Source organism: Pongo abelii, chromosome 15, assembly GCF_028885655.2.
Source record: "Pongo abelii isolate AG06213 chromosome 15, NHGRI_mPonAbe1-v2.0_pri, whole genome shotgun sequence".
NCBI classification, from domain to species: Eukaryota; Metazoa; Chordata; class Mammalia; order Primates; family Hominidae; genus Pongo; species Pongo abelii.
This window is the reverse complement of record NC_072000.2, coordinates 85496185-86649617: the sequence shown is the minus strand read 5'-3', so window position 1 is coordinate 86649617 and position 1153433 is coordinate 85496185. Positions and strand designations below refer to the sequence as shown.

The 1153433-nt window shown below is 38.9% G+C and overlaps 3 protein-coding genes, 3 long non-coding RNA genes and 6 pseudogenes across 21 annotated transcripts; 7 read left to right on the top strand and 5 right to left on the bottom strand.

The window, feature by feature from the left end:
- Positions 1–315044: 315044 nt before the first annotated feature.
- On the bottom strand, positions 315045–762123 carry LOC129049872 (uncharacterized). Its single transcript, XM_054530617.2, has 9 exons — positions 762103–762123; positions 761637–761963; positions 647994–648206; positions 555287–555366; positions 371717–371869; positions 354102–354189; positions 350689–350815; positions 341468–341542; positions 315045–315201 (listed from the first exon to the last, which is right to left on the bottom strand). Exons 1-5 carry the CDS (start codon positions 762121–762123, stop codon positions 371842–371844), a joined length of 669 nt encoding a protein of 222 aa, XP_054386592.2. The 3' UTR covers positions 315045–315201; positions 341468–341542; positions 350689–350815; positions 354102–354189; positions 371717–371841.
- LOC100454849 (eukaryotic translation initiation factor 3 subunit L-like) lies at positions 470900–472559 on the bottom strand (annotated as a pseudogene).
- On the bottom strand, positions 721826–723215 carry LOC100455578 (elongation factor 1-alpha 1-like; annotated as a pseudogene).
- Positions 726957–760912, bottom strand: LOC129049798 (uncharacterized). Of its 2 annotated transcripts, none has more exons than XR_008513136.2 (5): positions 760830–760912; positions 757428–757549; positions 741140–741281; positions 738873–739010; positions 726957–727849 (listed from the first exon to the last, which is right to left on the bottom strand). It is a non-coding gene; the product is annotated as an uncharacterized LOC129049798 (long non-coding RNA). The 2 variants fall into 2 exon arrangements; XR_008513135.2 differs by having other exon boundaries at positions 760690–760875.
- Positions 762124–762912: 789 nt separating the features above from the next.
- LOC103892397 (uncharacterized) lies at positions 762913–823721 on the top strand. Of its 5 annotated transcripts, none has more exons than XR_008513134.2 (7): positions 762913–763348; positions 766677–766889; positions 778634–779203; positions 783182–783311; positions 810905–811113; positions 822847–822891; positions 823341–823721. It is a non-coding gene; the product is annotated as an uncharacterized LOC103892397 (long non-coding RNA). The 5 variants fall into 5 exon arrangements; XR_008513130.2 differs by lacking the exon at positions 766677–766889 and having other exon boundaries at positions 762926–763348; positions 778637–778711; positions 779137–779203; XR_008513132.2 differs by lacking the exon at positions 766677–766889 and having other exon boundaries at positions 762926–763348; positions 778634–778711; positions 779137–779203; positions 823341–823672.
- A 27034-nt stretch (positions 823722–850755) lies between these two features.
- On the top strand, positions 850756–910423 carry SEL1L (SEL1L adaptor subunit of SYVN1 ubiquitin ligase). Of its 2 annotated transcripts, none has more exons than XM_024231741.3 (21): positions 850756–851007; positions 856965–857002; positions 857733–857964; positions 877604–877771; positions 879544–879649; positions 880975–881137; positions 884182–884235; positions 884326–884385; positions 885675–885756; positions 886114–886268; positions 889015–889071; positions 891611–891679; positions 893822–893899; positions 894964–895026; positions 896336–896423; positions 896739–896887; positions 897809–897974; positions 898521–898595; positions 899855–900027; positions 903618–903746; positions 906159–910423. In XM_024231741.3, the coding sequence occupies exons 1-21, from the start codon at positions 850938–850940 to the stop codon at positions 906366–906368; spliced, it is 2385 nt and encodes a 794-aa protein (XP_024087509.1). In that variant the 5' UTR covers positions 850756–850937; the 3' UTR covers positions 906369–910423. The 2 variants fall into 2 exon arrangements, with proteins under 2 accessions (XP_024087509.1, XP_024087510.1); XM_024231742.3 differs by having other exon boundaries at positions 850798–851007; positions 877667–877771.
- Positions 910424–931642: 21219 nt separating this feature from the next.
- On the top strand, positions 931643–940883 carry LOC103892395 (uncharacterized). The gene is made up of 3 exons (XR_008513443.2): positions 931643–932066; positions 940432–940586; positions 940677–940883. It is a non-coding gene; the product is annotated as an uncharacterized LOC103892395 (long non-coding RNA).
- A 5530-nt stretch (positions 940884–946413) lies between these two features.
- On the top strand, positions 946414–1114848 carry STON2 (stonin 2). Of its 10 annotated transcripts, XM_054530336.2 has the most exons (10): positions 946459–946546; positions 955988–956098; positions 982941–983136; positions 984803–985088; positions 987161–987445; positions 1012232–1012429; positions 1057202–1057372; positions 1102436–1104274; positions 1110308–1110510; positions 1112672–1114848. In XM_054530336.2, the coding sequence occupies exons 4-10, from the start codon at positions 985001–985003 to the stop codon at positions 1112753–1112755; spliced, it is 2868 nt and encodes a 955-aa protein (XP_054386311.2). In that variant the 5' UTR covers positions 946459–946546; positions 955988–956098; positions 982941–983136; positions 984803–985000; the 3' UTR covers positions 1112756–1114848. The 10 variants fall into 10 exon arrangements, with proteins under 10 accessions (XP_054386306.2, XP_054386311.2, XP_054386309.2 ...); XM_054530334.2 differs by lacking the exon at positions 982941–983136; XM_054530332.2 differs by lacking the exon at positions 1112672–1114848 and having other exon boundaries at positions 1110308–1112653.
- LOC112128786 (dynein light chain 1, cytoplasmic-like) lies at positions 969935–970425 on the bottom strand (annotated as a pseudogene).
- On the top strand, positions 1041047–1048574 carry LOC129049797 (small ribosomal subunit protein eS24-like; annotated as a pseudogene).
- Positions 1114849–1118239: 3391 nt separating the features above from the next.
- LOC100453381 (uracil-DNA glycosylase-like) lies at positions 1118240–1121570 on the top strand (annotated as a pseudogene).
- A 12330-nt stretch (positions 1121571–1133900) lies between these two features.
- Positions 1133901–1134366, top strand: LOC112128785 (dynein light chain 1, cytoplasmic-like; annotated as a pseudogene).
- Positions 1134367–1153433: the final 19067 nt, after the last annotated feature.

The following is a 1153433-nucleotide window of genomic DNA, read 5'->3' as shown; positions in this document are numbered from 1 at the left end:
CTTCTTAAAAGCATTGGATTCACCCATAACTAAAGACATATGTGATGAAAGAATCTAAAAAAAAACTTGAAAACCAAAAGTAATTATATGCTAGGACCATGAGTAAGAGTTTTCACCAAATATTGAACATGAAGGCTATCAGTATTAGAAAAAAGAATCGATTGAAATAGTTCAACAAGAAATTTGTTATATGAAATATTATAAGAAAAATATATAAGCTAAGATTCAAGAAATATTTACAAATCATTTGTTCTTTAGACTGTGCAAAACTTTCTTCACAGAATGTTTTCAATGCTGACTCCTATATAAGCATCCTTGTTCATCACTTTAAATACTGTTTGAGAAGTTCTCAATCTCTTATTAGATTAGATTTTGGAGTAGAAATTTCTTGGTATCCATCCCTAAATCCCTCAATCGAGACTCTTACTTTTTTAATCAAATAGTGCTTAGAGGCCAAAACAAACTAAAAAGCTTTAAATCTGCTTTGTTCCTTTGTTTGTTCCTTGAACCTGTTGAATTTTATATTTGTAAGTTTGGGTCAAGACCAAGTAACTAACCTTTGAAACAATATATAATTTATAAAAACATTACTTTTAGACAATTTCAAACATAAAATATCGTTATGGCAGTAAAAAGAACTCCTGTGTGCTTTCAACCAAATCCCACAATTGTTAAAATTTTACATTATTTGCTCCATTCACAGAAAATATTCCAGATTCCCTCAGAAAACAAACAAACAAACAAAAACATTATATTTTGCTTCCATCCAACCCCCAAATGAGGAACTCAACACTGTTTCAACGCTATAATCCAATCCACAGACCCTCTTCCAATTAGGCCAAATGTCTTAATGGTCTGGACAATAGCTCTTCTTTCCATTCTGGTCCAGTTTCCTTTAATTGGGAGTTATCTCTCAGTCTTGCCTTTACTTTCACATCCTTGACACCTTCAAAGAGTATAGATGACCCCCAGTTAATGTCTGTCCAATGTTTCCCCTCTTGAGCAGACTCAGGTTTGGCATTCCTAGCAGAAACATCCCAGGTATGATACTGTGCAGTGTAGCACATCAGAAGAGACACAAGTTCAATCCCCCACTATCATCACTGGTGTTGTAAACATGACAAGTGGGTAGTATTTCTGCTAGCTTTCTCCATACACAATAATATGTTTTACCCTTTGTAATAAGTAGAATTTTATGAAAAGATTTTCTTAGATTGTGTCAATATCCTGTTCGCATTAGACTCCACTGACCAGTCTTTGGCATCCTTTGATGATTCTTACCTAAAGCACCCACCAATATGATTGCCAAATAGTGATTTTTCATTTCTATCACTGTTTCTACATTTAATAGTTGGCATTTTATCACAAGGAATGACAATACACTCACTGATACATTTACTTATATCATTATTGGCACATGTAATTTTATTTTTTTCTATGTTTGTAATCTGTTATCATTATTTTGATACTCATATTGTTCTATATTTGTCCAACAGGTTCTCCTTCTAGTTGGCTGCTGTGTCCTTTTGATAAGTTTCTCTCATTTTTCTAATGTTTGTTTTGAGATATACTTCATATGCCACACAAATCACTCATTTAAAGTATATAATTCGATTAGTATAATCACAGAGTAATCAAAAATTAACCCAACCTAAGTTTAGAAATATTTTCATCACTCCTCAGAAAGAGAATCCTCACTAAGCAATAGCAGTAATTGCTTTTACTAAGCCCTCAGTAATTACCTTCTGTCTCTATAGATTTCCCCACTCCAGATATTTCATATAAATAGAATCACAAAATCATACAATATGTGTTCTTTTGTGACTAGACTCTTTCATTTAGTGCAATGTTATCATGGTGTGTCCATGAAGTGGCATAAATCAGTACTTTTTTCTTTCTATTGCCAAATAATATTCCCTTATGCAGATTTTTTGTTTTTTTTTTAACCCATCAATTAACAGATGTATTATTCAGGGTTCAATCAGAACAACTGAACTGAGTAGGAGATATCCATTAAAATATTTACTCCCATGAATTGGCTGATGTGATTATAAGGACTCGTGAGGCAAATCCAAAGTCTACAAGGAAGGCCATGAGAAAAGATGAACTACAATTTTTAGGCATGGCTGAAGCTGTTGTTCACCAAAGCAGAGTGTCTTCATCAGGGAAGCCTCAGCTCTGCTCTTAATGACTTTCAGCTAATTAAATAAGGCCAAACTCAGATTATCTGAATAATCCCTCTTAATTAAAGTTAACTTATTATTGACTTTAATTACATATACCAAATACCTTCACAACACCTATCACAGTGTTTGATTACACAATTGGGGACTGTAACCCGGCCAAGTTGACATATCAAGAAAAAAAATCAAAATAGATTATTTGGGGTTTTCTATTTTTTAATATAATATGAATAATGTTGCCATAAACATCCTTACTTTTTTTGAGTATGTGTTTTCATTTCTCTTGGATATACAACTAGAAATGGAATTGCTGAGTCATATGGGAACTCTATGTATACATTTTAAGGAACTGCCAAACTGTCTTTCAAAATGGCTGCAACATTTTTAATTGCTACCTTTATGTGAAGACGTTTGTGAAAGTTCCCATTGTTCTACTTCTGTGTCATCTCATATTATCTTTCATTTTGTTTATAGACATTAGGAGGATGTGAAGGTATATCTTATAGTAGTTTTACTTTGCATTTACCTAATGGATAATGGTGTTAAGCATCTTTTTGTATGCTCATTTGTGTAACTTCTTTGGAGAAATATCTCCTCAAAGCTTTGTCCAGTTTTTAATTGGGCTATTTGAATGTTTTAATTATTTAGTTCTAAGAATTCTTTATATAATCTGGATATTAAACCCTTATCAAATATAAGGTTTGTAAAACTTTCTCATAAACTGTGAGTTACTTTTTAACTGTCTTGATAGTATTATTTACAGTGCAATTTTTTATTTTGATTTAGTTTAATTTACTGTTTCATTTGCCTCTTTTGCTTTTAGTATTACATTTAAGAAACCATTTCTTAGTTGAAGGTCACAACAATTTATTACTATGTTTTCTTCTAAGAATTTTATATTTCTAGAACCTAGATTTAGGTTTTGATATATTGAGCTAATTTTTGTGTAAAAGGTATACTCTTACTTTGGCTATTAAATTTGTGTGAAAGTAATACATTATGAAGAGGTCCCACTTAATTCTTTTGCATGTGGATATCCAGTTGTCCCATTGTTACTTATTGAAAAGTCATTTTTCTCCATTGACTTGTAAGTTGAAATTAAATTGATAGTATATAACAGGCTTTATTTCAGGACTCTCAATTCCATTCACGTGACATAAAAGAATAACCATATATCAGTACCACATTGTCTTTACTATGGTAGTTGTACATTAAGTATGAAATAAGGAAGTGAGTCCTCCAAATTTGATTTTCTTTTTAAAGATTATTTTGAGACCAAGAATAGACAAACCAGCATTGAAAAAGAAATAAAATATATTTATTACTCTATATATTTTAAGTATTCTATGTTTTATATTGGTTTACAATTTATATTTTTATTAAAGCATATAATACATGTAATTATGACTGATAACACATTTATAAAATACTATATATTTTTATTAATATATGCTAATATAAATATATATTTATTTTATATTATATACATTTTAGAAGCAGTTTACCAATTTTTTTTTCAAAAAAGCAAGCTGGAAATTTAAGAGAGATCACCTTGAATTTATAAACCAATTTGAGGAATAGTGTCATCTTAATAATAGTCTTCCAATCAATGAACATGGGATGTCTTTTAATTTATTTAATGTTTTGTATTTTTCAGTGTACAAGTCCTGCACTTCTTATGTTTTAGTCCTAAATGTTTTGTTTGTTTCAATTCAATGTATATAGAATTACTTTTTAAAAATAGTTTTTGATTGTTAATTATTAATGTATAGAAATACAATTGACTTTGGATGTTGATCTTGCATTTTGCAACCTTGCTGAAATTGTTTATTAAGTCTAATAGTTTTGTTGTGTATGTGGATTCCTGTAAGATCACATCATTTTTAAATATAGATGAGTTTAGTTATTCCTTTCCAATCTGGATGCCTTTTATTACTTTTTCTTGCCTATTTGACTAAGCTGGAATTTTTAGTACAATATTAAATAGAATTTGAGAGTGGGCATTCTTGTTTTATAATTTTAGGTGGAAATGTTACTGTCCTTTACCAATAAGTATAATGTTAGATTTGATTTTTGTGCAGATGGTCTTTATCAGATTGAGAAAGAAATATTGAATATGTAGATTTTGTTTTTTTCTAACGATGTCTTTGCCTGCTTTTGGTATTAGGAAAATAATAACCCCTATAGAATGGGTCAAGAAGTGTTTTTTCCTTTTTCTTTTTTTTGGCTGGGAAGCAGAAAGTTAATAGGGGTTGTGGGAAAAGTTTGTAAAAAATTGAGGCTAATTCTTCTTTAAACACTTGGTAGAATTAACCAGTGAAGTGGTTTGGTCTGGGCCTTGAGTTTTCTTTGCAATAAGTTTTTAAATCACTACTGCAATCTCTTTACATGTTATAGGTTCACTGAGGGGGTTTTTAGTCGATTTTAATAGTTTGTGTCTTGGTATGAATTTGTCCATTTCATCTAAGTTATTTAACTTAACATACAGTTTTCATAGTATTCCCTTATAATGTTTTCATTTCCCTAGGGTTAGTAGCAATGCGTCCTCTTTTATTCCTGATTTTAGTAATTTAGGACTTCTCCCGTTTTATCTTGGTCAGTCTAGTTAAAAGTTTGTTGATTTTGTTGATCTTTCCAAGGCGCCACATTTTGGTTTTATATATTTTATTTTTCTATTAAGTATTTTATTTATTCTTGCTCCAATATTTATTATTTATTTTCTTTAATTGGTTTGGATTTAATTGCTTTTTTGTTTTGTTTTGAGATAAAACTTATTTGATTTACATTTGATATTCTTTTTTAATATCAGTGTGTACAGGCTATAAATATCCTTTGTAGCACTACTTTACCAGCATCTCATAAGTTTGGGTATGTTATGTTTTTATTTTCATTCACCATAAGGTATTTTTTAATTTCCTTGTGATTGCTTGATTAATCCCTTGTTACACATGATTGTGTTATTCCCACATATGTGAATTTTCCAATATTCCATCTATTATTATTTTTAATTTAATTCCAATGTGATCAAAGAAACTACTTTGTATGACATCATGTCCTGTTAACTTATTCACACCTCATTTTATGACATAGCACAGAGTCTATCCTGAAGAATGTTCTATGTGCACTTGAAATGAATACATATTCTGCTGCTGTTGAGGGGAGTGTTCTAAAGATTCTGTCAAATCTAATTGGCTTATAATGTTCAACTCTTGTTTCCTTGTTGAGCTTTTGCCTGGTTCTCCTATCCATTATTAAAAATGAGTATAATGGACCAAATTGTTTTTCCCAAAAACATGTATGTTGACTCTCTAACTCTTAGTACCTCAGAACGTTATTATATTTGGTAATAAGATTTTTAAAGAGGTGGTTAAGCTAGAATTAAGCTGTTGGGATTGGCCCTAATTCAATACGACTAGTATCCTTATGAAAGGAGGAGATAACATAATGCATGTGCACAGAGGAAAAACTTATTAAGCAAATTCAAATGTTACACTAGAAAGCACAAAAACATATATAAGACATACAGAAAATAAAAATAAATCTTTCTCAATTATTTTCATTATAACCTATATTTTTAAATTGTGTCTCCTGCAGACAATATAATGTTAGACATTTCTTCTTCATCAAATCTGAGGATGTCTGCCTTCTAATTGTTTTATTATTTTAAACTTAATGTTATTATTAATATTGTTGGATTTATATCTGCCATTTTTATTTTCTGTATGTTCCATGTCTGTGTTATGCACCTTTTCCTCCACAGCCTTTTTATATTTTCTAGTGTAACATCTCAATTTATTTACTAATTTTTTAAACTGTGGCCTGTAGTCCCAGCTACTCGTGAGGCTGAGACAGGAGAATGGCGTGAACCCGGGAGGCAGAGCTTGCAGTGAGCCTAGATCGCACCACTGCACTCCAGCTTGGGTGACACAGCGAGACTCTGTCTCGAAAAAAATTAAAATAAAAATAATAATAATAATAATTTTCTAAACTGTGTATATTTTTAACTATCTTCTTAGTGATTATTCTAGAGCTTACTATGTACATGTAGACATAGATATGTATGTGTGTATATATGAATGTACTTCAGATTTATACTTAAATTCTAGTGAAATATAGAAAATTCACTTACATAGTTTCACTCCCTTCTCCCAGTTGGACTATTGTGGTTACACATATTGCACCCGTGTACATGGCTATTATTATTACTTTACATAATCTTATGTCTTAAAAGAAGCTTAGAGAAGAAAATTAAGTACATATTTATTAAGTTTTTAATGCTTTTATTCTTTCTCGTTCTATTCTTTCTTCCTGTTAATTCAGGTTACCATTTGATATCTTTTTTTCTACTCTTGTTAAAGTTTTGTCCTATTCCCTCCTATGTGTGGTTACTATCAAATATATTACATTTTTATACATGATACAAGTTTTAAAAGTCTGTTTATATAATTTTACATAGATATTAAATAAAAAATACATATTATTTATTACTAAGTTAAGAAAGAGAATATGCAAATATCGTTCCTTTTTTCAATTTTTATTTATTGTGAGTACATAGTAGGTGTACATATTTATGATATTTATGGGATACATGAGGTACTTTGATACTGGAATGTAATGTGTAGTAATCACATCATGGTATATGGAGTATCTATCCCGTCAAGCATTTATTGTTTATATTATCAACAATTCAATTATACTCCTTTAGTTATTTTTAAATATGCAATTAAATTATTATTGGCTATAGTCACTCTGTTGTGCTATCAAATAGTAGGCCTTCTTTTTTTTTTTTTTGCTTTAAGTTCCAGGATACATGTGCAGAACATGCAGGCTTGTTACATAGGTATATGTGTGCAGTGGTGGTTTGCTGCACCATTGACCTGTCCTCTAAGTTCCGTCCCCTCACTCCTCACCCCCCAACAGGCCCTGGTGTGTGTTGTTCTCCTCCCTGTGTCCATGTGTTTTCATTGTTCAACTTGTACTTTTGAGTGAGAACATACAGTGCTTGGTTTTCTGTTCCTGTGTTAGTTTGCTGAGGATGATGACTTCCAGCTTCATCCATGTCCCTGCAAAGGATATGATCTCATTCCTTTTTATGGCTGCATAGTATTTCATGGTGTATATGTACCACATTTTCCTTATCCAGTCTATTATTGATGGGCATTTGGATTGGTTTGACGACTTTGCTATTGTAAATAGTGCTGCAATAAACGTACACTTGCATGCGTCTTTATAGTAGAACGATTTATATTCCTTTGGGTATATTTCCAGTAATGGGATTGCTGGGTCAAATGGTATTTCTGGTTCTAGATCCTTGAGGAATCACCATACTGTCTTCCACAATGGTTGAACTAATTTACATTCCCACCAACAGTGTACAATTCTAGGTTTTGTTCATTCTTACTAACTACGTTTTCATACTGGTTAACCATCTCCACTATTCCCTTCAACTACCCTCTCCAGTCACTGGTAACTATCTTTCTACTCTCTATCTCTGAGTTCAATTGTTTTAATGTTTAGCTCCTGCCAGTAAGTGAAAACAGGTGACATTTGTCTTTCTGTGCCTGGCTTATTTCACTTAACATAATGACCTCCAGTTCCATTCATATTGTTGCAAATGATAGGATATTATTTTTCTTTATAGCTGAATAGTACTCCATTGTGTATACATACCACATTTTCTTTATCCATTTGTCTGCTGATGGACACTGAGATTGCTTCCAAATCTTAGCTAATGTGAACAGTGCTGCAACAAACACGGAAATGCAGATACCCCTTTGATATATTGATTTCCTTTGAGTATATATCCAGCAGTGGGATTGTTGAATTGTATGATTGCTCTATTTTCAGTATTTTAAGGAACCTCCAAACTGTTTTTCATAGTGATTGCACTAATTTACATGCCCACCAACAGTGTGAGTTCCCCTTTCTCCACATCCTTTCTAGCATTTGTAATTGCCTGTCTTTTGAAGTGAGATATCTCATTGTAGTTTTGATTTGCATTTCTCTGATTATCAATGATGTTGCACACTTTTTATATACCTGTTTTTCATTTGTATGTCTGCTTTTAAAAACTGTCTATTCAGATCTTTTACCAATGCTTTAATCAGATTACTAGAATTTTTTCCTATGGAGTTGTGTGAACTCCTTATATATTCTGCTTATTAATCCTTTTTCAGATAGGTAGTTTGAAAATATTTTCTCCCATACTTTGGGTTGTCTCTTCACTTTGTTGGTTGTTTCCTTTGCTGTGAGGAAGCTTTTTTAACTTCATGTGATATGATTTGTCGTCCATTTTTGCTTTGGTTGTCTGTGCTTGTAGTGTATTACTCAAAAAATATTTGCCAGCTGGGCACGGTGGCTCACGCCTGTAATCCTATCACTTTGGGAAGCTGAGGCGGGTGGATCACTTGAGGTCAGGAGTTCAAAATCAACCTGGCCACCATGGTGAAACCCCATCTCTACTAAAAATACAAAAAAAAAAAAAAATTAGCCAGGCATGGTGGCAGGTGCCTGTAATCCCAGCTACTCAGGAGGCTGAGGCAGAAGAATCACTTGAACCCAGGAGGTAGAGGTTGCAGTGAGCTGCGGTCACGCCACTGAACTCCAGCCTAGGCGACAGAGCCAGATTTGTCTCAAAAAAAAAAAAAAAAAAAAAAAATCTTTGCCCAGGCCAATTTCCTGGAGAGTTTCCTCAAAGTCCTCTAGTTTCGTTAGTAGTTTCATAGTTTGAGATCTTAGATTTAAATCTTTAATCAATTTTGATTTGATTTTTGTATATGTTGAGAGATATGAATCTAATTTCATTCTTCCACATATAAATAGCCAGTTTTCCCAGAACCATTTATTAAAAGGACTGTCATTTCCCTGATGTAAGTTCTTGACACCTTTGTTGAAAACAAGCTCACAGTAGATGTATGGATTTGTTGCTGGGTTCTCTATTCTGATTCATTGGTCTGTACATCTGTTTATATGCCAGTACCATGCTATTTTGGTTACTATAGTTTTGTAGTATAATTTGAAGTCAGGTAATGTGACTTCTACAGTTATTTATTTATTTTTTTTCCTTTGGCTTGGGATAGCTTTGGCTATTCTGGGTCTCTTGTGGTTCCATATGAATTTTAGAATTGTTTTTTTCTATTTCTCTGAACAATGTCATTAGTATTTTGACAGGAATTGTATTGAATCTGTAGATTGCTTTAGGTAGTATGGACTTTTTGACAATATTGATTCTTCTAATTCATGAACATGGAATATCTTCCCATTTTTTGTGTTCTTTTAAATTTTTTTCATAGGTGTTTTATATTTTGTTGTAAAATTCATTCACTTTGGTGAAGTTAATTCATAGGTATTTAATTTTATGTGTGGCTGTCATAAATGGGATTAGTTTTTATTTTTTTTCACATTTTTCACTATTGACATACAGAAATGCTACTGATTTTTATATGTTGATTTTGTATCCTACAACTTTATTGGATTTGTTTCTCAGTTATAATAGTTTGTTTTTGTGGCAGCTTTAAGTTTTTCCAAATAAAAGATTATATCATCTGCAAACAAGGATAAATTGAATTATTCTTTTCTGATTTGGACATTATTTCTTTTTCTTGTCTGATTGCTCTATCTAGAACTTCTACTACTAATTGAATAACAGTGGTGACTCTGGGGATTCTTGTCGTGTTTCAGATGTTAGAGGAAAGAATTTCAGTGTTTCTCCATTCCATATTATGCTAGCTGTGGGTCTGTCATATATAGCTTTTATTATGTTATGTTTCTTCTGTACTCAGCTTTTTAGTGTTTGCATCATGCAGCGATGTTGAAATTTATCAAAATGCTTTTTCAGCATCAATTTAAATGATCATACGGTTTTTGTCCTTCATTCTGTTGATATGACATGACATTGACTGGTTTGCATATATTGAACAATCCTTGCATCCTTAGGATAAATCCCATTTGGTCATGATGAATGACCTTTTTAAAGTATTGTTTAATTTGGTTCGTTAATATTTTGTTGAGGATTTTTGCAACAATATTTTTCAGAGATATTGGCCTGTGGTTTTCTGCTTTTGATAGGTCTTTGATTTTGGTATCACGGTAATACTGGCCTCATAGAAAGAGTTTGGAAGTATTCCCTCCTTTTCTATTTTTCCAAATAGTTTGAGTAGGATTGGTATTAGTTCTTCTTTAAATGGTTGGTAGAATTCAGCAGTGGAGTCATCAGTCCTGGGCTTGTCTTTACTGGGAGACTTTGTATTACAGCTTTGATCTCATTACTTGTTATTTGTCTGTTCCGGTTTTTTATTTCTTTCTAGTTCATTCTTGGTAGGTTGTATGCGTCTAGGAATTTATCTGTTTCCTGTAATTTTCCACTTTGTTGCCATACAGTTTCTCATAGTAGCCACTAATGATTTTTTTCAGTTTCTGCAGTATCAGTTGTAATTTTTCATTTTTCATCTCTGACTTTATTTATTTGGACCTTCTCTGTTTTAGTTAGTCTGGCTAAATGTTTGTCAATTTTATTTACCTTTTCAAAGTTCCAGCCTACAATCTTGTGTATTTTCTCCATTTCAGTTTCATTATTTCTTTTCTTTTACTAGTTTTTGGTTTGGTTTGCTTTTGCCTTTCTAGCTCTTTAAGAGGCATTGTTAGGTTATTCATTTGAAGTCTTTTTTCTTTCTTGATGTAGGTACTTAGAGCTATAAATTTCCCCCTCAGTACTAATCTTGCTGTATCCCCTAGGCTTTGGTATGTTATGTTTCCATTATTATTCACTAAAAAATTCTTCAGTTTCCTTCTAAATTCTTTCAATGACCCATTGGTCATTCAGGAGCATATAGTTTTATTTCTATGTGATTGTATAGTTGCCAAAATTTATTTTCTCATTGATTTCTACTTTCATTCCATTGTGGTCAGAGAAGATGCTTGATATTATTTTCATTTTTGAATGTCTTGAGACTGATTTTGTGACCTAACCTATGGTCTATCCTTGAGAATGAGTCATGTGCTGAGATAAAGAATGTGTATTCTGCAACTGTTGGATGAAATGCTCTGTAAATATCTATTAGGACCATTTATTCTACAGTGCAGAAATTTGCAGAAGTGTGAAGCCTCTTTGTTGATTTTCTATCTGGAAGATCTGAAATGCTGAAATTGGGGTGTTGAGCTCTCCAGCTAGTATTCTGTTGAGGTCTAGTTTCCTCTTTAGCTCTAATAATATTTGCTTTATATATTTGGGTACTCCAGCATTGAGGGCATATGTGTTTACAATCTTTATGTCCCCTTGCTTACTTGACTGTTTTATGATTACATAATTACCTTCTTTGTCTCTTCTTGCAGTTTTGTCTTGAAATCTATCTTGTCTGATATAAACACAGTGACTGCTACTCTTTTTTGTTTTCCATTGTTATGGAATATGTTTTTCCATCCTTTTTTTCAGTCTAACTATACATATCTTTGTAAGTGACCTGTGTTTCCTTTTGGCAACAGATATTGGGTCTTCTATTTTTTTCTGTATTCACTCAGTCACTCTGTGTTTTTTGATTGAAGAGTTTAGTCCATGTACATTCAATATTATTATTGATAAGTGAGAACTCACCTCTGCCATTTTGTTATTTGTTTTCTGCTTGCTTTGTGGTCTTATCTTCCTTCTTTCCTTTCTTTCTGTCTTCCATTTAGTGAAAGTGATTTTCTCTGGTGGTATGATTTAATTTCTTGCCTTTTATTTTTTGTGTATCTGTTGTGTGTTTTTTTATTTGAGGTTATCATGAGGCTTGCAAATCTTATAACCCATTATTTTAAACTGGTGACCGCACTCATTGCATAAACAAACAAGCAAGCAAAAAGACAGCCAATACAAACTCTACTTTTAACTTGTCCGCATGCTTTTAACTTTTTGTTGTTGTTACTCTTTATGTTCTGTTGTACTGCCTATGTTTTGAAAAGTTACAGTAGTTATGATTTTTAATTGTTTCATCAGTCTTTCTATTTAAGAGTTTATACGCCACAATTACAGTGTTATAATATTCTGAGTTTTTTGTGTGTGTTTACTATTACCAGTGAGTTGTGTACCCTCAGTTTATTTTGTATTGCTATTAACATCCTTTCTTTCAGATTGGAGAACTCCCTTTGGCATTTCTTGTACAACAAGTCTGGTGTTGATAAAATCCCTCAGCTTTTCTTTTTCTGTTTTTTTTTTTAATTTCTTTTTTTTTTATTATCAAGGAAAGTCTGTATTTCTCTTTCACGTTTAAAAAATACTTTTGCCAGATATACTCTTTTGGGTAAAAGTTCTTGGATTTTTTTTTTCTTTCAGCACTTTAATATGTCATGCCCTTCTCTCCAGGCCTGTGAGGTGTCCACTGAAAAATCTGCTGCCAGACATATTGAAGCTTCACTGTATGTTATTTGCTTCTTTTTTCTTGGTGCTTTTATGATCCTGTATTTATCCTTAACTTTTGGGAGACTGATTACTAAATGCCTTGAGGTAGTCCTTTTTGGACCATGGTAAATCTGTTTGGTATTCTATAACCTCCTTGTACTTGAATGTTGATGTTTCTCTAGGTTTAGGAAGTTTTCTGATATTATCCCTTTGAATAAATTTTCTATCCCTGTCTTTTTCTCTACCTCCTCTTAAAGGCCAGCAAGAACTAGTAGACTTGGCCTTTTGAGGTTATTGTCTAGATCTCATAGGCATGCTTAATACTGTTTTTACCCTTTTCTTTTGTCTCCTCTATGTATTTTCAAATAGCCTGTCTTTAAGCTCACTAATTTTCTTCTGCTTGATCAATTCTGCTATTAAAAGACTCATGCATTTCATCAAGTAGGTCAATTGCATTTTGTCAGCTCCAGAATTTCTGCTTGATTCTTTTTAATTATTTTATTCTCTTTGTTAAATTTATTTGATATAACTCTGAATTCCTTCTGCTGTTTTGAATTTCTTTGAGTTTCCTCAAAACAGCTATTTTGAATTATCTATCTAAAAAGTCATGTAGCTGTGTTTCTCCAGGATTGGTCCCTGGTGCCTTATTTAGTTCATTTGGTGAGGTCATGTTTTCCTGGATGCTCTTGATGCTTGTGGATATTCATGGGTGTCTGGGCATTGAAGAGTTAGGTCTTTTATGTAGTTTTTGCAGTCTGGGATTGTTTCTGCCCATCTTTCTTCAGAAGGCCTTCCAGGTTTTTAAAGGGACTTTGGCCTCCAGCCCGAAAATGCTGTGGTTCTTGCACATTCTTAGAGGTACCGCCATGGTGGTCTTGGATAGGATCCAGAAGAATTCTCTAGATTACCAGGCAGAGACACTTGTTTTATTTCCTTACTTTCTCCCAAACAAACAGAATCTCTCTATCTTTCTGAGTGCTGAGCTGCTTGGACCTAGGGGTAGGGTGATAAAAGCACCCCTGTGGCCACCATCACTGGGGACTGCACTTGGTCAGACCTGAAACCAGCACAGTACTGGGTCTCACCTAAGGCCTGCTGTAATCACTATCTGGCTACTACCTATGTTCACTCAAGGCCCTAGGGCTATATGATCAGCAAGTGAGGAAGCCATCCAGGTTTGTGTCCTTCACTTCAGGGCAGTGAGTTCCTACAGGCCCCATGGGGAAACCAGAGATCCAGTCTGGGAGCTAGTGTTTGGAATTAGAAATGTATCTGATGTTCTATTCTACTACAACTAAGCTGGCCCTCAAAGAAGAAGACAAAATTCTTTCTGCTCTTCCCTCCCCTTTCCCCAGGAAGAGGAGCCTCTCCCAGTGGCTACCACCACCACCAGCCCATGGGGACTATATTAGTCAGGGTTCTCTAAAGGGACCGAACTAATAGGATAAATGTATATATAAAGGGGGGTGTATTAAGGAGTATTAACTCACATGATCACAAGGTCCCACAATAGGCTGTCTGCAAGCTGAGGAGAAACAAAGCCAGTCTGAGTTCCAAGGCTGAAGAATTTGAAATCTGATGTTCAAGGGCAGGAAACATCCAACACGAGAAAGATGAGGGCTTGGAGGCAAAGCCAGTCTAGCCTTTTCACGTTCTTCTGACTGCTTTTATTCTGGCTACACTGGCAGCTGATTAGATTGTGCCCATCCAGATTGAGGGTGGGCCTCCCTTTCCCATTCCACTGACTCAAATATTAATCTCTTTTGGCAACACCCACATAGACACACCCAGGAATAATATTTTGCATCCTTCAATCCAATCAAGTTGACAATTGGTGTTAACTATCACGAGTTGTTCTGCCAGGCCACTGCCAATGTTCATTTAAAGCCCAGGGGCTCTTCAGTCAGCTTGTAGTAAATGCTGTCTAGCCTGGGACTTGCCCTTCAGGGAAGTGGTATCTCCTCTGGCCCTAGCAGATCCAGAAATGCTGCCCAACAGCCCAGGACAGGAACTGGGACTCCAAGAACCCACTTAGTGCTCTACCCCACTGTGGCCAAGTTGATACCTAAGGTGTAAGTCAAAGTCCTCTTTACTTTTTCCTCCACTTTTCTCAAGCAGGAGTAGCCACCACAGCTGGGAATGTGCTGGGTCCTATATGAAGTCAGCATGTCTCAGAGTCTCACCTAAGCCCCACAGCATACTATCTGGGTATTGCTGTTGGTTATTCAGGGGCCAAGGGCCCTTTAGTCAGCAGGTAATAAATCCTGCCAGGAATGGGTCCCTCCCTTCAAGGCAGCAGGATCCTTTCTGGCCCAGAGTGTATCTAAAAATGTCACCAGGGAGCAAGAGCCTAGAATGGAGACCTCACAACTCTGCCCAGTGCCCTATACTATTGTGGCTGAGCTGGTATCCAAAATGCGAGACAAAGTCCTCTTCCTCTTTACTCTTTGCTCTCCTCTCCTTAAGCAAAAGGAAGGAGTCACTTTCCTTGCTGTGAGCTGTGTTGCCTGGGGTTGGGGGAGGAGTGGTGCAAGCAATCCCTTAGCTGCCCTGTCTGGTGTCCCCTGGGTCACATGGCACCCTAGTTCACTAGCTGTAAACCCAGGCCAGCACTAGGACTTGCCTAGGAACTGCAGTTCCTCTGTCCTAGAAAGCCTTTCAAGTTTACCTAGGACCCCAGAGCTCTTTAGACTACAGTGGTAGGCCTGCCAAGAAACTCAAGTTCCAACTGCTTGATGGGTAACTCCCCTCTGGCTAAGGCAAGTCCAAATGCTCCCTTCATGGGGGACACCAACTGAACCCAACATAGCTTTGCTCTCTGCTGTGACAGGACTGTAATTGGAGTTCAATGCCAAGTCCCCATTTGCTGTGCTCCCTCCCACAAGTGCAGAGATTCTCTCTCCTTGTCACCTGGCCACTGCCAGTGGAAGAAGGAGAGGTGGCATCCTCAATTCAAGACTGTCTTTCCTACCTTCAGTGTGTCTTTCAGCGATGTGAAGTTAATACCAAGTACTGTGATTGACCACCTGATTTTTGGTTCTTATGTTGGTGCTTTCTTGTGTGTAGCTAGTTGTTAAAATTTGGTGGTTTTGCAGTGGTGATGATCAGTGGAGGCTTCTGTTTAGCTATCTTGCTCCATCTGTGTAAATATTCACACTTAATTTTGTAATTACCTATATAATTATCTTAACCAGTATTTTTTTTTCCCATGGGGATTTCAGTTACTTTCCCCTGGTGTCACCTGCATTTGGCCTGAAAACTTTCTTTAGTATTTCTTGTAGGGCAGGACTGCTAGCAAAAAATTCAGCTTGTGTTTATCCAGGGATGTCTTTCTTTTGACTTTATTTTTGAAAGATAATTCTTGCTTGGTATAAGATTTTTGTTAACAGTATTTGTTTGTTTTTATCCATTCAGTACTTTATTTGCTTTGACTGTGCTATTCCCTTTTTTTCTAGAATATATAATTTCTGATAAAAAACAGCTACTAATCTTGCTGAGTAATCTTATGTATCATGATAAGTTATTTTTCCTTTGTTCTTTTCAGGAGTTTTTTCTTCATCTTCTTTCAACAAAGACATTTGCTATACTGTCTGTATTCGAATCTTTTTGAGTTTATCTTTCTTGGAATTTCTTGAGGTCCTTGTAGGTATACAGGGATGTTTCCAATAAATTTTAAATTATACAATTTTTTTTTTACTATTTTATCTTCACTTTTCTTTCTCTCTCATCACTGTCTGGCATTTTAATTATGCATATGTTGGTTCACTTAATGATAATCTACATTTCTTTGAGGCCCTGTTTATTTGCCTTTGTTTTTCTTTTCTCTGTGTTCTGATTGAATAACCTTTATTGATCTATTTTCAAGTTCTCTATTTCTTTCTTAGGCCAGCAAAAACCTATTGTTGAGCTAGCTTCTCTACTGCATTTTTAATTTCATTTATTGTGCATGCTAAAATCATGTTTATTCCTTTTTAATACAACATATTTTAATTGATATTTTCTATTTGATGACACATTATCTTAGTTTCAAATAATTATTTATATGTGGTCTCCTGTACTATGAACATATTTATACTGGCTACTTTAAAGTTTTTCTCCCAATCCAATGCCTAGGACCTTCAAAAAATAAATTTTATTGCCTGCCTTCTTCCATGCCCCTAGTGTAGGGGGCACATTTTCTTGCTTCTTGGCATGTTCCATCATTTTTTAAACAGTGTATTTTTGGATAATATATTTTAGCAACTCTGGATACCAATTTTCTTTATCCCTGGGAGATGTGATGTTGTTTGCTTAATTGTTTATTTGGCTGGTGAGTTGGCTGGACTGACTCTGAAGTCTATAACTCTTACAATGTGCAGCCTTTGATGTCTCTAAAAAGATTGTTTTTTTTTTTTTTTATCTAGGATACCTATGGTATGTCGCTTTATTGAAATACACCTCTTATTGGTTAAAGATTGTGCTTAAGCCCTCTTACTTACCACTGAATGGGTGTGTGGCTTGGAGGCTGCTATCACCCTTCAAGAAGCTTACATTTTTTACACTCACAGTCAGAGCTTGAACCTACACTCTGTTCACTCCTGAAAGGCCCAACAATTGGGCATGCACAGGGTCTTCCACATTCTTGGAATAAGTAATTTTATTTTTAAGGCTGTATTAAATAGAAATTGCCTCTGAGTCAGAATAAATTATTATTCAGCTAGTAGTTGGACAGAGATTATGTTTAAGTCCTCATGCCAGTAAGACTCACTCTTGATGGCTCTGTGTGTGACGTTGGAAATGTTTTCAGGTCTTTTCCATGTTCTACTCCGATAACTCTTGAATGATTGCATTCTAGCACATATGCACAGCCTTCCCAACCGCCAGAGTTGACTGTGATCCCAGAAAGACTCTTCTTGGCTATCTCTCTCCCTGGTTCTCTTTGTTAAACTTCTCATTGCTCTGCAATTTTACTTTTTGCTGTTTACATCATGGAGTTATATGTATACTCTCTTAGTTGCTTTCCACAAAGATCTCCATCGTTTTTTTCACTTTATCCTTTGCCATGGAAGTTTATACCCTCTCTGCTAAATGAAGTCAGTTCCTTCAGGTGGAGATAAGGAGCTCTTTTTAAGGCTTGCTTCTCTCTCCTGTCTTTCCTCATGGGTAGGATTTCTGCACCACTGCATAGGAACTGGAAGGACTTCTCCCAGAGTGACACTTCTGCTTTAAAAGACGGTGCTAGGTGACCCCTTAGTCTTTTTGACTTGCCTCTCCTACTGTGAAACTCTGCTCACAGAGACAGCTTTGGTGGGTAATTAGGGCCTAGTATTCTCAGCCTGCCAGCCTAGAATAAGGATTTTGCCCTAGAAGTTGGTTTTGGGTAAAGGAAGGTAACCACAGACATCTCCACCGTGCCTGCCTGGCATAGTATATCTGCATCTTGGGGCTGGAGGCAATGACAAACACTTGTGACCTGTCCCTTCTGAGGTAAAGTAGTTCTAAACTGGAAGGTAGGGGGAGAGAGAATCCTTGTCTCATGACAGCACTCACTAAGGTTACAACTCCCAGAGTAGTTTCATTGAGACAGAGCTGGGGGTAGGAGAGCAATGACAGACAGGCTACATTAACATTCACTGTTCTCAATGAAGTTTAGTAGGTTTTCTGAATGATATTCTTCCATTATCTATAACCCCTAAGGATAATTTACAGACTTTTTTTATATATAATTTTCTTCATTTACATGGTTGTTTGCTGGGGAAATGGTCTGCTGCACTCTTCACCTTTCTATTCCAAGATTCAATCTTCTACAACGTGTTTTTAATACAGTGTCTTCTCTCAGGCCCTAGTTATAAAGTTTATATGCTGATATTTCAAATAGATAACTTTTTGTATTTCCATGGCAACATGTTAAATAGTGATCCCACATAATGTTTAGAATATAATATACTATAAAGTTGTTTTTAATATCACTCTGTGAAGTATATTTTTAATATCACTCTGTAAAGTAAAAATTAATGCTTTGGGATTTGATGAACTCTAGGAAATTATTTTCTGCATCTTGCTGGTTGTGGAAGCATTTTCCCTGCAAAAAGTTGTTGAGATACTTGAAGAAGTGGTAGTCAGTTGGTGAGAGGTGAGGCGAGTATGGCAGATCAAACAAAACTTCATAGCCCAATTCATTCAACTTTTAAGTGTTGGTTGTGCAATGTGCAGTGGGGTGTTGTCATGGAGAAGAACTGGACCCTTTCTGTTGACCAATGGTGGTGGCAGGCGATGCAGTTTTTGGTGCATCTCCTTGATTTGCTGAACATACTTCTCAGATGTAATGGTTTCACCAGAATTTAGAAAGTTATAGTGGATCAGACCAACAGCAGACCACCAAACACTGACCACCACCTTTTTTTGGTGCAAGTTTGGCCTTTGGAGCTTCTTCTCTGTCCAACCATTGAGAAGGTCATCTCCAGTTGCTGTATAAAATCCACTTTTCATTGCACATCACAATCCAATCAAGAAATGGTTCATTGTCATTGTGTAGAATAAGACAAGTCAACACTTCAAAATGGCGATTTTTAAAAATTTTCAGTCAGTTCATGAGGCACCCATTTTTTGAGCTTTCTCACCATTCCAATTTGCTTCAAATGCCAAACAACAATAGAATGGTTGACGCTGACTTCTTCAGCAACTTCTCATGTAGTTGTAAGAGGTCATCAGCTGTCAACTGGTCGTTGTCAACTTCTGATAGCCAGTCACTACGCTCATCTTCAAGGCTCTTGTCTCCTTTGCAAAACTTCCTGAAACACCACTGCACTGTACATTCATTAGCAATTCCTTGGCCAAATGAGCTGTTGATGTTGTGAGTTGTCTCCATTGCTTTATGACCCATTTTGAACTCAAGTAAGAAAATTGCTTAAATTTGCTTTTTGCCTAATATCATTTCCGTAGTCGAAAATAAATATAAAATAAGTAGCAAGTAATAAGTCCTTAGCAAAAAATAAACATAAATCAAGAAATGTGCATTAAAATAATGTATAACATAACCACATTTATTTAAGAATGTATTCCAGTATCAAATGGAAAATTTCAATACAAAAACTGCAATTACTTTTGCACCAGCCTAATATATGATTACATGTATAATTTAGAACTAAAAATAAGCAAGTCTATTTAATACTAAGTATAGTTAACACCTACTATATGCCTGTAACTATTAAGTGCTAATTGTTACTAAGATGACTGTAATATAGATCTTGACTTCAAGGGGACCAACAATACATGATAATTTAAAACAAAGACATCCACAAACTCATATATAACCTAATTGCTAATTTACCTGAACCATTTATTCAATACTCATTTATTATGTGTATTGGAATTTAATCACACTCTTTCTCTTTCTTTTCAAGTTTTAAATCAACTGAGAGCAAAACATAAAGTCAGACAGATGGAGAGAAAATGGCAGTTTTATTACTGATGAAGTTGGGCTAGCTGGTAGAAATTAATATTTGGCCACAAGCAGACTTTCTGATGCTTTCACTGATTTAAACGTGGCTGTTTAGAATTATTGGCTGCCCCACACCCACTTTTCACTAGAGTGAAGGCTGACTTACAAGCTTACTACATGAAGGAACAAAAAGGACAGAAATGCTTTTGGGCTTACCAGGCATGTTGCCCCAAAAGAGGAAGCGTAGAAGGAAATAAGACATATGGTCATTTTTTTCTCCAAATCTTAACAACAACAACAAAAAATGGGCAGACAGGGTTTTTTTATGTTTAAATCTACATGTGTATGCCTGTATGTGTGCCAGGGGTATTGGCAGTCAGTAGTGAACAATGTGAACACAAAGTAGCCTCAAGGAGCACCCAGTCTCGCGATCCTTCATTCCACAGCTCCATCTTCTCTATCTACTGCACAGACACTGAAATTTTGTGACTGATGCCCATATTCTTCTACTTTATTTGGCTTTTTTGAATAATTATACCATTAGCATACAGCTGTTCCTCAATATTCATGGGCTCCATTTATGGGTATTCAACATATCATAGATCAAAAATATTTTTTATAATTAATAATACAACAATAAAAAACAAGACAAATAAAAACAAAACCATATAACAACATTTTACATAATATTTCCATTGTTTTTGGTATTATAAGGAATCTAGAGATGATTTAAAGTAAACTGGAACATGTGCATAGGTTCTATGCAGATATTACATCATTTTATATAAAATGGCCTTGAGCATCTGTTGATTTTGGTATTCATGGGGTGAGGGTGTGGTGAATATCAAGGGATAGTTACGTAAGTAAAAGATAAGTTAACTGATAAAAATTCAGATAAATTCTGATTTATAAAATCTGCATTACAATTTCTTTTCTACTCCCTTCTGGAGTAGAAAAATGAGGTTGACCCACTGAATAACAACAAAAAAGTCTCCTTTGAATATGACTTTGTATAGTCGTCCTTTTCAGAATGTTGTATTGTGTGGCATGCCATGTCGACAGTTGTATATTACATTTTTCCCTGAATTTTTGGCCACTTCCCATGTTATTTCAAAATAAACCCACCCGCAGCTGTCATAGTAGCCAGACATGGTCTTGCTGCTCTACCCAGAAGCTCATTAGATGTTTAGAGTGTAACCATCTGATTTATGGTACCATGACTGAGGTTATAAGTCAATCAACCAACTCTCTATTAGTATTTTATAGGTATCTAGTATTCTGTGTACATCCTAAATTGAATCACCAACTCTTGAGGGCAAACACCTTGTCTTTGCTTCTTTATGCTTTGCTAAGCTCCACAGACAATTACCATACTCTATAAATATTCTCACAGAATATTTATGACAAGTCTAACATGGCAAGCAATTTCACCACGGTCACTGTACCCTCGTGGATTTAAAGCTACATAAATTACAGTTGCTCCCTACTTTATAATATTTTATCTAGAAAAATCTATGTTCCAAAGCAACTTTTGGATTCCACTCAATTTTTCTAGTTTTCTTTAAAAAGAAAAAAAAGATCTCAGCAATGGCTTAATGACATTTACAAGTCTCTGGATGTTAAAGAGCACCATCCTAAACTAACAGCAAAATTACTCTGAATAAGAATCCAGATTGAAGACATATATCTGAGTTCAAATCTCAGCTTTACCACTTTCTGTTTGGACTTCTCTAAACCTTAGTTTCCTTACTTGTAAAATGATACTATAATAATTATTATACCTACCCCCTAATTGTGTTGTGAAGATTAAATGAGAGCTGACATTGGTTTATGCTCAGTACGTCTTAGCCAGTAGAAATTGTGGTAGTAAGAATCACAGTAGGAGTAGTGGTACCATTAGCAGCAGTAGAAGGAAAATTCACACAGATGGATACAGTTAAACAGTAGAAGCCATTGTAAACAATAGTGGGGGAGAAGTAAAGAAGGTTTGGGAATGCCAAAGCCCACCTGGTCTCATAAAAATACAGACTCAGGAACCCAGATAGGAATATGATTGCAATTACACCAAAATATAAACGTCTTATGTTCTCAGGTTAAAGAAAGATTGTTAACAAAATGCATGTAGTTTCTCTAAAGTCTAGACAGGTGAAAATCTACAAGCGATAAGTTATTGATGTGCCTTTTACATGGATTAGAAGAGGATTATCTGACCTTTTGGCAGCAATATTATATTTATATTAACTTGACATATATACTCTTCCCCAGGAGAAGGATAAATCAGGTTGTCAAACTGAGCAGCTTCTCATATAATCCAGCTGTCTCCTCTTGCTGCAATGCCATGCTCCTCAAGTACCTTTCTGATGAAATTTTGGCAGCCAATGACCATTTCCTTTTAGGGAGAGAATATTTGGCTCCCTTTCACAGTTTTAGTTCTAACTAACAAGTTGGCAATTTGTACATCAGACTTTTGTGAGTTGAGTAATCAGTTCCAGAGCTACTAATAAACTTGAAGTGCTCTGATACAGCAGGGCTCCAGAGACTGAGAAACTTAGAACCAGACCATGGAATATCATAATGATACAAGATATACCCAAATCTATGGATCTCTGTCTGGTCAATAGATAGCACTTCTCTTAATTCTCACTATAACACAATGTAAAAATACAAAGACAGAATATCCAATTCAAACCCAGCCTCCTCTAAGAGAAAAATGTAGATTGTAGAACATGATTTTGGACTCTAGTTGAAAACAGGCATAATTATAATCTGTTTCTTATTCTTATAGCAAGAATACATCTCACCTGTACACTACATTCTTTAGATGTGGAGAACAAAAGGGAAAAAATAAAGAGAAGAAAAAAATCAAAATAAGAAAATTAAATACATGAGCAGAAAATGGAAATATTTAAGATTAAAATAGACTGGATGCTTTATTTTTCTTTTTATTCCGGATATTAATTTAAAAAAGAAATAAAAAGAGATAACTGTGGGGTTAGCTAAACAAAGACTTAGGTATAGTTTGTAATTTAACTTTTTCTGTGAAATGATCTGTTCTACTTTATGCCTGCACTCAGCTTTCTCTTTGCCAAGTACCTGAAAGAGTGTTTCTAAGATATTCAAAGTATTTGGTACTTTCTGTCCAACAAGAGAATCCTCATTATAGGTAAACACTGTGTTGCCCTGCACACCATACTAGGGAGTTGACACTGGGACATCCATTAATTTACATAGTTGTGGGTTCCTTTAGGATCATGATTTTATTTACAAGCTACATGAATAATCTGAATTTCCTATTTAGAAAAACACTTTATGTAGATTATCTGAAAACTCAATTTCCTATAATATACAAGCTTTATAACTTGTGATCATGACATGCTAAAGGTGGCATTTCTGGGATATTATATAAAAATATTTTCACAGTTTAACATTTCAGGAAATGTATTCTTTTATGTTCAGTTAACACTGAACAAAGAATCTTAATTTAATGTTAAAAAAGTTTGTATAGGGCCAGGCACAATGCCTCACGCCTGTAATCACAGCACTTTGGGAGGCCAAGGCGGGCAGATCACAAGGTCAGGAGATTGAGACCATCCTGGCTAACACGGTGAAACCCCGTCTCTACTAAAAATACAAAAAATTAGCCGGGCGTGGTGGCGGGCGCCTGTAGTCCCAGCTACCTGGGAGGCTGAGGCAGGAGAACCCTTGAACCCGGGAGGCGGAGCTTGCGGTGAGCCAAGATTGTGCCACTGCACTCCAGCCTGGGTAACAGAGCGAGACTCCATCTCAAAAATAAATAAAAATTTGCATAGATTTAAAAGTAGATATTCACCAACTTTTTTTTTTCTTTTCCTACTTCTTCTGAGAAGGGTAGTAGCAAGCACAGAATTTTCAAAGAGCATATAGTCACAACAGAGTTGTCTCTCTCGAGTTCTCATAAGACACTACGGAGGCCAATAGATCTTCTTTTGATTGTGAACAAGACTGAATCAAAATTATTTTAGGTGGAATGGAATGAAGCACAAGGGTTAAGGTGGCTTATAGTTTCATACTTCTTTTGGTCACAGGATACTTCGATGCCTTGGAATCAGAAACCAAGCTTACAATCTTCTTAGTGGATTTCTGCCCAGACTTATTGCTAGTTCTCGAGTATCACTAAGTGTGTGACTGTGTTTGTTTGTGTGCATTTGTGCTTATATCCCATATGGTAAAGCAATGTTTTTGAAACTGATGGTAATTGTGGATATTGGGGAAGTAACAAAAGAAAAATAAACCATTTCGTAATTGGTTTGGTTGTATAAATGCAATATTATGTTCTCGTGTGTACTACTTTTATTTATGAATAATTTCAATGCAGTAAAATAAGTAGACATACAGTTACATATGTGCCACTTCAGTTTATATGTTTCCTTTGATTATATAATCAAAACTGTGTTCATATGGTCATGCATACACCATTTTTTATAGGTTATTGCTGTTGTAGCAAAGCCATCTGCTCTTAAATTTTAAAAGTTGGTAGCAAAAATAACAGGAAAAAGTATTCTATAAAGAGAAATGTAGAAATAGTAAAATTATGAGAACACAAATGAAAAGCCTCAGTAATTTCATGTTACAAAGTATATTCTGATTAAGAAAAAATGTTTTAATTCTTATTTTTAACAAGCAAGATTCCATCTCATCTGTGATAAATTATACAGTGGCTATAAATACCAATAAATATTTTAGTGGCTGTAAAAAAAATTAAGCTTGATGCTTCCACTTTTCTCAAGATAGTTGATATTTTTGGTAGGGAAAACTATTGAACACATAAATAATAGCTAAATTTATTTTAATTAATCATAATTCTAGGATCTATCCACAGCAATAAGTGCACTCTACTAATAATAAAATTATATGATACAGGGAAGACTGTGTTCATTTATTTTACTTATTCAACTTTTTTTTTTCTTTTTGTCTAATTAGTACCAGGAACTGTTCCGGATTCTGGGGATATAATGAAGAATCACACATAAAAGATTCCTTTTTCCCAAGGATTTTCTATTCTACTGGAAGGACTACAGAATTTATAAGTGTCCTATGGAAGATGCAAAGAAGAAAGTGCTTCAGGAATTGGAAAAGTGTGGGATTATAGGTGCTTGCTATATGAATGGACAAGAGAGCTTCACATTCGCAGGAACGCCATAATACCCATTTCACACAATATACTCTGATGGTTTTTAAAATCCATTCCTGCTGTATTCTTTCCTTTCTTCTTTTATTTGTTAAATACTGGTTTAACATAGTAAATTAATTGGATAAGCCTCTGATTGTAAGCCACAGTTTAAAAATATCATATGTAATGGCCCTCAAGGAACTGAGACACTGGGAAATGGAAGAATCACCCAAGTGGATGTTAAACCCAATGAGAATACTGACAGAATTTTCTAGGGACAGAGTGCTAAGATATTCCCAGAATCGTGTTTTTTATGTCAACACTTTGTTTTTCATCTATATCTTTGACTATTCTTTTCAGGCTACATTCATGGATTCACTTCTTCAGTTCCCACACTAAATTTGGTAGCACTTAGGGCTTTCTTTTAAGAGACCTTCTCACTGCATATTATTCTGAGCAGTCTTAAGCACCCCCATGATTCCAGCTACCATATGGATGATAATGTGAGGGTTTTTTTTAAGACCTTCAACTCTTATTTTGGTACTCTTCTGAGCTGCAGTCTCATACATTTAATCCGCCTCTCTCGTTTTCTATTTCTACATAGCAAACTTGAATAAATCCAATAAAACTGATTCTCCTTTCTATAACACTCACTCTGAATAGTACCTAAAAAAGAAAACTCCCATTTCCTTATACATCTCTGTTAATAACTCAGAAAGTCTTCCTGGGTTTTCCTTCTGAATATCATCTAAGTGTGCCCTCCTTTCCCTCTCAGATGCTACAGTCTCACAACTTTATCATCACACCTGGCTTATCAGTAGTAGCTGCCTCTGGTATCTCCTCCCTCTTCCACTGTTTCATAAATCATTCACAGTGGTGACAGACTAATCTTGTCCAAATATAAATCTGATTGTGTTTCTTCATGCATAAACCCTCTCAATAGGCCTTCACTGCTTAAAAATGAATTCACAGATATTTAGCATACTGTGTAAAATTCATTACAAACTGGGTGTTGCATACCTGTCCAGTCTCACCTCCCATCATTCCCTCTGCCCATTCCCCACACTCATGTGTGCTGTATATTCAACCAACTATTCAAGTTATTCATTGTTTTGCAAAAACATATGATTTCATGCCTCAAAATCCTCTGTCAGATACAGTGGCTTCTGTCTGAAATGCCTTCCCCCTTCTATTCCAGCTTCTATTATTTTCTCTGTGAAGGTTTTCCTATACTCCACATATAACTGCTCATTCCTTCTTTTCTGCTTCATCAGTTCCTGAAATTATTGAGCTTATCACGTTACATTTTATTTGCAAGTATATATAGTTCCCTGTGTAGACTCTGACTTACTTAGGGGCAGGCACAACAATTTTGTTTTCATCTTTCTATTTCTAGTACCTAATACATGTGATAACTCAGTACATACTTGTTAAAAGTTAAAGCTAATGCAAGGTATAGAGCTCACAGGGTTATAGGAACAAGAACTAATCTGAAATAAGTGATTTGTAATTGTTTCTGTACATATTCATGAAGACTTCTTTCTGGAAGGAGAGCACATTTAAACTCCACCTTCAGTGATAGGTGAGATTTCAAAAGGTGAGGACTGATTGTAAGGTCATTCTAAATATAGGCAATGATGTGATAAAAATTAGGATGTAAGAGACAAAATAAAAAGACAGAGACTTATACAGAAGATTGAGATCACAAGCCTCCCACTGACTGCATAAGAATCTTGAAATTTACCATATTCAAAAGATGAAGTTTTAAAATTAACTGATAGTGTGTACAAGCACATACGTAAACTACAAAGATAGTACCTTTGTGCACACAGTATAATATACTCTGCTATGCTATTCATTCATGGGGGAATACTTCATTCTACATATGAATTGTTCATTGAATACATTGAAAACATTTTGTGGGTAAAAACTATATCTTATTGGGATCTATGACTTGTACTTTTTCCTTATCCCTCAGGATTCCAAGAAGATTGCAAAATCTCTTATCTCAAAAAATTTACTTGATAAACATAAACACCCAGGTATTACAAAGAAATTCTCTTATCTTTATAAAGTCAATCTACCTTCATCTACAGAAGGCATTATTTCTAAAGAGAGAAGCTTTAGAAGCATCCCATTCAAGGTGGTTTAAAAAAATAAGGGGGGGGGGCTACTTTTTGTTCTTGTTATTGCTCACCATAGTGTTTAGAGTTATGCCCAAGTGACATAAGGAGAGGAAACAAAAAGAGGCATAAATATTTGTCCTTTCAAATATAAGAATGTCAAGAGACAAAACACTAAACCTAATAAGAGAATTTAGCATGACTAGAGGATAATATATCAATAAACTTAATAAGCTTCTTACACCACAGTAATTGCCAATTTAAATGCAATACGATAAAGTAAATACTATTTACAATGTCTCTATTTATTGTCTCTGTCTCTATCTCTACCATCCTATGTATCTAGAGATTTTAGTAATTAATCACATAAAGATTGTTTGCGACCTGTGTAGAGAAAAATTTCAGACTAATAAAGAGCATAAAAGATCTCAATAAATGGTCAGTCATATACATAGTGGGATTGTAAAGATATCAATTCTCTTCAAATTACTTAATAAAATAAAATCAAATTCCAATTAAAATTATATTTATGAGCTGGGGGAAAAATAAAATGATCCTAAGATTTCTATGGAAGAACAAAATTTAATACAGTGGAAATATAATTTTTCAAAGAGCAAAATGGGAACACTTTGCATCACGTTCAGTCATGTTACGAATCTATGGAATTGAAATGGCACAGTTCTAAAATAATATTAGATAAATGGAACAAATAAACATAATAGAGTGTATAGAAACCAAAGCACTTATATGTCAATTTAGTGTATGTCAATTTCTAGAGGATGAACTACAAATAGTTTTCAACTTTCAATGGTCTAAGTTTACTGTTTTTCAACTTTTCAATGGTGCAAAAGTGGTATGCATTCAATAAAAATTGTACTTCAAATACCCATATAACCATTCTATTTTTCACTTTCAGTACAATAAATTACATAAGCTATTCACCACTCTATTATAATATAGGATTTGTATCAAATGACTTTGCTCAACTGTAAGGTAAAGTACTTGTTCTGAGCACATTTAAGGTGATCTAGGCTAACCTATGATATCTCGTAGGTTAGATGCACTAAATGAAATTTTGACATCATATTTTCAACTTACATTGAGTTTATCAGAGTATAACCCCCTCACAAGTCAAGAAGCAACTGTATTTAGTAATGCATTCAGTAAAAATTGTACTTCAAATACCCATACAACCATTCTATTTTTCATTTTCAGTACAACAAATTACATAAGCTATTCACCACTTTATTATAACACAGGCTTTGTGTCAAATGACTTTGCTCAACTTTATGGTAATGTACTTGTTCTGAGCACATTTAAGGTGATCTAGGCTAAGCTATGATATATCATAGGTTAGGTACACTAATTGAATTTTTGACATCATGTTTTCAACTTACATTGAGTTTATCAGGGTGTAACCCCTTCACAGGTCAAGGAGCAACTGTATTTAGTAAATAGTATTGAGAAAATTAACTCAATATACAGAAGAGTAAGAAATTAGATTTCTACCACATATCATATTTAAAAATTAGGACTAAATAGGCCAGAAATGTAAAAATGAAAAAACTTTTTAAATCTACTAGAAGAAAATATAGGAGACTATATGTGTGTCTTTAGGACTAAAAGGATTTCTTAAAACAGACCCATGAATCAAAAGACATTAAAGAAACAATTTGTAGATTAAGCTTCATGAAAATGTAAGATATCAGTCCAATTTAAAAAGAAAATACAAAGTTATCAAACAGATATCAGGTTGGAGAAGATATTTGCAGCATTCAAAAGCAACTAAGCTTCAATGTCTGGAATTTATAGAAAATGAGAAAAAGCAAATGAATTGGTGAGAATACGATATGAACAATAATTCATAGAAACCCTAACAGTCAATAAATATGCACAGAGGTAAGTAACCTCACCAGCAATTAGGAATATGCAAATTTAAAAAATATCAAACTGGGGTTTCCTTCTGAATCTACCTGTTGGAGAAATTACAAAGTCAGATAATATCAAGCATTGGGTAGAATGAGAGAAAATGAGAATCTTCTTGTAATTGAAAATGTAATTTTGTTCAGTCATTTTTGAGAGCAATCTGGAACTATTTAGGGCAAACTGGATATAAGGACAATATTCGTTGGAGTAATGTTAGATACTGGAGCAAAAAAATACATGTCAAAATTTCAGTTATTTAAATAGAATAAAACTCTTATATAGCAGTCCACTGCCAGTCTTCCTCTCAGTTGGCTTTTTTGTGACCTGAGTTTCAGGAACCTAGGTTTCTTCCAGTGTGTTTCTCTTTCCTCTTCATTACATGGCTCTTAAGGGCTTCCCTGAGTTCATAACCATTTCAGCCAGGAAAGATTAGGAAGAAAGGCACATAGAAGGGCTTTATAGACCAGGCCTGGAAGTGGCTCATGTTACTCTCATCCATCTCTCATTGGCTTGTACTAAGTCACATGGCCATTCCCAACTGCAAAGGGAGTTGGGAAGTACAGTCAAGTTGTGAGCCTAGGAAGAAGAGACAGTTTGCAGAACACTAACATAGATAAAAGTATATCTATGACCCATCAATTCCATTCTGACTTATACACCCCAGAAAAAGCACCACATGATGTGGAAGGATACATATATAAAAATGTCTAGCGGTGTGTCATTTTTGATAACAAAAATTTAGAGGTAAACTTAAGTGTTCGTCAGTGGAGGATAGATAAGTAAAATGGGCCACATAGACATTGTAAAATACTGTATAGTATGATCAGAAAGATGACTTAGTTTTACACATAGCTAGCTAAAGTTTATTTGTTTTACTATTTTTTAATTTTCTGGAGTGCAGTGGCATGATCTCAGCTCACTGCAACCTCTTTCTCCTGGGTTCAAGTGATTCTCTGGCTTCAGCCTCCAAAGTAGCTGAGATTACAGGTGCCCACCATCACGCCGGGCTAATTTTTGTATTTTAGTAGAGACAGAGTTTCACCATGTTGGCCAGGCAGGTCTCAAACTCCAGATATCAAGTGATCCACCCGCCTTGACTTCCCAAAGTGCTAGCACTACAGGCAAGAGTCACTGCACCCAGCCACACATAGCTAAATATATGGATGTGAAAGAATAATAAATGATTAAACAGACATTGTACAAGATTTCCAGCCAAATTTCATTTGTGTCAATCTTTCAAACCACATAAAACGGTATTATATATTTATCAGATACACATGAGTATATAAATAAACTATAGATTGTGGAGAGAAAAAACAGACATCAAAACATAGGTGTGGATAACTATTGGAGGATGAGCTTGAGGATGACAAATAAAAGTAAAATATAGTAAAATTAAAAAGAGGGGATGTTTATAGACTGCTGATGACTGTGTGCCATGAATTTTGAGATGTCATCAGTTCAGTTCTGTTTATGCAAGCTCTTCCTCAAAACAAAATAGCCCAAAGCAAAGCAATCTGACCCACAAACAACTGTACACAGGAAGCATCATAAAAAAACTAATTGTCTGTTTGGGGATTGAGCACTAAAGGACCTCCGGGTCATTGCAAGTTCAGCAGCTAACATTCAAGAAAATATTCATTGAGCTACTACCCTGTGTATGACATTTCACGGCCCTCATGGAATTTTATATTTTAAGGGGTAAGGTGGAGGGGCAGACATTAAACAAAGAAGCAACTTTTGATAAGAACTTTAAGGAAGGGAAATATTAGACAAAGACATTATAACAAATTTCCCCCTGATTAATTGGGGGACATAAAGTCATTGGAATACAACTCACATTTCCAAGGATTGAGCATGTAAATGAAACTTGATGGTAAAATCAGAGTTACCAGAAAAAAAGTTGGAAAAGAGCATTCCAGGGGATGAGGATGACATAGAAAAAAAATATGGAATATTGGAGGAATTAGGTGTGGATGAAAGAGGCAGAGGAAGGTTGTCTCATGATCAGAAGTGAGGCAGGCACTAGAACGTTGGGCTTTGTCATACCTGTGAAATACCTTGGATTTTATTCTCAAATGCAACAGCCTTTTTGTGTGATGATACAATTTTTTATGTTTATTCTAAATTTAAAAAAATTAATAATGCTTACCCTTGTTCCCAGAGATCTATGTAAAAATATGATCATGGCAGTGCTTGTGAAAGAGAGAAAAATAGAAAATAAAATCTAAACATCTATCAATAGAGTCAAATAAAGAAGGGTACATCTGTATTATAGAACACTATTTTAAATTTTAAAAAGACTAAGTAGATAAAACCAGATGAAAACAATGGATTTATTAGCATACTTAAAGAAGATATAAGCCCCTATATGTGTGTGTGTATGTGTATATACATATATACACATACACAGAACACACACACACATATAAACATATTTTCATATGAAAATGAATATAAAAGAAATATACTATATTTTTATCAGAAGTCTCCTTCGGGCTAGGCATGGTGGCTCACGCCTGTAATCCCAACACTTTAGAAGGCCAAGGTGGGTGGATTGCTTTCAGCTCAGGAGGTCAAGACTAGCCTGGGCAACATGGTGAGACCCCGTCTCTACAAAAAATTAGCCAGGTATTGGTGACTTGTGCCTGTAGTCCCAGCTACAGTGAGTCTCCAGCTTCTCTGAGCCTGGAGAATCACCTGAGCTTGGGAATCGGAGGCTGCAGTGAGCCAAGATCTTGCCACTGCACTACAGCCTGGGTGACAAAGTGAGACCCTGTCTCAAAAAAAAAAAAAAAAAAAAAAAGTCTCCTTGGGGGAAAAGGGACAGTAAGTAGTGGGGAGTAAGGAAAGAACTTCCACTTTTCATAACATATACTTGCTTAAAACATTTATGATAAAAAGTATACTCTATGTTATCAGGTTAATAATAAAAAGCAGAATAGACAAATTTTAAAAGAAAATAGATTGACAAAATATTGTTGGAATATTTAAATGGTTTATGTAGTAATCATGGAGAAAGATGTTTGTTGTTCAGCATTGATGCTGGAGGAGACAAAGAGAAATGAATGAATTTTAAAGTATATTTTATACATAGAATCAACCATTAGAACTTGGTAATGGATTAGTTGCGCCAGACAGAAGAATGACACCTATTATCCAGAAATGAAAACAAGGAGGTTAGAGATACCATGAAATAAGATGATGGGGACATTAGCAGCACAAATTTGGAATGAAAATATCAGGTATTCTCTCGCACATCAGTTAAGTTTGAGATGTCTGCTTATGCCAGTGGAGACGTCAAGTAGGCAGCCGCAATGATCAGCAGGGAGGTCAGTTCAGGTATTAAGAATAGAAGAAAGAATAAATTTTGAAAACTTCTGACAGTACACCAAGCATGACATTTTGCTGTAGTTGTTCCTATGTGATCCAGGAATTTTATCAATACCATTATTTCATCATTTATATCACTAGTACCAATGCAAATAGCATTTCCTCTTCTATACTGATATGTACGTGTTTGTGCTTGTGTGTGTGTGTGTGTGTGTGTGTGGATGTGTTTGTTTAATCATCTAGAAATTCTCTTAGCTTAACGTTAGAAAACATGGTGCTCAAGAAATGTAGTAATGTTTATGCAAAGAATGCTAACAAGAATAGCCAAACACTTTAAGAAAAAAAAATTAATATAAAAGTAAAAGCTCACAATTGTCTACATGCCTATTATTTACATATGGAAAGCACAGCCCTATAAAATTTGTTTTTTTCTTTGTGTGTGACTATCTAGAGTAGTGGTTCCCAGAGTATGGTCCCCAGACCAGTATTATTAGCACCACATGGGAATTATTTGAAATTCAAATTATTGAGCCCTATCCCAGACCCACTGTATTAGGAATCTAGGGTGGAGTCCAGTAATCAGTGTTCCAACAAGCCCACCATCCCAATCTGATGTACCTTCAAGTTTGAGAATCACTGATTTAGAAAAACTGTTACTATTTCTACAACCTTGTTTGCATAGAGCACCCGAGACTATTTAGGAGGAGCTTGATGATAAAGTTACAGAGGACTTGGTTATTCAGTGAGGAAATAAAAAGAAGCTATTTCATTTAAGTTTAGGCAGAAGTTAACTTCCATTCTGTACATGAATTTTGATTGGCACTGATTCTGACCTTTTGGAAGTCTGAGGCTCCTGGCACAAATGCTTTTAATCTAGTACAGATTTTTGACCTCATCATTGACAGAAAGTTGGCATTTCTGATACACAAAGACAAGACTATCTGACCTTTTTGCATTGCAATGATTGTCATGATTGGCAGGCCTTGGCCTCTCTTTTGAAGGGATGTGGCACTTGGCACTCTCAAATCATATAAAGAACCTTCATCCTGTCCTCTACAGCTTGAGCATAACAGATTGCCCCATCTGGTGATATTCTGAGATCCTGTTGTTTCAATGAGTCTGTGGATGACTATCAGCTTCCTGATGACAGACAGTGTGTAGGCTGGCACCTGCCATTCTGATGTCCTTAGCTAGCAGTGATACTGTTTGACAGCCAAGACCTTTACTTGAGCATAGTGAGAGTTGATATCAACTCAGCAAGGAGGTAACATTGAAATCTAGCCCACAGATCACATTACCTATGGCATTCTGCTAAGAAAATAAGGCATGTAGGAGGCAAAGCAGGATATACTTACTACTTTTATCACTTGTGAAATCAATATAGACTGAAATACATGCTTTTGTTTAACTCGTATCTCCTTGCTACATCTAAAGAAAAAAATCATCATTATCATCATCATCATCATCATCATCATCATCATCATCATCATCATCATCATCATCATCCTTAGCCAAGAAAGATGCAAGAGGAAATAAAACAAGTACGTTTTTCCCTTAGGGTGCTTATAATCAATTTGGCAAAAAGATGGACATATGTTCACACATAAAGAGGCAGCTATTCAGCTCTGGCTTATTGGTATCTTATGGGCATGAACAAACTCTTCCATTTTACAAAAATTTGGAAATGAATATTTCATGTAAAGCAGCATTCCATCCCAATTTGTAATGTTTTAACTAATTCAAATCTAAAACGATGTGCGGACCTATGTTATGTGGGGAAAACAACATGTTTGTGTGTTGGAGGCAACCCTTTGGTTCCGTTTTTGATCTCTGAAACAGGTTTTGGTCCTCATATTTCACCATCTCATGGTGTCCTCTTATAAAACTCCTCCTCCTACAACCAAAATAATCCAAACACTTTTTTATAAAGTAGCCAATTATCAAGACAGAGAGAAAAATAAGTTTCAATTTTAACTCCAATTATAGAAGTATTTGTGTTTAAGAATCTCTTCTAATAAAGTCCTGGGTCCCTAAAGCACACTAAACCACCATCAGTTGAAAATATCTCAGATGGGTCCATATAGCCATACAGTTATTCAGGTGCATACATCCTTACTAAGGGAAACTCCACAATTGCATAAATCTTTCACATCAAATAAGGGAAAATGAATGCTCACTGCTCTTGGCATTTAACTCTCCTGATTGCTGAGAGGAAATCTGAAGAATAGGAGAAAGGGGGGGATTCAGGATGCCACCCCATTTGACACCTCACAGAAACATAAATATAGAATGTTAGGGAGTTGTATACATGTGGTAGGGAAAAGCAAATAAAGAGGAATGCAAAGAAAGTTGCTTCATTATTGATGGTTCTTAAATTTGCTACATGTGAGAATCACTTGGGAAGCTTTTAAAGCTCTGCTGCCCAGGCCATACCCACATCTATAAAATAATTGTCTCTAGTGCCAGAACACAGGCATCCATGACTCCACATACAGCCAACTTCGAGAATACTACACAGTAGTAAGTGTGCTGAAATTCAGGATACAGTTGAGCTATAAACCCATTATTTAAAGCAGAAAAGTGAGAGGAGAGGGAACGAAGGGATGTGTAATTTTCTAATGCCTACAAATCTCACTTCTTTTGTGAGCTGACCCCTCTGCCCATTTTATTCAGGCATTCTCCTTTTTAAATTTTCAGCAAAATTGTGATTCCCATTTCAACCATAAACTCAAAACATTTTATTACCTGACCATTAAATGTTTTCACCAACTAACCTCTCTGTCTGCCACTTTTCTTTTCATGAGTCCTTTCTATATAGATGTTGCTGCCAAGTTAATCTTGCCATGACCCCACCATTATAATCTTTCATCTCTGCTCAAAATTTTAAACGACTTACCTCCTCGGCTACCTGAGTTCTCCACAATTATGTTATTCTTTTTTAATAAACATAAATATAATACTATGTGGTCGGTATTACTCTTAGAATTTTATAACATTAATTTATTGAATCATGCTGGCAACTCTATGAGGGAGGTATTTTTTATTATCTTTATTTTAAAAATGAGTATACAGAGGCAGAGTGAGCTCAAGTACTTTGCCCAGAGTTACAAACATGGTCAGTGGTAGTGGCTGACATTCAGCAAATGAAGTTTGGCTCCAAAGACTACGTTCCCATTCTCTTAGCCTTCCCTTCTTATCTTTTCTGTTGCAGCCAAATTCTTCAATCACATTCACCTCAATCTATAATCACAATATCAGTTCTGATTTGGGCACTGTAACTTGTTCTCCCTTCTCTGTTTCCCCTCTTTTCTTTTTTTCATATTTTCTTCCGTGGCTATGTCTGAACACTTACATCTTGTGTCAAACACTAGAAAGAGTTTCTGCCACCAAGGGGACATGGACAATAAAGAACTGTCATGCAACAATTTATTTTCCAAGGACCAACTGAAATCCCACTCTCTGCAAAAACTTGCTTGGTAACTCAGGTCAGAAGAGATGGCTTGGTTCCCTCAAATTTATACCTCACATAGTTGATATGATTTATTTTTTGGCAACTAATCCTACAACTTATGTTTTTAGGTAATAATCCATCTCTCCAATAGATAAATTACTTTGGGAGAGGGTCACTCTTTTTTATTGTTTTAATATTTTAGCAAACATTAAAATAATAATTATATAAAATAATAAAAAATTAAATAAAATAATTAAATAAATAAAATAATCAAAATCAAAATAAATAAATAAAAAGTATTTTAAATATTTTAGCAAATATTTTTGAGTCATGTCTCTGTATCAGGCCCTTTTGTATTTGCTGAGAAAAGTGTTGAGTAAAACAAAATACCTGTTCTCATCCACATGGAGCCTACATGACCAGTAGCTTATCTTTCTCTAGTAGCTTGTATTTCTCCTTACAGATTTGAAATAATAACAGTGAAGCTTAGGAAAGATTGAGTAAAATAGAGGAATAAAAACAGAGGAGACCAATAATACTGTCATCTATGTTAATATTGAGGGATGATTACTTGTGCCAAAAGAAAGCATTTATTGGAAGTGATACTTTTTTAATTGTCTACCATCTTTTGTAACCAAAGGTATTAGGCCATTCTTACATTGCTATAAAGAAATACCTGAGCCTGGGTAATTTATGAAGAGAAGTTTAATTGGCTCACAGTCCTGCAGGCTATACTGGAAGCATGATGCTGACATCTGCTAGTTTCTGTGGAGGTCTCAGGAAGCTTCTACTCATAGGGGAAGGTGAAACTGGAGCAAGCACATGACATGCAGAAAGCAGGAGCAACAGAGAGGAGGAAGGTACCCCACAATTTTAAACTACCAAACCTCAGGAGAACTTACCCACTATCACAAGGACAGCACTAAGCCAGTCATGAGGGATCCACACCCATGGCCCAATAACCTCCCACCAGGCCCCACCTCCAACATGGGGATTACATTTTAACAGCAGATTTGGGCAGAGATATATATTCAAACCATATCACCAGACCACCAGGATCAGGGAAGTTGTATATACAAAATGTGAATAATATTCACTATTTGGAGACTTTTAGAAAATAAATAAGTATGTCCTATATCTAGGGACATGGTCTCCAATTATATCACAATTTAGAAAAAAAAATATTTTAAAATTGTGAATGTTTTGTTCAAGATGGAACCTACTTAATTACAAGGCTGTAAAAAGAATGTATGACTTTTGCTTGGAATTGAGCTCCTGGTCTAAACACTGGAGCACTTTTCAATTATAAAGTAAAGTTATAGTCATTTCTAATCCTAAATAATTTGGGCCAAATAGATTTTGCATGTTATATTTATGACTCATATAATGTGTTCTGTAAAACTTCCCCCAAAGACTCATTAAATCTGTTTTATGAGTATTTTTCCCAGCCTTGAACTTTCATTAACTGGAAGGAAGAGAATAAAGCCCATTTACAATGCCACCAGATCCATGCCAAGGCCCTTGCTTGACGGATGTCTTCCTAATGAATTATATGTATTGTAAACAGTAGTATGTGCCAGCCCAAAGTTTTCATTAATTTTTCATTAATGAAATGCACCACTTAGCTTGTTTGACATTTAACCAAGCTACATAAATTTAAGCTAGATAAAAGTCAGCATAGAAAAGCATTTGCAAGTGTCACTGAAGAAACAAGCTAGCAGCTGCTCCACCTCTTAACACAAATCCTGCCCCAAACCATGTTCCAGTTTACCACCAACAGATTAATAAAACATGGGACAAATCAATGATACCATAATTAGCTGCTAGTGGCTGATTTTAAATTTAGTTCTCTATGCTACTATTTAAGAACTCTGTGTGTTTTTAATAGTTTCTCCTTCATTTTTGGTTCCCAAATGGACAGCATAGCCATCAGTTACCTGGAGGCATTTTGGTTCTAAATGCTGCAAGTGCTGTGTTTTTCAGACCCTCCCTGCTTTCTAATATCTAGCTTCCACCATGTGTTTCAGGTTTCAAAAAATAAAACCCATGTGAATAAGGTAATACAGGAGAAAAATACCCTCAAACTGTAGTTAAATACACTGTGACGACAGGAAATCCACACACCTACATAATCTGCAAAGCCCAAAACTTTCACGCCAAAGAATTCCCAGAAAAGTGAAAAATAACTAGTCTTTAAAATATAAGGTTTTGGAAAAGAATTCCCTTTCCCTTCATTCTTGATACTCTTAGGAGTTCAGCTCACTTAAAGCATAACAATTCTAGAGCAACTCAGGTAACTCTAAGTTCTTCTAATTGATACAGGTGTAATTGCTAATGTCTACCTGATAGAGATGGTTCTTAGGATCCAGGCAGAGCTGAGCTTACAGGGGACATTATATCTTGAGTTCTTTCAACCTGAAGAAAGCAAAAGCCAACAGAAAATGATATTTTTGTTCGCCACAGGTTATATACAGTCCGTGTTCAATAGAAGCAAAAAACTATGCTTTTGCTTCTATTGAACACGGACTGTATATATCCTGCGGTGAACAAAAATATCAACAACGTCACAATGATATTACAATATCATCACAAATGATATGGTTGTGCTCCCTCTCCATGTTGGTCAGGAGGGCAGGTACATTTTCAATTTCACAAAGGTTTATTATGCTCAGATTCTGTGCATAATACTATGCCAGGCACAGAGAATACAAAGAAGTATTCTCTTTGTTCCTACTCTCCAAGAGCTTATTTCAGTAGTGGAAACAGGCATAATTGGACCATGTTAGTATCATCAGGCAGTGTGGTAATTATCCTTAGCGAACTAATAAAGGAACAGAAAGCCAAATACCACATATTCTTACTTACAAGTGTGAGCTACATGATGAGAACACATTCAAACATAGAGGGGAACAACACACACTGGGGCCTATTGGAGGGTGGAGTGGTAGGAGGAGGGAGAGAATCAGGAAAATTATCTAATGGGTACTAGGCTTAATAGGTGGGTGATGAAATAATCTGTACAACAAACCCTCATGACACAAGTGTACCTATGTAACAAATCTGCACATGTACCTCTGACCTTAAAATAAAAGCTAAAAAAAGAAAAAGAATATAACATTCTTACACCGTTTTCTCAAACCGTAAGATTCAACTAAATCCATCCCTGGTTGCAAGGTAGATTCTACTTGTTACTCTCTTCTTTGAGAGATTCTCAGTTTCATTTCATTTTATCAAACACAAGACATTCCAAAAGTTCCTTTCAGATGTACTAGCACATTTCTGCATAAAAATATTTTATATAATAAATGAATAAAGAAAATAAGAATAAGTAATATTTCTCTAATAAGAGCAATGCCTTTCTTGAAATTCTGTTGCTGAGAAACACGGTTGAACCACAGTCTTTCTTTTAGTTATACTCTGGCCATCAATCTTACATCCCCAAGCATGTTTCTCTCTTCTGGAGATTCTCCTGGGATTCATTTTTATTTCTTTCCTTCTTTCAATCTATCATCATTCACTTTTTAACCTAGGGTTTATTACCCCACTTTCGCCCACTCCCCAGCAATACTGCTTCAGAGAGATCAGCATTTCCCCAGCCTCTAATTTTCTTGCTCTTTCTCAGTAGAACACAAAAGATTTCTGTTTTTAGAGTACCTCTGCCAATCGTTTAGTAAGGCAGCCTCAATTTCATTAACAATAAACTTTCCTTAGAGCAATGTCAAGGAGAGAAGAAAACAGTACAATCTACATCTGCACTGGTGATTCTTATGAAAAAAGGGGGTGGAGAGCAGGGGTGATTTAAATACAGTTAAGAGAAACACTAAACCCTTCACATATTCCTGAACCATCTTTGCATCACCCACTAGTTTTCTCACTCCATGCAGTTATTCTTTTGCCTCTCAAGTGAGGGGAAAGAACAACTCAAGCACTAGACTATCAGGTTTTTCTTTCAAATCACCTGACCACTTAAGTAATTTATTATACAGCTGTACATTATCTTTATGTCATATCCTTAGATCTTGCTCAAGTCCTTATTACAGGTCTATTTTAATATTATTCAAAGACCAAAGATGTATCCTGCTTTCTCTTCCTTCTTCCTGTCATAAAGGTACCTTTCTCCTAGAAAGCCTGTCCTATCCCACCTTAAAAAAGACGTGTAAGCCATGAGGGCATGAGAAAGAAGTAAAGGTAGAAGTAATTTAAAGCTAACCTACTCCTATATTATCATATCTACCTGGACAACTACAGGACAAATGCCATCCATCTCTATTTCTTCATAACTCTTGTCACTCTCTGACTATAGAACCAGTTCATATAATTATTAAATAATAGGTATAACAAAACTGCTTGTTTTATGTATTTAAATTATCAGGTTTTGATAACAGAAGCCTGAGAAATTTTTTTGCAAACCAATTAAATTTAGAAATCGGATTTTTCAACACACACGCACACACACACTTAAAAAGTAACCTTCTGTTTTTCTCTCTTCTCTTATATATCCATCTGGTTCCTCATCTTGGATGACTCACTGAGACTTGTGTCCTCATTCCCAGTGAAAGATGACATCTCTATCTAGTTCCTCATCAAATAAAATGGAGAGTGGTGATTTTTCTATCTCCCCCTTCCTATTACCCAAATAATAAAAACATTTTAATTACTTCCTAAATATGTATTGAATCCATTCTCCCTATCCTTGCCATTATTGCCTTCCTGTAGGCCGTCATTATCTTTTCACTGCTTTGTCTAATTGCCTCCTCAAAATTTTGGTTCCCAAAATACTCATGGTAATCCTCCTGGTTACCAATATAGGATTCTTTTAAAGTACAAATATGACCATCTCATTTCCCTGCTCAAAAGTGTTCAATGACTCCCAGACAAATATAAGATAAATAGAAAGCTACTTACCATTATCTTTCATGATTTTGCTTCCTGTCCATATTAGCCAGTTTTTTAAAATTTTTGCACTAGTTACAGCATATACTTGTACTTCGCATTCCAGATAAGCTAAACAGCTTGGAATTGTCCTAAGTTCCATAGTTTATATATCCCGAATACAACACCCATTCCCTAAACCTGTTCTTCATTCTCATTTATCTTGCACACTTATCTTCCCCAAAACCTATGCATAGTTTCTCCTATAAATCTTGCACTAACACTCCATGAAAGCTTCAATCACTTTTTCTACCGTACTATTTCTATATCATATATAAACATACACCACTGCTGATTCCAAATGCATTATACATATTTATGTATCTCTTTGTTTTGCTAGGCCAGCATTTTTGAAACCAAGGTTGCAACATATTGATGAATCATGAATTAGAAGAAGAATGCAAAGGACAGGATAGGGTTGGATAGAATGTGGTATATTACATACAGCAATTATATAATTGCTTCATTAAATTCTTATTTCAATATGAAGAGATGGTGAAGAGTAGAGAGGAGAGAGAGACACAGAGAGAGAGAGGTGTCATATACTGGCAAGTGATACATAAAGAATTTCTGTGGGTCATAGTGAAAAAAATAAATGTGACTATACTGGTGTGTAAGTATATTGGCTATAGGATTAAGTTTTTAATAATTTAAATCATAACAATGTCATTCATGTATAAGTACCTACTTAAAACCAGGTGCTGGCCTTTGCGCCAAATAAATAATTATTTATATTGTAACTGTCATCCTGCAAAATAGAGACCATCATTCTCATTTTACAAATGAAGACATGTTTTGGATCTTCTGTCAGATTCAATTCCACTGATTTGGATGCATATTATTTCTCTCTCTCTTTTTTTTGTTTTTATTTTGAGACATGGTCTCACTCTGTCATCCAGGCTGGAGTGCAGTGGCATGAGGATGGCTCACTGCAGCCTTCACCTCCCAGGCTCAGGCAATCCTCCTACCTCAGCCTCCTGAGTAGCTGGGACCACAAGCATGTGCCATCACACCTGGCTAATTTATTTTTATTTTTATTTTTTGTAGAGAGAGGGTCTCCCTATGTTGCCCAGACTGGTCTCAAACTACTGGGCTCAAGTGATCCTCCCGCCTTGGCTTCCAAACTGTTGGGATTACAGGCATGACTCACCATGCCTGGTCCATGTCTAGTTCTAATCCACTTCTTTGATAAGTGCACTTTCCCCAGTCATATACGAACAACTTGATGCATTAAAGATTAGAGAACCACCCATGAAAGATAAGTACTTTTTCCTTAGGCAAATAGCAATGTTGAAATTTACACCACGTCTATATGGTCCCCAAATGTATACCCTTTCCACCACTTCATACTGCCTTAATTTTCTAATCCTATTAGACTCTAACCCTATTACATTCCTATTAGACACCTGCCATGTAAGAGCTTATAAAACTTTCATGATATTCATGGAGTTTTAATATAATTTGATTGAGCTCTATTTGAATGTGTAGAAGTTATTAAAACATAGCCGGGCAAGCTCTATTTGAATGTGTAGAAGTTATCAAAACCCGGAGCCGGGCACGGTGGTTCACGCCCGTAATCCCAGCACTTTGGGAGGCTAAGGCAGGTGGATCAGGCGGTCAGGAGATTGAGATCATCCTGGCTAACATGGTGGAAACCCCGTCTCTACTGAAAATACAAAAAATTAGCCGGGCATGGTGGCCGGCGCCTGTAGTCCCAGCTACTTGGGAGGCTGAGGCAGGAGAATGGCGTGAACCCGGGAGGCAGAGCTTGCAGTGAGCCAAGATGGCGCCACTGCACGCTAGCCCCCGCGAAAGAGGGAGACTCCGTCTCAAAAAAAAGTTATTAAAACACCTTCTTTGCTCTCCAAAGGCAAGGAATAAAAATGACATCAATAAAAAGGACAAAATATTAATAATACATGTGCAAAAATGTGCATTATGACCCAAGTATAGGAATTGGCCTATTTGTAGACAGGCACAAAGAGAAACATATATGGGCATTCAAAACCATTAATAATGCTGGCTTTGGCTACTAATAAGCCTTATAAACAAACCCATGTCAAACTAGAAATCAATCCAGAGTCACTATTGTTTAAACTTTTTTCAGAAGTATCATTGAGGTTTTTTTTTGAAAAGTAATTTTTTGATAAAATTTTATTAAAATTTTTATTTGTGTAGATTTATGGGGCACACGTGCAGATTTGCTACATGCATGTATTGCATAGTGTTTCAGTGGTGAAGTCTGGGCTTTGAGTGTAACCATCACTCAAACAGTGTGCATTGTATCCATTAGGTAATTTCTCATTCTTCACCCCCCTCACTCTCTCACCTTCCCAAGTCTCCAATGTCTATTCCATTCTCTATGCCATGTGTACACATTACTTCAATCCCACCTATAAGTTAGAACATGCAATATTTGACTTTCTGAGTCATTTCATTTGAGATAATGGCCTCCAGTTTCATCATGTTGCTACAAAAGCCATAAATTTTATTCCTCTACAGTCTTGTTTTTTTAAAGAAAATAAAACCTTTGAACTTATTAATACCAAGTGCAAGGAGGTTTCCAAATACATTTCCTTGCTTAACATTCTTATCTCAAGTATATGAAGTTTCAATATTGTGCTGGCTATTCTGGGTCATTGGCCTATCCATATAAATTTTACATTCAGCTTGTCAATATTCATAAAATAACTTGTTGGGATTTTTATTGAGAGTGCATTGAATCTATAAATCAAGTTGAGAAAAACTAACATTTTGACGATATTCAGTCTTTCTATCCATGAACATGGAGTATCTCTCCACTTACGTAGTTGTCCTTTGATTTCTCTCATCAGAGTTCTAGTTTTTCTTGTACAGATCTTGTAACTATTTTGTTAGACTTATTGATATGGTTTGGCTCCGTGTCCCCCCCCAAATCTCATCTCAAATTGTAATCCCCATATCACTTGGTGTTGAGGGAAGGACCATGTGGGAGGTGACTGGATCATGGGGGCAGTTTCCCCATGCTGTTCTCATGATAGTGAGTGAGTTCTCATGAAATCTAACAGTTTTACAAGGAGTTTTCCCTGCTCTTGCCCACTCTCTCCCTTGCCTGCCACCATGTAAGATGTTCCTGCCTCCTCTTCTGCCATGATTGTAAGTTTCCTGAGGCCCACCCCCAGCCATGTGGAACTGTGAATCAATTAAACCTCTTTTCTTTATAAATTACCCAGTCTCGGGCAGTTCTTTATAGCAGTGTGAGTACAGACTAATACACTTATACCTTAGCATTTTATTTTTGGGTGTGCTACTGTAAATAATATTGTGTTCTGAATTTCAATTTCCATTTGTTCATTGCTGGTATGTAAAAAAGCAATAGATTTTTGTATATTTATCTTGCATTCTGCAACCTTGCTGTAATTGATTGTTAGTTCCAGGAGGCTTTTTTTTTTTTTTGTCTATCCTTCTGGATTTTCTAGATAGACAATCATGTAATCCGTGAATGAAGATAACTTTATTTCTTCTTTCTGAATCATATACATTTTCTGTCCTTATCTTATTGCATTAAGTAGGACTTCCAGTACAACCCTGAAAGTCTGCGGTGAGAGGAGATAGTCTTACCTTGTTTCTGATCTAGATTCTCACTATTATGTAGAATGTTAGCTGTAAAATGTTTGTAGATACTATTTATTAAGTCAAGGTAGTGTCCATCTATTCCTAGCTAGCTAAGGGTTTTTGTCATGAGTGAATGTTGGATTTTATCAAGTGTTTTCTATACCTATTGATATGATTATGTGATTTTACTTTTTTATTCTGTTCATGTGATGGATTGATTAATTGATTTTCAAATTGAACCAGCCGTACATCCTCAGGATAATTGCAACTGGTCATGGTATATAGTTCTTTTATACATTATTGGGTTTGATTTGCTCATTTTTTATTGTGAAAGGAAACTATTAATTTTAACTTAAATATTTTAAGTGGGTGAAAAATCTGATTAGATAGTTTATAACAGAAGATGAACAGATGGCAAATAAGCACATAAAATATGCTCACCATTATTTTTTGCTAAAAGAATTATAGGTTAACTCCACAATGAGATACCATGAAATACCAATTAGAATGATCAAAAATTAAAGCCAAAATCCAACCACAACAGAAAGTAATCAAGTACTGGCAAAGATGCAAAGCAACAGGAACCATTTTACCTTCCAATAGGAAGTAAAATGGTACCATCACTTGGATTATAGTTTGGCTGTTTTTTGTAATGTCAAATATCATACAGCCCAGCAACCCTCTGTGGGCATTTACCTAGAGCAGTTATAACTAATGGTCACACAAAGTGTTTAAACAAGCTTTAAACATAACCACTCAAAACTTGAAGCTCTTAATATCTTTAAACTGGTAAACAGATAAACTGCTAGATATTTGTACTACAGAAAGCTATTAAGGGAAGAAACAAACCAAAAAAACCCCAAATTATTGGTTCACAATAAAAATGTGGGTGAATATCAAATGCATTCTGCTAATTGAAAAACCACATATTATATTATTTCCCTTATATGACATTCCAGAAAAAGCAAAATTGTAGGGATAGAGAATAGATCAGTGAATTCCAGGAGCTAGGCATGTAGAGTAAAGGTGATTACAATGAGGCAGCAGAGGAGTTTTTAGAAGCCACAAGTGTTCTCTATCTTGACCATGGCAGTAGATACACAATTGTATGACGTTCTCAAAACTCACAGAGTTGTACATCACATAAAGTGAATTTTATTAAATGTAAATTTCTAAAAATTGCATAAACCTATGACTGGGAAGGCCTTGAACCCTTTCACTCCTCTTAGAAACAACTATAAAACATAATCTTTTTACTAAATAACCTATTTAAAAGAAATCATGAATTATCATTTGGCTATAGTGTCCAATTATATATGATAAAGAACAAGAATGCTTAGAATAAAGAACTCATTTCAGATAAGAAAAAAATGCAGTGTCAGGATCCCTGTTAGACTTATACCTTAGCATTTAAGCAAAAACTCAAAATAAACTTATATCATTGGGTCTACAATCAATTCCTTTTTAGTGAATGGTTTTGACTTTACACTCTGGTCATAAACAAGTTTTGTGTTAGTATATCTGAGCTACAAACAATGAGTAAATTCAGAGAATAAATACGACTTAATTTTCTTATAGTGCCATACACTATACCTCTTTAAATGCCAATTATTTTACACAAATCACAGAGTAAAGTATATATGAGTTGATTATATATGGAAAAACATTGCTATCTTGACAACAGCATAAGTGCTATTCCTATTTCTCATAGACCTTTAGTAAATAATTTGTAATAATAAACATGACAATAAAATTAGGAAAAAATTAATTTACCATATATAATTTTAAAGCAATATAATCAAACTGTCTATCTATAAAACATAGCTAAAATCTAAAAATATTTATTAGTGGTGAAGGGGGATATTCATAGAAATAGCTGTTCATAAAAATGGATATTCTGTTAAAGCCCACAAGACTTTTTCTATGAATTATTATTACCTTTATGGCAAGATAATAGTCTTTCATTCTCTATATCCATATAAACCAAACACAAGACAGGCCTACAGTTTGCTAAGACTTTAACTAGACTCATTTATGAACTATGTACTGTTCAGAATAATACAATATTAAAAAATGACCATGTCTCTTTTTGAGAACAATAAGCGCTAGGAATTTAAAAATAAAATTATAAGTATTACAAATACTGACAGACCTTAAAATTTCAAATCTAAATGTATCAGAGTGGGGTTCTGATGAATGGGAATGTTCTAGAATGTTTTAGTTCTAGAATGAAAAGTATAAATGATATCAAAATAATAAATGTTTGAACTTCTATACTATAAATTTAGTCACATCCACTGATACAAACCTGACCATTCTATAATGGATCACTCATCTAAACATTTAGTAATATATGTGGAAGCCTGGAATGGTAGTCTAGGTGAAATACTATTACCTATTATGGTAAGATATGCTGCTGATTAGCAAAGGTAAAAAGTTCACACATGGAGTTGAATCCACATCAGAATATTGGAGTCAAAATGCTCAATACATCAATGTCAGCCACTAAAAGTACTTTATTAGAATGAGGCTCTGGAACATAGACTTTAATAAAATTCAATTCACTTCTTAATTAGGTCACATCAGTAAAGTGTATGCAAATTTATGGGCTTTCAATGAGTTTGGCAGTAAAAGTCTAATATATCATTTGTAGAAGCAACACAACTGTTCACAAGTAAAAGACTGCATATGTCTGTGTATTTTTGTCTCAGTTCCATCATTATACAATATTTGTAGTGCCATAGGAAAGCTTTGTCTTTAGAAGATGATGATAATTTTGCCCCTTTAAGATAACTTAAATGAAGGTGGGAAAGGAGGATGGGAATGTAAAGGGAATGTGATTCACAGAACAGCACCACCTTAAGCACTACTAAGAGTCAAACAGACTAACCTTGAGGGGCTCCTTGTTTAATTAGATTTTTTTTCTAAAAGTAAAAAATGTATATTGTATAAATTGACATTTTTATTGTCTACATGTAAAACAGAAACTATTGTAACAACAATCAAGTCTTCATTCTTATACTTGATGTTTTTTGACATATGCATTTTGGTCTGTACATTTATGACATATATAAAGTCATAAATATGATTGAATATGCCCCTTTAGTTACTTCAAAATCTACTTTCAACCCCTTTCTTCCCCTACTGTCTCTAGGCAAAGGCTGAGCGTTTTATGCACTGTAGGTGGGCACAAGTAGAAGTAGGAACCCATTAGAAAATTAGTGCATTAATCCAGACAGGGCTCGGGTTAGTGTAGAAGCAAGAGATGTAGTGAGTTATTGCATTTGAAGGGAGAGTTTATAAAGATTTGCTAAATAATTGAATGCCCCCTCATTTGTCTTTGGTCACACAGTTGATCTGATGCTGCTTCTAAAATCTCTGCCTCCATAAACCCAATATGCCCAATAGTATCCAGTTCACATTCTCTCTCAATGATTCCTCATCATACTACTTCATTCCTCCATAATCTTATCTTCTTCTGAACTTGTACTTTTTTTTTTCCTTACCAGCATTTCCCAAACTGTTAATAAAGTCCAACAGACAAAGACAAGAAGACCAACCTAGGGTCCAAACAAGTTAGGATTATTAATTTGCCAGAATAAGGAAGAATACTTGAGGGGAAAAAAAGTACCTCACCTAACAAAGAAAGACGTAAGGGTTATTACAGAATTTTGACCAAGGGTTGGGTTTAGGTAAAATTTAAATGAAGCAGTGTTTTGTTTGGCACAAAGCAAAGTAGCCCTGTTTGTAAAAGGTAAGTATCAGGCTCAGGTTGAGAAATAAGACTCAGATTCCCATTTTCTTAAAAGCTACAAGTTAAAAGAACACAGAATTGTGCGTGCAAAAATCCTGTATCTGAGACACTGAAGCTGGTCTGAAAAATCAAAGCTGCTTCTCTGTATCGAAGTGACCCAAAAAGCTCAGATATTCTAGACAAGAATGACATGTTCCATGCTTTCTGATATGATTTGAAATAGCAAAGTTTATAATAGTCTATGATTGTAGATGTTTCTCAAGACTGTATCGTTTCGTTGATAAATAAATGCAGTTTTAAGAGCTTTCACTATGTGCTATAAAACCCGTGTTTAATAATAGTTTATTGATCATTTTGGGGAGTGGGGTGCTGATTATATTGTTTGTAAAATTAATCATAAAAAAGAGTAAGTACATTTTAATTTAAAAAAAAATATGCATGACATTCAGAACTAAGAAATAGTGAGATGCGCCTGGAAGTTGTATGCTGAATCACTGGAGACATGAACTTGTAATGTTTACTCAGTAAGCTATTAATTACTTCATATGTACTCACGAGAATTTCTTTGTGTTACCCATTCCAAATATTCCCCCAAAAATGTATTAAGATTTACAGTATTCCCATTTCTTAAAGAAATTGTTGAAAATATACAAACATGGGTCCCACTGTAGATTTATTTGAACGCGAATCTCCAGGCCTATAAACCTGAATACTTAGAAAGTCCCCAGAATTTGTGATCTGTTTGGTTTACCACGTATATTAGTCTCACAAGGCTGTTGTAACAAATCTCCACAAACCTGGCAGCGTAAAAACAACAGAAATTTATTGTCATACAGTTCTGGAGACTAAAACTCCAAAATCAGACTGTCAGCAGGGCCATTGTTCCTCAAGGATTTAAAGGGAGTTTGTTCTTTGTTTTTTGTTTTTTGTTTGTTTGTTTGTTTGTTTTGTTTTTTTCATTCCAGCTTCCAGTGGCTGTTAGCATTCCGTGGCTTGTAGCTGCATCTGTTTGTGGCTCTGTCTTCACATTATCTTCCCTTTGTGTCTATCTCAAAACTTTCTCTGCCTATCGTATATAAGAAAACATTGGTGGCATTTAGGGCCATCAAAGATAATCCAGGATAAGTGCTTTCTCTCAAGAACTTTAATTGAATCACATCTTTTGCCAAATAAGGTATTTACTCTTTGCCATATAAAGTAATATTCACAGGTTCCAGGGATTAGAATGTAGACACAATCTTTGTAGCACCATTCAGCTGACTAAATTTTTTATCTTATAAATTAGGAATCTAACAATTGAATGATTTGAAGTTTATTGTAGTTTTACTACTTAAATGATAGTTTGATTACATTATCCTTACCAATTTTCCAAGAATATGCTTCGTGCTCACTATTCTAATTAAGGCATATATTACATCTAATAGACAATCACTATTTTCTGCTAATACAATTACAAATACTTACTTGGAAAATGTTTATATTGTATATGACCTGTAATTGTCAATTATGTGGTTATTACTTAATTAGGCATAAGTGCTTTTGTTCTGACACACAGCTCTGAGCACTGAAAGGTAACTTTATAAATGGTGAAGCACATATTACGTGATAGCTTATAACAATAATAATTTCTTTTTTACATTCTTATCTGACATGGGTCAGAAATTATTTCTTCTACCTCCTGCTTATTTTGAGACAAGAGATGAAGGAATAGCCACTATAAGGAACATATTGATCTTACAGTAGAAACGAGAGAGAGACAGAATCACAGAATGGTTCCTATTGCTACTTGAAAGGGGCACACATCAATTCTGCTGACATTCTATTAAGCAACATGGCCAGTTCAGATGTCAATAGGACTAGAGGTGTGGGTGGAGGCCCTGGTGGAGTAGTATAATCCCCCTTCAGTACACACTGCACATATTTTTGAAATAATAACTCAATTACATCTAGCTCTCTGTTGTCATATCAAGGGTGCGGCAGAGATATTGATATTGCCTTAAATAACCGTGCTCATGTTTTGCCCTTAAATGCATTGTCCCTGTTTATCAAAGCCTCGGCTCAATTATCTGGGTCACGGCAGACTTGCTGTGCTCTATTACATTACATCTTGATATGTGTGCATGTATGTGTGTGTGTACCTCAGTTATACAGAACTTTTAATAGTAAAATTTTATCCCATCAAAATGTCACACATATGTACCCTCCTTTGTTTCCTAGATTCCTCATCCAATTTATTCACTATTCAAAAGTCCTAGGTTGGTAGGCATGTTTCTCATTGTTCAAGACATAATTCTTTAATCTTTAGCTAATATAATTTTATGTGAGGTAATAAACGAACACATGGGGAAAAAAGAAAATTATTAAAAGAATCTCATAAAAATTAGGTCATTAACTAAGGGGCACCACTGTGGCAGGTTACAGTTCTAATGATGGAAGATGTGATTTAAAAAAATAATTCAAGCCTATAATATACTAGTAGAAATATACTAGTAGAAATTTACTACTAGTAAATAATATACTAGTAGAAATCTGTAACCAGCTTACTACAGATGAATAAATAGATACTCATCAGACACCTGTGGATATATATTGCGGAAATACATTAAAGTTCTAAACATCAGAAATATCACAGCAGGATTGCTTAATGGAGTAGCTTTCTCTAAGTCTCCACAGCATAGCACAGCAGGTGATGTTAGATCAGGTAAAAATTAAGTTGAATAGATTGCAAAATGCACTATTAATCTCCACTGACCATGAATTCCTGGTTAACAAAAGAAATACAAATTAGGCTAAATGTTCTTTAACTCAAGGGTCGTAATTCTGGCTAAATAGACCTTTTGGTTTAGGCATGATGTTAATTTTCTCTAAGGCACCATAAGTAAACAGTAGATTTTTTAGGTGATAGATTTGTAGGGTACATGTTGGGAGTGGTGGTAATGGAATTAATAATATAATAATTTTATAAACCAACAATAAACATATCTATAATGTTTCAATCCATTTCAGAATTTTTCCAAATATTACATTAGTACTACTCTCTACTGTTCTGGTTACTCATGGACACAAGGAGAGAGCTGGACTAAATGGAATATTGTAAGTTAAAGACATATGAGAGCTCTTGGATTTAAGTTCAATATGTAGCAACAATATGATTTGCTGGCCAAAACCTAATGAAATCTTAGGCCACAATAATAGAAGTAATGATTCCATCACAATAAAGCAAATACTTTTGGTCTACTCTAGGAAAGTCAGAAAAAAATCTGGGGCATAATGTTTCATTCTGGGCATGGTATTTTAAAAGAAACATAAAAATAAAATATTGTATGGAATCCAGAAGAAAGAAAAGTGGAAGATGGAGGATCTAAACCATGCCATATGTATTCACTCCAAAAACAAGCACTAAGAATATGTATTAGAGAAGGAGGAATCACATCTATTTCACTAGGAAAAGAGTAGGTTTGGATACAGAATCAAAAGAGTTCTTAAAGTTATTAAAAGTTTATAAGGGAAATACAGATTTGACTTATTCTGTGTGTCTTCATAGAAAGAATGAAGACCTAGATAGTCACTGCAGAGAAAAACATTTATACTTTTACATTAAATCAGAGAAACATTTAACAATTAGATTAATCCAAAATATGGGGTAGTGACATAGTCATAACTTCAGAATGACATCAAGATGGTTGCCTAGAGGTGCCTGGCACTGATTTCATCCCCTAAAAACGGACCTAAACAACAAATAAACAACTACATTTCTACTGGAGTTCCCTACGGAGAGTTCTGGAGTACAGCAAGGTAGTGGCAGAATTCCTGTGGAACACAGAAACCCGTAATGGCAGTATAGAAAGGAGAGCAAAACATCCTGCCTCTGCCACACCTTTCCTCCACTAGGATTGACTTCAAATAAGGAGGAACTTTTCTTTGCAGAAAAAAGATAAGCGGTAGGCTCCCAAAAGCCCCTGTTAGCAACAGAGACACCTGCATTTCTTGCTACAGGACAATCCCACAGCCCTCACAGGCCATGGGCCCAGATCAGGGAGCATTCAGGGGTTCACATGGCTGCATTGCTCTGGAGTAGGAGCATACATTGTACACAATTCCAACCCCCAAGCCGCTAAGGCATGGTGATGTCTTGAAACTGGCATCACTGCTAGACGGTATCCTGCTCTGGAGGCAAATAGCCATAATGTCACTCCATTCCTGAGGCTCCAATGTCATTCCAGGACACTCACATGGGTGGCTGCAGTGTCATCAGCTACTCAGTGCTTAGGCCCAACAGAATGACCATGATCCTGATGTCTGAGCTCACATAGCACCTGCCTCCTAAGGAAAAGGCAGTTCTGCACAACAAAGAATCCAACCCCAGCCAGGAGAACCACCATGCATGTACATCCTTGACCTGAAAACCAGTTCAGTAGCTCTGACACTGAGCCAGCAAACCTACCCTGTGTGCATACCCTCAGCCTGAGAACCAGCCCAGTGGCTCTACCTCTGCAAAGTCACGCCACTGCCAACACATACTCTTGCAGCCTAGGCCACTGAGGCACTCAGACATCACTGACACTGATGACAAATGAAAAAACTGCACAAATCCTACACTACTATGTCCACCCAGAACCAAACACAAAGCATCCTACCTAACCAACACCCTATAACTCTTCCACAGAAAAATGACTTTTGGTATGAAAGATACTCCATAAAATTGGAAGAGGCAACTATTCCACCAGACACACAGTTATCAAGTTAGAGACATAAGAAACATAAAACAAAAACAGGAAAACATGACACCTCCAATGAAACACAGTAATTCTCCAGTAATTACCACAAAGAAAAGAAAATTTATGAAATGCCAAAAAAGATAAATGTCACCAATAAACAAGCAGAAATCTTGGAGATGAAAAAAATGCAATGAGAGAAATTAAGAGTACAATCAAAAGCTTCATCAACAGACTAAATCAAGCAAAAGAAGAAATTTCTGAACTTAAAGACAGGTCTGTTGAAATAACCCAGTCAGAGAAAAAGTGAGAAATAAAAAAGAATGAAGAAAGCCTACATAGCTCATATGACACAATTAAACAAATATTCAGCTTATAGGATCTCAAGGGGGAGAAAAGGTAAAGAAAGGCACAGAAACCATGTTTAACATAATAGCTGAAAACTTACCAAGTCTTTGGAGGTATCATTGAACAACCAGGTTTAGTAAGCTCAAAATTTCCCTCATAAATTCAACTAAGAAACCTCTCTCTGAGGCATATTATAATCAAATTATCAAAAGTCAAAGACCAAGAGGAAATTCTAAAAGCAGCAAAAATGTCAAGTAACATGTAAGTAAATCCCCATAGTACAATCAGCAAATTTTTCACCAGAAACCTTGCAGGCTAGGAGAGAATGAGATGATATATTGAAAGTGCTAAAAGAAAAAAAAAACTGCTATCAAAGAATACTATACCCAGAAAAGCTACATTTCAAAAATGAAGGAAAAATAAAGATCATCCCAGGAAGACCTGAAGGAATTCATCACCACTAGAATGGAATTATAAGGAATGCTTAAGAGAGTGCTACAACTGAAAGCAAAAGGACAATAATTACTATCTTCAAAACACATGCAAATATAAAACTCAGTAGTACAGGTAAATTCATAATCAAATTCAGAATACTCCAGTATTGGAATGGTGCTATAGAAATATTTCAATCCTCAAGTATGACAGATAAAAGTCAAAGGATAAAAAATAATTATAGCTACCATCAGTTTTTAAGAAACAGATAATATATAAAAATGTAAGCTAAGAAAACAAAAATATAAATTATGATGAAGAGCATAAAAGTCTAGAGCATTTTTATGTTACCAAAGCTAAGTTGTTGTCGCTTAAAATAGTCTACTATTTCTAAAAATTTATTGTTAGCACCATGGTAACTACAAAGAAAGGAATTACAACAGATAGATACAAAATTTTAAAAAGAATGAAAGCTTTCCACAACAGAAAACCACCAAACCACAATGGTAAACAAGAGAGGAAAAAGTAACAAAGAATTTTAAAAACAAAAAATCAGAAAATAATTAACAAAATGGCAGAAACAAAATCCAACTATATTTGCTGACTGTAAGTGATCCACTTCACCTGTAAGGACACACATAGACTAAAAGTAAAGGGATAAAAAAAGACATTCCATGCACCAGGCAAATGTAAATCAAAAGCAAGCAGAAGTCGCTATGCTTATATCAGATAAAATAGACTTTAAGACCAAAAAAAACACTAAAAATAAACCATAAATGATCATTATCAAATGATAAAGGGACCTGTTTAGCAAGGTAATATAATGAATGTAAATATATGCACCTAAAATCAGAGCACTCTAAAATATAAAACAAATATTATTAGATCTAAAGGAAGAGGTAGATTGCAAACAATATTAGTAGGAAATTTCAACATCCCACTTTCAACAATGGACAGATTACAAGAAATACCAAGAACACAAGCATCAGGTTTAAACTGTATCATAGACCAAATAGACCTAACAAACATTAACAATACATTCCATCTTACAGCTACAGAATGCACATACTTCTCAACTGCACATGGCTCATTCTCCAGGATAAATTGTATATGAGGCCACAAAGCAAGTCTTAACAAGTTTAATAACATAAGATCATACCAAGCATCTTTTCTGACCACAGTGCTACAGAACTAGAAATCATTAATAAGAGGAATTTCAGAAAGTTTACAAATATATAGAAACTACATGACATGCTCCTGCATAACCAAAGGGTTAATGAAGAAATTAAAAGATAAATTTAAAATATTTCTTGAGACAAACTAAAATGAAAACACAGTATACCAAAACCTAGGGATATAGCAAAATCAGTTCTAAGAAGGAAGTTTGTAGGCAATAAATATATACATCAAGAGAGAAGAAAGATCTCAAACAACACAACACTACACCTCAAAGAACTAGAAAAACAAGAACAAACTAATCCCAAAATTAGTAGGAAGAAGGAAATAAAGGTCAGACAATAAATGAACAACATAGACAATAGAAAAACATTACAAAATATGACCAAAACAAATAACTGATTTTTTGAAAATATAAACAAAATTGTCAAACCTTTAGCTAGTTGTAACTTCAGGGATCAGGAATGGCAGGGTTTATGGAGACTTCTACCAATTTCTGAAACATGCAAGAAAAAGAATCTATTATTTGGCTGAAATATTGAACTAGATGATCTTGAAAGTCTTTTTCAATTATGAGATTCATTGAATCTATGATAAGGTTTGCATTGGCTCTTACATCTCACAAAATAACAACAGCAACAAAAGATCAGGATGTGCAGGGCATGTGTGTGGCAGCAGCACAGTGAGACCACACAAAGAAGAGGCAAGTATGAGTTTGTGTTTCACTCAAGCTCCTCAGTTGTTTGTAATTCACAGGTGCTATTGTAAAGCATGAAATGCTCCCAGTGAATATTTAGCCCAGAGTTAGGAGAGGATTACAAGACTTTATCAGAATTTTGAGTTGACATATGCAATGACATATCACTATAATTCTTGCATAGTTAACTCCCTAAATTACAAGCTGTCACTCATACATAGAGAAAAAGTAGTCCAGAGTAGATAAACAATATTTCTCCACTTCCAAGCTTGCTTTCCATGTGTAATCTAATCCAATAGAGAACAATACAATATTAAAAAGACACTTTGCTTATGGAAAAGGAATTTCACAAAATGTTAGTCTTATAGGTGTCCTTAACACCATTTGTAGCCTTCTTATGCCAGAATCATTGAGTTTCTGGTATGTGCCCTGCTTCAGCTATTTTAATATTTCATGGTCAATTCTGAATGCAGTGTTTTACCTGCTTCTAAGCTCCTGCAGACACAGTCTCTGGCTTTCTTGTCCTGCATATGTGTTCAATTGTGTGCTCTACTTCTCTGAATTGAATCACTCATCTATCATGCATTTATAATACTATTCTAAAAAAGTAAAATGGCTCAGTTTATCATTTTGGTGTTTGTTTTTCTACTACCACCTTTTCTGAGGAATTTTCCCTTGTTTTCAAAATCAGGAAGTATTTTTTTTTTCCTATGGTCCTCCAGTTGCACACTTTTAAAAAATGACGATTCCCAGGGCAAGATGGCTCATCTCACTGCAATTGGTTAGACAGTGGGTGCAGCCCAGAGAGGGCAAGCAGAAGCAGGGTGGGGCATTGCCTCACCCAGGAAGCACAAGGGGTGGGGGAACTCCCTCCCCTAGCCAAGGGAAGCTGTGAGGGACTGTGCCGTGAGGGACAGTGCTATACGGCCCAGATACTATACTTTTCCCACAGTCCTCACAACATGCAGACCAGGAGATTCCCTCAGGTGCCTATACAACCAGGGCCCTGGGTTTCAAGCACAAAACTGGGTGGCCGTTTGGGGAGACACTGAGCTAGCTGCAGGAGTTTTTTTTTTCCACACCCCAGTGGTACCTGGAATCCCAGTGAGACAGAATCATTCACTCCCCTGGAAAGGGGGCTGAAGCCAGGGAACCAAGTGATCTTGCTCAGCAGATCCCACTTCCACAGAGCCAAGCAAGCTAAGATCCACTGACTTGAAATTCTCGCTGCCAGCACAGCAGTCTGAAGTCTACCTGGGATGCTCCAACTTGGTGGGGGTAAGGGTGTCTACCATTACTGAGGCTTGAGTAAGCGAATTTTCCCTCACAGTGTAAACAAAGCCGTGAGGAAGTTTGAACTGGGTGCAGAACAGACCACAGCGTGGCAAAGCTGCTGTAGCCTGACTGCTTCTCTAGATTCCTCCTCTCTGGGCAGGACATTGCTGAAAGAAAGGCAGCAGCCCCAGTCAGGGGCTTATAGATAAAATTCCCATCTCCCTGGGACAGAGCACCTGGAAAGAGGGGCGGCTGTGGGTGCAGCTTCAGTGGACTTAAACATTCCTGCTTGCTGGCTCTGAAGAGAGCAGTGGATCTCCCAGCACAGCGCCTGAGCTCTGCTAAGGGACAGACTGCCTCCTCAAGTGGGTTGCTGATGCCTGTGCCTCCTAGCTGAAAGACACCACCCAGCAGGGGTCGACAGATACCTCATACAGGAGAGCTCCAGCTGGAATCTGGCAGGTGCCCCTCTGGGATGAAGCTTCTAGAGGAAGGAGCAGGCAGCAATCTTTGCTATTCTGCAGGCTCTGTTGGTGATACCCAGGCAAACAGGGTCTGGGGTGGAACTCCAGCAAACTCCAGCAGACCTGCAGTAGAGGGGCCTGACTGTTAGAAGGAAAACTAACAAACAGAAAGTAGTAACATCAACATCAACCAAAAGGACACCCATGCAAAAACCCCATCCAAAGGTCGTCAGCATCAAAGATCAAAGCTACATAAATCCACAAAGATGAGGAAAAACCAGTGCAAAAATGTTGAAAATTCCAAAAGCCAGAATGCCTCTTCTCCAAAGGATCCCAGCTCCTCATCAGCATGGGAACAAAAGTGGATGGAGAATGAGTTTGACAAATTGACAGAAGTAGGCTTCAGAAGGTGGGTAATAACAAACTCCTCAGAGCTAAAGGAATTTGTTCCAACCCAGTGCAAGGAAGCTAAGAACCTTGAGGAAAGGTTACAGGAACTGCTAACTAGAATAACCAGTTTAGAGAACAACAAAAATGACCTGATGGAACTGAAAAACACAGTACGAGAACTTCGTGAAGCATACACAAATATCAATAGCCAAATCTATCAAACAGAAGAAAGGATATCAGAGATTGAAGATCACCTTAATGAAATAAAGCATGAAGACAAGATTAGAGAAAAAAGAATGAAAAGAAACAAACAAAACCTCCAAGAAATATGGGAATATGTGAAAAAAACAAAACTCCATTTGATTGGTGTACCTGAAACTGACAGGGAGGATGGAACCAAGCTGGAAAAGACACTTAAGGATATTATCCAGGAGAACTTCCCCCATCTAGCAAGACAGGCCAACATTCCAATTCAGGAAATACAGAGAACACCACAAAGATACTCCTCAAGAAGAGCAACCCCAAGACACATAATCGTCAAATTCACCAAGGTTGAAATGAAGGAAAAAAATGTGAAGGTCAGCCAGAGAGAAAGGTCAGGTTACCCACAAAGGGAAGCCCATCAGACTAACAGCGGATCTCTCTGCAGAAACCCTGCAAGCCAGAAGAGAATGGGGACCAACATTCAACATTTTTAAAGAAAATAATTTTCAAACCAGAATTTCATATGCAGCCAAACTAAGCTTCATAAGTGAAAGAGAAACAAAATCCTTTACAGACAAACAAATGCTGAAGGATTTGTCACCACCAGGTCTGCCTTACAAGAGCTCCTGAAGGAAGCACTAAATATGGAAAGGAAAATCCTGTTCCAGCCACTGAAAAAACATAACAAAATGTAAAGATCATCAACACTATGAAGAAACTTCATCAATTAATGTGCAAAATAACCAGCTAGCATCATAATGACAGGATCAAATTCACACATAACAATATTAACCTTAAATGAAAATGGACTAAATGCCCCAGTTAAAAGACACAGACTAGCAAATTGGATAAAGAATCAAGACCCATCTGTGTGCTGTATTCAGGAGACCCATCTCATGTGCAAAGACACACATAGGCTCAAAACAAAGGGATGGTGGAATATTTATCAAGCAAATAGAAAGCAACAAACAAGGAGGGGTTGCAATCCTAGTCTCTGATAAAACAGACTTTAAATCAACACAAATCAAAAAAAACAAAGAAGGGCATTACATAATGGTAGAGGGATCAATGCAACAAGAAGAGCTATCTATCCTAAATATATATGCACCCAATACAGGAGCACCCAGATTAATAAAGCAAGTTCTTAGAGACCTACAAAGAGCCTTAGACTCCCAAACAATAATAGTGGGAGTCTTTAACACCCCATTGTCAATGTTAGACAGATCAATGAGATAGAATATTATCAAGGATATTCAGGACTTGAACTCAGCCCTAGACCAAGTGGACCTAATAGGCATCTACAGAACTCTCCATCCCAAATCAACAGAATATACATTCTTCTCAGCACCACAAAGCACTTATTCTAAAATTGAACCACATAATTGGAAGTAAAACACTCCTCAGCAAATGCAAAAGAATGGAAATCATAACAAACAGTCCCTCAGACCACACTGCAATCAAATTAAAACTCAGGATTAAGAAACTCACTCAACATGGCTCAACTACATGGAAACTGAACAACCTGCTCCTAAGTGACTACTGGGTAAATAACAAAATTAAGCCAGAAATAAATAAATTCTTTGAAACCAATGAGAACAAAGACACAACATACCAGAATCTCTGTGTCACAGCTAAAGCAGTGTTTAGAGGAAAATTTATAGCACTAACTGCCCACAGGAGAAAGCAGGAAAGATCTAAAATTGACACCCTAACATCTCAATTAAAAGAACTAGAGAAGCAAGAGCAAACAAACTCAAAAGCTAGCAGAAGACAAGAAATAACTAAGATCAGAGCACAACTGAAGGAGATAGAGACATGAAAAACCCTTCAAAAAATCAATGAATCCAGGAGCAGGTTTTTTGAAAAGATTAACAAAATAGATAGATCACTAGCCAGACTAATAAAGAAGAAAAGAGAGATGAATCAAATAAACACAATAAAAATGATAAAGGGGGTATCACCATTGATCCCTCAGAAATACAAACTACCATCAGGGAATACCATAAACACCTCTACACAAATAAACTAGAAAATCTAGAAGAAATGGATAAATTCCTGGACGCATACACCCTCTGAAGATTAAACCAGGAAGAAGTCGAATCCCTAAATAGACCAATAACAAGTTCTGAAATTGAGGCAGTAATTAATAGCCTACCAAGCAAAAAAACCCAGGACCAGACAGATTCACAGCCAAATTCTACCAGAGGTACAAAGAGGAGCTGATACCATTCCTTCTGAAACTATTCCAAACAACAGAAAAAGAGGGAATCCTCCCTCTTTTTATGAGGTCAGCATTATCCTTATACCAAAACCTGGCAGAGACACCACAAAAAAATAGAATATTTCAGGCCATTGTCCCCGATGGACATCGATGCAAAAATCCTCAATAAAATACTGGCAAATTGAATCTAGCAGCACATCAAAAAGCTTATCCACCATAATCAAGTTGGCTTCATCCCTGAGATGCAAGGCTGGTTCAACATATGCAAATCAATAAAGGTAATCCATCACATAAACAGAACCAATGACAAAAACCACATGATTATCTCAATAGATGCAGAAAAGACCTTCAATAAAATTCAACACACCTTCATGCTAAAAACACTCAATAAACTAGGTATTGATGGAACGTATCTCAAAATAATAGGAGCTATTTATGACAAACCCACATCCAATATCATATTGAATGGGCAAAAACTGGAAGCATTCCCTTTTAAAACCAGCACAAGATAAGGATGCCCTCTCTCACCACTCCTATTCAACACAGTATTGAAAGTTCTGGCCAGGGCAATCAGGCAAGAGAAAGAAATTAAGTGTATTCAAATAGGAAGAGAGGAAGTCAAATTGTCACTGTTTGCAGATGACATGATTATATATTTAGAAAACCCCATCGTCTCAGGGCCAAAACTCCTTAAGCTTAAGCTGATAAGCAACTCCAGCAAAGTCTCAGGATAAAAATAAAAGCAAAAGAAACTCTCATCAGATTGAACAGGCAACCTACAGAATGGGAGAAAGCTTTTGCAATCTATCCATCTGCCAAAGGGCTAATATCCAGAAACTACAAGCAACTTAAACAAATTTACAAGGAAAAAACAAACAACCCCATCAAAAAGTGGGTGAAGGATATGAACAGACACTTCTCAAAAGAAGGCATTTATGCAGCCAACAAACATATGAAAAAATGCTCGTCATCACTGGTCATTAGATAAATGCAAATCAAAACCACAATGAGATACCATCTCACTCCAGTTAGAATGGCAATCATTAAAAAGTCAGGAAACAACAGATGCTGGAGAGGATGTGGAGAAATAGGAATGCCTTTTCACTGTGGGTGGGAATGTAAATCAGTTCAACCACTGTGGAGGACAGTGTGGCGATTCCTTAAGGATCTAGAATCAGAAACACCATTTGACCCAGCAATCCCATTACTGGGTATATACCCAAAGGACTATAAATCATTCTACTATAAAGACACATGCAATGAGAACACATGGACTCAGGGAGGTAAACATCACACACAAGGGCCTGTTGGGGGTAAGGGTCAAGGGGAGGGATAGAATTAGGAGGAATACCTAATGTAGATGATGGGTTGTTGGGTGCAGCAAACCACCATGGCACATGTATACCTATGTAACAAACCTGCACATTCTGCACATGTATCCCAGAACTTAAAGTATAATAAAAAAGAAATAAATAAAAATAAGTAAATAATGTCCTAATCATCTTTACATTGCATGTACATTGCCTCAACTGAGGCTCACAACATCCCACTTTATAAATGAGAAAATTAAGACCTAGAAAAGTTAAGTAGTCTTTCCCAAGTAAGTACAATTACAACTTTGTCTGCTTCCAGAAACTGTGAGGGTTAATATATACCCACATGAAGGACAAACAAATCCCAAGCTATTATCATGTTGAACTGTAAACTGAAAAAAAATTAGAAAAAAAATGCTCTTAACATAGGCTTTTATTTTTATTTAGCTAGATTATTTTATAAAATGAAAAAAGAAGATAGGCATGACTTATTGGAAAACCCTGTTTAGTTTGAATAGATATTGAAAATTTATGATTGGAGCCAAGATGGCCGAATAGGAACAGCTCCAGTCTACAGCTCCCAGCATGAGCGACGCAGAAGACAGGTGATTTCTGCATTTCCATCTGAGGTACCGTGTTCATCTCACTAGGGAGTGCCAGACAGTGGGTGCAGGTCAGTGGGTGAGTGCACCATGTGCCAGCCGAAGCAGGGGCGAGACATTGCCTCACTCGGGAAGCGCAAGGGGTCAGGGAGTTCCCTTTCCAGGGGTGACAGACGGCACATGGAAAATCGGGCCACTCCCACCCGAATACTGTGCTTTTCCAACAGGCTTAGGAAACAGTGCCCCAGAAGATTATAGCCCGCACCTGGCTCAGAGGGTCCTATGCCCACGGAGTCTCGCTGATTGCTAGCACAGCAGTCTGAGATCAAACAGCAAGTCGGCAGCGAGGCTGGGGGAGGGGCGCCCGCCATTGCCCAGGCTCTCTCAGGTAAAGAAAGCAGCTGGGAAGCTTGAACCGGGTGGAGCCCACCACAGCTCAAGGAGGCCTGCCTGCCTCTGTAGGCTCCACCTCTGGGGGCAGGGCACAGGCAAACAAAAAGACAGCAGTAACCTCTGCAGACTTAAATGTCCCTGTCTGACAGCTGTGAGGAGAGCAGTGGTTCTCCCAGCACGTAGCTGGAGATCTGAGAACGGGCAGACTGCCTCCTCAAGTGGGTCCCTGACCCCTGACCCCCGAGCAGCCTAACTGGGAGGCACCCCCCAGCAGGGGCAGACTGACACCTCACACGGCCGGCCAGGTACTCCAACAGACCTGCAGCTGAGGGTCCTGTCTGTTAGAAGGAAAACTAACAGAAAGGACATCCACACCAAAAACCCATCTGTACAGCACCATCATCAAAGACCAAAAGTAGGTAAAACCACAAAGATGGGGAAAAAACAGAGCAGAAAAACTGGAAACTCTAAAAACCAGAGTACCTCTCCTCCTCCAAAGGAACGCAGTTCCTCACCAGCAACGGAACAAAGCTGGACGGAGAATGACTTTGACGAGCTGAGAGAAGAAGGCTTCAGACGATCAAATTACTCCGAGCTACAGAAGGATATTCAAACCAAAGGCAAAGAAGTTGAAAACTTTGAAAAAAATTTAGAAGAATGTATAACTAGAATAACCAATACAGAGAAGTGCTTAAAGGAGCTGATGGAGCTGAAAACCAAGGCTCGAGAACTACGTGAAGAATGCAGAAGCCTCAGGAGCTGATGCGATCAAATGGAAGAAATGGTATCAGCCCTGGAAGATGAAATGAATGAAATGAAGCAAGAAGGGAAGTTTAGAGAAAAAAGAATAAAAAGAAATGAGCAAAGCCTCCAAGAAATGTGGGACTATGTGAAAAGACCAAATCTACGTCTGATTGGTGTACCTGAAAGTGACGGGGAGAATGGAACCAAGTTGGAAAACACTCTGCAGGATATTATCCAGGAGAACTTCCCCAATCTAGCAAGGCAGGCCAACATTCAGATTCAGGAAATACAGAGAACGCCACAAAGATACTCCTCGAGAAGAGCAACTCCAAGACACATAATTGTCAGATTCACCAAAGTTGAAATGAAGGAAAACATGTTAAGGGCAGCCAGAGAAAGGTCGGGTTACCATCAAAGGGAAGCCCATCAGACTAACAGCGGATCTCTCGGCAGAAACCCTACAAGCCAGAAGAGAGTGGGGGCCAATATTCAACATTCTTAAAGAAAAGAATTTTCAACCCAGAATTTCATATGCAGCCAAAATAAGCTTCATAAGTCAAGGAGAAATAAAATACTTTACAGACAAGCAAATGCTGAGAGATTTTGTCACCACCAGGCCTGCCCTAAAAGAGCTCCTGAAGGAAGTGCTAAACATGGATAGGCACAACCAGTACCAGCCACTGCAAAATCATGCCAAAATGTAAAGACCATCGAGACTAGGAAGAGACTGCATCAACTAACAAGCAAAATAACCAGCTAACATCATAATGAAAGGATCAAAATCACACATAACAATATTAACTTTAAATGTAAATGGACTAAATGCTCCAATTAAAAGACAGACTGGCAAATTGGATAAAGACTCAAGACCCATCAGTGTGCTGTATTCAGGACACCCATCTCACGTTCAGAGACACACATAGGCTCAAAATAAAAGGATGGAGGAAGATCTACCAAGCAAATGGAAAACAAAAAAAGGCAGGGGTTGCAATCCTAGTCTCTGATAAAACAGACTTTAAACCAACAAAGATCAAAAGAGACAAAGAAGGCCATTACATAATGGTAAAGGGATTAATTCAACAAGAAGAGCTAACTGTCCTAAATATATATGCACCCAATACAGGAGCACCTAGATTCATAAAGCAAGTCCTGAGTGACCTACAAAGAGACTTAGACTCCCACACATTAATAATGGGAGACTTTAACACCCCACTGTCAACATTAGACAGATCAATGAGACAGAAAGTCAACAAGGATACCCAGGAATTGAACTCAGCTCTGCACCAAGCGGACCTAATAGACATCTACAGAACTCTCCACCCCAAATCAACAGAATATACATTTTTTTCAGCACCACACCACACCTATTCCAAAATTGACCATATACTTGGAAGTAAAGATCTCCTCAATAAATGTAAAAGAACAGAAATTATAACAAACTATCTCTCAGATCACAGTGCAATCAAGCTAGAACTCAGGATTAAGAATCTCACTCAAAACCACTCAACTACATGGAAACTGAACAACCTGCTCCTGAATGACTACTGGGTACATAACGAAATGAAGGCAGAAATAAAGATGTTCTTTGAAACCAACGAGAACCAAGACACAATATACCAGAATCTCTGGGACACATTCAAAGCAGTGTGTAGAGGGAAATTTATAGCACTAAATGCCCACAAGAGAAAGCAGGAAAGATCCAAAATTGACACCCTAACATCACAATTAAAAGAACTAGAAAAGCAATAGCAAACACATTCAAAAGCTAGCAGAAGGCAAGAAATAACTAAAATCAGAGCAGAACTGAAGGAAATAGAGACACAAAAAAACCCTTCAAAAAATTAATGAATCCAGGAGCTGGTTTTTTGAAAGCATCAACAAAACTGATAGACCGCTAGCAAGATTAATAAAGAAAAAAAGAGAGAAGAATCAAATAGATGCAATAAAAAATGATAAAGGGGATATCACCACTGATCCCACAGAAATACAAACTACCATCAGAGAATACTACAAACACCTCTACGCAAATAAACTAGAAAATCTAGAAGTAATGGATAAATTCCTCAACACATACACCCTCCCAAGACTAAACCAGGAAGAAGTTGAATCTCTGAATAGACCAATAACAGGAGCTGAAATTGTGGCAATAATCAATAGCTTACCAACCAAAAAAAGTCCAGGACCAGATGGGTTCACAGCCGAATTCTACCAGAGGTACAAGGAGGAACTGGTACCATTCCTTCTGAAACTATTCCAATCAATAGAAAAAGAGGGAATCCTCCCTAACTCATTTTATGAGGCCAGCATCATCCTGATACCAAAGCCTGGCAGAGACACAACCAAAAAAGAGAATTTTAGACCAATATCCTTGATGAACATTGATGCAAAAATCCTCAATAAAACACTGGCAAACAGAATCCAGCAGCACATCAAAAAGTTTATCCACCATGATCAAGTGGGCTTCATCCCTGGGATGCAAGGCTGGTTCAATATACGCAAATCAATAAATGTAATCCAGCATATAAACAGAACCAAAGACAAAAACCACATGATTATCTCAATAGATGCAGAAAAGGCCTTTGACAAAATTCAACAACCCTTCATGCTAAAAACTCTCAATAAATTAGGTATTGATGGGACGTATCTCCAAATAATAAGAGCTATCTATGACAAACCCACAGCCAATATCATACTGAATGGGCAAAAACTGGAAGCATTCCCTTTGAAAACTGGCACAAGACAGGGATGCCCTCTCTCACCACTTCTATTCAACATAGTGTTGGAAGTTCTGGCTGGGCAATTAGGCAGGAGAGGGAAATAAAGGGTATTCAACTAGGAAAAGAGGAAGTCAAATTGTCCCTGTTTGCAGATGACATGATTGTATATCTAGAAAACCCCATTGTCTCAGCCCAAAATCTCCTTAAGCTGATAAGCAACTTCAGCAAAGTCTCAGGATACAAAATCAATGTACAAAAATCACAAGCATTCTTATACATCAATAACAGACAAACAGAGAGCCAAATCATGAGTGAACTCCCATTCACAATTGCTTCAAAGAGAATAAAATACCTAGGAATCCAACTTACAAGGGACGTGAAGGACCTCTTCAAGGAGAACTACAAACCACTGCTCAAGGAAATAAAAGAGGATACAAACAAATGGAAGAACATTCCATGCTCATGGGTAGGAAGAATCAATATCGTGAAAATGGCCATCCTTCCCAAGGTAATTTACTGATTCAATGCCATCCCCATCAAGCTAGCAATGACTTTCTTCACGGAATTGGAAAAAACTACTTTAAAGTTCATATGGAACCAAAAAAGAGCCCGCATCACCAAGTCAATCCTAAGCCAAAAGAACAAAGCTGGAGGCATCACACTACCTGACTTCAAACTATACTACAAGGCTACAGTAACCAAAACAGCATGGTACTAGTACCAAAACAGAGATATAGATCAATGGAACAGAACAGAGCCCTCAGAAATAATGCCACATATCTACAACTATCTGATCTTTGACAAACCTGAGAAAAACAAGAAATGGGGAAAGGATTCCCTATTTAATAAATGGTGCTGGGAAAACTGGCTAGCCATATGTAGAAACCTGAAACTGGATCCCTTCCTTACACCTTATACAAAAATCAATTCAAGATGGATTAAAGACTTAAATCTTAGATCTAAAACCATAAAAACCCTAGAAGAAAACCTAGGCATTACCATTCAGGACATAGGCATGGGCAAGGACTTCATGTCTAAAACACCAAAAGCAATGGCCACAAAAGCCAAAATTGACAAATGGGATCTAATTGAACTAAAGAGCTTCTGCACAGCAAAAGAAACTACCATCAGAGTGAACAGGCAACCTACAAAATGGGAGAAAATTTTCGCAACCTACTCATCTGACAAAGGGCTAATATCCAGAATCTACAATGAACTCCAACAAATTTACAAGAAAAAAACAAACAACCTCATCAAAAAGCGGGCGAAGGACATGAACAGACAATTCTCAAAAGAAGACATTTATGCAGCCAAAAACACACATGAAAAAATGCTCACCATCACTGGCCATCAGAGAAATGCAAATCAAAACCACAATGAGATACCATCTCACACCAGTTAGAATGGCAATCATTAAAAAGTCAGGAAACAACAGGTGCTGGAGAGGATGTGGAGAAATAGGAACACTTTTACACTGTTGGTGGGACTGTAAACTAGTTCAACCCTTGTGGAAGTCAGTGTGGCGATTCCTCAGGGATCTAGAACTAGAAATTCCATTCGACCCAGCCATCCCATTACTGGGTATATACCCAAAGGACCATAAATCATGCTGCTATAAAGACACATGCACACGTATGTTTATTGAGGCATTATTCACAATAGGAAAGACTTGGAACCAACCCAAATGTCCAACAATGATAGACTGGATTAAGAAAATGTGGCACATATACACCATGGAATACTATGCAGCCATAAAAAATGATGAGTTCATGTCCTTTGTAGGGACATGGATGAAATTGGAAATCATCATTCTCAGTAAACTATCGCAAGAACAAAAAACCAAACATCGCATATTCTCACTCATAGGTGGGAATTGAACAATGAGAACACATGGACACAGGAAGGGGAACATCACACTTCGGGGACTGTTGTGGGGTGGGGGGAGGGGGGAGGGATAGCATTGGGAGATATACCTAATGCTAGATGACGAGTTAGTGGGTGCAGCGCACCAGCATGGCACAGGTATACATATGTAACTTACCTGCACATTGTGCACATGTACCATAAAACCTAAAGTATAATAATAATAATAATAATAAAAAGAAAAAAAAAAGAAAACTTATTCCACAGCATTGACAACTTGCTTTAAAAAATGAGATGAATTTGGTTACTTTTTTTCTGTAGTTGCCTTATAAAAAAGCCAAATAAAACAAAGTGGCTTCATGAGGTATCCTAATCATTTCAGGATGCTATAATCAAGAACTTAAGGTTGGTTAATTCCAGCAGATATGGTCTCTGGTGACTGCCTATTTTCTGCTTCAAAGATGGTCCTCACATGGCAGAAGGAGAAAGCAGCTCTATGAGCCTCTTTCATAAGGTCTTTAATCCCATTCACAAGGGTGGAGCCATCAATGACCTAATCACTTCACAAAGCCCTACCTTGTAAGACCATCATCTTGATGATTAGGTTTCAATATATGAATTTTAGCAGGGACACAAACATTCAGACCGCAGCATTAAAATAGGTGACATAAAAAGATATGTTCATGTTGCTAATCCCTGGAACTCAATGTGGCCTAGGAGGACAGGCATTAACATTGCAAAGTGAACACTGCTCTTATTCAAAGCTATGGCTGAAAACTGATGCCTATTACTGAGGGTCATGGGATGTTAGAGGACACTAAAGGAGCTCTTCACATTAATAGTATTGATGTTTTTGGGTGAGAAATGAGTTTTGTTTGAATATTAGAAATTGCTAACAAAAAAGATACTATCCCTGAAATTAAAGATGAAATACAAGGATTAGCAATAGTCCTAAGTATCATGTTCCACGTATTGCCAAAGCGTCAGTAGGATTTTAGACTTTGTTGCTGTTCTGCCCCAAGGTGCTAAAATATGAATTATAAATAATATTTCTATAAATATGATTAATCTAATCATAGTGGCACTGAAGCCTTTTCCATTTAAGTTTAGCCAGCCCAGCTCTCACTGCCAAGCTCAGCCTCCTCAGTGAGTATTGAACTACAGCAATAATGGCTGAAAAGGGCCTCCTTACTTCATAATATTAGCCTGGTTTCATATGTGTCCAGCATTCTTTATATCCAGCACCAGTGTCAAAAGCAGAAACAGGAGGCCCTGATCCCTCCAATTCTTTCTAATTCATTGTCCTCTACTTTTACTTTAACTAAATAAATCTTATAAAAATATCTATGATTATTCTGTTAAAGTAAGACATATTTTGAAACTTTTTAAATAATCTAGAAGTTGTTCTTTCTTCACTCAAAGTAATAACAATCACACATATTTCTAATTAATATTACAAACTCACCTAAGATTCCAAACGGTCACATGACCATAAACAGAAGCCCAAAACTGCACAGAACTTTCTCCAGACTATTACATATATATTATTGCAAAGCACAGGTCCACAGCAATTAGAAAGTTTTGCTTAACTGTGAAGCTGCTTCTTAGAATTTGTCAATGAAGTTTCTAGTTAAAATTGAGGCATTTCAGGAAATGTGTTTAATTTTTCTGCCTTTAACATTAAAATCACTTTCTAAAGTTAGACCATATAAACACTTCACTGCATGTAACAATCAGCTGGATTCCTGTCTTCTCAAAATATATACTCCATCCATTTATACCCTTATCCTTTTAAAAAGATGCCATTATAAAATATTAGATAATAATATGCCAATGTAAAACTTCAGACTTTATGTTTGACATCTAACTAAAGGTCAGGCAATTATACTTCAAGAGAGAGGTTTTTAGAAATTTTATTCTTAACTGAAATGACTGTAGAACTACTCTTCAGTATCCTCCTTACCTATATTCACAGTCCCAGCCTTATGAGGGCAGTTAATACATGTTATTGGCATATTTAATTCAGGCTTATAATTAGATGTCTTGTATTTGAATTCATTTAAATTTCTCTTTACCTGACTTCTAACTGGAAATCAGCTTGTTTGAAATGAGCTGAGGTTTTCATCCAGAGGATTTGGCTAGAGGAACACTAGAAACTCAGGAGCATTCACAAAGTGTCTTCATAATTTTTTCTAGGAGATAACCTTTTCTGCTGAAAATATTGTTCCTAAAAGAGTAATTCTCAGACCATACTTCCACCCCAAGCTGAGTGTGTTTTTTTTCACTAGAATAAGGAAACCTACCATTTTTCCTTTATAGTCACTTACCAGAGCACATAATATGTGAAAATAAGAAATACACAGTGAATATGAAGGGCTAGCCTTGCTCACCTGCAATTTTTGTTAGCAAATAAACTGATGTTGCATTAACTTTGTGCCTTTGTTCCTAGCACCTAAATTCTGAGGATACACTCAGAAACTAAGTGCCTACAGACTCATTTACATCTTCTTTGTCATTTCAATAACCAAAATATGAAGACTACAAATAGTTGCCAAATCACACATGAAAGCTACAAAATTCAACTTAGCTCATTGTACAGATTATTTCTAATCTACATACCTACATTTGGGTTCCTTATCTATTCATCCCTAAGTCAGGTCCATTATCAATCTACTTCTACTTTCTCTAGATTGTCAGGATTCACCCTCAATATGATGCTAAGAGTTAAGATTAACCTCTTCTCAAATTTTGTTTTTTATCCAGTCTTCTTCATTTTGGTTTATACTCACTTCTGAAACTTGACTTGGTTTGATTTAGTCAAAGGATTGTTAAGCTTGTAAAAAGCCAGAATAAATATTTTAGGCTTTGCAAGCCAAACAGTCTCTGTTACAACTACTCAGCACTGCAATTTTATCACAAAAGCAGCTATAGCTGATCTGTAAACAAATGAGTGTTGCTGTGTTCCAAAAAAATCCCATTTATAAAAACAGGCAGCTGGCCAAATATAACCCACACACTGTAGTCTGCTGACCCTTATTCTGGCCAAACACACTGTACCACCCACAGAGAGCATTCATCTACTTATCCATAAGTACGTCAAACATATGGCTGTTTGCACATTAATCCCTCTGGAAAATCTACTTAAGAAGATACTGCTTGGGATGTGTCTCATTCTATTTTCTCTTCTAGCTTTTCTCAGAATACCTGAAATCAGGACAAGCACTCTTATCATTGAATTATATTAATAGTTTTAAGTAACAGAAAAAATTATATAAATACATAATGCCCATAACATTTGCAGACAGATTTCATGTAAATGCGTAGAATTTATGGGCAATTTTAATCTGCAAAGCCAAAACACCTTACCTAAACCATTAGCCATTTACTTCCTTTTCTAGGTAGATACAAAAGATTTGAGATGAACTGCTTCTGTGTTTTACTCTCCACTTTCCTGCATCTCCTGAATAGATGCAGCCAAATATTGCTATTCCTAACTTAGACTAATACCCGTATAACCCAAGTCCATAGACACGAGCCCTACTCTGGGGTTACTTTGAGCGCCCTGCTGCTATTTACTGTCTTCTGTGAAGCCATATAATGAATCTTAACTGATGCCTACCTACTCTACTCTCCACTAGAAGCACATGCGTGGTCAAATCCTTCCAGTTGCTTAAAAAAGGCAAGAAACTATAATTACGTTGGTTGGCCAGTACCTCTCTCTACCTTCTTTAATAACATTTTTAGTCTTAATCAGATACATGTTTCTCTTAACCAATACAGCTTTCAATGGGCTTTTGAGATTTAGTACTCCAAATGAAATGTGTACCTGAGCTACTAAAATGTTAAATTTGCAAAATGTTACATTAAGAAGATATTGCTTGGGATTTGTCTCATTCTACATAGGTAGAATCACTTGCTTTCATTTATACATACACAGGTAGCATAGCAGCATCACTTGCTTAATTGGACATCAGACTAGGGGAGCAGTAAGCATAACATACCATAGAGGCTTTGTTGTTTGTATTCTTTTCCCAAATGAGAGGTTATAAACAATTTCATTCATTTTTAAAAAAGAAAAATGGTCCTAAGAAACACTGCTGAAAGAAAACAAAATAGAACACATAGAGAATATAGCAACTGTGCAAAAAAAAAAAAAAAGATGTGTACAAGTTTTATAACAACCAAAACAAATAACTTTTTTAAAAAAATCTTATTTGGAATATTGCCTAAGAGAAAATAAATAAACAAATGCATAAATAAAATACAGAGGTTCGTTGGCAGATCTGGCAGATCTGTACTAATGCTCCAGGTGCTAGAGGAATATGATTAACTCAATCCAGGGCACCTGAAGTTAAAAGTAAATACATAAAAAAAAAATTTTAAACTATGCTTTATATGCTGGAATGGTCTGTTAATTAATCAATGTACTTTCATATTTTCTTAGAAGTAACTAGAAAGACATTACTATTATTATTAATAATTAAAGTGAGAGTAGTTGTTTTAGCCATAATGGCATATCATTATTAGTTGTTAGTTGTAACAAAACTACCACTGGGACTGCCTATGAGAAATTCAATTAAGAACCATCAGAGCCATCAAGAGACTAAGTGTGTACAAAATATTAATGGACTGCAAAGATTTAAGAGAAAATGGTTATAGAGACGGGGGTCTAGTGACACATAAACTACCACAGCCCAGCATGTAAATGGTTTCTAATTTTTACCAGAACTCTGGATAGAATTAATTTCATGTAAATTACTGCAGAACACCTATTTTGTATTATAAATTTGAACATCTGACACTCAGTGTAAGGTTTTTTTTTTTTTTTTGGTATTGAAACATTTAAAACAACCAAAGCATTAATTATTGAAAGAGTCATGCAAGGAATTATTAGAACTATCCCAGTGTTCCAACTGCAAGGCTGTGAATGGTGAACTAGTACTCAGGTTTGACTTCCAGTGCTTCAATAGGAGCTTTGCTAAAATCAAAGTCACAGGACATGATACTACATTAATGTTTGTTTGCCAAACTGAATTTATTTTAGCTATAATCAATATCCTTTGGAAAATAGCATGTTAGAGGAGCCCCAAAACAATAACTCACAATCTTTTCAATATCAAATGGTGTATCATGATAATTTCCACTGACGGGGTGCAGATTTAATATTTAAAAATAGAAAAGACAAAAAGAGAGGGGGGTATATTTGTTTGGTAGGGTTGCCATAAAAATACTACAGACTGGATGGCTTAAATAACAGAAAATTATTTCTCACAGTTTATGGGGCTGGAAGTTCAAGATCACGATGCTAGCTGATTTGGTTTCTCTTGAGGCCCTTCTCCCTGGCTTACTGATAGCCACCTTTTCACTGTATTCTCACATGGTTTTACTCTGTTCGTGGACAACCGTGATATTTATCTGTACATCCTAATCTCTTCTTTTTATAAAAATATCAGTGAGTCAGATTAGATTAGGGCCCACTCTAATGGTTTCATTTTAAATTGATTACCTCTTTACAGGCTCTAATTCCATTGCAGTCATTCTAAATTACTGAAGATTAGGGCTTTGACATATGAATTTGAGGGAAGAGGAGGACACAATTCAGTCCATAAGAGGGATGAATAAACAAAAACAAGAAACCTGAAGCTAATAGGGAAAATGCAACCATCTGATTTGTGGGAATTGGCCAAACATGATTGGTAGATTGTAATAGAAACTGCTGGCCAGAATAACCTTTTTATGATGAACGTGGACACACGACTGATGAATTTAGCCACATGCTTAATGGATATTTCTTAATGGATATTTCTTAATGGAATAAACACCAAACTATTAGCATGGTTTACGTGACTCTGTACTATCTTTGATTAACTCTAAAGAATTATTTCTTTCCATTTCCTCTTCTCTCTTTAAATTCAAACCATACTAGATCCTTTTCTTTTTTTTTTTTTTTTTTTTTGAGATGGAGTCTCACTCTGTCACCCAGGTTGGAGTGCAATGGCACGATCTTGACTCACTGCAACCTCTGCCTCCCCGGTTCAAGCAATTCTCCTGCCTCGGCCTCTCAAGTGGCTAGGACTACAGACATGTGCCACCATTCCCAGATAATTTTTCTATTTTTAGTACAAAGTGGGTTTCACCATGTTGGCGGGGCTGGTCTCAAAATCCTGACCTCAGGTAATCCACCTGCCTTAGCCTCCCAAAGTGCTGGGATTACAGGCATGAGCCACTGCACCCAGCCTGATCCTTTCCATTCTTTAAACAAGCCATTCTTCCTTCTTCATGGAATCTTTGCCAGTGCAATTTCCACTACTTAGGCATATTACCATCTATTTATGAATCATTCTTACATTGAGTGTCAAACACTGGAAAAAAAAATTCTCATCTATGTCCCTGGCTTAGTTAGGTTTCATTGATATATAGCCTTGTATTCGTCCATTCTCATGCTGCTATGAAGAAATACCCAAGACTTGGTAATTTACAAAGGAAACAGGTTTAATTGACTCACAGTTCCACATATCTAGAGAGGTCTCAGGAAAATTACAATTTTGGCGGAAGGCGGACACCTTCTTCACAGGGCAGCAGGACAGAGTGAGTGCAAGCAGGAGAAATGCCAGATGCTTATAAAACCATCAGATGTCATGGGAACTCATTATCACGAGAACAACATGGGGGAAATGACCCCCATGATTTGATTACCTCCAACTGGTTCTGCCCTTGACACATAGGGATTATGAGGATAACAATTCAAAATGACATTTTGGGTGGTGACACAGCCAAACTGTATTATTCCACCACTGGACCCTCCCAAATCTCATGTCCTCACATTTCAAAACACAATCATGCCTTTCCAACAGTACCCTAAAGTCTTGACTCATTCCAACATTAACCCAAAGTCCAAGTCCAAAGTCTCATCTAGAACAATGCAAGTCCCTTCCACTTATTAGCTTGTAAAATAAAAAGTAAGTTAGTTACTTCCTAGATACAATGGAGATGCAGGCATTGGGTACATATACCCATTCCAAATGTAAGAAATTGGCCAAAACAAAGGGGCTATAAGCCCCATGCAAGTCCAAAATCCAATAGGGCAGTCATTAAACCTTAAAGTTCCAAAATGATCTGTGACTCCATGTCTCATATCCAAGTCATGCTGATGCAAAAGGTGGGTTCCCAGGGCCTTGGACAGGTCCATCCCTGTGGTTTTGCAGAGTCCAATCCCCCTGTCCCCCTGGCTGCTTTCATTGGCTGTCATTGAGTATCTGTGGCTTTTCCAGGCACATGGTGTAAGCTGTCAGTGGCTCTACCATTCTGGGGTCTGGAAAACAGCGGGCCTTTTCTCAAAACGCCACTAGGCAGTGCCCCAGTGGGGACTCTGTTTGGGGGGCTCACAACCCACATTTTCCTTTGCACTACCCTAGCAGAAATTCTCCATGAGGGCTTCACCCCTGCAGCAAACTTTTGCCTGGACATCTAGGTATTTCCATACATCCTCTGAAATCTAAGTGGAGTTTCTCAACCCTCTGTTCTTGACTTCTGTGCACCCACAGTCCCAACACCACATGAAAGTTGCCAAGACTCTGAGCTAACACCCTCTGAAACAATGCCCTAAGCTGTATCTTGGCTTCTTTTAGCCATGGATGAAGTTGAACCAGATGAGATACAGGGCACCATGTCCTGAAGATGCACAGAGCAAGAAGGCCCTGGGCTCACCCCACAAAACCTTTTTTCCTCCTAGGCCTCCAGGCCTGTGATGGGAGGGGCCGCTGCAAAGGTCTCTGACATGTCCTGGAGACATTTTTCCCATTTTATTGGCAATTAACATTTGGCTTCTCGTTACTCATGCTAATTTCTGCAGCATGCTTGAATTTCTCCTCAGAAAATGGGTTTTTATTTTCTATTGCATCATCAGGCTGCAAATTTTCCAAACTTCTATTCTCTGTTCACCTCTTGAATGCTTTGCTGCTTAGAAATTCTTCTGCTGGATACCGTAAATCATCTCTCTCAAGTTCAAAGTTCCACAGATCTCTGGGGAAGGGGCAAAATGCTGCCAGTCTCTGTGATAAAGGCTAGCAAGAGTGACTTTTACTCCAGTTCCCAACAAGTTTCTCATCTGCATCTGAGACCATTTCAGCCTGGACTTCATTGTCCGTATAACTATCAGCATTTTGGTCAAAGCCATTCAACAAGTCTCTAGGAAATTCCAAACTTTCCCAGATTTTCCTGTCTTCTTCTCAGCCCTCCAATCTGTTCTAACCTCTGCCTGCTACCCAGTTCCAAAGTCACTTTCACATTTCCCGGCCTTAGAGAAGCACCCAACTCTCAGTACCAATTTACTGTATTAGTTCATCCTCACACCGCTATGAAGAAATACCCAACACTGGGTAATTTATAAAAGAAAGAGGTTTAATTGACTCACAGTTCCACATTGGTGGCGGGGGCCTCAGAAAACTTAAAATCATGGTGGAAGGCAAAGAAGAAGCAGGCACCTACCTTCTTCACAGGGTGGCAGGACAGAGTGAGTGTAAGCAGGGGAAGTGCCAGACACTTATAAAACCATCAGATGTCATGAGAACTCATCATCATGAGAACAACATGGGGGAAACTACCCCATGATTTGATTACCTCCAACTGGTTCTGCCCTTCACACATAGGGATTATGAGGATAAAAATTCAAAATGACATTTTTGGTAGGAACACAGACAAACCATATTATTCCTCTACAACATAATGACTTTTATTTATATTCATTGTTACAGTTTGTAACTATACATGTATTTGTGTATGTGTGTATATATACATTTTTTTCAATTAAAGTTAAATTTTTCTAACTCAAAAAAGATAGACTATTAATAACACAAGTTAGTAATTATATGACACATATCCTGTAAAAGGCAGAATTCATTTTATACATGTTAATTCATTTAATTATTATAACAAGTCTAGAATATATTTAAAATGAGTGTCATCATCTTTACATTTATAAGTGAGAAATCAGAGGCACAGAAAGTTTTTTTTTGTAAATTACTTAAGGTTGTATATCTAAAAGAGTGCTCAGACTTGAACCTGGGTAACTATAGCTTAATAGTTTGCTATTAACTAATATCCTATTTCATATAGTAAACCCATTGCCAATTAATGACTATACTAGTTCTGCTATATTGTATATCTCAAAATGTGTTTGCTTATGATATAAAAAGCAAGAAAATTAAGAGAAAACTCCATATGGTTAGCCTGATCACAGTGGAGTGGGAAAGCCAAGATACTTTTATCTCAGTGAAACAGGAAAGATCCAGCTTTTCTAACTTCATAAAATAATAAAGTTGGCTGGCAGTAAGTATGCAAAGTTTAGGATTTCAGCAAGGTTTATATTGGATAAAAATGAATGTAGGCCAAATCCTGCACTAAATAATGGTAGCTGGCAAATAAAGGAATCAAATGAGAGAGAGAGAAGAAGAATAAAATACTAATTGAATATCTTAATTTTTGATTAGTGAGCCCAATTGTGATATCTTATAAAACAATGCATACATACATACCAGTTACTGTAAATATCTACCAGCCTGTCTATTCTTGAACAAAGCATCAGATAACCGTCTTTGGAACCGAAAACCAGAACTTTAACTGAATTCCCCTATTACTAACTTTGAGGAAGTTGCGTGTGACAGTTAAGAGAGTAGGTTCTGAAGTCATATTATATGGATGCAAATTAATAACTTGTTGTGTAACCTAAGGAAAATTAATTAACCTCATCCAAAATATAGAACACCTATCTTGTGGTATGGTAGTAAAGTTTAAAGAAATTACTATACACAAAGTACTTAGAACAATGTAGTAACAAGTGCTAAAGGTATTAGGCATCATAATTTTTGCCCTGATCAAGGAATTTTGATTTTTAAGTTTGCCAATTGTATGACTCATTAATGTCACTGTAGGTTTTTCATTTATGAGTTATCTTTTGGGAACAGATACAAGAAGTTGCAATTCACATAGAGCTCAAGATAAAAGAGTGTTGAGAATACCCTCAATCTTGAAACAGAGGGCACAGATCTAAGTTTGATGATTTGTGTAAAATAATGTGCCCCAAATCCCAACTGCACCTCAAAGTCGAGTGAAAATAATATTTGCTTAAATGATATTCATGAACTTACCTCTCTAAATTTCCACTTCTCATGGATCATGGATCTACATATGCAGATGCTGATGTGGAAACAAACTTCCACAATGCTGACCTGGAAACAAAAACTTCTACAGGGGTAACTGCTAGAAAAAATAGATCTTAAAATACATGGTTCATCCTCTCTGGCATAACCAGTATGTATATAGTTAAGTAATCCAAAATCCTTTAACCAGTAATTTATCAACTTGCACAACCAGTAACAGGAGATGAATATTTCTTTTATTTTAACTTTTCTATTTGTTTTTGGTTCTGTAGTAAATATGCACTTAAAATGGAAATGGTTTTGATAGTAAAGGGGTACAAGACAAATGAGGAGAAGAGAAGGAAAAGAGCCAAAGTCAAAAGACAAACAACAACCCCCCCCAAAAAAAAAAAAAAAAAAAGCCACCTTAGGAGATAAAAATATTGCAAGATGAGTAAAAACCCAGTATTGGCAGGGAAAAGGAAAGGGTCTTACAACTGAATACAATCATTTCAGGTAATTGTTAGGAGCAACATAATTTTTCAGCATAACTATGCAGATTTCAGCATGTGAAACAAGAGAAAAAATAATAAATCCAGATGATCCTGAGGAAAGATGGCTATAAGAAAATAAGATTAAATGTTCATATATAATTAAATTTAATAGATAATTGTTACATGAAAACATTAACAATTCTGTACCAAGTAGCCCTATGGAAAATGGTGTCTAGTACTATAGCGATAATAACAATGTTTTTTAAATTTCTTAGCAAACTTTACAATAGCAAGTAAGACATACATGGATTTTTAGTATATTGTTTGAACATTTTTTCTCTTTTTTAAAACCATTTGCCCTTATTTCTGTTATTCAATTTGGAGAACAGAAATATAGCACGAAAACAAATAAAAAACAAAGACAAAACAAGAAAAACAAAAAATACTGAAATTCAAATGCCTAATATTAATAAATATTAATAGACAAAATTAGAAAATAAAAATATCAAATGTCAGATCAGATGGACAAAATCATCTATCTTTATGATGTTTTAAAAAATATATCTAAAACATAAAAATAGTCAACAAATAAAGATAGCTACATTCTTAAAACTCTGGAAAAGAAAAAAACCAAACTATTGCAAATGAAATAAACACCTTCCCCAAGAGGTACAGACAAAATAACAAGTTAATAAGAGATTAACAAGATAACCACATGTAACATTAATAATAAAAATTAATTGTGTTTTCATATATTGGCAACAAAAAGGTAGAAAACATTATCATTGTCATCAAGGTAAATAAATGAAAAATATGCAAGGTACCTATAAGTAAACCTAATAAAATATATAAATAGATGATATTGATGGAGAAAATTCATGTTTTGAAGAAATGTAAAACATTGCCTTAAAAAAAGGAAGTAATATGCCACATTCATTGAAAGAACATAAAGACCACTTCAATATATTAGTAATATACCACAATCATTAGTATAAAGACTTCATATGGCAAAGATGTTATTCTCTTCACATTACTTACATAAAATGCAATTATAAACAAAATTTTGACAGGAATATTTTTTGGGGGTTACATAACAAATTACATTAAAATGTGTGCAGAAATAAAAGACCCAGGAAGAAACACATAAGAATAAGAATATAGTTGGTCTTACTCTACCAGGTATCAAATCTATAGCTTTATTAAACTACAGTAATTTAGATACTATGAGTCCTTAAAAAATACTGACCAATGACATGAAATAAAGAATACACAAATAGACATATGTATTTTTAAACATTTGCATGACAAAGTTGATATTTCAGATAATGTAGAAATTTTGGACTATCCAATAAATAGTCCTTATAACAACTGGTTATCCACATGAGAAAACTGAAACTGATTCTTCACCTTACATCTCAAACAAAACCTTATTACAGATGTATTATAAAACATAGTAGTTATGATAGTGTGTTATCAGTGCAGCAACAGAGAAATAGACTAATGAAATAAAAAAATCTCAACACATACCATGTACATATTGATATTTAAGAAAAAGATGACACTGCAGAACAGTTGATAAAAAACAGATTTAATTTATTTAAAAAAAGATTATATGATAACTGGATATCCACATGTAAAAAAATAAAAGCGGATGTTTACTTCCCATCTTATACAAAGTCACTTCCAAGTAGATGCAGATCCACATGTGGAAGTCAAAATAATGCATCTCCCAGAAGATTGTATATATTTAATATTTAACATACAATATGTGACATCTAATATATGATATAACATTTACTAATCATTGTCAAAAATTCTTAATCAGAATCAGAATCAGAAAGCGCTAACCAACCTTAAGACACTAGAAAAAGAAGAACAAATTCAATCCAAAGTAAGCAGAAAAAAAGGAATAATAAAAATTACAGCTGGGCTCACCAAACTTGAAAATAAAAAACATAGAGAAAAATCAATGAACCCAATAAATAAATACATACATAAAATAAATGAAACTCTAATTAGGCTAGCTAAAAGATAGATAGGGCACAGACTACTAATATCAGAAATAAAATGGGATACCAATACAGATTATACAGATTTCATGCACATTAAAAAGATAAAAAGAAATACTATCAAAAATTCTATGCCCACAAATTAAATAGCTTGGGAGAGATGGGCCAATAACTTGAAAAACACAATCTGTCAAAACTCACCCAAAAAGAAACAGACAATCTGAATAGACCTGTATCTATAAGAGAAATTGAATCAATAATTAATAACTTTCTAAAGCAGAAAGTGGCAGGCCCAGATAGGTTCACTGGTATATTCTACCAAAAATTTAAGAAAAAATTGTACCAATTCTCTAAATGTTTTTGAGATGGTAGAAGCAGAGGAACTGTTTCTTAACTCCTTTGATGAGACCAGCATTACCCTAATACCAAAAACAGACAAAGACATTACAAGAATCTAAATGATCAATGTCTTAAGACATTATCTAAAGATAAATATCTTCTACAAACACACATGCAAAAATTCTTAGCAAATTAAACAATGTATAAGAATAATTATACACCTGATTGGCCTGGAGTGGTGGCTCACGCCTGTAATCCCAGCACTTTGGGAGGCCGAGGTGGGTGGATCACAATGTCAGGAGATCGAGACCATCCTGGCTAACATGGTGAAACCCTGTCTCTACTAAAAATATAAAAAATTAGCCAGGCGTGGTGGCGGGTGCCTTAGTCCCAGCCACTCGGGAGGCTGAGGCAGGAGAATGGCGTGAACCCAGGAGGCAGAGGTTGCAGTGAGCTGAGATCGCACCACTGCGCTCCAGTCTGGGCGACAGAGTGAGACTCCATCTCAAAAAAAAAAAAGAATAATTATACACCGGATTAGATGGGATTTATCCTAGGCATGCAAAGCTAATTGAATATTGAAAAAAAGTCATCTGTTATATCAACAGGAAAAAGAATAAAAAATAATATGACCATATCACTAGATACAGAAAAAACATTTGACAAAATCCAACACTCATTTATGATTAGAAAAAAAAAATTCAGTAAACTAGGAATAGAGGGAGTCTTCCTCAAGCTAATGAAGAATATCTACAAAATACCTACAGCTAACTTATTTTACTAACCACATTTACTTAATGGTGAGAAACTCCAAGCTTTTCTGACAAGATCAGGAATAAGGCAAGAATACCCTCTCTTCATTGTTTTTCAAAATCACACTGGAAGTCTTAGTTAATGCAATAAAATAAGAAAAGGAAATAACAGATTTACTGATTAGGAAATAAATAAAACTGGTTGCAAATGACATGAATATATAGAAAATCCAAATGAATTGACAAAATTCTCCTGGAACTAATCAACAACTACACATGGCAAGGTTACATGATACAAGGTTAATATACAAAAGGCCAATATTTTCTACATACATTTAGTCTTAACGTTGTCAATAGGTTTTTTGAAACTGTGACTTTAGGTGAAAAAATGTAACATCATTTCATTTAGTATAGTTTTGTTAAAATGTTCATGAGAGAAAAATTTTTTTCAATTCATATGTCCTTTCACTTAAAGTTGCAGTTTCAAAGAACCTATCGATGTTAATTGAAGACTTACTGTACCTGCAATAAAATTGAAATTTGAAATAAAAACAATATCATTTGTAGTAGCACACTCCAAAATATGTAGATACAATTTTAGCAAAATATGTACAAGGTCTATACAAGAAAAACCACAAAATTCTGATGGAAGAAAACAAAATACAAAATAAATGGAGAAATATTTTATGTTCATGAATAAAAAGATGCAATATTGTCAAGATGCCATTTCTTCCTAATTTGCGTTGACCTACATAATTCAATGCAATCCCCAATAAAACGGTAGTGAGTTATTTTGTGAATATTGAAAAACTGATTCTAAGGTTTATAAAGACAGGCAAAAGACCTTGATTTGGGTGACTGTTATCCTGGCTTTATTTTGGGGATAATTTAGTTATCTATTTTCATTTTATGCATTTCTGATGTGTGTTATATTTCGCAAGACAAAGCTATAGCAAACAAGAATGAGAAATACAGACTCAGAGGGATGGGAATGAGATCACATAGAGAGAGACATTGATAATTGTCTAGCTTTTAGGTTATTTCTGTTGATTAGAGCCTAAAACTGTTAGACATTAATGTGGACGCTTAATTTACTACTAGAAAGGTCTCATGTTAAAAGTGAAAAGTGAGAAGACTGAGGTTTGAACGGCCTGCTTTTCCTGGGCTGGTGGCTGAGACACTGCAAAGGCAGATTTTCTTAAGAAACCTCTTCTTGCTGTGATAGTAGTATCAGCCAGCATGCAAGATTGAGCATTTGGAATAATCATTCTGTGTTGCTTGCATGCCATGTGGAAGCTGAGCAAAGCTGAATCAATGATCCAAGAACACAATGTCTGGAAATGATCCCATCCTGAATACCTTTTTCATGTTTTTGCAGCCAGTTGATCACCCAACACTGCTGCATACATAAAGTTTTACTAATAGATTTGCCATTCACTGATTATATTGCTGTTTATAAGACGTTGGTAATGCTCAAGACATTTTATGAGAAACCTTATCCTATCCAAGGTGGCAGATTAGAAATGCATGGCTTGTGACTTCTGAAACAGGCCAAGGGTATGGCACGGAATATGCTCTGTTGAGTTCCAGGTATCTTGGTAGCCAAATGTTTATTCCAATTAGCTGAAGACTTGTTTCCTTCAATTAGAAACATTCTATTTATAACACTCTCTTGCCAATTCAATGGATAACTTACTGAGCCCGAACAGCTCTCTTCTTTATCTTGTAATTTAACCCATTCTCATTCAACTCTACACCTTACTTTACAACCACAGTCCCTGTTGTGCTCTTTGAAAATCAAGCAGTTTTGTGTCATGAACAAAATCACACTATGCTTTCAAATAAATAAATAAATAACATGAAATTTTAAAACGACTCTGGTCAGTAGGGATATAACTGCAATAGAATGACCTAAACAGTAACAAGCACATCTGCTGATACCATTTTCTTTTGTTTTGCTCCCGAAGTCATAGCCACCAAAACTTTTAGTTAATGTGCAAAAGCCAAGCCACCTGTATAGGTATACCTGCTGTCTCTACGTGCTCTTAATAGATAAAATATGATTGCTGTTATAACGAAGCTTCTTTATACCTGAAGTATGGTGCCTTAAAAAATTACATGCACGTAAGTTGTGCTAAAAAATTAAACCTCTTTCATGCTTAATAATACTGAAGTCCAAATTTATTTTCTCCCTTCATGGTTAAAGCCCAAATGATGCGAGACCTGTTTTCACTAACTGTAATCTCTAATAAATGAAGAAGGCTTCCGGTGATATCTGCATCAGTGATAATCAAATAAATTACTTGGACCAGATATTATAATGTTGACATGATTCAAAGATAGTTTTTAACCTAAATCAGTATTTTACTTGGAGCTCAATAGGGTTGGGAGATAGTAATTTTTATTTAAAAAAATTAAAAACTGTGTATTCCAGTTGCAGCATAATTTATTCAGATATTAAATTTATTCTGCCAATATTTCTTCCACTCTCTTGCAACCCATAACACAAAGAATCCAATATCTCCGCAGATAGCCAGGTCCTTTGCAACTCTTTCACTCTGGGATTTTGCAAGGCAGGAAGCAAGAGCTGCCACAATTTCTTGCTCTGATAAGAGAACCTAAATTCAATAAAGAGATTATTCTAGGTGCCCTTGGAAAAAAAGGGCAGAATTTGTGGGCAAAGCAAAGAGAGAGTGGAACATTTCCTGGAACTGAGCAAATTCTGTATAGCAGAGAATTTCTTGCTAGTGATTGAGGAAGGCAAGGGCTACATAGTACATGTGGATAAAGTGAAGATTGAATAGATATTTACAACTCATATTGAAAAGTTGAGCTTTCAGTCATTTAAGTGAATCTTTCATTTTGAGAAAAAAATCTGACTCTAAAAATCTTATTAGCCCGAGGATTCCCAACTCCTGAAATTATTTCCATAATGCCAACCGTGACATAAAAGCCTAATGAAATCAAGGAAAAATACAGATGTAGTTTTTAAATCACTTGAATCCAATAATGATAAATTTATGTCAGGGAAGACAAAAAAAAAAAAGAAAAAGAAAACCTAGGTTGATCTGCTCTCATTCTCCCTACTCTTTAAGAAAAACAGAAAGACTACGACCAAGGCCTCAGCATACTTAGTGTCAAATGTGTGTGAACTTCTCATAGTTGCATTAATAAAAATCTATTTTTCCTTTGCCAACCACTTAACCTCTTACCTATTTTCCAGTCACTATTATTTCTCTTCTAATTATCCTTGATCATAATATTGACCTTTGAGGGTTACAGAGTCATGAAGCCATTTATGGCATTTTTCTGCTTTGATATTAAGAGATACTCCTTAGTGAGTTTCAGTAGTACTCAAAGTACTTAATTAGGATTACATACATTACTTCTTAACATAAACAACACTGTTAGGAAGTTATCATTATCACCCATTCTCCTCATGAAGAAACTGAAGCTCAAGACAGTTAACTGACATACATGCATAGATATGCAAATATATAGAGCTATGCATTGCTTAAGCACAGGGAAAGGGAAATGTTTTGGGAAATGTGTTGTTAGGTGATATTGTCATTGTGCTATCATACAGAATATTTATGCAAACCTAGATGGTATATGGTATATCCTTCGCTCCTAAGCTGCAAACCTACACAGCATATTACTATATTGAATACTGTAGGCAATTGTAGAACAATGGCAAATATTCATGTATCTAAAAATATCTAAACATAGAAAAGATACAGAAAAAAATACAGTGTTGTACTCTTATGGGACCTGATGTGGTTTGGCTCTGTGTCCCCACCCAAATCTCATCTAGGTTTTCAATCCCCATAATCCCCATGTGTGGAGGGAGGGGCCAGGTGGGAGGTGATTGGATCACGGGCACAGTTTCCCCCATGCTGTTCTCATGATAGTGAGCTCTCACAAGGTCTGATGGTTTTATACGGCAGTTTTCCCTGCTCTTGCTTCTTGTCTCTCTTGCGGCCTGGTGAAGAAGGTCCTTGCTTCCCCTTCACCTTCCACCATGATTGTAAGTTTCCTAAGGCTTCACCAGCCATGCAGAACTATGAGTCAATTAAATTTTTCTTTTATAAATTACCCAGTCTCAAGTATTTCTTTATAGAAGTGCAAAAACACAATAATAGAGGACTACCACCATATATGCAGTCAATCATGGGCTGAAATGTCATAAGGTAGCACATGATTATATACATATTTATCCAGAATGAGGTTTATTATCAGGAATTAGCTCATGCAATTGTGGAGGCTGAGAAGTCCCATGATGTGCCATCTGCAAGCTGGAGACCCAGGAATGCCTGTGTTGCAAACCAGTTCAAGCCTGACAACCAGAGGAGCCAAGGGTGTCTTAGTCTGAGGGCAAAAGACCAATGTCCAACTCAAGCATTCAAGCCAAAGGGGTGGATTCTCTCACCTTCAGCCTTTTCTTCTATTCAGGCCTTCAACAGACTAGATGCCCACTCACACTGGAGAGAGTGATCTGCTTTACTCAGGCTACCAATTAAAATGCTAATCCCTACCAGGCATGGTGGCTCACACCTGTAATCCCAGCGCTGTCAGCAGTCAGCGTGGGTGAATTGCTTGAGTCCAGGAGTTCAAGACCAACCTGGGCAACATGGTGAACCCTGTCTCTACAGAAAATATGCCTGTCGGGCGTGGTGGTGTGCACCTGCAGTCCCAGCTACTCGGGAGGCTGAGGCTGGGGGATTGTTTAAGCCCACCCAGGAAGTGGAGGTTGCAGTGAACTGAGATTGCACTACTGCAATCCAGCCTGGAGCCTGAGTGACAGATTGAGACCCTGTCTCAAAACGAAAAAAAAAGAAGCAAAAAAAACAAAACAAACAAAAACAGCTAATCCCATCCAGAGATACCCTCTCAGGCACACCCAAAAATAATGTTTAGTCTAATGTCTGGGTAATTCATGATCCAGTCAAGTTGACATGTAAAATTAACCATGACAACATGCCACTAGGGTTTGTCTGGATCTTTCTACTATGTCATTTATCCCATTACTAGCATGGTCACAACAGTAGAACACACTAGTAATTATATTCTAAACAAAACGTTGGATCTTCTGTACCTCCTATCAGTAGGTAGAACTCTCTGTAAATAGCCAGCCAAGGGGATATTTAAGCATTATTTTGACAGTCAAACTTCAAATAAACCATTCAATTTTAAAAAAGACCGTTGTTTCTCAGCATAAGATTAATATTATCACAAAAAGAATCCCTCCCTTCAAAGTATCTTTTGAATAAAACAAGTATGCTGATAACACAAAAGTAGGGTAAAGACATAATTGTTAAGGGAAAGAAGGAGAATTTGGAATTTCTGACATGTAATTCCTAAGGCAAAAATGTATGAGCTAATCTATTTCACTAGGGTTCTAAAAATCTAAGACTAAAATCCCTAAATAATTACTAGTTTGAAGAAACCTATTCACTTTATTTAAAACCAACAAATCACACACACACACACACACACACACACACAAATATTTCTAAGCTTTGAGACCATGAGAGATAGGGGAGAAAGACTTTTAGATGCATGTTAAATTCTCTTCTAGGCCCATACTCTGATACATGCTTGAAACCCTGGCTCTTCCTTTCAGATTACTAGAAACTTTGTCATATAAATAGCCCCAAAAAAGCATATAACAAGGTGGGAAATCTACCTTGCAAATGAAAATATTTCCAGAATAATCAACATAAGGCCCAAAGCAAGAGGTGACACGTTTTGGCAGTAGAAACATGGTAACTTCAGATGCTTTACCGTCAATCTGTAATCACAATCATATCATTCAAAACACTTTTCCCTTGATATAAAAAGATGCCACTGGAGAATTTTGATGCTGAATATAACAGTGGGTTATAAAATATATAAAAAATTAAACCCATTTGAAAATTATGTCTATACCAGCAAAAGTATGAATAAAAACTGAAAATAGAATCAATCAAATAGCAATTTAAAAAATTCAATTTTGCCCGCATTTCCCAGCAAGTTGTTCCATTCATTCCTGATGGCATTTCCTCTCTGGCTTTTAAGTTTCTGTAACTCCTTCCTTAAAAATCCAGTATATAATTTACTATTTAACAACACACACTCTCAATCCTAGCCATTTATATCTGGCTCTAAGTTTTTCTTTCCAACCGTAGTTCAATCTTTGAAAGATGATAGACTGTGAGCTCCATTTATTTACTATAGAGGATGTGCTTTCCCTCTAGGAATTCACGACTCTATGTAATAGGGAGTAGAATTAAAATCTATGAGCCAAGATTGAAAGACATACCCCCTCACAAAGGTCCTAGGAAATATGAGAAGCTCTGTTTTAACTATGTAAAAGAGAAAAATTTCCCTTAGCACAATGGGGAATCTCTATATCCAAATAAAATATATATTTTATAGAGGAAAAAAATTATGTCTTTATTTATACATACACACATATGCACCCCCCAACACACACACCTTTTAACAGAAAGGTCATGTGAAAATAATTCTACTCAGAGGATCATGGATTTGGTAAAATTGCCGCAAAACATTTAAATAATTCAATTTTTTTCATGTATCATTAATATTTATCCTGCAACACAGTTGTTTAGTTTACATACATATTCTTATTGTCAGGAGGGGGAAAGATTATTGTTCAAACATTCTGAAATCTATTCATAATATTTTTGAAGATAAACATAAAATTGGGAATCAAAGTATACACACTCTGCCTTTTTAAAAGGCATTTTATAGCATGCAAGCTTCATCTTTAACCCCAAGCATGTAGACAGTAATGAAAGTGTCACATAGTTTGCGAGAGTGTATTATTAAAAAACTAAAATATAAATCAGAGGAGACACGAATATTGCTGTAGAATTTACTGGCTGTAAGCTGTGTCTAATATTACTCATCAAAATTGAAAAAGTCATACTTATTCTCATAGGAAATTAAGGAGACTTGAAATGACTTAATGCAAGTGATTTTAACTTACAAGGCAGTTGTATAAAAGTGAGAAGATTAAATTCCCACTTTCAGAGGAAGCTGGAACAGAAATGAAGGTAGCTAAAGGGAATAATGGAGTGATGAGATGGCTTGAGGGCTTGAAAAGTAATTCTTTTATAACAATTTTTTCATCAAGTTTTTCAAATTCACAGATGTTGGGGTCAGTACCATTAGTTGGGCAACAATCAGAAGGTAAACCTAGTGGGGGGTCACCCTTCCTGTGGCTAAGAAAATAGTAGGCACTAATCAGTCAGAGCAGGCAATATTCATCAGGATGTCACTGACACACAGCTTATAATTACTTCATGAGAAGCTCCTAGACCTGGCCCCCAATACAGTAAGGACAGGATAGTACAAGCAAAGTGGCCTGGGCCTTATACTATCAGGTCCTTAGTAAGTTCTCAAGCCATCTGACCAAATTAAGTAAAAATATAACATAATCACTCATCCAAAATCCTGAATTACAACCTATAGATATATAGTATACTTGCAAAGATATTTTTAATTTGTTCAGTGACCTAAAAGTCACAAAGAAGAATTGTACTAAAAATATATTTTAAATATATTAGTCATCCTGGCACAACTTCCTTTAAAAAAAAGATGAAATAAGCAAACTTATATACCAAAACAAACAAACAAAAATACTATGGATATGAAAGCTATAAAAGGAGACCAATATGGCTGTGTTTTTTCATAACTTAAATTCAGAACAGTCATTAGTGACACTATTTTCCAAAATTGTTGACAAATCTTAAGAAGGTTCTATGCATACACATGACATCTTTTCTCCATTGCATAGGAATTGCATGTATTGAAAATTCAGTGTATATTAATTCCATGCAAAACATATTTTATGTTTGTATGTAAACTGGGGTTAGGTAATAGCTTCAGATATTATAAATAGGTCCAGCAGAATATTCACTTTCAGGATATCAAGTATTTCTATCCCCCAACCACAGAGCCAGTTAGTGGCCTCTAAACCTTATAATAATCACCATGACCCACAGACATCCAGATTTAACTTAGGGAGACATGCCTTCCCAGTTGAGAAGTACTATCTCAACATTGAAGGAAAGGATTAACCACAGAATTTCTTGCAGAAAAGAATAAACAAGAAAAACACTAATTGAAAACCTATACCAGCTAGTGGGTATGTTATGAACTTCATGCAAAACTTATTTCATTTTTCTAACAGTCATGCAAAATAGATGAGGTTATCCCCATTAATAGATACATAAACCAAGTCTCAAGGGGGGCAAATAACATTTCTTCGATACATAGTGTGTAAGTAGCTTGGGTATATTTGGAACAGTCTCTTAGACTATGAGTCCTGTGTATTCCACAACACCTTGTTCTTAACTATTAGCAAGAAATGAGACTTTCACAAGGGAATCTCATTTAAATGAGACTATTAGTGACATTATTTTGAAAGGAAGTATCTTGTATTCTATATAATAAAAGTAAACTCTATGAATATATCGAGATGTATGGTACAATATGAAACAATACATTTATGAATAAACAAGATTGAGCTCCACAAATTCTAAATTCTGGAATGAATCAGGCATACATAGGCATAACATGGACCAAAAATTAGAAACCAAAGTGGCTAGGCCTGTTGAAAAAACAAATGAAAAGTAGTGGAGAAAGACTTTTAGAAATCACGTTTAGTCTCATAGTTTTCCTTCTTTCCACCCTATCTCAAACTGATCTAGTAAAAAAAAAAAAAAAAAAAAATCTACTCAAATTTCTTCCACACAAACTCTTGGTACATGAGTTTATGTGCAAGAGAGTGTAGCCATGCTTACGTACTTTTATATTCTTTGCAATAATTGTTAGAGCTATTTTATACAAAGGTGTGGTTGAAGATTCATTAATTAAAGTCTGATCTTTGAATAGTTGCAGAAAGAGAAAGACAGAGTTCTCTCTATCATACCATCCTTGATAAAAGAAAATAACTATATAAAAGTTTTGAAATCGTATAGGACAAGAGAAAAAAATTGTATAATGAAAGAAAAATGCCTATTTCTGTCTGTAGAGCAAGTTCCTGTTACCACTATCAGAAAAAATTTAAATAATTTTTCACATTATAGTCTTATATATATATACAATGTAATTTTTTAGTGGAAATATATAAAATTTACTCCATAATATTGGCCCAGCCATTCTCACTTTTAGATTTGTAAAATTCTAATTTTAAAGACCCTCTTCAAAAAACAAAAGGCAGATCAACCCAGCTAAAATTTGCAGTCAGTTTTTCTCCCATAATAGACAGAAAGAAAAAAAAAAAACTAAATACTTCACAGTGATTCTTCCTACTCAGTCTCTCTCTCATCTTTTCTCTTCTCCATACTCTTGGAAACTGCTTTCGGCTAAGCACTCATTGTGTATCTTCTCAATGACTGCAGAAATTTCTCAGCTGGTCTTCCAATTCCAGTTTTACCCCCTTTTAATATGTCCTTCTTACTATTACCAGAGTGTTATTTCCAAAAGTAAACATGATTACTCTCATGTTTAGCATCATCCAGTTCTCTCCATCATTACAAAGCTGCGATCCAAATTATCTCAGCACAGACCCTGCTGATGTGGATCCTCTCTAGGCTCAATATTCATAATTCCTCAAAAATATCCTCCATCATGGAATCACTGTAAACTTTCTGTAGTGTCTTAAATGAACCAGGTCTTTTTTTAACTCCTTGCCATATTTTCCTGTATATGCTGTTTTTCATTTCCAGTAATATGTTTCTCTCCATGATTTACTTGGGAGCTCATACTCATCCTTTAAGAGTTAACTGATGCTTAGCCTCTTCTGGGAAAACTCTGAAGCTAGACTTCTCTCCTCTGTATTTCCATTGCCTTTTCTGTACATATTGCTAACATATTATTTAACAGAGTATATACAATTATAGTATAATTGTTGATTGATTTGCTCCTCACCTCTGCCATCATTAGACCAATATCTCAAGGACAAAAATTCTATCTGTGATTTCTATGTTACCAACATATAGCATATTGTAAACAGTGCATTTTTATTGAATAAGTGGTAAAACAACATCGCCCTTTTTATCCCAGAATGAAGACATACATACCACTCTAACATTGGCTCATTTTAAATGTAGTTTGTGATTTTTTTTGTTGTTTTTTCTTTTGTGTTTGTTTGTTCTGTTGCCCAGGCTGGAGTGCAGTGGCGCAATCTCGGCTCAGTACAAGCTCCGCCTCCTGGGTTCACGCCATTCTCCTGCCTCAGCCTCCCGAGTAGCTGAGACTACAGGCACCCACCACCATGCCCAGCTGATTTTTTGTATCTTTAGTAGAGATGGGGTTTCACCGTCTTAGCTGGGATGGTCTCGATCTCCTGACCTTGTGACCCGCCTGCCTTGGCCTCCCAAAGTGCTGGGATTACAGGTGTGAGCCACTGTGCCCGGCCGTTTCTGTTTTTAAGACAATTAGGAAATAGTGAAACTCTTCACTCCAAGAAGTGGTATAGGATAATATTGTAAACACAAACAATAAGAAGTGACATACATTTTTTTTGGTAGATTTATGACGAATTATCTCTTGACTCTATAATCAATCCACAAAATAAAATGAACACACATCTTTGGAAAGTAACTAAGTGAAAGACCCTGTGTTCCACAGGATAAAATGCAGATTTTCTGTTAAAAAGTAAAGTCTTCTTTTCAAAAATGTGAAGAAAATAGTGCTATAAAAATAATTTCAACGGATTAAACTTGGTCAAAATAAAAGAGTTTTCTGTGCATCTATTGCCTTTTCATTTTATTTTGATTTGATTAATTTTCATTAACTTCAAGCCTTTGCCTCTTATTATCTCTATTTAAGGTGGTGAAACAAACGTCAATAGGAATATAGGGATTAGTAATGACTTGTACCCTGTTTAAATCAACAGTTTTGCTTGAATCCCTGATTATAGATATACTTACTGACAGATTTTCATGATTAAAAACCATAAACTGACACAGTTTGACCATTTTTGTCCAGACTAATGATCCCAGAGAATCTATACTTATAGAGACATTGTATAGTCTATTTGAATCTAAGTTGACTTTATAGTTAAGGATGCACAGTATTGTCTCTAGGGAAACCACTAAATAATGGCATAAAAAGTACAAGTAATGATCCAAGAGAGAAAATAAAATTGAAGAATGAATTAAACAAATTTAACTTAAAAGAGCACAGTAAAGGAGCAACAAATAGAGAAACCAAAGGAACCAATGGAAAATAAGTAACAAACAATGCCCTTAAATTCAAACTTAAAAAATTACCAGGGCCAGGTAATTTTACCATATGAAAAATTAAATGGGCCAGGTGCAGTGGCTCACGCCTGTAATCCCAATACTTTGGGAGGCCAAGGCAGGGGGATCAGCTGAAGTCAGGAGTTCGAGATTGGCCTGGACAACATGATGAAACCCCGTCTCTGCTAAAAACACAAAAATTAGCTGGGTGTGGTGACAGGTGTATGTAATCCCAGCTAATCAGGAGGCTGAGGCAGGAGAATCGCTTGAACCCAGGAGGCAGAAGTTGCAGTGAGTCGAGATGTTGCTATTGCATTCCAACCAGGGCAACAAGAGCAAAACTCCATCTCAAAAAAAAATTACACTAAATGTAAATGTAAATGGCCTGAATACCGCAAACTAAAGGACAAATACAGACTGAACCAATAACCCAAAGTCAACCACATGCTGTCTACAAGAGTGCACTTTAAAATTAAAAATACAAATAGGTTGAAAGTAGAAAACATGAAAAAAGATATCATATTAATGGTAAACATAAGGAAGCTGTGTGGCTATATTAATATTTTTAAAAGTAGACTGCAGAACAGAAGCTGCCAAGGATTAAAAGAGTCATTTTATAATGATAAATTGGATAATTAATCAGTAATGGAGTTTAAGGTGGACATGAATTGTGGCAGACAGTATTCAACTTATTATACAATACTAATCAAGTAAAAAATAGAGAAAACTTTAAAATATTAGGCATAACAGCTGATTACTCCAGAAACTACAAATGTTAAGAGAATAATGGAATTTTATGAAAAAGCACGTCAATAAATTTGATAATATATTAAATAATTCCTAGAAAATGTAATCTGTCAAAAATGAATTGAAAAATGTAGAAAATTTAATATTTAGACTAATATAATTAATTAATAATATATAAAATATATTAAAGAAATTTCATTTATAATCAAAGGTTTCCCTTGAAGCAATTTATTAATCCATTTGGGTTTTTGTGTGAATTTCATGAAACTTTGAAGAAAAATAACACACTATCCTTTACACACACCTTTAAAGTGCCTAGAGGTATAGAGATGGCTTCCTAATTCATTTTGTGAGGCCCTGTTATTGAAATCTGGCAAAGATACTGTTAGATACCAACAAATGAATGAATCCTCAATAAAACATAAGCAAATCCAATTCAGCAAAATAGGAAAAATGATCTTACTTTAAGATCTTGTAGGCTTTACACAAGGAAAGCATAAGGAAGGTGAAAAATCATATAATCTCAACTGATGAAACTATTTGATAAAAGTCAACACTCATTTATGACAAGAACTCTCAGCAAACTAGGAATAGAATAAAATTTTCTCCACTGATAAAGGTATCTCTGAAAACTTAGGTACCACATATAATGGTGAAAAACTAAATGCTTTTACATATAATTGAGAACAAGGCAAGAATGTATATTCCTAGCATGTCTTTTAAATATTGTACTAGGGGTCTCAGCTAGTGCATCTGTGCAAGAAAAATAAGTCAAAGGCATATACAAAAGTATATATATATGTATGTATACACATGTCTGTTTGTATGCACATAGCGATGTCTACATAAAATATTTTAAGAAATTAAAAAAACCCTACTAGGATTGACAAGTGAACTTAATAAGGCCGAAGGACACATAGCTAGTATAAAATAAAACAAATGTATTTCTATACATAGTAGTAACAAATAATTGGAGAAGAAAATAAAAATACTATTTTAAATATTATTAACAAAATAATGAAAATTAACAGAATATATACAAGATTTCTAGACTAAAAAACTATAAACATGGCTAAAAGCAATTAAATAAGACCCAAATAAATGGAGAGACTTGTCATGTTTATTGATTGACTCACTCATATTGCTAAAATGTCCATTTTCCTCAAATTGATCTATAAAGTCTATGCCATTCCAATTACAATTCTAGTAGGCTTTCGTAAGAATTAACAAGCTGATTCTAAAATGTATATGAAAATGTCCTATAAAATAGCCAAAATTCTTTCAACTCAACAATCAGAAGACAAACAACCCTATAAAAATGGTGCAAAGTCTTAAATTACATTTCACAAAATAAGATATGCAATTGACATAGCCACATGAAAATCTGTTCAATATCATAAGCCACTGGGGATATGCAAATTAAAATTACAATGAGATACCACTTCACTCCCACTAGAACCACTAAAATAGCTAACTTTAAAATATCTATAATAATACCAATGGGTTGGCTAGGTTCTGGAACTCCTGGAACCTTGAGAGTGTATAATGTCACAACTACTTTAGAGAACATTTTGGCATAGTCATATGTTAAACATATGCCTACTTTTTTACCCATTAATCTGACTCCTAAGTATTTATTCAAGAAAAAGGAAAAGAGATACACACATAAATTATTGTACCTGAATGAGCATAGTAACTCCATTCATAACAGTCCCAAACTAGAAGCAAACAAAATGTCCCCAAACAAGTGAATACATAAACAAAATGTGATATATCCATACAATATAATTCTACACAGTAACAACGATTACAGCACAAGCATAATCAAACAAGCAACATCATAAAACATTTCCAAAATATTACCTTGAGCAAAGAAGCCAGGTACAAAAGTGTACATATTGCATGCTTCAACTTATATAAATTCTTAGAATTTTAAAAGTAATCAATAATGATAAAAATTAGATCATTAGGTGCCAAATATTAAGGACGGTAAGTGGAATAACTTCAAGGTACACAAGAAAACTTTTTTGGTCTATCTTTATTAATGTGTCAATTATAGGAGTACATACATTTATCAAAACAAGAACTGTACATTTTAAAAATGTAAATTTTATTCTTTGTTAATTACGCTTCAATAGAATTGACAAAAAATAAATTAGAATGGTCAAACTATCTTGAGGACATATTGGGACTGATGCTGCCAAATTACCCTCTTACTGATGCCTAGTATTTCAGAGCAAAGATAGAAGTAAAATTACTAGCAGAGAGAAGTTACAAAGAAACTGAGACAAAGTGACTATGGGTAAATTTAATGAAAGTAGAGCATAAAAACAAAAAGGAAAGAAACAAATAAGGTGGCTGAAGAGATAAATTAAAGAATAGGAAGAGCCTAGGCATAAATCCTTAAAGAGTAGCCTGGTGTAAGAAATAGAGGAGATTTGAGGTTGCTGCTGAACATGATTTTACAAATTTTAGGTAGCTAAATGTTAAGTTTTCATGCCTACGCAGACAAGGTAGACATAACATCACAGGCGATGGATGGAGAGACACAAAATGTTCATAAAAAACTGGAATAGAGTGTAGCTGAGTTGATGTGAAAAAGGACAGGGTAAACTGAGCAATGGTAGTTTGTAACCCATATTCTCAAAGGTTCCATATGGCTGTTCATTGGGATTTGACTTCATCCTGTGGGAAATGAGGAATCAGCAGAAATTTACAAGACAGGCAGTAACTGATCAGCTTAGTTTTTCACATACTTTACAGTGCCTTGGCATAATGAAATTATCAATATTTTATAGAGGACTATATCAAAAACTGCCCTTTGAAAGGGAAGCCTGTCTTTTAAAATCACAATATCAAGGATGTTTTTGCTCTGAACAAAAGATATGGCCAAAAGATATGGCCCTTTTATATAATATGATATATGCATATTATTTTATATAGTCACATATTTGGTTTAACTACTGAATTAGAACCCAAGGGATCTCAGCATTTAAAACCTTAAAATCTAATCTTTAAGTGTTGGGGAAGATCAAGAGATTCAGGCTTTGAAAATAGAAAAGAGGAGTGGTGAAGGATATGAAGAATTAAATTCAAATATACTTATGCATTGGAACCTGACAAATTTGAGAACATGGAGAGGTGTAGAAAGATCCTGTTACAAGAAGGCTTTGTCCCAGGCAAAAGAAAAAATGTTTCTTTCATCTTAAAATGACAGAACAGTTTACCTGAAAGCAAGAGTCAACTTGATATTTAGAACCATGAAAAAGAATATAAAATGACTTAAAAATAATAATAATAAAAGAATGTCATCCATTGCATTTACTGTCCAAGGTCACATACCAGTCACTGATAAAGCAAAGACAACTAAATGTATGTTCTTTTGGCCTCTCTACATTTGATCCAATTTTAAGACGGATTGAAACATTGAGTCAAGTTGCAGTCGGCATTTCAGGGAATAAGACTTTCATCATGTCCTCAGAAAGGTAATTTCAGTCTAATACATTTCATTAGACTCTGCATTTTAGGTTGAAAGCATTTCTAAATGCATTGCTATGGAGTAAAACACAACGTAGTAAAAAATGTTCCCAAGTTCCTTGTCCTTACTTGGCATAGTCTCATTATTTCAGTTATATTCCTTTGGACCACCCTAAAGTATTGTGCTCTCAAGTTTACATCCTTTCAACAATTTAAATTCATTTAATAAAATCTACAGGAGGGAGAGACCTTTCTTGCTAACATATTTAACCCTCTGGGGAATGTCTGCTTTCATATAATTATGCATAGACTTCATATAAATATTTTTTGCCTGCAGAGGGGTAAAATGGATCTCTCTCATGAATATTCAACAGTGCCATTTCTTCTAGTAAGACACAGACATCTTTCTTCACGGTTATTAAGCACTAGGATGTCTCTATATATTTTCTCCTTCATGTTTTGTTTGCATAAAACTGATGAGATATAGGAACTGCCAAAGCAGACATTTATTATTCCAGGTACCTCAATATTATAGTGCCTTCATCCAAATAACTCAATAACATTTTTCAGATTCAAATCTTCAGTATTATATGGGTTGTTCCATACACACACACATACGCACACACACAAACACACACACATATAATTCCAGAAGCACAAAATGAAATTATAAATTATGAAGATGTGGCTTAAAATTGTGGTGGAAAGGAGCTGGCAGAGGCAAAGATACTTCTATTCTCTTTGTGACATGACTTCTTGCAAGACAATCTTGTGCATGCTCAGATTTCAAATTCTGACAGTAAAGAGAAAGGTGGGCAACCTCTAGAAAGAAATTGGAAATTGTTTTTTAAAGTAAGTATTGCCGGGTACGGTGGCTCAAGCCTGTAATCCTAGCAGTTTTGGAGGCCGAGGTGGGCAGATTGCCTGAGCTTAGGAGTTTGAGACCAGCCTGGGCAACAGGGTGAAACCCCGTCTCCACTAAAATTTAAAAAAAAAAAAAAAAAAAAAATTAGCCAGGCGTAGTGGCGTGCGCCTGTAGTCCCAGCTGCCCAGGAGGCTGAGGCAGGAGAATTGCTTGAGCCGGGGAGGCAGAGGTTGCAGTGAGGTGAGATCGTGCCACTGCACTCCAGCCTGTCAACAGAGCGAAAGTCCATCTTAAAATAAGTAAGTAAATAAATAAATAAATAAACAAATAAAATAAAGTGAGTATTTTTCCTTCTATAATAACATTGTTCACATAAAAAGTTGTCATCCTTTTCTTTATGCATTCAATAAATATGTATTGAACATCCAGTATACCAGAAAGTATTATAGACTCTGAGAATACAGTTGGGAACAAAATATAAAATAGGCAGAGTTCCAGCTATAATACAGCTTACTTTCTAGAAAAGGGAGATAAAACAAATAAATGAATAAACAAATAAAAATGGATAAATGAATGAACGATATATATTAAGTAGTGTTGAGCACTATGTAAAGGATAGTTTTAGGAAACTATTAACCTCTCATGTTAATGTATTTGTCACAGATATCATACCAGTGTGTGTGTTTGTGTTTATGTTATTTTAGAGATTGAGTCTGTGGGTGTGTACTTTTATTTTATTGTCTCAACAATAGTATGAAATGTTTGGTACAGTTACCATCATTTAAAGATGATGGAAATACAGACAATAAACCACTTGCTCCAAGTCACACAGCTGGAGTGTAGCAGAGTAATGAATTCAATTTTGTGTCTGAATCCAGCTTCATGAGCTTCCTACTGAAAGGACCATTCTCTTAGGTGATGGTTCTAATATTCGTCTGTTTTTAGTCCACAATTCTCAGGAAAGTGACCTGGAGAAAGTCAAGACATAATTGGAGGGAAAGACGTTCCTAGACTAAATGTTAACATTTAAAATGGATTTAACCATGAAGAGAAAATTATAGTCAGCTAAATAAAGAATGTTCAGGGTAAAATAGAAGAAGAATATTGCAAAGGAGGAGAAATAATATTCTTCTCTAGAAGAGAAAAAAGAGAAGATATACCTTTTCTTCTTTTCTTACCAACTTCAGATAAGTACATCATGAACATGGAAAGTGGGTACTTTGGGGAGAGGTAGGATGAAAATGTAATACTAAGAAATTATTGGGAGCCTGAATTTCAAGCTTCCTTCCAGCTTATTCCAACCTAGTTGCTGCAAATAGAATGGGAAGACTTAATCATCAATAAAGATTAAAGATTATGCATCTTTCTTTTTAATTTTATTTATTTATTTACTGTTTTGAGACAAAGTCTCACACTGTCACCCAGGCTGGTGTGCAGTGGTGTGATCTTGGCTCACTGCAACCCCTGCCTCTGGGGTTCAAGCAATTCTCCTGCCTCAGTCTCCCAAGTAGCTAGGACAACAAACGTATGACACCATGCCTGGCTAATTTTTGTATTTTTAGTAGAGACAGAGTTTCACCATCTTGGCCAGGCTGGTCTCAAGCTCCTGACCTCAGATGATCTGCCTGCCTTGGCCTCTCAAAGTGCTGGGATTACAGGCGTGAGCCACTGTGCCCAGCCAGGATTATGTATCTTTCTTAAGATTGTGTGTGTGTATATATATATGTGTATTTCCTTCTGGGGATCGTCAACGTGAGACAATTCCAAAGGGGAAATATAAGCTCGTCAAGTTGTTTCAAACTATGAAAAAGGGTTAATAAAAAGAAACGGGCCTGGAAATGCTCTCTATACCATTTAGAGAAACTTGACTATGTAGCACCATGCTTTTGCAACACACTTGAAGCTGGGGAAATGCCTTCACAGTTTTCTTTGGGCCTTTTGCTCCCAGTGAATAAGCCAGTGAAAATGCTGATCACAGCCTTTGTGTGGGGATGATGATTTTTTTCCTTCACTCAAGGCTCAGTCCCCCTTGACTGGCACACAGGGGGTGATATGTGTAAATGTCAGTATATGCTCCCTCTTCATACTCCCTCCCATATCAACGTAAGCCAGTAATATATCACATTAACAACCAGCTTAGAGATAAAAAACAAACAAACAAACAAACAAAAAAAACAACCAGCTTAGAGATAAATGAGAGGAAGTTTTGAGATCAAATCATCAATCTTAACCCATTGGTGGGGGTCCTAGATGTGAAACAGACTTGGAAACTCCTGCTGTGGCAGTGATTATAACTACAAAGACAATATCATATTGTTCCTTCCCTAATAGTAACAGGGAGCTTCTGCCTCCTAAATCAGAGCTTATTTTCCTCCCCAAAAAACAGCAATGCCATTATTTAAACAGTCACCTTGAAAAACACAATGCTCTCTGAGATAGAGGAACTCTCCCTGATTTCTTACTCTTAGCATATTCTTTATTCAACTCATGAAAATTTCCTTAAGGTTACAAATAGCTTTAAAATGATTCCCCCACAAGGTCTTTGTAGATATTTAAATGCTTTCAAACCTAAAACCACCCTGAAAAAGCATGCAGAGAAAAATGAACTAGATGACTCAATTGAGTAAGCCTGTTCCATCTCTACAAGCCATTTTTATGAGAACAATGTTAAATCTGCAGAGCTGTGAGTTAAAAACAATTACAATCAATGTTGAATCTGTCAGTCTAGGTTGAGTTGGCTTTTAGGAAATCCAGAGAAGGACGAATGCTTACAACAAGAACACTGGCCATTAAGTCTAAAGGCTTCAAATAAAAAGTTTGTGTTCTTTGTTGGATAGTTGTGAGGTTATGATCTAGAAGAGGTCATAAGATTTTTTAAGTTGGATATTGTTTCATCAAAATTCTCTTGACACTTTGAATTCTCAAATACTGAATATTTCTGAGTGAGATCTTGAAATTCAAAGGAGAGTAAGCTAGAAATTAACATTCTAGAAAGTTAATTGAATGATCTAAATTGTCAAACTTGATTTAGGTGAACTTTTTAAAAATTAGGTTTTAAATGGACATTGTAAAAAATTTAAGTTATACAAGAAAGTAGAGAATAAAAGCTAATTGTCTCAGCCTTCCTGTCCCCAGTCCTGATATTTGACCTCCTCTTTCAATATGAGTCTAATTAGCCCACCAGGCAACGACTAATTCATTTTTTAATCTAGTATATCCGTATTTGAAATGTGTGAACACGGCCATCAAAAAGCTTTCTAGACACACAAATCTCATATCGTAAATTCATTCTGGAAACTGCCAGCCATCAAGAAGTCTAGCCATTTGGAAATTATAAGAGGTTATAGCCTGGACCTTGAAACTAACCCTGGGAATCTGATTGCTATTTGTCTTGAATTTTTCTTTGAACAGTGCTCAACCTTCACTGAGACCCGCACTTGAGTGCAACATAGTGTTAGGTAGTTTGTGACTCCGGAGGACTTGAGTCATATTCTTAATTTTGCAATAGCTATGTAACCTTAAGCAAGTTAACTGTGTATGTTATGGATCTTGGTCTCCTCACCCTTACAATGGTGATAAACATCCGGCACAGAGGAGCATGAAAGCATCTGTGGTAGAGCCCACCAGCTGCCTATGTCTTAAAAGAATTAGCTAGACATATTTATAACCAGAAGAAAGACCTTTCCTTGCTTTTCTTGTGCAAATTTCTGTACGATAGTATGTAAGTGGAATGTCATGTGCAACTTCTGGGAGCCTTTCTTATAAGAAAGCAATACACACTGTTTTTCATTGTCTTACGCATCCCTTCCTCCATTTTGCTGCTTTTCTTACGGATGCTATGATCTTAGACTCTGAATATGAGGACCACTACCAAGGTTTTCCATCTATGTGAGACAGGAATAACTATTTTGTTTGTATCACTGTAGTTTTGTGTTTTCCATCAATTGCCAGCAATATTAATTTTTAAATATGTAAAAGGTAGTTCCAGTAAGCAGAGTACTCCTATAATGGAACCCAAAATACACAAAATTGGCTGATTGGGAGGGACAGAGTGGTGGATGGCAAGGACTCAGATATTGCAGACTGAGAAACTGATGACTTTTGTTATACAATAGCAAAGCATTTGATTAAATTGTTACTTGTCCTTTGAAAGGAGACCATGAGCTAGTCAGCTGTGACATTAGAGTAAATTATAGGAAAAACCCAGCATGTATATGTGAGTTTACTACTTCTTGCCACTTTTAGCAAAGCATGTAAGATATGAACTCTGGCTCAAGCTAGATGGCCTGCAAAGAGAAATAGGATTTCATAAAGTCTCTGTATCTGGCCTAAGACTTGAGTTAACTGAGAATCCAATTATTTGAATCCTTACCTCACTGTAAAGGTCAATTTCTTTATTCCCTGAAATTAAAGTTTATATGGAATATCATGAAAATATATCTTGAACAGAAAATAAGATGCTGTGTCCCCACGCAAGATTTTCAAGCATCTTCTGTTAAGAATTGCAAGATGTTGTGTTCCCACGCAAGATTTTCAAGCATCTTCTGTTAAGAATTGCTTGCTCAACAATGTAAGTCACCACGCTTGCAGAGATCAAATTAAGAAAATTGCCTTATCATTTAAACCCATTGTTACACATGGTATAATAGTCATTAGAGCTGTTCACCTTAGATGCATATAGTAGGATTGCACTTCTCCATCCTTTGTGAAGTTAAATGTCAGACACAATGACTTTCTTAGGTGAATAAAATGTGAGTAGATTCACATATTTAATGACAATATCATAAAAATGAGTCAGTAATTTGGTATATTCCCCTTCTTTTGCTATAATGGTCCTAGAAACATGTGTTAAAATGGAACTATACCAGCCCAGGTCCCTGAAAGACTACTGTGATAAGAGCTTATTGCCAAATCTTTGTTTTTCTTAGATGCTGTACTTTTAGAGTTGTGTGCTTTTATCATTTGCTAACTGACACTGACACTTTAAACAGAGATTACATTAAATTGAAGGGATGAGGTGGAAATGGGCAAAGCCCAGATGGCTGGCAAATCAAAGACTAGAATAATTTAGCTTAAAAACTATATACTTGTAGATGGGAAGAAAAGTTCTCCTTACCCTCTACCCTGCTCTCAACCTGAAACTGCCTTTGCAAAAATTATAACAGTGAGAAAATTATGACAGTGAAATAAATCTAATCTAACCAACTCCATCCAGCTTGCTTCTAACCTCCAGGCTGTCCCTGTTCATTCCTGGGCATAGGCCAAACTAACTTGGGGAAGAACTTAGTGTATTAGTCACTTCTAGCATTGCTATAAAGAAATAACTAAGACTGGGCAATTTATAAGGAAAATAAGTTTAATTGGCTCAACGTTCTGCAGGCTGTACAGGAAGCATGATTCTGGCATCTCCTTAACTTCTAGGAAGGCCTCAGGAAACCTTCAATCATGGCAAAAGATGAAAGGGAAGCAGGCACATCTTACATGGCCAAAGCAGGAGCAAGGGTGGGGTGGAGGTGCTAACACTTGTAAACAACTAGATCTCATGGTAACTCACTCACTTGATATCAACAGAACAGCACTGAGGGCATGGTGCTAAACCATTCATGAAAAACTGGCCCCATGATCCAATCACCTCACACCAGGCCCCACGTCCAACATTTGGGATTACAATTGACCATGAGATTTGGGTGGGGACACAGATCTAAACCATAGCATTCTGCCCCTGGCCCCTCCATATCTCTTGTTTTTCTCACATTTCAAAATACAACCATGCCTTCCCAATAGTCCCCCAGAGTCTAAACTAATTCCAGCTTTAAAAAAAAAAAAATTCCAAAGTCTAATCTGAGCTAAGGCTAGTTCCTACTGCCTATGAGCCTGTAAAATAAAAAACAAGTTAGTTACCACCAAACACAAGTTACATTCCAAAATACAATGGGAATACAAGCATTGGGCAAATATTCCTATTCCAAAAGAAAGAAATAGGCCAAAAAGGCCCCATGAAATTCCAAAATGCAGCAGGGAAGTATTTAATTCCTAAAGCTCCAAAACAGTCTCCTTTGACTCCATGTCCTACATCCAGGGTTCACTGGTGTGAGTAGTAGAGTCCCAGGGACTTAGGCATCTCTGCTTCTGTTTCTTTGCTGAGTTCAGACCCCATGGCTGCTCTCACAGGCTGATGTTGAGTGCCTGCAGCTTTTCCAGGTGCAAGGGGCAAACTCTTATTGGATCTACAATTTTGGGATCTGGAGGATGGAGGTACTCTTCTTTCAGCTCCACTAGATGGTGCCCCAGTGGGGACTCTGTGTGGGGGCTTCAAACCCACATTTACTCTCCTCGCTGCCCCAGCAGGGTTTCACTAAGAGGGTTCCTCCCCTGAAGAAGGTTTCTGCCTGGACATCCAGGCTTTTTCATACATCTTCTGAAATCTAGGTGGAGGCTCCCAAGCCTAAACTCTTGCACTCTGCATGCCTGCAGGATTAACACTACATGGAAGCTGCCAAGGCTTATGGCTTACACCCTCTGAAGAATCAGCCTGAGCTCTACCTGGGCTCCTTTGAGTCACAGCTGGTGCTGGAAACAGCCAGGATGCAAGGAGCAGTATCCTGAGGCTGCAAAGGGCAGTAGGGACCTGGGCCTGGCCCACAGACTCAGTCTTCCCTCCTAGGCCTCTGAGCCTGTGAGAGATGGGGGCTTCTGCAAAGGTCTCTCAAATGCCTTGGAGACATTTGTCCTATTGTCTTGGATATTAACACTTGGCTCTTCTTTCTTCCTCCCAGAGGAGGCTAAGCATCAGTTAACTCTTAAAGGATGAGTATGAGTTCCCAGGTAAATCATGGAGAGAAACACATTGCTGGAAATGAAAAACAGCACATACAAGAAACTATGGCAAGGAGAAAAAAAAACTCGTTCATTTAAGAAACTACAGAAAGTTTACACTGATTCCATGATGGAGAATATTTTTGAGGAATTATAAATGTTGAGCCTAGAGAGGATCCACATCAGTAGCATCCATGCTGAGATATGATCCAAATACCTCCTACCAGTCCCCACCTTCAATATTGGAGATTACAGTTGAACATGAGACTTGGGTGGGGACACCAATTCAAACTATATTACTTAGTTCACAGTTTAACTTTGAACAAAAATAACAGCCCTTTCCTGAAATAAACCCCCTTCTTGTCTGAGGACCAGTCTGCCTTTGTAGACCAATAAATTAGCCACAAGATTAGATATTATGGTTTAGGAGTCATGCAGCTGGAGTCCACAAGATTCTGAACATCCTCTAATTGCTCCTAGGGATAACATTATTCATAAAAACTAAGCTCAGTGTTCAAGATATTTCAGAGACCCTACATTCTGATGCACCAGCTGGCACCACCAAGATGGGTAATCTGGCTCAACCAGTTCTGTGATCCCACCCAGGAACCAACGACAACAAGAAAAATCCACTTCAACCCCCATGACTTCATCTCTGACCTGACCAGTCAGCACTCCCCACTTACCAAACCCCTACCCATCAAATTATCCTTAAAAACGCCAGCCTCCAAATATTCAGGGAGACCATTTCACATAATAATAAAACTAATCTTCTGTATAGGTGGCTCCATAGGAATTAAATTCTTTCTCTATTGCAATTCCCATCTTGCAAAAACAGTTCTGAGAAGTCTCTGAGGAGGAGGCACAGAGAACCCATTGGGTGATTACAAACCTCTGAATACAATCCAGCTAAAATGATCAGTTAAAATATGTTTAAAAATAGAAGAATATCTATGGCTTCCATACAAAGATTGATTGTTGATCTTGCCTTTGTGTATTGGCTGGAGTTCTGTTGACTTAGTTTGAACTTGATTCTAGAACACAGGGTCAGATCGAGTCAACTCCTCAAGTCTCTCATGTCTTAGTTAGCCTTTCAGCCAAGGAGCATATCTTTTCATGGAAAAAGGCAGGAACACAAGAGGAAAGCCCTAACATGCAGTGCATGTCAGACCTCAGAATGTAAACCAAAAATAGAATTTTAAGCCCCCAGCTGAATGATAGACCTTTCCCTCGGCCAAGGGCATTCCAAAGTTAACTTGAAAAACTAGCTCAGGCCATGATGGAAAGTGGGGGTCGAGCATGACTTACTATATCCTCCTTCCTCTGGAATTTAGGAACAGCTGAGCAGCTTTACCATTAATATAGAGATGTTAAGACTGATGAGGTAGACCTTTTACAGCAATAAGGCACCAAATTCCAGCCTGACTCTAGTATAGTATCACGTAACAGATAGCAGACCCTGAAAGAAATAGAAGTATTTTACTCCAAAATATATCTTAATGACATATTTTGAAATGGCCCTAGAAAGCTGTCTCTTGTGGGGAAAATCTGTGTTCTGTAAAGAATCGATCCCCTATCCTTTCCAGGACTTTTTCCTGATCCAGGAGAGAATTAACTAACAATCTGTCTGTTAAGACTTCTAAAGCCCGCTACCTGGAGTCTTCAACTTCATCTGCATGATAAAACCTTATCATAGCCACAACCTCTTATCTTAGCACAGGCATTTCTTTCTATTGATTCCATGTCTTTAGGTAGTAACTTTTACAAACAATTGCCAATCAGAAAATCTTAGAATCCACCTATGACCTGGAAGCCACCACATCTGTTTGTCTCACTTTTCTGGACCCAACCAAATGTACATCTTACATTTATTGATTGTTGTCTTATTGTTACAGTTGTTAGCTAGATGGGCATGAGCAGGGCAGGAGAGGGCTCCTCTCACCACCCACCAGGAATGTCAGGTGACCATCAGGTGATGGTCAGGTGGTTGTTAACTGTCTCTCTAAAATAATAATTGGTTGCAGCCAGTGCCAGGGAAAGGCAGTTTCCCAATAAACAGAAAAAAACCTGAAACTGGTGATCAGAAGCTTCCTGATAAGATTGCAGTAGTTGGGCGAGTGGGCTCAAGCATGCACACTAAGAGGCAACATGGTGGGGTTTAACTGGTATATGACCCTCTAAGGCCATTCACTGGTAAGGGAAGAACGCCTCAAGTAAGCATGCATACAACTCCAGTAAACAAACTGCACATGCTCACCTCCCAAGTGCTAGCAGGCCACCGCACATGCAGACAGCCCACCCGGAGGGAAGAATCAGGAAAGAAGGAATGCATGACTCTGAAAGTATGCCAACCTATAATACTCTAAGTCAAAGGTCAAGCATGCACTTGATCTCTCAAGTCGCCCTCTTCTAAGTGTAGTTTCCTTCCTTTTGTTTTCATTCTAAAGGTTTTTAATAAATGTTCACTCCTGCTCTAAAACTTGCCCAGTCTCTCCTTCTGCCTCATGCCCATCAGATGAATTCTTTCTTCTGAGGAGGCAAGAACTGAGGTTGCTGAGGACCTGTACAGATTCACCACTGGTAACATTATGTCTCCCTAAAATGTGTAAAACCATGCTATAGCCCAACCACTTTGGGCACAAGTTCTCAGGATCTCCTGGGGTTGTGTCATAGGCCATTGGTCACTTATATGTGGCTCAGAATACATCTCCAAATATTTTACAGAATTTTACTCTTTTTATCAATAGGATCAACTCTCATTTGCTAACGTCCCACCAAATAAGTCACAAGACCAACACCAGCCCATGAATGGGGAGGGAAAATGACCACAGAGGTCAGGGAGATGGAACTAATCAAGGACCCTACTTGTATCTCTATATTTTCTTCAAGGAGATAAATTGAAGTTTATGAAAAGCTTTGCTGAGGCCTCTCAGATTTTGATGCTGAGTTCCAATATTTTCATCTCACATCACACAGTACATGGATAAATTACCTGATCCATAGAAAAATTAGACTGTTGAGGGTTTAGGCATTTGATCATTACAGAAGTGAAAGACTTCAAAATTCTTTCTCTTGAGAGACCAAGGAAGACAGAGGCGTTGTTTATGCCTTCTGTGTCTGAGGCCTGGGTGATATAGGGCAACAACACTGATGCTGCTGCTGAAAGAATTAACCACCCACACCTCCTAAACTCCAACAGTCTGCTTTAGATTTACACTCTTTACTGCTGCTTCGTCTTTTCTCACAAATGCTAATGAAGTAACTTAAGGAAGCTGGAAGGCAATTTTTGGCCTAATATAGGTAAACTTCTTTGTAGTGTCTCAGTAAACAGAAACTAGATCTTAAGATTTACATACTCAATGCTTGAATTGAAAGCAAAGTGCTTGGCTACTGGTTCTCTTCAGCCCACTGTTTTCAGCAAATCTCTCCTGTTACCTCATTTATTTGCTGTGAGAATTCCAGCAAATGCAATCTCTCTTCTGTTCATTTACTGATGCGCTTGGAATTGATACCCCAGCTGTGTTTCTGTGCCTGATCTTCCCTTTAGCTCAAATCAAACTGTTTATTTCTTAAAAGACAGAAGCTTCCACCAAAAACTAAGCAACCATTTCTAAGCATCCAAAGAATTGTGTGTTTTTGTGCTGTAAAATTCATGAGCATCTAATAGAAGCTGAAGGACTTTCACCCCAAAAAGTTCTATTAAGTTATAGCTTCAATCTTAGTTTTCCCCTTAAACTATAAGAATAATGCTGAGCCACACTAACTCTAATTGCAGTGAAGTCAGTCTTTAGTTACAAGAACTCAAACTATTCAAACCTTGGTTAATTAAAATTTAGACTAAACTTATATCTCAAACAATGTATGCAAGTGATAAGACTCATCTCAAAATTTTTTCAAAATGTCCAATTGCAGTGCAAGCCTTAGGGTCAGGACAGATTTTAATTATATTCTAGTTAGCTCCAGGGATCTATAAGCTTAAATGATTCGCCTCTGTACAATGTTGTTAAGGTACAGTCCCTATACCACTGCATTCCTAATAATATATACAGTCATGCCTCATTTAATGATGAAGATTCATTGTGAGAAAGACATTCTTATGTGATTTTGTCTTTGTGGGAACATCACAGGGTATACTTACACAAACTTATGTGGTGTAGCCTACTACACACCTAGGCTATATGCTATAGGCTATTGCTCCTAGACTGCAAATTTATACAGCATGTTACTATACTGAATATTATAGGCAATTGTAACACAATGATAGGTATTTGTGTATCTAAACATAGAAAAGGTACAGTAAAATATAGCATAAAAGATTTTAAAATGGTACACCTATATAAGGGCCCTTACCATTGAAAAACAAAAATAAATTTTAAGTCTCACAACAGATTAATGGACCCTTCCCTTGGCCAAGGGCATTCCAAAGGTAATCTGAAAAACTAGTTCAGGCCATGATGGGAAGTAGGAATCAGACATGCCTCATTATATCCTCCTCCCTTTGGAATCCAGGCAGAGCTGACCAGCATTAACATTAAAATAGAGACCTTAAGACCAATAGAAAAGACTCTTTAAGACAGATAAGAGACATCCCCTTCTATTGATACTATCTGCGTAATGGGCACCTTGGTCTGCACAGCCCCTTATCTTAATCCAGTTATTCCCTTCTATTGATTCTAGGTCTTCAGACAATAACTTAACTCTTTTGACCAACTGCCAATTAGAAAATTATTGAATCCACCTATAACCTGGAAGCCCCCACTTTGAGTTTTCCTGCCTTTCCAGACCAAACCAATGTACATCTTACATGTATTGATTGATGTCCTATGTCTCCCTAGAATGTATGAAACCAAACGGTAGCACAACCAGCTTGGGAACGTGTTCTCAGGATTTCCTGGGGCTGTGTCACAGGCCATTGACACTCATATTTGACTCAGAATAAATCTCTTTAAATATTTTACAGAGTCTGACACTTTTCATTGACACCACGAATGGGGGTTACAGGACTGGAAGTTGCTCTGGGTAAGTCAGTGAGTGAGTAGTGAGTCAATGTGAAGACCTAGGATATAACTGTACACTTTTGTAGGCCTTATAAACACTGTGCACTTTGGCTACACTACATTTATTTAAATTTTTTTTTCTTCAATAAACTAACCTTAGATTTCTGTAACTTTATAACCATGTTAACATTTTGACTCTTGTAGTAACACTTAGCTTAAAACACATTGTACAGCTGTACAGACACCTTTATATTCTTATTCTATAAGCTTTTTTCCGTTTTTAAAATTTTAAAATTTTTTTACTATTTAAACATTTTTGTTAAAAAATAAGACACAAACACACACATTAGCCTAGGCCTACACAAGGCCACAATCATTGGTATCTCTGTCTTTCACCTCCACATCTTGCGGCACTAGAAGGTCTTCAGGGACAATAACACACATGGAGCTGTCATCTCCCATAATAACAATGCCTCCTTCTGGAACACCCCTTGAAGGTCCTGCCTGAGGCTCTTTTACATTAACTTTTTTCTTAACAAGTAGAAGGATTACACTCTAAAATAAGGATAAAAAGTATAGTATGGTAAATAAACCAGTAAGTCATTTATTATCATTACATACTGTACATAACTGAATGTGTTTTACTTTTATGAATGGCAGCACAGTAGGTTTGCTTACAGCAGCATCATCAAAAACATGAGTACTGTATTGTGCAACCACTTTATGAAAGCTACATCACAAGAAAATAGGAATTATTTTAGCTTCATTATAACTTACGGAACCGCCATCATATATGTGGTCCTTTATCGACCAAAACATCATGATAAAATTCACAACTATGATTGGCAGGTTTTTTTCAAATATCCAGAAGCTGGTTATGTTTCCAACAATTTCTTCTGGCTGCTATACAGACAATTATTAGTAACTTTCTTCCAGCGTTCATTGATGAGAAGTATGCTCTTCAAAATGTTAAAGGATTGGTGGACTTTACTGTTTATTTCTACCACTACTTCATTCAAGATGCTGGCATCTCTCCAATCAACATAAAAATTTCAACATCAAATGTTGTACGCTTTATTTTAAACTTTTATGCCAACTTAGCACCGTACAGCCGACAACACTTCTCATCCAGTATGAATCAAATATGTTCGTGAGATTAAGTAATGCCCAAAGAGAATCTAAATGGAACAAAGTAGTGTAGTATATCAACTGAAGCAGATGCAGAAACTCATGAGGTACAAGCATGTGTGTGTGATGGCGTCTACTCTCTTGGCTTATAGACTTTGAAAATAATGCATAGTATATTAGACTATTTATTACTAAAATGGTGTAAGTCAAAGAAAAAGCACCAAGGCAAGTCTCAATCATTTTAGGAGATGTATTTGCCAAGGTTAAGGATGCATCTGGGAAAGAACAGAGATCCACAGGAAACTAGGTGGTTCATGCTATTTCTGAAGAGGGTCTGGGGACCTCAATATTTAAAAGGAAAATGGCAGGTATTGGAGAAAGAGGAAGACTTTTTTTTAAAAGGGTGTGAGTAGATAAGACACAAGTGGTTGCATTCTTTTGAGTCTTTGATCAGCCATTCACATGTGGGGTGGGGGGGGTAGAGGAATAGTCACTTATGCATTCATCTAGCTCTATGAATCTGAAATTGTACATAAGATAACATAAACATAGGACAGAGGAAACATCAGATATACATTTGTCTCAGGTGAGCAGAGAGATGACATTGAATTCTGTCTTTTGTCCTGTACCTGTGAAGATAAGCTATCAATTTACATTGTCAGAATGAAATTCCACAGACCTATTTTAGGGTAAAGACCTTGGGGCCCAGAAGATATGTCCTTTTGAGTAAATTGTGAGGGAGGGATGGAGCTTTTTTATCTTTGTTGCTATCTTATTTAAGAACACAATGAGAGGCAGGTTTGTGTGACCCAGTTCCCAGCTTGACTCTTTCCCTTTGGCTTAGTGAGTTTGGGGTTCTGATATTTATTTTCCTTTCACAATGGAAAATAACATAAATACGTATATGTGTATACATTTTGTGTGTATGTGCATGTATATCTGCACACACGTGTGAACATGTGTGTGCCTATGTATATACATGTGTATATGTGCATATGTGTAAGTACTTACATCTCCCATATACTATTTCAAAATTAACATTCTGTATCCTATAACTGTGTTCCAGGACAGTGACAAACAAGGTATGTTCTAACACCAAACTCCTTCATCTCTTCTCCTAAACAATGAAATTTCTGATGAGAAGAGTAAATGTTTCCCGTTCCAGTTGTGTTCTGCCTTGGTTCTATGTGTCTCAACTGATGCTCCAGCCACTGCACAAGGACCAGCTTCCCACAGGCAATCTGGAAGTAGCCCCCACTTTTTGACTGGTGACTTCTTTGACTCCAGGGAGTGGGAAACTGCCAAGCACTTGACACACACTCATGGCACCCCATTGCGTGGCACCTCCTTCCCTGTCTTCTCTCCTTCCCAACTCCCATTCTTTAAGATCACTCTCTGAATGAACAACCTGCATGGAAGCCTTTGTCTCAGGCGCTGTTCTCAGGAAAACACAGGCTAAGAATTAAGCCCTTCATGAGGATATCAAACGAAGAAAGATCTAATGCTATTTACCATGTTGCTTTTATCCAGGCAGAGATATAGATACTTTAAAACAGTTTAAATATTATGAGATAAAACTGCTATTTTTGAGTCTCTTCTGTTAAGCACGTAATTCAATTATAGACTATTGTCACTATTTAAAAACCTATTTTGCAGCAGATATTCTATAGTGATTTTAAAATATTTTATTTGGAATCAAAGTTTTTTCTAGAAAAAGTACTTTTCTAATGTTAATGTAGCATGTTGTTAAAAGAATATAATTGAAGTATTTATTTGCTCCTTGTCTTTTCCAGTTGAACCCTATGTGGAGATTTGGAGAGAAAATGTGCTCAGCTACAAGACTATATTTATCCTTCTTCCACGCAGCTAAGCAGGGCTGTGTGGCTAAGCTCTGGCAAAAAGATGAAAGAGTAAAATACAGAACTCCCAGAAGTTCTCTTAAGAGGGAAGCAAATACAGCCTTCTCAGATGCCTTTGCCCTTCTTCTGGATGCCTACCTTGAAAATGGTTCTGATTATTGGATGGCCAGCAGTAATTTGAGCAATGAGGTGACTTTCAGAAAGGAAGCCAAGAATGGGAAATAGAAGAGCAGAAACTTGAACTCAGGGTCCCTCATAACCACAGAATCACCATGCGAGACGTGAGAGGCTCACCTCCAAGCATCTGTTACATAAGTAGAAATAGACTATCATTTTGAGTCATTTTATCTGTCACATGCATTAAAAAATAATCATAACATTAAAATTCCACGTGTAGAAATTGCAGGCAAGTATTAAGGTAGTGGTTCTCATCAGGGGTGATGTTGTTTCTAGGATTGTTTGAAAACATTCAAGCACATTTTTGCTGGTCACAACTTGAAGCGGAAAGAGTTACTATTGGCATCTAACAGGTAAAGGTCAGAGATGATGTTAACCATCCTATATGCACAGGACAGCCCTCACAACAGGGAATTATCTGGTCCAAATATTAACAGAGCCAAAGTTGAGAAATCCTGCATTAAGCTAATCCATACTACCATAATCCCCCACCCTACCCCTCGGCATTGACCCCGTATCAACTGATTCCTCTATACAAGAAGTTGCCCAAATGATTCTTCAAATAAATCTCCTTTGTTGGTTTACCCTTTTGATTTTAGCCTGATTGGTGTTATTTTTCCCCCAGAGTAGCAGAAAGATAGCAGTAACTTTCTAATGTCATAAAGTACATATTCTCCTGACATTTTACTTTTTTGAGAGATTTTACTGACAGACAACAGAGCAAAGTAGGAGTTTAATTTTAGAACAACTAGATGAAATAGCAGATATAACCCAACTGCACACACTTCATTGTTTTCTTTCTAAAGCTAAAAACATTTGCCACCGTGGGAGGTGGTATAACACATATTCAATTATCCTCCTTGCACTTTGTTAAGACTTAAAAATATTTTTTGTTCATTTTCTGATTAAAAAATAAGAGATGTTCATCATAGAACATTTAGAAATCATTATTATTGAGCAAAAAGAAGAAAATTACTACCATCTATAATCCCAACGGACCCAGAAAAACTATTAACTCCACAAAATATATGTGTTCAGAGATATATGTGTTAAAAGATATACCCCACTTTTAACAATGACTATCAATCTATCTTTCCAAAAGCCCAGACCTCCCTTTTAAAAGGGAAAAATAATTTGTTATATTTCTAAATGACAAAGAGTTTCACACAGATACACTCTCCGCTTTAAGGATGATTAGACACTCTAAAAACATGGGGAATTTTCCTTACACATTAGCAAGGAAGGCCATTGTTCCTCTATTGCTTGAAGCATTCTCTACTGTTTTAGAAATCACAGCCTCCATCTATCTCCCTCAAACACTGACAAGCACATGCATATACATACATACGTACACATACACATATATATATACACACACACATTACATTTTAGATATAAATATAGTTAATGTTTTATATATTTAATATTTTCCATTGAGGCCTATGAGAATACATACCTTAAATATATAATCAAAGCTCCTAGTAGGGAAAGAACCTCCCAGTTTGCTATTAATTTAAATAACAAATTGGAAGTTGTTTGAAAAAAAGACAGCTTGGGAAAAGGAGCTGTCCTGTCTGGAGAAACAAGGTTAGGGATATAATTGGTACTTACCAAACTGACACGCTTTTTAAAGAAAAGAAAATCATAAGGTTGGAAATCTGTAATTTTGCGAATTGACATTATATTCCAAAATATTTTACATGAGCTTACCAAGGAGCGTTTGTTGCCTTAAAGAATTTCAGCTGGCCTGCTGCAGCACCATACCCAAGGAGACGTCAGGTTTGCCTTCTCTGGCCTGTACTACTGAGTCAACCCCATCTATGTGTTCATACAGTAAGAAGAAAGGAGTTGGGTCTGCTTCTACTAGCAGTTTATCTGAACATGTTGTCTCAGTCAAGAAAGGAGATAATCAAGCTTACTGAAGCTTGAGTCTACACACTGTTGCTAAAGATTTAGTCATTATGGAATCATTTTCTTTTTATTTTGAAATGTACTGACATCTATTTCCCCAATTGCCTGTGATAGATCCAGAGAAGTTTAGTCACATGGAATAAGCACTGTTTTGTGAATGATGTGTTACTTTCTGATGTGAATAGGGCCATGAACTTCTCTGGGCTGTTGTCTCTCCTATATGAAAGTGACGTTCTCTATTAATCCTGAATGCAGAAGCATGGGCCGATACACACTCTCATGTGTGCACACACACACCACTGAAAGAGATATTAAATGTAGGTGAACAGAACTAAACCAATTCCACCAATTTCATTAAAGCTATGGGAGAGAGTTGTGCTTCAATAGTAAACTATGCGTTGTCTGTAACACACTCTTCAGTGTCGTCTGATTCTGAACTGTGTACATTGTAGATAACTGATAGCAATGCAAAATAATTATTGTGTATACACATAAAAATGAATTCTGTTTGGTAGAAGGACAAACTTTTCTCCTTCCATGGTAAAGCTAGTTTTGATTCTAACACAGCAAAGGGTTAACTCAGCAGGCCTAGGTTGCTCCAATCCTGCACATTTCAAACAACAGCCCTTATTCAGGACTGGATCTTGGTCAGTTTCTGCGAGATAACCTCTGAGCCCTTAGAATATTCTGCCTGATAAGAATGTTTTATAGGCAGGCGTAGTGGCTAACGCCTGTAATCCCAGCTCTTTGGGAGGCAGAAGTGGGCGGATCACGAGATCAGGAGATCGAGACCATACTGGTCAACATGGTGAAATCCTGTCTCTACTAAAAATACAAAAAAATTAGCTGGGTGTGGTGGCATGCACCTGCAATCCCAGCTACTTGGGAGGCTGAGGCAGGAGAATCACTTGAACCTGGAAGGCAGAGATTGCAGTGAGCCAACATCGTCCTACTGCACTCCAGCCTGGTGACAGAGCAAGACTCCGTCTCAAAAAAAAAAAAAAAAAAAAAAAAAAAAAGGAACGTTTTATATCCTTTTTTTGTGCCCTGGGCCACTCTAAACTGGTTTGCCCAGATAAGCTTATCCTAACAATGTGATTTATGGTGAAAGTCTATTTTTACTCTGGGGGCTGGAGTCTGAGTAGCTGAGGTAAGTCACATGGCCACTGCATGCCTACATGATTGACCATCTCCTCCTCAAATCCATGGACACCAATACTCAGGTGAGCTTTCCATCACATGTGTTGTCACATACCATTGCCAGCAGACTTAAGAGCATCCCTATGCAAATCTCCTTGGTGGGAAGTGGTTACCTGGGAGCTTATGTCTGGTTTCTCCTGGACTTTGTCCATCATGCCTTTTTTTCCTCTACCTTCACCAATTTTAATCTGTATCTTCTTGTAATAATCTATAACCACACAAATAATAGCTTTGTGTCCTGTGAGTCCTTCTAGCAAATAGAGCCTAAGGGTGGTCTTGGGAACACCCAACACGTGTCCATTTGCACATTATTTTTAATAGTCTGTGTCTATAAATGTGTTTGTTTTTTGGATATTTTTTGAAACAGTTAAAACATTTTCCTGATCTCTCATTAATTAGTGAGTTAAAGAAAATCTAACATGTATGTGTTTTAAATCTGTAAATCATTTTTACCTTTAAAAAATTATGTTGCAGTACACTGAAGTATTTTTAAAAATATATATTTGAGTCTCTCAATACAGATAAATAAACACAAACATCCACCTCTCTTACAACTTTGCTTCTGGTTAGCATGTTAAATCAAAGCAAGTCTAAAACTAAATTCTTCCATGTACCATACAAGTACTTGCCAGCAAATGGAAACAAAGGAGAATAAATCATGTGTTCAGTAGTTAAGATCTTCCCAATAGCAGGCTCATGTGAGGCTCTCAGGGGACAGACCATACCAGTTTACAGCAAGGGCCAGTAAAGCAGAGGGTCAAAGGATCCCCCAAACTGCACTGATGTTAGTCTACTATCAAGTTTTCTGAATTTTATAATTCTTTCATGCAATTGCCTTGGGGGATGTAAAAACTTACTAAGCAACTACCCTTGTTTAACACTTTTATTTCTCCAATGGAAAAATTAATTCTAACACCCATTATGCTACTACTAAACAACCTAGCTTGTGTAAATTTCCATATCAGAGTGCTAAGTTACCACATCTAAAGGTGTTGATTTCTAATTGGGGCGCTTCCAATGATATGCTGCTTAGCCACTTGTGAAGTGTGTATTCCTGAATAGGGTGCTATATGGAAACTCACACTAGGATATAAATTCGAGTTAACTTGTATACACAAACGTGTATCACACTGTTAATACCAAAATAGTCTTAAAATAAATTCTACACAGACAACAAAATGGCAATGTTAGGAAAAACAACACAGAAACTCAAAGCAATTATCATCATATGTTTTTCTTTTCATTGTCCTTTAGTTGTGCTTTGTTTTCCTTATTTATTTCATAAATAATCATTAATCAAAAATGTGTTGAGCATCCATTATACATAAATAGTATTGTCAGGTAATTGAGTGATCTTAAAATGATTAAGTCTTAGTTCTTCAAACAGAATAGAAAGAAAATAAAATATTATCAAATGTCCCACCAGAGAGTAATGACTTTAGAAATAATGTTGTCTTTAATTTTTCTTTTTTTTTTTTTGAGACGGAGTCTCGCTCTGTCCCCCAGGCTGGAGTGCAATGGTGCAATCTCGGCTCACTGCAAGCTCCGCCTCCTGGGTTCATGCCATTCTCATGCCTCAGCCTCCCGAGTAGCTGGGACTACGGGTGCCCACCACTATACCCGGCTAATTTTTTGTATTTTTAGTAGAGATAGGGTTTCACCGTGTTAGCCAGGATGGTTTCGTTCTCCTGACCTCGTGATTTGCCCACCTTGGCCTCCCAATGTGCTGGGATTAAAGGCGTGAGCCACCGCGCCCGGCCAGTTATCTTTAATTTTTATAGTAACATTGAAATGTTGGTATTATGACCACCACTGCATAAAGATAAAACTGAGGTTCAGACAGTAACATATCTTGCCACACAAGGTGGTGAATCCCAGATCGTAACCCAGATTGTGTGGTGAATACCTCCATAACCCATGTTCTTTTCCCTAGAATATAGTAAATGTATGTCTTTTTCCCCAAAACCGACCTTGGACTAATAAATACATCAGCATCACTTCCTAGGCATCTCTCCCAGAGAAAAATAAAATTAATATTCAACAAGTGACTTTGTATCACAACCAGTGTGATAGATTTTATGCATGCCTTATCTCATTTTCACAAAAATTTCAAAAGCTTTCATAGATTAGGACATAGCTGAATTGATTTAGACTTAGGATATTAAGTTGATAGTCTACTAAGTTTATTCATTTTTTGGAACAAAGTTTTATCATATTATAAATTTAATCTAGTCTATGCATATGTTTGTTTTTTTTAAAAAAAATAAACATTTTGTTTTATGTAGTTATAGATTTACAGAAAACTGTAAGGGTAGTACAAAGAATTATCATATGACCCACATCCAGTTTTCCCTGTTGTTAACCTCTTACATTAGTATTGTCGACCCAAATGAGGAAGAGAAAGAGAGAGAAGGGGAGAAATAGAGAGACAGAGACTCTTAAAGGAAATGTTTATTTGGGAGTAGGCATTGCAATGAGAATACAGGTGCCATAGTAAACTATGTGCAAATTCAGGAAGGAACACAAAGGATTTAAAAAAAAAAAAAAAAACCAAGATTACATTCTTGTTTGGAGATAGTTATCCTTGGCTACAAAAATTAGTAACAAGAGTGTTGCCAGTTCAAGGTAGATAGGCAGATGCTGGGCAGATGTCCTCACAGAAGTACTTTTTAAATGTAAGGTTGCAATGGCCCTTGAGCAAGGGTGTGGCTTTTGCAGAGTCCTTTGTGATAATTCTTGTTACTGGGCTTTGTGGATATGAACTCTCCCTTCGTGACCTTTCCCAGCTCTATTTGTCAGAATTTTTATTAAAGTGACTCTATTTTAATTCTGACGACTTGCACAATATGGCACATTTGTCAAAATGAATGAATTGGTATTAATACATTATTATTAACTAAAGTCCATAATTTCAGTCCGAATTTCACTAGTTTGTACCTGACATCCTTTTTATGTTCCAGGGTCTCATCAACAGATTACATTTAGTCATCATGTTTCTGTTAGCACCTGTGACAATTAATTTATGATGATACTGGAAGTTTTGAGCAGTACTGGTCGGGAATTTTATAGTGTCCCTTAATTGGAATTTAGCTGATGTTTTTCTCATGATTAAATCATAGTATGGATTTTGGGGAAAAACAGCACAGAGGTAAAGTGCTATTTTCATCACACATATTATAAAAATGACTTATCACTGTTGATGTTAACTTTAATCACGAGGCTGAGGTAGTGTCAGTTTTCTCCAATTGCTTTGCAATAAAACATATTCCCAGATTCTGGTGATTGTAATTTGAAGATACAATAATATTTCTGGATAGAGAACCTAAAAAAACTCAAGCAGGTAGGTAAAAGGTATCTATTATAATGTTCATTATTTTTTATAGCAACAAGATTTAAAACAAGCTAAATTTCCAACCGGAAGAGAATGGGTAAATTGTGCTATAATCATATAGAAAAATGTTACATAGTGACTAAAATGTATAAGACACATTCCATGCACGTATCAACATGGATACATGTCATAAACATAATATAAATTAGTAAAACATGCAGAATATTAACATAATTTATGCCATTGCTTAAGTGCATATGGGTATAGTTTGCTATACAATTCATGGGGCCTTTCAAGGAAAATAATACAAAATTACATATGAAAACTGAAAACGTAGATACACAAATAAATATTTATTTAGATTGTAAAAAGAAATCACAACTAATTACTCAAGTCTTTTTTTTTTTTCTGAGATTCCTACAGGGCAATATTTCAGGAATGCTACTTAATTGCATCCTGGCTTTCCTTTGATATTGATCATTCTCCAAGACACACAGAGAGCCAAGTATGGGGCGGGGGACTCTGGCACTTTGCTTTATTAGCTTCAAGAAAAATGCACCATCTTATCTTGTACACGTAAAAGTGTGAACACACGAATGTTTATTGTAGCTATAACACTTTCTTCCTTTAAAATAAATGAATAAACAAATAAATTAAAAACATCCAAATAACAGAATTACACATTTCTCTCATTACAGATCCAACATCCTTTTTTTTTTTTTTTTATTTCAGTAGCTTTAGGAGTACAAGTGGTTTTTGGTTACACGGCTAAATTGTATAGTGGTGAAGTCTAGGATTTTAGTGCATTTATTATACCAATCCATTTGCATTTGTGTACCCACAGCTTAGCTCCCACTTATAAGTAAGAACATATGTTATTTGGTTTTCTATTTCTGAGTTACTTCACTTAGAATAATAGCTTTCAGCTCCATCCAAGTTGCTGTGAGAGACATTATTTCATTCTTTTTTATGGCTGAGTATTATTCCATGGTGTAAATATACCATATTTTATTTATCTGCTCATTGGTTGATGGGTACTTAGGTTTGTTTTGTGTCTTTGCAATTGTGAATTGTACTGCAATAAACGTACACATGCAGGTGTCTTTTTGATTTACCATAATGATTTTTTTTTTCCATTGCAGACTCAACTTCTTAAACTCAACAGTTTTACCACCATTCATGATCTTCCAACAAACCCAGTTCCTCTGCTTGACTGTTCCCACTACTCCAGAGCACCTGGATGAGGATGGTGATGATGATGATGATGATCAGGCTTGCTACCCGCTCTTCCTGCTTTCATCCTTGCTTTCCATTTCTATTTGGTACAGAGCAACACAGATGATCTTCTAGAATGCAGATCATGTTGTGTCACTTATTTCCAAAACTCTTCAATGGCTTCACCTTTCACTTAGAACACAAGAGTTTCCATGTGGCCTGATTGCTGCTCCAGTTGGGCGCTTATCAAGCAGTTGCACTTCAGGCAGCCCCCTAGACATGTCTGGAGCTCATTTATTCACTCACTTGGTCCTCATGTAAAATGTCATTTAGGGAAGAAGCATTTCCAGACAAAACTACCCTATTCAAAATAGCTCTGCACTATTCTCGTCTTTCAGCCTCTTTCCTTCTCATTATTTTTTCTTATTCTTACTAATTACCACTTAACACCTGTTTTAGTTGTTAATTATCTGTCTCTCCCAAAACAATATAAGCTACAAGAGAATAAGGACTCCCAGTTCACTGATGTGGCCCAGTGCACATAGAGGACACTATTATTACTGGTTGCATGTGAATTGATTGAGTAAATAAATGAATAATTTGAGTTAAAGTATTTTAAGGTTATTAAAAAAGTAGGCTCTGAGGAAAGAGGGCATTTCTAGATTTACAAGGAGAGGGAAAGGGAGGGAAGAATTGCATATAGTTTGATTGACCTATAAGGGAGAGGTAAAGACAAATACAAGGTCACCAAGTAAAGGCAGCAATCGATATACTTGGAAGACAAGGGGATAAGGAAACGAGTGTAGATCGGTTTCCTGGGTCTCAAGTTTGTATAAAGAAACATTGCTCAAAAGACCTTAAAAGTAGATTAGAAAAAGGTTGTGCTACATCTTATATACCAAGATAAGAAATATATATTGTTCAATTGTCAAGGGTTTATGTTGAAGTTTTTAAAAAGACAATTATACAATCAGAGACACGCTTCAGAAAAAGTAATACACAGTTGTAGAAAAGATGAATTAGTGAAGCCATAAAAATCAGAGAATGGATTACAAAACTAAGGCAAACAGTCATAAAGACTTGAATTATCTGTACCTTTATGCTGTCCACAGAGAGGCTCAGCAGAAGTATATACAATTAGTCATAATTAACCCTGCCTGCAAGTTAAAATCACCTCGGAAGCTTTTTAACAACTCCAAGCCTGTGCCACACCCCAGATCAATTAAAGCAAAGTATGTGGTATAAGACTCATGTATTAGGTTGTTTTTAAAAGTCTCCAGTAGATTCTAGTATGCAGCCAGGGTTGTGACCTACAACCAATAATCAGGGTAATTAAATTGAATAAGTGATTCTTAAAGTGCTGGTCTCTTTAGCATTAACTGGGAATTTGTTAGAAGTATAAATCAATTTCTAATTTGTTAGAATTAAAAACTACTCAGACCTACTGATATGGGGGAGGGGGGAGCAGCAATATGTTTTTTCACAAGCCCTGCAGGTGATTTTGATGCACTGAAGTTGAGAACCACTGGCCTGAGGTTGTCTCATGCAGTAAAAAAAGAAGGAAGGAAGGAAGGAAGGAAAGAAGGAAGGGAGGAAGGAAGGAAGGGAGGGAAAGGAAAGAGAGAGAGAGAGAGAGAAAGAGAGAGAGAGAGAGAGAAAGAAAGAAAGAAAAAGAAAGAAAGAAAGAAGAAAATACAGTATCTTTCATGGGACATACTTATGCTAAAACAGTTTCTGCTGCTTATCTGAAATTTACATTCAATTGGACATCTTGTACTTTACCTGTCAATCCTAAATTAAAGGAAAAGATGACATTGCAGTAAAGCTAGTTTTTTAAGCTTAAATGCTTAGGAAAAAATGGCATTAGCAACTAAGAAAAGGAAGACGCTAACAGAAAGTACTAGCTTAGTTGAACATTATGAATCTAGTTGTAAACACCTTGGGATGAAGTTGTCTTTGGGTGAAAGAATCACATAGACTATATTGAAAATAGGCAGATAGAAATATCTGCTTAAATACTGTAATTAAGAAAGTATCAAAGGAAAATGTGTCAAAAGAATGAAATGTAGGGAAAATATCTATTTCAATTAGGGAAGAGAAATGAGCAAGCAAATGAGATGAGAAAAGAGGTATTTCTTAATGTATTTATACCGTGTTTTGTGTGTATGATCATTATAGAATATTAATTAACTGTTCAATATACATACAAGGTACCAATAAGCTCTTTGAAGGCAGGGACTACACATATTATATCTTTAAAAAAATTTAATCACCATAAGCCCTAGCATAGTAATATACACAGAGAGTCTATTCAGTTAACTACCAATTAACCCTATTCAAGAGAATGACTGACTGGATTAATATTTTGGAATTAAATGAGAAAAAAAGGTGTTTGTGTTCTTAAGATATGATTTGGAATGAAAATGTGCCTATCCCAACAGTGTGCAATAATTTAAGAGTTAGGCTCAAAGATGGAAACGACATAGCAGCAAGTAGTTTTGTTTCACTATTAAAACAAAAACCATGAGGAGAGGGGAAGTTAATGGTATATTTTCTATTAGTATGGTATGAAGTAACTTAAATAGCTTAAAAAACAACGACACAAGATATTAGAATGGAGACGGGGTCTGAAAGGACATGGGGAAATTATAAAACTGCCAAGCTGGAAAAACAATGATATATACAAAGTGCTTATATTGCTTTATTTCCTAAATATACTTGTGTTTTAATGGACAATAAAGGCATTTCTTACAGTAATAAATGTATTTAATGGAATGCTTTTTTTACTTGAAAATGTAGATGTTGTACTTCTGACCACTCAGCCTCAATTGGCCTCATGGTAGGCTGTACTATCATTTAAAAAGGAACTGGTTGTAAAACTAAGTCTTCATGGCAGTGGCGGAACTTATGGCTCCAATAAAAGAAAGACCCCAAGGTTCACTGACTGGACTCTACTGAAGAAAGGGAAAGTAATGCTTAGGGGGTTTTCTGTGCTATATGACTAGGTCATGGTAACAAAGGTGGGTGGATATAGTGAATAGCTGAAGATGCTACAGGAAATAGTTTAGCCTAAGGGGAAAAACAGGGGATGGACATTTGGATTGTTGAAATAAAAATGAACCTCATTTGAGAGGTGCAAGTGAGAAGTAATTTGTCTATTTTACTCAGCAGGATCTTGGTTGGACATTTCTACTGCTCCAGTAAATCACTTACGGAAACTGCCTCTTTGGACAATGTATTAGTTTCCTATTGCTGCTGAAACAAATTGCCACAAGTTATAGTGACTTAAAACAACACAAATGTGTTATCTTATAGTCCTGGATGTCAGAGTACAGGATGAGTTTTCCTGGGGATAAAATTCCGGTGTGGCTATGCTGTGTTCCCTCTGGAGGGTCTAGGGGAAAATCTGTACCCTTGTCTTTTTAAGCTTCTAAAGACTGCCTGCGTTTCTTGGCTCATGCTCCTTCTGCCGTCTTCAAAGTCAACAAAGACCGGTGTTATCTTACATCAAAGGACAAAGACACTGAGCTCCTGCCTCCCTTTTTCACTTATAAAGATCCTTGAGATTACACTGGGCTAACCTAGATGATACAGGATTATCTCCCCCACCTCAATATTCCAAACTTAATCATGTCTGTAAAGTTTGTGTCTGTAAAGTTGTGTGTGTGTGTGTGCCTTGGAAGGTAACATATCCATCGGTTCTGTGGATTACGATATAGACATCTGTGGGGGCCATTATCATGCCTACTACAGACAGACAACACCTTTTTGATTTGTATTGAAATGTATATGCTCCATAGTAAACAGATTCATAACGAGTTGAGCATGGTGAGACTTCCCAGGTATGAATGATCGTTTTAAAGGGTGTCTGTGTTCTTTCTGCTTTGTGTCTCATCAGCAGTAATAAACCTGGCTATTAGTAATGAGGTGGTGATATTTTTACTTACTCAGAGGGCAAGAAAGAAGGCATTATAGTTCTTTTATAGATCTCAAGGCTATTGAAAAGTCACCACGACTAAGGCCTTATTATATCCATGAAATATATTTCACATAAAAATGTACAAGGAGAGGTATATAGTGGAAAGGGTAACATTTTATCTGGTATGATTTTTTACTATCCTCATTCTTCATGAAAAAAAGAGTTGGGGGGCAAGTCTCAGAGACGCAGGACTACAATAGGAGAGATAAGATGAAGCCATCTGCATTGTTGAAAGGATAGAGAACACCAGTGAGATTACAGAAGCATCACCAACATGTACAGAAGATCTGAGGGCAATAATTAAACTTGGCAGCGTGCGTAGACAATAGTGGCATGTGTCCAGTAAGAAACAGGGTAATAGGATGGCAGATAGATGCCTAGTTGGTAGGAAGGGAGAAAGTGGGTAGCATTAAAACAGAAGAGAGGAACTTATGAGTGGGTCACTTATAATAGAACATGAAGTACAGCTTCAGACCCTCAGCAGTTGTTAAATTAATGAATGAGATAACCAAAGAGGATGACCTTTGGATCAGTGAAAATGTCCAGCCTCTTGACTTGATGAGTGTATCCAGCCCTCAGGTGAGAATCAGATGTGTTACGAAAAGAAGTATACATAAGGAGTAACATGGGAGTATAAAGGGTTTAAAGAAATTCAGAAGGGAGGGCAACATCCATTAGGGTGATGTGGGGGCTGAGATGACAAAACCAGCATAAAAGAAACACAATTACAACATGAAAAGCATGTTGTTGTTAATGTATTATAAAAGAAAATTAAAGAAGGGGACTCAATGTTTCAAGAGGCCACCTGATAGTGACAGCTCAGATCTCACACAGAAGGCTGTTTTTGAAGTATGCTCAGTTAAACACTCATTGTAGATGATTATACAGAATCAGAGTCAGCTGGGAAAGCTAGACCAAAGGCAGAATAAAAAATGTGAGATAATAGACACACTATCTGACTTAAAACAACAAATTTTTTTTGATCTTATTCAAAAGGCCCACAAACAGCAGGGAAAAGTAGAATAACAGAAAAAAATGTTTTGTTTTCTGTAAAATTGAGAAGCAACTTGAACATGATTTTGTCTGAGAAGCTATGTTAATATAATAATGTAAAAGTACTCAGTCTTCAATTTCACAAAAGCCAGTTAAAGAGATAGTGTATTTATCCCAATTAGAATTCATAGCAGTATGGAGCCATAAAAAATATTCTGGAAGATAAGTCCTGGGAAGCTGCTTACTGTTATCCTTCTGAATTGTCACTATAACAAACAATCTCTGTGTTTAGGCTCCATCTCAAACTTTTTCAGTCTTACATTGTTTTGTGTGTTTGGATTGCTTAATTTTTAATTATACAATAAATATTCCAAAGCATGTTTGTTGAGACAGAAATCCAAGGAATAGAAAAATCCTTAAAACATCCCTCTCTACCTACTCCTTAGTCCTCCAATCCTAACGTTCTCCCCAAAGGTTAACACATTGATGAGCCTAGAGTGTTTTCTTTCAGACAACTGCTGGCATATTTACAAATATAAAATGTATATACAAATATTTAGAAGGATTTTAATAGAATTATGCATATTTTTCTATTACTTTATCTTTAAAATTATGTACCACATATCTTTCCATCTCTCTTTTTGTCTTAACACTTTTATATAGTAATTCCACAGCATCATAACTCACTTAGTCATTCCTCTATTGATAGACATTTTTTAGATACTTTCAATATCTTCCATTATACAAAAAATTCTATGAAGTGGCCTTTATATTTATCTTTATACATGTACACACTTTTTTCCTTGCAGGGCAAACTGCTAGGAGTATTTAAGTCAAAGAGTATGCACATTTCATTTTCTTTAAAAAATAAGAATTTCTCAAATTTCTCTTCAAAATCATAACAGCAGTTTACTGAAAGAACCTGTCCTCCCAAGTACTTTTGCACATTAAATATCATCAGTGATTTAAATTTTCAAGGATCATAAGTAAAAATTGGTATATTATTGGAATTTAAATTTGTATTACATACTTATTAATGAGGTTTAGTATCTTTTCAAATGTTCATTGGCAATTTGCATTTTATTTTCTGAAAATTGACTGCTTGATATATCACAGATTTTTCTACTAAATTATTTGTATTGCTTTATTAATTGAGAGGAATCTTAGTATATCATGGATATGAAATATTTGTCTATTTGTTTCAATTATTGTATTCATTCTGTCATGGCTTAAGATATTTCCTTTTATTTTTTGCCCGCTTATTCTTTTTTAAATCAGTACTGTATATTGTATCTCCTATAATACTTTTTAAATGTCCATTAAGTTAATCATCTGGATTTTCTTAGTCTGCTACGATTAACCCAATCTTTATTTCTTAAGATAAACCCACCTATTACAATTCTTACTGCTGAATAAAACATTATGCAAAAAAACAACAACCATTTTATTATCCTCATGAATTCTGTGGGCTGAAGGTCTGGGAAGAACTTGGCAGAGCAACAAAATTTCTTTGCTCCTTGTAACATCGACTGAGGCCACTCAGTGGTTCTCAGCCAGCAGATGGGCCAGGCAAGAGGTTTCAAAAAGGATTCCCTCCATGTCTGATGTCTGGAGGGATGGCAAGAAGATTAAACTTAGTTGGGACTGTTGGCTATTGTCTTTGACATGGCCTCTCCATCATCATAGTCTCAAATAAATCATGAGGTTCCTCTCCAATTGTTTTCATTGCTCAGCTGCACTTCATTTTCTATTTATGTTCCCTTGACTTTCCAATGTAGAAGACAGAGATATTCCTGAAAGTGTTGCTTTTAAGCTAAAAAAAAATAGAATTATATTTCTTTTAATATATTGAACAGGAAGGTATTCAGAAAGATGGAGGGAGTCTTTCTTTCTCCACATATATAAATAAACATATAAATGAATGAATAGAAAACAGAGAGAGCTTGACTTAAGATTGTTTTCTTTATTACCATGATGTCCCAATAATGCTAATAATACATCATGGCAATCAACAGAGCATTAGGGAAAGAACACTGGTCCTGGCATTAGAAAATCCAGGTTGCAGCCCACCTCCACCATTATTAGTTTTGGATCTTTCCAAACTATTCCAGCTATTGTTGAATCTTTCCAACAATTTTCCAAACATCATGCATTTCATGTTCACTATTTTAAAAAATTGACAGAATTGCTTATCCCTCAGATCGGTTGTGGGAATCAAATGAGTTCTTTAGTATAAATGTGCCTCATAAATTTTTGTGTAGGCCAGGTGCAGTGGCTCACGCCTGTAATCCCAGCACTTTGGGAGGCCGAGGTGGGCGGATCACCTGAGGTCAGGAGTTCAAGACCAGCCTGGCCAACATGGCAAAACCCCGTCTCCACTAAAAATACAAAAATTAGACAGGCATGGTGGTGGGCGCCTGTAATCCCAGCTACTCGGGAGGCTGAGGCAGGAGAATCGCTTGAACCCGGGAGGTGGAGGTTGCAGTGTAGCAAGATCACACCACTGCAATCTAGCTTGGGCAACAGAGCAAGACTCCATCTCAAAAACATGAAAACAAAAAAAATTGTGCAATTATAAAGTATCTTTATGATTTTTATTTCATTTTGATTTAAAAATGAGAAAGACCTTACCGAATCTATGTCAGTTAAGATTATCTTTCGTACATGTACAACACAAAATTCAACTACCAAGGGCTTTAAAAAAATGGATTTTTCTCATCCTCACATGCCATTAGCCAATGAGTAGGCAGTTGCTAGTGTTGCTTCAGCAGCTGTGTGATGCCATATGTGTCTCAAAATATTTCTCTGTGCCCTGCTATTGTCCACAGGCTGGCCTGCAGTTTTATGTTTGTGAAGGAAAGCTGCAAACAACTGTTACAGCTCCAAAATCACATAATTGTTCAAGGCAGGAGAACAAGGGAAAAGGCCATCTTTAACCCTTCTAACAGAAATGCAGAAGCCTTCCTAATGACTTCTCTGCAGATACTGGATTAGGACTCTCACTGATCACAACAGAGGCACATGTCCTTCTCTAGATGTGTCTGCTGGGAAACTGACCAATTCAAACACCATCCAGTGCCTGCTCCATTCTAATTGAGATTCAAATGGAGATTCTATTAGCAAGCTGAAGGGGAAGTGGGAATTGCGGAAGCAACTGTGTCTATCACAAGACTTTTAAGGTGAGGCAATATCTCTCTCTCTTCAGGCCCTTACCCACTCTTACAACAAAACCACCCCATTCATAAATAATAATAATAATAACAATAACTAGTATAAATATCGAGCTTCAGCCCAGACAACTCAACTCTTTTCAGCTCATCCCTTTTTATTAGGACCATTTGCTAAACCTGAATATTATTTAGGATCTTCAAATTTTTAATCAACTGGTCTTCAAGTACCAAATTTACTGCTTTATAGCATAAATGCACTCCCTGGACCTTTTGCGGGAAGAAGTTTTAATGTAATATATAGGTGAGATGTAGAATACAATCCATAATGTAAAAATTACGACAACCGTAAATACTGTTGCCATCCTGTAACATTTCTGAAAAATTATTTCTCAGGATAACACTAATGTACATTGTATTGTATGTAGGAACATGGAAAGCTTTACAGGTGCTACGAGGGGCCTTAAGGCCTTCCCTACATCCTACCTCCACCCACTTTCATAACTTAATATGACTCAGATGGGCCACATCATCTTTTTGAGCACTTATTCCAACCTAGGTATTGAGCCAATTATGCTACCAGTTTGTCTTTCACAACCTTATGGTAAAATACACATGGAAAAATACACAATTATTCCAATTTTATTAGGAAGGAAAAGACTTCAAAAAGTAAAGTCATATAGTAAATTCAGTTAAAATTCAAATAATTTTATTATTAAAAGTTATAAAGCCAAGAATTCCTACCCACACCTTCCTGAATCCAAATGTTATTTCCTTGCCACTGTTAACAAAGTTATTAAGAAACTATTTTAGGCAGATAGAGAGGAAAAGGGGTCCTTGGGAAGTTTTTGTTTCTTCCTTTGTTTTTTTTTTTTTTTTTTGGACGGAGTCTCGCTCTGCCGCCCAGGCTAGAGTGTAGTGGCGCTTATCTCCACTCACTGCAAGCTCTGCCTCCCCGGTTCACGCCATTCTCCTGCCTCAGCCGCCCGAGTAGCTGGGACTACAGGCGCCCGCCACCACGCCAGGCTTATTTTTTGTATTTTTAGTAGAGACGGGGTTTCACTATGTTAGCCAGGATGGTCTCGATCTCCTGACCTTGTGATCCGCCCGCCTCGGCCTCCCAAAGTGCTGGGATTACAGGCGTGAGCCACCGCGCCTGGCCAGAAGTTTTTGTTTCTTTTAAAGCAGCTCCAGAAACGTTTCTTGTATAGCAGAAAGCCCTAGCTCTTAGAGTTGGGCCAGCAAGCTTTGATATGCAAATACAGGCCGTTAGAAACTGGGTCTACCCAAACATGGAGATTCCGGCTGCCTTCTTCCTTGCCCATGTGCCTGGAAACATAGCCTCCCCCAGTATATCCCCACGTGTGTAGAACATCATGGCTTCCTGTATCTGCATACCAAAAGGCTAGGGTGGGAGGGCCAGTTTTTTCAAGGGCTACGTGAATGACATACCTGGTCAAACCAATCGCCTGAGCCCTATGCAAATCAGACACCGCCTCCTCCAGCCTCCTCATTACTGGCTGATTTCCGTGGCACTCAGGGTTTCCTCTCTTGGCTTTAGAGACCCCTCCCTCTGTCTCTGTATGGCGGAGCTTCTTCCTTCCTTCTTGCCTATTAAACTCTCCACTCCTTAAAATCACTCCACATTGGTCTGTGTTGTTTTATCCAATTCAGGTCGAGACTAAGGACACTGACAGTCATCAGAGCCGTATCACCACTATGCAGTCATACAAGGGAGAATATAAGTACAATATATAGTTTCATATTCTATGCTTTTTACCTTAATATTCTCTTAAATACCCCAAAAAGCTTTCTATTTACCAAAATGCCATTTTACCTAGTTAATTGCCTGCAAAGCGGTTGAAATGACTCTTAAGGAAAAATTGAAAAATTATGTTAACACTTGTAACTATCAACACTTACTTACCAAGACTGGTTTATTATTATCTATAGAATTTATGTCACACAAACCAAAGATAATAATTAGAACATTGAAGAATATTTTGATATTACTAACGATTTTGTGAAACCTTAAGAACTGTTCTCAAGCCTCAATAGCCATCCTTATGTTGTGAAAATTTTGTTTTGTAGGTGAGTTGACTATTTTATCTAAGTAGTCAATAGCTAGATTTCAAAAAGCCAGTATAAAATCCCAAAGATTGAATACCTCCAAAACAGCTACAACTTCATTTGGCAAACTCTTGTTGCCAGTAGTCACAAAGTGCTGAGTGGTAACAATATATTTTCAAACATGACAAGGACAAAAAAAATCCATTAACTTTTTTTTTTTTTTTTTAAACCAAGAGTAAGTAAAACTTGTTTCAGATGTTATTCAAAGGTAACTTCTCTCTCTCATGTGGAAGGTGAAAAAGCTTATTCGATGCAAAAATCTGAGACAGGCTGTACAAGGATATACAAGGCCGTGCCTTGTCTTTTAGTAGCCGAGTCTAGCTCACCCCACTCTTTGAAGGTGACAGGATGGATGCAGAAGTGTAGTGTCGAGTGGAGTGGATGAGATGTATCTGTGAGACCGTTATACACTAAGGGACACTCTGAAGTGGGAGACTGTGAAGGAAAGAAGCAATCTGGAGATGGAGGTAATTAAAAAATAATGCTGCTTTTCACTGAAAACCACTGGGAGAAATAAAATGTTTTAAGAGCTTCCACTTTTTAACTAAGGTGATGTTTGCAAACTAAAGAATTGTTAAAATATTTACATCTTTAAGTGCTGTGTACAGATTCTTTCCTTTTGACATTATCCCCAGAGAAGACAAGAATATGCTGAAAGCATTACTAATATAGTTGATTTTAATTTCCAAAAGCAACCCATGAAGACAACTTCTGAAGAAGAGTGAGATGGGGTGAGATAATCAAAGGTCATCCCTCCTTTGCCTGAACTGCATGAAAGAGACTTTATGTGGCCCTTGAGCCAGAAAGATTTCTTTGCTACTTTTTATTCCATCAGTGTCACCAGACAGCAGTATCTCATAAATAAAGCTGATTTACCATGTTTGGTACTGAAAAATTATTTGGTTATGTTAGGCTCAAATTAAATAGCAAATGTATATTCCTTCTTAAAAATGAGCTTAAGATGATGATCTCATTGTTCATGAATCCATGTGGCCAATATTTTTATTAGTAGCTGTTTTATAATATAATATTTATAATATAATATTTATTATAACAAATATTAATATTTATTTTCCATCAATATATCAAGGGTGTGAATTATATTTATTGATATAATTTATTTTACTTTTATAGCCATATTCTTAAAGGAAAGATATCAAATTTCCTTCTTACTTAATAAAAAGAAGTTAGAAAGCCAGAGTTCTGTTTTACTTTTCTAGAAAATTGATTCCGTGTCCATGATTGAGACAAAGCAACTCTGTCTGTAGAATAACAGGCTCAGAAAATCAAATTTGGTTTGTATCATTTTCTCAGACAGAGCAGACCTCATGCTGACCCTTTTGCACATTAAATCTTAGTCTTTGGGTTTAAGCTGTCTGTAGAAAGTACAAGGATTTCAAGCTTTGCCACTGTTCTGCCTTACATAACATATTCAGAAAAAGACAGCACAGAAATCGTGGTTTTGTATTTACTAACATCATGTAGGTACCACTAGGATGTCATCAATTAATGTCATATTTCATAGGCATCAGCAAACCAAGGTCCCAAATTCTGCCTCATAAATTACCCTCTCGTTCCTCTTCTTCTTCAGACATTTGCTAGTGACCTTTATACCTGATGAGCTTCCAACAAGTAACCGTGTGTCAAAAAAGCCTAAAGATAAACTTTGTATTCATCATCAACTTCCGTCTCGAGTAAATACACTAAAAAAAGCCATGAAACCAATATTGTCTAAGCTTTGACTTTTCTGACATTGGCATTGTAGAAGCCAAAGGAAAATGTTTACTTCCCCTTGTAAAGATTCAATGAAAAACTCAACTGATAAAAGGAGATTAACAGGAGAAATGGAATACAAATTTATTAACATGTATGTAGGGAGAACCACAGTGTAATTATCCCTAATGCTCCAGTGGGATTCAGAAGATTATATACCATCTTTAGGTCACTGAAAAAATGGGAATTTGGTCTGTGGCAAAACAAAACATGCTATTGGAGAGGAAGGCCTGGCTGGCAAAGGTGACAGTTGTATCATGTAGATGAAATTTTACAGATAGCATCTTTCAGAGAGTATAGATGGTTAGTATTTCCTAAGACCCTTAAAAGGTATCAGACTCTGCATTAGTCCATTAACAGACGGCTATAAAGACATACCTTAGACTGAGTAATTTATAAAGAAAAGATGTTCAATCAGCTCACAGCTCTGTGGGCTGTACAGGAAGCATGATACTGTTATCTGCTAGGCTTCTCAGGAGGCCTCAGGAAACTTACAATCATGGTGGAAGGTAAAGGGGAAGCAGGCATGGTTTTCATATGACTGGAAGGAGGTGGAGGAGGGAGATGCTACACACTTTTAAACAAGCATATCTTGGGAGAATTCTATTACAAGAACAGCAAAAGGGAAATCTGCACCCGTGATTCCATCACATCCCACCATGTCCGTCCTCCAACACTGAGGATTATAATTCAACATGAGATTTGGGTGGAGACACAGAGCCAAACCATATCAGACTCTCAGTTAACCTTTTCTAGATCTTTTGAAGGGAAGGCGTCAGAGAAAACCTGGCTGCCTCAGTGCAGATTTTCTCTACAGATGCAAATCTCCCCCATGAATGATAAGTGTTGCAGGGCTATTTCTATTTGCAGGCCCTATGAAGAGTCATCTCAAAATATGATGAAGAAGTATATTTTAGGGTGAAATACTTTGATTTTCTTCAGCATCCAAATTGCATTTTGACGTTTTCTTTCTCTTGCAGTTTTCATACTTATCTTAAATTTTCTGCAGTGAGAGCTCCCTTATTTTCCAGCAATCTTTTTTGTATTTGCTTTCTACTTTTGTTTCTCCTGTGGAAGTACTCCTTACAAATCCCCAAATTCTGAACTATTTCCTTTCTTATGATTATTTCCAAATTCAAATGATATCACAACTGATAAACTTTGCCATTCATTTAAAACTGTGGGTTTGTAACATAATAAAATTAAAAATTTACATCACAAAAGTCTCTGTTGGGCGAGGTGTGGTGGTGTGTGCCTATAGTCCCAGCTACCTGGGAGGCTGAGGCAGGAGAATCGCTTGAGCCCAGGAGTTTGAGGCTGCAGTGAGCTATGATTGTACCACTACACTTCAGCCTGGGCCACAGAGTGAGATTCTGTCTCTAAAGTAATAATAATAATAATAATAGAATCTCCGTTGGATAATTTTTGTATCAGTAATCTCAGCTCTACCATTTGTATGTGGACAGCTTCAAGAATCTACATTCAGGTTATCCAGTGTAGGAAAACAAAGCATTATTTAGAGCACTCCTTTCTTGGTTATCTGATAGTAGTTTTTCACAGCCTTGAAGCTATTTCACAATTCTATAAACTGTAGATAACTGATAAAAATGCAAAGTAATACTTGTCTATACAAACATGAAGACACTCTATCTGGTGGAAATTCAGTTGACCATCCTTTTTTTTTCCATTGTGGAAAAAGCCAGTTTTCTTCCATTTCTAAATGTATTTCAGCATGGTTTTACTTCACATACATGTCTGCTTCTTTAACTTTTCTGAACTGATTGTAACTGTTTCTGGTTTCCTCATTAATAATTAGTTAAATAAAATCTCCAATATGTGTCCATTTTATATCTGTATGAGAATTGAGATTTTTACCTTTTTGTTTTTTAATGTTCTTTCAACACTAGGCTTTACAGTCCAAACAACACTGTAGAATTTGACACCATAGACAATGGAGAGATGCGGAGTATGTCCATTTAACAGTTAATGCATTTGGTCTATGTATGTGAAAATGACAGAAAACCTTTTTAAAATTTGTATGTAATTTATAAATTTCTCAGAAATGCTGTCAATTAAATAAGTTAAATAAAAAAACATTGAAACATTAAAACAATGAAAATGAAGTATTTAATTGCCTCCCATTTTCTTTTCTTTTTATATTTATTGACCTGCAAGAATTTAAGAAAAAAAAAAGATTAAGGAAAATGGCAAAAGAACAATTTCTTCTGACTGTATTTAGAAAGAAATGCTAGATACAGGAATTTTACAGAATCTGTAGCTTTTCAAGTTGGAGTCTTACATTTGATTGTTCTCTCCCCTTGCTGTGTCTAGGCTGAATGTGATGAACAGTGATTCCATCCTGGGATCCTGGGCACCACAGCATATGGAAGGTGAGTTGACAGAGGACAGAGTCTCCAGTCACGAACAGTAAGAGTTTAGATTCTGGCTCCACGATTTATTAAACATGTGAATCTGGTCAAGTCATGTAACTCCTCTGAGCTTCAGGTAGCTCATGTGTGAATCTATGATACTGATAATAATAATATGCTTTACAGGTTTGTCTGAGCTTTAAATAAGAAAATATTTCTAAAGCATCAAGAACTCGGTCTGTTGTGTGGTAGTGAGTCAATAAACACTATTATCACTATTCCTTATTTGATGTGCTACCAAAGAGCTGTTTTACTTTTTACCTAAATGCCAACATTGTCAACTAGATTCAAGAATTACCTAATGTAAAGAACATCTCATTATGTGCCTACAAGAAGGAAGATCTGTCTTATAAACATAAAACCAAGAAATAAGGCATCCAAGACAAAGACATATACAAAATTATTTAAAATACTGTTTCACAAGCGTAGTATCAGTTGATTAAATAAATTGACCATTTTGGTAAACTTCTATATCAACTACTCTTACAATTAAAGAGATCTTACCTAAACAGTAGACTTTACATGCGTTAATTCAGAAATCAGCCTAAATATAACTTTCACCTCCTAAATATTTTATTATAAAATAATATATGGTCTCCACTGAACTTAATCTCCATTGCACTTAAATGTGTGTGTATATATATACATATATATGTAGTTTATGTGTGTTTATGCACATGTACATGCATATATGCATATATGTGTATATATGTCTATATGTACATACATATGTGTATATATGCATGTACATGTGCACAAATGTACATACACATATGTACATGTGCACAAACACACACACACTACCACCATTGGAAGCAAGATATCTACCTATTTGGATTATTAGAAAATGCAAATAATAGCTTACTGTCACAGAAAAAACCCGAAGTCTGATTAACTGCATTATTTGGAGTCAGTAATGAACCCACTCTATTTTAGTCTATTACCTCAATGGCAGTAAGAATTGTAGATGGTCAATTTCTTTTACACAATCATGTAGTAAAGGCAAATGAGATGAAGTATGAAAAATATCTAAGATCAATTTGGAAGACAGTATGCTGTACAAATCCAAACTGGTACTGCTCTGAAAAACACAAATTTAAGCCATTCAGATGTGGTAACTAGATTGCTGATGCAAAGATGGCTCTACTTTCCCACCTGTTCATTCTACCTACACACTTTCCAGGTGCTGCTGTATAATCTTTCTCTCAACCAAGCAATTACACCAAGTGAATTGTGTGGTTAGTCAGCTAACCATCTGCTTTCTAGGAACAATCATGTACTGTGTTCACAATTTTCTTGATTCAAGCCACAAGGAAGATGCAGAAAACTGAGGTGTAATATTTGAGACATTCTTTGTTTTTTAAAAAATAAGCCATATGATTGATTAAGATTTTAAACTGCCTTCCTTGATGTGCATGTATAGTTTTTGCTGGCAGTTGAAAACATGTGTAGGGAGGCAAGGAGAGTCGAGATAATGGTCACTTAATATGTAAATATAAATACACATATTGCTATTTTTTTCTTGACTGTACTTTCCCCCAACACCCCAAACTATGAACAGGCTGTAAATGTATGCCTCCAGACACACAGACAAAAGCAGCAATCTTAATTAGCCAAATTAAAACAGTAAGACACATCCGATTATCCCTTTTTAGTTTAAACCAGCTCCTAAAATGACAACTGATGTGAAAATAATTAAACCAAGACAGACTGGAAAAAGAGGAGAAATAATGTATTTAGATTTTGAAGAGAAGTAATTAGCTTTGGCAGGTTATTTATTTATGTAAATTGAAAAATTAGCTCTACTAGGCAGAGGCAATACATTCAAGTGTCTGCATTTCTGGCACGACATGGAAGAAGAAAAAAGTTATAATGAAAAGCAACAAGATGAATTTCAAGCAAGAAAAGACTCCTTAAATTGTTACTTTTTTAAAGGAAGACAGATTCTCAGAGAATAAAATTCATAAAATCTGTCTCAGTAGTTCAGCACCACTGTGTATGAAAAAAATCTTACTAATTTCCTGAGATTGCTTTTCCTCAATACAGATACAGATTTTCTTGATTTAAACAGCTGTCTTGGCTTTTCTCAGTCTATGTTACATTCATAAGTCATTCTTCCTTCAAATTGTCATTTTATACAGCTCTACTTCATTAAAACTGCTTCATTTTCAGTAGAAATCTAGACTAGTCCTTCTCACTTTGTCCTGAACTTTTTATATGCCATCTATGCACACACCCTTTGCCCAGTTTCACCTACGCAATGAATTCAACCATCTCCGATAAATTGAAGACTTTTAGATCTGTCAATCTAGCACTGTCATCCATACTTAAATATATAGCCACTTACACTGTACTTAAATATACAGCTTTTCATGCATGCTTTAATTTTTCCATCTTTCCTACAGAAACTATTTGTTCATTGCTTTCTACGTAAGAGGAACCATGTTATGATTAGGCATTTGAGCACTAGGTGTAGAAGAATACTTCTAGAGTTTAAGTATTGCACAAGTTTATCCTCTAGAAGTAATAAACACAGAAAATAAATGCAAGTGTTTTGATAGAAGAATGTACAGAGTATAACGGAGATACAAAGAAGGGCATGGTATATTCTAGTGTTTGGAGTGTGGATTTGGAGGAAGGATGGTTGCTATGAAAAGATTTCTTTATAAACAGCTTATCCTCTATTCTCCCAACGTCCAAAAAACATGCTTTCCTTAATTAAAAAAAACTATTTTAGATAAATGAAAGTACTGTAAATACTGTTGCCTGCTTTAATTAACCATGCTAGTGAGATGTGGCTATTACACACACACACACACAAACACACACACATAGACACACTCACAGCACACAGTATACAAATGAAGTGCGAGGCTGCGTTACATAGTACTGGTAAAGTAACTAGAAACTAGTAATTAAAGCCAAACCACTCCTTAGCTAGACAAATCTTTAGTTAATGTGATGATTTTCAATCTTCATATCTAAAATATACTCAGAAGTTTTAATGTATACGATGTTATTGACAATCCTTGTTATCCTATAATTTATGTGTGCAAACTGGCATATCCATTTGTGGTCCCAGCAGAATTCAAGAAAGCTACTGATTTCACATTTTTATTAAATATTAACTTCAGCAATCTCACATTCTTCTATGATTTCCTTCTGTGCAATGAGACACGCTTGAAGAAAAGGAATTAAAGTAGAAAGAAATAGCTGTGATCTGAAGCTTAAGGAGAAACATACAATATATTTACCAGTGTCTCCTCTTTCTCTTCACAAAAGAGGACTACATTTCTCAGTGTCCCTGGATCTAAATTGACAGCATATGACTGCAATTTCATCAGTAAAAATATAGGCAAAAAAGGCAGTTAAGAATTGGTATGCATTCTTCTTGGTATCCCTCTCACACCTGTTCAACTGAAAGCAAAGATCTTCAGCATGGTGGACAGAAACGGCTCAGACCTTGAACCATAATTTGAGAACAGCCAAGGAGTACCACCTAGTACCACATATGAGTGAGAAATAAACAACTTTTTAGGTTAAGCCACAGAGATTTGGAGATTTATTTGTAATCACAGCATAGATTAGTTTATACTGACAAACACAATAAGAAACTATTTGATCAATCAATGCTTTGTCTCCTAAGTGAAATGAAAAATTAACATAAAAAACTATTGGTTCTTTCCCAGCAGCATACAGTTAATATGAATCAAATATTGCATAGTATTAATATTTAAGAATTAGGGCTCTGAGGACAAATGGCCTGGATTCAAATCTTGAGTTTGTCTTACTACGCAAATGAGCTTGAGCAAATTTTCCTGTGCCTCATTTATTTTATCTATAAAATGGAAATGTTAATACTATTTCCATAAGGACTAAATGAAGTAATTCTCATAAAGAACCCAGCATAGTCTCAGCATATAGTAAGCTCTATTGAGAAATATTTGCTGCTATGATTACATTTAGATAGAATATTTATATAGTTCTGAAGGGGTATGCTTTTAAAATTTAAACTACTATTAATATAGTTGGCCAAAATCTTTTGCAGTTCTTTACAATAGTCTCCATAGAGGTTGACTGAGATGTGTCATGTGACAAAAAAGGGATGTTTCTTTTCCTGAGCCCTGAATCTCTCTGACAGTCCCTGACCAGGTACCTGCCAAAACTTTACTTGTGCAGCCATGCAATGTATTAGATAAATGGAGACATCTTTCTAATGCCAATGAAGTTTTATGAACAGTGGAAATGCCTATTTACAGTCTCAATAAACCAGTATACAATTCTACTGATGCCTTTTACTTGGTGCATTTATGTCAATGGAATGGCTCACAATGACAGGAAGAGCATAAGAAACAATTTGGGTTGCCACAAGGCTAATCTAATAAAGAACTTATGAATATAACATTTTCTTAAATTCTATACCATATTTCATACAATTATGCCCATATGCAAAGATATGTATTCTCATTTACATCTCAAAGAAACTTGGAGCCTGTATACACAAATAATCATACTTATGCACTTCAAAAAATAGGCATATATTGAAATGCATGGATTTATGAACAATAGTGTCAGGTATTTCATGATACATTTAAGATACTCCTGGACAAAAGCGCCAAATGTAGGCATCTTAGACGCTACTATAGCAGAAAGGAAAGTATTTGTTTAAATATGTTTAGGCAACTTGTTCCTCTGTTCTTTTCTTATATATCTGAATACAACTTTTTTTCATAATTTTGGCTTATAATTATAATCCTTGATAAGAGCTTCCTGTCCTATTTTATAAAACAGTGTCACTCTGTGACTCTGAGTTTGGCAAAGCCTGATCTCCTAATGTATTCCTATGTTAATGATGATTATGATGGTGATAATACGACAAGATTAACAAATATGTTAAATGCATTTATTTTATTATTTGCCAGATAATCTACTAAGCTTTTTCCCTTAATCTTTAATTCTAACACCAGAATAAAATGCTATCATCATCATTGTATAGGTTTTTTAAAATGTGGCTTTCAGAGATTAAGAAACATACTGAAGTTCCACAACTAGAGGTTAGATATGATAGTGGTAGAACTTGAACCCCTGAGTCTATCTCCAGTCTCTATTGAACCACTGCAATATACTACTTCTCATTCACTTTATTTTCCATTCATGCTCTGTCATGTTATATTTCTTGATGCATAATAGTTGTGACTTATCTAAATTACACAAAGAATCCATGAATCATGTATTCATAATTATGCTATTTCTTAATTCAAGTAATATCTCTTTCAGTATGCTTTGTGCAAGAAAAGAAGGTCCTTCGCCTCTCCTTGCTTCAGTTTTCTCAATCGTTAAGTGGATGGATAAATAATTCCCTCCTTACCTAAGATTGCTCTTCTTTTTAAAGCGATATTGATCAGAAGGAAAGCATAGATTGGTTGGAGGTAGAATAATTACCAGAATCCAAAATAATCTCAAAGCAAAACATAAACATTTATGAATTTAACAAATATTCATTCAATTTCTCCTACTGGTAGGCAATACTCTAGATACAGAAGTAACAAGAATTGGAATTAGGGTGGTAGTGATAGAAATGAAGAGAAACAAATAACAAGATTTTACAAGTGAAAGTTTTCTTCATCTGTAAAATCATGTCAGAACTGGTTTCCATCAGAATTGCTATAGCTAAGAAAATCAGATCCTTGAGCAGTGAGGCCCTGGACATTTTTTGTTTTGTTTTGTTTCATTTAATAGAGACAAGATCTCACTCTTTTCCTCAGGTTGGAGTGCAGTGGTACAAGCAGAGCTCCCTGCAGCCTCAAACTCCTGGGCTCAAATGATCCTCCCACCTGAGCCTCCCAAAATGCTGGGATTATAGGCATGAGTTACCATGACTTGTATTTTTATTAATTCTTATGGTTCTCAATTAATTTCAATGGGCATAAACTAATGCTTAAAGTTCTCTGCGCTGAAGGTTTCTTTCAGGGCCCTTCAACACTAATGCCCAATGTGCCTTAGATTCAATATTGATTTTAATTCTATAACAAGGAAAGGAAAAGAAAATCTCAAAGGTAACATGAGCTGCTCAGTAGCCTATCTGTGAAATGTCTCCAGCTTGCTGACAATTGCAGCTTGTCTCTCTGGTATTCAATCTGTGGAGATAGGATTTTGATATTTTTAAAATCTTATTTTACATTTCTTTGAGAAAATTGTTTCTAAACCCAGCACCTCTATTTTTTTTTTTTTTTCTTTGAGACGGAGTCTCACTGTGATGTTCAGGCTGGAGTGCACTGGCACAATCTCAGCTCACTGCAACCTCCACTTCCCCACAGGGTTCAAGCGATTCTCCTGCCTCAGCCTCCCAAGTAGCTGGAACTACATGTGCGCACCACCTGGCCCAGCTAATTTTATACTCTTAGTAGAGACGGGGTTTCACCATATTGGCCAGGCTGGTCTCGAACTCCTGACCTCAAGTGATCCACACGCCTCGGCCTCCCAAAGTGCTAGGATTACAGGCATGAGCCACCGTGTCCGGCTGTAGTACCTCTATTTTTAATTTCTAAGTTATACTCACGTTCTCATTCTGTTGTGATAGTTTTAATGACGCTGATTAAGAAAAATGCCAGAAAGCCAATAGTACATGCATGTAGATAATTTATAACATTTGTTTTACAATAACCTGGTAAGAAACACTAGCACACACAAACACGTGATTTATTATAGCTCCCATAACCTCCATTTCCAGCCTAATGTATGTGACTGTCATGATAACTGTAGACCCCCTTCCTACTAACACAGCTCATTACCTACAAACCTGGAATGCATTTAGCTTTATTACCCCTGATTTTACATATGATTTAGTGCAATAATATATAGGATGGTATTATGTAAAGTGGAAAGCATTACATGATATACACTACTATTATCTTTAATTACTGTACATTAAAACTTTATTACTTGAGCAAAGTTTTATAATTTTTCAGTTTTCAAACTTTGGAAGAACAATTGTCAAGATCCACGGTGTAGGTAAGAACTATGGTTTTAAGGATGTTTGTACAGCAAATAGCCTTAGAAGATAGAGTGTCTCCCTTCAGGGTAAGAAACAGATTTCCTTGCCGTTGAGGATAATATAGATAATGTCTCCCTGCAGGGAAAAAATTGGGCAGGTTTCCTAGCAGTCCCTTATAAAATTGAGGGTTCACTAAGCTCAGGATTTTTCAGCAAACATATGAACGCTGTGTGTGTGCAGCATCGACCTGGGCGCATTTCCATGTTTCCTCTGTGGAACTCAGAGGCGGTGGGAAGCAAAGTTGTTGTAAACATGAAGCTCACACTGCCTGGTATTATCTAAGTAATAACGTCCTCTGTCTCCGACCCAGGAATCTTCTATCTTCTGCCAGCATCCGGGAAGCTGTACAGGCTAAATTGCTGGCTTGTAAGCAGGTAAGATATCAGACCCTTCACAGTTCTTAACAGCGCATGAATGTATTATTTTTAGGAAAGGGAACGGATATTTTCCCAAAATAAAGAAAGAAAATAATGTAATTTGCTGTAAAGGTTGACACAATAACACTATTATAAAAAAAAATCAGGATGAAAATGTGCTCACTTGTTCTCATGCTTTCTTGCTCTCTCCTCTCACTGTTTTTCTCTCTCTTCCACCCTTTCTCCCTTCCTTCCTTCCTGCTTCTCCCCCTACTGCACTATATTTTCTATGCTTGTTGAAGTGTGTTCTACAGTTCTAATATCCGTCTGCATTAGCATGTTCACTGTTCCAGGAACAGCATGTCCCTGAAAATCTCTGCTGGATATAAAACTTTCAAGCATAACTAATATGACAGCGAAATGAATTTCATTTCAAAGAACAATACATTCCTTGGCCTTCATGGGTCAAGGTTACAATAGAGGAAACTTTCTTTGTTTACAATCATTTGTTTTCCATCTGCAAAAAACTAGTTAGCCCAGACAGCCTGTATGTACATGGGGATGCCTTTATTCTTAATAGCATATCGTTTTTGGAAAACAAAACAAAAAATAAAAAAGAGATGACGAATTATAGTTCAGGTCAACCCACTGAGTTTGTTACCGTAAATAGAAGGAATAGTAAAGTGACTAGTAAATTAATACCCTTTTAAAAATATTTTAACAAAATTAGAAATATCATAAAGATAAGGAGTAGTCGTCCGGTCAAAGGGGAGTGAGGGTATCAGCAGAAATTAAACCTAAATTCTGAGGTTATCAACTAAACCATGGTTGACTGCCTGGCTGGAAGACTTCAACCTTGTCACATACATTTACTACACCATGCTAACTCTCTGATAAATGCCACTGCTTTTTCTGCCTCTTGCCCCTGCAAAGGAGGGTTCTGTTTTCTTCCAAATCCTTGTTTTCTACATTTTCTTTCAGGAAAAACTGAAGCTATGGATGTCACATACCAAGCCTGTTAGCCCATAAAACTGGCATAGATGCAGCAAAATATTACCATCAGTCCCTGCTTTTCAGTATTTTTCATTCTTTCATCCATACATGATTTAACTGTACCCTGAGCCCCTGTAATGCATATACTAGGCTAAGAAATAGGAGATTAAAAAATGAAAACAAACAAATTATATTCTGGGAAATTTTAAAGTGATGTTACCTAAACTAATAAAAAATTTAAAAAAAACTGTGTGGGAGAACAGAAAATAAACGAAAATCACACTTGCTGGGTAGTCTTTAAAGTTTTCAACCAATTTCAATCAATTTGCCAATTGATCTGCCTCTTAAAGAATAATTGGGTATTTTCTTAGATTAAAAAAATGTAAGGGTGTTATAGGAAATAATATACCAAGATTCTTATATTCTAGTGTAATGAGGTAAGATGTAATTTTGAAGGCAACTGGGAGTCCACATGGTTTTTGAAGCTGGAAATTTGCATGATCATCTTTATTTATTAGAAAATAATTCTGGTGACAGTATGGTGGGTGTTAGGAGGAACCAAAAAGAAGCCTGTAGGAATTTTCAAAAGTTAGACAATAACAACGAGAATGCCATATTTGAAAGGTATTATGAAATAGTTACTGTGATTGCAACTTACTGTGGAGCATGAGCATGAAGACTCTAAAGTGTCTCCATGTGTGACTAGGAAGCTATTAACTTAGAATAAACAAAAAGCTAGAGCATGTTGCATGTTGTAAAAGAGTGAAAAAACAAAGAGTTCCTTTTTTTATGTCAAATATTTGTTGAGTATGCTACATTCCAGTTAAAAAAAAAAATTCAGTAGACAAAACTAGTTAGATATGTGACTATGAGACCCAGGAGGAAATCTGGGTTTGGAGATGTAATGTAGAATTGTGAGTCTTATGTAAAAGAGCGGTAACCACTGATTATATGATGTACCTTAGGGGAATAGCCAAGATTTGGAATAATATAAGACCCAGGAGGGACTTCTTTGGAATGCAGCCCTATAAGGAGAGGGCAGAAGAGGAAGTTAGGCAAATTTTTTTTTTTTTTTTTTTTTTTGAGACAGATTCTGGCTCTGTTGCCCAGGCTGGAGTGCAGTGGTGTGATCTCAGCTCACTGCAACCTCCACCTCTTGGGTTCAAGCAATTCTCCTGCCTCAGCCTCCCGGGGCGCATGCCAACAGCCCCGGCTAATTTTTGTATTTTTAGTAGAGACAGAGTTTCACCATGTTGGCCAAGATGGTCTCGATCTCTTGACCTCGTGATCTGCCTGCCTCGGCCTCCCAAAGTGCTGGGATTACAGGCATGAGCCGCTGTGCCTGGCAAGTTGGGCAAATTAAATAGCAAGATCAGTGGTTATGAGTATAGAAAGTCACACAGGAAGACGAAGGAAAGAAGATGGTCAGAAAGTAGACTAAAGTGGTCAAGTAGTATATGCCATTGGCTTGCCAATTAATAGGTCACTTATGACATTAATGAAAAGTGTTCCACTAGAGTGATGGAAAAAAAAGCTAAGGCTAGGCTGAGAAGTAAATTGGAGTCAAGAGAGCAGAGACAGCAAACACTTACCATATTACAGGCTACCACATGTGGGACATGAGATCACCCAGGCTGATCTAGTCTGTGGGTAAAAAAACAAAAAACTTCTCAACTGTGTCTGTGGCTGTTCTTGCTCCCGTCATCTATTATAGCACCACAATTCAGGCTCATTCTTGGTATGGGGGATGAAGAGAAGAGAGAATGGATGAAGAGAAGAGAGAATGGATGAAGAGAAGAGAGAATGGAAGAAGGATTATTTCATGTGTGTTTCACTTTCACAAAAGACTTCCAAATTATCTCAAAAGCTATAGTGCAATCACAGAGACACACTGACAGGACTAAAAGAAAATAATACAGGCATGCTTCGAAAATATTATGGATTTGGTTCCAGGCCACCACAAAAGAATATCTCAATGAAGCAAGTCACACAAAATTTTTGGTTTCGGGAGGCTGAGGCAGGAGAATGGCTGAACCCGGGAGGCAGAGCTTGCAGTGAGCTGAGATCGCGCCACTGCACTCCAGCCTGGGTGACACAGCGAGACTCCGTCTCAAAAAAAAAAAAAAAAATTTTTTTTTGGTTTCCCAGTGCATATAAAAGTTATGATTACACCATACTGTAGTATATTAAGTGTGCAACAATATTATATACCAAAAAAATGTACATATCTTCATTAGCAAATACTTTATTGGTAAAAAATACTAATGATTATCTGAGCCTTCAGAGAGTTGTAATATTTTTGCTGGTGGATGACTTTGCCTCGATGTTGATGGCTGCTGATTGATCAGGGTGGTGGATGCTAAAGCCTGACGCAGCTGTGAGAATTAGTTAAAATAAGGCAACAATAAAGTCTGCCATATTGACTGACTCTTCTTTTCATAAAAGAATTCTCTGTAGCCTGTGATGCTGTTTGACAACATTTACCCACAGAATTAGATTCAGACTTCTCAAACGCTGCAGTTGCTTTATCAGCTAAATTTTTATAATATTCTAAAACCTTTGTAGTCATTTCAACACTGTTTATATATCATCTTCTCTAGTAGATTTCTTCTAAAAAAAAAAAAAAAGAAAACACTTTCTTTGCTCATTTTTAAGAAGCAACTCCTCATCTGTTCAAGTTTTATCATGAGATTGCAGCAATTCGTCTTCAGCCTCCACTTCTCATTCCAATTATCCTGTTATTTCCACCACATACAGTTAGTTCCTCCACTGAAGTCTTGAATCCTTCATAGTCATCCATGAGGGTTGGAATCAACTTCTTTCAAATTCCTATTAATATTGCTATTTCCACCTCCTCCTATGAATCCTGAGTGTTCTTAATAGCATATAGAATGGAAAATCCTTTCCAGCAAGTTTGCAGTGTACTTTTCTCAGATCTATCAGAAAATCACTATCTCCAGCAGCTGTAGCCTTACTAAATATATTTCTTAAATAACAGAAAGGTGAAATTACTCCTTGGTCCTTGGGCTGCAGAATTAATGTTATGTTATCAGTGTGAAAGGAACATTCATCTTCTTGTACGTCTTCATCAGAGTTCTTGGTGACCAGGTACATTGTCAATGAGTAACAATAGTTTGAAAGGAATAGTTTTCTGAGCAGTAGGTCTTAAAAGTGGGCTTATAGGCCAGGCGCAGTGGCTCATGCCTGTAATCCCAGCACTTTGGGAGGCCGAGGCAGGAGGATCATGAGGTCAGGAGATCCAGACCATCCTGGCTAACATGGTGAAACCCCGTCTCTACCAAAAATACAAAAAAAATTAGCCAGGTATGGTGGCAGGCGCCTGTAGTCCTAGCTACTTGAGAGGCTGAGGCAGGAGAATGGCCTGAACCCAGGAGGCGGAGCTTGCAGTGAACCGAGATTGCGCTACTGCACTCCAGCCTGGGTGACAGAGCGAGACTCCATCTCAAAAAAAAAAAAAAAAAAAAAAAAAGGGCTTATAATATTCAGTAAACTATGCTGTAAACAGATGTGCTATCATTCAGGTTTTGTTGTTCCATTTACAGAGTGCAGGCAGAGTAGATTTAGCATAAATTTTAAAGGCCATAGGATTTCTTTTAAAGAGCATTGGCTTTAAATTAAAGTCACCAGCTGCAATAGTCTCTATCACAAGAGCTGGATTGTTCTTTGAAACTTTGACACCAGGGATTGTCTTCCCCTCTCTAGGTATGAAAATCCAAGATGGCATCTTATTGTAATATACGGCTGTTCCATCTACATCTAAATCTGTTTAGTGTAGCCACCTTCATCAATTATTTTAGTTAGATCTTCTGGATAACTTGCTGCAGCTTCTACATCAGCACTTACTGCTTCACCTTGAACTTTTAGATTATGAAGATGGCTTCTTTACTTAAACCTCATGAACTAGCCTCTGCTAGCTTCAAAGACTTCTGTAGCTTCCTCACCAATCTCAAGCTATATAGAATTGAAGAGAATTAGGGCCTTGCCCTGGGTTTGCTGTTAGCTTAAGGAAATATTGTGGCTAGTTTGATCTTCTATCTAGACCTCTAACACTTTCCCCATATCAGCAATAAGGCTCATTTGGTTTCCTATCATCTGTGTCTCAGTTGAAGTAGCACCTTTAATTTCCTTCAAGAACTTTTCCCTTACATTCACAAGTTAGCTAATTGTTTGGCTCAAGAAGCATAACTTTTGGCCTAAGTCAGCTTTTGACATGCCTTTCTCACTAAGCTTAATCGTTTCTAACTTTCAATTTAAAGTGAGAGATGTGCAACTCTGCCTTTAACTTGACCACTTAGAGGCCACTGTAAGATTATTCATAGGCCTAATTTCAATATAGCTCTATCTCAGGGAATAGGGAGGGGCAAGGAGAGGGAGAGAGATGGGGGAATGGACAATAGGTGGAGCAGTAAGAACACACCTCATTTATTGATTAAGTTCCCTATTTTATATGGGCATGGTTTCTGGAGTCCTAAAACAATTATGACAACAACATCAAAGATCACTAATCATAGATCACTTGTAACAGATATAATAATAATGAAAAGTTGAAATATTGCACAAATTACCAAAATCGATGCACAGACATGAAGTGGGCACAAGCTGTTGGAAAAATGGTGCCAATAGACTTGCTTGATGCAAAGTGTCCACAAACCTTCACTTTGTAAAAAATGTAGTATTTGTGAGGTGCAACAAAGTGAAGTGTAATGAAATGAGGTCTACCTGTACTTTAAAACTTTATCCTAACACTGGACCCCATTATCACTGTACACTATAAATTATTGCTTTTTGTATATTTTATAGTAGAATTTTCTTATTGTTATTAATATTCTCAAAGTATTATTTGCATTTCCTAACTTTTGAAACCATGTTTCATCATTAGAAATATGTAGATGACTGGGAATCACCAAAAGAGAAATAAAATGTGTCTCTCAGAGAGACCCTAACCCCAATCCTTTGGTAATTTCATCCCCATGGATTTCTGTGCAACCCTAGGGTAATTTATCCCCCTGGCTGTCTCTGTGCATCCCTGTTCTGCATTTATGGGCTAGTCTACTACAGCTACTATATGAGGACTGGTTTTTATTTCCTCATCTCCTTCTTTATGCATCCTGAATCTCAGCACCTTTTGGTTCTCAGGTCCTCAGGGCATGCCTATTGTCTCTTCCAAACAGCTGCTGACTAATGCTTTCACTAAAATTTTCACCGGAATCACAGCTGCCTCCACAATGCTGCATCCCATCTTCTTTCTTTGAGCCCCAGTGTGGCTCTAAAGTGTCAAAACTGGGGACTATGGGAGTTGAAAAGAGCACCTCTCCCTCCTCTGAGTTTAATTCTGTTAGAGAGGTAGCAAGTGTTTTGCTATTCTCCTCCGCCATTCAACCATACACAGCAGAGGATTCAAGACATGGTGCCACGAAAGTTGGGATGACAGGCAAATCCCAGTACCAAGCATCCTGACATATTGAATCTTGCCTTGCCACTCTGAGAAGCAAGATTTTCTCGTTGCACCAAGAAAGGAATTTTTGTCCCTTCTCTTGGTATAGGCCTGTTTTAAATGGCTTGTTCAACGCTTGGAATTGTCCGCCTCTAAGGCCAATGCTCCCACCTTGGCATCTTCAATGCCCTTTCTTGCTCTTTCCTGTCCCCATGCAGTTCACTAATCATAGTAGCTAATATGTGTTGACCTCTGGCTGTGTACCCAGCACTATTATAAGTGATCTGTTATGCTTATTTAATTCTCAAAAATAAAATTACAAAATATTAATACCACCATTTTTACAAATGAGAAAAACTGATTTATAAAAGTAACGTAAGCTTGCCAGCATTTCACAAAACCAGTCCTGGAACCAGGGCCCCACATCTGCTGGGCTCCGAAGCTCAAGCTCTTCTCACCATGACATTCTCTAAGTGCCATCAAGGCAAGTGCTCCATCTGCATCACCCTCCACTGCACCTGTAATTCCTAGTGCTCAACATGACATAGAGTGGGAGGGAGTGTCAATTAATATTTGTTGAATGAGTGAATCATGATGGGAAATAAATCTCTCCCTGTAGCAACATTCATAATGGACACTGGAATTTGTTTTGGGATGCAGGCTGAGACACATTTTATGAACCTCCAGCCAATCAATAATGTAGTACATATTTATTGTAATATATATAGCCTTATTCTTCTGGGTTTGTGAAAGAAATAAAGAAAAAGAAACACAATCCCTAACCTCTTGGGTTTTATTAGTTTACTAAAAAAAAAAAAAAAAAACACCTGTTTGCTTAGCCAGAGCTTCTCATTTTGAGATCCCAACCAGAAGCTAAAGGTCTAGGGAGTACCGAGATGTAATCAGAAGTGGTCACTCTCCCAGAAGACAGAGCAAGCCAGAGCTGTGCTGAGAATGAATCTGGAGTATCCAGGAATAACGAGTGTACTACTATAAACATTCACCAGGCAATGACTAAAGATCTCTTGTTCAAGCCTTTTCTTTTGGGCTCCAGAGAATAACTTACCCAAATCAAACTACCGACTTTTGAAGTTCCAGTGGATGTGTAATGAGCTCCTAATTACAGATCTTTTCAGTCCAGTAATCAAGACATTTGCTGTGCACTCAGCCTTGTTGGTAGTGGCAGCAGAGACCAAAATGCATTCACCCTGTGCATTGATTATCTTCCATTTGCTCCTTCAGCTTTACTCTTTGCATTTTTCCATGCTGCTTTACTCTAGACAGCTGATCTACAAAAGCTGCATCAACAGAAACAACAGGTCCCTTGTCTTCCAGGCTGGAGTGCAGTGGTACCATCTGGGCTAACTGCAACCTCTGCTTCCTGGGTTCAAGCAATTCTCCTGCCTCAGCCTCCCAAGTAGCTGGAAATACAGGAGCATGCCATCATGCCTGGATAATTTTTTTGTATTTTAGTAGACACGGGGTTTCACCATGTTTCCCAGGCTAGTCTCGAACTCCTGAGCTCAGGCAATCCACCTGCCTCGGTCTCCCAAAGTGATGGGAGTAGAGGCATGAGCCACCGCGCCTGGCCCAGGTCCCTGGTCTTCTATCTGATTGGTTCTTCTGATGGGAAGCAACTGCAGCAGTTTTGAGAGAGGAAAGGAAGAGAGGAAGTTCAGAGAATACATTAATTGCCCTGGCTTCTCTCTCTTTTCTGCATCCATACTATTTGGAATAGTAATATAGACTGCTCTCTCTGTCCTCTCCCCACCTCCAGCGACTCTCCTTTTGCAGGGGTGGAAATGCTGCCTCTGTCACTTTCCCATAAGCACACTTCATCCTGTATTGCCTTTTTATAGTCTGTCCACACCTTTGTGGATGTTCTTTCTAATACACTTTCCTCAAAAGACTCAATTTGAGGTATAGGCATCTGTTCCTGCTAGGATCCTGCCTGACTGACAAACAAATACTACAGAGATATGCTTTATGGAGAGAACAAAAAAGAAATACTCTGCCCACAGGAAATGAAAGCAGACCTTTAAAGGTTTGAGAAACCACTCGAGATGAAGCTATAAATTAAGAACTAAAGCCATACATGGACAATATTAAATCCTAGATAAGTCTTCACGTGAAAACCAAAAAAACAAAATACTAAAGCATTCTTTCCCTAGTCCTGGAATTTTGTGCTTTATCCTGCCTTACATTCTGAAACAGGAAAAAAAAAAAAAAAAGTCTTCATTTTTCTCAAGAGCCACTACAATCGTGCAAGGAAAAGACTAATGAAGGATTATGCACACACTGATCCACAATCTCCTAAGACCATTTAATAGAAATCGCATGTCATTTATTACATGCAAGCACTCTCTTAGGAGTACCCTTAGGAGTTATCTGTAGGAATGTTGTGACCAGAAGGTGAAGGCTTACAACAGCCTGTGGAGGTGCAAGTTGGAATGCGTGCGATGTGCAGTTTAGGAGAACAAAAATATGGGAACTAGGAAACTGTCCTAGTAAATCACCACAAAGGAGAGGAAATGCTATAAAAGTGATAGCCAGTCAAGGCATATTCACTGTTCTCCAGGGTGTCGATTTCAAATTTTGCCCTGCAAATTCAGCAATTCTCAATGTATTACTTGATATGTTTATAATTCTTTCTTTATTACATAATCCACATATTTTACATTTAACCGATGTCTTCTCCATTCGAACTGTCTTCTATCTTCTCCTTACAATGACTCAGTAGAATTTAGACAGGCGAGCAAGAAAAGGTTTGCACTTTCATCTTTATTTGGTGGTGCTCCCAACATCATAGGCAAGAGCTGCATGCTGGCTAATTTGCTATTTCCACATCTTAATGGAAACCGTTATCCGGAGAAGTTTTAAGAAAAGTGCTTTTAGGTGACACGTGTATAAACATTGAGACTGCTTGGAATGGGCAATGATTTCACAGGGGAAGGGAACTCTGGATTTGTTAGATTCAGGCCATAATAAAGACAACTTAAGAATCACAATCTGTACTGACAACTAGTCAGGGACTAAATCTCTCTGAGGCATATGACAAAAGCATTTAAACAGTTCAAAGCTCTGTTAAAATATCAGTAACAAGTCACTACCTAGGAAAATGGAGATAATACACCCTCAGATTGGTTGAAGTTGGAAAATTGAACTTTACTGAGTTTGATTCATTAGAGATCAATAGGTTTCTTAATGAAATTATAGCTATAGCCATAATAAAACTTACACTGATTAAGGTTATTTAGCTATGTCATATCTTAAAATTCTAAATTACAGAATTTTATCTTTAATTTTAGTAGATATTTTAAAATATTTTATTTAAATTTTATGAAGCCATTGCCTTTACTTTATTCCTATATTTTTAGTGTCAGATTGACTTAGCTAGCAACAAAATTCAAAGTCAAGTCTTTCATATCTAGATTATATCCCATTTTGATAATATATGCCTTTTCTCCTTTATGTTGAGGTACGTATCTTCCAGACCTATATTTTTAAGAAGTCAAGCCATCAATTCAGATATAAGTTTAACACAATTATAGGCAAAAAAAAAATCTCATTAAATTTCAGGATGTAACTGCAATGTGCTGATTGAGAATAGAATCTAATATGCAAAGAGGTATAATTTCACTCTTTCTCCCCTCTACTCATTTTCTCACACAACTCAAAAGAAAATCTTTTGGCCTAAATCTTAATCTTCTCATGGAAAAAAATATTATCTCTGCACTTTGAAGGTATAGCAATGTAATAAAATAAGAACTTGGAAGATAAGGCCCAGATGCATGCTGTTCACTGTTTTAAAAGTTCAATTGGCCTCTCAGCTACTGGCTTCACCATGTTGAAATGCCTTTTACAGAGATAGATGGTCCATTCAGTAGTCATCTATTGCTGGCTATGGCTTGTCATTATGATCCCCCTGGGTAAAATGCATTCTCAAAGTGCATCTTCCCTTCTAATTCTTCCTAGCAAATGGGTAAGTGGGTAGTTTTATCTGCCCACTTGCCACTAGAGTATGATCATATGCTGCAAACTCTGAGTCCCAGGAGAGCTCAGAAATCCCAACATTGAAATAGGCATTGAGCCAAGGCAAAAAAAGCAGCAGAGGTAATAGGAGAAAGGTAAGACAGAAAAGCCTGCTTTATGATGTTCAGCTCATCTCTAAAGACTTTAACGTTCTAATGGGAGTTGAAGTCCATCAATGTTCCTTCTGCTTACCTCTAGGAATGGAAAAAGAACAAGGAGGTGTTCTATAGCTTCTCATAATTAAAGAAAACTGAAATCTGGTATGAAAATCAGAAATGATGGAAGCATCAAGAGGGAGCACAATCCTGCACAGGGAGTGCAATCCTGGCAAATGTTCAGTTCTGCTTCAGGTTTTTAGTAATTCAAATTTGCAACAGTCTCTAGAGGATGGATTACTTTTCTTATGAAATACTATGGACAAAGGATAAACAAAAAACTTGAGGTGAATTTCTAATCAAAAGCTAAGACTCCCAGATGAGGATACAGGTTCACAAATAACTAGTAGAAAAGAATAGTCAATGGTCTCTTTGAAGTAAGAAAATATTAAGGTCAGCTATCGATTTTTTTCCTTTTCTGTGTAAAGGTATCTTCAGACAGAAACAAATGCTCTTTAGACTCAAGAGCTAAGAGTGTTTTAAATTAATTCTCAGGACTTTCAGAAATAAAAGTTCAACTCAAATTCAAAGGACAATAGGCCAATTTCTTAAAATTTAAAGTGTGTAGGAGCATCTGTTGACAAATCATGTTTAAGATATTAGGAAACAACTGTCACTCTAAAGAATACTGGAATATACTAAAGCTGATAAAAGGTGTCCAAGCCTATGTGTATAAATACATACGGCATGGATGTGAAAGACTGATGGATAGGATTATTATCTAGGAAAACTTGTGCATATAGATACTTTTAATACTATCTCCTCCAAAAGCATTTATGAAACCCTCAGGAAATCATGACACAAGAAACTCCAAAGAAGTGGTACTGGCACCAAGCCATGCATCCAGTCGGTGTCATGGACCATGAAAACAAGAAAAATCTTTCTCTACTCCCAGGTCCCTCTTTCCTAATGACTAAGTTTTTAAATATGTTAATAACAAGCAAGCCTTAAGTGCTGTTCCCCATCATGCTATATGCTTTCTAGTTCAATATGGTTTGAGAATTACATCAGTGTCAAAAACTAGAAGAAAAGAAGGAAGTATATCATTACTCAAAATGGAAACCTTATCGTTCAGTATATTCATAGAGTTCCATTTTTTCAATTCATACAACTATTTACACAAGCCAAGCTCCAAGAAAAAATATTTTATAGGAACTTCTTTTTATTCTACTTACAATTATTTTTTAAAAACTTTTATTATAGTTATTCCTGTCCTAAAAGTAATTCATGTTTATTATTTTTATTTTGTAAAATACTGTACGACTGAATGAATCACATTATATGACCTATAATTGTATCACTTATTGATTACCATTGTTAATATTTGCTATACTTCCTTCCAGTTTACTTTTTATTTATATATTTAAAGAGTATATTCTGCTTCCCCAGCTTGGGATATCAAATGAGATTTACGTCTTTTTACATGATCATATTACTCAGTCACCCAAGCTAGTGACTTCGGACCCATTCCAGATTCCACACTTTTCCTCACACACCACTCACTCAATATGTCATCAAATACGGTAGATTCTATGCCCTTTCCATTGATCATATCTAATTTTTGCCTCCTCTGGCCACAGTGCTACTGCCTTGATTCCGTCTATACCACTTGTCATCTTGGCTGTGGAACTTCAACTTATGTATATCTCTACTCCTTCACATGGTGTATAGAGTTATCCATCCCCTGGCCCTGTCTTACCAGTCTTTACTCTGGCTGTGTCTACTCGTCTGTCTCCCCTTCATGCTCCAGTTATTCTGATCTGCTTCCATTTCCCTAAACCACCAAGCTAATTCATATCTTGCCTATTGCTGACTTTGTCTGCTCACTTTATTTCTATATCAGTGATACCCTCATCATTTCCTCTCTGAAATTCATTCTTGCTCTTCCCATTACTTTCCAGGTAGAATTACTATACCCTTGTTTATGCCTCACACCATTTGATACCTTTATCGATCTAGGTCTGCCTTCACCTTTTTCATGTTTGTCTCCAGCTCTGAAAACTGCAATACCTGACATCAAGATCTCACCTTATCCCTCTTCATGCTCCCAGGATCTAGAATTCAATCCCCAATACAAAAGAAATGATGTTCAAAAGTTCTTAGAATAAATTAATAAACAATAGGGAAGAATAATGATCTGGTAAATGCCAACCAAAAACTTAAGTTGAATATGATTTAGACAACAATATTCTTCCCATTCCTGTGCCATCTTCACTCTACATGTATCCATTTCTGACTTGGTTGCACAACCACAAATGAAGGGCAAATGCAGCCTGTTTAAAATCCCCATAAAATGACAATTCATAAAATGCTGTAAAGAGATGAAACTCAGCAAACACCACAAAGCCATTACGATAAAATTGTCAAGCACTAAATCTGCTCAGGACAGCAGGGAGCTTATGAATAGTCACATTTGTTTCGGGATGTTTGTTGAGAAATGTTCCTATAATAAATGTACTAAATAAGATGCATAATTTAGCTCCTCTATAACTTCCTGGCTGGCTGCCAGCTCCAAGCTCCTGCTCCACCTCTCCCCTCCACTTTTCCATCTTTCTCTGGAGTTTCACTCAGCACCAAGGTTACCTGCTGGCCTAGTATAGTCTCATCAAAAGCCATCATAGTTGTGCCTGATGGCTTCATTTCTCCCACAATGGTTCAATTTATGTTTTGTTTTGAAATAAGGAAGTTCTCCCCAGGATGACTTTTTCCAGCTGTATTACATGCATACCAACAGAGTAAAATGAACCAAAGGCAACTATTTCCTTTATTGAGTAAATGAAAAAAGGAGAGTCCTCAAGTCTTCCTCTACTTATCACCACCATGAGATTTGTTAAGGTTTCACTTTTTTCATGAAACCTATCATAGTCAGTGTTCAAGCTTGCTTTTTTTTTTTTTTTTTTTTTGCTCCTATGGAGCCTCAAGTAAAACTCAACAAGCTGAGAATCAAAAGACTTTGTTTCGAGGTAGACAATTAAAAAAATGATTTGCTATTTGGTAAGATTAACTTTCCTGACTTTACTTTCCTTATCTTAAGAAAATGAATAATCACTGTCAACTCATTTGAAAGTGCAACGCCCCCTTTGTATGTCCAACCCCCGACACAGTACTTTGACATCCTTACAAGATAATATAGCAAAAGAGTTCAAACATCGTTCTCATTTTTCTTAAGGGAGTGTGTAATTCTTGAGTTAGGCAACTGTAAGTCTCTAATCTTTTCTTTCTGCTTGACCCATTACAATCTATATTCTATGAAATTAACAGGCTTGGAATGTTAGGCATAGTCCAAATCTAGGATAACTTCTGGGGAATACATATTATAGTTCTGCCACACCAATCTCTTATCTGGTTAAAAGAATTGGGCTCAAGAGTCTGGAAATCTATGAAAGCTGTCTAGAATACTGATTTAAAGTAAAAATCAGCTTCTCATTTAATAAAAATGACTCAAGAATTGTCACTTATGGTAAAATGTGCTTAACATGCTTTCGATACCTTAATCCTCATAGCAATCTTATGAAGAAAACACTATTGTTACTGGCATTTCGCAGTTGAGGAAGCTTAACCATCATAGCTGTGAGACCTTGGCCATATCACTTTGCCTCTTCAAGTTCCAGAGCTAAGACCCAAACATAGATTTTACACTCTCAAAGTCCATTCTCTTACACACAACAGCTTCTCTTCCCAACACCTAAGTCATGCTCTGGCTTAAGAACCAGGAGTACAGGGATAAAGACTGAGCCTTCTGCCAGAAATTATACTGTAATGAACGGTATCAACTCAGTGGCTATTAAAGGACAATACTTTTTTATCCAGGACTATGATTCTCCTTACTGGCTTGCCATGATTTCTTTTCCACCTGATAACCTTGTGCGCTGTGACCCTGCATGCTGTCTGGCTGTCCCATTGAGAGGAGACTGTGCAGAGCATGGCATCTGACAAAATGCAGGTCATTTCCCTGAATGAGCATGATTCATTCCTGTCAGTTAAATTCAGAGGCAGGAGCCTGTGCTTCTCTCACTGGGCTGCTAAGAGGAACTGCAGGGCATGAGGAGACATTTTAAAAATCGAAATATTCGGGCCAGCGTGGTGGCAACGGCCTGTAATCTCAGCACTTTGTGAGGCCGAGGCTAGTGGATCACCTGAGGTCGGGAGTTCGAGACCAGCCTGACCAACATGGAGAAACCCCATCTCTACTAAAAATACAAAATTAGCCAAGCGTGCTGGCGGGTGCCTGTAATTCCAGCTACTCAGGAGGCTGAGGTGGGAGAATCGCTTGAACCCGGGACAGGTTGGTTGAGATGAGCCGAGATCACACCATTGCACTCCAGCCTGGGCAACAAGAGCGAAATTCCATCTCAAAAAAAAGAAAAAAAATATCGAAATACCATGCTTAATTCCATATTGAGAAGGGCATGCCACTTCATCTCAGGGAGGCCTTAGGTGGCAGAAGTTTTGTAAACACACTGAAATGTTCCTGGGTCCTGATTTAAAATGTCTCTGTTCAATTTTATATGAGGCACTTGCTTTTTGCTTGTTTTTGTTTGTTTTCTCTGTTCCTGAACCAAACTCATAGTTTGTTTTCAGTAGAGAGGGGAGGGAAATCATGGCCATTTTATATTTATTCTTCCTTGAACTATAATCAGTCTCAGCCCTAACGGTTCCTAAAGTTAAAGAAGGGTCAGGGTAGAGGAGAATCCAAAATATCATTGTTTCCTTTTTATAAAATATTGTTTTGTCACTCATTAAATTTATTTGCATTCCTTTCATTTCCATATGAATTTTAGGATCAGTTTCCCAATTTCTGCAAAAAAAAAGAAAAGAAAAAAGAAAATGCATTGAATCTGTAGATCAATCTTTATGGTTTTATCTTCTAATCTATGAGCATAGCATGTCTTTCCAATTTGTTTACCTTTTTAATTTAATCCAACAATGTTTTGTAGGTTTTAGTGTAAAAGTCTTGTACCTCTTTAATTTATTCATACATTTTATCCTTTTTCATGTTGTTGTAAATTGTTTTTAAATTTCATTTTCAAAATGTTCATGGCTAATGTATAGAAATATAATAGATTTTTGTATGTTGATCTTGTTTCCTAAAACTTTGCTGAAATTGGTTCCTAATTCTAGTAGTCTTTTGTGGCTTCTTTAGGACTGTCTACATATATAAAATTATCATCTGAGAACAGAGGTAGTTTCACTTCTGTATTTTCAATCTGGATGACTTTTAATTCTTTTCTTGACTAATTGCCCTGGCTAAAAAATCTAGTGTAATATTGAATAAAAGTGGTGAGACTGGCCATTCTTGTATGGCATTTATCTTGATGACATTGAAGAAGTCCTATTTGTAGGTCACTGAGTGTTTATTTCACAAAGAGTCATTTATTTTGTCATTCTTTTTTTACATCTGTTAAGAAGATCACTTTTTTTTGTCCTTTATTAATATGGCATATTACATTGATTTTCACATTTTAAAACAACCTTGCATTCCTGGAATAAATCCTGCCTGGTCATTGTATATAATACTTTTTATATGTTGCCGGATTAACTTTGCTAGTAATTTGGCTAGTAATTTGCTAGTAATTTAGTTTCTTCTTTTTGTATCATCTTACACTATGGTATCAAAGTAATACTGCTCCCATAGAATGAATTGGTAAGTTTTCTCCCCTTTTTTCTTTTTTCTTTTTTGGAAGAGTTTGTAAAGAATTGCTATTATTTATTCTTTAAACCTTTAGTTAAATTCATCAGTGAAGCCTAGACTTTTAGTTGTAAAAAGGTTTTAATGTACTCATTTTTTTTTTTTACTTGTTTTGAATCTATTTCAATTTTTTGTTTCTTCTTGATATTTGGTAGTTTGTATCTTTCTATAATTTGGTCCATAGCATTTAATTTACCTAACTTGTTGATATACAGTTGTTCATGGTATAGTATTATCTTATATATATTTGCATAAGGTCAGTAGCATCCTCTTTAGGTCTTGATTTTATATTCCATATTTTTTATTTCTGTATATTTTCTTTGACCTTCTAACTAAAGATTTGTCAATTTTGTTGGCCTTTTCCAAAAACCAAATTTGGGTTCCACTGACTCTTTTCTGTTGTTTTTCTATTCTCTATTTCATTTATTTCCAGCCTAATCTTTATTGTTTTCTTATTTCTTTTTGCTTTGTATTTAGATTGTTTTCTAGTTTCTTGAGGTAATGTTTGATATAAGATCTTTCTACCTTTCTAGTATACACATTTACAGCTATAAATTTCCCTCTGACCACCACTTTAGCTGCACTTTCTAAGTTTTGATATATTATCAGTTTTTTTATCTAAAAGTATTTTCTATTTCCTTTTTCCATTTCTCCTTTGACCTATTATTTAGAAATGTATTGTTTAATTTCCACATATTTGTGAATTTCCCAAATTTATGTTTTTAATTTCTAATTGCATTTTATTGTGGTTATACAATACACTTTTGTATCATTTTGATCATTTTAAATTTATTCTGGCTTGTCTTACGGCATAACATATGGTCTACCCAAGAAGGCTCCAAGTGGTGTGGGATGGGATGTTCAATAGATGTCTCTTAAATCTTGTTGGCTGATAGTGTTGTTCACATAATTTATTTTCTTGTGATTTTCTACCTGTTGTTCCAGCTATTGTTGGAAGTGGAGTATTGAGTTCGACATCTATTATTGTTGAATTGTCTATTCTTACTTCGATTTCGTCAATTATTCACGTATTCTGCGGCTCTGTTAGGTGTTTACCTGTTTATAATGTTACTGCCTAATGGATTGACATTTTTATTATTATAGATGTCACTGTTTATCTCCAAAAATAAATTTTTGTATTAAAGTCTTTTAAATTTAATATTAGTACAATCACACTTGTTATCTTTTATTTACTGTTTCCATGCTAATTTTTTTCCATCCTTTTACTTTCAATCTCTTTTTGTCATTGAATCTAAAGTATGTCTTTAATAGAGAATATATTGTTGAATAATACATTTTTCCAATTTCTGCCTTTTGTTCTGAGTACACAATTCATCATTTATATTTAATATTATTGTATATTATTATTATATTGATATTATAGTAAGATTTACATCAGTAATTTGGCTGTTTTTATTGCATGTCTTTCTGTCCTTTCTTCTTCCATCACTGCCTTTTGCGTTAGATTTTTTTTGGTGGACCATTCTAATTATATTTTTGTTTTCTTCTTTACTACATATTTTTATGAATTATCTTAATAATTTCTCTGGGAATTATTATCATCTAAAATACTCTAGTTAAGATTAATATCAAGTAAATTTCAATTGTATACACAAACTTTGCTGCATAACAACATGTTTCCTTCCTCCTTCTTATGTCTTATGTTCACAGAATTACATCTTTTTATACTATAAGATCATTATACATTACACAGTGATATGGTTTGGGTCTGTGTCCCCACCCAAATCTCATCTTGAATTATAACCCGCACATGTCCAGCAAGGGACCTGGTGGGACATGATTGGATCATGGGGGCGGTTTCCGCCGTCCTGTTCTCATGATCAGGAGGGAGTTCTCATGAGATCTGAAGGTTTAAAAGTGGCAGTTTCCCCTGCTCTCTCTCTCTCCTGCCACCTTGTGAAGAAGGTGCCTGCTTCTCCTCCCCTTCTGCCATGATCGCAAGTTTCCTGAAGCCTCCACAGCCATGCAGAACTGTGAGTCAATTAAACCTCTTTGGTTTACAAATTACCCAGTCTCAGGTAGTATATTTATAGCAGTGTGAAAACTGACTAACACACACAGTATAGGATCATTATATATTATATAATCACAGTTTTTTAATTATTACTTTTTGTAGTTTTTTGAATCAAATAGAAAAAAATTAACAAAAATAAATTTGTTATCTTTTATATTTACCTATAAAATTACCTCTACTAATGCTTTTTATTTCTTAAATGGATTCAAGTTATTATCTAGTGTCTATTCATTTCAGCCTGAAGCCTTTAGTATGTCTTGTAGGGAAGTTCTGCTAGCATTGAATCCTTAGTTTTTGTTTATCTTGAAATGTCTTCATTTCTTTTTAGTTTTTGATGGATAGTTTTGCTGAATATAGAGTTTTTGGTTGCAATCTTTTTCTTTCAGCAATTTGAATATGCCATCTCACTGCCTTTTAGCCTCTATGGTTTTTGACATAATGTTAGCTGTTACTCTTATTGATGAGACAGACAGTTTTCTTTTTTGGCTTTTAAGATTCTGTTCTTGTCTTTGGTTTCAAGAGCTTGAGACCAGGATATATCTAGATAGGTGTATCAGTCAAGGTTCTTCAGAGAAGACCCAGTAGGACGTGTGTGAGTGCGTATAAAGATATTCATTATATATAAAATATAGATATATGAAGGCTGGTAAATCTCAAGATCTTCAGGGTGAGTTGAGTTACCAAGTTGGAAACTCAGGAGAGCTAAAGACCTGAACACCAGGGCCAATGGTGTAGTTCCTATCTGAAGGCCAGGAGTCTTGAGACTCAGGAAGAGACAAAGTTTCAGTTTGAGTACTAAGGCAGGAAAAAACCCAATGTCCCATTTTGAAGGCCATCAGGCAGGAAAAGTTCTCTCCTACTTTGGGGATGGTTGGCTTTTTTACTATATTCAGCCCTTTATTGGATGACAGCCACCCACATTATGTAGGGGAAACTCTTCTAGTCAGTCTACTGATTTAAATGTTAATCTTATCCAAAAATACCTTTACAGAAACATCCATAATGATGTTTGACCAAATGTCTCAGCACCTCATGGCTCAGACAAGTTGACATGTAAAATTAATCATCATAGTAGGAAAATCTTAGAGTGTATCCTACTTGGAATTTGTTGAACTTCTTCAATGTGTAGATTAAAGTTTTTCATCAAATTTGCAAGGTTTTCAGCCATTATTTATTCAAATGTTCTTTCTGTTCCTTTTTCTCTGTCCTTCTGTGAATTTGATTATTGGTACACATAATGGTGTTCCATAGGTTTCTGAGGCACTTCATTTTCCCTCATTTTTTCCCTGTTTCTAAAACTGAATGATATCAATGTACCTATCTTGACATTACTCAATTTTCTCTCCTGCCTGCAAAAATCTGCTGTTAAGCCTCTCTGGAAAATTTTTAATTCAATTTATTGTATTTTTCACCTGTAGAATTAGTATTTGACCTTTTAAAAATACTTTCTATCTTTTTATTAATATTCTGTTTGTGGAGGCATTGTACCACACTTTCCTTTAGTTCTTTCTATATAGTTTCCTTTAATTATTTGAACATATTTAAAGTAAATACTTTGTCTAGTGAGTCCAACAAACAGGCTTGCTCAGGAACTGTTTTCACTGACTGTTGTTTAATTTTGTTTGGCTGTTCCTGTGTATGGGGACTACTTTCCTGTTTCTTGTATGTCTCATAGATTTTTGTTGAAAACTGAAAATGTTGGTCAGGTGTGGTAGCTCATGCCTGTAATCCCAGCAATTTGTGAGGCTGAGGCAGGTGGATCACCTGAGGTCAAGAGTTCAAGACCAGCCTGGCCAACATGGCGAAACCCTGTCTCTAGTAAAAATACAAAAATTAGCCAGGCATGGTGGTGGGTGCCTGTAATCCCAGCTACTCAGGAGGCTGAGGCAGGAGAATTGCTTGAACCCGGGAGGCCGAGGTTGTAGTTAGCCGAGATTGCACCATTGCACTCCAGCCCGGGCAACAAAAGCAATATTCCATCTAAAAATAAATAAATTAATTAATTAATAAACTGAAAATGTTAAATAATATATGTGTGAAAATTCTAGGCATCATGTACTACCTTCTCCCAGTGTTTCTTGTTGTTGATGTTTGCTGCTCTTTGTTTGTTTAGTGACTTTCCTGTATTAATTTTGAAAAGTCTTTCAATGTAGTAGGTAATCAGTGAAGTTTTTGTTTGGTCAGCTCAGTGGTTAGACAATGACTGAAAAGAGATAGTTTTAAATAATGCCACTAAGAAGTCTTTTACCCTTTGCTCTATTGCATGTTAAGGCATATCTTCAATTCTCCAGCAGTTTATAACTCTGCTTTAGACTTCATGAGTTGCTTTGAAATCCCTCAAGGTTAACCAGAAGTGAGATATCAGGTTTTTCTAAGATCTTCCCTAGGCATGCACACATCCCTGCACATGTGTGTGGCCTAGGGGTATAATTGGAGCTCTCCAAAGCCTCCTATGGACATCTAATTTTCTGGATTTTCATTTTAAAATTTTTGGTCAGCCTCTTGTCTGCCCCAAGCGTTACAGCTACTTTAGGCAACTGATGTGTTAAATAATTGCCACTAATGGATTTTTCCAAATGTCTTGGAAGTAGGGGTTTGCTTATTATGTGAGCTCTGAATCAGGTCAAATAAACACAAACTCTGCAAATAAAGACAAGTCCAGGAATCTGCCAAATACGTCAAATAGCAACAATTCTCTGGGGATGGGAGCTTTTTGAGGCACTCCATACTTGTTCTTCTCCCTGCAATGATTGCTATACTGCTAATTTTCATGTTTCTTGTGTTTCTGAGCTGTTATTTCTCAAGACTATTATTGAACATTTTACTTCCACCATTCTGCTTTTCTGGAGAAACTTTTGCTGACATGCACTCAAGTAACTATCTACAGATATTTACCCTTACAAACCTACTTTCAATTCTAAATAAGAAAAATTTCGCTAAAAACAAATCTGTTTATACATTGTATTTACTCAAGTCCCCATGAAAGGGTCTCTGTTATCTCCTGTCAAGTTAGATTTACTAAGTTCAGAAATTTTTTGTGAGCTGTATGAACTGTTTTAAAACTTTTGTCCATCAACTTCTGTAACACACATTCTAATTAGAATGTGAATAATGCACTTTCAAACTTTAAACTAGTTTTCTTGAATGTCTAGTGCTTAAAGGTGAGGAAATAACACTGTATCCTTGGAAATAGTATATTCTATGCTCTTTTGTTGAAAATAAATAACTATCATTTACTCTATATGTAATCGTGGTTCTTAGTACATCTATACTTTCTTCCAATACATTGTTAAGTGACCTTTTACTACCTGAAGTTAAAAGCTTTTGGAAATGGTATTTTTAAACAGTATTTTAAAATACCACTGATGTTAAAATATCTCAGCTTTTCTCAAAGTGAACACATTTAAAACTGAAAGGAAACATATGAGTACTTACTTCTAGTTGATTCCTATCCAAAGTACATAACTTTCATAATGTTCAGTAATCTAAAACTTCCAGTAGAATACATGGCCCATCTTAAATATTACTACACTTTCCAGCCTTCTTGCAGATAGATGTGACCATGTGACTAAGGTCTGATGGGTGATATATAAATAAAACTGATATTGGCAACTTCTGGGTGGTAAACTTGCTGGGGTGTAAGGGTATGGTTAGCATAAGAATCCTTACTCCTTCCCTCTGGGTGGAATATAGATGTAAATCCTGGAATTGTAACAGACGATTAGATCATGAGATCTCCATGGGAATACAAACTACATGTGCTTCAGAGCCACAAAAGCCCAGGGCCCTGACGTGGTGGAGCCACCATAATCACTCCCATCCAAGTGCAAATCTCAATATCTTTACAAGACAAAGAAGAAAATGCCATCTTTTTAAAGCCATTGTTACTGGGCGGGGGGTGGGGGGGGTGGGGGGGGTGCGGCGGAGGGGGCGGGTAGGGTTTGCAGGCACTACCAGATGAATCTAATCTTACCTGATACAGCGATTTGCAGCTTAAACTTACTTTTCTGAGCTAGTGAAGCTATTAAATACATTGCAGAAATTCAATTAAGTTACTCATTGATGATCAGTGTTGCTCAGTCAGAATAAGCTGGAGGAACTCTCTCTGCCACATAATAAAATAAATATTCTAAGACAGAACTATTTCTCCAAACACTAAGGTACATTCACCCTTATACCAGTTAATTTCCTATAAAATTGAAGTTGGCCTTCTTTGTACCTTCAATCAGTTTGTAGAGTTGTGAATATTCATGCATTAAGAATTTGTGTCTCTTTTGCTCAGCAATATTATGTGTCTCTGTTATATATTATTTTTCATTATAGGATTCAACACTCATAGTCTCTGAAAGGTCTCTTCTGATTTCCCTAGGCAGAATTCACCACCACAAATAAAATGCTATGGGTACCCATAGCATTTTATAAGCAAATCCTATCACTGAATTTAATACATTATAATTATATTTGGTGTTTATGCATACGTCTTGTTCACAATGCTGTAAACATCTCAAAAGAATTGATAGCGTTCTATTCATCTCGTGTTTCAACACTTCACACAGAGTTTATGGTACATTCTATTGGTTTTTCTATTGCTGAATTACAAATGACCACATATTTAGCTGCTTAAACAACACCCATTTATTATCATATACTTTCCATGGGTCAGAAGTCCAGGTGCATTTGACTAGGTTCTCTGCTTACGGTATCACAGGCCAAAAGCAAGTTGTCAGCCAGGCTAAGCTCTGGGATCTGGGGATGAATCTGCTTCCAAGCCAATTCAGACTGTTGTCATAATTCAGTTCTTTGTATTTGTAGGATGCACAGGTCATCATTTCCTTGCTGGTTGTCAGCAGGGGGGCACTCTGACCTTCTAGAGGCTGTCATGTGGCCCTTCCTATCCAGAAGCCAGCTATGGCACCTCAAATCCTTCTCATGCTTTGACTCTCTCTACCTTCCATCTTTTAAGATGGAAGAGCTTGAACAAAAAGCTCTTCCATCTTAAAAAGGCTCACATGATAGATTAGACGAGTGCAGATATTTCCCTTTTGCAATGTAATGTAACATAATCCTGGGAGTGGTATCCCAATATTTTCACAGGTTCCACCCATGCTCAAAAAGGTAGAGATTATACAGGTGATGGAATGTTGGGGAGTCATTCTTAGAATTCCGCCTATCATGTAGACATTAAAAAAATACATTTAATAAGAGAATGACCTTCCATATGTTGAATTTCCTTAGCATGTAGAGATCTAAAATTTTAATGTTTTAAATTTTATGTTCTTTTTCAGTCACAAAAAGCCACAAGCACACAGGTACAATTTTATCTGGTAGTATATTCAGTATTCTATCATGAAAGCCTTAGGAGCTTCAGTGACAAGCCATTAATAATTGCATCAATAATAAAGACAAACATTAAAGCTAAGAATGAAATATGTAAGGTCCTAATAACCCATTTCCTACAGCAATAGATGTTTAGTCACTCTACACTAAAATAACTATTATAAAAGGGCTATGCGACCTTTCTAGGACAAAAAGACCTCCTCCAAGGAGACCTTCTGTCCCTGCCTCTACAGAGAGCAACTGACCTTCTTCTAAATAGCAATAAACAAACCAACAAAAAATCACAAACCTGTAACTGGAAAAAAACAAACAAAAACAGTAAACATTAATAGTAATTACGTAGATGAAGTGTGATTAGAAAAAGGTAATTTGGATGTATATAGATTATATTTGCATCAGAGTTCAATGACATTTTGAATATAGGAAAATAAGCTCTTTGATATGTATATGTGTGTATATATATATATATATATATAGGAAAATAAGCTCTTTGATCCGTATATGTATATATATGTATAAATATATATTATATAAATATATAAATATAAATACATTTATACATATATAATATATGTATATATAAATGTTTAATATTTAAATATTTAAAAATATATTTATATATTCATACATATATGGATATACACAAATACATGTATTCATACACACATGGATATACACAAATACATGTATTCATACACACATGGGTATACACAAATACATGTATTCATGCATACATGGGTATACACAAATACATGTATTCATGCATACATGGGTATACACAAATACATGTATTCATGCATACATGGGTATACACAAATACATGTATTCATGCATACATGGGTATACACAAATACATGTATTCATGCATACATGGGTATACACAAATACATGTATTCATGCATACATGGGTATACACAAATACATGTATTCATGCATACATGGGTATACACAAATACATGTATTCATGCATACATGGGTATACACAAATACATGTATTCATGCATACATGGGTATACACAAATACATGTATTCATGCATACATGGGTATACACAAATACATGTATTCATGCATACATGGGTATACACAAATACATGTATTCATGCATACATGGGTATACACAAATACATGTATTCATGCATACATGGGTATACACAAATACATGTATTCATGCATACATGGGTATACATAAATACATGTATTCATGCATACATGGGTATACATAAATACATGTATTCATGCATACATGGGTATACATAAATACATGTATTCATGCATACATGGGTATACATAAATACATGTATTCATGCATATATGGGTATACATAAATACATGTATTTATGCATATATGGGTATACATAAATACATGTATTTATGCATATATGGGTATACATAAATACATGTATTTATGCATATATGGGTATATATAAATACATGTATTTATGCATATATGGGTATATATAAATACATGTATTTATGCATATATGGATATATATAAATACATGTATTTATGCATATATGGATATATATAAATACATGTATTTATGCATATATGGATATATAAATACATGTATTTATGCATATATGGATATATATATAAATACATGTATTTATGCATATATGGATATATATATAAATACATGTATTTATGCATATATGGATATATATATAAATACATGTATTTATGCATATATGGATATATATATAAATACATGTATTTATGCATATATGGATATATATATAAATACATGTATTTATGCATATATGGATATATATATAAATACATGTATTTATGCATATATGGATATATATAAATACATGTATCGATACATATATGGATATATATAAATACATGTATCGATACATATATGGATATATATAAATATATGTATCGATACATATATGGATATATATAGAAATATATGTATCGATACATATATGGATATATATAGAAATATATGTATCGATACATATATGGATATATATAGAAATATATGTATCGATACATATATGGATATATATATAAATATATATATTTATACATATATGGATATATAAATATATATATTTATACATATATGGATATATAAATATATATATTTATACATATATGGATATATATAATATATATATTTATACATATATGGATCAAAGAGCTTATTTTCCTATATATAGAGAGAGAGAGAGAGAAAGAGAGAGAGAGAGAAGCAATCCGCCTACCATAGAATGTGAACCTAGACTTCTTTTTGCCAAGGTCTACCTAATTCCCCTGCCTCCACTTTTACTTCTGTGTGCAATTCTGTGTAGCTGGACCTTTTGGCCTTGCTCTAGTTTCCAGACACTCTGAGATGTGAAATCGTGTTAGTTAATAACTTAGCATTAAGCAACCTCCAACAGAAGACAATGGTACCTCTGGACTTTCATTTTTTTCTCTAAATCAAAGTTCTAGTCACCATAAACTTGTTTCTAGAGATGCCATACTTGCTAGTAGCCTGGTCCAGAGCCCGGGAACCAACACATATGGAAAGAATTCTCCTCCCCACTGCCTGCTGTAATTACCTCTGCTCGTGATTCAGTAGGACCCGCTTCCCTTGTCTATGTGCTGCCCACCTTCTATGCTGCTCAGTGGAGACAACTTGGAATTCTGATACACATTTAAAATCACCATTGTACCTGCCTTGTCCTCGGAATATTATGTCTGACTGTGGTTAGGGCAGCATTTAACCATGATCTTCTGCCAATTCCAAACTTCTTTCTTCTTTTTTTCTTCTCTAAGCTGTCATTTCTTAAATGGCACCCAAATCTCAGATTATTATACTCACCTTTCAGGTACAAAATATGTATGTAGGCAATGTCATAATCTGTACACTCTTTCAAGAATTCTTCCAGGTATGACTTCCACAGGTATTCTTTCACAATTCTTTCTGGATGACTTGTATGTATACGTCTCCCTTTTCTAGAAACATAGAATATTTAAAATGTGGGAAGAAGCTATCTCTTACAGTAATAGTAACAATTTTAGCTGAAATCTAAATCTATACACACACACACATATAAGACATTATATGTGTACACTGGATATCTACAGAATCCTTCCCTGCAAGAGGAACCTGAATATGTGTGCTGTTTCCTAACATAGAATCCCATGAAAATGTGTGAATTTCAGCCTTATTGATGGCTCACAATGAATGTGTCCTCATCAGTATATATGGTCCCCTCCTTTCCCTCACACAGAGGCTATCAGGAATCCTGAAAGCAGATAAAACACCTCTTTAGTGAATCACCTTCCTGCATATTTTTTTGCCACCAGCCAAGGCTCTTGGCTGCTTGTGCTACAGTCAGCTAAGATTGCTACCTTCCACAATTCCAGGAGTTTTGCCATCATAAAATGCAGCTTGACTGATTTTTTTCAATCCTTGCTAATTCCATGGAAAGAAGACAAATTTCTGGTTTTGTATTTGTCATCATTTTCCCTCTTTTCCTATTATTTTTCTGGATTGAATAGAAAGTCAGTGTGTCTTCACATTTTGATGCCTAGGTTTCAGTTGTCTTCCAAAATGTCTCTGTTCACTCAGCCTTTGAGTGCCTTTCTTCTTCTAAGGTCGTCTTAAGCAATTGTAATGTTAAATGTCTAAGGCATGCTTTCCTGTTGTTTAATATCTATCAAAAATAGCCCTCCTAAAATAAAATAAAGTAAATGAATGGCTTAAAAGACTTGATATGACCTGCAAGTATTGCTCCTTTGTAAGTCACAAGTCTGATTTTTGGCATCTGTTGCTAGTGACTATAGCTTATGATAATTGAACATCTTTGCCAGAACTCACATAGGTTGAGGCTGTAAACCAGAGCCTGATGTGAGGGTCAACACACTGTCCCCTGAGTAAATATCCACAGTCGTAACTTAGCATATCGTAATTATTGTAATGACAAAAAAAAAGAAATCAAGATCCTCAGCTCTATTGAGCAGTTTGTCTTGCACCTGGATGAGACTATGCTTCTTGAAATAATTTCCCGAAGACTCCCATTATTTTCCACTGGAGCCTGTCATTTGGAGATTTTCCTGATACTATCCATTTCCTTCAAGTCAGCATCATTTATTTCTATTGCTTAAACAATTTTAGCTCACCCTACAACAATTCTACTATAATATTTCTAATCAATTTAAGGATTAAAGGATGATTTTTCACTCCCTTCAGCTGAATATATTTTTTTCTAGATCTGCTAGTTATTTCTTTAATAACAATGTTATGTCCAAACATGTGAAAGAGGCTCCGTCTAATTTAATCAAACTTGCCTGCATTTATTTTCATATTCCAAATATGTTTCTTCAGTTTGGTCTTCAGAGGGCAGTTATTTTTCAGGTCAGAAAAAAAAATTCTTATTTGAATCATTTCCCACTAGCAACTGGGAATCCAAAGGGGGAAAAATGAAGATTCTGTTTCTCCACCTTTAGAATTTAGCCTGATATGACATAGTAGAAAACAATTATCTTGAGAAATATAAAGATATGTGTGGTCAAATGGAGATGCTAACTTCACCTATCTATATTGTCTTAGTGTGTTTGTGTTGCTATAAAGAAATACTTGATTCTGGGCAATTTATAAAGAGAAAAGTCTTATTTAGCTCACAGTTCTGCAGGCTGAACAAGAGCATGGTACTAGTACCTGCTTCTGGTGAGGGCTTCAGGCTGTTTCCACTCGTGGTGGAAGGTAAATGGGAGTCAGCATGTGTGGAGATCACATGTGTGGAGACAGAAAGCAAGAGAGAGAGAAAGAGGTGCCAGGCTCTTTCCACAGCCAGTTCTCACAGGAACTAGTAAGAACCCACTGACTTCTGAAAGAATGGTGCCAAGCCATTCAAAAAGGATTCATCCCCACAATCCAAACACCTCAAATTTCAACATGAGACTTGACGGGGCTATATAAACCATATCCAAACCACAACACATATGGATTGGTTGTTTAGATAAAATTGAAGTCAAAACACATATCAAACAACATATCCTTTTCCAATGTATTGGAACAAAAAGGGCATGCATTTTTTAGAATCAGAAGGCAAAGTTCAAAAGTACATAAGGTATTGGTAAATCCATGAACTTCAAATTTAGCTCAGTTGAAAAGAACTACACAACATTTTGAAATCAAATATGAACAGAAAACCTGAGAAACTAAACAAACTTTTTTAAAGCCATGTGAGTACGTACTGATTCAACAAATAGATTCAGCACTTCTAGTATATATTATGTTATATACTCAAGTATTAACGAAGATAACTCACAGCCATAAAACTTATTAAGCCTTTCACTTACAAGGGCATCCTATGAACAGCTTTTTTATATATAAAAAATAGCAAATGCTGCATTTTATAAAAAAAAATTGTTGGTTGTGCGCGGTGGCTCACGCCTGTAATCCCAACACTTTGGGAGGCCGAGGCGGGCAGATCACGAGGTCAGGAGATCGAGACCATCCTGGCTAACATGGTGAAACCCCGTCTCTACTAAAAATACAAAAAAAATTAGCCAGGCATGGTGGCAGGCGCCTGTAGTCCCAGCTACTCGGGAGGCTGAGGCAGGAGAATGGCGTGAACCCAGGAGGCAGAGCTTCTAGTGAGCCAAGAGAGCGCCACTGCAGTCCGGCCTGGGCAAAAGAGTGAGACTCCATCTCAAAAAAAAAAAAAAAAAAAAAATTGTTGCAAGTTTGGCAATAAGTCTTTATTCAAAAACCCACCCTGGGTTATCAAAGGTTGAAAATAAATTTTAGTTTTCATCCTACATACTCAGCCTCATCAATATGCATAAATCATTATGTTCTTTTGACAATTAATACAAATAAGTTGATAGGGTTTTTGCATGTTCCACTTAAGGAGTTGAACGATGCTGTGTAATATGGCTCAAATTTTTTAAAGTGTGCCTGAAGGTCTAAATGAGATTGTGTACACATATAAGCAAAACACCTTCCTTTTTCAAATTTCACATGAGAGTTTGTAATTTTAAAAATACAGCTAAAACAAAAACCTGGAAGTGATTAATTTTGCAGGCAGCCAAAATATGTAATTAAGGTTCATAATCTTTATGGACATAAGAATATCTCAGAGGCCACGTGCTCTTAATTCAGACCAAATTCTACTACGTCAGAAGTTTTGGTTTCTAAGCTAATATCAGATTGTAGTAACACACTGAGGTGCCAGTGAGGTTATTAGAGGCAGGCACAATAAATGAAACAATGGCTAAAAACTGAGAGTTTAAAATTGAGAGAAAGGTCAGAAAAAATATAAAAAGCAAGCACGAAAGACTTCTGTGTCCGGTTGTGGCTAATATGTTTCTACTGTAGTGAACTATCTTTAGGTAACATCTATAAATTCTGAACATAATGCAGAAAATACTTGCCTGGAGGAATAGAAGAGTGAAAAGAAACAGGTATATTCTGGTACAGAGTCTGTATTTAGAGTAAGAGATTTCTAAGAAATGTGCTCCTATTTTCACATCTCCCCTCCCCTTTATCCATATGGGATATGTTCCAAGACCTCCAGTGGATGCCTGATACTGTGGATAGTCCTGTACACTATACATACTATGTTTTTTCCTATACATATAAACTTATAATATACAAAAATGTCCACAGCAGCTTAATTTGTAATAACCAAAAACTACAAAAAGTTTTCATTAAAAGGTGGGTAAGTTCTTGTTCTATATAGTGGAATAGTACTCATAATTTAAAAAAATAGAATGAGTAATTGAGATATGCTACAACATGGAAGCATATCAAAACAAATACGCTGGGTGAAAGCAGCTAAATTTAAAAGGTTATATACTATATGATTTAATTTATATAGAACTCTAGAATATGCAATGTAATCTACAGTGTTAGAAAGAAGTTTGCATGGATATTGGAAAGAAAAGCAAAATATAAGAACTAAAAAGGGGTGACTGGTCATGAAGAAACTCTTGGGGTTGACAGGTATTCCCAGTACCTTGAATGAGTTATTGTTATATATATATGTATAAATTATACATCTTAATTGTGTAAAAATTATTGTCAAAATTACATTTAAATACTATTGTCTACAAAACCAACATGTCAAAATTTGTGGAATGCAGCTAAAGTAATTATTCAAGAGAAATTTGTGGTTTTCAATTTATATATTAGGAAAGAAGAATGATCTCCATCGATAATTAAAATTTCTCCCTTCAGAAACTAGAAAAACTAGAGAAAATTACAATACAATACAGGAAGTTAAGATAGGAGCAAACGTTATTGACAGACAACTTATAAAAGCAGAGAAAGTCAATGAAACCAAAACTTGCTTCTTTGAAAAAATCAATGATATTGATATACTTCTAGCTGGGCTAATAAAAGAAGACATGCCCACACACGTGTGTGTGTGTGTGTGTGTAGAGAGAGAGAGGATAAAAATTATCAATATCAAGAATGAGAGAGTGAACATAACAGGAGATCATCCAGACATTAACTAAATAAGAGAGCATTATAAACAACTTTATGAAAATAAATTAGAAAATTTAGACACAAAAATTCCTTGGTAGATGTAAACTGCAAAATTGTATTGAACTAAAAATAGAAAATTTTGATAGCCTTAAAGGAGTCAAAGAAATTAAATTTGTGACTAAAACCTCCCCACAGACAAAACTTTACACCCCGATGGCTTTACTGGTGAACTCAAACATTTAAGAAAGGAGTAATACTAATCCTACATAACATTTTTCAGAAAATAGAGAATAAAACACTTTCCAACTCATTTTATGATGTCAAGACCTGACAATGACAATACAAGAATAGAGAAGTGCAGAGCAATATTCCTCATGAAAATATAAATAAAATTCTTTCCCAGAATATTAGCAAATAAAAATGTAGCAACATATACAAGTAATAAGACATCATAACCAAGTAGTGTGTATACCCAGAAAAAATTTCATTTCAATCTGAAAATCAGTACAATTCACCATGTTCATAGAATAAAGAAAAACTATCATATGACTGTATCACTATGTAGAAAAAAATTGACAACATTAAACACTGATTTACATAAAAGTTCTCAGCAAACCAGTAGTAATTGGAAAATTCTCCAATCTGATAAATGGTATTTATGTAAAACCTACAGCTAACACCATAGTTAACTTTGAAATACTGAATGTTTTTGTGAATGATCAAGAAAATGTAAGGATGTACAATAACACATTTTCTATTCATTATCCTATTAGAGGCTCTAGTCAGTGCAATAAAACAATAACAACAAAAAGGCATACATTTAATAATTATTCTGCTCTTGACCTTTATCACAATTACCTAAGCCTACCTGTCACTTGACATATTTGTTAAAATGGCATTCACATATTTAAAATTCACCTAGAACCCTAGGTCCCATAAAACTAGAGCTCAGGTTTTTCTATTTACCCTCCTCAAAGTTGTATTGAACTTGAAATGTATATATGTCTATATATGGTAAACAGACTCTTCAAGGTAACATTAGACATTAATAGACAGACTTGTTAACACAACAAAAGTCATAAATTACTTTTCAGGATACAGTAGAGCCTTGAACAACACAGGTTTGAACTGTGTGGTGGTTCCACTTATATGAAGATTTTCTTTTGCCTCTGCCACCCCTGAGAGAGCAAGACCAACCCCACCTCTTTCTCCTCCTCCTCAGCCCACTCAACTTGAAAAAGACTAGAATGAAGACCTTTATGATGATCTACTTCCACTTAATTAATAATAAATATATTTTCTCTTTATTTTCTTAATATTTTCTCTAGCTTACTTTATTGTAGGAATATAGTATATAATAATCAAATATACAAAATATGTGTTAATTAGCTATTTATCTTATCAGATCATTATATAATAATTAAAGGGTAAATTCAGCAAGAGGCTATAACAATTGTAAATATGTATGCACCACAAACTGGAGCACACACATATAAAAAGCAAATATTACTAGAGCTAAAGGAAGAGATAGACTCTAATACAGTAAGAGCTAGAGAATTCAACTCCCCAGTTCCAGAATTAGACAGCTTATCAAGAGAGAAAATCAACAAAGAAACCTTGGACTTAATCTGCACTATATAAGAAATGGACTTAATAGACATTTACAGAACATTTTATCCAAAGGCTGCAGAATACACATTCTTCTCCTCAGCACCTAAATCATTCTCAAGAATAGATCATACGTTAGGACACAAAACAACTTTTAAAACACTCAAAAAAAAAAAAGAAATAATATTAGGTATCTTAACTGACCACAATAGAACAAAACTAGAAATCTGTAACAGGAGAAATTTTGGAAACTATACAAAGACATAGAAATTAAACAATATGCTCCTGAATGACAAGTGGATCAATAAAGAAATTAAGAAAACTGAGAAATTTCTTGAAACAAATGATAATGGAAACACAAAATACCCAAACCTATGGGATACAGCAAAAGCAGCACTAAGAATTTTATAGCCATAAGCACTATATATCAAAGAAGAAGAAAGACTTCAAATAACCTAACAATACATCTTAAAGGACTAGAAAAGTATGAGCAAACCAAACCCCAAATTAGGAGAAGAAAAGAATAAACATCAGAACATAAGTAAATGAAATTGAAATGAAGAAAACAGTATCAAAAAATCAATGACATTGGTTTTTTTGAAAGGATAAACAAAATTGACAAACTTTTAGCTAGACTAAAAAAAGAGAAGATCAAAGTAAATAAAATCACAGATGTAAAAGGAAACATTAAAACTGATACCACAGAAATTCAAAGGATTATTTGGGGCTACTACGAGCAACTATATTCCAATAAACTGGAAAACTTAGAAGAAATGGATAAATTAGCAGACACATATTAATTCAACTTAACACAGTTGAACTACGAAGAAATCAAAAACCCGAAGAGACCAGTAACAAGTAACAAGATCGAAGCTGTGATAAAGTCTCCTAGCAAAGAAAAGACTGGGATCCAATGGCTTTGCTGCTGAATTCTACTAATCAATTAAAGAACTAATACCAATCCTCCAAGTATTATGAAAAATAGAGGAGAACGGGAGACTTACAAAGTTATTCGGTGAGGCCAGTAATACCCTGATATCAGACAAAGATACATGAAAAATATAGACAAATATCCCTGATGAACATTGATGCAAAAATCTTCAATGAAATACTAGAAAATTGAATTTAACAATACATTACAAAGATCATTCATCATGACCAAGTGGGATTTATCCCTGGGATGCAAAGATGGTTCAACATACACAAATTAATCAATGTGATATGTCAGATCAACAGAATGAAGAAGAAAAGCCATATGAACATTTCAATTGACACTGAAAAAGCATTTGATAAAATTCAGCATTTCCTCATAATAAAAACCCTCAAAACACTGAATATATAATGAATATACCTCAACATAATAAAAGGCATATATGACAGACCCACAACTAGTATCATACTGAATGGGTAAACACTTAAAGCCTTTCCTCTAAAATCTGGAGCATGACAAGCATGCCCACTTTCACCATAATTATTCAACATAGTACTGGAAGTCCTATCTATAGCATTCAGACAAGAGAAAGATATAAAAGACAACAAAATTGGAGAGAAGTCAAATTATCCTTGTTTGCAGATGATATAATTTTATATTTGTAAAAACCTACAGTCTCCATCAAATAACTGTAGAAGTTATAAACAAATTCAATTAAGTTGCAGGATACAAAATTAACACACAAAATCAATAGCAACTCTATATGTCAACAGTAAACAACTTAAAAAAAAAACTAATGTCTTTTACAATAGCCACAGGTAAAACTAAATACCTAGCAATTAACTGAAGAAGTGAAATACCTTTACAATGAAAACTATAAAACATTGATGAAATAAATTTAAGAAGACACACACAAAATGAAAGATATTACATGTTCATGGATTGGAAGAATCAATATAGTTAAAATGTCCATACTACTCAAAGCTATCTACAGATTCAATGCAATCCCTATTAAAATACCAATGACATTTCTCATAGATACAGAAAAAAAAAATCCTAAAATTTATGTGGAACCACACACATACACACACACAGAGAAAGAGAAAGAGAAACAGAGAGAGAGAGAGAGAGAATAGCCAAAGCTATCCCAAGCAAAAAGAATAAAACTGGAGGAGTCACATTACCTGATTTCAAATTGTATTACAGAGGTATGGCAAACAAAACAGCATGTTACTGGCATAAAAGCAGACACACAGACCAATGGAAAAGAATAGAGAACCCAGAAACAAATCCATACATTTACAGTGAACCCATTTTTGACAAAGATGCCACAAACATACACTGGGGAAAGGACAGTCTCCTCAATAAATAGTGCTGGGAAGACTGGATATTCATATGCCGAATAGTGAAATTAGACCCTTAACTCTTGCCATATACAAAAGTCAAATCAAAATGTTTTAAAGCTTAAATCTAAGACCTAAAATATATAAAACTACTAAAAGAAAACTTTGGAGAAACTCTACAGGGCATTAATCTGGTCAAAGATTGTTGAGTAATACCTCATAAGTATAGGCAAGCAAAGCAAAAACAGACAAAGGATCATATTAAGCTAAAAAGCTTCTGCACAATAAGGAAACAATCAACAACGTGAAAAGACAACCCACAGAATGGGAGAAAATATTTGCAAACTATCCATCTAAAAAGGGATTAATAACCAGAATATAAAAGGGGCTCAAACAACTTAATAGAAAAAAAACTAATAACTGGCTGGGCGCGGTGGCTCACGCCTGTAATCCCAGCACTTTGGGAGGCCGAGGCAGGCAGATCACGAGGTCAGGAGATGGAGACCATCCTGGCTAGCACAGTGAAACTCCGTCTCTACTAAAAATACAAAAAATTAGCCGGGCATGGTGGCGGGCGCCTGTAGTCCCAGCTGCTTGGGAGGCTGAGGCAGGAGAATGGCGTGAACCCGGGAGGCAGAGCTTGCAGTGAGCTGAGATCGTGCCACTGCACTCCAGCTGGGCAAAAGAGGGAGACTCCATCTCAAAAAAAAAAAAAAAAAAAAAACACTAATAACTTGATTTTTGCGAAAGGGCAAAAGATCTGAATAGACATTTCTCAAAAGAAGACATACAAATGCAAACAGGTATATAAAAGGTGCTCAACATCATTAATCACCAGAGAAATGCAAATCAAAACTACAATGAGATATTATCTTACCCCAGTTAAAATGGCTTTTATCCAAAACACAGGCAATAACAAATGCCAGTGAAGACGGGGAGAAAAGGGAACACTTGTACACCACTGGTGGGAATGTAAATAGTAAAAGCACTACGAACAACAGCTTGGAGAGTCCTCAAAAAGTTAAAAATGGAGATACCATACAATCCAGCACTCCTACTCCTAGCTGTACATCCCAAAGAAAGGAAATCAGTTTATTAAGAAAACATCTGCACTCCCATGTTTATTGCAGCACAATTCACATTAGCTAAGATTTGGAAGCAATCTAAGTGTCCATCAACAGATGAATGGATAAAGAATATACGGTACATATACACAATGGAGTACTATTCAACCATAAAAAAAGAATGAGATCCTGTGATTTGCAACAACATGGATGGAACTGGACATCATTATATTAAGTGAAATAAGCAAAGCATAGAAAGACAAACTTCACATGTTTTCACTTATTTGTGAAAGCTAAAAATTAAAACAATTGAACTAATGCAGATAGAGGGTAGAGTAATTATTTTCAGAGGCTGGGAAGGGTAGTAGGAGAGTGGGAAGGAAGTGGGAATGTTAATTAGTACAAAAAAATAGAAAGAATGAAAGAGATCTAGTATTTGACAGTACAAGAGAGTGACTATAATCAATAACTTAATTATACATTTTTAAAAAGTAAAAATATAATTGTATTGTTTGTAACACCAAGGATAAATGCTCGAAGTGATGGATATCTCATGAAACCCAACGTGATTATTATGCATTGCATGTCTGTATCAAAATATCTCAGGTACCCCAAAAAGATATACACCTACTATTTACCCACAAAATAAAAACTAAAAAAAAAATTTAAAAAGGACTCCAGTCAACAATAGACTATTAGTAGTTAGGTTTTGGAGGAGTCAAAAGTTACATGTGGATTTTCAACTGCATGGTGAGGAAGGGTCAGATCCCTTAACCTCCATAATATTCAATGATCAACTATAATTACCTCCAATTACATCAAAGTCTCATAAAGCTTTGCCAATTCCAGAACACATTAAGAAGTTATACGAGAGCTCATTTTGGCAGGTGAACCTTATAATTTTAAGTATTCCCTCAGATAACACTTTGCTTACTTCACAGAAGCCATTTCATGATAGCAAGTTTTTTTTTCTCACCAACATCCAAGGATCCAAAGGAAAAATAATGTCTTATGATCTCTTCTACGTCCATGTTGAAAAAAACATTTAATGCTACATTATTTCTTCAGTTTGTGTAACCAGGCGGGTTTTCTGGATTATGTTACCACAGAACTGAGGTTGACAATTTCCCTTAAAAAACGTTAACGTTTTAATTATGAACTACCAATCATAATTTTTTAATTTTACAGCAAAATGTGCTATAAATTTTGGCACAGTAGGTAATGGACCCCATTGTTTTATTCTTGATTATCATAATGATGTGATATGTGCAAGTAAAATGTATAAAACGTGTTTGTAAATTGGCCGCTTGCTACTCAAAGAAAATATTTCTTTGGGTATCCTCCTGTTGGTTTAACAGGCTATTAAGGTACAATGCTGCTAATAATTCTTGATACCTCAATTATTTCTAAATGTTTATTAAGATGTGCAGTGCAAGCTTATGAGGTCAGAGATTTGGTGATATCCTAACATGAGATATTTTGTTTATTGGATTGAGATGCTTAGCAGAAAAGAGGAGAGGATACACTAGGTTAACTTTTTGTAAGAATACAAATAACTTTTCAAGAAGAGAAAAAACATTAAGTGCTTTTTTATTGTGTATGGGTTTCTTTACATTCTGTCCTTTTTTTTTTTTTAACAAATCCATTATATAGATTTTGTAATTTTTCAAGCACTAAGACATTGTAGCCTAATTTATCAAAGAGAAACTAATCACAAAGTACACAACTTTTTGGGAATGACTTTATCAGGCTTAGGAAGGCAAAATTTAAGAGGAAACTAAATTTCATCATAAATATCTTTCACTCAGCAAAAGCTCTTATTTAAAGTGTTTGGACTTCCTGAAACACTTCTACAGTTAAAATTCATTAATTTTAGCAACAACGAGAAGAGCTCAAATAATATAATCCATTTTAACTCTTGTCCACAATATCAACTCCTTTTCAGCCTTACCTAGTTGTTAGCTATACTACAGAATGTAGAACTGAAAATTTTGGATTGAAGAGACAAAGTGTTTGAAACCTCGGACTTCATGTTCTAATCAGAGCCATTTCTCATTTCTGGGTTCAGCCATAGTCACTTACACATTTTTGGATGTGGCTAATGCCAGGTCTCCTGTCTGAGGGTTTTCTACTACCAATATCCATTACCTAATAAGTATTCAAAATGATGAATACTAAATATGCACATTCTAAGTTGTTTAACAAAAACACTGTAAATTTGTCATAAGTATCAGCACTTATCAGAAATACCAGCATACGCACTCTTCTGCTGTCTTTCTCCCTGTAGTCTCTACCTTCTTCAAGAGCCCAATTTCTGAGAATATTAGGGGAAGTCTGAAGAACTCACTCAAAATCATTACACAGCAGTTATTATAGTAGCCAAGAGAAAGAAATTTGTTTCCACTTAATGTAAGACTGACAGATTGGTGTAGTCACTGGGAAAGTGGAAACTCAGACCCATCCTGTAGGAAATTGTGATTAAAGTGGGACTTAAAGAATCAGAAGTGGAATCTTTACAGAAATGCTTATAAACTAAACAATACATAAAGCATAGTCACTTTTTTCTTGCTCTATTGAGGTATAATTGGCAAATAAAATTGTATATATTCAAGGTATCCACTGATGCTTTGATATATGTGTATATTATGAAAGGGTGACCACAGTCAAATTAGTTAACACCTCCATCACCTCACATAGTTGCCTTTTGTTTTATGGTGAGAACATTTAAGTTCTACTATCTTAAATTTCAAGTATACATTTTAGTATAACTATACAGTATAACTATAGTCACCATGCTGTACATTATATCCTCAAACATACTCATTTTATCATAATCACTTATTTTGCAAACCATATCCATGTGTATGTATATATGTATTTGTAAATGTTATTATGCATGTAGGAAGATCACACTTCTATGTCATCTGAATTGCTACGGAAGGATCACACTTCTATGTCATCTGAATTGCTAAAACTATCATAATAAGAAAAAAACAATTAAATACCAAAAAACAGTATGTGTAAAAAACTTTATTAAAAAAAAAAATCTATCCTGAAGCCATATCAAATCATTTTACCCTCTATGTTTTAAAAAGGTTCAGTAAAGGTAGCATGGCAGAGTGGAGCAGAAGACTGGATAAGTGAACCATAAATTTGCATTTAGATGTTGATAACCACCAGCTGGGTGAGCTTGAGTGAGTTAATCCTCTCTGAGCTTTGCTCATTTGTGAAATGATTGAATTCAACCAGGTAACCACTGTGGTCTCTTCTGCTATCAAAACACATTTGAGTTTTACAAAATAAAATTTAAGAGTTTACAGAGAAATTTAAATGTATTTCAGGTGTCTAAACCATTGTTAAGACACTGTGTTAACTAATTTTATAAAGACATCTATCTTCTTACAAAACAGTAAACCTCAGATGGATGCTGGTGAAGTCCAAGGTGATAGCAATTGCCATTTTTAAGACTATTGGCCTTTGAACCCCAAACCACAGGCTTCTTGGGAACAAGGACCTTGTGGAATCATTGTTGTGTAATTTAGGGCATGCTAAGTGCCCAGTAAGTATATAAAAATATTTAAGTCTTTTAAGCTCAGAAATCTATTTAGGAAGTGGAGAATTATTTGGCATCGCTTCCAGAAAAAAACCTAAAATAAATTTAAAAAAAACAAAGAAATCTATTTTACCGAATTTTTGTTTTCCATTTAGCAGACTTTGAAGAACTCTGACCTTACTTGCAGCTGGTTAGGAAAAAGCCCTTTACCACCCTCCTTTAAAAAAAAATACCTAATCATTTTATAATTGCAATAGAGCATAGCAATGCATGTGGCAACACTGATGGATATATTTCTCCTATGAACTTAAAGCTTGAGATGTATGTACCTGAACTACAGATTAATCAACATGCAAGCATGGGCTGTTGTGTCTTGCTGATTAATTATGCTGAATGATGGATTCTGGTTTAATCACTTTACCTGATAGATGTAGAGAGCTTGCAAATGACAGTCACTGTATCATTTCTCAATAAGCTGCTTTCTAACCAGCTTACTAAAGAAACTTCAGGAAGTTGTTGTTCCAGGAAAAAAACAAGTACATACTTTTCCATGAATAACTTTACATTTCTCTAATATCTTACACCTTAACATTTGTCCTCTGACCAAAAAATCATATAAATACAATAATTATCCAGGAATCCCATTGTCTGGCAGTCTGTCTGTCTCATCCTGGAACTGGAAAACAAAATTTAAAAGGTTAATAGGATTTATAATTGGGTTTATAATGTTAAGAAAATGACTCTTTCCTTAGGCTAGAAAACAATTGATTCATGGTTAAAATTACCTGTCTAAAAATTAAAAAAAAAAAAAAAGAAACATAACTATGAATAAGCCCTCTGCTCTTAGGAGGGGAATGCTAGTTTGATTCATAAAAGAAAAATTGAAGAGTTAATTGATCATTTCTCTATCTGAAAAAAAGGATATGTGACACGATTACTGTTTTCTTCCTAGAAAATTCAGTAGGTGGTCCCTAAGGATAAAATAAATAATATCTGAACCAAGTGAGCTTTAACAAATTGGTAGCAATTCCCACCACTCACCCCAGAGAAGTTAATCTCTTCCTCCCCTTTCTTTCACTGCAGGTACCTTAGCATAGCATTTTTCACACTATATAATTCATTAGAGTTGCCTGAGTATGTTTCTCACTCCTCTATAACAGGTAGTGATGGCCTGGAAAACAGCAGCCATTATATATATATATACAGGACTCAAGGACTCAAGAAGCAGATTATATATATATATATATTTTATATTTTTTTCATTTTTTTTATATATATATATATATATGTATTTTTTTAAATGGATTTCACTCCCATCACCCAGGCTGAAATGCAGTGGTGTGTCAGCTCACTGTGACCTCTGCCTCCCAGGTTGAAGTGACTCTCGTGCCTCAGCCTCCCAAGCCAGATGCTTGGGATTACAGGTGGGTGCCACGGTGCCCAGCTAATTTTTGTATTTTTAGGAGAAATGGGGTTTCACTATATTGCCCAGACTGGTCTCAAACTCCTGAGCTCAAGCCATCTGGCCACCTCAGCCTCCCAAAGTGCTGGGATTACAGGCGTGAGCCACCACGCCCAGACCATTATATCTTTTTTAATACTGTCCTTCACAATGTTTAAATGGCTCCTTATTGGTAGATGCTCAATAAAATCTTATCGACTTATGTTGAAGAAATTTATAGATTAAACATAGGAAAAGGTGAGTTTGCCCACTCCTGAAGTCTCTAGTTCCTTTCAACATCAGGTAAACTAACTTAAACCTCAACCCCAGTCAGGTCCTGATTGAGACAGGATACGTATAAAGGGATTCCCTCTGGTGAATGAACAGATTCTAGCACTACCTGTGAGTGCCAGGGTGCCTTCCAAGATGCAGCCTCTCTTACTGTCTGTCTCTTCGTGCAGGCCATTTATGAGTCCTTCCTTCATGAGCACTTCAGTCTCCCTGCAGGGCATTAGGCTGAGTCTGATAACCTCACTGTAAACTGAGATGGCCTTGCTATTGGGCCTAGCTTCCTGCCAATACCCCTCTGCCAAAATCAAAGCCTAACATGAACTTGAGTGATATAGTTTGGATACATGTCCCTTCTAAATTGCGTATTGAATTGTAATCCTCAATGTTGGAGGTGGGACATGGTGGGAAGTGATTGAATCATGAGGGTCGATTTCTCAGGAAGGGTTAGTAACATTCCCACGGTCCTGGCCTTGTGATAGTGAGTGAATTCTCATGAGATCTGGTTGTGTAGAACTGTGCGGCACCTCTCTGTCTCTCTCTGTCTTGCTCCTGCTTTCACCATGTGACATGCCTGCTCCTTCTTTGCCTTCTACCGTGATTGTAAGCTTCATGAAGACCTCCCCAGAGCCAAGCAGATGTTGCTACCATGCTTCCTATATAACCTCCTCAAAAGCCAAGCAGATGTTGCTACCATGCTTTCTATATAGTCCTAAATACCTGAGATTCTGTGAGTCAATTTGTTGGAAACGGGTGCTCGGTGTCACAAAATCAACACTGAGACAAAGGATCTCTCAGAAAGGCTAGTTTACTTTCTGCAGAAAGGGTGCCACTCGCTAGCAGTCTTGCCGTGAGAGCACACCCAAACAAAGGAGATGGGGACATTTGTAATCTTTGTAACCTCACACAATGGTCCTCTGTCTGTGTCCCATTTCCATTGGCTGGAACGAGACCTCATGTTCTAAGCTTGACCCAATTGGCTAACAGCTTGAAACTTTTCTAAATAGGCAAACGGGAAAGAGGACAAAGAAAAGAGGAAGCTAGTCATGAGAGGGCCAGAAGGGTTTCCAAATAAGGAATGGTGTGCACTATGGTCTGGGGCTCACTTAACCCTGTCCAGGCATGCCAGGTCAAGTCAGAGCAGCTGCATTTGAACATACATAGATATGCATAGAGTACAGAAATGACAAGCTCTTTATGGTTTTAAGAAACTTTGAAGAACTTCTCCATTCCTCACACAATTGAACCTCTTTTCTTTATAAATTACATAGTCTCAGGTATTTCTTTATAGCAATGCAAGAATTGTCTAACACATTGAGTAATGTCACTGTCTGAAAATTTCACTTGCTGACACCTGCTCCTATTTTCATACCAAAGAAGCTTAAACTCTTTCTACCATGTATACTGTCTATATCAGCCATGCAGCAGTTCCTATAGTCATCATCACCAGCCATCAGCCACCATTCAGGGGGCTAAACCAAGGTATGACTGGTTTGAGACTTCGACCAAGTTGAAGTTGTAAGGAAGATTTATGGTGCTGTCTGAAAAGTAGAAGAATTAGTGACAAGGTTTCAGGTTAAAAGGCTCTTTTGTGGCAATTACAACATTAGTGGAATGACAAACAGTGTTGAAAGTCAAAGAGCCTTGGGTTATTTAGCTAATTTCTTTTTAATTTCTGTTAAGCTTCAGTTACTTCCTCTGTGCAATAGAGACAATGAATGGGGAGGGAAGGGGAAGAAGAAAGCTTAGTATGTAAAGTGCTTAGAATAGTACCTAGTTTGTTAATCTTGAATAACTATCAACTGTATTCCTCTTTTCATATAAAAACAAACTACAGTTAACCAACAAAAACAGTCAGCAAATAGATATAGCCCTGGAGGTTGTCAAAGTAAGTACCGAATTGAACCTTAAGGCTCTGATTCAAAGCAGAATGAAAGAAAAATTGTAAGCCCTTCTCTCAAGGGGTATTAACCCTAATAGACTTTGAGCGGTGTAGAAATAGATAGAGCTAGGCTTCTGCCTTTTTCCACCTTTGGTGCTGCAAGGCAAAAACGTTTGTAAGACTCTAGTCAAGAGTATAACTGGAAGCCCATGCACTTTATGTCTAAATATTTAAAAATTATAAATGAAGCTATACAACTATTAATTAAAATAAGCTCTATCCTCTGACATACAAGTATACATTTACGTAACTGGGCAAGTTACGTTTGAATTTACTGTTATTGCACACTGTGGACTTTCCTGCTAGAATATGGTGGTACAGGGAGAGATGTCTCCAGGCCCTTGTCTGCCCCAACTGGGGCTTCCTGGTGAGATTCCTGCTTCATTCCACTGTCTTCATAAGGAGACCCTTAATAGCCCCTTGGGCATGAGGGTGAATGAAGTGGAGGCTAGTGCCTTCAGGTGGAAGGACTCAAGAAGCAGCCTTGGATAAGCCCTGGAAAATGATTCAGGGTCACATAGACAAGGACCAGGTACTAAGTGTGGTCTGGAAGGCAAGGTGCTGTCACCAGATGAGGACACTCCCTTGGTCTTATGCTCTTCCGGTTTCAGCTAGATGGAGACTAGAACAGGGCCCTCGAAAGTCCAGGACCTGGAAAAGGAGCCCTTCTTGTTCACATCTAAGGACAAGATACTTAAGGTGAAGATTTTGGTAACAAAAGGGAAGACTGCACCCTGAGCACAGAATCGGGAGGCCTAGGTTACAAAGCAGAATGAGTTATACCCACAGATGAAATATCAGACAAGTAGTTACACATGTGTTGCGACAGTGGCACAGGAAAACTTCACATCTGGAACTTTTTTAGTCTTTTTTTTTTTCTTTCTTTTTTTAGTTTCCTCTCTTTTTTCCCAGAGTCTATGTATATGTACTGTTTTATTATACAAAATTAGCTTTTTTGTGCGTTTCTGGTCAATTAGCAGAAAAGGTATGTAGTCCTTGAGTCTTTTTAATAGAAAAATTTAGACTGCTTTTACTTAGGTAAGGAATCAACACCTTTATGTGCAAAAGCCTTGAACTGTTCTCGCAAATAATACAGCCCACCTAAGACTCTCTGCCCAAAAATCTACCTGCAAAAGACAGTAAAATCATTTATAGTTTTAAAATAAAGATTTAAAACATAAAATTGTATTCTATTCTTTCTATTTCCCACATAAAGGAGCTCTTCAAATCAATACTGGGAAATTAGCTGTCTATCCAGAATTACTACATTTGGGAAAGAATTCTGAATGTTAGGCAGGTACTTAGAAACTAAGGTTTTCATTATTCAGGTTATTGTACCACTAAGATAAAGATGTCATTTCTTTATAATGAGTAAAATCACAGCAATTTAAAGTTGATAGAAATTTTTAAAGTCCCAAATCATTGACGTGGGAGGTATATTAAAAAAAATTCAAACGGTTGAGTGAGTTGTTCAAGACCATAGAGGTAAAAATTGGGCTGGAACTCAGAACTCATTCCAGCAAAGTGGGCTTTTCTCTGTAATGAGGTATCAACTATAGGACTGTGAATAAAAACTAAGTTCCTAGATTTTCTTAGAAGATTTAAGATAAGGGTAAGAAATGGTGGTAATAAAAGAAGGAGAAGATAATACAGCATTAGAGTAGCTATAGAGGAGATTCTTCTGGGTCAGACACACATAGAGAAGCTGCCACGTCTTCCAGAACCCAGTGCCTAATCTAGAACTGTTAGTGTACCATTTTTCTAAAGAAACTGGCGAATTTAAAGACTGAAAAAAAAGAGGCAGAAAACATAGTGAAGAGAACACCATCCAGAATTTAAAATATTTTTTAAAACCCAGTCTGAATTTGATTTTAATCATCATCTCACCCACTTGTAAATTTCCAAGAAGTACAGAACTATAAGCCACAGAAGATGAGTCAAAGTCTTTTCCTCCACAGAAATCATTTTCTGCATAGCTCTTTGGGGAAAAGAGCAGGGTTAAATGAGACCAAATACTTTGCATGTTTGATTTGAAGTGGATCTGACAATGACACACCAAGGAGGCATCTGCAACAGTAGCAAGAGCTGGGGTGGCTAAGCAGCAAGCTAGAGGCTTAGAAATCTATAACAACAGAGAATCAGCCCAAATAGGATTAATTTAGGACTGCCTGTCACTTGTGACTCTTGGACCAGTTGTACAAGGAGGACTGGCTGGGATTATAAAATGGCCTTGAACTTGTTTTTAGGTATAACTAGCTGTCTGGACTTGCCTCCTAAATTTAGCACACAGGAGGATAAAGGATTTAAGGAAAACTGAGAGAAGGTTAGCATATTCTCCACTGAGATAGATTTCCTCTTAAACAAGGAGGTCTCAAGGACATATGTTCCAAGGAATATGCTTGCAATATTAAGGCACTTGACATGTGAGCTTCTGTTTTAAAGGAAAGCCTAATTGTCACAAATTGGATACTGACCTGGCATCCTGTCAACAGTAACTCATATATAGCACCTTGAGAAGTGGGAAAGCCTGCATCATTCCAGGAGCAATGTTGGAAGTGAATTCATGGCTGCCCCACAGGAAAAAAAAACAAACATGTTTTATATAAAATACACTAAAAAATAAATAAATCTCTTTCCCAGAATCATAAAACACTATAGATGATAAAAATCCTTGAGATCATCTGTTTCAGCTTCATAATTTTGGCAAATAGGAATGAAGTTCCAGAAAAATTAGGGGGCAGAACCAATATTAGAGAATTAATAAACAAAGCCAGTACAGAGAGTGGTTTAAAAGGACTGTGCTAGTGTCAAACTGCCTTAGTGTGAACTCTGGCCCCACTGATTACTGGCTATGTAACTTTGAGTAAAAAACTTTATGCACGCCAGTTTTCCTACGTATGAGTGGAGGGTCATAGTCTCTATAAATAAAGTATGTCATACAAAATGGTTTGCACCATTGCCAGACAAATGATAAATAATCAGAAAATGAAATTTATTAAAAAGAATAATAATAAGATGATAATGATGACTTCAATATTTGGCAAGAATCAGTCCAGGATTTACATTTTTGCCCTCTAATATTCACCAATGATTTCAGAGTCAAAGTTAACTGCAGTCAACTGTAGTTAAAAGAGAGACATTTCTAATGAAAGAGCTAACTGAACTATCGACAGGATGGAGTGCTACTGGAAGAGTTGAAGAGACCAAGGTGGATAAAAGGACAATTCAACCTTAGTGGACATGGAGTTGTCAACATCAGCTTAAGACAGAGAGATCCAGTGAAGGGTCACAAAACTCTGCTTTCAGTCTTATTCTAGATAACATATTCATAAACACCCTCAACATAGATATAGAAGATATGCTTATCAAATAGGAGACTGGAATTATATTGATAAGGCAAGATATTAGCAGACTATAGCCAAAAAATTAATCTAGAAAGAAAATTAGTCATATTAATTTAAAAATCAACTGCACAGACAAAATACAAAGATAACATGTGTTAGCAGTTAGAATGTCAAAAACATTTAGAAGTTTAAACCTAAAATTATGCAAAATCCAAAGAGCAGTAAATGTATTGATGAAAAATCCTTGCATTCAGTGAAAATTATGAGCAAACATTTTACCATGAATTTGAAAAGCTAAAACTATTGCCTCTTTGCAATAACATTAAAAGGTAGAATTCAAAGTTCTAAGAAAATAAATGGTAAGAAAGTGAAGGAGATGAAATAAAAGCTGACTTCAAGAAAGAGGTAGACAAAATGTAAAATCAATGCAGCAGTAAAGATGAAACTGGAAAGCACGCCAAGAGTGAAAAAACAAAACTCTGAATAAGAAAGAAAGCAAAATTTTAAAAAGAAATGGAAGAAAGTATAAAAATGAATGAGAGAGAAAAATGATAGAGAAGACAGTCAAAGGGAAATCCAGCATATACATAAGTAGTGACTTCAAAGAAAGAAGCAAACTTATTGGGTAAAAATAGTCACTTTTTTTCTGAAATAAAAGTACACTTGAATCTACATGTGCAAAAGGCTGTGCTAGATATCTAGACTGGAAACCAAGATGCATGGACTTAAAAGTACAGAATTTCTTTAACAGTCAGAAGAATAAAATATGAATGGTGAGAAAATCCACAAGAACATTCATATCTATGATTGTTGACAAACATTTAAAATTAACTTGAAGAAAATATAAGCCAAGGAAATTATATCAAATGAAATGATTCTTCAGCCATAAAGATGATACACAAATGGTATTAAATATATGAACATTAAATGAAATTATTCCTGTGGATTTTTCTGGGAAACTAATAGAGGACAAGCTCAGCCTTCAACGGTGAGTATGAGGAAACCAGTACAGGGAGAGAACATTGAATGGTAAATAACTGGGAGTCAAAAGATATCATTTAAAGCTGATATATCAAATAATACAAGCTTATTATTTCATTTTTATGCTGCTGATAAAGACATACCTGAGACTAGGTAATTTTTAAAGAAAAAGAGGTTTAATGAGCTCACAGTTCCAGGTGGCTGGGGAGGCCTCACAATCAAGGCAGAAGGCAGAAGGCAAAAGACATGACTTACATGGCAGCAGGCAAGAGAGAATGAGAGGCAAGCGAAAGGAGAAACCCCTTATAAAACGATCAGATCTCGTGAGACTTATTCACTACCATGAGAACAGTACAGGAAAAGCCACCCGGTGATTTCAATTATCTCCCACCGGGTCCCTCCCACAACATGTGGGAATTATAGAAGCTCCAATTAAAGATGAGATTTGGGTGGGGACACACCTGAACCATATCAATAAGTATAAGAGCATTTAACTCTATAAAGATAATAATTTTTAAAAAGACTGAAATTTACTGAAATTGAAGAGTAGAGGGGAAAGGAAGTGAGAATATGCTAATTATATCATCTCTTATAGAACAGTGATTCTTCTTTAAAAAAAGGATAAATTTATTACACAACCTTTTAAAATGAAGGCAACCTTTCCTAAATGTGAGAACTACACATAAACACACAGGAAAATGAAAAAAATAAAACACATAGCAAAACACACATAAAGCCGTGTGCAGTGGCTCATGCCTATAATACCAGCACTTTGGGAAGCTGAGGTGAGAGGATCGCTTGAGTCCAAGAGTTCAAGACCAGCCTGGGCAACATGGCAAAACCCCGTCTCTACAAAAAAATACAAAAATTAGCTGAGCATGATGGTGCATGCCTGTAGTCCCAGCAACTTGGGAGATGGAAGTGAGAGGATTGCTTGAGCCCTGGAGGTCAAGGTTACAGTAAGCTATGATCATGCCAGTGCACTGCAGCCTGCATGATGGAGTGAGACCCTGTCTCAAATAAATAAAGTAAAAATTTTAAACACACACATACACAAAGGTAGGAATATAAAATATATACATAGGCATAACTAATAACAAAATATAGAACATGATTTTATTAAAATAGAAAAGACTAGATTACAGAAAAAGTTCAATGCTTTGCAATATACCCACATTTAATATTTCTATTAATAAAAGTGAAATCTATCAATGCTTGGCCCTTATCTTTTATCGTTTTCATTTACTACTGACCTCCTTGCTGTTCTGGAACATGTCAGAAATGCTCTTGCCTGGAAACCTCTGCACTTAATGTTTCTTTTTGCTTTCTCCAGTACTTTCCCACATTTACATAACCAGCCACCTCTATTCTCTAGGACTTTTCTCAAAGATCATGTTCACAGAGAGAGACTTAGCCAATGTTTAGAAAGAAATAGGCAAGAGAGATGAAAACAACCTGTGTGTGTGTGTGTGTGTGTGTGTGTGCACAAACACATGTATGTATATATTGGTTTGTAAATGGACATAAAATATTTTTAGAAGGTTAAACAAGAACTTAATAATTCTTACCTTCAGGAGGAAGGACATTGAGCAGTGGAGAAGCAATGATGAGAGGGGGATTTTTCATTTTATACCTTGTAATAAATTGGATATTTAAATTCATGTGCATATATATGTTTAAAACTGTTTTAACATGATGATACATTGTGATGAGAACCAAAAGAATGTCAAAAGAAAGTTGTAAAGCGACTTTTTTAGACTAGGAGAAGAGATTAGCCAGGAGTGGTGGAAATGACGGATCTTCAGATAGAAGACAGGGATAAAGACAATCCTAAAATCAAGCATCAGCATTGCATATGCACAGAAGTACAAGCCACTTAGTATAACTGAACTACAAAGGAGAAAGCAGAGTGTGGGAGAGTTGAGGCTGGTAAAACAGGCCAGGTATATATATTACGTTGAGTCTCTTACATCTCATTCTGGAAGCAATAACAAGCCACTGCAGCGTTCCAAGTGAAACCTTCAAAACACTGCTACATATCAGAAGTTAGTTGAATTTTTATATAATGCCACATATAATAACTTACAATATAAAACCCATACAATCAGCTCAATTAAGAAGTCTATAATAACTAGTTTTGTTATGAATGTGAAGACATTCTAACTTTTACAGTGTTCGTGAGACTATAAATTGGTCCAGCCACTTTGGATAGCAATTTGCAATATCTATGTCAGTTGAAAATGGCATTTTATACATCTCAGTAATTCTATATCCAAGAAATACTCATGTAAAAACACAAAGAAGAACGTACAAAAGGTTATTGCAACATGTTTGTAATATCAGAGCTTGAAAGACAAAAGGGGAGATAAATACATCAGGGTATATTCAAAACTATTATTCATAGTTAAAATGAGGAAGTGAAAAGTCACAGCATAGCACATAGCAAAAAAAAAAAAAAAAAAAATCTGAGCTTGCAGTGAGCCAAGATTGTGCCACTGCACTCCAGCCTGGGCAATAGAGTGAGACTCTGTCTCAAAAAACAAACAAACAAACAAACAAACAAAATAATCAGAAATGTGTTATCTTATAGTTCTGAAAGTCAGAAATCTGAAAAGAGTCTCACTGCGCTAAAATAAAGGTGTTGGCAGAACTGCATTCCTGCTGGAGGCCCTAGGAGATAATTTGTTTACCCTGCCTTTTCCAGCTCCTAGGCTGCACACATTCCTCCGCTCACAGCTCCATTTTCCTTCTTTGAAACCAGCACCGGCTTGTCAAATCTTTTTCACATCACATTGCTCTCACACTAACTCTTCCTCCTCCTTTTTTAAGGACCTTTGTGGTTACATGGCTCTCATTTAGATAATCCAGATGATATCTCGTTCAAGGTCAGCTGATTAACAACCTTAGTTTCACCTGCAACCTTAATTTTCTTTTGCCATGTAATATAGTGTATTTGCAGGTTCTGGAGAATAGGATGTTGACATCTTTTGGGGGGCCGTAATTCTGCCTGCCACATAACCTCTGGTAAGTGATGCTCTGTTACACCCTGTTTCACCATCATGAAATAACACCAGCTCAGAATAATGGTAGGTAATAGTAAAATGCTCATTTACGTAGTTATTACACAGAATAACTCTGGAAATCAGAAAACACAGAATCAAAAGCAATCTCAACCAGCACCATCTATTATCTATTTGGAATTCAAGGTTTACTGCATTTGAATTTGAGGTTCATAGCACTTAACTAGGTTCAGTGAAGATTTGAAACAACCTTTTTTTTTTGAACCCACAATCTACTTGGAGATGTAGCCAGCCAAAGTCAAAATAATATTCATAGAGCAATATGTAATTCACATTGATCAGTGTAGATGAGACTTACTAAAATACCATGCAATGCCTTTTTTTTCTGAGTTTTCATGCAGTTGACGTCCAATTGCCAAAATCAAGTGGGCAAAGAAATCAGTGGTTGCTGTTGATTTCCCAGGCTCCTGCTAACCTGAGATGATTTCTCTCAAACTGACCACGAATAAATGACTGGACACTCAATTCCCCTTAGAATGTCTGTTAAATTATTGATTTGACCTCCGACTGTACTGGGGGTTGAGTAATGTATGTAAAACTGTCATTAAAATTGCATATCATGCACAAGTTACCACGAAGCTAACCATATCTTGCTAGCTAATTTTTTCCCCTGGAGTTCTGAGAGAAAGGAAAGAGACAGCAGTCAGTTATCAATAAGATGAGGCAGAACAAGGAAATTTTAACATTGATTAGAGAAATAGGCAAGTCTCTGAATTCTACTGAGAATTAGCCTCCACCACCCCACCCCCTGATGAAGTACTGTATGGTATTTTCTAAAATATTACAGAAAATAACCCTCTTAAAAACATAAGACCAGTGAATGCCATTCTATTTTTGCACAGGAAATTAGGGGTGTAGAGAGTGCAATATAAATGTCTTCAGAATTTCACAAGAAACACTCAGCAGAAATCCTTTTAAATTTATTTGGTGGTTTACCTCCCACCCTGAGGGGTTGAAAATCTCAAGCATAAGAAGCAGTTACTGATTTACTGGTTGATCCACAGCCTTTGTTTCAGTGACAGCTCGTTTGACCCATTTCGTTTCTCTAAATTGCTTTCTAATTTCCTGAGGACAGCAGCGTTGTTGTATTGTGTTTAGAGCACTATGTGTTTCAAAATGCTGAACACTCTCATTTTATTTTATATTTCATCTCAGTTGGAAACGCAGTTTTCCTATGGAGGGGCAGAGTGTAGGTTTGGAGAGTCAAAGGACTCAAGTTCCTGCTCTGCTGTTTACCAGTTGTATGAGCTCACAGAATTAACTGTTCTGGGCCTGAGCTTCCACAATCTATTTAAATAAGGGATTGAACTATATTTTCAAAGGACGTTTTCTGTTCTAAGTGCTATACTCTTTCAAGTTATCATTATGGGTGCTTAGCCAAGTAAAACTACTGTTGTCATTATTTATACAACAAAAGATAGCTTTGTTAGTTACAGGAACATTGTCCAACCATACCTAATCATTTTGAACAAAAAAACAGATTTGGCCATTAAACAGCAAATACAAATGATGTCAGCAAAGTGACTGAATAAGAGGTTCCTAGCTCATAGAAACAATGTGACATCCATCTACAGACAAAAATCTACAGACAACAACTTTGTGGGAGTTTGGGGGGGGACCCATAGGAGGTTGCAAAACCCTGGTGGAGCCTAAGACTGAGGAGGGCTGCTTTGAGAAGGCATGTACATGCCCCAGTGTTATGAATAACTTAGCCAACTATGGTCTGCACTGTGGATTGGAAGCAACCTCATGCCCCTGTGGACTTAGCAGCAACCCTGCCTGGCCATGGTCCTGCTACCAGCCCCATCTGCCAAGTGACCCAGAAGGATTTAAACCCATCCATGCCCACAGTAAATGAGCTAGTAAACTTGGGGTCAACCGGGATCCTGAAATAGCTCTATGACCCAGTGTCGACCTTTATCTACTGTAGTCCAGGGGCATTAGTCCCCACCTGGAGACTCAAAAAGAGATATGCCTATTTGGGACTGTGTGGCAGACCCACCAAAAACAGTTCCAACTGCGGTCGCCGAAGCAGCCCTATGTTCCAGCTCCAACTCCATGCTACCACAGGTAGGGGGAAGTCCTCCCCACCTCGAGACCCAGTGGGAAATACAGTCATTCATGCTCCCAGTTAAAAGATGACCAAATTTGGTCTTGGCTGTGGAGACTGAAATAGGCCTGTGACTCAATTCTAGCTCCTTCTGCCATGGTCTGGGGGCAGTCTGATCTGCCCAGGTTGCTATCAGGATGTACCACTCAGTAACCAGACCACTAACCTCAGGCTGAACTGCAGCCCCTAAAGCACCCCAATGACATAGCTCTGCCGAGACCAGCTCGGTCAGGGAGATCCTAACCCAGCAGTGCTAGAGGAATTAAAGACACACACACAGAAATATAGAGGTGTGAAGTGGGAAATCAGGGGTCTCACAGCCTTCAGAGCTGAGAGCCCCGAACAGAGATTTACCCACATATTTATTAACAGCAAACCAGTCATTAGCATTGTTTCTATAGATATTAAATTAACTAAAAGTATCCCTTATGGGAAAGGAAGGGATGGGCCAAATTAAAGGAATAGGTTGGGCTAGTTAACTGCAGCAGGAACATGCCCTTAAGGCATAAATGGCTCATGCTATTGTTTGTGGCTTAAGAATGCCTTTAAGCGGTTTTCTGCCCTGGGCGGGCCAGGTGTTCCTTGCCCTCATTCCCGTAAACCCACAAACTTCCAGCTTGGGCGTTAGGGCCATTATGAACATGTCACAGTGCTGCAGAGATTTTGTTTATGGCCAATTTTGGGGCCAGTTTATGGCCAGATTTTGTGGGGCTTGCTCCCAACATAGCTCCTGACTTCCTCGGCAGTCCAGAGGCAGTTCAGAAATTTGCTCACTGATTAGGAGCCATCATAGCCATTCATGTCTTTGGTAATAAGCCCTCCACCCATGTTCAAACTTGACTAGAGACTCAGAAATAACCCCATGACCCAGCTCCAGCCCACTCAACTGCTATCCCAAAGGTAGTTTTATCTTTCCAGGGGCCCAGTAGAAAAAAAGGTTTTTATTTGCCAAATCAATCTGTAAAAACTGGAATAGATATCTGCTTCTTCAAATGCACAGACACCAGTGCAAAGCTACATGAATCATGAGGAATTAGTCAAACATGATACCAAATGACACTAATAAAGCTCCAGTAACCAATCCTAAAGAAACAGAAATTCAGGGCTGGGCGTGGTGGCTCATGCCTGTAATCCCAGCACTTTGGGAAGTGGAGGTGGGTGGATCACAAGGTCAGGAGTTCAAGACCAGCCTGTCCAAGATGGTGAGACCCTGTCTCTACTAAAAATACAACAAAAATAGCCAGGCGCGGTGGCAGGCACCTGTAATCCCAGCTACTCAGGAGGCTGAGGCAGGAGAATCGCTTGAACCCGGCAGCAGAGGTTGCAGTGAGCCAAGATCACGCCACTGAACCCCAGCCTAGGCGACAGAGTGAGACTCTGTCTCAAAAAAAAAAAAGGAAAGAAAGAGAAACAGAAATTCAAAACTACTTGCTACTTGGCAAAGAATTCAAAATAATCATCTTAAAGAAGCTCAATAACTTAAAGGAAAACACAGATAGAAAACTAAATAAAACTAGGAAAAAAAATACATGAACTAGAAGATTAATAAATACGGCAACCATAAAAAGTAAACAAACGAACTTTCCAACTGAAGAATAAAGTAATGGAACTGAAAAAATCAATAGAGAACTTCAACAGCGACTCAGTTGTGCAGAAGAAATAATCAGTGAACATGAAGACAGAGGAATGAAATTAGCCAGTTAGAGGGAAAAAAAGAATAACAAAGATTGAAGAAAGCATACAGGACTTATAACTATCAAGTGAACCAATATATGAATTCTAGGAATACCAGAAGGTGAGAGAAATAGAAAGAGATAGAGATCTTATGTTTAAAAACAATGACTGAAAACGTCTCAAATCTATACAGGCAAATGTACGTCTTTATTCATGAAGCCCAAAAGTCCCCAAATATATTAAGCCTAAAGAGGTACACTGAGATAGATCATAGTCAAAAGTCAAAGACAGGCCGGGCACGGTGGCTCATGCCTGTAATTCCAGTACTTTGGGAGGCTGAGGCAGGTGGATCACCTGAGGTCAGGAGTTCAAGACCAGCCTGGCCAATATGACAAAACCCCGTCTCTACTAAATATACAAAATATACAAAATATATGCTAAATATACGTCTCTACTAAAAATACAAAAAATAGCTGGGCATGATGGCATGCACCTGTAGCCCCAGCTATTTGGGAGGCTGAGGCAGGAGAATCGCTTGAACCCGGGAGGCAGAGATTGCAGTGAGCCAAGATCAAGATCACACCACTGCACTCAAGCCTGGGCTACAGAGGGAGACTCCATCTAAAAAAATAAATTAATTAATTAAATTAAACAAAATAAAATAAAATAAAAAAGTCAAAGACAGAGAAAATTTTGAAATCAGCAAGAGAAAAGCAACTTGTCACACACAAGGAAGCACCGCAATAAACACTATCAGCAGATTTCTAAGCATAAACATTACAGGACAGTAGATAGTAGATAATATATCCGAAGTACTGAAAACAAAACAAAACAAAAAACTACCAACCTAAAATACCCAGCAAAATTGTTCTTTAAGAATGAAGGAGAGATAGACTTTCTCAAACAAAAACTGAGGAAAATTGTTACCACTAGGACCTGCCAAACAGTATATGATAAAAGGAGTTCTTCGAGTTGAAATGAAAACGTGCTAAACAACAACATACAACATATAAATGTGTAAGTTTCACTGTTAAAGGTAAACACACAGAATATTATAATCCTGCAATAGTGGCATGTAAATCACTTTTAACATTGATACATAAAGTCTGAGATAAAAGTAGTAAAAATAACTGTAAACCCAGAAATTTGTTAATGGAAAAACAATTTAAAAGACATAAAACCTGACACCAACTACATAAAGTATGAAGGAGAGGGGAAGTAAAGTATAGAGCACATGCAACTGAATTTAAGTTGTTATCAGCATTAAAGCAGACTGCTTATAACTATAAAGTATGTGAACCCAGGGTAACCACAATGAAAATTTGTACAGTAGAGACACAAAAGACAAGAGAAAAGAATTAAAGCACACCACCATAAAAAAATTATCAAACCACAAACAGACAACAGAAGTAGAAAAGGACAAAGTAACTATAAAACAGACAACAAACAACTAACAAAATGGAAAGATTAAGTTCATTCCTATTAATAATTACTTTACATGTAATTGAAATAAACTCCCAGTCAAAAGACAGAGTGGCTGAATAGATACGAAAGCAAAATCAAACCATAGGCTGTCCACAAGAGACTCACTGTAGATTTAAGAACACACATAGGCTGAAATTCAGTAAAAGGATGAAGAAAGATATTCAACACAAATATTTATTTCTTCTAAAAAAAAATAACAGGATACATGTGCAGAACATGCAGGTTTGCTACATAGGTATATGTGTGCCATTGTGGTTTGCTGCAACTATTGACCCATCCTTTAAGTCACCTCCCCTCACCGCCCACCCACCAACATGCCCTGGTATGTGTTGTTCCCCTCTGTGTCCATGTGTTTCTATTGTTCAGCTCCTATTTCTGAGAACATGTGGTGTTTGGTTTTCTGTTCCTGTGTTAGTCTGCTGAGGATGATGGCTTCTAGCTTTATCCATGTCCCTGCAAAGGACATGATCTCATTCCTTTTTATGGCTGTATAGTATCCCATGGTGTATATATACTACGTTTTCTTTATCCATGCTATCATTGATGGACATTTGGGTTGATTCCATGTCTTTGTTATTAAAAATAGTGCTGCAATAAACATACACGTGCATGTGTCTTTGTAGTAGAATGATTCATATTCCTTTATGTATATACCCAGTAATGGGACTGCTGGGTCAAATGGTATTCTGGTTCTAGATCCTTGAGGAATTGCCATACTGTCTTCCACAATGGTTGAACTAATTTACGTTCTCACCAACAGTGTAAAAGCATTCCTATTTCTCCACAGCCTCACCACCATCTATTGTTTCCTTACTTTTAATAATCGCCGTTCTAACTGGTGTGAGATGGTATCTCATTGTGGTTTTGATTTGAATTTCTCTGATGTTCAGTGATGTTGCCCTTTTTTTCATATGTTTGTTGGCCGCATAAATGTGTTCTTTTGAGAATTGTCTGTTCATATCTTTTGCCCACTTTTTCATGGGGTTGTTTTTTTCTTGTAAATGTGTTTAAGTTCCTTGTAAATTCTGGATATTAGACATTTGTCAGATGGGCAGATTGAAAAAATATTCCCCCATTCTGTAGGTTGCCTGTTCACTCTGATGACAGTTTCTTTTGCTGTGCAGAAGCTCTTTAGTTTAATTAGATATGATTTGTCAATTTTTGCTTTTGTTGCAATTGCTTTTGGCATTTTGTCATGTAGTATTTGCCCATATTCCACACAAATATTAATAGTAACCAAAAGAGAACAGCAGTTGCTGTACTTATATGTGACCAAGCAGTCTCTATGTCAAAAATTGTCACAAGAGACAAAGACAGTAATTATATAATGATATAAAGTTGATTTAACAAGAAGATATAACAATTATAAATATACATGTACCCAATATCAAAGCATCTAAATAATAAAGCAAACACTGACAAATCTGAAGGGATCATAGATAGCAATACAATAAGAGTAGAAGAATTCAATACCCTAATCTCTATAATGAATACATCACCCAGACAGAAAATCAATAAGTAAATGGCAGAAATAACACTACAGACCAAATGAACATACGTTCATACAGCATTCTCCACCCAACAGCAGAGGAATACACATTCTTCTTAAGAGCACATAGATTATTTTCCAGGATAGATCACATGTTAGGTCACAAAACAAGTATTAACAAACTTAAGAAGACCAAAATCATTCCAAGTATACTTTCTGACCAAAATACAATGAAACTACCAATCAATAACAGTAAGAAAATGGAAAAATTCTCAAAGTTGTACAAACTAACAACACTCATGAACAACCATTGCATCAAATAGACAATCAAAGGGAATTTTAAAAATATCTTGAGATAAGTGAAAATGAAAACACAACATACCAAAATCTATGGGAGACAGCAAAATCAATACTAAGAGGAAAATTTGTAGCAGTAGATGACTACATTAAAGAAGAAGAAAGGTTTCAAATTAACAACCTAACTTTACATTTCAAGAAATGAGAAAAAGAAGGCCAAATTAAGCCCTATGTTAGCTGAAGAAAAAAAAATGAACATTAGAAATAAATCAAATAAAGAATAGAGAATAGAAAAAAATCAACAAATCTAAGAATTGAATTTTAAAAAAATAAACAAAATTGGCAAATCCTTAGCTAGTCTAACTAAAAAAAAGAAAAGAAAAAAAAGACCCAAATAAATAAAATTATAAATGAAAGAGAAGATGTTACAATGGCTACCTGACAACTTAAAAAAATCATAAGGGACTATTATAAATAATTAGATAACAATAAATTAGATAATCTAAGAAATAAATTTCTAGAGATATATAATCTACCAAAACTGAATCAAGAAGAAATAGAAAGCTTGAACAGAGTAATAAAAAATAAAGAGATTAAGTAGTAATCAAAAACTTCCCAATAAGAAAGTCCAAGATAAAATGTCTTCCTGGGTGAATTCTACCAAATATTTGAAAGAATAATTAATACCAATTCTTCTTAAATCTTCCAAAATAGAAACAGAGTAGGTCTGAACTCATTTTATGAACCGGAATCACCCTGATATCAAAGCTAGACAAAGACGCCACAATAAAAGAAAACTATAGGCCAACATGCCTGATGAAATTACGTGCAAAAATCCTCAAAATACTATTCAACCAAATTCAACATCACATTAAGTAGATTATACACTAGAATCAAGTAGGATTTATCACTAGAATGTAAGGATGGTTCAATGTATGCAAATCAATAAGGGTAATACACCATGTAAACAGGATAAAAGATAAAAACCACAGTCATCTCAATCAATACAGAAATAGCACTTGACAAAATTCAACATTCATTCATGGTAAAATTCTCAACGAAATAGATATAGAGGGCATCTATCTGAACATAATAAAGGCCATACATGAGAAGCCCACAGCTAACATTACACTCAACTGTGAAAAACTGAAAACCTTTCCTGTAAGATATGAAATAGGACAAGGATGCCCCTTCTCACCATTATAAATTGGAAAGGAAGTAGTAAAATGATCTCCATTTGCTGGTGACATGATCCTATCTGCAGAAAACCTTAAAGACTCAACAAAAAATTGTTAGAACTAGGGATGGTATGGGGACTGGAGGAAGAAGTTAGGTAAATGTGAGGAAGAGAAGAGTTATAGAATAACAAAGCAGTTATATTTGATAATGAACTAAATAATATGGAACTTTGACACACAAATTAGTTTAAAAATAATTGCAAACTCACATATATAAAAAATGAGAATGGAATATGTGTGTGTGTGTGTGTGTGTGTGTAATGAACTTAACTAGAATAAATAAATGAGAATGAAACTTTATCCATATCCAGAAAGATGGACCAAGTTGTGAAAAATTCCAAATGGCCAAATGTAAGTTTTCTGCTTTTAAATAATGTCCCTCCTCTGCACTCCATTGGTTCCTTAATCCCTTTACTCCCTATTACAGACTTCCACTTGAAAAAGATAATTTTTCTACTATGCTTATTCTCTTTCTCCCAATAATTCACCCAGAAATTTTTGTCCTTTCACTGCTCAGATTGGTAGATGATCAAATAGACCTTTCAAAAAAAGGCAAGGGAGATGGCAAAAGTAAGGAGTTGTAAGGGGTCTGAGCTAATGAGTTGGTCTGGCACAGTCTCATGGATGCTGGCGGAAGAGCATAGTACTTTGTTATTCACAGCAATAACAGTAACAAAAAGAGCAGCAACTTTGCTGGTTTTCCAGGCCCAAATTCCAACAGGAAAATGCAAAGTGGGCCTGGTAACACCTACTCTCAAAGTGGATTGCATCACAAAGAAGGTACCCTAAGCTTGTGCCAACTGAATCTTTTATACCACACAGTAAATATACCTGACTTTTGACCCGAATGAATTCATTTTCTTTATTTCATTATACAGTAAATAAACCTGCTGTTGGTTCTGAAGGAAAACACAATCTCCATCTTACAAGGCTCACTATGCAAATATTCTTGGAAAAGTAGTCTGGAACAAAGACAGTCTCCTTAAAAATGAGTAGGAAAATGAGACCCATGGAGAACTGTCTTCAAACACAAGGCTTTGACCTACGCCCTGTAATTACTTAACACATACCATTGAGTTTATCTTTACCTATCAACAATGGGGAGTTGTAAAAAATGTATGAGAAGGAAAGTCACTTTTTAAAAGCATAAGCATAGTATCACTGAAGTTTGATAATTAAAAAGTAGACTAGAGAAAATGACATTTTACTAATTCAGATGAAAGGTAATATTAACATATTAATTTGTTATATGATTTAGATTTATTTCATCTTGCTAACTAGAGTTTTTGGCTCTCTTTGAATCCAGAATAGCTAACTATTCTCTATGTCCCTACCACATGCTTAAGAGGACAGCTGGCACACAATACAGTGTGTGATATAATAATTCATTAATTTGAATCTGGGCATCTTAATAACAGTGGATAGTACTTTTAATGACTGGCTGCAGGAGTATGGCACAGGAAGGTCTGAATTTACTTATATTTATTCATTATATATTTCATTCCCCAGAAAAGAAAACTCCTCTTTAATGCTACTTGCTTTTTGGGAATTCCCTTTATATGTAAGTTACTTTATGTTTATGAAGAGCAAGATCTAAGCTGTTGTGGCACACAGTTCCAAAAAGCCAACCTATAGGAGGGTCAAAGTTCAAGCATGTTGCAATGTTCTCATTTTTTCTGGGAACTTGGAAGCTGCATTGCCTTTTTTATAACTTATGTTTTATATCAAGGGTAGGTAAACTGTGTATCTGCTTCATAATTGCACAGGAACATTGCTAGAAATTGAATTTCTAATATTGATGCTTCCTATTCTTAATGTTGCAGGTGTGTTTTTTTAATTAATTCAAAAAAATCATGTTTTTGTTATAGGGAAGTGCCTAAAGCAAAAACCTGATTCCAAGTACCAGTCAAAAGGAGAAACAAAGCATTCAGTGCCTACTGTGTGAACAATCTATGAAGGTCAATGCCATAGATGAAACTGCAGTGTTTTGCTGTTGTTTTCTTTACTAAAGTCAGCACTTTTATTTAGAAGCAAATGATAGCATCTCTTATTTAAGTTTAAAAGTTAGCCTTTGCCAAATGACTATAGAAATAATTAACAATATTATCTAAGTCAATTTAGCTAATTAAGCTTATGCCGCATCTCTGCCATCTCCTTTGAGTTCTTCAAGGATTTTGGAACCTCAGAAAAAGAAAAAAGGAATTTTCATAGAGGGAAGTTGCATAGCACAATTGAGGTGAAAGGTTGAATAACTCTAGTAGAATAAGTCTTGTAAATGTCACTGGAATATATTGCTTTATATGTTATGATACCTCAGTACTTTTAGAGTGCAATAAATTCCACTATATTGAACCAATGCTGGGGCAAGTGTGTAGTTGTTATTATTTCCCCTGACTCTCCTCATTTTAGAATTAGTATTCATATGCTAATTCTCATCAGTATTTTTCTCATTGAATTATTAAATAATTCATTATTTTTAAGGTCCACCCCCTCCTAACATAAAAAACATATATTTCTCTGAGCCTCGTTTTCACTATGCACTGTGACTTCCCAAGTGAATCTGTACCAGAGTGAAGAATGATTTAGTACAATACTAGTCCTCATCTAAAATTCCTCACCAATGTGGGTTTTTTCAACCAATAAAGACAATAAAAAAATACTAAAGATTCTAAAGTCTCACTCTTAGAAATTTCAGAACTAACCCTTTTATATTTTGGTTCAATTGGGTAAGAGTCTCCCATGTTGCTGGGTTACTGTACAAATACATAAATGTGTGTATGTATGTGTATGTGGATGCATGTGCAAGTTCTATAACTTTGCAACTGAGAAACAAAGTCACTATATATGTATCTATACATGTAATTTTTATAACTTTACCCACTAGAAATAATAAAAACCTTATGCAAATGAATTCATTCATGATGAGACCTTACATAATGTGATTTTGTAGTACTGACTTCTCTTTACATAAATATTGTTAATTCTTGAGTCTTCTTCATTCTGAAAATATTAGTGTCTTTTCTTGGTGAGAGAGCCCAAGAGAAATGAGAAGGAGTGTTCTCTTCAGCTCTTGTTCTCAATGCATGAAATGCTTGCCATTGTCAACACGATCTGGTGCCACAGCCACTGTCACATTCACAGACACCACTGTGCAGAACTTACTAGGTTTACATAAAGGTTATGTGGAATAAATCACTGGATTTTTTCTTTGCCTGGTATCATCTTTGCATTATTTATGAGCAAAGAACAATATATCATGCTGGCCTGCTATAATTCCTCTAGTAAAACATCGTTTTCCTGGAGAGCCTGATGCTAGTGTGAAGAGGCAAATCCTTTTTTGCAGGGCATGTTTCTGACAGTACATCAGAGAGATGTGGACTGCACCTACTCTTCATAATCAATTTAAGATGTAGCACAACCCACAGAGGAGGAGAATTTCTCTAGGCTGCATTCTCTAAGAAAGAATGCTTATCTTGTCCATCCTCTGGACACCATACTGTTGCAGTTCAGTGATAAATTCAACAATTTTTTTAAGAGTGTTCACTATATTCTAGGCACGATTCTAAGTGCTTGGAATTCTTCAGGGAAAAAAGAAATAATAGTTACAGTTACAGTCTTAGCCTAGGTTCCCCCTAAAAGGAGAAAAGAGTTTAGATTCATGGATTTTAATTTTGAGAAGTGAACACAAGTAACTGGAGTAGAATACTAGAAGGGCAACACAGGGAAGGAAGGAAAGTTAATTTCAGGTTGCATCACTGAGCTGATTGATTACAGCTCAGTAGACAACTAGAACACAATTCCATTGGGGATCTTCTGAGAAGCCATGTACAACAAAAGTCAGTATTGTCCACCCTAAACAAAAAAGAGAAATTTTTGTTCTCAATGGCAAAGGGTTATACCATAGAACATTAGCTCTATGTATCAGAAAGGCTCTCCTCTGCATGTATCAGAAAGGCTGAGCATGATCTTATAGGCATCTCAGAAGGGACAGAGTAAGATGCCAAAAGCAAGAAATTTGTGGTATAGGTAATGCAAAGTGCTGTCAGATTATACCTGCGTAAAACTATAGCATAGCAATGACTGGGGTGAAAACAGTGGCCAAAAAGACAGGAAGTGGGACACAAGAGATGTCCAGTGCAATGCCTGCTTCTGAGGAGCTTACATTCTAGTGACTTTATTTTAATCCAATCCAGATACTTTATTTAGGGCTTTCTTAAAGAAGGAAAAGAAAATGATTAAATGAGAATGGTTGTGGTTTACAATACTTTTAGGCATTGCTATACAAGAAAAAAATTAAAATAATAAAATAAAGTTATAAAAATATAAATACTAAAAATAATAAAAAATAAATACATACATTTGTTTCCAATTCCTGTCATGAAGAAATGAATTAAAATTTTCACTAGATTTGTCTGAGAGGACCAACTATATTGTGTCTTTGTCTAAATAGCTCATGTTTTACTTTTTTAGGTCCTACAGGATGGACTTAGTTTAGAATCAGTTTTAACTGAAATCTTAATAAGGTCATAAATGTCAACTATTACCACATTCTAACATCAAGACCTGCAAGCAAAAGAAGCAATAACAAAGTAGTTTTAAAACCCTCAACTAAAAATTCATATCCATCTATTAAAGAGGCTGGAGAGGCCAGAGAAGATGGACTTAAAACAGAATTATTGGGGAGAGCGGTCAAGTTTCTCTGAGTTCTCTACCCATATGCCATGGAAGGAGGCTAAGAGGGATTTAAGTTCTTTCCAAAACCAGGGAAGGAGGATTCAATGGGATGCCTTGGAGAGCTTTATCTGTTTTCTACAGAACTTGGAAGACATAGCAGACTGATCACATGCTGGGAAGCCTAAAGGGAGAGTGGCAACGGCTGCCTAGCTACTCTGCTGGAAGAGAAAAACAAGTTACAAATTCGGGGACAATGTCTATTCCCAGAATTTTCAGGGTATAGTCAAAAGAGTACTGTAGAAAGGGTGACTTAAATTCTGTCCAAGAAGGATGCCTGGAGAGGAACGGAGTCCTCAGCCAAAAGAACGTCTTGGTTTTGAAGAAGATATAACACATCATCAGACAGAAGCGATACATTTATCCACATCAAGGGAAATACATTTGAAAGATCCCCAGAAATGAAGGCAAGTATAATAATCTCTGGAAATCTCACAAATCAGCCCAGAAGAGAATAATCTAGTTTTAAATATTTGCCAAATGTGTAGCTTCCCCATTTTGAGGATTCTAAAATACCCAAAGTATTCCTATATAGAATTCTACAAGATATCACCATAGACATCCTAAAATATAAATAGGAAGGGTTATTTTCCACACTAAGATCATGTGGATACCAAACAGATATTAATAAAGCATTGACCCTACAGAGAGGGCAGAGGACAAAGAAGAAATGAGGAGAGAGGAGTATCAAAGAAAAACTAAGCTTCTAAAAGCACACTCAAGGATTGACAGTACTTGGAATGGACAACAAGCAATAAGAACATTTCTGTTGTGTTCACAATAGTTATTAGTAAGAATTTTTGGTGATGAAAGTCTAGTAATGAGCTGTCCCTGCACATCTTCCAGGTCTTACAGGACATAATATCAGGGACACAGGTAACTAAAGGCAAATAAGGAAAGAACAGAATTAAAAGATATAATAATGCATAAAGCAGGAGAAAGCTTAGAGGTCGGGGGCTTTAGCACCACTTGGTTTCAGCAGGCAGAGGGAGAACCTGAGATTATTGACTAGAGAACATATTCTGGGGTCAACAGTCAACTCAAGTATAAGCTAAGTGAGGGAATGCAATTGTTAAGACCAATCTTTCTTCTGAGTCTCTGAATTCTTAATGAACGAAATGCAGCAAGACTGACTTTTTTTTCTGGATATAGAAATTGTGGATGGAAGTAGCGATTGTAACTGATTTCAAAACAATTCAAATAAAGATCATCTATCACTCCCCTCAATTTGCTGTCTTGACCATAGCTCTTCAAAGGAACTCTTCAAGAGAAGCTGGAAAACTGAGTGGATGATGCACTATGACTATCAATAAATGAAATCAAAGGAATCATCTGAAAACTGGAAACTTAGGCAATAAGCAATTTTCTTCTTCTTTGTGACATCAGACTAATTTGAGTAATTTCTCCAAAATTACAGGGTGTGATGGGGAGGAACTGTGACAACCAGAGTGGAGTACCGAATACATTCTAAGGTGACAGGAGTCAATTTTCACCTGTTGCGCAAACATAATTACATGAGCAGGCAAACTAAGTCTTTGGAGAAAAAATTATCTCCTGTTTTATCCTTAAAAATTTATGCAGAGTTTTCAGATATATGATTCCCCAAAGATACACACAGTTCTAGATTTGGCATGCCTAGAGATTTCACTGAAACCAACATTCTCTTTAAAAAAAAAAAACCTGTTAGTAAAGTTTAAGAAGGAGAGAATTTTCATTTATCCTGAGAAGGCTTTGTTCTGGTAGTCAGATGCTGATGGATGGTTAACGAGGCCCTCAAGTGAGCAGAGCCTCACAAACCGACATTGGTCTTATTTTTCTAAAAGGATTTTAGCAAAGAGAAATTGATGGAAAGTGTTCTTATACTTGTACAAAGAGAAGGGGATCGGCTAGATTTTCCTTCTGGAAGCTACAAAAACCTCAAAGCAAACAAAAAACTAGAAATCACAGATCATGACTATTCATATTTGTTTCATTTATTTTAATTAAAACCTACTCTTCAGTAAATAGCTTTTCTTTAAGTTTATAGATTGCCATTGCAGTTTAACACTTTGTAGAGAGGTGATGTATAACAGAGTTAACTGATTAGTATAATTTCAATTTGCTTTAATATACCAAATCTCCGTTGTGAAATTTCCACAGTTAATGACCAGCGTAGACTCAATTGAGGTCATTGTCAGTATTACCAAGTCCCAAATTTAATTTTACAGATGAGGAAAAGAAAAAGGTCATTAAAGTGTATGTCTCTCCCAGTTTTAATATTCTATTATGTAGATCTTTATAGTGTTTCATCACTTTGCTTTCTTCCTAGCTTGTGTTTTTCCTTATATGACTGTTTCACTTTATAGGCTTTTAGAATTAAAAGCCGTGTAGCCACTATCATGAGCCTTTTCTCATGCCAGCTAGGCTTCGGGTCCTTGTTTTCAATTACATTTAAGTCAAAATGAAGTTGGTCCAGAAAAATTAGCCCACCCACACTGCTACCTACCCCATCCTCTTGAAAATAGTGGTTCCGAGATCGTGTCCTTTGCAGGGACATGGAAGGAGCTGGAAGCCATTATCCTCAGCAAACTAACACAGGAACAGAAAACCAAACAATGCACGTTCTCACTTATAAGTGGGAACTGAATGATAAGAACACATGAACACGTCGGGGGGAACAATACACACTGGGGCCTGTCAAGAGGATGGGGGGAGGAAGAGCTGCTAATCAGGAAGAATTGCTAATGGACGCTGGACTTAACACCTAGATGATGGTTTGAGCTGAGTAGCAAACCACCATGGCACATGTTTACCCATGTAACAAACCTGCACAGCCTGCACATGTACCTCAGAACTTAAAATAAAAGTTGAAGAAAAAAAACCAAACAATAAAATAATGGTTCATCTCTTTTGCTACCTTCTAGGAATCTCTCATGTACACAATTTAACTGAGAACTATACAGGGGAGAGGAATTCTGACTTAGAAGATCTTAGACCAGGCAGCAGTGAGGATGGTGAGATGACAACAATCAAACACATAGGCATATGAAAATTTGACCTTGATGTGGATCCTGACTGATCACCTTACCAACCTGACATCTCCAAGGGATCTCGAAATAATATTATAATCCACTAATATTATAGGGGTTTCAAAACCCCACTAGAAGCATTATGGATACAGAAAATGTTGTATGCCAGAACATGTGATTATAAGAAACATTTTGATAGTCACTGAGGGAGAAAGGTGAGACCAGTAAGCAACATGATGAAATAGCAAGGGAAGATCATTAGCTCTTTTCTAAGGAGAGTAGACGTTATTAATAGCAGAGTTCCTGTTAAATGAGTGGATGAGCTGAGGCCATGTTACCAAAAGTCCTTTTTTCCTATGATTTCTCCACATATCACAGTCTTTCCTCTAAATCAGTGTTGAACACAGATTTAAGAATGTTCTTTTGAAGCATCACCAATCACTGGTCTTCTGCAGGTGCTTACATTACTCAGTTCAGCTCTGCATTCATGCGAACGCAATCAGTCAGTCAATAGTGTCCCAGTGGATAAACAAGTGAGAGCCTCTGTTCCAGCCCACCTTGTCTATTAAGAAACTAGCTTCGAAACAACACCCTTTCTGAGATCTCAGTGCCACTTTAGACTTCATAACTAAGTATTCAGACAGCAACCTTCTGGAAACTAATCCCTGACTCTGTATTTGTTATCTTTATTTTTATTTAAGACAAACCCTATTCAGAAAAAGCCTTATTTTTATTTACACATTACTATAATAACTAAGAGCATTATGTTAATATAAAAATAAATTGATTAACCCATTGCAAGACCCTTAAATATAAAGTGTTTAGTTAAACACAAAGAAAATTCCCAGTGGCTGCTCCATATGTACTTCTGTTGGGAAAACAATAACCGTAACCACATGGTATATTCATTTAAACTCCACTTTACACCAAAACTTATTAAAGTGTTCAGATGATTCTAGTAAGGAGTCAGAAATAATCATCATATTTCACAAGTTTGACCCATTTAGGCTCTAAGATGTTCCAGTTGCCAGTCATTTTAATAATGCCCAATACTGGATTAAAATAATAATATGTATTAGTAACAGTGCACTTTTTTTTCTGTGATCATAGTTCATTTTCTCCTTTACTGATGTTCTGAAAGACATAAAGATCCAAACACTGAATGATAAAACTGATAGCAATAAGATATTTTATATATTAAAATTTTATTTGAAACATAACGAGAGGCTACTGAAGTGATAAGAACAGCACCACAAGAGAGCAAAGTTTATCTCAACCTTCCTAGCTTTTCCAGTTTGTTGGTATTCCCCCGAGGTGATCATCTATTACTTCTGTAGTTGCTGCCACTGTACCACTACAGTTCCAAAGAACTCCATTTTTGGTGATGGATATATGACTTGTCCTCAGGATTTTCTAATGCAACCACAATATGGTTGGGTTATCTGAATTCCAGACTCAATGGTAGTCAGAGTGGTTAAGGTGGGTTAGGCATAAGTAGCCCAGTTTAAAAGAAATTGAATATATGGTCCAGCTCACAAATTTCATTAAGTCTTACCTTTATTTTCCTAGGATAATAAGTGCTTATGACAGCAAATAAATTAATAACATAGAGTTAAGTAATATATTCATATCTTTATCAATCTCCTGGTAATTTATCCAAAAACAGGGGCTCATTTTATGCATTACAGGAACTATGTCCTTGGAAATACTTCAACTTCCTAAAAAACACAAAGTAGAACTCCAAAAAGTATGTTCAATCATGTTATTGACTTCTGAAAAAAAATTTTAACTGTTCATAGTATATCTTTTCCGGAAGTGCCATACACTAGAAATTATTCAATAGAAAATGTCCAAGATTCTGAGTTTGGCCATCCTTTATTAAAAACCATTGTTTATTCTATCATGCTCATTAAAGTAACAAATTATACAACACAACCTCCCTGATCAAGCCACAAAGAATATTTGCATTTTAATAAAGCCACATGGAAATAATAAGTGAACATTCAAACATTCAAAAGAAAAATACTGTGTTAATTACATGCAATTGAAGAGGGTTTATAGGTATACAAAATCCTAGACATCAAAAGGGAAGGATGGGCTGTTATTAGTTAGATTATGTGCAAATAGCACTCATTATATCATAAATATATAGGCAACACTCATGGAATACATAATGTTAGGTATATGTCATTCTACATCCTAAAGCTGATTTACCCTCCCTTGTATAATTAATTTGGCTAGATTTTGTAACTTTTAAGAAATATACATATATACATATATTTATAGATATACAAACACACATACATATGCCATATATATTTTTAACTCTTAAGAAATATATACATATATACACACCTATATATATGTGCCTGTATATATACACAAGTGTATATGTATATACGTGTGTGAAAAATACACACACACACCAGAATCTAAATATTGGAGTGATTTTCACTTCTAAAAGTGTAGCATTACTGCGTCTTATAACATGATAGCAAAGTAGACATGCTGAAAGGCTTAACTCCTGAGTAAAATGCATACTTAAATCATTTTTCATCTAGTAGAAAGAGAAATAGCTAGTGCTAAAAAAGCTGAAAAAGAATGATTAAAAATTGTGAGCTCAAATTGGATCAGAAAAGCTAACTCAAAACCAAGGTTGTCCAACAAGAAAATATTGGTATCAATATTGAGTAACAAAATACAAGGTCTTCTTATAGAACTAAACATATTTTTAACCCACTTTCATCAATGGACAGATCATCCAAACAGAAAATTGACAAAGAAACAGCAGACTTAAATTGCACCATAGACCAAATGGACCTGACAGATCTTTACAGAACATTCCATCCAACAGCGGCAGAATACACATTCTTGTGTTCTATTACATAGTAGGGTGATTACAGCTAATATCAATGTATTTCAAGATAGCTGGAAAATAGGATATTGAAAGTTATAATCACAAAGACACGATATAGGTTCAAGATGATTAATACACTACCTTGATTTGATCATAATATAATGTACAACACATATTGAAACATCACACCATACCGCATAAAAATATATAATTGTGTCAATTATAAACAAAACAAAAAATAAACATATGTGTACACAAAAACCTTCACATGGGTATTTATAGCAGCTTTATTCTTATTAATCAAAGCTTGGAAGCAACCAACATGTCCTTCAGTAGATAAATGGATAGTTAAACTGTGGTATATCAGAAAATGGAATATCATTTGGCACTAAGAGGAAATAAATGATCAAGTTATGGAAAGACATGCAGAAACTCTAAACGAATATTACTAACTGACAAAAAATCTGGAAAGGCTACATACTGTATGATTCTAGCTGTATGACATTCCAGAAAAGACAAAGCTATGGGGACAGGAAAAACATCAGTGGTTGCCAGGGTTTGAGGAGGGATGAATAGAAGGAGCACGGAAGAATTTTTAGGGCAATGAAGATATTCTGTATGATACTATAATGATGGACATACGTTACCATACATTTTTTTAATTCACAGAATTTATAACATCAAAAGTGAACCCTAATGTAAACTTCGAACTTGGGGTGAATATCATGCCAATATAGGCTCATCAAGTTTAAAAAATTTGTCACTCTGGTTGGGGATGTTGATCCTGGGGGAGGCTAGGCATGTGTGGGGCCAGAGATATATGGGAAATCTCTCTACCTTCCTCTTAATTTTGCTGTGAACCTAAAACTGATCTAAAATAATTAAGTATTTTTAAGAAGAGAGAAAAAATAACCTTAGACCTTGAACCAGATACAATTAGAGGAGGTAAACCGAGAATCTAGAGGTAAGCTAGGAGCATTGATAGGGCTACAGTAGTAACAAGTCTGTCACATCTCCTGGCTCCCAGCAAAAGCAAATGTAAATCCTCCATGAAGGACTGCTCCCTCAGTCTATACACTCAGAATTCCCACAGTATAAACCCAGCCAAATGTGAACCCACTATCAAATATTTTTGAATTCACAAGTAAACAGGTCACCGCAAACAAAAAAAAAAAAAAAAAAAATGGTTGGCAAAAACAAACACAACACACACAAAAACCATATTCAGATCCCTAAGGGACTCAGACACTGAAATAATCAGAGATAGTCTATCTATGTCAAAGTATTTATAACATATTTAATAAAATTAAGAGACCAGGCATATACTAATTATAAAATCCTAACGTTTTAGACATGAAAAATTTATTTGAAATTAAAACTCAATATGTAGAGAAGAATAGACATATGTAAAGTAACAGTGAACTGGAGAAAAGATCTACCCATTTTACAGAGATAGGCAAGAAGATGACAAATATGAGAACTTAACAAATGTTGAGAATAGAAAGAAATATAAAATATGCCTAATGACAGTCCTAAAAGAGAGAATAAAGGTTAGGCCATGTTTAAATAGACATAGGCTGACAATTGTTGAGAGCTGACAAAAAGGCTGGAATCCATAAATAAAAACAAAGCTATGATACTAAGAAGAATAAAAAATTAATAGTTAAATACTTTGAAATAAAACTTGAAAACATTAGAAGAAGAATATATTCCTAAGAATAGCTCAAAAGAAAACACAAATTATTGAAAGGACAGCCACTGTTCAACAGCAATGATAACAGAAAATAGCACAGTAATATAATAAAATAAACGAAAGATAAAACTATTTAGAAATTTATATCTAGTAAAAATATTTTCAAACATGGGGATGAAGTAGTCACTTTCAGATTAAAACAAGAGAACAAAACAACAAAAATCATGACTGAATGAGTTTGCCACCAACAGATTTTTACTATAAGAACCTTAGAAGAAAGATGACCTCTGACATAAAGTGTGCAATGCAAGAAGTATTGGTAAGCAAAAAAATTAGTAGACATGGGATAAATCTAAACAAACTCATCTTGGAAAGTAATATTAGTCCTTAATTTGTTTGCTTAAAAAATGACAGAAACAAAGTACTATAAAATGATTGTCTGGTGAAGAGAGGGAGTTATCACAATTATAGTTCTAAAATCATGCATTATTCTTGAGAGGGGACTTAAATATTGATTAACTGTAGAACTTTCAAAGTATATGTGATTAAATTTCAAGAGCAGTCACTAAAAGAATACAAACAACTTAGTAAATTGAAAAAAAAATCAAGAAAACAAACAAAATGACTAAATCAATGGATTGCAAACATTTAGTCATTAACATGAAAATTAAAAAATGAAGCATAGATAAAATGAAATAAATAGAAATAAAATGAATGAAATACATAGAAAATACAAATAAAAATATTTTAGGAAGCACCAAAATGGCAGAAATTACATTCAATATTAATGATCTAAACTTGTGACATTGAAGGTAGAAAACAAAGATTTTCAGAATGGGGTGCAAGGGAGGGTGTCGAGAGAGAGAGAGAAAACTCATCAAAACATAAGAGAATAAAAATGAAACGTTGGAAAGCAAAATAATAGAAAAAGGTATACTAGATAAATACTAACAAAATATTGCTGTGGTAGTTATATTACTTTTGAAACAAAAGAAATTTAAGGCAAAAAATATAAAGACCATTACGTGATGATGAAGAATTCAACTTATCAAAAACTTATAAATTTTAAACTTGTATGCATCTAATTAAGAGGACTCAAAATATAGAAACACACAAACATTTAGCTTTACGGGTAAAAATGAACAAACCTACCATTATTGTGAAAAATGTTTAAATGAATCTCAAATTTTATAGGTCAATTAGGCAGTAAATTTATGAATACAAATTTAAACTACACAATTTAAAAGCTTGATATAAGTGACTATATATAGAACCATTCATACAATAATTAGAAAATACATTTTCTCTTCAAGTACATGTGTGATATTTGTAAAACATGATCATAAAAACATTTATATCATAAACATAAAAACATTTACTATGCCATAAAGCAAGTCTAAAGCAATTTCAAAAAATATGTATCAGACAAACTATGTTCTATTTCTTTCCTAGTTAATTCCGACTGCTATAAGTGAATACCATAGATTGCGTGGCTTATAAAGTACAGAAACTTATTTCTCATAGTTTTGGAGCCTGGGATGTTCAAGATGAAGGCACTAGCAGATTCAGTGTCTGGTGAAGGCTCACTTCCTGGTTTATAGATTGCCATCTTTTTGCTGTGTTCTCACATGCCAAAATCAGGGAAGGATGCTTATAATCACACTAATCCTATTCATGAGGTCTGTACCCTCATAACCTCATTACCACCCAAATGTTCCACTTTCTAATGCCATTCCATTGGAAAGACAGATCTTCTGGGGGCATTGCACTGACCCAGTTCTCCCCTCTGTCTTGCTTATAGTTATCAAAAATAACTGTGGAATACACTGGGAAAGCATATCTTGAAATGAAGGGGAGCTAGGCAGAACAGCCAGGGTTGCTCAGCTGCAGTGCAAATGAACGATGTGCAGAAAAGACTCTATCTGCCCTGTGCAAGCCTTCTTGATCCTTGAGGAACTGGCTTGCTCTGAATCCTGGGCTTCTGCTGTCCCTTGCTGCCCATCTGTAAGTAATCAACTCATTCCATGTAAGTTATGTGCCTGGGTATTTTGTCTCACTGGATTCAGACAAGGTGGTAACTAGTACACAGTGAATCTACTTCAGAGAAAAAAACATCCACTCTGTAGCACTTACCCAAGGTGTAGTTAGGTTAAATAACCAATAACCCAATTATAAACTTAAAAGACAGTACAAACACAAGTGTGGGCTTTAAAAATCATACTCCTAATAACTCAAAGAACAAATCATATAGGAAAATTTTAAATATTCAGAAAGAAGCAGCAATACCTATATCCACATCAAAGTTTGGGGCATAAACTTAAAACGGTATTAAAGGAATGCTTTTATTAGAAAAGTTAATAATATAAGTAACAAAAATTTTTGGGAGGCCAAGGCAGGCAGATCACGAGGTCAGAAGTTCGAGACCAGCCTAACCAATATAGTGAAACCCTGTCTCTACTAAAAAAAAAAAAAAAAAATAGAAAAATTAGCCAGGTGTGGTGGTGTGTGCCTGTAATCCCAACTACTCAGGAGGCTGAGGCAGGAGAATGGCATGAACCCAGGAGATGGAGCTTATAGTGAACCGAGATTGCACCACTGCACTCCAGCCTGGGCAATAGAGCAAGACTCCGTCTCAAAAAAAAAAAAAAAAAATTAAATTAGATAAATAACATAAGAGAAATCCAAAGATAGTAGAAAGAAAGAGAAACTAATAAGTGAAAAACAAAGACCACAAAAACAAAGATAAAGAAAGGGAGACACAATAAAAGCCAAGTTGGTCCTTCTATTTGTTAATAAAATTTCTGGCATTTTTAAAGGAAAAATAGAGAATGTCCAGAGAAACAATATTAAGAAGTGCAAAAAATGAGGTATATAGCTATAATTAGCAACTATGTTAAAGATAAGGCAATATGACAAATGACTTTGTGCTGATATATCTTAAAATGTAGACAAAATAGATAGATTCCTGGGAAAATTGACCAAAAATAACTCTTAAAAAATCCTGAGTATATTTAACACATTCAAAGAATTGAATCTATATTTAAACATCTTCCATCACAGAATACATCAGGATCAGATATTACAGGCAAACTCTACTGACAACAGAAATACAGTGAACATTTTCCAACTTATATATTGAGGCTTTTGTAAGCCTGATCCTAAAGGTAGACAAGGATGAAAAGGATACTTAGTATATGTGCTGCCGAAGCGAGCACGAAAAGGATATTTATAAGCCCTTGTCAATCTAAATATTGAAAGAAAATTCCTAAATGAAATGTTAGCAAACTGAGTTCATGACATCTTCTTCCTGAAAACTGTTACAATATTTGGTTGGCTGACAGATAAGCTGGAAGTCAGTGCTACTCAGAAGTACTTGAAAGTAGTACCGGATAATCCAATGGGCACATCAAGCATGTGCTTAGGACACCAACAAATCAGATATACCACAAACGAAAAAGGTTAATACTCCATATATTAAAAACATCAAATTTATTGTGTATAGGTTAACTTTATGTTTACTTTAAAGTTTAGAATTTTTAAATTAGATATGGTACAGCACCATAGTTTTCCAGCAGTACATGGACTTCCAAAGTCTTAATCCAGTCCTGCTTGGTTTACACTTTGAGTGTGTCCATTCCATAAGGTCACTATGGAGAGCAAAGCTACATTCCCATCTTGAAGATTCTAAAATATTTGAGCAGACAACTAGGAATCCTAATTAGTAGATGCAAAGAATAACTAATTTTTTCAATGTAGGTTCTGATGACCCCCAAATTACTGGGATTTAATTTTTTAACATACTTATTGAGATGTAATTTTCATGCTACATAATTTCCAGCTTTATGTGTACATTCAAATGATTTTAGTAAATGTACAGTTATACAATAATCACTACAATCTAGTGTTACAATATTTCCATAACTCCAAAGAGCTTACTTATGCCTATTTGCCTCCAATCCTCACTCCCACCATCAGAACAAGAAACCACCTTTTTTTTCTAATAAAGAAGAAAAAGGATAAGCACAAACTCTGACAGATTAGTAGGGATTTATCCTGAGGAAGGAGATTAAAAAGATGCACATCCTGATTTGAGATATGTGTTAATTAGTGGGAGAGTATCTTTAACAGCCACTTAGGCTGACATGTCCCAATGAACTCTAGCAGCAATGGAGATCATTCTTCCAAACTTTTCCCCAAAGGCTATAAAGTAAAAAACACAAGGCCACTTTTGAAATATCTTAGAGAAGGAAAAGATAAATAAATAAAATAATTGTAATTTCATAAGGATAAAATTGTTCTCACATTTTAAGAGAATAAGTAGTCAGAAAGGGGAAGAAAAAACAAAGACTAATATGAAAAATAATTCAAACGAGCATGAACCTGCAGGACCCTGAGGAAAGAACAGGACTCTAAAATACCAGGGACTAACTGGTTAACAACTTGAAAATCAATTTGATCATTACCTAATGCCCTCGAGCATGACCAAGAATTGCTTAAGAAATAATAAAGTTGTTCACTGAACATTTAACAGAGACCTTTATTTGGAAATATTTATTAATAATGTTTATGACCTTTTGCTTGAAACATTGCTGATTCTTTTTGTTGTGTTTTTCAGTGTCAAAAAATTCTTTGAGTTATATAACTTTTTACAATTGAATAAATTATACTCCTGTGAGCAAAATTTTGTTCAAATTTTTTTCTCCCTACTTGATTTCTCCAAGATGGAGTAAGCCATGCTAGACTTATCTTACTCTCATAATCTTTGCAGAGGTGGTTTCAATGCCCTCCTTGGGTGTCAGCACACATCAGTCCTTAACTGTGAGCTATGGAGATGGGGCATAGTTGGAGTAGGAGTCGTCCCCAGGGTAAGAGCAATGAAACTGTTTTACAGTTGTTTGCAGGTATTCATGGGTGCCCAGTTGGGGTCTCATGGTCTGCATAACAAAAACATTAGTACTCTTATTCACAGCTTTAGTACAGCACTTAAGTGAATAGTGAACTATTATAAATACTGAACCCTAACATAAGGAGTGAAAGTCCTAGCTTTAGGAATCGCTCCAGAACTTACATGAAGATTTGAGGGATCCAGGTGAATGAACCCAAGAACTAATCAGACATGGGGTCATCAGTAGATATTCAAAAATAATAGATGAGGCTAAAATCTAATAATAGGTGTACTATAGGTTTTTTTTTCTGAAACATAATTTTTCTCTCTCCAGTTCTCCAATTTTACCAAAGAGAAATCATAGTAGGACCAATCTATTTGCAAAATAAGTTCTAGTCCCTTATATTTGGCTTGATTGTTTGCATAAAATGCAGGAAAAAAATAATTATTTGCCATAGAAGCTTTTTTTCTAAATTGGCTTTCCTGGAACTCAGGAAATCTCAGATTAAACCTTTCAAAATTAACTTCAGCCCAACCAAGGATTTTGCAGATACGTGTATGAATTGGGTGAACTCCTATATTCTCAAGGTCCAAAAAAAAAAACATGTAAAGTTCCCGGGTCTATTAGAAGGTGATATTCTTTACTTACCACAGGTCAGGAACTCTGCAAAAGAACTGCATAGAGAAAATATGAGACCAGTTTTTCCAAAGGGCTTTTATCAGCTCTATAGGTTAGCCTCAATTACTTAATGCAGTCTGAAAAAATGTCATTCTAGTCAAAGCCATGGTAAAATAATCAGTGTCTAAAATTGTGTCCTGTTACAAAAGAAAACAGATTCTTATTGAACTTATACAAATAACTATATTGCCATAAATTAACAATACTCACAAATAGTTCTCAAATTCTGGAGAAATCAAGTAGAGAAAAAGAAATGTGATTCAAATTTTGCTCACAGAAGTACACTTTACTCAATGGTAAAAAGCTAAAAATAACTCAAAGAAAAGAAATTGTATTGACCCTGAGAAACAAAACAAAAAGAATCAGCAATGTTTCAAGCAAAGAATCATAAAAAAAAAATCAGTCTTCTATTAATTCAGTCCATGTAATTAACTCCTGTTCTGCTTGATATTTGTGGACACCTAAGCTGTCCATGAAAGTGCTGGAGGTTTTTCTCTCTATTCCAATGACACAATCTCAAACGTTACTAGAAACCTGCATTGAAGAGTACATGTCAGAGGCCTATAGCTGATAATAAAACCAACTTATGAAAAAGAGTCAAAGTAAAGCAATAATTATGAATGACAAAAGTGCCAGAACAGCCCTGTCTAAAGATGTAATTGAAAAGAAAATTTTGTTATTTTTTGTGGCATACAACAATTAAACATAATAATCATAATTATTATTGATAATACTAAGTCCTATCAAAATTATAGCAGTCTCACACAATTCTGGAACACATACCAATAACACACTCATATAACTGCAACAGAAAAAAAGCCAAACACCATTTCATTCTTGACAATGTTTCCTATAATATTTTTACATGCTAAATAAACCAAATATGTCTCTTTTGGACTTCAGAGGACCTAATATCTAAAAAAGTTAATGATGTCAAAGGACTGAATTTCAAATTTGATTTCAGAAAGTTTATCAGATACCAAAGGTTTAAAATACTTAATATCACAAAATTGGATTACAGATTATTCAGTCAGCTAAAGTGATGACTTCACAGATTTTCAAAAGGCAAAAACATTTACTCTTTGATAGAGAAGAAACTCAGCTTTCTAAACAACAAGAATCAATAAAGACAGCATGAGACCAACTGAATCTTTCTCTTCTCTCTCCCCTCTTTTGTCCTGCAGTTTATTCCAAAGGCAAACAAAAATCTTTTATTATCTCTCAACATTACACAAAGATTTTGTTCAAAAAAGAAAACCAAAATTCACCTTTTCATTAGTGTACTGTTAACACTAAACTCAATTTTTAATAAAATCTTATAAATAAATATATATCCTTTTAATCAGTTTGACCATAAGGTAAGATTTTCGTAAACATTTTATAATCCTTTACAATTTTCTGTTGAAGAGCAGATTGGTGATCCAAAAAAAACCCTGTTATTCTGACACATGGGCCCAGATTCTTGCCCTGCATCAGTGTGCTTTTTATCTTAATGTATAACTTACAGAAAAACAGAATAATCCCCTTCAAACTTTGGCCAACTTGCTCTCACACAGACCTTTCTTTACAAGATAAATGTTTCACAAATCTTCTATAATTTGCTTAAACCTTTAGTTTTTTCCTATGTTTTTTAAATTAAGACAATTTTTAAAAATCTTTAAACTAGAATGCCTTCCCTTTCATGAAATCCATATTTCCACGTGCTCTTATAACCTTTTACCACAGACGCAATCTACTTTTCTTATATACCTTGCATGTAAAACTGTTTCTCTAGTAGTCTCAGTTATGTATGTTACAATGCTAACTCTTAGCAACTTCTCCTTTTAGTGAAAACCTGGTAAGTAAGCAATTTTAACTATGAATTAAATTGCAGAGCCCAGAACAAGAACAGAACTACAATGTCTGACTCTTCTCAGCACAGCCAGGGGGCACAGCTAACTCCACGTTCCCAGGCCTTACCTAGAATTTAATGGCTATAAAACAGACAAGTCAATCATCAAAAAATGTCATAGAAGCAGTTTGTGACCTTGAGACATCTAGCAAAGACAATATCTAACCTGCCTAATTCAGGCCAAGTATCTAAATTCTGAAAATGTTTATTTTATTTTATTTTACTAATAATTGTTAAAACTGTCTTTATTTCCCAAAGATTACTAAAGTGAACGAAAAGGCATTTTAGTTAAAGTTTTTGTTTTTCTGATACAGTATTTTATTTAAGTGCTTGTTTTTAAGTCAATTAATAAGAGCTCTTTTATATATTTTGGTACTGAAAATATCACATACACATGACACATATAAACATATGGACATACAAACACACAGACAGAAACAGATTTTACAGATTTATGAGTTTTTTTTTTTTTTTTTGAGATGGAGTTTCACTCTTGTTGCCCAGGCTGAAGTGCAATGGCGTGATCTTGGCTCACCACAACCTCTGCCTCCTGGGTTCAAACAATTCTCCTGCCTCAGCCTCCCGAGTAGCTGGAATTACAGGCATGCACCACCATGCCCAGCTAATTTTGTATTTTTATTAGAAATGGGGTTTCTCCACATTGGTCAGGCTGGTCCCGAACTCCCAACCTCAGGTGATCCATCCGCCTTGGCCTCTCAAAGTCCTGGGATTACAGGCATGAGCCATCATGTCTAGCCTGATTTATGAGATTTTTTATGTGCCAGTTTTTAAAGTTTCTCTTTTCCATTTTAGACAATCAGTCTCTTAATAACCTATCTCCTGCCCTAAACATTTGTCAGTGAGGCAGCTCCAAATTTCCATTCTAAAATGATAAACTCAATTGAAATGAAATAAAGAATTAGTATTTTTCTCAAACCAAGGAAAAATGATGTGAGCAAAAGTTTAGTTAAGATGGCCAGGAAAAGGAGACAGCCTTACACATGGAAATTTCTTTAAAGATGAAAGTTTCTAAATTGGGTTACTGGCTTTAGGGTGAAGACTTTTAAGGAACAGGGTCAATAAAGCACGTAGTTTCTAGGGCCTAATAAGCAGTCACAGCTGGAAGGCAGAAAAGATTTTCCCAAATAAAGGATTTCATTTTTACACTGAGTCCCAGGTCTCCAAGAAAAGGAAAACACTATGAGATGAGTTAATGCAATGCTTCCACAGTGTAATACATTGTAAGGACATTTTCCCAAGGTTGCTGGGCAACCCAGTGTAAATCAGCCTGCTCTGTAACCAGCCCATCCACCATTACCATACTTTGTAGGTGCCCAAAAACACGTTTTCCTTATCTAAATGCACAAAGAAAGGAGTATTGCCCTGGAATAAAAGCCACTCACTGTAAGCACCTGCCATTTAGCCATTTTTAGAAGTATATCTCTTACCTAGTTTTACATACCAAAGTTAATATTTAAACAAACAGAATTCAGTTGGCCAAGAAGTTTTTACAGAGGGAGAGCAGAGGTTTTAAAACAATATATATACACATATAGCCGAAATATCAGCCTAACTAAGCCTACTTTTAACTATAGAGCTCTTGAAGGGAATTTTTTTCAAATATCTTATTACCAGATTTTATCCAGGACAAACAGATGATACCTCTGTCTCTTAAGCCTTTTTAATGATAGGTATTCTAAGTGAAACCAATAAGCCTTAACTAAGGTTATAACTTAAACATGGACACATGAGGTGTTTTCAAAAGAGATAGCGAGTAGTTTTTACAAGATCTGGAATCATCCCAAAGGTGACTGAAAGAAAAAAAAAAAATTAAGATGAGAAATCAGAAGCTGCCCGTAGAGGGGAAGATAATCAATAAATGGCAAACTATACAAACATCAAACCAGAAATGGCTCATTTCCTAAGCTGGAAATAAAACCCATGCAAAGTCTTAGCTACTGAGCTACAGTACGAGGCAGTTGCCAATGCTCTTCGCAGAATGGGTCTAGATTAGGCATTTTTGAACTTGAAAATAATTTTAACTGCTGGAGAGATGTTTTGTGGCTAGCCATAACACTATTAATTGTTCTTTTCTAAATTTAACCTTTTTATTACTTGTTTAGAATAAGGGATTTCAAAAATCCTTTTTACTTTTAATTGCATATAATTCCAATAGTGGCTCAATCCAAAAGCCTTTTAAAACTCAGATGACATTTCTTTTTAGGTTTTTATCATATAAGCAAGAGGTATGTCTAGAGAAAGTGTAGAGAAGGCATCTCTATGACCCCCAAGAATTCTCTCTCAGAAATGGGCTTAAGATAGCAAAAGACCCATAGAGCTGGGACCTTTTAAGATATAATTCACCTAAGGGCTTGACACATTTGGAAGGAAAAGGGTACTGCTGTGTCTCAGCCTCTCAGTCCTTTCAGACCAGCCACATGACACAAATCCCAAAATTCCCACCCTCCAGATGGCAGAAACCAAGAGTCAGTACCCCTACATGGTCACAAAGTCAAATTCTCAAGAACATAAGACAAGACAAGTGGAAAACTTTATCTGGTTTTTGTTTCAGGGACCTGCAGCATTTATAACAGCCTGCAGGGCTGGCTCAAACATGGGGCTCTAGGGGTTCTAGGCCTGTGTTCTATCATATGGTACCCCTCTCCATAACAGAACAACACAGGAAGACAAAAAAAAAGGAAGATGGCAAAACTAAAAGTTACTTCTAAGAGGAAAAAGGGGTCAAACAATATGAATATTTACAGTACAAACTACAAAATGTATACCAGATTTGCTACAACCTTTGACTAGTCACAAATTTCTTTCTTCCCATTAATAAAAATCTTTCAGAGGAGGGAAACACTGAGTTTTTGTTTTGTTTTGTTTTGTTTTTTGAGATGGAGTCTAGCTCTGTCACCCAGGCTGGAGTACAGTGGCACAATCTAGCTCACTGCAACCTCTGCCTCCCGGGTTCAAGCGACTCTCCTGCCTCAGCCTCCCAAGTAGCTGGAATTACAGGCACCCACCACCACGCCCAGCTAATTTTTGTATTTTTAGTAGAGATGGGGTTTCACTGTGTTGGCCAGGCTGGTCTTGAACTCCTGACCTCATGATCGGCCTGCCTCAGCCTCCCAAAGTGCTGGGATTACAAGTGTGAGCCACAGTGTCCATCCACAAACACCGATTTTTACCATTTGCTCAACCAGTTGGCACAGAGAGAGAAAAGTCAGAAGCCTGGCTAGTAACAAATTCTTACTCTTTTTCTGGCATGTCAGGTTTCTGGGTTATCTTACTCTGCAGCTTCCAGAAGAGTATAGTGGTTTTTGATGACCTGGTGAGATCTCCCCCAACCAAGCCTCTTCCTGTAATCTAGGAGAGGTGAACAGAACACACAAAGGAGCTAAGGGGCCAACCAGAACCTGCAAAAGGGGCAAAACAGAATCTGCAAAAGAAGCCAAACATTAGGAGAAGGAAGAGGATGTTGGTTGCACTTAGAATAGTCACCATACTAAGTTGAAAGATGCCTTCCAGGAACAATTTCTCCATTGTGATTAGGCTCAAACACTATGGGCTGAAAGCACCTCTTTAGCATGGACAGTGCCTGGGATGGCCCTCAGTTCGAGAGAAATAAGCAACTGCTACAATGAACCTCCAAATCCATTGTACTGGTTGGGGGCTGATGAGCCACCCAAGCACCCAACAGGCAAGTGCCTGCAAAGGCAGATCCTGATTGAGCCTCCACATGTGTAATCATCTAACGAGTTCTTTCTGCCCATTACACAGAAAAAAAACAATTTACTGAGACCACAGTATTGCAGAAGAGAAAGAGTTCTATAAGTAATACAGAGCTAGCCAAGCAATAGGGCTGGAGTTATTACTCAAATCAGTTTCCGTGAGGACTCAGAGGCTAGGGTTTCTACGGATAATTTTCCAGAGGCCTGGGAAATGGGGTGCTGGTGATTGGTTGGGAATGAAATCATAAGAATGTGAAAAATGGCCCTCAGGAGCTAAATTCACCTCTGGGTGGGGGTTACCAAACTGGTTGAGTCATGATTCCCAATTATGGGTTGAGTCAGTCAGTCGCCAGAATGCAAAAGCCTGAAAAACATCTCAAAAGGCCAATCTTACATTCTATAATAGTAATGTGTCTATAGGAGCAATTGGGAAAGTCACAAATCTTGTGACTTCTGGACACATGATTCCTGAGCAGCAAGGGATTATAGAAAGGAAAGCCAGAAGAAAATGGCTGGTTATCATTTAGCTACACCTACATCTTAGCAGAATTCAAGCTCCTTTTATAATCCTAATCTTATGGCCTTCCATTAGTCTTACAAAGGTGGTTTTGATCCATGAGCAAAGAGGATGTTTGTTTTAGGGAGTGACTATTATCATCCTTGCTTCAAAATTAAACTGTAAACTAAATTCCTCCCATGGCTAGCTTGGTCTGTGCCCAGGAATGAGCAAGGACAGCTGGCCTATGAGGCTAGAGGCAAGATGGAGTAGCCATGCTTGACCTCTCTCACTGTCATATCTTTCACAGGCAATTTCATTTGTATCTTCCTTTACCCAAGGAGAAACCTAATTCCAAAGAACATCAATGTATTTCCTTATTTGTTCTTCCGTAATATACACAAAATAGTTTCATAATTAAACATCCATTACCATGAATTACCATTACCATTACCATGAATTATCCACTCATAATTAAATCCATTACCACAGCCAAGCCTAAAAAAGAAGGCATAAATGTTCTTTGTAATTTCATATGTCCTTATGCAATAAATCCACTAATTATAATGAGTAAAAATACTGTTGATAAAAAGTTACTTGAATTAATTCTTTTTGTTGGGTCGTTATATTATCAATTTGGTAAAGTTAGCTTTGTTTGTTTTTGTTTAAATTCGATTTTAGAGGGCTCTTTTTTATTGTCTTTAATTTAATTTGTAAATATATAAAATATTTACATGGTTTAAGGGTCAAAACTATTTAAAACCATATAATAGAGGATATCTTACTACTGTCCCTTTTATCCTCATTCCACTCAGTCCCCATAGGTACCAGCTTCAATACTTTTTTATTCTTCTTATGTTTCATTTTTTCTAAATAAACAACATTAGTATTTCACTTTTCACATGCAAAAGGTAGCATAGACTCCTTTGGAGCTTGATATTTTAAGTTAACAATGCATTTGAAAAGTCAATACAACTCCACATCAATTTATACAGACTTTCTAGTATTTTTCTACAGCAAAGCTCTCCATTGTATGAATGTATTACAGATTATTCAAAAAAATCTCCTATGGTTGGACATGTAGGTTGTTATAGATATATTGCTATGGAAAATAATGACAAACTTAACAATCACCTGCATATTTGTGGAAAAGCATCTTCAAGGTAAATTCTGAGATGGGGGATTGGGCATCACAAGATAAACTCATTTAAAATTCTGGTAAATGTAACCAAATTATTTTCCATAGATGTTATAATAATTTGCATTTCTATTTGCAATATAAGAGTCCCATTTCTTCAAAGCCTCACCAGTAGAGTATGTTATCAAACTTTTGAATTTTTGCCAGTTATATGAGAAATAGTTATCTCATCATAGTTTTCACTTATATTTCACTTATTATGAGTGAAGTTGAGCATCTTCTCATATTGCTCAAAGGCCATTTTTATTTATTTCTGTGTACCTTAAATAGTTACATTTTCAGGGTTTCTGAACTTGATAAAAATATACTTCTTTATTATGTATTTTCTGGACGTCTTAATGTGGCTTCAGAGAGGTTCTGATGCCCCTGGGATGGTGGTATGTGTTACAGCCTTCTTTCAGAATTTTCACGGTGTCCCAGAGAGTACAGAACAAACCTCTATTCACTGGAAATATCCAGAAAAAACCATTAGTCTTCTACTCCTCTCATACCAATTTCCTCGTCCATTCAGAAACAATTATTTTAAACACACTGATCAAAGATGCTGCAATTGTGCCAGGAGCCCTAGAGAGATGCTGATAGCTTATAGGTGCTCCCTCCATCAGCTGAACTCTCTGAATCTAGCCTCACATTACCACTGCCAGCTCATAATGAGCTCTCTCACTGCCTATGTGAGCTCTCTCACTGCCTATGTGATCTGATGGGGAATCACATAGACATTAACCTCAGCTCATTTTCCTGTTCATTTAAAGAGGCATTAAACCTTGATACAGTGCATACCGCTACCCTTTCTTACCATACCATTATTATAGATTATATATAGTGATTTCCCAGCTTTGAGATGTGCCTCTCAAATTCATAGCGTTTGCTAAGGGCGAACATAGAAGTCAGCATTACAGAAGTTTCTTCTGTGTCAGTTTTTCCTCTATTCCTTCCAGATTTCCCTTTCATATAAAATGAAGTCAAGCATGTAGTTGAAAAATAAAAAAATTCAGTTAATCATTCCTGTCTTATCAAACTTACTCTTACCACTAGGACATGAGGAAATACAGCCTCCTAAAAGGAAATACTACTATAATTTCACATTTTATTGTTCTCATGCCATTATTGTAAGTGTGATTATTATATATTGTTGTATTAAATAAGAAGCTATTGAAATAAACCAATTTTCTCTTGGCTAAAAGGCCCCAATCACCATATTTCACCATTTTCAGGTTTACTGTTTACATTTGTTTGCTGTTCTTTAATTGTTGATATTATAGTTTTTTTTCCCCAACATTGTTCTAACACCTCTTTTGTACGGCAACCATGTGGTTTGAAGAAAGTGAATGACATTGACCTTTCTCTCAAATCCAGGGCATGTCCCATCAAGGTAGCTTCATTCCTTTTGCCATAGTCACTGCTTCAGGCATGACATTTTCAAGGCTTGACATTATCCTAACCAAAGAAATTGATTGGTTCAAATAAGGCAAAATCAGAAACAATATCTCAATCTGCACCAAATATGACAAGAAGCACACCATTAGCACTATGTCTCTGGACTATGAAAAGACAGACCACGGATGAAGCCAAATGCAGTGTTGCGGAGCTGAGAATTATAGAACCAACATCCTAATTAAACCACACCAAGGGCCACCCTACCACTGGTCTTTTTAGTTATATGATTCAATAAATTGCTTTATCTGGTTTGAGTTGGAATTTTGCTGTTTACTTGCAATCTCACTGATAGACCTTTCTCACAATTAACTGTCACTTCTCCATCTGCCGTACTTGTCACTCTGTTAGACATCAATTTCTCCTTGAATTTTATTCATCCCTAACTCTGGCTCTTTGCTGCAAATTGTCTATTTTTTTTAAACAATGCCCAGCCAAACTTGAAAACTAAAGTTGATTTTGCACAACATTTCTGGGATTACAGAAGAATGTCTGTCGGTTACTCTGTATATAATGTGCCCATGAAATGGTATATAAGCCTTGTAATGGCTGTTTCTCTCATGAATTGGAGCTCATTTCTGCACACTTCGTATATATGCTCAAGAAAGCTGAACTGCTGGACATTTAATTCCTATGTAAGTGGGACCTATTCTAATTCTACCTATTGATCCCTGCAAGAATACATAAATGTGTGTGATCTGTGGAGAGTGTTCTTCCTGCCAGAATAAGAGATGTAGAATAAATATAGTAGATTACTCCTTAACTGGTAGGTATTATTCTTTCTTGGCACTTATTTGTCATTCATTGCATTCATCAGTCTGGTGCTGAATCATTTAAAATAGCAAAAATTACAAATTCAAAGCACATCATCGAATCTTGATGCTGTGATATTCTTTCAGGCATAGTATATTATGTCAAAACATAGACTTAATAAATTAACAACACCAGGAAAAATAAGAACAGAAAAAGCCTGCCATCTTGAGCATTGAAATGTTTGACTCCCTCAAAGCCTGACTCCTAGGTACAACAGCAGGAAAATCTTGAATTTGAATGTCACCAATTCCAAAGATGGCCCCAGAAAGGAGCCTCCTATGAGTTGACATGTCAGGGTCAATTAGTGTCAACTTTATTCCTCAACCAAAACTTCCGACTACCCTAGCATAGTTCAATTTGCCTGAACAATTTTCAACTAGCTTCCTTCTGCAGTTTCTCATAATAACATATTCTTTCTAAAATTCTGTTTTATAAACCTAAACTTTGTTATATTTGTAGTATCTTTTTAGGTTTTCTCATCTTACCTCATGTGCAAATACCTTGGGAAAATGCCTCTTTTTGCTTCTCACAACACAACCAGGGACTTCTAACATATCCTCATACTTAGTTATCCTCTCCTGGGCACACCAGAGGATTCCACTTCTCCTACTCCTTGCACTGTGGTTGCTCATGGGAATATTTATAGCTAGCAAAATGTAAGTGAAAGCCACATTTGTTTCTTGTTGGCTAAGACAGTGAAACATATATATGAAATTCTCTAGTTTCTGTTTCCTTACTGTGGTGCCCCAGGAAGATCTGTATCCAGATGATGTTGTAGCTACAAGACAGTGGAGCCACCATCTGCTTAGACCTCTGTGTAAAGCCTCCTTATCTTTTGTAGCATGGATGTGAAGTAAATCTCTGTCCTGTTAGTCCCCTGAGGTTTACAGTTTATTTCTTCAGCAGGGGAATAGATTACTTTATTAATAAAAACATGTATATGAGAAATAATTCTTAAATGTATATGGTTTAATTGGCTTTTAATAAATCAGCCCTGATTTCTTATTACCTGTCATTTTGAGCTTTTCTCCTAAATGGCAACACAAATCAAGCCAGCATATTTGTCATTCTATTTCCCTCAGTACAGGCATCACTATTTATTTGTCTTATATTTGTCTTAGGTGAAGGGGCTCTTTGAAAAGCTGTATCAGATGTTTTTAAGCCAGGATCAAGTGACATTTCTGAGGCTTTGAAACCTAAATCTGTTGTCGGCTATGAATATCTACTTCTATGTATTCTGCAGAATAGCAAACCATTAGCCTTTTATCATATTTTTAAGTTTCCAGAGCCATAATTAAACACAAACTTCTAAGTGAGGTGAAACCTAAAATTTCTACGGAGCAGGACCATATATATATTTATATATATATATATATACACACACACAGACACACACACACACATATATATATACATATATATAGGTTAACTGAAAGAGTTGAAAGGAGATTGTAATTTTAGTCTAACCTTCTATCAAAAAATGCATAACATAGTTAATTAAATTAACTAGATATTTTTCTCACATCCCAAATATGGTTTAATGTAGACATGATATCTGAATGATTGCCTATTAAAGTTTTCAACTTCATGGTTTTTTTAACCTCATTTTAATTGATGAGAGAAAAAAATACAGATTATTAAAAAATCTTTAAATCACTTGTTTTATAACAAGGGATCATGCTACGTTGTCAAAGAGTTGTATCATTGGACCAATATTTGAATAATTCACACCACCTTGATGAAGTAGTTATTATGTTAATATATAATTATTAAGAGATTCATAACCACCCACATCCTTGTAAGTTCTTACACCTATAGCTAGTTCCCTGGCAGTTCACTTCAGCTTTTTTAATAAGCACGCTATTACTGATAGGTTGTTGATTCACATCATCCAATGAGTTATTGCCCACAGCCTTTATCCCAAGTTCCAGAAAGATTTGTAAATAATAATTCTGCCACAACACACTCAAGGGCAGTGGTGCTGGAACTCTTGAACTGCCATGATATTGAAGCCACTCCTTTTCACTGACTATTCCAAGGAAAAAGTGTATCAGGCTCTCTGAGGCAATTTCATTTTTATATGCATATATTTAATCTCTATGGGCATTATTTATGAAATAAAAACTTCTGCTTCTTTCTGTCTCCTGGTCAACTCGTTCAAGTATACTCACTTTTGCCGGAGTTCATACCCTGGTTGTGGCCTCAGTTCTGCCCATCACTGCCATACTCTTCTGGATTCAGTCGTTTTTGTTTTTGTTTTGGTTTTGGTTTTTTTCAGATGGAGTCTCGCTCTGTCGCCCAGGCTGGAGCGCCGTGGTGTGATCTTGGCTCACTGCAACCTCTGCCTCTTGGATTCAAGCGATTCTCCTGCCTCAACCCCCTGAGTAGCTGAGACTACAAGTGTGCACCACTATGCCCAGCTAACTTTGTATTTTTAGTAGACACGGGGTTTTGCCATGTTGGCCAGACTCCTGACCTCAAGTTATCTACCTGCCTCAGCCTCTTAAAGTGCTGGGATTACAGGCATCAGCCACTGCACCCGGCCCTGGATTCAATCTTGACTCAAATCCGTGATGATTACCCTATAATCAGACTCTTCTCCAAGCAAGCTCTTAGACTAGAGACATCTCCTTCAAGGGCTTCTGCTGTGTACCTCCCAACAAAGAACCTGTTAGTTTTCCTCTAGTTTCCCCTTCCTGTAGACTTCACAGAGTAGAAAGTCACAAAAGTTGTGCTATGAAAAATTAGTGCTTTATTTTTCTCTCACATTAATGAAGTTGCTTATTAAGCAACACAGGAATTAACACCTTAACATTTGCAATATAGTTTTATCTACATAGTTATTTCTTGGATCATGTATAGTTGCCATATTGTTAAAAACAACAACCATGTTATACTCATATCTCATAAGCTCCTAGCGTCTCTCATAAGTTCCAAGTGCATATAATGTGCACATAGCATGACTTTGATGAACATGTCCTGAATTATAGTTACAGTTTGGAAAGATGGATGGATACATGAATAAATAAATGGTGTTAAATCAGTGAAAATACAAGTAAGTTGTGTGCTATAATAGAAAGGACATTTGCATCCAGAGGCTTATCTTAATTTGCCACTAACTAACCCAGAAATCTTAGACAAGTTAGTCACAGTCTCTGGACTCCAGATTCATCATCTATAAAAAAGAGTGCTAAGATTACATGATTTTTTGTCACCTCTTCAGTATTAAAATTCTATGATGGATAATTATCCATTAAGTTTAGTACTAGTATATTTTAAGGCTCTCTTACCCTTTCCTTTCGTCAGTTGCCTTAAGTATCTTTAAGTAACTGTCCATTTTTCTTCCTCCAATAATCTTACTCAGGCTGAAACAGAAATCCTACAGAGAAAGATCAAGGAACAGTCTACAACTTTGATCTTTAGTCTCTAGGTATAAAATACCCTGAGGATAAGCAAAGAAAGGCAGTGTCAGAGTAGGCAGCATTGAGAAAATGGATGATCTGCAGGGGAGAAAAACTGGAGTAAACTATTTTGCAGAGAGTTTCTCAACAAAAAGTTGGAGCTTTGAAGTGAAGGAAGTCGTAAGGAAGAGGAAGTAGATGATTCACCAAATAGCAGACAGAGCACTGTGGTGATAAAGTGAATTAGACGTGTCCGGATGGCTAAAGAGATTGTAACCAGAATAAGACATTCTGAAAAGTCATGAGTAGACTATATTAAATTGTCTTCATTTTCATATAAAATGGAGGAATTTATTTCCTGATTCCATGGCAATGTTGGAGACCGTCAGGAGTGGTGGTTAATAGAATTGTTTTGGGATTCAGACCCATCTTGACTCTGCCATTGACATTTGACATTCTAGTAGGTATCCCAGGACTCATTTTCCCCATCTGTAACAAGTGTAGTTGCTTCATGCATTACTGATGAAGATTAAATGAAGTAAAGTTTATACAATCCTTAGCTCAATGTCCGACACAAGTTAAGCGCCCAATCATTATTATTATTAGATATAAGAAAGAAATTAAGGTATTTCTGTTGTTTGAGGACCTCTTATCCCTGGATGAGTATGGCACACTCAATGTACCAAAACCAGCCCGTAAAAGCTGTATTTCTGGTAAATATTGCTGGTAAAATGCTATCAAGTTAAAAAGACTAGAGAGCAAAGTTGTAGAAAAAAATTCCCAGGGGCTGACTTTGCATCCAAACTAGGAATTCAAAGCTGTTTCAAAGTGAGAATTGACAGCTAGGTTCTAAACCACGTAATTTACAAGAAAACAAATCTCCTTTTTGTGTTGGGTCATTATTCTCCCTGTCAAGCAATAAAGACTGTTCAATTCAATCCAGTTTTCAATACACAGATAAAGTCATCAATAGCTCTTGTTAGTTTTTATAGGTTAAACGCAGAGAACATTAGATCATATCTATTAATTCTGTTTCTCTTTTTAGCTTTTAAAGGATTAAAAAGAGTGGGGAGGGCAGCTTTTATAAGGTCTTTCCCAGGCAACAGGAAACTGGAAAAAAATTTAATTGATAATTCTAATTACCACCCCCTCGCCCCGCCAAACACTTATGAATATACTTTGAAAAATGTTTCATTAGATGATAGTCTAATTAAGATAGTGATTTATATGTTAATGACCAGGTGGGTACCCAAAAATGTTAAAAGCCTTGTGGTGCATTTTATAAGGTTTTAAAGCTATATGTACTTCAAATTCCAACGCTAACCAATGTGATTTCAATTCCACTTAGAAAATGGTGAAGGAAGAAACACAGCAAATACATAAGTAATAACATATCTAATTAAAGCATCTTTTCTTCATCAAAGGCAGATTTTTGACATAGATATGATGTGATATTTAAAGATGTTCCTTAATGTTTATATAGGAGGAAAATTACATCTTTTTAAGATTTGAGTAGACACTCCTAGAGTGATTTGGTTTCTAAAACACATTTTAATCTCATTTGCTTATTTTTCTTCATTGTCTTACACCTCAAGATGCACTTTTCCTAACTGTATAACTCATCAAGTGCCAGATTCAAATGGAAACAATGAATCATTCAATATAAGAGATTAAAACAGAGGCACATTCAGAACCATTTGAAACAGTCACAAGAAACATTCTGTCTTATTTTCATGTTTCTAAAACTCTGGCTTCACCAGAGAAAATGAGCAGAAATGAAAAGCTTCTCATGTCTATTTTCTTAAATCTGCCTTTGTTACTCGGACTAGATCATATGCTACTTCTAGGAAAAGTGCATCCACATTCAAAATAGATTTTCATGTTCAATGTCAGGTGGATGCAGAATGGTTTTCCTAAAAGTACTTTCATAATTTTCTTCAAAATTAAAAAAATGCTAAATAATAGAATACACATTTATTTATTTTGCTCTCAGAATTAATAGTTTCTTGAGTGAAAGAAACAATAAGTTTAGCCAAATTGATCTTATTGTGATTAATTACTGCATGCGGATAATTGTCTTTCTCAAATTTTCAGCCTTGGTTCCAAAAGTTGAATCAACATATTTACAACGGTAAAAAAAAAAAAAAAAAAAAAAAAACCCACTTGCCTTGGCATTGAGAAAACAAGAAAATATGACACACTAAACCAAAACACCTCAAATTTCACAGAATTATAAAATATTTCATTAATAATGTTGCTACCCAGGAAACATAAGAGATCATTATCAGGACAGAACAGCAAATGTATACAATGATGTTAAGAAAATATTTTGTAGGGACATCATGGAAAAAGTAAGTTCAGAAATAAACTAATAACTATGGAACATTACAGAAATTTCTTTCATTAGAATCATTATCAGATATATAAGGTAAATGGTCACCTTTAGAGATATTTCTTAGTATACACTTCACTTCATTTTACCTTATACATTTAATACAAAAATAAAATGTTGCAAAAGAATAAATACCACATTTTGGGAGTTATGACATTTTTAACAGACTTTTCTTAAGAAAAGATTTTTTTCTTACTTAGAAAATGTCTTTTTGTTACAACTTTTGCAAGATGCAAGATTTTTTTAAAAACTACCCTATTTTACTTATACTCATCACTTTCTTCCTCTCTCTCCATTCATCATTCTCTCACTTTCTCTCTCTCCACTGTACGCTTCATTTCAAAATCTACTTATAATCATCTTGGCACCTCTATTTTTCTATCCACTAAATAGAGATAACTATAATACCTTCCTCCTAGGATTGCTTGGGAGATTAAATGTATTATTACTACATGGTAAGCATTTGAGCTATCTGTCACATATTATGCATTATTACTATTCAACATTATATTTTTATACATTTTCCTAGATCCATCTGAATGCAACATGACTGTAATAGAATATGCAGTATGAAAGTCATAATTCCCTTGTTTGATTGTATAATCTCAATAAAGAACCTCACCAATCCCTCATAAAGAAAATCTATGGTCATTGTGGTATATTTACAAAATATCTATTAGAAAATAAAAAATTACATTACATAAAATTGTACCACCTAGGGATAACACTTATTAATATATAATGTGTTAATATATAATTATTATATTGTATCATGTGTTCATAAATAAATTTTTAAGTGATCTTTTTTAAATCTTCTCCACAAAATTATTTGGTGGTGTGCTTTAATACTTATTATAAATATCTTTCCTGTTATTAGATGTTTTCCTTCAACATAATTTTAATAGCAACATAGTTTGTCCCTAAATATATACACCATAATTTATACAATCCACTAATGTAGGACATTTAGGTTGTTTCTGACTTTTGCTATTATAAACTGCATTAAAATGATTTTTTAACTACAAAGGAGAATCTTAAAATAAATTGAATGAGTCTTTGACATAATCAAATATTGAAAAATAGTCTTTAATGGTTAACAGCCCTATATCAAGAGTGATGCAAACCGTGTCCACCTGGGAAACAGATGGCCACGCTGTAAGGTCTGACCACCCAATGTGACTTTCAGCCAGTACTTACATCATTCTAAAATTTGACCATTATATAGGTCATCTTGTATATTAATTTTTCTCTCTCCCAATAAAAATCTCTAAAGGACAGATAATTCTAAAGGAAGATTTTTTTAAACTGTGCAAATCTCCAAATTTTTAAAGTAGGATTTCTCTCAGCAGCCATCCCTGGCAATCATGTGAGCTTTCTTCATAATTTTTAAAAGCCTCAGTGACTTTTAATTCATATCTCCAAGTTATATTGTTTTGATTGGGATGTCTGTATTAAGTATCTTAACTCTACTCTATAGCTGATTTATTCATAAGGATTCCTCAATAGTAATTTGCTTGGTGTCATATTGAATAATTAATATTTTATAATACTAAGCAGAAAATGTTTCAGACACTTGGCACCTTCGGAAACAAAGTCTTACTAAAGATTGCTTAGATAAGTGACAATGCATTGAAATTTAGTACAACTTCACTTCCAGGAAAAAGCTATAATATCCAAAAGGAGATAATTAAGCTTTGCTTCAAAAATTCTGTGAAATTGGTCAAAGAACAGAATGTATTAAATGATTTTTGTATAAATCTCAGTAGTATTTTTGCCACTGATATCTCTGTAAATAACTTTGGTCAATACACAAGTGTGGCAATCATTTTAACCTACTGAATCAATTGTTTTTAGTCTATTTATTCAAAAATTCAAGTTTTCAGATAACATCTTGCCATTGCTTATATCCAAAGTGGGTATTGTTATATTTTTATTACTTATTAGAAGGCTGTCCTATTTTTTAATTAACCATATTCAAATTCAATACTTTATATTAGGATTAAGGGAGTTTGTGTTTATTGAGTGTGTATTATTTATCTGACACTAAGACAGTTGCTAGAGGTTCTAAACTATGCTCTTTAAAAGCTGGTACACATTTTTACCAGCTTTTAAGGAGCGTAGTTTAGAACCTCTAGCAACTGGAAAATGTGGCACATATACACCATAGAATACTATGCAGCATAAAAAGGATGAGTTCACGTCCTTTGCAGGGACATGGATGAAGCTGGAAACCATCATTCTCAGCAAACTAACACGAGAACAGAAAACCAAACACCACATGTTCTCACTCATAAGTGGGAGCTGAACAATGAGAACACATGGACACAGTGAGGGGAACATCACACACTGGGGCCTGTCGGGAGTTGGGGGTATAAGGGAGGGATAGCATTAAGAGAAATACCTAATGTAGATTACGGGTTGATGGGTGCAGCAAACCACCATGTCACGTGTATACCAATGTAACAAACCTGCACTTTCTTCCCATGTATCCCAGAACTTCAAGTATAATAAAATAAATAAATAAATAAATAAGAAAACAAATAAACAAAGCTAGTACACATTTAAACTCTGAAAACCAGAACTCTACTTTTGTCAACAGCATCATGAAGGACTGAGATGATTTTGCTAAGCAGAAAGCAAACATAAAATGCATTGAAATCATTAGAATGATCATGTCAGGAACTGAAAATGACCAAAGGTAGGCAACACACGTATAGTAGTTGCTTTGAAGTCTTTGTCTCGTTTATCCAATACGTGGGGCTTCTTTGTGTATATGCTCTTTTTATGTAAGTGAGTTTTTACTGATTTCTTTGCATGTCTAGTTATTTTTTATAGAAAACCAGGCACGAGCTAATGTGTTATAATGATTCTTAAGTCTGTTTTGTTTTTCTGAGAGTTGCTGTTTTGTGTTGTTTTCATTTTAGTAGGTGATTCACTTTTGTAAAATCTGTCACCCCTTCAACTTGTACCCACTGATGGCTCTGATTACCTTTTTATTTTAAACTTGGTCCCTAGAGGTCTACTATGTGCCTGTGTAGTTTTAGCAGTCAGTCAATGATTTAGACATAGGCTATGCTCAGACACCACAAGTCTGAGAATTTTTTATGCATGAAATAACTTAAGAATTGTATTTTTATGAAAAACTGTTGCTGCATTGGTTAAGAACAGTGAATTTGTGGTATTTCCACACTGAATTGTTCCCATCCTCCCCAGCTCAAGGAGTGAAAGCCACAGCTTCTCTGGCCAGAAGTAATAGTTTGGTTCAAGGTCAACAAAACAGGAACTAGAAACTGCAGAGGAGGTGTTTAAAAGTAAGATAGTCATAGAAAGGGGGAGATAAGCTCTACATGAACCCCTGGATGACTTCCAAACTATATACACATACAGGACACACAAAAAGCCCAATGAAAATTGAAGCCTTAGAAAAAGTTGAAAATTTCCTGAATTTTTTTGATGTATTCCTCAATCACATTTCAGGGTGCAGAGCATAGAAGATTTACTGACCTGTGGTGTCTGAGCATAGCCTATATCTAAATCATTGACTGACTGCTAAAACTACACAGGCACAAAGTAGACCTGCAGAGACCAAGGTTAAAAAAAATGTAAGCAGGGCCATCAATGGATACAAGTCAAAGAAGTAACAGATTTCACATTTTGAGACCAGAAAAGTGAATCACCTACTAAAATGAAAAACACCACAGAACAGCAACCCTTAGAAAAACAAAACAGATTTAAGAATTACTATAACACATTAGCTAGTGCCTGTTTTTTATCAAAAATTACTAGACATGCAAAGAAACCAGTAAATGTAAATCATAATCACACATACACATAAAGAAGGCTAGATGTTGGATAAAGGAGAAAAAGATCTCAAAGCAACTACTATAAATATGTTTTAAAAGTTAAAAGAAAACATGTTCACAAGGATAAAGAGAAATGTGCTAATAATAAGTGAACCAATAACAATCTCAGGAGAGAAACTGAAATGATACAAAAGAACCAAGTAGCAATTCTAGCACTGAAAAATACCATAACTAAAAGCAAAAATTTAGTATATAAGCTCAATAGCAGCATTGAAATGACTGAAAAAATATTTTGTGAACTGAAGATATACTAAAGAAAATGATTCAATTTGAAGTACAGAGAGGAAAGGATTGAAGGAAAAAAACAGAGCCTCAGAGAGCAAGATAGTCATAGAAAGGTGGAGATAAGCTTTACATGAATCCCTGGATGACTTCTAAACTATGCACACATGCAGGACAAACAAAAAGCTCAGTGAAAATTGGGGCAATATCAGAAATTGTGATACATGTTTAATTGGATTTCCAGAAGGAGATAAGAATAAGAGACAAAAAATATATATTTGCAGGCACAATGTCCAAAATCACTCCAGATTTAGCAAAAACTTGTAACTTATTTAATCAAGAAGCTTCACAAAAGCCAGGTAGGATAATTGCAAAGAAGATCACACCTAGACATATCATAATCAAACTAGTGAAAATGAGATGCTGAGAGAAAAATTTAAAATACCAAAGCTAAGGATAAAGAAAAAATAAAGATGAGATGAGTGAGAAATAAACAAACTAGAAAATGGACATATAATAAGTAAACGCCCCTAGAAAAAAGCTGAATCTTTGAGATCACTAAAAATAAGAAATCTTTAGCTGGAAGAAAAATTTATGTAGTTGAATCTTAAGCTATAAAAGAAGAAATTAATAAAATACACATTACTAATATTGGAAATTAATAGGAGGACATTGGTACAGAGCCCACAGACATTACAAAGATAATAAGAGAATATTATAAATTTTTAATGTCAAAAAATTTTGCCTTATGTGAATGTAACAAACTCCTTGAGGGACAAACTCCAGTATTAATTGCAAGAGAAATAAAAAATTTGAGTACTACTATATCAATTTTAGAAATTAAATTTTTAAATTTAAGACCTTTCCCCCAAAAAAGTGGGTCCAGGTGGCCAAAAAAGTGGGTCCAGGTGACTCCACTGGTGAATTATAAAAAAACATTTAAAGAAGAACTTATGCTGATCCTGACCAAACTTTAACAAAACTAAGGGAGAAATATTTCTTAATTCATGTTATGAGGTCAATACTACACTGATAATCAAGACAGAAAAAGACATATGAAAACTACAGAATGATATTTTTTATATACATAGTTGCAAAAATATTTAACAAAATGTTAGCAAATCAAATCCAGCAATATATAAAAAAGAAAATGCATCAAGATAAAGAGTTTATCCCAGGAATGCAAGTTTATTTCAGATTTGAAAGTCAATGAATGCAATTCATTGTATCAAAAGTTCAAAAGTCATTCTCCTATGAATGACTTCCTCCTTTGAGACAGACTTCAACTCATTTAATTTTTTATCTTCTGTATAATTGTGCTTATTCCTATTTTATAGACAAGGACTCTGAGTTTAAGAGAGGTTCAAAATGACCAAAGTCACCTATCATGTAGAGAGGAATAAGAATTTTAACTCAGTTGTGCCTGGCCCTAAATTATTATTTCTCCTGTGGATGTTATCTTTTACAAATGAACTGCAGTAATATGAAAAATACACATGAATATATGAGATAGTCTTGAAATTCTCTTTAATAAATCGCTTAAACTTCCTTTAGTAGTTTCTTTGCTAACACCCTTTATCTTCTTGATAATAAACACTCAATCCAAACCAGGATGTTTCATGCTGCTGGAGCAATAATAACTGTCCTATTTCTCTTGCATAGCACCAATTACCCAGGCTCCAGTCTCAGGAAGAGCTTTGCAACTTATAAATATAAAACAGATACACACGTGTTCTCTACATTCCATTTGGTTAAGAAAAGCCTGTCACCTCATCTGAGGACCAAGGAAAAATGTCAATGCAAAGGAATTGAACCCTGCTTCAGAAGATGCTTCTTTCCTCTACAAATAAGAGTGTTATGGCAGCCCCAGTAAATTAGTATATGTAATTAAATTCCATAAAATGAGAAAATAAAATGTATTTTCATCTATAAATATCCACGCTCATGCATGTCCCTATAAGATCTTTTGAGGCATTTAAATAAAAATGTCATAAAGCAAAAAGATAAAATCCACAGCATGAGAGCGTCTAAAACATGAGAGTGAACCCTGTGGGAAGCTCAGAGTTCATTCTTTAGAAATATTTTTAAAAACTCTTCTTAAAAAATCAATATCAAAATGCATCAATAAAATGCATGAAACTCTTCTTTAATATTTTAAAAAATTATTAACACAGAGTTTTCAAATTTAGGCATCCACACCCTAAATAATATTACTCCATTCTCTAGCAAACAAGTCTTGCTCTCAATTACTTTCCTGGATTCCAAATGAACATTCAAACCCTCTTCTATAAATATCATTGTATAGTTAATATCTAGAAATATAGAAGAATAGAACTATCAAGTATTTCTGTTTACAAGATCAGACTCATTGATATTAAACAGTATCATAACACACATATACATACATGTGTATATATGAATATATATACATAAATGTGTATATATGTATATGTGTATATATGAATATATATGCATAAATATGTGTATATATGAATATATATACATAAATATATATTTTATGAATGTATTTTATTATATATGAATATATATACATTATATATATACACATTATATATATATTATATATATATATACACACACACACATAAAAAGTATATATGCTATTTACTTCCTTCTCAGTGAATAGCTTCTGGTTATGGCTAGAAAAAAAATGTCCATGTATAGATCTAACAGTGATGAAAATAATCAAATTGGAATGAGATGTAAAAGGAAAACCGTATAAGTAAGGATGTATCAAGTCTAAGAAGTAATGACTAAAATGTGGTTAAAAATATAGCTGGATGTTTAAGAACTACCCAGATTGCTTGTTAAAATATAAGTAGTTCTCTGCCTTCATCCATAGATGAATTCCTAGAGGAACCTATATGTATTAGCCCATTTTCACACTGCTATAAAGAACTACCTAAGACTGGGAAATTCATGAAGAACAAAAGATCTAATTGACTTACTTTTCTGTAGGCTGTACAGGAGGCATGGTTGGGGAGGCCTCAGGAAACTTACAATTGTGGCGGAAGGTGAAGAGGAAGCAAGCACATCTTCACACGGGGCAGGAGAGAGAGAGAAAGAAGGTGGAATTGCTACACACTTTCAAATGATCAGATCTTATGATAAGTCACTTACTACCATAAGAACAGCAAAGGGGAAATCTTCCCCCATGATCCAATCACCTCCTTCCAGGTCCTTTACCCAACATTGGGGATTACAATTCAACATGAAATTTGGGTGGGGACACAGAGTCAAATCATATCATTCTGCCCCTCCAAACCTCATATCCTTCTCATATTTCAAAGCATAAGGATGCCTTCCCAACAGTCCCTCAAAGTCTTAACTCATTCCAGCATTAACTCAAAAGTCCAAGTCCAAAGTCTCATCTGAGACAAAGCAAGTCCCTTTAACCTATGGGCCTGTAAAATAAAAAACAAGTTAGTTACTTCCAAGGTACATTGGAAATACAGGCATTGGGTAAATGCTCCCATTCCAAATGGGAGAAATTGGCCAAAACAAAGGGGCTATAGGCCCCATGAAAGTCTGAAACCCAGCAGGGCAGTCATTAAATCTGAAAGCTTTGGCCAAGCACGGTGGCTGACACCTGTAATCCCAGCAGTTTGGGAGGCTGAGGTGGGTGGATCACCTGAGGTCAGGAGTTCGAGACCAGCCTGGTCAACATGGCGAAACCCTGTCTCTACTAAGAATACAAAAATTAGCTGGACGTGGTGGCAGACACCTGTAATCCCAGCTACTTAGGAGGCTGAGGCAGGAGAATCGCTTGAACCCTGGGGGCAGAGGTTGCAGTGAGCCAAGATTGCACCATTGCACTCCAGCCTGGGCAATAAGAGCAAAACTCCGTCTCAAAAAAAAAAAAAAAATCTTAAAGCTTCAAAATATTCTCCTTTGACTCCATGTCTCACATCCAGGCCACACTGATACAAGAGGTGGACTCCCAAAGCCTTGGGGAGCTCTATCCCTGTGGCTCTGCAGGGTATAGTCACCATGGCTGCTTTCACAGGCTGGCACTGAGTGCCTACAGCTTTTCCAGGTGCACTGTGCAAGCTGTCAATGGATGTACCCTCTTATCAGGCCAACATCCTCCAGACTCCAGAATGGTAGAGCCACTGATGCTTACACTGTGCACCTGGAAAAGCCACAGACCCTCAATGCCAGCCTGTGAAAGCAGCTCGGAGTTGGGCTGGACCCTGCAAAGCCACAGGGGCAGAGCTACCTAAAGCCATGGGATCCCACCATTTGCATCAGCACGCCCCCAATGTGAGACATGGAGTCAAAGATTATTTTGGAGCTTTAAGATTTAATGTCTGCCCTGTTGGATTTTGGACTTGCATGGGGCCCACAGCCCCTTTGTTTTGGCCAGTCTCTCCCATTTGGAATGGATGTATTTACCCAATGCCTTTATCCCCATTGTATCTAGGAAGTAACTAACTTGCTTTCAATTTTACAGGCTCATAGGTGAAAGGGATTTGCCTTGTCTCAGATGAGACTTTGGGCTTGGATTGTGGGTTAATGCTGGAATGAGCTAAGATTTTGGGGGACTGTTGGAAAGGCATAATTGTGTTTTGAAATGTGAGGACATGAAATTTGGAAGGGAGCAGGGGCAGAATGATATGGTTTGGCTGTGTCCCCACCCAAATCTCATCTCAAATTATAATACTCATAATCTCCACATGTCAAGGGTGGAAGGAACCAGGTGGGGGTAATCTGATTATGGGGGAGGTTCCCCCATGCTGTTCTCATGATAGTGAGTCTCATGAGATCCAACAGTTTTATAAGAATCTAGCGTTCCCCCTGCTTGCTCTTCACCTTTCTGCCACCTTGTGAAGAAGGTGCCTTGCTTTCTCTTTGCCTTTTGCCATGATTGTAAGTTTCCTGAGGTCTTCCCAGCCTTGCTGAACTGTGAGTCAATTCAACTTCTTTCCTTTATAAATTACCAAGTCTCAGGCAGTTCTTTATGGCAATATAACAATGGAATAATACACTCTGAAATCTAGGCAGAAGTTCTTAAGCCTCAACTTTGCCCTCTGCACACTCACAGATTTAACACCAGGTGGAGGCCTTGGTGCCTTCCAAGGCTGTGGGAGTCCACCTTCTGGAACAGTGGCCTGAGACATATCTGGGGCCCTTTTAGTCATGGCTGGAGCTGAAGCAGCTGCAATGCAGGGCACCATGTTCCAAGGCTGCACAGAGCAGCAGGGCCCTGGGCCTGGCTCACAGAAACATTTTTCTCCTCTAGGCTTCCAGGCTTGTGATGGGAGTGACTGCCCTGAAGGTGTCTGAAATGCCTTGGAGAATTTTCCTCATTGTCTTGGCTATTAATATTCAGCTTCTCTTACTTATGCAAATTTCTGCAACCAGATTAAATTTCTTCCCAGAAAACGAATTTTCTTTGCTATGATATTACTGGGCTGAAAAAATCTCCAAACTTTCATGCTTTGCTTCCCTTTTATATATAAGTTCCAGTTTGAGGTCATTTCTTTGTTTATACAGATGAGCTTAGGCTTTTAGAAGCAGCCAGGTCACATCTTGAATGCTTTGCTTCTTAGAAATTCTTCCGCCAGATACCCTCAATCACCTCTTTCAAGTTCAAAGTTCAATAGATCCCTAGAACAGGGGCACAACGCCACCAGTCTCTTTGCTAAAGCATAGCAACAGTGACCTTTACGCCACTTCCCAGGAAGTTCCTCATCTCCATCTGAGAACTCCTCAGCCTGGACTTCACCATCCACATGACTATCAGCATTTTGGTTACAACAATTTAACATGTCTCTAGGAAGTTCCAAACTTTCCCTCATCATCCTCTCTTCTTCTGAGCCCTCCAAACTGTTCCAACCTCTGCCTGTTACCCACTTTTAAAGTGGCTTCCACATTTTCAGGCATTTTTATGGCAATGCCCCCACATCTCTGGTACCAACTTTCTGTATTAATCCACTCTCACACTACTATAAAGAACTACCTACAACTGAGAAATTCGTGAAGAAAAGAGGTTTAATTGACTCATAGTTCCACAGGCTGTATAGAGGCATGGCTGGGGAGGCCTCAGGAAACTTACAATGGCAGAAGGTGAAGGGGAAGAAAGCATGTCCTCACATGGCCAGTGGGGGAGGAGGGGAAGGGAGAAAGAAAGGGGAAGTGCTACACACTTTCAAACAGATCTTGTGAGAACTCGCCCACTATTACAAGAACAGCAAGGGGGAAATCTGCCCCTGTGATCCGATCACCTCCCACCAGGTCCCTCTCCCAACATTGGAGATCACAATTCAGCATGAGATTTGGGTGAAGATCCAGAGCCAAACAATATCACTATATTTTAACAAATATTCCTGATTATTTAGATGAATATAATCTGATAATTTTTGGCACCAGACTATAATTTGGAGAAGGGTTCAGTTTTTTATGGAGGTTTGACTTTCTGGGGGTGTTTTTAGAGGCAGTATAATTGCTGGTCACCAGGCAGCAACTTGCCAAACAATGTGGTCTGGGGATGGTGCCTGTCAGGAGATAGAGACTTCTAGGAATAAATCTCAGAGGGACAGCTTAGTAACATTGAGGCTGTGTATTACTACCACAACTACTATGAACTTTGAATTTATCTCTAAGCAAGGCCTCTCTGGGAAAAAATCTATCCTGACTTGCTTACATATTGGTATGGTTTGAATATGTCCCCCGAATTTTGTGTGTTAGAAATTTCATCTCCCATATGCTGATTGGAGGTGGGGGGTCTTTGAGAAGTAATTAGGATTAGATAAGTTCATCAGGACCCCCATGATGGAAGCAGTGGCCTTCTAAGAGGGGAAAGAGAGGCCTACGGTGACACACACATTCTTAATTTCTCACCATGTGATACCCTCCACCACATAACAAACATGCCCTCACCAGATACTGGGACCACGTTCTTGGACTTCCCAGACTCCAGAACTGTAAAACTAATTTTTTTTCTTCATAAATTACTCAGTCTCAGATGTCCTGTTATAGCAATAGAAATGGACTAGGAAACATATTCCCCTCAACTGATAATGTAACTGTGCAGGTCTTCAAACCTCAGAAAACCTCTCCAACAGATCAGTACATTCATCTATCATAATTATTTAAGCCCATCTCAAGAACTACGTCCTATAATAAGCCTCCTTTAGATATTGCATAGTGGTTGATTTCTATGTCAGTTAGGATGTCTTAAAGTTACAGAAATCCAGAGTCAGCACAAACAATAAAGGTAGAAAATGTGCCGAGTAAACCAAAACAATAGGTAAGAAGTAAAAGAAAAGGATATTGATCTGATTTTTTGACTTCATAGTTTCTAGGGCCAAACAGAGAAAGGGAGGCAACACTGAGGAAAAATTAATTGTGCTTTATGTTTATAATAAGGTCATAAAGATATGGGATACAATGTTTATACCAGTCTCTATCTTCCTTTAGTCAACATAATCTCTGTGGCACTACTCCCATGTCTCAGCAATGATTCCCTTGTCCATTTTACCTGCTTTATGTTAACATGGAGCTTGAGATAATAAGCAGGCTCTCTTATACCACATGGCCCCAAATCTGTCATGAATAAAGAGAGAAGGTTATGCATGGGATCGGGGTCAGATCAGCTCATCTCAAGACTGTAATGGTTTCCTATTCAGTTAATGAGCATATTGAGTCTAGCAGTTACCAGCTCCTCAGATGCCACATCACATCAGGTCAGAAAACTTCCATCTGGTCCAAACCATGCTGTCATATTTTATGTAAGCCATTCTTGTCTATGCTGCAAGTATTCCAATAAAGGTGTCAGACCCAGTTAGGGAAATCAAGTATAAGCATGTATCATGAATGCAAATATAAAACTAAATCAATGTTAGGTCTTCAATATATTAAACTCCTGTCGAGTCTAATTACAGCTCTCTCAAACATCCTTTCATTGGAGAACACTTTGTGTTGCTGAAAAGGTAGCAGGGATCTTGCTGCAGACCTTGCGATTCCCAAGGGCAAAGAGCTGAGGTTGTTGTCAGTGTTATATGAAATGGCAATATTTATTTCCTAAGCAAGTTTGTAATTGTGTGTATGTGTGAGACGATGTGTGTGTATTGTGTGTATATATATATTCTGGGAGTCTTAAACTTCTTCTAGTCAGTTTGACTAATTCTAGACTTCACATGAGTGATGTGTATTTTTTTCAGTTAATTTACTGGTTTAACATAGGTTCTTGTTCAAGTGATGTACCAATGCCCGAAACTTCTGGACCATAAAATTCAATTGTTAAATATTTAGAAAATTTTAAGTCATTTTTAAAACCATAGGTAGCAGAAACTGGTCCGGATGAGAATATTTACACCATGGAAATTGGCAAACACTACAAATCGGAACCTTTTCTTTTTTTTCCAGGAAGTAGATTTACTAGCTATTAATGGTTACACTAGATGACTAGTAATGCCAGCCACAGCCACATTACATTCCATACTTTGGGAAGCTGCCCATTCATAATTTTAACTGAGAGAAGTCTCTGAAGGTTATACTTTAATCCCTGGAGGACAAGTTCAATCTATGTGGTTCTCCAGTATGACAAAATATCCAGAGTTTGTGATTGTAAATAACTAAGTGAACCAAATTATCTTTTGCTTCATAATAGGCAGAAGCATTAGGTTAGTAGAGGAAAAAAATTAGATTTAAACTGAACCAAATGCAAAATAAAGGAGTGGCTTAATGACGGTTAATGGCATTACAAATCCAAAAAAAAGAGTTGCATTTCTAAAAAAAAAAAAAAAAAAAGAGACAATATACCCTGACTTTCAGCTACTTTACATTCAGAACCAATTAGTAATACAGTTGACCCTTGAATAATGTGGGGAGTTCGGGATGCTGCCTCTCCATGCAGTTGAAAATTCAAGTATAACTTCGACTCCCCAAAAATCTCACTAATAGCCTACTGTGGACTAGAAGCCTTATAGATAATATGAACAGTCTATTATCATGTATTTTGTGCATTATATGTATTATATACAGTATTCTTACAATAAAGTAAGCTAGAAAAAAATCATTATTATGAAAATCATAAGGAACAGAATCACTATGTATTAAGTGAAAGTGGATTATCATACAAGTCTTCATCCTCATTGTTTTCACATTGAGTGGGATGAAAAAGGAGAAGAGAGGTTCATCTTTCTTGCTTAGGATTTTAGAGGTGGAAGACAATCTGTGTTTAACAGCCCCTCACAGTTCAAATCTACGTTGTCTGAGGGTGAATTGTACATGACATTACAAGGCCTGCTGTTATTTCTATGAAATTCTAGTCTCTGTATTTTCTCCTGTAGCCTTACTATCAACTCTCAGGATTTTAGTTCACTTTCATAAGCCTCTCTTTCTTGAAACTAAAAGCCCTAATTCACTGCTGGGCCCTTGCCTTTAATCCCAGCACTTTGGGAGGCCAAGGTGGGAAGACTGCTTGAGGCCAGGAGTTCAAGACCAACCTGGGCAACACAGGGTGAAACTGTCTGTACAAAAAGTAAAATTTAAAAAAATTTTAGCTGGGCATGGTGGCACACACCTATAGTCCCAGCAACTCAGGAGGCTGAGGTAAGAGGATATTGCTTGAGCCGGGGAGGTTAAGGCTGCAGTAAATTATGATTGCACCACTGCACTCCAACCTGTGTGACAGAGTGAGACTTTGTCTCAAAAAATCAAACCTTAATTCACATAAAATCTGTTAGTAATCTATTGCCCTGAGTAGGTACAAGATTACAGACGTTTTCTTGTAGAACTCAAGAAGCTGAGCACCAAGCCGATGGGTCTCCCAAGTCTACTACCAGTGGCTAGGTGTTCTGCCTAATAAACTACATTTTTTTTTTGAAATTTGAGTGTTACAGACCTGCATCTTTCAAAAATGATAAAAATCTTCAATACCTATTTTGAAATATCTTATGCCAATTAGTCTTCCTATATGACCCTCAGTAATTGTTTGCACTATTCCTGAATTTTAATATTCTTTAACTGTACATCTTTAATATCCATACACGCACTTCATAAGGTTCAGGAAATCATTTGCAAAATATAGAATATGCTGAATATAAGCATTTTTAAGGAAGAAATTTCCAGAAATGTCAAAAGATTATCAGTAAGATTTATGACCCCACAAAAAGCTTATAAGTGACTGCAATATAATTTATATATTATGTAGATGTTGTATTTATTAGGGTAAAGCTAACTGTTTTAACAAATAGTGTCAACAAATAGAAGATTTACTGTTCATGTAACAATATGGGACAAGTCAGCAGATGGTCAGTGTAGTCTTCCTTCATGCTGCTATCCAAAGATATGGGATAGTGAAAGCTTGCCATCTTCAACATACCTTCCATAGTTTCCCTGTAAGTTACTCTATTCCAGTAAGCCATGGTGAGAATAAGCAAAAAGTAGTGCACTTGGGATATAAAAACCAGGTCTGCTAATATGTATATCATTTCACGTCACATGACATCGTCTAGAACTCACTCACATGGGCATATGAATTTTGATGAACACCTAACACCTAATCCATTTTGAGTAATTGTATTTGTGCTCCTCTTAATTTTTATATTTGGATGTTTTGTCTAGTTTAATGTCACCTCTGAGGAATTAATTCACTGTATTATCTCAAATAAAAGACTTCTGCATATTTCTCAAATTATGTTGACATGCTTCAGTTTCTAATCTGGACACTTTGCAATCTCACCTTCTCACAGTCACATGAGACACTTAGATAAGTTAGCAACTCATTTTTGGCAATTAGTTTTACCTAACTCAATGTGGTAATATCACATTTCATACTAGATAATAGTATTCACTGATCCACTAAATTTGAATTTTAAATGGCCCTAAATAAGGCACCAATGACTGGATAATTATGCAACCCAGTTCAATGAACTGTGGACCATACACTCATCCTCACACATGATTCACTGACATACAGAGAACCAATGTAAAGGTGACAACCATAACCCAATTCCCATTCTATCCTATACAACAAAGTGTGCAACAACTTTCTTCTCCACAGTGACCCACTAGATGGTATACCACACTTGGCCCATCAATTATGGGCACGAGTTCAAGAAAAGGGTAGAACAGTTCAAAGCATTAGGCAAGGGCATCTGCATGATGTCATTCATAGAACATATCACTCTTGGCCGGGCGCGGAGGCTCACGCCTGTAATCCCAACACTTTGGGAGGCCAAGGCAGGTGGATCACGAGGTCAGGAGATCAAGACCATCCTGGCTAACATCGTAAAACCCTGTCTCTACTAAAATACAAAAAATTAGCCGGGAATGGTGGCGGGTGCCTGTAGTCCCAGCTACTCGGGAGGCAGAGGCAGGAAAGTGACTTGAACCCGGGAGGCGGAGCTTGCAGTGAGCCGAGACAGTGCCACTGCACCCCAGTCTGGGTGAGAGGGAGACTCTCTCTCAAACAAAAAAAAAAAATCACTGTTAAAATAGTTATCTATAATTATTCTGAGGACTGAAGTATAGAAAATGTGCACAAATTTGTAAAACTGCAAATATTTGAGTTTTACTCATTTGCACAAATATGAAGATATGCATTACATATGAGCTGTGTATATTGAAGTGAAAAACAGGCCTGTAGCAATCTATTTGGTAAAATACTCTTGCTACATTTTTATACCTAGTTTATTTGAGAAAGACAGTAGCAGTAACATTCTCTTTCTTTTAAAATCTGCATATCTTGGATCTTTTACAAATTCAGACTGGCCTCCTTCCAGCCCAATGACATACAACAGATTGATTTTAAACATTTCTCTACAAAGTGGCTGAAATTTGACTTGAAAAGTACTATGAGATTTATGAGTAAACTTTACCATTAACTATGTTCCTTTGCTAGTAATCAAGGTTAGTCCCACCTTTAGACAGCTAATGTTAACATCAAAATCAAAGTGTTAAAACTGCAAAATTACATAGTCTAACCCCATCTCTTAAAGTATGGTGAAAAGAATGGTCCCAAGTCAACAAGCAAATTACCAGTCGAGTCAAGATTGTAACCCAGGGCTCTTTCCAACTGTTGTCACTTTGAGCCCTTACTTGAAAAGCGATATACTCCTATAATTTCAGGCTGTATACAATTATCATGGAATATGGATTGGAGTTTATTGTAAAGTGTGCATTACTCTTTGCACACTAAAATAACACCAGCCATTGGGAAGGTGTAACAAAAAAGAACCATTGTTTGACTAAGAATCCAAAACCACTAGATACACCATAAGGGCAGTTGTTTTAGCCTGCAAATATTTTTCTGATAATTTTTACCATACTTTTGAATCTGCAAAAAAGAGAAAGGGGAATCCTGTCTTAACTTTCATTTTCTTTTCCTTTTAGGGGAACAAGAGGAAAAAGTTACATACAAGACTCATGCCTCTCGACCCTGATGTCCCCTTTGAATCTGACAGACTCGACATTGCATTATTTCCTGAAACTTTTCTTAAGATAAAAGCTGGCACTGCTTCCATATCTAGCCTTTTACAGCTGCAAGAGTTAGCACAAACAACATTCATATTCATTAACTGCCCAAAGTATGATCACATATGATAAGACTACACGGCAGTCTCACTATAGAAGTCAGAAAAATGGGAAAAGAGAAAAGAAATGAGTGTGGAGTTCAAAAGGTTCTCTTTAATGTACATCAAGCAGCTTTGTGTAATGCAAGTAATGACAATAATTTGCTATGTAGCAAGGATGGGTTATACACAAACTGGGTTTCTCTGATCCCCTGTTAGGAGGTCAGCATGTGCTCAGTACCAGTCATCTGCCAACACGTGCAGGACGCTAACAGACTTTCCCATAATAAGCTCACTGGGCTGGAGCACACATTTTAAAAAAAGGTCAAAAATTCAGGTTTGTCTAGCTTCCTCCAGCATGTCCATGTCTTTCTTGGATGTGCAAGAAGATAGCTTTCTCTTGCTTGCTATTTCATGCTAAATTAGCTAACCTGTCAAATGGATCAAGGTAAAAAGGTCACAGCAGCCAAAGAAATACAAAATAGGTAGAATAACCTACAGAAAAGTCTATCAACTACAAACATTAGCACGAGTCCCCATTTTTCAGTTTTTAATGAAATTAGGATGGGCCTTAAGTGAGGATATTATGCTCTGAGAAAGCGAATATATATTAAAAGAAAATACTCCCCAAAGGCATAACTCCAGCATTCAGCCTATAAGTACATTATACCCTTAAGCACCTCATTATTCTTCACTAGTAAATAAATGTGAGATGAGCTCACGGATATTTCCAAAGTGGTAACATTTTGTTGAACTAAAAGATAGTTCAGCCAAGATGCAAAAAGGAAAAGACAGAATGGTAAAAATTTGAATGACTATCTCAGGGTAAATTCTGTTATAGCATCATCTGATGCTTTCTTATTCCTGTGTTAAATTATTAACATCCTATCTCAAGTAACCTTTCTCAACAGCCTTGCCATCCCTGCCCCCAGCATCGCTGCATGTACAAAAGAGATCTTTCTATAAAAGGTCAGTGTGGAATTTCTTTTTTGGGATACTTCTCCTTTTGTTCTCATATTATGTATGGATTCTCCTATAACAGTCTAAGTCTCAGCTGGCAAAGAATAGTACTTAAATAGCTCAAAAAAATTAAAAATATGCTTACAAAGTTCTGGAAAGGATTAGTAAAACCAGCAAGGGAAGTTAAAGACATAGACATTAGTAACATTAATTCATCCCTGGCACCCAAAGGCAAGAGGAGCAAAAGGTGTTACTATAGCATTGAGAGCTGAAGCAATGAAGAAAGGGCTGTACTACAAGAACTGGAGTTATAGAGGGAACAACCATTATCAGAAAACACATCAGGAAAAACAGGAGGGACAAGGAAAGAAAAGCCTTAACCTGTCTCTTCCCACTTTCCAATCACCTGCTGGTGTCCCCCTTTGACCAAACCCCACTAGAAGTCAGAAGGCAGGGTGATGCGGAGCCTAGGGTCAACCTTTAGTCTTTGGATGCTCAGCATGAGCAGAGTCTAGTGTACAACATTTGCTCAACACCTATTTATCGGGGGACCTGCCCCGATAATCACATAGGTTCTTTTCTATTTTCCTAAGCGTCGGCTGGCTTGAGAAATAAAAGACAGAGTACAAAAGAGAGAAATTTTAAAGCTGGGCATCTGGGGGAGACATCACACGTTGGTAGGATCCGTGATGCCCCACAAGCCACAAAAACCAGCAAGTTTTTATTAGGGATTTTCAAAAGGGGAGGGAGTGTGGGAATAGGTGTGGGTGACAGACATCAAGTACTTAACAGGGTAATAGAATATCACAAGGCAAGTGGAGGCAGGGCGAGATCACAGGACCGGAACGAAATTAAAATTGCTAAAGAAGTTTCGGGCACCATTGTCATTGATAACATCTTATCAGGAGACAGGGTTTTGAGATCAACCAGTCTGACCAAAATTTATTAGGTGGGAATTTCCTCTTCCTAATAAGCCTGGGAGGCTATGGGAGACGAGTTTATTTCACCTCTGCAATCTCGACCATAAGAGACAGGTACACCCCAGGGGGGCCAGTTCAGAGACCTGACCCTAGGTGCGCATTCTCTTTCTCAGGGAAGTTCCATGCTGAGAAAAAGAATTCAGCAATATTTCTCCCATTTGCTTTTGAAAGAAGAAATATGGCTCTGTTCTGCCCAGCTCACCGGCGGTCAGAGTTTAAGGTTATCTCTCTTATTCCCCGAACAACTGCTGTTATCCTGTTCTTTTTTCAGGGTGCCCACATTTCATATTGCTCAAACACACATGCTGTACAATTTGTGTAGTTAACGCAATTATTACAGGGTCCTGAGACGATATACATCCTTCTCGGCTGACAGGATTAAGAGATTAAAGCAAAGACAGGCATAGGAAATCACAAGGGTATTGATTGGGGAAGTGATAAGTGTCCACGAAATCTTTACAATTTATGTTTAGAGACTGCAGTAAAGACAGGCATAAGAAATTACAAAAGTATTAATTTGGGGAACTAATAAATGTCTATAAAATCTTCACAATCCACGTTCTTCTGCCATGGTTTCAGCTGGTCTCTCTGTTTGGGGTCCCTGACTTCCTGCAACACCTATTTATTAAACAAACTGAGCTCAATAACCAGCTGAGGTTACTAGCATAAATATTTTTATTTCAGTACCAATTTTGTTCTGCCACTGCACCACTGTGACCAATGACAATGTGTTTAACCTCTGGATAGATACGACTTTCAAAAAATGAGAACCACTTATGAGATCTTGAGCCTTAGCCTCATGTCATCCTACAACTTAGCTCTCAGTTGATCCCTGAGTTAATCCACTTTCTCTTGAAGGTAACTTTCCTATTTTAGTATTGAAGTATCCAACAGTTCTTACATACAAGGTCATGTACTTCTCCGTATTGTGCAGTAATACCTAGAACAGGCACAATAGAATAGCAGCGACTCAGTGGCCACTGAAAACTGTTCTCTATACAACATTTGATACTGCATATATAACATGCAATAGAGAAGTCTATATGGAGAACTCTATATGGAGTAACTGTATGATACAGAACTAATTGGAACATTACTCCTCTCACCCTAAAATAGTTACTCCACTCTATTATATAGTTACTCCATAACTACACAATACGAGGATGTGCCAAAACTATTCCCATCTCTTTTCTCCTTCCTCAATGATGCCATTATTCTTGTCGTTAAATCAGTAGTCTGTTGGAGACTTATAGACTCAATAAATTGTATAAATTTTGAGTCATTAGAAGGTAGTAAAATCAATTAAGTTGACCATGATAAGCATTCTTTAATGCATTAGACTAGGGTAAGATAGGATAGAATAGAACATTATAGAAATGAACAGAATAGAACAAAATAAACAAAATAGAATGTTTTACAGATAGCAAGCTGTGGACACTATGAAATATAAATGCATGTTTATGTGTGTGCATGTATATTGTACTGTGGTGTAAAGTGTATTTATTATATGTTCAGTTAAAAATAATGCTTGAAGCCAACTGGAATACATGGATGTTCTTTTCAAAAGTACCCAGATTACAAAGGGGTGATTCCTGGATCATCCTTCTGAAATAGAAGGCTTGATAATATATCCTGTTTTTATCTTTTTTTCCGTTTTTATCTATTCCCATTTATTTTATACATAATTCACTTGTTTAGTAACCTTGAAAAAGAGCTCTTCCTTCCAATTAACCTAAATCTTCCTGCTGCAAAAGAAGCCTTTTCTTATTGTCCCATCATTATTTACTTGGATTTCTCATATAATTCCACTTCATTTGAAGCTAACTTTTAAATCTTCAGTTATGTTTCCTCAGTCTCTTTAAACATTATGACAGGTTTTATTTCTCACCTCAGTTCTATGTTTTCCCTCTTGTTCCTCATGTACACTGCTGGACAACAAGATGGAACGGACTAGAGATGACCTCTCATAGAGTAGGGAAGATGACTTTGTCATAAAGAGGAGGCTGAACTTCCTGCACAATGTCCGTTTTTCCTTCCCTACAGGCACCATGATCCCAAGGTTATTTTTTGTAGCTGTTGATGTTGTACAGATGTATATGCAGAAATACATATGCTAAGTAGATAATAAAAGCATTAGAAGTGATTTGGGTTTCTAGATACATGGGTGAGTTACTCAAGTTCCTAAACTGTGAAATTGAATATCATAATACCTCACATTGAATTAATTAATATAAATTACTCAGTACTAACAAATAAATAGCATCAATCATTGGACGAGTCCACATACACTTGGACTTGAATTAATTTCTAGAGTGATATACAGATTCTGACTCATTTTAAGTCATTACCTGAAGATTAAGTCATACACTTAGATTTGATAACTATCTTGTTAAAAAAAAGAACCATCTCTTTACTCATTATAACTGTTACATTTCCTTAAAGCCAAGGTTTTCATCATAGGAGCCATGAGGATGTGCCTCTCAGATCTCTAGTTTCAGGGAGTGTAATTGACTTATGAACTCAGTTGCTGTCTTCCAACATTTTTTTTAAATTTAATTTTAAGTTCCAAGATACATGTGTAGGACATGCAGGTTTGTTACATAGGTAAACATGTGCCATTCACAACAGCAAACACATGAAATCAATCCAAATGCCCATCAATGATAGACTGGATAAATAAAATGTGGTACATATACACCATGGAATACTACACAGCCAACATTTATTAAGTTGTTCTCATGGACCCCACATACCCCACAGGCTTCTCCCAACCAGTGCTGAGCATTGCAGTGATACTAAGGAACCTGGCCCTAGAAGATGAGGATTTTTCTTATGTGTAACTATAGCTGGAGGACTCTCACAGCCTTGATGAGTCCTCATAGAATTGTACCACAGTCCAAGATGGCTCCATCTGACATTCCTTTCTTCCTTTTCTCCTTCACTGGGGGCAGACCTGTATCATGTCATCTCCTTCTCCCATTCCTTCCCTATTGCTGCTCACAGACCTCACCCCTAATCAGTCTCTTGAATTTCAGCATCTGTTGCTGGAGGGTCCAGGTTGACAAATATAATAACCCATAATGTGTGTGTAAAATTGTGTGTGCAGGTACATATATGCCCTTTTAATAGTAGGAATATCCATAAGTTTCATCAGCTTTTTAAATGGATCTGTGAGCAAAAAAGCTTAAAAACTACTCCCTCTTTAAATTCTATTCAAGTTATGAAAAAATACCACCCAACTGTCCCAAAGTCAAAAAGGTGCTGCAGAAAGACCATTATAGAATGCACTATATGCCTAAGTGTTCTTGGACATCATTTTGATATTCTAGGAATCTGAAATGTCAGATCTGGAATATCTACACTTATTGGCAACACAAAGTCATGTGAAATTGTATTATTTCTACTGTTGATGTTTGTTCTTGTTTTGCTTTCCTGTGAGTTTTAAGTTCTTTCTTATTCCACTTTATATCACATTTAACCTGCTATCTTTGGTATTTACAAGCTTAACATCTTGAATTTAACAAATTGGCATTTAGAAAACATTTGTCATCATTAAGAAAAACTAAAAATTATTTGCAAAAGCTTTGTTACTCTTTGGAGACCCTTGAAAGTGACTATTTGGTTACATTGGAAAAAAATCATTCAAATTTGATGGCAATTAAAATTATTTTAAAAAATTAAATCATACACAAAAAACTTTCAAAACTTTACGTTGTTAAACTTTAAGTGCACATTTTGCCATTTTAATCTTACTAGAGACCCAAAGGGTCAGAACTCACAGATAGGGACTTGTATTTAATTATATTAAGCCATTCATTTAATATCTAATGCTAATAATCACCAAGGAGAAGACAGGGCTGGCTTCAAAACTATTCTTCTTTTTCCATCCTTATCTCTTTCAATAACACTTGATGATTTATATTTTAATGCACCTACTTAAGTAGACAGTCCTTTATCTTCCCTCTTAAGTGAAACAGAGAGCTTATTTATTTCTTCCCTTCTACTCTACTCAAACACAGTTTAGACTCTTGTGATTGCTTATAAACCAAATCAATATCTGGCTTGTTAAGATTCTGTGATCAAAGTGCTGTGCCTCCATGTTGATCTCTTTGATCTATAAACAGACCCTAGTCATCTTGTCTCTGTAGTCCTGAGAGATCTTTACTACAAGTTGGCACTATACTTTCCATCAGGCCTGATCTGATGCTCTTCAACTTCCAAATTTAATCTCATTGCTACCCATTGGGTTAACCTGACATATTTCATTCCCTTCTTCAAAATAAGTTCTGTCTTATTTTGAAGAAATAAGACAAGGGAGAACACTTTTTAGAGCCATAGTGTACAACTATGCTTCAAACCTGGATATGAAGATCTTGACTTCAGGCAAGAGGTAAAAGGCTATTTCAATCCCTTAGAGCAACTAAATATTTATATGTAGCTTTCTAGGGGCAGTTTTCTTCCTAAATCAGCCTCTGTCAACCGGTACTTCTATGATACACAAGTTAGAGAGAAGAAAAATAATAGAAATAATCTTCCAAATAAAAAAGTGGCCTAAGAAATAAAAAACAAACTCTCACCTTGGTAGCTATATAAGGCCTACTTATTTCTCCCAGCTGGACCCCATATTAAAATTTGGAGGGCAAAAACACATTTCATAAATATTTGGTTATTAATATACACTTTTTACATTACATATAACAGAGTAGTGAGTTATCACCAATTAATGCCCAAAGAATGAGAAGAATATTAACAAAGGAAGTAATATGCTTATTATAGGCAATGGTGAGCTCAAATGCAATAGCAAAAGCAAATCTAATGCCTATCTTTGCTAAATGAAAGGGACTTCCAGAAGTACCAAGGAGCAAATTATCATGCTCCAGAAAGGCTAATGACTTATGTTTATTTTCATATTATCAAATAACACAAATGTTAAGGAAAGTTTAATTTACTTCCTTTGTTATGGGATATAGATAAAAGATTAAATGGAATAGCAAATATAAGATAGCTAATATTATTTCACATACTGCAGTTACTCTTACAATATGAATTTCTCCTTTATTACTTTTCCCTTTCCTTCTGTCTACACTGTCTGAAATAATTTGAAGAATATAAACCCCATGAGGGCAGGGACCTTGTCTGATTTAGCTTGTTTTCAATGCATAGGTGAATACACATATCATTAAGAAAAGAATTTGGAGCAACCATCTTTATTGAATGTCTTCTCACTGGCCCTGTGCTAGACATACATGATGTGAGGGTCTTGATGAATTAGACAGTGTTCCTGCCCATAAAGAACTTATAATACTGTGACATAATAGAAATATACAAGTCTAGCTATTTTGCACAGCAGTATAAGTACTCTAATAGAGAAGAGATGTGGTATTCAAAAAAAAAGCTGAGTTTTTGATGTTGAACCAAAAAGATAATGAATCTAAAAATTCCTCTAAATATGGAAATGTTTCACTTGAACTTAAAGACCAGGTTATGAACCATTAATTGGTTTGTTATTCTTGTTGGGCATCCCTGTATGAAGGACAACCAAGAGAAAAAAAAATCATTTAATTACAGTGTTTCCTTCTGAGGGTAGAAGTATTTTCTGAGCATCAGTCCAAAAAAAATCAAGGCAAAAAAGTAAATTGAGAGGCATCACAGAAGAGATCAAGATGAAGGCAAAAAGGATGCAGGGAAACTGAGTAGTCTGTTGTGAAATTCTGACCTAAGAGGACAAGAGCAAAGATCTTTATGCTTTTGATTAAGTATTACCAGAAAGGGAGGGATATTGACTTGGTTTAAATCAGTAAATGAAATAATACAAAGTTGAATAAATCGATGTTAATGATGATCAGAATTGATATTTCACACCAAATTTTAGCTTTTGCAAATAAATTTGGGGAGAGAGAAGTTGTGTCTTGTATTAGTCTCTCCCTGCTAACAGGCACATAGCATCCTCTTGATAAATGAGTGTTGAGCGAGTGAACTCATGTGAATGAAACATGATAAAAGAGACAATGCATCTGAGATTACAGCTTTCTCAAATTAAGCTGAAGGGTGACAGCATAGACTCTTAGGATACGTATATAGATTTTGAAACAATACCGGTCTCAGTCTGAAGCTTGAATCCACCTTTATATCATGTCCATAACCTTGAAAAAATGTACACAAGCTTCTAAAACTCAACGTCTTCATCTGTATAATGTGAATGGTAGAGTAACTAATTCGTAAGATTTTTACAAGATTAAATGAAATAATATACATATAAAGTATTTGTAAGCATCTTACACATATTAATTAACCAAATATTGGATATGTTCTGTGCTATAACTTTGATTTATTTTAGCTGCTTCAAAATCTGCAATCAGAAAATAAACCAGAAAAAAAAAAAAAACAGAAAACCTTGAAGGGGCAAATAAGAAAGTAAAATAACCTGGAAAATGATCTGGGAGCAATCTAAAATGAGATAAATAAAAACTTTTTCATGTGGTAATGAAGAATAAGGGGCAAAATTTGAATGTACCATGCTTCCCTGCAATTTGACGCAATTCACATTACGTTATATAGATGTCAACTGAAGCGCCTTAATTAAATCATCTCAAACAGAGAGGCTGCAGGTTGACTCCTCTGTCATCCAAACTGGTCTTCAGGGGCCCTTCTAACCAAATCAACTAAGTCAAAAGCTACTTCTGCCTTTTTTTTTTTCTCCAGACTCAAAATGATACAGAGTCAACACCACAGTCAGCAATAGATTGATTGTGGCCTCTGGGAAGTCACATGGCTCAGCGTTCAGAATCTACAGCTGCTTCTCAAGGTCAAGCATACCTTGCCCAGATGAGATATTTATTCCCGAGAACATGGTGCCAGTTCTAAACTTTTCTTGAGGATCTAGATAAAACATTTCCCCAGAGGACATTTTTACTAGGAAAAGCTTGTGGTGGCCTGTGCAGTCTATGAAAAAAATTCACCTAAAAATATGGTTAATTTGCCTCATTACTGAAAGAAAAATGTGCTCCAAGGCTGCAGTAAAATTCTTATAGGATAAATAGGCTTTTAGGCACCTTCCAGTATATAATATTGAAAACCAGTAATATGTTCTTCTGAAGGGATTACCAAAAAGATTTGGAGTAAACAGTTTAATTCAAAATTGCATATTTTATAATGCAAATTGTTCTCTTCTCCTTTAACTACCCTTTGATGAACACTCGGCTTCAATAGTAGCACTGTTCATTCAGTTTCTGTAAACGTTACTGCCTATACGTGTCTAAGTCTATCATTTTAGTAATAGTCATGTATAGTCTTTAATTGCACTTTATTTTACTTTTACTTCTTCTCAAGTTCAAATTGAACTTCTACTCAAGTTCAAGTCCACTGAGTACAGGTAGATGGATTGATTTTTCAGAGTTCACACTGCAAACACTTATTAAAATCCTATCATATACAAGAAGAACCTATAATAATCTAGAAGATAGCATGATATAGTAGCGGAAAGTATATATTTTAAAGACCTGTGACCTTAGCTATAAACTCAGCTTCTGGAGTTACAGCCTTATGATATTTGGCCATTTTACTCTCACTTACTAAGCCTTAGTTTCCCTATATGCATAACAGTACTAATGGTGCCTATTAGCAGAATCTCTTTGAGAGTTCAATAAAGTAATATATAGAGCCCAGACATTCCCTAATAGATAATATGTATTCAATAAATGTGAGCCCCTCCCCAAGTCCTGTCAGTTACTGACGAGCTACGTGATAAATGCGTCATACTCCCAGGGGCAGAGATAACTATTATATTTATAACTAAAATCTGTGCTTCTATATTAATCATTCTACAGCCATCCCTGCATTACACAGGCTCCTCAGTTATACCAAGCAAAACTAAAGGAGACTTGGGATTTCCTGAACTGTATTACATCTCATTTGGGATACTTTCTAAACAAGTACAAGGAATCTTGGCACTCCAAGTCTGAATACATTCACAGATTTGTCTTCAGCTTGCAGTGTCTTAGATATACAGCACTTTATAGTTTATAAATGGGCACAGTTAATTCACATACCCCTGGGTAGTTTCGATTTGCTTTTATTTAAAAAGGAACACTCTATCAAACACCAGAGTTTATCCTTTAAATAATTAGGAAGAGTTCTATTAAATTCCAGCAAGGCTATTCTTTCAACTTAAAGGTTGTAATTTCTATGCAGAGGAAGGTTTTAATTACCTCCTTAACCCCTCTCAATTCCACTATGATTAATAACTGATTGTAATTTGCCTCCTCCTGGGCCATTCTTGGCCTGGTATTCACGCATTATAAGCTCTTTCTTCTGCCTTAACTGCCTCCTCAAAACTGGAAATTTGCTAACACTTCACTCTGTTTCTCAGTCCTTCCACCTAGTAAAAGGACCGTCTGTTTGACATCCTGATATTTCAGAAGGGCTACAGTATTTTTCACATTATTTTGCACATGTTAAAATTACATACATTGCAGGTAACCAGTCAATATTGTTGACTGACAGGTTTTTCTCCATTATTTTAAAAATTAGAATTAAGGGGGTGACATGTGTTATCTTATTATACATGTGTGAATACAGCTCTTATAATCCTCCAGATCCAGATGGAATATGAACTAAATGAGGAGAAAAGAGGATATAAAAGAGAAAGTATCCAGTTCTGCTATGGTTCCACATCTGGAGAAGACTACAGAGGAGTCACAGATGTCCAGTGATTCTGTCTCATTTAGGTCCCTCTGGCTCCATTACAACTTTACTCTTTCATAAAGTTAGCAATGCATCAGTCAACTCCTTGAGTAATTTTCTCAAATCTAACTACTGTCCTTGTTCCTGGCTCTTAATTCTTAGGGAAAATTAGTTTACCCTTTGTTGTCTCTTCCCAAGAAGGGTGAAACCACATTGTCTTCTTTTTCTAGTTTTCAAAGCATTAAAGAATGTGTAGGTCCCCAGGAGGATGTTACTCTTCACAGTGGCTGTAAAAAATGACTAAAATCGTAAATGAAACAATACAGATACGGACTGCCAACGAATAGTGCAGCACAGAAGTTGCAAATGGAGATTCTGGAGTCAGACTCCCTGGGCATGAATTCTGGACACATTCTAGCTGTATAACCCTGAGCAAGCTACTTAACCCCCCCAAGCTTCTTTTTCATCTGTAAAATATAAATAATAATATTATCTCCCTCACAGGGGTTCTTTGAAGATTAAAATAAATAATATGTTGTATGGTCAATACTGCCATTTGAAACACAGTCAGGGCCAATAAATATTAGCTAATTATTGTCATAGAAAGATACCTAGAGCTAATTTTGAACAGATTATAACAGAAACCAGAATACTCAAGAAACAGAATCCACAGTGAAAATGCACTGAGAAATGAGTAAATGAAAAACCAAAGGTCACAAGTGCTTTTCTAATATGACTTATTAACAACATCAAAAAGAATCTCTTTATTTCAAGAAGAACACTTTGATCCCTCGGGATTAAAGAAAAAGAAAGAAGCAAAAGCAAAATAGCACAACTCTACGTGACTGATCACTGCAGCTATCCTCTGATGCAACCATCAGGTTGCACCCCAAAGGCTAAATGAGCAGTATTGGTAGAAGGAATGAGAACACAGTAAGGGAAACTTCTGCTTGGGGTCCTTGAAAATTCATCTCTCAGAAAATGAAGCAAACAACAAAAGAATTGTACCAACTCTCTTTAATTGATAAATAATTTATGGATGATCAGCAGGAACATCCATCCAGGCAGCTGATTAAATGCAAAGTATTTTGATAGCAGAAAGTTATTATGGCAGGCCTCATAGGAGAAGGAAAGCGACCCCAGCAATCAATGCCAGTTCATATATTGATGGATGTTGCACAGTCTCTTCCTAGCAGGCTATTTGCCCACCCTCTTCCCCTTGATCACTGGCAGGAAAAGTTACCTCCTCAGTGAGTTTCTTTCTCTTGTCAAAATGATAGAGGTTAAATGTGGATAAGGAAGGCAATTAAAATAGATCTGTCATGAGTGTGTTATCCCAATGTGCTATCCTGATTTCCTTCTCTAGTGTGAACTGCTACCGGAGGATGGTAATTGAAATTCGTCAATGTTGACAGTTGATGACTAATATGGAGCTTTTCATTACGTATCCCCCCTGGAATAGAAAAGAGATGAGTGCATATTAAACTCCAGATGGAGGTAACCACAGGACAGAGAAACACAGACATTACTGAAGGCAGTAGTGCAATGACTGTTTGGGAAAAACCTGGGACCCTCTGAAACCAATTTTTATGGAAAGAGAGATAGCATTAGTTTTCTTCCTCCTCTGTCTGTGTAGCATTTCCAACATTACCGTTATCCTCATGGTCCGTGTATGTTTATATCAACTGAAAGCCCCACCAACTATCCTTTGGCAGAGTAAGTTTGGAAAGATTCTATGAGTTCCACTGCTTCTTCAAGTTTGAAAATGTAATTTTATAGTATAGAAACCTAGGAGTCATTCATGTTACTCATTTGTATTATTGTATAGTTTATATATGATTTTCCTATTTATCAGAATTATTCAAAGTAAACTAATTAATTGTATTATCCAAGTATAATTCTGCCAAAAGATACCAAGAAATCACCTTTAATTAAATTTCGGCTGAGTTTTTGCATTGGTCAAAAATAGATACTCATTTAAATGGACTTTTGACATGTGGAACAGAAAGTATAAGGACTCAAAGGTGGAGCGCAATATCCAAATTAACGATTACTGTATAACAATTTACGCCAAACTCAGTGGCTGAAACTGACTTGTTTATTACAGCACACAAATCTGTGGGTCAGGAATTTGAGCAGGATTCAGCTCAAATTCTTCAGTTTTGCATGGCATTGATGGAGTCTCCACAATAGTATTCTGCCGGCAGATGGACTGGTTTTGAGGGCCTAAGATGGCTTCACTTACATTTCAGGTGGTATTAACTATATTATCCTACTTTCTGTAGTCTTGATGCTCTGGCTTCTGAGGCCTTGGGAGACACTTCCCTGCCACTGAGCTAATTCCAAGACATAACCAAATATTCCCTGTGAGAAAACCTTTCATATACAAACCAACCAATCCAAATACCGCACCTTTATCAGACTGTCAGAGAACTCTTATACTCTGGGCCAATATTCCTCTGCCCTAATCTTTCCAGGGCCAAGTACCAGATGGGATGAGTCAGACCTACATCCCAGAGCCTGCAAAATTATTCAAATTAGCTAATTCTAAACCTGTTTATCCAGCCTCTTGACCAATCCCAGTGCTTCCCCATGTAGCCCTGAGTGGCACAGCATACCTCCTCCTCTTGGGAACTGTGAGTAACAAACTATCTGTTGTCTCCTGATCTGCTGGCTTATTATATCTTAATTATGATAAAACCTACATTGAAGTAAAAAAAAAAAAACAAAAAAAAACTGATGACTTGGAAGCAATGTCTATAAGGCTGGGCTCTCTAGAATATCATGGAGAGTCCCTACACATCATCCCAGAGTAGTCAGACATTTTACATGGTGTCTCAAGGATCTCAGAAAGAGTGCATAAAGAGACTTAAAGAGCAGCTGCAAGACTTCTTATGACCTTGCCTGGGAAGCCTCAGAATGCCACTTCCTCTGAACTGGTCAAGTAGGTAGCTAGGAAAACCCAATTAGACTCCATCTCTCAATGGGCAGGATAATAAAGAATTTGCAACCATTTTTAATTTACCATGAGCAAGTTCTCTTTGGTCAAGTTTTTACAGATCCCTAATTCACGATCAGTGCCAGAGATCATTCTGAAGGTATCATAAACGAAGTTATTTCCTAGTTTTGTCATCTCTTGGGGATGTGACAGTCTTTTCCAGGAGCATCATGTAAGATTTCTTTATGTTTTCAGGCCAAGTTACGTCTGATTAATGCAGTTTCTGCTGCAGAAAACGAGGAAAATAAAAATAAAACAGGGTTGGGGGAGCTTCACTTCAGGGGATATGTTCTGTCACATGCCCATGAGGAGAGTGACACAAATAAGCATCTACTGATTTCATGGAGGGAGGCATGACATTATGATAATTATTAAGAGTAAGGAAATAGAAATAGTCCCTAGAGGTGTGCACGTGCCCCTAAAGAGGCATTAGCATTGGGTTTGTGTCCTATGTGTTTTCTAAACCACATGCTTTCTAAACATGTATTTGCATTTGAATATAATGAGTATAATTTACTCTTACTGACCAAAATTACCTTAAATGTGAAAATGATGAAGCTTAAAAGTGAATAACTCAGCTAATCAATCACCAGCATGCTAATGGCCCCCCATTTAACCAGGAACACTTTCCCTCAGGGCTAGCAAGCTAAGAGCTAAATTCCATGCTACCACTGCATTTAGTGTTCTTGGGTTAACTCAGTCTCTGATGGAAAGGTTGTCACCACCAAAGAAGAAAGGGAAGAGAATGCAAAATAAGACCAAGTCATATTTCATTCTCTTTAGCCTGAACTGTGACAACAGACATTTAGATATGCAATGATGCCAATTTATTTTCTATCAGCATGTGGTGAAATATGAATGGACCCTGAATCTAATTACATAAAGAAGATTACACAAGCAACTTCCTTACATTTCACTAAAAAGGAGCAGTCATTCTGCTGGACTACATTCAAGAAGTTATTGCTTTCCTATCACCAGACAATTGTACTATTTTACATAATCAGTATTTACAGGATGGTATTTTACTAATAGGCAAAATCCTACAATGACAATTTAAATTTAAATGGTTTGAAACATGCACGAGATAATTTGGAGTCACAGCTCTGCCAGTTGCTAAACAAGTGCAGCAGGAATGTAGGCTCTCTAAGCATCAAGAGTGTTGTTGGGGGAGGAGCCTGTCCTGTTTGATCAAGGAAACTTTGCTAACATCAAGTCAGGAGCTCAAGTTAATATCATCATTTCAGACTCTTACTAGGGGAGATTAAGCATCTTCACTGGATAACTTTATTGCTCATGAGGAGGCGGGAACATAGAACAGACAGATGGTTTTCAGTGGCTGGGGTGCAAACTCAGGCTGGACTAATAAAAGACCTCTGTCTGAGACCCAACTTTGCTGCCAATTAGCACTGCAAGTTTGGGTAAGTAACTTAATCTCTCTTAAAATGATTCTTCATCTGTTTAAAAAATAAAATTAGGACTTACCTCCTAGAGCTATGAGTATTAATTGAAATATTACATGTAAAACAATGCAAAGTCTGACAATAAGTATTCAATAACAGTTAACATCTGTTGTTTAAATGAGGAATTAACATCTTTTGGAAATGATTAACCCTACATGAAATGGGCTTTAGGGGATCGAGGAATCTCCAGAAAATGTGACAAAATTCTGGAAAGACATTTCATAGCTTTTGTCAAAATTCTGAATGGGCCCAAAAACAACAACAGAAAAAGTAAGAATCACTGCATTACATATTTTCCAGTAGAGAAGACATGCTTATGAACTTTCAACAAACATTTCTGAAGTTTCACTAAGTGCCAGACACAGTGCTGTCCTGGGGATACAACAATGAGTCTAAATGTCTTCCCTTAGAAAGGGGGGCTTGGAGGGAGGGAGTACAGACATCAGTTACTACTCCATAAATAAATGTGAAATGTGACAAATCTTATGAAAATAAAGATCAGAGTACTACCAAAGTATACATTAGGAGAAACCAATCTAGGTCATTTGTTAGACAGTTGTGTTCAAGCCTAGTTTCAGAGATTTGATTCTATGGGTTGGTGTGGATAGAGGCTTAATTTCCTCAAACTTGGTGGGGGATGAATTAAGAGCTGGTGGCTACAGTCCTGGGTCACATGGTTGGGTGCAGTGTGCGCATTTACTGTTTCTCCTCAGATGTTCTACCTAGCACCCACTTCCACACCCAAGCAACCCAGCACTCCTACTGATTTGGCTAACGTCTAGATTCACCACACAGCTGACCCTTTCTTCCTGTTCTATAACTAATGTATTTGAAAACTTCAACATTACTACAGACATATTGGAAACATAACACATATTTATTTTTTCCAACAAATTCCCCTTTCACTATCAATCCATTAAATTCCACTTTCCTGTTTGGAAGCCATTCCCTAGATAATATTTTGCTTCTATACAGTGTTTTTTGCATTTATCATTTTAAAGTATCCGTAAGTATATCTACATGTAAATACAAATTTACAGAAATGCATTAACGGTTTACAGCATATTTACCTTATCTTCGGTGATCTTTCATTTTGTTTTGCCTTTTTTTTTACTTTCACTTCCCCCTCCCAACCATATCACCATCCCTATAACATGTCTTTATTAACAATTCAGCTAGTATTATGTGTGTATCAATATAAAACACTATCATTATCAATATTCATAGTCATGTGTCTAGATACGATTATGTAGTCATATGTAATATTTTGCATATGTGATTATACTATACATGTTGTAATATAGCATATAGACAGATGTTTGTTTAAAGAAAAAAATCATATAATACTTTTCTTCATCTCTCTCTTCTTAGTTAATATCTCATAGACATCCTCCAAGTCAATGGTTATAGCTCTATTTAATTTTTTAATAGTTGCATAATATTCCATGATGTAGACATACCATGATTGCTTTGATAATTTTCTTAATGTTAGATACTCACTTTTTTTCAGGATATTATACCATGATCAACATTGTAATAAATACCCCTGCCTGTATAATCTTACATGTTGGTAATTCCCAAAAAAGGGACCTGCTCAGTCAAAAGTCATACATCTGTGTAATTTTACAAGTAATTTGCCTTCCAAAGTGACTAAGCAATTCACATTTTGTTTTCACTCATCCTCACATGTGGGGTGCTCAGTGATAACTGCTATGCCCTGTTTTCAATGTATAAGCTTCTCTGGAGGACTTTACCCTACCAGGAGTTACAAAAGTCACAATCCAACCACATTATTGACCATGTACCTTGAACTCTATTTGATCATTTAAGAAGTATTTATTGAGCTCCTACTATGTGCCAGTTGTTTTACTGGATATCTTGGGATACAGAGATAAACAAGATAGCTAAAAGCGAATATGGTGAAGGTCACAAAAATGTAAAATCGGAGGTTCTAGGAAGTATGTGGTAAGGGAAGGTAAGGCCTAGGGAAAGTTTCCAGAATAAAAAAAATTCAACTTTGTTATTTTCTAAACTCACTGTATTTGTTTTCTGTGAGTGTTTAAACAGCTTTCCATAAATTTACTACTTCAAAATAAGAGAAATTTATCATTTCACAATTCTGCAGACCAGAAGTCCAAAATCACTTTAGTAAGATCTGAATCAAGGTGTTGTCAGGACTTCACTCCCTCCAGAGGCTCTAATGGACAATTCATTCCTTGCTTCAACCAGAATCTGATGGCTGCCGGCATTCCTTAGCGTGTGTTTACATCACTTTAATCTTTGCCTTCTTCTCTTTTGTCTGTGTCAAATCTTCCTCCATCTCCCTCTCATAAGGATACTTGTAATTGCATTTAGGACCCATCTGGGATAATCCACAATAATCTCCTTATCTCAAAATCACAAATGTAATCACATCTGCAAAGCCATTATTAGCCATGTAAAGTAACAATTACAGGCTGCAGGAATTGGGACATAAATATCTTTGTGGAGGGAGAGGAGAAGAGGGGCATTGTTCAGCCTAACACACTCATTTATTTATTTTTAAAAAAATTTTTACATTGGATTTATATTCAGAGATTCTTATTTTTAATGAGAAAAAACAGCATATGTCTTATTCATGATTTTGGAAAAATAATATAAGCAGTGATTAAGAAAGTATGTGAGCTTAATCTAGATTGCTTGGATAGAGTTGGAGTCTGAAACATCCATTTGGTCATTCTAAGCCCTGATTGTATCATGTTAAAACAGTAACTACCTCCCAGGGACTCTGTTGTTGTTATATCTGAGATAAGAGAGATAATACTTGTAAAGCACTTGGCATATGAGTATGTAATAAACATTAGCTACCATCATTTCACTTTTCACACATAACACCCTTCTGAGGGTTAAATGATTGGCTGTTTCTAGTTAAGCCAATTTTTCTTGCCATAGTTCCAAATAGCTCCAAATATTAGCACATGCTTCTTTTCTCCTCACAGTTTACAAAATCATTTTTCTATTGTGAGTTCCGCTTTTTCATTCCAGTCTTTTTCAGTCCTTTATTTTCTCCAGCTAATTCATTGTGTTTCCAGCTTCGTCCCAACTGCATAATCGAGTTTCCAGTTTGCCTTGCCCCCACACTGTGTTGAATGAGCACACTACTTATCCATTTATTCATAGTTGTTAGTTTATATATTTTATTTACCAAATATAAAATTTTCATGAACTAAATCAATTATTTAGAGTCCTAAAGTGAACAGAATTTGTTTCTCTACTTCTATATTAAAGAGAAAAGTAAATCATCTCCAAACTTATTGGGGACTTTATAAAAAGAAAAAAAATTAAAAATAATTTGTTAAACATTATGTGTGTTTAACATTTATGTGTGTGTGTGTGTGTGTGTGTGCCTTTAAGTTGGCATAGATCTATCCAATCTCTTATAGTACTCAGTTTCTAGTTGACATTTACATTTCACAAGAAATAACCCATCATTTAGCCATGATAGACATTGCTTGTTGGTCTCTGATGCAATCTATTTAGCTGAGATTTGGCTTCAAAGTCATTCCAAATGGGATACTTCACAATCACCAATTTGTCAAAACTGACACCAGGGGAGAAACACCTTTACCCTCCTTGGGTAGACTCACCCTTCTTGACTTTCCTCTATGTCTTAGTCCATCTTCTGTTGCTATAATGGAATATCACAGACTGGGCAATTTATAAAGAAAAGGAATTTATTTAGCTCATAATTCTGGAGGCTGGCAAGTACAAGAGCATGGTGCTGGCATCTTGTGAGGACCTTCATGCTGCATGATAACATAGGGGAGGACATCACATGATGAGAGGGAAGAGTGTTCCAGCTCAGGTCTCTCCTCCTCTTCTTATAAAACCACCATTCCCATCATGGGGGCCCTCTGCTGATGATGTTATGTAATTATTTTTTTTTAAAGATGGAGTCTTGCTATGTTGCCAAGGCTGGCCTTGAACTCCTAGGCTCAAGCAATTCTGCCACCTCATCCTCTTGAGTGGCTGGGATTAGGTCATCTTAATTACCTCCTAAAAGCCCCACCTCCAAATACCATCAATATATGAATTTGAGAATTAAGTTTTCAACACAAGAAATTTGAGAAACACCCTCAAATTATAGCACTCTGCATTTGAAATGTGGTGATAAATTTCCTCGGGTAAGTGCTGTGGGCAGTGTATTTCCATCTCATGAAAATCATCCACAGGGAACCCATGTTTTAAATCATGCCTTTATTAGAAATATAACACTATCTGCTACTTTATTCAGTGAGTTCCTTTCTCAATTTATTAAGTTTTACAGATTTTAATAGCCAGAAGTCAGAAGAGGTAAGAAGGCATGCTCTATTTTCCCTTTGATATACATAATTTTTTCCTTTTCCACTCTGTGACACTTTCTCTGTTTTTTTTCTCTTCCTAAACAAAATAGTAATAAAAAATATTCATTGTTTTAAATAATATGTAGCATTTAAAATTCTCTGCATGCACTTTGAGATGTTCTAAGTCTAACCAAAAGTAGCAAGGTGTTTTGAAGTGCTTTGTAGTTATGAATTACTGATATTGTTTATAACATCACCATAGGAAATCCAATAGATTCTGAAGTGAAAGACAAAGCTCTCCTATGGGAAGACAGATGACTGACACCCCAGAGGAGTATAGAAAATTAAAAATGTTACAGACTACATTGACAACCTGTCTTAAAACCTAAATGTTGATTCTGTTGCAAGTCTGACAAGAGAGTAAGAAAACTGAAATACATATATACATACGTGTGTGTGTGTATTTGTGTGTGTGTGTGTGTGTGTGTGTGAATAACAAAGACAAAAATCACTTTTGGAGACTCATCTTCCTAAATGGCACTGGTATACTTCCGATCAGTACTCCCTCAACTGTAACTTATGCTTTATAGTCAAACAGTTATAGACTGCAATTCTGTTCCTGGGCCCGATTAGCTGGTAACCTTAAACAAATTACCCTGCCTCTCTGAGCCTACTGTTTTCCTCATTTGTATAAAGAAAAATTGAATATTGTCTGTGTAAAGCATGCAGCACAGTGCCTGGACATAGTACAGTTCATTAAATGCTAGCTTTGTTTCTCCATGGAGACGACGTGCCTTGAGCTGGGGAAGGTCAAGTAGACTTTCTTTGAAATTTAGGTGCTAGAAATATTTTAGTGATCAACAATTTCCTATCAGAGATGACTGGGAGATGCTAATTTTAAAATGTTAAACTGACTTCTATACACTCCAATTATGTTAATATCCAAAAGCAAAGAACTGGGGTGATTTTCAGTAGTTCAAGTTATATTAATTGTAAAGGTGAATTTAGAAGCTTCCCATTTCTAGCTATTGAATTTTTAGAGCTGATGCTTATAAAATGAACATTAAAACTTGGATAATTTTTTTCTCCTCTCTGGATATCAATTGCAAAGGACACCATGGTCTGATACCTTACATGATTTAGTACCAGGAAGGGCTGCTACTGCATGGAGTAAAACTATAACACAAGTAGAGAAGCATGAACCCTCAAAATACCCCTTATCTTCACTCTTTTAAGTTGAGTTGCTTCAACTGTATATGTTATATGCTATGAGCTTCTACTTAAAAGGATTTTGAAAAGGGTTTATACCTTAAAAAAATTAAACCACTGCTTTAAGAGAGAATACTCTCTCCTTGGTCTGACCCTATCTATACCTCTTTGATCCCATTCCAGGCTATGATATTCCTTACTCAGTTTAGCCACTCACACTCTTTCCATGCCTTAAATGTGGCAAACTCTTTCTTACCTTAAGGAGTTTTACACAAGCCATTCCTTCTGTTTGCAAACCTTTTCCCCCCACTCTTCCACTGGCCAATAATTACTGAGTCCTTATTCTTTGGTTCTATGCTTATTTATCCCTTTAAAGAGGCCTTTCTTGTACCACAGTACCATCTAAGGTTTTCCCTTAGAATTCTCAGGTAAAAAACAGCATCTAATTAAATTTGAACTTTAGACAAACTACGAATACTTTTTAAAAATTTATTATTATTTTTATGGATATATCATAGTCATACATATTTATGGGGTACATGTGATTTTTTTATAATACAAACATACAATGTGTAATGATCAAATCTAGGTAATTGCAATATACATCACCTCAAACATTTATCATTTCTTTGTGTTGGGAACATTCCAAATCTTCTAACTATTTTAAAACATACAATAAATTATTGTTAACTATAGATGTCATTCTGTGCTACTGTACACTAGATCATATTCATTCTGACTGTAATTTTTACCTATTAATCCACCCCTCTTTATCCTCCCACCTCTTTCACCACCCTTCTCAGCCTCTGATAGTCACCATTCTATTCACTACCTTTAAGAGATCTTTTTTTTTTTTTACCTTCCATATATGAGGGAGAACATGAAATATCTGTCTTTCTGTGCCTGGCTTATTTTACTTAATGTAATGTACTCCAGTTCCATCCATGTTTCTATGAAAGACAAGATCTTACTTTTTATGTTGGAATAATATCCCATTGTGTATACTTAACACATTTTCTTTATCTATTTATTTGTATACACCCAGCTGATTCCATATCTCAGCTATTAAAAATAGTGCTGCAATAAGCATGAGAGTGTCAATAGCTCTTCAATAAACTGATTTGCTTCTTTTGAATATGTACCCAGCAGTGGGATTGCTGAATCATACAGTATTTGTGTTTTTTGATTTTTGAGGAATCTTAATACTATTTTCTATAGTGACTGTGCCAATTTATATTCACACCAACAGTGTATGAGCATTCTCCATTCTCTGCATCCTCACCAGAATTTATTTTCTGTCTTTTGGATAATAGTCATTTTAACTAGGGTTAGATGATATATCATTGTGGTTTTGATTTGTATTCCTCTGATTAGTAACGTTGAGCATTTTTTCATATACCTTTTGGCCATTTGTATGTCTACTTTTGAGAAATGTCTATTCAGATTTTTTGCCCATTTTTAAATTGAACTATTTGGGTTTTTCCCATTGAACTGAGTTCCTCATAACAATACAGAGCAAAAATAACAAAGCTGGGGGTATCACATTACCTGACTTCAAGTTATACCTCAAAGCTCTAGTAGCCAAAATAGCATGGTACTGGCATAAAAACAGACACATAGACCAATGGAACACAGTAGAGAACCCTTCAGAAAGAGACATGTTTTTACAGCCAACTTCTTTTTAACAAAGGCACCAAGAACATACACTAGGGAAAGGACAGTCTCATCAAATAACAGTGCTGAAAAAACATGGATACCTATATAAAGAAGAATGAAACTAGACCCCTATTCTCATCATGTAAGAAAAATCAAATCAAAATTGGTTAAAGGCTAAAATGTGAGACCTGAAACTATGAAACTACTAGAAGAAACATTGGGAACATTTTTCAGGACTTTGATCTGGACAAACATTTTTTGAGTAAGACCTCAAAAGCACAGAAAACCAAAGCAAACATTGATTGACAAATGGAATTACATGAAGCCAAAACATTTCTGCACAGCAAAGGAAACAATCAAGAAATTAATGAGACAACCTAAAAAAAACAGAAGAAAATATTTGCAAACTATACATGTGAAAAGGGATTATCAAAAACAACAAAGATTATTTTGTATTTATCCAAAATTCAAGTTTATATAGGCATCGTGTGTTTTTATTTGCTAAATCTGGTGACTCTAGTTTTTCTTATTATATTTTTTCTCAGCGACCTGTAGTTTTCCTTTATGGCAGTTTCATTGTAATTTTGATTATTTATTTAACGCATTTTTATCCACTCCACTCTAAAGCTGGTGGGAAGGATTTATCTGTTTATTTTTCTTCTATGTATCCAGCAATCAGTATAGTGCCTAACACAAAAAGTTGTAAAAATAATCTGCATTAGTTGAATTAATGAATCCATAGATACAAAAATGGATCTAGGTATGAGTTTGTGTCCCAATATTTATAAATTTCAATGTCAGTTATGATTATTTGTTTCTGAAATCAGTTTTCAACTATATAATTCCCTACACTAATTTGAAGTGAAAATTCCTTGATTACATACTTTACAATAAAACAACTGTTCATTAAGACATTCAGTGTAATGATTTTTGAAGTTCCAAAATGGTACCAAAAAGCCATAATAATAGATACGGTCATTTAGCCAACTACCATGCACTAGATACTTTAATTTGAAGGGGATCAGAATATGCCACCTCAAAATATGCCACTTTGACATAAGAATTATTTTGATCTGGACGCAAATGAGAATCAACAGATAGACAAAGACTTGTCAGAGTTTCCCTTATCCAACTAAGAGCAGAAACTTCTGAGAAATGAGGACTGCCATAAATCTTCTCTCCTAGAGGAGTTTTATGGCCATGAAGGTACGGAGAGACAGCACCTAGATGGGTCTGCAAACAAATCTTACTAAAATTAACCCTTATCGTCTATGACATAATTTTCATTATATATAAGCTCCAGTGTATTTTCTAGTTACTTTCCTACAATTTATCACGCCCAACCCAAATCCTTTTTCCCTTGTCTTATCATAGTTTCACAAGTTATCATTCTTTGTTTAAAAAAAAAAAGGTACATAAGGTCTCAGGCTTATCACTTTATTGGGGTGTATACTTTCCTACAAAGACCTCTATATGCATATATACTAATAAATCTTTTCTCCTATGTAATCTGTCTTTTGCTGGTCTAATTTGTAGAGCCCTAACCACTGACCTGAAGAAGGTAAAGGAAAAAGTTTTCTTTTTTTCCTTTCCTTACGAATTACATGATCTCTAGTGCTTGAATGGCCCCTCGATCTAGATATTAGATCTATTTTGCAGAAGAGAAAATTAAGGTTAAAATACTTGTCGCATATCACAAGGAAAATGTACACAAGACTCTAGATTGTTTCAGTCAATCCTCATTTGACTTTGTCATGCTTAAACTAACATTTCTTATACCTCCTTCAAGCTAGAGTTCTAAATATGAATTCACTCCTACCCATTACATATACCAATGCAAGACCGGGACAGTGGAAATGAGGCCAAGGCTGCCTTCTTGTGGCTCTTGGCTTTTGTTGCTGGCAAGCAAGCACCTTGAAAATCTGAGGGTTTTCTATAGTAGCAATCCCATGTCATTGCCCAATCTCTTGGATGTTGGGAGGCAGTTACAGCAGTGGTGCTGGAAGAGATGCTTGCTTCCAGCATATCTCTGAGGAAACCTCAGAAATAACACTTCCCTAGGAGAGTTGTTATGTGTCTCACTCTTGGAGTCACTAGAAGCTGTTTTTTCAGCCCTTCTTATAATCATGTAAGTATTTAATCCACTGTATTACCCTACCGTCTGCTTTAAATACCTACAGTGGATTCTGTTTCCTGCCCTAAATACTGACTATTGACTGATACAGCAAGTAATCAACAGTCTTCAAATTTGATTCCAAGTCTTGCTTTTGTCACCATATCTTTATAATATGGTAGGGGTGGGTATACACACACACATGCATATATATATATATGTATATATACACACACACATACACAAAAAGCAGGTTAAATTTGCTCTTTATTCACATGACAGTTAGAAAAGTGTATTGTAAAAATATATTCTAATGTGAATGATTGTAATAAAGACTCTGACTCCCTTTTGTAACATGCTTGACAGCTGATAGCTTTTAAGCTTTCCCCTCTCCCTTCCCCTCCTGGAGCATATACAGTCATGCTGATAACAAAGCCCAGGTGCTTCCTTTGACTGTTAGGAAGAAACCACCTGCAGAAGCCATCACCTGGTCCTACCTATGTAATCATCATAAAAACCCCAAACCATTCCCTTTTCCTTATTTCCCAAGACATTTTGGACAGCTTGGGGGCCTGCCCTGCTCTCCCCGGAAAGCCTGTGTATGTGAGTAATAAATCTTTCATATTCTTTTGTTGTGCATATGGTATCGGTCTTGACATCCAGACCAAATTTTGAATGAAGAGGTCCATCCTTCTTTTTCAGCCTGAACATAATAAGAACTATAGGTGTTATCACATTGCCTACAAACAATTTAAGTAGGAAATTTAAAAAGAAAACAAAAAGAAAAAGCAAGAATATCTGATCTAACTGGAGGTAAACCTGACTAAAATCCCTTAAGGACAAAGCAGCTTTATTTGAAGAAACCTTAACTATGAACATATGTGAAGTATCTGTACATTAAAATCTTTTATGTGAAATCCAATTGTGATTCATTCTAATAGCTTCAATAGAAACGCAATTATTTCCCACATCCAAGCATTTTCAGAAATGGCCATTGTGTTAAAGAGCAGCTTTAATGCACAACTAATTTGAGGTTGTTAAATATTTTAACTGAGTGATAAGAATTAATATTTCAGGATTAAAATTCATTGATTATTGAATTTCTGCTATCTAGTCACTATAAACCAATGAATAACGTTATTTCTATGGAATATCTTTTAGTTGCAAAGTTGATAACTCTAACAGCCTAAGCAGGGACATAAATAACACTTACAGATACCACAGCATTTCAAAGTAGCCTCAAAGGAAGATAGCACCTCTCTTTTAGAGAGCTATCTATGTCTCAACAAGAAGAAACAAAAATCACAACATTTTAGACCTAGAAAGATGATTGGCACCTTGATCTTTAAGCTCTTAATTACAGAGGAGGAAATAATTCATACAAGTTGGGAGTCCAATGGCCCATGAGTGAAAGTGCTGGTACCATGTAGGTACCAGATCTTCCAACAATCAACTCAGTGTTCTCGTCCCTTAAATATCTCCCTAGGATTTCTGATGGGAAGCCAATAGTCCTAATGCTAGAAAACATATTTCTTGAATCTTATAATATATATTAAATCCATTTCTCTAGTCAAGAAAATTGCTTTTATATACTCATCAGCTTGTGAACAGAGTTGCTGCTAGCCTAGATGGCACCTTTGTGCAAGGGAAAAAAGCAGTTCCTCTGGGATCTTTGCACTTTGCTGTCAGTCTAAAATTATTGTAAAACTAGAAGTTCATTTTCAAGATGTACATTAGATTTAATCATCTGATCTGATTGATATCGTTTGACTTTAAGAAAAAATCATCAATTTGTTTATATGCAAACTAGACAAAGTAAGAATACTGATCTCACTGGACTGTTGCAAGTATGAAATTAAATAATAAATACATGCAAAGCATTTAGCATAAATCCTGACACTTCATAAGAACAAAAAAAGTGTTTGCCATTTCTGTTAACAGAACCTCAAAAGCAGCTCTTCTCCCTTCCCTTCCCACTCGCTTCTCTACCTATTAGAACATGCAGGGAACGTTAGCCATATTGTCAAATTATTCGGGCCTTTTCATTCATAAGGAAACTGATAAAATCAAGTAATATACATTATATCGATTATCAATCTTGGTGCCTGTTTAGTTGTCAACCTAAATTGTCACTTCATAATATGAATGACATATAAGAAAGGCCATTAAGGGAAAACATCATAGAGAAATGTTAAAATATTTTTAACATTAAAATGTTTTATTTCAGCAATAGCTTTATCCACTGTATAGTTAAGCCCTAAATACTTTAGATGCAATTTAACAAGCACATGTTATAAATTACTATGCTTAGAGGAAAAGAGAAAATGAGAGGAAGCTCAAGGCCAGTATTTATCCCAAAGGGTGTTAAATCATACCGTAAATAACACCAATAAATTAACATTTCAATATATACACATGGTATTAGTAAGAAATATATGGAGACTTTTATCACAGTTATAAATTTTTTTCTTTTTTTAAAATTAAGATTTCTTTTACACAAAAGTAAAATTGGAGAGCTTTATAAAATCTTTGCAAATTATGAAGTAAGATTTGAGAACACAATTCTGTAGGACCAAGAAACAAACCAACCTTTTTTTATCCTATTGAGCCTTCTGACTGGAGTAAGTCCCAAGCCTTACCTTCTATTGGCTCATGGAATGCATTTTAATTATGCATTAATTATCTTAACAAGAGAGAAGCTGGACTATTTAGGACTTATTCTATGTCATAAAGTCTTTAGGGAGAAATAAATCAGGGAGAAATACTGAGTGACGTTCTTTTCAGTGTGAACAGAGACACTGGAGGTGGAGGCAATGGTGAGGTGGTCTTCACATGAGCAAACCTCATCATTCCATTTGGAAATAATCTGGGGTTCTAACAGGCAGAGATGGCCATGAGACTCATGAGACTATCTCCCAATCTTATAAACTTTCAAACACTGGGAGTATAAATAATGCATTTCTCTCTCTCTCTCTCTCTCTCTCTCTCTCTCTCTCTCTCTCTCTCTCTCTCTCTCCCCCCGCCCTTCCCCTTCTCCTTCCCTCTCCCGGCCCCCTTCCCCTCTTTCCTTACTGTGTGTGTGCATGCATGCTCACTCTTTATGCAAACCTTCCTCTCATTCCCCCTCCCACTTTCCATCTCTCCAGCATTATTTTGATTTAGTATGGCATTGTCCATGTTTTTAAATTAAGCTTTAGTTTTGTGCTGTGAGAGGCATATATAGTGTAGTGATTTAAAGCACTGAGTCCAGAGCCAGACAGCCTGGGTTTGAATACTGCCTCTGTCATTTACTAGGTGTGGACTTGGTAATTTATATAAGCTTTCTGGGCCTCAGTTTCTACATCTGCAAAATGGTGATAATAGCACTTTTCTCACAGGACTGTGTGAAGATTAATTGACTCAGTCTGTGTAAAGCATTTTAAACGGTTTTGAATACATACTAATCTCTAGAGAAATGTTTACTTTTGTTATTATTTATGTTTCCTAAGCCTAAATTGCCAGTGAGAGTCACCAAAAGAATTGGTTAGGATGTCTAATCCATGGAGTGTGAACCTGGCAAAGATGGTGGCTCCAAGGAACTCAATGACCATGAATCTCTTTCTGTATTAGACAAAATGCAGGGAAGGAATTCCCATGAGAACATGAACCCTAATGTGAATAATAAAGAGGCTAGGGAAGCAGGACGCAGCTCCAGAGAAGAGGAAAGAATGCTTTGCCACAGGTTTTTACATCATGCGATCTTATTAAGCAGTTCAGTATTTATTGGTCAGGTGGACTATCTGTTGCTATGGTCATCAGAATAATACCCGCCCCCTTCAAAATGTCCACATCCTAATCCTCAGACCTATAAATAGGTTACCTTAAATGGCCAAAGGAACTTTGCAGATGTGATTAAAGACTTTTAGATGGGGAAACTATCTTGAATTATCTGGGTGGTCCAAAGGTAATGACAAAGGTCCTCACAAGTTAAAGAGAGATACAGAGAGATTTGAAGATGATTTCATGCTGGCTTTGAAGACAGAGGAAATGAGCCACAAGCCAGAAATGTGGACAACCTCTAGAAGCTGGAAACAGATTCACCTCTAAAGCCTACAGGAAAGAATGAAGCCCTGCCAATACCTTGGTTTTCTTTACTGTATGAGCACACTCTGGACTTCTAACCTACTGAACTGTAAGATAATAAATTTGTGTTGTTTTAAGCCAGAAATGTGTTACAGCATCAATAGAAAACTAATGCAGCCACCCAGTGCTTCACTGGCTTGTGTTTCTTTTGTTCCAAGAAACATAGTCGAGTACTATCAGTATATGTGGCTACTCTAAAGAGAACAGGGAACCCAGATGCCAGGCCATGTAGTGTAGAGGGAACATTAACTTTTGCCCAGCCTGCACTTCTGCTAACTTTACACATTTACTTTTAGTCCACTCTTCTAAACCATCCAAGAAAGTACTTGATCTCATTTTCAAGAGTTAGTTGAAACTTATTTACATGAATGTTTTCTGTTAGTTATTTGAATTTTTAAGTTATTTTTCTCAAATTAAAAAACAAAGCTAAAAAAAAAAACCTACTGAGGGCTACAGTGGGGGTGGGGGGTGGGGAGTGGGTTCTCATCCTGTCACCCAGGCTGGAATGCAGCGGCGCAATCTCAGCTTACTGCACCTCTGCCTCATGGGCTCAAGCGATTCTCCTGCCTCAGCCTCCCAAGTAGCACACCACCACATCCGGCTAATTTTTGTATTTTTAGTAGAGACAGGGTTTCGCCATGTTGGCCAGGCTGGTCTCGAACTCCTGGCCTCAGGTGATCCACCTGCCTCAGCCTCTTAAATTGCTGGGATTACAGGGGTGAGCCACCCCGTCTGGCCCCTCGGTAGGTTTTAAGGAGCCCCAGCCCTCCTTCTCCCTTTCCAAGCCTGACCAGGTATTCTGCTCCGTCTCCCCCTGCCACATGCCCCACCAAGTACTGCACAAGGACCCCCATCCAGGGGCTCTGCACCATGTAATAATGTGAAATACTGAATGTGGATCAAACGCAATAAAACCTGTTTTTAAGATGGAAAAAATAAATAAATAAAGCTCTGCCTCCTGCAGATGGAACAAGAGGAAATATTTTAAAAATCAAGAGAGTTCTCTTCACTCCAGTTATTCAAAGCCAAGGCTACTCCAGCAGATAAATTGTCCTTACCCTGTATTAGGAATCTCTGATAGCTGGTTCTGATGGTGTTGCAGGGTATCTAAATTGTTAACTTTTTTCTCAGATCTCTGTTAACCTTGAGCCAATAGTTTGGTAAACTAATCTCTTAGCTTATTTCTCAGCCCAACATAGCAAGATGCTTGGTACCAAGGATACATTTTCATTGTTCGCCTTCCCTTTTGTATTGCTCAGTCTCTGACCTAGCTCCCCGATTTGTGAGCTACACAGCTGGGAAATGATCAATAGTCACTACTTTCTGCTCCAGCCAAGCATTTCCTGACCCATGTTTCATCAAGACCTGAAACTCGTGGTTCTGTCAAGGAAGAAGTAAGGAGAGTAAAGGTATATGAGATAGGAAAAATTGCATTCGCCCTGGGAAATGTACATAGAAACCCCAAACTCTGAAGAGCAAATCCAACTTGTCTGCCTTGCAACATAGCAAATGTTAGCTGTTATGTGATGATTTTATTTAATTCAATCCAACAAACATTGATTGAGACCTTACTCTGGGCAAAGAATAATGATAATTAAGTCACGCATGGCATTAGGGAAACTGCTGATATTTGTGTTGACAATTGATACCAAAGAATTAACAAAATTAGAAGAGAAAACCTAAAAAAATTGCTGTGGTGGTATAAGAGTAATACTAATTACAGTAATTTATGGGGACTGTTTATCACTAATGCCTAATTGTTATGCAGCACAATCATGATTATGCATGCCATTAAATGTGTGTATGAGGGACTTTAGTGTGTGTTGTATTAGATTAGAACAATGAAATATAAACATGCATACTCAGTCCTCATAATGTGTTACTCATGCAGTAATTTGTCATCTGCTCACAATTTTTTAAAATTACAGAAAAAATGCTTAGCCCATGCATAAGATAGCTTGGTTCTTTTCTACCAGGAAAACTATAAATTGATTAGTGCACTTGATTTTCTAAATGAGTCCCCTATCATTGCAGTCAAGAATTGTAGAATGTTTTTTTCTCCCAGGCTTTCTTATAAATAATTTTAATTTCCCTTTTCTAGCAGTCTATTTTAGAATGAATGCAACTCTGAGAGGCTCATTATCTTGAGAGTCTGCAGAAAGGATGAGGTGGAATGAGTCAGAGCAGCTCCCATGCAGTCAAACCAATCCAGTCACCCATTTGCAGATTACTTGTCAATCAGTTAATCAAGGGGACCATGTCCATTGCCTCAGAATTCAGTTAAAACAAGAGAGTAAGATGATGTTAGTGTCTGTGGCTGAACTGTGTACAAAGTGGCATTTATGTCCTACCCCTAAAATTCAATAGAAACTTCTGATATAGAAGGATTTGAAAATAAAGGATAGCTTCAACTCCGTAAGACTGAATTCTGACCCAATTTATTCATTCTTTCAACAAAATGTATTTAAAAATGTATTATGTGCCAGGCACTGTGCTACATGCTGGGAATGCAGAGACTAGTAAGGTTTAATTCTCCCAGGAAACTCAGGATGCTGTAGTAGACATTTCCATGGATTTTCAGAAATGTACTAAGAAAGCTGCCAGTACTTTTTCATGATCTTCCTTGTATAAACAAAATAAAAAGCATGTATCATTAGCTTCTAAACACTGTAAAAGAAACTGAGTCTGGATACTTTAAAGACAATGCAAATATATACTTGTCTAAACTTCTCACCCCACAGTCCATTATTTCAATGCCGTGACCAACTTCTGGGGCCAGAGATGCACCAGTCTATGCCACCACTAGCTCTTTCTGTTCAATGTATCCAACTGCATCAGCAACAGCACATGAAGTCCCCAGGAAAGGGAAATAATTGTGTTCTATTTCAATCTGTAGAGCCAGTTGTTCCAGTAAACTACCATTTTCTACCTTCTGCCTTCCGAAACCCATCACTAATAGGTAGGTATTCTTACTCATCATCCTCCTGCTTCATTCAGTGAGTTAATGAAAAGAAACTGTTTTAGCTCATATCGCTACGTCACTATGATTTATCACTGGAATCTCATTCCTAGAAACCCCAGTCCATCCTTCTTTGCCCTATTCAAGTCTTTCCTTTGGCTGGTGCTGTCATTGTGACTGTCAGGACCCATGCTTTGGCTTCTCTTTCAAACACGGCTCCAACCTCCCTCTGTTCATAAGTGCAAACTGGCTTTCACATTTGGAATACAGGGTGCAATAGAACCTAGTGCAATAAAAAGCTATTACTTGCATTCGGACACCCTGGGTAAGCAGAATGTGTCAGTCTGTTTAATTCACATCACTGTTCTGGTGGTTATAGCCTTAGGATGATTATAATTCTCTAAGGGTGAGAGGATATATATTCCAGATTGTGGATATCCACAATCTGATATCATTATTGTGAGAATTTGTGGGGTGTGGTAGTATATTTGCCAAGTCTTGGCTGACCATTGATGTTTTATCATTTCTCAATGTGTTTTCCCATTTAAAATTCATACCACCAATTAATATAGGCTCACTGGGTTTGATTGTGCAATTTGTGCCACGTACAAAGGTGCTCATCTGTAGGAGCCAAAATCCAGCTAAAGCACCACTACTCAAAATCTGATCATTAGCCCATAGGCAGCTTTAAGATTTGGAATCATACCAAGACAATATGTGGCCAGTTTTCACCTGCTTTTAAACCACCCTCTCCTTGGTCTCATTATCATCTTCTAAACTCTGGTAATTTACCCATGTATGCATAAGCTTCCAGTCCACCGGTTTCTCTATGATTAGTGATGGCAACTTCATATCAATGATCATTGAAGTGCCAACCTTATAGATCCTTAACTTTCTGAACTCCAGCAACCATAAGTTCATTACACTTCATTGGCCATATCTTAAGATCTCTACTTCCAAGACATAAAATACAAGTTTCCCTACTTTGGCCATGCTTTTTATCTTTCTACTTTTCTACTAATTCATTGGGTTGTACATATTCTTCTCCCTCTTTGTTAACTCTAGTCCTGCAGCCTCTCTTTATCTCTATAACATGTGACTCCTTTCAAAATTCACTTGCTTTTTTATGTGATCTTGGTCAGTTACTGGACTCAGAGTCATCGTACTCATCGAATGTTCATATTGCTTACTCATATTGCTTGCTTATTCATATTGCTTTGTGATATACAAAGCTAAGGTAGTCTACAATGTTCACATTTTTCATTCACATTCCAAGGCAGCCAAGTATTAGTGGGGACAATTTTACAGCTAATCTTACTGAGTCTACCTCTATCCATCCTCAATTAGGTCTTAGGTTCTGCTACTCAGAAAAACATAATTGCTATATTGTACCAAGAAGACCTACTTAAAATATACGCCTCCATTTCCTTAATCATAAAATAGGGGCCATAATATGTATATGTGTAATATACAAGTCATTGATATAAATTACATAAGCCAATGTCTTGCACTTGTGAGGGTGTTAAGGTGCTAATAAGTGTTTGTTCCTTTCTTCTGCTACAGGAACAAACACCAGGCAAGTCTACAACTTGAACCTACTGGTGGATGCCCCTAATAAATTGGCTTATTGAAACACTCGGAACTTTTACCTGATCATCACTAATGGGCAGACAAGCAGGCATGTACACTGAGATTTGAGAGGAGTTTTGGGAATCTATGACAGCGTAAAAAAGATTGCCAAAAATGGTAAAATGGTCTTACACTCTTCATTCCACATATTAACTGTGCATAGCTATATTCTTTGCCATTAAACAAGAATTTTCAGACTGCATATTTATATTAGCTTTTCATCAATCACATTACAGTGTTGTAGCAAATATGCATCTACTGTCTTCTATCATCTCTAACTTAAAATGGCACTCCATGGGTATCTATATACTTTTCCTTCTCCCAATAAAGAGAGATAAATAGCATATATTTTTCTTTTCTTCATGTCTAAAACTTTAACTTCTTTCTTATTCCAACTGTTTCTCTTCCAGAACTCTATAGCCTTGCATCTGAATTTTTCTCTCCTCTGTTGAATCCTTTCTATAAGTCTACAGGTTTTTCACCACCATTTTATGTTTTAAACTTTATATTTCTCATGAAATCCCCAAGTGAAGATTTCCAGCCTGCAAACAAAGGCCACCTCCTCTGTGAAGACATTTTTTATTCCCAAGTTGGTAGTAATCATTCCATGTCCTAAAATAGCATACAATTTCTCAAAATAATTGCATGGCTTTTAGACAGATAACTACAGTACAAAATATAACATGAAACCTCAACAATAGACTAGACTCCTTTAAAAAGGGATCTATGGTTTTTGACTTTGATAATTGCAAATAGTAGGCATTTGATGAAATCATATGAATCTCACATTTCAATCACATCTCACTACAAATGCGAAGAGTAGGTTGTTTGGGTTAGATCATAACAGAAGCTCCAAAGGTTTTCCATTTCTTCCTACAGAAACCAATTCACTGTTTTGAGTTCTGAGAAAAGACAAATACAAACTATAACATTTATTTCCATTCTCTTAATTTTAAATATAAATGTGTTGAGAGATAAGTGTCAAAGATAAAGACAGAATGTGACACCTTTGAAGAATGCTTAAGTTAGTGCCAGATTATTAAACGGAAGAGACTTCGGTAAAAGTAGTTTTATGAGCTGTAGCGTATATCTTTAAATAATTATGTCTGGGACTTACAAATTCAGGACTACATGGTATTGATGCAATTAACTCTAAAAGCCATAACTGCCCTCAAAATCATGCATAAATATCAGTAAAATTACAAACCTACACATGGAGACACATTTTAAAGTTCAGAGAATTAGACTTGTGCATCACCCAGCCACAAAATGAAACTATAGAATGGCCTCAACTCTATGTAACTGACCACTTTTCTCTGTCAATGCTTCATGCTTAAAAACTAAAAACTTGTTTTTTTAAAAACATTTCCTCCATTTTAATATACATCTAGGAGAAAGCAAAGCCTGACAATAGTTAAATATATATTTTCTTGAACTTATTTTCATTTTTTCTAAGGAAAGAAACATTTAAACATGACAGAGTTGAATGGCTTAGAGACTGAAGGAAATAAATGTTATCCAGGAAAATATTGGCTCCTCAGTATTACTTCTGATGAGCTTCCATACCTATAAATTTCACGGGCCAGTTGAATGATTTTAAGATTTACTAAAAAAGTGAGACATCTAAATGATGATTGTTACTTTTTACTTTGAAGTATAAAAGTCCAACAAAGACACAGATGACCTAGAATATGTTAGAAGAAAAATTATAAGTAAAAAATTTATAATAAATTATAATAAAGCTATATAAAAAAAATTAGAATGTTGAGACAAAACCATGTACTCTATTCAGATATGGGTCTCCAAATAATTTAGAAAAAATCATTATTGTTATGTTTTAATCTGAGAACTCAGGTCACTGCAAATGCATTTATGCTTATAATTTCATAATTTCAGACTATATAAGTGAACAAGGTTTCAGAACTTATTTAAAGAAAAAAAGAGAATATCCAGGTCAAACAGTATTTTGAGTGCAAATATCTCCATGTCCCCCTTCCATCAGAGCCCAATTAAAATAAACAAATCAATATAAAAATCATGTAAAATGTTGGAATTTAGGAGCAAGTATGATCTTTATGTCATAAATTTGGATGTCTTTGGCCAAACATAGTACCTGTACCTATAGGACCAATATATGACAAGGACTTCCTGTTACGGCAGAAGCTTGGTAGATAATAGCACAGGAAACAACTCAAACCTAGTCATGCCAGTTATCTTCATCAGAGATTGAGTAAAGCAGAAAACATATCCTTGAGTCAGTGGCTTCCACACACATGGAGAAGAAACTAGACACGAAATTTGTTATAAAAGCAATTTTATGGTCCAGGTTCCCATTTCTTCCCAGAGCTGCTGAATTAATAAAGTACTAACATAAAGATAAATTATTTAGTTATTTAGTCCTACATTAAAGATGATGAATACAAGTAAACAAGAATAAAGAAACATTCCTGATGGGCCACCTTTCCTATTCATGATCCTTCCTTTTTCATAGTGAGCACTTAATTGACATAGCCCTCCTTGGCTTTCTCTATTGGGCCACTCCTTCCCAGGGCAAGCCTAGTGACATAATTGGTCAATGAGTTTTTGAAAAATGAAAAGGGCATGCTTAACTCAGATTTTCTCTTTTGTTCCTGAGAGTGAGATGAATACAAAAAGCATATGTTTTCCTCTCCTTCTTCCAATAGAAAACATACAAACTGTATTCTATGACTATATAGCAATAAACTTTGAAAATAGTATCTGGGAGAAAAGGCATTAGATGTGTTCAATTTGGAAAAATTCGCCTAGCTGTACAGTCATAATTTTTCTGGATATGTTTTATTTCAAGTAAAACTTCATCAAAATATAAAAGAATCAAAATATAAACCAAAACCCCAAATTTAGAACATGGCTTATGAAAACTTAAAATGTGACCTTGGCTATATTTATAGGCAAATTTATAGCTATAAATACTTTTATATTTAAGGAAGAAAGAATAAATTAAGCAATTAATGTAAGAGATCATAAAAAGAATACAAAATAAAGAATCTAGCCAAAAGAGAAGAGAGGAATTTTTAAAAATTTGCATAGAAGTAAATGAATTAGAAAATGACAAACAGTACAGCCAATATATTTACCCAAAAATTGGTTCCTTGAAAACAAACAAAAAAATAGATAAACCAATAGCTGTCTACTTAAGAAAAATGGAGAAAAACACAACAACAACAAATTAGAAATCACGAATGGTTTAAAAGATGAGAAGACTTTTAAATCACACAAAAAATACATGTGTATTTATCAGAGAATTATTTACAACGGTGGCAACGTGGAAACCTAAATTTTCAGTAGAAAAACATTATTGGCTAATGGTAATATTTTTATGTAATAGAATTCTATTCAGGTATTGAATAGATCTATATAGCTAAAGTTTTGTGGGTTTTGTTGTCCAAGAGACTTTTATAAGTGTTATACAACAAAATGTTAATTTTTTTACTTCTGAGTGGTGATATTATCTGTGAAATATTGCCTCCTGAAGAAATTATTGAGATGATTAGATGAAATAATACATGTTCATATTTTGCATTCAACAGTTTCATTCAAGCGTTTTCTATATGTCAGATCCAGTGCCTAGTAGTAAGTTAAAGAAAGAAAAATTCAACTTTCATTTTACTGATTATCTAATTGGTGAATCAAACATTAACCAAATGACTACATAAATTAATGGCAATGAGTACAAAAGGAAATCCACAGTGTAGTCTGGGATCCTAAAACAAGTGATAGTACCTAACAATCTAGCACACAGCAAATGCTCAATCCATGTAAGTCTTGGCTTTTCTTCCTTTCTTTCTGATGCCCAACCTACTTCTCATCCCATGAATCATATTACTTACCAAGGGATTTTGAACAGACTTATTACAATTTCCTAAAGTAATTATTTAAAAACTAATAAAACCAGGGAGTAGTCTCAAGTCTAGACATTGGGGCAATCTAGTACATTGTGTGCTAATAACATCCAGGCTCTAAATCCCAGCCATTTAGGCTTGCTGTAATTCACAACTCAAGTGAATCAGTAATGAGTTTCCTGTCCCTTGCTTGCTCATAGCACCAGCCTAATAAAAATGCAAATACACCTTATAAATTTATGTGAAAAACTGGTATTAGGCTTTCCTGGCTACCTACAGTCCCCTAACCCACTTGGGTCAATATCAACAAAAGGTATAGGTAGTTCCATTGGTGACAGGTAGGAGCACTGGTGAGAAAGTGCATACACCACCTTACTCTAGGGTTTCCCTTCATAATGCTTACTGGCAATTGTATTGTGCATGCTGTGGGTTTATTCTTGTAATTATTTGATCATGTCTTGCTCCTCTTGTTTTAATTTTACCCAGAGCACTTTTCACTAACTAATATTTTGTCTTGTTTCCTCCTCCGCTGAGGGAAAGAGAAAAAAGATGAAACAAGAAATTAGCAGGCTCTAGCGGGAAACTTTGCTCTTCCCCTGTGATGTCGTGGGGAAAGAAAAAAAGCCCAGGAGTGAAAGGACTGCATGGCTACTTCAGAATGTGGGGTCAGGGAAGACTTGAATGAAGAGTGATATTTAAGCTAAATGACCATTAGAAGCCATCCATACAAAGACTGAGAAAGCCCAGGAAGGGAATAGCTCACAGAAAGGCCCTACAGTGGGGAAAGGGGTTGACTTGTTTTAGGGACCTTTATGTCCCTAAAAATATATTAAGTATTTTTAATATATTTTTAAGTGATATCATTAAGTGAGAGCTTAGAGGGTGAGGAGAAAGTTGCTATTGAGTTCAAAGAAATAGGTAGAACCAGATCTTGCAGGGTTTCACAAGGTAGAAAAAAGAATTCATTTGTGTGTTTTGTGCTAAATTCAATGAGAAGCTTTGTGCCATTTTTCATCAAGCAAATAATGTGATCATATTTGTATTTTGAAGGATCACTTGTGTTGGTGCATAGACAATGAATTATGGAAAGTTTTAAGTTACAAGCAGGGGCTGGGTGCAGTGGCTCATGCCTGTAATCCCAGAAATCTAGGAGACCAAGGCAGGTGGATCACCTGAGGTCAGGAGTTAGAGGCCAGCCTGACCAATATGGTGAAACTCTGTCTGTACTAACTATACAAAAATTAGCCAGGCCTGGTGGTGCATGCCTGTGGTCCCAGCTACTCAGGAAGCTGAGGCAAGAGAATCAGTTGAACCTGGGAGGCGGAGGTTGCAGTGAGCTGAGATCATGCCACTGGGCGACACAGCAAGACTCTGTCTCAAAAAAGAAAAAAAAAAAGTTACAAGCAGAGAGATTCAAATAGAATGCAGTCAGGAGATTTTTGCCTTTATCAAGACCAGAGGGGACTAGGGTAGCAATAGCAGAAATGGAGAGAAGCAGATGGTTTGGGACAGGCTTCTGGAGAAAGAGTAAGCAGCATGGACTGATGGCTTTGAGATAGAGGATATAGACAGGAATAGATTTAAAATAACACCTAGAATTTGGTTTCTTAGCCTGGATGCCAACAGAGCTCTTTACAGAAAGGTGGAACAATGAGAGAAGGAGATTCTGGTTTGGATGGACAAAGCAAGAATTTACTTTTAGTTTGAAATGCCTGGCAGACACCCAAGTGAAGATACAAAGCTATCAACTGACCTGAAATATATTAAAATAGGATTATACTCTGGCTTATTATAAGCCTAAGAAATATTTTGCCTCTTAGAAGAAATTTCACAAATCTTCGCTTGGTCCATTATATTTGTATTTTAATGCATAACTCCCAGAGAATAGATACATCTCACTTACATTCATGGTCTTTGGAGATTCTTCATTATACCCCCCTAATAAGAGATGTGAGATTATGTCTCCTATTTCTTTATATCTCTACAATCACTTCACTTGATGAACCTGAAAACCTGTTCATAATTGATAAGTTCCTCCAATTTGAAATACCAAAACAGTGATAACCAGTGAGAGGAATACATATATACACATGCACCTATACACATGTATATAATGCCTAATATATAAATAATATATATAATACATAAATTCAGCTTTTCACTCAAGCTTTTTATGCAGGTTATCCAAATATATAAATGAATATTACATATATGTGTGTTTCCTCCTCTGAATGGCACATTCAAAATGCTCATTTAGAGTAGCAATCACTCTTACCAGGGATTTTACCTTCTTTCACCAACAATTTTTTTAAATTTTGGGATGGTGCAAAAGTAATTATGGTTTTTGTTATTAAGACTAATGACATATATGTACCCTAAAACTTAAAGTATTAAAAAAAAAGACTAATGACAAAAACCACAATTATTTTTGCACCAACAATATAGGAATATGGATATTTTGTCCAATTTAAAATAAAAGATGGCAGAGCTTTTTTGTTGTTGGCATTTATCTCTAATTATCTGTATGATCATGGTCAAGTTACTACATTTCAGTTTTCTTCTACCATAAAATGAAAGCCTCAAACAAGATAATCTCTGGGTCCCTTTCTTCTGCAAAATTAAATGTAAAAGAAATCCACAATTCTCCTAGCACCAGGCACCCTTAACTGTGCCTCATAAATAATAATAATAATGTTTCACAGAGTGTATGGTTCAAAGTACGGATTGTTTGCAAAATGCAATTTAAACAGATTGCATTTTATGGCTTGCCATTTACCGTAGTAGTAAATAGCAAATAGGCAGTTGTGCCTACGTGTATTTGCTGATCTGTCAGACACTGGAAATAAGCCCAGTACATTATCCCTTTAAAACCAGGACACACATTCATTCTCAGGGAGAGGCATTAAGTTTTTATTGAAAATGACAAACCACTGCAGCTGGGTGAACAACAGAGGGGGCTCCTTTTGTTACCATTTAACATATGCATACATGTTTTTCAGAGTGAGTGCCAGGATTTGCTTAGCCTTCCTCTGCCATGTGTCAGAGTGAACATTCCCATCTATGTCTATGATTTTTAAAGACTGCTATTTTCTCATCATATTCTATCTATGTCAAGCTCCAAACCTGCTTCATTCACCAACTCTAATTATGTAACATTTTTTTTTACTGATTCTTTCCCTCAATGTCTCCTGCATGGGTCCTACACCTTCCCCAATATCATTTCCAAGCCTTGGGAGGCTGTTTCTTCATAGCTGAAGTCTAATAATGCTCTCAAGATAATGTCTTTCACCCTTGGAAATGGAAAGAGGATAACAATCATCACTGATTCTCAGTATGAAACATCCAAACATTTTATATCTTCCTTCTTTTAAATACCACATAGAGATAGAGACATTTTATGAAGGTAAAAGGACCTAGGTCTCATAGTATTTGCTCTCCTATACTTCCATGAAGTTACCAAAATTGTATGCAATTTATGTAGTTATACACTTATGAGCTAGGGTTGTATCTAGTGTATGCTCATCTATTTTATTCTTATAAAAAATGGACAACTGGTACAGTGTACTGTAATTCAGTTGCTGGATTTTACATTCTCTGAAAATAGAAGCACTTCTCTGAACTACATTATAGAAATTGGAGAAAATTTTATTCAGGCTCTTTATACAGGTGAGAAATGAATAGGATTTACGAATAAGTCTGATTTGGTACAGAGCTTTCACAATTTATGGGCAGCTGATCAGATGACTGAATAGTTTGCTGATATTTTATTCTGTGCCATAGAAACGTCATTTACAATCCCAAAGACATGACTGCTTAATTGTGTTCAATAAATCCCCAAAACAGTATAAAACTTAGAACAGAATTTAATCCAATTTACATATACCCAGTATAAAAGGGAGCATGTGCTGTTTAGGCTCATGGGGAACTGATAGAGAATTCTTGTTGGTAGATGGTTCTGTTTGTGTTTGAGTGAAAATAATAATGCACTTTCTCTTCACGTATGTACATATTTATTGCAGTTACAGTACATTATACAAATTATAAATTATTTATAGGAATAAAATAGATGAACATATATTAAATACATTAGTATAGGTGAAAAACTCCCCCAAGATCACATACACACCTTGGAGGTTATTCTGTAATCTAGTACCATTTCATAAGAATATGTTACATACCTGCTGTCTCACCAGAGAATCAGAATAGAATATTGAAAGGGGGAAAATGTGCCATTGAAAAGAAACTAAACCCAGAAACCAATTCTACTAACACAGTATATAGCCCATGAACCTACTTGAGATCATTCAAAGTAACATTTAAACAGAATTAATGGCTATTTTTCCCTTGAAAGGGCTAAGTTTCCTCAGTATTCTCATGTCACAGTAAGTATCCTTAACATGTAGTTTAGAGCAAAAATTAAATCCCAAGCATGATTTATGTAAGCAGCATAGATAAACCAGTAAAGAAAGGAAGTTTTCTTCCTTTCCTCTGTTTACACATCCACTTACTCCACTTAACTCACACAGTCCCACTCAGGGACTGCGGACTCTGTTCTATTCCTAAGGGTAACCCCTTCTCTCCCACCACCAAGGTACACTCCCACTGTGGCTTTCCCAACTAATAGGAAGTGAGGTATTGATGATCTTCCTGAATAGCCCCACACTGATGCTTACATAGAGAAAGTCTATTACTTTAGTACACTGGGCATTTTTTAAATGATACTTATATTCATCTGTTTTTACACTGCTATAGAGATACTATGTGAGACCGGGTAATTTACAAATAAAAGACGTTTACTTGACTCACGGTTTTTCATGGCTGGGAAGTCCTCAGGAAACTTACAATCATGGCAGAAGACGAAGGGAAAGCAGGCACCTTCTTCACTAGGCAGCAGGAGAGAGCCAAGGGAGAACTGCCAAACACTTTTAAAACCATTAACTAACTATCCTGAGAACTCACTATCAGGAGAACAGCATGGGGGAAGCCTTCTCATGATCCAATCACCTCTCATCAGGTCCCTCCCCTGACATGTGGGGATTACAATTCGAGATGAGATTTGGGTGGGGACACAAAGCCAAACTGTATTGATACTTAATAGTTGAATTTTTAGAAGCAGAAACGAGAAGCTTGTGTGTATCAAGTGAAGATTTCATTTTCAGAAAACTATGGAAACTGTGCAGGCTGGTTGATGTTGTTGCTACTATTTTTCTTTATGTTATCCAATCTTTAGAATTATTTCAAAGGTTAACAACATGGATTTCTATTTGCTACAGACCACACAAATAAATTTTAAGTATTTTAGAAAGTTAGCATTTTAGCTTAACTACAGTGACCTTGACTGCAAGAAGAAATTTGTTCCAATATTGGGAAGAAGGCACTATGACTGAAAACACAGCAAAGCCTTGGATTAAGTATGGATTAAGTCTGAAATTGTGCGGCTGATTCATTTTTCTGAATAGTCCATAGGTAACAAAATGTAATCAGATGATTATGAATGGAAATCTTCTCTAAACAAAGGATTCTCTGGTGGGTTATAATCCTATTAATACCAATGTGAAACCATGAACTTCCCTTTGCATTTAGATCCCTAGAATAATGTTTTGATACAAACTTTTGTGACCATAATTAAGTAATCTAAGCTCTCAAAGTCTCAGTGTCCCAATGTTTAAACTGGAACTAATAGAACATATATCATTGGAAGAAAATTTCTCATGGGTCCTTCATATTTCTGCATATATTATAACATGAATAAGAGTCCTGACAATATATTATTTTAGACTATCTTTTCAAGAATGTTTGCATAGCAAACAATCGTGGAAAACAGAGATAGTGCTAGAGTAGAAACACTACCTTTTGCTGTCCAGAATAAAAGTAATAATGTCTCCCTCCAGGGCAAAAATTTGTCAGGTTTCCTTTTACAGCCCCTTTAAAACATTGGACTACCTAAACTTGGAATTCTTTTCCTTCTTCAGCCCAGGAGTTGCCTAGCGCTCACTGCATTGCCCTGGGGGAATCTGGACTTTGGCAACTGGCTCAAATGCTGATGCTCTGGCTTCTGCCGTTTCTTGAATATGTAGTTCTTTGTCTCTGACCCAAGAGTCTTATAACCTCTGCTTGTAAACTTGACTCTGTATCACGATAACCTGTTAGTTAGCAAGTAGAGTAAAATCTCAAATCCTTCAAAGTTCTAGAGATGCATTTCATGTGGTTGTTGTGGGAATCAAATTATATAATCTATTTATAACCCTTAGCTCTATGCTTGGGCAAAGAAGCATTCAAAATTTTTAGCAATAACGTTATTAATTATTACTCAAACAACAGTTTAATAACTTCTTCTATAAATTCATCACTAAGCTTTACCTTTCAAAGGCTGTTTTCAATTATAGATTCTTAGGATTATATAGTTTAGCTTTTTATTTTCATTTACAATTGAATTAAATATAATGAATATTCAAATGGATTAAAAGTTTCACTTTTAATATGCTTAATATTTCCATCTTTGTAGCACTTTCAATTTTCTACTCATTTCAAAAGGAAAGATATTACAACATTAAAAAGATAATTGAACAAACACTGCCACACAAAGCAATGGCGCTGACTCCACAGACTCATAGAGTACACAAGCTGTGAGGCCATGGCGGCCTCCACCTCTATTTCAAAGGATGTTGTGAACACCCTGGGGGCCCAGACAGAAATCTGCTACAGAGATGGAGCCACAGGAGCGGGGCCACCCCCAAGACCTCAGAGCTGCCAGCATGGAGCCCCAGCTTGGGAGTGCTGCCAGCACATGAGGGCTCAACAGCCCATGAGCACAGAAACATAGGGGTCAGGCTGCCTGTGGCATTGAGGGTCCAACCCCCACCTCTGGTGTACTCAGAAAGCAAAAGAAAGGGTCAAAAAAAGATTGTCCTCCAGCTTTAAGATTTAATTTTGTTTGCTCTGTTGGGTTTTGGACTTATGTGGAGCAGATACCCCTCTTTTGGCCAATTTTTTCTTTTGGAATGGAAATATCTATTCTGTGTCTGTCCTATTCTCGTATTTCAGAAGTAAATGACTTGTTTGATTTCAAAGGCTCATGGCTAGAGAGTAATTTGCCATAGGATGAATCATACCTTGAGTCCCAGCCACATGATATATAGACAAGTTAAGACTTTGGGGATACTGGAATGGAATCAATGTAGTTTGAATGTGAGAAGAACATAAATTTGGAGAGCCAGGAGATGAATGCTGTGGTTTGAGTGTGTCCTCCAAAGCATGTGTTAGAAACATGTATCTCCAATGCAACAGCTTTGGGAGGTGGGGCTTACTGAGAGGAGATTAGACCATGAGGGTTCTGTCCCCATGAATGAATGTTGTTACACAGGAGTGGGTCTATATCGTGGGAATGAGTTCCTTATAAATGAATGAGTTTAGCCCACTTTTGTCTCTCTCTCTCACCCTCTCTTGCCCTTCTGCCTTCTACCATTAGCTGACACTGCAAGAAGGCACTTGCAAGTTGCTGGCCTCTCCATCTTGGACTTCCCAGCCTCCTAAACTGTGAGCTAATAAATTTCTGTTCATTATAAATGACGCAGTCTCACCAGTCTCAGGTCTTCTGTTACAGCAACAATGAGTGGACTAAGATGGCAGTCAAGCTAGAATTAGCATATAAAAACAAACATGCAAACAACATTAAAAATAAGAATAATTACTGATCCCAATTTTCAGATGCTCAGGTTGGTAGTATATACATAGATAAAGTCCTTTTTTGCAGTTCGGTCTATATATAAATACCTACCAGGTAAGTAAAATAGAATTTCATATTTTTGTCTAGTATCCAATGCAGCAACATAGATTCAGGTATGCCTAATGAATGTGGGTGTGCATTTGGAAAAAATATACATTGTTTGTGAAGATGAGAGAACTCTGTTCCAATGAAGATTGCCTATACACTATCAAAAAGAAAAAAAGTTCTAGAGAATTTTTCACATGTTGTTTGACAATCTAGAAATAGTCCCCAAATATAAAATCAGCTAAGTAGTAATTAAGAACCAAGTAATATATTTCACAGTCTTTTTTTATTACTATAAAGTTAACACTGGGAGTTTAAAAAATAACTAGAAAGGCATGCATTGGATTTAAAACAAATAAAAGAATAATGAACTTGGGTATATAAATGTATGACAAACCATTTAAACACTCTTAAAGCAAAATAAATTCACAATCTATAGCACTAAAATATTACAAAACCTTTCTATAGTATATCTTTAAATTAAATAGAATGTTTTCCTCTGTTTTAACATGTGAATGATATTATTATTTAGACAGGAATAATTGCTGTTGAAAAGATATTTGGGACCAGGTGCAGTGGCCCATGCCTATAATTGCAACACTATGGGAGGCCAAAGCAGGAGGATTGCTTGAGCTCAGGAGTCCAGACCAGCCTGGGCGACATGGTGAAAGCAAGTATCTATAAAAAATACAAAAATTAGCCAGGCATGGTGGTGCGTGGCTGTTATCCCAGCTACTCAGGAGGCTGAGGTGAGAGGATTGCTTGAGCCCAGGAGGCGGAGGTTGCAGTAAGCCATGATCACACCACTGCACTCCAGCCTGGGCGACAGAGTAAGACCTTGCCTCACAAAAAAAAAAAAAAAAAAAAAAAAAAAAAGGTAGTTGGATAGTTGGTTATATTCACAAATTCACAAGTCCCAAGTAGACGGGGCACACCATACCATGGGGATTCACATGGAGAAGCATCAGTGTCAGGAGACAGGGAAAGCTGAGGAAAAGAAGTGGACAAGAGCCTTTATTGTGGTTTCTTTGAGGAAAAATAGTGTGAGGCAGGGTAAGCAGGTTTAGGATTGGCTGGTTTGAATAATTTCAGCAGGCTCTGGGGCACAGGGGCTGTCCCCAGTTGAATGATACCTGGCTGCTATGGCTTGAATGTATTCCCTCTAAAACTCAGATGTTGCCAAGGTGATAGTACTAAGAGGTGGAGCCTTTACGAGGTGACTAAGTCATTAGGGTGGAACCTTTGGCGCGATCTCTGCTCACTGCAAGCTCCGCCTCCCGGGTTCCCACCATTCTCTTGCCTCAGCCTCACAAGTAGCTGGGACTACAGGCAAGTGCCACCATGTCCGGCTAATTTTTTTTTTTTTTTTTAGTAGATACGGGGTTTCACCGTGTTAGCCAGGATGGTCTCAATCTCCTGACCTCGTGATCCGCCTGTCTCGGCCTCCCAAAGTGCTGGGATTACAGGCATGAGCCACAGCACCTGGCGGAATGAATTCATCTTGAAGCATCATGAAAGTCGAGACTGGAAACTCCCCAGACAACTGAACCTGCTGGCACTTTGATCTTAGACTTCCCAGCCTCCAGAATTTTGAGAAATAAATTTCTGTCCTTTAGAAATTACCCAGTCTCAGCCAGGCATAGTGGCTCACACCTGTAATCCCAGAACTTTGAGAGGCCAAGACAGGAAGATCACTTGGGACTCCATCTCTATTTTTAAATGTTTTGTAAAACGAAATAAAATAATTTGTAAGTTTCCCAGTCTCAGGTTTTAGCACAAATCGACTATGATACTAGACCTGGGGTGATTTGGACAGGGAAATAGTGGCTCTGAGTGTGAGAACCTGTCAGAGGAAGGGCTTAGTGGTATACCCTCTGGATTAAATAAAAGACACTCTTGCATGTGAGCCCTTTCATATCTCTAGGAATTGCCTAGCCCTAGGAGGGGCAGTCTTTCCATGGATATCAAGACCTCACCATGTGAAAGCAACATAAATGTATAGTTAATATATACTCCTTCACAAGAAAGTTATGAGGCCTTATGAATCATTTATGAATATTTTGGTGATACTTACAGTGGAATAGTATAATAAACTTGTATTGGTCAATGTTACATCAGAGAAACAATAAAAAAGTAGGAAATCACACTCCATAGATAGATGACAGACAGACAGATAGATAGATAGATAGATGATTGATAGATAGATAATAGATTGGTGATAGATAGATAGATAGATAGATAGATAGATAGATAGATAGATAGATGATAGACAATTGATAGATACATGACAGATAGATAAATAGATGGAAGGTAGGTAAACAGATAAAAACAGATCAGTCTCTCTCTCTATATATATATATACGAAGCAGGGAGAGAGAGAGATTGATTTATTATAAGGAATTGTGATTTTAATTGTAGAGACTATCTAGGCAAGTCCAAAATCATCCTAGGATTGTGTGTAGGATTCTGTGGAGCAGACCATCAGGAAGACCAGCCAGAAACGCACCAGCAGTCCCCAGCCAGAATGTCTTCTTCCTCAGAGAAACCTTAGATTCCTTCTTAAGATCTTTCAACCGATTGTATCAGTTTTATTCAGAATAATCTCCTTTACATAAAGTCAATTTATTCTAGATGTCAATTATATCTACAAAATATTGTCAAAGCAATGCTTAGAGTAGTGTTTGATTGAATAACTAAGTACTATAATCTTGTCACAATAACAATAAAACTGACCATCATAGACCTCATCATTTGAGAAAAATACGGTTTTGGTTTTTATCTCTTTTTTATGTGTGATTATTCAAACAAATGATTGGGTACGAAGTGAGAATAAGTAGAATAAAGATAAAATTCAGTGTATTAGAGTGATTTTTATAACAAGGATTCTGTAGAATTATTCTCCTAAATAATTACCTAACCCAGTTAATAAGGTGAATTTAGGGACAGAAATAAATGTCACCAATTAAGAAGCAAGCTTTTATAATAACCCCCCCTTCTTCTTCAAATTAGTAGCAAACAGGTAATCAATAAATGCTGAATGAATAAATAGACAATTATAAGAATGGACTATATACACTATTTAATAAATGTTCCTCTTCACTTTTCAACCTTCTACATGTGTGGATTTTATTTTTTTCAATGAAGTAAATTATTTGATTAGAGAGAAATGTATTATTAGAGTTAAATGTTATTAATACGGTGTCTTTCAGTAAGTTAATGCATCATAAAACAAATACAATAAATAATATACAGTATATCTTATTAAAAATAAAGCTGATTATCAAACTGAAGATTTTATGTCAACAGAAAATTTCTCTAACAGTTGCTATAAAATTTTTAAATTAAAAATGTTTAAAATGAAGGAAGTATGAAATTTTACATTTCTAATATGTAAATACTTCCAAACTTTTAGTTATATATACTTACATAGCAAACATACTTCCCATTTTGTATGCTGCTCACACAGAGAAAAGTTTAAAACCCTTCATTCAAAGTAATATAAAATTATCTCACCACAGTTAGGTATCTGTTTCTTACTAAAGTAGATAATTAAGTTGCTATTACTCTCCTTTGTACTACTTTAGTTTTCAAAATAAGAGAAATGTATTGATGTAGAGATCATTAATGTGTGATAAAATAAAAATAGTGAAGATAATTCTAAAATTATAAATAAAAATTATCAAAATATTGCAATATATTTTATTTCAAATAATGCATACATCTTCTACCAGAAGTCTTCAATCCCCAGGCTGGGCCATACCAGTCTGGTGAACCCTACTGTGAACTGCACATGTGAGGGATCTAGGTTATGTGCTACTTATGCGAATCTAATGCCTGATGATCTGAGGTGAAACCGTTTCATCCTGAAACCATTTCCTGCCCCCACCCCACAGCCCACCCTCTCAATCTATGGAAAAATTGTCTTCCAAGAAACTGGTCCCTGGTGCCAAAAAGGTTGGGGGCCACTCTTCTAGAGTATAATAATGTTCTAATAATACTCATATTTGTATAGTTCTTTAAAAAATTACAACTCAAAATTCAACAAGGGTTTCAAAAACAAGGTACATATAAAGTGGGGAAATTCAGCTCATTAAGAAAGATTTATCCATTCTATGTGTGTACATCAACTCATGTTTAATGCCCCCAAATAATAAGGGTACTGTTTATATAACACTGTTCATCTTTAGAGTGTTTCGCTAATATTATCTAATTAATAAACATAGAAAAATCCTGCTGTGTCCTCCAAGGCTGTCAAAGTCATTTCTATGATTTGAAGCCTAATTAAATTCAAAATAGATTTGTTTCTTCACCATAAGAATTTTGCAGCAATTAATTAAATAGTACAAAAATGTAAGAGGCATATTATTTGAATAATTCTAATTTCCATGAAATTCTCTATGTTTCAGATTTGTTGCCCAAGACTATCCAGATCACTTTCTTATCTCTAAATTTTTACAACCAATTTATTTACCTTCTCAACTGGTAACCTAAACTTCTTATTTTGCCTATGTAAAAGGAATGATGTAGAAGTGATAGGTCACACACACATACTAATTTACAGTAAATTTTAAAAACAGATTTCTTTTAAATTTTAGTTGAAAAATATTCAATGGATATCACACCTCTCAATTAATGATCTGTTCTGAATATTAAATGAATCACATTCTTGAGGGAAATCATTTATTTTACTTCTTTTCTTTTTTTAAGAATCAACTCAAGTTTCCCTAGGCTTCCTTGTTTCTTTGTTTTGAATTGTTCAATAACTCTCTAAGCTCTTGTTTTCTTAGTCAACAATCTGATACAAGTAGATTATAACCAGAAAATGTCTGACTCAGAGAGATAGCAAAACTGTCTAGCAGAATATTACGGAACTCCAGTACAGAGTGTAGCTGCAATTACTCATTGATTTAAATTAAGGGCTTAGAAAAAAGGGAAGGAGCTATAAGTAGGAAGACAAACCTAGAGCTTTCAAAATGCCTTTTCTCATATTTATGATCACTAGTGAAACTCTTATGTTTTTTCTATAATTATTGGATATTTGTGATACATATTTATAATAGCCAAAGGCACTGTAGGTAGAAAAAAAAATATAGAAGCTGATAATAATCAAAAAAGGCAAGACTAGAGAAAATAATCAAACTTAAAAATCAGCAAATAAATCATCATCAAATAGGTCTTCGGTATTCCAAACATCAAAGGAAAACATCTTTGCAGATCAAGGAGCTTACAAAGGGCTTACTCTTCCCTTAGAAAAGTTTACCAATGACTATGTAGTGAATGGTTTGTTGTCCCTGCAAGTGTTTATTCCCAGAGAAATGAAGGAGGGACCCCAAAATAATTCTGCTATTTATTCCACAGAAATATTGCTACTTCTGGCCTCATTAGTACTTTAGCTAGGAGAAGCATTAGACAATATTTAGCATACTTCTTCTGACTTAGATAAGAAAAATCTAAATCCTATCTTCTACACAGTCTTCTCCAAGCACCTACCCTCATCCATCCCTACTCACAAAGCTTTTTAACACTGATGCAGGACAATTCCCTATCAGAGCATAACTGACACTAGGAAGGATTTTTACTTGACTCCAATGACAGTTTCCTGTCTAACTGGAATTCAGTTTTAAAGAATCCTGGAGATATTTTACTCTGATGCCTTATTGTGACCCATATTTCTCTCTTTAAGGCAGGATTTCAAAAACTCGGTTTGGAGGTTTCCCTTTTTGGTGGAGCTGTCCTGGGTGCTGAAGTGAATACCAAAGCAATATTGTACAATTTATGAATTGAAAGGGCTTTTTTTCTTTTATTTTTTTCTTTCCTTTTGTCAAACAGAATTATGTTTTAATCCTGGCTATGCCATATATTACTGTAGCATCCTCAAAAAAGCTATTCAACATCCAAAAGCCTTTATGTTCTTGTGAGTCAAATAGAATAAAGGCTAGCTTGCAATGATTTTGAAGATTAAAGGAAATGATAGAAACAAAGTGCTTATCACATTGCCTGACTCAGAATATAAACTCACAAAAATTGCAGTTGTTATTATTGTTGTCAGTGGTTGTGTTAGTATGATGAGACCTGGTTACTTTTTTGTTTTTTGATAGAGGACCACCTACTTTGAAATATAATATAATCTGTAAAAAGATAACATTAACTAACAGAAATAAATGTCTCAGACAATATATTTAGAGAAACACAAGTAGAAAAAAAAATCATGATCCAAAAATGGTTATAGAGGGAGTGAAGAGTCAAACTGAATTTTGAAGGGGGAATTATATATTTATTTGGACAACCAGAAGAGACGGTAAGGGAGAAAGCATAGGCAAAGTTTTGGAAAAAGGAATGAGTATTACATAACTAGATGAGAGAGAATAAACTGATCTAGATGGAATAAAAAATTAGATTGTTATTTACCAAAAGGTAGAATTTGGATCCTTTTAAATATTAAATAAAAATGGCTGATAACTTGAATGCCATGCTGTTGAGCAAGGGTTTAATCTTGATGTCATAAGTAGTTATTTGATTTTTTATCATGGGAACAATAGTATGTAATTGGCATTTTAGAAAGTTAGTTTTAAAGGTCATGTGTAGAACAAATTAAAAGTGACAGGAAGTGAAGACAGGAAAAAATGGAATGAGTTGAAAAATATTTGAAAGAAGATGGAAGCTTTGGGAATAGAAAAGACCAGATGCACAAGATATTTCAAAGGATGGATAAGTCAAAATTAGTCAATTGAAAATTTGAAGATGTTAGTTCATTTCCATTGAAGCTTTTTCTTTTATATTTTTATTCATAAAGTTCATCTAACCCTTGCTTGATCTATCTCTTTGGAGAAGAAAGAGAATAATAAACAACCTCATCATTTATGTCTCTAGTCTATATCAACATCCTTGGCTCTCAAAATATAAAGGCCAAGTTTATAAATCAAGTGAAAGAGAAAACATATTAGACTGTGAGCCTCAGTGTATTTCAACTTGAGTTGAATCCGTGACAAGATATAGTGGCTCTGTCATAGGCAGTTTTAAGAACTGAAGATATTAAAATAAAAACAGTTCACTGATCAACTACCATACTTAGTAAAACAGATCCAGCGGCCTTCTAAACATATAAGAACAACTAATGCATTTAATATAATTCTTCCCAGAAAAAAAGGCTTAAAATACATGAGCCATTTTCTAACAGAGTACCAGTAAACTCATTTAGAATCTTGAACTCCAGTTTATAATTTTGATGAAAACCAAACATTTTGTTAGCAGCAAAACCATTCCTTCATGCATAATTTTACATGAAAACTTATTAACACAAGCAAAGCTGTTCTGGTGAAATCAGTGGGAGGCGGGAGGGGTCTTCAGAGTCCCAGAAGCACTGCTCTCTCCTCATAGCTGGGGAGTTTTGAAATCCCTCAGGCTCCACAGAACACAGTTTGAAAACCACTGCCTCAACAAGGCTCTAACATGAAATTGTTCTCTTGACCAAATCAATTCTAGGGTTAAAACATGGCCTTGGGCTCATTTTTTGAGTATATATCCAAGTTCAGTAGACTAATGCATGAAAGATCATTATCAAAATTAAAAAAAAAAAAGTATTCACCCTCCCAATATGAACTAGGTGCAAACAGTCAGTTTAAATCACTATTAAACCTACATTTGATTTGGGATCATGTAACACACACACACAGACACACACACACACACACACCGTATATTCATTGCAATGGGGGTAGGGTTTTAACAAACAAATTTGGGGGAGACACAAACATTCAGTCCATAACAATAATCTTACATAACCTTTTCAACAAACTCAGGAAGTAAGCAACATTATCATTTCCCCTTAAATAGACAAGGAACTTGGAACCTAAGGTTTAAATAAAAAATAAAATTTGTCCAAAATCATGTGAATAGAAAGTGACAAAGTCATGACTCACACAGCACTTCATTGTGAATTCTGAAGAAGAGAGGAAAAAAGGAGAAAGAAAGATGCAAAAAAAAAAAAAAGGGTACAATGCATGATTCATTTAAAAAATCATAAATAGGACTTCATTAAAATCAAAACGCTTTGTAAAACCCAATGTTAAAAGAATGAAAAGGAAAGCCACAGACTGGGAGAAAATATTTGCTAAAAACACATCTGATGAAGACTTGTATCCAAAATATACAAAGAGCCCTTAAAACTCAGCAATATGAAAATATCATAATTAACTTTGAGCAGACTCTGATCAGAGACTTTATCAAAGAAAATAAACAGATGGCAAATAATCACATGACAAGCTCCACAAGATCATGCCACTAGGAAATTGCAAATTAACACAATGAGGTACCACTACACACATATTAGAATGGCTAAAATTCAAAAATGACAACACCAAATACTAGAGAGGATATGAAATGACAGAAACTCTCATTCATTGTTGCTGGGAGTACAAAATGGTGCAGCCACTTTACAAGACAGTGTGACAGCTTTTTACAAAATTAAACATAGTCGTACATAAGCTCAGTAATCACACTCCTTGGTATTAAGCTTAAAATTTATGCCTGCACAAAAACTTGCAAATGGATGTTTCTAGAAGCTTTATTTAAAATTGTGAAAATTTGAAAGCAACCAAGATGTACTTCAATAAGTAATGGAAAAATAAACTGTGGGACTTACATGCAACTGTATATAATTCAGTGATAAAAAGAAATGAGCTCTCCAGCCATGACAAAATACAGAGGAATCTCAAGTGCATATTGCTAAGTGATATAAGCCAGTCTGAAAAGTCTACATAGTGTATGATTCCAACTATTTGATATTCTAGAAAAAGCAAAACTATAGAGATTGTAAAAAGATTAGTAATTTCCAGGGGTTCTAGGGCAGAGATAGGAAGGGATGAATAAATGGAGCACACAGAATTTTTAGGGCACTGAAATCATCTTGTATGATACTATACTGGTGAGTACATAACGTTATACATATGTCAAACCTATAGACTGTATGATTAAAAGTGTGAACCCAAGTGTAAACTACGTGTTTTAGTTAATAAAAAAGAAAAAGAAAGAAAGAGAAAGTAAGATAAAGAGAGAGAATATGAGGAAGAAAGAAAAAAAGCTAGAACCAAGTCAAGAAGGTAATGGTGAGAATCCCCAAGATTGACCAAATACATTTCTTGCATTAGCTCAGTGACTATCATTACATTTGGTCAATTAACTATTATCATGTCATGATAATATTCTTTATGTTTTACCTTTTCAGTTAAAAAAAATCTTCATACCAAGTCTTCTGCAAGCTAATCTTAACCCACCTCTGAATTAATCCCTTTTTGATATATAATGAGATTATTCTTTGTTATGAAGACTTAACTTAGTGATCTCTCAATTTAATTAACTTAAATTTTCAGAAGTACTGATTTGTGTATTGGCTCCCTGAAAGAAAAGTAATGCACAGACAGACATAGGTTTGCACTCACACACACAAACACCCACACTTGACAAGAAAACAAGTCTTCTGCTTTTTACTAGAAAACCCTGATTAAACCTGACAGTAAAGTCTCTAGAGAACTCTAAGAAAAAGAAAAAGCATGAAACTCCTAAAATTTTAGAATATAGAAATAAAAAACAGGTGACAAGTCACTAATCATGACAGGATTATCACAAACAGGCTAAAAAATAAATAAATTGAAAACTTGAGTAGGAAAACATTGCATTCTGGTGAGCATTCAAGAAAGCAACTAGCCCTTGAACTTAATTCTCAGTTTAATGGGCCTCCAAATAATTGAATAAACAATAAATGATGTAGGAGGACCAGGGATGAGAAGAATTAAAGGAGAGGCATGATTCTGCATAATCTGTCTAGAGACTGGAGAAGGGGGAAGAGGGAGTTAAGAATGAAGGTGAAAGGATTAATATTCAACGTTATTTTATTGCAAACACAGACAGGAAGATAATGAATGCTGGACCTGGCTACTGAGATGCAGGTTACCTCCATCAAGGCGAAGGAGGCATGAATAATTAATAATGCACTTCAAAGTTCACAACCCCCATCTCCTCCCCAAGGTAGCCATCAAGAGAGGCAATAGTCAGCTAATTGGAGGATTGCTTAGTACATCTCATGGAAATTGAAGCTGCTCTGCCCCAAGGTTTTCTCTCCTTTGCCAGCTCAGGAAGCAGCTGGTTCCCTGAACTCCAGGAGAGAACATTTAGCCCCTTTCAACCACAAATCAGCCACCAGCCTTAGCTTCTTTAAAGGTTCAAAACACCATAGGGGTCTGACCATCAATCAGTGATTGTGTTCTTCACTCAGCCCGCTGTAGTTGGAAAGTTATTGTTGCTGGAGAACAAAGTCAAAACACAAAAGCACAGAGCTCAATACATGCCGGGACCTAATTTATCTGTTCACCCATTCCATACCAGAAAGCCATTGTCTTTCATTACATTTTAAAAGCCAGCTTTCTTGCCTAATGAACAACTGAACATCAGGCTGAGTGAACTCAATGATTTTATGTATTTAATTTTCAATTTTTTTTCTACCAAACCCATTATTACAGTCTCAAACTTAGGTGTACGCAGAAAGTGTTTCAAGAATTTTTTTTTAAATGAAAGCTCCTGGACTGCACCCTTAGAAGCCCTGAGGAAGGATGTCTTAGGTGGGACCAAAGAAGCTGTATTAATACTAAAAAGAGCTCAATCAATTATGATGCAGGAAATTCTTGAGCTAGAATTTGAGAAACACTGATTAACACGTGATTGGCATTTACACATTTATCATCCATAGACTAAATGTATTCTCAGTTTTGACTCTTAGTGATCAAATCACAATGTGAACGTCTTATGTTTTGTACCTGAGGCACCAAATTGAAACTCATACACACCAATAAACTCTTTGCTCATCTCAAGGTGATGGTTTTATTTTTGTGTGCCCACTTTTTTTCTGCCAGAACCCTCATGAAATGACTTACAAATAAATAAATAAATAAAAACTATCTTTACAGCAAATTGTCATCAAATGAAAGGGAAAATGTAGAGATGCATAACAGCTTTGTGGAAGAACAATCTAGGAAAAGCCAGATGAAATTGAGCTTACTCCACAGGACTCTCAGATTCTCAGCTGTTGTTTAGTAATGAGAGAACAAGCAACAAGGAAATTTGCCTACACATATACACATACACTCATACACAGTCACACATACATATTCTGCCATTAAAAGCAGAGTAATGAGAGGAATATGAATCACTCTACCAAAAAGACACATGTACATGTATGTTCATTGTAGCACCATTCACAATAGAAAAGACATGGAATCAACCTAGATACCCATCAATGGTAGACTGGATAAAGAAAATGTGGTACATTCACACCACAGAATATTACACAGCCATGAAAAGGGAAATCATGTCCTTTGAAGAAACATGGATACAGCTGAAGGCCATCATCCTAAGCAAATTAACATAGAAACAGAAAACCAAATACCACATGTTCTCACTGATAAATGGGAGCTAAATATTGAGTATGCGTAGACACAGAGATGAGAACAGTAGACATGGGGGCCTACTTGAGGGGCCAATGAAAGAGAAGGGTAAGGGTTGAAAAACTACCTATCAGGTACTGTGCTCACCACCTGGGTAACTAAACCATTTGTACACCAAAACCCAGTGACATGCAATTTGCCTGTGTAACAAACCTGTACATGTACCCCATACGTAAAATAAAAGTTGAAAAAATAAAAATAAAAGAGTTAACAAGCAAGTTAGTCTCTTGGAAACTCTAAGTTTGTCACCTGCAAAATAAGGTTATTTGACTAAATTTCTTTTGGCAAAATTATCTATGATTTCATTTACCAAAAATTTCACAGAACTCACTGTAGTGCCTGTGTTACTGTTATTAACTTATTGTTGAAACACCAACAGCTATTTCTTAGTTATATCTAAATAATGGGGGGGGTGTGTGTGTGTGCGTGTGTGTGTCTCCAGATTTCCTATCAATATTTAGCTATGGTGTAAGTGAGTGTTTTAACATCTGTATTAGTTACGCTTCCAAAAGTAGACAATTAGTTCACACAAAGTGGGTAATATAAGAAGAGTTCGTTTTTAAAGTGAGGGCATTTGTAAAGAAAATCATAATGAGCAGAGAAGTGCCCTGGGGCTAATAATTGCAAGTGCGCTATTATTCTTAGGGCTGAAGAGGCCATGGGACAGAAGAAAAAGGCCTACTGAGCTGCAACCTTTGGTGGAGGTAGGCAACCAGCCTGTAGCAACTCTGCAGAAATGGAGTTAGAGAACGAAAGTTAGCACTTCATTTTCCTCCTTGCTCTCATTCCCTGCTAGTGCTCCCTATTGCCCAAAACAAATAAGGAGCCACAGGACAAGAGAACCCTCTGATAAAGTCCATAAAGATCAGCTGGGGCAGAGAGTATGGAGAAGAAGCATAAAGAGTGATTCTAGGTGGATTTTTTTTTTTCAATGGGGGAAAAAATCCAGCACAGCTTTTGTTATTCCTTTTATAAAAAATTACTAACAACCCAGCATGAGATTTCTTTAAATTCCCACAGGTTTATAATTCTTCTGGTCACCTCTGAATTTAATACTCTATTTTGGTTTAATTCTGACGTTCATTTTATCACTGTTTCATGTCACCTCATACTTACAACTTGGCTGCTTTCCCTTGATTTCTACAACCACTGCATGAGGCTTGTGTGCACAGAACAGACTTTACTCAACGATCAGGGAGGTAGGAAGGCTTAGGCCACAACAATGAAACAAATGTTAGAGTTCCATTTTCTCCAAAGATTCTCAATCCTTCCCACCAATTTGAGCACTGTTTCCCTGCCACATTTTTGAATCCTTTTCCTATCTGCCATCAAGTCCTAAATTAAGACCCATCTTAAAAAACAGTTGAAGAAATTTTAGAAATCACATAGTCCCCAAGCCGTGCTTCTCATGGATTCATACACATTTCACTTGCTTGTTTCCTTCCCCTTATCACACTATCCTGTAATTTCTTTAATTATCATCTCCCCGCTGCACTAGGCTCCAGGCATTTTTTGGAAAGCTGAGTCATAATCACATCTAGATATCCAGGGTCTACCACCATACTTCAATATAATAGGCACGCAGCTAATGTTTAATAAACAAACATGTGATTCCAGGATTGGGGGTACTTCCCACCACACACACAAAAACCATTCATCATGTACAGACATAAAAACTGAGGCTCTTAGAAGAGAAATAAGATGCCTCAGGTCCACAGAACAAGAATCGAGATATATGATCTCTTCAGATTAATATTCCCTATGATACTCTGCAATTCCAACAGTTTACATATAAATGTCTAAATGAGTTTCCTTGTCCTCCTCACTCTGCTATAAAACACCTCATCAATTTTTGTCTTAACAAGTTAAATTTAAGAGGAACAAATTAGGGGAAAGTTCTGCTGACAGAAAAACAATTCCCTACATATTGTTTTCATCAACGTGTAAATTTGTTGTATTTGCAATATTAATAAATATTAGAAACCAAAATTTAATCTCTGTAATTGGTACTAAACCAGAAGACAGGAAAGGAATCAATGCTTGGTGATAGGGATTTTGCCCCCAAAGGATCCTTTTAGATGTAATGTTTAGCCCAATGCTGTTTTCTTTGTGTGAGGCAGCAAAGAAGCAATTCTTACAAATGGTATATTTTGTTTTCCCAGTGAAAATTCATGAAGAAAACTTTTTCAATATTTCAAAACATCTCGATGCAAATCTGTTAACTTTTTTACAAGGTTTTTTTTTGTGGTGGGAGTGGATTTCATCAGAGAACGTTGCTTATAACTTCATTATTACTGATCTTTTTTTAATGACTGATTAATCACCTCGTCACCTAAAATGAGTTGGATATTTTCACTCAACTATTCACACCAACAAAGTGAAAACACAACATCATCTTCTAGAAGTTTTGTGCCTCCAGGTTGGTCATACTACCAGGGATTCTATGGAAGCTACCAACTGTGGAAAGAGACCCTTCCCCTCTGTGTTACCTCCTGCAAGCCCTTCCTCTACACACTATATGGTAAAAACCCTTCCTCTGCCCATTGCTTTGCATGATCTACTTTATTTTATGAGTATTATAGACAAAATAAGAGAAATATTTTAATGAGAAAATCACTCGAAGTATATTTTTCAAATAGCTACATTTGTCTCTGGTTTATGCTTGGCAGCATAAAAACAGCCTTTAACTACTTTTCTTGTCACTTCTTCTTGGTTGACTTTTTCTTCCTTCGATCTCACCTTGTATGTAAGAGCATAATTCAAATATATTAGGCTTATTATCAAATTCATTAATCAGAATCTGCCATGGTGGAGGCAGGTAATTTGCATGTTTGAAAGGACCTCCAATAATTGTGACAACTAGCCAGGTTTGGAAACAGACCCACTAAACCCCAAAATGCACCCATGTAACCACTAAAACTAATTGTGAAATAGTTATGTGCATGTGTTATTTATTTTTCTGGAGAGAGGATGACTTCCCTTTTTGAGATTCTCAAATGTACCTTGAAGAATGGGATGGCACATGGATTAAAATAACTCATATGCTGAAAGATTTTGGGTATTTTAAGAGCTCATGTCTCTTGAGTTGAACCAAAAATAGAATCAACTTTCCTAAATTCTGTTCTCTGTTTACTATGGAAAATTATTTTTCCAGAGTACATGGGTCTAAAGAACCATAACAATAATTTTTACCTTATGCCAAAAAAAAGGAGTACTTCTAAAGGTATCAGTTAGCTTATACTCCTTTCTTAATTGACCCTCTCAATACACGTGTCCAATATCATTTATTCCTTCTGTGCCAGTACCCACACTGGACCATATAATCCCTTCCACAGCCATCTATTTCCCAGCATTTACACCTGACTGCCATGCATTTGAACAGGCTGGTGCTGTCCAAAGTGCTGAGCAGGAGGCAAATGGCTCAATGCACCATCAACTCAGTGCTGCACTACGCAGAGGAGCAGCCTCTTTCTAATTCACATAAAAGTGATTCAGGTGGAAGCAGTAACCTTGCTTTTGCCTCCTCTTTTTTCTTCCTACTGGGGGAATAGCATATGCATATCGAAAGATAATGAGTCATATGTAACCTGTCCCCATTCATCTGAGAGCGTTTATCCTTCTTGGGTTTTTCCAAAGTGTAAAAATTTTGTGAGTTTATTTCTACTTTACTGCGTTAATCACAATAAAGTCAGAGTTGAGATAACAACAATACTGAAATCTTCCTACTTAGTAATCAATAAATTCTATGATATGTTTTGACTTTTGATAAATAACTTAAATTTTCATTTGATTCTACTTTTTCATCTCTAAAATTAGAGTAGACACCTCACACACAGGACAGTGGGGAGAATTTAAAAGATCATATACATGAAAATATTTTGTAAAACCCAATAAATAATATAAATATAAAATGGCATTAATATTATCAATATGATTATGATAAAAATTTACTATTGGCAGAGAGAATAGTGTTTAGAAACAGGAGAATACAATGAGAATAAGCCTCAATGAGGCTTACTGAGAAAGTAATAAGAAAGTGACAAGAAATGACAATGAGGCTTATTCACATTGTATTATCATATTCCTAAGTATTAACCTCAAAGAGCTTACAACTCAGTGAAGGACTTAAGACAATCTATATAAATAATGTACCATAGATTAGAGTGGCATAAAAAGTATCAGTTGAGTCAAATGAATAGTAAGAGCAAAAATCTAATCATTGGACTAATGCAGTCCAAGAAAATTCATGGAGGATGCAGCAGCTAAGATATATTTTAAGAGATGATTAGGATTTAGGTAGAAAGAGTAGTGAGAAAGCCTCAGAACTGTTACTTTTAATTATGATACTTTTCATTGCCCACCAAGTTTTTCTGCTAAATAACATTCCAAATGTTTAAAAAACTCCTGATCCTCCCAGGCAAAGTCATTAGAAGCACAGCGTAATGATACTATCAATAATAGGCAGATCAGGATTAATAAGAGAAAGGCAATTAGAGAAAATGAAAGGTCACATTGAAACTGCCTTGGCTTAGAGCTCTATTACTGTGTCAGAGTGTTGGTCGCCTTGTCATATCCACCTTGCTCATGGCAAGGGGTGTGTTGAAAAGTTTGTTCTAAAAAAAAAAATGAAGTTAATAAAAGGGATATTTTCTATGTGGATGTGTCCGTTGGGCATGCAGTAGAGAGATTTGTCTCCAAATTTTTAGTCCTTTTTTAGAATCTCACAGCTTAGAGAGGCTCTCCTCAGTGAACTATTCTGCAGAGCACAGGCTTCCCTTCCTATTTAGCATACAATTTACGCCTCAAGTCTGGGCATATTTATGAGGCCTAACTCAAATGCTGGCTTGATAAACAACAAACTGTAGGCTCTCTATTAACAAGCCTGCAAAATTATTGTAGGCTTGTTATTATGATTATAATAAAGTATTTGGGCCCAAAATAAAATGAAACAGCTTTGGATTCATATAGGCATAGAGAATCATAAAGAATTAGAAAAATTCTTGTTAACAAAAAGACTCCATAGAACAGCATTTATATTCCAACATTTCTATATACCTCATATTTCTAGGAGCATGTGATAAAATTCATGGCAAGTACATTTTTTGATAAATCAATGATTATCCTTCAAAGAAAAGCAGGAAGGGAGCACAAAAACACCATTAGTCATTTTTACCTCAGTCTTTCTTGTTCTGTTTCTGATGATTCTTCTGTAATTGGTCATCTGGTGTCTCATGAGGCCTCCTGAAAGAATAAATCATCAAAATATTTGTTGAACGAATAAGTAAATAAACAAATACATAAAACAGAGAGATAGTGAGAGCATTTAAACCTGAAAGACACAAGGTTATGAAATCACACTTTCCTTAGCATTGGTAACAACAGCAGCAGCAGCAGACCTAGCATTGATTGAGTGCTTACTATATGGCAGGCACGATGCTTTTATTTTTGCACTGAGTAACGATTAATTACTATGACAACCTCTCCATGTGGGTTCTATTATTATGACTATTTTATAATAAGGAAACTGTGGCTCGGTAACTTGTCAAAGGTCACACAGCTCACAAATAGCCAGACCAGAATTCAAAACCAAACCCATCTAATTCCAGAATAGATCTCATAACCTCATACAGTTTCTATTTCTATTTATTTACATTTCACAGACAGAAGATTTCTGGGCATGGAGCAAAAAAGGACAGCAGAGGAAAGCATGGATTATTTGGAAGACAGGACAGAGACTGCAAAAAAAAAAAATCCTTGTATAGAAACCCGAACTGTAAATTTAGGTAAATAAATGCATAAGACAAGCATATTATATAGAATGGGAAACAAACTACAACTTGTATGCACATACTCTATGCAAGATGTTACCTAGTTAACTTCAATCTGATTTTGAATTATACTTTGCAAGCTTCTTCAGTTATGGTTGCCATCAGTAGTAAGAATATCGATGATTCTTAATAAAGTCACAGACTCTGCAGGGCATCTACACTTTAACACTGAAGTAAGAAGGAGAAGTTCCTGGAGTTCATGACTATCTTGTTCCCAAGAACACATGGTGATATTACTTAATAGCCTGAATTATCTTTACTCTTCGTACAGTGGTGACATTTATTGTGACATAAATGAACTATTTCTAGGCACCAAGAGGAAAGTTAATCATTTATCCTGGTGCTAACCTCTGGTTTATGCTCAAGAAGCTTCAGTCTAATGCTCTTATCCATTGCTCACTTCCTTGCCCCACCCACTTATCATCTACAAATAATTGAACCAAGTATTTTTGAGTGAAAGGAAACTCCTCTACAGTTCAACTGAATTAACTTGGAATAGTATCTAACCAATTGAGCCTCTGTTTCCTCAGCTATTAAGGAAAACACAGTGTGACAAATTAAAAAGGAGGATACAATAAAAATAATCTGGCCAACTGCCTTTACTCTGGTTTTGAGGAAATTGCATCAAATAATATAGAAGGCAATATAAAAATGTTAGCTGTTGTGTGGAGATAAAGCTACGCAGGTGAAGGAAAACTTCCATTAACGATTTTTCCAAACATTTTAGGAGATTGGGTGACAAAACACTCCTGCTTTTCCCATTATCATAGGGCCCCATTTCATGTAGCTAAGCAACACGAAATAGTGACTTAGCTCACTATCAGGTGATGTGATATAAACACCTGGAATGGTGCCTGAAGTCCCCTATGATATTAAAATGCATTTTTCCCTGTCTGACTCTTAATTTTTTAAAAAAAGTGTTTCTTTAAGTATCAGTGTATAGCACAGTTTTTCTATTACAGCTAAATTCACTACTTCTAAAAATTTCTAGTGACAGTAGATAGGAGAATAAGATGGGTACAGGGAAAAAAGACCATTCAAAGATGGCAAATTTTAAAAATAAAAAAAGTATTTTTTATAAAAGGTTTTTGTTTTTGTTTTCCCATAAATCATTGTTAATTTTCTGCTTCTGTACATTTTCTGAGTTTGTTAATATTATTACCAATATGAGGCAATTTTTATTCTTGTTATTAACAAATAGCTAATTATGAACCAAAATACTTACATGATTTTTATTTATCAACACCATTTTAGAGATGAAGACTATTATGCTGAGCCAGTATTTAAATATGGATTTGTCTTGCTCTGAAATCTGAACTCACTTCATTCTGTTATACTATGGCCAAAGCATAACATTAAAAATGACAATTTGTGAAGATATTTCTTATGAAATTATCAGTGCTTGGTTAACTGTATAATTTTAAGTTTGTTATATTCTTGAGGACTAATCTTTTTATTTTCCAGGGTTCAATTTTGGTTGGATTATACTTCAGAAATTATAGTATAAATGAGGGAAAGATGGTTATCATACAATAATCTGATTTACAAACCGTTGAGTTAAATGAAATATATTTATCATTGAATTTTCTTTTTCTGCAATATATTAACACGGAAAACTGAACTACTGTCTTTTAAAGATGTGTTTGCCTACTGAGAATTTCACAGGTCTCCGAAATAATGAAATCTTGCCTCTGCCTGAAAGTATCTCTGTAGATAGACAAGAGCGAAATGAAAACAAAAATAGATTTTTTCCATGAACAATAAGTGTTTCATCAAAAGAACAAGGAAACAGAGCTCTAAATGCTGGATTTTCTGCTTCCCTGAGATGTTACAGATCTTCAGAGGATGACAGGTTCTGAGGTTTCCATTCTGAATTTTAATCTTGTGACATGTCCTTACCACACTCCAGACATCTGGGGAACACAGGCATGAGAAATTATATTTATTGATTGTCCTCTATATGGAACACAGCTAAATACATATATATATAAAATACATATAAATATACATATATTTATAATATATATACATATATATAATACAAATTATATATATAATACAAAATATATACATAATAATACAAATATATATAATACATATATACATATACATATAAAACAATAAACTACAACTTATGTGCACGTACTCTATGCAAGATGCAAAGATATATATATCTTTGTGTGACACAAAATTTACCAGTTTATGAAAAAATGTTAAAGTACATTTGTCAACTGTAACTTGAGAAGAAGGAAAATATAATAATCCATTTATTATTACATCAATACATAATGAGATATGCAATGCCAAAAGAAACTAAACAGATCCTATGCTGGCAAGACTTGTTTTTACTTAGAAGGAAAGCATCCACATATCCCAAAAAGGGATATAGCGATAGTCACCATGTGAGAAAGAACAATGGCAGAGATTAACTTGGCAGTGAATATCCAGGCATGAACTAGGGAAAGGGATCCTTATCAAATAAGCACAGCTGTCCTGGTCACATTGCCAAGTCCTTCCCCAAAGGGAAGGTGGACAATAGGATTCCAGCCAAAGCACTTCGCATTCGCCTTTCCCAAAGACATGTCTCAGGGTGTCTCATCCTGTTGCCATTCAGCAAAGCATTAATCTAACTGCCCTTGTTCAGAGTCACTGTTCTCCAAACTACCTTCAGCTGTGACTCATCTTTCCAGGTTTGTCTGTTGGCTGGTAGAAAAGGAGGTGCTTGGGGAAATGTTAAAGATTTCCACCTATGTGTTAGAATTTTATTTTTAATTATTAATCAATATACTGGAATCTTGATTACAAACTATTTCCTAAGCCTGTCTGTCAATAGACAGAAAAAGGACTGGTCAGTTTGACATGTCTTCCAGCCAACAGGAGAGTTCTATATCTCATTGGAAGTTGATGAATCAACATTGTAATTTTATGCATCAATCTCCTATCTTGATTCACATGAGTGTATCCCAAAAAAGGGACATGATATCTGAGAGCTGGATTCTAAATCTGCAACCTGAAAGCTAAGCCCTGAACCTTGGTATTTGCTGAGTGTGTCCTGTGCCTGCTGTACAAATTACCAGAAACTTGGTGGCTTAATACAACACACATCTAATCACACAGTGTTGAAAGTCAGAGGTCCCAGTCCATTTCACTGGGCCAAAATCAAGGTGCCTTGAGGCTCATGCTCCCTCTGGAGCTCTATGGTGTCCTGTGCCTGCTGTAACAAATTACCAGAAACTTGGTGGCTTAATACAACACACATCTAATCTCACAGTGTTGAAAGTCAGAGGTCCAAGTCCATTTCACTGGGCCAAAATCAAGGTGCCTTCAGGCTCATGCTCCCTCTGGAGCTCTGTGGAGGAACTGATTTCCTTGCCTCTTCCAGAGTTTAGATCTGCATTCCTTGCATTTGTTGACTCGGCCCCTTCCTCCATCTTTGAAGCCAGCGTGTAGCATGCTAATTCAGTGGTCACATTGCCTTCTTCTTCTGTGTCAAACTTTTCTCTGCCTGCCTCTTATAAGGATACTTGTTATAGCACTTAAGTCTCACCCAGATAATCCAATATAATCTTGCCATCTTGAGATCTACAACTTAATCACATCTGGCAGATCCTTTTTGTCATATGTAGTAAGAGTCACAGGTTCCAGGTATTAGGACATGGGTATCGTTTAAGGCCTATTATTCAGCCCACCACACCTTTTTTTGAGGCCTCTCCAACTAAAACCTGCTGGATGTATCAATAACTGAGTACATACCCCTTTCTGCATTTGTCTGGCAGATCTTTCAATATTTTCTTTGAAACTCTACAAGCATAAGGTATCAACCAGGGTTCCAACAGAAAACAAGATTTGTCTCAGATGGTTCAAAGGAGTGTGTAGTGAGTGGACAGGATTAAGAAAACAAACAATGGCTGGGCATGGTGGTTCACACCAAAGTAATTCCAGCACTTTGGCAGGCCGAGACAGGTGTATCACTTTAGCCCAGGAGTTTGACACCAGCCTGGCCAACATGGCAAAACCCCATCTCTACTAAAAATACACAAATGAGCCAGGCATGGTGGCATGCACTTGGGGTCGCTGCTACTCAGGGAGGCCAAGGCACGAGACTCACTTGAACTTGGGAGGCAGAGGTTGCAGTGAGCCAAGATCACACCACTGCACTCCAGCCTGGGCAACAAAGTGAGACCGTGTCCAAAAAAAAGGAAGGAAGGAAGGAAGGAAGGAAGGGAGGGAGGGAGGGAGGGAGGGAGGGAGGGAGGGAGGAAAGAAAACAATAAATATGAGACACTCAAACATCAGAACACTAGCAACAGTGGGATACTTTTACTTGACTTCCTGGGGCTTTGGGGCACGGAGAAAAAATGATGTCACTGGAGCCCAGGGAGAATAGCAACTATGGAGTAGGTTTCACTCAACAGGAGATCTATCAGAACAGAACAAAGCTGCTGCTGTGCTTGCTAAAATAGGGAGGGGAAACAGGTACAGTGGCCTGTGACACTGTCCAGTGTGCCAATGTCCTGGCTACTCCTACTCAAGAGGCTGAGGTTGGAGAATCACTTGAGCCCAGGAGTTGGAGTACAGCATGGGCAACATAGTTAGACCCCATCTCTTAAAAGAAAAAAAGCCAGGTGCAATGGCTCAAGCCTGTAATACCAACACTTTGAGAGGCCAAAGCAGGTGGATCACCTGAGGTCAGGAGTTCAAGACCAGCCTGGCCAAAATGGTGAAACCCCATCTCTACCAAAAACACAAAAATTAGCCAGATGTGGTGGCACACGGCTGTAATCCCAGCTACTCAGGAGGCTGAGGCAGAAGGATCCTTTGAATCCGGAGGCAGAGGTTGCAGTAAGCTGAGATCATGCCACTGCACTGCAGCCTGGGCAACAACAACAACGACAACAAGAACAACAACAACAACAACAAAAAAAAAAAAAAAAAAAGGAAGGGACAGAGTGAGAAACACCTGAACACCTAGACTTCTCTCTCCCGCTACTGGTACCTCCATAGTCTAATCTCAATCTGAAGTCAGCCAGCAGGTGAGTCCAGGGGGTGCAATCACAGGGACCAGTGTATCCAGTGCAGAGCAGGACAGAGAAAGGTAGAAACTGGATGAAGCCTTGGTAGGTGAGAGGGGTAATAGCTACCGTGCATATTGTCCCAATATTACCTATACAAAAATGAGACTCCAAGCAAAGCAATGTGATATGTGGCTGATCCAAAATTTGAAGCCATATCTGAGTCTTGAACATCCCTTATATTTCTCTCAAGGCTTTCTACTATAACATTTAGAATTCAAATTTGCCTCATTTTATATATTTGCCTTTGAACTGTTTAACAACAATCAGATGATAAAGAATCATTCCTGATATTTATAACCACTCAATATATAAGATTTTGTTATCTCCTCATTTATGATCTCAAATTGGTTTGAATCCTCCTCTCACTGTGCCTCTCCCCCGGCATTACTCTGGCTTGAAGAAAAAATGTCCTAATTATATCCAATATTTCATTCTCATTGCAAACTCTGAATCAAGAATAATTTCTATATTTTTTAGCTCCATGCCACATTCAAAATAGTTTGTTTCTTCTGTGATGGGTCTCAGTTTCTAAGGATGTTCTGCTTGCTCACCAATGCTCACCTAAAAATATTGATTTATACCCAGAGTCTACAAAGAGATCCACTGTATTTTTGGTCTCTGCCTGATTTCCAGATCATACATTTCCCCAGAAAATACAAAGTATTTTAACCAACCACTCTCTCCTATTTCTTCCAGGCAGAGTTAATGCACTCAGTCTGACCTCCTTTGGAGCACTGCCTGCTGTCTTCTTGTCTAAACTGAAGCCAGTTCTTATCCACTCATGGAATCTTTCTCCCCTACTCTTTTACTGGCATCCTTGGCTCATCACTCCTGTCTCATATCTCCCCACTCATCACTGTTTTAAAGAGTCTGCACTGAGTATCTCTACATCTGCTGCTTGGGAAATGAGAGCCTTGCTCCAAATCTTAGGCACCATTTAAAAAAGAAAAAGAAAAAGAAAATAAAAACCTTTTCCCTTGCCCATTTCTTGACATCGCCTTGCAGCCGGAAACTCTCCCAGAAGAGAAGGGGAGAGGAGCAATCAATAGCGTCTCTAAACAGAAGATGCCATTGGCAAAGAGGTAGCACTCAACCACTGCGGTGCACCGCAGGCTTCTGATTAAGACGCCCGCGCCAGCCTGATTGAGCTGCCTGTCCGCACCGCATGCAAACCAGCCACTTAACCCTCCCTCCCTCTGCTGCCTTATTCCCCTCACACAAAATAGAGCACTCAAAGAGAAAAGTGGTGCTTGGGTCTGCAGAGAGCTTAAAAGGAATTACTGACAGCTGAGCGTTCTCTCTGAATTCAGATTCTGCAATCAATTAGGAGAGATTTCATAGAAATGATGATCGGAAATGGAAACTCCACATTAGGTCACATTATCCAGACTCCTTGTAGCCCTCCCCATTAAAGAAAGCTAGCTCCCAGTGGTCTGTTCAACTTCGCTCAGTCCAACTTTGGACAATTCAGGTGCATTCCCCACACTGAGGACCTTTATGTCACAGTCAAAATTGCTTCACAGCAATTAACATACAGTCAAATTTTGAAACATGAAATTGGAGAATAGGTCTGGTGAATTTACTTAGGGTCTTCCCAAGGCAAGAAATGTTCAGGCTTATTCCAGTTTTTGAGGCTTCAGGTTTATATTAAATACATACATCAATATATAGTATGTAGTATATGTACATACATAAATGTCAAAACAAAATTTCAAAAGTTGTGGCAAGTTGTAAAAAAGCTTGTAATATGTGAACAGGCTACTGTGATGGTCGAATTTAGGTGTCTGCATAGAGGGATACCTAGAGGAATTTTTGCCTGCATAAAAGGATGCCTATATGGCTAGTGAAACCGTTTCTAGGTGTGTTCCTGAGGGTGTTTTCTAGAGAAGATTGGCCTGTCAACTGGTGAACTGAGTGGGGAAAATCCACCCTCAATGTTGGTGGCCACCATCCAAATGGCTGGAAGGTTGGGTGGAACAAAAAGGTGAAAGAGTGGCTCACGCCTGTAATCCCAGCACTTTAGGAGGCTGAGATGGATCACTTGAGCCGGGGAGTTTGAGACCAGCCTGGGAAACATAGCAAGACTCTGTGTCTACAAAAAATAAAACTAGCGAGGCATGGTGGCACATGACTGTAGTCCTAACTACTTGAGAGGCTGAGGTAGAAGGATTGCTTGTGCCCAGGAGTTCAAGGCTGCAGTGATCCATGAGTATAGCCAATGCACTCCAGCATGGACAACAGTGAAAGAAGGAAAGAAGGAAAGAAGGAAGGAAGGAAGGAAAAAGAAAGAAAGAAAGAGAGAGAGAGAGACAGAAAGAGAGAAAGAGAAAGAAAGAGAGAAAGAGAAAGAAAGAGAGAAAGAGGAAGGAAGGAAGGAGAAAAGAAAAAGAAAAAAAAGAAAATAAAGGTAAGAAAGGAAGGAAAAAGGAAAGAAATGGTGAATTATTTCTCTTTCAGAGTGGGACTCCCTTCTTTACCTGCTCTTGGAGATCACAACTCTAAGTGCTTTTGCCTTTGGACACTGGGACTTGCATCAGTGGCTTCCCAGGACTCCCAGACTTTCCACCTTGGACTGAGCCACACTACTGACTTCTATGATTCTCCAGCTTGCAGATGGCTTATCTTAGGACTTCTCAGCCTCCATAGTCAAGTGAGCCAATTCCCCTAGTGTGTTAGTCCCTTTTTGTGTTGCTATAAAGGAATAAGTGAGACTGAATAATTTATTTAAAAAGAGGTTTATCTGGCTCACAGTTATGCAGGCCATACAAGAACATTTCTGTGCCCCGATCCCTTATTTCCATGCCCTGACTTCTTATCTCTGCACCCCGATCCCTTATTTCCACTCCCCCACCTCTTATCTCTGCGTCCCAACCCCTTATTTCCACGCCCTGACCCCTTTCCCGCTTTTCTGGAGGGTAAGAACCCCCAAACCCCTTCCCTCTGTGTCTCTACCCTTCTCTTTAAACTTGCCTCCTTCACTATGGGCAATCTTCCACCCTCCATTCCCCCTTCTTCTCCCTTAGCCTGGGTTCTTAAAAACCTAAAACCTCTTTAACTCACACCTGACTAAAACCTAAATGCCTTATTTTCTTCTGAAATGCTGCTTGACCCCAATACAAACTCGACAGTGGTTTCAAATAGCCAGAAAATGGCACTTTCAATTTTTCCATCCTACAAGATCTAAATAATTCTTGTCGTAAAATGGGCAAACGGTCTGAGGTGCCTGACGTCCAGGCATTCTTTTACACATCAGTCCCTCCCTAGTCTCTGTTCCCAATGCAACTCGTCCCAAATCTTCCTTCTTTCACTCCCGTCTGTCCCCTCAGTCCCAACTCCAAGCATCGCTGAGTCTTTCTAATCTTCCTTTTCTACAGACCCATCTGACCTCTCCCCTCCTTGCCAGGCTGAGCTAGGTCCCAATTCTTCCTCAGCCTCCGCTCCTCCACCCTATAATCCTTTTATCACCTCCCTTCCTCACAGCTGGTCCAGCTTACAGTTTCATTCTGTGACTAGCCCTCCGCCACCTGCCCAGCAATTTACTCTTAAAAAGGTGGCTGGAGCTAAAGGCATAGTCAAAGTTAATGCTCCTTTTTCTTTATCCCAAATCAGATAGCATTTAGGCTCTTTTACATCAAATATAAAACCCAGCCCAGTTCATGGCTCATTTGGCAGCAACCCTGAGATGCTTTACAGCCTAGACCCTAAAAGGTCAAAAGTCCGTCTTATTCTCAATATAAATTTTATTCCCAATCCGCTCCCGACATTAAATAAAACTCCAAAAATTAAATTCCGGCCTTCAAACCCCACAACAGGACTTAATTAACCTCGCCTTCAAGGTGTACAATAATAGAGCACAGGCAGCCAAGTAGCAACATATTTCTGAGTTGCAATTCCTTGCCTCCACCGTGAGACAAACCCCAGCCACATCTCCAGCACAAAAGAACTTCCAAACGCCTAAACCACAGTGGCCAGGCGTTCCTCCAGGCCCACCTCCCCCAGGAGCTTGCTACAAGTGCCAGAAATCTGGCCACCAGGCCACGGAATGCCAGCAGCCTGGGATTCCTCCTAAGCTGCGTCCCATCTGTACAGGACCCCACTGAAAATCGGACTGTTCAACTCACCTGGCAACCACTCCCAGAGCCCCTGGAACTCTGACCCAAGGCTCTCTGACTCCTTCTCAGATCTTCTCGGCTTAGCAGCTGAAGACTGACACTGCTCGATCGCCTCGGAAGCCTACAGGACCATCACAGACGCTCTGCGTAGCTCTCACAGTGGAGGGTAAGTCTGTCCCCTTCTTAATCAATATGGAGGCTACCCACTCCACATTACCTTCTTTTCAAGGGCCTGTTTCCCTTGCCTCCATGACTGTTGGGGGTATTGACGGCCAGGCTTCTAAACCTCTTTAAACTCCCCAACTCTGGTGCCAATTTAGACAATACTTTTTTAAGCACTCCTTTTTAGTTATCCCCACCTGCCCAGTTCCCTTATTAGGCCGAGATATTTTAACTAAATTATCTGCTTACTTGACTATTCCTGGACTACAGCTACATCTCATTGCCACCCTTCTTCCCAATCCAAAGCCTCCTTTGCGTCCTCCTCTTGCATCCCCCCACCTTAACCCACAAGTATAAGATACCTCTACTCCCTCCTTGGCGACCGATCATGCACCGCTTACCATCTCATTAAAACCTAATCACCCTTACCCCGCTCAATGCCAATATCCCATCCCACAGCATGCTTTAAAAGGATTAAAGCCTGTTATCACTCGCCTGCTACAGCATGGCCTTTTAAAGCCTATAAACTCTCCTTAAAATTCCCCCATTTTACCTGTCCTAGAACCAGACAAGCCTTACAGGTTAGTTCAGGATCTGCGCCTTATCAACCAAATTGTTTTGCCTGTCCACCCCGTGGTGCCAAACCCACATACTCTCCTATCCTCAATACCTCCACAACACATTATTCTGTTCTAGATCTCAAACATGCTTTCTTTACTATTCCTTTGCACCCTTCCTCCCAGCCTCTCTTTGCTTTCACTTGGACTGACCCTGACACCCATCAGGCTCAGCAAATTACCTGGGCTGTACTGCCACAAAGCTTCACAGACAGCCCCCATTACTTCAGTCAAGCCCAAATTTCTTCCTCATCTGTTACCTATTTCGGCGTAATCCTCATAAAAACACACGTGCTCTCCCTGCTGATCATGTCCAGCTGATCTCTCAAACCCCAACGCCTTCTACAAAACAACAACTCCTTTTCTTCCTAGGGGTAGGTACTTTCGACTTTAGATACCTGGTTTTGCCATCCTAACAAAACCATTATATAAACTCACAAAAAGAAACCTAGCTGACCCCATAGATCCTAAATCCTTTCCCCACTCCTCTTTCCATTCCTTGAAGACAGCTTTAGAGACTGCCCCCACCCTAGCTCTCCCTGGCTCATCCTAACCCTTTTCATTACCCACAGCCGAAGTGCAGGGCTGTGCAGTCAGAATTCTTACACAAGGACCGGGATCGCGTCCTGTAGCCTTTTAGTCCAAACAATTTGGCCTTACTGTTTTAGGCTGGCCATCATGTCTCCGTGCAGTGGCTGCTGCCACCCTAATAATTTAGAGGCCCTTAAAATCACAAACTATGCTCAACTCACTCTCTACAGTTCTCATAACTTCCAAAATCTATTTTCTTCCTCATACCTGACACGTATACTTTCTGCTCCCTGGCTCCCTCAGCTGTACTCACTCTTTGTTAAGTCTCCCACAATTACCATTGTTCCTGGCCTGGACTTCAAACCAGCCTCCCACATTATTCCTGATACCACACCTGACCCCTATGACTGTATCTCTCTGACCCACCTGACATTCACCCCATTTCCCCATATTTCCTTCTTTCCTGTTCCGCACCCTGATCACACTTGGTTTATTGATGGCAGTTCCACCAGGCCTAATGGCCACACACCAGCAAAGGCAGGCTGTGCTATAGTACAAGCCACTAGCCCGCCTCTTAGAACCTCTCATTTCCTTTCCATCGTGGAAATCTATCCTCAAAGAAATAACTTATCAGTGTTTCATATGCTATTCTACTACTCCTCAGGGATTATTCAGGCCCCCTCCCTTCCCTACACATCAAGCTCGAGGATTTGCCCCTGCCCAGGACTGGCAAATTGACTTTACTCACATGCCCCGAGTCAGAAAACTAAAATACCTCTTAGTCTGGGTAGACACTTTCACTGGATGGGTAGAGGCCTTTCCTACAGGGTCTGAGAAGTCATTTCTTCCCTTCTGTCAGACATAATTCCTCGGTTTGGCCTTCCCACCTCTATACAGTCTGATAGCAGACTGGCCTTTATTAGTCAAATCAGCCAAGCATTTTTTCAGGCTCTTGGTATTCAGTGAAACCTTTATATCCCTTACGTTCCTCAGTCTTCAGGAAAGGTAGAACGGACTAATGATCTTTTAAAAACACACCTCACCAAGCTCAGCCACCAACTTCAAAAGGACTGGACAATACTTTTACCACTTTCCCTTCTCATAATTCAGGCCTGTCCTCTGAATGCTACAGGGTACAGCCCATTTGAGCTCCTGTATAGATGCTCCTTTTTTATTAAGCCGCGGTCTCATTCCAGACACCAGACCAACTTGGACTGTGCCCCAAAAAACTTGTCATTCCTACCATCTTCTGTCTAGTCATACTCCTATTCAACGTTCTCAACTACTCATACATGCCCCGCTCTTGTTTACACTGCCGGTTTACACTGTTTCTCCAAGCCATCACAGCTGATATCTCCTGGTGCTATCCGCAAACTGCCACTCTTAACTCTTGAAGTAAATAAATAATCTTTGCTGGCAGGACTATGCTGAATCTTCTTAGGCACTCTCTAATTAGATGTCCTGGGTCCTCCCAATTCTTAGACCTTTAATACCTGTTTTTCTCCTTCTCTTATTCCGTTTAGTTTTTCAATTCGTACAAAACCGTATCCGTGCCATCACCAATAATTCTAAATGATAAATGTTTCTTCTAACAGTCCCACATCACCCCTTACCACAAAATCTTCCTTCAGCTTAATCTCTCCCACTCTAGGTTCCCATGCCGCCCCTAATCCCGCTCGAAGCAGCCCTGAGAAACATCGCCCATTATCTCTCCATACCATCCCTCAAAATTTTTGCTGTCCCAACACTTTACCACTATTTCATTTTATTTTTCTTATTAATATAAGAAGACAGGAATGTCAGGCCTCTGTGCCCAAGCTAAGCCATCATATCCCCTGTGACCTGCACATACACATCCAGATGGCAGGTTCCTACCTTAATTGATGACATTCCACCACAAAAGAAATGAAAATGGCCTGTTCCTGCCTTAACTGATGACATTATCTTGTGAAATTCCTTCTCCTGGCTCATCCTGGCTTAAAAGCTCCCCTACTGAGCACCTTGTGATCCCCACCCCTGCCTGCCAGAGAACAACCCCCTTTGACTGTAATTTTCCTTTATCTACCCAAATCTTATAAAACGGCCCCACCCCTATCTCCCTTTGCTGACTCTCTTTTCAGACTCAGCCTGCCTGCACCCAGGTGAAATAAACAGCCTTGTTGTTCACACAAAGCCTGTTTAGTGGTCTCTTCACATGGACGTGAGTGAAAGCTCTCCAGTTAAATTGGACTTAAAAATATTAAGGAGTGTACTTCCAATAATACAGAGAGCACTGATAGTCCATGATGTGAACTGTTTAAAGAGCTATCGAAAATATTTGTATTGAATACACCTCATCAACCACTTATAAGAGGCAAGGAACTTTTGAACATTTTTGGAAAACTGAGGAATATAATCTTATTGGTTGGTTGCTCCTATATTGTTGGACAAAGTAATAAAAGAGATGAGTTCAGGAATATAAATTTCCAGTTCCAGATGCACATAAATCACCTAAAAGCTTCTAAGTGTGCCCTTAACGAGAACCTTCTTCCCTGTAGCCATAGGATTGAATTTGCTGAAAGTCAAAGGCTATCACTCATCATGTGACTGGCTGAATTACAGTGAAAGTCGAATTCTCAGCCTTGCAGGGTGTCTACTGTTAAAGTGAGAGCGTTGATTGGGAAAGAATGGAATCCTGTAAGTTGAGATTGGAATGTGTGGGAAGATCCTGAGGAAACTAGGGACATTGAGCATTCAAATTCTGATGAGTCTTTCTTGCTGGATGAAGTGACTTCTCCATCCCCAGCTGCAGTGACTTCCCCACCCCGCCCCCAGTGGTATTGGTCTTCCCTCCCCTGTTCTGAAGTAATTAACTCTTCATTGCCTGAGAAAATAGCTATGGCCTCTCCTGGATTGCCAAGCAAGACAGCGCTGTTTCTCCTCAGGACCTACCTCCACCACCCCTCCTCTTTGCTTCTAGACCTATAACCAGACTCAAGTACCAGCAGCCCCCAAAAGTGAGGTACAAAGTGCAACCCATGAGGAGGTGTGCTACACTTCACTAAACTACTTGAGGTTTCTGTTTGTTTTTAATTTATTCAAGCAGAAATCTAGAGAACACATGTAGAAATAGATATTATGAGTGTGGGATAGCAGTAGAAGAAACATAAAGTTGGATTAGGCTGAATTTATTGATATGACCCACTAATCAGAGATTCTGCATTTATGTTGCAGCTCAAAGAGTTAGAAAAGGTGCTAACAGTTTGGTTGGTTGGTTGGTTGGTTGGCTGAAACATGAATCTTGGGGAATGACAGTGGATTATCATAAGCTTAACCAAACGGTGACTCCAATTGCAGTTGTTTTACCAGGTTTGGCTTTATTTCTTGAGCAAATTAGCACAACTCTGGTACCTATGGGTGAATTGCAGCACAGGCCTTTAGGAGTTTGGAGAAAGGCCCTGCCATCATTTGCAGATAATTACTATCTTTTTGAGAGACCACTCTTGGCCTACTATGAAATATTTGACAAAGTTACCATGCAACCTGATCTGCCAATCATAAACTGAGTTTGATCTAACCCACCAACCCATAAAGTTGGATGTGCATAGCAGTACTCCATCACCAAATGGAAGTGGTGTAAATGTGATTGGGTCTGAGAAGGTCTTGAAGTGACAAGCAATTACATAAAGAAGTGGCCCAAATTCCCATGGTTCCTATACTTGCTCTCTTGCCTTCTCTCTCCCAGCCCGCACCTATGGGCTCATGGGGGGTACCCTATGATCCGATGACAGAACACTAGGACCTGGTTTACAGATGATCTGCTCTGCACATGCAGATACCACCCAGAAGTGGACATCTGCAGCACTACGACCTCTTTCTGGGACATTCTTGGTGGACTGTGGTAAAGAGAAATCTTCTCAATGGGCAGAACTTTCGGCAGTGAACCCAGTTGTATACTTTGCTTTGAAGGAGAAATGGCTAGATGTGTATATGCTAATTCACGGGCTGTAGCCAGCTGTTCGGTTGGATGGTCAGAGTCTTGAAAGGGACATGATTGAATATTTAATGACAAAACAAATTTGAGGAAAAGGTATGTGGATAGACACCTCTGAATGGGCAAAGGATGTGAAGATATTTGTGTCTCACGTGTATGCTTACCAAAGGGTGACCTCAGCAGACAAGGGCTTTAATTATCGAGTTGGTAGGATGACCTATTTTGTAGATACCAGTCAGCACCTTTTCCCAGCCACCACTCTCATTTGCCAGTGTGCTCATGAACAAGGTGGCCATGGTGAAAATAATGGAGTTGATGCATGAGCTCAGCAACATAAATTTCTACTCACCAGGGCCAACCTGGCTACAGCTACCACTGAGTGCCCCAACTGCCAGCAGCAGAGACCAATGCTGAGCCCCAATATGTCACCATTCCTCAGGGTAATTAGCTAGCTACCTGGTGGCAGGTTGATTACATTGAGCTGTTTCAATCATGGAATGGGAAGCATTTGTCCTTACTGGACTCACTTGCTGTAGATATGGATTTGCCTTCACTGCATGCAAGGATCCTGCCAAAACTATCATCTACAGACTTACAAAATGCCTCACCCACTGTTATTTTATTCCACACAGCATTGATTCTGACAAAGAAACTTGCTCCACAGCCAAAGAAGTATGGCTTATGCTCATGCAATTCACTGGCCTTACCATGTTTCTGACCATCCTGAAGCAGCTGCCCTGAGAGAATGATAGAATAGCCTTTTGAAGATACAGTTACAGTACCAGGTAGGTGACAATATTTTGCAGATTGGGGAAAGGTTTTTCAGAAGGCTTTATACTCTCTAAATCAGCATCCAACATATAGTAGTTTCTTCCACAGACAAGATTCACAGATCCAGGAATCAAAGGATGGAAATGGGAGTGATACCACTTACCATTACCCATAGTGACCCATTAACAAACATTTTCCTTCCTATTTCTGTGACTTTATATTCTGCTGGCCTGAAGATCTGAGTTCCAGAGGGAGGAATGCTTTAAGCAGGAGACACAATGATTCAATTGAACTGGAAGTTAAGACTATCACCCAGCCACTTTGTATTCCTCATGACTCTGAGTCAACAGGCTAAGAAGGGAGCTACACTATTGGGTGGAGTAATTGATTCAGACTACAAAGTGGAAATTGGACTACTACTCCACAATGAAGGTAAAGAAGAGCATGTCTGGAATACAGGAGATCTCCTAAAGTGCCTCTTAGTCTTACCATGTCCTATAATTAATATCAATGGGAAACTACAATAACCTAATTTAGGCAGGATTACAAATGAGCCAGACCCTCCAAGAATGAAAGTTGGGATCAAACGGCCAGAATAAGAACCATAATTTTCTTATGGTTCTTAAGAAACATATGAAACAAGTAGCTACCAAAATGTGGTCAGTTACAGAAATGAGAATTGTCATTATCATAAATATTTTCTCCCTGTATTCCTAAGGATGTATTTATGTGTTTATATATTCATATATTAAGAAAATACCTTTTTCCCTCTCATTCATTTATCAAACAATATAAGATTTATCAACTTTGTATCAGTATTTAGGTATTGCTAAATTTACGTAATAGTATTTAAATTATGGGATATCAGGAGAACAATAAACATCACTCAAGAACTTTACCTCCTCTTCTGGGGATGGAATTAGTGCATTTTTTGTTGTATATAAGATAATTGTATCATGTTAGGTAGAACTATAACCTTGTTGTTGTCTTTATTTGCAGATTAAGTATAATTTAAGGAGATGCCGTATGGGTGCCAAGTTCAGAAGGGGTGGTCTCATAATGCTTAATTTTAGGTGTCAACTTTACCGGATAGAGAGATGCCTCCATGGCTGGTGAAGTGTTGTTTCCGGGTATATCTGTAACGGTGTGCTCCACAGGAGATCTGCATGTGAGTCAGTGGACTGAGTGGGGAAGATTGTACTCAAGGTGGGCAGGCATCATCCAATGAACTGTGGGCCAGGATGGAACCAAACGGTGAAAAAAGGATGAATTCTCTCTCTCTCTCTCTCTTCCCTCCTCCCTGCCCCTTCTGGAATAAGTCACCGTTCTTCTCCAGTACTTGGACATTGGAACTCCAGGTTCTTCAGTCTTTGGACTCTGGAACTTGCATCAGCAGCCTCCCAGAGCTCTCAGGCTTTCAGCCTTAGACTGAGAGTTACACCATTGGCTTACTCGGTTCTTGGGCTTTCCAACTTGGACTAAGCTGTGCTGCCATCTTCTCTGGTTCTCCAGCTTGCAAATGGCCTATTGTGGGACTTCTCAGCCTCCATAATTGTGTGAGCCAGTTCCCCTAATAAATCCCCTCTAATACATCTACATATCTATCATCTATCTATCTAGCTAGCTAGCTATTTATCTTCTATTGGTGTTTTCTCTCTCTGAAGAACTCTGACTAATACAGCAATATATTTTTACATTATTAATATATTGTATATTTACATAAGTACAATATATGTAAACTATATATTTATACTATATTTATATACTATATATTGAACTGATCTGCACTGTAACAGTGTAATATATTACACTTGCTCTGTGAAAGACATGGATTCACCACCGTGAGAGGGAAAAGATAATAACTGGCATTTACAACTTGTAAATGTTATTATCCAAGCATCTTGTATATGATTAAATTTCTCTGAATCATTACAGTGTGGATATCATTAACCCATTTTGCAGGAGAAATGAAAATGTAACTTGTTCATGTAATTTGTTCTAGTTTGTGCTACTAGTGAACAGCCCAGCTAGTGTTAGAACCATGTGATTTGTTCATTGACAGGGAGACAAAGAAGGATAGCTGTGTTCCCTGCCATCTAGTAACTTACAGTTATGTTGTGGAAATAAGACATACACAGGTAAAAGGTTGGGTGATAAAACAAAACCATATAAGAAATGTCCTGGGTAATAAAAATGACTAATTCCATAAAAAACAGTATAAACAATAAGTACTTGGAGTTTGGCAGAGAGAGAGCTTCCTTTCTTTCAATTGCTCCCAGCCATGCTGCCTGAAGGCCTCTTCTCCATTTCCTCTTCCTCCTAGGCGTTTATACTCACCACAAACCTCTGGGCAATTATTCTTCCCCATCAGCTTGTCATTTACTCAAGTTTATTATACAGTTGGCCTCTGACAGTTCCTAAGAATTCAATACTTTCAACCTGCCACAGACCATATTTTCTTTCACTTTGCTGAGCTCTTTCCAACAGTCTTAGATCTTTCTGGAACTTTGCCTCTCCAGCAAGCAAAAGAAACAAACCAGATAAAGGAAATCAAGAGTGGTCTGAAATAAACTTTCTCAGTTCTGCTTCTCCTTTCTGTATTTCATGAGTGGGGTATTTAATCACACATGTTTATTATAGAGAGCAGAGCTCAGAGTGAGCAAAGTACTTGCCAATCAGTGACTAACATAGGACATGGGAGGAAGGAAGTAGCTTTAGTGAGAGGAGAATGAAGTCATTAAAACATGAAAATAGTGTGTAAAATTTTAAAGATCTTCAGTTATTTAAATAGTGAGTGTTTTTGAAGTATTATTTCAGTTAGTTCCTTCCTTCTAGAAGAATGTCTAACTCCTACAGAAGTTGGCTCTGTAACACAGGTAACACAGTAAGATGAACATACCTCAGGTATGAACTGCCTTAGAAAAAAAGGGAAAAAAAGCCACATATTTTTGTTTTAAAAATATTTTGTTCTTAGTACATTGCTACTACCAAAAAAAGTTATCTATAGCCTGCCTACTTTCAAAAGAGGATTGTAGCATTTTATAATACAGAAGATGGTTGTAGCATTTTATATACATGTATAAATCCAACAGCGTAAGGTTGCGCAGCTATTACAATAGAGCATTAAATCTAGCTCTGAGTTTCCTAGTAGCCAATGGGAAAAAAAGAGCAAAAAGGTTCACATTGTTTTTATTTGATAATAAAAAAGGATCTGATATCACTATGAATGACTCAAATTTTACTGTTTCTATATAATAAGGCACTTACTTTGTAGACGATTCTCCACCAACTTTATCTAATTTCATCATAATGATAGCCAACACTAATTAACATAGTACTTATTCCATGCCAGGCACTGTTTTAAGAGTTTTCTACACATATTAACCAATACACCCTTCAAAATAACTTTTGCTACAGCTACTACTATTATCCTCATTTTACAGGTGAGTAAATCAAACCACATAGCCAGGCATGGTGGCTGATGCCTGTAATCCCAGCACTTTGGCAGACTGAGGTGGGCAGATCACCTGAGGTCAGGAGTTCGAGACCAGCCTGGCCAACATGGTGAAACCCCATCTCTACTAAAAATATAAAAAATTAGCTGGGTGGTGGCAGGTGCCTGTAATCCCAGCTACTCAGGAGGCTGAGGCAGGAGAATCACTTGAACCTGGGAGGTGGAGGTTGCAGTGAGCCGAGGTCGTACCATTGCACTCCAGCCTGGGCAACAAGAGCGAGATTCCATCTCAATAAATAAATAAATAAATCAAAGCACAAAGAATTAAGTGATTTGTCCAAGGCCTAGTAAGTGATGGAATTGGGACTCAAACCTAAGCCTGACTCCAGGATTCAAACTCTTAACCACAAGGCTAGACTAGTCCTCAGTTTAATCGCCTATATTGGGATACTAAGAAGGATGAGAAGAAAGTGACTTCAACAGATGACTAAGACAAAAACTGCCAGACTCACGGTTCAAACCCAGAACTAACTAGTTCCAAAGTCCACTGCATTTCATTGTGGGTATCCAAGGGTCTATATGCAAAAAGACCTAAGAACTTATATATATGCTATGTCTGTGTTCTGGTATTCACGTTTGATAAACATTGAGGGTGTTACATTAAAACTAAACTCACTAAAGATATGTCTAGAGAAGTTTAAGTTAAAGAGGTCCAGGAATCATACTTTTTGGTGACATAATCTGATTCCAAGAATTTACTTAGTCTTGGAAAAATAGTTGAAAAAAATAGTCCTGTAAAATCCCATAAGGCAATATTTTTATCTCTTAGTGTTTTGGTAGAAGCGGGATATCAGCTGTGGAAAGCAGATTCACATGTTCTGGTTATGCAAGGAGGCAGAGAGAATGTTTATATCTTACCATGAGAATTGAATATTTTTACCTGAAATTCCAACAGGCTATCAGAATGTATAGTGTATTGAGCTATGGGGTAGCCTAAAAAAAGATTAAGTTAATTCAACCAAGTATGTACATTGAGTAAAGACACTTGTTACACCCCCTAAATCCACGTACTACACCTATATTTCCAAGTCTCTCACACGGAAGTGGGTCCACTGATAAGTTCTGCCCAAGGAGTGGAGCGTGATGTGGATCACTTCCCGGACAGAGCCTAGAGGAGCCAATGTATGTTGTGATCCTTTGCTCTGGTAACACTGGAGGCTAGTGTTTAGATGATGAAACCACAAGTTATTAGGCCTTCCCATTAGCATGGGGTTTAGGGTGGCTATATGGAGAAGAGTTTTCTACCAACTGTCTGGGACATATAGGATGAGACAGAAATTAACCACTGTTGGTGGTTTTCTGTTGTAAGGTCATTGATATTTTAAGTCTAATTTGTTTTTGGAGCAAAGCCTATTTTATCCTGACTAGTATAACACTTCAATACTCCACAGGGAAGGACTGCATCTAAAAGCCTAAATCATTCTGAAATTTCCTAGAAATACATATTTTAAAATTTTGTTGTAAAGAGATATTTAGCTTTCCATTCACCTTACCTTATTTCTACATATAATATGGCATTTATAAAATGAAACATTGTTTTCAAAATGAATGTATGTGCCAAAGTTTTAAGCTTTGAAGTACTATTTGCTGCTCCTTTCTTTTTGTTTTTTAGTCCAGTTTTATTCTACATGTTATATACACCTACATCTATGACACATTTTTCTCTAAAATTAAGTGGATGGGCTTCTGCCACAAATCTAGTAGATTGTTGGTCTGCCATTTTAAAAGTGTCAAAAATCTCAGTTCTAATCTATAGCTTGTCACAACTTAACTTACTCTACAGACGTGTCTTTGGAGTAGGTACAGTTAAAATATTTTAAAAAAAAACAGCATATGTAATTATACCCTTGGGAACTGTCTCATATCTCAACCAGCAGGTGGCAATTTTATCACATGATATGTCTCATTAGGTAAGCAATGGCCTAAATGGTGTAAAAAGATGATTTTTTTCCTGGCAAGTTGGCAAGTTTGTGCTTAAAAAAAAGCGGGGGAATGAGGCTCAGGACCATGAGTGAGAAGAGAAGCCCTCCATTCTCTGGATGGCAAGAAAGTCATTGCTCTCTTGGTACCTGTGGTTGTGTCAAGTGTATAACAGGTGAGTTCTAAGCTGCTGTGCACTGAACACACCCACGGGTATGCAAGGGTATAACAGCAGTCAGCTGAGATCACATAAAGGAGAGCCATAATTTTAGGGAAGCAGCAGACATTTTCTGTCACTCTGATGTTGGAAATAGTATTATTTCTTGGGAAACTACAGACTTCAGGCTAAACCTTTTCCTTTCATAAAGGCTTTCAGCTTTTTGTTCAACATTTTCATGATTTTTCTATTCATAATGAATATCTACTTAGTGGTTCTCAAATTTTAGTGCAGCAGAATCACCAGATCTGGGTCCCATCCCAAGAGTTACTGATCCAGTATGTATGGAATGGAGCCTGATAATCTACATTCCTAACGAGACCCCAGGTGATGCTGATGCTGCTTCTTCAAGGAACACACCTTGAAAACCCTTGATTTACTATGTGTCAAGCCCTAGGATAATCCTTGCAATACAACAGTGAAGAAATATAGTTGCTGCCTGACATAAGCTAATTGTAAGAAATTTGACAAAACAAACTTTTCAAGCTTCACCATTTGTTGGCTATAAATGAGGATAATTTAATCTCATGGGTTTACTATCAGGTTATTAAAAATATAATACATGCAAAGATTTTATGCAGTACTTAGAAAATAAAAAGCACTCTGTATGATATCTCATAAGGATTTGAGCATCCCAGAAGGGAGACAGACAGGTAGGCAGTCAACTACAATGCTGTGTAAGGAGGGATAGAGTCTATCTACTCCAATTTCAACTTAAGCTGAAGTGATCACTCAGCAGGAAGCCCTTTCAACAGCTCCTTCTCCCCTTCCTACCAAGGACAGATACAGGAAAGGAATTAACACCTGTAAGTATTAGCAGCTGCAATATTGATTATTATTTCAGGTATGAGTAATGAAAACCCACCTTAAACAAGCTTAGGTAAAGTACACACACACACACACACACACACACACACACACAACAAACAAACAAACAACCACTTAATTGGCTCATGGAACTGAGAAGTCCAGAGGTAGAAATGACTTAGGTCTCAATTAGATCCAGGTGTTTCCTTGATACTCTCCATTTCTCTCTTTCTCATCATTTCTCTCTTTCTCTTTTCCTCTCTCTCCCTTTCCTTCTCTTTCCCCATTGGCTCAATATTAGGCCCTACTTCCCTCTATGCTGTCTTGATTATTATACAGGCTCTCCCTATGAGTTTGATGACTATGGATAGGCCCCGCTTGGATTAGGTGATCACCTGTAGTGGTTTGAATGGTGGCCCCCAAAAGATATGTTCACCCAGAACCTGTGTATGTGATCTTATCTGGAAAAGGGCCTTTGCAGATCTACTTGAGTTAAGGATCTCTGGATGATATCATTTTGGATTAACCAGCTGGCTTCCTCACTCCAATGACATGTGTTCATATGAGATGCAAAAGGAAGAAAACACAGAGGAGAAGGCAATGTGAAGATGGAGGCAGATATTGGAGTGAGGTGTCTACACCTCCAGAAGACATGATGCCTACTGACACCTTGATTTTGGACTTTCAGTTTCCAAAACTGTGAAAGAGTACATCTCTGTTATTTGAAATCACTCCATTTGTGATTGTTATGGCAGCCCTAGGACATTTATGCACCATCTTTTGAACCCACTGCTGAGTAAGTTTGGTCAGGCATGGATGAATTCCTTGCCTAGCCCTTTAAGCAGAAGACAAAAGAAAAAAAAAAACTGTTATTGACAGCCTCATCAGAATGAGCCCAAAGAAAAACAATACTGATGATGATGATAGTTAACATTTATTGAGTTTTATTATTAGTGCTCTATATTTGTTACCTCATTAAATTTCACAACCATCATACGAGGTACATATTATTATTATCTGCATTTGCATAAAAGAAACTAAGGCACTAAGGCTCAGTGAGACTAATTAATTTAATGGACACTTATAAAAAATATTTCATTTGTTCTGTATTTTCAACACATCTCATAAGAAAAAGTTTGTATCTAATGTTGCCGAAACAATTGGATACCACTGGCACTTCTAAAAGACATTTCTAAAAGACCTGCTGGGCTGAAAATAATTGAACCATAGCCCTTCTCCTTAGCTGCATTGCATCTAGCTAGCTGGAGAACGATTATCTTAATCCGTATCTTTTCTAGACTCCAAAATGTCACATGAAAGAGTAACCATCCATCAGTTAGCCTTATGGCATTTAATTAGTAACTCAGCTTCATTCATGTAAAGTCCTAAAAGAGTCCACTAACCTGGGGACAAGGGTGCATTGAATTTGGAAGATTGCTGGCAATATCTGAGTTAATGATCTAAGAACTAAGCTAAGTGATAGTGGTTCATTCCCATCTTCCACTCTGCATTTAAACTCAGGAGCTTTGTGATGACTTCCTGACTGCTGGAAAAGAAATTGAGAGTGACTAGTGCAACAAGTCTCTAACTGTAATAAAACTCATGGTTGCTACTAAAATTGTGTCTAAACTGAGAGCCAGTGTGATAAATAAGAAAAATCATGGGCCTGCAAGACACAGTGACATGGGATCAAATCTGATTGTGGCTACAATTACTGGTTAATTTCCAGTTACTGCCCCCAACCCCTCCATTCCATTCTCTACACTCCCATAATCTACTCTCTGCCCGGGGACACTGGCCCCATTAGCTCCCTTGAATGTTGGCAATTGGTTGGGTTTATCCAAAGGAAAATAATTGCAGTACATAAGACGGCAAGAAATGAGAGGGGCTGGGTTTCTTTTCCCTTCTTCCATACCACGTTGCAGGCAATAGCAATGAGCAACACCTGCAAGCCTTCACTACTAAGGTCCCCACCAGTCTTCCCACTCCTCTCTAGTTCTAGTTCTCATTGGGTGCTAATTTCCTCCCTTGGTCTCTGAGGCTCCCAGAAGGAACCTTGTCATTCCTTTTTCACTCCCTTTACCCCACCCACATCTCTCTCTATATATAGGTCATCATTAACCTCACTGCATTTGAACCATCTGGGAAGAATTATTTCCTGCCAATACCCCGACTGACATAGCTACTCACTTATCAGCAATATAATCTTGATCCTTTACCTTTCTTTAGTATGGTTTACTGTTTGGTCTACTAAAAAAAAATAGGGATAATATTTGCAGTATTTTTATAGATAATATAAGTTACAGGCTCTCTGATACCATGTTTGTTAAGCTCATGGCTTACACTAGACACCTGATACAGGGCAACAGAAGATATAAAAAATGCAAGCTCTAATGTGTTATTACATGACCTACACTGAATATAATATTTCAGTTCTCATTAGCTTATGATGCCCATGATTATACAGATCCTTTGTTTTACCCTTCTATTTATTTTACAGGAATTTGGTTGTGTTCTACTCATCTGCATTACATCAGTAGAAATGAAAAAGAAATATGTGGAATTAAATGTAACTGAAAAAAATTACTAAGCATCTACCCTATGTCACGCACTATAGTCCCCACAAGAAACACAATGATGGGAATGAAGTGATTCTTGCCTTGCAGTACCTCAAGCTAGTGGGAGTTAACTGCTATTTCTTATTTAGTTATTTCCTCTTTTGATGTAAACTTTAAATTTACACACAGTGAAACATACTAATGTTAAATATACACTTGTCTTAAGAAATGTACACACCTATGCAACCCAAACCTCTGTCATGATATCAACCCCCAAATTTTTTCATGTCAATTCCCAGATTCCCCCTGCTCCATTCCTCCACTGTTCTGGTTTATTTTCTCATATATTAATTTTCTTCCTCCTTTGTATATGAAATTTCTTTATTTTCTGGCTGCTTCAAGATTTCCCCAATACCCTTGGTTGTCAGCAGTTTGATTATGCTATGCTTTTGTTATTGTTATCATTTTATTGCCTTATAGGTCCCCAAAGTCCTGTTCATTTTTTTCAATCTTATTTTACCTGTCTTCAGATTAGTCTCCTATTAACCATCTTTAAATTAACTGATGACTCTATCATCTCCATTCTGCTGTTAAACCTATCTAGGGAATTCTACTTTTGCTTCTTCTATTTCAATTCTAGAATTTCCATTTACTTCTATTTCTCTACTGAGATTTTCTATGTTTCTCATGTATTATTAACTTATTTACCATGACTTCATTGAATATAATTAATAGCTGCTTTAAAATATACATCTGCTAACTCCAACATCTGGATCATCTCATGGTTGATCCGAATTGAATTTTCTTTATTATTATTTTTTGAGATTGGTTATCCAGACAGAGAACAAATTCGTCTTACATCCCAGACATTGTAAATAGTGTATTGTAGAGATTCTATATTCTGTCATGCTCCTCAAAAGGGTATTGATGTTTTTGTTTTTACAGGATATTAACTTGGTTACACTCAATATGCAAATTATGTTTCTTGAGTAGCAGCTCAATTTCAGTTCAGTGTTTCATCACTAGCTAGGAAGCTTTGAGTCTTTCTGCACTTGCACAGATCAGGGGTCAGCCAGAGGCTTGAACAGTATTTTTACAGAGAATTTGGAGCTCCCTTTCTCTGGCTTTCTATATCTTAGGATTCCCTCCCTCATTGTCATGGCTATATTCCCCCACCTCTGCCCTCTGTTTTTCAGGTCAAAAAGACTTCAGATTTTTATCATAGTTTTAACCACTGCGTACATTGCTGACCTTGGCCTGCCCTCAGAATAAAAGCCATAAAAACATGAAACTCATTTTACTCTGACCCCTTATAACAAATTTTGACCTCTCCTCCTGAATCTGCTTCCTGTTTTTCACTCTTTAGTAACTTCAGGTCATCGTTTTCTTGTATCTTATCTGAAGATTAAGTTGTTACCAGTAGAAGGGTTGTTTGGAGAAGAAATTAAAGAAATAAGATATAAAACATGAAATTGGTGTATGCAATTGATAGATGTTTTCTTATGATAAGGTAAACTATAAGAAGTAAGCAGTGCTGTTAAATACATGGGGGGGTTAGTACACCTAACATAAATTAATGAATCGATCAGAAAGAGCTTTCTGTTAGAAAATCATCTAAGCTGAAATTAGAAAGATGCGTAGGAATTAGCTGAGCTAAGGAATGCTTGGAGTTAGAAAATTTCTGATTTAAAAAAATAATAATAAAAGGCTTCTGCATGGGTCTTTTTTGGTGTGGGAGATAGCACTAAATCTTTCTAAGAGAAGATTAATTACTTACTAAAATATAAAGTTGGAGGTTCCAAGTAGTCATTCAGCTATCTTGGGTTTAAGAGACTTATAACTATAAAGTTTTTAAAACCTCTTCTTATCTAGGAAAAATTACAATACGACTGTAGCTTTATATATAGCTTATTCTCAGAGAAATGCTAATGTAACTACATAGTTTGATACGCAAATTAGGCTGACTTTCTTGTATGTTATTAAAAGTAGACTCATTTCTTTTTATCATTTGCTGCATAAACACTTAAAAAAATAAAAAGTTATAAAAATTCAAGGTCTTCACATCAACTTAGGTGTATCATTGTAGTTCAGTCCAAGTAGATAAAGACATGAAAGTTAATATTACTAAAGTTGTTGATAGGATAAAAGTTACTCAGAGTTAAGGCAAGAAAACAGAGTTGACATTTCTGACTAGACATTCAAGAAAGGTACAAAGTCATAAGAAAATACTTATTGCCTGTTGACTCATCTGTGCCTCGGTACTTTCAAGTTTTCTTTGCTCTGTTCATCTTATAAATAAATAAATAAATAAATAAATTCTTTACAGACTGAAACTGATTCTAGCTGTACCAGCTTTGAAAAAGTATGGAATATATCAATATTCTCTTTTTCTCCTATTGGTGTGGAATGTCCAAAAAGCTCATCAATTGAAACTGGTTTTATAACAGATGCCAAAAAAAATTACTAGCAATTTCTAAACAAATATTAACAGCCATCAACTATTTGAACACTCAAAAGAGAACAGAAAGCTTGACTATGACTCAAAGGAGAGTGGGCAGCGTGATCTATTCTTGTGTGGTTTATAAGTAAACCTAGAAAAAGAATGACCTTCAACAAAGCAGCTCTTTATTACCGAAAAAGAATTATACTGTGCAATGCCACCCAAAGTCATAGAAGCCAGCATCTACCAGAATTGAAAAGAAATAAAGTGATAAACATTTTATAAAAAATACTCAGAAGAAAATACCAACGCCTCTGACATACTTAATACTGTTTCTTTATTTGCTAGTATAAATGTTCCTTGTGTGTTTGGAGCATAGTTCAGTTTGATACTAAGCACTGCTTACTAATGACATTAAGAAACATCTAGAGGCTATGTGAGAGGGGCCCATTAAAGGTCTTTATTTTTTTCAGGAGTAATGAACAAGTTATCCCTGAAAAGCAGTTATTTTAAGAAAAGACAAAGTCTGGCAGGCAAGGAGAGGAGCAAAATTGAGGACAGAATATTATCCAAATTTGTCTTAAAGAGCATCCCCCATGGACTGATCCAGATCTAAACAGGGAAGGTTGTCAGCATACAACTTGAAAGATCTACTTCTAATTGTAAAATGTTGAGAAATGAGGCAGTCAACTTGCTGACACTGGGACCCCAGAATCAGGGCAGGCTTAAAGGAGGAAGGTGCTGCCACATTAAGACACGAGAGACTCCACAGAACTGCCATGGAATCATGGCTTCATGGCATACTTCAGAACCAATACCAGGAACCACGGTTGAGGTGGCAGTGGGGAGGGGGCACCCACAGCCCAGCAGACACTGAAGGCTCCAGAGGCAGGTTCCAAACCAGGGGAAGAGAAAGCCAAAAACCATGAGCTCATACTATGACTTCTTTGTGAGCACACATGAGACATGACCTGGTTACTTCCAGAAATAACAAGGAGATTTCTCAGGGTGCAGAAGCCTCACTGAGATAGATAATGATAATTATTATTTATTGAGCAATGACTAGATATCAGACATTGTGTTAATTTCTTTTCTTATATTCATTCAATACCTGCAACAAACCTATAAGATAGGTTCTATAAGTACCACCACATTACATGTGAATACACTTAGACTCAACTTTTATTTTTTATGGTCTGAGAAAACATAGGTGAGGTACATTTGTAACCAGTAAGGAATTAGAAGGCTGTGCCTTCAACACACTAGAATATTTCACAAGTCTGTTAGCTGAACATTTTCCCAGCATACAACCAGGTGCAAAGTAGATAAATAAACTCAACCATTCAGCACTGGAGATGGGTTCTTGTTTCAGGTTCCCTAGGATACCTTTTGTGTGAGAAGAGCCCTAAACACATTCACATATTTCTTTCACCTCCTGCCAACTTTCTGGTCAATAGCATTGAACTACCTCAGTTTCCTTACCTGTGACACTTCTCCTTATTGATGCAGAATCTTATTCAATACAGAACTGTGTTTGACTGGAGTCTGAAACTGCTTCTAGAATTAGAAAAAGAACAAAGTTACATAAAAAATCAAAATAAGATAAGTTCTCAAAGTAAAAAAACAGTTAAGTTTCAAAATATGTGATGTCAATTTCCTGCAATATTAGATTGCCAATGGCCAATTAAAAATTAAACTGGACAATTTATAAGTAGTAAGTACAAAATGACACAATTTTCTGTTTAACTTTTAATTTCTTAACATTTGTGTTTCAGTTTACAATACACCAAATACTTTTGCATTCATTATCTTATAGTATTCTTAGAATATTTGCAGGATTTTGGCAAGTGCTCATTAGAGAGGCAGAATAGAATAGAATAGAGCCAGAATGTCTGGGTGGCAAATCTGATTTTGCCTTTTATTGTCTCTACAAACTTAACCAAATAACAATCTTCTTAGGACTCGGTTTCTTCATCTATAAAATGGGATGACAATAATAGTAATGAGAAAAGAACTTTTATCTGAGGAATACAAGTCGTTTTAATTATCAGGCCCAGAGAGACAATAAAATGAGACTGCAATCATATCCTACTCTCCCCTTTGAGCTATGTATTCATCTATTGAAACTGCTTTCTATTGCTGCTAGTAGTTACAGATCAACCTAATAATGCCATACCAGACACTTTAACCCACACTCTACAGCTTAACAGTGGATAGCCAACCACTAATCAATGTTATTTCTGTAAACCAATGAGAATTCCTAAAAAACAACTTTGTATCAACCCACTCCCTGTCCCTTTTTCATTGCCTTTAAAAATTCACTGGTAGCTGTTGCTAATCAGAGTAAATATTCAGGGCAACTTGAATCTATTCTTCCTTCTGGTTTGCAATCCTCAAGCCTGGTTCAGATACATTCTCTGCTTATATTAATTTTGCCTCAGCTTCTTCTTTCCAGACTGACAGTACCTGCTATGTGGGAGACAAATAGATGACATGCTATATGTGAAGTGGTTGGCACAGTGCTTGGCCCATAATAAACACCTTACTCCATGCCAGGTGCAGCCACTAGTGCTTCACATAATTAATTAATTTAGCCCTCACGACAACTCTACAAAGTAGATACTACTACCCATGTTTCACAGGTCAGAAAGCCAAATCTCAACGAGGCTCATAACTTGCCCAAGTGCACATATTCTCTGCGTGTTCAATCTTTTATTCTTTTTTTCTTCTTAATAGAAGCATTCTCTTGTTCACAGATAAAAAAACAAATCTTATAGAAAAGACCTGCCCATGTTATTTCATTAGAAAGTTGTAGAATTGGAATTTATACCTACATTCTTTACCCTAGTCACACAAAGAACAGAAGATTATATAATTGTATGAACATTTTATTTCACAAGGTATATGAAAACTCTGTTCTTGTACACCAACATTTATTCAAATGTTAATATAAATATGGCCTATATGAAATAGAGTTTTTAAAATAAAATGAAAACCTTAAAAATGACTGTTAAAAAAAACAGGCTGACTAATAGGGAATCCTTCAATATACCCCTGAGGAATCAATTTAAAATTCAGGATTCGTGGAATCACTAGATAATTAAGTTGTTTATCAGTGGTTCTTAACATGAATTTATGTTATGAACAATTGTTCTTTTTTTCTTCTTTCGAGCTCCCAACCTACTTGGTATAGATGGAAATAAAACACGCAGTGAATGAATAAACAAACACCAATGAAACAATTACTCTGGACCCACCTCCACACAACTCACTGCAGGAAACCAGCACAGAAGTGCAAATGAAACAAAAATACCAATTGATCTAGTACCAACCTACCACTGACAGAAAATCCACAGTCATTCTGTAAACATGGTAAGAACATGTAGTTACTAAAAAGAGTGTGCACTAAGTTCATCCCCAGAATCAAGTGCTATAGATTCTCACAGTTTCTTTAAAGGTGCTCTAACCCTTTCTGCTTTGTTTCATTTTTGTTTTGCTTTTTCCCTTATTCAATTCTTACTCTTTTTTCAACATTTTAAATTATTTATGAACAACATTTTTCTAGCATAAGAGTTTGCATAGGGAGTTGAGCCTGTAGTTGCCTGGCCTTTGGTGGGCCATGGTTTCTGTGATTGCCTGTTTGCCATCACTGGGCATGGAAGAAGGAAAGGATACCCAAATTAATCCCCAGGTTTCAGACATACTTCTCCCTCACCCCCGTTATCTGGTAGCAACCCTAGTTTTTCATGGTAATCAAGGCTGATCACATTACTAGTTCATTAGCTTCTTTCTTTGCTTGCTGATCCATTAGCATAAAAAAGCTGAAGAAACTAAACGACAATCATGGTTTAAAGTGCAGTGTTTAAATTATTTACTGTCTCCTGATGGAAGTGTTTCTTTCTGGGAACTGGAAACTATTGGTACAGAGGCTTATGTTGTGGGATAGGAAGCACAAATCTTCAATTCAAATGGATCCTTTAGAGTTAGGGTGAGATGGACCAATTTTACTCTCCCTTGGTTCTTGAATCCATATATTCCAGGTATTGGGGGCACAGCATTTTATATTGGTCATTGTTTCAGCTCCTGTACTGCACTTTGGAGGTCAGCATCCCAAACCCACACTTGTTGGCCTTGACCTTGTACTCTAGCCAAGTCTTTAACAGGCAATCCATCATCACGTTATTCAGCCAATTCTGGATAATGCCATACATAATAGCTAGCATATCCTTCTTCTTTGCCATCCAGTGGGTTTCTTGATCTAAGGCAATGTCATCAGATCAGGCATTCTGAGTGCCTTCTGAAGATGGTGCTAGCAAATACAAAGGGGGTAATGAAGACAAAGTCCAATCTAAAAGAGGTACATAAAGCTCTGGAAAGGAAGAACTTCGTCTTCTCCAAGAAACAAGGAAACATGAAAAATATATGCATTGACCACCCTCCCTTAGGACATTAACTCCCTCGTGCTTCTGGATTGGGCACTAAGATGTACATGTAAATGTACAGAGTCTCCAATCCTCTACATCAAGAAAGCCCAGTGCAGGAAATGAGAGGTTTGAAGCATGAGATGAGCCCACAGATTGCTGGTTGCTTTAGCAGCAGCTGGAATAAAACAGCGCAGGCGAAGATGAACTCAGGCAGCCCATAATATAGGGCTTCCTTTTTAAACAGCACTGTAACTTTAAAAATTATAGTGACCTGTTACATAGTTACAAGACTCATGGACACAGTCATCTAAGAGTAGTAGCAGACATTCATAGCAAACATTCATATGGCAGTTTCTATTTGCCAGATATCCATCTAATGGCTTTACATATATTAAGTCATTTAATCACCACCACCAACCAATGGAAGAATATAATCATGCAGTTGAGGAAGCTGAGGCACAGAGTGGTTAAGTAACTTACTAGCATAATGCTAGCAAGTGAAAGAGCCAGGACTTAAACCCAGATTTTCATACTGCCTAAAAGGTAAGTGGCTCTGCGACAAGTGTGAAATAAGAGAAAGAGTTAATGTGCAGGCAACTAAAAGCCAGAAAGAGTTTTGAGCTCAGGGTGATCTTGGGAGTAAGGGAGAATGAAGGAGATTTTATCCTAGGACTTACAGAGCTGTATCATCTGCTTGTGACCATAGCGAATGGCCCAGGTTATTGTAGCCTTTGATTTACTGTGTTGGAACTTGTCAAAGCACAAGGTAAATGCCTCTCAGATAAGATGAAAGAAACAAAAATCACAGCTTACATGACTTATGGCAGAAATTCTTAGATATTTTGTTCCATGGATCCCTTTGTCATTCCGGCAACAGAATAACTTTTTTTTTTTTTTAAGACAAAGTCTCACTTCCATTGCCCAGGATGGAATGCAGTGGCATGATCTCGGCTCACTGCAGCCTTGACCTCCCAGGCTCAAGCAATCCTCCCACCGCAGCCTCCTGAATAGCTGGGACTACAGGCACACGCCAGCATGCCTGGCTAATTTTTTGCATTTTTAGTAGAGACAGGGCTTCACCATGTTTCCTAGGCTGGTCTCAAACTCCTAAGCTCAAGTGATCTGCCCACCTCAGCCTCCCAAAATTTTGGTATTACAGGCATGAGCCACTGAGCCCAGCCAGAATATTTTTAAATGCATAATAGGCAACTGATGACAAAGGAAACCAAATGAGTTAACAACATTATTATAAAGAAACAAATTTTATGATATAATATATGCATCTTCTATATCATACACTAAATGATAAGATCTTGCTGGAGTAACAGCCACAATTTCAAAAACATCTTTCAGATATATGAGACAATCTTAGTAAGAAATATTTCTGGTGTTCTTTTAGTTTTGTTGAAGCATAATTGTTATACAAAAGTTGTACATATTTATCGTAGACATCTTGATGAGTTTGGACATGAATATATAGCTATGATGCCAACACCGCAATCAGGGTATCACCATTTCTATCACCTTCAAAAATCTCCTGTGTTCTTTTGTGTGTATGAGCTCGTTTGTTTTTTGATTAGAACACAACATAAGATCTATCCTCATATATTTTAAAATGCACAATATCATACTGTTAACTACAAATACTACATTGTACAACAGATCTAGAACTTATTCATCTTGCATAACAGAAACTTTATACCTGTTGAAAAATAATTTTCCATTTCCCTCTTCCTCACTCCCTTGCAACTACCAATTTATTCTTCATTTCCATGAGTTTGACTGTTTAAATATCTCATATAAGTGGAATCATGCAGTAGTTGCCCTTCTGTGACTGGTTTATTTTACTTAACATAATATCTTCTAGGTTCATCCATATTGTTGCAGAATTTCCTTTATTTTTAAGGCTAATATTCCACTGTGCTTCTATACCACATTTGCTTTATCCAAGATGTAAATTTTTTCCATTCAAACTAATCGAGCCCCAAATTCTTTGACACACACTCTGCAGAATCACATAATGCCTGGAGACAGACAGGAAAATGAAAATATTCAGTGTAGGAGCAATGGGGAGGGATTCCACTTCTTAAAGTTCACCCAATGTCCCTATGCAGTTTAAGCTAAATATGCAAATGGATAAACAGTAGCAAATAGTGATTTCCACACTCCTGTAATTCCAATTATGTGTATGTGTGTGCATGTATTTATTGGTGTATTGAGGTGGAGGGTGGACAGACATTGAAATGGATTACATGAATTGCATTGTGTCAAGATCAGCATTATGGTGATAAGTATTATGTGGGATGTTGACATTTAGAAGTTTGTTATGACAATTTATGCCACTAAAGGGCATCTCCTTGTTACTATATATTTTATTACATAAGCAATGCTGGTATTCAAGTGCTCCCTAAATTAATTTAGCAAAAAATTAGATGAAAAATTTTCTCTAATAAACTTTCATCTCTTCTTTCCTTTTAATTCTTTATACAACCTATACATACAATAAGAGGAGCTTAAAAATAAAACCATTAAGGCACATTTCTTTCAAGAACCAAAAAGCTAGCAGAAGGGGCAGGAGTATTCAGAGAATGAGATACTAATGTTAAATTGGTGTTTTTCACAGACATTTTCAAATCTCCCAAGCAGACATATTCATATTCATCCATAAATACAGAAACAGGATCCAAGGACGAATATAAAATACTTTTGTACCAGCTGCCACTTGAAGAATACCAAGACTTACTCTTTCAGAGTAATTGAGAGGGGCATTGACATAGAATATAGAGTGGAAATTAGAACTCTTAGTCCTGAATTCTAAGGAGTCCATCTAAACAGTCGGTAAATCTAGGGAGGTTGCATGAACCACTGATTTTATATTTTGTATTTGAAGCCTTGATGTTACTAGAAACTAATAATGATTATAATACTAGGAAGTAATAAATTAATTATCATTATAATGACTAGTGTAAAATTAAGTTATAAAACAGCTTTAATAAATCAAGAGACATGGACACAATCTAAAAGGGTACTGTGGAATTGCATTTTCATTAAGTTGTTAGAGGACACAGTTTACTAATAAGAGATTATCACAGGACTATTATCCAAGGTCATTCCTAGACAGACAAGGTTGTGGAAGGGTCCTGCGACATACAGTCTTCAACCAACTACAATATATTTCCGCATCAGGAACTTGTGTTTAAAGAGTATTTACTGATTAAATACTAGAAGCTTCCAACAAGATCCAAAACTTAGGCTGCCACAAGCCAAAGAGCACCTGGGGCTACCAGAAGTGGGAAGAAACAAGCAAAGACCCTTCCCTCGGGGCTTGGAAGGAAGCATAGCCCAGCTGACACCTTGATTACAGACTTCTAGCCTCCAGAACTGTGAGAAAATACGTTTCTTTCGTTTTAAGCCATTACATTTGTGATAATTTATTATAGTAGAACTAGAAAATAAATTCCTTAGGAGTTTTGACTTAGGCCAGAGAGAAATGCCACCAGCGAGATTTGATAGGGGAGCGATATAATCAGATTTAAAGCTTAAAATGATGACTGACTACACTGGAAAATAAAGACTGGCAGGGGAGCCAGATTTGTTGAACAGAAATTAAAGATTGTAGCAATAAAACCAGAAGTTATGTAGCTAAGAATTAGACCCAGTCACATCCCATTAGAGTTGTTCTAGCAAAAGCACTATGGCTCCTGCTGCTTGGCTGCAACACTTTAGCTCAAATGAAGACACTCCACGTTGGAAGCCAAACATCCTGTGACTTCTTCTCCTGAAGAATTCAACCTGTCCACCACTATATGAACCCAAAGATTGATCCTGCATATGCTTTGTCCTCATTCTCCTCCTCTTGGGGAAAAAGGTCTCCTGTCATGTAACTTAGCAATAAAGAAAGTTGGGTAAACAAATTCTAGTGTCCACTTTAGGGTGACATATTCAGAATGTAAAAATTTCCAAACACAGGAGGAAACTTTAAATCTCTACAATGCCTAGTAAATGGAATTATCAAACCACTCACTCTGTATTTATTTATTTATTTATTTGAGACAGAGTCTCACTCTGTCGCCCAGGTTGGAGTGCAGTGGCACGATCTCCACTGACTGCAACCTCTGCCTCCACAGTTCAAGTGATTCTCCTGCCTCAGCCTCCCGAGTAGCTGATTACAGGTGCCTGTAATCCGAGGGACTACAGGTGCCGACCACCACACCTGGCTAATTTTTTTTATTTTAAGTAGAGACAGGGTTTCACCATATTGGCCAGGCTGGTCTTGAACTCTTGACCTCAGGTGATTCACCTGCCTCGGCCTCCCAAAGTTCTGGGATTACAGGTGTGAGCCACCGCACCCAGCCCCGTCATTTAATACACTTGTTCTTGCAAAGTGCTGGGATAACAGGCATGAGCCACCACGCCTGGCCACCACTCACTCTTTAACCAGAAATCTGGAATTCATATTTAATTTCTCTCTTCTTTTATCTCCTTGTCCAATCAATCTTCAAATTATGTTGATTTTATAAGCTTGATGTCTCTAAGTGGATTTTTTGTCTCTTTTGTTCGCCTGTTCTAATATAACTTGGTATTATTCCCGGCTGAATAACTTCTGAGGCTGGTACTTTCACAATCTTGACAGTGTGTGAGCTACCTAAAATCTTTTAACTAATATCATCTTCAGCACAAACCAGTCAGAGAGGATTCTATTGTTTGCAACCAAGAATCCTGACTTTCGCACAAACAGGAAAAAGTAGATCATGATTGCTTAGAAAGGAATAGTTAAACAATAGATCATCTTCAAAAACAAAGAGAACTTGTACTTATCTGGTTTATGTATAATGGAGTCAGGAGAGTGAAATATCCTGAAATCATTTTAGTTAAACCACAACTGAAATATTGTCTAGGTCATTTTCTTATCTGAACTGGCCTTTGCCAATAAGTTTATCACCAAACAAATGCAAGAAATGTTTTGTGTGTCTCTGCATGTGTATGAATCAGAAAGACTAAAATTTTGCAATTTTAGGCATGGGGATAAAAAATAGTTGTCTAAACACATGTCATAGGAATCCTCATGAGAATGAGCCTGTCATTATTACATAAAGTTATTTTTCTAGTCAAGTAATTTGGGGTGGAAGGTGAGTCCTTGTGAATATTAGTTAACAGAAGGAAGATTGCTAAATTGATCTGCATTCAAAATGAGCAGAAATTAGATATGTGCTAATTAGAAAGCAGAAGAGAGAGAGAAGATCAAGAGAAGGGAGAAGATGGCAAAGGGAAGGAAGATAAAAGAGAGAGAAACAAACTTTTCAGAGACAGATATTGATGTGAGGTGTTTTTTTAGAGTGAGACCTAACATTCCATTTTCAATTTGTTTACATGGCTACACTATAACTTTATCAGTAAACCCAGTTCTAATAAAATATACTACCCACACAAAAGCTTTGGGTGACCCTTCATTTTCTGGTAATCAAGAAAAGTGGCCAGGTATGGTGGTTCATGCCTGTAATCCCAGCACTTTAGGAGGCCCAGGGTGGTGGATTGCTTGTGCCCAGAAGTTCCAACATGGTGGGACTCCGTCTCTACAAACAAATACAAAAGTTAGCCAGGCATAGTGATGCATGCCTGTAGTCCCAACTACTTGGGAGGCTGAGATGGCAGGAGGAGAATGGCTTGAGCCCAGAACTCAGGAGGTTGCAATGCACCAAGATCATGCCGTTGCACTCCAGCCTGGGTTATAGAGTGAAAACTTGTCTTTAAAAAGGGGGTGGAGCTTAGTGTCCTATCTCACTCACTCAACATGGTAGAGAACATAGACAACATCTACGCAATAGTCACCATAAACAGCTCATTCCCATGAGGGGTCACAGATAGGACCTTCATGACCTAGCCCTTGCCTGCTTCTCTGAAGTCATACTCCTCATCCTATACTAATCTTTAGCCACCGTGGCCTGCTGTCTGCTTTTTGAATAGCCTGAATTATTTCCTAACTCAGGACTTTTGTATATCCCCATCATCTACCAGGAACATCCTTTTCTCCATTCTCCTAGTGGATATTCATTTTCAGATTTTTGCTTTAATGTGTGTTTCTCAGGAAAACCTTTAGAATATGTAGTTTCTCCCCAATTTACTGATGCAGAACAAGGTATATTTTTCCTTCATAGTACTTACCTTGTAGGATCATATTTGAATGTTAAAGAAGCTAGCTCTAGGAGGTTTCTCCTAAGCAATAGGTACTAAAAATTTTCTAACTGTTATTAATATCATCCTAATAAAAAATGATCTCACCTTTGTTGTTGGTTTCATCTTTCCTAAGGAAACATAATCCAGCTGGCATGCACATGTAATTCAATATGCCACCTACTTTATTTCTCTGATGTCTGCTCTACCTCCAGCAAGTTTTGAGGCTCAGTCACTGGGGTGAGAGAGATGCAATGTTGAAAGAATTCGAGCATTGAAAGGCTGATTTTATTCAGACTATATATATATGTATCTAAGATTGGCCAGTCAAATTCACTATGATGTTGCTACAAAATTCTTTGATGATGGCCATTTGGAAACATAAGTCCTGTCTTTTATAAATGGGGCCCAGTACTTCTTGGGAATTTAAAATAATCTTTAATGATATATGCTGAATTTAGCAGAGCAAAGAAAAGGGCACACTCATCCTGATGGGGCCTTAATAAAAGTGGAATGTTAAAAATACACTTTCACATTTTGTAAATTCTTTCCCAGGCATTTATGGCTGAACATTGCCTTAAAGAGAGCTCTGCTGCCAATTACTTTCTTTATTGCCAATGATTTAACATAAATAAGATGCATTCTCATATAATTGCATATTCACATTGCTTCACAAAATATAAGAAGAAAAGATAAATAGCCATTTCATCTTGCTATGTGTTGTTTTATAACTGGCAAATGGTAAAATGTTAATACTATGCAAATGTTGTTCTCAATTAATATAGGAATGTATATTGACAATTCTTAAGTATGTCCCTAAACGTTTCTCTTCTCTAAGACCAAAAAAAAAAAAAAACAAAAAACAACAAAAAGAGACTTCGTTAATGGTGGGGCTCCATCATATGGGAAAGCCCCAAAAAAAAACAACACAAGGTTTTTCTGACTGTCGACAGTTCTGGCCAATCTCATTAAAGAAACATTCTTCATCAGCCTAGGTCAATCCTAAACATAAGGCAAAAAGAAGGGGTGTGGAGGAGAAAAACATATTCCGCATTACCCAGTTAGAGGCTCAGTGAACCATCACACATGTTGACCATACACTGAGAAAAAGATAAAGGAACATGTAGTTCTTTGAAGATTACATAGAATAGTCACTATTGTCAGGCAGTTTGTAGGTAAGGATAATTTCTAATAAAATATGTAGCAGCATCAACCATTGCATAAAACACTCAAAAGTCCTCCTCCTGACAACCCTCAGGAACCCTATTTACTTAAATAGGAAGGAAGAAAGAAAGCCTCGAAGTGTCTCTTGGCTTCCCCTACTGACCCTCCAATATTCAGGGACACCACAACACTCTAATTTGGACCTAGAACCATGTGTTCTCTCTAAAGCATTTAGCCTTGAAACCGTTACTGATGGAGTTACTAACTCAACTCAGGGCTCAATGCCAGAGCTGCCCAGGCAACCATTGTTGGCTCCAAACTGTCATCATTACACAGCTCTCCTTCTGAGAGCCAGAGCTAATGGAAATCAAGTTGCTTCATCTGGCAGAATTATCTCTATGTCTAAGGAAATATAAACTCTGGAAGAGTGAGGCAATCCTATAAAAAGACTCTGTCCTGTTCTTCAAGGAAAAAGTTGTATTGGTTGTTGGGCATGATACATTCAGTCCCCAAATTTTTGTTGACATGGAACACTTTGGTCAAAGGATATTTATTATTATTTTTTTCACGTTTTATTTTGTTTTTAATTGACAAATATTCTATCTATGTATAGGTTACAATCAGATGCTTTGATACACATGTGTATTGTGGAATGATTAAATTTGGCTAATTAAGATATCTATCACCTCAAATACTTATCATTTCTTTGTGGTGAGAACATTTAAGATCCACTTGTTTGATTTTCAATTTCAAAAATATTTTTTCATTTTTAATTATTTTTATTGTGGTAAAATAGAACATAAAGCTCGCCATTTCAACAATTATTAATAAAATTTAGTAATATAAATAACATTTGCAATGTTGTACAACTATCACTATTTCCAAAACTTTTCTATAATTCTAGATATTTTATACACATTAAGCAATAACTCACTATTTCTTCTCCCCACCATCCTCTAACAACTTCTAATCTACTTTGTCTCTGTATATAAGTGTTTGTATATAAGTGGAATAATAACAATATCCATCTTTTTTTTAATTATCATAATGTTTTCAAGATTTATCCATGTTGTAGCATGTATCAGAGTTTCATCCTTTCTTACGTCTGTGTAGTATTTTGCTGTATGTATATACCTCAGTTTTGCTTATTATTTTATCTGTTGATGGACACTTGAGTTGTTTCTACCTTTTGGCAACTGGGAATAATGCAGCAATAAACATATGAGTATCTAAGTCCCTGTTTTGTTTTGGGGTTATACACCTACAAGTAAAATTAATAGGTCATATGGTAAGAAATTCTATTGCTATGTTTAACTTTTTCTGTAAAGCCAAACTGTTTTCCAAAGCAACTGCACCATTTTACATTTTGTTTATTTGTTTGTTTGTTTGTTTCCTCCTGAAACGGCGTGTGAAACACATAAAGGCAGGACAATTCTAGTGGAAGCTTCTTGAGTTAGGCTCTGAGCAAACACCTGGAAAGCTTTGGCTTCTCCAAACACCTTGAAAAAGCCCTCCAATCCCTCTGTCAACAGATGACAGAAGGGAGACCACAGGGTCTGAGCAAATTCCCACCAATTCATGCAGCTAGTTAGTGTTCAATGAGGGTCTCAAATACAGGGTGCTAAATCCCGGTAAGATTATATTCCCTGCTGGTTGCATCTCGCTAAATTGGCCATGTTTTCCTTTAATAGTCTACTCTTTTGCCTTTCCAAACACAAATAGCTAAAGATGTTAAAGTGAATATTTGACTTCCAAAATCTTCCCTAGATGTCATAAGATGAAGAGGGTTTGTGCAATTACATACATCCATGGGTTGTATTTACAGAAACTTAATTGTTCAGCTATAAATAGTAATTTCCCCTTTCTCCTTGTGTTACAATTTCAGAAAAAGTACCAACACTATCAAAGAAAACTGAATACTTTGACAATAGTACTAAAGGAGATGAAAGGGTAGTTTTACCCTCACAAGTTACAGCCAATCTCCTTGTCTTTACTGTCACTCATGTTATTTAACATGGGTCGTAAATTTATGAGGCAGAACAATGTGGCCTCTACAGTCCTGATCACTGGACCTGAGATGAAAAGGTGAACCCGTATTGATCCACAGCCTCCTAACATGCAGGAAACATGTTGGATTATTTGATTCATTGCATCCGCAGCATCTCCGGAGGTGAAAACTCCAAAATAATCTGCATTGTGATTGCCACTCATTTCACAACTTTTACAGGCCAGGCTTTATGATATATTCAATCAAAGAGGCTTGAGATTACAGGCAAGTTCCTAATTCAGGACTTAACAAAACAAAGGTTGTTTGTGTTTCATACCACTGACAAATACAGGAAGATATGGTATAGTACCTGGTTCATGCAGTTACTTAAAATCCAAGCTTCTTCCAACAAGTAGCTCTGCCATTCCATTTTCTACTGGATATTTGCATTTGTCCAACTGGTGAGATAAATGAGAGAGGGCATAGAGTGTAGTGTATTAGTTTGCTATGGCTACTGTAAAAATGTACCACAAACTTTAGTGACTGAAAAGAATAGAAATGTCCTCTCTCACAGTTCTGGGAATGGGAAGTTTAAATCAAAGTATTGTCAGGGTCATGCTCTTGCCTAATCCTCTAGGAGAGGATTCTTCCTAGACTCTTCTGGCTTCTGGTAGTCCCAGGCATTCATTGCCTTGCAGCTGCAGCACTTCAAATATTTGTTTCCTCTGTTACATGGCAACATGTGACTGGTGTCCTTAATCCAATAAGGACACCAGTCACATTGGATTAAGAACACACCCTACAAGATTCAAGTCATAGCAATAGAGAATTTTCTTTGGTCCAGGCCCGAAAGTAGTATATTTTACACCCACAGCTGTTTTATTGGCTAGAACGTGGTCACATGATCTCACCCATCAGGCAGGAAGTCTGAGGAATACCGCTCATCTACTGGGTGTGGTGACTATGTAACATCAACTGCGCCACAAGCAGTCACTGTGCAACCCAGCTATTCAATCCTCGACCTTCCGTTGGTGAAATATATTAAAAACATTGTCGTTAGTTAATTTTAAATATTATCAAATATATATGTGTAAAAATAACTGAACTACATTTTTATCCATGAAAAGGTTTATATTCTTAAACTAGGATCTCAGTAAAGTGCTGGAAAAGTGTGTTAAGAAAGAATATGAGTAGAAAAGGGAACCTGGGATGATTTCCAGCCTCATATACTTGACTATTCAACTTGGGTTAGAGAAAAAAAAGATATATGATAATTTTTGTTGTTATTGTTTTGTTTAATTTTTTAAATTTTTACTTTTTAAATTTTTCATTTTTAGTTTTTTGTGGGGACAGAGTAGGTGTACATATTTATGGGATATATGAGATATTTTCATATAGGCATACAATGCCTAATAATCACATCATGGAGAATGGGGTATCCATCCCCTCAAGCACTTACCCAGAGTGTTACAAACAATCCAATTATATGCTTTTACTCTTTAACATATTTAATTCATCATTTTATTATTGTATTAAATCAAAGGGGTGACCTCTGAAATTTCAGATGAGTCTTTAAAAAATGGGCTTTGAAGGGTTTATTTCTCATGTCACAATGTGGTTAGGTAAAACAATATGGGCCAGGCATGATGGCTCATGCCTATAATCCCAGCACTTTGGGAGGCCGAGGCGGGTGGATTACCTGAGGTCAGGAGTTCGAGACCAGCCTGGCCAACATGGTGAAACCCCCATCTCTACCAAAAAGACAAAAATTAGCTGGGCATGGTGGCGGGTGCTTGTAATCCCAGCTACTTGGGAGGCTGAGGTAGGAGAATCACTTGAACCCAGGAGGCGGAGGTTGCAGTGAGCTGAGATCACGCCACTGCACTCCAGCATGGGTGACAAAGCGAGACTCCATCTCAAAAAAAAAAAAAAAAAAATATATATATATATATATATATAAAATATATGGAAATTTGGTTTATACCAGGCACTCTCTCTAGTTGAATCTGACTCACAATCTTACAGAAATGTTAAGTCAGTTAACAAGTGTGGCTGACTGTTGGCTTTCTTTTCGATTTTCCATACTCAGAGAAACAAATCTTGCTCAAGTGAAAGTATGTCTAGCTGTAGGAGATGAATTTTCATCCACAGTCCCCTACCACGCAGGCAACATGGGTCATTGGAGTCACTGCATCTGCAACATCTGCAGAAGTGAAAACTGTAGTTTGCGTAAGTAAATTATGGCAAATCTGTTGACAGCTAGTAATTGGTCAAGGTATGTCACATGACCCAGTTCTGGAAAATGAAATGCAATGAAAATTCCCCAAGAGAAGCTTTTTATTTTTTAATTTGAAAAAATATATATTTATTTTTCTTTGATGAGAGAAACACTCAGAGAAAGCCCTTTCTCCGTTTTACTCCTATACCTAGTTTAGAATTCTGTCACATAAAGATTAATGCTTGGAGCTGCAGGCACCATGTTGCAACTAAGGGAGGAGTCACCGTCAAGATATTAAGAATAGTACAGTGGCAAAATTAGGTAATCGCATTTGAGTCAACAAAACAACCCTTGGACTGCCTACCATCAGATTTCTTGTTAAGTAAAAAATAGGCATCCATATGATCTGAGCTGATTTTAATCAGGTGATCTGTACTTGTAGTCAAACGTATCCTGGTTCATACAATATGCAGATGCCTAGGATGCCAACATTAATTGTCCACAGTCTCTGTCAGTTAAATTCAAGAGGTCTTCAATCTGCGTGTTCCCCTCCTCTTTTTAAGCAGTCATTCCTGACAAGGGAAAGAAATAATATTTGGCTCAACTACACCTACAGACTAGTATGGGAAGATTGCTGAATTCATGGTAACCCATATAAAAGAGACAAATCCTGATTATTCATCTTGTTTCCAAGTATCAGTCTTTCTCTATCAAATAAAATGTGGGTATATAAATTTTCCATACTAGACATCTGAGTTGCATCCTGGATTTGGAGTTGGCCTTGTCCTAACCTTAAACTGCTGAAGTTCTGATATGCTCTGACATGCTACTTCGTTCTTCCCAGAGCCATTCTCTGGGTATGAATCTTCTTACCTCAACCCACAACTAGAGACTGTTTTTTGTAAAATGAGGATCTCAAATCTTAGACTCTGTCTTTTTTTTTTTGAGATGGAGTCTTGCTTTGTCGCCCAGGCTGGAGTGTAGTGGTGCAATCTCGGATCACTGTAACCTCTGCCTCCCAGATTCAAGAGATTCTTCTGCCTCAGCCTCCCGAGTAGCTGGATTACAGGTGTGCACCACCATGCCAGCTAATTTTTGTACTTTTAGTAGAGACAGGGTTTCACCATGTTGGCCAGGCTGGTCTCGAACTCCTGACCTAAGGTGATCGACCTGCCTCGGCCTCCCAAAGTGCTGGGATTACAGGCGTGAGCCACTGCACTCGGCCCCGTCATTTAATATACTTGTTCTTACAGTTCCTCCATTGCCCTGTTCACTGTAGTAAATCCCTGGTGTTACTTTATTCCAGGACCATATCAAAGTTTGTCACACTCTCTGTAGAGTTTTTGCCATTGGTCCTTGTGTCTTCAGCCCTCCAGTGTATTCTGCATCTATCCTCTTCCCTGCAAGTGCATGTTGCTGCTCAGGCACCTGGATGCCTCCTTCCCAAACCGGCATTGGCTACAGGCAGCAATGAGAAGTAGTATGAAAAGGCCTCGGACCAAAGGTCAGACAAAATGAAATGCAGTTGTAGTTCCATACCACACTGGCTGTGTGGCCACAAAAAAAATCACTTCACCTCTCTGGGCCCCAGTTTTGTCATCTGTAAAATGAAGGGGGTAAATTTAATGAACTCTAAGGTCTGTCCCTGCAGATCTCCAAAAGGAAAAGCAAAGCTTTGAGCTGGTTTGACCATAGTCATTTATTTTCACAGCATGAGTCTTTCAAAAGTTTGCCTTTTATTTGAAGTTTCTTCCTTTTTCCTGATTTTGTTTTCTTCCTGAATAACTCTGATTCTCCTTCCGAAGGTCATTCTCTATTTCTGTTATAATATCCTAAAAAATTGTGCTCTATGAAATAGCTAGGCTTCTTACCAAAGCACGATGTAACACTCTTACCCTTTAGAGGATTCTCTCTTTTTTTCTCTCACTCTTTGGAGATAAACATGATGAAAACTTTGAATATTAGTTAAGGGTGGACCTTCCCATTATATCATCAGTGTTAGAGCAACTCAGTAGAAAACCAAAGAAAAATAACTCCAGGGATATTAATAAACAGATATGAATGTCGTAATAGATTAATTGGCCCTGAGAAAGATTTCCTGATTCCTCCAACCCACTGTGATTCTTCAATTCGTACACTTGTTACATTCTAATCTGTACTAAACAACCTAGCATTTGTATTTTCCTCCTTTACAATATGCACATACATATAATACTAGTTCAAAACCTTTTTGGGGTGAAATAGATAATGGATAAGTGAATTAAAATTATCCAGCCATTAAGATTCTGACTTCAGTGTTCATAACACCAAAAATATACATTTTAAAATAATCTAGATCTAAATGTTCTTCTTTATTAAGGTATTGGGTGGGAAGAGGTGGGTGGAGAGGAGAAGGTAATTCTAGCATAACTCTAAGACTTTCCAGTGCTAATGAGTCAGCTCTGGTACTCAAACTGAAAAGGCCACCCCCGCAGCTGCCTCTGAAAGGCACCCACAGAACTCTCTCATGAGAATATATGTGGAAGAGAGAAAGGTTGGTGTTCAGTTTTCAACACTGATATCTGGTATTCAGCCAATTCCTATGACCTGAATTTGTGAAAGGGAATCTAAGAGGAGGAAGCAGGAAGCAATGGGCTGGATTCATTCCACCTCATAGCTCAGTCATTTTTTGCTCTCTATCCATCAAATTCTGATCAACCACACATTGCTCAATAAATTTGTGTTGAACACTTAATCTATATAAGGCAGTTGATATGGTTTGGCTGTGTCCCCATCCAAATCTCATCTTGAATTCTCATGTGTTGTGGGAGGAACCCAGTGGGAGCTAATTGAATCATGGGGGCAAGTCTTTCCCATGCTGTTCTCATGATAGTGAATGGGTCTCACGAGATCTGATGGTTTTAAAAATGGGAGTTTCCCTGCACAAGCTCTCTTCTCTTTGCCTACTGCCATCCATTTAAGACATGACTTGCTCCTCCTTCCCTTCCACCATGATTGTGAGGCTTCCCCAGCCATGTGGAACTGCAAGTCCATTAAACCTCTTTCTTTTGTAAATTGCTCAGTCTCAGGTATGTCTTTATTAGCAGTGTGAAAATGAACTAATAGAGTAAATTGGTGCCAATAGAGTGGGGTGCTGCTGAAAAGATACCTGAAAATGTGGAAGGAACTTTGGAACTGGGTAACAGGCAGAGATTGAAATAGTTTGGAGGGCTCAGAAGAAGACATGCAAATTTGGGGAAGTTTGGAACTCCCTAGAGACTTGTTGAATGGCTTTGACCAAAATGCTGATAATGATATGGACAATAAAATCCAGGCTGAGTGGTCTCAGATGGAAATGGGGAACTTGTTAAGAACTGGAGCAAAGGCGACTCTTGTTATGTTTTAGCAAAGTGACTGGCAGCATTTTGGCCCTGCCCTAGAGACTTGTGAAACTTTGAACTTGAAAGAGATGATTTAGGGTATCTGGTGGAAGATATTTCTAAGGAGCAAAGCATTCAGGAGGTAATTTGGGTTCTGTTAAAGGCATTCAGTTTTATAAGGGAAGCAGAGCATAAAAGTTTGGAAAATTTGCAGCCTGACAATGTGATATAAAAGAAAATCCTACTGTTTGAGGAGAAATTAAGACCAGCTGCAGAAATTTGCATAAGTAACAAGAAGCCAAATGTTAATCACCAAGACAATGGGTGATTATGTCTCTAGGGCATATCAGAGACTTTTGTGGCAGCCCCTCCCTTCACAGGCCCCAAGACCTAGGAGGAAAAAATGATTTAATGGGCCAGGCCCAGGGTCCCTCTGCTGTGTGCAGTCTAGGGACTTGGTGCCCTGCATCCCAGCCACTCCAGCTGTGGCTGAAAGGGGCCAATGTAGAGCTTGGGCTGTTGTTTCAGAGTGGAAGCCCCAAGCCTCAACAGTTTCCACATGGTGTTGAGCCTGAGGATGCACAGAAGTCAAGAACTGAGGCTTGGGAATCTCTGCCTATATTTCAGAGGATATATGGAAACACGTGGATGCCCAGGCAGAAGTTTGCTGCAGAGGTGGGGCCCTCATGAAGAACCTCTGCCATGGCAGTGCTGAAGGGAAATGTGGGGTTGGAGCCCCCACACAGAGTCCCTACTGGGGTAGTGCCTGGTGGAGATGTGAGAAGAGGGACATCATCCTCTAGACCCCAGAATGGTAGAACCCTGACAGCTTGCACTGTGTGCCTGGAAAAGCTGCAGATACTCAAGGCCAGCCCATGAAAGAAGACAGGAGTAGGGCTATATCCTGCAAAGCCACAAAGTTGGAGCTGCCCAAGACCATGAGAACCCACCTCCTGCATCAGCGTGGCCTGAGTGTAAGACATGGAGTCAAAGGAAATTATTTTGGAGCTTTAAGGTTTGACTGCCCTGCTGGTTTTCAGACTTGCATGGGGCCTGAAGCCCCTTTGTTTTGGCCAATTTCTCTCATTTGGAATAGCTGTATCTACCCAATGCCTGTACCCCCATTGTATCTAGGAGGTAACTAACTTGCCTTTGATTTTACAGGCTCATAGGCAGAAAAGACTTTCCTTGTCTCTGATGAGACTTTACACTTTGGACTTTTGAGTTAATGCTGAAATGAGTTAAGACTCTAAGGGACTCCTGGGAAAGTATGATTCATTTTGAAATATGAGGACATTAGATTTGGGAGGGGCCAGGGGTGAAATGATATGATTTGGCTGTGTCCTTACTCAAATCTCATCTTGAATTCCCATGTGTTGTGGAGGAAACTCACTGGCAGGTAACTGAGTCAGGGGAGCAAGTCTTTCCCATTCTGTTCCTGTGATAGTGAATAAGTTTCACAAGATCTAACAGTTTTAAAAATGGGAGTTTCCCTACACAAGCTATCTCTTCGCCTGCTGCCATCCATGTGAGACTTGACTTGCTCCTCCTTGCCTTCTGCCATGATTGTGAGGATTCCCCAGCCATGTGGAACTATAAGTCCATTAAACCTCTATCTTTTGTAAATTGCCCAGTCTCACATATGTCTTTATCAGCAGCATGAAAACAAATTAATACAGCAATGCATTAGGTACTGTGAGGAATGTGACATGCACAGAGACATGACTGTTGACCTCATGAGGTATTTTAAGACACCAGACATGCCTAGGAAAAGACACACAGTGGCATATTGCAGCTTATGCCAAGAGTTAAATCAGGGATACAGGTGTGGATGGTTGTCTGTTTAATCCCTACACGCCCATCTACCATCTAATTCTCTCATTGATCTGGGGCAGGACTCATATCCACTCTGGATGCACAAGAGTCAAGCTGAAAGAAGACAGTAATCTTACTTGAAGGAAACTTGTGTCTGCTTAGAGATCACTCATTCTAGGACTGGACAAGGGGGAATATCCCCTCACTTTCTTCCTTCAAGGACCTGAAAGGATTTGAAGCAGTTCCTCCAATTCCACTGCAGGGAAAAATTAGGTGAAACCAACTGACTGATGGACTAAGTGAGAGGGCGTTTTGGTGGGACTGAGGGCTTTGAAATGTTGTCATTTGGAGTCACTCTTCCTCTCAACATCCCCCTATTGTTTTCCACCTCGTGAAGAATAAAATTCTAAGTCCTGCAAGGTCCTAACATGATCTGGGCCCCCCTCCCTAGCCTGCCTCATCTCTGGCCACTCTCATCCTAGCTCACTCAGCTCCTGCCATTCTGACCTTCCTGCAGGTCTTCAGGCACACCAAGTTCCCTCCCACCCAAGGATCTTTGTATCTGCTAACCCTCTACCTGGAGACCCCTTCCCTTAGATGACTGATTCCCTTACATTCATTCAAATCTTTGCTCAAATGTCCACTTGTGAGATACATTGTCCCTTAGCACTCAGATTTCTGACTTTCGGAATGGTGAGAGAATATACTTATGTTGTTTTAAATCACTAAATTTATGGGAATTTATTACAGCAGCTACTGGGAGCTAATACAGAAAGCAGAGAAGAGAGTAAATGACTGGAGTCGGAAATCTGAACTCTGTTTAATTGATCTAAAATCCAGGTTGACACCTGACATCTAGTCGGCGGAGCCAAGATAGCCGACTAGAAATAGTGGTGTTCAGAGACTCCCATCGAAAAAAAACATAATAAGCATGTGAATCCTTCACTGGCAGCCAAGGCTTCCAGGTTCTCTCATCAGAACTGACTAGGAGGCTGGCATGACCCACAGACAGAAGGAAGAACAGTGTGGTGCAGTAGCCCACCTGAGAACCACACAGGGCAGGGGAACCCCCTCCCCCTAGCCAAGGGAGATGGTGAGTGAGCATGCTACCCAGCCAGGGAAATCATACTTTTTCTAAGGAACTGTGCAACCCATGGATCAGAAGATCCTACTCATGAACCCATGCCACTAGGGCCTAGTGTCCCAACCCTGGAATGGACAGTTTCTCAACAGCCTCTCAGCTGGAATCTGCTTAAGCCTACTGAACTCCCTGGGGGAGGGGTGACCAGCACCAAAACAGCATGGTACTGGTACAAAAATAAAACAGATATATAGACTAATGGAGCAGAACAGAGACCTCAGAAATAACACCACACATCTACAACCACCTGATCTTCAACAAACCTGACAAAAACAAGCAATGGGGAAAAGATCTCCTATTCAGCAAATAGTGCAGAGAAAACTGGCTAGCCATATGCAAAAAACTGAAACTGGACCCTTTCCTTACACTTTATACAAAAATTAACTCAAGATAGATTAAAGACTTAAACGTAAAGCCCAAAACCATAAAAGCCCTAGAAGAAAATATAGGCAATACCATTTAGGACATAGACATAGGCAAAGACTTAATGACAAAAAAGCCAAAAGCAATTGCAACAAAAGCCAAAACTGACAAACGGGATCTAATTAAACTAAAGAGCTCTGCACAGCAAAAGAAACTGTCATCAGAATGAACAGGCCATCTACAGAATGGGAGAAAATTTTTGCAATCTACCTGTCTGACAAAGGTCAAATTTCCAGAATTTACAAGGAACTTAAGCAAATTTACAAGATAAAACAAACAACCCCATCAAAAAGTGGGCAAAGGATATGAACAGACACTTCTCAAAAGAAGACATCTACACAGCCAACAAACATATGAGAAAAAAGCTCAACATCACTGATTATCAGAGAAATGCAAATCAAAACCACAGTGAGATACCATCTCACTCCAGTCAGAATGGTGATCATTAAAAAGTCAGGAAACAATAGATTCTGGTGAGGCTGTGGAGAAATAGGAATGCTTTTACACTGTTAGTGTGAATGTAAATGAGTTCAACCGTTGTGGAAGACAGTATGGCGATTCCTCAAGGATCTAGAACCAAAAATACTATTTGACCCAGCAATCCCATTACTGGGTATATAGCCAAAGGAATATAAATCATTCTATTCTAAAGACACATGCACATGCCTGTTTACTGCAGCACTATTTACAATAGCAAAGACATGGAACCAAAGCAAATGCCCATCAATGATAGACTGGATAAAGAAAATGTAGTACACATACACCATGGAATACTATGCAGCCATAAAGAGAATGAGATCATGTCCTTTGCAGGGACATGGATGAAGCTGGAAGCCATCATCCTCAGCAAACTAACACAGCAACAGAAAACCAAACAGCATGTTCTCACTCATAAGTGGGAGTTGAACAATGAGAATACATGGACACAGAGATGGGAATGACACACATCAGGGCTTGTTGAGGGGTGGGGTTGAGGGAAGGGAACTTAGAGGGTGGGTCAATAGGTACAGCAAACCACCATGGCACACATATACCTACTAGCAAACCTGCACCTTCTGCACATGTAACCCATTTTTTTTTCTCTGAGATGGAGTTTCGCTCTTGTCACCCAGGCTGGAGTGCAATGCTGTGGTCTTGGCTCACTGCAACCTCTGCCTCCCAGGTTCAAGCAATTCTCCTGCCTCAGCCTCCCAAGTGGCTGAGCTTACAAGTGCCTGCCACCATGCCTGGCTAATTTTTGTAATTTTAGTAGAGACAGGGTTTCACCATGTTGGCCAGACCAGTCTTGAACTCCTAACCTCAGGTGATTCAGCAGCCTTAGCCTCCCAAAGTGTTGGGATTACAGGCATAAGCCACCGTGCCCAGCCATATCACATTTTTTTAAGAAGAAATAAAGGAAAAATAAATAATAATAATTAATAATAAATAATAATAATACATAAAATACATATCAAATCAAATTAAATCAAGGTGTCGGCAGGGCGATGCTCCCTCCAGAGGCTCTGGAGGAAAATCCATTACTTGTCTGTTCCAGCCTCTGGCCTTATCACTCCAATATCTGTTTCTGTCTTCATGTTGCCTTCTCTTGTTCTGTCTGTGAAATCCCCCTCTGTCTCTCTTAGAAAAACACTCGTGATGGCATTTAGGACCTACTCAGATAATCCAGAATAATCTCATCTCAAAATCCTTAACTTATTGTTTCTACAACAGCCAAGAACCCTCTTTCCAAATAAGGTTACATGTACTGGTTCCAGGTTTTCAAATGTAAAATCTTTGGGTGCCATTTTTTAACCTCCCACACACTACTTTATTTTCTTTTAGTAACGCATGTCATCATTTTGCATTATATTACATATTTATTTATTGTGTATTTCTCTCTGTATCCCTGCCATACTTCCAATATAAATAAATAAATATCTGTTGAATGAATGAATGCAGAGACATACTTTTGACCAACCAGATGAAGAAGATATAGTCAAAGAGATGATCTGTGTGATGGAGCAAATCCTGTTGGTGCTCTTGTCCCTAACAGGGAGTTTTAGATGCTCCAGAGACTCCTAACCTCTAGTGTACACTTCTCTGTACCTGAAGGGCTATACAGAAGACCATGCTGTCCAAGGATAACAGACCAGAAGTTCCAGGAAAATAGTACCCCCTGAGAGTAATGCTTATCCAAGGACCCTGGAGTTTCAGTGTACAGATGCTGCAGCTACCTTAGTCCTCAGATGAAATAATTCTATGTGATTGGCATCATTTCCCAGAGCTTTCCCATGGAGTTTATCCCTAATCACCCACATTGCAGCTGACTAAATAGCACACCATTTATTGACTGCTTCCCCTGTATTTAATCACTTCCCCACTTCCTACAGGAGTCCCTTTCACTTCCCAACATTCCAGCTTGTGTCTCAGCACCTGCCTTCATATGAACCAAAATTTAAACAAGGATAAAAGAACTATTTTGTGCCAACCTCTAGACTCCTAATCAGTGTCTGATAACTTAATAGTTAAGAATTTTCAGCAGTAGACTATATCTTCCCACCTTTAAAGACTCTGAGTAAAACAAAACATCTGTATAACTATTCAGGGTGGCACTTAAGCCAATTTTCCCTATCCTTTACCAGCATTAAAGTACGTCTGCATCTGAAACAGCACAAAGAATTGGAATGTCAAATCAGACTTACAAGAATCAGGGATCTTTCCGACTGTCAACCTGTATCAATAATTTTAAAGACATAATATGGTTTGGCTCTGTGTCCCCACCCAAATCTCATCTTCAGTTGTAATCCTCACCTGTCAGGGGAGGGACCAAGCGGGGGTGATTGCATCCTGGGGGTGGTTTCCCCCATGCTGTTCTCATGATAGTGAAAGAGTTCTCACAAGAGCTGATGGTTTTAAAGTGTGACACTTCCTTGATCACACATACTCACACTCTCTCCTGCTGCCTTGTGAAGAAGGTGCCTGCTTCCACTTCTGCCATGACTGTAAGTTTCCTGAGGCCTCCCCAGCCATGTGGAACTGTGAGTCAATTAAACCTCCTTTATTTATAAATTACCCAGTCTCAGGTAGTATCTGTTTTCTTTCTTTTTTTTTTTTTTTGAGATGGAGTCTCACTCTGTCGCCCAAGCTGAAATGCAGTGGAGTGATCTTGGCTCACTGCAAACTCCGCCTCCTGGATTCAAGTGATTCTCCTGCCTCAGCCTCCCATGTAGCTGGGATCACAGAACATGCCACCATGCCTGGCTCATTTAGTAGAGACAGATTTTCACCATGTTGGCCAGGCTGGTCTCAAACTCCTGACCTCAAGTGATCTGCCCACTTCAGCCTCCCAAAGTGCTGGGATTAGAGGTGTGAGTCACTGCACCCAGCCTACCAAACCTCTACATAAAGACTAAAACACTTCTAATATTAAACATTGAAATAAATGAGAGCTATGCATACATTTAAGAAAGATTAATAGAAAACCAAGTAAGATAATTATTTACCCAATCATTCTACTTCAGGCTCAAGGGTGGCCTGATCACCCTTGATCCCGAACTACAGTGATTGAGTAAATCACAATTTATAGCAGTGTGAAAATGGACTAATACAGGATAGAAGTAATCACAAGGTACAGGTTGGAAGAAAAAAATCTGGGACCATACATGCACATAAGGACACACTGTAGTTCCCATATAACCAATAGTCTCCAAGGGATGCTTGTAGAAACATAACTTACAGAAAAGGGAGTTTGTTTGGTCCTGACGCATTTCCGTTTTGTATCCTCATTGTTATATATTCTACATATTTTTCACAAAGCTACTCTTCACGAATTAATAGATTCTAGGTTTGATTATCATAGTTTATCCTAAGCAGATCAGGTACAACATTCTAAAAGTACTCCATAAATAAGGATTCTTCATCTAGTAAATACCACATATGTTTGCCAGGAGATCTGTAATTGGCATGTTTCAAAAAGGATTTGACCAGATGATCATTCTTTCTTTCCTGGACCACCACTCAGTAAAGGGAGAAAATAGACTATAGATCTACTTCTAAATATTTTCTTCCTAACAACTAAATTCATATGTAAAATATTTAATATATAGCATGCAATGACCATCAAAAGTTCATAGACACATCAATTGACTTTGAAGACTTTGAAAGTATCTGCTCTTAGTTATCCCTTCTACATAGGGCATATATTTTGGTAAATATAAGCTATAAGTGCCATTATTTTTAATATAATTTTGAAAGATATTTCTATAATTAATTAGCAAAGCCTAGGCTTTTATGCAATTTTTTAAAAAAATGTAAATGAATGAAGAGCTCTAAAAATGACATCTTAATGAGAATAATAAAATTCAAGCCCACAGTGAAGGCATAATAGATAATTTATTATGTGGAACTTGCTCAAGGTATAAATAACTCAAGAAAAGAGATTAGCAGCCTGATGGAAGTCTTCATCTGCTTTTTAACCAAAAGTTGGCAGTTTAATAGGAAGAACAGCATGCTATGCCTGACTCCTGTTTCTTTGACGGGAGGGAGGAAAAATGAAAGCTGAGGAGAGGCATTTTTTTAATTGTTTAGGGCTGACAAAGTTTTTATGAAGTACTCAGTATAATATAATTCCTCAAGGTAAAAATTTATCTTTTTAAATTTATTGTAAGGCAGAGAGAAAAATCAGGAGAACATAAAAAATGAGAATTGGGTCAAAATATGTGATACCACTCTCTGTGTTGTCTTTTATCATATGTATTTTGAGCCCTGAAATTTAAGTCCAGAGACTCAAAAATATCCCTTCTGCTTCCAACTGTAGCTATTTTGTTTTGATTAAGGCCAGGCCTAGGCTCTTGGGGCTAGAATTAGGGGGAAAGCATAGAATCCTCTATTTGCTCATTTGTTTTCAAATTCCTAGTCTGACTCTGAGTTGTAGCAGTTGGTTGTTAAAAAATTTGACTACCTAGGCCGGGCGCGGTGGCTCACGCCTGTAATCACAGCACTTTGGGAGGCCCAGGCGGGCGGATCACGAGGTCAGGAGATCAAGACAATCCTGGCTAACACGGTGAAACCCCATCTCTATTAAAAATACAAAAAATTAGCCAGGCGTGGTGGCGGGCACCTGTAGTCCCAGCTACTCAGGAGGCTGAGGCAGGAGAATGGCATGAACCCCGGAGGAAAAGGTTGCAGTGAGCCAAAACCGTGCCAGTGCACTCCAGCCTGGGCGACAGAGTGAGACTCCATCTCAAAAAAAAAAAAAAATTGACTACCTAAGTGAGAGAAGTATCCTCCCTAGAAGAAGCACAAAAGAGTAAGCCCAGCTACCTTGTGCATGGGAGGATAATATTTACCCATTCCATTGATGTTGGGCTTGGCCATGCAACTTTGGCTTCTTCCTCCACCAATCAAAATACAAAGCATAACAAAAATCCACGTACACATCACTTCATACAAATACACCTAGAAGGAAATCAGTATCTTCATATGACCAGTTTTCAGATAAGCTTGGCTAGGACCATCATGCTGTGTTAACTTTGTAACTAGGGCTCATTATCCAGTAAGGAGCAGGTCCCCACACAGAGGCTACCATCATGATCCCAGTTAATTCAATGGGCTGACTTCCCTCTCTAGATCAAGGACTGAATGTACTCGATAAGTCTACATTACCATTTCTGGAGAAAGAAGTTCTCTTCAGTGAACATTTGTGAACATTAGCATAAGAAACAAAGGTCCTGAGTGTTAGGTTATAATGTTAAGAAGAAAAACGGCACACCGGTTTTCAATATGAGAATAGCACAAAACAATTGTAAAAAATGAAAACTTTATCTTCAGCATTCACAGCAGACCCACTCTACATATTTTCCTCTCCTCTTCTTTCTCCCTCACGTTAGGCTTCCTGAAATTTCTGTGCCTCTTAAACATACTTCCAAACCACCTACGTAGAAAGAGTTTGAGATGTTAATTTTAATTTAGAGTAAAATTAAGGATGTTTTTCCCGTCCAAAGGTGTTGGCAATTTTAAGTTCTCTTTCAAATTATAAACTAAAAAACTCCTGCTGACTCTTTTGGCATTCTGCTCTTTGCAGAAAAAAAAATACAAAATATAAAACAGTATGTGTCAAATACAAAGTGACCCTGAACATTAGGCAATTCTCTATTTTCACAATGGGAAGATCAATACAAATTTTGGATGATTTTATTGTCATTTTAGCCAAGCTAAAATTTACTTAGTTGTAGTATAAAGTGAATGGTCAAATGTATACCTATAATATTTAGTCTTTGTTTAATTATGTGTGCATATTTAAATCACATATTACATAGAAGACAGAAAATGCTATTTTTTCTGTCTTACATTCCTTGCAACAATTTTATCTAAACCCTTCACATACTTATCTAACAGAGTATCCTGGAACATATCATTTCACTTCTACCGAGTTATTTCAAGTAAGACATTTCAAAATACACGCAGTGCTCACTAGATATTTTGTTCCAAGCTAAAAGTGCCCATTCATGAAATTAGGATATTTTATTTTCTTCTTTCTATCATAGATAATACACTCACAATGCAAGCACAAAAACAAGACACAAAACCTTACTTACCCTATTGTTTTTAAAATGGTCTTTATATTTGTGTACTGTTTACTATGGCATTCTACAGTAAAGTAAGTAAGGTCATTTGTCCAATGATAAACTAATCTTGAAGTCACTTTTTTCTCCATTTCCACAAATTTTGTAAAGTGACTTCTGCAACAACCCAAACTATCTTTGATTAAGGTCATTTCACGCTAATGTGCTTCTTCAACAATAATTTTTTGTTTCAAAAAAACAAGGAAAGTGAAGAAGCATGCATAGTATGAGAAACTTTGTGAAGGTTCTAAATTAAGGCAATTAGCTCTTTATTGAGAACAATTGTGTGACAGGGACAAGTCAAAACCCCAAAGAAAACCAAAGTTAACAGCTTTCTGCATGTCTCCTAATAATAAATTATTTGACATATTAGTTCCACATTATAGGCAATTTTATATCCTGCCTTTTCTTGCCTAAGCATTTTCCACATCATTAAATATTCATCTTAAATATCATTTAAATGACTGCACAATATTCCCTACTGTACACACATTGTAATTTACTCAACATTTTCCCTCTTGATGAATGTTTAGATTATTTTCAATGCCTTATTATAAGCAGTAGTTCAATAAATGTTATTGTGCATAAATCCTTGACTACATTGCTGATTATTTCATTATAACGGATTCCTAGAAGAGAAATTATGAGGTAAAACAATATGTACAACTTTGAGGCTGATGAAACAGATTGATAAACATTGCTTTCCTGAGAGTGATGTTAAATTTTTCACTCTTAGCAGTGGCAAGAGAGAGCCAACTACTATATCTTCACTGGTGTTGAGCATTTTGCATCTTATTTTATTATTTGATAGTTGAAAGTATTCTTTCTGCAGCATTTTAAATCACAAACAAAGCTAAACCTTTTTTTTTTTCCTTCTTTTTTTGAAACAGAGTCTCACTCTGTTGCCCAGGCTGGAGTTCAGTGGCATGATCTCGGCTCACTGCATCCTCAGCCTCCCAGATTCAAGCAATTCTCCTGCCTTAGCCTCCCGAGTAGCTAGGATTACAGGCACGTGCCATCACACCCTGCTAAATTTTGTATTTTTAGTAGAGATGGGGGTTTCACCATGTTGGTTAGGCTGGTCTCGAACTCCCGACATTGTGATCCACCCGCCTCGGCCTCCCAAAGTGCTGAGATTACAGGCATGAGCCACCGTGCCTGGCCAGTGAAATCTTTATATATATTTTGATAGCCATTTATATTTTCTCTTTTGTGATTTGTTTCATGTTCTTTCCCATTTCTTTATTGATTATTTACTGCTTTATCAGTCTGTGTGAACTTTGTATATGTTTATAATATTAACATTTTGTTAATTATATCTGTTAAAATCACTGGTCTCACTATTTTTTATAATTTTTCCATCATTTTTGCAATCAGGAATGTTTATATTTTTACATAGTAAAATGTCATATTTTAAATTAACTATTTTTTTTTCCCTTATGTTTAAAGTGTCATTTGCCATGCAGGGTCAAATAAATAGCCACCTATATTTTGTCTATTTTTTCTTAATGGCTTGATAATTACTTGTCTACTGATTTCACATATAATTATTTAAACCATCCATGACAGATAAGCTTTAAGGTGGTCCTTGTGATCTCCATCTCCAGATGGGAACCCTCCCTGGCTGCCAATTTGGTTGCAGCATTTCAGGGAACACAGCTAAGCCATGCTCAGAGTCCTGACCTATGGAAACTGTGAGATAGAAAAGGTTGTTGTTTAAGCCTCTAAATGTGTGGTAATTTATTACACAGTGTAGAAAACTAATACAGATTTTGATGTCAGCAATGGGGTGCTTATATAACTAACACCTAAAAATACGGGAGTATCCTTAGAACTGAGCATTGGGCAGAGGCTAAAAAAATTTTAAGCAGCATAACAGAGAAAGCCTAAATGGCATTAAACAGACTGTTAGTAAAACATCTGGACCTGGACTGTTAGTAAAAACGCTCCCAGTGAGGGCTCAGAAAGTAAGTAAGATACTGAAAACTGAAGAAAAGTGGATCATATTTGTGTAGTGGCAGACAGCTAAACAAAATTGTCTCCTGAAGTGATATGAAAAGCAGAAATTTTACATGATGAACTTGGATATTTAGGTAAGGATACTTTTAAAAAAAAGTGGCGAAGTTGCCACTTTGTTTCTTCTTGCTAATCATAGTAAAAGGTTAAAAAGAGAGAGATAAGTTGAGGGAAGAACTAATGAATGAAAAGGAACCAGGACGTAATACTGAACATTCTCAGTCTTACCAGACGGCAAGAAATGCTGAAATTAAGAGAGCATGATCATGAGAAAAATCTGAGGAAAGAACAATACAATCTTTTGCTAAAAATTTAGAGTATTCAGTCATACTGGATGGTCTTTTAAGAGATTAAATAATAATAATAATAAAAAAGAAATTAAAGGACTGTCTCAGAGATCCTCTCACTCACCATGGTGCCTCAGCCATCTCAACAGGAGCCCAAATTAGATAACAGATTAACTTGAAAAGATCCTCTGTGTGTTGCTTTGTCTAATGGGATGAACACAATTGAGGTCCACAAAGTTCTTGAGAAAATTATTTCAGCACAAACTGCCAAATTGGACTGAAAAAGACAAAGTAAAAAATGAAAAGAATCTTGTCATACTCTCAAAATTCTATTTGCAGGAAACAGGCTGATAAAACTATTCAGCTGGAAAACACATGCTAACATTCATGAAGAAGAAGAATGTCTCAGAGAATGGAAAGAAGAGCCCAAAGGGCAGAGCTTAGAACCACAGAGAATCATTCTCAGGCCTTCAAGCCTAATCAACAAATTTCTGACATTTACCCACTGGGATTTCAGAACTGCTATTGACTAGTGACTCATACTTGCTTACCTTCCCTTTTCCTCTTTTAAAACTAAAATGTCTATATCTGTTATTCTGTCTGTCCCACACATACATGTTAGGTATATTGGGGGAAGATAACTCGTCCCTGTAGTGATGCAGGTCCACAGAGAACAATGTGCCTTATAATCTATAATTAACAGAGTACACATGAGAGTTTCATTCACACCTGAACTTGATGTATATGATGAAACTTTTATTTTTACTCTAAATTAATGCTTTAATGAAATGAGACTCCTGGGAACCTTGGCATAGCATGAATGCATTTCGCATGTGGAAGTAACAGGAATCACTGTAAACCAGAGAGAAGACTGTGATAGATAGACTTTTAAAGTAGCTCCCATGAATTCCACCTTCTGGTATTCATGCGCTACTATAATTTTCTACCCTTTAGTGGGCAGGACCTGTAACTTGCTTCAGATCATTAAAATATGACTAATGTGATGAAATGTGACTTCCATGATTATGTTACATTATATAAAACTGTATCTAACTAGCAGACTCACTTTGGTTTCTCTCCATTGCATTGCTGGCTTGGAAGAAACAAGCTTTTTTTAATCCTACAACTGCAAGGAGATAAATTCTGCCAACAACCTGTGAAAGCTGAGAATCAGATGCTTTCCAGTCAATCAGATGCTTCCCAGTCAATCAGATGCTTCCCAGATGAGAATCAAGTCCCAGCAGACAGCTTGAGTGCAGCCTTGAAGAAGACCCAGCCATATCGAGCCTAGACTAGCTATCCACGGAAACTGTGATAAATGTGTAGCTTTAATCCACTAAGTTTGTGGATTGTGTATGCAGCCCAAAAATCTAATACATGACTTATAATGTATTGTGTTTGCTTTTGGTTTTTTATGCTAATTTCAGATTCAAAGGGTACATGCGCATGTTTGTTACATGGATATATTACGTAATGATGAGGTTTGGGCTTCTAGTTTACCCATCACTAAAATAGTGAACATGGTACCCAATAGGTTACTTTTCAGTCCTCACCCATCTCTCACACCCTCCCTTTTTTTGAATCCCCAGTGTCTATGTTATTCATCTTTATGTTCATGTGTACCCATTGTTCGGCTCCCATTTATAAATGAGAACATGTAGTATTTGATTTTCTGTTTCTGAGTTATTTCACTCAGGATGATGGCCTCCACTTCTGTCTATGTTGCTCCAAAAGACATGGTTTCATTCTTTTTTATGGCCACGTAATATTTCATGGTGTGTGTGTATACAAACACACACACACACACATAAAACTTTTTATCCAGTAATTCACTGATGAACACTTAGGTTGATTTCATGACTTTGCTAATGTGAATAGTGCTGCAATAAACATATGAGTGCAGATGTCTTTGCTACATAATGTTTTTTCCTTTCAGTAGGTACCAAGTAGTAGGATTGCTTGGGTGAACAATAGGTTTACTTTAGGATAAATCTTCTTGTTGAATTGAACCCTTTATCATTATATAATGACCTTATTTGTCTTTTTTTTTTACTGTTATTGATTTAAAGTCTGTTTTATCTGATACAAGAATAGCTACTTCTCTGGTTTTTGTTTTCTATTTTCATGACATATCTTTTTGCAACCCTTATATTTGAGTGTGTAGATGTCTTTACCCCTTAGGTGGGTCTCTTGTAGGCAGCAGATAGTTGGGGCTTGTTTTATTTTTGTATCCAATTTTCCAGTCTATATCTTTTAAGTGGAGCATGTGGGCCATTAATGTTCAAGGTTAATATTGATATGTGAAGTGTTGTTCCTGTTATAGTGTTGTTAACTATTGTTAACTAGTTACTTAGTAGTCTCAATTGTGTAATTGCTTTATGTCCTCTGTAGCTTTGTACTTACATGTGTTTTTATGATGGTGATTATTATCCTTTTATTTCCATGTTTAGAACTCCCTTGAGCATTTCTTGTAGGAAACAAGTGGTGACAAATTCCCTTAGTGTTTGCTTGCCTGGGTAAGACTTTATTTCTCCTTTGTTTATATAGCTTAATTTAGCAGGTTATAAAATCCTTGGCTGTCATTTTTTTTTCTTTTAGAAGCCTAAAAATAGGCTCTCTATCTCTTCTGACTTGTACAGCTTCTGCTGAGATGTTCATTGTTATAGGTTTCTTTTATGGGTGATTTGACACTTCTGTCTAGCTGGTTTTAAGACTTTTTTCACATTGATGTTAGACAGTCTGGTAGCTACAAGATTTGGTGATGTTCTTCTTGTGTCTTTCAAATGTTCTCTGAGTTTCTTGTATCTAGATGTCTACATCTCTAGTAATATCAGAGAAATTTTCCTAAGTCATTCTTTCAAATATGTTTTAAAAACTTCTTACTTTTTATTCTTCTCCCTCAAAAATTCCTGTAAGTCATAGGAATTTGTTAAAAATAAAGAATTTTTTTAAAAAAATAAGCAAAGCCTTTAAGAAACAGGGAATTATGCAAAGTGTCTAAACCTATGACTTATATGCATTCCTGAGGGAAAAGGAGAAAAAGTAAGAAGTTTGGAAAACATATTTGAAGGAATAATTTGAAAGGCCAGTCTTCAAGTTTTGACATTTATTTCTTCTTCTTAGTTTAGCCTGTTGTTAAAGCTTTCAGTTGTGTTTTCGAATCTCTTCAGTGAACTTTTTATTTTCAGAAGTTCTGTTTTTTTTTTTCTTTTATTATTATTATTATTATTATTATTATACTTTAGGTTTTATGGTACATGTGCGCAATGTGCAGGTAAGTTACATATGTATACATGTGCCATGCTGGTGCGCTGCACCCACCAACTCGTCATCTAGCATTAGGTATATCTCCCAATGCTATCCCTCCCCCCTCCCCCCACCCCACAACAGTCCCCAGAGTGTGATGTTCCCCTTCCTGTGTCCATGTGTTCTCATTGTTCAATTCCCACCTATGAGTGAGAATATGCGGTGTTTGGTTTTTTGTTCTTGCGATAGTTTACTGAGAATGATGATTTCCAATTTCATCCATGTCCCTACAAAGGACGTGAACTCATCATTTTTTATGGCTGCATAGTATTCCATGGTGTATATGTGCCACATTTTCTTAATCCAGTCTATCATTGTTGGACATTTGGGTTGGTTCCAAGTCTTTGCTATTGTGAATAATGCCGCAATAAACATACGTGTGCATGTGTCTTTATAGCAGCATGATTTATAGTCCTTTGGGTATATACCCAGTAATGGGATGGCTGGGTCGAATGGAATTTCTAGTTCTAGATCCCTGAGGAATCGCCACACTGACTTCCACAAGGGTTGAACTAGTTTACAGTCCCACCAACAGTGTAAAAGTGTTCCTATTTCTCCACATCCTCTCCAGCACCTGTTGTTTCCTGACTTTTTAATGATTGCCATTCTAACTGGTGTGAGATGGTATCTCATTGTGGTTTTGATTTGCATTTCTCTGATGGCCAGTGATGGTGAGCATTTTTTCATGTGTTTTTTGGCTGCATAAATGTCTTCTTTTGAGAAGTGTCTGTTCATGTCCTTCGCCCACTTTTTGATGGGGTTGTTTGTTTTTTTCTTGTAAATTTGTTGGAGTTCATTGTAGATTCTGGATATTAGCCCTTTGTCAGATGAGTAGGTTGCGAAAATGTTCTCCCATTTTGTAGGTTGCCTGTTCACTCTGATGGTAGTTTCTTTTGCTGTGCAGAAGCTCTTGAGTTTAATTAGATCCCATTTGTCAATTTTGGCTTTTGTTGCCATTGCTTTTGGTGTTTTAGACATGAAGTCCTTGCCCATGCCTATGTCCTGAATGGTTATCTTTCATATCCTGAATTGTTTTCCTGATTTTTTTTTCTGTTGCTTTTCAACTTTCTCTTGGATCCCATTGAGCCTCTTACAACTCATATTTTGAATTCTTTATCTGTCATTTCAGAATTTTTATTTTAGTTAGGATCCACTGCTTGAGAGCTAGTGTGGTCCTTTGGGCATGTCACATCATTTTGTTTCTTCACGATGCTGGAGTTCTTACACTGGTTCCTTCGCATCTGGAGAAACTGTCACTTCTTATTTTTGAATTTACTTTTGTATAAGTGGGATTTTTCCCCCTTGAGGATATGACTGTTGTGTATGTTGGGTAGGGCCCTTTGGCTTTGCTTTTTTATGCTTTCAAGGGGTCAAAGTTCTGTATGAATTCCTTAGTTATAGACAGCTTCATGTAGTTGTTTTCTCAAATGCAGATTGTTTGTAGCTTGTAGCAGTTGTATACTGTGTGTGAGATCAGGCTCACTGTCTCCTACAGAGACGGAGAAGTAGAGGTCTCAGGAGGCTTACCTCATTCCCTAGTGCTATGTACTTCTGTCAGCATGAATTGTTAATAGATTATATTGGGTTGTACAGTTTACCCTACAGACCAGCAGGTAGCACTTGGACGGAGCTGGTTGAGTTCTGTACAACGAGGTCAAAAGTTGTGATGGGCTGTGCAAATTGACCTCCCAGCCCATAGGTGGCACTTACAGGCAGGAGGTAGTTGCAGTGGTGGCAGTGAAATTTTTAACTTGATCTTTGTTAATTATGGGAAGTAGCAGGGTGTCCTGGGCGATGAGAGGGGCATGAAGCTCCCAGGAGATACGTACCACACTGTACTGCCAAGGTGGCTCAGGCTGGGTGTGGACAAAACTGGACAGAGCTGGGTCCGGTAAGACTGTGACAGGCTTTCGGAAGCCGATGCAAGCACCAAACGTGGCATGGGTCTAGGGCAGCTCTCAGACCACTGGGACAACCCTCTAGGGTGAGGTGGAAGCATCGCTCGTGCACCACAGAGCCCTCTTAGGGAAAAAGGGGCTGCCTGGGGTTTTCAGCCCAGCAGGTGGTCTTAGGGCCCACCAAACTCCCACATTCCCGACCCAGTGGGTCTCCCTCCAGTGTCCACCCCAGCAGCAGGCTTGAACAGCTAGCTAGTCCCAAGCTGTCCATACCCAGATCACCAAGCTGGTCTAGGCTTGCTGGGCCATGAGACTCCCTGGAGCAGAAAGCAGGGGCATCAGGCCATATCCTTTCCAGTCTGGTCTCACAGAGAGCAGTGAGTGCCCACCTCCCATCTCACCACAGGAATTCATGCCATATCCTTTTCTGTGTTGTGGCAGTGGGGCTCTTCCCCACCACTCAAGGTCAGACAGACTACAGATCTCATCTCCATTCCCCTGGACAGTGTGCTTAAGCGCTGGAGAACTGGGGCTAGGCCATATTTGCCTTCTGGCCCTTAAACCCAAGCACTGGCTGTAACAGGGAGGGGTGAACTGCTCCCAGACCACCAACAAAACACTCAGGTGGGGCAATGGCAGCTACGGGGTTGGCCCCCTGTGGGAATGGCCAGGCAGGCAGTCCTGGGAAGAACAGGCAGACATGGGGTATGTGATTCAAATGCACCTCTGTCCCACAGCGGTGGTGATGGAGCCTCTCTCTTTGGGGTTTGTGAGCATGCCTGTGCCCTGCTCACTCCTCAGCCCTGCAGGCAGCAGCAGCTGCAGCTGCATAGGACAGGATGCTGAGCCTTGGGGAGTAGGCACCAAGAATTGCATTTTGCTGTAGCTCCCCAGAACACTGAAGCCTTCGGGGTTTCATGCAAGTTCAAGCAGTGCCTCTCCATGGTCTCTGGGCAGCTCCTTCTGCCAGTCAAAAGGTCTGTGGGGGTCGTGAAAGTCTCCTGTAGCTAGGATCCCAGGGGCCAGCAGCAGGAATGTGGTGTCCTGGGGTTCCTTCACTCACCCCTTCCTTGGGCCTGGGTCTGGGTCTGAGGGCTGGTCCCAGCACACAGCGATGTTAAGTAGGCAGCCCTGCTTTTTCCTTCTTCAATCACAGTGTCTTCCATCACCTCCCTGTTGAATTTCAGTGTTCCCTCTCAAAAGATCTGTTTGAAGTATATTTTACTCAATAATTTTGCTCCTCTTTATGGAAGAGGTGCCTCCCAGCTGCATCTAATCAACTATCTTGAACCTCTCCATAATGTATTTTGTTGTAAAATATAAAATGAAATTCCAAAATAATTTAATCTTTAATAGCTACCACGACTTCTGCAAGACATTTTGGACATCATTGGAGATAAAGGATACATTTTGAGACAGGAAGATGAACTTAGAGTTCTGAAAATCATATTAAGCATTTGTTTGCCCCTTTAAAGTTGTCGCTGATATCTATGATTTCCTAGCAGTCAAATAATCAAAACTATTTTTTAAGAATGCAATTCTCTCAAGTAGAGATTATTGGTAAGATCCCTTTGAGGTATAAATGAAACATTTTAAATACATGTAATCTATTTAAGAAAATACAGCATGAAGATTTCATTCAAGAGACGCTAAATCCTCTCTTATTTCCTTAGAATTGCTGATTCTAAAGAAATAAGAGATCTCTTTTAGCTGGACTGGTAAGGAAAGGCTTTATGGGAGAGGTACCAATTTGCTTGAACTGTGAACTATGTTATGTAAGACATTTATTGGTAGGTAAATGAGGGAAAGGTTAAACATTAAAGTTCTCTGTAGGGTAAAGATAACCCATGAAGCATTTGGACAACAGTGAAGAAAGAAGTTTAAATGAGACAATGTATTCCTGTAAAGAAGTAATAAATGATGGAATGAGAAAGGATAGACTGAACCCAGAGAGTAAAGTATCTTAAATGCCAAATAAAACACTTTGAACTTTATCCCGAAGGCAGGCAATGAAATGTCATTGAAATCTGATTAACAGAAGAATCATAGTATAAAGTTTATATCCGTTTCTGTACTTAGTCATAACCAGTTAACCACTTCTCAAGTCAGTTAAAATTTGAAACTGAGAACATAATGTAATTCAGTAAACAAAAATGATACCCATGCTTTCTTTCTATAGCTCAGAAATTCATAATATTTCTTACCATTGTAGCTAATGTGACTAAAGGTAAGACATTCACATTTGGCATTAGGAATCCTGGGTCCTCAGGCTCTGAAACTGCCATTAGGATCTAATGTCACTGGTTAAATCACTGATTTTCTTGACACTTCATAATCTTATCTGTCAATGAGTGATGATGATAATATCTGCTGTACAGACCACACAATGGATTAAAAAATGGATTCAATTTAACTGACAAAAAATAAAATGAGTTCAGTTATTGAAGTCCAAGAAATATGTACAAGTCAGCAAGTACCTGGTACAGAAGCAAAGAAGAAAACTTGGAATGTTTGCACTCTGACTCCCACAAGAGGAGAGGGTCAGGAATCCAGTTGGAGTTTCACCTAATTGAGCAGAGGGTCCAGCAACGTTTGAACTGTGGCCTGAGCATAGACTGTGTTAATAGTATTATAATGAGAAAAAGGCACATGCAAATGAATTGAGGAGTAATCAGATGTAGAACAACTAATGGTTCAGCTACTGCCCCCTGGGGAAAAAATGGGTGCAATGCTACGAGAAAACAAAAACCTCAGGGATCAAAGTGAATGAGTCAACATAAACGCCAAAGAAATGATTTATGGCACAACCGCAAAATGGGATACCATGAAATATTGTGAACATGAAGAAAAGTCACTGATATTAATTGCTATATTATTAAAGAAACATGAACAGCATCACACATACACATGCGTACATACACAGGGAAAAAAGAGAAACAAAATATGCACCCAGATATCTATTTTTTAAAGAATCTTGATGAAAGTTATCTCTGGATGTTGAAATTTAAGGTTGTTTATTTGTATTTTATTGGTAATTCCTCCAAATTGGAAAGGTGTTATATATATAAAATAAAATTATGCTTTTTAATTGAATAATATGATACATATTAAAGCACTATGTAAGTGGTAAAGTACTAGTCAGATGAGTTATTATTAATTATGATTAATTAATAGATAATTTTTTCTATCCAGCTGCTTCTATGATTTCAACATAAATCATATCAGTGGGAAGCAGCTTATATGGCCTTAGGAATACAGAACTGGGGGTCGAATCTTAGCTTCCCTTCTTGGTAGCTGAATGACCTTGGGCAAACTAATTAACCTTGGTATGTCTTTGATATTTTAAAGGTATGATACACATAATGATACCTGCACCAAGACTGTTCTGAGCATTAAATAAATTGGCAAGAGTACGGTGCTTTCACTAGGTAAAAATAATGATTCGATACAGGTTAGCCACACTTATTATCACTGATCTATGTATTCAGCAAAGATTTACTGAGTTCCTATTCAGTGTCAGAGAACCTCTTGCCTCAGGGAGTTCACAACCTGTGGATAACATTGTCGAGGAAGTTCTGTAGTATGCCTAATACAGTAAATCTAGTACCATAAAAAGTGAATGAATAACTTCAAGGAGTGATAAAGCATATGTGTTATTCTAAGACTGCAGGCAAGGGGGGTTGGGGGGTGGCATGCACCTATGCCTAGGAAAGTATAGAGTCCTTCCAGTGGAGGTGACACCTGAGCTGAGTCTTAAAGGCTGAGTAGGTGCTTAAGAGGCAAGGGAGAAGAAGAGCATCCCAAGGAAAGAAAAGGGAAGAGTCAAAACCAGAGACATTAAAAAAGTCTTATCATATTTGGGGAACCAGAAGTAGTTTCACAGCGCTACAGAATGCTAAGGATATATTACTATTCAAGCAGAAGCATCTTCTTGCTTTACAGCAAACACATGTAAGATTATGAAATACAACTGAAAGGTTCAAATATCATTAAGTTGATTTGGTGCAAAGATATACAAGGAAGTACCATTTCAAAATTAAATCCATAACTTAAGCAGCAACATCTTAGGATGGATCAGAGATTTTAAAACACATTTCACATATAAAATTAAGGGAAATAATGTAATTTTGTCAGTAGACCAAAGGTGAATCTCCCTGCATTCATTATCATTATGTAGTATTTCTATAATGATACTGTCAAACAATATTATTAATACTGGTGATTTATGATACCTCCTCATGCTCACCCATTTGGCCCCTGGGAGAACACACAAAGTAAACACAAGAATGTTTAAAATCAATATTTACCTTGCCTTTAAAAAGAAACAAAGAAATTTACTTTGATCATTTTGGGTGGGCACTGTCATTTTCTATTAGCTCTTTGTTTTTATAACAAGAGGGAAGTTTTGTACACAAAGGATACATTAAGTGAAATAATTGTTGTGAGTGAAATATAACTATTCCACAAGAGAAACGAAACCAATAGACTGAGGATAAACCACGATCAGCTGTCATCATTTAATCCAGTGTGATATACTAGCTACACAGGAGGGGAACAAGGAGAAAAGCCTACTTTGTCTGCTTTCAGGATTGAGTGTGCTGCATTGGAGTAACCCAAGCAATTAGGATCAGAGTACTTAGCAGACAGTAGAAATGGTCTAATCTGGACTCAGGAAACTGTATTGAATGACTTCTTGTACTTGCTGCTAAGCAAGGTGAAGCTGTAGAGAAAATCCATAAACAAACAAAAAAAAGCTCATGTCTGTTTTAAGTCACCAGAGATTCACTTTCTTTGACAAGTCATTAGAATCCTGTAGAACACTGGAACTACCATACAGTTGAGGTGCATTCCTTGTATCCCTAAAAGCATGAAAGAAATACAATTGTAGGATGGAGAAAGGCAGGAAGGAATATGCTGATTGACATATAGAACATTTGGAGAATGATAAAGTTTAGAAATGAACTGAAGGCTTAGAAATCACCTAGCTCCAATATTACAGTTTTTACTATTGCACCAGGACCTTGTCTGTACTTGTCCAACTTGCTCTCTTACTTGTCCTAATGCCTCTTGTCACATGGTCTTTGCATATGTGGGTCTTTCTTTCTGGAATATTCAATATCACCTCTAACATTTTCAATTTTTTGCCAAAGCCAGTGTATGGCTCCTTGCCCCGAAATTTGTGATATATTGCTTGTCCCATTGCAGGCTTTCATTTACATCTTCTATTTGTCTTTTCTAGCACTTTCCATAGTGTCCTATTCATTTGTGTTTGAAAAGTATCTCTCTTCCTCTCTAGACAGTAAGCTTCATGTGGGTAATCACTTGTCTATTTTGTTGAGCTTGCATCCCCCAGTGCCTGACACATAACAAGCTCTTTTTAAATTAAGAAGTGCAGCTTTTACTCCCATCATAAAACAATACTTCAATGTCCCATATGTTTTTGCTGTTTCATACCATTGTGCTGGTTATTCCTTCTAGTAAGAATATCTTCCCTAATTTTGTCTGGCTAATTTTTCCCCATTCTTCAAGATGAATCTGAATACCTGTGGATATGCTTCTTCATCTCTTGACTAAGTTCCTAGAAGCCCTGTGCTTCCAAATCCTTCTGTGTATAACCCTCTAATAGCACCAACACTTTTCTTAACAGCAGAAGTTCTTTAAAAACAACATCCACTAGGGTACTCAACTGGATTAACCAGTCCTTTCAACTCTTCCTGAAAAAAACTCTAATACCCACAGGGTGCAGATCACTTTTGGCTAGTTGACTGCTCTCTAACAGACCTGTATCCTTTGGCTCCCATCATCTGAGGTCTACGTCCACCAAGAACCATTGTTTGTTTCCATAATTTTGTATGTCAGGGATAATTGTTATTCTAATTACATAATTTAATTAGATTGTACATAACTAAAGAAATGTGACTATGTAACAGAATCATTTCCATAAAAGAACAGATTAAAACAAGTTGCCAAAAATGAGTCAGTCATTTGTTATGATCAAGACTGATGTAAAAGACTTGGAAAAAATTGTTTTAAATCTAGACATCTGTACTCACATTGCTTCACAAGTGCTTAGATTCTCTCTCCCCAATAAAGAAGCCAAAACTGGAAATGTTAGATGAGATATTATGTAAGAATAATGACAGAAAACTTTAATTAGCAGCCCTCATTAAAATGTCTACATTAAAATAATATGTTGAAAGCAACCTTAATGTCAATCAATGGATGTGTAGATTTTTAAGATGTGGTATATACATACAATGGAATATTACTCAGCCTTAAAAAGAAAGAAAATGTTCACATATGCTACAATATGGATGAAGCTTGAAGGCATTATGCTAAGTGGAATAACCCAGTAACAGAAGGTTATAGATTATATAATTTCACTCATATAAAGTAATCAAACTTACAAAGACCGAAAATAGAATGGTGGTTTCCAAGGGCAAAGGGAAATTGTGGAGTTATTGTTCAATGGGTACAGAGTTTCCGTTTGGGAAGATAAAAATGTCCTGGAGAGGAATGGTGGTGATGTTTTTACAACAAGGTGAATATACTTCATGCCACTGAACTGTACATTTTATAATAGCTAAAATAGCAGATTTTATATCATGTGTATTTTACCACAATTTAAAAATAAATTAATAATAATAGTATGTTCAAGGAAACTTTTATAATCCCTCACTTTGACTCCATTTTATTAATCAAGTAACTGTTGGTCTCCATCATGGTGGATAATCGTAGGCTTCTATTACAGTAGCTTTTTTAACTGTCTCTCATCCTTGGTATACAGGAAGCCACAATGAGCAGAAACTGTTTCTTTTATCACCATCTACAGACTTCTATGTTTCCAGAAATTTAGTAATAGATCAATAAATGTTCACTGAAAGAATGAATGGACAAATGCTGTTATTTTGCTGCCGAGAGAATAGAAGCTTAGAAAAGCTAAGATCACACAGCTGGACAGTGGCATTAATGAGACAAGATTGCAAATTCCATTGACCAAAATTATACCTTTTTTATTCAATTTGAAAAATGTACATTAGAACCCTACAACACGCCAATACTATGTTAAAGATTAAAGATACAAAGATGAAACATATCTAGTTTCTGCTATCACCGCTATATTTTGCTTTAAGACAACTGCATTAAACACTCAGAATCATGTCTCAGTTAAACCTCCAGGAGAAAGACTGGCAAGTGGGTTGCTCCTCTCATGCCAGTCAGAATGGCGATTATTAAAAGCTAGGAAACAACAGATACTGGCAAGGCTGTGGAGAAATAGGAATGCTTTTACACTGTTGGTGGGAGTGTAAATTAGTTCAACCATTGTGGAAGACAGTGTGGTGATGCCTCTGAATCAGAAATACCATTTGATCCAGCAATCCCTTTACTGGGTATACACCCAAAGGATTATAAATCATCCTACTATAAACATACATGCACATATAAGTTTATTGCAGCACTATTTACAACAGCAAAGACATGGAACCAAACCAAATGCCCATCAATAGTAGACTGGATAAAGAAAATGTGCCACATATACAACATGGAATATTATGCAGCCATAAAAAAAGAATGAATTCATGTCCTTTGCAGGGACATGGATGAAGGTGGGAAGCCATCATTCTCAGCAAACTAATACAAGAACAGACAACCAACCACATGTTCTCACTCATTAGTGGGAGTTGAACAATGAGAACACATGGACACAGAGAGGGGAACATCACACACCAGGGCCTGTCGGTGGGTGGAGAGCAAGGGGAGAGAGAGCATTAGGACAAATACCTAATGCATGTGGAGCTTAAAACCTAGATGAAGGGTTGATGGGTGCAGCAAACCACCATGGCACATGTATACCTATGTAACAAACCTGCATGTTCTGCACATGTATCCAAGAACTTAAAGTTATAAAAAAAAAAAAAAATTATACTGGGTTCCAGAGACAGGAGTCATGAGTTTGGGCAGCTCAGTTATTAATTCATCATCCCACCTTGAATAGCTCCTCTTCACCTCTCTACACTTCAGTTTCTTCATCTGTAAACCATCTTCTGAGTTAAATTACTCCATTTGGCATCCACAGACTCTCCAGAAACCTTAACAGTCTTTGAGAGCCTGACTCAGACTCCCAAAGCCACAGACAGGAGCATTTTGAGAGAAGAAACAAAAACAAATCATCTCAGGTCTCCATTATTCCAATGGAAACAGCCCAGAACAATAAGCCCCTGGGCCAGTTACATCCAGCAGGATGTTTCCTGCTTAAGTCAGTACCTGCTAATCACATGGCTGAGCTGTCACACAAAGTGATGAATGTGGAAAACAGCCTTCTGGGGAATGGGCCAAAAATTCTCTTCTTAGCCAAAGAAATCAAAGGAAATGGTTGTCTCGTTCAAGTTCCATGGCCCTAGTGGGAAGGAATTGTTTCAAGCTCAGGAAGCAAGTCTATCTTCATCAACGTGTGTTCTCAAAGGCATTCCATGGCTTATGAAAAGAGCCTCCAACAATCTAGGGACACCATCAACCCTGAGGGATATCTCTTGCTCAATCAATCACTGCTCTTCATGACTGAACTTAAGTAAAACATTTCCCTGACCAACATCCTCAATTGTGTCACACACCCCTACTCTGTGCTCCCAGAATCCAGATGTAAATCTTTATCACAGTACTAATTATATGCGAATTTCTTTAATGTCTGCTATCAAGGCTATATAGCACGCTCCTTGAGTCTAGGGAATGTGTCTATCTTGTTCTTTATTGCATTTCCTGACAGAGTGCCTAACAGAGAGTTCAAAGAATACATTGAATAACTGAATTGGTTATCTACCTGTCTACTCTGTTGAATTATAAGTTTTCTGTGGATGAGGTGTGTTGTTTATTTTCATATTACTACTGCTTAAAGTAGATGCTGGCTCACAGTTAAGATCGATTTATTGAACAAAGGAATGATCCTTGAAGAGATGGAAGCACCCTCACCACACTCTACCTTCTGGGAGGTAGAAAGAGTTCCCTAATACCACTTTATTAGTTCAATATGAAAATGTCCATTCATTCTACTTGGTCATGGAAGCCTTTGCCACACACGTACACCAGGCTAGAAAATCTCAGATCCTTTGTGTCATTGTGTTGATTGCTAGGCAAATGGACATCTTCAGTCTGGAACAATTGAACCAAAGTTCTTGTAATTTGTAGGTCTGCTTTAAGTTTTTATGGCTTAACCCTCTCCTATGTCTTATATCCTCTAATAGCCTTGCTTACATCTTCTCATGTAGCAAAATGTCAATGCCCTCAAACTAAAAAAAACCCAAGTTCTAATCCCAAATGTGCTACCAACTCTTACCTTTCCCTGTCATTCATCCTCACTGGGACTCAGTGTACTAATCTGTAAAATAAATGAATTAACTAGCATATCTTCAAGGTTTTTTGCAGGAAATCTAAAATATTGTGAAGCTCTAACATACATCAAGCCCATGACCAAATGAATGTAATTAACCAACTGTTTTGAATATCTCCCCACTTCTTACTTCTTCCCCATAAGATCACCTATTCAAGACAAAGAGCTGAATGTGTTGGGTTATTATTGGAGCCTTGGGCCCAAAGGATCTGTCAGTGTGGTTTTCTGTTTCTTGAAGAGCTCCTTTCCTATATAGTCTTACCAGAACAGTTTGTGGTATTATAAATGAAGTCTCTAGATTTACAATGAGTACAGCATCAGTTCAGAAATATTCAGCTCTTAAAGCCGCATTCTGAGGTCTATTGACTTCTCTTGCAGTCCAATTCAAGTATCACCCTGGTGACTTCAGAACATTTTCCACTTCTTGCCAATAAGATTTTCTTCTGCCCTGTGTGGTCTCTGGTCTGCTTCTACTTAAGTTAAGGGCATGGCTTACATGCATTCTTTTGAGATTCACTGGTCATTTTTCTCTAAAAAGAAGCATCCAAGTGATATATTGAAAGTACATCTAACCTTCCAGAGCCATATAGCAGACCTCAGCTGAAATGAGCAACAGAACAGCATTCCACGTGGCTCATTTTTACCTTCTATTGTGAAGTCACCACCTCTGTGATACAAAAGCCACCTATTCAATTTCAGATCCTAATAAATGCGGAAAAAATCTATTCCAGACAATCATTGGTGAGACTACTGCATTGTGACTCACAACATAGAACAAAAATAAGTACATTTTCAGTTAAACAGAAGCTGATGTTCACCTGCCTCCTTTCTTATGTACACACACACACATGCACGTGCACACACACTCACACACACAATTCAGCATTCACTGCATGCAAAAGAGAAGGAACGTGATTTTGAATTTTACTTTGAAAAATGGATAGAAAGATTGCTTATCAATTCTATAGCCTTTAGATGAGGAATTGAGGTGAATGTTTTTTCCCAGCATGAACATGTCTTCAAATATGCTCATCTCAGCAAGCAGAAATGTGAGTTACACTTTGAAGATTGAAGGGTAACTTCTAACAGCAATATGGGTTACTGACTCAGTTCTAAAGCTAAAGGGAAAGTACCAAATCTTGGATGGTTCAATATTTTATAAGTGATTCAGCAAACTAATTTCAGTGCATGGACCAAGAACAACCAGTGGGGGTGAGTTGGGTCTCTTGTAGTAACAACTTCATCACTTTGTTTGGGATTAGAATGAATAATTTGCAATAGCTCCCTTTATTGACCGCTCATTTAAAATAGGGCTTCTTTTTTTTTAATCTAAAGGCTGGGTCTCACTCTGTCACCTAGGCTGAAGTGCAGTGGTACAATCATGGCTCACTGCAGCCTCGAACTCTTGGGCTCAAATGATCCCTGCCTCAGCCTCCTGAGTAGCTACAACTATACATGCCACCACACCCAACTAATTTTTTATTTTATTTTTTATGTGTAGAAATGAGATCTCGCTATGTTGCCCAGGCTGGTCTTGAATTCCTTGCCTCAAGCAATCCTCTTACATCTACCTCGCAAAGCGCTAGGATTGCAGGTGTGAGCCACCTCACCCAGCCTAAAATAGGCATTTTAATGTACAAATGATTCACGTAGGTCCCTGGTAACATTGAATATTCTGACTCTGTAGTCTTCAGCAGGGCTTGAGATTCTGTACTTCTAACAAGATCCCAGATGATGTGGATGTTGCTGTACCACAGATCACACTTGAGCAGCAAAAACTTCCAACAGACCAATCATGCCTCTAATACCAATGACAATTTTGTTTCTTAAAGTGACAAGAGGTAGAAAGGATTTGGTAGATACAAAGGCTTTGTGTTCTCTGAAAACAGACGCCATATATTTATTTTATAATCACTTCCTATCCTTCTTTGCTTACAATGATCAGAATGTTATTTGGGAGATAAATCATAGGTCCCCGAATTTATACAGTCAAAATACATTGTGAAAATAATAAGGATTGAAACATATTTAAAATTCCAAAACCTCAGAGCAGGGAAGGCCTTCAATGTTGATCTGATAAAACCCTAATTGCCCTGGGTGGGACTCCCAGAATGGAGGAGACTTGACCAAACACTCAGTCTTGTCAGAGAACAGCTAACACTAGAGCCCAGTTTTTCTCACACCTACAAAGATAAGCTTGGTTTACTTTGAGTTTACTATTATTATTATAGAAAAGAAACCACAGTAACAACGCAGTTTGTTTTTCCAGCATTTTTCATTAACTACAACTATATTTTGTCAGCATTTCTTGAGACATGATAACAATAAACATACATATTCTCATTTTATAAACTGAGGAAATTGAGATGGTAACAGAATAAGCAAATAACTTGCCTGAGGAGACACACACACACACATACACACACATAGAGAGTGAGAGACAGAGAGAGAAAGAGAGAAAGAAAGATAGAGAGATAGAGAGAGAGAGAGAGAGAAATACATGGGCAAAGCTACAATAAGGATTTTCTCAAATGGCATTCTGATCTGTCATTAAGCCAAGTTATCATCTCCTAGCTTTTTGTTTTATATAAACAAAATGTGGCTAGTAAAACAATGTGTTTTATTTTTGTTACTTTTTTCTTTGTTTTCTCCCTTGTTGAGTTTGGCCAGTATGCAAGCATTGATCTTCTTCTCATATGGCGCTATACTGTGTTTTTTGTTTTCATCAAAATAATTAGTTGCAGCTCGGAAGATATAATTCTACCAGCACATCGCAGAAAATCCTGCTTTCTGCCTTCCTTAATGAAGCCAGGCATCATGGGAAATAGAAACACCAGGGAAAAGAACACGTTGTAAAGTATAATTGCTTTCAAGAAGAAAGACCTCCCCAGCGAATCCATTTTGGATTAAATGCTGTAGAACTTTCTCTTTCTTTTTTTAATTTCCTGGCCCTTATATAAGGATAGTTTTTGCAATACCCAAACCTTCTGCAAGGTTTGTCTGCTTTTGGGGTTGATAATGTAGAAGATGGACTAAGATCAAGAATGAATTTTCAACCTTTTGCCCTTTGTCCCAAGAATACTTTTCAAATACCACTCTTGCCAATGTTTTCATGATGAATTAGTAATGTTATCTCTAGGTTGTCCCCACTCCACTTTGACACCATCCACCCACCTCCAAATCCTGCTCAAAGTTTCAGCTTTTCATTTGTTCTATAGTCCCCGGCTCCCTTGGCCGTCCATCTTTCAGTGTGCCATTCTTTTTCCTGCCATGAGACCTTTGCCTTTGCTGCTCCTTCTGCCTGGAATATTCTTTCACCTCATCCCTACCTAACCCATTTATGCTACCTCCTTAGAGAGGGCTTCTCCAAACTCCCAATCTAAAGTCACCCCCAGCGACTCTCACTCACAGTGCTCAACTTTCATTCTCTTCCACACATTTGTTACTAATACTTCTGTGATTCATTTAATTTTCTCCTTTCATAATAAGAACGTAAGCTCCATGAGATCAAGAACCCTTTCAACTAAGTTTTGTTTTTTGGGGGTTTTGTTTGTTTGTTTGTTGTTTTTGTTTTTTATGAGACAGAGTCTCGCTCTGTCGCCCAGGTTGGAGTGCAATGGCACGATCTCGGCTCACCGCAACCTCCTCCTCCAGGATTCAAACGATTCTCCTGCCTCAGCCTCCTGAGTAGCTGAGATTACAGGCACCTGCCACCATGCCCAGCTGATTTTAAAATTTTTAATAGAGATAGGGTTTTACCATGTTGGCCAGGCTGGTCTCGAACTCCTGACCTCAGGTGATGTGCCCACCTCGGCCTCCCAAAGTGTTGAGATTACATGAGCCACTGCACCGGGCCCCTTTCAACTAGGTTTCAACATTAATTGGCATACAGTAGGTGCATAATAAGTGTTGGCAGACTGAGTAGACTAAATCAATCATAAGGTATATATTGAAATTCACAGAATCCTAGAGCAGCCAAAAAACTAAAAGGTGATCGAATCCAACTACTTAATTTCCAGAACTATAAAACAAGCTCCACAGAGAGAAAAATGCCATTTTCAAGAAGGATTTCAGAAGCCACAGGAGGGGAAAGATGCCTTTTGTTATTTCTTTCAGCAAATATGTTAGGTGCCAGACATTAACCTGGATTCTTGGGAATCAAATGAGGGGGAAAACAGGCATGGCCTTTGGCATCATGGCAGTTAGGCTGAAATGTGGGGGATGAGAGATAGGAGGAATCAAGATTGGGCTATCTTGGGGGACACAATGGTCCCCTCAACCCATGAACTAGTAAAAAGCTCCCTAGTCTTAGAGACAAAGAAAACTGTATAACTATATGTATAACTGTATAACTATCTAAGACATAGCAAAGTACAAGAATAAGGGAAATAGGTGGTGACATAGGTGAAACCTATGTCAGAGCTCCATTGGTCTGTTACCCTGGAAAAACTAAACGTTATCAAAATATAAACGAAGATGAAAATGGACTCCCAGTGCCATCTCTTGGTGACGTCTCCCACTACCATTGTGGAGTGGGCTTCTTCAACCCCGGGACCCACTACAGTCATGATTGCCCCAGAATTCATAAGGGCCAGATTAAAAAATAAAAAACCTATTTGCGAGATAAACATATTAGACTAGGATTTTATTCTTTCGAAATGATTATTGAGGAGTTCCTAGGGAAAAGAAGATAAGCCAAACTGTGTCAGAGAAAGTTTTATCATTAAGAAGGTGCAGCAAAGTCTCAGTCAGCACTATTGAAGTGGCAAATTTCTAGAGACTCATGTATAAAAAGTATTATACAACAGATAATTATACTCCAGTGGATGTAACTTAATAATAACATAATTAGTGGCAGGAAAATAAAAAATATTTCACACAAGCATTAAAATCTGCCAATTTAAACAAATCCTGATCATTGGCACATATTATGAGCTTAATCAAAATACAGTCTTGATTTTGGTCCCCATAGAAAGTCACAAGCATGGCCTCTTAATTATTATCAATGACCCAGGGGGATAAAATGAGCAGATTTGGCTACAAACTTACCAAAAATCATATATTTATAATAAATTTAAAGCCTGATGGTTAATCTAGATTATTCTGGACAAATGTGCTTGGCTTTTCCGAGGCTATAAATGGAGGGGAAAAAGAACATTACTATGTTTCAGTTATTCGAGTCTCAAGTGAATTTGTTTTCCCTATTGAAGTGTTGAAAATGTTTCATCCACCCTATAAATTTAAGAGCCATTGGTCTTGGTTTAGGGAGCCACCAATCCAAAATAAACAAAAACGAACAGTTTCTCCTCTCTGGCTGTGTCTGGATAGTACCAAATTGACTATCAGCTTCAAAAATAATCAGTCAATTATACGAACAAGTCAAGTTGCTGTTAGTCCTACAGACATAAGAAATGAAAATTGAGCAAATCTTTCCATTTTTCCACTAACGTTGCTAGGTCAAGTGTACAATTTTTATAGTGTCTATCAATATCAAAGGCCTGAATCATAACATCACAGTTCAACCCAGGATAGAATATTCAATTCTTCATGTTCAGAGAAGTCTTCTCTATACCATGTAGATGAAGCTCATTGGCCTTCCTGCCATTTACTCCAGGGCATGGCTCATTTTTTGTAAAGGACCAGATAGCAAGTATTTTATACTTTGAAGGCCATGTATGATCTCTGCTGCATATTCTTCTTTGTTTTGTACAGTTGCTTAAAAGTAAATATCTATTTTTAGCCCATGGACCATACAAAAACAACCATGGGCCAGAGTTTGCCAACCCTTGACTTACACCCAGCATCAAAGTATATTAGGTATGCACAGTCCAAATAAAGAGTGGAGGCAATAATGTTTTCTTCTTTTTTTGAAGACCCATTGTTGCTTGTAAGGAAATTTTACTTTGTTATTATAGCAGGAATAATTTTTTAAATACATTATACCAATGTATTTTCAGTCCTTCATTGTTAGTTGAAGTAGCACTAGCTGATATAAGAAATGAATACAAAAATCTCAGGGGGTTACACAATACAAGTTTATTTCCCTCTGCACAAGAGAATGAGCAAGAATTGTCTAATTCCTACAGTTGTGCAGAAACCCAAGCTGACAAAGGATTAACTAGTGTTAATACAGGATTAATTAGTATTAACCCTGGGGCCAACACTGATGTTAATATCCAGGTAGTGGACAGAGAAAGCACACCCATGTATTCACCATGTCAACTTGGAATTGATAGACAATATTTCTTTCATATTTTACTGGTTAGAACCAGTCCCATGGACACACTTACAAGGGTAAATGGAAAATATCAATGTATGCTGAGCATCCAGGGAAAGCTCTGTGCTGTAGAAGGTGAGCACAAATCTAGTGTTCTCTACTCTATCTGGAACTCCTAATTGTTTCCAAGTGTCCTTAGGATCTATGCCCATCAGCAAATTATAGCCAAGGCCTTTGTAATTGCTTCCATGCCAAGAATAAGGGAGCCATTGCCTAATTTTTGTTTTATCAAATTAAACTTCCATAGATCCATAATTAAACAATATTTCTGAGCCAAGACTTCAAATAAGAGAAAAGGGTTTCCTGAAAACTCAGAAAGCTGGATTTTTAATGTAATACAAAGCAAGCATCAAAGCGTGACTATATAGTAACTACAGAAAAGGAAGGAAATAGGACATGACATAAAGAAAGTTCCTCCCCATAAATAAAGGGAAAAGCTCTTTGTAGCCTGAGACATGGGAAGGGGGAAAGGAGAGTAAGTGGAGAAATAGAGAGATTTAGAAGGAGCAAGACAAAGATTCAATGCTACTTCTGTATTCAACAGGCTCTGCATTCCCTGGTTTTTGACTTACAGCAAGGAGGCATGCCAATCTGAGGCAGTCAAAGTGGAGTGAAAGAAAGGTGTGGTATAACAAGACAGAGAGAAGGACTAAGATGGTTCTCCCAGCAGGGCACAGTGTCTCACACCTGTAATCCCAACACTTTGGGAGGCCAAGGGGGGGGGTTGGATCACCTGAGGTCAGGAGTTCAAGACCAGCCTGACCAACATGGAGAACCCTCATCTCTACTAAAAATACAAAAATTTGCCAGGCATGGTGGCGCATGCCTGTAATCCCAGCTACTCAGGAGGCTGAGGCAGGAGAATCACTTGAACCCAGGAGGCGGAGGTTGCGGTGAGCCGAGATCGAGCCATTGCACCCCAGCCTGGGTGACAAGAGCAAAACTCCGTCTAAAAAAACAAACAAACAAACAAAAAAGATGGTTCTCCCATTTCTCCAGTGACCAACACTTTGTGGCTTGCAACAGATCCAGGAGTTCTCACATACTCCAACGAGGAATAAACAAATAGAGACTAGAAATCCACTGAATTATGTCCATAGTCAGAACAAAGAAGGTGCAGAGTTCATGAAACTTGTCCGTCTGTAGCAAATATTAGAACAAGTCACAAATCAAGTAGGAGCAGTTTATTGCCAACAAAGACTAGCACAGATCCAGAGGCTACTGCGCTGACCAGAGATGCCTCTCCCCTCCATGATTGTGGGTTTTAGCTCTTCCCAATTGGGAACAAAGAGAAAGAAAAGGGCTCGTGATATGGTTTGGCCCTGTGTCGCCACTCAAATCTCATCTGGAATTGTAATCCCCACATGTCGGGGGGGACCTGTGATCCCCACATGTGGAGGGAGGGAGATGACTGGATCATGGGGGCAGTTTCCCCCGTGCTGTTCTTGAGATAGTGAGTGAGTTCTCATGAGATCTGATGGCTTTATAAGCGTCTGGCGTTTCGCCTGCTTGCACGTCTCTCTCTAATCGCCATGTAAAAAAGGCCCTTGCTTCCCCTTTGCCTTCCACCATGATTGTAAGTTTCCTGAGGCCTTCCCAGCCACGTGGAACTGTGAGTCAATTAAGCCTTTTTCTTTATAAATTACCCAGTCTCAGGATCACCTGGGGTCAGGAGTTCAGGACCACCCTGGCCAACATGGCAAAACCCCAAATCTACTAAAAATACAAAAATTAGCTGAGTGTGGTGGTGCACACCTGTGATCCCAGCTACTCGGGGTGCTGAGGCAGGAAAATCGCTTGAACCCAGGAGGCGGAGGTTGCCATGAGCCGAGATCACGCCACTGCACTCCAGCCTGAGTGACAGAGTGAGACTCCATCTCAAAATACAATAAAATTTAAAAATAAAAATAAAAAATAAAAAAATTATCCAGTCTAAGGCAGTTCTTAATAGCAGTCTGAAAATGGACTGATTCAGATGAATAAGGGAGGTAACAGAAGCCAGAAACGTTGAGTTGCCCCTCAACGGTGAGGACACTTTAAACTAGAATTGTGGCTAAAAGAATAATGCCTAAATTTGACTGCAAATTTGACTAATTTGGACTGAATATACCAGAGTGCCATAAAATAAGTTGTCTGCTCTAGACAGCTTGAGAGAACTTGAGAACAAAATGGAGTTTAAGTATAGAAAACTAAAAAGTTATATTTCTGTGCCCCTGAGTGATCATGTGTAAATGTATACCTGATACACTATGTTGATTTTTGCTAAATTGTCTTGTTCCCCCTCAAGCTGAAGGCAACATGTCAAAACACTTCTACCTATTACAATAAAGAGTCTTTTAAGTGTAATCCCAGGATGTTACATAAAGAAGAGATCTTCAAAGTAATGTTAGATTTCCGAAGTTGTTATAAACACAAGCTTCAGATTCCCAAAATCTGTGTGCAGATCATAGTTGTACCATGTGCTGGCCACGTGCCGGATCTTCCTGCTGGCCAATAAGATCTTGGGCTGCTTACTTCAATGCTGAGCCTGAGTCTCCTCCTTTATAAAACGGAAATAGCATGTACTTCACAAAGGTGGCTGTCAGTTTAATAAAGATATGTATGTAATACACTTACCACAGAACCTAGCATGTGATAAATGCTCAAAAAATGATAGCTGGAACCAGTCTAGCCTCACATTTTTCAGATAAGGAAGTACTGAGTCAAAAGTTTTAGCAGTTCATCAAAAAATAGCATCTGCTATTCAAAGAATTAATTATATTTTTCAGGTTTAAACAGGATATTCATTTCTAGAAAATAGGTCAGAGTCCTGTATCATAATTGTTTTATTTTCATTATCGGGACTATCTTGAGGGGCAGGAAATTCAATTTGTAACTGTAACTGGCAAAGAGAGACATTTACGGGGTATGCATATTCCATGGATACGTTTCAAATTTAAGACCAAAATAAAGATAGAGCGATAATACTATACATGCAACGAAAGGATTTTTTAAACCACTTTAGTTGAAATTTTGAAAGTTTACTATTGATTTCCCTAAATATGACCAAGTTAACTTTCAAGGCCAAATCAGTCCTCAGCCCTCAACAAGAACTCCAAGTTCTCACAGATGGAGCTATGACTTTAGTAGTGGTATGCAGTGGTAATGGTAAGAGCTGACATGTTATCAAGCACCTTCCACGTGACAACACTGTGGTAAGCATTTCACCCTGCATAAGCTCATTTTATACTTAAAATTTAACTCTTAAAAGATGTGCTGTTACCATTTCCATTTTAACATGAGGAAGCTCTCAGAGGTGGCCCACCTACATGGTTGTTTAGAAGCCAGGATTTCAACCAGAATTTGACCCATGATTTCCTTTTTGCTCAAATCCTGAGCAATTTCCTCTGTACTTCCCAAGTGCAGACAATGGTAACAGTACCCTTTCTATTTCCATCAAGGTCTTGGTTTATCAAAAGTATTGTTTCCTCTTCTTCAAGCTATCATGTATTCCATTTTTAATTAATATTCATTGTTGGATAAACAAAGGTGAACTACAACTACCTCTCAGCAGTAAAAACCCAAGTACACTTGTCCAGGGTGATCATTAAGTGATCATTAAGTCCTTCCTTCCTGAAAAGTAGCGTGGCTGCAGTCACACAGGCTGGAAATGGCAATGGAAACTGGAACCCAAGTAGTCGCTCTACCTTCAAAAACCTCATATTTGACCATTATTTCTTTCTTTTTTTTTTTTTTTTTTTTGAGATGGAGTTTCACTCTTGTTGCCCAGGCTGGAGTGCAATGGCGCCATCTCAGCCCACAGCAACCTTCACCTCCTGGGTTCAAGCAATTCTCCTGCCTCAGCCTCCCAGGTAGCTGGGATTACAGGCATGCACCACCACACCCAGCAAATTTTTTTGTATTTTTAGTAGAGATGGGGTTTCTCCATGTTGGTCACGCTGGTCTCAAACTCACAATCTCAGGTAATCCAGTCACCTCAGCCTCCCAAAGTGTTGGGATTACAGGCATGAGCCTATTTCTTAAGTGTATTACTTAAGAATAATACCCAGCCTATTTCTTAAGTGTATTATTAGCTATGGCCTCAGTGGGGCAGCAGTGGTAATAAGAGAAACTCTTAGATCTCTGATAGCCTATCCTGACTTCAGAATTAGGCAATTTTGACAAAATCGATTTCTTTGAATCTCTGTTTCTTCATCAGCAAAACTAGGACTTAAAGCACCTGTTCACTTGAGTGTTCTGAAGCTGCAATGTGGTAATGTTTGTGAAGTGCTATGGCATCAAAAGGATAGATGGTCCCAAAACGCTGGAGAAAATACCAAACCTGTGAAGGTCGGTTGCCAGGCTGACGTCAGTAAGGAAATGATGTTATTTCCTGGTGCAGGAATTAGTTCCAAAATAAATGGCAAAATTAAAATAAGAGAATCTTGGGCAAGAGTCTCTATTATTTTGTACTTTACCTAATTTTTGAGGCGTTCCTCAACACCATTTTCCTTGTTTTCAGATCCTAGACAGTTTTCCATGGATCAAGTGCAAAAAATGATAGTATCTTTTGTTATTCCTTCAGAGGCTTTGTTTTTCATATTTTGCTTCTTCCTCATGGTATCATTCATCTGCTTCTTTTCCAACAGTGCTCACTTATGGATGATGAACTTTTGGCAAGGATGAACTAAAGCCACTTCTTAGTAGTAAAAATCAGACCACTCTTTTCCACGGCAAATTCTCTCATCCTTTGTAACATTTTCATCTCAGCATCTTTCAAGTCTCTTCCCATCTTAAGATGAATATCAGTAACTCTAGGGTTGAAGTTGAGTGGAAAGAAACTAACAGAATCACAGACACTTAAAACTGGAGTCATCTTAGCTATCACCAGTCTCCTCTTTTTCAATTCACATTCAGTTAACAGCGAATTTTTGGCATATAACTAAGTTAGAAGTTTATTGCATTGATGCATTTAATTTTATATAATCCTCACAATAATTCCATAAGCTACGTTTATCCTCATTTTAGGGAAAAATGAAACAAAGGCTAGGAGAGGTTATTTGCTTGTCAAATAGTTAGGCAGTAGAAACACTGTGCCTATACTAAAGGTTCCTCTCTTCCGGGTCAGGAAACCAATTTGTTTCAAATTCAGGCCAATCACTGTACATTATCCATAATATCCAAAGCATGTTGCCCAGATGAACTAGCCAGCAGCAGGCTGAAAATCAAATGAATACTAATATAAAATGCTAAATGCCAAGGGTAACAGCCTTCAAAAAGAAAATTCCAATTAAATAACAACAACAACAAAAAAACCCTCTTTTGTTGTATATGGTTTACATTATGCTCTAGCTTCATTTCTAACAGTGAAGACTGGTGAAAAATGTTTCTCCTCAGATATTCTTAAAAGAGAATTCACCCAAAGTTGCATTTTGCTTGTTTCACTGGTAGGAAGGATGAGATAGAGAAGAGAGACTGATAAATTATTTATGAACAAGACTGCTTCACTGATCAGATTTGGTGATGAAAGCTTCTTTGAAAACCCATGAGGAACATTCTTAACGGAAATTATTTGCACTTCTCTTGGGTTGTCACTTTTTTTTTCCCCCTGCTATTAGTTTGATTTTGGCTTCGCAGTCACCACTGTGCAGAAATGTAACAGCAAACACAATGAAAAGCCTTTCCACATGATTATTTTCGAAAGTAATAAGACATGTGTGACCTGGAAAATCAGCCCTTCCGACGTGTCAGGTAAGGAGGTAGATTATTATATTTTTAAAAGCTGCCTTTATCTTTGCATTGTGCAGGAACTCAGAGGCAAACGTTTAGGAGCCAAGGATGGACTTTTGCTGCCATCTACTGGTGTGTGATGGAGGAGCAACATATGCTTCTGAACTTTCTCAAATGGGGATGAGAGAATTGAAAGTTGGGAGATGAGGGAAAGCGTTCTTTTGATTAGGTATGAAAGTCCTTGTAGAGAGGAATTTCTACAGCCAGTCATGGGACCATAGGTACCTTCTGCTAGAGAATTTTTAATAGCAACCTTCACCTATAATCTAATTATTTTACCCATGAGAAGGGCAGTCACTTTCCCCTCATTTCTTCAACCACAGTAAGTCTGAGTATCTCTATATTCATATTCATTCCCTTGAAGCTTAAAACTGAAAAGGAATAGCATAACCATTTGGTTACTCATATAAGCTTTTGTTATCAGAACAAGCTCTGAACAATTATAAGCTGCCTGGAAATTCAGGCAAGTTATGTCACATCTTTAAATATTATTTTTCTTAATACAGAAAATGGGCAACACTTCAGTGCCATTGTTCATCCATTCATTCCATGTACACTTACTGAGATGCTTGGCATGAGGATTAAATGTGGTCATACACATAAAGTTCCCTGCAAATACCTGACACACATAAGCTCCCAATAAAGGCCAATCTTCATCTCTTAACATCATCACCCCTAACTTCTCTTCACGGTAAAGTGACTAATGATTTCAAATTTGTAATATTGAAGGGAAGAAACTACCCAGAATGAGCTCATTGGATCATAAGTTTCCCTGAGAAGTTAGAAATCTACTTTCTGTGCCTCAAGGAAGGCTGTAACAAGAAGAAAGGATGGTGACGCCAAAAGAGAAAGACAAGTATGTCAATCAGAAGATTTCTGCATTGAGTCTATATGAATGGTAGGATATATCTGAATTCCCGTCCAGTTATCACAATAGTCTCAAAGAAGGAGAAATGATTCGATAAGACTTACAAGTTAAAAGAATGAATGTACGTGGAGGATAAAAATTATTATACTCAGGTTATTTCATTTTGGTTATACGTATTTGTTTTATGAGCAGTACTTTCAATTTGGCCAGATATGTAGATCCGGGAAAAATGGGAAGTTATGTTCTTGGGAGGGGGAGTGAGAAGGAAATAGAAACAGAACCACTTCCTAATGAATTTCAACAGGCAAAATATGTAAGTATGTGAGATTTTTAAAGCACTTACTTTATAATAGCCTTATAATCATCACTAAAGGTTTAGGAAAATAATCATGCCATACTCATAAGACTTCCTCCAACAGGTCCATTATATGCCTACACTATACTGTAGTCCGTTAAGTGTGCAATGGCAATAAGTCTGAGAATAACAATGTACATACCTTACTTTTAAAATGCTTTATTGCTAAAAAATGACGACCATCATCTGAGCTTTCAGTGAGTTGTAATATTTTTGCTGGTGGAGGGTCTTGCCTCCACATTGATGGCTGCTGACTGATCAGGGTAGTGGTTGCTGAAGATTGGGGTGGCTGTGGTAAGTTCTTAAAACAACAGTGAAGTTTGCTGCATTGACTGACTCCTTTTCTCATGAACAGTATCTCTGTAGCATGCAACATTGTTTCACAGCATTTTACCCACAGTAGAATGTCTTTCCAAACTGGAGTCTATCGTCTCAAACCCTGACACTGCTTTATCAACTAGGTTTATATAATATTCTAAGTCCTTTGCTGTCATTTCAACATTGCTTATGGCACCTTCACCAGGAGTAGATTCCATCTCAAGAAACCATGTTCTTTGCTCGTCCATAAGAACAACTCTTCATCCATCCAAGTTTGATCATGAGATTATAACAATTCAGTCCCATCTTCAGGCTCCACTCCCAATTCTAATTCTCTTGCTATTTCCATCACATCTACAGTGACTTCTTCCACGGAAGCCTTGAGCCCCTCAAGATCATGGATGAGGGTTGGAATTAAATTCTTCCAAATTCCTGTTGATGTTGATATTTTGACCTCTTTCTATAAATCACAAATTCTTTATGGCATCTAGAATGATAAATTTTCTCCAGAAGGCTTTCAATTTACTTGGTTCAGTTCCATTAGACAAATAACTACTTATGACAGCCATAGCCTTACAAAATGTATTTCTTAAAAATATGTCTAGGAAGTTGAAATTGCTTCTTGTTCCATGGGCTGCAGAATGGATATTGTGTTCGCAAGCATAAAAACAACGTTTACAAGGTGTGCATTCTCCTTGCGCACCTCTATATAGCTGTTGGGTGATTAGGTGCATTGTCAATGAGCAGTAATATTTTGACAGTAATCATTTTTTCCTGAACAAAAGGTCTCAACAGTGGGCTAATATGTTCAGTAACCATGCTGTAAACAGATGTGCTATCATTTAGGCTTTGTTGATCCTTCAGAAGTTTTCTTTCTGCTGGTGACTCACAAAGGTTTTTGCTTTTTCTTGTTTGTTTGTTTTTGTTACGGTAGAATTCCTTTTTCAAAAAATGATATCACACTCATGTCCTGATATGTAAAAGAAAAAAGACACACTAAATTAGCTGAAGCAGCAGTGGAGACCAGGAAACACCAAAATGTCCCCAGACTCGCTCCTACTGCACTACAGAGGAACCAGGGGATCCCTAGAAACCTGTGATATCGGTGAGAAAATCACTTATTTTGGCCATTTGTATTTTTCCAGCATGAACTCTTCTGGAAATAGCCCTTACCTGAGCAAAGGGAACCATAAACACCAATGGAGAAAGATGTAGAACTTCTTCTCATGCCCTCGCAGGCATCTCGCATTGTCAGGAATTGGTTCTTGGGTCACAGGTGATGAAAAGACTCAATATAGACTCTATTTGCAAGCATAGAGGAATTCGAAATGCCAGTTCACCACCTCTCATACTTTGTTTAGTTGTTTGCTATTCATTTAGTTGATCCTCAAACTGCCGGGGTTGGGGGGTGGTGTGAGACATATGGAAAGTTATTGAACGTCGCAAAATGGCATAAGGAAGTAAAACAACTCAGTTGTGCACCATTGTGGTAATTGGAACGCGTTTTACAAGCCTTGGAGTTCCTTGGTCCTTGGGCCATAAAGCCCCAGCTATGTGGATATAAGTTGAGTCTGACAGCTGACTAATAAAATATGTCCTAGGACAACAGACTCACTCCCTAGTCTACTGTCCTTCCTTATGCTAACTAGTCTTTTATCTTCAAAGGCTGAGAAAATGATGCTTCTGCTCATGATGAAGCTGTTGTTGGTGATGCCGGTGGTGGTGCCCTCTAAAAAGTGTGGCTTTGAACTTCAGCCAACAGCACTAATTTTGCTTCTTGAATGTGTCTATCCAAAGAGCTACTTTTTCTAAATAAAGTTACATCAGCATTTGGCAAAAAAACTAATAATTTCAGTACTCATAAAGTAGCTCCTTTTGAGTACACCAGTAAAAATATTAAATGTTTTGGCATGTGTATTTTATTCCTTATGTTTGTAGTGATTAAAAATCATTTTCTTATCTCTGTAGAAGATTAATCCCAAACTTGCATAAGCATTTTTATAGTTTGTTCAATATAAGAATTACATGGAAGTTTTATTGTTTGAAAGTTTTAGAACACATTCCAAGCTATATTTCTGTTTTCAGTGGGTTGTAATTTTTAATTTCTATAATTTCCATTTTTTAAAATTCTGTATGCTCTGTTATGGCACTCAGTATTAGTGATTGCTTCACTAAAAGTTTTCTAATTATTCTTCGTTTGTAATATAATCTAAAATGTTTAAAATACTATTCTGGTTAGAATATATTGAGTTTTTTAGAAAACAAAACTTTTCTATCATCTGCCAAAATGTTTTCCATAATAAATATGCAAATATTCAAAAAAGTTTTATTTTTCCAGTGAAAACAAATCAACCCAATAGTTTCCTGTTTGCTCTCTAAAAAGGGAAATATAATATAAAATAATCTGAAAACCTCTCATATAAGTAGATGAAGTAGAAGTATAAAATTAGCTGGTTGGCTGGATAATTGCAACCTTACAAAGAATAAACCATAAAGATGTAGTCTAAAATTCCTTCACCATGTCCCATATAGGTATATATGAATAAACAAGCCTTGCAGGAAAATATTTACTTTGATTTGTATGTGACAACTTATCTCTTATTTAAGCTGCTCAGCGGTTGAACCCCCTTTCATATTTGGAGAATTCCACAGTTTATTAGTTTAAGTGGACAGCAAAGACCTGCTTTAGAAAATGGCAAGGCTCTCTGATTGCTTTTTTAGCATTGCTTATTTACTTGACATTGACTGAGGGACCTCCAGTAAGATTTATCCTGGTTTGACTTTGACCCAGTAGCTAGTGATGCAAGAGAGAAAGAATGGAGAGCTCTCTGTTTGTTCATGGCAGCAGGTACTGTGTGGGATGCAAGGTTGAGTGTCTGGTCCAGAATTAGTAGTCATACCAACTCTAGAATCTGGTGTTTGGCAGTGGGGACAGCAGTTTGCTTGACAGATATGTTCTGAGTGAGGCATGCTGGTCTATTCTTCTGTTCTCCCAGTAATTCTGTGAGCTACACGATAAAATAAATTCATTTTGCTTGAACTACCAGACACAGCTTCTCTGCTTGCAATGAAGAACTATGAATTAATTCCTCAAGACCTTTGAACCACAAGAGTTACCATTTACTTGTACACCAGTTGGGATTTTTCAAATTGACTTAGGTTTACCTAGCCAACACCACCTTGTTCCTCATATGTTAGAACTTAGCCCTCCTTTTTTTCATACCCAACATTATTTAGCACAATGGCATCTAGGAGTTGTGTGTATTAAGTCAAAAATTGGTCAACTGATTGAATAACCGATCAAAGACAAAAAGAGAGAAAACAATTAATTCTCTGTTCTCTCTTTGCTGTCCCACATAAGATTGTTTCTTTTTAACCTAATGATCTAAAATAGAGGGTAAGTAACTGCTTTAAAATAAGGTTAACTAAATCCACATCCTTGGTTCTGCCTCATCTCAAGCTTGTATATGTAAAAAGCCAAGCTCAACATCAATTACCCCGTTAGGTCTAACGCAACAACAAATGTGAGGCAAAAGTGATTTCATTATTTTTATGCAATGCACTGAGCAGTTGGCTATGGCTATCAGTCCTCCTCAGGGTATTTACACCAAAAGTCAATGTACAAAAAGAAACTAACATAGCAATTTGTGTATTTCACAGTGCATTCATGGGGAATCTGTTGTTCACATAGAAAGTCTACATGTCTTTGATTTTCATCACCAACGTTATATTCTCTGAGATTCCAAGTGAGAGAACTGGAGCACTCACATTATGTCACCTGCAAGTCACTGGCAAGAAAAGTCCAAAATCAGGAGATAGTCAATGACCACAGCTTCTTGCAACACAGAAAGTGGGAAGTCCCAGACTAAGCAGTTTAATAAAATTAAACTTAGCAAAAGGATTATTTGAATTATTTGTTCAAATGAAATAACCCATCAAATATTGAGTTAAGAATCAGGGAGTGTGAAGGGGTCCAGTAGGAAGTGTTCAAAAAAATATTTGTTGAATGAATGAAGAAAGTCATTTTCAAAATATTTCATAAATAATAATGTTATGGTGGGGCTAAATATAGATGGGCAATCTTCCCTATCATTTCTTTGAAACTCAACCATCTTATTGCTTTCTACCTGCCATTCACACACTCTCTCTCCTCGTCTCATCCCCAAATATTTAGTTACATGATGCTGCAGTCCACATGCAAATCCAAAAACGTTAATGGTTATTATCCACTACTTTGAAACAAATTGTAACTTGTAGAAGGTAGGTTATACAATGCTGCATTAAAAATAGCACTGCTCTGCCTTTCAAATAATGGTTTGCAAATATTTCTCCTGTGCTGTGGTGGAGGGATTTGGAGATGGGGGTTGTAAAGGCTCTGCTATGTGAACTAACTGGGTCACAGCAAAGACAGCAAACTCCATCTCTTGTAGTCAACAAAACAATGATAAATGTTGTATTTCATTTTCTAAAGCATCATCTTTCAAGAAGTAGCCAAGCAAGTAAAAATTGGATATCTCAGCATAAATAATACTTTATTTCCACCTGCCACTGATACTTGCTGCTGACAAATTGGTATAAATATTTGAGATGCTAAAAAAAACTGAAGTCATTGTGCAGAAACCAGCGAATACATTTTTGAAGAGATGAAATGGAGTTGGTCTTAATAAGAGGCAAGACACCATTCACATAGAGATAGGGGTTTCTACGTCTCTCTATGGTTCTAAACTTCCTTAGGGGAGGAGGACCCTCTTCCTGGGGCAAAGTTCTACCATATTACTGATTTGGACACCTCTTCCAGTTAAGTGTCTCAAAGACAGATTTAATTTTTATTGAATCTAGCCATATAAGATATTACATTAAATATTTATTAAGGAATAATGCCTTTATTACTTTTTAATTAATTCTTTAAGAACACCTTTTGGTGTTTTAAAATTGGTTAACAGTAATAAAAAGCCCCAGAATAGAAAGAGAAAAAATGAAGCATATTACAGACAGGCAGTGACAGGAGTACAGGTTCCTTTCAGCTTCCTTGGGTTTTTCTGAAGCCAAGCTTCTGGATTTATGCTTTGGTTCCCTGAGGAAGCTCTTATTTGCAGAATTACAGTACTATTATCTGGGAAGAAGTGCTTGGTAAATAAAAGAGACTTTCTGGTCAGAAAGACCTAGGTTCCAGTCCTGACTCAGATAAAGTAACCACTCTATGCCTCAGTTGTCTTCTCTGACAAATGGGGGGAATCTAACCCTTAATTTAAATGTTTATTTTTAAAAAGAAATAGGATAAAACATTAAAAAGCACAATACCAGATACATAGTAAGCACTCAATTAGTATTAGCCACCACTAGTATTAATATTTTTATTTCTTCAAAACTGATGCCAGACTATCCCAGGGTCTGTGATTATTTTGCTGCTGCTTTAACATCTGAGTCGGCCGGGCCCAGTGGCTCACACCTGTAATCCCAGCACTTTGGGAGGCAGAGGTGGGTGAATCATCTGAGGTCAGGAGTTTGAGACCAGCCTGGCCAACATGGTGAAACCCCATCTCTACTAAAAATACAAAAATTAGCCAGGCGTGGTGGCAGGTACCCGTAATCCCAGCTACTCAGGAGGCTAAAGCAGGAGAACTGCTTGAACCCCAGAGGCAGAGGTTGCAGTGAGGCAAGATCATGTCACTGCACTCTAGCCTGAGCGAAAGAGTGAGACTCCATCACAAAAATAAAAAAAAAAAAAGAAAGATCTGAGTCATCTAGTCATCTAAGATTTCACTCTACTTCAGCTCTATTTCCTAAATTAACCATCTTATGTATTAATATCTTCTGATTTGTGTGTCAAGGTTTATTTTTTCACTATTAACTTTTCTTTCCCCTCTTAAAACAGCATTACCACCCATGTGGTTTTTCAAATTACAGCTTTCATAGCCTTAACTTACACAATTGCCCAAATGGCCATCTTTTTTCTCTTCTTCTTTAATTACAGTACATATTAAAAAAAATCCTTGGGAGGGCAATTCTGTTCTTCCATCATTTATGAAAGTCCATCTCGGAACAAAATGGGGATAAAAACAGACTGATAATTGGTTTTGTGCCAACAGTAAAATGTCCCCACTCTCCTCTTTACCCTCAGCTACTTCTGCAGTTATCCTCAGTCAGGGCTGTGTGAATGGTGAAATGTACTAATTTCAAAAGTCATGCTGGCCTTTGGATTAAATGAAGGTAAACTAAATATGCCTCCAGCCCACCCATTCTCTAGCCCCATGGACACTGAGGACCACCAGGTACTCTACAATTTGCAGTGTAGGATATGAGATGCTGAAAAACTTGGAAATGAATGCAACTTATTCTGTTCTAACCATATGGGTTCCTGCCAATTTCATCCATGGAGGCGGAGCATAAGAGAGAGGGGGAAACGGCAAGGCAAGGCGAAATTTCCTTCATGTCAGAAATATAAGTTTATAATTAGTCACAGAGAACAGACATAGTGAGCACAAAAAAGTATTACTATTTGTTTTTACTTTGTCTTTTATATCATGCTTTCTCTTCTCTGCTTCAATCCAACTTTATTTTAAGAAAATAAAATCTTAATGCCGAAATTTACCAAGAAAATGTATTTCAGTTCAAACGAAAACCAGCGAGACTGCTGGTTCTTTCATCAATTGTATAGATATCCCACTGAGTAACAAGTTTAATGGATGACACAGGAATGTTTTAGCAGATAGATTATCCTAAAACATTACCATCATCTAGTGCACATTAACATAACCTTCTCAAGCTGTGGAATTCATGACGAGTTGGAAAGTTTGCTGACTCCATGTTTTCCTAAGACAGCCTTAAAGGAAGACTCCACATACCATTAGCTCTTTCCTTTTATGTAGTGGTTATGCTTTACCATTTAGAAGCTATTTTCTCTTCCAAAACAATAAAATAAAATAAAGCTGCTTTCTTAGTCTCCTAAACTGGGAGGGACCATTAGCTTTGATGATACCAACCAGCATAAATGTCAAAATCTCTTTCCATATACTGCTACCTATAAATTACTGAAGGCTCGAATCTGCCTGGAATTGGGAAATTTTAAGTGTTTCAGTTATAAGAATCAAAATATTTTTATAAAACTTTTACTGAGCACTTTAGCATATTGTCTGGGACTGAGAAATTACGTTAAAGTAATTGTTTCATTTAATGGGCCTATGATCCGCTGACAAAGGTACTATTATTTCCCCCATTTTTTCAGTTGAGGCATGCATATTGGGAGACATGTCCCAATGCTAAGCAGCATGCCCCAAAATAAATGGAGAAAACTAATCAAGTCTGATTCCAATCTCATTTGCTTCACCACGGAGTTTGGCTTGTTGTCAGTTAATAGAGCATAACAATAAAAAGCATCTATAAATATTTCTAAGGCACAGACACTAAGAAGATAATTAATGTGAAGGAAAAGGAATACTAGAGATGTGATGGAAAAAAATCAAACAAGGATGGAATCTATCTACATCAACTGCCCCCATCCCTTTCTATGTCAAAAAATAACCATGCTGAGATCAGAATAAAGGACTCTTTGTTTCCAAATGCAGAAGATAAAGCATCACGCATCTGAGGCTGAGTTCTGGAGCTGCCACTCTCTTCCTGTTTCCCTGCTTGAGGGTCCAATTAAAATTTAAAAAAAAAAGCTGGAGTTTGTGTTTATTCGTTACCAATAGCTATATATTATTCACTTTGATTTCTCTAGGCATAAAAACAGTTAGGCTTGTAGGAGGCAAGAGGCAAAGAGAGCAGTGGCTGCTATCTGCTCAGATCATAGAGGGCAGCCTGTCAGCAGAGAGCTTAATAAAGCCATTGCTTACCAAGAATGCTTATCAACTGTAGGGGCTGAAGGCCACTGAACCTTGTGCAGAGTCAGCATGGCCAGAGCTCAATGGAGTGCCTTTACATACTTCCCTCTGACAGTATCAGTGTCACAACTGCCAGTGCTGTCTACAAGACATCAAACGCCCCTGTTATAAAAAGCAAATAATTCCACTAAAAAACTGGAGACACTGGAGTATCTAAGTGCTAAATGAATATCCAAATGAGTCAACCTTTGTATCATTTGATTAATTATAAAGTGCTAATCAAGTGTCAGGTGGTATTAAAATACACATGGCTTTCAGATATTACATTGCAACATCTCAACAACTCGGGAAGGTTTGTTATATTGACAGTTTTTAGATAACAGCATGGTACTCCAAATATTTTCTCAGAGGTTTCAGGACCATGAAGTAGTATAGTCTGGACAGAATTGTAGATCTTTTCATTCTCATTCCAACAAGTTTTCCACTGTATCATAGCTAGCGCATTTTGGGTTTTGTTGTTTTTGTTGTTGTTGTTGTTGTTACATGGATATCTTCAAACAAAATGACGCTGGAGAGAGTTTATATCACTAATATTAAACCAATCTCATGGCTTTATCTTCTGATGTTGGTTTGTTATGTTAATTAAATAAGAACAACAACTTTAGGTCTTCAAGATTCTGTGTCAGCCTGTTATTTTTTAATTGTCCCATACGTGCTTATAAACGCCAGTACGTTACACCCACAGTCACTTTTTTTCATGTCATTTTTTCATACGACCAAGTCAGGAATTTCCTATATCTGCCTGGAAGAAATTAGTTCAATGTCCCTATTTTCGCAAAATCTGAAGAAACCTTAATGAAATGTAATAGCCCAAAGTGAAAGAATATATTCCATTTCCTTGAAAGCTACTGCCTGATTTTCTTTAGCCATGGTCTGGTGTCTTTGAATCTGTTGGTTTATGGACCTGTACTAATCTCATTGTATTAAAAACTGCCTAGAGTTCATGTACTTTATTAAAGCCAAGCCTTTCTTGTCTACCTTTTCTGTCCAGGTGAGAACTGACACTTTTGAAACTGAAATAACCCAAATGTCTGAGCCAGAACAGTCTTTCTTTCCAAATTACTCACATGTGTCCCAAACTGTTGGTGAGCTGGAGCTGAGTGGCTCTTGGATTTCCTTGTATAGTCAGTCCCTCCACTCCAAGCAATGGACTTATGGGTAATGTGGTGTGAAGCTTGCTTTTCCAATTGGAGCTGTCTTTTCAATTCCAACCATAGTCAATGCTGATTAAATGTCATCACCTATAGATTGATTTTTGATCCTAAAATGCCATAAAGCATTCATCTATGAATTGTTCCAAGGAGGTGACCATCAGCATCTCAAAAACCACTACCAGCAGCATGTTTCATCAATCAATATATGCAATACTTTCTTTAAAATTCTGAAACAAATCCAAGTTCTCCCAAACTCAAAGTCAAGTCCAGATGCATGGAAAATGTTAGTGATTTTTCCCCATAATTGGCTCTGTTTCATGCCTATTTTGTAAAGATTTAGAATTTCAGGTAAATAATGTATTTGATGGTTTTATTTGGTAGCATCCAAAAAGCCAGTTGAAAAAAAGGAGGCTTATGGCTGACTTTTCTTTTTCTTTCATAGACTTGTTTAGCTCCAAATAATTCTAGGGTATAATTTCGTGGGAACAACAACAACAAAAAGTTCAAATGACCACAAGCACTCAGCATTCATAAAATTCAGTCAACTGCTATGAAAAATGCAATTTAAGTGAGCAAACTGAGAAACTGTAATCTGGACTAAGGAATGTCCTTATTTAGAACAAAAGCCATTAATCAAACTGCAAATCTATAAACCAGAATAAAATCTAAGCCTGCAAAGAGAGCTTAAAGCTGAAAAAGAAAGTTTACTCTTTATATATTCATTATGAAGAAAAGAGTGCTCTCTAATATTGATTCTTATAATTTATACTAACAACATTAGAATACGTACAAAGAAGAAAAAAGCAATTTTTACTGTGGTGTCAAAATTATGATATTCTTAAATAAAAAGGAATTGGGATGATTTTTGTTCAATTAATCAGAAAATTTGTTTAAAGAAGAGAATAATAAAAATTTAGGCAAACATACATTAAGCTTTTTTTTACCTTAAACACATAAAGAATAAACTCAACTCAGCAATTTTTTTTTTTTTTTTTTGAGATGGAGTCTTGCTCTGTCACCAGGCTGGAGTGCAGTGGTGGGATGTTGGCTCACTGCAACCTCCACCTCTTTAGTTCATGCAATTCTCCTGCATCAGCCACCCAAGTAGCAGGGACTAAAGGCACACTGGTCTCAAACTCCTGACCTCAAATGATCTGCCTACCTCAGCCTCCCAAAGTGCTGGGATTACACATGTGAGCCACGGTGCCCGGCCTAAGCAATCTTTTGTTGAAGGTCAGGCTCTCTTCTTTGAAAGCATATCCAATAAATGAAATTTTAGCCTACTTTTCTTGCATAACACCACATGTGTTGTATCATCCAAGACTCTCAGTTCTCATTTCTTTAAAGAAAAGAGAATTTAGGCAGTTACAAAGCAATCTCAATGCAAGATCCTTCTAGATATTTATTTTTCTCCAGTCTTTTAAAAACTCTCACCAACATCTAATTTGATTTCATATTGTTGACAATTTATCTTTATTAAGTGTTTAAAAAGCATTCAACTTAGTTTTACAGAGACAAGTTTGTTCTCTAACATATGATTGATTGGCTTATGTAACATTAGGTAAATTACACAATTAGAATAATGGGCACAACTGATACACAGGTTTGGAAACAAAGACAACTGACTCTTGGTAAGTATAAAATGCAACTGGAGGGTTTAACTTTTATGAAAGTTCAGCATACTGGGGCCATCAATCATATGCCTATATCTGTTAGCTATTACCATAATAATGCAATAAACACATAACCATAGTGTCTCATAACAACAAATATTTACATTTCTGACTCATAGGTTTCTGGATACTTTGGGGTTCAGCTGAGCTGTTTCAGACTGCAGGTTAGAATAGGCATGCTTTCTGTATCTCACTCTAGATCCCAGAATGAAAGGGTAGTGGCTACCTGGGACCTGTTATTTTCACGATGACAGTAGGACAAGAGAGCCAAGCTAAACCATAAAAATACATGTCAAGTCTCCTCTTATGTCAGATCTACTAGCATTCCACTGGCCAAAGTAAAGTCATATGGCCAAGTCCAAAGTCACAGAGAAGGAAAGTACACTCAATCTGCCATTGGGCCATGTCAAGAGAGTGGCTCCAGAATTCTCTAACAGGTGAAGAATTGGGGCCAATATCTCTATCTACTCCAATGTTTTGCAGAGTGAAAAAGCAGAGTGTTTAATCCAGGGAATCTGTTAAGTGGGAAGTCAAGAGACATTTGATTAGACTTAGGGTCAAATGAAGTAAAGAATACAATGAACTCAACATTTATTTCTTGGCCCTTCCATTCACTAATCCATATAATCGACAAAAGTATATCATGTGCATTTTATGCACCTAATATTCTGGAGATATGAAAAAATTAAGTAAAAAGTTTCCTTTGCTCTTGACTGCCTCATGGATTATCTATGTTGACAGATAAAGAAGAATGATTCAGACTAAACAGTAAAACAGAAAAAAATGTGATTCTTTGAATGCCTTTAGGAAGACAATACATTTAACTTCATAATATGCTTCTGCATGAACTAATGATAAAATCAGCTAATATGCTTTGATTATTGTTAGCAGCAAATTATTACATACTGTCTTTTACCTCCATCCCTTCAGATTGTCACACTAGGTATATTAAGTGTGTGTGAGAGAAGAAAGACAACATACTCCCTGAGACTAGGAAATCCTGAAGTGCTCTTCAGAAGAAGATACCTGGACAACACCAAATCAATAAATAGGTGCATTTAACAAAGAGAGAAGTTTTCATAATGGGAAACAGAACAATTACTATCCTGAAGATACTTATATTTCTCTTGCAGGCAAATGTTAAGTACACTTACAGAGGTTACAAACGGTAGAGGAAAGAATACTGTATCATCAAGGATTCTCCCATTTCAATTCCTTAAAGTGGAATAAGAACTTAAACCCTCAGTAAAGAGACTGTGAAATTCTAGTGCTTACTCTATCATTAGTGATGTCACCTTTGCCAAAGCATCTAGCATTTGTAAGTGTTGTCTTCCCTACAAACTGTCCCTACTTGCTCTTTCCCTCCCAAGGCTGGGATAGATGGAACCCTTTGATTCCTTTACATCTTAATCCTATCTCTACTACCTGACCTATTAAATTGCTTTATAATTACTCTGCATATATTTGCCTCTTGCACCACCGAGTTTCTTGAGATCAGAGCCAATGTCTTATGCCTGTTTGTAAAATAAATCTAGGAAAGAAAATAAGACTTATTGAGGATTGGTTTAAAACACTCAAAACTCTACTATAGGCACCTGTGAAATTGTGTGAAAATCTTTTAAATTCATTTTGACTGAGGAAATCCCAGTATTTTTTTTGAGAACAACTCTCAATCTCTGCCCCATAAAGCATAATAATTTCTATTATAGGACCCAAGCCCCAATTCAATAGAGTACATTAATACTTTATTTTTCAACATTACATTTAAGCTCTGGCCTGATTATATGACTTTGAAAATAAAATTCAGGCCTTCAATCTGTCATCTTTTGCTTGTAGACAATGAAAATGCACAAAGATGAAAATCTTGATGTCTCATGGACTCACAATAATGCTGTGCTAATATAACAGCCTTTTGAGCAGGACTTTGGTGTGACCCAGAGAAAATGCTTGAATATTAACTTTAGAAGATAACTGAGGTGTCATTTGATCTAAGATTGTTTATTTTATAATTAAGAAAATTGAGTTCCTAAGAGATGAAGTGATTTGCATAAGGGTACCATAAGTCTTATGAACAACAGGCCTGGGACTTACAACAAGTCTAATGTGTATTTTTTTTTAATGAGGAGGGGGGAGAATTACTCAATATCTTACTTCTTTGCATGCCACACATATCACTTTATTGTATTTACCACCATGAAAACCCTTCACAAACATTCATCACTCCAGAATTCTCTACCTTCATTTATGAAGAGCTGCGCAATGATGGACAAGCCATTTAACCCCTCTGATTTTGATTCTAATAAGGAACATGGCCTAGATGACTTTAAGATCCCTTCTGCATACACTCTGGGCAACAGAGGGATTAGAGTGGGATTTGGTAATACTTGTTAAAGAAAAGAGATTGAAATATATATAGAGAGAGAATGTGAATATATATCATCCATAAATACATGGATGACTCCAAGAGCTCAGACATTGATGGAGAGACTTTTTTTCCCTACATCAGTAGGTTTTCATTGTGATGTCAGTCTTAAGAATACGACAAACATTCTTATTGTACTCAAACACAATTGGGATCTGTCACTGAAGCATTGTAAAGGGGCTACCAAAATCTGAAAGCTTTTGTAAATAGGGCAAGATTATTTAAATTACACCAAGGAATTGAACATCAAAGAAAGAGAGAAAAGAGAAACAAATTACATATGTGTACATATACATATTTATGCATATATGTGTGTGTATACACACGCACACTAATCTTGGGTAAAATATTAGCCACAGATAAATTAAAAAGCTACAAAACAATACTTTAAGCCATCTAAATGTTTCTGAAGGCATTCATATCTTTTGTGTTGCTAAGTCATTTTCAAAACTCTCATATTGGTCTTGATTTATTTTCATTATAATATTCATTTGGGGAGAATTTGTAGTGAAGTAGGCAAAATTATATAACTAGTATGAGTGTAATGTGGTGGGTTTGTTCTGGTAATAGAATAAACGTTTTATAAATGAGTACCTTTGATCTAGCATTAGGAATTCATTCAAAAAAAAAAAGATTCACGTAAAATATTGTGCAAAACCGAAAATACTTCTTAATACCCAAAACTAGTGGCAATAATTTAGTGTCAGAGTCACAACTACCACCAGCCTCCTGAGATCCCAATAGTGGGCTCTCCCTTACTCAACGCTACAGCCTACCATCTAGACCCAAACAAATATTAGAAGTGAAAGGGTCTTTTGTTATTATCTTCTCCTAACTCCTCATCTGATAAATAGGAAACTGATGGCAAACTAGTGGTGGTGAAGTGAATCACTCCCATCTAGAACTATTTATAGTCACTGTAGGTTTTCCTTACATAACAAACACAGGAGTGATGGTTCTTCCTTGTCTAGCCCAATACTAATCAGATTTCACCCTTTTTCTATCACAGCTTTGTTACTCCACAAAATAGCTAGTTTCTACTGGCAATATTTCTCTTATTAGGCCAGTTCCCAGGAGGAAAATTAACATCACCCACGTGTTCCAAAAGTTAACCTACTTTTTTGGTTGCTGATGGATCTGAAGACAGGATCACATTGCACTGGCTCACTCAGACTGTTTTCCACAGGCCCTGTAATGCCTAGTAAATCTGGGTTCAATCTGTGGTTCGTTAAAAAAATGCCTGGACTTCTCATAAAACAAAATGGAAAGAATTTCTTACCTGTCTTCTCTTCTGTCTTCTCTTGATACCAGACTAAGCATACTTTTTCAGTAGATGACATGAAATGACTACCTCATGAAGATCCATTTTACACTTCAACTCCTAAGCAATTATATTTTCTAGGACATGTTCCCATAGACAATTAAAGTAAATATTTTGTATGGCACCCAAAGTCTCTTGCAAAGCCCAGTGATCATTTCAGGTAATGGGAAAATAATGGCAGAAGCTCCGGAACTAAGCCACTAAAAGCCATCTTTTGAGACTAACATGTGCAAATGAGTTGGCTAGGTTCTACTAATTTTAACGCACAGTAATTTACATGATTATTTAAATCTTTTTAACTGCATCAGTATTTAAACTGCATTGGTATGTCTGAAAGACCAGAAGCCCTGTTAAAAATCTCTTGGAAACCCACTGGTAATTTATTAAGAAGTAATGACTTTAGTGACCTTAAGAATTCACAACACATAATTTTGAAAATACACCCGAGGTTCACCAGAAGCCTGGAACAACCTGCAATTGGCTATGCTCACTTTGGAAGGCATAGAGAACCTGTCTTCCCCTGAAGCAACTGATTCTACTTCCTTAAAGAGATCAATGACCTAGCTCACTCATCTATCTGAGGGCTCCCTGCCTAAATCTGATCTTCTTCCATCTGCTTTGAAAGTGGGTTAAGCCCTCTGGGTCATGTAAAGTCTGCAGCATAACCTGAAAACAACTTGATATAAGCCCAGCACCAAAAAGTCCTCATGACTACCCTGTTTGGTTCCCCCAAAGCACTACTGTCCATATGGAGAGGTATTTTATAACTCTTCATGGCTTTTTACTTCTTTCCAGTATTAAAGTATATAAGCATCTAAAAGGGATGATTTCTCAGCTGCAATAGCTCATTTGAAATGCACTCCATAATTAACAACTTTGAAAGCAAAGAGGTAAATTTTGTCACATGTATTATTAAAGCAGAGTGAAGTCCCCCAGGACCAAATTAGATGCTTGATTAAAAACATCCATGGTAAAAGAAACAAGTAGATAGGGATTTGTGCTCTCAGCAATCCCAAATTAGCACACTGATTGAAGCGCCTGTTCAAGCCATGTGGAAAGACACAGATATCGAGACTGCCCTGGTGAATGAGGACTCAAGTTTCCCAACTTGAATGCAGGTCAGCTAGAATGCAAATGCAGTCATCTGAAACTAGAGGAGATAAGGGAATGAGAGGAGGGACCCAATGGGCAGGTAATCATGGTGTAATGAAAAAAGTAATGAGTGGAAATTCGTAAACCTGGATTCATTCATTCTTTAACAATTCCATTTTATTTCCAAGTACTGCGCTACATGATAGGTTGTAGGCTTCTTTTTTGTTCCCTGCCACTCCTGATCTTGGCCATGACTCCTGCTGCCTCGACAACTCCATTTCCACTTGTGTAAATTAACAGGGTGGAAAGAAATGATTATTAAAGAAACGCACACAATTTTAGGAAAAGAATGCAAGTTAAAACTTTAATTTTTTAATTTTGTTTGGGGATACAGTATATTTTCCTTTAACTATATTCAAGTGGATTTTGTCAAGACTTTTTAAACTCTAATCCCCTGACAAGCTTCTAAAATTGTTCACAATTGTCTCCAAGTAGTGCTACACAGTCATGGGTAGAAAGTCAAACTGCATCAAGGCACACAGGACTGTCACTTTGGCAGGGGAATAATCCTACAACTCCGACGCCTCAGAAAGATGAGGACGACAAAACACCTTCTTAACTTGTTGGTAATTGTGGCAGGCAAGAGAGAATTTAATGAGCTTGGCAAAATAGCTCAGTGGCACTCTGCCTAGTCTCAGCTCTGTGCATCCCATATCCAGGGAGAGTCCTTTGTTGAAACAGATCTGATTCTCTTGAGTTACTTTCGCCCTTTCTGTTTTTCTCCTAAAGCAATATGTTTGGTTGACAGAAAAATTCTTCCCTACGAAGGCACCTACAAAGCTTACACATAATACAAATTCAATTAAATTTTTTAAAGCTGTAAGAAAACACGCTAACGTAGTAATCCCACAGACTGTACCTTAATGATCATGCCGACCGTGGCCAAGTTAAAACTTGTGGGAATCATAATTTGGAATTTCCTGCTCCATTTAAAGTCTCCGGGGTCAAACTGCCATAAAGATCTTTCTTATATTGAAATTCCATCTTTCCAGAAAGTAAAGAACAACCTACCTTTATATCCAAAGGAAATCAAATCCAAGAGAAGAATTAGAAAGTGACCTTGGATGTGTCATTTCACCCTTCCGAAGCTCATCAATGAAATGAAGGTTGTTGGATCTCTTAGTCCCTTGCCAGCACTAACATCATGTGATTCTGCTGTACAGGTGCTACCCAGTAATTGAGGGTTATATAAATCACACAGGAGTAAGAAAGAACACTAGACCACTAAGAAAGGCAGTTAGAAGCATACAGCTCAGATCCCCTTCAAAACGTCAGCCAACAGGCTTTTTTTCCTTGGCTTACTGCCTTTTTAGCTGTCAACACCTTATACTGCCTCTTCCACAGGATTTTTTAAATGAATAAAATAAAAGTGCTTTAAAATGATCTAAACTCTAAAGGATGACTTCAGGCTAAGAAGGTTAAAAACTGCTGGTGAATAAAAGGTTAGGAGGACCATTCATTGAAGAATGTGGTTTCCGTGGTTATTTTGTATTATACACTGAAGCCATTTTTCCTAAAGTTCTTATCTCAAGATATGGCACATTCCAGGCTCTATCCTCACATGACAACCTATGTTTTACAGAATCCTTAATTAGTGAGTGAAGCCCTATGACATATTGTAAGGTTTTGATGACACAGAATGTACAAGTAAAAGCCTTTCTCAGTGACAAGGGAGAAGGTCTACTTATGAGTTGCATTTGAATTAGCATATTTTTTCTCATTCTTGAAAACAACTTTTGTCCATGTGATTAAAATCTAGCTACTACATTAAAGAAGAAGAAAAAGAAAAAGAAGGAAGGAATGAGGAGGAAGAAGAGGAAGAGGAGGTGAAGGGAATGAAAGGGAAGGGAAGGATGTAGAATATAAGAGTTGGTATAAGGCTGTGGGAATGAAGAGCAGTGAGGAATACAGGGACCCAGTTTTGCACTAATTAGCTTTGTGCTTGATCTTAAATAAATCAGTAGATTTCTCTGATCCTAGATCCTTCATCTATAGAATGATTTGGTTGAATTATTAATGATTATTAATGGTGTTTACCATTTCTTCCAACTCAAACATGCCATGACTAAACTAGAAAATAGTTATGATTGAACACCCATGTGGCAATGTGGAATAATTTAAAGTCCTGATTTGTAATCTTTTGAAGATCAAGAAAAGTTTTGGTGGGTTTGTGTGTATGTCTGAGGGAGCAGTAGAGGTGATTGGTTGCTTGCTTGTTTTTAATCTGTCAGCTCAGGGGGACACTTTTTACCCTTAGCATCTCTCCTAAATTTCTGAATTCACAATATGTCAGAAGATTATCAAAGTTGTCTTATTCCTTCCTCTAGGGACCCATAAACAATTATTCAAATGTTTTCAACTTGCAGTCAACTAAAGCAGCTCTGAAAGAGTTGAGGGAGTTAGGTTAGAGTTTCTGTCAGCGATCTTAGATGGAGGGTGTTAGGAGTCATTGAAATGTAGATGGTGGGGAGAAAACTGTTACAAAGCACTCAGAGAGTCTAAACTGAAAAGAATTATATTAGTGCCAATGAGTATTATTTCATAAAAATTCCCTTTGTGACTGATGAGAAGGAGCTTAAATCTTCAAATAAAGCATTTAATTCACACCTGACAGCAATTTTCAGAGTATGGAACAAGCAATGTTAGTAATTCCATTCTTAGCCCAAGGAAAAACTGTGCTGCAGAATACAGTGGCAATAAAATAAATGTCTGTGGTTCTTGAAAAAGAAAAACTCTGAACAGAAAGGCCCTCTAGCAAAAGGAGTAAGCCCTGTGCCAGCCTGAATTCCTCTAACTTTCAACTCGCAGGTTAAGGGGCTTGCAATGCTCATGTTATTTCTGCACTGGTTTGACTTAAACACTAGCACCCGCACACAGCTGACCCTTGGCATTTGTGGATTCGACCTTTGTGTTGTTGATCATTCCAAGCAACTTTTGAAGGTCTTTGACTTGTGGTTGTCCTTTTGCTGAAACCTCAGCATGATTAACGCTGGGGGAGGGTTGCAGAAGTGAGCCTGCTGATAACTGAATTCAGTATTTACTTCTCAATGTGACTTCACTATTTTATACTTTTTTCCCTGTTTGCATTAATGTCCATGAAGCAATATGCAAAACAGCCCGCCAAACAGAAAATAACTGTAAGCAAGTAATGGATTCACAAATTTTGTTTATTGAGATCCTCTATGTTGGGACTAAGAATGGACAATTATACCCCATCTGTAACCATGTGCAACCAACGGCAAAACAGAAGACATAGGTAGATGAAACGTCATAGTATATTTAGTTGCCAGTAAACTTGATCAGAGCACCTACTTTGGCCTCTTGACACATTTAGACTTCTCACTATTCCTCTATCAGAATTCACCATACCTCCCCAATGATAGCAGAGCACTAGAAAACAATAGGCCTGTGCTCTCAGAAACTTACATCAGTAAGATAAGGAGAATATGTGTGTCCTTAAAGAGAAAGGGGGCCTAGGAATAAAGATTATAGACCCCTTACATGATGTCATCAATCAAACATGCTTCTTCATCCTGGAGAAGCAATAAGTAAGAGGTGGAAAGTAGAGTGCGAGTATCATTCATGGAAATGTATACACTTTGCTATCTGAATTCAAAAGTGTTTCATGCTCCATTTTGGTTTTGGAAGAATTCATTGGCATCCACTAATTAGAGCAGCAACAAAAATAAACATAACATTCTGAATCAGTCAGAGTAAGCCAGGGCATGCTACAGTAACAAGTAATAAGACCTCATTGTCACAAAACATCAAAAATTTACTTTGTAATCACCTTCTATGACCACTACAGATTTGCTATGGACTAAAAACCAAGGGCAAAAACCAGACAGTAAAAAGAGACACATGGAAAATACAGACATTAGAAATTGTTTTAAAATATGTGATTAAGTTTAAGAAATTGTTGAAAAATAGTTCCTAATGGGTTTCTTGAGTTTCTACCATCTTGCAATAAAAGCATTGACACTTTTTGTTCTAGAATAGCTTTTAAAATATACTAATGCAGCAAACAACCTTGCAAAAGAATGATAGTGTCTCCCTCTGAAGCAGCGGATAGGTTTACTATATGGTATAATAAAAACAATGTCCCTTCCAAGGAAAAAGAAAATATCTGCTTCTAGCCCATTATAAAAGATTTTGGTTTCCCAAGTGGGAGATGCTCAACTTTGACACAGATCCACTTCATGCACAGTATCTAGCTAAACCGCTCTTCATCATCATCCTATGGGACTAAGGGAGCAAGGGAAACCAATGCAGCCAGGAATCACATGCACATTGCTGTGCTGTGAGTAATAAAGTTGTATTTCTCTGATCTAGATGTCTCATGTCTTCTGTAAGGATCCATGAAACTTTGGCATGTTAACTTGTTAGGTTGTAAGTAGGGCTAAATATTAGATCCTTGTCAGTTCTTGACAAAAATTAGACAATTATAAGAAGAATTTTAGCAGAAATATGAAAAGTATTATAACGTGGAAATCACAGGATTTAAAATAAATTAAAACTGAAAACTCAATAGACAGATTTAACAGAAAATTAGACACAGCGAAAGAGAGGATTAATAAATGAGAAGATACATAAAAGGAAAATAACCAGATTGAAGCTTGAGAGAGAAAGATATGAAAAATATGAATACAACTGAAGCTCTCTGTGTATCTATCCATAATTCCATTACTCTTGCCCATTCTAAAAGTAATGATCTTTTATTCAATGTTTATATATCCATGTATGCCTATACATATTTACTTAAGTATGTGTATATATATATGTGTGTGTGTGTGTATGTGTACCAAATAACATAGAGCATTGTTTGTACTCTTAAAACTTTATATAAATGGCATTATAATGTGCTTGCCTTTTTGTTTAGTATTAGAATTCTATAAAAAGTTTTTGTTGCAAATTAATTTCACTGACTCTCCCTCTTATTTCACATAACATGGCAAAACATTCTCATAATCAATGTGCCTTTTGTACCAAAATGTTATACTGTTTTATATTATTAGTGATTTTACCAGCTTTCCAGACAATTCCATGTTTATTTCCCAACTGGAGGCATAAAGAGCCTCAGTTAGAAAAAATCAAAAGCCATAAAATGCCTTTAGAAAAAGTAAAATCGACTAAGAAAGAAATTTAGATTTATTATCAATACATGGTAGGATCTGGAAAAACAATGTGACGTTAAAGAATTAGAAAGCTCTTTTTGTAAATTGCCAATTAGATCATTCATAAATATCCTAAGAGAGATGAAAAGGGTATCAGTATGGCTAAAAACTAGAAAACACCAAATTATCTTCTTTTGCTGATAGATCCCATGCCACAGCATAATAGTTTTCATTGCAGATCATAAAGTGAGCAGATTGAGCCAAGATCAGATGGAATTTTCTCTGAAATTTTCTCTGAATAAGTCACATAAAGCATTAGAGGATACTGGGGTAGAATTCAGGACATTTCTATCTTGGAAATATACAAATTTGTTGACAAGAATGTCTCCACAACATAAATGTTGACATATTTCTCCCAACTCAAGGAAAATTAATTATTAATGTTCAGAATATATGGAATTTTTAAAAATATCACTAATTGAAATAGGAAAAAAAGATAATTCTAGCATGTGCAAAATTTTTTATTATTGTTATTGGAATGAGAAAAGACTTGCTCCAGTAAAAATATTCCAAAGAAAAATTTAATGTCTTATTCTATTCACAAGTTTTCCTGTAATGAAAAGTGGTTAGGTTAGGACAATATTAAGTAGAGAATACTTTGTAATAGATATGTGAAAGGAAGGATTTTAAGCTATTTGATTTGATTGAACTGAAGTCTATGCTAGAAAGTGTAGAAGTAGAAAAGGTGTAATACCTTTTCTTACCCATCATGAGAGGTATGGCTGACATTTCTGTAAGAAAAGGCAGGCAAATAATAGAAAAGTATAACTAATATATTTAATCGAAGTTCTACATGACACAGGAGACTTCAGAAATGAAGGCCCAAGACCCAGGGAAAACTGGTTTTATGCTTAGGTTTTATGAAGAATGGACAGCCATATAAAAATGTGATTCGACAAAAGGGTATAATCCAATGGTAAGAGATTAAGAGGGGAATCCTGGAAAGGCCCATTTGTTTAGATTATTCTTGGCCTTTCTACACAGCATTCTTCCCCCAGGTATAAGACAGAACACCCCTGGAATGAGGATCTTCAAGGTAGAAGGATGAAGGAAAAAAGTTATCTTTCTAGGTTTTATTGCTTGCTTCGGGAGATCAGGGTTCTGGTTTCTGTGATCCACTTTAGAAAAGAGAGATTCTGGTTTCTATGACTTGCTTCAGGGGACAAAGAGGGATGGGAGACAGGAGGGCAGGAAAAGGTCAGAGAGAGAATTTGCTTCTGAGGCTGCTTCTGTGCCCTTCCAATATCTTTTTGTACTAAACATCTCAAAGCACCATCCTTTGGGGTATCATTTTCTGAGCCCCAGTGAAAGGATAACTTGACATCTGGCAAGATGGCTTTTTGCAGCTGAGACAAACTCTGATGGAGCTGACAGGTTGAGGGCTGCCTGCTGACTGTAGTCCCTTCAGGTGGGCAGCCAGTCTTTCCTCAAAAAAGAAAAATGCAGGATGTTAGAAATGTTAAGGGAGAGGCAGATATTTAAATTGATGCAAGGATATGCAGATATTTTCTTCTTGGGCCAGTTTTGTAAAGGTATGACTCCAATTTAAATAGCTCTCTCTACTGGTTATTTTATCTTTACCTCTTCAAGCCCTACCCTCAAAATCTTCACCCAAGACCTAGAAAGCTGACCTTTATTGACTTTATCAGTGGGCTTTACTGCCCTTTTGTTTATTGTTGAGATTTGTTGAGATTCACCCGCAGGAGACCAAAGGACAGGAGAAGAAGAAGATCAGGGTGTTTATTCCCCTAACTCAGCCCTGCCAGGCTGTAGGTTGAAAGCACTTCCTTGCTAGAGGCCAGCTTTCCTGCTGGATGTCCCTCTCCTATAGCTAAAGCTCTCTCTCCAGGTGTCAGTAGCAGCCGCCTCCATTACACCCTTCAAGTTTACAGGTGCAATAGCTTGTTGTTACAATAGGGGATATAACACCATCCTATATTGGTTTTCCTTAACCCTGACCATGCCCATGAAGAAAGTTCTTTCACTAATCTGCCCTTAATTCTTCCACCTCTTCCTGCTAGGATCTTGGCAAATGCACTTATTTTCTTTTTTTTTTCTTTTTTTTTTTGAAGCCTCTTCACTAATGCACCTCAAAGCAATAAAGAGATCTACTGTAACAAAAGAAGGAAACATAGGAGAGAAAATTCTTAGAACACAATTAATAAGGCTGACTTTGATGAGAAACATCAAGTGTCTTCATTTTGCTAGGGATGCCCCTCTCAATTCTCTGCCATAGTTAACACCCTTTTCTGATTCTTTGGAGCATTTGAATGCATAGTAGTAGTTGATCTACCCAGAAACACCTTGGCCAGGAAGCTTTCCCTGAGCATCTTTGTTCATAAGCCTAAGGAATTAGTAAATACAGTATATGGCCAATAAAATCCACACACATAGCATGGGCAAATAACAGTATAAAAGCATTTTCTTATTAAAGTTATGATTAGGTTTATCACATCTAATCATAACAATCTCTCTAGGGAGAAAAGTAAGCAAGTCTTCATTATGCACCACTACTTGCCAAAGCCAGAATTCTCTTAGGGAGAAAAAAACACAAGTAAGCAATAGTGTGTTTTTAGAATATACACCTTTGCCCAAGGAGTTGGTCCAAAGTGAAGCTCACCTAATAAGTAACTGCTCAACCAGTTAGCAGAGCTGTATTTACCAAGCAAAATAAAGTTTAAATTTCAGGCTCCAGAAATTGCACAGACTGCTTCCAAGGCTCTGGGAGGAGCCCTGTAATATATCCACATGGTCCATAAGTGTTTGTAAAATTTGCTAATATAAGAATTTTAATCAGAATTAGTGAAGACTGTTATTTCTTTCCACTCTGCTGTTCTCACCATTGGACTTCCCACTGTGTTGGTAAAGTTTGAATGGCTACAGGCATTTTTACAATTTGGCTAAGCAGAAGTTCAGTTGGGCACACATCTAGTTTTGGTTTATGCGGTATACGTAAACAGTTCTTAGTCACTTCTGAATATAGTTAAACTATTATAAGCCCTTCCATTGTAGGGATGGCCTCCAGGAATATTCCCACCACCCAGTGTGCCAATTTGTCCTGCACTGGACACAATGGTGCTGGGCCAAATTGCTATTTGAGGTGAACATGTTGCCCAAAACTGGTAACATGAAGGAATTAGAGATGTCTTAGTCCATTTGGGCTACTATAACAAAATACCATAAACTGGGTGACTTATAAACAACAGAAATTTATTCCTCATTGTTCTGGAGACTGAGAAGTCCAAGATCGAGGCACAAGCAGAGTCAGTGTCTGTTAAGGGTCTGCTTTCTGGTTCATACATGCCACCTGCCCACTCTGTTCTCACAGGGTCTCCTCTATAAGACACTAGTCCCATTCATGAGGGCTCCACTCTCATGAACTCATCACCTCCCAAAGGCCCTTCTTCCTAATACCATCACCTTAGGGGTTAGGATTGCAACACATGCATTTTAGGAGGGCACAAACATTTAGACTATAGCAGGGGAAAAACAAGGTTTGAAAGGTCTGTAGCTGGATGCTTCAAAGTGGCATAATGTGAAGAATTGTATATATCAGATATATTAAATTATAAATAGATTCCATTCTCAAGGATGCATAATCGAAAAAGTTCTCTCAGGAATAGACACAATAATGTGTATGAGGCGATTACAAACACCACATATGTCTTTTCTTTTTTGATGGGAATCATGCAAAGTAGAATTAAACTGAATTCCTATGGTTAAAGGGTACAAATCTATAGCTGTCCTACAGAGAGTACGTCTATATTTTTATTATTATCAAAAATACAAAAAAGTATCAATCAGCCCCTCTAGAGGAAAACAGAATTATCTTTATATTCTCCCAATAAAAAATAGTATTACAAAATGCTGTTATGTGAAGAAATAGCATGCAGAAAAGATGTATGATAGACAAGTGGCAGGCTACTAAATAATGTAGAAATCATTATCTTTGCGGATTTCTTTGTGTTTGTGGCATTTGTCACCTTTTTAAAAAAATGTATACATGGTTGTGGTTTGTTTCCAGATAAATATTCACTTTTATGTCTAATAACATATTCATAAAATTTGATTCTTTTTCTTAAAGAGTCCTCCACTCAAATTGTATAAGCTTTAGAGTCTACATTGTTCTGCCAGTTGGCTTCATATACAGTAATGTAAATTCTAAGTTCGACGTAAATTCTAGCTCCACATACACAAAGCAGGCACCAAATGGGATGGAACAAAAGGGGAGGGCCTCAGAGTTAGGAAGAACATACGTCATAGGTAGTATGACAATTGCCATCTGCCCAGAAATGCAAGTTATACAACTGCCCCTAAAACCATCATCTAGAGTAGACTGGCATCCAGCAGACAGCTGTCCAAAGATAGACATCAGAAATGCTGCTTTCTAGTTGTATCCTTGTCTGTAATAATCTTCTAAACAAGAAGAACTCAGATGATTTCTCTGTGCTTTAGTTTCCTCGTACTGAAAATGAGTTGACTTCTAGGACAATTCTCATCTTTACTCTCTACACAAAACGGCACAAGGCCCATACTCAACCTACCCTACTTACTGAGATTTCCCGGAGGGCCCTACACCTCACAGCCCCCTCTCACTCCAAATTACTGCTGCCCTGAATTCTTGATTGTCCAATTGATAGCTCACCTCCGGCAACCGGAGTCCTCTCTCCTCCCCATCTGCCTAGGATACAGAGCCTCTTACTTCATTTTCTAAAAGAATATTTAGACAAGGATATTTTCTGCAGCAGGTTTTTACTGAATATTTTCGTAATTAAAGAAGAGTCTGGCACAGTGCTAGGCCAAATATTATTTTGAATGCGATATCAGATATCACTGTATTTCAAAATTTATCAAACATGTCCTGCCCAGGAAGTACTTCTCCTTAGGCCATGAATGTTCTTAGGACCCAAGCTTTTTCCATCCTGGGGCCTCATCTCTAGAACCTTCCTCCCATTTCCTCTTTAAGGTTGCTACACCCTTTCTTAAACCAACTGACAGTGGTAAAATTCATTATACTTTGCTGCGCATATTATAATCTTTATTTTAATCTGCGTAAGTTTTAATCTTTTTCTTTTTGGCTAAATTGGTCCCAAATAGAAAATAGCCTAAGGTATTTCTTATGAGGTATAAATAAGGATGTACTTCCTAAGGCTACATTTCGTGTCTCTTTGGGCATTTTAAAAATAATTCTCTCTCAAAAAAGAATTTATTCATCTGAGTTCTTCCCCAGCTAACCAACTGAAACTGCAGGCAGCCTTTTAGAGTATAAAAAGCTTTTCCCGTCTGCGTGCAGTGGCTCATGCCTGCAATCCCAGCACTTTGGGAAGCGAGGAGAGAGGATCACTTGAGCCCAGGAGTTGGAGACCAGCCTGGGCAACATGGCGAAACTCCATCTATAAAAAAAATACAAAATTTAGCTGGGAGTAGTGGCACACCTGTGGTCCCAGCTACTCAGGAGGCTGAAGTGGGAGAAATGCTTAAGCCCAGGAGGCAGAGGTTGCAATGAGCCATATTTGCTCAACTGTACTCCAGCCTGGGTGACTGAGTGAGAACTTGTCTCAAAAAAAAGAAAACAAAAAACAAAACAAAACAAAACAAAAAAACGCTTTTCCCAATTGCAGGTTTTGCATCAGAAAACTTGTAAAAATTAGGAGAAAAACTATTGTAAAATCTTTTTAAAAATTAAAATGTTATACCAAAATATTATAAAATGTATATGCATAGAATAGAGCTGTCGTTTATTAGATTATTTATAGTACAAAACATTATTTCTGCTACCTCTAGAGTTACTCTGAACTTTCTTTTTCCTGCCATTGAATCAAGTCCTGAATCAAGAATACAGCTATTTCGACCACTTTATAAGCCACCATAAGGAAAACCCGGCTATATTACCATCCCAGGAAGAGCTGCATGAAAGTTCTACCTCATGTATCAATCTGCTTACCCAGGACTCAACTTTCTATATATGAAATGAGACCAAAACATGAAAGTCAGAAGCAATATCCTCCTCAAAAATAGAACTTCCTTTTAAATAAGAGAATTATAAAACTATAAATATCTTTAGAGATCATTTATTCTACTAGCCCCATTTCAAAAATAAGGAAAACTGAGACCGAAAGAACCTAATGGTCAGGTGAAGAAAATCATACCCCTGTTTGAGGCCAAGTTGAAAACCAATCCAGCTCTCCTGACCTTGGCTATTCTCACTTCTAAAATGTAATCTACTTACCTGAGTTTGGGATGCTAAAAATATTTATCATGGCCAGGCACGGTGAGTCACACCTGTAATCCCAGCACTTTGAGATGCAGAGGCGAGCGGATCACCTGAGGTCAGGAGTTCGAGATCAGCCGGGCCAACATGGTGAAACCCTGTCTCTACTAAAAGTACAAAAATTAGCCAGGTGTGGTAGCACTGTAGTCCCAGCTACTCTGGAGGCTGAGGCAGGAGAAGAACCCAGGAGGTGGAGGTTGCAGTGAGCCGAGATCATGTCACTCTACTCCAGCCTGTGTAACAGAGCAAGACTCTGTCTCAAAAAAAAAAAAAAAGTATTTATTTATTTAAATAAATAATTAAAATGTATTTATATCTTTAGGTTACAGTTATTCAGGGGACAGGCTGGAGCATAGACCAATGACACACCAATACTAAATATCATTTCTAAGCTTAATCATAACGATAATCTACTTGTTCTACAGTTTTTTAAATTTAAGTTCATTTGATATGCTTGGATTGTTATTATCTCTTTTTTCCCTTCAGAAATACAATGTTGATTTGTCAGTGAACACTCAGTGTTATCAGCATTTAATTGCACACGGGTTAACTGTGAAGCTAGGCGGAAGTTTTAAGAAAAGGATTAATCCCTTTATTACGGAAATAATTAGTTTCTGGTGGTTCCTTGGTATACCAAACTTCCTTGCCTGTGCAATACTAGGTTAAACAGTCTGCTTTCTATCTAGGGGTTCATAGTGTCCCTGATAGCTAATCAAGGACATTTTTTAAAAAAACAGAAAAGAAAGCAGAAAATAGAAAAAGAGTAATCCCCACATCATATTAGCACTACAAGAACAGATCTCAAACTCTGCATTTCTGAGGAACTGTATTAGTCATGGTCTCTTGGTTACAAATGACAGAAACTCACTTGCAGTTTAGGCAAAATAGGGAAATTATTGGAGGGATACTGATGTATCTTATATAAAAGCTAGAAGGAAAGGGAGTACAGCTGAGCCTCAAGGACAACTAGAACTACTGTCACCGTCTCTCATCTCTGCTTCTTTGTGCACTTTGATTTCATTCTCTGAGGCTAACTTAGAACACAGTAGGGAGCATGATCGCCAACAGCTTCCCTGCCTTATACTCTCAGCACTCAGAGGGTGTTCAAGCTTTGAAAGTCCCAGGGAAGAACACAATTGGCCCAGCTTGGGTAGATGCTCCTTCCTAGACAACTCGATAGTGGTCAGGCAGGCTGGGATACTATACATTTTCACGGCTGCGAAAAGGAAGTGCTGCTTTCAGCAGAAAAGAAAAGTGCTTGGAAGATTAAAAATTAAAAATAATTTAATATCTACTAAACATATTTTCAATTAGTGGAACTATGAATATATCACAAGATTCAGTTTTGTGTAAGTGGGGCTGGTCTCTGTTTCCAAATTTAATAACTCTGGGACCTTGTGCCACTATCTTCATCCATTAAACTCCCTTGACCTCAGTAACTAATTCATAAAATGGGAATAAATACTTTAAGTCACTGAAGGCAGGAGACTAGACCAGGAATGTGGCAGCCATGGGCATGGACCTTGCAAACCTCCTCCACAAGGAACAAACTTGACCAAGGGCTAAGCTTCTGCCCCTTGCAACCCATTGCCTGATTTTGTCAAGGCTGCTCTTGGACAACAATTGAGTATAGGGGTAATGGCACACCCATTCCTGGGAACGCAATACTTCACAGTACTCCCAATGTCTTCCAACCTTGACTCTCCCCAACGACTTTGCTGCATTTTTCTTAGACTGCATGGCAGTCTACGAAGCTTTTATCTAACTTTCTCCATCTCTTCTTCACTTGGTAATCAGACTCACATGATAGTCCAATTGATCTCTTAGTCTTTCTTTACTCCCTCCCGTTTCCATTCACACAAGCATTGCCCCTAATAAATTCCTTGCATATTTAATCTTATCTTCATATTTGCTTCTCAGAGGACCTAGACTAATAATATGAGTTGGTATAAAGTTTTCTTCATAATCTAGGAAATGACTTTATGCTTTTCACCTAGGGTAATAGTCCCCTTAAAGAACTGAATCAATTAGAAAAAAAAAAAAAAGCGTTAAGTCCAATTACCCCTCCCAGGCCTACTGTATTAAAATTCCCAAAAGCTTAGACCTAAAATTCTGCATTTTATTTTTTAAAAAGTTTGGGGGTTTCGGGGGTGAGGGAGCTCTTGCAGTCAGTGTGGTACCTATTAGAGATGTTCAATATTTCCTTTACAGCCCCACTGGCCCGTCTTCCCCCCATTAATGCGTCCCTGCATGAAGGCACTCAACGGGATTCAATTCCCTGACTCCTTCATGATTGAGGGAGGAAATATATTATTTTTGGCCAATTAGTTTTGAAAGGAAACTATATGTCATTCTCAGGCAAGAATATTAAATTATCAGTGTGAGGCCCTCTAGATTAATGCTACTCCACGTGTGGGCAACAAACTGGGTGCCAGTCCACCTACTAATTTTTCCTAGTCCTTGACAAGATTACTACAAAAATGGAAATGATTATTTAGAAAACTTTATAGTAATTTAACTTTGTTGCAACATCCAAACATGTTTTCTGTAATTTATTTTTATTATATTTCACAAAAGTATCGGTCCACAACAGAGTGAAACTAAAATAAATAAAAAAAAAACTGGTCCTTCACCACAGGTAGTTAGACAAGTACTACTTTAGAGCTTTCATTTCCCCCTGGCACCAGGAACAGCAGTATTCAAGATGCTGGCCACTCAACCAACTTGGATCCAAGAAAAACTGAGTGGAAACTCACTTTATCCCCACCCTGCCTTCAGGCCTAGGTGAACCCACCATAGAAATTAAATTTAAATGAGAAATAAACTTTTGTTGGGTATATTAGTCCCAGTTCTCATGCTGCTATGAAGAAATACCCAAGACTGGGTAATTTATAAAGAAAAGAGGTTTAATTGACTCACGGTTCCGTGGTGGGGGGAGCCTCAGGAAACTTACACTCATGGCGGAAGGGGAAGCAATTACGTCTTTCTTCACATTGGCGGCAGGAAGGGGAAGAATGAGTGAAGGGGAGAAAAGCCCTTTATAAAAATCATCAGATCTCATGAGAACTAACTCACTATTACAAGAACAGCATTGGGGAACCACCCGCATGATCCAATTACCTCCCACTGGGTCCCTCCTACCACACGTGGGGATTATGGGACCTACAATTCAAGATGAGATTTGGCTGGGGACACAGCCAAACCACACCACTGGGTTAAGCCAATAAGATTTGGAAATTACTTATTTCTACAGCAAAATTTAGTTCATCTCAGCTGATACAATCTCATAAATTAGGACCAACTGCACAAGATGAAAATAAAAACCTAGTTAATATAGTAACAAATCAAGGGAAATCTCTGTGTGTCCTGTGATTTCCTGAAGAGAGAGGATGTTAATTTACAGTTTAAAAATATACCTAAATTTTGTATAAAGAGGTGTTTTTAAAAAAAACAAAGTAGAAAAGCAGAGAAATGGTAACTAAGTAATAAACATGGAAAGCCAAATAGCAGCCAACAGAAGTAATTGTTTATCCATAAAAATCCTATTTGGACCATTGATTTACATCCTCCTAGTGATGATGATGATGATGATGATGATGATGATGATGATGATGATGATGATAAAAGACTTCCATTTAAAATGAAAGCTAATAATCACAGTAAGTTCTGCTCAGCAAAGGAACTAGGAATTACTCTGCTATGCATTTTGCCCTTTCCTTTTACAAAGTAACTTGATGAGTAGCTTTGAGTATTAAAGGTAGACTAAAAAAATCATTATTTCTAAGGACACAGTAAAACAAAAAGATCATTAAACTATTTAACATAATAAGTGAACAAGAATTTAAGACCCTGAGAGGAAAAAAAGGTAGGTAGGAAGAAAGAAAGAGCTTAGATACCAGGTTGGCTGAAGCTTACAGAGAAATGTCAGTGCTATAAATAAAGGTTTGTGTCCTCCCAACAATCATATATTGAAACCCCATCCCCAATATGATGGTATGTGAAGATGAGACCTTTGGGAAATGAATAGGTATGGGATTAGTGTTCTTGTAAAGGAGGCCACAGAGAACTACATTGCTCCTCTGCCATGTGAGGACACAGTGGAAAGATGATAGCCATGCAGGAATGAGAAAGCAAGTCCTCAACAGACACCAAACCTGCCTGTGCCTTGATCTCAGACTCCCAGCCTCCAGAACTGCGAGAAATCAATTTCTGTTGCTTATACATCACACAGTCTATGGTATTCTGTTTTCACAGCCTAAACAAACGAAGACAGCCACTAAGAAATCCCTAACAGGGGAACCAATGGAACTGTCATAATTTTAAGCTATTTGTATTGTTGAGATGTAAATGTTCTGCTGCCGTATGCATTCACAGAGCTTTGGATTGGTGGTATCTTAGGATGGAGTCATTGAGAAGGTGCCTCATGTAGGGTCATTTCAGTGAGAAAATTCACACATTGGACTCAGAAGAAGCAAGAACTTTAAGTCAATCTCAGTTTGAAGAAAATCTGAGCTAGCCCCTAAATTCCCTACAATACACAGATGGAGATTTCGGTCAATTACATTTTAGTCTAAAAGGACAGGGTAACCCTGTCTTTTCTATCTAAACCGTAATGATAATAGCTAAGATTTGAGTGTGTAAAAAAACTTGGAACAAGCAAATAAGATTCCTTTCCAGTGGAAAGTTATGCACTTTGCAGAGCACATTATTTGGGGTCATCTAATTCTGGCTTTTCATCATCTTTGAGCTATTTTTCAGCTCTGTAAGTTGTAGAAAATTACAGTGCAATGCAAAAGACTCTAGACAATGAATATGTAAATTAATCATCTGGTAGAGGAACAACTTCTCTCCCCCAAGCCAGTTTGTGTCAATTTGCAAATTAATTTTATAATTTCTGATCTACAAACCTCTGTTTCCTTTATATCTTCTTTGAGCCAACTAAAATATCTGCCCAACTCCTTCATTAATAATGAGTTAAGTAAAATCTTTAGCATATGTTTATTTTATATCTGTATCAAAATCATTTTATCTATTTTAATTGTTTTTTAACAAAAATGCTTGTTATAAGCCAAACATTACACTAAACCTTTTATATGTAGCACCTCATATCATCTCCCCAATACCAGAAGAGTTGGGTGCTATTCTTATTCCCATTTTGTAAATTAGGGTCAACAAATGACAGCCAAGTGGGTGAAATCAGGCCTGCCAATGTTTTCCTGCAGCCTGATGTTGCCTACAAAGTTTTATTGGGAACACAGAATACTCATTAGTTTATATATAATCTATGGCTCTTTTTGCCCTACAACAGCAGAATTGAATAGCTGTAACAGAGACAGTATGGCCCACAAAGCCTAAAATATTTATTATTTGTCCCTGTAAAGAAATAGATGACTGACCTGTATAGATGAGAAGAATAGGCTTTGAAAATTTATAAAAATTACCCAAATTCACACTGTTAATGAGTGCTAAAGCCCAAACTCATTACCCCCTTCCCATATATCCTCAGAGGTCAATGATCCTGTTTCTGCTTGTCCAAAACCAGATTTGCTTCTAAATGACATGATTTTGAGTTTTTTAAAGGCAAGCCCCTCCTGCCACCATTTGCATTCTCTTATGCTTGAGATTTCTTGAGGAATGGATAATTCTTTCATGCAACAGTGAAAGATAAGGCTTAAAATGAAACATGCCTGAAAGAAAAATATATATAAGCAGTTAAGTTTGTGTGAAGGTGGGAATGACTGGGAATAGATCCCATTCCCTGAGTAGAGAAAGAGGTTGAGTCATTTATGTACACCTGGAGAAAAAACAAGGAATGATGGTTCAAAGGGAGGCTGACAAAAAAAAAAAATCAGGTTGCCTAAGGGCAGTCAGGCATCTAACTCAATACACCTCCATGGTTTACTCTTCCTTACCACCTCCAATCTGTTTTGTGTTTTGTTGTCAAAAGTGAAGGTAAAATGTGTTGTTACAACAGTAACCTCTTATCAGCCTGTGTCAGCCTCTGAGAGTCTGGTTGGAAACGGCAAGAGAGCAACTGTTATATCTAAACTGTTCTGTGATGTTTAACAAGTTTCCTTTTGGAATATTGTCATCTTACCCTCCTCCTATCTCTTGTTCCCTGATCCCATATGACCCCAATTAGTGTGTGTTGGGGATTAGGGGTGGGCATAATTTCCTTCTAAAAAACAATTGCACGGAACTGTAAAATAAGTGAGGTCTGCTCAGCTCTCATGTCTTCATTATAATTTTCCAAAAACTACAAATAAGTGAAAAGGCCAGGGTGTCCAGGAAAAGAATAATCAGAATTTACAGGGCAATGAAAGCCATATAGATAGGATTCCAACTAAAAGTGTTCTCACAATTAATTCACTAGCAATTCAGCACTAGTAATTGAATGAGAGGGCTACAGTTTTTGGATGTTGTTTTTAGTCCTTCCAAAAAGTTGAGGCAAAAATTCTACCAAAGAACAATTTCCTTTCCTTGCCTCAATTTGTCTGTATCTTGTCTTGAGGACACAGAAAAATCTCTTCAAAACAGACGATGTAAATTACAGTAGCAGAAAGATAGCTAAGAATTAGGATCACATGGTGACCAGTAAGAAAACTCATCCCTTTATACATACCAACATTCTCTGACATAGATACATTTGGTTCTCATTGTTCCTAGTACTTAGATTCTGTAAAGTCACCACAAATGCTGACTTAGCAAATACTGAATCATTGCTCCTGGGGGAAATACAGAGGTAGGTTTCCGTAAGCATTTTTTTTTGTCAAATGATAATACAAAACCTAGTTTTATGTGTTTCTGTTTAAACATACCTTATTTAATATACATTGTCTATTCATTAACATTGGACTCACAGCCATCAGCACTATAACTCATGATGGAACAAAGCAAATCTAACACACATATTTTCTCCTAATGCACATCAGAGCCTTCTCACTCTTAGAACACTAGACAGTACTTCAGCACTTCATATGGGAGCCATTTTAAACAGCAAAGTCAACAATAAAAAGCACAAAAATGCAAAAACACAGTGACACAAAATAAACCATGAAAAGAAAACTTTGTTACAGTTTGAAAACCAAAACAGAAAGGTAGAACACATCTTTGCTGGACCTCAGCTGCAAGTTTTTCGTCACCCTGCCTATATACATGTTCAAGTATTACTGCAAAAGCACCTCAAGTATTGATTGTGGGGTTACAAATAACTTTTACCAAGTAGATGGCTATGGTCTGACTATGTTCCTCAAAATTTATGTGTTGGAACTCAATGGCCAATGTGATAGCATAATATTAAGAGGCAGGGTCTTCAGGAAGTAATTAAGTAAGGGTGGAGCCCTCATGAATGGGATTAGGGACCTTATGAAAGGGCTTGCAGGAATAGTTCCACTCTCTTCTGCTCTTCTATTGTGTGAGAACATAGTGCTTATCCTCTTTTGCCCTTCCCTTCTTTCTACTGTGTGAAGACACAGCATCCATCACCTCTGAAGGGTGTAGCAATGAGGTGCTGTCTTGGAAGCAGAAAGCAGCCTTCACTAAACACTGAATCTGCTAGTGCTTTGATCTTGGACTTCTCAGCCTCCAGAACTATGTGAATCAAGTATTTATTGTTTATAAATTACTCGGCCTGTGACGTTTTATTGTAGCATCAAAAACTGACTATGACCAGAAATTGGTACCAGAGAAGTAGAATACTGCTGTAACAAAAACTTAAAAATGTGGAAGTGGCTTTGGAACTGCATGACAGGTAGAGAAGCAAGAAGAGTTTGGAGCTGCATATTAGAAAAAGCCTAGTCTGCTGTGAAAAGAGTGTTAAGGGTAATTCTGTTGATATTTTAGAATACAAGAGCTGTAGACAGCCTAAATCTTCTTAGAAATCACTTCAGTGTTGGTGACCAGAATGATTGTAGAAACATGAACAGTAAAGGCCATTCTGGTGTACCTTTTTGAAAACTGGAGGAAAGGTCATCTTTGTTACAAAGTGGCAAAGAAGCTGGCTGAATTGTGTCCATGTCCTAGTACTCTGTGGAAGACAGGATTTAAGAGCAATGAACTAGGATATTTGGCAGAAGAAATGTTGAAGCAAAGAGTTTAGGGTGCTGCAGGGCTTGTCTACTTCTAGTGAAATGTGAGAAAGAGGAACAAATTGAAGGTGGTAATTTATAATAAAAAAAGAAGTGGAACTTAAATGATTTGGGAAATTCTCACCTGGGCAATGTAAAGAATTTTTTAAAAGCATATTTTGGAGAGCATATCAAAGGAGTGGTCAAGTGAGATTAGGCCACTAAGGAGATTACATTACACTAATCTCCTTAGTGGCCTAATCTCACTTGACCACACCTTTGTATTCTCTAGCATCCTTTGATAAGGAGATTAGTGTAGAGAGAAGGAAGCAGGATGCTATTCATCAAGACAATGGAAGAGTATCACTGAAGACATTTCAGAGATCTTTGAGGCTGCCACTCCCATCACGGGCCCAGAGTATGAAGGCCTTGGGGGCAGAACAGTTTCAACCGAGGGGCTCAAGGTGCCTGTAGAACTTGAGGCTCACTGTCCAGCACTATCTCAAGTCTGCTGTCTGCATTCTGGCACAAAGCTTCTTAGCCACCCCGGCTATGGCTCAAGCAGACCCAGGAACAACTTGGGCTGCTGCTTCGGGGGACACAGGCAGTAAGCCCTGATGGCATCCACATAGTACTAACTCTGTAGGAGTACAGAGTGCAAGAGCTGTGGGGACATGGCTGACTTCACCTAGATTTCAAAGGACATCTCAAAGAACCCCAGGGCCCAGGCAGAGAACTGCCACAGGGTTGGGACTACCACTGGGATTTTCTACTAGCATGATGCCCAGTGGAGCCACGCAGTCAGGGCTGCTGAAGAAAGTGTCCATAGGACAATGTCTAGAGGAATCTTAGAAGCAGTGCTGCCCCACAAGACCTCATAACTGTAGAGCCAACTGCAAGCATCGGTAGCCTGGGAGAGCTGCAGGTACCTACATCCAACCTATAAGAGCTGCTGTGAGTTGTGTCCAGCAAAGCTGGTAGGGCAAGCCCCCTCAGTACCTTGGGGGCCCAGCTCCTGCCTCAGTATTTCTAGAGGGTGAGACATGGAGTCAAAGGTTATTCTCAAGCCTCAAGATTTAATGCTGTTTGCCTTGCTAGGTTTAGGACTTACTTGGGACCTCTTGGTTCTTTCTTATTTCCTGTTGCTCCCTTTTCTAATGTCTATCCTATGCTTGTCCCACCACTGGATTTTGGAAATATATAACGTTTGCTGTCACACATTTGCAGATGGAGAGCAGTTTTCCTTAAGATGAATCTTACGTTGTGTCTCATCCATATCTGATTTGGAAGACTCTGAACTTAAGACTTTTGAGTTGATGTTGGAACAAGTTTAGACTTTTGCAGCTACTGGAATAGAATGAAAGCATTTTACGTGCAAGAAGAATATGAACTCATGGGGCCAGAGACAGAATGCTATGGTCTGAATGCATGTCCCAAAGTTTACATGTTGAAACTTTATGGCCAACGTGATACTATTAAGAGGAACATGTAGGAGGTGATTAAGTCATGATGTTGGAGCCCTCACAGATGGCATTATGGCTTTTATGGTATTTGGACTTGAGGGAGGAGGTTCACTATTTGCTGTTGTTCCTCCATGGAAGGACACAGCATTTCTGCCCTCTGGAGGATGCTATAACAAGGCATCATCTTGGAAACAGGGAGCAGCCCTTGCCAGACACTGAACCTGCCAGCACATTGACCTTGGACTTCTCAGCCTCCAGAACTGTGAGAAATAAATTTCCATATTTTATAAATGACCCAGTCTGTAGCATTTTGTTATAGCAGCACAAATGGACTAAGATGTAGATATATTTGCAAATATGGAATTCACAAATAATGAGGATTGACAGTATCATTTTTTCCTTAGAAACAGCATATGCAGTAAATAACACCTTTGGGATGATATAAACAGATCAGCATTGCCAAAATATGTGAGATAAACATTTTTAAATTCTAAATACTTCAGGCACAGGTATCAAATACAGTGGTTTCTTTAAGGAGAATGTCAAGCTGGACAGCGGTATGAAAGATTATTGAATCGGGAAAATGTTGACTGCTTCATTACTTGGCAGGCATTGTGTGAAACAGTGGCGATTCTTGACATCCAGGAAGCTGGCAGAGTAATTGATTTCCCAGTTCTCAAAAACTAGTACCTAAAATCCAATCTCAAGCAGCCCTAAGGGTTTCTTGAAGTGCCCCTCCAAAAATCCTGAAATCTTCAGCACATTAACCTTGAGAATATTAAAAGTCTTCTAGGACTAAATCCCTTATGTATAATGAGCCTGTTAAAGGGTTGAGTAAAAAAAAAAAATACTAACAGTGAAGAAGTCAACAAAAACCAGTACTCGCTATTTTGCATATTATTAAAAAAATGTGTTTCAGTAAAAACTGTACATTTTCTACACATAGCACATCCTTCCAGGTTATCAAATTCTATCCTTTCATTGGTTTTGAGCTATTTTGTAACACTTTTGAGTTGTAAGTAACAAATAGACATGTAAATTTTGCCTGATCTGATAGAGATTTAATTGACTCCCCTACCCTTCAGGGCAAAAATAGTTTTTGCCTCCACTGGCAATTCATTTCAACATGTTTTTGCTTGCCAGATAAGTTTGTGCTTTTTAAAACTTTTTCTTCAAACCAATTATAACATCTGCCTGGTTTCAGCTGTTAAGATGGACAAATTTTTCTGCTACCGCCTTAGTTTTCTCCTGGGGCCCTCAAAATTAAACTAAAAAAGAAAGGTTAACAGGAGAAATGGTACACAATTTTATTAAAATCTATGTGCATGACAGTTCATAGAAAAGGAGTGAAATTCAAAGAAATAGTTAGACTCAGGGACTCATATATCATTTTAAGAAAGAAAGCGAGGGTTGGGCTTCAAGGAATGATAAATCATGGGAAAATGACTAGGAAATATATGGGGGAACTAATAGAAGATAAAGTTTATTTTAGTAAGGTTTGTTTATGCGAACTCATCTTGGTGTCAGCTCTCCATCTCAGGGAATAAGAGCGCTCTTCTCTTCCTGGTACACAAGAGGATAACTTCACAAAGGGAAATGCATGCCCTGGTTTTAAGCAGCTAAGGGAAGAGTTCTCTGCCCTTCCCTTCCCAATGTCCTTCAACTCAAAATAATCCTTATACCAAAGTGACATATTTTAGGGTGGCATATTCTGATCCCCTTCAATTCATATATGAGTAAAATAAAATCTTTAATCAGGCACCTTTAGAGTGGTTTCCAGGGCCTTAATTTTACTGTGCTCTGTGGGAGGCACATGAGAAAAGGGAAGTCATATGTTTGCTAAGTCTTATATGCAATAGTTCAGACACTACTTACAGAGTAAGTACAATGTTGTCTCTTCTTACTGAGTTCAGTTTTGTAATTAGGGAGAAAAAGAAAGGAGAAAAGACACTTTAGAGAACGTTTCTGTGCCCTAGATGGGGTTAAAAAAGCGAGATACCTTAAGTAGCACACACAGTTGCACAGTACCAGAGTAGCAAAGGGCTATGAACAACTTCCTCAAATATCTTTCAAATCTTGAGTAATATTCAGTCTTGGTATAGTTTTCTGAGCAACTGTCCAAGGTGGCTCTTACAGAATAAATAACTGAAAAATGAGGCTGCTACGGCACTCAAGAGCTCCTCTAGGCTATTTAAAGTGTCAAGCACCTCAGGTATCATCTAACAGTAGTTAGTAGCCACCAAATACTCTACTGTTAGGAGAATATTCTAGTATAACTTTCTTTGGAAAGAATATGTGAGTGTGTGTGTCTGTGTGTGTGTGTGTGTCTATGTATGCCTGTGTACATGTGAAAGAGAGAGAGAAAGAAGGAAGAGAAAGAAAGAGATAAAGATCCTCCATTAGTCTATTATGTAAGTAACATTCCAGAGAAATGATTGGTGGCAATTGTTGGACTTTTTACTAAGTAGTTTATCTAACAATTATCAATGGACATGCAGAAATTCATGGCTGGCCAGGACTCCAGGAAATCTGAGAGACATTGTCATACACAGGCTAATCATAACTTCTGCATTCCTTCTACTCTCCATACTTGGAGACAATGTAATCACTATCTGGAAGCTTAGCTCTACCTTCAGAATAGCAGTCATGCAGCTATCCTGACCTAAAGAGAGTTCTAAACTATTCCAGTTCATTATGTCTCTATTCAGACTCAAATCCTTCCTGCAGCTTAGGCAACACAAATGCAATGTCTTCTTTCCAAAAACCATGCTTTAACCTTATTTCCAAGCCCCACTCCCTTGCAAATATTCTTTTTATATACATGTTGTGGGCATTTGTTCATTAGGGGTCATCTAGTATTCAATCTCCTCCTCCCTATTTACATCCTGATCTTCTTAAAGAGGAAATTCTCCCTTGCAAGTATTCTTGATGGAAGGCAGTGCTCACCTCCTGCTTCCTAACCCAAAGGAGTTGCACTTTTTTTCTCTCTACCCTGGCATAGCCAGTGAGGTGGGTACATTATTAGTTTCAGCCAACCATATGTCATGTGCATTTGCATTTGAGAATATTCAATTCTACTAGATAAATAAGTTTGTAGTTTATAAAACATAGGCAAAACGCTTTAAGGTATTTTAAGTACAGGTAAGTAGCTGGTAAGCAAAAAGTTTGTTAGATGGAGGTAGAACCTATGGGGTGTGGTAATAGGAAGCTAACAAAGAGAGAATGTATGCGTCAGAGAGGAATGAAAGGAGCAACAAATGTTGAATGTTCATGAGGCACCTGGACACTAAGCACACATGAGGCTATATAGAAGGCACTGGATACTAAGCACACATGAGGGTATATAGAAGGCATTGGATACTAAGCACACATGAGGCTATATAGAAGGCACTAAGTATTTGGGATACATTAACTATATGTGAACACTTACCATTCATGAGGCTTTAAATAATCACTCAATAGTGACACTCATTCTGACTCCTTGTGTCCTCTGCCCCCCAAAAACAAATAAAGCCCATGGCTGCTCATCAAGTTAATTGGTAAGCTCCAGCTGTGGCCAGTTGTACTTGTCCCTGTGTGTCTCCAATAGGACAAGTGTGTGCCTTGGGCCCACGGTGTCATCCATCTGTGGATTCCTTTACTCAAACCTCAGCTCTGGTCCTCATAACCATACATTGTTGCTTTGTCTCTCTCACTTTGTCTCTCTTTGTCGCCCAGGCTGGAGTGCAGTGGTGTGATCTCGGCTCACTGCAACCTCTGCCTCTCAGGTTCAAGTGATTCTCCTGCCTCAGCCTCCCAAGTAGCTGGGATTACAGGCACATGCCACCACACCCAGATAATGTTTGTATTTTTAGTAGAGATGGGGTTTCGCCATGTTGGCCAGCCTGGTCTCAAACTCCTGACCTCAGGTGATCCACCTGCCTCAGCCTCCCAAAGTGCTGGGATTACAGATGTGAGTCACCACACCTGGCCTTAACCACACTTGTGATAGACTGATGTGGCAGGATATATGAACATTGCATATTCTAAGATTCAGATTATGTTGTCCTTCCATCCCACATGCACTTATCCTAAGTCAGTTAATTCGCCCCATCCCTTTCCCCTTGCTTCTCTCTGTGTGTTTTCACTTGATTGGATTGGATAAGTGTCATCGGAGCATCTTAATTTGTTTTGCAAACCTTTCTGTTCTAGGTCCTCTAGGATAATCAGCTTGGTAGTGCCTCCTCACCTCCCCTTGGTATCATCTGATTTTTTAATGTTTACGCATCTGGTGAGTGTGTACTAATAATTCATTGTGGTTTTCTTTTTGCCTTATTATCAATGAGGTTGAGGGCCATTTCATAAATTTTTTAGCCATTTCAATTTTCTATTTTGCTAAATGCCTGTCCAGGTCCTGTGTACAAATTTCTATTGAGCTATATGGCTTTTTCATATTTCACATTTGTGGGAAGTCTTTATTTATTTTGGATCCAGATCTTTGGTTAAGTGTCACAAATATTCTACTCTACTGTTTCACTCTTTTAAGGAGTCTTAATTTTAACATATTAAGAAAAAACAATCTTTTCCTTCATAGATAGCATTTTTTGTATCTTATAGGAAAATTCTTCCTAACTGACTCCATGAAAATATTTTCATGCTTTACTTTCTAAAGCTTTATAGTTTTACCTTTCACATATAAGTCTTTAATCCACTGGGAATTGATTTTTTGTGAATGTCCTTGCTTTTGTTCCAAGCCAGGTTTTCAAGCCTCCAATCAATTTTCAAAGTCCCCTGTCACCTTATAAGAAATTCTCGTTTTGCTTCAGATAGCCAGCATACGTTTCTGTTGCTTTCAATCAAGAGCCCTGGCTGATAAAAGAGACTACTGCCTCGGCTCCCATTCCTGGAGCCCTGCCTTTTAACCCCAGTCCAGTGCTGTGCCCTGTGACCAGATACAGACTGGTTTTTGTCCATGGGTTGGACTATGCCCAAAGTTTGCCATACTCTATGATCTTGTACCTTACCCAGCAGACTACTTCATATTTCTGAACCTGCAGCTGGATTGGTTCCACTGGCTTCTGTCTCAATGCCAGTGCCACTGGTAAAAAGCTATGCTCCACTGATTCTCAAGATATGACATGAAATTGTGAGCCAGCCGTTAGACACTGAGCTGGAAGAGTGAGAGGCCCACAGAAAGAGGGTAACAGAGATAACATTCATAAGCCATCACCAATTGACGTCATCTGCTAAGCCAGACAAGTAAAAGCAGGCTTAACTCCCAGTTGGGGATTTCAGATCTTATTGCTGTGCTTTGTGTCTTCTATCAGGAGACCACGCAGGAAGATTCACACTTTACTTCTTTCCAAGTGGTTTATTGATTTGTGGATTCAGTGAAATGTGCATCAACTGAACTAACTATTCCCTTTAAGTAAAGGAGAGGGGGGAAAGGGTTTCATAGTGTGCTGAAATTAACAGGCACAACAGAACTGCCTCTTAGAGTTCAGCCACAGCACAATAGATACGCACAGTATGGGAGCAATCTGGCTATTAAATAACTCCACTTCATCCTTAGCGATCAAAACAGTGTGTTCTGATTTATTCTTTCCTTGTCTTCCTCCTCCCTACCCTCACCGCCCCCCGAAACACTCACATTTCAGAGATCATGTGCACTATTTAACAGAAAATAGATTTCTTTTCCTTCTTCCACTTTCCATTTACGTCTCTAGGTTTTATTTTTTCTCACTACTTTTAAATATATAGCAAGCTTTAGATACTGTCTTCCTTGAGGACTGCTTAACTTCATATCTCTGATTAAGTCACAATGGAAATAATGTCTAAGACAAGACAAGATGGCAAAAATACCACATTTAACCAATGAAATTTTTCTTATGAAAATGCAAGCACTGTTCTCGTATATGGATATGATTTCACTGGCCTGTTGCCAGTGAAATATATTCTGTTCAGGATAACAGAAGATATTCCTTCTCTTGATAAGGAATAGATCATCTTCTTCCATGAAGTCTGCGTATGGGCTCTTGTGACTAACCGGAAGACTGCAATTTTATGACCTTTACAGACTTCAATGTCCGTTGATGTAATCACTTCATTTTCTCTCAAAAACAGTAAGATAGGTAAGACCTGTAGCACTATCTTCAGCTTCTTGAAAAAGAAACTGAAGCCCAGAAAGAATTAATGGATGACTCAAGGTACATCCAGGACCCAGTTTTGACTTATCTGACTCCTTGGCCAGTGTTCTTTCTAAGATAATTGTCTAATAATGAAAAGGCTCTCTATGTGGCTAAAATAATATTTATTTTATGAAAAACTTATATTCTTACCAAAAATTAAACTTGCAACATTAGCCATCTTCCTAGCTTCTTTTTTGTTGTTGTTGTTGTTATTTTCTATTTTTTTTATTATACTTTAAGTTTTAGGGTACATGTGTACAACATGCAGGTTAGTTACATATGTATACACGTGCCATGTTGGTGTGCTGCACCTAGTAACTCGTCATTTAACATTAGGTATATCTCAAAATGCTATCCCTCCCCACTCCCCCCACACCACAATAGGCCCCAGAGTGTGATGTTCCCCTTCCTGTGTCCTTGTGTTCTCATTGTTCAATTCCCACCTATGAGTGAGAACATGCGGTGTTTGGTTTTTTGTCTTTGCGATAGTTTGCTGAGAATGATGGTTTCCAGCTTCATCCATGTCCCTACAAACGACACGAACTCATCATTTTTTATGGCTGCATGGTATTCCATGGTGTATATGTGCCACATTTTCTTAATCCAGTCTATCATTGTTGGACATTTGGCTTGGTTCCAAGTCTTTGCTATTGTGAATAGTGCCGCAATAAACATACGTGTGCATGTGTCTTTATAGCAGCATGATTTATAATCCTTTGGGTATATACCCAGTAGTGGGATTGCTGGGTCAAATGGTATTTCTAGATCTAGATCCCTGAGGAATCGCCACACTGACTTCCACAATGGTTGAACTAGTTTACAGTCCCACCAACAGTGTAAAAGTGTTCCTATTTCTCCACATCCTCTCCAGCACCTGTTGTTTCCTGACTTTTTAATGATCGCCATTCTAACTGGTGTGAGATGGTATCTCACTGTGGTTTTGATTTGCATTTCTCTGATGGCCAGTGATGGTGAGCATTGTTTCATATGTCTGCTGGCTGCATAAATGTCTTATTTTGAGAAGTGTCTGTTCATATCCTTTGCCCACTTTTTGATGGGGTTGTTTGTTTTTTTCTTGTAAATTTGTTGGAGTTCATTGTAGATTCTGGATATCAGCCCTTTGTCAGATGAGTAGATTGCAAAAATTTTCTCCCATTTTGTAGGTTGCCTGTTCACTCTGATGGTAGTTTCTTTTGCTGTGCAGAAGCTCTTTAGTTTAATTAGATCCCATTTGTCAATTTTGGCTTTTGTTGCCATTGCTTTTGGTGTTTTAAACATGAAGTCCTTGCCCATGCCTATGTCCTGAATAGTATTGCCTAGGTTTTCTTCTAGGGTTTTTATGGTTTTAGGTCTAACATTTAAGTCTTTAATCCATCTTGAATTAATTTTTATATAAGGTGTAAGGAAGGGATCCAGTTTGAGCTTTCTACATCTGGCTAGCCAGTTTTCCCAGCACCATTTATTAAATAGGGAATCCTTTCCCCATTTCTTGTTTTTGTCAGGTTTGTCAAAGATCAGATGGTTGTAGATATGTGGCATTATTTCTGAGGGCTCTTAAATCATCTTTCATACTTGGCTTAAGTATTCTATTATATAGATTATGAAGACATGAATTGTAAGGTAATACTATTAATAAATATTACCATGTGCTAGGATTCTAGGAGTATCTAATACATTGAATACAATCTGATTTGAGGTAGGGTTTTTTTTTTTTTGGCAATCCAGGTTCAAAAATTAACTCATTACTGAGATTCAAAAGCCAAACATATTCCACTAGAATGTATTTAAACAAGAAAGGTCAAATTCCAGACTTCCATCCTTATTAGCATACAGATTGAGTAAACAGGCTTTTTGGAAACATATTTAGGTCTTTATAACTGTACAAAAGAGGCAGGGGATGGTTGGTTTCAGGGCACAAATCTGATAACACAATCTGTCCCTTTTGTTTTTTGAATACTTAGCTGTTAATTTCAAGGCTGGGTGAAATTCCACTGCTTTCAAGGATTTGTTTAAATAGGATTATAAGAAATGAAAGAAGAATGTTTAAGAAAATTTACTGTATATGTGTAAGTAGGTTTTTAAATGTTCTACTCTGGTTATCATGACTCTTCTAAAAGAACAAAGGGAATTAATTCCTTTTTTGCATGCTATAGCTTATTTAATTCCATTCACTTGTGGATTCATTCTCCACTATTCATACAGTAACTGCCATGTGTTCCTTGTATTAGACCGTAGGCTATAGAAGTAGGGGTGGAAAGTGTAACCTCAGGGGTGAGCACAGAGGTCCCACAGAACAGGAATCAATCACCACCTTGAAAGTCAAGGCAAGCTTTCTAGAAGAGATGATATCTAATCCTGGGAAAACAATAAGAGTACCCTGTCTCAGTCCATTTTGTGCTGCTATAACAGAATACCTAAGACCGGGTAATTTACAAAGAACAGAAGTGCAATCTCATAGTTCTAAAGGCTCAGAAGTCCAAAATTGAGGTTGCCAGCAAGCTTGGTGTCTGGAAAGGGCCCAGTCTCCACTCCCATGATGAAGGCTGCATCCTCTGTAAGGGAAGGATGCTGTTCTTCACATGGCAGAAGAGAGGAAGAATGAGAATCCACTTCCACAAGCACCTTTGTAGTGGCATGAATCCATTCATGACCTAAATACCTCCCATTAGGCCCCACCTCCCAACACTGTCACCTTGAGATTACATTTCCCATTTTTTGATGGGACAAAAACATTCAAATCATAACACACACTTACAGTAAACCCAATTTCTCTAGCTGTTCTGTAAACTTCAAAGCCTTCCCAGTGAATTAAGGACAGCGTGAAACAAGCAAAAAATTTTAGAGACCTCTGGTTTTATGACTTCTGTCCTGGGGTCCCAAACAACTATAGTTCCATAAACTAGTTCCAATATTTCAAACAACCTAGTAGAAATCAAACTACTATTTTTTATTCTTGTCTGTTACTTACTGGCGACCCTGACTCAGAACTTTTATACTAGTGTGACCCAGAATGCATCAGAGAAGACAGCCCTTCTGACAATTCCTGTAATCTCCAACATTGTTCATAAAAATTACCCAAACCTCTCTATCTTGCTTCAAAGTCTAATTCTCTCTTGCTTCACTTAAACTACTTTTGAATGTTGGGCTTGATTACCCACCCTTCTATGGAGGAGCCATCAAGTGGCTTTGGAAGCTTTAGCCCCATGATTTTAATCACCCCTTCCCCCACCATACACACAAATTTCTCCAAGAAAAAAAGACCTTCAAAAATTTTAAACGTTTTTTATACAAAAATAGCATAAAGAAATCACCTAGCATCCTCCTCAAATAAGGATGCTGGCTATAGCAGATGCTGTATGCAATATCCCTAACAAATCCATTTCTCCACTCTTGCAAAAAAAATTATAATGATAACATTCCTTTTTCAGATATGAGGCAGCAAAACTCTCAGAGAAGATGTGCCACTTTTTCCCCCAAGGACTGAACTCTGATTAGTTTAAGACTACCATGCTGGTGGTTGACTCAGATATAGGTGGAAGATCTAATTCTGTCCAGTGACATCTGAGAGCAAGTCAGCTAGGGGCTCCTGGAAAATATTTTCCTTATGATAAAGAGAGAGATATCTGATACAAACTATTTTCTTTATTTCTGCCTCTGAATGCCTTTGAAAGTTTTGGGACGCCTTTGGATTCCTTTGATCAAGAACATGATGCCACAGTGTGACCCTAAGTAAACAAGCATCAAGACAAAGCTAGCATCCTGGGTGTGGAACAATAAGAAAGAAATAAGAAATAGCCTAGATTCTAGGTGACATCATTGATTCATTATGTAACCTTGGAACTGCTCTGTCTCTGAACTTTTTTAAATTAAAATATAAAATTTCTAGTTTAATCATCCTCTATATAGAAATTATAGACTCACCATTCTCTTCCTGCCCTTTTAATCTGACAACATTCCTATTTCCTTACCTTAAACTTTGGTTCTCCCTAAATAATTTAGCTCCAACTCACCATCCTTACCTCCCACTCCTTCTGGACCCCTTTCTAATCTAATAATACCAAGAAAACATACAGCTCAAGCTGATGGACACAAACTCTTAATTTGAGTCCAGTGGCCCATCTTAGTCATTTGAGAGAAGACAGAAGATAAGGATATACTTCATTATGTATGCCTTTGATAGCAAATAAATGAAAATAGAAATCACATGTTGCACAATTAGTTGTGGCAGACAAAAGTAGTTTAAAAGATAAAGTACATAAGCATTTTTTTAAGATTCTCAGTGATAAAGAATTTGAGAATCACTGTTATAATTTAGGTATTGATTTTGTCCTCAAGGGAAAAAATCTAGAAGATGTGAGTCTCTTTAAGATCTGGTCAACCCAAATCTTTTAAAAAATAACCTTTAATTCCAACTTTAGGTAGCTGTCCAAATAAAAAATTTCCAAATCCAGAAAAAGCTTAAGCTAAAAATCTATTTGTACCACCAAATATTGGAAATCATCTAAATAATAAACAATGAGAGATAATCTCTTAAGTAGATTATGATGTGGCCATATAATTAATACAGTAATTAAAATAGTATTCTAATATTTTGTTAGCATGGAAAATGCTAATTTGTTATATAAGGAAATAAAATATGGACAAGGGATGTATAATGTGTTTGTCAGAATTATACTTTGACAAAACCACATATAGAAAAAAATGACAAGATAAAAATATTACTAAAATGTCAAAACAGTGACCATATTTGGTAGTAGAAAAATGGACCATTTTTTCTTTCTTCTTGATATTTTTCAGTACTTTCCAACTGTTCTTTTACAAAAGTTTATGAGCTCCTAAACCCAAAGTCGTTGCCACACTTGTTGATTGGTGGCTTTCTCTCAGTCACTGCCTAAAACTGGACCAGGATAAATAAGGCAATTAATATACAGAACAATAAACTAGATGAAAGTTTCAAAGCAAACAACCCAGATGTTCCAAATTTCCAGATGTTTGTTGGAGAGTAAACTAAGTCACCACATCTTTAAGTGCCTAGTTTTATTTTCCATTCGGATGTTTTGCTTCCAAGTAGCTGGATGTTGAAACAACAAAGTCAGCTAAAATGTCTGAGAAAATGCAGCAGGTTGCTCTGGCAGAGAAACACACAGATACAAGTTTACCAAGCACCTGTCTGTACTACATCTGTGCTAGAGCAACCGATTGCTTCCAAAGGCCCAGATTTTTAATATAAGCATGTCTGATTCAGTAGCTTCCTGGATGCCTCTACTATTCCAGAGAGAAAGGGAGAAATATTGCCATTGGCACACAATGAAAGGATGGTTTGGGTTCTGTTAGGAATCTCTTATAAGCCTCTAATCCTGTCTTCAAGGACTACAAAGCATGACTTAACCAACAACACAGACTGGGGCTTCCTAGAATAGGCCCAGTTCCTCTGCTGCCTTCTGATCTCCTACTTGCCTGGAGAAGTGCCAAGGTATTAACATTTAAATCACCAAGAAGGGAATTGGACCCCTCTGAGTTGTTTCTATCCCATTGAGGCTATTTCTAGTAATCGCCTCAAACTTCCCAGGGGAATGGAAAACCCCAGTCTATTAGTATCAGAATCAGCTTACAAGGAAACAGCTGCAGCATCCTAGAATAAGAATTAGATGGGGAATCAGGAAACCTCACTTCTAATTCTAGCTCTGCTGGTAACAACTTGGACCCTAGGCAAGCCACAAAAACACTTAAGTCCACAGATTCCTCATCTTTAGGAAGTTTATGGGTTTATCTCTAAGGCCTCAATGATCCCATCTCCTTACCTTTAAGTGTTACCTGGATATCTGCCACCCAGATGCCCACAGAATCTTTCCAGAATCACTCCTTACCTTAAAATGTGGAAATCCCAGTGCTCTCTCCATGTTTTCTGGAGGTTCCCTGGGAACATGTTTTCAGTCACCTCTTGCTCTAATGACCTCCAGCTGCTCCTTTTTCATTCCTCGCTTATCTTAAATCCAACCATATTCTCTTCCCTCTACATCTGTTTACCCCACACTTCCATTTCTTGTTTATCTACTCTCTTCCGTCCGTTGTTCTCTTTCTCCTCAAACAGAAAGGTAAGGTCTGGAGAATTCACAACTGAAACAGTCAGTACCCAAAGCAAAACAGCCTTAAAAATCAAAATGAGCCTGGCACAGTGGATCATGCCTGTAATCCCAACACTTTGGGAGGCTGAGTCAGGAGGATCATTTGAGTCCAGGAATTTGAGGCCAGTCTAGGCAACAGAGCCAGGCCCCACATCTACAAAAAATAGAAATAAAAATTATCCAGGCATGGTGGTGCACACCTGTGGTCTCAGCTACTCAGGAGGCTGAGGCAGGAGGATTGCTTGAGCCCAGGAGGCGTAGGCTGCAGTGAGCTATGATAGTACCACTGCACTGCAGCTTGGGTGACAGAGTGAGACTTAAAAAACAAAAATGAAATCTAACCTTATAAGGGAGACTGGGCAGGGGATTGAAAATTGAAATCAGGTCCAATTATGTAAATAAATGATTGAATAACAATACAGAAATCTAGGGAAAAGGCAAATCTTCCTTACAGAATTTCAAACAATTTATGTGGATACTCTTTCCTCCAAGAGGTGGAATTTGATCCCTCCCCACCCACTTGCTTAAGTGTGAATACACCTAGTGACTTACTTCTAAAGAACAGAGTATGGAAAGCGGAAAACAAGAAAAAAGTAACTTAACAGCAGATAAACCTGACAAACACTACCTCAGTCACATGATCAAGGTCAACATCAGTAAGTCATGATGATAGTATGTGCCCTTGGTACAATCTGATTCAAAAAAAAAAAAATGGCACTTTGGCTCTGTAATCTTCCTCCACAAAACTTAGAACTCCAGTTTAATCATGAGAAAACATCAGAAAAACCCAAATGGAGAAATATTCTACAAAATACTGGACTAATACTCCTCCAAATTGTCAATGTCATCGAAAACAGAGTTGAGAAACTGTCAGAGTCAAGAGGAGCCTAAGGAGATATGATGACTACATGTAAAGTGCTATCCTGGGTGGATAAAGGACTAGTGAAATCCAAATAAAGTGAGGAGTTCCCCTCATATCACAGTAATGTACCAATGTTGATTTCTTAGTTACAATAAATGTAAGATGTAAAGAATAGGGGAAGCTATGTAAAGGGCATGCAGAATTCTCTGTACTTTCTGCATTTTTTTTTCAAATCTAACACTATTCTAACATTAGAATATTTATTTTAAAAACTCAAATCTAAGGCCAAGGGCCAAGGTTCTGAATTTGAAGGTAAGCAAATAAACTTCAGAGGGAAAACAGAAGATGGGTTTGGAGAAGTCTGGGAATGCAATTTCCAGACACTTCAAAGGGGACAGAGGATTTACTTGGGGATAAGGAGGAAGCTGGAGAGTCAGTCACTAGAAAACAGAAAACATATCCTTTGAGCCTGTTTCAAAATGTGATTTAAATTTTTAAAAAGAGTATAAAACATCACAGGGTTTTGCAAAATGATTGGTTCTTTTTTATTGAAAGCATCACGCAGAAAGCAATCCAAATGTCCAGAAAACTCTATTTCCCATTCAGAAGCCCAGGACAAGCTGTAGATTCAGAACCAAGCCTTTCTTCTTTTAGCCATGCTTATAATAGCACACATTGCCCTTGAAAACACTTTGAGGAAAACCAGAAAGCTCTCAAAAAATATCTTGCTGAAACAAGGAGAAGTGACAGTGACTGACTGGCTTGAACAATGCAAGATTAAGATTGCGCCTGAGGATAAAGTGACAGGAAAACCCTGGTGGGAATCGAACTAAAATTGCTTGCTGTCTCAGAAAAGAGCCTGGGCAGAAATGTCACCTTTTCACTCAAGGCATTGGCTTCAGGCTCTCTCCAAGTCACATTGACTGAGTTTCCTGACAACCACCCATTTTTCCTCTTTGAAGCCCCACAGCTTCAGACAACCGTCTGGAGGCTGAGCCCCCGGATTATTTTATGGCCTTGCACGTCAGTCAACGGACTGACTTGGGGAGCTCTGTGGGCAGAAACGAGTAAGCTGGACCTGGATAAGTGTGAAACGCTGGCTACATTTTCCTCCCTCCCATGTATTCAATGGGGGTGCCATGCCCACACATCAAGGGGCAAAACCTATCTTTCCTTTCCTGGTTAATACACCACCAGTCATCAGCTCAGCTGTAGCAGTCATCCTTGATACCCACTTTCTCCTCATCCCCTAAACCTATCCCATCAGCGAGTTGTACTAATTTAAGCACTGAAACATGGCCTGAATCTGCCCACATCTTTTCACTTTGACAATTACTCCTATAAGCCACCTCCCCTGAAGTTTGATATAACCTCATTATGCCTTGGCAGTCTTCCCGTTTCCCTATATGTCTACACAGGGAGTTATTTTTATTTATTATGCTTGAGACCCATTGACATTCTGGAATCAGAGAAATGGAGTGTTTCATCATTTCCTAGAAAATCTCAACCATTTCTTCAATCAAATCTCAAATTTTCAACATGTGCTTCATTCCATGTTTTTCTATGATCTCCTAGAACAATGACTGGATTCATATTGGGTCTCCTCATATTATCCTTCATGTCTCTTAAAATCGTGTGCATATTGTCCATCTCCTTACTGCATTCCATGCAACTTTTCTAGCTCCATCTTTCAGTTCAGTAATCTTCCTTTCAGTTGTGTCTAACTTGTTCATACTGTCCATTTATTCTAATGTCAATTACCTTCTTCACCTTATAAGTTATAGTTGGTTCTTTTTCAGATCTACCAGGTCAGTGTTGATGGTTTCTTTCTACTCTTTTTTTTTAATTTAAATATATTTATTTTATAATCTGTATTTGATCATTTCAATACCTGTAATTTTGTGGTATGACTGTAGTTTGTTAGTTTTGCTGATTTCTCAATATCTTTAGGATTGTGGGCTCATAGTAGAATGCTGTGGAATTTTTGACTTCATCCCTCCAGGGAAGGTTTATATATGCATTTTTCAGTATCTTGAGAGTCTAATTAACACGAAATTTTAGGTTTTAGAGTTTCAGGGCTTCCAGAGATTGTTAATTCAGAAACTAAATCTGCACACATGTGGGCTATGGTCAGCAGTTCTCAGAGGGGACTTTTTTATTTTCTACAACATTCAGAGCCAAAGTCAATATAGATAAGTATCCCTACAGCCATGCTCCTTTGGAAGGAGGGACAGATTTTTCCAAGTTTACCCAGTGATGTCACTATTCCATGGGGCACCCAGCTTTTTACAGGACTTGCAGATATGACCTCCTACCATGCTTTGGCCCCATTAAAATTGAAATCATTGGCTGTCAAGGATGGTAGATAACAGAACACCAGGGCCAACTCCTGCACCAGAGCATGTTTAACCCTGTGCGTTCAATATTTACTTTCTGACTTTGGAGGAATTCCATTACTTTTCCTTAAATTCCATTATACATTAAAGATAATGAGCTTTCTTTTTTTGTCCAGTGTTTTCAGGTATGCTATGCAAGGAAGGTTTTCTACAAACTTCTAATGTGCCATAGTCTGACACAACTTGTGGTTGTCTCCTAACAGGTCCCTGACTTACTCTCGCTTCACACAGTCTATTCTCTACCCAGAAGTCAGAGCTATCTTTTTAAAAATGCTCAATAAAGAGAAGCAATTAATAAAGATCTCACACAGCTATTTTCAGAATCCCATTTGCAAACATTACCCTTCCCTTCCAGAACTGCTTAGGGAAAGCACCATGACTAAATATGCATTACACTTCAGTGGCATATGTAACCTGGCTGTCAGCCTTGCATTTTCTCAAGTGTTCAGCTTGCAGAATTTCCTTGTCCCTTGAGATGGAAGCTAAGAATTGGCTTACATTTCTATCCCAGCACTAGCCCTTGAGATTCTTAGAGGACTTACTTGTCTCTTCAGTATCTCAGGTTCCAAGTACCTGCATCTGCTGAGTTTATAATCTGTCCTTCATGTTACCTTCTGGTGTGTTCTCCCTTCTCTCTTAGTGTGACCTGGTAGGCACTACCTCAATCCTGTCACTCTATAAGATAACACTGAGCAGGCTGTATTAAGTCATTTAAAGGACACAAGTTTTGAAAAAAGGATGGTACCCACAATCTCCCTATATTTAAATCAAAAAATAAAAATAAAATTTATTTTTGAAATGTCACAATTTACATATATGCTGAAATAAAAAGGCTTATTAAATTTTAATATTGCCAAATTCAACTTTTCTCTCTCTCTCTCTTTCTCACACGCTTTCTCAATGTGTGAGAATGTCCCTATTAGGTAATACACTAAGTCAATGTCATATATAGTAGATAACTCCAAAGGTTTAGGTCAATCGAGAAAGTTGGGGTGAGGAACTTATGTCACTTCTTCACATGTATGGCTCAGCAAACAATATAAAATTAAACAATAAAAATCAGTAGTTGATGTCCCTCTTCTCAAGGTGCCTCAGCTATTTGTGCTTCCAGAACGATTTTCCTGGTCATCTCCTCTAAGTGAGCCTCAGCTTCTGCCATGCTTTGGGGCCTCCAGCACCTTTGTGTTGAAATCTTTGTGTTGGGCCTCCAACACCTTTGTGTTGAACTCTTCATTTTCCTTCTGGGGGAAAATCTCAATTTCTATATTTAGAATGTAAGATTTTCTTTTAAACCTAATATTAACCTAATATCAAAATTAGGCCAGGTGCAGTGGCTCACACCTGTAATCCCAACACTTTGGGAGGCCAAGGCAGGAGGAGCCTTTGAGCCCAGGAGTTTGAGATCAGCCTGAGTAAGACAGTGAGACTTCATCTCTACAAAAAATTACAAAATTAGCCAGACATGGTAGTTTGTGCCTGTAGTTCCAGCCACTCAGGAGGCTGAGGTGGGAGGATCACTTGAGCCCAAGAGGTTGGGGCTACAGTGAGTCATGATCACACTATTGCACCCTAGCCTGGGTGATGTGAGTGAGATCCTGTCCCAAACAATGATAATAAAATAAAATTAGCTTGTAGCTGCCACATGCCCTCTGATAGTTAAGTTTGCCCCAAAAAGCATTCATTATTAACCTCAAAAGAAAACTAAAAATGGTTTCTAGGATCTACATTCCCCCACATACTTACAGAGTTCATTGCATTTAGTTTGGCTCTTTTCGACAATTCTTCCTTGACTTACTTCCTTGCAAGTAGGACCATTTTCTTATTTATTAACTCCAGTACTAATAAAGAGGAGGCACTCAATAAATATTTGTTGAATTCAGTTGCTTAGCATATTGCTTATAAATTTAATCTTGGCAGTAAAATGAGTTCCATAGTAATCATTTTAGGCCATTTATGAATGCACTAAAAGATGTAATTACCATAAAAATAATATTTAGTGTTCAAATAATAGCATTGAAGTACAACTTAAGCCCTATTCACCAGGTGCAAAAAGTAGGAACTTCAGGAAACAAAAATAACACTAATAGTACAACCCTACCCGGGTTGTAGAAAAATGAAGGGCCCACTCCCAGAGCCAAGCTATTGCCTCTTCCCCACTTCAACTCAGCCTGTAGAGAAGGAAGAAATGTTCTTCTGGCTTCTTTAAAGGAAGTTTTATACACAGAAAAAGCTTGAATTTTTCTCCTTATTTATATCCCTTATCAGGGTTAAAAAAAATAATAAAAAAAGAAACGTTGTGGGATTAGTTACTTCTCTTGTCTATCCCCGCAGTTTGTATAATGCCCTTTTATGAATGCTTCCTCCATTCATTTTTTCATTTAATGAATTTAATCCTTTTGGTTTATTAAATATTTTACATTCAAAAGATATGGATAGAATTTTGTGATCAGTTTGTTTGTCTGGTTTTTTAACCTAATTTTATTTCTGTATCAATTGGGTAAATGATTGGGTTGAAAAAAATCTCAAAATTCACACTGTCTTACCTCCTTAGAGGCCAGAAGGAGAACCAAAGAGAAAAGCCTGCTAAAGCCCATGTTTCAAACTCTTAATTCTATTCCTCAAATCTGCACCTACACCTTTGACTTTTTAAGTGAAGTTGAAATAGAGAAGTCAGAAGAGACAACTTCTAACCCTACCAGAATCCTCCTGTTCTTCCAACCAGAATCTCAAGATAAACAGTCCATGTTATGAGAGGGAGATAACACAAAAAAGAAAAGACCCTTGAAGAAAGACACAGAGGGAGGGGGAAAAATGAATTTTAATATTTATCTGTTTAGTCAAAGGGCTGGGGAAAAAAATGACATTGAACAAAGATATTTTGAAAAGTTGCTGATCTCCCACTGGAGGCGGAGTTGCTAATTAAGCTGTGCATTCATCAGTCCATTGTGGTAAGAGATGTGGCCCCTTTCCAGAGTAAGAATGAGCTTCACACAGTTTTCACTATAACATCTTAGACAGATTTGATCATTCTAGTCTGCCTCAAAAAAGTATTCATTGCTCCTTTCCTGCTTAAGACCCAAAAGCCTTGCACGCATGGGGAAAAACATTAGGAAATTTTAATGACTTTTCAGAGTCCTTATATTTAACTCCGCAAAAGTTCCCAAAGTCCACAATTACTAGTCATCAAGCAATTATTGAGGTTTAAATAATGTAGCACTGACTAGCATTTTAATTGCGGAAATAATTCTCCAGAAAGCTTACACTCTGTACTCATGGGAAAAACTGGAAGAGAATGGCAAACCCACTCAGGGACAGGACCTGATTTATTTCACCCTAAACAATGCTGCTAGTTATTTGGTTGATGGTTCCTCTGGCCTTAAAGCATTGACACTTCATTTTAATTTAGATTGTTGTTTTCATGCTTGTAAATTTAGTCCTAAGGGACTGAAATAATAAAAAGTCCTTATAAGGTATAATGGTATATGGTTGTACTATGCTCCCCTCCTCCACTAAATTTCCTTTTAAAGGCTCTAATTACCTGGGATAATGTTCAAACCTCTTGTCAGAGGATAGACGACTCTTCATCATCCCTCCCTACCTTAGGTTTCCAGCCTCACTTCAGGAAACACGGCCAACACTGCATCTTACTACACTGGATTATTCACTATTCCTGAACACACCCCACCTTTTAACACCTCCAAAGCTGAGCATAGCCTGTACCCTTTGCATAACATGCTCTGCTTCACTTTTTTTTTCTTGGCCAGACAGATGTCACCTCTGAGGTGAAGCCTGACCAGATTTCTTTGGAGAGAGTTATTTGTTCCCTCCTTGGTGCTTCCAGACATCTATGTCAACCCCTCCAATTTTTGCATAATCTCTCCTCCCACAACAGATCCCAACCTTTTGTAGGTAAGATTTCTTCAAACTCAAGAGAGTGCCAGGCACAGGGCAACCATGCAAATGTTCAAATACACTTGAGTGAATCTTCCACTTGTGAAATTCTGTTAACAGCTCTCAATACTCATGTCTAAAAGAGGTGCTGTAATATTTATTGCCTTTTTAATGCTTGCAATTAATACACACTACCTTCCCTGTTTCAAAATGGCATTTTTAATGATTCAATTAACAACTCAAAAAAAAAAAAAAAACTGTCCTCTTACTTTACTCTTTCTACTTTTACTATTTTAAACTTTGCCTCTGACTTTAAGCCAATCCTCTCTGGACAGATATATCAAACTCTGAACACAGATCCAATTATCTACGAGCAGAGTGGTGTTCACACTGGGGTCTTGAGTGTGATTGCAGAAGAGACCCAAATGCTAGTCAATATCAGGAGACCCAGTAAACTCCTGCCTCTTCCAAGAAATTACTAGCACATAATTAGATCTCATTCACCAAGCAAAAAACTTTTCAACATTTATTTTCAAAAGGCAAATGGAGAAGAGGAAATCTTTATTTTTAAGAATGATGAAAATAGAGAAAAGTGTGCTACATGTGTTCTCCTCCATGAAGTTTTTTCTTCCTTTGATGCCTAAGTTAAAAAAGAAAAAAATCTCTCTTTCTATTCAATTATTTCACATTTTGTCCCTGTTTTTCTGTCTTATTTAAAAACTAGTAAAAATGTTTGGAAGAGAAAAAGGACTGGCCTTCAAGGAGTTCATAATAACTAACTCAAATACAGGGAGATGACATAATAATATACACAACTTCATGAAAGCACCTAAATGAGAGTGTATTTAATTTTGACTGAATATCAAGGAAGGATTCACAGAGAAAGTGACACTTTAGCACTTAAGGATGTGAAGAATTTACATAAGTGGCACCATGAACAAAGGCACAAGGCATGACCCAAATGGCATAATAATAGTAAGAATTCCATTGTAATTAAGCTAAAGTGGGAATACATATGGGAATATTTTCAAAAAGTTAATTCTGGAAAAAGTTAATTCTGGAAAAATCTTCAGAGGTCTCTGAAAAACCACAGAAATGCCCATCCAGTCTAAAAGACAACAGCTGTACCTGAACAATCCAGGCAATGAAGAAAAAACTTGAGAATTTAAAAATGTTCATGAGAAGTTTGCATATATATATATATATATATATATATATATATATGCATATATGCAGCATTTATATCTTTCAGGACATATCTATATGTCAGGATATATATATCTATATCTCAGGATATATATCCTGAAAGAGTTAACTAATTTTGAACAAAGTTATCCTCCATCCAGTAACAGCTAGTCAAGTCGATGGCGGCAGACTACACTTCAATTGTCCCTTTTCTGACTATACCGCCACTATATCTTCTTTCAAATGTAACCAACTCTAGGTAATTTGAAACAGTGGATTAAAAATCCCAGCTGTAAAACTTCGGGGGAAGATGCTTGATATGGTTTGGTTCTGTGTCCCTACCCAAATCTCATCTCAAATTGTAATCCTCACATGTTGAGGAAGGGATCTGTAATCCCGAGGTGTCAAGGGAGGGAGGTGATTGGATCATGGGGGTAGTTTCCCTGATGCTGTTCTCATGGTAATGAGAAAGTTTTCCTGAGATCTGATGGTTTTACAAGGGGCTCTTCCCACTTCGCTTCCTTCACATGCTCTCTCACTTGCTGCCATGTAAGATGTGCCTGCTTCCCCTTCTGCCATGATTTTAAGTTTCCTGAGGCCTCCCCAGCCATGCAGAATTGTGAGTCAATTAAACCTCTTTTTTAAATAAATTACCCAGTCTTAGGCAGTTTTTTGTACCAGTGTGAGAAAGGACTAATACAACACTTTAAGGAAATCACTTACTACTAAATTACAGCTTCTTCATCTGTATAATGGGGCTAATAATCATCATAGCTACCTCACAGATTGAGTCTATGAAAAAACAAATAAATGAATCTATATGCTGAGTCCAAACCTAGCAAATCTATCTATGGGATACAAACAATGTCTATTAAATGTGAACAAACACCTAACAACAAACATCCAGACTGATGCGAAATTCAAAACTAAACCAAGATAGATGTTTTTGCCATTATTTGTTGTTTTTTCTTCATTGCCTGGATTGTTCAGGTAGAGCTCTTGTCTTTTAGACTGGGTGGGCTTCTCTGTGATTTTCAGAGTACTAAGAAGAATATGAAGAGATAAATAGTATCCAAGGGGAAGCTCGGTTAAAGTTAGGAGATAAAAATAACAGCAACAGTATTCTAAAATCTCAGGTGGAGTTTTTTGCTTCTGTTTTTCCTTTTGTTTTTCTGATGAAATTTTAATTATACCTCTAATTCGAGGATAGAGGGAGAGGAGAATTGGATTTTGTTATACATAATTTTAGTTGGCGTCAATCCTTGTGAAAGATTAACTTGCAAAATCAGAACCTTGAAAACTCTACTCCTCAATATACTTTTCCCCTTCAGTCCTGTGTTTCCTCTGTTCTATTCCCTGTTGACTTGGAAGTTGCATGGGGCCCTAATGAATGATGGGCAATTTGCTGTATTGATGGCAAAGATGCAAGCTCAACACAAAGCAGTCTATCATCATTTGAAAAAGCTCATTACAAACCAAATAATTCATGAACTAAGGCCCATCCATAAGGGATGATTTGCATTAATTGTACTAAATTAAGTTGATAAAGTCTACAGGATTCAGAGACAAAATTCTTATGTCAATATGGATGTTTTCCACCATCTCAAAATGTAGGGTTTAACTAGCAGGTGCTGACAACTTTACTTTGGAATATTCCCTCCAACAGGTTAAATCTCAGCCCTTGAGGTAAGATGTGCTTCTTGCAAGTTACCAGACATCTTTTATAAATAATCTAGAAGTATTTCTGTCTTTTAATTGGAGGAAAATGTTATTTCCTACAGTCCGGGATCTCCCTTGGTTCTTAACAAACTCTAGCAAAGCATGTCAAGAAACTTCTCACAATAACACTCTAGGAATACAGTGACTGGAGGCTTTTTTAACACCATCAGTAAACATTAAGCACAGATTATTCTTCAGGTCATGAGGAAACACAGAATTGTACTCTGGGTGACTCTGAACCTGGATTGATTCCTAATCCAATAGAGCAGTAGTATAATCTCATAAAATTTTCCCCTCAACCCACAAAAATTTAAAAATTAAAATAAAAAATTTCCCTCCAGCAGCACAGCCACTAGTCGAACAACATTCACACCTGCTCAGTTATGAGGTCTTGATTGATTCCAAAGGCATGAGAAGGGCAGTGTGAGCCAGGCAGTACCACAGAAAGAACTTGGGTTTTGGAACCAAGCACAACTAACTCTTGACATTGATGGTTTTGTGATTTGGGGCAAATCCTATGACCCTTGGATCTCTAATTATTCATCTGTAAAATAGGGATAATAAAATCATTTACTATAATTGCTGTAATTAAATTAGATAATGCATACAGATAATAAAATATGAACATTCCATAAATGGTAACAGTTATTATCACATTAGTGCCCAAGTTATGGGAACAATCTCCACTAGATGATAATTAGCTGGATCATCGTAAGTTTGGATGAATACAATTTATCACACCTGCTATATAGGGAGGATAAAAAATGTCTTTCTAGAGTACAGGGCCTGAAAATTTCATTTTTCCAGTTTCTATCTTGTTAGTGAAAGAGTCCACTTTTTTTTTTGGTTGACTAAAAGAGAAGTCTAAGGTACATGTAAACATCATTATCATTATTAACCTAATACACACACACACACACACACACACACATATATATATTTTTTTTCTAATTTTAATAAAAGAATCATTTGTGAAATTTATCTCCATTAGTCCAGGGGATATGCCCTAATGCCAGTATGATATCAATGCATTCATTAAATATTTGCTAAACAATAAATACAGATCAATGGCTCATTACTTGTCAAGAAATAGAGTAAGGTTTCTCCTAGTAAAATACCATACAGTACGGCCAAATGTACCCAGAAACTCTTAAGGACTCATAGAGGTAGGATCCAGGATTTGATCTTTGGCCATCCAGGCTCTGAAAAACTTAACTTGTAGACTGGCCTTACTTTTGAGAAAAGGAGGAAGTAGATCATACTCTGGAACCAGACCTGACAAAGCAATTTAAGTTGTAGTAGGTGCCAACGTTTCAATTCTATCTACTCTGATGGTTTCAGAAAGAACTCTGTGTTGACTCATGCTAAAAAAAAAAAAAAAAAGTTCAATTCCAACCCGTCATTTTTTAAAATTATAATTCAACTTAACAGGCACCATGGAGCTTCAGGGAACACAACTAATGAGAATCCTTGAAGATAAATAATTTAGAGATGACATTTGGAAGTAAATAAAGACCTTTGGGAGGATGATTAAATGAAACATAGTAGTCATAGAACTTTTATTTAGGTAAAATAAGTTTTAAAAGACTTAGTTTCCTCCACCCCAAACAAAAATCCTTACCCAGCTTCAATTTTCAAAAGACGGTTGAAAACCTTTCAAAATTCCATTATAAAGGCAATACAAAATGATTGTTTCTCAAGACAACATTTGTAGCAATAGCAAACACTTTGGAGCATGGAAGAAAGTTCTGAAGAAGCCTGGCAGTCAGACTCTAGCATTGCAATAGTCAAGCAAGTCTCCTTGTTTTTCACCTGTTTGTCGCACTTGTTTCTTTTGGTAAAATGGGGATGGGGGTGAAAACAGGGAGAAAGGTGATGTTAAATAAAATCTTCATGATTATCTTCTTGTTGGCCTCCTTCAGCTCCATTAAGACAGAGAAAAGAGAGAGAAGAAACAGACTGAGCATTTAAGATTGTTTGCCTTGTTCAAATTCAGGTTTGAGTTTTAGAAGGTCAGCATCACTACATCTAAAGTTTCCATTCACTCAGATTCTCAGAAGAGTAAGGTGGCTCATAAATATCTAGTTCCCATCCAAAGCTTAATTTTGTGTGTGTGCGTATGTGTGTTTCTTTTTAGACAATGTCTTGCTCTGTTGCTCACACTGTAGTGCAGTGGCTCACTGCCGCCCCCACCTCCTGGCCTCAAGCGATCCTCCTACCTCAGCCTCCCAAGTAGCTGGGACTACAGGCACATACCACTATGCCTGGATAATTTTTGTATTTTTTGTAGAGACAGGTCGCCATGGTCTTGAACTTTTGGACTCAAGCCATCTGCCCACTTCAGTCTCCCAGAGTGCTGGGATTACAGGAATTTTTAGGGGTTTTCAAGCTGTGTTTCATGGAGCTCTGTGGTTCCTCAATGATGCTTCAGCCCTAATCCAGCTTGAGAAATATCACATTTACCTGATTTATATACAGGATTAGCACTCCAGGTAAGATTTTATTCTGAGGAGAAGGAAGATAAGAAGAGGGAGCAGAAAACTCAATAAAAACCTATGTTGAAACCAATGGTCTACTATTCTCCACGTGTTAATAATACTCACCCAGTACGTGAGTACAAACACCTGAGTTCCTCAGTGGTAAGGAATCTACCACCTTATGAGACAATGATATAAATTTTATATGGCTAAATTGTAAGGAAACTCATTCTTGTGGAGAGAAGAGGTCTACCTTCTAACGTCCATTCTATTTCTGGACTCTCAGACCACAGAGAGGAAGGCTAAGGCTTTTTAGCAAAAAAATTTCTCACTATTGGAAGGTGATTGGAAGGACATCACTCCCTCTGCTGGAGATTTCTAGTTCTTTGATGCTTGGTAGGGTTTTAGATCATTCCATCAACCAAATCATTCTCTTCTGAACATACTGCAGGGTGTTGAGTCCCACACTATGTGTTCTTTTATGTACAGTGTAAGAAGGATGAATAGACTATCACACCTTTTTGGCTCTTTCATTTTTCTTAAGACAAAGAAAACAGAAGGACAATATCACTCAAATATTTTAAGCTGTTCACTTTGTTCATGGTCTAGCTAGTACATAGTCTGGCAATGGCATAATACAATGACTCTTTTTTTGTTGTTTTTTTTGAGACGGAGTCTCGCTCTGTCGCCCAGGCTGGAGTGCAGTGGTGTGATCTCAGCTCACTTCAACCTCCACCTCCAGAGTTTAAGCAATTCTCCTGCCTCAGCCTCCCAAATAACTGGGACTACAGGCACATGCCACCATGCTGGGCTAATTTTTGTATTTTTAGTAGAGACAGGGCTTCATCATATTAGTCAGGCTGGTCTTGAACTCCTGACCATGTGATCCACCCACCTCCGCCTTCCAAAGTGCTGGGATTACAGGCATGAGCCACCATGCCCAGCCTACAATGACTCTTTTTAAAGATAAATTTTGTAGCAAAAAGAAACTACACTTTGAGGCAGGAAACAAAGTTCTACAGAAGTATCCAAATATCTCTGAGGTTTTACTGAGCAAATATATCCCCATATTTTTCTCACTTGTTTGTCATAATTCCTCCACCGGTAGGAAATGATGAAGGAATACAGTTTGTTGTAATCATTCTAATAATCTTTCATAAATCTCAGATTTCATCAGCTTGGCTAGGCAAGAGGAATCTAGTATTATAGTGTGGTGAAAATGAAAAAGAATAAGGTTTTGAACCCATAAAAAAAACAGGGTTCAAATTTTGTCTCTCCAGTATGACCTTAGGTAAATCATTCCACCATTCTGAGCCTCGGTTAAATCATCACACTACAGAATTGTTGTATTTGAAATAATGTATGTACCAAACCTAGCACTGAGCACCAGATATTTAGGCTATCAAAGAATATTACAAAAATTACTATAATTGTGAGCATTTATAGGTCTTTTAACAGCACTGATTTCAATGGGATCTTATTTATGCATCTGTTACAAAGAATGAGGAACTTCCATGCAAATTTCCAAGTTACTTGAGGCTTACACTTTAGGATCAAATCGTTTTTGTTTTAACCATTTTAATTGAAATTTATTGCTGAAAAGATTATATACTGCTGTGAATTTACAAAAAGAAATGACAAATATGATTTTAAATATTATTGCTTTTTTATTATCATGATTTTACAACACTAATGCAGTATTACTGTAATACCTGAAAGAAAATTTGAGGTGGATAGACCATTTCCTTCTTCATTAAAGGGTCTCAGGCTTTTATAATTTTTGAGATCTTATACTTTCTCAGTTATATGTTTAGTGGTCCTGGCTAGTTCAGATCTCTGACTTATACATTATAGCAAATAGAATTAAATGATCTACTTCAACACTCTCCAGTTATATTATTGGTTCTCCTATTTTCATGAGGTTCATAGATATTTTGTTTGAAAAAAAATTGGGGCTATGATATTTGAAGTGAAGCCTGCCTGCAATCAACAAAGAGAATCAAATTTTGTAACTCTTTTTTCTCAGCCCTGGGAATTCTCGGATTTGATCATGTCTCTTGACCTATAGAATGTCATAACTGTGGAATACTGTGGGGTGCAATATGGCCAGCAAACTATGAACAGAGAGTAGTTAGTAGGCCAGAGGGTGATAGCAGGCAGTGTCAATGGGACCAATAAAGCAACAGCAGACATTGGCTAAGAATAGAGTCTCAGGGGAAGCACTTGGAACAGAGAATCCAAAGAGGTTCAGTTAGCTGATTTCAAATATGAATAGTCCACCCCACCCTCACTCATATCTCCAGGGCATCCCAGGGAAAAGCAGAGGAGAATGGGGGTGGGGACTGGGGTTCTGTCATTTGACAGAAGGAGCTATTGATTCAACATTTCCATCAATAAGTAAGATCTGAGTGAGACTGAGGTAGTACCTGTAAGTTTTATTGCTTTTTTTCCCATACTGCTAGAAAATTTTCTGGATATTCTTGCTGCTATCAGAGTAATGTCTTCTAGTGATTTCTGCCTCTGACCGCCAATGAACTCTAAAAATAAGTAAATAAGCTGTATAGCGTTATAGAGAATGAGTCTGTTGACATTGCATAAAGAGTATTCAGGGGTACTTTTTTGAGTATAAGCCCATAACCTAAACTCATAGACCGCGTGTCATCTGTGTTTAATTGCTCAAGACCACTGTATTAAATAACAAATCCATAATTTGAAGACAAAGGCAGATACAAACTAGGCAAAACTAAGCCAAAGTGTCTCTAACTCCTAAACAGACACTAGTTCTACAACTTTACCAGGTATCTGAGGGTCATTAAAAATATCCATTAAAACTACCAAGCACTATGAAGAACTTTCTACTTTGAAAATCAGAGAAAAATTTTCTGAGAAAATTAGAGCTCTTTAAGCATTTCCTGGCTTCTTTAAGCATTAGATATTTGATTTTCAGACCAATAAGCTGTTATCTGCAGCCTGATGGTCTCTACAAATTCCTATCTTCTATAATATGGATGCTTATCATATTTGCCATATAGTTGTATAAGATTAGTTATAAATGGTTACAATTTTAAAATGCATTTAAGCTGAATTATATTAGTTTTAATACGGAACATTTAAACATCACATAATTGCCTTAAAACAGCTGGTGGACTACATAGCACAGAAAAAGATTTTTTAGACTGGCATTTAAGTTTGTGTGCAACTGAGAATGGATAATTACTTTAGGAAGTGCTAGTTCTGAATTATTGACCTTGTGATAAAGTAATTATATAAAACATCAATAAAAACTTAAGTGAGTGCCTATTATGTTAAAAGCTATTTTGGTAGTATTGGGTAAATGAAGACCCATAGAGACAATCTCTGAATCAAAGGGTTTATAGAGAAAGTTGTAGCTCAAATAGAAACCAAGCTCAATGCTTAATAATGATTATTGGCTACTAGATCATCTTGAAAACCTTTGAATTTTTGACTTATAAAGTTAGAAGAGACCTTAGAGTCTAACGCCTCCTTTAAAAATGAAGGAACTTGAAGTCAGGAGTTCGAGACCAGCCTGACCAATATGGTAAAACCCCATGTCTACTAAAAATACAAAAATTAGCCAGGCATGGTGGTGGGCGCCTGTAGTCCCAGCGACTTGGGAGGCTGAGACACAAGAATTGTTTGAACCCAGGAGGCGGAGATTGCAGTGATCCGAGATCATGCCACTGCACTCCAGCCTGAGTGACAGGGAGATTCCGTCTAAAAAATATATATATATGTGTGTGTGTGTGCGCGTGTGTATATATATGTGTGTGTGTGTGTGTGTGTGTGTATAGATATATATGTATGTATATATATATATGTATGTGTATATATATATGTATGTGTGTGTGTATATATATATATATGTATGTATATATATATAATGCATCCTGAATGGATAAGGAGGGAAAACAGTAAAAAATTTTAAAACAGGCCAGGCACGGTGGCTCATGCTTGTAATCCCAGCACTTCAGGAGGCCGAGGCAGGCAGATCACGAGGTTGGGAGATCGAGACCATCCTGGCTAACATGGTGAAACCCCCTCTCTACTAAAAATACAAAAATAAAATTAGTCGGGCATGGTGGTGGGCGCCTGTAGTCCCAGCTACTTGGGAGGCTGAGGCAGGAGAATGGCATGAACCCGGCAGGCGGAGCTTGCAATGAGCCAAGATCGAGCCACTGCACTCCAGCCTGGGTGACAGAGCGAGACTCTCTCAAAAAAAAAAAAAAAAAAATTTAAAAACAAACAAAAAACAAGTATAGCTTAATTTTATAGGCCCAAGGCAGAAGTCTGGAACATTTGACAGAGGGCTAATAGGACATCTGGATTCTATAGTCAGACCTGTTTCTTCCTCACTGAATGACTTTATTCAAATAATTTCATTCATTCATTTGCTTAATAAATGTTTCATATGTTCTTCCTCTGGGCCACGTCCTAGGCAAAGTCTTGGGAATCATTCATTCCCGGGGCCACAGTTCCTTCATACATATATACATATTCCCTTTAGCCACAACCACTTTCTTCTGCCCCATCTCCTCATTAATTCCAGGAAACTAATAATCTGCTCTCTGTAACTATAATTTTGACATTTCAAGAATGTTATATAAATGGAATCATATAGTATATAATCTTTTGGGAAATTTTTAGCATAACTCTCTAGAGATTCATCCAGGTGGCTGAATGTATCCATTTTTCTTTCCCTTACTATTGCTGAATAGCATGTAATGGCATAGATGCCACAGTTTGTTTAAACATTCACTCATTGCAGGACATCTAGATTGTTTCCAGTTCTTGGCTATTACAAATACGGCTGCTATAAACATTCATGTGTAGATTTTTATGTGAGTAAAAGTTTTCATTTCTCTGAAATAAATGCTCAGGATTATAATCACTGGGTTGGATGACAGTTGCATGTTTACTTTTTAAAGAAACCACTAAATTGTTTTCAAAGTGGCTGTACCATCTTATATTCCCACCAGCAACATATAAGTGACCTAGTTTCTCCAAATCTTTGTCAGCATTTGGTGTTGTCAATATTCTGATACATACGTAGTAACAGTTCATTGTGGTTTTAATTTGGAATTCCTTAATGGCTAATGATGCTAAATTAATTAAATACCTTTTGATGTGCTAACATACATTTGTGTATCATCTTGGATAGGTTCTCTGTTTCTGTCTTTTACTATAAAACATACTTGGATTTTTCTAATTGGATGGGCTTTGTTTTGTTTTTGTTTAAAACTGTTGGATTTTTTGTGTTCCTTATTTATTCTATGTAATAGTGCTTCGTGAGATATGTGGTTTGAAAATATTGTCACCCAGTCTGTGATTTGTTTTTTAATCCTCTGTTAACAGGATTAAAATTAAAAATGCCTTTTGCAGGGAAACCATTTTTATTTTGATGAAATTCAACTGATGGCTTTCTAACTTTTTCCTTTATGGATCACCTTTTGCTTTTAAGTATAAGAATTCTTTAACTAGCCCTAGTTCCCAAAGGTTTTTTTTCTATTTTTTTCCCTAAAAAGTTGCAATTCTACATTTTAGAATTCAGTTTGTGATAAATTTTGAGTTAATTTTTTGTGCAAGGTGTGAGGTTGATGTCAAGGGATTTTGTTGCTGTTGCTGTTACCTGTGGATGTTCAATTGCTTTGGAACTTTCTGTTGTAAAAGCTATTATTTCCCTATTGAATTAATATCTTTAGCAAAAATCAGTTAGGCATGTTTGTGTGGTCTGTTTCTGGCCTCTCTATACTATTCCATTAAGGCATGTGTGTGTTTATCTCTTCACCAGCACCACACAATCTTGATTACTCTGTTTATCTAATAAATTTTGAAGTTGGATAGGCTCATTCCCCTCACTTTATTCTTCTCTTTCAAAATTGTTTTAGCAATTCTAGTGTTTTTGTGCTTTCATAAAAATTTTCAGATTAATCTTGTCTATATCTGCAAAAATTATTGTTTGAATTTTCATAACAAAATTGTGTCAAATCTGTATATCAATTGGGGATAATTGACATCTTTACTATGTTGAGTCTTCCTCTCCTTTAACATGGTTCGTCTTTCCATTTATTTAGATCTTCATTATTAAATCAGCATTTTGTAGTTTAACACAAAAGTCCTGTACATGTCTTTTTTAGAATGCACCTAAGTATTTTATTTGAGTGATTAGAATTTGCACTGCATTTTTATTATGGGGTCTCATAGATTCATTGCTAGTATGTAGACATGTAACTGTTTTTTATGTTCAGCTTGTATTCTTTGACCTTGCTGAATCCACTTATACTCTGGGGATTTTTCTGTAGATTCCTAGGGACATTCTATGTAGACAATAATGTCATTTGCAAATAAACACATTTTTTTTTTTTGCCTTCTTGAACTTGCCAACATTTCCAGAACTACTATGTTTAAAAAGAGTGGTGACAGCATACATCCTTGCATTGCTTTCAATCTGAGATAAAACATTAACATTTCTTTTTTTAATACCCATTTTATATAATGTTAGTTGTAGAATTTTTTTAATCAAGTTGAAGAAGTTCTAGTTTATTTCTTTCTCACAGTAATTTTATTATAAATGTGTATTGAATTTTGTCAAATGCTTTTTTCTGCATCAATTGATACAATCACATGGTTTTTCTTCTTTAGCTTGTTCATATGATGGATTACATTTATTGATTTTCACATGTTGAACCAGGCTTAAACCTATGAAATAAAACCAAAATGGTTATGATGTGTAATTCTTGTATGTTGCTGAATTATGTTTACTAATTTTTTTAAATGTTTGCATCTACATTTATGAGGCATATTGTTCTGTGGATTTCATTCTCGTTTTTTGTATTTTTTTTTCTGGCTTTGGTGAGCTTCACAAAATGAATTAAGAAGTGTTTCCTCCTTTATTTTCTGGAGAAGATTGTGTAGAATTGTCTTAGTTATTTTTAAACATTTGTATAATTCTGCAGCAAAACCACCTGTGCCTTTTTCTGAAAAGCTTTTAAAATACAAATTCAATGTTCTTAATAGCTATAGTGCTTTCAAATTATCTATTTAGTATTGAATGATTTGTATTAGATTATGGAGATTTTTTTCTTCCATTTGCTCCCTTTTTTAAAAAATTGTCCTACAATTAAGACACAAATCTGAGTAGTTTGTGATTTTTGAAGAATTGGTCCATTTAAACTAGGTCGTCAAATACGTGTGGAGTTGTTGGCAGTATTCCCTAATAACCTATTTCTTGTCTGCAGGATCTGTAGTGAGTTTATTCTTATATTGGTAATTTACTTTTTTTATCTTTGTCAATCTTGCTACATGTTTGTCAACTTTATTAATCTTTTTGAAAACCCAGGTCTTTGATTCATTGATGGTCTCTGTTGCCTTACTGTTTTCAATTTAACTGATTTCTGTTCTTTATTTCCTTCCTTCTGCTTGCTTTGGGTTTATTTTGTTCTTTTTTCCTACGTTCTTGAGGTAGAATCTTAAATTATTAATTTGAGGCTTTTCTTCTTTTCTAATATATGTATCTAGTGCTTTATTTTCATCTCAGCATTGCTTTTGCTGTATTCTACCAATTTTGATATACTATATTTTCCTTTTCATGTAATGCTTTTTTAAAAAACTCACATGACACTTCATCTTTGACTGATGAGCTATTTACACGTGTGGTATTTCATTTCCAAGTGTTAGGAAATTTTCCCATTATATTCCTATTATTAATTTCTAGACTGATTCCATTGTGGACAAAAAGCACACTCTACATCATTTCAGTTACTTTTTTTGCATTTGAACTGTTATTTCTTCTTTTCCTATGGTGAGATAATCATAAATATATTGTGAAGGAAATTTCTCATAACTTTTCTCATTACTGGCAATATTTATTATTACAAATCTATAGAAATTCAATTAAAATATATAGACACAGGGAAACTATATCATTACCATGGCAGGCAACTAATGAAAAACAACACATAAAAATATTTTCTGAATTTTAGAAAATAAGTTGGAAATACAAAGTAAAGTACTAAGAATTGACCATCATATGTCACTTAATTTTGCTTATTGATTTAGCTTTTGTACTTTTTAATGGAAAATAACCCAGCTCTCTTAAATCTACATCTTCTACTCTCTCAATGTTATAAGTTGAATTGTGTCCCCTGAAAACATCCATTGAAGTACCACAGAATGGGATTTTATTTGGAAATAGGATAATTACAAATGTAATTAGTTAAGAAGAACTCACGCTGGAGTAATGTGTGCCCCTAATTCAATAAGACTGGTGTCCTTATGAGAAGAAGAGAAGCAATACAGACACATGAGGGAAGGCAGATGTGATGACAGAGGCAGAGATTGGAGTAATGCAGCTTCAAGCCAAGGAACTCCAAGAATTACAGGCCACGAGCAGAAACTGAAGGAGGCAAGGAAGACTTCTACCCTACAGGTTTCGGAGGGAACATGGCCCTATAAACATCTTGATGTTGGACTTCTGGCCTCCAGAACTATGAAGTAATGGATTTCTGTTGTTTTAAGCCACCAAGTTTGTGGTACTTTTTACGACAGCCCTAGGAAAGTAATACATTCAGCTTTCTTTTTAATTCAATTTTTAAGTTTTTTATTCTGTTTCCCTTTTTTTAATTTCTTTTTTATTGATACAAAATATTTTACATAGTTATGAGATATATGTGATATCTTGTTACATGCATAGAATGTGTAATGATCAAGTCAGAGTATTTGAGGTGTCCATTACTTTGTAGTATTTATCACTTCTATGTGTTAGGAACAATTCAAGTCCTCTCTTCTAGCTACTTTGAAGTATACAATACATTCTTGCTAACTACAGTCATTCTCCTCTGCTACCAAATGAGAGAACTTATACCTTTCATCTAATTGTATATCTGTACCCATCAACCTTCCCCTCTTCATCCCCACTTCCACCAACCACCCTTCCCAGCCTCTGATATCTGTCATTACATTCTCTATGTTTATGACATCAACTTTTTTAGCTCCCACATATGAGTGAGAACATGTGATATTTGTCTCCCTGGGCCTGGGTTATTTTACTTGATATTATGACCTCCAGTTCCATCAATGCCGCTGCTGCTGCAAAGGACATCATTTCATTCTTTTTAATGGCTGAATAGTATTTCATTGCATATGTATACCACATTTTCTTTATCTTCTAATCTACTGATGGACACTTAGGTTGATTATAGATTTTTGCTATTGTGAATAGTGCTGCAATAATCATGTAAGTACAGGTATGCCTTTGAAATACTAATTTCTTTACCTTTAGATAGATCCCCAACCGTGGGATTATTGGATCATATGGCAGTTCTATTTTTAGTTTTTAGGGAAATCTCCATACTGTTTTCCATAGTGATTATATTAATCTACTTTCCAAACAAAGTGTATAAGAATCCCCTTTGCTCCACATTATGGCAGCATTTGTTATTTTTTGTCTTTTTAATAATAGCCATTCTAACTAAGGTAAGATGATATCTCATGGTTTTAATTTGCATTTCCCTGACAATTAGTGATGTTGAGCATTTTTTTTTTCTGGCTCCAAAGATCTTTTACTGAGATCCACTTGAAACACTTCGGTCCTTAATTTATCAATTGAGTTGACAGGCTGATGGCTGATCTAGGTAAAGGTTTCATGGTAGCAAAAACACTTCCTGCCTATAATATATCAAAACAGGTTCCTGAATAACATGTGTGAATGTCATCAGGGTTTCTGTCCCATCTACTTCAGGATTCGATTAAGCTCCTCGAATCGGTGGATCTGATGGATGAAGATATCCCCGTAGCGCTTGGCAACCTTGGTGTCTGTGATATGGATCATGTCCTTATCGATGTAGAAGTCAACCACTGAGGCTGACTAAAATTCACCATCCAGGGCTAAGATGCCACTGTTCCACACCAGGTTCTTAATCTTGTGTTTGAAGACCAGAAGCTGGATCCAGAATTCCTGTTCTGCAAGGTCCAGGGAGCCAGCAAGCTTGGTCACAGGCATGGTGGTGTAGAGCTTGAGGAAGCTGCAGATGATTGAAAGCTGGGCCTGCTGCTGTACTTCATTGGAAAACACCTTCAGCTGCTGCAAGAAGGGCTCTTTGTTGTAGTTGGGGTACACATTTTCATAGTTGGGCACTACAGGCAACAAGAACTTGGGGCAGAAGTAACTGAAAAGTTCTTCATAGACTTGTGGGTGACCTTTCTGCATGCGCAGCAACTTGTCCTCATATTTCTCCTGAAGCTGGAGGTGAATGCTCTCATCGACATGCATGGGATACATCATGAGGGCAATGGCCAGCAGCGCATGCATCTGATCATTCTGCTTGTTAATCATCTCATACTTATATGTGGTCCTCTGGAACATGCTGTTGCTCCTCTGCATGTAGAGGAGGATATTGGCGAAAATCTGGATGGCATCCTGGTAGCAATGCATCATCAAATATGCAAACCCAACATAATAGCATGTGGTTACCTGGCACTCTAACACATAGGAATACATGATCTTCTGGTTCAGCTCGATGTTCTCCAGCACCTTGATGGCCTGGTACTAATCTCCTAACAGGGAGTGCAGGCAGAGAAGACCCACCAGGCTGAAGTAACCAAGCACCTCCCTAGCCACACTCTCACAGTCACCTCCGCTTGTGTACATCTCCAACTGTCAGTTGATGTTGGATTTGTCTACAAAGGAATGAAGGACATTGAGGACACTGTGAACATTCCAGATTTTGGGATTGGAACAAAGGAAGTCAATCTCCTCCTCCGACTTCTCGGCAGTCTTACAGCAGTACTGACTGAATGACTGAAACTGGTAGATGAACTCATCAATGATATCCTAGAGCCCCTGGTTGGGTAGTTCAAGGGAAGGAGGACCATCAACATTAAGAATGTAGTTGAAGAGACTGCAATTGTTATAACAGGATTCAAACTTCTGTTCCAAGGAAGGTCCCCCACTGACTTTGGCATATATGTGTCTGTAGTATAATTCTTTATATAAAACCAGGAAGACAGCATTGTTGCCACCTTGTGGAGCAATGGCTTCAGCCTCGGGCCAAGGTGTATTTTTGAAGAATCTTTCAGTCAGCTTGGTCCAGCTGTTCTCATAGATGTCCTGGATCCTATACACCTTCTGGTCAATGACATCACTGGAGACACAAATGGCCTGTAGCTCATACACATTCTGGTCAGTCAAATCCAAGACAGTTTTGTGGAAATACTAGATGGAGTTTTTGATCTCTTCAGGCATTACCTGATAGGTGTGCTATTCATACTGACGTTCATAAGCAAGGTCCTGCTTTTGGATCTCCATAGTCACCTGGATAACTATAGGGGTCATAAGCCTCCTCAGACTCATAATCATCGGCGAGATAACACATGGCTGCCGGGCTCACAAACACCACCAGAAAGTGATATTGAGCATTTTTTATATACTTGCTAGCCATTTCAATGTCTACTTTTGAGAATAGTCTATTCATGTCCTTTGCCCACTTTTTAATGAAATTATTATTATTATTTGTTGTTGTTGTTTGAGATGGAGTTTCACTCTGTCACCCAGGCTGTAGTGCAATGGCACAATCTCAGCTCACCGCAACCTCTGTCACCCAGGTTCAAGCAATTCTCCTGCCTCAGCCTCCCGAGTAGCTGGGATTACAGGCACCTGCTAGCATGCCTGGCTAATTTTTATAGTTTTTAGTAGAGATGGAGTTTCACCATCTTGGCATGATCCACCCAGTTCAGCCTCCCAAAGTGCTGGGATTACAGGCGTGAGCCATCGCACCCAGCCTGGCTGTTTTTATTATTATTATTGAGTTGCTTGAGTTCCTTATATATTCTGTATATTAGTCTCTTGTCAGATAAATAGTTTTCAAATATTTTCTCTCATTCAGCAGGTTGTCTTTTCACTCTGTTGATTGTTTGCTTTGCAGAAGCTTTTTAGTTTAATATAATCCCATTTGTCCATTTTTCTTTTAGTTGTCTGTGCTTTTAAGATCTTTGCCTAGACCAATGTTCTAAAGTATTTTTCACTATGTTTCTTCTAGTAGTTTTATAGTTTCAGGCCTTATGTTTAAACCTTCGATCCATCTTTGTTGATTTTTGTATACGGTGAGAGAAAGGATTCGGTTTCATTCTCCTGCACATGGATATACAATTTTCCCAGCGCTGTTTATTGAGGATGATGTTCTTTCCCCAGTGTATTTTCTTGGGGCCTTTGTTAAAAACAAGTTGGTTGTAAATATGTGGCTTTATTTCTAGTTTCTCTATTTTGTTCCATTCGTCTATGTGTCTATTACTATAACAATACTATGCTGTTTTGTTTACTATAACCTTATAATATATTTTGAAGTCTGAAGTGTGATGCATCCAGCTTTGCTCGTTTTGCTCAGGATTGCATTGTATATTCTGGCTCTTTTTTTCCATAGAAATTTTAGGATTTTTTTCCTTTTATGCAAAAAATGACAAGTATAGAGTTTTATTAGTTCTCTCTTTGCTTGTTTGTTTATAAAATTAGTGTTAAGTTGTCATCATCACTTTGAAATAATGGGTTATAAGATAGTATTTATAAGTATCATGAAAACTTCAAATAAAAAAACATAAAATGAATACACAAAAAATAAAAAGCAAGAAATTAAAACATACCACCACAGAAAATCATGTTTACTAACAGGAAGACAGGAAGGAGGTAAAGAAGGAAGATAAGACCACAAAACCATCAAAAAGGAAATAACAAAATAGCAGGAGTAAGTTCTTACTTATCAAAAATAACATTGAAGGTAAATGGACTAAATTCTCCAATTGAAAGGCTGTATAGATTTAAAAAATAGAGTGGCTGAATGGATTTAAAAAATAGAGGAGTGGCTGAATGGATTAAAAAACTAAGACCCAATGATCTGTTGCCTACAAGAAACACACTTCACATGTAAAGACACATATAGACTGAAAATAAAGGGATAGAAAAATATATTCCATGCCAACAAGAGCCAAAAAAGACAAGAGTAGCTATACTTATAACAGACAAAATATATCATAAGACAAAAACTGTAAGAGACAAAGAAGGTCATTATATAATGATAACTGTATCAATCCAGCAAGAGGATATAACAATTGCAAATACGTATTCACCTAACACTGGAGAACCCAGTTATATAAAGCAAATATTATCAGAGCTAAAGAAAAACATATATTCAAATATGATAATATCTGGAGACTAACACCCCACTTTCAGCATTAGATAGATTACCCAGACAGAAAATCAACAAAAAAAGGACTTAATCTGCACCATAGACCAAATGGACCAGACTAAGAAAAAAAGAGAGAAGGCACAAATAAATAAAATCAGAGGCTAAAAGGTAGATATTACAACTGATACTGCAAAAATTCAAAAGATCATTAGAGACCCATGAACAACTATATGCCAATAAACTGGAAAACCAAGAAAAACATGGATAAATCCCTAGATACATAAACCTACCAAATTGAACCATGAAGAAATCTAAAATGTGAATAAACCAATAACAAGTAACAATATCAAAGTGATAATAAAACGTCTCCCAGCAAGAGAAAGCCCAGGACTTGATGGCTGCACTGCTGAATTCTACCAAACATTTAAAAAAGAGCTAATACCAATCCCACTCAAACTATTCTAAAAAACAGAGGAGGAGGGAAAACTTCCAAATTCATTCTACGAAGACTGATACCAAAACCAGACAAAGATACATCAACACAAGAAAAGTACAGACCAATACCCCTGATGAACTTTGAGGCAAAAATCCTCAGCAAAACACTAGCAAACTGAATTTGAGAATACATTAAAAAGATTATTCATCATGACCAAGTGGGATTTATCCCAGGGTACAAGAATGGTTTGACATACACAAATCAATAAACATGTTACCTTATATTAAAAGAATGAAAAGCAAAAGCCACATTATCACTTCAATTGATGCTGAAAAACCATTTGATAAAATTCAACATAACTTCATAATTTTAAAAAAATCCTAAAAAATCTGGGTACCTAAGGAACATACCACAACACAATGGAAGCCATATATGACAGACCCACAGCTAGTATCATCCTGAAGAGAAAAAATACTAAAAGGCTTTCCTCTATGATATGGAATACCCCAAGGATGCCCACTTTCACCTCTGTTATTCAACATAGTACTGGAAGTCCTACCTAGAGCAATCAGACAAGAGAAAGAAACAAAGGGCACCCAAATTGGAAAGGAAGAACTCAAATTATCCTTATTCACAGATGACATGGTCTTATATTTGGAAAAACTTAAAGATTCCACCAAAAAAACTATTAGAACTGACAAACAAGTTCAGTAAAGCTGTAAGATACAACAACAGCAGAAAAGTCAGTAACATTTTTTTGGGGGGGATGGAATTTCACTCTGTTGCCCAGACTGGAGTGCAGTGGCACAATCTTGGCTCACTGCAACCTCTGCCACCTGGGTTCAAGCGATTCTCCTGCCTCAGCCTCCCAAGTAGCTGAGATTACAGTCATGAGCCACCACACCAAGCTAAATTTTGTATTTTTAATAGAGATGGGGTTTCGCCATGTTAGCCAGGCTGGTCTCGAACACCTGACCTCAGGTATCCACCTGCCTCATCCTCACAAAGTGCTAGGATTATAGGCATGAGCCACCATGCCTGCCACCACTAACATTTTTATATGCCAACACTGAACAATCTGAAAAACAAATCAGGAAATAACCCAATTTACAATAGCTACAAACACAATAAAGTAAAATAAAATACCTAGGAATTAACCTAACAAAAGAAGTGAAAGATCTCTATAATAAAAACTATTAAACACTGATGAAAGAAGTTGAAAAGGACACAAAAAATGGAAAGATATTATGTTTTTATGCATTGAATGGATTGATACTATAGATTCAATGAAATTCCTATCAAAATAACAATGACATTCATCACAGAAACAAAAAATAAATCCTAGATTTTATATGGAACCACAGAAGACCCAGAATAGCCAAAGCTATCCTGAGCAAAAAGAACAAAACTGGAAGAACCACATTACCTGGGTTCAAATTATACTCCAAAGGTATAGTTACGAAAACAGCATGGTATTGGCACAAAAACAGACACATAGACCAATGGAACAGAATAGAGAAACCAAAAGCAAATGCATACATCTACAATGTATTACTTCATTTTCATACTGCTATAAAGAACTGCCCAAGACTGGGTAATTTATAAATGAAAGAGGTTTAGTTGACTCATAGTTCAGCATGGCTGGGAAGCCTCAGGAAACTTACAACCATGGTGGAAGGTGAAGGAGAAGCAAGCCATCTTCTTTGCAATGTAGCAGGAAGAAATGCTGAGCAAAAGACGAAGAGCCCCTTGTAAAACTATCAGATCTATCTCATGAGAATTCACTCACTATCATGAGAACAGCTTAGGGGAAACTGCTCCCAGGTTTCAATTACCTCTACCTGGTCTCTCCCTTGACCCATGGGGATTATGGGGATTACAATTCAAGATGAGATTCAGGTGGAGACACAAAGCCTAACCATATCATACAGTAAACTCATTTTCAACAAAGGTAGCAAGAACTTACATCAGGAAAGGACAGTCCCTTTATCAAATGGTGCTGAGAAAATTGGAAATCCATATGCAGAAGAATGAAACTAGATGCCTATCTCTCACCATATACAAATATCAAATCACAATGGATTAAAAACTTAAATATAAGAACTCAAACTATGAAACTACTACATGAAAACACTGAGGGAAATCTTCAGGACATAAGAGTTGGTACAGATTTCTTGAGTAATACCCCACAAGCCCAGGCAACCAAAGCAAAGATGGACAAATGAGATCACATCAAGTTAAAAAGCTTCTGTACAGCAAAGGAAGCAATCAACAAAGTGAAGAGATAACTCACAGAATGGGAGAAAATATTTGCAAACTACCCATCTGGCAAGGGATTAATAACCAGAATGTATAAGTAGCTTAAACAACCCTATATAAAAAAATCTGATAATATAATTTTAAAATGGTCAAAATATATGAATAAACATTTCTCACAGGAATACAATAGAAATAGCAAACAGGGATATGAAAAGGCGCCCAACATCACTGATCATCAGAGAAATGCAAATTGAAACTGCCATGACATATCAACTCACCCCAGTTAAGATGCCTTTTATCAAACAGACAGGCAATAGCAAATACTAATGAGGGTGTGGAGAAAAGGGAACCCTCATACACTGTTGGTGTTAATGGAAATTAGTTCAACTACTGTGGAGAGCAGTTTGGAGGTTCCCCAAAAAAATAAAAATAGAGCTACCAAATGATCCAGTAATCCCATCGCTAGGAATATACACCCGAAAAAGGAGACCAGCCTATCAAAGATATATCTGCACTACCTTGTTTGTTGCAGCATTATTCACAATAGCCAAGATTTTGAAGCAACCTAAGTTTCCCTCAACAGACTAATGGATAAAGAAAATGTGGTGTATATACACAATGGAGTATTCTTCAGCCAATAGAAAAGAGTGAGATCTTATCATCTGCAACAACATAGATGAAACTGGAAGTCATCATGTTAAGTGAAATAAACCAGTCATGGAAAGACACATTTGCATATTCTCACTTATTTGTGGGAGCTAAAAGTTTAAACAACTGAACTCATGGAGTAGAATCATGGTTACCAGAGGTGGGGTAGTGGGGCAGGGGTAGGGAGGATGGTTAATGGTACAAAAATACCACTAGATAGAATGAATAAGATCTAGAATTTGACAGCACAACAGGGTGAATATAAACGATAATAATTTATTGTACATCTTAAAATTACTAAAAGAGTATAATTGTATTGTTTGTAATAGAAAGAATAAATGTTTGAGTTGATTGATATCCCATTTACCCTGACATGATTATTATGCATTGTATGCCTGTATTAAAATATCTCATGTGCCCCATTAATATATACAACTACTATGTACCTACAATTTTTTTTTAAGTCCCAGCTCTCTACTTGCCCTTTAGTACCACACTAGTGATGGGTTTGGAGGTTTCTTATATATGACTGGTGAGACATTGAGGTGTAAACTTGGCACATGGTTTTTGCTGCTGGTGATGGAAATGGGGGTGCAGATTTTTCTGTGGAGTTTGGCTGGAATGAAATTCATAAGTTTTCTGCCTTCCTAGGCTTCTATTTTTCTGGTCCTGTGGGTAAAGACAGCAGGATTTTGTTGTTGTTGTTGTTGCTATTATTGTCTCCTGTACTTTTTGGCATGTTTAGATTGCTAGCTTCTTTAGCTCCAAGTTTAGCTACAAGTTTGGAGCATAACAAAAACCCAGGCAACTCAATACCATGTTGTTCCTTGGGTCTTCAGGCCCCTAGTCGTCTTCTCTCCATTTTAAACAGTTCTCTAATGTTTTTTCTAGATTTTTTTGTACTTAACAAGAGGAATAGAAAGAAGTATGTCTACTGTATGTTCCCTGAGCAGAAGTTCAGTTTCACTTGATTTTATGACTTCCTGTTCTGAAAGCAGAATACCGCCAATATTTGAAGACTAAAAATTAGCTTTTTTAATATAATGCCTTCAAGGTATGACCAAAAAAGTGGGTTATTGTGCCCCCAAAATACCCAATACTCTCACACTTGTCCTTGCACATTGCCCCTAGAAGCTACTCTCAGACTCTTAAACACTTCTACAACCTATTATGAAAGAACCAATGTTCATTATTTTATCTCAGGATATTCCAAAGTTTTGAATTGTTAGAATTTCTGAGTACTGTTGAGCTCCTTACAAAGGTGAGGACAACATCATCTTCTCTAAGTATGTATTGCTTTTTCATATGATCCCCAACACAATTCCACTTACTCCTTGATACGGCTTGGATCTGTGTCCCTGCCCAAATCTCATGTTAATTATAATCACTAATGTTGGAGGCGGGGCCTGGTGGGAGGTGTTTGGATCATGGGGGTGGTTCTCATGAATGGTTTAGCAACATCCCTCTTGGTACTGTCCTCATGATCGTGAGTGAGATCTCACAAAATCTTATACTTTAAACATGCATGGCATCACCTCCTATCTTGCTGCTGCTCCTGCCATGTAAGATGTACCTGCTCCCTGGTCACCTTCGCCATGATTGTAAACTTCCTGAGACCTCCCTAGAAGCCGAGCAGATGCTTCCTTTACAGCCTGTGGAACTGTATTAAGTAAACCTCTTTTCTTTATAAGTTGCCCAGAGTGAACTAATATACTTTTTAGGACTGTATTAGTTCATCCTTGCATTTCTAGAAAGAAATACTAGGTATTTCTTTATAATTAAAGAATTGTAATACTAGGTTTAAGAATTATAATATTGGGTATAAGAATTATAATATTGGGTATAATTATAATATTGGGTATAATATTGGGTATAATATATTGGGTACAACAATGAACTAATACACTCCTAAAGACTAACCTCCCACTCTTCCTCTCTGCAGAAGCTGGAAATCAGTCAAGGTACCAAGTGATAGTTGTTTCCCATTTCTTTTTTTTTTTTTTTTTTTGAGACAGAGTCTCTCTCTGTTGCCCAGACTGGAGTGCAATGGCACGATCTTGGCTTGCTGCAACCTCCACATCCCGGATTCAAGCAATTGTCAAATCTCAGCCTCCCAAGAAGCTGGGATTACAGGCATGTGTCACTATGCCCGGCTAATTTTTGTATTTTTTGGTAGAGATGTGGTTTCACCATGTTGCCTAGGCTGGTCTCAATCACAGGTGATCTGCCCATCTTGGCCTCCCAAAGTGCTGAGATTACAGGCATGAGCCACTATGCTCAGCCTCCATTTTATTCTTTATATGCATTTTCTTCCTAGCCTTGTCCTCAATCAAAACTCCTCTTCCTCTTTTAGATAGAAAAATGCCTCATGAATGCAAATAGCTAAAATGAGTGAATTAATTCCTCACATTATTTCCACTCATTCCTGTCTTAAGTCACTCAAAATTTCACCAAACATATATTAGTAGCATATTAATGTATTAGGAGATTTTAAAAGATGGGTGACAATATTTATGACATAAAAGATGTGATAATCTAGTTTGGAAAAGAAAATACGTATTTCCAAAGAAAGTGTAAATAAAAATAGTTAAACTAGTATTAACATACTAGTTTGGGCCATCTGAAAAACAACTTTCATTAATTATTCTCTTTTTAATTTTCAAAGAAAAAAACTAAAAATACGAGGAAACTCACCCCAGAATGTTTAACTAGCTTGTTTCCTGTTACTTTTCTGATAAATTGTGATTCTGGGACTAAAACCTAAGTCTCTCTACCCTGAGTACTCAACCATGTTAAGATAATTTTAATGAGATACTATTTTAGCTTATACAAAGAAAAATCATCTGAAGATTACACTGGAGATCGGTGACATGAAGAAAAGTTAGCAAAACGGCTGCTGCAACGCATTAAATTGCAAAAGCAAGCGGCCTCTGGAAATCACCACAGATAAGATTTGAGATACTCATTTTATAATGGTATTTTTTTTAAAAAATAAAAGGAAGAAAAGATCTATTTCCCCTAACAATCTAATGAGATAAAATTCTGTTTACTCTTGCTTTAATGCCTAAAGCTCTTACTGTCTGGTAGTTCCTGATTCAATAATTAGTAAGTGGTAAACAGGCTAGATTTAAAGTTGCCTAATAAAAGTTTCCTTATAGTAGGCACTAAAAGCATCAAAAAGCAGTAATGAGTTTAAATGGTTTTCAAATAGTAGTCTATAAGAAAAAGTATTTGACGATGTAAAAGAATGCATATAAAGCATTCTAAACGCAGGAATCATTATCAATTTTACACTCTATTGCCTTTGCTTAGAACAATGCACAGCACACAGTAGGAGCGCACTAGATACATGTTAAATGAATTCCAGGAAATTATTTTCCCTTATCACCAGCAAAAGTCTCTTAGAAACACACGTCATTGATGTCTCAAGGCAACATTACTGAGCCAAAAACTAACCTTGGAACCCCCACTCTCATTCTTTCTGTTCAATCAACTGATAGGGTGAACACTTACTAGCAATGCTGACAAATATGACGTCATCACTTATTGAAAGAAGCTTCCTTCAGCTAACTAAAGCCAAGTTCCCATATTCATGTGTTGTGGCAGCAAAAAATTAATCAGAAAAACTAGAGGATCTGATAACTGACACACCTAAGTTCCAATTCCGTTGCATCTCTTGCTCCATTTTTTTCTGAGGAATATCATCTTTTAAATACTTGTAATGTTTGAAAGAAAAGATAGATTATAAATCTCTAACACAAAGTATGCACATAATATTTGTAGAATATTTAAATCAGATTCTGAAAATTTACCCTTTCTCTATGATGCTTGCCAATAGATTTATCACTTGTCCCAGAGTAATTTTAATGAATTCTAACAGCTGAGAACTAGGTGGAGGGTTATTTCCATGGATAATTTACACCTGTGTAACTGTAACTCCCTCTACATCTGCTAAATCTTATAGCCACTGACGGTTAATAAATGAGGTAAACATCACTTTCCCATTTATCCAAAGCTCAGATGAAAAAAAAAAAAGAAATAGTATAATCTATGGTCATTTGTTACACAATTAGTAATCACGTTTGGTGTGGCTAACACCACCATATGGAAAGATGGTTCTACTTCCCCACTACGGCTTGAATAGGCTCACTCTGGAAAACAATGTTTCAGAACTAGTTCATTCTGGGCTCTGGATAGAAAATAGACAAAGATTAAATGTTGCCAGGTAGTAAGCCTGAACCCAGATGATTGGAGCCAAAAAACAATAATCACTGAATCGCCTTGAGTCTCCCATCAAAGATAGGAAACTAGACAAGACTTAGATGTCATTAATCTTCTTTCACATGGATTCAGTTCTTTACCCTCCTATATTCAGCATCCTTTATGTATATAAAATTGTGCAGTTCCATGGGGTTCCCACAAACAACAGCTGATAGATGAGATGATTTATAAGAACCTCCTTGCTCTAATATCCTTGGTCCCGTCAATGTGTCCAAATGGTAATTGACATGGTTAACATTACAACAGTGGCTAATGTTTGTTTGCTATGTGCCAGGCATTGTGCTAAGTGCTTTTATTTAATCACAAGAAGGTAGGTGCTACCAATATTTCTATTTTATTAGTGGAGAAATAGGCATGGAGAGGTTCACTGCTTTTCTAAAGTTCACACCTAAGAAAGTACAGAGATGAGATATGAAACTAGGCTGCCAACCTGCAAAATCCACCCTCTTAGCCACTACTCTACTCTGCCAACCAGGATATTATTTAGAGAATTACTGAGGCAAGCTTACAGGCCAGATAAGTTCAATGTGTTACTATTCAGCCCAGCTTTTGGAATATAAGCTGCCATGATCTGATTTTTGATGATTTTTAAAATGAAAAGAGAGAGAGAAAAGTCAAAAACAAGAATCAGAATTTTTTTTTCATGTAATTTAATAAAGGGTTCATTTCTAACTTTTCTTTATATTCTCTGTGAGCTTAAGAATAAAGTAGGGAGGAAAAAAATACGAAGTAAAGGCTTGAATTGGCAAAAGGTGGTTTTCCAAGGCATATAATGCAAGAACTGAAGCTACCTAAAAGTGATGTAAAATGTTACTCTTCTCATTCTTTCCAACCTCTTCCCTCTAGTCACACACCATAAATGAGCAGTAAAAATACATATCTCTAGTGTCTCTTCTACTTTTATGCATTTTGCTTTTTGGGCCTATTAAAAATAGCACTAATTAACACCAAACAAGAATTTCCATCTACTATGCATAAATTATCATATCAATTTCAAGAATCCTAACTTTATGATAATAAAATAAACTTAAAATATATCAGACCAGCTTTAGTCATCATATTCCTCCCCTCTCCTACATTCTCCATTTACTTCTTCCCTTTCTGTTATGGTTATGATATGGTTTGTCTCCACAATAGCTCATGTTGAGGCTTGGTCCCAAATGTGATTATACTGGGAGGTGGTTCCTTTAAGAGACAATTAGGTCATTAAGAAGGGTTCATGCCTTTCTCAAGGGACTGAGCTCTTCCTTGTACAGAACTAGATTAGTTACTGTGAAAGTGAGTTGTTTTAAAGTGGGCCTGCTTCTTATGTTAGGTCTCTTTGTTTATGTATTAACTTACCCTTCCACTTCTCCACCATGCTATGCAAGAGCATGAGGCCCTCACCAGAAGCTGACCAAATGTGGCCACTCGATCTTGGACTTCCCAGTCTCCAGGACAATGAGCTTAATAAATCTCTTCTCTGTATAAACTATTCATCCTTAGTATTCTGTTATAGGAATAGAAACTGGACTAAAACACCTCTATAACCACATTCCTAGCTGTAAATTCAAGCCGCAAGAGTTTTGAACCTCAGACAGAGTGGTATTTTTCTAGAGGCTGACTGCTGCCTCTGAAGAGTCCTGCAATTAGTCACCTACTCCAGTGCACAGAAATGCATGCACGGGCTTTTTTCAGGATACCTCACTCCCACTGCATCTTTGCTTGTGCTGTCTTTCTGCAGTGCACTTTGGGATGCTTTCAGGGTGCAAAGGTCAGTCAAGTCCAGACAGAAGAAATTCCCAGACCTATTCCTGCGGACCAGATGTTGGCGTACTGTATTTTTTATGGTTTTAAGAAATATTTTGTTTGTTTGCATTAAAAGTCCCAATTATACTCTGAAGGTAATATGTGTTCAACTGGGAGACTCGATCAATTCTATTTTTGACAATTTTATTAGTTGATTCCTTCTGCAGTAAATATAGGGGTGAGGAATTCGCTAGGAAATCTGAATTATTTACTCATGTTGTTAGAAATTAGTCAAAAGGTAGGGTTATGAGGCTGACACAAATGAGAGGGGCTTTATAATCGATAGTGTAGACAAGAAAATGAGAAAGGTGGAATTGCAACTTGTTTCTGAGCTGGGGAGAGGCAGCAATATGCATAGCAGAAAGGGCTTGTCTTGACTGGGACCCTCAGCCTGAAATGCTTAATGCTTAATCTTACATACTAAACAAAAATTATTTGTCATGCCTTGAAAACGCTGGAAAACAAAGAAAAGAAAAAATGGAATGGCACTGTACCTAGAGGCTTAATTAAATGGCACCCACTGTTGATTTCTTTAGTATTCAAACTTTTGCATTCATTACATTTCCATAAGGAAGACAGTCATTAATTAATTTATTTAAGAATGTATTAAGGGGATGTCAGCCAGATGGCAGAATAGGACTCTCCAGCACTCATCTCCCCACAGAAACATCAATTTGAACAGCTATCATGTACGAAAATAATTTCACAAAAGCTAAGGAAGCCAAGTAAGAGATTACAGCACCTGGGTATAGCACAGATAAGAAAAGACACATTGAAGACGGTAGCAAGGATAGTTTTACGTTATTTATGTCACCCCTCTTTGAACCTCAAACAGCACAGCATGGAAAGATACCCTCCACCTAGGAGAAAAAAAAAAAGAAAAAGAAACACTAAGCTTTGTTTTGGATCTCAAAACCAGGCCTTCTACAGTAAAACCAAACACTGTGAAAGCCCCCATACCCTTATACTCCAGGTGGCAAGTACCTAAACTGAGCCTTCAGGCCTGCCCCAACACCAGGCTGACAGCAGCCTCAGGCTTCAAATCACCCCCAACACTAGTTTACCCACTATGGCCACAGGCTTCAGACCTGCCCCAGCACGAGGCAAACCCCCACAACCCTAGTCATCAGGCCAGCACCTGTGGTCCCAGCCTCTTCAGATACTGACTCCAGGCACCTGAGGCCCCAGGCTCCAGGCCAGCAACTGTGGACTAAGCCTCCATGCCCACTTGAATGCCAAGCAAGATCCTGCAGCCCCAGGCTCTGGGCAAGCCCCAGTGTCAGGTCTATCCCCGCAGGAGCAGGCTCCAAGTCTTCCCAGTGCAAGGCCAGCCTGTGTGGACCTAAGCTTTAGCAGATTCAGAGTCCAGGCCTGCATTAGTAGACCCCAGTGCTGAACCGGTCTGCACAGACCCAGGACTGACCTATGTACCCAGGTTCCAGGCTGGTCTCAGAGACCCCAGGATTCAGGCCTGCTGTTGCAGACCTAGCCCCTATTTCAACATCTGCACATCCAGTTTCTAGTCTGGCACCAGTAACCACAGGCTCAAGGCCCAGCCCCAGTGCTTCCAGGCATCAAGCAAGACCTATGATCCTAGGTTCCCAACTAGCTTCTGAGAATCCAGTCTCTACACTAGCCACAGGAAAAGGCCAACTCCAGGATCCAGGATGGTTCCTTTGCTCTCAGGCTCTAAATGACCCTGAGTCTAGGCCTGCTCAAGAAGACCCAGGATCCAAGTCCACTCCAGCAGACTTTGGTGCAAGGCTTGGCTCCATGGACTGAGCCTACAAGACCATCACTGCAAACCCAGTGTCCTGACCAGCCCTGTTGAACTCAGACTGTAGGCCTGTCCCAGTGGTCCCAGGCACTAGGCCTGACCTCATGTCAGTCTAGCTTCCATGGATTCAAGCTCCAGGATCATCCCAGTGGAACCGGTTTCCAGGCTTATCACTGCAGACCCAATCAACAGGTTGACCCCGGCAGATCAAGATTCAGACATATCCCTAAAGACCCAGACACAAAACAAGCCCACTCTTGGACAAAAGACAGCCTCCCTAGAATTTCTGAATGAGCTGACTGGTGAAGGACTTTTCCAGACTAAGCAAGTCTGCAAAAAATTGAAGTGAGTCCCTACTTTTTCAAATGTGAAGATGTCAACATATGGCAACAAGAAATACGAAAAACGAATGAAATGTAACGCCACGAAAAGAGCACAATAATCTCCCATTAGCTCACCCTAAAGCAATGGAGATATATAAAATGCCTGACAAATAATTCAAAATAATTGTTTTAAGGAATATTAAAAAACTTCAAGAAAATACAAACAATTCAGTGATAATAAGAAAACAATAAATGACCAAAATGAGAAATTCAATGGAGAAATTGAAATTATTTTAGAAAATCAAACAGAAGTTTTGGAGCTGAAATACACAATGAATAAATTTTAAAATGTAATAGGCTTGACAGTAGAATTGATCAAGCAGAATGATGTATCTGTGAACTTGAAGACATTACTTGAAAATATACAATCAATTGAGAAAAGAAGAATGAAAAAAAGAAAGCTTACAGTGACTTATGGGACATCATCAAAAGAGCAAACATTTGAGCTATAAGTGTTCAAGTTATAGAAGTTTGTGAAAAAGAGACACAGTGGCATAAAGCTTACGTAAAGAAATACTACCAGAAAATATACCAAATTTGGAGAAATATATAAACATACATATAAAGGAAGGTTAAAAGTCTCTAATCAAATTCTACCCAAATGAGACTATATCAGCACATTACCAAATGGTCAAAAATCAAGGACAAAGAGAGGACCCTGAAAGCAGCAAGAGAAAAGAAGCAAATGACTTAAAAGTAGTTCTAGCAAGCCTAGCAGAGAATTCCTTAGCAGAGGCCTTTCAGACAAGAAGAGAGTGGGATGCTATATTCAAAGTGTTGAAGGAAAAAAAGCTATCCACCAAGAATATTTTACCCAGAGAAGCTGTCCTTTGAAATGAAGGAAAATAAAGACTTTCCCAGATACACAAAAGCTGAGGGAGTTCTTCACCACCAGACCTGTCTTACAAGAAATGCTGAAGGGAGTTATCTAAGCTGAATGAAAATTATATTAATTAGTTAAACAAAAATATATGAAAGTATAAAACTCACTGGTTAAAGTAAGCACAAACTCAAATTCAGAACACTCTAATACTATAATGGTCATGTGCAAATCACTTATAACATTAGTATGAAGATTAAAAGATAAAATTATTAAAAATAATAATAGCTAGAATACTTTGTTAAGGGAAACACAAGAGAAAAAACTGTAAATTGTAACATCAAAAGTTTTAAATGCCTGGAAAGGGAAGTGGAGTAAAAGTGAAGACTTTTTTATGCAATCAAAGTTAAGTTGTTATTAGCTTAAAATAGCCTGTTATAGCTATGTTTTTTGTAACCCTCATGGTAACCACAAAGCAAAAACCTCTAGTAAATACACAACAGAGAAAAAGTAACAAATTAAAAGGCCATCACTAGAAAAATATCACAAAATCACAAAGGCAGACAGCAACAAGAAAGAACTAAGGTTCTACAAAACAACAAGGAAACAGTTTAAATGGCAGTAGTAATTCTTTACCTACCAATAATAATCTTTGATGTAAATGAATTAACTGCTCCAATCAAAAGACATAGGGTGGCTGAATGGATAAAAAGAAATATGACCTAACTATATGCTTCCTACAGAGATTCACTTCACCTGTAAAGATACACATGGACTTAAAGTGAAGGTATGAAAAAGGACATTTCATGGAAATTGAAACAAAAAGAGCAGGGGAAACTATACTTATATCAGATAGAATAGACTTTAACTCAAAAACTGTAAAGACAAAGAAGGCCATTCTGTAATCATAAAGTAGTCAATTCAGCAAGAAGATATAGCAATTATAAGTATACATGCATCCAATATTGGAGCATCTAAATATATAAAGCAAATATTAATGGATCTGGAAAGACTGTAATACAATAATGATAGAGTGCTTAAATACCCCACTTTCAGCAACAAATCATCTAGACAGAAAATCAACAAGCAAACATTGAAATTAAACTACACTTTAGACCAAATGAGCCTAACAGGCACATATAGAACCTCCTATATAACAGCAGAAGAATACACATTCATCTCAAGTGTACGCAGAACATTTTCCAGAATAGAACATATGTTAGGCCACAAAACTACTATTAACAAATTAATAAGATTAAAATCATATTAAGTATCTTTTTTTTTTCTTTTGAGACGGAGTCTCGCTCTGTTACCCAGGATGGAGTGCAATGAGAGATCTCGGCTCACTGCAAGCTCTGCCTCCTGGGTTCATGCCATTCTCCTGCCTCAGGCTCCCGAGTAGCTGGGACTATAGGCGCCCACCACCACGCCTGGCTAATTTTTTGTATTTTTAGTAGAAACAGGGTTTCACCATGTTAGCCAGGGTGGCCTCAATCTCCTGACCTCGTGATCAGCCTGCCTCAGCCTCCCAAAGTGCTGGGATTACAGGTGTGAGCCACCACGCCTGGCCCATATTAAGTATATTTTTAATCACATAATATGAAACCAAAAATCAATAACAAGAGAAATTTCAAAAAATGCACAAATACATGAAAATTAAACAACATACTACCAATCAGTAGGTCAATGAAGAAATTTTAAAAGTTATTTAAAATTGTTTTGAGACAAATGAAAATGGAAACACAACATATTATAATGTATGGGATATAACAAAGGCAGTTCTAACAGAAGTCTATAGCCTTAATGCCTATATCAAAAAGAAGATTGTAAATAAACTATCTAATGTTACACCTCAAGAAAGAAGAACAAACTAAGCCCAAAGATATCAGAATAAAAACATTAAATAAAAGCAAAAATAAATGAAATAGAGATTTAAAAATACAAAAAAAATCAATGAAACTGAGATTGTTTAAAGATAAACAATATCAACAAACCTTTAAGCTAGACCAAGAAAAAAGAGAGAAGCCTCAAACTTTAAAAAGAAAAAATCAAACAGGAGACATTAAAACTGACACCACAGAAGTATAATACAAAGCATTATAGAATATACCAACAAACTGGATAACCTAGAAGAAATGACACAAAACCTACTTAGACTAAATCAAGAAGAAATAGAAATTCTGAGTAAGGGCATCGAATCACTAACAGAAAGTCTTTCATCAAAGAAAAGCCCAGTACCTGATGTCTTCTCTGCTGAATTCTACCAAAAATTTAAAGAAGAACTAATGCCAATCCTTTTTGAACTCTTCCAAAAAATTTGAAGAAAAAAATACTTCCAAATTCATTTTACTAGGCAGCATTACCTTAAAACCAAAGTCAGACAAGAACACTACAGGATAAGAAAATATCAGGCCAATATCCCTGATGAACACAGATGCAAAAACACTCAAGAAAATATTAGCAAACTGAATTCAACATCATATTAAAAGGGTTATTCAGTATTATCAAGTGAGGTTCATCCTAGGAATGCAAGGATGGTTCAAAATATGCAAATCTATAAATGTGATAAACCACATTAACAGAATGAAGACAAAAACCATATTTTCATCTCAATAGATGAATAAAAAGCATTTGACAAAATTCGGCATTCTTTTATGATTTAAAAAAAAACTTATCTCAACAAAAGGGAACCCTTGTACAATGTTGGTGGGAATGTAAATCAGTACACTTATTATAGAGAACAGTTTGGAAGTTTCTTGAAAAGTTAAAAATAGAGCTACCATATCATCTAGCAATCCCACTGCTGGGTGTATACCCAAAAAAAGGGAAATCAGTATATCAAAGAGCTATCCTCACTCTCATATTTGTTGCAGCACTGTTCACAATAGCCAAAATTTAGAAGCAACCTAAGTGTCTATCAACAAATGAATGGACAAAGAAAATGTGGTATGTATACTCAACAGAGTACTATTCAGCCATAAAAAGAAAGAATGAGATCTTGTCATTTGTTCCAACATGGATGGAATTGGAGGTCATTATGTTAAGTGAAATAAGCCAAGCACAGAAAGACAAACATTGCATGTTCTCATTTATTTCTGGGATGTAAAAATCAAAGCAATTGAACACATGGAGATTGAGAGTAGAAGATGGTTACCAGAGGCTGGCAAAGGGAGACAGGATTGGGCAGAAGGTGGGGATGGTTAATGGGTACAAAAAAATAGTTCTAAAGAATCAATAATACTATTTGATAGCACAACAGCGTAACTATAGTCAAAAGAATTTAAAATTACATTTTAAAAGAATGAATAAAGTATAATTGGATGGTTTGTAACACAAAGGATGAATGCTTGATGGGATGGATGCCCCATTTTCTATGATATGATTATTATGCATTGCATGCCTGAATCAAAATATCTGATATACCCCATAAACACATACACCTACTATGTATCCACAAAAATTAAAAATACAAAAAATTATTAAAAACAAAAAAAATTCTCAACAAACTAAGTATGGAAAGAATGTACCTCAACACAATAAAGGCCACATATGACAAACCAGCAGTGAACATCATACTCAAAGGTGAAAATTTGAAAGCTTTTTATCTAAGATTAGGAACAAAATAGGAATTCCCAATCTCACCACTTCTATTCAACATAGTCCTGGAAGTCCTAGCCAGAGCACTTAGGCAAGAGAAAGAAATAAAAGGCATACAAATTGGAAAGGAAAAAGTTAACTTGTTCCTGCTTTCAGACAACATAATATTTTATGTAGAAAACCCCAAAGACTACAATGAATTCATTTATTAAAATAAATGAATTTGGTAAAGTTGAAGGATATAAAATTAACATACAAAAATTTACAGAATCTTGGCCAGGCACAGCGGCTCATGCCTGTAATCTCAGCACTTTGGGAGGCCAAGGCAGGTGGATTGCTTGAGGTCAGGAGATCAAGACCAGCCTGGCCAACATGGTGAAACCCCATCTCTACTAAAAATATAAAATTAGCCAGGCATGGTGGCATGCACCTGTAATCTCAGCCACTTGGGAGGCTGAGGCAGGAGAATCACTTGAACCTGGGAGGCAGAGGTTACAGTGAGCCAAGATCACACCATTGCACTCCAGCCTGGGCAACAAAGCGAGACCCCATCTCAAAAAAAAAAAAAAAAGAAAATGAAAAGAAAAAAAATAGTAGAATCTCTATACACTAATGATAAACTATCTGGAAAAAAAACAAGAAAAAAAGAATTTATAATAGTTACAAAACAATAAGATACTTAGGAGTAAATTTAACCACGGAGGTAAAAGACCTGCATACTGAAAACTATCAAATATTGATTTTTAAAAAAATTGAATAAGAAATTGACAAATAAATTGAAAGATATCTTGTGTTCATTGATCATAAGAATTTATATTGTTAAAATGTATGTACTGCCCAAAGCTGTGTATATATTCAGCGCAATCCCTATCAAAATTCCAAAGACATTTTTTACAGAAATAGAGAAAACAATTATAAAATTTACATAGAACCACAAAAAAACCATAAATGCCAAAGCAATCTTGAGCAAAAAGAACAAACCCAGAGACATTATGCTGCCTTATTTTAAACTATACTACAAAGCTATAGTAATTAAAATAGCATGGTACTGGCATAAAAATAGACTCATAGATCAATGTAACATAATAGAGAGCCTAAGAACAAATCCACACATTTATAGTCAATTCATTTTTGACAAAGGTGCCAAGAACACCAAATGGGGAAAAGACAGTCCCTTCAGTAAATGGTGTTGGGACAACTGGATATCCATATGCGAAATAATGAAATTAGACCATTATCTCACAGTACAAATAAAAATCAACTCAAAATGAATTAAAGACTTAAATGTAAGACCTGTAACTATAAACCTACTATAAGAAACACAAGGGAAAAGCTCCATGACATTGGTCTGGGCAATTATTTTTTGCATGTGAACCCAAAAGCACAGGCAACAAAAGCAAAAATAGACAACTGACATTAAATCAGACTAAAAAAGCTTCTGCACAGCTAAGGAAACAATCAACAGACCAAGAGCCTACAGAATGGGAGAAAATATTTGCAAACCATATGTTTTAGTCTGTTTTTGCTGCTATAACAGAATACCTAAGACTGAGCAATTTATAATGAACGGAAATTTATTAGCTCACAATCCTGGAGTCTAGGGAGTCCAAGATCAAGGGGCTGGCATCTGCCAAGGGCCTTCTTATTCCATCATTACATAGCAGATGTCAGAAAGGCCACACAGGCAAAAGAGAGCAAGAGGGAGCCACACTTGCCTTTTTATAATGGCACCAATTTCACCCATGAGGGTGGAGCTCTCATGACCTAATCATCTTTTATAGGTCCCACCTTTTAATACTGTTACAATGGTAAATAAATTTCAACATGAGTTTTGGCAGAGACAAACATTCAAATACTAGCACTATACATCTGACAGGGCAAGGGTACGGTGGCCTGTTAGAAACCAGGCTGCACAGCAGGAGGTGAGCAGCCCCGGTGAGCCAGGGAAGCTGAATTTGTATTTACAGCTGCTCCCCATCACCCACATTACCGCCCGAGCTCTGCCTCCTCTCAGATCAGCTGCCGCATTAGATTCTCATAGGAGCATGAACCCTACTGTTAACTGTGCATGCGAGGGATCTAGGTTGCATGCTCTTTATGAGAATCTAATACCTGATGATCTGTCACTGTCTCTCATCACCCCCAGATGGGAACATCTAGTTGCAGAAAAACAAACTCAGGGCTCTCACTGATTCTACATTATGGTAAGCTGTAAAATTATTTCATTATATATTACAATGTTATGATAATGAAATAAAGTGCACAGCAAATGTAATGCACTTGAATCATCCCAAACTATTCCATCCTTTGGTTCATAGAATAATTGTCTTCCATGAAATCAGTCCCTGGTGCCAAAATGATTGGGGATTGCTGTGATAGATGGTTAATATCCAAAATATATAAGGAACTCAACTCAATAGAAAATAAATAACTCAATTAAAAATTAAAAATGATAAATAAGTCGATTAAAAATGTGCAAATAATTTAAATAGACATTTCTGAAAAGACAACATACAAATTGCCAATAGGTATATGCAAAAATGCTCAAAATCATTAATCATCAGAGAAATGCAAATTAAAACCACTATGAAATACCATCTCACACCTGTTAGAATGACTATTATCAAAAAAAAAATAACAAGAGTTGGCAAGGATACAAAGAAAAAGAACCTTTATACATTATTGGTGGAAATATAAATTAGTGCAGCTATAATAGAAAACAGTATGAAGGTTTCTCAAAAAATTAAAAACACTACCACCAAATGACCCAGCAATCCCACTAATGAGTAGATATCCAAAGGACATGAAATCAGTGTGTCAAAGAGTAATCTGTACTCCCATGTTTATTGCAGCATTATTCACAATAGCCAGGATTTGAAATAAACCTAAGTGTCTGCCCATCAACTAATGAATGAATAAAGAAAATGTGATATTATATATACACATACACACACAATAGAATACTATTAATCCTCCAAAAAGAAAATCCTGGCATTTGCAACATAGATGAGCCTGGAAGATACTATGCTAAGCAAAATAAGCCATGCACAGAAAGACAGATACTGCGAGATCTCATTTATATATGAAATCCAAAACAGTGGAACTCATAGAAGTATAGAGTAGAATGGTGGTTACAGGGGGAGGGGTGCAGAGGGGTACGACATGTTGGTATAAGGATACAACATCTCAGTTAGACAGGAGAAATAAATTCAATAAATCTACTGTAAAAAATAGTGACCACAGTTTGTAACAATGCATTGTATTGAAAATTGCTAAAAGAGTAGATTTTTAGTATTCTCACCACAAAAAATAAGTATGTGATGTAATGCATATGTTAACTCAATTTAGCCATGTACATATTTCAAGTGTATACATATGTCAAAACTACATGTTGTACACAATAAATATACACAAATTTTTGTCAGTTAAGAAAAAATAAATATTTAAAACTATTTTTAAAATAAAATCACTTTTAAAAAGAATGCGTTGGGCTGGGCACGGTGGCTCACTTATGTAATCCCAGCACTTTTGGAGGCTGAGGCAGGTGGATTACCTGAGGTCAGCAGTTCAAGACCAGCCTGGCCAACATGGTGAAACCCCGTCTCCGGTAAAAATACAAAATTTAGCCAGGTGTGGTGGTGCGTGCCTGTAATCCCAGCTACTCGGGAGGCTGAGGCAGGAGAATCACTTGAACCCAGGAGGCGGAGGTCACAGTGAGCCAAGATCACGCCACTGCACTCCAGCCTGGGTGAGAGAGCGAGACTCCGTCTCAAACAAACAAACAAACAAAAAGAATGTGTTACGCAACTATGAAAAAAAAAATCATAGGGCTATATGTTGTGGGAGCTGGGCTGTTATTCTCAAAAGATATAAGGGGAGACAGAGTTCCCCTCTTTGAATGAACCACAGGACTACTGGTGAAATGTCAATTAAAGATCATCTAATCCAATGTTTCTCAAACATTAAAATGCACACAAATCACTTGGGGATTTATTTAAATTGCAGATTCAGATTCAACAGTTCTTGGATGGCACCTGAGATTCTTTTTTTTTTTTTTTCAATAGGTTTTGGAGAACAGGTGGTGTTTGGTTACATGAATAAGTTCTTAGTGGTGATTTCTGAGATTGGTGCACCCATCACCCTAGCAGTGTATACTGTACCTAATGTGTAGTCTTTTATCCCTCACCCCAGTCGAACCCTTTCCCCTGAGTCCCCAAAGTTCATTGTATCATTCTTATGCCTTTGCATCCTCATTGCTTAGCTTCAACTTATGAGTGATAACATACAATGTTTGGTTTTCCACTCATGAGTTACTTCGCTTAGAATAATGGTATCCAATTCCATCCAGGTTGCTGCAAATGCCATTATTTTGTTCCTTTTTATGTCTAAGTAGTATTCCATGGTGTGTATTTGTGTGTGTGTGTGTGTGTATTCCATGGTGTGTATATATATCACATTTTCTTTTTCTTTATCCACTAGTTGACTGATGGGCATTTGGACTGATTCCTTATTTTTGCAATTGCAAATTGTGCTGCTATAAACACGCAAAGCATGGCATCTGAGATTCTATATTTCTAACAAGTACCCAGATAATGAAGATGCTGCTGGTTCACAGACCATATTTCAAGTAGCAAAGATGGTAGACTATAATTCTTGCTTTAAATTACCAAGGTATTTCAATGCAGCTGGGGTCACTATGCATTAATCCTTTATATATCCAATATCCATGACCCCAAAAGAGCAGCCTCATAATATCTTTATGATTTAATGTTCCCCCTGAGAAGCATCATGCCCACATCTGCAACTCTACCACACTAGAGAATGAGACAGATCATGCCGGTATAGTACCTAGTACATAAAAGTTGACACACAGTAAGGAGGAATTCTTTTTACCATTACTATAAGTTGAGGAAGATGGGTATTTCTTTTTAACTTTTAATAATTATACTTTATCTTTTCTAGTCATAAATGCAACATCATTAAGAAAAGTAAACCTCAGTAGGAATTTGCAATTTGAGTCATTTTTAAAGCACTGGTGAAGGACATGTTCCAGCATTAGCACTTGGTCAGAGGCTCCTATTAGTAATTAAGGAGTGCTTGCAATCAGCAATGAGCATTTGCATTATATAAGACATACTAATTTCTGGAGGAAGTCAACTCCTATTTCTCCCCTGCTAATAAGAAATTGGGAGGCACAAAACAACCCCAGATGGTGCATGTTAGTAGTAATGAATGGAGGTATTTTAATGGTGTGAGTTAAGTTTTACTTTGTGTTTTTAATGAGGGACTGACTGCCCAAGATATTTTAATTGTAAACCAGATTCCCCATGAGGTCTTAAACCATTTTATGTTAAACATAAAACTTTGTTAACTTATATGGGTGATATTATTCATCTCCTAAGCACAAGGGGATATAAAAAATAGTTCATAATGAGCCATGAATACAAAACATAACCCCAGAAGTTTAATAATACTAACCCATGTTCTATTTCTCCAAATGATTTTTTATTCTACCTGCACGAAGTCACATTCGAATCAGAAGATTCAAATTTTGTTTCACAGATATCAACAGAGTTCTTTTCCTGAAATGCTAAGTGAAAATAACCAAGCGGCAAGTGGAATAAGATTATTTAACATTCTTTTGACAGAATATTCTGGACAGGCAAGTCATTTACTGAAATCTCTTTTCTTTGATTATCTGAAAAGTATCATTATTTTGAGATCACCTATTTAATAAGATTCAGTCTCTATCACCCAAAAACCATTCTATAATAAGTTTAAAAGTCCTATCTCTCATTTGTTAAAATGTTTTTTGCAAATGAATCCTTGGAGAAAGGAAGCCAGTTGGAACATTTACTAGAGGATTTATCAGAGATTACAAAAATAAGACACCTGAGGCATGTTCAGAATCCCTAGTACTCAATTTCGAGGAAGAATTAGCTTCTAGTACCATTTCTATCACTGAATATGATTATTTGACCTTCAGCAAGTCAGCAATTCTCTGGACCTCTCTTTCTTCGTCTGTTGAAAGAGAAGCTTTTCAAACTTCAGCTGAGGATCACCCATGTACTGCCTCACCTGGAGTGCTTTTTTTTTAATATATATACTTTAACTTCTAGGGTACATGTGCACAACGTGCAGGTTTGTTACATATGTATACATGTGCCATGTCGGCGTGCTGCACCCATTAACTCATCATTACATTAGGTATATCTCCTAATGCTGTCCCTCCCCCATCCCCCCACTCCACGACAGGCCCCAGTGTGTGATGTTCCCCTTCCTATGTCCAAGTGTTCTCACTGTTCAATTCCTACCTATGAGTGAGAACATGCAGTGTTTGGTTATTTGTCCTTGCAATAGTTTGCTCAGAATGATGGTTTCCAGCTTCATCCATGTTTCTACAAAGGACATGAACTCATCCTTTTTTATGGCTGCACAGTATTCCATGGTGTATATGTGCCACATTTTCTTAATTCAGTCTATCATTGATGGACATTTGGATTGGTTCCAAATCTTTGCTATTGCTACCATCAGAGTGAACAGGCAACCTACAGAATGGGAGAAAATTTTTGCAATCTAGCAATCTACTCATCTGACAAAGGGCTAATATCCAGAATCTACAAAGAACTCAAACAAACTTACTTACAACAAAAAAAACAAACAACCCCATCAAAAAGTGGGTGAAGGATATGAACATACACTTCTCAAAAGAAGACATTTAGGCAGCCAACAGACACATGAAAAAATGCTCATCATCACTGGCCATCAGAGAAATGCAAATCAAAACCACAAGGAGTGCTTCTTAAGAATGCAGATTCCTCAGTTACACCCAATCCTATTGAATCAGACTCCCAGGCTGTGATTTTTCTTGACAAGTTTTTCAAATTATTTTTATGTTCACTAAGTATGAGTGCACTGGAGTTGATTAGCATTAAGGCCTTCCAGCAATAATCTTTGCTTTGGAATACGTACACAAACTGAAATACCAATCTTGACAAATCCCACTCCCAACACACTTCATCATTTCCCTTTGATAGTGTATCTCAGTCTCCATGGAAAACTTGAGCTCTGCCTTTAATTTTTCAACTATTAATTTCTGCATCTACAATATTCAATGTCCTCTTCATCTCTATCCTAACTGAAATGGGTGTGAAAAACAGTTGGGTGAGTTTATGGAAGAGAGTATAGGCAACTATTACGAGACTAGAAAATGACTAAGATTAATATAACCAAGACCTCCTTCAATTTATAATCAAAGGGATCATTCCTATGAAAAACATTACAGTTCCAGTAGCTAAAAACAAGATTATTAAAGTGTGTTTAATATGATCCAATTTTGGTAACAATATAAAAATGCTATTTAGGGATATGTACATGTGTACAATGTCTATATGGACATTGATGATTTTGTTACATAAACATGGAAATAAGGAAAAGCAATTATTTTTATTGAAAGGCTGAGGGTGAGAGATAATTTGAATGGATGGGGAGAAAAGTAAAAGAAAGGAAGAGGCGAGAAACAGAGTAGGTTTGATACAATAGTTATGAATTTATGTAAAATTATAATTTATGTATGTATGTATAAATACATTTTTAAAATAAAATAGAATGAATTTAAATGTTGAAAACATAAATAAGCCAGAGGTTATGCAAATAACCTTACAGTCATACATGTTTAAAATATATCACATAAAACTGGCCATCTGTTCTGTCCCCCTCAATACTAAGGCTCTGAATTTTTTTTTTTTTTTTTTTTTTTTGAGACGAAGTCTTGCTCTCTCTCATCCAGGTTGGAATGCAGTGGCATGATCTTGGCTCACTGCAAGCTCCGCCTCCCAGGTTCAAGTGATTCTCCTGCCTCAGCCTCCCGAGTAGCTGGGACTACAGGCACATGCCACCACACCCAGCTAATTTTTGTATTTTTTAGTAGAGACGGGATTTCACCATGTTGGCCACGCTGGTCTAGAACTCCTGAACTTGGGTGATCCACCCACCTCAGCCTCCCAAAGTGCTGGGATTCAGTCCCTGCCTTTTCTAATTAGAGATTTTCTAATTTAAAACCTAGAATCCTCAGGATTTCTTTATAAAGAAGGATCTTGGCTATGTTCAGGGCACTGTATCAATAAAAGATTTGGTTTACATTGGGCTAATCCTGCCAGGAATTAGTTGCACAATTCTGTGCAGCCCCTTTTGTCATCTGGTTTTCATGCAAACATTTGTAAAATGAAGAGATGGAGCTAGATTTTCAGTATTTTTTATGATTACAACTGCTGTCTGCAAATTTGCCTCTGTAGGAATCCAAGTTTATTTTTTCTCTTTTCTCAAGTTTCAACCAAAAAAAATCTATTTTGTAACAATCAAAATAGCTTATTTCAGTTACCCCTGGAGGAAGGTCCACTATTGACACTGTAAGCTATCCAGAAGACAGCGAAAAATAAAATTCTTTTCAGCTAGTGGGAGGTGGGAGGTGGGGGATTCGAAAGGTGAGTTTTCTCTAAGAAAAGATAAAAGAAGGAAGAAAGGGAAGGAGGAGAGAGATGAGGAAAGGAAGAACTCCTAAGCATTTCCAGTGTGAGAATAGGTCTTTTCAATGAAGCAAGTGTGTGCCAGTTGAATATAGCCTGAAGAAAAAGGGAACGGTCCAAGAGAAAGTGGCAGTCTTACATTTTTATCCTAGCCAAGATGTAGGCAATAACCCCATCTGTTAGGAAGATGATGAAATATGAACCAAAGAAAATGAGTTCATGAACTTGAGATGTTAAAAAGAAAGAGAGAGAGAGAGCTCATTCAATATCTCAGAACTGCCTAAAGCTTTCTTTTAGTCAAGTTTAATTTCCTTTGTCAAGCATAATTTGCAGATCCCATAGGACATCAGCTGTGGGTGCATGCACTGTTCCCAGTACATTTTGTACTGCACTGTCCATCATGGCTCAGCAGGGTAAAAATATGAAGTAATTTACCTAATGGCTCAGATTCTTTTCTATAATATTGGAATTTTCAGGTCCGAGCAAGTCTTCAGAAGATATCATCAGTCAATCGCCTGATAAATGAAAAACAATGTTCTTTCTGCACTAGAACTAAACATTCAAAACTTGAGCTTATAGATTTCAGTGATTTTGAGGATATAATGTGTGGCCTTGGAGATAGTTACTTCACCTTGCAATATGTTTTCCCAGTTTCCAAAACAAAACTCATGCATCTCAGATTCAAAGTCAGAGGCCCAGAGATGTGAGGTGACCCACCCAGGGTCCCACAGCTAGTAATTGTGTCCAGGAGAACTCTTCCAGTTGCAAATGACTACAAACCCAACCCAAAATGATTTAAACAAAAAAGGGGGAGTTATTTGTTCAAGAGTTCAGGTTTAAATTGATTTGTTGTCTCAAAAAAGTTTACCAGGACCAAATTCTTCTCTCCAGAGCTCTTGATTTTCCATCTTGCACAGTGGCCCACCTCAGCCCCACAAGTAGCTTGAACTACAGGTGCATGCTACCATGCCCAGCTAATTTTTGTATTTTTTGTAGAGGCAGGGTTTTGCTGTGTTGTCCGGGCTGATCATGAACTCCTGACCTCAAGCTATCTGCCTGCTCTAGCAAAATGCTGAGATTACAGGTGTGAGCCACTGTGCCCAGCTGGTTCTCTTCTTATAGTGCAAGATCCCAGACAGTAGTTCCAGACCTTATTCTCTTGGGTTGAAGTCTAGTAGGAAGGAGCATCTGCCTGTGCACCACAAGTTACCCGCAAAAAAATACATATATAGATAGATATTGTATCTTGATGTGTCTATAAAAATAAAATGTTCTACTTGAACCAAAATGCCCTGCTTGTAGCCAGGACTAGTCTGTGACTGAACCATGTGCCCAGCACTAAGGTAGAGGTGACATCCCACAGATAGCACATGGACTGAGAACAGAGGAGGCATAGAGTCTCAAATAGCAGAGGCTGTTACCAGGGAGGAAAATGGATGACAGGAAGGTCAACAGTGTCTGCCATGTTGGAAGAGCCTGAAATAGATCACAAGTCTTTAGGATTCTGGTTTCTACCTCAAACCACTGCTTTTCATTCTGCGTGTGGCTGTGATGTTAATCACTTATGGGAAGGTTAATGTCAAGGAAATTCTTAGGATTTAAATGAAAATCAATATTTAGTGGTAATCCAGGAAACAAGAATAATCACACAGCACTAACGTTGTATTGTAAAAGTCAAGCATATTGTCATTTTCATGACATTGCATTTAGCAATGTATTCTTAGATATTATATCAAGAGCATGCACAGCAATACAAAATAGATAAGCTGGACTTCATCACAATTAAAAACGTCTATGCATTTAAGGACACCATCAACAGACTCAAAAGACAACCCACATGATGGGAGAAAATATTTACAAGTCCTATATCTGATAACGGTTTACTATCCAGAACATACAAAGAATTCCTGGCCGGGCGCGGTGGCTCATGCCTATAATCCCAGCACTTAGGGAGGCTGAGGTGGGTGGATCACGAGGTCAGGAGATCGAGATCATCCTGGCTAGCACGGTGAAACCCCGTCTCTACTAAAAATACAAAAAATTAGCCGGGCATGGTGGTGGGCGCCTGTAGTCCCAGCTACTCGGGAGGCTGAGGCAGAGCTGGCAGTGAGCCGCTCTAGCCTTGGCGACAGAGCAAGACTCCGTCTCAAAAAAAGAAAAAAAAAAAGAATCCCTATACCTCAACAACAAAAAGGCAAACAACCTAATTTAAAAACGGGTAAAAGAATTGAATTGACACATCTCCAAAGAAGACATACAAATGTCCAATAAGCACATGAAACATGCTCAACACTATTAGTCATTGGGAGAATGCAAATCAAAACCATGAGATACAACCCATACCTATTACAATAGCTTTTCACATAATAATAATTTTAAAAAACAGAAAATAAGTGTTAGCACTTATTTTCCATTAGCAATCTAATGGGAAAGAAAACTGATGCAGCTTTTGGAATTTTTCCAAAAGTTTAGCATAAGATTACTATATAACCCAGCAATTCTACTCCTAGGCATATACCTAAAAGAATTAAAAACAAGGACTGAATCAGATACTTGAAATATCCTTAATAGGTGAATAAATTTTTTCATTAGCATATGAGACAGAGAGAGGATGGGGGTCGAATTTTATCCTTTTATCAGGAACCCACTTTTGAGATAACTAATTTACTCTTGAGACAACAACATTAATCGATTCATGAGGGCAGAGTTCTCATAATCTAATCCCCTCCTAAAAGTCCCAGCTCTTAACACCATTACAATGGCAATTAAGTTTAAAGTAGATTATAGGTTCCCAGGGCCTGGAGAGAGGGTGGAATGAGAAATTATTGTTTAATTAGAGTACAAAGTCTCTGTTTGGGATGATGGAAAAGTTATAGAAATAGATAGTGGTGATGGTTACACAACATGGTGAGTGTAATTAATGTTATGACACTTAAAAATGATTAAAATGATAATTATATATCTCTACAATAAAATAATTTTTTTTGAAGTCAAGAGAATGTCAGTTTGCACCTTTGTAACTAGCAACTCCTTCTCATCTATCATTGGCTCAGAACAATCACATGGTCAGCCAGCTGTAAAGGATGATGAGAATCATTTTTATTTCAGTACATTACACACCAAAAACTTGGGATGAATTAGCAAGAGAGAAGCAGAAAGTGCATATCAGGTATCTTAGGAGATTTTCTGCTCCTATAACAGAATATCTAAGACTGAGTAATTTGTAAACAATTACATTTAACTGGCTCACAGTTCTAGAGTCTGGGAAATTCAAGAACATGGCTTGGGTATACAGCCAGGGCCTTTGTGCTGAATCATCTCATGACAGAAAGTGGAAGGGCAAGTGAGCACATGAGACAAAGAGAGGATGAAGGCTGAGTTGTATTGTTTTATCAGGAATCTACTTTTGGGATAACTGACCTACTCTGGAGATGACAGCATTAATCCATTCATGAGAGCAGAGCTCTCATAAACTAATCTCCTCTTAAAGGTCCCATCTCTTAATACCATTGCAATGGCAATTAAATTTCAGCATGAGTTTGGGAGAGAACATTCAAACCATAGCAGGATAGAAAACCAGTAGCATCTAACATTTCTGAGTTTTTTTTTCTTTTTCTTTCCTCTTATGCATCCAAAACTTTTTTGGTGTGGTAGTAATCACTAATTGCACAACATAATCCATTATTTTGAATTTTAATTAGGCAGATAGTCATCCCACTAGAAGCTACATTTTCTTGCATGCCTTACAACTTTGTGGCCATATTACTAAATTTTAATCAATGTGATGTAAATAGAACAAATAAACTTGTATCATGTTAAAAGAACGATTTTTTGGTCTCTTTGCTATAGTTGCTTGGCTTGTATCCTTACCTTTGGTCTCTATTTGTCACTCTGCCTTTCCCTACCTCTCTTCTGCCTTCGTTTTTTGCTCCTAATTCATAGCAACAGAAATTGGGCTACCAGAGCTTCAGGAGGTTGGTGTCCATCATTGGCCTACAGCTTTTTAGGTGCTCAGCATGCCAATAAGGATTGGTAGGCTTTTTTCTAGGTCATAGCCATGGCTTAACATTGCCTTTCAGTTCCAGATGGAAATCTAGTCTTTGTCTTGCAGAATAAAATAGACCAGAGCTTACCAAAATGGAAGAAGCATGGGAGTAGTCAGTGTCACTTCATGCTAACCACATTCCTTAACTGGGTAACATAAGCTATCTTGCACATCTGCTGCCACTCCCCAATGCTGCATACAGGGCACATGTGGCCAGTTAATCATGATAGTCACCCTCCTGAGCCTGCTGTCTTCTCAGAATTCTTCTCAATCCAGTGCTGCAAGGGGCAACTATTAAACAATAGGCATTAGCATACCATGTGAAATATTTTTGTCCTTCCTTGCTTAAATAAAAGTCATATACAATGAGCACAGTGCCAAAATAACTAAGACCCATTCCTGTGTGCAGAAAATGCTTAAAAAGCTCAAAGGGACATGGACACTAAAAGTGATCTTAATACTCTGGCTCAATCCTACACCTCCAAGTGCCAATCTTCAGTCATAATTAACTCCTCTTTTCTCTCATACTGGATGAGAGGGGTGATGTAATTTCTTCCAGAAAACAATGTATCCCAAATTCATCCATCCATTGCTTTTAAGAACTAAATACCTGTACTGCTTTTGGTGTGATAGGAAATAACAAGACAACAAGAACAGCCTGGGTCTCTTTAAAAGGAATAATTGTGTCTGGCAGCAGAATGAACAAAGATAGATGGAGTGAAAGAATCCATCAGAGCAAATCTTGATGACAGAGAAGGGAGGTAGTTTAACCTTTGCCCCAGCATAGTAGGCAAGTCCTGCCTAACCAGGTTTCTTTCTCTGAGACTGCAAATATGGCCCCTCTTAATTTTTAAAACAAATACATTACAGGTTCAAATACTGAGGCTGTTAGAGGTTAAGTGACTCACAAAACGTCGTATAGCTAGGACTCAAATGTAACTCTATCCACCAAAGAAGATGTGTTCCTGAAGGGAAAGGCTGCATATGATTCATTGTCTACTATCTCTGATATTTGCATACTGAGAGCACTTGACATGTACAGTGAAAGGAAGACTATTTCACAATACTTAGCTATGATAAAAATCACTTACAGATTATAAAAAATTCAGGGCAAGCCATTTGCAATTTGGAATTTTCCATTTATGATAAAATATAAATGTCTCTCATATCTAGAGGTTGTCATTAAATGTTTGGCAAAAATGCAACTGTCAAATTGGAGTTGGATATTGAAACCAGCTGAGCCTGAAATTTATTAACTTGAGGGAGAAATTTCTGTCACTTCAGTTAATTGTTGCAGAATTCCTGTCACTTAACTGTTAATTGTTGCAGAATTGTTAATCGTTGCAGAATCAAAGCATATACTCATCAATATATTATGTATTGCATGGTTGTACATCTGAACTTCCCTACTTTGCATTCATGTGTCTTGATAATTTTTAACCTGGATAATTTTTATTAATTCATTCATTAATTCACTCAACAATCCCTGCATGCCTACCTGTGCAAGAAACACAAGGTAATGCTGGTATCAACCAGACAAGGCATTCACCTTCAATGACCTTTTGATCAAGCAGGAAAGGTAAGACAATCTGTCAAATAATTATTAGGGCATAAACAACTTCTCTAACTCCACATCTTCACCCATAAAAGAGAAGTTTCCTGACTTTCACTTCATGACAGAGAACTCCTTCGTATTGAGGTTATCAGCTTCAAATCTCTGTTGAACCTGGTTCTATTCTGACTTTGTGTCCAGTTCGTAATAAAAGTTTCAGCTTCAGCTCTATCCCTACTCTCTTCTCCTCTCACCATTATTCTCTAACGACCAAAGACTAACTCTAAAATGTATCTGTACATTTATGTATTATGCATTTATTAATTTAAAATATATTTTTGATAAGCCAGGCCCTGCGACAGGTATGGAGATGCTGTAATAAACAAAAGCAACCAGCTGGGCGTAGTGGCTCATGCCTGTAATCCCAGCACTTTGGGGGGAAGAGGCAGGTAGATCACCTGAGGTCAGGAGCTCAAGACCAGCCTGGGCAACATGGTAAAGCCCTGTCTCTACTAAAAATACAAAATAATTAGCCAGGTGTGGTGGTGCACACCTGTAATCCCAGCTACTCAGGAGGCTGAGGCACAAGAATCATTTGAACCCAGGAGGCAGAGGTTGCATTGAGCCAATATCGCGCCATTGCACTCCAGCCTGAGAGACAGAGAGAGACTCTGCCTCAAAAAAAAAAAGAAAAAAAAGGCAACCACAGTCATTACCCTCATGGAGCTACAGTCTACAGAGTGAGGAATAGAGCAGTCAAACATTCTCACAAACAAACATCACACCCCCACAGTGACAAGACTGTGACAGAGGGGTACATGGTACTGGGAGAATCTATGATGCGGGAGCCTGGGGGATTCGGGTTGGGGACTATCTGATAGTAACGGCTAAATACACATATGCGTGTTATCAACAAACATATTGGTGGTAATTACGATAGCAATTAACCACTTATTGCCTCCTGTGTGTTTGGTTTCTATCTGCCTTTGGGTATCTTCACAACATACTGATTGGCATTTGCTGCTTCTGACTATTTCTGTGTGTCTGTGTGGTAAAAGTATGTCTACAGTCACTGACTATTGTATTTTCCCTGCCTAATTTTCCTCTCGTTATATAAAACATGGCCGGAATCATAGGAGTATCCCATCCTGATGACCCTGACCAGTTTCCAGATCCAGGTTTTTCTGGTGTGGCCTGTCTCAATTACACACTAATCTGCTTGTCTAGTGCAAGCTTTTTGATTGTTTTCAAATTCATACAACTTATGATTTGTTTCTTCAAGTCAAATATTCTGGATATTCTGGGAGTATTTCTCTAGCTTGTGATCCTTAAAGTTCAATCTCTTAAAGAGCATAGCTTTAACTTCAGTTTTCGTTTGTTAATATTTATTATCCAAGTAGCATAAGGCACAACCGCACCTAAAATGAAATCTGGGTAGGTGACGATCTCCTGCCAGAGAATGCTGGGCTGGGGAGGCACAGATGACTGCTCCCAGCCCTAACTCCAGGGCCTGGCCCTGATCTCCATAGAAAAGGAGTTTCAGATTTTTCAGTTAAAAAAAAATGTATCTATTTATTCACAGATAAATACAATGGTCAGTGACTGTGGGCATACTTTTGCCATACTGAAATCATCAGAATCAACACTGTGGAAGGGGCTCTTTGAGTGCCTTATAGATATTACAGCTACATTGGAAAAGAGACCACTTTCTGTATTTTTGTGGGGGACACAATCTTGCTCCAGCAAAAAAGAACTGAAAGAAAGCCATCGGGTACCTTTTTTTTTTTTTTTTTTTTGTGACAGAGTCTCACTCTGTCACCAGGCTGGAGTGCAGTGGCACAATCTCAGCTCGCTGCAATCTCTGCCTCCCGAGTTCAAGCGATTCCCCTGCCTCAGCCTGCTGAGTAGCTGGAACTACCAGTGCTCACCACCACATCCAGCTAATTTTTTGCATTTTAGTAGAGACATGGTTTCACCTTGTTGGCTAGGATGGTCTCAATCTCCTGATTTCATGGTCTGCCCGCCTCGGCCTCCCAAAGTGCTGGAATTACAGGCATGAGCCCCCTCACGTGGCCACCATTGGGTATCTTGAAGGCCTTGATGCCCCAGCACCCCCAGCAGGAAGCCATGATATCCTAGAGTGCAAGGAGGCTTCAAGACTTTCTGAAGAAACCATAGTGACTAAGTAGTCATGGCCACCAAGTTTGGGTGCCCAGTCATCAGACGTTTTTCTCACTTCCTGGCCATGAGAATCCCAATTTTGTCCAGAGGCAATACACTCAGTCCCAGGAGAAGAATCACAATTGGTTTAAATCAGTCTTAGCAATTTTACAGCCCCTTGAAAGTGACTGTTCTAGAGATGGATGTGAGACCTAGTTCTGGCCTAAAGAAAGCATAGAAGATTCTGAAAATTTTTTATCTTTTCAAATAAGAAAGAAACCAACAAGGAGATGCTTTCTGTCTCTTGCTTTGTGCTTTTCACATTTCCCATTGTAAAAGTGAAAATATAAGGGATATGAATGCAAAGAAGGGGCCAAGGCTTGAGAATGCAGAAGGCATAAGAGCAACCTAGGGAGCTGAATTCCAAGTGTTCTGGGTTGGCCAGCCATCTCTGCTACAGAAGCATGAGTAGTAAGTTGCACCTATTACCCTCTCCCCCTCTGTAAAGCTAGTACACAATGAAGATAATGAGAAGATCTGAGCGAGGGCCTTTGTTCTGCTGAGATTAAGGCATGGTGCAAATGGGAAGCATTATCATCTTGTTACCCCTCATTTCAGGAGGGGTCCTTATTAAAAACTGGAAGCTATAGCCTGCCATAGCCATAAAGCAATAAACAGCTCGCTTTATGCTTTGGTTTCTATACAAGGAGATGCTTTCTGTACATCTAGAAACATCTAGAAACAAGCAATAAATTACTTCTAATGACACTATCCCCTCACATCAAGACTAGAGACTGCTCCAAGTTAACGGGCATCAAATTTAAAGCAGATATCGAGATATAATTTTCTATGTGATACTTAGCCTCCAGAAACTGCTACCATGCGGCATTACCTCGGGGCCCTACACGCATTTCCCAAAGAGCAACTGCAGTCATGGTGCATAGTATAAAAGTCCAGTATTCCCATCTCCCAGAGTTTGCAACCCATTCTAATTGCTTGTGACCAGAAAGGATGCTCCATGGTGGAATACTGTGCAATCAACTTCTTACTTAATAAAGTAGACTATAGCTGTTCCTTTATGTCTAGAGCTGTGCTACAACAAGACGCTTCATAACCTGTCTGTGGTCTTGTCAATGATCTGACTGAGACAGTTGTGGCTCTTCATGTATATAGTTTAGGACAATATTGAAGACCAACTATAAACTCTATCTGCCAACGAAGGATGGGTAATCGTGGTGAAGGACTCCATAGCCTTCTGTTCAATAACTGCTCAGGGTGTTATTGCATTCAACATTAGAGTTTAACCTGGACCAAAGTTGAGAAAGTGTAGCACTCACATGGGAAGGCACAAATTATAGCATGGCCAATTCTTTTTTCCTCCACTGGCTCAGTAGCTGAAAAAGGCTTTTAGAACAACCAGCTTTAGCGAATTTGTCATTGGATTCTCCTTTGTGATACAAGACGTTCAGTGTCTAATCCTTCTTACTTCCTTGGGTTCTGGACGTTATTCTCCAGAAGATATAATTACACTGATTAGAATATATAAGACTTAAAACCAGCTGGAAAAGTATCTCCTTCAAATTTCTCAAGAAAAAAACTAATTATATCACAGAAGCAAAAACATGGTAATTAAAGTGACCATTATATAGCAGGCTTCCTATAATTACGGTTATTCATTTTGGCAACTGAGAGTCTAGGGATTTGAATTTTATTTTCCAAGCCATAAGTGTGAGAAAAGCAATTTATTTAATTCATTGCTGATCACTGGAAATTAATTTTCACCAATTTCTTTAGACTGCATTGGAAGACTACATCGTTTCTCTTTATTCTTGTCAATAATTTTTAAGGGATAGTTAGCCTGTCTATTTTCTGAAGCTTCACTGACAAACACTCTTCCTTGCCAATGTCAATCATAAGACTCAATGCAAAGCCCAGAAGGTACTCATATTCTCCAAACAGTTGTTTTCTTTTGTTGTAGTTTTTCATCCGGAGCAAGAGAAAGTTAACTCCAGAGAGCTGCTTGAACTCCTCTGAATAATTTGTTAAATTTCCCAGTATTGACTGCCACAATCATTTACTAATTACTGCTAAATCTATGGTTAAGCTGTTAGACTCCATCTAATAACTATATTACAGTGTCATACACAGCGTGAGAAGATATAATATGTGAAAATAAAAACACTAGAAGAAAATGGCAGGGAAGGATCACAGAATTTCTACAAAATAGAAAGATAAAGACCAAGGAAGGAGAGTAAGAAGTGAGTTTCCATTTTATGAAAAGCCAGAGGAAAAATAAACGCTATTCTATGCAACTATGATATATCATTTTTATTAGTGGTATATTTTTCTCCATCTCTTTACTTTTAACTTACCTGAATCTTTATAATCAATGTGGATTTCTCAGAGACAACATATAGTTGACATTATCTTTTTATTCACTCTGAGAATCTCAATATTTTAACTGGTGCATTTAATCCATCTACACTTGAAGTGATTATTGATATAGTTGTATAAATACCTACCATCTTTGTTAACTATTATCTATTTGTTACATTTGTTCTATGATTCATTTTTCCCTCTTTTACTGCCTTATTTGGTTTTAACCAAGCATTTTCTAAAATTTCATTATACCCCCTCTCTTAATATATCATTTATTTTTTTTTAAGTTTTTTGTGGTTACCCTAGAATTTACAATTTATTTTTTAAATAACCTAAAGCAACCTTCAAATAACACTATGCTGCTTCACATGTAGTATAGGTACCGTATAAGAAAGTATTTCTAATTCCACTTTCCCATCCTTTGTGACATCACTGTCTTTCAAAATTTTACCTATCCGTGTGCTATAATCAACAAATACATTGTTACTATTATTATACAATTTTATCTTTTAGATTAATTAAGAATAAGAAAAATGAAAGGTTTTATTACCTTCATTTATACTTGCTCTGACACCCTTATTTTTGAATCAAATCAGTATATGCCACCCTAAAATATGCCACTTTGGCATATCAATTATTTTAAGCTGAAGACATTTGAGATGCAACAGGTGCAGAAAATAAAGCCTTCTTGGAGCTTCCAATATCTAAACAAAAGGAGCAACTTCTTGGAAATACGTCTGCCCTAAATTCTTCTTCAGGGCAGATTTACTCCCAGACAAGAGAACCTAAACCAAAACCCACCTCCAGCAATTTGGATTCATGGCCCTAAAGGAGACAGACCACTTAAACTTGTATAGACAAATATTATCACAAATTTTTTTATCTCCTTTTTGTTCTGCTGAAAATTCGATAATCTTTCTAAATAGTCATTTGCTTTCCCATAAGTGCTTTTCTCCTACTACCCTTCACCTATTAAGATGGTATAAGCCCCAAATTCTAACCACCCTTCTGAGTTACTTATCACTGAGATCTACCATGTGTATGCACATTGCACATGTAAATAAGTTGCTCTCTCCTCCTGTTGATCTGTTTTTTGTGCCTTTAATTCACAGGCCCAATTTACAGAACCTAAGAGGAGATAGGAAAAACTTTTACTCCTCTATATTTAATATAGATCCAATTTATTCACCTGTATCTTTTTTATTTTTTTAATTTTTATTTTTTATTTTGCCTGAAGTTTTTAAAACATTTCTTCCATGGCAGTTCTCCGGGTAATGAATTCCCTCAATTTTTGCTTGTCTGAGAAAGTCTTTATTCTCTTCCCTTTTTGAAATATGATATTGTTGAATATAGAATTCTAGGTTGGTGCTATCTTCCTTTCAATATTTTAAATATTTAACTGCACTCTCTTCTTTCTGGCATGTTTTCTGATGAGAACTGTGCTATAATTTTTAGCCTTGTTGCTCTGCAGAAAAGGTGAATTTTTTTCATCTTGCTTTTTTCAAAATTTTGACTTTTTGCAGTTTGATATGACACACCTAGGTTTGGAAGGGTTTTTTTGAAATTTATTCTGCTTTGTGGTTCTCTAAGCTTCCTGGATTTGTAGGTTGATGTCTGTCATTAATTTTGGAAGATTATTGGCAATTTTTACTTCAAATACTTCTGCTCTAGTCTCTGTTTCTTCTCCTTTTAGTATTTCAATTATGTGTGTTACATCTTTTGATATTGTGTCACAATTTTTTTATCAATTTTGCATTATAGCTTAGGAAGTTTCTATTGACCTATCTTCAACTTCACTATTTTTTTTTCCTCAGCTATGTCAAATCAATTGATGAGTCCCCAAGGGGCATTCTTCATTTATGTTACTGCATTTTTGCCCTTATGATCCTTGCTTATAGTTTCTATCCCTCTGCTCACATTGTGCCTGTTTTTGCATATTGTTTAGCTTTTCCATTACAGCCCTTAACATATAAGCCATAGTTATTTTAAATACACAGACTGATAATTCCAGTATCTGTGCCATATCTAAGTTTGTTTCAGATTATTATTTTTTCTATAGACTTCTTGCCTTTTGGCATGCATTGTAATTTTTCGTTGAAGGCTGGAGATATATTATCAAGTAACAGAAACTGAAGATTCAAATAAGTCATTAGTGTGATAATTTATGTTAATCTGGTGAATTATTTCATTCCCACACTGCTATAAAGATACTACCCAAAACTTGGTAATTTATAAACAAAGGAGGTTTAATTGACTCACAGTTCTGCATAGCTTGGAGGCCTCAGGAAACTTATAATCATAGCAGAAGGGGAAGCAGGCACTTTCTTCTCAAGGTGGCAGGAGAGAGTGTGTGCATGATTGAGGAAGTGCCACACTTTAAAACCATCAGCTCTCATGAGAACTCACTCACTATCATGAGAACAGCTGCGGGAAACTGCCCCCATGATCCAATCACCTCCCACCTGACCACCCCCTCAACACATGGTGATTATGGGGGTTACAATTCCTGGTGATATTTGAGTGGGAACACAGAGCCAAAGCATATCATTCCACCTCCCCTCCTCTCCCAAATCTCATGTCTTTACCCATTTTAAAACCAATCATGCCTTCTCAACAGTTCCCCAAAGTCTTAATTCATTCCAGCATTAACCCAAAAATCCAAGTCCAAAGTCTCATCTCAGACAAGGCAAGTCCCTTCTGCCTAGGAGCCTGTAAAATAAAAGCAAGTTACTTACTTCCAAGATACATGGGGATACAGGCATTGGATAAATGCTCCCATTCCCAATGGAAGAAATTGGTCAAAACAAAGGGGCTTCAGGCCTCATGCAAGTCCAAAATCCAGCGGGGTAGTCATTACATCTTAAAGCTCCTTCGACTCGATGTCTCACATCCAGGTCATACTGATGCAAGGGGGGTGGGCTCCGACACCTTTGGGCAGCTCTTTCACGGGCTAGCATTGAGTGCCTGTGGCTTTTCCAGGTGCACTGTGCAAGCTGTTGGTGGATCTACCATTCTGGGGTCTGGAAGACAGTGGCCCTCTTCTCACAGCTCCACTAGGCTGTGCCCCAGTAGGGACTCTGTGTAAGGGCTTCAACCCCACCTTTCCCATCCTCATTGTCCTAGCAGAGGGTCTCCATGAGGGCTCCGCCCCTGCAGCAGACATCTGCCTGGACATCCAGGCATTTTCACACAGCCTCTAAAACCTAGGTGGAGGTTCCCAAACCTCAATTCTTGACTTCCATGCACCTGCATGACCAACACTACAGGGAAGCCACAACTTGGGGCTTGCACCCTCTGAAGCAAGAGCCCAAGCTGTACCTTATCCCCTTTTAGCCATGACTGGAGCTGAAGCAGCCAGGATGCAGGGTACCATCTCCTGAGGCTATGCAGAGCAGAGGCCCTGGGCCCAGCTCACAAAACCATTTTTACTTCTAGGCCCCCAGATCTGTGATGGGAGGGGCTGCCACGAAGCCCTCTGACATGCCCTGGAAAACATTTTCTCCATTGTCTTGGCAGTTAACATTTGGCTCCTTGTTACTTATGCAAATTTCTGCAGCAGGCTTGAACTTCTCCCCAGGAAATGGATTTTTCTTTTCTACCACATAGTCAGGCTGCAAATTTTCCAAACTTTTATGCTCTGCTTCCCTTCTAAAGATAAGTTCCAATTACAAACCATCTCTTTGTGAGCACATAAAATTGAATGCTGTCAGGACAATACAAATCACATCTTGAATGCTGTGCTGCTTAGAAATTTTTTTTCTGCCATTTGCCCTAAATCATCTCCCTCAAGTTCAAAGTTCCACAGATCTCTAGGGCAGGGGAAAAATGTCACCAGTCTCTTTGCTAAAGCATAGCATGAGTGACCTTTACTCCAGTTCCCAATAAATTCCTCATCTCTATCTGAGACCACCTCAGCCTGGACGTCATTGTTCATATCACTATCAGCATTTTGGTCAAAACCATTCAACAAGTCTCTAGGAAGCGCCAAACTTTCCCATATTTTCCTGTCTTTTTTCCGAGCCCCCACAAATTGTTCCAACCTCCAACCATTACCCAGTTCCAAAGTCACCTCCATATTTTCAAGTATTTTTATTGCAGTATCCCACTCTCTGCAGTACCAATTTATTGTATTAGTCCAGTCTCACACTGCTGTAAAGACGCTGCCAAAGACCGTGTAATTTATAAACAAAGAAGGTTTAATAGACTCACAGTTCCACATGGCTGGGGAGGCCTCGGGTAACTTATAATCATGGCAGGAGGGGAAGCAGGCACCTTCTTCACAAGATGGCAGGAGAGAGTGTGAGCATGATCAAGGAAGTGCCACAGTTTAAAACCATCAGCTCTCATAAGAACTCACTCACTATCATGAGAATAGCACGGGGGAAAGCGCCCCCATGATCCAATCACCTCACACCTGGTCCCTCCCTCGACATGTGGGGATTATGGGGATTACAATTCAAGATGAGATTTAGGTGGGGACACAGAGCCAAACTATATCATCTGGTTAGGAATTGGGTGTGTTTAATATTTGCTATAACTACAAGCACCAGAGGCTTTGAATTCCTCAAGTATCCTTCTTTTTATCTCCTGTCTTGGCTGTGGGGCTTCTCTATGTGCTTTCAGCTATTATCACTGTTATTTCACTGAAGCCTTTTGGTGTGGTGTTAAGGTATGGGGGCAAGGGGCTTCTATAATGCTTAAAATCTCTCTCCATCTGTGAGCAGGCTTGTATATCAGGGCTGTGGCCTTCCCAAGTTTTTCTTTCCCTCCTACAGTGGTATATCTTTTCTCCCCTGCTCCCTACTCCCTCCCCAGTCTATTTCCTCCAAACCTTGTCTCCTGTTGACTATCTTTTTAGTTCTTCACTTAGTTAAAACAAGAAAAATGAAGGAAGTTTAAGACAATAGGAAGAATTTTCCTTCCTCCTGCTGGGATAACATTTCAGAATTGTGCTCTGCCAAAGTCCTTTCCTCTGCAGAATGTGCCGGTATCATAAAGTCTCAGGGCATATTTCAAAATGATTACTTTTTCCCTCTCCCTGCCAGGGTCATCAGAGGATCTTTCTTGGATCTTTACTATATAAACCTGGTGGGGTTCCAGAAAGAAAAACCCAGAAAAGTGCGGCCTAACCCCACCCCAACAAACACACAGTAGACTAACCCCTACTCTCAAGAAAGTCCACACTCCTCCTGCAGCAAATTGTCAAAATCTCATCTAAGTGTTCCTTTGAGTTTACAGCTCCAGTGCCTTCTGCTCCAGCTAAGCAAACTCAGTGGCTGCATCGTTCTGTATCTTCTTGCCTCTCGAGAATTCAGGGTAAATCTTAAGCCTCAGTTCTCTAATGAGTCCGAGCAATGTGGATGATTTTCAGTTTGTCCAGGGTTTTTTTGTTGTTGTTGTTGTAAGGATGAGAGTGACAACTTCTAAGCTCTTTACATGTGAAAGCAAAAACTGAAAGGAATCATCCTTTTTAGATAAGGGTACTTTGGTAAGAAACAGAATAAACAATAAGTTAAAATTTGATTAACAAGACATAGTCAAAACTGAGGTCCTTTTAGAAACTTTATTATTTATTTCTGGTATTTATTTCTGATATAGTTCCATCTATAGTTAATGGAAAGTAACGAAAGTTTCCAGATTTCCTTTCCACGCTACTTCCCATAATGTTACCACAAATGCTAGTCCATTTAATACTCTTTGGGTGGGGGGATATGTCCCTTACCAAAAAGTTTAGGAAATATTAGGTTCTATATTGCTTTAACAAAAATCAAAATGTATGCTAGTTATAATAAAGGCTAAGAAAAATCCTGCATTAAAAGTCACATGTTCATGTTATTTATACCAAGTGTTTCCCAGACTTATCTGACTATGGAATCCTTTTATTCCCTTCTTATTTCCTAGCAACATCTTGATAGACAGAATACTGACACCCAAAGATGTCCATATCCTAATTCCCAGAATTTATTAATATATTACCTTACTGGCTAAAGGGACTTTGCAGATATGATTAAATTAAGGATTTTGACATATGGTGATTATCTTGAATTAACTAGGTAGCTAAAATATATAATCACAAGGGTCCCTGAAGGGACAGAAGTAGAGAAAAGGCAATAACATGAAGGAAACAGAGAGAGATTTGAACATGTTATACTGCTAGCTTTGAAGGCGGAGGAAGAGGCCACAAGGCAAGGAATGAGGGGAGTCTCTAGAAACTGAAAAAAGCAAGAAATAGATTCTCCACTTGTGCTTCTGAAAGAACCAGCCATTCTGACACCTTGGATTGGTTGGTTTGTGGGGTTTTTTCTGTTTTGTTTGTTTTTTTGGGTTTTTTTTTAGCACAGTAAGATTGATTTGGAACTTCTGACTTGCAGAACTGTAAGATAATTAATTTTTGTTGCTTTAAGCCACTAAATTTGTAGTAATTTATTCCAACAGTAATAAGAAACAAATACAACATCCTATTGTGTTAGTCTTGAATGAAATACCCTCTGGGAAATAACTACACTACGTTAGGATTATCAGGGATACAAAGAGAAACAGACTGTCTATACTCTTAATAATTGTGAAAATAGCTTTAATAGTCCCATGGCAAATTTGTATATGATTTGTATAGTTAAAAGTATCTAAACGATTTAATGTGAAAATGCAATGAAAAAATATGCATTTCCCTTTTCTAAAGTATTAATTTCTAGGTGTATTAGCACTATGGAAATAGATGTGGTATTTTTATCTCTAATCTCATTCATAAATTCATAGGTGCTATCTCATTTTATTTTCTCAAAATAACTAGGAATAAAAGTATTAATACTGTCATACTCACCTCAGAAATAGGAAAACGTACTCCATGAGTTAGCAACCTAAACCTACCACCTTCCCAATGTATAAAATCTTCATTCTGTAGGCAATTTAAAACTGGTAAGTCTGTGAGCAGTGGTATGGCATGATCAAACCTGTGATTTCACTGTCCTTTTTATGGCTTATCTTGAATCACTAGAGATGCCAAATAGAGATTAGCAGTAACAGCTGTCTTCACTCCTATAAGAACATCCTTCTTACCAACAGAAAACTAAATACAGGTCAAGTACAATTGCTTTTGGCAATGAATAAGTCACAAAACATTGAGTTAAAACTACTAGTATTTCCAGGACGAGAAATTAGGAGGTAAAAAGAAAACAGTTATTTATCCATACACCCTAATCCACAGAAAACAAAAGCATATTGTTATTGAGAACGCTTCCTTGGTACATGGTAGTAACAGAATCTGTATCTCATCTTTGCTTAGAGGCTCTAAAACAAACACCAGGACCCCAAAGCAAAATGAGGGCCCAAGTCTACAAATATTTTCAACAAATATTACTTATTTGATCCCTGAATTCTAAGTTCTTATGAAACTTTGTTTTAATACAGATAGAAGAATAAAAGTCATCATTTAAGTGATTATTTAAGTCATAAACCTTGAGAAATGGTTATTAGAGGCAGCTAATGACCTAGCCTCTCAGCTAATGGAGGTTAACACTCTAATAAACCATTTGTTAACTGCAGCAATTGACTGATTACAAAAGAATTATGGCTATCATAACACTGTTTTATAAATGGTAGTGGGGAAAGACACAGTTGGATGGGGACAGAGTACACAAGTGCACCAAAAGGTGACTATAGAGAAAACAATTGCAACCTGTCACTAAAAGGTTCCCCTTACAATGAATAAGAAGGGAAGGGGAGCCACATGATATAAGTATATAGTGAATCGGAATACAGGAAATGTTAGTCTTGGTATAAAAGTAAAAATTCCCAAAACTAAGCCTGCCTAATGCACTCATAAGTGTCCTCAGTAAAATGGACATTGAATACTCTGATGAAAGCTTGAAGCCACCCACACACTGAGCATGGAGAGAATTTTTGCCTTCACAAAGAAGTCTTTCCAAATGCAATAAAAATACATCTCAAAAATGTGTATTTTGAGGTTGAAAATTGAAATCATGTGTCCCTGACAATTATTGAGATTTTTTCTAATGAGGACATTTTTAAAGAAGAGTAGGCACTATCTTTCTAAATTGGAAAGTCAAGAACATGCAGTTTCAGTTAGGATTATATATAATGATTCTGAGGAAAAAATAGTCAAAATAAATCGCTTGCTTAAGACAGTTTTTTTTTTACTTGTATTAAAAAGTCCATGCTGATGGATGACTTCAGCCACATAAAGTCATCAAAGGTCCAGGTTTCTTCTCAGACACCATTCCAACATCTCTAGAATGTGGTTTTTCCCTCATAAAGATGACAACAGGAGCTTCAGCCACCAAATTGGAATTCTAGGCAACAAGACGAAGAGAGGAAGAAAGTCCTGACACACTCTGTATAGTGAAGAATTAACCTTATCCAAAGAGGAGTCTGGCTTTTGCCCTCAGTTACTGGGAGGTAATCTCTTGGTCCCTGAAATCTTCTGTGTGATAGGACTGTGTTTGTTTGTCTGGGCGTTTTGGCCACTGGACAGTCTAACAATGTGATGTATGATGGAGGCCACCTCGTATCCATTCTGATTGCTGGAGGTATTAGCCAACAACCTCTACAAGGGGATGGAGACTACAGATCAGTCACACAGGCAATATGTGATAGAGCCCAAATAAAAACTCTGGATGCTGGTCGGTCACACTGGCTCACGCTTGTAATCCCAGCACTTTGGGAGGCCGAGGCAGGGGGATCACAAGGTCAGGAGATCAAGACCATCCTGGCTAACACGGTGAAACCCCGTCTCTACTAAAAATATAAAAAAATAGCCAGGCGTGGTGGCATACACCCGTAGTCCCAGATACTCGGGAGGCTGAGGCAGGAGAATCACTTGAACCTGGGAGGCGGAGGTGGCAATTAGCCGAGATCATGCCACTGCACTCCAGCCTGGGCAATAGAGGAAGACTGGGTCTCAAACAAACAAAAAAACAAACTCGGATGCCAAGGCTTGAGTGAGCTTCTCTGGATGGCAATACTTCAAGTGTATTGCCACACATCATGGCCAGAAGGAGTATACGCTGTCCATAACTTTAAGGGAAGAGAACATTTAGAAGTTCTGTATTTGGGCCTCTCCTGAACCCTGTCTTACACACGTTTTACATTGAATAATTTTAATCTGTATCCTTTCCCTGTAATAAACCATACCTGGAACTATAGCTACTTTACTCCGTGAGTTCTGTGACTGCTTATAGTGAATTATTAAACCTGAGGATGATTTGGGAACCTCCAAATTTAAAATTGGTGTCAAATGTGAGGAAAGTCATGTTATCTGTGCTCCCTCTAAACTGTATAATTAGCCAGAACTCTTACACTCTCCTTTTTTAAATGGACATTCCAGAAGTACCACATAACTCATCTACTCACTTCTCATTGGCCAGAACCTAGTCATATGGACACACCTGTCTGCAAAGGAGACTGGAAAATGTAGACTTTTGTCTGGGTATGTTTCTACTCTTAATAAATCAGGTTCTGTTACTTAAAAAGAGACAAATAATGGTCTCACACACTGCGATAAATCTACCTTCTATAAAAACACTGCAAAATATCTATAGTAATAAAAATTCTTCATTCATATATATATATATGATAAGCAAAATTAGAAATCTTGATGTTTTAAAGCAAATAATTTTTATTTAACAGAAAGCTTTAGTGTCAAATATCACTTTTTGCCATATAAATTTTTTTGTTGCTTCCAAGTATGATAACTTGGCCTTTTACATGCCAAACATATTACAGTAGTTTCTTCTTATAAAATTTCATTTTCCATGGCTTTAGTTTCTCATGGTCAACTGTGGTCCAAAAATAGGTGGATACAGAACAGTAAAATATTTTGAGACAGAGAGAGATTACATTCATATAACTTTTATTGTAATATATGGTTATAATTATTATATTTCCTTATTAGTTATTAATGTATTATTGTGCCTAGTTTATCAAAACTTATCATGGGTATGTATATAGGAAAAACATGTATACAGGGTTTGGTTCTACCTATGGTTTCAGGCATCCACTGGGGGTCTTGGAACGAATCCTCTGTGGATAAGGGAAGACTACAATAGTCTTGATATTTGCAAAAAGACAGAAGCAATAGGGTAGCAACTACGTGTCAAGTGTGATGTGTTTGGAGTCATATAAAAGTTAATACTCTAACATGGGGGTATTATTTTCATTTTATAGGCAAGAAAACTGTAGCTCAGGGATGCCAATGTCTAATCCTCCAGAATTTGATAGATTCGGGGTCTAGTGTTCTTTTCAAATTATAGGCTTTCCACACAGGCTCCAATTCACTGCTTTACTGAAGGTCAAGATGGATGCTATTTTAACTGGGTAACGACCTCTCACTACCTTGTTGGTCTGCGCTAATAGCACTGGAAGCTCCTTTTGCTTCCCAAGGAAAGAAAGACTGTGTCCTAGATGAATTGTGTCAATAAACTGTTACAAGGCTACTTTTACTCCTTCTGTCTCCTTTCAGACATGTATTTTGTATCTGCCTTGTAAATTTAAAGCATGCGGTTGTTCTTTTTCAAGCTACGTTTCTTTCTGGTCCAGGAGTGATATTTCTAAATTCTACCCTGACTTGTCTGGACGCACATTCTTCCACAGGGTCACCTCTACTGATTCACAATTAATTGGCTTTAAATCTGCCCCCTGAGTCTCTTAATCAGTCTATGGCATATATGCCCCCTGCACTAGAATTCTTTAAATTTCCACATGGCAACCAATTTGTAGTAGATATAGACTTCATCTGATAAACTCGTACGCAAGAATGTAGCTTTCTTTATAGAACTAAATTGATTTTATTATACTTCTTTATCTCAAAATGCTGAGAATAACCCACCCATCTCCTTTTCCCAGGGATGGCTCTGAGGTTTTCTGTCTGTTTGTTTCTTTATTTGTTTGTTTTTGCAGGGGCCCGGGGTTATATGGTTCCTATGAGGTGGGAGAAGTGGCAGAGGGTGTGCTTCTAGTCCTTCATGTAGTTGTCTCTCCACACCACATCTATGAGACATCCTCAACCCCCTACAGTTTTTGTCATCGACCAAGTGCCGATCAATGCTGGTCAGCCTAATCGCAATTCCACAGTCTCATCAAATCCGCTGCCCTCTGGCAGCCACATCCAAGTCTTCCTAAATGCTTGCGGAGACAATTTTCCTGCTTCTGCCCCTTGTGGAGACTCCAGGAACTCTGTACTGATAGGCCACACCTGTCTACTGAGGTATTTCATATAGCTGCTTCTCTAGGATGCCAAGCAATGGGAACTCCAAGGCCTCGCAGCTTCCATGGGCTCTGTCTAGCAGGAGACACAGGCTTTCTCTGCTTAGCTCCACCAAGCCTATTTAAGACTTCTATTTTTTTTTTGCCATATCTTCTCATCCTCCCCAGGGAAGACAGGTTCCAAGTCCCTTCTTCAGAAACCTACCAGTATCTACACTTTCCTTCATTCCCTCTGTTCTGGGAAACTATCTACACTTTCCTTCATTCCCTCTGTTCTGGGAAACTTTTCTAGTCTCAGGATCCAAAAGTGCCAGATACAAGTGGTTACATATCTTTCTATATCCTCAGTCGTTTCACAGTTTGAATTTTCTTTTTTCTTTTTCTCTTTTTTTTTTTTTTTTTTTTGAGACAGAGTCTCACTCTGTCTCCCAGGCTAGAGTCCAGTGGAACAATCTCTGTTCACCGCAACCTCCACCTCCTGGCTTTAAGCGATTCTCCTGCCTCAACCTCCCTAGTAGGTGGGATTACAGGCACCCACCATCATGCCCGGCTAATTTTTTGTATTTTTAGTAGAGACGGGATTTCACCATGTTGGCCAGGCTGGTTTCGAACTCCTGACCTCAAGTGTTCCACCTGCCTCAGCCTTCCAAAGTGCTGAGATTACAGGCATGAGCCACCACACCCAGCCTGAATTTCCAAAATGCAAAAGCCTTGACTTTTTCTGCCATAACAACCCTTTTCTAGGTCAGGGTTATTGAGTACACCGAGTCATAGTGCAGTCACCTTCAAGTGGCTCTCCCAGTGCAACAGTATGAGCATTACCTGGGAACTTGTTAGAATGTACAATTTTAGTCCTCACCTCAGACTTACTGACTCCAAAGCTCTGGGAGTGGCACTCAGAAATCTGTGACTTAAGGAGCCCCCCAGGTGATTCTAATGCAAGCTCAAGTTTGACAAACATAGTGCAAGCTTAGCTTCTAGAGTCAGACTTCTTTGGTCTTATGAGCTGTGTAACTCGGGGCAAGAGGCTTAACATCTGTATGCCTAGGTTACCACATCTATGAAATAAAGGTGCTATTTGTATTTGCCTCAGATTGAGGCTTTTGTTATGAGTACATGGGTTAATACATGTAAAGTACGTAGCATAGAACCTGGCATATAATAAGAACTAAAAATAGGCACTACTTTTGTTATTATATCTTCTGACTGAATCTTAAATTGTGGGAGGGGTTGGGCGACAGGAGATGTCAGGGAAAGAGACATCAGTTACTATTTCAAATACACCAACCCACAAAATGTGAAGAAACTAAAAGAGCCTCTTTCAATTTCTTTAAATTTATTCTATAATTCACATTTTGTGTTAGTTGGCCTTCTCACTTTTTTTAACTTCAAATTAAAGATTGCATGGACCCACACAAAAAAGATTGTCTCAAATAAATCATTCGGTACTTTTACCATAAGAATGGAACAATTATATGGTGACTAATTTTGACACCTGTCAAACACCATTTCATCCACCTGTAAGCAGCTGACCAAAGTGCTTGTTTACTGGTTTTGTGCATTCAGATATTGTGTGAAAGAATCAAACCACTGACTGAGAAATCGGAAAGACTTTTGAAATGCAAATTCGTTTCCCTCAATAGGATTTGACCTGTATTACCATATACTGGCTGAGATTGCTCTTGAGTAAATTACCTATATTGAAAAAAAAAATTGCTCACTCAGTCACATGAGGTGAATTTAATTCTTCAAGGAAGCCAGTGTTCCATTTAGTAATTTAAGTAATTTACTAAACATTAGGTATTTACTCCAGTTTGCAGGAAACGCTCCTCTCACCTGATTCATCAGCACACCTCTGAAGATGAGATCAGTTGCAGATTGGGAAACTAATACCTCTACAACTTTGCAGAGCTATTACCTGTGTGACCAACAACCCATCTCCTATTTAAGAGGGAGTGTTATCCTGACATCAACATTCTCTCTGAAGTTTTTCCACAAATAAAGGTTAGCTTTGTTAATTAAAGTCAAGGAAAATTGATAATGACTGGAAATCTTGGCCTTTACGATTTTCTTGTAGGTAATATTCAAGAAGGCAAAAAATAGGAAAAAAAAAATATGTTAGAATTACCTACATCTGGCCAGGCACGGTGGCTCATGCCTGTAATCCCTGCACTTTGGGAGGCCAAGGCAGGTGGATCACCTGAGGTCAGGAGTTTGAGACCAGCCTAGCCAACATGGTGAAATCTCCTTCTCTACTAAAAATACAAAAAGTAGCCAGGTACGATAGCGCATGCCTGTAATCCCAGGTACTTGGGAGGCTGAGGCAGGAGAATAGCCTGAACCTGGGGGGCAGAGGCTATAGTGAGCTGAGATCGCGCCACTGCACTCCACCTTGGGCAACAAGAGTGAAACTCCGCCTCAAAAAAAAAAAAAAATTACCTACATCTTCGAAATCCTCCAAACATCTTCTTCACTTTGGCTGGCTTTCTCCTACCAAATTCACAATAAAGAATAGTTTCAGGCATCCTACTGAAATCAGAAAAATATGTTGGAAAAAAAAAGATACGTTATCCATCTAATGAGAAACATTTGGGTATTGAAAAATATCATGTTTTTCTCTCATCTTTTAAGCTTCTTGTTGGTGATGTTTGGTATCATGAAAACATGACAACAATAAAGTTAAAACAGATTAAGTAAAATCACAACATTTTTAAGTCGGAGAGAGCACTACTGATTAACCATATCATCTAACTCTTTCATTTTAAATACAGGAAAACTCAAGGCCTACTTGCAAACTTAAACCCTTCCTAAAACACTGTGGATTTACAAACACATGGATGTAAATTTACAGACCTTGCAAACCTAATCTTTTTATAAGTAGTGATATATCTGCATTTTCTAGGGACTCTCCTGGCCATTGGGGGCTCAGAAGCTGAGAAAGACCTAGTCTCCAACTCACACAGCATCTACCATATAATAGAGGAAGTAAGACACAGCAAATTGTAATACAAGGCAATAGTTTAATTGGAGGGTAAGCATCCTAGAATGGACCGGCAGGGCATTATGCTTAAAGATAGGTGGAAGAGAGATGATGAAAGACTTCAAATACTATGCCAAGGGAACTGGACCTTACCTATTACCAACAACAAACCGATTTTATTATATATCCCTGTGCCTAATGTGCTACATCATTTCACATAATCTTTTTTTTTTTTTTTCTGAGACAGAGTCTGGCTCTGTTGCCCAGGCTGGAGTGCAGTGGCACTATCTCAGCTCACTGCAGCCTCTGCCTCTGGGGTTCAACCGATTCTCCTGCCTCAGCTTCCCAAGTAGCTGGGATTACAGGCGCCTGCCACCAAGCCCGGCTAATTTTTTTATTTTTAGTAGAGACAGGGTTTCACCACACTGGCCAAGCTGGTCTCAAACTTCTGACCTCAGGTGATCTGCCTGCCTCAGCCTCCCAAAGTGCTGGGATTACAGGCATAAGCCACTGTGCCCAGCCCATGTAATCTTCATAATAACCCTGTGAGGTAGGTTCTATCATTCTCTTTTTTTATACATGAAAGAACCAAAGTAACAAGAGGTTAGTGAGTTGCCCAAGGTCAAATGGACAAATAGAAGAATACAGACTCAAACAAACTTGTTTGACTCCAAGGCCCATTCCCTTAACTGTTTGTTCCTGAGCAGGAGAATTACATAATCAAGCTATTCTTTTGGAAGATTAATTTGGCAACAGCATGAAGCATGCACTGTCTTTTTCCTGGCCCACAAGCAGGAATGCTTAACTACAGTTTATTTTACCCATTTAGAGATTTATGAGAGAGTCATTTCATACTTCTTGGATTTAAAATGCTCATTTCACACATCTTTTGGCTTCAGCTTTTTTTTTTTTAATTTAAATCATGAGCTGTGATCTGACCATTTTCTTATACTCAGGCTTTTTCTCCCTCCCCTCCATTTTATCTCAGTGGAGCCAATTTTTCTCTGTGTGACCATTATTGCTTTCCTAAGGCCTTGGGCGAACAGACAAGGCTTCTCCCATCCAGGCTAATCATCAAAGTAGACACACAGAGGGGAGAGGGGAGGGATGTAATATGCTAATATAATTACAAACAATAGCAAACAAAGCTTCCCTCATCTGTTAATGCTGAAATGTATTCGTTCAAACTAATTAGTTTTGGGGGAACTGCTAATAAATCCTAATATTTCTCAAAGAGAAATGGCTTGTAATTCAATTTATATTAAGCTGTAACTGAAGTTTACACTAATTAAATCTGGGCTTCCATAACAATTAATCCCAGGAATAATCTGAAAATGTATATAATGTAATAAAGTAAATAACTCTGCATGGTCCCCTAGAAGCAACAGGCAGCATGGGGGTAGGTGGTGGTGATGAGTCTGTGTGCCGAGAGCAAAAGGAGAAACTGATTCTTGCCCTCTCAGAACGGAGCATTTGCTCTTTAATGAGCATAGCAATATTCTGCATGTATTTCCTCTAGAGAATGGATCTCCATTGTAAGTGTTGAAGGTTAGCTCTGTAGATGTTTTCTATGAACAAATGGCTTGTCAAGGTGTGCCCTGGGAAGAAAATTAACTAAACAGTGTGGAAGAACAAGAAAATCTCCAAGGACAATGCCAGGCCTGAAATCCCATCCTAGCAGGTATATGCTGCTCTCTTTGTTTTGTCAAATTGCCTTCTGGTCTTCACACCAGTGAAAACAATTATTTATATGTGTACTTCTCCCTGGTCGCTCCCATTCAACACCCCCAGCCCAAAGGGAATGACATGAGCCCAGTTATATACATGCTGTTTTTCTGCAAGCCATTTTCCTAATATGGTCTGCCTAGGCTATACAATGTATTTTTTGAAGTTGTGCAATGCCTTCCAAGTAAAACTTCAAATAATCACAGGAGTTTTTGTTCTGTTTTGTTTTTATTTTTTTGAGAAGGAGTTTCACTCTTGTTGCCCAGGATGGAGTGCAATGGCGTGATCTTGGCTCACCGCAACCTCTGCCTCCCGGGTTCAAGCAATTCTCCTGTCGCAGCCTCCTTAGTAGCTGGGATTACAGGCATGCTCCACCACACCTGGCTAATTTTGCATTTTTAGTAGAGACGGGGTTTCTCCGTGTTGGTCAGGCTGGTCTCAAACTCCCGACCTCAGGTGATCCGCCTGCCTCAGCCTCCCAAAGGGCTGAGATTACGGGCGTGAGCCACCGTGCCCAGCCTCACAGAAGTTTTAAAAGGCTGTCTATGGAATAAAATATGTATCTACCAAAACAATTATCCCTTGTGTCCCAGTCTTTGGGGCTCTTCAGAATATGAAAAGCTAAAACCCCAGCCCTTGTGTTGCTTTGATGATAGTGTAGTTCTCAGATATGCAGCACTCAGAGTAAATGAGACAAGCTGTTAGCCAAATACCCTTGAGGCTAAGGTGAGCAAGGCCTGTGTCTCTCTTGATAGCCCCACTGTCCCTCAAGAAGCCAACTCCTGTCCCCTCTGTTGAATCTCCCTTTGTGGAATTCCCTGTCCACCTTACAGTGTTGTGAAGAACAAATGAGATGATGTTGTAGGGCTCTAATTGCCAAAACTTTCTAAAAATGGGGCTATCATCTTTGAAGAATTAGTGAAGTGAATTCCAATTTTTTCTGAATATGTTTCCCCCAAGTAATCAGTGTCCAAACAGGGAAGTGAACATTTGAAAGATTCCAGATAATCATTAGGCAAGTACAGTGTCTAGTTATTTAGAGTGTCATGCTAGGCATCTCCTTTTGTCATACTTAATTTTACTCTTAAAACCTTCCTCTGAAAGAGAAATGATTGCCCCCACTTTAGAGATGAGCACACTAAAGCACCAAGAGAGTATCTTGCTCAGGGTCACACAACTTATCCATGACCAAACTTCAGTTGGATGTTTGTCCATCTGAATTTCAGGTTGAACTGTGACCCCCAATGTTGGAGGTGGGACATAGTTGGAGGTGTCTGAGTTATGAGAGTGGATCCCTCAGGAATGGCTTAGTGCTCTCTTCAAGATGATAAGTGAGTTCTCACTGTGAGTTCACCTTGAGGCAGGAAAATAGGGTCCAGATGCAGGGAACATAAGGCCAATTCACACTTCAGCTGTAACAGCAAATATCCTTTTCATATGGCATATGCCGTAAATGACTTTGTAACTTTACTGCATCCTCTTTATTTACGTAGGGAGTACCCCAAGTAACCAATGGAATCCTCTATGGGGTATTTAAACTCCAAAACATTCTGTAACAGGGCCGTTGAGCTCCTATGCTCAGGCCCTCTCCCACACTATGGAGTGTACTTTCATTTTCAATTAAACCCCTTCATTCCTTCCTTGCTTTGTGTATTTTGTTCAATTCTTTGTTCAAGATGCCAAGAACCTGGACATTCTCCACCATTAACATATTCCTGGACATCCTCCACCATTAACATATTTTGGCGAGCCAGCCAGGAGAAAACGGTAAGCCCAAAGTTTGGAATTCATTTTTCTCCCTTTCCTTTCTGCTCCATACAGGGGCGCTCTCTCGCTCTCTCTGGCGCTCTCTCTCTCTCTCTCTCTCTCTCTCTCTCTCTCTGCCTCTCTCTCTCTCTTTCTCTCTCTCTCTCTCTTCTTTTCCTTTCCAAACCCTTGCGGGACAGGACCTAAACATGGAAGCAACTGCAGGTTTCTGGCCATGGCCAGTGAAACTAAGGGGTTTCCATGTGGAGAAGCCTGACTGCCACCACCAGTTCACTTCAAGAATCTGGGTCTTTTCTCATTTTCTTTTCCTCTCTTTCTTTTTCAGTCTTTGAGCAGCTGTTTCCTAGTAGTTCCTTGGAAATTTAGGGCAATTGGGTGGGGTCACTCCCCAGTACTGCCTGAAGGCTTAAGAATGAATGGGAATAATTGTCCTGGCCCAAAGGGGGAAGGATTTTTCTACGCATGGTCCCTAATCCCTACTGCGGCAGCGGAGCTCACAGCTGGGAGCAAATTCACACAGGTTTCAGGGGACTTAAAACTTACTTTTCTTATGCTAAATTCTTCCTTTACTGTATTCAACAGGCTAAGGAACAAAAAGGCCCACCTGGCATCCAGTTCTTGTTACAGTTCATGGCTATTCTTATAAATCTCATAGTATGTCTTGGAGGAGAAACCTGCATGTGGAGTGTGCACTTAAGGCCAGATACATCTAGAACTCTAAGACTGGACCCCACAGAAGGATGCTCCATGGGTTCTGCGGACCTCAAACTCTTCAAAGGGACTGCCCTTGGCAGAGGTTCTGAGGTCTAGTATTAAACCCTCATTAGAATCTTCTCTCGCAGTTGCAATGCTGGCTTGGCCTCAGAATTGTTTAGAATCTGAAGTTTACTGTCTAATGGGAAAGTGGAATGGCACTGCATGTATCCAGGCTTTTGTGCTGCTGTTGTAAGCAGGGGGCCTGGTTAACGTGTGTGATGCCTTCCTTTGGTACTATTTGGCCCCAGTGCTCTTTGGAGTCTGGGGAAGTTTAGCCTCTAAAAATCAAAGCCACAGAGACTGCTTTACCCAAAATTTTGGTTCACAGCCTTCCTTGTGTAGGATACAGTAAATTCCTATTCAAAGGTTTTAGCCTGTTAACTTCCTTTAAAATTCAAGAGGGGGACAATTGTTAAATACAATGAGTTCTGAGTTCCTCTTCAAAGAACCAATATGTCAGTATGTTCAGCTTCCCTGTTCTTTGTTCTCCATTTTTAAGTTTAACTTCCTCGTTCTTTAAGTCTCCTTGCCCCTAGTTTCAGTAAACAACCCCCTCCTAGCCTCTATCTACTTCTCTGTCCTTAGTCACCCTTATTCACCTGCTCTGTCCTTAGTCATCCTTAGTCACCTGCTTTGTAACTGTCCTTCCTGCTGAAACTACTCACTCTGCCACTCCAGCTCGTGCCCCTGCTCTCTTCATAATAGCCAATTGGAATTAGCTTAGGCTGTGTGGTCCAACCCTAGCCAATAGGGGAAAGATGCAGCAGTAGAGACTAGCTGCATCAGGAATAAAAACCTCCTTTCCTCCCTTGTCCAGTGTGCTCTTGCCATTGCTCTATCCATGAGACCCACCCTTCTATAGAAGTAAATTGCCTTGCTGAGAAAACTTTTGCCTAAGTGCTATTTTTACTTGGTGGCACCGAGCATTTATTTCCAACACTTGGATTATCTACTGGGGCAAAGTAAAACCAGCAAGCTTGTATGGCTATCTCATGGCTAAGGTTCCAGCTATTGGGTCTTCGTTTATGTGTGTGTATACATGTCTAGATGTATTTATTTGTATGTACACTTACTGTTATACATTGTGTCTACCAAACTGGCTTATAAGTAAAAGAGCACTCATAAATTAGTAAGTCTAAGTGATTTTCAAGTTCACATAACCTAAGTATAACTTTACTAAACAAGCTAGCTTTAAAATTATTGGTGAAATTAAAATAGAAATGCCTTCAGAATTGTCAGCATACATTTTGTCTGAATTTTATGTTTGTCTTTGCTAGATATTTTAAAATGTCAGTGTTAATTCAGGCTGGGAGCTGCTTAGGGGGAGTCTGCTTCCCATTCTATTCAAAGTCTTACTGAGGTAAATGCATATCTGATTGCTTCCTTTGGAAAGACTAATCAGAAACTCAGAAGAATGCAACAGTTTGTCTCCCACCTGTGGTCTGAAAACCCCCAAGCCCCCTTCCTGCCTGGAGTTGTTCTGCTTTTCTGGACCAAACCAATGTTCATTTTACATATGTTGATTAATGCCTCCCTTGTGACAAGTAAAAATTAAGTACAGTGCATGAGATAAACATTTTAGGTAGACTTTTTGTGTAAATTAAATTTTAAAATCATTTTTAATGCTCATTTAATATCTGGGTTATTTCCAGTTAAGAAGGGTTGTAATATGGGGAAATATGTTTCTAAAATTGTAGAATTGTTCTTATCTATAAATGCCCATATCTAATAGTTCGGGATTTCTTGCTTTTTAGGGTTTCACTAAAGTTTTAGGTTACTATGGATAAAAATTTTAGTTAACACATAATTCTGTATACAAAATATGCCAGAAGGGGTTAAATTATTAGAAAAAAATAATTTTGTCTAATTTAGAAGTTATGTAAAATTTAGTTCAAATTTCAGATTTTAAAAGGTTATTTATAAAACAATGTAGTAAGGACGCATTAAGTAGGGGAGGAAGATGTGGAAAAAGTTTAAATAATAAAATATTCTTTAAAACCTGATAAAGAATTGGAAACATTTGGCTAATTAACATTTTCATAGTTAAAGTTCTTAGTCTTGATTAAAGTAAAAGAAGACAAGAAGACAAACAGAATTTGAGTAATATCTCTCTCTGCCTAATTTCTCCAAAATTTGTGAAGTATATGTGAATATTCTTAATTCATGGCAATGTGTTTGTTTCCATACAGTGAAGCAGGGTTGCCAGGGCACTAAGCAAGAGAGAACCCAGAAAACTGGCATGCCAGCAAAAGGGTAAGAATTTCTTACCAGTCAGTCTCTGGCCTCTTTCTCTTCATGTAAACTGGTTAAATATAAAGTAAAAGTCACTGTATAGCTCTTCTGTAAAGTTTTAAATTAATTGATTTAGTGATAATAAGATCTTAAATCACATATTTTCTCTGAAAAGTGAAAAACATAATGCCTTTTATTTAGTTCGTGTGACTTGAGTAATCTTTGGAAAATAAAGACAGTTTTAAAGATTATTGGTGAAATTTAATTGTCTTCAAAATGTAAACATGTGGTCTAAATTATGTTCAAATATTAGGTTTGCTAAATGCTTTAAGGTCATAAGCTACTTCTTTGGCTTTTGAAAATTGTTTAACTTACCTGCTTTTCCAGGTATGCCCTGGGGACGTGTGGAGTTGGCCACACCCTAGCTATGCTGGAAACAATCAAACCTTATCAGAACATAACTTAGCAGGTTTTACATTAAAGTTAAAATGGCTAAGAGTCACCACTGTGACATGCAATTAAGACTACTAGAAATAGATTTATGTGCAAAGTGTGTAAGAACAGTAAAATGTGTTTTTTAAAAGTTATAAGAAAGCACGGAAATGTAAATTTTGCCTAGGGTTAAAGGATTGTTTTAAGTTAGATGGGGAAAGCTAAAGCCTCGAAGAAGTGGTGGAAAGATAGTGGAAATTAATCTTGTAGAAGAGGTTCACCATGAGAAAATGTTGAGTACATTCAAAAGGGTTATAAAAGGGTTTTTGCTTCTTTAAAATTTCTAAGTCATCATTTTGGCAAAATAAATAACTATGGTAATCTGGAATTCCAAAATCAAACTTCAGTTTCAAAATTGCCCTCCCTGGCACCTGACTTTTCAAATACTTCAGAGGGCCCGTGAAGTGTCCAGAAGAGAGGTAAACAGAATTATTTGACTGGTTTAGGTAGATGGGATTGCCAAAATGATGCTCAATCTTCTTTAGGTTATATTTTTGTGAGTAATACTAATATATGTTCCAAGATTATATGGGATTTCTAAAATTCTAATGTCTAAGTATATGTTATAATTATGGTTATTATGTTAAGTTATTGTAAATCATAAAAATAACCAAATTTTCTTGTCAGTGCTATGCACCTAATTTGGAAAAACAACTGGTATCCAAGAGGATATAAGTCTAATGTTAATTAAGCATGGACTCATGGAGAACCAGGATGGCTGCCTTGTTCTTCCTGAGTCCTTAAAGCTTTCATTATTAAGAGTTCTGCATTCCACGACTCATCCTGGAAAAGATAAAATGATCCAAGTTGAATACATTAGTGTAGTGACTTACAAATTGTTTAAAATGGTTTATAACCAATTCTTGATACCATATTCCTGGGAAAACAATTAAAGCTTCAGGTACATTTGGTCATCTGATGGGCCATTTAAACATTTTATAAAGGGATTTCATTCTATTGTTATTTTCAGTGCATGTTTTCTGGTTATATAAAAGCTATCCCATGCAAAAGTACTGATGTTATAACAGTAGATTAATAATAATGCTACAGTGTATTTTCACCAGGTAAAGAAAGCCTTTCATGGTTTGAATCTTCTGGAAACACTAGAAGAAGACTGTCCTTGCCATGCACACTACAACAAAACTTCAAGACCTTGAACTTTGGGTTCATAATCTCACAATGAGAAAGGTCCCTCCACACTTTCAGAACTGTGCACCCACTGGAACCCTTGAGGTAAAGCTAAGCAGGAAAATTTCTCCCAAGAAAAGGATGGCATCCTTGATGTGAACAGCTTTTCCCAAGTCCACAGATTGACTTCTACTGTCATGAAACTCTTATCTTTGAATATTTTCTTGCTTATGCCTCTACGAACAATAGATGTGGAAAGGGGGCCTGTTATGTGCACTAATGGGGTATACTTTTATTTGTGAAGGAGTGTGCAGCCAGCCTTATACATGGATAACCTTATACTTTGATCAATAAAAGATGAAGGCCCAATGTAGGTAAGAAACTTTAATGGTATATATGTGGCCTCATAATCAGTCAAAAACAAAACATTGGTTCACCCCTCTTAACCCACATCGTGGGTTAAAGAAAACATTGCTAGAAGGCCTTCACTATTCTAAAGGGGCATCATTTGTTGGTCCTAGTTCCACGGTTTAAAATAAAAGAAGCAGTGATTAGAAATGCATCCCTCATGATAGGTTCTATAGCAAATTCTACTGTAAAGGCTACAGTTATACAATAGACTCTAAATTCTCTTGTGAAAGTTATGATAGAATTGGCTAAACAGAGAAATATCTGTGTAGCTGCTGGCACTTGTGGCCTATGGAGAAATACATCAAATGAAGATTATAGAAATTCATTGGTAGGAGATTAACAAAGAGACTGCTTAGTAAAGTGAGCAAACTCTTTATCTAGCTCATTCTTTGATCTATTTGATTTTAGGAGGTTTGGTTTAGGAGGACCTTGGGTAAGGAGCATACTCTGAACTCTTGGTATTATCTTCCCAATAGTCATAATAATAATCTCCCTGGTGTGCTGTCTCAAAGGTTTTAAATGCTTGCCTGCAGCCATCTCTAGAATGTCAAATGGTCTCTCTTCAACTGGAATAATGGAGCTGAAAGAAATGTGCAACCATGAGGACACCAGAACCTACAAATGACGTGCTGAGACCAGAAACCCGAAATGATGGTAACTGAGAGTGGCACTAGGGCCCTAAGTTTTGGTCACACTCTCACCTGACCAAACCTGACCAAAAAAGGAGAATTTTTTAAACAAAATTCTGGGAGGCCATAGTTTTTGACTAATCTCGTGCACTAGGCCCCAACAAACCAAACCAAAACGGAGTTGCTTGTGCTAAGAAACATACAGATTCTAGAACAAACCACATTTTTTCTCCTGCAAATCTCTGTAACAAACATTTCTAACAGCATAGGTATCCACCACCTGAAGTCTCCATTAAATCTTTTAATCAAATTCATCTCTTCTCGCCTAGAAACCATCAAGTTTCAAATGATCATGCAACAAAGGTTTCAGACACCTCCAGGTGAAGATACCACTCCTGGCCATCAGGAAGCTACCCTGCCTCCACTAGATACAGCAGGGTGAGAGTTCCATAATCCCCAATAGGTAGGGTCTACACTCCAAGCCAACATGAAGTGGTTACAGAAGATCATTGGTCCCTCTGCCTCCCATAAAGATTTACGGGGATCACATCTCTCAGTGGGGAGATGAGGCAGAAAAATAGGTTCTGGAGGCAGGGAACATAGGCCAATTCACACTTCAGCTATAATAGGAAATATCCTCTCTATAGGGCATATGCCATAAGTAACTTGGTAACTTTACTTCATCCTCTCCAATTACATAGGGCATACCCCAAGTAACCAATGGAATCCTCTAGGGGGTATTTAAACTCCAAAAAAATTCTGCAACAGGGCCTTTGAGCCTGTGTGCTCAGGCCCACTCCCACACTGTGGAGTGTACTTTCATTTTCAGTAAAACCCTTCATTCCTTCCTGGCTTTGTTTGTGCATTTTGTTCAATTCTTTACTCAAGACGCCAAGAACCTGGACACCCTCCACTGTTAACAATATGAGATCTGGTCGTTTATGAGTATGGCACTTACCCCCTCCTCTCTCTCTTACTTCCTCTCTTACCATGTGATACACTGGATCCACTTTGCCTTCTCCCATGAGTAGAAGCAAAGGAGGCCCTATTTGGGAGCAGATATTTGCATAATGCTTCCTGTACAGACTGCAGAATCATGAGCCAAAATGAACCTCTTTAATTACTCAGCCTCAAGTACTTCTTTATGGTAATACAGAAGCAGACAAATAATAGAAAATTGGACCTGAGGAGTGGGGCATTGCTTTAAAGAGATCTAAAAATGCAGAAGCAGCTTTGAGATTGGGTAATGGGCAGAGGTTGGAAGTATTTAGAGGGCTCAGAAGAAGACAGGAAAACAATAAAAAGTTTAGAAGTTCTTAAAGGCTTGTTAAGTGGTTGTGGCCAAAATGCTGATAGAAATATGAATAATGAAAGCCTGGGGCTGATGAGGTCTCAGATGAAAACAAAAAAATTATTGGGAACTGGAGCAAAGGTCATCCTTGTTACACCCTAGCAAAGAATGTGGCTGCATTGTGTTCATGTCCTAGGGATTTGTGGAAGGTTTAAATTAAGAGTGATAACCTAGGGTATCTGATGGAAGAAATTTCTAAGCAGAAAAGTATTCAAGACGTGACCTGGCTGCTTCTAATATCATATCTTCAGATGCAGGAGTAAAGGAATGACATAAAGTTGGAACTTATATTTAAAAGGGAAGCAGAGCATAAAAGTTTAAAAAATTTGCAGGCTGGTCATGTGGTAGAGAAGGAAAGAACATTTTCAGGAGAGGAATCCAAGCAGGCTCCAGAGCAACCACTTGCTATGCAGATTAGATGACTAAAAGGGAGCCAGGTGCTAATATCCAAAACAATGGGGAAAAGGCCCTAAAAGCATTTCAGAAGTCTTCTGGACAGTCCTTGCCATCTGTGATTGTTAATATTAACTATCAACTTGATTGGATTGAAGGATGCCAAGTATTGTTCCTGGGTGTGACTGTGAGGGTGCTGCCAAAATAGACTAACATTTGAGTCAGTGGACTGGGAGAGGCAGACCCACCCTCAATCTAAATGGGTACCATCTAATCAGCTGCCAGCATGGCTAGAAAAAGCAGGCAGAAGGTAAAAAGAGCAGACTTGCTGAGTCTTCTGGTCTTCATTTTTCTCCCATGCTGGATGTTTCCTGCCCTCAAACATCGGACTCCAACTTCTTCAGCTTTTGGACTCTTGGACCTACATCAGTGGTTTGCCAGGGACTCTCAGGCCTTCGGCCACAGACTGAAGGCTACACTGTTGGCTTCTGTACTTTTGAGGTTTTCGATCTCGGACTGGCTTCCTTGCTCCTCAGCTTGCAGTTGGCCTATTGTGGGACTTCACCGTGTCATCATGTGAGTCAATACTCCTTAATAAATGCCCTTTCATATATTCATCTATAATATTTGTTCTGTCCCTCTAGAGAACCCTGACTAATACAGATTTTGGTACCAGAAATGGTTCTGGAGGAACAGAATTTTAAGGATGGATTTTTTTAATCAGTTTTGGGGTTTCTGGAATTGACTGCTTAATCTGATTAGACCCAAAAATGTTAAGGACTCTACTTCGAATAGTATGGAGAACACTGATAGTCTTTGGCATGAACTGTTTGGAGAGTTATGCAAAATAAGTGCATTTGATACTCCTGATTCACTGCTCTTGAGAGGCAAGAAATTTAGTGACTCTATACATATCTTTGACCATATGTGGAGAACCAAGGAATATTATGAAATTGGTGGGTTTCTCCTAAGTTTACAAAGGATGAGCTTAGGGATTCTAACTCCCTGCTCCAGAAGCACATACTGAGCTTCAAATCTTCTAAGATTGCCCTGAGTGAGACAGTCCTATCTCCTGCAGACAAAGAGCTGCAATTGTGGAAGATCAGACACAAGTTCTTACCATTAAAGTGACTGACCTGCAATGAAAGGTGCATGCTCAGTCTTGCCAGGTGTCTACCGTTTGTTAAGGTGAAGACGTTGATTGGAAAAGAATGGGACCCTATAACTTGGAATGGAGACGTGTGGGAGGACCCAGATGAGGCTGAGAGCACTGAGCTCCTACATTCTGATGAGACTTTTTTCCCAGAGGAGACAGCCTCCCCAACCCCAGTAGTGGCAACATCCCCTCCCCAACCCACTCTGCCATCAGCCTTTTCACCTTTGTTTGAGATTAACCATGCACTGCCTGAGGCAACAGTGATGGCTGATGCAGTTGCCAGGCAAGACAATGCTGATTTTCCTCAGGACACATTCCCAACACGCCTGTTTACTTCTAGACCTATAACTAGACTCAAGACCCAGCAGACTCCTAGAGGTGAAGTTCAAAGTGTGACCCACAATGAGGGGCGCTACACTCCAAAAAAACTGCTTACGTTTTCTAATTTATATAAGCAGAAATCTGGAGAACAGGCATGGAAATGGATATTAAGGGTGTGGGATAATGGTGGAAGGACCATAGAGTTGGATCAGGCTGAATTTATTGATATGGGCTCACTAAGCACGGATTCTGCATTTAATGTTGCAGCTCAGGGAGTTAAAAAGGTTCTAATAGTTTATTTGCTTGGTTAGCTGAAACATGGATCAAAAGATGGCCCATTGTGAGTGGGCTGGAAATACCTATCCCCATTGACTTAATGTAAAGAAAGGAAACCAAAGGCTTAGGGAGATTGGAATGTGAGTGGATTAGTCATTTTAGACCTACTCATCCCAACTGGGAGGGTCCAGAAGACATACCCTTCACCAATACCTTGCAAAATAGATTTGTGAGGGCAGCACATGCATCCTTGAAGAGCTCTGTGATTTCTCTTCTCTGTATGCCAGATCTTACAGTGGGAACTGCAGTCACTCAATTGAAAACTTAAAACCAATGGGAATAATTAAATCTTGAGGTGACAGGGGCCAAGTGGCAGCACTCAACCATCAACAGCAAGGTGAGATAGTTACTATAATGGAAAGTAGAGGCAAAGCAGCAATCAGACTAGTCTGACTTGTGTAGAGCTTTGGCATTGGCTATTTAATCATGGTGTTCCTAGAAGTGAAGTTGATAGGAAGCCTTCCCCATTCTTAATTTGTATAAGCAGAAAACTTCCAGGTTAAGTGGACAAAAGACTAATTTGAATTATAAAAACAGAGAATTTCAGCCCCTCAATCAATCTCCAGACTTGAATCAGTTTAAAGACCCAGAACCCCTTAAATGAAGGTGAGCTTCAGTCCCCTTGAGGAAGGACACACTACACTACCAACAATTTATACTGTTAATCTTTCTCCCATCTTCCCTCAAGGAGATCTCCTGCCTTTTACCAGGGTAACTGTGCACTGGGGAAAGGGGAATGATCAGATCTTTTAGGGAGTACTGAACACTGACTCTGAGCTGGTGTTGATTCCAGGGAACACAAAACATCATTGTGGTTTTCCAGTTAAAGTAGGGGTTTGTGGAGGTCAGGTAATTAATGGAGTTTTAGTTTAGGTCTGACTTACAGTGAGTCCAGTGTGTCCCTGGGCTCATCCTGTGGTAATTTCCCCAGTGCCAGAATGCATAATCGGCATGGATATACGTAGCAGCTAGAAGAATTCCCACATTGGCTCCCTGACTGGTAGGGTGAGGGCTATTATTGTTCAAAAGGCCAAATGGAAGCCATTAGAGCTGCCTCTACCTAGAAAAATACTAGATCAAAAACGATATCACATCCCTGGAGGGACTGCAGAGATTAGTGCCACCATCAAGGACTTGAAAGACACAGGGGTAATGATTCCCACCACATCCCCATTCAACTCTCCTATTTGGCCTGTGCAGAAGACAGATGAATCTTGGAGAATGACAGTGGATTATCATAAGTTTAACCAAATATGACTCCAATTGCAGCTGCTATACCAGATGTGGTTTTATTCCTTCAACAACTTAACACATCTTCTGGTACCTGCTATGCAGCCATTGATCTGGCAAAAGCTTTTTTCTCCATTCCTGTCCATAAGGCCCACCAGAAGCAATCTGCCTTCAGCTGGCAAGGCCAGCAATATACCTTCACTGTCCTACCTCCGGGGTATATCAACTCTCCAACTTTGTGTCATACTCTTGCTTGCAGAAACCTTGATCACTTTTCCCTTCCACAAGATATCACACTGGTCCATTACACTGGTGACATTATGCTGACTGGATCCAGTGAGCAAGAAGTAGCAAACACACTGGACTTATTAGTGAGATATTTGCATGCCAGGGGATAGGAAATAAATCTGACTAAAATTCAGGGACCTTCTACCTCAGTGAAATTTCTAGTAGTCTAGTGGTTTGGGGCATGTCAAGATATTCCTTTTAAGGTGAAGGATAAGTTGCTGCATTTGGCCCCTCCTACAACCAAGAAAGAGGTACAATGCCTAGTGGGCCTATTTGGATTTTGGAGGCAACACATTCCTCATTTGGGTGTGTTACTTTAGCCCATTTATCAAGTGACCCAAAAGGCTGCCAGGTTTGAGTGGGGTCCAGAATAGGAGAAGGTTCTGCAACAGGTCCAGGCTGCTGTGAAAGCTGCTCTGCTACTTGGGCCATACAACCCAGTAGATCTAATGGTTCTTGAGGTGTCAGTGGCAGACAGGGATGCTGTTTGGAGTCCTTGGCAGGCCCCATAGGTGAATCACAATGGAGTACTCTAGGACTTTAGAGCAAGACCCTGCTATCTTCTGCAGATAACTACTGTCCTTCTGCGAGACAGCTGTTGGCCTGTTACTGGACTGTGGTAGAAACTAAATGTTTGACTATGGGTCATCAAGTCACCACGCGACCTGAACTGCATCATGAACTGGATGCTTTCTGACTCATTTAGCCGTAAAGTGGGAGTAGCATTCCATCAGCAAATGGAAGTGGAATACAAGTGATCAGGCTCAAGCAGGTCCTGAAAGCCAAGCAAGTTACATAAGGAAGCAGCTCAAATGCCCATAGTCTCCACTCCTGCCACCCTGCCTTCTCTCTCCTACCTGCACTGATGGCCTCATGAGGAGTTCCCTACGATTAGTTGACAGAGGAAGAGATTAGGACCTAGTTTACACATGGTTCTGCATGATATGCAGGCACCACCCGAAAGTGGACAGCTGTAGCACTACAGCCACTTTCCAGGACATCCCTGAAAGACAGTGGTGAAGGGAAATCTTCTCAGTGGGCAGAACTTTGAGCAGTGCACCCAGTTGTACACTTTACTTGGAAGGAGAAATGGCCAGATGTGCGATTATATACTGATTCATGGACTGTAGTCAGTAGTTTGCCTGAACGTTCAGGGACATGGAAGAAACATAATTGGAAAATTGGTGACAAGGAAATTTGGGAAAGAGGTATGTGGATAAATCTGTCTGAGTGGTCAAAAACTTTGAAGACGTTTGTATCCCATGTGAGTGCTCACCAAAGGGTGACCTCAGTAGGGGAAGATTTTAATAATTAAGTGGATAGGATGACTTTTTCTGTGGACACCACTCAACCTCTTTCCCCAGTCACCCTGTCATTGCCCAATAGGTCCATAAAAAAAGTGGCCATGGTGGCAGGGATGGAGGTGTGCATGGGCTCAGCAACAGAGACTTCCACTCACCAAGGCAGACCTGACTACAGCCACTGCTGAGTGCCCAGTTAGCCAGCAGCAGAGACCAACACTGAGCCCTCGATATGGCACCATTCCTCATGGTGAGCAGCGAGCTACTTGGTGACAGCCAGCCACTTGGTGATTATATTGAACCTCTTCTATCATGGAAAGGGCAGTGATTTGGTTTGTCTTCACAGGTGTAGACACTTACTTTGGATATGGGTTTGCCTATCCTGCATGCAATGCTTCTGCCAAGATTACCATCTGTGGACTCACAGAATGCCTTATCTGTGAGTTCACCCCCTACACCAATGTACACACAATGCAGGATGTGAAGTCAAGAGAGATTATTTTGGACCTTTAAGGTTTAATGTCTGCCCTACAAGGTTTTGGACTTGCAGGGGGCCTATAGCCCCTTTCCTTTGGCTGATTTCTCCCTTTTGGTATGGGAAGGTTTACCTAATGCCTGTACCACCTTTGTATCTTGGAAGTAAATAACTTGTTTTCATTTTACAGGCTCATAGGTAGAAGGAACTTTGCCTTGAGTCTCAGATGAGATTTTGGACTTGGGACTTGGGACTTTTGAGTGATGCTGGAACCAGTTAAGAATTTGGAGGACTATTGAAAAAGCATGATTGTATTTTGCAAAGTAAGAAGGACATGAGATTTGGGGAGTCAGGGGTGGAATGATATGTGAGGATGTTTGTCCCTTCCAAATCTGAAGCTAAAATGTGAGCTTCAATGTTGGAGGGGGGCCTAGTGGGTGGTGTTTGGGTCACAGGGGTGGATTCCTCATGAATGGCTTGGTCATGAGTGAATTCTCACTCTGAGTTCACACAAGGTCTGGTTGTTTAAAAGAATGTGGGCCAGGCACAGTGGCTCATGCCTATAATCCCAGCACTTTGAGAGGCTAAGGTGGGTGGATTGCCTGAGGTCAGGAGATGGGGTTTCACCATGTTGGTCATAGTGAAACCCCATCTCTACTAAAAATACAAAATTAGCCAGGCATGGTGGCACATGCCTGTAATCCCAGCTACTCGGGAGGCTGAGGCAGGAGAATCGCTTGAACCTGGGAGGCGGAGGTTGCAGTGAGCCGAGATCGTGCCACTGCACTCCAGCCTGGGCAACAAGAGCGAGACTCCATCTCAAAAAAAAAAAAAAAAAGAGTATGGTTTAAAGGCAGTTGCCTCTCACATAAAGTTCAGACCTATATCAGCCAGACATTATTAGGACATGGTTTCCACTTCCCCAGCCTAAAATACCCTCAACTCAGTTGCCTTCTCCGGGCCTATTAAATTTTGCAAGGCCCAGCTCAATTACCACCTTAAGAAAGTCTTCCAGGTGACTCTATCCCCTTGTGATTTTTCCCTCCTTGGAATCCTTAATATACTCCCAATTGGCCACATCTATTCTGGGGTCCCTCAGTGATACACATTCTGACACTGTTCCTGTGATCATTCCTGAGATTAAGGCTTCTGTCTACACACACACACACACACACACACACACACACACACACACACACACACACACACACACACACACACACACACACACACACACACACACACACACACACACACACACACACACACACACACACACACACACACACACACACACACACACACACACACACACACACACACACACACACACACGAATTCCTTGAAAGCAAGCAGAACCTTTTTTTTTTGTACTGCCCCAGAAGGAGCTTACACTATTCTTTGAATTATCTAATAGCATTTACTGAGTGTTTATTATGAGCCAGGCACTGTACTAACCACATTAAATGTGCTAAGTATTATATATGCTTTACGTCATTGGATTTTCCCCAGAAGATACCATTTTAATCTCTATTTTAAATAGGGAGAAGCCAAAGTTTAAAACAACAAGTAGCTTGTTCAAGGTTGCTCAGCTTGCAGGGCACAAAACTGAGACTAAAATCACGTAAGTCTGACTCCATAGTTATTTTTCATCCACTGGGAAGTGGTGTCTCTCTCTTCCTGGTATAGGCACTTTACATTGACCTTAATAGACTACGAACCCAGGGTAAACAGAAAAATTTATGAAACCCTTTTAGTTTAAATTGGGTTCAAATTTTCAAACTATGCCTAAGGATTTGGAATTTAATATATTGTGCCCCCCTTTTGAACTGTTTCACTGATCCTTCAGTGGGTTTCTGATATAACAAGATGGCAGAGTGGTTGGAGGTTTCTGAACTCATATTTGGCATCATTAGGTTTTATAGTCTCTACAAGTTCTACACTATGAAATTTTGAATCTGAGATTAATGTGTGCTATGGTCTCCTCTCATTAAAGCTAATGCCAGCAACAGCTATGCCAAGACTCTGCAGTGTATACTTAATGAGAAAAACTTTTGTTAGCATTGACCCATCACCAAAGGCTCTTTCATCACACTGTGCATTACAGAGAAGCATTAGGTCTGTCTCACCTGAAATCAAATTTCCCGAGAGTGGCTGCCAATATCACAGACATGCATCCAAATCAGAAAATGTTAGGCATGTCATTATATTGCCTTATATTACATTAAATTACATATTACTTTATATTACCTTATGTTATGTATCACCCTTGTTAAAAATATATTAAGATTAAAAATACAGAAGAATGAAAAAAGATAAGGAATATTTGAATATATATATGTGTGTGTGTGTGTATATATATATATATATATATATATATATATATATACACATCTCCAGCAGAATGAGTAAAAACAAGTTGCTACAGAAACCAACACTGTGAAAATGAGCGTCAGAAGTGGGAAATATAAAACTTTAAACCATCATAATTCATGACATCTACACCATTATTGTGGTGCTTGGAGAGTTAACTGAAATCAGCCGCATGTAGCAAATATTTGGGGTTAGTTCTCAAATACACCATTCTCCTTCTCACATTTCTCATTTCTCCAGAATAATTATACAAACTATACTGCAAAGCCCAGAAGGGAAATTCAACTTTTATGAAGGAAACATGAAAAACCTTACACAAGAAAAATATGCTTAAATGTCTTTCTCCTTTGCTTCCCTGGTTTCTCGTTTATTTTAATTAAAACTCTCCATTTAGGGGACAAGTGATTTCATATCCTAAGAAACATAAACAAAAATTTACCCTTTACACAATGTTTTCTGGTCTTCAGTGAATTATTCCTTGCAGGTAAAAAAAAAAAAGCCATTGACAAAATTGATTACATTAAAATGAAACAAACTGAATGATTTTAAGATAAACATTTTTTACACCTGAAATTATTCCCTCATTGTAGTATATTGTATATGTCCTTTCACTTTCATTTACACTTACATTACACATATACACACACACACATACAATTGTTTATTGCCAATATCTCTCTGAATAGCAGAAGGTCAAAGAGACTACCTTCCTATCTTGCTAGCTGGTAACCTTTCAATATTAGGAAGAATCACTGTGTGAAGGCCTTTGTCTTTCTTTAATCTAATCCTCAACCCATTGTTTTATATATCTTCCCAGGCATGAGGTGCATGCTGGCATATTTCATTCCCATTTGGTCATTTTGGGGTTTGGGGTAAGTCAAAAAAGACATAATATTCTAAATGAAACAGAGGTTTGTAGCATGGTTTTAAAACATTCATGCATATCAAGATTGCTAGTGCAACTAAAAGATAAAACATTCAGGGTAGATCATTTTTCTCATCAGATCATCACTGCATGTATTATATAAAAATATCTATCTATATCTATGCATTTATAAAGTATTTTTCCACACAATTACTGAGAGAAATTATATGATATACCAGCCCAAAAACTTTGGGGATATTCCTGGAAAATTATTTTACACACATGTAGCACTTGATCTTTTGCAAGCATTCCAAAGCACAATCTCATTTGGTTTTTATAACAGCCCTATGACAGTGGGAGAGCCAGCATCATTCTCATTTTAGAGATAAGAAAATTCAGTATAATAAGCCCTTACCTAGAGTCAAAGCTGAGCAAAAAATCCTGGACTCCTAAGACAGTTATCTTTTCAGTTATCTTTTCTACTGGGCCATAAAACTATGCTTTATTCTTCTTTCATTTTAAAAAAAATACTCACAAATGTACTCATTATAAACAACCTGTGGTTTTGAATTCTATAAATAAAGGTGGAAATATAAAGTCTTCCTTCACTCTAAAAGGCTACAACCTGGTAATATCTATAATAATTTGTATGACACATTTACACTCTAGTTACTTATGTGTGTATCTTAGAATTGGTAGTCACTAAACTACTGCCTACAGATCAAACCTCGTCTGCCATTTTGGTTGGTTTTTCTTTTTGTTTTGTTTTGTTTTTCTTTTCTTTTTAACAGTCTGAAAGGTTACAATTGTTTTTACATTTTTAAATAGCTGAAAAACCACAAAAGAGAAAGACTATTTCATCACAAGTGAAAATTACATGAAATTCAAATTTCAGAGTCCGTAAAGTTTATGGAAACACAGCAATACTCATTCATTTACATACTGCTTTTGCTTTGCTGCCCATTTGAGTAGTTAAAATAGAGATTACATATCCCAAAAGCCTAAAATATTTATTATCTAACCTGTTACAGGAAAGATTTACCAAACCCATTACAAAGCGTCCCTTTTTTTTTATTCATACCAAATTATCTTTTTTTAATCAGGAAACAGGTGAATGCCCATATTTGGAACACCCTTTATGCAACACTCAGAGTATTTCTGTCCTTAGAAAGGCAGGTGAAAGTTGAGAGGCCTTTTCTGGGAATATGATTATCTGGCTAAGAATCATAGAACATTCTATATGACACAGCAATCACATAGTGCATCATTTAGAAGGTTCCACTACCTAACTAACACTGTTATGTAGAGAAGGAACTACATACAGAATGGAGGTAATATAGCAAATTTTAACAGCCTGTACCTGGAAATATCTACCTTATTATTCAGAGTAGCAGCATGGAAACACTTACCCAAAACACAACAGAGAAGTTCCTGTAATTCCTTGTTTCTATGAGAAAATATCTTCAGGGACAGACATCCCCACCTCTCTTTCCCCAAATCTACTAAAATTACAGAACACCCACGTAACTCTTCAGACCACTAGGCCCAATTACTTCTGGACTTGGGCCCAGTGCAAGTCACAACACGTAACAAAATTGAAATTTCAGACCGTATCCTCAAACTTCTGGCCCAGTCTGTTAAAGGGACCAACACACCTGTTAAAGATACGATGGCAAGCTGCCATGTTTTGCAGTAGTCAGAAGTTCAGTGTCATGTAAAAGACTTTTGTCCCTGGTGCTGAGATAATGAGCTTGTTCCTTCTTGATGATTTATGGGATGCAGATGAGAAACTGGCTGATTGAGGTTTTGGAAGATGAAAGTTTTCTGCTCTTGGCAGTAGTACCAGTACCCTGGAGAATGAGGTTTAACTGCTCCAGTTCCATTAATGCCATCAGAAAAAGTCGAATAACAAATTATGCCAGGTGAATATAAATAATACTCAATTTGTTCAATTTCCTACCTGCAACAGGGCTAGAAAGCACTCTGAACTTCTTTGCAAATCCAAACCATAGTATTCTGATACATAGTTACTGATATGCACCAGGTTCTTGTTTGTGCAGGGCAACCAACTGGTCCCTAAATTACTACTCCTCCTTCAGTCTTTGTCTTAAATGCTTGTATTTAGGCCTCTACATTTGCTCCCTATTAGCCATAAGCCTAACTTTTTCTCCTACCTGCTTAATGTACCTCAATAAACAATTAAACTTGCTTTCAAGATGCAGATATTATATATCTGAGTTTAATAAGTACTATGTTATATTATGGACTTTGCTTCAAATAAATATTAAGTAAATCCTTCTGTCCAATATAACAACCACCAGCCACATGAAACTATTTAAATTAATTAACATTAAAGTTTTAGATTTACTTCTTCAGCCACTCTAGCATATCCCAACGACTCAATATTCATATGTGGTCTGTGGATAACATATTGAACAGTGCAGATATAGAATATTTTCATCACTGCAGAAAGCTCTATGAGACAGTTCTGCTCTACACCTTAACCCACAAAAGTAAAATTATCTTTTAAGCCCACTCTTTTTATCTACCTATTCTCACAATTCAATGCAAAGCTTTCGCCTTTTTTCTACTTTTGAAAAAAAACACTAAGGACTAGAAGGGAACTAATATTTTTTGAGTGTCTGTCATGTGCAAGGCATGGGCCCTTAGTTCACACAAATAATTTCATTTAATTCTCCCAAAGTAGTTTAAGAGTTTCTTTATTCCCAGGTCCACTCTCTCTGAGGCCCCTGGCCTAGAACTTGTCCACAGTCATCTCTTTACTAATTATTTATCTTATTAAACAAACACCTACTGACACCTACAGTGTTTCTGGAATGGTTCTAGAAGTTGCTTTTCCCTGGCACTGGTCCTAGGAATCCTGTTTTCTCAAGTTTTGCTCTCTTTGCCTTTCTCGGAAATTTCCACAACTCCTCCTCTTGGAATGAGTGTAGCCCACTTTCTCTCTGAATATCTTCCCACAGTTTTCCTTTAACAGCTCATATGATTCCCAAACCTGCCTGCTGTCCATCTTAATCCTCAGCCCATGGCTTGTGAAAACAGTCACTCCTGCTGCCAAAATTGCAAGGGAGATCCAAGTATCCCCCACTAGTTTTCATAATACCATTTGAAATTCCAAATTTACATATGAATATTAAAAGACAATGACTGTACATTCACTGGTCTCAGAAAGTCTGGTTGTCTTATTTAAACATTGAATATATATTGTATATTGAATATATATTTGTATTAGTCCATTCTCACACTGCTATAAAGACATACCTAAGACTGGGTAATTTATGAATAAAAGAGGTTTAATTGACTCCAGTTCCACAAGCTGTACAGGAAGCATGGCTGGGGAAGCCTTAGGAAACTTATGATCATGGTGGAAGGCAAAGGGGAAGCAAGCACCATCCTCACATGGTGGAGCAGGATAAAGAGAGTTAAGGGGGAAGTGCTATACACTTTCAAGCAACCAGATCTCACGAGAACTCTATCACAAGACAGCACTAGGGGGATGGTGCTAAACCATTAGAAACTGCCCTCATGATCCAATCATCTCTCACAGGCCCCGCTTCCTACACTCAGGATCACAATTCAACATGAGATTTGCGCAGGGACACAGAGCCAAATCATATCATTCCACCCCTGGAACCTCCCAAACCTTATGTGCTTCTCACATTTCAAAACACAACTATGCCTTGCCAACATCCCCCAAAGTCTTAACTCATTCCAGCATTAACTCAAAAGTCCAACTCCAAAGTCTCGTCTAAGGCAAGGCAAGTCTCTTCTGCCTATGAGCCAATAAAATCAAAAACAAGTTAGTTACTTGCAAGACACAAAGGAGTTACAGGCATTGGGTAAATGCTCTCGTTCCAAAAAGGAGAAAGTGGCCAAAATAAAGGAGATACAGGCCCCATGCAAGTCTGAAACCCAGCAGGGTGGTCATTAAATCTTAAACCTCAAAAATAATCTCCTTTGACTCCATGTGTCACATCCAGGGCACACTGATGCCTGGTGGGTGTGGGTAGCTCCACCCTCTGGCTTCACAGGGTACAGCCCCTGTGGCTGCTTTCACAGGCTGGCATTGAGTGCCTGCAGCTTTTCCAGGCACACAGTACAAGCTGTTGGTGTATCAACCATTCTGGGGTCTGGAGGACAGTGGCCCTCTTCTCACAGCTCCACTAGGCAGTACCCCAGTGGGGACTCTATGTGGGGGCTCCAACCCCACATTTCCCTTCCACGCTGCCCTAATAGAGGTTATCCATGAGGATTCCACCCTTGCAGCAGACTGCCTGGGAATCCAGGCATTTCTATAAATCCTCTGAAATCTAGGTGGAAGCTCCCAAGCCTCAATTCTCACTCTCTATGCACCTGCAGGCCCAACACCATGTGGAAGCCACTGAGGCTTGAGGCTTGCACTCTCTGAAGCAATGGCTCAAGCTGTACCTTGGCCCATATTAACCATAGCTGGAGCTGGAGTGGCCGCAATGCAGGGCACCATGTCCCAAGGCTGCACAGAGCAGTGGGGCCCCTGGCCTGGCCCGTGAAACCATTTTTCCCTCCTAGACCTTCAGGCCTGTGATGGGAGGTGCTGCCAGAAAGATCTCCAAAATGTCTTGTAGGCATTTTTCCCATTGTCTTGGCTATTAACATTCGGCTCCTCTTTATGCAAATTTCTGCAGCCAGCTTAAATTCCTTCCCAGAAAACGGGTTTTTCTTTTCTACTATATGGTCAAGCTGCAAATTTTCCAAACTTTTATGCCCTGTTTCCCTTTTAAATGTAAGTTCCAATTTCAGACCATCTCTTTGTGAATGCACATGAACATATGCTATTATAAGCAGCCAGGCTACATCCTGAATGCTTTGCTGCTTAGAAATTTTGTCCGCCAGATGCCCTAAGTCATGTCTCTCAAGTTAAAATGTAAGTTGATCTCTAGGGCAGGGGCAAAATGCCACTTGTCTTTTTGCTAAAGCATAGCATGAGTGACCTTTACTCCAGTTCCCAATAAATTCCTCATCTCCATCTGAGACCTCCTCAACCTGGACTTCACTGTCAATATCACTATCAGCATTTTGGTCACAACCATTCAAAAAGTCTCTAGGAAGCCCCAAACTTTCCCTTATCTTCCTATCTTCTGAGCCCTCCAAACTGTTCCAACCTCTGCTCATTTTAGGTATCATTATAGAAATGCCCAATTTCTCTGGTGCCAAATTTCTGTATAAGATCCTTCTCACACTGTTATAAAGACATAACTGAGACTGGGTAATTTATGAATAAAAGAGGTTTAATTGACTCCCAGTTCTGCAGGCTGTACAGGAAGCATGGCTGGGGAGGCCTTAGGAAACTTAATAGTCATGGTGGGAGGAGAGGGGAAAGCAAGAACCATCCTCATATGGTAGAGCAGGAGAGAGAGAGAGTTAAGGGGGAAGTACTACACACTTTCAAGCAACTGGATCTCATGAGAAGTCTATCATGAAACAGCACTAGGGGGATGGTGCTAAACCATTAGAAACCACCCTCATGATTCAATCACCTCCCAATAGACCCCACCTCCAAAACTCAGGATGACAATTCAACATGAGATTTGGGTGGGGACACAGAGCCAAATCATATCAATATTGAATACTGAATTAAATATATTTGAATATTGAATTCAATATTTTGAATACTGAAGGCTGTGGCACCTCAGCTTCAATGAGTCTTCAGAAATAGGCAATTTTTATTAGAAATATTTTGAATCTGGCCAAGTTCAGTGGCTTACATCTGGAATCCTAGCACTTTGGGAGGCTAAAGTGGAAGGATCACTTGATCCCAGGAGTTAGAGCTCAGCCTTGGCAACATAGTGAGACCCCATCTCTACAAAAAAAAAAAAAAAAAATTAGCTGACCATGGTGGTATGCATCTGTGGTCCCAGCTACTTGGGAAGCTGAGATGGGAGGATCACTTGAGCTTGGGAGGTTGAAGCAACAGTGAGCTATGATCGCATCACTGCACTCCAGCCTGGGTGACAGAGTAAGAACCTGTCTAAAAAATACATATATTTCATATATATGTATACATGCACACACATATACACATAGAAACTTTCATGCAAAGTCTACTAGAAACAGTAATAGATAAAAGACAGCCACCAATTCTTTGACATGCCTCCATCCAGAAGTGGAGTGTGCTTCTCTTTCCCTTGGATAGGGCTGAATGGAACTGCTTTAACCAATGAAGGCTGATGGAAGTCATGCGATGCCATTTCCAGACTTAGACTTTAAGAGAGCTAGCAGCTTCAACTTTGGCGTCTCTTGGTAGCTGACTCACCCCATAAGAATTCTGACAACCTGCTAGAGAGATCACCTGAGGAGAGAGACCACCTGAGGTACATGGAGAGGGAGCTCCGCTTTCCAGGTATCTATCAAGGTGCCAGGATGTAGGGTGAACTCATCTTGGGCCCTCTGGATGAATCCAGGCACCAGTTATATACCACCCGGTGACCAGAGTCTGCCATGTGGAGCAGAATAGCAAAGCCATGTCTTGCCAAATTCCTGTCCCAGAAAATCATGACAAATAATAAAATAGATTTGTTTAAGCTATTAAGTGTTAAAAGTAGTTTATTAGGCAATAATAGATAACCAGAGCTTAGGGCAACAAATTAGCTGGTATGACTGGCTACCATCCTCATGGACATGTTTCAGGATGGTCCTCTAACAGAATCATGAGGAGGTGAGAGACAGCCAGACCCACTTCATGGAAAGCGTAAGTCATAGAAGCATATGGTGCTACTGGTAAGATAAAAATGGGTGAGGAAGAAGAAAGAAATACCACTGGTTTCCCTGGTTGCTCTATCCCAGAATTCTACCTGCACACTACCCAACTTTTAAGAAATGGCCTGTTATTAATATTTTGAATTTACTTGATTATCTCCCCCACTAGGCTGGAAGGTTCCTGAAATCAGGGATCTCTTGCCTAAATCCTCAGCATCTAGAGAAAATATCACAAATGAGTTATGACAGGTTTCAGTTTCTAGTCCAGCCCTGCTATTCCCTAGTGATGTAGCCTTGGGCAACTTAACCTCCATGTACCTCAGTTTTGTCATCTATAAAGGAGGAGGAATAGTATGGTGCCTATCTCATTGGGTACTAAGAATTGAATGACAAAATATACTGCTTGATTAATAAATAAAAATATCTACTTCTTGATAATCTTGTACATGGCTAGCCCTGGCAGACTGATTAATACCAAAAAAAGTACTTGCTTGTACACTAAAGATTAATTACAATACTAGTAGAGACCTCGGAAACCAGACTAGGCAGAGGTCTCAAAGAACAGGCTTTTTAGAAGAACATGTTGTGGTGCTAATTGGAGATCTCCAATCCAATTCTCTTTCACTTATATCCACCTCATAATAGGACCAGATTTGTCATGGCCCCAAGTTGTCTATTGGACTTGGGTCATTGTGAAAGAGAGGACAGGAAAGACTCTTTAATCCCTAGGCTGGAAAGCAATAGCCCAGCTTCAAAAGTTGGTTCTTACACTGGCCTCTGCTGACCCAAGACCCAGTTTCCCAAGGACATGGTAAGTATAGATATGGTTCAGTAATCAGGAGACCTGACAAAAGGAAAAAAAAGGAGAAACAAATGCTAAATCCACGAGGCTACACATGATGTGGTTCTGCTGTACTGGAGGTGGCTTCTGGTGGGCAGATGGTGGGAGGCAGGGGTGAAGTGACGGAAGCTCTTGTGATTTTTGCTGGGGTCTCCATAACTAAGAGTGAGCTGGGCCAGTAGAGGAGGGGCTGTCAGTGTCTTCAAGTTCAGCAAGTTCTGGAGAATGTTAAGTAGTTAGAATGTTAATCCTAATAGCCACAAACACAGTTTCTAGAAGAAGGAGGAAGGGAGGGAAGAAAGGAGAAAGAGAAGGAGGAGAAGGAGAGTGGGGAGGAAGAAGAGGAGACAACATTTTGGGGAGTGAGAATAGCAGAGGGTTTGAGGACACAGCTTCTGGAGTCCATATACCTGATTGGTATCCCAATTCCATTACTTTCTTGAACAAACTAGTTAACCTCTGTAAGCCTGTTTCACTCTCTGAAAAGGGGGCCCAAAAATAATACGTGCCTCAAAAGAGTTTGGGGATTCAATGGGGTAACGCATGATTACCCCATTTAAAGTATCTATTGCACTCTTCCACTTTTTCTTCCTCCATTGCATATAATGCCCTTGAACATTTAAAATTGTGGGTGTGGGTGTGAGTTTGTGTGAACACATATACACACAGGTGTGTTTGTGTGTATAAACTATACGTGTGTAGTTTATTCTTTACTGTTTCTCTCCCTCTACTAGAATACAAGATTCAAGAGGGCAGGTATACTAATTCTTATTTTGTAATGGGTCCCAAGTACTTAGAAGTGTACCAGGTGACTAGCAGGTACTTGGTAAATATTTTTTGAATGAGTGAATAAATGGAGGTAAAGCACCTAACTTACAATAAATACTCAATGGCTTCTACTGTTATTTGCTAACTCCTGCTGCTTAAATCCTGTCTGGATTACATTCTCAGAAGTAGTGTGTTCCATAATGCTGAGCTCAGTCCTTCTGTATAGCACTTACCGCATTTTTCTCATATTATAACTTCTCTATTTGTGTATCTTATTTCCTCTCCAAGAATAAAAGTGGAGCAATTAGATTATTAGGTTCAGTGATTAAAGACCAGGCCATTATGTGTAGTGGTTAAAAGAATAGACTTTTAAACCAGACCTCAGTTTGAATATTCAGTTTTGCCACTTACTGGGTGCCCTTGGGCAAGTTATTGTCACTAAGCTTAATTGTTCTCATCAACTTAATGAGTATGATAGTTGTTCTTCCCTCATAAAATCGGTTTGAAGATTAAATGAGATACTGCTTTTAAAATGCTTAGCACAGTGCCTGACACATAATAAAGAGGAAATAAATGTCAGCTGTGATTATTCATCATTGCCTCCCTCTTGGTATTTTGCATGATGCCTTACATAAAACATCCTGTAGAGCAAACAATCACTGAATGAATGCATCTCAAACTTAACCTTAAACAACCCAAGGTTTCCCACAGTTCTCTTAATGTTCTCTCATTCTTCCCTGCCTTGTCCTCAATCCCAGTCTTCCTGCACAAGTGAGTTCCAATTTCCCCTGCAGACTGATTGCATCACCTCTCATGTTATCCTGCTCCCAGTGGCGAGCCAAAGCTGTCATTCTTACAGCAGTCTGGCAGGGCTGCAGATGACTTTTCAGGCTCGCTCTCTAGTCTGTCACAGATCAGGTCAAGCAACAAAAAAAACAGATTAGATGCCAAGGACTTACTGCATTTTAATGCTTGGTTCCTGGCCCATGTATATGCTGAGGGACAATAATTACAACAATATGACCTTGCTTAACAAATTGGTCTGTCAAACCAGGTCTTGCAAAATGACTTGGATGAATTCAAGCTTACCTTGTGATCTTCCAACTCAACAGTGGCTATACACACACTGATTGACATGGTTTGGCTGTGTCCTCACCCAAATCTCATCTTGAATTGTAATCCCTATAGTCCCCACATGTTGAGGGAGTGACCCAGTGGGAGGTGATTGGACCATGCTGTTCTCATGATAGTGAGTGAGTTCTCACGAGATCTGACGGTTTTATAAGGCAGTTTTCCCTGCTCTTGCTAGCTCTCTCTTTCCTGCTGCCACATAAGGAAGGTCTTTGCCTCCCCTTCACCTTCCACCATGCTTGTAAGTTTCCTGAGACCTCCCCAGCCATGTGGAACTGTGAGTCAATTTAACCTTTATAAATGACCCAGTTTCAGGCAGTTCTTTATAGCAGTGTGAGAATGAACTAAGACATCGATCTACCATATTCATTGTCAAAATTGAAAGGAAATGGAAGCAGACATTCATCCATTCATTTGTTCAACAATTATTTGCTGAGTGCTAAGCTCACACTGTTGAATGAGACATAGCTTGCACTTTGAAAAAGCTTATGGTATGATGGTAAGGATCACAGAAAAGTCAATGTTCTACGTAGAATAATCTAAACTCAAAAACTTCAGACTCATTCTGGAAAGCTTAGCTGGTAACTAAGGCAAGGACTAGAAAAAACCTATCTGGAAGAAATGTGGCATTCAATATGTTTTCCTCAATCATCCAGGTAAGTCTCTCATTTTCACTTCTCTCTGCCGGGGCGAATTTGAAGACTCCTTTGTGTACGAAATAAGGAACATGTTCTATCACTGATGTCCTCAGTGAAGATGTCCAGCTGATTTTATCTACTTCTACCTCGGTCAGTATATTAATTTTCTATTGCTGCTATAACAAACTACTATAAACTCAACGGCTTAAAATAACACAAGTTTTATATCTGACCGTTATGGAGGCCAGAAGTATGAAATGAGTCTCACTAGGCTGAAATTAAGATGTCAGTAGGACTGTCTTCCTTACTGGAGCCTCTAGGAGACAGTCTGCCTTATTGCCTTTTCCAGCTTCTAGAGGCTCTCCATATTCCTTGGCTCTTTGCCAGCTTCCACTTTCAAAGCCAGAGCAATGGCAGGTTAAGTCTTTCCCATGTCACATCATTCTGGTACTAACTCTCCTGCCTCCCCCTCCCACACTTACAGGCCCCTTGTGATTACACTTGACCTGCCTAGGTAATCCAGGAAAACCTCCTGGTATTAAGATCAGCCAATTAGCAACCTCAATTCTCCTTTGCTACATGACATATTTAAAAGTTGAGTATTAGGATACAGACATTTTGGGGGGACAATTGTTCTGCCTACCACAGGAATGTAAGCTTTGCTTTCATGCCATTATTACTGAGAGGTGACAGCCTGCTGGCAGCCCTCGCAGCCCTCGCTCATGCTCGGCGCCCCCTCTGGCCGCGCTTGAGGAGCCCTTCAGCCCGCCGCTGCACTGTGGGAGCCCCTTCCTGGGCTGGCTGAGGCCGGGAGGTATGGAGGGAGAGGCGCGGGCGGGAACCGGGGCTGCTCGCGGTAGGCCAGCACGAGTTCTGGGTGGGTGTGGCCTTGGCAGGCCCCACACTCAGAGCAGCTGGCCGCCCTGCCAGCCCCAGGCAGTGAGGGGCTTAGCACCCGGGCCAGCAGCTGTGGAGGGTGCGCCAAGTCCCCCAGCAGTGCCAGCCTGCGGGCGCTGTGCTCGAATTCTCACCTGGCCTCAGCTGCCTCCCTACCGGGCAGGGCTCAGGACCTGCAGCCTGCCATGCCTCCCCACGCCCTGGGCTCCTGCACGGCCTGAGCTTCCCCGAGGAGCGCAGCCCCCTGCCCCGGGGTGCCCTGTCCCATCAACCGCCCAAGGGCTGAGGAATGTGGGTGCATGGCCCGAGACTGGTGGGCAGCTCCACCTGCAGCCGGGTGCAGGATCCACTGGGTGAAGCCAGCTGGGCTCCTGAATCTGGTGGGGACTTGGAGAACCTTTATGTCTAGCTAAGGGATTGTGGATGCACCAATGGGCACTCTGTATCTAGCTAATCTCGTGGGGACTTGGAGAATCTTTATGTCTAGCTAAGGGATTGTGGATGCACCAATCAGCACTCTGTATCTAGCTCAAGGTTTGTAAATGCACCAATCAGCACTCTGTGTCTAGCTCAGGGTTTGTAAATACACCAGTGAGCACTCTGTGTCTAGCTCAAGGTTTGTAAATGCACCAATCAGTGCTCTGTGTCAAGCTAATCTACTGGGGACTTGGAGAACTTTTGTGTCTAGCTCAGGGATTGTAAACACAGGAATCAGCACCCTGTCAAAATGGACGAATCAGCTCTCTGTAAAACAGACCAATCAGCTCTCTGTAAAATGCACCAATCAGCAGGATGTGGCTGGGGCCAGATAAGGAAATAAAAGCAGGCTGGCTGAGCCAGCAGTGGCAATCCACTTGGGTCCCCTTCCACACTGTGGAAGCTTTGTTCTTTTGCTCTTTGCAATAAATCTTGCTGCTGCTCGCTCTTTGGGTCCACACTGCCTTTATGAGCTGTAACACTGACCGCAAAGGTCTGCAGCTTCTCTCCTGAGGCCAGCAAGACCACGAACCCAGAAGGAATGAACAACTCCAGACGCGCCACCTTAAGAGCTGTAACACTCACCGCGAAGGTCTGCAGCTTCACGCCTGAAGCCAGCAAGACCACGAACCCACCAGAAGGAAAAAACTCCAAACGTATCTGAACATCAGAAGGAACAAACTCTGGACACGCTGCCTTTAAGAACTGTAACACTCACCGCGAGGGTCCACGGCTTCATTCTTGAAGTCAGTGAGACCAAGAACCCACCAATTCCAGACACTTTACCATACCCTAAATATTCGGAGTGAAGGAGAGGAAATATTTCTGAGTGTCTCAAACAGCTGGATATAGATAGTGCAGTAGGATGGATGCAGAACTAAGTCTTCAAACTCAAGTCTCAGAACACAGCAAACACCTTGTCAATAGATAGTCTGATATAATCAGAAGGCTACAAGAAGGACAGGTGTGACTCAGATTTCATGCAGATCCCTGGAGGTAGTTCTTGATGCTGAATAATCCATGAGATTTAACATCTTTTCATTTCGAATAACCATTTCTCCCTGTCTCTCCCCATTTTTTCTCCAGCCTATCTTGTATCTGATTCAGAACTGGGAAAGCTCTAGAAATTTGAATAAAAAGATGTTCTTCCTACCAACATTAGCAACTTCTGAAATCATTACTCAGGCCAGGAACTTTGGAATCATTATTGATTCTCCTTTTCCCAGCACCCCATATGCAATCCTTCAGTAATTCTTTTTGGCTCTATTTTTCAAATATATACCAAATTGAAGTACTTCTCATCACATCTGCAACTCCCATCCCCCTTCAGCACTCACCATCTCACGCCAGGTCTATCGTGATGGCCTGCTCTGCTGGCTTTTCTGCTTCCGCTCTTACTTCCAGGATGTTCTCGATCCTGAAACCCGAAGTGTTATTTTTAAAACAAAAAGCAGATCATGACACTTTTTTCCCAAATGCTTCTTTAGCGGCTTTCCACACACTTAAAATAATACTCACTATCCACATCATGGTTTGCAAGGCCCTATGCAGTCTGATCTGGACAAACTCCCAACCCTATCTACAAACATCTTTTCCTCCTTGTTTCTGACTTAGGGCATTTTACACACACCAATCTCCTGCCCATACAGCATTTTCTCCAGGTCTTCCCATGGTCAGCTGCTTCATATTATTTAAGATGTGATTTGAATGTAGGGTAGCAAGATAAAGTTGAATACATTTGTGAAATCTGAATTTCATATTAACAATGAATAATTTTTTTACTACAAGTATATTCCATTGTCAGAGGCATTTTAACTAGAACATCTCCATCTTAAATAGGGGGTAGGTAAAATAAGGCTAAGACCTGCCAGGCTGCATCCCCAGTAAGTTAAGGCATTCTTACTCATAGGATGAGATAGGAGGTTGGCACAAGATACAGGTCATAAAGACCTTGCTAATAAAAACAGGTTGCAGTAAAGAAGTCAGCTAAAACCCACCAACCCAAGATGGCGATAACAGTGACCCCTGGCTGTCCTCACTGCTTCACTCCCACCAGCAATATGACAGCTTACAAATGCCATGGCAATGTCAGGAAGTTACAGTAGGTGGTCTAAAAAAGGGAGGCATAAATAATCCACACCTTGTTAAGCACGTAATAAAAAAAAAGCCATAAAAATGGGGAACCAGAAGCCCTCGGGGCTGTTCTGTCTATGGAGTAGCCATTCTTTTATTCCTTTACTTTCCTAATAAACTTGCTTTCACTTTACTGTGTGGATTCGCCCTGAATTCTTTCTTGTGCAAGATCCAAGAACTCTCTCTTGGGGTCTGGACCGGGACCCCTTTCTAATAACACCATGAATATACATACTGGGCATCCTGTATATTTATTTGCTAATTCTGGCCATCTTATTTAAATAACATTTATTCAATGAGGTATCTAAACACCCTCACCTCCTTCACTTTCTATCTTTTTAACCTGATGCTATTATTAATATTACTGTTATTGCACTTATATTAATTGCTTATTAGTTTATGTTTATTATGTATCCACCTGAGTAGATGTAAGCTCCATGAGTTAGAGAACCTATTTTATTCACATAGTAGCTCTAGAACCAGAACTGCCTGTAAGACTTGATAAGATTTGTTTAAAAAAATAAATGAATAAATGTCTAAGTTTATTTGACCTTTATGCCCTGATTTATATGGTACCTCCCTTTTTCTCCTAAAAGCAGTATACAGCTGCCTGTCTGTTGGGAAGTCACCAGGAATTTGATTATCACAGACAGCACTTAAAAAAAAAAGAGCCCCAATCGATGCTTCAAAATATGCTCCCATTAGATGTATTTATGCAGATTAGCACTGGTCAAGCACTATAGGGGTTTCAGTCAATGTCAGACCCTCTGCCCTAGAAGGACACTGTGAATGGCATTTTCCTTTCTGTTTGAGAGGAATGAGGAGCAGCTGGCATGAAACTCCTCTGGGAATCCATTTGCATTTAATTGTCTGGGCACTTAAGGAAGAGGTAGGGTCACTTTCCCAGTTCTGCTTTCCTATTAATTTAAATGCATACATTCAAATCAAGTTCTTCTTTCTGCCTGGATGGGGACAATTACTATATTTGACATTTGCTAGTCCTCAGCAATGCCTGAGACTTGTGAATAATTTAGGAATGCTGAGTTGTTCCCTAATCAAGACAACTGAATGGCAGTAAGAGCTGGACTTGTAGTATCAGCAGCTCCCTGCCAAAAATGACAGCATTAAAATAAGGAAAGTGATAGGCACATTTAGAAGAAAAAGCACTATCCCACAGAATTCTGCAATATGCTCATTCTTTGAATATAATCTCTTTTTGATATTTATATCACTATAGCTACAAATAACAACTCGATATATGGTTAACAAGAACGAAGAGAAAACTCACCAGTCCTACACTCTGAATTTTATGGAAAAGTTTCTGCCCCATATAGGCTGAGCCCTCATTCCTCAAAACCACATGCCACGATATGGAATATATGGTCATTGCTCAATTATCAAAACTACATCAAGTAGCTACTATGTGTTAAATATAGTCTAAGAACCAGGGATATGATTTTTTTTTTAAAAAAGACACACTCTCAGGGTACACAGAAGTTATTGATAGAAATAGTTATTAATCAAACAATGCCATGAGTATATGTAAACTTATCCATTGTAGTAAGTGCTATAAAGCAAAACTTTTACAATGAGATGAGAGGTTAATATAGGAAAAACTGATTTGGAATAGTGAGAAAGGAGATGGCTGGTGTCAGAGAAGCTTTTTTTGAGGAAATAACTTGAAAGATGAGATTCAACAAGTGAGTTAAAATTTTTCAGAAGAGGACTAAAAGTCTGGGTCTTCAAACTGATGGGTTTCAGGACATGCTACCCCAAAACATGGCACCTTGGAATACTGAATATTTTAAATTAAGGTAAAGAAATTTGAGAAATGACAGAAAGGACTCTGTGACCTTCCCTAGCACTTCTCCCCTGAAGCAGGTCATAAGACCCTCATGTGAGAAGTGCCATAAGTAAAAACCATCCTTTGCTCCAAAGATGGAGGCATGCCGATAGGAACCTGCATGAAGAGGCCTTGGCAAGTTACCCCTAGTTTACTCCCCTTCGCTCATACCCTTTGTCCTATCACATTTTCCATGCCTTTTTACTCTTCGTGGAACCTAGCATAAATATGCTCAGGTTTAAGCATTTCTTTGAATCATCATTTCTGTGTCACATAAAACATATATTAAATAAATGTATATTTTTTTCTCTTGTTGATCTGCCTTTTGTTTCAAGGACCCCAGAGGAGAACTTAGAAGAATACAAGGAAAAGATACTTTTTTCTCTACAAAATTAACCCTACATGAAGGCTCAGTGACAGGAACAAGCTTGTAGCATTTGAGAAACCAAATGGAGTTCAATATGGCAGAAACCTAATAAGCCAGGGACAAAGTGGCAGGGAGGGACTGAAGCAGGACACAAATTAGGTAGCAGCAGGGCAGGGGAGGGCTCGTTGGCCACCAGGAATAAAATTTTATTCTCAGTGCAAACACCTAACTTGTCTTAAGCTGGTGAGCAATAGGATTAAAATTGCATTTCAAAAAGTTCTCTCTGACTCTTGAAATAAAACTAGCTCAGAGGAGATACTCTAGAGTGGAATGAAGGCTCAAAGATCCATTAGTGAGTGAGAAAGGAAATATCAGAATACTGGTATTTTTTAATCAGAACTTCTATTCTTATGCATATTTATAATGCACATGAAATACTAGTGCAGTACTACAAGTATAATATTAACATATAAACAAACATGTATTGGAAGTGTGTCCTCGTTGATAAAAGGATAAGAGCACAGGATCAAAAAATACAAGGTAACCAATAGCTCAGGCAAGTTAGAAGCCCATGGAGAAAACAAGAGGGGGGAATTTGAGATAGTTATATGTAAGACAGGGAAAAGAAAAACCTTTCCTCTACCCTTTTAAGTTCTAGGGCTAGAGCCTGAGAATTAGACTGACAAAAAATTAACAAGAGAAAGGTATAAAAATTTTATTTGATAATAACATTCTAATTTTTACATGCACGGAAGCCTTCATAGAAACGAAGTAGAGACCCAAAGAATGACTAGACACAGGGGCATCTATGTCATTTTAACAAAGGATGATAAATTTGTGACGAAGTGACAAGTCAAAAGAGAAGAGGTTGAACATTTAAGGGCAATAAATGGTAGGAAGAAACATGTAAGAGAAAATAATAAAATATGAGTGATTTTTGTAAAGTTTGTGCAGACTCATTTTGATGCTGACATTCTGTCTCCAGTGATAAGGATTGTTCTGCTCTTGGTATAATGGAGGGCAGAAGCAATACCTTCACAAAAGGAACCGTATATCCTGCTTTTAGGTAGATGGGAAGAGGGCAAAATAGTCCTATGCTAAATAGATGTATTTTGAGGTGGCATAGACCGGTTTATTTTATACCCAGAGTGTCCCTCTCTGCAGATGATGCTGCATAGGGTTGCTCCCATGGGGAGAAACTCATTCACAAACCAGCAGCCACAATCACTTCCTTCTAGGACTTCAGATTTTGGGGTCATACTGCAGACACCATGCTTTCTTTTCCCTCCACATTTTAACATGTCTGGCAAGTCTCTATAGATATGGCCCACCACCAGACTTTTAATTATGCCCCAGTGATATGGTTTGACTTCATCCCCACCCAAATCTCATCTTGAATTCCCACATGTTGTGGGAGGGACTCAGTGGGAGGTAATTGAATCACGGGGGCAAGTCTTTCCCATGCTGTTCTCATAATAGTGAATAACTCTCATGAGACCTGATGGTTTAAAAAGAGGCATTCCCCTGCACAAGTTCTCCCTCTTTTTGCTTGCCTCCATCCATGTAAGATGTGATGCTCCTCCTTGCCTTCTGCCATGATGGTGAGGCCTCCCCAGCCACGTGGAACTGTGAGTTCTCCATTAAACCTCTTTCTTTTGTAAATTGCCCAGTCTCAGGTATGTCTTTATCAGCAGCATGAAAACAGACTAATATACCCAGTTTTGGGTTCTCCAGAGAAAGACTGTTCATCTTTTTAAGGTCCTCTCAAGGCCCCCTGAAGTAAATTATGCACATCTCACATAGGGTACATTTTGGGTTCTACTATCCCAAATATACCATCTAAATTTGGTAAAAATCCATCCAGGCATTTTCTTGAGATATGATAATGGTCAAATAGAAATCTGAGTTGCTACTATTCCTCTCCATCCTCACCCAAGATCCTTATTTGAATGCCCCACAAAGAATGATGGGCTGGGATAAGTCCGTGACAGCTCTCAGGACTCATTTTGCATTTTTTATTGTGAGGCCATTTCCCCAAACCCCAAGGCACGGGTAATCTTTACCACCATCTTCTTTGACTTGAGCTCGTATCCACTAGCCAGGAAATTTAAAAAACAAAAACAGAAACAACTCAGGCATAGTTTTCTTCAATATGTTGTGCAACAGGAAAGTTTGCTTGGTTGTGGTAAGCCTGGATATGACTGAGAAATTTCACTATCTTTAACTTCAATCTGCATAACAAAGTCGATGTTAGCTGCTTAGCATAATGGGAAGATATTCAGAATACCACCCACGTGGTTCAACATGGGATGTTCAACAAAATACAGGCAGACACAGCTCTGAATCCTAGGGCTCAGGATGAAGGAGGAAGTCACCCTCCCTCACCTCTTCCCACTGTGTGGAGGGCAGCCAGCCAGGGACACAGGTGTGCAGCTCATTAAGAACAGAATTAAGCCCAACGGGATAGGTAACAGTCACATGAAGAATGTTCTGCAAAGTAAAAGCACTCTTTTCCTGCTCTGACCTTGGGGAAGGAATCAGGAGGAAAAATCCTCCTTATTTACCTATTGTCTGCTGTGCCATCAACCCAATAACAAGAGCCACAAAATGGTTTTACCTCTAGATCTGCAGTGAGAGGCCCTGCAATAAAATTGTTTTTACTCATATATTGAAGGAAATATCTGCTGTTTTTACTAAACATTGAAGGAAATGTATATTGGCACATAAAGAACTGTCCTGAGTGATGAGGGAAGTAATGAAAATAGCACTGAAGGAGATTAGAACATACCACTCCAAAATACGCCACTTTGGCAAAAGGATTGAGTTAAAGGTAATTAAGAAATAGCAGACATGGAAGAGATCACTCCCCTCTGCCCTCCCTGTTTTCTGCCTAAAGCAGGACATAAATTACCCTTTGTAAAAGTGACATAAATTTCTATTTGCAAAAGTGTTTCTCTTTCTTGTACCAGGAAAAGAGCAATGACTCTTATGTGTATAACAAACTTAACTAAACAACCCTTATCTCATATATATTTTCTAGTCATTCTTCACAATTCACTGCTTCTGGGAGCCCAAACTTCTTTCAAAACTTTGTCTAGCCGCTTCTCCATAAATTTATCACCCTTTGTTATAGGAAAAATAGCTAATGCATGCTGGGCTTAATACTTAGGTGATGGGTTGATAGGTGCAGCAAACCACCATGGCACACGTTTACCTATGTTTTTAACATGTGCACATCCTGCATATTTACCCCAGAACTTAAAATTAAAATTAAAATTTAAAATTTAAAAAAGTTTATTGCCCTTTGTTAAAGGGGTATATAAGCCCCAGGTCTAACCAACCACATCTTTAGGTTTCCACTCCTTTCCTGTGTGGGCTCCTGTGCACATACAGTTAAAAATAAGATGTATATGCCTTTTCTGCTATAAATTTGCCTATTGTCAGTTTATTTATTTATTTATTTATTTTTGCAGATGGAGTCTCACTCTGTCGCCCAGGTTGGAGTGTAGTGGCGCAATCTCAGCTCATTCCAAGCTGCTTCTCCATAAATTTATCACCCTTTGTTATTAGGAAAAATAGCTAATGCATGCTGGGCACCTGAACCTCCCAGGTTCAGGTGATTCTTGTGCCTCAGCCTCCCGAGTAGCTGGGATTACAGGCGCCTGCCACCACACCTAATTTTTTTGTACTTTTAGTATAGAAGAGGTTTCACCATTTTGGCCAGGCTGGTCTCGAACTCCTGACCTCAGGTGATCTGCCCGCCTCGGCCTCCCAACGTGCTGGGATTACAGGTGTGAACCACTGACCTGACCACCTTTTGTCAGTTTCATTCACAGGCTCCAACAACAGAACCTAGGAGGGTGGAATAAAATGTTTTTCTCCACTACAGCAGAAAGTCAACATTCCAATGTAATACCAAAATATGTGAACACAACTAAAATATTATTTCTCCATTAACACTGTTTCTTGATAATAAAGACACAGTGAAGTTCTGGTGGCTAAATTTCTCACTCCACTCACACCAGTTTCAGAGAAGGTAAGCTTCAAATTGGTGCCTTCGCAAAATCAAAGGTTACTTTATTCTATAGGTTGTAATGGTTTTAATAATAAAACTAGAAACAAATCCGCAGTGCCTAAGGCCTATTCTATACTCTGTTTTCAAGAAGAAAATGGGTACACAGAGCCCATTAGTTTAAAGTAGTAAACAAAATATGGCCAGATAGAGGCAGGATGGGGAATTTCTGAGTGTAGACTATATGAGAAACTAGTGTTTTTGTTACCCTATCATCTTAATTTATTCTAAAACATTAAATACTGCAAAAAATATATATCTGATTTATTTTCCTGAAAGTCCTCTGAAGTATTTTAGTTTCTCTGAGTTTTGGAGGATATAAATCTGATAAGTATAAATAATGTCAAATAAAAAATAAATCTGGACTTGGTAAGGAGAAACTTTATTCAAAAGAACTATTGCAAGGAATACCTGTGGGGCAACAACTGCAATAGAGAGAGGGGTACTATTGCAACAGGAAGAACATTGTGATTATAAGATCTGTAAGCACCTCAAGAGTTACGCAAAAAGGATTTTTCTTTTATAGAGAGGAGTGAACACAGTGGAACTGTTTGAATGGTTGTTCTCTCTAAAACTCATGTTGATATTTAACTATCATTGTAACAGTATTAAGAGGAGGACCTTTAAAAGGTGGTTAGCTCATGACGATGGAGGGTGGGAGTAATGCCAATATAAAAGGGCAAATTCAGTCCCTTTTTGCCTTTGGCTCCTCTGCTTTTTGCCACGTGAGGATCCAGTGCTCCTCCTCTCCAGAGGATGCAGCATGTAAGGCACCATCTTGGAAGAAAAGAATGGCCTCACCAGACCCAAACCTGCCAGAGCCTTGATCTTAGACTTCCAGTCTCCAGAACTGTAAGCCAATACACTTGTTTTTTATAAATTACCCAGTCTCAGGTATGCAGTAGAAAACAGACTAAGGCACATAGCTACAAAAATCCAAGTGTGGGGAAGTTGAATAAAAGGTGGTGTGATGGGACACTGGGCCAGAGAACATTTTATCATGAGGCCTCAGTATCCCCTATTCTCAGTTGGGTACGGGCTATCAAGGAGGGGTTGTGTGCAAGCTCAGGCTGAGGATGGGCCATAGTTTAGTAATGTGATAGAAGGAGGGAAACTTAACCTAAAGTTGGTTTAACCAACAGATTGTTTTGATTGATTAGTGCAGGCAGAACAATTCAGCTAATCATTTACGTGGTGAAGAACGGGAATTTAGAGGGTTTATGTCTGGCCTTGTCAAACGTAAACAAGGCATGTTTTCATGAGTCTTATCTAAGTCATATGGGAAAGGGTGGTTCTTTGCACTAAGCCCTCTCTAGGAACACAAAGAATGAGAGGATTTGTCACACTTTGCTCTTTTCTAAGAGCACAGGGCTCAGGTCAAATTTAAGATTGTCGATAGAGTAATTATAGAGATAATAGGGCTGTTTGTTTAAAATCAGATCATCACAGAAAAATCCAGTTTGAATGCAATTTCTTTTAGTGTTTGGGCATGTTGTTATGGCTCTTCAGTAATTGGACATTTCTTTTATCAAAATAGAAGTCCACAACATGGAACCTTTCCAGGATGCCATTAGAATACTGCATTAATCCAACAAAGCCCTCAATTTGAATATATTATAGTGTAAAAAGTAATTGTCATGGTAAAGAAACCTCTCATTTATGACCAATTTGGTAAATATTAAGAGCCTACGATGTGTATCCAGCTTATTACTTACATTTTTATGAAGACAAATTCCACCACTACTCATTCTTCAGGCCCAACCTTTCAGTTAAAAAAAAGTTTAAAGAGCTAGTTCAAGTAATCCTACAATAAATTTAGAAAGGACTTTTGTCAAGAAAAACTGTTCCTTTTTCTAACTCTATCTTCATCTAGGTTGGCTCTATATGAGCTGTACCAAGTGATATTTCTTAGGTGTTGGACAAAAATATTCTGTTATCTTCCAAAAAATCCTGTTAGAGAATACTACAGCCACAGGGGCATGGGAAACAATATACAAAATTCAAGTGATAAAAAATTAATTACAACTTAATCCCTAAAATTCTTTGCAACCTATACACATAATGTACTGAGCCAACATAATAAGCAGTATACATTTAGATAATCCATTTTTAAATATTACTGCTAAACTATAATCTCCCTCAATTATGGAACAAGAATAAAGCATCATTTAGCATGTAACAATGGAAGGGTGAACTGGCTCGGTTGCATGTTAAGAAAGCAAGCCCCCCCCAAGTAAAGGCTTTGGAAGGGCCCTCCTGCCTCTTCACCTACCCCCTAATTATGTTTCTCCTTCTTCTCTCTCCACCCACCACCCAGAATTCTTTGAAAAGAACTAAAGCTCTTATTTACTGAGTTGCCAGAGTGTTAATCATGTCGAATGGCTTTAACACAAAAGCAGCCAACCTTTAAATGTGCTACTTAAAGACTCTTAATGCCTTGCTTCCTTTTATTCATTTGGGCTTCCCCTATCCCAAATTCAGTCGTGACTCTAGTAAATCTTCCTCCCTCAACTAAAATCAGCACTTCTTAGTTTCAAGGTCCTGGGTTGGGGTGACAGGAGAAATACGGAGAAGGAACAGCAATAGTTCAGAGAATATTGGCTTCATGAGGACACCTTCTTAATCTCTATGTCCTTTATACAGTCATCACCATCTAACATGATGCCTGACCCATGGTAGGTACTCAGTCAATATTTAGGAATTAGAAGGATAGCAGGATGGGGAAGGAAAGAAGGAAGAAGGAAGGAAGGAGGGAGGGAAGAAAGGAAGAAGGAAGGAAGGAGGGAGGGAAGAAAAGAAGGCAGAAGGAAGGAAGGAGGGAGGGAAGGAACGAAGGAAGGAGGGAGGGAGGGAGGGATGGGGGGAGGATGGGAAGGAAGGGAGAAGAAAAGCGATAGCACTCCTTATTAAGAGGATTGCCCACCTTCTTGGGGGACATTTACCACAGAGGTTGAGTATATGCCAAACAATAGGACATAAAGACATTGGGTGGGAGGGGAGCTCACTCACATTCTCTGTCTTCCTCCTGCTCTATATATGTTTTCCCTTTGAAAAAGGAGCCAAGGATAGATATGTGATGGTTGGTTTTAGGACACACACAAAAAAGTCAGCTCTGGAAGCCTCTGCTGCCTAGCTGGCCTAAGAATTAATTGTTTTCTCCTCAAGTTCAGGATCCGTTAGTGTCGTGATGCAAAGATACAGGCCTCAGACTCCTTTCTCTGAACTCAAGTACTATGGTCAATCCTCCCTGGCTAGAGAGAGTAAAGCAACAAAGGTGTAAAGAGAGGTGGGGTGCAGCTGTGTGTTCGCCACAAACACTGGAAAACATCTATGGGTCACTGGTTTTATTTTCCATCCTGCATAATTTTCTGAGAAGCTATGGGGTAGTCAGTAATTACTTAGAATACAGTCGCCAGAGTTAATTGTTCCTCCTCCAACTGTGTCAAAAAATGAGGGGACTGAGCCTGTAAGTGGGTTGTATCAGGAGGCATAAAACAAGACTTAGCACTTTACTTAGGCGTTATTTTTTCAGAACGCTTGACCACTTACCAATACATTTTCCCACAAACATCCTGAGGAGATTGGTCTGGTCGCTTTGCTAATCCCTCAAGTCTATTAGCAGGAAAACAGAGGTTGAGGGCATGTGGCATCTGAGATTTGTCACAACAAGGCAGTTAAAGACTGACCTAACCTCTACTTCACATAGGAAAGTCACATCGGAGGAAGTCCAGGGCGGCATGACATTCTCCACAGTCAAAACTGCCAAGCAGGGTATGATTATTGCCCCTTGTTAGCAATCTGTGAATTTTTGAGGATAAAACATTCAGTTCCCACAACCATTTCACAGTTAACAAATTGCGGGATGACTCCTGGTTTTCTTGTCACAAGAATTAATTATTTATAAAAAAAATGTGGAATATAAACTCAGATGTAGGAATAAACTTATGCCATTATAGACATGGATTTGCCTACACATGCTTAAATGATTCTATGAGTTCTTATGCACATACACACACGTCTTGTAAGACATGCCCATCTAGCAACCTAGGCTACAAAGTCAAAGATGTGGATGTAAGCCATGTTTCCCAATATAACCCTGTGTAAGACTTTTCCAGTTCTTATTATATCAGGGCCCTGGTAAAGCAATAATTTCTCTTTATAACACTCTGTGGCTCCAATCTTTAAATAATTTATGTAAGAGACATGTACCTGTAGTAAGCATTAATTTCTTATTAACATCTTGTACTCTTCTAATTGAAGATATTTCTCTAACTCTCAAGATCGTATCCAACCCCTGAAATCTTAAGAATTTATCTCTGCAAATTGAAAGGATGAAGAGCGGGGGCCAATTCCTTTTGGTGGAATTCAGCCATCTGTGGCTAAAATGGTTTTCTTCCTGAGTACCGTGCCTGATGTTAACATTTTTGTTCTAGGAAGCCTGAAGAGGAGCAGAAAGTAGAAATATCTGTATATACCAAGAAAAGCAGATTTTAAACATCTTCAGGAATAGAGGTAATGTCATGATGAGAGAGCCTTGCTAAAAAATTTTAAAATCTGACTATACAATCACAGAGAATTCCAGTAATGAATCAGACTAAGAAGCTTCTGAATAAATGTGCTGTTCATAAAAGGTCCAGCATTCTAGAATTGTGTTGAACACCTTTATTCAGAAGCTTTTCAGTTTTAATAGCCACACATGGCTATTTAATGTTTAATTAAAATTAATCAAATTTAAAATTCACTCTCTCAGTTGCTCTAGTTATATTTCAAGTGCTCAATAGCTATATGTGACCAGTGGCTGCTGTACTGGATGACGCAGTAATAGAACATTTTCAACATCATAAAACATTCTATTTGTACAGTTCTAGCCAATGGGGATTTTCTAGAACTACTTAGAAATCTGAGTGCACCATAAAAAATTAAATAAATTTCCAGTCCACAATAAGTTAAATCATGATGTTAAATGAACTTTGAGTTATGATTATGAAGTTACTGCCCAAAGATGTTCAGAAGGCAAAAATCACTACATGAAAATAAAAATTCAAAATTAGAAAAGATTCTAGAAATGACAGACTAATGAATTTTTTCTTTTTTTTTTTTTTTTTCTTTTGAGACAGCATCTCTGTCACCCAGGCTGGAGTGTGGTGGTACAATCTCTGCTCACTGCAACCTCCGCCTCCCGGGTTCAAGCGATTCTCCTGCCTCAGCCTCCCGAGTAGCTGGGATTACAGGCACATGTCATCACGCCCAGCTAATTTTTGTATTTTTAGTAGAGACAGGGTTTTGCCATGTTGGCCAGGCTGTTCTTGAGCTCCTGACCTCAGCTGATCGCCCGCCTCGGCCTCTCAAAGTGCTGCGATTACAGGCGTGAGCCACCGCACCAGGCCAGACTAATAAAATTAATATGTTTTGCTTGCACACCAATAGAGTAAATGATGCACATGTAGCATAAAGAATGGTGTACACATAAAGAAGAAAATGTGATGATTCTTAGGTATAAGAATAGGCTTATTCCAACAAAATACACACATTTTTCCTTTTCATAAGAAAATTTTTACAACAATGCTGTAGTCACACCATATCCAGACTTCAGCAAGGCTTTTACAAAAGCTTCTAGGACATCCTTGTTGGCAAAATGAGGAAATATTTGCTGACTAATAACACTGTCACAACTTTTCGCAAAGAACAGGACAATGAAACTTAAATAATATTGATTAAAGTGTCTACGTCTGTCTGGAAGGAGGTCCCAAATGGCAGACTCATGGATCTAGTTCTTGGTTCCACCTTGTTCAGTGACTTTATCTAACACTTAGATTAAGACATACATGTCATACTTATCAGATGAAAGATGACAGAAATTTTCACTGGAGAAGAGAATCAAGCCATAAGTGATTCTTAAGGGGTTGAAAAAAAAAAAAAAAGACAAAAATTAACATGATAAAATTTAGCAGAAATAAAAGTCAAACACTCCATTTAGTATTTTAGGATACTGGATACTTCTTCAACTTGTATCACTATGTCAAGTGAGGTTCAGGAGGTCAAATCCTAAAGGCCCTAGTTGACCTTGCCCTCTCTGTAGGCCATGAATACCAGCTTCATTCTATTAATCAAGTTGTAACTAGAGGAAACTACAGCAGCATAATCAGGAGAAATTATAGTCACCCCAAGTTACCTAGAATTCAGACAGAGGGACAGCCAGAGTCTTATAGCCTAGACAGGAGGGAAAGGCAGCACCCTAGGTGGAAGGATGCCTGAGCAAGCCCTCTTTGAGGGCTCCAGGCTTTGCATCCTGTGCTAAGTCTTTCCTGGTCTCTCCACATTATTTCCTCTAAAACAATTTCATCATAGTCTTAACTCCCTTGATATCACCACATTTCACTGTAAAATCATTGTAAAGTCATTCATTTAAGAGAATATTGCTCTCCCTGTTCCCTTTCTCTTCTGGAAGTTATATTTAAAGGAAACATAGCAGACCTGGGGTAGATCTTGAGAAAGGTGACTGAAGAATAAAAGATTCAGAAAATATCTTTTTTCCTCAATTCAATTCAGCACAAAGCAAAGGAAGAAAGAGAAATACATATAAATTAATATGCTAATTAGCATGATATAAATTCTAAATGCAAGAAGCAAATAAAGTGCTTTGGAATTGTTGTTTGTGTAAGAAATGGAGATTTTTATTCAGCCTCTAGAAAAGACTGATAGAGGACATGATAGTGAGCTTCAGCTATTTTGAGGGCAATTATAAGACAGATAAATTTAATCTATTCTGCGTTACTCAAGAGGATAGAACGAGGGCCACTGGGTAAAAGTTATAGGAAGCATATTTCAACTCAATAGAAAGAAGGATTTCCTAATAATTAGCTCTGTCCTAAAGTGAAATGAGATCCCTCAATAGGGCAATCATCTCTCTCAGTGGGGTGTTCAAAAGATGCCATATGTCCATGGCACTTAGAAAAGATTCCTGCTACTGGCAGGAATTTGAACCAGATGACCTCTAAGAGCCTTTCGACTTCTGAAATTCTATGACTCTGTTTCTTACTTGCTCTCATCTGCACTGATTCCACTTGATGGATAACTAGGGAGTGGTCAGTCTACCCAATACAGGAACATAAATCAGACTTTCCACTGTTCTCTGCCCCCTCACTGTCTCTAGGCAAGATAATGTGGCTACCCCCTCAAAAGCTGCAATGTGTGGGAGTTCATGATGTATTCGATTATTTCTGTGTCTTAGAATTACTTGGTTTTATATAAATGACTTAATTTGTCTCACTTTCCCTCCTTCCTTGGATATAACACATCACATTTGTTCAACCATTTTCTAAATATTAAATGTGCAGTTAAAAGCACAAGGAGCACATATAATACAAAATATAGAGCAAACTAAGGTGCATGTGGCAATTTGGAAGTTCAAACTGATTCAAATAAACATTTGTAGAGTAATTGCTTGGGTATGTTCAATTACTTGTAAATTATCTTTATTTTTTTTCAATGATACCTAATTAAGGATTTAGCTGAGTGCTCAGGATTCTTACCGTAGTGTTTTGAGATGCTATTTCATTAAAAATAATCATCAACACCTACTATTTATAAGGCTTATTGCTAATCACTACAGAAAACACAAAGATGAATAAGATAAAGCCCCTGTCATAAAAAAGCTTACTGTCTAATGGGATACAAAATAATTGAAGCAAGACAGAATACGAGTGCCTCCATAAAGTTACACAGTTCTTTGGAGAGAAAATTTGTATCTGGCCAGGGAAAATCAAAGCCAGCTTCATCAAAGAAGAGGGTAAAAATCCACACCATGAAGGGCCACTCATCCTGATCCGGGAATAATCTATTTGTTGTTTTGTTTTGTGTTGTTTTTGTTTTTGTTTTTGTTTTTTTGTTTTTCCTCAGTGGATGTAGGGAAGTCAGTGAGGGAATTTGTACAGGAGAGTCTCATAATAGAAATTTGATTTAAGGAATATGAATCTAGCAGCCATGGGTAAACTATTTAGAGAGCTGGAGGGATAAGCTGTTGGTCCTAGATAAAGGGAAGCAATCAGGCCTACACACCACATGATGGAAGTAAGAGTGTAAGGGAGTAGCTAAACTGAAGATGTCATGCAGGTCAGTCGGTAGCATCTGGAAATTAATAGGAAGTGGTGGAGAAGTCTGTGAACTCAAAATGGAGAGAGTGGATTGAGAGAAATCCCAGGTGTCATAGGCTTGAATAAACAGGAAAAACTTTTTGAGTGGGGTAAACAAATGGAAAATAAAAGAGGTATGCAGATGGAAAGGACAATTTTGGAAAACAAGATCCAAACTGATGTGAAGCATATTAATCTAATATAGTACTTCATCTGGGTGGTTTTAGTAAAGATGGCAATCATTACAACTGAGGGGTTAGGGACTTGGTTGAAAGCTAAATTGCCAAGTATAAAAACAGAATATCAAGTTAACTGGGTGGGAAATGGAAAGGGGATAGTTATGTGCGGAAGAAGACAGAAATCCAATCATTAAGAAAGTTGGAGAGAATATATGAGACTAGATGTGTTAACTGCGTTTTTTTTATTATTATTATTTTTTGTATTTTCTTTCACATTCGGGCCTTACTGATCCTTGAGAGTCTGCTCCTCCCTGGGTGAGCCAATTCCTAAAAATAGTAAAGGACTCGCCTGAAACTGTCTTTCACATGCAAACCAACAAATCAGGAGCCCAAACCCCTCAGCTATTTTCTTTATCGGGCTCTTATACTCTGGGCCACAAGCCACTGGCTCTGATCACCCCAGGGCCAGGGACCAGGCAACTAGGGACAGCCCCATACTCCAGAGTCTGTTGAAATTATTCAAACTAGCCATTTCTAAACTGTTAACTCTGCCTTATTTGTTTATTTCCACAGAAACCCCAATAATGGCACGTGACTGTGTTCTCCCCTCACTCCTTCTGTCTCCTGACCACAGTGCCTCCCTGTGTGGCACTACATGGCATGACCTCCCTATCCTCTCGAGAATTACAAATAACAAACTGCCTTTTCAATGGTGTGAATAGTAACCAAACCTACATTTTAAAATACTAGAGATGACTAAAATGAGAAAAGAGAGAAGTGGCTAGCAAGGACGTCAAAAAGGGCATAATTCTGAATGAAGACATTCAACTAAATGCAGATACCACAGCTTTTCAGGAATTTTGGGAAAGCCATTTTTTATAAAGGATTTGTCTCTTGAGAAGTGCAAGGAAGGTTGAACCGAATGTTGCAAGGACTATACCAAATCCTGACTTGATCCCTAAAGTTCTAGGAAACACCAAGGGATTGTAAGAAGAAGTTACCAGATATTTTTCTGGTATGTATTTGCCATGGGGGTAATCTGAAATTTAAATTAAACCTGAGGCCAGGCGCAATGGCTCACACCTGTAATCCCAGCTCTTGGGGAGGCTGAGGTGGGTGGATCACTTGAGGTCAGGAGTTCAAGACCAGCCTGGCCAACATGGCGAAGCCCTGTCTCCACTAAAAATACAAAAATTAGCTGGGCATGGTGACATGTGCCTGTAATCGCAGCTACTCGGGAGGCTGAGGCAGGAGAATCACTTGAACCTGGGAGGCAGAGGTTGCAGTGAGCCAAGATCACATAACTGCACTCCAGCCAGTCTCAAAAATTAATTAATTAAACCTCGGTAGACAATTAACAATGTGTAGAGGTTAAATAAGATATAACCCTGGAGAGAATTACCAGAAACAGGAAATTGTAAGAGGAAAATTTCGTTTCATTCGTGATGACCAGGTGGAAGAGTTGCTGAAGTGGGTTTCTAAATGACACAATGGTAGAGTGAAAAACGGTGGCAGATGCTGCTGCATCAGTAGGATGAGAGTACAGAAAAAGATCTGTATGGAGAGAGATGGAGGGGGAAGGGTTGGTGCCTGTGGTTTAACCATCGATAAGAGGAATTATAGAAGAAAGAAGTTCACAGTGCTGCAGGAAAAATACCAAGTAAGCAGAGTTTCAACCCCGGAAAAATATGTAGGACTAGTAGAGTCTCTGTGGTTCCAAACGGGCCTCCCCAAATGACAGGCTAGGACCAAGGGGAATATTTGCTGACATCTCTAATTCAAGTAAATCCACAAAATGACTCATTTATAACATGGGTACAATCTGTGCTTAGTGGCAACCACAGTTAGGAATGGAGGAGCTGAACTTGTGGAAAACATAAAAGACATTACAAAGTCGCCAGATATTTGTCTGCTGTTTATTTACCATGTGGGGGCGATTTGATGTTCAAATTAAAGCTCAGTAGAAGCTTCAAGTATGATGCCATAGGGATGTAGTTAACTTAGAGAATTTTTGTTTTTAATCTCTAAAAGGGAAAAATAAAATTTTCATGAAGAGTAGCCTTCTCCCCAGCTCAGCCCCTCTTCTATCTCCAAAATGTAACCTACATTTAAAAAAAAAAAAAAGTAAATATATCAGAATATTATAAAATGGCTATTATTAGAAGGGAATAACCAACAGCAAGATAGATCAGAAGTGCCAGTTGGATCATGAGGTGGGAAGAGTTTGAGGTATTAAGTAGATTACTCAGGGAAAGCTTCATTGAGAAGGGAAGATCTAAAAAAATAATTATTTGGTGAAGGTGTGAGACAAGTAGGTATAAGGGAGAAGCACTTTCTAGATGCCAGACACTGTGCTGAATGCTTCGTCGGCATGATCTAATTTTTACCCCTATAAAACATTTGAAAATCTAGCAACAATTATTGATCACTCTACAGATTAGGAAATTCACCAAAAAATCGGGGGATAACCAGCTTTCCCAAGCTCACATAGCTATTAAGGGACAGAATTGGGGTATGGACCCAGGCAGTTTGACTATTAAAACCGATCCTCCTTTAAAAACTCCTTATCTCCCCTTAAGCTCAAAACTAAAGTTTACCCCCCCTCAGCCCTGCTACATGGAAGAAACCCTAGGAAAGAGAGTGCTGGAGAGTTGGTTACAGGAGTGTTTTTCTATGTCAGTTTACAACTTCTTCCATGAGAAAGGGGAAGAAAGTCCTGAGCACCAGGAAGAGAGCCTCACACCCAGGCTGTAACCCTCAGTGCACAGTGACACCAGCCCTGCAAATGTGGCCCACTTGGGTTCCTGGGATCCAACATTCAGATTAAGGGGCTCTTTTTTTCCTGGGAGGAGGCAGACACAAGGTGAATTTAAGTGAGGACTTCTTAAACCCTCAGAATATCCCACTTCCTTAACTCTAAGGTGCTGCCCCGTTCATTCATTCATTCCACAATGACTGAGACTGAGACTATACCAGGCTCCAGCTGCACATAACAAGATATGACTCTTGCTCCTGTGGTGCTTCCAGTCCACTAGAGAAGGGAAAGGTGAGGAAGTAATAATCTGATGAAGGGGCAGAAAATCAGGAGCGAAATTGTAAGGAACGTATTTACAGCTTCTGGAGGCAGGGAATATCACCACCTACACAAGAATTGGAAAACAACTTCTAAGTTCAGCAACTTTAAGCTGAAAAACTTTATCTTGAAGGAGAGAAATTATGGACTTAACATTTTCAAAATATCCAGGAGTAGAATCTGAATGCAATAAATGGCCTGTAAATTCATTGCCCTGAGTGGCCACCCTGTGCATTTATCCTAGCCCTCAAGGAAGATGTTGTCTTGTAGTAGAAAGAACTGGGATGCAGACCTAGTTCTTCTAAACCTGTGTCAAGCTCCCCAGAGGGCTGGACTTGCCAAGTGGGAAGGGGGAAGCTGCTTGACTTCTCAACATCAGTTTGTTCTTCTGTAAGGTAAGGTTACTGAGATCTTCACTCCTAGCCATCTATGAGGGACAAATTAGAGCAAGGATTTGCAAGTTCCTTAAGCTAATATTTCCTAAATACCACAATGCATCAGGTACTGAGTTGGGCACAGATATGCAATGTATTGGTCCATTTTTCATTGCTATAAAGACATGCCTGAGGCTGAGTAACTTAGATAGAAGAGGTTTATTTGGCTTACAGTTCTGCAGGCTGTACAGGCATGGTGATAGCATCTGCTTCTGGTAAGGCCTCAGGAAGCTTACAGTTATGACAGAAGGCAAAGAGGGAGCTGGCATGTCACATGGTGAGAGAGGGAGCAAGACAGAGAGAGGAGGAAGTAGAAGGCTCTTTTTAGCAACCAGAGCTCAAGTGAAAGCATGACCACAGGAAGGGCACCAAGCCATTCATGAAGGATCTGCCCCCATGATCCAAACATCTCCCACCAAGAACCACCTCCAACACTGAGGATCACATTTCAACACAAGATTTGGAGGGGACGCATATCCAGACTCTATCATGCGCATATTAACTTTAAGAGAAAGACAGAGCAAAAGAGAGAGGGGCCTTTATCAGGCATTTGAAAATTTTTTAATTATATTGCAGAGTTTCAAAAGAAATTTTTTGCCAGGTGGATGGTTCACTGGTTAGTTGGTATACATAAAAAAGGGAGTGTTGTGGCCGGGCGTGGTGGCTCACGCCTGTAATCCCAGCACTTTGGGAGGCCGAGGGCGGGCGGATCACGAAGTCAGGAGATTGAGACCATCCTGGCTAACACAGTGAAACTCCGTCTCTACTAAAAATACAAAAAAATTAGCTGGGCATGGTGGTGGTCGCTTGTAGTCCCAGCTACTCGGGAGGCTGAGGCAGGAGAATGGCATGAACCTGGGAGGTGGAGCTTGCAGTGAGCTGAGCTCATGCCACTGCACTCCAGCCTGGGCGACAGAGCAAGACTCTATCTCAAAAAAAAAAAAAAAAAAAAAAGGAGTGTTGTTTTGTTTTTATTTAAAATAGTGATAACTGAAATATTAGGGAGAAGAAATGGCAAGATTCTGAAATGTAGTCATTGAAAAGTAACTGACCACCTTAGGATGTACTTGAGACCAGTCCTTGAATATAAATGTATGGGTATATCTCAGAGAGTGTCAAAGGTAGTAGATGGTGATGGTAAGATAGTAATCAACATCAAACAGCCAAGAGTACTATTACTAAACTGGGGTAGGCAGAATGCCACCCCTGCAAGATGTCCTGCCCTAATCCCTGAAGCCTGTGAATATGTTACACTATATGGAAAAAGGGACTTTGTAGATATGGGATTACTAATCAGTTGACTTTAAGATAGGAACATTATACTGGATTATCCAGTGATCCTAATATAATTACATGAGCTCTTAAAAATCAATATTTATTCCTTGCTGAGGACAGAGATGTGACCAGAGAGGAAGTGGAAGACATTCAAAGCATGAGAAAGACACTGTGCCGCTTGTTTTATGATGGAGAAAGCATTGTGAGGAGGCATGCAGGAGGCCTTTGGGACTTGAGAAATGTTTCTGTTGTACAACCAGCAAGGGCATGGGAATCTCAGTTCTATGACCACACGGAACTGAATTTCGATAAAAACCTGAATGACTTTAAAGGCAGATTATCCCAGAACAAATGGAAAGGAAGGTAGCCCTGTTGATATATTTGATTTCAGCCTTAAGAGATTCTGAGGAAAGGACCCAACTGAGCCATGCTATACCCAGAATGCTGACATACAGATATAATAGATGATGATATAATAGATGGTGATATAATAGATGATATAATAGGTGGATGATATAATAGATGGTGATATAATAGATGGATGATGTTTTAAGCTGCTAAAGTTATGGCAATTCATTACAGTGACAATAGAAAATTAATATATAAATCATCATAGGGTTGTGGCAAATCCTACAATTCTCTGTTGTTATGTAGTCTTAGGCTTATTCAGGAAATGTGTAACTTTGGACAAGTCACTTTACCTCTCTCTAAGCATAGGTTTAGGATATTAAGCTCCCAGCCATATATTCTATTCCTTAAAGAAGACATAGTTTCACTATGAGAATTAAATCAGTTGTGATATAAGGAAATGACTGGTACATAATAATTTTTTTTAATTAAGAAAAATCCATAGTTTATTCAGATTTCCTTAGTTTTTACTGAATGTTCTTTTTGCTGTTGCAGGATTCCATCCAGAATGCCACACTACATTTAGTTGTCATGACTTTTTAAACTCCTTTTGACAGTGACAGTTTGTCCAACTTGCCTTATTTTTGAAGACTTTGATGGTTTTGAGGAGAGCTGGTCAGGTTTTATAGGATGCCTCTCAGGAATTTGTCTGATGTTTTTCTCATGATTAGACTGGATTTTATAGGTTTGGGAGAGGAAGATCACAGAGGTAAAATGTCATTCTCATCACATCATATCAAGGGTTCATGCTATCAATATGATTTATAACTGTTGATGTTGACCTTGATTTTCTAGCTGAAATGATTTTCAGGTTTCTCTACAGTATAGTCGTTTTTTCTCCTCCTTTCTATACAGTACTCTTTGGAAGGAAGTCACAATGTGAAGTTCACACTTAAAGAATAAAGAGTTATGCTTCACCTCCTTAAGGAAAGGGCATCTACATAAATTATTTGGAATTCTTCTTCCCAAGGGGTTTCATCATAAACTTTTAACATATTTAGTTCACTTTTAGTTCTCAGAAACCTCCAAATTCTTATTTTATAGTATCATCTTCCTTCCTCTGAATATAAATCAGAACAAGTGACGCAATTAGAAAAAAACATCATTTCATAGAAAAGTTATCATGGAAATTATTTTTAAAAATTATCATGGAAAAATTGTCATCAAAGGTGGAGAATTTATAATCTCTCCCAAGAATGGGGCATTGTGTTGTACTGACAAGACAGTCTGTAACACATTTTCAGATGACCTCAGTTCCAGTCATTATCTTTCTCCCAACAAAAGCATATTTGATTCAGTTCAAGGTTTTGAGAGAAGGTCACACAATTCTCTTTCACTCTCGCTAAACCTGTTTCCCATGCTTAGATGGCAGAGATACGAGATCACAGTCTTCAGCTTTGAAAAGCAAAGTCTCAAGAGTGCTTCAATATCATGTACTTTTTTATATAAGCAGCAGGACAAAGAACATCTACAGCATTTAATTCTCTCTATATATTATTGTAGACTACAGTGACAATACAGCACAACTGTAATAACTGAGAGGAAAAAGTAAAAGTAACGTTAGAGCTGGATGGACAGAAGAAATCAACCTCCCAATTACAGTGCAGCATGGAGTACTGACTGACCTTGCTGGTATCAAAGTGTCAAGCTGCATATCTAAGCCACTAGTGGGAAAGCAAAATGCAGAAATTTCAACAGAGAGGCTGCCTCTACAGTATTTCCAACTCTTTCTAATAGCAGGAAAGCCAGAAATGCTGGAAGACTCTCTGCCTACAAAATTGGAGAGGTTTGCCAGCTTCAGCAACATCTTAGAGGAACATCTGTGCTTCAAAGGTTCAGCTGTGCGGAACTTCCTATCAGTGTCATCATTACCCATGGCCATTCAGAGCAATACTGAGTGCTGACAGTCACTCAGATTTTCCCGCCATAAGGGAAAAATGAAATTAAGCTAGGGGCAGAGGACAGGAAAGAGAAGAGAAGTATCAAACACTTTTTATAGAACATGTAATATAAACAATCCCGAAGCCCACGTATAAGAAATTCTAAATCAAGAGTTTGTTCTAAGGATGAAAATCCGTCCATGGAAGGGGAAAGAGAAAAGAAAGATTCGAAACTCCATGAAACTGACATTCCCAATATCTCCTCAGAATTATCTAGCCACCTGTCCTCTTAGTTGTTTCCAAGATAAACAAGAAATATCTTTGAAGCTTAACTATACTTGTTAGTCCCAAGGGCTCAGGATTTGGTACTAATTTAACCTGTGAATACCATGTTATTTGTACCAGGGCTTCCTTCACAATAGTTATATCCCTTTAGGCCCTGGGATAATTTAAAAGACCAAAGTAGGTCTTGTTTACTGACTCACACTTATTAACCTACAGTGAGGTGAGTGAGGGACAGCAAGGCATTTGAGAAACAGGCATTGGGGCATTCCATACCTACCTCAAAGGTCTACAACATTTTTCTCATGATATATAGATACTACAAGAAATATCTTTCCCAGCACAGAATATTTTAATTATCTTTCCATTCCTGCTGTCTTCCAAGAAAGGAATATAATTACCCACATCTTATGACATGTAGGGGGAGTGGAGAGTATCATAGAGAAGAATGGGATCAATTGGTGATTTGCCACTATGAACTCTTCTCTTTGTCCTAGAAAGTTACTTTCAAGCCCATCAGGTGCTCTTGATATCTTTTGACACTGATCCATAATAATAATACAAATAATAACATAAGACCTTGAAATTACTACTTCACAGTGCTGTGCTAAACACAGTGCACACGTTAATTCACTTTACCTTCACACAACAATATGATGAAAAATCACTATTGTTATTGTTTTACAAATGAAGAAAATGAGGCATACATGGTAAGGCAACTTGATCAAGGTTAAAAAACTAGTAAGTGAAGGGCTAGGTTTCCACTTTGGAAATCTGGCACAACAGTCCATGTTCTTAGTCATCGAACTATTATTTCCCATGAGCCAGGCTCATTGATCATCGGATTTGAGGGTCTTTGCTCACATGGATTCTACACATTGAGTATTAAAAAAAAAACTAATATATGACAACATGGGTAAACATATCTGGAGAGGCTATAACCTGACACCGTTATGCTTAATTGGAGAAACCAGAATTCCAACTGGAGACACCCTAAGTCATCAAAGAAAGATAAATGATTGTTAAACAGACATCTGACTTGAACAGAGCCACATTTGAACATGGCCATTCTAAATTTTATCCGTCAAATTTTATTTTTTATGCACATTGCCACTTTTGTGGTTCCAAAATAAAGCTGGATTCCATTTATACGTGTCCAACAGACAAGAAACATTTTTCCAGACTGTATATTGCTGAGAGAGAGGCAGCCATATCTGTTAGGCAAAGTAAAGCTATTAACGAGAAGTATACAGTAAAATCAATAAACCAGAGGGGTTTGCAGTTGGTGACTTGTGTCTGTAGATAAACCAAGGATCCACCTAAAAGGTAGCCACCCAAGGGTTGTTGAAACCAGTGTGCACATTCATGGAGTCTAAAGGTGAGTTTTCTAATCATCACTTGGACAATGAACAAATCTTGGGAAGGGAGATGTCAGAGAAAGGACAGGGTCATCCTGCCTGCTCAGTTTTCTCTGTGTAGCAAGTCAGACTTTTGCTTTGCTTTCACTTTTCTTTAAAACAGAAAGTCCTACCATTGCACTCAATTCTGACAAAAGGGATCTTTTAAATCTTGCCTCCAGGTTCTGTCCTTGACCTTCCATCTCTCTGAGGTGCCCTTCCCCACACTGAGTCCAAGCTCAAATATCAATCAGTGGGTGGTAAACAGAAAATGAGACCTGGGGCCTTGAGAAGTGGATTTTTCTAATAAGAAAAACCCTGAGCACATCTGTAGACAGAGGGACATGTTAGAAGAGAGAAGAAGATCAAAAAAGTAAGCAAGGTAGAAGTTGTCTGCAATTCAAGTCACAAAAGAAGAAGGAAGAGTTAGTCTTGGAAAGGAGAAGATGAGATTACTATAATCCTGAGGTGAAGACCTACAAGGGATTAAACAACTTTGAGAAATCTGGATACCCATTGACCTCCCACAGCCACTTCCAAGAAAAAGACATTTTCTCACCTTGCTTATGGGAATACAAATGTGAGGTTGAGAAGAAAACACTCATTCCTGCCTCAGAGGTATAAAGATGAAAATTATGCCGAATTAAATCAACTTGTTGAAAATGCTCATATAAAAAGCTTCCTATGCTTGATTTGAAATACCAAATGTAATTCCTGAAAATGAAAGCATAGACATACACTCAAAAAAAGATAAATATGTTGTAGATGCTATTTGATACGAGACAAGGGTGGGAAAGAGACAAGGAAGAAGCAAGACTTGTAAGCACCCTACTCATTCATTTTCTGGATGGGTCAGAAAATCTGTGAATTGGCCCTGTAGACCTGTGAATATTTTCTAGTAAGAGAGGCACGTTACTTGAATTTGTTTGAAGCATTTACCCTAAGCACATGGCCCTGTAGACCTGTGAGTATTTTCAAGTAAGAGAGGCAAGTTACTTGAATTTGTTTAAAGCATTTACCCTAAGCACCTGGTATATCTTAAGGAGTAAAACTGCACACTTTCACAGAAGGGAAAATTCTGACCTTAGCAATATGTGATGTCCCAGTGGATATGAGGATTAAGTGTCTGAACAGGCCGTTAGAATACAGCAGGGAACTTAACAACCACCACTGAGGCATGAAATGTGAGAGGAATAACAAAGCATGTTCAGGTTATAAAAGGCAGCATTAAATGTTTGCTGATGTGATCATAAGAGCTGAAGTTTTATCCATGACACACTCTATATGCATAAGAGAAAAGTAAGGATGAGACTGGGTACTGAGTATCAACACTGCTAAAACAGGAGCCAAAGAGAATGAAGAGACAGAGGTGTAATATGCTGAACACAAAAAAAGCAGCAATGTTGAGATCCACTTGATAACAATCGGAGAGAACCCAGACAGAACTTGAGGATTTGTAAGGCTAGAAAAGAACAAAATGAAACTGCCAGGAGGGAATGTTTTCATCTGCCAACACAAAGCAGAACAATGGGAAAAATGGCAGGCATGCTATGGTTTTATAAAACAGATGCTGCTTCTGGTTTCTGGCCCATGTTCCTGACTGGATTCAGTTCTAAAATACATCATGCAATTCGCCAGTGCTAGAGTCTGGATGGGGGACACCCCAGAGCCTTCTAGGAACTGTATAGCTCAGTGAGAAAGAGAAAGGAAGAGAGATCAACACTACACAGTCAGGTTGTTAATGCCAATGAAGGAGAAAACTTGAAGTTCCTGGATCCTCTTCCACACTGTTCAGTTCTCACCTAGTCACTAGGGCTCTTGTGGTCTTTGTTTCTTCATCATGGAGGAAGAGGTTTGGTAATGGGTTCTTACTGTACCCAAACTCTACCAAGGTATAGAAAAAGTGTGTATAATCAGCCATTTTAATCCTTGTTAAAGCAGACAATATAAAAGGTTAAATAACCCCAGGAATCCCACTTGAAAAGTGAGCATTATAAGATTTTAAGAGTAAGCAAAAATAATGGCTTTAGTCCTGGTCTCAGGATGTAGAGACCATGCAAGTCAAAGGAAGCCAAATTTGATAATGTAAAACTGAAACCACTTCAGAAAATAGCTTTGCTACAAAATTCTCAGTGGCAGTCCAGGCTTCAGATAAATACTTAAATCTTTTGGGAAATTCATCCCAGTGGTAAATCTAAAACAGCTGATGTTCATACCCATTGAGACTAGATAGAAAAGGCTGGGGAATCACATAATGCTTTTGTACCTGATAGGATACTTTCATTGCAAGCAACAGAAACAAATGTGGCTAGCTTAAACAAAAAGGAAATTTATCAGAAGGATCTTGATGAGAAGGCAGAAACCAGGCTTAAAATTTGGCAGTTCCAGGTATCTAAGCAGCAGAAATTTCTCAAAGAGCCTCTGCCACTGAAATAGTTGCATACAATCATTTTTCCCACCTTGTGTTCCTTTACTCAATATTCCCAGTCCCAGAGAGAGTCTGTTGAGGTTAGCTTGGGTCACATGTCTGCCCTTCTGTTAGAGAAAAGTGGAGCCACCTTGGCTTACAATCCTTCTAAGAACAGTCCATTAAAGGGAGAGAATTTCATAGAAGAATATCAGAAATTGTTATAAAAGGACGATGGATGTTGGGAGTGAAACAAACAAAAGCAAACAGCTGACTCAATTTTTTTTTAATCTTGATGTAAGAATTTTAATGCAAAACCAACTATGAGCTATTGTGATGGATACATATAAAGAGAGAGTAAGGCAAACCCACTGTGATTTTATGTGTCCACTTGACTAGACTGTAGGGTACCCAGACACTGGTAGAGAATTATTCTGGTTGGGTCTGTGAGGGTGGTTCTGGATGAGATTAACATTTGAAACCACAGACTGAGTAAAGCAGATTACCCTCCCCAGCATGGGTGGGCCTCCCCTAGTCACTGAGGGCCTGAAAAAAAAAAGAAACTGCTGGCCTTCCCATAAGTTAGACAGAACTCCTCCTGCCCAACTGTCTTGGGCTGGGACATCAGTTCCTCCCTGCCTTTGGATTTGAACTGAAACATTGGCTCTTTCTAGGTCTCAAGCCTGAAGCATTCAGAGTAGAACTACACCATCAACTTTCCTGGGTCACCAGCATACCAGCAGCAGATCTTGAGATATCTCAGGCTTCATAACTGTATGAACCAATTCCTTATAATACATACTTTCCTCTCTCTATCTCCCCCTTTCTCCCTCTAGATAGATGGATAGATGATAGATAGATCTCCTATTGGTTCTGTTCTTCTGGAAAACCCTGACTAATACACTCCCCTCTCCAAAGTAAGGATATTAAAGTACATGTTTTTCCTCCCCTGCTGTACTTAAAGTAGCTTGCCTCGTTCTATAGTCATTTCACTAATGCTGTATATCATTTGCCTTTCTGTAGTCTAATGAAGTAGGCACCGGACTTATAATTGGAAAACTAATTTGAAGTTCTAGCTTTGACATAATTTAATCTCGGGAAAATTGGAAAAACTTTTAACCTTCAGTTTTCTCATCTGCCAGATTTGGATAATAACACCTTTAAAGCATAAAGGTCTTGAGGAATAAATGACAAAACTAATGGAAAAGCATCCAGCTGACACCTAGTAAACAGTAGGTATTTAATTAATGTTTATTACATCTAATATAAAGTATAAATCGGGGCAGGGTCCATGTCATCTACTTTCTTGTCTATACTCCCCAAAGTGCTGAGTACAGGAGACACTTAATAAATAATTGTGAGTGTATTAGTCTGTTCTCATGCTGCTAATAAAGACATACCTGAGAGTGGGTAATTTATAAAGAAAAAGAGGTTTAATGGACTCACAGTTCCACATGGCTGGGGAGGCCTCACAATCATGGCAGAAGAAGAAGGAAGAGCAAAGGGACATCTTACATGGGGGCAGGCAAGAGAGCTTATGCAGAAGAACTCCCCTTTATAAAACCATCAGATTTTGTGAGACTTATTATCACAAAAACAGCATGGGGAAAACCCACCCTCACGATTCAATTACCTTCCACCAGGTCCCTCCCCATGACACGTAGTGATTATGGAAGCTACAATTCAAGATAAGATTTGGGTGGGGACACAGCCAAACCATATCAGTGAGTAACAATGAAATATACTGATAGAAATGTTTTATTATACACACTCCTATGTGCATGGAATAAAAAATGTGAATGAATGGAGTCAACCAAATAATATCAACCACTACCACACAGCACGTGATTGCAGCACAGACATGAGCAATTGAACAAGACAACTACAGTCTTCTAGAAAGAGAAATTCAACACGCTGCTGATAAAAGTGTGATCTTCAAGATAAATGGCAGGGCTGATACTATGTGTGTGGATGTGTGTTACGAGAGATTTTCTATCATCCTCAAATAATCAAAATTGAAGTCAAAGCTGGTCATTTCTTAAATGTTATTGACATAAGCTCTAGTGAGCATGCCATATTTTACAATCACCACTAAATATCATTTCTCAATGAAAAATAATCTGCTAACAAATGAGAAAGTTAATATTTGTGTATCAAATCCCAAGATTTTAAGGATCAACTATTCTAGTGTAATCCTAACTATTCCTTTGAATTGTGTTTACACAACCTGAAAATAAACAGGTTTTTTTGATGTCAAATAACAGAATTGATAGAATTAATTGGTTATGTTGGCATTGTGAGGACACAGCCACAGAGAAAGATGCAGAGTACTAACTCCTGATCCCAATATTATATTTTCTAATGTCTAGCAAAATTTGAAATCAGTTAAAAGAAAAAGCTTATTGGAATAAAAAATAAAAGTATAAAGTATAAGTATAAATTCCTTAATATTCCAATCCCATCATTTTGGGAAAACTGAGACTCATAAAGAATACGAAAATTTCCAATTTTTACAGGACTAGTTTTGAAGATGATCCAGATTATCGGTCTCTTTCACCAAATATCACTTAAGTATCATCTTGTATCAGACATTATTCTAAATGCTAAAGATGCAGACAGAAAAGGACAGTGCTCTCATAAAACTTATGTTAACATAAGTAAACAAATAAATAAGAGACATATCTAGATAATAAAGAGTGCTATAAATATAAATACTATTTGGAAATATCTAGAAAATAAAGAGTGCTATAAAGATAAAAATCTGGCCAGACACGGTGGCTCATGTCTGTAATCCCAGCACTTTGGGAGGCCGAGACAGGTGGATCATTTGGGGTCAGGAGTTTGAGACCAGCCCGGCCAACACGGTGAAACCTCGTCTCTACTAAAAGATACGAAAATTAGCCGGGTGGTAGTGGTGTGTGCCTGTAATCCCAGCTACTCGGGAGGCTGAGGTGGGGGAATCTCTTGAGCCTGGAAGGTGAAGGTTGCAGTGAGCCAAGATCGGGCCATTGCACTCCAGTCTGGGCAAGAGAGTGAGACCCTGTCAAAAAAAAAAAAAAAAAAAAGTGCCAGAAAGTAACGTGGGCACCTCTTTAGAGGGAATTTTCAGCCAAAGCCTCTCCAAGAAAGCAACATTTAGCTGAATCAATGGTCACAAAGAACCAGTCTTATGCATACTTGAAGAAAATATGTTCCAGGCAAAGGAACAGCAGGTGCAAAGTCCCTGGAATGGCACACATCTGATAGAATTGAGGGACAAAGAGAAACCAGTGTGGCTAGAGAGTATGCATAAGAGGAAAAGTGGCATAAGACTGAGGTGTTTACAGCCATAATGAGAAATTGGAATTTTATTTGAAAAGCAAAGGATATTCCCAGTCTAGTGTTCTCAAAGTCCATTTTCATGAAGCTGAACTTTTTCTGGCAACAAATGGCTCCACTTCTGCAAAAATAACTAAAATGCAGATTTGGCTCCTTTGCTGTAGGGTTTCATTTATCTGTAACATGAGGCTGTTCAGTAAGCCAAATGGTTCCATAAAACAGATTTTCTTGGATGGTCCAATCCATTTAACCTATGGAAGGTGTGCCATTTGTTTCCCCTGAGCTAATGCAAAGTTGTAAGTCCAACTTGGACATTATGTAGTCGTCTGGGAAGGGAAAGCCCAGCCAGTAAGTAATGATGGATGGCTTGCCTCTGAGGAGTATACTTCCTCAATGAATCTGTATCAGCAGTGCTGGGCCTTCCAGCTTCTTCCCTGGAATAGGGGCCAACTTCAGAGGCTCCTTAGAGGCAAGAAACATTTTTGCTCACATTTTTTCCTTCCTGAGAAACACAGAGAGACAGCTCTGTTTTAGATCAAGCCTTCAATCCAAGGCTTGCCTGCATGCTATATTGGAAGGTAAATGAAACAAGTGAAAATTGTTTTGACTTACACCCAATGGAGTTTGAAACTCATTCAGGCATTCAGTGAGTCATTGAGGCAAGTGGTGATCATAGGAATGGCCAAAATAAGATGCTATCACAGGTCATTTTCATTTTGCCCCTCTAGTAATTATTTGTTATAGCAAATAGGACCCATTTATATGTGCAGGTTTCTACTAGCCTCCCATCTGGTTTAATTCCATCTCTAGATGAGGATCTATTTTATAAATCTTTATCCCATCTATCTCTGCCAAGCAAAAGGAAGAGAGAAATTAGAAAATCATGAAGCACAGGTCTTGGTCTTGATCTCGATGTGAGAAAACAGGCCTTTCCTTTGTAGCCATATTTATTCTGCAAAATTTAATTATCAAACTCATAAGGTCTCAGAAGTAAATCAGACACTGAACAAAAATAATAATCATTCTAGGGAACATTAATTATAAAACAATTTTCCATGGAAAAGAACAATAATAATAACAAAGTACCATTTATTTAGGCACTTATTTAGTGCCAGCCACCATATTATAAGTGCACTAAATATATTCTTTTATATATTCCTCAATATGACCCTCTGAAATGGGTGACCTAGAAAGGGGCAGAAGTGCAATTCTGGTCTTTATGACTGCAAAGCATATACTCTTAACCCAAATTGGAAGATATGTTAGTTATAAACTCTTCGCTGGAAGTGAAAAGTTAATGCTATGTTAGATGAATTCAAAAGTGATCCTTCTTCTCTGCATTACCTCCTATATTGGGATCAGAAAACTATAGCCTGCTGGCCAAATCCAGCCCACAACCTGATTTTGTAAATAAAGCTTTATTAGAACACGGCCTTACCCATTAGTTTATATGTGTTCTATATAGCTGTTTGTATAGCTGTTTTAATGCTACAACAGCAGAGCTTAATAGAGAACATCTGGCCTGCAAAGTATAAAATAATTATTATCTTGCCCCGTACAGTAAATGTTTGCTGTAGGATTTCATAAAACTGAAACTAAAGATGCAGACAGAAAACTGTGTGGGACAAAAAACCCCTGCCCCATATCTCCAGTAATTCTCTTCACATGAAGATTTAGCTTTTCTCTGTCCTGGGGTATCCCTGCCATAAACAAATTGCTAAACAAAATGGATATTTTGCATGGTGTAGTTAACGCTGTTGATGCCCTTGGCAAGATAAGCTTTACCTGATAGTAGTGTCTTCGTCCTCCAGCTGTTCTGAGTCTGATTAATAGCAGCTCACAAATGCATTCTTCTCATGAGAACCCCCCTTAGCAAACTGAGTGGAGCCAACTCTCAAAAATGCTTGAGAGGTTTTGTTCTCCTTCCAGGGGTAGCCCATCGCCAATGATGAATGGATATTAGAATAACAGAATATAAAATGCTAGCTCTTCCTTGCCTCAAAGTAGGACAAGCCTGTGGTGCCAAAATCCAGAGATTCCTGGGGAATCAGGCAGAGCTTTCTCGCCATGGTCTCCTGCTCTCCTGCTTCCTTCATTTCTTTACAGGTTTCACCTGGGAGCCCTTCCACACCAAGTCACTTGCTGAAGAATCCCAGGTGTAGATTCCACGTCTTAATTACCTGCTTAATACACATGGTGATTACATAGGAGAAGTATTCGGTTATTTATCTTTTGTTATACTTTAAGTTCTGGGGTACATGTGCAGAACGTGGAGGTTTGTTACATAGGCATACATGTGCCATGGTGGTTTGCTGCACCCATCAACCCATCATTTACATTAGGTATTTCTCCTAATTCCATCCCACCCCACAACAGGCAGTGATGTTCCCCTCCCTGTTTCCGTGTGTAGGAGAAGTATTTATTATGTCCATACATAATTTAAGAGAAATGCATGGAGATATGATGTGTATTATGCAATGGAGTTGGGAAGGAAGAGATGGAAGGAAGGAGATGTGGCCTAGTGCTATCCCACTATAAGTTGGTGCAATCCTCTATTTCTTTCCTTTCCCCACCAGGAACATTAACTGTCACCCCTAGGACAGCACATTTTCTGGCTCCAGGCTTGATGACCACAGACTCCAAAAGAAGCTTTCATCAGGTTGACTACATTGACGGATGCTGCAAGCTTTGTCAGGCTACCCCCAGTCAGCAGCAGGCTCAGAAATAGAGGCAAATGACAACTGAACATAAAAAAAATGGTCCACTTAAAAATGTATTTTGTATCTGCTTCCCAGCCCGATGTGCTTCCTGCCATGTCGACCTCAGAAACTTACTGGGGTGAAGAACATAAGTACAATTTTCTTCTTTAAATCTGTGCACAACTTCTCATACACTTTTTAGCTAAATTATGTTCCTTGCTCTGTTCTTTTGCTTAGATTTCTATAAGACTTAAAAAAAAACCTTCTTGGGGTCTCTCTCTCCTGCCACATTCCACCCCACTGCACCCCATGAGATACTGTCCTCTCCTTCCAACACATTCACATACCCCAGTATCCACAACCCATTGGAATGTCTGTTAATAAACGCCCTGAGGCATTCTCTTTAGCTGAACAATTAAGAAAAATTTCTAAGAAATTGAACCATGTGTGACCTAAATTGGCTTTCAAAATGCTTTTTAGAGCTGAGGGAGCAGCATTTGCAGCATAATCGCCTTCCACCTTGAAATTAATTATGCACCATGGTGTTTAGAGAGCAACTCCAAGCCAGGAATATACGTGTTTGTAAAGTAAACATGTCAAGCAAAACAGAACATTGTAAAATGAAGAAAATATTAAATCCAATGCTGTTATGATCCATTCCTCTACTCTTTTCTTGGTGGTTGTTCCTCATAAATCTTCTACATTCACCAACAAAGGACTGGCATTTCCTTCCTCAATAAGAGATAAGGTGGTTCAACAATACTTACAGTTTGGATTTCTTGAAAGAGAAAAAGAAAAAAGAAGGTGCTTTTTTCCACTTTGTGGTTGAAAATAAAAAGAGCTTGCTGATTTAAAGAGCTGCACAGCCTTGGGGAGCCTTTAGAAAGCACTCTGTATAGGAACAATTCTGTTTCTATACAACCATGTGAACTGTAATTTCATTCCCCTTTCTTCATTATCAAGGACATTTGCATGACAGCAGGGCCCTAACAGTTCCTGAGTTTACCTATTCCTAATCCTTATTTCTTCCTTTAGCATCATTAACCCTTGTAGGTGGCACCTTTATTAATTGTTACACATAAAGCTTCAATGTCACAAAGGAGCCCACGTTTAGCAAGATACTTAATGAAAATATTCCACTATTTATAAGGAAAAAAGTCCCAAGACAGTATCCAAAATATTCAAAAGATTCCAGTAGTTTTCAAAATATTTTAGCATCTCTTCAACTAAATCTTATGACAAAGCCCAATTAAAAAAACAAACAAGGGCTAGGCACGGTGGCTCATGCCTGTAATCCCAGCACTTTGGGAGGGCGAGGCGGGTGGATCACAAGGTCAGGAGTTCAAGACCAGCCTGACAAACATGGTGAAACGCTGTCTCTACTAAAAATACAAAAATTAGCCAGGCATGGTGGTGCACAACTGTAATCCCAGGTAATCGGGAGGCTGAGACAGAGAATTGCTTGAACCCAGGAGGTGGAGGTTGCAGTGAGCCTAGATTGCACCACTGCACTCCAGCATGGGTGACACAGTGAGACTCCATCTCAAAATAAAACAAAACCACCACCACCACCACCAACAACAACAAAAAAACAAGACAGGCACAGTGGCTCAAGCCTGTAATCCCAGCACTTTGGGAAGCCAAGGGTGGCAGATCACTTGAGCCCAGGAGTTTGAGACCAGCCTGGACAAAATGGCAAAACCCCATTTCTACAAGAAATAACAAAAAAGTAGCCAGGCACAGTTGCAGGCCCCTGTAGTCCAAGCTACTTGAAAGGCTGAGGTGGGAGGCTCACCTGAGCATGGGAGGTTAAGGCTGTCATGAGCTGTGATCATCCTACTGCACACCAGCCTGGGGAGAGTGTGAGACCTTATCTCTCTTAAAAAAAAAAAAAGAGAGAGAGAGAGAGAGACAAAAGTGGAGAAGTGGAGCAGCCCAGCTAAGACAGATGCTACCCACTGTACACACATCCATTCCCCATGGGTGACTGTGTGAACAACTTCAAGGAACTCTCAGGGTGCCTGCCAAGCTCAGCTTGGAAACCAATGATTTGAACCACACACAATATATTGTTGTCTTCTGGATGAAGTATTTATGCTCACTGACAATAGGACCATTAACTTACCTTTTAAAACCATTCTACAGAAAATCATCTCCACCTAATAAGATTTCACTCACTGGATGACAGTTGAAATACACTTTTATGGGAAATATTGCCTTTATGTCTTTAGACATACCCAATGACAAAACATCTCCACCAGGAATCTCAAGTTGGTAGAACCTGTGAACACACTGGAAGATTATAGCATTGAAGAAAAGAAAAAGCATCAAGGAAGGACTTATTGCTGTGAAACCCACAAAACTCTTTAAAAAGTCATAGCTCTCTACAGGTGAAAATATTTACATTTCCTTTGGAAATAAAATACATTTCCTTAGGAAGGAAATTAGCAAGTGCCTGAGACTTGTGAATGATAATTGGAGCTAACCAGAGGTTTTACAGTGACTGAAAAGGGTAATTCTATAAAACTCAAGAGTAGAGTAAGATACAGGAAGATGATTTACTCAGTAAGAGATAGACCAATTCATATGAAATTCAAAGGAGCTAAGATAATGTTTAGCTAGGAAAGAAAGAATGTAGAAATTGAATTGCATTTATATATTTGAAATTCCATTAAGTAAGAGAAGAAGTAGCCTTGTTTTGTGTTGCCCCAAGAGGAAAATGAGTGGAGTTTACAAAAGGCCAGATTTTACACTAACATAAAAAAAGGCTTTCAAACTACAGTTGCCAGGTGATAAAACAGACAAACTTGAGAAGTAATAAGCTTCTAATACTAGAAGCATAAAAGTAGAAACTGAGAGACCTGATGGGGATTCTTAAACAGATCTGTTGTTGGGTTTACAAGACCTTAAAAGTCCTTACCAATACTCAATACAGGTATTCTAATTTGATTGCATTAATTACTAGCAAAAGTCAAAACACATTCTACCAAAAGTCATTAAAACATTCTTATATTACCAAGAGTGCTCTAAACCTTAATTTGTTGAATGTGGCAGAATCCACATATAACCTAACAAAGACAAAAATTGGGAGCATCTTTGAGAACTCTGATGCGACTTCCCAAATGGTTGTCAATGAGATTTTCTCCTCAACATTTAAACTCCTCCTATTGTAACCATAATAGAAGTCCATTGCCTGATGTGCAGGGCAAGTCAATATGCCAAGACAGGGTTGCAGCAGAGAAAGAGGTTTTAATTGTAGGGCAACAGAACAAGGGGATGGGAGGAAACCTCAAATCCCTCTCTCTCAGGATTTTGGGGCTAGGGTTTTTAAGAGTCTGGGAATGGGCCAAAGTGTGGAGATTGTTGATTGGTTGAGGAGTGCAGGGTAAAGTCATAGGACGAGGAGATGAAGAAATTGCATTCTCATGCTGATTCTGTTTTTCTGTGAGGGTCTTTAAACATCCATCAGCTGTTCTGCTGGAATTCAAGATCCACTTAAGCAATTCTTAAACAAAAGCTGTATGATTCTACCACCAGGGATCTATCTATCTAACATCAGAAATCTTATCTGTGGGAACAATGGAGATGCAAATGGCTAGTATCTAATGTTACCTGACTTTCAGTTCCAAGGAAGTGGGTCAAAGTACAGCCTCATTAATGCTTAATCATAACTAAATTTCTGTCAAGAATTCTTGTTAACCCCGTGAAATTGGCTTTAATATCTGGTCACAGTTCATTTAGACATAAAAATAGTGTATTAGTCTGTTTTCACACTGCTATAAGGAACTACATAAGACTGGGTAATTTATAAAGAAAAAAGGTTTAATTGACTCACAGTTCCACATGGCTGGGGAAGCCTCAGGAAACTTACAATCATCGCAGAAGGTGAAGGGGAAGCAAGGCACATCTTATACGGAGGTGGTTGAGAGGTACTGCCAAACAGTTTTTAAACCATCAGATGTCACAAGAACTCACTATCATGAGAACAGCATGAGGGAAACTGCCCCCATGATCCCATCACCTCCTATCAGGTCCCTCCCTCAACATGTTGGGGATTACAATTCAAGATGAGTAGACACAGAGCCAAACCATATCATTCCACCCCAGCCCCTCTCAAATCTCATATCCTTTTCACATTTCAAAACTAATCATGCCTTCCCAACAATCCCCCAAAGTCTTAACTTATTCCAGCATTAACTTAAAAGTCCAAGTCCAAATTCTCATCTAAGACAAGGCAGTCTCTTCCACTTATGAGCCTGTAAAATCAAAAACAAGTTAGTTACTTCCAAGATACAATGAGGGAACAGGCACTGGGGAAATGTTCTTGTTCCAAATGAGAGACATTGGCCAAAACAAAGGGACCACAGGCCCCATGCAAGTCTGAAACCCAGCAGGGCACTCATTAAATCTTAAAGTTCCAAAATAATCTCTTTTGACTCCATGTCTCACATCCAGGACATGCTGATGCAAGGGGTGAGCTACCAGGTCTTGGGCAGCTCCACCCCTGTGGCTTTGCCAGGTACAGTCCCCTCAGCTGCTTTCACAGGTGGGCATTGAGTGCCTGTGGCTTTTCCAGGTGCATGATGCAGGCTGTCAGTGGACTTACCATTCTGGGGCCTGGAGGATGGTGGCCCTCTTCTCACAGCTCCACTAAGCAATGCCCAAGTGGGGACTCTGTATGGGGGTTTCAACCTCATATTTCCCCTCTGCATTGCCCTGATAGAGGTTCTCCATGAGGGCTCTGCCCCTGCAGCAGACTTCTGCCTAGACATCCAGGCATTTTCATACATCCTCTGAAACTGACAGAGGGGTTCCAAAACTGAACTCTTGTCTTCTGCACACCCACAGGCCCAACACCACATGGAAGGTGCCAAGGCTTGGGGCTTGCACCCTCTGAAGCAATGGCCTGAGTGGTAACTTGGCTCCTGTTAGCCATGGCTAAAGCTGGAATGGCTAGGACACAGGGCACCATGTCCCGAGGGTGCACAGAGCACCTGGGTCCTAGGAAACCATTTTTCCCTCCTAGGCCTCCAGGCCAGTGATGGAAGGGGATGCTATGAAGATCTCTGAAATGGCTAGAAACATTTTCCCCATTATCTTGGCTATTAACCTTCAGCTCTTCATCACTTAAGCAAATTTCTGCAGCAGGCTTGAATTTATTCCTAGAAAAGGAGTTGTTCTTTTCTACTGCATGGTCAAGCTACAAATTTTTCAAACTTCTAAGTTCCACTTCCCTTTTGAACACAAGTTCCAATTTCAGATCACCTCTTTGTGAATGCATGTAACTGTACACTTTCAGAAAAAGCCAGGTCACATCTTGAATGTTTTGCTGCTTAGAAATTTATTCTGCCAGATACCCTAAATCAACTTTTGCAAGTTCAAAGTACCACAGATCTTTAGGACAAAGGCAAAATGCCATCAGTCTCTTTGCTAAAGCATAGCAAGAGTGTGACCTTTGCTCCAGTTCACAATAAGTTCCTCATCTCCATCTGAGACCACCTCAGCCTGGACTTCATTGTCCATATCAATATCAGAATTTTGGTCAAAAAGATTCAACAAGTCTCTAGGAAGTTCCAAACTTTCTCACATCTTCCTGTCTTATTCTGAGTCCTCCAAACTGTTTCAACCTCTGCCCATTACCCAGTTTCAAAGTTGCTTCCACATTTTTAAGTATCTGTATAGCAATGCCCCAAACTCCCAGTACCAATTTTCTGTCTTAGTCCATTTTTACACTGCTGTAAAGAACTACCTGAGTCTGGGTAACTTATGAAGAAGAAAGGTTTAATTGATTCACAGTTCTGCATGGCTGGAGAGACCTCAAGAAATTTACAATCATGGTGGAAGGTGAAGGGGAAGCAAGACACATCTTACTTGGAGGTAGGAGAGGGCAGGGAACTGGCAAATACTTATAAGCCATCAGATCTCATGAGAAGTCACTATAATGAGAACAGCATGGGGGGAACCACCCCCATGATCCAATCACCTCCACCAGGTGATTCCTTGATACATGGGAATTACAATTCAAGAAGAGATTTGGGTGGGGACACAAAGCCAAACTATATCAAATAGTAATCATATATGTCACTTTTAAAAAACATAAACATATACATTAGGTTGTTATTCTACTAAAGGCATACCTTGAATAATATGAGACACACACACAAACTCCCACAGAAAGAAAAATAGCATTAAATCATAGAACCTCAGGACTGGTTTTGTGGTTTTTCCCCTACACACTCTTTAACTTTGCCTGAAAAGCTCAGTATGACCTCCATACTGTTTGGCTTCAATAGGGCTCCCTTTCCCCTCCCTTTGTAAAAATCAACAACAACAACAAAAAATTTCGTTCTCTAAAGGCACTTCTCTTCCATTCTACCTCAGTTCCCAAGTCACATATTTCTTCCTCAGAGAGGCCTTTCCCAACCATTCAATCTAAAGAAGCACTTCTTTTCATTTATTATTTATTTGTTCTTATCTTGTTTTTGGCCTAAATAATTGATTTATTTTCTTAATCTCTGAGTCTGTGCTAAATTAAAAGTTCTTTATTTGTTTTGTTTGCCATTGTAAATTCAAGACCAAACCACAGAATTCTCAATAAATATTTGAAGAGAAAATAAACAAGTTCAAAAATATAAGGAGAAACTTGTTCCTGAGGTTGATTACAAAAAGTCTCTTATTAAGCTTTTCAAAATGTATAATCAGCCAGGCATAGTGGCTCATGCCTGTAATCCCAGCACTTTGGGAGGCCGAGGCAGGTGGATCACCCGCAGTCAGGAGTTCAAGACCAGCCAACCTGACCAACATGGTGAAACTTCATCTCTACTAAAAATACAAAATTAGCCAGGCGTGGTGGCACATGCCTGTAATCCCAGCTACTTGGGAGGCTAAAGCAGGAGAACTGCTGGAACCTGGGAGGCGGAGGTTGCAGTGAGCTGAGATCGCGCCATTGCACTTCAGCCTGGGCAACAATAGTGAAACACCATTTCAAAAAAAAAAATGTATAATCATTTATTTTCAAATTCTGTTTTTTTGGTTGTTTTTTTTTTTACTTTAGTTACCTTTGTTTTCATTTTTTAAAATTTAATTGTAAATTAATAATTAATTGAATATTATGTGCTGATATCATACAGGTATTATGCAGAATATTAGTAAATGCACGAGATATATACTCAAAATCTTACAGTCTATTTATATTTATAATATATACTCAGACATGCTTTATAAAATAAGGCAGTAAATGATATTCTAGAGATAGAAAACATGGCATTGTGGTACCATAGGAGAAGGATGAGAAATACCCAGTATGTTTCTAGGTCTTCAATTGTTTTAAACTTTGTGGTAGATAGATTAGATAGACAGATAAACAGATAATTCTACTGCAAAATAAATTTATTTGACATATTTTGAAATGGCTGCCATAGAGCCAGCAGAATGAAGTAGGCCTGCAAAGCTATCTTTTGTAGGATAAATTTGCATCTGTATAGAATTTCCATTAACGCAGCCAGGCCTTCCCTTTCTAGGCCTTTTCCAGATCTAGGAGAGCTTAACAGAGTCTGACCCCTTTAAAGGTCTGAAAAGAAACATTTACCATCTATTCTCTCTGAGGGCTATTGCCTATGAGGCTTCATCTACCTAACAAGACCACCTTCGCTAGCCAAGACCCGTCCTTTCTCCCTCCCATTACCTGTGTTGCCACTATAACCTGGTTTTGGCCATGCTCTGAGCCTGAATTTTTTCTGTAACCTCAAGGTAGTATATGAGCTTTTGTACCCCATTAAGGGGTTAGTTCTTTATTCAGAAGCCTCCCATGTATACACATTAAATAAATTTGTAGGCTTTTTCTCCTATTAATCAATCTCTCATGTAAGTGATTTTCAGCAAACCTCCAGGAGGCCAAGAGCCTTGCCCCTCACAATATAAACATACATATGTAACTGCCCAATGGATTCACCTTGCCCGCTGCCTAAACAGAGCCAATTTATCAAGACAGGGGAATTGCAGGGGAGAAAGAGTAAATCATGCAGACCCACCTGTGCGGGAGACTGGAGTTTTATTATTACTGAAATCAGTCTCCCCGAGCATTCAAGGATTGAAGTTTTTAAAGATAATTTGGCAGGTAGGGGCTTGGGAAGTGGGAAGTGCTGATTCGTCAGGTTGGAGATGGACTCATAAGGGGTTGAAGTAAAGTTTTCTTGCTGTCTTCTATTCCTGGGTGGGATGGCAGAACTGGTTGAGCCAGATTACCCATCTGGGTAGTGTCAGCTGATCCATCCAGTGCAGGGTCTGCAAAATATCTCAAGCACTGAAATTAGGTTTTACAATAGTGATGTTATCCCCAGGAGCAATTTGGGGGGGGGGGTTCAGACTCTTGGAATCAGAGGCTACATGGCCCCTAATCCGTCCTCTCTAATCTTACAGCTAATTTGTTAGTCCTGCAAAGGCAGACTGGTTCCCAGGCAGGAAGGGGGTCTTTTCAGTAAAGGGCTATTATCAGTTTTATTTCAAACTATGAACTGGATTCCTTCCCAAAGTTAGTTTGGCCTGTGCCTAAGAATGAACAAGGACAGCTTAAAGGTTAGAAGCAAGATGGAGTCAATTAGGTCTGATCTCGTTTACTCTTATAATTTCCTCAGTTATCATTTTTGCAAAGGTGGTTTCACATACATTTATGTATGTATGTATATACATATATGAAACAGGTATGTGAAAGACAAATACAAGGTAGTGCACAGTGTTACATGAACATTATAAAATAAGTTGATATTACACGTAACTTTCAATGGATCAGTAGTCTTCAGCTTATTGAATAAACTTATAAAAGCAAATTTTCAAAAATGCTTATAAATACCAAAACATATATTTTTGTTTCTTTACTAACTGTTATCTACCATATTTATTATCCTCGCTGTTTTAGCCAGTATTTGACTTGGAAAAGAGAAAACATTGCGTTGGAGGAAGAACCTTAGGAAGGCACCTGACTTAGATGTCAGATGAAACTTTCAGAAGATGTACTGACTAAGATCTCGATAGAAATTGCTCAGGAGGGGAGGCAAATGAGAAGACATTCCAGGCAGAGAGAATGTCCAGGCAGAGAGAGAAAGTGAGGAAGTGAGAAAGATGTGCCTTCCAGAAACTGAAAGAAATGCAATATGGCTGGAGTGTAGTATATTTGGGGTTGATAGGAAGCAGAGGTGGAAAATGATGAAAGTAGAGAGGTAATGAAGAACCAAATCATGAGAGCTCACTTAAGCCAATTTCAAAGTTTGGAGGAACTTAGCAATAAAAGGTTGCTTTTGAATATGTCATGAGCAGTAAGGAAGCTTGTTTCTTGCCAAGACAACTCTTTCTTATGATGTTTAATGAGCTTTTTTAAACCTGAAGCAAATATGGCAAAATGTTATGATTTACTTAAACAGAAAAGCTTTTGTAAACAATATTCTTTATACTTTTATGCTATGTTTAAATTTGCATAACAAAACTTAAGAGAGGTACAGACTAATGCATAGATCTATCCAATAAATAAGGAACTCTACTTTCCACTTTCATATCTCCAGTATTATTAATGGAAGGAAATTTTGTATAAAGTCCAAACAGTGGCCCTTATTTTAACTCTTAGAAAGCAGAGGCATTATATGTTACGGAGTGCTTCTCAAAGCACAGCTGAAATAATGATAGGATTTCTTGCTTACAGCAGTTCATAATGTCTATTAATGTATATCAATGGAAACATGTTATATGAAAATTGTAGGCGGGAAATTGGATACGCCCATAATACACCTAGAGGTGCATTTGTGCCTATTGAGCATCTTTCTTACATAAGCCTCTATCTATTGATATTGCTGAATCATTTCTACCTGCTGACCTAAGTCCTGGCCTTCTGTGGCCAATAGAAGATGTCTCTAAAACTATTGTGCATCAGTCTTTCACTTCAAGTATTTCTGAACATGTATGTGTAGTAATGTATAGCCAGCGTTTTCCCACTGTACTTTGCTTTTGAACTTCTAAGCATAACCCAGATGCCCAAAGAAAGAAAGCTGTATGCCTGGTGTAGGGGAGTTTGTCCTATGATGCATGAACCAGCCTCATCACTTAAGGTAGTTCTCTCCCTTTCCTTCTAACAAATTTAAGTCTCTGCTCCAGACTCTGAAGAGTAGATGTCATTCTTCCAAAGCAATTTATAATGTTTGTTAAGGACTTCTCAGCATTTAGTTATAAAATTACTCAAATGCTTAGCAGTCCTCAAATCATCCATGTCATTCCAAGATCATCTCTATCAACCAGAAATGATATAAAATTAAAGAATTATTATGGGCAAGCATAGTAATTTTTTGGTAATGGCTAAGTTGGTAATGGCTCTATGGAATCCTTTCCAGTGCCTTTAATTCCTCAGAAATGGTGGCCAAGACATTGACAAATTGACTTCTGACACATGGTAAAATATTGGCAATGACCTATGCCCAAAAGTTCAGCTTTGAACTGGAAACAACAGAATAGTTTTCTTCTTCCATGAAACTTCAAAAAATATATATAGAAGAAAGACTTAGAGGCATGTTGGGATGTCTGTCTCCTTTGCATATCATAGAGCCAAGTTTCCCATCTCTAGAATATCATTTATTGCTTACCTTTATAGAGAGCTATTTGTGTTTCTACTTCTCTTACTAGACAATAAACTTCTTGAATGGAAGAATTAACTAAGGTTTTTTCACTTTCCAACAGGTGAAATCCAGCAATTAACACACTGTCTGTAACAAAGTAGAGCTCAGAAAATGTTAACCAACCAAAATTGGCTTGAAATCATGGTTTCCAGAAGAATTAGGTTTTGTGGAAAATCATTGCTGAGTCAGAAATTGGCAAGAATCATTTTATGCCCTATTGGCATGTGGTTCTCTCTCCATTTCTTTCTCGCTCTCTTTTTTTTTTTTTTATGAAACAGTCTCGCTCTGTAGCCCAGGCTGGAGTGCAGTGGCATGATCTCAGCTCACAGCAACCTCATCTCCTGCATTCAAGCGATTCTCGTGCCTCAGCCTCCCGAGTAGCTGAGATTACAGAGATGTGACACCATGCCCGGCTGATTTTTTTTTTTTTTTTTTTTTTTTTTGTATTTTTAGTACAGATAGGGTTTCACCATGTTGGCCAGGCTGGTCTCAAATTCTTGACCTCAGGCAATCCACCCACCTCGGCCTCCCAAAGTGGTGGGGTTACAGGCATGAGCCACTGCGCCTGCCCTCTCTCTCCACTTCAAAGTGGTTCTTTCAAAATGAATCTGCTGAGAGCAGAGCCCAGGTGTTGAAAGCAGCTGTATGTATCTATTTTCATCGACTGTAGAAGTTCCAAGGTGGTTAGGCTGGCAAGTTAAAATTAATGTAAAAATTTTTTCCCAGTATCTCTAGCACAAAGAGGGAAGAAGTCTTAAAATTAAAGTTTTAATATCTGGTGAAGACATAATGAAATTTTAATATTACAAAAGAAATAAGGTTTGTCTAAATATTACAATAAGAAATAAGGTTTGTCTAAATAGTTTTGCAATGATCCATGGAAATGAACGCTATACCAAACTTATTTCAAACAGAAATTTAAAAGTTCCTTAAAAAGTGCAAGAATTGAGAGCCTGCACTTTCTGTTAATCTTGTAATCATCCAGCTATATAGCCATGATGAATTTTCTTCATTAGTTTTGCCTTGACAGGAAAATATAGCTGGCTGAAGTGACTGAAGCATTTACCCTTTCAAAAGTAGTATGCTAAGTTTACATGTATTCATTTTAATTCATTTTTATCCTTTTTCTTTCCATGGGATAGTAGAAATTGTGTTCTCCACCCATCACTACAAAAATAGTCATCAAAAATACCTAAAAACATAATGGATCAGAAGTTCTGTGACATCCAGTACCAAGAGAATGTGAAGAATCTTATTTACAAATATGGTATGTAACTTATTCTAGTAAATGAGGGTTCTAACTACCACATAGGTCAAATGTATTGCAGTTATTGGGAAAAGGAGAGAGTCTGACTGGTAATATTCATCATGGTTTTAATGAGAGTTGGAGAGGAAGGTGTGAAGGGAAAACAAAGTTGCATAAAAACCCTTAGAGTTTTTAGAGAGCCAGAAGAATAAAAATTAGCCTGGAGCATGGAAGAACTGATATAGAAAAACAACCTGCAAGACATGGAGAGAAGTGTAGGAAAATTCCAAAGATTTCCCTGAATATGTGTAACTGCAATTCCCTACCAAACCTAGAGCATGATTCATGATTTACAAATAATTTGGGCTTGTTTTTTCCTCATTGTGAAAGTAATAATTCCCCTATGTGAAAACTGTGGAAAACAATTTAAGGAGTAACTATTACCCATTATTTAAATCCCCAAAGATAACTTCCATGAACATTGTGCTGTATATCCTTCCAGATATAGATACATATTCATGTTTTATGTAATTGAGAACATATTAAATATACAAGTTTTATGTCCTACATTTGTTTTTCCATTGCCATTAAAAACTCTCTTAATACATCATGTTATGGATATAATATTGTGTTAAATAACTCAATGTTAAATATTTTTGTTCTTTCCAACGATTCACAATGATTTTCTAAAAACCACTGGGAATTTATGATCACCAAACCTGGAAGCAACTAAGATGTCCTTCAATAAGTGAGTGGATAATAAACTGTGGTACATCTATAGAATATAACACTACCCAGCAGTGAAAGGAATCAGATATCAAGGTCATTGAAAAGACATGGATGAATCTTAAATTCATAATGTATATTTGCTAATAGGTAGGGGAAAAGGTTCTGACCTAAATAACTAGAAATGACCTAAATACCTTGTAAGACTGAAGTCAAAAGGAAATACACAAAAGCATTCTACTCTCACTGATAAAATTGTCTCTGGGGATTGTGAATTGACAATTCTAAAACCACTATACATATGTAGGGGATCGGTCACGGTGGTGGGAGAAATTATAAGGATAAAGTTATAGGAAATAGACACAAACCTTCTTGGAAGGCCAGGAGGTTTGCATAGCTTCAGTTAAAGATTTGGCTGAAGGCAGCCTAATCCTCTTTACCTTGAGTTGATAGCAGAAGAGCAAATAACAAGGGAATGTGGGGGAGTTTATCTAAATAGCTTGTTTACTCATGTGGTCCTAAGACTGACCTTTGATCATCTGTGGGCCCATGATTGCCCTCTACTCAGGAGGTTGGCAATGTTAATTACCCTCTAGTGGTGTTTACCTGAGAACTTTGTCATTTAATCTGTACTAAATAAATGCAAACTTCACTGGCTAATTGAGGCCAAAGCTGCGGACTCAGGCAGCAGAGACCCTTAGCCACACTGACAGGCAAAATATCTGTGTCAGTGCACGTCTTTCATCTGTCGCTGGTTCAGGGTCTGCAGGTTGGACCTGGCATATATATATATGTTGGAATTGAGGAAATTAAATAAATACATAGTGAATGATGAGAACCAGGTTTCTCACTGTTAAAGTATAAGGTTACAAATAAACCAGAGGTGGAGACTAAAATGATCCATGAGGCAATAGATCAGAGTTAAAGACATCAGCATGAACGCAAATTTAGCTTAATGCAGATATGGATGGTTACATATTTATTATTTATAGTTATGCATATGACCAGGGGTTAGTATATACACATATATTTCCTTGCTCTGTCAACTGCAAGAACCTAGAAACACTGACATTTAGTAGCAACAAGCCCACTTAGTGCCCAAATCTTGGTTTCTAATACTATTCTTCAATAAAAGGACAAGGGCTCCTTGGATGAATTGCTTAATCTAGGACTGGGGCAAGAAATACACAAGATGACCCTGGAGCATATAGTCATAACACAAAGAAAGAGCTTTAAAAAATACAATGATAAGACATGTCAAAATGACACAGACATCAACTAAAAGAGCTTACAGCAGTCAAAGCCGAAACAATTTAACTAACAAAATAAAGTAGTATTGGATTTTTAGCTCAAAACATAAAATAACTATCTATGCATCTATACCACTATAAATAAATGTTAAATAAATTTGTTAATAGGAGAAAAATAGATATATCTTCCATAAAGAAATATTCCAAGTAATTTATGTAAATATTCTGCCCTTACATTTGACAATTAATTTTCTAATTCTTAAATGGGAGCTACTTTCAGTGACTTTCTTCCAAAGAGTACACTGGGAGAAGGGGAAAGAATAGAGTAACTTGACAGTAGAGAAACATGATAAACACTACCTCAACCAGGTGATCAAGGTCAAACTCAACAGTGATGCCATGTTAATAGTAAGTACCCTTGAAAAGATGTGATGATAATGGCACTTTATCTCTGTGGTCTTCCTTCCAAAACCCACAAGTTCAATCTAATCACCTTTTTAAAACTCAGAAAAATTTCAATAAAGGGACATCCTATAAAACATGTGAGCAGTAGACCAGATGCAGTGGCTCACGCCTGTAATCCCAGCATTTTGGGAGGCTGATAACAGGCGGATCACGAGGTCAGGATTTCAAGACCATCCTGGCTAACATGGTGAAACTCCATGTCTACTAAAAATACAAAAAATTAGCTGGGCATGGTGGCAGGCGCCTGTAGTCCCAGCTACTCAGGAGGCTGAGGCAGGAGAATGGCGTGAACCTGGGAGGTGGAGCTTGCAGTGAGCCAAGATTGCAACACTGCACTTCAGCCTGGGCAACAGAGCAAGACTCCGTCTCAAAAAAAACAAACAAAAAAAACCATGTGAGCAGCCCTCCCCCAAACTGTCAAGGTCATCAAAAACAAGGGACGTCTGAAAAATTCACAGCTTAGAAGAACCTAAAAAGACATGATGACTATATGTAATGATAACCTAGATAGGATCCTGGAGCAATAAAAGGTCATTAGGTTATAACCAAGGAAATCTGAATACAGTATGCATTTTAGTTACCATCAATGTTGGTTCACTCATTGGGACAAATGGACCTTATCAATATTTATATTAGGGGAAAATGGATGTAGTAAATATGGAAATTTTCTATACTATCTTTGCAATATTTCTGTAAATCTAAAACCATTCTAAAGTAAAACGGTTATGTTTTAAATAATTAAGAATAATATTTTGGCCCCGAAGAGTTGTCCATATTTCTGATTATTTTCTGAGAACTGGAATTACTGATTAAATGAATACTTTAAGGGGCCCTATTGCCAATTATTTACCATTACTTTTGCACTAATTTAATACGTCAGTGACAGCATTTGATTGAGTCTGCCCCTCTGTAGGAGCCCTGATTAAAAGTGACTTAGATGTTGAATCTTCCTTACAGAAGCCAACTAGTCAAAAAGGTCTATCTTTATTCAACCTGAAGTGAAATAAGTCAGTATAACCTAGAGGATAAGTGTTCAGGGTTGAATGATGCTGCGTGAATTTGTATATGGCTCCACTATTTTCTGACTGACTTTGGGCTGGTTATGTAGCTGCCTTAATCCTCAGTCGTTCTTACCTGTGAGATGACGATAACCAAATAACTCTACCATATGGTTTTGAGGACAATTAAATAAGGTAATGCATACCACTTAATTAGTACCATAGCTGGCACAAAGTAAGCACTTGTTCTCAGTTATTGTTATTGGTTTTTACTTGTTCATTCATTTATTCAACAAATACTTATTGAAGAACCACTATGTGCTAAGCACTCTGGAAGGTTCTGGAGAGACAGTGGTCAACAAGACACAATCCCTGCCTCTAAGGAGCTTACCATCTTGCAGTACAGTCCAAGACATGCACAAGAAATCACAATCTCATGTGATGAGAGTGCAAACAGACTTCCTGATTCCAGGAAGCAATGGAAGCATATGGCATGATCATGATCAAGAAAGCCTCATCAGGGAAGTGGACAGATGAGTCAAAATCTAAAGGATTTGTAGGATTTAACCCAGTGGTGTACTGAAGCCAGCACACACCCGCTCTCTAGGACCCACTGTGCAAATTTCTTCCCAATTTTGTGTGCAATGACATCACATGGGTAGCTTGATAAAAGTCATGGTGAGAATGTTTATGCCATGAAAACCATCAAATGCTGCAAATCTGGGGTCCTCTTCTTCCCCTCTCCCAAAGGCAGTTGTTAAATATTTACCAGCAAAACACTGCTTTAACCAATCAAATTCTGAAGGAGGAATGTGGAGGGAAGCAAGGAGCATGGAGGATTTGAGAAACTGAGAGGCATTTGTCTGAGCTAGAGCAGGAAGGGGTTACGAGGATAAAGAACAAGTGGGAACCAAATCATGTAGCCCTTTGTGAGCCAAATTAAGACATTCAGAATTTTTTTCTGAGTGCAATGGGGAGCCACTGAAGGGTGTAGGGCGGGGGATCAGATATGGTTTGCACATTAGAAAGATTCCCTCTGGATTTGAAGAGCATAGTATAATTGAGAATAGGGTGTGCTTAAGATTTTATGGATACATAGATGACTTGGATTTGATCATTATCTTTGTCTTCACAGGGTGGTATAATTAAAGTGCCATTATCAGTTAATATATCAAAATGTTTGTATTTTTTTCTTTGTGTTTCCTACCTGGATTTTTTTTCAGTTACTTTCTTAAACTGTCACAAAACAGTAGACTGAGACTTAACACTTTTGACAGTTTTATTACATTTCTAACAGTTCCTAGAAAATTTTCTTCTTCCCAATCCTACATTTATGAAGAGAGCAAGACCTGAGACTGAAATAAATGAAAAGGTTGCTAAAGCGAACAAGGTAAAAGATAATAGTCTGAACATGGGTGGTACTTGTGGTTATGGCAAATGGCTTTGAAAAATATTTAGGAGGTAGTTCATGATGATGGCATGAATGAGGAGAGTGAGAGGCAAGGAAAAGTGAAGATAAATGCTCAGATATCTGGCTGGGCACTGGTTACTTACACCACAAAATAGGAACAAATAGAGAAATAGTAATTTAGGGCCAGAATAATATAGTCCAGAAAACAAGGGGGCATGGTGGTGAAAGGGGGGAAAAGAATGTGTTTGTTCAATTATTGAGTTTAAAATGTCTTTGCAAGTTCTAAGAGAAATTGTGCAGAACTCAGTTGTGTATGTGAATATGGAGCTCAAGGACACAGGAAAGAAAAAGCACCTTAAAAAACAAGGCATGACCAGGTACAGTGGCTCATGCCTATAACCCTGGCACTTTGGGAGGTTGAGGCAGCAGAATCACTTGAGGCCAGAAGTCCAAGACCAGCCCAGGAAACATAGCAAGACCCAATCTCTACAAAAAAAGAAAAAATAATAATAACCAAATGTAGTAGTGTGTACCTGTAGTTCCAGTTACTCAGGAGGTGGAGGTAGGAGGATTGCTTGAGCCCGGGAGTTGGAGGCTGCAGTGAGTTCTGATTGCACCCCTGCTCTCCAACCTGGGTGATAGAGTGAGACCCTGTCTCTAAGAAAAGGCATGAAAAGTCTTCTTCCAGCATCTGGACACGAAGAAAGAGAATGAAGCCTTGTGAAGCCAAAAGACACAAGCACTTCTTCAAAGAAGAGCGAGTCAGCAGTGTCAAATATAGTAGAGAGGTCAAAAAAGAATTAAGACATTCTGTCTTTGCTGCTTCTACATGAGAATGAAGACCATTCTCAGGAATCAGATTAAACATTCCAGAAAATGTCAATATCACTCTGAATGGACTCACAGTTACGAAGGGCCCCAGAGGAACTCTGCAGAGAGACTTCACTCATATTAATGTAGAACTCAGTCTACTTGGAAAGAAAACAGAGGCTTCAAGTTGACACAGTGGAGAAATAGACAGGAATTTGCTCTGGTTCACACTATCCATAGTCATGTACAGAACAGGATCCAGAACATTACACTAGGCTTCCATTACAAGATGAAGTCTGTGTATGCTACAAGATGAAGTCTGTGTATGCTTACTTCCTCCTCAGCATTGTCATTCAGGAGAATGGGTCTCTTGTTGACATTAGAAATTTCTTAAGTGAAAAATACACCTGCAAGGTTCAGATGAGGCCAAGTGTGGCTTCTTCCATCAGTATGTCAAGCCCAGAAAGAGGAGTTCATTTTTGAAGGTAATAAAAGTAAACTTGTACCAAATTCAGCCTCTCTGATTTGTACCAAATTCAGCCTCTTTTGAGTTACAGCAGTTAAAAACAAGGATACCAAAAAATTGTTGGATGGTATCTATGTCTCTAAGAAAGGAACAGTTCTGCCGTCTGATGAATAAGGTCTAAGAGTTATCCAGCTATGGAAACGAGAAGATGCTGGATGATTCCTAAGACGTATTTGTGATATTTTTAAAATACAATAAAAGCCCTCTATTGATAGAAAAAAAAAATGGAAGGAAGGGATGGAGGAAAGGAGAAAGGGAGAAAGGGAGGAAGGAAGGAAGGGAGGGAGGGAAGGAAGAAAGACTGGATTTAGTAGTAAGGTTCTCTCCTTAGCAGCCACCTACAGAGTCATTTCTGAAGAATGGCTGCGGCAAAGGTCAGATTGTAAAAGACTTAAAAATAGCAAAGATAGACTATTTTTAGCTGTGGCTTAGGTTTCTGCCTAGCAAGGTCAAACCATGTAACAAAGGTATGACCTAGCCCAGTACTTCTGAGACTCTTCCACCAAAATATTGCTTATAGCAAAACGGGGTAGGAATCTACGCATGTCTAGGGGTATAGGATCCTAAAACTACAAAATTTCTCTAGCTTTATCCTAGTAATTCTTTAAAATTTATGTTTGTTATAGTATGAAAATACTAGTTTTCAGCCCCAAAAAAATCTTTTGGAAAAAAAACATACTCCCAGGAAAATGTAAGATGTTTAAACGGTGGCCTCAGGGAGTTCTGCAGGGTGCATATAAACACTAGTTTGAGAAGCAAGGACTCACTCCAAGTTTTGTGTAGGAAAATGTACCTTTATTTCAATTACTTCACAGAGATTGTGTCACAGTTTACCCTGGGCGCGGTAGCTCACGCCTGTAATCTCAGCACTTTGGGAGGCCGAGGCGGGCGGATCATGAGGTCAAGAGATCGAGACCATCCTGGCCAACATGGTGAAACCCCCATCTCTACCAAAAATACAAAAAAAAATTAGCTGGGCATGGTGGCACATGCCTGTAGTCCCAGCTACTTGGGAGGCTGAGGCAGGAAAATCACCTGAACCCGGAGGTGGAGGTTGCAGTGAGCGGAGATCATGCCACTGCATTCCAGCCTGGTGACAGAGCAAGACTCTGTCTCAAAAAACAGAAAAACAAAAAGAAAAAAGAAATGATCCAAAGAAAGGGAAGTCATCCAAGAACGCAAGAAGGCAATGTTGACCTGGAGAACAGATGCTGGACCAAACTAGAACTCAGGTTCTACTCCTGGATCACTGTAAAATGATAGTACAAGTTTGGGCAATCGCTTAAAGGCTGTGAGCCTCAGTTTCTACTTCTGTGAAATAAAGGAGCTGATGTGCACGCTTAACAAATTCCTTTCCCGTCATAACTTTCTTCTCTGTTTGCCAGTGTTAACGTTAAATGGGCTGAAAGGAAAGGAACAGAGAAGTTAAAACCCTTTCAGAGCCAGGGCTAAATGCAACTATGTTCAAGAATTTTGAACTATGTTCAAAGAGTAACCACTTTCCTACAAGCCTGCAGTTCCAACCCTGCTTTATTTAGCTGTAAATTTTCATAAAAATGGGTCTCAATCCAGATGTTACTGCCTGGCAGAAAATATGAATCAAAACAAAGAAAATTGCATCGTCTCTGTTTTGGCTTTTTTACATGTATAACATTCCTCAAATGCACAACAGCCAACATGCTGTTATTCAGTTAGCAAATGTTTATTAAGTACCTACTATTCAATCACATATAGTTCACCTTATGGGAAATACAGAAATAAATGAAATTAAATCTCTATACTCAAAAGATTTCACTCGAAGAAGAAACAGAGGTATACAACTCTAAGAAAAGGCAGAATAAAATAAATGTCATGGATGGAGATACAAGCCACATGCTCAAGGAATGATCATGTTTGACCAGGATCTTCTGCTGGAGGAGATGGTATTCTTTTCTTCGTGCTATATTCATTGGGAAAGTTATTTAAAGGATGTGAGTCCTACAGTCCAACTAGTCATTGAAAAATGAGTTTTACACAAAAATTCTGACAGCAAATCCAGCTTTCTCTGCTGCTTCTACAAAAAAATTATTTATATTATGCTCTTCAATTTATGAAAACATATATATCTGTGTCTATTTACACAGAGATGTATAAAATTCTATTTAATCTTCACATCAATCCCAAGAAAGAGTTGTTTTTATTTATCCACATGTTTCACAAATCTGAGACTCTCAGAGGTTTCAGGACTTGCCCAAGATCAATCAGAACAAATCATAAAGATAGGACTCAAACCCAAAATTCGTAACACCCAAGTCTGCAGTTTCCCCTGAAATATTCCTAGCATGCAAGCTGCCGTGCTCTGGGGTAAACTGATAGACCTCCTATCTGATCACTATTACTACCAGGAAGAAGATAAAGACTGGAATTCCAAAATTCTTCTATTTAAATGATTTTATATCTAATGTATTTATTAAAATAAAAACACACAGGGGATTATGAAGCTATATCCATCCCTTACAATGTAGTAGGGTAAGTGACTGTCCCTTGAGCAGAGCTTAGGAAAAGATAGATAGTGCAGAGATGCCAAGAACACGAGGACGCCAGGGCACCACACCAGCACAAGTAGAGAGCTGTAAGACAAAAGCATTGATAATCAGTTTTGCCTCCTTCACAATCCTGCCCAAGGAGAGACTCAGGAATGAAAGAGGAATTTCACCATGTCTGTCACTTTTGCATCTTTTCTGTGAAATGAAAAAAAGAAACCAAAAGGTAAACATGTCTCCAACAGCATTAATTTGTAAAGAGTCCAAATCCCCTTTTAATGTGTTACTTTTCTTAAAGTAATTATCGGAAAAGAAGAAAGTCACTGAATAATTTTTCAGCATTTTAAGAGGAGCACTCCACAAATATGTGCATTTATGTGGGCTCTTCCTGTACGCATCTAGCTTATTGATGCTGCAAGTCATGTTTCCAAGCAGATTGCCATGATGGGTCATAATAGATTGCACTGGGGTAGGAATGCGGACTAAGTGGAAATGCAGGGCTAATCTGTCAGGTCCAACCAAGATAAATATCCCAGCAGTACTGCCATATTTCACAGTGCGTACTGTTGACTATAGATCTCCTGACATGATAAATTTTATGGCCAAATGTGGTGGCATTTTGCAACCCTGGGTCTGCTAAGGATGGTTGGTCCTTCTCTGATGGGGTCAATTGTGATAAATGGCCCTGTTGAACTCCCCATGAAATATGACATTTCAGGTTAGCCAAATTCTCTTTGATGCGCATGTCCCAGTTAGCCTCAAGATATTTACCAGAGGAGCTTTTCTAGTTGGAAGAATGAAATGGTACCACATATGGCCTTCTCATCTTCCTTACTATTTTGACAGCAATGAAAAAGAAAGTGGTAGAATCTCTTTCCCAGGAAGATTGTGGATAGATTTCCCTCTGGAGTGACAGGAGGTGGAGGGCACTACCTGGGAGGAGAAGAAGGAAAGAGATAATTGGTTCAATCTCCTGCATCTTTTGTTAATTCCCCTGACATGGAGCCACCAATTCGTTTTGGAGGAGGTTGTCTTTCCCTATAAAAGGGGCCTGAGTAGCCAATAAACTGATGCTACGTATTTCTCCAAGGAAACTGACATTTTCTCCAGAGCAAGCCAAAATGATATTTCCATACACAGAATTATCTATATGCTTCATAAGAAAAGAAAGTTTGAAAACTTCTGTAGACCACCCCATTTCCCATCTTTTCAAGACTAGTTTATGAATGACAGTGATGATGAAAGTGCATGGTACCTGCAGGCTTATGTCAGCATACCCTGTCTCCAGTTAATTCAGCCTTGCACACAAGAGCACAAACTGTCATAGTTTAAGATCTGTCACAAAATAACTATGTGACCCGTGGCAAGTAACTAACCTCTGAGCCTTGGGTTTCTCAGATGTAATGAACCCAAATTTCCTTCCATTGCAAACTTCTAGTAGGTAGTACAACAATGTGTTAAAGAGCACAGACTCTGGAACCAGGCTGCCTGAGTTCAAAACCTGTATCCTTCACATAATACACAAAGAGAATTTGAGAAATTTCTTTATTTTATTTTATTATTATTATACTTTAAGTTTCAGGGTACATGTGCACAATGTGCAGGTTAGTTACATATGTATACATGTGCCATGCTGGTGTGCTGCACCCATTAACTCGCCATTTAGCATTAGGTATATCTCCTAAAGCTATCCCTCCCCCCTCCCCCCACCCCACAACAGTCCCCAGAGTGTGATGTTCCCCTTCCTGTGTCCATGTGTTCTCATTGTTCAGTTCTCACCTATGGATGATAATATGCGGTGTTTGGTTTTTTGTTCTTGCGATAGTTTACTGAGAATGATGATTTCCAATTTCATCCATGTCCCTACAAAGGACGCGAACTCACCATTTTTTATGGCTGCGTAGTATTCCATGGTGTATATGTGCCACATTTTCTTAATCCAGTCTATCATTGTTGGACATTTGGCTTGGTTCCAAGTCTTTACTATTGTGAATAATGCCGCAATAAACATATGTGTGCATGTGTCTTTATAGCAGCATGATTTATAGTCCTTTGGGTATATACCCAGTAATGGGATGGCTGGGTCAAATGGTATTTCTAGTTCTAGATCCCTGAGGAATCACCACACTGACTTCCACAAGGGTTGAACTAGTTTACAGTCCCACCAACACTGTAAAAGTGTTCCTATTTCTCCACATCCTCTCCAGCACCTGTTGTTTCCTGACTTTTTAATGATTGCCATTCTAACTGGTGTGAGATGGTATCTCATTGTGGTTTTGATTTGGATTTCTCTGATGGCCAGTGATGGTGAGCATTTTTTCATGTGTTTTTTGGCTGCATAAATGTCTTGAGAAGTGTCTGTTCATGTCCTTCACCCACTTTTTGATGGGGTTGTTTTTTTCTTGTAAATTTGTTTGAGTTCATTGTAGATTCTGGATATTAGCCCTTTGTCAGATGAGTAGGTTGCGAAAATTTTCTCCCATTTTGTAGGTTGCCTGTTCACTCTGATGGTAGTTTCTTTTGCTGTGCAGAAGCTCTTTAATTAGATCCCATTTGTCAATTTTGACTTTTGTTGCCATTGCTTTTGGTGTTTTAGACATGAAGTCCTTGCCCATGCCTATGTCCTGAATGGTAATGCCTAGGTTTTCTTCTAGGGTTTTTATGGTTTTAGGTCTAAGTTTAAGTCTTTAATCCATCTTGAATTGATTTTTGTATAAGGTGTAAGGAAGGGATCCAGTTTCAGCTTTCTACATATGGCTAGCCCGTTTTCCCAGCACCATTTATTAAATAGGGAATCCTTTCCCCATTGCTTGTTTTTCTCAGGTTTGTCAAAGATCAGATAGTTGTAGATATGTGGCGTTATTTCTGAGGGCTCTGTTCTGTTCCATCGATCTATATCTCTGTTTTGGTATCAGTACCATGCTGTTTTGTTTACCGTAGCCTTGTAGTATAGTTTGAAGTAATCATCTCTCTGTGTTCCATTTTTCTCATCTGTGAAATGGGGTTGATAATCAAAGCACTCAATACATAGGGCTGTGGTGAGCATTAAATAATTTAATATATGCAAAGTGCTTCTAATCAAGGACAGAAGACAGTGAGTTTTCAGTAAGTGTTTGCAATTATTATACTAGGATTCTATGTACATGGTATTCAAGTAATGGTGACCAGTCCAGTACGTGAGCTGTTACATAGTAAAATAATTAACATTTTTTTACTATCTCACCGTCACCTGTAAATGGACTCCTACATGTGGACAAATTGTTATCAACAAACAACAGGAACAGAACTGCATAATATTAATCATTATACTTCTATTTTCTTTATCAGTTTATGTCAGCATCATATCCACAAATGGTAATATTTTAAACTCTTTCTTCCCCTGAATTAGTCCCACCCCCATCTTCTTACTCAATGAACACACACACACATACATACATACACACAAGTACTCAAACCACAGTCATTATACAAATCTTTTTTTAACTTCAACTGCCCAATATTTCAACATCACATCCTCTCTTTTCCATTCCTATAACAATCACACACGGGATGCATTCAATAAAGTTTCCTTGATGATGACGATGCTAATATGACTGAATATGAACATAATGGTCTTAGATTAGTAAATTATACTTATTATTTTCAAAGTATACAGGTAAATCATACGTGCTTTATTCATTCATTCATGCATGCAGCTGTAAGCCTGCCATATATTAAGCCCTGAAAAATCTCTTTTGGGCCCAAAACAATGATGTGACACATCAAAATCTCATCTAAATTTACATTCAGGCAAAATCTTAGTTATTATCTTATGGTCAAGCCATAGAGCATTCATTTTGTAAGCAATTACTTACAGAAAATAATTCATTAAATTCCTAATTGTTTTTCTTCTTAGGACTTTGCTTTGGTCTATAGATACATTTTTCTAGTTGTGACTTCCTCATCTGAATATTAAGGAAGTTTGACTAAATAGTCTCAGAGGTCACTTTTTGTTCTAATGTTCTATGGGACAAAGACAAAAATAGTTCCCCATGATTAGGACTTAAGGAAATAATGTCAGCCAGGAAATATAATGGATTCTAAAATAATGACAAAAAGGATATGCACAAAATTGATTATTTCTGGGTGGTCAGCTTGTGAATGAATTTTATTACTACCTTAATGTTCTCTGTCTCTCCTCTTTATTCTTTTCCTGTTTGGTTGCACTATTATTATATGGACTGCCAAAAGGAGTAAAGTGTGATCAGCTTTCCTGGAACATTAAGTCTGGAGAAATTCTGAGGGGATACTCCTGGCTCCCACTTGATTGATGGGTCAGTTGAGCAACAGCTGACATATAATGAAAAAATCATAGACTTCAGAGTCCAAAGACTATACTTTAAGTCTCACTTTTTCTTTCAGCTTTATATTCCACTACAAACAATTCACGTTTCTTCTCTGAGGCTCAGGTTCGCATCTATAAAATGCATATCCTCACAATTGAAGGCATAACCTTTGCCTGGCTGTCTAGCTATGTCATCAGTACAAGAAAGACATTGCTATTCCTTATCTTCCAAGTGTGAGAGAAGAAACTCAGTGAGGTTAAAAGAGGCAGTACAAGTGAAAGTACCTTGTAAATCCCAAAATTCTACATGCATTTTGTTGTAGTTGTTACTGTTAGATTACCCCAACAAAACATTAAGCTTTTATGCCTATGTGATTACAGTAATGCAGACAATAATATAAACTTTGATTATAAGTAGACATGTTTGTTCTCCTTAATTTGAGATATACAGAAAAAAATTCAAGAGGAGAGTAGCACTTCCTTTTTCCACTAAACTTCAAGCATGGTAGGAGTGGCCTATGTCTATCTTGTACACCAATGGGCATTTCTAGCACATAGTAAAGAGCCTGGAATATAGGAGTTCAGTAAGCACAGTAAAACTCTTCCAATGATGGACGTGATTCCATTTTATGATTTCCATAAAATGCCTGATTGCATTATTGCAAGATTAAGGAAAAGGCCATGCAGTTTGCTAGCTCAAGGCTGTTGGGTGTGCAATCTAAATTCATCTAGTCCCATGGCTGTGACTTGGTCCCACTTCATTGTCATCTTCTCTGGCTTAAATATTGATTCCAGGTCTTCTGGCTGGCTGAGGTTTCCAGGATGGGAAATACAATTATAAACATATCTTTGCACCTTTTCCCCTCCTTATCTGGGTAGGAATAAAGAACTTTGGAAATATGAGGACCCATTCTCTGGCTCCACACTTCCCAAGAAAAACTTTCTCTACTGTTTCTTTTTTTATTATTTATTTTTTCCCCATAGGTTTTTGCAGAACAAATGGTGTTTGGTTACATGAGTAAGTTCTTTAGTGGTGATTTTTGAGATTTTGATGCACCCATCACCCAAGCAGTATACACTGTACCCAAAGTGTAGTTTTTTATCCCTCATACCCTCCCACCCTTTCACCCAAGTCCCCAAAGTCCACTGTATCATTCTTACGCCTTTGCATTCTCATAGCTTAGCTCCCACTTATGAGTGAGAACATATGATGTTTGGTTTTCTATTCCTGAGTTACTTCACTTAGAATAATAGTATCCAGTTCCATCCAGGTTGCTATAAATGTCATTATTTTGTTCCTTTTTATGACTGAATGGTATTCCATGGTATATATATATATACCACAATTTATTTGTCCACTCATTGACTGATGGCCATTTGGGCTGGTTCCATATTTTTGCAATTGCAAATTGCGCTGCTATAAACATGCATGTACAAGTATCTTTTTCGTATAATGACTTCTTTTCCTCTGGGTGGATACCCAGTAGTGGGATTGCTGGATCAAATGGTATTTCTACTTATAGCTCTTTAAGGAATCTCCACACAGTTTTCCATTGTGGTTGTACTAGTTAACATTCCCACCAGCAATGTAAAAATGTTCCCTTTTACTGCATCCCCACCAACATCTATTTTTTAAAATGTTTTGATTATGGCCATTCTTGCAGGAGTAAGGTGGTATTGCATTGTGGTTTTGATTTGCATTTTCCTGATCATTAGTAATGTCAAGCATTTTATTATATGTTTGTTGGCCATTCGTATATCTCCTTTTGAGAATTGTCAATTCATGTCCTCAGCCCATTTTTTGATGGGTTTGTTTGGTTTTTTCTTGCTAATTTGTTTGAGTTCCCTGTAGCTTCTGGATATCAGTCCTTTGTGAGATGTATAGACTGTGAAGATTTTCTCCCACTCTGTGGGTTGTTTGTTCACTGTGCTGATAGTTTCTTTTGCTGTGTGGAAACTTTAGTTTAATTAAGTCCCATCTATTTATCATTGTTTTGTTGCATTTGCTTTCGGGTTCTTTGTCATGAAGTCTTTGCCTGAGACAATGTCCAGAAGGGTTTTTCCAATGTTATCTTCTAGAATGTTTATGGTTTCAGGTCTTAGATTTAAGTTCTTGATCCATCTTGAGTTGATTTTCATACAAGGTGAGAGATGAGGATCAAGTTTCATTCTTCTACGTGTGGCTAGGCAATTATCCCAGCACCATTTGTTGAATAGGGTGTCCTTTCCCCACTTTATGTTTTCGTTTGCTTTGTCAAAGATCAGTTGGCTGTCAGTATTTTACTTTATTTCTGGGTTCTCTATTCTGTTCCATTTGTCTATGTGCCTATTTTTATTGTAGTATCATGCTGTTGTGGTGACTATAGACCTATAGTATTAAAATGACCATACTGCCAAAAGCAATCTATAAATTCAATGCAATTCCAATCAAAATACCACCATCATTCTTCACAGAACTAGAAAAGGCAATCCTAAAATTCATCTGGAACCAAAAAAGAGCCTGCATTCCCTGCCATTTCTTCACCTGATCTCACCCTCCCCTTTCTAACCAGTCCCCTCTCTTTCCCTGAGAAGATAAGAAATCCAATCAGGGACTGAGCAGAGGACCAATATTTATTACCAATACTCACTGTGTTTCACTATTGGTAAATTAAATGAATATACAGTTAAAAGAATGACTTAGATGAATAAAAGTGGCATATTTAATATTTAACATATTAAATGAAACTGGTATATATTGAGATAAAGGATATTCCCAAAATGATTTGAATTTTTTTTTCAGAGAAGAAGAGGTGAGAAAGGGATCAAAGAGAAAAAGAGAAACTGAGACATTTATACTAAGAAATGACCCAGTTGTGTCTTTAAAGATAGACCACATTTTGAGAAGCAGGCAGACCCACAGACAAAACTCTCCCAAACAGCAATTTTTTAATTCCTTGGCTTCCACTATGAAATCAATTACTTTTTCATGAATAGTAAACTACTCTCTCTGGTACTCTTCCAACTTGTCTAAGATAGAGTCTATCATTGGATCATTTAATTGGATCAGCTCACTCTTCATGATAAGCATGAGCATTACACAATATTTTATACTCTAAATTTGAAGGAACCCTACATACCTGCCCCATCAGTTGGTTACCATCTTAGCTTACCAAATTTATGATCTGTGAGCTTCCATGACCACTCACAGCTGTCTTGATTTTCCCTGGGGCTGCAGCAATGATGGTTGAGAAGAAATTCATAAGTGTTTGGTTTTGAAGTACTGTGTTGGCCTCATGAGACTGGAGTAAGAAAAGGGAGGAAGTTTCTGTTTCTCTCAGATTTCATTTTAACAAGATTCCAGACTGACATAATTTTCCAACCAAGTGGGACCAATTTAAATACCAGGATATGGTGATTTTTTCTTACTATTTGATTTTAGTATTTCACTTTTTAAGTAGGAACCATAAGGCATCATTCAATAAATATTTAATAGGCTGTTATAATATAGAAAGCACCCTGCTAAGTCTTGCTGAAGACGTAAAGGAAAATAAAACATGACTTGTTTCCAATCCAGTTATGCCATTTCATATACATGCAATGCAGTTAAATATACGTGATAGCATAAATGAACTAGAAACAAACTCTCTCTCTCTATATATATATATATACATATGTCCCATTTATCCCATTATTTAATATTTAAATATGCCACTTTTATTCATATATACACACACATATATACACACACACAAATTTTTGTGTACGTATATATGTATCTATATCTATTGTCTATATCTATTGTCAACTGAAGAATAATAAGGTTCATAAATTTGGAAAGAAGAGCTTTATTTCTTCTAAATGGTTGCAGCCTGCAGGTGGCCACTCTGACAGGCCGGAAAGTGTAGCATCCAGTCACAAGCCGAAAACAGGAACTTTGAGGGAGACTTAAAGGGAACAGAAATTTATGCTGAGTGGAGTGGCCAAGTATACACATTTAATAAGCTGTAGGAGGAGTCATTAATATTTATGAACGGAGAAAGATGCACATGTGCAATTGAGATTTACATCCCTTCATGGGTCACATGTACAAAAAGTGATGGCATCAGCATGATCTGAGGGTGGAGTTTTCAGCCCTCTGAGGTCAAAAGATAAAGCAGAAGACACAAAAATCCTCATTGTACACCCTCTATAGACTGGCCAGAACCACTCCATGTTCCCTGGTCTCTTATCAGCAAGGAATGCCATTCAGCCGTTGTATTAATACCACAAAAAGGGAGAAGCTGCCTCAGGGGTTGGTTGAAATCAGCAGTAGAGTGAATCTTTCAAAAGGGCTGGCTTCTGTTTAACCCTCAAGGAAAAAAGTCTAATGGCAGTTAGCAAAGAAGGGTGTATAACGAGGTGAATCTGCCCTCTTATCACTTTATGGCTAGGAACTCCGTTTTCAAGGTTTCCCTAGGGTCCCCTTGGCCAAGAGGGGGTCAGTTCAATTGGTTGGATAGATCAGAATTTCATTTTTATTTCTCACTCTATAGAGAGAAATATATATATATAGATAGATAGATAGATAGATAGATAGATAGATATAGATAGAGACATAGAGACATAGATAGATAGATAGATAGATAGATAGATAGATAGATAGATAGATATAGACAGACAGACAGATAGATATAGATAGATAGAGACATAGAGACATAGATAGATAGATAGATATAGATAGATAGATAGACAGATAGATAGATATAGACAGACAGACAGACAGACAGATAGATGCTATAATAACTCACAATATAAGACAGCATATAGGCTCCAATAGGCGAATGGCAATATGTAAAAAGGAAGAGTGGAAATATCAGAGAAGAATCAAAAGATATGAGCCCCAACTCACACACAAAAAAATAGATACTTTTTTTTAATGGAGAGTGTGAAGTCCTGATAAGCAACAAGGATGGAGACTAGCTGTCGAGATAGAAGAAAGCAGAAAAGGGGGAGAGGAAAACCAGCTCTCACAAGAATGCTGACTAAACATCATTTTCTTGCACAAACACCCTGTCACAGGATGCCTGGGGTGGAAAGGCCTGCCAGTTAAAAATCACCCCAATGTATTTTTAGCAAAGCAGCATGACCCTAGCCACATATAGCCCCTAGAGCACGACCCTATAAAACTTCTCTCCAGCCCTTGACTCTTCTCAAACAACCCCTTCTCTGCTGTGCTGCCCATTACTTCCTTGCAACATACTTTCTCTCTAATAAACCTGCTTTCTTTAACTCACTACTGTCTTGGTAAATTCTTTTGCCACCCACAATGCCAGCCCCAGTCAGTCACAACCCATGATAGGGAGGATTTCAACTGATGGAGAAGAGGTTGGCAAATATGAGATAACCCAGCCAACTTGAGAAATATTGAGAAATATTAAGAAACCATGTTTCAATGACACTTTAGTGCTGAAATTTAAAAGCCATCAGAGTGAAGAATTTGGCCTTCATGCTACAAATAAGAAAAAGCCATTCAAGGATTCTTAGTAAAGTAACATCAAGAAGTAATATTTAGGAGGATCCATCTATCAGCATTAGGTAGACTCATTTAAAGAAAAGTTGCTTGTAGGCAGAGAATCTAACACAATGAAACTTCATGGGAAGGTAGAATCAGTGGACTGATCTGGTTTCAAATTCCATTCACTAGCTCTATGGCCTCAAGCAATTTACTCAACTTCTCTTTGGTTTCACAGTTCCCCCAACTGTAAAAGAGAAATAAGAAAAGAAAATTTACAAGCTTGTGGTCAAGATTAAATCAGATGGTATATGTAAAGTGCCTAGCAAGGAATTGGCTCAGTCTTTGTTTACGGAAGAATGTCTTAATTTTGCCTTCACTTTTGATGGATGGTTTTGTTAATTATACAAACCATGATTGACAGGTCTTTTTCTTTTAGTACTTTGAATATGTTATTCCATTGCCTTCTGGCCTCTGTTGTTTCTGATGAGCTATAAGGCATTTTTCATGTTATTGTTCACTTCTGCATGTTGAGTCATTTTTCTCTTGCTGCTTTCAAGTTTCTCTTTTGGTTTTTGGCCTTCAACAGTTTGACTGTGATATGTATGATTCAGATCTTTTTTGTTTATCATTCTTGGGGTTCTCTGAACTTATTCTGCCACTTTGGAAATAATTGGCTGAACCCCTGTCTTTCAAATAATGTTTGCCAATACAAACGTATAAAGTTTCATTAAGTGTGAAGTTTAGCTTATTAATATTTAGCTTAGAATTTATCTTAGAACCATTTTCCTTCTTAGGTTGCAGTATTTTTCTTTTACATTTTGCTCCACTAGCCACCTTATAAGTTACTTCACCACTGACATACTTTACTTGCCCTCAGAAATCAGACAGAATGGATATGGTACTAGTTTCTGTGATATAAAGAAATAATTTGTAAATTCACTGGTTGCATTTAGTAAAAATTAATATTTATTGGTCACTCCCTCTAATCTCCAATCCTTTTTCTAAGTATTTGCAAATATGATCTCATATAATCATCCTCACAAACCATATACTATATATTTTCCCATTTTACAGATGAGCAAACTAAGGCTTAGAGGGGTTAAATAACTTCTCTTGGTTGCACAGCTACGAGTAAGTGGCTGAACCAGATTCAGTCGACCAGTCTGACTCATAAGCACTACACATTACTGTTTGAATTGAGGCATGCTTCTTTAATTTTGTATTTCTTTTCCCAAAGGCAGAAATTTATTTCAAGTCTCCAACCTTCATTTTAACTTGAACATAATGATAATGTGCTTTCTATCAGGACCTTTATTTATACTCCAATCGAAGAGGCAATATTGCAAAGTGTCTCTTGTACCCTGATTTTGGTAATAGATTATCTGGATTCAAATGTAAGTCCATCTCTTTGCTATCTGTATTGACAAGTAATTTAAAATCTGTGTGTCTTGGTTTTCTCATCTTAATTCAGTATAAGAGTAACTACCACTTAGTACCACAAAATGCTAGGACAGTCTAATCAGTCTAATCCAAAGTAAGCACTCAGTAAACGTTAGATGTTATTCTTACCTTGTATCTTTTACATTGTACTTATCAGATTATACTATAATTTTCTGTTTGTCTGATTTTCCTATTAACTATTAACCAAAAAAGGCAGAGACTATATCATTTTCATCTTTGTAGCCCTGAAGCCTATCGGTATCTGAAACACAGTACTAATACATTATATTTTTAAGGGATAGATGGATGAAAGAGTTTTTTCACTGGGCAAGCTAACATTTTACATCAGATTTTCAGCCTAGAAAAAAATAGCCAGGTACTCTGTTAATTTTCAGAACGTAGTAAGTTCACCATATACATAGCAGTAAACTGCAGATGGCAAAGGAAAACTCCCCGCAAACAGAGAGAACAGAGATGTCTGTGGCCCTAGCTCATCACACATCTTTGACAAATCTAGTTTATGTAACTCCACAGAAGCCAATGAGAAGCAATGAGGACTAATGGCCCAGAAGTTCTCTTGATTTCAGAATAATCCATGCCAATCTTACTTTGTTCAAGGCATACATGCTTTTGGGTAGTTGTCCACTGGTAGGCGTTTCATTTTCCCTTGTAATTAATGATTTACTTCTATCGTCCATCCCACCATTCCCTCTCCCTCATCTTCACATGGTCCACATACACACCAGAGGAAATGCCTGTGTTCAGGTACCATATTAGCCTCTTGAGAGGGCTTACATTTGACATTTTTAGTCTCAAGAGAAAAAAAATGACCAGAAAATTTAATAGTACTGTTTTATATGTGTATATATATGTATATTTACATACATCCACATATACATATAGGCACATGGATATATATATATATATGTGCGTATATACATCCAACTAAAAAAGAGTTAGCTTATTGGTATCATTAGGAATTCAATACAGAAAACATGGACTGACCTAGAGGCTGGGCGCAGTGGCTCACACCTGTAATCCCAGCACTTTGGGAGGCTGAGGCAGGTGGATCACAAGGTCAGGAGATCGAGACCACATGGCTAACAAGGTGAAAAAAATTAGCCAGGCGTGGTGGCACGTGCCTGTAGCCCCAGCTCCTCGGGAGGCTGAGGCAGGAGAATGGCGTGAACCCGGGAGGCAGAGCTTGCAGTGAGCCGAGATTGCACCACTGCACTCCAGCCTGGGCGACAGAGAAAAAACAAAGTCTCAAAAAAACAAAACAAAACAAAAAAATCATGGCCTGACCTTAGCCCAACACCTAAAGACCTGATCTCTAGAGTGATACCATTTGGGTTTGAAGCTCAGCTCCATCATTTGCTACCTGTGCCTCTTTTTTCATAAATCACTTTTCTGAGTATCTATTTCTTCATTTATACTTTACTCACTGGCTGGTGGTCAGGATTAAATGAGATAATTAGTTAGGTACAGCATTTTCACAATGTCGGATATGAAGGAAGATGGCAACGTTATCATCATTTTCATTTTACAGATACAGAAACCGATGGTTAGAGATGTTAGCAACCGGCAGCATGTTTTCCTGAAAATTAACTCCGCAAAACTCAGCTTTCTAAACATCTAATTTGTTTTATTTACTAAGTTTACTGGTTTGATGAAAATGCTTTTTATACCTTTAAGTGATGAGAAAACTAAAAATCAAACAGGAATATTTTAAGAACTTAAAAGGAAGGCTGAATTTTGGTGTCTCACGATAAACGATCTAGCAAAACAGAAATGTCAACATTTATAATGGGAATTTCTCAGTTTCTGTTGATCTCTAGATCCATTTTAACATTATTTCTGTGCTGTCAGATTTTAGCAGTTTTAGGAATTTTTCAGTCAATTTTTTAAATTCTTTGCATTTATTAATTTATAGTCAAGGAATATTAGAGGTACTAATCATGTAATCTACTGTAATAAAATATTCTGAACAGCTCCACTTTCTTTACACACTTTGAAATTTTTAACCCTTTTATGTCCAGTATGTCAATTAACTTATAACTATCCCAATTGTCTCTTATTGGCAAATAGAATTTCTGTGTTTCTCATCTGATGAGATTTTTCTCCAATTTATGTTTATTTAAGATGCTTTTGGATTTAATTTTAAATTCTTAATTTAATTTAAATAGTTAATGTAATTCAATCTTTCCTTAATCAAAATAACTGAAAATTGAACTTAAATTAAAATAAAGATTTAATTCCACTTAAAATGGAAGCTCAATTTAAAATTAAAATTTAATTTAATTTAAAATTGTGATTATTTCACATGCTTTTGAATTAAATTTAAATTTTAAATTGTTACAGATATAAACTGAAACTTGATATGCCATTTGAGATATTGGCAACAGAATATTAAAAGTGCTTGAAGTTTGAAAAAATATAAAACGACATTCAAAAGCATCCAAATTCACATCCAAAAGAAGTAACTGAAACAATTCTAACATGTATAAAAGTCAAAATGTTGGCTGGAAAATAGCATTTTTAATTGAACTTCTCATGATTTTTTAAATTCTTGACCATTTTTCTCGGTTACCATATTAGACTTAGTTTAATTCATATTCCTGTTAAGCTGACTAACATTGTTGTTAAAAACGATCAGAACTGGTTAATTGGTTAACAGATCATCAGGAGAATGAATCTGCTTCCTAGGTAATTTTCCCACAGTTACATACTGGCAGCCAATTTTAGAGCCAAAATCTCCTTCAGACATAGTCAATTCTCCTTTCGGTGCATGATTTTAGAGAATATAGGCCAAAGAAACTCAATTGGAAAGTCCGCCATGGTTAGTCTACTTGAGCAAGTTTTACCTGACCATAGATTACTCAGTGCCAGGTTAAGTGAAATTTTGGTTTTGAGTATATAATCAGAACAATTAAGCAATATATTATGGGTTGTTTCCACATTTTGTGTTAAAGGATAAAGCTTCCATTTAGTGTTCTCCATATTTTCAGCTAAATATTATCTCCCAAACATCCTTTTGATCAAACAAGAAGGAAACTCCATTTTCTAATCCCCCATTATTTTATTAGAAACTACTTTAGTTAAACAGTCAAACTTTGAAGCACGCCATAATATTTTTATATTGTTGCTTTTACTTCTTAAGGAAGTTCGTAAAATTCTCTCTTTTAGGAGAAAAGCAAGATGATACACTAAGGAGAAAAAAAACATATTTTGATGAGTACCCAAAAAAACTAGAAAACAAACAATAGTTGCCTCTTTCTTCCAACATCTAACAGTTTTGTCTCATTATTTTGAATATATGGTTACTGTTTAGGAAACTACTGTTACCAATGTTTGTGAAAAAATGTTACTAAAATACATATTTATACTATCTCTTTTCAAGAGTTATATAAATCCCTATTTATTTAAAGAAAAGAAATGTCATACATTTCAATGATTTTATTTCCTTCCTCTAATAGAAGACATTTTAGAAAAAGCCAATAAAATTAAGAAAGAGCAAGGAATGGTATGCCATGCACTGTGTGTAGGTGTTCAGTAAATGATATTTTATGTTGATAAGGAGAAGTAAGAGAAAAATAAGGAGAAGTACAATTCTAAGGATATTATTTTTTAATTTATGCTGCAAAACAGAATTATTTAGTCACACCTCTAAATTTAGCATAAAATCAGTGATGAGGCAATCACTAAAATGTAAATCAGGCAAAAGAGAATAAAAACCTAAGATCTACTTTTTAACCATTTTCTTTGTGAGTAGAGAAGAAAACATGTTCCACGGTGGATGTGTTTTTGGAATTCAATCGATTCTTTTTTTTTTTTTTAAAGCACCAGGATAGGTCAATATGATTGTCATTTTAGTTACCGATCATCAAGTGCCAATTATCTGTCAGCAATAGATTCATTTATTTAACCTTTCAGATAATACAAGGGAACTTCAGAGACTCCATGAAAAATTGAGTTGAAAGATGTAAATATAACTTTCTCAACATAAGCTCTATCAAGTTCATAAATGATCATACTTTCATAAATGATCATACCAGCCACTTAGTCCATCTCTAAAGAACTGAGGGCACTGGGAATTTAACCAATGCAGTCTTCTTTACATTATTAACATGGATGTTTTTCACAGATTTTGTAAGATTAGGAAACAAAAAGAAGTTAGAAGCAGCCAAATCAGGATTGCAAGGTGAATGCCTAATGATTTTCCATCAAAACTCTTGCAAAATTGCCCTTGTTTGATGAGAAGAATGGAGTATTGTCATAATTAAGGAGTCTCTGGTGAAGTTTTTCTGGGCATTCTTCTGCTGAAGATTTGGCTAACTTTCTCAAAACACTCTCATAATAAGCAGATGTTATCAGTCTTTGGTCCTATGAAAGTCAACAAGCAAAATGCCTTGAGCATCCTAAAAAAAAGTGTTGCTATTACCTTTCCTCATAGATCGTCTGCTTTTGCTTTGATTGAACCACTTCCACCTCTTGGTATTGCTTTGATTGTACTTTGTCTTCAGAATTATACTGGTAAAGTCATGTTTCATCTCCTATAACAATTCTTTGAAGAGAGGCATCAGAATCTTAACCCTACTTTTTAAAAATGTCAATTGAAAGCTCTGCTCTTGTCTGCAGTTGATCTGGGCACAACAGTTTTGGCACCCATTGAGTGGAAAGTTGCCCAACTTTAATTATTCCGGCAGAATTGTGTAACCTGAACCAATAGAGATGTCTATGGTGTTGGCTATTGTTAATGTTGTTATTGATCCTCCTCAATTAGGACATGAACAAGATAAATTTTTTCCTCAAAAATTGATATGGATGGTATGCTGCTGTGGATCTTAAAACAAATCATTCATTTGTAAACTTCTGATTCCTTTAGGGCATTGTCCGCATAAACTTTCATATCGCATCAATGATTTTGCCACCCTTCCACCCAAGCTTGACCATAAATTTGATATTCATTCTTGTTTCAATTTTAGTAGAATTTGGCCAGCTGTGGTAGCTCATGCCTGTAATTCCAGCACTTTGGGAGGCCGAGGCAGGAGGGTCACTGGAGCTCAGGAGTTTGAGACCAGCCTGGGCAAAATAGTGAGACCTCTTCTCTACAAAATATAAAAAAAATAGCCAGCCATGGTAGCATGCATCTGTAGTCCCAGCTACTCAGGAGACTGAGGTGGGAAGATTATTTAAGCCTGGGATTTTGAGGCTGCCGTGAGCCACAGTCACACCATTGCACTCCAGCCTGGATGACAGAGCAAGAACCTGTCTTAAAAGATAAATGAATAAAAATATTTAGCAGAATTTACATTACACTTAGAGGGGCTCTTTTCAAACTGATGCCTTATCCTTCTGAGTGTTTCAAACTAGATTCTGTTCAGACGTGTTATAAGATGTTAGCGTGAGTTTATTTGGGTGCAAAAAATTTTTGAAATCCATTCATAATACACATTCCCATGATCTTTTTGAAGACCACTCATATTATACCACCATTTTATAGAAAAAGAAATGAAATTATAAAGGTTAAGGACCTTATCCAATATCTAATGGCTTATAAGCAAAAGAATCAAGATTGATAATTGTAATTCTAGATATTCAATTTTTCCTCTTTCCTATCAGCTGCCATGAAGTTGCATCCCTCTCTTCCTACATAGCACTCGTTAAGTGAAAGCAGATCATTGGGCAGAGAGACTTACAGCCTAGGTGTAAGCACACACTTAGCATTTGGTTTTCATCTCTAAAATCTCTGGCGCCACAGAAATGAAGCTTTTTGAGGCAGAATTTTAGGTGCCAATTCAAAATTCCACATGCTACTGAAGCAAACATTTATTTTCATTATTATTCCTTAGTATACTAGATGTGAGAAAGATAAATGTGAACTCTCTGCTTCTTGGCCAGACTGCAAGTTTATGACATGACATAAAATTTTTGGTGAAATCACCCGACTCTCCTCTACCAGTGAAACAATTTCTTATACAATCCAATGATCATATTCAGATACACACCTTAAGAAAATTATCTTTTTTTCTCCATCTAAAAATACTCACATACTTGATGGTGTCATGTACATACTAGGCACCACTATGAAAATAATTCTCTATTACTTCAAGCTGGTGCAACCAATATCGTTGAATTTTTTTTTTTTTTTTTTGAGACGGAGTCTCCCTCTGTTGCCAGGCTGGAGTGCAGTGGTGCAATCTCAGCTCACTGCAACCTCCGCCTCCTGGGTTCAAGCGATTCTCCTGCCTCAGCCTCCTGAGTAGCTGGGACTACAAGCACGTGCCACCATGCCCAGCTAATTTTTGTAATTTTAGTGGAGATGGGGTTTCACCATGTTGGCCAGGATGGTCTCAATCTCTTGACCTTGTGATCTGCCCACCTCAGACTCCCAAAGTGCGGGGATTACAGGCGTGAGCCACCGCGCCCAGCCTTCTTTAATTTCTTAACATCCTCTACATGCAACTGTCTCACAAGCCAGGTCAGTACCAGCAAAAAAAGTTGCAGAAAAGAAGCAGAGAAAAGAAGGATGATACACTAAGAGGAATAAAAAGGTTATTAATACTTGCAGAATTAGACAGCCTTGCTAAATGAAAAGGATGGAGATGGCAGTTTCATAATTGCTTCTGATTGATTGATATAACAAATGTAACAATAGCAGATGATGTACAGCACAGCTCCAAACAGCAATGTCACAGCCATCAAAACACAATAGCAGACCCTCTTTTTTAAAACAAATTTGTTTAATCTCTGAAAGTTTATCTGGTTCACTGACTCCAGTATCTGATTTTTGTTCTCTGGAGATATTTGAGCCATGGGATTTGTGCATGGCCTAGGTTGGTGGAAACAGGGTCTCCCGCCCAGAGCATTGTGTGCTGTCACTGCCAAGAACCCCATGGAATCAATAGTCAAAATATAAGGTGGAGAGGGCCAAAGATAGTTTTCTGGGAAAATGAGACCTAATGAGGCAGTAATTCAATAGAAAATCTGAACCAAAAATTGGGGCATGAAGCACAGAATCAAGGAGAGAAGGAGCAGGAGAGGCGAGTAGGAAACCTTGAATAAAGTACAGGCAGGAGTCAGTGTAAGCAAATTGTAAAACAGAACCCATTGGCCTCTGCCGTCCCAAAGGCCCAAGGCTATCATGGCAGGGCAGTTAACGTTGAAAAAGCCAAAGAGCTAGAGGATGTGAATGGAAACTAATAATGTCCTATAATTCCCAAACTGAAATTCTAATGGAAGATCTTTCATAGAAGAGAAGTTTTAAATAATTACCAAAAATAATTTCTCAGTTATTTAACCCTAGAATGTAAAATAGTGGATGGGGAAGATGTTTTGGAATTCTGCAAGACTTGGGTTGAGGTCTAGACATTTTCTCTGACTTTGTGTGCTTTTGTTAGTAACTTTGCTTAGCCAAGACTCAGTTTATCAGTCTGTTTACACGTTGCCATAAAAAAATACCCAAGACCGGGTAATTTATAAAGGAAAGAGGTTTAATTGACTCACACTTCCGCATGGCTGGGGAGGCCTCAGGAAACTTACAATCATAGTGAAAGGCAAAGGGAAAGCAGGAACATCTTCACAAGTCAGCAGGAAAAAAAAGCAAGTGAAGGAAGAACTTGCCAAACACTTAAAAAACCATCAGATCTTGTGAGAACTCACTCACTATCATGAGAACAGCATGGAGGAAACTGCCCCCATGATTCAATCACCTCGCACCAGGTTCCTCCCTCAACACCTAGGGATTACAATTCAAGATGAGATTTGAGTGGGGACACAAAGCCAAACAATATCTTTAAGCCTCCTGAGAATAATAATAGTGTTTATCTCACAAGGTTTTATAAAGACAAAATGACACACTCCACATAAAGTGCTTAACATGTTAACCGACACATAGAAAGTACCATATACTTTTGCTTAAAGGAAATGCTTTATTCAGGTATAACTGACCTATAATAAACTACACATATTTAAGTTGCACAATTTTAATGAGTTTTAACATATGTATAGGCTCATTAAACCATCTCCACAATTAGAAAAATGAACATGCTCATCACCCCCAAAAAGTTACCTTGTGTCTTTTTCTCTACTTCTTTCCTTCTGTTCTCACCATCGCTCCCCTACATTGCATCTCGAGAAACAAATTATTTTATTTCTGTCATTATAGTTTTTACTCTTTAGAATGTTATACTTATGGAAACATATAGTATGTACTCTTTTAGTGGGGAGGGGTGGTCTAACTTTTGTCACTCAGCATAGTATTTTTGAGATTTATTGTGTCAGGAGTCTCCAAACCACTTGTAGGTTCAATAATGTTCTAGGACTCCAGTGTCTGATTTTTCTTCTCTGGAAAATCATTAAATAATTAATTATGATGTATTTAGGATTTCTTATGCTTTGAACTTCCTGTATCTGTGGGTTTAAAGTTTTCCTCAAAATCTAAAAATTAACAGACATTATTGTTCTGTGCTGGAAATGTATGAGGGTAAACAGCCTTTATCCCAAGTATATGTCAATACAGATATAATAAGCAAATCACGGTGGGAAAGGGAGAAGAAAAGAAAAAATACACATATATATATATATATATATATATATATATATATATACTCACCAGACTATGGAGGAAGCATCACCAAACCAGGAAGCAACAGCCTGGGCTCCAGAGTCAGCTGCCCGTCCGTGCATAGATGAGGAGAGGTCTCATGAAGCTTTGGCATAGTCTGGGACCCTAGCTCTTTTGTAACTATTTGCTTGGTGTGAGGCCCAGTCACTAGGGCCCTTCATGACTGGGCTCAAAGAACATAAAAGCATCAACTTGTTTTTGCGACTGTCTGTTGTTTTTCAATAACTAACATACAGGAATAGATTAAAATAAAGATTTCTCCGAAACAGTGCCAGATGAATGCCTCAAGCGGCTACCTGTTCCAGGACTTGGTGACCGTTGTTTGTGTCTACGTTCAATTCTTCCACAACTATTTATTTAAAAACTGTCTGTCTCAATTCTTTCTCTCTTCTCTTTTGAGGATTTCAGTTACACAACTTTAAACAACTTCAAGTTATCTTGAATTTTTCATTTTTTTTTTTTTGCCTTTTATGTATTTCATTTTGGATAGTGTTTTTTGCGAAATCTTTAAATTTACTTATCTTTTCTTCTACAATGCCTAATCTGATGTTAGTCACATCCAGGGCAGTTTTCTCTTTTTTTTTTATCTCAGACATTATAGTTTGCATGACCAGAAGTTTAATTTGGATCTTTTTATATCTTCCATATTCCTGCTTAACATCTACAATCTTACCTCTAAGTTCTTGAAAACATGAAATGCTGTATGTTAAAGGATACAAAATGGCAGATATGTAGGATGAACAAGTTTAGAGATCAAGTGTATAACACGAGGACTAACATTAATAAAATTATATTACATTAGGGATTTCTGTTAAGTAAGTAGAATTTAGCTGCACTTGTCACAAGAAGAAAGGAATTATGTGAGATGATAGATATATCAGTCAGCTTCACTTTAATAAGATTTTACTATCTATATGTATCCTATAACATGTTTTAAGCCTCAAATAGACACAATAAAATTTATTTTGAAAAATAAAATAAATATATGTTTTAATATTCTTATCTACTAATTCAGTCTTCTGTGACATTTTGGGTTATGGATTGTATATTCTTACTTCTTCACATGCTTAATTATTTTCTATTGAATGCCAGACATTGTGAATTTTATTTCATTGAGTCCTGGAGACTTTGGTATTCCTATACATATTTTTGAGCTTTGTTCTGGGACAAAATTAGGTTACAGAGAATCAACTTTCCAGCCCACTTTTAAGCTTTGTTATGCAATAATATTGCAGCATGTAGGGCTAGGTCTGATTTTAATCCACCATTGAAGCAAAACTCTTCTGAGTACTCTATCCAATGTACCATGAATTATGAAGTTGTCTGCTTTGGTTAATGGGGCAGGAACTATTTCTGGTCCTGTGTCAGTTCTCAGAATGCTTCCTGCTAATCGTTTTGGATGGTTATTTTCCCAGTCTTGACTACTTTCCTCATACATACACTGCTCAATATTCAGATGAAGACTTGATAGGGTCTTTTTTGGATCTCCAAAGCTCCTTTCACTGCAGCTCTCCCCTTTCCATTGTTCCAGCTGCCTTAGCCTCCCCAGACTCCCAGCTCCATATCAACTGTGGGAGGTTATTGTGCTTACTTGGTCTCCCCTTCCCTGAGCTACAGCCTGAACCTTTCAACAGGCAGTAATCTTGGGCACTTTTAGGGCTCATCTTGTATCCTGTCTCAGAGGTCACTGTTCTTTGTTGTCCAATGTCTAAAAAAACAGTCATTTCATAAATTTTCTGGGTTTTTTTTATTATAGGGAAGAGGGTAAATGTGCTCTCTGTTTCTTTACCTTGGCTGGAAGCCCTATATACTTTTTGAAATATATGAATAAATTTATTTACATCAACATCTTTCATAATTGAATGACAAACAGACTCATCTTTAATTTGCTATAAGATATTCAATAAACCATTGAAAGCAATATGTATGTTTATGTTGTACATGTTTATGTGTTTCAAAAGAGAGATCCTAGAGAATCTTCAGTCCAAAGGCTTCAAAATTTATTGTTTTTTAAACTGTAGGCTACACGATCAGTAATCTTTGTGTATATGGGCTACACTAAGCTTATTTTGTTGATAAGATTAATAAATAGAGAAATCTCACCCCTAGCACACATAACAAAAATAGGACATAACATATGAGTTCGTGCATATAAAAGCTTTAGTCATGCTATTTTTCCTCTTTGTCAGTCATCTTTCATAGTGTCCCAGTTTCTTGAGGTAATTTTGGTGGAATTAAAACTGGACAGCTCAAAATTATATAATTAAATACATTCAGCTTCAATTAAAAATTATAATTGATTCAAAGCTGCTAACATGACCCCTGATAGCAATAACACATGAGCACAAATGACCTACTCATTGACGTATGTCAGAAAAGTTTTGAAAAATGGGGGAGATGGGTAGGTAAAACATTTACCATAGAATACCTTTGGTCAGGATGACACATGGTAAACAGCCTGCATGTAGTGCAATGTCTTCCTTTTATAGATGAGGAAACTGAAATCCAAACTTAAATAACATCTCGAGTCACACAGTTGGTGCATTACTAAATATGGATATGACCCAAATCTTTTTATCCTCTGTATTGATTAATTTACTTGTTTGTTTTCTCATAATGGAAATGCCCTTTTCAATGTGGAATCATTTCTCTATATCAGAATATGAGACCCAGAGAGAAGCCACTGTTGAGTCCCAATTCAACTATTCCTACTATCATGGAGCATCTAACCTGTGATCGATGTTGTTTGAGAAAGTGAAAACCCTCACAATTCATTTAGTAATTCAATTAATGTTTTTTGGCCATCTTCTCCACACCATTTATCATTCTATATACTAGAGATACAGAGGTGAACAAGGCAGACAAGATCCTGCTCTGAAGGATTTTACGTTTTAGTTGGGATGAGAGGAAGGGAGGCACTGAAGACGAAAGACAAGTGTAGAAATATAACTTTAATTCGTGATGAGTGACCATATATAGTGAATACCATACAGTGATAGAAAGTGGTTATCATGAAGAATGATACAAATGGATGCATTTGCAATGTACATTGCAGGTAGATATCATGAGACTTTTCAATAGATTGTATGAGAGGAGTGAAGGAAAGAAAGAAATGGGGCTGGGACAGCAGGAGATGGGCAACAGGAAGGGAGGACACCCAGTGGGGAACCGGCTGGAGAACAAAGTCAAAAAATCTGTCTAGCCTTCATTAATTGGAAGGTGTCCATTAGAACTGTTTTTCTCAAATTTTAAAATTCAGGTTCTGATTCAGTTAAGTCTTCGGTGGGCCCAGGGGTCAACGTTTCTAATAACATTTCTGGGATGATGTCAGTGATACCACTACATAGACCATGTTTTCAGTAGCAAGTTCTTAGTTAACCAAGTGGATTGCAGTTAAAATAGTGATCTAGAGCTGTATAGAAAGGTAAGAAACTGAGTTATAAAATTTGGTAACATTTGATATATTCCTTAAAGCCCAAATTAATTGAGAAAATATAGAAGAATTAGCAAACCAGAGAGTTTAGAAGAAAATCCTATAAAATTTAGTAGACAATGTATAAGAAGCCAATATTTGTATGAGACAGAATGTGAATTTAAAATAAGAAGAGAGAAACAGGGATAAATGTAGAATTCAAGAATCAGAAATAGGTTGTGAGCTGGATATTGCACTACAGTTCTATAAGACAGGTAAAATGAAAAACAATCCCCTTTGATTCCCTTTTTGCTAGTCTTATCCTGACCCATTCTATAAGCATCATTTGAAATTTTAGGGTAATAAAAGCTTGGAGTCAAAGACAGAAGGCAATGCCAATAAGTCACTGGAGTTTTGGCTGACGAATTTTAAATAAGAAACTAACAGCTTAAACATTATTCCTTAGACCAATGGCTAACTGAACCTTTTCTGGGAATACTGGAGAAATATGAGTACATTCAGGGAGTGAAAAAGGTAACACTATGGCTGAATTTTGATAGAACTGTAAGTTAAAAACGAGAAGGAAGATCCCCTAAAGTATTTAAATTTGCACTCACCAAAGCATGTACTAATGTTTTAACAGCTGTAGTGGTTAAGCATTCTTCTGTTTTAGTAGTTTTAATAGCTGATGACAAGAAGGCAAGGTTAGACACCCAGAGAGCTCAGTAGCCTTCTGGCAACACCTGTAATGAGTGAAAGTCTATTTTGATGGAATGGAACAGTGTCTTCTGAAGAACAAAAATGTTTAATAGACTGTTCTATATATTTAAATTAAAGGAGACTTTCCCTTTACTTAAACTTGACCAGCAGACTCCACAAAAGCTGTAAACAATAGTACGGCAATTGCTAGAATACAAAAATGGAGAAGATTATCATCAACGAATGTATATCTAGTGCCTACAGTGTAAGAGCACATCTATTCTGTGTTCAGGCAGACACCATATAAAGCAAAATAGGGATTTGGCCATAAAGTTTAATAGGAATTTAATAATTATCCAGTCCATTCAGTCAAAAAAGAAGGCAATTTGGAAAATTGAGAAACTGGATTAGGATCCTGATCCCTTATCTCTTTCTTATGTAATCCCTACACCCTATTATGCCCGCTCGTCTACAAACTTTCAGTTTACAATGCCCTTTACCTTTTATACGAGCCTAAAAAAGCGATAGGACATAAAGCTCCTCCCGGTAGCATGTTATCTACTAAGGCAAATATAATACTTTCCCCATGTAAATATGAGGCAGAATGCTAAGTTTTAGAGTTGGGGTACTTGGATTTTAGTGTGCCTCAGAATCACCTGGAGGACTTGTTAAACCACAGATTGCCAAGCCCCACCGCCAGAGTTTCTGATTCAGTAGGTCTGGAGCAAGGCCCAAGAATTTGCAGCTCTAACAAGTACCCAGGTGTTACTGATGCTGCTGACCCAGTGACCAGTTTGAGAACAACTGTTTTAGAGGATGACAGACAGAAACAGTATTTTCAGCCCAGGCTATCAGAGATAGCTTCACTGAGACCGTCAAGCACAAATTGAATCTTAAAGGACTGAAGACTGCAGCGTGGGAAATAAGAGAAAGAGGGTATTAGAAACGAAAGAAGGTACAAGTTAATAAGCTAAAACTGCAAAAATGTTTTCCCTGCGCCAATACTATTGTGGTTATTAAAGATCTAAGAATACAATACAGGAAATGAAGATATTCCCATTTTCACATTGCTTGAAAAACTCAAAAAAAGCAAACTTTCCAAGGAGTTCCCCCAGATCCTAATTTTGCAACATATTTATTGAATCTCCTACTTCTTGTTGCATCTGTCACAGTGGCAATCCACATTCAAAAATGAAAAACAGGCACTATTGGCCAAAATGCTACAGAAGATTTGGGGGATTTTCTTATCTAGGGCCTGATTTTGTTCTTAGACATTCATGGGCACTATCTCTATTTCAGTCTCCTGACAACACAATAATTTACGTCTTTTATGTATTTTGCTATTGTTCAGAATACTTACAATGAAAGGAAAAAGATATACAAATATTTCTAAAAAGAAATATGAAAAATTTAATTAGAGGGCCATATAACAAATTAGGACAATGCAGTATATAACACAACAGTCTTTAATTTGCTGGAAGAGCAACAAAAGAACCAGAAAAAAATGACATTATTCAAATGCTAGTCAGGGTTATTGCATCTTGAAAAAAATTGTAACCCTTGGTGCAATTTCAGAAATAAAGAAATGCAAGTTTTTAAAAATTCTATTCTTTAATTTGTGAAAGCACCCTAGTCTGACAACCTAGAGCCCTCAAAACAAAGCCATGGAGAAGGAAATATTGAGAGAATAATGACTGATCATGTTTGGTTGGAGCCTAGATATGACTCTAGGAATAAAAGAAATGACTCTAGGAATGAAAGAAAATAAAGGCAAAAAGGTAAGTTGAGGTCAGAGTCTATATAAGACTTGGGATTTCTAAAGAGAAGAACCAAAGTATATTCCTACCAAGAGAATATTATCCTTCCCCAGAGTGAAAGCCACGTAAAAGAGAGACTACCAGGAGAGTAAAATAGTAGACATCTGCTATATTTGTCTTTTTAGCCTGCTCTTTCCTTTTGGGCACTGTCTCTTTCCTATTCCATTTGATTCCAGCAAGACTGTTCATGACAATGCCCACCTGTTCACTGGCTGTAAGAGTGGAATAAAGACCTGACCTATCACTGTCCTCCACTCCCTAAGCCACCGTGGGCACATTAGCCAGTCAGAGCATGTCAGTTTCCTTCCAAGAGAATACTACCTAAAACTCAGAAAAAGAACCCTTCTTTTTGACTCTTTACTGTGGGATATGAGTTTAACACTGCCATCAGCCTATCATCATGAAGAACACAAACAGAAACAGAGTCTAGAGACGATGGCAGAGACAGCCCCGACAGTATACTTGGAGACCTTCCCTCTAGCAGAGGGAACCTCAGAGCTATCTTTGAACTTCCCATTTTTATAAGCCAATAGTTCTCCCTTTGTCTTTCTTATGCAATTTAAACTGGTTTCTTTCCTTGAGAATTACAAGAATCATTAGGTAATAATAAGTTTATGCATGTTTTGCAAATGATCAATAAAGAAAAGCTATGCTACTTGTGAGTCTGTGGGTATCTTGTTTTTCAGCAAGGTTACTTCTCAGCCTGAATTGTGGTATAGGTAAGGACTTTGGGGTTACACTTATAAAATATTATTCCCTTCTGTATGGTTTGAAGGGGCAACTGAAGTTATAAGTAAATAAGAAAGAAACATAGACATAGGAGAGAAAGAGGGAGGAAGTGAGGAAGAGAGGACAAAAGGAAGGAAATAAGTAAAAACAAAAGAAGAAACACTAAATTTAAATCAAAATCCAAATACAGTTATACAGAATTCCAGACAGTGGCTGCTAAAGTGTCTTTTGTCTAAGAACCCTAAATTTCTTCAGAGATTAACTGTTACATGCAAAGAATATTAGACATAAGATAGTGCCACCAAGTCTGTTTGCATATTTACCAATATATATTTCAGTTTGAAAGACTACATCCTCCATCATGAAACTAGACCCACAAACTGACTTCTCAAATTACACTTTTTACAACAAAGGGTCTTCATGCCTACTTTGGAGCAGTAATTTCCCACTCCATCCAAAAACCATTCCATAGCTCTATTCCCTCCCCATCCTGTGACTGACCTTATATCAATTACAGTTCAATTTCCTTTTCAATTCCCTTCTGTCCCAATTCCCTTGCAAGTCCAGTAAACATCAAGACTCCTCAGTCACAAAATACTTCAGAAACAGAGTATGGCTCCAACAAGCCCTGATAACCTTTCTTGCAGCAAGAATAATAGAATGGTGGCCCTCTTGAACCACTTCCATCAATTTCTATTAAACTTATGCTTCAAAGCTGTCTAGCCATTTATTTCCCCTTCCTGCTATGGAGAGTGTCAGTGGATTGGGGGAAGCGGGGAAGAGGTGGAAGGCATGGGGTAGAGGAGCCTGGAAGAGACCACAAGTACAGCTGACTCAGGCTGCAGGGAGGGGGAGAAAGGCATCAAAACCTTCGTGACCTCTGTGCAATGACCACAGTCGCAGAAACTTCACTTAATCTCACCAAGGCTATTAGAAGCTACATTTCCAGGTTGCATCTAGCTGCTCAGAAAGATAACTGCCTTGCAAACTTCAATATACCTTGAGAGAATTAGATTTTTCTAAGCCAAAGATTGAATTCCTCCTTCTTCACTGTAACCAGGGCCTCATACAAGCAATTTTATTTTCCTTGTGCGCCGGGCAGATGACATCTTGCTAAGTCCACCAGAAGCAGGGAAGAATGAAATACTAGGATCTGTGATGTTGCATGCTAGCCCACTTGCTTTGCTTACCTATTTCCAGTAAAGGGACTGCTGGAGAAAACTTTAATCACAAAAACTATAAAATGGAGTGCTCTCTGCAGCTTCCAGGAGCCAACCTATGTTGGCAAAGGGTAGCGTTTACTTTTAACCCTACACAATTTACTTTGATTCATTTCAGCTAATTGTAATTGTTTGCTGCACAGAGAGAGCACAGAGAAGGAGAAAGATTCACCGCTAAGCCCTTATGCAATCAAATGTCATCTCAAGGTTAGAGAAATAATGTACAATTCCACTTTTGCAGCTTCACCATCTGCAGATAGCATGTCCTCCATGAAACTTCAGCTAATTTCCCAAACAGAGCCTGCTCCACCCTCCTGTGTGTTCCCACAACACTCTGTTGCCATCACCTCTATAGGCTTTTTGACTTTGTATTACAATTACCTGTTTGCATATGTATCTCTTCTCCACTGTAGTAGGAGTTCTTAAAATCAGAGGCTGTATTTTTTGTTTATCTTTATCTCCAACTCCTGCATAATATCTACACATGGCTGATGCTCCACATATCTGGGTTGAATGAATGAGGATACCTAAATCAATTTCTCATATATTCCTTGCTGAAGGACTACAAATTTGTAAGCAAAGAGTTTTTTTCCACTCTGGAAACTAAATCAAATCAAACACACACACACACACACACACACACACACACACACACGGAATCAATGAGTGCATATGTGGCAAGGACTCTTTAATATATTAATCATTTACAAAATAAAACAGTAAAATAATGGTTGACATTCAGACCAGCATTGTCAGCTCAGAAGTTTAAAAAAAAAATTCCTTTAGCAAATCTTGAAACATCCCTTTAGGCTAGATGTACCTGTTCTCTTGTTTCCCCAGGAGGTGGAAACATACATACTGCAACGCCTTTCAAGGTCTGAAAATCAGCTGGTGCAATGGGCATCGTAGGGTGCTGAGACTGTTCGCCAGAATCAAGAGAACCACAGATCAGGGTAAAAGGCCAGGCCAAAGGAGAGACCACAGACCAAATCGAGCTGTACACAGCTCACTTGGTCCCAGGGAAGTTGTCTCCAGAATGCGGCTTGCTCCTTTACCAAAAACAAACAAACAAACAAAAACCTTCCCAAACAAAAGGAACTGAAAACACCCTAGCCCATCGCTTTTTAGATTAAGAAGTAATGCTCAGAGAGGTGTGATCCTTGTCTTCCTGTACCACATCCTTGGAAAGTGGCAGCTATAGAGTTGGGTACTCAGGGGTTCCCGGCACTGCTCTGACTTCTGCCACCTTCTACTCTGTCAAAGACAGCCCTGCACTTATCATCAGTCCTCATGGAATGACTCTGAAATGGTTCAGCCCTGGTTTCTCCTCATCCCCCATCCCTCTCAGGCCCTACACATTCAGGGTCCCTATGTTTTTCTTCCCTCCCCAGAGATTGGTTCTTGATCTTTTTACTGACACTGGAGTGCAAAGGTCTCAAAGCCTTAAAGCCTGATGCTCTAGCTCTAAAATTCCCAGGAGACGAAAGAGGATTCAGACTTCACAGGGTTTTCTGAGAATCCCTAAAATAGTAGCTCAGGGCTTCCAAGGAAGGATGTCACTAGATTTGGCCTTAGTCCCCCAGGTAGGCTACTTTCTACAATAGGAGAGTAAAAACTGAAAATTTAGTAGAACTATAGGGTATTGCAGTAACATATAGGTCAGAGGTAAGGAAAAGCAGAAAGGGGGTGGAAGGATTAGAGACAACAAGTGAACACAACCCCCAAATGGGAAATGTCTATTCTGATGGACATCGCTTCTTTCTCCTGGTGTTATGGAGAGACCATGTGCTTTCTTATCACAGAGACTTGGTTCTTTTCATTTATTCACATATTTATCTGACAAATATTGCTCAAGTAGCCACAAGGCACTCAGAATTGTGCTAAATTTGATGTCTAATTTTTACTTGGTAAGATAACTAAATTTTTGAGAGGCATAAATGATGGAAAAAATAAAAAATTAGAATTTTGGACTACAGAAGCATTATATATTGTAGTTATTGTTCACACTCTGGACTAAGTTAAATCAAGGTTCGAGTCCAGGCTCTGACACATTGCAGCTGTCAGGTGATCTCTTCCAACCTCAGTCTTCTCTTATGTAAAATGGAGATTGTGATCATTATTACCTCTTACCATTGTTGCATGGATTAAATGAGATAATGGGTACAATGTACTTAGCACACTTTTGAGAGAACAACAAACATGCAATACTATTAACAATTATTTAAATAGGAGGAGGCAAAATCTGAACTGAAGATAACCCTTTCTACTAAAAGGCAAGGATGGAATGGAAGTGACAAATTTCAGTATCATTTCATTTTGTAGTAGTTTAAAGTGCCTGTAAAATTTAGTGAAGGAGAGAAAAGATAGATGCAAAATCAACACATAAAATGAAAGTTTGGATTATTTGGGGACTCTCAATAACTATACTTTATTAACATAAAAATCAGGAATTGTTAGAACAGTGCTTTTTAAATTTAATACATGTGGATCTTCTGGGGATCCTATTAGGATGCAGGTTCTGATTTAGTAGGTCTGGGGTACAGCCTGAGATTCTGCATTTCTAACAAGCTCCTGGTGGCAGCAATACTGCTGGTCCCCATATCACATTTTGAGTAGTAAGGGAGGTTAGATTAAATGAGAATTTAAGCTATATTCACATATATGTGAACTCACATATATATGTACAGTTAGTTTATTGTGAACATGCGGGGATATATGTATCATATATTATATGCATACATACGCATATATGTATACATATATATATAGATAGATAGATAGATATAGATATTCCCTCATGCTAGCAATAAATTTGTAGCTGGGATTCCTATTTTCCTGCTCTGGTTCTGCCACAAATTCATATCATGGCTTAGTTTCTTCTTCTGGCTTCATTTCTTCATTTTAGAAAATGAGGGCATTGAACAATATGTTTTCTAAGTTTCCTCCCAGCTTTAGCTTCCTATTTGAACTTTTTTCCACTGGGAAGAAACAGAAATTTACTTATAATTGCACAGGATTTGAGAGATATAGAGAAAGTGATTTTTGATCCTCAGGTATTTTGTTCACGCTAGCCCTCAGGAAAATCCTCACGGAGCCCACTTCTCTGGAGTCATTAGAAATATAGAAAATGTAACACATTTTTCCTTATATGAATGTCAGTGAAGGAACAATACATAGATATTATTTAGAAAAACAGCATTAGACTTTCATTCAGAAAAATTTAGTGTGGCTCATTGTCATAAACAAAGCCAAAAACATTCAGCTTCATATCTTTAACAATTCCAAAGAATTTGCTGGGCCAGTGGGAGGGTGAGAGTGGGGCCGGTGGGGGGAAGTACAGCAAGAACCTTTAAAAAAGCACCATGGAGAGAAGAGTCACCTTGGCAAATACTCCAGCTCAGAGCATCTCTTTAGCCAGCATAAACACTTAGACACACTTGTTCCTACAACACAGTGATGCAAATTGTTCACATTTTCTTCTTACAAGTTCTGTCAAGTTTTTATTATTTATGAGCTAACCAGCTTCATGGCTAGGCTTTCACCTTGTCATATTTTTCTGCATTTTCAGAGCTAATCCAGTCTGCCTAACATCTTTCCTGGCTGCATTGTATAACATAAAAATGGAGCCATTAAAAGCATTGTCTCTGATAGGAAGGGAATCCATAACTAGGCAAAGGGATAATGCTATTGGTGAGGGAATCAAGACCCTTCCCAAATCCATGGACCTTATGTTTTCTTTCGTTTAAAAAAAAAAAAATTGTGCTCTTTTTCTGACACTGCAAAGTAGATGCAGCTACAAAATAATTTTTTAAATATTTTGACTAGCTTTTATCAGAAAAAAAAAAAGACTTAAACGATACTTGAGGTACATGCCTGTAATCCCAGCACTTTGGGAGGCCGAGGCAGGCCTCTTGAGGTCAGGAGTTTGAGGCCAGCCTGGCCAACATGGCGAAACCCCAGCTTTACTAAAAAAATAAAAATTAGCTGGGCATGGTGGTGCACGCCTGTATTCTCAGCTACTCGGGAGGCTGAGGCATGAGACTCGCTTGAGCTCGGGAGGCAGAGATTGCACTGAGCCGAGATCGTGCCACTGCACTCCAGCCTGGGTGACAGAGTGAGACCCTATCTAAAATACCCTCCTTCAGGCATGCTGCTAGTACTGGCCCAGGCTATGAATGGCCAGCAAAGGTGCTGGGTGATTTTGCATACAGATAGTATATGTGTCTATTTCAGAGGTTATGTTAAGAATCAACATTCTCTTCATTGTGTTAAGAGTAATAATAAGTAAATAAGCAAAGGAATTGAAATTTACTCCAAAATTCAAATGAGCTTTTATTTAAGCACCTGGAGCTATATCCACATCTGAGATTAAAGTCACTAAAAAGCCTAATGATAAACAAAACTAAATGAGAGATGTGGCTAAATTACACATATCTATACATGTGCACATAATTACACAGAATATGTACGTATAATTTGCCTTTAACAGTATTTCCATTTATACCTGAAATTCCCAAGTGTCTTCAAACAAGGACAGCTTTGTGATGTCATGCCTTTAATGGGGCCCTGTTACCATGGGGACATCAGAGCTCCTTCTCAGAATAGCATTTAGTTCTGACAATTGAAGAAGCTGGAGAATTTCAACTAAGCCAAAATACTTACTATCTTCCAGCACCTACAAATTTGAAAGTTATCCAGTTCTTAAGTATTGCCATTTGGCCTGAGAAGATACTGACTTCTGGCCATGTTTCAAAGAAGTGCACATATATAAATATCTATTCAATCCTTTATCTTCCAATATCCTATAACATGGAAATGTATATTGCTAGGTCCTCTTTATTCAACAGCAACTGAGTAGAACCCATTAATCCCTTCACTGGTGCATTCATTCAGGATATACATTTTGAGTGCCTTGAAACTATCTCCAATGCCCAGCATAGCCCATAGCATCTAGACTATATATATGTGTGTGTGTACATATATATGAATATATATAGCAATATATACATATACTTCCTACCTTCAATGACCTTGAAGTACCGCAAATAATTATTATGTGCTACATGATGGAAACACAACGATATACTATGAAGAGAAGTAGGAGCTGGAGGACCAAGTGTGTACAGAGACGAGATCGTGGAAGATCAACTGAGCGCCTCTGGCAAAACATCAAGAGCAAAGAGAAGATGGCCCATCATAAGCCAAAGCAATTAAATTCCTCTCCCTCTGGCCACACCAAAGAGCACTTAACATGCATGAGGGTCTCAGATCAAGAGTATATTGAATAGTCGACAGTTACATGGTCTCTAGCTTTCCAGAAGGTGAGTCACGTCTTACAAATCATACCATAAGCAACCAGAGAACCAAGGCCAGAGCCAACAGAAATCCAACCAAGAGGGCAGAGATAATGCTTTACCTGTGACAAAGATGGGAGGAATTTCCTAATTGTTCCCAGTATGCAGTACTTACCATAGAGATGAATAAGCTGCCAAGAGACCAACATCTCTCAATGTCTTACAAACCTATCTAGGTCTCACTGCCCAGTGGAATGAAGTAAAATAAACTTAGACGACTAAGGTTACCTTGGAATTCTCAGTGCCCACTGAATGTTTTTTATGTAGCATTTTCTATAGCTAAATTTCCTCGTATACTTTAAGCACTTACCAGAGTGCTTACCCTATATTTTGGACATTTCCTAGAACTGCTGAAACAAGAGAAAGCAAGTTGGGATTATGTTGGGGAGAAATAATAGATTTCTTCCTGCCTGACATTCAAAGCCCTGGTGATTTTAGCAAGGTAAAGTGGTTCAAAATGCCCCACTAGAGCTCTGGCTCTGCAATGCAAGCAGGCAAATTGCAAAATGTTTAGATTGTTAGTCTATTTAGAAAAAAATTTAACTGCATATCTCATTTGATTGTGCTTTGCCTGAAGGTCAACACAGTATAAAGATGAAGGCCTTGGTTTCTAAAAATAAGGAATCTGGCTCTAATAATGGTACTTCCCAGATTAGTAGCTTAGTAGCTGAATAATCTTGATCTTGATCTTTAATCTCCCTAGGCCTCAGCTTCTCCATCTGAAAATGGGGCTAATAAAAATAACTTATTCATATTGAGTGTTTTCTCTATGCCTGTCACTATCATACTAAACATTAATGCATTTAACCCTTTCCATACCCAATAAGAAAGATACTTCTTATTACTTTCATTTTGCAGATGAAAAAATCATGTGAATAGAGAGATTGAGAACTTTCCCGGGTCACATGTGTAGAAAGTGGTAGGGCTGGGATTGGAGGTCAGGGAACTGGGATCTACAGCCTTACTGCTAGTCACTATATTGAATTTCTAAAATAATACCACATTTCCACTAAGAAGCTAAATTGAGCTACTTATATATTTGTCTACTGGGACTGCCATAACAAAACACCAGAGACTGGGTGATTTAAACAACAAAAATACATACTCTCACAGTTCTGGAAGGCAGAAGTCTAAGACCAAGGTGTCATCAGGGTTGGTTTCTAGTGGGGCCTCTTGTCCTGGCTTACAGAGGACCTCTGTCTTGCAGTGTCTTTATGTGGCTCTTCTTCTGTGCTCATGCAAGGAGAGACAGAGAGAGATCTCTGGAGTCTCTTTTTCTATCAGATTAGGGCCCTACCCCTATGACCTCATTCAATTTTTTTTTTTTTTTTTTTTTTTTTTTTTTGAGACAAAGCCTTGCTCTGTCGCCCAGGGTGGAGTGCAGTGGCACATCTCAGCTCACTGCAACCTCTGTCTCCCAGGCTCAAGCAATTCTCCTGCCTCAGCCTCCCTAGTAGTTGGGATTACAGGCACTCACCACCACAGCCGGCTAATTTTTGTATTTTTAGTAGAGGTTTCGCCATGTTGGCCAGGCTGGTCTTGAACTCCCGACCTCAGATGATCCACCCTCTTCAGCCTCCCAAAGTGCATGGGATTACAGGCATAAGCCACTGCACCCAGACCCTCGTTCAATCTTAGTTACCTGCCTAAAGTCCCTAACTCCAAAAACAGTCACATTGGAGGCTAGGGTTTCAACATATATATTTTACTGGGGACATAATTCAGTCCATCATACTATGTAAAGAATTTAGCATAGTAATTAATACACTTAATAATTATTCACATAATGTCTTAGAATGTTCAGTATGCTATGACAATATACCATAAACTGAGTGGCTTATAAACAACAGAAAAATCTCACAGTCGTGGAGGCTGGGAAGTACAAGGTCAAAGTACCAGCAGATTAAGATGTCTGGTGAGACTTATTTTCTGGTTCATGAATGATGCCTTCTTGCTGTGTCCTCACATGGTGAAAGGAACTAGTTAGGTCTCTGGAATCTCTTTTATAAGGGCACTAATTCCATTCATCAGTACTCCTCCTTAATGACCTAATTGCCTCCCAAAGGCTCCACCTATTAGTTCCAACACATTCATGATGAGGTTTTAACATATGAATTTGGAAGGGACACAAACTTTAGTATATTGTATCCACTTAATAAATAGTACCTATTGGTATTTCATGGATTTATTTGGCAAACTCTAGAAATTGTCAAGTTTATGGAAACATATGGAAATCAGAAATTGGAAATTTTGTTTGCTAATGCCATTTGAACAAATCAATTAATTTCTGCCCACCTCCTTTCCTTAAGCTGTGAATTATGATATACCCATCAAACATTTGCATGACCACATGTTTATAATAATATTCTTACAAAAATAATAGAGACCAAAAAAGAGAGCAACTTTTGTAGGAACTAGGTTTTTTTTGTTGTTGTTCTGTTTTGTTTTGTTTTGTTTATCACAACTACTTATATTTTGGAGGCGCTAGTCGTTCTTGATCTTCAGGCCTACATTTATCTAAAATCCTGATTCATGGAAAATTTAGGCCCTCTTCTTTCATTGGGCTATCTGAAGTTTGTCCAGGTTACATGTCTATATCCCAGCACTTCCCTCTGAACAGCATGAACAGTGAAGAAAAACTAGCCTCTGACTCCACAGGGATGTTGCGAAAATAAATGAGATGTAGGTCTAGAGTGTCACTTTAAGCTCTTAGGAATGAAAGAGCTTAAAGAGATATAAGGTTTCCGTAGTTATTCTTTATTTTTTCAGCCTTACAAGTGAGAAAGGTTCCACCTTGGTAAGTTTTGAAGAATACTGCCTCGCTTACAAGCCCCCCCAGATCTGTGGCTTTGCCTCTTCTACATTCACAAAGTCTATTGTAATTCTCACTACTGACTCAGTGAAATTTTAAAAACTCTGCCATATACTTGGACAACAAAGAAGAGTGGTCACACTCTGTTAGTCTGATGGGCTTCCTTTGTGGGTAACCCAACCTTTCTCTCTGGCTGCCCTTAACATTTTTTCCTTCATTTCAACTTTGGTGAATCTGACAATTATGTGTCTTGGAGTTGCTCTTCTCGAGGAGTATCTTTGTGGTGTTCTCTGTATTTCCTGAATCTGAATGTTGGCCTGCCTTGCTAGATTGGGGAAGTTCTCCTGGATAATATCCTGCAGAGTGTTTTCCAACTTGGTTCCATTCTCCCCGTCACTTTCAGGTACACCAATCAGATGCAGGCTTCATCCCTGGGATGCAAGGCTGGTTCAGTATATGCAAATCAATAAATGTAATCCAGCATATAAACAGAACCAAAGACAAAAACCACATGATTATCTCAATAGATGCAGAAAAGGCCTTTGACAAAATTCAACAATGCTTCATGCTAAAAACTCTCAATAAATTAGGTATTGATGGGATGTATCTCAAAATAATAAGAGCTATTTATGACAAACCCACAGCCAATATCATACTGAATGGGCAAAAACTGGAAGCATTCCCTTTGAAAACTGGCACAAGACAGGGATGCCCTCTCTCACCACTCCTATTCAACATAGTGTTGGAAGTTCTGGCCAGGGCAATTAGGCAGGAGAAGGAAATAAAGAGTATTCAATTAGGAAAAGAGGAAATCAAATTGTCCCTGTTTGCAGACGACATGATTGTATATCTAGAAAACCCCATTGTCTCAGCCCAAAATCTCCTTAAGCTGATAAGCAACTTCAGCAAAGTCTCAGGATACAAAATCAATGTACAAAAATCACAAGCATTCTTATACACCAATAACAGACAAACAGAGAGCCAAATCATGAGTGAACTCCCATTCACAATTGCTTCAAAGAGAATAAAATACTTAGGAATCCAACTTACAAGGGACGTGAAGGACCTCTTCAAGGAGAACTACAAACCACTGCTCAAGGAAATAAAAGAGGATACAAACAAATGGAAGAACATTCCATGTTCATGGGTATGAAGAATCAATATGGTGAAAATGGCCATACTGCCCAAGGTAATTTATAGATTCAATGCCATCCCCATCAAGCTACCAATGACTTCCTTCACAGAATTGGAAAAAACTACTTTAAAATTCATATGGAACCAAAAAAGAGCCCGCATTGCCAAGTCAATCCTAAGCCAAAAGAACAAAGCTGGAAGCATCACGCTACCTGACTTCAAACTATACTACAAGGCTACAGTAACGAAAACAGCATGGTACTGGTACCAAAACAGAGATAAAGATCAATGGAACAGAACAGAGCCCTCAGAAATAACACCATATATCTACAACTATCTGATCTTTGACAAACCTAAGAAAAACAAACAATGGGGAAAGGATTCCCTATTTAATAAATGGTGCTGGGAAAACTGGCTAGCCATACGTAGAAAGCTGAAACTGGATCCCTTCCTTACACCTTATACAAAAATCAATTCAAGATGGATTAAAGACTTAAACGTCTGACCTAAAACCATAAAAACCCTAGAAGAAAACCTAGACATTACCATTCAGGACATAGGCATGGGCAAGGACTTCATGTCTAAAACACCAAAAGCAATGGCAACAAAAGCCAAAATTGACAAATGGGATCTAATTAAACTAAAGAGCTTCTGCACAGCAAAAGAAACTACCATCAGAGTGAACAGGCAACCTACAAAATGGGAGAAAATTTTCGCAACCTACTCATCTGACAAAGGGCTAATATCCAGAATCTACAATGAACTCAAACAAATTTACAAGAAAAAAACTAACAACCCCATCAAAAAGTGGGCAAAGGATATGAACAGACACTTCTCAAAAGAAGACATTTATACAGCCAAAAGACACATGAAAAAATGCTCATCATCACTGGCCATCAGAGAAATGCAAATCAAAACCACAATGAGATACCATCTCACACCAGTTAGAATGGTGATCATTAAAAAGTCAGGAAACAACAGGTGCTAGAGAGGATGTGGAGAAATAGGAACACTTTTACACTGTTGGTGAGACTGTAAACTAGTTCAACCGTTGTGGAAGTCAGTGTGGCGATTCCTCAGGGATCTAGAACTAGAAATACCATTTGACCCAGCCATCCCATTACTGGGTATATACCCAAAGGACTATAAATCATGCTGCTATAAAGACACATGCACACGTATGTTTATTGCAGCACTATTCACAATAGCAAAGACTTGGAACCAACCCAAATGTCCAACAATGATAGACTGGATTAAGAAAATGTGGCACATATATACCATGGAATACTATGCAGCCATAAAAAATGAGTTCGTGTCCTTTGTAGGGACATGGATGAAATTGGAAATCATCATTCTCAGTAAACTATCGCAAGGACAAAAAACCAAACACCGCATGTTCTCACTCATAGATGGGAATTGAACAATGAGAACACATGGACACAGGAAGGGGAACATCACACTTCGGGGACTGTTGTGGGGTGGGGGGAGTGGGGAGGGATAGCATTAGGAGATACACCTAATGCTAAATGGCGAGTTAATGGGTGCAGCACACCAGCATGGCACATGTATACATATGTAACTAACCTGCACATTGTGCACATGTACCCTAAAACTTAAAGTATAATAATAATAAAAAAAAAAGAAGAGTGGTTACACTCTATGTGGGACAAATTATCTGCCACCAGTTGGACATAACACTATACAGGCTCCTACACTGGCTGTTAAAAAAAAAATTCTAATCAGATAAAGAAAATGTCACATTGCAGAAAAGAAGTTGCTAGGATAGACTTCCCACTCAGAACACTGATCTGATAGAGTCTAGAAGTTCATAGGGAATAAACTTCCAGCACTCTCTTTAGGAGAATTAAAACTATATTTTGCCAATGTCAGAGATACACAAGGTAGTTTCACAAGGTAGTTGTGAAAGAGAATCACAAATAACCAGCTAAAACTCCTGATCTTCTCTCTGCCCCCAGATGCAGAGTCTCTGACAGGTAATATAAATAAGTACTGCATAACCTGTCACTTTATCTTCCTTAAGAGGGCAGCATAATCCATGGAGCTCTAATAAACTCTTCTGTGGCTTCGATCACGTTCTGACATTCAGGAGAAAAGTTGACAGTCATAGATTAAAGGAAAACACTATAGTGAAGAGATATTTACAATAGGTAGCTCTGACTAAAGATGTGTTTTGGCAAGAATTAGCTGGAAAGACACATTGGCATGCTGGCGCAGATTTCTAAGCTAGTGGATCAAACTAACACCTTTGCCTTGATCTCATTGGGGCCCAGGTTGACTTACATGCTTTCATTGTCTTCATTCATTCATTCCATAAATATTCACTGAGCACTGTAATGGAAATTGCTGGTAGTATCCCCAAATCTATTCTTACCTCCAGTATTACTCAGGGGTCTCCAGAGAGAGAGAACCAATAGGATATATATAGATAAATATAAATATATGAGAGGGGATTTATTAGGGGAATTGGCTCACATGATTACGGAGGCTGAGAAGTCCCAAGACAGGCGATCTGCAAGCTGCAAACCCTGGGATGCTGACGGCATGGCTCAGTCCAAGACCAAAAGCCTCAGAACCAGGAAAGCCAATGGTGTATTTCTCAGTCCAAGACCAAAGATCTGAGAATCCTGAAGGGGCCTTCTGGTTAAGCACTGGAGTCCAAAGGCTGGGGAACCCGGAGTTACTGTCCTAGAATAGGAGAGGAAGAAGTTATCCCAGCCCCAGCAGCAAAATCAACATACTCACTTTTTCTCTGTTTTTGTTTTCTCCCAGCCCCCAGTAGATTGGATGGTTCATGCCAACACTGAGGGCAGATCTTCTCCATCTAATCCTTCAGACTCATATCTAATCTCCTCTGATAACACCCCCACAAACACACCCCAAAATCATGCTTTACCAAGTTGCTAGGTATTCCTGAATTCAGTCAAGTTGACACCTAAAATGAACCATCACACTTCCTTCCTGAGCAGGTAGCTGTCCAACTAGAACCTACATTTTCCAGTTGATCTTACAGGTGTGTGACCTAAGTATGCACTAATGGCAACTGAGTGGAAAGAGTGGGGGCAATTTCAGCATCACTTACCTTGAAGAAAATCCTTGACCTGGACTTCTCACTCTTGCCTACTTACTGAAAATGGCAAAGTCAAGCCTACCTACCAGCCATAAACTATTATGTGAGAGGAAAATAAATATCTGTGTTTTAGAGTCCCTTTGTTACATCAGCATAGCCTGCACCTTTACAAATAGGTGTGCCATCTTGGTACTAGATTCTGTGCAATATCATAAATTCTGCTTAGCAAAACACACATAGTGCATGTACCCATGGAAAGTATAATCTAATGTCTACCATAATCTTCTGTCTGGGAACAAAACATGTGAGACAAGTGTGGCCATATTCATCAATCAAAATAAACCAAGACAGGGAACGAGAGCAAAAGAGTGGGTAAGAACCTGGACTTCAGTGCCATGAAGGTGTAAATTCAAGCTCTTACAATATCTTTTACTAATCACGTCTTCGGGCAAATCATTGAACTTTTGTAAACCTCATTTTCATTCTTGCTAATTGAAGATAATAGAAATAATAATCTGTACCTAATAAGGTTGTGATGATGATCTAAAGAATTAGGTATGTAAATTGCTTAACCTGGGGCTTGAGTTTACCAAGTGTGATTATCAGAGTTCAATTTTTTCACTACTCTTGTTATTTCTAAATTCCATCAGGAGGGGCTTAAAGAAAAGATAGAAACATCATTATCTCATTCAAGCCATATTATATGAGGCGGGTGTCATCATTCCCATTTTGTAGATAAGAAAACTGAATCTTAGAGGGGCCACTACTTAGTAAGTAGTGTCTAATTCCAAAGCCCATACTACTACACCAGATGTATGACAATCAGGCCTAGAAATCACTGCTCAGCTATTAGTCCAGTGAGGTTAATTCTTCAAGGTTACATTACAATTGTCAGTTTCTTTCCACCAGCTACCATACAAGTAAAACCCTTCTGAGAATAAAGTTTCCAGGTCTGGACCCCAGTGCATAAGTTAGTACCCTCTTCTGTGTTCCTAGGGCACTTTGTATCTCTGTTATCATTTAGTCACTATCTTATAATTGTCACTATCTTATAATTCTTTTTACTCATCTGACATCCTCCACTGGAGTGTGAGCACCTGAAATTTGGATTTCTTAAATATCTCTGTCTCAGGAGTTAGCATGATGCCTGGTATGTACTAAGCATTCTACAAATAACTGTTGTAAAGAATTGCCATATGAATAAATGAATAGACATTAAAAACTGGAGTGTCAATAATCTACCTATTAAGGTAGTTATTTGTTTGATGCAAATGAAGTGGAGGCATTCAGTTTTGAAAATAAATGATTGGCAATAAAATATTTAATAAAATTAATCAAGCAGAAGAAATTAGTACACAGTAGTCCCTTGATGGAAATAAATGTTTTCAAAAAGTCGTATGCTGATTGCTTTGACCTCAAAGACAAAATGAAATGTTATGCATCATCTGTAAGGGTCCAGTTAGCAAAAGCATTTTTAACCTCAATGGGAACTGAAATATTGTACAATTGTGTTAGAGCAATTGTAGCAAACAATATCCTTGAAACAGCAAAGAGAAACACAAAACAAAAATCAAGATTCTGTTCTGTGAGAGTAGATTTAATTAGAGAAAGATAAGGAAGCAAACGTTGACTTTCAAAGACCCTGAATGCATTTACTGTGTATTTTCATTGGGTTTAGAAGTTCAAGGCACTGGTTCTTTATTCTGCCTAATTCCACATCAAAGCTTCCAGGTTTCACCCTCTTTACTATAGAGATATTGCCTGCAATACTCTATATAGAATAGTCTGGATTAGCCCCCTTTTTCTCACAAGTGGAACAAAGAGAGGGAGAAAAATATTTCTAAGATAACTGGAAAAGAATGGGAAACAAAAATAAATCTGTGATTTGTCTAAAGAAAGTTAAAGGAGGAGTGAGTAAACTGGTGAGAAAGATAGTGTCTGGTGTGAAGCTTACTGACCTATAATGAGGGAAATATTAAGGAAATAAAGAGATGAGCAAAAGCTTCATATATTTAAAAAGGATAGAAACAGGTAGCAGGAAATACAATGACTCACAGTATTCTTCCATGCTGGCTGACAAATAATATCATCAGTCCAAGGAATTTTGTTATTGAGAACAAACAGGAGGAGCAGATACCTTGTTGTAGGGGAGGAAAGGAGATGTGATAGAGAATTTTTCATTTACATAAATAGGTTAATTGCAGCTTGATTTATTTTTAAATTCACAGAGGCTGAACTGATGATGTCTGTGGAGAAAAGAACACGAAGGAATAATGTAACATGAAACTCCCTAACATGATACACATACAAAGACTATGGAGAAATCAATGTGGAAAATGCAAAACTAAGGAAGAAAGCATTTTGAACCACTCATCTAAGAATATGGTCAGTATTAAAAAGACAAGAATTCCAGAAAAATCTTCCAAGTTATGTTCCTAGGCTTAGCAGAATAAAGGTAAGGCTTACTAGTTAAATGAATGAGAGAGGAGAATTTTTTCTAAATCTTAGAAAATGTTCAGGCTCTCCCATCTTTCTCCACACCCCTCATGAGCATCTCTGTAAAAACTGCCATCAGGACCAAAGACAGCAGCTCTCAGTTTCACGTAGGTGCCAGTGACCAAACTACCGCTCAAGGAAATAAGACAGGATACAAACAAATGGAAAAACATTCCATGCTCATGGATAGGAAGAATCAACATCGTGAAAATGGCCATACTGTCCAAAGTAACTTATAGATTCAATGCTATTCCCATAAAGCTACCATTGACTTTCTTGATAGAAATAGAAAAAACCACTTTAAATTTCATATGGAACTAAAAAAGAGCCTGTATACCAAAGACAATCCTAAGCAAAAAGAACAAAACATCACGCTACCTGACTTCAAACTATACTACAAGGCTACGGTAACCAAAACAACATGGTACTGGTACCCAAACTGATATATAGACCAACGGGACAGAACAGAGGCCTCAGAAATAACAACACACATCTACAACCATCTGATCTTTGACAAACCTGACAAACACAAGCAATGGGAAAAGAATACCCTATTTAATAAATGCTGTTGGGAAAACTGGCTAACCGTATACAGAAAACTGAAACTGGACCCTTTCCTTACACCTTATACAAAAATTAACTCAAGATAGATTAAAGATTTAAATATAAGACCTAAAACCATAAAAATCCTTTGTATCCCAAGTGCTCAGCACACAGTCTCTGACACTAAACACTTGTTGAACTAATTAAATAGAGGAAAGAGAATTAAAATGGCATGGTGAAAAAGAAGCAGCATCTCTGCTGTCTACCCAACAGTGATCTGTATCTGTTTCTCACTTCTGCATCTTATGGAGTCATAAAATTAAAGTTTTGGGAACCCTGTATGAGAGTAAGGTAGGAAGATAAATAAGAAAAGTGTGATCACAAAGTGTAATCACTTTATATTACTGGTGCTTAACAGTTAGAATTAACATTCTCTTTTATGCTAATTGTGATGTTTTCCATTTTATATGTGTATATAATTTATGTTTAGCTGTTTCTCAGATTATTGTACCAGTCTCTTAGCCAAGGGTCTTGCTTCTGGTCTCACCACTTCATCATTACACCTCCTCCTACTTCATTCTTTGCCTTACAGTTTGTTATATTTCAAAAGTACAAATTCTATTATGTTACTTGCATGAATAAAACTCTTTATTGGTTAACAATTGGTCTCAGGATACAGTGCTAGCTCCTTGGCAGAGCACCTGAGAGTCTCATGAAATCATTTGTGAAATAAAAAATGCAAAAACAAAAAAGTTAAAGAAAAAGTGCCAAAACAAAAAAGCTACAGAAAATCTAGCCCTTGATAATAACATGTTGCCATTTTTTAACAATAGCTTGACAATGTTATATCAGCTTATGAAACATTTTTTTTCAAAAACATTACCAATAACTCCATACTCCATCTGTCACCTTTACCAAACTATAACTGGTTTATCCTTAATTTTTTTCATAAAGGGGATTATTTTACCTGAATTGCTACTAGATACAAATTTAGTGAAAATGTGTATCATAAGTTAGTGCATTCATATTCAATTCAGACATTGTCTCTTCTACAAGGCCAGGCAGTTGAATTCTGGGCTATGTATCCCTCCTCTTCATATCATAGGGCCCTGCAACTATTTATAATAATACATTTATCTCATTATATCAAATTATTATTTTAGGTGTCTGCCCTCTAGTCCTATGAGCAACTTAAGGACAAGTGCAAAGAACTTTATTTTCAATCATTCTCTATGCTCTCAAAATGTGCTGCTTGATGGGAGACATAACTATGATTAAGACATTATTCCTTACCTCAAAAAGTTAAATCTTAAATTGTGAGAGACAGAAGAAGAAACTTATAATACTGTATCATGAGACAGTAGGCTCTGATGTTAGTTCTGCCGCTTCTATAACACTGGGAAAATTAATTAAACATAGCTGAAAATGCAATGACAGTGATACTACCTACTTCAAAGAATTGTTTTAACGATTAAATGATGATGATGATGAAAAGTTGTTCTTGCCTATAGTAAGTGCTAAATAAATACGACAATCTGAACAAAGCTGTAATAAATACTGGTGGTATGTGCACAAACATTGACAAAACAAATAAGGAGAGGTGCATAGATTTATTATATTTTAATCTAAAACTTGACTAACTGAGAAAGATATAAAGGTATGATACATGTTCTAGTGAATTGTGAAATAAATCATTTTATTTACCAAGAGATGGTACTTGATTAAGCCAATGTGAACTGAAGCAATGTAGGAAGAAAGCAATGGAAGACTTCCCAAAGGAAATGGTATCTCGGTTGAGACAGGAAAGATGAGTAAGCATTAACTACACAAAGAGGGGCAGAAGGCAGCCCAGGTCGGGGTAACACCTTTTTCAAAGACCTAGAGATAAGAAACCATGTGATGCTTTCAGGTAATTGCAAGTAGTTCTGTTTAACTGTGACATCACATCAGAGGTATGCTGAGTGTGGCCCAAGGTGAGGATGGAGGACAAGCCAAAGCCCTCTCATGAGAATCTCAGGTGCTCTGCCAAGGAGTTGGCACTGTATCCTGAGTCCAATTGATAACCACTAAAGAGTTTCATTCATGCAAGTAACATAATAGAATTTGCATTTTTTAAATATAACAAACTGTAATGCGAAGAACGAATTAGGAGGAGGTGTAATGATGAAGTGGTGAGACCAGAAGCAAGACCCTTGGCGAAGACAGTGGTATAATAATCTGATAAACAGCTAACAGTGGCCTGTATACTTTGTATCCCAAGTGCTCAGTGCACAGTCTCTGAACCTAAACATTTGTTTAACTAATTAAATAGTAGGAAAAAGAATTAATATACCATAGTGAAAAAGAAGCAGTATCTCTGCTGTCTACACAACAGTGATCTATTATCTGTTTCTCACTTCTGCATCTTATGGAGTCATAAAATTAAAAGTTTTGGGAACCCTGTATGAGAGTAAGGTAGGGAGATAAAATAAGAAAAGTGTGATCACAATGTGTAATCACTTTATATTACTGGTGCTTAACAGTTAGAATTAACATCCTCTTTTATGCTAATTGTGATGTTTTCCATTTTATATGTGTGCATAATTTATGTTTCTTGGGACATGATTTGACTTACAATCTGCCCAAATTCATGAGATGGCACAAGATACTAGTGGGTATAAATCTATTTATACTAATGCAAATACATATGCATATTTCAATCTCCATATTTGTATATCACACCTAATTTAAAAAGAAAAGGCTGCAATATTTTTAAAAACATATTGGTTACTTAAATCCTCTGTCTCTTTCATAGTATCTATTTCTGGCTCCATAAAAATCTTTTTTTTTTACAGTTCAGTTTGTTCAGATTAGTTATTGATATGGGATTCTCAATGGTCATGACCACAGCCAAATACACCTACATAGGTCATCCCCTATTTGTCCAATCTACTACAATTCCAAAAGACTTTCAAAGGGCCCTCTGGCTTCTGGTGGCTTTTCTGTGTGTCTAATTTCCTCCTGACCCCCCATTTATTGGCATCCACGTTGGAACAGGTGTGAGCAGACACGGGCAGGTCCTTGGAGCCCACAGTTCAGTGCTGGCACAAGATAATGGTTATTTTCCTGGAGGAGATGACTCTGACAATGTTTTCCAGGATGCCAATTTCCAATTAGTGTCATCTTTTGCTCCACATCCTAGGGCAAAAGTCCATTTTATATTGAGTAAACCCGGTGTTCTGAGAGATGTGCACGAATGCCAGAAATGAGATGCATTTCAGCTTTTTCCTTGTTGTCAAGGATGACTGGTCTGTCAACCAGAGATGCAGTCCCCACTGTCCAGTCTCTTACTCATGAACAGGGATGCTAATTTATTTTCTAACAATGAAGCCAAAGGTGCTTCCAGATGTTGAGCTAGGAAGCTATTGTGATTGCTACAAGCACACGGTAAAAAAAAGAAAATTCCACAATTAAGACTCACAAATTGTCTTCGGGAGACCATTTGCGTTTGAGGAGTGTGCTGATGTTTTTAGCAAAGCAAAACATTTTGTCAACTGAACTCATAAGGGTTTTTAACAGACCACCTATTGTCACAAAAACAATTTTTTTTTTTTTTTTTGAGACAGAGTCTCACTCTGTCACCCAGGCTGGAGTGCAGTGGCGCGATCTCGGCTCACTGCAACCTCCGCCTCCCGGGTTCAAGTGATTCTCCTGCCTCAGGCTCCTGAGTTCATGGGACCACAGGTGCGCGCCCCCACGCCCGGCTAGTTTTTGTATTTTTTAGTAGAGACGGGGTTTCACCATATTGGCCAGGCTGGTCTCAAACTCCAGACCTTGTGATCCACCTGCCTTGGCCTCCTAAAGTGCTGGGATTACAGGCATGAGCCACCGTGCCTGGCCCAAAAATTCTTAAAATAAATTTCCTAAAGACCATAGATTTATTTATAGCTAATATGCAAGGAGAAAGAAACAAGGGACGGTCAATTTCAGAAGACTGTGTTCATATGATACCATAACACTGTTGGTGGGGTCAATTCAATGGCAAATAGATAAAAAAAATTCTTGGATCAAGTAAGCCGGTTTTTGTTTTGTTATTGTTGTTGATGTTGGTTTTTGCTTTTCCTACATGAACGGGGTAAGCAAGTGTCAACAGTGTTACCCTGTGTAGGCAGAGGGCCTTTGCAAAGTCCTCTGTTTAAAATTGCTGACAATCTTGGGCACGTGCCTGACACACGAGTTCAGTAGAAGAACTTAATCCAGGGACAAGCAATTCCTGCTCCATTCCCTTACATGGGCCTGGCCAATGTACACAAAAGACTCCCTTCTAGTCCAGGCCACTGGCCAGCTTTAGTCTACTCTTCCATGTCCTATATCTGACTCTGAAGACACTTTATGTACTTATTCATCATTAGCCCTTGTTGAACACTCGTGTATAATTTTGTACTCACATTATGGTCCTATAAACCATCAGCTATGAATCAGAAACACATTTCACTATTCTCTCCAATTCTTACTGTACCAGTAAGCAGCCAGACTACCGTCCTGCTTTGCCTTCTCCAGTGAAAGAAAAAAAAATGGATATTAACAGTCAATTCTTGTGCAAAATCAAATTTTAGATACAGAGTTGCTTCTGTTGTTGACATATTTGGCAGCTCTCCTCCTTCATAAGTCCCACCTAAAATCTCATCTGAATTCTACACTCTTTCAGCAAAAAAATAAAGCTGAGACATGAGAACAAGACTTTTATGAGTGAGGCAGTGTGGGGTAGCAGAAGCAGCATAGGCTTTGAAACTAGGTGAGCTTGATTCTCAACGCCACCCTTCCATTATGCACTTGACTGTTATGAGGGCTTATGTAAGTTACTTGAGTGCCTCCTGCCTCAGTTTCCTCATTTGTAAAAACGAGGATTAAATGAGAGAAGGCATATTGGGACATTAAGCGGGGACTTCAGAATATAGAATCACTCTTTTATTCTTTTTAAATTTTTGATGAGAAACCAGCGATAGTAGTTTTATTCAAATGCAGTCATATACAACTTAGTGACTGATGGGGATAAATTCTGAGAACTGTGTCATTAGGTGATTTCATCGTTGTGCAAACATCCTAGTGTGTACTTACACAAGCCTAAATTGGATAGCCTCCTACACATCTAGGCTATATGGTCCAGCCTATTGCTCCTAGACTACAAACCTGTATAGCATGTTACTTTACTGAATGCTGTAGGCAACTGTAACAAAATGGTAAGTATTTGTGTATCTAAATCTATCTAAACATAGAAAAGGTGCAGTAAAAATATGGTAAAAAAGATTAAAAATGGAATGCCTGTCTAGGGCATTTACCATGAAGGAAGCTTATAAAACTAGAAGTTGCTCTGGGTGAGTCAGTGAGTTAGTGGTGAGTGAATGTAAAGGCCTAGGACATTACTGTATACTTTTGTCTGACTGGCAGCGCAGCACAGTAGGTTTGTGCACAGCAGCGTCACCACAAACACGTGACTAATGTGTTGTGCTACAACGTTAAAATGGGCTACAACACCACCAGGTGATAGGAATTTTTCAGCTCCATTATAATCACACAGGTCCACCATTGTATATGCAGTCTGTCATTGACCCAAGCATTATTATATGGCTTATGACTGTATAAGCAAAATGTAACAGATTATGTTTTCCAAAAACGGCCATGGCAGTATTTCCAGTCTCATTTGCTCTTCCAGCACCTTGCCAACCCCCATCAAGAGGGGAGTCTGTTTCCTTTTCTGCTGATCTGGGCAGACCTCTGTGACTTCCTGGACAAATACTACGTGGTAGGAAGGACTTCTGCATGACTTTCAAGACTAGCTCATAAAAAGCAATACAACTTTCTCCTAACTTTCTTTATCTAGATGCTTCTTCTGGGAACCCAGCCACCATGTTGTAAGGACGCTCAGAACACATAAAAATGTGACATTTAGATATACCAGCCAATAGGAACACTGGCTAAAACCCAGCTAAGGTTTCAGCTAAGCAGTGAGCATGAACCACCAAGCGTAAGAGTGAACAAGCCTTCAGATAATTCCAGCCTCCAGCCTTCAAGCTATCTTAGGTAATGCTGACTGGAGTAGAGATGACTGTCCTCACAGGTTCCTGCCCAAATTGCAGATTTGTAGGCAAAGTATGTGCTGTTAATGTTATAAGCCACAAAATTTTGGGGTGGTTTGTTACATAATAACCAGAACACGGAATCTCAGAAATTAAATGCAATGCTACCAAGTTTAGAATCAAAAAGGTTTTCAAAGGATGTCATCTGAGATTTTCAAAATACAAAGCTGAAATGTGTCCTCAAAAACTTCACAATCCATCTTTTATATTTTGTAAAAACCTGAGGAACAGAGATGTTCTGTGGCTCACTTGCGATCCTAGAAGTAGTTAGGGGTATGGTCTGAAACAAGTCCAGTTCAACACTGCACTTTCCACAATATGACTATGAATACCACACAAGTTTGCTGGGTTCAAAGTGTGAGGGGTCAATTTAGTGCAATTATTCTGCAAGTCTACCAGAGTTCAGTACAATGTTTCCATGCTCCTCTCTGCTTATTTCTTTCTTCCTGCTTAACAGAGAGCCTGATCTGAACTTTGTTGATTTAGTGTGTAAGGTTGGGAGGCTGGATGGGATCCAACAAGCTCAACTGAGCTAACAAGAATTTCTTTTTAAAAAAAGTGTCAAACTATGAAATCAGCAGATGTGACTCGAAGCAAGGGAGAGAGAGGGCAAATATGCTGAGTGTAAAGCTTCTGTTTTTCTACAGTCACTTTTCTGAGTATAAATGCCTGAAAATTCTATAACATCGATCAGATGGTTTGGCAGAAGCCTGTTTTTGGCAGGCAGAGAGTTCCACATGATGGTTTTATCTTGTTAAGAGCTCATCTATTATGATAGACTAACATACACAGATAGCCCATCAATTAGAAAATGTTTTATCACATAATTGATTGCAGACTCTTCAGTAATTGAAGTGGCACTAGGAAAGAGTGTTGACATGAATATGTGTCTTTCTTCATTGCTGCTAGTCGTACAAACTATTTAAATTGGCCGACAAAAACTTTGCTTTTTGATGCAGAAGTCTTCTTCCAACCTCATTCTCAAAGAATTCATATATATATGAATGAAAGATGAACATAAGTCTAAAAAGTTATGGGAAATAATAAGGAGAAAATTGGAACAAGAAGGAAAAAGCAGAAAGGCAAAAAGGAAGAGAGCAAAAGAAAGAACTAGAGAATTAGGCCTACTACATTCATCACATTTGTGGTTCAGTGCTTTTCTCCCATTCCAAAAGGTACATCTCAATTAGAGAATGAGGCTCCAGGTTCTGTTAATCAAAGTGTTCACCACTTTTTCCTGGAGTGTCAACTCAATACCTCGCACTAGTTCAAAGATCTTTTCTCTCTATTCTCCCTAAACGCTCGATATTCGTGATTAAATCAGGGGTCAGCAACTTCTGAAAGCTTTATGAAATTTTTCATTCTCAGTGAGGTTCTTCTTTGTCTACCAGCTGGTGGGGACACCTGATTTTAAAGGCACAACAGATAGGACCACGAATTCTATTATTTCAATGAAGTTGAGAGTTTGTTCCATGGACACTTTCCACAAGGATGCGCTTTAGAATGTGCTTACTGAGAACACAGTTAAGGTTTTTCACGATTTTACTTCCTTCATTTTGAAACATCTGTAGCATTTTGTAAGATTTTGTTGAACACGAAGTGGTGGGAATAACTTTTGTGAACCTCCTGTCTTTAGCCATTAACTGCGGACAACAAAACCGCTTCTTCTAGTGGAGCAAATTCAGCTTCAATAAGAAAGTTGGACTTCTTTCTCATTTAGCCACAAGGCACTGATTTTCTTGTTCCAGCAAGGAAAAAATAAGAAAAGATAAAAGTCAAAACAGCATGTCTCTTATGTGGTTTTGTGCTGAACTTTTGAGCTACAAAAATCCTAGAGAGAAACTTAAAGGGGAAATAACAGAAAGAAAAGGGTAAAATAATGGGGTTTTCAAATCACAGAAGAGAGAGAAGCTGTTAAATCATTTTCATTATTGTTCAGCCTGTGTTCTGCTAAAGAGTAATTAAATGGTTATCTAATAACGTGAATTATTTTCTATGTTTAAAACAGATAAAATATGAGTATTGGCTAATGTTATGGGGCATCTAAAATTGCCCTAAGGGTGATAAAATACATCTGAGGAAAGACCCAGAAGCAGCAGCAATGTTGGTATTTGACACTCAAACACAAAAGAAAATGGATTGAGAATGAGCATGGCACCGGAAAATAAAAATGGCAAGTTGAAACATGAAGGATAAGGAGTGAGGAAGCAAGAGAGGCTAGACTTTATGTTTAGCTCTGTCTGAATTCATAGTGTGGCTTTATACACTGCTCTGAAAGAAAAACAAATTGGAAAAGCTTTGAAAACATCGCCATACATACCTCAGTGTTCTGATGGCTTTCCAACTCAGGCAAGCTGGGTGCTAATGGCTCATTATAGTATGCAAGATGCATGTATGTTCTCACAATTCACAGCTAGTTACTCTGTACTTGTCTATGGATGGTGAACTTCCATCACATTTAATCACCAGTTTTGTCAACCCTGGGTGGTTACATTCCCAGATGTTGACTAATTTTAAGGACTGATGTTCTTCCAGATGTGTTAGGTTTCCACACATCTCTGTCAACTGCAAGAGAGTACGTGAGTGCTTTTCTAAATCAATGATCACTGATGGATCTCTCATAGACGTCTCTGTGGCAGAAGTGCCCCCTCTTCTAGAGAAATAAAATTGAACAGTGGCTTCTATAAACATTAGAACACGCTAACCACCACTGCCTAGCCAATGTCACCAGTTGATTTTAGAAAATGAAAAACAGATGCAAATTAGCAAAGGGTAGTAACCTGGTCCCATCATTTTTGTATCTTGTATAAATAATAACTTGGTGAAACTGTAAAATTAAAAATGATCGGGCTCCAGGCTTAACTCAAAATGAATTAATGTTGCCATCAGAGATAGACATAGTGAATAGAATATAATAAGCATCTCAAACTGTGTGGAAGTAGGCTAGACCTAGACATTTCATAAAATACTGATCATGTTTTGTTTAATAATCAATTTTTATTTCTACAAACCTTTGAATTTCTTGATTCCAAGCAAAAGTGCCAAGTACCTTAATAGATGAGTCTTGCACAGTCCCAAACCAGACAAGAAGTTTGGACAACTTTCAGCTAAGCATCCAAGCTTCCAAGTATTTATTAAAACTTAGTTAAAACTCCAGGCTTTTGCAAACCCTTAATTTTTGATAAATATAACAATGTTTACACCAAGACAACATAAATATTCTAATAAAGCCAAACTTGAAATTGTCCCAAAGCAAGCTATCAAGAGTTCGTGTTTTTTTCCCCAATGTGGAAATCTTTTTTCTCTGCAGTACAGTCTTCATTTCAACCAATGATGAAAATGAAGACAGTGAAAGGTTATTTGGTGATTACAGTTACAGATTGTTAATATGGACACAAAGGTTTATACTACAGCCAGTTCTCCACTTCAAAAAATGAACTACATTTGCTCTGTGATGCAAAACATCTGGCTGGACAATGAACACCTCAATTAATTATTAAACCTTTTCTAACATTCTAGATATCTGGATAATTAATCAATTTTTTCCATTTACATCAAGACTTTAGGCATCAAATAGACAGTGCCTTCCTGTGGACTAACTTTAAGTGGTCCTCAAAGAAAGAGTTTTCAAGCTGTGCTATGTGTTTTACCCAAAGCATTTTTCTCACGCTGGTATTTACTAATGCAGAGTTAAAGCAGTCTTCAGAAGATTATGATGGGGTGCTAGTATCTATAGATTATGTAAACAAATGCCATAACTTTTCTAAATAAAGGATCAAAAAGCAAAGTTTTGGAAGAAAATGTCCAAGAACATACACATTAATTTTTTTAAAAAAAGCAGAAATCAAAACTGAAATCCACATATTCTTTGCCAAAACTTTTGCCTACTGATCTACAGGGCTCTTTAAAAATCACTCAAACAGCTTCTTTTTCAAACAACTTGATTCAACTCAGTGGGGGTGGGGGAGAGGAACTGGGAGAGGAAACAAGGAGAAAACTGCAAAATTGTAGAACTAGATTTTTCTCTAGATTTGTGATTTTCTAAAAATGGAATTCCATAAAGGAGTTTTAGGAGCCAGCACCATGGAAGAGCATAGGCCAGAGACAGCCTGAGGGCTCCTTCCAGCCATCTCCATTTTCTCTATTTTATACTTGAATATTCCATATAAGACTTCACATGAAAAAAGGAAGTTTCTGCAGCTAAAATCGTGTTGAAAGTGGTCCTCAAAGTATGGTCCCCAGACCAACAGTATAGCACCACCTGGAAACTTGTTAGAAAAGCAAATTTTCAGGCCTTATCTCAGATCTGCAGAATCAGACACTCTAGGTAGGGCCCAGCAGTGTGTTTTTACAAGCACTCCAGACATTTTGATGCATTCTACAGTTTGAGAACGTCTGCACTGTATGAGCCCCAGCCATCATCTACCAGAAGGCTTCTATAGCTAAACATTTGACCCCTCTCCCACCTCCATCCACAACACACATAACATACATGCTCACATAGCTAGGTTGTTGGTGTCCTTCCGAACTTGCATCCACCAGAGTGTGCACCACATTTTTTGTGTTATTATTTCTTTATGTATGTACCTCTTCTATAACCATATAAACTCATCCAAAACATCGATCATGGGGTACCCTTTTTTTCCATTTCTTGCATTTAGCATAGTGGCAGGCAAAAACAGGTACTCAGTAAACATCAAATGAATTAGAGATACATTGACATTTGTGTATTTGATGTATTTATTTGTATCATACCTTCTTCAAATAAATGAAGTCTTACATAAGTATGCTCATTGTATTAGGTCGTTTTTGCATTGGCATAAAGAAATACCTGAACTGGGTAATGTACACACAAAAGAGGTTTAATTGGCTTACAGTTCTGCAGGCTGTGTGGGAAGCATGGCACCAGCCATCTGCTCTGCTTCTGATAAGGTCTCAGGAAGCTCACAATCATGGTGGAAGGCAAAGAGGGAGTTGGCATGGCACATGGTGAAAGCGGGAACAAGGGGTAGCAGTTGGGGGGGTGGGATGCCACACACTTTTAAATGACCAGATCTCCTGAGAACTCACTGTTGCAAAGACCGCATCAAGCCATGAGGGATCAGCCCCCGTGATCCAAACACCTTCCGCCAGGCCTGACCTCCAACACTGAGGATTACAATTCAACATAAGATTTGGGTGGAGACAAATATCCAAACTATATCACTCATATAAGTACAACGTAACCAAAATTAAACCAAATAACCAAGACAAAGACAATGAAAATCAAAAGGTTTCATCAATGAATCATCCTAGGAGCCAACCGTTTACATCTATTAACCCAATAGGCAGCTGCTCACGACTGTTTAGTCCTTTTCAAGCAATTCTCTGGCTGACCGTTTAGTCCCTTTCAAGCAATTCTCTGACCCCTCAGGTTCCCTGTGAAAGTGGACCTTGCTTCAGACTACTGCGCCACACCACACACGGGGAGGGTTGTTTCATTGGCAATGGTAACTTCAAAAAGCAAAGACTGGGAACTTTCCTTTTCTAAAAAAATGGATAGATGAGGGTCAGTGTTATTAAGGAAATCCCTTATGTGTTTTTCATACTGTTTTCACCACAACTCAGAGTAAAATAATACATTTTCCCTTTTGCCCCAATAGACATATACACAGACATATACACATATGTTTTCAGAAGCCACTCATCCTATGCCATATGTTACTCTCTGGTATTTGCTTTTCTATTTTATATTATCCTTTTTCCCTAAAATTAAAGTGTTTGTGATACACTAAGTAAATTTCATGATTCGCCATCTGGTTGCAAACTACAGTTTTAAAAGTACTGTACTATATAATGTATCATATCATTATTAATGTAATTAAGTGGAGTTTGGTTTTATTTTACTTTGTTTTTAACTAAATGAGTAGTTTTTCAAATTACTTGTTCCGAAATTTAATCTACCCTTTATCTTCCAAAAGTAGAGAGCATTAATGCAGTCCTCCACCACTAACAACTCTGCAGCCAAATTTTCCAGAAATCCCAGTTCTATAGCTTAGTATCATGTGACTTGGACAAATTATTTAATCATCTTGAGTGCTGCTTTCCTTAGCTGTAAGAGTCCTAATCCACCTCTTATAGAGCTTGGTGGAGGAGTAGAGAAAATGTATTAAAAGCACTTGGCCATAGATGCTCAACCAATTTTTTTGTTTTTTTTTTGTGTGTGTGTGTGTGTTTTTGTTTTGTTTTTTTGTTGTTGTTGTTTTTTGAGACAGGGTCTCACTTTGTCGCCTGAGCTGGAGTGCAGTGGCACCATCAGGGCTCACTGCAGCCTTAACATCCCCGGCCCAGGTGATCCTTCTGCCTCAGCCTCTGATGTAGCTGGGGCTACAGGCACATGCCACTATACTTGGCTAATCTTTTGTATTTTTTGTAGAGATGGGGTTTCAACAGGTTTCCCAGGCTGGTCTGGAACTCCTGGGCTCAAGCAATCTGCCCACCTCAGCCTCCAAAAGTGCTGGCATTACAGGTATGAGCCACCACACCTAGCCCAATGATAACTTTTACTATCATCTTAGACTGCTAGGAGAACCATCAGTTAATATTTTTAAGGCATTCTCAGATATCCATGTAAAAGAGGGCATCAAAATTCTCTGCTACAGATAAAATTGTGCATCAGTGAAAGTTCTGATGCAAACTCTGATTATACCCTTTAGGAAGGACCCCCTACAACTCCAAAGCAAGTCATATCTGTTGGGACCTGGCAAGGTCTCTTCACTGTTGAATGGGATTTGGGATTCTTAGGCCTTTCCAACTAACACCTTGCACCATCAATAAATGTACCATCTCCTCTCCTCTGAGAGATTCTTTAGAGTTTAAAACCCCATGTGCTTCCTAGTCATTTATTACAGCCACTGGTGCAAATTCCATATCCTTATTGGGCTTATCAAACCTGGTACCTGAAGATTACTGTAACATTTCATTTGCAGAAAGATAGCTCAAAAAAAAATTAATAAAATTTTTGAAGTTATAGCTGCTTGTGTGATCCTGAGATATGGGATATTTAATAACCGAGCAGAATTTAAAACGTCTCTAGTTAAAGCAGAGGAAAATAAACAGGAAGCAAACTGCAGACCAGGCAGGCCCTTTACTTAAAAACTCAGGATCTACAATATTCTTACAAAGAGACACCCACCATCACTCCAATCCCAGGTGCTAAATAACCCATTCCTCCCAGTTTTCACTCAGCTTTGCAACCATTTTGACAAAACTGAAATAGAGAAAATGTAGGTTCACAAAATTGGAGGAATGAAGAAGTTGAAAAAGCAAGAATAGTTCAGAGCAACCAACTGCCGGGGCTGCACCCTTAGGCAAAAACATACCTAATAACCAGGCAGATATATTGCCCAAATATGTTTTCCTCTACATTTCCAGATTATGTTTGTCTCCCTTTGTTATTCCTCTTGAAATCTCACCATTCAGAGATTTTATTAGTTTAATGACCAACATTTATAAAAAGATACAGGGTTGCCGAGCTATCAGATAGGCACATATTGGAGTGAATAAATTAACGAGACTGTTTTCCACATAATACCAGGCTAAAATCAGAAGATAAATGGAGGGATGCTTCCAAAGAGCATCTAGCATTAAAATTCCCACAACATTGAAAGCCTTAAAGCGACCCTTTCTTTTGTAGGTCCCCGAAGCTGGACTGGGAGTGCAGGGATGGGGTGATGACAACCTGAAGAAGTTGACTTTCTATACCCAGGATGATGAGGGAAGGAGTTAGTGGGAACTGGCTTTTATGAAACTAAACCAAGATAAAGCTGAGTTCTAAGTACAGTTCAGGTTTTGGGGAGACCTTCTTCTTCTCTGTCTAGATCCTTTCCCTGCTTCCTAATAATTATAACAAAAATAACCAACATTAATTGAACACATTCTACATTGCAAGACTCCTGAACCAAAAAAATATATACTATATATGGTACCTCATTCACTCCTTACCACAGTCCAATGAATAATCACCTTTATTATTTCTACTTTACAGATAAGGAAGCTGAGGCTCTGAAAGGTTCAGTTGTCCATTGCTGCACTAGCAGTTGGATCCAGAACCCACTGAGCTATGCTTCCATTCCACATTTTCTGTGGATAGATCCAGATAGTGTAATTGAGAAATCAGGGAGAGGAGAGAGGAAGCAGAAGCCAGCTCTCAGGAGAACACTTGGGTACTGTGGTAGCTGAAAAATGGCCCCCCTAAGATGTCCATGCCCTAATGCCCCAAACCGATAAATATATTACCTTATATGGCAAAAGAAACTTTGCAGATATGATTTCATTAAGAATCCCGAGATGGGGCAATTCTCATATATTATCAGGTGGACCCAATGTAATCCCAAGGGTCCTTATAAGAGGAAGGCAGGTGGGTCAGAGACACAGAAAGACTGGAAGATGCTACACCGCTGGCTTTGAAGATAGAGGAAGGAAACTACGAGTCAAGGAAAGCAGGCAGCCTTCAGAAGCCAGAAAAGGCAGGAAATGGATTCTCCCTAGAGCCGCCTGGAGGAGTACAGCCCTCTGATAACCTTGATTTGGGGAATTCTAACCTCCAGAACTACACAAGAATACATCTGTGTTGTTTTAAAACACTACATCTGTGGTAATTGGTTACAATAGCAAAATAGAAAACTAATAAGGTCCCTTTACAAAGAAAATGCATGGACTCTTTTTTCCCCCATGCTAATGACATGCAGTGTTCGTTTGCACACTGCAGAGGCATCTCAAAGCAGCGTGCCTCAGATTCCAGGCGGGGAGGCAGCAAACTCACCTCATGGCAATTGCATCTTTGCATTTGTTCACCACACTAAGCACAAGTTTGGCACTCAGACATCTTTCCCAATTTGTGGAGGCCCTTCGTTCCCTGGAGCTCCCAGCTTTCTCAGCAGTTATTTATTTACATCTATTATGGCACCCAGAGCATTGTCGCTTTTCTGATTTCATGTCTCCCTCCTCCACTGACCTAGTCTCTCCAGGAGAGATACCATATTTTTTTCTCATTTCTATGTCTCTAGCACCTGGCACCATGCTTGGCCTATAGGGATGTCCAAGCCCAGAGCAAAGGAGAGAGGAGATGAAGAAAAGGGGCATGAGAAGGTGACCCAAGCTCCACCGATACTTAATGGAGAGACTCCTGGACCTAAGTGTGTCCATCACTCTCACATAATCTGCCCTGAGAAATAAAGCTGTTTGTATCTTGATATAGAAAACATTTGCTGCTTTCTGCCTACAGTCCCCAGACTTACATCTTCAAAGTCTCACGGCAATCCATTCTGTATAACAAAGTAAGGCTGCAAAGCCCTGAATACCTGTTGCAGTAAGAAAGTAGCCAAACAAGACTTGTGCCATCTGTCTGTCTAAACTTTGAAATTGATTTCTACCTCCAGGATCCACAAGGAATTTGATGCCTGGTTTTTAGCCATTTAGCATAAATCTCCCCTTCTCTATGGAAAATGTTCATACCCTTTCTCCCCAAAGACAGCCACCTTCTCAGCAGTTCTTTAACAGTTACACTGTGCCTTCTGATTTAGTACCAATTTTTTAAGTATTGCATTGTTGGGCATCTTTTCTTTATGTCTTATCTCTCTAATTAGATACAAAATAATATGTCTTCATCAACCAACAGATATCTCTGGAGTGACTTCTGCATGTCAGGCACTGTGCTAGGCTCTGGGGACACAGTGGTTTTAAAAAGTCACAGTTCTGTCTCACATGTAAGAAGGAGGTTTCTTTATTTCCTTACACAAGCTTCCCACCACCAGTGCCTAACACAGAGAAAGTGCATAAAGTATTTGCATTCTCTGATCAGCCTCTTAACCAAAACAAATAATAAGTCTAATCATATAGATCTCTCCATCTTACAGTTAGCTAGAACCTCAGGGATTATTCATTATCTAGTCCAAATCTTTAGATTTATGGATAAAGACACTGAGACACAAATATGCAAAGTTATACAACAAATGATACAACTAGGGACAGAATTAAGGTTACATCCCTGTCTTCTGCCTCCTAATCCAGTGTGCCCTCTAATTGGACCCACAGGTGACACCTAACTGGCTTCTAGGGACAGCTCAGTTTGAATCATTCTGAACTTGCTGCAAATGATCAGGCTTACTAAGCCGTGCACTCATCTGATTCTGCTCCCAAGTCCTCACCTACATCATTTCTCCTCACTGTCATTTGCTCTCAGCAGTACAAAGCAGCTGGTACTAATGACCTTTAGGGTCACTGGGAAGCAATTTATTTCATTTTTTAAAAAATAAAGGAAATGTTAATATCACAAGATCTGTGTCTGAAATGCCCCTGGGCAAGTTTCCTCTCTGACTTTACTTTGTCTCATTTTCAACTTCCTTTTTATTTTTTTTCCTTTCTCCATGTCAAATTGTCAGGATGACTTTGATCTCAGAGACACACTTTTTCTCCCTTCCTGACTCCCACCTGCCACCATGAGACAATTCTACTGAAACCTTTTCTTTCAAGTCTAAGATCAGTCCCTGCTCAATTTCCATAGGGGCAGGGAGGGTCCCCAGCACAGAAGATAGATGTAATTCAAAAGAAAAGGATAAGTGTGTATGCATATCAATGGGTCCATAAAAACCAAAAGCAGTTTGTCTTCATTGAATCTGGAGATCACAGTTTCCCGGACTTTCTATGTTAAGACAACCTCTGGAAACCAACTTTTATATCAAACAGAAAACACACAGTCAAAAGAGCTCCATGTGATATTCAAAACAGTGGCTGCACATCTGAACTGTGGCCCAATTACCTCCAGTTGATAAGAACTGCATTTCAAACGGAAGGGAGATGATTCTGCTTAGTGAAGCTCTTTGGTTACAGAAAAATAGAACAACTCGCAGAGAAATTGTCTCTTTCCACCTTCCATTTTCATAAGCATTATAGTTAATTCTGGGTAATAAAAATGTAAAGTTTAATCAATGACAAACATTTTGGCAGGAAATCGAAAATGGTTTATTGGTGAGAAATAAACAAGAGGGCATTATGTGTTTAACAGTCAAACTGGCCCCAATTTTTCCTTCCACCTTAGTTTTTACTTATCCTCCACCCAACATGTCTGTTCTACAAGGCAAGTAAGAACGGGAAAAGAAAGGAGAGACATGTAAATTTAGACAGAGAAATAAAAGAACTAGATGGCTGCCTTATGAATAATAAACCTCTATTTGTAAATTACCTGTGTTTAGAGAAAATTCAGCTCATTTAAAATGTGAAGAGCTCTGAGGTTTGTAGAATAAAGCAACTAAGTCAAAACATCTTTGAAAATAAACAAGAGAGACGAAGCATCCAGCACATCCTCACCCTTTCTGTCTTCCAAGAAGCAGCAATCTTACGCCCAGGGAAGGGAACCATAATTTTTATTTGAAAACCTCTCAGGGTGGTCCTTTTGTATTTCCCTTTCTTTCTTCTCAGATCACAGCAGCAATTTTCTTTTATTGTCAGCTATTTATAGTTTTCTTTTCTAAAAATCGTGGCCAGAAAGAAATTGGGCAAAAAGCATTTCTTTCAACAGCCACATTATTTTGTAGCACTCTTCAAAACTATTAAATACAATCAAAAAAGACCAAAAATAAATCCCCAAACTTGTTCAACAATTTTTTTTTTTTTTTTTTTTTTTTTTGCCACTTAGGCTGTTTTACTTAAAGAAGTGAAAGCCAAACAGATATTCTCATCCTGCCCCCAGAATAGGGAGCTGTGGGGAGAAGAGTCACTCAAAAGCTATCTTCCTATTCACAAATGAACACGTTAACAGTAAAGGAAGGCACTTGGTATAATGGAGTTGGCATAAATCTCAGTCCTGTTTCTCATGTCTCAGACATTTCACAGAAGCTTCAAAATACTCTGGACAGATTAGGGTGTGGATAGTCTAGATTTAGAGACCTGTCAGCCACCAACAACCCTCTGGCACTTAGTCATTTCTTTTTTACCCATAGCAGAGTGGATAAAGGCATGATTTGTAGTCAGACATATGTGACTCCAAATTCTGGCTCTATCTCTTGCTAATCTTGTGACCTTGGGAAAAATACTTGGCTTCTCTCCACCTCAGGTGCCCCATTTATAAAACAGGAAAACTTAGCACTCAGTAAATACATAGAGCTTAGCACATGGTTACCACTTAAGGCAATAACTATGCTTGTTTCCTGCTATATTGCCTTGTCCAGGGCACAAAGAAGATGGCACGTCACAGACTAATACAATTGGGACCATGTCACTGAGCTCTGGATGAAAGCAGAAGTAATTTAAGCCACTTCCAGACCCTGCTATAAAGGTTCTCTCTTCCTCCATATCTCTCCGGCAAGCCTTGAAGTCATGTATAGGGCCCACTGTCAGCTCGGGCATCTATGAGGAGCAAGGCCTACCCACCCACCAACATCAAACATAGAGCATGAGAGATATCAACCTTTTCGTATTAAGCTATTGAGATTTTGAAAGTAACTTGTTACTGCAACATAGTCAAGCCTTTTCTGACAAATGTTCCCTGGGTCAGTTCAAGTCCTCCAAGAAGCAGACACCAAGACACAGTTAGAAGCACAAGAGATTTATGGGAGGAAGCCCCTGCAATAGATAAAGAGGAGAAGGAGCAGGAGTAAGCAGTGAGAGCCTGGAGGCCATGATGCAGGTCTGACACACTCACAAGGTGAGCGCAGAGGTGGAGGATTGGGTAGCAGGAGTCTCAGACTGTATGGTGCAGCTCTGTGGAGCTCTAGGCCAAGGGAACTCCATAGCAAAGACAGACCACAGGGTAGTCCTGTATTGCACAGAAACATCCCACCTCTAGCTCCCCAAGGTCCTCAGTTGTTGGCTGGGAGCAAACGAGAGAATGTGGCCTTAAGGTGAGCAATGCCCTGGACCCCAAAGGTGGAGATGGAGACTGTCAGCTAACTGTGCCTCTTACCTTGGGGTCTTTTTTGAAGGAAGGTCTGAGAAATGCATTTCCAAGGTTGCCTGAACCTCTCAATAAATAATAGCTATATTTTACCATCCCACGGTGTGTTTTCTCTCTCTCTCTCTCTCTCTCTCTCTCTAATGTGGCATTAATCAAGGGTGTCAGCCTCGCTAGAAAGTGAGCTCCTTGGGGGCACCATCAATGGCTTCGTTGTGATTACAGTTCAGTGTTTGGTTGGTACATAGTAAGAGCTTAATAAATGGCAATTGGAAGAGTAAGTAACTGAGTGACAGCGTGAAAGTCCTTAGAAGAGTGTAGCTAACTCCTAGGAGGTTACTGTTGAGAGGAGCTATCTTGAGCATAGTGGGCTGTTTCATTCAGACTGAGGTATACCCGCTTCACACACCTAAAGTCATAATGTCAGAGCTGGACCCAGTGCGAGAAGTTTGTATGCTCCAAAGTGCCTCAGGCTAAAGAGGGAAAAAAAAAAAACTGCAATGCGTCTCTTCCCCCTAAGAAGTCCTACACAGCTCTCCAGGAGCTTTTGGTTTGCTGCATTCAGTTAGGGAAAATGAGAAAAAGTCAGAGACACAAGCAGAAGGAAGATGAAAACACAGTGCAAAATGGCAGAGCAAAGACTAGGAAAGTAAGGAAGGCTTCCGGGAGCTCTGAGGGCTTAGCATCCCCATCAGAAGTGCATGGAATATTAGAGGCAGAGAGGTAGGTGTCTTGCAAGATGTGGCTTTTTTGAGACATCTCAGTTCAAACCCTGAATATCTGCCTGACCCCAGACAACTCACTTAACCTCTCTGGCACTGAGAATCACATTTCATGAAGGGAGGGATCCTGTCTGCCTTGTTTATGCTCTGTCCCCAGTACCCAGTGTAGTTCTGGGAGCATGACTGACACTCAAGCTATGTCACAGTAAGGTCTTGGAATTGGAGTCAGACGGTCTGGATTTGAACTCTGGCTGACATTTACCATGGGAACTGAGGTGAGTTACTTAAACATTTTCTGCTTAGCTTCTTCATCTGTAAAGCGGTTATACAAATGGTGATTATTTCATTGGGGTTGTTATGAAGATTGAAATGAAATAATTCATGTAAGTATTTCCAACAGTATCTGGCACATAGCATGTACCCAATAAATGTTAACTGTTATTATAATTATTATTTTTTGTTGAATAAATGAATGAATCTCTCAGACCTTTAGTTTTCTCTCCTGTAGAAATGGACTAAAATAATCTACCCCCATAAATTTGTTCTGAGGATTAAATGAGATAATGTAAGTAAAATGCTCATTTCAATGCCTGGCACAAACGTGGTTAGAGGAAATGGGGTTCTTGTTCAAAGCTGCCATATGCCTTCCTAGAGCCTGACATGAATACCTGGGTCTCTCTGTAGCACAGTAGTTGGGAAGATCTTAGCCCCAAGCCAGGATGTCCTTAGGTTCTGGATCAGAGCCCCACCCCTTCACCGTATTTACCAGCAATCCAAACCCCACCCAGCCATTAGAATTTCCCTTTCTCCCTCTCTGCTCACTTAGAGGCTGCTAGCTGTCAATAATTTATTTTCCCAATGGGAAAATAAAAAGTCTCAGGCAGCACATATTTCTCCTTTGTTCAGGTCTCTCCATTGCTCTCTGCAGCTTCCACTTTTTATAAATGCTTCAATCAAGCTGCCTTCTATAATGCATTCTCCATTTGCTCTCTGCTTACAGCTGAAGCATTTTTGTGACACAGCTTCTATGAAGAACATTATGCAAACTCATGTTGCATTCTACTCTATTCTAAATCTCTAACCTTAGGACATTCCTCTAGAAGTTTGGACACCCCAAAGTCAATGAAGATCACAGCAACCAAAACTCCCATCATCTATTTTCCATTGCAGAGGACGCACACCCCACGAACACAGTGCTTCCATTATAGACAAGTATAGGTTTAAGGCACTGGTGAATGCCAGAGAGAAAGAGCAAAGATTAGAAAAGAGGTGTCTGCTTCAAATCACTGGCCCCAAAAGTAGCAGGGCATCAGGACCATCCACTCAGCTTTTAAGAAGGGAAACTCCTGGCCAGGCAAAGTGGCTCATGCCTGTAATACCAGCACTTTGGGAGGCCAAGGCGGGTGGATCACCTGAGATCAGGAGTTCAAGACCAGCCTGGCCAACATGGTGAAACCCCGTCTCCACTAAAAATACAAAAACTAGCCAGGCGCAGTGGTGTGCACCTGTAATCCCAGCTACTCAGGAGGCTGAGACAGGAGAATCGCTTGAACCCAGGAGGCAGAGGTTGCGGTGAGCCAAGATCATGCCACTGCGCTCCAGCATGGGCAACAGAGCAAGACTCCATCTCAAAAAAAAAAAAAAAAAAGGAAGGGAAACTCCTTACTCTTCCCTTGTGGATTATATTATAATGACACCACCAGAACATATAGACTTACAGGGACAAAGTATCCCACAGGGACAATGGGCCAAAACTTGTGGAGTTTCAGTTCTATACTGATAAATCAGTGACACAAAAGTATCCCTACTTCAGGGTCTGTCTGGTAGGAAAGGACACAATAAGAACCAAGCAGTAGGTCTGAAAGACCTTTCCTTCTTTTTTATTGAGTAGCTACATCGATTTTCCCAAACATATTGTGTCCGGAGTTAGTTCCTTCTGGTGGTTTCATGGTCTTGCTGACTTCAAGAATGGAGCCATGGACTTTCACAGTGAATGTTACAGCTCTTAAAGATGGCACAGACCCAAAGATTGAGCAACATCAAGATTTATCGTGAAGAGCAAAAGAACAAAGCTTCCGCTGCTGGCTGGGGTGACCAGCTTTTATTCCCTTATTTGTCCCCGCCCACATCCTGCTGATTGGTCCATTTTACAGAGCGCTGATTGGTGCATTTTTACAGAGCACTGATTGGCGCATTTTACAAACCTCTAGCTAGCCACAGAGTGCTGATTGGTGCATTTTACAATCCTAGCTACAGAGTGCTGATTGGTGCATTGTACAATCCTCCTGTAAGACCAAAAAGTTCTCCAAGTCTCCACCTGACCCAGAAGTCCAGCTGGCTTCACCTCTCAATATGACTTTGAAGAAGAATTTGGAGGATGACAAGCAGAGATTTCTTTAAGTCTAATGATGAAAGGAATCATTTTTTTAAAAAGATAAAACCAAAAATGACAAGGAAAGAAAGACTTGTAAATGAGCATTGCCTATATACACACACGGGGCGCGGACTGGGCAAACTAGGAGCAATCAACCCTCTACTTGATCAGTGTCTAAAACTGAAAGAGAGAGAAAGACAAAAGTCTTCAAGATGAAGCCACCTCACTCAGGCACTTAGGGTAGCTTTTTTTTTTTTTTAATAGAAATGTGAAATGTGGTTCAAAGAAAGCAATCAGTGTAGGTCATAAACTTTCCCTCTTGCTTAAGTTCTTTTGAGTTGAGGTTCTTTCGTTGACTACTAAATGATGTGTTGCCCAAAGGCCTTAACCTATCTGTGGTGCCTCAGCCTTTGTAGTTTAACTGTTTCATTCCCACTTGTGTGTGTGCTATAGCACCTCTCAATAAACTTGGAAAAGGTTCTGCTTCTAGCTACCCTGAGGTTACCTTTACAAGTTCATGACACAGATCTTGGACTGGACTTTTACTCAAGAGGAGGAAAAAATTCCTGGTTTGGACTCAAGACTCCAAAATCAAAGTGAGGAAGGAAAACAGAAACTAAAGATAACTTTTTCTATTTCCAATTCCCTTAAGCCCAGGCACCTGATACCCGGATGTGGTTCAGAGTTCATCCTACTCACAGACTGCAAAGTAAATGTGGGAGAAGTGTGGTTCTTATCCTTAGAGTTGGTTGTTGCCCTCTTATATGCATTGCTTCTTTCCTTCCATTATGCAAATCCATTGGCCAGTATAAGCATTGTACACTCCTACAACCCCCAGCCCCTGCAGTAGGCCACCAAATGTTATTTCAGGTGGACTGAAGGTCACACAGGAACTCCTACATGTCATAAATGACATGGAAGAAACAGACTCTGAAACTACAAATGCCTGGTATTCAGTACACTAGGCGATCTGGCCTCAAAAAGTTCACAGATGTTGTTACCCTAAGACAACATTTTTCTTCCACTCTTTTAGGCATACATAGCAGATCTTTTTTTTAACCCTACACATTCATGCCTTCCTCTACTTTCTTCTTTTATCTAGACGGTGAAATATAATTGGCAAATTTGAATCCATGCAAAAGGATTAATGCCTTGTGGAAAGAAATGCAGGTGAATAGAAATGCTGGAGGTGGATCCCAAGATCTAAAGTCAAGGACTGGATCAGGGAAGTCACTTGACAACTTTGAGCTTAATTAATCTCATCATGAAATATATATAAAGATTAACTTCTCCATCTTCCATGTGTTGTGAGAATCAATGAGAAACAGCAATATATTGTATTAGAATAAAGACAGTGTATAAAAACCAAGAAGATATGCCTCACTCACTATCATCACCATCCTCACCATCATGATATGATCATCACCATTTTTACTCCATTAGTGCCTTAAATGTTTTCCATGTTGTACTGCTGCCACCTAATGACAGAGCTGAATGAATTTGAAGCTTCCTTCAAGTCACATACTCTGGTTTTGCCTTTTCTTAAATCTGTATTCACCTGGACTGAAGTCAGAAAATGTACAGGCTGGAAAAAAAATAAACAGAAATGATTGCACTTGTTATACTTGGCAAGTAGAATTCTGCCCCAACCTTGAATAAATGGGGCAGAAATGAGCCCCAGGTCTAGATTAAGGGAACGCCCACCAGGTGGTCTTATCCATTTTTCATTAGTCCAAATGTGTTTTGCATGTAACAAACCATGCTCCTATTAACTTCCAGACATAAAATGAAAACATTTAGAGCAAGCTGTGGACTGATTATCAGAATTGGAGGGAGTGTGGCATTTTGAAACTCTTGAGACAGAAAACTGGGTCTACTGGTGTAAGGAGCTGTAGCAGCAACTGGTTGCAGGAATTGTACGCATGGCCTTGCAGAACATCTTTCCAAGGCACCTCAGACTCTGTGGTCACTCTCAAAAGGACAACAGTTTTACTCCCAGAATTTATGAAGAGACAAAGGCTCTGACTCCTCTTTGGTTTCCTTCTTAAAACATTCTACTTAGACATTCCACAGGGCAATAAAAACTAATAACTAGCCGTTTGCACTTTTCATTTCCATGGTAACTTTCCTACGGAGGTATTCCAAAATTCTTATAAAAATAGGGAATGCCGATTGACCTACCTCCAGGAAATGAGGCGATAGTTTTATTTCAGGTCCTTAAGCAGAAACCCACCCATTTTTATAGGAGTATCTGTCTGCAGAAAGTCAATGGAGCTCTAAGTGCAAGGACATTGTCCCACACACTTGGACAGAAATAAAGCAGCTGGAGAAGACTGCTGAATTCAGGCTTCTCTCCAACAGTGAAGAAAGCCCGACACGGCATGGTGAAAGAACCCCTTTATCACAATATAACTTGGGATTCATGAAGATGGCAGAAGATTTTGGAGAATGACTGGATTTACTATCTTACAGAACAAGAACTAAATATATTTTAATGTACATGAAACTGCAAATAAATTTTCAATATGATAGAGAGTCTGAGTGAAAAATGAAAATCCATACTTAAAGTAGAGGAGGACAGAAATAGAAATTGTTACATTGAAACAATCAATCTGAACTCATCATTTTAAACAGGAAATATATTTTCTTTCCATCCCTGTCAATGATCCAAAAGCAGCAGCTTCACCTTTTCGCAACACTCACGTCTAATTCTGGTCTGTGCAACCAATTGGTCAGCAGCCCAGACTCTTCATCTTAGCTAGTCTGGGAGACTATTATTTTTCAGTTGAGGGTGCTAAGATTATCACAAGCCTAGGATGAAAATAGAATAGTGTATGTGGTAAATTTACTGTAATCCTAGAAAGATAATTCTGAGAAGAAACCAAAATTAAGGTGTAAGAATAAGAATGGAAATAAGAATTACAATGAGAATAGAAATAAGAATAAAAATAACATGAGAATAAAGACATGGAACATGACATTTCAATTCATGCTATTTGCATTATGGTAATAACTTTTATTTTAAGTGTGTTAATTTATTAATCATTGAAGTATTTTGTGTGTCTTCTGTTTGCATCCTAGCATGTTTAAAGCATTTTGAAAAACTTCTGGAGATGTGTGCTTTTAATTTAATCATCAGAAGGGTTTTATGGGACAAACTTAAGTTTGCAGCCAATGTCTACGAATTTGGGAAAATTCATTAAATCAGTATGTTTTTATTTATCATAATCTACCAATATGTGAATATTTAAAAGAATGTTTATTATTTATTGCTTAAAAATAATTGGTTGATAAATTCAAAATTTCAAGAATTTAGACATTAGGCAACCATCGAAAGTTAATAAAAAGGCTTTACAGATAAAAGCCATTTGGGTATTAACAATTTTTTTCATAGCTATATAATAGCTCTAGTATGCAGAAGGTTGTGTAAATGTTCAGCAACTCTTCTCAGTGGGATGGTAGGAACCTTACTTAGCCCATGTATCTGAGCAAGTAGTCCCGGGTTTCTACTTACCGTACGTGGGGAAATGTTTCCTTCTATTTCCAGGCCTTTGTTATTTTCGTAAAATGCCGATAGTTTTGTCTGTCTCTAACTTTGGGTTTGTGTTTCACTTTCTCTATCCTAATCAAAGTGTCAATGCTCTATGCTGATTTCATAGGCAGTATATGGCAACCTTGTTCCTACTGATTCTTTGGTGTGAATTGGCATTTGTGTTGGCAAAAGACTCCTTGATTGCTTGTCAGAAGTCCCTACACAAATTACCTCAAACAAATACAAATTATGGGCTCATATGTCCTGCACAGACAAAGGTGTGGCTGGGATGACCAGACCAGATACTCAAAGCGCTGCCAGATCTCTTGTCTCTGCTTCTCTCTGAATACTAGCTTTGATTTTTTTTTACTGTAGACAGATTTCCTCCACTCTGTGGTAAATGTGGCTGCCTGGATCAATGGACTCACATTCTAACAGTTATCTGACTCAAACACAAAAGTGTTTCTCTCTCCAAGCTTGATTTTAACAAAATCCCATGGCAGAAAAGAATAAAGCTGGAGGCATCACACTGCCTGACTTCAAACTATACTACAAGGCTACAGTAACCAAAACAGCATGGTACTGGTAACAAAACAGAGATACAGATCAATGGAACAGAATAGAGCCCTCAGAAATAATACCACACATCTACAACCATCTGATCTTTGACAAACCTGACAAAAACAAACAATGGGGAAAGGATTCCCTATGTAATAAATGATGCTGGGAAAACTGGCTAGCCATATGTAGAAAGCTGAAACTGGATCCCTTCCTTACACCTTATGCAAAAATTAATTCAAGATGGATTAAAGACTTAAATGGTAGACCTAAAACCATTAAAACCCTAGAAGAAAACCTAGGCAATACCATTCAGGACATAGGCATGGGCAAGGACTTCATGACTAAAACACCAAAAGCAATGGCAACAAAAGCCAAAATTGACAAATGGGATCTAATTAAACTAAACAGCCTCTGCACAGTAAAAGAAACTACCATCAGAGTGAACAGGCAACCTACAGAATGGGAGAAAATTTTTACAATCTACCCATCTGACAAAGAGCTAATATCCAGAATCTACAAAGAACTTAAACAAATTTACAAGAAAAAATCAAACAACCCCATCAAAAAGTGGGTGAAGGATAATGAGCAGACACTTCTCAAACGAAGACATTTATGCAGCCAAAAGACACATGAAAAAATGCTCATCATCACTGGCCATCAGAGAAATGCAAATCAAAACCACAATGAGATACCATCTCACACCAGTTAGAATGGCAATCATTAAAAAGTCAGGAAACAACAAGTGCTGGAGAGGATACAGAGAAATAGGAACACTTCTACACTGTTGGTGGGACCATAAACTAGTTCAACCATTGTGGAAGAGTGTGGCGATTCCTCAGGGATCTAGAACTAGAAATACCATTTGACCCAGCCATCCCATTACTGGGTATATACCCAAAGGATTATAAATCATGCTGCTATAAAGACACATGCACACGTATGTTTATTGTGGCACTATTCACAATAGCAAAGACTTGGAACCAACCCAAGTGTCCATCAATGAGAAACTGGATTAAGAAAATGTGGCATATATACATCATGAAATACTATGCAGCCATAAAAAAGGATGAGTTCATGTCCTTTGTAAGGAAATGGATGAAGCTAGAAACCATCATCCTGAGCAAACTATTGCAAGGACAGAAAACCAAACACCATATGTTCTCACTCATAGGTGGGAATTGAACAATGAGAACACTTGGACACAGGGTGGGGAACTGTGTTGTGGGGTCTGTCGTGGGGTGGAGGGAGGGGGGAGGCCTGTCGTGGGGTGGAGGGAGGGGGGAGGGATAGCATTAGGTGACACACCTAATGTAAATGATGAATTAACGAGTGCAGCACACCAACATGGCACATGTATACATAGGTAACAAACCTGCACATTGTGCACATGTACCCTAGAACTTAAAGTATAATAAAAAAAAAAGACAGAAAATCCCATGGCAGGACTACAGTTGACCACATAAAGCCAGCCAGACTATGATCCTGCCAGCTTATGGCTAGAGAATGTGGGGGACTCATATGTCAATGCCTGTCATCTAACAGTTGGGGTCAGTTTTCAAAAGGAATAGGAGAGACTTAGACATGGCCACAGGGGAAATTGTCACCATCTGGAAAATTGTCATGAACAACCCAACTTATAGCCAACATAAAGAATGCTAAAATCAGACGGTACCTGAATCACATTGTTAAAGATCCCAACATTGATAGCATACTCCAATGAAAATTAAATCCAACTATTTAAATGCTCAGCATCCACAGTGTGATGGAAAGCTACTAATAATGCAAATACTATGATATCTCATCTGAGTTCATCATACCCAAAACAATATGCTTTTGAAAAGTATGTGGCTCATCTAAAATGCTTTTTGTGTGTGTGAATAAACAAATTTCTATTTATGAGCTATAGTTTGTATAGCCAAACTCACAAGTGTCTGAAAGACTAAGAGGTAACAAACCTGCACATTGTGCACATGTACCCTAGAACTTAAAGAGAAAGAAAGAAAGAAAAAGAAAGCAAGCAAGCAAGCAAGCAAGAAAGAAAGAAAGAAAGAAAGAAAGAAAGAAAGAAAGAAAGAAAGAAAGAAAGAAAGAGAGAAAGAAAGAAAGAAAGAAAATCCCATGGCAGGACTACAGTTGACCACATAAAGCCAGCCGGACTATGACCAGCTTATGGCAGTGCCAAGGCCTAAAGATGAATTGCAATGAATTAGATTAAGTTCTAGCCATATCTATCTATTTGCCCTGTGTCATAATAAAACCTATACTTAGACTTAAATGTACTCATGCAAAGATAAAACTTAAGTTGCATTAAGTCTTCAGGCTCTTTTTTGGATTGAGACAGAAAGACAATTAAGAAAAAGCACAACATTGGGAGATATACCTAATGCTAGATGACGAGTTGGTGGGTGCAGTGCACCAGCATGGCACATGTATACATATGTAACTTACTGCACATTGGGCACATGTACCATAAAACCTAAAGTATAAAAAAAAAAAAAAAAAAAAAGTTATTTCTGACAACAAAAAAAAAAAAAAAAAAAAAAAAAAAAAAAAAAAAAAAGAAAAAGCACAAATATATTTGAATGCATGTTAAAATTGTGAGTGAGTGGGGCGAAGCTCCAGAAGCACCGAAGTAACCATAAAGACGTAGTTGAGCACTTATTGGAAGCTAAGTGGATGCCTTGCAGATATTTTTGCATAAAAGAGATGCAAACCTTGGTAGAACTAAAAAACTTTGCCCTCTTCATAGGAAAATGGCGTGACTGATCTTCTCAGTATATTGGAAGCTTCGATGTGTGCTTCTTACCTTTTAATTGTTTTTCCTACCAGTAGAATAGATTCCTACTGGGCCTTCTGTATCTTTTGCAGTCTCTGCTTTTGATCAAGGTCATGCACATTTTTAAATGTGTGGCTAGGACTCTTTGATGCCTTGACATTATAAGCCCAACTCAAATGCTAGGGGAGAAATATCAGCTGTTACAGTTGCATTTGCTTCAAGAAGTCCATGCCTAGTGCTCACAAAGCTAAAAAGCTAAACACTCAGCCTCAAAGTCCCAAATTCCTACCTACCTTCCTCCTATAAATATCCTCATATTCCCCTTGGTAAGCCATAAGAAAAGTGCCAATAAAAGATGGATTTCCATGAAAACTTATTTTGGGCCACCTTTTGGTTCCTAGATCAGACCCCTGTAGGCAATGTGATTTGAGTCCAGTATCAATGACTCAGTCATGTAAAAAATCTCTTTGCAGATGACCTAAGAAGGATGTTTATTTAAATCTAGTTTTCCAAAACTAGGTTGAGAGATGATACAAAGTCAGATACCACCTTGCAAATCTCCCATTGATATAGACAGGAGGCAGGAGGGCGGGGTCTCTGGCGAGGGTTCCACCCTCAAGCCTGGTTCCATGGCCCTGAATGAGAATAGTTATCCCTGTTTCCCACCCAAATGTTGCTTTTACCAAAACCACCCTGGCCTGCCACACCCCCCATCCTGTACCCATGAAAACCTCTAATCCCAGGCTCCATGAGCAGAAGAGCAGCAGAGCAGTGTGGCAGAGAAGGAGAGAAGAGAAGGAGTGTCTGAATATCAAGAGGAGTTCCACTGGGGACAGTCAAAGAGGAGATCAGCTGCGGGACAGCTGCACTCCAGGGGAAGATCATCCTCCCAATCCATCCCCTTTCCAGCTCCCCATCCATCCTGCTGAGAGCCACCTCCATCACTCAATAAAATCCCCACATTCACCATCCATCAAGTCCATGAGACCTGATTCTTCCTGGACACCAGACAAGGACCTGGGTACCAAGAGGGCGGGGTGTAAAAGGCTGTCACCCTGACTCTCCACTGAGCTAGTGAACATTTAGCCATCCTCAGATAGCAACTGCTAAAGGATCATTAATGGTAACACATCCCTAGACACTACCGTGGGGCTGGAGCCCAAAAGCACTCACCCTGACTCCTGCACCTGCCAGTTTGCATGCTCCCTCTCCCGTAAGGGGCTGAACAAACAAGCCACACCCCTGTTGCAAGTCCCACAAGGACGTCAGGGAATTCTCCTGTTTCATCATCACTTTGACCTCTTGCCTTAGACATAGGAGTCCATGATGGAAGACGTGTAGGGCAGTAGGTAGTTCTCAATATTGGCAGCCACAGCAAAATGCAGACAAACCACTACAGAATCCCTTTTGTTTGTAATCTCTGGCTTACATCTCCTCACCCCTATTCACCCCAAATATTTATTGAGCATGTGCTGTGCCACAGCCACTGTTCTAGTCACTGGAGATACAGCTATGGACAAAAACAAGGTTGGTCCCTGCCTTCATAGCATTTACATCCTGGTGGGGAGAGCCAGAAAATAAACATCTAGAGCAACAAATTCGATCATTGCAGATAATTTCTATGATGTTAAAAAAAAATGGTTTTAAAAAATAAGGGCGAAGGGATGGGCCTACTTTAGATTGGATGCTAATAGAAAGGTTCTCTAGAGGGTGACATTTAAACTGAAATCTAAATAATGAGAAAGAGCCAGCCAAGTAAGGACCTGAAAAGGGGGCTTTCAGGTAAAGAAGCAGAGCAAATGCAAAGAGACGAGATGACGAGGGGTTAGGAGGCTGGAGTATGTTGGGGGTAGAGTAGTAGGAGACAGAGAAGTGGGTGGAAGAGAGCATGGAGAGCCTCTAGGGAGTCTATCCCATTACCTCCTACATACTTCCATTATCATATATATATAACAATATATTCTAAAAGTTAATTTACTCTTCTCTCTCTTTGAGTAGACTTCCTTAAGTACACTATATCTTATTCATGATAATAATTATAGCTCCCATTTATTGAGCTATACCAGGCACTAAGCTGGCTACTTTGCATACATTATCTCCAATCTTCACAACAACCCTGCAAGGTAAGTATTATTAGCATAATTTTACAGATGAAAAAACCAACTAAGTGATTTATCCAAGGCCAAAAAGCTAGCATGTGGCAAAGCAGGCATCTGAATCTATGTCTTGTCTGCCTCTGAAATCCAAACTCTTTACTATCCCACATCATCTTAACCTCTGTGCACTTATGCGTCTTTCTAGCTCTGGCTCCTAGCACAACGCATGGCACATTACGTAGGTTCCAATCCTCAATAAATATTTGTAGTATTGAATTGGAGTGAGCTGAATGTGAGCCCACACAAGAGGAGACTGAACTCACAAGGCCACAGATTTGGGGAGACTTTACAGGACCATATGTGGTGGTGATGGTAGCCTTCTGTCTCAGGATGAATTCAAAGCATGGTGGAAATGGGTAGGGAGGAGGCTGTACTTAATAAAACTAAATGAAATCTATGGGGCTTCCTGAGAGCTAATGTATGACACACTAACACAGCTGCATAACATGTTCTGAAAAAATTAAGGAGATTTTAAAGAGAGAGGCTGCTCAATGTGCTTGCAAAATGGAGATACAGAAGAATGCGCCCCAATGATGAGAAAAGCGCATTGAGAGAGGAGGATGGCACTGTTGTAATTGCCTGTAATCTTCCCCCCTCCTTCTCCTACTTTAATTAGGACACTTGCGAGACACACACATTTGTAAGAGTGACAGAGCTAATTGAAGAAAACCACATGTCTCATCAACAAAATCAGGAATAATAATCAAAGCAGCAGAAGCAAAATTGGAAGCCATGGAGCTGTCAAAAGCAGGAGGAACTCAAATACAATAAGCCATGTACTTTAGAAAAAGCGAGAGGGCTATATGGAAACATAAAAAAATGGGACATGAAATAAAACAGTTAACTTGACTCAAACTGAAACTTTCACTCCCACAATCTGGTCACAATTAAATCTGGTCAAAATTCATCTAATCCTTTCAGCCTGTGCTCTGGGGATGCCTGCATTTTTCCATTTCATTGCTTAGAATGGCCCCGTTAAGTGAAAAGTCTCCCACTGCCTCCCTGAGCTCTTCATTAATTCACAATGCTCTCCTGTCACCACATTGGTTAGTGCTATCCTGAGTGGAGATGGAAAATGACAGGCCCTCATCCCCATAATATTGCTTACATTCAGAGATCATTATGAAGTTATTCCTCCATCCTTGACTTGCAAATGTACAAAAAGATGAACTATAAGTTCAATTAGGGAAAAATTCTCCTTTCTCTTCCAGTTTCTTAACTGATTGGATCTTTGTTGCTCATCTCCCCCAGCACCCATTCCCCCTTCTCTCAACAGCTCTGCCCTATCCTCAGCCAACACAGTCGGGGTGGGCTCCACCCCCACATCTGATCCAGTGCATGAGGCTGTAGTTTGCCTCAGAGGTGGGCAACTGACCCAAACTGTCTGGTCAGACTCTGAACACATATCTATGCCTGCTGGGACTAAGATACTCAATCTTTCTTATGACATGGGCCTTGGAACTGGTTGAACAATCTTGCCACCACATGGAGACTGAGAATGAAGCTATTATGGCTCAAGAAATAAAGAAGGAAGAAAGACATCCTTGTCACATTGTATCAGTGTGAATCAGTTATTCTTGAAGTCTGATCTATTCCTGAACTTTCTATTATATAATCTAATAAATGTCTCCTTTTTTGTTTAACCCAAGTGAATTTGACTTTCCAGTGTTCGCAGACAAATATTCTAAGCATTATTTATTAACGTAACAGTAAGATAAACAATAAAATTGAAAAAACAATAATAGCTGATACTATTGAGTGCCATTATGTGCCAGTCAAAAGGTCCTCTGCATTATTTTAGCATATCCCGTCTGTATTGTTATTTTCACTTTACCAACATAGAAATTGACATTAAAGAGTTGTGAAACTTCCCCCAAGCTAATGAAGATGAAATTATAGCCAAGGATTATTTCTGGAAGCCCATGATCTCAAAATCTATTGTAATGGCAATTAAAAAACAGAGTTAGGTCATCATTTCAATTCTAAACTTCCTGTACTGATCAGTAAATAAGCAACGGGAAATGGTATGCTTTCCTTCTTCCTCTTTCTCGGGATACCTCTAAATGTTTCTGATAAATTTCTTAGGCGTTTTCATCATGCCTGTTTCCAAACATATGATATCACGGATTTGCAGATTATGTCCTTAAGCATGACTCCACAACAAAAGCACATTGCAGAAACTGAAACACTTGTCATCACTCAGGGTCTCAACCACCCAAACCGATGTGCATGAGTAGAGGTCACAATCCCAGAAAGAAAGCTACAGAATATTAGAGGTTGCTCAACAGAAGCAATGAATTGTTACCAGAGCATAAAAGTTACCAGAAAATAACCACACAAAGTCATAACAGAGGGCTACTTTCTGGATCAGGTATCTTAACCCATGCTAAGCTGCTGTTTTCTAACTCCATTTCTAGATTCAGAGGTCACCAGGTGACTCCAAAGCTTCCTTTACAGACATGTGGTAACCATCTGTAATTCTGTACCTATACCTACTTCCAAATCTTTATCACTTTCTTTCCATTTCAATCCTCAATGCAGAATATGTCAGCCCTTTCCAAGTCCAATCTGCTATTTTTCAAATGTAAGACACCATGGAGGTAAGAGCATGAGATAGAACAGTGAGCATGGATTTTGTTTCTCTCTTTGAAGTGGTGACCATCACTCATGGGCTTCCCACTAGTTTTACCCAAGCACACAAGCACTAAGTACTCATTAGTTTTACCCAAGCACTAAGAATAAGTAAAACCTAGGTAAAGGAAGTTAACAATGCACCTAAGAGAACCAACCCAGCAACCTAAGAGTGGACAAAAACATAGAAATTTGTGGTTACGTACTTTGAAGAGAGATAGGATTTCCAGAGGAGAAAGTTGAATTTTTAAGAAAAATACAATCAAATAGAATGAAAGTAAACCAGTGTTAGCACAATAAAAGTATTCCTTAACTAGAAAACATACATTTCAAATTTACAAAGTGAATATATTAATTGAAAGTGACTATTATTATTGAAAATTAAATTAGTGATCTAGAAGATTAATTGTAAGAAATACCTCACAACTTAGAAGAAATACACCTAGAGATAGAAATAAGGAAGAAAAAAGTCTTAAAAGATGGACAAGTAATAGGTGTTTCAGAAAGAGAAAAAGAAAAAGTTAGAGAACAGGCAAAAATAATTAAGGAAATGTTTCTGGCTGAACACTTGAGGCTGCAGATTAAAAAGGCCGAGTTCCAGAGTGATGCAGAAGAGGAGGGAGAGAGCAAGCAAGAGAGAGAGGGAAAGAGAGGTATATTTACAAAAAGAAAAGAATAAAATTGTTAAGGGCTGAATTTTGTTACTCCAAAATTCATATGTTGAACTCCTAACTCCCAATACCTCAGAATGTCACTGTATTTAGAGACAGGACCTTAAAGAGACAATTTTGTTAAAAGGAGTCATTAGGGTGGGCCCTAGTCCAATGTAATTATTGGTTCATTCTCACAGTGCTACAAAAAACTTCCCGAGACTGAGCAATTTATAAAGGAAAGAGGTTTAACTGGCTCACAGGTCCGTACGGTTGAGGAGGCCTCAGGAAACTTACAATCATGGCGGAAGACAAAGGGGAAGGCAGGCACCTTCTTCACAAGGCAGCGGGAGAGAGAATGATGCAGAAGGAACTACCAAACACTTATAAAACCATCAGATCTTGTGAGAACTTACTATCATGAGAACAGCATGGGGGAAACCATCCCCATGATTGAGTTATCTTCACCGGTCTCTCTCCCTTGACACATGGGGATTGTGGGGATTGTAATTCAAGATAAGATTTGGGTGGGGACACAAAGCCTAACCATATCAGTAACTAAGGACACACACACACACAGAGGGAAAAGCATGTGAAGACCTCTTGCAGAAGAGGGCCATCTGCAAACCAAGGAGAAGAGGACTCAGGAGAAACCAACCCTGCCTACACCTTGATCTCAGACTTTTACAGCCTCCAGGACTGTGAGAAGATAAATTTTCATTACATAAGCCACCCAGTCTGTGGTACTTTACTATGGCAGCCCTACAAAACTAATACAGAAACTAACACTAATTTTCCATCTGTAACTTTAGATACTAGAAAACAGAAGAATAAGTGTTACTGGTTAATGACGTAAAAAGATTATAAGAAAATCATCTTTTATCCAGACCAAAGTATATTTACAGACATATAAAAGATTGTGAGAGCACATCACCCAGAGAACCCAACTGAGGAAATTACTTAGGAAAGAACTCTAACCAAATAAGGGAACAGAAGGTGAGAAAATGGTGGTCAGCAGTAAACCAGAGTAGAAATGATAGACTCATTAGGAATTTGTAATATTACAAATACTTGAACCAGAATAGTCACAGAGCAAAGCTGAAACTAACAGTGGTGTGAGACTAAATGTAATCATCTACCTATGACTTTGGAGGGAACAGGGAATTATAGCCAATCGTTTTGTAGCACATAATATGTGTAGCATTATTTAATTAAATTGTCACAACAACCCTATGAAGCAAATGATATTATCCCCTTTCTAAAGATGAGTAAATTTGAGGCAGAGACAACTTGCTCAATATTGTACAGCTAGCACATAGCTCTAGAGTCTACTTTTAACTACTGTACTATGCTGTAAAGAGAAGAAAATGAAAGGCATTCTTGTATGTATTCTTGCTTGTATGCATTCCTCTACATATATATTCCTGTGTATGTAGGAGGAGGGTGGGAAGACAAAAACAATCTAAAATGTTTATCATGCACATTTAACTGTACACATATAATTTCATATACAAACTGAAACACTTTTAGATTAAAAGAGGGTATAATTACTAATTATGACAGGGTAGCAGAAATAAACTAGGATTTTCAAAAGTAAATCAAGACATATGATCATCCTGTATCTGTAGGTCTCAACTTAATAATTGGGAATGGTAGATAGCCTTGGTTGAGGAATACGGTTAATTTCTTTATTTCATATAATAGTAGAGAGATATATATTCAATTATGTGTGTTGGGAATAAAAAGATTGCAAATGGCAGAAGGGAAAAATACCAAGAAACAACTAATTAACATGAATAAAAAGGAAATGATTAGTAACTTGATCAAACATACAAAAATAAAGGAGAAAAAGAGGAAACAACAAAGTAAAATGAAGGGAATAAAAGTAAGTTTTCAATTCTTAAATAAATACAAACAACCTAAATTTTTTTATTAAAAGAGGGACTATTGGCCGGGAGTGGTGGCTCATGCCAGTAATCCCAGCACTTTGGGAGGCTGAGGCGGGCAGATCACTTGAGGCCAGGAGTTTGAGACCAGCCCAGCCAACATGGCAAAACCCCATTTCTACTAAAAATACAAAAATTAGCCGGGTGGTAGCATGTGCCTGTAATCCCAGCTACTCAGGAGGCTGAGGCAGGAGAGTCGCTTGAACCCTGGAGGCAGAGGTTGCAGTGAGCTGAGATCGTGCCAATGCACTTCCAGCCTGGGCAACACAGCAAAACTCCATCTCAAAAAAAAAAAAGAGACTAACAAATCAAAGAACAACAAATGAAAATATGATAAATGTTATTATAAGAAAAAAAGCAAAAAAGAAAATTTAAAATAAAGGCAGAGAACTAAGGAAGATAAACTATGTTTGTGTGTACAGATATATTTATATATATTTGTATATGTGTGTATATATATTTGTGTGTGTATGTATACATATATATTTTTTTTACTCATACATGGAACACTATTTAGCCTTAAGACATAAGGAGATCTTGCCATTTGCAACAACATCAATGAACCTGGTGAGCATACACTAAGTGAAATAAGCCAAACACAGAAAGAAAAATATTGCATGATCTCACTTATATGTGGAATCAAAAAAAAAAGTTAAATACATAGAAACAATAGAATAGTGGTCACCAGCGGTGAGGAGGGAGATGTAGGTCAAAGGGTACAAACTTGCAGTTACATAGGATGACTAGGTCTAGAGATCTAATGTACAACATGAAGACTGTAGTTAATAGTACATTGTAAATTGAAATTTGCTAGGAGAGCAGATTTTAGGTGTTCTTACTAAAAGAAAGTTATATGGAAGGTTATGGATATGTTCATTTACTTACCTTTAGTAACCCTTTGACTATATCTGTATATCAAAACATCATGTTTTATACCTTAAATTTATACAGTAAGAAAATTATATAGGTTTTTTATGAGGGGACTCAGCAAAGGAGAAGATAGATGATAAAATAGACAAACCCTTGGCCTGTCTAATTAATATAAATGAGACAGAATAAACACAAAATTAGAAATAAGGAATTCTAAAGCCCAGAGGCAGATGTGAAAGAGGAAGACTACGGCCTCACCAAGCATGACACAGAGCAGACAGCAGAAAATAGTGAAATGGCCCGCCTACCAAATCAAGAGTATCTCTGGCCGGGCACAGTGGCTCATGCCTATAATCCCAGCACTTTGGGAGGCCGAGGTGGGTGGATAACAAGGTCAGGAGATCGAGACCATCCTGGCTCACACAGTGAAACGCCATCTCTACTAAAAATACAAAAAATTAGCCTGGCGTGGTGGCACATGCCTGTAGTCCCAGCTACTCTGGAGGTTGAGGCAAGAGAACTGCTTGAACCCAGGAGGCGGAGGCTGCAGTGAGCCAAGATCATGCCACTGCACTCCAGCCTCAGTTTTGCAACAGAGTGAGTCTCCGTCGCAAAAAAAAAAAAAAAAAAAAAAAAAAAAGTATCTCTACAGCTGCTTGTATTGACCGGGGATTAAGGGCCAAACTAGAAAATGGATGTCAGAGATCCTGTGTGGACACGTGACCGGGAAGGCTATAAGCCCCCCCTCCTCCACCACACACACTGCCACAGCAACACATAAATCCTCCTAAACTTAGATCTGATGGGGAACCCAGCTAAATGAGAATCTTAAAAATATTGTTATATTACAGAAGAATGAACAAGTACAATTCCTTGCACACCTGATCCTGTGCTATGCAAGTCTTTCAGCTTCTTGTTAATGCATTCTATTTAACAAGTTTGTTTTGGACAATATTATTTCTGTTTAATCTAACTCCCTTGCTAGCAAGGAAGCTTAAAGGTCTGTGAAATCAAAATATTTAATACTGCATTTCTCACTCCCAAAATGATTTCAGTGTGAATGACAGGAGAGAGAGAGAGAGGCTGTACTTAGCTGATGACTAACTAAGGTCTTCCTAAGGGACAATTTTATTCAGCCCTAGCATCTTATTAGCAGCAGAGAATAATTAAGAAGGGAGAGGTTTGAGGGAATAGAGAAGAGGCCTAGTAGCCTTGTAATCAGACATCTCAAAGTCAATTCTTAATTTTACTTGAAAAATTATAATTTCCATTTATAATATGCATATTTTAAAACTAGGAAGTCTATACTTTTGTTTCAGTTAGCTTCTACTTCTTAAAGCCACAAGTAGGCTGCCAGTCCTTGTTACTTTAAGTACCAAATTAATACTAAAGCCAAATCTGAATAATTTCTTCATTAATACACAATGGAATGTACATATCTGATTGACCAAATCTATGAAAAGCTCAGCAAAATGTTCACCCTTTATGTATAGATACAATTTTGTCTTATACTAAGGGTACATACTTTAAAAACAAAAAAAAAAGTAGACTTCAATGAAGCAAAATATTTTCCACCAACCACCAACTGTGAACCTAGTTCACAGATATAGCTAATAGCAATTCAGACTATCAACTGATTTCCTGTTCAAATTTACCTTACATGTTTTTTATAACTACATGTATAGCTAACAGTTCATCACAGGACTGATCCATCTTCTGCCCCAGTGTCTCTAACTGATTAAATGAATTTGTTAATGAAGCAAATTTATTTGAAACACAGTACTATAAAAAATAAATACAAATGTTTCCCTGAGAAAATTGAAAAAAAAAAATACAGTTGGACTTAGTCACACCTCCAAGCCATTGTGGAAGGCCAAGATCCAGAACAGAAGTTCATTCTTAAAATCATTTCTAAGATTTTAAATATTAAAATAATTAGTGGGGCAAAGTCATGGTCCCCAGGAACCAACCCCAGGCACCACCTGTGAAATGCAGATTAAAAAATGATGGGAGAAAAAGATTGAGAGGCTTAACTTACAAATGTAAAGGGGAACAGGAATGGTTAGGATAATTACTACTCTAGGTTGGTATTAAGAATGCAGAGAACAGCCAGGCGCGGTGGCTCACGCCTGTAATCCCAGCACTTTGAGAGGCCGAGGTGGGCGGATAACAAGGTCAGGAGATCGAGACCATCCTGGCTAATACGGTGAAACCCCATGTCTACTAAAAACACAAAAAATTAGCTGGGCATGGTGGCAGGCGCCTGTAGTCCCAGCTACTGGGGAGGCTGAGGCAGGAGAATGGCATGAACCCGGGAGGGAGAGCTTGCAGTGAGCCAAGATCACGCCACTGCACTCCAGTCTGGGCGACAGAGCGAGATTCCGAAAAAAGAATGCAGAGAACTGGCCAGGCACAGTGGCTCACACCTGCAATCCCAGCACTTTGGGAGGCTAAGGCAGGCGGATCACCTGAGGTGAGGAGTTCGAGACCAGCCTAACCAACATGGTGAAACCCCTTCTCTACTAAAAAAAAAAAAAAAGACAAAAAACTTAGCTGGGCGTGGTGGTGCACACCTGTAATCCCAGCTACTCAGGAGGCTGAGAGAGGAGAATCGCTTGAACCCGGGAGGCAATGGGTGCAGTGAGCTGAGATTGCGCCACTGCATTCCAGCATGGGCAATAAGAGCAAAACTCCATCTCAAAAAAAAAAAAAAAAAAAAAAAAAAGAATCCAGAGAACTACCTAGAAAATAAAATTTGATTTAAAAGGAAGTTTTGCTAAAGGAGTGTTTGAAGAAAATCTCTATTAGAATCCCAACAAATAGAAAATTAAAGAAGACTGTGAAAAAACAAAGGAAGTATCAAAGAAAACACTATCAACCTACTCTCCATAAATACACTTGTAAAGAACTATTTTAGTTGTTGTTCTGTGGAATGCCAAAAGAACCACAGTGAGCCACCAAGCAGAGATTCATCCTTGCCTGATCCAAGGCTCTCTGTAAATATTTTCCCTGGGTAGTCAAATAGTCCCATGGTGCCAAATATATAAAGGGAGACAAACAAGCAAGAAATAACAGTTCCAACCCTGGCCATCCAGTAGCCCAAGGCACTCACTCCATGATGAAGTGAGGTTGACTTAGGACAAGAAGCAATGATGCCCCCATCCAATAAAAACTACAGGCAAAATTGAAACAAACTGAATGTAATTTTTGGTTTTGAGTTGTTTTTTTGGCAAGAACTTTCAAATTTAATATTCTTGCCCAGATGTGAACGTGGAGAAGCCAGTTAAGGCACAGTTCCTTCCCTGTTTCATCCCAAATGGAAGTCCTGGTATCCTAGGACTTGCAATTGGTTTAATACCAACATAAAAGCTGGGAGACCTTTGTTAAGATTTACCACCAGCCGGCCGGGCACGGTGGCTCACTCCTGTAATCCCAGCACTTTGGGAGGCCGAGGCGGGCAGATCACGAGGTCAAGAGATCGAGACCATCTTGGCTAACACAGTGAAACCCTGTCTCTACTAAAAATAAAAAATTTTAAAAAAAAAGCCGGGTGTGGTGGCGGGCGCCTGTAGTCCCAGCTACTTGGGAGGCTGAGGCAGGAGAATGGCATGAACCCAGGAGGCGGAGCTTGCAGTGAGCCAAGATCACGCCACTGCACTCCAGCCTGGGAGACAGAGCGAGACTCCGCCTGAAAAAAAAAAAAAAAAAAAAAAAGAGAGATTTACCACCAGCCACATGCCAAAATATTTTACCACTTCTCAACTGCTTGCAGTATCATAGCAAAAAGAAGAAAATAATATAATAGAAAAGGAATTCCCTGCTACCATCATCATCACATTCAAAGACAGACACATTCATTCTGGGGGTTTCCATAATGCATTCTTGCTGCTCAGCATTTTGAGGGTCCCTGGAATTCTGCATTAAAAAGTCAGGTGAATATGAATCTAGAAATTGCGTAATCTTACTAGAATGTAAACTCTAAGAAGGCACGAAGCAGTTCTGTATTTTCCTACCAAATTTTCAAAGCTAGACATATCAGGTGCTCAACAAATGTGTCCAACTTATGAATGATCAACTAAGGGAAGTGTGAAGGCAAAATGTACCAAAGCTAAAAGTCTTCAAGTTATCCCTTGGACCTCTATTTAGTGGATAAACCTGCAGTATGTCCAAGGGAGGGCTGTAACACTGCTCAATTCTGAAGCATAGTAAGGAAGAAATCTAATCAGGGCCACTAGAATTCTGAACTAATATGCTCAGAAAGCTCCCTTGATTCTGATTAAAGTCACCCTGAACATATGGAAATTAATAGCCACAAAAAATCCTGATACTGAATAGGAAGCAAGATTACCTGGCCCCTACAACTTCTTTGGGCATTGTCAGTTAAGGATGCTTTGGGCTGTAAGCAGTGAACTACCAAACCAAGATTGGTTTAAACAAAGGATTTTTTTTTCTCACATAACAAGAAATCTGGAGGTAGGTGGTCCAGGTTTGGGGACACTGTTTCAGTGCACTGTAAAAGACAGAGTCTTTCCTATCCTTCTGCAAGACTATTATTCACATATTGATTCTTCATCTCTAGGTTTTTAGCCTCATGCTTTCAAGATAAAAGCTTAGCTCCAATCATAAAATCCTTGTACAACACTTCATGGCCAAAAAAAAAAAAAAAAAAATAGGACCATCCTCATTACCATTTTTTGTCTTACCAGGGAGCAAAATCCTTCCCAAATTACCACAACAGATTTTCTTATATGCATCATTGCCTAGAAAGAGTTCTCATGTGCATTCCTAAAGCAATCACTAGCAAAAGGAATTGGATTATGCTGCCAGCCCTAGAAAAATATAATTTATCCTCTGAGGTTGGGCAGTAGCTTATCTTCCATGGGAGAAAATAAAAGGTAAGGTTTTAAAAATAATAAAAGTTGGAGTGGGAATCAAGGTTAGATAGGCAACTAAGAGTGACTGTCTACATCCTGAATTACTTTTTAGAACCTTGTGTGGCCTGGAATCTTGGTTGATCTTCTCCCTGAAAGATCCCCATCTCCCTTATTCTCACATTTGTGCTTGAGATAGGCTGAGTGAGTCTCACGCTCTCAGTGTAACCAAGGAGCCTAATCTACACACTAAGGAATTAAAAAGTAGTCATATATTTAATGAATATTTTTTATGTATGTGTATGTATACATACATGTACATGTATGTGGAAATGTTTGTGTCTATATATATGCAAGTGTATAGATATTTACACACACAGACACACACACACGCACAGGTTTACATTAACATCTATTGCCATGGCTGAACTTTGAAAATTACACTGAACCCTCTAATAGAAGTGGCTTCCCTTGTTATGTACTTACTCAACTATGTGATGGACCATGTGATGGCTTCAGTCTATTTATCCAGGGATTTCCCATCAATCAGCACCACTAAAAATAATTACAATTTTATTTAAATAAACCCAAAACTAACAAAGGATGGAATTAAATCCAATTCTGGCTTCCTCTCCTTTCATTTGCAAAGAGCTGTTTCCACTGGTATCCAACACCCTGGAAGCTCTCATTTGGTCTGAAAGTCATTAGACTACAGCTATCAGCTAATGAGGCAGTAAGTGTTTGGAAGCAGCCTGAACTACTTCAGCGTATCCAAGTTAAAATAAGGCAAATTAGTAGTAAAAATCAAATTGGTTTAAACTGTGAAGTGAGTGTGAAAACTATTCCCCTGAAAAGTGGTATTGGGTCAAATTGCTGCACTGGGACATTGCAGATGATTTCAACTTGCAGAAGAAAAATGTTACTTTTAATGAATTTTATTCTTTAGAACGCAGTATATCTTAACTATTCTGGAAATCCAAAGGTTTTATTCATGGAAGAAAATATACCTAGAGAGGTAAGAATACATGGTTTCCTCATGAAGGAGACAGAATTTATTATCCAAACTGGAACAGAATTCTGGGGAGTGAAGGTGATTACTAATCATACTAGAATAACAGGTGTAAACCAGGGTCATCCTTAGTATCTGATGCCTTTAGGAAGAGTGCCAAAAAATGATGGGTGAGAAGGCTCTCTATCCCCAATACTCATGAAAATCTAGAAGTCTGCTTTTTCAGCCCATTTTGAAGGGAAGAAAAGGAATTAAGTTTACTTAATTACTTACATGTGGCACTGTGATCAAAGAAAATTGAACCTCCTCCACTTTCCCCTCTCCATCCCACATAAAGAAAGTCCAATTCTTAAGCAAATGATGAACGAATATTAACAGAAATATGAAAGAAATAATATAAAATCCAACTTCACATGCAAGTGTTAGAGGACTCAAACTCATGGCTCATTAGCTGAATTTGGCCCACAGATGTGTTTTGTTTCACTTCAGAGATGTTCTCTTAAATTATTTTCCAATATAGAAGGATTAGAATATTTCACTTACATATTTGCATTTCTAGCTTCTCTTGAAAAACAAGATCTGACATCAATGGGTCTACATGATTGTGCATGGCAACGGTTGGGGGAGCTGAACAGTTGCTATCCCCTTGTCCTAAATTGACTTTGATTGAGATGGGAGTTGCATGCAAAAGGTTGATTGGTGGTTGCTCCTGAGAGATACATTGTGAGAAATTGGGGGGGAAAAGAATTTAGCAGAGGGAGAAGCTGGCCTGAAATGCACTTGACTTTTAGGCCTCAGGCAATCATATAGGGAGCCCTGGAGTGGAGATGAGCTATGGGGATTGTCCCACAATGAGACACAGGGGCCAGTTCTCTGTAATCCTTCATCTGTCAGTCTTTGGCCACAAGCCACCCCAGGGATGAGACATAACCTCGGGTGAGGTACTTCCCCGTGGCTTAAGGCAGTGCTCAGTGAGGAATGAACCTGTGAACCACTAACAGCCAATATTTCCAGGAGCTGGAGACTGGGTATATTATCCCTGTGGAGGAAGATTTGAGGAGGGTACCACATTGTGAACTATATTCCCTAAAACTAAGCTTGACCTCTCCAATTCACCAAGCCCCTAACCCACCCACTTGACTCATTTCCTGGGACCATAGGTATTAGTGTTTGCAACCTCATCTCTACATGGAACTACCACTGTTTCTCATCCTGTACAAATATTTCTACATTTCTACAAACTCTACTCACTCCATCTTTAGAAACGGGATGTCTCCAAGCCTCTCCCACTGTTGCTCACTCTTTGACCTTTTTATATTAGTGCTAAACCTCAACCTTCAATGTCACTTAGCCCCTTAAATGATCAACTTCATTTGGTTTTGTTATTCTTAAATTTCTCCATCCATTAATTAGGCCTCTGACTCCGGGCACAGTGGCTCATGCCTGTAATCCTAGCGCTTTGGGAGGCCGAGGTGGGTGTGTGTATCACGAGGTCAGGAGATCAAGACCATCCTGGCTAACGTGGTGAAACCCCGTCTCTACTAAAAATACAAAAAAAAAATTAGCCGGGCATGGTGGTGGGCGCCTGTAGTCCCAGCTACTACTCGGGAGGCTGAGGCAGGAGAATGGCATGAACCCGGGAGGCAGAGCTTGCAGTGAGCCGAGATTGCACCACTGCACTCCAGCCTAGGCAACAGAGTGAGACTCCGTCTCAAAAAAAAAAAAAAAAAAAAAAAAAGTAGGCCTCTGACTCCATTACCCCAATTAAAGGATAAAGGCCTTTCAAACCAAATTAGAGATTCCACCTCTCACTCTCACCCACCTGAGAGGGAAGGAAACAGATGATTTCTAGGTACCTAAAAACAGATTTCTTCAGTGTTCCAGGCATTTGTTTGCTCCAGTGCATAGGTATATGGAGTATGTTATCTATTGCTAAATAACAAATTACTCCAAATTTCAACAGCATGAAACAACAGTCATTTACTATCTCACAGTTTCTGTGTATTAGGAATCCAGGCACAGCTTACCTGAGTGCTTCTCCCTCAAGATCTCCTACAAGGCTGCATTCAAGGTGTCAGTCAGGGCTGCATTCTCATCTGAAGGCTCAACAGATGGATAATCCATTTTTAAGCTCACTTGTGTGATTACTGGCAAGATTCAGTTCCTCACAAGCTGTTAAATTGAGGGTCTCAATTTCTTGCAGGCTGTTGATCAGGCTGTTGATCAATTTCTTCAGTTTCTTGCCAGAGGGCAGCTAAAAACATGGCAACTGACTTCCATCTCATTGAGCAATAAGAGTGAGCCAGAGAGAGCTAGCAGGACAGGAATTATGGGTTTTCTTAAAGCCTAATCTCAAAAGTGGCATCCTTAAACTTTTACATTATTCTGGTCACTGGAATCAGGTGGCCAGGTCCATCCCACAGTTATAGGGAAAGGGGTTAGACAAGGTTATGAATTCCAGGATGCAGGAATCACTGGGAATTATCTCAGAGGCTGCCCACCACATGGATCCTAACCAGAAGTTTGCAGCCTAGTTAGAGAGAGAAAAACTGACAGACACATATATTAAATGCTGAATAACCATGTGTAAGTTAATAATAAAATTAGAATATATATGAATGCCCAGTGAGAGGTAATGGCAATTGATTCTACTTTAGAAGTTCAGATAAAGAACTCACTGTGAGCTGGAGTCATCAAGGAAGGCTGCATGGAGGTGATGTGCCTGGAGGTGAGCCTTTTGGATGGGTGATTATAGACATAGGGCCCCATAGCTAGAAAGACATTAATCAGAGATCCTCCAATGGTACTGGGGAAAATTTGCTATACAAATGTGACAGAGACACGTGGTATATGGCTGAATAACAAAAGTTGGTTTAGGTATGCTGTAATTGCAACCCTCTTCTTGATACATAGCCTGTTAAGATTCCTTTAGATTCCTCTCTATGCAAAGGATTAAAGAATAATGCAGAGAAAATATTAGGATGGGAAGAGGATAGAGACAATGGAAAGAGAATGATTTTCAAGGCCATAGATTTTATGCATAAGCACTATAACTTCAGAGCAGAGAATCTGTAGGTTTATCTCCAAACTGACAAGACCTGAACCTGTCAAAACTATAAATAAGAATGATTAACTTGTATTGAGAGCTTGCTATGAGCCAAACATTATGACAAGTACTTTCCATCTCACTTTGGAAGTGAGCAACAGCAAATAAACAAAGGGTCTGCTCTCCATTCTTCTCATTCTGCCCCTTCTCCCCATCTCTTTTTTTTCTTTCCATCCAGGCCAGAGGCTCTTTCTTCCCTCAATCATTAAACTTACTCTCAAGAGAGTCCGGGCTCTAATCGCTCGCACCTCAGTGTGTTCTTAAAGTCACACCTAAGGTGCTTTCATTATGAAACTTGTTACTGACTGCTAAGTGAAAGATATTTTTCCTATAAAAGACATTTCAGGCATCAGTGGGCACATAGGAGCCATATTTGGCATGTAGAGGATCAAGGGAGTGGTATTTCAGTCCCTGAAATGAAACCATATGGGGAGTTGCTTACCCATCATGCTGGCCTTGGACTTGACCCATGTAATGGGTATTTGCTTAATAAATAGGGACTTTCAGTCATATACCCATTGACCTCTTGATCTGGTCCAAAGGGGACACTGTTTTCCATTCACTAATGAGGTAGATTCTGGCTTCTTCCTGCCTGTTAGAAAAGTGTGATATTTTGTTTCTCTTTAAACCCTTAAAACCTGTGAGAACAAAGTTGTTACAAACTCCTGCTGGTAAGTAGTGAAGACAATCTGAGCCATTAGGGAAAAAAATGTTTTTCCTCCTCCTAGGGAAGCTGGTGAGGATCGTATAACAAGCCAACTGGAGGCCATGTTACGACTGCAACCACTGCCACCCTCTCTGCCTGGTTTTAGCTGTGAGGTGTGCAGGCTTGACGCAGGGTTGACAGCAACTTTTCAAAACCAAACCCCCACTTTTCCTCATTAGGAAAGAGAAGGCTACTCATCTGTGTCCCTACCAGAAGAGTCTAGTATGTGGCTTTTCTTTTTGAAATGGTTTTTTTCTAGAAAGGGTTGAAAAAGACTCCACCGCCAGGAGTGGTGGCGCATGCCTGTAATCCCAGCACTTTGGGAGGCCAAGGTGGGTGGATCACCTGAGGTCAGGAGTTTCAGACCAGACTGGCCAACATGATGAAACCCCATCTGTACTAAAAATACAAAAATTAGCTCGGTGTGGTGGCAGTTGCCTGTAATCCCAACTACTCAGGAGGCTGAGGCAGGAGAATCACTTGAACTCGGGAAGGGGAGGTTGCAGTCAGCCAAGATGGCGCCATTGCACTCCAGCCTGGGCAACAAGAGCAAAACTCCGTCTCAAAAAAAAAAAAAAAAAAAAGACTAGAAGAGTCTAGTATGTAGTTCTTCTATTTAAAATAGGTTTTTTCTAGAAGGTGTTGAAAACGAAACAAAAATGTCTACTTTATAGTCATCTTCAGGGCTCTACTTTTGTCCATCTCACTACCTTCAACAATCTATGGTGAGCAAGGGAATTTATATATTAAACATTTGCTGTTGAAGCTTTTTATTTTATTGCATTCCTTTTTAAAGCTGTGTATGTAGCTTACAGAAAATTGAGAGGCATTTTTAAAATAGGGAACCTGTCTAACCACAAATCTGTTCCCTTATGGGCACTCCTGATTGCACTCAACTTCAGTGGATAAGAGTTGCTATTCTTATCCTAGGTCCTTAAAATTCTGCAAGTCTCAAGTAATAAGTCTTGGTCTCTAGTTTGGCCAGAGAAACTACCATGGTCTGCTCAGCTCCCAAAACGTTATTTTAATTTGATTGTGCATTTCTAAGATAGGTAATTTAAAGATGTTTAACTCCAGCCTGTATAGAATGCTAAGCAGGGAAATCACATTGTTGCATCTTGTGGGGTGAGTCAAACCATTTTGCAGTCTAGCACTTTGGATTAATTCCTCTCTGTTAGTCCTTAGTTCTCCTTGTCAAAATGGTTCCAAAAGCCTTGACGTGCACATTCACACCTATACACACACACACACACACACATGCATCCACACTATCCTTTATCACGAATAGTCTTCACCTTGGCTTATCTAACATTTTCTGGGCTTCCACCCAAGAAAGAGTCTTACTCCACTTTTAACAGCAGGACTTCTTCACACCTCTGCAGAAACTAAACATCACACAGTTTATGGTATGAGCTTTAAAAAAAAATCCTTCTGTTTTCCTTACTAACAGGAAAGAAAGGTCAATTTAAATATTGAGAGGGAAAATTACTTCTGGCAGCCAGGCAAAGTAAAAGGAGTTAGCACTTGCTTAGTACCTACTATGTGCTAGATACATTTTTTTTCTCATTTCAAAGAAATCTCCATGGTCTCTGTGTGTGTGTGTGTGTGTGTGTGTGTGTGTGTGTGTGTGTGTGTGTGTGTGTGTGTGTGTGTGTGTGTGTGTGTGTCTGTGTGATGGTCTGCATGGGATCACACACCAGCACTTTTTTTCCTTAGAGCAACATTGATATACACGCCCATTGCACCTCATTGCCTCATTAGGTGGGAAGAGTAAGTTCAACATGTTAGTGTGACAGAAACGGCGAAGAAACATTGTAGAGTTTTCCAGAATAAAAGATTTGTAACCACATTTTAACCAGAAAAAAAGGAACTAACAGTACTCTAGTATTCTTTCTCATGTTAATAATAAAATAATGAAATCTTCTTTCAGAAGTTCTCATTTCTGTTTTCTATTTAGCATAAATCAGAGTTCTGCCATGGGAAACTAGACGGTGGACTAAGAAGGGTAAATTGGTGACAGAATCGGGGGTCTATACTAGTTAGTCTCCTGCAATTATTGTAAGACACAACACAAAGCAATTATTTATAATCCAAGAAAAAAATCTAAGAGATATTATAATAAGGCATGATTCTTTTTCTAATTTCTGTATTTATAAAGCATAATATACTGTCAGACATTGCTTTAAGCTTGTCAAAAATATTTGTGTTTACTTCTGAGATACATACTAATATTTTATTCCCCATGTTATGAGTGAGGGAACTGGCCAGGCGCGGTGGCTCACGCCTGTAATCCCAGCACTTTGGAAGCCTGAGGCGGGTGGATCACGAGGTCAGGAGTTCAAGACCAGCCTGGCCAAGATGGTGAAGCCCTGTCTCTACTAAAAATACAAAAATTAGCCAGGTTTGGTGGTGGGCGTCTGTAATCCCAGCTACTCAGGAAGCTGAGGCAGAGAATTGCTCAAACCCGGGAGGCGGAGATTGCAGTGAGCCAAGATCATGCCGCTGCTCTCCAGCCTAGGCAACAGAGCAAGACTCTGTCTCAAAAAAAAATAATAATAATAATAAGTGAGGAAACTGAGAACAAAGAGATCAAGTAAACTGTCCACTGTCTTACAGCTGCTAATTGTCTGAGCTGGGTTTAGAACCGGACACTGAAGCTGAGGAACTCATACCACCAACCACTGTGTAATCTATTTCACAGCTTCTATCCAGAGATCATTGTAGAATACAGAGCAGATCAACCAAAAGCCTTTTATATATTGAGTTCATAAGACTCTAGATGTATATGTTTGTATGATTGAATATGAGACCACGGACAGAAGCAGAGACCTGAAAACCAGGACCACTGGCCAGGTGCTTGAGCTATGAAGTCTGACAGTTCTGAAAACAAAGGTCCAGTGTGAGGACTCCTCCCTCCCACCATGAAATTAACAAAGCATCATGTCAAGCCACAGAGAGCCCAAATTGAGAACATGTTTGCTATTCTGGTTTTCATGCTTTATGAAAATTATGAGCTTAAATAAAGCTCAGAAGGAAGTTAGGGAATTAGTGACCTCATATCTGAAGATAATAAGCAAGAAAGATCCCCCAGCCTAGAGAGGTGGAGGCAGGAAAATCAAACTCAATACTATTTGGCTTAACACATCAGAACAAGTAAATCAAGATTCTACTTCCCCAGGACTACTAGTTTGCTTAGTGTGTTGACTCAGGGAATGACATAATCTGAAAATACAATCAAAATTTTTTTGAAAACAAGTCTTACAAGAAGAGTTAAATTCATAAGTGACACATTAATGATTAGTTACAAGAAACTAGTGTGCATGAAAAATAGTGTTTCTATAGCTCACTTTGCTCTATCCTTTGTGATTCTCGAGTAAAAGTATATGGAATTTTATGGCTCCATTCACTATCTCATTCAGAATCTCTGTCACCCCATCAGATCCTGTACTAGACTAATATGCATCTTGAGGTCACAGACTACATCACTGACATCTTGTAGTCCTCTTAGCATATTCTTTCATATATACACTGAGTGTGTAGACATATTCATTTAAAGATGGAATGAGAATCCAAACCCCACTGGATTCCACATACAGGAACGCTCAGTTTATTTTTGACTCACCTACTAATTTATATGCCCATAAGTCTACAATATAATATTTCTCCTAAAGTGAAGATTCTCTAACTTCCTACCAAATTTATCTAACTCTTGCTTGTCCAGAGCATTAAACACTTGATAGATTATCCACAAGAACATGAACATGGAAGGTTTGAAATTTTTAAAGTCCTATAGAAATATGGAGCAGGATTTAAACCCAGGTCGGCCTAATTCTAAAATTACTGCTTTGTAAGCTTCACCATACTGCCTCTCTTAGAGTCCTCACTATACTAGACCTACATCAAGGGCCCAGGATATGCCTTTTACTTTTTATCAACCTGTCTACTCCATTTCTACCACCTTCCTAGGAGCACCAATAAAGTACCTTGTACTTCTCTGCAGGAGGATGAAGAGGGGATGTAAAAAAGCTAGAACGATCAGTCTATAATGCTACTTGTGCAGAAGAGTTAACTTAGCCAACTGTATGTGTAGCAACTGCTATTATGAGAAAAGATTTTTTGCAAGGTTGGCTCTTGACTAGCATCTGGGAACTTGCATTTAGGGAGGGTTACCACTATTTCCAGAACTGGTAAGAATGGTTCGATGTGCCTAAACTATTCGTGCATGCAATATTGTTTGTACTGGATATCTGTGTTTCTTCTGGAGGCTGGCATTCCAGTACATGCTAGTGTGAACCCAGAAAATCTGAGACAGGTCTCAACTAATTTAGAAAGCTTATTTTACCAAGGTTGAGGACACGCCCATGACACAGCCTCAGGAAGGACATGTGCCCAAAGTGTTCGAGCACAGATTAGTTTTATACATTTTAGGGAGACATGAGACATCAATCAATATATGTAAGAAGTACATTAGTTCCGTCCAGAAAGGCAAGGAAAACTCAAAGCAACCCCTACCCCCACCCCACCCACCCCACCCTGTGGGGGGCTTCCAGGTCACAGGTAGGCGAGAGACAAATGGTTACATTCTTGGCCAGGCGCGGTGGTTCACGCCTGTAATCCCAGCACTTTGGGAGGCCGAGGCAGGTGGATCGCCTGAGGTCAGGAGTTCGAGACCAGCCTGGCCAACGTGGTGAAACCTCATCTCTACTAAAAATACAAAAATTAGCCGGGCTTGGCCTGTAATCTCAGCTATTCAGGAGGTTGAGGCAGGAGAATCACTTGAACCCGAGAAGCAGAGGTTGCAGTGAGCTGAGATAGCACCACTTCACTCCAGCCTGGGCGAAAGAGCAAAACTCGGTCTCAAAAGAAAAAAAAAGGTTGCATTATTTTGAGTTACTGGTAAGTCTTTCCAAAGGAGGCAATCAGCATATGCATCTATCTCTGTGAGCAAAGGGATGACTTTGAATAGAACAGGAGGCAGATTTTGTCCTGAGCAGTTCCCAGCTTGAAGGGGCCCAAGATATTTTCCTTTCACACTAGGCAGAGGGTGCCTACGTGACCAACCTTCCATAAAAAATCTTGAGCACTGAGTTTCTAATAAGCTTCACCATTAGACTATTACTTCACATGTGTTGTCACAACTCACTGCTGGGGGTATTAAGCACAAGCTGTGTGACTCCCCTGGGAGAGGCTTGCACCTGCTTTCCTTCAGACTTTATTCCCTGTGCCTGTTCTCTTTGCTGACTCTGCTCTGTATATTTTCACTATAATCGATCTCCATGACTGACATGATCCCCATGCTGAGTCCTGTGAGTCCTCCTAGCAAATTATGGAAACTGGGAGTGTTCTTAGGGGACCCCAACACGCCATCATCACAACTTTGCTGAAAACTTTCTTAGGGAAAGAGGGGACTGAGGAGTGAATTGAAATTTGGAGTCCAGGGATTCCTAGGTATAAGCTGCCTCCTTTCCAAGGGCTATTCCAGAACGCTATTGCCCACACTATGCTCTTAAAGGTCATTTAGAGGAAAGAATATATTATCCTCAAAAACATTACATATTTTCTTAGCTACAGAATACAGTTTTGCTGGCACTCCAAAATGGCCAGAAAGCATGATTATAGAGCAGCCTCCAGGACCTGTCCTTAAGGACACTGGCAATGTGAACACTCTAAAAACAGCCTCAGAATGTTTACAAACCCTAGGATCCTTTGGGATGGAAAAGCTTTCTATAAACAAAAGGTGATTTGCCTGTGCTTTGTTCTCAAAATAAACATGCCTTTGAGGAAAATAGACCTTTCTGGCAAAAAACAAAATCAGGAAAGTTTCCTTTTTCTCTACCTCCTATGATTAAAATAAGCACGTATCTGGATTTGTGCTTCTAAGGACAACAGAAGACATATGGGGCCATCACCAAGATATCAATCACCGGAGTATCTCCTTAGGAGCAAGGCAGGGCAATGAACAACTGCTTTCAAGAATGCTGGGGAGAATAAAACTATCTTTGCAAGAAATAGAAAACTCCAGGAACTTTTTCCATGCAAATATTAAGTTAGAAGAAGCAAACAGATTTTTTTAAGTCTATAATCTGAGTTCAATTTTCTTGATGAGCGCTGTTGAGTTCGTTGTTTTGTGGAGGCTTTTTCTTAATCGTTTTTCTGCAATGCAATAAGGTTTGCATGGATTTTATCCAAACCAGGCTAGGGAACTAGGGCTTTCTGCATCTATTGCCAGATTAGACCCTTGCCTAATAAATGAGTTTCGTGAATCTTGACTTAGGCAATTTACTCCAGAGAATTTCCTGCTGTCAGTTTCTCTGGAGTGGAGAGATTGAGTTGGGGGACAGGAAAGAGAGTGAGGGCTGGGTTTATTACTCCCAATATGCTCTGTGCTGTTGTGCCTGGCTGTACATATGCCTGGGACTCACAGCATATGGCCCGGAGGCTGCCAGTGGCCCGCTTAGCAGCTGTCTCCAGCATATTTTGACATAAAAGCCATTATATTTTTGGCTGGCTAATTGCTTTTTATTAAACAATTGTTGGGAGTTGGATGATAACTTTTATGAATTTAAAATGAAAGCTTCGCTGAGAACTTCTGAAAGCAAACAGTGCTTAGTCCACCTGGGAAAATTTGAAAGGGCTGGCATTCCATCTGCCAAATAGAACTCATACCAGGCTTAGCAACTGAGAAGCAGAGGGTAACAGTTTCCATTTTCATAGTACAGGGTTCTCCTAAAAGACTCTGGGAGAGGACAAACAAAATGTTACTCTCTGTAAGGTCTGTTGGGGGAAATGCAATAAACAAAATCTTGTCCCAACCCAGAAATTATGTCCACAAAGGTAGCAGAGAAAGAAAACAGTTTTATTACGGAATAGGCATTAAACCACAATGTGATGCGTTGTCACAGGCAATCCATGAAGAAATTGCAAAGACAGAAAGAAATCCAACGTGACTCATCACATACATGTTTTCAAGATGAACAATAACTAGTCCTCAAAGAAGACGACCGCTGATCCCAAACATAGTCCATCCAAACTATACTTGGTAATTGGGGTAGATTTCTTGGTAACTGGGGTGCTGGACTCTGTTAGCTAATTGATTTCAACCAAAAGTTGGGGATAAGGAGGTCTTTATGACAGGAAGTAGTTTTACCATCTGGAGCAAGGTAGCCGTGAAGTTAGGCTCCAATAACCCCAGAGAAACAGGGAGATAAAGGCACTATCTCTCTTGATGTTACATTTCAAAAAGACAGCCCCCAGATCCTTGAGAAAAACGTTCCCAGGTCCTAAAGCTGACAAAAGCCTTTTCCTAAAAAGATGTATTTCAAAAAGATAGAGAAAGTACTTACATTTACCAGTTTTTAAAGGTAAATGTTCTTACAAAAGGAAGGGGCGGGAAATCTCTTGTTTTCAATAGAAGAAGTTAAGCCTTTTGTTTTTCATTCTGTTTGTTTGTTTTAATACAGGTCTTATTTTCCAATTATCTGTATTAGGTTTTCCCTAGGGACTTAGGCACTGCCTCAGATTCCCAAATCACAAGGCAAAATTAAGTGCAATGAACTTTTTAGTTAATTGTTATATCTAAGTCCTTCTTAAGAAAAAAAAAAAGAAAGGAGACAAGGAGGGGTAAGATAAAAGAGAAAAATATATAAAGAAAATAAAAAGGAAATACCAGCAGTTCACAGATTTGTTTCAAGTTATTTAGCAGTTATTAAATGGATCTCCATTGTAGAAAAGAGATTTGATTTTAAAAAAGGAAAATTGAAGAATTAAAGGTTTTGTCTCCATTAATTTTATCCTGTTCCCAGGCTATTCACAGATCCTTCCTCTCACTCTGACTGAAATCCCCCAAATGTTGGTCACAGGCAGAAGCAGGAAAGAGAGTGTAAAAAGACTTCGCAGCAATTTGTCACCAACCCAAGAAAAACTCTTCAAACTGTTGTAGGTCCTTTGGGCTCATCACTCCAGACATGCTGGACTCTCACTCCCAGCAGACACCAAGTCATCTCTTTTCAGGACTTCCCACCTGGCCCCTTCTAGACAAAACACTTTTGTCACTAGCTCCACTCCCATCTCCAACTCTTCCCCGAGTTAACTCCCTCTTGTCCTTCACGTCTTAGTTTCAATGCCATTTCCTCTGAAGTCCCACAGGTAGGTGCCCCTCTCACATGCTCCCATGGTTCCTCATGCATCCCCTCTGTAGTACATCACACCTGCATTCACAGGTAAGGCACATTCAAGTGCAGCTAGGGGTCAGGCAGTAACACAAACGAGTGAGCCTGTTAGGGTCTGAGACCACAGCAGTACTTACCCCCATGTAAAGGCATTCAACTCACTTTCTTCTAAACATGCACTAGCTAACCACACGTTGATAAACATATCTGCTGGCCAAATATGACTAAGTGGTTGTGGAGCTCTGGCAAAGCAGAGAGAAGGCAAATGCTAAATCATGTAGCAAGAGTTAAGGGGTGGACTTCGCTGGGGAAACTTGCAAGCTGAGGCTTATCCAGAAGAGGTCTATGATCTCATCATCACTTAGAATGCATGCAGAGGAGGGTGTTTATGGACTCAAAAGGTGTCTATTTGGAAAGGGACACTGCCCTTCTGCTATTTTACCTTCCCATAGTGCAAGCCTGAGAACCACCTTATCAGGAGGAGAACACAGGACATAGGTCCCAGGCAGTCTGAGAGGAGTACCAGGTCTGCAGAGAGTTGTCTGTGAGTGCCAGCTGCCAGCACCTGGCAACCTTGGACAAAATTCCATAAACAGTTGTGACTGTGTGCTGTGCCTTCCACTGGGGAGAAAAAAGCTCTTCCAAGCACTATGAATTTCCAGGGTCATTCATGAGACAATCTTTCTTATCTCTCTTCCAGAGTGGGCCACCAGGCCACAGCCCTGATTGTTGGATCTCTCTATCATTTCTGTCTTTACATAGTTATATTCTTGGAGCCTGAGTGCCTGGCATGCAGTAGGAGCTAAAAACATATTTGTTGAATAAATAATCATCTTTATAAGACAAACAAGTATTCTAGTTGCCTGGGATTGCAACCTAGATACCCTGAAAAATTGTCCTGTGAAAATTATAACAGGATACAGGGAGGAAAGAATCTATTGTGAGCTGGCTGTTATGACTCTCTCCAGCCCTCCTCCTTTTAGTCAAGCCTCCTCTACTCTCCGGGGCTTTGCTCTACCTCATTAATGTTAATATCTTATCTAACCTTTCCTTGGCTGTCTGCAGTGATGGGACTTCTATTCCACTGTCTAATCTCTCTTACTCTTCATCTTTCAAAATGTCCACCCAAAACTTTTCCTCTTTTTAGCTTCAGGCCATTTCATGCCTCTTCTGAGACTTAATCATCTTTCCGTTTGCGTGGTTTTGCTGAGAGAAGTGGACTGAAAAATGCAGAAGGATTTTAGGAAATAAGGGAGAAATCCTGTATCAGACACATTCTTACAAGCAGTAAAAGATTCATTCATCACTTATCCCTGCTTTCCACTGGGAGTTGAGGTCCTCCTGGTGGAGAATTTGATGTCAAGTCACGGGCAGGGGAATGAATAGATCTGCCTGCCAGCCTGATCGCAGAATAAAATGAGAGCGCAGCACCTGCAATTTCTTCTGAGTTCCTACACTGCTTGCAAGAGGCCCGTAGTTTTGTATCAAGGTCACTGTCTCTGCAGATCAATAAACAAAGGAGATCTCAGATTTTAAGGGCCCTTTTTGGTAGCGCTAAGACCACAGGGAAGCATAAGGAGGTGAGAGAGTTAAGAGCTCAGTTCACAGGTATTTAGATCTCAAATGTTTCTAGACATAATACGACAGCATTTAGCTTCCTCAGACAGCACCTGTATGCAGGCTATTTAAGTCTCAGAAAAAAACAAAACGAACCATCAAAACAGGACTGTGACCATTACAGCAACCCAGGTGCCACCATTACCAAGCAGTTTGAGGCACCCAGAAGCATCAAACAGTGGGGCTGAGTAGGAAAAGCAATCAGATGTGAAGATTTCAGTCAGGGAACAACTTTGGATTGCTCACTCTCTGATTAACTGCTCAAAAAATGGAGTTCTAACTTTATATTCCATCCCTCACTCTGAGTCATGATTGCTCTGTAAAATGTCCTTATCAAACATGAGGGGGGAAATTAATAAGCTCAACGAATGACTGAGATTACTTCAGCAAAAGAAAGAAGGCAAGAAAATAATGTCTCCGATGTAACTATTCAGGTCAGGGCAGGAGTTGGAGAGCAGATAGCAACATCCTTAATGATACTCAAAATGTGTAGCCTCAAGTAGACAGGACTAGGCTAGCAAGAAGCAATAGAAGGAAAAGAGCAGAGAGAACAAATACAATCAAAAAATAAACAGTTGCTCTCATTTTTGTCTAAAAAGTCCATGTCAATAATCTTGATAAACTGTGAACAAATCATGGGCATGCACTTATGACTGTGTTTACTCTTATTTTTCTCTTTCCCAAAAGAACACTAAAGATAGCACTCTGAGCTCACCTTCAAGAAATGCAACATGAAAAGGCAATTTCAGAACAGCAGGGCATGGCTTCTGACATCTGATAGACAGCCTAAACACATTTCATCAGCTCCTCTCACTCTCCCTCCTCTCCTTTTTCATTATTCCCCAGTGCAGCCATCTTTTGCTTTTCCTCAAATCCCTGACTCCCACCTCACTCATGGAAGATTTTAAAATACAAACATGTTTTTTATTAAAGTCATATACAAAGCATCCCTGGGTCCCTTGCCCTCTGGCAAGTGTACATATTGGTTTGCTTCGTTTAGGAAAAGAAATCAGTGTTGTATTTTCTTCCACATCTGGATGTCAAAATAGTTAAACTGGGTATCTTCCTCTCAGTTGATGGCACTTACACAAAGCCATTCCAATCAGCGTGGCCGGTTTTTATTTCTTTGGGTTCTGTGAATTAAAAGAGTTTCAGGCCGAGGGCAGTGGCTCACACCTGTAATCCCAGCACTTTGGGAGGCCAAGTCAGGCAGATTATGAGGTCAGGAGTTCAAGACCAGCCTGGCCAATATGGTGAAACCCCGTCTCTACTAAAAATACAAAAATTAGCTGGATGTGGTGGCACACGCCTGTAGTCCCAGCTACTCAGGAGGCAGAGACAGGAGAATCGCTTGAACCTGGGAGGCAGAGGTTGCTGTGAGCCAAGATCGCGCCACTGCACTCCAGCCTGGGTGACAGAGCAAGACTCCATCTCAAAAAAAAAAAAAAAAAAAGTTTCAAAATTGTATTGCCAGAATCTGATCTAGATCTATGGAAACATATTTTGATATAAACAAAACTCAACTAGGTTGAGAAAAGAAAAAGAAATCTACGACCAAGAAGCTCCAAAGAGGAGTAACGTAGGGAAATAATGAAATTGTCCAAGTAATTCAGTACAGCCAGCAAACTGGAGTGGAATGAGATGGAAGGTAATGTTTCCTGACTTATCTGATTTAGCTACACATATCAATCAAATTCAAGGGGGGCGGAAGAGAGCGATAAAGCCATTATTAAATTAATAAAAAATGCCTAGAGATATATGTATTTTCCTATTCTCCCCTCCAGCTGTTACTTTATTTAATTGATCCTTGTCATCATGACCATATGACAGCAAAGTAGAGCAATATTTTATTGTGTGATAAAAATAGATATTGTGCTATTGTTGACCACTTTGTTCCCAGAGATGATAGGTAGACAGAGGAGGCATATAGCAAAAATGTTAAGAGCATAGGTTTTGGAGTCAGATCACTGAGACTCAAATCTCAGCTCCGCCATTTGCTGGGTTGATAAGTACACCTCTCCAAGCCTGAGTTCCCCACGTGTAAGACTGTGTGACAACAGTTCCTACCGCATAAAGCGTGGTAACAATTAAATAATAAGTTAAACCGTGACAGCTCTTTGCAGAGTTCCTGGTGTACGGACATGCAAATACAGACGTCCCCACTCAGGGTCTGCCAGCTGCTATTATTACCATTATTAGCACTTCTAAGTCTAAAAGTCTTGGTGGGAATAACATATCAAGGGCAAATTGAATAAACAAATTATCAGCATGAGAGCAGATATGTCTACCTATACAGAGTTTACACATTTACTAAAGGTGAATAGCATTTTTCAGACTTAAGGCATGGGTATGTATAAACTTTTTTCCTCCATAAATTGATTGAACAAAGAATTTCTAACATCTACTTTGTGTACAGAAACAGATCATTTTAGCCACATCATGAGATAAGGAGCTATTTGTTGCATAAATGAATTTTCTGAATGTGAAAAGGTGAAACTTTTAATAGAGAGCCAGAGATAGAAATAGAGATTAGGAGAGAGGGATAGAAAGGGGGTTGGGGGAGTAGTAATGGAAATCATTTTTTAAGGCAATAAGTACTCACTTGGGTTTTAAAATGTAACCTTTCCTGAAAGACATGTCACTGATATCAACATTAGCTATTGCTCCACGCTGGCTCCTATTTTCCCTAAATAGAAATGTTCTCACTGCACAGTGGAGTGTAGTATAAAGAACTCTCTGCCTCTGCACAGAGCGGCCTCTAGCTGCTATCCTTTTCCAATTCCTCTTTCAACATGTGGTTCTATGTCTCCCCAGCTTCTTACTCTCATTTGCTTGTTTGTTTGTTTGGGCAGTGTTTATCAAATACAGTGTGTCAGGGATTGTGCAGAGAACGCAAAGATAAATAGGACACTATTAACTGCCCTAAAGGAGACTGCAACATAAAAGAATATATAAATGTGGATTATTATCTCTTACTCTACATAATATGTGTGTTTCTTTTACATTTCTTCCCCCACCACCCAAACTTCTGTCTTTCTTCCTTCTGCTGAAGGCAAAGAAACCAATTAGCCAAGCTGGTTGAAATTATGTTTTTAATGGAAGCAAGCGGGTTCTGAGTCAGAGGTTCTCCTTTTAGTAAAATGCATGAAATTTATTTTTAATAACCTTGATGCATCTAGTTCAACTGTTTGGAAGCAGTTTGTTTTACTTTATTATTTTCTGTAGTGTTCCAAACAGATGAGGTTGTCAGAGTAATTACCTCTGGATAAGTGAGGAATTGGTATATTACAGTAAATAAAAGCCTATGCAGTTAGTCCACACTTCCAAACGTGTCTGTATCATAAAGCCTGAATATTAAGCGATATTTGTGGTATTTCTGCAATAGCTTTGGCAATGAAGGCTGTCCTTCAAATTCTCATTTTAAAAATTGGTATCTAACTTTAGAGCACTCATTTATCTCAGAGCACACAGACATATTTTTAATATTAGGATTAGGGAGGAAATATTATTTTAAACAATAAATATGTCATATAACTCATCACCTCTAAGAGGCTGCATAGCCTGCACATATAAATAAGATTAAAAATGACCTAAGGAGAGAGGGCAAGATGTCAGCATGCCTATGCTTTTGAGTCTTTCCAAAACAAACATGAGAAACAAAACAATAAAAAAAATACAGATGGTGTAACTAGAATGGCAAACAAACAAAAAACCCACAGATAATATTTTTAAAGGCCTTTTTTCCCTTCATTTTTAAACTCTTTAAAAGATAGGTGTTTAAAGCAAATGTAGTGACAGTAAATTGTGGGGCTTATAATATATGTAGAAGTAAAATATATAATAACAATAGCACAAAGGACAAAAGGGAAAAACTAGAATGAAGTGGCATAATATTGTTTGAGGGTAGACTGTAGTAAGTCAAAGACATGTATTGTAAAGCCTAGGGCAATTACTAAAAACTAAAACAAAAAGGTATGCCGAAAAAGCCAATAGTGGAAATAAAGTAGAATCACAAAAAATAAACAGTTAATCCATCAAAGACACTGTAGGGGTAAGGGGGAAACTTCCCCATGATCCTCTAGAGGTTCACTGAAAATTCCTGACAAAAGGCAGATTAATAGGAGAAAAGGCATAGAATATTTTTAATTATAGTTTTTTACACGACATGGTAGCTTTCAAAATGATGACTGAAAGATACAGGGGAAATAAATGTCCATTTTTATGCTTATGGTCAACAAAGTATGGACAGCCATGTAGAAATATGAGTGGACAAAAATGGTGTCTTTTTTTTTTTTTTTTTTTTGAGATGGAGTTTCACTCTTATTGCCCAGGCTGGAGTGCAATGGCACAATCTTGGCTCACCACAACCTCTGCTTCCTGAGTTCAAGTGATTCTCCTGCCTCAGCCTCCCAAGTAGCTGGGATTACAGGCATGCACCACCATGCCCAGCTAATTTTTGTATGTTTTAGTAGAGACAGTGTTTCTCCATATTGGTCAGGTCTCGAACTCCCAACCTCAGGTGATCCGCCCACCTCGGCTTCCGAAAGTGTTGGGATTACAGGCGTGGGCCACCATGCTCGGCTTATAATGGTATGTCTTAATGCTGACAAACTGAGTGGGGAAACCCAGCAAAGCCCATCTGTTCAGATTCTTCTTGGCCTCTCTGTGCAGCATGTGGTAGGACCTTCTCTGGAACGGGGGCTCTTATGACCTACACTCAAACAAGGTAGGTCAGATAATTCCTTTACGGCCAGTTTTTACATAGAAAGGCAGGGAGAAAGTTATAGGGTAATATTTTTAGGTTGTACAGCTGTCTTTGGAAAAAGGGGTTTGGTTTCTATGACATGCCTTGGGGAAGAGGGATTCTTTCTATGACGTTAGCCTTTAAGGAGAATGAGAGGCCAGAGATAGGAGAGTAAAGGAAGGTCAGAGAAAAACTTTCACTTCTGAAGCTGCTTCTTTGAGCTTCATTTGGGGCTATTGTTTTCTGAGCTCCCACAACCAGAAAAGAGGTCAAAGGGAACAGAGAACAATGGGACAAATAGAATACAAACAGCAAGATATTAGATTTAAGCCAGACCATATTGATAAAAAGTCTAAGAAAATCAAGATCCAATTTTTTGCTATATATAAGAAATTCACTTTAAATACACAGATATAGATAGTTTAAAGGTAAACATATGAAAAGATATACCATGCAAGTACTCAATAAAAGCTGGTATGGCCATATTAATATCAGACAAAACAGACTCTAGAACAAGCAATATATAGATTTAAAGAAGGACATTTCATGATGATGGAAAGAAAACATAAGAATCCTAAATGCATATTCACCAAATAACAGTTTTTAAATATATGGAAAAAAAACTTCACAGAATTGAAAAGAGACAGAGACAAATGATTATACTGGACAATGCTCTGCTCTCTGAGATTGATAAAAGAAGAAGAAAAAAAACCCAAAACCACACACATACATAGGCACACACACACACAGGCAGACACACACACATACAAACACATACACACACACAGTTATATAGAATACTATGAAAAAACTGAACCTAATTGCCATTTATAGAAACACAACCCCAAAATAGCAATGTAGACTTTTGTTTCAAATTCATTTGAGACAGTCATCATAAGAGACTCTAATTGGGCCATAAAACAAGTCTCAAATGAATTACAAGATTAAAATCATACAGAGAAGGTTCTCTGGCTCCAATAGAATGGAACCAAATTCAACAACAAGATATCTGGAAAATTTCCAAATATTTGGAACTTAAGCAATGTACTTCTAAATAACCCAAGAGTGAAAGAAGAAATCACAAGGGAAATTGCATTACCTATTTAGAACCAAATGAAAATAAAAATACATCAAAATTTGAAAGATGCAGCTAAAACAGTTCTTAGAGGAAAACTTAGGGTCTGAGATACTTATATTAGAAAAGATACATGATCTAAAACATGATCCAAATGGTAACCACAGGAAACTAGAAAAGCAAATTAAATCCAAAGTACGCAAAGTAAGGAAATAATAAAGATAATAGAAGTCAATGCAATACAAGTGGACAGAAAGTAGAAAAAAATAAAAAATTAAAAAGCTCCTTCTTTGAAAATTCAATAAAATTGATAAATGTCTGGAAATATTGATCAAAGGGAAAAAGAGAGAAGACATAAGGAATGCTTCCTACCCCATGGTAAGCATCCTCAACATGTTTCTTCAGCAATATTTAAAAACTGGTAGGAACTGGTGACTGCTATGTGCCATCCATTTTTTCTCTTTCCAAATGAGAGTATTTATTGATGTTACCTTGTCACTCTTCCACACAATATGCTGAGGAGAGGTGGAGGGAAACAGGCAAATCATCTTTTTGAGTCAGAAAACAACAGATGTTGGCAAGAATGCAGAGAAAATGGAACACTTACACACTGCTGGTGGGAATGTAATTTACATTTACAACCTCTAGGGAAAGCAGTAAGGAGGTTTCTCAAAGAACTAAAACTAGAACTACCATTTGACCCAGCAATCACACTACTGGATATCTACCCAAAGGAATATAAATTATTCTAGCAAAAAGACACCTGCCTTGTATGTTTATTGCAGCACTATTCACAATAGCAAAGTCATGGAATCAACCTAAGTGCCTATCAGCAGCAGATTGGATAAAAAAAAAAAAAATTGGCACATATATCACAGATAACAGCCATTAAAAAAAGAATGAAATCATGTATTTTGTAGCAACACGGATAGAGCTGGAGGCCATTATCCTAAGTGACATGACTCAGAAACAGAAAATCAAATACTGCATGTTTTCACTTATAAGTGGGAGCTAAGCAGTGGGTACACATGGACATATACAGAGGACTAATAGACACTGGGAACTCCACAAGAGGGCAGGGTGGGAGGGGAATGACAGTTGAAAAATTACTTACTGCATAAAATGTTCACTCTTCAGGGAAGGGTGCACTAAAAGCCCAGACTTCATCACTATGTGATATATCATCAAACAAAACCGTAGGAGATTGGTCAGAGTGGTGGGAGAAACTATAGGGAAAGGAGTAGGTCTCCTGAAAGGTCAGAAAGCTCTGCATAGCTTTGGGGGACAATAGATGAAGGCAGCTGTTCTCTAGCCCTGAGGCAGAGGGCAAGGAGTAGGTACAAGTAAGTGTAGGGGAATTTATCTTAAACAGGTTTGTTTACTTATGTTGACCAGGAGCTAACGTTTTATCATTCAGGCTTCATGAGGTTCCCTGAAAGAGGAACAATAAATGTTAATTACCCACAGATTGTGTTTGCTCCAGGCTTTCGGCATTGTGCCCACACTGAATAAAGGCAAGCAGCTCCAGCTTCTCAGGGCTGCTGCACTTTGGCCACTAGAGCCCACCAGTCCCCTAGCTGCTCTTTCACTGCGTACCTGTGTCCGAGTACTCCTTTCATCTGTAAGCCGGCCAGGGTCCACGACACAGACCCAGCACAAAATTGCACATATACCTTGTGAATCTACAAAAATTAAAATTAAAATTTTTTGATTATTTTAATTTAAAAAATTAAATCATATTTTTGTGATAGTGAGAGGTGACAACGTGTTAGCAGCCCTCACTCACTCTCAGCGCCTCCTCGGCCTCGGCATCCGCTCTAGCCACACTTGAGGAGCCCTTCAGCCCGCCGCTGCACTGTGGGAACCCCTCTCTGGGCCAGTCGAGGCGGGAGCCAGCTCCCTTGGCTTGTGGGGAGGTGTGGAGGGAGAGGCGCTGGTGGGAAAGCGGGCTGCGCGTGGCGCTCATGGGCCAGCACCAGTTCCAGGTGGGCACGGGCTCTGCAGGCCCTGCACTCTGAGCAGCCAGCCGGCGCTGCCGGCCCTGGGCAGTGAGGGGCTTAGCACCCAGGCCAGCAGCTGCAGTGGGGGCACCAGGTCCCCCAGCACTGCCAGCCCACCCGTGCCACGCTCGAATTCTCACCAAGCCTCAGCTGCCTCCCCACAGGGCAGGGCTCAGGACCTGCAGCCCACCATGCCCAAGCCCCCCACCACGGTGGACTCCCACGCAGCCTGAGCCTCCCCAACGGGCACCACCCCTTGCTCTGTGGTGCCTGGTCCCATCGACTGCCTAAGGGCTGAGGAGTGCAGGCACATGGTGCAGGACTGGCGGGCAGCTCCACCCATGGCCCTGGCACAGGATCCACTAGGTGAAGCCAGCTGGGCTCCTGAGTCAGGTGGGGACTTGGAGAACTTTTATGTCTAGCCGGATGATTGTATATGCACCAATCAGCACTCTATGTCTTGTTCGGGGTTCATGGATGCACCAGCCAGCACTCTGTATCTAGCTAATCTGGTGGGGACTTGGAAAACTTTTATGTCTAGCTAAAGCATTGTAAATACACCAATCAGCACTCTGCCTAGCTCAAGGTTTGTCAATGCACCAATCAGCACCCTGTGTCTAGCTCAAGGTTTGTAAACGCACCAATCAGGGCTCCACCTCTAGTTAATCTAGTGGGGACTTGGAAAACTTCTACCTCTAGCTAGAGGATTGTAAATACACCAATCAGCAATCTGTGTCTAGCTCATGGATTGTAAACACGCACCAATCAGCACCCTGTAAAAATGGACCAATCAGCTCTCTGTAAAACAGACAAATCAGCTCTCTGTAAAATGGACCAATCAGCTCTCTATAAAATGGGCCAATCAGCAGGATGTGGGTGGGGTCAGATAAGGAAATAGAAGCAGGCTGCCCGAGCCAGCAGCAGCAACCGGCTTGGGTCCCTTTCCACACTGTGGAAGATTTCTTTCGCTCTTTGCAATAAATCTTGCTGCTGCCCACTCTTTGGGTCCGCACTGCCTTTATGAGCTGTAACACTCACCACCACCTTTATGAGCTGCAGCTTCACTCTTGAGGCCAGTGAGACCACGAACCCAGCGGGAGGAATTAACAACTCTGGACGGGAGGAACGAACAACTCCAGAGATGCCGCTGTGACACTCACAGCGAAGGTCTGCAGCTTCACTCCTGAAGCCAGTGAGACCACGAACCCACCAGAAGGAAGAAACTCTGAACACGTCCAAACATCAGAAGGAACAAACTCCGGACACACCATCTTTAAGAACTGTAACACTCACCGCGAGTGTCCACGGCTTTATTCTTGAAGTCAGTGAGACCAAGAACCCACCAATTTCGGACACAGTGGTACTAGTTTGGGGTAGTTTTGTTGGTTTATCGTTTAGTGTTTTTGTTCATTCTTTTCCCACTCAAGAATCACATCTGGAACTAATAAAATATGACCAAAAAATACTAATCTTTGGGCCAACATCAAGATTGAATGGAACTTTGGAGAAATCTATTTTGGGAAAGGGCAAGGGAATTTCTATGTAGGAGCAAACAAGACAGCAACTATGTAGGTTGTATTATTTTGCTTAAGTATTTACTACTAGATGAGCTGGTGTGAACTCCTCTGCAGGAAAGGGGTATTCCTGCAGAGAATTACATATACTAACCCATTGCCATGACTTGCAGAGCCTCCTAAGAGTGCACTTCCCACTAGAACTCAGCCTGTAATTGCCTGCTCCATTACTGAAAGCCACAGGATCTATCACTCCAACAAGTAAAGGCATAGCACAGCATTATGTGGCCTGAAACCAATGCAGTTTGGGTGGCTGTATTTTTAAAAAAAGAACACAAAATTGTGACTATAAAGTTACAAGTGAAAATGCTTATTTAAAATGAAAAAAAGAAGTAAAAAAGTTACAAATTTTAAAAAGCTGACAAAGTTATCAAACATCACAAAGTCCAGAAAAATGTATAGTATTTAGACTGACACATATGTGTTAGTATTTTTTCCTATATATTTTTGGTTACACATGCTTTGTTTTTTTACATGACAATGATTTTGTAAAAAGAGAAAAAGTTCTTCCTAAAGAGAAAAAAAATAATTATTTCCCTTAACCTGGTTGATCAAAAATTCTATTTTCATGATGGATAGTTTAGAAAAGTTTATTTCAACATCACAACTCCTGATTAGTAATTTCTGTACAGTGACTAGTCATACATACTTTGAACTTATGGCACTTATTAACTAATTTATCGTTGATGTCCTTGTTGCAATGGCCTAGTGAGGGTTCTATGTTGGATCCTAAAACTCAGCATCCTGATGCAGGTGATCTGGCACAGTGGATGAGGAGAAATATTCCTGGAAGGCATTCCAACTATGAGACAGTTAGCAGTAATTCATGCACAAAATGATGGCAAACTACATAAATAGATAATCCTAAACTCACACTAAATGTATATTAAATTCAGTTTCCACTTCACAAAGATGTTCTTAGTGATAGATGTTTTGAACCAGCAATTCCATTTCCAAAGATCTATCCCAAATATCCAGTGGCAAAATTATTAAATAATTTTTTTGCAAGACAATTATTTTTAATAGAAAAAGGCTGGAAACAACTTGTCATTAATAAGGAGCTGGTTTAATAACGTAAAATACATCCACAAATGGAGTACCCTGTAACTGCAATAAGAAATGAAGAAATCTCTATGTTCAGCTATGTAGCCATCTCCTAGATATGTTAAGAGAAAAATGGAAGTTGCAGAATAGTGTGAAGGGCATGCTACCTTTTAATCTAAGAAGGTGGGAAATAATATAAACATATATATGTATTTGCTCATAAATTTTATTTATTCATTTATATTTATTTATTTATCTATTTACTTTTGAGACAGAGTTTCACTCTTGTTGCCCAGGCTGGAGTGCAAAGGCACGATCTCAGCTCACCACAACCTCTGCCTCCCAGGTTCAACAGATTCTCCTGCCTCAGCCTCCCAAGTAGCTGGGATTATAGGCATGCGCCACCACAACTGGCTAATTTTGTAGAGACAGGGTTTCTCCATGTTGGTCAGGCTGGTCTCCAACTCCCCACCTCAGGTGATCCACCCACCTTGGCCTCCCAAAGTGTTGGGATTACAGGCGTGAGCCACTGCAACCCGCCTGCTCATAAATTTTAAATGGAAACATAAACCAAAAGTTTATAAGACTATACAAGAGAAAGAACAGGGTGAGGAGACAGGAACAAAATATACTGAATATACTTTGTTTTGAAGATGTGACTTTGAAGCCTGTAACTATTTATCATAAGTTTAAAACAAAATTAAACAGAAATGAAAGCCCCTTAAAATCAAAAGCAAAATTGAAACAAAAGAAACTGTGTACCATGCAAAGAATAATTATTCCAAATGACTTTAAAACACAACAATTTGGCTGGGCACGGTGGCTCATGCCTGTAATCCCAGCACTTTTGGAGGCCAAGGCAGGTGGATCATGAGGTCAAGAGATTGAGACCATCCTGGCTAACATGGTGAAACCCCAAAATTAGCCGGTCGTGGTGGCGGGCGCCTGTAGTCCCAGCTACTTGGGAGGCTGAGGCAGGAGAATGGCATGAACTCGGGAGGCGGAGCTTGCAGTGAGCCGAGATTGCGGCACTGCACTCCAGCCTGGGTGACAGAGCAAGACTCCATCTCAAAAAAAAAAAAAAACACACACAATAATTTGAGCCTATCTGCCTAGTGTGATATATCGTAAAAAATAACTGCAAGGAAATTCTTAAATTTTTCCACTATCATATTGATAGTAATAATATTCTTTAGAGAATTGTGATACTATTATGTGTGTAAAATTCACACATGCACAGCACACACACAGCCGGATTGATCACGTAATAATTATGTCAGTGTAGTTAGGACATAACCTAACTACACTGACTTTCAGCAAAAGTGAAAAGAAATCATAAAATATTACATTCAAAAAGGTAAAACCCTGTAACATTACATTTCAATTGGAAATACGGTGCTTACTTATTTTTCTTTTAAAAAATACATTTTTTAGCTCCTTCCATTAAAATAATCTAAAAAAAATAATGACCAGTCACCACTTCTAATGCCTTAATAGCAATTTCTAAATTCTATTTCCCAAGAAAGGAACAGGGCTCTTCAAAAAATATTCGATTTCAGGCAGAGGACAGAGAATGTACATGAAAGCCAAGAAAACCTTGTTGTACTAGAAAGTAAAAAAGCTATAAAAGATTAGTGAAGCTTTACCAATAGCACTCAGAAGCAAATTCAGTTTAAGCATCAGAAAGAATAAAAACTGCGATATATTGAAATACATAGAATCTGTTTAGAAAAATAACTTCATTATAATATGAAAAAATCCCACATCTGTCATGGCTAGAGAATGTTAGCAGAACAACTCATTGGTCTGAAACTGATAAAAGGAAAAAATCATACATAATGTGCTAACATACTCATGAAACAATGCTGGCATGAACACAGAAAACTATTAAAGATGGTTACATCTGGCCCGGCACAGTGGCTCAAGCCTGTAATCCTAGCACTTTGGGAGGCCAAGGCGGGTGGATCACAAGGTCAGGAGATCGAGACCATCCTGGCTAACACGGTGAAACCCCGTCTCTACTAAAAATACAAAAAAAAAAAAAAAATAGCCAGGCGTGGTGGCGGGTGCCTGTAGTCCCAGCTACTCGGGAGGCTGAGGCAGGAGAATGGTGTGAACCTGGGAGGTGGAGCTGGCAAGTGAGCCGAGATCGCGCCACTGCACTCTAGCCTGGGCAACAGAGCAAGACTCTGTCTCAAAAAAAAAAAAAGATGGTTGCATCTGAGAGGTGGGCCCAGGAAAAAGGGGGATGAAAAAGGAGATTTTTTTACTTTTCACCTATATCCATCTACATTGTTTGACTTTTTCTCAATACCATGAATATTGCCTTTAATATTTTTAAACTTATGAATTTTTTAAAAGAGATAACTTGGAAAAATTGATGGATAGTTGAATCCATGATAAATTACTTAGAGAAGTTGGAATATATCTGGTGAGAATTCCTAATATTTTAAGAAAACCAACCGTCTTGTCATTACTCATCCTTGTACCACCATCAGAAATTCAGTCCTCAACTCTGTGACCCCAGGATTGATCCACAGAAGCAATTTAGGCTCTTGACATTTTCTTCGCATTCCTTTATCTCCCAAACTTTATTTTTCCTCATTAAGCTTTGTTTAATGGGTCTCAAAATTCTGTCATAGATTCTTGGTCAAGTTGTTTCCATTAAAAAGTACTGATTTTAAAAACTAGTAACTTAAAACTGCCACACACACACACACACACACAAATCCACAAAACATTCTCCTTTCCTTGTGAATTTTTTACAACGCACTGTTATCATTAACCAGCCTTTATTAACCTTAAATGGTCAATTGAAACAAATAATTCTGAGACCGTTCTTCCACCACTGATTAAAACCCGTTTATGCCTAGTGTTCCATTATTGGAACGCTAAGCATGTGGGAGTTATTTATATCCTACTGCTCAAGGTCATTGCCAAGGTCTGAATGCAAATATTAAAAAAAAATGCAACTTCAGGCATAAAGGGTGAAGACTGGCATGGCAGGTATTAGGGATAATATTCATTTAACCTTCCAAGCTTTCTGGGCAGGCTTGGTGACCTTGCCAGCTCCAGCAGGCTTCTTGTCCCCTGCTTTGATGACATCCATAGCAACTGTCTATCTTATATCACAAACAACAAAACAACCCAGAGGAGTACTGTGAGAGAAGCTCTCAACACACATAGGCTTGCCAGGAACTATACCAAAAATGGCAGCATCACCAGACTTCAAGAATTTAGGGTCATCTTCCAGCTCCTTACCAAAATGGTGATCCATCTTTTCCTTCAGTTCAACAAACTTGCAAGCAATGTGAGTTGTGTGTTAATCCATTACAGGGGCATAACCAACACTGATTTGGCCTGGATGGTTCAGGACAGTTACCTGGGCAATGAAGCCAGCTTCTTCCATTGGTGGATCATTTTTGCTGTTACCAGCAGTGTTGCCACAATGAACATCTTTGACAGGCACATTTTTGACATTGAAGCTTACATTGTCCCCAGGAAGAGCTTCACTCAAAGCTTCATGGTACACTTCAACACATCTTTAGTTGTAATGTTGACTGGAGCAAAGGTGACCACCATGCCGGGTTTGAGAAACCCAGGCTTTGCTCGGCCCACAAAGATAGTATCAGTACCACTGATTCTGTAGACATCCTGGAGTGGCAGATGCAAGGGCCTGACAGTTGGACAAGTTGGTGATACGACGCAGTCCAGAGCTTCAGGCAGTGTGGTCCCACTGGCATTGCCATCTTTACGGGTGAATTTCCATCCCTTGAACCAAGGCCTCTGAGCACTTGGCTTCAGCATGCTATTACCATTCCAACCAGAAATGGACACAAATGCTACTGTGTCAAGGTTGTAGCCAATTTTCTTAAGGAAAGTACTGATTTCCTCAACTATTTCCTTGTATCTCTTCTGACTGTAGAGTGGCTCAGTGGAATCCATTTTGCTAACACCAAGGATTTGTTGTTTCACACCCAGTGTGTAAGCCAGGAGAGAGTGCTCCTGGATCTGCCCATTCTTAGAGATGCTGGCTTCAAATTTGCCAACGCCAGCAGCAACAATCAGGACAGCACAGCCAGTCTGAGATGTGCCTGTAACCATGTTTTTGATAAACTCTTTGTGTCCTGGGGCATCAATGACAGTCACATAGCACTTGCTGGTTTCAAATTTCCACAGGGAGATATCAATGATGACATCATGCTCAGGCTCAGCTTTTAGTTTATCCAAGACCCAGCCATATTTGAAAGAGCTTTTTCCCTCTCAGCAGCCTTCTCCTCAAATCTTGATGATTCTGTTGCCGATACCACCATACCATCACATCTGTAGATCAGATGGCCAGTAGTGGTGGACTTGCCTGAACCTAAGTGTCCAATGACCTCAATGTTGGTTGGAGTCTTCTCTTTTCCCATTTTGGCTTTTAGGCCATGTTTTTCATGACACTTGTGTTCTAGCAGCAAATCCATTGTGAAAACACCCAAACTTTATTGTAATGGATGCTTTCCAGCCTTCTCTTGGCTACTGATATTGAAGGTGCATCCCATTTATATGTTCTAGTCCACTTAACAAATTCTGAATCTCTCATCCTTGTAACTTTTAAATATCTATCTCCCAAGTCACTATCACCTGTAAATACCATAAGTATTTTTCTTTCAGAGACTTCATGACTTCTTGCAAAGCATCATTTACTCTAGTTTCCTCTTAGGACTCTAGGGCTGACTATCTAAATAGTATAATGTTGAGCTCTTGGCTGTTTCCTACTTCTGCCCACATATATTCCATTCCACAGGATACAGTCCTTCCTAAAAGACAGAAAATACTTTGATACATATAATATATACAGTGTATCAAATTGAAAGAGCATTCCTGGGCTTCTGAGTCCCAGTCTTTGCTAAATGTCTTTGGGGAAATATTCCAAAAACCCTGAGCCTCAGTTTTTTTTTTTTCTGTTGTTGTTTTTTTGTTTTGTTTTGTTTGTTTGTTTTTTGATGGAGTCTCACTCTGTCACCTAAGCTGCAGTGCAATGGTGGGATCTCAGCTCACTGCAACCTCCACCTCCCGGGTTCAAGTGATTCTCTCACCTCAGTCTCCCAAATAGCTGAGATCACAGGGGTCTGCCACCATACCCAGCTAATTTTTGTATTTTCAGTAGAGACAGTGTTTTACCATGTTGGCCAGGCTGGTCTCGAACTCTTGACCTCAGGCGATCTGCCCACCTTGGCCTCCCAAATTGCTGAGATTAAATTGGTGGTTCAGTAGTAGAATTCTCGCCTGCCAAAGTGCTGGGATTACAGGCATGAGCCACCGCATCCGGCTCTCAGTTTCTTTATACATAAAAATGGGTAAAAGATGACCTACCCACCTCATGGATTTGTTGTAAAGATTTAAGGAAATAATATTTGTAAAACCTAATACAGACAAGGCACTCAAATATTGTTTATTATCATCAATTATATTCTACCTAAAGCTAGGCAAATAACACAGCAGTCATTTTCACATTGCTATTCTAATTAACATTCTTTCCACAAAGGCCAGCAGGCACGGGAACTAGCCCTGGCCTTCTACCCTCTGGAATTCAGTAGTGGGATTCCATCTAAAGTCTAGAATAAAATTAAACTTGATGGGTTTCATCTTTATTCTCTTTCATATATGTCAACCACTGCCAACAGCCATCATGACCTCTGCTTCCAAAATACTTCAGGACTGATCAAGCAAACTCCTGCTGCACTGGGGGTGAGATTTCCAGGGATTTGAGGTTCAAACACACAACTGTGGCATGCTGGGGAGATCCCTAGATAGTATCACAGCAACTGCCATAGGTATAGAAAACAGTCACTGAGGAAGCAGGAGAGGTGTGTTTCTCTTTTCATGTGCCTGTCTCTTCACTTACAGAAATATTGACAAGGAGAAAAGAAGCACTTTGCCAACCAAGCAGAGCTTGTGCTGAACACAACACTTGACCGCGCTGCTTTCAAGTCTCGCTCATGCTCTCTGCATAGCCAGGACAAAGACATTCAGATGGAGGGTCAGGGCAGGGAGAAAGAAAAAGAGGGGAGAGAGGTGGGGGTGGGACGGAGATTTAATTCCTTAGCCTAATGTGTTTTATTCCTTTTCTGAGAATAAATAGAAGACTGAGCTCCTGTCAGAGCTGTTGATCCAGGACCCCTTGACACTCCATTTTAAAATCAAAGTATTTTGAAACAAAACTTCCTTAATGAGCACCTGGAAGTAGGAATGAGGAAGACTGTTTGAGTGGTTTTCTTTTCAAGTGGAGTCCTTTCTTTTCTGAAAGCTACAGACTCAATGACAATAACTATTTGTGGAATAAATTGAATGAATTCGTGTCTCTCTTGTTTTTCTCTAAGAAACCTTCCAGAATCTGACCTCCAATTAACTAAGGTATCTCTTCTTTTGCTCTGTTCATCCTTAACACACAAACACAAATACAGCTCCATCTTGATTGTCAAAGGTGAATACAATCACACAGCATGCTTTTTGGCCAGAAACTTTGATGCCACGTGTAGAAATCACATAGAGGGCAAAGATTTAAGTTCCAGGGATTTTGGAGATGGTGCGGGTGGAGGAAGGGGAGGAAGGAGATGGTTGTTGATAGCATAATAACATCTAGAAAACAGGCTTTCCAACTAGAAAAGCATGTGTTCAGATCTCAGCTCTTCCAATTACTGCCTCTTCAACAGAAATAACATAAATAATGGCCAGGCACGGTGGCTCACACTTGTAATCCCAGCACTTTGGGAGACCAAGGCAGGTGGATCACTTAAGGTAAGGAGTTCAAGACCAGCCTGGCCAACATAGTGGAACTATGTCACTACAAAAAATATAAAAATTAGCTGAGTGTGGTGGTGGGCACCTGTAGTCCCAGCTACTCGGGAGGCTGAAGCAGGAGAATCACTTGAGCCCAGAAGGCAGGAGTTAGAGTGAGCTAAGATCGCACCACTGTACTTCAGCCTGGGTGACAGAGCAAGACTCTGTCTCAAAAACAAAACAAAACAAAAAACCATAAATAAGTTACTCAACTCTCTAACTTTCATTTCCTCATCTGTCAAATGGAGGAAAGAGCAGTGATCAGTAGTTCTGTGGTGGTGATTAAATATATAGAAAGCCCTTAGAAACACGGTCAATAAAAGGCAGCTGGTATTTACACTGTTGTTATTATTATGAATTTTTAAATTAAATACTATTTAAAATAAAATAAAAGAGGCCTATAAACCCGAAAACACATGCCCAACAATCTTAGACATAAAAGAAAGGTGACTCAATGAAAGAAGAAACCAAGCAGAAACCAAGAGAGAAACACAAAGAGAGAGGAAGGACAGGTAAAGGGAAGGGGACAAGGCTGGTGACGCAAGGAGGGGACCTCCAGGAAAGCTCTATACTCGGGAACTGTATGCTCCAGGTCCTGGGGAAAACAGCAAAAGGGGGCACATGTTTTTGCAACAACATCTAAAATATGCAGACTTATCTGTGCCTATTAATGCTACCTCCTTCCCTTCTACCAATTTGAACACTCAACTTTAAATAACTTCCTCAATTTTGGAGGCTCAAGACTTCTCCCTTTAGGAAATAAATTAAGACTCAAATAATTAATATTTCCACAACTCCTCACTCCTGCCCCACCACCCTTATCCACAACAGCTGTTTTCCACCCTCTACCCTCTACTTTCCAAAGGAGTGGTGAGGGAAATGATTGAAATCGCTTTTCCCAGTCTTCTCTTGCCATAAGAAAAGGTTTCAGTGATAAAGAAATATGGGAAAAAACTAAAAGGCCATGCAGAGCTGAGTGATACAGGGGAAACTGGCAAGGAGAAAGTGATCAAACAACTCAAAAATATCTGCAAGATACTCTAGCCTATTTGAAGATTAGAGTTATTTAAATTCAGTGTTATTGTTACAGGAATAGGGCAAAGAGACTGTGTTGCTTTGTAAGAAATTTCCTTCTCCAAAACCATGTTTAGTAACCTGGAAGAAAAAAAGGATATGTTTTAAGTGTAAAAGCACTGAGCCCTTTCAAATCCCTCCTTCCTTTGTTACTGGCATTGTGTTTCTTTGTTCTGGAGTCTCCCAGAATGATGCAGGAGAACATTTTTCAGGTTAGCTTTGACAATCAAACTCTTTTCTTTACATTTGCATGCTTGGAACTTTCTTGTTAGATATATTTCTACCAAAAGCAAGAAGCTGGGAAACTGTTTTATTCTTGTACAGTTTTATTCTTTCCCCAATGGCCCCCCTTATTATCTCTACCGAGAATTTCAGCATTCTCTCTGTTAAAACTCAGTCTGCCACTTTAGAAGTTAAAGATTAATATGTCTGTGCCTTTAAGTGGAATCTAGATTCTGGAATTAAATTAGGTGTACGGGAAGAATAGAATTAGGACGACTGGGCTCTAGTCCCAGTACTACCAATAACTAGTGGTGTGACCTTGGGAAAGCCTTCAGTTTCCTTGGCACTCCATCTATAAAGTAAGGTGGTTGGAAGTGACAATCTCTAAATATCTTGTGGCTCTAAAATTCTATGTTCTTATGGACGAGGAACTCTCCAACTTAAAAGCTAACTGGTTGCTGATAGTCATTTTCTCAGCCAGTTAATTCAATTATAAAGGACAAGAACCTGGTATGATATTTTTCTTCAACACACAACTGTCTTTTAAAATAATAACAGCAGAAAGGAGAGGAGCCCACTCTAGCTAGCAGTAAGCAATCAGCCTTGGAAAAGACGGCCATGGGAGCCAAGGGAACAATGAGGAAAATTACTGAAATAATCCCTTTGTCCAGTCTCTTTTCTCTGGAAAAGTTGCTGTGAGAAGGGAATATAAAAACAATAACAAGGCCATGCAAAGCTGAGCCAGGCAGGGAGGTCGTGTGGGGTGGACGTCATCAAATTCAATGGATCCATCCATTTCCTTTAACCTCATCTTTTCCTTCCTTAAAAGATATACTTTGCCTCCTCCTCATTCCTGCCGTATTGTGAAGCAAAAGAATACTGGCACTTTCTTTTTCTTCTTTATCAGTTCAGGCAAAGGATTCTTCTGCAAAAAGTAAAAAAGAAATCAAACCGAAAATAAGCTTCTGTTTGGGGAAAAGAAATGGTTGGGGTGGGTGAGTTGTCTAAAAATGACTGTGTGGATGGTGCACTTATTAAAAAGTAACAGACTGCAAATCTTCAAATTTAAAAAAGATTTGAAAAGATCTGGGCTCAGGAGGTAGCAGAAAGCTGGTGCAAAACTGAGACAAACAATGAGCCTTGGGGTTTTGCTTTTCTTTTGGTTTTTGAGTCCCCTAATTAAGCCTGTAGAAAAAAGTAAGAAGAAAACAGGAGCTGAACTCTCAAATTCAATGGTTCACAGCCTTTGGCAAAAGAAGTCTCTCCCTTTTTTTGCCAGATATCTTAGTGAAAACAGAGGTGACACTAAAAGGCTGGATAGGAAATTGACTCATCCAAGGGCTTGAGTGAGTCTTGGAGAGCCAACCAGGTGATTTTTATTTGGGGAAAAAAAATGGCAGTATAAAATGAGATAGACTCGAGAACATGAATTGGTTTTCGACAAGCATAATCAGAGTGAATAATTTTACTGGTCTCAAAGCTTACACGTAGTTCGGATGTAAACTATGGTCTCTCAGCCCTTAAAAAAGAAAAAGGATTGATCTGAATGCTCAGTCTGTGGATTTTGAAGGGTTAACTGTGCAAAACACACACACACAGTTTCTGCAAATAGAGGGTTTTCAAGGTCACCTGGCTTTGGATTCCTACTTAATGAGCTCAGTGTTGTGTCATCTGAATTCACTCTGTGGCAACCTGATTTGCAACTCATACTTTCCCTTATTCTATTAGTAAATAAACAAATAAAATAAAAATCCTAATTCAAGGCAGTGCACGTGCATGCATGCCAGTGAACTTCCCCAGATTTTCTGAAGGTTAGAGGATGTGGGTGGCATTATTTAGCAAATACTGTTCTTAAGTGTTCACTCTTCCCTCCTCCCCTCCTCTGAGGAAGGAATAGACTTCTGCTGCCTCCCACTTTGATGCTGAGCTTGGCCATGTGACTGGCTTTGCCCAATGGAATTGACACAGACATGATGTAAGCCACCTCTAAGCAGAGGCTTTAAAAGTGCTTGCCCAGTCTGGTTTGGCTACTTCTGCTCCAGCCCTCCTAGAGAAGAGCTTGCCTCAGGGAGCTACTGCTCCTTCAGCCTGGGCCAAAAAATGAAAGCCATAGGAACAGACCTAAATTTGACCTGCAGCTGGGAGCACAGTTAACTGCAGTTAACCCCACAGAGTGAAACAAAATAAATAAATGTTTGCTGTTGGAAGCTACCAAGACTGGGGTTGTTTATTGCGCAATATTATTTCAGCAAAAGCTGATTTAGGCCAGGCATGGTGGCCCATGCCTGTAATCGCAGCAGTTTGAGAGGCCAAGGCAGGTATATCACTTGAGGCCAAGAGCTTGAGACCAGCCTGGCCAACATGGTGAAACCCCATCTCTATTAAAAATATTTTAAAAAACCAATTAGCCTGGTGTGGTGGCTCGTGCCTGTAATCCCAGATACTCTAGAGACTGAGGCAGGAAAAATGCTTGAACCCAGGAGGCGGAGGCTGCAGTGAGCCGAGATAGTGCCACTATGCTCCAGTCTGGGCAATAGAGCGAGACCCTGTCTCAAAAAAAAAAAAAAAAATACATAAACAAACAAACAAAAAAAGCTGACTTAAAGAATTCTCTGGGGAAAGGGGTATATATCACAATAATATACACAAGTTCAAATTAAGCATTAGACATCCTTGCTCTTGAAAGATATTATCCAGCATGGGTCATCCTAAGGAGTTGTACTATTTTCCTTCCAACTTTACACATTATTTCCCCGAGATCCCTACAGCCCTCCCAACTCTAAAATTTCCTTAATATATGATGAAGAACAAGTCAGAGTTCTGCCCTCTAGGCCACCTTTCCCTATTCAAGTTCACCAAGGACCTCTCCTGTAACAGAAGCAGCTCTATGGAAGAACAACAATGTTTTATTCACAATGATTTTCCTCCCTATTACATACTCATACATGGGAGAGATGAGTAGTGTTAAGTTCTAATTAGAACCAGAAAACATCTTGTAGGGTTCCAGATGAGAAGTCAATGCATACCTCTCTCTCATTTCTCACCTTTCCCTTGCGTCTTTCCTCAGTCTCTGATCTCTGTTTTCTGCTAAGCCACTATCTTCTTCTATGGATGTAGAGGAGACAATGTGTGTCACCAATTAGCAAGAAAAGTTCCCTCTTGTTTCCCCTTAAAGTTCAAATTCCATTAAGTAATGAGAATTTAGCCATCAATAATTAAGACTATCCCTGGGAAACACTCTCACAGAAGAAGCTAACAGCAGCGCTTTTTGAATAATAAAGCAGAAAAAGATTCTTCTAACCACAATGATTTCTTTTCGTACTTTCACAATTCTCCAAGGAGGAGCAGGCAGCCATTTTAACAAGATCCTGCAGCGATTCTGGAGCCTCGGGTAGCCAATTATCACAAAATACTCCAGTAGGCTGGGCCAGTTTAAGCCAAGTACAAATAACACATCACTTTTGAAATAAATGGCATAATGGCCTTTGAAATGTAAAAGCCAGTTGATTTTGTTTCTAAAATTAGAAGATTGAGTTTGACCTTAATTTTCTCATTGGGGTTGGGGGGTGCCTCTGGTTCAGCCAAAAATCACTAGCCAATGGCTGTCACCAAACAAGGACATGGACAGCAGGTAGAAGAAGTGAGTTGTTGACTTCCACTATGCAAAAAACATTACAGGAACATGGGGAGGGAGGAGCCTGTTCTTCCTTCTTCTGAGAAGAAGAGAAAATCTGAGTCTATTTATTTGTAAGATTTCCAAATAGCACTTTACTCCTAAAAACACAAGAGAATTATTCAGATTTAAAAATCGCAGTATGAACAATCATATCAAGCATCAAAATAGAGCCACAAACAAAGGCAGCTGGATCAAGCTAGGAAAAGATGTCTTAAGAAAGCTGAAACATTTCTGTCCTTATGCCAGCTGACATGAAAAAGGCAATTAACTATAGATTAAGTTGGGAGGGAAGGGGCAGCAGAAAGGGAAACTAAGCACGAATTATTTCAGGAACCTGAAAGAATGAGATTTCTTGGAATATATTTTACTGAGCTACAAGGGCAAATGACTATGCCTTTCTAAAATCCAAAGAGCTTGAGTATACTGGATAAACCAGCTTAATGGTAAGCCAGATCTTGGGCTCTAAATTACTAGACAGTCTTTTTGGTTCTGAAGAGACATAGAAAAGTAAGGGATATGGAATAGATCCAGCTACTTCCTTTGCCTGCCAATCTAGAAGATTAGAGAGGGCAGAGAGATGCCATCATCATAGCTTCCATCCAAAGCTGCTAAAGTTGCATAGAGTTAGAGAGATGAGAAAGCATGGGCTTCTCCAAGGAGGGTATGAGAGATTGGAGCCATGGTTTGGGAGACTCTGTCATGCTGGGGGAGTGTGTTAGTCCATTTTCACACAGCTATGAAGACATATCTGACACTGGGTAAGTTATAAAGGGAAGAGGTTTAATTGACTCACAGTTCCACATGTCTGGGGAGGCCTTAGGAAAGTTACAATAATGGCAGAAGGGGAAGCAAACACGTCCTTCTTCACATGGCAGCAGGAAGGAGATGTGCCAAGCAAAGGGAGAACTGTCCCTTATAAAACCATCAGATCTCGCGAGAACTCACTCACTATCACGAGAACAGCAGCATGGGGTTAACTGCCACCAGATTCAATTACCTCCCACTGGGTCTCTCTCGCAACATGTGGGGATTATGGGAACTACAATTCAAGATGAGATCCGAGTGGTAACATAGCCATACCATATCAGGGAGTAAGACCTCTGGGGATTTGAAAAATTGAAGCAGGTGGCAAAAAAGCAAATGAAGTTGTATAGCTGTAGGCAAGTCAAAAACTCTAACATAACAGCCAAGTAAAGATTCCAGTATTCTAATATCCAAGGCAATATGAGCTTTATGTAGACATCGCCTATACTTTTGTTTCACCCTTCTCCTAATCTCTGGCCTTCTCATACACTAGGAATGGCTTGGATCTCTCTCTCTCTCTGTCTCTCTCTCTCTCTCTCTCTGTCTTTCTTTAGTATGACACTCTCATCCCCCCATTGATCAAGACAATATCCAATTACTTGTAAGCTCTCCAGTACTGACCCATTTTTATATTCAACAAGCATTCATTGAGGACCTGTCTCAGGTACATGGAATAAAGAGATAAATAAAGCAAGGGGCCTTCCCCTCTAAAAGAAGGGGTATCTAAATTTAGGGACGGGCTTTCTGGAGAAGATGAAATCAACCCATATTCTTATGAAGTGCCAAGCCTTGGATTATCACACAGCGTTCCTTGGGGAAAGCAATAGTGACTGACTCTGCCAAATGAAGCAATATTCATAATTTTTAAAGTGGGCTGTCTTAAAAGAAGAGCAAAAGTTAGCCAAGTACAGGCAGTGAACATTCAAAGGCACTGAAGTAGCAAGCAGTCGGTGGTGGTGGGAGGACCCTGGTACTGGCAGTTGACTCTGAGAGGGTTTTCTTACTGTCAATTTTCAATAAATTTTGCCCCAAAGAAAAAGTAATAAAAAGAAAATCAATAACTAAGGGCTGCACTTTTACGAACTTATATTGTAACTCATTCACTAAATCACTATTTAATCAACCTCAATTACTGCCTTAATAAACAATTAATTCTACCACTTATGTAACAAGCCCTATGCAGAGACAAGCTGGAGTCTCATTCTCAAAGCAACCATGACAACACTGAAAATTCAAAATTACCTTTAAATGTACCAGGAGAAGCCAGCCAAATGTAGAAGAGGTGACTGTGGCACCTGAAACAGGTAAAGTGAGCTTTTCCAATTCAAAAATATCTTTGCCATGTATTTTACCAATTAGAGACTCAGCTGTGGCAACATACTTCTCATTTTAAAAGCAGGTAAAGGAGTAAACAGAGTAAGCCTAGACAGTATTCACCCCTTACTAAATGTTTTTCTTATTTCAATCAATAGAGGCACCATTCTCTAATTCTTGCTTTTAGAATCATCATTAATTCCTGTCTCCTTTCATATTTGATCTTATTAGTCGTCAAGCCTTAGATTATCATACAGGATTCTGTGTGGGAAGCAGCATACTGATTCTGGTTGATTGAAGCAATATCTACAATATCTTTTTAAAAAGGTTATTTTAAGTGCCAGACATTGTAGATTAGCTGTCCTTTTCTCAACTTCTTCATCTCCAGTTGTATCATAGAGGTTGGACACTCCAAATGCTCTTTAAATACTCATTTCTCACATTTCCAAGCAGTTAGTTGACCATATTACTCAGCTCTGGCCAATAACATGTACGCCTAAGTCTGCTGGAGTTTCAGGAACCTTTGGCTCCTCTGATTAAAATGAAATACACAACTGGTGCTAACCTGTCCCCTCTTCTGATCCTTGTCTTGACAAAGACGGCAGCCTAAGGGAGAGGCCAAGAGGCTGAAAGAGAACCTTGACACTGTCAACCTATTGACAAAATGTCAGTAGCACACTTTGGGAGGCTGAGGCAGGCAGATTGCTTGAGCCCAGGAGTTTGCTACCAGCCTGGGCAACATGGTGAGACCCCATCTCTACAAAAAATACAAAAATTAGCCAGGTATGGTAGCACGTGCCTGTAGCCCTAGCTACTTTGGGGGCTGAAGTAGGAGGATCACTTGGGCCTGAGAGGCAGAGGTTGCAGTGAGCCTAGATTGCACTACTGCACTTCAGCCTGGGTGACAGAGTGAGACCCTGTCTCAAAAAAAAAAAAAAAAAAAAAAAAAAAGCTTAAAAAAATGTCAGTAGCTATTAACACCAAACTTATTTTAAAATCCTAATGACTTAAGCCACTACTAATGATGTTTTCTGTTATTGCAGCTGGAAAAATGCTTGCCACATCTTCTGACTAATTGGAAGGGCTCAAGTCTAATCAGCTAGCACCAATGCCCAAAAGCACACTACAGAGCTAGTCAAATAAGGTCCATCAATCTACTAGACACCGCTGTTTGTACTGCTGCCACTTCTGCACCAGAAGCAAATCTTACTGCAACCACTAACACCACAGTCAACACTGTCACTTCTGTGTAAGGCCCACAGTCTTGCAGCACCATATACTATTTCTGCTACTGTGACTCTAAATTCAAAGCCCACAGCCAACATCTAGTTGATGGCAGCTGGGTTCCATGCACCTTTTAACTGCAAGTACAGCTTAAAAGTTGAGTATCTGCCATTTTCAACTGTTAAGGATTTATAAGGTGGATAATCCTCCTATGTATAGGAAAGAGGTGTGCATATCATTTTTTCAATGCTGTGATCTCTCTAGATCAGACCTTATCTGATAATTTCCAGCCACTACATAGAAGTAATTTTAATCAATTAGAATTGCTGCATCTCTGAAATCTTACACTCTGTTACAGGACCCTGTCTTGGTAGCTCAGCACCTTACTTCTACTTCCTTTTCTTGTACATGAAGGTGGAAAATAATGGACAGACTAAATAGATATTAAAGATGTTAAACTGACAGAATTTGGGATAACTAGAGGTGAGTGACACAAGGAGATGATTTAAGAATAATTCCCAAAATTCTGGCATGAGCAATAACAAGGTAGGTGGTGGTGTCATTCACTGAGGGAATGAAGGTTGAGAAGGGGACTCAGAAAGCAAAAATAACCACATTGGTTTGGGGACATGGGTTCAGGCACCAGTGAACTGGTGAAGTGATCCAATAAAGAGCTAGGTGTGTGGATCTAGAACACAGGAAGAAGGCAGGGACTGGAAGTACAGATTTTGGCGTCATCAATTTGTAGATCATTGAAATCATGAAACTGCCTCATCCACCTGCATTTCTTTTTGTTTTTGTTTTTGTTTTTTGACACGGAGTTTTGCTCTTGTTGCCCAGACTGGAGTGCAGTGGCGCAATCTCAGCTCACCACAACCTCTGCCTCCCGGGTTCAAGCGATTCTCCTGCCTCAGCCTCCCGACTAACTGGGATTACAGGCATGTGCCACCACGCCCAGCTAATTTTGTATTTTTAGTAGAGATGGAGTTTCCCCATGTTGGTCAGGCTGGTCTCAAACTCCCGACCTCAGGTGATCCGCCTGCCTCAGCCTCCCAAAATGCTGGGATTACAGGCATGAGCCACTGCGCCCGGTCCCACCTGCATTTCTTATCTCAAAGAAGGAAACTCCAGGAATCCAACATCTTCCACTCAGTCTGAGCCTCCTTCCACAAAGTACATCCAACCACCAAGAATAAATTATACCAGTCACTAAGCTCTACCTCCTTAATACCTATCAACCCTCTCTATCTCCACCTCTGCTGCCTTCATTAGCTCTCACCATCTTTCACTTGGAATTAGTCTCTGAACTAACCTCCAACCTGTCTGCTATCACACACACACACACACACACACAGTTGCGGGTCAAGTGAACTTTCTCAAACTTAAGTAAGAGTATGCTAATCCACAGATTAAAAAGTGTTAGTAGTTCCCCACTGCCCAAAAGATAAAGTCCCATCCCTAGATTAGACATGCAATGCTCACATCAGATTCCTCCCTACATCTCTGGTCCCACTTCTCATTGCCTGGACCTTCCAAAATATGCTCACCTTACTGGAAAACATGCCTGTCAATAGTCTTGATTGCATCTTACGTAGAGTTTCTTGATAAGGACACTGGATTTTAACCAACATCCAATATATTACAGGCCAGAAAGGGAGAATCCTTCCTTAAACCTAGACTATGAAAATTTGGGGCCCAGTTTGCAAAATTGCCATTCACGTTCATATTAAATAGCACCTAGAAAGGCTATTTCGAAAGGGGTATTCTGTTTCTTTTAAATGCGCAACTGTGCTCAAAACCATTTAGGAGAGAATATATGGGTTCTAATGATCGGTTCCTACGTGACACCCTTGGATCCCTCTTGTTTATTATCCATTTCCAGACCCTAGCAATAAGCCCAGAAACACTGGCTTCATTTTGTTCCTGTTTGTACAACTCTTCCTCAGCTCAGCAAGGGCTCTATAAAGTTGCTTTGTAAGTGCAGAGATCTATGAGGAGTCTTTCTCCAAAGATCAGGAGCCAGCTATCAGCCTAAACCAACTCATCCTCTGGGAGACAATGGGAGGTAGAAAGCTAAGCGCTTGAACTGGAGGCTATGAGAAAAGAATGCAAAGGTTAAGCCTCTTGAATCAAAGACTTTGGTCTTCTATCAGCCAAGGCAGCTTGTTTTGATGATGCTATGGAGAAATACCAACCCCAGAGTTATTTTGTGCTCTGTGTTGAAACCTCTCACTGCTTTGTAAGATGAAACTAACGCAACAAATATTGATTGAACATTGCACTATCTAATATGAAACATGAGACTGTCCCTGTCCTCAACAATCTGATTTATAATAATAATAGCTATTATTATTAAATTGCTAACATGTATTAAGCATTTGCCATTGGACAAGTTAAAGTATTTATTTAATCTTTACAATAATTCTATGATAGATTCTATCCTCATTCCCATCTGCAGAAAGGGAAACTGAGGCTAGGTTTAATAACTTGCCCAAAATCACAAGCATGTATTTAAGTAGCAACACTTAAAATCTTCTTCAGGAGACAAATCAATAATTGTAAAGATTCTAGTTGGGTGTGGTGGTACGTGCCTGTAGTCCCAGCTACTTGGGAGGCAGAAGTGGGAGAACCGCTTGAACCCGGGAGGCAGAGGTTACAGTGAGCCGAGATCACTCCACTGCACTCCAGCCTGGGTGACAGAGTGAGACTCTATCTCAAAAAAAAAAAAAAATTGTAAAGATTCTAAAATAGTTTCAATTAATAACAAGTGCCTTTGAATGAATAGATGAATGCATGAAAATCCTAAAGAACAAAAATTGCTGGAGGGCATCAGAGAAAAAAGAGGCTACTTCAGTTTGGGGAAATAAAGAGGATATTACTTGAGAGAATATTTGATTTCTGTGACTGGCAAGGCAGGAAACTTTCATAACATTATACTTACAAGGGCACTCATACACTAGACTACCATTCAACCCACATCCAAGGTGGAGACTCTTTTTTTTTTAATTTTTAATTTTTAATTTTTGTGGGTACATAGTAGGTGTATACATTTGTGGGGTGCATGAGATGTTTTGATACAGGCATGCAATGTGTACACACACATCACGGAGAAGGGGTATACATCACCTCAAGCATGTATCCTTTGTGTTACAAACAATCCAATTACACTCTCTTAGTTATTTTTAAATGTACAATTAAGTTATTATTGACTGTAGTCAACTGGTTGTGCTATAAAATAGTATGTCTTATTTATTCTTTGTAACTATTTTTCATGCCCATCAACCATTCCCACCTCCCCACAGCATCCCACTACCCTTCCAAGCCTCTGGTAACCACTCTGCTATCTCCATGAGTTAAACTGTTTGATTTTTAGATCCCACAAATAAGTGAGAACATGTGACGTCTGTCTTTCTGTGTCTGGCTTACTTCATTTAACATAATGATCTCCAGTTCCATCCATGTTGTTGCAAATGCCAGGATCTCATTAATTTTTATGGCTGAATAGTACTCCACTGTGTATATAAACCAAATTTTCTTTATTCAGTCACCTGTTGATGGACACTTAGGTTGCCTCCAAATCTTAGCTATTGTGAACAATGCTGCAACAAATGTGGGAGTGCAGATATCTCTTTCATACACTGATTTCCTTTCTTTGGGGTATATACCCAGCAGAGGGATTGCTGAATCATACGGCAGTTCTACTTTTAGTTTTTTGAGAAACCTCCAGACATCTTCATAGTGGCTGTACTAACAAGGTGGAGATTCTAAACACACCTTTTCTTTCCCAGGGATGAAAAGCACTAAATAGAGAGCTTCCAAATAGCACCAAGAGTGTAGCAGTGAAGGTGAGAAACTAGAAACCAAACTCTTAAGTGATTTCTTTAAAAATAACTATTGTGGTAAACTATATCAAGTTGAATTGAGAAATTCATGCATACATTTGGCAAATATGTATCCAGTTCCTACTATATGCCAGAGTCTGTGCTAGGCACTGGGAATTCATAGGAAAAAAAATACAGGTTACTTAAAGAACCTATATGCATAAATATTTTCCTACATATACAACTATGACTTTTTACATTCATAAGTAATTATGAAACTTAACCAGGTTGCTAGCTCAAAGAATAGTACTGAAAATAACAGAGAGAAGTACCAGAAATAAAGGGCAAATGACTAGCAGGCAACTTTAAAAGAAATCTCCATATGCCTTGAGAAATGCTACCAGCAGCAGAAAACCAGAAAATATTCTTCTTGCTGCGGCCATGCACAAGTTTCATTCTAGATATAACACATTGGTTGCCTCACCATTGTTCTTTTCTTCCTCAAATTAGAAACCTTTAGGAATCAGACAAAATGGGCTCACTCTCTCTAGCTGGAATAATTTCTGGAAAGCTTAGATGTTCTCAGCATGTCTGTAAAAGCAGTTGCTGCATTTCTAATTAGCGTCTTTGAATTTGCCTGTTGTAATTCCAAGCCCTCCTAAGTCTTCAAGGACAAGACCTCTGTGAACCATGCAAGGGGCCATCTTTCATATTATATTCCTAATTATGCACCTGCTAAAGGTTAAGAAAAGTGTTTTGTTTTCCTATAAAGTATTATATTGGTTTTTCATAATGAAGAAAGACTCCAGGCAAAAATTGGTATCTACAACAAATTTGTATCTACAACAAAAAGCTGCTTGGTGTTGAGAGCTATTATTTTTTCTTAATTGTGGGTTTGTTTTGTATGTGTATGTATAACTGATTTTCTCTGCATTTTCATACTTTCCCTGTGTGAGGCATTTCTGGAAGATAATGATTGGATAAGGTTAGAGGTCCTCAACTTCTCCAGCTGCTAAGTATTTGCCAGAAGCAGCTCTTTGTATGCAATTGCTATTGTTATTATTGCTTACTGTTTAGGTCGGTTTCTTTTGAAAAATGTATCTCCTCACCTCAGGAAAAGTGGAGTCCATTAGGATAGAGTAGAACTTGGTGTACAACTTCCTTTAGGAACAAAGATGGCCTGAAGAAGTCAACTTAAACAATGGATGTCGCTCAGAAACAAAGGCAAAACAGGGGAGGATTTAACCCTGAAATGACATTTCAACCATTTTTTACAAACAAATACTAGCAAGTTTGGCAGCTTGTAAGAGACCATCTAATAACATTTAGCCCTCAGGTAATTTCCTACTCAGACACCCTTATACATTCTCAAAGGGTAGGGTCAGGTCACTGGCCACTCCTGCATGCCACTAGTCACACACAATGCTCTCTCCTAGTCACAGGGCTACTTTTCATATACATCAACTTGGGAGGATGCTATGATGCCTTTTACTGTGGTGCTTCAGGAAAGTAGGCATCATTGGCTTTAAGCACATTTGTAGCAAAGTGCCCAGAACATTGGGGATGCACAGTAATTATCGAATGCAGAAGTTTGGGAATTTTTCTATAAAGGGCCAGATAGTAAATATTTCAGGCTTTGCACACCATGTAGGCTTGGTTGCAACTTCTCAACTATACTCTGCTACTCTCTTATGGTAGCTCAAAAGCAGCCATAAACAATATATAAAGGAATGAGTGTGGCCCAGTTTGGCCCAGAGGCCAGATTTTGCCCACCCATGATCTACTGAATGAACAAATCATCAGAAAGTTCACTTTTCCATATAAATGACTATTCCAAACAAATGAAACTTTCTTCTTTAAATTCATAAAATTTTTACTTTATTTTTGCTTTAACTATCTTAATCAAAATATTTCATAATGTGTATTTACATACTGGCCTACCTTTTTATAAAACCATATTTTAAACCTATTTTTACCCACATGATTCAGAGTCATTATTAAAGAATTTTACAATGCTGCAACTCACTAATGTCCTCTGAGAGTTTTTGACTACATTGGGCTATTTAACTCAACTCTAAAAGCCCCAACCCTTTATTGTTTTTTGTTATTGCAACCACTTGTGATTTTTCTGTTTCCTTCCTTCTCAATACTTTCTTTTCCATTCCCCCAGTGTGCTCTTCAGGAGGATTACATTGACTTTTCAAATCATAAGTCCAAGGAATATTTGAGGCCAGAAGCAAACTTCAATATTCTTCATTTCTGGCCAGGCACGGTGACTCACGCCTGTAATCCCAGCACTTTGGGAGGTGAAGGTGGGCAGATCACTTGAGGTCAGGAGTTCAAGACCAGCCTGGCCAACCTGGTGAAACCCCATATCTACTAAAAATGCAAGTAATCCCAGCTACTCAGGAGGCAGAGGCAGGGGAATTGCTTGAACCCAGGAGGTGGAGGTTGCAATGAGTTGAGATCACACCACTGCACTCCAGCCTGGGCAACAGAGCGAGACTCCATCTCAAAAAAAAAAAAAAAAAAATCCTATTTCTTCTTTCCACAGAGTCCTGGGACTCTAACTGCTCCTCTCCTTACCCTGCCATATTGACCCGATCTATTTACGTTTCTTCCCTTTTTCTGATCTGGAGTTGCTCAAAGAGTAGGACACAGCCTATTCAGTGCTCCTTCTCCTTTTTAAAGTGACGCAGGAACCCAGGCACTTCAAAGTTGTTATTGCGATTTAAAAGAGATATGGAACAGTAAAAATGATAAGATTCACAGAGATAATTCTTACAATCAAGCCCCTAATCTAATATTTCTGATTCCCTTGCTGAAATGCTACCTGGAAATGTTCATTAGATTTTTGGGTTTTGCTTCTAATTTATTTAAATCAGAGATTACCAACCTTCACCACTTCTGTAGTTCAAAGGTGAAGAATATGTCAGGCTCACCCTCCAAGGAGGTCTTTACTTCACTTAGTCAGAAGCTCAGTGCCTTTCTTTCATGATGATGATAATAATAATAGTCATGTTGATAATGACAGTAACTAACATTTATTCCTTTGTGCCAGATATTATGCTAAACACTTTATATGTATTTCCTAACTTAATTCACGCAATTCCATGAAATAGACACTATATCAAAATTTAAACCTAGAAAATTTAAGCAATTTTTTCAAGGCCACATAGTAAGAGCCAATGCTCAACTCCAAATCATCTAATTCTAACAGAGCATTTAGGAGCTTAGGGATCTTGTGTTAGGGATAGCAGTACCAAAAGCAACAAGATACCAATAGTTTAATATGAAGAACTTTACTTCTCACTCATACAAAGTCTACTATGAGCATCTGACCACCACACGGTGGTCAGCAACCCAGGCACCTCACCTTAACACATGCCTCCATAAGCACCAAGGTAGGAGAAGAAAGTTTCACTTTCATTTCACTTTCACTTCAGTTTCCAATCTATTGGCCAGAACAAGTCACACAGCTCCACATGTTTGCCATAGAAGTGGAGAAATTTAATCTTCTCATATGCCCAAAAGGAGAGGAGAATCAGATATGAATCAGCACAAAACATTACTATACTATCACAAGCTATCTTTCTGGTCATTGTATATTTGGTTCACTCTTCTACACCCTAAAAACACTAAATCCAATGCCAGATAGACAATCCAGAGTACCACACAATTGTAGCATTGAGCCCTAGGACACTGGACTTAGACTCAGTACTCCCTACACTGGCAGGGATGGAGAGATGAACATTAGTTTTGGCATTAGGTTCTGACCCATGGCTCTTGTTGAACCAGAGACCTGTGAACTTAAAAAGTTAAGTTAAAAGAACTATGGCCCCCTCCCCCTTACCATCATCACTATAGACACACACATTCAACACACAATGATAGAATGAGGACCAGATAACCTCAGTAGTCACTCCCACTCAGAAAGGGGAAGAATTACCAACCCAGATTTAAGGCATAAAGAAATAGCCCCCGCCTCCTTTAAAAAAAAAAAAAAAGTTTGACAGGATCTCACTATGTTGCTCGGGGTGGTCTCAAACTCCTGGGCTCAAGCAATCACCCCTCTCACCCCGACCCCAACCTGGGCCTCCTAGAAAACCAGGATTACAGGTATGGGCCACCATGCCTGGCCAGGCTCCACCTCTTGATGGAAGAATCTGCAATGTTATCTAGTAAAAATACGAATGGCGAAAAGGAAAAATTTGTGACCATTCATACAATCTATCACACTCAAAGTATTAGTTTTCTACTGCTGCAGTAACAAATTACCACAAATTTGATGGCTTAAGAAAACATGAATTTATTATCTCATATTCCTGTATTTCGAAAGTCACTGAGCTAAAATCAAGGCATAAGCGAGGCCACATTCCCTTCCAGAGGACCTAAGGGAAAATCCATTTCCTTGCCTTTTTAAGCTTCTAGAGCTGCCTTCATTCCTTGGCTTATGGCTCCCTTCTTCCATCTTCAAAGCTTCTATTTAACCATTCATCTATCATCACATCTTTGTGTGACTACAGCCAGAAAGTTCTCCACTTTTAAGAACTTGTGATTAGATTTGGCCCATTCAGATAATCCAGGATAATCTCTCCATTGCAAGGCCCATAACCTTAATTACAGCTGCAAAGTCCCTTTTGCCATATAAGGTATTGGCATATAACACTTTGCATAGGTTCCAGAGAATATGGCATGGACATCTTTGGAGGATTATTATTTAGTCAAATATACCCAGAAACTCAAATTATGAAAGTTTCATCATGTTATGATACTGTTATATTCAACACAAGGCTTCAGAGTTTATCAAATCAAAAGGGAGCTGTATTAGTCTGCTCATACCGCCATAACAAAGTACACCATAGGCTGAGTGGCTTAAGCAGAATTTTTTTCACAGTTCTGGAAGCTAGAAGTCTGAGATCAGGGTGCCAACATGGTCAGGTCCTGGAGAAGACCCTCTTGGTGGCATGCATATGGCTGCCTTCTGTCTGCATCCTCACATGGCAGGGAGAGGGAGAGAGAGAAAGAGAAGAGAAAAAAGAGAGAGAGATCTTCAGCCGGGTGTGGTAGCTCACGCCTGTAATGTCAACACTTTGGGAGGCTAAAGCAGGTGGATCATGAGGTCAGGAGTTCGAGAACAGACTGGCCAACATGGTGAAACCTCATCTCTACTAAAAATACAAAAATTAGCTGGGTATGGTGGCTGGCACCTGTAATCCCAGCTACTCCGGAGGCTGAGGCAGGAGAATCGTTTGAACCCGGAAGGCAGAGGTTCCAGTGAGCCAAGATCACGCCATTGCACTCCAGCCTAGGCAACACAGCGAGACTCTGTCTCAAAAAAAAAAAAAAGGAGAGAGAGAGATCTTCTTCTTCTTACAAGGCCACAGTCCTATTGGATGAGAGCCTGACCTTTATGGCCTCATTTAACCTTAATTACCTCCTAAAGACCCTATCTCTAAATATAGTCATATAGGGGATTAGAGCTTCAGCATAGGAATTGGGGGTTGGAGTGGGGGGCAATTTAGTCTATAGCAGGAGCTTTTACTTGGAAGGGACCCATCATTACATCTCCTTGGACAAAGCAAATCAAATGGCCATGCCTGAATTCAAGGAGGGACGGAAACATACTTCTTCCATATTCATGGAAGGAGAGAACTAGAAATATTTGCAAGCATCAGTAATACATACCCAGAGCTATTGGCAGATTTTAATCAGGATTGTGACATAATCAGATACGTGTCATAGAAAGATCCCTCTGGCATCGTTGTAGAGAGTAGATTAGAGGGGATGCTTGTAATCAGGAAGATTGTCTCAGGGGCCCTTGATATAGTCTATGGGGAGAGAAGGGCTAAAATAGGGCTGTGGCAGAATGAATGGAACAAAGCAACACACAGGAACTTATATAGAATATCCCAGTAATTACTTTCTTCTGCAAAATGAATATTTAACAGATACAAGTAATATGTGGTTATCCAAAATAATCAGAGAATGTGCTTTCATTTACAAATGAGTTTCAGATAACCATAGCTTGATACTTTGAGTTGCAAATATGTTTATTTTGTTTGAGAGTAAAAACTCTTTCTAAGATATTACACAGAGAGTATATTGAAATGGTTTGGGTTACTATCAAGCAATCGTTGTGAATATCAGTTTCTATACAGAGCTTTAAACAGTAAGGCACTCAGTGATCTTTCAGGTGGATAGATGTGCTTTTACTTATACTTTTGTGCTTTTTCCATATTTTTCATATTCTCACTCTACCAAAAAAAAAAAAAAGGTGGTTGAGGAAGGTAAGTTGTCATTAGCACGAGGAAATGATATGGGAGCGGGGCAGGGAAGTGCTGGGCAGAGAAGGGCAGAATCCCTGGCGAGGGCTCCACCCTCGGGCCTGTGCCCACAGACCTAAATGAGAATAGGCATTCTCGTTTTCACGCCCAAATGTTGCATTTTCCAAGACCACTCTGGCCTGCCACTCCCCTGATCCTATGCTCCTATAAACCCAAGACCTTAAGAGGACACAGACACAAGCAGCTGGACATCGAGAGGAGCAGAGGAACACACCAGCAGACACCAGCAGAACAGCAACAGCGGAACAACACAGATGCCAAGGGGAGTTCAATCGGGCATGGTCAGAGAAGAGTCCAGCCCCTGGGCAGCCCGACTCCAGGGGAAGACCGCCTTCCCACTCCATCCCCCGCTTCTGGCTCCCCATCCATCTCACTGAGAGCCATCTCCACCACTCAATAAAACCTTGCACTCAACCCTCCAGCCCACATGTGATCTGATTCTTCCTGTACACTGGGCAAGAACTCTGGCTGTCACACTGGCCCCCTGTCCTTGTGATAAGGCAAAGGGTCTATTGAGCTGATTAACACAAGCCGTTTGCAGACAGCAAAGCCAAAAGAGCACCCAGTAACACATGCCCACTTGGGCTTCAGGAGTCCTAGACGCTGCTGTGGGGCTGGAGCCCAAAAGCACTCCCCATGGCCTCTGCAGCTGCCCATCTGCATGCTCCCCCTAGGGATTTGAGCAGCAGGGCACAGAAGAAGTGAGCCAGACTGCTGTTGCATGCCCTGCCAGGGGATAAGGGAACTCTCTCATTTCGGAAGTGCAGTAAAGGTTGTCCCTGACCACTGTAAACTCCAGATGCAACCAATCAGACTGATAAGCCTATGGAATGAGACCACCACTTCTCCTGTTGTCCTTCCCAGCTTCTCCCCAACCTCCCCTTTTCCCTAGTTTGTAAGACAGGAGAAAAGGGAGAAAGCAAAAAGTTGGAAAGAAACAGAAGTAAGATAGCTAGATGACCTTGGCACCACCACCTGGCCCTGGTGGTTAAAATAGTAATAATAATAATAATAATAATATTAACCCCTGACCAAAACTACCGGTGTTATCTGTAAATTCCAGACATTGTATGAGAAAGCACTGTAAAACTTTTTGTTCTGTTAGCTGATGTATGTAGCCCCCAGTCACATTCCTCACGCTTACTTGATCTATTATGACCCTTTCACGTGGACGCCTTAGAGTTGCAAGCCCTTAAAAGGGCTAGGAATTTCTTTTTCGGAGAGCTCGGCTCTTAAGACGCGAGTCTGCCGACGCTCCTGGCTGAAGAAAAACCTCTTCCTTCTTTAATCTGGTGTCTGAGGAGTTTTGACTGCGACTCATCCTGCTACAAGCCAACTTTGAAAATCAAATTGAAACTTATCTGCTTGTAAAAGAAAGTGGCAGCCTAAACACATCCAAGGAAAGAATGACTTAATGGAGTGCAAGTTATTTGCATGAAGGTTAGAAAAAGAGGAGTCAAAGAGCTGGAATGTTAGCCTATCACCAACTCTGTCCAGGATCAGAGTGTGCTCTGTCTGCAGATATGAGTGTTCTGGTCCACATGCTAGTATAATCATCTGCATAAATTAATATTTTTCATTGTGGTTTGATATGGTTTGGATTTGTGTCTCCATCCAAATCTCATGTTGAATTGTAATCCCCAATGTTGGAGGAGGGGCCAGGTGAGAAGTGATTGAATCATGGAGGCAAATTTCCCTTTGCTGTTCTTGTGATAGTGAGTGAGTTCTCTGGAGATCTGAGTGTTTAAAAGTGTGTGGCACATTCCCCCTTTGCTTTCTTCCTCCTTCTCTGGCCATGTAAGACGTGCCTGCGTCCCCTTCACTTTCCGCCATCATTGTAAGTTTCCTGAGGCCTCCCCAGCCATGCTTCCCGTACAGCCTGTGGAACCGTGAGTCAGTTAAACCTCTTTTCTTTACAAGTTACCCAGTCTCAGGTAGTTCTTTATAGCAATGCAAGAACGGACTAACATGTGGTTTATACATTAGTCTCATGTGAGTTTGGTCAGAGTGAGTTCTAAGAAATTGATTCCCTCTTACTGTGCTGAAAATTCTACATAATAAGAATAATAAGTTTGGGTTCTTTCAAAAGCAAAGCCTGAGGCAAGAGCTTGGTATAAGTAACTTACTTTGAAGATAATCCCAGGAGATAGAAATGAAAGAATGGGGGAAATGAGATAAGAATGAGTAGCAGCCAACGTAAAGGGGCATTACTGAGGTCACTGCTCTGAAATTCACTGAGACCTTCTGAGAACCAGGGAGAAAGCCTCCTAGAATTGCCTGCCTAATGGACAGGAGGCTGGAGCATTTAGATATTGGATTGTATTGCCAACTGGTTGGTAGTTGCCCTCAAGAATGTGAAACGTGTGCGCGCGCGCACACACACACACACACACACTTCCTACTTATGCTTGGGTACACAGTGAGCTCCAGGTACCTTGGAGAAGTCCCTGGGACAGGAAGTGGAAACACATGGCTTACCCTTGAAGTGGAACACTGTCAGCACAAGGGAAGCTGAGTTCACATGGTACTGTCTGCGGCAACCACTGCTGAAAGTAAAGGTGGTCTAATGGGGCTATAGCCCAGGGCACCAGGGGTATCTGCTATGCCAGGCAGGGAGCAAACCCTGAACTTCAGCCAGCACAGCGCTGTCTTAGCAGCCAGCTGTTAATTTTTCTCTATCACATACTAACTAAAGCATTAAATACCCTTTACTCCCCAATAACAACTTCAATGCATAGCCATAAAGTCACTGTCTTGGTTCACAAAGTACTATATTTAGTCTTAAATTTAGAAGTTTCCTTTCCTATCATTAAAAAATTGGCACGAGACTTATCAAGTTGTCAAGCCGACATTAAGCTTCTTTTGTGCTACAAAAGCAAGCCTGCCAAAGAAGCTGAGCACCACCAAATAAGCCAAGCCTTGGATCTAATTAAGTAAAAACAGTCCTTTAAACCACTTTCTCTTGGGGTGGAAAAAAAATGTTAACAAGTTAGAGGCATGAAAGTAAAACATAAAATGCAATATAGATCATCAGGAAAGCACTGAGGATCCGAGAGCTTGTGTGAGAGGCAGGATTTGGTTCTCTGTTAGAGGCCAACACAGTTACAGGGCATTACTGAAGACACGTGGTTACAGAGACATCTGGACAGCTGGGCCCTGCTTCCTTCTTCCATCCCTACAATGGGCACAGTTATGCAAAGTTATTACCATGGACTTGAATATAAAACAAATTAGAGTTCAAATTCCACCATCACCACTTGCTCCCGGTGCGACCTTGGACAAGTTATTTAACTTTTCTAAACCTCAGAGTCTTCATCAGTAAAATACAACTAATAATTTCTAATCTGCAGAACTATTATGAGAATTAAATGAATAGTATACATAAAGCACTTTGGACAGTACCAGACAGATTGTAAGGGCTTAATAATTGTTTTTCGAGACAAAGTCTTGCTCTGTTGCCCAGGCTGGAGTGCAGTAGCATGATCTAGGCTCACTACAACCTCCGCCTCCCAGGTTCAAGTGGTTCTACTGTCTCAGCCTCCCAAGTAGCTGGGATTACAGGTGTGCCCCACCACACCCAGCTAATTTTTGTATTTTCAGTAGAGACGAGGTTTCGCCATGCTGGCCAGGCTTGTCTCGAACTTCTGACCTCAGGTCATCTGCCCACCTCGGCCTCCAAAAGTGCTAGGATTACAGGCCTGGCCAATAAATTAATAGATGATACTGAGTTTGTTTTGCCATTGAACATGCTGAATCCTAAAGACACCCAGGAAATGCCTAGCCTGAGGTCTGGGTCAGTGCTTTATAGATACTGGTTTTTCTTTCCAAAATTATGTTTCATCAGAGCTAAGAGCTTTACCAAAACTCCAATGTAAGACATGGCTCCTTATTCTGAAATAAGATGTAGAAGATGGGTAGCTTAAGAGGAGTTTTCTCCGGAAATTTTACAATGAATAAGACAAATTAAGGCCGTGTTGAAGACCAAGGATGAAATGCTGGAGCTCATACCATTAGTTCTAATCTTGTGAGCCCAGCTGACCCTGCCACACATCAGCACGGCCCCTCCTTGACCTATGTAACCAAGCCTCCTTTCTGTGATTCTCCATTCCTCCTCATTTGCATTTGATCTGCTTGACCTGAACTCTGTCCTTGGTTCTAAATTTCTCAAGCTGACTCCAGCTGCAGTTCCATTTCTGACCCCTTTGAATATGGCATTCATATTCAAACTCTAAAGACTTCAGATATCCACTGATTTCATTTGTTCATTCATTCATTTACTTGACAAATATTTACGGAGGGCCTATATGTACCCCACAACGTTCTGGGCACTGGAACATAGTGAAAAACTAAATAGACGAGTCCCCTACCCTAGGGATTTTCTAGGCAGAAAAACAAGTGAACAAATTAATACCTAATTAATATCAGGGAGCCCCACATCTTCTCATCTGAGAAACTGATTCCTGCCTCCCATCCTGCAGAACATAAGAACAGGACTCTCCCTGAAGCCCAAGAGGCAGACCCAGCTTTATGCTGTTCTTGCCATTCACATTATGAACCACATTTTTTTTTGTTTGTTTGAGACGGAGTCTCGCTCTGTCACCCAGGCTGGAGTGCAGTGGCATGATCTCAGCTCACTGCAAGCTCCGCCTCCCGGGTTCACGCCATTCTCCTGCCTCAGCCTCCCGAGTAGCTGGGACTACAGGCGCCCGCCACCACGCCTGGCTAATTTTTTGTATTTTTAGTAGAGATGGGGTTTCACCGTGTTAGCCAGAATGGTCTCAATCTCCTGACCTCATGATCTACCCGCCTCGGCCTCCCAAAGTGCTGTGATTACAGGTGTGAGCCACCACGCCTGGCCTATGGACCACTTTTAAGAAGATCTTTTACTTAAAAAAGAAATACCATTCAACCAAGCAATTTCATTACTGGGTATATATCCAAAAGAATATAAACCGTTCTACCAAAAAAAACATGCACTCACATGTTCACACAGCACTATTCACAATATCAAAGACATGGAATTAACCTAGTTGTTCATCAAAGGTAACTGGATAAAGAATATATGGTAGTACATCATGGAATACTACAGTCATAAAAAAATGAAACCATGTTCTTTACAGCAACTTAGAGGTAGCTGGAGGCTATTATCCTAAGCAAATTAACACAGGAACAGAAAACCAAATACCATATGTTCTCAATTATAAGTAGAAACTAAACATTGGGTACTAATGGACATAAAGATAGCAACAATAGCTGGGTGTGATGGCTCATCCCTATAATCCCAGCACTTTGGGAGGCTGATGTGGGTGGATCATTTGAGGTCAGCCTGACCAACATGGTGAAACCCCATCTCTACTAAAAATATAAAAATTAGCTAGGCATGGTGGCATGCACCTGTAGTCCCAGTTACTGGAGAGGCTGAGACAGGAGAGTTGCTTGAACCCAGGAGGCAGAGGTTGCAGTAAGCCGAAATCATGCTACTGCACTCCAGCCTGGGCAACAGAGCAAGACTCCATCTCAAAAAAAAAAAGGATAAAGGGCAACAATAGACATTGAGAACTAGTTGGGGGAAGGGAGGGGAGCAAGGGTTGAAAAACTACATATTGGGTACTATGCTAAGTACCCGGATGACAGAATCATTCATACCCCAAACCTCAGCATCATGCACTATATCCAGATAACAAACCTGCACACGTACCCCCGAATCTAAAATAAAAGTTGAAAGAAAAATAAAAATAAAAGGAGAGTAGAAATTTCTTAAAGAGGTGAGGAACAAAAGGTTGCTTTCTAAATCCTCTGAATGAGATATATGGAGACATAAAGACATGATGGGAAATAGGGTTTTAGGCCATCAATAATAGAGGTCTGGGAACCAGCAGAAGCCAGTAGCAGAGGAAGGTCTTCTTTTCAGGTGAAGTATAGCATCTTCTAGAGTAGAGCTTTGGATACACATTGGTTGACTTTTCATGACAGTAGATAGCAGACATTGTTGATTTCCTAGTCAGCATCCCTTCCTTTCTTCCACGCTAACCAGAATTTTTTCAGTTACCCAGGCTTCAGGGAGTGGTACCTTATCCCCAGCTCACGGACACATTCTTTTTAGTCAAAACCAATTACAGTAATTCCATTCCTTTTGTCAGTGATTTGTATGGGGGTGGACATGAAACTCACTACCTCACTTCTGGCCAGTGAAATGAGAAAAATTTAGGAAAGACGGGAGCAGAGGCTCCTAGCAAAAGGTCTTCTCATACCCAAAGAGACAGTCTCTTTATCCCTCTGTTGTATCTGGATGGGATTCCTGGAGTTGCTTCAGCCATCCTGCTGTCAGCATGAAGATGAGATCAATAGAGGGAAAAGGACAGAGCCACAAGAATCAAAGAAGTGAAGAATATTCTGGCAATACAATGACAGAAGTTACCCTATCTCTGGACCTATTTTTTGAGCTAATAAATATCTACACTATTTAAGACTTGTCTTTTTTAAGAAAAAGGAAGATCTTTTTACACAAAAGTCAGGCTCAAGCATGCCAAAATTTTAACCCTCTAGTGGAGAAAATTTGAGAAAGAGGCTATGGATTTCTATTTTCAAGGCCTATTACAAGTATGACAATTGCTTCGTTTTCCCTAAAGAAGAATTACCAGCAATTACAATAGTCCATCCAATATTTCACATATGGTTACATGCCCTGAAATGATGTCCCTAGGGTTTTTTTATCTTTAACACTGGATGAGTTTCTATCCTTTGCGTCACTTAGAGAGAAGCACCTGGGAAACAAAGACTTGCTGTGAGAAATAAGGACATTTCCATCATACGAAACTGTGGCTCACAGAGTCCCTCATAACACATAGTCCAGTCAATTTAGACTTATTTTACATGTTATGCCCACATCTTTTAAGCTCTGTTATGTTTTCCTGCTGCTTCCAGGACCAAGGTTCTGCACCAGTCAACCACAGACTATCTACTATTCTGAAATCTGACTGTTAATCAACTTGACTGCCCCTTCCCTGGTAAAGAAGTGACAACTTGTTCCTAGACTAGCAGACATTTTAAATGGTAGCCCCCAAACTCAACAGATCTCAAAAGGTGATTTAAAAAATGTACCTGGCCTGGCTCAATAGGAGAACTATGTGGGCCCAGCAAAGAATGCCTGATTTCTACTCCCTTCTATCACGGCATTTTAGGAGGATGGAAAAACCACACCTGTGGGGGGCAGCCATGATGTGGGCAGCCACATCATGAACTAGAGAAGAACTAGCCAGGATTATTGCATTAACTATGGCTAATCATACATATTCCTCTTCTGTCAATTATTTCTGTAAGACAGAAAGGTTAGAATTTTTTCTTTAATTCTATGCAAATGCAAGGTAGAATCAGCCCACATGGACTAGAGCTAAGCTAGAAAACAGAACTTGACCTTCACTCCTTGGCAAATGTACCAGCTCTCAGACCATAAATCTGTAGGTCAACCTCAACTCTTTTCATGCTCTATTAACTTTAGTTAATAGAGTTCCCAAATCCTATTAACTTTATTTCTTAACATCTTCCATATCTTCCCCTTCCCCTCTGCCATCCCTACTTACGTCAGTGCCATTTTGCTTTCCAACTGGACCATTGCTATAGACTCCTAATTGATCCTCTTACCACTAGACATGTTCTCAATCCATGACTCTCTAAACTTTCTTTCACGTTGTTATCAGGAGCGCCTTTCTAAAATGCAAAATTGGCCTGGCACGGTGGCTCACACCTGTAATCCCAGCACTTTGGGAGGCCAAGGCAGGCAGATCACTTGAAGTCAGGAGTTTGAGACCAGCCTGGCCAACATAGTGAAACCCCGTCTCTACTCATAATACAAAAATTAGCTGGGTGTGGTGGCACATGCCTGTAATCCCAGCTACTCCGGAGGCCGAAACAGGAGAATCACTTGAACCTGGGAAGCAGAGGTTGCAGTGAGTGGAGATCACGCCACTGCACTCCAGCCTGAGCAACAGAGCCAGACTCCATCTCAAAATAAATAAAATAAAATAAAATAAAATGCAAAATTTATCTTATTACTGCTCCTCTTAAAGGAGATTGGTGACTCTTCTTTCCCTATAGAATAAAGACTAAATTTAACCTGTCAAACCAGCCTGTGATCTCACACCTGACCATCTATCTGACCCTCCTGGAAGACCATACCCATGCACTACTTGCAATTGTAAACACACTCCCATTTGTCTACTCCTCCAGCCTGAACTGGCCTTCTTCCCAAACTCCATCTCTTATCTACAGGGCAAACAGCTTAGTCATCACCTGCTAATAGACAATAATCTTTAGAGCAAGAGCATTAAATAATCATTCTCTATCCCCAGCACTTTGCTTGGCATGTAGCAACCACTGAGTACAAGCAGTGTTTGTTGAAAGAATTAATGAGGAAGTGAAAAGAATAAATCAAATGTTTCATGGCACTAGAGAGCTGTGTTAGCTAAAATATCTTCCTTCTCATTACTACTATCACCTAATATTTAGATATGACTGCAACTGAATCATTACTATGGCCATGTGTTCTCATAGCTTCAGATCCACATCTGGCACTAGTCCATCCTACACATCGTGTCCCGCTTACTAGTCTTACAAAGGGATGACTCTGACCATCACATTTCACTGTTCAAAACCCCTCTAGAGCTCCCCTCTGTCAACTCCCTCCATAATATCCAACTGCCTCCATGTTCTGGTCCCAACCTACCTGCTCAATCTGATTGCCCTCTACTCTTCTGCAAGCTTGTGATGATTAATTTTAGGTGTCAACTTGACAGGATTAAGTATTAGCTAGAGAACTTGTAAAGATAGCCAAGAACAGTGGCTCATGCCTGTAATCCCAGCTACTGTGGAGGCTGAGGTGGGAGGATCCCTTGAGGCCAGGAGTTCGAGACCAGCCTGGGCAACCTAGTGAGACTCTGTCTCTATGAAAATAAGAAGAAGAGGAAGAACTGGTAAAGAATTGTTTCTGGGTGTGTCTGTGTATTAGTCTGTTCTCACACTGCCATAAAGAAGTACTTGAGACTGGGTAATTTATGAAGAAAAGAGGTCTAATTGACTCAGAATTATAGACTGTACAGGAAACACAGCTGGGAGGCCTCAGGAAGGTTACAATCATGGGAAACGGCAAATGGGAAGCAAGCACATATTCACATGGCAGCAGGACAGAGAGAGAGAGTAAAGGGGGAAGTGCTACTTTTAAACAAGTATCATGAGAACTCACCATCACAAGAACAGCAAGAGGGAAATCGACCCCCATGATGAAATCACCAGGTCCTTTCCCCAACACTGGGGATTACAATTCAACATAAGATTTGGGTGGGAACAGAGCCAAATCATATCAGTTGGTGAGGGTGTTTCCAGGGAATATTGGTGAGTGAGTCAATGGACTGAGTGGGGAAGATCTGTCCTCAGTGTGAGAAGGTACCATCTAATCAGCTGGGAGCCCAAAAAGATTATTGAGTTTCTTTTTCCTGGAGCTGGGATACACTCTTCTTTTGCTGTCCTTGGACATCAGAACTTCCAGTGCTCCTCCCACCCTGGGTTTTCAGGCCCTCAACTTTGGACTGAGAATTACACAATCAGCTTCTCTGGTTCTGAGGCCTTTAGATCTGGACTAAGCCATGTTAATGGCATCCCCAGTCTCCAGCTTGCAGACAGCCCATGTGGGACTTCTCAGCCTCCATAATCACATGAGCCAATTCCCCTAATAAATCCCCTATCACATATCTAGATAGATAGGTAGGTAGGTAGATAGATAGATAGATAGATAGACAGACAGACAGACAGACAGACAGACAGATAGATAGATAGATAGATTCTGTTGGTTCTGTCTCTCTGTCTGGATAACTCTGACTAGTACAAATGCTTCCACTGAACACCAACCAAGGGCAATAAAATTTTCTAATAAGTACATTTATTCATGCTGTGTATTTTCCTAAGAACTCCTTACCAATTGAATCAATCATTTCCCTACATCTATCTCAAAAACCATCTCTTTCTAAAACCTTCTGAGATCATTCTGTCAAAATAGATCCCCTTCTTCCGAATTCCATAGCATTTTTTCTGTAACTTTTTCATGGTACATTCAAAAAACTGTCTTCATTACAGTTATTAATGAATATGTTTCATCTCAAATACAAAATTACAAAGTCCTTGAAGGCCGTAACTCAACCTTATCTATTATATAATCAACAGGAGACTCCAACACATTTCTTGCACATGATAGACTTTCAATAAAAAAAAGGCTAATTAGTTATTCAATTATGCAACCCACTAGGAGAGCCACTCATTCTGGATAATAATAATTCTTATTTGCATATATCAGTGTATCTGTGTGCAAAGTGCTTTTCCATCTGTTATCCTATTTGTACCTCACCACAGCTCTATGAAGAAAGAAAGGAGAATCTTCCTTATTTCAGAGATAAAGAAACTATAGTTCTGTTGCAGTAACTGAGCTCCTCAGGATTATTCAGTTAGTGAAAGGAGGAGGTAGAATTTGAATACAAATAAACTAGCTTGATATTGCATGAGTATTTCCCACTATTGGTACTTTGTGCAAAAGTTTGGCACTGACCAAAGGTGTGTTCCTCATTTATGTGGATCCAGTACAAGCAAAACCTCCTTTTCTCCCTGCCAAACTTTCTCCAGGGCTTGGTGCACTTTGAAGCAGGAAACAATACCAGCCCCAATGTTCTAGCTAGCCTTCTCCAGCCACCATCTGCCTGAGTTCACTGGCCTGCTGCTCCAGGCTTATATTTTACCTAGTATTTAAACGGCCTCTTTAGAGATCTAGTCAGCTAGGTAGAATGATACCATAACAAAGAGCCAAGAGTCAGAGCATAACTATGTGCTGGGGAGTGGCAAGGGGCTACATATCCAAAGCTGCCAGGAGCCTGATGATGGGGGCCATGGGAAGACATGGGCAGAGAGGATTTAAGCTGAATTCTCAACTCACAGGTCTAGAATCAGATTTCCAGGTTCAAGTCTTGGCTCTACCACTTCCTATCCACATAACCCTGGACATTTTACACAATTTCTGTGAGCCTCAGGTCCTTCATCTGTAAAAGGCTGATGATGATAATAGTTTCCTATTATAGGGTTACTGAGGTTAAACAAACTCATCAGTGCAGATTCCAGTACAGGGCCTGGCATATAAGTAACAATCAAGAAGTTTGAGCTAAAGTAACAGAATGTTGAGTGGTAATATTCATGTGTCCCCAACATGGCAACAAAGGCTCAAAGCTGTAGACAAAGAGACTCCATAAACTCCACATTTCAAACAAAGCTGCCAACACCTGAAGCCAGGCACCTCCCTCAGAGACTAATAAGCCTGAACTGCCCTTCCATCACCAGGGGTCCTGGGCCTTGTCAGGGATGCAGAGATTGTCCCCATCACCAATACAAGGAATAGGGATGTCTTAGTTCATTTTCTGCTGCTATTAATATAACAGAATACCACAGACTGAATAATTCATAAACATTAGAAATTTACTTCTCACAGTTCTGAAGACTGGGAAGTACAATGTCAAAGTGTCAACATCTAATGAGGGCCTTCTTGCTCATCTCATGCCAGAGGTGAAAGAGCAAGGCAGCAAAAGGTGGCCGAACTCACTTTTATAACAATCCCACTCTCACAATAACAAAACCACTCTTACAATAATGGTGTTAATCCATTCATAAGGGCAGAGCTCTCATGACCCAATCACCTCTCAAAGGTCCCACCTCTCAACACTGTTGCATTGGGGATTAAGTTTCCAACACATACATTTTAGAGGACACATTTAAACCAGAGCAAGGGGTTTCAAAAGAATCACTGGAGAGATTAGGAGTGCCTGCCAGATAGGAGCACTGGCATCTTGCTCCCAGAATGAAGCTTTCAGAGCTACAGAATCAGTCTTATGCAGCTTTCATAGAGAGTTATTGGAAGAAATTGGCCTACACCTCTTGAGGATAGATAATATTCTTGAACATGGAGACTAGTGCCCAATTAAAGATGTAAAGCTTACCAGAGAGGCCCACTGCATCAGGGTGAGAAGGGACTATGCTACAGGATGCCTAAGAAGAAAACAATGAGAGCCCTTCACCCTATTCTCCTGCAGCAGAGATCTCTGCTTTTTCATGCGAAACAGCAGGAGGTCTGGGGCCATCCTGGTGGTCACGGAGAGAGAGGAGCTGCCACCTTAGAAAGGAGATTGAAACATGGACCAACCTCAGGGGTCTCAGGGGACATGGCTTCCCTCTCTGGGGGAACCTCAGCAATGGAGCAGAACTGTGGAAGCTGATTGTTCAATTTACCAGCCATGAAGAGGTCACCAGAAGGAGGCAAAATCACACTGAGCCTTAAGATAGCCAAGACCACCTCCCCATCATGATATGCTTCTCACTTTATCCTGATATGAACCTGCCTCCACCTTCTCCTCTCAGACCCCCAAAGATCTCCAACCTAACCAAAGTTAATCCCAAAAGGAAAGAAGGAAGAGATGGCAATTTAATGAAGGTCCTCCCCACCCACACTCGATCCCATCAAAGTACTGGGGTGAGAGAAGAGGAACAACATTCGGAAGAGCCTCAGACCTCAGGCAATGGGTCAAGCCTATGCCAGGTGAGGGAAGGGAGGTGTTCTGGGGATAAGATTTAAACCATATTAAAGACTAATGTTTAAAAGGGACTTGGCTTTTAACATCTAAAAATGGCCAGGAAATTACAGAATCTCTCATCAGAATTTGAAAAAGGCATTTGTCATAACATGATTGAAAGTTTATTAAAAAAAATTAAACCATTTCATGTTTATGCCCCAATAGAGCAATTACATTATCAGCATCAGCATCTTAGGGAGAACTGAGTGTTAAGAACAGAGAAACTAAATATGCCCAAGCCCAAGTCGGCACATGAGATCAGCAAAGAAAGATGGAGCGTTGAATCTGAATGTGCATAGAGCTGTGTGGGAGCAATTTAGGGAAGATCAAGGGCAGGAACTAACCTGGGAAATCCAAGCAGACTGCCAAGAATAGGGTTTGAGGCCCCTATGGTTTTAATTAGCCAGGAGCAGTAAGGGACAGAGTGAGTGGACTGAGTTAAAAGACACGGTGTTAATGCCACACCTGGAGCCACTGGGGGCTCTGCTGGGGTTTTACATTAATGAGAATAATGTGTCTTTGAAAAATATTATTGCCTCCCAGTAGCTTCCTACTTTTCTGGTCACCTCTGCCTTTCATGAGAAAAATGCTAACCCACATCTTTGTTAGCGGACTCTTTCATCCCTGAATTGGCACCCCAAGTCCAAACCAAACTGGTAGTTACCAGAAGCCTCCACCACTTCCAGGAGGATGAGGTTGGGCAGGACCTACCAGTCTTGCAATTTCCATTCTATGCAAAGCCAGTGCTATCATTCCCTCTAGCCAGCTCCATAAGTAATGAGGTTTCTAGGGAAAAAGAAAAAGAGTGTGAGGCTTTTAAGCAGACCTCAGATAAGAATGCCATTCTCACCCCCAAGGCAGCTTCTCTCTAGAATGATCTGCAAGGAGAGATCTGTGTGGGTATGTCTTCTGGGTGGTTCCACACTCCGGTCCAAACTCCCAAGGCCGGCCATACAGAAGCCAGGAGAGGTCTCCACCCTGTCCATTGAGACAGAAGAAGGGTGGGAGCTATTGCAGCTGCGGCTGTGACTTGGCCGCCAGGAAATCACACTTCTCTCACAAGCCATCCCACAGCTTGGCCAAAGCTTAGCCTCCTTTGGGATACAATGGCATCATGATGAGTGTGCACATGAACACAGACTGACCCAAGGCTGTCCTTAGACAAAAATGGTCTTGCAATAGCAAGCTAGACTTTTTTAAAAAAATGTATATTTATTCAGAGAAATTCTAGAATCCCACCAAGTTTGCAATGCCCTACGGTAAGTCGTAATGTCATTTAATGTGAATTCAGCTAGAGAGTGGCTATTGGCACATCTATAAGAGGCATCAGCCCCCAGGTGGTCAACTTGTTCTCTCTGTCCCCAGAATCAGGAGGACTCAGCTTCTCAAATATCCATTTAGCTCACTGTCACTCTTCCTATCATCCTCCCCCAAACACATATATTTTTAAAACTTCTATATAAGTTCTAATAAAAGATAATCAACACTTAACACAGAAAATTTGAAAAATATAGAAAAGTTTAAAGGAGACCAAAAAAACCTCACCCCTAATGCTACCACCCAGAGAGAAACTGACTGTTAATATTTTGGTATATTTGCTTTCAGACTTTTATGTTATGTTACTTATGAACAAGTATGTGTCTATATAATATAATAAAATTAAAATAAAATTTAGAAAACTGAGTCCACATGGTGTGGATACAGTGTAAGCTCTGGTATTGGCTGCTTGGGTATAAATCCTAATTCCAGCTCTTGCTATCTTTGTCTAAGCTGTAACAAGTGACTGATATAGTACCCACATTAAAAAGTTACTATGAGGAATAAATGAAATTATTTGGATAAAGCTCTTATGACCTAGCACATTTGAGATAAATATACATGAGTTGTCAGTGTTGTTGCTATTATTGGTTGTGTTTGGCCTTTTTACACAGTACACATATTTTTTTTTCTGTGCCTCTGAGGCAGTTTACAAGAATGAACACTGTGTCCCAATCAATGCAGCATTATCAAATCTAGGACACTATCTGGATTGACACCACTCTCAGCAAACACAATGACCTTGCCGGCATCTTCCTGTGAGAGGTTGATGGGACAGGATGGCTGGGGGCAGCTCAAATACCTGGAGGGGCAGGGAAAGGCTGTGGAGGGGCCAGCCAAGGCAGTATCACAGCTGTGCTCAATTACCACAAACAGATGTTGGTAGCTCGACTCATTAGAAATGCAATCCAATCACGTTGGCAGTCTAATCATCTTACTGGAAACTCTGGAGATAGGAAGACCCTGCGCTCCCAATTCCAGTGGTCAGATCAATAAAGGTCACTCTCCCTGTCCCCAAGCAAAAGACTTCATGTGGCAAATCTCCACAGGGATTAGATAAGTGGCTCGCAACTGAGGTCAATTTTATTCCCCACCAGATATTTGGCCACGACTGAAGACATTTTTGGTTGTTGCAACTTGAAGGGAGAGGAGGCTGCCACTGGCATCTAATGGGTAGAGACCAGGGATGCTGCTGAATATCCTAAATACAGGACCATCCCTGCAACAGAGAATTACCTAACCCAAATTACTGATTGTGCTAAGATTGAGAAACCCTCCATTAGCAATCTCAAACACATAAATAAGTTAAAAGAGGAAAATGCTTGGCCCCGGTGACATGGTCTTGAGGGTCTGTAACAGAGATTACAGAAGTGAGCAGATAGATTATATTTATGAGCTAAAGCAACTATATTTTCTATTCCTTTTCTCTAAAGTTCCCATATCTCAGTGAGACTTTATTTTGCTTCGTAATGTCCAGCAAGACATTATTTTTCAGTCTGTCAGTGAATCCAGCTATTAACGTATTGCTCCACAAACTACTGCAGTCATTCCTTGGTATCCGAGGCAGATTAGTTCCGGGACCCCAGAAAATACAAAAATCCATGGATGCTCAAGTCACTGATATAAAATGGCGTCATATTTGCATATAACCTACACATTTCCTGCTGTATATTTTAAATCATCTCTAGATTACTTACAATACCTAATGCAATGTAAATGCTATGTAAACAGTCTGTATTGTTTTTTACTTGTATTATTTTTTGTTTTATTATTTTTCTTAGTTTTTTGCTGTTGTTGCTGTTTAATATTTTCTTTTTCTTTTCTTTTTTTTTTTTTTTCTTGAGACAGAGCTCTGTCGCTCAAGCTGGAGTGCAGCAGCACAATCACAGCTCACTGCAACCTCTGCCTACTCGGTTCAAGCAATTCTCCTGCCTCAGCCTCCAAAGAAGCTGGGATTACAGGTGTGCACCACCATGCCCAACTAATTTTTGTATTTTTAGTAGAGACAGGGTTTCGCCATGTTGCTTAGGCTGGTCTCAAAACTCCTGAGCTCAATCCTCCTGCCTCAGCCTTTCAACCATGAGCCATCGTGCCCGACCGTTTAATAGTTTCCATTCCTGGCTGGTTGAATCCATGGATGCAGAACCCGCAAATACTGAGAGCCCACTGTATTTTATTACAGTCCTAAAATCTAAACTAGGACCTAGGACCCATACTAAAAAGATGTATACACAATATTTGCTTGTCCCCTACACTGTCCTTGTACCAACACCTGGAAAGTCTGGATAGTTGGACAACTACAGTATCACAGGAAATATACTCTTGAAGGTTTTAAACCAGAGCTAGGAAATGAGTAAAGTTAATACAACAGTGCCATCTAGTGAATGACAAGCACCTCAAAGGAGCCTAGATCTCGATTTCTCAAATCTAAGATTCATGCATTTTACCCAGACAAATTCAGTGCAGAATGGGAATGATATTAAACAAAATTGCATTATGTAATCCTCAGCCTTCAGAAGAACCCCTCCATGTGATCTAATGTCATATTGAAGAGGAAATCTTAATGTAGGCCAAGTAAGAAGAAGAAATTAGTAGAAATCCATGATTACCTCTATACTCAAATATTACATAACAAGAATCTAACACGAATTAGTGATAAGATCTGCAGCAGATTCCAATCTCCTGACACTGAGATCAATATCCTCTTGGTGACCCTAAACTGATGGAGCTGTGGCTCAGCCTCACATACCAGGTACACATCCCAGTTCTGTGCTTTAGTGCCTGGGTGAGTGAAGACAAGTGAAACTTTTCTGGCCTTCTGTTTCTTCATCTGCCAAATGGTGTGATGATATAATAATACCCATTCATGGGACGTACCATAAACCCTAAAGGAGGCATTCTGGGTAAACTGAATAACACGTGGTTTAGCATGGTAAAGCTCAGTTCCCTTTTCTAGCTGCTGCTCCTCCTTTTTCTGCGTGTTTACCAAATGAGAATGAGACACCTAAGAGTCTTTTTCTTTTAAAAGCTGGCATTCAAATTTTTACTCAATAAATCTGAGTCCCTACTGTGTACCAAACACCATTATAGGTTCAGAGGATGGAAAAGTTTCCACGCTGGTGGAACAACTGTGTAATATGAAGGGATCTTGGAAGAAAATAATATAAAATCAGGGCAAAAAGACTGCACTCTGTTTGAGATATCATGGAGAAGAAACAGCGCTCAGAATGGATTTTGAAAAAGGAGGAGGGGGAAATAGACAAATACTGAAATTAAGGAACACACCTGGTACTCTCCTTGGAGACAGAACGGACAGCCACCAGGTTGATGTCTAATTGAGTCACCTTGCAAAACAGAGGAGATGAGAGCCTTATTGCAGGAAGAGGGGATGTTCACATCCCAAAATGAGTATCCTCTGCCCTTGATTAAGCCCTCCACATCGTTTCCCCCAGCAACCTCTCCCTCTCCCTCACCATTCTAGGGCTGGGGTTCCACTTCAGAATTTCCTCCAAGTTAGCCACGCTGCCAGATGGAAGAACTAAAAATCAGGACCTACCTTTGGCTTTCCCCCTCCTCCTCTCCCATATCGCTCTTGTGAGAGGTGACAGCGTGATGGCGGCCCTCGCAGCCCTCGCTCGCTCTCGGTGCGTCCTCGGCCTTGGCGCCCATTCTGGCCGCACTTGAGGAGCCCTTCAGCCTGCCGCTGCACCGTTGGAGACCTTCTCTGGGCTGGCCGAGGCAGGAGCTGGCTCCCTAGGCTTGCGGGGAGGTGTGGAGGGAGAGGCACGGGCCGGAACCCGGGCTGCCCGTGGCGCTTGCCGGCCAGCTGGAGTTCCGGGTGGGCGTGGGCTTGGCGGCCCGCACTCGGAGCGGCCGGCCAGCCCTACCGCCCCGGGCAGTGAGGGGCTTAGCATCCAGGCCAGCAGCTGCGGAGGGTGCGCCCGGTCCCCGAGCAGTGCCGGCCCACCGGCGCTGCGCTCGATTTCTCGCCGGGCGTTAGCTGCCTCCCCGCGGGGCAGGGCTCGGGACCTACAGCCCGCCATAACTGAGTCTCCCCCGCCCCGCCGTGGGCTCCTGCGCGGCCTGAGCCTCCCAGAGGAGCACCGCTGACCGCCCAAGGGCTGAGGAGTGCGGGCGCTGGGCGCCAGAGGTGCGGGCAGCTCCACCTGCGGCCCTGTGCGAGATCCACTGGGTGAAGCCACCTGGGCTCCTGAGTCTAGTGGGGACTTGGAAAACTTTTGTGTCTGGCTAAAGGATTGTGAGTGCACCAATCAGCACTCTGTGTCTAGCTCAAGGTTTGTAAACACACCAATCAGCACCCTTTGTCTAGCTCGGGGTTTGTGGATGCACCAATGGGCACTCTGTATCTAGCTAATCTGGTGGGGACTTGGAGAATCTTTATGTCTAGCTAAGGGATTGTGAATGCACCAGTGGGCACTCTGTGTCTAGCTCAAGGTTTGTAAATGCAACAATGAGCGCTCTGTGTCTAGCTAATCTGGTGGGGACTTGGAGAATCTTTATGTCTAGCTAAGGGATTGTGAATGTACCAATTGGCACTCTGCATCTAGCTCAAGGTTTGTAAATGCACCAATCAGCACCCTGTGCCTAGCTCAGGGTTTGTAAATACACCAATGGACACCCTGTATCTAGCTAATCTAGTGGGGATGTGGAGAACTTTTGTGTCTAGCTCAGTGATTGTGAACACACCAATCGGCACCCTGTCAAAACAGACCAATCAGCTCTCTGTAAAACAGACCAATTGGCTCTCTGTAAAATGGACCAATCAGCAGGATGTGGGTGGGGCCAGATAAGAGAATAAAAGCAGGCTGCCTGAGCCAGCAGCCGCAACCTGTTGGGGTGCCGTTCTTTGCTGTGGAAGTTTTAGTTCTTTTGCTCTTTGCTCTGAATCTTGCTGGTGCTCACTCTTTGGGTCCACACTGCCTTTATGAGCTATAACACTCATCACGAAGGTCTGCAGCTTCACTCCTGAAGCCAGCAAAGACCACAAACCCACCGGGAGGAATGAACAACTCCAGACTTGCTGCTTTTAAGAGCTGTAACACTCACGGCGAAGGTCTGCAGCTTCACTCCTGAACTAGCCAGACCATGAACCCACCAGAAGGAAGAAACTCTGAACACATCCGAACATCGGAAGGAACAAACTCTGGACACGCCGCCTTTAAAAACTGTAACACTCACCGCGAGGGTCCGCGGCTTCGTTCTTGAAGTCGGTGAAACCAAGAACCCAATTCCGGACACGTTTGGACCGTGAGTCCCTTTCTTGGGATGGCTCAATGTTTTGTATGTAAAACAGCAACATTGTCAGTGTTCTAGTTTATCTGGTTTAAGGTTTATTACCTATCCTAGTGGGCCTGGTCTCCACTGCACTTCACTTCTGCACTTTCCACAGGCAAATCTCGGCAGCCTGCTAAGATCTGCCTACAAGTAGATGTAAGCTATAAGCTAGTCCTTTCCAAAGTTACATAATACGGTACGTTACTTAAAATCTTAATTTTTCTTTAAAATTTTGTATTTAAAGCTCTATAATCGCACTTGTTGGCTAGATGACAAAAGTTAAACATTTCTTTTTGAAGTGCTTCTTGGGGTACTCAAAGCCCCAATAAGAATTAGGAATTTCCGATATACCATAGTGCATGCTATTACTTGGCCATGTATCCCCTGCACAGTTTCTCATGGAAATGCACTTTGCAAAAAGGCTAATTCCAGGTCTGTCTGGTGGCTGTTCATACTTTAAACTTTGCTGGAGCTTTACTGTCTCATGAAGATTTTCCTAATGCGTCACAGCCCCTCTTCCCTTAGTCCCATATGCAATTGATTAATACTCCCCTTGTCTTCTCACACTACTTTCTGTAAATATTTGTAACACAGCCTCTCTAACACTTTGGTGCCCTTAATTGATTTTGTGTTTACTCCTCTTTAGTTTACTATAGGCCCCCTCAGAACAGGAACTTTGCTTTATTTACAAGGTTCAAGGGAAGCTCATGGAAATCCCTGGTGCCTGCACACTGTATGGCACGTGGTAGAGGTTTAGTGCAGGAAGGGAGCAAGAGAGGAAGGAAGAAGAGGGCAAGGCCGGCTCATTTTGGAAAGATCATAGTCCCAGTTCCACAATTCGACTTTCAACCAATCACACCCTCTCTGAACCTCATTTCCTCTGCAGCCAAACAAGGCTAAAATATTAGTCCTGACTTCCTGCTAGGACTGATGGAAGGTTCTAATGAGATTATCGATGCAAACTCAACTTATAAACTAGAAAGTGCCAAGCCAATGTAAGATAGCATCATCGTTAGCATCATCGTTATCATCAAGCTGAAATATTCCCTTCCTGCCTTCGCCAGAAAGGCAAGGGCACCATGCCCACAAGTGAGATAGGCGAATACACCCTCCATGATCTTTTAGCTAGGAAGATCCTCCCAGTCCCCAAAATAATGCCTCTTTTTGAATCCAAAATGCTTCAATTTCTATAACACGAGATAGATTTTTAAATTCATGTTAGATACCATTTTAAATACTTTTAAAAGTGCAAATTATTGGTATCAATTTCCTCACTGAATGAAATTTCAAAAGGGGAGAATTCTGAGCCTTGAAAATGAAGTGAAAAGGCTGGACCCAGTGGCTTACACCTGTAATCCCAGCACTTTGGGAGGCCAAGGCGGTCGGATCACTTGAGGTCAGGAGTTCAAGACCAGCCTAGCCAACATGGTGAAATCCTGTCTCTACTAAAAATACCAAAAAATGAGCTGAGTGTAGTGGCATGCACCTGTAATCCCAGCTACTCAGGAGGCTGAGGCAGGAGAATTGCTCGAATCTGGGATGCAGAAGTTAAAATGAGCCAAGATCACGCCACTGCACTCAAGCCTGGGCAACAGAATTTCATATATATGTGTGTGTGTGTGTGTGTGTATATATATATACATGTATATATGTGTATATATAGAGCTTATATAGTTTTTTATATGCTTTATATAATTATGAACTATATATGTGGTAATTTTTATTTTTGAGACAGGGTTTTGCTCTGTCACCCAGGCTGGAGGAGAGGTGGAGTGCATTGGCACAATCACGGCTCACTGCAGCCTCAATCTCCCAGACTTAAGCGATCCTCCTACCTCAGCCTCCCGGTAGTTGGGACCACAGGTGCATGCCATTATACCTGGATAATTTTTTTTTTTTGGTAGAGACGAAGTTTTCCTATGTTGCCCAGGCTGATCTCAAACTTCTGGGTTCAAGGGATCCTCCCACCTCAGCTTCCCACAGTGATGGGATTATAGGCATGAGCCACTGCACCCTGCCTAGGTAAACTTTTTTATTTAAGACATCAATGGTCATTCATGACTGCTAATTTCCACTTAGTGTGTTCATAAACTACCCCCCTACACACACACAACCTACACATTCATTGGGATTTGAATAAATAGTTAATTATCTTTGAACTTAAAAAACAGAATTTTATTTAGGGAAATAAAATTCAGATTAAACTAACCTTTGTTGAATACCTACACAATGGAAAATATACCAAACATTCTCAAATAACCTATAAAGATATTTGTTGCCATCCAAAAAATTCCAGCTGTGGGGTAAATCGAAGCTATCAAATTGGAAAACCAGACACGAGACCTACCCCTGAATACAACTGGGAAAGAATAACAAATACATTTTTTAAAACTAAGAAATAAGGGGCTTTTGTATAGAAACAGGAATCATGTATTCACTTTGTAACTCTAGAGGAGTGTTTTGAGGTTGTGGCTTGTCATTTGATTATTTAAATGCAAGTCCTTTTGTAATTATTTCTATTGTTAATAAATTCCATCCAGCTTGGATGAGGTCATCAACACGTTAATGTGAATTCAGATTTTGAAAGAGAGAACTAGACAGCAGTCACAATCAGGCGCCCGGATTTCTCCCAATTACTGCCCCCAATTATTTCCACACCTATTGCTGACATGTTTAATCTCCTTCTCCTGGCCTAACCGACAGCTCACATGGAGGAAGAATGCTAGCTAATGCACTGCTCAGCAGAGTGTAGGTCCAATTTAAATAATTAGAAGCCCATTTCATTTCCCCGCTCATTCTTGTAAGCGCACTTGAAAGGAAGGAAGGTGCATGCCCAGGCTTGATGCCTGTAACTTCTTGGAGAATAACTTATCGACCTTCTTAAATCCCCTTTCCTAACCAGCTCTCTCTGTCTGTCCCCAAGGATATTGAGGATAAATTAAAGCTATTGGATGATGATCATCAATAAGCAAGGGTCATCTCTCTTGCCTGGCTTAAAGGACTTTGATCTAGTAAATCATCAATTACTGCCACCTATATTAGCCTTCCTATTAACCATGTGACCTGAATGGGTCCTCTTGTTTTCTAAGTAGAATGAGACAGGAGCTGCACAGCAGCTTCTGCTAATGAAGTGAGGCTGAGGTTCACTTGGGCTTGGGGGCCTGTCTCCCATTTCTACACAAAATGACTTCCCTCTGCTCCTCAAGTGTTTAGAAATCCTTTTCCACTTGGCAAAGACCTGAGTCGTAATTTTGTTGCTTGACATAAAGATGTTCATATATGTCCCTTTCATTGATTGTAGGCCCACAAGGGCAAGACTTCATGAGGTTCTGGTGACAAAGCATGCTCATTGCTGTCCTGGGACTGCTCCAAGTACAATTCAAAGATGTTTGTTACAAATGAAGATCCTCTCCTCAGAGATCCTCATTCCCTGCATTTGAGATGGGCCCTGGGAACCTTCATTATTAACTCCTGAATTTCACTTGGACCAACACTGTGATGGTGACAAGCCCAGGTGGGGGCTGCATTTCAGGAATCTGCGTTTTTGATAAGTTGTCTCGGTGATTCCTATGCACATTGAAGTATAAGAACCTCTATTCTAGAAAAGATATAAGCAAATAAACAGCTGCCTTGTATTATTAAGTAAGGATAAAATAGAGGCTGGATAAAACAACAAGCAATTAGCTGCAGAACAGGAAAGAAGAGAAGGACATCAGGGATTCATTGAGGTACCCTTTAAGCTGCCTGTGAAGGTGACCAGAAGGTGTCAGGCAAGAATGGGAGGGAAAATGTTCTAGACAAAAGAAACACATGAGCCAAGGCTTATATAATAAGAGTTCAGAGTTTCTCCGGGAATTTGTAAACAATCCAGTGAATTGGGACTTGAGGTGCACACTAAGGTTCAAGGTGTGGTGGGAATGGAAGCTGAGTAGGAAGTGAGGATTAAGCCACAGAGGTATTTGAATACTGCTCTTCAGACAATAGTGAAGATAGCTGTTCCAATATATAAGAATGAACTTATATTAACAGAAATTAGGAGGGATAGAACAGCCCTCTGTCCAGCAATATGCCCTCTGTTGCTCTGAACAAATAAAAAGGATACAAAAATGATTCAACATTCAAAAGACTTTTGCCTACTGGCTACTTAGTATTTACTGAATCCCATATTGATTGAGTGCCTACTATATGCCTGACACAAGAATCAGCTCAGGAGAAATAATACTAAGTCACAAAGACATGGTCTGCTTTTCATTGTAGGTTCATGGTTTAACATTTACTATGTGGTAGGTGGTAGACTAACAGATAAGAAACAAAAATGGTACCCCAAGGAATTTACAGTGTAAAAGAGGATTAAGTCAGATATACCTTCACACAGAAACACATACATGCATCTGTGCATGTCATCATAAACTACAGGAAAGGTAGGAATGAAAGATGACGGGATTTGGTGGAGAAAGACTGCATGAGAGGGGCCTTAAAGCAGAGATAAGGTTTTTGACAAAGGGAACATGGAGCTACACAGTATTTTAATCCAAGGGAAAGAAAGCAGCTGAAGAGAATAAAGAATAAAAACTGAGGATAAGGATAACAATGACAGTGAAGAGAATGAAGATTATGGCAATGACTAAGTGCCAGACACTGACATAGGACATACATTCCTATCACTTATCCTCCGAGTAACCCTTCAAAGCAGGTGATATTACCCTTGTTTCATATATAAGAAAAAAAAAAAAAAAACTCTTCAGTGGGTTAAACAACTTCTAAAGATGACGAAGCAAGTAAGTGGAAGAATCTAGACTCATTCATGTTCATTCATTCAATTTACTAAATATATATTTATTGTGTAGCTACTGCATGACAGGCAGCTCTGTCTTAAGCCAAGGTTCCTATAATTTTTCTATGCAACACCTTAAAAATTAAACAAATAAAATTAGTTCTAGTAAATGATTACATGAACAAGAAGATGAGGATTATAAGAAAGAATGATATAGCATGTTTTATGTCTTTCAAAGCGTTCTTACATACATTATACCATTTAAGACAAACATCTTTACGACAAAGATGAAAAAAATGTCTAATGCCTGGTAAATATTGTGTATTAGATATTGAATCTTTCATCTTTATTTTGATTCTTAAAACCTTCTATTCTTAAGGTAGTTTTAATAGTTCTTTTTCATTTTTTTATTTTAATCAAAATATTGTTCTACTGTTTTTAAAAGGAAAAAGAACAAAAATGGTTCCTACTCCAATATTTTAAAATAAAATTCTGTTTTAAAATAAAATATTCTTAGGGAGGCTGATTTGAGTAATAGACTCCCATCCTATTGCTTATTCTACTGATATCCAAGTTTCCCATTAATATTTCTTAATATTTTATTGTAAAATAATTTTAAATTTATAAAAATATTACAAAAATAATACAGAGTTCTAGTATTTTCTTTATTCAGCTTCCCCTAATTTGGACAACTTGGGTGAGATCACAAGACAAGCTGAGCCAGTTTCTCGGTATAGGTTACCGGTCCAGGTGGTGCCAGTTCGTTCATCAGAATGAAGGGTCTGGAAAATATCTCAAACACCAATTTTAAGTTTTACAATAGTGATGGTATCTATAGGAGCACACGAGGAGTTTACAAATCTCATGTCTTCTGGCTACAATGGCTTGATATCTTCTAACTATTGTTGCATCTCAGCAGAGTTCATGCCCCTCCCATAATCCTAATCCTGCGGCCTTTTATTAGTGTTATAAAGGTGATTTCTTTTCTGAGATGGAGTCTCATTCTGTTGCCCAGGCTGTAGTGCAGTGGCACAATCTCGGTTCACTGCAACCCCCGCCTCCTGGGTTCAAGCAATTCTCCTGCCTCAGCCTCCCAAGTAGCTGGGATTACAGGCGCCTGCCACCACGCCCAGCTAATTTTTGTATTTTTAGTAGAGATGGGGTTTCACCCTGTGAGCCAGGCTGGTCTCGAACTCCTGACCTCAGGTGATCCACCCACCTCGGCCTCCCAAAGTGCTGGGATTACAGGCATGAGCCACTGCGCCCAGCCAATAAAGATGTTTTCAAACCCAAGAAATAAGGGGGTAGTTTTGGAAATTGCTATTCTCCTTCTTGATTTAAGCTTAAACTATAAAGTTCTCCCAAAGTTAGCTTGGCCTATGCCCAGGAATGAAGAAGAACAGCTTAGAGGTTAGAAGCAAGTTGGAGTCAGCTTTGTCAGATTTTTCTTACTGTCATAATTTTGCAAAAGCAGTTTCAATATTATTGTTACCTATTATGTTGCTCAAATTGTCCACTTTAGCTGTTGGGAGCTCTTTTAGGCTGGCTTCTTTTTGACACTGCCTCATCTTTTTTATTATATTTTTAGAACTTCTTTACTTTCTGATACTGTAAGATGCTCCAGGCTCATTTTGTATTTCTGTGCCCCAGCCTTAGAATCAATCATTTCTCAAACAAGGAACCATAATTTTGAAACCACCTTTGGCAAAAAATTATAACTAAGAAAATTATGACAGTGAAAGAGATCTGAACTAACTGACTCCATCTTGCTTCTCACCTCCAAGCGGTCCTTGTTCATTCCTGGGCACAGACTGAATTCACTTTGGGAGGAACTTAACTTTGAAACAAAGATGATAACAGTCCTTTCCCAAAGCAAACCCCCTTCCTGCCTGGGGACAAAACTGCCTTTGCCGAATTAACAAATTAGCCACAAGAGTAGAAATTGTGGTTTAGGAATCATGTGGCTAGAAGCTGCAAGATTCTGAACCTTCCCAAATTGCTCCATGGGATAACATCACTATTGTAAAATCTAAGATCAGTGCTTTGAGATATTTTGCAGACCCTGTACTTGATGGATCAGCTGGTACCACCCAGATCAATAAACTGGCTTATCTAGTCTTGTGACTCCCACCCAAGAACTGGCTCAGTGCAGGAGAAGAGCTTCAACTCCCTGTGATTTTATCTCCAACCCAACCAATCAGCACTCTCCACTTTCCAACTCCCTATCCACCAAATTATCCTTAAAAACTCTGATCCCTGGCCAGGCATAGTGGTTCACGCCTATAATCCCAGCGCTTTGGGAGGCTGGTGGGTGGGGGCGGGGGAGTGGGGGGGCGGATCACGAGGTCAGGAGTTTGAGACCAGCCTGGCCAACACAGTGAAACCTCGTCTCTACTAAAAATACAAAAATTAGCCCAGTGTGATGGCACATGCTTGTAGTCCCAGCTACTCGGGAGGCTTAGGCAGGAGAATCTCTTGAACCCAGGAGGCAGAGGTTGCAGTGAGCTGAGACTGTGCCATTGCACTCCAGCCCTGGGTGACAGAGTGAGACTCCATCTCAAAAAAAAAATCTCCAGTCCCTGAGTTTTCAGGGACACTGATTTGAGTAATAACAAACCTCTGGTCTCCTGTACAGCTGGCTCTGCATGAATTAAACTCTTTCTCTCTTGCAGTTCCCCTGTCTTGATAAATCAGCCCTGTCTGTGCAACAGGCAAGAAGAACCTGTCTGGTGGTTACAATTTCTTTTGTCAAAGAATGAGATTTAGAAACCAAGATATGAGTCCTCATTGCTACAGAGTATCATTGTTCCCCGGACGTTTAAGCAGACATAATAGGAAAATATATGTTATATACTAATTCATGCATGTACACCCATTTATATTTATTTCTTTATCAACATATATGTACATATTAGAAACCATGAGTTCATACTGATACTTCCAATTCCATTCCAGCACTACAAGGTCGATTCTGTCCCCTTTTCTTAGATATAATTTCTTTTTCCAACAGTGAGAAACTTGGCTTTCGTTATCTACAATATAGTCACTTTTTTGTTCAGTCTTAGAATAGTGTTTCACTACAAAATTGCTAAACAACACTGACAAAAAGATGTATTAACTACAGTACAGTATGCGTGTGCCTTTGAGAGGTGAAGCCAGCTGAGCTTCTGGGTCAGATGGGGACTTGGAGAACTTTTGTGTCTAGCTAAAGGATTGTAAATGCACCAATAAGCACTCTGTAAAATCGCACTAATCAGCACTCTGTGTCTAGCTAAAGGATTGTAAACACACCAATCAGCACTCTGTAAAATGGACCAATCGGCAGGATGTGGGTGGGGCCGAATAAGCAAATAAAAGCTGCACCCGAGCCAGCAGCGGCAACATGCTTGGGTCCCCTTCCACGTTGTGGAAGCTGCGTTCTTTTGCTCCTCACAATAAATCTTGCTGCTGCTCACTCTTTGGGTCCACACTACCCTTATGAGCTGTAACATTCACTGTGAAGGTCTGCAGCTTCACTCCTGAAGTCAGTGAGACCACGAACCCACCGAAAGGAAGAAACTCCGGACACATCTGAGCATCTGAAGGAACAAACTCCAGACACACCATCTTTAAGAACTGTAACACCACGAGGGTCCGTGGCTTCATTCTTGAAGTCAACAAGACCAAGAACCCACCGGAAGGAACCTATTCTGGACACACCTTCTTTCCATTTTAGCCTTATAGCATCCAGTCAAAATGCTGTTTCACAAAGTTACCTTAGTTCATGTTTTCTGCATCCCCTTGAAAGAAATCAAAATATTTCATCCTAAAATGTATTTCTTTGACATTTTTTGAGATGACTGCCACAGGGCCAGCCAACTGAAGTTGTCCTGCAAAGCTGTCTTCTGTGGTGGAAATTTTCATCTGTAGAGAATTTCCATTAATCCAGTCAGCTCTTCTCCTATCCGGATCTAAGAAAGATTAACTAAGTCTGACACCTTTAAGGGTCTGAAAGAAACATTTACCATCTATTATCTCTAATGACTCCTACCTGTGGAGTTTCATCTACATAACAAGATGACCTTTGCTAGGCAAGACTCTTCGTTTCTGTCTCCTATAACCTGTCTTACAGCTAAAATTTGATTTACTTTCATAACTTGTTCTTGGCCATGCCCTGAGTACACATTCTTTCTGTAAGCTTAAAATGATGTATAAGCTTCTGTACCTCACTGTGGGGTGATATGGTTTGGCTCTGTGTTTGGCACCCAAATCTTATCTGGAATTGTAATCCCCAGGTGTTGAGGGAGGGACCTGGTGGAAGGTGATTTGATCATGGGGGCAGTTCCCCCATGCTGTTCTCGTGATAGGGAGTGTGTTCTCACAAGATCTGATGGTTTTATAAGGGCCTCTTTCCCACTTTGCACGCATGCGTGCTCTCTCCTGCCACCTTGTGAAGATGGTGCTTGCTTCCCTTTCACCTCCCACCATGATTGTAAGTTTACTGAGGCCTCCCCAGCCATACGAAACTGAGTCAATTAAACCACTTTCCTTTGTAAATTACCCAGTCTCAGAGAAGTTTTTTATAGCAGTGTGAAAATGGACTAATACAAGGGGGTTAGGTCTTCAGTCTAAAGGTTCCCATGTATACATGCTAAATAAATTTGTATGCCTTTTTTCTTACTTTTAATTTTTTTTTTTTAGACCCATTCTTGCTCTGTCACTTGGGCTGGAGTGCAGTGGCATGACTACAGCTCACTACATCTTCAACCTCCTGGGCTCGAGCAATCCTCCTCAGCCTCCGGAGTAGCTGGGACTACAGGTGCATGCCACCATGCCCAACTTTATTATTGTTGTATTTTTTTTTGGAGACAGGGTTTCACCATGTTTCCCAGGCTGGTCTTGAACTCCTGAGCTCAAGCAATCTGCCCTCCTCAGCCTCCCGGAGTGATAGGACTACAGGCATGAGCCACCATGCCCTGCCCTTTTGTTACCGGCAGTGAACCTCAATTCTTGCCCCTCAGAAGAAAGAATTTGACCAAAGGGCATAAGGCAGAGTGAGAGATGGTGGCAAGAGCAGGCGTGAAAGTTTATTAGAAAGCTTTAGACCAAGAATTAAAGGAAGTACACTTGGAAGAGGGCCAAGCACTTTAGAGATCAAGTGCACACTTTGACTTTTGACTTGGGGTTTTACATGTTGGCATTTTCCAGGGTCTGCGTTACTCCTCCCCTGATTCTTCTTTTGGGGTGGGCTGTTTGTTTGCACGGTAGCCTGCCAGTACTTGGGACGGGGCATATGTTTACTGGAGTTGTACGCATGCTCACTTGAGGCATTCTTCCCTTACCAGTGTTACGTTCCTAGAAAGTCATATACCAGTTGAACTCTGCCATTTTGCCTCTTAATCTGCATGTGTGAGCCCACTCACCCAATTCCTGAGATCTTATTGGGAAGCTGCTAATCAGCAGTTTCAGGTGTTTCTATCTGTTAGGAAACTGCCTTTCCCAGGTGCTGGCTGCAACCACTTATTATTTGAGAAATTAATAACTGCCTGAACATCACCTGATGGTTGCCTGTAGTTCCTGGGAAATGGGGGCCTCTCCTGCCCTGCTCATGTCTGCCTGACTACCTACTGTAATACTTTTCTCATATTAATCTGCCTTTTGCAAGCTGATTGTTTTTGGGGGGTGCAAATCTTCAGAGGGTCAAGGGGAACCCTTCACCCTTCAGTGTGGTTATGTTTTTCATTTGTAATACTGAAACCATCCCCACAGGGTGGACAGAAATTGCACACTGGATTCTGGACAGAAATATAGTTATAACTAGAATAATTTGCATACATGTTTTTCCTATAGACAGGATTTTTCCTACAGACATTAGACTCATAGGCTTTTGTTTAAAGATTGCTTAAGATGTTTCTCACACCCTGAATTCCAGCAACCAGTTTGAAGACCCTCACAGAGGAATGAGATCAGCATGAGAATACAGCTTCTTCATCTCCCTGTGCCATGACTTTACCCTGTACCCTTTTTTTTTTCTTTTTTTTTTTTGAGACAGAGTTTTGCTCTTGTTGCCCAGGCTGGGGTGCAATGGTGCAATCTTGGCTCACCACAACCTCCACCTCCCGGGTTCAAGTGATTCTCCTGCCTCAGCCTCCAGAGTAACTGCGATTACAGTCACGCACCACCACGCCTGGCTATTTTTGTATTTTTAGTAGAGACGAGGTTTCTCCATGTTGGTCAGGCTGGTCTTGAACTCCCGACCTCAGGTGATCTTCCCACCTCGGCCTCCCAAAGTGCCGGGATTACAGGCGTGAGCTACCGCGCCCAGCCTACCCTGTACTCTTTAACCAATCAACAATCTCCATACTTTGGCCCACTCCAAAGCCCTTAAAAGACCCTAGCCCCAAACTCATCAGGGAGATGGATTTGAGGTTTCCTCCCATCTCTTTGTTCTGCGACCCCATGATTAAACATCTTTCTCTGCTGCAAATCCAGTGTCTCAGTGTACTGACTTGCTGTGTGCAACAGGCAATGAAAATATTACAGTTACAATACAATTAGGTTTATTTGTTTCTGCTTGTATCCTTTTGGGGTCTGTCCCCCTAACTCCACATCCTGCTTCATGTATTTATTTTGGGAGTTATGTAAAGCATTATTCATTCTTAATTTCCTTTTAATCAATTTAGAGATATAGACCCCTGCTGAGCACCTACCATGTGCCAGGGACAGCCTGGGTATTTTTATTACCTATTATATGACTGTAAAAACATAATACAGCATTTTATAAGTCAATACATGGGTTATAAAGCTTTATGCCAAGATTTCAAAACTGATTTACTTTAACCCCTGAAAGGTGATGCCCCTTTTATATTCTTTTATCCCCTTTGTTAATGGTTTTCCAACTCTGTGGATCTATAGATTCTTTGGCTCTACTTATATAGAGCCAAATACATATCCTAAATACAAATAGCCTAAAAACATATCAGGAATGACGAGGCTTTCTCATGAAACTGTTCTTTCTCATGAAACACTAAAGGAATGTTACCTGTTTTAGTTTTTTAATTAGCAATCATTTTTTATAATTCACACTGTAAAATGACAATGTTGACACATTATTTGTAAATACAAACAAAGACTTAGCACTCTTGAGGGCTCATTCATTTCAATGTGGGCTTTTAGAAGACAGAGTTCTAAGTGTTTACAAGGACTTTTTGAAAGGCAACCGTGAGTTGGTCACTGGCCCTGCCTGACATAGGCCCCTGTCCTCACATAGGACACAAGTGAGTTGAGAGAACTGTAAAGTAGAGTGGATAATGTGTAATTTTTAGGTCAAAAGAGCTGTGCACCCTTAGGTAAATTTCTTCTTGTCTCTGAGTTGCAATTTCTTCATTTGTTAAGAGGGATACATTATATAAGTTACATATGTTATTTATATCATTTATATAAATATATATCATTTATATATCTACTACACATTATATACATTATTTATCTCCCTTTGCAATGAGGTAATAGAATCATTGCGATAATGAAATTATATGTGCCAAAATATTTTTAAGTTTTCAGCACATATAAAGTACTCAGAAAATGTCAGCTATTGTTAGTACCATTATAATTTCATTGCTATTTACAACATAAATAACAGTAGCATATGTCATTCAATAATCTATAGTGTTTATTTGGTTAAAAAGAAAAAAAGATTTGTCATCTGGGATGGAGAAGAGACAGAGAAAACGAATGTTTATTAGACCTCATAACAATCTAATCCTGATAATAACCCATTGAGGTAGATATTAATAAACTCATCTGTAAAACAGGGATAAGTAACCTGCCCAAGGTCATGCAACTACTGACAAGGCTAAGTACTAATCTAGATCTCACTATTCAACAGGGATACTGGGCAGTCAGTTAGCTCTTTTAGAAGTAGATATGCTTGGCCAGGCATGGTGGCTCACACCTGTAATCCTAGCACTCTGGGAGGCTGAGATAGGTGAATAACCTAAGGTCAGGAGTTCGAGACCAGCCTGGCCAACATGGCAAAACCCCATCTCTACTAAAAATACAAAAATTATCCAGGCGTGGTGGCGAGCACCTATATTCCCAGCTATTTGGGAGGCTAAGGCAGGAGAATCGCTTGAACCCCAGGGGGCAGAGGTTGCAGTGAGCCGAGATCATGCCACTGCACTCCAGCCTGGGCGAAAAAGCAAAACTCTGTCTCAAAAAAAAAAAAAAAAAAAAAATGCTTCAGCTTTAGAAAAATGTCCTGAATTTTTGTATGGAGAAGAGTGTCCAACTGGCCCCCAGAATAGAACCCTACAATATGGCAGAATCACTCCAGAGCATAGCGTATATAGAACTGGGCAAAAGAGACTTAGAACACGACCTAGTTCCTGACTAGGAACATTCATTCATAGGGTCCTCTTAGGTAAGTCAATTCCACATTCTAGATTTTTCAGGTCAGAATTCATCCCACAAATTCTGTGTCATTATCACCATGTGCATTTTTGGACTAGGTTACCATTTTCACAGATCCAAGATATTACAGAAGAATTCCTACAAGTCTAGACTTGGCATCTCAAACTGGCAACTTGTCTTTCAAAGCCCGCAAACCCATTTTCTTCAGGAGACATTACCAAATCAAATCTGAATGCTTATTAATGTTGCATGTAGGTTTCCAGGCTCCTCCCGCCCCCTGAGTCACCATTCCTCCTTATTACTTTTTAGACCAACCTTCTTTATCCTTCATCCATATACCTTATGTGCTTGGCCCCTAACAGTGTTTATGTTAATCAGGCCCCACTCCAGATTGATTAAATGAGAATATCTGGAGTTGGGGCCAGGATAGAAATTTTAAAGGCTGCCCTTGCCCAGGTGTTTCTAATGAACAACCAATGTTAGTCACAGCTCTAGCCCCTGCTCTCAATCCATACATCAGTCTTTCTTTCTATTGTATTCTCCTTCTCTTTGTAGTGAGCTGAATAGTGTCTGCCCCCCTCCAACAAATTAATGTTCATTTGGAACTTTAGAATGTGACCTTATTTAGAAATAGTCTTTTTTTTTTCTTTTGAGACAAGTCTTACTCTGTCGCCCAGGCTGGAGTGCAGTGAGGTGATCTGGGCTCACTGCAACCTCTGCCTCATGGGTTCAAGTGATTGTCGTGCCTTGGCCTCCTGAGTAGCTGGGATTACAGGTGTGTACCACCACGCCCAGCTAATTTTTGTATTTTTAGTAGAGACAGGGTTTCACCATGTTGCCCAGGCTGGTCTTGAACTCCTAACCTCAGGTGATCTGCCTGCCTTAGCCTCCCAAAGTGCTAGGATTACAGGTGTGAGCCACCGCACCTGGCCAGAAACAGTTTTTTTTTTTTTAGATATTATTAGGCAAGGGTGTCAAAATGAAGTGTTCATGAATTTAAGGTGAGCTCTAAATCTAAAGACTGGTGCATATGAGAAGAGAAGACACAAGAAAACACACATGGAAGAGAGTAATGAAGGCGAAGACTAGACTGATGTAGCTCCAAGTCACAGAATGTCAAAGATCGCCAGGAGCCACCTCCCGGATAAGGCAAGAAAGGATTCTTTCGTAGAGCCTTCTGAGGGAGCACGACCCCACTGACACCTTAACTTTAGACTTCTAGCCTCCAGAATTGCAAGAGAATAAATTTCTGTTGTTTTAAGCCACCCAATTTGTGGTAATTTGTTAGGGCAGCCCTGGGAAACTAGGACACCCTACAACAAACTCACCTAATCTCTGCTGAGAATTGCTCAGATATTCTAAATGTCCGTGGATGTCCTGATGCCTCCAGAATTAAGTTGAAAATATTCTTTGTTGTTGTTGTTGTTGTTGTTGTTGTTGAGACGGCATCTCACTTTGTCGCCCAGGCTGGAGTGCAGTGGTGTGATCTCGGCTAGCTGCAAGCTCCGCCCACCGGGTTCACGCCATTCTCCTGCCTCAGCCTCCCAGGTAGCTGTGACTACAGGTGCCTGCCACCACGCCCGGCTAATTTTTTTGTATTTTTAGTAGAGACGGGGTTTCACTGTGTTAGCCAGGATGGTCTTGATTTCCTGACCTCGTGATCTGCCTGCCTCGGCCTCCCAAAGTGCTGGGATTACAGGCGTGAGCTACTGCGCCCGGCCAAGTTGAAAATATTCTAACACTTAGGGGCACCAAAGGGACTATAGCAAGGAGGTAACTGTTCACTTGAGACACAGTCAGAGAGTCATGAGACTCTAGGGTCTTCCAGGGGCCCATGGAGCCAGTGAGCTGGCCCAGATCCAGGCTTCCCTAATGCATCTTCTCATCACTTCATTTCCTTTCCATTAGTGGCGGTGGAGGACATGACTTTTATCTTTAGTGCCAAAGACACTAAGAGAATGAACTCTTCCTGGTAACTAATTAAGGTTTTATTGCCTTCTCTCCCATCATCTCCTCTCTTTTCTATTGTTTCTGTGCAGGTCCCACTTTTTGTAGTTGTTCTGCTTTTGACTTCTGTTTCCTCTTCCTTTCAGCAGATGGAAAGGCAGCTCAACATCTGAGAAGCCAGTCTTACTCCCTGCAGGCAACAGCTGCTTCCAGAAAACAGCCCTGTAATTGTCACCATCAGATCCATATATTTTCAAGAGAAGTTGGTCCCACACCAGAAGTCATAGCTGAATCACCAGCAGTAATGCAGGGACATACTGGTTGCTTCTTGGCTTTTCCAACCCTCTGCCATGCTCGAACATCTTTGTGAAAGTCCAGGAACAGCAAATGAGCTTAAGGATAAAAGCCCCCCAGCCATACCACCACAACCCCCTGTTAAACTCATGCATGACTTGTAGAATCCTTTCTCCACTGTCACTAAAAGGCCTTTTACATTTTCCCTCCTTAGAACACCAGTTTACTGAATGGAACGCTATTTCCTAAATATTTGCTACACACACAGCTGTATATAGAGTTCCCAGGGGATGACTTTTTTCTTGTCATCTTTTAAAACTACAGTTATATGTTGATTTACTTATCTTCTCTCTAGATTACTTCACCAAAGTACAGTTCCTACTGGAAGATAATGATCTGACCTAACCTACTATTGGCTGAAGGTGAGAGAATTCTGGCATTGAACTATATTTTAAATGTCTGTCTTCCTTATTAATAGAGTTGGTCCAGAATGAAAACAGCAAAAAGGATGAAGAACCCTGTGGGGAAACGTAATCCTAAAAACTCGGCCATGTGAATGTTTCCTACTACTAATACTTCACAGAAATGTCTCAGACCAAATGTCTTTACCTATGTGGTCCCCAGGCTTTTCTGTACGTTCATATTACTTAAGGAGCTTTTACAAATCCTGATGCCCAGGTGATCCCCCACCCCCAACCCCAGAGCAATTAGATGAGAATGCCTAGGCATAGGAGCTGGGTATCCATATTTGTTACAGATGTCCAGTTGGTTTCAATATGCAGCAAAGTTTTGGACACAGAATAGTTACCAAAATGACCAAATATTTAGATTTTACCATGACTCTAAAACTCTGCAAAACAGAAATGAGATTATCTCCCCCTCCCTAACAGAAATAGATTTTCAAAGACAAGGGACTTTGAGATTCTTAGAGAAAGATATTATGTAAATAAGGCTATTAATATTGCAAGGTGGCAGGTGTCTGGGACATATATTTCATTCTCTTTAATCATCCAAATGAGGCCAAATGTCCCAGGGATGTGGAATCAGCCCATCATTATGCCTAATGGGTACCAAGGATCCAAATGCAGGTGTTATGAGAGGCAGCAGGAGCAATCATTGAGCTCACTTCTACCACTGGGACAATCTTCAGCTGCACACTTTATTGGAGGAAAACTGCCCCCCTCCAAGATCCAGAATCTGGCTCAGCAATGTGCATTGCAGAGCAAGCGGCCTTTTCTTCACTGACTGATAATATGAAAAGGAGTAGACCTTATCCTTTTCTCTGAGGCACATCTAGCCTCATCATGCAAAATGAGAGTTTAATATTAATCCACTCATCTGAGTCTAATTCAATGTAAAACATACCCCAATCTAACGATAAAGCCTAGAACTGCTGATATACCACACAGTAACCACCTGAGTCTTGTTTTTTCTGCAGCAGTAACTATAGCAATAAAAGGTTGGGGGAGAGTATAAATATTTAAGGACCAAAATAAATCTTTAAACATTGAACAACCGGGTTATGTGATGGGTAAACTGGCGACTGGTCCTGAGATGGCAGCTCGTTAAATAATGATAGAAACAGCAAAACCTTGGCCATTCCTTTCCTATCAGTGCAGCATTAGTGCATGTCAGCTTTGTAATAGCTTAACTGGCTAGAGCTAGCAGATGGTGTTTTTATGGCCCTATATAAACAGTAGTAAGTCATTTTAACTCATTCTCCATAACTCAGGTTTCCGATCTAGGCTGCAGTTGTCCACCTCTTATCCTCTGAGATGCTCATGAGGAAGAGTACTAACATTTAGTGAGCACTCGTTACATACCAGACACTTCTCATAGGGATTTATTAACTCCAATTTACAGAGAACAGCTACTAGGGGCAGAGCCAAGATTTGAACCGATTGTTTGATTCCATTGCTGTGGTTCCTCCCACTATTGGCATGTCATTCTGAACCTCTGTTTTCATTGATTAAATGCACAGGAAGGAGAAAAGCAGCTGAAGATGTCTGTTGAGTGATTACCCTCATAATCCGTGACTAAGAACATCCAAATCAGCATGGCTTCTTCCTGTCTGAAATTATTACTACTTAGGGTTCTTCACGAGTTATTTCATTTATTGATTATTCTGTTTTAAACTTGGAAGATGTATTGTCTCTTCAGAAATAAAACTTTATCACTTGCTTCATCAATTCAATTAATTTCACAGTACATTGATTAAACTCCTACTTAAGCATTTCAGCATTTTAAAACATTTTTAAAAAGGTAAAATCAGGACTCTCATGTGAATGATATGCCAAAGGTTTTATTCAACTCATTAATTAATGAAGGAACAAGTGAGGTATATATAGCCATTTTAATAAACGAATGTTAGAATAAGATTGCTAGGTTACATATGAAATTGACTAATGTCTTACCATAACCTTTGGGGTTAGCACTTCCAAGAGACAGGTATTATTTGCATCTCTACTGGACAAAATTAACAAATTAACCTATGCCCCTACAGAATTGTAAAATAGTCCAGTCAATATAAAGTCAAGCCAAGACCCAGGGCTTAACCATGCTGTAATCCCTTTTGTTTATTTCTAAGTTTCAATAATTTTCCTGACACTGTTTAGACACTGAAGTAGAAGATGTATGCATAGACAGTGACTGGAAAAACGTAGTCACTGTCTGAATAGCCCTACATCAAAGTTTCGGACTACACAACTTCGAAACATTCTTTTTTTTTTTTTTTTTTTTTTTTTGAGACAGAGTCCCACTCTGTCACCCAGGCTGGAGTGCAGTGGCACGATCTTGGCTCACTGCAACCTCCACCTCCTGGGTTCAAGCGATCCTCCTGCCTCAGCCTCCCTAGTATCTGGGACCACAGGCACCCACCGCCATGCCCAGCTAATTTTTGTATTTTTAGTAGAGACATGGTTTCGCCATGTTGGCCAGGCTGGTCTCAAACTCCTGAGCTCAGGTGATCCACCCACCTCAGCCTCTCAAAGTGCTGGGATTACAGGCATGAGCCACCATGCCCGGCCGGAAACATTCATATCTTAAAAGGCACCAATAAGTTATCAGATAATGTAGTATAAGTTGTATGCATTTATGCTAAAATAAATCAAAGGGGAGAGGTAGTATAAGCTGGGCTAAGGAAGGAAGTCATCTTGGAAAAGGAAGTCATCTTCAGAGCTTGGTAGAACTTATAGGGTGTAGTTTAATGAAGATGAAAAAGAATAAGTATCCAAATAGGAAGAACAGCATGACATTAAAAGTAGGCACAGAGATAGATCTATACAACATTGGTTCTCAGCTGTGGCAGCAAATTGCTTTCACCTGGGGAGCTTTTTAAACTCCTCATCCCCAAGCTGCACCCATACTAATTAAATTAGAATCTCCAGGTATGGGACAAAAGCCACAGTAGTTGCTGCAGCTCCCCAGGTGATTTCAATGGGCATTTGCAGCTACTCAAGTGTGGCCCATGGACTGACAACCACTAGCAGTACCTAGAACTTTGTTGGATCTGCAGACAGCAGCACCCGCTCCCTGACCTACTCAATCAGAATCCTGTACATCAACAAGATCCGCCAGTGATTAGTAGACACATCAAAATCTGAGAAGCTGCAAGATACTTTGCAGACAGTTCCCACCATCCCTAAACATAAGAATCACCTGGGGCACTTGATTGACCTGCAACTTCCCAGACCCATCCCTTAGAGAACTGGAGTTGTAAAATAGACCCGTGGATAGAAAGTCAAGCCAAGACCAGGGCTTAAACATGCAGTAATCTCTTTTGTTTATTTCTGAGTTTGGATAATTTTCCTGACATTGTTTAGACACTGAAGTAGAAGATGTATGTATAGACTGTGACTGGAAAAACCTAGCCACTGTCTGCAAAGCTGTACAGTAAAGAGCTTTGAGACATTCTGAGATAGAGCCAAGATGAGATTTATCAAGCACTTACATGTTAGTCTTATCAAAGTTTGAGAAACATTGAAAAGAGTTCTCCATTTATGGGACCAGTAAGTTGATAGCCTTGACTATCAGACTATCAGAAGTTTGGCTTAATCTGATGATGGTTCTCAGTTCTGGTTACATATAGAATCACCTGGGGAAGCTGTTCAAAAATAAACGTATCTGGATCCCACTCACAAAAACTGTTTGGTACAGTATGGAACTTCTGTTTGTTTTCCACTTGTATGTAATATCCTACACTATCAGGATTTTTAAAAAATGATTTTAAAAATAAACCAGATTGTTTAAATGACTTTTTCACCTAGCTCAATGCATTCAATTCTGTTTGGCCACATCCACATCCATACTTATCCCTTGAGATCTTTTCAGATATTGTCTCATTTGGATTCTACTTTAGAAAAGGGAAACTGTTTTAAAATACAGGTGTGATTATTATTTAGGTATGGCAAGACCAACAGATCAGGATATGACTGCCATTGAAGAGAGACTTTGTCATACTCACAGATCCCAAGACGAGAGGAGACCATACAGAGAAGCACAAGTTATTGTGGTTTCTGCTGCAAGGCACAGGTAAGACAGGGTAAATGATTTAGGATTGGCTAATTTGAATAATTTCAGTGGCTTCTGGCATAGGGGCTGTCCCTAGCTTTCTGGTATCTGGCCCCTGCAGTGATTAGAGCAGGGGATTGTGACACTGAGTGTTGAAGGCGCAACAGAGGAGGTGGTTGGAAGTGTGGGCTCTGGATTGGTCGGTTTGCATGTAAAAGGGTTGCTCCAGATGCTCAAGGGCAAATTGTTTACTATGTCTGGAAAATGGCTAGCCCTGGAAGGGGCAGTCCCTCCAGGGTCAGCAAGGCCTGAGGGGTCAAAGCATCAAGAATACAAAAAATAAAAAGGCATCATGAATGGTGGATGCATCTGAGAGCAGTAACTTAAGAAGAAGAATGTGTGTTTGAAGTTCTAAGCTACAAAATCCAGAAGTGGCCAACCTGGAGACTCATTCCTTATCTATGAGGAACATCTGGACTCTGGCCCATCCCATGGAATGTGGACTGCAGCGGGAATCGAGGCCCTTTATTGTGGGTTGAATGAGGGTCGCCACGTGGAGGTTGCTAGGGGGAGGCTGCTAAGCGAACGTGCCGTATAAACTGCATACTTTTTACAAAAAGTTACGGTTCTCCTGCCCAGCCCACCACCACTGTACCATTCCATATGTAAGTTCCCAATAAGCCCTATGTCTCATTCTCTGGCTCCAGGTCTCTTCTTCAGCCTCTTGAACCTAATGCCAGTTCCCATTGAAGTTAATAGGGGTCCAGCACAACACATCATTAATACAGAAAGTATAATAAGAAATGGAAATTCACAGCCCCCACTCTCTATAAACTGCTAACATCACAGTAGTTATGATAGCTAGTAGAGTTACTTTATGTGACGTTTCAAATGACAAGAGCATTTGACAAAACTGTGAATCATTCCATCATCCTGGCTTTGCTGCCTGGGGCATTAATAGAAATACTGAAGCATAAAGACCACCAGCCTCCACCGTATCAAGGCCTTAGCACAAGGTCTTTCATTTCTGAGCCTTCTCATTTTAGAATAAACTAAGGGCAGATTTCTATTTTCCCGGGTAACTGGAACACTTGAGGGTCAATTAAATGACTGCGCGTTCATCATACCCTCCCTTTTCATGGTGCCTGAGCTGCTGAAAACATTGTTTTGTCTTGTTTCTGCAACATCCCAAGGATTTCCCATTGAGGCAACACTTCCCTTGTTCTTTATAAGTGAAAGTTGGGATTAGCACAGATCATTTACTTGAAGCTCACTTTTTTATACCTTTAATGCTTAGGAGATTAGCATTCCTCTTAGAAAAACTCCCTATTGGCCGGGTGCGGTGGCTCACGCCTGTAATCCCAGCACTTTGGGAGGCCGAGGCAGGCAGATCACAAGGTCAGGAGATCGAGACCATCCTGGCTAACACAGTGAAACCCCGTCTCTACTAAAAATACGAAAATTAGCCGGGCGTGGCGGCAGGCACCTGTAGTCCCAGCTACTCGGGAGGCTGAGGCAGAAGAATGTCGTGAACCCGGGAGGCGGAGCTTGAAGTGAGCCAAGATCGCGCCACTGCACTCCAGCCTGGGCAATAGAGTGAGACTCCATCTCAAAAAAAAAAAGGAAAAAGAAAAACTCCCTATTAAAGGAGGGCAGTAAACTCTTTTCTGCAGTGGGATGGAAGGAGACAGAGCAGAGTCTTGCAGTCAGAAGGGCTTGGATTGGACGCTAATTCTGAGGAACCCACGCCCTCACTGTTCTCCATGTGGCCAAGCATAAAAGCTCTGTTTTATTTTCTAAAATCACAAATTATTTTGTAGTAGGATATATTGTACTTGTCTGACTCCCCCATCAGTAAGAAAGCTCCTTGGGGATAGAGATTGGATCTTAAATTCATCCTTTTTATTCCCTAGCCTGCCCTTAAAGAATATTCGTTAAATTGGATTGCTTTATGCAGCACAGCTACCTCTGTGACACTTAAAACTCTACCGCTCTTCTAACTAAGGGACAATGCCAGAGAGCCTGGCTCCCAACAAATAGGAAATAAAAGAGAAATCCCAAACCTCAGAAAACAAGAAGTTCCAGAGTGGCAGCACCCTGTTATAGAGTGAAGGAAAGGAATCAATAATAGCAGTAGCAGCAGCCTTTATCAAGAGCCTGTTCTATGCCAGGCACCATTGTCAATGCTTTATTTGTGGTAACCACCATCACTGAACTTCCCTGGAAACAAAGTCTCCCACTCACCTCTGTGAACCATAAGATTTGAATCAGAAATCTATTCTTGCTTATTTCTAGGTTTCTTTGTATATTGTCATTCCTGGTTTAGAAGTCCTTTTGAAAAAAAAAATTCAATCCTGCCTATACAAACAAAAAACTTTATTTGCTTCATTTTTGTTTTTCACCTAACATTGGTGAAGACACAGAAATAATCCAAATGGAATGTGAGTTGGAGACAAGGAGAAGGGAGTAGTGGCAGGGGCAACAGAGCCTGCAGATACTGAGGAAGCCAGGCCAAGTGTGGAAGAGCTCCTCCACAGCAATACTTCCCTCCAGCTTCATCTTTGGCTCCCAGATGTAGGAAGTAATTATGATGCCTTTGCTCGTAAAATGCCTGGCTTCTGCCTATCTACACCAGTGTTTTTCTCATTCCTGAACTACACAATAGCAAGGTAAAGATGGGGAAAAAATCTTTTTAGAGTGCAGTGCAGCTCTGATCCAAAGCATTCAGCCTCTCGCTAATGCTTTCTCTGAGCAGGGAAGTACTTTGTAAGCAATGCCTGGTGCATCTTCACAGCAGCATCACAAGGCTAAATGTATGGTATTCTTCTCTCCATTTACCCAGATGTAAAACAGATTGCTTATGGCACTCTGAATGATTCTGCCAAGGTCACAGGCAAAGTCTAAGTGCCTGAGATGGAACGAGGGTCTTGGGATTCTTATGTCATGTTTGAATCTCCTACACATGGGAACCCGGATTTAGTATTGAATATTGTACCTGCCAGCTGAAGTTCTTTAAAATTAGTAAAATGTAAATCCAAGGAAAGTAGCTTGTATTTGTCATTGCAAAAGCAGGTACAACTTTAATGTGGCCTTCCCACCTCAATATCTAGCTTCACGCCTTGATCAGTGTCATGGGGATGGGATTCTTTAAATATTCAGCACCTCTGCTACACATCCTATTCCACCGGTCTTTCTGTATCAGCAGGTTAACAGATGCAAAGTGGACATAGTGTGGAGTATTTAAGGTGATGGATACTGCCTTCCTGCCACTATAATGCTATGGCTAACCCTGGCTGACACCCTATCTAAGACAAAATATTTCAGCAGTGCAAGAAGTATCTAGGTTAATAGCTGAACATTTGCACCTGTCTTGCCCACACAGAAAGTACTCAATAGGCCTCAAATACAGAAATCCTTTAACCTACTGCAAAAACTCTCAGTCAATAGAAGCAAATGGTAGCCTTTAGACAGAGCCCAGCATGGAGCAAGAAACTGTATTCCCAATATCTAGAGATTTTGCTAGCGTGAAATATAGTATTCAGGAAGGGGGTGACAGATACTGGAAGACTGGTTTTTGACAGGTGACCAGGTACATAGTCTGCATTTCTCTGTGAGGCATTACAAGCTATTTAATTCTGATCAGTCTAGAGTTAATAGGCTTTCTGTGTCTGCAGATCATCGTCACCAGCTCTAATACCACCCTCACCAGAAGTCATTTGTCCTCTATGTTGGACACTGAATAAAGGGTCTGGGTCCTTATTTTGTGAGCTCTTACAATTTTAGCTATGTGACACTGACATCAATAGACTTAAAAAATACATGAATCAGAAACACCTGAACCAGCATAAGCAATTACACAAATACAAATTTAGGATCAAAAGAACTGAGTGGGCCAGGTGTGGTGGCTCATGCCTGTAATCCCAGCACTTTGGGAGGCCGAGGTGGGTGGATCACCTGGGGTCAGGAGTTCGAGACCAGCCTGGCCAACATGATGAAACCCCATCTCTACTAAAAATACAAAAATTAGCCGGGTGTGGTAGCAGGTGCCTGTAATCCCAGCTACTGGGATGGCTGAGGCTGGAGAATTGTTTGAACCCAGAAGGCAGAGGTTGCAGTGAGCTGAAATTGTACCATTGCACTCTAGCCTCGGTGACAAGAGTGAAACTCTGTCTCCAAAAAAAAAAAAAAAAAGAACTGAGTGGTGGAGGATGAAGACAGAGTTAGGAAATTCCATTTTCAGACTGAGAATAGTACAGAGCACCAAAGGTACAAAATGAATGATCACTGAAGCCCACTGTGGAGCTGATCAACCAGTGTTGACATATGTTCAGAAGTGTGGCATAGAAACATCTGTATGACTGACTGACGGGCCTGGACTTCATCTAAACATGTCACTTTGAAAATCAGTTTTTCAAAGAAGATTATGTTTCGGACCTCTTCAAATATGGGAAGAAATGAATTAGACTAACATCCACAAAGCAGTAGTGTAAAGCAACACCCTCAATTGTCTGATAGATAATATATATAGGCCATAGGAATTTAGAAGGAGTGACAGGTAGGCATTCTAGGCTCAGGAATGACAGCGCGGTGGAGTGCTTGCAAACTGAAGGGAAGTTTTCAGATTAATCAATGTTTATGCCAGTGCAAATAATAAAGCCCTATCTGTCCAATTCTGTTCCCTGCCCAAGGACACTATTGTCCTTACCAAAAGAAAACAGAAGGGCATCTATATACAATTTGCCCAGCTTGAGTGCCCTGCCAAGGTGGACATTTAGAAATAGCCAATAGAGGAAGGTGGAAGGTAGTGAAAAGCACGGTGGCTCACGCCTGTAATCCCAGCACTTTGGGAGGCCGAGGTGGGTGGATAACCTGGGGTCAGGTGTTCAAGACCAACCTGGCCAATATGGCGAAATCCTGTCTCTACTAAAAAATACAAAAATTAGCCGGGCATGGTGGCAGGTGCCTGTAATCCCAGCTACTTGTGAGGCTAAGGCAGGAGAATTGCTTAAACCCAGGAGGCGGAGGTTGCAGTGAGCCAAGATCGCACCACTGCACTCCAGCCTGAGTGACACAGTGAGACTCCATCTCAAAAAAAAAAAAAAGGAGGATCTCACAAGCACAGACCTGTTTAATGATGCATTCCTGCCATCACCAGGACAAAAGTAGGCCAGTCACCCCTCAGCCAGAGCAATTTCCATGTGGAAACACACAAATACATCCATTAGTCATCACACACTTCAAATTTCTGAACTTGGATTCCCAGTGAGAACAGTGAGTGGAGAGGGGTGATTCTTGTGATTTTTTTTATTTTTCTGGCAATGTACATTCCAGGCCCTTCACTTCCTAGCATACTTTGAGGAAAACTCCATTGTGTTATAGATACTACCACACTGAAAGCTGAAAGAGCCAGATCCTCTCTCCTTCCTGCCTGGGCACAACCTAAAGGTGGGCAAATGACTTGGGCTAGGTCAGTTGGATGCTGTCTCCAAACTGTAGACTCATGAGTGAGTATCACAAAGATGTCAGAATAGTGGAGGCCATTCTTGATGGCAAAAGTAGCAGCAGGAAAAAACTACACTGTTCTTTCTCCACTCTTGTTTTTCAAATTACTTTCATTCCTGACTTTTGGAGCTTGTTTGGTTCTTCCCTGTTTTCCAAGACCAGTCCTTGAGTCTCCTCTTAAATCTAAGATTCTGATACCCCCACCAATAAGTTTCCATTTTGCTAGAACTGGTGTCTACTACTACCAACTAAGGATCCTGACAGTATTACAGATTCTAGAGTCTCCTCATACCTCTCTTGAACTTTGTCTAGCCTGTCCAATGACCCGGTTGCCAGTTATCCACCAGAAACTACATCACATAAATAGCATGCTTTCTAAATTCTTCCTCTGTATTTCTTTTCCTTCCAATTCCTTTTCTGGTGTTCTTAAAGCTTAAGATATTTCTCTGAAACTCTACCACTCACTACAAATATTCTTGCAACATAGAATTCTTAGTGGAATGATGGGAATGCTCTAGAAGACACTCAGGAGTCTACAACTGCGTGAAATACAAACTTTTCAATGCTTTAAATTCAGTGCATTCTCCTCATGTACCCAGAGCTATTTTATTTAGTTAGGTTTTCAGGGAATCCAGCTTCTATTTGTCAGGTTTATGGTGTTGATGCTTCTGTCTCTCACTGAGGTGTTCAGAGTCTTAATTAGATAGCGGGTGTAAAGTGCTTTGACAGCATCAGTTGAAAAGTGCTAGAGAAATCTCTAGGGAATTTCTTAGTTTTTGGCTGGAAAAACACAAGAAAATTAGAAAGCTTAAACAACAGAGCTGAGGTTTACAAGTAAACTTTTAGGTTTTTCTCATGCATCTGTGTGTGGTATGGTACAAAGTGTGAATTTTTTTTAATTTTTATTCTCAACTGTAAGTGAAAGAACCATGTCGAAATCCCCTGTAATATACATTAAATTTAAGTTCTCCATGATGGATTTGTGGGAAGTAAATAATTATATTATTATCTGCAGACCTAGACTCTTTGGAGCAAAGGGGAGACCTTCCCAGACTTATGTATTTAGTTAACACTTCTAGGGGTAACTCGGATCCAAATTTCAGCACAGTTATGAAAGGAAACACCTCCTAAAACACATATCTTCTGAGTAGGGGGTCCCTTTCCTGAGAATGAGACATAGTATTCATTTGCTTCTTAGGATTTACACTTTGGGTTAGTTTAATTACTTCTCAGTAAGCCAAATCCTCTGCTTTGAAGCAGACAAATAATGGTAGAGTAAACAGCAGCATACATGGATCAAAAGCCTTTTCATTTAGAATGAAAAGATCTGGATAGAAGGCAGCCCTCTGCACTGAGCCAACCTCCACAAGCAGTGACTCATGCACTACCCCAGGGAACGAGGCAGATGTTGACCCTGGAGTTGTGTGCAAGTAACAGACTGTTGTGTTTGACTGACTAAGGGTAAGACCGGATTAGAATGAAGAGAAACCCAGCAGGCCTGCAGCTCAGCCCAGGGATCTGGGCCTACACAGTAGCCATGCTTTCTCCAGGAATCTTTTCAAAATGCAAAACTCACCCAATCTTTCTTTACTATCCAAATTGTTGTAGCATTAAGCATGGTCTTAGATCACAATGTTCCCTTTTTCCATTTCTTGTAGAAAAGGTTATTTTTTTAAATTTAATCTTTGATTCTATATTTGGGAAAAATTGCAAAGGACTCACTTGGGGAGTAGGAGAAATATATGCACAGTGGTATTTGGAAAAGGACGTGCTGGTCTCTTTTAAATACTCCTATGTATCACCTCACAAGAAAAACAAAAATTTATTTGTTAATATATAATACAGTGTCATTTCAGATCAGTGAGGGAAAAATGGAGCTGAAGCAAATGGCTAGCCTTTTGGACAAAATAAATCTTTGTCCCTTTATTACTTGTCATACCAAAAAAATTACAGATGGATCAAATATTTAAATATAAATAGTGTCATAAATGCATTTGGAAAAAAAAATTAAGTGAACTCTGTCTATTATCTTAAATGACAAAATCCTTCCTAGACATGACACAAAACTTAGAAGTACAAAGGAAAAGATTGGTAAATCTAAGTATATAAAATGTTAAAATTATTGATCAAATATTTAAATATAGATAATAGTGTCATAAATATATTTGGGAAAAAAATAAGTGAACTCTGCCTATAACCTTGAATGACAAAATCCTTTCTAGACATGACATGAAATTTAGAAGTACAAAGAAAAAGATTGGTAAACATAAGCCTATAAAACGTTAAAATTATTTATGACAATGTCATATTCAAAGTCAAATGGTAAATGATAAACTTTGACTAGTTTTTTAAGTATGACAAAGAAATAATGCCATAAATGCACTACAATTGCTTGCATATCAGGCCAGGTGCAGTGGCTCACACCTGTAGTCCCAGCACTTTGGGAGGCTGAGGTGAGAGGACTGCTTGAGCCCAGGAGTTCAGGACCAGCCTGGGCAACATGGTGAGACCCCATCTCTAAAAAAAAAAAAAAGAAAAAGAAAAAGGAAAAAAGAAAAAAAGCTGGGTGTGGTATGGTGACACACACCTGTGATCTCACTGCACACCAGCCTGGGTGACAGAGTGAGACACTGCCTCAAAAAAAAAAAAAAAAAAAAAAAAAAAAAGAGAGAGAAGCAATTCAATAGGAAAATCAGCAAAGGATCTAAACAAGTGGTTCACAGAAAATAGAATAGAATAGTCCCCAAAGGGGGAAAGACTGAAACTCACTCAAAATTAAAGAAATAGAAATGTGACCAAAATGAGTTACTGTTTCTCCTATTATATTGACAAAGATGAAAGCATTTGCTAATCCTCATCATTGCCAAGGATGTGAGGAAATGGTCACTTGCATACAGTATTGGCGAGAGTATGAATTGGTGCCATGTTTTGAAAGACAACAGGTAATATCCCATAAACTTACACTTAAAACAATTTATCCACAGATACACAAATACAAACATGGATAGATATTTACTGCAGTGTCTTTTGTAATAATCAATAATCTGGGAACATCCTGCATATGCATTAATGGAGAATTGATTAAATAAATTGTAGAAAATTCATACAGTGGACTGCAGCTATTATAAAGATTGGGGTAAATCTATATGCATTATTATAAAAAGATGTTCAAGATACACAGTTAACTATACAAAAGGGCTAGTGGCAGAAATGTAACTATAGTATAATGCCACTTGTGAAAATAAAAATGTTCTTGAGATGTAGACTTATTGAACATTTCTGTAAAGAAACACAGAAAATTGCTCATTGCAATTATCCCTGCTTAGTGGAAACTTCATTTTTATCTTTTCATACTCTTAATTTTTACCATGAACTTCCTTTACTTTTACAATAACAATCTAGTTTTAAAAAGAAAAAAAGTCTTATCTAGCATTTTCTAGAGAGCTCTTATCTACCACACATTTGTTTTTACTCAATAAACATTTACTGAAGGTAAACTATTTATCTGAATCCAAAGATATAAATAAAGATGTCCATAATGCAAGCCTTGCCCTCCAAAAGCTGACCTTATATCTACAGAGGTAGACAGGGAGCCAGGTACCCCAAATAAATAACTGCCCACCTAGATGAGTGCAGTAAGAAAGACCCTCATCCTTTGACATACCCAATACCTTTTCATATGCAAGATTCCAAAGAAGCCCACACGGGACTCAGGCAAACTTCAGCCTCTTTTGTGATCTCAGACACCAGAATAAAGACCCCACCAGGAGACAGGGTCTTCACAGCACCCCCTAAAATTGGACCATAGCTATCCTTTGAAAGGCTTTGTCAGCCACTCAATGAAATGTTAACCTTTGGAAGCGCATCTTTCAGACAACCTGGGTCAAGGGATCTGGCTCTCAAATATGAGCCCACTCTCCACAGGAACTGCAGGTCTATGAAGCCTTAGATACGGAGCAATTACAACGAGGAAGAGGGAAAGTGAATGCCTGAAGCTTTCATGATAAGCAGAGGGGTCTCGGCTACAGCTGTGTAACAAGTATTATTCTCCAAGCACTGTTGCCCCTTCCTCCAACCCCCTCTTTAATGTGAACACCCAGCTATTCCAAAAGAGCTTGTGTGCTAGTTCTGTGGAGAGCTCAGAGGTAGAGTAATTTCCCAGCTCCTCACACGTCCTGCTGGCAGGACTCCGGAGTCTGCATTCTTCCCCACGTGGTGCCCTGCTGTTAGAGGGAAAAATTGAGGTCAAGGAACAATTCAGCATGTGGAAATAAACCTGGCCCTTCAGAGCTCTGGGCCCCAAGTGGTCCTTAACCATTGGCTTTCGGTGGGCACACGATTTGCTGTGAAGATCAGTGTGTATGACTAATGAGGTGATGTGGTCTGATCCCTCTGGGAATACAGCCCTGCACAGAAATCCAAATCAAAAGGTCTCACAAACTGGGGTCAAAATTAAAGATGAGGAAAGTTCTGCTAGGTGTGACAGTAGAGAATGTTAGCACCCCTCCTCAGCAGGCCCAAGTGAACACAGATTTGACCTTTTTTTCTTCACACCATGTGTTACCTTAACAGGTTTCCAGAGGGGCCCTCTATAAGTGAACAGCATGGAGCAGCCCCACCATCTTCAACCACTACCCAGAGAGTTACGCAAAAATACTGTGAATATCATGAATCCAGTGGGGAGGGGGACAGGGAAGCTCTTACCATTTTCCACTGGCAGTCAAAGCCCCTTGATAGGTCAGAGTAGAGGACTGGAGAGAGAGAGAGAGTCAGAAAGTTGATCTTCTGCACTAACACGGCCAGATCTTAAACAACTCACAGTCTCTCTAGAGAACACAGTCACCTATCTGCAAAATACGGCCTACCTCGCAAGTTATTAGGGTAAATTAAGGAAACATTAGTCAATGAGCTTTGTAAATGTAATGTCATGTTAACAGGTTCCCCTTACTCCAAGGTAGCTGACTTACGCTTCCCCTGCTCTTGAAAATAAAAGCAACCCTTGGCCGGGCACGGCGGCTCACGCCTGTAATCCCAGCACTTTGGGAGGCTGAGTCTGGTGGATCACCTTAGGTCAGGAGTTCGAGATCAGTCTGGCCAACATGAAATTGTGAAACCCTGTCCATACTAAAAATACAAAAATTAGCCAGGCATGGTGGCAGGACCCTGTAATCCCAGCTACTCAGGAGACTGAGGCAGGAGAATCACTTGAGCCCAGGAGGCGGAGGTTGCAATGAGCCGAGATCGCGCCATTGCCCTCCAGCCTGGACGACAAGAGTGGAACTCCATCTCAAAAAAAAAAAAAAAGAAAGAAAATAAGAGCAACTTCACCAGGGTATCATCACTTTATAGTCGTGAAGGGGGATAATGCGGGATAGGGTAGTCGTGCTGAACGTCTGTGCAATGAGTGCTCAAATTTTCTCTTTCGAACTTTGGGGGAGGCTCAGAAGATAGTAAAAGAGAAAAAAGAACTCATTTCACACCCGTCTTCCAAAATAAGTGAGATAAATTCACAAATATTATTTTATTTTTCCACATAAAATACCAAGTAAGGAGGGAAGAGGAGCGTGAGCATGACAGGACACTGTAAGTGTGGTGGTAAGAGTCTTGGGAAAGTTACAGCTCCTGCCTCAGTTTCCCCATCTGTAACAACTTCTACCTAATAGGGCACAAGAAGCACTCGGAACATGCCTGGTACCGAGGGAGCCCTGGATACCTGCTTTATTGTTAATGGTCATATTCTGTGCTGGGGAAGATAAGGCAGAGATAACTTGCTGTTTCAGGCACAGGAAGTCAAGTAGTTTCCAGAGGACAGCCTGACCCGTGGTCTGTTGGTTCCCTCTCTCAAACCTGCCCCTTCCTTTTGTTTTCCACAAAATACAGGTAAAAGCTCCTTCCTGGTCTCTCTGCCTCCTTGTCCTACTCCAATCTTTCATTAACATTTTTTAAAATCATATTTACCTCCCAAAGTTCGGTTCAAACCTTACATTTTCTAAAATGTACTTTACTTAGCATTTATAAACTCAGTTTGGCTCCTCCCTCAGGCCCCACCCATTAGCAGGCCCCACCCACCAGCAGGCTCCACCCAGTGACAGGCCCCACCCACCTGCAGGCTCCATCCATGAGTAGGTTCCATCCATGAGCAGCCTCCTCCCACTCACTGGGGCAGCTACTCTTCTTTTACTATTCTGTACCAAAGTGACTTCAAATTTAACTTAATTTTGTTGGAAACCAGGCTGTAATATTTGTATTAGTCCATTTACATGCTGCTGATAAAGCCATACATGAGACTAGGCAATTTACAAAGGAAAGAGGTTTAATGGAGAACTCACAGTTCCATATGGCTGGGGAAACCTCACAATCATGGCCAAAGGCAAGGAGGAACAAGTCACATCTTATGTGAATGGCAGCAGGCAAAGAGAGCTTGTGCAGAAAAGCTCCCATTTTTAAAACCGTCAGATCTTGTGAGACTAATTCACTATCACAAGAACAGCTCCAGAAAGACTTGCCCCCATGATTCAATTACCTCCCACTTGGTCCCTCCCACAACACATGGGAATTCAAGATGAGATTTGGGTGGGGTCACAGACAAACCATATCAATTTTAACATGATTTTATTGAAGGGCCAGAGATAACAAAATTTCGGTTGCAGAAAACAGCTTGCAACTCCTAGATTTGGCTGTCTCAAGGATTCCAAGCCTGGCCCATTCTCAGAAACCACCCGTGGGAGGTGCCTCTGTCCTCAGGCAGGCCGTCTTCCCCCTACGCTTAGCACGTGGGCTGCGTATTTAGACTCCTCCATGACCAGACCTGTTGAACAATGGTCAGAGGGGCCCCAGTTTAAGATATACCTCTAAGTGTTCATTTCCCGCTGTTTTCCACAAAAAAAATGGCAACAGAAATGTGAGAAGTGTCTGCTCCCTCCAAAACAAATGGATTCTACCCAGTAGGATAAGACTTGACCCCCACTCACCAACAGGGAGATTGCTCCATGTCTGTCTGAGCTGTTCCCACTTCTACAGAACAATGTGCAGCGTCAGCTTCCCCCAGCCCTGCCCTGCTCCTTTCTTATTGCCTTGCTGTCCTTCCTGCCATCTGCCAGTCCTTACACCTGCACAAGAACAAGTGACACACAGCCCATTCTAAATTAACACACAGAAAAGGAGCATCTCTCTAAATGAAATAGAGTCTTCAGACATGCAAGAAGCTGACAACATAAACATTCACGGTTTAGTTCCTTAGAGTCACAGCCTCTCAAACACATTTTCTGATTATGGTGTGATTACATTTACCTAGTAAAACTGTATATTTGGATGGTATTTCCAGAACAAAGAAACAGGCTGCTTCAGAAGTGTTGCTTTTGAAGGAAAATTGCTTCGAGCTTTGAAATGCAGGTTTATCTGCTTCTGTCTCTCCTTTCTAGGGTTTGAGAATCTTAAGGCCAGATTTTAGCTAACAGTCAGACTTACAGCATCCAGTGCTTCTCCTCTTGTGGGATGTCTCTGCTAAAGAGGAAAAAAAAAGGGCACAGAGCTCAGGAAAGGAAACTCAGACCTGACCCTGACCTTATTGCAACAGACTATTTTCCCACCACAACTTGCTGCATAGATCGTTGCCTTTTCCCGCTGCAATTAATAACTGAACTTTCTCGGAAACCCATCCTCTTCAGCTCGGACTTCCTATTTTACCTACTTTGGAGCCCAAGAAGGGCATGATGGCCTTTGAAGTTTAGAGACATTTGGGAACTGCAGTCTCCCTGGCCCCAAATGCAAAATGCCTCATAGAAATGTCCAGTCTCTCTCTAAGTGAAGTTCTTATTTTGACACGAATTATGTAGAAGGAGGAGGGGAAGGCCCTGAAAAACAAACGCACAACTTTTTAAAAAGCTTTCAAAATCAAATGTAAAATTCATTAACAAAAGTAATGGAAATTTTATGGCTGGTGCACAGATAAATTCGTTGCTGCCTCTAAATTCATCAAGCACACTTATGGGAGTGTGTACCAAATTAATTGGAACTAACAGCCTCTTAGAAACTCTAACCAGCTGCAGACTCAGGGTAAACTAGTTGGAACAAAACAAAGAACCCCATTGCTTCCTCCTTCTTCCAAGCCCTGATTGAATTAAACGCTAAGCTTTCTCAACTAAAAATGTTGAAAATTGTTGTTCTTCCATGACTGCAAAGCTATCACCTGCTGTTCAGGCCCAAGCAAAGTCAGAACTAGATAGAAATGAGGTTTCCCTGGATATTAGAAATCCCAGTTGCACTTCACCATAGCTATAAAGACCCAGCCAAAGAATTCTTGAAAAGAAAGACGTTCTAACACTGATGATGTATATTGTTCTGATCCAAGTGCATGAGTCAGGGAAAGGAAAGTTGAATTTGAATGATTCACTTCTCATTACCTTCAAGGACAATTCAGAAAGAAACTTCTGAACCTCTTTCTTCAAATTAATGCTCCAATTCTTGGATATGGTTTCCAAACAGACCATCCAGCAAATCAAACAAGAAAACCAAAGAAACTCTTTATAAGTCATTATAATAATTCCGTTTTTTAAAAAATGGGGATCATGTGCTCCTGAAGACAAGTCAGCACTTGCTAGATTAATCTACATTAATCTAGCATAAATTCTAATCAGACAGTTGTAAATAGTACTTTATTAATAATTATTAATTATTCATAATTTACAATTTTATATTAATTTTATTAATCACAACTAACGTTGATTAAGGACTGAGTCTATGCAAAGCACTGTGCTAAACATTATACATGTATTATCTCACTTAACTACCACAACAACCTAATAAGACCAGTATTATTACAGTTCCCATTTTAAAGATGAGGAAACTGATACTCAAGAAGTTTAGAAACTTATCCAAGGTCGGACAGCTAGCATGTTTGTTCCCACTCAGAGTTAAGGTGCAAAAGCTCAACCATCATGCAAGAGGCAAAGATTGGCCGGGTGCAGTGGCTCATGTCTATAATCTAAGCACTTTGGGAGGCCAAGGCTGGGAGGATCACTTGAGCCCAGGAGTTCGATATCAGCCTGGTAAACAGTGAGACCTTGTCTCTACAAAAAAAATCCAAAAATTAGCTGGGTGTGGTGGCACATGCATGTAGTCCCAGCTACTCTGGAAGCTGAGGCTGGAGGATAGCTTGAGCCCAGGAGGTCAGGGTTGTATTGAGCAGTGACCATGTCACAGCACTCCAGCCTGGGCAACAAAGCAAGACTCTGTCTCAAGAAAAAAAAATGTTAAAGGTAAAAGCCAGAATCCTGTAGATTCTTTTCCTCAGAGAAATCACAGAATATCAGTGAGCCAAAGAGAAGCTATTTTAACAACCACTTATAGAAGCTGGGTTTGATCAGAAAATGTTAAGACTGGGTTTTGATCCTCCTGTATAGGTTATCAAATCTGAACTCTGAGGCTTTCATCCTTACATAGTAGTTGCCTTGAGTTTCACCCACATGGAAAAGGGACAGATTTCTACATGGTTTTAGATAGTACTCATTTTGAGGTTTTTTTTCTTTTATGTCCCAGAAAGTAAAGACAATTTGGAAACTTACGAGAACTCAGAAAATCTGAGATAGGTCTCAGTTAATTTAGACAGTTTATTTTGCCAAGGTTGAGAACGAACCCGTGACACAGCCTCAGGAAGTCCTGATGACAGCTTGGTTTTATACATTTTAGGGAGACATGAGACATCAATGGATATATATAAGAAGTACATTTGTTCAGTCTGGAAAGGCAGGACGACTTGAAGCAGAGGCAGGAAGACTTGGAAGCAGGGAAGGAGCTTCCAGGTCACACGTAGGTGATGCACAAATGGTTGCGTTCTTTTGAGTTTCTGATGAGCCTTTCCAAAGGAGGCAAATCAGATAGGCATCTGTCTCACTGAGCAGAGGAGTGACTTTGAATAGAATGAGAGGCAGGTTTGCCCTAAGCAGTTTCCAGCTTGAGTTTTCCTTAGTGATTTTGGGGGCCAAAGATATTTTCCTTTCATACTTATAACTCCTCGTTTACAGTTCTTAGAGGTGCTGGGCAGTTACCATGGGAGGGGAAATTCTGAGATAAACCAGTCATTCCATCTGTCTCTCTCTCTCTGGGAAGCTCTTAGACAACTTCCGGGAAACATCTCTGGGATTGTTACAGCCTGCATTAATATGGTCCATAAAATGGGGTAACCCATTAAAAGTCTGAGGAAGCTTTCTTAAGAAGGCTAAAAATGAACAAATCCTGCATAGAAAGTGATTTTTTACTTGCCCATATAAATAAATTATCATTACATTGCCCATATAAATAAATTATCATTGTATTTATATGATAAACATCTGCTGATTGCCTTCCATGTGCCAAACTCAAGGTAAGATCTGAGGACCCAAAGACAGATGAGTGCTCTTAAGTGATATTTTTGTCCCCTGTAAATGAAAAGAGTGACAATTCGAAGAAATTGCAATCATTTTGAATACACGACTTTGGGGCTGGAACATGAAGGTAGATGCTGTGATCAGTCTATACCTTTTCTAAAATAGAAGATATCTAATTAGCTCTCTGGATAATTATGAACTTCAGATTTGCAGCATTTTGTGTATTTGTTTTGTGTTTCTGGATGACTGCTTAATTAGCCACTTGTAGGGAAGAGCAAGAAATCAAATGCACACTGAGTTTTTTTCAGTGGTGGTTTTGGCAGTGCCTCTATATTAGATACGAATTCATTTTTCTAAGAAAATCTAAGTAATAGTGGTTTAAATATATAAGATATTATTTGTCTCACATAACAAGTCAGCAAGTACTTCCAGGGCTGGTAAAGAAGCCCAATATTGCTATTAGATACAAAATTTTCTTCTATCTTTTTTTTTCTTTACCATCCTCAGCATGTTAGCTTTCATTTCCGTGCTGCTTGCCTCCTGGTTACCAGATGGTTGCCACAATGCCAACCATCATGTCTGAGTTCCAGGAAGGAATAAAGAAGACAAAGAAGAAGCACCAGAAGATTTTTGCTTATATCTCATTGGCCAACACTATCACATGGCCACTACTAACTTCAAGGAGGACTAGAAAATCAATGAATCCATGTTTTATTTTTTGTTGTAATAATAGGCTTTCTAATATAGACACAAAAGAAGAGAAAGAGGTTGGAAATGAAAGGCATTTGCTATTCCTCTCAACTATAAAGAGAGGCACAGGCCTTTTTTTTAAGAATTCTTAGATTTTTTTAAAAGAAAGAAATTTGCAAAAATGGGGGAGATTGCAAAAATTGTAGTATACTTTAAATGTGTATATTATGCATCTATAACAAATGAACTTTTTTTTAAATGCAGTAACTATAGGTAGAACCTCATTAGTCAGTACCAACCTTTAAAAGTCCAGGCCAAATGGTGCTCCTGCCTTCCTATCGCTCCCCCAGGCCTCCATAGTTATGGGCCCCATAAACTAAATAGATAATGGCAAGATACCCTTCGGGTCTTCTCCTATCAATGTTCTGAGGAAAAATTAATTATGATAGTGCTTGCCACATAAACCAGAAGAAGACAGTCTGAAATCAAAAGGGCAGAGAAAGTTTCTGAAAAAGTCCATAAATTATAAAAGGACATCATTTAATGATGTTCTCAAAATAAGAAAGGATAATCCTAAAATATTTTGGAAGACTATGATTTGAGTGATATTTTGAAGAAAATCACAGAAAAACAAATCACAAACTTTTGTTCCATACCCCTTTCCCACATGAATGTCTCTTATATTTATCTAGAATGGTGTGGTTCAATATAGTAGCCATGAGCCGCATGAAGCACTTAAAATGTAACTGGCCTGAATTGAAATGTGCTGTAAGTATAAAATGCATGCCAAAGCTCAAAGATAGTGAAGAAAAAAGAACATAAGAGATCTTATTAATAATTTTTTATATTAAATAGATGTTGAAATGATAATGCATTGGGCATAATGAATGAAATAAACACATTATTAAAATTATTTTTACCTGTTTCTTTTTACTTTTTTAATGTAGCTACTAGAAAATTTAAAATTGCCTATGTGGCTCATATTTGTGGTTTACATTATTTCTGTTAGACTGTGCTGGTCTAGAAAGATGACAACTTACAAAAGTCTATCTGTAACAGATGCTGTTGGTACATGGCCCCATGACCCCTTGGCCCATTTCTGAGTTTACCAGCAGCCTTCAAGGACAGTTACAGGCATTCCAAGAGCTTCCCAATTTCCACCTTAAGGGAGCACTTCTCTGTTTCTCTGCCTGAAAGCCATCTCTAGCTCCATGGGAGATTGCACAGGACAGTTTGGAAATGCCCAGGATTTAATGCTCCCAAGAGTAACCCTCAAGGTATGGTAAATAAATGCCCCATCTTCAGCAGTCCCTCAGCAGCACAATTTTAAGGTATGTCCTGCATTGTCTCTCAGAAGGTTCCAGCACGATTGAACGCCAGTTGCCTACAGCAATAGGTTGCTCATGGACAGACTTTATTCTGTCTTACCTCCCCAACTCCCTCCCTTGTGCTTCCCAGGATCACCTCCCAAATAAACTCCCTGTTGTAAGAATTAAAAAAAGAGAAAAGAAACATGAAACAAGGTTTAATGGGAAAAGACAGATTTATTTTAGAGAAAAAACCTGAGAGGGGCTTCTGACTGATTTCGGTCAGGAGTGCTTTTTCTTACAAACTAACAGTATATATTGGTTTTAGGGTGAGAGGGCTTATCACAAGCCTGGAATGCTTCTGTGTTGGGAAGAAGTTTATGGCGGAGTTGGAATGTCTCTGGCAGGGGGGAGGTTATCTTGGGCTGACATCTTTGGTCAGGGAGGAGTTTGGAATGTTTCTGGTTAGAGATGTTATTTGTAGTTTATGCGCATGCTGACCTTAGCCATTAGGCTGATGCCCTTTGGATTTAGGCGGTTTGGGATTAAGGTGAATTTTAAAATAACAGTGCTTATTCAAGATGGCGATACTCCTGCTCTGTCACGTGTTTGGTGTCTTCTCAGCTCTGCTTTAAGGGGCCCAAATTAAGAGAGCAATCCAAACATTTTCACAATCTCTCTTTATAGGATCCATGCCAAGTATCCTTTGGCTTCATGATTCATGCTGAATTTTTCTTCCTGTGCTATTATCAGAAAAGATGTCTTTAATTACTACTTTTTTTCATCAATCCATTTAGGATTCTATTGTCGATGGCTAAAAAAAAAGATTCTGCTCTAATTAAACAAATAGCATATCATTTGAAAGAGTTTGAGCATTTTTTTTCCTTTCCAAGTAATTTGCTTACATTTGAACTGCTCTTGTGTAGTGTTGTTTTAATTACCAACTCATTAAAGACATTGTTTTGGCCCTTTGAAACATGTTGTTCTGCTTTGGGGCAGTGGCAGGTTATTTTACCCAACAAAACCAAACTCTGTAAGACTATTAAATATATATATATATATATATATATATATATATATATATTTTTTTTTTTTTTTTTTTTTTTTTTTTTTGAGATGGAGTCTTGCTCTGTCACCCAGGGTGGAGTGCAGTGGCACGATCCCAGCTCACTGCAACCTCCGCCTCCCAGGTTCATACCACTCTCTTGCCTCAGCCTCCCGAGTAGCTGGGACTATAGGCGGCCGCCACCACGCCCAGCTAATTTTTTGTATTTTTAGTAGAGATGGGGTTTCACTGTGTTAGCCAGCATGGTCTCAATCTCCTGACCTCATGATCCACCCACCTCGGCCTCCCAAAGTGCTGGGATTACAGGTGTGAGCCACCGCGCCCAGCCTAAATATATTTTTTATTGAGTTTGCCAGAAAAGGCACAACCAGTAGTGTGTTGGTAGGGGATGGCCACCATTCTCTGGGCTCTATAAACAAGGGTCAGACCATAGGTAGACACAAAAGCAGTTGAGATGTAAGCAAATTACTTGGAAAGGAAAAACTCTTTCAAATGGTATGCTATTTGTTTAATTAGAGCAGGATCTTTTTTTTTTTTTTAAATGCATTGACAATAGACTCCCATAGGGTGTTCTGGATGCCCTGACCTACAACATGGCCATTTTTTTTTTCTTTTTTTGAAACAGTGTATCACTCAGTCACCCAGGCTGGAGTGCACTGGTGTGATCATGGCTCACTGTAACCTCCACCTCCCGGGTTCAAGCCATCCTCCCACCTTAGCCTCCCAAGTAGCTGGGACCACATATATGCACCACCATGTATGACTAATTTTTTATTTTTTTGTAGAGATGGGGTTTCTCTGTGTTGCCTAGGCTGATGTCAAACTCCTGGGCTCAAGCCATCCTCTCTCCTTGTCTTCTCAGAGTGTTGGGATTACAGGTGTGAGCCATTGCTCCCAACCTGTCACATTCCTATTCCTATCAGATCCTGTTCTTGCCTGGACAATGTAGTATAGCTTTTTAAAAAGGGAGGACGGGGGTAATATGGTTTGGCTCTGTGTCTCCACCCAAATCTCACCTTGAATTGTAATAATCCCCACGTGTCAAGGGCAGGGCCAGGTGGAGATAATTGAATCATGGGGGTGTTTCCGCCATGCTGTTCTCATGTTACTGAGTGAGTTCTCACAAGATCTCATGGTTTTATAAGAGGCTTCCCCCTTCACTTGGCACTCATTCTCCTTCCTGCCCCCATGTGAAGAAGGACATGTTTGCTTCCCCTTCCACCATGATTGTAAGTTTCTTGAGGCCTCCTTCAGCCCCGCAGAACTATGAGTCAATAAAACCTCTTTCCTTTATAAATTACCCAGTCTCAGATATTTCTTCATAGCAGCGTGAGAACAGAATAATACAGGGGGTTTAGAATCCAATAGCTCCAGGTTTAAATCCTGTCTCCACCCCTTACTAGTTCAACTTTCTTCAAATCATTTATTCTTTCTAAGCCTCAGTTTCCCAATCTGTACTAGGAGGATAGATACTGTCACCAAGTGAACATGAGGGACATTTGGCCAGGGCCTCACATTTTAAAAAGCCTCATGTTTAGATTGTTTTCATTCTCTTTAAATAAAACGTGTGTGTGTGTGTGTGTGTGTGTGTGTGTGTGTGTGTGTGTGTGTTTAAAAAATCAGATTTTTTTAATTTAAACTTACATTTTTAATATACTTTTCTGGTATTTCTTCAGTCTTTCTGTGCTAGCAATCTGAGAAGTATCCTGGGTTTATCTTGACTCCAACTCTGATGAGAATAATAATTCAGTTCTTTTCACTGGTTCACAGGGAGCATTAGAAAACATGGCGTTTGTTTTGAACCACCTGTCCTTTCTTTATTCTCTTTATTTCTTTCTGGCAAGGTCCACATCCAGCTCTCCCTTGGGTCTTCCCATTGTAGCCTCTTTGTAGCCCTGGTGTCCCCAGTACTCCATCTTTTATCTATGTCTGGCTCTCAAATTGAGCATTCATGTCAATTTGGACTGTCATTCCAGGAATCAATATTTGGTGTGGTCCCAGAATGCTCTTACCCATGAACTTTTTCCATGGGAGACGCTAACAGTTCCTTTCAAAATCGCCGGAACTAGGCCCTGGGCCCTAGCTGGCAGAACTGTTGGATAATGTAGTTAGCAAAGTCACTGCCATACAGTACTCGAAAACTGCTAGGTTTTCCCTCATCTACCCAATACTTGTCTTCTTGTCTGAGGTCTCAGGAAGCTGGGACTTTGTTCAGTGTTTCATTTAATTAGAAATAATCACTGAGTGCCTACAAAGTACACAGTACTTTGCTAGATTCTAAAATAAAGAGGGAAAGAGGAGAGCTACAGAGAAGTTTAAAGATGTAGTCCTTTGCCTTTCTGGTAATGTACAATCTAGTTGAATCTAGTGCAGAAGAATGGATCGGGCCTTCAATAAATGTTTGTGAGATGAATAAAAGACCCACACACAATTAAGAGCTCAAGTGGCAGGGGGTTGATGAAGCTTAAGATGCTATTGACTAAAGACACCTAAGAATTCCCAAATCCTGCCTTAGCTGGCCTCCCTTCCACACTGTGAGGCCTCTCATAAAAGGGACAATGACAGATCAGAACTGAAGAACTGTGTTATTTTTAATTACCTGTAATTATGCTCTAAACTCCTGGGAAGAGTTGGCTGATAACCTGGTCAGTGGACTTGTGTTCTGCTTGAATGCCAAATGAGCCTTTTCCATCTTCCTAAACCCAAACCCAAAGCATGGGATTGTCTCACCCTGCCACTTGAAAGACTGGAGGGACTGTATGGGACAGCACGAGGGACATCACACCGAGCAGCCACAGGAGAAGAAGAAGGAAGTGACTCAAGGTGACTGCACCTGTCAGGGGCTGCCTGTCCCAACACTGGTTAAGTTACTGAGGCCCCTGGAGGGAGGCGGTACCTGTGTGTGAGACTTTTTAAACACAGTTGGCCTCATCAAGAGTAAACAAAGCCTAAACAGCAGATGGGACTCTGACCTCTCCCTGTGATGACTGAAGCAGTGTATCATTAATTTGTAAGAAAAATGGCAGACAAAAAATGCTATAAAACTCGGAAGAGTGAACTTATTTGGGGCCAGAATAATAAAAAGAGATAATGGGATAGGGCTTTTTTTGTATGTTTGGAGGGGGATTTTTTGTTTGTTTTTTTCTAAGACAGGGTCTCATTTTGTCGCCCAAGCTGGAGTGCAGTGGTGTGATCTCAGCTCACTGCAACCTCTGCCTCCCAGGCTTTAGCAATCCTCCCACCTCATCCTCCCTAGTAGCTGGGACTACAGGCACATGCCACCACACCCAGCTAAATTTTTTTGTATTTTTTAATAGAATCGGGGTCTTGACATATTGCCCAAACTGGTCTTGAACTCCTGGACTCTAGTAATCCTCCCATTTCAGCTTCCCAAAGTGCTGGGATTACAGGCATGAGCCACCATGCCTGGCCCAGAGTTGCTCTTAAACATAGAAGAGTTCCTCAATATCCAATAAGGCTAGAGATAAATTTCCTTCTCCTCTTCCTTCCCCCTGAACTTCCTAGAGATTTTTACAAGGGAACTTGCTATGTATTACTTCTCATCCTTTACAATCTCCATAAATGCTTGGTCAATGGACAACCTAATTCTGCAGTCAATTACCTGCAAGCTCACAAGCTGATCCCTCTCTAAAATATACATGAGAAGAGAGCTACTTGGTTGTTTAATGATTTTCCTTTTGCAACTTCTTTCTGGGTCTTTTCTATAATTGAATTGTCTACAAACAAAACAAGGATTGCTACTTCTAATAGCATGTGGCATCTCGTGGACACCTTTGAATGAAATGTCGCAAAGCACTTCAAACAAATGTTCATTAATTGTGTAGTTCTGTTTGAGGGCAGGACACTACATTTCTCAAATGAAAGAGTTTGAGCAATCTAAACATGTCTAAAATGTAACGAGTAACTCTTGTTCACTAAATATAATGGAAAATGACATCTTTTGGCCAAAATTAATAAAATGCTGTCTCTTTATTTCACTTGGTTAACATGATATTTTGGGAAATGTTTTATGTCAGTTATAGAAAATGACTTAAAAATTTTAGGACTTCAATTCTCATTACCTATTCTATCCCATGCTATTATCTGCACATCTTTCTGCTCCTTAGCCCAGGCTATAGCCCAAATATGTTTTGTTCCCTCATCTCTGTCTTCATGGGTCCAGAAATTGTGATAAATATAATGCAAGTAGTGAACCCTACTTTCCCACAATCAATCAGCCTTTTCCTATGTACCTGGGTCATACAATCAAGGATCTTTGGTCTTGAAAATCTGGCTAAAGTGCACTATTCACAATAGCAAAGATTGGAACCAACGCAAATGTCCATCAATGAGAGACTGGATTAAGAAAATGTGGCACATATACACTGTGGAATACTATGCAGCCATAAAAAAGGATGAGTTCATGTCCTTTGTAGGGACATGGATGAAGCTGGAAATCATCATTCTGAGCAAACTATTGCAAGGACAGAAAACCAAACACCACATGTTCTCACTCATAGGTGAAAAGTGAACAATGAGAACACTTGGACACAGGGTGGGGAATATCACACACCGGAGCCTGTCGTGGGGTGGGGGGAGTGGGGAGGGATAGCATTAGGAGATATACCTAATGTAAATGATGAGTTAATGGGTGCAGCACACCAACATGGCACATGTACACATATGTAACAAACCTGCACATTGCGCACATGTACCCTAGAACTTAAAGTATAATTTTAAAAAATAAAATACAAAACAAGAAAATCTGGCCAAAATGGCAAAAACAAATTCATCAATTCAAAGATAAAATGATCTGCATTTAGCATGTATTCATACCTGTCAATGGTTTTGCTATACCATTATGTTTGTCCCTTAGTTTCAAAAGAAAAATAGCACATAAAAAATGAGGAGAAGAGGCACTGAACTATTGAAAAACTTGGGTGTGCCAGATGGCTTCAGCTTTCAGCTCCTACCTATGGAATGTGGAAAAATACTCCAAGCATATTTACTATTCCATGTATTTTTGATATTCAAAAAAAACTTGAAGAATTTTCAATTTGGATATCTAAAGCATCACATTTTTATGTCACCCAAGGCTGGTAGAAATAGTATGCAAGTTTTTTCCAGGGATATAGTAAATAGGATTATGTACAGGGAAGCCTATTAGGCTAATAATTGACAAATATGGTGGCTGAGGACTTCCATATGCTTGCTGCAATATTTGACTAATTGGCTAGTACCCCTATAGTAGATACTTCTTAAGTGTTCAGCTTAAGAAGCTATCAGCATGATTTCAGAAAAATAACACTGATTATAAGGGGCAAGGAAGACAAAATGTTTAACCTAAATAATCCAAACCATCTAAGAGAGCAAATCCAGTAGCGATTACTCAACTCACTAATATTGCTATTGCCATGATATGCCAAACAGGTGGACAAAAGTAACACCAGGCTTGATGCTACATACTAGGATTGAAAAATAAACGAGCTAAGCACCTGTTCTCCACAAGCCCAAAATCTAACAGGAACATCCATACAAGGCAGGGAGGAAAGAAGGAAGGAAGGGAGGGAGGGAAAAGGAAAAGAGAAAAGGGAAGGAATGATTAGATAGATTCAACCTGAGGGATTAAGGATAAAGGAGATCAGACTTAAACAGGCTCTAGAAAGATGTGTCAGCATTCACTCAAAAGACAAGGCAATAAGGGCATCCCAGGCCGTGGGAACATTTGGGCAAGATATTTGCATTCTCTGTTCTATAAAATAGAGATTGAGGTGTGACTCTACATTTTGAGAAATAAGAAGTCTGATAAGTTCTTATAATATTGCTTGAAAATGAAAAATACATTTTAGCAATTGCCTTTTTATTAACACGGGGCAGTGGTTCTCAAAAGGTGACCTCCAGGTCAGTAGCATCAGCATCACCTGAGAACTTGTTAGAAATGCACATTCTTGACTGCCCCCTCCCCGTAATCCACTGACTCAAAAAACTCTGGGGTGGGATACCAATCTGTGTTTTAAGATGCTCTGTAAGGGATCCTGATGCTAACATGTGAGAAGAGCTGCCCCAGAGCGAGCGACTTCAAATCATCCTGTGATATGCTTTCTGCATCTCTCTAGTGGAAATAATTAAAACTTTCTTAAATCTAATTTCTAGAAATGCATTACATTAGTGGGTCCTAAACTTCTGTTCATGTACAGCATCAATGCCTATCTTGACAAAATTTTTCGCTGATCCGCAGAGGAATGAGATAAATGAGACAACCAAGAGTTTTTCATGAAGCTAATTTTTTAATTCATTGAATAAATTTAAAAGTTTTTATTGTGAGATTATATCTCTCATACTGTTTTACTTTTAAATCTTCATTCTTCTGAAGAACAAGAATGGTGGTAAAAGACCAGTGATTTTTTTTCCAAATAAACTTAATTGGCAAAATTAAGAATGAAACTCAATATTGGTCCCCAAAGCGTTTTTTTTTTTCAAATGTACTGGTCCAAGGAATCCAGACATCTGCAAACCACTGAAATTGACGGGATATATATAGCTTTGCCAGGAAAAAAAAGGCATGTGAATGTATTTTTCTGCTTGAGAGTCAATAATGTTAGTAAGATTTTTATCTATTTGTATTTCAAAAATGTTCAAATTGAGTTTGAGATTAATAAAACAAAGTTTTGATAGTATATAAATTTAATAAATGTCCACCATCTCTAATGATTTTTATTCTAAAATTACTATTTTCTTTATGAACTGTCACTTGGAAGATTTCTTACTTGTGGTGAAAATACATATATAACTCTATCTCCTGTGTATATACATGTGTATGGGTGTACTTGGTTGGTAGCTTTTTTAGATCCTTAAGCACTTTGTTGGGAGAAAAAAAAGGGTGAGTAGAGATGGTATCATAAATAAACACTTGTTATTTATAATGTACATTCTTCATTCTCATGCACTAATGCACAATGTTATTTATTAGCTTAATCACTGTTGTGAGAATTGTTATTATTTCATGAAATAAAACTGAAAATGGAAGTTGGAAAAGAAAAATACATGCTATCTTGAGGATGTATAAGAGTTACTATACCTGCTCTCTACGTAGACAAGCTATATTTATTTCTCTTATAATATCGTATTCATCAAAGTATTCAATTGCCTCTTATCCCAGTAAGCACTAGAGCATTAGTGACCACTGGAACACAAACCTCATTTCTTCCCATCATCTCCCACATCACTCCCTTCATTTCTCAAGTCTTACTATAACCATCCTAGTCCAGACTTTTAACACTTCAAGCCTCAGATGACTGCAGAGCAAAGTAGCCACTTCCGCAGCCCAGAGGGTCCAGGGAATTCTGGGGATAAAAAAAATTCTGAACGTATCAACTCAGATGTCCCCATCTCCAGCCTCAGAGTCCTCTTTCCTCCCACTGGGGGTTTTGACGTGGTGAGGTGCACCTGCCGGGTTGTGAATTCAACCTCCGGTGATCAGCAGTCCTTGTAATTAAATATGGAGCCTGCTCTTCAGCTTTTCCTGCCCTCTGGCTGCAAGAGATGAAAGAATATTTGTATCTATCAAGGAGGACCTCTGCCTGTTATAAGCCAAGGGCCTTAAATGGGCCACTGTTCACCCTCAATATTTTGCAAGTGTATCAATACCCCCCAGCAAGAGCATTCAATTAGTAGTAATTCAATAATTACCACTTCCCCCAAGCCTCCGCTGAGGCTGAGCTATTGCATCCACTAGTACATTCTCTTTCAGTGGTAGCCATCCCAATTCACCACTGGAGAAAGTTGTAACGACTGCACCCTGTACTAATCTTATGACATGAGAACACCCTGAGCCACTGGAATTTTACTAGTATTTTTAGATGCTTTTTCCTTGACTTTGACTAGACTATAAGCTCTGCCACTTGCCAGGATGCACCCTGGGACAGTGAGTAAGTAGGTCTCTGAGCCTCCATTTCTCCATTTGTGTTAAACTTGGAACTTATTCATTTCGTTCTCTAACGAATATCTGAGTGCCAACTATGTGTCAGGCCTAATGATGGTTTATTTTGTCAAGAACTAGGGGTTGGAAGGTGCCTTGTTTATGGAAGACTGAGCTCAGCATATGAAAGCCAGAGGCAGCCAATGGACGTGCCACAGCCTCGTAGAAAGAGGACAAATGGAGACCAAATTAAGGGAAAAGCAGATTCTGGGAAAAACAGACATGAAGGGAAGCAAACTCCAAACCCCAAGTCCACAACCACTCCTGCTGGACGTTCTGTTTCTAAGAGTCATTATTAATACCTGATGTCTGTAGCTACTTGTTTTAACCCAAGTCTGTCAAATCCCCAAGAACATTCTCCTCCCTGTCTCCAAATATAAAGGAAAGTTCATGAACAAATAGCAAAAGTAGAAAATTAGCCAGTGGAGGGGAAAATGTAACTCGGAGAGTGGATTTCTAAATCTGTGCTAGTGTCTTCAGATTTTGGGGCCCGAGGCAATGGCCATTCTTTATTCCTAATTTAGTTTATCCAGCTCCTTCCCAGGTGTGTTTGTCTGATCGACTCTAAAATTATGCTCTCAGAATGAACTTCTCCCGGGCTGGGGCAAATAAACATCCCTCTTCTATGAGATCATGTCTCCTTTTTATAAAGTATTTTTGTTCCATACTCCTGGAATTTCTAAATGTGTGCTTTCTCAATTCTGCAGATGGGAAGACCCTGGAGAAAGGAAAAGAAGGTGAGGATAGAAGGGGCCAGTAGGGATTGAAGATAAAAAATGTGGCAAAGCACACATCTCAGCCCAGTGCTGTCAGAGAGTCTGTCCGCAGCTCGTCTTGAAAGAAGCACATGCTTCCAGACACAGACTTTCAGTCCCCATGGAAGAGAATCACAGTCAACCAAGGCCACAGACTTCAGGTGAGAGACCTGATGTCTAAGAAGTTAGGAGAGGCAGTAACTGCGACTCCTGCCTGATCCTAAGCGTCTGTGGAGCTACATGTTTGTTCTTGGCCTGATTTCATTGCCGATTTTCTCCTTCCCAGGGTCTTGTTAGAAACTACTCTAGGTCTGACCCACAAAATTCAACCTTCTCTGGAGATCAGTAGATCTTGTAATTAAATACAGAGCCTGCTCTTCAGCTTTTCCTGCCTTCTGGCTGCAAGAGATGAAAGAATATTTCTATCTTAGTTCCTGACTGTGCTGCTACCAACTCCCCTGTTGCCAGTCAGCATCTTTCCCTCAGCCCCTCCTGTGTCCAAGAGGATGCCCAGTGCCAGCTCTGGCTTTGCTCCTTGTCATGGTTTTCTCTGCGACCCAGGAATGCTCACATTCAGGTCTCTTTCATGCCAGCCCCGTGCACACATCACAGAGAATAGATGTTGCCCAGTGATGCTTCTGGAAATGGACAATGTGTTCATCAGCAGGTGAACCAAGAAGATGAGAAAAGATGGCAAGTCTTTCTTGCAACAGGGAAGTGATAATTTCACCACATATAGAGAGGCAGCACAAGGACGTGTGCGCTACTGGAATCGTGGGCTATGGCAGGGGTTTTCAGGACCAACTCTTTCTCCCCAGTCTAGTTTCTGAACTTCTGTGCTTCTCCATAAGCCAGTCCTCCCATTAAAACTTCCCTGCTAACCCAAAATAGAAGTACTTATTCTGAGTCAGGATGCTGATTGCTACTTACTAGTAATACGAGCCTAAGCAAGTCCACCTCTCTGGGTTTTGGTATCGTGTTCTGTAAAGTGAGGATGTTGGACCAGACCATCTCTGTGATCCCTCCAGCTCTCAGTACACACCGGACACACAGGCTTCACACACATGTTCTTCCCTTACAGAGTCAGGGCCATCAGCTGAGAACATGGCTTCATGCACATATACTTCCTACATAGATTTAGGGCCATCAGCTCAGAACATCCCCCCTCTGCCTCTGAATAAAGTTTAATTCATGTTTAATTTTGCAGATTCCCTAGGGAGCTGCCTGTGTAGGTTGGTTATTGGTCAAGTCGGACATAAAGACAGTAGTTAGGGCCGGGTGCTGTGGCTCATGCCTGTAATCCCAGCACTTTGGGAGGCCAAGGCGGGCAGATCACTTGAGGTCAGGAGTTCAAGACCAGCCTGGCCAACATGGCAAAACCCCATCTCTACTAACAATACAAAAATTAGCCAGGTGTGGTGCGTGTCTTTAATCCCAGCTACTCGGGATGCTGAGGCAGGAGAATCACTTGAACCTGGAGGAGGAGGTTGCAGCGAGCTGAGATCACACCACTGCACTCCAGCCTGAGTGACAGAGCGAGACTCCGTCTTAAAAAAAAAAAAAAAAAAAGAGAGAGAGAGCAGTTAGGAAGAAAAAACACACAATTTTAGGGAACAGCTAGTCTGTGGTCATTCTGGAGAAGAGGAGAGGTTTGCCCTGATTCATGCTCCAGTAGTAATTACCTCCATTGAACTCTTGACAGTTTTTTAACGCACTTGTTATCCTAATCAAATCAGCAAAGTTAGCACTAGGATCTTCATCTTATGGAGAAGGAAACTATAATTGGAGGGGCAAGAATCTGACTTGAAACTCCACAGTCTTTCAGCTTTGCCATGCTTGCCTGTCTCAGCACACCAAGAGAAGGATCAAGCCAGCATGTTTAGAGCATCACTATTGTACAACCACTTTTCAGCCATGCTAGTTTTATGTTTTACCTATTGTTTCTTGAGAATCATATCCATTTCCTATTAATTTAGCAAAATCTGCTGTCGTTTTTAGTTTTAAAATTGTTTCATTAGTTTTCATTAACATATTTCCGTCTTTATCGAGTGCCTAATAAGTAGAATAAGATTCCATTAAAAGGTCGATGAAAAATCTAACACCTATGTGCGTTCACAGACTTTACTAGGTGTTATGCTTCAAGGGAAAAAATGAGTCATGGCATATTTGAGTACATGCAATGATGAATAGATCTGACTGTTCTTTTGCGATTTCTGTGATTCTCTCAGTACTCAGACACTGTCACTTTTCTTCTCGACCACCCAAGAGTGGCCATGTGCCACCCTAGCTTGTCATTCTGAAGCTCATTATTACAGATCCTACAACCCATTCTGGCCAGCCAGTCATTCTATCAACCTGTCCTTGAATTTCTTAGGCAGCCCATAAATGAGACCAGCATGATTTCGATTCAGTTGGTATAAAGCAGATATTTTCAACTTATCTTTTTGGGTTTTTTCCTCTATTAATTTTTTGAAAATTTAAAAATTACAGAAAAGAACGAAGAAAAAAAATCTAATTATCATCCAATTATCCCCTGCCCAAAGCTGACTACTATTCATATCTTGCATATTGATTTCTAGTCTTTTCTTTGGTTTTTACATTTAAAAATCACCTGTTTTGGTAAAAACGATACATGCCTATTCTAAAAAATATAAAGACTGCAGAAAATCACAAAGCCAAATGTAATTTTTTTTAAAATCCAAATTCCACATCCAGGAATAACTATTGTTCATATAAGGTTAAAATGATCACATATATCTTTCTATGCAAAAATACAGAAAAAAAGAAGTGATAAGTAGAGAGAGGGAGGAGGGAAAATCCATTTATAAAAATGGGCTTATTTGTATATACATACTTTTCATTAAAAAGAATTAATTTTAAATTTACTTGATTTTACAGAAGTAAAAGAAACTGCAGTGAAATCGAAGTAATTTTTGAACTTCAAATAAATGTTTTTTTCACTTTTTAAAGCTATATTTTAAAAAAGATATCTCTGAGGTTAAGAAATGAGTTTACTAAAAACATAAGAAGATTGGAGTTTAAAGCTACCTATTTTAGGGGGGACGATTTTTCCTTACTCCTTGCAATTTGCTATGAGAGATGAAAACTTTCAGATCCTCCAATTTTTTTCCTATTCCCTCCTATTCTTCCTCATGTTTGTATTTATATTATTGTGTTTGCTTTATCCATTCATCTCTTGATGAACATTTAGGTTATTTCCACAACTTGGTTATTGCGAATAGTGCTGCAATGAACATGGGAACGCTAGTATCTCTTCAAGATCCTCATTTCAGTTCTTTTGAATAAATACCCGGAAGTGGGATTGCAGATTCATATGGTAATTCCATTTTTAATTTTTTGAGGAACCCCTTTACTATCTTTCCTCATAGCTGCACCACTGTGCATTTCCACCAACAGTGTCCAAGGGATGGATTTGCAGACTCAGTTTTGTTTTCAATTCAGAGAAAAGTTACTGTCATTTCCTGGAATACTTCTTTGGAGACATCCAATGTTTTTATGTAGAATTTTTTTGTCTTTTACATCCATTAGCTTCAATTTAATTGCTTTATCTTTTGTCTTTTCCATTTAATTTATTTAGAATGTCTCAAGCCTTTCTTTTTTCTTTTTTTCTTTTTTTTTTTTTTTTTTTGAGATGGAGTCTTACTCTGTCACCCATGCTGGAGGGCAGTGGCATGGTCTTGGCTCACTGCAACCTCCGCCTCCTGGGTTCAAGTGATTCTCCTGCCTCAGCCTCTCGAGTAGCTGGGATTACAGGCATGAGCCACCACACCCGGCTAATTTTTGTATTTTTAGTACAGACGGGGTTTCACCATGTTGGTCAGGCTGGTCTCGAACTCCTGACCTCAGGTGATCCGCCCACCTTGACCTCCCAAAGTGCTGGGATTACAGGCGTGAGCCACCGCGCTCGGCCTCAAGCCTTTCTTCTATGTTAATAATTCAAATTTCGGCAATGTTTAAATTGTGCTCTTTGCAGTTAGCAATTATGAGTTTGACAGTGATATTGTTTAACTCTTCTAATTCCATAGTGCTTCCATAACTCCTTGATTTTATTCTATTGTTTTATTATCTTTGAGTTCTTGACTTATTATATTTGTTTTCTTATAAAGCCAAGTTGCTCTAAAACATAAAGTGATTGCAAAGAACTTCTTCTGTCCCTTATGTTTTCTTCTAGACACAATCTGTGCAATATACATCTAGCCTGCTTGCTTTGACTTGGGGCTTTACTTGTTGTCTCTTTTACTTTAGTGGGTTTGCATTCCTGCTATGCTGTTTATTTGCATTTTGCTCATGTTCATCAGCCCTGTGCGGACTTTCTATGTGGTCTGATGGAGTGGGATGACTTCTTGGCTCTCTTCTCACCGTGTCTGAGACCAGTTTAAGTTTTCTGCGGAAGACCCAACTGGGCCCTTACCCTTGAGATAGTAGGCAGGGCAGATTTGGTTGGAAAAGTTAATCCTGCTCTCTCTTCCATTATTTTGCTATCTGTGCTATACAAAGGATCACCCTACCTAATGGCGATGGAGATGAAAGCGTCTCCTTCCCATTGCTCAGTGACCTTGGGCTTCGGTAGATTTTTCCAGTCCCACGTGTAGCTATAGAGCTATCCTCACTCATTCCTTTCTTCCAGTATCATCTCCTTGATTCCTCAGTCAGAAGGAGAAAATAAGGTCACTTTGTTCCATCTGCTTCTCTTCAAATTTGGAGCTAGTAGTGAGAATTCTTAGAATGTTATTGCCTCTCCAGTCTGGAGAATTCAGGCATTACTAGTGTTCCACTCTGTTCCAGCATCTTCTGAGTCTTTTCATAATGGCCAGGGGTTTTTTTTAAGTTTATTGTACTATTTTATATTTCTTCATTTGATTACTGCTTATGGTGTTTTTTGTTTTCTTTTCCTATTTCCTTATTTCTTTATATTTTGGGGAAGGCATGCAGTTTCAGTCATGTTAGCCTAAAGTTTCATACTTGCCTATATGCTGTTGAATTGTACAACACACTTCCATGTACACCCAAGGTTTGAGCAATTTCTGACACAACAATTATACCTCCTTCCTTTCTTTCCCACTCAAGAATGCTTGTGTGAAAAGTAAGTGTTAGTGTCTGATGCAGTGCATACCACAGAGTGCCCGCTCAACCAGTGTTTTCTGAGTGTGACAGTAACATACAGCAAAGAACAAAACAGGGTAGTCTAAGCCCTTATGAACTTTGAGCCTATGGGAGCAGACAGATATTAATCCAAAAAACCACACAAATTACATTAAGTTAATTTCAGTTTTGTAAGATGAATAGATTTCCATGGATAGATGATGGTGACGCTAGCACAACAATGTGAATGTACTTAATGCCACTGAACTGTACACTTAAAAATGGTTAAAACAGTACATTTTGTTATGTGTATTTCACTACAACTTTTACAAAACAAGATGAAGTATTATAAGAGGGAGATAAATGGTGCTATGAAAGCATAGATGGGGGTAGGTCAGGAGACCCTTCCTTCCCTGAGGAAGAAATGATTGAGCTGAAATTCAGAGCAACAATAGGATGGAAGTTATTATAGGGATAACCTTGAAACCACTTCAACTTATAAAAAAAGATAAATTATCCACAAATTCTGGTACTTTATTATTGGTATGGCAGGATAATATATTTGAAATATTAACCAGTATTTTTCCCTATATTTGCTTTCACCTTTCTACCCTTCTCCTCTTGCCCAACCCCAAGCTGCTGGATTCGCCTGTACTTGCTTTGTAGGGAGAAAGGAGTCAGCAAGGAGAAAATCACACAACCTTTGAGATTCATTCTGGATTTTGTTTTTTCAAAAAGACAGTAAATTTAAGTGCCACAAAGAGAATTTGGCATACAGGTTTTAGAGAGAAATCACGAATACAAGAGCCAGGGTCCCTCCCGTTCCTAGATTTTAGAAGCTTGAGATAGGGAACCTAAGGGGAAGCAATGGCATGGTAGAAGTTGGGGACTGTGTGGGGAAGGGGCAACTTGGGCAAACCCCAGGGAGGTACTAAAGTCCCCAGGTGGGTGTGAGGCATCTGAGAGCAGGAAAATGTCCCCATTCTTGGGGAAGATCCCTGGGAGGCAGCAAGATGAAGAGAGGACACTGTTGCCTGCTGTTTCTGGGACCGCTGGACAGAGCCATGGGTGGCCTCAGAGAATTTGCTGAACTCCAGTGTGATAGAACAATTCCTGTGCCCCCAAAGCATCCAGGAGATAGAGTGAGCCAACGAATCTGAAACTTATCAGGGAGAGAAAGGATGTCTCCTAGGCAACCTGAATAAACTGATAACCAAGAACCAGATGAGTAACAGACATCTCAACAGATGCCCACGTGGCAAGGTGACGTCAAGGGCTTAACAGCTCCACACACTCACCGATGCCTTTACATCACCCCCTGCCCCTGCCACACGACCTGTCCCAGAACAAGAGAAATGAATGACTAAGATGACGTCTCTAGCATCCTAACAGATTGAGGGGACAAAATAAAATTAGAAGGACTCATTGGAGGATAAAGCAAGCTACAGGTTTTGCTCCCTGGTTTCTTGGCTGAGATTCACAGTAAAAGAGAATTACAGCTGGGCACGGTGGCTCAAGCCTGTAATCCCATCATTTGGGAGGCCAAGGCGGGCAGATCACTTGAGGTTAGGAGTTCGAGACCAGCCTGGCTGACATGGCAAAACCCCATCTCTACTAAAAATACAAAAATCAGCTGGGTGTGGTGACATGTGCCACCCCAGCTACTCAGGAGGCTGAGGCAGGAGAATTGCTTAAACCGGGGAGGCGGAGGTTGTAGTGAGCTGAGATTGTGCCACTGCACTCCAGCCTGGGTGACAGAGGGATACTCTGTCTAAAAAAAAGAAAAAAGAAAGAAAATTGCCTCTGACATCCTCATTATGGTTCTTAGCAATATACCTGTGTGTCATGGCGTGAATGTTCAGAAGCACTGATACAAATGTTCCCCACTGGGACATCATATAGGCAGAGTCCAGTCCATCAGTCATGGGTGAAGGAGGGAGTTGCGCCTCTTCAACAAAGAGGCCTACAGATAGCTGCAAGCCAGCCCCTGGTGCAAAACCCAGCAGACCCTGCTCTATTGTCTCATCCCATTGAGCTGCTCTCTTCTTGCTTGTTACTTTCCATTTAGGAGCTTGATAAATCTCACAGATTTCTTAATGACAGTGACCACGTCTTAACTTTGGTCTCTTTTTTTTAACCCCTTGCTGAAACTATTGTACATCGTGGGTTCTTTGTAAATATCTGTTGAATCAAAGACTCCAGCTTTGTATCCTCTAGCTACTATAACGGCTTGTACAGAGTAAATTGAATTTAAACGAACTTCAAATGACTGCTGGGAGGCCTGAGTTTAACAGCTTGGCCAGCTCTGCATGAAATTCTGGATATACCCAAAGACAACCTAATGCTTTTAGATAACTTGGCCTAATTTTTAACACTCAAAATTTCAGATCCTGCTGAGTCCTAATTTGAAAAATATTTTCAACATCTGGAATGTAGAATACTTAATTAATTGTTCCATAGATACCCAGATGAATAGAAGCCTAGAGGTTAAAACCTGACACTTTAAAAATATTAGACTAAGCTGTTCAGACCTCTAAATGTTGTGTTAAACTCAGAAAATGAGGCTAATGCTGTGTTCAATGCTGAGAGCCATCTGCATGACAGACAAGTTTCAAATAGTGTGGTCATGCCACCCTCTCGTGGTGAAATGCTATAGCAGCTGCAACATTTCAACAGAAAAACTTCTAGAAGTAGACTACTACCACTAATGATAAATTAGACCACATTCTATGATTCTGTAAACTTCTCAGACGTTACTAATTTCATGTAATCCTCATAACAACCCTACTTTCAAAGATGATGCTATTATCCCCATGTTACAGATATGAAAACTGAAGCTCAGAGAAGTTAGCACAGCAAGTTCACACTAGAGCTAGTTAAGTAAGAGAGTTGGTGTGTCTGATTCCAAAGCCCATATGCTTTTCACTATATTGTATAAATAATTTGTTGATAGCTATATCTACAGTGCCTTGCACGTGGTGGATACTGGATACTCACTAAATATTTACTGAATGGATGAATGACAATAGCAGCAGTTATGGTTTTACAGCAGCAGTTAAAAATGCAGCAAGTCTATATCAGTACCTATCATGTGTTGGGTGCCTGCCATGTACATGTATAATTTCATTATGCTTAACCAGGGAGAAGTTTAGACTTGTTCTTCTACCCAGCAATCCCTTTACTGGGTATGTAACCAAAGGAATATAGATTATTCTATTATGAAGACACATGCAAGCATATGTTCATTGCAGCACCATTCACAATAGCAAAGACGTGGAATCAACCTAAATGCCCACCAGTGATAGACTGGATAAAGAAAATATGGTAGATATACACCATGGAATACTACACAGCCATGAAAAGTAACAAGATCATGTCCTTTGCAGGGACATGGATGGAGCTGGAGGCCCTTATCCTTAGCAAACTAACACAGGAACAGAAAACCAAATACCACTTGTTCTCACGTATAAGTGGGAGCTAATGATGAGAACGCATAGACACATACGGGCAAATGACACATACTGGGGTCTCGTGGCAGGTAGAGGGTGGGAGGAAGGAGGGGATCAAGAAAAACAACTAATGGATAATAGGCTTAATACCTAGGTGATGAAATAATCTATACAACAAACCCCCAAGTCACAAGTTTCCCTATGTAACAAATCTGCATTTGTACCCCTGAACTTAAAAGTTAAAAAAAAAAAAAACACTTGTTCTGCTATATTCTTTTTTTTTTTTTTTTTTTGAGACAGAGTCTCACTCTGTCACCCCAGCTGGAGTGCAGTGGCGCGATCTCTGCTCACCGCAAGCTCCGCCTCCCAGGTTCATGCCATTCTCCTGCCTCAGCCTCCCAAGTAGCTGGGACTACAGGTGCCCGCCACCATGCCTGGCTAATTTTTTTGTATTTTTAGTAGAGATGGGGTTTCATCATGTTAGCCAGGATGGTCTTGATCTCCTGACCTCGTGATCCGCCCTCCTCAGCCTCCCAAAGCGCTGGGATTACAGGCGTGAGCCACCACGCCCAGCCTTGTTCTGCTATATTCTTTAGCTCATTCTTTATTTTTAATTTATATACAAACATATGTGTGTATATACGTATATGTATATATATTATACACACACACACGCACATATATATATATAAATTTTGGTAGCGACAGGGTTCTCACTGTGTGGCCCAGGCTGGTCTCAAACTCCTGGCCTCAAGCAGTTTCCCACTCTCAGACTCCAAAGCACTGGGATTACAGGCATGAGCCGCGCACCCAGCCTTATTTTTTAAAAGAATTTAAGTACACTCTCTATTTACAGATATGTGCACTCATCATCCAATAAGAATGCATGAAAGACCTACCATGTGCTGAACACTATTTAAGCAGTGGTGAGGCTTGAACAGTTTGAATGATGTGTCTAAAGCCTCGTACCCAGTGTACTGGCTTTTCCTTCGCTTCTCTAAGAGCTGAAACTGAACCACAAATCTGTGAGAATTTGCTGTATGGTATTTTGGGGCATGGATTTAATTATTAACATCCTAGATTATCTAAATTACTTAATAGTGGCATAAAATAGCTTTTTTTTAAATATCTGTGTTGTTTTTTAATTGTACTCATCAAAGCAGCTTTGGCAGGATTGTCCATTATTTGTAAATCTGAACCTCAGGCAGTTTTGTAACTGTCAAGGGGCCCCACTTTGGAAATCATGAGCCCACAGCAAGACGTAGGATTAAAGCTAAAGACCCCAAAGTCTCCACCTGTTTCCCAGCTTAATGAGCCACTCCACAGGCAAGTATTTAGGAAGCATGAGCAAGGAATGGGAAATTTGAGGAAAGAGCAGTTTGGGTATCTTTCCAATAGGTATTCTATTCAAGTCAAAAATAAAAATACTTGAATATATGTTATTAAACCAAAGTTCGGACAATGAGAAATTCAGGTCATTAAATTCCTATTTGTAGAAAACAACAAGGAAACAGAATAATCACTAAGACTCCTGTCATCTCCAAAATATTCTAATTGAAATTAGAGGAAATTTGCCTGTTTCCTTTTCTCTGAGATCAGACAATCAATGTTAAACAGACCTCGCCATGTTCTGAAATCTCAGTCTTTGTGACTGCAAATTCATTCATTCAGTCAACAAAGATCTGTTGAATCGTGCCATGTGCCCTATCTTAAGATAGCTTTGGGGTTGGATTTTACACGGAAGGAAAGCTGACATCTTGCTTTATATTCTTCCTAGGTAGTCTGAAGTTGCTGGCTGTTCGCAGCCCTTTGATGAGTTCCTGGAAGTCTCTTTCTCTCTTATCTGAGGGGGGTCACAGGAGGCAAGAGAGCTTTCCTGAAGCTGAAAAGCCTCCAAAGTATAGTAGAGAGGGAATGAGGAGGGCTCTGGGGGTGAGTTAAACCATAAAGAAGATGTTCCTGCCTGAAAAGAGGCGTGAGAAGGGGACTGGCAGGAAGATCAATCTCGCGGACCCAGCTGATCAATTGCAGAACATTTCAAATCTGATGTTCAGATCTCTAAAGGTGAATCCTCACTTTCCCCCAGTTTCACTGAGCTGTGTGTAAATTCTCTTCCTGAATCACTGAGGAAAGAGAATAGCACAAAACCCTCTGTCTTCTCCAAGACAATGGGCCACATCAGGAAGCCAGGGCCCCAGCATGTGGGTGGCGGTGGCTGGAAGCACATTCCAGCAGGGCTCATAGCTCCTCCTTGGGGCTCCCCAAAGTCATCCCCGTGGGTGGCAGGGGAATGGGAGAGTCCCACAAGGTCTATGCATGGCGACAAACTGGTTGAAGAACTTGAGGGCAACCTCAGGAGCCCCTACTGCCCAGATGTCACACATACCAGAAGATAGTGATTCTTTTGGTCCTCAATATTCCAGTCTAATTAGAGGATGCCTTTGAGTCATGATTTTGGGAATACAGGGAATCCTGGTTGACTGCTAGTGGGGTGTTAGAATCTTTAACAAAGCATTGGCCCTTGATGGGTCTGTTACCCTTTCTAAAAGGAGAAGGTGAGATTAGATGATCTCAAAGGATGGATCCAAGTCTGAATTTTCACTTTGAAGACTGAAAGTAAACAGCCAACCTTGTTACCCTTTAGTCTTCAAAAATCAAATTCTTCAGAAGCCGCAAGTTTGCAAGGACATTTCCACCTTCCAGCCCACTTTGCCCCCATAAAATTACACAGGGCATATAAGATTTGCTTGGCTGGCCGGGCACAGTGGCTCACACCTGTAATCCCAGCACTTTGGGAGGCAAGGTGGGCAGATCACCTGAGGTCAGGAGTTCGAGATCTGCCTGGCCAACGTAGCAAAACCCTGTCTCTACTAAAAATACAAAAATTAGCTGGGTGTGGTGGCGGGCACCTGTAATCCCAGCTACTCAGGAGATCATCACTTGAACCTGGGAGACAGAGGTTGCAGTGAGTCGAGATCACGCCATTACACTGCAGCCTGGGTGACAAGAGCAAAACTCCGTCTCAAAAAAAAAAAAATTTTACTCGGCTGCTATCTACATGTTTAAAGGTCTCTCTGTTCCTATTGCTGGATTTATTAGATCTCTTACTGTAACTGTAGTAAGATAAAAATCTAAAGTAAAGCTAGATAAATAAATAAGACATGGCTGGGGTACCAGTACGGACAGAATGGCTTACTTGGCTGAGCCCCATGGCACCTGCCTTATTTGGGTCATTTAGTTTGGGGGAAGAAATGTCCCCTTTTAAAGAAAACGCTACTAACCATTCACTCAAAACTCTATATAGTGTTAGATCTGAACCAATATTTCTTAAAATTCAAACAGGTGAAATGGTCTTCTACAAGGCAGCCTCACCTTCAGGTCTACCTGGTAAGTTTCTGTGCACATTCCTCTTAGCGATGGCTTTTTACTCAGCTCACATTTGAGGGCAACAAGCTGTTAGTCTGTTCCACTAGCAGCAACCCATCAGGCATGCTGCAGGATATCCAGACTCCTGAATCAATTTATTTAGAAGACAGAGCATTTTTATTTTATTTTATTTTATTTATTTTATTTTTTGCCTTTTATCTGTAAGCCCTATCACATCTTCCTACACCTCCTATCTGTAGCTTCCCTTGCATGACCACTGCAGGCAGGCTCACCTCTGGCTCATGGCCTCCTGGGAGGGACTAACCCTCCCCAATCCACAATCTCACTCTAAGCATTAATCTGGTTTTGTTTACTTACTTTCGATGAATATGTAAGTTTGTACTCTGTCTGAACATTCTTTCTGAGCTACTTCCATTTATTTATTCACTCCTTTCTTATGTCTCTCCCAGTTTGAGGCCCCTGGCAACCTCACACGACCTAACTGAACTCTCTCAAGCCATCCGTTCAAAAGGAATGAAAATTGAGGTCTCTCTTTTATGCCGAAGACTCTAGGATGCCTGCAGAGTCAGGAACTCTGGAATTTTAGGTATCCTCCTTACATATCCATCTCCATCACCCCTGGCTGAACATGCTGAGAAAGAATGACCCAGCATGCATGCAGAGAAGAGTCACTACTTCCTGTGTTCAAACATGTACGGGCCCTGTGTACACACTCTATGCATCACCCAGCATGGTCCTGTTTCTGTGTAGCATGGCTTCATTCTTTTGCAATTCTACTCCCAGCGAGCCATATGATAATTTTTTTAAATTAAAAGAAATTTTAAATAGTTTTTTTTTTAATCTCTGGAAATGTTTAAGATATCTCCTAAAAGAACTCAGTGATTTTGAGTGTTGTGTATATCCGGCAAGGTTATAATTAAATTTGCAAAAACTCCATCCCCCTTCGAATGAGTTATAAAAATCAGCAGCAAGTGAAGTTATCAGTACTTAGGCTGATACTTTCATGTATCTGATGTCTGTCTTATTTTGTTTCTTTTTTTTTTTTTTTTTTTTTTTGAGACAGTGTTGCTCTGTCGCCCAGGCTGGAATGCAGTGGTGTGATCTCGGCTCATTGCAACCTCTGCCTCCTGGGTTCAAGTGATTCTCATGCCTCAACCTCCCCAGTAGCTGGGATTATAGGCATGCACCACCATGCCTGGCTAATTTTTGTATTTTTAGTAGAGATAGGGTTTCATCACATTGCCCAGGCTGGTCTCGAACTCCTGACCTCAAACAATCTGCCTGCCTCAGCCTCCCAAACTGTCTTATTTCTTAATGGATTCTGAACTCAAAGAAGGAAGAAAAAGGTAGGCTTCATTATCTTCCTCAAATTCCAACATGAAAAACAAACACTAAACATATGATACATAAATTTAAAATTAACTACAAGTTGGGATAAGCGCCATGAAGTACAACAGGGAGACCACACCTGTTGATAATATGCACAAGCTCTTTTTCATTTTTGGATAAACTTTTTTGGGCTACATGTGGATGTTGAGCTATAAAAAACAACTGATCTGGCAAAAGAATATGCTTATCCTTCACTTGAAAAAAATTTACACAGTGTTTTGGGGGTTAGGCTTTTCTGCTAGTTTTTTTGGTATCTGGTTTGGTTTGTTGGGTGTTGGCTATTAATTTATAATAGTTTCAGCCCATGTTTGTATTTAACAAGTCTTTTTTTTAACACAAAAAAAGAATTTTTTTAATCCTCAATCTCTTCTTTGATCCACACTGCTGTGATGCAAGGTGTCAGTACTGATTGCCCTGACCTCAGCAAAAGGGGATCCACCCTAGACTCTATATTTTAGGGGACATGCACTTCTGCAAGTGCCACAAATGCACTTTGGCTCAGTGTGACCTGCAACCTAAACCTAACTCATAACCAACACCAGCCAGGGTTGGGAAAGGATTCTGCATTTCTTTCCAAAGACCTTGAAACAGAAGGCAATTGTGTCTAGAAGTCTTGAAAGGCTTTGTATTGCTGATATGGTTTGGATCTGTGTCTCTACCCAAATCTCATGTTGAAATGTAATTCCCAGTGCTGGAGGTGGGGCCTGGTGGGAGGTAACTGGATCCTGGCAGCGGTTTCTCGTGTTTAGCACCATCCCCCTAGTGCTGGTCTCATGATAGAGTTCTCTCAGGATCCAGCTGCTTAAAAGTGTGTAGCACTTCCCCTCACTCTCTTCCTCCTCCAGCCATGTAAGATGTGCATGCTTCCTCTTGGCCTTCTGCCATGATTGTAAGTTTCCTGAGGCCCCCCTAGAAGCTGAGCAGAGGCCAGCATCATGCTTCCTGTACAGCCTGTGGAACTGTAAGCCAATTAAACCTCTTTCGTCTATAAATTACCCAGCCTCAGATATTTATAGCAGTGTGAGAATGGACTAATAGAATTGCTCTGATGCCAATGTCAGAGGTAGACACTGCTTCAGTAAGAGACAACACAAACTGATTTATTTCTCTTAGAGAACAGAAATGTAATGGATTTTCTCAAAATATACTATCATTTCCCAGTAGTGCCAAACATCCATTTTTTTATTCATTTAATACTCCAAGTTACAGTTCTAGAGATTCTCACAACTTTCATGATGTTCACAGCAGTTGCATAATGGCAATAAAATATTTTGCAATATTAAACAATTCATATTACTCTTAATAGAAATAGGTCTAGACACAACAATTATAAAGCTTGACATTGACTCTTTACATTGGTAACTGGAGAGACAATGAATCTTGGAATTGTAAATCACTGTAGTTTTATAAAAATATTTAATGTGATTTAATTAAATTTTCAAAAAATTAAATAGAAATATTTTAATTCATTTTAATCATTTTTATTTAAAATGTTTTTATTAATTAAAATGTATACCCTCCTTTAATTTTAGCATATAATTTTTGATATTTCCAAAGAAATATAATTTTCTAAAATATATATATTTATTACAATTTTTTATTTTCAAATTTACTTCCACTTATAGTTTAAATAAAAGTGTGTCTAAATTACATACACTCTGAGTTTTATTGTTTAATGCTTTGGATCATTGAGATCATGTTAGAAATAAAATATATGAAAGTGGAACTCAAAAAGAAAATGAGCTAGCCAGAAAATAAGTAGAAGTTCTTCAAAGAGGCAGATTGCATACGTATTTTAAAACTGGAAACAAGGGAAATGAGCAAATGTCTGGCAAGTATGCCCCACAGAAAAGTCCTGACCAAGATATTATGTATTCTCTATTTAATGAAGACTTAATTGCGATTAAAAAATTAAAATTAGCAAATTATTCTTATCAATTCACAGTCTGCACAGGTCATATGAAATGCCTACAACCTCATATTCTTCACCAAATGAAGATGTAATTACATGTCACAAAACATAATTTGCACATAGAAAAAGTACAATGCAATTTCTGAAACAAAAGGATGAATAAAGAATAATTGATCATATTCAATAAAAATAAGGAAATGCCACCTCAGAACTTTACTCTGATGTTCTTAAAAGGATGACACTATGTATCCAAAATTTGCTATGCATAATGATGCTTTCTGTGTCAGTAAAAGCACAATATCTAGGTTTAGTAGAAATTGTTTCACATTTTGATGCTAAAATGAACAAAAATATAATGAAGCAAATGATCACTCTCAAGGTTAGAAAATTCAAAATGAAGCTCCTAATTTAATGAGTAATAAGGTGAGGAAGAAAAACATGTAGTTTTTAAAAAGATACTATTGGCTGGGCACAGTGGCTCATGCCTGTAATCCCAGCACTTTGGGAGGCTGAGGCAGGCGATCTCTTGAGCCCAGGAGTTTGACACCAGCCTGGGCAACATGGTGGAAACTTCTCTCTACAAAAAATACCAAAATTAGCCAGGTGTGGTGGTGCATGCCTGTGGTCCCAGCTACTCAGGAGGCTGAGATGGGAGAATCATCTGAGCCAGGGAGGTCGAGGCTGCAGTGAGTGAGCTGTGATCACACCACTGCACTCCAGCCTAGTGGAAAAAGTGAGTCCCTGTCTAAATAAATAAATTAATTAAATTAAAGATACTATTATTCAGTTCAACTAGGTTGTAACAGGGTCAAAATTCATGTTGATGAAGTAATGTTCACTGTATGTGTTGTTGAACTACCAGAAAAGGAAACAAGTCAAAACGCGACAGTATTTCACTGGTTGACATCAGTTATGAAAGTAGGTTTAGACTTTACTGAAAAGCTGAGAAAATAATTTTCAATTTTAGGCATTGATTTAAGAGATTGATGAGGGCAAGTTTCATGGCTTACCTATCTCACTAACATGGTTGGCAGAGAATAAGGTGATTAAGCCAGAATGTTTACCAAAAATCCAGAAGCATTTCTTTGTGCTACACATGCACAGAGTTGGAATTTATTACTGGGAGAAATGAGCTCATCTGCACCCATGGCAACACTATTCTTTGGAACAATTCAGAGATAAAATTCAGTATCTCCTGGATCAGCCCAAAAATGAACTAGCATGATGAAACACATATGAAATTGGACCCTACACCATCATTTGACACACAATGGGAATTTGGACCACATTTAGAACAATTAGGATCCACTAGGAGAGTGTGGCAAAATAACGTTCCCAAATGAGTGAATAATCACCAAAAATGAAATTAATTTTGAGTTTGTGCCATCCACATTTATTTTAGTATAATCTATTGCTTAATTTTAACTTTTAAAAACTAACAAAACAAAACAGATCTAGTTTGATACTTTATGTTAAAAGCATTAAACTGTATATACATATATAGTTTACTTTTAGAAATTGTTTTCTTAATTGAAAAAATTGGCATAAAATATGCAACAAAGGTTATGCTTAGATAAAGTATAAAGAGTTGTTTAAAAGAAGGCCAAGCATGGTTGCTCATATCTGTAATTCCAGTGCTTTGGGACACCAAGCCAGAAGAACTCTTGAGGCCAAGAGTTCGAGACAAGACTGGGCAATACAGTAAGACCTTGTCTCCACAAAAAAAAAAAAAAAAAAAAAGGTGGAGGGGGGTGTTGGGGAGAGAACTTTTGTTTTAAAGCTGATAGAATATATTCATTTTCAAAGTCCTTTAAAAAAAAATCCTTACATACATTAGTGAGTGGTAAGCATAGTATGTGGTTCAAGGTGAACTACATCCAGCAGACAATCTAAGATCAAAACCTCAGTCATTGGCTTACACAATTTAAGGCAGCTATGCATTTTACTTTTCCTCCTTCAGTGGGGAGAGAACTTTTAAAAAGGGAATTATAAAGTTTTTATGACAATGAAAGAAGATTCATGTATAAATAATTCTGAAAAAAATTTCAGAAAGGCAAATCATAAATCAAAGTATATTATTAATTGAAGAGAGATTTTAACAAATTGAGTATCAAACTGCTGTTTTCAAGTTATCTTCATAATACCATAGTGTTGAAAAATTTAAAAGAAGAAAATACTTATTGCAACAGGACTATTCAAAGAAAACAAAAAAAGAAAAAATACTGAATGGATCTAGACACTAAGAGACAATTACAGTTGTGATATAAAAATAGTAATTTAGATGAGTTAAAATATGTAGCAATATTTTCTATGATAAAAATAGTTTATCACATAAAATCCCATGACAATGTTTGAACATGTTAGTAATATTTGTGGTTCATTTTCTAATTTAAGTAATGTCTGAAGAACTTTATTGGCAGTTTTAATTATTACAGCCTCGGCACAGAGGTTTCCCAGGTTGGAATTTTAATACCATATAATAACTTCAATGACTCAAGAAAGATTATGTAATTTGGCATTACCATCAGGAGGACAGAAATTTTGTGGAAATCTTGATTAAACAGCATAATTGGAGATACTGCTGACATTAGGCAAGAAAAATAAAAATTTTAGAATAAATGTACAATTTGCAAAGTACATATGTCTTTAATTTATGACTCACCCAAACATGCCCAACACATCAAGGGAACACCCAGGCACGTGCGACAATAATTACAGTCAGTTGTCTTTGATATTTGCCGATTTTCAGTAATATAAGGCTATATAACTTTGTACATTTTTTTGTGAACGTGTATTTGTTTTGGCAGGTAGATAGGACATAATTTAACAGTTTGTTTGCTTAATTTATAACTTTTAATTTGTAAGAGCCATGGTATATAGGCCTGCATTTGTACTCATGCCCTGGGCCCTGCCATGTGTGTGCCAGGTGTGTCTCTTGGTGGAGGACACCATGCTCAGCATCACCAATGAAAGCTTCCTTTTTTGTTCCTTTTTTGCTATTTTGTATTTAGCTTGATGCAAGTGTGAAGTCTCTTTGCAAAGCAATACGCTTTGAAGAATATTTGTACATGTAAATGGGTCCAAACATTATTTTTTCATGTGACTGTTACCACAATTAATAAATCAATTATGGAATGACTGTAAAACACAACAACAGCTGGAGACACAGACTCCACACTGAGATTCAAATGTGATAGAACAGGCTTCCATAAAGTGACTTCCTTCTAGATTTCAGAAAGGTGGAAAAAAAGTACTTGACAGTAGAGAAGCCTACCAGACACTACCTCAGCCAGGTGCCCAAGGTCAACATCCACAGTGACAAGCCGTGTTGGCTGTATGTTTCCTTGATACAATGTGGTGGGAATGGCACTTCACCTCTGTAGTGTTCCACACAAAAACTGTAACTCCCATCTAATCATGAGAAAAACAGCAGACAAATCCCAATTGAGGGGCCGGGTGCGGTGGCTCACGCCTATAATCCCAGCACTGTGGGAGGCCGAGACGGGTGGATCACCTGAGATCAGGAGTTCAAGACCAGCCTGGCCAACGTAGTGAAACCCTGTCTCTACTAAAAATACAAAAATTAGCCAGGCGTGGTGGCCGGCGCCTGTAGTCCCAGGACTAGGGAGGCTGAGGCAGGAGGATCACCTGAACCCGGGAGGTGTAGGTTACAGCGAGCCAAGATCGCACCACTGCACTCTAGCCTAGGCAACCGAGAGAGACTCCATCTCAAAAAAAAAAAAAAAAAAAAAATCCCGATTGAGGGGACATTCTGCAAAATGCCCTGCCAGTACCCCTCAGGACTGTCAACGTCATAAAAAACAAGGACCATCTGAGAAACTGTCACAGCCAAGAGTTGCCTAAGGAGACATGATAAAAGGTAATGTGGTATCCCCGATGGGATTCTGGAACAGAAAAAGCACATTAGGTAAAAATGAGGAGAAGTGAGGATTTTAGTTAATCATAATGGATCCATTTGGTTCATTCATTGTAAAAAATGCACCACACTAATATAAGATGCTTAGTAATAAGAGGAAGCTGAATGTGGAATATACAGAAAGCCCACACTGCTTTGCACCTTTTCTGTAAACCTAAAACGATTCTAACATTTTAAAAGGTATTTTGGTTTGGGTTTTTTTTTTTTTTTCCTTTTTTTTTGAGACAGAGTCTCGCTCTGTTGCCCAGGCTGGAGTCCAATGGCGTGATCTCAGCTCACTGCAACCTCTGCCTCCTGGGTTCAAGCGATTCTCCTGCCTCAGCCTCCAGAGGAGTCGAGATTACAGTCATGCACCACCACACCCGGCTAATTTTTGTATTTTTAGTAGAGAAGGGGTATCACCATGTTGGCCAGGCTGGTCTTGAACCCCTGACCTAAGGTGATCTGCCTGCCTCAGCCTCCCAAAGTACTGGGATTACAGGCGTGAGCCACCGTGCCCGGCCTTGTTTTGTTTTTTCAACGTAATGAAACATGACAGAAGGGCAAAATGGCCTCAGATGAGGCCTCCTAGCAGGAGAGGAGAACAGAGTTCCCTAAGACTCACCAGAGAAGGTAGAGGCTGGTCTTGGGAGACAGAACAATTGTTGCAAACTCAGCCCATCCTAAGAGACGCCTGGTTTGGGCACAGCAGGGTAATGATTCCAGAACATCCCTGGCTCAGCCTTCTTGACACCATGAGCATGCTTTGTGGGAAGTGGCCATGTGTTTGTCACCAACAGCCATAGTCCTGGGAGCCTCAGGCCATTTTTCCCCAGGAGCTGCCTCTACCTGAAGCCGACCATGACAAGTGGTTCTTTCCTGGTGGTGCACACCTGTAATCCCAGCTACCCAAGAGGCTGAGGCATAAGAATTGCTTGAACCTGGGAGGTGGACTCCAGCCTGGGCAACAGAGTGAGACTCTGTCAAAAAGAAAGAAAGAAGGAAAGGAAAAGGGAAAGGGAAAGGGAAAGGAAAAGGAAAAGGAAAAGGTAAAGGAAAAGGAAAAGGTAAAGGAAAAGGAAAGAAAGAAAGAGAAATTACCACAAACTTAGTGGCTTAAAACAACACAAATGTCCCGTCTTATAGTTCTGGATATCAGAAGTCCAAAAATGGTCAGGTGCAGTGGCTCATACCTGTAGTGTCAACTACTTGGAGGCTGAGGTAGGAGGATCACTTGAGCCCAGAAGTTCAAGACCAGCCTGGACAACATAGTGAGAGCTCATCTCTTTTAAAAAGTGAAAAAAGTTAGCCAGCTATGGTGGCATGCACCTAAAGTCCAGCTCCTCAGGAGGTGGAGGCAGGAGGATGGCTTGAGCCCAAGAGATCAAGGATGCATTGAGCCATGTGCACACCATTGCACCCCAGCCTGGGCAACAGAGCAAGACTTTGCCTCTTGAAAAATATTAAAAATAATTTTTGTAACATCCAAAAGTGGATCTTACAAGGGTAAAATCAAGAAGTTGTCAGGGCTGTGCTCCTTCTGGAGGCCCTAGAGGATAACCATTCCTTACCTTTTCCAGATTCTAGAAACTGCCTGCATTCCTTGGTTTGTGGCCTTCCAGCAACCGCACCACTCCAACCTCCGCTTGCATCATCACATCTTCTCCTTTTGACTTTGACCCTCCTGCTTCCCTCTTAAACACTTGTGATTACATTTAGAACCCATCTGGAGAATAGAGGAGAATCTCCCCATCTCAAGAAGCTTAATGCAATCATATCAGCCAAGTCCCTTCGGCCATGTAAAGAAACATATTCACTAGTTTGAGATTAGAACATGAACCTCTTTGAGGAGGAGGCATTTTTCTGCCTAGCACAAAGCATAATTCACATACAGTAAAATGCCTGGATCTTGAAGATGCAATTCTACGAGTTTTGACAAATATGTATACTCATGTTACCCACACATGAATGAGATTATAGAAGATTTTCATCATCCAAAAATTCCCTCCTGCCCCTTTCCAGTCAATTATTCCCCTGCCCACACTTACCCCAAGCAACTGCTATTCTAATCTCTATTGCTGCAGATTAACTCACGTATTCTTTTTTTTTCTTTTTTTTGAGACAGAGTCTCGCTCTTGTCTCCCAGGCTGGAATGCAGTGGTGCGATCTCAGCTCACTGCAACCTCTGCCTCCCAGGTTCAAGCAATCCTCCTGCCTCAGCCTCCTGAATAGCTGGGATTACAGGCGCCCGCCAACACGCCCGGCTAATTTTGGTACTTTTAGTAAAGATGGAGTTTCACCATGTTGGCCAGGCTGGTCTTGAACTCCTGACCTCAGGTGATCCACCCGCCTCGGCCTCCCAAAGTGCTGGGATTACAGGTGTGAGCCACCACGCCCAGCCAGCTTCACCTATTCTTGAGCTCTGTATGAGTAGAATCATAAAGTATGTGCTCTTTTCTGTCTGGTTTCTTTCACTTGGCATAATGTTTCATGTTTCATTCAGCGTAAGATTCATCCATGATGTTGCACATATCATTAGTTCTTTCCTTTTTATTGCCAAGTAGTATTTCATTGTATGAATGTACCACAGTTTATCTCTTCACCAGAAGGTAGACATTGAGTTGTTCCAAGATCTTCACTATTATAAAATGATATTGCAAATATAGCTTCTGTCAACATTTTTGCATGAGATGTTTTGTGGATAAATGATTTCATCTCTCTTAAACAAATACTTAATAATAAAAAATGCTGGGCTATAGGATAGGAATACATTAAAATTTATAAGATATACTGCCAAACAATTTTTCACAGTTGTACTCTTTTACAGCTCTATCAGTTTTATCTAAGAGTTTCAATTGCTCCATATCCTCATCAACATTTCACATTGTGAATCTTTTAAATTTTAGCCATTCTAGCTGAAGTAAGTGATATTGCATTATGATCTTAACTGGCTTTTCCTTAATGACTAATGAAGTTGAAAACCTTTTCATGTTTCTACCTGCATATTTTCTTGGCGAGGTGCCGGTTCAAATCATTCCCGTTTTTTTCTGTGTGTTTTTATTATTGAGTTCTTATATTTATAATATGGGTTATATCATATTTATACTGCTTATATTATTTAATACATATTCAATTTGCATGTTTTATTCTACATAGTATTTATAATATATTCATTATAATTTATTGAGTTTTTCATATATCTAAGAAACATGTTCTCTTTAAAATACATGTACTACAAGTATTTTTTCCTATTTTCTCTGTGGCTCATTTATTCATTTATGCAGAGATTTGAATATAGAGAGATAGATATAGAAATGACTACAGATGTGTGTGACTGTGTATATGTGTGTGTATGTATGCATATGTACACACTCACACACATCTATACCCCTCACACACACACAAGAGGAGCGCATACATATATATTTCCCAGTTCTATCTGCTAAGAGATTTTAGAGGCAATAACACCTCAGTAGCAGTAAGCACTCCACGGAAATAGATACCATTTTCCACTGAAGGGAGAGCAGGGCTTCTTGGAGAACCGGTTGATGTCAGGGCTGGGTCAGAGAAAGTAGAAAAAACATAAATAGTACAAAAATGTAAGGATGTGCTCGAGGAATGATGGGAATATGTCACAAAGATATAGGTGTCCCTTTGAAGGGGTACCCACTGGTCAAATCTGAAATAATCTGATGATAGTAAAGAATTATAACCTATTGAATAAGAATCTAACAGTCCACACCAATGCAAATTAGTTAATTAAATGAAAAAATAAATAAGAAGAGAAAGCTCTGCCTACAGGAGAAAGCCAATGATAAACATAAGAGGAATAATAGAAAATCACCATTTGGCAGCCATCATAATAATTATTCATTCAGGCAAGAATCATAAATATATATGGTAAATTGGTGGGTAAATGTTTGAGAACTCATGAGATAGTTATATAGTCTTAAAGTATCCCCTACAAGATACCTATTAATTACAAAAGGTAAAATACAGTGAAAACACCTCTATACCTAATTGATCAAAATAATCATTGCCAGAATAAGGACTAACCAACAGCATTTGCCTCCTGATACGGTGCACTGAGAATCAGAATCGTTTTTGTGGTGTTCTTACCAAAAGTGCATAACCTGAATCTAATCATGACACAAACTGAAATTAGCACATTTTACAAAATTACTGGCTTATGCACTTTCAAAATGCCGTGTCATAAGACTCAGGAAAACATACACAGACACACACTCTCTTTCTCACACACATACTCCCCTCAAGAACTGCTCCAGGTGAAAGAAAACTAATGAGATATGACAAACTGGACACGCTTCATGATCTTGGATTTTCTTTTGTGAGGAAGGACATCATTATGGCAAGTTGGTGCAATCTGAATAAAGTCTGTAGATTAGACAATAGTATTGGATCACCATTAAGTGCCTGACTTTGACAACAGTACTGCAGTTGTGTATGAGAATTGCTTGTTTTCAGGAAATGTACACTAACATAATTGGGGAGAAAAGCATCATGTCTGCAACCTACTCTCAACTCTTATGCTGTTTATTTTAATCACATATGTGTTTGCCCGTGAAAATATTTTTCATGTATTTACATAAAATATATCTTTATATATCACATATATTTTGCCAACTGCAGCCCTTTGGTTTCCATTGATGTTATGTCAACATGGCATAGCTGGGAGAGTAGGAAATGGTCCAAAAGCCTTGTTTTGCATCATGAATGTTTTCTAAACTTACTCTCAAGTAATTTGCATTTACAGTAATATTATTTCCCTTGTTTGAAGATCTTTTTCTTAACAGCTATTTTGCATTTATCTATCTCCATTTCTTTTTTTTTTTTAAGAAACTCCACTACATATATATATATAATTATACTTCAAGTTCTGGGATACATGTGCAGAACGTGCAGGTTTGTTACATAGGTATACACACGCCACGGTGGTTTGCTGCGCCCATCAACCTGTCATCTACATTAGATATTTCTCCCAATGCTATCCCTCCCCTGGCCCCGCACCCCATAACAGACCCCAGTGTGTGATGTTCCCCTCCTTGTGTCCATGTGTTCTCATTGTTCAACTCCCACTTATGAGTGACAACATGCAGTGTTTGGTTTTCTGTTCCTGTGTTAGTTTGCTGAGAATGATGGTTTCCAGCTTCATCCACGTCCCTGCAAAGGACATGAACTCATCCTTTTTTATAGCTGCATAGTATTCCATGATGTATATATGCCACATTTTCTTTATCCAGTCTATCATTGATGGGCATTTGGGTTGGTTCCAAGTCTTTGCTATTGTGAATGGTGCTACAGTAAACACACGTGTGCATGTGTGTTTATAGTAGAATGATTTATAATCCTTTGGGTATATACCCAGTAATGGGATGGCTGGGTCAAATGGTATTTCCGGTTCTAGATCCTTGAGGAATTGCCACACTGTCTTCCACAATGGTTGAACTGATTTACACTCCCATCAACAGTGTAAAAGCATTCCTAATTCTCCACATCCTCTCCAGCATCTGTTGTTTCCTGACTTTTTAATGATCGCCATGCTAACTGGTGTGAGATGGTATCTCATTGTGGTTTTGATTTGCATTTCTCTGATGGCCAGTGATGATGAGCATTTTATCATGTGTCTGTTGGCTGCATAAATGCCTTCTTTTAAGACGTGTCTGTTCATATCCTTCGCCCACTTTTTGATGGGGTTGTTTTTTTCTTGTAAATTTGTTTAAGTTCCTTGTAGATTCTGGATATTAGCCCTTTGTCAGATGGATAGATTGTAAAAATTTTCTCCCATTCTGTAGGTTGCCTGTTCACTCTGATGGTAGTTTCTTTTGCTGTGCAGAAGCTCTTTAGTTTAATTAGATCACATTTGTCAATTTTGGCTTTTGTTGCCATTGCTTTTGGTGTTTTAGTCAGGAAGTCTTTGCCCATGCCTATGTCCTGAATGGTATTGCCTGGGTTTTCTTCTAGGGTTTTTATGGTTTTAGGTCTAACATTTAAGTCTTTAATCCATCTTGAATTAATTTTTGTATAAGGTGTAAGGAAGGGGTCCAGTTTCAGTTTTCTGCATATGGCTAGCCAGTTTTCCCAACACCATTTATTAAATAGGGAATCCTTTCCCCATTTCTTGTTTTTGTCAGGTTTGTCAAAGATCAGGTGGTTGTAGATGTGTGGCATTATTTCTGAGGCCTCTGTTCTGTTCCGTTGGTCTATATATCTATTTTGGTACCAGCACCATGCTTTTTGGTTACTGCAGCCCTGTAGTATAGTTTGAAGTCAGGTAGTGTGATGCCTCCAGCTTTGTTCTTTTTGCTTAGGATTGTCTTGCCCATTCAGGCTCTTTTTTGATTCCATATGAAATTTAAAGTAGTTTTTTCTAATTCTGTGAAGAAAGACAATGGTAGGTATAAGCTATAAATTATTTTGGGTAGTATGGCCATTTTCACAATATTGATACTTCCTATCCATGAGCATGTAATGTTTTTCCATTTGTTGTGTCCTCTCTTATTTCCTTGAGCAATGGTTTATAGTTCTCCTTGAAGAGGTCCTTTACATCCCTTGTAAGTTGTATTCCTGGGTATCTTATTCTCTTTATAGCAATTGTGATTGCTCTCTGTTTGTCTATTATTTGTGTATAGGAATGCTTGTGATTTTTGAACATTGATTTTTTTTTTTTTAAGACAGAGTCTCGCTCTGTCGCCCCGGTTGGAGTGCAGTGGCGTGATCTCAGCTCAGTGCAAGCTCCGCCTCCTGGGTTCACGCCATTCTCCTGCCTCAGCCTCCTGAGTAGCTGGGACTACAGGTGCCCACCACCACGCCAGGCTAATTTTTTGTATTTTTAGTAGAGATGGGGTTTCACCATGTTAGCCAGGGTGGTCTTGATCTCCTGACCTCGTGATCCACCCACCTTGGCCTCCCAAAGTGCTGGGATTACAGGTGTAAGCCACCGCACCCGGCTGATTTTTGCACATTGCTTTTGTATCCTGAGACTCTATTGAAGTTGCTTATCAGCTTAAGGATCTTTGGGGCTGAGACGGTGGAGTTTTCTAAATATACAATCACGTCATCTGTAAACAGAGACAATTTGACTTCCTCTCTTCCTATTTAAATACTCTTTATATCTTTCTCTTGCCTGATTGCCCTGGCCAGAACTTTAAATACTGTGTTGAATAGGAGTGGTAAGAGAGGGCATTCTTGTCTTGTGCCAGTTTCAAAGTGAATGCTTCCAGCTTTTGCCCATTCAGTATGATATTGGCTGTGGTTTTGTCATAAATACCTCTTATTATATTCCATCAATACCTAGTTTATTTAGAGTTTTTAGCATGAAGAAGTGTTGAATTTTATCAAAGGCCTTTTCTGCATCTATTGAGATAATCATGTGGATTTTGTTATTGGTTCTGTTTATGTGATGGATTATGTTTATTGATTTGCATATGTTGAACCAGCCTTGTATCTCAGGGATGAAGCCAACTTGATCGTGGTGGATAAGCTTTTTGATGTGCTGCTGGATTTGGTTTACCAGTATTTTATTGAGGATTTTTGCATGGATGTTCATCAGGGATATTGGACTGAAATTTTCTTTTGTTGTTGTTGTGTCTTTGCCAGGTTTTGGTGTCAGGATGACACTGACCTCATGAAATGAGTTAGGGAGGAGTCCCTCTTTTTCTGTTGTTTGGAATAGTTTCAGAAGGAATGGTGCCAGCTCCTCTTTGTATCTCTGGTAGAATTCGGCTGTGAATCCGTCTGGTCCTGGGCTTTTTTTGTTGGTAGGCTATAAATTATTGCCTCAATTTCTTTTTTTTTTAATTATACTTTAAGTTCTAGGGTGCATGTGCACAACGTGCAGGTTTGTTACACATGTACACATGTGCCATGTTGGTGTGCTGCACTCTTTAACTCGTCATTTACATTAAGTATATCTCCTAATGCTATCCCTCCCCCTCCCCCTACCCCATGATAGGCCCCGGTGTGTGATGTTCCCCACCCTGTGTCCAAGTGTTCTCATTGTTCAATTCCCACCTATGAGTGAGAACATGCGGTGTTTGGTTTTCTGTCCCTGCGATAGTTTGCTCAGAATGATGGTTTCCAGCTTCATTCATGTCCCTACAAAGGACATGAACTCATCCTTTTTTCTGACTGCATTGTATTCTATGGTGTATATGTGCCACATTTTCTTAATCTGGTCTCTCATTGATGAACATTTGGGTTGGTTCCAAGTCTTTGCTATTGTGAATAGTGCTGCAATAAACATATGTGTGCATGTGTCTTTATAGCAGCATGATTTATAATCCTTTGGGTATATACCCAGTAATGGGATGGCTGGGTCAAATGGCATTTCTAGTTCTAGATCCCTGAGGAATCACCACACTGTCTTCCACAATGGTTGAACTAGTTTACAGTCCCACCAACAGTGTAAAAGCCTTCCTATTTCTCCACATCCTCTCCAGCACCTGTTGTTTCCTGACTTTTTAATGATCACCATTCTAACTGGTGTGAGATGGTATCTCATTGTGGTTTTGATTTGCATTTCTCTGATGGCCAGTGATGATGAGCATTTTATCATGTGTCTGTTGGCTGCATAAATGTCTTCTTTTGAGAAGTGTCTGTTCATATCCTTTGCCCACTTTTTGATGGGGTTGTTTGATTTTTTCTTGTAAATTTGTTTGAGTTCTTTGTAGATCCTGGATATTAGCCCTTGTCAGATGGATAGATTGTAAAAATTTTCTCCCATTCTGTAGGTTGCCTGTTCACTCTGATGGTAGTTTCTTTTGCTGTGCAGAAGCTCTTTAGTTTAATTAGATCCCATTTGTCAATTTTGGCTTTTGTTGCCATTGCTTTTGGTGTTTTAGTCATGAAATCCTTGCCCATGCCTATGTCCTGTATGGTATTGCCTAGGTTTTCTTCTAGGGTTTTAATGGTTTTAGGTCTACCATTTAAGTCTTTAATCCATCTTGAATTAATTTTTGTATAAGGTGTAAGGAAGGGATCCAGTTTCAGCTTTCTACACATGGCTAGCCAGTTTTCCCAGCACCATCTATTAAATAGGGAATCCTTTCCCCATTTCTTGTTTTTGTCAGGTTCTTTTTGTTTTGTCAAAGATCAGATGGTTGTAGATGTGTGGTATTATATCTGAGGGCTCTATTCTGTTCCATTGGTTTGTGTCTCTGTTTTGGTACCAGTACCATGCTGTTTTGGTTATTGTAGGCTTGTAGTATAGTTCGAAGTCAGGTAGCGTGATGCCTCCAGCTTTGTTCTTTTGGCTTAGGATTGTCTTGTGGGCTCTTTTTTGGTTCCATATGAACTTTAAAGTAGGTTTTCCAATTCTGTGAAGAAAGTCATTGGTAGCTTGATGGGGATGGCATTGAATCTATAAATTACCTTGGGCAGTATGGCCATTTTCACCATATTGATTCTTCCTATCCATGAGCATGGAATGTTCTTCCATTTGTTTGTGTCCTCTTTTATTTCATTGAGCAGTGGTTTGTAGTTCTCCTTGAAGAGGTCCTTCACATCCCTTGTAAGTTGGATTCCTAGGTATTTTTATTCTCTTTGAAGCAATTGTGAATGGGCGTTCACTCATGATTTGGCTCTCTGTTTGTCTGTTATCAGTGTATAGGAATGCTTGTGATTTCTGCACATTGATTTTGTATGCTGAGACTTTGCTGAAGTTGCTTACCAGCTTAAGGAGATTTTGGGCTGAGGCAATGGGGTTTTCTAAATATACAATCATGTCATCTGCAAACAGGGACAATTTGACTTCCTCTTTTCCTAATTGAATACACTTTATTTCTTTCTCCTGCCTGATTGCCCTGGACAGAACTTCCAACACTATGCTGAATAGGAGTGGTGAGAGAGGGCATCCCTGTCTTGTGCCAGTTTTCAAAAGGAATGCTTCCAGCTTTTGCCCATTCAGTATGATATTGTCTGTGGGTTTGTCATAAATAGCTCTTATTATTTTGAGATACGTCCCATCAATACCTGCTTTATTGAGAGTTTTTAGCATGAAGGGCTGTTGAATTTTGTCAAAGGTCTTTTCTGCATCTATTGAGATAATTGTGTGGTTTTTGTCTTTGGTTCTGTTTGTAAGATGGATTACGTTTATTGATTTGCATATGTTGAACCAGCCTTGCATCCCAGGGATGAAGCCAACTTGATCGTGGTGGATAAGCTTTTTGATGTGCTGCTGGATTCAGTTTGCCAGTATTTTATTGAGGATTTTTGCATCGATGTTCATCAGGGATATTGGCCTAAAATTCTCTTTTTTTGTTGTGTCTCTGCCAGGCTTTGGTATCAGGATGTGTTGGCCTCATAAAATGAATTAGGGAGGATTCCCTGTTTTTCTATTGATTGGAATAGTTTCAGAAGGAATGGTACCAGCTCCTCTTTGTACCTCTGATAGAATTCGGTTATGAATCTGTCTGGTCCTGGACTTTTTTTGGTTGGTAAGCTATTAATTATTGCCTCAATTTCAGAACCTGTTATTGGTCTATTCAGGGATTCAACTTCTTCCTGTTTTAGTCTTGGGAGGGTGTATGTGTCCAGGAATTTATCCATTTCTTCTAGATTTTCTAGTTTATTTGCATAGAGGTGTTTATAGTATTCTCTGATGGTAGTTTGTATTTCTGTGAGATTGGCGGTGACATACCTTTATCATTTTTTATTGCGTCTATTTGATTCTTCTCTCTTTTCTTCTTTATTAGTCTTGCTAGCGGTCTATCAATTTTGTTGATCTTTTCAAAAAACCAGCTCCTGGATTCATTGATTTTTTGAAGGCTTTTTTTGTGTCTCTATCACCTTCAGTTCTGCTCTGATCTTAGTTATTTCTTGCCTTCTACTAGCTTTTAAATGTGTTTGCTCTTGCTTTTCTAGTTCTTTTAATTGTGATGTTAGGGTGTCAATTTTAGATTTTTCATGCTTTCTCTTGTGGGCATTTAGTGCTATAAATTTCCTTCTACACACAGCTTTAAATGTGTCCCAGAGATTCTGGTATGTTGTGTCCTTGTTCTCATTGGTTTCAACGAACATCTTTATTTCTGCCTTCATTTCGTTACATACCCAGTATTCACTTCAGGAACAGATTGTTCAGTTTCCATGCAGTTGAGTGGTTTTGAGTGAGTTTCTTAATCCTGAGTTCTAGTTTGATTGCACTGTGGTCTGAGAGACTGTTTGTTATAATTTCTATTCTTTTACATTTACTGAGGAGTGCTTTACTTCCAACTATGTGGTTAATTTTGGAATAAGTGTGATGTGGTGTTGAGAAGAATGTATATTCTGTTGATCTGGGTTGGAGAGTTCTGTAGATGTCTATTAGGTCTGCTTGGTGCAGAGCTGAGTTCAATTCCTGGATATCCTTGTTAACTTTCTGTCTCGTTGATCTGTCTAATATTGACAGTGGGGTGTTAAAGTCTCCCATTATTATTGTGTGGGAGTCTAAGTCTCTTTGTAGGTCTCTAAGGGCTTGCTTTATGAATCTGGGTGCTCCTGCATTGGGTGCATATATATTTAGGATAGTTAGCTCTTCTTGCTGAATTCATCTGTTTACCACTATGTAATGGCCTTCTTTGTCTGTTTTGATCTTTGTTGGTTTAAAGTCTGTTTTATCAGAGACTAGGATTGCACCCATTTGTTTTTTTTTTTTCCATTTGCTTAGTAGATCTTCCTCCATCCCTTTATTTTGAGCCTATGTGTGTCTTTAAATGTGAGATGGGTCTCCTGAAAACAGCACACGGACGGTTCTTGACCCTTTATCCAGTTTGCCAATCTGTGTCTTTTAATTGAGGCATTTAGCCCATTTACATTTAATGCTAATATTGTTATGTTTGAATTTGATCCTGTCATTATGAGGCTAGCTGGTTATTTTGCCTGTTAGTTGATGCAGTTTCTTCATAGTGTCAACAGCCTTTACAATTTGCTATGCTATCGCAGTGGCTAGCACTGGTTTTTCCTTTCCACATTTAGGCTTCCTTCAGGAACTCTTGTAAGGCAGGCCTGGTGGTGACAAAATCTCTCAGCATTTGCTTGTCTGTAAAGGATTTTATTTCTCCTTCACTTATGAAACTCAATTTGGCTGGATATGAAATTCTGGGTTGAAAATTTTTTTCATTAAAAATGTTGAATATTGGCCCCTGCTCTCTTACAGCTTGCAGGGTTTCTGCAGAGAGATCCACTGTTAGTCTGATGGGCTTCCCTATGTGGGTAACCCGACCTTTTTCTCTGGCTGCCCTTAACATTTTTTTCCTTCATTTCAACCTTGGTGAAACTGAAAATTATATGTCTTGGGGTTGCTCTTCTGAAGGAGTACTTTGTAGTCTTTTCTGTATTTCCTGAATTTGAATGTTGGCCTTTCTTGCTAGGTTGGGGAAGTTCTCCTGGATAATATCATGAAGAGTGTTTTCCAACTTGGTTCCATTCTTCCCATCACATAGTCCCATATTTCTTGGTGGTTTCATTCATTCCTTTTCATTCTTTTTTCTCTAATCTTGTCTTCACACTTTATTTCATTAAGTTGATCTTCAATCTCTGATATCCTTTCTTCCACTTGATCGATTTGACTATTGATACTTGTGCATGCTTCACGAAATTCTCATGCTGTGTTTTTCAGTTCCATCAGGTCATTTATGTTTTTCTCTAAACTGGTCATTCTAGTTAGCAATTCCTCTAACCTTTTTTCAAGGTTCTTAGCTTCCTTGCATTGGGTTAGAACATGCTCCTTTAGCTCAGAGGAGTTTGTTATTACCCACCTTCTGAAGCCTACCTGTCAATTCGTCAAACTCATTCTCCATCCAGTTTTGTTCCCTTGCTGGTGAGGAGTTGTGATCCTTTGGGGGAGAAGAGGCATTCTGGTTTTTGGAATTTTCAGCCTTTTTGTGCTGGTTTTTCTTCATCTTCATGGATTTATCTACCTTTGGTCTTTGATGTTGGTGACCTTCAGATGGGGTCTCTGAGTGGACGTCCTTTTTGTTGATGTTGATGCTATTCCTTTCTGTTTGTTAGTTTTCCTTCTAACAGTCAGACCCCTCTACTGCAGTTCTGCTGGAGTTTGCTGGAGGTCCACTCCGGACCCTGTTTTCCTGGGTATCACCAGTGGAGGCTGCAGAACAGCAAAGATTGCTGCCTGTTCCTTCCTCTGGAAGCTTTGTCCCAGAGGAGCACTGGCCAGATGCCAGCAGGAGCTCTCCTGTATGAGGTGTCTCCTAGTCAGGAGGCAAGGGAGTCAGGGACCCACTTGAGGAGGCAGTCTGTCCCTTAGCAGAGCTCGACCACTGTGCTGGGAGATCCGCTGTTCTCTTCAGAGCCAGCAGGCAGGAACACTTAAGTCTGCTGAAGCTGTGCCCACAGCAGCCCCTTCCCCCAGGTGCTCTGTCCCAGGGAGATGAGAGTTTTATCTATAAGCCACTGACTGGGGCTGCTGCCTTCCCTTCAGAGATGCCCTGCCTGGAGAGTAGGAATCTAGAGAGGCAGTTTGGCCACAGCAGCTTTGCTGAGTTGCAGTGGGCTCCATCCAGTTCAAACTTCCCTGTGGCTTTGTTTACACTGTGAAGGGAAAACTGCCTACTCAAGTGTCAGTAATGGCAGATGCCCCTCCCCCTACCAAGCTCAAGCATCCCAGGTCAACTTCAGACTGCTGTGCTGGCAGCAAGAATTTAAAGCCAGTGGATCTTAGCTTGCTGGGTGCCATGGGGGTGGGATCCACTGAGCTAGACCACTTGGTTCCCTGGATTCAGCCCCCTCTCCAGGGATGTGAACGGTTCTGTCTCTTTGGTGTTCCAGGAGCCACTGGGGTATGAAAAAAACTCCTGCAGGCTGAGGCATGAGAATTGCTTAAATCTGGGAAGCAGAGGTTTCCGTGAGCTGAGATGGCACCACTGCACTCCAGCCTGGGTGACAGAGTGACTCTGTCATGAAACAACAACAACAACAAAACAGAAAAACAGAAATAAATCTTAAGGAGAGTAAGCAGCTAGTTCGGTGTCTGCCCAAACGGCCACCCAGTTTTGTGCTTGAACTCCAGGGCCCTGGTGGTGTAGGCACCCGAAGGAATCTCCTGTTCTGCAGGTTGCAAAGACTGTGGGAAAAGCATAGTATCTGGGCCAGAGTGCACTGTTCCTCACAGCACAGTCCCTAGTGGCTTCCCTTGGTTAGGGGAGGGAGTTCCCCAACCCCTTGTGCTTCCCAGGTGAGGCGACACCCCAGTCTGCTTTGGCTCACCCTCCCTAGGCTGCATCCACTCTCTAACCAGTCCCAGTGAGATGAGCCAGGTACCTCAGTTGGAAATGCAGAAATCACCCATCTTCTGCGTTGATCTCGCTGGGAGCTACAGACCAGAGCTGTTCCTATTCAGCCATCTTGCCAGCCACACCCATCTCTCTCCATTTCTAACCGGCATATGAACTTCCTCTGAATAAACCTTCGAGTACAATGGTTTTAATTGGTTATTTCAGCATTATATTCAAACAATGAATTTAAAAGTTTGTGTAATTAATTTGGTCATTCCCATGCAGGAGAGGATCTCCAGGCCATTACACAGGTCACACCTGGAGATAGCCTGTTTCAAAGTCATCAAAAGTAGCATTTCACCTGCCCCTTTATATCAGCCTAAAATCCTCAGACCATCTGGCTTCAATCACTGCTCAGACCTCACAGCCTCCTACCTCCTCCACCCCTCCCACCTTCTTCTGCAACCATAGAACCCCTTGGTGTTTTTAGAAAACAACAGACATGCTCTTGCCTTGGAAACTTTACACAGCGTGCTCCCTATTCCTGGACAGCTCTTCTCTCCCATATCTTCATGGCTGGTTCTGTCATCTTCTTAAGTCTTTGCTCAAATGTAAACTTTACAGGGAAGCCTACCCCGACCTCCTCATTTTAAATTTTAATGCCCCTGCTCCAAGATTCTTATTCTTCTTCCCTGCTTTATCTTTTTCTCCATAGCATTTATCACCTCCTAATTTTATAATTTACTTATTTATTTTTGTCTGTTTTTCTCTCTATTTAGAAGGTAAACTCCATGGTTTTTTGTTTTTTATTCATTGCTCGAGCCCTCATCAAGAACCAGGTGTGTCACACAGCACGTGCTGAGAAAGAAGATAAAGGGCAGTCTCTGACAAGCAGAGTTGACCTGGCACTCAGAACTAGGGCATATTATTTTCCGATTAGACATAAGCAATCCCACAGAAAACTAACCCTAGACAGGTTACTTGAGACAAGGATACAATGAGACAAGGCAAAGTCATTTTATAACTTTAAGCACAGACCCAAACAAGGTCCCTGTGCCACCCACAAAACACCAAACACCTCCTGTCTTGGCCAAAACGAGTGACTGCTACTTCTTGTCTACTTACAGCTTTATCCTTATTCTTGTCTACTCTCCTTAAGATTTATTTCTGTTTTTCTGTTTTGTTGTTGTTGTTGTTTTGTGACAGAGTCTCACTCTGTCACCCAGCCTGGACTGTAGTGGTGCCATCTTGCAACCTCTGCTTCCCAGGTTCAAGTGATTCTCATGCCTCAGCCTCCTGAGTAGGTGGGACTACAGGCGTGCACCACCATGCCTTGCTAATTATTGATTTATTTCTATCAAATCATGGTGTTGCGGGAAGTCAGGGACCCTGAACAGAGGGACCAGCTGGAGCTGAGGCAGAAGAACATACATTGTGAAAATTTCATCGACATTTATCAGTTCCCAAAATTAATACTTTTATAATTTCTTATGCCTGTCTTTACTGCAATCTCTGAATATAAATTGTGAAGATTTCATGGACATTTATCACTTCCCTAACAATACTCTTAAAATTTCTTATGTCTGTCTTTACTTTAATCTCTTAATCACGTTATCTTCGTAAGCTGAGAATGTACGTCACCTCAGGACCATTATTGCACAAATTGATTGTAAAACATGTGTGTTTGAACAATATGAAATCAGTGCACCCTGAAAAAGAACAGAATAACAGTGATTTTCAGGGAACAAGGGAAGATAACCATAAGGTCTGACTGCCTGCGGGGTGGGGCAGAATAGAGAATATTTTTCTTCTTGCAGAGAGCCTATAAACGGACATGTGAGTAGGAGAGATATTGCTGAATTCTTTTCCCAGCAAGGAATATTAATAATTGATACCCTGGGGAAAGAATGCATTCCTGGGAGGAGGTCTATAAACGGCCGCTCTGGGAGTGTCTGTCTTATGTGGTTGAGATAAGGACTGAAATACACCCTGGTCTCCTGCAGTACCCTCAGGCTTACTAGGATTGGGAAATTCCAGCCTGGTAAATTCTAGTCAGACCGGTTCTCTGCTCTGGAACCCTGTTTCATCTCAAGATGTTTATCAAGACAATACATGCACAGTGGGACATAGACCCTCATCAGTAATTCTAATTTTGCCTTCGCCTTGTGATCTTTATTGCCCTTTGAAGCATGTGATCCTTGTGACTTACTCCCTGTTCGTACACCCCTACCCTTTTAAAATCCCTAATAAAAACTTGCTGGTTTTGCAGCTCAGGGTCATCATCATGGTCCTACCAATATGTGATGTCACCCCCCAGAGGCCCAGCTGTAAAAGTCCTCTCTTTGTACTCTTTCTCTTTCTCAGACCAGCTGACACTTAGGGAAAATAAAAAAGAGCCTACATTGAAATACTGGGGGCTGGTTCCCCTGATAGAAGGCAGGGGCACTTCTAACAGCATCCAATCTAGAGCAAACCCAACTTCCTTAGTCTCTAACAAATCACCCAATCAAAGCCCAAATTCTATAATAGGTTCTTTCTAATACCCTCCTACAGAGATACCTTATGGTGTGTTTTTTTTCCACACTGCAATGAGTAATAAAGCCAATGTGCTCAACTACAGGAATGTTCCTGTATATTTGTGGAAGGAAGGAAGGTCCTGTGAAAATAATGTTCCTAATGCAACATTCACTAATTAAATACATTGCTATCTACTCAAGGGTTAACTGAATTTAATGGGAGCTCTAAGCTGTTTATCTCTACCTTATAAAGTTCACTTCATCGAGTTTTTATTTAAATTTAGTTATAATCCAGTCTCTCCCTGGAACTAGCAGTTAACAAATTTATGAAAATATTGGACCCAAAGATGCCTGTCCAGTAGGGTAAAAACATATCCTGGCCTTTCCTTTATCTGGTATGAGTCAACACTGCTCAGAGAACACACATGTCCAAAGCAAATGTCACTTCATGATGAAACTTGGTAAACAGCCTGAGGCCCTCTTCCCCCTTTCATCTTCTATCAGCTTCAAAGATTAGGTAGATCAAATATACTCCTCCACAATCTAGGATCTACAATCCAAACTTAATGCTCTTAATTATAATCATGGAAACTGGCATGAACACCCAAAACTTATTAATTTGATCACTTTGATCACCTGCCATATGCTGGTCCTGAAGTTAGGAGGGATAAGATGAGGTATAAGTCCATTGTTCATTTACTCCAAGAGCTCAGAATATAAATAAGAAGATGCCAGGTTCTATCTCACTATATAATGCAAGAGTTTATATTTTCATTTATGTATGAAAACCTTAATTTACCTCATCTATAGGAAAGAAAGTACATTCTTTTCTAAGCCCTGAAGGGAAAAATATTCTGCTTCTTGCTTCTCCCTAATCCTGCCTTGGAAAATACCTTAATACAAATGCTGACAGTCTTGCCTATTACCAATTCAAACGGAACGCAAAGAAAAGCACAGGAAAGGATATATCCCACTAGAGTTGGTGACAATTGCCCCATTCTCAGGAAAAGTCTCTGGAGGTTGTCTCACCATCCTTAAGTGAGAAGCAAGCTGGGTTTATGTCCTCAACACGTTCAGGTTCTCAGCATTTGTTGATTGCTTGATTCATTTCAATGGAATGAGGTTACATCAGTGTCATCTGCATTAAAATGTGTTTATTACCTACCTCTCATTGCTGTGTTGCAATGCAGAGCAAACAGGTTTTCTGCAACTTGGAAATCTCTGACAATGACCCAGAATGCTGATATGGACAGACGGAATAAAGACAGCTGAGCAAATATTGAAGCAGTCTGAGAATTAATAAATAATATTAACATTTTGTACAAGTACATAACCTTAACTGAGAATGCTGGCAGGGAACCTTGAGGAGTGTGTGCACAGATTGGATAGGCCATGGAGAATTCACAACCTTTTTTCTAATTCATCTCATGCAATATAGCAGGCTGATAAAATAAATCTGACTTTCCCACAGCATATTCTGAAGCACTTTGGAGACTTGGAACTTCCCCAGGAAGTCAGGTCCTATGAGAATTCTCAGAGCACGTCACTTACTCATTGCTGGCTAAAGGCAAAAGCTCTAGCAGCTCTAAGCCCTTTTCACATTAAGGGTATAAAACTAATTTCCCTCCTTCGCCTCAACCAAGCAATCGATAAGAAACAATACTATATGTAAAACATCCTACAATGTAGAAAGTGCTTTTATCCTGTGTCTCCCTTTTGAATCTCACAACAGACAGGCAAGACGTATCTATCAACCAATAAATAATTAACTAGTGCTAGTGGTGGCAAGTCCAGCACTATATATCCATACACAGAATCACATGATCATCTCCAGCCTCTGCATATTTACAATCTGTTTATAAGGCAAGATTGTGAGTGTTCAATAGATTCTTAGAGAAATGAAGATTAATGAGGACAGATCTGGTTGGAGAAGTGTGATCCAAGACGAAATGTGAATGAAACTGGGAAGGATGCCAGAGTTATGGCTAAGAGAAAGAAGCAAGGGCAGTTGGAGAAAGGGTAGGGGAACCCTTAGGAAGACATGATTGTGTTAATGTGAAATCTGGAAAGTAAAAGGGAAGTGGCTATTTGGTCCATGCTGCACCCAGGACAACCCTTAAATATAAGATGTACTCAGTAAAGACAAAACTGAAAAAAGAAGTTGGGCCTTAACTAAGCAGCAAACTTTCCCCAGTTTTAATCAAACAGATAATCACTGGCTCTTCTGTAGAAGGCAGAAGTTTCTTCCCTGGTACTTCCCCAACAGAGTAGAACTGTCAGCACAGTTCCTATTTTGTGAGTAGAATAAGTTCTAATTTTTTTTATTCTGTGAAAAGTGTAGCCATTGAAAATTTTCAATAGGCATATGAAAGCAGTGTTTAAGGAAAATTAATATGGCCATGATATGTGATTCAGGCTAAAGGGAGAGTGATGTCAATGAATATGGCTAGAACTCGGGTGCATCATCCAGGTGAGAGAAAATGAAAGCCATTAGGGGAGTTTTCAGTGAGGAAGAGAACAGAGGTACATAATAAAATAAAACAATTTAAAAGTTACATAGTTTAAGTTGATAGAACTTGATTATCAATAAGATGAAAAAGGAAGGAAAATATACCAGATTTTACTCTATGATTTATAATCAGAGGAACTCAGAGGGAACATTGTTAGTGACAGAAATGGTGATGAGGGCCAAGTAGGTTGTAGTAGAAAAGACAAGTTTGTGGAGGAGATAATTCTTTCCTTCATCTCCTCCGATGTGAATGAGAAACAGTGGTTGGTTTTTTACCATCTTCCTGAAAATAAAAGGCTGTTTCTCAAAAAAAAAAAAAAAAAAAAAGAAGGAAGACAAATGCCCAGAAGTGCTAAGACACGTGGCCAGCAGAGACTTTTCCAAAGCCCTTCACTTGGCTGGACTAGGTGCTAGGCCTTAGAGCTGACTGTGGGTGGATGATAGGGAAAGCAGAATGACACAGTTTGAGGAAAGAAGGAGCGGGCACACCAAGCCACTTCTCTGCTACTCAGTTGGAACATGCCTGGATTTGGTGCTTATTACATAGAGTATTTCTGTGCCTGTGATGCAATCACTATCACCTCTACCTCCACACACATGAACCTGGTCTCCTGACTTTAGTTAGGAAAGAAGAGAACAATGCAACTCACAAGAGGAGAAGGATGAGGACAAGTGTTTAAAATAATTTTTCAAAGGCTGTTGGCACATTTTCTAGATGATTATTGACTGGTGAACCTAGTGAAAATAAATACTGTATTGAGATAATCTGTACTGAGTGGATTTATTTCCTTTTGTTTTGTCGGAGAAAGGAGGACAGGTAGTGAGTTGCACCCTGGTTTCCGTACTTCACGGTACTGTTTTATCTAAGTTTTAAAAAACACCTCAAATTCAACTAGCTGTGGCATTTTTCTCAGTGCTCTTATCACTATGCCCAATTTAAATTTTTTAAATGAAACAGGAAAAGATGCTAAACACATTACAAGTTCTTAAAATCATTCCTTAATATTTATTTTGGGTCAATTTAAAAAAGCTTGTGAATCCATAGCCTTGAGTTAATATTTAGCCCAGGTGTTAGTTAAATTCTAACTTCAACAGTCACCCGCACTTGCAAAGCTCGCCCCACGATGGACTACGTTTCCCAAGAGCACTCCCCGAGTTAATCCCATGAAGCGCATTCTGGGAATTGTAGTCTTGGATGAGCCTCTTTTCTCCCAGTCTTTGACTCACGCCCTGATTCCGGTTGAACCCAGGGGCTACCAATTAGCTGGGGCCATGTCCGTGAGTCGTGGTCCAATCGGGAAAGCTGGTGTGGGAGCTTCGTACAATGATTGGCCAATGAATGACCCCGGGGCGGAGCAATGGGGCGGGCGGGGAGACCATGGTGATTGGACCAGAAGCCCGCGACGGCGGGCGGGGATTGGCTGTGCGGTGGTTCAGGGAAGCCTGGGAAGGGGCGGAGGAAGGAGACTAGAGCAGGAAGAGCAGCGGCGAGGCGGCGGTGGTGGCCGCGGCTGACTCCGTGGTGGCAGAGGCGAAGGCGACAGCTCTAGGGGTTGGCACCGGCCCCAAGAGGAGGATGCGGGTCCGGATAGGGCTGACGCTGCTGCTCTGTGCGGTGCTGCTGAGCTTGGCCTCGGCGTCCTCGGGTCAGTATCCGCCCCCTCGGGCTGAAGGCCCAGAGCCGCCGCCCCCCAGCCTCTACCGCCGGCGGGGCCGTGGGGTCTCCAGGCTCGGGACCCCGTTCTCCCTGGGCACACCTCGCACTGGCCTGTCACTCGCTTTTTGGCTTTGCTTGGCCTGCGCCAAAGGGGCTATTTAGGAAGGTGGAGTGGGGTGGAAAAAGAAGGGGCGGTCACCCTGCCCACACCTCTCTCCCACGTAACAAACTTTACGCGACTCTTTCTCACGAACGCGGAATTGACTCCAAAGGAATGAATCCTGATACAGGAGCCAGAGTGGAGCTTCCTCAATCCTGGGTTAGAGGAAGGGTCTGGTCTGGAACTCTGGGCTTGGGAATTGTAAGTTAAATAATTGACAAACCTGGAGCTGTCACTTTGGGGCAGAGGAGGATCCATCCAGACCAGGATGTTGACAGTAGTTTGGTGAGTTTGCTTAACACCTGAGATGGTCCCTGGTCTGTTTGTCTGTTTAAAAACGAAGACTTTTGATCTCATCGTAGCCACTTTCTACTTTTTTGAAACCTTCCTGAGAAAGCGGTGACCTGTCACAGTGTTTCTGAGTTGACCCATGTTTGTTTACAGTCATTTTATGATGTTTGGGAAAATCTTGGTTCTTATAAGATGCGTTTTATATAGATACAGAAATTTGTGTGCTTTTGAATTGATTTTCAGTTAGCTAATTTTTATTCTGGTTCTGATTTTTTCCCCCTTTTTTTAATGTTTTAATCTGCCTACATTTGAAAATTTCCATTTTGAGAGTGTTCATGAAAACTTCGTCTTTCTAAGTGTTGATAAAGAAAAATTAGTACAGTAAAACTTTGGAATTTTAATCTGTTTCAGTTAACAGGACAGCTGTTCTGTGGCTTGACGTTTTGGGGGGACAACACAGAGTATAAATGTCAACTTTTTTTTTTTTAAAATAAATGTCAGCTTTTTTTTTAACAGAAAATTTCCCAGATGGTTATGTGAATCCCCAAATTACCTGTCCTAGTTGTAAATCAATGCCATAACGTCATTCTGCTTCTAAAACAAGAGGCCTAAACCTAAATTCTGTCCATGATGTGGTCTGAGATAACCATTTCAAAAGCACCAACCCTATGCTAATTACTTTACTGCCAACATCATTCTTTCAGGTCCACTCCCCTCCCTCCAGTAGTAGTGATGGTTTGAGTTAATGACCAGATCTTTAGACTATACATAACTCTTGAAGCACTTTTAGCAGGTATTTAATATTTGATCAGAAAGCATGAAATGAAGCTGTTGAGCTTAATGAGTGGAGTACCTGCTGGACCATGGACCTCTTGCATTAGAATTCCTCTTATGGGTTTGTTAAACATTTGGTTTTAGGTCTGGAACAGCTCAGGTATGCATAGATTTAACAATCTCCATGAGGGATTCTTCACACTAAAGAGAACTACAGTAATGAAAGAGCAGGGTGTGTATCCCTCTGAATTTAATTGGCAGAGTTTAAAGAAAATTAAAGCATAGAAATTTTTCTGTCTGTCTTTGACTACATTTCATATACTTAGAGCTCCATGCCAGTGGAAAAGATATTTGAAGATCAACAGTTGGGGCTTTCAGGATGCTATAATAAAAGGCTTAACACTGATACATTAAATCCTTGGGTTGTATTGATGTAGGTATTCAAGAAATGTCTGCTCTGATTTCCATCATAGTTAAAGCTGTGCCAGAACATTTCAATGGTAAAGGCAAAAGCCTTAGCCAGAACTAAAACAAGGTAGATGTGCATGCTAAAAGGTAATAAAGGCAGTACTGTGCTCACATGAAGTTCATATATCATAAAACACCTGTGCGGGCCAGGCTCATGCCTGTAATCCCAGCACTTTGGGAGGCTGAAGTGGAAGGATCACTTGAGCCCAGGAGTTGAAGACCAACCTGGGCAATATGGCGAAACCCCATCTCTACGTAACTCCAGGTGTGGTGGCACACACGTGTAGTTCCAGCTACTCGGGAGGCTGAGGTGGCAGGATGGAGTGAGCCCCAGGAGGTTGAGGCTGCACTGAGCTGTGATTATGCCACTGCACTCCAGCCTGGACAATAGAGCAAGACTCTGTCTCAAAAAAAAAAAAAAAACAAACCCTGTGTAAAATAAAGTTGTATAAATTAAGCTATGGATTTTCGATTGTGATTTTCATTCACAGGATTTCGGCCTCAAAGTTTAAAGTTTTACTCCAGTATAAAAATCAAGTTTTTGGTGATAATTTTGTGTTTGAACATTAGTGGTTACCCAGGGCAGATCGCATCTATCCAGGTGGAGTATGGTCAGCCAACAAAGAGAATCTTGATCTATCGCTGTTGGTAGCTGTTAGCTAGTATCATGTTTTAGAAGCATGTAAAAATATGATATAGTCACATGCTACATAATGACATTTTGGTCAACAATGAACCCCATGTAAGATGGTGGCCCTGTAAGAATATAATGGAGCTGAAAAATTCCTGTCACCTAGTGACATTGTAGCCATTGTAACATGGTAGCACACTTTTAAAAAAATAAATTTAGTGTAGTTTAAGTGTACAGTGTTTACAGTAGTGTACAGTAACATCCTAGGCTTCACATTTACTCACTCACTCACCCACAGCAACTCTTAATCCTGCAAGTTCCATTTATGGTAAGTGCCCTAGACACGTATATGTTTTTTAATCTTTTACACCATATTTTTACTGTAGCTTTTCTATGTTTAGCTATGTTTATGTACACAAATACTTACTGTTATGGTGCAGTTGCCTACAGCAGTCTGTATAGTCACGTGCTGTACAGATTTGTAGCTTAGGAACAACAGGCTACACTATATAGCCCAGGTATGTAGAAGGCCATCCCATTTAGGTTTATTTAAGTATACAAAAAGGAAATCGCTCAGTGATACACTTTTCAGAACATATCCTGGTCATTAACACATGGCTAATATTGGAAACATTTTCTCTTTTCTATTAGTAAATTTAAAGGAGGACACTAAAAAGATATTTCTTCATTTTCTCAGGATAATAGTGAAAAAGTTACAATTTTTCTCACAAATGCAGGTTTTCTTATTTTTGGCAGGAAGAGGCAAATGGCTTAACCTTTTTTTTTTCTTTGTGCCAAGCAGTGATAGTCATTTTAGTTAGGTCCACTGCCAGGTATTTCAGGTAATAATTATAAATTCAGAGAGTAGTTTTGAGGTAGCAGAGGATGTTTAATTTCACTGTTTTGGTTGTTCCTTAAAATATTATTGTGAGTCAGTGGGACAGAGGTGTTACCCCTTTTGACAGATTGAGAAACAGAGGCTGAGCAAGCTTTTGTTATTGAACCATGTGTGTCAGAATTAACATGTGATGAAGCCAGGTTCCAGACCTAGCTCTCCAGGTCTCAGAATTGAAGAAATTTAGAATCGAGAGTGTCTTAGGATCTGTACCAATTTAGAGCTAAAGCAGAGAACAGGATATCTGGTCTGTTTTCACCAAACTCTTTAGACTTTCTGTCTTTAAAGGTTATCAGTCTTGTTTAATTTACATGATGAATGGAAAAATGATTTTGTAGTGGTCACTTTTCCCTGAAAGCATATCTCTGGTACTTTGCAGTTTTGTTAGCTAATACAATAAAAATAAAAACTGGTCCTTTTCAAAGGAAGGTGTACAATTAATAAAATAATATGAACCATTTGGATGTGATGCTGATGAGCGAGAAATGCATAACTTAATCCTTTTGCATTTTTTCTTGTTGCTTGATATCTGTGTTCTGATGAGAACATTACTATTTGCTTTTTATTTATGCATAACTTCAGTCTCTTTAATCCTTACCTGAATACTACTTATCAGAAGTTCCTAGGTTATAAACAACTCTTTAAAAAGTGTTGTGTGAGTGTTTATATCAGTTTGAAAAAGAAAATAGCTTATGCTTTGAGACTACCACCTGGAGTAGGCTTTCCCAGTTTAGTAACTGAGAATTATCTTATTCACCAGTAATATTAGCATATAGTCCAGGTTGCGAAGAGAGAGGGAGAGAAAGAGAAGCATGATGCAATTCACATGAAATAACCCTGATGTTACAAATCATGTTTCTTGGAGTTCGAAAACACGTTTTACTACTCTAATGCCTAACAGCTTGTGCTGTGTGAAATGTACATGTCTTTAAGTGTACTTACAGGTGTGTCTATATGATTCATCTGTTAGCTACCTATGTAACCTGTTGTGGTGAGGTACCAAATGTAACAGTTTAGTGATAGTGATTTAGAGTTCCAACTAATCTAAAGTTTCATTCAGTATTTGGGGATATTTCATATACATTTAAACATTTAATGTCTGTTCTTGATATATTAACTAGTTGAAGTTTGTGATTAATTACATATACTTACAGTACAACTTTGATATATTATAGAGATGGTTTTTTTTTTTTATTTATCCAAACATTTGCTGAGAATGGAATTTGAACCACATGTTAGAAATTGGGCTTTTGGTAATACTTGTGAAGAAGTTAGCATGAAGGACAATTGTTAATTAACTGACATCATTGCCTAATGTTATGGGCGCTGTGGGACTAATATGTGGCATACCCTTCTCTCCACTTGCCAGAAGTAGAACATACTTTGAAGGTAATCTAAAAGTAGGTGAATATGAATAGTAGCTGTAATTTAAATTTTCTTTGACTTGACAGCACTTTCATATATGGCAAAACCTCACTAGTGGACTAGTTTCCTCAGATATTCAAAAGAAATATTGTGAGGTAGTGTCTTGTATTTTGTGCATAATTGAGTTGGTTATACTTCTTAGTCTTAACTCAATACTTTGATAACAAACTCTAACACGGGTTTTTTGTTATATTTTAGAGTTGCAAATTACAAATGATATTTAGGATATAGCCATATGAAGTAAAGTATAAATGACAACTATAGTAGCAAATTTTCTAGTAAAAAATCACATGGTCTTACAGGGTTTTGTCTACTGGTTAATTTCTCATACAGCTTATGGAGCAGGTAAAACTGAAACTCACTCCTGAATAAAATCAGGTAATTTTAAGAGCAAGAGGGAAACTTAAAGATGATCTGACAGATTCGCTGTTTTAAACTGGCAAGGAGTACAAAAATCAAGCATTTGCATCTGAACATTGAGTTGTTGCATGTGTTTATGTAAGAGCAGGAAGAAGAGTAACAAGCAGCCAGAAAAGTAATAGTCAGAAAACATGGAAAAAGTAACAGAAGGAAAATTAATGTAATCAGACAACACCAAAGCAGGCTGTGTGAATGTGTAAGCAAGGTGTAACCGGTGGCTGTTTTTCATTGTTTAATATAAGTTATTGATTTCTTACTACATAGCTCTCAATTGAGTGAATGTATGATAGGACCATGGTGCTTTTTACCTGCATCTGGTTATCTCTGAGTAGAGTAGAACACAAATCCTAAATATATTTGTTTTGCAACTCTGCTATCAAATAATAATTCTTAGTTTCCATCCTTACTATAGTAGTAAACAATACAAATACTAATTAGCACTAAAATGGGCTACTGTAACTCAAGATCCTGAGCAGAGGAACAGAATAGGTGGAAGCCCGGAGTATGAAATTAGAGATTTATTTTTATGAACTTAGTAACTCATTCTCAGAAATAGACTAAGTAGACCCACAAGAATTGGATGGAATGTGAAGAAATACCTGGTTTTGTTGATGGAGGCTGTTGGTCTTCCTACCTTTGTAACAGATGAAGCTAATGTCTTTCCTGGAGAAAGAGAGAAACTAAACCCCCAACCCATTTTTTTTTCCTTTCACTTGATCTTTTCTGAACAATTGCTGAATATAGCTAACTTTAAAAGAATTCTAGGTTTATTTATCCAATGTTTGATTATTATTTGCTATATTTTTCAAATGTTTTCTTTTAATAATAACTATAATTTCCCAACAAGAAAGATTACTAAACTGTCTTAAAATTTCTTTGCAGATGAAGAAGGCAGCCAGGATGAATCCTTAGATTCCAAGGTATGTACTAAAATGTGTATTGGCCAGTATTTGCTGCCTGATTTAAAAGCATGAATTATGTATCTTAGAAAGGATATGAGATCCGCAACTTTTGAGTAACAATTGAATTAAAAAGGACAGAAAAAGACAGATGGTGTTAGTATTAGTTCTAGTTTTTCTGGAGGAAGAAAAAATTACTGACCTACAAGAGGGAATAGTAAATATTTAATTTCAACTTGAATGTGCTCTGTGTGTGTGTGTGTGTGTGTGTGTGTCTAAGTTTGAAGATTTAACTTGTGTCATTTGTTTCCACTTTCCAGTTTTCAAAAAGAAATCCAGTGAGCTAATGCACTTATTGGTTGATTGAGCTCTCCCATCCAAGTACTAACCAAGCCCAACCCTGCAGTCAGTTATGAGCTCTGATCTTTAGATTTGAGGGAATGTAGATAAAAGCAGGAAGTAGATGTATAAGGTAGGTTGGGGGCATGTGGAGGAAAACCGAACCCAGACTTTGGGAATTAAGGAAGGCTTCTGGGGGAAATAACATCTAAGTTGAAATTCAAAAAGGCTACAAGTTAGGTGATGAAGGAAGGCACATGATGGACACATGCCAAAGCCTATCGAGATGAGTGAGTGTGGCACTTCAGGGAGCTGAAGGAGATGTGATATCTGGATTAGTAAAAATAACGGTCAAATAGGGTTGGGGAAAGTCTTGGCATTGTTGATAACTAAAAATACTTTATATTCTCAGACTACTTTGACATCAGATGAGTCAGTAAAGGACCATACTACTGCAGGCAGAGTAGTTGCTGGTCAAATATTTCTTGATTCAGAAGAATCTGAATTAGAATCCTCTATTCAAGAAGAGGAAGACAGCCTCAAGAGCCAAGACGGGGAAAGTGTCACAGAAGATATCAGCTTTCTAGAGTCTCCAAATCCAGAAAACAAGGACTATGAAGAGCCAAAGAAAGTACGGAAACCAGGTAGTCTGGACATTTTCCTTGCTTTTTGGTTTATGTAGGAGACAACTGAAAATTTTAAGCTAATGAATAAAGAGGCTGAAGAAGACTGACTTCACTGATTATTACCCACAAATAGTATATGGAGTGCAGTTTGGTGAGAATTTCTAGATTTTAATATACCAAAGTTATTCACTTAACAGATTTGACCCAAGTTACATAAGCTGAATTCAATTGATGAGATTGCATTTATCTTTTTATTAATATCCTAACGTTTCTTTTTGGACTCCAGTATGTAAATACATTTCTCACTGAGAAATTTAAGAAAAAAATCTGTCAGGGTAGCATACAAAACAGAAACTCAGGAAGAACTGTCTAACATGCCACTATGGTTATTTTCAGGATTGTGGTAGGATTATTACTACAATAACCTTGTCTATCATCCTAGGTAATTTGATTAGGTGTTTACACTCAGCCAACGCTTGTGTGTGCTTCCATCCTATTCTAACTTTCACAATCTTGAAACCTCTACTTTTCAATTTAAAACTTGACCTTTTTCACAATAGTCTTCTAAATATTAATGCTTTTAAAAATTATTAATGTATCCATTCTGCCATGTCCTGCTGCCCTTCTGTCATTTATTATTTCAGTGATCGCTGCCTTATCTGTTTATTATTCCATTACTAACCACTCTCAGGAATTGATCCAAATTTGAACTTTTAAAAAAATAGAATTTTTTTTTTACTACAAATATACCATTCTCATGAATAGAAAACTATTTTTAAAAAATTAAAAGTACCTGAATCCCATCAACTAGAAATAACAGCTACTCACATCATGGAGAATATTCCCTCAGGATTTTTTTAGGTGTATCAGTAGTTTTAAGAAAAGTAAATTGGGTCAAAATGTGTATTCTGTGTTGCAGCCTGCATTTTGCACTTAACAGTTTATCATAAATGTTTTTCCATGCCATTTAGCTTTTTTGCAATTTGATAGTTAATGGCTATAAAAAATTGTATATGTAAATATACGGTACCATAAACCAAACGTTTACGTTTTGCTGGGAGATCATTTTAGATGTATCTTTGTGCCTATCTGTGAAAATTTCCTTAGAATTTTTAAAGTAAATTTGCTGAATTGGATGTAAAAGTTTAAAAGACAGTTGATACACATTGTTAGATTGTTCTTCAGAAAAGTAATTCTGTTTACTTCCTTTGAAAATACCTCTTTTCCTGTACCTCACCCAAGTGTGTATTATCATTTTAAAATTTTTACTAAATATTATAATTTAATTCATTCTTCATTTTTTAATTAGGGATTTTTTTTTAGTTTTTATATTTTTTTTTAGTTTTTTTATTTTTAGTTTTTATATTTTTAGAGACATGGTCTCACTCTGTCACCCAGGCTGGAGTGTAGTGGCATGATCATAGCTCACTGCAGCCTTGAACTCAGGTGATCACTTTGGCATCCCAAAGTGCTGGGATTACAGGCATAAGACACTACACCAAGCCTGGGAAATTTTTAAACATGCATAAAAGTAGAGGGTAAAATGACGCCCCTTACCACCCCTCACTCAGCTTCAATAGACGTCAACATTCTGCTGGTCTTTTCATCTTTACTACCCTACACAGATTTGCCTTTTTGTTCTTTCCTAGAATATTTTAAGGCAAATTCCACGTGTACTTTTACCTCTCTCTCTCTCTAGTAAGAATTTTCTTTTCAGCAAAATCACAGAATTAGCCGTTACTCCTTTTTTACCTAATACCCAGACTGTTTAATTTTTCTAGTTGCTTCAAGTGTCTATTTACAATTTATTTGTTTGAATTCATTTCCAAGCTAAAACCTAGGTTTCTCTTAATCTGTTGCTATTCTCCCTCCCTTGTTGTTTTTCTTTTTTTTTTTTTGAGACAGAGTCTCGTACTGTTGCCCAGTCTGGAGTGCAATGGCACGACCTTGGCTTACTGCAGCCTCCATCTCCCGGGTTCAGGAGATTCTCCTGCCCCAGCCTCCTGAGTAGCTGGGATACCATGCGCATACCACCATGCCTGGCTAATTTTCTTGTATTTTTAGTAGAGTTGGGGTTTCACCATGTTGGCCAGGCTGGTCTCGAACTCCTGACCTTAAGTGATCTGCCCACCTTGGCCTCCCACAGTGCTGGGATTACAGGCGTGAGCCACCGCACCCAGCCACTCCTTTGTTTTTAAGTGTCATTTTATTTGCTAAAGAAATATGCAGTATCCTTTGTGCTATACAGTTTCCCACGTTTTGGGTCTAGCTGGTCATGAACTTATAATGTCATTGAGCTTGTTCCATTATCTGCTGTTTATTCTATAAACTGGGAGTTAGTTCTAGAGACATGGGTAGATTTGGTTCTGTCTTTTTATTGAGAGTATTTCATAGGTAGGTGGTGGTGTGTACTTTCTATTGCATTACATTGAGAGACATGTAGTATCTGATTTTTCCACTTTTACTGATGTTAAGATTAATTAGCGAGGTCAGGTGGTATCAGCCTGATCTCACCATTCTAAAGTTCCTCATTGATCTTTTGCCTAGGGGTTTTGGCAACCATTTATGTTTGTTGCCTGGATCTTTTAATTATTAGGGGTTGCAAAATGGTGACTTTCTAATTCTACCATTCCTCCTGCATTTGTTACCTGGGATTCTTTTATAAAGAATTTTCTCTCATCAAGTCTTTGATTACCCTGAAATATAGTCTCATCCAGAGAAAGCTAGATAAACTCTTATTTCCTTTGCACTGTTGTGAAATGAAAATTTGGTACCCAAGCAATCTCCAAAAGAGACTAATGAGTATGTTTTTGTTTGTTTGTATTTGTTTTGTTTTGCTTTGTATTTGAGCATTGTAAGGATATAGGAAAAACCAAACCAAGGTGTGTTTTTCTTTCTCTTTCTCACTGAGTTAACACTTCTGACACCAGATATGTTGTGGGTATTTCCCCACATACCAAGTAAGCAATCAGTTCTGCAGAGGATTCTCCAGCAGAGACCAGCAGGATGTCTGCCAATTTAATTCAATTCTGACACTACCTGGAGATAGCATTAGATCTCACAAGTTTAGGGCTCAGTCTCACAAGAGCAGTCCCCGCTACTTGAGATGCCAGTCGTAAGCCCCAGGTTGTCTGTGCTTCTGACAGACTGGCTATAAATCAGGGTTCCCACAACCCCCCTCTTGGGTTCAGTTAATTTGCTAGCACTTAGGACTCTGGGAAGCATGATAAATGGGTAAATGTAAATATAAATTGACATTTATTATAAAGGATATTACAAAGGTTAGAGACAAAAAGCCAGATGGAAGAGAGGTGTAGGGCAAGGTATGGGAGAAGGACTGCAGAGCTTCCATGCCCTCTCTGGTCTGATCACGCCACCCACCCTCCAGGAATCTCCACATGCTTAGCTTTCCAGAAACTCCCAGAACTCAGCTATTTTGGGTTTTTATGGAAGCTTTGTTATGCAGGCATAATTGATTAAGTCATTGCGCATTGATTTATTGGCTCAACTTTTAGCTCCTATGCCCTTCTGAGGTTGGGGGGTGGGACTGTAAATTCCAACCCTCTAATCTAATCTAATGATTGGTTTCCCTGGCAACTAAATCCTATCCCAAGGCTATCTAGGAGCCTCCAGCCACCAATTATCTCATTATCATACAGAAGACATTCTTATCCCTCAAGAGATTCCAGGGATTTTAAGAGCTATGTTTCTGGAAATGGATGAAGATCAAATATTTTTTTCACAATATCACAAGCATCATTATAAATTGATGGATTCTTATATATAATATGTCAGCCCTCTGTATCCATGGATTCAACCAAATATTTGAAAATATTTGGAAAAAATGGGTGGTTGCAACTGTACTGAACATGTCCACACTTTTTGTTCTTGTCATTATTCCCTGAACAATGTAGCATAACTATTTACATAGCATTTCCATTGTATTAGGTATTAGAAGTAGTCTAGGGATGATGTAAAACAGGAGGATTGCGTAGGCTATATGCAAGTACTATGTCATTTTATCTAAACAACTTGAGCACTCATGGATTTTGGTACCACCAGGCCAGGTCCTGGACCCAGTCCTCCAGTGATACTGAGGGACAGTCATGTGTCACTTAACAATGGGGATGCATTCTGAGAAATGCATCACTAGTTAATTTTATCGTTGTGCAAATATAGAGTGTACTTACACAAACCTAGCTAGTGTAGCCTATACCTCGGCTATATGTTATAGCCTATTGCTACTAGGCTACAAACTTCTACAGCTTGTTATTGTATTGAATACCGTACTCAGTTGTAACGCAGTGGTAATTATGTGTATACCTAAACCTATCTAAACATAGAAAAAGCACATAAAAATATGGTATAAAAGATTTTAAAATGGTACACTTGTCTAGGGCACTTCCCATGAATGGAACTTGCAGGACTGGAAGTTGCTGTGGGTGAGTCTGAGTGAGTGGGTTAGTGCTGAGTGAATGTGAAGGCCTGGGACATTGCTGTACACCACTGTAAACTTTTATAAACAGTGTACACTTAGGCTGCACTAAATTTATTTTCAAAAATTTTTTTCAATAGTAAATTAACCTTAGTTTATGGTAACTTTTTTAGTTTTCCATATGGTAAACTTTTAGTTTTCCATATGGTAAACTTTTATGTTTTCTTTTATAAATTTTTTAGCTTTTCAACTATTTTGTAGTAACACTTAGCTTAAAATACAAACACATTGTACAGCTATACAAAAATACTTTATATATTATCCTTATTCTATAAGCTTTTTTCTTTTTCTTTTTTTTTTTTTTTTTTTTTTTACTTTTTAAACGTTTTTGTTAAAAACTAAGACAAACATACACATTAGCCTACGCCTACACAGGGTCAGGATCATCAATATCACTTCCACCTCCACATCTTGTCCCACTGGAAGGTCTTCAGGGCCATTAACAGGCATGGAACTGACATCTCCTATGATAACGATGCCTATACTTCCTGAAGGACACACCTAATGCTATTTTACAGTTAACTTTTTTTTTTTAATAAGTAGGAGTACATGCTAAAGTAAGGATGAAAAATATAGTAAATACTTTACCATATTTCTAAGGTGATTTGATGATACTTAGAGAGAGTTATCTGCTCGCTCTGTTTTGGGCCAGTGAGAAGAAAGAACAGATTACAGGTCTGCTGCGAGCCCTTTCTACCTTATCAGAGTTTTTGCTTCTTTTGTGTTATCTCCTTTCACTGGTGCTGAAAATCTTAGTACCTAATGACATTAATGTTATTTTGTTTTATCATAATAAATATGCATATATAGTTTCAAAATAACAGTGGCCCTTACCACTAACTGTGGGACCACAGAATGCAGCCCAAGATTCCTTTATGGTCCTTCTTATTCTCGGTATATATTTTGCTAGGGATTTATAATAATACAGTGTTTTAAAATCACTAATAATTCTCTGGTTATATCAACAACTTTATAAACATTTAGATTAATTTGTACCAGTTTTCACTTTTCAGTAATGATTTAGACTTGTTTTTAATTTATTCTTAATACATGAAAATGCTTAAGTACTTATGCATATGTAACGTATGACATAAATTGCATATATATGGCTCTGTGTACAGTTCCAGCTACACTAGAACTGGGTTATGTGACAGTTACTTTGAAACTTTTGCCCTTTGTCAGCTTCTCAATCATGTTGCTACCATATTAATCTTTCTCAAACTCAAATTTGACCCCATAACTCCCCTGTTTACAGGCCTCCATTACTTCCCTGTTTGCCTGGGAGATGAAGTATGCAGTCCTTAGCATGATTCACAGAGCCTTCAGTGTACCCCTCCCCTAAGCAGCCTTTTTCAGCAATACAAAACCCTTTTCTGTTCTTCAAACACAACATACAATTTATGCCCCTGGGCCTTTGTACAGATTCTCCTCACTGTTTAGGATGCCTTCCTCATTCCCTTGCCCAAATCCACTGTCAAATTTCTGTTCATTCTTAAAAATAAATGTAGGTTTCTCCTTTCTGAAGTGGTTCCTGAACCAAAGTGTTTACTATATGTAAGAGCTTCCTATCTGGCCTTCCTCCTTTTGTTCTTTCCCCCACTATCAGTTCCCTAACAGCAGCCAGACTGAGACTTCTTCCTGTTCAGAAACCTCCTTTGGCTTCCTGTCCTACTCAAAATAAAATCCAAACTTTTTCTATTAACAAGGCCTGACATCAGGCCCCTCCTGTCTCTTTAACTAACTCTTCTGCCACTCCCCTTTACGTGACTCCCACCATACTTGTCCTCTTGCTATTTCTTGAACATTTCACACTTATTCCCAGTTGTGTTGGGGAACCCCAAGTCCACACCCTCAGGTGCAGTAATTTGGTAGAAAGTGTTCCTAGTAAATCTATGCTGACTCGAAGGACTCAGTGTAGAGTTGTGTTCACAGCTATAATTTGTCATAGTGGAAGACTAGAAGGCAAAATCAGCAAAGGAAAAGCATGGAATGAAGTGTAGGGGAAACCAGATGTAAGCTTTCAAGGGTCCTCTCCCAGAGGAGTCACACAGGGAGTGCTTAAATCTGGCAGCAACAAGTTAAGATAACACGTGTGAAATGTTTTCTACCCAGGTAGCTTATTAGAGACCCAGAGTTTTTACTGGGGGCTGGTTAAGTTGGCAATCTTTTCCTGGCATGTACCAGACTTGCAGAAGGAAAGCAGGTGTTCAACATTGTACAGTTTGGGTGAGCCACTCTCATCTGTAGGATGGTGGGAACTCTCCAGAAATCTAAATTTCCGGATGCTAACCAAGGGCCAACCTTGTAAGCCAGCCTTCTCAAAGAGAGAAGTTTATGTCTGTTTTTTTAACTCTTCTCTGCACAATCTACTCCCTAGGTCATTGGCCAAGGCATCTTTATAGCAGAGTTACCAATAAGACCCAGATAGTAGTAAGACCAGCCTGCAGTATTGATTTTAGGTATGCCTTTTAGGAGGCCTGGACTTAGCCAGTTAAAACAATTCCCATTTATCATAATGGTCTATCTTAGAAAAACAATAGGCTTTCTCCCTAAGTTGTTATATTAACCTTTCTAATCTTTTTACCTTTTTTTTTAGATGAAATCTCGCTCTTGTCCCCCAGGCTGGAGTGCAATGGCGCGATCTCTGCTCACTGCAACCTTCGCCTCCCGGGTTCAAGCGGTTCTTCTGCCTCAGTCTCCCAAGCAGCTGGGATTACAGGCGCCTACCACCATGCCCAGCTAATTTTTATATTTTTAGTAGAGATGGGGTTTCACCATGTTGGCCAGGCTGGTCTCAAACTCCTGACCTCAGGTGATCCACCCACCTCGGCCTCCAGAAGTGCTGGGATTACAGGTGTGAGCCACCGCGCCTGGCCTACCTTTTTTAAAACACATTTTACCTATTATTTGTTTTTGTACATAGTCTTAAGTTTCTGTATTAATTTTTTTTTTTTTTTTAATCAGCCGCAGCACAACTGTGGCCTAGTAAGTGGAAGCTGACCTAAAAGCTTTCCAGGGCTGAGTCAGTCTCATGAGAGTCAGAGTATAAGAAGTTCAGTCCCAGGCTGGGTGCAGTGGCTCATGCCTGTAATCCCAGCACTTTGGGAGGCCAAGGCAGGTGGATCACTTGAGGCCAGGAGTTCAAGACCAGCCTGGCCAATATTGCAAAACCCCATCTCTGCTAAGAATATAAAAAATTAGCCAGGTGTGGTGGCATGAGAACCGCTTGAGCCTGGGAGACGAGGCTGCAGTGAGCCGAGATCATGCCACAGCACTCCAGCCTGGGTGACAGAGTGAGACTGTCTCAAAAAAAAAAAAAAAGAAGTTCAGTCCCAGAGGGTATACATGGTAACCCTGGAAGCAAACCATCAATTACAGATACTCTGTTTCCAAAACTCAAAAGAGTTCAAATTCCAGTCCTCTCACTGGCAGCAAAAAGCAAGGAAGTTGTGTCCCACTAACACATTTTTTTTGCAGCTTCCCCGATCAGGATTATTCCTCTGTATTTACAAATTTCAGGTGTTTAACATTTTATTTTAATTTTTACAATACATCTAGATGCAATAGCCACAAAATATAAAGCCATTTTAAAAATATTCTTCTTTTTCTTTTTTCTCCCTACTGCAGTTTACTCAGCCTCCTAGCAGTAAATTCAGTGTTTGCACTGTTAACGTTACAGCTGCCAGGGAAGATCCTGGAATGCAGTGGAGGAAGGGAGGCGGGGGAGGATATTGTAGCAAGAGCAGCAGCCAGGCTGAAAAAAACTGCTGGATTGTTACCTCCCCCAGTTTTTTTGTTTGTTTTCTGGTTTCTCTAAAATTTTGTTCCAGAACAGATTTAACTTTTTAAAGAGAGCAGTTGAAACTTGTAACATTTTTGGTTTGGCCCATCCTTGGGAATTTGTGGGTCTTTCTCTTCCCATCTAGAAGAGAGAACAAAAACTACAGGCCTCACCTGCAATACACTGCCTTTTCCCTCATTTTAGCCAGCAGGACTAAAAGCAGTCAGGGGCATCCAGCAAGCCAGCTTTCCTGGTGCTGGATCTGTCACTTTCAGATTCTGTGGCTCTCAACAAACAGCAGCTCAGCTACTGCTTCATACTGTGGATGACTCCATGACCACTCAGGCCCCAGAGATTCATCATATTCTGCCCTTTATCCTTCCTCTTCTCAAACAAGCTTTCACCATATATCAGTGAGTCAGGGTCGTTCTAGCAAATCCCACTTCTGATGCATCTGTGTCAGGGATCCCCTAGACCATCCCCAGGTTTAATGATTTGGTAGGGGGATTTGACATACAGTTGCCTTCACAGCTATGATTTATTACAGCAAAAGGGGGCAAAGCAAAATCAGCACAGGTGCAAGGTACATGGGGGGGAAGTTTGGAGGAAACAAGGTAGAAGGTTCCAAGGGTCCTCTCCTACAGAACTTATGCAAGATGCACTTAATTACCCCAGCGGCAAATTGTAACAACACATGTGAAATGTTGTCTACCAAGGAGGCTCATTAGAGACCCAGTGCCTGGAGTTTTTATTGAAAACTAGTTTATAATCACCCTCTGCTAGCATGTACCAAAATTGTAGAATCCCAGAAGAAAAATGGGTAGTATTGAGTGTAAACCACATGTTTGTATGGTTTGGGCTCCGTACACTTTTATAAGTTAGAATGGTGGTGTGTCTCGAATTTGTTCCTTCTAATGCCCAGACTTCAGGGTTGATTTCCTCCTCAAGCAGGGGACAACAAATGGGTAACTTGTTCCCCATATTCATGTAGATAATAGCTCCAGCTTTCGCTAATATATCCCTCCCTAATAAGGTTACTGGGACTTCCAGGCATAACAAAGGCATGTGAAAAGAGTGAAGTCTCCCAGTTACAACTGAGGAGGTGGGAGAAATACCTGGTTACAGGCTGTCCCAGGATTCCTCGGTTGATAACGGTCCTTGAGGACAGTTGTCTGGGACAGGAGATTAACACTGAGAAGGCCGCAGTGTCCAGGAGGAAGTCAATTTCCTGGCCCTCAATGGTTAAGCGTACCCGGGGCTCAGTGAGGGTGATGACATGAGCTGGCGCTTGCCCTGGGCACCCTCACACCTGTTGTTGGATCATCTGGTTGGGGGCTTCTGGCCCAGAGAACCTTTGTCCTCTGGGGCAGTGCACCTTCCAGTAATTGCCTCGGCATAGTGGACATGGGCGAGGGGGGAGCTTGTTTCTCACTGGACAGTCTTTTAAAGTGTCCTTGCAAACCACACTGATAACAAGCCCCACCAGGTGATTGGCCTGCTCCATTTTCTGTCCTCTTTGAACCACCAAGGTTTGTCTGAGGGCCATGACCAAGGCTGTGGCCTTTCTCTGATCTCACTTTTCCTTTTCGGCCTGTTCCTCTTGGTCCCTATTATAGAACACCAAGGTTGCCAGGTTTAATAATGCCTCCAGATTTTGTTCAGGGCCCAGGGCTTGCTTTTGGAGCTTTCTTCTGATATCTGTGGCTGATTGGGTAATAAACTTACCCTTTAGAATCAGTTGACCCTCGAGTGAGTTGGGTGACAGGGGAGTATGTTCTCTTAAGGCCTCTTGAGGAAGGCGGAAGGATTTTCTTCCTTTCCCTGAGTTATGGTGGGCATCATTGAATAATTCATGGGCTTTTTCCTAACTCTCCTTAGTCCTTCTAGAACACAGGTCAGCAGATGTTTATGACTCCAGTCCCCATGATCTGAGTCTAGATCCCAGTGGGGATCCATACTGGGGCAGCTTGCTGATGTGTAGGGAATTTGTCCCTTTCTTCGGCTGTCAGTCTATCATTTACTTGACTAAGATACCAGGTATCTCCAAACTCTAGGGCTGCAGCTAAAGCTGCATTCTTTTCATTAAAGGCCAGGGTTTGATCTAACAATAACATAACATCTCTCCAAGTGAGATCGAAGGTTTGCCCTAGACCCTGTAGGACATCTGTATACCTATCAGGATCATCTGAAAGCTTCCACAGGTCTGCCTTGATCTGCTTTAAATCAGAGAGGGAAGAGGGGACATGTACCCAGGTTGGGCCAAATTCCCCTCCCCCTACAGCTTGAAGGGGACATAACCAATAGCCTGGGGGGGGGTGGGCGGTTGTGGTCCTTTGGAGATTTCTTTGCTTGTTTCCTTCTGGTCAGGGGAGATTAGAGGAGGCTTATCATTAATAGGAAGGGGAGCTATAGGGAGGCTAGGATATGGAGGTAAGCTGAGAGGTCCTCCTGTGGGATGTAAATTGTAAGCTTTGCATAGTTGTGGATTCTCCTTCAATGAAAAGAAAGTTTGGATATAAGGTATTTCACTCCATTTGCCTTCCCTCTTCCAGAAAAGGTCAAGCTGCAGGATAGTATTGTAATTGATACTTCCCTCAGGTGACCATTTTTCCCCATCAGAGGGAATATTGGGGCCAGGCCATAGTGCAGAAAAAAATGAGCTGCCTCTTTTTCAGGGTTTGTGGGTCAAATTGGTCCCAATGGCTTAGGATGCATTTCAAGGGTGAGCCTATTGATGCCTGTTTCCCATCTGAAAGACAAAACCACCCACGGTTTTGGTTTGTTTGTTTCTCTCCCTGCCCAAGAACCCACAAGGGTCCCTGGATCCTCCTGATCAGAATAGTTGCGCTCACTGCCAAAGCAGCAGAAACACTGGTTTTCCTCCTAGACCACAAAGAGGACCAAGGAAGGTCGGATTTAGTGGCCCTTACCAATGCGTTCTCAAAAACCTGCACCCTTGCCTGTACTCCTAGGCCACAAAGAGGACCGAGAAAAATCGATTTAGTGACCCTTAACAACGCATTCTTGAAAACCTGTTAGAGTCCTAAGCATTCTCCTGTTAGTAGTAGGACTTTACCCATGTCCTATAAAGATGTTATGCCCCGAAAATGAAGTAGAGGGCCATACCCTAAGCGAGGGGAGGGATCTCCAGAGTTGGAAGAGTGATGCCTTTTGTCCTCACTTGAATAGGAAGGATATCATTTCTGAGGCTCCCCATATCCTAGCTTCAGGAATAGCTTTTGTTAGGCCTGCTAGCCTGAGGAGGGATCCTAAAATTCCAGATAAGATAGTCCCCCACCCCGATGGGGCTTTGGGCAAAAATTGTGTCTTTCTGATTAGTGAGCCCAGATGCCTAAAGAAGGGAATAGAGTCCTGTAGTATATACTAGAAATCATTCTCATAGGAGAAACTAGAAAAGCACCAGAGACAGGGAGTGGTTTTAGAAGCGGGACTAGCCTCAGAGAAGAGAGGTGAGAGGAAGTTTGTCTGACAAGCATTAGGACCCAGGAGGCAAAGGTCAGGATAGATAGGATAGATGGGCGAGTCTTGCTTGGGCGACGTGACTTTGAGAGTTCTGCTCATGGCCGCAGGGTCAACCAACTTGTTGTCGGGACCCCGGAGCTGAATGGCTTTCCTCTCTGTCGACCCTCGACTCAGCCCAGAAGTACAGGGAAAGCGGTAGCTGGTTCCAGGCAAACCAATGCTCCCAACTCCGAAGAGTTGGAGGTGGTTAGAGAGCTCTTTCCCAGAAAGCCTGACATCCGTGTCTTTAGTCCAGCGGCCACACTAATCACTTTTAACTGGCCAACAGGTGCTGGTATTTAGCCCCCGAATTCCAAGGAAAAATAGGGCAGAATAGCAAACGAAAGGAGTCTGATGGTACTCACTGCTTGGTGATTGTCCGTTCATGGGCGCCAAAATGTTTCCAGAATTTATTCCTTCTAGTGGGTTCTTGGTCTCACTGACTTCAAGAATGAAGCCACGGACCCTCACGGTGAGTGTTACAGTTCTTAAAGGTGGCGCTTCTGGAGTTGTTTGTTCCTCCTGTGGGTTCGTGGTTTCACTGACTTCAGGAGTGAAGCCACAGACCTTCGCAGTGAGTGTTAGAGCTCATAAAGGTAGTGTGGACCCAAAGAGTGAGCAGCAACAAGATTTATTGTGAAGAGCGAAAGAACAAAGCTTCCACAGTGTGGAAGCGGACCCGAGGGGGTTGCCGCTGCTGGCTCTGGTGGCCAGCTTTTATTCCCTTATTTGGCCCTGCCCACGTCCTGCTGATTGGTCCATTTTACAGAGTGCTGATTGGTCCATTTTACAGAGAGCTGATTGGTCCGTTTTACAGAGTGCTGATTGGTGCATTTACAAACCTTTAGCTAGACACAGAGCACTGATGGGTGCATGTACAAACCTTCAGCTAGACACAGAGTGCTGATTGGTGTATTTACAATCCTTTAGCTAGACAGAAAAGTTCTCCAAGTCCCCACCTGACCCAGAAGCCCAGCTGGCTTCACCTCTCAGTGGGAACCCTTCCAAAATCTAAGTTCATAGATAGCAGCTGAGGGCCACGTAAGCGGTCTTTCAAAAGGTAACTAGTCAGGCTTGCTGTGCTAACTGTTTTCTGCATATCATCTCAATAAACATTTGTTGATCATGAATGAATAATTAAATGGCCATCATAAGGAGAATGATTACATTGTGGTATTCCCTATTATAGAATACTCATAGCCATTTTAAAAGGAACGTGTTTTGTTGTAAATAAAAAAATCCATCAGACAATGGCAGAACCAGAGGTTTATTTGGCTCATGTAACTAGAACTCACAGATAGGCCGTTCAGGACTTGTGCCATCAGAGACTCCAGCTCTCTCTTTCTTCCTGTTCAGCTCCTCAGTAGACTGGCTTCATCCTCATGTTTGTTCCATGTGGTCAAATCTGATAGTGGCTGCACCTTCAGGGCCTGGGTCCTCAAGAAGAAGTGTTGCCTGCATCAGAAGAGCAGAAGCATTTTCAGAAGACACTAGGAGAATTCTGAAACTATCACCTGGGGAAGTGGTTCAGAATCAGTAATGAGGCAGTCTGCCCTGTCTGCCACCTACAAGAATGTCAATGATATGTTAAGCAAAAAAATGTCCTATTGAAAAGTAGTTCAGTTAGTATGATCCTGTATTAGTCACAGTTCTCCAGAGAAACAGAACCAAAGGCCATTTGCTTGGGGAATTTCTTCCTTATAGGGTTCAGTCTTCATTCTGCTCAGTCCTTCAACTGATTGGGTGAGGCCTGCCCACATCATGGAGGATAATCTGCTTTACTCAAAGTCCACCAATTTAAATAATTTCATCCAAAAATCACCTTCATAGAAACTTCCAGAACAATGATATACTCAATATCTGGGCACTATGGCCCAGCCAAGTTGACACACAAAATTAACCATCACAAATCCTTTATGTGAAAAGAAGCCATTTGTAAAAATAAGTTTGCAAATGAAAAAGGTCCAGAACTTCTTTTTTCACTGTCATTACCTCTAGACAGAAGTAACTTGAAGTGATAGGTAAAGATAACTGTGATTTTTCTTTAATTTTGTGTACTTTCTTAGTGTTTGTCTCTGCACTAAACACATCCTTATAGCCTTAAAAAAGAAAAATAGAGTAATCAGCATCTTGGTCTATTTCAAATGGCATAAAAGGAACTGAGTTTAAACTGACTACATCTTGCTTAAAATTGGATTCTGAAGCAAGTTGTTGAGCAATAGAATGGCATTTCTACTTCATTGTTGCTTAAGTGGGGATGGCAGGGAAGGAACGACCTTTAACCTAGCAATCATATTAAACAGAAGATAGAAGAATAGGCAGTTGCCTGCAACAGGTCCTGACTTTCATGAAAAGGCTTTTTTTTGTTATTGTTGTTTCTTTGGTTTGATTTGGTTTTACAAGCAAATTATTTGTGCAAGGAAACTCCTTTAGGAGACCATCCTTGTAGATCCCAGCCACACCACAGCTTTGAAAACTCACCTGTCTTTAAAGCCATTGTTTAGAGAAACCCACTGTTCTTAAATAGCAGCTTTCCTGAGCAAGTTTTACTCTGGATGGTTTTTGACAGTGCCTGTCACCTGATTAATATGAAGTTTGCCACTTTATTCTGGTCACATGGGCGAGTGATTGTGCTGCTCTCTCTTTGTATTTTAAAGTGATTAGTTGCTTCTCACAGAAAGAGCTGAGCTTTGTATGAACCCTGATCTTAATGTTTTGTTCATTCTACATATGAATATATCTTCTGAAAAATACATTTTAATCTGTAAAGCGGTGGCTTTCTTCGTATAGTGTGTGTTTATTTACAAAGATAGTTTCTAGACCTTATTTAGCAGTTTTCAACTTTTGGTGAAAGCAGTCCGTAGCAAATTTACATACCATTGGTATTTCCCCCAAAATATTACTATAGCATATTCCCAGACAACAGTAAAATATTGCCTGTATCATTTGGCCTATATCACTTACTTTAAGTCAAGTACTTTGTTTCCTTTAAACCGTATGTACTGGTGCTTTGTTCTTAGTCCTTGGGAGATTTTTTTTGGTAACAATTGTTTGCTCGGTTGAGCTTTTATCTTGGTGTTTACTAAAATTGATGAACATTATGACAGTTGTCTTGAGGTTGTTAGCTTTTTAACATTAAATAATTGTTTCTCAGCTATCTTTGACTACAGGTACATTTGATTCATATGCTACTTAGTACTCTATGTTTGGAAGTACCAGATTGTTTCAGAGAGACAGCATGATTAAATAGAGAATTTTCTTATTTAAAGATCACCTATGTAAACTGTAAAAGTTCTTAAAATGAGAAATTTGTGAAGCTAAATTATTTGTGTTTATCTGTATAGATCAAGCAATTAACTTTTTAGTTTTTTGTTTTGATTGTACAGTTTAAAGTGAGAAAAAGATGTGCTTATATTCCCCTAGCCTTTAATTCTATATATATATAGAGAGAGAGAGAGACAGACAGAGAGAGAGAGAGAGAGAGAGAGATCAGCATTCTAGCTATGTTTACCTTTTTTATCTCTTGGATTCTTTCCTTCAATGTTCAAGCATACTGTAATATCTTATCTGTTAAAAACAAAAACCTTGTGTCTCTTAGTCCCCCTCCAGCAACCATCCCACTCCTCTACTCCCCTTTATAGCATAATTCTTTGAAAGGGTTCTCTATAATCACTGATTTCCCTTTCTCTCTTCCTGTTCTCTAATCCAGCTCCAGCAAGGCTTGAGCCTCCTCCAGACTACTAAATCTACTCTTCTCCACTAGTCACATTCTAATTGCTGAATACCTGGTCAGTTCCTGATCCTCATCTTAACCCCTCACTAGTATTCTTTTCCCTGAAGATACTTTCTTCAGTTGGCTGCTGGTTCCTTAGAATTTGTCTGATCTTGAAACATCAGCTTGCCTCAGGACTCAGCCTTTGATCCTCTTCCCTGGCTCCACTACTCTCTAGGGACCTTTAATTCCTTCCATGTTGACGATGCCCTGGTTTTCGTTTAATGGCTGCCCCATAGTGTATTTACCCAGTTTCCTATCAGTAGATCTTTGAGTTCATTTGGTTTTATGTTTTTAAAATTAGGATACTGAACAAGTATTCTCTTGTACATAATCTCTTTGTTTATGGGAGCATTTTTTTTTAATTTTATTATTATTATACTTTAAGTTTTAGGGTACATGTGCACAACGTGCAGGTTTGTTACATATGTATACATGTGCCATGTTGGTGTGCTGCACTATGGGAGCATTTTTTTAAGTAAACATCCTGGAAGTAGAAAAGCTGGATCTGAAGATATGGACCTTTCCATTCTAATAAATATTACCAAATGCCCCTCTTGAAGAGATTGTATTAATCCATACACTTGCTAAGAGTATGAAAGTGCCCATTTACCCATCCTCTGGCCAACACTGCATATTTTCAGTTTTGTTTTGCTTTTTACTTTTTCTTACTTTCTTGACTGATTTTAATTGACTTTGCAAGAGCAGATTTCTACTAGTTGAAGTGTAAAGCATTCTGTTCATTATTACAATAAGTTCTGTAATATAAATATCTTCCTCTTGAGGTCTAAATAGATTGGGATACTGTGTCATTAATTGCAGAGGCAAAATATGATTCATTATCTAGAAAATGTGAATTTTTACATGAAGCTGCAGAACTGAGAACCCATTTTTCCCTTTCATGGTGTCAGATTTGATTACTGGTTATTGCTAGTTTAAATTGCATAACCTGTCAGCTTCATTATACCGGAGCAGTGATTACCTTGTTTTTAAAATTGATACTCTTCTTTTGGAGGTTTTTAAAAGGATGACTTTGAAATTATTGCAGGATTTCTCCATAGAAAGACAATTAACTGAAATTAAAACTATTGTGAGGAGTTTCTGTTTGAGATAATCAATTTGAAACTAGGGAGTCCCAATCAATAACCTTCAGAAGATTTTAAAACAAGTTTAAAAGGTAGTAACACTTTCCATATTGTGATTTTCCTTGGAGAATGTAGCTGAGAGAAACAAATTTTCTTTGTAGTAACTCACTAATGAATTATTTTGACAGGTTGCAGTTTTGACTAAATTGATGAAGCAAGTGCCTCCTGGGGATTCTTCCTCCTTATGTCAGTGCCGAATCAGCAGTAGATGAAAACCTTTTGTTGTCAAAAAATTTTTTACTCTCCCCAGTTTCTTTTCTGTCGTATAGTTCATCACATGAAAGGGAATTATTTCATATATTTGAAACATTTAGAAAATATAAGTTTTGGCAAACTAAAATTCCTATGATAAGCTATTTGTTTTTAAGACAAAGATTTCTATTATCATAGAAGTATTAATTCTTTTAAACCATCAATTGCTATTTAATTTGAAATTCAGGTTTATAAACTGCAGTTCTACAGACGCTTTCTCGGTTCACTGCAACCTCCACCTCCCAGGTTCAAGTGATCCTCCTGCCTTAGCCTCCCCAGTAGCTGAGACTACAGGCGTCCACTGCCACACCCAGCTAATTTTTTGAGTTTTTAGTAGAGACAGAGTTTCACCATGTTGCCCAGACTGGTCTCGAACTCCTGGGTTCAAGTGATCCGCCCACCTCAGCCTCCCAAAGTGCTGGGAATTACAGGCGTGAGCCACCATGCCTGGCTCTCAGACACTGTCTTTCTAAAGCAGAGGCAGATTTGGATCTAGTAGCAGTGTATAGGGATGTCCTTTCCAAATTCTGTAGTCAGAATGACTCCTCTGAAGTTGTTGCTAAAGGATTCCTTGCCTATACATTGCATTAGAGATCCTTTCTTTAAAACATAGACAAAGCAAAGGTGAAAAAGTTATTTGCCTCTTATTACCAGGATGATGAATAACATTTACTTGGTGTAAACCATTTGAAATTCATTTTGTCTTTCATAGCTTATTGAAAATATTTTTTAAATTAGTATCATAGGCTATGTCTTTTTTTACACTGCAAAGAAAGAAGGGATACTTTCTAGCCTTCAGAGCAGGGGTGCCCATAATAATAATAGCAGCTGTCATGTCTTGGACTCATATTACCTAAAGTGATAGGCACCATAATGAGTCCTTTACGTGTATTATCTCAGTCAGTCTTTGCAAACAACCCGATGCAATAAGGACTGTTATTCCTATTTGGAGATAAGGAAGTTATCTCTAAGTAATCTTAAGAGATTAAATAATTTGCTCAAAGTGCACAGCTAATAAGTGGTAGGGTTTGCATCAAATGTTCTAACCCCAGAACTTATACCCTTCATGACCGAGCTCTGCTACCCAATTAAATTCTCCATGTAAAAGCAACCAGTGGAAGTTGACATGGGCTCATACCTACTGTGTATGGTTTTAGGCTTAGTCCTGGACCTCTGGTCTTCTCATATACCTCTCATGCAGCATTCTTATGCATACATACCCTTGAATTCAAGTGTTATCTGTGTACTGGAGAATTTTTTTTTTTTAGCTACGACTGAAACATGTTTAAGACATTTTCACTTGTGATTTTTTGTTTTTGCTGGTTTGTTTTTTTTTTGTGGGTTTTTTCTTTGTTTTTTGTTTGTTTTTTTAGTAGCCACCTTGAATGTAGCAGTACCTACCCAGTAACCTACTCCTCCTTTAGAATTTTGTGTCTTAGTAAGGGCAGCCATCTATGTACCCCTAAAGCACCTGGGTGTCTTCCTTGACTCAACTTTCCTCTTATCCACACATCTAGAAAGTGGTACCATATCTACCTCCTTAGCATCACTTGAGTACATCCACATTTTCCATTCTATTCCCCTCTCCGGGCTACCATTGCTTTTCAGACTACTGTTACAACCTTTAAACTAGTCACCTTGCATCCAGCCTTACTTTTTACATACTTTCCACTCTTTTAATAAATGTGAGCATGTCACTCCTACGCAAAACTTTTCAGTGAGTTTCCATTGTTCTCAGGATAAAAGTTCAAACTCCTTATTAAGACATGTAAGGTCTTCCCCAGTCTAGCTTCCTCATGCTGCTTTAGCCTCTTCTGTTGTCCACTTTGCCACTCATTTGATTCTTGTCACCTTAGCACCTATCTGTTTGAGTACTCCTACCCACCCCACCCCTGAGCCTTTCATTCGCTGCTACTCCTGCACGCCCTTCAGGTTCAATTGAAACCTCAGTTCCTGAGAGGGGAGGCTTTCCTTTCCATAGCATCCATCACACATTTGCTTAATCTCTCTCTTCCTGGATAGGCAGAAGTTGTGTGTAGCAAAGATCTCTAATCCACCTCATTTCTAGCACTTACCATAATTTTCAACACCTAAGAGATACTCATAAATAATTTATAGAAGAAATTACAGATGCAGTCTCTACCCTTAACAAGCTCAAAGTCCAATGGGAACTAGAGTATGGTAAAGAAGTAACTTCCATACATGTGATAAGTACTCTAATAAAATGTCACAGGATTGCAGAGGAGCGTGTGAGTGGTTAACTTTGCCTTGGGGGGAGCATTTGCCCTATGTAACTCTGTATTACTGAAGAAATTGACTTAACGGCATTCAGAAACAAGGAGAGCTGTGCTGAGCAGTAGAACTGATTCACTTGCATTTTTCCTTGTTTTTTGCTTACTTTTTGGGCAGGAGTTTTACAGTAGACCTTTAATATTCTAAGGTTATATATCAGGAACTTCAGAAAGTCTAACCTAGACACAGATGCTAAGTAGTCAGCTAGCCATGCTCACTAAATTGACTAAACCAAGTCCTCTGTAATCAAAATCATTGCTAGCCCTTTTATGTTCCCAGTTACAAATCAGGCGTCATGAATCTTTGTTTCAAATTCTGATAGCCAAAATTGATGGCATTGAATCCATGAATACCAGAGGTGTTGTTCATGTTTAGATTTTTATTTCTTGTCATTCCAGCTTTGACCGCCATTGAAGGCACAGCACATGGGGAGCCCTGCCACTTCCCTTTTCTTTTCCTAGATAAGGAGTATGATGAATGTACATCAGATGGGAGGGAAGATGGCAGACTGTGGTGTGCTACAACCTATGACTACAAAGCAGATGAAAAGTGGGGCTTTTGTGAAAGTAAGTATTGCTCAGTAGAAGGCAGATCTGCATTGCTTTGTGTCTAGGGCAATGTTTTTAAGGCCTTTTTCTAGCCATCCTTTTCCACATTGATCAGAAATGGCCAGCGTTGCTGATGTCGTTACAGCCTTAAAGAGTGGACTTTAAGAGTGGGAAACACATGGTGTATTTATTTTCAGGCTGTCACTCAAGTCACACTCACATTTTATTTAGAGATGGTTTTCCATTGGTATACACAGGTTGTTTTGTTAAACCCTTCAGGCAGGCTGGTAAATTATTTAACATAAAACTTTTTGGGGGCAGTAAAGGAAACTGGGGCATTATGGAGAAGGTTAATAGTGATTACAAGAAAAATAAATAACTTTTTAAAAATACTGAAGGTGAAATATGCTATGCCAAGGTAACATTTGACAAATACAGTATATTTAACCATCTTTAGTATAAATGTCATTATAAAGATGCTGACTTCTAAGGAAAGCTATTTTCAGGAAAAACTTTCTAACTATGAAAAAACAGAAAATCTTGAACATAACCCCTTAAATACCAATTTTTTAAAAAATAATGGCTGTTATAGAATATTTGGGCAGTCCTAAAAGAGCACATCAAATATAGTCCATCTTTAGATGTAGGCCAGCGTGACTGGGTACTCCAGTTAAAGCACCAGAATTTTTTTATATTATAAGAAGAATTTGCTTCTGTTTTTATAAACACTGGTTCTAATGATATATGTTTCTTTTGATGAGTTCTTACAGTAGCAAAATAACTTTTGAAAAATCTATAACAGTTCTGTGATTTTCGGTGTTATATCAGTTTGAAAAATTGGTGAACTTGAACATTAAATCAGTTTCTATATTTAATAAAAATCAATTTTTTACTAATTTGTATTATATAGTTAATCAAATATTTTCACCTTGTAAAGATATACAGTATTTCCAATAGAACTAAAATGTCCTTTGACACCAACAGTATTTTTCTGACTACTGTGTTCTTATGTCTTGACCTTATTTTAGCTGACCTTGGCACATTGTATTAGTCCATTCTCACACTGCTGTAAGGAAATACCTGAGACTGGGAAATTTATTAATAAAGGAGGCTTAATTGGCTCACAGTTCTGCAAGCTGTACAGGAAGCATGATGCTGGCATCTGCTTGGCTTCTGGGGAGGCCTCGGGAAACTTACCATGTGAGATGCAGCCGTCTCATATGGTGGGAGCAGGAACAAGAGAGATGGTGAGGAGCAAGGTGCCACATACTTTCAAATGACCAGATCTCGTGAGAACTTACTATCACAAGAACAGCACCAAGGGGATGGTGCTAAACCATTCATGAGAAACCATCCCTATGATCTAGTTGCCTCTCACCAGGCCTTACAGGTGAGAGAGATTGTAATCACCAGGGATTACAATTCAATGTGAGATTTGGTGGAGACACTGATCCAAACCATATCACATATAATCTGAAATTTTAGTTGAATTATATTTAAAAAGGTAGCATTACTAACAGAAAAGTACCCTCTAAGAGTGGCTTGGTATTGGTATTTCTATAAGAAAGTGATTTCAATGAATTTTATATATGTGTGTATATATATATATTTTTTTAAGTTTTATCTTGTGTCATGTAAAGGCCACACTTAAGTGTTTTTAGAATCGTATTTGGGAATAGTGAAAGATCATTCATTTTGTTTGTATGACTGCCCAAAAGAAAGAATACTGATGGTTGATAATTGATGTAGAATGAAAATCCATTTAAATGCATCTGACATTTTGTTTTTAGCTGAAGAAGAGGCTGCTAAGAGACGGCAGATGCAGGAAGCAGAAATGATGTATCAAACTGGAATGAAAATCCTTAATGGAAGCAATAAGAAAAGCCAAAAAAGAGAGTAGGTAGCACTGCTAAGTCCACTTTTCCCCCATGACAGGCCATTACTGAGACAAATAGCAACTACATTCTTTAAAAAATGCACTGCCAGAGACACAGAAGATTTTTTTAAGTTCCATTACAAGAAAACGTAATATGACTTATAGGCATTAATAGCATTGCTTTTACCACACTTTAGTTTGTTAAGGTAAAATTGTTATACTGGTTACAGTAACAAACAGTGAGTAAGATGGCAATGATTGACTCAAGTTGTAGTAGTTTCTAAGAACCAAGCATGCATATACTATTTAGAATTCAGAATGACATAAAACAAAAAGAATTGTTGTCAAGTACTTTTTTTGTTTTTGCTTTGTAATTTTTGACTGGAATTTAGGAATTTGTGCTTGGAAAAAACAGAACAAGTGATTATCTCGTAACATCTTATGTCCTTTTAATTTCAGCTGACATTTTTATAGTCTGCAAAGATTTGAAAAGAAAATTGCAATAGTTATTATTAGATCATATACTGACACCATCATATTCTCTTTTTACAAATCTGGTTAACTTTTTTTAATAGAAGTTTTTAGAATTACTGTTAGTATAATTAGACTATTTCAAGATATTAGGATAACAGGGAGAACTGGTACCTTATATGAAAAACAAAAGAGCTAGCCAATCTGGGCAGCATAGTGCAACCCTGTCTAAAAATAAATTTAAAAATTAGCCAGGCATGATGGTGCACACTGTGGTCCTTGCTACTTGGGAGGCTGAGGTAGGAGGATCACTTGAACTTGGAAGGTAGAGAGGCGGCGGTGAGCTGTGACACACCACTGCACTCCAGCCTGGGCAACAGAGGAAGACCATCTCAAAAAAAAATTAAAATTAAAAAAATGGGATGTTTTTTACATAAGTAAGTAATATGACTGAATAGAAATAAGATTATCAAAGGGCGTGGCTAGGCGCAGTGGCTCACGCCTGTAATCCCAGCACTTCCGGAGGCCGAGGTGGCCAGGAGTTCGAGACCAGCCTGACCAACATGGTGAAACCCTGTCTCTACTAAAAATACAAAATTAGCCAGGCGCAGTGGCGCACGCCTGTAATCTCAGCTACTCGGGAGGCTGAGGGAAGAGAATTGCTTGAACCTGGGAGGTGGAGGTTGCAGTGAACCAAGATTATGCCATTGCACTCCAGCTGGGACAACAAGAGTGAAACTCCATCTCAAAAAAAAAGATCAAAGGGGTTTTGTAACATAAGGAAATTATTTATGTTGCATTTTAGTAGATCAAAAAAACTTAATGGCAGTTTCAAAACATTACTAATTCGGTTTTTAATTGTTTACATTTAAAGAGCATATCGGTATCTTCAAAAGGCAGCAAGCATGAACCATACCAAAGCCCTGGAGAGAGTGTCATATGCTCTTTTATTTGGTGATTACTTGCCACAGAATATCCAGGCAGCGAGAGAGATGTTTGAGAAGCTGACTGAGGAAGGCTCTCCCAAGGGACAGACTGTAAGTACATTCTCAGTGAAGAATCTCTCTGCATGTAACACTTGTTAGTTTTAAAAGCAGTTTACTCTCTATGTCCTGACTTCTTTTAAAAAGTCAGACTGGAAGATAAATACCAATTTTGTGGCTGACCATTTTATCAGTCTTCTTGGATAGTCTTTTTTCCTTAGTCTGGGAACATTTATGGTCATGGAAGACATTTTTACAGTTGTGCCTTGCCACAATTACATTTGTACTTTTCCAAATTAGATCTGTAGAGAATGAAATATGAAGATAATTACTTTTTATCTGAAATTACTCACCATTGCATTTTTCCAAAGTTCAGATGTTGCAGCTCATGTTAATCTTGGTGTTTTTTTAAAAAAGTATTTTATTACAGAAGCAGTACATGTCCATTATAGGAAACTAGAAATACAAACTAACAAAACTAAGAAGTACACATCACATATGTACCACCCAAATATGAGTAATAATATATTAGTGTGCATGCATATCTTTCTATAATAGATCTTTCTCTTTGTGTATATATACACGATATTTTTATTAAAATGAGATATCACTGTCTATTGTTCTGGAACTTCACCTTTTCATCCCAGCACATTTTAAGTCATATAATACCCACACTATGTTTATATGATGTTGAACCCAAAAATTTTCTTTATACCTGTTTTGTCCAAACCGGTATTCAATCCAGGCCTCTACCTTACATTTGGTTGTTATCTAGTATACCCCAATGCCTTTTTTGTCTATATTAGAGATAGGGCCAGTTTTTCTGCAGAATATCCTACCTCAGTTTGTTTTCATGGTGGCTTTTAGTTTGTTTCTTCATCACCTGTATTTCCTGTCAATAGGATGTTACAGCTAAAGGCTGATGAACACAAGTAAAATATTTTTGGCTAGACTACATTACAAGGGATGTTCTGTATTCTACATTGTATCACATCAGTTGATAACATATCTGGTTGTTTCCCCATTAATAATGCTAAGATTGACACCTGGATTTAGGGGGCCATCATATTTATTTAAAATTCCTTCAATAATTCAAGCTTATTCAAGCTGTGAGACTTGCTTAAAGATAAATGAAATATCTAATCACAAGGAAAGTCTGTTTTCAAACTGTATAAACAGTAACAGGAGTCATAACAGTTGTTTTCTTAGAATTGAATACCTAACAATTCTGCAGCTCTTTCCTCGGTATTTTATTATAAACAGATTATATCTTAATTGCTCCCCTTTGTTTTCAAAGCTTTTTCTCTTCTTTGCGTGAATCAGTTTATGTAAAAACATATATATTCTTATTTTCAGAGGTATTCTGCTCTGAAGAACGGTTTTACTTTATAAGGCATCAGTTCCCTCTAATATTAGAACCTTACAAAGCCACAGCACTTTATATGTTGCAAAGCACTCTCTCCATGAAAATTAATTCTAGTTGATGCAATAGACAAAACCCGAAAATCACAGTGGCTTAACACTACAGAGAGTTGTTTCTTGCTCATGCTAGATTTGATGTAGCTCTCCTGTTGGCATCATTCTTTTTTGAATAGTGACTCCTGGTCATGGGCTGTTTCTATTTTGTAGCTACACTGATTGCTACATGGGGCTTCCACGCCATGATGAAGTGAGAAGAGAGCCTCAGGATTCATTAGGATGTTTTCAGGCTTACATCCCTGACAGCCATATCCCAGGCATGTGATTCTACAGAGGCTGGAAAACGTAGAGGAGCTCGTGATTTCAGTGAGCACTCCAGTCTCTGCCACACCTGCCTTTGTCACGTTAGCTTATACTTTCCTATCATCAAGGATGATCCATAGAAGGCAAAGGGTTGAAAAGGTTGAACTTCACCAAGGCATTGTTTGTTCCTTTTTTTTTTTTTATTTTTAGAAAATCGTGTGTGCTCTAACATTGTAGAGCAGCCTTTCTCCCTTGACCTCTTCAGCTTGACCCCTTGCTCCTCTTTTTATATCTGAGATAGTTTATCTTGGTAATTCATATCTTGTCTGTTTTCATAGTGTATTCCTCTCCGCATATATAGAGAAATATGCTGATGTACCTATAACGGGAGTTGTCTTCATAATGGCTGTTCATAAAGATAGTCATGTTTACATGTATTCAGCTTTATCTTTCTAGTTAATATTAAATTGTCCTCAAGCTAAACTTTTTGTCTTGTTTAAAGTTACATTTGGCCGGGTGTGGTGGCTCACGCCTGTAATCCCAGTACTTTGGGAGGCCAAGGCGGGCAGATCACAAGGTCAAGAGTTCAAGACCAGCCTGGCCAACATGGTGAAACCCTGTCTCTACTAAAAATACAAAAAAAAAATTAGCTGGGCATGGTGGCGGCACCTGTAATCCCAGCTACTCAGGAGGCTGAGGCAGGAGACTTGCTTGAATCTGGGAGGCAGAAGCTGCAGTGAGCCAAGATTGCGCCATTGCACTCCAGCCTAGGCGACAGAGCAAGACTCTGTCTCGGAAAAAATAAATTAATAAAAATAAAGTTACATTTAATTGTGGCTGGGTACAGTGGCTCACCCCTGTAATCTCAGCAGTTTGGGAGGCTGAGGTGGGTGGATCACTTGAGGTCAATAGTTGGAGACCAGCCTGGCCAACATGGTGAAACCCTGTCTCTACCAAAAATTACAAAAACTAGCCGGGCGTGGTGGCATACACCTCTACATAGTCCCAGCTGCTCGGGAGGCTGAGGTGGGAGAACCACTTGAACCCAGTAGGCGGAGGTTGCAGTGAGCCAAGATCGTGCCACTGCACTCCAGCCTGGATGACAGAGTGAGACCCTGTCTCAAAAAAAAAAAAAAAAAGCCACAAATAAATAAAAATTTTTTTTAAATAATGTTACATTTAATTTAATTGTGTAATGTGTAAAACCCTGAATGCTTTTCCAGGGCTCTTTAATCCATGTTTGTACATACTTGAATTCAAATCTTTTAGCATTTAAAGACTCTTGCATTTTTTCATAGTATATAAAACTGTGTCTGTCTGTGTCTGTCTTGGATAAACCTTCACCAAAGCAAGATTTCTTTTATCATCTATTTCAGGCTCTTGGCTTTCTCTATGCCTCTGGACTTGGTGTTAATTCAAGTCAGGCAAAGGTAATACTATTAAAACTTTATTGCGTATAACAATTCGAATTGAATAAATGCGTGCCTGTGTTCAGTTAAACATGTTTTGTTCTTTCACAGGCTCTTGTATATTACACATTTGGAGCTCTTGGGGGCAATCTAATAGCCCACATGGTTTTGGTAAGTAGACTTTAGTGGAAGGCTAATAATATTAATATCAGAAGAATTTATGGTTTATAGTGGCCACAACTTTTTCAGCTTTCATGATCGAGATTTGCTTGTGTTAATTAAGACCAAATATTCAGTTGAATTTCCTTCAAATTCTTGTTAATGGATATAACACATAGAATCTACATGTAAATGAAAATTGGTGGAGTCCACAATTTTTCTTTAAAATGATTAGTTTGGCTGATTGCCCCTAAAAAGAGAGATCTGATATATGGCTCTTTTTAAATTTTCTCTGATTTGGAATTGTCAGAATCATTTTTTAAATTAGATTATCATAATTTTTAAAAATGTTCTTTAGTTTTTCAAAATTTTGTAAATGGTGGCTACAGAAAAAGAACATGAAATATTGGCCAGGCGCGGTGGCTCACGCCTGTAATCCCAGCACTTTGGGAGGCCAAGGCAGGCGGATCATGAGGTCAGGAGATCGAGACCATCCTGGCTAACACGGTGAAACCTCGTCTCTACTAAAAAAATACAAAAAAAAATTAGCCGGGCGCAGTGGCGGGTGCTTGTAATCCCAGCTACTCGGGAGGCTGAGGCAGGAGAATGGTGTGAACCCGGGAGAGGCGGAGCTTGCAGTGAGCCGAGATCGCACCACTGCACTCCAGCCTGGGCGACAGAGTGAGACTCTGTCTCAAAAAAAAAAAAAACAAAAAGAGCATGAAATAATATTATACATTATTTTGCAACAATGCCCTAAGAATTGTTAAAGTTCATGAAGTTATTTGTGCAGAATGACTCCAGAGAGCTCTACTTTCTGTTTTTTACTCTTCATGATTAGCTGTCTTCCCATTTATTCTGGTCATTTATTGCTAGTGACACTGCCTGCTTCCAGTAGTCTCATTTCCCCTATTTTGCTAATTTGTTACTTTTTCTTTACTAATTTGGAAGATTAACTCATTTTTGATAAAATTATGTCTAAGATTAAAACTGGTTCTAAGCGAAAGCCCTTATAATTTTTCTCTTATGAGTAAAATGCACACACTTCAAAAATAAAGTTTATGACATCTATTTTGATTGCTCTAGGAATTATATTATTTATTTCCTTGTACTTAGCTATGGCCTTCTGGTTGAAGTTGCTGAATAAATTACTTCAAAACCTAAAACTTAGCATAAATAAGATGTTAGTATACTTGGATCAGATTACAGCAAAATTCTGGGTGCTTAGCTTTATTTTTTCCACGAAGAATGACACTGAAGTACGTGAAACTGCTGCCTCCTCACGTGAAGTTGTTTTACAGGGTTACAGATACTGGGCTGGCATCGGCGTCCTCCAGAGTTGTGAATCTGCGCTGACTCACTATCGTCTTGTTGCCAATCATGGTATCTATGTTTCCCCTTTTACCTTTTAGGGGAAAAAAAATAAATGGAATTAACTTTAAACATTTCTATTTTTATTGTTCTGTTTGAAGTATTATAAATGGCTCTTTTATGTGGACTCATCTTTAAACTAGTTGAGGTTCAGAAGTACTTTTTTCTTTATATAATTTTGCTTTAGGTTCTATTTATGTTGTGAAAAAAGTTCAATTTATTAATAGATTACTGATTTGCGATCTATATAGACTACTGTAAAAACAGTTTCCTTTAACATTGTGTTTGTCAGCGTTTGGCAGCTAGAATTGTACTTCTCTCTGGAACAGTTCTCATTTTCCTCTATCTTATTTTATCCCTGTATTTCAGTTGCTAGTGATATCTCACTAACAGGAGGCTCAGTAGTACAGAGAATACGGCTGCCTGATGAAGTGGAAAATCCAGGAATGAACAGTGGAATGCTAGAAGAAGATTTGATTCAATATTACCAGTTCCTAGCTGAAAAAGGTGATGTACAAGCACAGGTACGTGTTTAAACATCTCACCAAATATCTTTACTGCATTGTATATTTTAATCTGTAGGGTACAGGAGCAAGCATTTATATCTGTAAGTTACATTTTCATTGCCCTGAGCAATTATGAACTACATATTAGAATCACCTGAGTCCCTTAAAAAAAAAATACCAAGAGTCTCACACTCTCAGGAGATTCCATTTGGGTTAGCGTGGGATGGGGCCGAGGCATTGAGGGTTCCTAAAACTGTCCAGGTGACTCTCCCGTGTACTGCCATTGAAAAATCACTGCTTGAACAGAACAGCATTAACACCGATGATGAAGGCTGTTACTAGAGTCACCAATGATGAAAACTGTCACTTTCTCTAAACAAGAAGTCCCTGGAATATTTGCGATATCAGATGCTCTTCAGAGCTATTTACCATTCATGTTTCTTTTGCTCCTCTTAAATCATAATTTCCTCAAGGTCAAGAACAGAAGTAAGCTCGTTTAATGGAAGTTGTATAATGTCCATCAAAGTACCATGTGTGCACACACACGTTTCGTGGCTTCTTTTGATATTAAAATAAAAAGAACTTTAACATTTATATTTTATTCCACTAAGTTTGCAATTATTTCTAATTTAGGACATGTACAGATGAGCGTTAGATACTTATTAAGGACAGTTGGTTTTAAGACTAGCAGTGGAGTCTTAAGAAAAAAAAAACCACGGTGAAAGGTAGATCTAAATGTTAGCTGATAGAAATTATAATAAACTTGTACAATTAAACATTTTTACATTAATGTAAAATTTAGTTTACTTAAAATTTTCTGTTTTACTCGCTTTCTGTGTATCTTGCTTTTTGTGTTTACTTTTCTCTCCTTTCTTGCCCTTTTTCAGTTTGAGTGCTTTTTCCTGTTGCCTCTCTTCCCCTCTGCCAGCATGATGCTACTCTTATAGTGGTTATCTAGCGATCACAACATGCATCCTTGACTTATCAAAGTCTGGTACAATGAGCACTTTTACCGTTTCCAGGACAGCACAGAGATCTCAGAGTATTCTGTGTGTGTTTGATTTTATATATTTTGGTACCATGAGATACTGTTGTTTTGTACAGTCCATATTAATTTACATATATTTTCAAATTTACCTTTTCATTGCTTTTTATTTTTTTTTTTATTATTTTTTATTTTTTGAGACAGATCCTTGCTCTGTTGCCCAGTGCCACTATCTCGGCTCACTGCAACCTCCGCCTCCCGGGTTCAAGCGATTCTTGTGCCTTAACCTCCCCAAGTAGCTAGGAATGCAGGCTTGCACCACCACACCCAGCTAATTTTTGTATTTTTAGTAGAGATGGAGTTTCACCATGTTGGCCAGGCTGATCTTGAACTCCTGGCCTAAGTGATCCCGCCCACCTCAGCCTCCCAAAGGCTGGGATTACAGGCATGAGCCACCACACCTGGCCAGCGCTTTATTTCTTACTGTATCTCCCAGCTTCTAGTAAGTTTCCTTCTTCTGAAGAGCACCCATTTGTATTTCCTTTAGAGCAGGTTCACTGGGGACAAATACAGTTTTTTGTTTTGTTTTGTTTTGTTTTTGAGACAGAGTCTTGCTCTGGCCCAGGCTGGAGTGCCATGGCGCGATCTCGTCTCACTGCAAGCTCCGCCTCCCAGGTTCACGCCATTCTCCTGCCTCAGCCTCTTGAGTAGCTGGGACTACAGGCACCCGCTACCATGCTTGGCTAATTTTTTTGTATTTTTAGTAGAGACGGGGTTTCACCATGTTAGCCAGGATGGTCTCAATCTCTTGACCTCGTGATCCTCCTGCCTTGGCCTCCCAAAGTGCTGGGATTACAGACATGAGCCACCACACCTAGCCCAAATTCAGTTTTAATTTATGTGAAAATGCGTTTATTTCACTTCCACTTTAGTAGGATACGTTGTGTTTTTGTTTTTTGTTTTGTTTATTCATTTGTTTGTTTTTTGAGACGAAGTCTTGCTCTGTCGCCCAGGATGGAGTGCAGTGGCATGATCTCCACACACCTTAACCTCTGCCTCCCAGGTTCAAGCAATTCTCCTGCCTCAGCCTCCCAAGTATTTGGGATTACAGACGTCCGCCACTAGGCCCAGCTAATTTTTGTATTTTTAGTAGAGATGGAGTTTCACCATGTTAGCGAGGCTGGTCTTGAACTCCTGACCTTAGAAGATCCATCTGCCTCGGCCTCCAAAAGTGCTGGGATTACAGGCATGAGCCATCGTGCCTAGCCCATTTTTCGTTTTTTTGAGAAAACATCTCTCTCTGTCGCCCAGGCTGGAGTACAGCAGCACAATCACAGCTCGCTGCAGCCTTGACCTCTCTGGGCTCAGGTGATCCTCCCACCTCAGCCTCTCAAGTAGCAAGGACTACAGGGGTATGCTATCACGCCTGGCTAATTTTCCTATTTTTTTGTAGAGACAGGATTTTGCGATGTTGCCCAGGTTGTTCTTCAACTCCTGGGCTCAAGTGATTCGCCCTCGACCTCCCAAAGTGTTGAGGTTACAGGTGTGAGCCATCACACCTGGCCACAAATGGTACTTTGCAATTACAAGTATACGTTTTTACTTTCCAAAATTTTTAGGTTGAAGTAGAATAGCATTTTCAGGAGTTAAGACTAAATCTTTTAGTTTTTTGAGTCATGAACTGTAACCATTTTATGACTAAATCTTTGTTGTTGGTCTGATTTTAATTGTGTGCCAGATGGTACCACTTACTTTTGCCTTGTTTGTGATCATTTTCAGGTTGGTCTGGGACAACTGCACCTGCACGGAGGGCGTGGAGTAGAACAGAATCATCAGGTAACTACCCTGTTCCTAGGGCTTTGCACCTCAGTTATAGCAGGAAATGATGTTCCCAATGTATTTCTTGCTAAGTCAATGCCAGTATCAAACTTGTGTCATTTAAACACCCATCACAAATGAGCTTTCAAGATGTAACCAACCCCTAAGAAAGCTGAAGAATACAAATATTAGTACCTTCTATGTGCCATTCACTGCTAGGCATTCACCATGCAATATTGGACAAAATAGTTTTGGTCTTTGACCTTTTGGAGCTTTAACTTTAATAGGACTATTAGATATTTTTTAAATGATCACACCAAATATAAATTGTGGTTATTCTTACAAAGGAAATTTAAAAGATACAATAATTGGTTAATGGGTAGGAGGCACCACTTGCCAGGGGAGACTTCTGTAAAGAGAAGTAGAAAACATTTAAATTGACCCTGGAGATAACGTCCTTCCAGGCCAAAAAGAACAGTATGTGCATAGGCCCAGAGACAGGAAGGAATATGGCTAGTCTGCTCATACTACAGGAATATGGCTGGTCTGCCCATAGTACATGAAACAGAACGGAGATAAGCAGTTCCTGATCACATCAGCATATCCCTGCAGCACTTCAAGGAACTACAAAGATCAGCATGTTCAGATTTGAAAACAATAGCTTTGGCTGCAATATAGAAAATGAATTAGAAGACCGCAAGAATAAAATCAGGCAGATCAGGGAGGGGAATATTGCAGAAGTTCAGGTGAGAGAGAATGTGGCTTGGACTAGAACTATGGTAATGGAAGATAGTAGTGGATTCAAGATGTATTTGGTGGTAAATGTAACAGGACTTAGGGATGGATAGGATATAAGTGAAGGGGAGCTGATACCTAAAGCAACCAGTAAGATGGTGTTGCCATTTGCTTAAATTGAGCTGCTCAGGAGAAGCAAGTTGAGGTCAAGGAGAGAAGATTTTAGGGGTATGTTCAGGCATTGGATAGTGTGTTCAGAGGTACTTGAATAGACTGGATTGAAGCTGAAAATATAAATTTAGGAGTTGTCATCATCTTGATGGTATGTGAAGCTATGGGAGTAGATGAGATTGCTTAGAGAATGCAAAGTGAGAATGGAGCCCAAAACTGAGCCCTGAAGAACTTCAATGTTCAGAAGTCAACCTATAGAAAAATAACCAGCAAGGGAAACTTAGGTGGTGCAGGTAGACTTAGGATGGAAACCAGGAGAGTGTGACATCTTGTTAGCCAAGCTAAGAGTCTGTCGAGAAGGAAGCCATGATGGACTCTGCCAGGTGTTGCAGAGAAAGGTGGAGTGAGGTGAGCTGAAATTTAGATTGGCAGTATGAAGGTCATCACTGGCCTTGATGAGCTGTCTTTTTGCTGTAGTGTATGGAAACCAATTAAGACTAGATTGCAGAGTGAATTGAAGTACATGTCACCAATTTATTCTAGAAGCTTGTATGTGAAGGAAAGTAGCTAACAGAACAGTCATCATTGGAGAGAAATTGGGGATCTAAAGGAGATACGTATCTTGTGTGTTTTGTTTTGAGTTTTATTTTTTATTTATTTTATTTTATTTATTTATTTATTTTGAGACAGGGTTTCGCTCTGTCACCCAAGCTGGAGTGCAGTGGTGCAGTCTCGGCTCACTGCAACCTCCACCTCCTGGGTTCAAGTGATTGTCCTGCCTCAGCCTCCTGAGTAGCTGGGAATACAGGTGCATGCCACCGTGTCAGGCTAATTTTTGTATTTTTAGTAGAGACGGGCTTTCACTATATTGGCCAGATTGGTCTCGAACTCCTGACCTCAAGTGATTTGCCCGTCTTGGCCTCCCAAAGTGCAGGGATTACAGGTGAGAGCCACCGCACCCTGCTGAGTTTTATTTTTTGATGATGAGATTATAGAATGTGGTTGAGGGGGAGCTGGTTCCAAAAGAGGGAGAAGTTAAGTCAGCAAGGAAAGGAAGAGGAATAACCAATGGTACAAGGTCCTTAACAAAAATGGGCGGCAGTACAGTTGATAGTGGCGATAATGAATTTCTGCTGATGCTAGTGTGTTTACTTAAGTGATTTTTAAGTAGGGTCAAGGGGTCAAGAATTTTTCTCTAAACAGTACGAGAGGAATGTATTCCTTTAGACAACAATGAAAATATGCTCCACGTCTTAGAAAGACTTCTAGTTTTTCCTTTCTCCCAGGTTATCGTTAGAGAAATAGACCAAAGAAGTCAAGCTGCTCTTAAATGTCTTTTAAGCAGGCTGATGTTCGCTTTGCCTGTAAATAACAGGAGGCTTGTTGGACCTTAAGTTTAGGCAACATAAGAAATTTCTTTGCATGTATAATTATGCAGTGACTTAATGATAAATGGTACTGTTATTTGGTAAAATAAAACTTCTAGATGTACTGATTTCTCTTTCAAAATATTGGCAACTGGGTATTCTTGTTTTTAAAGCACTGTAATATAACAAGATTTTTTAAATGTTCCTGAAATAATTATTTTGGCTGAAAGTCAAAAGCAGATTCTGTTAAAAACTAATTATTTTAATAAATTGTTTTCTCATAGAGAGCATTTGACTACTTCAATTTAGCAGCAAATGCTGGCAATTCACATGCCATGGCCTTTTTGGGAAAGGTACTGTACATCCTGTGAATGTTTTATGTAATAGTAAGAGGTGTTTGCATAATTAGCATGTATTGTGTTCAGGATCTACAATTTACGAAAAATAAATTGGAAGTAAAATTTCTAGTGCGAGACTATTATATCTGAAAGTGCTGTTCTGAGGCATTCTCTTAGGCAACTTAAATATAACATAGTGTTTGCAGCCGGGCGCAGTGGCTCACGCCTGTAATCCCAGCACTTTGGGAGGCTGAGGCAGGTGGATCATGAGGTCAGGAGATCGAGACCATCCTGGCTAACACGGTGAAACCCCATCTCTACTAAAAATACAAAAAATTAGCCAGGCGTGGTGTTGGGCGCCTGTAGTCCCAGCTGCTTGGGAGGCTGAGGCTTGCAGTAAGCTGAGACTGCGCCACTGCACTCCAGCCTGGGCAACAGAGCAAGACTCCGTCTAAAAAAAAGATAGTGTTTGCTCATCAGTATGTTAATTCTTCATTGAAATTAGCTGTCACTGAGCTCCTACTTTTTGTGTATTGTATGCAATAGTGAGGAATGTATTCTTGATGCTGTGCGCTTTTCTGCTAAGACTCTCACAGTAGCCTGTTTCCTTCCATGCTGAAGAGGCAATTAGAGTTTGTTGAAATTTATCTGCAGAGTTTTTAATTGTCTTAAATGTGATAGCCGTGACCCACCTCTTCTCATTGTAGCTATGTTCTCAATCAAGGGAACAGAACATTTAAGTCTAGAAATTTTATAAATAAATTCCATATGTCATGGAAGAATCTCAAAACTTTTTCATTATTTTGAAACATAGTATAAATCAATGGGTATTTTCACTTATAACTAAATCCTAAAGTAAGGAAGTTTAGATGGAATATATCACAGAGGTTTTTACAATAGGGAAATTTCATCATGATTTGCCTCATGATCATACTAGTAATTGGGGTGTGGTAACTACATTTAAATATTCCAGCTATTCCATAGCATAGAACTTGGTTTTTCCCATCTGTTTTTGTTAAGCATTTAAGAACGTTTCATTCCTCCTCTTTTGGTTCTTGCTCTGAATTACAGTCACTGTCTTTAAATTTATTTAAAAATTAATTTTAAATTTATTAAATTTAAATTTAAATTTAAATAAATTAAATTTATTTAAAAATTTAATTAATTTAATTAAATTTATTTAAAAATTAATTAAAATTTATTTAAAAAATACAGTCACTATTTTTTAAATTTATTGTTTCTTTAACATGTATGTGAATAAAGACAGTCTTGACCATTCTGTTTTTCTTTCTCTTGGCCCTTTATCATTCTCCATACCTGATGCTCTAATTGTTTAGTGTTTAAACCCTCTTCAAGTAAGCCTTTTAGTTACTTCATTTCCTGAGCTTAAGACCCACTTGTGATCTTATCCTGGGGAAAGTAGTGGTAGAGGAGAAAGAAGAATGAATGCTGCAAGCAGCTCCCCCTTTCCTTGTTGAATCACTGATCTGATCCTAAGCAACTTACTAACCATTTGACTGCCCTGGAATAGAATGAGAAAAATGATTCATGTTGGGCTTAAAGATTTCTTCTGAGACTAATATATGAGCTGATTTTATGTATTCATGTTTATAAATAAGTCATAAATTTGAGATGGCAACAAAATATTACTAAAATGTTTGCTTTTAAGAGTTTGCTTTTAATTCTTTTGTTTTGTTTGTTTTTTGTGTTTTTTTTTTTTTTGATATGAGGTCTTGCTTTGTGGCCCAGTCTGGAGTGCAGTAGTAAGCTGTCAGTTCACTGCAGCTGCAGCCTCCTGGGCCCAAGCAATTCTGCTGCCTCAGCCTCCCGAGTAGCTGGGATTACAGGCACATGCCACCACGCCTGGCTAATTTTTGTATTTTTAGTAGAGACAGGGTTTTGCCATACTGGCCAGGCTGGTCTCGAACTCCTGACATCAGGTGATCCACCCGCCTTGGCCTCCCAAAGTGCTGGGATTACAGGCATGAGCCACTGTACCCGGCCTTTGCTTTTAATTCTAAAATATCCTGTGGGGAATTCTAAATTTTTTGGAAAGATTTAATGAGACCTGACAAAACCCAAAGGAGATGAGAAAGGAGAAAAATGTAATTGGAGAGAGGGTTACAGCTCTTACTGAAATCAGGATCTGTTTTCCAGATGTATTCTGAAGGAAGTGACATTGTACCTCAGAGTAATGAGACAGCTCTCCACTACTTTAAGAAAGCTGCTGACATGGTAAGGCTTTGTCTCAGTGTACTGAAATGTGTGCCATATTACTAATATTTTAATAAATGTGTTTGTTATATTAAAGTGTTAATCATAACCAACTCATGCTATACATTATTGAAACTGCATAGTAAGTATGATTCATGTGAATGTATTAAAGCCCTCCCGATAAAAAGCAATTTTTTTAGGGACCAGGTTGTTGATTTTTAATTGTTAAGTTTCACTGAGAAGTTTCCTAATCGGGGAAATACTGATTTTTAGTAATGGAACTTGGACTTATATAATCTACCCTATTTGTATCACAACGTGAAATTTAAAAGCTTACATAATAGGGTACTTTTGATAATCATAGTACATAATTTAGGCTTTCTTTGGCTCAGAAAACTGCGTATGAGTACCTAAAATCTTATATATCTTCAGTATGTACACTTACCTCTCTGTCAACTATTATACATGTTACTGTAGTTCCAGATATCACTTGAATGCTTCCCAAAGGAATGCTGTGACAATCTTTTTAAAGATGTCTTCTGTCCCTCTAAGTTTAGGCAAATTCTAGATTTTTTTCTTTCTAGTCCCAAAACAGTGATTCTCTTTGTTCCATGACACTCCGATAATCCTAAGTATATCTTTGTCACCTGATAGCAGCATTGCTATTATTACATGATTATGCTATTATTACAAGATGTTCCATGATATCTTCCCTCTTTATTGGGGTGGGATGTTACCAATGAAAAACTGCAAAAATGTGACCTGCCTTTCATTTTGATGAAATACATTAGTGATGCTTTATGTCGTAAATTCATGGTACAGATGGTCATAAAGTAAGTCAACAAAATTTAATTCTAAATGAATTTACTATTTACTCTTTTTCAGCAAATTACCCAAAGCCCCCACCTATCTAAAGTCAATATTATGTTTAGTCTGATGAGAAGAAGAAAGTTTTGTTTTGAATTGAAAAGTACTAAGACATGTTTTTGAATATGCTTATAAATGATTTATTTTGCAGTTATTTATTCTTGCCTATTTTTGAATGAATTCTTTTCACTCTTTTGTCTGATTTCTTTGCTTTGCAGGGCAACCCAGTTGGACAGAGTGGGCTTGGAATGGCCTACCTCTATGGGAGAGGAGTTCAAGTTGTAAGTGTTCAGTCTGACATTCTCTCTTTAATGAGCAGTCAGCTGGAGAGGTAGGGACATGTTCCTTAATTAGCTTCCAGTCAGCCCAGGTGGGGCTGTTCCATTGTAAGCAAAGCTGAACCTCTTCCTGTTGTCTGAGTTTGTCTCACTACCACTCCACACCCAACAGACACCATCTCAACTAACTGTCTTAGAACAGCTCTGTGTCTGGCACTTTCTCCCAGAGGTGTGGAGCTGTTTCTTGTTCTTCCATCTCTGCTCTCTACCCCACCTGCTCTAACCATTTCTCAGGACTTAAACAACTCCTTGCCTACTTTTTTACTCAAGCCTGACAAAATGCATAACTGCCTTCCATTAAGGAGGAGGAAAGCTTTCTGTTCTGCCCTTTGCCCCTTCTAGCTACCACCTGTCTTCTCCCAGCCGTTCGCTCAGAGTCAAACTAAGCTGTTGTCATTCACTCTTGAATTCTCAGCAATCGAACTTCTGCTTCATGGAACTATACTCTCTGTACAGATCACCAGTAACCTAAATGTCGGTCCAATTGACATTTTTTGGTTCTACCTCACTTGACCTCTCGCTTCCCTGGTGTTCTGTCTGTGTCTGGGTTTCCTTGGCCATTGCATCTCATCTTCTGTGCAGCCTCCTCATGTTGGATGTCCCTGGATTCACATTGCAGTTTCCTTCTCTATGTGATCTTTCCAAGTAATATATCCTTTTAATTTGAGGCTGAAACTAAGAGCTAGGTTTAACAGCTAGATTTTTAATATCTGTAGGTATTCTCTAACACAAAAGACAGCAATGTGTTCTCATTTTGAGGCCTTCTAGTCATTCTAGGACACTAAAATTCAGTAGTAACCTTTATGTTAACTTTTCTTCTTGAATACACATGACCTTTGAAGGTATAATAATCATGTAGTGTTTGGTAAGGTACACGGAATAAATGAATAAGGAGAGAATTTTCTTTCTTTAATTTTAGGAAAATTGAGGTTTAAAAAGGATTAATTGGTTAGCAGAGAAGATTGACTGTTTCTTAATTCCTGGTCTGATGTTCTAGTGTTTGTGCTTTCTGAGAGCAGCATACAAATTGTTTCACAAAAACTCTATTTACTTTTCTTCACCACCTTAAATATTAATCCCCCTATGACTTAAATGTATATTATTATCTATTATAAGAATTAGAAAATGGTCTTTTTAATGGCTCTTTGGGAATATTTTTTATATGCTTTGTTCATTTTTTTAAATAAATCTCTTAACTTTTTAGTATGTCTGCCTTTTGAGCTTTCTCATCATATGACATCTTTTTCTACAGAATTATGATCTAGCCCTTAAGTATTTCCAGAAAGCTGCTGAACAAGGCTGGGTGGATGGGCAACTACAGCTTGGTTCCATGTACTATAGTAAGTAACACTGGAATTAATGATGGATACACCAAGATCTAAATTAAGCTGTTTTCCACTAGATGGCATTATGATATGGAAATGGGTGTTATCAAATTCTGGCTGGTTAAATGTTCTCCCAGTTCAATGATTTGTACATCTTGTTTTTCATTGTAAATTATATTAATCTGTATCAGTATGTTAATTTGTATTAGATTCACATATTTACTCAGTAAGAATTCTTTCATTAGAGTTTTATTCCTCATATATAAGCCTTCTCTGATACTTAGCTAAATCTTAAGTCTATTATCTCGTGTAATTTTTTTTTTCTTACAGACGGCATTGGAGTCAAGAGAGATTATAAACAGGCCCTGAAGTATTTTAATTTAGCTTCTCAGGGAGGCCATATCTTGGCTTTCTATAACCTAGCTCAGATGCATGCCAGTGGCACCGGTGTGATGCGATCATGTCACACAGCAGTGGAGGTAAGGTGTTTTCTACCAGCTTGTGTGTAGGGAGTTGATTTGCCCAGCAGGAAAGTCTGCGCTTTCAATTCTGGTTTTTTTTTTTTGTATGTTTTCTTCTATGGTTCTAGACTCAGCCTACCTAGCTTTGATATGCTGAGGGAAGACTGAGGGGTCTGTGTGTAATTATTATACTTACTTATTCAGTCTTTCCCTATTAGAATCAACTGTATAAGGGGAGATATTGGTGTCTGCAGTATCTCTAGCACCTAAGACAGTATCTGATAATAATCAGCATCAAAAAAATATATAAGCTGAGCACAATGGCACATGCCTATAGTCCCAGCTACTTAGGAGGCTGAGGTGGATGAAGGCTTGAGCCCAGGAGTTCGAGACCAACCTGGACAACATAGAAAGAGCCTATCTCTTAAAAAAAAAAGAAAAAGAAGTTGAATGAATGTTCCAAAAAGGAATGCTAATATCTCCTAATTGGAAATTTTCTCTTAGCTCTCTCTTAGACCTGGCACTTTAGAGTAACATTGATAAATGCTTAGCAAAGTTTCTAAATCTCTGCGCTTTAGTTTACTCACTTGTCAAATGGGGCTTTTAACAGGACTTACCTCCTAGGGTGGTCCCTCATGAACCTCATGGGAGGATTAAGAATGGTAATATACATAAATCATTACAACAGTGCCCGGGCAGAGTAAATGGTAATTTTTTTAGTACAATAATTGTGTACTGTTATTTTTTTATAAACCTGTTGACTTCTAAAGAGTAAGTGAAAACTTTAAATAAGTATCTCAAACTTTTATGTCTATTCAAGAAAGCTGCCAGAAATTGAAGGAGCAAGCTTAATAGTCATCTGTAACCAAAGTGCATAAGTGATTTTCTGGTATATCTTTATTTTCTTTTACTGATTTTTTTTTCCCCCACCTCACACAGTTGTTTAAGAATGTATGTGAACGAGGCCGTTGGTCTGAAAGGCTTATGACTGCCTATAACAGCTATAAAGATGGCGATTACAATGCTGCAGTGATCCAGTACCTCCTCCTGGCTGAACAGGGCTATGAAGTGGCACAAAGCAATGCAGCCTTTATTCTTGATCAGAGTAAGGTTCATTTTAGTCCTGCCTTAGATTTAGAATGTACAAGTTCACACCAGTGAAGTGTTTAATGTATTCAAAAAGAAAAGCTACTAGGAAACATTCTTTATTATTGTAACTGGAACTGAACACACAGGCTTAAGTTATTAATATATTTTACTTTAGCCATCAAAGTTAGTTTTATAACGAGTTGACTGTAGAAATGGATTTGACATTCATTTTAAAATTAAGCACTTTGCATAAATGTATTTTTCAAAATACAGTGGATACAAAAATGCCATTTTCCCAACACTGTGTAGAAAAGTGGCTCAATAGTCTCATGATTGGTTCTATAGATTCAACATGTTTCACAAAGTAGTGCCCTCTTGCATCCAGTGATTTCTTTGGATGTTTTATTTTAGTTCAGTAATTAATTTCAGTATTTGTTTTAATTCTTGTATCCTGATTCTTGTTTAACTTATGCTTCACCTATCCTCCCTACTTTGCAAATGAAAATTAAGTCTAGTGCCTTTTCTTTAATGCCTGATTTGTATTTCATTTGTTTTCCTGTAGGAGAAGCAACCATTGTAGGTGAGAATGAAACTTATCCCAGAGCTTTGCTACATTGGAACAGGGCCGCCTCTCAAGGTGAGTGATTAATTCTAAGAGAAGAGTTTCACCCACGGACCTCCCTATGTTGTTTATCTCCCATGAACATTAAATCATGAAGCCGAGTACGGTGGCTCACGCCTGTAACCCTAGCACTTTGGGAGGCCAAGGCAGGAGGATCAGTTGAGGTCAGGAGTTCAAAACCAGCCTGGCCAGCATAGTAAAACCCTGTCTCTACTAAAAAAAACAAAAAAATTAGCTGGGCATGGTGGCAGGCGCTTGTAATCCCAGCTACTCAGGAGGCTGAGGCAGGAGAATCGCTTGAACCTGGGAGGCAGAGGTTACAGTGAGCCCAGATTATGCCACTGCACTCCAGCCTGGGCAACAGAGCGAGACTCCTTCTCAAAAAAATAAAATAATTAATTAAGCAGAGATACTGTGACTTAATTTGTTTGCATATTATTGGTATTTATTCTTAACAGAAGTTTCTAGAGCCAGAGTTTCTAAATTGGGTTGTAAAGTCTTTGTACTACACATTTCCATCAAGCTATAATTCACTCTTTGGTTTCCAGTTTGAGGCCAGTATACTGTGTGAAATGAGAATTAAATAGAATATATGATAGAACGTTAGTGTGAAACCTAAGAGACTTTTCTTTTTCTTTTGAATATTTATTTTTTATACATGTTCCTTTCAACATTCTCTGCCTGTTCCTTCTCCAAGCCTAAATGGTCAAGCTGGACTATTTTAAAATGTAAATGACATTATAAAGTAGAGCCTGATCATTTACATAGGAGTGTTTGTGAAAGAAGGGAGTACAGGTTGAGTATCCCTTATCTGAAATGCTTAGGACCAGAGTGTTTCAGATTTCGGATGTTTTTGTATTTTTTTGTGTGTTTGGAATATTTGCACATACATATTGTTTGAGCATCCTTAATCTGAAATCTGAAATGCTCTTGTGAGCGTTTCCTTTGAGCATGACCTTTGAATGTTGTTTCAGGTTTTGGAGCATTTCAGATTTCAGCTTTTTGAATTAGGGATATTAAACCTGTCCCCCTACACACACACCAACTTGGTTTTACCTCTCTCTATTCCAAAGCCTTCTGCAGAAGAGCTACACTTCTAGTTTAAATTTTTACTGGACTTTATAACTTGACTGAAAGGATTTGTTACAAAGTTTGTGTACTACGAATTAAAATTCTTTGTTTTATGTAAGCATGTTAATGGGAGGAGAAAAAAGTTTGGTCCGTTTTAAACATACTTTATTTATTGGCAGTTCTGCATTTAACTTTTGTTTAAGGCTATACTGTGGCTAGAATTAAGCTCGGAGACTACCATTTCTATGGATTTGGCACCGATGTAGATTATGAAACTGCATTTATTCATTACCGTCTGGCTTCTGAACAGCAACACAGTGCACAAGCTATGTTTAATCTGGGATATATGCATGAGAAAGGACTGGGCATTAAACAGGTGAGTGTGGCTTCCAAACACGTTTGAATCATATAATTGTGATTGGGGAAAATACTTGCATTTGTATAGAAAATAGACTTTCCTTGACATTCAGTTGGATTTCAGGCCACTAAATTATGGGACTGATTTGTAATATTTCAGAAGACTGCCCTTCCATCTCTCGTCTTCCGGCACCCACAGATACTGCTATCCATGCTGTTTTATTTAGGGATTAAGCTGAAGACAGACTCATGAAAATGGAAGTGCAGTGCTTCCTCTGCTGATAACTACTTGTTTGAGAAACTATTTGTCCATCTTCAGCCAAATTCTATTCTTTTCAAATTATTTTGAAATGAATTAAATGTATTCTACTGATAAATTTATTTCTGATTCTTATACTTTCCTAATGAAGTCTGTCATTCTCTGGACTCATGACTTAAGGTTTTTCCTATGTGCCCTCAAAAGAATTTGGAAAAACTCCGGACCCCCTTGTACATTTTTAAGTTGGCATTTAAGTTTTTTCTTAAGTTTCAAAGGGTCTAAGTTCCAGCTATTTTAAGCATTAACATTTTTAAATAAAATTGATTACCCTTAAAATATCCAATAGAATCTAAATAACAATAATTTAATACCCACCTACCATTATTAATTTTTTAGAAATATACAAGCAAGTTTTTTAATTGAAAGCTACATCTTTTCCTGTTTCCCTAAATTTATGTTTTCTACCACGACTTCTGTAGAATGTAATACTAATGTATTCTTTTTAATGCTTAGGTCTTTTATTGATTACTCTATCATACTTACCTGAAACAAACAAGTGTATAAATTCATTTTGAATTTTATTACCAGTGATCTAAGTGTTAAGAAAAATTCATGAGATATTACTAGTCACAACTGGTCAGTTAATGCATTGTTGATCAAATCTACAAAATAACGTTTTGATAAAATTTTGCTTTTTGTATTATTAATTGAAAATGCATCTTTTAATGAGATAAATGGAGTATTTGTTAAAAATTGAGTAGATTTCACATTAATTCTGTTTTTCATTTTTTTAAATGTATGACTAGAATGTCATTCATATAAATACTTATGTGAAAATTGGAAGAGATTCACTATAGCATGGTCACTTAATTCTTCAAACTACCTTAAGAGTTAGATGCCAAAAATCAGAGTGACTTGTCATTAGAAATTATTTTTAATGATCAGTCTCCTGACTACTTGATAGGTCCCTCTTCAGTTGTGTTGAAAGCAAAGAATTAGAAACCAGAGACTTGTGAAAGCATGCATTCCCTGACACTGGAGCCTTTCACTTTTCTCATTTTCTAGGAAGAGTACAAAAGGCTTTACCAAGACTTACGAAATAGGCTGCTAATTATACTCCTTCCTGTGTCACTTAGAGGCCCTTTGTTGACCTAAGGATTGAGGAAAAGTTAAGTTCATTTTTGCTAATGCGGTATTTTCTTGACAAAATGCTGCTGCTTTGTTCACATTTGGATATTTTCTTTTAATTTCAGTATGTAAATATTTATATTTTAAACTTACCTTAATATTTAGAATATTACTAATATTAGATACTTAAATATAGTTCAGTCAAGGCTCAGGAGCAGCAAACTCAGTATATTCAACTTCTGGAAGATCTCTGCCACTTAATGTAGTAACTGAAGCTTCTCTTTATTGTCAAACCAGTCATCCAGTGTCCCAAATTAGACTTAGCTTCTATCAGAAAGGCTGACAGATTTTTGTCTTTTTTTTTAAATGGAGATGGGGTACCACTGTGTTGCTTAGGCTTGTCTCAAACCCCTGGGGACTTAAGCGCCTTGGCCTCCAAAAGTGCTGGGATTGCAGGTATAAGCCACTGCACCCAGCTGACTTTATTTTTAATTCAAGTGAAGTTTAACATGACTAATATAAAGATCACATGTAAGTTATAGCTTTCATGGAGTACATCTAGTAATAATTTACTGACTGTAGTCAAGATTAAAATGATATAACTAATCTGTTTTTATAATAGCTTATAAAACAAGAAAATGTGTTCTTCTAATTTAATTTGTAATACACTGTATAGCTAATAATAGAAATTCTTGTGAATAAAGAATATGATAAAAGGCATAGTATTCCTTTGATAAGAGTAGGGGGAGGGAACTTTTGTTTAGCTTTTGAGAATAATCATGTATGAAAATAAATAATCATGTATAAAAATCAGTCACTCCATTACTTTTTTTTTTTTTTTTTTTTTTTTTTTTTGGTGAGATAGAGTCTCACTCTGTTGCCCAGGCTGGAGTGCAGTGGCACAATCTTGGCTCACTGCAACCTCCACCCTCTGGGTTCAAGTGATTCTCCTGCCTCAGCCTCCCGAGTAGCTGGGATTACAGGCGCCTGCCACCACACCTGGCTAATTTTTGTATTTTTAGTAGAGACAGGGTTTCACCATCTTGCCCAGGCTGGTCTTGAGCCACTGCACCTAGATAAGGGCTGTGCCTTCCTTTAGCAAAGCGAAGCAGAGAAACGTTGCTGTGCACACAGACCTATTCTCAGCAGATCCCTTTCAGGGAAAAGCACATATGGAAGCTGCAGAACTGCAGAATCGAGTCCCTTAACATGTCCATGCAAGTACCTCTTGTAAAATCTGTTTCTTTTTTTGGAAACAGGGTCTCACTCTGTCACCCAGGCTAGACTTCAGTGGCACCATCTCAGCTCACTGCAACCTCTGCCTCCTGGGTTCAAGCATTCCTCCCACTCAGCCTCCCAAGTAGCTGAGACTACAGGCAGGCGCCACCACACCCAGCTAATTTGGCTTATTTTTTGTAGAGAGAGTTTATGTTGCCCAGGTTGGTCTTGAACTCCTGGCCTCAAGTAATCCTCCTGCCTCGCTCTCCCAAAGTGTTGGGATTATAAGAATGAGCCCACTTTGGGAGGCCGAAGCGGGCAGATCACGAGGTCAGGAGATCGAGACCATCCTGGCGAACACGGTGAAACCCCGTCTCTACTAAAATACAAAAAATTAGCTGGGCGAGGTGGCGGGCGCCTGTAGTCCCAGCTACTCGGGAGGCTGAGGCAGGAGAATGGCGTGAACCCCAGGGGGTGGAGCCTGCAGTGAGCCGAGATCACGCCACTGCACTCCAGCCTGGGCGACAGCGAGACTCCGTCTCAAAAAAAATAAGAATGAGCCACCGTGCCTGGCATCTGTTGTAAAATCTTGAGTGTTTCTACCCCACTTTGAAGATCAGTGTCCCAAACTGAAACCAGATGTTGCTAATACTGATTGAAGTTTTAAGTAGCAAAAAATTAGTGTGAGTTTCAGAAGTTGCCCTTGGAAATCTCTAGGTTAACAGTGTTAATGCATAGATATATGGCTGTATCCAGCATATCTACACAGCAAATTAGATGTTATGTTGGGGGAAAATGAGTTTTTTAATTAAGTTTTTCAATATTAAGCAGTTAGATAATTAAACGAATTTTACGCAAGTAAAGCTTCGCATTTTTGTTTAGGTGAAGGAAACTCATTTTAAAATGAAAACCTCAAAGGTAAAATAAATTTGCCTAATATGTTCACTAAATATTTTTATTTATTTTGACAAGAAATGCATTTTTGTTTCTTACCTATATTATAGGATATTCACCTTGCAAAACGTTTTTATGACATGGCAGCTGAAGCCAGCCCAGATGCACAAGTTCCAGTCTTCCTAGCCCTCTGCAAATTGGGCGTTGTCTATTTCTTGCAGTACATACGGGAAACAAATGTAAGTGGTCCGTGCCTCTTTTCATTAAAATATAAATGATGGAAGGTCTGTCCTGGAGGTTTGTTTTTTAAAAGTTGAGAAGCACAGGGAAGAGTGTCCTGCAGGTATCAGGTGTGTTCCCTTCTCCTCAGCTCAGGTACCAGAGGACCTTACCAGGGGAGGGATAAATGCAGGCATAAAGCAGCTACTGCAGTTTTTAGGTAGTGTTTGACACTTCCTGACGCTAAAGCATTTTTCATGGAGGCAGATGTTTTCTGGTTTAGGGAAAACTGAGACTAACGGCAGTTTGAAACAGTATTTAATTCAGTAAACATTAAATCACATGACTCAAACCAGTCCCTTAAAAAGAAAAAGAAAAAAAAAAGAAAGAAGAACCTGAGAACCTGCCCAGGTTGTTGTACTTCAGATTCTTCCGATAGTGAAGCATTACGTTGAAAACACCACCCGACTTTTCTTCTCTAAAAATAGTGTGAATTATTTAAATAGGCTAATGGGAGAACCTATGTAGGAAGTGGGTTTCCCATTTTCTTCAAAATTACCAACTTTAGTTGGCAATACTGGTATGTAGGTACTCTTGGGTTCTGCCAGCTTTATATTTTGTTTCCAGTACTATAGTTCCTAGAATGGATTAACTGGTACAGCATTTCACTCTGAAAGCCCTAAGATGTTCAGAGCCCTTGTTTCTAACATAGGCTTATTCAGGACAAGGAAAGTTTCTTCAGGACCAGAAAAGGATGATGTTTCACCCTTTTGTTAATGTCTTTCAGTTTTAGATTAAAGAACAGGCTTTCCCTCACGTGTGTCACAGCTATAAATGTAGTCCATGCTGCTCCAGCATCAGTGAAAAGAAATGGACTTGTCTAGTCCATGCAGCTGAAGTCCTCCGCAGATAGGGCTCCAGAGCACTGGTCTTGTGGGACTCTGGCCTCCCAGTCACTTACACATGTGTAATGTCAGTTGCTATAATTGCGTGGTAGCATGAGTCAGGTGTGCTGTAACCGCTGCCAATTGAAACAATCTTTGTTCCTTTAATTAAAAAGCTGATCGTGTGGCAGCCTACTCTTTCTCTTTCAGTACCATTTCAGACCCTTATCTCTTACAATTTTTATTACTAACTGTTGGTTATAGTCTAGGACTTCATCTTACAATATGCTGTACTGGGTATATCATATCTGCTGTTTTTTTTAATACAGAAGTATAAAGAAGACAGTAAAAACGTCCCGTAATCCTACCACCTAGCTATTCCAACTAAAAAGAAAAAGAGAGTACAAGACTAATAAGTATCGATCATAAGAAAGTCAAACAGTACAGAAGAACACAAATCTCCCATCCCAGATTCTTCCCCAGAGAACACAATTAGTGGTTTCTTGTCATTTTTTTTCCAGAAAAATTTAGCACCTGTACCTACAAACGTGTTATAGAGATCTTTCGAATGTAACTTTATTAAAAAAATTATACCCCATGTTTACTTTCTTAATGGGTAAGTATAATAGAAGTCAGAAAGTATCAGTGATACTAAAACAATTAAAATATCACAGGCTAAGAAAATAACTTTCAGGTTTCAATTCAGATGTTAAATATTTTGTGTTTTAGTTAAATCCTAATTGAGAAGTATTATTCATTCAGCTGTTAAATGTTTGAATTCCTGCTATTTTCAATTACATGGGAATAGTGAAATGGCCCCACTGTCATGGAACAGAGCTTTCCAGCTGGTGTGTTGTCACTGCCAGTAGGTTTGCTGTGCCAAGATACTAATTTCTCCGCTTGGCTCACCACTGTTTTTTTTTTTTTTTCTGAGACAGAGTCTTGCTCTGTCACCCAGGCTGGAGTGCAGTGGCGCAGTCTTGGCTCACCACAACCTCCACCTCCTGGGTTCAAGCAATTCTTGTGCCGCAGCCTCCCAAATAGCTGGGATTACAGGCGCCCGCCACCACGCCGGTTAATTTTTGTATTTTTAGTAGAGATGGGATTTCACCGTGTTGGCCAGGCTGGTCTCGAACTCCTGGCCTCAAGTGATACACTCACCTTGGCCTCCCAAAGTGCTGGGATTACAAGGCGTGAGCCCCTGTGCCTGGCCCCAGTGTTTTTTGTTTGTTTGTTTGGTTTTGTTTTCCAAATATTTTCTGTGAAAAATGGTTAAAATTAGTGTATTGGATTACTGATGGAAAGAACACTGTCAGACATTTTATATTAAGTGTCAGCTATTATAAATTAATAGCTTAATTCCTCAGACACATTATTTTGAGCTTCAGTTGAAGGCTTTTAAAACCGCTTTAAACACACACACACACTGCAAAACGTTTTTAAAACCAATTATTTTAATTTCTATACTTACCTCTGGTGATGTAACTTTTCCAGTTCCTTGCCTGACATTTTAGTGATACTAATGTTTTCTATATTATTTTCATTAAGATTCGAGATATGTTCACCCAGCTTGATATGGACCAGCTTTTGGGACCTGAGTGGGACCTTTACCTCATGACCATCATTGCGCTGCTGTTGGGAACAGTCATAGCTTACAGGCAAAGGCAGCACCAAGACATGCCTGCACCCAGGCCTCCAGGGCCACGGCCAGCTCCACCCCAGCAGGAGGGGCCACCAGAGCAGCAGCCACCACAGTAACAGCCACTGGGTCCAGCCTTGATCAGTGACAACGAAGGAAGTTTTCTGCTGGGAACACTTGCATTTGATGTAGGACCTTGGATCAGTGGTCACCTCCCAGAAGAGGCACGGCACAAGGAAGCATTGAATTCCTAAAGCTGCTTAGAATCTGATGCCTTTATTTTCAGGGATAAGTAACTCTTACCTAAACTGAGCTGAATGTTTGTTTCAGTGCCATATGGAATAACAACTTTCAGTGGCTTTTTTTTTTCTTTTCTGGAAACATATGTGAGACACTCAAAATAACGTCTACTGTATCCGGCTATCTTTCTTGGATCCTTTTAGTCATTATTTCAGTGTGCATAAGTTCTTAATGTCAACCATCTTTAAGGTATTGTGCATCGACACTAAAAACTGATCAGTGTAAAAAGGAAAACCCAGTTGTAAGTTTAAATATGTTCGAAAGTCTGAAAATAGAACTTGCCTTTTAAGTTAAAGAAAAAAAGCTATCTTGAAAGTGTTTTGGAACTGTGATAACTGAGAAACTCTTACCAGTCCACATGCAATTAGACATATTCAGCATATTTGTTATTTTAAAAGGGAAGGTTGGGAGGTTTCTTGTTGGTAATTGTCACACGGTATACCATACTCCTCTCCTTCAAAGACTGAAAGGCCTTGTTAAGGAGTTTTTTGTGAGCTTTACTTCTTTGGAATGGAATATACATATGCAAAACCTTGTGAAGTGACTCCTTGCGCTAACGTGAATTTGCCCCACCTATTCTGTAATTTGCTTGTTTGTTTTGAATATACAGAGCCTTGATCCAGAAGCCAGAGGATGGACTAAGTGGGAGAAATTAGAAAACAAAACGAACTCTGGTTGGGGTACCACGATGACAGACACAGACACACTTTTCCTAAAGTTGAAGCATTTGTTCCCAGGATTTATTTTACTTCGCATTTCTTTTTGCACAAAGAACACATCACCTTCCTGAATTCTTTAAATATGAAATATCATTGCCAGGGTATGGCTTACAGTGACTACTATTATAATACTAAAACTCAGAGAATCAAAGATGGATTAAACTCAGTGGTTGATGAAAGCCAAACCAGTTTATACTGTTCTATACTATTCAGGTATCTTTTTATTTCTGATAGTTTTATATTATAATAGAAAGCCAGCCACTGCTTAGCTATCATAGTCACCATTTTCTCACTGTTAACATTAGGAAAATCAAGGCTACTATGCTTCAGGATTGTCTGGTTAAATAGTATGGGAAAAAAACTGAAGAGTTGCACATAATTACACACGTGAAAGAATTAAAGCTTAAACTGAATTTGTATTTCATTTTATTGTCAGATGGTGGTGTTCACCAGCCTGTATCTTGTCTGAGACTGCATTTGTATCTGAGCAGGTTTTCTACGCCTACTGATGTCAGTCTGTTTATACTAACCTTCATGCTTTTTTCCCAGAATCCCTCATCTGCCAGAAAACTTGAAAAGTTTATTGCTTGTAGAGTTGTACTGCTTTGATTTTTGAAGTTGAGGTAGTAGTTAGAAATAGATTTAACTAGTCTGTAATGAACATGAAGGCTTTTATATATGAAGTTGTATACCTTTTTGTGTTTAGAGAATTATGGGAAACCTGGTAAGCAAAACTTTCCTCCCAGATAATTGCTTCCAAATTCAAAGAGTTGGTCACCAAGAGGGCCATGTGTATGAAAGCATATCTGTGAAAGATAGGAAATTTACCCCCCCTAAGTGTAATGTTGCATTAGGCAGCTCTTGTAAATAGTAAGACTTGTTTGGTCTCTTACACGTAGAGATTTGAGTGCAGTTGGTACAGTACTTTGGTGTCTCCACCACTGTCCCTTCAAAATAAGTGTCATCCATGGTAGCAGCCACACTTCCTTTAGAAGGAACTGTTATAATTTATTTAAAAGTTGAAAAACCACCCAAGATGACTACCAGCTTTCACTTTTTTCTTCTGCCATCCACCCTCATTTTTCCTTTAGCAAGATTTTTATATCTAACTTTCCTTCCCTCCATTGAGTACGTGCTTTGAGAAAACATTTCTTAAAACAGTGTGTGCCACCTAAGGCTGGATGGGAAAGTGCAGTCTTGTTCTTCATATAAAAACACACTTCTTATTAGTTTACCACTTGCCTTTTTTTATTGTTAATGTTCTGAATTTCCTTTTCTTGGCTTGTTTCCACTTCGTTTTACCCTGGGTCATTTGCTGCCAGCAGTTTGTGAATGGTATCTTTCAGATAACTTAGTTCTTATGGCTTCACTTAAAGACTGTCTCAAAAATACTTTGCTCTCTTCTTTTTTGTTCATGGGACATGGTACCTAAGCAAATAGGAGTTGGGTTTGGTTTTTCTCCTAAAATAATGCTCAATACTTACCTAATCAAATGGCATCCATTTGAATAAAATGACAATAACTAAAACTAGTTAATGTCAGTGACATTAAACTAACTCCAGGATTCAGGAGTTTTAATGTTAGAATTTAGATTTAACAGATAGAGTGTGGCTTCATTTGTCCATGGTAGCCCATCTCTCCTAAGACCTTTTCTAGTCTGTCTTCCTGCCTTCGAACTTGATGACAGTAATACCTGTTTAGTATTCTCTTGTGCATTTGGTTTGTTGGTTAGCCAACTGTCTTGAAACTATTCATTTTGCTTCTATTTTTATTTTACAGAGGTAGCATTGGTGGGTTTGTTTTTTTTTTCTGTCTCTCTGTGTTTGAAGTTTCAGTTTCTGTTTTCTAGGTAAGGCTTATTTTTGATTAGCAGTCAATGGCAAAGAAAAAAATCAAAGATGACTTCTTTTCAAAATTTATTGTTTAGCACTTAACTCAGACGAATTTATAAATTATTAATCTTGATAGTCTTAAGGATTTGTTACTTTTATGCATATTAGGTTAATTTTTACCTTACATGTGAGAGTCTTACCACTAAGCCATTCTGTCTCTGTACTATTGGGAAGTTTTGGAAACCCTGCCAGTGATCTGGTGACGATCTGATGATTTATTTAGAGAGCCGTTGATGCCTCCAGGAAACTTAAGTATTTTATTAATATATATATAGGAATTTTTTTTTTATTTTGCTTTGTCTTTCTCTCCCTTTTATCCTCATGTTCATTCTTCAAACCAGTGTTTTGGAAGTATGCATGCAGGCCTATAAATGAAAAACACAATTCTTTATGTGTGTAGCATGTGTATTAATGTCTAACTACATATGCAAAAACTTCCTTTACAGAGGTTCAGACTAACATTTCACATGTGCATTTCAAAACAAGATGTGTCATGAAAACAGCCCCTTTACCTGCCAAGACAAGCAGGGCTATATTTGTTTCAGTGACAGCTGATATTTGTTTTGAAAGTGAATCTCATTTTATATATATATATATACGTATTACACATTATTATGACTAGAAGTATGTAAGAAATGATCAGAACAAAAGAAAATTTGTATTTTCATGCAAATATTTTTCATCAGTCATCACTCTCAAATATAAATTAAAATAGAACACTCCTGAATGCCTGAGGCACGATCTGGATTTTAAATGTGTGGTATTCATTGAAAAGAAGCTAAATTTCTCCACCCACTTGGTATTTCAAGAAAATTTAAAACGATCCCAAGGAAAGATGATTTGTATGTTAAAGTGACTGTTTGCACAAGTAAAAGTCCGATGTTGTGTGCATGAACAGGATTCCTTGGTTATGTGCAGGGAATCATCTCACATGCTGTTTTTCCTATTTGGTTTGAGAAACAGGCTGACACTATTCTCTTTGATTAGAAAATAAACTCATAAAACTCATAATGTTGATATAATCAAGATGTAACCACTATAAATATGTAGAAGAGGAAGTTTTAAAAGACCTTAAGCTGGCATTGTGAAGGAACACCACGGTAGACTCTTTTTGTAAATGTATTTTGTATTTAATGAAATGCAGTATAAAGGTTGGTGAAGTGTAATATAATTGTGTAAACAAATCCTGTTAATAGAGAGATGTACAGAATCGTTTTGTACTGTATCTTGAAACTTGTGAAATAAAGATTCCACCTCTGGTTATCCTGTATGCTATAATATACCACAACCAAGCACCTTTCCAGACAGACTTTTTTTAAGCTGAATGATTCAATTTTTTAATGTTTTTTGGAAATTCAGAAGCTTCTGAAAACATTCATTTGGGGCAATTTGAATTTATCTTTCATTTTAAACTCCTGAAATTCAGATTTTTACAAGTCCAATATTGCCCTAGGGAGAACATGAATTTGCTAAGAAATGTTATCTTTTAAATCTCTGATATCTTTGTCTTGAAGCAGCCTTGATATGTAGTAAGCGTGATTCACTTTAGCCTGATTCTAATATTATTTATCTAAAGTTTGTTTATGCATTGCCTTGGCCCAGGAATTTTTTAAGAGGACTTGTAGAGACACGTACAACACAGTAACATTTAGACTAAATATGCTCTGAGTACAGGAGAAATGAAAAAATGTTAAATCAAGAGTGAACATGTACACAAAGTGCGATTGGAAGTGGGCTACAAATTTGGCCCCCAGCTTCCCAGCAGGCAACTCAAAGAGGTAACTGAGGTAAAATGTTCCAGCTTAGAAGCATTAGATCTTGGATAAAAAGGCTGCATGATGCAAACTGTGGCAACTGAGATGTCAGATCTCAAGATCTCAAATTGTACTTGGGGGAGCACAGTCAGTGACCCCAGATGACCTTGACTGACCTAAAAGTTGTGGGGGAAGTCGGATGTCAGAGCCTTAACACCAGCAGGTGACGACCATCCAACCTGGGGCAATGCCTGTTCACCACTTACTTAGCCTCTTTCTGACAAGTCATTAGAACGTCCTCCATCTTCAGTGGCTGCAATTTGATGAGCTACAGCCTCTTTCCTGACTTCCTTTATGATGCTAATTTAGGTTGGTTATACCAGCTTAGAAGTGTGCTTACATTAAGTTACAGCAGATACACAAATTAGATGCAAGTAAAAAAAAATCAGAATTTCTGTAGTAGAAACTATGAAAAAGTTTTTACTTTTTGGGTATTTTTCTACGAATAAGAAAAATAAAGTGAATGTTAGAACCTATCAGTTCAAAAGGAGGTACTGCTGTGTAATGGGCTTTGTACATTCCTTCTCATGTCACTTACGCTACTACTTCGCCATCAAATTGAACAAGCTTTTAATTTGATCCTGAAAATTCACCACCCTAGTAGTTTACTGTTAGTATTATATTTTGAGTAGAACTCTGATTTTCTCTAGAGGCGAAATTCTTTTTATCTGGGTTAATTTCTTTTAAACATAACAATGTTAATGCTGAATTGTATATTAAATCCCATTTCTAAAAACCGCACAATTTTTTTCTCATGTAAGTTGAGTGGAATGTGGTTAGTTAACTGAATTTGGAATGTTCATATAAATAATTTGTTGCTGCTCAATCCGGTTTCCCTTTGCCTCCTCTCTACCGCCCAGTATAACCTCATTAATTCACCTCTCAGACTTGGAAAGAATGTCTCATAAGTCTTAGGAGATCAGAGATTCAGGTATCCCAAGTAAGGATTCTAGCTTCCAAAATGAATATGTCATTGAGTTTTACACGATTCGAGATTCAAATGTGGGCAACAGAAATCTCTTCTTGGAAACAGATTTATTTCAGGATATGAAAGCCCAGCTGTGGGTTTCAGAGTTTGCACACCTGCGTTTCCTCACCCTTCGTCTGTAGCCATGCCCGTAGATGCTTTTCTTAGGAAAATTTGGTTAATTGAACTTTTTTTGTTCTAAATGCAATCTCCTGAAATGAGTAGAGACTAATGCTGGCTGTGCTTGCGTGTGTGAGTGCGTGGTAGTGAGGGGTTGGGGAGCCTTCCAGCTGATTTTGTTTCCCTTAAGTACTAATGAAGAATTTACTTGAATTGTTCTAACCTGTACATGTATTTTCTTTGACCTACCATTTGGACAATGTTCTGTGGTTAACATCTTAAACCTTTTTTTTTTTTTTTTTTTTTTTTTTTGAGACAGGGTCTCACTCTGTTGTCCAGGCTGAGTGCAGTGGCTTAATTAGAGCCCACTGCAACCTCAAAACCCCTGGGCTCAAGAAATTCTCCCACCCCAGCCTCCTGCATAGCTGGGACTACTAGTGTGTGCCACCACGGTCAGCTATTTTTTTATTTTTTGTAGAAACAGGGTCTCCCTATGTTTCCCAGGCTGGTCTCAAACTCCTGGGCTCAAGCGATCCTGCCACCTCAACCTCCCAAAGTGCTGAGATTACAGGTGTGGGCCACTGTACCCAGCCCATCTTACATCTTTAAGTGCATGGAAATTTACTTCCAGGACTGCAAGAGCTGAGAAGAGCAGGGTATTTTCCCTTTAGCCTTCTTTGGACCGTAGCTGAAGTATGTGCTGTAGGTGAAAGCACCCACACTGGGCCTGTAAAGAACTGCCTTTATTTCAAAAGGAGGAAAAAGTAATTGAAGCCTTAAGTTTGTGTAATTGATATCTGTATTTCATCACTCATTTGAGACTTAAAAGTAATTAAAGCCTCATAACTAGACTGATGTTTTGTGTGCTCACATTAGCTAAACCAAAGAATCTATTGAGTCTCAACACAGTACAGTAAGTTAAGAGAGCACATTTGTGCCTTAGAGCAGTTAAATAGAGGAGAAACCCATGAACAGAGATGAAACCCCAATTTACAGAGAAATGAAACTCCATCTCATCTGACCTATTGCCACTACTTAAAGGGGCTTTCTAATTGTGAGTCATCATTTCAGGGCAGGCCATTATGACAAATCAGACAGATGCATAAGGGAAAGGTCCATGGCCGGGTGAGGTGGCTCACGCCCGTAATCCCAGCAGTTTGGGAGGCTGAGGCGGGCAGATCACGAGGTCAGGAGTTTGAGACTAGCCTCGTCAACATGGTGAAACCCCATCTCTACTAAAAATACAAAAATGAGCTGGGCATGGTGGTGCACGCCTGTAATCTGAGCTACTTCGGAGGCTGAGGCGGGAGAATGGCTTGAACCCAGGAAGTGGAGGTTGCAGTGAGCTGAGATCGTGCCACTGCACTCCAGCCTGGGTAACAGAGCAAGACTCCGTCTCAAAAAAAAAAAAAGATCCAGACACAACCAACCGTTTGATCCTCGCATGAGTTGTCCTGAGTTGCCCAATCCCCTCCCAAACAGATTAGTGATAGTCAGTCCTAGCCCCACTGAATGGCCCTAAAATGTTAAGGAAAATGGGAAGGACGCCACAGCGGGAAAGTTCTGGACTGCAGTCGAGTCCTCACAGTGATTGGGTGACCCCAGACAAGTCATTCACTGTACAGGGTTCTCATAGGCATCAAGAGACTGGGTACTGGGGATGGTCCTTAAGGTCCTGTCCAGCTGTGGGAGGTCTTAAGTGCCAAAAGAAACCAAATTGACTTTTTATTCCACTGACACCGGACCCTTTACAAGGCTTCCTGGTGGAAATGACAACATTCCACTGTCCTAAAATTGTTGACTCCAAATAATTATAAGCAAAGTTTATTTTAAAGAGGTCAATATTAAAGTTTATACATAAGGCGTCAGGCGCAGTGGCTCACGCCTGTAATTCCAACACATTGGGAGGCCGAGGCAGGCAGATCGCTTGAGGTCAGGAGTTTGAGACCAGCCTAGGCAATATGGTGAAACCCCGTCTCTACAAAAAAAAAAAAATTAGCTGGGCATGGTGGTGTACTCCTGTGGTCTCAGCTACTTGAAAGGTTGGGAGGCTGGGATGGGAAGATCACTTGGGCCTGGGAGGTGGAAATTGCAGTGAGCCAAGATCATGCCACTGCATTCCAAACTGAGTGACAGAGTGAGACCCTGTCTCAAAATTTAAAATAAAGTTTATAACGTAAGGTTTCATGTGGGTTTCATTCAACAGCCTTTATTAATCACCTACTATCTTCCAGACCCTGAAGTGTAAAATGAATTTAAAGATGAGTATGAATGAAAGACTGAATTGAAAGAGGCTGTTTTCCTCTGCGGGTCATCTTCACCATTGACTGAACACAATATGTGACAGATGCTAAGTGTTTTACATCCATTATTGAATTTAATCTTCAATATTCCAGGATGTCAGTACTAGTCATGTCATTCTCATTTAACAGATGAGGCAACAGGCTTGGACAAGCTAAGCAACTTGCTCAAGGTCACTCAGCTAGTGTTAGTCATAAAACTCGAATTCAAATAAAGAACTGGGCAGGGCATGGCGACTCACACCTGTAATCCCAGCACTTTGGGAGGCCAAGGCCGGTGGATCACCTGAGGTCAGGAGTTTGAGACCAGCCTGGCCAACATGGTGAAACCCCGTCTCTACTAATAATACAAAAATTAGTTGGGTGTGGTGATGCATGCCTGTAATCCCAGATACTCGGGAGGCTGAGGCAGGAGAATTGCTTGAACCTGGGAGACAGAGGTTTCAGTGAGCCGAGATCATTCCACTGCACTCCAGCCTGGGGGACAGAGTGAGACTCTGTCTCAAAATTTAAAAAAAAACTGTCTTGGCTAAAAGCACCCAAGTTGTAAACTGTTATGTTATGCTGTCTCTTTAATACAGCATGGTAAAGTTTACAGTGGAGTTATAAACGCAGTGCCCATGAAGGAACAGAAAAGAGTAACAACAAAATGAGCAACATTTCTCCCAAGTGTGTGTCATCCTAGTCCATGCTCACAAGTGCTGTTCTATGCTTAGCATGTGCTGCTAAAGCAGTGTTTGCAGACATCTGCTGCTTTACAGTTGTAAAGACATAAAAAAAACAGCTAGAGCACATCGGGATTGGCTTGTCTCTGCTCCACCATGTCTAGTGTGAGGTGAGATGGCTTGAATGGTTTGAGGAGCCATGTGGCTGGGACCACAGCCTTTTTTCGTTTGACATACACCTGGAGCTGAACATCCAAGACAGCTCCTTCATGCACATGCCTGGTGCCCAGGCTGGGCTGGCCAGCATCACCCTCTCCACGTGTGCGGATCTCGGGGTAGACAAAACTGCCTCAGAGTGAGCACTCCAAGAGCCAAGATGGTGCTCAGGGGCTTCTTAGGACTAGACTTAGAAATCTCAACCATTGGCTGGGTGTGGTGGGTCACACCTGTAATCCCAGCACTTTGGGAGGCCGAGGCAGGCAGATCATGAGGTCAGGAGATCAAGACCATCCAGGCTAACATGGTGAAACCCCACCTCAACTAAAAATACAAAAAATTAGCCAGGCGTGGTGGCGGGCACCTGTAGTCCCAGCTACTCGGGAGGATGAGGCAGGAGAATGGCATGAACCCAGGAGGCAGAGCTTGCAGTGAGCCGAGATTGCACCACTGCACTCCAGCCTGGGTGACAGAGCAAGACTCTATCTCAAAAACAACAACAACAACAACAACAACAACAAAAACACTCAACCATCATTCCACTGCATCCTATTGGTCCACAGGTCCCTTGGGCCAGCCCAGATTCAAGGGTTGCTGGTTGGAGAAACAGGATCCACCTCCCAGTGGAGGAGTGACTTGGGCATCCAAGGAGGGAAGGAGTGGATTGTGGCCCTCTTCAGATGAGGCTGCCACAATCACAAATTCATTCTTCTCCATGGTATCAGCAAACTTTATAGTTAGTAAATAGTTACAGAAAACATCAGCGTTTGACTTGCTTCTAGATCACTTCTCTGTGTATAACTTATGCTATCAATTGCGGTAATACAGGGTGACACAGTGAATCGGGTATCAGCACTACCTTCAAGGACTCCCTAAACAGTGGCCTTCAGGCGCTTGGCAAGACTAACGCTACTTCCCTGGTTGGAATTTTTAAGAGCTTCTCATTTAACTGCTACCAATTCAGTTTGTCTACAAGTTTAGAACGAGACCTCCCACATCCATTTACCTGAAATAGCTGAGCTAATGAAGATTAATGGAACTAATGGGGGAGTGTGTGCGTGAGCAGTATTCATCATACCTATTTCAATTCTCCTCGCTGCTGGGGCCTCAACACTACGCTGTGCCTTTTTTCCCTCCCTCTGCCCTCTGCCCAAGCTCACTCTCCTCCAAGTCTCTACTCAGACTTGCCTGACTGCCCCCCTATTAAATCAAGTCCGTCTGTTATACACTCCCCGTGTTTTCCCTTTATAGCACTTATTGATTATGGTATTTAATTAATCTTCATATCCCTATTGTTAAATCTCAAAAGGACAGGCACCAGTCCATCTTACCCACCAGTGTGGTGTGTGCCCAGAGCTTGGCACAATGTCCAACACTTAGTACTGATTAATAGTTGAATTAAAAATTAGCCAGACATGATGGTGCATACCTGTAATCCCAGCCACTAGAGAGACTGAGGCATGAGAATCGCTTGAAGCCGGGATGTGGAGGTTGCAGTGAGCTGAGATGACGCCGCTGCACTCCAGCCTGGGCGACGGCCACAGAGCGAGACTCCATCTATATATATATATTTGTTTATTTATTTATTTATATTTTTATAAAATGGAGTCTCACTCTGTTACCCAGGCTGGAGTGCAGCAGTGGGATCTCAGCTCACTGCAACCTCCGCCTCCCAGGTTCAAGCGATTCTCCTACCTCAGCCTCTTGAGTGACCGGGATTACAGGCACCCACCACCATGCCCGGCTAATTTTTGTATTTTTAGTAGAGACGGGGTTTCTCCATGTTGGCCAGGGTGGTCTCGAACTCCTGACCTCAGGTGATCCGCCCACCTTGGCCTCCCAAAGTGCTGGGATTACAGGCATGAGCCACCACGGCTGACCATATATATATATTTGAGTTTGAATGAGCAGATGGACTTTCCAGTAGAAATAACATTCTGAAAGATGGTGAAGACCCAGAGTCATCTCTTGTGAAAACCTGCCTAAATACAAATGTACTTGAATGACTTATGCGGCATTGTGTACTTAACTAGCTACTTCTTGTAAGATTTCTCTGAACTCTTTACCCAATCAATTCTCCCTATTCCCAAGAAAGCAGGAGAAACCTCTCCTAGAAAAACAGCTTCAAGGAGGGAAAAGAACGTATGTCTGGCAGGTGCTTTCATGGCCCATGGGGGGCCCGGGGTGACAACTTCTACCCCGCAGTGGGGTGGCTGTGCTCCAGAAATTGGGTCAGGAGGGCTCTACATTGAAGGCATCCACTGAAGTGACAAAGCCCTTTGCCAACCAAAAAGCAGGAAACACGGAGTACTTAAGCCACTGCTGAAAAGAAACCAAGGCAGCCCCCGCCCGCCCTCCTCGCTACAGTGTGGCAATTCCACTCAACACTACCTGAATGCTTATTAGGCCGAGGCCTTGTGCCAGGAAGGAGGGGCACTGTGATGGATCTGGGGGCTAACTCTTCCACGAATGCTACCTGGAGATGCTGTTGGGCGTGAATATTCTTACACGGGGCATGGCCTTTCCACGCATGTCTTTCTTCCTCCAGTAGGTTGACACTGTCATGAGATCATGATGAGAAATTGCAAGAAATATAGTTGGAGGATTTGCTTAGATTTTCTTAAAAGTGTTACCAGCTGGGCGAGGTGGCTCACGCCTGTAATCCCAACACTTTGCCAACACTTTGGGAGGCCAAGGCGGGTGAATCATGAGGTCAGGAGTTCAAGACCAGCCTGGCCAACATGGTGAAACCCCATCTCTACTAAAAATAAAAATAAAAATAAATAGCCGGGCGTAATGGCGTGCGCCTGTAATCCCAGCTAGTCGGAAGGCTGAGGCAGAGAACTGCTTGAACCTAGGAGGCGGAGGTTGTGGTGAAACAAGATCGTGCCACTGCACTCCAGCCTGGGCAAGAGAGCGAGACTCTGTCTCAAAAAAATAATAATAATAAATAAATGAAAATGTTACCAAGTAGTGATACTCTGGCCAAAGTATGATTAAAAACTGAAAACCAAGACATTTCAATATCTCTTTAAGGAAAGCGCTGCACCCCCTTCTTAGGATTTTATGGCTGGAGGAGATACACAGCTGTCGTCATTCTGTCTTCCTCCCCCAAGCAGCCTCCACTTCTTTTGTTTCTGTAAAAAGAAAGTGCAGGGTGGAGAAGAACCGAACTCACAACTCAGGCAGTCTCCTTTTGCTCTGTTTAACATTGCTTCTCTCAAAGATGCACAGTACATCGGATTGGATCATAGTATAGACGGTCCAAGCTCCTTTTTTGGGTTGAAACGCAACCTATGTCTCACTAATCTTTTTAAATCTGCGACTACCGGTTCCTTGGAAAAGTATGACTGCAGTTACCAAAATTTCCACTAGAGAGCACAAAAGGGCTACATCTGAGGCAAAGTTTAGGTGATAAAACTTTCTGGGTTTTTCAGAAAACTTCGAAAACTCTTTTCTGGGGTAGGCAAAATCTGAGGGACAGGTGCTCCCCAGATTTCCTGGCATAAAATCACTGTAACTACTAGAAACATCACAAAATGTTAAAAAGTACACTAGGCCAGCAGTGTGAGTTGTGACGTGTACACAGAGCTTTCTGGCTGATGTCGCTGAAGAATGAATGTGACGTTCCTCTGTCGGCAAGTGATGCACCCCCTGCCTCTAGAAATATTTTCGTCATCATCGTGACTAAATGATGGCTTCCATAAAGAGATGTCTTAGCCACTGGCACCTGTGTGTGTGGCCTTATTTGGAAAAAGTTAAGGCTCACCAGCTGAGATATTCTAGATTATCGGTGTGGGCCCAAAATCCAGTGACAGGTGTCCTTATTCTTTTATTTTTATTTTTTATTTATTTATTTATTTATTTTGAGAGGGAGTCTCACTCTGTCACCCAGGCTGGAGTGCAGTGGTGTGATCTCGGCTCACTGCAACCTTCACCTCCTGGGTTCAAACAATTCTCTGCCTCAGCCTCCCGAGTAGCTGGGATTGCAAGCACCCACCACCACGCCAGGCTAATTTTTGTATTTTTTGTAGAGACAGGGTTTCACCATCTTGGCCAGGCTGGTCTTGAACTCCTGACCTCTTGATCCACCCTCCTCGGCATCCCAAAATGCTGGGATTACAGGCGTGAGCCACCATGCCCGGCCAACAGGTGTCCTTATATGAGAAAGGCGGAGGGAGATTTGACACACAGAAAAGGAGAAGACACAGAGCAGAGGAAAATGCTTTGTGAAGATGGAGGCAGAGATCGGAGTTCAGCTGCCACAAGCCATGCCAGGAGCCACTAGGAGCTGGAAGAAGTCAGGAAGTGTTCCCTTTTAGGGCCTCCGGAGGTAGCACAGCCCTGCAGACACCTTGATTTTGACCTTCTGAACCCCAGAACTATGAGAGAATAAGTTTCTGTTGTTTTAAGCCACCAAGTTTGTGGTGTAATTTGTTACAATAAGCCCAGGAAACTAGCCCAGTCATCCTATACCATGAGTGGTCAATGGGAGCGATGTGACCCCAAGGAGGAGAGAATGGGCTCCCGGGAGGGTGTGAAGAAGTCCTAGATATTACAATGGTTTGTCATCCTCCAAGAGGCTCTATAAACAGCTTTATGTATAAACATAAACAGATAGACAGTATATTTGTGGTATTAAAGTTTTATACATAGCAGGGAGGAGAAGGACAATTAGGAGGGGAAAATGTCTAAAAGGGCTCCTTAGAAGAATTCTTTTTTAAAAGTTGAGAGGCCGGGCGTGGTGGCTCACGCCTGTAATCCCAGCACTTTGGGAGGCCAAGACAGAGTGAGACTGCATCTCAAAAAAAAAAAAAAAAAAAATTAAGAAATGTAGTTCAAGGCCAGGCGCAGTGGCTCATGCCTATAATCCCAGTACTTTGGAAGGCCGAGGCAGGCAGATCGCTTGAGGTCACGGGTTTGAGACCAGCCTGGGCAATACGGTGGGAGTTTGAGGAGCCTTCCTGAATGAGGAGGAGCTGGGCTATGGAAAAAAAGCTGGAGTTAGCCAGGCTGAGAGGCAGGCACTGGAGGCCATGGGAATGCTCCATCTGAAGACAAGCACTTCCTCTGTGCTCTCTCGGACTCTCCATCCTTTTCATTTCTGCTGTTACCATCTTGGTTATGGTCCTCCAATCGCATTATACCTCGGTGACAGTGTTCATGCCATCTCTGTTCCCCTGCCCTTCTGATCTCCCCTAGATACCAGATGAATCTACCTTAAATAATTTGCAACAAACACATACTTCCTCTGCTCAAGAACCCTCCATGGCTCACTATTACAGGATAAACTCTCCCCAAGCTTGCTACTCAGACTCTAACATCCTTGCCCCTTCTTCTTCTCTTACCTAACCAATACTGTTTTTCCCAGATATCACTGTGCTACAGGTAAAGATATTATCACATTGACAGTAACAAAAGGGCTCTTTCTTTCTTTTTTTCTTTTCTTTTTTTTTTTTTGTGACAGAGTCTCACTCTGTCGCCCAGGCTGGACTGGAGTGCAGTGGCACGATCTCAGCTCACTGCAACCTCCACCTCCCAGGTTCAAGCGATTCTCCTGCCTCAGCCTCCAGAGTAGCTGAGATTACAGGCGCCCACAACCACGTCCAGCTAATTTTTTATATTTTTAGTAGAGACGGGGTTTCACCATGTTGACCAGGATGGTCTCAAGCTCCTGACCTCGTGATCCATCCACCTTGGCCTCCCAAAGTGCTGGGATTACACCGCACCCAGACAAAAGGGCTATTGGTTCCATCTCTAACCTGTCTGTGAGAACTCTGGACCCCTCCCAAATTCCTCCTTGTTTGTTTTTGGAGTCCTGAAGCAGGCTCAGATATGGCCTTATTTTTTTTTTTAGTCCTTTTTTTAATTATTATTATTTTGAGACCGAGTCTCACACTGTCATCTGAGCTGGAGTGCAATGGCGTGATCTCAGCTCACTGCAACCTCCACCTCCCTGTTCAAGTGATTCTCCTGCTTCAGCCTCCTAAGTAGCTGGAATTACATGCACCTGCCACCACGCCTGGCTAATTTTTTTGTATTTTTAGTAGAGACAGGGTTTCACTATATTTGCCAGGCTGGTCTCGAACTCCTCACTTCATGATCTGCCCATCTCGGCCTCCCAAAGTACTGGGATTACAGGTGTGAGCCACTGCGCCCAGCCCTTTTAGTCCTTATTTTTTAGAGACAGGTCTCACTCTGTCACCCAGGCTGGAGTGCAGTGGTACAATCATAGCTCATTGCGGCATCAATCTCCTGGGCTCAAGTGATCCTCCTGCCTCAGCCTCCTGGGACAATGGGCATGCACCATCATGTCCAGCTAATTTAATTTTTTTTTTAAGAGATGGGAGTCTCACTATGTTGCCCAGGCTGGTCTCAAACTCCTGGTCTCAAGGAATGCTCCTCCCTTAGCCTTACAAAGTGCTGAGATTACAGGCATGAGCCACTGCACCCAGCCTAAATAAATTTAAATAAATATTTGAAGAATATTAATTTGCAACATTTCTCTTATTAGCCTACCTACCCAGGCACCATATTCAGCCCTAATCAGTTGTCTTATTTTCTAAGATATTCTTTCTTTCTTTCTTTGTTGGAAACATACATTTAAAAAGACAAAAGTTACCTAATTATCACTCAAGTTCCAGAAGCCATAAAGGAAAAGATGGATACGTTTCACCATAAAATGAAAACAGTATGCTTGACAAACCTGCTGTGATCAAAGTCAAAAAGCAAATGTCAAAGTGCAAAAATACTTGCACTTCATTTTCCAGCAAGAGATTCATTTCCTGAAGACATAAAATCTCATAGAAATCCATAAGGATCAATAAACTAATATGATAGGGAAAGTGAACAAACATGATTAACAGTTCACAGAAAATGAAATGCATATGACTTTTAGCACATGAAAGATAGTCAGCCTCACTAGTAAAAGAAATGCAAACAAAAACTACACTGAGAGCTCTTTGGAGATTCTTACTGGGAAAGAGGGACCACCTTATATAGCAGACGTCCTCCTGGGGGACCACCTCTGAGTGACCTGCAGCTGCAGACGCTTTCAGCACACACTGTGCTTCCCACATCTGAGGTCTGCTTCTCTCTGCTTCTCTCTGCTTCTCAGCTTCTCACGGATGTGGAAGGAACAACGTTGGAAGGTGGGAGCTGAAGAGGTCTGGAAAGTGGTGTATGGAGGGCCTATGGAGTGGATACAAAGCTCAAGGGTCGAGCCAGGTGCGGGGTGTCACACCTGTAATCCCAGCACTTGGGGAGGCTGAGGTGGGTGGATCGCCTGAGATCAGGAGTTCGAGACCAGCCTGGCCAACATAGTGAAACCCTGTCTTTACTAAAAATACAAAAAATTAGCTGGGCGTAGTGGCGGGCGCCTGTAGTACCACCCACTAGGGAGGCTTAGGTAGGAGAATCGCTTGAATCTGGGAGGCAGAGGTTGCAGTGAGCCAAGACTGCACCATTGCACTTCAGCCTGGGCAACAAGAGCAAAACTCCATCTCAAAACAAAACAAAAAGCTCAAGGATCTTTTGTTTCTCATGTCATTGCACTCGACACCTGGGTAGACAAGATGACTCCTCAGGTTGCTGCCGGCTGTCCTCTGTTACCCCAGTGCTTTGAAAAAACAAGTCACATGCAGTGGCTCACACCCATAATCCCAGCACTTTGGGAGGCTGAGGTGGAAGGATTGCTTGAGCCCAGGAGTTTGAGACCAGTCTGGGCAACAAAGTGAGACCCTGTCTCTACAAAAAGTAAAAAATTAGCTGGGTGTGTTGGTGCATGCCTCTAGTCTCAGCTACTCAGGAGGCTGAGGCAGGAGGATCGCTTGAACCCAGGAGTTCAGGACCAGCTAGGTAACACAGGGAGACCCTCATCTCTCTAAGAAACAAACAACAAAAAAAATTAGCCGGACATAGTGGCATGTGCCTGTGGTACCAGCTACTTGGGAGGCGGAGGTGGGAGGATCCCTCGGGCCTAGGAGGTCGAGGCTGCAGTGAGCCGTGATCTCATCACTGAACTCCAGCCTGGGCAACAGAGCAAGACCCTGTCTGAGAAATGGAGAGAGAGAGGTGGGGGAGAGAGAGAGAGAGAGAGAAAGAAATTTAGAAAATAGGGTGAATGGTGGAGGAGAAAGGCGCAGGGTCCACCTTCTTTAGAAGGCAGCTGGCAGCCAGCAAGAGCTCCTGGAACTAGCACCTTGCACAGCAGAGGGGTCCCCCTCAGCTGCCGCAGGCACACCCTCCAGTCAGAGCTGGAATTCTTGTAAGTGCAGCTTGGTTCCTCTGGCTGTATTTCAAGGGCTGTCTTGGCATTTTGGTGACATTGTTTGCCTCTCCTGTCCTGAGACTGGCTACGTCTGCAACCTGACTGGTTCCTGATGAACAATAGGAACAGAAACTGTCTTCCCCATTCGGACACAGGAAGCCAGCTTGTCCCCCAGAAGGCTGGACAAGGACTAGCAATGGTTTTGGAAGCAGAAAACAAACCTGCTGGACTGTGAAAGGACGAGGCAGGGCGTGGGGAGAGCAATGGCTTCTGTGCGAGCAGCAGAGAGAGGTTTTGAAAGAGATCAGAAATACGTGTGACCCCCAACAAATCTTCAGTGGTTAAAATGCTTGGTGTGTGTTAACTGGCTTTTAACTAGAGAAGGACTCACAGTAATTTGTAAACGACTATGTTTTGGTCATGACCCCTTTATTCCTCTTTTTCTCAAAGAATGCCGACTGTAATTACACACAAGGGAGAGTACGAGTTATTCTAAACCCTGACTGGTGCCAAATGCGTTCATGAGTGGAGAGGACGTTTCCCAAGTGACCTTTGGGAGATTTTTTTTTAATCCAGAAACTCTAAAATTAAGAGGAAATTGGGCCGGGTGTGGTGGCTCACGCCTGTAATCCCAGCACTTTGGGAGGCCGAGGTGGGCGGATCACCTGAGGTCAGGAGGTCGAGACCAGCCTGGCTAACATGGTGAAACCCCGTCTCTACAAAAAATACAAAAATTAGCCAGGTGTGGTGGTGGGCTCCTGTAATCCCAGCTACTCGGGAGGGTAAGGTGGGAGAATGGCTTGAACCAGGGAGGCGGAGGTTGCAGTGAGCCAAGATTGTGCCACTGCACTCCAGCCTGGGCGACAGAGCGAGACTCTGTCTCAAAAAAAAAAAAAAAAAAGAAGAAGAAAAAAAGGAAACTACGATAACAGTTCAAATGTTTCTGAGTTAAGAGGTGAGATTGTCATTGGAGACGTTCCCTCATTCATTCCATGTCCTGCCCCACACACCAAACCAGAGTCCAAGGCTCCAAGGGTTTCCAAGCTCCTGGTAGGACAGCCCTCCTTGGTCCAGATGCCAGTAGACTCAAGATTACCAATCTTCTGGGAGATTTCTGACCGTCACCTGCATTCCACTTTGCTCTCAGCATCCCAACTTTGCTCCAACATCAGTGAGCACGGTTCCTACAGAGTGTCATGCCAGCATGATTGAGTCTTAGCTGTTCATAGCTAGCAGTCCTGTACCCCCTTGACGATGGTAACTGGGCTAGGGTAGTGTTTCTCAATTTTTTTTTTTTTTTTTAAGACAGAGTCTCGCCCTGTCGCCCAGGCTGGAGTGTGTAGTGGCGTGATTTCCGCCCACAGCAACCCCTACCTCCCGAGTTCAACCAGGTCTCCTGCCTCATTCAGCCTCCTGAGTAGCTGAGACTACAGGCATGCACCACCACACCTGGCTAATTTATATATATATATATATATAATTTATATATATATAAAATTTATATATATAATTTATATATATATAAATTATATATAATATAATTATATATTATATGTAAATTATATATTATATATAATTGTTCTTGTTGTTGTTTTGAGACAGAGTCTAGCTCTCTCACCCAGGCTGGAGTGCAATGGCACGATCTCAGGTCACTGCAACCTCCGCCTCCTGAGTTCAAGTGATTCTCCTGCCTCAGCCTCCTGAGTAGCTGGGATTATAGGCACGTGCCACCACCCCCGGCTAATTTTTGTGTTTTTAGTAGAGACGGGATTTCACATGTTGGTTAGGCTAGTTTCGATCTCCTGACCTCGTGATCCACCCAGCTCGGCCTCCCAAAGTGCTGGGATTACAGGCATGAGCCACCGCGCCCGACCTAATTTTTTTATATTTTTAGTAGATACGGGTTTTTGCCATGTTCGCCAGGCTGGTCTCGAACTCCTGACCTTGAGTAATCCACCCACCTCGGCCTCCCAAAGTGCTGGGATTACAGGTGTGAGCCACCATGCCCAGCCATCAACAGTGTTTTTGTTGTTGGCATCCCAAGGAAACTTTTTAGATATTTTTTTCTTTGCTCCCTACCCCCTCAAGAAAATATAATACCATAGATATATTGTATATCTATTTGTGTGCTGTACATATATTTGTATGCTGTGTGCGTATCTGTGTGTTATAAAGAAAAACAGAAATTTCTTTGCCCCGCCAAGAACCCATTTTCACCCGTTTGCAGGTGATACAGCCCCTGTTTGGCATGCGCAGTGTGAGCGTATTGCGGCACTGTTTGTAATAGCAAAAGATTAGCAATAACTTAAATGTCCATCAAAAGGACTGGTTAAATAAATTATGCTATAATACATCCAAGGAACACGACACTATGTAGCCACAAAAAGGAATGAGGAGTCTTTCTGTGTAGTGATATGATAAAAGCTCCAAAATGTAGTCAGTGAAAAATGCAAGGAGCACAATGCTTATAATGGTACCCTTTTTGTAAAAATGAAAAGAAAGAATAGCTACATGTATTTGCATATGCCTAAATTATCACAGAAAAAAATATGTAAAACATATATTTTTTGACACTGGTGTGCTTAGAGGGAAGAAAACTGGATGCCAATAGGACCATATACCCTGAACCATGTAATTGTGTTACCTATTCAGACTTTAAATTAAAAGTGAGAAATCTAATTTTAAAGTTACACTTAAGCTTATGCTTTTTTTTTTTTTTTTTTTTTTTAAGACAGAGTTTCTCTCTTGTTGCCCAGGCTGGAGTGCAGTGGCGTGATCTCGACTCACTGCAACTTCCACCTCCCAGGTTCAAGCGATTCTCCTGCCTCAGCCTCCTGAGTAGCTGGAATTACAGGCACCTGCCACCACGCCCGGCTAATTTTTTGTATTTTTAGTAGAGACGGGGTTTCACCATGTTGACCAGGCTGGTCTCGAACTCCTGACCTCAGGTGATCTGCCCACCTCGATCTCCCAAAGTGCTGGGATTACAGGTGTGAACCACCGCGCCCAGCCGGTGCATCTTCTTAAAACGTTAGTAGCTGGCTGCAGTGGCTCATGCCTGAATCCCAACACTTTGGGAAGCTGAGGTGGGTGGATTATTTGAACCCAGGAGATCAAGACCAGCCTGAGCAACATGGCAAAACCCCATCTCTACAAAAAGTACAAAAATTAGCCGGCTTTGGTGGTGCACACTTATAGTCCCAGCTACTCGGTAGGCTGAGGCAGCGGGATTACTTGAACCCAGGAGGTGGAAGTTATAGTGAACCACAATGGTGTACTGCACTTCAGCCTGGGCAACAGAGCAAGACCCTGTCTCAAAAAAAAAATTAGTGATAACAAAATTACTGTGTTCCCCCTTTCTATCACCATTTGAAGGATTCTCTCATTAGTTGAATTTAGAAACCTGATAGAATATATTATTTTGCCTACAGTTGTAAAATCTTGAAGTAAGGTTTTATCACCTTGGGGTTTTTCATAGTACCTGCCCAACTGGAAGAAAACTTTACACTGAGCTCAAAAATGGAATTTCCCGGACTCCCCATTTTCATTTCTCTGACCAAACACACACTTAATTCCCATATAGCCACATGTTGAGTATCCACCCTGTGGTTTATATCATTTTACACAACTGTCACAGTAACTTTGTCCTTGAGCAAAGAGTCATTGCCTGATGTGGTGAATATTTTGAGGCCAAAAATTTCCCCCCAATATTCCTGCCATTAATGACTCATTTTCTAGGCATGGAGAATCATAAGCCAACGAGGAGCTCTTTACACATTCAATTTCCTGAATCCTTCCCCTTTTTGTCATTAAGGTTGTCACTCAATTAGATGACACACTACAGTCCACTGAAGCTTCAGTTAAACTCTCATCTGGACTCAGTCATCAGGTTGCCATCAACAAGTATGAAGTGAGTGCTGATTACAATTTCATGGACTCGACGCGGGCATTAATCTTCATAGTAGTGCATGATTTAGTCCAAAGCCCCTGCGAGAGCTTTTTGGTGATGATTAACTCTTATATAATCGTGGGGAGGAAAAAAAAAACAAAACCGTGAAGGATCCCTGACATTCTTTTCACAGAGTACGGAAACACTGTAAATACAGCAGCATGTCCATAGCTCTTAGCCATCAGCAATGGTGACATTGTTGTGTTGGGATTGTTGTTCTATCACCTTGAATTCATCAATATTTGAATTTTTAATATTTGAAAATATGATTCTCAAAACTAACTCAGTGCTACCACCCTGACTTGGGTGGATGAACTCAGACCTCCCTCTAGGCTGTGTGGTCCAGCCAAGAGCAGAGAGACACTCTGGGGATCTGTGGGTAAAGAAGAGGATGTGGCCCTTCCTGTTTAGGTATCGAGGTTAGTGGGGGTTATGGTGGGTCAGGAGCCCAGGGCTGGTTAAAAGGGAGGCCACAGTGTAGGGGTCATGGGGGTCAGAGCAGCAGCAGACCCTCTAAGAGGCTCTCAGGAGTGGAGAAACCAGTTCCCCAAGTGGGTCTTCTACAACCACTGTTAATGGCCAAAGGTCTACAGTGCAACACCAGTCTCCAGCAACAGAAGGCTAGAATTCTAGTCTTCTGGCTTGAACAGGTGCCAATGTAAAGCTGTTTCACTTGCTTCATAAAGTTCTCTCTTCATAGCTCTTGCTGGTACCCAAACCCTTAGAGATGATCAAATTGTTGCATAAGATTTATAAAAGACAATTTTTATTGAATTAATTGGTTGTCATTTTGCCCCCTAGAGAAAAATAGCTAGTTGTACACTTAGCAAATGGAAGTCTTCCATTTCTTCGATGCTTATGGAAACGTGTGTAAATTTCCAAACTGAAGCAGAATTAAGTAAAAATGTGAAATGCCATCTGTCAGATTTATTCTAGATGCAATGATAAAGAAATTTATCATTAGGGTATGGGGTAGGTCCCAGAATCACACAAAGAAAAGCTGAATATGCAGACAGGGCTGATTATTTAATTGAAATTATTATCCCCGCTGATGGAGAAGAGGCAGCACTTCTTGTAAGAGGCAGCAGTTCTATTTAAGATTCAAATCTCTAGGCCCACCCCTTAGCCAGGAAGGGCAGGGCACTTGATTGGCAGCCTCACAAAAACTGTGTGGATTGTGGGAGGAAAAGAGAATCCAGGTGCTACAGCCCAAAGAAAAAGAAAGAGACCGTCTGGGTGTGGTGGCTCACACCTGTATTCCCAGCACTTTGGGAGGCCAAGGCGGGTGGATCACTTGAGGTCAGGAATTCCAGACCAACCTGGCCAACGTGGTGAAAACCCATCTCCACTGAAAATACAAAAATTAGCTGTGTGTGGTGGCGGCTGCCTGTAGAACCAGCTGTTCAGGAACCTGAGGCTGGAGAATCCCTTGAACTCGGGAGCCGGAGGTTGCAGAGAGCCGAGATCACGCCGTTGCACTCCAGGCTGGGCGACAGAAAGACTCCATCTCAAAAAAAGGTAGGGGGGACCCTGAGCAGGCAAAAGCCATAGATATCCATTATTAATACCAAATTCATTTTGTGCTTTTATATCATTTTACTCAGGCAATCAACAACATTTATTTAATGTCATTGATTATCATTTAAGAACCCAGAATGTGCAGGGCCTTAAACTAGGGGTTCGAGTCTTTCCATTGATCAGCTGACAATCTAGCTGGAGAACAGGCACATTAACACACGTAGTAGAAACTGAGATATAACCATGTACAGCTGAACATACTTATCCAAAAAATGATATAACTGAAGCAGAACCTGCAGCTAGGATCTCTTTGTGACTGTCCCTCTGACAGTCTGAGATGGGAGAATATATTGCAGTGATTCCAATATTTGCCAAGTATTAGGTCTTTTTTGAAAAAAAAATTGAAAGACATTCATGTAATGTCCTATTTTTATGTATTCAGGTAATGAACTAGGAAAGCCACAAACCCTTTTGCCTGCCCCTTGTAATAACTCTGACTTCCACCAGGGGACCTCAGCGCGTGTGTTTTTAACCGCAAGTCTGCGGAATGGGACACAGTTCAGAATAGTTTGACAATGTGACTTGTAATCATTCACTTAATTTGTTTACAGCTCTCCGTGCATCACTAAGGTAAGGATAGACTTTGAATGACTGTCTTGGAGACATCTATGGGATAAAAGAGAAGCATGGGCTCTGGAATCTGAAGATTCGATTGCATTTCTGCCTCTGTGTTGTGGCTGTGTGATGCTGGCAAATTACAGACCTCAAGTTGAAATAATAAGCATAATAATTACCCATGCCCTGCCTTCTTTACACTGCCCCACCCCCAAACTTCTACGAGGGCTCACAAAGAAGCTGCTTCGCTCACCCAGTCGCTGCCCTGCATCCCTGTCCAGAACTCTGCCTGCACCCTGCCCCACCCTCCCAACTCTCTCCTGCCACGTCTGCAGCTCTGCAGGCAGAGAGGGATAATTCCAAACCGCAGCAATGGACAGGGACTCCGGGCAGCAACTCAAGGGCACAGTAACAATAATGGATGTTAAGTGCTTATTCGGGGACAAGTAGATCGTAGCTGCTCCATGATTGTTTGTTCCTGTCCCCTATGAATATTCTCCAAGTAAAATAAAAGGTTTAGATCTGCACTACCGGATACAACAGTTACTTATCCCATGTGGCTGTGAACACTTGGAATGTGACTGGTCCCAGTGAGGCATGCTTTAAGTGTAAAACCCACACAGTCTCCAAAGACTTCACAGGAAAAGCAGATGGACAATATTGTTTCGGTCCATGCAGGCTGCTATAACAAAGTACCACAAACTGGGTAGCTTATAAACAACAGAAATTGATTTCTCACAGTTCTAGAGGCTGGAAAGTCCAAGATCAGGGACCCTAGCAGATTCTGTGCCTGACGAGGGCCCACTTTCTGTTTCATAGATGGCACCTTTTCTTTCTATCCTTACATGGTAGAAGGGGTGAGGGAGTCTCTCTCAGGCCTCTTTTTTTTTTTTTTTTTTTTTGAATCAGAGTCTCGCTCTGTTACCCAGGCAGGAGTGCAGTGGTGTGATCATGGCTCATTGCAATCTCTGCCTCCCTGATTCAAGCAGCCATTCTCCCACCTCAGCCTCCTGGGCTCAAGTGATTCTCCTGCCTCAGCGGCTGGGATTCCAGGTACACACCACCAGGCCCAGCTAGTTTTTGTATTTTTAGTAGAGATGGGGTTTCTCCATGTTGGCCAGGCTGGTCTCAAACTCCTCACCTCAGGTGATCCGCCCACCTCGGCCTCCCAAAGTGCTGCGATTACAGGCATGAGCCACCACACCTGGCCTCACGCCTCTTTTTGAAAAAAATTATTTATGTATTTATTTATTTTCATAGAGACGTAGTTTTGCTATGTTGCCCCGGCTGATCTCCAACTGCTGGCCTCAAGTGATCCTTCTGCCTTAGCCTCCTGAGTGCTAGGATTACAGGCCTTTCCTATAAGGGCTCTAACCCCCTTCTGAGGGCCCCACCCTCATGACCTAATCACCTCCCAAAGGCCCCACTTTCTAACACCATCACCTTGGAGGTTAGGATTTCAACATATAAATTTTGAGGAGAAACAAACATTCAGACTATAGCAAGTATTTTCATTAATACTTTTTGTTTGATTATATGTTGAGATCATAATAGATTTGATATATTAGGTTAAGTAAAAATATATTATTAAAATTAATGTAGCTACTGAAAGTTTCAAATTATATGTATAACGTACATTATATTTCTATAGGACAGTATTGGTCTTTACACAGATTTTAAGGTTCTGTCCTGCTATGAGGTTCCATGATTCAAATACGAGCAGTCTTAGAGGGGAAAAGAAGTTCCAGGCAAGCCTTGCACTTAGCCATCCACTCCTAGGGAACTATCCTACAGAAACACACATGGGGATCTGTACGATGCGTGTATGTTTGTAGTATTGTTTGTAGCATGAAGAAAAAAGCTGAAAACAAACTAAATGTTCAACAGAAAGGAACTGGTTAATAAATGATAGTACATCCATGGGAAATGTACAGGCATTAAAAAGGCAAGATATTTCCCATAAGAATCACCTGAGACACTTATTAAAAATATCAATATGTGCCAGGTATGGTGGCTCATGCTTGTAATCCCAGCACTTTGGGAGGCCAAGGTCAGAGGATCACTTAAAGCCAGGAGTTTGAAACCAGCCTGGGCAACATAGCAAAACCCTGTCTCTACAAAAAACTTAAAAACAGCCAGGTGTGGGGGCGCATGCCTGTAGTTTCAGCTACATGGGAGGCTGAGGTGGGAGGATCACTTGAGCCCAGGAGATTGAGGCTGCAGTGAGCTACGATTGTGCCACTGCACTCCAGCCTTGGGAACAGAACAAGACCCTGTTTCTCTCTCTCTCTCTCTCCATGCACACACACATTGTATACACACACACACACACACACACACAGACTTCCCCAGGTGCCTCCCTGAGAAATTCTCATTCAGCAGGTTTGAAGTGAGACCTGTCAATCTCGACGTTTAAAAAGCACCCCTGAGAGATTCTGATTTCCAGACAAGTTTCCAGACACTAAAACAATTGGTAAGTATATATAACTGCATGGAAAAAATATGCAAGATAGTGTTTGCACTTATATTCTATGATGCATTTTTGTTTATAAAACAGGATTGCATATGTATGTTTGTGTGTAGAAATACACATATTAATGTATAGAAAAGATTTAGAAGGATATAAGCCCAGCTGCTATAGGTGATTGCCTCTTGGAAACGGGGAAAAAGAAATGGGCTTTGCATTTTTACTTAGATACTTCAATGTTTGTTTGTTTATGCATCACTTACAGGAGGGGGACAAGAAACCCCTCATGATTTCATCGGTTCCCAAGTGTTTGGGGAGGGTGAGCAATGGAGGAAGCCGGGGTGAGGCAGTCAGCTGCGCTCACAGCCATGGCGTCACAGCCCAGGGACTGCCCATTGTGAAGCCCCTTGGGGTGCCCCCACCCTGCACCCTCATTCTTCCCACTAGCCCCAGATGGGCTCTACCGTCAACCTGCAGCTCCTCCTGAGCTGCGGCTCTTCCCCCTCTGCCCCCAACACAAGGGGAGCCCCGACTTGGGAGGAGGGCTTTCCAGATCGCAGCTTCGCCTGAGGCAGAGCCAGAGCTATGAGGTCACCCAGCACAGCTGCTAACTATTTCAAGGAAACAGGTGGTGGCTCTGGCCTTTTCGTGGGCTTGGAGTTTTCTGGGAGAGGCCTCTTCAAGGGCGTCCTTGAAGCCCAGCCATGGATGTCCCTGTGGTTGGGAAAGGGGAGCTCAGGGTAACGAAATATCCTCAAGAACCTGCAGATATTACCTCCCTCCAGAACTGTGGTCTCAGCCCTGGCTGCATATTCCTTTAACGGGAGGGCTTTAGAAATGCTGTGCCAGAGCTGCACCCCAGACCAACAAAATCAGACTCTCCAGGATGCGGCCAAGGCATCAGTATGTGGAAAGCTTTCAGGTGAGTCCAATGTGCAACCAAGGTTGAGACCACCGGTCCAACCCTTGCAACTAAAGGCCCTGGACCAGCAGCATTCCCTGGAAGCTCGTTAGAAGTGCAGAATCTCAGAATCTGCATTCCAAGATCCCCAGGAGATTTGTGTGCAAAGAGCTTGGAAGCGCTGCTGCTGTAGGTAGACATGGAGCTGGAGGATAAACACGTAGGCTCTGGGGAGTGCAAAAGGGGTGAAATGCTATCTAAGCCCTTGACTTCTGCCCCTTGATGTAATGAAGATAATAAAATCTTCGTCTTGGATTGTGGTGATGATTCAGCTTGACGACGTCTGTACCTGGTACTTAGCACTCAGTATATATATGAGCTTCTATTTTGTTAGGATCATTACTGTTTTTAATCCTGAAATGCAACCTGCTCAGTTGGCCAGCCTGCTATGAGCATGTGCTGGCTGTGTTTTTTGTCCAGCTCAGCCCTCATCCTGCCAGCATCAAATGTCTTTTCTCTCTGGGAACTCAGACACAGGGACCAGAAAGTTCATGGCTCAGTCCAGACTGTCTCCGATCCCAGAGTTGTTTTTCCTGTGAAAATCATGTGATTGCTCCATCGCTAGGGAAAGTCAAACAATAAAAGGGTGTAGGTTCTCGTAATTGCTGTGGAAGCTGCAAATGTGGAGTGTTTTTGTGCCAGCTGGAGAGGAGAAGGGTTTGGGAAGGAGGTTGCCAAATCCTGCCTCCCAGACTTGTTGGTTGTGGTTCAACTCTGGACTGAGAGTCTGAGGAGGTGGCCCCGTGATGATTGGAGAATCAATCACTGATCTGCGACAAACAGTGCATAGCATCAAGCAATGCTGTGCTTTCAAGGATAGCAGTCTCCCTCAACAATAGCACTTTCTTTAAAAGCCCTCTTCATTCATTTAAAAAAAAAACATTAATTAAGCATTCCCTAAGTGCCAGGCATTGCACTATTATCTCATTTCATCATCAAAGGTACACTTTGGGGCTGGTATTACCCTCATTTTACAGGCAAGAAAACAGGCTCAGAGATGTTTGGTTCTAGGGTTAAACAGCCATTGGATGATAGAATTGGAATCATACAGAGGTTGTCCTGAGTCCACAGCTCCCCTCTGGGTCAGTCTATGCTACTACTTCTCCCCAGTCCAGGAAAACATGGTGTCGGAGGATGGAGCCCCTTTTAGTGAAAGACTGGGCTATTTGTTATTCTTTGTGTTTTTCCCTCCTACTGTTCAGACTGGCACCATCTCCCCAAGTCACTCTGCCAATCCCTTCATTCTCTGAGAAGGAGGACATTAGTCCACTATGAACTACAATGTTGCATTCGCAAACTGCAAGAATTGAAAATAATGTCCCTTACTTTCTTTCACCTTTCCATTCGAGAAACATTTATTGAACATGTCAAGAATTACACAGATAAGTAAAAAGGAGACATGGATCTTGCTTGAGGGACAAGAGTGTGATAGAATGAGTCCTTGCCTCTGGAAGAGTGGACAATATGTGGTAGTTTTATGGGTCTAAGAGGAAGGATTTCAGGCAAAGGGAACAACACAAGCAAAGGTACAAAGACAGAAGTATATCTTTGTGCCTACCTTTTTTTCTTTTCTTTTTTTTTTTTTTTCTGAATCACTAAAATGCAGGTTTCCTGAAATAAAAGCCAATTGGAATTATTTTTTTTATTTTTATTTTATTTCATTTCATTGCATTCCATTTTATTTTTTTTGAGACAGAGTTTCGCTCTTTTTGCCCAGGCTGGAGGGCAATGGCACGATTTTGGCTCACTACAATCTCTGCCTCCCAGGTTCAAGCAATTCTCCTGCCTCAGCCTCCCAAGTAGCTGGGATTACAGGCATGCACTACCGTGGCCGGCTCATTTTGTATTTTTAGTAGAGATGGGGTTTTACCATGTTGGTCATGCTGGTCTCGAACTCCTGACCTCAGAGGATCCACCTGCCTCAGCCTCTCAAAGTGCTGGGATTACAGGTGTGAGCCACCACGCCAAGCCCACCAATTGGGATTTTTAAGAGCAAAGTTTGTTTTGAATTTTAAATGAATTCAAAATAATAAAATTCATAGCATCCAATAATTCCTAACAGTATGACCCAGGCACTGTCCTAAACACTTGATGTACATTAACTCATTCAATCCTCATAAAAACCTATAAGGTGGGTGCTAATATCCCCATTTCAGAAATGAAGAAACCGAGGCACAGAGAGGCTAAGTAACTTGCCAAAGACCTGTTAAATGATTTAATGATTAAGTGACTGAGTCAGGATCCAAATCCAGGCCTCCTGGCTCCCAAGTCTGTAATGTTTCCCATCTGCTATACTGCCTCTCCAATGCCAAGCAATCTAACATACTGCTGCAGCCTCTGGCAATCTCATTTTGGAAATACTTTTTCATAACTCATTTCTAGTGCACAGCAGGGCTGTGGCCCAGGAGACCTGTGGCTCTCCTACAAATATCTGTGTAATAAAATAATAATAGCAGTTAATATTTGTTGAGTACCTGCTAATATTTATCAAGTTCCAGGCACACTTAATGCTCACCAAAACCCTCCGACATAGGTGGATTGTTCTCCCCACTTAGTAACTATGGAACTAGGGCTCAGAAACTGACCCAGGATGGCCCAGCTAGGAGCTGGCAGAGCTGAGTGAGCCATCCCAGGTCATCTGAAACCAGAGCTTCCCTTCCCAGCAGCACTCCCATGGGGCCTTTCTGTCATGGGAGGAGTTTAACTTTCCTCTGTTCTGGTTTTCTTGTCTGTCAAATGGGAATAAAATAACTAATATCTGTGTGTAACAGTGTAGATTGCAGAGGATTCTCTCGTGCACAATCTCATTTGAATCTCCCAGCAACCCTATCAAGAACAACACCCCTTCCAACAAGCTCGAGAGATCTTTAGAGATCTTTAGGTTCTAACCACTGCATTCCCAGAGGGTGCTCTCTGGTTGTTGGCTAAACCTCTGCCTTCCATACACTGCCACTGGTGGGGACAATAGAACAAACAGGAAGAGCAGTCTCGGGCCAGCCACAGTGGCTCACACCTGTAATCCCTGGGAGGCTGAGACAAGAGGATCGCTGAAGGCCAGGACTTGGACACCACCCTGGGCAACATAGTGAGACCCTGTCTCTACAAATAAACTAAAAAGTAGCCAGCTGTGGTGACACACACTTATAATCCCAGCCACTCAAAGGGCTTGAGGCGGGAGGATTGCTTGAGCCCAGCATTCGAGATTGCAGTGAGCTATGACGGCACTACTGCACTCCAGCCCGGGAAACAGAATGAGACCCTGTCTCTTTAAAAAAAAAAAAAAAAAAAAAAAAAAAAGAGTAATTTCATTCATGCAAGGAATGTGTATCCCTTTCCACAAAGATTAAGACTGACCAACAAGAGAATTATCTCACCCCATTGATCAGAAGTGAGAGGGTACATGGACCAGAAGGGCTTATTGGCAACGTGGGGTGATGGCCTGGAAAGCCCTGGACGGAAATAGGTATGACTGTCCCTAGGGAACTGGTGGGGCGCCCACGGGGTAGAGGGTAACTGCCTTGGGTCCCAGCACAGGGTAAAGGATGTCTCCCCCAACCCAGCTGCCCTCAGGTCCAGAGGTGGCCTTGCATTTGAAATATAGCCAGTTAAAACCAGGGCATGGGCCCACACATGCAGCTCACACGGAAGGTTAGCAGGGAACAGAGAACTATCAATTGTTCAGAGCCCCGAACTCATCCTGTGTGTGATGTGAGTGAGAATCACCCCAAATCTGCACCCCAGCATGATTCTGGCAGCTCAATCTTGTGCGATCTAACGAAAGAAATAATTCACAGGCCAGTGAGGCAATCCATACTCCAGGCGGTCCTCCTGGATGAAGAATCCAGCCACAAGATACCAAAAAGTTCCCATAGATAGGAATCCAAGAGTTCCTCGGGGTCTCTGGTCAACTCCACATGGGTGATAATGGGTGAAGAGTGCTCTGAGGTGAAGAAATGGGAACAGAAGTGAGGACGTTGCATTTGGGTCTTGATCCAGGCTCAGGGTCACCCACCCAGCTAGCACTGTCAGCCCCAGCTGGTGTCGCAAAGTGTAGAACCCATGAGGCCTGGATCCTGGCCCAGGGCTCCATTTGTCTGGTTTAAGGGCAGGATTGCCAGTAATACACCTACTTTTCATTCCTGAGGCTGGAAAATTCAGATACTAAATTAGTTTTCCCGTCTCTCTTGCAACTAGGCATGGCCATGTGATTCAGTCCTAGCCACTGAGATATAAGTGAGAATTTACCAGGTTGGGAGGAGGTGTTTTAGAAAGACTTTCCTCCCTGATATTAAAAAAAAAAAAGCCTCTTTTCCAGCCCAGATCACTTTCTTCCTTCCTTAAATAAGCTTTCTAAAGATGAGATACCTGGAGCTGTGGCAGCCATTTTGCAATCACAAGGCAACAAACCTAAGATAAAGAGACAAAAAGCCTAGGATAGAGACTAGAAAGAGCCAGGGTCCTTTTGCCATTATTATTATTTGTTTTATTTTATTTTATTTTTATTTATTTGAGACGGACTCTTGCTCTGTCACCCAGACTGGAGTGCAGTGGCACGATGTCTGCTCACTGCAACCTCCATCTTCCAGGTTCAAGTGATTCTCCCAAGTAGCTGGGATTACAGGTGCTTGTCACCATGCCCGGCTAATTTTTGTATTTTTAGTAGAGACAGGTTTCACCATGTTGGCCAGGCTGGTCTCAAACTCCTGACCTCAAGTGATCCACCTGCCTCGGCCTCCCAAAGTTTTGGGATTACAGGCATGAGCCACCATGCCTGGCCCCTTTTGCCATTATTAAACAACATACTCCGGGACTTCTAATGTCCAGACTGTTCAGGTCAGATAATGAAATGTCTTTACTCTGTGAGTTACTACAGCTGGTAATTCTGATACTTGCAGCTGGAAAGCATTCCTACAAAATATAGGCTAAAATCGTCAAAGTCCAGCTCAAGGGTGGGCTAAGTGCTGGGTCCTATGTGAGATGCTCAACAACATCTCAAAGATTGGAAGAATCTCTTTTCTAAAAAAGTTTCCAGTCTAGACATGAGATAAATGTGCAAACAGATGTGACTTCTGTGTCATGCTAGTAACACCTGAGAGGGTACAAAGGTTCAATCAATTTCCTAAAAGAATTCAATGTTATTTAGCTAAGTATGATCACAGATGTAAATTCATGGATGGTGGAAGACATTATTTACTTTTTTATGAAGTTGTCTTTTAATTCAGAGAGATTCGGTGGCAGGTAGGACTCCCAGGGTTTCTTTTCTCTTAGATCTCCCTTTTTCTCTGACCCTCCCTTCCATGTGCTCGTCAGTTTCTGCCCTCATCTCCAGGTGCTGCCTCTGTCCTGGTGGTTGCTATTTGTGGGATCATGGTCATAAGCCTCTACATTTCTAATTCTGTCCTGAAAGGGCAGGAGAGAAGAACTCCTTGTGGTTGGTAGATCCTTGAAGTCCTTTTAAAGATTAAGCTTAGTTTTAAAAAAATTATTCACAGTGGAGAAGCTAATAATAGTTAAACAAAACTTTTTCTTGGTACATGTTGACTTCTCTGAAAGCATAATGTTAATGGGTTGTTGTGCTTTAAATCCCGCTTCCCATCAGGGTGATTAATGAAATACTCAAAATAGGTGACAGGGACAGCACACACTATTCCCCAGACAAAAATGTCAAGATCACCAAGACAATTGCTAAAAAGGGGGTCTGGTGTGACAAAATGCAGGATGGCATAAGAGAAGGGGCACCTTTGTGAGATTGGGGGAGTCAGGGAAGCCTTCATAAAGGAGTAGCATTTATTGGGACCTCAAGGACAATTAGGAATGTATTAGGACACTTGGGTGCAAGTGACAGAAACTCAACTCAAACTAGTTTAAGAAAAAGAGACTTAATTGTAAGGATACTGGAATCGCTTTCACAAAATAAAAGGAAAAGCTGAATGACCTAAAGGAAGGAAGGGCAAGGAAATAGCGGGTCTTCAGCACAAGTGGATTAGAGCAGTGGTCCCCAACCTTTTTGGCACCAGGGACTGGTTTCTTGGAAGACAATTTTTTCCATGGTAGCAGGGGTGGGGGAAAGGGGGGTGGTTTCAGGATGAAACTGTTCCATCTCAGATCATCAGGCATTAGACTCTCATAAGGAACACACAACCTAGATCCCTCGCACGCACAGTTCACAATAGGGGTAGCCCTCCTATGAGAATCTAAACCACTGATCTGACAGGAGGTGGAGCTCAGGCAATAATTCTCACTCACCTGCTGCTGCTCACCTCCTGCTGAGTGGCCCATTTCCTAACAGGCCACGGACCAGTACTAGTCTGCAGCCTGGGGGATGGAGACCCCTGGAGTAGAGAATGTCTACTTTACTTGCCTCGGTTTCTCTCTGCATCTTAAAACAGAGAAAGAGTAACTCCAATGTGCTGTTCTTGGTATGAAATTCTCAGGAAATCTGATCGGTTCACCTTGGTTAGGTTGCCCACATGTAGGACAACCAGCTGTGGTCAGGAATATGAAGTCATATGAGAACTTGTCAGTTCCTGCTAAAATCATGTGCTTGGAGACAGTGGAGGAGGATCCCCCAGAAGAAAGGGGCAGGTGTTTCCACAGGAATGCTGTTATACTGTAGTTATTGTTGGTGGTATGCATATGGTATTAGGCAGATAAATACAAATAAGCAGAGAAGAGAAATGGAAGATGATAAGGATGACTAGTTGATGAATAGCACACTGGGTAAAGGGAAGAGTATGTTCAAAGGCACAGAAACGTGATGGTATATGGTACGTTCTGGGAACCACAAATAGATCACCATTGGTGGAATGAGAAGTTAAAGAGGAGGATGACAGGAGTTAAGGATGGAGAAGTAGGCTAAGGCTAACATAGGAGGATCTTGTATCTCATCATAAGGAACTAAGATTTTTCCCATAAGTAATAAAGAGCCATTGAGGGAATTTTAATAGGAGAGAGAAATGATGATATTTATGTATTAGATCATTCCAATCGCTATGAGAGGGAGGGATCAGAGCAATGTTTACAAGTGTGGTACCCAGGACAAACTGATTTTATTTGGTGCAAGAGCTGGTTCTAAGTGGTATGCATAACGGAAATTGAATTTCATTGGCTCATATAGTGAGAGAGTTATTATCTTTAAAATTCTCTTGTAGTCTGTTTGATTAACTTGAGGAGAAATGATCCATTTGGTGCCTGTATGTGTTTCATGTCTCTCCAAGACTTGGTAACCTCCCTTTTCATCAAAGAAAGAGCAGGGCCTCAAACTCAGAACCTTCAGCAACCAACAATATCCAGCCAAGATTAAATAATGTAGTTTTGTTTTTATTGTGTGATTTTTATGCTTAATGATCTCTTTATGGCAAATGACACTGGTTTTTCATTGATGATAATGATATCAAAAATCCTTTCTAGGAAAACTGAGCAAAATGAAAGCCAATTCAGAGAAGCAATTAAGTACATAATCATGCAGATGATACATGGAAATGGTAAGAATGGTGACAACGGGACATAAATGACTGAAATTTGGGATACATTGGATTAGAAGAAAATAAGCCCCCAAGAAACCGGTAAGAAGGATACTGCAACAGCACATGAGAGATTTTAAACTCCTTGATATCAGAAAGACTTATCTTCTATTAATTTTGTTTTCCTCTCAGGAATAAGTCTGGAGGGCAGCAAGAGTGACTGTCCAGCTAAGAATCTCATCAGCAATGCAAAACATTGTCACAGACGTTGAAATAGACCCTGAGGTTAATGCATTCTTTCCAACATTAGGTCCTAAAACTTCTCCTGAAAAGCTACCTTAAATCTAACTTTTGAAAGTGCACAATAAAGGTAAATTAAATAAAAACAACTTGAAATTTGTATTTATCCTTCAAATTCCTCAAATATCACTTCCTCTGAGAAGCCTTCCCTGATTTTTCTGTGTCTCCTTGGCAGCTCCTTGCCCTGCGCTTTCAGCAAACCTTCCTACACATCTAAGCAGAGCTGCTGTGGTAGAAAGGTTTCTTTGTGTGCCTCCTCATCAGGCTCTGAGTTGTCCAGTGACTCTGTCTTTCATCCTTTTTATCCACACCCCTTGAGACTGTTCTGGCACAAAATAGGTATGAGTCCAATAAATACTTGTGCAACAAATGAATCTTGCAGTGAGGACACCACATTTAGAAGAACACTTGGAAAGCCATTACATTCCAGCTGGGCCGGGTGGCTCATGCCTGTAATCCCAACACTTTGGGAGGCCCAGGCGGGTGGATCATGAGGTCAGGAGATCGAGACCATCCTGGCTAACGCAGTCAAACCCCTTCTGTACTAAAAATACAAAAAATTAGCCTGGTGTAGTGGTGGGCGCCTGTAGTCCCAGCTACTCGGGAGGCTGACGCAGGAGAATGGCATGAACCTGGGAGGTGGAGGTTGCAGTGAGCTGAGATTGCACCATTGCACTCCAGCCTGGGCAACAGAGCGAGACTCCGTCTCAAAGAAAAAACAAAACAAAAAAACAAAAGAAATTACATTCCATGTTATTGATTTCAAGTTCAGTGAAAGTTCATAGATGGAAAAGATCAATATGAATAGAGGATGTATTGGACGAGTTAGGATGTTACGGAGCTTGAGTTGCAAACAGGAAATCTAAATAAAGATTCTTCAGTACCACTTCAGCATCTTACTAGCAAGATTTCCTACTTGGAAGTGTGTGTGTGTGTGTGTGTGTGTGTGTGTGTCTGAGTGTTGGAGTGTGTGTCTGTGTGTGTCTGAGAGTGGGGTGTTGGAGGGAAGGAGGGAAATGGCCAGGTCTTTGTAATGAATTTCTCTTGTACCTTTTTCCTCTCACTTTTCTCAAGACCAACGCTTTAGAATTTGGCTGTCATTGTCTACAATCCTTCCTGTTCCTAGCACGTTCCAAAAAATGCCTGGCCCATAAATATGTGTGGGGTGGAAGAAGTACCTTGCCATAAAGACAAAACTAAACCCTCTCTTATGGACTGAAGTTTATTAAGAGTTTATAGAGAGGAGAAAGGTGGGAGCTGTGAGATCTTATGAAGGGTTTCTAGTGCACACAGGGTTGATTTGGGTTGTGAGACATAAAGACATAGATTTTCCCACACCCATGACCACCAGTATTCTTCCAAACTGCCGACTAAAATGGCGCTAGTCCTCCAATCCAGCAAAAGCTGCACTGCCGTATTGGTAGCCTCTAACCACATGTGGATATTTAAATTTCAACACAATGTAAAATTCAGTTCTTCAAATTGCACTAATCACATTTCAAGTGTCCAATAGCCACACATGCCTAGTGGCTTCCATATTAAATAGCTCAGATAAAGAACATTTCCATCATCTTAGAAGATTCAACTGAATAACGCAGATCTAAAGAGTAAATCCTCTCTGGGATGCTGAAGGTGGGAGCCACATTTAACTGCTTTTCACAGGCTTAGAAAAGTTCTTTTCACTTTTAGCTACTATACCTTAGGATTTAACCAACACGTCCATTACTGATGGTTTCCACACTTTCAGAATGCATGTATTCTCAGAGAGCATGCAGTGAATTTTCTTTAACAATTCAGAGGTTTTTAGCATATTCACAAAGTTGCATAACCATAACCACTAATTACAGAACATTTTCATCACCCCAAAAAGAAAGTTCATAGCCATTAAGCAGTCACTCCTCATTTCCCCCGGCAACCACTAATCTGCTCTCTGTCTATGGATTTGCCTATTCTGAATATTTCATGTAAATAGAATCATACAGTGTGTGGCCTTTTGTTTCTGGCTTCTTTCACATAGCATGATGTTTTCCAGAGTTATCCATATTTTGCCTTTTATCAGTACCTCATTTATTTCATGCCTGAATAATATTCCATTATATGGATATACAGTAAGTTCTCACTTATTGTCATTGATAGGTTCTCGAAACGGCAACCTTTAAGCAAAACAATGTATAAAAAACCCCAATTTTCCCATAAGAGAATTCACATAAACAAGAATTAAGTTCCTACAGCACATTTCTGGTCACAAAAACATCACCAAACTGCTAAATAAAGAGCAAAAACCCTTCTAATATTAAAGGTGGAAATAAATGTGAGCTATATGTACACTTTTAAAAGATTAATAAAAACAAGTAAGATAATTATTTGCCCCATTACTCCAGTTCAAGGTCTCAGGTGATGGGAACCCATCTGGCAGCTCAGCACACCAACAGGGAACCAGTCCCAAACAGGACATCATTCCATCGCAAGCCTCTCTCTCTCTCTTTCTCTCTCTCTCACACACACACACACACACACACACACACACACTCATTCTGGGACAATTTAGACATGCCAATGAACCCAACGTACACATCTTTGGAATGCAAAAGGAAACTGGAGTACCTGGAGAAAACCCATGCAGATGTGGGGAGAACATGCAAACTTTCAGCTGGGAGTTGATCTTTTTTTTCTCATCAACATCCTAATGAAACAACGTTATTGGAGGACCTTCTGTACTATTTAATACATTTTGTTTATCTATCATTAATTGACGGGCGTTTGGGTGGTTTCTACCTTCAGCTATTATGAATAATGATGCTATGAACATTTGTGCACAAGTTTTGGGTGGGCAGATGCTTTCAGTTCTCTTGGGTGTATATCAAGGAATGGAATTACTGGGTCATATGGTAACTCTTATGTTTAACTTTTGGAGAAATTGCAAAACTGCCTTGTAAATTAACTGCACCACTTCACCTTGTGTTCATTTAAGGAAGAGCTTATTCTTCTCTTGACCTGACAGTGCTTGACATACAGAAACTATCTATTTACTGTTGGATTGGATGGATGATTGCTTTGCTCCACACCAAATGTCCTTCCAGTCTGGAACTGAAGAATGCCCTGTTGAAGACCAGGATAGGGTGTGGCCCTAGTCTCCTTAATACCACCCTATTAGCCTGTCAGGGGTTTTCATCAGTCACTTCATGTTTATTAAGTACCTACTTAATTGGGGATACATTGATTGAGGACACATCGCTAAGTAATGCACAGTCTGCTAGTTAGAAAGATGGCCATTTGAGCAGATCACTAGAATGCTGTTGCTTATTGATGTTACGGGAATATAAGACAGGCAAGGGGTTCACAGCTCAGCCTGGGAGAATGAGTGAAGGCTTCACAGAGGAAAGAATATCTGAGTTTTGAGCATTAAGCAGTAGTCACCAGGGAAGAAATGTGATATGGGGGCGAACTAAATAAAGCATTTTGCTACAGACAGAGAACAGACCAAGACATAAGCAGTTCCTGGCCCCAGTAAGATTCCAAGGTAATGGAAGTAGAATTCAGGTTCTTCTTTCACTTGTCACTCTTCCTTCATTTGCCATCCTTCTTTCACTTGTCATCTCCGGGCTGAGTTTATGGTGATGTGATGAGGGTTGAGCAGTTTGACAAACCATCTTGGGTCAGCTTGCTTCTCTGGCTGAAACAGTCCTTCTTCGTTGGAGTGATAGTTTGACCAATCCAAATGGAACTTCTGTTTTGGCAGAAGCCACAGCTATGGAAAGCGAGCAACCTGAATTATGGGCTGATGTCTCCATGTGCTTCTGATGCTTGGAGAGGGATGCCCATGAAAGAACTCTCCTCACACAGTCCACACCATGCTGTTCTCTGTCTAGTGTTCCTCCCAGGTGAGGTTCAACCCATGCGTATCCACCTATTCAATATAAAGTGAATCAACTGAGGCCCGGCACGGTGGCTTACGCCTGTAATCCGAGCACTTTGGGAGGCTGAGGCGGGCGGATCACTTGACGCCAGGAGTTTGAGACAGCCTGGCCAACATGGTGAAACCCCGTCTCTACTAAAAATACAAAAATTAGCTGGGCGTGGTGGCACGTGCCTGTAATCCCAGCTACTCAGGAGGCTGAGGCATGAGTATAGCTTGAACCCGGGAGGCAGAGGTTGCAGAGAGCCAAGATCGTGCCACTGCACTCCAGCCTGGGCGACAGAGCGAGACTCCGGCTAAAAAAAAAAAAAAAAAATTGAAGTGAATCAACTGTTTGTCCATTTGATATAAACTGGAGAAAACAGAGGTAATTTCCTCTTGGGGTCTTGGGCTCCTCAAAGTAAATGACTGTAAGCTCACCCTAGGGTAAGGGTCAAGACTGTTCAGAGTGGGTGAAACTGTTAAATCCTTGAGTCTTTACTTCTCTCCTAAGCCAAATTTCTCACTGAAGGCGTTCTGTCAACATAGGATAATAAACAAGGGGGAAATGTCTGTAGAAAAATGGCTACATACTTGCTTTCAAGGTAGTGCCACCAAGCCAAAGGTCCGTTGTGTTACTTATTTCTACTCATTTCCTATCTGGGTGTTTAGAGGGGGTGTTTTATGAGTAACAGAACAAAGGTCTGGTGGCACCCAGATTTATGGTTTGTTTTTATTCCTTAGAAAGATTCAGGGCAGATGGGAGAAGAGACGGAGGACAGAACAATTTCAATTCCCTGTTCGCCCTCGGTTCTAACCAGTGCCTCTCCTCCACAGTGTGGAGTGACTGCTGGTGTGTCTTTCAATGAAAATCTCTCCAGACTAAAAACTGGTGTCACTTGTCCACATGTTCACGGGGCATATGGATGTTCTTATGACAGCCTCTTTCTGTATTTCTGAATTAATAAATGTAAAGCGTTTGGAATAGTGCCTAGTAAATAATATGCACCATAAAAACGGTAGGGTCATTATCACTATCCAGCCTCATCTCTCCAGCTAGGTATGAACTTCCCCATAATCGAAGATCTCACCATTTTTATCTTTTTTCCCCCTAAACACCTAGCACGGTGTTTTTAATAATTTGTTGGCGTGATTAAGACCTTAAACAAGTTGCTCTCCCTTTGAGAGCTCAGGTAGGACCACTGAGAGGTTGTGTGTAGAGTCCGATATGAGTCCACAGAACTATTTGGCGCCCGCTGTTTACAAGCCACTGTCCTGAGCCTACGCCCTTTGTAGAGTCAAAAGTATCAATAAATGAACGTACAGGAGTGAGGCTAGTTGAGCCACGATTCCCGCTCCTAGGAGGTCTCAACTACCAGCCCGCAGGCGGAGCCGGTGGGACTCCCATGCGCTCCCCATTCCACGCCATTTCCATGTCGCTCGAATCGATGCTTTCCGTGTTGCCTCGTGCCTGGACGGCCGGCCCCACTAGGCGCAGAGGGGAAGGATCCCGACTTCGGCGTCTGGTTGGGGCCCCGGGAGCCGCGGGAAAGCAAGGCTGCGGCGCGGGAAGCTTGGCCAGCAGATCCCGGCGGCGCCCGGCCAGTCCCCCCCGCCCCGGCTCCCCGGCTGCCCAATCATGGCACGGCTCGGGAGCGCGCCGCGGCCAATCAGGAACGGCGGGAGCGGCGCCGGGAGCCGGAGGGCGCAGAGCGAGCCCGAGAGTCTGGAGCAGGCGTAGGCGCTGCGGCCGGGAGGGAGCGTGGCGGGAGCAGCGCGGCCGGGTGGGTATCTTGCGGCCAGAGAAGCCGGCTTTGCCGCGGCGACCTTCCGGCGGACGCCGGGGACCCTGCGGACCGCGGCGCAGGTAACTGCACCCACGCCCCGCAGCAGAAGGGCGAGAGCGCCCCCCAAGAGGGGCCCCGCAGGTGGAGCGGGCGGGGGGCGGGCCGGCCGCGAGGTCCTAGCGCTGCGGTGCCCCCTGGCGCCCCCGAGCCTGCCCGGTCGAGCCACGCGGAGGCGCGGCGTTTCCACCAGCCGCGGGCGTCCCGGGGTGGGAGAGGACGAGGGGACTCTGCTTAAGGCAGGTGGGGGTGGAGGAGGACTGCTGCGACCCCTGGCCCCATACACAGACACTTCTGGCCGACGGGTGTCTTCGAGATTGGGACGCCCAGGATGTCTTCATCGGCACGAGTGGGGAGGCGACAACAGGTGTCCCTGGGGACGGTGCTTCCCCTACACTCCCCTCGCCTGAAACCCCGGCCTTGGCGCCGCGCCCCACCTTCGGAGTGTCGGGAGGCAGGACCCCAGCCTGGCCTCAGGCGCTCTGCCCGCTGGACAGCGCCCAGAGGCGGCCTGGACGTGGGGCTCGGATGGAGTTTCCTCTGCGCGTTGCCAAGCAATTTGTCGGACACCCGCCTCTCGCTGGGATGAAGAGTTGAAGATGAGAGTGCGTGTGTGCGCGCGCGTGTGCGTGTGTGTGCATTCGTGCGTGTGTGTGTGTGCGCGTCCGTGTGTTCTGGTACAACCCCTACTGGAAGGAGCTGCCTGAGGGCTGTGAGTGAATCATTAACTGTGCTTTTGTGCAGCTCCTGGCCTTTGCCTGCCTCCCCGCCTCTCCCGACGCTCCCGGTTTCCCCCTTGGGCAGGTCCTTCTTACTCTCTGTGCCCCCCTCTCCTGATCTGTAAGGTGGCGATAATGATTGCACCGGTCTGATAGCGTTGTTTTGAGGATTATATGAGCCAGTGCGTGAAAAACACCGAGCACAGCGCTAAGCACTCAACAAATACCGGCTCTTATTATTTATTATACGGAGTGGATGGGCTTTTAAAGAGTAAATCAGACGTGTCCAAACTGGCCTAGCAACCGTTTGCAGCTCTGAACAGCTTTCTACATTTGAAAGGAAAAAAATGCTATTATTAATGAGACTGATGGTATCTTTAAAGGTAGCATATCCTTTTCGGGGGCGGTAAAAAACCGATCCACTGGAATGGTGAGAGAGATAAATGCATTCCAACTAGTAACTGAGAAAAGCTTTGTGACCTTTGAAAAAATTGGTATGAATATTGTGTGAAAATAATATCATGGTACTTTGTTAACAATGTTCACCTTTCATTAGCATGGCTGATTTGGGGGAAGTATTTGAAAGTTTTATACTTTTTACTCCTCCCTTAAACGAAAAGGTAAAATTAAAAAGAGAGGGAGGGAGAAAGAGAGAGAGAGAAAAAAAAACTCAACCACACAACAAAAATGCCAGTGGCTCATAGAAACCTAAAATTGCAGTTGCTACTTTTAGGTGTTTTTTTCCTATGCCTGACCTGGGTGGTCTGGTTTAATTCTTTGTCACTATGTCACTTTTATTTTCTTGGTTAATCTGAAAAGTCAAATAATTGGCCCCTTTATTTTTCTTTTTAAAACTTAAAATATCGACATGTAGCAGACCTGCTTCGAGTTCTGAACCCTCTGCTTAGTTGCCTCCTACTCTGTGACGAATCCAAAAAACCTTCTCAAAGCTTCTCTAGGGTGATGTCGGTGGGAATCTGTCTTACCACACCATACTACCCCCTACCCCCCAACCCATAGGCTAGGACCTGGGGAAAGGATGCAAACAAAATGCCCCAGTTCTTCTAGGGTCTCTTGTGCTTTTGCCAGGAGCCTTAGAATGAATACATTGACTTAGAGGAAATGCTTATCTTCTCAGGGGGTAAGAAGCCCACTTCCAGATGCAATCTTTCAAGTCTCAGATTAGCATGGCAGCCCTTTCAGTTGTTGATAAGAGGACTTTTACTCTCTCTAGTGGCGTGGGAGGATCTGAACGCTTGCTGCTGGGGGGAGTAAGAGAGATGTGTTGGGCGGGGCAAAGACTCCTGAGTTCAGAGCCAGACTCCCACCTCGTGAGATCTCAGACTGTGACTGACTCTGGGAAACTTCAACAAATTGCTTTGTTTTTCTGAGTCAGGCTTCTGTTTTATAAAATGAGTTGTTGAATTTTTAATTTTATTATTATTTTTTCTTAGAGGTTGTTCTAAGGATAGTACTAATGAATGGAGGTGCCGTGGCACAGTTCCAGGGACGTGGTTACAGGTCTGTAGCATCCAGAGAAGATCTTAAAAGTTATACCTGGGAAAGACACAAAAAGCTTGACCGAGGGGTAAACTTGAACTGAGTGCAAAATGATGAGCAAGTCTCTTGTGCAGGCAGGGGTGAGGTGGGATTGGAAACAAGGTAGAGCAGAGAAGAGAAGACATTCCAGACTGAGAGAAGCGATCAAAAGTACTGTTACAGTCAGCTTAACGATAAATAACAAGTAACCCCCAAATCTCAGTAATTTACAGCAGCCAAGATTTAGTTCCCTCTCATGCTGCATGTCCAGTGTAAGTCAGGCATAGTTCTACCCCTCATTTGTCATCATTCCGGGACCCACTGAGGCTTAAGAAACAGTCTCTCTCTGGAACAATGTGGATCTTATTTATGACAAAGGAAAAAGGACATGATAGAACAAAATGATCGCATCTAAAGTCTGCTCAGAAGTAGCAGCCGTCACTTCAGCTCTCATGCCGTTGGTCAAGGTAACTTACATGGCAGAGTCTGCTGTCCGTGGTATGGGGAGGTCTAAACCAGCTGCAGACAGCGAGGTATGGCTGAGCGGGAGGAAAAGTGCAGAAGGAAGCAAGGTCAGGAGGTGGCCCAGTGGCAGATGATGAAGGACCCTGGGTCGGGTGCCAGGGGATTGGGACTTTATCCATTGGCAGGGAGCAGCCACTGAAGAGTTTTGAGCTGGGCTTTGACAGGGTGGGATTTTCCTGCTGAACACACATTTCTAGTGGCCAGGTGGAGAGAAGATTGAAATAGGTGAGCTAAAAAGCAAGAGGTGATGAGGGCCAGGGCAAATACGGTGGCCTCCAGTCTCTCTCTCACCATCTGTTACATGACTTCAAATTCCACTGCTAGAAACTGATTTAGTTGGCTCTTGAGCAGCTTGCCTTCTTCACAAGTTCTCTCTTAAAATGCACATGCTCTCTCATCTTGAAGTTGTTATTTTATATCACCTGAAGCAGTGGATCTCAAACTTTAGTGTGCATCCGAATCACCTGGAGGGACTGAGAAAATGCAGATTGCTGGGCCTGGCCCCCTGAGTTCCTGAATCAGTCAGTCTGGCCTGGGGCCTGGAAATGAGTATTTCTGACAAGTGCTCAGGGGATACTGATGCCGCTGGTCCCATACTTCGAAAACCACTAAACTAAGGGGAGACATTAAGATGTGATTGAGATAAATACCTGAATGGAAGAGTCCAATGGAAGAAGGAAAAGAGCTGGAAGGTCTCAGCATTCTCCATGCAGCAGTTTTGCCGAAGGCTGGCTCTGGCCATGAGCAGTAGGCTCTGTAAGAGTAGCTGAGTCTCTAGGTGTATATTAAATTGCAGATGCAGTGCTCATAGTGAGGAAATGAAAAGCTTGGATCCAGAGAAGAAGTATGCAAGTGCTGCTATGTCCCATCCCTTTGTAATTTTGCCCAGACTTCCCCTCCTGTCATCTAGCACACACCCTTTTGTCTGGCTCCAGACCTCTCACTCAGGCCTGTCCACATATTCCAGTCCTGATCCATCACACTTCTTGTCATTCCAGCTATAATTTCTTCTGGAGCTGAGCTTTCCCACTGGGTGGACATTTGGCTGAATTTTCATATAGTCAGACGAAGAAATTGCTTGCTTTACTTGAGGTCACCATCATAATTAAACATCTGTGCCATGTGGTCATACAGATTGTGATCGGCACCCACCCCCAAGATAAATAACCCCCTGAGAACCCAAGATTGTCCATGGTTTGGCTTATACTATGAGATGGAGCAAGTTACTACAATTCCCCCCAACCGTGACTCATCACTCCTGTAACAACAGGGCATGCCAGAAATGGACGTAAAGGAGCAAATATGTTGGGGTGTATAACGCGACACAGGAAATAAAACACAGTGAGAGTGTTTTTTTTTTGTTTTTTTTTTTTTGCTATAGTTTTTCTCATTCGTAAGCATGGCACAAATTTGAACTCTACCTAGGGTCCCAATAAACCAGTGGTTTGCCAGCACGTGACAGAGAGCATGTAAATGCATGAAATACTTCTAGGATCACCATTCTAAGTGCTGGCTACCAGATTAGAATATTTGTTTCAAGGTAGGATGAGTGCAGAATTATCCACTGGGGTATGAATAGAAAATTCTAGAAATTCTATATGCATTTTATTTTTTTGAGATAGAGTTTTGCTCTTGTCCCCCAGGCTTTAGTGCAGTGGTGTGATCTAAGCTCGCTGCAACCTCTACCTCCCAGGTTCAAGAGATTCTCCTGCCTCAGTCTCCCAAGTAGCTGGGATTACAGGTACTCACCACCACGCCCAGCTAATTTTTTTTTTTTTTTTCGAGACAGAGTTTCGCTGTTGTTGCCCAGCCTAGAGTGCAGTGCGCAATCTTGGCTTACTGCAACCTCCGGCTCCCGGGTTCAAGCAATTCTCCTGCCTCAGCCTCCTTAGTAGCTGGGATTACAGGAATGCGCCACTATGCCTGGCTAATTTTGTATTTTTAGTAGAGACAGAGTTTTGCCATGTTGGTCAGGCTGGTCTTGAACTCTTGATCTCAGGTAATGTGCCCACCTTGGCCTCCCAAAGTGCTGGGATTACAGGCGCGAGCCACCGTGCCTGGTCACGGGTAATTTTTCTATTTTTAGTAGAGATGAGGTTTTACTATGTTGGCCAGGCTGGTCTCAAACTCCTGACCGCAAGTGATCTGCCTGCTTCAGCCTCTCAAAGTGCTAGGATTACAGGTGTGGGCCACTGCATCCGGCCTTCTATATGCATGTTAAATGTGTATAAAATAAGAAATATTATGATGAGCTCATATTATAAAATGAAGTGAGTGAGATTTGAAAAGATCCTTGTTCCAGTTGAGATTTGAGAGGCAAGTCATACCTTGAAGGTGTGCTTTCTGAAACAGGAGAAACTCCCCCGGGATTTTGTGTACCTTCCCAGAGGTGGATGAGAAAGCTTAGAACTATAACCTCTGTCCTGGAGGCCTGAAGCCAGCTGTTTCCCTCTCCAGGTCATTTTGGAGAGCCAGCAGTTTTTCCCCCTTGTGCAGCTGTGGCCTTGGTACTGCCTTCACTCGGTCTGCTCTATGGGGAACTACCACAGTTCCCTCCAGCTCAGGTTTCCAGGAAACCTCGCCTAAAATTTCAAAAGGTGCAGCAAAGAAAACTGCAGATGTAACTCTGAGAGCCAGTGAGAGAAGGGACACTTAAACCAGCCAGGGGGATTTAAAATGCTGAACAATTCATTAGAAGGTGCTGCCATCCCCACTGGATAACATTTACCCAGCAATTTGGTATTTAAGAAATGTTAAGTATCAAATCATAGAAAAGTGTTATCTCCTATTATCTAGTTGTATTAAAGAAATGCTTATATATCATATATATATATTTTCACATCTCTAGCACTTTCAGGAGGTAGACTTCAGTGTTATCGCTCTCTTTCTGAAATGCAGTAACAAAGATAGAAACAGTTGGCCAAAATTCTATAGATAGATAATAGTAGGGCAGGATTGAAACTTGAATTTTTCATTCAGAGTGTACAACCTTTGTCACCCCAGTTGGCTGCCTACTAACTTGGACTGGTGCCCTGAAGTGGCCTCACTAAGTGGCAAGGGGTGGTCAGTGTTCCTTGTGATGTTTCATCACAGTGAGGAGTGTGAAGCCGCTTTGCAGATTGCTAATGGCTCAGTGAAACCTTTGGGAGTTATGTTCATTTGAATGGTATTATTGACCATCTGCTGAGTGCAAGGCTTTGAGGAAAACGTATGAGGAATTCAGAGAAGTATTATGCTCAGTCTCTGACACAGCCTCTATGCTGAGAGAGAAAAGACATAATATTTATATAAAATCAATGATAGTTAAACCACAGCGAGACCAACAGTAGGCAAATAATCCAGTGGGCTATCAAGTGCTGTGAATTCAGACAGCAAGTCTTTCCCAGATTGTGCTGGGCTGGGAAGGTTCAGGGAGGAGCAGCTTCTCCAGGCTGGATGGAGAAGTAGGATTTAGCAAGGTGGGAACTGTAGTCTTTAGGGAAGGAATGGGTCTAAGTGAACTGTGCCCCTGCACTGGTCCACAAGTCTTTTCAGGTCCATTCACTGGACTACTGTATCTGAAGTAAAGGGGTCAAGTGGGAGAGAAGGGAAGTCGGAGCTAGAGACTTCTTTTTTCTTTTTTTTTTTTTTTTTGAGACAGAGTCTTGCTCTGTCATCCAGGCTGGAGTGCAGTGGCGTGATCTCAGCTCACTGCAACCTCTGCCTCCCGGGTTCAAGTAATTCTCCTTCCTCAGCGGGGATTACAGGCGCCCACCACCACGCCCAGCTAATTTTTTGTATTTTTAGTAGAGACGGGGTTTCACCATGTTGGCCAGGCTGGTCTCGAACTTCTGACCTCAGGTGATCCACCTGCCTCGGCCTCCCAAAGTGTTGGGATTACAGGCGTAAGCCACCGTGCCCGGCCTAGATGACTTCTTTTTTTTTTTTTTTGACACAGAGTCTCGCTCTGTCACCCAGGCTGGAGTGCAGTGGCACAATCTCGGCTCACTGCAACCTCCGCCTCCCGGGTTCACGCCATTCTCCTGCCTCAGCCTCCCGAGTAGCTGGGACTACAGGCGCCCGCCACCACGCCCGGCTAATTTTTTGTATTTTTAGTAGAGATGGGGTTTCACCGTGTTAGCCAGGATGGTCTTGACTCCTGACTTCGTGATCCGCCTGCCTCGGCCTCCCAAAGTGCTGGGATTACAGGTGTGAACCACCGTGCCCGGCCTAGATGACTTCTTAAAGCTATCCTTTCTTGACTGCCATCGGACTATTTAATCTTTGCCTAAATTATCAAAAGCACTATTTAATCTGAATGGCTGCATAACCTCCTACAAATGAAGCCATTCAGTGATTTATTAGTAGATGAATAACACTGAACTCTGATTTGGCCCTCTTAACATGTTCATTGTGTTAATAGGAAAGCACTTTGGAGCTAAGGATGTCAAATGTCTATATAAATAAAATCTAATCCTATTATAAACTCTGTCAAACTTGCAGGCAGTTGGTCCTACTCCACTTGCAATCTAACCTGGAAAAGTCAAATGACTTGTTGAAAGTCATGCAGAAATCCCCTGGTGCTTCTGTAATAACTGACCCTGCTTCCCCTGACATTTGGCAGTGTCTAGCTTAAGTCACTTCATATCTCCATAGGGATGCTGACACTAAGAATGACACTAAGATGACACTAGGGCTCCTGTCATTTAGATAGGATTTCTCCTACCCATATTATGCCCTATGGGGGCTCTCAGCTGTGACCCCAAAGGGTCCTTGTTAATTTTAAGCTTGGGGTGAGATCATTGTACGCTTCTCTTTCAGGCTTCTCCCTGGCTTTCATTGAAAGAAGGTACCATTTTAGTGCTTCTTTCATTGAAAGAAGGTACCATTTTAGTGTTTAGTGTGTCCATGCAAACACACCATCTGAATGAAAGGGCATTCTCAAACATTTTTCATGCCAAATGCCGAGAAGTATAGTGGGACCATCAGTGGCTTTCTATCTACCTGAACTTTGAAGTTAGACACTAGACCGTTGCCAGCTTGATAGTCCTTCCATTGGCTGCCCTTTGAAGTTAGCTAACTGGTTTAGAAAAACCAAATGGGATACTTTAAATGAAAACAGACTTTATTTCACTATTTACCTTAGAAACGGAAAACATTTGTCTTAAGTTTTTTTGGTTTTTGTTTCTGTTTTTTTTTGAGAGGAGTATCATTGTGTCACCCAGGCTGGAGTGCAGTGGCAGGATCTCAGCTCACTGCAGCCTCCACCTCCTGGGTTCAAGCGATTCTCGTGTCTCTCCTTCCCCAGTAGCTAGGACTACAGGTGTGTGCCACCATGCCTGGCTAATTTTTGTATTTTCAGTAGAGACGGGGTTTTGCCATGTTGGCCTGGCTGGTCTCGAACTTCTAGCCTCAAGCAGCCCACCTGCCTCAGCCTCCTAAAGTGCTGGGATTACAGGCGTGAGCCACCATGCCTGGCCCATTTGTCTTAAGCTTTTAAAAGAGAATAATGATAATGCCATGGTTAAGTGGATAAGGCTGGGGTGATCCATATTTGGTAGACGTATCCAGTTATATGTTGTTTAAATGTTGTCTATTATGTGAACTCAGAGCTGTCAAAAATATACTTTGTGTTTTTCCCCATCCTTGCCAAACGTAAAATATTCATTTTTTTCTAAATCATTCCGTGTCCCTACATTTCCCTCCACTTCAGACTTTGAACAGTTGAAGGGTGGAAAACTTTTATCATTGCTGAAATTATCAAACACACTATCAATAGCTATCATGCATTGAGTTTTATGTCTTCTGCTGAGTGGTTATACCATGTTATCTTACTGAATTTGCACCTCAATGCTGTAAGGGCAGGAGGAGTAGTATCTCATCCAAGGAGTAGCATTACATGAGGAGTAGCATTACATGAGACAGACAGAGGCTGGAGCTAAGTACTTTGTCAAAGGTTGTAATGGAGCTGGGCTTTAAACCTACCTCTCTTAATCTCTTAGATCTAGAAGCTATGCCCTGAGTCACTGTAGTATCTGGAAGCAAAAGGAAATGTGCTCTAAAGAGTTAACAGGGGCTATCCATGTACTCTCGCCACACCCTGGGAGATGCCTAGTAGGAGGAAAACTGCTTTTGTTTTTGCAGGGTCAGTTCACAGTATCAGCAGGGCAGTCAAAGCACACTTTTTTCTCTTTTTTTCCCTATCTTATCCTTATTCTTTTTGTTATGATGTCTAAAAAGTTGGTGAGTTAGGGAGTGAGGATCTATTTGAGTGAATCCAGCATGTTTCTCAGTCACCACCCATCAACCTAATTGGCATAGGCGGGGCTGTGCAGTCTGCAACAGAGCCAGCTCCTCCAGCTGTGCCATCCATCATACTCAGGCACACTGGAGCGCATATGCTCTGCTTCCGGTTGATTTTAAGTTCCCGATTCCTGAGCAGGCCTTGGGGAGGCAATCCCAAGGAGTCAGAGTTGTTTGCTGTCGCATATCAGACTCCTGTCTGGGTGACTTGGCTGGTCACGGCACAGTGCTCCTGAGCCCAGGGGCTGTGATCTCCTGTCATTTGGTTGCCATTTTCCTGTGAAGAGGATAGAGAATATGCACCCAGTCAGGTCAGGCATTTTGCAGAGGTGGGTCCTGGCTATAAGAAAGCCAGATAAGAGTGCAGGTTCATTTATACATGTATGTTTCTACTCACAGGAAAACAACTCACGAGGCAAAAAAGTACATCTCGTGGGTGGAGCAGGGCGAAGTGGTTACAAGTACAGACTCTGGAGCCAGACTGCCTGGGTTTGAATTGTGCGGTTTCAGGTAAGCTATTTAATCTCCCTGAGCCTCAGTTTCCTTATCTCTACAAAGGGAACCTACTTCATAGGGTTATGAGGATTATATGATAATTTAATTAAATGAGCAGTAAAGCACTTTGACATCAATGTCTGAGAGACGAGAAGTGTTACGTAAGTGTTTATCAAATAGCACATAAAAATAAAGCGGTAGGTGAACATCATGGTTTGTAGGTTACAGTGCTGTGTTAGACGAAGCTTACGTGACTACCTCAGTTAAGGTACTCACGGTGAGTCATGCTCAAATGAAATCTTATAAAGTGTCCTAGGGAAACTAGCCATTTTAAAGAATCATGTGAGAAATATGTACGTAAACTGCCTTTTTGTAAAATGAACATGAGAGAAACTGTGTCAGAGGAAGAGAGAAGACAAGGTTGGATGACTCGATGTTTCGGGCGAGGGGGACTGGAGGGGTAGAGTGCCATCATCTTGGATGGGAAGGGTTCCTGTCATTTCAGGGAAGGGAGAGTCGCTGGTCAAATCTGGATGCGTTAAGTGTGAGAGTCTTGTTAGATGTTGAAGTGAAGATGCTCAGTGGGCACCAGGAGAAGTCAGGTGAGAAGTCAAGGCTGGAAGCATCTGTGTGGGGGTCCCTAGCTTATAAATGGAATCTAACACTGTGAAGGAATGAAGGTATTTAACAGCTGGAGAAGGGGTCCTAGGGTTGAATCAGGGGGCATTCCAGCTTCACTGGGAAATTCAAGCTGGCTCGAGTTTTCTAGTTTGTGCTTTTCTTCACTTTGCCAGTGTAAAATGAGGTATGGACCCATCGGCATTTTCTTTGGGTGGTTTTATCATTTGAGCTCTATAATGCCATGGTTAGGTGCCTAAGACTAGGGTCGGATACCATTTGACCTCTTACTATCTTTGTGCCCTTGGGCAAGTTATTAGTCTCTGAGACTCAGTTTCTTTGCCTGTGAGATGAGAACTGGTGGTTAAAAATGCCCATCTCATAGGTGTGAGGGCTCAGTAAGTGCAACGTTGATGCTATGAAGCTGTTCACCACTTTATGTCTTGAAAGATTCTCACCGTTCATGTAAATTTGTTAAAAGTGAGGAGTGGTGACAGTCACACATGTTTAAAGTGCTTTGAATTTTCCCTAAGCTGAAAACCGCATTTTAATTCAACTTCTATTGCTACTGTTTTTCTTCTTTAAAAAAAAAAGTAAAAGAGAGCGGTCAGGGAGATACTATAGTAACTACACACATATGCCAGCGACTGTGTTTTCTCTGTAATTGAAACATTACATCCAGTGATCAGATCCGGCCTCTATATGTGATAATTGCTACAAGAATTGCAGATGCTCAAGCATTCAGAGATATGAAAACTGAAACACAGAACAAAAGACATACCACTGGATGACAGTGTTTTAGTATCACGTATAATAACCTCATGTTTGCTCTTTGCCACCATGAGCCAGGTAAGAAGATTCTCTCACTCTTCCCTAAGATACTAACCAATCTTCCCTACTATTTTTTTTTGATGGCGGAGTTTCACTCTGTCATCCAGGCTGGAGTGCAGTGGCATGATCTTGGCTCACTGCAACCTCTGTCTCCTGAGTTCAAGTGATTCTCCTGCCTAAGCCTCCCAAGTAGCTGGGAGTACAGGTGTGAGCCACCATGCCCAGCTAATTTTGTGTTGTTAGTGGAGATGGCGTTTCACTTTGTTGGTTAAGCTGGTCTCGAACTCCTGACCTCAAATGATCCACCCTCCTCCTCGGCCTCCCAAAGTGGTGGGATTCCAGGCGTGAGCCACCGAGCCCAGCCTTCTCTACTATTTTAAAACCAAGTTTTACACTTGGTTGGAAAATTCCTCTAATCCATTTTATTTCACTCAGCAAATAATAATATTCTGAATCTGTTTCTAAAACACTCTCACTCTCAAAGCTAAATAAGAACCCAGAGATATGGAGAATCACATTCTGAAGTCTTGTCACTCTATTCTCTAATAATTATGTCTGCTGTGTTTGCATTTATGGTTTATATGCTTTGAATTTGTAGCTTTTCTGTTTTGCAAGAGTTACTGTCAGTGAGACATCTACCAAAAGAAGTACTGCTATTAGTGGTGTCAGGACCAAATGTATGTAACAGTGTGGTGTGTTTCTATATCCCTACTGTGGTTTTTGAGAAACCATCTCTAGATGGGAGAGAGTGATGTGAGGACTGAAAGAAAAAATCTTTAGAAACAACAAAGCAGAAACATTAATAGGAAAGAGCTTCCAGTGATTAAATTTTTCTTTTGGTCTTTCAGATTGAGGAAGTAAGGAGAATAGGCATACATGGTGGGAAATTTCCATCAACTTGGAAAAAACAATAGAATACATAATTCTTAGCCACTGAGATGAGAGCCCAGGAAGTCACAAGGTCAAAGGATCCTGTCCCATTGTCTGTGGTGACAGCCTGTCCTCCCGCTAGAAGGAATGCCTTACCCTTAAACAATGGAAATGTCCCTGAGAAGTTGAAGAAATGCATGCTGATGGAATTTTTTAAATCAAATCATTGTAGAAGTACCCCAGTGATTATACTTTTCTGTATTTTCCATTTTTTTTTTTTTTAGTGAGAGTGTATTCTGTTTATAATAAAAACAGAAATCAGAAAAATATTTTTTTTTTGATATGGAGTCTTGCTTTGTCATCCAGGCTGGAGTACAGTGGCGCGATCTTGGCTCACTGCAACCTCAGCTTTCCGTGTTCAAGCAATTCTCCTGCCTCAGCCTCCCGAGTAGCTGGGGTTATAGGTGTGCGCCACCACTCCCAGCCAATTTTTGTCTTTTTAGTAGAGATGGGGTTTCACCATGTTGGCCAGGCTGGTCTCAAACTCCTGACATCAAGTGATCTGCCTGCCTTGGCCTCCCAAAGTGCTGGGATTATAGGCATGAGCCACCGTGCCTGATTAGGAAAAATAAAAGAAGGAAATAAACTAGGAGTGTGGGGATGAGTGAGTTGTCACCATTGAAAGGTGCTCATTTGCTCACATTTTATTCTGTGAGAATTCTTTTGTTCTGCAAGCTGTGACATTTCATAACATACCTGCTCTCCACATTTAGAATTTACTTTAAACATAGGGGATGTCAGTAGTGCATTTCATGTATCAAAACCTCAGACTCCACTCTACCAAAGCAGCCAGGCCTCAGTCAACAGACATCGACTCTCACACTGTGCCAAGCCCACCCAGTGTGTCCTGGTTCCTTGTGGCTGTCCCCGGCAGTTGGAGACACCCACATGCCCCTGCCTTCAGTCAGCAGACACAAACTTGGGATGTGTCTGTTTCTTGTTTGTGAGAGGCCTGGTTCACAAGGATAACATCATGATCAGCCAGGGGCCCCTGTGGAGCTGCCCCATGAGGCCATTGCAGCAGCCTGCGTTTTAGCGTTTGGCCAGGCTGTTTTGGTTTTATGCCCATGCGTCTGTTTGTTGGGGGAAGAGGGAGGGGAAGGATTCTCAGAAAAGGGAAGGACATATCCTCTGCTTTGCTGAAAACGGAAATAAGGAATTATCAGTTCAGGGTCAGTAGAAGCCACAGTGCCTGGCTTCCTTCTGCTGGGCTCCTCTGGAATAATTTTGTTTTGTTTTGAAAGGCCCGAAAGCAACTTGAGCCAAATAAGTTCTAGGGTGACAGTTTTTAACAGGGAGTCCACAGATCTCTAGGACTTTGAGAAGTGTGTCTGTGAAGTGCCTTAAATTATAATTAATGTTGCGTGTATGTGTATTTTTCCAGAGATGAGAGTCTCTGGCTTAAATTATAATTCAAAGAGATTCAGAGAGCTATAATTTTTTGTTTAAAGGCTAAGAACCAGTTTCAAGGAGAGGCCTTCAAGTCTGAGTTGTACATCTTGGTCTTGGCCCTAACTTGAGAACTCTTCCTGATTGGTGACTTGTGTATGTAGTGATAATATCAAGAAAAGTGTGCAGCGCACCTTAGGTATACCTATAGAAGGTCATGTTGCAGGAAGTTGAAGAAGGTTTCACTTTTTCAAGTGCTGGAAAGCTGGAACTCTAGAAATCTTTTTTTTTTTTTTTTTTTTTTTGAGACAGAGTCTTGCCCTGTCTGCCAGGCTGGAGTGCGGTGGCACCATCTTGGCTCACTGCAACCTCCGTCTCCAAGGTTCAAGCAATTTTCCTACCTCAGCCTCTTGAGTAGCTGGGATTACAGGTGCGTACCTCCACACCCAGCTAAGTTTTTTGTATCTTTAGTAGAGACAAGGTTTCACCACGTTGGCCAGGCTAGTCTTGAACTCCTGACCTCGTGATCCGCCCGCCTCAGCCTCCCAAAGTGCTGCGATTACAGGCGTGAGCCACTGCGCCTGGCCTGGAAATCTAGAAATATTAGTTGGACCCACAGAAACCCATGCACTTACTGAAGCCCATGCTGCAGAAAGATGAAGGTTTCACTTTTTCAGATGCTGGAAAACTGGGCATCCAGAAATCTGTGACATCTGTCCTAATGCCTCCTATTCTTTCCTTTCTCAAGCACACTCAGAGCTCCCTTAATATTCTGTATCATCATAGTATTGACTAGTTGGAATGAACACAAATATCTCTTTTACCTGATGTCTCAGTGTGTTTGTGTTGCTGTTAAGGAACAGCCAAGACTGGGTAATTTATAAAGAAAAGAGGTTTATTTGGCTCATAGTTCTGCAGGTTGTAGAAGAAGCATGGCGCCCACATCTGCTTTTGGTGAGGGCTTCAGGTTGGTTCCACTCAGGATGGAAGGTAAAGGGGACCCAGGTGTGCAGAGATCACATAGCAAGACAGCAGAAACAAGAGAAAAAGGAGGAGGTGCCAGGCTCTTTTCAACTTCAGTTCTCGTGGGAACTAAGTGAGAACTCTCTCACTCCTGTGAGAATGGCACCAAGCCATTCATAGGGATCTGGCCTCACAATCCAAACACCTCTTACCGGGCCCCACTACCAACACTGGGGATCAAACTGCAACAGGAGACTTGGCAGGGCCAAACAAAGCATGTCCAAATCATAGCACCTGATCTTCTGCTAAGTTCTAAGATAATCCAGGCCCTCATGATGGTGACAAGATAACACATTTATGAGGAACTTCCTCCAAGTGGCTGTTTATCCTGTGCTAAACACAAATGACCTTCCTCAGGGTTCCAGCCTTGGTTCTTGTTTTTCCTCTCATTATTCTGAGTGACCCAGTCCAAATCCCCAGTTTCCAGTGGCCTCTCAGTCTGTGTTTTTAGCACTCATCTCTCTTCTTCTGAGCTCTAAATCTGCCTATTTAACAGGTCCTAAAGACAACATCTCAATGTGGTTGTCCCACGGGCCCATCAAATCACTGGGCCTAATGCTAAGCTCATCACCTCCCTTTTATCTCCCAACCATTCTTCCTCTTGAAGTCCTTATCTTGGCAAGTGGTACAAAAATTGATCCAGTTTTCCAAAGGTTTTTTTCATCCACCTACCGCATCTTTACTTCCACAATCTCAATGAGTCCAAAAAAGATTCTATCCCCATATCTTGATAACATTACATCGTAAATGGCTGTAAAAACACCTTTCCTCTCTATCCCCCATCTTGCGATGCCTAATCACTCTAATTACTAGCTGGTCTTTTCACTCTCCAGTTGATCTCTCTCATTGCTTCCAGAATAACCTTTTTCTAAAAAACAAATTGGGTCACGTTATTTCCCTGCTTAAATTCTTTAATCGATCTCCATTGCCTTTACGACAAAACCCAACCTTCTTGGCATGGCCTACTGGGCCCTGTCTGACATGACTCCTAGCTCTCCAGCCTCCTGTCTTACTCTTCTCCTTCTGGCTCATTGCTTCGTCAAAGTAAATCACCTATAGTTCAGAAAACATATCTTTTTATTCATCTTCTGGACTCAGTAGGGGCATAATACATTTTTAATGCAGCTGTTTTGAGTGGAGGCCTTGAAAAAACTATTACACTTCACATTCCAAGTCGGGTAACAAAAAGACATCTTCATACCATCTCAGTGCTTCATCCCATCCCTTCCGCCTGACCTATTTCTAACATTAATGCTGAATCTCAGGCCATCCTTGAACATGAACCTCATTTCTGAGCCTCTCGTCCTCCCTTCACAGCATGCCTTATTCATCTCCAGATCCCACCCTGTGTGTGACACACATTGCAGGGGTTGGGGTCAGTGATGGGTGATGTTCAGGTGTGAGGTTAGGGAGGGGGCAGGTCTGGGGATAGACGTAGGAATCAGGGAGGTTGCACACACCCTTTGGTAGCAAACAATAGTTTTGCATGTTAACGTGAGTGGTTAAGCATGGCTGAATGCAATGGTACCCTCTTATTGACCATTTTGTATTGTCATGCTTTGTTCTTGTAGATGCCATCCTGCCAGCTTGGAATGTCCATTTTCTCCACCAGTGACTCCTGCCTCACAGAACTAATTTCTATTAATCTTTCAACCAGTTGTTACCTTCCCTGTTATTCTTCACTGACCCCAAATTGGGCTAGGTGTCACTCTTGTGCACCCATCGCACTGCTACAATCTCCAGAAGTTGCCCTGATCACACCATACTGTGATTATTTATTTGCCTGTCTCTCTCTCCAAGGCAGGGGCTGGATCTTAGTCCTCTCTCTGTTCTTAGAATTTCACAACAACATCCCTAGCAATAGGAGATGCTGAATAAATGCTTATTGAATGAATGAATGAATGAATGGGCGATGTTCTGTGACAGACTTCTAAAAACCTGCATAAGCTCCGTGAGCATAAATAACCCAGAGTCCAACAAGACCTGTTAGATCATCTCTTTATATTCTACGCATGTGGCATTGCATACCAGCATTGATTCTTATCCAGATTTTAACTTTCCGTATTGGCTATCTCTTAGGCACATCTCAAACCCTCTTAGCCCTACCTGTCTCTGGGCTACTGGACTGAATCATTCTGCCATCCGAGACTACTACTGCAGGTCCTTTCACTACTTCGAGACTCAGATGAAATACCACATTGAAGGGTGTGGAATCTGGATTTCTCATCTGCTGCTAAAGGATCTAGAAGATGCACCCCCAAAATGTGGGGAGTTGGGCCAACATGGTGTGAACTCTGACCAAAGGGGAATAAGAGACAGGTGGGAGCTGGCAGGTACATTTCCTGTCCAAGCACCAGCCCCTGCAATGAAAGGTTTTGAGATACCTTAGTTCCCAATAGCCTCTCTGACCCAGCAACAAGCTGATTCTTGTGAAGCCATGGCCAGTTTAGGCCCACTCCATCTTACATTTGCTTTCCCTACCTTACTTCTCTTCTCTTACTTGGGCTTCCCTGGGATTGCTGTAAAACACTGGTGTAGAAGATTGGCCTCAGGCTCTGTCTCCTAAGGAATCTGGCCTAAGACATGTTCACACCTGCCAGTATTTCCCTAGAGAATCATGGGCCAGTGGAGGTGGAAGAGGGAAGAACAGTATGCATCAGGTGGTCTCTAGAGCATGGATGCAGCAGGGCTTGCCTGGAAGTTCAAGGCTTCAGCCATGCATCCGCTGTCCTTCTCTACACAAGTGAGTGGTGTTGGCCACCCTCATTTAGGGGAATTGGGCAGATGGATGCATTAGTAGAAAAAGATCCATCATTTAGAACCTGTGAACTAGTTCCTATGGAGGCTGACCATCTGTTCCATAATTTCCTGTTTTTAAAAATCCCAACTTAAGAAATCAAATACATACATGCATATATATATATGTATATATATAAATATATATATAAACTTGTATATATATAAATATATATATATAAACTTTTATATATATATAAACGTATATATATATAAACTTTTATATATATATAAACGTATATATATATAAACGTTTATATATATATAAACGTATATATATATAAACGTATATATATATATATATATATATATATATATATATATATATAAACTTTTATGTCAGTGATACAGCTGTGAAAATGGATCCTTAACAATAACTGTGATGTATTCTGGGTTTAAATCCTAGCTTTGCCACTTACTACTTGTGTGACCTTGAGAAAGTTGGCCAGTCCAAGCCTTAGTTTCCTCACCTGGAAAAGAGTCATTAGTAATAGCAGCTTATGTCAGGATGTTGTTGTAAAGATGGGACAAGATAATGCATTTGTAGGCCTCAACACAGTACTGTATAGAGTAAGCACTCACAAGATATTAGTTATAGTTATTAATATTCTCTCTTTAAAATACAATTTGAGAATGATAGAGTGTTAATCCTAGTATAGTAAACAAATTTAAGTTTAGAGTTTTTTTTTTTTTTTAATTTGTAGAGCTTAGAAAGATTTTATTGAGATTTTAAAAGATATTTTCTTGGTCTGAAACTTTTTTCTAGGGAATCAAAATCTCAGACCCAGTTTTAATCTTGCTAAAAAGGGTGGGAAGGCATGATAAAAAGCTTCTATGGAAGTGGTGTTTACCTGCCAGATATTTTGTTTTATTGGAAATGTGTGAGAACCACATGGGGCTTGAGACTACATAAGTGTATTTCCCATCTTCCAAATATTTTTAAGGTCTTTGCGAATAACTTTATATCAATCCCAAATTAATAAATTTGTGGAAACAAAAGCAGAAAGGTTTTACAGTTGTGCTGTGGTTATTCAGAGAATTTGTGGCAGAGAAGATCCCAGGAACTAGCCTCTTGCCCCCTACCTGAGGCAAGCTTCAATCTGTGCCAGGTAAACAGAAAAGTACTTCCTCCAGGGAAGGGAAGCACATAATCGGGATTAACAATGTGTATGCTGGTAACTTTTTGCCTTTTTTTTACAAAGCTGTATTAAGAGTCATTAAGCTTTAAACTGTAATCCGGGTTTATTATTAACTCCTGGCAATCAAGCTTCCAGTTCAGCTGTTCTACTTTATTCTACAAATGCTTGTCGCTTTCTGATACGGTTTGGCTGTGTCCCCACCCAAATCTCATCTTGAATGCCCACGTATTATAGGAGAGACTTGGTGGGAGGTAATTGAATCATGGGGACAAGTCTTTCCTGTGCTGTTCTCATGATAGTGAATAAGTCTCACGAGATCTGATGGTTTTATTAAGAGGAGTTCCCATGCACAGGCTCTCTCTCTTTGCCTGCTGCCATCCATGTAAGATGTGACTTGCTCCTCCTTCCCTTCTGCCATGATTGTGAGGCTTCCACAGCCACGTGGAACTGTAAGTCCAATTAAACCTTTTTCTTTTGTAAATTGCCCAGTCTTGGGTATGTCTTTATATGAAAACGGACTAATACACTTTCCTTCTGTGTAATGGCACTGAGCGCTAGAAATGCTGCCAGGAAGGGTCCATCCCTTCAGAAGCTAAACTCTGCAAGCTTTCTCAAGTCACCAGCGACCACCCAAGGCCCTTTATGTCTCTCCTCAGCATTTGACACTAGAGAAAACTTCTTGTTCAAAATTCCCTCTTGCCATCATAGCCTGGAGCCCTCTGGTTTTTCTCTCTCTCTCTGCCTGGCTCTGTCACCCGAGGGTCTAACTTCCCCCTTCCCAGCCCCACTCCCTTATGTAGGCATGCTGCAAGAATCAGTCATCTTCTTCTGTCTTTTTACTTCCCCTATTGATAACCTATTCATTCCCTTGGCTTCATACATTGTTTTTTCTTGGATGACTCTAAAATCTAACTTTTCACCCGTAATTTTTCTCTAGGCACCAAATCTACATTTTCACAGTCTTTTGCATCTCAACATATCCCAAAAACTTACTTCTTATCCTGTGTCCAATTAACTGCATAGTTTAAGGGACCACTCCTAGTTTCCTTAGGGTATGTATTGGGGTCTTCTCTGCCCTTACCTCAGATACTATGGCACTACTATTCTCCTATCACCCAAGCTTAATTGCTATTTCCTGTCACTGTTGTTTCTTCTATTCTGTTGAATAAAGAACAAGACCAAGGATTCCTGTGGCTATAAGGTGTTTTCTCTACTTTCATCTTTTTGCCCAGTTAAGGTTTTCTCCTGAACATTCAACATTTCTTTGCTTTTCTACAGTGTGGATGGTGATGTGGGAGGGCCCGTCCTGTTGCAGAGCGGGGGGCCGGGGGCGGGGTGGTGAATAGCTCTAGGGGCAGCGTCAGATAAGAGAACGTGGTTTATATTGCATTGTGTGAATGGCACCTCCTGGAGTTGTGCAACACAGTGCTGTGGGAGTGTAAGCATGCAAGGGATGGAGTGTCACTGAGTCCTTTTGGGATGCCAAAGACTTGAGTGGCAGGAACAAGTTGAGGGGAGTTGGCAGTTTAACCCACAAGGAAAGTTTGATTTTTACAAAAGAGGAAGGGGGAAATAATTTTTCCTCTGCGTCATCTACCTGGGGAATAAAACCCTGTGTTTTTCTAGACAGATCTGCATTGAGCTGACTTCATTGTAGAGCTACCCACCAAGCTTGAGATTTGTGGCCTGGAGCTCTGTTTTCCTCTAATCCTTGTTATTCTTGGTATAGAGAGTGTTGGCAGGAGCTTTACACATAAAGGTTTTGTGTGCCTGCAGCTCTACTGATAAATTAGGATAAAACCAGACCCTCACGTCACAACTGGACTCCCTTGGATATGGTTTTCCTATGGTCCAAAGAGGTTGGTCATAGCTTTGGTCACAGTGCTGCCTCCAGTTGACTGAAATGGCCCAGATGACTTGGCCACACCAGCAGTAGGACACCTTGGCTGACGCTTATAGCAGCAGTGTCCTTTGTTCAGGGGCCTGTGGAGCACCCAGACAGGCAGGTTGCCATCTTCCACTGCACAGACTGTGTGGTACACACTCTTCGTGGGCATGGCTCACATAGATGACCATGGGAATGGGCCCTGAAGTTGTCCACTGTGTTGACCCTGCCTCCGGTACCTTCTCTCACTACTCATTTCCAGGCCAACCGATGCCCCGCATTGAGCCAGCTAGGCTCTTTCCTGTCTCAGGCCGAAGCTCACACCACTGCTTCCTTTTTTTCCCCAAATTTCTAAGGTCTCCTCCTTCTTTGCACTTTCACTTCCTGAATGCCATGACCACAGGAATGAAATCAGCAAGTTCTTGTTCTCTCTCTTGACTAGGCTAACTCCTCCCAACCTGCATGGGTAGAAATAACGATGGTAATAGATAGCATTGACTGAGCGCTTATTATTCATGAAAAGGTTTACCTACAGCCTCTTCCAGAATCTCTGAGGTAGATACTACTAGATGAAACTCAGGCTTAGAGCATTTCAGAGACAGAGATATTCCGTGACTAGAGTTAACAACGGGGGACTTGGCCTGCTGCCTGAAGAGCTTGTGCTCTGAAGGGTATGCTAGGCTTCCTCCTAAGACTCAGGTTAGATACAGCCTCTTCCAGGAAGCCTCCCTGGGCTCCCCACACCCTGCCTCTGACCTTTGGTCATGCTCCTTAGTAACCTGTGCTGTCATGCAAGCTCAGGGCCTCTCAGAGGTGGTGGAGAGAGACCTATGTTCCTTGCTTTTTCTGAGTTCCCAGAATATTAAAAACTGAGGAAGCTCCAAGACAGGATTAGAAAAATATTATGATTTTTTTGGATATATTTTCTTCTCTGATTTGACCAAATTAAAACCTTAAGTGTATAATCATATACATAGAAACCTACAACGTGATATAATTTTGGTATGTGCAAGGCAGCTATAGGACTTACAATAGTTTTTTTTTTTTTTTCTTTGAGATGGAGTCTCACTCTGTTGCCAGGCTGGAGTGCAGTGGTGCCATCTTGGCTCACTGCCACCTCTGCCTCCGGGGTTCAAGTGATTCTCCTGCCTCAGCCTCCCAAGTAGCTGGGACTACAGGTGTGCACCACCACACCCAGCTAATTTTTGTATTTTTAGTGTTATATCCCTAACATCTAGCAGAGGGTCAGGGCTCGGCACACTGGGGGCTCTTAATTTGTCTTGGTTGATTGAATGAATGAGTCAATGAATTGTCTGTGAACAGTCTCAGACATCAGAAAGATTTTAGTTAGAATCCCAGACTACTCTTTACTACTCTCTGACCTTGAGCACGTTACTTAACCTCTCTGGCCTCAGCTTTTGTCATCTCTGAAATGCTGGTGTTATTAATAATAGTACCTACCTCATAAGGTTGATAAGAGGAACAAAGGAGGTAATGTACCTCATCTATAGGATGGCAAAAGTGAACTGTCATGAACAGTGCTTGGGTCCAGGGCAGGGGTGGTAGGAGACAGGTCATGGGCATCATTGTCAGCAAAGTGAGAGCCACTCCAGCTGCTTCCCTTCTCTGTGTCTTTGTGTCCCCAGCCAGCCACGGAGAAGAAGGATTGGTGATCGTAAGAGAGTCTCCAAAGCACCTGACTTTGTTCCCAGAGCCCTTAGCCCCTTTCCACATTCTGCCATTTGATGGACAACAATGGGCAGATTTTACCTTTTAAATAACACTCTGCAGCCCAGCAAGCATCTTCACCCACATCAGGCCACCAAGCATTCTCACTCACATTCTTAAATGAAGTAATAATCTCATTATCTCAATAATTTACATTATCTCATTTATAATTATTATTTCATTTAATAATTACTCTTTAAATCAATATTAAATGGGTTGCAGTGTCAGGAAATTCCTGCTCTTGTTGTATCATTCCTGACACCTTCTCCTCCCCTAGTGGCAGAGTTACCGTGGAGGACATTTGTTCTTGTATTTACTGAGTTCTTTGGCAACATCCTCATTTTTTTTTCACATCTAGTATTCAAGGAATCTTACAGAGAAAAGCCTCATTTCAAACTTTTCTGTTTCCAAGTGGCCAGATAGAGAGTGGGCTGCTTGGTCCAGGACCTCTAACTCATGCATGCCCTTGTATTGAAGAGCAGGGCACAGCAGCACTCCCTATCTGGGACTCCACCATCTTCTGTGTCCATTTGGCGTCACAGGGTTCTAAAACTTGGATGGAGCTTTCTAAGTGTGAGCATCCACATTGCCCTGGCGTGTGACAACATTGGCCACTTCTTTTCTTTTGCTACAGCTTCTCCCTAGATAACTGGATTCCTTCCGTCTGATGGTCATGTCCTAACTTGTATCTCTGGCCTCAAGCTTCAAACTCAAAAGTCCAAGTGCCTAGTTGACATCTCTCTTGGATGTCTAATGAGCATCCCAAATGTATCATATTTAAAAAGAAATGCTTACTTTACTCCCAAATCCTAACTCTTTCTCTCTACCCTGGTCAGTGGCACTATCACCCACCCTGTCCTCCACCAGAATTCCTTGTCCTCCCTCCTATGTGACATCCATCAGTAAGTCCTGAAGACCCTGCCTCTAAAATATATCTCAGATGACATCTCTTTCTCTTCATCTCCACTGTTTCATCCAGACTCTGGCCATCATCATCTTTCTTTTTCTTTATAAAGAAATAAAACACTTTATTCTCAATGTTGCTAATATTTTAAATTAAAACAGTAAGAAAGCTTTTAATGTTTAAATGTTGCTAATATTTTAAATTACAACAGTAAGAAAGCTTTGTTTTCTTCACATGTGCAACAGATTTGTTTGTTTATTTATTTATTTATTTATTTTTTGAGATGGAGTCTTTCTCCTGTTGCCCAGGCTGGAGTGCAATGGCGTGATTTCTGCTCACTGCAACCTCCACCTCCCGGGTTCAAGCAATTCTCCTGCCTCAGCCTCCCAAGTAGTTGGGATTACAGACGAATGCCACTATGCCAGGCTAACTTTTTTGTATTTTTAATAGAGACGGGGTTTCACCAGGCTGGTCTCGAACACCTGACCACTTGATCTGCCCACCTCAGCCTCCCAAAGTGCTGAGATTACAGGCGTGAGCCACTGCGCCCAGCCAACAGATTTATTTTTTAAAGGAATGGATTTTAAGAGAAAACAACGTGAGGCAGAAGTATGGAAGAGAAAATAAATACAAATGTAGGCTATTTTGCTAATTGTTTTATAACCACAACAAACTAGTACAGAGAATGCCCTGTATAAAACACAATAAAGGTTCAAACATCGAGGTGTTCCCTTAGCAAGGCTGAAAATTTCAGTCTCTGGTATTTGGAATTTAGGCTGCAGTCCTCGTTTTTGGATGGACCACTGGTGGGTGGCACAGTCCATGCTTTTAACCAGATTTGAACAGAAGAATGGCCACTTGGCCCAGGTAGAAGTAGATGAAGTGTTTGGTTTCATGTGTCACGTAACTACTGAAGTTCCTCCCCACGATGCAATGTCAGGTGGGATTGTACTTCTTGTCACATTCCTTCTTGATATGAGCCACAATGTTCTTCTCTATGTTGTATTTCTCCAGCGCCTGAGTAGCGCACTCCACCGAGTTCTGTTGCATCTCTTCCGACATGTCCGCATTTTTGATCACGGCCTTTTGGTCACACATGGTTACCCATGGAGAAGGGGGCTGGCTGACTGCAACGGTCTCCTGGGGAGGTGCTAGCATCGCCCGGCTGGAGCTGCCATCGCTACCGAAGCTGTGGCGCATCTAAGAAGAAAGCTTTTAATGTTTGACAGAGAGTTTTAAAGGTCACAAAGCAATCATATTTTCCCCTTTGCGAAGACTGCTTTGCATAGTTTCAGCTTGCGTGGTCATTTTTTTTTTTAATTTTAAAAATTCTGTTAAATTACAACTATAAAATGGACCACCTTAACCATTTTTAAGAGTAGAGTTCAGCGGCATTATGTCCTTTCACATCGTTGTGCAACTATTGCCACATCCATCTCCAGAACTCTTTTTATCTTGCAAAACTGAAACTTCGTACCTGTTAAACACTAACTCCTCTGCCTCCCTGGCCCCCGGCAACCACTATTCTACTCTCTATTCTGTTAATGTGACTACTTTAAGTACTTCATGTAAGTGGAATCATATAGTATTTGTCGTTTTGTAACTGGCTTATTTCACTTAGCATGATGTCCTCCAGGGTCATTCATGTTGTAGCATGTATCAGAATTTGCTTTCTTTTTAAGGCTGAATAATGTTCCATTGCATGTATATACTACATTTTGCTTATCCATCCCGTTCATCATCGGACACCTAGGTTGTTTCAGGCCACCATCATCTCTTTTCTCAACTGTTTTGACAGCCTCCTAATTGTTCGCTTTAATTCCAATCTTTCCCTTTCCATTTTCTTTGCTGAGTTTCAAAAAAGGCAAATCAAATTTTGTTGCTTCTCTTTAAACTTCTTCAGTGACTTCTCATCGTGCTTGGAATAAAAGTTAAACATCTTAATCTGAATCACAAGACCTTGTAGTTCTAAAGACTCATGACCTTTACAACCTCTCATGCCTCTTGGCTACTCTATTCCCAGGTCAAGTGTTTTCTGGATTTGTTTATTTGTTTTTCTCATCTCAGACTCTTTGTGTCTTTGGTTCCCTTTACCTTGAATCCTCTTCACTTTTCATCCCGTCGTGGTTGGCTTCTTCTTATCTTTGAGATGATAGTTAAGTGTCACCTCTTCAGAGACATCTTCTGTCACTCTATGTATAAGATTCCTTGTTATTCCTTGTCTTAACTCTGTTTATTTGTAGGTCTTTTGTTTTTGGTTGATTTGTTTCATACTTCCTTTTCCCTCATGATATAAGCCCCTTGAAGGCAGGGTCTATATCTGTGTCATTTACTTTTTTAAATTTATTATTTTTTTTCGTTTTTTAGGCGGAGTTTCACTCTTGTTGCAAAGCCTTGCCAGGCTAGAGTGCAATGGTGTGATCTCGGCTCACTGCAACCTCTGCCTCCCGGGTTCAAGCGATTCTCCTGCCTCACCCTCTGGAGTGACCAGGATTACAGGCATGTGCCACCACACCCGGCTAATTTTTGTATTTTTAGTAGAGGCGGGGTTTCGCCATGTTGGTCAGGCTGGTCTCGAACTCCTGACCTCAGGTGATCCACCTGTCTCGGCCTCCCAAAGTGCTGGGATTATAGGCGTGAAGCCAGTGCGCCCAGCTCTCATTTACTTTTGTACCCTGAACATCTAGCTGGTATTTAATAACCACTTGTTGGATGAATGAATAAATATCCTGTTTAAGGAAAGAGTGTGAGAGAAGATACCACAATCAAGTTTACTTTTCCTTTCCTTCCTTTTTTCCTCACTCTCCCCTCATCCCACCTTCAAAACATTCTAAAATGTTAACATCCCTCACTGTTAAGAAGAATCACTGGCGTGTAATGATCACTGCTGCTCCAGAAAACTGGTTGAATTGCCATTGGCCTCCTGATGTCGAAAGGGAACATACCCCAAAATTTTCCTTAACCTTCTCCACTAAAAATGATCACTTTTCCAGCCTTGCCCCATGTCTCTGAAAAAGCAACCTAATTTTGCAGTGGCCTAAATAAGCAAGGCAGAAAAACAGAAATTAAACCTGAAGAGAGAATACCCATGTAGTGTGTTTCAAAGTGCGACATGTGTAATTTTGTATTTTCTGCAGTTTTGCATTGTCTTTGTTTATTCCCTACTGTGGATAATGGTTGATTTTAGTTGAAGTTCAGTCCCTTATCCATATTGGGAAATTATTTAAAGAAGGCTTTGGCTAGACTTCGAAGACTTTAAGCTCTGGAGTAAATTCTCCTCCCATTTTTTACTGTTATACTCCCTTTCTCTTTCACAATCTCATTGACAATCAGAGATTTTCTTGGTTTTTGTATTGGTTTTCTGTAAGTGTGTATCACAGGACCACAAAATGTGTGTTGAAACCTCACTCTTTGTTAGGTCAGAAGTCTGGCACAGTCTGAATGGGTTCCCTGCTCAGGGTACCATGGGCAGAAATCAAGGGTTGGCCAGTGGTGTTCTCACTGGAGCTCAGGGTCCCCTTCAGGCTATGGCCTATTGTTGGCAGAGTTCAGTTCCTTGTGGTTGCAGGACTGAGGCTGCCATTTAAAGAGCTCATTAATTAGATTTGGCTCACCTGGATCATCTCCCTGTCTTAAGGTCAATTGAGTAGTAACCTTAATTGCATCTGTAAAATCTGTTTTGCCATGCAGTATAACATAACTACAAGAGTAATACCAGGGCTCAGATATAATGAGGTCATTTTAGGATTCTGCCTACCACATTGATCTCTTCTGTTTTTTTTTTTTTTTTTTTTTTTTGGTTAGAGTTACATTCCTCTGCATGCATCAGAAAGTCTAATTCTAATAGCTTAAGCAAAAATATAATTTTTCACATAAAAAGTAGAGAAACAAATGATTGTTGATATCAGTTCAGTGGCTCAGTGACATCAGGGCCAATGACTGTTATTCTCTTAGCCTGTCCTTTCTATGATTATTGTAGCTCCAGCTATTAAGACCGTATTCAAGTTGGGAAAAAAGAAAAAATGAGAAGGATCAGAGCTTCATGAACTACATCTGTCTCCTTCATTGGGATAGCAAAACAAAACCAAGACAAAAAATACTTTTTAGAACTATATTTCTCACTGTATCTCCATTTATGTCTAACTAGCTAGAACTTGGTGAAGTTACCACCTCTAGGTGAAGATAGGAGAGCAGGAATAGGAATTATTGTGATTGGCTTAAACCAGGATGATGAGAAGAAATGGATGCTGGTGATGCAGCGAACACTGTCAGTTATACCTCATTTCTAGAAGGCAGAATGTGCTGTTGTAGAAAGAGTGCAGAATTTATAGAGTCAGGAGGTCTGTAATTCTGTCCCAATTCTGGGAGATGGTTAGCTCTGTGACCTTGATCTAGTCACAGAACCTCTCTGAGCCAGTTACTTTATCAAGTGAGAGAAATATTTGCTTTACTTATCTCAGGGTTACTGTAAAAGTGAATTGAAATAACCCATGAAGTTCTTTGCATTCTGGAACTATATACTAATTATAATTTTTGATAACTGGTAAAAAATAAGACAATTTCATCGATTCTAAGAAATATATGTGTATGTGTGTATAAATAAGTAAATATATATATATATATATTTTTTTTTTGAAATGGAGTCTCACTCTGTCACCCAGGCTAGAGTGCAGTACTGCAGTCTCGGCTCACTGCAATCTCCACCTCCTGGGTTCAAGCGATTCTCCTGCCTCAGCCTCCCGAGTAGCTGGAATTACGGGCGCACACCACTATGGCTGGCTAATTTTCGTATTTTTAATAGAGATGAGGTTTCACCATGTTGGCCAGTCTAGTCAGAAAATCCTGACCTCAAGTGATCCTCTCTCCTCGGCCTTCCAAATTGCTAGGATTACAGGTGTGAGCCACTGTGCCCAGCCTTAAAAAATATTTTATCTTCTCTGAAATTAGATGAATTGTAAAATGCATCTAATTTATATATGGCTCTAAAATATAAATAAGAAATTATCCACATCAACTCCCCACTGTCACACAGGCAAAATATTAGTATTCTCATTTCAAAAAAAAATATGGAGTTAAACCAAGATGAATGCACCAAGATGGAGTAAGTTAATATCTTCTAAGAGTTCAAGGAACTGGAAAATGTTTTGCAAACTTTAAAGCCTGACCTCCTACCAGAGCCATTCACTAATGTGATACACTGCTCAGGTACCTGGGGATATCAGTCAAGGTCACTGCCTCAGGAATGCACCAAAGATCAGAGGCAATGCCTAACCAGTTTTTCAAGCCAAGTGTAACTTAGATTCTTGACTCTGAATGTGGGGCCATGGAATTGTTAGATAGCAGAGCCATCGGGATTGTTTATTTTGAAGGAAAATCACACAATAGAGTATTTTGTAATTATAACCTCGGGATATACATATATGTATGCATGTACATAAATGTGTGTATTTATAAGTGTGTATACACACATACAGACACACTCATACCCACAAGTAATATGACTTTAGACAAGGGAAGGCACCCAGGGTTAGGAGATTATGCTGTGTGTGCTTGTAAGACAAAAAGAAGAGGGAGTTCACTTATGGAGAATCATAGATAGATGCTAACTGTGGTCAAAGTATGACATTTGTTTCTTTTGGACTTCTTTCTCATACATGTTTGATTTGAGGCTGAGGTGTTCATTCTGTTCCCCAGTTTTCAATGGAAATTGGAAGAAGATTGGGAGGTCTCCTTTTGTTTTTTAAAATAAAATATTTAAATGAAAGAATGACATTTTTAAAAGTCGAAATAATAAGAGCAAACAACCAGGATTACTCAACTCATTTTCTCTTCTAGGAGCATCAAGATACCTGTTAGTTAATGTGTGTGTGTGTTCTTCAGTGAACTCTGTTCAGGTTTTATTAATGAGAATTCAGGTCTCTCATCAAGGAAAAGAATGTGGAAGAAGGAAAGGGAAGAGAAGCAGTATTCAAGTCCTTAATCTGATTTAGTCTTTCTCAGAGGGTAATGGGGCCTTCCAGTCTTCTCTTTGTTCTAGCAACTTATGATACAAGCAGCATGGTTATTTCTACTTTCTGATTCAGCTTCTATGGCTCCTGTAGCCCACTGTGACACAGATATCAGTGTATGAAAGCTTGTTGTTATCTTGTGTTGTTGTGCTATGCACAATTCTGAGTGCATAGTAGATGCTCAATAAGGTAGCTGAATATCTTGCTTTAGAAGAACGCTGTAAAGAAATATATAGAATTTATGTAGTCTGTTTTTCCCATTCTTCCTTTCTTTGTAGCTTTTGATTTGACCTTCAGATGCTTGTCCTTATTTAAGAGAAAACTGAGGCCTTACTTGTGGGTTTGGAATGGACACCAGGATCTAGTTGAAGATGTTTTTGCATAAACTCCAAACAGATGGCTGGACAGTGGTTGCCAGTAGTCTCAAACCCAAAAAAGTGGATGTGGAGATTTTCATAGACGCTACCTAGCTGAATACCTATGAAAAAGAGGTAGACAGGGAAGATGGCCAAAGATTTAACAACCTCTTTTGGATCACTAACCAGGCACAAGTAATATTTTTGTATTATATAGCATAGCTAACCTAACAAAATAAATCATTTTCCCAGCTCTGGAGCAATGGAATTAATCTATATGGCTGAATGAAACCTTCCTTTTATTCTCATATGATTTATAAAATTTCTGTAAAATTTCCAATTAATTTTCAGTACATTACTATGAAATGACCTGTATTTAGATGTCTGAACTAATCTCTTTTTAAAAGTGAACACAAGTCAGAAAGTAATGTTCCAGGGGAGGACTTCCAGTTCTGGTTATACTTGGTAACTAGCCCTTCTTCTGCAGCGAACAACCACAAAACAACAACATCTGTGAGGCAACTGTTTTCAGGGTTCGGTCAACAGGCAGCACAAGATTTTCTGTCCTGAGGTGAGCCTGACACTCGCCTTGGCTCTTTTCCAGGGAAGAGTTTCCTGACTGCAGTGTGGTCAGCTGGAGTCTAAGCCAAGCACAGCGGTCCTGCTGAGCTAAGAAAACAGAGATCAGAGTTTGGGGCAATTGAAGCAGCTGGAATCTGCAGGACAGGCCACCAGAGAGCAGAGAGTTGGGGAGCAGAGAGCATGGGGATGGGGAGAGGAGCAGAAGTATGTCTGGGTGTACTGAGAGAACCCTTGGCCAGCTTAGAGTGCACAGGTACACACTGAAACCATACAGAGCTTAATAGAGTGGCTGCTGGAGGATTGAGAATGGGACAAAGATACTGGACATCAGGCAATAGTGGGGGACATTGGTGGTCTGGTCCAGCCTAGCCACAGTGGAAAGAGCTCGTTAATGTCTTATTAACATCTCAAGCATCCAACCAAGTATAGAAAGCCTGTGTCTTAGGGGTAAGGATCATGTTCTCAAGGAGGGTCTGTAAATTTTTTTCTATAAAGGGCCAGTAGTTATTATTATTGAGCAGTAATTATTTCGGTCCCTGTGAGCCATACAGTATCTGTCACAGCTACTCAACTCTGCTATTGTAGACCAAAAGCAACCATAGACAATATGTAAACTAATGAGTGTGGCTGGTAAATATACTAATAATACAACTTTATTTACCAAAAAAGGCAGATGGCCAGACTAAGGCTGTGGCCGTAGTTTGCCAGCCCATGCTCTAGAGTAAGATTTACTTTAAACCTACCCTAGCAAAGCCTAGAACCAAGCCCTGTGTATTAGTCAGGGTTCTCTAAAGGGACAGAATTAATAGGATAGATGATATATATGAAGGGGAGTTTATTAAGGAGTATTGATCACAAGGTGAAGTCCCACAGTAGGCTGTCTTCAAGCTGAGGAGCAAGGAATCGAATCTGAGTCCCAAAACCTCAAAAGTAGGGAAGCCAACAGTGTGGCCTTCAGTCCATGGCGAAAGGCCCAGGAGCCCCTGGCAAATCACTGGTGTAAGTCCAACCGTCCAAAAGCTGAAGAAATTGGAGTCTGATGTTTGAGGGCAGGAAGCATCCAGCATGGGAGAAAGATGAAAGCCAGAAGACTCAGCAAGTCTGGTCATTCCACTTTCTTCTGCCTGCTTTATTCTAGCCACACTGGCTACTGATTAGATGGTACCCACCCAGATTGAGAGTGGGTCTGCCTCTCCCAGTCCACTGACTCAAATGTTAATCTCCTTTGGCAACACCCTTAAAGACATACCTGGGAACAATACTTTGCATCCTTCAGTCCAATCAAGTTGATGCTCAATATTAACCATCATACCCTGTTAAGATCTGCAGGGGAGACAGAGTTTAGAAATTGAGTCCTACAGCAATTAGAGGGCCTTGGGAAACAAATTAATCCAGTGAAGTAAAAGACCAAGCTTTATACAAGCTCTAGGTGAGCAGCGCTTGGTCAGACTGCCTGCTGGAACAAAAATCAGCACTCTGCAGTGGAAAGTCAAATCCAGAAGGTCTTCAGTGTATCACCAACAATTATTAGGTATGCAATAAAACAAAACAAAGCAAAAAAACAAAACAAAACAAAACAAAAAAACCTTAGGAAAGTATTACCCATAGTAGAAAAGTATTACCCATAGTCAAGCAAAAAAAAAAAAAAAAAAAAAGTCAATAGTAACTAATTCCAAATGGTCCAAAAGTTGGATTTAGCAGACAAAGTCTTTAAAGCAGCCATTATAAATATGTTCAAAGAACTAAAGGAAAATATTGTCACAATGAGTGAATATATAAGGCATCTCAGCAGAGAAATAGAAACTATAAAAGAACATTATAAAATGGAAAAGCTGAATAACTAAGATAAAATTCACAGGATAAGCTTATGGGAGAATGGAGATGAGAAGAGAAAGAGTCAGTGAACCCAAGGACAGATTAACAGAAGAGATGGAAAAGAGGCAGAAAAACACATTTGAAGAAATACTGACTCAGTTTTTCCAAATTTAATGAAAAAACACATACAGATTCAAGAAACTCCACTAACTTTGAGTAAAATGAGTTCTAAGAAAACTACATCCAAATGCACTATGTAGTCAGTTGCTGAAAATGAAAGATAAAGAGAAAATATTGAAAGCCATTAGAAGAAAGAAGACACATTATATAAGCATGAGTAATTACATATAATCAGCTGCTCATTAGAAACATTCAAACCAAAAGGCAAAATACTGAAGGAAAAATTCTATGTCTTGTGAAAAGTAGCCTTCAAAATAAAGGATGAAATGAAAAATGGACTGCTTTAGAGCAATGCTGTCCAATAGGAATATACCATTAGGCCAGGTGCAGTAACTCGCTCCTGTAATCCCAGCACTTTGGGAGACTGAGGTGGGAGGATTGCTTGAGCCCAGGAGTTTGAGACCAGCCTGGGCAACATAGTGAGACCCTGTCTCTATGGAAACATTTTTAAAAATTAGCTTGGTGTGATGGTGTGCACTTATAGACCCAGCTACTCAGGAGGCTGAGGTGGGAGGATCACACGGGCCTGCAGAGGTCAAGGCTGTAGTGAGCTGTGATAGTGCCCTGGTACTCCAGCCTGAACAAGAGTGAGATCCTGTCTCAGTTAAAAAAGGAAGAAATATAGCATGGGCTACTTATAAATGATTTTAAATATTTTAGTAGTTTCATTTAAAAAAGTTAAAAGGAACTGGGGAAATTAATTTTAACAGTATGTTTTACTTAAGCGAATACATCCAAGATACCATTTTAACATGAAAGCAGTATAAAATTATTAGATATTTTACACATTTTTATACTCTTTAAAATATGGTGTATATTTTACACTTAAGGAACAACTCATTTGGATTAACTACATGTCAGTAGTCCCTGTGTCTAGTGTCTGCTCTATTGGAATTGGATGATATAATTTTAGATCAAAGAGAAAGGGGAATGAACATATTTCCCTATATCTAGATTTTCTCCGAAGCTATTTTACACATAGTGTTTAAATTAACCTTCCTAAAACATTTATTAACATCTCAAAAGAGCTGAAGAGGCTACCTACTGTATGTTAAGGCAAATTCATTCATTCATTCATTCAATCAGCTGGTTACCCAACAAACATTTACTAAAAGCCATACCCTATTCTAAGAGTTAAAGACATCATTAAGCAAAAGATCAAGTCCCTTTCCTCATATAGCCACATTAACAAATAATTTCATCATAATTTGGTAAATGAGTGTAGGTTAAGATAGTAACAGCATTCAGAAGTTATGAGGGATAAAGGACAAGTGGGAAGTATGGTACTTTACTTATTGGAAGTTGAGGAGTACCACCATAGATCAGAGTTTTTTTGGTTGCAAGCAACAGAAATTAATTTTAGCTAATATAAGCAGGAAAGAAGTCTATTGAAAGGTATGAAAGAGCTCATTGGATTGCCAGATGACTGTCAAACGTGGCTTGGAAAATAGGTAGAAACCACAGGACCTAGCCAGCAGTGAACAGAGCCAGAGTCACACGATGGGTCTGGTTAGGATGCCACACTTGTCACCATTGCCACGGAATTGGGTTGTGCCTGCTTCTGGGCTTGGGTCAAGTTTCCATTGTTCACATGCCACTCTTGCATGTGTTCAAGGCCCTTGTACCTTTTAGCATTCCCTCAATATTCTAGGAGCCATTGACAAAGCCTGGATTAATTGCCAGGAGGGATGTAAAGATATTATTTTTTTCTCAAAAAAGAAAGGAGTTTTGGGTATTGAGTAGGCAAAAAACAATGAGCATACATATTATAAAGGTTTTATGGCAAAATAATTTGTGTTCTTTGTCTTTGCATTCAGTGATTGCCATTTGGCATAAATGCTTGTTGAACCAAGCCTGAGATAATGATTGAGCTAAGACTTGAAGGTGAGCAGGAGCTCATGAAATAAAAATGTAGGGAAAATGTATCCCAAAGATAATATTTAATAATGTATTGAATTAATGTATGAACAAGTGATCGAATAGGACAAAGGATATTCAAAAACACAGTCTTTCAGATAACTCAGTTCATCAAGAATATAGGATTCACAGGGGGAGAGAATGACACATGGGATTAGAGAGGTGGATCAGGGCCAGATTCACAAAGTGCCTGCATTTATACAACAATTTTTATTGAGCTGCTAACATGTGCCAGGCACTATGCTCAATGCTGAGGGTATAGCATGCAACCCCTGCTCTCAGGAATCCTTTGTTCATTTCTCATACTTCACTTTATCCTGTGAGGAGACTTTGAGGAGCTGTAAGCAGAGCTGTGGCATAGCCATTTTCAGGTTTTAGGAAGATAACTCTAGCATAATATGTTGGATGGTAGGTTTGAGCGGGTGATATGAAGGCAGGGAGACAGGTAGGAGACTTGTAACTGTCTGCGTGAGACATCATGAGGGACTGAGCCAAGGCATTGGCAGTGGGATTGGAGAGGGTAAGCTCAGAGCTCAAACTCGTTCTGAAACTTAGAGCTCCTTTTCCAGGACACTTGATACCCTCTTCAGATGAACAGAGTGTAACTCACTGTGGGCTAGACGTGCCATTCCTGCTCCCCCTTCCAGAATGCCTGTGCCCCACAGCTCTTTTGCTCAGACCCCTCCTTTCTGGCTTAGAGTAGAGTTCAAGACCACCTATAGCTCAAGCTCTCAGGAGTCTCTTAACACTCTTACTTGCTGCTGTCCTACTTTTGGTGACTAACCGCCAGAATAGGTTAGAGAGAAGAGGTTATTGTTTTAGGTTGCTGTCATATCTCCCTGCAGTTGACAGCTGCTTGAGGGCAGAGATGCTGTTTTGTTCTTCCTTGACCGTCAGGCCCTAGAATGGGCAGAAACAGTACATTTTCCTGATGACTGTGGCCCCCAACTTTGTGAAACACACCAGAGGTACTGATGGCTGAAAAATTCCATCACCACGCTTCTGTCCAGCACTGTCTGAGGAAGGCTAATCTCCCTTAAGCACACTTCTTGAGTCACTCTCTGCTTTTAAACCTCCCACAGCTTCTCATTTCCCCTTGAACTCTCCATAGCTTTTATGGTCAATCAATCCCTTCACTCCATATTCCCCCAGTAGATACCTCTGCTCTCATCAGACAGAGGCTTGTTCAGACAGAAACACACCTTGTTAAGGTCTGCTTCTGATTTTTACTGTCACTTGCGGTGATCGATCCCCTGTCCAGAGGCTTCCCTCACTTGTCCCTCTGTTGGTCCCGAATCAAGGACATCCTTCAGATCTCAGAAACCCACCCAGTCCCATATGGTTCCAACTCTCAGAGATCTCTCTATGGCTAAACTGTGGCAATTAGAGGACTGTCATAAGACAAAACTACTTCTATGACCCCCATCTTATCAGACAATTGCATTCTCCCTTCTACAAATTTTTGTATAATGCTGAGAAAGAAGTAGCTCTCTGAAATGGCAACTCCAAGACTTCAATGAAACTTTTAGCATCTGTTGGTCAATCCTCCTGCTGATACTGAGTCACCACTCATTTGTGGTGATTCTAAACCTCATTTTATGATTCACATTCTAAAAATGGGGTGAGGTTTTTACCAAGAAACTAATTCCAGTATGAACTTAACCTCACAATTATTGGGTTCTTCTGTGGGTTTCCAGCTGCTAGCACAGCACTTTTCAAGGTCTAATTTCTTATGGCTTATTGGTGTGGCTCTTCCATGGCAAGTACCTAAAATCCATTTTATGGATTTATGGTATGGAATATGATGGGGGTTCCATGTGATCAATTTGTTCCACCAGTCTTCATTGGGACCACTCATTGTCTGTCACCAGCCCATGTCTGGTCTGGGACAAGTGAAGGAAGGATAGATAAAGTTTTGGGGCTCTTTTTTTATTCATACATTCTGAGGAATGGTCTTGGTACTTTGGCCAGAATGCACCTATATCTATAATGAAGAGGATTTCGAATCTGCCTTCTGGGCACTGTAGCTGAACACATGACTCTACTTAGCATTTAGAACTTCTTGAACAATGACTGAAACCAGAATCTGCAAATGACAGAAATGGAGTGGTTTCATGAAATCTGCATTCCAGTCCCAAGACTTCTACGAACAAGTTATGCAACCTTGGGCGAGTCATTTAACAACAGCAGCAGTGCTGGCGATGGCTAACATTGGTTTGGAATGGAGCCTGGGGCACAGTAAGCCCTCTGTAAGGTCACCTGCTGTTTTCATTGTCATTGTTACAGAGGGTTTATTACATCCAGTCCTGAGTACTTGGCGTACATTATCTTGTTTAATCCTCAGAATTATGGAGTGAGTTTTATTATTCTTTCTGTACAAGGTTGAACTGGAGCTTAAAGAGGTTGAGTTATGAGTCCACGACTGTATAGGACTCCAAGACTGTATAGGACTCAAATCCAAACAACCTAACTCCTGGGCCCATGATCACAATCTCTATTCGTGTGCCTGATTTCCTTGGGCCTCATTTTCTCATAACACCTGAAGTTGTTGGTCTTTAAAACCTTTCAGTGTAAAATTTTTAAATATTTTCCCCTTACCTTCACCTTCGTCCCCTGTTTCCTTCCCTACCCCACTTATCCATGACTTTTGCTGGGTTCATCATTGCAGGATTGGCAGGATGTTTTCCCCGTTGAGTGATGACACTGCATGTGTCAGCATAGGGACTTGTATTGTGGGTTTTTTTTTTTTTTTGAAGGGTGCTGTGGGGCTGGTTTACATGCTGCTGTCGTTGAGAGAAGAGGAATCTGACTCTTCAATTTTACTGCCTTATCTTGGCCTGCAGCCATTACCACATTGAGTGACACACATTTGACAGGGCTTGAGAAAGTCATCATAGGCAGAAGCCAGTGGGAATCAGCTCTTTGTGCTTGTGGACCCTGCGCTGCTCTCTGGTAAGATCTGGTTTGGGAGACCTGCTCTCTCCAGGCTGTTTGCCTATGTCTGGCCTTGTGGTTGGCAAGGATCCTAGGAGAGGGACTTGGAGAAGAGGCTTCTGGGCTTCCCATCCTTTATACAGCTTGGGGTGTGCTGGCAAACTTTCACATGGGGAGTTTCCTGGACATTTCATTACAGTTCCATTGTAATTGATATTTGTAAAGTACTTAAGTTGGGTGATAGTCTATATGTACTGTATTCTGTTGTACTTCTTTGTGGCTATGACACCAGGGTTAGAGTGTTTTGGCTGCAGAAGACCTGGGCTCAAGGGTTGGATCTATCACTTAGTGTGGTGCTTCAAACACACCTTCTTGTTATGGCTTTTACTTGATTATTCTTTGGGTGAGATCTTATTATGAAGAAAAGTCAGCCACTGTGCTGAGGTTTGTAAACTCTTCCACTTAGCCTGGAGGAAGCATTTTACCAAAAGGGCCTGGAAACACTAAAAGTGTTAGGTAAGTCACTTAATTTTTCTCAGCCCAAATTTCTTTATCCATAGAAGAATTAGAGTACTATGTGTCCTACTCATCAAAATGGCTACTGAATCAAGTGAAGTATGGTATGAAAACATGTTTCTGAAAATTATAAATTCTATATAAACATTAGTTGTTTTTAGGAAGCAGCATGTGCCAAAACTGTTTTAAACACCAAAAAGTAGAGATTATTTACTGCAGATGATAACCTGTAGTAAAATTTCCTAAACTTTTCATTGTGCAGCAATTGGAAGACTGTGAGTTAAGTTGTTCTAGAAACTATCTGAATATTGTGTATATTCAGTTAATAAGAACTGATATTGTTCAAGGTATATAGTAGCTCTTTTGTGGAAGCACATTAATTTTTGATAAATTCAGATTTTATTAATTCATTATAAATCATTATTAGATCAAGAGCTAGGTTCAGGTCGTAAAAAGATATTAATACCATAAACAAAATTATGTCAATTAAGAATCTTTCTGTATTCCTAGAACATAATTGCAGTGTGAGCAAAGGCTAGACCATTGTAACTAATTTAAATAGGCCTAGATTGAAAATGTTACTCTAACTCCCATTTTTCACTACCACAGATATTCCCTATCCTCTTACTCCAAATGAACAAGATCACTTCATTTCTATTTTTCTTGATTGATAAACCATGCTTGGAGATATCATCTGGAGATTGTTGGGTTTCTGCCAGAGATTTAAATCAGGTTTATGAAGAGTTACCTGCCTAAGGCAAGAAACTGGACTAATATAATAGAAAAGAACATGCTTTTATTTTGCCAGCTGGTAAGAGAAAGTGAAAGCATTTTGAAAAGTTTTAATATTTGTTTTGCAATGATAGTATTATAGATGACAATATTTCTAAAATACAATAATTAGGGAAATTAGAGAATCTAATTGCTGAAATTTGTGTAATTATTTGCAAGTGTGATATGAAGGCTTATCTAGAAACCTTGATGCTAAAGACAGACATTTCAGTATAAAAGGTGAGGGCATGACAGGAACAGAGCGAAGTAAGGCAAGTTGGAAACCACCCCAGGCCTTCTTTTGGGCAGTGCTAAAAGCCCTAGATCTATGTGGATTCAGTATGATGTGATGGTTATCCTTTTAAATTTTTTGTTTGTTTGTTTGTTTGTTAAACAGATTTCTGCCTGGCAGATTAACCAACGGCAAGAGGGGCTGATCTGTCTACATTCTGAGTACTGCCCTTGGCAAGACACCTAGAACAGACCCTGGAACCAAGTCTACCATACTACCATACCCCTACTCCAGCCCACCCCAGACAGTATTCTGGGGTTCACCTGAGGTCAGCAGTGTGAAGATGACCAGTGCCTTTTTAGCATGACGACTTTGGACCATGTGATTGCCACCCACCAGTCAGAATGGGTCTCCTTCAATGAAGAGCCACCCTTTCCTGCCGACTTGCAGGGTAAGGAGTGCCTTCGTTTCCTAAAGTGAAGAGATTGTCGAAGAACCATGTCTATCTGTTATGGCTTCTACTTGATTATTCTTTGGGTGGGATCTTAATATAGAAAAAAGAGTCAGTTTCTCACTTTCTTTCTTGAGATCTTAGAATCCTAAGTGGAAGAATTTACACACTGAAAAAGCATCTTGGGAACCTTAGGGCCCTAAAAAGAGGCTTGGAAACACCAAAAGTAGTGGCTCTTTTCTCCCAAGGAACAAAAACTTATTATTTACCAAGTACTTTACTCTCAGCCTTTTAAAAATGTAGTTGTTAAAAGTAGTTGTTAAAAGTGACAGGCTCTGGAGCCAGAGTGCTTGGGTTCAAATCCCTGTTGCACCAGGAATGAGTGATATGCTTTTGAGTAGATTATTTATTTAACCTCTCCATGCATAGTTTCATTATCTGTACAGTAGGGATAATCGGTACCTATCTCACAGGTTGCTGTGAGGCATGGCATGTGGAAAGAGCTCAGTACGGTCATCCTTGATCATAAGGAGGATGACTATATTGACTTTGGAGAACTTGTGCTCAGGGATGAAGGCCAAGGTAGGGTCCAGGAGATATTTGCAGAGACGTGTGAGTTGGTTCTGTTCTACTACAGCTACCAGTGCCAACTGAAGTCCTCCCACCTTCATTTATAACACCTAGAAAGTGTGAGTCGACAGGTATGCTCTCCAATATGGTGGCCATGTGGTTACTGAGCCCCTGAAATGTGACAAGTCTGGATTGGGATGTGCTGTAAGCATCAAATACCTACGCTAAATTTCAAAGACCTAGTTTAAAAAAATTAAATAGCTAATAATTTTATATTTCTTACATGTCGAAATTATAAATTTTCAACCTTGGGTTGAAATGTGTATTATTAAAATACTTTCTCCTGTTGTGTTTAATTTTTTTCATGTGGCTAATAGAAAATTTAAAATTACATATGTAGCTCACATTTTATTTCTGTTTGACAGTGCTATAGAGGCTTTGAATACTTGCAGATGGACCAGTTGGCTAGTGATGGGAGAAAAGATTTTATATTAATTATTTGACTAAAAAAATGTATACAGAAAAATTGACTTCTTTTGTTGTACAGCTGATGAATTTCAGCACATGTATAGATTTGTGTGTCTACCACCATAATCAGGATACAGTTTTTTTTCTTGTTGTCATTGTTTTGAGTTGGAGTTTCGCTCTTGTTGCCCAGGCTGGAGTGCAATGGCGCAATCTCAGCTCATTGCAACCTCTGCCTCCTGGGTTCAAGCGATTCTCCTGCCTCAGCTTCCCAAGTAGCTGGGATTACAGGCATGTGCCACCATGCCCAGCTAATTTTGTATTTTTAGTAGAGACGGGGTTTCACCATGTTGGTCAGGCTGGTCTCGAACCACTGACCTCAGGTGATCCACTCACCTCGGCCTCCCAAAGTGTTGGGATTATAGGCGTGAGCCACTGCGCCTGGCCAGTTTTTTTAATTTCCAAAAAAAAATTTTGAAGGCTGTTAAATTTTCTAGGGCCAATCAAGTGATACAGTGCTGCAGGAATAGCCTCTAGGTTACATTCAGCTGGTCATTAGTGCACACGGGTTTGCACCTGGTGTCCTGTGGCTGTGTATAGCTTAGACTGCAAAGAGTTTGAAATTTGAATTTGAATGTCTTCAGACAGAAGTGCTCCTGTTCAGCCACAGTCCCCACCAGTCCCTTTTGCCTTTCACTTGTCCCACTTGACTCAGGTCTTACTTGACGTCTGTAAGCACTTTCCTTTGTGACCCCCAAGCACTGGAGTAGATGCTGGCATAAGAATAGTGAAGAAGGCTCCTAGTCTCTGCCTGCCAGGATACTGACTGGAGACGTGCTGAGCTTACAGTGTTTACACGTAATTAGGGAAACAGTCATTTAACATGGAGTCAGACGGGTGTGGCTCTTTCTTCTCCCCACTCACTGCAGTGGTGAGTCGTGTGGGCACCCCATGGCCATCCTTAGTTTTTGCCTCCATGAGATGGCTCTGAAGAGCGGCCTTCCTCACATGATGGTGACATCTGGTATCTGTTTCAGGGGGCACGGAAGAGCACCTCCCAGGACTGTCATCTTCCCCAGACCAGTCCGAGAGCTCCTCCGGGGAGAACCATGTGGCGGATGGAGGCTCTCAAGACCATTCCCACTCGGAGCAGGATGACTCCTCTGAAAAGATGGGCCTCATCTCTGAAGCAGCTTCCCCACCTGGGAGCCCTGAGCAGCCCCCACCTGACCTGGCCTCGGCCATCAGCAACTGGGTTCAGTTTGAAGACGACACGCCCTGGGCCAGCACATCTCCACCTCATCAGGAAACAGCTGAGACAGGTGAGGAGTTAGGAAGGGCCTGGCTTGGGTATGTGGTCAGCAGGAATGCTTTTCAGTGAGAGGTCTGTAGGGCTGCCAGGATTCCATTTCACCTGCCCCCTAACCCTGAAGCACTGGTCGCATAGAGGAGAGCAGACGGAGTCCTCATCTGGTTTAATTCTGTAGCTTGTTTTTGTTGACATAAGCATACAAAAGAATGTATGTGTTCTAGGACATTTCTAGTCCTTTACTCTTGTCCCTGGCTGTTGACTTGTCTTTAAAATAATGCATATATATTTTTCTATTAGGGATTGGAATTATATTTACTCAGCTCCTAAATTGTAAGCACCTTACATACAGAAATGAATGTTTCTGCTGGGTGCGGTGGCTCATGCCTATAATTTCATCACTTTGAGAGGCCGAGGAGGGTGGCTCACTTGAGGTCAGGAGTTTGAGACCCACCTGGCTAACATGGAGAAACCCTGTCTACTAAAAATACAAAAATTAGCTGGGCGTGGTCACGCACTTCTGTAATCCCAGCCACTCAGGAGGCTGAGGCATGTGAATTGCTGAACCTGGGAGTGGAGGTTGCAGTAAGCTGAGATCGTGCCACTGCACTCCAGCCTGGGTGACAGAGTGAGACTCTGAATCCAAAAAATAAAAAAAGAGAAATGAATGTGTGTGAAAGTGTGGACCACTGACCATGTCTAACCAAGTCACCAATAGGATTTGTTAAACATGGATATTCTCACACTTCAGAACTCTTGAATCCACATCCTCATGGGTAGGGATGGTTGTTCATGAGAAATCTCTCATTTTGTGGCATTTCAATGGCCAGAAGCTGCACTGGGGAGCTTAGTAAACTGTAGGAGTTGTTAGTCCCCACCCTGGTGACCTGGCTACTTCTTTGTTGTGCACTGAAGTATGCCACAGGTGATTGGATAAGCTTTGGGACCGTGTTAGTTTTCTATTTGCTGCTGTAACAAGTCACCACGAGTGTAGTGGCTTAAACAACATGAGTTTATCATCTTATTATTCTGTATTTCAGAAGTCCATCATGGGTGTCACCGGGTCAAAATCAAGGTGTTGGCAGGGCTGCGTTCCTTTCTGGAAGCTCTAGGGGAGAGTCTGTTTCCTGGCCCTTCCCAGCTTTCAGAGGCTGTCAACATTCCTTGGCATATGGCCCCTTCCTCTATCTCCAAAGCCAGGAATGTGGCATCTCTCTGTGCCTTTCTTCTGAAGTCACATCTTTCCCTGACATCTGACTTTGTCTTCCATTAAGGACCTCTGTGGTTATGTTGGGCTCACCAGGCATTAAGGACCTCTGTGGTTACACTGGGCTCACCAGGATAATGTCCCCATCTCAAGGTCCTTAACATAATCACATCAGTAAAGTTCTTTTGCCATATAAAGTAACACATTCACAGGTTCTGGAAATCAAGATGTGGACATCTGGGGTAGAATGGGAGGCATTATTCTGTCTACCACAGAGACCTACTAGCAAAAAGCAGGGTTGGTGTGCTTTTCTGTTGGTGTGTGAAATGTTTTGCTAGTGTCACTTTAAGGCTGATTCCTTTGTTTTTCAATGTGTTTTCAATACTAAAATGATTTTAAGAAAATATAAAACAATTGTGTAAGAAACATTTATATTTTTACATAATAATTTGCACAATTTATGTCTATTTTTTCATATTTAAACATCAGATTTCCTTTTTTTTGTTTGTTTGAGATGGAGTCTTGCTCTGTTGCCCAGGCTGGAGTGCAGTGGTGCAATCTCAGCTCACTGCAACCTCCGCCCCTGGGGTTCAGGCGTTTCTCAGGTCTCAGCCTCCCGAGTAGCTGGGATTACAAGCACTCATCACCACGCCTGGCTAATTTTTGTATTTTTAGTAGAGACAGGATTTTGCCATATTGGCCAGGCTGGTTTCAAACTCCTTGACCTCAGGTGATCCACCTGCCTTAGCCTCCCAAAGTGCTGGCATTACAGGCGTGAGCCACTGTGCCCAGCCTAAGCATTATATTTCTGCATGAATTGTCATTGAGTCATGTCTCTCAGTGCAGCATGGAAGAAGTGACAGGTCCAGACAGGCTTCGCTTACTGAACACCTAACTCTGAGAAGGCTCTGGGCTAAGCATTCATACATGTAGGGAAAAGTTACCGAACACTGGACACTGAATGAGCACAGAAATATGTTCCTTCTGCTTAATGTGATACATTTACTGCATACTTATTGTCTCAGTTTCTGTGCTCAGTGCCTTAGCTACATCATCTCATGTACTCCTTACAACAATTGTATGAGGAAGGTATTAATATTAATCCATATTACACATGGTAGAGGAGACTCAGCCAGACAGTGCTTTGGGAATTCAACCAAGGTTGTGTGCTAGGAAATGGCAGGAGAGCTTCCACACCAGGCCGACTGGCTCCAAGGTCTTGGAGCAGCCTTCGGATGCCCTGTGCTCTCCTTCCGTTTGCCTCACTTTTCCTGCTGCTGCTGCTGCTGCTGCTCTAATATCCTCTGCTCCCTCATTACCCAGGAGGCAGTGGGGGCAAGGAATGGAAGGTAAGTGATGGGTGGGGTGCTCTTTCTCCACTTTGCTGCCCTAAAATGGCCATGCCTTCAGGTCATGGATTATATTCATGCCATTCAGATTCTTTCACATTTTATCTTTAGCCTCAAAGATTTCCTGATTGCTCAAAACTATTTATATGACAGTCAATTTGCTCAACTCTTCACTGATTTTTCCAAAACTAATTTTGAGATTAGTCATAATTATGTTGCCCCCATCTGACTGAGGATCTTATCTTGTGACTGACAATGCTTTTGATATATTGTGAAAGCTTTACCCTTTAAGGCAGCAATTCACAGTCTGGCCCATAGACCTCGGTGTCTCCTGAGACCCTTTCAAGGGGTCTTTGGGGTTAAAATCATTTTCATTCTAATTCTAAGATGTTATTTGCCTTTTCACTGCATTGACATTTGCATTGATGGTTAAAAAATAACAGCAGACAAAACTTTTGGCCGTTGTCTACTCACAGTAAAACAAAATGTCTATTTCACCCAACAATATCCTTGATAAGGCAGTAAAAATTATTAATTTCTTAAAATTGTGATTCTTGAGTATGTCTTTTTAACATTGTGATGGATTGGGAAAAAATACATGAAACACTTTTGCTCCATATCAAATTGTAATAATTGTCTTGAAAAAAAAGGTTTTTTTTAATTTTTAAGAATTCAGTTTAAAAATTAAAGTTATTTTAAAATTATTTTTTAAAATCACATAATGCAAAAAATTCTTAATGAACAAAATATCAGTATTTTAAAGACAAGATCCAATTAACACTTGCATGACTGTGCCACACTTGGCCCCACCCTTATCCTGGACCTGGTGTTGCAGGAATTTTCCTACAGTTCAGCTAAAGATGGTGTCCTTGTCCATCCCATGGCCATGAAAATTCAGGCTCGCAGATGGTTTGAAGGGTAAGTAAAGCAGGGCTTTATTGGGTGAAAAGGAAAAAAGAGGGGAAACAGGGACTCTCAGCAAGGCCAGAGTTCACCTAAAGCACTTCCGCACCGCAGCTCAAATCCCGGGTTCCACACAGGAAGAGGAGGAGCCAGGCTCTTCCCTGCTGCAAGTGGCACAAACTTCCACGGCTCCACCCCAGTGCACAGGCCAGTTGGAGTTTTTCCGGGGACCCCCTCCCCTCTGGCTGTCTTACTGGTTCTAATAAAACTTTATTTACAGAAATAGTCAACCTTTGAACCATAGTTTGCTGCTTTGATTTTGATTTGATATTTTTAACATACTGCATTAAAATGTTATTTTGATGACTGAGTTTTTTGGCACCCCCTTAAATTTTACATCCCAGGCAAGTGTGTCACTTGCCTTAGCCTAATCTCAGCCCTGCATTGTCCTAAGAATTTTAGATTTATTAATATTACTAGAGAATAAATCAAGAAATGCAATGTTCAAATGCATGAAAGCATAATTTTCAAAACTGCTCAAGTATGAATAATTCCATCTGTTCATATGTGTGAAAATTTAACTCAACCCTGTGGAGATGGAGTTCTCTACCTTAGGAGGGTCCTGTAGGATGGGTTCCCAGCAGACTTGATGCCCAGTCTGTAGGCAAGAAGCAGAAATAAACCATGCGGAGGGCCAGCCCCACCTCAAGTAGTGTTTCTAACCTAGAAACCCAAGGAGCATAGGGGACGGTGCACAGCATTAGAGTGGTAAAGAAAATGGTCCAATTCCAAATTTTCTGCCAATACCCAACTTGACCCATCAATGAACCTAAACCGAATCAAAAGCTGCAGAGTACATTCCTCTTACCCAAACTAACCTCTCCCACCTAAGCTAATGCCCTCTTGGGTTTCCTCTCATGGTTTGTGTTTAGCAATAAGGATAGAGTAATTGGCAGAGCTAAGGCCAATTACACAGGAGAGACTAGGCGTTAGCCCCCCACTCCTGCCCCCACATAGTGGATAATGTAGACATTCCCCAAGTTACACAGTCATTCCATTCCAGAGGCTGTTGTGCAGCTCAGATTTTAATTTGAATCTAAAATGTTTGAATGCGTGTGCTGTATATTGCAATAATACCACATATGTAACTGCAGGCATTATGCAGAAATAACACAGATGTTTGCAGCAAGTAGAGACAGTGTGAGACTTGCTGCAATCACTGCTACCTGCTCTATTCTTTCAGTAATACTAAGCTGAGTAATGGCTCCCAAAGACATCAAGTTGCCCTCGCTGGAACCTATAAATATTATAGTATTTGGGTAAACGGTCTTTGTAGATGAGAGTAAGGATTTTGAGATGGGGAGATAATCCTGGATTATCTGTGGGCCTTAACTGCGATCACATGCATCCTTATGAAAGTGGCAGAGGGCGATTTTGCTTACACAGAAGAGAAGGCACTGTGAAGATGAAACAGAAAGAAATTTGAAAATGCTGATCTTAAAGATTTTAGTGATGAAGCCACAGCCAAGGAATGCCGGCAGCCACCAGAAGCTGCAAGATACAAGAAACAGATGCTTCCCTAAAGCCTCTGCAGGGAGTGCAGTTCTGCTGACATCTTGATTTTAGCACAGTGATTCTCATCTCAGACTCTGGCCTGCAGAACTATGAGAGAATAAATTACTGTTGTTTTAAGATACCAAGTTTGTGGTAATTTGTTACAGCAGCCATAGGAAACTAATGTACTAAGTCTGTAAAATCTTAAAATGGAACCCTTTGCATAAGGGTGAGAATGAGTCAGTCTGAATTAGGGGAGCATCTGTAATGATGCAGGACTTTTTTTTTTTTTTTTTTTTTTTTGAGACGGAGTCTCGCTCTGTTGCCCAGGCTCTGGAGTGCAGTGGCGCGATCTCAGCTCACGATGCAGGGTATTTTTTAAGGAGATGTGTGCATGTCAGTGTGCTTTGTCCCTAAACCTTACAGCTCCTTATAATTTACTCATTGAGTCACCAGATATTTACTAAGCACTTCCTCTGTATAGTTCTGCTAGGTGTGGATATTCAAAGACATAGCACAGTGCTCAGAATTGAGCAGAAATCCACTGGGCTTCTTCCTGGATCCTCTAGTAGCAAACCAGAGCCAACCTGTGCTCCTGTGATTACCATCTCTTGCGGTTGTCTTTCAACCACTACTTGTCTTTCTGTTTTTAAGTTTTTCTTTTTTTGAAATGGAGTCTCACTCTGTCACTCAGGCTGGAGTCCAGTGGCGCAATCTCGACTCACTGGGTTCAAGTGATTCCTCTGCTTCAGCTCCCAAATAGCTGGGATTACAGGTGTGTGCCACCACATCCAGCTAATTTTTGTATTTTTAGTAGAGATGGGTTTCATTATGTTGGCCAGGCTGGTCACAAACTCCTGACCTCAAATGATCTGCCCACCTTGGCCTCCCAAAGTGCTGGGATTACAGGCATAAGCCACCGTGCCTGGCCTACGTTTTTCATTTCATACAGCTGAGAATTTGGAACTGGCTCTGAGGAAGCAAAGGAAGAAGTGGATGCTGGGAGAATTACTTGCCTGAGAAGTTCATTTTATGACAGGTGCATCTATTGTCTCTTCCTGTGAAGGATGAAAATCAGAATTTAAAGCAACTTCCCTTGTTAATTGTCATTTACTTCTGGGGCTTCCCCAAAGCTCTTACTCAGTTTTATCCAGTTTTCCTCACTTGGAGAAAGTGGGCACTACTGACCTAGGATAAACTTTTGTCTAAATTGGCCACCTAGCTGTGGGCCAAGTAGTGGCCACTTTGCCAACGGCTAGGTGACCAGCTTAGAAAAATGGCCTTCTCGTGCTTTTTGTCTAATCTGACCACATAGAAATGACTTGCCCATCAATTTCTCATTTATCCACTCTAAAATGCTTTTCTTAGTTTATTAATTTCCATCAGTCAGATGTTAGATCTATTTTGGGCTATAGCTTCACTCATGTAGACTGAGCAAACTCTTTTTAGCATGGATAACGCAAGGATGAAATGGAATTAGGGCAAGAGAGATGTTTGGTGTGCTGTATTTAAATGCAAAAATTTGGAATCTTTGGTGAAGTTTGGAGTATGTAGGTGTGTCTCTGTATGCAAGAAATAATTTCAGCCAGGAAAAAAAGGATCAGTGGAAACTAATTTTTGGCTTTAGCCCTTTTCCCAATCACATTAGTATCACTGGAGCAAACGGACTCTTTCCTATATATAATGTATAGTTGCAGTGTTTAGTTTCTTCCCATTTTACTCTTCATATTCCATTTACTTCTATTAGAAGCCCATACTTTCTGATCCGATGTCTTCATGTCGGGAGAGATGTAAAAATGTTTATCTTGGTACCTGTCTCATGCAACCCCTCTGTGGATGTTGTTTTGTGAGAAGGTCATAAGAGAAAAAGGTGGTGGGAAGAGAAGGAGGAGGAGAAGTGGAACTGATCAGTGCTGTTCCTAGTTTTAATTTCTGGAAGAAAAAGTGAAACCTTACTTAGCCAGCTGTTTCGTACCTGAACATCCTGGCTTTCAGAGAGAAGTTGGGAAAGAGACTAGCACACACATAACACACACAGAGGAAGTAGCGAGGTTATCCGGGATATTCCTTTCCCGTCCCCCAATTCCCTTTCTTCCACTCTTTGAAGTTTTTCTGGCAGATGAAGAGTAAAAAACAAAAGAATACATCTTTTAAACTGTGCCACTTAAGAATAAAGCCAAGCGAGCATTGGACTTCGGCCTGGAATTGGAATGTACTATTTGCCCTAATTAAAATGCAACAAGGCTGTGGGCACAGTGGAGTTAGGGACAAAGAGACTGTCATTAATGGTACATCTCTTATTTTTTATGGTATTTAAATGGCTAGAAGCTGCACTGAGAACCTTAGAGAAGCCAGGGAGTTGTTAGTCCCCACCCTAGTGACCTGGCTACTTATTTTATTGTGCACTGAAGCGTACCAAGGTTGATTGGATAACCAGGAGCAACAGCTGGTAGGAAAAACAACTCCAGAAATGTTTAAATCATCAAGGCAACCACTTTCTCTTGGACTTTAATTAGGGCAGGATTTGAAGTGAATAACTGCCATCATGGTTGGCCAGGGAAAAAAGGAGATACACAGTCTCCCTTAGAAACATGTGATTAAAATTGGCCAGGCATGGTGGCTCACGCCTGTAATCCCAGCACTTTGGGAGCCCAAGGCAGGCGGATTACAAGGTCAGGAGTTTGAGACCAGCCTGGCCAACATGGTGAAACCCCGTCTCTACTAAAAATACAAAAATTAGCCGGGTATGGTGGCGGGCGCCTGTAGTCTCAGCTACTTGGGAGGCTGAGGCAGGAGAATCGCTTGAACCTGGGAGGCGGAGGTTGCAGTGAGCCAAGATTGTGCCACTGTAGTCCAGCCTGGGTAACAGAGTGAGACTCCATCTCAAACAAAAGAAAGAAAGAAAGAAAGAAAAATATGATTAAAATAAAATGAGAGTGACAAAAGCCTTTTTTTTTTTGAGACTGAGTCTCACTCTTGTCGCCCAGGCTGGAGTGCAGTGGTGTGATCTCAGCTCAGTGCAACCTCTGCCTCTGGGTTCAAGTGATTCTCCTGCCTCAGCATCCTGAGTTACCGGGACTACAGGCACCTGCCACCATGCCCAGCTAATTTTTGTATTTTTAGTAGAGACGGGTTTTACCATGTTGGCCAGACTGGTCTTGAACTCCTGACCTCAGGTGGGTGATCCACCCACCTCAGCCTACCAAAGTGCTGGGATTACAGGCGTGAGCCACCACGCCTGGCCTGACAAAAGCCTTTGTATAACCATATATGTGGAAAAAGAGCATCAGTTCTTCAGACCTGCGTTTACTAGGAATGAGGAAGCATATGGAGTCATACCCCTTGAATCTTTTATGAAAATTATGTTCAACATTAAAACCCTTGAAATTTGAGGGAGGCCAAATGAGGGATTCATACCTCTTTGACTTCATAAGACCCATTTGGGTCGAGCCATGTTGATAAGTGATCTCTTTAGATCTAGATTTTTATTAGAACCTTTAATGTCAAATACTTAAATTAGCCACAAGAACACTGTTCACATCTCCAATTTGAGGTTACCATATGATTTAAAGTTGTATGGTGAAAAATGTCAACAAATTTAACTGAAAACTCATTTATTGAACTCTGAACTAGATGCATAGGTATTCTACAAAACCATGAGCAGAACCAGAGTGTTAAAAAAAAAAAACAAAAAAAAAACCTTCTGGTGAATGTATTTAAATCAAAATGAAATTTTGTATAGTTCTCTAAAGAAATTTTTTTGAAAATGAACCTAAACCCATCTCATGTCTTATTCATGTTGGATCCTTTAGCCAATAGTGTTCCTGACTTTCTCTAGCTACAAAAACTTTGACTAACATATAAGGCTTCCTCTGGCTTTAAAATTCCACCAGGTACCGGGAAGAATATAGCAGTCAGCTCATCTATCATCTAAAATATTTATACTGTTCTCTCAAAGCCAAGGCTGATTTTAAGTATGTGCATTTTACAAGTGTGGGTGTGTTTAGAACATGTCTGCAAATGCCTGCAGACAAATGGACTAAAAGAGCAAAGTTCATCCTTAAAAAAAAAAAAAAAAAAAAAAAAAAATTAAGGCACTATTGTCAGCATGAAGCTTCCTGTTCACTCATACGCTGACCTTCCTCCAGGGACATGGTAATTTTTCTGCAAGGCCGGGGCTGAATTGGACCCATTATGCAGATACTGCAGGATGTGCATAATTACAAACAACAACAAAAAAACCCTTTCATTTCCGGAACATTTGTCCCATAGCCCAAGCAAAACACTAGTATTCCCTTATGCCTCAAACGTCTTCCCTAAAAGCTTGGGCTAAGGCCTTCCCATTGTGTCTGGGGAAACTAATTATCTGGGACTAGAGAAAGAGCCACTTGTTTGGGGGAGGATCAGAGATGACGTCAGCCATTTAAGAGGGAGGCAGAGGTGACAGCTGAGAGGCTTCATCCTGAAGAAGACTAGCCCAGCCGTTAATTTCTATTATGTTGTTCATTCTGGCTAATGGGGGTAGTGAGTGGTGGGTGGGGGAGGAATAAGATATCCCAACCCTTTTGGTGAGTATGTGGACAAGGCCTACTGCATTTTGCATGCATATGTAATTCCCCCTGCAACAGAAGAGGCTTTAGTTTTTTTAATACCTTCAGTTGTTCTTCTGTGCTTCTAAATGTAGTTAATGACCTTTGTGGAGTCTGTCTCAGAGGATGCTGTACCCAGGAATAAATTTCAGCAGAGCCCTTCCTTCTCAGGGTTGATGCCGTCTTTGATCCTCTCTCCTGGGCTCCGTCTGCTGTAATTGCACTGCCTCTCTTGCCGTTCCAGGCCAGTTCACTGCTGCCCTGGCTGTTCCCTCTGCCCTGAGAGCTTTTCCTCCACATTTTCACTCCAAACTCTGCTCAAGCATCGCCTCTGCAGGGGGGGCCAGAACCCTCCACCTCCACTCTCTAGCTTTTTTCTGCTTCAAATGTCTTTGCAGCCCATGCCTCTACCTGCGATTGGGTCAAATATGCATTAGTTTACTTGTTTATTATCTCCCTTCTCCATAAAGGGAAGGACTTTGTCTATCTAATTTATTCTTTATTCCAGAATATGGTTTGAGGAACTTAGTAGGTTCCTACTAAGGATTTGCTGGACTAGTGAAAGGAGAGAGATTTGCTGGACTGGTGAAAGGATTTGCTGGACTAGTGAAAGGAGAGAGAAAAGATGGACATGAAACCTTCTGCAGAATGACTAAGTGACTGACTCCCATTTGTGGGGCTAATGAGCTGTTAGGTAGAACTTGAAGGATGGCACCCTCAGCGAAGTCAGCTTGTTGTTTTTTAAACAAGATAGGCAAGGAAACTGGCCTCTTACACATCCTGTCCCCTTCCTTTCAGCTATTTTCATCAGGTTATGATTTCCCATTGTTCCACACACATATGTACGTGCATACATGGGTGTATACACACCATGGACATATACATAGATACATACACACATACATGGATATACATACACTAATACACCTATATTTTTTTCCTGAGGGCAGCTTTAAAAAGCACATTTAAAAGCAATAGTTTTGTTGTATTTAAAAGTGTCATCATGCCACGGAGGATGGTGAAGTGCTCTCAAAGATAACTCTTTCCAGTATCTAAAAGGAAACAAAATATTTTATTAAAACTCCAATATTCTCCTCTTGCAGAGAATATGCAAGCTCACCCAGAGAGGCCATGTGGCCTAGCTCACCCTTGGTGAGGGATACAAAACACAATAAACTACCCAAGCATGCATCAATTAACTAGTTCATTCATGCAGAAAAAAATGTAGGTGCTGGGAATACAATTATGGGAGAGCTGGACACAGTCCCTGCTCTCCCCACGTTGAAGTTGCCTAACAGTTGGGCAATCTGTTACTAATGGAGCTTTTGGGGAGTGAACAAGAGCTCCTCTGAGCTAGTCCTGGGAGCAGTAGCTGCTTCGTATTGCCAGCTATGAAAAAGCAGAGGAGCCACAGATAAAGAATGGAGTTAAATCTATTTTCTGTGCATGGATGGGCACGTTTACAACATCAAAAAAATCCTATAACTCTGGTGATTAAACATCAAAATATAAAGGATATGACATCAAAATATACGTATTTAGAATTTTAATCTACCCAGGATCCCGAATGACAAGAAGAAAGAAAAATACTGTATTAGCTGACAACTTGCAGATTTATTATTCACATAATCCATGTTATTTTGATCTCCCACTCTATGCTCACATTCAAGTCATGTTCAAGCACTGTGGATACAGCCAAATACTCCTGCCCCATGGAGCCCACATTCTGTGGGGGGACAGGGAGGGGGGTTCATACCAGAAACACACTAAAGAAGTAAATATAAAGTGTGTTAGGGGCTGGGCGCGATGGTTTACGCCTGTAATCCCAGCACTTTGGTAGGCTGAGGTGGGCGGATCACTTGAGGTCAGGAGTTTGAGACCAGCCTGGCCAACATAGTGAAACCCCGTCTCTACTAAAAATATAAAAATTAGCCATGTGCCTGTAATCCCAGTTACTCGAGAGGCTGAGACAGGAGAATTGCTTCAACCGGGGAAGCAGAGGTTGCAGTGAGCTGAGATTGTGCTACTGCACTCCAGCCTAGGCAACAGAGCAAGACTGTGTCTCCAAAAAATAAAATAAATAAATAAATAAATAAATAAAAATAATACAGTAAGTGTGTTAGGTAACAAAGTGGGAAGGAGAGAAAAATGAGGCAAAAGAAGGGACTATGGTGAGGGGGATGTGAAATTTTCCATAAGGCCAGGGAGTGACTGTTTGAGAGGTAAATGTGAGTGAAGACCTGGGGGAAATGGGACAGCAAGCCTTGCAGAAAGTGGGGAGGAGCCTTCCATGTGGAAGGAACAGCAAGTGAATAGCCCTTGAGGGGCAGCTGTGCTCCTGGTGTGTGACCGGAGTAGAGTGAACGTGGAGAGAAGAGACGGAGGTGAGGCAGAAAGATGACAGAGACTCAGACACACAGGTCCTTGGCAGACGTGGTGAGGACTTTGATTTTTTATTGTGGGTGAGATGGAAAGCTAATGGAGGGTTTTGAACAGAGGTGTGGCCTGATCCAACTTGAGTTTCAACAGTAATTCTGTTAAAACTGTGTGGCAGCTATGGTGTAGCGGTTGAGAGTGGTGTATCTGAGAATAGACTGGGAGGAGAGGACAGAGGTAGAGGCAAGGAGACCAGGTAGGAGGCCACTGTATCCATCCAGAAAGGGAGGATTGTGGCTTGTAGCAGGGTGGTAGCTTGGAGAAGGCAGGAAGTGATTGGATTCCAGATGTATTTTGAAGGTAGGACTAGCAAAAATTGTAATGGAGCAACTGTGAGAAGAATCAAGGATGACTTGATGGTTTTGTTCTGAGCAGTTGAAAGGATGCAGGGGCTGATTTGGAGGAAATAACAGGAGCTTAGTTTTGAACATGTAAAGTTAGAGACCCAGATGGAGATGTCAAGTCGATTTGGACAAAAAGATATGTTTGAGAATAATAACCATCACCACCTAACCCATGTTGAGTACTCTTTTCGTGCCAAGCACTTTTGCTAGTGCTTCGTCAGTATTAACCTAATCCCCTTATGAGGTTTGTACTCTATCCAGCTCCATTTTACGGGTGAGAAAAAGGAGGAACAAATGGATTTGAGCAACTTGCTCCAGGCTACAGGTCTGGATTTGGTATGCAAACCAGGCAGTCTGGATCCAGGGTCCCTGATCTTAACCTCATAGGAAAGGAGAAGAGGCAGATATTGATCTTTCCTTCACTTTATTCCTTCAAGCTGGATGGATGTGGCTTGAAATATGATGGCAGCATCCTGTTTTTACCTGGCCCAGACATCAAAGGTTTGGCCCCTGGGAGCAGAGGCAGCTCCAGGCCCAGTACTTTCTCTCTTTCAGCTAAGCTTGTGGCCTGAGGACATTCAACTAAGAACCTGAATAAAATAACTCATCGGAGATTTCTAAGCCAAAAAATAAACAAAGCGTATTAGAGCGAATGAGAACAGTTTGTGAGAGGCAGGAGCTTTGCCTCTCCCAAATGCACTGTTCCTAGTTTCTCTTTCAAGAGAAACGTTGGCGTTTTCTCTCACAAATGTAAGGAGCCGATGTGCAAATACCATTAAGTGAAATAGCTTTCTTACTGAGTAATCTGTCTTTTTTTGATATGTGGTTTTAATAAGTTTTATTACCTATTGAATAAATACAAAAGAACATTTAAGAATGTGTATTAGATTATAAAGAACAGCAGTACAACCCATCACCCAGTTTAATAAATGGAATATTGTCATCGCTGGAGGCCCTGCGTGTTTCCCTACTGATCATACCCTCCTCCCTCATCACATCCCCTTCCCTCCCCTCTGTATCACCACCTTCTGAGTTTCATGATGATAACTACCTTACTTTTCTTGACAGTTTTACTACCTACACATGCATCAAGAATGATATAATTTAGCCTGGTTTTGAACTTTATATATATGGAATAATACTGTATTACTCTGTGGCTTACTCCTTTAATACATTATTTGTGGGAATTGTCCATGTCAAAAACGAAAAGAACTTGTAGCTATGGTTCTTTTAGTTTTTATTACTCTGTATTCCATTATAGTAATACGCCACAATCCATTTATCCATTCTGTTTTTGATGGACATTTGGATTGTTTCTTTTCTTTTCTTTTTTTTGAGATGGAGTCTTGCTCTGTCACCCTGGCTGGAATGCAGTGGCACGATCTCAGCTCACTACAACGTCCGCCTCCCGGGTTCAAGTGATTCTCCTGCCTCAGCCTCCTGAGTAGCTGGGATTACAGGTGCCTGCCACCACGCCTGGCTAATTTTTTGTGTTTTTAGTAGAGATGGGGTTTCACTGTGTTGGCCAGGCTGGTCGCAAACTCCTGACCTCATAATCCGCCCGTGTCAGCCTCCCAAAGTGCTGGGATTACAGGCGTCAGCCACCGTGCCCGGCCCATTTGGGTTGTTTCTAAGATGGTAATGCACTTCCATGAGCATTATTTTTGTCTTTCTATGAACATTTTTAACATGTATCCTGGTGAACATGTGCAGGTGTTTCTCTTGTATAAAAAAGTAGGATGGGAATTGCTGTGCTGTAGGATGTGTTCATATTCAGCTTAATCAGATAACACCAAGCCATTTTCTAAAGTGGTTTCTAGTTACTATTCTACCAGCTGTACATGAAAGACACTGTGGCTCCATTTCCTTAGCTGCACTTAGGATTGTCATATTTTTCTATTTTTGTCATCAGGGAAGTGGAGAAAGAAAGGGGGAAGGGTAATAGGATCTTAGTATCTCATGTGGTTTTAAATTGCATTTCCTAGATTACTAACAAGGTTGAGCATCCTTTTTTGGTGCCGTTTGGATTTTTCTTTCATGAAATCCCTGTTCAGCTATATTCCTGTTGGTGTCTCTGCCTTTTTCCTGCTGATTTCTAGGAGTTCCTGGTGCATTCAATGTGTGGCACATATTATCTCCTATCCTGTGAATGGTCTTTTCATTCTCCTTATGTCTTTTGGCAAAAATAAGTTATTTATTTTAATGATATAATTTTTTTCAATTTCTCTTTTATTATTAGTGCTTTCTGTGTCTTGGTAAAGAAAATATTTCTCTGAAGTCATGAACGCATTTGGCTATATTGTCTTCTAAAATGTTTCTTATATAGCCTTCACACTTTGACATTCAGTCTAGCTAGAATTGATTTTTCTGTACAGTTTGAAGTACAAGTCTAGTTTCACATTTTCATGTAGATATCCAGTTTTTCCAATACTGTTTTATTGTTGTGTTTATTTTAACGTGAATACTTATAAATATGTTACTCAAAACTCAGCTTCATTCATATCTAAATAATGATTCTGCTTGTTAATATGGGTGAAAGCCATGCTATAATTTTTTTTTCTTTCCAACATTTATTTTAGATTTAAGGGGTACATGTGCAGGTTTGTTACCTGAGTAAATTGCCTGTCATGGGGGTTTGGTCTACAGATAATTTTTCACCCAGGTAATCAGCATAATACCCAATAGGTAGTTTTTCAATCCTCACTCTCCTCCCACCCTCCACCCTCAAGTGGGCCCCAGGGTCTGTTGTTTTCTTCTTTATTTCTGTGTGTACTTAGTGTTTAGCTCCCATTTACAAGTGAGAACATGTAGTATTTGGTTTTCTGTTCCTGGGTTAATTTGTTTAGGATAATGACCTCCAGCTCCATCCATGTTGCTGCAAAGGACGTGATCTCATTTTTTTTATGGCTGTGTAGTATTCCATCGTGTATATGTACCACATTTTCTTTATCCAGTCTGCCATTGATGAGCATCTGGGTTGATTCTACATCTTTGGTATTGTGAATAGTGCTGCAAGGAACATATGTGTGCATGTGTTGTTATTCCTTTGGGTATATACACAGTAATGGGATTGCTAGGTCAAATGGTAGTTCTGTTTTAAGTTCTTTGAGAAATCTTCAGACTGCTTTCCACAGTGGCTGAATTAATTTACATTCCCACCAGCAGTGTGTAAGCATTCTCTTTTCTCTGCAACCTCAACAGCACCTGTTATTTTTTGACTTTTTGATAATAGCCATTCTGACTGGGATGAGATGGTATCTCATTGTGGTTTTGATTTGCATTCCCCTAATGATTAGTGATATTGAGCATTTTTTCATATGCTTGTTTGCCGTATGTTTATCTTTTTTTGAGAAGTGTCTGTTCATGGCCTTTGCCCATTTTAATGGGGTTGTTTTTTGCTCGGTGATTTAAGTTTCTTATAGGTTCTTGATATTAGACCTTTGTCAGATGCATAGTTTGCAAATATTTTTCCCACTTTGTAGATTGTCTGTTTACTCCATTGATAGTTTCTTTTGTTGTGCAGAAGCTCTTTAGTTTAATTAGGTCCCACTTGTCAATTTTTGTTTTTCCTGCAATTGCTTTTGGAATCTTTGTCATGAAGTTTTTGCTAGGGCCAGTGTCCAGAATGGTATTCCCTATGTTTTCTTCTAGGGTTTTTATAGTTTTATGTTTTACATTTAAGCCTTTATCCATCTTGAGTTTTTTTTATATGTGGTGAGAGGTAGGAGTCCACTTTCAATCTTCTGCAAATGCCTAGCCAGTTTTCTCAGCACCATTTATTGAATAGAAAGTCTTTTCCCCATTGTTTATTATTGTTGGCTTTGTAGAAGATCAGATGGTTGTAGTTGTGCAGCTTTATTCTGGGTTCTCTAACCTGTTTCATTGGTCTGTGTATCTGTTTTTATACTGTACCATGCAGTTTTAATTATCGTAGCCTTGTGGTATAGTTTGAAAAGGGTAGTGTGATGTCTCTAGCTGTGTTCTTTTTGCTTAGGATTGTTTTGCCATGCTAGAATTTTAATTGACATTGAAGTAAATTTATAAACCAGTTTGGGGAAAATTAACATCTTTACAACATTAAATCTTTCAATCTCTAAATATTTATCTATTTATCTCTATCTTCATATATATATCTCCATATATATCTCTCTCCATTTATTTAATCTTCTTTATTGTCTGTTAATAAATTTTAGAAATGCCTCCTCTAAGGCTTAGCACATTTTTTGTTAGGTTTGATACTATATATGCTTCATACTTTTTATTGCTATTATAAATGCTGCTTTGTTTTAAATTTCATTTTCTAAATATTTTTTGCTGGCTTTCAGAAACACAATTCATTTTTATATATTGATTTTTTAATTAACAAGCATACGTTGCTAACATTATTAATTTGCTAACTTATTGGTAAAGTCTTTTGGTTATTTTACATATACAAAAATATCATCTGCAAATAATGACAGTTTTGTTTCTTTTACTTCTTTTCACTTCCTGCCTTACTGTGCAGGCTCTGATCATAAATATGATGTTGAACAGAAGAGAGGGTAATGAACATCACCATCTTGATCAGAATCTTCAAGGGTTAATTAAGCTTTATGTGATGTTTTCTGTGAGGTTTGGGGGGTATTTCTGTTAGGTTTAGGGAGTCCTTCTGTTTCTAATTTGCTAAAAATTACTACCATGAATAAAGACTAAAATTTATTTTTAGTGCTTTTTCTATATTATGATGGTAAGATTTTTCTCTTTTAATATGTTATTGCAGTGAATTACATTAATTGATTTTCTAATGTTAACCCATGTATTCTCAACAGGGTGATATTATCCCCAAGGGGGCTAAAAATAGTTCTTGAGTAGGGCAAATAAATTGTAATTTTTGTTGTATACAGAATAGCTATAATATATATATACAGTACAAAAGTAAACATATATGTGTAGCATTAAAATTTCAAAAACTTTTACTTTGCAAAAACTCTGTGAAAAGGATGAAAAGACAAGCTACAGACTGGGAGAAAATATTTGCAAACCACAGCCAACAAAGGACTAGTATCAGGCCAGGCATAGTGGCTCATGCCTGTAATCCCAGCACTTTGGGAGGCCAAGGCAGGTGGATCACTTGAGCCCAGGAGTTTGCAACCAGCCCAGGAAACATAGTGAAACTCCATCTCTATGAAAATATGAAAAACTAACTAGGCATAGTGGTGTGCACCTGTAGTTCCAGCTACTCTGGAGGCTGAGGTGGGTGGATCGCTTGAACCTGGGAGGTGGAAGTTACAGTGAGCTGAGAGGGCATCACTCCACTCCAACCTGGACAACAGAGTGAAACACTGTCTCAGAATAAAAACAAAAGGACTAGTATCTAGAATATATAGAAAAATCTCAAAACCCAACAGTAAAAATTTCCCGTTAAAAAAATGGGCTAGGCCAGATGTGGTGGCTCATGCCTGTAATCCCAGCACTTTGGGAGGCCAAGGTGGGCGGTCACCTGAGGTCGGGAGTTCGAGACCAGCCTGACCAACATGGTGAAACTGCGTCTCTACTAAAAATACAAAACTAGTCAGGCGTGGTGGTACATGCCTGTAATCCCAGCTACTTGGGAGGCTGAGGCAGGAGAATTGCTTGAACCCAGGAAGTGGAGGTTGCGGTGAGCTGAGATCATGCCATTGCACTCCAGTCTGGGCAACAAGAGCAAAACTCCATCTTCCAAAAAAAACAAAAAAATGAGCTAAAGAAATAAACATATGTTTCACCAAAGAGAATATATCGAGATAGTAAGTAATCACATGAAAAGATATTCAATATCATTATCCATTAGGGAAATACAAATTAAAATGATCCTTTCACTGCACCTCTATTAGAATAACTGAAATAAAAAGTAATGGTAAGACTAAATGCTAGTGAGGATGCCAAGAGATTGGATCATTCATGCATTGCTGGTGGGAATATAAAATGGTACAACCACTTTGGAAAACAGTTTGGCAGTTTCTTATAAAACTAAACATGCAATTACCATGTGACCCAGCAATTGTACTCTTGGACTTTATCCCAGAGAAATGGAAACTTATGTTCATACAAAAACCTGTACACAAATGTTTATAGGAGCTTTATTCATAATAGCTAAGAACCAAAAACAGCCTAGATGTCCTTTGATGGGGAAAGAAGGAAACTAACTGTGATATATGTATACCATGGAATACTACTCAGCAATAAAAAGGAATGAACTACTGGTACATGCAACAACTCAGATGACGCTCAAAGGCATTATGCTGAGTAATAAAAGCCAGTCCTAAAAAGTTGTATAATGCATGATTTCATTTATATTGCATTCTTGAAATGACAAAATTATAGAAATGAAAAACAGATTAGTGGTTGTCAAAGGTTAGGAACAGAGCATGGAGATGGAGGCAAGGTAGGAGGGAAATAGGCATGCTTATAAAAGTGCAGCATGAAAGATCCTTGCAGTGATGGAACTGTTCTGTATCTTGACTGTGGTGGATACATGTACCTACACATTGATAACATTGCATAGAACTAGATACACACACACACCCCCCCCCCCACATACATGTAAAACTGGGGAAATCTGAATAAGATTGGTGGATTGTATTAATGTCAATTTTCTGATTGTAATATTCTACTAGAGGAGGGGAATTCAAGAGAGTGATTAGGGGAAAAAATGTACAAGAAGTTTCCTTGGGGGGACAATAATGAGAAAAAGGTTGAGAAACATTGTGTTAAACCAACCTTATATAAATTGGATAACTCAGTTTAGTCATTATATAATTCTCCTTTTCATAGATCACTAAATTCTCTTTGATAATTTGTTTGGGATTCTTTTACCTATGTCCATGATTGAGATTATTCTGTAATTCTCCTTTTAGAGACTTTACATATAAATTGGGTATATATTGTCAGGTTTTGGTGTCTAACCTTACAAATGCTAACCTTATAAAATGAGTAGGTGAGTGGCCTTTCCTCTTGTGTACTCTGGAGTAGTTAGTGGAAAATTAAAAATTTTTTTTTTCCTTTAACATTTGATAGAACTTTTCAGTAAAAGCACCTGGCCTGACATTTTTCTGGTGGGAAGGTTTTAAGTCTTGGTTCACTTTATTTCAAGGTTATTGGACAAGTCAGGTTTTTAACTTTCTTCTTGAATCAGTTTTGAAAAGTTATGTTTTGTTAGGACTTCTATAGTTTTATCCGTGTTTATGTATTGGTATAAAGACATTTATTATTTCCCTTCATTGCCTTCTAAATATAGTATTTGTAATTGTGTACGCTTTTCATTCCTACTGTTATTTGTCTTTAATTCTATTAGTCTTCTCTAAGAACATTTTATCTGTGTATTTAAAAATTTTTTAAATAATTTATGCTTTTATATTTATTATTTCCTTTTTCTAACATTCTCTGATTTATTTTGCTCTACTTTTGTATCTTAATAAGTTGGGAGCTTATTGTATTAAGTTTCAGTTGTCTTCTAATATAAGCTGACAATACTGCTTACATATATTCTTAAAATTTTCACATATAGTATTTTCATTATTGCTTGATTCAAAATATTTCCTAATATTTATTAAGATTTCTTCTTTGGCCAGTGAATTATTTAGAAGTATGTTTCTTAATTTTTAAATTTTTCAAATTGTTTTTTATCTGGTATAAACAACTAGATACTAGTTAACCAGACAACTAGTTAGATAACTAGATACTTAATTGTATCGTAACCAGTGTGTGTGGTCTGTATACCAATTTTTTGAAATTTGTTCCAGCTTGCTTCATGTCAAGTGATAGCATGTTATCACTTATCATAAAAATTCTTGGTGTTATTATAAAAAAATATGCATTCTTCACCGGTTGAGTGTAATGTTCTATGATCATTAGACCCGCATGTTCATTCTGTTGTTTAAAGCTTCTGTTTGCTTGCTGATATTTTTGCTTGCTTGATATGTCAATAACTGAGAGATGTATTTTAACATCTACCATTATGATGATGGACATTTCTTACTTTCTCACAGTTCTGTCAATTTTTGCATTAATAATTTTGAGGCTATATTATTAAATATATCCAAGTTTAGGATTATTATATTTCTGATGAATTGTACTTTTTGTCATTTTGTAATGACAAAATGACAATTTTGTCATATTGTAATGACAAAATGACAATTTTGTCATATGTCACATGTAAAATAATGACATTTTGTCATATGTAAAGTCTATCCATAATCTATAATATATCAACTTTCTTTTCATTAATATTTTATCTTATATGGTTTTCCCATCCCTTTACTTTCATCATTGATAATCCTTTATATTTTCGATATATTTTTTGTGCATACCATGTTAAATTTCCTTTGTTAATTCAACCTGACAGTCTTTTTATCTTGAATGCTTAGTCCATTTATGTTTAAGTACTGATATAGTTTTATTTCTAACCTCTTACATTCCTTTTATTTCACCTTTCTTTCCTCCTTTAAGGATATTTATAGTTTTTGTTTGTCTAAATTGTCTTTATTTTTTCCCTTGTTCTGTGAAGATATTTCACTGGGTATGTAATTCTAACTTCATAGTTATTTTTCCGTCTATACGTTGAAGTGCACATTGGCTTCTCCTACTCTGGAAAGAGGTGGTAGTCAGTCTAAACATTCTTCGTTTGAAGGTAATATGTATTTTCTCTTTGATGGCTGTTAAGATCTTCTCTTTGTTTTTGGTCTTATGTAGTTTTGGTGTCTATTTGTAGATTTATTTTTAGTTACCCTGCCTTGGAATTTCTAATCTGACAAGTAAAATCTTTCATAAATTCTAGGGAATTTTCAACCAGTATTTTTTTAAATATTGCCCCTCTACCATCTTCTTTCTCCTCTCCTTAGGAACTCAGATTAGATATCTATGAGACTGTCTCACGCTGTTCTCCATGTGTCTTCATCTCTTTCATATTTTCATTCTTTTTTTGTCTATGTTATCCATTCAATTTTGTATTTACAGTAGTATATTTTTTCTTCTCTGGAAGTTTATTTAGTTCTTTTTCAATTGTACATGCTCCTTTTTCATATTTTAAATTTCTTTTCTTATTTCCTTAAACAGATTAAACATAGTTGTATTTTTTGCTCAATAATTCTAGTGTCTGAAAATTCTTTGCAGATCTCATTCTGCCTGTTCACCCCACCCACCCACACACTTTGCTGGTTCTTGTTCATGGTAACTTGATTTTTTTTGCATTTTGTGATTTATTTATTTATTATTTATTATTTTTTCTACCATATGCACATCAACTTAGGAACATTCTGTCTGAGGAGGCTGGTTTGAAGGTATCTTCCTTCAGAAAGGATTATTGGCTGGGCGTGGTGGCTCACGCCTGTAATCCTAACACTTTGGGAGGCAGAAGCGGGCAGATGGATCACTTGAGGTCAAGAGTTCGAGACCAGCCTGGCCAACATGGTGAAACCCGTCTCTACTAAAAATACAAAAAAAAAATTGGCCGGGCATGGTGGCAGGAGACTGCAGTCCCAGCTACTTGGGAGGCTAAAGCATGAGAATCACTTGAGCCCGGGAGGTGGAGATTGCAGTGAGCTGGGATTGCACCACTGCACTCCAGCCTGGGCAGCAAAACGAGACTCTGTCTCAAAAAAAAAAAAAAAAGGCATTATTATAGTATTTGCTTTTCCTGGATGCCTGAGGCTACTAACCTGGAAGTACTTAAACTAGTCTCAACTTGGAGGTTTTTCAGACCACAGAAGTAGTTTTAGCTGTACACCCCATGTGAAAAAATTTGTGGTTATTAATTCTCAGGAGATATTGTTTCCTCTACTCTTCATGCAATCATAAGGCAGACAATCTTCTTTGCTATCTCCAGCTAGGGGTGGAGGTTATTTCTAACTTACCCTTTAAGCCTTTTAGGAATTCTCACTTTATGCATCAGCTCTTATGTTCCCCATCTTCGGTTGGCCCTAGGTTCTTTATCATTTGCCTTCTTCATAAGAGGTTTGGAAAACTCAAGAGTCTGGTTTGTTCAAAATCTTGAGAGTGAAAATCAGCTTGTATCCTCTGATTACTCTTTTGGGGTTGCAGCTTTCACTCGGCCTCTGATGATTCTTTACTTTGTTGCTCACCCTGTGATGCATTTTGAATAATGTTATTACATTTTACAAATATTTTAATTTTATTTCCATAGTAGTTTAAAGTATCTAAACCACCATACTATAGGAAATGGCATCATATAGCAAGCTTTTATAAATTTGGCTTTGCTTTTTACTTTTGGTTGGTTTATAAAAAAATTTTATTTTTCCTTCTTTTTTAGTATTTTAATTTTTTTCTATGTTTGAGGTGGGGGTTATAGATACCAGTCCAATTTTAATATTCTGTATTTAGTATAGACTGTTATGGAATGATTTGTGGTGCTTCTGTTGATATAACCAACAAATATTTGTTGAATGCCTGCCTTATACCAGGCACTATTCCAGGAATGGGGGTATAGAAGTGAACATAATAGACAAAAATCCCTGCCCCCGCAAGGAGCTTGGATTCTAGTATGGAAGACATGGGCGTGTAGTACATTAGACAGTGATAACACTAAGGAAAAATAAAGCAGGGAAGGGGACCTCACATCTTTGGAGAGAAAAGCTCAGGAATATGCAGAAAGGGTGACATTTTTAAAGAAAAGAGGATATGAACAATAAGCACTCCAGAAAAAGGACCTAAATGCTTTACAAATGCCTAAGAGAATAAGGAATGAAAAATTTTATATTTATACTATTGCAAGCATTGATGTTTATTCTTTCTTCTCTCTTAAATCTCAATTTTTCTTTTTCTACTTGTTTTGGTTTTCCCAGCAGGAGAACTGACATTATCATCTTGGGCAAGTTTCTTAATGTCTTTGAGTTAAAATAAGACTACTGCCTATCTCTCAGGATAGAGGGATGAAACAAGACATTTGTAAAATACCTGACATTTGATGGGTACTCGATACATGGTAGTTTCTCTTGTTTTCATTCTTCCTGTCTTATCTAGGCTATTTTCAGCACTTGTTTCAGTACCTGTTGGTAAATTTGCAATGATGTGATTCTTCTTTTTTTTTGAGATAGAGTTTCTCTCTTGTTGTCCAGGCTAGAGTGCAATGGCGTGATCTCACAGCGACGCCCACCTCCCGGGTTCAAGCGGTTCTTGTGCGTCAGCTTCCCAAGTAGCTGGGATTACAGGCACCCGCCACCATGCCCAGCTAATTTTTGTATTTTTTTTAGTAGAGATGGGGTTTCGCCATGTTGGCAGGCTGGTCTTGAACTCCTGACCTCAGGTGATCCACCCACCTTGGCTTTCCAAAGTCCTGGGATTACAGGCGTGAGCCACCATGCCCAGCCGTAATGATATGATTCTTATGCAGCACTGTGGAGACGGCATGTGATAGGAAATTAACTAATGACAAATTAGGAGAATTGGAAAGTTTCAAATTTGAAAGATTTTAAAAAACATTTCTAAAGTAGTTTTTAAAGTCTGATTTGGTTCTCAAGACTAAGGAGATAAAGCCAAGCTTTGTACATTTTCCCCTTAAAGGTATTTTTCACTGTATTGCAGCAGGTTGGCAGCCTCAGTAAATCTCCGTTTGTAAATGTGACAGTCAGCAGAATCTCCAGTTACAGTCAACTCAAAGCAAGCAGGGGCATGCCACATAGATGTTCATATATAGTTACATATCTACTCTTTATCCTTTAACTTAAACTGGCTCTAATGTTTCAGTGTAAATTGGTGAGTTTTTTTGTGCCACTAAAAATGGAGGAAATGTAACAGTAAGGGTGCAACTGCAAGATTCCTGTAGTTTGGGTTTGAAAGAAGCTGAAATCTAAGTTAAGAAGTAAAATTAGACCCTGAAGTAACTTGTGTTCCTTTAGTGAGATTTTCTTTGATTGCAGAGTCCTGGGACCTTAGTTTTCTTTCTTTTTTTTTTTTTTTTTGAGACTCAGTCTCGTTCTGTCGCCCAGGCTGGAGTGCTGCAAGCTCCGCCTCCCGAGTTCACGCCATTCTCCTGCCTCAGCCTCCCGAGTAGCTGGGACTGCAGGTGCCCGCCACCATGCCTGGCTAATTTTTTGTATTTTTAGTAGAGACGGGGTTTCACCGTGTTAGCCAGGATGGTCTCGATCTTCTGACCTCGTGATCCGCCCACCTCGGCCTCCCAAAGTGTTGGGATTACAGGTGTGAGCCACTGCACCCAGCCAGGACCTTACTTTTCGTACTGGTTTTGATACTGACTCACCATGGGGTCTTAGTCAATCAGTTTTTCCTATATGTGTCATGAGTGATGCTCTCCATACAAGACTTCCTTGCCTCGTATTACTGTTGAGATTTCATATGATGTGAGTAACATCAAAGTAAGATAAGCACTAAAGATAAAGTACAACTATTTATATTGTATGCTTTTGGTTTTTGGTCTCTCCCCAGCCCTACCATTGACCATGCCCTGCTGGACATGCCCTTCCTTTGACTCCCTGGGGAGATGCCCTCTGACTTCTGAGAGCAGCTGGACCACCCATTCTGAAGACACCAGCAGTCCTAGCTTTGGATGTTCGTATACAGACCTGCAGCTCATCAATGCTGAGGAGCAGACGAGTGGCCAGGCTTCTGGGGCTGACTCGACCGGTAAGATGGAGCTCTAAGCCAGAGGGCTTTGCACATCACTTTTGGTGTACCAGGGCCACTTTAAAGTCCTTTTAAAAATCACTGCAGCTGGCTTCCTTTGCAGAATGAGTTCAGGTGTTGTTATCCAGTCAAAAAGCTAGAACCCGAAGTGGCTGGAAATTGCATTGGGGAAGATGTATACACAAATTGGATCCTTGGTTGGCAGATACTCGGCAACCATTTGACAGTGTATCTTAATATGTTGTTTTCGGACTGTTTGGTATAAATACCATTCTGTGTCAATTTATTTTCTCCTGGGATTACTGAACTGTGTGTAAATATGCACAAGGCTGAATCTTTCATCCTACTACCCATGCATCTTGCCTTTTCAATAAGAGGGAGGTAGATTTGAGCAGAGAAAAAAATGTTATGTGAAACAGAATGAGAATCGAGACTCAGCCACTGTGTCCAGACTATAAATCATTTTGCAGTTAAGTGTTTATTCTGTTGTGCCTTGGTTGAGTGATACATCAATCGGCAATGCACTATGCCTCATTTATTAAACTTTCCAGTAGGAGTAAGATGGAATGCTGGCTTTCTTTGCAGGTGGAATATGGGTCTGTTAACAAGTGCTGAATTACAGGCAAGGTTTGGGAATGGCATTGGAAAGATACTTGGCATTGGAAAGATGTTCTTGGTGTTTTGGTTATTTGGCCCAAGAGATTGGTTTCTTCTGAAAGTGATGAAGTTACTGCTCATTTCTCTGTGGAGGAAATTATCCAGTGTGTTGACAACATTTGTTTTTCCTCCTCAATGTTGTTCAGAGTTTCCAGATCATTTTTAAGCTTTGGATGTTTGCCGTCATGCTATATGCCATTGAATTCTACAAGTATAAAGAGGGATCTGTCTTGCAGACTGAAGGGTTCAGGCAGGATTTGGTTTGGTATGTTGCAGAGAATCCTAGTTTATCGTGGACCCCCTTTGTCTTCAGAAGCTGTGGTTCTTTATAGCATTTTGTTTTCACAGACACTCCTTCAGTTCTGGTTTGTCTCCGTGGCTGATGATCCTGGTCGGTGGCTGAAATATGCCCCCACAGCCCCATTTCCACAGTGGGGGCATCTTATGGATGCGAGCACACCTTCAGCAGCTGAGGCTGTTAGGAAGAGAGGCTGAGCTTGCCTCCCTGCTTCACTTTTCATTGCTCTTGGACCCCTTTCCAGGCCTTTCCAGGGAGGAGACCCATATGCATTGGTTCAGAGTACCCAGACTCCAGAGCCAGACTGCTCAGGTTCAAACCCTGATTCTGCACTGACCAGCTGTGTGACCTCGAGCAGGATCCTTACTATCTTTATGACTCCATTTCCTCATCTGAAAAATGGGTATACCTCACCAGGTTGTTATCAGCTCCAAATGAGACGGTTTATGTAGAATAACTTACGTGATGCTTGACACAGAATAAGTGGCCATCAGGGTTGAAACAAGTTCTCTTTCCTGCTGCAAGGTTCTTGTTGCTTTGGAGAGTTGCAAAACGGGCCCCTCACTGAAGGAAAAGCCAAGATCTCTAGGCTGAGGCTGTTTTTTCATTGCCTAATCTACTTTCTTATTAGATGAAAGTTGCTTTAATTCTTGGAGGTTCAAGTAATGAAAACCAGAGCCCTAGCCTGAACTAGACATTATTAGTCTGCCTCCACAGCTTATAATTATTTTTAACATCTCCTTGTTCTAAAGTCATTCTAACAGTGTTATAGTTTGCATCAAGGAAACCTCCTCCCCTGTTTTGGTTGGGGTCCTGGCAGGAAGCAGATGGTGCCCTGAAAAGGTTTATCTGGAGAGAGCTTAATGAAGGGACCACCTACGGAGGAAGCAAGCGCTGGAATCATAGAAGAGGGACTGCCCAACAGGAGCTATGACAGAAAGGACAGAGCCACTGCAGAGATTTGACCAAGCAGGGAGACAGGGAAGAATAAATTCCCAGATCTGGTGCGGGTGTTTCCAACTGGCAGATCCTAGCCTGAGGCCAAAGGACATGAAGCCCTGGGGAAGCAGCCCACAGAGGTCAGTCACCAGAGCAGATAGAGTGGATCTGAGGTTGGAAGCGGGGAACAGGTGTGTTGGAATAGCCAGCACACTTGATCTTCACCAGGAACTAACTGGCCCCTATGCCAGAGTTTACGTCAGAGACTCAAAGGCAAATCTGGGACTAAAGAATGAGGAGGGATGCTCTTATTCAACAAGAGGCAGTTTCCATGGCTACAAGGAGGGTAGAGGTATGGCCTTTTGGCAACCATCCTCTTTTTTGTTTGTTTGTTTTTGTTTGTTTGTTTGTTTTTTGAGACGGAGTCTCGCTCTGTCCCCTAGGCTGGAGTGCGGTGGTGCAATCTTGGCTCACTGCAACCTCTGCCTCCCAGCCTCAAGTGATTTTCCTGCCTCAGCCTCCCGAGTAGCTGGGATTACAGGTGTGTGCCACCACACCTGGCTAATTTTTGTTATTTTAGTAGAGACAGGGTTTCGCCATGTTGGTCAGGCTGATCTCAAACTCCTGACCTCAGGTGATCCGCCTGCCTTGGCCTCTCAAAGTGCTAGGATTATAAGCGTGAGCCACCATGCCCAGCCCCATCCTCTTTTACAGTAGCAATAGTTATAGCTAGCACTTACTGAGTGTCTGCTGTGTGCCAGCATATGAGGTGTATGATCTGTGGCTTTTACAGCAATCCTGCAAGGCAGGTGTCATTCTCCCCATTTCCTAGTTGACACTGAGTCTGAGAAAGGTAAATCAGCTTGTTAAGAGAACACCACTGAGAAATGGATGACCTGAATTTCAGTGAAACTTCCAAACCCTTTTCCAGCCAGTTCCCAAACCTGGCAGTGCCTCAAGTCACCGTAGTTATTTATTTGCTATGTTACCCCCCAGACCTTCCATACAGATATCTATAGAGGATGCATACAAGCATATATACATATTTTGCCTTGGGGGCTTATTTTTAACATAAAGAGGACCGAGGGATTTAAAACAAGATGTGTAGCAGGCAGAGCTTGAGGATAAAGTCCATACGTCCTTGACAGATATGAATGCTTACAGAAAACTGCTGTGTGCCCACAGTACTATGTTCTATAAACAAGTTTCTAGACATTTTACTTTGAAATCTCCCTATTCTTTAGTAATCAAGCTAGGACCCAGGATGGCCCAGGTGCTAGGGAATGCTTCCATCTGCTTTGACAACACAGTCTTCCTTCGCATCTCACCTCCATCTGCCCTCCAGGCCCAGAAGTGACAGGTAGTGTATCTCCATGAGCCTGGGAAATGAGAGGCAGTGAAGTGAGTCCTCAGAGAGCAGCTCCGCAGGCCGTGGAGACAGTGTCTGGATGCATCCTGAGCTGTAGTAACCCATGAGGCTCTTCCTGAACATCCTGACGTGTGCTATCAGGGTAGAGCCCTGGCTTTGAAGTCTTTAACTCATCTTGGGTCCCAGAATAGAGGGAAGAGAAGGAAAGACAAAGTTTAAGAGAATGAACAAGTATTTTTCAACCTGTGACATTTATCCATTTACTCCCGTAGCAGGGAATTTAAAAATGCTTTCATTTGTTCAGGCGTGGTGGCTCGTGCCTGTATTCCCGGCACTTTGGGAGGCTGAGGTGGGTGGATCACTTGAAGCTAGGAGTTTCAGACCAGCCTGGCCAACATGGTGAAACCCCATCTCTACTAAAATACAAAAATTAGCTGGGCATGGTGGTGCGCCTGTGTTTCCCAGCTACTTGAGAGGCTGAGGCAGGAGAATCGCTTGAACCCAGGAGGCGGAGGCTGCAGTGAGCCAAGATCGCGCCACCGCACTCCAGCCTGGCTGACAGAGTGAGACTTGGTCTCAAAAAAAAAAAAAGGAAGAAAAAAATGCTTTCAGATGAGCTACTGAGAGCTTCAAGGGTATCTGTACACATTGGAAAGCCCTCCAGCCAGGTGATGTTGATGCCCTGCCCTCTGCCTGGCACCAGGCTTGTGGCAGTGCCAACCTCTGGGAGAGCCCTGCTTTGAGGCTGGATGGTTCCGGTTGGGTAAACTGAATCCCTCTGGGGTTATGGGGCAGATTCCCATCAGTCTGTCCTCTGGGTAAGTCATTTCTTCAGAGCTTTACTTTCTTACCTGTAAAATGTAACTGAGTGATCCTGCTCAGTCAGGGTGACAGGGTATATATGAAGGTGTTTCGTACAGTGCCAAGTGCTGTAGGAATAAAAAAATCTTAATATCTCTCTGCCTCATTTCCATTTGATATGGGACATAAGGATAATTACTGTCGACTCCTCTGCTACCCCCAAAGAGAGCTGTTACTCAAACTATATAGCACGTGAAATGAGATCTGAGAAGGGCTTTGCATTTCTCAGCAGCAAGCAGTAAATACAGAGACGCTGTGGGGAGTTCGGTATGATTGGTTTCTGTGCCTGAGGAACCTTGGGAGTAACTGCCTTGGGGAGACGTTTGTCATTGTCCCGCCCGCCCGTTGCCGTGCCCTTTAGCGTTGCAGAGGGTGGTAGAGGGTGAAGAGCTCCTTGGAATTGCAGCCTCATCTGGAGCTCCCTCAGCTGAGCTGGGCTCTCCCTGGCAGCACAGTGTGTCAGGGTAACCACTGGGCACGTCATGTTCTGTGATTCATCTCTTGTTTGGAGAGGGATTACGGTGCTCTGGGTCCAGCCTATTTGCCTTGGCCCCCTTGCTTGGTAGAGGGCTGCTGAGAGCAGAGCCACAGCCTCCTCCCTGTCATCTGTGGCAGAGTTCTGCAGGGATTTGGCAGCCCCTCGGGGCAATCCAGTTCCCAGCATAATCGTGGAGGGAAAGACTCTGTGATCAGCCTACACTTTATTCTCATTTTCTCACCAAGGGGATAATTAGTAGGAAGGCAAACAAATCCCCTTACCTTGGTTAAATCACAGGGTGTGGGGGGACAGAGCTGGAGAGTAGTGTTGATGTTAGCTCTGAGGTCTGCTCTCAAGAGCAAATGGCAGGAGAATTGTTAATAGGCAAGATCCCAAACAACATTTCACTCCTCTCTTACCCCTCATCTCCACAGGAGTCTCCTTTGTCTAGACAAGGTGGGCACACCCTGCCATTTTCACCAGTCAGGGTAGCTCTGTAATGCCACTAGGTTCACATGGGGGTTGGTGAATAGTAAGACGGTCGAGGGAATAAAAGCAAACCTTCTGCCTTTGAAGTTCATTCCAATCAGGGAAGAGAAAATACGTAAAGCTTGCACACAGGCTGCTCTTAAGTAGTAGTTTTTGGTTTGGGTTTTTTTTTTTTAATTTTTTTATTTTGAGACAGAGTCTTGCTCTGTCACCCAGGCTAGAGTGCAGTGGCATAGTCTCGGCTCACTGCAACCTCCACCTTCCGGGTTCAAGTGATCCTCTCATCTCAGCCTCCTGAGTAGCTGGGACCACAGGCACGTGCCACCATGTCTGGCTAATTTTTGTATTTTTAGTAGAGACGGGGTTTCACTGTGTTGGCCAGGTTGGTCTTGAACTCCTAACCTCAAGTGATCTGCCCACCTCGGCCTCCCAAAGTGCTGGGATTACAGGCATGAGCCACTGCACCTGTCCAGGCTCTCTTTTATGCATAAGAAAAGTGTAGACTTAAGTGTAGGATTAGAATGCTCAGATATGTGTAAACTGAGGAATGTCAAGACTGGATGAAACACATAGCAGGTATTTAATAATTGTTTAATGTATCCTTGAATGGATAGCTTGAGATTGCAGGTAGTGGTGTGCCAAACCCCTGTCAACTCTAGTGGGGATGGCACCAGGTACAAGAGGCTGAAGAAGAGACCCAAGGCCAGCAAACAGGACATGGGCCTTTACTGGAGGCTTACATACAGGGAAGAGAGTCCACCGGTGGGAGACTGGACAGGAGAACAGCAACCACTTGCAAAAAGCATGCAGTTTATATAGCATTTTAAGTTAGCACCATTTTGCTAGCAGCCTCCACCTGGCAACCTTTATTCAACCCAGAACTTGGGGCCTTGATCCACTGTATAGCCTGTGTTCCATGGGATGGACTGGGGGCTCAGATGTTCCTCATAGACAAGGAACAAATCCCCAAGTTGGCTACGCCAGGATTCATTAGCTCAGCACACACACTCATGTGCATCTGCCATACAGGGTCCTTCTCAGGTTGTGCTTATGTTATTGCTATCAGGTGGATTTACCATACAGGTGGCTAAAATCTTCTGCATCCCTGACATTTGTATCCCACTTGAACTTAAGAGTCCAGCATTTTCCAAAGTGTGTCCCATGCAGAAGGCCAAAAAGATCCAGATGCTGGGGCCAGTGTATTAGGTCACACTGTACCCCCTTTGTTGGAGATTTATAACATGTATTAGCTTATTAAAGACTGAAAATTCCTGAAATTATATGTATGTATATTTATAATTTATATTTATATACATGTATATGTATACACACACATCTATATACAAATGTAGCTTTTCATTAATCTCTACTGCCTGCTTGGTCAGATCATGGTGTACAGAAACCCAAACATACATAAATTGGCAAAGCTGACTTGGAAGTACATGCCTTTTTAGCAGTGTTTTCTAACACTGCTAAAGTGTTAGAAAGCTAGAGAAACCAGTAAGAAATATTTTGACAAACTACCTGTATTAGTTAACTTTATAAAGTTAGCCTTACTTTGTCTCTTGCTCTGCTGAACCTCTTGGCCTTTTTAAAAAATATGAAATTCTAGATTCAGCAGACTCAAAACTATATTTTGCCAAACTTTCTTTGTATTTAAACCCTCATAGGCTTTAAAACAAGTTTAGACCAGATGTTCTTGATTCATTTGCATTTAACGGATCACAGTGGACTTCTGCCAGAGCAGTAGGATATCCCTAGAGACTTTGAACTCAGTTTCTTTTTCTCAGAAACAAGTGTTTGTATTCTATTTGGATTTTAGAGTCCGGCATTTCCCAAAGGGTATCCCAAAGTGATTTCCCAAAGTGAGTAGAGAGTTGTGGCCTGGGGAACCTCAATTTTTGTGACAACAACTTTAGACGCTCAGGAAAGGTTCTCTTGTCATTATTTAATAAGATCATCACCTGGGCTGCATGTCTCTGTACAAGATATAACATGTTTCTCTGTTGCCTGTTTTGCTGTAATCCTGCTGCAGCTCGTAGAGCTCCAAACCAGAGTGGAGGGCCCAGATTCGCAGGTAAACAGTGATTACCATTGTGCTTGATGGGATTACAGGAAATTTTTGTTGTTCTTAAGGCACATCTCTATTTTATGATATTTTTACACCTTGAATATATTTTGCTTGGAAAACAAAAACAAGTTAACTAATTTTTAAAATTCTTTCTCCTAGCTACAAATGTCAGAGATACTCATCTTCTTCCTGAACAATATTTTCCTTCCTCAAAATGGAAGAATAGCAGAGCAGTTTTTTTTTAAAACAAATCACATCTTTTCACTCTTTCATTAACAAATTTGGCCTCATTTCTGTTCTTATGTATTTTTGTCTTCATTTGTTGTGCATTTTAGATTTTAATCCTTATTAAAACCAAAAAACTCTAATGATTGCTTTGTTTGAAGCTTTTTCCAGGAGGTTCAAAAGTTTCTCAGAAACACATATATTGAGTTCCTACCATTTGTCAGTTACTGAGAATACAAAGAAAAGTACGCTATGTGATATTTTCCCATGAGGACGTGATAATCTGCAAACAGCTTTTTTTTGCCATTAAAATGATTTTTATATACAATTTTTAAAATTGTTTCTATGTGTAATTGTTTCTACTATGTGCCAGGAATGTCCTATATACTTTATACATATATTATCTCATTTAATCTTCACAATTTAAAAGTACATATTCTGCATTTTATGAATGCAGAAACAACAGCTAAAGAGGTTAAATGATTTGGCAAAAGTCACACAAATAAAAAAGGTAGTTGGGATTCAACCCAAGTCTCTTTCCTGGGCTCACCCTGCCCTGTGCCTGGTATACTGTGGGAGGCTGGTGTTTGTGAACACATGTCGCTTGCCGGAAGGTGCAATTATAGAGAGCCTTCCCCAGATGCAGTGCTGCCTCTGCTGCATTTCCCAGGAGCAATATACAAACCCCCATCATGTACTTATTTCACCGGACCGCAATTCTTTGTTTCGGAGTCCTCCGCTGTACCGAGACCTTTGTGTAAGCAGGAGCCACCTCTATTGTATATCCCCAGCATGTTGCCTGGCACATTGAAATTACACAGTGGATTTTTGTGGAATAAATTAATCCTTTTTTAAATTTAAAATTTTAAAATTATAAGTAGACAAAGTATATGTATTTATGGGGTACAAAGTTATGTTATGATTTTTTAATACAATGTGGAACAATTAAATCAATTAACATATCTATCACCTTAAATACTTACTATTTTTGTGGTGAGAAGATTTGAAATATATTCTCTTAGCAATTTTCCAAACTAAAATACAGTATTAGTCACTGTATTCATCACACCGTGTAATATATTTTCAAGAAATAAAAACCTTATTACTACTGTCTAATTGAGGCTTTGTACCCTTTGACCAACATCTTCCCATTCCCTGCATCTCCCCAGGCTCTGGTAACCACCATTCTACTTTCTGCTTCTTTGAGTTCGATTGTTCTACATTCCACATATAAGGGAGAACATGTGGTACTTGTTTTTCGGTGCCTGGCTTATTTCACTCATCATAATGTTATCCAAGTCTATCTATGTTGTTGCAAATTACAAAATATTTTTCTGTTTAAAGGCTAAATAGTATTTCATTGTGTATGTATGCCACATTTTCTTCATCCATTCATCCACTGATGGACACTTAGGTTGATTCCATAACTTGTGTATTGTTTAATAGTGCTGTAGTGAACATGGGCGTGCAGACATCCCTTTGGCATACTGATTTCAAATCTTTTGAGTAAGTACCCAGAACTGGGATTGCTGGATCATATCATAATTCCATTTTTAGTTTTCTGAGGAACCTTTTTCATAATGGCTGTACTAAATTACATTCCCACCAACATTATACAAGGGTTCCCTTTTCTCCGCATCCTCACCAACACTAGTTATATTTAATCTTTTTGATAATGCCATTCTGACAGGTGTGAGGTGATATCTCATGGTGGTTTTAATTTGCATTCCCCTAATGGTTAGTGATGTTGAGTATTATATATATATTTGTTAGCCTTTTGTATGTCTTCGTTTGAGAAATGTCGTTCAGGTCCTTTGCTTATTTTTAAATCAGATTATTTGTTTTCTTTCTATAGAGTTGTTTGAGTTTCGTATATATCTTGGATATTAATCCTTTATCAGATATGTGGCTTGCAAATATTTTCTCCAAATTCATAGTTTGTCTCTTCATTCTGTTGTTTCCTTTGTTGTACAAAAACTTTTTATTTTGATTTAATCCCATTCGTCTTTTTTATTTTGTTTCCTGTGCCTTTGGGGTCAAATGTAAAAAATCATTGCCTAGACCAATATTGTCTAGTTTTTCCCTTATATTTTCTTCTAATAGTTTTACAGTTTCAGGTCTTATGTTTAAACCTTTAATCCATTTTGAGTTGATTTTGTATATGGTGTGAGATAAGGGTCTAATTTTATTCTTCTGCATGTGGATATCTTCAATAAATAAACACCATTTATTGAAGAGATGATCCTTTTCCTAATGCGTTGGCACCTTTGTCAAAAATCAAATGACTACATGTGTGGGTTCATTTCTGGGCTTTCTATTCTGTTCCATTGGTTAATGGGTGTATTTTTATGCTAGTATCATGCTCTTTTAATTTCTATATCCTTGTAGTATAGTTTCAAGTCACGTAGTGTGATACCTCCAACTTTGTTGTTTTTGCTTATGATAGCTGTGGCTATTTGGTATTTGTTTTGTTTTGTTTTTAATTCAGTGTGGAATTTTAGGATTGTTTTCTATTTTAATGAAAAATGACATTGGAATTTTGATAGGGATTGCATTGATTCTGTAGATTGCTTTGGGTGGTATGGTCATTTTAACAGTATGAATTGTTCTAATCCATGAGCACAAGATATCTTTCCATTTATTTGTATCTTCTTAAATTTATTTCATAAATATTTTATAGTTTTCACCTCTTTGGTTAAATGTATTCTTTTGTTTTCGTAGGTATTGTAAATGGAATTGCTCTCTTGATTTCTTTTTCAGAACATTTGTTGGTGTATAGAAACAGTACTGATTTTTGTGTGTTGATTTTGTGTCCTGCAACTTTACTGTGTATGTTTATTAGTTATAACAGTTTACTGGTGGAATCTTAAGTGTTTTCTATACGGAAGATTATGTTATCAACAAACAGTGGCAATTTCATTTCCTCCTTTTCTAATTGGATGCCTTTTATTTCTTTCTCTTGCCTAATTTCTCTAAGGATTTTCAAAACTAAGTTGAATAGAAGTGGCAAGAGTGGTGGGCATCCTTGTCTTGTTCTAGGACTTAGGGAAAAGAGTTTCAGTTTTTCACTGTTAAATATAATGTTAGCTGTGTGTTTAATCACATATGGCCTTTACTGTGTTAAGGTACATTCCTTTTATACCTAATTTGTTTTTTTTTTATCATTAAAGAATGTTGAATTTTGTCAAACGTTTTTGCTGTATCTAATTAGATGATCTTTCTTTATCTTTTATTTTGTTAATGTGATTATCACATATATTGATTTGCATATATTGAAACATCTTTGCATCCCAGGGATAAATGCCACTTAATTATAGGTGAATGATTATTTTAATTTGCTATTCAATTTAGTTTGCCAGTATTTTGTTGAGGATTTTGGCATTTATGTTCATGAAGGATCCTTTCCTGTAGTTTCCTTTTCTTGTAGTGTCCTTGTTTAGCTCATAAGAAGAGCTATGCTGGCCTCATTAAAAGAGTTTGGAAATGTTTCCTCTTTAATTTTTTTAAAGAGTTTTTGAGGATTGGCATTCTTCTTTATTTAAAAAGATTCCTTTTAAGACAAGGTGATGCTCTGTTGCCAAGGCTGGAGTATAGTGGCATGAAGACAGCTCACTGCAGCCTCAACCTCCCAGGATTGAGCGATCCTCTGCCCTCAGCCCCTTATGTGGCTGGTACCACAGGTGTGCACCACCACACCTGGCTAATGGCAGACTTCAGCAGTAAAGCCATTGGGACTTTTCTTTGATGGAAGTTTTTTTTTTTTTTTTTTTTTTTAAATCACTGGTTCAATCTCCTTACTGGTTATTGGTTTGCTCAGATTTTCTATTTCCTTGTGATTCAGTCTTGGTAGATTACATTTGTTAGGGAATTTATCCGTTTCTTCCAGGTTATCCTACTTTTTGGCATGTAATTGTAATATTCTTTTAATATCCTTTGTATTTCTGTGATTAGTTGTAATGTCTCCCCTTTCATTTCTCATTTTATTTACTTGTGTCTTCCATTTTTTCTTAGTCTAGCTAAAAGTTCCATGAAAAGTTCCATGTTATCTTTTCAAAAAACCAACTCTTTGTTTCATTGATTTTTTTGTATTTTTCTAGTCTCTACTTCAGGTATTTCTGCTTTGATCTTTATTATTTCTTTTTTCTATTGACATTGGGTTTAGTTTGTTCAGCTTTCTCTATTTTCTTGAGGTGTACATTAAATTACTACTTGCAATATTCCTCATTTTTTGATGTAGGTGTTCATTGCGATAAACTTTTCTCTTAGAACTGCCTTTGCCACATTCCATAAGTTGTGGTACATTGTGTTTCTGTTTTTGTTTGTCTCAAGATATGTTTAAATCCTTTTAATTTCTTCTTTGACCCATTGGCTGTTGAGAGTCATGTTGTTTAATGTCTATATATTTGTGAATTTTCTGAAATTCTCCATGTGATTGATTTCTATTTGTTTACGTTGTGGTCAGAAAACACACTTGATGTGATTTCAGTCTTCTTTAATTTAACAAGACTTGTCTTGTGACCCAACATATGATCTATACTGGATAATGTTCTGGATGCACTTGAGAAGAATGTACATTCTGTTGCTATTGGATGGAATGTTCTGTATATGTTTGCTAGGTCCATTTGGTCTAAAGTGTTGTTCAAGTCCAATGTTTCCTTATTACTTTTCTGTCTGGTTAATCTGGCCATTATTGAACATAGAGTATTCAAGTCCGATATGATTATTGTATTGCAATGTGTCTTTCCCTTCAGTCTTTTACTATTTGTTTTATGTATTTAGGTGCTTCGATATTGGGGGCATATGTATTTATAATCATTGTATTCTCTTGATGAATTGACCCCTTAATCATTATATAATGTCCTTATTTGTCTCTTCTTATGTTTTTGACTTAAGGTCTATTTTGCCTGATTTAAGTATAGCTATCCCAGCTCTCTTTTGGTTTCCATTTGTGTGGAATATCTTTTTCCATTCCTTCACTTTCAGTCTATGTGTGTCTTTAAAAGGGAGGTGACCCAGCATATAGTTGGGTCTTGTTTTTTTATCCGTTCAGTCACTCTTTGTCTTTTTATTGAGTAATTTAATCAATTTACATTCAAGGTAAGTATTGATAGGTAAAAACTTACCACTGCCATTTTATTAATTGCCTTCGGTTGTTTTATAGATACATTTTCCTTCCTTTCTTCTGACTTCATTTGTGATTTTATGGCTTTCTGTAGTGGTATGCTTTGATCCTTTGTACTTTTGCTCTTCTACTAAAGATTTTTGCTTTGTGATCACCAAGAGGCTTACATAGAACATCTTATACTTCAGATTGCCTATTTCAAGTTGATGATAACTTTGATTATATATAACAACTCTACACGTTTACTCCTCCCTCCCCCCACACCTTAGGTTTTAATGTCAGAATTTATATTATTTTGTAATGGGTATCCTTTGACAATTTATTTTAGTTATAGTTGTTATTAATAGTTTTATCTTTTAACCCTTAATGCTAGGGATAAAATTGCCTTACACATCATCATTATAGTACATTTAGAGTATTCTGAATACGGCTCTGCTTTACTTATACCATTGGGTTTTGTGCTTTCATAATTTTTACATTACTTGTTATTTAATAGCAGCTTTTTGCTTCAGCTTTTCAAAACTTCACTTATCAGTACCTATAAAGTAGGCATACTGGCAATGAACTCCCTTAGCTTTTGTTTGTCTGGAAAACTTTTTATTTTTCCCTCATTTCAGAGACAGCTTTGTTGAGCAAAGTATTCTTGGTTGGCAGGTTTCTTTTTTCCTTCAGCACTTTGAATATATCATCCCATTCTCTTCAGGCCTACAGAGTTTCTGCTGAGAAATTGATTATAGTTGTATTGGGACCCCTTTGTATGTGATGTATTTCTTATCTCTTGGTGCTCTCATAATTTTTTATGTGTCTTTGATTTTTGATAATTTGATTATGTGTCTTTGTGAACACCTCTTTGGGTTTAATTTTATTGGAGACTTCTGCACTTCCTGTACCTGGATGTTGTCATCTTTCCTCAGGTTAGAGAAATTTTCGACTATTATTTTTTAAAATATACTTTCTGGCTCCCTTTCTCTTTCTTCTCCTTGAATTTCTGTTGTGTGAAGGTTAGGTCTCTTGATGGTGCCTTATCTATAAGTCCTGTAGGCTTTCTTCATTCTTTTGCATTCTTTTTTTTTTTTCTCTTCTGAATGGGTAATTTCAAATGTTCTGTCTTTGAGTTCACTCATTCTTTCTTCTGTTTAGTCAAGCCTGCTGTTGAAGTGTTGTATTTCATTTTTTTTTTTCTGAGACAGAGTGATCTCTGCTCCCTGCAATTTCTGCCTCCCAGGTCCTGGTTCAAGCAATTCTGCTTCAGCCTCCCGAGTAGCTGGGATTACAGGAACGTGCCACCATGCCCAGCTAATTTTTGTATTTTTAGTAGAGACAGGGCTTCACCATGTTGGCCAGGCTGGTCTTGAACTCCTGACCTCATGATCCGCCCACCTTGGCCTCCCAAAGTGCTGGGATTACAGGCGTGAGCCACCATGCCCAGCCTCTGTTGCATTTTTCACTTCAGTAATTGTGTTCTTTATCTCTAGGATTTCTATTTTTTGTTGTTGTTTCTATTTTTTTGTCAAAATTCTCGTTCATGTATTATTTTCCAAATTTTATTGCATATTTATCCATATATTCTTGTCATTTACTGAACTTTTTTGAGAGAATTATTCTGAATTTTTTGTCTGTCATTTCATAGATCCCTCTTTCTTTTGGGCCCATCGTTGGAGCTTTGTTAGTTTCTTTTGGAGGTGTCATGATTTCCTAAGTCTTTGTAATCCTTGTGTTCTTGCATCGACATCTGCATATTTGAGGATGCAGCCATCTTTTCTGGCTGTTACAGGTGTTCTTTCGCAGAGGTAGGCTTTCACTGTTTAGTGATTCCAATAGGACAGCTGGTAAGGACCCTGGAAAGACAGAACTTGCTTTCAGATTCTCTAGATGGCTGGGCTACTTCCTTTGCCTTGCATTTGGATGGGGAAGCTGGCTGGGCTCCGGTATCTGGTGAGACCACTGGCTGACCTCTGCAGTCAGGCTTAGCTGTTGGATGGACCCTGTAGTCACCTCAGATTGGGCCAGGCCACAGGGTGCATTACCTGGCCAGGTGATACCACTCTTTGAGTTTAGCAGCTAGACAGGGTTGCAGGAGAAGCCCAGAGGTCAGGTGGAGTTTCTGATCAGGAAAGATAAGACAAGCTGCTTTGTTTTCCTCTGCTGTTCTCAGTGTAAATACATAGTTGAGGTTTGCCTCCTTACCATGTGGGGCCTTGGGGTGGGCTCTGAGGCTGGGCTGAGAACTGTTTAAACTCCTAGGTGTGGCAGGTCAGCTTTGTCAGTGGGCTATGCTGTTAACTAGTAACTCTGATAGGGCGCCACCACTGTCAAGTACACAGAGCTACCACCAAGGTCTACATCCTGATTGCTGTGGGCTCTGCCTTCTTGCTTTGTTGCTACCTGACCCCAGGTGTTTTAGATGTATGGTTTCCTTTTGGACACAGGTCTTAGTGGAGGTGTGAAATGACTGTGGGCTTCCTGGGAAGTGTTTGAGAATCCTAAGGAAGCTGGGTGTCTGCCTCTGATTTTCTTTTTCCTCTGTAGAAAATGTGGTCCCAAGCGGAAATCCTCTCTTTTGGCCCTGTGCCAACTTGTGGGGGAAGGGGAGGAGTGAAGTGGTTAAAGTGAGTCTATTTCTCTTACCTTTCCATGAGGTTTTCATTTCATCCTGTGGACCATGTAGGTGACTGAGATTTGTTCCAGTTTGCAGGGTTTCACCTGGGTGTTCCTGTCTGTGGATAGTTTGCTAGTTGAACTCTTTGTTGGGGGTAGTGAAGCTGGGACCTTCCATTCTGTCATCTTGTTAATGTCCTAAATTAAATTTTCTGATACAGAGCTAGAAGACCTTCATTTCCAAACCTTTTCTCCAGTTACCTAGGCTTAAGTGTATTTGCTCACTGAATGTATTTTCATGATTGGTAAGAATTAAAAGAGAACACATGGATGTGACTAGTGTGGAAATAAAACTTTTCCCCATGTTTTCAAATGTAAGACTATTATCCAATAATCTCTTTGTTTTTTCCTGTTCTTATTTGAATTTTACTGTCATCTTTAAAATTTTTTTTGAATTAATACATGTAGATGTCTGGAGGTGCAGTGGAAGAATGCTCTCTAAGTTTATATATTTCAGAATATTACTGTCCTATACATTCTTTGACCAAAATAGCCATATTTTTCTTCCCTATTCACCTCAGAGACTGCAAATATGGTGACTTAGAGAATGCTTTTCCATGATATTGAAATATATTCTTGTGGTTACTGAACCATCTGTGTGGAGCAAAATCTAAGAAAGAGCAACAGAGTTTAAGATGCTGTGTTCCAAAAGGGTGGTATAAACGAGATATTTTGGAAGCTCTTAATAAAAAACTTGTGGTCTCCAACCAGAGATTTTTGCAAGTCCCTGTCAAAATTGCTAATATGGTAATACTGAAGAGGAGGTGACAACTGTAATACTTTTTACTGATATCCTCTGTGATGTTCTTTTTAGTGTTATGATCCTTCTTTAACAGATGAGGACACCAATGCCCAGAGTCACACATTAGTTAAGTGCTAACATTAAGAATGACATCCAGGCTTGTCAACATTATGCAGCTCTGTCCCTCCTGTGGTTGGGCCTTCGGGAAGGGTCACTCCTCTGTTCCCAATCCTATAGGGGAGAGTATAAGATGCTGTGTTTTTTCGGTTCCAGTCAGGTGATTCAAACTAGATATGGACCACCTAGAATCCAGAGGGTCCATCAACTTGGATGATTTACATCTTTATTGTCTCCAGTCCCTAAGGAGGTTAATGAGATGAGCATGTCCCTCAATTATGAATGTAGGCAACAAATCACAGTAACATTAGCAGTACCTTCCACTTAGTCACCAACAGAAAGCATAGATGTTTCCATAGCACATTATAGTTGTGACAGATATCTTAAGATATCCTTTATCTTTTATCATTGCTACTTGGAAATAATGGTAGTTCTTGGCTCTATTAATGGTTGTATTAGTAGTAGTATTAACCATAATAATGATAGCATTATTATAGTTATTATGGTAATACTACCATTAATTATGATAGTATTAATGTGTTAATAAAGAAGTGCTGATATTGTTATATCAGAAACTCATGAAGTTGGTTTTTAATATTAGATAAGTATTTTAATATATACTTTTCTTTTTAAGTCTTATGTATTTGTTCATGTATTTAACACATTATCTTGAGAAGGCGTCCTAGGCTTTAGGAGACTGACAAACGGTCAATAGCACAAAACAGCTAAGAATCCCTGCTTTGCTTATACGCCTCTGATGCTTATACAATGAAGCACAGACTCTGTGGATCTAATGCCTAAGGCCAGCTGATTCATTTATTCAACAAATGAGGAACTACTATGTGCCAGCCACTAGGCTAGAACCTCATACCAGCTAGAGGTCAGGGCAGTATCCAGACAAGATAGATGGTGGCCTGGACTGGGGAACTGGACTAGGTTAGAAAAAAACTGAACAGATTTAAAAGGGATTTCACATTTTGAATGGACAGAATCTCTATCAAACTCTTTGCCCCATTACGCTTCAAAATTTTGCACCTTTGTGCCTCTACTGCTGCTTTCACCTCAATAACTCCATTTTTGTCCACATGACAAAGTCCTACTGATGATATAAGATCAAATTAAAATAATGTTTTCTCTCACACAGTTCTTACTTTGTGCCAAGTATGGTCCTAAAGAAAAAATTCAAAGTAAGCTATCCCAAGCGGGTTCTCTCGTGAGTTTTGCTCCATGTCACAGTTCCTGTCATCTTTTATTATAGGAGAGCTCTTGGCATGGATGTTATCTCCCTACCAAACTCTTCAGTCCTCCAGGGCAATAGTGTTGTTTTCATTTCTGGATTGTCCTCACACTCTAGTTTTCAGCATAATGCTTGGAGTTGGGGAGGTGTCCAGTGAATTTTGTAAAGCTACGTTTCCCATTTTTGCCACATTGAATCAGCATTATCCCTTGCCTCCCATCAGAAAAAAAAAAAAAAGAAGAAGAAGAGCTTACCTCAGAATACCTTAGTCTCAAGCACTTGAGTCTAGAAAGAGAATTGAGAAAAATGGAAAGTAGTTCCTCCGGTCAAAATTCTGAACTGTTTTACTGAATATTTTAACTGTAGATAGCATTTCAAATAATCATCAGATTCACCTATGAAAGATGGTGTCTCCAGCTTTAAGTAGTTTCCCAGATGAGTAATTTAACACCACTGATTTAAATGACATCAGAAATTGCTCACTGAATCTCTTGTGCAAAGTCAGGGCTTCAAAAAGATTTATGAGCTATGCTTTTTGAAGATAAAATGTTAACATGCACTCAACCAAGTATCAATGGACATCAAGTGCTCAAGCCATGGTGGCTGGTACAGAGTACCCCCGTGAGTGTTTATTATTACTTTATTAACCCCAAAGCCTCTGGAAATAAGTCTTCTTATTTGGTTTTAGAATCATAATGAGTTTTGGTTTCTTTAAGCGTCTCAGACCTTTAAAGTTAGAAGAAACTTAAGAGATTATTTAGTCGAATTTCCACATTTTATGGGTAAGAAAGCCAAGGCCTAGAAGTATTAGGAGCAGAGCCAGGCCTTGTAATTCCTTGCCTCCCACCCATTCTGTGAATTGTTTAAAAACCTAAGAGATTGGCTGGGCACAACTGATTATTTTTCATTTCATTCCTCTCTGAAAGTTTTTTTTTTCTTCTTCTGAATTAAACAATGGACTGCCTTACTTAAGGTTTCGATTCAGTCATGCAGAAAGTTAAAAGCAGTGGAGCCAATGGAGATAGAGGCCCTCAGAGCCTAGAAAACATTTTTTCTTTCTCTTACATTTTTTTAATTGATACATAATATTTGTACATATTTATGGGGTATATGTGGTATTTTAATACATGTATACAGTGTATAATAATCAAGTTAGGGTATTTAGGGTATCCGTCACCGCAAATCTTTATCATTTCTTTGTGTCGGGAACATTTCACATATTCTCTCTAGCTATTTTCAAATATACAGTGTAGTATTGTTAACTATAGTCATCCTACCAAACAGAACTTGTTCCTTCTATCTAACTGTATGTTTGTACCCATTAACCAACCTCTCTGCATACCCTTTCAAGTCTGTGATAACTATGATTCTACTCACTACCTCCATGAGATCAACTTTTTCAGCTCCCACAAATGAGTGAGAACTTGCCTGTTTGTCTTTTTGTGCCTATCTTATTTCACTTAATATAATGACCTCCAGTTCCATCCAAGTTGCTGCAAATGAGAGGATTTCCTTCTTTTTTTTTGGCTGAATAATATTCCATTGTGTATGTATGCCACATTTCCTTTATCTATTCATCCATTGATGGACACTTAGGTTGATTCCATATCTTGGCTATTGTAAATAGTGACACAATAAACATGGGGGTGCTGATACACCTTTGATATACAGATACTCTTTCCTTTGGATGAATACCCAGTAATGGTATTGCTGGATCATATAGTAGTTTTATTTTTAGTTTTTTGAGAAATCTCCACACTGTTTTCTATAATGGCTGTACTAATTTACATTCCCACCAGCAGTATTGCCCCTTTCTCACCATGCTGGCCAACATTTGTTATTTTTTGTCTTCCTGATAATATCATACTGATGGGGGTAAGATGTCTCATTGTGGCTTTGATTTGCATTTCCCTGATGATTTGTGATATTTAGCATTTTTTTCATATGCCTGTTGGCCATTTGTATGTCTTCTTTTGACAAGTTATCTGTTTGATCCTTTGCCCACTTTTTAATCGGAAATTTGGTTTTCTGCATTTAAGTTGTTTGATTTCCTTATATATGCTGAATATTAGTCCCTTTTCAGATGAATAGTTTGAAAATGTTTTTTCTCATTCAGTAGGTTGACTCTTTGCACTATTATTATTTCCTTTACTGTGCACAAGCTTTTTAGTTTGACATAGTCCCATTTGTCTATTTTTGCTTTTGTTGCCTATGCTTTTGAGGTCTTAGCCATAACATCTTTGCGTAGACCAATGCCCTGGAGTGTTTCTGCTACTTTTTTCTAGTCATTTTGTAGTTTCGGGTGTTAGGCTTAAGTCTTGAATTCATTTTGAGTTGATTTTTGTATATGCATAGAGATAGGGGTCTAGTTTCATTCTTCTGCATGTGGATATCCACTTTTCACAGCACAATTTATTGAAGAAGTTGTCCTTTCCCCAATATATGTTCTTAACACCTTTGTTGAAAATCAGCTGGCTGTAAATATATGGATTTATTTCTTGGCTCTTTCCATTGGCCTTATGGGTCTGTTTTTATACCATTACGATGCCGTTTAGTTACTATAACTTTGAAGAATATTTTGAAGTTAAGGTAGTATGATACCTTCAGATGGTTCTTTTTGCTCAGTATCACTTTGGATATTTGAGCTCCTTTGTGGATTCATACGAATTTTAGGATTTTTTTTTTCTATTTTTGAGAAGAATGTCATTGGTGTTTTGATAGGAATTACATTGACTCTATAGATTGCTTTGGGTAGTATGGTCTTTTTAACAATATTAATTATTCTGATCCATAGGCATGAGATGTCTTTCCATTTTTTTGGTGTCCTCTTCAATTTCTTTAATCAATGGTTTGTAGTTTTCCTTGTAGGAGTCTTTCACCTCTTTGGTTACATTTATTCCCGGGATTATTTTTGTAGTTATTGTAAATAGGATTGCTTTCTTTATTTCTTTCTCAGCTAGTTCATTATTGGTGTGTAGAAATGCTACTGATTTTTGTGTGTTGATTTTGTATCCTGCCAATTTACCGAATTTATTAGTTCTCAGAGTTTTTCAGTGGAGTTTTTAGGTTTTCCTATATAAGATCATATCATCTGCAAAGAGGAACAATTTTACTTCCTTTTTTCAAATTTGGATGCTTTTTATGTCTTTCTCTTGCCTGATTGCTCTGGCTAGGACTTCCAGTACTATGATGAATAGGAGTGGCGAAAGTGGGCATCTTTGTCTTGTTCCAGTTCTGAGAGGAAAGGCTTTCTGCTTGTCTTCATTCTTAGCTGTGGGTTTGTCACATATGGCCTTTATTATGTTGAGAGCTATTCTTACTAAGCCTTATTGGTTGAGAGTTTTTATCATAAAGGAAAGTCGAATTTTACCAAATGCTCTTTCTTTGCCTATTAAGATGATTTTATGTCTTTTTCTTCATTCTGTGGATGTGAATGTATCATATTTCTTGATTTGCACATGTTGAACCGTCCTTGAATCCCAGGGATTTCTCCTACTTTATTGTCTTTTTTTTTTTTTTTTGTAAGAGACAGGGTCCCACTCTGTTGTTGCAATGGCATAATTGTAGCTTACTACAGTTTCAAACTCCTGGGCTCAAGCAATCCTCCTGCCTCAGCCTCCAAAGTAGCTGGAACTACAAGCATGTGTCACCATGCCCAGGATGTTTTTATATTTTATAGAGATGGGGGGGGTGTCTCACATTTTTAGTGTTTTTGGATTCAGTTTGCTAGTTTTTTGCTGAGGATCTTTGCATCTATGTTTATCAGGGATACTGGCCTGTAGTTCTGTTTTTTTTTTTTTTTACTGTCTTCTTATCCAGTTTGGTATCAGGGTAATGCTGGCCTTATAAAATGAGTTAGGAAGAATTCTCTACTCTTCAATTTTTTGGAATAGTTTGAGAAGAATTGATGTTAATTCTTCTTTATAAGTTTGGTAGAATTCAGTGTAAAGCCATCTGGCCCTGGGCTTTTCTTTGTTAAGAGACTTGTTGTTGCTGATTCAATTTCATTACTTGTTATTGGTCTATTCAGATTTTCTTTTTCTTCCTTGTTCAATATTGGAAGGTTTTATATATGTCCAGGAATTTATCTATTTCCTCTAAGCTTTCCAATTTGTTCACATATAGATGTTCATAATAATCTCCGATGATCCTTTTTATTTGTGTTATTGGTTTTAACGTATCTTTTTTTTGTTTCAGATTTTGTTTATTGGGAACTTCTCTCCTTTCCCTTGGTTAGTCTAGCTAAAAGTTTATCAATTTTCTTTATCTTTTCAAAAAGCCACTTTTGTTTTGTTGATTCTTCAGGGTTTTTTTGTTTTGTTTTGTTTTGTTTTTTGGTTCTATTTGGTTTAGCTATGCTCTAATCTTTTCTTATTTCTTTCCTTCACCCAATTTTGAGTTTGGTTTGTCCTTGTTTTTCTAGTTCCTTGAGATGCATTGTTAATTGTTTATTTGAAATCTTCTAATTTTTTGATGTATATGTTTATTGTTTCCCTCTTAGCACTGCTTTTAGCCCGTAGGTTTTAGTGTGTTGTGTTTCCATTTCAATGTGTTTCAACAAATGTTTTCATTTCCTTCTTAAATTTCTTATTGACCCCATGGTTGTTTAGGAACATGTCTAATTTCCATGTATTTCCTTTGTTTCCAATGTTTCTCTAATTACTTCTTTCTAGTTTCATTCCACTGTAGTCTGAGAAGATACTTGATATTATTTTAGTTTTTAAAAATGTGTTGAGACTTGTTTTGTGGTCTAACACAGGGTCTATCCTGGAGAATGTTACATGTGCTGATGAGAATAATTCGTATGCTGCAGCTGTTAGATAAATGTTCGATAAATATGTGTTAGGTTCATTTGGTCTGAAGTGCAGTTTAAATCCACTTCTTTTTTTTCTTAACAACAAATTTGACACTGTAATGAGATGTGGCTATAGAAAGTCTCTTGACTTCCTTGTGGTGCCTGTGTCCTCATTTCCAAACTAATGGGTTTTAGATCATACATCTTTTTCTCTGGTACTAAAGTCCTTTGGGGAAATGTCTGGGTCTTTGTAATTCTTTAAGTTCTCTTTATAGTGACCTGTAGTCCATCTTCTCATTGAAGTTGTGCTGACATTCTTCTTTACATTAGAGATCCATTTGCACCCACCTCACTACCTCAGGGGCACCTCTTCCTTCTATTCTCAAATTACTCAGGTCCTGGAAAAAAAGCTCCCCTTTGATATGATACTAAGATAAGTTTTCCCAAAAAATGAGAGTTAATGTTTCATATTTGCTTCAAAGGAGAGAATGACTTCACAACTTTACATTGGGTCAAAGGGACGAAACATCATAAAAAGTTCAGGAGACCAAGCTACTGGAAAAGAGCAGCTTTCTTTGATAGAATTTACTGCTGCTGAGCACATCTGCCATGAGACTCAAGAACAAATCACATCACCACTTTGTGATGCTTCTGGAAACTCAGACAAGTGTTGCAAACAGGGCTGTCAACAAGATGTCAGCCATTCCAGTGGCAGTACCAAGGATGCTCATTGGTCTTTTCTTCTGTGAAACTGATAGTTGACTTTTCCTTAGGCTTATGTGGAGTCCTATATGTATTAGTCTCCTAAGGCTGCCATAACAAAGTACCACAGACTAAGTGGCTTAAACAACAGAATTTTTTTTTTTGAGACAAAGTCTGGCTCTGTCGCCCAGGCTAGAGTGCAGCAGCACGATCTTGGTTCACTGCAACCTCTGCCTCCTGGGCTTGAACCATCCTCCCATCTCAGCCTCCCACATAGCTGGGACTACAGCAATGTGCCACCGTGCTCGGCTAATTTTTGTTTTTTTTGTAGAGACAGGGTTTCACCATGTTACCAAGGCTGGTCTCGAACTCCTGGGCCCAAGCCATCCTCCTACCTCAGGCTCCCAAAGTGCTAGGATTACAGAAATTTATTTTCTCAAAATTCTGTGTGCGGAAGTCCAAGACCAAGGTGTCAGTAGGGTTGGTTTCTTCTGAGGCCGCTCCTTGGCTGGGAGATGGCCGGTTTTCTCCCTGTACCTTCACGTGATCTCCCCTTTGTGGTGCCTGTGTCCTAACGTCCTCTTCTTGTAAAGACAACATATTGGATTAGGGCCCACCGCAATGACTTCATTTCATCTTAAATACCTCTGTATGATACAGTCACAATTCTGAGGTACCAGGGTCAGGAATTTTAACATGTATTGTGTGGGACACAATTCAGCCCAAAATACTATGTAACTACAATTCAGAAATTTCCTCCCAACCCTGCCCAAGATAACCAGTTTGACACTGTAAGCCCAACCTATATAGTATTTCTGGAGCCATTACATGCATTGCCACAAGCTACAGGAGCTGGGTTTTGGATCCAACATTTATAGCTTACTTCCCACAGATGTAATAAGGAGGAAAGAGTTGTTTATACTTAATAAGTCTCTCAGTCAGCCTTTTCACCTGCTTACCTACAGAATGACTTGGTGGTTCACCAAGCGGTTAGTTTATCCCACTGCTCTCATTGGCTTATATGCCAATTCAAAAGTCAGTACTACATTAGTTCATAAAAGAAAAACCGCAAAGAAATGATACAAAAAACATCATTTAATCCCAGTAATCAGCTGTGTGGATTAAACGATAATGTCTATTGACTTGGTAAAGTTAAAATGCTTGAAAATATTTAGTGTTGACAGTGGAGAATTGGGAATTTGCATGCGAGAATTGTGGGAAGATCTTTCTGGAGGGCATTCTTGGCAGCCAGTGTCAGTTTAAATGTCATACTCTTTAGCTATTAGTTTATCCCAAGGAAATAATTAGACATGTGGCTGTGTGTACAGTACTGCAGTGTTTATATTAGCAAAAGCAAAGCCCAGATATCTAACCAAATATCAAATAACATATGATACATACATACAGTGGAATACCATGCAGTCATGGAAATTATCCCAATTACATTGTTAATTGAAAAGGTAGGTTAGAGAACAGAATGTGTAATAGTTTTGCTATATTGGCCTCTATTTAATTTTGCTATATTAGTGTGTGTGTGTGTATATGTATATTTCTAAATATCTAGGAAAAAGTTTGATAGGATATATCCCAAACTGCTAATAGTGGTTATCTAGAGGACATAGGACTTTTATTCCTTACTGCATTTATTTCTATATAATTTGAGTTATTTATAATAAGTATATATTAAAAGTCAGAAAAAATTAGAATGAAAATATTTCTATTTTGAAATAAAATTCAGTGTCTTACTGGGACTATTTTTAAATTTCTTTTATGATAGATGTGTTTAGGGGCTGGTCTGTTTGCTCAGGGGCTAGGGGCTGGCTTGTTTGCTTTGGGGAGGGCTAGTCTTTCAAATATGTCTGTCTTGTCTGTATGAAAGAGCCATGAGCTAGTGGCTAATTTCTCACCAGCATAATGTTAGTTCCGTATTCTTTACAGGACATAGGTATAGTATAATGGAAAGCCATAGCGTTCAGAGTTTGACAGATGAGGGTTAAACACCAGCTCTAACACTTCCCTGCTCTGTAATATTGGGCAAATCGTGTAACCTCAGTGACCTTTAGTTTCCTCAACTGTAGAATGGAAATAATAATAATAATGATGACAATACTGAGCTGCAGGTTTGTTCTGAAGTTTAAGTGAGACCAGGTACATAAAATGCCTGGAATATGATAAGGAGTAGCTTTTGTGAATATGACAATATAACGTACTTTTCAGAATTCCTTGTATTTTAAAGCTAAGACTTAGTGAATGGGAAGAAAATTTTTTAAAGTTGTGGAAAAACAGCTACATCTAACTAGAAAAAGTTTCATTTGATATCCTTGGCTAGTTTTCATAAAGGCGGTTTCTTTTATTCTTTCATTTCTCATTGACTGAAGGGTGGGCTTACCCGATATGCTTTGTGAAATGCTTGTGTCTATGGCATTTTGCTGCAGAATTGGAATCAGGAAGAAAAGCTTTCTTGAGAAGAGGTGGGAGGGAGGGTAGGGTGGGAGAAGGGAGACGCTGCCAGGTTTACTTGTATGAGTTGCCTCCCCTCTCCCCCTCCCCAGGACTGCTTTGTTTGTACAAATTGGTTGCCGCAAGCAACACATTATTAGTTTGAGCCAGAATGTATCCCAGGAGACTTACTGCTTTCTCTTTTGCCAAATTATTGTCCTTTTCCCACAGAGGATGCTGGGATTGGGGGGCGTTTTCCACTTTGGCATATTTAAATCCAGTTCTCCCCCTTTCCCTCAGTGTCTGCTATTTACAAGGCACTGTGTCATTTCACCACATTTAGAAAGCTACCAGTTGTGAGCTGTTAACTTTTATTTTCAACTTATGTGTTTTCTCCTAAACCCTTGGTACTGGTATCTAAGGAAAGAAGATGATATTCCTGGAGGAAGCATGCCCTACCCTCCCTGGGATGTAGTCTCCACTTTATAACGAGATGGCTCTCCTGCCTTACGGACATAGGCATTGCTGCTTGACTTGTGTTGGGGCCAATGGAAAGCAGGTGGAAATGACATTTCCAGTGCAGATTACTCTGTGCTTCCACCACCACTCTTTTGCCTCTGTCAAAACCACCCATTACTGCCTCACAGGTTGCCCCTCAGTCCCTGGCTTGGACTCTGTTCTGGTGCTCTCTAGCTTCACTTGTCCCCATGCCCCGCCTTCTAGACCGTGGTTCATGTACCCGGAACTCCAGGATCCTCTACCTAGGCAGACCCTGACTCTCTTCTGTAGCCTCTTCCAAGATCTGTGCACCTAAGCATGGACCATGCTGCTCTTGTGTGCCCCTAGACTTATGGGGACCGGGAATAGAGCTCAGATGTGTGGATCAGGAGGACCCCACACAGCACACAGGGCCTTCACAGTGCAGGCTAGAGCAGTGCGGGGAACAGGGAAAGGGAAGGGAGCAGGCCTCAGGCCAGGGGCTACCTTACCCTGCACTGTGACATTTCTGCGTGGAGCTCCAAGGAGTCGAAGAAATCAAAAGTCCATCATGGGCTGGGTGCAGTGGCTCACTCCTGTAATCCCAGCACTTTGGGAGGCTGAGATGGGCGGATCACCTGAAGTCAGGAGCTCAAGACCAGCCTGGCCAACGTGGCGAAACCCCATCTCTACTAAAAATACAAAAATGAGCTGGGCGTGGTTGTGGGTGCCTGCAATCCCAGCTACTCAGGAGGCTAAGGCAGGAGAATCACTTGAACCTGGGAGGCGGAGGTTGCAGTGAGCCGAGATCGCGCCATTGCACTGCAGCCTGGGCAGCAAGAGTGAAACTCTGTCTCAAAAAAAAAAAAAAAAGTCCATTTTGGCTTTCTAGGTTGTTATGAACATAATAATGGTCAAGGAGTATAACACATACTTTAACAGTCTAGCGTGGTTTATACTTTTAAATGCTTAAACATGTATTATGTGAGCCAGCATCTGAACTCCTAGATCAGTGCCTATGAATGCCAGGGATGAGTCAGATGCTGTAGACATGATCTGTTCTTTCAGCCTGAGCCCCGGAATGAAGATGAGGAACAGAGCTGCAGCTGATCCTTGATGGGTATAAATGGGAAAAATAAATCTTTGTAATTTTACGATATGAAGATTCTGAGATTATCTGTTACTGTGGCATAATTTAGATTAGGGTTATGGATTCCAAAAGGAAAAACTGACATTCATTGAAAGCTTTCTTACTTCACCTGTTTAAAATATAGTATTGGCAGAACTTTCGTTACAGTAGGTGGACTAGCACTATCTAGAAGAGTCTGAAAGGAATCCCAGGAGTTAATTGGAGCTCTGTGGGTGAGTGGGTGTGTGCCCCATACACGCCCACTTGCTCCCATTGTGCCTTCTCAATTGCTAGTGTTCAAATGCCCTTTGAGGCCCTTTTTCCAGCAGTGGTGATTTAGGTTAGCAATACATCAGTCTTGCTTTGCTTCCCTTGTGACCTCCTAGAAATAGGATTTGGGGCCAGACTTTTGAAAAAAATAAATAAGTAAATAAACACTTATAAAATGAGGAAATATAAAGCAAGAAGCATAGCTGATCTTATTTTTATTTTGCAAAATGTATCCCTTATCTGTGAATTTACAATTAAACATATCCACCCAACCCTCTCCCTTCTTGTATCAACAAGCACCGTCCTGGTGAATGCTTTTCAGGCCGTATCAAATAGAAGGGAGTTGCTGGAGCTAAGAGTGAGGTCTTTCTGACTTGGAACAAAAGTCACCTGGTGCTCACTGGAAGTGAAACTGTGAACTTGGCCTAAGAAAATCAGATACAGACATTTGTAATAGTAGTTATGATCATTATCTTATATGTGAAAAGTACGTCTGTTTTCAAAAAGCTGTCACATACATGATTTTATTCATCCTTTATTACAGCCTGTGAGGTAAGCAGAAAAATGTCCTTCCTTTTTACAGAGGAGGACACTAGGACTTATTAAGTTTCAATGATTTGCCTACTGTTCTACTGGTATTAATATTGGTATTAAGAATAGTAATATACCAATTATTAATATATTAACATGTATTATGTAACATATTCCACTAGTGATTAGATGTTATATAATATTCTATATATTATATATTGATATATATTAACAGTATTTAGATAATTTATATAATGTCCTTGTCCAGGAGGCTAACTGCTATAAAAACCCAATATTTCAGTGACTCAGCCTAGTTCATTTTTCATTCAGGCCACCGTTAGTGCGAGTTGGTGTCCGTGTGCAGTGCTCCAGAGTTCAGGAACCCAGGCTACTCTACGTCCTCAGAGTCATCTAGGTGTTGGGTGGGCTGTGGAAGTGCGCATCCTATTGGCCAGAACTCAGGGTCTGGCCACAGCTTACTGCCAGCAGGGCTGGAAAATGTGGTCCAGCTCTGTGCCCTGAAAGAACACAAATATTCACAAGACATCTGTGTCCCAAAAGCTATGGAAATCCGTAGTGCTTATCTCCCCTGATTTTAAGGGCCCTATTTAAGATCTATAGAGCCATTGTGTTTTTCTCCAGCTTTCAAGAGTGGAGTTTGATGAGTTTTGACACATGTACCCACCTGTGAAGTCATCACCATAATCAAGATAATGAACGTATCCACTAACCCCAATAGTTCCGCGTGTGCATTTATAATCGCTTCCTCTCTCTCTATTCCCCACCCCACCCCTAAGCACCCACTGCTCTGCTTTCTGTCGCTACAAATTAGTTTGCATTTTCAAGAATTTTATATACCTGGACTCATAGAGTAGGTTCTCTAATTTGCCTGGCTTCTTTTACTCAGCTTATTTATTTATTTATTTATTTATTTATTTATTTATTTTGAGACGGAGTCTCGCTCTGTCGCCCAGGCTGGAGTGTGGTGGCACGATCTCGGCTCACTGCAGGCTCCGTCCCCCAGGTTTACGCCATTCTCCTGCCTCAGCCTCCCGAGTAGCTAGGACTACAGGCGCCCACCACCACGCCCGGCTAATTTTTTGTATTTTTAGTTGAGATGGGGTTTCACCGTGTTAGCCAGGATGGACTTGATCTCCTGACCTCGTGATCTACCCGCCTCGGCCTCCCAAAGTGCTGGGATTACAGGCGTGAGCCACCACGCCCGGCCTTACTCAGCTTATTTTGAGAGTCATCTATATTGTTATGTGTACCAATAATCAATTATTTTCTATTGATGGGTAGTATTCCATCATATTACAGCATAATGCTTTGTTTTATTTTTTAAAAAATCAAATGCAACTTTTTAGTGTTTGAGGAGCAAGTAAGCCACTCCTTCTTGATACTTTACCTTACAGTCTGAAAAAGCTAAAACTTTAGCCCGGCCTTCTTTGGCTCATACATGACATCCCTGTCACAAGAAAAGGAAGATTAGATTGAACAGGGGCTATGCTGTTCTTGGCTCTGAACTTCACATTGGGTAGTCTGTTAATCAAGTGATGGCTACCTGATATCGACCTACTACTCAGGGCCTTGGGAATGTGAAAGAAACAAGATGGTTCTTCCCCATAGTGATGGTTGGAGATCTGCACTGTCTTTGCTGGTCGCCTGCCGCTGAGCTGCCATCCACCTTGTGTGCCAGGTTAATCCCAGAGCAGCACAGCTCTGCCTGTGTCCCTCCTGCATTTACAGACCTTCCATGATTTCCCCTGCCTAAACCCTGACTTCTTTAGCCTGACATCCATAACTCACTCTGGGGTTTAACCTTTCCTAGCCTCAGTTTGCCGTCTATTACAATGTTTTAGGGTAGCTGTGTTTATTAAATGAAATAAGACAAAGAACCTACCTAGGTGCCTAGTAGATAATGCATTTTCAAAAATTAAGGTTTCCTTTCCTTCTGCCCTTTCTTTTCTCCTGCCCTTTCTTTCCTCCTGCTCTTTCTTGCTTCCCTTCACCTTTCCTGCCTAATTGGCCACCACTTCCCTCTATCAAAGGTCCTCTTCATCCAAACTAAACTCTTCTTTGCTCCCTACACACACTCTTTGCTTTCCTCCTTTGGGCCTTGGTTTACAGCGTTCCTTTGCTGTGGAACCAAATGCTGCTTTTCTGTCCAGGTTCAGCTCAATTGCCAGCACCTCCAGGAAGTTTTCCTTGATTCCTTATTATGCCTCCCATTAAGGATCGAAAAGACCAAAGTGTTTCTCTCACTCTTACTCTCAATACAGAATGTTTCACCTCTGGTCACCGAAATATGTGAGGATTGCTTCCCACTAACAAGCAATTATCCAGCAGACACCAATGAAATGTTCTATAATTTAACTCAATTCTGACACTATCTACCTGGACATAGTGTCAGACCCCTGCAGGCTGAGGACTCAGTCCACAGACTATCCCCCGCTTAAGATACCAGTTGCTTGTAGTAGGTTGTCACCTATACTTCTGATCGACCAGATATAAATCTGGAATTCTCATGACTCCCTCCTTAAGTTTAATTTGCTAGAGCGGTTCACAGAACTCAGAGAAACACTGTACTTATATTTACTGGTTTCTCATTTAAAGGGTAACAGCCAGACAGAAGAGACACACAGAGCAAGACATGTGGAAAGGGGCCCAGAGCTTCCACACCCTCTCTGACACTCACGTGTGTCCACCTACCTGGAAGCTCCCTGAACCCTGTCCTTTTGGTTTTCTATGGAGGCTTTATTACATAGGCATGATTGATTACATCATTGGCCATTGATTGGTGATCAACACAACCTTCAGCTCCTCTCCCCTTCCTAGGTTGGGGAGGAGGCTGCAAGTTCCAATCCTTTAATCACGTGGTTGGTTCCCCTGGCAACCAGCTCCTATCCTGACCTTCAGAAGTCCACCAAGAATTGCCTTATTAGGACAAAAGATGCTACTTTCACCCAAGAAATTCCAAGGGACTTAAGATGTCTGTGTCAAGAATCGGGGTCAACAACCAAGTATTAGAACAGAAGATTCTCCTATCACCTCTGTCTACAAGAGCTTTAGGAGTTCTGTCTTAGGAACCTGGGGTAGAAACCAAACATATTTTTCTTTTTCTTTCTATCTTTTTTTAAATCTTGTTTTCTTTTTTTATTTATGGTGGAGTCTCACCATGTTGCCCAGACTTCTCGAACTCCTAGGTTCAAATGATCCTCTCACCTCAGTCTCCCTAGTAACTGGATTGCAGGCACATGCTACTGTACCTAACTTATATTTCATATTATATCATAATGTGACACCCCCATACATACAGTGACACCCCAAGGTAGGACTGACTTCCTTGCTATCTCAGCAGCTGTGTTATGTCAGTCACCACTTCCTCCATTCTCATGTTCATACTTACTGATATCTTAGGCTTTTTCTCTTGCTGTTCCCTCTTTCTGGAAGGTCGTTCTTCAAGATCTTCATATGGTTCACTCCCTCACTCCATTCATGTCTCTGCTTAATTGTCACTTCCTCATACAGGCCTTCCCCAACCACCCCATGAGTAAAATAGGGTCTCCTGTGCCCGCTTTCTTCTCTACCTCTTTACTCTCCTTTGTCTTTCTCCATTGCACTTAACCCTACTTGAAATGATTTGTCTGATTTGAATTGTCCTTTGTGCCCACATGAACTCCACGTGCACAGGGACTTTCTGTTGTCATTGGCGTATCACTGGTGCCTGGCGCATAGTAGATGCTCAATAATTATCTGCTGAACAGGTGAATTTACTGCCACATTACACTGTAATCTGTATCAGATGTGCCCGGAGGGTAAAAGCAATATCAATGTCTGATTCATTATTAGATCACTTCCAACATGTTACCCATAATAGTATACAGTAAATATTTGATTGAAACACAAAGGTCAATAGTGAAGAGCACATTTCCCAGGGTCCCTGTGACTTGACTTCTGTTTTAATCAGAGGTTGTTGAGCACCTACCATTTGCCAGGCACTGCCAGACACTTTCGTATACATTGTCTTCTCTAAAGCTCACAGCGATTTTCACATCCTCGAATTTATTACTACAGTTAGAACCTTGGGACTAAGACTAAAACCTTGGAAAAGTTCTGCAACTTCCCCAACAGCTACCTCTTTTCCTGTCACTGCTGTAGTTCCCACCCTCTCCTCTACCCATGGTCATCGTCATCCCTGCTCCTGCTGATCACTCATCTGAGGTTAAAGCCTCTCTGCCCAGCGTCTTTGGCTTTCATTCGTTCACCCACTAATTCATTCACTCACTCCATCCTGAGCCATCTTGTATCCTTCAAATCCTTGTTGATAGTGAGGAGATAGTCCTACCTTTTCTACCTCTACATTGTGCTCGCTATAATTCCTTAAAGTCACCTGACTTCCCTTCTTCTCTTTGTGGTCCTAATTCCCTCAACCTTGGAAGGACTGGCATAGTCTCCTTTCCCCGTGGTGACTTTCATGCCCTGTTGAGCTGCCGTCATTCCACATTTTCCCACAAACCAGCAGGGTCCACTTCTACCACCCTCCATGCAGGTCATGTACTTTACATTGCTGATTTGGCCCTTCACTTAAGTATTTTCCAAATCCACCTTCCCCTTAGTGATATTTCTGGTAGTCCTGAGTTATGGTATAGTGGAGTAAGCACTGGAGTAGAAGTCAGAAGAGCTCACTAGGAGCCCTCACTCCCCCACTTAGCAGCCATAAGACCTTGGGATATCACTCAACCCCACTAAGCCTTAGTTTCTTCCTGGAACGTGGTAACAAGGATACCCACCCTACCTAACTGCTTCACAGAGTTTATTGAGGAATGAAATGAGGTATGCAGTGGTAAGTTAACTTGTAAATTATGACTGTTACATAGATGGCAGGTATAATTGGAATTACCTGTTCTCAGCTATTGTACAGCGTGCCAAACTTTGGATCTCATTTTCACCTGAAATGAATCCCCTGGCTTCACTTGCCTTCTGACTCAGCCTCAACCTCAAGGGCAGTTTTTTCTTTAGTCCTTGTAAGAATAGCCTTGGAATTCTGATTCCTTGACCTTCCGCCATACCCCTACTCAGTCCTGAGTAGCCCCTACCAGACACTCATAACCTTTGTCCTGCTGAGATCTACAGAAACCAAAAAGTCAGGAATTGTTTTTGTTACCTTTTCAGTGACCTTCTCTTAATAATGTGTGTATATCCGTCTCTCTCTCTCTCCCATTCCTAAATTCTCTCTCCCCTAAATATGCTCCATGAATTCCTACTCAACAAAATAATTTTTTTTTTGGTCATACTTTCACTCATTTTGGTATTTCTGAATGACTTTCTTCAATTAGGTTTCAAGTCCAAGTGTAGATTTTGGCAGGACTGACTCCATAGTAAATCCAAGAATATTATTTATGAAACTTATGGAACCCATTGCAATACTCTGAAATCTAGGTCTTCTTCCAACTTACATCTTTGTTTCTCCCTTCAGCTCTTTCCTCTGTCTCCCTTGTAGGTGCGTGACTTTTCCTGCAGCAGGGTATCTGACAGTCCAGCTATGTCCCCAGAACCAAAAGAAAAACAATAACTCTTGAGAGGTGACACCCTGGATATTCTTACCGAGCAGCTTCCTTTCCTGTTGAATGCATCTCTTCAGACCATCCCTGCACATTTCATTAGATGGAAATGACAGGAAGTGTTTGGAGTGGGAAAGGATATACTTGGTCACTTTTGAGGGGGTCATGATTAAGATACATTGAGACTTCTTCTCTCTACCTTTTCTTCTTTCTTCTAGTTCTTTCTCATCTTTTTTTATTTTCTTCCCGTTACCACAGAGTTCTTGAATAGTGTCTTTGAGACTGTCACTGGCCAGTCTTTATATAAAGAATGGGTCACCATTTTTAGTGCCAACTCTTACATTTAAAATTGGTAGGCCAGGTGTGATGGTTCACACCTGTAATTCCAGCAGTTTGGGAGGCCGAAGCAGGTAGATCACTTGAGTCCAGGAGTTTCAGATCAGCCTGAGCAACATGGCAAAACCCTGTCTATATACACACACAAAAAAAATACAAAAAAAAAAAATTAGCCAGGCGTGGTGGTGTGTGTTGTAGCCTCAGCTACCTGGGAGGCTGAGCTGGGAGGATTGCTTGAGCCTGGGAGATGCAGGTTACAGTGAGCTGAGATCACACCATTGCATTCCATCCTGGGTGACAGAATGAGACTCTGTCTCTAAATAAATAAATAAATAAATAAAATTGGTAAAAGTAATTGGTCCAAAGAGCAGCCAGCTCCCTGTTATAGCACACCAGACTATGATAGGACATTTCTTTTTCCCTGTCTTGCTCTTTCCCAGTCGTCCTTCTGCCCTATTTCTGCCTTAGGCTTGCCAGTAGTTTTCTGCTCAGCTTCACTTGGAGAAGTAACAACAGCCAATGTGCTTCATACCCTACAAAAGGACATGTCCCTCTTTCTTTCTAGGTGCCCAGAAAGGGCGTTTTGGAAACAGTTGGCTAAGAGGAACTGGAAGTAGAAAGAGAGAAAGATATGAAGAGCTTGCCTGAGGCCTAGAATTCTAGTTCTTCGCCCTCAGAATAATAAAAGGGGGTTGCTGTTACTGTTTTAGAGGTTCTAGAAGATTGGTCAAGTTTTCCTCTTAATAATTCAAGGCTGGATGATGACCGAATACATTACCCGCTTCCTCTGTGTTGTAAGCTCCATTGTATGTGATGGAACTTGAATTGTATCTTAATACTGAAGTAAATGAAGTGAAGGGAAAAAGTAGTCGAGGGAGACAAAATGAGCAGTCTTTCAACAAATCTAATATTTTACCTCTTTATAGATGCTTCTTGCACTCAGCACTTCTGGCAGAGAGGAGGTGGGTATTGGATCTGGCCAATTACCAGTGCCCTGGAGGTGGCACAGTGACTTAGAGAAGGCTGGTTTAATGGAATCTTACCTGGCCTTTCAGCATCAGAATCACTTCTGGCCTTATTGCTGTGCTTGAACCTGACATCCATTCTCATTGGGTTTGCTTAAGAGTAGTGCAAGCTGCCTGTAATCCCAGCACTTTGGGAAGCTGAGGCGGGTGGATCACGAGGTCAGGAGTTTGAGACCAGCCTGGCCAACAAAGTGAAACCCTGTCTCTACTAAAAATATAAAAAATTAGCTGGGCGTGGTGGCGGGCGCCTGTAATCCCAGCTACTTGGGAGGCTGAGGCAGGAGAATCACTTGAACCCGGGAAGCGGAGGTTGCAGTGAGCCAAGATCGCGCCACTGTACTCCAGCCTGGGCAACAATGCAAGACTCCATCTCAGAAAAAAAAAAAAAAAAAGCAGTGCAAGCTGCAGGTGCTGTGTAACATCTGCCTCAGGGATGAGCCTCTTGGCTTTAGAGCAGAAACCTTGATAAAGATATGTATTTAACCACCTGCCTCTAAGAAGAAATGGAGGCGGTCTCAGAACAGGTGTACAAATCTAAATGTTTTCATTAGAAATCTGAATGCCGCCTGTCCTGACAAGCTGATCTCCCTTCTGCTTCTTAAATGGCACACTAACTTCCTGGCGAAAATGAAAAACATAACTATAGAACCTGTTCAAAACTAGAAAATCATGTTGATACCAAGTAGCTTAATATAATGGAATATGAATTCGGCATCACCAGGGACATGATGGGGTAACTTGCCAAGTGAAGTTCAAGTTCTTGTACCACAGTGGCTGTCTCTCATCTCGAAGGACTTGCTGTCTAGAGAGGAAGCTCATTCCATGTTCATGCAGTGTTAGAGTTAACAACTAGTCCTGTGGCAACAAACTGCCTGGTTGGAATACTGACTTCCCTACTTACTAGCCGTTTGAGTCAGTACAAAACACTTAACTTTTCTGAGCTTTGTTTTCTTCATCAGCAAAATTAGAGCCATAACAGTAACGATTTCATAGGGTTGTTGAGAAGACTGAATGAAAAAAATACATTTAAAGCTCCTAGAATAGCCTCCCTGGCTGTCTGAGGATAGACCGCCATCATGAATGACACGGTAACTATCTGAACTAGAAAGTTCATGACCAACCGACGACTTCAGAGGAAACAAATGGTCATGGATGTCCTTCACCCCGGGAAGGCAACAGTACCGTACCTAAGACAGAAATTGGGGAAAAACTAGTCAAAATGTACAAGACCACACTGGATGTCATCTTTGTACTTGGATTCAGAACTCATTTTGGTGGTGGCAAGACAACTGGCTTTGGCTTGATTTATGACTTCTTGGATTATGCAAAGAAATATGAATCCAAACATAGACTTGTAAGACATGGTCTGTATGAGAAGAAAAAGAACTCAAGAAAGCAACGAGAGGAACACAAGAACAGAATGAGGAAAGTCAGGGGACTGCAAAGGCCAGTGTTGGTGTCACTAAAAAGAAATGAGGTGTCTGGCAGTGAGCTGGAGATTGGATCACAGCTGAAGGGGTAAAGGTGTTGCAATGATGTTATCTGTGGCCATTGTGGATTTTTCACAGGAATATTAATAAACTAAAAACTTTCATGTGAAAAAAAGCTCTTAAAATAATGACTGATATAATAAATATGCTTATTGGATAGATGTCAGCTCTTCCAATAATTTATTATTATTTTAATTATTATAGTTATTATGACAATGTCTTGAATCCATGAAGAACAAATCTAATATTTTTTTCATATGACAGCTTCTTCCCTGTTTGAAAAGTGCTAAAATCCTGAGTCCCAGAAAGTCTGCTTGTCAATTTACAGAAATGGCAAAAAGTTGTAGATGACAGTAAGTTCAAGGCACTGAGGTAGGTTTAGTATACTCAAGCCCATGTGGGGAACATACGGTAAGATATTTTTAATATCTGAGTAATGATGCCTTCTTCCCAGGAATTTCTATCCCCAAAAGAGAGGTTTTTACAGAGTAGAAGTAAAATAAATCTAAAAAGAAAATGGTGGGGTTTTTCTTTGCCGGTTCAAAGGTAATCCTTGCTTTATGGTGCATATAAAATTTTGCTTTTTTGTGTGTCATTTATGTGATAAAATCTTAGACATATTAAAATGCGAATGTGACTTCTTTCAGAATCATCCCAAACATACAAAGCAAGCCGGATATCCTCATTTGCTAATAGATGGTGTTGGGTGAATATTCTCATAACTTTCAGACACCATGGAAGATCTGGCCCGAAAAGTGCCCATCTGTGGCAGCGTCTCAGGGAGGACCACAGCCTCTGCAGACCTTCCCATCGCTCCCCAGCCATGATGCTGAGGAACTTCTCCAGAAATTTGGTTTTGGCAGGCTCAGGGGCTGGGAGAGAAATCCAAGTGCCTATTTTAAGGGGGTTATAAATCCATAAATATGTTTATGACCCATTTTATTGCCGACTTCTGGCTTTAAAGGAGGATCCACTGTTTTGTTTGAGAATAAAAATCAGTTTCTCTCAGACAGTCATGCAGGAGTGTCTTCCCTGGGAAGATGACAGACCAAATCTTCATTAAACTGTTGAGGAATGAGGGCAAGCAGGGCTTCCTCTGGCCCTTCCCACAGTGGTTGGCAGCAGTTAGGCTAGGATGTGTGGGCTCCTCAGAGCCTTTTGTTTGGTTTCTATGGCTCTAACCTCAATTAGCTGCTCTGCATGGGGAGGAGGGACAATGCAGCTTTCAACTCAAGTCCAACGGCTTCAACATGGGTCTCTTTTTACCCCCCCTCTATCCATGGCTGGATTTAGGCCTAGAGGCCTTCTTTGTGAAGTGATCTGAGGGTCTGCAGTGAAAGTTCATTAGTTATATTGGTGGGCAGTGGATGAGGGTACGGGAGGAAAATGTCTAGGGTCTAACAACTTTGCCTGATACTAGTTCGTGGCTCTGTCCCCTCCCTCCCAGTAGTATTGAACTGTGGTCATGCAGAAGTCTATGCTGGAGTCACTGACACATCAGATCCAGTCCTGGCTCTGGCTTTTCTAGGCAGTTTTCCAGCCAGTGAAATGGGGTTGGTCCAACCCCCTAGAACCTCTGAGTGGAATAATTAAAAGAGCAAATGTAAAGAAATTAGCACAGTGTCTGGAGCATAATTCTCCTATCCACATTTCCAAAGACAAACGGAGCTAAAGTCTCTTTCTTGCTTCCAGCAAGTACCCGAAGCATCTGTGGCAGTCGTAAAGAAATAATACATTCTAGCAGTCACTGAGAAAGGCTGGTTTTTAATCTCAGGAAGAGAAAAGCTTGAATTGCTTTAGCCTTGAGGTATGTACACATGCCGCTACAAGTGCACACACAAGCCTGCACACATACACACCGGTTTCTCAGGTGCTTTTGACCTATAGCTGGATTTCTGAGTACCACCTCCATGTTTTGCCCCATGGCTTTGGTGGTGCCATTTCAGAGTGGACCAATAGGAAATTATTTAGCAGACCCCAAATGTGAGCACAGCTCTTAGTCATAGTCTCTTCTGCTTCCTTCCTTGCACTAACTTAATCACTAAGCAGCTTGTTATGGCTTGTTCTCCAGAAAGGTAGAGAGAAGTCTATTGCATAGTCCTGTCTGTAAGGCCAGCTAATCCTTGGGCATGCGGGACTTTTGAGTAGGTGCTAATAGATGGTGTGAAGGGAGGTAATTTTTGCCCTGAGGGAGCTAAGCTAAGAAACTAAAACTAGCACACCTGCAATAATTAGCCACCAATTAAGTGCTAAATCATGTGCTACTGACAGTGTTGGAGTGCAGTGTGGGTGAGGGGAAATTTAAGGGTGGACACTGGCTGTCTTGGAGCTTTGGCAAGATTCAGCTGTGCCTTGCTGAACAATTGAGCAATGTTGTAAAAAATACATTTTTAATAAATATGTGTGACAGCTTTTCCCACTTCTTTTTTAAAATACTAGATCAGAATTTTAAGACATTTTATTGTAAAACACTACTATAACATAAATAACATTTTAAGAAAAAAAAAAAAAAAGACACCATCTCTAAATCCCAAAGCCCTAACACAGTTCATTTATCAAAGATCGTAACTCAGTCTCTGCAGTGTCCAGCTCAGTGCCTGGCACACAAGGGGAGGGTTTGTGAGTGGCCACCATGACTGTTTACCATCACAAGTATCCAGATACGGCTTTGTAAAGGGTGCCAGACCAGCACCTCTCACATGCCAGGTTCTCCACTGCATTATTGCATTGAATTCTTCTCCCGGTGCCGAGAGGGGGTGGTGGTATGCTGAGGCTTGGCGTGGTTGAATAACCAGGGGAGTGCTAAGGAGCATCCCACGTCAGAGAGTGTAGATGTTTTTATTAGGCCATAGAGCCTCCCTGAGATACAACAGGATACAGAGGTGGATACCTAGGATAAAGTACTTCTCCCCCAACATGGGATGGTGTTAATATTTCCCCTTTCCCTCCTGTGGAGGAAGACGGAAGCTGCCTTACCCTACAAAGGGCATTTTCATTCCTAACATATCAGTGCCAACAAGTCCTGTGGCCTCTGCCCACCTGCTTTTCAGGTAAAGCAGGCTTACTTTTTGGTACTTGTGCAGCTTTGAAGAGTCAGCTGTGGGCCCAGCTGGTCTAAGACAAATTAAAGCTGACTCAGGTTCTCCTGTCTAGGATTTCCCCCACCCCCTTCTCTCTTTCCCACTAAACGGTTTAAGCCATAGGTAGGCTGATTGATCCATACTTTTGGTCTGAGTTCACTGTATGTTTTAGTTTCCTAGGGCTGCTGTCACAAATTACCACAAACTGGGTGGCTGAAAACAACAGAAATGTATTCTCTCACAGTCTTGGAGGCTAGAAATCCAAAGTCAACATGTCAATGGGGTTTCTCGTAGTTGCTGGCAGTCCTTGGCTTTCCTTGGCTTGTGGCAGCATAACTCTAGTCTCTGTCTCCATCTTCGCATGACGTTTTCCCCTGTATCTTTGTGTCTCTCTCTCTTTTTTTTTTTTTTTTTTTTTTTTGAGACAAGAGTCTAACTCTGTGGCCCAGGCTGGAATGCAGTGGTGTGATCTCGACTTACTGCAAGCTCTGCCTCCTGGGTTCACGCCATTCTCCTGCCTCAGCCTCCCCAGTAGCTGGGACTACAGGCACCCACCACCACGCCTGGCTAATTTCTTTTGTATTTTTAGTAGAGACGGGATTTCACTGTGTTAGCCAGGTTGGTCTCTATCTTCTGACCTCGTGATCTGCCCACCTCGGCCTCCCAAAGTGCTGGGATTACAGGCCTGAGCCACCACGCCCAGCCGTGTCTCTTCTTATAACGACACCAGTGACTGGATTTAGGGTTCGCCCTAATCCAATATGACCTCGTCTTAATTTGATTACATCTGTAAACACCCTGTTTCCAAATAAAGTCACATTCATAGGTTCTGGGGATTAGGATTTCAACATCATAGTCCATTTTGTGTTGCTATACAGGGATACCTGAGACTGTAATTTATAAAGAAAAAGATATTTGGCTCATGGTTCTTCAGGTTGTACAAGAAGCATGGCGCTGTCATGTGCATCTGTTGAGGGCCTCAGGCTGCTTCCACTCATGGTGGGAAGCACAAGGGGAGCTGGCATGCACAGAAGTCACATGGTGAGAGAGGCTGTGAGAGAGTGAGAGGGAAGGTGCCGGGCTTTTTTTGACAGCCAGCTCTCGTGGGAACTAATAGAATGAAAACTCACTTGCCCCCTTGCCTCCCCAGGGAGGACATTGATCTGTTCATGAGGCATCCACCCCATTACCCATACATCCCCCATTAGGCACCCCCCTTCAACATTGGGGATCCAATTTCAGCATGAGATTCGGAGAGGACAAACATCCAAACTGTAACAGACCTCGGCCTATCTTTCAAGGGACACAGTTTAACTCAGTACACCAAGTGAGCCCTCAAAGCACCTCAGGCCAAGTCAAGGTGATAGTAATGCTGCTACATGTTTCTTTTGGAGAAAATTGATGTCTCCTTACCTGTCTGTAGATACAGTTGAGTTGATTCTGTTCCTCAACCCTGGGTTACCAGTAGTACTTATTTTCAAAATAGCTGACTGGGATAATTGAACCTGGGGGCAAATCATGCCCTTTTCCATTCTTACAGCCAATTAAATGTAAGTCCATGAATGGACTTACATTTAATTAATAGACTTCTATTTACATTTAATCAATAGACTTCTATATTCCAAGCATCTTGAACTATTAAAGCCACCATCAGCTTGAGACAAAGTAAAGCCAATCATCCCTGAAGTTATTCACTTGATATTGATTGAGCAGCTGCAGTTTGCCAGGCACTGTGCTTGGTATGGGGGAGACAATGATGAAACTCGTCGTGACTACAACTTATTGAGTATCTACTATTTGTCAGACACTGAAACATACTCTTTGCATACTTTATCATGAATTCTCATAAAAGCTGTAAGGTAGGCTTTATTATCTCCATGTTATAGATGAAAAAACTGAGTGTAAGAAGATGAAAAGCCTTGAAGTCATAGAGCTCACAGGTGGCAACATTAGGTTTGAACTTGAGTGGTGTGCTGTGGACCAGTCCTTCACCACTCTTTGACTGAAGGTTTCTGAATGGTGTTTTCCACTTGTTGTTATTTTACAGAAATCTGAGTAGTTAAAAGCAAATAATCTTCTCAGTAAAATAGATTTTAATGAAATACGTAGGTGGAAAAAAATATATATTGTCTAACATAACGTGTCATGGCCAAAAACAGAAATGGGAAATGTATGCTTTCATTTTGGAAAGTATAAACCTTTAATATTAATAGCATCCCAGTTAGTAAGTGAGGAAGAAATGGAAGAAAGTCATTTTTCAATCCCTAGGAAATAATACCAAGGCATTGATTCTCAATGGCTGCTAAGTGCACAAATACCAGAACTTATCAAACGCCAGTTGCCTCTTGATGGAAGTATGTAAGACTGCCTTTCAAATAGCTAGTCTGTCCAAAAATCAAATCTAAATGCGATCAAACTTCTTATCTAACTATAAATTCCAAAGGGAGAGGAACATATTAAATCATACCATGATCAAAATGTAGATTGTGGGACATTTTCTCGCAAAGAACCAGGTTCTTCAACAAATAAATTGCAAGGAAAAAAATAAAGATGGAAAAAGAATGTTTAGATAAAATGACAACACCTATGAAACAACTGCAGTATTGACTTGAACAAAGTATAAAAAAAATTTGATATATTTAGAGGAATTTAACACTGTCTAGAGACTGGATAATATTAAATAATTATAATTCACATTTTATTTTGAGATGGAGTCTTGCTCTATTGCTCAGGCTGGAGTGTAGTGGCACAATCTCGGCTGACTGCAGCCTCTGCCTCTCAGGTTCAAGCAATTCTCATGCCTCAGCCTCCCAAGTAGCTGGGATTACAGGCACGTGCCACCACGCCTGGCTAATTTTTGTATTTTTAGTGGAGACGGGGTTTTGCCATGTTGGCTTCCTGACTTAGGACAGTGGGTGGGGAGGAATAAAAAAGAAAGAATTGGCAGGAGCACAGGAGGATTAGGTCAAACTGTACACCCCAAATAAAGCTAAGGTCCCAAGTAATGTCTCAAACTATGAAGATACTTCTGCAACTGTGTTAGCAGGGATAAAACCCATGGAATGATGTTGAAAGCCTCTGGTTTATACAGAAAAATATATTGAGAAAATAGGAAAGAATCGATTCACATTATCCGTAGACAGTTTTTCTAAGAAATGAGTCAGTCAAATCATTCCTCAAATGACCTTTTAATTCTAAGGAGGCAGGCAGGGGAAGCTATTTCTAGTTAAATGAGTAATGCCTGTTCTAACTTGTATATTAATATTGTGTCAAATTTGTGATACAATATGTTTGTATGTACACTGTAGATTATGTTGGAGTTCCTTGTGTAATGCAGGTTTCAAATGTGGGCACATTTTAAAATTGTTTCATTACTGAGACAGTATAATAAGGTATATACTTTTAGAGAAGATCCACAGGATCTTCTGGATATTCTTTCCATCATCAGTAAAAAGGAGGGGTTGTATGAGCCAGTCTCGCAAAATCTGAGTCATGGAACATCATTTTTACTGTTTTACATGATTATGAGATTTATTGTTGTATCTCTGTTTTTACAAGATTTTATTGATTATGTCTTGAATTTACAGGAAACCAACATGAGGTCTTGGAACAGAACCCGTAATTACAACATTGTTCCTAAGGGAAAATAGGATCCACTTTATAGTGTGGCTTTTAGGAACACAGTGTGGCAAAAATCAGGGTGGCCAATGTCATGTTTGCTTCATTAATAAAACTTCAAGCATTTATTTTGCTGTTCTTGTGTGCTGGGTACATACTCTGAGATGGCTCTCTCAATCTGTAAAATGAGGATAATAATAGCAACTGATTGCTGGGGTTGTTGAGGGTAAGGCTTTATTCAATTAATACATTGGGGTGAGAGTCAGAGCTGGAAGAGGGAAGAAATTCGTGTCTCTGTCACTTTTTTTTAAACCCATAGAGTAAAACGTGTAGTATCTATTCAACTGTAATCACGTTTACAGGGGTATGAGTCCCTCTTCTTTCTCCCTTCTCAGTCTGCCCCTCAGTGCATACTGTGGCCGCTGTTGCAGACCCTACTATAAAGCGGTAATCCAATATTTTAGACCTAACTTTTACTTTTCTTGACTCTAACTTGCCCAGGCAATTCTATATGCTGATATGGAAAATCTCAAATGTATCATTAAGTTTTTTTTTTAAGTGCCAAATAACACATCACGGGTATCCTTTAATCCCAGTTATGTTGCTTTTGAGAGGATAGTCATATATGCTTTATATGCATAAACATTTCTGAACCAGATACGTAAGAAATTCCTAACAGTGGTTACCTCTGGGGAATGGGACAGATTGTTAGGAATAATAGAGAATTTTTTACTTTTTATTTTGTGCCCTTATATACTGTTTGAAGTTTTTTATAATGAATTTTTTATAAGTTCAAAAAAAAAAGAGGAGGAGAAAAAAACAACACATCTCTTCCAAATTCAGAAGATCCCTTCCCCTCTTTGGGAAGGGAAACGTGGCACACTGTAGGTCCTGAACTTGGAGAGTCACAATGTATATTAACATACAAAAGGCTATGAGAAGCTACAGTAGAGAAACCTATATAGTACATTTTTCCCCTTTTATTGCACTTACTAGAAACCCACAGAATTACATTTCATGGCATATCAGTTTTGGAAAAGTTATAAAACTTTAAGGAAAGGTATCCAGCCTTAGGTCAGCTGCAGGTGGAGGAAAGGTGAGTGTTGGAGTGGTGAAAGGCATTCCTGGCTGTATGGTGGGAGGATACCAGGTCTTGGGTTCAGGCAAACCTGAGTCCAAATCCAGGGTCTCCCATTCACTAGCTGGCCCAGCATGAGCCAAGTTCCCTAACCTCTGGATCTCAGTGTGCTTACATGTGAAAGAGGAACAGTTATCCTCCCTCATAAGCGCATTTTTAGGGTTAATTGAGGCAAGTACCTGTTCCCTCGCCCTCCGTTCCATCTCCCTCGGCTGTATTACTGCCATGCCTTTGTTTATGAACACGCATGCTTCCTCCAGACCAACAAATTATTATCCATTTGTGAAAGGCTTCATTTCAGGGTTAATCAGAGGTCAGGCTATCAAATAAGTTCTTGAATTTTCAATGTGAATCCATTTCTGAAATCTTGATTTCTAGATACCTACTTCAAGAATGTGCCCCTTGGACAAGGCAGAGTCCACAGGCACTGGGAGACTGTTGAGAATCCTGTTTCTCTAAAATTCAGCCTAAAAGTGAGACTCCAGAAACTCATTGTTTAAATCACATCCAGGTTTGCTTGCTCCAGGCTCTTCCAGACCCCTGCCCCAGAGTAACCCTTCACTCTCATTTCCTATGCCAGTGTTAACACTCTAACTCAGAGGAAACAAATTTCAGAGTGAAATGCAAAAGGATGTGTGCTAAAGCACTGCCTTTTGAAGTAACCTTTGCATTAAGCCCTTAGAATCTAATTACCCAAGTGTTGTTTGCCTCCCTAAGTACCCATGCCCGTGCAGACTGAGCTTAAAGTTCAGGAAGTAATCACAAAAGGAAATCAGAAGGGAGATCTCAGGCTCAGCCTCTGAAGACTCTCCTGTCTGCGCCTGGCCTCGCCCTCCTCCTGGGTGTGTCTGCCCGCCAGAGAAGGCCAGTGAGTAACCTGCACATTTTTTTTTCATCTTGGCCCTTCCCACCCAGACAAGAGGACCGAGTGGCAGACAGGCAGGCAGACGGCAGTGAGTCCTGTTCAAGCATGCTCGGAGCATACCTCCACCCGCACCCACCGCCTGGACCCCTCGCCACCCTCACCCCAGCCCAAGAGGAGCCAGAACCCCGGCGAGGGTCTGGAGGGGGCCTCCGCTCCCAATGGTAAGGGCTGCCCGCAGCAGGAACACTTCATTCATTTTGTTTGCTTTGGTGTTGGCTTTTCTTTTTGATTGTGTTTAGATGGCAGAATTTCTGAGACAATTGAAGGTGTTTTGTTTGGTTAGTGCTCAGTGGTCCCAAGACAAAGAAATGTCTTTTCACAGGAGGGTTTATTAGAAGTTGTAACCCGATAGCCTGGCCTGGGAAGAAAACTTAACATACTAATTACCTCTAGTTAGTACAATGTACCCTTTTGGCACTGTAGAAAAACAAAACAAAACAAAAAACTACATTGCTTACCAAATAGGTTTTGAGGAAGAAAAAGTGTGAAGGATTGTGGACATTTTAATAGATAGGCACCTCTGACTAATTGAAATGTAGCTTAAGTGTCACGATAGCTTTGTAATAGACCAAGGTGATGTTTTATCTCAAAACAAACAAAAAGAGCCCCTTTATTTAAAGGAGTTCAGTGTGGAATGGAAGATGCAAGATGGGGTTTGAGGAAAAGAGTTACAAGGTAAGTCCAATTAAATATTTGTGAACATGAAGGTATTGAATTAAATCTGTGGTGCTATGGGAAGAAAAAAGTCTGTGTTCAATGTGGAATTTGTGTGGCATTTAAGGGAGAAAACTGAGATCTTTGTATAGTGTGTTGAGAATTCTTTGAGAGAATGGTCGGGAGGCAAATGGTGGAGGCTGGGAAGCAGGTTTTGTGCAGGGAGCTGGTGCCAAGGCCCTCTCCCTCAGTTGCTGTGGGTGAGAGAGTAATTCAGAGTAATCAAGCACTGCATTGTTAACAGGCTTGTGTGTCTCAAGTATTTATTCTAAACACAAGCCGTTGATTGCACTGACATGTGAAGGAATAAAGTTGCTGCATCTGTTCCTGGCCTAGCCCAAACTTTAATACCTGGGAAGATATTCATAAAAATGTAGGAAAGACAAGGCTACATGTAAAGTTAATTTGAGGAATTACATCAGAGTGTGAGGATGCTGAACTAAGGGGTTTTATAGGAGAGCGATATGGGAAATGCAATAGAAATTGCCCAAACCGAGGCACTGCCATGACACCTGTGAAGGTTTGACCTGTGCCAGATGACTCTGAATATGCAGCACAGGTTTGTTTTAGGCAACCGTGTGCAGGCAACTTAAGGATTCCCCGTACGGAGCAGCCTATGCTTAACATGTCTAGGTTTCTAGAGCTGCAGCAAATTGCCCTAAAACACAGTGTACCAAGATGGCACATCTGAACTTTCTGGCATATAGGAAGTCTATGAAGTTGGCTGTGAGTGAGGGTATGAGTGGGAATGGTCACAGATAGGGTGAAAATTTCTGTCTTAGGGTGAATGCCCCTCTTCCAAGTTTCAGGAAAGTGCGGTATGTCTTTTGCTGGAGGTGAATCAGCAACACGTCATCATTGCCATGCCCAGTGTTCCTGTGGTGATAATACCAGTAGTTTGTTTTTTTGCGGCTCTAATTTCCCCTTCGCTGATTAATCGAAAGCATAGATTGCTTGCAGCCCCATCAGCCAGCTCATTAGAAGACAATCCAAGAATGCCATTTACTTGGAGGCCAAGTGAGCAAGAAGTGGGGGTAGGAACCGTGAGGATGATTTTGCCTAGAGATTGCTGGTTCAAATTTGTGACTTTTCAGTTATGATTAAAAAACAAATAGAAGCCACTCTAAGTCGCCCATGCAGTTAACGGCACTGATAGCTATCCTGACTCTCATAGGCATTTGTACATTGGATGCTACACGTTACGGTTCAAAACCATCACTACCCCAAACGTGCTTCTGTCCCAGAATCAGTGCTCAGGAATAGAATACAGTTTAGAAGAGTGTTGGCAAATTTTCTCCATGTAGTGCCAGCCCCCTATTAACTTCAGTAGGGATGGCACCAATTCAAGAGGTGGAAGAAGAGACCCAGGGCCAGCAAACATGACAGGTTTTTATTAGGGGGTACTTATGTAGAGGGACGGTCCAGTCGCAGCAGGCTGAACAGGAAAACCACAACCACTTACAAAAAGCAAAAACATGCAGTTTATATAGCATTTTCACTTAACACCCTCCCCCTAACCTCCACCTGGCAACCTTCATTTGACCCAAATCAAAGGGCCTTGATCCCCTGTATGGTCCAGTTTCCATGGGATGGGATGGGGGCTTCAGATGTTCCTCATGGATAAGAAATGGATCTCTGGGTTGGTTGCTCCCAGAATCCTTAGCTCAGAACTCTGAACACATTCAAGTGCATCTTTCATACATTCCCATTCATGGCCTGTTTGGTATGTTTTTAGAACTTCCTGGGGTTTCTTCGTGAAGCAAATTGAATGCAACATCTGCTTGAATTTGGCTTTCCTAAGGCAACTGTATGGTGAATTTAGCATTTCTTTTTATTTCATTGTGTTTTTCACCTACTCCTGTTGCTTAGTCCTTTAAGCAGTGATCCTACCAAGCAGATTGAAAACTATATATAAAGAGGCACCTAACTATGGACTTGAGATACCCTTGCCTTTGAGCAGCATGTACTTTCTCCTTACCAGTTGCTGAATCACCTCCAAAAAGTCTCCAGAACAATACCCAGCTGTGGCCACCACTCTACCATCCTGTGTTTTCTGGTTTCTGGAATTCTTTTTTTTTTTTTTTTTTTTTAAAGTAGAAACAGGCTCTCACTTTGTTGCCCAGGCTGGTCTTGATATCCTGGGCTCAAGTGATCCTTTTGCCTTGGCCTCCCAAAGTGCTGGAGTTACAGGCATGAGCCACTATGCCTGGCCCACACGTAAACATTTAAAGAATTTGAGTGGAGCTATCCAAAAGGTCATGGTGATTTTTCTGAAAAATAGCAGCACCTTAGCTGTAGAGATGCTAGAATAACTGCTGCGACATCCCAGACACGCTGCATGCATCTTGGAGCTTGGATCAGGGAAAATAGTTGTGGATTCAGGCCCTGCAGTATTAGTGCATTTTCTAAGTGGTCACAGTCTGGCAAGGGTGAGTGAAGAAGGGAGGTAGAGTGAAGAGGGCCTAGGAAACAGCTGACGCCTAACATCTAATTAGCATCAGCCTGTAGTCTTCAAGGAGCTCCAGTTTCCTGCTCCTTGGGGTTATTTGCTGGTCTTGTGTGTTATCTTTTCCTGTAATGTTTCTTCTTATGCTTTGGTGCTCCTCATGCTAATGCTCTGGGGTCCTTTCGAGGGTGTGGCTCTGATGATCACTGTCATATTTCATCTGTAGGCATATCCTAAGCCAGGAAGAGACATTGCAGAGACCTGTCCTGAACACATCCTCATAAGAGGGGAGTGTCATCCAGTCTTCTTAACCCCAAAGGATAATACAAAATAGTGCTGAGAGTAAATAGATTGCTTTCGCTTTAGTTTCAGACTGAGATCTTGAGGATTAAGTAAGATGTGTGCATGTGCAGGCAGGAGTAGAAATAATGAATGTAAGATGTAGCTTTAACCTGTGGACTTTGTAATTTTTGAGATGAGAGTGAAAACTTCAGCCCTCACTTAGAAATCACATTTGGCTGGAAGCGCTATTTCTCCCCCATGTTATGCTGTGTAATGGATTAATTATAAAAATGGTCACAATTACTCTCCTCTTTAAATCTATTTCCTTGAGATAGGACTTTGCAGCTCCTCTTATCAAGGGTTGGAGTCTCTTTCCCTAGCCCCTGAATGTGGGCTTGGCCTTATTACTTACTTTAGCCAACAGAATTCATAGAAGGGAAGGTGTGTGGGTATGTCAGTTCCAAGCCCAGGTCCCAAGCCAAGGTCTTAAGAGGCTCACTTACACACTTGTGCTTGTTATCCTAGAATCTGGCATCTCTTGGAATGTAGACAGAATGGGCTTGCTTGCTGTGGCCCAGAGACCCCATCACCCCAGGTGACAGTGACCTTACACTGGCCACGTGAGTGAGGCAATTCTAGACCAGCCAGCTAACCTCAGACACTTGAGTGGGCCTAGCAGAGATCAGACAAATCCATCCAGATCCATAGACTCATAAGCAATAATAAATGCTTGTTGTTTCAAGCTACTGAGTTTTGGAATGGTTTGTTATACTAACATAGCCAACTGATACATAGTTCCCTGGATGTGGTCCCCTTATGGGGTCTATTAATGTCATTATAAACCCTTAGTTCAACTCAGTAGAAGAGATTCAGTCATTGGATGAAGGGGTTCTATTAAATGGGGGTGGTGGATCCTCAGTTCTTGTGATTGTCAGCATTACTCTGAGACATTTTTAACACAGATGCCTAGGCCTTGTACTAGAGTATTCAATCAAATGTCTGTAGATGAAGATTCAGAACCTGTAATTTTTAAAGCTCTGGTAATTGGCCAGGATTAAAACGCAATAATTCAATGGTCTTGTCAGTCCCTTCCATTACTGAAAGATGCAGTGATTCCAGTTCATCTGTACTTAAGCAAATAACACTCAGGTGGTTCAGAGTTCATTACTGACTTGATATACTTCTAGCTGCAAAAGTAAACTTTATGATCACCTTTGGCCAAAAGCAAACTAACCCAGATGCTAGATGGGAAAAATCCACAGTTGCATATTGATGGCTAGAATGTATATTGTTTACCATTGTATCTGCCTGGAGTTTAGAACATGATGCGGACTCATGAATATATCCTGGACACTGGGAATGTAATAGGACCTTGCTTTGAGGATCTTAGAGTCTAATGAAAAAAAAAAAATCAGGTATAAATTACTTATAATGTAGTAAGAAAACAAAGCAAGCAGTATTTTAACCATTAAATTTCAGGTGAAATTTTACTATGGCATATGTACCAGTTGTTGCTTACAATAATGCTGCATTACAAACAACCACAAAATCTGTTTTATACAACAATGTGCATTTCCTAACCCCTGTGTCTGTAGTTTGAGGGGGGCAATCAGCTGATTCTAGGCTGGACTCAAGAGGCGGGTAGCTTTATACCATGTGTCTCTCATCCTTCCCTTGGCACCAGCTGCTACCTTTAGCATGTTATTCTCATGGAGATGGCAGAGTTGGGGGTACAAGCCACAGTGTGCAAGCTCATTTTAAGCTTCTGATAATGTCACTAATCTGTTAGCATCCTATTGGTCAAGGAAAGTCACATGACCAAGCACAGTGTCAAAGGACAGGGAAATGTATTTCAGTTTTTAATTTTTTTTTTTATTATATTTTTTGAGATAGTCTCTCACTCTGTCACCCAGGCTGGAGTGCATTGGCGTGATTGCAGGTTCCGTCTCCCAGGTTCAAGTGATTATTGTGCCTCAGACCCCCGAGTAGCTGGGATTACAGGTGCTGGCCACCACACCTGACTAATTTTTGTATTTTCACTAGAGATGGGGTTTCACCATGTTGACCAGGCCCTCAAGTGATCTGCCCGCCTCGGCCTTTCAAAGTGCTGGAATTACAAACGTGAGCTACTAGGACTGGCCTATTTCACTTTTTTAGCGTGAAAAACTGCAAATACTTGTGGCAAAGGGCATGGATATGGAGACGAGTGAAGAAATAGAGCCATTAAAATACTCTTCCCCAGTGGGAGAAGGGCGTATGAGGAGGGAGTTGCATTTTTTCCTGCTTTGGAAGGCTCCTAAAGTCCTAGCTGGACCCTAGAATAACCCAGAAACAGAGAAGTGTGCATCCTCTGGAGCCGTCTTCTGCTCCTCGTGATGTGGAAGTAAGCAGGGGACTCATAGCTGCTATGATCTGTCTAATGGAATTTTGAAGGGAAAGAAACTCCTGCCATGTGCGGTGGCTCACGCCTATAATCCCAGCACTTTTGAGTGGCCGAGGCTGGCAGATCACTTGAGGTCAGGAGTTCGAGATTAGCCTGGCCAACATGGTGAAACCCCATCTCTACTAAAAATACAAATTAGCCGGGCATGGTGGTGCACGCCTGTAATCCTAGCTACTCGGGAGGCTGAGGCAGGAGACTCGCTTGAACCCAGGAGGTGAAGGTTGCAGTGAGCCAAGGTTGCACCACTACACTCCAGCCTGGGCGACAGAGTGAGACTCCGCCTCAAAAACACAACCCCAAAATAAAAAAATAAATAAAAAACAAAAGAGAAACTCCTGAAGATATCTCAAACTTGATAGCTGCAGAAATGGCATTGGAATTCCTGTAGAATGCCTCTGTTTCCATTCCCACTGTATCCTCTAAAATGTAAAGATTACGGGTTACTGGGCTTGGTTATCCACTTCCCAGTTCCAGGAGGGGTATTATGTGTGTGGTGTCATTGCTTTAGATCACATGATATCCCTTTATTGTCATCCCCTTTTTCTCAGGTGAAAAGGTATGAGTTTCCATCTACTCTGAAGGCTGGGACCTTTTCCCATAGCTGAGCCCAACATTGCAGTGGTTAAGAGAGATTTGGGTGAGACTGTCCCTTCCTGATGGCACATCTTTCCCTGATTTATTTTGAGAAAGGCTTGTGCCTAAGCCTTTCTCATTGAGACAGGAAACGAGTGTTGTCACATATGATTGAGATTCTCAGATATTCTCCAGGGCAGAAATGATGTTTTATGGTGACACTAAGAAGAAGAATAAAGCACTTTATTTTAGGCCATTAATTTATAGGCTTTGCTATTGATCATTCTGTGCCTTTCAATATATGTGGCTAGTTTGGTTTGTATATTTGTCCCCTCCAATGTGATCCCCTATTTTGGAGGTGGGGCCTGGTGGGAGGTTTGGGTCCTGGGGGCAGATCCCTCATGAATGGCTTGGTGCCCTCTCTGTGTTAATGAGCGTGTGCTCCCTCTATTTGTTCACTCAGCAGCTGGTTGTTTAAAAGAGCCTAGCATCTCTCTTGCTCTTTCTCTTGCCACGTGACACGCCTCCTCCCCCTTCACCTTCACACCGTGAGTAAAAGCCTCCTGAGGCCTCCCCAAAAGCAGATGCTGCTGCCATGCTTCTTGTACAGTCTGTACAACCATGAGCCCAAATAAACCTCTTTTCTTTTTTCTTTTTTTTGAGACGGAGTCTCACTCTATCGCCCAGGCTGGAGTGCAGTGACGCGATCTCGGCTCATTGCAACCTCTGCCTCCCGGCTTCACGCCATTCTCCTGCCTCAGCCTCCCATGTAGCTGGGACTACAGGCGCCTGCCAACATGCCCGGCTAATTTTTTGTATTTTTGGTAGAGACAGGGTTTCACCATGTTAGCCAGGATGGTCTTGATCTCCTGACCTCGTGATCCGCCCGCCTCGGTCTCCCAAAGTGCTGGTATTACAGGCGTGAGCCACCACGCCCGGCCAAACCTCCTTTCTTTATAAATTACCCAGTCTCAGGTCTTCCTTTGTAGCAATGCGAAATGAACTAACACTGTGGTGTATCAAATTTACCTGTGAGGAAACTGAAGTACAAAGGATTATATAACCTTCCTGAGATCACATCTAATGGCCAACTGAGATTAGCCACCTATCTTCTTGTTTTTTCAGCTTTTTCTTGGCAATCTGCTGATAGTACCTTGTTTCCCAAAACAAGCATTACTTACTGAGTATAGCGTTACTTACTGAGTTGATCTTCCTAAGAAACCCCGCCTCCCTACTGTTTGTGCTTCATGGGAAAAAAGGAAATCTAGCAGGAAGGTGTTTAACAATATGAGATTTCCATACCACAATGTTAGAGAAAGTAAGCTGGATTATAGGTCATTCCTAAATTGCATTTCCTGAAGTTTCTTCATTACTGCCCTGACCACAGAAATAGACGGCGAGGAGACTATTTAGAAGTTCTCACAAGGTCTTTGTGACTGTGCTGCTTTTACATGTTTTCTGAGCCCTCACCTGCCATTTCTGTTGCCTGGTGACTATAAATGAGGGATCATAACCTCATGTTCAGCAGTGGTTCCCTGACAGATTGTACTATTTCTGTTTTATGTGAAAAAAATTGGTGTAATTAAACAATGTGTTTTAACTAATGTTTTGTAGGAGGCATGATATGATTGGAGCAGGCATTTTTATTGGTATTTTTCTCCAATTAACACATGCAAACAATCAAATAATTATAATGGCCCAGAATATGTAGGGTCTGCTACAACTGATACATAAGCTGGTTATCTTGGATAGGTTACCTTTCTGGTGATGTTTTTGCTGTAAATATCATATTGTCTCCCGTATACATGGATGCTACATAATATATTGTTGTTTGAGCAATAATTTCATATCCTCCTCCTCTTCTTGCTCAATGCCAAGGGCCATGTCTGCCCTGTTTACCACTTAAAACCTGGGAGCCAGCATAATAGAGCCTAAGTAGGTATTAAATGAGTGAATGAGCAAATGCTAAGACTACAGCATCCAGCTCATAAGAAAAATTTGGGATTCTTCCCAGGTGTTTCTGCCCCTGAGAAAGGACAATGAAGGGTTAATGTTCTCTGCGGCAGCAGGAGGGATTTGGATATGGATCTCAGCAGAGCTGCTGGAATCACATTCTTTCTGCTACTATAGCAACAGGTTGAGAATTCTGCCAGTATCATCGCCTGCCTACATTGGAAATGCCTGCATGCAGGCGACTTCATTGTCTGGGGGGACCACTGTTTTTTCTATGATGTTTCAATAAAGCAGCTTCTTTTTGGAGACAAAGAGACAGCACAAAGCAGGGGCTAAGAATCATGGAAAGGCAGAGAGAGAACGTGTTTTTATTGGAGGGACATTTCCAGTCTTTTGTCCGTTGAAGAGGTGTTGAGTGAGGAAGGAATTGAGGTTTCATCTGTAGTCGGTAGCATCTTTTTCTGTCTTCTAAACGAGGCCTCTCTTCTGAGATGTAACCCCTGGCAACATTTCAAAAACTTTCTCTTACTATTCTTGTTTAGCAAATAGAGTGATAGTAAAAACTCTTGCTGTGTTCACTTCTAAATTTGGAGATGCCAGAGTGGACCAGAATGTAGGTTTTCCTCTGCATTTACCATTCTTCTAACCAACTCTGTATCTTCGTTGTTTACTGAGAAGGAAAAGCTAACCAAGAATGCAAAATGGAGGTGTTAGGCCAGGCATGGTGGCTTACACCTGTAATCCCAACACTTTGGGAGGTTGAGGTGGGAGGACTCCTAGAACCCAAGAGTTCAAAGCTGGAGTGAGCCATGCCACTTCACTCCACCTTGGGCAACAGAGTAATACCCCCGTCTCTAAAAACAAAACAACAAAAACAAAGAGGTATTGTTTTTATTTGGTGTAGCAGTGTTGTAAAGAGAAGAACATGAGGAAGCTACAGAGGAAAGTTGCTTAAATGGTATTAAGTTCCCAGGCGGCTTCACAGCATGTAATAAAATGCCTAGCTTATTACTCAGGCCTGTTTCTTGTGATCTCTGTAAGTGGCAGGGAAGGCTCAGGTGTGGTGATAATCAGAGCTTAGGGCTAATTGTGGATCTTGCTGGGTTAATGCATGGAACCAATAGGCCTTAACTGTCACTTTGGATTGATGGATCACTTTGCCACAGTACCATGATCACATCTACGTCTTGTTTTCACTTTGCATGCTGGCAGGAAAATCTGCCTGATTCACTCTTTGTTGCTGGTTTACAAATACATCTTGGTCAAAAATACCTGGACATATTGAGCCTTTCTTCACAAACAGCACAGAATTCAATTTTTCAAAGCTTTTATCTTTATCCCACTATAGAGCATTTGAATATAGGATAAACCCTTTCATCTTGTGTAAGTTTGAAGGGCCTGCATCACTGCCTTGAAGTTTGTGTGGCCACTGAAACTGCCGTTCTTGTGGCAGTGTAGTCAAAAGGGCACTGGGTTGGGCACCAGAAGCCTGGACGTCTGGTCCTACCAGGAAGTGGCCTTGGCCAGCTCATATGGGGATTTTAATTTCATTATATGTAAAATGAAAGACTTGGATGAGATTTCCAGGATTTGTCTTACATCTCTTCCTACATGTGAAAAAGCAGGATTCCAGTTGTTTTAAAAGTAGAACAGGCTTTGCTTCATTGAAGTCTTACAGTTTGCAAGGCGCTGGAAGGCTCTGTCGCTTACTGCTTCCCTAACTCTTAGTCAGACACCACATCACCTCTCTGCTTCAGTATTGCTTCATCAGGGAAGCCTTCCTTGAACCTCAGGCTAGATCAGGACTCCCAGAGTATGTTCCCTAATAAATCTGTTATTTTCTTTCATCATACTTAACCACGCTTTGTAATGAGTGATCTGTTTCATTGGTGTGTGTGTGTGTGTGTGTGTGTATTTTTTTTTTGAGACAGAGTCTCGCTCTGTCATCAAGGCTGGAGCGCAGTGGCACAATCTTGGCTCACTGCAACATCTGCCTCCCAGGTTCAAGCGATTCTCCTGCCTCAACCCCCTGAGTACCTGGGATTACAGGCACCCGTCACCACACGTGGCTAATTTTTGTATTTTTAGTAGAGATAGGGCTTCACTATGTTGGCCAGGCTGGTCTCAAACTCCTGACCTCAAGTGATCTACCTGCCTCGGCCTCCCAAAGTGTTGGGATTACAGGCATGAGCCACCACACCTGGCCTGGCTTTTTTTTTTTTTAATCAATTTTCTTTCTCACTGTGAGACTGAAGAGTTGTGAAGCAAGCACCCAATCTGTTTTGTTCACCATCGTCTCTGCATGTAGGAGTCACGCAGTAAACATTCACTGAACGACAGAAGGTGCTGCGTCAGGCTTTATGGAGGGTCTAAAGATGATTGTATCGCATTCTCTGTCCTCAAGGATCTTAAGATTTACTTTCTCTGTTTTTCTTCTCTTTATTATCTATCTCTAAGACCCAAAATATGCTACTGGAAATTAAAACAAAACAAAACTCCCTGGGTTATTGTCTTTGATCTAATCACTAGATAGGTTTTGATTTTCCTTGACTGGACTGATAAGTCTTTTGTGACAGAAACCACGGAATGAGGTCAGGCCCTGGAAGGAGATTATAGTAGATAGTATATAGAATGGAAATTGTAGACAAAAAGAGAAAGAGGTAGGAAGGGAGGAGTACAAGGAGGACAATGACAAGAAAAGCAATGAAAACATGGGACTTTGCTCTTTTAATTAGTTTGCCTGTAAGGGTCCTTCTTTTTTGACTGCCAAGCCTTACAAGCAAGGACATGTTTCTTAAATGGAATTCTTACTGGCATTGTTGTGTAATAGCACAAAGAATTTGCTACCAAAAGATGATTGCATGCATACAAAAAGTGGTCTGAATTGCATAAAATATTTTGCTTTCAAAAAATTACCAGTTTTCAAAAGGATTGGCAGGTTCCTGCAAACCAGTAGTTACAGTCAATACAAGCAAATGCATCATGAAACCAGAGCTAGCCATTACACCAGTTATGTTTAAACAATGAAGGGCAATTTGATTTTAAGCAGCAAGGCTAAGTCTAGATGCTGGCAGGCAAGAGGGAGAATTCCTTAGGTTGGAGGTGTGATGGACGTTCATCTGCTAGGTACAGAAGACTTAGGGGGAAGTTGATTGAATTAGAAGGTACAACTTCTTTTCTTCTTTCTGAGTTTGCAATTTATAGAGGAAGTAGTTCAGAGGAACTACTATAGAGGAAGGAGTTTTACTATGTAAATTAAGTTTCAGTAGAAAGCATAAGCTCTCCGCCTTCAAGAAGTGAAGCAGCCTCTTTGCGTGTTACCTTGAAGACAGGTGTAGATAAGAGAGTATGGGCAGGTAAGACCAGTAAAAGTTTTTCTGACTCCTCTCCCTAAGAGTTTAGCTTTAATGGCCAAAGTCAGGCTTTCTCTGCATAGTTACCTGAGGTTCCCTTCTTGCCAGCACCCACAGACACAGTGGGTGTTAGTAGCCTGCCTTTTTATGCTTGCCTGGTCCAGTTGGGAGCTTAGATCCCAGCAGACTCTATCTGTCCCAGAACCATTTCACGAAAAGAAAATGACCAAGACAATCATATAATCTCTCTTCTTAGGAGAGAGAAGGAATTTTAGCCAAGAATGCAAGGTGTGCCTGCAGGCTTTACACGTATGCTGCACACCTGGTACATACACAAGCATGGGCATGTACACACACACACAGGTCCATTCTGCTTATTCACTTACTGATGAAGAGACATGCCGTGTTGGCTAAAGATCAGGAAATAATTGTGTTGGGTTGACAAGCAGCCAAACCATAAGGCTCACATGTCTCATTGGGCAATATTAATTGGCCAATCTTCATTTAAGAAATATGCAAAACAAAAGTAATATGTATGAATATGGTGCTTTCCTATCTCATGTCCCTGACTCGTTTCCAGAGAAAGTCTCCTATAAGCATTCTCTTTGTTTTCTAGGGATCTGCTTCTTTCTAGACCTGTGGGAAATAAATAACATTTTAACAATTATTTACAAAGCAAATCCCTTTCTTTTCAGTGGCAAAGCCTCTCTTAAATCTCAGCTCTGCCACTTCCTAATTGTACAACTAGCAGCCATGTTATTTAACCCTTGTGCCTCATTTTCTTCAATTTTATGTGGAGTTAATAGAATGTCTCTCATAGGATTCTTGTGAGAAGGAAATAAGATCATCTAAGAAATCTTTTTTTGTACAGTACCTGGCTCATCGTATGATTTTTAAAATTGTTACTGTATTTAATAGGTACCTTGCAGAGATATTCAGCCTTTTCTTTTCTCCTTTACCCTTCTCAAATTAGAAACACCCCTTGTGACATTTGGTACTTCTCAACATCAGGGGTTCTTTTGGGGTAGGAGGAGCCTCGGTGAGGAGGAGAGGCGAGCAGAGCAGAGCAGAGCAGAGCAAAGCAGAGATGATTAGGCAGGAATGAGGGTGACAGAGACCTATTCCCATACTCTTCTCCTGCCTCCTATTCCATTGCTCTTTCTGGTATATTATACTGCTTCTTAACCTGTTGGTGGCTGGGTATAATACTAGGTGCAATACAAAAAAGAATATGAATTCAGCTCTGTTGTCCAAGAAGTGGTCATCTAAGCCCCAGGCTTACTTTCCCGTCTTCTCCCAGTCCATATACTTGCCGTTTAGCTCAAATCCTAGCTGAAACCTACCCTGTGCACTGATGCCTAATATGGAACAAGTACTCGAGGGATATCAGTGGCACCCGTTGACTCACCATAGAAGACAGAGAAGTAGTCCTCAAATCCTTTGCATTTAGAGGAAAACACTTATGAAAAGTCAAAGGTCAAATATCAAACTTCCTAAAAGCTCCATTCCCTCTGGACTTTCAGGCTTGAGGGGAAGGAATGTGAATCATTGGACCTGGAAAGAGGGCATGGGGAGAGGAAACGGGAGGTTTCTTGTCCATCTCTGCTGTGAAAGAGATGTCAGTGCAATGCAGCAGTGTATCCTGATACACAAAATAGGAGAGATAATTGAATATTAAATGAGATATGTATATAAAACATCATTTTAGGGCCTGGAATATAGTAAGTCCTCAATAAATGTTAGCCATCTGGATACTCAGCTATTTGGAGGGCAATTAGACTTCTCAGTCTTACATAAACCTTACTGCCTGTTCCTAATGCTGCCAGCCACTCACATGTTGACCACATTGAATGGGGGAGGAGATGCTACTCACACTGGTTCATCTATCTGCACCTCTAGTTTGTCTTAATTGTTCATAGGTTGAAATTAAATAACCCATTTTGAGGGTTCACAGTTACTGTTCTGTGCAAGAGAAGAAGTGTATGACAAGCAGGCACATCACAAAACAAGCAGGCAGCTCTCCTGGCAATGACTGCAGGATGGTACTATATTTATATACATTTTATCTTTAATGTGAATTTTTATTTTACTATATCTTTTATTTGTGTCTTATCAAAAGCAGTGTAATATTCTTAATTCATTCTGGCCAAAGTTGGGTGACTTACATTGTTGTCTCTCATAATATAAAGTAGAAGAAGAATATATATGAATTTTAGGGTTTTAAAGACAAGATGAATTCAGGATCATCTAATCCAGCCCCCTCACTTTAAAATGTGGAAATTGATTCCTGGGGTATTAAATAATGAATTTTCTGAGTGGCAGAAGGGGAGGTCTCCCAGCTCTAATTCAGAGTCCTGCATATATGATCTCTTGACCTGCTGCTCTTCCAAAGTGACCATGAACATAAAACTGTTTGAGAGCGCTGTTTTGAAACGTAAGAGTGGTCATCTGTGCAGAGGACTCTCAAATAAGATACCACCACCTTTGGCCCAGTCTCTTCCTGTCTTTGGTACGTTATCCCTAACTCTCCACAGGAAATGTATGCCTGCCTATTATTTGGAAGAGGCAATGATGACAGAAAGATTGGTTCCTGTTTTTTCCCGCTTTGGGATAGCTCCTCCCCAAACCCTGTCCCTTAGATACATAATCATGATCAAAACAAAATAAGATTCCTGAGCTACATACATGGCTCCAGGGATTTCCTAGAATGTTTCATAGTGAAACCTCATCCTCTAGCTCTGCAATTCCAAGGAAGGGTCAGATTTGCAGAGCATTAGACCTAGGGATTTATTAATAGATTTTCTCAAGGATAATTAAGTGATTTAAAAAATTATCATAACTAAGTAAAATTTTAAAGTACATGTAAATAAATGAGAAGGCATAAAGTATTTGGAGACAATAAACATACATTCAAGATATAATAGATATTGTTCAAACCAAGATTTAGCAAATTCTAGAATTATGCAGACTAGACTAACTTTTTTTCTCTATAGATTATCTTTTTTTAATAGTTCAGATCTAATATTTGGTACCTCCTTGTTTGTTTAAAGCCAGTAATAACAATAACTGTTACCTGTCAAGCAGCTGCCATGTGCCAGTGTAATTAATGCTTTTCATGAGATCTCATTTAATTTGCACAGTACTGTGAGTTAAGTATGATTTCCCTCATTTATTGATAAGGATACTGAAGCTCATGGGTCAAGATAACGAGATTTTTTTTAATAGAATTTTGACAACTTATTTCCATTCTCATAGAAGCAGGGCAAAGCAAGATTTTAGGCAAACACCGGGGAAAGGTTAATCTAGTTGCTGAACCAAATAAAGCACTCCTATCAGAAGCCCAGCCTATTCTCCCTAGCTGGCCTGCCCTTGAGAATATTGAAGACATAGCCTTTTAAAGCAGCCTTTCTGTCTCAAATCCTGCCACATAACCCTTCAGTGTATGTATATATATATATATATATCTCTATGGGTAAAACCATGTCCTCTGGGTGAATTTGGTTGTCTCTTGAGAATTGCTGTTTCCTCCCTCAGTTCTTTTATTCTCCCTTGTACCAAAAGCTGCCGTCTCTTCTTTGCTCCCTCCCCTGCCCATGGGTTATTACGGATGGACGTAGAGTTGTAGCATGAGTGGCCAGGCCTTATTAGACACCAAGAGGGATACCCTTGAATAAATGCCCCACCTTTAGCACATAGAATTCTGGGATTAGGTTTTGTCTGCTCAGTGTTCTTTTAAAAATAATTTCTAGGCTGGGCACGGTGGCTCATGCCTGTAATCCCAGCACTTTGGGAAGCTGAGGTGGGCGGATCACCTGAGGTCAGGAGTTTAAGACAAGCCTGGCCAAGATGGCAAAACCCCATCTCTACTAAAAATACAAAAATTAGCGGGGCATGGTGGTGGGTGTCTGTAATCCCAGCTGCTTGGGAGGCTGAGGCATGAGAATTGCTTGAACCCAGGAGACAGGTTGCGGTGAACTGAGATCGCGTCTCCACTCCAGCCTGGGTGACAGAACGAAACTCTGTCTCAAAAAAAAAAAATAATAATTTCTGAGTCTGAGCTAGATTGCATAAATCCAGAGCAGGTAAGCGTAATGACAATGTTTCAAACATACATTTCTATTTGGGAAGTCCTTTCGGAACCCATTTATATTCAATAGACAAAAGCCATTTTCCTTTATCTTCTGTGTCCTAATAAAAGATAAAGATATAACAGCTTCAGATATATTATCTGATTATCAACCATGCCCATCAGATACAGTTGACCCTTGAACAACACGGGAGTTAGGAATGCCACCCCCAAGCAGTAGAAAATGTACATATAACTTGACTCCCCAAAAACATAACTACTAAAATAGCCAACTGTTGACTGGAAGTCTTACCAATAACATAAAATGATTTAACACATATTTTTTGTGTTATATATACTACAGACTGCATTCCTACAATAAAGTAAGCTAGAGAAAAGAAAATGTTATTAAGAAAAGCATAAGAAAGAGAAAATATATTTACTGTTCCTTAAGTGTAAGTGGATTATCATCCTCGTCTCCTTCACATTGAGTAGGCTGAGGAAGAGGAGGGGTTGTCTGGGGTGGCAGAGGCGGAAGAAAATTTGCATATAAGCAGACCAGTGCAGTTCAAACCCCTGTGGTTCAAGCGTCAACAGTAGACTATTAATTCTTTCTCATTTACAAGAAGATTGAGGCTCAGCTAGGCTTTTCTATTCAAAATCACACACCAGCCAGTGTCAGTTGGATTCCAGATTTCTCTAACTCTGAAGCCCAGGCTCTTACATACTCTTTTGTATTGTCCCTTTTTTAAAAAGATAATAAATTTATAGAAATTTACTCACTAGCTTCGAGTCCAAGTGAGTTTTGACTGTTTTGAAAAATTACACTCAATCAACCTCAAGGAATGAAGATTTTCTACTGCTTAGTTCATGCTGAAGACAACACTGCCCGTTCTGAAATGCTTCCAAAAGATGCAATCCAGAAATGCCTAATGTTATAATTGCATCAGTGCAATCTGTGCACGGCTCACCAGCTTAGACTCACTTGAAGGTGCAATTTCTTTCTGTGTGTTTTTAAAATTTCTCTTGTTAATTCTGGCCTGTGCTCATATCTTGTGAAATGTAGAGGATCTAAGGGAGTGATCACTGAGATGATTCCCCAAACACCCTTCCAATTATAACAGTCAAGAGTTTCTATAAGTGTGCACCTCCCCATGCTTGCTATTCATGATCAACTTGACTTTTAGAAGTGCTCATTATTTAAATAATATTCCACCTAAATTATTGTTTGCTCCCCATTTAAATAATCAGTGCTTGTTGCTATAGTGCCAGCTAAAAAAGATAGTAATTATCCTGCTTGGGCACAGCTGCAGAGCTGACTTTGCTTGCTAATTTGTTAAAGGGTAAATGTCCTATTGCATTTTTTTAATTGTCTGCTTTATTGGAGGATGCTCAGTTTTAACTGGATTTCCTCTTCTTTATTTCCCTAAGAGCCAATGAGATGAAAATGCCATTGTTTTTCCTAATGTGGTGTCAAGGCAGAACCATCTCTGGGGATGTCAGGAAGCCATCCTGCAGTCGTGAAAGGATGAGGACTGAATTCCGTGAAGGTGAAATTTCTTGTTTGGACAGTGTGACTGATCAGACTTTAAGTCTGTGCTTAGTGCCATATATTAAAATAGAGAACATCAGCCAGGCACAGTGGCATAGACCTATAGTCCCAGCTACTTGAGAGGCTGAGGCAGGAAAATCACTTAAGCCCAGGATTTCCAGGCTGTAGTATGCCATGATCACACCTGTGAATTGCCACTGCACTCCATCCTGGACAACATAAACTCCATCTCTTAAACAAAAATAGAGCATATGGCACCTGTAGTCCCATCTACTCAGAGGCTGAGACAGGAGAATCACTTGAACCCGGGAGGTGAAGGTTGCAGGGAGCCGAAATCACACCACCGCACTCCAGCCTGGGCGACTGAGCAAAACTCCATCTCAAAAAAAAGAGTATGTATGTGTGTATATACATATATATAAATAAAATAGAGTCTGTGTATATATATATAGAGAGAGAGAGAGAGAGAGAGATTTAAAAGAATCAATAGGATTCTTTGGTTGCAATTTAAAAAAATTAAAAAGGAGAGTGTACTACAAGTTGAAGGTGGGGGCTGCTCACAGAGTTGAAGGGGAAGTTAAATAATCAAGGAGAAAGGCCAAGCTCAGAAAAGGCCAGAACTAGATCAGCTCTTGGGTCTCTGGCAAGGACTTGTAGCTGGTTTCTGCTGAGTACCGCTGTCTTCATAAATGAGCACAACCATTTTCAGATTCATTTTCATTTTCCAAAAGAGCCAAATACCGGGCAAAAAGTTTTGCATTGATTTAGGTTAGCATGTGACTACATCAGGGTGAGGAACCTTGACTGACAATCCCACCAGTCAATCTCTAATAATGTAAGTCCCTTAAAAATATATCTTAAACGAGACCTAAAAAGGACTAACCACAAAGGAAAAAAATTGATGAATTAAACCACATGTAAATTAAGAATGTCTGTTAAGCAAAAGCCACTGTGAAGAAAGTTGAAGGCAAGCTGCAGCATAAGAGGAGGAGATATTTGCAATAAATACATAATGACAAAGAAATCATATCCTGAATATATTAAAAAAAAAACTTCTACAGATCAACAAGAAGACAGCAGACCACCCAATGGACAAAAGCCTTGAAAAAGTACTTCACAAAGGAGGCTATCCAAATGGCCAATAAACATATGAAGAGGTATACACCTTCAGTGTTCATCAGTGAAAGTTCAGTAAAATCCACAGTGTAACACAACACACACCCACCGTCTTAGCTAAAATGAAAATAACAGGCAGTATCCAGTGTTGGTAAAAATGTAGAACAACCAGAACACATATACACAGTGGGTGGGAGTGTAAATTGGCATAGTCGCTTTGCATATCCAGTGAGAGAGCAGTTGTGCTCCTGGGTACCCAAGATAGAAGCAAGCTTGTGTGCATCAAAGGCATATACAAGAATATTCATAGAAGTCTAGCTTTCAAATGTCCATCGACACTAACATGGATAAATTGTGTCACATTCACACAATTGAATACAATGCAGAAATGCAAACTAACACATCACATGCAATGAAATGAATGAATCTCATGAACATAAAGAGAACATACTATATGAATTCATTTATCTAAGTTCAAAAACAAGCACGTTACAGTGTGGTGTTAGGAGTCAGAATAATTGTTACCCTGGGGGAAGAGGCAGTTAGTGATAGGAAGGGGGTACAAAGGGGTCTCTGGGGATCTGTCTTTTGAGATAGTGAATTATTTACATGTCTTCACTTTGTAAAAAGCTATCAAACTTTAAACTTATGATTTATGTTATTTTCTGTGTATTTTATACTTTTAAAAAAGTTTGCCAAAAAAAGAACAGAATAACAAGAAAGGCTAAAGTAACAATGCCTGGGTTTGAATCCTGATTCCATCCCTCCCTCCCTTCCTCCCTCCCTCCCTCCCTTCCTTCCTTTTTTCCTGTGACACAGTCTCACTCTGTCACCCAGGCTGGAGTGCAGTGGCGCGATCTCGGCTCACTGCAACCTCCGCCTCCCAGGCTCAAGCAATTCTCATGCCTCAGCCTCCTGAGTAGCTGAGATTCATCACAGGCCCGTTTCTTCACACCCAGCTAATTTTTGATATTTTTTGTGGAGACAGGGTTTCACCATGTTGGCTAGGCTGGTCTTGAACTCCTGACCTCAAGCAATCCACCTGCCTCGGCCTCGCAAAGTGCTAGGATTACAAGCATGAGCCACCATGCCCGGCCCTGATTTCATCTCTAACAGCGTGAGCTTGGGCAAGTTACTTAACTTTTTTGTGCTTTAGTTTTGTCATCTGTAAGAGGGAGATAATAGCAGTACCTACCTCACAGGGTTGTTGAAAGCATCAGAGTAGATAATCCAGGTAAAGTGCTTGAAACAGTGTCAGATACACAGTAACCAGAAAATAACTCTTAAGTACATACACTTTACAGTGGCTGCTCCATGCTAAGTGTGTGGGGGAATCTAAAAATGTACAAAACCCTGGCCTCAAGGAGGTTTTAATCATAATCAGAAAGATGAGGTACGTAAAAGAACAACTATTTGACCCTACAAGAGAGTATTGGGAAATTCCAAATGAGCGATGCCGATAAGAAAATCAGAGGAATTTGGTGGAAGGAGTGATTACTGTAGTTTAGAGTGTTCTGGGCAAAACTCATGTAGTTGTTAAAAGTCAGGATAGTCATTATTCTTGGTCAGGGAAGAGGTTGGTCAGGAGCACAAAGGCAATTGTTTCTTGATCTGGGTGCTGGTTACATGCATGTGCTCAACTGTGAAAATATATGGAGCTACAATATGTGCACTTTTCTGTATATGCGTTCTACTTCAAGGAGGTTAAAAGGGCATTGGTTTCGAAACCTGGTTGATATTTGACCATAGGCATGTTATGTAAGCTCTATGAGTTTCATTTTCCTCACCTATAAACTATAAATATACCTCCCCTTGGGTTGTCATAGGGTTAATGAAGGCAAAATCCAGTCCAGGATGGGACAGTAAAATATTTCATGCACCTGATCTGCTCACTGAGGAAGAGGGTGACAAACGCAGGCAGACCCTTCCTGTGTTAAGATTTGGAGCCTCTCTCTGGGGTTCATTGCTTTGTTGGAAGAATGACCTCATGTCGTTATTGATGTTGTGAATGGAACCTGTCTCAGTGTGTCACTGTGGTGGCGCAGTGACTCAGCCACCGGGGCAAAGGGCACTTCTGCCTATCAGGGCCACTGCTTGACACTTGTCCCACACCACCACTGTTGGTTTCCTTTTTCTGTGCTTAGTCATAGCCACACCTGCAAGTGCGCACAATGCTTGATCCAGGTATGCGCTTAGTAAATATTTACTGAGTGCCTGCTGTGTGTCGGGCTCTGATGGAGCATATAATAATGACTAAAAACAGAGTAAAAGTAAAACAACATTACACATTGAAGGCTTGCCCTTCAAATATTTTGGTCTAGTAACAAGGTAGACATGTTTCTTCTGAAAGCTACTTTTCCCCCGTCTCCTCCCTTCTTTCTCTCTGCTTATCCTCTGCTCACCCAGTACACATTTTCTTATTCTCATTCTCATTTGTATTCATTCTCTATCTCTTACACACACACACACACCCCACACACGTACACCCTCACTGAACTCCATTCCATATAATCAGTCTAAAAGCCATTTAACAAAAGCAATCAACTCATAGCAAATATTTTTCTACTTGTTCCTGCCCCTCCAAACTATAGATGGCAGCGCCTTACATTGATTATAGCAGAAACAATCATTAAGTGTTCATTCTGTGTACGGCACCATGTCAGGTACTTGCCCACATCATCTGTAATTCTCACAACATCCTGCAGGGCATCATTATCCCATTTGATAGGTGAGGGATCTGAGGCTTACAGATCTTACATAATTTTCCCACTGTCCCCCACAGCCTGTTTGTGGCACAGCACAAGCCTGCTGTCTCTTGACGTGCTGTATTCCTTGTAGAGACATTTTCAGTGTCCTCTCTGATGATTAAATGATGTAAACACCCTCTGTATCAGTTTGTCATGCAATCAACTTTATATGCAAAGCTGTGTGTTAGCAGAAGTTGCCACCATGGATTCTGACACCATGGTCATTCTCTTACTTCAATGAGTCTAATTTGACTAGAAATGTCAGTAAAGAATCAGTCAGCCTTGCAAACACTTTCTGAGTTGTTGCATAAATGCTTTAACATTCAGAAGCACTAACCTGCTGCACCATCAGAAGGGATACTGAGCCTGTTTCATTATCTATATTAAAATCTTGGATCCAAGTGAGCCTTTCCATCACTACAGGAAGAGCCTGTGTGTATTGAGAAAGTTCTGCCATTTTGGGCCTCCTTATTAGACTGTCTCTCTTAGACTACTTTAACATTTATTGTTAGCCTCTGTTCCAGAAATTTGTAGACAGATAGGGCTATCTGATGCTGATGAAAGTGAGTATTGCTGTAAGCTGGGTACAGAGGGGGCAGCTGATATGGTGCATGCTTACAAATGCTGTTCTAAATGGTTTTCCACAGACAGGCACAGTTCAGAGTGGCTACTACTCCTATTAGTCCTGATGTTTTTGTGTCCTCGCCTCCAGCCTTCTAATAAACCACTCTGATTGGGACAGCCAACTGCCCTCAGTGCACAGTGCCGTGTTATGGGTTGGGGCTCGAGTCATATTCAGGTGAGGAGGGAGGTCAAAGCTAGCAAATCACCATGGGCTTAAGATCTAGGCTTAAGCTGTTTAGCCTCAGAAACTTAATATTATTGTATTGAGAAGCAAGCATTTCTGGAGATTGACAAATCTACAATAGAAGATGTATATTGGCAATATGACTAATAACAGTTATTTGTTCAAAAACTAAAAGCTACTAAAAATTGAGTTTCCTCTGCATGGGCTCAGTTCTTTACCTGTGTTTTTTCCAGTTCTCACAACAACCCTTCAAGTTTTTGAGTAATTGTTCACATTTCACAAATACGAATACTGATCTGGCATCCCAGCCAGGTGTATTTACTTCCAAATCTTGAGCACGTTCCACTCTGTCTCAATGTCTTCAGACATTCTCTCTGCTAGTGTATCACTCAACTGAAATGTCGGCTCCTTTGCCAGTTTGGCTTCACCTATCCCAGACAGAATTACTGGTCATTTCCTCTTTTGGGTTCACACAGCACTTTTTGTATACCCATAAGAACACTTTGTGTTGTGTTGTAATTGCTTTTGCTGTATTGTGGTTGTTGGTTTATTTGCCTGTTCCCTCTGCTAGTCTCTGAACTTCTTAAAGGTAGTGACAAGGTCTTATTCCTTCTTTTATATTTAGCTTGTCGTAGGACCTGGCAGTGTTGTGTAGTGTGGAAGGACTGAGTTTAAATCTTGTGTCTTTTTTGGCTGACATTATGTTCTTGGGACATGTTTTACTGCCTAGTAACAAATAGTATGTGTTCAATAAATATTGAATGAGAGAATATAATCTTAGATATTATTTTTTCTCTATTATTTCTATTATTAAAGCTGAAGGATAAAAATATCTACCTTATGGGATTGGTGTGAGATTAAATGAATGTGTCAAACCTGGAGAAATGATGGTGCAATAGTAACTTTTGAGATTCAGAGAATGGTTATGAGATTCATCATGTTGTTGCATATATAAATAGTCAATTTATTTTTATTGCTATAGTGGTATTCTGTGATATGAATATGATACTGTTTGCTTATTCATTCTCCTATTGATAGGCATTTGGGTTGTTTTCAGGTTTTCACTATTATTAATAAAGCTGCTGTGAACATTCTTGAACAAGTCTATTTGTAGACATATTTTTCATTTCTCTTGAGAACAAACATAGGAGTAGAATTGTTGGGTCATAAAGTAGGTGAATGTTTAAATTTATCATTTAAACCATTTTTAACTGCCAAACCATTTTTAAATGTGATTTTACCATTTTGTACTCTCACCAATGACACATGAGAGTCCTAGTTGCTCCACATCTTTGTTCACATTTGATATTATCATGGTAGTATTTAGGATCTCATTATAGCTTAATTTGTACTTGCCTGGTGTCTGATGATGCTGAGCACCTTTTCATGTGCTGTCTAGCCATTTATATAGTTTTGTTGTGGCCTATTGAGGTGTTTGTATTTTTATTATTGATTTGTGGGAGTTATGTATTCTTTTATCAGTGGCTTGCCGTTTAACGTTTTTACTGATGTCTTGATAAATTGATGAAGTACAATTTATTTATATTTTTTCTTTTATGGTTAGTGCCTCTTGTGTCCTAAGAAATTCTTGCCTACCCTAAGGTCATGGAGATATTTTTCTATGTTTTCCTCTAGAAGCTTTATAGTTTTGGCTTTCATGTAGATCTGTGATCCCTTTCAGATTAATTTTTAGATAGAGAGAGAAGGAAGGGTAAAGGTCTACTTTTTCTGTGTGGATATCTAGTTGCTCCAGCACATTTTATTGAGAACTCTTTTTTCCCATTGAATTCCATGGCATCTTTGCCCAAACTCAAGTGACTTTACATGCGTGGGTCCACTTCTACACTCTTCATTTTGTTCCATTAACTTATTTGTCTTTCCTATGAGACTGTCTTAATTACTGAAACTTTATAGTCAATCTTGAAATTTGGTAGTGTGAGTCCTACAACATTTTTCTTCTTCGAGATTGTCTTGGTGATTGATAGGCTTTGATAGAAATTGACCAACTATCAAAAAATTTTTTTAAGCTTGGGAGTTTTTGTTGGAATCATATTGATTCTATAGATCAATTTCAAAAAAAATTTTCCATCTTAACAATTTTGAGTTTTCAAATCCATGAACATGAAATCTCTCCATTTATTTAGGCCTTCTTTAACTTCTCTCAACAGTGAAGAGGCCTTACACATCTTTTATTAAGTTTACTTCTATGTAGTTGATATTTTTATGCTATTGTAAACAATATTTGTAGAGGACTTATTTCCAGTTGACTTGTTACTAGTATTTTAATATATAATTGAGTTTTTAAAGAATGACTTTGTATCCCGAGGCCTTGCTGTATTCAGTTTTACAATTATGTTTACTTTTGTTAAGAAGGTTGATAAAGGAAACACTGAAAACAGCAACAGCCCAAAATGCTCGTAAGTTAGCCACAGGGCTCAACCTCTTTCTTTTACTTTTTATTCCTTTTTCTTGCCTTGTTGCAATGCCTAAGGACTCCATTACAACGCTGAATAGGTGAGACTGGGAGGAACACTTTCAATATTTCACCATTATGATGTTAGCTGAGGTTTTCTTTTTGTATATGCCCTTTATCAGGTTGAGGAAGTTCCCTTCCATTCTTAGTATGGTGATAATAGTATTCCTGTTACAGTTAATGTAAGTTAAATTTTGCCATACTTTTTCTACCTTTATTGAGATAGTCTCACATATATGTTTGTATAACACATTAATTCTATGCATGTATGGGTGACTTCTGCAATATTCCTGGTGGATGCAGAGGAGTTGCCTAAGAGAAGCCCAGGCATGTGCTTTAAAGTGACCACCATGATTCTAGTACCAAATACAGTTTGGTGTCATTTGATCTCCACCTGAGCCCTCTGGCTAGAACTTATGAGCGTTTTGGGCTGTTGCTATTTTCAGTTTTTCCTTTATCAACCTTCTTAACAAAACAGATGTCTCTTATTTTGGTGGTAAAGGTGGGACTTTGGGTACTTTTTATTTCGTTCCCTTGTGTGTATTTTCTAAATTTTCTTTAGTGACATGGATGAATTATGTTTTAAAAAGTTTTACGATTCTATATAATTAATTAGGTTACAGATTAATACACTTCAAACACATTTCTACCAAGTCTTTCTAAAATTATATCCAAGTCACCTTGCTTGGCTTAAATCTCTGAGAGCAACATATTCACAAACCATTTCGTGGTGGGTGACTAAGGACTTCTCTGTTGATCCTTTAATCATTTAATTTTAGAAGGTGCTCATTTTTTCATCTGTCCCAACTTCAGTTTCGTGGATGAAACTCCTAGCATGGTTCTGTTCAACATGCTTTTCTGTAGTTTCTCTTCCTTAGGAACTTACCAGAGCAGGAAAATAAACAGCAACAGATTGTGTGTGTCATGACAGAGGTATAGATCAGGGACTTCAGCCGTGCTTGGGAATTTAATGACTTGCAACAGATGGAGTCTGAGTCCAGGGTGACTTTGCTCAGGGGTAATTCTTAGTAAGTTTGGCTTTTAAATTCTGTGAATTTTTTTTTTTTTTTCCTTCTGAAGCAGTTGAGGCTTTAGAGGCCTGGAGCTAGAGGAAGCCTCCCTCAGACTAGTCTGTGGATGACAGCCATAGGATGTGGAATAGGGATCGGAGATAGACTGTTATTTCCAGCTGCTGTGCTTTGTTTTTGTGGAACAGGAAGTCATTATCTGGAGAGCCACAAATTCTTGATAGCTCATTTCTCCTTCCTGGAAGGGCACCCACATCTAGAATAGGCTTCATCGCTGGAATTATAGAGCCCCCACAAGGAGCTCTATTTGACTCCTTTTTTTCTTTCTAATTACAGATTCCTGATAGAAGGAATGTTTTCTCCTGTTTCTCAGTACTTAATGTGCATGGCAATAAATATCAGTTATTATTATTATTTTTCTTTTGAGACAGAGTTTTGCTCTTGTTGCCCAGGCTGGAGTGCAATGGCACGATCTTGGCTCACCACAACCTCCGCCTCCCAGGTTCAAGCGATTCTTCTGCCTCAGCCTCCCGAGTAGCTGGGAGTACAGGCATGCGCCACCAAGCGTGTCTAATTTTGTATTTTTAGTAGAGATGGGGTTTCTCCATGTTGGTCAGGCTGGTCTCAGACCTCAGGTGATCTGCCCACCTCGGCCTCCCGAAGTGCTGGGATTACAGGCATGAGCCACCGTGCCCGGCTGGCCAGTTATTTTTATTACTTTCTATTGATTATTAAAGTTAGAAAGTTTTATACTATACGAAGCAAAACAAACCTCAAACCTGAAAATGAATGAATAAGTGCTCCTTCTTTCTCATTTTTTACCAGTAATAATGAAAATAATTTAAATCACATAGCATGCCATATTTTGCAATAGCATTCACATGTCTTATTTGGTCCTCACAACCATATTGTGGGGCATAGGAAATATTATTATCCTCTTTAAAAGTGAGGAAACAGACTCAGAAATTGAGAAATTTGCTCAAGATTGGACAGTTCTAACAATGTAGAGCTACAATCCAAATGCTGCAGTATACCAGAGTGGTTAAGACTAAGGGTTGCGAACTCAGACCTCTTGGGTTCAGATCCTAGCTCTTCCTCTTACTAGCTGTGTAACTTTGGCCATGTCACCTAACCTCTGTGCCTTAGTGTCCCCCTTACTAAAATAGAGGTAATGGAGACTTACTTCATATAGATGTCTCCTGGATCAAATGAGATCATTTTGGTATAGCTCTAGACAGACCAGCTGGCATACAGTACATGGTTGGTGAGGGTCAGCCAGGCCACTATTTGTCTTGGAGGCAGTGGTGGTAGATTTTTATCTTTCCATCCTTCCAGCTACCTCTCCTGCCTTGAAACCTGAAGTCAACTCCAGGAGTCACCAAAGTGTCCAACACATTCCAGAAGTCCCCAAGGGTCCTGTAGGGTTAGAGAATCCAACCCCAAATTAAATACTTTAAAGAAAAACTCATACCATAAAGATCTTTTTCTTTGGTTCAGTTTTGCCAGGTGGCTGAAGATGGTATGTGCTTATTTCCTCTTACACAATCTTAATCAGAAATCTTAAGAAGGTTTTAGATAGGATTGTTACATTCTTCCTCTCTAAATATTTTAGGGAGTATTTGTTCTTTATTTGCCATCAACATTTATCAAATGCATGCTGACTTGTGTATTTGCCAGTCTGCTCTTGAAGTAGCATAGAAATTCTGTGCTATACAGTACATGTTCTTAAACGGTCTTTGAGGAAGCAACCCTCTGTGTTTTATATTGTGCAACCTGCCCTACAGTTAAGTAAGGTTTTTGCTTATGAGTGGGGAGACAGTTCACCTTTATGTCTTTTGCTTGACTTCTCTCATATATGCAGAGAAAAAGAGACAAAGAGAAAAAGAGACGTGCCAGTCCGCTGTGTGTCCAGCTGCAAAGGAGGTTCAAGCCTATCCCTAGGAAATGCCCTCAATGAAGGATACAAAAGTTACTATTTTTAGAGTGGAGGGCAGCATGTTTGTCAACATTTCATGGTGTATCACAGCCAGGCAGGAAACTTTAGATTTGAAAAATAGAAGTCGTAATCCCATTACCTCATTTTTGTCTACTGAAGTCCCTGACTTTAAATGTCAACAGGAATCAAATTTACTTCATAAAACAAATCATCAGCATTGATCGTTCTCTATCTAGCACCACATTTTCTTATTACTTTTCACATATCCTGTATTCTCCACTCTGAGGCAGCCAGACATTGCATATATGTACTAAAATTAAATACATTTAATGCTCTGCCCTCCAAACTGTTTTAGCATACATAATGCTCATACTAACAGCTTGGTTAGATGTTGCCAACAACTACTGTACTTACTGTCTTCCACACTGCCTGTTTTGAATATTGTCCTGTGAGAATTCTCATCCCAAAATACTACGGAAAAAATGTAGGCTCTATAACTGGATATGCAGAATAATCCTTATGTTGTAGAACTGTGTATGTTTATGAATGTGTACATAGAGTAAGACTGCTTGAAGGAAACACACATTATGATGGTGACATTGATTATCTGGGGTAGCAGCAGGATTTAGGTGCTTTTTATGTGCTTCTGCACCTTCCAAATTTTCTAACATATAACTAGTTTCTTAAAGTTATTAAGAAATTTAATTTCTTGATATTTATAGAAACAAACTGTTATTTATTTTAGAACTTGGTGACTTGAACATCTGTAAAACCAATGTGCTTTGAAATGAATTCATATGTGAATGCCTTAGATTCAATGTGCCTTAAATCTTGAGTTGTTTTCATTGGAGGCAAAGAATACTTAACTCTATGGCCCTAAGGACAGTGGGGGACAAGTCACTTGAGTGGCATCTTTATATGTCACTTCAGGACATATAAAGATGCAAGAATGTTCTAGCCTTTCCACTTTCCCCTATTCTGTGGTTACTTGATTTAATTTCCTTTCTCAGAAGTTCTTTTGGTATTTAGGAGATCATTGAAATAGCCATGACCTCTTTCATCTGATACATAACCAAGACTCTCAACACAGATCCATAGTTAGTATAGACAAGTTTTGGTTTAATATAGCTGTAAATAAATATTCCAAGAATGCTTTCTCCATATTTATAATCTTTTTCTTTTCTTTTCTTTTCTTTTTTTTTTTTTTGAGATGGAGTCTCGCTGTGTAGCCCAGGCTGGAGTGCAATGGCACAATCTCGGCTCGCTGTAACCTCTGCCTCCTGGGTTCAAGCCATTCTCCTGCCTCAGCCTCCCGAGTAGCTGGGACTACAGGTGCCCGCCACCACAGCCAGCTAATTTTTTCGTATTTTTAGTAGAGATGGGGTTTCACTGTGTTAGCCAGGATGGTCTCAATCTCCTGATCTTGTGACGCACCCGCCTCGGCCTCCTAAAGTGCTGGGATTACAGGCGTGAGCCACCGTGCCCGGCCCTATAATCTTGTATTTCTAAAATGCAATAACTGCCCACCCGGCACCCACTTAAACAGCATAAGGAATGAAGGATTGATTTGGAACCTTGAATTACCTCAATGTCTGAATAGCAATTGTAGGCCTTACCATACAATTTTGTTTGGTATGTTTTGCATGTTTAGAAGCATGTTCACATGTGTTATTTCATATTTGCTTCCAAACGACCCTGTGAACTGGGACAGGGATTAGGATTATTTCATGTTCCCATGAGGAAATGGCACAAAGAGGCTTGCCTTAGACCTCAGTGTGTTTGTGGTAGAGCCAGGACTAGAAATAAAACCTTTCATCCCATGACTTTATCAAAGGCCCCACAATTCTAGATGTCTCTTCCAAGATCTTCCCCAGGGATACATGGACTCTAAGGAATAATCATGATAATAATATCAAAAATAAAATGTTTGCTATATATACTTCATATACATTAACTCAGTTCTCACAACAATGTAAGAGGTAAGTACTATTATTATCTCAATAGGCCTTAGTTGAGGGAATGGAGGCCTAGTACATTTAAGTAACTTACACAAGGTCACAGAGCTAGTAGGCGGAGTAGAGTAGCCAAGAGATGAACCAGCATGGAGCCATAGTCCATGCCCTTAACCACTTGACAATGCGGTTAAGTCCTGTCTGCTTCTCACCTGTTTATGCCTAGGTTGATCTAGGCCAAAGATGGAAATTCTTCTGCTAAGGTTCCTAAAACTCCTCCAAACTTACAGAAGTATGTCTTACATTACTTAAGCAATAAGAATACTGTCCTATCTCCTTGTAGAAAGAATCAGGAAGAGTAAAGAGGCATAATAAAACTGAAATATTTTTGCTCATTTAGTTAGACAAGATAGGAAGATTCTAGGAATTTATATCTGCCATGGTTGCTGCAAGGATCTTTTCATCTATCTCTTGTCTGGCTGCTAAGGAGCTTGAATTGCAAGTAACAGAAGCCAAGTTTACTGTGAGTGAAAATAACTTATTCTAAAGACATAGTAGCTTACAGAAGCAAAAGAAAAGCTGAATACCCAGGCTTCAGGAAGTTGGTGTATCAGCTTTTACTGTGTTACAACCACCTCAAAATTTAGTAGCTGAAGAAAAAAACCCACCATTTGTTTAGCTTATGATTCTGCAAATCAGCAATCTGGTCGGTGCTTGAGCATTCCCCTACCTGCGCTAGGCTCAGCTGACCTCCTCAGCGGCTCACTCATGGGTCTGCGGTCCCATGAGTAGCCTAGTTGGCTATTATGTCTTGATTCTCCATATGCTCATTCATCCCCTGGAAGGGTCACTCACATTATGGTCTTGGAGTTCCAAGTATAGCAAAAGAAGGCAAGCCCCAGTGCACAAGCACTCTTCTAGTCTCTGTTTAAGATATATGTATTTAATCTCGACTAAAGCAAGTCACATAGCCAAGCTCAGAGTCAGAGTGGGAGGGAGCTGCCCAAGACTACAGATAGAGAAGGAGGAAGAATATGTGGCCATTTTTGCTATCTCCCACAGATGGCCAGGAACCTTGGCACCTTTAAGACTCAAGTCACCAGTCGAGTGTGGTGGCTCACATCTGTAATCCCAGCACTTTGGGAGGCCAAGGCAGGTGGATCACAAGGTCAAGAGATAGAGACCATCCTGCCCAAGGTAGTGAAACCCCATCTCTACTGAAAATACAAAAATCAGCTGGGTGTGGTGGCACACTCCTGTAGTCCCAGCTACTTGGGAGGCTGAGGCAGGAGAATGGCTTGAACCCAGGAGGCAGAGGTTACAGTGAGCCAAGATCGCGCCACTGCACTCTCCAGCCTGACGACAGAGCGAGACTCCATCTCAAAAAAAAAAAAAACACAAGTCAGCAAGAACTAAGGTGAAGGCTTTCTAGGGTGCCACCGTCTGAATAACTTAGCCCCCACTATCTTCCTGCCCTTGAGTCAGTCCATTCAAGATTTCCAAAAAGAACCTCACTGTGCTTGAATTACATGCATCATGGATGGTGCACCTTGGTTGACAATCAGTGAAGACTTGAGCAAGACGGGGGAGTCCCCAAAAGGACAGTTGTGAAGTTGTTAGCCAGATTAGTGCAGAGGGATGCAGAGAAGGCAATACAATATTCTTTCTCTCTGTGTTGTTCACTATGTTGACTTTGTCCTTTCCCTCTGAACCATGTTGGTTTAAGAATTTATTAAGGGCAAAAGTAGTAATCTCAGCCTGTTACTTGAACAACAGAAAATTTCAAATATTCAACTCAAAAGACACTTGTTATAAAGCTAGTGGTGCAGTTAGTCCATTCTCACGCTGCTATAAAGAACTGCCCAAGACTGGGTAATTTATAAAGGAAAGAGGTTTAATTGACTCACAGTTCTGCAGGGTTGGGGAGGCCTCAGGAAACTTACAAACATGATGGAAGGGGAACCAAACACATCCTTCTTCACATGGTGGCAGGAAGGAGAAGTGCCAAGCAAAGTGGGCAAAACCCCTTATGAAACCATCAGACCTCATGAGAACTCACAATCATGAGAACAGCACGGGGGGTAACTTGCCCCCATCATTCAATTAACTGCCACCAGGTCCCTCCAATGACAAGAGGGGATTATGGGAACCATAAGTCAAGATGAGATTTGGATGGGGACACAGCCAAACCATATCACCTGGCATGGGTCAGGATCTCACTGACGTCTCCTCTTTTTGTCATTGCTACGTATTTATTGGATACCAAGTGTATGGCCAAGAAAGGGACTGGACTGGTGTTCTGATGTGAGATAACATGATCCTTGGCCCTGGCAGCAACTCCAGCAGTTGTTTGTTTAAATCAGTTTTAGAATTTGTGCAGAATTGGAATGCTGGTTTTAAGACTTTCTAGAAATAAAGAAGGGATGGCAGTAAAGTCGACATTTAGCTGAAGTCCAGGCAACAGGGAAAGCCTAAGATAGGCTGTTACCATTGTCACCAGGGAGCTAGAGCACTTAAGATTGAATTATTGCCCAAATAATAGAAAGGTTTAAAGGGATAACAGATCGTTCATATTTGTCAAAATACCTTTCCCTTTGGACTGACAACCAGGGCCATTTTTCTGGCTATAATAGCCTGCTCTTAAAAAGGATAGGGAAGAGGTGATATCCTTGCGTGTGTGTGCGTGTACCCATGCTAAGTATTTGAAACATGCCTAGTATACTAAGCATTTTCTCCAGATGTTTGATCAAGTTTCTACAAAGGTTTAATCATGATCCTCTAATATATTTAGAATAAATGTATTAGTTTATTCTAATAAACTAATTTATTAGAATAAACTAATAAATTAAACTAAAACTAATAAACATACAAACATACTAGGTGTTTTAGTTAATGTTTTGTGACATAATAAATAAAAAGTAGAAACATTGAAAAGATGGGTTAAAAGTGAACAAAAATAGAAGTTGTAAAATATTTTCTTTCCATACCCCAGTGGATCAATTGAGTATCTCCTTAAGTCTACTCTTCCACTTTGGGGACTGCTTGTCTAGACTGCTAAAATGTTTTATACCTGCCCAGCAATTACAGAGACATTTCTCAGTACCAGAGGGATAATAGAAAGTTGAACATTCTGTCTTGATCAAAGTGTATTCATGACTTAATACTTCCTTTATGTAGTGAATTCCTGTACTTCTTTGGTATATCCATAATGGCTTTGTGAATGTATATGTCTTCATATACATTCTGTCTTCATAGTTGTACTTCATACCTGAAGTACGGACTTTCATATCCCTTGTAGTTCTCAAGTCTTTGAAGTTTATCCCTGCAATAATTATGGAAAGGTTTGGATTCATGGAAATCATAACCTGTAACAAACATATTCTTTCTTTCTCCAATTCCTTTCTTCATTCTTCCTGTCTCCTTTCCTTTTTTCTCTGTTGGATTGATAACTAATATAACTTCAAAGGCATTTTCCCTCCCTACTTCCTCCTATCCTGTTTTTTGCTGCTTTAATAATTTTGAAATGAGACATATATATATATATATATTCTTCCTGTGAGAGCTCACATTTATTGAGCAATGGGGCAGGTGTATGCTGGGAATTAGTTATTTTCCTCTTTTTCTAAGAGATTATCTTAACTTGATGTGTTTACACTTTTATAAATTGCATCTACCATCAGTCTGTAAGGATGTCCCCTTTGATCTTGGTAACTAAAAGAGAGTTGGACAAGTGCTGAAATGACATCAAATTATCAACTCCAAATCCAATCGAAAAGACAGGCCTACTGCATACATGAGCTATTTGGTTATTTTGTTGTCAGTGTCATTGCTGGAAAGTCCACATAAAGAACAGTGAGTTTTGGGTAATACAGATGCAAGGGGTCGTCTGTAGGGATCCTTTCAGCTTGCAGTACTTGCCCCCAACCTTCCTGTGGGTGATGCTGGTCAGCTGACTGTGTGCATCCTTACCCCCAACAGACTTCTTGAATTTCTCCTGGAAATGATATAGCACAGCAAAGGTAACAAACAGAAGATCAATGTGATACAGACTCAGAACGCATCTTCTTCTCCTAATTCCCAGGACACATGTACACAAGCACATATAATAACATGCAAGAGATCTCAGCTCTCTTTCTTTGCCATTACCACCAGCCCCCTGACCAAAGTTACAGAATCCCCAACTTGAGTGAAGCAGAAATTCTCATCACTAAGGTTCAAAATGATCAGACTTTGAATCTGGTAGAATGGCAGTATTATAACTGTTTAAGGACTGTGAAGGTGAAGACTTTGCTTTGTGTGCTTAAAGTATGTTTGCCCATGAAGCTAAGAGACTTCTGAGAAGCTGAGACTAGTGAGACTCCCAAGCTCCACTCTCAGAATAAGTAGGCATGGGTCTGTGCCCATACAATGGAATATAAAAGTATTATATATAAAGAGGCTGATGAAGACCAGCTCTGCGGCAGCATTACTGATCTGTAGGACTTTAGTGCTGGTTAAAAGTAGACCCATATATTGAAGGAAGCAGTGAGGGAGATAATAGACAGAGCTGTTGGTGAGACTGAAACCTCTAGGTTTATTTCATTTGGCCACTTGACATTCTCTCTAAGGCATAGCTTGGCTTTCTGTTATTCACCAACATAACCAGGAGGATAATCAAGCCCTTGCCCTTGTATAATTCCTGCCGGGTCTGTCCCACAAACCCTGGCCAACAGACGGATGGATGAAATAAGTACTCAGACACAGGTATGCAGTGTAAGGGCAGCTGGGGGACTGGCCGTCTCTGGTGGCCCAAGTGCAGCCCCAAGAAGCTGGAGCTGCTTGCTTTTTATTCAGTGCAGGCACAATGCCAAAAACCTGGAGCCAACACAACCTGCAGGTAATTAACATTTATTGTTCCCCTTTCAAGGAATGTCACACACGCAGATGATAAAGGTCAGTTCCTGGTCAACATAAGTAAATAAGCCTGTTTAAGATAAATTCCCCCATACTCCCTTGTACCCACTCCTTGCCCTCTGCCTCAGGGTTATAGAACAGCTGTCTTCAGCTGTTCTCCCCCGGGGCTCTGCAGAACCTTCTGACCTTTCAGAATGTTTGCGTCCTTTCCCTATAGTTTTTCCCACCACTCTGACCAGTCCCCCACATATTCCCTAATCTTTTATAAATCTGGTCCTTTTTTCTGTCTTCTAACTATTGCAACAGTGAGGCTTTAGCTTCCTTGGCAATTCCAGGACCTGAGAATCATCTTACAAAGCCTGAAACTGATCTTACTTGCTCACTCAAGAGTGATGTGGCTGTTAGAAATAGGTATCTCTGACCAAATGTAACATCAGGGTCCAGTCCCATCTAATTCCACTTTAGGTTATACTGATACAGCCTAGCCCTTCACTAACATCCAGGAACCTAATTGTTCCTAACCTCTTCAAAGGTCCAGAGGCTTCTTGGATCTTGCAAGCATCCTGCGTTGTTGCTGGGGTGTGTTCACATGGTGAGCAGGTGAATAGTGAGGATGTGGAGGCGCACATGAGTGAGACTTCTGTGGCAGAGGGCAGTCCTAATGAGTCACCTGTCCTGGTCACAGTAAGAGTGTGGGCATTATAGTTCTGCCACTGCTTCTGGGGACTTACCCAGTGCTCCTCCAGGAAGTACTTTTTCTGGCTCCCCAGCCCTGGCATGGGTATAAGAAGTGTGCTAAAATCAGTAAGAATGGAGACCCCCTTTTTCCCTTGCTCCTATGATACATGATACATTCTCCCTTATGGTACCTCTAGATATAGGACGACTTCTCTTTTAACCTCCAAAGCGAAAAAAGCCCCCTTTTCACTTCTTTTCATACCATATAGGTGTTTGATGGTCCATTGAGCAGAGCTTCACATCCAAAAGGCTGAGCTCCTGCAAACTCCTTGGTTTAGTTCTCTTTGATGGGCTCAAAAGTACAGCCATGCCCCACATAACATTTCAGTCAACAACAGAACACGTATATGTCAGTGGTCCTATACGACTCTACGACCGTATTTTTACTGTACCTTTTCTATGTTTAGATATCTTTGGGTATACAAACGCTTATTATTGCCTGCAGTATTCAGTACAGTAACATGCTGTACACATTTGTAGCCTAGGAGCAATAGGCTATACCATATAGCCTCGGAGTATAGTAGGTTATACTATCTAGGTTTGTGTAACTACACTCTATGATGATATACTATCTAGGTGTGTGTAACTACACTGTATGTATGATGTTTCCACAATGAGGAAATCACCATTAATGATGCATTTCTCAGGATACATTCCTGTCATTAACCAACAACAGTGATATGCTCTACAGTTGAAAATGACTATATTGGAGAATAGGAAGGAAACAGGTACTTTTTGCTATGGCAATATAAAATAAAACACAGCTTAGGGTCTCTGCAGGTTTCGCTATCACTAGTTAACTCTTTTCAAGATACCTTGTTATATAAAATGTTAAGGAGTTAATTTATAAAGCAGAATACTGATTTTTCAGTTTACCATAGATGCCAGAATCTAACCCTGCCCTCGGCACGAGACCTCTGCTGGGGAACTGGTGTTTGCCATATCAGACCACAGCAAGGTGTCGTAGTGGAGTCTCTGCCCAGGCTGAGTCGGAGAATGGAGCCCTCATTTAAGACAGCCCAAGAAACAGATATCAGAAAGGCACATTGAGGCAGGGAACCAATAAGCCAGTTCAGTCATAGTTGGTTGTTAGAGGAAGAGGCCAAAAGTGGGGATCCAAAGGTAGAGTATTGGGGAAAGCATGGGGAAGTGGGCAATGGTAAAACAGAGGCAGAAGTTTAGAACCAGAGAGAAAAGATATTCCTGGTCACCACGTGAGGCTATACCCCACCAACATGGAATAAACTGGGGATAGTCCTGAACCAGTCAACAAACTTAAAGTCTGATGCTTGCTTTTCTGAGCAAAAAAAAGAAAGCTGGAATGTGTTGGGTCAGGCTGTCCTAATAGGAGGGAGGGAGTTGGCAGGGCAGGCTGAACCAGTCATTTGAAGAAGGTGCGCAGTACTGCTTCATAGGTCACCTTAGTAAGTAAAAATGAGAATGTGGTGTCTTGATAAAGATTCTGTTAAGTAATGTTAAGTGGTAGTTTGATGAACTGGCTTCTTCACTTTGGGAATATCTCTGACCAGGTACTTTATTTACCAGCATCGAAGCATCCTCTGTCGTGGACAATGCTGAGACAGATGAATACACTCATCCTCTGGCTGTCCTCTTTATCATTAGTATGTATCATTTGTAATGACTAAGTAGGTCACAGCATAGACTTATCCTCCGGCTCTTCTTTTTATCATAGTATTTTGTTATGACTAAGTAGATCCCAGCATATTTTACGCACGTTAGAAGCTCCCTTAATAAGCTTGAGATGACTGACTCCCTTCTCTCACCCTATACATTTACACATTAGTGCATGACATCACTTGACGTTTTGCCCAAAGACTTCTCTGTGTAAATAGATGTTAACCCTTAATTAATTATTTTCCCTGTTGAAAAATGTTCCTGAGAAGTTGTGTCAAGATAACTCTTGCCAATCTCAAAAGGTAATGGGAAAAATTAACCAGATTTTAGCTTAATGAACAAGCATTAAGGAAATACTAGAGTTACTAAAAATTAAAAGCAGGACTTGACTTCTGATCTCATCTTGGGTAGTTTACCTAAAATTGCTGACCTCAGGCTTCTCTGTAAAATGAAGAGGTCAAGTTTTACTATTTTTAAAATCTCTCCAAGCCCCAAAATTCTGTGTTCCTCTTTTCACTTAACAAATTACTGCATAAATATGAAATACCTACTGTGTATCTGTGGCTGGTTGTACAGTTTTAAGTACAGGCATACATCAGATATACTGTAGGTTTGATTTCAGACCACTGCAATAAAGCAAGGATTGCAATAAAGCAAGTCACACACATTTTTTTGTTTCCTAGTAGAGATAAAACTTATGCTTACACTATACTATAGTCTATTAAGTGTGCAATAGCATTATGTGTAAACAATGTACATGCTTTAATTAAAACCACTTTATTGCTAAAAGTGCTAATGATCACCTGAGCCTTCAGGAAGACATAATCTTTTTCTGGTGAACAGCCTTGCCTCAGGGTGGTGGCTGCTGAGGGTTGGAATGGCTGTGACAGTTTCTTAATGTAAAACAACAATGATGTTTGCTGCATCAGTTGACCCTTTCATGAAAGATTTGTCTGTAGTATGTGATGCTATTTGATAACATTTAACACACTGTAGAACATCTTTCAGAATTGGAGTCAATCCTCTCAAATCCTGCTGCTGCTTTATCAACTAAGTTTATGTAATATTCTTTTTCAACATATTTGCAATGTTTACTTACTTTATTTTTTTGAGACAAATAAATGGAAATGGCTCTGTCACCCAGGCTGGAGTGCAGTGGCGCGGTCTCAGCTCACTGCAACCTTCACCTCCTGGGTTCAAGTGATTCTCCTCCCTCAGCCTCCTGAGTGGCTGGGACTACAGGTGCCCGCCACCATACCCAGCTAATTTTTTGTATTTTTAGTAGAGATGGGGTTTCGCCATGTTGGCCAGGCTGGTCTCGGACTCCTGACCTCAAGTGATCCACCCACCTTGGCATCCCAAAATGCTGGGATTACAGGCATGAGCCACCGCACCCCGCCTCAACTTTCATTTTAGATTCAGCAGGTACATGTGCAGGTTTGTTACATGGGCATATTACATGACATGGAAGTTTGGGGTATAAATGATCCTGTCACCCAGGTAGTAAGCATAGTACCCAATCTGTAGTTTTTCAGCCCCAGTTTATGTAATATTCTAAACTCTTTGCTGTCATTTCAACAGTGTTCACAGCATCTTCACCAGGAGTAGATTCTATCTCAAGAAAATACTTTATTTTCTCATCCATAAGATGCAACTCCTCATCCATTAAAGTTTTATCATGAGGCCGAGTGCAGTGGCTCATGCTTATAATCTGAGCACTGAGGCAAAGGCGGAAGGATAGCTTGAGCCCAGGAGTTTGAGACCCCGTTCTCCATTAAAAGGAAAAAAAAAGACCAAAGAAAGGTTTTATCATGAGATTACAGCAATTCAGTCATATCTTCAGGTTTCGCTTCTCGTTCTCTTGCTGCTTCCACCACATCTGCAGTTATTTCCTCCACTGAAGTCTTGAACTCCTCAAAGTCATCCACAAGGCTTGGAATCAACTTTTACAAACTCCTGTGAATGTTAACTTCTCTCATGAATCACAAATGTTTGTAACGGCATCTAGAATGATGAATCCTTTCCAGGAGGTTGTCAGTTTACCTTGCCCCAATCCATCAGAGGAGTTACTATCTATGGCAGCCTTACAAAATGTATTTCTTAAATAAGAAGACTTGAAAATCACAATTACTCCTTGATCCATGGGATATAGAATGGATGTTGTGTTCCATGGCTGCAGGCCTGAAGACAACATTAATCTCCTTGTACATCTCTATCAGTGCTCTTGGGTGGCCAGGTGCATTGTCAGTGTGTAGTAATATTTTTGGAAGGAACCTCTATTTTCTGAGCAGTAGGTCTCAACCTGGGCTTACAATATTCAGTAATTCCTGCTGTAAACAGATGCGTTGTCATCCAGGCTTTGTTCTTCCATTTATAGAGCACAGGCAAGGTAGATTTGCATAATTGTTAAGGGCGCTGAGATTTTTGGAATGGTAAATGAGCAATGGCTTCAACTTAAAGTCACCAGCCACACTGGCCACTAGCAAGAGAGTCAGCCTGTCCTTTGAAGTTGTGAAGCCAAGCATTGACTTTTCTCTAGCTATTAACATCCTAGATGGCATCTTCTTCCAGTAAACGGCTGTTTTATCTTCAGTGAAAATCTGTTGCTTAGTGTAGCCACCTTCCTCAATTATATTAGGGAAATCTTTTGGATAACTTGTTGCAGCTTCTACATTAGCACTTGCTGTTTAACCTTCTACTTTTATGTTATAGAAATGGCTTCTTTCCTTAAACCTCATGAACCAACCTCTGCTAGCTTCATTTATTTATTTATTTCTTCTGCAATTTCCTCACCTCTTTCCACTTTCATAGAATTGATGAGAGGTAGGGCCTTCATCTGAATTAGGCTCTGGCTTAAGAGAATGTTGTCACTACTTTCTTATCATTCATGTGTTCACCAAAGTGGCACTTTTAATTTCCTTTGAGAAGTTTTCCTTTGCATTCACAACTGGGTTACCTGGCATGGAAGGCCTAGCTTTTGGCCTGTCTCCGCTTTTGACATGCCTTGTTCACTAAGCTTACTCATCTCTCACTTTTGATTGAAAATAAGAGACGTGTAACTCTTCATCTGAATACTTAGAGGCCATAGTGGGATTCTTAATTGGCCTAATTTCAATATTGCTTTGTCTCAGCGAATAAGGAGGCCTCGAGAGAGAGAGAGATAGGGGAATGGCCAGACTGTGGAGCAGCCCAGAACACACACATTTATTGATTAAGTTCACCATCTTATATGGGCACAGTTTATGGTGCCCCAAAACAGTTACAATAGTATCATCAAAGATCACAGATCACTGTAACAGATATAATTATAGTGACAATGTTTGAAATGTTGCGAGAATTACCAAAACGTGACCCAGAGACAGAGTGAGCACGTGCTGTTGTAAAGATGGTGCTGACAGACTTTGGGTTGCCATAGATCTTCTAGTCATAAAAAATGCAGTATCGGCTGGGCGCGGTGGCTCACGCCTGTAATCCCAGCACTTTGGGAGGCCGAGGCGGGTGGATCATGAGGTCAGGAGATCGAGAACATCCTAGCTAACACAGTGAAACCCCGTCTCTACTAAAAATACAAAAATTAGCTGGGCGTGGTGGCAGGCATCTGTAGTCCCAGCTACTCGGGAGGCTGAGGCAGGAGAATGGCGTGAGCCCGGGAGGCGGAGCTTGCAGTAAGCCGAGATAGCGCCACTGCACTCCAGTCTGGGCGACACAGCAAGACTCCATCTCAAAAAAAAAAAAAAAAATGCAGTATCTGTAAAGTGCAGTGCAAAAAGACGAGGTATGCCTTTATATGCTGTTATGTAACAGTCACTGCTCTTGCATGTTTAGAAACCTGCAGTGATCTTAGAACATTTGTTCTTGCCACTCCTAATAAATTCCAATGAACATTTATCGATATGGTTTTTTTGTATTTGTCATTGCATTAACAAATTAGGTTAACAAATAAGGGAAAGAACATAGTAGAGTCTCTATATTCAAAATGTAGACACTTAATTTTCCTCCCATAGTTCTTACTTTTTACTCAGTTTTAGTGGCTTTGACTACTACTGAAATCACTTTATTGAATTTAATCTTTTAGGAGCTTGAAATAGATTGTGGCCTAACATTAAAAGAATCCACTGCTTCTCTTTAGTTTGCATCACTAAAGACACTAGGAACCTCTTAGGTACTGGAAATTTTCCCTGTGGTGTAGACTGAGAACCTAATCCTTACACATGGCTTTTGTTTGGCAGCAGCCCAACTCATAATAAAAACAATTTGGAGGTAGCCAGTGGGAGAGATAGTAATTAAAATAATGCTGGAGTTTGGGTTTTGGTTTTATTTTAATAAATTAGTAAATTGAATTGTGGAGAAGAATTAGCTTTGTGATCAAGATACTTGGTTTTTGCCTATTTCCTACTGGAGAAATTTGCCAGCTTTTCCCCCTTTCATTGTTTCCAGTCCCAGCCACACCAGTCATAATTGTCTTGGGAAAGATCTAACTGCTGCTTTCTCAATACAGACTATAGCTAAGCAGTTTGTTTCCTTTCTCTAAGGTTAATTAGTAGTAATAATAAAGAGATGTTTTGAACTTTTATTACAATGCTATGTTGCTTTATTTTGAAGCAACATTGCAGTTTTTGAAAGAAAGAATACAGATTTCGAATTTTTAAATCACCTCTTATCCCATGAGAGATTTGTTTTCACATCAAAATATTACGAGATTATTATATTCCAAAGCTTCCTAATACATACATACTTTCTATAATGACACATTATCATTCTAGTAGTAGTAAGAACAGCCTACAGCTACTGAGCATTTATTATTTGTCTGGTAGGATTTAATATTTCCCTAATTTAACTGAGATAGAGGGAAATTTAAGACTTGCCTAGAATCACATATCTAAAAAGCTGCAGGTATGGAATTGAAACCCAGGCAATTTGACTGCAGATTTTAGGTGCTTCTTGTTATTCACACAATATGTCCTAGTCAACTTCCGTGTGAATTAACATACATCAAGAGCATCATCTTGACAGCTACATGGAATTTCATTTTAAGGGTATAACAACTGATGTAACTAGTCTCCCATTGTTGGGCATTCAGGTTTTTTCATGTTTTTCTGTGATAGAAGCATTGCTGTAATAAACATCACTGTGTACATCGTTGCATGCTTGTCCTGTTATTTCCTTAGGATAAACTCTTAGAATGTATTTCTTACAGTTCTCGGATTTCTTTAAATAAATTATTTCATAGAAAAACAAAATCTCAATTTCAGAAATTTTACCTATGCCCTGCTACCATCCCAGAGAATAAGTTTTAAAAATACATGCAATTATGGGACATGAAACTGCCAAAGGAAAGATAATTTTGTAACAAAGTCTTTTGATATTTTTTAATGACTGTCAGAAAGAAAATAGAATCCCTAGAAATTAATTGAATTCAAACATTTCCCTTCAAATTTAAAGACACTCATTTAGTTTGTATTATAACTCTAATGCTTCAAAACTGTTTAGGACTTGGTGTGATTTAAACTAACTTGGTTTGAAAAGGAATTTATTGTAAGAAAATGATCTTCAGTAGGGACAAAGGCCTTTTTTTCTCTTTTCATTTTTGGCTTAGAAGATGAGAAGGGCTGTTTTGAGGACAAGCTTCCCAACAGAAGGGAATCCTTTGGCAGCAAGTGTAAACAGCTTTGGCAGAAAGCCACCCTCCAAAGAAAAAGGACTTCAGCTTGTTTTAAACTACAGAGTGAGCTCCAAGACAAAAAGGATAACCCTGATGCCAGGGGTGGGCCAATAGAGATTGTTTGGGTGGAAACACTACATCACAAAGGCTCTCTAGAGCTGCCTCATTAGAAATTGATGAGTTTTGAGATGTACCCCTTTCCCAGTTCTCTAGACAGGATCAATTACCATTCCAAGGAAGTGATTATATTTCACTCAGGACTACAATGTTCCTTTTAGACTTTGTTACCAAAATGATAAATAAAATATAAATACTGTAAGTGTAGGTTGTTTCCTGACTGTTTTCCCTTCGATTTTCAGAAAATTAATCACTTATACAAAACTGGATTCATGCTTAATTTGAAGGAGATTCTCATCTTTAATTTAAAAATGCTTTAGAATCCTTTTTAGTCACTGTAGATAAAGAAAACGCTTTTTGCTCATTATGTTTCTGGGGGTATGGATATGTGTATATGTATATGCATACTCGTGTTTAGCCTACATTTTCTTTTCTTTTTTCTTTATCTTTTCTTTTTTTTTTTGAGACAGAGTTTCGCTCTGTCACTGAGGCTGGAATGCAGTAGCGCCATCTCGGCTCACTGCAACCTCTGCCTCCCAGGTTCAAGCACTTCTCCTGACTCAGCCTCCCGAATAGCTAGGATTACAGGCTTGTGCCACCACGCCCAGCTAATTTTTGTATTTTTAGTAGAGACAGGGTTTCACCATTTTGGCCAGGCTGGTCTTGAACTCCTGACCTCAAGTGATCTGCCTGCCTCAGCCTCCCAAAGTGCTGCGATTACAGGTGTGAGCCACCATGCCCGGCCTAGCCTACATTTTCAAACTTATGTTTTCATTTGAGAGAATTGCTATCTGTTTGAATAAATTACTTGGAAAGATGGATGACAAGCCAGCATCCCATCCTTGTATAATTGCATGTGCAATTATGTGCGGCATTGCTGATGGGTGTGGTTGGATGTGATATGCATGAAGGTGTAGTGAGGTGGTCAGAAAACTCAGTCATTTGAGTATCCATTTCCCTTTGATTCCAAACAACTGGCCATAGAAACAGTGGGTAGGATGGTAGCAGAGATCCCCTATACACATTCCTGCAGAGACGTAGAGAATGGAAGAGCTACTCTAAAGCAAAGTTTCTTTTCTTACTTATTTAATCAAAAAACCTTATTGAGTACCTACTATATGCACACATTTGTTGTCTGTGCCGTTCCTTCACCAGAATTCATTCCTCCTTGCTAAAAGCCTCATTTCCCCTCCCTTCCCACAGCCCCAGCAGATACCCACGGTCCTTAGGTTACTGAAAAAGTTTAGATCTTTCCCTCATCAAACCCAAGTCCTGTATCTCCTTCCTTGAAGGCCCTGCTAAAGTGGAGTTTTATTTGTAATAACCTTTTTATCATAAAAAATAAACTTCAAGATGGAAAAATACTTCAGAGAAAAAAAGGAGATTATATCATGAGCATTTCCTCCTGATATACTGCCTACTTGTAAACATTTTAGTGGGTGGGTATTATTTTATTGTAGGCTTCAATTTCTTAACACTCACCCAATTGTTGAATATTTAAAATATTTTTCCCTGTTATAAATAATGCCAAAATGGACATCTCTGTTCTTCAAACTTGGTTCATAATTTAGATTTATTTTCTTAGGGTAGAATTACTAAGTTATTGTTTATGAACATGTGTTAAGATCCTTAATATAAATTGCCCAATCTCTTTTCAGAGCATTTGTTGCAACTTACAGTTTCATTAAGCATCCACTTTGTGCTCCTATTATGGCACCTTTACCCTCATTGAGCACTAAAATCTTTCAAAATCTTCACTGATTTTTTTTTTTCATTTTTCATTTTTGAGACAGAGTCTCGCTCTGTTGCCCAGGCTGGAGTACAGTGGCGCGATCTCCGCTGACTGCAATCTCTGCCTCCTGGGTTCAAGTGATTCTCCTGCCTCAGCCTCCCAAGTAGCTGGGATAACAGGTGACCGCCACTACGCCCAGCTAATTTTTTTGTACTTTTAGTAGACACTGGGTTTCACCACGTTGGCCAGGCTGGTCCCGAATTCCTGACCTCGTGATTTGCCCACCTTGGCCTCCCAAAGTGCTGGGATTACAGGCATGAGCCACCATGCCCGGCCATTTTTCTTATTACTAGTGAGATTGGATATTTTTCACATACTTACTAGACATTTTTTAGTTTCTCTTTCATAAGTTGTCTATGTTCTTTACTCAGACTTCTCTTGGGGTTTTTGTGTTTTTCTTATTCACATGTATAAACTTACTGAATATTAAGAAGGTTAACTGTTTGTCTTTAATATTTATTCATTATGTTTAGGCTAAAATCCCTTCAAGAATATTATTTATAATCATATTATCACTTACAGATGATAACTTGTTTTTTTTCAGTGAGATGAGCTTATATCATTTTATATAGGAGATGGCTTTCAATGTTTAAAAATTAAGAATACATTCCTTAAAGCTAAGTACAGAAAACATCTATTCCTGAAGCTTTTATAAAATAAGAAAGAGTATATAAATTGCAAGAGAACTTGGTACTACCAGTCAATACTTCTGTATTGATATAGCCATTGTGTTCTTATTGCACTTAATGCGATAGCTCCTCTGGGGTGCTCATTACAAAAATGTGAGATCTATGCCCAGACTAAGCACTTGAAACAGGTAATGAGCTGCTTTGGAATATACTGGATTCCAGTTAAAATTCTAGTAATCCCTCATTCCCATACTTCAGTTTTCCTTACCTCTAGAGCCCCTGAGCAGTAGCTCATATGTTCTCCTTTTCCTTTTAGACAATTCCTCCTCGCTTCAAGAAGATGAAGAAGTAGAGATGGAGGCCATCAGCTGGCAGGCCAGCAGTCCAGCCATGAATGGGCACCCTGCCCCTCCAGTGACCTCTGCTCGTTTTCCCAGCTGGGTCACCTTTGATGACAATGAAGTCAGCTGCCCTTTACCACCAGTCACCTCTTCTCTGAAGCCAAATACACCACCAAGTGCATCTGTGATCCCAGATGTACCTTATAATTCAATGGGATCATTTAAGAAGAGGGACCGTCCCAAGAGCACTTTGATGAACTTCTCCAAAGTTCAGAAGCTGGACATTTCCTCTTTAAACCTCATGCCTTCTGTAACTGAAGCTCCACCTTGGAGGGCAACCAACCCTTTCCTGAATGAGACTCTGCAGGATGTACAGCCCTCCCCTATCAACCCTTTCAGTGCTTTCTTTGAGGAGCAGGAGAGGCGCTCCCAAAACAGTTCCATTTCCAGTACCACTGGCAAAAGCCAAAGAGATTCCCTCATTGTCATCTACCAGGATGCCATCAGTTTTGATGATTCAAGCAAAACCCAGTCACACTCTGATGCTGTTGAAAAACTCAAACAACTCCAAATTGATGACCCTGATCACTTTGGCAGTGCAGCTCTACCTGATGATGACCCAATAGCCTGGATTGAACTAGATGCTCACCCGCCTGGATCAGCACGGTCCCAGCCTCGTGACGGGTGGCCAATGATGTTGAGGATCCCTGAGAAGAAAAACATCATGTCCTCCAGGCACTGGGGACCGATCTACGTCAAACTGACAGACACTGGTTACCTGCAGCTGTATTATGAGCAGGGCCTAGAAAAACCATTCCGTGAGTTCAAGCTAGAGATCTGTCATGAGATTTCAGAACCCCGGCTTCAAAACTATGATGAGAATGGCAGAATCCACAGCTTGCGGATAGACCGTGTCACCTATAAAGAGAAGAAGAAATACCAGCCCAAACCTGCTGTGGCCCACACAGCAGAGAGGGAACAGGTGATTAAGCTGGGCACTACCAATTACGATGACTTCCTGAGTTTCATCCATGCAGTTCAGGACCGTCTCATGGATCTGCCAGTGTTGTCAATGGACTTGAGCACAGTTGGCCTCAACTACCTTGAAGAGGAGATTACAGTGGATGTCAGAGATGAATTCTCTGGCATTGTGAGCAAAGGAGACAACCAGATTCTCCAGCACCATGTCTTGACACGGATCCACATCCTGAGTTTCCTGTCTGGGCTCGCAGAGTGCCGCCTGGGCCTCAATGACATCCTCGTCAAAGGGAATGAAATAGTTTTGAGGCAGGACATCATGCCCACCACCACCACAAAGTGGATCAAGCTCCATGAGTGCCGTTTCCACGGGTGTGTGGATGAGGATGTTTTCCACAACTCACGGGTCATTCTGTTCAACCCTTTGGATGCGTGCCGGTTTGAGCTAATGCGGTTCAGGACAGTGTTTGCTGAGAAGACCTTGCCTTTCACACTCAGGACGGCCGCAAGTGTCAATGGGGCAGAGGTGGAGGTGCAGAGCTGGCTGAGGATGTCAACTGGCTTCTCCGCCAATCGTGACCCCCTCACTCAGGTTCCCTGTGAGAATGTGATGATCCGTTACCCTGTGCCCAGTGAGTGGGTGAAAAACTTCCGCAGGGAAAGTGTCCTGGGGGAAAAGTCTTTGAAAGCCAAAGTGAACCGGGGGGCAAGTTTTGGCTCCACTAGTGTTTCTGGCTCTGAGCCTGTCATGAGAGTAACTCTGGGAACTGCCAAGTACGAGCATGCCTTCAACTCCATTGTGTGGAGGATAAACCGACTGCCCGACAAAAACTCAGGTGGGTGGTGGTTCCTCTTCTGTGAAAACAAACATACAGTTGTGAAAAAGCTGAGATCAAAGTTCCACATCCTCTATGAAGTGCTTGTTTTTGCTGTGTGATGGGAGTGGTGATGGAGGGGAAGTGGGACCAGAAAAGTAAAAATAATTGAGCAAGGTAAGTAATGCGTATAGTGACCCAGTTCACTCTGTCTTTTCACCCGCTCATTATCACACATCTTCCATAAAACTAGGGATTATTCTTCTCAGCTGAGCTGCTAAGCAGCTTTTCAGGGCAGCTTCTGAATTTATATTCTTTGGGGACTCATTAACGTATTAGCTGTGGTGCTGGAAGTGATTCATTTCTAGATGGCTTCTGAAGAGACATCTTTCTCACACTGCCCTCGATGTAGGTAAAAGGGCCAGTTTATGGCCAGTCATGGACAATACACTGAGAGGTTAATTTTATGACTCCAGCTACCCTGTGCAAGGCCTGTTAGTCATAATATCTCACGTTCAGACTTTGGCTCTGGGACTGGGGGATGGGAAAGAAAAGTGGCCTTCAATCAGACTGAAGATCCAGCTAGGACATGAATTTCTAAAAGGGCCAGAATTCTAGCAGACAAAATATAAAGAAAAGAATGTTTTATTTAGACAAACAAAAAAATGCTTACCAGCCCTAGCTGGGCTGCTCACAGCTATCAGGGATGCTTTTGTGCTTGAGTGAGTCCAGAAGGCAATTACTTCCCCCGTGGGTCCTGTGAGATTTAGTGAAATGACAAAATGAGGGAGCAGTCAAACCAGCACTAATACACATATTTCTTAGAGTATGTCTGGGTGACCCCAGTGGTAGGCAGCAAGCCCATGATCTTGTAAGCCTTTAAACCCCTTCTTTTCTTGTTTAGAATACATTCTGCCCATCTGTTAACAAAAGTGGATACACTAGCTGAGCAAAAAGAATAAGGTTTGGAAAAACTCTTGATTGAAATGGCTTTCTCTTATGTGGCTATCCTTTCTTCCATTCTCAGTATAAATCCTAGCAGTGTGTTCAGAGTCTTCCTCTCCCGCTCTGAGTGTGGAGTGGCTGTATTATTATTTCCTAAGTATAATGCAATGTGATGGCAGACGGCAATGTGATCGGGCCAGCTCCCCAGGCAATCCAGGGAGTGGACACACACCAGGGCATTCTGTATCAGACACTGGGTGTAGCTGTGCAAACTGAAGAGACAATTGGACCTCTGTGTTTGAGGCTGGATTTGCTACTCCCTACTTCTAAACTGACAGAATTTTTAAAACCAAGTGTTCCTCTCTGTGCCTGCTTATTGATTTCCCCTGAAATCAGCACTGTCTTCTGCTGGTGGTAGCACTGTAACTTCTACCGTATCCACGGGGCCCCTCTAAATTGACAGAGGAAGAAAGAAAACCCTGAACTCTCCTTTGACACGGAAGCCCTTGGAAAGAGACAACCATGGAATTACCGGATTTTCAAGCTGGAAGGGACCTTGGATAACTTAGTCAAGTTATTTATAGATGAGAAAATTAAGGTCGGGAAGGTGATGTGACGTATCTAGAGAGTCATGCAGTCACATCCAGGGTCTTTTTCTTAATATATCACCGGTGCCTCCTGGTAGATGAAGCCAGATAGACACAAATATTGAAATAATTTCCACGAGAAGAACAGATATTTGCAGTTTTTCCAGTGTGTACAAACATATCTATTTGTTTCAAAGTGATTTCTCCCAAACATTTAAAAGTACTGCATGAAGGTTTTTTTTTTTTATTATTATAAGCAACAAAGACTTATTGGCTACCTTAAGCAACAAAACAAATTATTGGATGGGATAGCTCAGAGACCTGAGGAAAAGACTGATCAAGAAGACTTTAGAAAGACAGCACTAGAGTAGCTCTGGTCATAGAGACTAATGGATGTCTCCTCAGCATGTAGCCTTAGGACAAATCATCACAGACTATTTTTTGTTCTTGTTTTTTTTGTTTGTTTATTTGTTTTGAAATGAAGTCTTGCTGTGTTGCCCAGGCTGAAGTGCAGTGGCACGATCTCGGCTCACTGCAACTTCCACCTCCTGGATTCAAGTGATTCTCCTGCATCAGTCTCCTGAGTAGCTAAATTTTTGTATTTTTAGTAGAGACAGGTTTTCACCATGTTGGCCAGACTGGTCTCAAACTCCTGACCTCAGGTGATCCGCCTGCCTCATACTCCCGAAGTGCTGGGATTACAGGCCTGAGGCACCGCACCCGTCCCTATTTTTTGTTCTTTTACAACTTGGCTCAAGAGACTAGGGGAGAGGAGTGCCTTTTGACTGACGTGACCACCAAGACAACATGTAGCACTGGGGAAGATTACTTCCCAAAAGGAGAGAAAGAAAAAGACTGCTACCAGAAGAGAGGGAGGATGGATACAGGACAGGGAAAAAGCAAAACCAGGCCTTCAGCAAACACTCTCCTTAATGATTCCCAGTGGAGAGTGTTCTGTTGGCTCAAGGGCAAGTAAATGCAGCTTATATGCTGTTTTACATATCTGTTTCCAGATTGCTGGAACCTCGTTTGTGGAAGATTTTTGAAATATGGCACAGCATAAAGATATCTGTTGATGTTTCTTACTTAAATCCTCACAGCCTTGCCCCATTACTGCTTTTGCTGTCATGGTTATATAACAATATTTTCAATAGTGAAACCCCAAAAAGAGGCTTCTTATACTTCTCTAGCCAATGGTATGTTTCCATACCAGTTCGGGAAATAGACAGCACCCTTTTTTGGAAACTTGAGGTGTATAGGATGTGAATTCCAGGCAGAATGTAAGTTCTCACTCATTGCTGGTATTCACTGTGCCCAGCTCCTGTCCTCCCTTGCACTGTTCCATCCGGGAACCCAGAGAATTGATGGTTATCTTATAGTAATAGCCCTTTCCTGGGCTCTGCTGTCCAGGTGTTTAGACAGCCCTGGGAAGGTGCTTTGTACAGGTTATTTTTCGTAATCCTTAACCTTCTTTAAGGAAGCTAGGGCTCAGCTGAGGTCAAAGGCCCCGCTGGCTGGAAGCCTACCTCTCCTCACACGTTCCTGCCTACAGTGGCCCTGCATTCCCAGGCCCCAGTGGGCAGGGCAGTCAAACCCCAGGCAGCAGAGGCCAGCAGGTCAGCACCCTTGTGTTGCTGGCATCCCTAGCCTACAGCCACAGCAGGCTTGTCCCAGTCCCAGCCACCAAGAGATCAAGCAGCTACCTTTGAATTCCAACGTGACTCCCGCCGGTGGGGCCCAGCCCAGCCTGGCCCAGCCCAGCCCAGCCACCTACGTGGGCAGCTCCCCTCTCTGAGCTCTCCAAGGACCCCTCCCACCTTCATCCCAAGAGTTTTTCTTAATCTTAGAAGGCACCAAAACAAGTCCTGCTGCTTCCACAGATCATCTGCCAGGAAATAAAACATTTTGTCCTGCGTAAGTGGCTTTCTTTGCAGGAATCCCCCTTCTCATTAGACCAGGTGAAGGGAAAGCAGTCCCAATATGTTCATCCTTGTATGGGAAATTTTAAAAATCTGAATTTTTTGTTGAATTTTCTCAGCCTCATCAAGGAAAGTGACAGAATGTGTGGACTTATTAATGCATTACTATGAATTAAACCATAATAGCTTTCAAAATTGAACTTCCTTAACTGTCCACCACCTTTACCCATCTGAGAGTTGATGTTAGGATTCTAGTAAAGAATGCTGCTTGCAGAATTTGCTATGAGTACACTTTGGTGGAGTAAAAGGAGGGAATCAGTTGTGTAGAAAGGAAAGATTTCTCCATATTCCAGCAATGTGCAAAATAAGTGTAATTAGATTAAAAGAGTTGTCCAAGTTGCTATTAAATTAAGAGATGCATCTGTATACTTTGTTGTGATCTAATTTCACAGCAAGATATTGAGAAGAATTTAGGACACAGTTTGAAGGCAGAGTCATCTCTGAATCTTATTTCCAGCTCTACCACTTAACGGCTGTGTGACCTCGGGCAATTTACTTAACCCTCTCAGAGAAACCTAATTTTTTTCATCTATAAAATAGGGTTATTAATATCTAGTTCATTCAGAATGAAATGAGATAATGCTTTTAAGGGCTTAGCGCAGTATCTGGCCTGTAATAAATGTCCCATAAATGATAGCTGTATAATTACATCTGTGGCACACAATTTAAAAACATTGAGAGGATTCATTTTCAATTACTTTAATTTTTACTGTTATATGTATCTTACTTAAATTCTTTTCCTAAAATCAGTGCAAATTTTTCAGTATTCCAAAGCATTACTCTTTAGAAATAACCACTGAAATATGTTACGTTTGTGAAACAGAGCAAAACAAATACTTCACTATCTAATGTTTTCCTTGGAGAGCGGGTGTGTATGTCCTCACTCTCTGAGATTGAAAAGTCCTAGCCAGACCAATAAAGAACATTGGAATTGTTTGTTTGTGGAAACTGGGATAACTAAGGGGCTGTTTCAGTTACATAATTAAGGCAAAGTCATTTCATGTTGTTTATCTATAGCTAGTTGCTATATGGGGGTTCTTACAGCTCAATCCCCCTCTACTCCTGTCACCCTGCAAACTTGGTCTTGTGTTTTGGGGACCATGAGGTTATGACTCAGACAAAGTGGTTAAGAACACTCTGGAGTCAGACTGCTAGGTTCAGTTGTTTTGTTTTTTTGTTTTTTTTTTTTTTTGAGACGGAGTCTCACTCTGTCCCCCAGGCTGGAGTGCAGTGGCGCAATCTCGGCTCACCACAAGCTCTGCCTCCCGGGTTCACGCCATTCTCCTGCCTCAGCCTCCCGAGTAGCTGGGACTACAGGCACCTGCCACCACGCCTGGCTAATTTTTTTGTATTTTTAGTAGAGACGGGATTTCACTGTGTTAGCCAGGATGGTCTCGATCTCCTGACCTCGTGATCCGCCCGCCTCAGCCTGCCGCTAGGTTCAGTTTTTAGCTCTGCCACTTTCTAGCTGTGACTGTGGGTAACTCATTTTACCTCCCTAAGCCTTAGCTTCCTCGACTATAAAATGAAGGTAACATTCTGACCTCAAAGGATCGTACTGAAGACTCAAAGAGAGAATCTGTGTAAAAGATTTAACATACAACAAGGCATAGGGTGCTTCAGTGTTTCTTGTATGGCAGATGAATGACAATGATGTTTCAGTGGTTATAGTCACAGAAGTAAGTTCTCTTTTTCCTCAAAAATCTCAATAACAATTCTCAAGTGAAAATCAAACCCAAAGTTTGCCATCACGAGTATAATGGAATTACCCATAGATGTATAGAATTAAGGAGCAGCAAGGGACTGTGCCGGCATTGACCAGCCCACCCTGTTGTACTTCTCCCTCTTTATCCCTTGTACCCTAATCTCCCCACTTTACAAAGGAGGAATTGAGGCCTGGAGAGTATAAAGGACTTGAGGGCAGGAGCTCTGCTGCTTGGTAGGGGAGCTGGAAGTCCAACCCAGGTGGTCTGCTGGTTGGTGTTTTGTCCAGTGTACCATATGCTTCCCTAATATCTATGTGCTATTTATAAAGTCCTTGTCATTTACATATATCATTCACCCACAAAAGCATGCCAAAAGCATTTTGAAAATATGAAATACTATTAAGAAAATCAATTCATTCTTCAAAGGAAAGCAATGATTTGCTCCAGGAAGCTGTCACTGATATTTTATCAGGTGCTAAGTGCTGATCCCTTCCATTCCATTCTTCACATCCTTATCCCTTATTTCTTAGTGTTGGGGCTGTGTTCACATATCACTCTCACTTGAGCAGGCAGGATGGCCCCTGTTTCTCAGGCCTTGGGTTTTATTGCTAGGATACCAGGTTGCTAGAATCTGATGGAGTTATATCAAGGGGCTGAGGCACACAGGAGTGTGAATTCTGCTGAGCCCGGCAGATCCTCGTGCTCAACACTAGACCCTCTGAAAGGCTGCCAGGTGCCGAGCCCACAGGCCTCCTTTATTACTGAAGTGGCTCCTTTGGCTGCTCCTTCTACTTTCTCCCCAAATAATCTGATCTCTCGATTGTCTTTCTTTCATAGCTTCCGGTCACCCACACTGTTTCTTTTGCCACCTTGAACTCGGCTCTGACCGGGAAGTGCCTTCCAGATTTGCCAATCACGTGAATGTCGAGTTCAGCATGCCCACAACTTCTGCCTCCAAAGCCAGCGTGAGATCTATGTCTGTAGAAGACAAGACTGACGTCAGGAAGTGGGTCAATTATTCTGCACACTACAGCTACCAGGTAGCCTTGGGAAGCATCTGGCTAATGCTTCCAACTCCATTTGTTCACCCCACTACCCTCCCCCTCTTATTCCTTTTAGCCATGCTTGCTATGTTCGCCTGGTAACCTCTTACTGCCTTAGAGGAAGTTCACTATACATAGCTGTGGATGTGTCTGCTCTGATTTAAATGCATAATCTGGCTAGTGGATGAGAGAAAGGTTGGAGAAAAATAAAGAGGCTCATCAAAGAGAATATAATGTCTTTCTGTCATTATGAGCAATGACAACAAAAAGAATAATGGGGGCCAGGCACAGTGGCTCACACCTGTAATCCCAGCACTTTGGGAGGTGGAGGTGGGCTGATTACTTGAGTTCAGGAGTTCAAGACCAGCCTGGCCAACATGGCGAAACCCCATCTCTATAAAAAGTACAAAATTAGCCAGGCATAGTGGCATGTGCGTGTATTCCAGCTACTCAGGAGACTGAGGTGGGAGGATCACTTGAGTCTGGGAGGTTGAGCTGCAGTGAGCCGTGATTGCACCACTGTACTCCAGCCTGAGTGACAGAGCAAGACTGTGTCTCAAAAAAAGAAAAAGAGTAATGGGGTAAAGGAGTTGTTATTATTCGTTTGCAGTATAATTTATGTCACAGAGTAGTGAGCTTGGAAATGGAGGGGAGAAAATGCTATCCCAAAGCATATGCTTCAGTTAGAGTTGATGAAGTGGACCTGAACAAAGTTAGGACACACATGACCTGGGTACTGGGCTGTAACAGGACAAAACTCAAAAACCAAGCAAATGTTTATAATCGTAACAGGGTCAGGGCTATGGAAGGAATCATGAAAGTTGGAGTTTTCTGACATAAATAGAAAGCGATACTTTCCTGGGGAGTTGGAAATTCAATAGGAGATTAAATGCCAACGATTGGAAAGGGAGTTTGTTAAAGAAGGATTTTGCAAAGTGGTTTTCTATTTATAATAATATCCTTGGATTTATATGGTGATTTGTTGTTCCTCTAAATGTTTCCTTAGTTGTGTGGGCTAAAATACTTAACTACCAAAAGGAACAAACACTCCATCTTGTGGCTAGGAAAAAAATAGCACCTCCCTCAAACCTGACTGTTGTGTGTTGAATCATTACCCTGTAGGTCAAGCGTCATAAATATCCAAAGTGGTGCTGTGAGGAGCAACCTGAACCCTGAGCTCAAAGAATTCCTTGCCTGAGCTATCAAAGATTTCGGTTGAGATGTATTACTTTCAAAGATTAATACTGCGAAAGTGTTTTGCAGAAGATATGGTAGAACTGTAAACATTCCAGTATTTATCAGTTTGGAGGTTTTCTAAAGAGAGAAAGTATTGGAGGTGGCTAGGTGCTGTGGCTCATGGCTGTAATCCCAGACCTTTGGGAGGCCAAGGCAGGTGGATCATTTGAGGTCAGGAATTCAAGACCAGCCTGGCCAATATGGTGAAACCCTGTCCCCACTAAAAATTCAAAAATTAGCCAGGCATGGTGGTGTGTGCCTGTAATCTTAGTTACTCTGGAGGCTGAGGCAGGAGAATCACTTGAGCCCGGGAAGTGGAGGTTGCGGTGAGCTGTGAGCCAAGATTGTGCCAGTGCAGTCCGATCTGGATAACAGAATGAGACCCTGTCTCAAAAAAAAAAAAAAAAAAAAAAAAAAAAAAGTATTGAGGGGGTACAAACAGTCAATTACAAAGGAATTAATTCATTGGATAAATCTTTGTCGATTGCCCACTGTATTCCTACGTTATTGCATAAAATATTGAACAAGATCCTGCCCCTGTCTTGTGGAGCCCATGGTATAGTGGAGCCAGACAGGTGTGCAAGATACAGTGGAAATATTCACAGAGAGAGGTACCTAAGTCTACTTAATAAGTCAAAAATAGCTTCACAGAAGGGGTGACCTTTGACCAAATGTACAAGGCAAAGAATAAGAATTTTCCTGGTGGACCATGAGGGAAAGGGAATTACAGACCAATTAAAGAACATGTGCAAAGAGAGAGACATGATATACTCAGGGCCAGTAGCTCCAATGTGGCTAACGCCCAAAATGTTAGCAAAATTATAAGAAATCTCAAAGTACCTATGGAGTTTTGGTTTATTTATTTATTTGCATGCTTTTTCTCTTCTTTTTGATCTTTATCTCCAACTTCTATTCTTGGCAGGTGGAAATTGAGCAAAAAAAGAGTTTGAAGCCGGACTTTGAAGGAGATGAAATGGAAAATCCCAAGGAGTGTGGAGTGCAGTGACAAAGCCTTGCGGCAAGGAATCCTGATCCCAGAGTCATGATAGGGTGTCTTCCTGAGTCATGATAGGGTGTCTTCCTGAGTAGCTGAAGTTTCAGTCAATACCTGCTGTGGCCACTCCATGTTGGGAATAGTGTACCAGATCTTCCTGTTTGTAGTTACTTGTATTTTACCAGGAAACCCTGAGAATGGTGGCTTTTGGAGAGGCTCTTTGATTCTGGTCATGCCTAAAGCACGTGGTTCACCTGACTGTTGGAGCTTACTGTATAATTAAGCCTCCTTGTCTTGTCTCTGCTTATCTCACAGCACTGGTATGTGGTTTGTTGTGACTGTTACAGTCAGGAAAAGAACCTCCCACATCAGTGTTAGCACGATTCCCTTCTGATGTTCATCTGTCACTCGCATAAGTTTCTGGAAAAGGCAGTCATGAGAAGTTAATTAAGAATCCATCTCTTTTACTCTGTCTAGAAAAGGTTCAGAAAAGGTGCAAAACGAATTTCCTCTTTGGGTCTTACTAGACCTTTCTGAAGTGTCTCCATTCTTTAAATGTTAAGCTTCCCAAGACATTTCCCTCCAGGCTCTAAATTGTTTAGATTGGAACACTTTTTCCATCTCTTTAAGGTTTCAGTCACAGGATTTGCTATCCTGAGTCACAATAGACAATGGAAAAAGGCACAATAGGAGACTTTTTAATTCTGTGAATGGACCCACATTCTGCAAAATGGCTGTTGAGGGGAAGGCAAAATTAAGCTTAGTTTTCTTCATTCTGGAGAAAAGAGACATTAAATATAAGATGATGTTCAGTTCAAGAGGTAGATTCAATCTCAGTGAATTCCCAAATTCACACTGAAAAATACAGTCCACTTCTGATTCCTGAAACAAATATATATAATACCTGAGGCATTTGTAAGGGGCGTTTGGGAGTTCTTTTTATACCTCATGACCAACAGACAGTTGCATGTCCCTTTAACCCAACTTTATAGGAAATTTAAGCTGCAAAGATAATTTTTAAAGCTGTTTTAAAATTAAGCTTGAATGAGCTTTCCCCCAAAATTCAGAGTTTGATAATCACAGTATTGTATTGGATTGAAAAGGTATCTCTAGGGTAGAGACATGGAAAAGCCATATTTTTCTAATGTTGGGAACATTATATCCTGATTCCAAGAGTCAGAACGCTGACTCCATCTTCTTTTTCTTCATCTGTTTCTGGGACAATTAATCTTCTTTTCCTTCATTTGTTCCTACTCACCTCTGCTTCTTATTTGTATCTTAGTGTTTTCTCCCATGAAGAATACAATGGGGGGACAGAAAGCACACTTTATTGGATTTGTAGATGACGCAGAAATGAACAATATCTCCAGTTTTTGGCTGATGGATTCAAGATTAATGTATTCAATGAACAATCATTGGAGCTAAATATGTATTGATACTGGGATATAGAAATAGTTACAGTATTTTGAAATATCTGAACTAAGACTGAAAGTAAAAGGATGATTGAATAGGCATTAATGAGAAACCCCTATATTCTGCGTTTTTAAAATGCAACCCTCTAAGTACAGAGTGGAGTGTGTGTTTGTGGATGTGTGTGTTTACGTGTGTGGTGTTGATGGGAACGGTGTTAGGAAGACCTGGTTTCACAGTAGTTTATAGAGAAATATTTCCTTACAGAAATGGAGGTTCAGTGTTGAATCAGAAATATATCATGGCTATTCACAAAGCTAATGTATTCAGCTGGTGTTAATAAAAGCCTTATATGCTTTTATTAACCCTCCATCTAGTCCATATCTAAATGGAGGGTTGAGTTCAATTATGGGTATCATATTTTAAGAGAGACATTAATAAGTTGATTGTGTCCACAGGCAGGTGACCAGGGTTGTAAAGAGTCTGATGATGCAAGAACAAGGGAGTAGCTTCCCTGAAGGAACAGAAGGTATAGCTGGAAAGGGAGTGCAGACAAGGAGGGAATGATACAGTAGCTGCCTAGAAATTTCTGTTGAGCTATAAAAAGGAAGAGGAATTAGATTTATTCTGTGTAGCTTCAAAGGGCAAAAATAAGAACAAAGAGGAACTTTACAGGTGACAAATGTTTGCTTCAATATAAGGAAGAATTTTCTAATAAGAGTTGTTCTAAAGAGGAATAGACTCAAGTTAGTAAAATTTCCTGTTCCTGTGAATGCCCAACGGTTAAAATAACCACCTATCCCACGTGCTGTGAAAGGGAATCTTACATTGGATTTGGTCTATATGTCTACCAAGATTCCTTCTAAATATAGGTTTAGTCTCAAGAGTAATAAGACTCTCTAACTTCATTTGTCTTTTTCTTCATAAGTGGTTTTTCATGCTCTTTGAAATACAGTGGAGTTCCTTTGAGGTTTTTGTCAAGGAATTTCAAAGCGTATCTCTTCCCCTGTTGTACTAAAGGCTTTTGAGATTAATTCCTCATAGAACATCTAAATGGATTGGAGAGTTGGCAAGGGAAATGAAGCTCATCCCAGCACCTTCCTTAGTCACTCAGGCTTAGCACTCCGTCAAGATCTCTGCCTCATCTGCTAGCATCACATGTGGATTGCTTGTTGGAGCTTATTTCCACCCCCATGGTAAATTCTCATTTCCTGTGTACATGCACCTGGACTTTTTTTTTTTTTTTTTTTACCAAGAGTTGGGAAAAACCCCTTCTATGCTATCTATATTCTGCAAACAAATTATTATTATTATCATTATTGAGACAGAGTATTATTATTATTATTATTATTATTATTATTGAGACAAAGTTTTGCTCTTGTCACCCAGGCTGGAGTGCAATGGCGTGATCTCGGCTCATTACAACCTCTGCCTTCCAAATCTCCTGCCTCAGCCTCCTGAGTAGCTGGGATTACAGGCGCCCGCCACCATGCACCACTAATTTTTGTATTTTTAGTAGAGATGGGGTTTCACCATGTTGGCCAGGCTGGTCTCGAATGCCTGACCTCAGGTGATAAGCCTGCCTCAGTCTCCCAAAGCTCTGGGATTACAGGCGTGAGCCACCATGCTGGACCCACAAATTATTATTAATTTTTAAAAACCTAACATCTTAATTTCATCAAATTTGTTTTCCCTCTACTGTTTTTAGGAAACTGATTATGGGTAGCATTTAGGGGTTTGGGGATACTACTACTATATATTTTTAGACATAATGAGTGTTTTACTAGGTTTAAATAACTTCTATAGAAAACACAAGTGGGCAAATTAACTATGTAATAACCTACATAGAAAACAGTTGGGCAAATTACCTGTGGATATGCAGATTCTACTTTTGCCACCCTGGACCTGGACTTTTCATTTTTTTTTTTGTGGTCACAAATAATCTTTGTTAATAATGTGAAAATATTAAAAATGAATTCATTTTACCAGTACATAGTATTACTCTTAGAACATAAATTAGATATCACATGGTATCAAGAGCTGTGCTTTCTTTTGAGTCTAGGGCCTGCTTTTTGACTTTACAGCAAAAAGATAAGAAATGTACTCATGACATGTCAGACAAGACAATGTGAGGCACTTTGTGGGGAGACCATTAGATGATCCCCCTTGCCTGCTCTTGCAGACATAGTACTAGTTATTCCTTATCAAAAGTTTGCATTTCATTCATATTAAATATTATCTGGACAGTTTCATTTTTTCTATTTGGCTCTTCCCTTACTGTGCCTTCCTGCATTATTGGCAGAGTTCATAATCCTTGAGAACATTGTTTGATTTAAAATATTTTTTATTTGAAATGAGACTGATTTCTATTCAAATCCAGTGGCTGGGAGTAAGTTTATTTCCCTAGAAACTTATGTTTCTGAGAAATGGGATCCATGAAAGCAAGGACTGTATATAATTTTTTGTGTTTCCAACACCTAGCACAAAGCTTGGAATATAATAGGGTTCAGCCACCTTAAATGCTTGCCGGTAGGGCAAACGTATACTCATGAAATAAAGGAAAATGAGTATGTATTCAATAAATGTTTGCTGAAAGAATACTGACCCTGAGACTGGAAGGCTCCTTAACCCTTACTTATCATCAAATACTCATAATAAAGCCAGCAAGCATGCTTTTATTTCCTGAAGGACTTAAATAATTTTGCTTTCCTTTTACTCCTGCCTCCAGAGTCAAGTAATAAAACCTGTCAGCACTTAGGCACTTAATATGCTGCTGAATTTGAACTACAATGTACCTCATTCACATTGAAAAACATTTTTGTGCCCCAAAGCATAGTAGCATAGATGCTGTCCATATTCACGGTGATTAATTGCTTTGTTCCTGCAAGTCAAACAGATCTATGAGCCTGAGCCTTGCCCATTTCAATGGTCAGTAGGAAAATAAAGCATTTGATAGAGTGCACAACCAGGCTTCATGCAGTAGGTCTTTGTTCTTCCAGCACTAACCGCTGACCATTACTGTGCCTTTATTTTGTCACTACAGTAAGATGGCGGTCTGAGATAGTAAGGTCAAAATTTGTGAGATAAAATCATGATTTCAGAGGTGATATATATTTCACCATAAGTTTAGTGGTGGGAAAACAGAATGAGCTGAAGTTTTTTCTTAAAAGCCTTGGGAATATTAAATTGGTTTAAGTAGGAAGCACTACCATCCAGCCTGCTTATAGAAATTCTCCCAGTTGGAGTGGTAACTTTAACTCTTCTAAAAATGAGGATTATATGTTAATTCCAGCATATCTAGACCTTAGTCAGGGATGTCCAATCTTTTGGCTTCCCTGGGCCACATAGGAAGAATTGTCTTGGGTCACACATAAAATACACTAACAACAGCTGATGAGCTTTAAAAACGTGGCCAAAAAATAGCATTTTCTTTTTTTTTCTTTTTTTGAGACGGCGTCTCAGTCTGTCACCCAGGCTAGAGTGCAGTGGCATGACATCGGCTCACTGCAACCTCCGTCTCCCGGGTTCAAGTGATTCTCCTGCCTCTACCTCCCGAGTGGCTGGGACTATAGGCATGCGCCACCACGCCTGGCTAATTTTTGTATTTTTAGTGGAGATGGGATTTCGCTATGTTGGCCAGCTGGTCTTGAATTTCTGAGCTCAGGTGATCCACCCGCCTTAGCCTCCCAGAGTGCTAGGATAACTGGCCTGAGCCACCGCGCCTGGCCAAAATAGCATAATATTTTAAGAAAGTTTACGAATTTGTCTTGGGCCACATTCAAAACCATCATGGGCCAAGGGTTGGACAAGCTAGCCTTAGGTCATGTCCAGAATGCAATTTAACAGGAATTTCAAACAAAACTAACAAAAAATTAAATCCACAAAAAAATATCATTTGGTAAATGCACTGTCTCACACACTTTACTACCAAGTCCCATTCAAAAACCATGACGACTCTTTACATAAAATTAGGGCATTCTCACCAAGTTTCTAAAGATGATTTCTAAACATTACCAAGGTCTAAGTGCTAATTCCCCACAAACCACCATTTCTTATCTTGTTTAAATGAGACTGGCTTTAGATATCATGACTCATATTTATGTGTTTAAGGAATTAAATGTGAAGGAGATGTATAAGGCAACCACCAATGTAGAAAACAAATGTATGTATTAGTAATATTCTCCCGTGTATTAACTAAAACAAGAATGTGAGATTTTTACATTTCTTCTAGTGTGCCTTAGCAAATCTGCTGGAGAAAGTCTAGTTGTTTTGAGAATTGAAAAAAAAAATGTCTCTCTCAACCTGGCAATTCTAAGCCTGTAAAGGCAGAAACTATCCACAGTAATGAGTTTGGTAGTGCCTGGAGAGAGGCAAATGATCATTGGATGTAACAAAAGCTATAAGAGAACAGACTAAAAAAAGAATTTCAATATGAAAAAGTAAAATCTAGAGAGATGACAAATCAGCATTGGATACCAAGCCTCAAAATACTTGAACTAGAAGCCATCTCTTAAAAGTAAGAAGCTCTAGGAAAAATAAAGATTGCACAGTAAAAAGGGATAGACGGCAGGATTAATTCAACTCAACAAATATTTATCAAATGTCTTACTCTGGTCAGGTGCTGTGTTAGCAGCCAGCTTCCCTAAAGGGAGGAAAGGCTAGACACGAGGACATTGAGGATTGTTTATTTAAAGTCACTCATAGGCATGCCCTAATGGATTTATTAAGGAGAAATTGGGGTTTCTCTGAATCTTTAAAGGACATAGCCATGGAGACAATCACTATGTTAAGTAAGTTGCTGTTTTCCCAATTGGGCTTCAGTTTCCTGAGACAAAAAAGTGAGGAAGTTGGATTAATTGTTTCTTCAAGTTCTTTCCAGCTCTAAAGTTATGGGTTATTTTACAAAATATCTGTTGGTGCCACCTTTCAGTGACTCTTCCTATGTTTATAAGAACCAAGAAATTTAAATTTTGAAGATTGGAAAAATCACCTGGTCCATCTTTTTCCTTTTCACATCTCTTTTTTTTTTTTTTTTTTTTTATCATGTCCCCAGACGACAGAAACAGACAACCTTCCAAATCCTCTACACTGCAGTTGCTGCTTCCACACATAGATTTAAAAAGAGGATCGGAGAGGGTGGTGAAGATCAGGTGGAATGCTTCTTTGGAAGTTCCACCGGCATCATCTATCAGAACAATGGTGTGAGCGTGAAGAGGCACAGACAGGTCTCCAAAATAGATGTTAGGATTTGGGTGCTACCTGACACAGAAGTAGGTCTAACCCTCCAAGTACTGGGGATGCTAGGATAATCAATGAGGTCTATATATATATATATGTCTTATGTCATTTTGTATAAAATATGAAAATTGAAGGAGGACACTCAGTAAACATCCTGGGACTATTTGTAAGTTATGGCAAAACCAGATGAGAGAAAAGGGACAGTCCCCTCTGCATCCTCATTGTCTCTTAGTAACATCAAATTGTAGTTAAAAAAATATTTTAAACGATGTACAAGCTACAAAATAGCATCTCTTTCGTGGTATGTTTGAGTGTGTAATTTTAGTTTCTTTTCTGGTTGTACTTGTGGTAGTCAGATGTGTTGGATTGATTCCAACTGGACAGAGTAAGGAATTCCAGCATCCTCTTCCTGCTTGTTCGTGTTCCCCCACAGATCAAACCCTCAATTCTAGTTGGGGATGCTGTCTAGCCCCACACTGTGACTGAAGCCTTAAGCACTGTTGCGCCTCCATGTGCTTTGGATCAGCAACCCCAGTGGTATTCTACCAGAGCATTCTGGGAAAGCAGATGTATAGTCAGGTCCCAACAGCAAACTGTTGGGTGTGAGAGTTCTAAAGTATAGGGGTGAGGGATGAGAGGGATATGAACTCCTCTGACCTTAAGCCAGCATTCATTTAACTTTTATGTCTACTTGATGAGAACCTGGAGAAAACTACCATATTCAAGAGATTAATCAAAATCAGTGTTGTAGCCAGGCGGTGACAGAGAAGCACCATTCCTCACCCTCCATTCTTGTAATGTCTGTACTAAATTTCAGTGCATCAGGATGGATGAACCCAAAATCCAGTGAATGATTCAGCTGATCCAAGCCTTGCATTTTCCATCATTCATCATCCGTTCTCATTCAGTGTAACCTCTTGCACTATTGTGGTTAATTTTATGTAAAACTAGTTTATGTTTTTTTTTTAATATGTGCCTATGTAATAAAGTCTACACACTGGCTATCTCTGTAGAGGTGAGGTTTTGTTTTTAGTTATTCTACTGATTATATCCTTTTTTGAGCTAGGAAAATGAATTATTAATAAAAAAAATTTTGAACAAAGTGTCACTATGCCAAATTTAATGAAGTCAGACATATGAAAATTAATGCTTATTAATATAAGGCCAATCACCCAGCTTATATGGTTAGTGATCATAAGCTGACAAATTAACAAATGACCTGTTTAATTATCCTAGTTAAATTTGTCATAGATATAATTTAGTCAATTCAAGATAGGTTGGCCGGACCCAGTGGCTCACGCCTGTAATCCCAGTGCTTTGGGAGGCTGAAGTGGGTGGATCACAAGGTCAAGAGATCGAGACCATCCTGGCCAACATGGTAAAACCCCATCTCTACTAAAAATACAAAATTACCCGGGTGTGGTGGTGCATACCTGTAATCCCAGCTACTCAGGAGGTTGAGGCAGGAGAATCGCTTGAACCCGGGAGGCGGATGTTGCAGTGAGCCGATGTCGTGCCCACAACGTACCTGTGGTCTTTGGTGAGAGTTGGAAGAAACACCTCAATGGAGAGTTCGGAAAACTATATTCTATAAAACGAATGGGATTTGTTGCAGAAGAAAGAAAACATTACACTGTTTATACTCCCCAACACCAAGTCTTCACCTGGACCCAGATGTGTGACATAGGAGGTGTGGAGGTTGTCATCCTGGGACAGGATCCATATCACAGACCCTATCAAGCTCACGAAGCTGCTTTAGTGTCCAAAGACCTGTGCGATCTCTGCCTAGTTTGGAAAACATGTATAAAGCGCTGCCTACAGACAGATGGTTTTGATCATCCTGGCCATGGAGATTTATCTGGGTGGGCCAAACAAGGTGTTCTATTCACCGTCTTCACTGTGCAGCTCCATCAAGCCAATTCTCCTGAGAGAGGCTGGGAGCATTTGCCAATGCAGTTGTGTCCTGGCTAAATCTGAACTGAATGGCCTTGTCTTCTTGCTCTGGGCTCTTAGAATGAGGGCGGTGCCACTGATAGGAGGTGGCACTGTGTACTGCAGGTGGCTCATCTCTTCTGGTTGTTGGTGTATAGAGAGTTCTTTGGATGTAGACACTTATTCCAAGACCAATGAGCTGCTGCAGAAGTCCAGCCAGAAGCTCACAGACTAGAAGGAGCTGTGATCCTCAACTGATGGGTGGTCTGTTGCCATTGGTGGTTTTTGAGAAGCTGCTGTTAAAGTATTTGTCATTTATGAAGTCGAATTGAAAATTTCTGAATTGATTCTTAAGTACTTTGCGTAAGGGGGCAAAGCTTCCATTAAAACAGCCATGAAGTAGGCTGCCCAGGAATGGCAGCTTTATCCAGCCAGATACAGCAAAGGCTACTTTGTGACCAAATGTCTTTCTCTGCAACATGGCTTCAGTCCAAAATATGCAGACTTCTCAGAAGACAGGTGAGGTCAAATATTCACTTGGCTGTCTTCGCCACCTTTACTTTTATGTTTAAGGGGGGAGATTGCACTTTTTGGTACAGCCCTAGTATTGTACCTGCTGCTACTAGGTTTTGCCTGGTTAGACTTCCAGTTACAAGGTGTTCGGGTGTTTTTGCTTAGAAAGGAACCCTTTTCAATGCCGGGTGTGGTGGCGCACGCCTGTAATCCCAGCACTTTGGGAGGCCGAGGCAGGCGGATCATGAGGTCAGGAGATCGAGACCATCCTGGCTAACATGGTGAAAACCCATCTCTACTAAAAAAGAAAATACAAAAAATTAGCCGGTTGTGGTGGTGGGCGCCTGTAGTCCCACCTACTCGGGAGGCTGAGGCAGGAGAATGGCGTGAACCTGGGAGGCGGAGCTTGCAGTGAGCCAAGATCGTGCCACTGCACTCCAGCCTGGGGGACACAGCGAGACTCCGTCTCAAAAAAAAAAAAAAAAAAAGAGGAACCCTTTTCCCAGCCTGGCTGGCATTCCAGTCCCAGCCAGGCACACTGCCCCCTTGATCATTTAAGGAGTCCTCAGGCCCCTCCATAAAGGAAGCATGAGGATGTTCTGCAGATTTCCAGAAATCTAGCCCAGAAATCAGGGCTCAATGTCCTGATTGTAGGGGAGGTGAAGTTTCCTAAGGAATAGTCCGTGGTATGAGCCTTAACATATAGACAGGGGCTGAGAAAAGTGACCTGGGTCTTGTTATTCTTCGGTTGTTTTATGGAATAAGCAGTGGAATTTGAACAAGGAAGAAGAGAAAAGGCATTTTTCTTAAATGCGGGGGTGAGCTTCTCCTAGAGTTATCTTGAGTTGGGGTTTTTAAGGCAGCACGAACTGCCAAATGCTGTTTTTTTGTGGACTGCAATCACTTTGCGATATTTTTTCGGCAACACTGAAAAGTTTTAGTTTTTTAAAAAAATACTTATGCAAATATGTATATATTTTCGCAATTCGTTTTCTATCTTATTTTATTTTTTTTGAGACAGAGTCTCTCTCTGTTGCCCAGGCCAGAGTGCAGTAGCGCGATCTCGGCTCACTGCAACCTCCGCCTCCCAGGTTCAAGCGATTCTCCTGCCTCAGCCTCCCAAGTAGCTGGGATTACAGGTGCACACTACCATGCCTGGCTAATTTTTGTATTTTTAGTAGAGACAGGGTTTCACCATGTTGGCCAGGCTGGTCTCAAACTCCTGACCTCAGGTGATCCACCCACCTCGGCCTCCCAAAATGCTGGGATTACAGGCGTGAGCCACTGCCCCCAGCCTCCAATTCGTTTTTTAGGAGACAGTCTTTATTGTTCTTGTACCTCCATCCTTGATCTTGTTACTGATGCTGTTTTGCTGTTAGCTGGGTTAGAGTTAATCCTGTGCTAGTTTGGTAATAAAAGACTGTTGAAGTTTTTTGTTTTTTTTTTAACTGAATATCAGACATTATTCTTTCTTCTACTTCTAAAAATTTTTTCAAGACAGAGTCTCGCTGTGTCACCCAGGATGTAGTGAAGTGGCATGATCACAGCTCACTTCAGCCTTGACCTCCTGGGCTCAAGTAACCCTGCCACCTCAGACTCCCAAGTAGATGGGACTACAGGTGACATCTGGCTAATTTTAATTTTTATTATGGTAGAGAAGGGGATCTTACTATGTTGCCCAGGCTGGTCTCAAACTCCTGGGCTCAAGCAATCCTCCCACCTTGGCCTCCCAAAGTACTGGGACTACAGACGCGAGCCACCATGCCCAGCCCCATTCCTCCTCCTCAAGTTCATTGACCATACTTTATAGAGAATATCCTTTTCAAACATCTTTCTCCTTTGATCCTAGCCTGAGTAAATGGGCTAACTCCTCAAGTTCCAGACCATTGTCTCTTTAACTGCCAGAGGAAAACTGAAAACTCTTCTGAAAATCTCATCTTTAATGGGGATTAAATTCTAAAGTCAACACTATTGAAAATAACATAAATTGCCCATAAAGTAGACTAATGGAGTCTTCCTTAATGAAAGTTGCTCTATTTTTTAGTAACGTTCTCACAAGGCTATAAAGAACTACCTGAGGTCAGGCACAGTGGCTCATGCCTATAATCCCAGTACTTTGGGAGGCTGGGGTGGGCAGATTGCTTGAGGCCAGGAGTTCAAGACCAGCCTGGCCAACCCATGTCTACTAAAAATACAAAAACTAGCTGGGTGTGGTGGCACGTGCCTGTAATCCCAGCTACTCAGGAGGCTGAGGCACAAGAATCACTTGAACCCAGGAGGCAGAGATTGCAGTGAGCCAAGATCATGCCACTGCACTCCAGCCTGGGTGAGAGTGAGACTCCGTCTCAAAAAACAGAACCACCTGAGACTGGGTAATTTACAAAGAAAAAAGGTTTAATTGACTCACAGTTTAGCAGACTGTATGGAAGCATGGCTGGGAGGCCTCAGGAAACTTACAATCTTACAATCATGGCAGAAGGCAAAGAGGAAGCAAGCATGTCTTAGCATGGTAGAGCAGGAGAGAGCACTAAGCAGGAAGTGCCACAAACTTTTAAACAAGCAGATCTTGTGAGACCTCACTCATTATCATGAGAATAGCAAGGGGAAAATCCCCCTGCCATAATCCAGTCACCTCCCACCAGGCCATTCCTCCAACACTGAAGATTATAATTCAACATGAGATTTGAGTGGGGACACAAGAGCCAAACCTTATTGTTCTATGGCCCTCAATTAATTTTTCAGTTTCTTCCTTGACATTGACAGCGTAATCACCAAGTAAATCCCAGCCACCTGAACAATGTGTTCCAGTTCTTGGTTAGTGGGGGAAGTGAGTAAAATGAGTCACACAATTATTCTGAGTTTTACCAACGTGAATTGACTGTTTCTGACTTGACATCATCCTTCACAGACCCACTGAGTGGAATGGCAGACAAAATAACTTGATGGGAGGTAAAATGAGTCTCCATTATACACCACCTTTATTATGCAAAGTAATTTTTAGTTCATTCCATCTTATCCTGTCATGGACCCATTGAAGAATTTTTACAAACAGAAGAGAAATCTGCCTTAAATCTCCAAAAAAGAGCTAACAAAAACTCACAATTTTCTTAGCTGTCTCAAAAGTCACAGATAAAATTTTCAGAAAGCATTAAGGTCCAAATACCTATAGTTTCCTGTCCTGCCACAGTCGAGGTATATGGACAGGAACAGGATACAATCTATTCTCCACCTATGGAGAGCAAACCCAGTGGGTCATGACCTTCTCTCCCCTCTTTTCCTCCCCCCTCCTTTACCCTCTCTCTTGTCTCTTCTCTTCTTCACTAACAGGCATGAAGTCCTGAGAGCCTAGACTAACCTGGTGGCAGCGGCAGAGAAAGGGACATATCTTAGAGATCTGAAACAGTCCCCAATTCTATCTGCCCAGGTCGATTGCTTTTTGCCCACACTCCTTTTGCATATCTCACTGGTTGCCTTTAATACTTGTGTGCTGCTTTTTAGTGTTTTATATTTATTAGATTTGTCCTCCTGATTATAAAAGCAATAGTTAATTAAGAGAATTGGCTTTCTCCGTGTGTGGCAAAGTACACCAAAAATAATGTGAATCAGCAAACACAAATCAATGTGCAATTAAAAATGACTGAAATTTAATTTTGCATTCTAATAAAACTTTCATGTAATCGCTTGAAGTCAATCCCCTGTTTCCATTACTGGGGATCTGCAGTCTGGAAAGTCTTCTCCCTACTGTTGCTTTTCTTTCTCTTTGCAGCTCCAAGGTTAGTGCTGTCAGGAGTGCTGCAAGCATGTTTCCTTCTAATTTGCTGGCAGTAAAAAATCTATCCCCTTTTACTCAGTACACTTCTGTAAGGAGAAATAGGAAAAACACCAAAGTACTTTTCCCCGTTCTTACTCGGTTCCTCAATGCAACAGTTCTGACACCAACTCTAGAAATAGAAAAAAACAACACAAGACATATTTTTCCTGTTCTCTACTCTCACACAGTCACTCAGCGCTTCTGGCACCAGGTGTGTGGGAGTTTTTCGCCAGAAATCAAGCAATTCTGCAGTGGATTCTGCAGCAGATTCTCCAGTGGACAGCAGCCAGGTGTCCTCCAGTTCACGATCCACCTGGAGTGAACAGGCACTTCTGACACTATCTACCTGGAGATAGCATCAGATCTCACAGGTTGAAGAGCTTAGTCCCCAACATTGCCCTCCACTTCAGATGCCATGGATTGTGGCCTGTGCTTGTTTCTGACTAACTGGTTATAAATAGGGGTTTTTAGTACTCCTTGCTGGGTTTCAATTAATTTCCTAGAGCAGCTCACAGAACCCAGAAAAAACACTGTTTTCTCATGTTTTATAAAGAATATTACAAAGGATACAAATAAATAACCAGATGGAAGAGATGTATGGGGCAAAGTGTGGGAGGAGGGCAGAGCGTCCAAGCCCCTACAGAAACTTCCATATGTTCAGCTACATAGAAGCTCTCTGAATCCAGTCCTTTTAGGTTCTTATGGGAGTTTCATCATGCAGGCATGATTGATTAAATTGTTGGCCTTTGGTGATCAACTCAACCTTCAGCCCCTCTTACCTCCCTCTGAGATCGGGGTATGAGGCTGAAAGTCTCAACCCTCTAATCCTGCCTCAGTCTTTCCAGTAACCAGACCCTACCCTGAAGCTATCTAGGGACCCCCAGCCACCAGTCATATCATTAGCACCTAAAAGATACCCTTATCAGTCCATAGATTCTAAGGGTTTTACAAGCTGTATGTCAGGAAACAGGAAGAAGGCCCAATATTTATTTTACAATATCACAACTTCTAATAAGGGAATGACAATTGCAATGAAAAAGAAAGGTTCCACGCAAAGGAAGAATGCAAGCACTTAGTGACCAGATTGAATGGTGGAACAAAGGAAAAAGAATGATTTAGAAATGCGGAACCTGGTCATGTTTATCCTATAAGTAGCCTATCAAAAACCCTGATGTTTTTCTTAAAAAGTTGCTATTTTGCTACCAAAATACCAAATAAAAAGTTCTATACCAATATATCCTTTCCTAAGATTTTTAAATTATGAACTTGATGAGTACCCAAGACATCAGTCTGCTGCTCAGTTTAGGAAAAGCTAACAAGAAAGTCTATGATTTGTCAATAAAAACATTAAAAAAAATTAAAAGCTGCATAACCAAAGAAAAATAAGAGCAAAACCGCAGGACACGCCACAAAGGTGAAGACTTACTTCTAAATGAATGCAAGGACCTCATTTCTACTCAAGGTCCTTGACCCCTTTCCAAAAATATTCAAGTAATGGGATTTCTACTTGCAGGCAGACAGTGCTTCCATCGGGGAATGTTCTCTGAGGCAAGGCAACATGGTCAAATAGGGATGGAATTTTGAAGGCAATGCTTTTCTCATCTCTGCAACCCAGAATTGAGTTATCTGTGCCCTGAGACTTTTTCTTTATAAACCATTTAATGCTTCAATGACGGCAAAGCTAATTCAGCTTCCCAACAGTGTTACCTCTGGAATCCCACCTCAGGGATTTTGTATCTAGAGGATTCAAAATCCTCTAGATCTTGGCAGTAAATTTTTAGAAGTATTTGTTTCTGGTTAGAAGTATTTTTAATGTGCCCTGATAGATATGGAGACAGTACCTCCAAAAGTTGACCTTCGGAACAATAAGCATCATCCTTATCATCACAGTAACTTGTTGTAGTGGGCCGAGATCATGCCACTGCACTCCAGCCTGGGTGACAGAGCAAGACAGAGCAAGAGCCTTCCTTTTAACTAGTCTCTCCTCTTAACACATTTTATTTCTTCTAATTAAACATAAGGCACAAAATACATACATTCCACTACAAAACCTCTTATCACATAAATTTTACATATTTAACATTTAGTCTGTGAGTTCCTTTGCTAGCTCAATGTGCTTTCCTTTACATTACTCAACAGTGACAGCAGCAATGGCCAGCACTCTGCTTTGTGTTTTGTATGCATTACTTCATTTAATCCTTGTAATAACCCTACAAAGGAGGGTTACTAAACATTTTATACCTGCAAATATCCTCATTTTACAGGTATACAGATAAAAAAAAACTGAAGCACAGAAGGTCAGTTAATTTGCCCAACAGTCATAAAGATAATAGTGGAACTTACTGTCTTTATCTCTGCTTCTAATCTTTGTTTAAGCTCTCATCTCTGGTTTTCTGCCACCTACAGGAAGGTTGTGAGTGAGTCAATTCCATTTCAGGTGACAGTTATAACTAGTATCTTTGGCGCACTCTGTCATCTTTAGGAATAATTGCTGAGCAATATAGTAGTAATTCAATAAATGTCTCTAAGCCCCCCATGAGGTTGAAAGGGCATAGAGATAAATGAGATATGGTCCCAACCCTCTAGAAGCACCCATTCAGAAGACAGTTTTGATATCACATCTACCGTCAGGGCCAAGAGCAACACACTTGACCTCTTTGTTTGAGTTACAAAAGGGCATCCCACTTTCTGGCTGACAAAGCTCCACACCAGAACATAGAGAATGTTGCAGGTAGATCAAGAGCTGGATTTTGCTGGGCCAAGTGGCTCATGCCTGTAATCTCAGCACTTTGGGAGGCCAAGATTAACAGATTGCTTGAGCCTAGGAGTTTGAGACTAGCCTAAGCAGCATAGTGAAACCCTATCTCTACAAAACATACAAAAATTAGGCAGGCATGGTGGCACATGCCTGTAGGCCTAGCTACTCAGGAGGCTGAGGTGGGAGTATCCCTTGAGCCTGGGAAGTGGAGGCTGTAGTGGGCTGAGATCATGCCACTGCACTCCAGCCTGGGTGACAGAGCAAGACCCTGTCAAAAAAAAAAAAAAAAAAATGGATTTCATCCCTGCCTTTATAAAACAGTCCTTTTATGCAGTGTGAAAACTACACAACAGTACGTGACATCTTCAGTTCTATAGTTGGTACCCAAATTATGAACTTGTGGAGATCTAAAGATGTGCATGAAAATATTAGATGCATAGAATTTATGGAAACATGAATCCATATGTTAGAAAATATAGGGGCAGTGATGGAATGTTCTACTATTTCATTTTAATCCCAGTATCAATAAAGCGTAGGAAAACAGATAAGCCTGTGGGAAACAATAAAGTATTTGAGAGGAAAAAAAGAGGAGCAACAAACGGAAAACCAAAACCAGTGAAGAGGGAATGACTGAAGGCCCTATGGAGAATGAGCACATCCTTAATCTTGAAACTTTAGGAAAATGTAATATGTCTATTGTAAGCAAGTACATACAGAAGTGTTCCTAGGAATGACTTTGGGAGGCTGGGCCACATTTGCATATTCCAGCAATGACTATTTCACCTTTGCTTATAAAGCTGCATTTGTCGTGAGACCACGGTATTCTTGACCACTCTATAATATTACCCTCATCAACAAAAACAAAAATCATTTAGGGAATTCTTTTTTTTTTTTTTTGAGACGGAGTCTCGCTCTGTCACCCAGGGCGGAGTGCAGTGGCGCGATCTCAGCTCACTGCAATCTCCGCCTCCTGGGTTCTAGCGATTCTCCTGCCTCAGCCTCCCAGGTAGCTGGGACTACAGGCACATGCCACCATGTCTGGCTAATTTTTAGTAGAGATGGGGTTTCACTATGTTGGCCAGGCTTGTCTCGAACTCCTGACATTGTGATCCGCCCACCTCGGCCTCCCAAAGTGCTGGGATTACAGGCGTGAGGCATGGTGCCCGGCCTAGGGAATTCTTAAGATTAGCAAAATAATTAGTCTAACTACTAAGCAGTACACATTAAAACTTGAAAATATTGTCTTTCTTGCCCTCAAAATGAATTACATTTAGGAAGATAATGTAGGCCAGGTGTGGTGGCTCACGCCTGTAATCCCAGAATTTTGGGAGGCTGAGGCAGGCGGCTCACTTGAAGTCAGGAGTTCAAGACCAGCCTGGCCAACATGGCAAAACCCCATCTCTACTAAAAATACAAAAATTAGCTGGGCGTAGTGGCGGGTGCCTGTAATCCCAGCTACTCGGGAGGTTGAGGCAGGGAGAATTGCTTGAACCCGGGAGGCGGAGGTTGCAGTGAGCCAAGATCACACCAGTGCATTCCAGCCTGGGCAACAGAGCGAGACTCCATCTCAAAAAAAAAAAAAGAGAAGAAGATACTGTATAATGCAAGATATAGATAACAAGTGCTAAATAAATGGCGCTAAAGTTATGGATTTTGGAAATGCAGGGAGAAATCAAATTACCTCTTACAACCAGGGGAAAGACTGAGAGAAAGGATATGCTTTCAGCTAGCTCTTGAAGGAAAGGGTACCACTTCAAAAGGCAGAGCAAGGCAGGGTGAAGGAAGGAAGTACATTCCAAGTAGAGAGAACACTGATGTAAGTAAAGGAGGCAGAATTAAGTGTAAATGGTGGATTTAGAGAAAATCAGTATATCTGTTTGACAAGAATAGTAGAAATAATAAAAGTGCCTAACTATGGCAGACTGTGTTCTCCCAAAATGAATGCAATGAACAGCAATATTTTCAGTTTCACATGTTATTTCTTCTATCCGCCATCGAATGGTGCGGTCTCCTTCCCATCTCTTTAATCTGGGTTATGACTAGTTTATGTCTGTTTCAACTGAGAAAGTATAGTGGAAGTGATGCTATGTGACTTCCAAGTCTAGGTCATAAAGGATATAGCTTCTGCCTGGCTCTCTCTTAGGACATTCACCTTTGGAACTCAGCTACTATGTGTGAGGGAGCCCAGGCCACATGGAGAGGCTACATGTAGGTGTTCCAGTTGACAGTCCCAGCGAAAGTCTCAGCTGACAGCCAGAATCAACCAAAACACGTAAGTACATGAACCTGCAGATGATTTGGCCCTCAGACTCAGTGTCTTCCAGCTGAGGCACCAGATACCAAAGAACCGAGACAAGCCATTCTCTCTGTGCCCTATCCAAACTGCCAGTCCACATAATCTGTGAGCTTAATAACTGGTTGTTTCAGGCCAATAATTTTGGAGGTAATTTGTGACATAACCATAATAACTGGAACACTAATATCAGTTGGGTAATGACCATATGCCATGTTCTATGTTTGATGCCTTATATTTTATATCAGTTAGCTATTTCTGTGCAACAAACCACCCCAAATCTCAGCAGCTTACAAAACAGTTATTTCTCTACTATAGGTCACACATCTGTGAGTCTATTAGAGGTTGGCTGACCTAGGCTGGGCTCACTCTGGTGTCTAAGTGTTGGCAGGCAGCTCTGCTCCAGGCCATGCATGGCTGGGGCATCTAAGCTAGGACAGATCTGCTTTATGTGTCTCTCATCCTCCTCTAGGAACCAGAAGGCTTGCCTGAATATGTCACTTTCATGGGGAAGAATGAGAGTGGAAACACATAAAGCTTTTGAGGCCTAGGCTTAAAAATGGCACACTATCTGGCCAGGTGCGGTGGCTCACGCCTGTAATCTCAGCACTTTGGGAGGCTGAGGCAGGTGGATCACCAGAGGACTGGAGTTTGAGACCAGCTGACCAACATGGTGAAACCCCATCTCTACTAAAAATACAAAAAATTAGCCAGGCATGGTGGCACATGCCTGAATCCCAGCTGCTTGGGAGGCTGAGGTAGGAGAATTGCTTGAACCCGGGAGGCAGAAGTTGCAGTGAGTTGAGATTGCGCCATTGCACTCCAGTCCGGGCAAAAAGAGCAAAACCCCATCTCAAAAAAAAAAAAAAAAAAAAAAAAGGCACACTATCACTTCTCCCACATTCTATTGGCCAAATCAAGTTACATGGCCAGACCAGATTAAAGAGGTAGGAAAACATACTCCACCTATTTAGTGTACTATGAAGTCACAAGGAAAGAGTATGCACTTAGGGAGGGGTAAAGAATTGGAGCCAGGGCCGAGTGTGGTGGCTCACGCTTGTAATCCCAGCACTTTGGGAGGCCGAGGCAGGTGGACACCTGAGGTCAGAGTTCAAGACCAGCCTGGCCAACATGGTGAAACCCCATCTCTACTAAAAAAATACAAAAAATTAGCTGAGCACGGTGGCAGACGCCTGTAATCCCAGCTACTTGGGAGGCTGAGGTAGGAGAATCACTTGAACCCGGGAGGCAGAGGTTGCAGTGAGCTGAGATAGCACCACTGCACTCCAGCCTGGGCAACAAGGCGAGACTCCATCTCAAAAAAAAAAAAGAATTGGAGCCAGGAGTAATGTCAGCAAGATGGCTGACTAGAGACACCTGCTGCTCGTTCCTCCCAACAAGAAAGGCCCAAGGCAATGAATAAACAGCTCACTTTGACTGGAGTGTTGAAGGCAGAGCACTGGAATACAGTGGGGGAGTGGGATGAATCTGCGGTGATAGAAGTCCGGAAGAGCAGCATGGAGGCACCCGGCCTCTACAGCCCCATCTGCTCTTCCCAAATCGGAATGGCCTGAAGACAGGAGGGACTTCCTGTTGTGGAGAAAAGGTAAGCAGATCCCCACCAGCCTTCATTGTCTTGACAAACACCTATAGTCCTTTCTACAGGAGAACCCCACAGTTTTCACAAGCCCTGAGCCCCGTTTGGAGAGCTACCGGGAATTCATGCAGCTGCACTGCCTTGGATTAGGAGGGTAAGGTGTGCACTCCCCACCCCCACCCACTCCCTGTGAGCGAAGCTGCTGCAGCATAGCCCCATCTTGACAGCAGAGCCACCTGTGGAGTGCACCCTCCTCCCAGGGTCAGCAGCCACCCCAGCACTGGGGCTCCATTTTCATTACGCCAAGCCCACAAGGGTAGCTGGATGCCACAGCCCTAGCTGTGCAGAGCTTGGGCCCAGGATCAGCTGTAACTCTGGTCCTGCAAAGCAGGGAAACCAATTCCCACCACCATACATCCAGCTAGAGAAAGTCTGCCAGTCTCGCCCAGGGCAAACTGTCCATGAGCTAGCCAAACCAGTGTGTGTCCTCCCACATATGGGAGCTGAGATGCCCTAGGCCAGCAGAGTGGCTACACTAGAACTAGCCCTGCAGCACAGCACCCCTGCCCCCAACAGTCATGCTCCTGACCTGCCCAGTGGGCCTGTGTCTGCGATAAGAGCTTAAGAAAGAGTCCTGTAGGTCACTACTAGTGGCACGTCTCCAGGGCAGCCAAGCAGCCAAGAGCCCATATCCTGGACTTAAAAAGCAGCCCCGCAGGCTGCCCCTTGTGGGCGTGCCCCTGAGCCAGCTGAGCAGCCATGCACTTGAATCCCAGACCTGAGAAACAGTCCTGTGGGCTGCCCCTGACAGTCATCCCCTAGGACAAATGACCAGCTGTGTGTCCATGTCCTAGATTGAGAAACAGCCCTGCAGGCTGCCTGTAGTAGACATAACCACAAGCTGACTAAGCAGTCCTGTGCTCCTTGCCCAGGCCTACGAAATAATCTCATGGGCCACCACCCACAGAAATGACCCCAGGCCATTTGAGCAGCAATGCAGATATGTCATAAGTCTGAGAAATAGCCTTGTGCCCAACAGGCAGCAGAGCAGTCATGCACCCATGCACTGGATCTGAGAAATAACTTGCGGGCCACCCCCAGCAGACGTGCCCCTGGGCCAGCCAAGCAGACTTGTGCCCACATCCTGGGCGTGAAAAGCAGCCCCATGGGCCGCCAATGGCAGACATGTCCACAGGCCAATCAAACAGTTGTGTACCAGCATCCTGAGCCAGAGGAACAGCCCCCTGGACCATCCTCAGCAGATGTGCACTCACACCAGCCAAGAAGCCATGTGATCACGTCTTGAGCTTGAGAAACCTCAGGGACCACCCCCAACAAACATGCCCCAGGCCAGCTGAGAAACTGGGCAGCTGTGTCCTGGGCCTAAGAAACTCTGTGAATCACCCAGAGCAGACACACCCTAGATCAGCCAAGCAGCTTTATGCCTGCATCCTAAACCAAAGAAAGCATGTTGTGGGCCACCCCGGCAGACACATCACCAGGCCAGCCAAGCAGCTGTGTGCCCACATCCTGGGCTGAAGAAAGTCCCATAGACCGAGATGTGCCACGGCTTCAGTAGCAACGGCAGCTCCAGCCGGGCCTGAGCTGTGCTGGCACCTCCCAGGAGAACGTTGCAGTTGGCCAGCCCCTTTCTCCATGGTAACCATGTGCGACCGAAAAGCCGTGATAAAAAATGCAGACATGTCGGAAGAGATGTAACAGAACTCAGTGGAGTGCGCTACTCAGGCGCTGGAGAAATACAACATAGAGAAGAACATTGTGGCTCATATCAAGAAGGAATGTGACAAGAAGTACAATCCCACCTGGCATTGCATCGTGGGGAGGAACTTCAGTAGTTACGTGACACATGAAACCAAACACTTCATCTACTTCTACCTGGGCCAAGTGGCCATTCTTCTGTTCAAATCTGGTTAAAAGCATGGACTGTGCCACACACCCAGTGATCCATCCAAAAACAAGGACTGCAGCCTAAATTCCAAATACCAGAGACTGAAATTTTCAGCCTTGCTAAGGCAACTCCTCGATGTTTGAACCTTTGTTGTGTTTTATACAGGGCATTCTCTGTACTAGCTTGTTGTGGTTATAAAACAATTAGCAAAATAGCCTACATTTATATTTATTTTCTATTCCATACTTCTGCCCCACGTTGTTTTCTCTCAAAATCCATTCCTTTAAAAAATAAATATGTTGCAGATGTGAAAAAAAAAAAGTCCCGCAAACCATTCCTGGCAGGCACACCCCAAGGCCAACTGAGCAACCATTGTGTGCATGCTCCCAGCCAGAGTAACAACCCTGTGACCTAAACCACAGTGAGCCAAACCCCAAGTTGGCTGACCCACTGTGTGCATACACACACACACACATACCAGGCCTGAGAAACAGTCTGGAAGGCCCAACTCTGGCAAAGCCACATCATTATCACAAACTCTCTCAGCCTAGACCACTGAGAAACACACAAATGCAACTAGTATGGATTACAGGTGAAGAGACTAAATGGAGAGTACACTACTGTACATACCTAGAATCAAGGTCAATGCACCCCACTGAACTGACAGCCAAAGGTTTATTGGTACAAATAAGTGTTTCCCTGTGAAGCCTTCTTCATAAAACTGGAAAACATAACTTTTCCACCAGATGTGTAGAAATCAATGTATGAACACATCAACCATGAAAAGGGGAAAGAAATATGTCACTTTCCAGGAAAACAATACTTCTCTAGTAACAGACTCTAATAAAAAATATGAAATGACAGAAAAAGAATTCAAAATAATAATCTTGAAGAAACTCAATAAGATGCAAAAGAATACAGATAGACTATTTACTGAAATCACAAAAATCAGTTTATTTGAATGAGAAATTCAACAAAAAGATAGATATCATAAAAAGAAGCAAACAGAAATCCAAGAGCTGAAGAATTCAATGAATGAAATACAAAATATACTTAAGAGCTTCAACAACAGACTAGACCAAGCAGAGAAAGGAATTTCTAAACTTGAAGACAGGTATTTTGAAGTAACATACACAGACCATAAAAAAAGGGATAAAGAATAAAGAATAAAAACGAATGAAGAAAGTATACAGAATTTATGGGTATCATGGGCATTCCAGAAGGAAAAGAAGAGAAAAGGTGAGCAAAACATAGTTGATAAAATAATCAGCAGAAACATTCTTGGGAGAGAGACAGAGATCTAGGTTCAGGAAGATCAAAGAATCCCAAACAGATCCTCTCCAAGGCACATTAAAGGAAAAACATCAAGTCACATATAGGGGAATCTCAATTAAATTAACAAAGCATTTCTCAGCAGAAACCTTTTGGGCCAGAAGAGAATAGGATAATATATTCAAAGTACTAAAAGAAAAAGAAACTGCCAGTCAAAAATATTATACCTAGCATAGCTATACTTCTAAAATAAAGGAGAAGTAAAATCTTTCATAGACAAGAAAAAAACTAAGGAAATTTATCACCACCAGACCAGCCTTACAAGAGATACTCAAGGGTATCTTACATCTGGAAGTGAAAACACAACTACCACCATTATTTACCTACATGCAGGAGAAAGAAAGGAATCAAAGCTTATTGCTACAGAAAACCACCCAACTGCAAAAATAAACAATACGAAAGAAAGTAAGGAACAAAGGACATATAAAACAACCAGAAAACAGGGCCGGGAGCAGTGGTTCACAACTGTAATCCCAGCAATTTGGGAGGCCAAGGCGGGCGGATCACGAGGTCAGGAGATCGAGACCATCCTGGCTAACAATGAAACCGCATCTCTACTAAAAATACAAAAAATTAGCCGAAATTAGCTGGGTGTAGCAGCGGGCGCCTGTAGTCCCAGCTACTCGGGAGACTGAGGCAGGAGATTCGCCTGAACCCGGGAGGTGGAGCTTTCAGTGAGCCAAGATTGTGCCACTGCACTCCAGCCTGGGCGACAGAGTGAGACTGTCTCAAAAAACAAAACAAAAAAACAAAAATCAAACAAACAAAAAGACCAGAAAACAATCCATAAAATGACAGAAGTTAAGTCCTCACCTACCAATAATAACTTTGAATGTAAATGGATTAAATTCCCCATTTAAAACATATAGACTGGAGGAATTGACTAAAACAATTGATAACAAGACCCAACTTTATGCTACTTACAAAAAAACTCACCTCATCAGTGAAGACACACAAAAATTGTAAGTGAAGGGATAGAAAAAGACACCCCATGTAACTGGAAATCAAAAGTGAGCAGGAGTAGCTATACTTACATTAGATAAAACATACTCCAAGTCAAAAGCTGTAAAAAGAAAAAAAGAATGACATTAATTATATCTTAATAAAGGAACCAATTCTGTAAGAGAATATAACAATTATAAATATATATGCACCCAACAGATATATAAAGCAAATATTAGATTTAAAGGGAGTGATAGACTCCACTATAGATAATTGGGGACCTTAAAACCCCACTCTCAACATTAGACAGATCATCTAGACAGAAAATTATTAAAGAAACATCCAATTTAAACTGTACCGTAGGCCAAATGGACCTAACAGACATTTACAGAATACTTCACCAACGGCTGTAGAATATACATTATTTGGGGCACGGTGGCTCACGCCTGTAATCCCAGCACTCTGGGAGGCCAAGGCGGGTGGGTCACTTGAGGTCAGGAGTTCAAGACCAGCCTTACCAACATGGTAAAACCCCAACTCTACTAAAAAAATACAAAAATTAGCCATGTGCAGTGGCATGTACCTGTAGTCCCAGCTACTTTGGAGGCTGAGGCAGGAGAATAGCTTGAACTTAGGAGGTGGAGGCTGCAGTGAGCCAAGATTGTACTACTGCACTCCAGCCTGGGCAACAGAGCGAGATTCCATCTTTAAAAAAAAAAAATATATATATATATATATATATATATACACATTCTTTTCATCTGCACATGGAACACTTTCCAGGACTGACCATATGTTAGGACAGAAAACAAGTCTCAAAAAATTTTTTTTAATTTTTAAAAATTGAAATCATATCAAGTATCTTATCTGGTCATGATGGAATAAAACCAGACATCAATGACAAGAGGAACATTTGAAACTATAAAAAGATATGGAAATTAAATAACATACTGCTGAACAACCAATGGGTGAAGGAATTAAGAATGAAATTTTAAAATTCCTTGAAACAAATAAAAAATAGAAACACAACATACCAAAACTTATGGGTCACAGGAAAAGCAGTATTAAGAGGCAAATTTATAACAATAAATGCCTACATCAAAAAAGTAGAAAGATTTCAAATAAAGAGCTGAAAAATGCACCTCAAGGAATTAGAATAGCAAGAACCAAACCCAAAATTCATAGAATGAAATAATAATAAAAATAGCAGAAATAAACAAAATGGAGACTAAAAATTCAACAAAACCAAAAGCTGTTTTTTTAAAGATAAACAAAATCAACAAAGCATTAGTGAAAATAAGAAAAAAGAGAGAAGACCTAAATAAATACAATCAGAAAAGAAAAAGGAGATGTCACAACGAATACTACAGAAATACCAAGGATAATACAGACTACAATGAACAACTGTATACCAATAAATTCAAAAACCTAGAGGTTACAGATACATTTCTAGACACAAACAACCTAAAAAGATTGAACCAAGAAGAAATAGAAAACCTGAACATCCTCTATAATAGAAGCATGTCAAAAAAAAAAAAAAAAAGAAAGAAAGAAAGAAAAGAAAACCTGAGCAAACCAATAATAAGAAACAAGATTGAATCAGTAATAAAAGTCTTCCAACAAAAAGTAGTCCAGGACCAGATAGTGTTAACATTCTGAATTCTACTGAACATCTAAAGAAGTAATATAATTTCTTCTCAAACTACCTCAACAAATTGACCATAGGGAATTCTTCCTAACTCATTCTACAAGGCCAGCATTACCCTGATACCAAAACCAGACAAGAACACACAATAAAAGAATACTTCAGGCCAATACCCCAATGAACATAGACACAGAAATCCTCAACAAAATACCAGCAAACCAAATCCAATAACATATCAAAAAGATAATACACCATGATCAAATGGGATTTATTCTAGGAATAGAAGGATGGTTTAACATATGCAAATTAATAAATGTCATACATCACAGCAACAGAATGAAGAACAAAACCATATGATCATCTGAATAGATGCAGAAAAAGCTTTTGATAAAATTCAATATCCCTCTATGATGGAAAAATCTTAATAAATTAGGTATAGAAGGAAAGTACCTCAACGTAATAAAGGCCATATATGACAAAACTACAGCTAAGGTCTTTATGGAACAGGGAAAAGCTAAAAGCTTCTCTTTAAGAACTGCAACAAGGTAAGATACCCACTCTCACCAGACTTACTTAATATGGCACTGGAAGTCTTAGCCAGACCAATTAGGCAAGAGACAGAAATAAAGGGCATCCAAATTAGAAAGGAGACATTGAAAATGACATGATCTTATATGGACAAAAAAACTAAAGACTCTACCAAAACTCTTAGAATTAATCAATCAATGAATTCAGTAAAGTTGCAGAATACAAAATTAATATAAAAAATCAGTAGTGTTGCTATACACAGTGAACTAGCTGAGTAAGAAAGCAAAACCATTTAAAATAGCTACAAAAAATAAAATACCTAGGAATAAATTTCAGTGACTGGATAAAGAAAATGTGGTATATATACACAATAAAATACTATTCAGTGATAAAAAAAAAAAAAAAGAATGAAACCCTGTCATGTGCAGCAACGTGGATGGAACTGGAGGACATTATGTTAAGTGAAATAAGCCAGGAAGAGAAAGTTAAACACCACATGTTCTCCCTCATATGTGGAAGCTAAAAAAAGTGGATCTCATAGAAGTAAAAAGTAGAACAAAGGATACTAGAGGCTGGGAAGGGTAGGAGGAAGGAAGAGGAAGGGAGAGATTTGCTCAAGGATACAAAATTACAGCTAGATAGAAGGATTAAATCCTAGTTTCCTATACCCTGTAGGATGACTATAGTTAACAATAATATTGTATATAGGCTGAAATAGCTAGAAGGAGGATACTGAAACACATTCCCAACACAAAGAAATAACACATGTTTGGGGCCAGGCATGGTGTCATGCCTGCAATCCCAGCACTTTGGGAGGCTGAGGCAGGTGGATCACAAGGTCAGGAGATAGAGACCATCCTGGCTAACACGGTGAAACCCCGCCTCTACTAAAAACACAGAAAATTAGCCTGGTATGGGGGTGGGCGCCTGTAGTCCCAGCTACTCGGGAGCCTGAGGCAGGAGAATCCCTTGAACCCGGCAGGCAGTAAGCTGAGATCATCCCACTGCACTCCAGCCTGGGCGACAGAGCGAGACTCTGTCTCCAAAAAAAAAGAAATAATACGTGTTTGAGATGTTTAATATGCTAATATGCTAATTATCCTAATCTGATCACTATACATTATATATATCAAAACTTCACTATGTACCCCATGACTACATACAGTTATTTGTCAATTAAAATTTAAATTAAAAAAGAATTGGAGCCATTACTTTATCACATATTTAATCTTCATGATTATCAATTATCATTATTATATCCATTTGATTCATTTCCTTGATAAGTAAACTGAGGCTTTAAATAACATGAGTTTACAGAGTTCTCACAGCTTTCGGTGAAACTGTTTTTGGAGCTTGCCATGGCTGCGTTACCATTGACAAATCAACATCTCAGGTATCTTTCACTCATCCCTTTATCTGCCAGAGCACTACTGACTGCAAGAGTGATGGGGCATCTAGTCTTTTTATCTTAAGCCAATTTCCAACCCTCCTCTAATTGCCCCTCAGGATCACTATATCAACATGTCTCACATGTCCATTTGCCTTTTGCACCAGTAGAGGTTCAAACACTTCTTACCATTCTACCTCAATTGATCCATGAATATGGCCCCCTCTCCCACTTGTTCCTAATTGCCTGAACACTTCCTGTGCCCTCGGAGACTCATGATCTCTTACCAACATCTATAATATTTTCTCTGAGCTTTCCCTTAATTTCATGCCCTGACTGAAAGCCAATTGTTCCCTAAGGGCACTGATTGCCCTGCACTACTCTGCAAGGGATGCGTTTTTTTTTTTTTTTTTTTCGTTTTTTTCCACTCTTATACCATGCACCCCTGGGCTTGAAGATGAGGCGTAAGACCAGTATCCTTCTTGATTCCTATTGCAGCTTTATAAGTTGTTCTCTTTCCTCTTCAAAAATTTAAATCCTTTGAAGTTTATGCTATCAGATGCTACAACCCCAAATATTGCTATACTGCTGACATTTAAGCCTCTCCTTATTCACTGAAGAGTTTAGCACCTGGCTCTCTTTCTATTCATCCCTACTCCTGTCACTGTGAAAGGAAAATAAATCTTTGGGCCCCCAAGTCACTAAACTAAAGGGAAAACCCAAGCTGGGAACTGCTTAGGGCAAATCTGCCTCCCATTCTGTTCAAAGTCACCCCTCTGCTCACTGAGATAAATGCTTATCTGATTGCCTCCTTTGGAGAGGCTAATCAGAAACTCAAAATAATGCAACCATTTGTCTCTTACCTACCTATGACCTGGAAACCCCCTCCCTGTTGTCCTGCCTTTCCAGATGAACCAATGTTCATTTTACATCTTATGTTGATTGATGTCTCATGTCTCCCTAAAATGTATAAAACCAAACTGCTCTGACCACCTTGGCCACATGTCATCAGGACCTCTTGAGGCTGTGTCATGGGCACGCATACTCAATGTTGGCAAAATACGCTTTCTAAATTAACTGAGACCTGTCTCAGATAGTCAGGGTTCACATCGCCAATCTTGATGATTGATGATCAAATCAACAATGAGGCCTCTTAGTTCCTTGACCTCCCCAACTCTAATTTTTTTTAAATCTCACATCAGCTGCCCACTTCTATAGGCATAAATTTGCCCAATAATTATACTCTTTGATCCAAGCACTTCACTCTCTGACCATATCCCTATCTTTCAAGTGATTTTGTGTCCGAAATTGGTGGGTTCTTGGTCTCACTGACTTAAAGAATGAAGCCGCGGACCCTCACGGTGAGTGTTACAGTTCTTAAAGATGGTGTGTCTGGAGTTTGTTCCTGCTGATGTTTGGACACGTTCAGAGTTTCTTCCTTCTCTTGGGTTCGTGGTCTTGCTGCCTTCAGGAGTGAAGCTGCAGACCTTCCAGGTGAGTGTTACAGCTGTTAAGGCGGTGCGTCTGAAGTTCTTCGTTCCTCCCGTCTGGAGTTGTTCATTCCTTCTGGTGGGTTCATGGTCTCACTGGCCTCAGGAGTGAAGCTGCAGACCTTCCCGGTGAGTGTTACAGCTCATAAAGGCAGTGTGCACCCAAAGAGTGAGCAGCAGCAAGATTTATTGCAAAGAGCAAAAGAACAAAGCTTCCACAGCATGGAAGGTGACCCAAGCAGGTTGCCACTGCTGGCTGGGGCAGCCTGCTTTCATTCCCTTATCTGACTCCACCCACATCCTGCTGATTGGCCCATTTTACAGAGAGCTGATTGGTCTGTTTTACGAGAGCTGATTGGTCTGTTTTGACAGGGTGCTGATTGGTGCATTTATAATCCCTGAGCTAGACACAGAGTGCTGATTGGTGTATTTACAATCCTCTACCTAGATGTAAAAGTTCTCCAAGTCCCCCTAGATTAACTAGACATAGAGCACTGAGTGGTGTGTTTACAAACCTTGAGCTAGACACAGAGTGCTGATTGGTGCGTTTACAAACCTTGAGCTAGACAGAGTGCTGACTGGTGTATTTACAATCCTTTAGCTAGACATAAAAGTTCTCCAAGTCCCCACCAGATTAGCTAGATACAGAGTGCTGATTGGCACATCCACAAACCCCAAGCTAGATACAGAGTGCTGATTGGTGCATATACAATCCTCCAGCTAGACATAAAAGTTCTGGAACTTCCCACCGACTCAGGAGCCCAGCTGGCTTCCCCTAGTGGATCCTGCGCCTAGTGGATCCTGCACCTGGGACGCTGGTGGAGCTGCCCGCCAGTCCTGCACCACACACCCACACTTCTCAGCCCTTGGGTGGTCAATGGGACCCGGTGCCGCGGAGCAGGGGACAGTGGGGGGCTCAGGCCACGCGGGAGCCCACAGCGGGTGGTGCTTGGGCATGGCGGGCTGCAGGTCCCGAGCCCTGCGCCTTCGGGAGGCGGCTGAGGCCTGGCGAGAATTCAAGCACCATGTGGGCTGGCCGGCAGTGCTGGGGGACCCGGCGCACCCTCCGCAGCTGCTGGCCCAGGTGCTAAGCACCTCACTGCCTGGCGACCCCAGCCGGCTGCTCTGAGTGTGGGGCCTGCTGAGCCTGTGCCCACCCAGAACTGGCACTGGCCCATGAGCACTGCGCAGCCCCAGTTCCCGCCTGCGCCTCTCCCTCCACACCTCCCTGCAAGCAGAGGGAGCCGGCTCCAGCCTTGGCTAGTCCAGAGAGGGGCCCCCACAGCGCAGTGGTGGGCTGAAGGGCTCCTCGAGCATGGCCAGAGTGGACACTGAGGCCGAGGAGGCACGGAGAGCGAGGGCTGCTAGCACGTTGTCACCTCTCAATTTATCTAATATCTCACTTCAAAATTTTATTTCATTACAACTTCTAATTCACCGAGTCTATTATTTTTTTCATTATCTATTGCCCTTTCAAAGACACACATCTCATTGAACCCCTTATATTCAATGGGCTATCATCATAGTCACTCACTGAGATCAGGGCAAGTGGTCTCCTCCTTATGAAGATGACTCAGGAGTTGCACACATCACATTTCGCACCCTATTGGATCAGCTGGGAAGTGGGGCCTTTGGGGAGTTATTTAGATAACAAGGGCTCTGCCTTTATAAATGGATAAATGCTTTTATAAAAGGACTTGAAGGGGGAAGGTTCACTCTTTTCCAACCCTTTCATTCCTTCCATCATGTGAAGACATGGCATTCCTCCCTTCCAGAAGACGCTATCTTGGAAGCTGAGTCCAGGTTCTCACCAGACACTGAACCTATCAGCTCCTTAATCTTGGACTCCCAGCCCCCAGAACTGTGAAAAGTAAGTTTCTGTTCTTTATAAGTCACCCACTCTCAGATATCTTGTAGCAGCACAAATGAAATAAGACAACTGACTAAAACTCAGGGCATTCTATTATTAAAAGAAAAAAGGATGTGACTATTTGGGGACAGTTAGTGATGTCTGCACATTAGTTAAGCCTAAATGCCCACCTAGTCTGTGCCTTCCCACAAGCAACTAACAGATCAAAGTATGCAGCCGTGATGATTCTCACTCCAAATCTCAAGTGAGCAATCAATTCTACATAACAAACTTATACACGTATTTAATACATTTGATCTTCTGCTCTCAAGAAATGGCTGTTTTGTGTGTTCTCCTCTTTTCTCAGACTTCTCACAATCCCTTAGTATCTTTTACACCTCACTCTCAGCTGGTAACTTTCTCTTGTATTCTATAGAAAAAGTGAAAGCAATCCCAGGGACTTACTTTTCTTTCCCCACTAAATCTACTAGCCCATTCTAACATTCTTTTCTCTCATTTCAATTCTGACTTTCTTTGCCCACATTCTTTTCTCCTTTTACAGTACACAAAAGCAAAAGATGTTCCTAGCAAAGATGAACACCTCTAAAGCCTATCTTCAGCCTTTCTCAAGGACAGATATCTGTAATAAGCACTTTCTCTTGTACTATTAAGTTTTGATTTTCTGTTGGATTTTTCCAACAGTTAGGAAATAGTCTCTAATAAGTCCCACCTTCAAAAAATTATTAGAGGAGAGGACTCTGGGAAGATAGCAAAGTAGAGAGCACCTGAAATCTGTCTCCCCAACTTAACAACAATTGCACTGAGGGAATCTGTCTTACCTATTTTGAAACTCTAGTGTCTGTTGAAGGCTTGCAGCTTCCAGGGAAGGCTTGGATGGTAAATTGCAGTTAATTCTGGTCAATTTCAGCTTAGCACGGTAGCAGCTACCCATCCCCCACCACTCAGCCCTTTGGCAAGCAGCCATGCACACATTCCAGGAGCAGCTTTCACATAGCTTGCAGATGCCAGGGTGAGTAAAAAGGACCCTTTCCTCCAAATATCAGGGATCTGGACTTTAATCACTGATTGCTGTTTCTGATTCACAAAGGAGCAGACAAAGAGGCAGGTAGCCATTGTTGACCTCTCCCAACTGTTGTATGCCCCTCCCCCTCCAGCTGAAGCAACTTCCAGGGGATTAAAAGGGCTAGCACCCCCTACTCCATTTATTTTTCTTTTTTTCCCCCTTTTCAGAGCCATATATTAATGACTAGGGCGTTCAAAAGCAACAGGAGTTCAAGACCAGCCTGACCAACATGATGATGGAGTGCTGCTGTGTACACTAAACTTTATGGCTTGGTGGGTCAAATAATGCCCAGTTCATGAAGGGCAGCTCAGGTCACACAGTAATTGGTAGCCCATGGTCAAGCACTCAGGTTCTACTAAGGCCCAGTAACAGGCCAAGAGCTGTCTCTCAAAAGAAGAATAGTTATCTGCAGAAAATGGCAGGGTCTCGATCTAAAATCCTAAAGGCCTGCACTGCAGTTCACCTACAGGAGCCTTCCAAAGACTCCATCAGCATTCCTGTCTGCCACTGAGACTCCAGGCAATACTGGATTGGCTGGATCATATGTCCCCAGTGGCAAAGCAGCTTGCACAGCAGTATGGATCTCTTGCAGAGCCTTTTCCTGTTCTGGGCCCTACTCAAAACTAGCAGCTTTTTGGGTCACTTGGTAAATGGGCTGGAGTAACAAATCCAAATAAGGAATAGGTTGCACCTAAAATCTAAATAGGCCCACTAGAGGTTACAATTCTTTCTTGGCTGTAGGTGGGGCCAAAGGCAACAACTTATCCTTTACTTTGGAAGGGCTATCTCAGTATGCCTCACACAACTGAACCCCTAGAAATTTAACTGAGATAGAAGGCCTCTGAATTTTAGTCAGGTTTAGCTCCCATTCTTGAACACACAACTGTTTTACAAGTCTAGAGTAGCTGCCACTTCTCACTCACTAGGTCCAATCAGTATAATGTTGTTAAATCAAGTTTAGCCTAAACCTTCTTCCTTACATATTTTAACTTCAGCCTAAAGGTGTCTGTGTACATCATGAACTATAACCTAAATGGAGCTGTATATAGACCGTAGCCTACTCTTATGTCAATCAGCAAGTTTTGGCCAATCAAATATGGCCAACTGTTCAAACTGCGTTCAAATACGGGTAACACCGAGCTGTAACCAATTCAGCTGTTTCTGTACCTCACTTTGATTTTCTGTGCACCACTTTCCTTTGTCCATAAACCTTCTGCTACAGGGGTGCACTAGGGTCTGAGCCTACTCTGGCTCATGGCGCTGCCCAATTCACGAATCATTCTTTACTCAATTAAACTCTTTTAAATTTAATTTGGCTAAAGTTTTCCTTTTAACAATGTCATTAATGTAAAGGGCCAGTGTGATATCTTGTGGAAGGAAACAGTAGACAAGATCTCTGCTAACTAAATTATGACATAGGGCTAGAGACTTGATGTATCACTGAGGTAACATGATGAAGGTGTATTGCTGACCTTGCCAACTGAAATCAGACTGCTTCTGATGGGTCTTGTGTATAGGGATGGAGAAAAATGCATTTGCCATATCAATAGCTGCCCACCAGGTACCAGGAGATGTGTCAATTTGCTCAAGCCATGAAACCATATCTACAGCAGCTCCAAGTGAAGTCACCATTTGGTTAAGCTTATAATCCACTTGTTCTCTAAAATCCATCCATCTTTTGCGTAGGCCAAATAGGAGGGTTGAATGGGGATGTGATGGGAATCACCACCCCTGCATCTTTCAGGTCCTTGATGGTGGCACTAATCTCTACAACCCTTCCAAGAATGTGGTATTATGCTCGATTTACACTTTTCCAAGATAGAAGTAGTTTTAATGGCGTCCACTTGGCTTTTATCACCATTATAGTCCTCACTCCACACACAGGTCAGGGAACCAAAGTAAGGATTATGCCAGTTGTTAAGTATGTCTACTTCCATTGTGCATTCTGGAACTGAAGAAAAAACTGCAGGATAGGTCTGAGGACTCACTGGATGTACTGTGCTAAACCTCCTAAAGCTAAAACTTTAGGACCTGAGCTAAAAATCCATTGATCACTTGACCTCCATATATTCCTGTATTGTGACTGGAGGGCCACAGTGATGTTTGGGGTCTCCTGGAGTCACTGTCAGTTCAGAGCCAGTGTCCAGTAGTCCCTTAAAGTTCTGATTCCTCCACCCGCTCCCTGCGCCCCCCTCCCACCCCCCAGCCAGAAACCCATGCACAGTTACTCTGGTAAAATTGTGTAAGTCCCTTTGGAGAAGGCTGGGATAAGGATTAACAGTAAATTGATGACAGTATCAATTTTCAGTAGTGCACCAGGGTCTTCTCTTGATGGGACCTGACTGCTCTTCGTCCAAAGGGCTCTGGATCTATAAACTCGCTAAACTCTGGGAATTGAATGGGGGATGACTCTCTGTTTTATAATTCAACTTAGACTTTTTTTTTCACTTAACCTGGAACTTTTCTGCTCATACAGACCAAGTAAGAATTTAGTAGGCTTCCTATCTATTTCACGTCTAGGAACACCACGGATAACTAGCTAACACCATAGGTCCCTGTGTGTCAGACTATGGTGATTGCTGCTTTGACTCTGCTGGGCATTACAATAACTACATCCACTTTGCCTTTGTTACCTGAGTGCTGACCCTTGGCCCCTGTCACCCTGAGATCCAATTACTCTCACTCTATTTACATTTTTCAACTGAATGGCTGTGGTTCCCTCTGTAAGGTCTGTCCTACAGAGAAGAGTAATCATGGAGCTCTTTCAGGATGCTAGGGCTCCCCTTATGAATTTATTTCTCAAAATATTTGTGAAAAGTATGTCTTCTGGACCCACCCAGTGTGGTAAATACGTCTTAAATGACAAATCCATTCTAACATTTTAATCTCCCTAACGCTTTGAATCCATTCCTCTATATTAAATTAAGAGAGATCAGTCATCTCCAACTCACTCTTGGTGGGCCACTTTTTGACCCATGCTTCAGCAACCAACCAAACTGTTAGAGCCCTTTCTAACTCTCTGAGTTAGAAATAATGTAATATTTCTGTAATATTAAGTGCAGAATCTCAACTTAGTGAGCCCGTATCTATACATTCAGCCTGATTCAACTTTGCTTCTTCTACTATTCTCCCACACTCTTAATATTCATTCCCATATATGTTCCCCAGATTTCTCCTTATATAAATCAGAAAACTCAAGTAGTTCTTTTGGAATGTAGTGCACCTTCTCATGGGTCATACTTTATAACTCAAAGTAGGCCCTTCAGGGATGGCAGGGGTAGATTAGATCCTGAGGAGAACCAGCACTATCTTGCATAGCAACTGCCTCAGAGGAAGCCATTACTACTTCCTCAGGGTTAAATACCTCAGACTGAGGTAGAAATACTGAAACCACTGTGGGTGGGAAGGCTGCTCCCCACCAGAGGTGGGGAGACCTATGCCATTCAGGGTGGGGAGGCCACTTTCACTGGGATTGGGAAGGTTACTTTTGCTGGGGATGGAGAAACCTCTTCCACTGGCAAAGAAGACGCATCAGAATGTAGGGTCTCAATGTCTGTAGCTTCATCAGGCTCTTCCTACATATCCCCATCCCATCTTACAGGATCCCACTTTTTCTCAACCAGTGCCATCACTTTAACAGTAGATATCACATGAGGCTGGGAGTTCAACTTGCTTTGTAATTCAGCCAATCGCACAATGAGATCCTGGGTTTGATTTTCAGCACTTTTAGCCCTGTGACTACAGGAGTTAATGATTTCTCAGGGCACAACTACAAGTTTTTAAGTCATTTATACAGTGCGCAAGCTGGAAATTTGAATCCTGAGCCCCTCCTTTTCTTTTACCACTTGGTCCTACATTAGAAGCAACAAACCAATGTCATTATATTCCTTATTTTCCATTTTCCAAAAATGTTCAAAAGTGTCATATACAGAGTTACTTAGCTCTTTGCTTCTTATAAGTATTAGTTAGGAGTATCCAATGCAGATATTTTATATATCTCTAGAAACAGTTCACTCCATGGACTATCAGTACTTTCTGTTTCTCTAGAACCACTCTCAGTACCAAAATATTTTATTGGTCAGAGTTCTCCAGGAAAAGAGAACCACTGGAGATTACACACACATGCACACATACACACACCCACACACACATTGGGAATTGGCTCACATGATGATGGAGGCCAAGAAGTCCCATGATCTGCCTTTTACATCTGGAGAACCAGAAAAGCCAATAGTGTATAGTAGTCCTCACTTATCTATGGGTTTTCCAACACCCCCAGTGGCTGCCTGAAACTACAGAGTACCAAACCCTATATACACTATTTTTTCCTATATATACATATTATAAAGCTTAATTTATAAATTAGGCACAGCAAGAGATTAACCACAATAACATAAAACAGAATAACGATAACAATATACCATAATAAAAGTTATGTGCTGTCTGTCACTTGCTCTAACGTTCTCAAATTATCAGAGTGTACTATACACTCACCTATCTTCTTCGTGTTACGATGTGAGATTATAAAATTTCTGATGAAATTTCCAGAAATAATTCATAAATTTTAAATTACACACTGTTCTGAATATCATGAATGACATGGGCATTGTGACATAAATGAAATTACCAGAAATAAGCAATTCGTAAGTTTTAAATTACATGCTGTTCTGAATATCATGATAAACTCTCACACTGTCCTGCTCTGTCCAACCCAATTGCAATTAGTCACTTAGCCGTACAGGGTATCAGATCAACTGGCCCAGTATCACAATACTTGTATTTAAGTAATCCTTATTTTACTTAATAATGGCTCCAAAGTGCAAGAGTGATGATGTAATATTTTTGGACCTCAGTTGACTGCAGATAGCTGAAACTTCAGAAAGCAAAACCATGTATAAGGGGGGACTACTGAAATTTAGTCCATATGTAAAAGCCTGAGAACAAGAAGAGCTGATGTCCAAGAATAGAAAAAGATGGCTGTTGCAGCTCAAACAGAGAGAATGAATTCACTCTTTCAATGTTTGGTTCTATTCATGCCCTCAGTGGACTGGATGATGCCTGCCCACACTGGTGAGGGCAATCTTCTTTACTCGGTCTACTGATTTAATTGCTAATATTATCCAGTAACACCCTCACAGACACACCCAGAAGTAATGTTTTACCAACTATCTAGGCATCCCTTAGCTCAGTCAAGTTAATACATAACATTAACTATCACATAAGGAGTCTACCCAGTTGTTAGGGAAAGCATGGACCTACTGACACCTTGGTTTTTTTGTTTTTGTTTTTGTTTTTTGAGACGGAGTCTCACTCTGTCGCCCAGGCTGGAGTGCAGTGGTGCGATCTTGGCTTACTGCAACCTCCACCTCCTGGGTTCATGCCATTCTCCTGCCTCAGCCTCCCGAATAGCTGGGACTACAGGCATGTGCCACCATGCCTGGCTAATTTTTTTGTATTTTTTTTAATAGAGACAGGGTTTCACCGTGTTGGCCAGGATGGTCTCGATCTCCTGACCTCGTGATCCGCCTGCCTCAGCCTCCCAAAGTGCTGGGATTACAGGCGTGAGCCACCGTGCCCGCCCGACACCTTGGTTTTAAACTGCTAGCCTCCAAAACTGTCAGACAATAAATTCTTGTTTTTTTTGGTTTTTTTTGTTGTTGTTTTTTTTTTGAGATGGAGTCTCACTCTGTTGCCCAGGCTGGAGTGCAGTGGCACATCTCGGCTCACTGCAACCTCTGCCTCCCGGGTTCACGCCATTCTCCTGCCTCAGCCTCCCGAGCAGCTGGGACTACAGGCCCCCGCCACCACGGCTGGCTTTTTTTTTGTATTTTCAGTACGGATGGGGTTTCACCATATTAGCTAGGATGGTCTCGATCTCCTGACCTCGTGATCCACTCGCCTCGGCCTCCCAAAGTGCTGAGATTACAGGTGTGAGCCACCGTGCCCGGCCAAATTCTTGTTGTTTTAAGCTACCTAGTTTGTGGCACTTTGATACAACAGCCCTGGGAAACAAATACACCTTACTTGTTATCCACATGAAAAGATATTCTAGAGTCACTTTGTCTTATTTTGGGCAATAATTGGTAATTTCATTTGGTTTAAACATTTTTTTATCCCAGTCCTAGAGTCAGTAATATCTCTGAAGAGCCATTATTCCTTGGAAAATAGTATTTCAAGATGATGATCTGGGAGCAAGAGGTGCTCCCAAATTCTGGAGCACTGGACTGATCATTGTTTGTTTTAGCTTTTATGGGGACAAATATATTTTATAAGATGAAACACTGAGTTTGGGTTTTTGTTGTTGTTATTAAGAAAAGACATTTCCTGCTCTTGACCTGGAATCAGAATCAGACATTTCTCCACAGAGCACTGGTCTTGAAATCTTATAATTTAGGTACCAAGTGTACTCATTACTACTGTGTTGGTCATTGTTTCTAGGCCTCTTCAGAGCCAGCAGGGAATTTTGACAAAATTCACCATGATACTTCTAATTCAAATTCAGGACTACAGAATTTGTACTTATCCTCCTGTACCTTACATCTGTATCGTCTTTCTCCCATATGATAAGAGATTAGCATTATGAATGAGTAAATAAGATTGCCCTCAACAATGCAGGTAGGCCTTATCCAATCTATTGAGAGCCTGGTTCTCAAGAATAATTGGGATTAGATAATTAGAACATAATATAATTACTCGTATTCTTTAACGCACTTTCACATAAAATTACCAAAATACATTTCCAAACATTATCACCAACAATACAAATGCAAACAACACTTAAATGTTTTTGGACATTTCTTTTTCTCCTTAAAAATATCCCACTATGGGTATCTAGTCAAATTATTGTGTTTGAAAGTCACTTGAAAAAGTTCTTTGTGTGTTACGTAATATCTGGTTAGGTTAAGTAACTTAATTTTTAGTTTGGGGAACTGCTTTTCAAAAGTTGATTTTTTAAAAACTAAGTAAAATATGTGTTTTCAGTCAAATCTAAAAAACAAAGTACATTTAAATAACTCTTTTTTTTCTGTCTTCTCCATACTCTTCTCTCCCAGTCCTTATAGGTAACCTTTAAAGATACATACATGTGGTTTATATTTCCTTTTTTTTTTTTTGAGAGGGAATCATGCTCTGTCACCCAGGCTGGAGTGCAGTGGTGTGATCTCAGATCACTGTAACTTCCACCTCCCTGGTTCAAATGATTCTCCTGCCTCAGCCTCCCGAGTAGCTGGGATTTCAGATGCCCGCCATTGTGCCCAGTTAATTTTTGTATTTTTAATAGAGACAGGGTTTTGCCATGTTGACCAGGCTGGTCTTGAACTTCTGACCTCAGGTGATCTGCCCTCCTCAGCCTCCCAAAGTGCTAGGATTACAGGTGTGAGCCACTGTGTCTGGCCGTATTTCCTTTAAAAAAAAAAATAGTAAGCAAGTATATTACACACATTTTTGTATTTTCTCTTTTCTTAAATGGAGGCAAAGAACACTTTTCCACATCTTGCTTTTTTCATTCAGCATTATATTCCAAAGATCAATCCATAGTGGGCATATATATATATATATATTCCTTATTTCTTCTTCCAGCTGCATAGTATTCACCTGTGTGCATGTACTATAGTTTATTCAACCAACCTCCTTATATGGACATGTGGGACACAGACATATTATATAATCTTCTTATATAAAATATTTACTTTTTATATAAAATAAATATACTTTATATGGTAGGATGGGTGTTAATGCAGTCCTACAACGAATAGTCTGAGGCATACATCTTTTCTTATTTTTGCTACTGTATCTGTGGGACAGAGTCCTAGATTTGGCATTGCTAGGTCAATGGGCAAATTCATACATAACTTTTACTACATATAGTTGGGCACATGTGTAACTAAGCAATCTGATATATTTAATCAATAAATCAGTTTTCAGCTTAAGGAATCATCTCATTATATTAACATACAAAAATTATGCTGTGGGCTGGGCGCGGTGGCTCACGCCTGTAATCCCAGCCCTTTGGGAGGCCGAGGCGGGTGGATCACAAGGTCAGGAGTTCAAGATCAGCCTGGCCAAGATGGTGAAACCCCGTCTTTACTAAAAACACAAAAATTAGCAGGGCACGGTGGCAGGCGCCTGTAATCCCAGCTACTTGGGAGGCTGACGCAGGAGAATTGCTTGAACCTGTGGGGGCAGAGGTTTCAGTGAGCCAAGATTGAGCCACTGCACTCTAGCCTAGGAAACAGAGTGAGACTCAATCTCAAAAAAAAAAAAAAAAAAAAAAAAATATATATATATATATATATATATGCGCTCCGTACTTATAACCAGCTCAAGTCTGACTGCTCATTGCTCAGAGGCTGAAAGCATGAGAAGCGATGTGATGTGTAGTGAAAGGAAAGCAACTTTATTCAAATGTTAGCAGTTGGGGGATGGACAGGCTCATGCCTTTAACAGATCACTCCAACTTTTCGGGCACAGTGAAGGGGTTTAAGAAGCAAAAAGGTGTGGGAAATATGCAGAAGTAGTGCAGGAAGGTGTAGGTCTGCGTGTCTTCTTCTGACGGTCATCTTCAGTAACTGCCTGCCTGAAGGCCCAGTTCGTGTCATCCTGACCTCAGCTGGTAGTGCTGGGCTAATGGTTTCTAATCCCCCTTGAGCAGAAGGATTCTGCAGTTGGGGTCTCTCTGTCTAGTTTGTTTCAAAATTGGCCCCTGGAATTTTTAAGCAAGCACATCCTTAAGATAAGTGAGCCCTGTTCTCAGAAGAGGCTGGTGGGAAAGGGACAAACAGTTTCAAAGTATGTTTCAAGGCTGAAAGCAAGCAAGAAAGAAAAAAAAAGTTTTAAAATGCATCGTGAGGCTAGGATGCTGTTACATATTCACCACTTGAGTTATCAAAATTTGGCTAAGCTTCTTGTAAAGTAAGCATTGGCCAATGACATCATTAAAAAAAAAATTTTTTTTTTTTGAGACAGGGTCTCGC

Bases quoted from the DNA above. Each gene is read 5' to 3' on its own strand.
- LOC129049872 (XM_054530617.2), bottom strand. From the start codon at position 762,123: ATGGCGGGCTGTAGGTCCCGA. The intron at 648,207-761,636 runs GTAGGTCCTGAT...CTCCTATTCTAG, and splicing joins GAGGAGGGGGAAAGCCAAAG to GACAGTAACTCCGGGTTCCC. The intron at 555,367-647,993 runs GTGAGCCAATTC...TTCGGGTTTCAG, and splicing joins TTCTCAGCCTCCGTAATCAT to GATCGAGAACATCCTGGAAG.
- SEL1L (XM_024231741.3), top strand. From the start codon at position 850,938: ATGCGGGTCCGGATAGGGCTGACGCTGCTGCTCTGTGCGGTGCTGCTG. The intron at 884,386-885,674 runs GTAAGTAGACTT...GTTGTTTTACAG, and splicing joins TAATAGCCCACATGGTTTTG to GGTTACAGATACTGGGCTGG. The intron at 895,027-896,335 runs GTAAGTGTTCAG...CTTTTTCTACAG, and splicing joins ATGGGAGAGGAGTTCAAGTT to AATTATGATCTAGCCCTTAA.
- STON2 (XM_054530331.2), top strand. From the start codon at position 985,001: ATGACGACTTTGGACCATGTGATTGCCACCCACCAGTCAGAATGGGTC. The intron at 987,446-1,012,231 runs GTGAGGAGTTAG...GTCTCTCCCCAG, and splicing joins TCAGGAAACAGCTGAGACAG to CCCTACCATTGACCATGCCC. The intron at 1,104,275-1,110,307 runs GTGGGTGGTGGT...TTTCTTTCATAG, and splicing joins ACTGCCCGACAAAAACTCAG to CTTCCGGTCACCCACACTGT.